General features: G+C 40.4%; 13 protein-coding genes across 25 annotated transcripts; 4 read left to right on the forward strand and 9 right to left on the reverse strand.

Moving 5' to 3' along the window:
- Positions 1–10,638: 10,638 nt before the first annotated feature.
- Positions 10,639–12,937, forward strand: OSR2 (odd-skipped related transciption factor 2). The gene is made up of 3 exons (XM_086609492.1): positions 10,639–11,294; positions 11,945–12,044; positions 12,755–12,937. The coding sequence occupies exons 1-3, from the start codon at positions 10,639–10,641 to the stop codon at positions 12,935–12,937; spliced, it is 939 nt and encodes a 312-aa protein (XP_086465618.1).
- A 60,045-nt stretch (positions 12,938–72,982) lies between these two features.
- On the forward strand, positions 72,983–573,929 carry VPS13B (vacuolar protein sorting 13 homolog B). Of its 6 annotated transcripts, XM_086608763.1 has the most exons (63): positions 72,983–73,019; positions 73,726–73,903; positions 81,381–81,524; positions 123,751–123,874; positions 128,877–129,044; positions 130,218–130,399; positions 134,356–134,530; positions 144,693–144,961; positions 147,650–147,745; positions 148,096–148,218; positions 149,053–149,190; positions 150,556–150,643; positions 156,007–156,198; positions 156,806–156,975; positions 160,635–160,829; positions 162,444–162,568; positions 182,517–182,701; positions 233,858–233,992; positions 234,792–234,965; positions 290,367–290,476; positions 303,740–303,887; positions 316,798–316,925; positions 324,783–325,017; positions 334,841–335,061; positions 339,809–340,015; positions 357,008–357,179; positions 358,242–358,356; positions 361,088–361,229; positions 363,059–363,467; positions 369,774–369,885; positions 394,749–394,952; positions 406,134–406,260; positions 407,923–408,066; positions 446,531–447,233; positions 458,320–458,457; positions 470,704–471,111; positions 483,249–483,448; positions 486,108–486,315; positions 486,623–486,825; positions 508,061–508,257; positions 517,580–517,761; positions 519,574–519,923; positions 526,015–526,176; positions 535,662–535,817; positions 537,152–537,415; positions 537,571–537,654; positions 537,822–537,997; positions 538,507–538,677; positions 539,333–539,534; positions 540,538–540,726; positions 541,152–541,298; positions 542,588–542,871; positions 544,415–544,542; positions 545,144–545,343; positions 547,827–547,945; positions 549,136–549,959; positions 554,511–554,687; positions 555,622–555,792; positions 562,437–562,613; positions 565,069–565,171; positions 565,828–566,077; positions 571,878–572,135; positions 573,503–573,929. In XM_086608763.1, exons 2-62 carry the CDS (start codon positions 73,757–73,759, stop codon positions 572,121–572,123), a joined length of 12,123 nt encoding a protein of 4,040 aa, XP_086464889.1. In that variant the 5' UTR covers positions 72,983–73,019; positions 73,726–73,756; the 3' UTR covers positions 572,124–572,135; positions 573,503–573,929. The 6 variants fall into 6 exon arrangements, with proteins under 6 accessions (XP_086464889.1, XP_086464888.1, XP_086464892.1 ...); XM_086608762.1 differs by lacking the exon at positions 573,503–573,929 and having other exon boundaries at positions 571,878–573,129; XM_086608766.1 differs by lacking the exon at positions 573,503–573,929 and having other exon boundaries at positions 486,641–486,825; positions 571,878–573,129.
- A 2,961-nt stretch (positions 573,930–576,890) lies between these two features.
- Positions 576,891–582,799, reverse strand: COX6C (cytochrome c oxidase subunit 6C). Of its 2 annotated transcripts, none has more exons than XM_086609493.1 (4): positions 582,755–582,799; positions 581,609–581,736; positions 579,802–579,940; positions 576,891–577,018 (listed from the first exon to the last, which is right to left on the reverse strand). In XM_086609493.1, exons 2-3 carry the CDS (start codon positions 581,720–581,722, stop codon positions 579,821–579,823), a joined length of 234 nt encoding a protein of 77 aa, XP_086465619.1. In that variant the 5' UTR covers positions 581,723–581,736; positions 582,755–582,799; the 3' UTR covers positions 576,891–577,018; positions 579,802–579,820. The 2 variants fall into 2 exon arrangements, with proteins under 2 accessions (XP_086465619.1, XP_086465620.1); XM_086609494.1 differs by lacking the exon at positions 582,755–582,799 and adding an exon at positions 582,530–582,561.
- An 18,545-nt stretch (positions 582,800–601,344) lies between these two features.
- RGS22 (regulator of G protein signaling 22) lies at positions 601,345–672,610 on the reverse strand. Its single transcript, XM_086609329.1, has 22 exons — positions 672,545–672,610; positions 668,559–668,621; positions 655,421–655,642; positions 651,862–651,947; positions 648,793–648,958; positions 648,280–648,451; positions 644,665–645,343; positions 642,825–643,005; positions 641,063–641,202; positions 640,446–640,551; positions 630,095–630,220; positions 628,421–628,522; positions 626,929–627,012; positions 623,120–623,314; positions 618,793–618,885; positions 618,087–618,253; positions 614,884–615,046; positions 614,111–614,269; positions 612,256–612,318; positions 610,081–610,242; positions 606,959–607,138; positions 601,345–601,527 (listed from the first exon to the last, which is right to left on the reverse strand). The coding sequence occupies exons 1-22, from the start codon at positions 672,608–672,610 to the stop codon at positions 601,345–601,347; spliced, it is 3,558 nt and encodes a 1,185-aa protein (XP_086465455.1).
- A 14,128-nt stretch (positions 672,611–686,738) lies between these two features.
- FBXO43 (F-box protein 43) lies at positions 686,739–690,680 on the reverse strand. The gene is given in 5 exon segments (XM_009987733.2): positions 686,739–686,987; positions 687,079–687,264; positions 688,185–688,287; positions 689,204–689,651; positions 689,654–690,680. Coding segments are annotated over 5 exon segments (2,013 nt in total).
- An 8,128-nt stretch (positions 690,681–698,808) lies between these two features.
- Positions 698,809–702,872, forward strand: POLR2K (RNA polymerase II, I and III subunit K). Its single transcript, XM_086608769.1, has 4 exons — positions 698,809–698,854; positions 700,860–700,923; positions 701,705–701,797; positions 702,244–702,872. The coding sequence occupies exons 2-4, from the start codon at positions 700,863–700,865 to the stop codon at positions 702,264–702,266; spliced, it is 177 nt and encodes a 58-aa protein (XP_086464895.1). The 5' UTR covers positions 698,809–698,854; positions 700,860–700,862; the 3' UTR covers positions 702,267–702,872.
- A 28-nt stretch (positions 702,873–702,900) lies between these two features.
- Positions 702,901–754,094, forward strand: SPAG1 (sperm associated antigen 1). The gene is made up of 19 exons (XM_086608768.1): positions 702,901–702,967; positions 704,713–704,854; positions 705,423–705,582; positions 705,955–706,080; positions 718,833–718,900; positions 721,048–721,166; positions 721,661–721,766; positions 727,015–727,145; positions 727,802–727,908; positions 730,286–730,445; positions 735,992–736,408; positions 736,802–736,901; positions 740,015–740,167; positions 744,525–744,700; positions 746,579–746,720; positions 747,607–747,733; positions 750,992–751,156; positions 753,119–753,496; positions 753,653–754,094. The coding sequence occupies exons 1-19, from the start codon at positions 702,916–702,918 to the stop codon at positions 753,782–753,784; spliced, it is 2,961 nt and encodes a 986-aa protein (XP_086464894.1). The 5' UTR covers positions 702,901–702,915; the 3' UTR covers positions 753,785–754,094.
- Positions 754,095–764,826: 10,732 nt separating this feature from the next.
- Positions 764,827–824,379, reverse strand: RNF19A (ring finger protein 19A, RBR E3 ubiquitin protein ligase). 4 transcript variants are annotated; one of them, XM_086608770.1, is made up of 10 exons: positions 824,337–824,379; positions 785,690–786,441; positions 779,457–779,665; positions 777,339–777,483; positions 776,600–776,762; positions 771,829–771,943; positions 769,571–769,732; positions 768,668–768,881; positions 767,435–767,578; positions 764,827–767,076 (listed from the first exon to the last, which is right to left on the reverse strand). In XM_086608770.1, the coding sequence occupies exons 2-10, from the start codon at positions 786,304–786,306 to the stop codon at positions 766,386–766,388; spliced, it is 2,460 nt and encodes an 819-aa protein (XP_086464896.1). In that variant the 5' UTR covers positions 786,307–786,441; positions 824,337–824,379; the 3' UTR covers positions 764,827–766,385. The 4 variants fall into 4 exon arrangements, with proteins under 4 accessions (XP_086464896.1, XP_086464899.1, XP_086464898.1 ...); XM_086608773.1 differs by lacking the exon at positions 824,337–824,379 and adding an exon at positions 823,891–823,920; XM_086608772.1 differs by lacking the exon at positions 824,337–824,379 and adding an exon at positions 817,434–817,490.
- Positions 824,380–891,356: 66,977 nt separating this feature from the next.
- On the reverse strand, positions 891,357–911,338 carry ANKRD46 (ankyrin repeat domain 46). Of its 3 annotated transcripts, none has more exons than XM_086608776.1 (5): positions 911,302–911,338; positions 899,667–899,824; positions 897,958–898,300; positions 896,495–896,653; positions 891,357–891,912 (listed from the first exon to the last, which is right to left on the reverse strand). In XM_086608776.1, exons 3-5 carry the CDS (start codon positions 898,266–898,268, stop codon positions 891,696–891,698), a joined length of 687 nt encoding a protein of 228 aa, XP_086464902.1. In that variant the 5' UTR covers positions 898,269–898,300; positions 899,667–899,824; positions 911,302–911,338; the 3' UTR covers positions 891,357–891,695. The 3 variants fall into 3 exon arrangements, with proteins under 3 accessions (XP_086464902.1, XP_086464903.1, XP_086464901.1); XM_086608777.1 differs by lacking the exon at positions 911,302–911,338 and adding an exon at positions 908,814–908,964; XM_086608775.1 differs by lacking the exon at positions 899,667–899,824.
- A 3,891-nt stretch (positions 911,339–915,229) lies between these two features.
- SNX31 (sorting nexin 31) lies at positions 915,230–948,794 on the reverse strand. Its single transcript, XM_086609495.1, has 14 exons — positions 948,729–948,794; positions 948,582–948,656; positions 940,879–940,993; positions 939,609–939,673; positions 930,293–930,403; positions 926,621–926,711; positions 924,920–925,007; positions 922,988–923,057; positions 922,356–922,448; positions 921,496–921,699; positions 920,882–920,977; positions 918,967–919,044; positions 917,859–917,918; positions 915,230–915,325 (listed from the first exon to the last, which is right to left on the reverse strand). Exons 1-14 carry the CDS (start codon positions 948,792–948,794, stop codon positions 915,230–915,232), a joined length of 1,308 nt encoding a protein of 435 aa, XP_086465621.1.
- A 6,877-nt stretch (positions 948,795–955,671) lies between these two features.
- Positions 955,672–972,717, reverse strand: PABPC1 (poly(A) binding protein cytoplasmic 1). Its single transcript, XM_086608778.1, has 15 exons — positions 972,457–972,717; positions 967,612–967,805; positions 967,392–967,507; positions 965,420–965,559; positions 964,000–964,094; positions 962,313–962,450; positions 962,126–962,221; positions 961,404–961,676; positions 961,138–961,231; positions 960,847–960,957; positions 960,090–960,244; positions 959,567–959,651; positions 957,261–957,391; positions 956,858–956,953; positions 955,672–956,113 (listed from the first exon to the last, which is right to left on the reverse strand). Exons 1-14 carry the CDS (start codon positions 972,647–972,649, stop codon positions 956,861–956,863), a joined length of 1,914 nt encoding a protein of 637 aa, XP_086464904.1. The 5' UTR covers positions 972,650–972,717; the 3' UTR covers positions 955,672–956,113; positions 956,858–956,860.
- Positions 972,718–1,011,050: 38,333 nt separating this feature from the next.
- YWHAZ (tyrosine 3-monooxygenase/tryptophan 5-monooxygenase activation protein zeta) lies at positions 1,011,051–1,039,285 on the reverse strand. The gene is made up of 6 exons (XM_086608779.1): positions 1,039,243–1,039,285; positions 1,036,425–1,036,728; positions 1,020,681–1,020,804; positions 1,016,741–1,016,904; positions 1,016,554–1,016,649; positions 1,011,051–1,012,112 (listed from the first exon to the last, which is right to left on the reverse strand). The coding sequence occupies exons 2-6, from the start codon at positions 1,036,716–1,036,718 to the stop codon at positions 1,012,053–1,012,055; spliced, it is 738 nt and encodes a 245-aa protein (XP_086464905.1). The 5' UTR covers positions 1,036,719–1,036,728; positions 1,039,243–1,039,285; the 3' UTR covers positions 1,011,051–1,012,052.
- Positions 1,039,286–1,122,738: 83,453 nt separating this feature from the next.
- ZNF706 (zinc finger protein 706) lies at positions 1,122,739–1,128,334 on the reverse strand. Of its 2 annotated transcripts, none has more exons than XM_086609497.1 (4): positions 1,128,300–1,128,334; positions 1,125,059–1,125,195; positions 1,123,735–1,123,842; positions 1,122,739–1,123,107 (listed from the first exon to the last, which is right to left on the reverse strand). In XM_086609497.1, the coding sequence occupies exons 2-3, from the start codon at positions 1,125,191–1,125,193 to the stop codon at positions 1,123,747–1,123,749; spliced, it is 231 nt and encodes a 76-aa protein (XP_086465623.1). In that variant the 5' UTR covers positions 1,125,194–1,125,195; positions 1,128,300–1,128,334; the 3' UTR covers positions 1,122,739–1,123,107; positions 1,123,735–1,123,746. The 2 variants fall into 2 exon arrangements, with proteins under 2 accessions (XP_086465623.1, XP_086465624.1); XM_086609498.1 differs by lacking the exon at positions 1,128,300–1,128,334 and adding an exon at positions 1,126,201–1,126,286.
- Positions 1,128,335–1,153,433: the final 25,099 nt, after the last annotated feature.

The following is a 1,153,433-nucleotide window of genomic DNA, read 5'->3' on the forward strand; positions in this document are numbered from 1 at the left end:
CTGGTGTTGAAATGAATGGGATTTGTATTTTTCTTGGAAACAGATTCCCAAAGGGGCGTTTGAAAGAATAGCATAACCAACTAATAATTTTCACCAGCCCGTCATGAGTAAGCAGGTCAAATAAATGAAATAGTTACTGCGAACAAGGCAGATCTGCAATCATCGATACTCCCTTTATGAGATGGACCGTGCCATCTGGTATGGATGAAACAGGGGAAACTTCCATTCTCTAGTTTTCATCCTACCATTTACCAGCCTGTGTAGGTCCCTCAAGTACTTCTGAGGAGTCTGTGAAAGGCAACTAAATAGAGCAAGTGGAATGTCGGTCCTCTGAGCAGGGACCTGCATCACCACGGGAACAGAAAACAGGGGTCCAGCAGTAAAGAAGATGTAAATTCACTGCTGGGTCTCAACTCAGAGTTGTCCCAATTTTATGTGCTTTCTGTCTGTTGCTGGCTCATAATACCCAGAGACCATCTGTCATGACACACTGTTCATATTGTCATCGGAAGGGCTCAGAGGCAAGGCAAGGCAAGGCAAGGCAAGGCAAGGTGAGATAGAAGAATATTCTTTACCAGAAAGTCTTCTGACTGATCCCTGCCCAGCTCAGATACTTTCTTGAACTGATCCATTCCCGTCCTTGGCCGTTGCTTTTTCAGTGCAGTCTTTCTGTACTCCAGAGCGATCTTGTCCTGATCTTTCTCCACAGTGTCTATGGAGAGTTCATGGAGAAAAAAGGCTCTTTTTCCCATGCCATAAGCTAGATCCAAACTGTTTGGCTCTGGAAAGTCTCTAAGGTGTATCAGCATCACATCCACAAATTTCATGTTGGATCAACTGCCCTTTCACCCGACAGGATGGTGCACAGAGTGGTGTTGTGAGGTGGCAGCAGGAGAAACTGAGAGGAACACCAGCATTTAAGGCAGAAACAAGGTGGTGGTAACAGATGAGTGAGTGTCAACTATTTAACTCATGGAAAAGGACATGAAAGCAGGCACAATGCAAAATCTTGTCTAGAATGCTCACTGCTCTTGGATTTTTTGTAAGCTTTTATTCATTTGTTTATTTTTATGAGGCAATCTGAAAATAATGGCCCTGATTGAGGAGATCTTTTAAACCAGCAGTAAAACACATGGTCAGCAAGTGACTTTGGCATATAAAGAAATCGAAGCACCTGATTAGGAACTGCCCTGGGTAGAGATAAACTTAAGCATGCGCTTAAGTGCTTTGTTCAATCATACAGAATAGAGCTACAAGGTAGTGTTCGGTCTTGGCAGTGTCTTTAAAGAGTTTTCAAATGCCTTACCATAGGAAGTTTTCCCTTGATTTCATCGTATTTCAGGAATCTTCAATGTCTTAACTTTACAAGACCCTGATTTTATCAAGAAGTGCAGGGTTCATCAGTAAGGTTTGTCTGGACATCCTATGGGTGAGTCTGCCTGGGAACAGTTGGTACTTTTCATAATATCCATTATTGTCCTCTTCTTTGAATTAGATGCCACAAACAACTGAAAAAACACGCAGAGATTAATACAGACATTGTGCACATCTGTAAGTGATGATTTGCATATGCTTGCACCGTGCTCGTAATGCTCTGAAAATATCTGCAATGCTCTGTAGTATCCTGGTTTATAACATGTCCTTCGCCACAGTTTACACATTGCGAATGCGTGCTAAAAACAGGAAACACACATGCAGGGAGTAGGTAAAAGGGGATTACAGTATACATATATTCAACAGAATAGTTCCAGTTTAAGAGTATCATAAGCATCAGGCTTGCATAAACAAATCAGTGCTTAACCCACAGATGTATCTAATGACCATATGGATTCTGCATGTTTACAACTGGAAAAAAACCCTCTGAGCTTTTCTATTGTTTGCTGACTTTCACCCTATAGTATTAATTTTATTTGTGAAAATCGAGTTATTCACTGGGATATAAAAAGTTCTTAAAAGGAAATGGAGCTATTTAGGATGCACCACAGGACAAGATGTATGGGCCCCGTTCTCTGCTGCCTTGGAGTTCTTATGTCCTAGGTGAGTTACGAGGCATGCAACCAAATGTACAACTGCGTTTCTTAAACCAATTTATTGCTTTTATACAATATTTCTCTTAGATTTCCCCCCTAACAGTTGGCTCGGAGATTGCAAACTTCATGATCCTTCCAGCCTGAGGCAGCTGCAGAACTTCATCGGTGCCTGAAATCCCCCTTTCCCCAGGAGCGGAGCGTATGAGCCCACGTCTATGCAGCGAGCAGGCAGCTCTGAAGCCTCCCCGACCTCCACCTTGCAGGCTGTTACTCGGTGTGTCTGCCAAGCGAGGTGAAATGCCACCACCAGAGAGTAAGCCAAGCCTGCCAGCCTGGGGACCCTCAGCAGTCCCCAGGCTCAGCTCAGGGGGAGCAGGGAGGTGGGCGAAGCATGAAGCAATGAGGAAGGGGGTCACTCGTGTGCGATGGGTGTCTGTGCTTCCAGTCTTGGCTGTAGACAACAGCCCTGCTCAGTGTTTCAATGCTGACAGCAGGAAAGACTTTGGTCAAACGGTTGCTTAAAACAAACTATAGTGAGTTACAGCACTTTGTATTTCTTTGTATCTTGACAACTGCACCACAAAAACATCTCATTGCTGATGGCAGGGAAAGCAATGCTTTAGGCTGAAAAAGTCCATTTATCGGGGACTTTTCTCCCCTTTTCGCTGAGCAGATCAGCAGGCTGGGATGAGAGGGAGAAAGCCGCTGGGTTTGGGCTGTGCTGGCTAGACTCGCCTCGGAGCTGGACATCTGCAAGGAGAGAGGTTCTCCCGGCAGGACGCGGACATACCCCGTCCTCAGGGCTGGGGCAGAGCATCCCCCCCGGAGCAGCCCGGCTGTGCCAGCCTGTGCCCCCGCCACGGAGCCTTTGCTTCGCGGACCCGCGGGGCCGCCCCGGCTCTCCCGGGCTCGGGGCCCGCCGTCGGGGCAAGGCGGCAGGAGCGCAGCGGACGGTGCCCTCGCCCCGCCCGCACCGTGCGATTGCACCGCGGCACAGCGCGCAAGTTCCGCAGGACGAGGGGTCCCCGTTGCCGTGCACGCGGCAAAACTCGCCTCGGCCAAGGGCGGTTTGACACTTCTGCCGGTGTGCCCGGGAGCCCCGCGGTCTCCCGACGTGGGGCCCGGAGCTCCCGGGAGAGGGAAGCAAGGGGCACGGCGGCTGAAGAGCAAAAGGCCCCCCGGGCCTCCGTGCTCCCTAGCGAGGGAAAGGCGAGGAGGAGGAGGCACCCGTCAGGCTGGCTGCAGTGGTGGTGCCCGTCGGGGAGGCGTCGGGGCGGGCAGCCGGCGGTGCCGCGGGCAGGGCAGCTCGCCCCGCTCTCCGCTGCCCGGGGGCAGCCCCGCGGTCCCCGGCCGCGGGCGAGGGGGTGGTGGGTGTTGTGCGCCCGTGGGAGACGCGGGCGAGATCCAGCCCGCTGAGGTCGTTGTGTGTTTAATTGGTTTCTTCTTTTATGGAAATTAATCGCAGCGATGTTGTACGGGGATCCGAGTCTGGGAGGGAGGGAAGGAAGGGAGATGCTGAGCGGCAGCTCGCATCGGCGGTGTCCCCCGGAGCCTGCCTAGCGCCTCGCCTCCAGCCGCCCACGCGTGTTTGTTAAACCTTGGCATTTCCTGACTGGTACGTTAAAAAACAAAAACAAAAAATCCCACCCCAATAAATCCGAGTGAAGTAGGTGATGATTTAGTCACCAAGAAGCACCAGCGGAATCAGATGCCAGATCGATGGGCGGTCACTATTTTCCTTAAAAAGAAGAAAAAAATAATAAATTAAGTAAACTCTCGATGTGTAGCCCGAGTCGTTTGCAAGCACCGGCCTCTCTGGCGGCAGCCTGGGACTGGGACCCGGCCCGCGGGTGCGCTTGCTGCCGAGCGGCACCTCTGCCCTGCGCACACCGGCAGCGCTCACCGAGCCAGCGGCCGTCGGGAGCCGTCGGGGCGCCTCCCTGACCCGTCTGCGGGGGTGCCCTGCACTGGGGACTGTGCTCCCCCCCTTCCCTCGGCAGAGCCCCTGCCATGAGCCGGAGCTGGCCCGAGTATCCCCGCGGATCTGTGCTGCAGCAACGCCGGCTCCGCTCCCGGCCGCCCGTTCTCCCTCCGCCCCGATTCTGGGCGCGACGCCGGCACCCACTGATTTTTTCCCCCCCATTCATTTTGGGGGGGGGGGGTGTGAGTTCCTCAGCGACCGCAGCCGCCCACTACTGACAGCGGCGGTTTGCTGGGGTCTGAGCCGCTGCTTGCGTGCGTCGCGCACCGCAGCCGCGCACGGTGCTCCGCGGGAGGGCCCGCCAACCCCGCCGCGGGGTCTCGCTGCCGCCGAGCCGCGGTCCCCCTCCCGCCCGGGAGTATTTCTGTGCTCCGGACGGGGAGGGTGGTCAAGGTTTGTCCCAGGATGCTCTGCCAGCGGAGGAACTGCTTTAATCTGTTTCTCGCAGAGAACAAACACTGCCTGTGTCCCTGCTCCCTTGGAACGAGTCCAGCGCTCGAGATGTATTTTTTGGGGGGGGTGGAGGCGGGGAAGAGAGAGCGGCGGGAGGCTGAGATGACCGCGGCGGTGTCGGCGCACCGATGGGACGCGCGGATGGGAGCTGGCGGCGCGGGTTGCGCGCTCGGGCGCCCGTGGAGAGCGACGGTGCCTCCCCCTCCACTCGGGGCACCGCAGGCCCCGTCTCCCGGGCGGTGAGCATAGAGCTCCCCGCCGGGTGCCGCCTGGACGTGCCCCTGGACGCGCCCCGCGGCCGCAGGGCCGGAGCCGGCAGCGGGCGGAGCGGGCAGGGCGCCGCGCTGGGCTCCAGGGGGCGCTGCAGCACCGCGGGCCGCCGCCGCCGCCGGGCGCGGAGCTGTCGGCGCGCCCCCTCCCCGCCGCCCGGCCGTGCCCTGCGCCCGTCCGGATCACGGCGGAGCGGCGAGCTCTGCCCAGGCCAAGCAGGGTACCGACCCGGCCCGGGAGCGCCCGGCCCGTGCCCCGCAGGCCCCGGGCAGCCGGCGGCGGGGAAAGGCCCGCGGGGGCGGGAGGGGCCCGCCCAGGGTGGACGCGGAAAGGTGACGCGGAAGCGCGGGGTTCCGCGGGACCCGGTGGCCCGTGCCTCCGGTGGTGTCACCCCTGCTCGGCGGGTGAAGCCCCCCGACTCCGAGCGACATCAGGCTCCGGCGGGTGCGGAGGCTCCGGGCGGCGCGGCCGTACCGGCGGGTCTCGCCGCCAGCTCTCGCCGCGCACCTGCTGGCCGGGTCGGGCGACGGCGCACCGGGGTCACCGGGCGCTCCCGGCTAGTGCAGGCGTGCGGGGCTGCCGCCGCCGCGCTGTTGGTAGCGGGAGAGCGCGGCTTTCCCCGCTCACGGCGTAGCCGAAACGTACCAGGAGCGGTCGGGGAGCAGACGGCCCGGGCGGCCACCCTGGACCGCTCCGTTCCTCTGCCCAGTTCCCTCCGCTTTGAGGCTTTTTCGTTGCCTGGTCCGTTTGGATTTTGGGGAGGTGGTTGTTGTTTTGGGTTTGTTTCCTTTTTTTTTTATTATTTGGTTTTGATTGTAGGTTGGTGGGCTTTTTTTTGTTTGGTGGGGGTTTAAAATTTATTTTTTTCCCCAGCAAGTGCGGCTTATTTTTCCCTGCTGTAAAGTGCAAGAAATGATGATTCTCCCGAAACAGCCCCCTCCGATCCTTGGGTCCGGGGGCGTCCTCCTTCGCATCCGCAAGGCAGCAATGCGGGGCGGAAAATGCGACTGTGAAGTCCCCTTTTCACGTCGTTCGTGAAGCAACCGGCCTCGCTTGAGAAAGCAAAATAATGAGGCCATGCGGCTCCCTACCCCGCCTCGTATCGGAGCCCCCCGCCCGGCCGCGGCGGCGAGTCCTCGCCCCGCGCAGGCTCCCGCGGCCGCCCGCACCCCAGTCGCACCCGGCCCGGGGGATCACTGCTTCTCCCGGAATTGTGAATCTAGATGTCCTCACTGCTCAGGAGACGAAATACTATTTATTTACGGAGACTGAGATATAAAATAGGGCATTTTCGAAGCAGGAATTTATGAAAAGAAACGAAAAACAGCCCGAGCGCCCGGCGGCAGCTGCGGGCTGCAACGAGCGCCAGCCTCGGCTGCGCTGCCCTGCGAGGGGACACCTCCAAACCTTCCTCCACCGACTCTTATTCCTCCTCTTTGATTTTTTTTTTTCTACTGTATACTAAAAGGAGAAAAAAAAAATCCCGATGCAGCCGTCAATTGTGTCCTCTTCTCTCCTGCCAGTTCAAATTAACCGGCACAGACTCCACCTGGAAAATTTTTCAAAGCTGTTTTTGAATGCCATTTCTTGTAACATCTTTTTATGGATCTTAAAGCCTACCTCCAATCTCCAGTCCAGAATGTACTATAAATTCCCCATACATGGGATTTAAGTAATGCACGGAACAAGATAACGTTACAGATAAAAATTCAGCCCCATTCGCTCCATGCAACCCAACCGTCTTGCAGCTAACGACGAAAACTAATTCAGTGCTCTAATCGAGAAATTTGAAGAGGGTCGCAGAGGCCCCATTTAGCAGTAAATTCCCGGGTAATAAATCGAAACTGTTCTCGAAACTGTTTGTCTGTTCCAGGTAGGGATTGTGTGCTTAGGGACCGCGCACGGGGCTACCTCCGCTTCACTTCTCCTTCTGAATCTGCCTTTAGGCACCTAAAATATCAGTTAAAGGGCAGAGCCGAATCGCTGAAGCGTCGGTCCACAGGGCCACCGGACACGACGGCCACGGAGCCATTTGGATGTGAGCGTTACCTGCACCTACAAGTCCACTCGGAGACGTGGGCTCCCACAAACCCCTCACGCTCTGGGTTTGGGGGGTTATTTTAGGTGTTTAAGCAAGTCGCGCCGCGTGTGTTACGCCTGGCCGGGGCACGGCGGGCGGCCGAAGCGGACGGTGGGGCACAGGGAGCGCGCGAATCCCCGCGGCTGCGGCCGGCAGCGGGGCGGGGGGCGGCGGGCCGCCCTCGGAGGGAAAAAGTCACCTTAGGTGACGCGGGGGGAGCGGGGGGCGTTCTGCCCCTTTAAAACCCAGTTGCTACCCAAACACAAGTAAACAGTGGGGCCGGCGCGGCGGGGCGGGCCGGGGCCGAGCCGGGGCCGGGGGCGGTCCCGTCCCGTCGGGGCGGAGCGGAGCGGCGCGGCCCCGAGCGCGGGGCTGTGCCCGCCGCGGGGTGGGCCGGCGGCGGCGGGCGGGCGGGGACAGCGCTCCACGCCACTCACTCACCGCTGAAATGTGATGGACCGGGCAGGGGGCGGCTCAGACTCGCTCCGAGCCTCGCCGGGGTCGAAGGCGGGAGGCTGCGGGCGGGTGGCGGCGGTCTATGCCGGGGCCCCGGGACCGCCGCAGCCAGAGCTCCCAGCCGCCTCCCAGCCCTCCGCAACATGCCGGCCGCCGCCGGGCCCCGGCCCCGCTGAGCTCCCCCGCTGTGGATCTAATGTCTTCGTAAAGCTGCCGCGGCCGCCGCCTCGGCTTCGCCCCGGGAGGAGCAGCCGGCTGCGGTAGGTAAGTGGCTGCCCCGGCCCGCCCTGCCCACTACCGTCGGCGGGAGCGGGGCGGCGGGGTCCCGGCGGGGAGCGTCCCCTCGGCGGGGAGCGCGGGGCCGCCGGCTTTACTTTCGGTTCGCAGCCCCGCGGCGGCTGGGGTGCAGGTCTCCCCCAACTCCGCGGGCGCGTTGGTGCGGGGCCAGGAGGCGGGGGCCTCCCAGAGTATGCGGTCCGTGTCCTGCACGCGAAATTCCTCGCGGGGAGGAGCCGGAGCCGGTCCGTGCGTGGACCACGGGGCTGATCGCGGGTGGCCCGGGAGAAGTCCTCGGTCTGTGGAAACGTACCTGGCTGCGCGGGCAGCGGCGGCTGCGGGTGAGGCTGGCGGGGAGCAGAGTCGCCCCGGGGCCCACCCGCTCCCCTGGAAAGGCGGCAGCGCCCTCGGGGCACGGCCCCGGCCCCGGCCGCGCCGCGGGAGGAATTGGAGCGTCGGCCGGGCCGGCAGGTCAGCGGCAGGCAGGCAGGTAGAGAGGGGCGTACTGCTATCACTGGGCTTAATTTAATTAAGCGCTCTGAATGGAAAGGGAAAAGGAAGTGCCAACGTTTAAGTAACATCCGTTTTCGGTTGACTTTCTCCTCCGCACCTTATTATAAGTAGCCTTAAAATCACGCACGAAGGCATTTTCTGGTCTTTTTTTTGAGAGGTTTTAATAAAGTTACCTCTGCGTATGAATAGTAATAGATGTACCGTGGTTCAGGCAACAGTGTAGTTTTGAAAGTTTCTGCGTTGAAATACGGGTTTGGTGTTCGGAGTAGTTTTTCGGACTTCGTTCTTCGACATGAACACGGGCACCCTGCAGTGACATCCCCACACATAGTTGCAAAACGCGGCTGTAAAAGACGAAACTCTGCCCTACAGAAGTCCTGTACTTACCTCGGTCATTGCTCGTAGCCGGTGGCTCCAAAATGCTGCCGCAGCGAGACGGGATGGAGGCAGGAGCGGCTGTAGCAGCCAGCGAAAGCGATTTTATTGCCTCTGTGTCGATTTCTGGCGGAAAGCGAATAGGAACTCACACTACGACATCTTTAAAAATAAGTCTCTATATATAACCACCTCCCCCTCAAAAAAAAAAAAAAAGAAAAAAAAAAGAAAAATTAAAAGAAAAGGTCGCCATATGTAATAGGTCGTATCGATAACACTGTCCCTGTTCTCGATACAATCACAAGTGAGAAAAACTGGGCGGCAGCGGAGGAAACCCTGGAGAGACGCGATTCAAGGAAAACGAAAAGTGCGGTGGGTAGCGCTGCAATTCACACCCGACCTCGTTGCCGCATTTTGTTCCCGGAGGGCCAATTCAGTGCGGTGCGACAAACGAGAGGAAAAGTATTTTAGGAAAAATAGCGAAAATTCGCTTCCCGCCCGGAGGCTGCACGCTGCCAGCGGAGCGGCCCAGGGCGTGTGGCCGCGGTGAGGGCTGCGGGGCGGCGGCGGCCCGGAGGGGCAGGGGACACCGCTCCCGGGGCGCGGGCTCTGCGCTCGGAGAGTTTCCTTTATTTTTACTGTTGTTTTGGGGGTTTTGGTTTAGGATATTTTTTTGAGGGGGGAGAGGGAGAGTGTCTTGTTTATTTTGGGAACTACGCGCTACCAGTCCCTCCACCCAAATGCAAGAAGGTACTGGGCCGAGGATACCTCGGCCGTACCTCTTGTTTACAGGCCCAGAGAGACCCCGGCGCTTGCTTTCGCTCCGCTGGGGAAGGGACGCCGCTTTTCTGGGTCGTGGCAGCCACTTGGCTGCTGGAAGTGAACCCTCATCGAAAACAAAAAAAAGGAGAGGGCAAGGGCTTGCCCGCCGCGCCGATGCCCCCCTGCTCCACGGGAGGGAGCGTCTCCCCGGGGTAGCCGAGGGATCTCCCCGGGCGGCGGGAGAAGCGGGCCCGGCGGTTTCGGTTGAATGGGCTGAGTGAAACCCTCTGACAGTCACACATCGCTCATTAGCTCACGGCCCCGCCGCTCCGGCGGAGCTCCCGGTCGGAGGACGGCGGAGGGGGTGCGGGGGGCTCGGCCGGACGGCTCCGTCCCGCCGGGGCTGTGCTCGCCCTTCCCGGCCCTGCGGGACGGAGGGAGCCGGCTGCGGGGCAGCCCTCGGCGGGCCGGGGAGGCCTCCGCGTCGACCGCTTTCCTCGTCTCCGATGGGGTCGCCCGGGCCCGGGCGGGCTGCGTGGGGTGGCCCCGGCCATCTGGAAGGGATCTCAGCGCAAAGTGGATTTATTTAGGACCTGCAGCACGGGGGGGCTGGGTAGGAGGTGTACGTGCGGGCAGGAGCTCCTTTTCTCTCCCTCGGTTATCTTGATAAATTAGTTGTTGTTGAAGGAAGAAAAATAAGCACCCGAGCTGGGATAAACGCGGGGTTTATCCCGCCTTCCCCGCCCCCCCCCCCCCTCGCCCCCCCAGCCCTGCCTCGGCTTTCCGTGAGCACCCCGCTCCTTCCCGGGGGGCCTCAGCCAGGAGGGGTCGAGGTCGGGGCCTCCGCGCCCGCGGGAGGCCAGGCGGAGGGTGGGAGCGACGCCGAGGGTCAGGTCGGCGCGGAGGGCAGGAGGGAGGCGGCCCGGGGGTCCCCGCGGTGGCCGCGGCCCGGGCTGGGCGCTGCAGGGGCACGGCGGCGGGGAGCGGAGCGGCCCCGGCCCCGGCCCGGCCTCGGCTCCGTTCCGGGTATATTTTTCCGCGAGTCGTTTCGTTTGAATCTGAGGCGCCTTCGGTTGCTCATGCGCTGAGTTTTCTCGTTTTTATTTTAATTCGGGGTGGATGTTTCTGGGAGTCTTTTTTTTTTTTTTTTTTTTTTTACGCTTTAGCTTCTCCGGTCGAAGCGATCGCGCCCGTGTGTCGGTGGCGGCCGCAACCGGTGGCGGCGGGGCGCTGGGGCCGCAACAAGGCAGCGCACCGGAGGAGCCGTGCCTGGCCCTCCCTGGCTCCGCCGCTGCGTTCGCCTCGGCTAATGGGGACCATTATTGCCCTCAGTAAAACTCTTTCCCCTCCTTTCTCCCTCTTTCTTCCTAGGATTTTCTCCCCGTCTCGAAAGCCCAGCAGAGGCACCAGCCGCACCGCCGGCCTGCACCCGCCCCGGGAAAATGGGAAGCAAAGCTCTGCCAGCCCCTATCCCGCTGCACCCGTCCCTCCAACTCACCAACTACTCCTTCCTCCAGGCTGTGAACACCTTCCCCGCAGCTGTGGACCAGTTGCAAGGTCTGTATGGACTCAGCGCCGTGCAAACCATGCACATGAACCACTGGACATTGGGCTACCCCAATGTGCACGAAATCACTCGCTCCACCATCACGGAGATGGCGGCCGCCCAGGGCTTGGTGGACTCCCGCTTCCCTTTCCCCGCGCTGCCCTTCGCCACGCACCTCTTCCACCCCAAGCAAGGGGCCATCGCCCATGTCCTCCCAGCTTTGCACAAGGACAGGCCCCGCTTTGACTTTGCCAACCTGGCCGTGGCCGCCACGCAGGAGGACCCCCCCAAGGTGGGGGAGCTCGCCAAGCTGAGCCCCGGACTGGCCTCACCCCTGTCGGGCATCAGCAAGCTGTCCCCGGACAGGAAGCCCTCCCGCGGCCGCCTGCCCTCCAAGACGAAAAAGGAGTTCATCTGCAAGTTCTGCGGCAGGCACTTCACCAAATCCTACAACCTCCTCATCCACGAGCGGACCCATACGGACGAGCGGCCCTACACCTGCGACATCTGCCACAAGGCTTTCCGGAGGCAAGACCACCTGCGAGACCACCGGTGAGGGACCACCGCGACCGGGGCCGGGCCGTGGGGAGCTGGGGCGGGGGAAGCCGCTCGGGGAGGGCGGGGTGAGGCTGAGCCGCTCCCGGAGCTGAGGGCTAAGGCGGGAAGGCAGCAGGAGAAACCCTTTCTCCGGCTCCGCGGCCGCGGAGGGGCCAGGGCAGCCAAAACCTGCGCTCTGCGTGGGACGGGCACCCGCGTCGCGGGGGCTGGGTTGGAGCCCTGGGGCTGTTGTGCTTCTGAAGCGCGGCCCTGGAAGGTGCGGGGAGGAGGACGGGGCGCAGGTGGGAGCTCCCCGGCTCGCCCCCCTCCACCTCCGCACCCCGCGGCCGGTGCCGAGCGGCGCCCAGGGCCGCCGGGCGGAGGATCCGCGCTGCCTTCGGGGGAGAGCTGGCTCGGGTCCCGCCAGCGGAGCAGATGCTGTCCCGATCTGTCACCAGAGAGGGCAATCACGCCTCGATGCGAATTATTGCAAATGTTTTGAACAGATAGAGGAGTTTAATCATGAACAGAATTATACAGGAGCGGGAAAATAAAGGGGGAAGGGGAGGAGGGAGGGAGGGAGCCGGGTTTGGGGGAGCGGGGTCCGAGGGCGGGTGGGCCTCGCGCTCCCGGCAGCGCCGCTCACCCCTCGGTTTGCCTTCCAGGTACATCCATTCCAAAGAGAAACCCTTCAAGTGCCAGGAGTGCGGGAAGGGCTTCTGCCAGTCCAGGACCCTGGCGGTCCACAAAACCCTACACATGCAGGTGAGCCCGGCGCTGCCCGGCCTCCTCCGCGCGTGTGCCGCCGGCGCGGCCCCGGCTCGGTCGGCTCGGCCCGCCGCGGGGCAGGGGCAGCGGCTGCCGGCGGGACGGGGCTCCGGTGTGGAGGGGAGAGAGGCGCCTCCGGCGCTTGACGGCTCCGTGCTTTCCCAGGAGAGGGAAGCGGCCGGCGGTTACCTCCGCGGGCGCGGGAGACCGGCGTAAAGACGGCGGCCGCGGGAGACGAGTTAAAGCCGGCGGGGTCGCGGTTGGCGGCGGGGAGCGAGCCCCGGGTTTGGTTTTGTCCACACCGCCGCTTCGAGGAGTTTTTCGTTGAGAGCTTCAGCCCTGCTTCGGCGGCGGCAGGCAACGGGCTGCGGAGGAGCCCGGCGGAGCGGCGCGGAGCGTTCTGCCCGCCCGCCGGGACCGCCGCGGCCGCCGGCGGGCAGCGGGAGCCCCGGCGCGGGAGGGGCGGCGCGGCGGCCGCTTTTCCGTGCGCCCCAGAAGCGCGAAATGCCACGAATCGAGAACTGTAAAATAAGCCTTTTGGGGCAGGACAGGGCGAGTAGGCGGTCTGCCGTCCGCCCGGGGCTACTCTCCTCCGTGTCCAAGCCCGATAGTTCAAGTTGTGCGTTGCGATAAGAAAAAGTGCAGTAATACGTTAAACCAGGTAGTTTGTGAAGGATTAATCCTTTGCTTGCTTCAAATCTGAACAGGAATCTCCACACAAATGCCCCACATGTGGAAGAACCTTTAATCAAAGAAGTAACCTGAAAACTCACCTTCTTACCCATACAGACATCAAGCCCTACAACTGTGAGCAGTGCGGCAAAGTGTTCAGGCGAAACTGTGATCTACGGCGGCACAGTCTAACTCACACCCCGCGGCAGGACTTCTAGAGCAGCCAGGGACCCGCGCCCGCTTCGGCAGCTCCAACTTGCCTGTTTTACTCAAGGACTGTGTTGTAGGATCTCACAGACGCGCGCGCACACACACACGGAGACACGCACGCAGACTCGGGGCCAAGCTTTCCTACCACACGTCTGCGAAACTCGTTTCGAGAGTGCGGACTGCAGGATCGGGCCCCTCTCCAACCCAGACCCAGGCGTCGAGCTCATCTTGTAGATACTCGCGGCTCATTTTAGAGCTCTGTACAGAATGTGGTTTTCTTCGTTTGTTTGTTTCGTATCGTCGTGTCAGATGCACATCGATAACAAATCGGGGAGGCAAAGTATCTCTTAAAAGTGTATTTCAAAATAAATCCTTTTCTTTTTCCAAATACCTCCTGCCTTGTTGTATTATTCTCTGAACGTTTGGGCTTTTTTCCCCTGCTGCGTCAATGCGATGGTAAAGCATATTGAATAAATTTCCTAGCCGGATAATTGTACTGTCACAACAATTTTGGTGATCGCTTTTGTTTGGCCGGTTTCACTGTCGCTGTTGTGTTATCTATTGTTAAGTAAAATGAAAGTGCCGTATTGGAGAGTTTATAGCTCTATTACTTAATAGTATGAACGTCTAAATATTAACTTCTGTACTTTTTTTTTATTCTCCCGAACGATTTTTTTTTTCTTTTTTCTTTTTTTTTTTTTTTTTGGGGGGGGTAAGAAGAGAAAGAAAAAAATACTTGCAAATAAACAGATCTTAGGAAATAATGCATAGAGCCATTCTTACGCCAAAGCGGCTTATTAGTAACTTATTTGCAATCAGCCCAGATATTGTAAAAGTCATCCCTACAGCCTCCTGCCAGTAGACTTTGGACACGGGCAATTCACCCCCGTAGACAGGGACTTTATCCTGCAGAAGACGCTTCTTGCCCGCCAGCTCGGGAAGCAAACAGCGAGGCGCAAATACCGCCCCCCGCCCCGGGGCTCATCCGCGGGACCCCCGCCGGCCCCTCTTGGGGCGGCGGCGCTGCCCAGCCCGGGCCGCCGCGGCGCTGGCGGCGGGGAGCTGCCCCCTCGCCCCCCCCCCGCCCCCTCCATCCGCGCCTCTCCGCGCCGCGCCCGCGGGAGCCGCCCGCTGCCGAGCACAGGTCACGCCCGAGGGGGAGGCGTATGGGCGCCTAGGAGAGGGGCTGTTCCCCCCCTCCCGGGACACCCTCGTCCCCCCCGCTGGAGCTCCCCCTTCTCTCTCCTTCCCCGGCCGCCCCGTAAGCCCCCGGCCGTCCCCCGCCCCGGCGGCCCGGCGTGCCCACCCCATGGGCTGCACGTTCAGCGCCTGGTGACACCGACACCTGGGCTCCCCTCCCTTGTCACCCTTGCGAGCCCCTCACTAGTGCCTCTGGTCCCCTCCGGGAAGGCCTGGTACCAGCGCTGAGGCAATTTCCTTGGTGTGTTGCAGCGTGGCTTGGATGTGCAACCCCTCTTCTGCCACTCCACTGCTTTTGTCACTCCTGGCACCCTCCCTGCAGTGTCTTGGATAGTTTGGGACCCCAAAAGTTGTTCTTTTCCAGGCTGCGGATGTACATCCTTCCCTACTCCTCTCTCAAACTAAGGACCAGGTTAGAATGTCAGAGAGAAATCTTTCCTTTCAGTTCAGGGAGCCTATCTGGGAGGGACTGATTTCCCCCAGACCAGCTCAGCGAGGAGGGCTCCACTCCTGGGCCCCACCTAGCAGGGTGCAGGGGCTCCAGGATGGTCTGTCCATGGTCTCACCAGGCCTATGGGGAGCAGATACTGGCAGGGCTTGGACGGCTGCAGCGTCCCCATCCTGACCCTCGTTTGTCCTGTGGCAGGGAACCACTCTGCCCGAACCCTGTCAATGAGTAGCGAGTCAAAACCAGCAGCGCCTGGGCTGCAGTCGGGCCATCGGTGCAGAAAGGGCTGCGTCGCTGCCTGCGTCTGCTTGTTATCCCTGTCTGCTGTCCCCGCAGAGGGCTGCTGCATCCACTCCAGGGCCAGGGGCAGGGACCTCTGAGCCAGCTCCACACTGCCCCAGACTGAGGCAGCCAGGTGAGTTTCCACCGATGCAGCAGACATGGCAGTCTCAAGCTCGGCCAAAATTTGAGGCGGTCAAGGCCTATCATCTCCATCAGCCCAGCAAGATGGGGAGGGAATACAGAGTTTCTGCAGCCAGAAATATCAGTCTGCTGGCTGAAGAACATCCTCCCTAGTCAAAGTATATTAAGGGCCATCTGCTTCTCTCCTCTTCACCCCCCTGTGACTTGCACCCCTTCCCTCGCTGGGGTGCCACACCCCTGGGACTCTTTTCCTCTCCCCCAAGTTGGCAGCCCCTGTCCTCTCTCCCCAGCACACTGCTCCTCTCCAAACCTCTCTCCAGGGGCATCTCTCTCTCTCTCTCTCTCCGTGGGCATCTTCCCAATATCTGATTTCTTCCCATCTGATTTTTCTATTCCCAGTGCATTCCCGTTCTCCCAGTAGGTTATTTCCTCTAAATTTCTCTATCCTTATTGTTCTCCGAGTTCCTGTCCCCAGGCCCTTTTTTGTCCCCGGTTTCTTGTTCTCAGTCCCAAGTACTCGCGGCAAGGCTGGGATAACTCCATTCGAGTAAACACCCCTGTCAGGATGCGTACGGGCTTATTCCGCTCCTCCTAGGCCAAGCTCTATGTGCAGTTTGTTTGGAAAGAACTTAATCAAATGAACAATATCAAAGGACTAAATTAAAATGATTGCATAGAGCTAAGGTTTTATTTAATTGTTTGAGGTTACTTGTTTAATAATCTTCCCCCTGAGCAGACACAGACTGTAAATTTATCTGCCGAGCGTTTCAAAAGTTCAGCAGCCAGAACAAAGCCCAAATTGCTGAAGAGGGGCAGTGACAAGCATCTCTAACAGTTGGTCCCTGGACTGGTTTTTAAATTTAAACCAGTAGCTATCATTTTAAAATGTCAGAGAATGATTTAGTATTTCTCCTTAATATCAATACACTTGCCCATGGCACTGACACGCTCCATTCGCTTTTTAAGAGATCATCTGTCTCTCCCTGGGAAATTTCAGAGACAGCTATAAAGAACATGTTACAATACACAGACGGTTCCTTCGTACTAGACCTATTGGAACAGAAACAGGTTCTGTAAAGCTGTCTCTGGGGCAGGGCTTGGGTTTTTATAGCCGTAAAGTGCCATGCTGACTTCCACAACGCAAACACTAAATACACTAATATCCCTGTGACTGCTGTTTGTGTCCATGTGAAGTATCCTCCTTCCCTCTGCAGCTCAGGCCCAGCACCCAGCACCCAGCTCCATGCTTCCACAGTTTCCTGGAGCTTCCCAAACCACCTGCTTCTTGCTTCCCTGCGTCCCGTTGCTCCGTCTTTTTTTCAGCACTGTTTTTTTCCTCCTGCGCTGGCACCTTTTTTTCTGCACCTTTTGCTGTGTTACAGGCAGCAGCTGCAGTGGGGTAGGAGGGAGAAGGACTGGCTGCACACTACACCGGGGAGAAAAAACAGCAGATAGTAAGACATACTCTGGCTGTAATCTCCACTTTTTGGGGAACAAATCAGATTAAAAAAATCAAAGTCCTTTAGGTTGCATCCGAAAACTGAGCTCTTTGCACATTGGTTGCTGAAATGGACGCTGTCCGCAGCCGATGACAGAATGGTTCAGCCCAGCTATGTGTGCGTAACGCTTTTCTATGAGGTCATCTATTACACAGCAAAAGCATGCCATTCTATTCCAGACCAGCATGCCTGGTGCCAGCGCAGCTTTGCTGGCAAAGCCCAACTTTGTACCGGTACCACCTCAGGAGCAGGCACAGCCCAGGTCTAAATGGGAGACAGCCCAGCAGCAACCCAGGAACGTGGCAGGGTCGTGTCTGCCTGGGCTAAAGGCTGGTGCCAAGGGACTGAATAAATCCAAGCCATTTGAGTAAAACATGTGAAAATCCATTATTTATTAACTTTCCCCCACTTTCCTTTTCCTCTTCCTTTCTTCTCACTGCTCTGCTTCTGGATGTTTCCTTCAGGAGCTGCTTCTCTCAGCCCGGCCTCATTCTGTATGGCACCCTGCTCCTGCCTAGTCTCCCCTCCATCTCCCTCCCTACTTTTTTCCTCTTGTTCTTTTTTGCCTTCCCATGTCTCACCCTGTGTTTCAACCTCTCTTTTCCTAAACAGATTTCCTCACTCAGACTTTTTGGTTCTCTCTTTTTGAACTATCCCAACTTCCACTTGTTGCCTCCGTCTGTCCTGCAGCCACCTGTCCATACGAGCTCCTCTCTCTTCACTGGCCCAGAGCTTGTTTTCCCAGCCTGTTACTTCTCATGCGCCACCGGCCCTTCCTTGCTGTTTCTGTTAATTGATGCCGTGTCCACATGGCACGCAGGAGGAAACAGTGCGGGTGCCACAGACGTACTCAGGCCATCTTAAGCATGCTGGGCCTGGCACAGAGCCAGCAGCATGGTCCCAGGAGGACCTGGATGGGCAGTGCAGGTGGCCGGCAGCAGCCCCGGCTGCTCAGGGTGGGAGTGCTGCTGGCAGCAGGCCTGCAGTCCCTGGACTTCGTGGCCCTCATGGAGGTCAAGAGGAGCCAATGTTTTCAGGGGAACGACAAAAGCAACGCACTGGCCCCCAGATTCTGAGACTGAGTTTGCGGGTAGTCAACTAAGCTGCGCTGGCGGCTCAGAGCCTCTAGTTGCTCCAAGCGTGTAACAGTGTAACTGCAGATAGTCCTTTATGTGTGGAAGAGCGACTTTGTTTAATAAGCTACATTACACAAGGATTTAGGCATATGTTGCCTTTATATTAATATTGCACTGTGTTTCCAAAGTATCTTTATCTCCTCACAGCATCTCTTCTGCCTAATTACACAAGCCTTTATTAGTTCTTTTTCCTTCTTAGAATGGTGTAATTATGGCAAAAATAGAGTAGCTACTAGTCAAAACGTTATTTTTGTTGAAGTTATTAAAGAGAGGAATACTTAGATTTAAAAAGTTGATTTACATTCAAAATAAAGGCATCACATCCATATAAAACATTAATTTTAATATCTATTTTCAAAAATCCTTTCAAATATCCATCCTATCCCATGGATGACTTTCAAACACTGCCCAGGAATTTATGCTGAGCAGAGCAGGACCTGAAACCATTTACTCCCTGGTGCAGTGACCTTGCACCATCATTCCCACATGGTCAAGCTGGAGCTGTGGATGGCTGCTTTCTTCAGAAAGGCTTCTTCCTCCATCAGCATCGGGGCAATACTTTTCAGCGCAGATTAGTTTAAAAAAATTATTTAAAAATTTACTGTTGCGGAGAACATGAAGCTCAGCCTGAAGGGAGTGGTCTGTGCAGCAGAGACCTGTCAGCATGGCTGTACCAGCCGGGAGCGCAAACAGGTCGCGTTCCCCATAGACACGCAGGCAGGAGTACAGACGGACACACGGGTGGCACGTGTGCTGTGCTGGGAGATGCGGTGGCCCCAGGGGACAGACAGACGTCTCCTCTCAGACCTGGCTGCACTGACTACAGGTGGCATCTCCGCTGGCTGCAGGGTACTGCCAGCCCCAGCAGCTGAGCCTGGGTGCTGTCATGGGGCTGGTTCGGATTTTGGGAGCTGGGGGGGTGCTCCCGCAAGCTGTCCCGCCACTGACTTCGTTGGGAGCGACTGAATGTCCAGGCCTTGGAGATCCATCTGCCACGGGCAGGATGGAGAAGGGGAGCAGCAGGACTTTTGCTTCCCTGAAATTCTCGTAGGATCCAGAGAGTGGCTCCATCGCCTCACAGGGCTGAGGGCCGCAGCTGGGAGAAGATTACAAACCCCCGTTCTTTTGACTCTCTCTGTGCGCAAATCTGCCAGACTTATGGCTTTGCAAGGAGCAAACCTCACCTTCCCTGTGCAGATCGGCAGAAAAGCTGCCAGCGCGGGCGGCGGCGGTGGTGCCTCGCCGTAGGCAGCACTGCGAGGCTCTGGCTCCTCCGGCAACACCTTGACCTGGGCTCCCTCGCTGCACACTCATGAGGGTTCTCCTACGCACCAGGGCATTTTGGAGACCCGTTCGTTTGTCTAGGGGAAGGAGATTGATTGATTGCTTGCTTTTCTTTTTTCAAGCGTAAGAGGAAGTAAAAACTTTTTTTCTGTTTTTCTTCGGAGATTATTTACGAGGCATTGTCTCTGATATTGCCAGCTGACATCCTTTGGCGTCACTACCACTCAGTGCACTGAAGATGCCTCAAGGTGTGTCAGTCGTGCTTCACGTCAGCATGCCTTGATGTATCTCTTTGGCTGGGATTGAAAGGTACAGTTTCTAAATCTCCCAGTGACCCATTTTGCATGGATCACTGGTGCACTAGAATGTAGCTGCTCCTTCCCATCGTGTTAATGCAAGTTTGCCCACGTTCAAAGCAGCCTGCGCTCCACGTGCCATGCTGAGCACAGGGGGAGAGCTTGTACTTAAGCCTCTGCATGAAATGGCATGGCTGCCCAGGGCATGGCTTGATATCTTCCGCACAAGTTACGCGCTTTAGGTGTTTTCGTTGCTATATCGCTGTCCTTTTATTCAAACCTTGTAAATTCTTTGTCTTGATAAACACAGGCAGACAGCTGGATTATGTTAATCTGGGGCTCGCAGTTAGCAAGCACAGCAAATGCTCCCAGGTCGCGGAGGCACTCTCTCCTCCCCGCGTCCCCTGGGCCCCAGCAGGACAGGCTGGGCAACGATGCTCAGCGCAGTGCGTCAGCAGGAAAAGCACCAAAGCTCCTGCGAGGGAGTAGCTCAGCACCACCGATGGTCACAGGCTGCCTACTGGAGTGCCCTTGAAGCCAGTCCTGGGGACGGCCCTAATTAATACTTTCAACGCAACCCTGCAGCTCCCCGTGCTGTGTTGGCTGCTCACTGCCCTGCCCGCCGGTGCGCTGAGCTGGCAAGGAGGGCGGTGGGTAGGCAAACCCTTGGGGACCTTTCTAGAAGGCCCTGAGGCCCAGCTGTGATGGCAGATGGGACTCGTGGGCAGCTCCAGCCCCAGGCGTGCTCAGGCTGCCTGCGACGACCACGATGCAAATGTGGTGCACCTGCCTGCAGGGCGCCCTGGCCTTCAGACCGCTCTCAAGGCTGCCTGGCTGGGTACAATGTAATCCCGGCCCTGATTTAGTCCGGAGCTGGTTCTGCTGGGATGAGTCATTTAACCACATAAGCACCCCATGACTCTGCCTCTCATTTCCATGCTGTGGCCTCCTTTTTCCACTCCGCAATGGAAGTGACAGCCCAATCCTGTCCTGGAGATGCATGGGCACAGACCGCAACAGAGAAATGCTAGGAAAACAAGGAAAACCTTGCATAGATGGCAGAACAAATCTGAGTGAATAGGTCGGATCCTTCCCATCTTCTTTTGTCATGTGCCCATTATCCTCTAATTTTCTTTCACGGAAAAATGGGTCTTGAAATTAATGCTGCATTAAGAGGCATGTGGCAGCTCATACCATCACATGTCATGTTCTTGCCAAGCTACAACCATATCTTTGTCATGATTCATATTTCTGAACTCCCATTAAAAAAATGAAAAACTACCTAACAGTTTTTCAGTAGCTCAGCTGTGGGCAAGTCACATGTTTCTGATTCTCATTTGGCTAGTTAAAAAAAAATCAATCTGTAGACTCACAAAGTTTTTAATGAAAAATTAGACTGTGATGCAGTCACATGGTCCTGGCCTTTCCTGAGGGCACAACAGGCTCAGTTCCCTAAAAATCACCCAATAACTCACTAATAAACTGATATTACAGAGTAGGAGTGAGGACTGTAGGTGGGGACCTTGCTGCCTTCACCCAAGTCTAGCCCTACAGGGGCAGCATTTTTAGTTTGCTTCAATGGAGTTTTCCAACTAGGAAGTGAGGATATAGGCAGATGAACAAGTTACTGCAGGGAAAACAGGGGGTGTGAAAGTTCGGCATCTCAGCTACTGCCAAGAAACTGCTGTCTTGTATTCTTTAACCCCCTCATAAACATAAATTTACTTCCCCTCTCCCACAAGGGATGAGATACCCAGCTTTTGCTACAAGGTACCACCTGCTGAGAGAGCTCATGTGAACACTTGCCACCAAAAAGCAGCCAAACTGTAGGTCGACACTACCTTGCCCTGTAGTTAGTTGTTTGTCTCCCTAAACTCTGGGGCACAACAGGTTAATTTCCCTGAAAGCCCCACAGCGGAGCCCTGAGGAAGGTGAGGGAATGGTGCCTGAGCGGGGGAGCTTCCCCGCTCACTGGCCTTTGCCCCACAGCCACTTGCAGGCAGCAACCTGGTTTGACTGAAATTCTTCAGGTTTCAGCCACAGGAAATTGCAGATGAGAGAACGCGCTGTAAAGTGCACTTACACGGTTTCAGTCGCAAGCTGTGAAAAGTAGCAGCTCCCCGAGCTCTCAGCTCCAGCACCGCTGTTAATATTGGCTTTTCTAGTCGCATTGAGATCAAGGGAGGGTCAGGGCCTCGTTCTAGTCCACAACCTCCCAATGATGCTCGAGAAACCTCCATCCCACTGTCACACAGTTTGCTGTCTAAGCATTCCAGCAACCCCCCGAGCACACTGCAGCGTCCCGGCCACAAAAGAGGGGTAGGAAGGTGACTTCATTTTAAGACCTGGTTTCTGGGGGCTTCCTCTGCCAGGCAGCAGCAAAGGTGCCCTGAAATGTTTCTCATGACAATGGCAGAAGCTGTTCAGGGGCCACAAGAGGAAAAATTGGTTTTTTGGGCCAACACATTATTCCTTTTCCTTGGGAAGCCCCAGGGACTGTCCTCGTACACCTGTGGGTTGGAGCACAGGTGGGGAGAAGATCCCTGCCCCAAAATTGGGTAGGCTTTGTAAACTGCCCACAAGGACTTAACACCACTCTGGTTTCCGCACTGCGCTCACCAATAATTTAGACAGACTGTGGCAGTACAAAGGCTGGTCAAGATGGTTGCATGACCTCCCAGGACTCCCCGCAGCACTGATGCCTGAAAATATGTTTCCCCCCAAAGCAGCCAGAGCCCGTGGCCAGTGGAGGGATGGGTGTGTGGCTGGGAGGAGTAAGGCTGGCTGGTTTCTCCCTGCCATGGAGAGGCACGGACCCTTCCCGCACCCCAGGGACAATAGGCCCCGTCCTGGGAGCTGACTGGTTTCAATATGGGGCTCTCCATCTTGATCCAGTTTGGATGGGTCAAGACATGTTGAGACATGCCCTTTCAATATGCTGCATTTTATTAAAAACAAAGTAGCTGTGGGCCAGATTGTAAAACTAGGTGGGCCTCATTTGTCTGTCCCTACTGTAAGCCAATGAAACCTTCAACATATCCAAACTCTCACCTTTTTACCCATTTGAATGAAAAAGCATCACTAATAAAAGAAAATGACTCACCTAATGCTAAACCTGAGCTCTGCAGATCAGCTTTGATCAAATTCACTGACATTTGGATAACTGCATTATTATAACTAAAACATCTTTTAAAGTTTTTTTCTTCCAGACGTTCATTCTTTAAACTTTGCTTTGATCACTGTGCATATCCTTTTCAGCAGAAATTTGTCCACAGAGGGTGAATTTTTTTCATTTGTTTTTCATATGGATTCTCTTTCCTTTGTTCGTATTTTAAATCAGTGAAGCTACCCTTCGAGCTAACCCTTATAATAAAAATGTGGCTACTGTGTGGCTTTTAACAACTCATTTAACCCATCTGTGTCTCAGTATTCTCGTTAGCAATCCAAGGAAGCCAACACTTATTTATGCAACGACATTGATCGTGAGGCTTAATTAGATTTTTTTTTTTTGTAGGGTAAAGTAAACATTTCAGAAGGGCAGAGCAGCGAAGTGGTAGTCTCTGTTACGGTGATATCACACGACCAATTTGTAATATGTTACTACAGCAGTGTTACAAAATGCTGCGTGAAAGAATATTTCTTTCAGAAAGTGCTTTTGAATTAGTCCAAGTTCTCCAGTTTCCAAATAAGAGTCACAATCCGAGAGGATTAAAATAAATGGAAGCAGGAATGTGTCAGGACAATTACAAATGAAAAGATTGAAATCATTGGAGCTGGAAGGGCAAAAATCTGCCTGTGTATAAACACGTGTCTGCGTATGACGCTCGGCTTTAAATGCTAGGAGAGTAAAGTTTGACTTTACTTCTACGGAAAAAAATGTGCACATCTAGCTGTAACTTTTTGATGCCATGAAATTTAGTTTAGCGTTAGAAAAATGCATTTATAATCAATTTACCCCTTTCAAGTAAGCAGGGAGACTATTTAAGTTTTAATTTGCTAATTATGGTTTATTGTAATTTGACCATCCAGCTGGGGAAGGTAGACGCCGATCGTTCATTCCCAAAGTGGGTGGCTATTAGGCTCTAGAGTCAAGATAGTTCTTATTAGTGGTTTTTTACAGCATTGGCAGAGTTCTTGTTATAGCTTGCAACAGCGGTGGATTAACTACAAATAATCTTCAAAACTTTGAAGTCTAAAGCTGTAGCACCTTTCACCGTATTCTAGAAAAAAGCGAATGTGTTCAAATAACCTTTACTGGTGAGATTCTTCCCCTGTCTCGTACCAAAGTGCAGACTTTAAGATTCGTGCGACTGCCTGCGTGGCCATTTCGCAAACACGTATGCGTGTCATCTGACAGAATGAACCCTTAAACTCTGTATGGCTTCTGTCACGAATAAAACTAGTTATGAGCACACATATTTGCAAAGATCAGGCCCTGCAAACATTAGCTCCACATCAAGCTTCTTAGGGATGGCTTGTTTTCCCAAAACACTTTAGGCTGAGGATCCCTGTTAATATAAATCTGCTTTAAACAGGAGATAGTAATTTTTTAATGCAGACATTCTCTAATATTTTCATGATGTGGCTCATACCTTAATAGATAGCAGTTGTGATGCAGATCTAGCTGTGCAGCCCACAGTTGCATAGCATATTTGTGGTAATGAGAACCCTTGCCGACATGGAAAATTAATATTAAGAAAATTAATGTAAGGAAAATCTTCAATGGGTTTTTGTCTGTGTCTAATGCAATTTAGCAGTTAGCAGAAGGAAGGAATTTAGTACCAGGTGAGTAATCAGCTCTTTAGAAATCATGCTTTGCTGACTACCTTTTAAGACCTGCTGTTTTGACTTAGTGCGTCGGGAGGAATATCTGCTTCGTAAATAAGAGCATGAAGCATCTTACTCAGGATCCCACCTGGCAATCTCAGTTGTCAGAACCTTGCCCACAAGAAAAAGTCTCCTGGCACAAATGCTCTTCATGTTGGTGCCCTTTCTGCCTGGGGAAGTGTTTTGAAAGCTCGGAAACTTCAGCAGGGCAGGAGAGCAGGTTCCTACTTCGACCCACTTACCAGTGACAGGGTGAAAAGAAATGTTATCTTTTCATTAGCAGCATCTGTCAAATCCTCTGGCAAAACAGAAGTAACAGTTATCCCAATAAGAAAGACTACTCTGCTTATTTATTGCATTTTCAAGAAGTGTGGTGTCATAGTAGCAAGGCAGCGTGCAGACGCTGCTGGGCACAACAGAGGAAGAAATTCTGGATGGGGACTGACCTTCTCTGCCTCCCACCCCAGCTCTCCTGCCTGCTGCCCCTACAGCACACAGCTGCCACCCCGTCAGATAACACCAATGTTGGTATAGGCTTTTGTTCAAGGTGATTTGTATAAGGCAGAGTAGTTTAAATGTTAGGGTCTTTCTGTCTGATGCCTGGATTTCTCTTGAATCATGTATGAAGGAAGTCTGGCATACTTTTGTGTTTTTGCTGCTAGGAAGGTAGGTACTAACCCCCTTTATTTCCCTAAGACGGTGTTGCTAGAGATGATGGAAGCACAAGATATCTGAGACGACATGATAGAAATGAAAGAAGCAAAGAATTATTGGAAGAAACGACATTTTTCAATTCAGACAGTTTGAAATTGTTAGTTTTGTTTAGTTCCTACCTAAATTCCCTGAAAACAATACTTGGTGAGAGAAAGGGTAAGAATTGTGTACTGTCTGCTATTTTTCAAGAACTGGGCAGACTAGACTCCTAACAGCCTTCTGAATCCTCCCCGAGAGACACCAATTGCAAGAGGAAGGGTTGTATTTGATTGATAAGAAACTTGTGTGTGCATGTGCAAAAAAAAAAAAAAACAAACCAGCAAACCCAGCTCCCTTATCTCCCTTCCATCTTGCACGCCCAATCGCCTTTAGCACCAGGCCCAGTCCTGCAGCTGCTGCCTTCAAGCACATCTCTTGTACACCAGCCGTGGTTGCCGACCTGCTCTGGGTACAGAATCAGGCCCCGTCTTTCCAAATCCCTTCCCTTCAGCCTTTCATTCCCACAGCCCAAACGAAGTGCAAAATGAGGATCAACTTTTTTCTGCACTTGTTCAAAACAAAACTGAAACAGATACCAGAAGTCCTCTGAAAGATAATAATGAATTTCTAATTATCATCATGTTGAGAAAATCATCTACTGCTCATCCTTTTGTTACTGAGACTGAATGTGGGCACGGAGGACAAGGCTTATTTTATCAGGGAACTGACTATCTTCCTGTAAATTCCAGTGGATCCACCAAGAAATGTTGTTAAGATGAAGGATCTTTCAGGATTTGGATAGCTGGTTTTACCCAGATCATTCTCCATAACTAATTCAGAGAATCTTCAAATCAGATTGACTAGCAGTGTGTTAGTATACATCATCATCTCAAATATTGGCAGTAGCTTGATCATATTGTTCAGAAACAATATATTTGTAAAACATACTTATAAAAATAAATATTGGTGTCCATTCTGTGCTATGCATGCTCATCTAATTTATTTAAATTCCCAAATATTTACAATAACTTCATTTGCAGCATGTGGATGATTAATTCATAATTAGTTCCTATATAAAAATAGAGAGAGTAATGCAAAATACTGCTTTTTTTTTTTTTTTTTTCCCCTAGAAAACTGATATTATTAAAATCAGCTTTTGTTAGTTGTCTGTTTTTTAAATAGAGTAAATAGCACGCATATATTTGGACACGTATACATTACCCCCCCAATTATAAAACATGAAGTCGATCCAGCCGCTTTGCAGTTTTCTGTCACATAAATGCAGTAAAGATAGATTAAAATCATATATAATTATACTCACCATACTACAGTAGAAAGTTTCCTGTCTGGATTTTGAACTCTGTACTCATTTCCACTAGAAACCACTATTTTATCTGGCTTTACCATGTTCCTTTCTCATCAGAAAATTACCGCTTATATTCTCATAAAACATTTGGCAGACCCGTAAAGAGAAAACCGTGCACAAAGAATAGATGACAAAAGTTTATATCAAGCAATACATATCAAAGAGATGAGATTCCAATTCCCTTTTTCTACCTCCACCCGTATATTTTAACACTAATGAAATCATTACTGCATCATTGCTAGTAGTCACAAATGGCTCATACTAATTCATTTATTCTCATTCAAAATTTGTTTTTATTAAATCTTTAACCATCATTATATCAAAATGGTACGGTAATAAACATTCTAAAAACTTGATAAAGTAGAACATTTGAACTTTCAGTTCGCGTTAGGTGGACGCAAACTGAAAAACACATCAAAAGAGAGGAAATCTAAAAATTCAATTAATCTTAAACAAAAGTTCAAGCAGTGAGAATATCGAAGAGACTTTGTAATACCTAATATTCCCTGATAATGTTTAAAATCCACATGTGAATATAAAATAACTTCTTACTTGACTTCGTTGACCCAGAATTGTCAGTGGAATATCAAGTTCAGTAATTCCTAAAGGTAGCAAAGTGTGGTTTGCTCTGATTTCAGCTTAAATTATCTATTCATCTAAATCTGCCTTTTCTCTGTTTCAGAAAGCAGAGAGGATTTGTTCGTTCATAGTCTTTAAAAACACTGTCTTATTTTCATTAAGCTAAGCCCACTGCTGATGTAATTCTTGCATTACAAAGGTCTTAATTTAAACCATGACATAAATGCTTTTCATCAGTTGATTTTTTGTTCTTTGTGCCAAATTTCTTGCATTTTTAAAATAAAGAATATGGTGTATAATAACTGCTGCGGGACAGGCTGCTTTATTCTTCAATATGAAAGACAAATGGGGTGTGACATGCATACGTTTCAACATGCAGCACTTACTTCTTCAGGACCTTTACTTTTTCCACTGTTTTCTCAGTAGACTATTTGACTTCCTTTGAATCGGGCCTAATGATAGCGCTGGATTTGAAGCACGGTTCTCGGCGTTGAGCACACTGACGCGACCAAGAGGTGAAAAGTGCTTCTAATCTTTCTCCTCTCTCTCTCCCCCGCAACCCGCTCCCCACTCCCTTGCCTCCCTCTCCTTCCTTCCTCCCTCTGTTCAAGGATTTGGGGTCTGCAGATGATAATTTACAGAGCATTTTGGAAGAAGGGTGGGGATGCATTCCTAACACCCCAAATCCTGGTTTGCATTACACATTAGGGATTTCAAAGCACTCTAAGATTTAATCATAATCAGAAAGTAGAGAAATTGTTTCTACAACATCGTGCAGCGTCGAGTCCTTTTTTTTTTTTTGCTTTAGTATCACTGTGACTAATATCGCAAAATTGTATTGTCATCGTGTCATATTATCTTTGCAATGATCGATGAGCTATGCTAACGCATCTGGGAAAACTGCATAACTTGGTTAGTTTGGGTATTATTTCGAGTTTAGGAGCTTGTTAATTTTCAGATGGAGTCAAAAGACGCCAGCTGTTTCTCTACTTAAATGTGAAAGTACAGAAGAAATTTTTCTTGATTAACATCGCTAGAAAAGAACCAAGATTACAATGGGAAGGATGCAAATATTTTATTTAAGCAGAAGTTTCAGTGTGATGCAGCTGTAGCACCCTAACACCAAAACGCCGTGTTAGTTCATTGATCTCCATGAGACAATATTGTCAGATACAGAACAGATTTAGAAAATCTCAAATCAACTTTTAGAAAGAATAAAATCTTTTCACAAACTCTGCATCTACTGCATTTGAGATGTTGACCTGATACTTCTTTACCTGCCCTGACTTTATACTTTGTCCTTAAAGAAATTCTCCTAAAAATTACTGAAGACAGGATACAGTGATAGATTGACCTTTAATCTGTGGACTTTCTTGCATTATGAAAGACATTAAATGAAATGAAAAAAGTATCTTTTTGCATTCAGGTTAATTATATGTAACTGATTAATTTAATGTGATATAAAGTAATTTAAATAAATTAATTTTATTTCCGAAGTATTGAGCACCTCAATGAAATTGAAACTGGGGAAATAAATATTTTTACTGTTAAGTACTTATGACTACAATATGTTGCCTATTTCTAAATTGCAGACTGTATCCATAAGGTTGATATAATTTGGCTTGTTATTTTATCTTTTCTTCTTTATTCACATTATTGTGAATAAAGCAGAAAAGGAGAAGCAGAAGAGGAGAGCGCGGCTATTCTTTAAGGGTGTGTTCATCTTTACATTTTTTAAACCTATTTTGATAGATTTATATCAAGGCTGAAGTAATTCACTCTGGGACAAAACTTGGCATTAAAACTTTTAAATACAAGCACATTTTTCCTTTTTTTTTTTTAAAGAAAATTTAAAAATCAGTCGGCATGTTCTTAAATGCAAAAGTTTAAGTCCTGATCCATTTGAAGTCAACAGGAGTTTTGCCGTTGCCTTTAGTGAAGCCAGGACTTCCTTAAAATGGCAAAAAACAATTACATTTAGTATTTTCAGATGAAAAATTTGTGCTTGTATAAATTAAGATTGTCTCTTTGGGGGAGGGGGGCGGCATATTGTATAATCCGTAGCGTGAACTCATCTCTGGATATCTTTTTGTTAAGTGGCTATCTTTTTTTCATTAAGATAAGTAACAGTTCAACATATGTGGTTACTTAAGAAATTCCTCAGGATCTTTAGTGGAGTCTTTTGGGATAATATGTGAAATCAGCCATTGTCATTTATGACAAAAGATCTCACATTATTTTTCCAAAGAGTTAGGCATGCCAACGAGAGTGGATGAGCGTGGGTGATTGTATTTTGCCCATGCACTTTCCAGCTGAGGTTTGGAACCAAGGTGGGATTTCTGCCTTTCCTGACCTCAGCTGCTCTCTGGTGTGGCTTTGCATTTAGTAACTTACACCTCCGGCCAGGCCAGGAGAGGCACGTGAACTTAATGAGCCCACTTTGCTTCACAGAAAGACAAGGTTATCGTTGGCGAAATCCTGCTCGCCTTAATCAAAGGACTAAACTCGACCCCCGGAGAAGTCATTAAGGATTGCTCACATGGAGTGCCTGTGGGATGACACCTGAGATCTGACGTCTCCCCCTCCCAGGTAAGGCTTTTCAAAGGAGACTTATGGCATGGCAAACTTGGAGTTTGTTCTCCCTTTCACCCATCAGTAGAGCTCCAGTTGGGTTCAACTCTTAGTGATACTAAAGCTATCTGAGGTAGATGACACAATTTCTATATCGAAGACAAGTAGTTCAACCAGGTCTGCCCCAAAGCCCTGTCTCAGACCCTCTGATCCTCAATGCTCCCTTCCCTGGGGATTTAACCCCACACGCGGGGCGAGCCAGGCTGCTGTAGAGACGGCAGATCCTTCCCCATGTTGGCAGGGTGGGACAGCATCTGACTCCGTTGGTTAGTACTGATATTCCTGCAAGTGTTTCAGGACATTAGAAACTGGACCAGCTGGATTGTCGTAGTCTGGTCCAAGAGGTGAGCCAGCATTTAAGGCCTTTTTGGGTGTTCCGTTTGGAGAGGAGATCAATGATAATTCTCTGGTGCAATCCAGTTTATTTACAAAGAATAAACACAGGCGCTACTCTCCCAAACCTGAGGAGAGACCGGCAGCCTCATGCAACGTCTCTGCCCAGAATCCCTGGCCAGCCTTTCCAGAGAGCTTTCTGCTGAAAGGGAGCTCTGCTTTCTGCCCTTCTCCCGGGCTCTGCCGTCAGCACTGTCTCAGCACTGTCTCTCCTAACACACAGACTTGGTGGACCTTTCCCTCCATTGCCTGTGTGCCTCTCACCGCCTGCGCTGAAGACCAGGGGAGACCAGGGCTGCCAGATGCCTCCCTCCTCCACAAAAATGCCATGAACCTGAACCAACCGGGTCAGAGCCACCACGTTATGGCCATGTCCTCCCATCCTGTGCAGGAGTATGACGCAGCTGCCCTTGGCTTGTACCCTGGCAACTTGCCCTTCAACAAACACTCAGTAGAAAGCTGAGTGACAGGTGTCAGCTAATAAATAGCTCCTTCTGCTACATACACATGTACCTTTTGAGCTCGAGTGTGTAACCCACCGTGCTCGTGATGAACAGACAATATCATAAAGGCTTGAAAATGCGAGTGCTGACAGTGAGCACTGGGGTGAGGTTGAGCAGTAAGTCAGACCCGGCTAAAATCAGCGATTGCTCTGTGAGCAAACACGGAAACAGAGCCAAGAGAGTGAAATGCTCGGCTTTTATTCCTTCCTCCGCATAGAATGTCCTGTCTCACCAAACGCTTTCTGCAAATGGAGTCCCTGTAGGTCTTGGCCATTCTCTGTATGTAAATGTCCTCTTGCAGTGTGTAGCAGACTCCATCATTATATTCTTTTCATCATTATATTCTTTTCATCATTATATTCTTTTTCATAAATAACTATGTTACACATTAATACTATCAATAGTTTTCACTGTTAACATTCTATTATGCTCCCATAAAATCTAATAATAGTTTCATATTTATAATATATTTCTCTACACCCCTGATCTGAATTTATGTATGTATGACCAAACACATTTTTTTTCCTGTCTATATGAAGCATTTTCTAAGATTTTAGAAGGTTGGGGTTTTTTCTTTTTTTGTTGGTTTTTTGGTTTTTTTTTTACATCAGCATGCTGTACAAAGCCTAACAGATTTCACAGCACCTAGATGTTGCAGGGACTGCAAGGCAGCCCTGTGACAATAGGACGTTGCCTTGTTCTGCTATCTTTTGTCATACAGAATTAATATCACCTGTTTTTTGTTGGCATAGCCTTTTCACACCTGCCTTGGAAGAGGGCTACCTTACCACCCTTGTCTCCACATTTATGATCTGTTGTGTTACGGCTATGACCAAATACATCCGGTTGATGTATTTGCAGTTTCAGTTAAATATACAAAGTGATTCATAGTGTGACAAGAACTTGTCATTTTGTGTGGCTTTTAGTATATGCAGAAATCCAATGCTTCTGCAGGATCTCCTATTTTTTAAATATTGTAGCCTTTTTAGTTTATTGCTCAGAGTAAACACTGGCCTCTGTATATCCATCCTTCTCTCCATCTCGTATTCTGAGACTGCAAGCAGTAGTAAAGGTGGAGCTACAGACATCAAAGATACTCACGTTTTGAAACTAAGCACTGTGCTAAACTCCCTTTAATGCTTCTGTGGGAAAGTGTCTCCATATGTCATCCCATGTATTTTCTTTGCTATTTAAAGTATTGCTTAATAGTAGACTAAGCTGGTGGAAAACTATTTGCTTTGTTCAGTTAGTTCTACTCTGGCTTAACGCAGGACTGGGTAAGCACCAGAGCCGGCACATGGGAGTGAGAGGGACTGGAAGCAGCTGGGGTGGAAGGAAGCGGAACTGGGGCACCTGGCAGGCAGCGGGGCTTCCATTGCTGGGAAGCAGTTATCAGCCCAGCTCAGGGGAGGAACCCTTGGTTGGCTGGGAAATGTTGAGGTGGGGATGTAACTGGACTTGCACGCCATCAATTGCACGAACTGTCTGTAAGCAAGTGAGGTCTGTACCTGGGAAGTATTTTCACACCTCTCCCACCCCTAACTCCTTAGCTTGAGTCCCACTCCTTTGGACTGTCCTTCCCAACTGCATGCTTTCTCTCTCTTCTCCCCAGCAATTAGAGCCTGCAATTCTGTCCTCTTGTTTCTTGTCTTCTCTCTATCTTGTTGTGGTTCTCCCAGCTCCGTAATCACTATTTTAACACGTCCTTTGGAAACTCCTCCTTATGCTCCCGCATAGATTTTCAAAGGGCTTTGTCAGGTTTTGACTTTGATCTCCTTCCTTGGTTTCTCTGCACTTCATCTCTGGACCACCTCCTCCAGAAACAGAAATGTAGAAGTCATTATTGCGTTAACAATTCATAGACCTACTGAGCATCTCCTACCTTATACTCTGCCTTTCGCTTTCATTGCTTGCTTTCAAACCAAAAAAGCTTGTCCTTTCCTTTTTCTGAAATCTGAGCCACCACATAGCTAGGAATGGGGAAGTCATGAGACCAGAAGGACAGTCGCTCCTTTAGTCCAGTTGTTTCTCTGGGCTTTTAAGTCAACTTCCTTTAGAGCCTCGATTTTTTAAATTTGGAGTTATTGTTCCCGCCTCATTTATAACTACAGATCAAATGTCGTGAAAGATTTTGTCCTTCTTAGAGCTGTTACTTCTTTTCCACTCCAGCAAATGGTGACATCTGTTGTGTCTTTCCAGTTTCTACAGCTTTGGAGAGGCAATCTCAGTCAGATTCCCTCCCAGTTGTTCTTTGACACCACTTGGGCTACTGTGCTTTCTTGGCTGCTGCCCTACTCCTGCAAGACACCCTGAGCAAGAAATCTGGTTGAGAGGTGGGTCCATCAAAGCGAATGTGATAAAACTGACAGGCTGTCTTTCAACTCATAGTCTAGTTATCACTAGATTAGCTATTTTACCTGCGTTATTGCCGTGGTCAAGAGCCCTACTCTTGCACTAGGACTTCCCTTGTATGAGAGAAGGTTACATTAGCGAAAGTCTTTTGGTTCTCCATTGTTCAACTCTTCTAAATATGCACCGCTGGGGATCACTTTCCTTTCATTCTGCTCTAGCTGCATTTTATATATTTAGTTTTTCTTTTTCTTAATCTTTTCTTATAATACATTCCCTGCAGAACCTTATCATTTTAGTTGCTCTTCTCTGAATTCCTTCCAAAAGGTGCCAGGCAGAATGTTTTGCAAATTTGCTCTCGTTCCTTCCGGACTGCATTTCAACTAACGCCTCTTTCCTTTGGGATGAGACATACCCCATGTAGGCTGCTGATCGGGGATGCTCAACCTTCATCACAGCCTGAAGCACTCAGGGTAAGAAAACTTCCTAATTCACAGGGGTTGCAACACGACGCATCTCTGAACTCACAAAACCTTTGTGGACAAACTATTCAGTTCAGCCCTAAATCTCTTTTCTATGCTCTCCTCTCTGTTTTCCTGCTATATGTGATCAGAGTGCATGAGGCTGTTCACATGAATGCACTTGGTACATCCCTGCTTGCGTGTTGCACAGTTATGCCCTTTACATCAGGGGCTGCACTCAAACCCACGTGCAATTTTTATTACAGTATGCCAGGGAGAAAAGTTAAGAAGCCTTCAAATGCAATGTTTTTATGGGAATAAAAGGTGACCTTTAAATAGAAGGTGGAAAATTTCAAGATTTCTACTAGTGTTTAGCTGTAATATGGTGTTGATATGGAGGCTACATTATCAAATGATAATGACCTCCAATCCTAAAGGACGTGTGTGGCCAGCAGTTACAGTTATTCCGAGGGCTACTTCTAAATCTTCCTCTTCATGAACCTTGCATGACTCAAGCTTGCCGTATAGGAAAACTGCTTTTCTCTCTCCCCAGTTATATTATTTATAATATAAAATATTGTATTTTTAGTAAAACATATAGAATTATATTTTTATTACAAAAACACATAATTATTATATATTACAAAGACCGGCACATATTTATGGAAAACTACTTTTGACCACAGAGAAACTGAGTGCTTACCAGCAAAGCATCTCATAGCGTTTGAATCTGAAAAATCAGGTCTCACACTTCCTTGTGAGGCAGGTTGCTATATATATATTGCTATAGGAGACTTGTCTTGCATTTGGGAAGGCTGAAAAAGAGGGGGTTTGAGCAGGCTAACTCCATATATTCAGGATTAGAAAAATGCTGGTCCATAAATGAAAACTTTTAAGAGAAATCAAATTCTACTCACTTTGTTGAAAGTGCAACTTTCTTTCTAGTCAAAGGAACGAGCACTGCTGATTCCTTTATACTTAGCTTTCTAGGTTTGAAAATTCAAATACTAGAGAAAGTATCTCTCTGACTTTTCTATCGAGGGACCCATTTTCCTGTGCTGATTTGAGCAGGGCTGTACCAGTATAAGCGAGGATAGCACTTGACTTGACCCTGTGTTCGTGCTTATATTATTGCCCCTATTCACAGAGTGGAAAATTGCTGGATTTTTTCCATTAGGAGGAGAAATTGATGATAGGAGTCAGGAATGTCTTTGGTTTATTTACAAAGCATGTACTCAGAATCTTGTTTCTCTGAATGCGGTAGAAACAAACAACAGGCACTTTTCTTACTCAAAGTTTCCAAGCTTGCTTCTGTAGCTCAGTGTGTTCCCCGTAGAGCCGTGCCGCTCCGGTTTGGGCCCCTTGCAGGACTGCCTCTCTGGCTGCCGTTTCTCATGGACAGTGAGACAGGCACACACATATACCCCATCTAACCAGCCGGCTTCCTAAGCTCCACATGCCACAGTGGATTCTGGTCAAGCTCAGCTTACTTCAGATCAGATGCTGGCATGATTTGGGTGGCATCTTTTGTTGTTCCCATCCTCCGACTCTGGAAGGGACTAAATTACTCTTTTCATGTAGCTCGAAGGACAGACACCTGCATTTGCTCTACTGAGGTATGTGACTGTAGATTAAAAAAATCTACTGCCATGAAAACTCCGTATAGATACAACCCACATGTGCACACGCACAGGCATGCAACACACTCACAACACACACACACAGCTTCCGAGCCTTTGGAACAGTTGAGGACATTGTAGTATAACAAAATTATAAAATTGTTTCATAGTTGTCTGAATAATTTACAGTTCTCAGTTCCTTTACTGTAGGCAAACTTTCACGTGAGTTTTACAACAGCATAGCTTATCTCACATCTGTGGAGAGAACTTTTGTCAAAGGAGAATAAATAAATGACAGCAAAAAATCTTGACAGTTAAGTATCATTTCTGAATGCCTGCAACAAGACAATGTTCTCGCATTTCAAACAAGTGCTAATTTTTACAGGATTGGGCCAGTCACTCTTTAGCTCTGCTAATCACATTTTGATAGGGAAGTGCAGCGTATAATGTCAGAAAGAGATTTTTCCCCCTGTGAAAAAAATGCCCCAACCATTTCAAACTTAAAAAGTGGAGACTAAGGCAAGGCACAGTTACACTGCACTGTATTTCTTTCAGTCTTCAAGCTCTTTTCCACCTTGTGTAATATTTACTTGCAGCAAAGAATGTTGGAATAGTTTTAATTGCAAGTGAAGCTAAAAGCCGTCTCTCATCAGAGCCCACTACGCAAAAACTGGAGAGCTGATGGCAGCAAAGTATTCTCCTGGAGTTGTAGTTTTGCAGTGTTTCCATACTTTCTTCCCAGGACAAATTGCTTATAGCTTTAAGTGCACAGAGATTCACTTTTTCTTTGATCTCTATAATTCCCTGATGTCTGTAATTTATATATTTTCATATGGAAAATTGATTAGATTAATTTCATTTTAGGTACATATACACGGTTCTAAAACAATTTAAAAAGTATTAGTAGGGTGCGATAGGCATTACATTTATCACATTTATACCAAATAAGAGAATAGGTAATAGTATATGAAACAGATTCATTGAACCTGATGTTGGGCCAATAATAAAGAGGTGTTTTCAGTGATTCTTCTCATATGTTTATCGGATGCACACATTGCTTGTATTTGTCAATAGCACTGAAAGCTACAAGTAGATAGGACAAAATAAACATTTTTAAACATGAACAGACTGCTTTAGTAGCAGTGGAATGCATCTAGTTAACTAAAGACATTGTCCTCAGGCATTAAAGAGATCATAATTACAGTTGCAACTCCACCTCCTGGCTTATTTTACTCTGAGGAGTCCAAGAGTTTGGACTCTTTATTTTGCATAAATGTAGATACTTCCTTCAGGGTCTGAAAAAGGAAAAATTGACAGCTACATTCCAAAGAAAGCTTAGCTGGATGGAAAATGACTGCTTGCAATACTAATGTGCTCTTTGTTTAGCAGCGCAAATCAGTATCATCTCTTTAAAAAGTGTGTAACTAGGATAAATATTGGATATGAGACCAAAGAGTTCTCTTCAATTCATGAGTTAAAGATTTCCACATGAAAATAAGTGTATATGTGTGAAATCTTTTTTTGAACAATCTTTAACAAATTTGTGGGAAAAATACAGTGGAAATCTCTTCTAGCCTGTGGCATTTGGACTACTTCAAAGAAACACTGTGGGAACACTAAGATAAATGAATCAGATGGAGATGGAGAGAGAAAAAACAGCTACATCCTTGACTAATTTTGTTCTGTGATATCAAAGTGTCTCAAGTTTTCCATAGTTGTCTCCTTATTTGTAAAGCTAGGGTACTGCTACAGACACTCTTCTGTACTAAAGACAGTATTTTTGACGTTTAGTATTCCTCTTTGCCACACCTATCTGTAGCAATTTATTTTCCATTTACTCTCAATGGCTTCAGAACAACATCCAAACTCTTATGTTCTTGGTCAGAAGGATTTTGAGCATGTAGCTCTCTTTTTAAAAAGGAATCATACACAGGTTTGGTTACAAACTTCTTTCTGCATCCTTAGAAATCGATAGGGGCTGAGAGTCAGACACAGGACTTAATGGAAAAAGTTATAACCTTGTGTAAAGACAAGCAACCAGCAGTGGAACAGTGATAAATGAAGCTGTTTAGGCTTCCTGGCATGTTGATTCTGTGGAGTACATTTTACTGAAACAGTTTCCATATCATGTTTGGCCTCATGAATGTTCAGTGGTAGAAGCCAAATCCTGTCTTCAATCCAATCTCTGTGATTCCCTTCAACCACGTTGCAGCTTTCATCTGTTTTCTTGCATCAGATTCTTTCATGGGAGTTCAGCTGTGCCAAGCATCTTGAAGTTGTATTACAAAGAATGTTTCAAGCACAAATCTCTTAGCTTCATCATCGAAGACAAGCGACTTTGCCCACGTGCGGAAAGGGTTGCTTTGCCCTAAATCCAAGGGAAAAAAAGAGCAGTTTTGCTCCACTTCGAGCTGAGATCTTGGCCTTTAAAGCTATGGCGTAAATATAGGCGTTGAACTGAAGTAGAGTTTGGACTTTGGGAGAGGATTCAGTGTCAGTAGGAATCTATGAAATGTTTCCAGGTGAAGAGAATGTTCTCCAGTGTGTCCTCAGTCTGGCCTTTGTGTAGGGCTTGGGAAAAATGGCATCTTGTTTTTCTCCATTACAACTCACATTCAACAGGCTGAAATTACAGCTGTGCCTTGGTCTGATTGCTGCTTCCACCCCCTCCCTCTCCAGAGTGTCAATCCTTTCTCCCTTCCTTCCAAGCAGAAATGAATGGGAGAGCAGGGAAGCTTTTGTTAGTCTCTGCTCAGGGCTGGCTGGGGCATTACTGGGCCAGCAAAAACGTCAAGACCTCCCCGGAGGAGAAAGGAGTAGCGGAAGAAGAACTGTGAGGAGCAAAGGTAAAAAAGGGCAGGAGTATGAGGGTTGAGGGTTCACGAATAGATCAGGAAGGTATCAGGGGACCACACGGAGCAGAAGACCTTCAAAAACGCCCACCAGGCTGCAATTATCTGAGTCACCACTCGGTTCTTCACATTTCCTTAGCTAGCACACTGCATCTTGACAAAAAGCCTCTCCTGCCACTGTCCCCAATGTTCCCCTACCTCACTGTGCCAGTCAGCACATGCCTGAGGGACATCCCCTCTGCTCCTGTCCCGCTCCCCTGGCAAAGTGCCTGGTTTGGCTGCAGGCAGGGCTGCTTTTCTCTCCCTGCTAACCTCAGGGCAGCTTGCATCTAAAAATGACCCTGGCTGAAAGTAAGAGGGGAGAAGATGTGTTTTCGCATTGCTACCGTGTTATAAATCCTAGTGCAGACAAGCCAACGCAGGAACATTGCCCTGCCAGTGCAGCGATGTTTACAGGGGCATGGACTGGATTTTGGGATGCTCAAGCATGTTCCTAGCTGAAATCTCCTCGAAGGGAGCTTTAAGCTAGAGATAGGAGTGGGTGGAGGGGGGAAGGAGAGAAGCCTCGGAGGAAAAGCAGCTGATGGCCAACAGCGAGGAAATGAAGAAGGTATTGTCTCTTTCCCTACTGAGAATAGGACCATTTCATTTGAAGAAGAAACATCTGAGAAACAGTTTTAAAATACTGTCTCAATACAGCTAGGACTAGCAGACATCAGTCAGGGGAAATCTGTCTTTAAATTCCAGGCATTGGAACAGTATTTCTATTGTGTTTGAACCAATTCGGTCAATCCCACTTAATTTTCATTGTTGAAGGAGTCTAAAAGAGGCAGGAAAGAAAGAAAAAAACCAAGTCTACTGGAGAGATATGCTGAAAAAGAAAAGGGCATTTTGAGAGGAAGAAAAAAATGTGGAGAATTAACAGGAAGTATAGAAAACGTAGCTAGTGAAGTAATTTTTTGGTGAGTTTTTTCTGTAGAGATTTTTGTCCTCAGACTATTGTAACCATCCACCTGTACAGTAACTACAAAATACACACTGGACGTTACAAGCTAATCTCTTGACTTTTCTTTGCGTCACCTCTATGGGGAAAATGCCACAAGAGAAATTTATCTGACATGTTGTCATATCTCTTTGCATTTTAAATCTGTCCAAAATGAAAAAGTGAAGCAGTTTGTTTGAGTTGCAGAAGGGGTTTTGGCTTACTCCCCATGAAAATATGATTATAAATTCTTCCTGCATTTACTGTTGGCATATTATAAACAATTGAGTCCACTGATTACTGGGTTATATAAGAATTCTTGTGTTATTTGAGACTTAATACATCAGGCGCTGTATAAAAATGACATACCTATTTTTTAACATCTAAAATCCAAACTAAAAGGAACTTTTTCAGTTCTGTGGGATTTTTATTGCTGGCTGGGGGAGAAGGAAAGAAAACTGTGGGAGTTCTTGCCTCATACTCCCATGCTGATTGCTTTCAGTGCAGTTTTTACTCATTTGCAGCTGGGGTATGAGTATTTCTGCTCTGTGACAGTGATGTCCCCATCCAGATATTCAAAAACGTCGGTGTCCTTATTTAAACCTCTGGGGTCCAGCCTCTGCATTTGATTCAAGATTTTGAAGGTCTTGGCATCTATCCTGATGCTTCTTGATGAATTGTAGGTCATGAAAGAAACCGCATTTTGACCATCTCATTTTACCTTAGTTGTGGCGTGTCACATTATCTGTCACAGATGGGAAAAAAACATCTGAATGAATGAATGTAATCTGTTTATTGGTTTATGGTCACAAAGTCCTCAAGGGAGTGTTCTAAATCCAGAATACTGGATTGGGTATTTCAGTGAGTTAGCAGAAAGACATAGCTTCCTATTAACTATATGCCCAGCAGTACTTAAATTTTTGACAAAATCATCAAAGGTGTAGAACAGTCACATATAAAAGTATTCTTATCAGATATTTTTTTGAAAAAGCTTTCTGAGATCTTTAAAATGCAATAGTAGAAGAGATTATCTGTATGAGCATGACCCAGCTGAAATAAATACTTTCAGAAAACATTGCTGTCCCATACTATGGAATACGTAGCTCTATGTGCTCTGTTGTATTCTATCGGGGTTCTATAGTATTTGTCCTATTTTCATGTATTCTTACAAACTGTATATTTTCACCTGTTATTGACATACCAGGGCAAACCTGTACCTTAGGCATTTGGGGAAAATGAGAGTGTCATAAATTTACTTTTTCTGCAAGTTGCTCACAGGTTAAAAGCTTTCCTTAAACAAAAAATAAAGTATGGGCAGGTGCAGCAAAACAAACTCACATTTTCCCTGAAGTTTGCTTCAGCTTGATCATGAAAGGAACCTTGATATGAGTAAAAGACACAATCTGAGTGAACTAGTAGTCTCTAATCTTTCAATTTGGCTTGTCAGTTATGATACAGGGACATTTTCCTAGTCAGAAAGCTGTGGAGACCATCACGTTCATTTGCTGGAGTCATGGAGCATCCAGCAGTATTTGGATCTTCCAGGTCACGCTGGATTCCCAACGAACTCCAAACGCACAAGATGTTTAGAATGGATCATAGATCCCATTTGATAAAATGTGCGAGTAAGGCATAATGTGTGACTTATTAAACTGATAGCTCAAGAATCGATTACTCATTGGCAAGAGGCTCATACAGCAATGTAAGACCATACTCAAGAAGAATGCTATGAAATGGATATCTGCAGGCAGGCTGTGTGGTCCAGAATGTTAAAAGAAGCAGCAGGAAATCCTGTGTTCCACCTTTGATTCCACTATCAGCTATTTAATGGCATTGTTTATTAATATAATCATTATTTGTACAACAGTGTCACTTAGAAGCTTCAAATATGGGATCCCAGCTGAAACATTTCAACTTCAAGGGTTCAATTTCCCTGTTTCACAGTAATATTTTAGAGCCATGTTGTTAGGAAGACTTAGTAATGTTTGCTGAGCACTTTGAAGAATTGAAGCAATGTATTAAGTATAAAGAGGGTTGTTCCTTAAAAAAAACATCATTATTTTTCAAAAGCAAACAATTTTGGCAAGATGATAAAAGGAAGAAAGAAAGAGGGAGTGTAGGACTGAAGACAGTATGTTCATTTTCTTCTCACCAAACAGTAAACTCTTTAAGAAACATTATATTCTTTCATTCTCATTGTTCTATCACCCAGCCTCTTGCACTCAAGAGCAGTCATTTCATATCTGTATTTACACTTCTCAAGACGTACTCTGCTTGTGCTTTTCAGCACTTTATACATTTATTTAGGGATCAACTCGGAGCACTTATTCCTTTCATTAGGAAAACACATCACATTGACACACTAGATTCTGCAACTGCAAAGCTATTATAAATCATAAGATATCACTGACGTCCCCCTTTCATCTTCTCAGAGATGCAATGCTCTTTTCAGGGTGTTTGCTTTCATCTAGGTTGCTTTGCTACTTCTTCCTTGGGACTGAAATAAATAGTCTTTAATTTCTTTTTCTCAGCCAATAGATTTTTTCCCCTCCTGACAGTGCACAGTGTGATTGTTAGTTGTTGGTGTATGCAGATCAATCCATGCATCTTTGGCAATCAAAAGATACACTGCAAAGACAACTCCTTTGCCAAAACGCAGTGCCTGTACCAAAACCATTAGTTTAATCCTCTTGTGCTCAAATTATTACATCATGTCTGTCAGTAATATATTTACTGTACATTTTCTTTTTCTAAGTATGTTTGGGGATGAAAAACACGAAAGAACAACTCAAGTCATGACATTTGTGTACTATGAAGAATAGGATAAAATGTCGACCTTGCTTCCAGTGGTTTTAAGCTGAATCCAAGTAGTATAAATTAGGTAAATATCCAGTGAGAGGAAAAAGTAGTTCAACCTAATGAAAAAGACATAACACAGAACAGACAATGTCAGGAATGGAAGGAGGATGTCTCAAGGAGAGGGCAGTGGGAAAGTGTCATAGGCAGCCAGAAGAGGGATAAGATTTGGAGGATGTGACTGTAGAGATGCAGACAGGACGATTTAAAAATAACAAAACCAAAGAAGATATCCATTTTGAGACCTGCTGGTAATTCTGCAGCATATTTCAACTTCATCCACAAGTTGCTGCTTGTCAGCTCATTAAGTCAATCCACTTGCTTTTTTAATCGCCTGTATTGGTGATGATAAGCCTGTAAATGTTTTGTGGCAATGTTATGTGACATCTACTTACCATCATTTAAAATATGATAGAGCTCTGAAGAAAAGGTGATTAATGAGACTCCACAGCTCTTTCGAAATTTCTTTTGTTATGATTATGAAAAATAGAATTATAATTTTTAAGGAGATGCTAATTCCTTGGGGACTTGAAACAAATAAACAACAAACAGTCTGATCTAGATCGTTCAGGTAAATTTTGTTGGTGTGAATCAATGGCTAATGTGGCACAACTGACTGTGGTATTCCAACAAATTCCTTTCTATTTTTTGCTTAAAGTCACCATTAAGTACATTGCTTGTCCTTAGCTACCTGACTTCTAGAAATTGTATATTAGTTAAAAAGATGTGTTCCGTGAATCTGGTCACAAGATACTGCTTCAACTGTGCATGAAAAACATGCTGGAGATAAGCTCTTTGTCTGTCTTTCTGCCTAATAATGAAAGGTCCAACTCTGCAAATTTAGTTAAGCCCATCTATCTGGAATAGGAATTTACCTTGTTTCAAAAGCCACTTTCTGAAAAGATTAATTTCCTAATCTATAAAGGGGAAACAGGCTCTTTTTGAATTAGAAAACATTATCTTCTTCAGGATTTGCAGGATTATGTCTCCACTGCGTGAACTCAGTATTCACACAGAATTGTGTAATGGTAAAAGTATTTGGCTGGAACAGTCAGCTTTATGATTGACTGATGATATTCTACTGAAGAAGATCTAAGTGAAGATAACATTTTCAAAAGAAAAATATTGCTGGCACTTGACTACCTGTTCTGCACAGCATTTATTCGCACTTGTCAACTAACCAAAATAAAACCTTTAACGCTGCCAATTTGTGACCTTCTTTGCTGTAAAATATTCTGTTACTAAATCAGCACTTCTCTGCTGTCTGTGTTTGTCTTAAACCTTTTTGTGAAACAGTATCTACCTCCTCAGAGCCATTTACTGCTCTTGCTGTGTACGCAATGAGAGTTCTGTGCAAAGATCAAGGGGACATTAGGTGTAGTTACATCCAGGTGATAGTGATGCAGGGTTTACTTTAGGGTTGCTCATTTATTAGGATACATTTTGTGTGTTCTTACTGAAGGACAACTCAGCGGTATTGGAGCCTGAACTCATTGTTCTCAACATTTAAATGCTTTTTACACGGAATAGTTAGGATGAGCTGGGTAAATGTTTTGAGGTTTTTTAAGGTAATGAGTTAAAGACATACGAAACTACAGTTACGTATTGCCAGCTTAATACAGCCATAAACTGTAATGCCTGATTTATCCTGGTGAAATAATGAGAAAATGTTAACATTTCTCAGAATAATCTCTGATGAATAGGAAGTGGTTTTGCTTATGGCTATATTGTGCTAGGGTCTGATTATATCAGAGCTCATAAATTATAAATTCAGAAGGGACCACTATGATCATCTGGCTCAATCTCTTTTATAATACAATCCATGGGCCTTCCTGAATTAATTCCTGTTTGAACTGGAGCACAAAGTTTAGAGAAGCAGCCAATCTCAATTAAAATATTTCCAGTGATGGAGAGCCCACAGCAACTCTTAGTGAATTGTTTCAAAGAGCAACTATTCTTGCCCTTACATTTTTGACCCTTATTTTTATTTTGAATTTGCCTTGAGTCAGCTTCCAGCAATTAAATCTTATTATGCCTTTGTCTGCTAGACTAACTCTCATTCATCAAAATCATATCCTTGCCATAGATACTCATGGTCTGTGATCATCTCATCTCTTAGCCTCTTCTTTATTAAAATAACAGATTAAACTCTTCAAGTCTATTGCTATAAAACATGTTTTCAGATTCTTTAATGAGTCCCATGGCTTTTTTCCATAGTCTGTGTAATCTGTCAGCGTCCTTTATGGATTGCAAACATCAGGAATGGACTCTAGTCCATCAGCAGTCCTACCAACGCTAAGTGTACAAGTCACATCATCCGTCATCTTCCTCACTCTTCTTAAGTGCTCCTGGATTCTTTGGATCCCTTTTGGCTGCAGTGCCCTTTGAGAGGTTACGTTCAGCAGGTTACTGACCTTCAACATTCAGAGGTTAAGTCAAATTTTTAAATAAGTGATTTAGAAGTAAAAAAAGAAGTGTATCAGAAGAGATTTCAGCTTCCTTATGTAGGATCAAATTACAACCAGGCTGAACATTGCTGGACACAGGTGCAGGAAAGAATTCCCCTTACTGCCTGACCCTCTCATATATGTCTATGTATGTGGTTGTGCGTAATAGCTTTAGTACTTAGTGGAGCAAGAAGGTTGATCTTCAGGTGCTCCACTTCAGATCAAATCAACTGGCAAAGGGAAGAGAAGAGAAGTGATGGCTCCACCCAGCCGCACACCACCAGCAGACCTTGCTCCCTGCCGTTCCACAGTGCAGCAGAGCTGGGCTGGGAGGAGGAATGCCCTCCTGCGTCTCCTCCCTGAGCATCATCGGTACCAGGAGACTGTAAGGAGAACATGGGGACACAAGTGAGTGCCTGGAGGCAAATTTCTCCAAATCCACATGACAGTGAAAGTCTGGGATCATTCAGTTTTCAAGGAAGGGTAGAGAAAGAGTCAAGACAATTCAGTAGCCTGGCAGTATTCCTTCAGCCTTGCATGCTGTCTTCTCTGATCAAGTGCCTCCTCAAAGTCACTTTATGCTTCATTTTGGAGTATGAGTAAGCATCCTCACACCATTTCAGACAATGTCATCCGTAACTTACGACTTGCATAGGCACCTGTGTAAACCAGCCACTCACCCCCAGGAGATTAGTGAAGCTCGTGCTAAACCTTGTTTCTGTGCATAGCCACTGTTGTTGCATGAACTATTTAGATTAAAGTTGATGTAGGTATCGCTGCTGATGCTGGCATTGTATTTGCTGTGGCAGTGCAGATGGGCCTTCAGCTCATAGATATTATTGATAGCAGCCAACAGTATAGGGTAAGAATGGACAGGTTTTAAATAATAAATTATCCTTTGAAAATGTCCCCATAGGGAATATATTTATACTAATGTCCCATTTTCTGCATTTATTTGAGATACTAAAATTAAGTGCAAATACCACGGCCAATTTCTATGCTTAGCATTCTGTTACACACCTTTGAAGTCTTAAAATCATCAGCATCATACTTATTTTAACACACTCATCTCTCTCTTTCTCTTTTCTTAGCTGTGTGTGCGATCTGAGATATTTTCCTCAGCACTTGGAGAAGTGTTTCTCCACACCGTGCTGTAGCACAGGGTCTTGGATATACCCTGTAGGAATTTAATGAGTGTTTATCTTCTAAAAGTGCCAAAAGGCTGTCTCGTACTCAGTCCTTCCAGTGGCTGTAGTTTCTTGATGTAGTGCTGATCATATCTCCGTGGAGGCAGATTTTACCATTGCCCATAGCAATGCCAATGTCCTGGTGTTGTAACAACGTCTCAGAGAAACACACACTTCCCCAAGAAATCCCTGGTTACAACAAGGTCTCCTGGTTAGAAGGCAGTTAGGTTTCTGGTGATAGCAAGTTCTCATCTTTTCATATACACCGTTCTTCCTCATCCTCTCACCACCACTAGTGACAGCAAGGCTGGGGCTATAGATGTAGAAATATGCAGACAACATTGTGTGCAGCCTCAGGATGCTGTTCAGGCTCTTGGTACATGTATTTAATCAGGAATGGCTGACTGTATATTTTCTTTGGTTTTTTTTTTGCAGAGATACAGTCTCGCACTCTGTTCAGGTGATTGCAGTCACCCAACACGCTCCTGGGTTAAGTTACTGCCTCTCAGTGGGGAAACAGTCTCAATTCCAATATGCCGCACAAAACCAAAGTAATATGGGTTAAGCTTACGCTCAACTGTGACAGTGCTTTAACTTTGTATTTGCATTTGCAAGAGCTGTATGAATACTTACTGTGTAAGTAACTTCTAGCTCAAAATTTCAACTTCTTGTGATGCATTTTCTCAAAAGGTCCATTCCTGCTATGCTCCAAGGCCTGCTAGGGATGCTGCAGTTTTTCATAGTCTCTTTTGCTGTTTGGACGATGTTTCCCCATGTCTCACATCTGCTCACCAGGTTCCTGGATATCTTTCACATAGTTTGGCCAGTTTGTTGTGCCTCTGGCTCTCCAGATACAGATTTCTCTTCCAAAATGGCTCTGCTTTATTCCTGAGAGTTTCTATTTTCAGTCATCCAGCTGCCCTTACATACACTATCTTCTGTGCCCAATTCATCTTGATAGCTCCAATATTCTTGAGAGGCAAGAAGTTTTTCCCTGATGTCTGGCTACCCTATCAGAAAGCTAGGCATAGGCACTTGTAAATCTTTTTCTTGTAAAGTTTGTTTTCAGATATTTTCCAAATCTCTGCCTTGAAACCAGCTGTATTAAAAAAAAAAAAAAAAAAGGAAAACTATATGTTTCACACATATATTGGGCACTGGCTCACTTTTTTAATAACTTTTTTTATCAGGACTGCTCTGGCTAAAAATTAGTTCTGTGTTTACAGAAGCAGTCTAATTCTGCAGTGTCAGAAGCTTTTGTTAGAAGTTGTTTGTGACTTTCTGCCCTTAAAAATACACACACAACTGTATTGCAAAATATACTTCCCAGTACCTATTTTTATTCTGTTGGTAAGAGCGACCTTGACGCAAAAACTATGGGATATTTTTGTTTTCAGTGTAATGTCTCAAATCTGTTTCAATAGCATCATATTATATGCTTGCCTATTGGCTATAGTCATTACATTTCAAGGTGTGAGATATGTTCCCTGATAGGTGTGATGGCAGCACCACCTTGGAGTTGTTTCCTTACTATAGCATCTTTCTGCAGTAGCTGCACCAAGTGTTTCCCACACATTCAAGAGTCTTGGAAGAAATAGCCTTAGATATTCTTGTAATATAATAGGAGAAAGGAGAGAAAATAGTGTGGAAAAGAATAAACATAAGTAACAAAAATACGTGTCCTTGTTTCAGCTGGGACAAACCTTTCACACAAACCAGCAAAATATGTAAATAAGATGATGATACTATAAAATGAGAATGCCATGGAAAAAGGGAGACAGCAGGCAGACTTCCTTCCTTCTTCTGCATCTATTTCTCCTGCCCACCACCACCCTCTGGCAGTCAGATTCTCTTTAGCATTGTCTCCACGTTGAGCTCAGCAGTGATCCCTGAGCTCATAGTGAGCCACATCAGCAAGCTGGCATGGCACAGATCACTGCTGTGCAAATGAGCTAGACAGGGTCTGGCAGCAGGATGGCGTAAGGCAGAACTCGTTCGTTCAGGCACATTTCTACTGCTTATCAACCCACACCGGCTCAGGCAGAAGTTTCTTCATCAGCAGCGTAGACATGTCCTAGGCCCCTGGACACTGTTTACCACATGAGACTAAACAATGTTACGGGGCTTTCTGTGAGTTCAGACTTCAGGAACATTGTGTGTACCTGCTTTTTCACACACCTAATACACGAGGAAGCTGCTACTATGTAGGTTTTAAATCAAAGCCCTCAACGAAACCCACTGGATGAGAGTCTGTTCTGTGGCATAACTGACAGATAGGTGAACTGACCTGGAAACTGCTTACTGTAAGAGGAATTAGGTGACTGTAAAAAGGATGTGACGTCATTTTATGCAAATAATAACTAGATGCTTAGAAGGTGGCTGGTATTTCATTCTGAAATGATACAAACATTTAATTGATGGTTTAGTCTGATTGCTACCAAAGACTGGCCATAGTTGGCTGTAAGACAAGCACTGGGTCTCATGGTTGGTATCCAAGTCTATCCTACTTCCTATTCCTGCTTTATTTAGAAGACAAAAAACATTCCGAGGTTCCTGGGGCACAAGGCACAAGTCTTTCAACATTGCCTTCTGATGGGCATTGACATCTTCCCTGACTGGCATAACGAGCTAAGGTTACCTCTGAAGTGGTGGCCCTGGAAACATTTTGGAATTCCTGAAATTAAGCAAGAAACATATCTGCATAGGAACCCCATCTTAAGTTGGGCTCTCACTACATATCCATTGTACCTCTATTTCCATTAGAAAGAAACTTAGGCACCCTGTCCAGAAGAGAGCTGCTTTGTGTTTTAACCGGATCCCTAGTTTTGATCTGAGGAACCAAAACCCTGGGGCATACTAAATGCCCACCTACCAGGATGTCTAAACGCAGTCTGAAGAACTGAATAGTTATTTTTTCTTGTAAAAATTTCCCAATTAAGCTGAGGAGCAAGCTAGATCAGTATTAGGTTGAGTAGAGAGCCTGAGAACAGCTTGAGGGCTGAAGGCAGCATGTGTGGATTGAATCACACGGTTTTGCTGTGTAGTGGAGGCATTGAACAGAGAAAGCACGGGGCAACAGACAAGTTGATGAACTTCAGTCAAGATCTTGCTTTTAAGCGCATCAGTGATCAACAAGGGAAAGTCTCAAGGGAGCTGAGAGAGTGTTGGCAAGGGGAACATTGCAGAGGCCAAGAGTCACAATTCTGAAGGGCTCTTGGCAAAGTACACATTGAAACACTTCCTCTGTATCTTCACTGAGTAGCTGGTGTAGCTGCCACATGCTGAGGCTCTGGCTCACCAGTCACGTAGACTGAGGGTCCAGACAGACTGAACCATGACCTCTGCAAGTGCTTGCATTTCCTTCCTATGCAATATAGATTGGAGATGTAGCTGCAATGCCGAGTGCTCAGATGACCTTCAGTACATTTGGTAGACTGCAAAAAACTGTTCTAGCACAAAGGCTGAAAGCCATATCTCTGTATAGTCCTTGGCAGGGTGGGCAAGATGAAAGGAGATTACCTGGAGAAAAGTTGTAAAATATTTTTCCCCAAGTCCTGATAAAATCAGACTCTTTGAGGAATGTGTGAGCCTTTCTGTGCCACTCAGCCAGCCCTGAGGGGGATTAGTAGCATTGTACTATTTACACCTCAGTCATTAGTCACGTAAGAATCGATAGTTACGGTTCTCCTTCCTTGCACTGCTTTGAGGAACCCTGCTTCTGTCATGAAATTGCTCTTAGTTTTCAGTTTCTTCTCTGACATGCCTGAGGGCTAAACTAAAAGCCTAAGACCAAGTGTGACAAAAGCATGCTATAAATATTGTCCTCTGAAAAGTCAAATGAGCTTTTTCCTAAGATCAAGTAAGGATACTGGTCCAAGTCAGTTGCTCAGCAAGCTGTTACCAAAACCCTACTTTTCAAAACTAAGACGGCCCTTGTTCCTTTCAGGAATAAAACACTAAAAATCGCTCTCCTGAGGAAAGCAGGAGAGTTTTTCCAAACTGGAGGAGCAAACCTGCTCCCCTACAACACTCACCTGACTACTTGCAGTCTAGCTGATACCTTATCACTCAAAATCTGGATCTCCCTATTTAAGGTCATCTGAGGATGGATCAAACAGGAAAGGAGAAAACACATGAGAAGGAGGTTCTGTGCATATGTGGAAAAGAGATCAAGAAGAAAGTGGGGTACATGTGCTGAAAAGAGGTTGAACACATGTTTCAGTAGGAGGCTGTATTGAAACCCCCACATAAATTGGGTCTGGCATAGAGCCTGTAAGCAGAGTTCAAATAGATGTGTGGAGCCTGCATGTATGAACACATATTGGGGAAATCTTCATATATCCTTATATTAATTTTAGTTTTAAAGTAGTGGTGCAATGCACGTGCATAGGAGAGAACAAGAGCACACACAAGTGACAGAAGGAGAGAGAGGCAGTTTCTGCGACTATGCCAGGGGATCATAAATATATAATTTGTAGCATGGGAAGAAGCCAGCATAGAAGATCTCTACGGTGATGAAAGTGTGATGAAACATCTGGGTTAAAAGATTAATACAAAGAAAGCACATGAAGAGTGAGACTGAGAACCCCAGGAAAGAGAAAGAGCAATAAGAGGGATCCAGAGAGACAGGAAGGGATAGCACACAAAAGGCAGAGAAGAAAAGCAGGGGAAAACAACTGTTGCACATTGTAAGAGGAAATATCTTAAAAAATATAAGAAATTAAAAAGAGAATAAATAGTGTGAAGACATTGAAGAAATACAAAGGATATAGGGTCAATTTTTTAAACTGCTTTTGGTAAGTTGGAGTTTTCTGGGATGAGGACATTTTCCTTGGGAGTTATTGCTCTTTTTGTGTAAAATGTGCTGCAGAGACAGAAACGTGCCTACAGCCAGTCCTGGTTGTTTGTTACTTCTCTCATGATTTGGTCCTTTTTTTAATTTTGGCAAAATTTTTTCTTCATTGCCTTGACAAGCCCCCTCAAAAAGCAGCTTTTCCTAGCTGCACTTATGCACCTCTGTTATCGGCTGGTGTTCAAACTGCCTCATTTACTTACCAGAAAAGATTCCAGTCTCTTAAAAGTTTCATGGATTTTGCCATGTTAAAGGAAATTCTCTGCTATTCCTCGTGCAGATGATTCTCTTCACACTCGTTGCAGGGAAAGCTAGTAAGAGAAGCTTCCCTCCTGGGCTTGCCTGAGATATCTCTATACAGTACAGGTGCGATATAAACAAATACAGGTGGGATATAAAAGTAAAGGGTGCAGTGAAGGGGAGCACCAGCTAGAAAAGAGAAGTAGAGAGCCAGAGTAAAGAAAGATGTAAGGTGAATAAACCAAAGCAAGGGCATTCAGGAGAGAGGCTACAAAAAGTGAAACAAAAGAAAAGCAGAATACAGAATCAGAAGAATTTGCTAGGTAGAGGAAATTAAGTGACACGTAAACTGAAAATAAAGTAAAACCAGAATTTAAAAGGAGAAAATTAGTAGGGAAATGGAAATAGAACAAAATTTGTACAAGAAATCTAGAATGGTGGGAAGAAACTAAAGGAAACTGTAGGGTAAGGTAGAGAAAAGTAGAAACAACAAAATAAGTAGAAGAAAAGCAGAATCATAAGCCGGTGAGTAATTTTTTAAAGAGTAACAATTGTCTGAAGGCAGTGTCCATTTATTTATAGGTATTGTTAGGGAAGAGATGTACTATATTTTTATGTAAAGCCTGGGAGGTTGAAAACAAATGTTTAGACAGGCACTCCTGCTGGAAGACAGATTTTTGTTTTCCTTAGGCCTTTTATTAACACACAGTTAGATCTCTGTAGCTAATTATACTGCTGCATTACTGATCATATTATGTAGAGTATATTGACACTGAGAGAGGGTGGACAGGAGGCACAATAGGTTCAGTGATGCGTATATAAACATTTCTAGCTACACCCTCACGAGAAAAAGTTCCAACTCTCTCCATGCAGAAAACAGGTCAAGACCTTCGAGAAAGTAAGCAACAGAGATAGGTCTGAGCTGCGAGTTTTTTAATCCTGTCCAACAAGACAGAAAGGGATGCTATAGAAATGAGAAACTGGGCTTAGTTTCTTGAAACGTAGTTCTACGTATACACACCTTCATCTATTTTACTGCAGTGGTTCAGATCTTTGGACTTTTCTTGGATGAATTTCTAACCAGAACTGTGTCCAGTTATTCTTTATAATTTTGACCCCAGCTTTGCAGTGTTATCTGCATTAGTAAGCACTTAATCATGTGCATGCGACTGTTGACTTTGCTTGTGTGTCTAAGTTTTCACCATTGTTATTACAGCCTTCTAAATGTTTTAATTCACAGAATAAATTGTTCTTTTGTTGTGAAACCATACTTTTTATTGGTTAAACACAAACAGCTGGATGGACCTTTTATGTGTATTAATATGGACAACAAAACTGTCTTTTTACTTTTTCTTGTGCTTAGATTGTATCCTCATTCCTTTTATTTCCTATTACAGTATCTAATGTAGATAGTTTAAAATGCTTATAAGAATGAGGCAGGGAACAATTTAACCTCTGACAAGGGCAGCATTTTTAAATTCAACTGTAAGCACTTAGTTAAGAAAAATCTGTTTCCACTTTCCTGATGGGATCCCTTTAAATAAAACGCAGGTTAACTACATATAGTAAAGTCATGATTTTGGCCGTGCCAGAAAAGGCCAAATCCTGCAGATCCCTATTCACATGAGCAGTCCTTCAAATCTTGAGTCTTTTTCAAGTCGAAAGGAATACTCATGCGATTTTAGAATTTGCAGAATTTGGCCTCCAGCTAACCACTTGGCAAAACTTGCGCTTCCACACTTATTTGTAGTTCCAAGTAAAACCTCCTAAGTGGTTTTTGATTCCTGTTCAGTATTAAACTCCCTTAGAAAAAAAGACTGCTAGGTGATGAACTTTCCTGGGATTCAGAATGTTTGCTAAAATGATAACAAAGCAAGTCCCTAAAAGCTGAGTCATGGAATTTAGAAAAACAAAATTTTACAACCGTGTAACCTAGGGAGTAATGACTTCATCTTACTTCCTCTATGGATTTACACGACTGTAAACAAGACAAAGAATTTGGCTTGGAAAATCTGATTGAAAATTGAACGATAATCTAGTCATTTTTAATGGGCCAAATTCTGCAGCCTTACTAGAGCAAAAATTCCCAATGTTGACATTTGACATTGAAAGAGTGTTGCCTGACTCAGGGCTGTAGCACTGTAACTGGAGATGCACATCCACCAGAGTTAGTCTTTTTATTCCCTTCCATGAATGTTTTCAGAAGTGCAGCAAAGCTTTTCCTCTCCTTTGTGGAAAGCAGAGAGGGTTTCCTCTTTTTCATCCTATGATTTGAGAAGAAGTGCTGCACTGCACCACTGCCTCTTCTTGGCTGGTGCAATGAGAATGCCTTCTCCTGCTTTGTTCAGCAGATGTTTGAGGGCAATACATGTGCTAATCTCTCCAGTGATCCTCCTGCAGCCAGTAATGTCACTTCATATGGCTTCATTACATTGCAAGCCAGTACAGAATGGAACCATATTCAGAATCTTACCAGGAAGGAGAAGATAAAATCCCCTGAGCAGGCATTACTCAAGCAAGGTTCACAGCAGAAAAAATAAGACAGAGACACTGTAGGTTCGCAGCAGAAATAAAACTGTTAACAACTCCAAGGCATCTCTATGCAATTATCTAAAAGGATTTGGCAAGGGTCCAAAAGGAACGATGCAGTTGTCTACTTTCATGGGAAGAAACCAACTGGATAAAGTTAATTTCTTTCAGTGATGAACATCTGTGAATTTTTACTAGGTTTGCAAATGAAACTAATTCAAAAATTCTGGGGGTAACAACATAGTCCTGAAGAACCCTGTATCCGAATGTTAAATATTATTTTATTCCAAATATATTTTCACTCTCTTCTAAAATCAGGCTACAGATTTTAGATGAGTCAAATTAGACAACCTAGTAGAGAACATTTCATGATTGAAGAATCCTCTAAAATGACCTCTAAATCGCTACTCCATGTTTCGTAATGCCATAAATTTGCATTGTGCTATCTCTAGAGCTCTCCCTTTCCTGCACTGTTCCCCCCATTGAATCTATTCCAGATGAAACACTAGATACCACTTTATAAGAGACCTATGCTTGTTCCACCTCTGAAGAGGAAAGGAAACCTTTATCTGGCAATTTGTATTTCTGGTTATTTAGTTCTTAATGTATTTCAGGCTGCTCTGCATTAGTCTCGGAGACTTAGGTGGCATACAGAGCAGAAGGCAGCTGAGAGAGTTCATGATAAATGAAATTGATCTCCTGAATATCAGCACCTCATTTGTGTACGTATGTGTTTTCCCCTTTGCTGTGTTAATTATTCTCGGTAATAACACTGAGTCAGACACCCGAATGTATCATTGCAGACAAACCCATGTTACTTATGCATTTTCAGTAAACTAATCCTTGCCACAGGCAAGATTTTAACCTTGCAAGGGGTTGCAAGCTGCTCATGCATGTAGTTGTTCTTCCCAAGGAACAGGCTGAGAACAAACTCAGACTCATAGTCCTGGTTCATGCCTTGTTCTCCCTCTCCTGTGGGAAGGAATGAGAGACGGAGCCAACAACCAAATCAACCGTTTTAAAATCTCTGAAGATTTTTGATATAGATAAAGTTTTACGTGAAGATCATTTAAGAAAAATAATTCTCGGCCAAGGAATACATCTTTCTTAAGGTGATTGTGATTTCTTTACTAGGGACAGGAAGAAAGAAAAATACCAGCTCCCGTTCATGACAGAGATAATCCCAGCCGTCACGCAGCCGCCCAGGAGAGTTGAATCCTGTTTGCTCTGGTGCCTAATTCCAACTGAAGAGAGCACATCTTGTCTCCGCCGGCATTTCCATTCAGAGGACCTTACCAACCAAAACCTGGCAGCTCTCTTTTGCGCCTTCCCTCCAGAAGAGAAGATCTCAGCCGGGTGGTGCCGGGGCTGGTGGTGCACCTCTGCGGGCAGGCAGAGGCAGCTGCCTGCGCCAGAACGCAGCGCTGCCCCGGTGCCGAGGGCTGGCGGCTTACAGCAGAGTTACGGGCAGCAAAGTTGCTACGTTCAAGCACACACTATTACTCAACAGAGCTGTTCCCTGAGTACCCTGGAATTAGATCTGCTTACTTTTCTGACCAAAAGCCTGTTTTTACTATTGCTAGCACTGCAGAGCCACGGAGCTCAGGGAGGGTGAGCTGGCTTCTCTTCTGTTTTGCACATCATCAACAAAATTGTCAGCTAATTTCCTATTGCAGAATCTTTATTACCAGCAATGACCTACGAGGCAGAATGAATATTTTTTACTTTCAAATCTCAGATGGAAGCTGCAGGTTGGCAGCTGGAAAAAACAGATTTTTGACCTGTAAACTCAGCAAATATGATATGGATGTAATCAAAAATGAAAAATAAGGACCTTAATTTTGTCCCTGTTAAAGAATAACTGAATTACAAGCACATTAAAAAGAAGTCTGTTGTTTTTTCTTTTTTTTTTTTTTGGTCAGCTGTTCTTTAAGGCTCTGTTAAGTCCCTTGGTTTCAAATTCATGTTGAAACATATAGTTTTACTAACCTTAAAACTGGCATCCTACAGGTGTCAAAAATAATGAGATTGGATTAAAAATCTTAAGTTCCAGAAAAAATAAGGTGGAATTTTTAAACTTCTAACCTTTTATCAAATTTGTGTTTGTATTTTCAGATGTTACAAAGGTGAGGGGTAGAAACAAACTTAAAGGAAAAGAAGCTTAAAACGGTCATGGGTTCATCCACGTCCAAGAATGGCAGTTATAAAGGAAGAAGCAAATATTGAAACTCAAGATAAAATCTTGACTTTTCAAAACTGAATGCCATCATCCCCCCAGACCAAAAGCAGCTCTTATTCTGGAGTTCACACTCTAAATCTCCACTAAGAAGGTAGAGGGAAAATACAGCAGAACGGTGCCATTTCTTAAAAAAGAAATTGACTTTAAAATATCCTGAAAGTAAAGACACTTAAAGCTCAGCTGCTGCTATGAAAAAAACCTGAAGGATTGGAAGACTTGCAAGTGCAAATTAAGGTACACTTCTAGCTATTTCTAAAGGGAAGCAATTTTGTCTCTAGTCCACTTTGCTCAGGGAATGCCCTTTTTGAGGTGAAGACAGTTAAACCCGACAATCTCCTTATGGTTCGTCGAGGTCAACAGGAGTTTTAAACGTGAAAGGACTGCAGCACTTAGTCCTTGTAGTCCTTGTCTAGTTAGCCATTATAGCAAGACCTGTTGACCCTACAGCTTCTTACCCTATGCTGATATTTTAGGAAGACCACAGAAGAGTTTAGATTATTCCGAGACTAAGAAAATCATAAAGAAAAGCATGTAATTGGAAAGCATCAGTCCTAGTGGAGAGTGGACTAAATCAAACTTAAACAGGGAAAGTTTTCAACTGCGCTGTCCAAAAAAAAAAAAAAAAAGGAACACATTTGCACAGTTTGTACCCTACAGTACAAAAATTTGTCCCAGGCAAGGGTCCAGTGGCAGGAAATGTAGTGCAATTAGAATTTGGATGGAGGAATAAACAGGGGTTGAATTCAATTTCTATTAGAAAGCTCATTGCAGCTCTAATTCTACAGAAACTACAGCCACGCGACATAATAAACAGCCTACAGGTGGAGGTCCTAGTGCAACTTCAAAAAGAACAAGAAAAGTGGAGATCATATGAACGACCCCTCAACCCCCACAAAAATCAGCCCTGAAAATAAGTCGTTGATGTAATGTGAAGTAGGTGTTCACTCAAAAAAAAACCAGGAAAAATTTATAGATCTACAGACTGTAAGGTTTTCCTTACCATAACACTTCTCCAAGGTGTAAAATATGTTTTAAATAACTACTTATCCTATTCAAAAATGAGCTACTTTTGCTGATACAGAAGCTCATGACACACAATTTTATCAAAGGCTTGGCTGAAATCCAAATAAATTGTTCTGTGTGAACTCCTGTATTTTTATCAGCTCTGCAAAACTTTAAAAAGATAAAGTCAAGATAGAAGACTAATCAAACAGAGGGAGCTTTTTTTGCCATCCCTAAAGGCAGTGAACTAATCCAAAGTTAGTAAAACTAACACGGGTGGAAGCAGTTTGCACGAAATTATTGTCAGCAGCTTCGCTCAAAACACGAAGTAAAACTTTTCTGAGATTTGAAGTGCCTGTTACACTTCTGAGAATGATTTTATTCCTTTACTATCCTATTTGCTTCATTTGCTTTTGGCTGGGGCTCGAATGTAAAGAAGGGCCGATTTTCTTTGTGCTCAGCGCAACCTTAAGCCAAACCAGTCATAACCTTTTTCGACAGCTGTTCCCTTGGGTTTTCCAGCCCAGATCTTCATACTCACAAGAACCTGAAAAAATTGAAAACTTTTATATTGCCCAGTATTCTTCCAGGTTGAACTCCTGAAAATCATTGCTGAGAAAACAAAATTAATGTACTGAGTTCCTTTTATCTCAGAATACACAACTTTCCTGAAAACGGTGAACGGAAAAAGGCTACAAAGTAGTTGGTATTTGAAAACCTTTGGATTCGTGATGCATTTATTGCATATTATTGCATATTATTGCATTTATTGCATGTTATTACCTTTAACTTGATGAGACATTATCTGTCTCCTGAGACAGTGGCCATTTTGTTTGCAGTCGCTGTTGGGCAAGAGAGGTGCACTCTGTTTTCTTCAAGAACAAAATTACTTTTATTTCTCGGTTTTCATCTTGAAATTAAAAGAAAAACAACTTAACAAGAGAAAAGTGGAATGGTTTTGTGTACATATACCTATACATACATATATATACATAAACCCAAATATATTAATAAATAAATATATATTAAGTAACTAAGCATAGTCTATAAATGTATACAGAGTTATTTTTTGGTACTTGCCACCATTTTGTTGGAGAGAAAATAAGCAGCCCTGCACTAACAGATGTGGCAGAGCTGCAGTGTGGTGTCCACAACACCCTTCTCCAGTAGCAGTCAAATACACTCAAATTCCAGCCTTGATCCCTTATAATCACATCAGGTGCTACCACTGGTTTGCAAACATCAACATACATAATCTTAGTTTTAATTGAACATCCAGCTATAGACATCACTAACAAAACAACTCATATTTTGAGTAAAAAATTCAGACTTCAACTGCCGGTGCAAACCTACAATTTCTGTGACAACTGCCGACTTCCACAAGCGCAGTAAGGGAAACTCCAAAAGGTGGTAGAAAAGCCCCTTCCCTGGTATCCTTTGCAGTAACGCATTGTATGGTATTTTCTACCTTGTTTTGTATTTAGAGTTGGAATTTATTGCCAGGCTTCCTGGCAGCAAGCTGTGCAGGTTGCAGGCGAAGGCTGAAGGAGGTGAGTAAATTAATGTGGTGGCTGTTTGGAATGTCGTCCAGCTGCCAGGGAGAATTATGTTTGTTTGCCTTTGGCACAAGTGTGAAAGGAACAGCCGTAGATTTCAGAAGTGTGAGTCTACATTTTTATATCTCACACTAATGAATACATTTTTTTGTATCCTATACGTTTGGAGAAATAGTAGAATTTATTTGTAGATTTTATTTACCACTTGTGTGGTGGAGAGGGAATGTTTCCTCAGAGACTGAACTTGTACTTTAGAAGAGAAAAAGGAAAAAAGAAAGAAAAAAAGAAAGAAAAGGCCAGACTGATCTCAAACTGTGTAAGTAAAAGTTACCCTAATTTTAGTGATTTTGCAACTATATCTAAAATCAGATCAAAGCATGGTGAATTTCAGCAAGGTTTGAAAAGTTCTTCATGTAACATTATTTTGTAGGGAAATGTCACTGAAAGATATAATTTTATATCTATTTTCTGCTGGAATTTTATGTCTTCCAGTCAGATCTTTCCTTTACCTGGAACCTGTCAGTTATCCCTACTCCAACCTCCTGTGCTATCAACAGAGGGATGATAATGCTATTTGTAATGTGCTGTGATGTGAAAAGCACTATAGAAGATTGAATTGTTGTTGCTGATAGGACCAGAAATTTCCCCAACTAGATCTGTCAATAGCTGACACTAAAACAACAAGGTACAAAGTGCATTTGAAGACTGTCAGACACCATTGCTTTTTTGTTTTCTCTAGCAAGCTATTCCTTAGATAGCTGGCTTGACCTAGCGTTGTTTGAAAAGATCAAGGGCTCAGTGGCTCAGAAAGAAAAAAAAAAAGATGAAAAAGAATAATATTAGTTACTCTATACTATGTAAAGCCTAATGGTCTCTTGTCCCATTATATTATGTAAGTAAAACTGTCACTTATATCTCTTCTGTTGGTCTATAAGATAGAAGGGAAAAAAGCTTTCTGGTTTTGGTTCAGTAATAAACCAAGAATAATAATTTTCAATTTAAAAAAATTAATTATTTGAAAGAATTATTTGCAAAAGCACATTATAGGACATATTTTAAAAAACAGAATAATGAATACTTATACCTGGTTTCTTCATTTCTATATGCAGACATGTAACTTACACATACGATCAGGAAAATTACAAATGAAAATAAGCTTTGCAGTGTAATTTTAATGATTCTATATTTATTGTTTATATGTTAATTGATTGCTAAGACTGAAATATACTATAACATAATTCAATAACTATTTGAGAAGTAAATATATTAAACACCAATGAAAAAATAATATGTTGAATTAATATTCCTCAAACCTTTGTTTCATTCTAACCGTTTAAAGAAATGTTTGCAACCTTGATCAGAGTTTATTCATTCCAAAGAAGGAAAGATGTATTAAGTGGCATGACGGGTAAAAGAAGAAAAATAGACCTGAGTTTGAAAGCAGGACTATTTTCTGGAAGGATGAAGATGTGAGATATCACTTTGGAGATGGGATTAGGGGCAAAGAGGCAGGGACAAGAACAAAGAAGAGGAAAGCAAAAGAAGGAAAATGGAGGAGGGCAGCTAAAGGAAATAAGAATAAAAAGAACAATAGAAAATAGGAAGTGGAGGGCAGAGAATGTGACAGGGAAGAAGAACAAAAAAATAAAGTCAGTGAGGACAGAGAAAGAGCATAGGAAGCCAAGAGGGATGAAAATAAGAGCGAACTACATAAAATAAGAGCAGGGTGAAAAAGTTAAAAAGGGAGGAAGAGAAAAACCCCCAAGTGAGTGCTAAACTGAAAGTAGAACAGTAAGACCCTCTTGGAGCAACCAGTGCTTCCCAATTACCCACGTGCAACCCCTCGGAGACACCGTATGGTCATGGCTGTGCCACCTTGATGTCAAGATAACTATTTGACCTGTGGTCCAGTGTCAAAGTGTCCAGGAAAAGGCGGCAGAGAGAGCCCTGTGTGGCCGCAAAACCTCACCTCTCCGTGAGCCAAGCGCTCCTGCCAACAGACTCAGCTGCAGCCAGCTATGGCTGGAGTCACTCGGTACTTGCTCTGCGAGCAGGGTGAGCCACCCAGGAGCAGCAGAGGTGTCGCAGGCAGCCGGACCTCTGCAGCTTCCCATCTTCCTTGTATGCCAGTGCCTAAGGAGGTGAGGGTAGAAGGAAAGCTGGGGAACAGAGCAGCAGAAGGAATATGGAAAAGCAAAATCTACTGTAAAAGGGTCACAAAAAGAGGGCAAAAAAGAGAAGAGAGTACAAAAGAAAAGTAATTAACGGTCAAGGCCTCTTTACAGGAAGAAATTACTCGTCCTACATGCCTAAGTGATCCCTAAGCAAGCTGTAAGTAGGAGAGGCACAGCAAGGAGACCGCTCTTGAGCTGAGTGATGTACATGAAAGCACAAGAGTGACGCACATTTCTGTCTCAAATCCAGCCACTATTAAACACGGAAATACTTCTGCAAGGACAGTTCTACGGAGTATGTAAGTATCAGTTCCTTTCTGATCAGCTTTGACCTTTTCCAGAAGGCAAGCCCGAATTTATCTTCTTTATTTATTTTGCCAACCATGGCTGTATTCTTCCGCGGAATAATTAATTGAGTCAGTAGAGCTCTGGGAATAGACTTCCAGTTGACAAGCACTCCCTCTTCTGGTTGGCATTTGCCTCTACAAACCAAGACCAAAATAAAGACAAACTTAGTTCCTCTAGCTTTCTAAAAGAAAGAGTTTTTAAACATTCTGCTTATTCTATTTTTATATGGCTGTGAGACCACTGCTGCTCATACCACTCTTGGTGGACCGATAGCACATGAAGATCGACACCTTCTGTCTTTCAAACAAGAGGTTTTACAGTCCTTGAAGTCCGTTCACTGATTGGTGTGTTAAAATGGTATTTCTATTGTTTTACTGATATGAGTGTGCATTAGTGTCACCGTTTTCTTCCCCATAAGGACAGGTGGCTCGTGCTCCCTCACACAGCCAGTCCCAGTTGAGCTCTGGAACACAGGGAAACCAAAGCTACTGGTCTCTGGATTTTGGGGAGATCTGATACGTGATCAGCTGGACATTATTGCAGGTAGTCTTGCTGGTTCACTTTACAGATAGCGGGGAAATGCAATGCTAATATATCCTTGGTGAAACAGCTCAGTCTGAGAATTCCTGTGGAGAGAATTCATTCTTGGCTTTGGCTGTGGGCTGCTATAGCGTAAGCATGTGCGCAGGTACCCACAGTTGGTAACACAAGGGATCAGTTCAGAGCGCTGAAAAATGTTGCATTCAGAGCTACAGTTGTTAGGGCTGGGTGGCCTCTGGTGTGACCACCAGCCAGCCAGGTATCCAATAGCATGCTTCACAGTTTGAGTCAATGAACTAAACTCAATAGCAAATAACTCCTGAATTCTAGTCCTGTCTCTAACACTGAGTCCTGGTCTAAATCTAGTTATGATTTTCCTGATTTACTTCCACATCTACAAAGTGGGAATAATCCATACTTATAATACTTACCAGACACGTTGAAGCAGATCTTCAGCATTTACACTTCATATCATCTGTTACGCTGCCTCTGCTTGCTTAGGTCACGCCTCTTTGGAGCTACCACATAAACGTTAAAACTTACCATCATCTCATCTTTGAAACAAGCAGCTGCTATTCCCTGCTTTTTTATTTTATTTTATTTTTTAAAAAATTACCCTTTGAAATACTGTTTTAATAAAAAAGAACAGAAGAAAAGTCAACTTGGCCAATTCTTAAGTCAGATCTAGGTCAGATTGCAGGATGGTATTTTACATTCAGATTGAAATTATTACTTTGGCCCTTAGGCAAAATGCACCAGAAACTTGTCTTGGGTCATACTAGCAACGAATGATGAAGAAAGCAAACATTTTTTATTTTAAACATAGTCTGTGAGTTTTTTTAAACAGAGATTAAATTTAGACAATGGTCTTGGAAACAATCTCAGAGAAAATTTGGATTTTGTTTCTGTTCATCAGTTTTCTAACTGTTGAAGTTTAAAATAACCAGTATCCATCAATTGCTATTTCCTCTTCTAGAAAGTTTTCTTTACTGGTTTTAACTGTTTCCTATCATTATCACAGTTCAGTGCTTGCAGACAGTAAAAAAGCTGAACAAAACAGGCATCCACTAATATTTTCAAGTCTTTTTCAACTCACAGGCAAAGCTATACTCCATTTGACCATAAGAATTTCACTCGAGGTTTCTTTTGGGTTATTATTGCATGAAATAAATATTCAAATATATGTTATGCTAAATTAAATTATTAGCTAATGCTTGATAGAGCTTATATCTAACCTGGAAAAGTTATTTTTTATAGTACATGGAAATGTACTATAAAATTACATTTATTTAAAAAAATCATTTATTTACATGGAAATGTAACCTGTGTGAGAATTGCTTCACTATCGTTATCTACAACATCACTGCAGAAAATGTCAGCACAATGTAATGGCATTACTTTTAGGACACAAAATGCTCCAAGCACACTTTTAAAAAGATGCCAATATTGCTATTGTAGTGGTACAGATATGGCTTAAATGCATATGTATCTCAAAGTCCTTTTATTGACACTGCTGCTTTGAAGGAACAAGTCAAAGAATGTTAACTTTCATTTGAGACAGAATAAAGCAGAGCTGGTGGGCTTCATACTCATTCAGCAATTCTTTTCTAACCAAACACCATTCATCAAACAGAAAATTTTCTCCCTTGGATATCTGATTGCTTGTAAACCCAGAGGAAATCTGACACTTTAGACTAGACGTACACTCGGGATAACAATTTTGCAGCTATAACACACAAACGACTCCAGTGACAGGAATTTCCGTGGCACATTATAGAAACCTGAGACACAAAACCATCACACCTAGCTCTTTGGTTTACATCGTTGGTCCCCAAACTCTGCTTCATGAGAGCCTGCTGAGTAGATTGTGGCCGCTCGGGGAATACCACTGGGCATATGTTTAGAGAGTCCTGCTAGGTAGCAGAGTACAGCACCATGGCCTGGCACCTGCCTTGTCATAAAATAGACTACCTGGATCCCTGGCATATGATATCTCTCATGGCTAGATGATGCTCCACAAGTAAAAAGCTTGGTGAACAGTACTGCCTGTCCTGCTAAGACAGGACCAGAGTTGCCCACCTCAACATCAGAATGAGTCAAAATGAGGAGGAAGGGCTTCACTTACTTATGGACACCAAATAACATGGTAGTGAGGAAATTCACCATGCCCAGGGCAAATCCAGGTTTAAATCACTGCTGCCAGACTTGACGCAGTGTCTTCACCATGACAGGTAACTACTTAATCCCAATGGTGTGTCTGCCTGTCTGTCTGTCTCCTTCCTGGACTGTCTTGCTTCCAAAACATTCTGAAAAGTCTTCATTTCACCCTACATCAGAATGAAACCAAATGCCAAAACCTCAGAATTTTTCACGAAACAGAATCCTTGTTTCCTGGCCAGCCCTGTTATTGAACTTTAATATGATACAACATGTGTCCATATTTGCACACATGGTCCACAGCCCTTACACGTGTGTAAATCCTACTGAAGTCATGTATAAAGGATCAGGCTGTAAGGCTGTTATAGAAAAAGTTCATGTTTCACTGACTTTTTGGTATTCTTTGAAGATATTACATTAAGAGTAAATATAGAGAACTACATGTTATATGCAAGATTTTCAGAGAACATTTAACTTCCACACCAGAAGGTCATATCTAAGGCAATATGGTCTTGGAACAAGTTCAAAGTTGTCACACTTGATAAAAATAGCTTGAAGGGCACATAACTGTGCTGGAATACGGGAAAACAGTGGAACATGAGAGGGAGAATGATTGAAGGCCCCATTACTAATTATGTACATACTTTGCTGCTATTGAGAGCTAGGTTTCCAAGCATGGTAAAGTACCATGTATGGTACCATGTATGGTACTTAAATCAAATAAAAGTGCAAGCAATTCAAAGAATATAATTGCTTTTGTATTGCTATATATATATTATATATATAATATATATGATTATATATATAATTATTATATTATATATTATATATATTATATATATAAACATAATTTTCTACAATAATGGAAAATCTTTTGTCAATAAACAAATAGAGGATAAAAGATCTTTGTTCCTAGTTTCAAAATTATATTTACATTTTTGCATTAATTATTAATATTTTGTAGCACTTTCTTGAAAAACAAACCCTATATGTTTGTTGCATAATATAAGAAACTACATTCACTTGTTTATGTTTCATTTGAAACTGTTGCAATTGTTTTGTAAGGAAAAATAATTGATAGTTTCTTCTATCATCCTGAAAAAGGGACAGATGTACGCAACGGGGAGCTGAACTTCAGGAAAACTTTAATCATAGTGGAAGTCCTGATGGGTTGTTGTAGCACAATATGTGGTACAATATAAACAAAAGTTCATATTAAAGTGCCTCTTGAAATACACATTGTATCAGCTTGGCAGTCAATAGCCCTTAGGATTGTGTTCTTGGATACCACTTAAGCAACAGTCAAACCTCCTGATGATGCTTCAGCCATAAATTTAAGTGAGCATAAAATAAAGTTCTAGAGCCTTTCTGCAAACTGATTCACACATACAAAAGTCCCATTAAAGGGGAGGTTGTTTCATAACTATCAGGACACTCAGTAAGTCACGGATCATATGTGCCCTACACGAAAAACATCATCATGCATCTTCCAGTTCAATGTTTTGATTTATTGTATTGTCATCTTAATTTTGTCTCTGTAAAGAACATGTCGTGCAGAGGAATCTTTTGCTTTGCTTTTAATTGAGACATTTGCTATATTTTGCACATATCTTTTAATGATTGATGGCATGGTGCAACCTTTGTGTCAAAACTTAAAAAAAAAAAAAAAATTGATGATTTTGTAATCTGATACTTTTGACTCATTTCCACCCAGAATTACTACATGCATGGCCCAGTCATGTCCTGATTCTATTTATCTCAGTGAGGCTCTTAATAGTGAGAAAATGAAATTTCTGTCTTCCTTGCTTGGAAACAAATTTTTCATTCATCCACATTCTTCTCTGTAGAGAAACCACCTCAGATACAGGTTTTTTTTTTTTTTTTTAAACAGGTTTCATCTCATAGGAGACTTACATAAATTACCATGTAAAGTAATTTATTTTATGGCATCAGCTCGCTAAAAGTATGTTTTGTTATGGTGACACCGTTTTTGCCACAGCAACGAAGTACTTAAGAATTGAAGGTATCCCTTCAACGAGAGGAAGACATCCAAATGCAGACATCTCGCATGCCTCTCATGATACAAATAGCTAACAGGAAGATTTTATCTTTGATGATCAGGAAGTAAATGATAGCAAAAGTGCCTGAAAGCCGCTGTAACTGACCACAGAGAATAACCAAACTCCAGGAGTTGTGCGGGACACACAGAACTCTCCCTACCACCCTTTTAAAATGTAGAACCAAGGGAAAAGGTTACACTATATTACAGCAGAGAAGCAACAATGTAATTTATGCTTCTTAGTTTAAAAGCATCACATTTTTATACAATAACAAAAAAGCAGAGAGACTGAGTCATTAGAAAAATACTTGCACAGCTGGGAAATTGTATTTTCTATGGACCTTTTACATGTGATTCTAAGCGCTAAGTATACACATTATTAGGGTCAATCCAAATCCAGGCTGTTGAAAAATCCAAAGTGTTGGAGGATTTAGGATCTTCCTGTGGATTTTGTTGTAGCCTCCACAATCTATGCTTTCATTAAAATAATATATGTTCTAACTTTCCAGGTTCTGAAAGGAGCCTTTACAATGTTAATCAGGGCACTGTCTCACAGACCATACAGCTGACAGATGGAAACAATACTACTAGGGTTATGTAGAATAATAACAATATTTATTCTGTATTTTTGTCTTCTTAGAACGGATTGACCACTGATTCAGAAGCAAAGAACTACTGTGATATGGCCCTGGCTTCTCACTCAATTGGAGATGGCAACGTTTTACTGGTTTTAGTGCTAACCATCTATGAAAGAGCACAAAAGGTAGCACGCCCCTGGAGAGCAAGACAATCAGGGTCTGCGTGTCTGTTACAACCCCATTAAGATGGATTGTACTACTCTGTTCTTTCCTCTTTGTAGAGTGAGAGTAAAATAGTCCATCAGAAGTTTGCTTAGCTGGGAAAAATGACACATCTGCTGTCCATTCTTTTTTTTTTTTTTTTTTTTTTTGTCTCAGTGTCTGGAAAGAAGTGCTTAATTTCTTGTGGCATGTGGACAAAGACAGACCTACTGGAGGTGGTCCCAGCTCCCTGAAGTTTCTAGGATGTTTTGGTTTAAACTCCTGCTCTACTGAGACTTGTGTTCACCTACTTTCCCAGTCATACTTACACACCGCATTTCTTTTGGCTGCATTTCTCTGTGGTCACTATATCCCTCTCTTTATCTAGCGTACAATTCTGAGAACTGCAGTGAACAGGAAAGCTTTTAGTCCCCTTGCCAGTTCACATAGTCTGCTGCTGGGAAGCCCTTGAGCTGGAACAGATCAGAAGCAATGTAATTCTTCATGAGCCAATGCCCATTGCTTTTAACTCAAGCGGTTTTAAAGGCCATCCAAGTAACGCACACAGGATTTACATGACTCCAGTCCAATGGATTGGATCTCATTGAAAGGATTTTGCTACCAAAATTATTTGCATTGCAGCAGAGCTAAGAGCTGCAGTCAGGAATCAAAGTAATATTTTACAACACACTGAGCAAAAAGATGGTTCCTGCCTGAAAAATATACAATATTGAGGTGTCATCTGGCTTTATGTTTTCCCCAGATGTAACAGTTAGCATGTGTTTTGTAAATCAGCTTTGCCACAGGAAAAAACGTTGCACCTAATTACATCCTAAGGTAATAGATAACATGGAGATATGACTGATGGATGGAGAGCCCAAGGACATAATCGTATGACAGCGATCCACCAGACAGGGAGGGTATCAGTTCCCTTGCTCCTAGCAGTTGTCATTTTGGTAGACATCCTGGTGACAGTGAATTTTAAGAAAGGAGATGACAAAGTATAGTGAAGGTCTTTGTAGATGTTTAAAACATGTTGTCTGCATGTATGAAAGACTGCTTAGGCTATAACATACACAGGGTAAAATACTTGGTGTTGGGATGGTGATTTGCATCACTGCCAGAGCAGAAGTGAGTGTGGATCTGCTGCAAGAGTAAAGGAGGGAGAGTAAGGGTAATGTGCTTGAAAGAATCGCAAAACACTGAATATTAAATCCTTCCTATCTATTGCGATAAACTCAGACAATGGAGAGATGCAAAGGGGAGGTTGGTACTTTGTAGAGAAGAGAAACGGTGTAGATTTGCAATTGTCAAGTGCTTTAGAAAAGGATGCTGTGGTACTCAAGACATAAGATGATGAGAACATTAACTTTATCTTTGCTAACTAAGAGCAGCTGCCCTTCTTTCAGAAGTTTTCCATTAGCAAAATTTAGGTTACCTTGATAATTAATTTGTCCAGCTTCCCTAAAACAAGTATTTATCCTTTCTCAGCATCAAATTTTTATGTCTGAAAGAAGCAAATACACTCTCCTATGAAATACAAATATTTTTCCCTTTTCACAAGGATTTGTTTCTTCTTAAAGAAGAAACTGTGTGAAACATGAGAGAAAGCAGAGGTACAAAGAGAAAATAGCCTAAAATGGCTCAGTTTTTCCAGGTAATTTGTGTCCAGAACTAAAATGAGCAGCTGTGTTCTATAGGGAAGAAAACATCTTTTCAGTACGCTAAAAAGGCGTAATTTGCATTTCTAGAAATGTCATGTGTTTGTCTGAAAACACAATAAAGGTGATGACAAAACATCTGGATATAAGAGTAGGAGATCCATTACCGTAAACCAGGTGATTCATGTGATATCAGTCTTTGAAATAAAAAGTAAGAATTCAGTTTTGAGAGTTCTTTCCATTTCATAGACTTGCACATATTTGTTCTTAGGCCTGAGACATCTATGTAAAACTTGAACAAGCTATCAGAAACCCAGTGTCCTGATGTCGAAAGCTCGATTTTTGCAGTCTGTGTCACAAGCATACATTACTAATAGATTGGGTTAGTCTTATTTTATTTCTCACATAGACCTTAAGAATTTCCAACACACATCAAGATTCAGAAAAGAGTGAGAGCCATCACTAATAGAATTCTTTGCAATACCTCATACCACATTATAATAATCTGTCACTTAAATCATGGTATAAATGTTTGGGTACTTTATAAAACAGTGTCTCAAATTCTGACTACCTTTAATAATCTGAGCTAAATCAACACTCTTCCCATCCTTCCAGGTTTTAGATTATATGAAGAAAAAATAGGTGTATATCATGTAATTGAAATGGCATCAGGAACACTGATTTGAACTAAAACTCAAAAAACTCTAAGTTGAGTGGTGTAATTATTCATCTTTGGACTAATGAATGATATTTGTCTGTACATAAAGAACCATTCACTGTACTGTAGCTGAATGATATAAAAAGCATAACAAGAAGTATAACAAGAAGTATAACAAGAAGTATAACAAGAAGTATAACAAGAAGTTCTTGTGTGTCACGTCAATGCCTGTTGACTGTTCACTGGAAATCAATACCAATTGCTAGTGAGAGTGTTACACAAAAGTATGGACTAAAAAATAAAGTAAGCCCTTGAAATAAAACACAAGATATGCAATGCTGCCTACTCGGTGAACTCAAGATTGAAAGGAGAGTTTTTACTTTCTCCAACGTCCATTTCGTATCTGGATTAATGTTAGAAATATGGAATCTAAAATGTGGACAGAAAATTACACGAATGAAAAGAAAAAACCCAGGAAAGCGAGTAACTGATAATGGGTGCCTAGACAGTAAGAAGCACTTGCTTAAAAGCAAGAACAGATCCACAGTTTCTCAAAACCTTTAACCAAAACAAAAATGTCTCAAAACTGCAACCTGATAAACAGATGATGTACCCATCTCCCAATCACCTTTTCCAGCTCTCTTTTACGTCCTCTGTATTGCATTCACCTGCTCTGTCTTCTCCTTCGTTTAAAACTCAATCGAATCATCAGGCTTCCAGATTTGAGCATATGCAGTCTCCTTTCTTGCACCAGGGTATGGTCACGTGTTGCCCATCTTTTCACACTGTCACTTCCTCCAAATCTCCTGCTACATGCAGATATTTTTCCCAGTCTCTACATCATGTTTCTCAGGGGCAGAGGGAATGCTGAGCAGTGGAAGTGGGATCCTTGCAAAGCTTTTATAGCCATTATTTTTGGAGTGGTGTGAAACAGCTACTTAATTTCATGACAAAATACATCAGGAAATCATTTAATGCTAACCTCTGTAAATTTTTGGAGAGAAAAAGATAAGTCTACCTCAGGCCTGTGAGCTATATGTTAGTATGAACAACTTAAAAAATTCCAAAGCTTCTGGAAATGACAAAAGCCTCCCTCACATAAGAGATCCAAGGATCCCAATTGTATGCCTTACATGTTCTTTCTTTAGTCCTTTGTCTCTTTCATAGTCCGATTTCAATTTATATAGTCTGATTTCAGTGTTAGGACCCATGTTTACTTATCTATAAAGCCCAAGAAACCCAGGAGATCACTGCTGAAATAATGAGGATTTTATTCGCATGGAGCTGTGACTGCCAATCAGGTTCCAAGGGTGGCTTTTCGGACTTGACACGTTTTCTTGGCTTTGCAGTTCAACATGTCTGATATTCATTAATATCAGCTCTACAATATGCAAATCAAATCTACGAACATTTTCATTCACATTAAGAAGAAACTTTAGAACGTACTTGAGCTCCTGCAGAAATGCTCCTGCTCCAGCTGCAGGACAAGCCAAAGAAAGGGCATCACGAAGTGTCATAGTTTCAGTGAGAAACTCATTTTGGCCATAAATAACGATGGGAACTGGATTTTAGCATAATTCAAGGAAAAACATTCCTGAGCTTTGCCATTTCTATCTTCATCCTCTAAAGAACCAAGCAATGACATAGAAAAAAGCTGTGAATTACTTTTTATGTTTTGATAACATATAATATTTTTTAAATCAGGAAAAATTATAATAGCAGAGTGGTATTCATAAACATTTTTTGAAATATATGTATAGTATATTTATGTATGTTGTATTTATTGAAAATTATTTGGAAGTTCAAATACCTAAAGTTTATATTTCTATTTTTTTTTGTAATTATAAATATTTAAATATCAGAGAAAAGTGATAATTTAACTCTTGAAAAACAGAACTGTTTTAAAAGAATGTATGCTAGAAGTTGTCATTAGAAGTACCTATGTTTTGCGTGAACAGTACAGCAACAGTCAAGCAAAAACCTGTGTGAAACTTCTAGTGCATAAATTTCCTCATGCCTGGAGGCAGTAATAAATTACATGCTTCTTTACATATACATGTTAAAATTGTCAAACATACATTTCATGTACTGAAATGAGGAATAATGTCTTCCTGGCTGACTTTTTTGATGTATTCCATAATTAGGTGTCGAAGTTGAAGATATCTCTTTATACCCAAAGGGATACATAAACCGTTTAAGCATACCGTAACAGGTCAAAGATCTTCATACACCCTAAAATTTCCCTACTGCAAGACAGTTAATTGTTCTTCTTTGTTACCAATTCCATAAAAACTTGAAAAAAAACACTTTCAAGTTTTAACGGTCCTGGTTTAGATGGGCACACATCCCTCTTATGATTTACCCAGAAATTTTGCTTCCAGAAGACCAAAACTGCGTTGCTTGTACATTCTCCCTCTTTTCCGTTCAGAACACCGGAGGAAGCTGGTAAAGCCCCTGAGCTGGGTTAGCGCCCGCATCTGCATAAACGCGCCTCCCTCCCCAGTGCCCTGAGCATTCTGTCCCCAAGATGCTACAGGGTATCAAACTTACCAGAGATTTAGGCAGTGGTGGGAAAATCGATTGCCTAAAAAGCCAGATGAGGCAGCAATGAGCTCGGATTATATATCAAAAGCTACTTGCTTCCAGAACTTTGTGACCTTTGTCCACTAAATTAATACTTTTCCGTTTTACTTAGTGTGAACTTCACTGTTTCAACACTCTTGCTCACAATCATAGTTACAAATTCTAAATTTATTTTTTTTTCTTTTGAACACTGATTTTCCATTTTAAAGGTGCCACAATTTAGTCTATTTTCCTTAACACTTCAAAAAAATTACTACTTTGAGCCTACAGCTGAAAGTTTTTTCAGTATGATTTTCAGGGAAAATTTAGAGAATAGAAGAACAAACAAAACTTACAATAGACACTTGTTCACACCTTTAAATATGGAATATACCTAACATTCAGCTTACAATGTGCAATTTTTTTTTTAATTTGGTTTTATTTTTTCCAAATTTCAAATCTGTGTGCATTTTGGTGAACTTGAAAGTAACTCGATAGTAATAAAAGTGGCATGGCAATTTTTGTTTCCTAGTTTCTAGTTAGGATTAGTTTTCTAATTCAATAATTAGATAGCATAACATAACATAGCATAACATAGTATAGAACAGTATAGTATAATATAAAATAATTAATAGTAACATAGATAACATGATAGATAACTTCTATTTCATGCCACCCATTTCCTTTCTGTCAAAGACTGATTCCCGCATGATCCCTTCCTCTCATTTTTTTGTATTTTTTTTTCCTTCTGTAACAAATAAATTATTCAGGGCGTCAACATGAACTGGAACTGAGATGGAGATAGTTATAATGAAATGCTAATAACTGCCAGGAAAATTACAGAGTTGTTCTGAGCTGCTAGGTCTGCCAAGCAGCTGCCAGGAGCACTATGTGTCTCCCCTACTCTTCTTCCAGTTTACCGATTTTCACCAAAATAGGGCGTTGTTCTTCAATTCCAAACTTTCAGAAAACATTCCAGCGTTGATTGGATGTGTCATTCAAAAGTAATTACACAATGGACAACAAAACAGAGGAATGTTTTTCTGTTGAAACGAGGGGTTTTGATGCATGCTTGGGGTGTGCTTCAACATTACACTTATCTGTTGGCACATCGCTCTGTTATGTCACTGCAACTTTATAGGGAGGCCATGCTATAAACGAGGTTGCTTCCATTAACACAAGATTATTTCACTGAGTTGGCTTGCAGTGTAGACTCCTAAAAAGTTTTATCAGTAAAATTCACCACTCCAACAACCGTAGCAGAGTCTCAGAAACGTGTAGCGGTTGTGTAAAGGAACTTTTCAAGAACATTAGCACTAGGGAAATCTTAAGTTAGGTGTACGTCCTTCATTAAAGACCACTGATGCTGATACAGTGTTTCTGTCCCTCACCTGCCTGCTACCATCTCCTCGCCACCGGTTAACGTGCCACAGCTGCTGAAGAACGGTCAAACGCTATGCTTGACTATGAGCTGTGGGTGTGGGGATTTTCATCGTACGAGGAAACGCAGTCCGAGGCGCTTCACCTGTTTGTGAGATGAACACTGTCTTACGGGCAGTGATTCACGAGTGTGGCTGGCACAGCAAGTGAGGTGATGCTGTATTTAAATCCGGGGTAGAGTCATGCTTCACTCAGCATGTGTATACCAGAGGCAGAGTAGACATCTAATCCATCAGGAGCCAGAGCCTTTGGACCATGATTAGCTCAGCTGGATTTCAACATAACTGCTGCGGGAGGCAGACTCCTACCCAAGAGCTCACTGTTTGGGCCCCGCTTCAGACAAACCTGCCCCACGTGCCATATATTGCTTTCATGTCTGTTTTCAGACATTTAACTGCACCTGCAGATTAAACACACAGGATTTCAAATTTCCAGGAGGAATATAAAGCTCAGCTGGCACATCCCAAGCTTTTCCTTAAAAACTAAAGCAAGAGGCCTTTGTAGAAGGTTATTCATTATCTACATCAAAGCCATGCCCGCAGGTGCTGCCTACTGCGCTTCACCCTGAAAAAAACGGGCCCACGCTCTTTTCCGGCTCATCCACATGCCAACCTCTGAGGGCTCCATTGACTCATGCTCCTCCAAGTGTGGGCCCAGGGCATTTTCTTGCTGCCAGGAGCAACCCCAAAAGGGCTCTGGGCTTTTCTCTGCGATCAACGTACTGAGAAGAGCTCTGGGCACGCAGAAGATACAACTTCTGAGGAACTTCCTTCTCGCGTTTGGAACGGTGGCGTTCAGAACCTCAGCAGAACCTCACTCAAAAATGAGAAACGTCCATCTTTATTACACACACTCGAAACAACCAACGTGCTGGCGGCGCCGCTCTCTCCCGACACCTCCCACCTCCCACCTGCCACCTCCCGCACGGCCACTGCCGCGCCGCGCCGCCCCATTCTTCCCTCCCCCAGCGCAACGCCTAGTCCCCCCGTTCCGCCCGGCGACTCCTGGCAGAGCGCGTGACCTCCGCCCGCTCCAAGCCCGCCTTCCGGCCCCGCCTCGGTGCCGCAGCCAAATCCTTCCGGCCGGGGGGCGGAGGCGGCGGTGGCTGGAAAGGAGCGCACACGCCGGAGAACCCGGAAGTGCGCGTGCGGCGGAGCCGGAGCGGCAGGAGTTGCCTGCGCGGGGCTCCCGCGGCCCGGCCGGCCCGGCGAGGGTGGCGGCTGGGCGAGGGGCACGGGGTCTCGGAGGTGGTTGGAGGGGCAGGTAAAAGGGTCCTGGGAGGGCGTGGGGCTGGGGGAGGGAGGGGGATGTGAGGGGGGTCCCGAAGGTGCGGGCGGGGGATTCCCGGCTTCCTTGCTTCCCGGGGGTGTCCGGGAGAGGCTGCGGCGGTGATGGCGGTGGGGAAGGGTCTCCTCCGGAGGGCAGGGTGCTGGAGAGGGTGGGAGGGGAGCGGTGGCGAGCGTTAACGCAGCTTCAGCGTGAGTTTTGAAGGATATGGGTTTGCTTAGAGTTAAGGTGGCACGAAGGTGGCGTTTCTGCCGTGGGCACGATAGTATCGATACCGATGAGGTGTGTCTCAGGGTTTTTTTTTTTAGTATGGGCTTCCGTCAGGTAAAAGTGACGACAAGGTTTCTGTCATTTAAATTTTACATGAAAGCGTGGCAGAATGCTTGATCTTCTCTGTTTTTTGGTTTGTTTGGGTTGGCTTCGTTTTGATAGTGAGCAAGCCAGGTATTAATTCGTGTAATAAAAGCTGATAATTTGTAAATGCAAATAGATGTGCTTTCATCTTGGTATATATTTCATATTTATATGTAGCTATATGTATCTCTATGTATAGACATATATGTTTAGAAAGCAGAACTTGCAATGTTATTTTTCTTATGTCCAAACAGTGTGACTGTTGCTTTATTGAAAATTAGAATGATGATTTGTAAGTAATATCTCATTGTTTTGTGCCTTTTGCTAGCGCTTGACCTGTAACGTGGAAATCTTCCAGGATGCTGGAGTCCTATGTAACTCCTATTTTGATGAGCTATGTGAATCGCTACATAAAGAACTTGAAGCCTTCGGATCTGCAGTTGTCACTCTGGGGAGGAGATGTTGTGCTTAGTAAACTTGAATTGAAGCTGGATGTACTTGAACAGGTATCTTGTGTTTGCAGTAGTTACAGTCTGTGTCTTTGGTTTAAGAGAAGTTGAGTAAATAATTTCTGTTGGTCTGCACAGATAAATGTTCATTTAGTACTTATGTTTTTCTTCCTATGCAAGTCCTTTTTCCCCCCTGCATTTATTTATTCTTGCATTAATTCAGTGCCATTTGTTTTGTAATGAATAGCAATTCTTTGCATGTTCTGTAAGTTACGGGGTGTGATGTGAACCTGTTTCTTCTTTCAGTAACTATTGTTTTACAGTACGAACATTAACTAAATTGCTTTTCCAGGCATATTTACTAATTGCATATAGTAACTAGTTCAAAATGTCACAAAGTAAAGTAGGATCTCTTTTTAATTACGTATAGTAAATGCAGTTTTGTTGTTTTATGACTCCAGTTTTCATCATTCCAGTTGTATCTAAACTTCAGAGTAATTGAGGGACAGATTTGGTCAGCTGGGTTGTGTGGTGTAGATCAGAGACTCTATAAAACTTAGCCTTAAAAAGACAGGTTTGACCAAGTAAGACCCTGGATTTAGAATTTGGAGCCTGCTGTTAACACGAACTGGTTGAGTCTTAGCAGAGGGACTGGTTCCTTCTGTGCTTATCTGAGTTGACAATTTAAGCAGTCAAGTGTGTGAGACAGATAAACCATTTTCTATTGTACGTGGTATGGTGAGTCTTAGCTCGAGTCCTGCGTCCAGATGTAGTCCAACTGAAGGAGCTGAGAGAAATGCGGCAAAAAATAATGGGAGATTTAGGCCATGGCCATTGAAAGAAGAATAAAAGACAGGGAATAGGGAATATTTTGTTTTTTTAATTTTGGATAAAATAAGGTGAGACAAGATAAGGCAAGAGTTATATGGGCAAGGCAAGAAATAATGGAATAAATTCCACCCAGGGAGACTTAGGTTGGACATCAAGGAAATTTTTCTCATGTTTTAATCGGATTATGAGCCATTGGAATAGACTGAGGAGACTGCATGGTCTCTAAACCATGAGAGGAGACTTTTTAAAATGTGAAAGAAACATTTGTAATTAATTAAGTATCTCTGATCCTATTCTGGAAGAGGAGACAGTCTTTCAAGAGGTCCTGTCCTATTTTCTGTGCTTCTGTAAAGAGCCTGATTTGTCTTCCTTCAAGTACTTTCTCCCAAGACAACTGCCTTTTAGTTCCTCATTTTCTTTGTACAGCTTGTCCACACAGCTGATGTGGATACTAGACTGTAGTTGGTAGGATGTGTTCCTTCTGTGAATATTCAAAGCCTTTTAAAATGTATATATTATGGAATCAAAGAAGGGTTGATCAGAAAGGAATTCTGGTGGTCACCTGGTCCAAGTCCTGTTCTGAGCAAGACTGTTGCCAACATTATATCGGATCAGCTGGTGGTTTTCTCCAGTTGAGTCTAAAATCTCCTTTACCTTTTTAGGTAAACTGTTCCAGTGCTATACGATGTAGGGAGGAAGTTTGTCCTGATAACAAATGATGCCTTGGGATGGGTATATCAAAGCTGCTATATTACCTGGCGCTATTGGGAGTTTGCTCCCATCATCTGTCTTGCTCCCTTTGCAATAATTGCAGTTTGCTTCTGGCTGATCCCTGGCCTCATCTTTGCCTGCCTACGTATCAGCTGTGTACCTAAATATCCCGTGCATTCTGTTGCTGTCATGGCTCTTGCAGAGGCAAGAGTTGCCATATATACCAGTGCTCAAGACTCGCTGGCTTCAATGGGGATGTGAATATGCAGTCAATGCAAAATTTAACTCAGATTCTTTTTTTTTTTTATGTTATCTAACTGTGTGTTTATGTGAAATGTAGTGATCTTACTTTGGCTCTTATTATTCTTTAGAACTTTCCTGCACCCATAGACTGTATTTAGGGTGTCTTATTCTTTTTTAGCGGAAGGGATGCTGCTTTATGACTGCTCAGCAGAACTCTTTCAGTATGTAGTATGTGGTAATACATCATCCCCAAGCCTTTGCAGCTGGCAAGGAGCTCCCTTGAAAAGTTAAAGTGTCTTAAAAGTTACCAGTATTTATTATTTTATTTGAGCTCTCTGCCTGGATAGGTTCATAATATCCAAATTTAGTCTCCTTAGCCGCTCTGCTCTTCTAACATCCTTTCCGTCCTTGGCTGTTATACTCAGCCTGGTTCCCTGCTTATCTGGCATGAATGCAGCCTTAATTTCATGCTTTAGGCTTTGAATACAAATGCATGCGCCCTGGCTATTTTTGTCTGGAACCTTAAACATTTTCAGAGAATTCTAGCTTTTGTGGAACTATGCATGATTATTTGGGAGTGTTAGCATAGGTGCCAAACTATCTGGACAAAGCACCTTATAACGGATTTGGGAAAAAGTCTGTGCTTTCTCCCCTCGCTCCTTGAACTTCAGGTGATGTTAGCATTCCCATGTCACGTTGTGCTCCTATGGGCCACCACACAGATTCCCAAAGAACAGATAAGAACAGAGTGTAAGCTGCTGTCTGTCTTCTAGATCTTACATTATTTTTGGGACCAAGTTGGAACCAATACTTTTTGAAATCAGGAGTAATATAGTTGTTGATATAGAATATTTATCAAACCCAAAGAGAACATTTCAGTACCTTAAAATACTTCTCATGTTTTTACGGATATCTATATATGTTTTATATGCTGTCATGAAACTAAACTGAACGTTATTGCAATAACTCTTAGGGTCTGTCCTTCCCCTGCTTTGCCTCTCTTCTCTTTTTTTTTTTTTTTTGACAATATCAGTTCTGTAGTGAAAGCTGAGTACTAGTTTGTACTCAGATTGAACCTTCTAGGTACAATGTAGCTTTTGTACATAATTATGTCTCTTTGAATAGCCAGTTGATTATATAATAATTATCTTTAGTTGAAGATTAAACCTCTTAAAATCTTGATATTAATTTATTTCCTGTTCTGGATGATTCAATTACTAGAAGACTAAGCATTCCAAGAATTTTTCCATCTAGGCATAATAACTGACAGATTGTACAAAAACTACTGCAAGAAAGTATTTTGTAATTAAACTTTAACATTAATATTTAAATATTGTTTCATGGAAAAGCCTTTTAAGCACTTTTGGCAACTTCTGTGTGAAGTCACTGTGGTACCAGGGATAAGAGAACTACCTATGAACTTGGTAACTAGCTTGTGTGTAATATTTCTGTGGACACAGTGGTACCAAAGAGAGAAGACATTGTGAGCTCTTTCTGCTGCCTGCGTGTATTTCAATAACGTCATAGCTTATGAAGTTAGCTGTTTTACAAATACAGAAGAGAAAGATGAATTGATCTTTGATTGGAACAAAAAGGAGAAATTGATCTGAAGATTATTGAATTTTATTGTAGTGTGGACTTTTCATATCTGAAAGAATTTAGAAAGAAAGAAGTAAGAAAAATGCTAATGTACTTAATGCCCTCACTTTCTTACAATTATTTTAAAATATCCTTACTGTAAGTGTCTGGGTTATGTGCCACTGGGTTACGTGTGAAATACCGTCTTGAATGTGAAAGAAAGATATTTGAGTTAATACTGACATGGAGGAAACAGTAATTGCCTAGCTCCCTAAAGTTTGGGAGTGTCTTGTATTTTAGAGCAAATGGAGATTTTAGGGCAAGGGGACTTATGATCATCTAGTCTGCAGTCGTGCATGATCTTGGTCGGTTATTTATGTGTCAAGCTCTAGAGTTTGTTTTCAGCCGTATCATAATTTTTTGAAGGATTGATATGACCTAATTGTAAAATCTAAAATGTGGAATCTGAGCAGTCATAAGTACACAACATATGTTAACAATTTAATACAGTACTTTATGAAAGAGGAAAGATTGCACAGGAAAGGAGGAGGAATAAAAACGGTCTTTGTTATGTTGTATTATGAACAAGTTATTAAATTTGGCACACATTTGTGTTGTCTACTAAAATAGCACAACAACGATTTCTCTGCATTGCTTTGAGGAAACTTGCTTGTGCAATTAGTATAATGTCAGACAGTGTTTGTATCTAAATTCCTTTGAAAAAGAACTGTATCTGATACCAAACACACAGCATATTTAGATCACCTCATTTTGAAAGAATGGGGTGATATAGTGTTTAGTGTTATATATAGTGTTATACTTCAGTTTTCTTCTTTATCTTACAGTTAACTAGACAAAAATGAAAGTGTGTTAAATCCATTCAGCAAATAGTGGAAAAAGATCTATTCTAGAACGCCTTGTGAAGTAAACTCATAATTTACACTTGTGAACACAAGTCAGGATCTAGATCAGCATTGCGATATTGATGAGTGGCATAAAAATTAGGTATCTGTGAGTCTGGAAAGGGAATTTATTACTATTACTGTTAATAGTGATAGTTTGTTGTCTTGATTCACGAAAGCGTTGTCTCTTAAGTTGTGATGTATTTTCAGATTGCATATTTTTTTTATCATTCATTTCTGTGGCCCCTCCACAAAGCTGTAGGATGTAAGGTACTTTTTCATTTATTGTGTGATCAGCATAGCAACATCTGTAGCTAAACTGCCCAGTACTTGCTTTTCTGTGGCTTAACTGAAACTGTCTGGATTAATTTTTTGTGTTGATTGCGAGCCTAAGGCTGAATTTTTAGAAGAGAGGGTTTTAGCTAAAATCCTTCAGTATATTAGTGAATGAGATGAAGAAAAAACACTTTATAGAAACAAATTAACAATTTTCTTAAAATGGTTGTTAGGAGAAAGTCTGTAACTGTCATCGTTTGGGATGGGGACTTGAAATTAGATGCATAGCCGAGGGAGAAGTCAAGAGTTTCCCTGATATGAGATGGGTGTGGTTTGTTTTAAACTTCATTAATGAAAGCTCATTAAACTCCAGAAACTAATTTACAAACTGAAAGCTGTACTTTGCAAAAAGCCCAACAAATAGAGCTATAATTTTGTGTAGTTGTGTTCTCTGAAGATTTTGTCAGCAGTGAATATGCTTAATCTACTCTTAACTCTTGGATGCAAGATGAATTTTTATAGTACGAGTAGAAAGGCTGAAGAGGTATCAGCTGCAGAAGGAAGAGAGTGTTCCTTAAAATTGCTCTTTTTAGGAGCTGTTGTTGCTGTGGTGGTGCTAGGTATTCATGCATAAGAATAGTTGACTTCTCTTTTGGGTGACTAGAGGCCATCTCAGGATGCTAACCTGTGACAGTTGCAATAGTGGTTGCTTCAACTCTGAGCTTACGACATGATAACTACTTAGAAAAATCAAAATTTTTAGTGGGCTTTCAAAAAGTGTCGCTAACATTTGATTACAGTTTCAAGATATTAAGCATATAATGATATTAACTGACTTCACAGAAATGTTTTACAGGTGGACTTTATAATATATGCCAAGCACTAAATGCAAAATCCACTTGTCCTCAAATTTTATTTGTGTAGAACTTCTATATGACAGGGATAGGTCTAGGGTCAAGCAGTGCAGGAAAACAGACTTTCTAGATCCACTTCTAAATGTTTGTCTGAAATTCCCTAGCACCTTGTCTGCTTGACCTCAGAGTTTTACGGACCTTCTCCAGTTAACTTCTACTCATTTATAGGACTACTGAGTCAAAGAGTGTAAGTACCTAAACTGAGCTGAGTTGCAAAGGTGCTTAAGCCCCAGATTGCCCAGTTTTTCCAGGGAAGTTCTGAACAAAGGTTTATGTTGCTGAGTTTACTGAGAAACACAACAGTTAAGAGCCTGGGGGTGCTGGTCGGCAGCAGACCCAGTACGAGTCAGCAGAGTGCCCTGGCAGCCAAGGGGGCAAACCGTATCCTGGGGTTAAACACAGCACAAACAGCCCATCAAAAGAGGGGATTATCCTGCGGTATTCAGCGTTGGTGCTGCCTCACCTGCAGTACTGTGTGCAGTTCTGGGCCCCACAATTGAAGAAGGAAGTGAACATGAATCCATCCAGAGGAGGGCAACAAAGCTGGTGACAGGGCTGGAAGGCATGTCCTGTGAGGAGTGGCTAAGGACTTTGGGTTCGTCTAGTTTGGAGAAAAGAAGGCTGAGGGGTGACCTCAATGCTCTCTACAGCTTTCTGAGGAAGTGATGTGAAGAGGGAGGTGCTGAGATCTTCTCTCTGATGTCTGGTGACAGGGCACTGGGAATAGTTCAAAGCTGCACCAGGGGAGGTTTAGACTGGACATTAGGAAGCATTTCTTTACTGAGAGGGTGTTCAAATGCTAGAACAGGATTCCTGGAGAGGTGGTTGATGCCCCAAGCCTGTCACTGTTAAGAAGCTTTTGGACTATGCCCTTAATAAAGCATGCTTTAACTTTTTTTTTGGTCAGCCCTGAATTGGTCAGGCAGTTGGACTAGATGATTGCTGTAGATCCCTTCCAACTGAAAATGTTCTATTTTAATGGCCAAAACTATTGCCCAGCATGTAGGAGACTTAGGAATCTTGTCAGGTTGAGAAAGAGAATCTACCTGTAGTTCCCAACATCTAAGACGAAGACGCAAACACCAGGCTGTGGGCAACTCCAAGGGAAGACATCTGTTGTTTTTTCTGCATTAAAACTTTAAACTTTTATAGCAAAAAAGTCAGGATAGGAGATCAGGAAAGTAAGAAGATACATAATCACTGAAGCCTGATTATTCGAATGCTTAGTATTGAGAATGCTGACTTAAAATTCTGACATAATATCAAATATACTTTCTTTATTTTGCAGTAAGCACTTATTTTCATTATTTTAAATCTTGGTTTCTAGTCCTGGGACCAGATTTCTAGCTTGACTGTTCTGTCTGATAAGCATTAAGTTTGTGCTTCCCAGGAGAACCCCTGAAGCTACTGGGAAAATTTCAACACTTTGTATCCGAAGAATTTATCTAAACCTTGGCATCATGTTTGCTGCTGACTGGCTGCATGCAGCGGCTGGCTCACTGAGGCTGTCCTGTAGAGGTGTGATCTATGCACTGACTGGGTGGAACGCCAGGCGTTTCTTAGGAGTTCTGGTCTGTCTTGCGCCAGTTTTTAAAGCAGTGTGACATCCACGTTAGGCCTTGGTGAGGAGGAGTCTGGTTTTGCCGATGAAGCATTATTATTAAAATATCTTGGAAGAAACGTCCTTGTGGTGCCTTTGTCAATGTTTGTTTAATTCCAAATTTGTGTTCTTGAGAATAATGCATATCAGTTTAAGTATTTACTTTTCCAGGGTTAATTTCTACTTGTCCCTTGAATAGTGACATATTTTGTAGTAGCTTCATGCCAGAGAGGTGGTTTTAAACTGTCTTATTATCAAGGACATGATAATCCAAATGTCTCCTTTGGACTGACTAATTGTAAGTGTGCAAGCGACTGTAAAGCCAGTTGCCAGGCCCCATGGCACACTGCTGATTTGGGGAGCGAGAATAAATTTTGACTTACGTTTTATGCTAGAACTGTACTATTTTAAGTTCCAAATGTGTCTTGAATTTTGACATGTTTCAGTAGTGAATTCACCACTCTTTTTGTTGTTATTAGGAGCTGAAACTACCATTTACTTTTTTAAGTGGGCATATTCATGAACTTCGAATTCATGTGCCATGGACAAAATTGGGATCAGAACCAGTTGTCATCACTATCAATACAATGGAATGCATCCTGAAATTAAAGGATGGAGCTCAGGTAAGAGATGTGATGAATGCTCTTCTAACATTGAGAGATTGATGAGAATAATAGCTTCTATAGGTCACTTTCTGTAAAGCCGTTAGAAGAACCGGGCATGTGAAGTTGTGGTCCCTGTTATTTTCTCAGGCTAGTATTGTTATTCTCATGGCTGGTGTCTTCCTTTTTGCTTATTTTTAATTCTTTATTAGCTGTAGCTGTGTTATTGCAGATGTACAAGTGTGTTAATAGTCCTCTGGCAGAATTTTCCTATGACTAGGCAAGAAATGAATTTCGAGGGCAATATAGCATCCTGCATGCTTCCAGCTTCTGCCTCCTAAGAAGCAGTGCTGGTTGCCTGAGACAGGTGTATGTGGCAACACTGGGCATTGGGCATTTTTTCAAAGATGTGTTGTTATTGTTGGAGTGCTTTAAAGATCCTGGAGTGTAATTCTGTTTTCCCTTTAGAAGTTATAGTACTTGCTTGAGTGTGCTTGGAAGGCTTCTAACGTATAAGGCTCTCAAAGGGCTTTTTGTTTAGTTGCTTGCACGAATTAGTCCATTAGACCTTTTCGCAGGCTCAGGAAAGATTTCCTTCCGACACAATGAAGCTGAAATACACAGTGGCTTAATCATAGAATGGGTTGGATTGGAAAGGCAGGAACACCTTCTACTAGACCAGGTTGCTCAAAACCTCATCCAACCTTTGTTATAAGTCTAGCTTAGTTAAGAGAAAGGACTTGGATATGTCAATGTTGAACTTGTGTATGTGTTTTTTGATTTTTTTTTTTTTTTTTGTTGTTGTTGTTAATGTGATGCTTTAACTCTAGTGAGGTTTTGCATTTTTTTTTGTTTTGTTGTGTGGTGTGTGTTTTGTGTTTGTTTTTTTTTTTTAAAGCCTTGTTCACATTTTAATTTCGATATAGTCCTCCAGCTCTATTAAGGATCATGCAGACGAAAATTCCAATTTGAGCAAAGCTCTCAAGTGTTTGATAGGGTGCTTGATGAGCTGTTAACATTTAACATGAATAGTTAGACATAAGGCAGCAAGAACATTGGAAAACACTTTTACATTCATTATGTTAGATGTTTCTTGTAATGTTCTTTTACAGTTCCAGAACTAAAAGGCTTTTGTTTCTGGAATAGGAATCTATAGTCCTAGGTATGCCACTCGCAAAGCATATGCTTGTGTTCTATAGTTACACATGTGTACACACACAGACAGCCAAATGCTAAGTACTTTTCTGATGTTAAGGTAAGATTTTTGGGGCCAGATGTTCTATGAGAAATGAGTTTTAGAAGCCGCAAATTACAACTAATTATAGAAGTTGCAGGAAAAGGTATGTAGCCCATGACTTTGTGCAGCCCAAAACTAATACTTGATATTGGACCATGCAGATGGCTACTGCTGGAATGATCAGATTTCCTGCCTGCATGGTATTTGAAACTTAAATTTTGTAGTACATACAGCAGAAGGTCAAGTGTCATGAATGTAAAGCACTCTCAAAACAAGTATTTGTTACAGATGTTTAAGATTCAGAGGCAAGAAAGGATTTTGAAAATTGCAACTGACATTTGAACAAATTATTCAGTGATATGTACACTCAGGAGGGTAAAATTTGTGTCTGTGCCATAGAAGGATTATCTTTGACTAACAAGAATGTAAATGAAACACTTTTATGTTGTTTTCTGAGGATATGGTTCAAAAAGTCGACAGCTTGAATTTTACTTTTTAAATTACTATTAAATCTTTTATAAAAAGAGAACATTTTGACAAATTCTTCTGTTCTAACTTCCAGCGTGACAGTGTACTTGACTAAAACCAATTATCATAAAAATCTTTGTAGTCAGTGAATAAAAAAATCTGAATGAAAGAGAATATTTATGTGGAAAATGGTAGTAAAACGAACTTTGAGGGATCAATTTAGCTCCAACTGGAGCTGTCCTGCCATATCTTTTATATCAGAAAAGAGCATAATTAGAAAGAAAGTTTTAGTTTAGTTCTGAAAAATGTATTGGCCTGATCCTGTGTTTCCTTCCTCAGATGAAACCTCTAATAAGCACATGCATAATTTCACCTGAGCAAAAAAAATAAATTTTCTGACCTAACTTAGTGTGATATGTATTCTTTGGAAAGGGGCTATTTTGAAGAACACTTATTTTGAAGATGTAAAGGTATCGACATACATGGCATTGTTTGAAGCTATTGTCCAATGGACCTTGCAGATTTTTGTGAGCAAAAATCTCTCTACCTTTATATATTTTTTGAAGCGTGTCAGCTCCTTGGGAATGCTGTTGTACAGTTGTGCTTTCCTCTGATGCTGTGTCGTTGTTAGTTCAGTTTCAGTGTTATTTTGGTGGTTTTTCTGTTGTTTAGGCTCTTGCAGCATTTCCTCAGCTGAGATAAAAGTTTGGAGTAGACAGTAATGACTCAACTTCTAGTTTTATGCTGATATTCTCCTTTCCTAAGCAGAAATGTTTTATAAGTGCTAAGATCACCCAGTGATACACAAAACCCAGTGCAGCATTAGTGGTATTTTTAGTGAATTTTGAGCATTTTGAAAGACATTGCTTTCTCCCTCTTTTCTGTGCTTTTCTTCCTTCCTTTCTTTCTCTAAAAGTGATGCTACCACTTCAAAATCCAGAATGTTAAATAAATATACTTTATAAGAAAATGAAACTTAAGTGAATCAGGAACAGAACTTTTCAGTGATTAAGTGGTGTTCTGTTGAACATACTTTGCATGTGCTCTTTTGGTTATGAATTTGGTTAATGCCAGTAGTTGAAGCAGAAATTGGATGCGAGGCGTTTTGCATTCCTTTTTGATGTCTGACAGCTTAATGCAACGGTGCCTGTTCTTTTTGCTCCTGAACATAATCTTCTGCACCACTGAGTTTTAAGTATGACCACTTATAATGTTACCGAATTCATGAAATATGTTGGTAAGTACGATTTGAAATGTGTTCTTACACACTTAAAAGTGATTCTGAAGTTTGCTTGACTTACATTTGTTAAGTTATGGCAATTGACTCCTATGAGACTCTTCATGAATGTTATGTGTTGTTTTAGAGAGTGGCTAAAGTTCCAGTATTATATTCTTCTCATTACTTATCTCTAGATATTAAATCTCAGGACTTTTATCTAGAATTGAAATCCCCTTGCTAAAGTTCTGTTGATGCTGTATATCTCCCCCTGGAGTTTTTCTCCTTTTATGTCCTGTTGGACCCTTCTTAACTTTTTCCTTTTCTACCCAGCCTTTTTTTTTTTTTTAAAGATCTTTGAAAATCTTTGCTTGTTTCTCTATCCCCCCTCTCCCTGCCACAATACCTCAGTGCCCAAACCAGAGACTTTAAATTCAGTCTTTGCAAATTGGGAAGGACAAGTCTGTGTCTGTTTCCTTCACCTTCCTGACATTATAACTAACCACAAGACTAATCTTCTTTATGTTCAACCTTGGATTCTGTGGCTTTTAGCCTTGGAACTGACGCAAATGAGGACATTCAAGGAGAAATGTATTATCTGTGTTACGACTTTGCTTTTGAGTCCTTGCCTTTAATCAGGACACAGTACATCAGGAATATGCTGATGCATTTGAAGATGAAAACTCTCTCTACCCCAAGGATAACTAATTATGGAATCAGGGAAGACTGTTAGATACAAGCACTTACAGGGGCACAGGGAAACCAAGTAGTTGTTTCAGTTAGCGTACGGGCAGTTTTAAGCACTGTTCCTTTTGTGAGGCATTACAAAGAAGGTTTCAAAGGAATATAACAACTTTGTGGAAACAGTGGAGAACAGCCCATAAGCATGACTGCTAGAATAGCAGATAAATATTTTTATCTGACAATCAGTAGAGACTGTCATCAAAGAATGCTGAATGCAGAAATTGATCTTGAGTGGGAAATGATTGAGATGGTAGGGTGTGCAGAAAGGTTATGAAGGACTTCAGAAGTGAAGACAGAAGGCTTGTGTTTAATGAGGGTATAGTTATATAATGTGTTTGCTTAAGTGGTAAAGCTAGCTCCAGGTTCAGAGCAGTGCTTTGCTATTTTCCCTGTCTCACCTGGGTTGTGGATAAGTAGTTCAGTTATATGTGGTTGTATGGACACACAGTGCTGTTTTTTCCATTTGAGTGTATGCATATGCTGTTCAGTGATAGTGAAAATATCACCTTTCTGTTTTTCTTTTGCTTGCATAGAAGCTCAAGGTCTTTAATTTTCAAGTAATTTTTTTTTAGTGCTTATTCATTTTCATAGTGTTATCTTCAGTAAATCTGATCCTCAGTTTTAATATTTGTATATAGAGTTTAAGGTGAAGGTTATACTGAGAGCTGCCTTAGAGGAAGCAAACTATGTCATCAGCTAATGTTGAATCGTAATCTCAGCTTAATGATGAATATGAAAATCTGTGCCAATTCACACTGCTTTTATTTGTGTTTTAATAGCTGAATGTAAAAAAGGGGATTTTATCCATTTCTCTGTGCGTGCATACAAATAAGTATATAGAAGTAACAGGAACCTTTTTTTGTATTGCTTTTAATTAAAACAAATTCCTTTGTGTAAATAAGACTATAAATAGTTTAACGTTTTCCAAAGGTTCAGGGAGGTTTAGCAGAGCCTTTGGTTGGGTTTTATGCTGTTTTCTTTCAAGAACTCCAGTCTGAAGAGTTCTTATGTTTTCTATGAATTATTTGATGTGAAAAGAAATGTTTTAGGTAGGAGATTCTCTTTCAAGGATATTATCTTTCTAGGGGAGAAATACCATGTCTCTCAAATCTCTTGCAAAAAGATTTAGTTAACTTGTTTTTTCAATAGAGAAGACAGTAGGGGATAGGCAGGCTGCAACAGCTGCCAGAGAAGGCCTTGCAGCATTTGGTTCAGACACTTGTTGTCTTTGTATTTCCAGTGTTTTCATGTGAGTGGCTAAAGAGGAGATACTGAACAGCTTTGCTTAAAGCTGGATTAATATTCATATGTTCTAGCTGGGCAAGCAAGAGTGACCGTGTGATTTACCTTTTTTTTTTTTTCTACAAAGCTCTTTCATATGCAAAGTGTTTAAAAGCAAGGTATCTAGCATTTTAAGTTGCAGTAATTCTGTTTGCAAAAGAAGAAATTGCCTTTGCTGTGAATTTGTTCAAAGATGCCTGCTGGCACATTTCTTAATACTCTAGCTGTAGAACTCCTTCCACTGCCTTTGTATTGTCTCAAACTGAATAGCTGACTTGCTTACCTAAATGCCTGTTACCATGTTAGTCATTCTGGACAGTTTTCATGTGAATTTGTCAGCATGTTTCTTTTTGAAGCCCGTTTCAGGGCTACGCAATGGAGATTTCAAATATCTGAAACTAATTACTATGAAAGGTATGAGTGGTCCCACTGTTTTCCACCTGTGCTCGTGCCTGGGCCCTAGGAGAGCTTCCAGTGTTGGTGTGCAGCCTACAGACAAAGATGGAGGGACAGTCCTGGTCTGATCTTTGTGCTTAGTCTGGGTGAGTGAGCCTTGCTTTTAGGCGTTTCTGCTAACGAACAGTGCTTTGGATAATAAGGACTCATGCTTTCTGTTCCGTGCAATGTAGGGTGACGTCTTCATTAGCAGTGCTGTACCCAGCTCCTGAGAACGCTCATAGGGACAAGGCATGATAAACTGACCCAGTATCTTGAGAATACATGTGACTGTTTGTGAGAAGGATCTGACTAGGAGGAAGCTTTTGTGAGCAGCCAAACAGTGGATGACCAAGCAAGACGGGAGATGTATGAGCGCCCGCTGCAGCTGAAGGTTCTGGTGGTTATAATGTTTTCTCAGTTTTTTATCATGACAGGACACATGTACATGAAAGATGTAATCAAGATATGTTTTCCGTTCTTCCAGTTTATCTTCTGAACACCCTCTCCAACTGGCTAAAAATTAAATGCTTATTAGGAGGATTTAAAACTTAGTAGTTTAATTCCTTGAAATATTTAGTTCTGCAAATGTCAATGTTTTATGTGTTTAGAAAGAGAAGCTAAGTACGCTGTTTCAGGCCTGTTTATTGTGATAGCAGATTGAGGAACAGAAGAGCAGTCAAAAAAAGTATTTGAGGCTCTATTCTTACTAAAGAGCTCTGATTTTTGAATGCAGTTAATTTCAAGAGGAATGTCGTTGACATCAGCCTGGTCATTATTACAAAATGTATTGAGATGGTATAACACCAATGACTTTCCCTAGTTCTTTTGTGTTCAAATGGATGCACTTTGCGAATTGTAGGCGTAATGAAGAGAATGCAAGGCAAGGGTATGGCTCTGTGTTGGTGTAGGTGTTGCAAGGTAAGGAAGCTGCCAGGAGCTGTGCGTTTAGTTACTGTTTTCTCTTCAGAGCCTGTAGTAGCTGGAGCAATAGAATCTAGTACGTAAATGTTGCCTTTTCTGTTATCTTCTGAACAAGACCTTCTCTGTGTACCTCTTTGCTTTAGTTCAGATCAAGTTTGTGCTTTTGAAGAAATCTCCTAGTTGTCCAGATGTAACTGTGCTTTGACCTCCGTTGTGAGGTCGTCTCCGAACTAATGAGCTGTATCCCTTTTGGGTGAAACTAAAAGGAAAATGTACTCTAGGAGTATGGTAATGTCCTCCAGCTGCTAACTGAAATTAAGGAGAACAGTTGTCTTGTGTGAGTTGGTAATAGAATCAATATTCTGTGATCACAGCCGTGGTGTGGTCTCAGATTCGGAGCACAATGCATCCCACTAGACCAGCTGAGTTTTTTCAGAAGCTGTTCCAGCTGTCCAGGTTCAGAAAGTCTATGTCTAAACCATATTTAATGCCTGCTTCTCTGCTTTTCATAGTTAGCGTGTTTGTGACAGTAGCCATCTCTTGAAACATCTAATTATGGACATGGTGCAAGCACTACTTTTTTTTTATTTTCCCCTCTCCTTTATAAAAGCACATGCCTCTAGTGTCTTCTGAGACTGCAGTAAATTTGTATGTTCTGAGTATCCAAAGGACAAGAAAAAAGTACACGGTAAGAAAGCAGAATCTAAGCTTCCAGAATTGACAGATTTTTATCAGTCTGTTCATTTTTATAATGGTTTAAGTAGCAAACATTCTGCAAACAGTCCAGAATTGCTGTCTCAGACTGTAATCTCTCTCAAAGTAGAAGAAAACTGTGTATTCAAGCAGATCCCATATTACAGACAAATACCGGTACTTGATATCTGTGTATTTGACATGGACAGGAGACAGCAAATTAATTCTCATATCCTACTTCCAGCAGTATCTTGAACTCTATATAATAAACAGCAGAACATTCTGGTATTAGACTATTTGTCAAGAGGACTTGGGAGTAAAATGGAAGAATTTTGGACATATGAGGATGCAGTGTTTAACAAGAAGGGTAATAGACACTGGCACAACAGTGCAGTTACACTTCAGAAATTCATACTCAAGAAAGAAAATTCATGATGACCAAGTGAAGTCCTTATGTCCTTCATACTGGCAAACTTCAAGGTATGGTCTCATTATCATGTGTAGGCACCTCACAGTGTTGCTGCTATTTATCTTGTGCTCCTGTGTACTATGGGAACCTAATTCAATACTAGTAGAGGGCAAAAAGTTTCTGCTATTCATATTTTAGAAGTCTAGTTCTAAAATGCCTGTTGTCTTGTTTCTTCTATCTCCTGAGCTACCTCTTTCTAAACTGATGGTTTTCTTCAGTTTGCAAAAAAATGATTGAAAGACAGTCTCTATAATGCAGTGCTGGAAGCTGTAAAGCTAATTTGACACGGACATATTGTCTTGTAGCTGCTATACTAGTGGAAGACCGCTGCTTAAAAAGAAGTTTCTTCCAGAAGTGATAATGCCTGTCAATTGTTGGGAGTTTTCTGAGGTTCAAGACCTCAGGTTTGCTAGTTGCCTTGTTATGATTGGTAGTACTTTGTATCTTTTACTATACTTACACAGTCAGTTTGTCTTAGGCATATGACTAAGCTTCTTGTGATCTATTCAAAATTGTTCTTTTTTCTTTTCTAAAATTTAAATTTTTAGAATTAATGATTATTTGGTTTTTTATTACTATTTGTCTATATTGACTTAGACTGACTCATTGCCTTTTTAAGATATCCGTTGTGTATTGGGAATCGTGGCCTTACCAAAGAAGAAATAACACTTTTCAAGTTTTAAACAACCCCTTGCCTTCAAAAAAAAAAACCAATTTAATTGTCCTTCACATTCAAGAAGGACAGAAATATATTTACTTATGTATAAACATAGGTTATATACAGTAATTTCATATGAAGTTCATTTTATATGTCAAATAAATGTCCCAGTTATGGAGGCTGATCTTTTTTCAAGTGCTTGTGTGGTGCTAGCTCTGTACCTCATTTAATCTGTGACCTTTCTATAGGCCATTAAACAACACTGCAGCTGCAGAGACGCCAGCTGCAATTTTCTTCCTTCAGCAGTTGAAGTTTAAGTTAACTGGATGGTTGCAGGATATGTGCGTTTCAGAGAGAGCTTTTCTGGAGTCCTCCTTGACTTGCTGAAGAGTCCTAAGCATGTTTACAAAGGTAGGCACTTCACGATTTACTCGTTTGGAGCATGCCTTTAAGTTAGTTGGTCTTATGCAGAACATCAATTGGAGATCGGTCTTTCTTGGTTAGCAAGAGGAAAGGATAATGCAGGTAGGAGTAGTACATGGAAGAAAGCTGGGGCAGCCAAATGGAGAAATAGGTTAGGTGAGACGAGATTAAAGCCACCTGATGGATGTGAAGGGGAGAGGTGTGGTTGTTTTTTTGTTTTGTTTTTTTCTTTTGAGATAGTGGGGAGTGGTCCTTTAAGCTTTCATAGCTTTACAGGTAATTCTAAATAAATTGGTTAATCAGATGAGGATGGCACACTTAGATGAAGAATTTCATTTTTTTGCCTTGAAACACCTGACTAGCCAAGAGATCTCTGATTTCTTTTGATGAAACTCTGTCAAGATGCTGCATTTTGGAAAGATATGATCCTAATCTTGGACATGTTGGAGTAGTTTTCCACATGTATGAATCTGTTGGGGAATCCTGCATAGTGCTGAATATCTTGAATCTGTCATAGTATTTCAGTCGTAGTAATTTAATATATTATCATTTTCTCCTATGGTTTGAAAATTAATCTCTTTTTCTTCAGAACACAGTTACTTCATGGGTTTGTTCTAAAATAGATGTGTGTATGGGGCTTGCTGTTTTCTTGATCAATTTGTATTTCAGAAAAAATAAGTGCTGTAAGCAACGTGTTTGATTTGTACTTTATAAAAGCCTTTGACTTTTGGGCAGACACTTTTAAATTAATCTTTTTTTATTTCCTTTCATTTTTGTTTATTCCCTTATTTTTTTAATCTTTTTTTAAATTTTATTTATTTATAAGTGGGTTTTTCAAAAACACTGAAAATGTGGGCATTCACTTCCTAATTAGATTCCTCGTTTCTGCTTAGAACTCCAGTTTAGCTACAAATGTGCTTTGATATTTGGCTGTAGAAGCTGATTCCTCTTCTCTTTGTAACCTCTTCAGTCTTCCATGTTCTTTTTTTCCTCTTTCAGTGGTCCCAAGTTCTGTAAAATACAATTTTCACAAAAACTCATGAAATAATAGCAGCTCTTCTCAGGCTATGAGTGTTTTGCGTTGATTCTTATTATCTTTCCTTCAGTTTACTTGGCTGATGGAGTTCACTCAGTGACTTCGGTCTTGCTTCCAGCTTTAGCCTACTCTTTCCCATGTGGTGGCATTTGTCTTACTGTGGGGTGGGTTTGACAATTTGCATATCTCGCAGAAAACAGAACCAACCCCCAAAAGGTGATGAAGCTGCTTAATTTCTTTGTTAGTTCTGGGTTAGTGCGTTGAATTAGCTTGCTGGGTCATCTGGTGAGGGTCAAAGATAGCATACAGAGAAGACACCAAGAATAGGAAAGGCTTGTCTCTGCTTAACTGTGTTGTCTAAATGCGTCCTTGTGTGATCAGTCTCATCTCACAAAATTATATTTTGAGTGGCTATCAGCTGACCTACTGAACTGACCTTTCTGAATGATAGCCAATGTGGTGTGTTTTTTTTTTTTTCCCAGAGTTGTCTTCTGGCACTAGAGAATATTCAATCTCTATTGCAATGCCATGTCAATGCACTTTGCAATTTCAGTTCAACACAGAGTGAAGAAGCAGACTCAGGTCCATTTTGAAAACTGAGTTGGTTGAGAAATAAGGATATGATGAGAATTCAGAATCTCAAAATTTAGTGTTAAACTAACAAGTGTTCATGAGCATGTTCATATGATTTTTCTTAATACTGTCATTATTGATGGAATTTTTTTTGTTATTTGCTGAAAATTGAAGTGCTATGAGCTTGCACATAGGCTACTGTTTCTGAAAACGAGCCATATATCAGTCTGTGAGGCTTTCCTTGAAACTGGACTGTATTAGGAGGAGAGATTTGTTGGTGTAGAAGCTTTCATTGTTGCTTGATGATTAGGAGGAACAGTTGGGACAGGAGATATAAATAGTGCATAGTACATAGGTAAACAATTGCTTTACAAAGTCAGAAGTTCACTGCTATTCCATGTTTTAATAAGACAGTGATAGCAGTGAAGAGCTGTTTTCTGTTTTGTGGGCAGGCACTGTCATGTATGCCCAGCTGAATGGTAGTCCACATATATTTAGCTAATTTCCTTCCTTCCCTCAAACAAACCAAAACATTTTTTTCTTCTGGAGTTCTTTCATGAACCATCATCACATGTTTTGTAATCACTAGAAAACTGCAGACTCCAGACTGAGTATTTACACTACATAGTACAGCTGTATTCTAGAAAGGCTATGTTAAGATTATGAATGTTCTGATTGTTTACAGTTATAGATCAAATCAGCTGAATTTGCTGTGTGGAGAGAGAAGGGGAAGAAGATATGCAAGGGATTTCTAGGCTGAAAAATGAACTTGGAAACTAAGTGTCAGATTGAACTCTTGGCAAAGCACTAGTTGGAAAGTGCATTGTTGAAATGTAAATAATAGTTTTGTTCTGTACCAACTAGAATAGTATCAGTACTTTTTTTTTTGAAGTGACTGTGCTGCTGGGGAACTGAAGGGATTACATATAGCAAAGTAACATCTTAGTAAGGAAACGGATGGCATAATAAGTTATAAGTTATTAATAAGTTATTAAGTTATATAATTTACTTATAATAATAAGTATTAGAGCTACTGCAGCGATGACCATTGTAACTTGTGTTTTAGAACTTGAGTTTGTTGTGGATCTCAAAGTTGTGGTGGGTTTGGATATGAATACAGTAGAATTGCTTTTAGTGCAGCTTAATGCAGTATGTTTCTTAAAAAAAAGTAAACAGATTAGTAGATAGAAAAAGCTATTAATACTTCCCACTAATACTAGTGATTTGCATATGCTCATATATTTCAGATGAGATTACCTGTGTTATGTCTAAAAGATTTACTATCTCTGGGATATGTATTAGTACAAAGTAGGGGTGTGTGTATGTATGTGAGATTTCTTTCTAAAATCAACTTCGAGTGCTCATGTAGGAGAAAACTTCAAACTTAACAGTGCCTCCAAAAGGTGACAGGGCTGTTGGTTGTTCAGATCTTCTGGAAGTTTGTTCCTGACACAGTGCCCCTTGAAGAGAAGCATTTGGCTCTGTATCTCATGCTTTTAGTATCCTGCATTCCTAAGACTTTTAACCTCCAAAATAACACAACTGCTTTGACTGGTCATGCGTGGAGGTGCAGTGGAGTTGAACTAACTATTGCACTTTGAATAAACTTAGTAAAACTGGTAATTGCACAGCTTAGAAGTTGCTTCAGAGTGACTGTTTTGAATATGATGACACATGCTTCTGATCTTACTAACCTCTTGATGATACTGCCTGTCACATACAGATATGTACAAGTACCTCACATCAAAATTAGAAGGGAAAAATAGCACAACATTTTGCCGGAACCTTGTGCGTTAATACATAGTAATATTGGAAGTATACCAATATCCTCAGTGCCAACACTTGAAAACATAAAACAAATGCTGTGTCTGTAACTTTATGTATTGGGAGACTATCTTTAGAGTTGATCTAAAGATTTGATCTTTGGATCTCTAGATAGATCTCTATCTCTGGAGTTGATCTCTATTTGAGGAACTGATCTGCAGGATAGTCCTGGGCAGATAACTGACCAAATTGGTCTGTGTTAGCCAGCCCGCAGACCTATTTCTCCTTGCCACAGTCCCTTTCCTATCTTACAGTGTGGACTAAGGGATTTGGAGAGCAGTAAGTTGACTTGTGTGTCACTGAAGTAGCTGAATTTCAAATATAAGACCAAGTTGTATTTACAACTTGCACTTGAACTCAAAGTTCAAACCTGCAATAGTTGCTTTCACAGCAAAGTTATTGCAGCATAGCAGTCTTCACTGTTCATGGTGATGCCCCAGCTAGAAAAGGTTGTTTGGTTTCTTTTTGTGTGGTTAATGTGGTGAACGGGTAGTTGGTGGTGATGTCATAAAATGTGTATTTGAATTTTGGAAAGAAACCCATTTGCACAGGAACAGAGTGACTGCTGCAATACCGCTGCTACAGAATCACATTTCAGAGCAGACTTGTGGAGTTTTTTGAGTTTATAGGGAAAAACTCCAATATTAGTCTTTTCAATACACTTGATTACTGAAAGTAGAAACCAACAGAAGTATTTATTATTTTAGTTCTCTAGGTGGGCAAGTAGATATGAGTTGAAATTCAGATACCACAACATGACTCATGTATTCCAGAAAATATATTTACTAAGGCAAATGCAAATACTAATGTGTAAGTGGTGCATTTCTCTTTATAAAATACAGAGAAACTGTTCTGCTGTGTAGATGCAGATGTATAAAGTAGAAAGATTAAGAGTAATCCTTGTACCTTTGCTGATTTTACTTAGATTTTTTTCTGACCTACTTACAGCAAAGAAATATAATGCCAATAGTCAGTGTCTTTGTTCCAAGGTACGAGGTGAAAGCATTTATATAGCATCTTTGGCGTAATTCCTAGAATTCTAGGGTCAGATTCTGATTCAGCTTTCCCTGGTGTATGTCTGGAATACCTCAATTGATTTTCTTTGGAGTAGTTCCAGATTTGTCCCAATCCAGCTGATATCAAAATCAAGACCCTACAATCTAGCTTTGTTTCATGTATTTGGGTGAAGAGTTTGGATTGGTATGGTTTAATGGAGAATGAGGTGAGGTAATGCATTTAAAAATATTTCCTTGGAGAGGAAGTAGTTTTTCCTTGTTCATTGATAGATTAAAGCATAGTTAAATTTGTTGGAATGTATTTTAGCTCCTCATTATAGCAAACCCTACTATTTCAGAATGGGCATGATTACAGATTTTGTAGTAGGAAAAACCTGTAATTTATCCACCTTTGGTAAAAGCATCTTAAAATTCCAAAAGTCAAAATACTTTTAATTTTTTCAAGTACCAAGTATACTCTGAAATTATAGCTTGTTCCTTTTGGAAAGAGTGGTGTTTTCTCTGAAAGGGTGTGATTCAATTATGGTAGAATTGTAGAATGGTTTGGGTTGGAAGGGACCAATTATAAAACTGAGGATAAATTATAACTTATTAGATACAGTTATTGAACTTAAGCAGAAAAATACCCTGTATTCACCTATTGCTTGTGACTTACCTTACAATACTTGCACTTAAAGAGTGGATCCTGCTGAATAATTTTGATGCACAACTGATGCAAGTTGTGTTTTATTTTGAACACTTACGGGCAATAATAAACTGTATCCCAGTGAGCTGCACTTTTTCAAAAGAATGGGGAAATGTTCAGTTTTAAATGTGCACTTTCTTTCATAAGGAACAGTCACTGTCTTACCTTTTTACAGGCCATAGAACTCTAGGGAAATTCTGCTACGCTGCTGGCAATATCCTAAACCATCCAGTTGTCTCAGTTGTCATCTTAGTTGAACTCCAACTGTTAACTAAACATGAACTTTAACTATAAATATTTGTTTCTTTGCCTCTGGAGAAAATGGAACAAACTCGATCCCTCTATTGAGAAATAGGATTTTTTTTCTTTTTTCTTTCTTTTTTTTTTTTCCCTCCTCTCCTCTCTTTGGCTTGTTTGTTTAGCGGTTCTGCCTCTCACTTGCTAAGAAACCATGTCCTGAGGCCATCACCTTTACTGAGGATCCTCACTTGGTTTCCTTTACGCAGGCACCCGTCAGCTCTGGAGTAGCTGGTGTCTAGCAGGGCTATCTCTCAAAACACAAAGGTCTAAAGAGCCCACAATGCTGTAAGGTATTGTTATCCTTTTTTATTTTACATGCTTGAATCATAGTTCTGGAAGATTTTTGTCATATGAAGGGCTCGATTTATTTAATTTGCAAGTATTCTCAGTTAAAGCTGAAAATGTGTTTTCGTTTCATTAGACAGTGAAGCACCTTTTTTTTTTTTTTAAATTCTTCTGTTCTCCTTTTAGCCTGTCAGCATTATTCAACGTTTCAGGTTAGTGTCAGATTACCTGATATGAGCTAACAGCTGCTGCAGCAGCAGTAATATGTAATTACTTAGAATTAGGCCCAAAGCTCATTAGTCCTGATATCTTAGAATGGTGTTGATAAGTAGGCACTACTTTCCAAAGAACCACCATGGTTTTCCATGTAGTTCTGTGAGCCAGGTGGTCTCTTGATCAGTGCAATTGATGCTGCTCCACAATCTACTGTGGGGAGCAGTGGTGTTCCAGTCCTTTGGCTGGGTGGGCTCCTCTTAGACTTGTTTTTTATTCCCAGCAACAGAAGAATGTCGTATTTCATGGCTCGCAAGACACTTTCTGTAGGTGAATATCATGTGTTGTATGTGCGTGTAGTTCTGCTGCCTTCTGGAAGCCTCTGCCTTCCCCCATCTCTACTGAATTCCGCATGTTTAAGCTTTTTCAAATTTTTCCCCGGCAGGGCCTGATGAAGACCAGAGCAAGAGGGCAGACAAGCGTGCTGCTGAGTCCATGCAGTGCATTCAGCCTGTTCCTGACGGTTCTGTTTCCCATATGTTCCTCAGATGTGGACAGTGACTGAGTTGTAGGGTAAATGCATTGTTCTGGCAGTGCGAAGTGGCCATCTTTCCTGGAAGCTCTTCAACCCTTTTCCCAGCATGCATTTAAATACAGGCTTGTTATAGGGTGAGGGAGAGGCTAGAAGTGTCCCAGATAAAATGGTCATGGGGAGCAGGCTGCCTGCTCCAGTGCAGTCATCTGGTGTGCAGCTGAGGTTCTAGGAGGGGAGAAGCTAGATGAATTGTCCTGCCGTACCGCATATGGCCTGTGGGCTATAGGTTGTTCATCCTAGATATTTACTCACAATCCTGAAGAACATTAAGATTTTGCAGTAAAACTTCAGAAAATACTTAACGGCATGAGAAAAATCTGCTTAAGCCACAACGAACTCTCTAATTCTTTTTACCAGCCTTCCACAAGGAGGGAGCATCTGGTGGACAGAGTAGATCAGAGTCCCGAGTGCATATGCTAGTGGTTTCATTGTCATCAACAGACATTACATTTTTGTTGATTTATTTTGTGCAAGGAATAAAACTTCATTTCCTGCTCTGTTAAGGATGTTTTACTTTGCTTGACTTGTACAAAAATGAACTATGGTTGTATCCATATAAAAGTTGAAAGCAATTGGGTGGCATGGAGTTAATGGTGGATGTTGTTTTTTATTTACTTAAGTGTATACAGCAGTTCTTTTCATCTGAAATCTTCCAGTTTTTGATATGCTAAGTCTTCTGCAGTTAACTTTCCTTCCTCAGGACTGTTATCTAAAGGTCAGGATATTCTCATCCTTTCCTTCTTTTTTACATATCTAAGAGTATTCCACTCATAAATGTGGCTTGTAAAACTTTAGTTTGTTACCCATATACTGGTCATTTTACTTTACCAAGGACAGAAGTGCTTAAACAAAGTGGACTGTGCATATAGTTGTTGGAAAAGCCGAGATTCATTCATTTGGGGTGCATCACCCAAATTAACTTGAAAAAAAGGCATCTCAGTCATTTTGTTTGTAGCATTTTTGATGAAGACATCATTTCTACAAAATGATGTTTTCTTTCTAGTGAAATTCCGATGTTATTTTTAACCTTTTTTTTCCTCATTTGTCTGAGAAAAAAAAACGAAAGAAGATACTGAATTGCAAGAAACACAGAACAGTATTTTCCTGAAAGAGTGTAGATTTTGATTAGATCTAAGGAAGAAGCTTTTTACAATGAGGGTGGTCCAACACTGGAACAGGTTGCCCGGAGAAGTTGTGGATGCCTCATCCCTGGAAGTGTTCAAGGCCAGATTGGATGAGGCTTTGAGCAACCTGATGTAGCGAAAGGTGTCCCTGCCCATGACAGGGGGGTTGGAACTGGGTCACGTTTAAGGTTCCTTCCAACCCAAACTGTTCTGTGATCTGGCACCAGCAAGCCTGCTGCTGTGTCGACCATCCTATTGTTGAAAAACTCAAAACTGCAGTGGTGACACCAGACATGAAGCCATGTGTTAATAGACGAGATGTATGTGTTTCTTCCAATGTCACTGCCTGTAATGGGAAGAAGAGAGGAAAAAATAACCTGTGGTTCAGATTTCCTTGCCGACCATCCCAAGGCCCTGAAGTCTCTTGATCGCCCTTGGACCACGCATTGCATCTTCATCACCACCCACACGGAAGAGCAGTAATGGGTAATAGTCTGAGGGCCGTACCAGGCTAAGAAGTTTCCTAGCAATGTCCTTAACCTGGACACCAGGGAAGCATCAGGCTTCCCTAAGAGGAGGGTCTGTCTGACATATGGGATCTTCTGTTCCTCTCAGAAGGGAGACTCCTACCACTGTAACCCATCTTGTCTTCCTGGTGGAAGTGGTCATGATACAGGGGGTAGGCGTTTCTGACCCTGGCAACCTCTGGTGTAGATGGATCACATCATCCATTGACTCGCCTTCGACATCCAGAACCTCATACCTGTTGTACAGAGGCACCTGGGAAGACAAGGTGGGCAAAGAGAGGGTTCACCTGCTGCCTCAAGCATGGACCTGGCTCCATTCAACCCTTTTCTTTAAGCTGCTGCCTTCAGCTTGATGGGGGAGGATACAGGATCCCCTTGATTTCCTCCTCGCTCCCCCCCCCCCCCCCCCCCCAGTTGTTCTTTCTGTCTCGGGGAGAGCAGAACAGAGCATGGTTCCACTCGTTTACCTATTTCTCAGACTTCCTGATGCACCTTAACCGTTGTACTTCCTCGGGTAGCTCTGCCACCATGCTGAGCAGAGGTACACGAGTCCTGTGGCTACAGGGCACCAACAGGGAGATGTTCTTTTGGAGGAGAGAAGTGGACACACCTAGAGCCAGTGTGTCTCGAGGCCATGTTTCGTTTCAGGTGGATGTTTTTTTTAATGTGTGAAAACAGCAGGATATTCTCATCAGACAAAATAAAGTTGTATTGCTTTCAGGAATGTTGGAAGACTTTATTTGAAACAGAAATACCAAGATACAGTTTTTCAGAAATCGGAAAGTAAACTTTGGTGCTTCCAATTAAATGATTATTTTTTTTTTCCACCAGTTTTCATCTTAATTGCAGTACTAAAAGCAAATATCAAGGTAATGAGACACAGGAGCCTGAGGGCAGTGAATTAGCCAGTGTTTTAGCATCTAGTGAGGAACAGACTTGCTTCAGAAATGTTGGCTGATGAGTGCTCATCTTCCCACTGACTGTGCAGGACCAGGCTAGAGGTTGATGATTCTGGCCCACAAATTCTTAGTTTGGGACTCAATTGTACAATTCTGACTCTATTTGAGGATAAACTGCAGCTAATTTGAAACTGACGCTTCGTGTCTTTATCTATTGTTAAGCCAATCTGATGAATATACTGATACCAAGATCCTATTCAGTCCTTGGCACCAGAGGGACTGGTACAAGTCCTGTCTGTCTTGCTTACTCATAGATGATGCATCTCGGCTCTTGCTGTAATTTTTTTATGGTCTGCTGACAGTGGTATTTTGTTTTTTCTGATTTAGTAGGCTTCTGAGCTGTCCTGAGCAGAGAGCAATCTGATGTGCTCCTCTCTTCTTTTGTGGAAAGCAACTGGGAGGTGATTTCATTGTTCCAGAACAAATGATGGATGGTGCCAGAAGGAGGGAGAAAGCTGTGAGGATTGCTGCTAGCAGTTCTGAAGAGATCCCCTGCTTGTGAGATACCACTGTAACTGAAACATGAAGGAAGCCTGGTCTAGTGGGATTGAGCTTTTTATGAGTGATTGTGTCCTTCCTCTTTAAACTTTGTCCTGTCCCACTCTATTTGAAGACAGTCAGAGAGCAGCACCACACAAATGTGTTCATTTCCCCCCGCTCCCTTGTGCCTCATCTCAAAATGATCTTAATTTTTATTTTTCCTGTTTTTTCTTTGTCCTAGTGTTTTTGTCTTTTGCTAATTTTTTATGCATGACCTGTGAGTTTTTTCTCATCTAAAATGCATGGTGTATGACATTTTATATTTTATGAATATGTAATATTCTTGGATACCTTCACCCAGTCTTAATAGTGATGATACTTGCGTCTTCAATGTGTAGCACATTTGTATTTTATACTATTGTTTTTTCATTCGAAGAAACACATTTCTTAAATCTGTGCAAAAGGCTCGTGTATAATTATCTTGTATGGGCAGAAAGCAAGGACATACTCAAGTGGAGTGTTCTGTCCTTTCCAGTGTTTAACTGTTCCCCTAGGGAGACACGTAACGCTTTCTTAAGCGATTTCTAAAAGTAACCTTCTGAACACATTTAGATCATAATAGCACAAAAGCTTTCTTTGTACGTGATGATTTCTTTTTCATCATTGAACACTGTTGCAATGAATTTCAATGTGGTATGATCACTTTATCTGTGCTGGCTTGATACAGCTTCCTGCCCAAATCAAAATCTTTTCAGTATTTTTCTATTGTTGAGTATAAATTCATGTGTTCTGTCACGTTTACTCTTATTGAATAAGAAATGGTTTTGTTATCCTCTTCTTTCTGCAATTTAAGAAACACAAGTATATTCCTAAATACATGTTTTACTTTTGCTCTAATTTTGGTTCTGTGCAATGTGAGGCCTGTTCAAAAAGAAACAGGGACTTAACCTGTGTCCTGTTTGGCTTCTGAAAGGCACCATACACGTAAAAACAAATACTGAAGTAGGGTGCTCCTTGAATTCAGGTATAGACTGATGAATCAGTAATGAATCTAAATGAGCAACAGATGAGTCTCGCATGGTGTAGGCATCTTTTTATTTGTGCTTGTGCTGCAGTTTCAAATCTTGTTTTAGAAATGGTAGGAGGGCAGGCAGGAAGATGGGGAAGGGAGGACTGAGATGCTTATTGACATCCAGATCAGCTCACGCATGTAAAAGTTTGGTAGGCTTGAACATTTTCATAATGATTCTTAGGTGTTATTGCCTGAATTTCAGCTTTCTACTCATCATTTGCTTTGGATCACCACTTGCTGTGCTACTTGCTACTCTGTAAGGTCCTGTTCTCCACCTGAGCTATTTTCTGCTGCCTTAGCTTATGCTATGCCTTTGTGAACTTCCCTTCTTTACTCCAACCACCTCTCTCTCTCTTAACAAACTTATAATTATTACTTATATTATTACTTATTGCGTAATTTTGCCTTGATTGAAAGAGTGCAAGAACTGAGTTTTGGAAAGGGTTCATGTTGTATTTTGAAGACGAGTAGTGTATAAGTACGCTCCCCATCAGAAAACCAGGCCTTAGAAGCTTGTTCTGCAGTCCTGTACCAGTTTCCATAAGTATTTGTTTTCCTCAGAATCCTGATCTACAGTAGGCTGAAAATTAGAGGACAAAGGTATTTTTTATCAATGTTTATGCCATTCGGAAACTTTCATTTCTTAAAGATTAATGAGTCTTAAAGATTATCAAGTACCTATTTGACAAAACCATTTATGCACTACTGGTTTTTAGTTCAAATATATACAATTAAAAAAAAAAAGACTTGGATTCCATTAGAATAGCTCAATCCCTTTAATAGACTGTTTGGATTGAATCTCAATTCAAAAAATCAAACACTGGCACAATTTCTTGTGGGAATTTCAAAGTATTTTCATTTTGGTTGGTAAGCAGAGTGTGCATAGAACTTTCTGATGTGGTTTTTTTTTTTTCCTGACAGTAAAAATGCAAATAGAAGTCGTCTTTATCACACTTCTATTTATAAATACAGTTGTTTATAAACTCTCATTTGATAAAATTTTTAATGAAAACCAGTTTATTTTAGGAAGGATTGCCTTTTCTTTGCCCTCTTCAGAATGCTATCCTTGTCCTGTTTTTCTATTTGTTCTTTTGCGAACTTTCATTTCTAAAAAACTGTTATTCTGTGAACTGTTTAAACACTTGATGTTTTGTCCAAAACTTCTCATATACAATTCTATGATTCTATAAAACACTTACATATTTTCACTAGAAACTTAAATATTTAATCACTGGAATGTCATGCCTCTTCTTATGATCCATTTTCTTAATTGAGTCATTGTTTTTTCCATCTCTTATTTAAAATCACTGCTTTCATGGGAACATAGCTGTATACTTCATTTAGCATATTAGAGAACACTTTTTTTACACTATTATCTTTATTTTTTTTGCTATAGTCTAAGATGTGGAAAAAAATTTATTAGCAGTGATGTACCTTGTGATTTGGTAGAAAGAAGGTTCACAATGTGGTTTTTGGATATGTAGTGTGGTTTGTTTTTTTGTGCGAGGCTGCAGATAGTGTGTTCCCACGTGTTCTTTTGCTCCCTTGTAACAGCAGCTATGACAAACTTCTAGCAACATATAAGTTGTTGGAAAAAGTCTCTCATAAAACTGGTAAGTTTACTGAACTGCAAAATTAGTCTCTAGTACATGTACATGTTCAGAGACAATGCTCACTGGGGCTTAGTCTCTGTTATATTGAAACTAGCCAGTTGCCTGTTGATGTTCGCTGTGTTGATAGCTAATTTTCTTTTTGTCTAGGGCCAAGCACTGACTATGTAGGTTATGCAGAAGGCTTCTCATCACTACAGGGCATAGCGTTTAAGGTGCTGCAGGAGATCAGCTTGGGGACAGCAGTGTTGCTGCTTCACTGCCCTTATGGTACCTGCTGAGAAGTCTGCAAAGCCCCTGACTCTCAAGGTTGACCATCCACAGCCTTTCTCCTCACCTTGTGTGTGGCCCAGCAGGTTTCCCAGTTGTTAAAACTCAAGTGTAGTTCAGTAGCTTTACCCAGGGTGTTTCATTGCTGCAATACATATTGCTTTTAACTAATGCAATTCTGAAACCGATGATTTGGTTGCCCAAAGATTAGTTTAGTCATTAAATATTTAGCCATTTTAATTTCCTACTTAGCAGTGACGTCTGCACAAAATACCATGTGAGTAGCAGATAGTTTCATGATTCTCTGGAGGGCATGGTTTGCCACAGCTGGTTTTGCTGTGGGCTTATTCAATAAAATGTTTTACTGAATATCTCATAACAAACTTCTGTTATACAGTCATGGTGGTATTTTGAAATATACCTAAAATAATCCACCTGCATGGTTTTCAACAAAAGATTTAATGAATTGAGTCTTTCCCCGCTGCTGGCTGCCTCCTACCTCCCCACCCTGCATTGGAGAATGTCCCAAATTCTACTTGAAAGGTAAAAAGTAGTTACTTTACTGGGGCAAAGTAACTAGGAAACTCAGGCTCCTTCCACCTGAGAAACACAGCTCCTTCCTCAAGGACAGGGTTGGGGGAAAAAAATCCAACCTTGCTAGCGATGTAGCGTTAACAAATACACCTTTCATTGCTTATCAGAAATGTTTGAACAAAGTATCTTTATTCTAACTATATTGTCTATATATAGACAATATGTCTAACTATATTCTATATAAAGTGGTCCTCTTTTACATCAAGAACGACTGGATGTATCTGAGGTGCATACTGGCACCTGGTTTCTGAATATTGTGCCATGGGATATTTGGATGGTTTAAAAGGTAGTTACCTAAACAACTGTGCATTAGTATGGGGAAAACACCTGTTTCCATTAACTTTTATAGATCTTGCAGTATTCAATATACATCTAGTAATATCTGTTTAGGTAACTGTCTCTACATGATCAAAATCAATTATTGGACATACTTTTACGTTCAGATGCCGAATTAAAATTTACTGTCAAATGTGAGTGAAGTTCCCTTTTCTATTTAATAATGCTGGAACTAAAATTTACCACCGTGTGTGGAGTTCAACTTATGCTGTAGTTGATTAAACTATTGCTGTGAGATGCTTATGGGATTCTCATGCTAGCTGGTTGGACTGTGGTTCAGGGAGCCATTTTCATAACTTCTTCCGAACTATTTTGATAAACTTACAGATCTGGCATATAATAAGGCATTCAGTAAATTTTAGTCCCTTTAAAATTTTGTAGAGACAATCATGCATTTTACACAGCAAAAGAGAGATCTGTGGAAGAGAATAAGGGCAATGTCTGCAACTTTCTTTTTTTCTTGAATTAAGCCAGGTGACTGGCTGTGCTATGACTCACACTCTTTGAAGGTTGTACTTGTGTATTAAAGATGCTGTTTTTAAGGAGCACTTTCGTTTTTGTTTCTACCTCTCTGCTTTCTTGTTTCCTTTGTCTTTTGTTATCTGTGTTGTACTGTCACGTTTTGAGGTCAAAACGACCAGTCTGTCAGCTCCCAAGTTAGACGAGACCCTTGGGTCCGACTCCCCCTGCCCTCTCTTGGCAGCTCAGTGAGTCGGAGGGACAGAAGTAGCTCCTTGAATTCGAGTCACTAATTCTGTGATGTTTGGTACGACTGCTGTTAGAGGCGCAGTGTTGGCATTTAATTGCCTGTAACTGATGGTGAGCCTCCACTGTCCGTTTGGCTTTTCAAGCAGCCAGACAGGAGAATTGTAGGGGGAGTGAGCGTGAGCAATAATAGCTTGCTCCTCTAGATCTTTTACCACCCCGTCAATCCCTGCCTGCGCTGCAGCTGGCAGAGGATTTTGTTTTGTATTTGTGACTCGGGATGGGGGCAGGGGAATAGACACTTCTAACAGTTTCAGTTTTACAAAATCAGAGTCGACCCACAGCCGATCTTCATTACGCCGCCCTGCAAAACTCTTTAAGGAACTATCAGGCAATTTCCATGACCTGCCATATAGCAAATCAAAGCTTAATATGTTAGTGCAGGCAGCACCGACTGGCACTTCAGCACGGGTTAGTTTTTTATCTCCTGGAAGCCACAGAGCTGTTTTTGCTGTTGGTTGTTCTCCTTTAGTCTCAACAACCTTTACTTTGTGGCGACTGGGTTTTATGTTTAGATCCTCAGCAGCTTTTTCAGTTACTACTGATGTTTTAAAACTATCAGGGAGACCATGAATTAGAGGTGTTAATTGTGCTCGATCAATGGGAGCTAACACTGAGGATTTTCTTGTCGGGTCTCTCTCATGCATTGCTTGTGTGCATGCCACCTTTGGCACTGAGGAAGCCAAATCAGAGAACCCCATAGTGGTAATTCTCAACAGATCACCTTTTTCCTGAGGATCTATACCACCTGCCCAGTATGCCACTCGTGTAGTTAAAGAACAATAATGGTTCCCAGGTATAGTAGTTAAAAACACATCAGGACCCCAAAAACCTTCTGCCTCCTCCTCACTTAGTAAAATCTGATCTCCCCCTGTAAGGGAGACTCGCCACACATATTCCGTTTCTGACTCCTCGAGATGTTTGGAGTATTTTTGTTTTAGTTTTGCCAATTCAGCAGGGGACCGGGGGACTGTTTGCACAACGGTGTGAATTTCTTCACTGTTATCAACAGCAGTTTCAATCTTAATTAACGGTCTTAAAGAAAGTGGCTGAGAGTTGGGATCGGGGGTCCCTGTGATTTCTCCGTCCCAAGTCTCAGCGCCTGTGTACTGAACAGACTTACGGACTTGTTCGACCGAAACAGAGGACTGTTTTTCCAGCACCTCTCTCTCTCTGCGCTGTACTTCAGCAAGCAGAGTTTTAAGGTGGTCCAATTCTGACTTAAGATGATCATTTTCAGTCTTAAGTTTATCATTTTGGTTTTCCAGTTTTTCTTTTGTCTCCCTCTCAAAAGCTAATGATGATTTCAATATCTCATTTTCTGATTTTAAAGCAGTGTATTCTACATCTGCAATTTGTGTGGAGGGGGCAGAAAAATCTTTAGCTTCTTGCTGTACACAAGACAAACAGGCTCCAAGCACTGCACAAACAACTGCTTTACCCTCTTTAAATTGCTGCTCAGCCTGACATTTTTCAATGCATTCTACCACTTTCTTTTTATCCTTCCAATACTTTTGAGCCCACTCCTTCCCAACTGGGGAAGGGGCACATTTATGTTTTCGTAGCAGCTTATCCATGGCTATCCTGCCGACTACGCCAATTTTACTGTCACGTTTTGAGGTCAAAAGACCAGTCTATCAGCTCCCAAGTCAGGCGAGACCCTTGGGTCCGACTCCCCCTGCCCTCTCTTGGCAGCTCAGTAGGTCGGAGGGTGATTCGTCTGACTTATCGTGGGATCCGTCACTAATAGACAAACAGGAGGTAATTTGGCCAGTATACCAGCTCCCAAGTTAGACGAGACCCTTGGGCCCGACTCCCCCTGCCTTCTCTTGGCAGCTCAGTGAGTCGGAGGGTGATTCGCCCACTTATTAAGGGATCGTCACTAGTAATACTATGGGCCAACTCCTTATAATAATTCAAAAGTTTCCGGAAACATGCATATATATTTTATTTGTGACAGAATACAGGTTCGAGGATAGCCGGTGATAGTGACTGACTACAAAAACAACTTTAATTGAAATACTGCAGTGATAATATAAAACGATTACTGATCAGTGATAATACTAAATAGCTAGCAAGATGTTAGTAAGTAATTAAGTAAGTGCACATAACACAGAGTTCTTACCCAATAGGCGTCCCTATGGGGGGGAGAAGAGAGGTTCAGCCCGTCGACTGATCCCAGACGTTCCGATGGGGGGGCTTCTCCCTAACATCCCCTTTGTTTGCTGCCATTTTATACTTTTTTCATATCTTTTAGGTGGAGCTCGAGTGACTCTAGTCATACATACGTTTTATTAGGATTGGTGTAAATTGCTCGTTTGAGGGGTGGTCGCAGCTCGGAGGCGGGTGGAGGTGTGACTTAGTAGCTGAAGGACACAATTTTGCCATCACTGCTGAGACAGCGGTTGTGATTCACTTCCCTTGATGGCATTTTTATGGTTGTCTTTACCAGGCGCCTCTCATCCCTGATAACAGGGATGAGCCGTGATACCTCCGTACCACTCTACTCCCCATTTCAAGGGTATTGTGTGGGCTTTGTTCGTTGTTTCTTGTCCCCGATAACAGGGATGAACCATGATACCTTCGTATCACTCTACTCCCCATTTTAAGGATATTGAGGCCTTGTTTGTTCCTGAGAGCAGCAGCTGTGCCTCATGTCAGAGCTGCTCTGATATTAGCTGAATTCTGGGGAGCAATATTCTCCCATTCCCCTCCAATTTCAGTCATTTTCCCACATGTACTATCCCACCTCCATTTCTGATCATCTACTAGTCTGTCCTTTGGCACTATTCAGTAGTCAATATTAGAGTACATAATTATGGAAGAAGCTTCCTACCATCTTGGATGAATTTAAGACTACCAGGAGCTCTTTGATCATCTAGTCTGATTTTTCTTGTAAGAAAGTGTCCATAAATTGAACTAATTTGCTTGATCTTTAGGGCTACCATAAATCAAGTTTCTTCCTCAGGCTAACACATAACACCAAAAAATTAGTTTGATGCCTGAAAATTTTTCTTGGGTAGACTTACAAAGAATTTGAAAAAACTGATCAGAATGATTGCAGGGCTAGCAGCCCTAGGAAATCATAGATTTCATAGATTTCTAGGTTGGAAAAGACCTTAGAGATCATCCAGTCCAACTGTGCCTAATCTCCCATTAAACCATATCCCGAAGTAGTTCACCCACCCTTTTCTTAAACATATCCAGGGATGGGGACTCAACTACCTCCCTGGGCAGAATTATCTCTGGCGTTGTTACTGCACACTTGGAAGTACAAGAGAAAACTTCAACTTTGGTGATTTAATGAATCTCCCCAATGTATATACCGCTACAGGGCTGATGCTCTCCCAGGTACATGCTCTGGGCTAATGGCACTTGCAGTAGGGGAACAACATGAGACTTTTGGATGGAAGGCAGAAATAGAGTACTTTCTTCCTTTCCCCTCCTTACACGCGGAAGAGGAGAAGGTTTTCGTGTTCAGAACTTGTTACAGAGATTGGGACACTGTAATTTGACAATTTTAACAGGAGTAAGCATAGGAAAGGGCTCAACTGAACTAGTGGTCTGTGCTTGGCATATACTTTCTTTGAGATATTTGGCAAAATGAGATATGTCATTATTTGGTTGCGTGAATATGGGTGGATGGATGGACTTAAACATAATGGAATGTGCTAAGCCAAGTGTAACATTTGGATAGGAGTAGTGAGGGAGAGAATAAAGGAAGTGAGGACTAGAACAGAAGTGCTGAGTATATTGATGCTTCTTGAGCCCTCTGAAATGTGATGTGCACCATGTATTTTTGCATAATCATTTCCTCAGCACTGTATGGAACATGCCCAAATTTTAGCCTGGATAAGCAGCTTTTTTTTTTTTTTAATTCAGCTGAAAAGCCCCTCTCATTTTCAGCGCGTGCTCTTCTATTCCTGCAGTTTTCTGTCCTTCAGCAGTCAGCAAAAATTCCTTTTGGAGGCCTTTGGTTTGTGCTGCTTTTGAAGACTGTTGAAGTTGAGGTTAGAGTTGGTTAAAATATTTTTGTGAGGATTTAGTCTTGTCCAAAAAACTTAAAACATAAAGGTGTTCTGCATAAGAGAAATGTTTCTGTTGACTTTGGTCATTTGCCCTTGGGGACAGAACCCAAAGCTACTGTGACGAGTTACTCTGTTTTGTTGCTTTTTGCAGCTGTAGATCAGAATTGATAAGGAAAGAGTAAGAAGGTGCAGTACCCTGAGACTTGGTAATTCCCAGCCTTTTTGTTGTGATTCTTCAGCAGCTTCAAAGTGCTTTCCTGTTGCTCACCAGCCTGGGCTGCGGCACCAGGGATGCTGTTGCATCCTCCGCAGCCAGGAGGAAATGGCCTGCCTCTTGTAGGCAGGATAGGTACCTTGAGTTGAGTAGTTAATTAGTAGTTCATTATCTTCAACTCAGTCCAGCTGGGTAAGAATGATTGGTGTCATAATTCCCCCTTTTTGTTTTACCATTTTTGTTTTCACAAAGGCTTTATGGGTGAGCAGAGACCCGGCCCATTCATCCAACTCCAGCACGCTTCCCTCCCACGAATACCACGTCGGGGCTTGCGGTTTTACCTTCTTCTCCGAAGGACTCTCGCTCGAGCTCCCGGCTCCGGCTCTTTTGGCTCCGGCTCTTTTGGCTCCGGCTCTTTTGGCTCCGGCTCTTTTGGCTCCGGCTCTTTTGGCTCCGGCTCCTTTGGCTCAGGCTCTCGGCTCGGCGAGGGAGTCAGGGCTTCCCGGGGTCTCACGGATGTATCACGTCGAGGTCACCAGTTGTTGCTCACCAGCCTGGGCTGCGGCACCAGGGACGCTGTTGCATCCTGTGCAGCCAGGAGGAAATGGCCTGCCTCTTGTAGGCAGGATAGGTACCTTGAGTTGAGTAGTTAATTAGTAGTTCATTATCTTCAACTCAGTCCAGCTGGGTAAGAATGATTGGTGCCATACTTTCCTGCTTTTAAGAATGTGTGAATAATCAGAGCGGTCACCTTCCATAAATGTCTTGATGCAGCCCCTTGAAAATCAGTGCTGTGCACCTTATTTAAACAGGCCAATGAGAGGTAAAAATTATGATTTCATCAGTAATTTACTTTAATCAAAGTTCTCTGAACGTGAAAAACTAGTGTCTCAGTATGTTGACTTACCTTTAGTGCCGAACTACAGTGCAAAGCTTTTATTCTAGAACAAATCCCAGTTGGCCCTCTCATGTTGAAGCAAGAGAATTGTATTTAGGGTCTTTTGCTATCTCACATCATGCCTATTAGGTTTTGAGACATTTAGGTTTTGTTATATTTAGAGTTTAGGAAGTCCACAGTCTCATCAGAAAAATGTAATATTCCAAATACTTGTAAGTAACTATTTTTGTTGTGATTGACCTAAAATGATGTGGTGGTGAGAGTGGTTTGCATTTTAAAAGAAAAATCTAAGCCTCTGCTTGGTTTTCTAAACCAAGCATATCCTTATGTAATAAGTAAATAGATGTGGTTTTCATTGTATATTTCTAGTACTGTTGTTTTAAAGACTTAACAAGTCTATAATCTCTATATGTTTTAAAAACCTAATCAGCCAAGGAAATATTTCACATTGAAGTGTAAACCAGAGTGGGGGGAAAAACAAACCAGGCAAAGATCTTTAATTTACAGCAATAGTTATGTTTGTTACAAAAGTAACAGGCAAAAAATTTTCTTCCTGACCTACAGCATATACCACATGCAAAGTTTTTGATTAAAGACAAGGTTATTTTTCTAATAAAATAAAGCATTGTGAATACCACAGGTGAATATCACTTACTTGGTATGTGTCACAGAAGAAGTTTTCATGCACTGTTTTGCAAAGCTGAGTACAGGAACACAGATTACTCATAGAAGATGTAGTGTGTTCAGGCCATCTGTGTTTTTTCTCCTAAATTTATTTTGCAGACTGAATCTAGGGGGAAAGCTGCATTCTAAAAACGTACAGAAAGTCACAATGCAGGAAACACAGTTCAGCATGTTTAAAAAGATGGATATTTAGATATCATTGTGTGACTATGTTAAGAAACTCATATCAGTATGATGCACTGGCACAATCATGTCCTGTGGTAACTTTCTTGATATGTAGTGTATCGTCTATTTCAACCTCGTATTACAGCTTACAAACTGATTTTGGGGCTCACATAGACACAACAGGACTATTTAAGCACTGTACGCTTCAATATTCATTCAATATGAAGTGGACTTGTGTAGCTCTTTGCATACTGGCTCCTTGACCAGGAAATTGGGAAATAATGATGTGTCAGCCCGTTAGCTATATGAAAACTAGATGCATTTTTTTTCTTACCAAGTATAAAACAAATACTTAAGTTTGTGATTCATTGCCTACAAACAGATTGTATTCCTCCCCTAACAGTAAATTTTTGAGAAAGAGCAGCTCTCAGAATCAGTTGGCCATGCTTATTCAAGATTTCAGAAGAAAATATTGCTCAAACTGACATGTTTTAGAGCTTTGTATTTCCAGGGAGGTTTGTATGTGTCAATGCTTTATGTTGAACAAACATAGCTTTTAACATTTTATTTGTTTATTTATTTTAATGGTATATAGGACTCATTCGGAAGTGATAGCTGCAGTGTCCAACTTTGAAGGCACAAGTACGATGTAACTCAACCAAGTCTGAAATGTAGGGTAAATATTTGGTCCACAGGCTGTTTGAGGGGGAAGAAGGGGAAAGAGAGTAGTGAGGAGACCTCCCTGGAAAGAACAAGTGGAGGATGCCTGTATGGTGGATTTAAGAGTGGATGGACTATGGTCTGCGCCACAGGAGGATGCTAAAGCATGACCTTGATCCCTGGGTGATTGCCATGGGTGGACAATTCTGGCCAGCAGGTCGAGGGAGGTGATTCTGCCCCTCTACTCTGCTCTCGTGAGACCCCACCTGGAATACTGTGTTCAGCTCTGGAGTCCCCAACACAAGAAGGACATGGAGCTGCTGGAGTTGGTCCAGAGGAGGGCCATGAAGATGATCCGAGGGCTGGAGCACCTCTGCTCTGAAGACAGGCTGAGAGAGTTGGGGCTGTTCAGCCTGGAGAAGAGAAGGCTCCGGGGTGATCTTATAGCAGCTTTCCAGTACTTAAAGGGTGCCTACAGGAAAGCTGGAGAGGGACTTTTTACAAGGGTATTTAGTGATAGGACAAGGGGCAATGGATTTAAACGGAAAGAAGGGAGATTTAGATTGGATATAAGGAAGAAATTTTTCACTCAGAAGGTGGTGAGGTACTGGAACAGGTTGCCCAGAGAAGTTGTGGCTGCCCCATCCCTGGAAGTGTTCAAGGCCAGGTTGGATGAGGCTTTGGGCAACCTGGTGTAGTGGAGGGTTTCCCTGCCCATGGCAGGGGGGTTGGAACTAGATGATCTGTGAGGTCCCTTCCAACCCTAACCATTCTATGATTCTAATAATTGTCTTAGTCCTTAAATTATTGGTATTACCTTAAGTTCAGATCAAGGCTTTTTTTGTCAAGTGAGGGATTTGCCTTCTGAAGAATGTAATTATCTGTTGCAACTGCTCTTCTGGACTGCAGATAAACATCAGTCAAGGAAAGCTCTCTTTTCATTTGGTATAAATGCAGTTGCACTTAAATGAATTTATAGTATCATGGGTAGTATGCTTTAGGTTAGTTTTTGAAGAAGCTAAAAGTATCTACCATCCCAACAAATATATACCATGTGAAATGATAAATGTTAGAGAAACCTGAATGAATTGATGACTTAATGGTGTGTTACCTGCGATTACTCATGTCAAACTTAAATTTATAAAACAGATAAAAAATTGATGAATTATAGATTTAAGAGAATATTTTCATGAGTTTAGCTTTAAATATATCTCTTGCCCGGTGTTATTCAGTAGTTTTATTACAGATGATGTTCCATGTTTTAATTTGAAACAAGATATGTTATTTTCTTCAACACTAAATCTTCCCTGAGCTTTCCTGTTTGGCATTGTGTGAGATTAGAGGATGTTTCCAGGTTTTCAACTTTCCCACATACATATTTTTTTTCCCCTAGTTCTTTTGAATCTTATTTCTCCATCCTGTAGTCCAATTTTTAATCTCTTACTTTTCCATGGGGCTGGAGTGCACAGTTGAGCACCAAACACTAACAGTCCTGTCTTCGTCCCCCCAGCTTCTTTCAGAATATTTGTATGTTTTGTTCCATGGGGCACTCAACTTCATTTCTTGCGGACATTCACTATCCTTGTTCATTTTAAACTTATACTCGTTCTTTCATTGCAAATTAGACCAGGAATAAAAGAAAAATTCTTTTTCCATTCAAAATGATTGGCACAGGTTTGGGAGAAGGAGTTTTGCTCTTATTTTTATATTTAAAAAAACCCTAAATCCCTTCTGATTAGCTTGTACCAAGGAAAGTATATTCATTTGAAAAATTTTGAATATTAAAATTTGTGCAAGCATGGAAGTTGCATGCATGTGGTGGTCACTAGAAAGAATAATAAATACTGGATCCTGATTAAGAAGTCCCTATTGCCTGAGAGGAGCTACTCTGTATTTTAAAGTAACCAATGTGATAAAAATTTACTATAATTAGAGGTCTTTTGTAAAACTTCACAGCAGTTATAATGTTGTGTTGACAGCTATGCTTCTCTTTATATATACCATTCCGATGGTTATAGATTGGTGACTATTTTAGAAGATAAATCGTTGTTTCTTCAGGTTTAAGGTAATGTTTCAAAAGCTTTCTTAGTTAAAAAGCAGTGCATTATTAATAGTGATAAATTCCCTGAAATGGTGTACACATCACAGACTGACAATCGCAAAAGAAATGACTGATAAAAACTCCTTAATATACATGTTTTGAATAAGTTGCACTTATGTACACTCTTTTTACGTTGTTTAACCAGGAAGTTTTTGCAGCTGTTTAGCCAGCTTTGCAGTTTAGTCCATTGGTTTTGTTAACTGGTGTTGTTTAGATCGGATGTAATTGTAATTGATAAATCGTTCGGTGAAAATCTGTTCTTCCTCGCAGTGGTATCTGAAGTTAACTTAAAAAAGAAAGAATAAAAATAAAATACAAAACTTAGTGAGCTGTAACAAATATAGTAGGGCTATTAATGTGTAAATAGAATTTTAAATAAAACTATTGCCTCGTTTTTATGGAAGTTTTGCTTGACGCAGCTAAGTAGCTGGAAATAACTGGAATCCTCCACTAACTTGTCTTCTATGTTTAGAATATGATCAGCTGAAGAGTTAGAAAACTGTCGAAATTAGGACAAACAATGTTTCAGCTGGGTAGATTTTAATTTGTTAAATCTATTTGAATATCGTTCTTACATAGCATTAGTAATACAGTTACATAGTGTTACATGTGTTTGCATAGAATGCACAAAAAGTATACTGCATAAGGATAGCTATTGGAAGTAAGTTAGGAGATGAAGTTTTGTCTTAACATCGTGCTAAAAAGCCATTACAGTTCTTTTTGTGAAGATTGTGCTTAGTTCTTAAAAAGGAGAAGTGTTTTCTACTTCTATCATGTCGATGTTCCAATCTCCTGCTGTAGATTGTGTTCCATGGGGAGACCTCGCTTTTGCTTTAATGACATTCCCAATGCTTTTGAATTGGCTGAATGCAGTGAAAACTGTAGAGAGTTTCAGTATTGCTGTGCCAATGGCTGAGAAATCTCATTCCTACTTGAACCTTGCTACTCTGGCCTGAGTGGTGAAATACTACTCCTGAAAAGTACTGTTCCCTGCTGGGGAAGAATTCCCCTGGTCCTCTGTATTCTGTGGAGAATGGCCACAAGCTCAGATTTGGCTTGGACCCATCTCAAAGAATAGCTGAGGAGGAAGGGGCTGCTAGCCTAAAATCTGTGACCCCAACACTTTTCAGTTGTGTTGGGTTTTAAGCTTGGTATCTTAAGGAAACCAGACATCCATGATTTTGTCTGTCATTCAATCTTCTCTTCCTCTTCTTTCACATTGCTTCTTTACATTTTGAACCTATTGACTGGTTTCAAACAGTTTTGATAGCGAATTAGTCACTTTAAGGATAATAACCTATGAGTTTGTGAAAATCAGTGGCAGCTGGGGAGACCCTAATGGGTATACTCCTCCTAATGTTGGCATGTATAATCCATTGCCATTTCATTACCTCCTTTCCTCTTTTTTCACAGCTTTTTTCCTCTTTTTTGAGAGCTGCCAAAAGCCAAACTGCTTAAATGATGCTCCTCAATGAAAAGAGCTTGCTTGGATAGTAAGTTCTCCAAGCAAAGCTTTGTGCCTCAGGCCTTCCTCTGTCATGAGTCAGAGGTTTGTCCTGATGTTAGAAATTTAAGAGCTGGAGATTACTCAATTTACTGGGGCCCTGCTGTAGGTATGCTGCTCAATAGTGCTTGGGATTAGGAGAAAGCTTGGTCTGGACAGTATTACACCTTCCTCTGAAGGAAGTGGGTAGCAAGGTGATGTTGTTATAAAAATTATAACTGCATCCTTGGCAGGTGTTTGGTGGAGGGAATTCTTGCGCACGGAGTCTGGCTTTCTAATAAAGTGCAGTAGGAAATCTGTTAGAGGGAAGGACCCCTAAATAAAGTGTGAAATGGAGCTGAAACTACAACCCACTTGGACAGTGGGGGAAATAAGTACTGTTAATAATCTGCCGCCATGTCATGGTGTTGAAGGAAAGTGATGTCTTGGTGAAGAGTCTGGAGCCAGCTGAAGTAGGGTTGGGGACTGGTGCTACCATCTAGCAGGTGGAACAGATTACAATAGGAGGAGTGACCTGAATGGGCCAAGGTTTTGCTAATGGTTCCCAGATGTGGTTTAATGAATCAGTGATGTGACTGAGCGGTGCTCACAATGGTATTTCAATCTTCCTGCAGTGTGCAGTGCTACATACTTCATAAATGCCAGAATAATTAATATTTCAAGGGATGTGTAACAAGGATGAGAGTCTGTCCAGTCTTTGGTTCAGTGTCTTCAAAAATAGCACATAAAAAAAAATATAAACTGGCTTAAATACCATTACTGTACACAGAAGAAATGCAGTGGTGTGAGAGAAAAATGTTTGTTATGGTGGTGACTGGTTCAGGGGCTGCACCTGTCTGTGGGTGAGGCGGTCCTGTAACAGCCCCTAAATTGTGCGTTAGTCTGGATGACAGCAGAACAGTTAAACTATGCTCTGGAGTTTCCATGTATGGAGATAAATTGTTTCAATGTCAAATATATGTTCTGGTTTGTTCAGATGTAATTTTTGAAAAAGTTTTTTTTTTAATCAGTTCTTTTAACATTCTTAATTTTATTATGTTTGATTGCTTCTGAACACAAGTTGGAAAAGAGAATAAAAATGTTGTAGGTCACTTCTTGCCTCTTTTCTTCTCATATTTGCAGTCTGTTCTCCTGAGCGCGTTTCCTGTCACTCTTTCCTTCCAGTCTTTTGGGGTAAACTGTTTCTGCTCCTCTTCCTTCTCATTTCCAGGCACAGAGAATCTGTGGGCCACTAAGACCCTTTATAGCCCACGTCCATCCTATATCGAGGATGTGCCACATCATCAGTTTTGCTGCGGGAGCTCACTTAGCCCTAGTCTTTCTGCTCTGTCTCTCCTCCCGACCCCATTCCTTTCAGCCCACCCTGCTGTGAGAATTACTGTTAGTTCTGTGCACTGTGAGTTTTGTGGAGCAAACATTTAGAAATTGCTTCTGTTTCGTCCCTTCCATCCTTCCCTCTATAGCAATGCCAAATCTTGAGTGTAGCTGCAAGTTTCTACTGTAATATTTCTTTGTTTGTTGTTTTCCTCTTTGTAGCTTTGAGTCATGGATCAGGACTCCACTGTGATAGATATTAAGCAAACACAGAATAGTGTTACGGATTTAAGATGCCCCCACCCAGATGTCCCCAAACCAAACCATTAGGCAAACTTTCTGTAGCACGAGATAGAGTGAAATCTTTAAAAAGCTTATCCTAGGAGAAATTGCAGAAAAGCCATTCTGAGATGTTTGTTTCTATTAAAAAGCACTTACATCATGGTAGGTGGCCTCATATTTTTTTTTTTTTAAACACAATACAGAGACTTTACTAGATGATCAGTTAACAGTTTATAATACAACTTTCTTTCCAAAATAGAAAGAAGATATTTGTACAACTCGCTTCCCTCAAAAAGTCTTGCAAAATCATTTTATTTATCACTCTATCTGTCTTGAGTGTTGAGAAATTGGAGTGTATTTCTGAGGAGCACTTAGTGAGAATAGCCTAATTTATTTATCTTTGGCTCTATGGCCTTATCACCATAGGCTTTCAGGCTCTGACAGCTCCCTTTCTTGTGAACAAAGGAATGTTCCTCAAATACCTCAAATAACCAGCTAATCAAAACAGTAGCAACATCCCAGGGAGATGTTACTGCCCAAAAATCGATAGGCAGGCAGCCCATGTTCTGCAGTGTCAGTGCAACAGACTTCCTGCAAGCTTCTTGGCTTTCAGTTAAGGATGCTATGGCAGCATTTTAGCCTGTCCACGGCTTTCACATAGATTTTTAACTTGTATCTCTATTTCAGAGCATATTGTGCTATGCTGATACAGAATTAACAAAGCATGGCTTATGATAACAGACTGAGAGATGGATGTAGCCTCCTGACCTCGCAGGGGTATCTTCGTGTGACTTGCTGGTTACTATTTGTTTCTCTAAATCTAACATCAGCTGAGATCAGATGCAACAAGATGCAAATGCCTTGCTAAATTGTTTCTTGATTACTCCAGTTTGTCCGTTTTTCTTCAACAAATTACCCTTGTTTATTCCCTCTGCTCGTCAAGGTGCTTTGTGACTGCACCTGTGCCCCAAATGCCTTGGTATTTCTCCTTCATAGTCTGGTACATAATTTGGAGTTGATTTTTGACATGTCTCTACATGAAATAGTACTGAAAAAAAAATTAAGTAGAAAAATAAATCATGTTCTCATCTGCCTTAGAGAAAGACAGAGCTTAATTTCTGAGTACTCACTGTGAGGTATGTGATTTGCCAGTGTGAAAAAATTAAAAATCTGGTTTTGTAACAGTGAAAGAAAATAGACTTTTGAAGGTACAACAAGTCTATATGTATAAACTATATATAGTTTTCCCCATATAATACAGAACTCTTAGATTATTCAACAAAATAGTAACCCAGTCTGATTTGGCTAAATCTTTTTCAGTATTTTATACTGTCATAATTTTAAAATATGCATATATGTATATAATTTTAAAGTTAGTGTGCGTTAGACTATTAACACAAGTTCCAAAAGATTTACGGATGTCATGTTTAAGTCACTGGTTTTTCTCTGTTTCAGTGTTGTTAGGCTTCTAGTTGGCTGTTTGTTAAAAAAAATAATAAAATTAATTTTCTGTTTCTGTATGTCAGTTTCAGTTTGTTTTTGACTCTTAGTAAAATATCATTTGCAGGATAATTCTACAATGAAATTATTGAGGCTGTATTAAAGTTGCTGACTCATTTGTAAGTAATACTTGACCTGTGCTAGCCAGCAGAAGTGTTGCAAAGTTAGGCAGAAGCGTAGTATGAACGAATTTTTCCATTTGTGTATGTGTATAATGCATATTGACAATTATATAGCAGTGAAACATCTTCAGATATCTTTTTGAAAGCAAGATCTTGATAGCGCTTACCATTTTAGGGAAACTTGTAGTGCATTTTTAATATAATATTTTTAAAAACTTGTGTTACTTTTTCTTTTACTCTTGCATGGAGAGAAAATGGAGAGCAATTTGGGATGATCTAGTCGAACCTCATGCCCAAAGCAAGTCCCATTATAGCAGGTTGCTCCAGGGCTTTGCTGAATAGCTCCAGGGATTGAGACTTCACCATGTCTCTGGGCAGCCTGTTCCAATACTTGATCACCCTCCTGGTGAAATACTTCATCGCCCTCCTTTTCCCTATACAAGAAGGCAAGGCTTTCTCTTCAAGGCTTTCTTTTTTCTTTTTTTTCTTTCTCTTCTTCAAGGCTTTCTTTTTTTCAAAATTGCCTGTGTTTCAGATTTGTCAAAGGTGTACTGTGGCAATGGACACAGAGTCTGATTCCATCTTCTTCTCTGTACCCTGCCAATGGGTAGCTGTATACAGCAGTAGGATCTCCCTTCTCCAGGCTGAATATCCCCAGTTGTCTCAATCTCTCTTCAGGGAGAGCTTATGTGCTTCAGTCCCCTAACCATCATGGTGGCCCTCCATTGAACTTAGTTCTGGTACATCCATGTCCTTTTTGTACTGGAAAGCCCTAGACTGAGTGCAGTATTCCACACAACATCTCACAAGGGCCAAAGAGAGGGGAAGAATCATGCCCCTGCCTTCACCTTTGCTGATACAGCCCAACACATAGTTGGCCTTCTTTGCAGTAAGGGTATGCTGCTGACTCCTATTCAACTTGCTGTCCACTGGGACCCTTGGATTGTTTTTTGCAAAGCTGCTTGCTAGCAACTTTGGTCTTACTGTGTACAGTTACACGGAGTACCTCCTTCCCAGGTGCAGGACTTAACGTTTGCATCTGGACTTCATGGAGTTTCTTCAGCCTCTCAAGGTCCCTGTCAACAGAAGCTCTGCTCACCAGTGCGTCGACTCCTACCCCTAGGTTGATACCACCCACAGCCTTTTTCAGGGTGCCTTCTATCCAGTCTTCCAGGTCTTTAATAAGGATGTTAAACTTCATGGACTTGGTACTGATCCCTGAAGGATGCCATTAGTAATCAGCCGCTACTTGAACTTAGTACCCCTGATCTACAACCTTTTGAGCCCAGTGGTCCAGCCACTTTTCACCCAATTGATCTCCCACTATCCAGTCGATATCTCACCAATTTGGGAATGAGATCTGTGCAGGAGACCATGTGAAAGGCCTTGCTAGAACGAGTATATTCTGAATATTACTTTTAGTCTTGCCACAGGCAACTAACTACTTAGCCATGTAAGCCCAGGCCAGTAGTGGGAAATGAGTCCCTGTCTAGCAGTTTTTGCATCTTGCCGTTTAAGATATGTTTTACAGAGTAGTAATACATATCTTTTACTGACTGATAAAGGATATTAAGCTCATTGTTTTAGAAATAACAAAAGATAAAAAACCCCCAAATTTTGTAGAGGAAAAAAGAAGATGGTGATGGAGAACTCTGCAAGTTTGTGCAGTAGGTACTTAGGATTGGTTTGGGTTTTTAAAATTTAAAATGTTTTTACACATTTTGCTATGTGTGTGGGGTGGTTCTTTTTTTTTTTTTTCCAAGAACTCAATTTTCTCTTTCTTTAAGTTGATCTGATGAAATTGGAGGGACAATATTTGCATAAATAGCTAAGTGATCCCCAGGAGAATATGTTATTTTCCCATAAAGCGTGGTTATGAGACATTTTGGAGGTTTTGTACAATAAATAGGATATATGTATTTTAAAATGAGAAAGTGTCTTTTTAAAGAGAAAAAGAATTATCTATTTTAAATGCAGAAAACAGAAAAATAAACAGAGATAAACTCCACTTATTAGGAAAGATAATAATAAACCTCATCTAGTATGTGTTCAGGTATTGTCAATAGTAATTCACTTTAAACCTTGCAATAACTGTTTTATATTGCAGTAGAAAATTGACTGAGGAACTCAAATGTAAATTTACTAGCCTAGATGTCTTTAGCATGTTTCTTATGACTTGCTTAAATGCTCTACAAAAACATTTAATCTGAGTACCTGGTCTGACATATTTGCCAAAAGGGAAAAAGGAGCCTTTTATTTGTCCTGATCCAAGTTATATTTCGTAGAATCGTAGAATGGTTTGGGTTGGAAGGGACTTTAAGATCACCTAGATCCAGCGCCCCTTTCACTAGATCAGGCTGCTCAAAGCCTCATCCAACTTGGCCTTGAACACCTTCAGGGATGGGGCGTCCACAGCTTCTCTGGGCAACTTGTTCCAGTGCCTCACCACCCTCAGAATGAAGAATTTCTTCCTTATATTTGTATAACAACTCCCATAAGCAGAACCTAATGTTAAAATTTAAGTTTTCTAGACTTTGTTTATGATAAAAGCTAGTGGGAAAAGATATTTTTGTACATGTGTTAGTTTCTTCAAAGATCATCTCTCTAGATATGTAAAGTGATTTTTTTTTCTTAGTTTTCCAGTTGTGACTATTGTTTGAAATCACTCTTGTTAATGCTAAAATGAATGGTTATTTATCAAATCTCATGCTATAACTATAGTTATTAGCACTTCTAGAATGTAACTCCCTTCCCACCCTCAGTATAATTTTGACTTTAAGATGTTTGTCGTTTGGTGTGAGATGGATTTATGGGAGTGCAGTAGTTTAAGTGCCTTTTGGCTGGGTGTTTCTGATGACATCACTGTGATACAGACACAGCGTGTGACTCTAGTTGGTTCCAGTGTTAAATAGTTTCATAATTATGCTAGTTTTGGCAGTTCGCTTGGAACTTTTTCCAATTTTTTTAATGAACATGTTTTACTTATGGGCTTAGAGACAGCCACATGTTTGAGAAATTAATAGTGTGCTCTTAAAGTTAACATTGAGCAGAAAAGCATGCAGATACAGAAAGATTTTGGATATATGTCTACATAGGAATGTAGTTCCTATAATGTCATGGCCACTGTTATCATCTTCCCGTAATTAAAGAATACAACATTTGCTTTATAAAGTTATCAGCAGTTGTTGTGAAAAATGGTGTGTGTTCACGCTCCAAAAAACCTCATGCAGCTCTAAAAACTTTATGATACTTGTGTAATGTAAGGAAATGAATGGATGTTTTCCCAGATTATAAAAAAACTATTTTCAAATGTTTGGTCAGGTTGAATTCTTCTTAAATGTAGGTATACTCTGTTACTTTGTGGATTAAGTCACATCAGTGTATTTCTGAAATAAATTTTTGTGTTGTATTTTGGCACCATGTTGGAACATGTGCATTCTTGTTTTGATTACTTTTAGGTTCAACATGCTCTAAATGGTTGCAGCCATTTTCCATCACAATAGAAATATAAAAAGCTTATTGTATTGAATTTATATAGAGGTTAAGATTTGAGACTTTCTTTCAAAATTAACACAATCTAAGGGTTCTCTGCCCCTTTAAATTAAAACAGAACTTGCCAAAACCCAGTGTACTAGTGTGTATGTCTAATTCTCTGAAAGTGGTAAAAGCTTAAACCACTCTTATTTCATCTTTAAGTGTTAGTAGTACTATTTGAATATAGACAGGCTTGATACAGTTAACACATCAAAAATGAAGTGCCTTCTCCATCTCCCTGGCCCCCTTTCCATTTCTTGTAGCCAACAAATATTAAAAGGCAAGCGTAATGTCATCCTATCAGATCAAATCATTAGATAGTCGTACCACAGCATTCTGTACAATCTGTAAGTGAGCTCAGGAAAGAAGGAAATGTGCTAGTTGAGCTGTTTGGTCACTCTGACATCTCTTTTTTTTTTTTTTTTTTTTTTTTTTTTTTTTTTTTTTTTGCAAGTTCAAAACATAAATAGCAGTGTGATGACTCATCTGAAAAAATATTTTCGTGCTACATATGAACTAGTTTCCAAGAAAGAAGGTATGGTTAAAAGTTATTTCAAAAATTTTAGCTTAAAAGTCTATGATCTAATTTTTCTTAGTCAGCTGGAGATGTGAAGGAGAGCTGAAATTTTCTGATTACAAAATATACATGTTGATGAAGAGGCTTCTCTCACCTCAGATTGAAAGATAAAGCAAGAGCTTGAAGCTGTCATTATTGCTCAGGTATGCCATGAGGAGAGTGGTGGCTTTCTAATGAAGCTGCGCTGTAGTTAGAAGTTCTGAGTTAGTTTTCAGGAGACTCATGTTCTTCGATGAAAAACAGAGGTAAGAAAGCAAGCAAACACCCTCTGAACAGAGTTAATGCTAAACACTCATTTTTTCGTGTGCTGGAATGGGAAAGTCCTGTATGACTGAAATGACCAATTAACCATAAATTAAAAAAACAACGAACAGCTTGTTTCAGTTCTATATTAATGACTGGAAAAGCTGAAATCCTTTATGGTAACTCATCCTTCTTTTAGAAGCTATCTTCTACTCTTCTAATGTTTGAATGAGTCTGTCTTCTGCAGTTTCTCCAAGTAAGTTCAGCCTTCTGTTCCCCTTCTCACCTCCTGTCCCAGGCTGATTATATTGCTCATCATAATTTTTTTCTTAATGAAATGGTGTTTCCACTTTATCAGAGAATTTCCATCTGTGTTCTGTTTTTCTAAATATGGAGTGGAAGGAAAGAAACTGTCTTCAATAGTTGCAGACTTCTATTTAAAATGTATTATTACATGTAACAATTTTTTTTATTTTTAATGCAAAAAACATTAAGAAGCAAGTCATGTGAAGATTCCATTTGGTAATTTCTGTGAGATTATTAAAAATGCTAGGCAGCAGGCGGGGAAACCCATAATCTATCCAGTACAAAAACCCAGCACAGTTTAAGGTGTTTGCTTTTAGGTGGTTAGAGGACTTAAAAATATTATAGCTTCATGCTGCAGTGCTTGACATTTGTTTCCTGAACCTTTCTTTTTGTGAACGCGTTGTGTGATCCTGGTAGTGCCATGATGTAGACAACATTTCTCTCTCTTTTTGCAAGAGACTGCATCTATTGAGGAGACAATTTGGCTTGGGTCAAAAGTTGTAAGAATCTGCTTCCTCTCTAACCTGCTCTTCTAATACAAGAATATTTGCATTACTCTTCTTGACTTTCTTGAGCTTGAGTCTTGTAGTTAAACTGTCATTCTGGAATGTAATGAGAATACTAGTAGAGTACATAAGACCCTGAATTTAGCTAATTAAGTTTTTCTTGTGTCTGTGAATTTAATCTTGTAAGGCTTGTAAGACTTATATCATGTTCTCTAATGATGAGCTATGTTTCCTGCCTCTGAATTCCTTAAGGTGAAGAAGTTATACAGAAGCCCAAGACGAGCAGGCGCCCTTAGTTCATTTATCTTTTCTGGGACCATGTTTTAGAAGTCTGCAAAAATATTTTGCTTTGTGAATCAACTTCATTTAGCTGTATTAGGAAGGATGTGACTCTGACGTCTTGGAACTGTCGGAGGTGGTTTCAAGAGTAGGTGCGTAAGCTCATAAAATTTGGTAGTTTCTCATATTTGGTTTTGGTAGTCTGCAGGGCTCTCTGGAAGGAAGTTTCTCAGGAAGAAGTGTTTCAGCAGAAATGCAGCTAGATGAAATGTGTTCCATTGAAATTAATAATTAAATGACCGAGGTGTTTTTTTTTTTCTTAAATAAAAATTCGTGAAAATATTCATTGCAAATAATTTTTTAATGTTGTCCTGCTGTTTTTGTAATAATATCTGTAGTTAGATGCATGTACAGGTTTGAACTGATGAAGAAAACCTACAGAAGTTTGATTTGCCAAATCTTTACACGCACTTATTTTCTTTTTGTTTAGTTGACTAAGTTGCTTTCCTTTCTTTTAGCAGGAAGACCACGAAAGTTGTGGTTCCAGTTCAACAAACCGCAGTACCACAGAAAGCACAAAATCAGCAATAAAACCACGACGTGTTCAGCAATCTGCTTCTCCTGACCCTGATTTACCTCCAGGTGAGCCATGAGTTCTGAAGCTGGATTGTGTTTGAGTGGTAGAAAATACCTAAATTTCATTCAGGTGTCTGCAATGTCTAAGACTATTATGACACTATCCACCTATAAATCACATAAAGGTGAGTGAAATATTTGAATATTATAAAACAGAATGAAATCACAATAAAACTTAGTTAATCCTTTCGCTTTTCCTTCCAGTTTGTTGAATCCTTAAATTTACAGAACCCACTTATAGTGCAAGATAGATTAGTGTGAGAAACATACTGTAGGGGTAATGTGTTAGATTTTTATCCTCTGCTGCTATGGTTCTTCTGTTTCAGATCACTCTGTATTTTCTACTGCTTGTTAGCTGCTCAGTGGTTCCCATTAAGTTCTTTTCTTGTATGTTTTCAGACATTTTGTTCACAGATTCTTCTGTAGTTAAGATTTTACCTTCTCCAATCTTACCTTCTCCAAGGTAAGATTTTTTTCCCTTTGAGAGTAATAATTCTGAGACATTCTTTCTTATTGAGTCCTGTATCTACTGGGAGAGATGTTCATCACTTCCCCCTCTCCATGTGGAATTCGGCTCAGTTGAACTTGGAGATTTTTGTATAATATAGAAATGATTGAGGAACTATGTAGCTGATTACTATTGGCTTTGAGTTTGCATAGAAATTTGGAGTATGAGGTTTTGTTTTGTGCAGAAGAATTAAATTGGAGAGTACTGGAGTGAATTACAATTTGCCTTCTTGGGGCATGTAATTTTAGAGGGGTTAAAGACATGACAGTTTTGTGTTAGGCGTTTTTCTGTCTTTTGTTAACAGGAACTTTATGCTTTCCTCAAATCAGAAGAGAACACTTCAATTTAGTATGTGGAATATTGTGTGCTACAGAGTATCATTTTGCTTTAGAATGGGTACTTGAGGAGCCAGAACTCGAGGCTCTCTCAATGCTCTGAGATCCCATAAATTCCGGTGGCTTTGGAATTGCAGGACTCTTGGCATCCCTCGGGTCCTGCCATGGACAGTGTTTCAGCTCCGGCGGTTCCTTGGCGTTTGGTTGTTTGGGTCTCACCTGCGAACAACAGGAGTCAAAGGCTTGCCAAAGAATGGGATGGTTGTATCACCTTCAGTGTCAGTTTTGGCATTTTGGTTCCTCAAGTTTGTTTCAGTCAGTGTTTCCTGTGGACCTCACAGAAAGGCGTCATCTTCGTGAAAGGCTGGAGGTCTCTTTTTTGTAGTGCTGACATCTGATGAAGTGAAACGTTCCAAAAGGTGTGTTTCCACAGATCCAGATGCAACCTGCACATTGAAAATTGGTTTGTGTTGTCTTTTATGAGTATATTGTGGTTCTCGGTAATTACTGTGCTCTTAAGAATTGCATATACTGTATTTGCACTACTGAGCAAATTATCAGACATGGTGCCTTCTTATGTTAGTATTTGATAGAGTCTGTAGATTCATAGATTCGTAGATTTCTAGGTTGGAAAAGACCTTAGAGATCATCGAGTCCAACCATCCCTAATCCCCATTAAACCATATCCTCAAGTAGCTCATCCACCCTATTCTTAAACACATCCAGGGATGGGGACTCAACCACCTCCCTGGGCAGCTTATTCCAGTGGCTGACAACCCTTTCAGAGAAGAAATACTTCCTAACATCCAACCTGAATCTCCCCTGACTAAGCTTATACCCATTTCCTCTTGTTCTATTACCCATCACTAATGTAAAGAGCCCTTCCCCTACCTCCCCGCCATCTTTTCTCAAGTATTTATAGGCCGTAATCAGGTCTCCCCTCAGCCTCCTCTTCTCCAGGCTAAACAGCCCCAACTCCCTCAGCCACTCCTCATAAGTTTTATTTTCCAGCCCCTTGACCAGTTTAGTTGCCCTTCTTTGGACTCGCTCCAGGAGCTCAATATCTCTCTTAAAGCGGGGGGCCCAAAACTGGACACAATATTCCAGGTGCGGCCTCACCAGTGCCGAGTACAGGGGCAGGATCACTTCCCTATTCCTGCTGGTCACACTATTCTTGATACACATGTGCTTTGTGCTTCTGTGAAACTGTAGGGGCACTATCATCTCCTTCATTATCATCACATTCCATCTTCAACTGTGCAGAGTATGTTGGTAGTGAAGTCTAATGATTCAGAGAGCATTAGCGAAAAAACTTACCTTAATTCTATGGACTGTAATTACTTTCCATGTGGCAAAGTTGTCTAAATACGTTTGTTTTCAGTTTTGTTTTTTTCATACATAAGTAACTATTTATCATAGAGGTCCTATGTGGTAACAGCCTCCATGAGGAGTAGAGGCCTCCTCATAGGAAGATTTTCTGTGGGATAGGATATGGCTTTGCTAAGCTTTAATTTGCGAATCTTGGATTTTAATAAGGTGTTGAATTGTCTACTTGAGATTTGATTTAGTTTTTGAAGATACAGGTATCAGACTACTGTTGTAATTTGTTGAAAGATTTATTTGTCCTTTAGCTCTGCTGTGTTCTCAGAGATGGAGTGAGACAGAGGTTAGCTAAAAATGTAGCTTCGGTAACAATAGAGCACTGCTAAACTTAAGATGTTTAGATGTGACCGGTCTGGTGATACCAATTTTGTTTCATCAGTAGACTACTCTGTGGGCTATAGTGCTACAACATTTTGGAGGACTGGATCTGAAACTGCATTTGGAGCTCTACTGCACAGTGCAGCCTACTGAGTTCTGGAGAATTTGCAAGATGCATGCATGTGGATTTTGTGTAGCACCTCGGGAGAGAGTTTATCTCTAAAGATTTTGTAGTATTTTTAGTCAGTTCATCACAGAATACCTGAATTTTAGTGGTAAAGATGTCATAGTGTTATGTTTGAAAAATACAGGAATAAGAAGCAACTCCCACTTGTGTTTAAAGTATTGGGTTTTTTTTTCTTCTAAACTGTATTGTACATGAACTTGCTGATGTTTTTATTGCTTTATTTGAATTAGATTGACTTTGAAAGACCCTTGAAAGCAAATTATTGAAAAAACTTTTGAATCTGTGGAGGGAGAGCTTCACTTTCTTCAATGAAATTAGTAGCTTGCTTTAAAATCGTAATTAAATTACTGGTTATGATTATGTAGTTGCTAGTTACACAGTCTGCAAAATATTTCTATGCTGATCTTGGGAAAAGCAACTAAATGCTTTGTGCCAGCTTCTATTTATATACAGATTAGTTTACACCACTAGTGATGAATATGAATTTCTTATGCCCCTTAATTACTGAAATAATACATCAGATTTTCTGAATTCATATGACCTAAAAATATTTTACCATTTTAAGAAGTTTGAGAAAATTCTTAAAAACAACTTATTCCACATATTTTTCAGTAGTTTTTTAGATCGATATGCTAAAAAGGTAAATTCAGAGTATGTTAGAAATCTGACAGTATGAAGCTGTCAAAATTTTGACATTTCTGGATTTCCTGTTTCTATTGGTCTAAAACATTTTCCAGATTTTGCTTTAATACAATTACAATCCTATTAAGATGACAGGAGACGTTAAAATGGTATTTCTGTTCTGCTGGAACTAGCTTTACTCAAAGGGTGACATATGCTCAAGAAAAATATGAAATGAAGCAGAGTGAGTTATGGTAAGAAATGTGATATGTATTTTACTATTAAGATTTTAATATTGAAATACATTTAAAACATAGAAATGTATCTGAATATCTTAATCAGAATAAAAATATTCTGCTAGTGGTAGCTGAAAGCACACTTTGCATTTAATAAAAGAGGTGGTTGGAGGCTTCGAATGCTGAAAAAGGAAGAATGTCTGATGTCAACCGTGTAAATTTGCCGTTGTGAAACTGAAGAAAATCACTTATGTAATGGTAAAACGTTCTGTATACTCTAAGGTAAAAGATAATATTTCAGTGTGAAAACGATGAATAGCTAGAAAAAGCAGAGTAGAATGGAAATAGCAACCTGGGCCTGCTCCTACTCATCTCACAATGTTTTTTTGTTCATTTTAAGTTTTATTTGAATCAAACTGTCAATTTAAATGAATCTTATTTAATGCAAGTTTCAGAAAACTACTCCTGAAGCCTGTGGATTTAAACTTGTATCATTAACTTGGTTTTTCAGTGTAATTACCAAACTAGACCTTGATAGTATGTATTAAATGTATTTTTAGCTAGAACTTGAGTAATGTTACAACTTTTAAAATACAGAAATTTTAAGACTTGACTTTTTTCCAGCACAAATGAGTTAGCTCTGTAGTTAGATTCAGTATACATAAAAGACATGAATGTGGATAATATTTAATTTCTTAACCATATTGGCAAAATGTGTTTACTGCATGCTGGGAATTCACAGACGAGATCATTTTTCCAATCACATTACGTCTGAAAAAATTTAAATGTATTTCTTCCCAACAGGTTTCAGTGCAATTGCTTACTATTTGGGTTGTTGACAGATATTGATTTTATTGTACCTTGCAGGCCTCTTACTGAGCATGATGTGTATATATTAGCTTTTAGAATAAAAATATACTAACCATATTAATGTTTAGTTAACCTCTAAAAAACTAGGCAAGAGGGCACATAGGTATAATATATCCATACTTGAAAAGTAACCTAGCAACTGGTGTTCACTCTTCCAAACCTATTTCTAAATATAAGTAAAAGAAGTCACTGTCATTAAAATTCTTTCTCTACAATAATCCAGTCTTCTGTTTTCTTAATGAGTTTGAAAGTTGATTCTTGCCACCAAAAACTATCTCTTAAATTATGTTATATTCCTAGTATTTACAATTCTGTGTTTACAGTTTCTCTTGCATTTCCAGGATGCTGGTTGACTTAACTGCACTGAACGCCCTTTTAATGAGTTTTAAGTCCTGTGATTTTTCTTTTGCATAAATTAAGGACAATGATATTTCATTTCTTTTAATTTTGATTTAAAAAAAATACAAGTTGGAAATAATGACTTTAGTTAATAAATGAATTTGACAGCGCGTCTTCCTTATAACTCCTAAGAATTTATTCTTTTTTATAGGTTATGTTCAGAGTTTGATTAGGCGTGTTGTAAACAATGTCAACATTGTGATCAACAACCTCATATTAAAATACGTGGAGGATGATATTGTTCTCTCAGTCAATATCACTTCTGCAGAATGCTACACAGTGGATGAGTTTTGGGATAGAGCATTTATGGACATCTCTGGTGAGTAGATTTTTTTTTTTTTGTTTTATGTATGACAGTGGGGGAACTCAACAGAGAAATTTATAAGTCTGATAAAAATGGCTCTTGATCTCAGAAGTAAGATACTTTCTTCCTGTTCTCATTTCTTACCAGTTTCTCCTTTGTCCTTCATTTTTAAGAGCCAATTATAATAATATAGATTGATTCTTAACACATACTTGTATGATCACAGATAATTATACAACATGTTTTGTAGTTCTCTCTGCTCATACTTGCCATCCGTCTGTGATTGCGTTTCATTTCGTGCTTGCTGCTGGCAGTGAGTGCTTAGGCAATCTGTTCCTGTTTGTGTGAACGAGCAGTAGCACCTTAAGGTGTTCCATCGCAATTGTTGGTGATGATCTTAAAACTCTCTACACGGGCTGGCTGGAGAGACAGTAAAATGTGCTGTGCTGTAGTAAGCATGGCATACCAATTGCAAGACATGCTTCAGTTTGCTTTACATTTTAAGGAAAAAAAAAACAAACAACAAACAACTTTTTGATTTTTATCTTGGTCTTCAGTATATGAATGTCTCAGTCTTTGAATTACCAATGTTTACCTGTAAGTGTTCATACTGACATTTGGTAGAGGTGGAATTTGGGCACAGTAAGAGTATGTTAAGATCACACAGAAGACACTTGGTAGAACAAGGAATTTAATTTTTTTTTCTGACCACTGGACTCATTTCTCTGTTCTGGCTAAAATTATTACAAACTAATATGACAAAATTACAAAATATGTTTCATGTTAAGATCACTCTAGTAGCTCTTGTTTGCTTTGGAAGATTCAAAAGAAAACTTTTGGGGAAAGCATGCAAAAATCTTTCTGGGAGAACAAAGAGAATAATATTTATTGCTCTTACGCGTGCACATGAAACAATATCTTACTTTATAAACAGATCAAAGGTGCAGTGAGGGATGAAAATTTGAATTGGGTGTAGGTAATTTGTTATCGCTTTAAGTATTCAGCTGAAAAACTCAGTGATGTTAAATTATTCTCTTTAGTTAGGTAAGGAAGTACTTTGCTGATGATGTCAATAATGACCACACAACTATCTTGTATTGTTTTCTTCTAGATAAGAACATGTTTGCATAACTTGTTTTTCTTATGTGATTTTTTTTTTTTTTTTAACCCATATACTTCTTATAAAAGCCACCGATCTGGTACTGAGAAAGATGATCAACTTTTCTGACTGCACAGTATGTCTTGATAAGAGAAATGCTAGTGGTAAAATTGAATTTTACCAAGAACCTCTGCTGTACAAATGTTCCTTCAGGACTCGTCTGCATTTTACTTACGATAACCTCAACTCCAAAATGCCATCTATTATTAAAGTAGGTATCCAAAATAATTTTTTTTGCTACTCACTTGTGAAGTTTTGAAGTTTTTTAAAATATGCTTTGAAATTTAAAGTGAAATGAAAAGCTAATGCTGTTGTTGTTTGCTAAAGGGATTTTTTGAATGTGTTTTGTTCATATTATGTAATTAGTCTATGTACCTAACAGCATGTAAGTAAGGAAGTAATGCTCTCTAGTATCTTCTGTTTTTCCTGAAGTTTTAAAAAAGAAAACAGAATAATTATAAGGGGAAATAAAAGTCTTCGGATAATCTGTGAAAAAAAAACAAACCACAAACCAACACCCAAACCTGTATACTTTTAAAGTACCTGCAATAAGACGGAAAGGATTTTTTACTTATGTTATTGTTTCAAATGTAGCTCAAACTCTCATAAATAACAAGAAACTTCAGTGTATTAACACTGTGCAGTGAACCATGTGAAATGGATTAGCAAGCCAAGCTCAATTCCTAGTGAGCAGAGGTGCAATATTACTCATGGACATCTGACACTAGGTGACATCTTTACCTTTTGCAGTGCAGAAGCAAAACGCTGAGTTGATGGAGAGACTAAACTACCTTTCACTCCTACTTTTTTTTTTTCCTGCTTTGAGTAGCCATACACAGAAGGTTCCACCTCCCTCCCTCCCTCAGCAAATTTCAGTGGTGCCCTTTTAATTGGTTGAGGACTGTTTTAACTTAAGACATAGGCTTTATACCAGGCTTTTCCCAAGTTTTATTAAAAAAGATTCTTCAGGTGTATGCACTGCAAAATAGTCAATTTTGAGATAAATTTTGAGCGTTTCTCAAGAATATAATTTAGAAGCGTCACTCTTTCAGTTGGGATACTACATTTGTTTGACTCATGGTATCACAGAATCATAGAATGGTTTGGGTTGGGAGGGATCTTAAAGATCATCTAGTTCCAACCCGCTGCCGGGGCAGGGACACCCTCCACTACACCAGGTTGCTCAAAGCCTCATCCAACCTGGCCTTGAACACCTCCGGAGATGGGGCAGCCACAACTTCTCTGGGCAACCTGTTCCAGTGCCTCACCACCCTCAATGTAAAAAATTTCTTCCTTATATCTAATGAGTAATGTGATTGAGGAAGTCCTGTGCTGTTGTGAACTTAAGGTTGGGAGTTAATTGGTAATCATGTCCAATTTTTCAAATGCCCCTATTTCTTGCATGTGCTCTACAGCTGTATGCCTTTGATTACTTTGGGCAAATTTGGACATTTATCGATACGGTAATGGCTATATGAGTATTTATCCAGATAAGAATTGTCACAAAATGATGGATACTTGCACAAAAATTTCTAGTAGTAAGTATGTTTGCAGAGATGTCATTTTTTTCTTGTGCGGATCTTAAGTTAATAATTAAATATGCAAAGACTGATTTTGCATATTAGAAAGAAAAGTAGTTTGGTTTTTTGATTCCGAGTAACTGGTAACAATTTTGTAAATTTGCTTATGTTGAGTTTTATAAAGAAGTTATATATTCAGTGATATTAGAACTTCTAACCATGTGTCTAATAACTTCAAAATCTGTATGAACTTCAGCGATGATAAGGGATCATCATACGACTGTCTGTAGTTCAGCAGTTATGGTCGTTATGTTCTGTGATGGCAGTGTGATTACTGTGTATAGATAGTAAGTCTTAATGTTAAAAAGCCTGATTTTTAAATTAGAGAAATGTTTGGCTAAATTTTAGATAAGTGATCTGTACCTACCTGAAGTCCTATATGCCCAGTTTGCTGAGCAAAAGTTTAGGCCAAATTACAAGTCTCTGACAGCAAACTTTAATGGAAATGCTGACAGAGTCTTTATTTGAAAAGACTCTCTTTGAAATATTTAATGATTGAATAGAAATAACTATATTTTCTTACAACTGAAGTAGAAGGAACTGCTATCAGTAAATATAACTAATTTGTTAATGGAATTAATTCAAGGACACTTAGAGTCTTTTAGAAGTCTCCGCTTCGAATGAAACTACTGTGTGTCTGAAGGCTAGAATACTGAATGTCAGCAGCTTGTGTTCCAGTGATTCGTTTCCCAGCTAAAGACAAAAGCCAGCAGCACTTAATATTTTTCTTGAAATCTGTGAAAATCTTTATAATGACAGCTTTCATACTCTGTGTTTTTCACTTGATAAAGCACATCTGTTTTTCAGTCTTGAGTGAAAGTTTCCAAGAATTTCCCGTTTGTAATAGCATATGCTCTTTCGGTTTCTCAATAGAGACTAGAATATTTTTCTAAACTGTTTAATTTTGGCTGCTATGTCTATTGCGATGTTTTGGCCAAACTTATCTTAATGAGTTTAAGTTAAGACTTCTCAAAGGAGGACAGTTCTGAAGTACTTGGATATGCATTTGTATGCTGTTAAATTGGAACACAAAGCTCCTATTTTCAATTTTAGAATGAAAATAGTATATGTGGGGGAAGGTGGCAAAACACATGCTTAAATGATTAGAGTTTTTAGCTTTTTGTTGCTTTTCTTTTTGAAATCATAATGAGATGAGTAAACTATGAGACAGAAGAGCTGATCTGCACTGGGGATGTTAGTCCTACCTCTCCCTGTTTGCAGCAGCTCTGATGTTTGTCTGATCTGTCAGTCATCTAAGTCAACTCCCTATGTTGGCAGAAAGCTAAATGGACAAGAAGAAATAAATGCATTTCCACTGATTTTAGTGAGATGAGTCAATTTACTGAGGGGCAGATGAGTTCTGCTGGCAGTAAGAGCAGGATCATGATGAGAGAGTCATACTGTACAAGAAGTCCAGGAGTGTAACATAATTTCGATTAAGCCACTATGTAATTATTAGAATTTTACATACTGTTTTCTTTCAGAGAATTGTAAATAATAACAAAATTCTGATACCTAAAATTTTTCCTCTAGACTATATAAATGGCTGATACTGTATTGTTACTCATTCTGTATGACTGAGGCTGTAGCTTTATTAATAAATTTACTCATATAAATTTATTAGTGAAGTCTTATTAGTATATTAGCATATTTTAATACAAATACTGGTTTTACTACTGTATTTTTGCCTGCTCATGGATGTGCAGTCCTGTTTACGAAATCATTTTTCTTATTTCTTGAATTGCATTGCATTATGGCCAACAGTGATGTGTAGTTACTTTCCATTTCCATTATTTTCACCCACAACATTTAGAAAGCGGACCTAGAGCTAAAAATATGTCTAATGTTACAGGCAGTAATGTTAACTACAATAATTTTATCTTATGCAGCTCTTATTTTAATAAAAGATAACTTTCTTAGCAGGTCTGCTTTGGTCTTTATAGCATGATCACATACTCATAAAAATGTTCTGAAGTATTGAATAAAATAGCTAAAATGTTTAAAGAACGATAAATTTTCACCTTAGTAATTACAGTCTCTGCAAAGCTTGGTTTCGTTTAGAGAAAGCTGCTTAATTGCATGTTTGAACTGGAATATCTAGAGAAGCCGGTTTTCTACACTTCAGTTGGGATGAATCCTTTTTCTCTCCTGATGCTTGTCCACTTGCAACAATGTTGGGAGTGGGAAAGAATCAAAGTGAAGGACCTTGTATATTAAAACCAGTGTATCTAGCTTTTCTTTAACATGCAGAGATTTTAATGAAACTTTTATTATAAAAATAAAAGTTTAATCAGATACACATGTGACCTGTTTTGGAAATTTCTTCAGCAACAATTGAAAAACAAGAATATGTGCAAAATGTATTACATTTGACTTTTCAACCTGAAGATCTGTTGTGTAGCGACCTCAACAGTGTATGTTTTTGACAGGCGTTGTTTGCAGCCCTTTGTCTTGTGTGGTATTGCAGCTTTTGTTTTTAGAAGTTAGAACGCACATGTAAAATGAATATGGAGTTGTATGGTTTAAAAGTTGGCTTTAATGATGAGAGCTTTGTTATTATTTGCTTTCGTTTTCTTTCGTGTTATAGATTCACACATTAGTTGAAAGTTTGAAACTTTCAATCTCCGATCAGCAGCTTCCTATGTTTATACGCATAATGCAACTTGGGATTGCTCTTTATTATGGAGAAATAGGCAACTTCAAAGATGGAGAAAGTGAAGATTTGATTTGCCACACTAAAGATATGTTGGGAAACATCACAGGTAAATACAATTTTTACTTTCCAGAAAGAAATGTCAGAAATGTTGTGGGTTTGGTTTTTTTTTGCTTTTCACAAATGTAAGTGGCCAAGACTGGTCATTGTAAAGAATCTTGACAGTCTGCAATTTGTAAACTCTAACATATTTTTCCATTGAATCATAGAATGGTTTGGGTTGGTAAGGACCTTAAAGATCATCTAGTTCCAACCCACCTGCCATGGGCAGAGGCACCATCCACTAGATCAGGTCACTCAAAGCCTCATCCAACCTGGCCTTGTAGATGTCCCATCCCTGGAAGTGTTCAACTTCTCTGTGCAACCTGTTCCAGTGCCTCACTAACTAAGAATTTCTTCCTTGTATCTAATTGGAATCTCCCCTCTTTCTGTTTAAAGCCATTGCCCCTTGTCCTATCACTACATGCCCTTGTAAAAAAAGTATTCTGTGGGTCCTGACTCTATTGAGGTTAAATTGTATCTAAAAAGACCATTTTAGGAGTTGTGACATAGTAGAGTACTTTGAATTTCTCTGTTACTATATCGTGCAACAAGGAACCTGTCCTTGGGCAGTTTGACTTTTTTCTATTGTTTAGTTCAAATGTGGCTGCTGCCAGTTTCAAAGCGATGTGTTTTTCCATCTTTCTCTGAAAGTTGATACTGAGAATAGATATATCAGCGTTTGTTCTAAAGAGCAAAGTATTACTTTGCACTGTGTTCTCAGTAGTTCTGTCCTTTTGCGTTGTCTAGTCTCCTTTGCTTTTCATTTTTGTATAACATATATTCCCTCTTCTGCGTGATCTTTCATGGTAACTTAATTGTGACATGATCTTTTGAGGAGCATCGCACTGATGAGTGATGGCTTTGTGTGATCGCTTTTCTTCTGCTGCTTCCCAAATATTGCTAGGGTTACAACAGGTACTGGATGGCCGGTGATCTGTTTTGAGGTGTGAAACGTTCACTCCAGCCTCCAGGACCTACCAACTTTTTTTTTTTTTTTCTAGTTTTATCATATCATATATTTGAGTGTTGAGGTTTTTTGTTACATGAATTGTTAAGAATTTGCGGCAACAGAAGAAAGGCATATAGATGCTTAGTTTATATTAAAATCTAAGGGAAATTAGATTTCTAAGTAGACATTAGAACTTAAACACTTTTCTGTTTTTTTATTACTCTGTAAAATATGAACACTGAACATTCAGAAGTCAGTCATACTTACGTCATACTGGTTTTTTTTTCAGTAATTTAATCTGCAATGTCATGATCTTGACCATCCAAACTTGAATCTGAAGTTTTTGTAATGTATCAGGTACTAAGTGAAAGAGAAGAGGGAGGACAGACTGTCATTCTGTATTCTGAATTTTCTTATTTTTATGCTTTTGTAATGCAAAAGTTGATTTACTTGTCAAAACAGGCAACTTTAATTTAGAGATTTGTATTTTAATTTTAATCTCCTCAAGACATAAGTTTTGGATGTCTTTCCAAGGTTGAATTTAGTTGGGAGAGGTATTTACTACATAGCCAAGAGCATGACGACTTCTAGAAAATTCTTGGAATTATTTGTGAAGGTGATGCGACACTCTTAAGCTATGCTTATGTTTATAGTAATGCAACAGTGTGGAATTTTATATAAACTATTACATTAATTAATTTTATTCTGTTTAAGAAATATATAGTTTTAATTTACGTAAGCAAGTTATATGAATTTTTTGATCCTATATTGGTGTCTTCTCTGATTTCAGAGAAATAAATAAATTATTGGAAAAAAACTAGCAGTGGAATTTTTTTTTGCCAAAATATAGCCTTCGATGTTGGTTGGCACAGATAACTATTTCACTCTCATGCCAGATGTAGAATTCTCTGTCATGCTCCTGCCATGTGGAACTGAGCAAATAAATCAGATGCCTGTAAATAATTCTGTTGTGTTTTCTCTAAAGCTCAATTAGTTTTTCACACTAGAAACTATTTGCCTTGCAAGACATGTGGAGTTTGTTACACAAAGCATATGGTTAGAAATGCTTAATTAATATTCTGAAAATATTAACTTAATTTTCTCCTGAGACTTAAAGCATACTATTTTTAGAAAAATCGTTAGTGTGCGTTTTAAGAACTCCTTGCATCTAACCAATATTTTAATTGTACTATTCGCAGGGGAAAGAATGAAGAACTTTTCTATGAAAAGTTGCATTACCCTTGCTTTCAGACAGAGGGTTGTCTTTGTACCATGAATATCTTTCTTTCGTTTTCACAATGTTAACCCAAATTTGGCCAAGTTTTCATGCTATAGAGATTTATCTTGTATTTAGATTTGCTTGAACTTTGTAGCTAGATTCCTGGAGCTACTAAGGCGAGTAGGACAATTTGAATATAGGGAAGACATTGAAAGAATAGAAAAATCACATGAGTCGATGTGCGAACAGCTGAGACTGGTAGGCAGTGAGGTTTCAGAGGGAAAGATGTAAGGACTGGAGACAAAGATTAGCTGGATAATGAGAAGACTGGGAGGAACAGCTGTAACTGTGAAAGCGGATGGAAAGGTAGGAGAGGTATGTGGAGTTTGTTTGTTTGGCTTCTTTTAGTCAGGGTGTGAGATGGGTGGTGAAACAGAAGTACAGTTTAAGTGAAGATTAAGGTTAAAACAAAAGACATTTTCCTGCAAGTACTCAGTCTTTTCTGCATCTGGAATGGAATTGAGATTGTTATGTCCAAATATGAGTAAAATCTTTGGCAATGTGTTTCTTGTCATCCTTATTTCTGAGACGTGTCCTCAGGAAGGCTGAATTGCAGTTGCTGTCTGTAAATCTCATTTGTGTTCTTTTTTTTTTGGACAATTGTGAATGTGACTTCCTAGTTTTTCATAGAGTAGCCATCTAAAAAACCAAATAGTATCATGTAACTTCACACTGACATACACAAGTGTTGTCAGAACTAAGATTGCAATGACAAGAACTACCAAGCAGGAGATGTGTAGTTTGCTATGCAATTTTTGTTCAACTAGACTGTACTCAAACATTGTCATTGTACTTAATTATACGATCATATCTATTTGACGGAGCTATCTCCTTCAGAACACAAACCAGATGTCAATTGTTGGGTGGCCAAGCCAGAGCTGTGGAAACAGTACTAGAAGTCCATTTCTACTTTCACTGCAAAATATTTTGCCACACACAGGCTAAAACTGTTATCAAGTGTTTTCCTTCATACCATTTATGCTTGTTTACTCCATAGATTTTAGTGTATATGTAGACATACCTGTACACACATGCACATACGTGTGTACACACATAAATAAATTAAATAAAACTTTTAAATATCAAATGATTTTTTTTCTCTCATTCAGTGCAGTTAAGGCAGAGTGCCAAATTGACATTAACCAGGTTACCCATATCATCAACTTGTTATTTACTTTTTTTCCTCCTTCGGACTTCATATTATATCTGTGTCTGAGAAGGAAAAAAACCAAACCCACTTTCTTAGCACTTCATGGTGCATTTGTCTTCAAAATTTCCAACCATGGATTTGAACTTTTCTGAGGAAACTTTGAATGTGCTACTATTTTCAGAAAAAAAAAATTAAGTAAAATAATAAATGATATGGATTGTCTACCGAGCTATATTAGCCACATGTTTTTTCCAAGAGTAACTCTTCATGAAATCCAAGACTAATTCCACTGGAATTGTGCCTAAATTCTTTACAGTTTAATAATGTACAGACCTCCTTTATAGATTATATTTTTATAACCCTTTGAAAGGGTTCTGAAGATTCATTAGACAGTTTAACCCAGTATTTATGAGTAAGCAGTCCCCACCCTTTCAATTTATACAACTTAGTGGGTTCAGTTATCACTAACGCTTAGTCTTTTGGATGGAACGTAATTTTATTATGTCAGTGTTGGCATAATAAAATTAGTCACCTATCCATGTCTAAGAGTATTCCAGCGGTAGTTTGATTGTTCTTGTGTACCCAAACGTAAGACCAAGACCTTGAGATTTGGCAGCAGAGTAGCCTGTTGTCATAAACATCTGTTTTGCTGCCTGAGTATAACCTGCTCAAATTCTGTCAAGCTGGAAGCATTGAAAAATACATAGGTAAAGCTACAGATCAGAAATACAGGTAGAAACTTGCTTTAGTTTGGTGTGTAAATTCACTTAGTACTGCATGCATACTGGACCATGGCTCTGCTCAAAGCTGTACTGGGCTTTTGCTTCTGAGGGGTCAAGGGCCATCTGAATTGTGGTCTCGAATGTCTGAGGAAGTGGATGTATTTCAGTGCAGAGAGATACAAAAGTGAGAAGGGTTTGGACAAGAGCCTATGGCAGAACCAGCAGTTGTAGTTCTGGAGGTCTGAGACTTGAGGGTAAGTTTTTTGTTTGTGGTGGAAAAAATTGGCTAATGTAACTAGAAACGAAAACAATTTAGGCATGAAAGAAGACGAGAAGCCAGGATGCAAGGGAGAGCTGGGATTTAGTTGGATGAAGTTGCTGAGGTTGATGATCTAAGGCTGAAATAGCAGAGCTGGTTAAGTAAAGAATGATCTGAGAGTTTTGAAGAATAGAAAAACCTCAAGCAAAGGAAATCCAGTGCTTGCTGGGCAAAGAAATACAGTAGACTAGAAAGGAAAAGGTGCAGGGCAGGTGGGTAGACAGCTCAGATGGGTCTGTATGGTGATGTATGAGATGCTGAGCAAGAAGCTTGGGACAGATGTGAGAAGCTGGAATTCATAGATTCATAGATTTCTAGGTTGGAAAAGACCTTAGAGATCATCGAGTCCAACTGTCCCTAATCCCCATTAAACCATATCGCTAAGTAGCTCATCCACCCTATTCTTAAACACATCCAGGGATGGGGACTCAACCACCTCCCTGGGCAGCCTATTCCAGTGGCTGACAACCCTTTCAGAGAAGAAATACTTCCTAACATCCAACCTGAATCTCCCCTGACTAAGCTTATACCCATTTCCTCTTGTTCTATCACCCAACACTAATGTAAAGAGTCCTTCCCCCACCTCCCCGCCATCTTTTCTCAAGTATTTATAGGCCGTAATCAGGTCTCCCCTCAGCCTCCTCTTCTCCAGGCTAAACAGCCCCAACCCCCTCAGCCGCTCCTCATAAGTTTTATTTTCCAGCCCCTTGACCAGTTTAGTCGCCGATCAATCATGAGCAGTATGAATCATGAGCAGTATGAGCTCCTGAGCATGGTTTTAACAGTTCCTGGTGCTGCCTTCTCTGAATCATTGCCTTGAGATTTTTTATTATGAAAGTGTGGTGGTGGCTTATTTTGTTGTTGTTGTTATGTTTTGTTTTGGTTTGTTTTGTTTTTTTTCATGAAATGAAATCCATGGCAGATATTAATCCACCATATGAAGCATGTTTCCCTAATGTAAAATGGCAGTAACAACAGTACTTTTCCATCCCAAAGGAATATCGTGAAATTTTCTAATATATGTAAAGCACACTGGTCCTGTTGTGATCTTTACTCTGAAGAAACTAAATGAAAATAAAGGCGGCCTTTGTGAATGCAAGTAGTTAACACTTTTACAATAGCAAACACAATAAAATGTTGCACAGATCCTATAAAACTGAAATTTTCAATGGACTGAAGTGCTACTTATTGAAAACTTGCTGGTAAGAACAGTAGCGTGGGGAATTTTTTTGAATACTGATAGAACAAAAAGCAAACCAAGAGAATGAATTTAATGCTTTCAGCCCAAAGCTGGCAATATGAGATTTGAGTTGACTGAGAAAACCAAAAAGTATTTGTGACAGCAAGAAATTCTAGGTGAGCATTAGTTGTTGGAGAAGGAATTGACTCTGCAATATTCTGTTAGGATAAGAATAGGAGAACTGAAATAGATTTATTCATACTTGACTGAGGAAAAGCAGCTGTACACTATGTTAAAGAGTTTGGGTAGAGGAGAGTTATCCTGAACAATGGAGAAAATGATCCCCAGTTTGACTGAAATGATGTCAAGATAAAAGGTTGTGTGTGCTAAATTACACTTTCCTGTGTATTTCTCTTGTCCCTGTGCTTTTCGTTTGTCTTCTCTTGAGGGGTACATAATGTTGTTTCAACACTCCATGTTTTCATGTGTTTCGTGGGGTAAATGACCTGGGCAGTAAACCCCACACTTATTTTTTTCTTCCTCTGCCCATCATCTAGTTCCGTTATTGCATTTTCTTCTTTGCCTATCTTTGGTATCCTTCCAAGGAATAGTAGATTGCAATTCATATTTCAACAAGCTGTAAAGATGCAGCCTCGACAGGCACCTGTGGAACGTGGCTTGTGGTCAGTGCATTGTGCAGCTGTCTAATAGCCAGTGTGAGTAACTTTTTTGTAGGCATCTGTAACAGTGCATTGCAACTGGTTGCTGAGATCCCATATGCTGAGGATATTGTATGGAGATGGCCGTATTTCATTAATTGGAAATACATGTTCAGACGCATAGAATTGCTTAGGTCTGTTAACATCAGTTAAATGAGCAGCGGTTAAAATGAGTTGCAAATTAAAAAAAGAAGTAGAGATTAAATCTTCCCAAACTGTAAAGTTCCTGATTTTGGGGAGATTAAATTTGTTTGTATTAAATATTTTTATTGTTTTAGGAACTATAACCTTTTTGTGGAGAACTAGATTTCTATGAATGCCTTTTAAATGTCTATTTTCTGTTGTCTTTCCACTACCTCTTTTTCTTGAAAAGTATTGATGCTCCTCAAGTAGAGACTGCCAAAAAATCTGATTAAATCTTTGAAGGGCATGTGTGTTAGTACATTTCAGATTCTCTTAAAACAGTTCATGCTGCACGGACAAATTTAAGGGCTATTGCATTCTCAAGGTCAGCACCAAAACTGTTGTTATTGGCCAGATAACTCTTGTTCCTTGCAAATTTCTGTTTGTTTTTTTTTTTTTTAAACATTATTTGTTCCATAAGTTTTGTATTCATAATTAATGATAATGTTGTCTTAGGTGTGCGTTTGCAGTAGCTTCTTTAGCTTATAGCAGGTAAAATATGGATGAGGAAATGAACTGTAATATTTATTTAATGATACAGGAATGAACATCTACAGCTGGGTTATTGAAGTATTTACCAAATTTCATTTATGAGGTTTCATGGTTGATTCAACCAGATGAAAATTCATGCTGTTGCCAGTGGGGATGGTGATGCATTCCCTCCCTCTTCTCTTAGTGCCAGCACTTGCTTTTATGTAGCCACAGGATAAGCTGAATCAGCCTTACCTGGCTGAAAACTAATACAGGCAGAAAAATAAATAAATACAAAGAGTAATTTTCTGCTAGGTTAATTCCAGACTTATGATGAGAGATACCAGTTTCCAGACTCTTAGAGGTGAGTGTCTAAAACTCAGATCTTTCAAAAAGAAAGGATAGTGAATTTCTGAAGATCAAACTTGATTTGAACATGGAAACAGTTGAGTTGCAGTCACACTGAAACCTTGTAATTTATATCAAATGTATTTCTTAACTGGAATTACTGCCCTACACTGTGAAGCAAGATTATTTCAGTGTGATCTCACTATGGGTGGCCAGAAAGAGTGGATTTAGACACCTGATGAGTAGGAGCATTTTGTCCTTTAACAAACTTATGTACATAAAATGTAGGAGTTTTATCATTGTATTTTGCTATCCTCTGTTTGCAGTTGATGAAGTGGTTAGTGTAGCTGGTTCAAACCAAAGAGGCTTTGTTTCCAAAGGACATACTCGTCTTCATGCGATACTTTTTGTAAAGGAATGTATGTTATGTTTGCATTACTTTTTGTAAAGGAATATGTGTTATATTTGTGCTTTGAAGTGTGTGGGTTGATGTGCATTTGTTCTAAAGTTTTCTTGATTACATAATGGTTGTAGTTTTAATTTAGTGATAGAAGAGAGATGTGTTGTCGAATCCAGATTTCAACTGGGACAGAGTTAGTTTTTCATTTTAGTAGCTAGAAGAGCTCTGTGTTTTGGATTTAGTCTGGGATTTGTTATGAGAAGAATGTTGATAGTGCACTGATGTTTATAGTTGATGCTGAGACATCAAGAACCTTTCAGCTTCCCTTGTTTTTTGCCAGTGTGCAGGAGCACAACAGGCTGGGGAGAAGCATAGCCGGGACGAAGGGCCCACAACTCCTCTTACGATTTTAACTTAGATTTCGGATTGAGGGCCAAACTGGCCAATGGAGTATTCCATATCATGCAATGTCATGCCCAGTATACAGATGAGGGTTGACTGGGAAGTTGGGTATTGTTCTTTGGAGGGCTATCTAATGGACTCATGGAGTTTTTTCCCTCTCTTTCTCTTTTTGGGCCTCTCACTCATCTGGGATTGCGGTTTTGAGACTTACCTGTTTTGAGATGCTTGGTGGGATGGGACAGGCATTGGTCACCAGGTGGTGAGCACTTATACTGTGCGTCACTTGTTTGTATATATTATTGTTGCTATATATATTATTTTTATATTATTACTTTTGATCTTATATTATTATTATAATTAAACTGTTCTTATCTCAACTCATGAGTATCCTTTGTCTCCTTTAATTCTCTTCCTCATTCCCCAGGGGATGGGGGAGGGTGAGCAAGCAGCTGCATGACGTTAAGTTGCCAGCTCGGTTAAAGCACGACATTTATCTTCCTCTCTTTCTGTCTTCTGTCTCACAGTATATAGATATCACTGGTTTAGTCTAGCTGCTCTTCTGTCGTGTTTTAATGACTTCCAAAATACTAATAAATATTATAAACCAAACTATTATTTGGCGTCTTTTACTGTTGTCTCTGTGTGTACACATGCTACAGCAACAGGTATGCTAAATGATGGCTGAGCTTTATAGCTGTGTAGACCAGACGTTCTGCATAACTCAGGTCCTACGCCTTCAGACTTCTTTCTCGTTTGGCAGATCTTCCACCATTTCTTCTGTGCTTGCCAACAACAGTCTAGGCTAAACTACGAGAGTCATGCCCCATACCAATTCTTTTTCCTTCTACATCTGACAGTTCTGTCTCTTGGCTGTCTCCAGGACTCTGTCTGCACCTTTTCTGTATTTCCTGTGTTTCAAGATTTACATTTGGGTTGAAATCTGATCTCTGACACTTGTGTAAAGAGAGCAGGAAGGAAGCTTGCGTTGCCCTCGCGGGAGGAGGTGTCACAGAATCACAGAATCCTCGCCTCTAACCGTGTGCAGAGAATTCTCATGGTTTTTTTTTCTTGTGCTTTCTCCCATTGGCCAAGTGTATAAATAATGAGACTAAAAGAAAAAAACTAATTAGACTAAAGACTAAAAGCTCTAAAACTTGTAAGAATGTGAACTCTGAGTTTAAAAATAAGTAAAGAGAAATGGAATATGCCTATTTCTGTTCTCAGTTAAATAATACATTCAATATTGTTCTCCTATGGAAACAATACTGCATCCTCTACTACCTATGATAATTCTGAAGTAGTTAATACTCCTCAGGAGTCCAAGAGCGGTGATGAAGCCAGATAAGCTAAGCTAATTGTGGTGTTTGTACGTGCACAGTTACCCATTTGGATCATGAATTTTAGACTTAGATCTTTGGGGAAATGCTTGTTTTATTCTGTATGCTATCTCTAATGTTTTTTTCACAGAAGACCAACATTTGATTTTTTTTTTTTGACTCACAGGTGTCATACCAGCTTTTTTGAGTATAGATAAGGCTGTATCTTTGAATATTTGAAAAGCTGACTTTTAAACAAAGGAGGTTTTCAGCTTTATTTTTAGATCTGTGCTGTGTTTACTTTTTCCTTATTATGGCTTTTGCAATTTAATTTTTTATTTGATTTCAAAATGGAAAGCTACAAGATTGTAATATATTGCAAATTAAACCCTACGAAATAACAACTTCAGAAGGGCTTTAATGGAAGAAGTCTTGAAAACGTGTGCTGTAGATGACAAATTCTGGTCTCATTGCAAATGTGCGATAATGAAACTATTGCAAAGACCTTTAATATTTTTTCTGGAGGAAAATGTTAATGAATCAAGTGTTTGGAAACTTATAGTCAGAAATTTTAAAATTTCTACTTATTTTCTATCATTATAAACCAAATATCAGTGAATGACATGTGCCATACTGTCCCAGGGGAATTTCGCATACTATAATTTTGAGTATAATTAACTTACTTTCAAGCATGGTTGATTTTAAATTTGACTGAGTTTTTGTTTTAAAAGGTGCAGAAGATGAAACAAACTCAGTCATGCAATATCCTACACAATATATTAATCAAGATCCTTATTTGCATCAAGACGATGACCAGCAACAAGGGTGGGTTTCTTGGGCTTGGTCTTTTGTTCCTGCTATTGTGAGTTATGATGATGAAGAGAATGATTCTAGTGGAATTGATGATGGAACGATGCTACATCAGCAGAAAACTCAGTCCCTCAAGGATCCTGTTATTTCAATTGGGTTTTACTGTACAAAGGCAACAGTGACTTTTAAGGTAAGTTTTTCTCTGTGTCATGTAGGATTTGTTTGGCTTGCTGCGAAAGTGCCTAAAAATTATCTGAGTGCTTGTATACTGTTTGATTCGAAACGGAGAGTATTACATTAATGAGTAACAAATGTGGATGTTGAAAGTTCCTCGCATCAAAATGTATTATTAATTGCAACATGAGGTGGTTTTGCCATTTGAGATAGAATTTGAGTGTGAACATTTTTGTCTTAAAGGGACACCACTTAATTTACTTAGATTAATATTTTTTGATAAGAGAAAAAACATAAAAGCCTTTCTACAAATGTTTAGTCCAGTGTTCTGTCTAATGTTCATATAAATATATTTCTTCATAAAAAACTTCAGCTTCATACAGCTTGTGAGTTAGAGGAATGTTTTTTTTCTTTTTTTAAACTATAGTGTGTGCTATTACAAATTTAAATTGATAATATTGAAATTATTTTCTATGAGTTGGAATTGAATGAAAGAAACAAAGGATAAATTACACATACACTCTGAGCTATGTACTGTGTATGTAGAGAAAAATTTGAGTATTTGCTCTGCAGAAATCTCAAAATAGTTGCTGGACTTCTCTCTATTCCTTTTGTAAGCTTGTGGAAGGGAATATGGAGAATCTGAATAAGATATTGAGATGTACTGACAGCAATTAAAAATTAAGGTTCTGAATTAGCAAAATACTTTTAACATGTGCCAAACTAGATGCAAGCAATTCTATGCGCATAACTATGATAGAAAGTGGCTCTTGGTTTTACAATTAAACATACATTAAATCAAGGCCAGAACTCTTCAGAACAGGAAATAATACTATTTCTGTGGGCAGCAGAATAACTAATGTTGATTTTTATGACTTTGAGCCTTTCAGATGAACCGCAGTACTTTCATAACCCTCATATAATGTTCATGTGCCTGATTATACACTCAATAACATCAGCAGCTCCCTGTCTCTTTTCTGCCCATTTCGCTTATCTGTGGACAAGAGAGTATTTTGAAGGGCTTATGGCTACTTTCTCTAAGCTATTTACGTTTGGTGCCATAGCAGAGCACTGAGCTGCTCAGCAACTGTCAGAAAGGATGAGACAAGTGACTTTGGGAGCTGCAAATATTTTGTGGGTAGGTTAATGTTTCAAGCCTTCAGTCTCCTGGCAAATTTATTTGCAAAATTAGGGGACATAAAGCATCAATATTCAGTCATGTTCTTTTGTGTCAGTCTGCTTCAGGCTTCATTTAAAAAAAACAACCAACCAAACAAAAAAAAACCCCAACACTCCACCAGACTAAAAATAAATCGTGGAAAATCTTTGCTTCCTCCTTTAATTATATCCCTGGGACACCATTTAAAAAAATCAACCAAACAACCAAAACTCAAATTTCTCATCATAGCTCAGCATCTTCTTTATTTTGTACTTTGTCATACAGTAATAATTTTGTGCGCTCTTTCCTCGTGTGAGAAAACTCATTAAAAATAGTATGAACTTATTTTTTGAACAAGATTTGCTGTATGCGGCTTTCCTGATGTTTCGTTGGCAAGCTTATGCACTTTATATTAGCAAGTGATAAAAACTGCTTAAAATGTAACATCTTACATTTTATAGATTTTTAAATGTGAAGTGATGTATGATACTAATATGGTGACGGTTAGGAGGAAAACAGAATTCATTGTTCTGCTTGCATGCAGAGAATGTATGGAATTAATTTATGGTTCATATTTTGGTTAAAAAATAAGGTCAAGTTTCTGCATTAGCATTCTGAACAGTTGATATCATTCCAGCTAAAAATCATGCCAAATGAAATGTAGCGTTTTCTAATAATGGTGAAAATGATTCTTGTAAGTCTGAGTTCTTTTAATCAATTAATTGCTTTTCCTCTACAATAATTGCACACAGCTGAAGGGGTGATCAGTGATATTTTTTTTTTAAGTCCAATTTTCTTGGACATTTGGATTACAAATTTTAATTTGAAACAACATCTATGCGTATTCACTCCTGGAAATAATGAAAGCTTGTGGATATTTTTATATAAAAAATAGAATTTGAGCTATTTAAGCTGCTCAACATGAACAAACAAGTATTATTTTTTTAAATGGAAAACGTAACACCTTCGTTAGTTTGTACCTCTTTTCTCCTTTTTCTGAGTTGCAGGTTGTATGCTTTTTAACTTAAGCATATGTGTTTTACCACTTTAAATTTTTATATCAAAGTCATGCCAGAAATATGAATGCGTATTTCTCTTAATTGCCATGACAAGAAACAAAAATGAATATGGTTGTAATCAAAATGTTTCCTTAATATTATCACGCTCTTCAATCATTTGCTGAGAAGAAGAAATAATATATTTATGGATTTTTACAGCAATTTATAAGCTAATTTGATACTATGTTCATAATGCAGCTGTGTATCTGTTTCATCTTTTCACATAGTTTCTCTTTAGATAAGCAAACTAAAAATACTATAGTGGATTTAAAACTTTCTGTTATGGCAAACTTCAACCAGAAGTTGAGTATGAGAAGTTCTAATATGGATAATACGTTACAGCTGTTTAACTGCACCTGTTTCCTGCTTGCTAATAAATTTTGGCCCATAGTTTAATTTGTCTTCATCAGTTTTGTATATTAGTGTCATTACCACTGTTTAATACTAATATTGACTTATATAAGGTGTTTATCCTATTGTTTCATAGCTCACTGAAATGCAAGCTGAAAGTAGTTATTACAGCCCTCAGAAAGTAAAATCCAAAGAAGTTATATGCTGGGAACAAGAAGGAACCACAGTTGAGGTAATTTTCCATTGACGGGTATTTTTGATTCATTATAAATAATGTAGTAAATAGTTACCAATGAAATATTTTAAAATTATTTCATTACTGATTTTGCATATTCTGCTGTATTGGATGTGTTTATTGTAAGAGTCACATAGGTAGAAATTCTCCAAATTTCTAGTGCTGTAGTGATCAAACACTAAAGGAATCCCTTGCTTTTAAGTGCCTTGTTTGATGAACTTGCTGTTTATTAAAGCTCTAAATGTATAAACCTAAACATATTTTGGTTCACTTTTCTCCATCTTTTCTGTTTCTCATGAAGTGGAATTCTTCAAAATACCTTTTTGGTTTTTTTTTTTCCTTACTAGGTCCTTATGAAAGGTGAACTCTTCTTTGATTGTCAAATAGGTTTTGTTGGTTGCCAAGCTATGTGCCTTAAAGGAATTATGGGAATTAAAGACTTTGAAGAGAACATGAATAGGAGTGATGAAGTGAGTGTATTGAAATATCAGTTGACATACTGAATAAGGAATTCTAATATGCTTTATTGAAATGCTTGATTGCAACAATTGGAAAGGCTGCCGTTACCAATTGTGATTTAAGTCTTTTGAATGTGTCACTGGAATATAGGACTTAGTGTCTATTCCTTACAGTTGGAAAGACAAATATCTAAGAGTGCTTAAAAAGTACTTAAATCAACGGAAGATTGGAAGGCAAGAAATGGGAACACTGTGTACTAAAGATAATAGAAGTGTGGCTCAAACATTCAATGAGTGTTTTGCTTCATTTTTCAATAAGGTTGAGAGCAGCGTCAAGTGAAGGAGTAAAATAATATTGATTTCTATATTTTAAATAGAAGCAAAACTTGAATTGCTTGATAAGTCAAAATCAGGTATCCATATGAAGTGCTCTTAAAATGTTTAATGAACTGATGTGTGAAATTCTAAATTCAGTAATGAATTCAAGAATTTGGAGTAACAATGGTCTGAGGTTACTTTCTTTTAAACTGAAACTAGTATGTTCTGTGTGATGGATTGTATAATATTCACTAGTTCAGGCCATTTTTGTTAGCTTGAAAATAGGGAGGGAGTGGGCAAGAACAGGAAAAGTGAGCATTATTTAAATAAAATTATTTTAACTATCTTAACTTCATTCATAATGAAATATGTAACTGGAGCTGAGGTGCCCTCTTTCATATGCTCTTGATGTGTTATGAAATCATTATGATGTCATGAATGTGTTATGACAGAATCAAAACTGCTCTAACTGTATCTTTTCCTCCCCTTTACCTCCCTTGCCTCATTATTTTCTACTACCTCATGAAGGAGGCCTACTTCTTTAATTGCGGAGACAATTTGAGTGCAAAAGGGATGACATACCTTACCAATTCACTATTTGATTACAGAAGTCCAGAAAATAATAGTATTCGTGCAGAATTTATATTGGATGCAGCTCATCATAAGGTCAGAAAATTACATTTTTCTTAGAAAAAACTTTTCTAATGCTCTCTAATGTATTTCTAATGATTATTTAGATCTGTGTGCTATTAGAGGACTGATTTTCATTACTTTGTAATGTTTAACTGAATCTTTTTTTTTTTTTTTGGCCATCTGCAAAGTAAAACTGTTTATATTTTAAAAAAAAAAGTAACAAAAACATGTCCAAAAGAAACCTCAAAATTCCCCTCCTGCCCCAAAAGCTGAACTAATGCCATAGTTTCCCAAAGCACTAACTACAGAACACCTGCAGAGAAAAACAGAGAGATGAGAGAACGCTAGGAAAACATCAAGCTTTACCAGCACATACTTGTTTAATCCCAACCAGTAAGTAGTTCATAGCTTTCAAACTAAAAAGTGCTCCCTTGGAAACCACATCTTGGCCAATGTTAATTTTATTGCCTGTGTGCTGTATTTGCTAATTCTGCCTTTGGTAGAGACAATTTTTCAGTTTCAGATAGTCTCTGTTGTTGTAAATTGTGCAGTAAAACTTTATTTCCTGACTGTCTGCAATTTATTAAAGACTGGATGTGGTGACCAAGATGGTCCCTTCCAGGTGTCATCTTAGGTGGAGTTCTATGCTCTGTGTTATTGTACAGGCAAGCCGTTTACCATTTTGAATATATCTAACTTCTTTTAAATTTAAATTTTATTGTTTTTACCTTTTTAGTACTAATGATGAAGTGTAACCGTGAAGAATCCCATAAAAAATTGAAATTAATTAGTGGAGTCACAAGTACTTATACATATGCAAACATTTCCTAGAGCATGTTTTGGTTTTAAGCGTTACTCTTTCCTTTGCCTGTCTTCCATGCTTTTATGATTTGCCTACTTTTTGGCAAGAGGGGAAGCAAGCTTGCTGTGTAATAATGGATTATATAATGTATGAATTTCAGTGATGGTATAAAGTCTTAATAAGTTTCCTGCGGTTTAACGATAAAACCACAATATTCCTTAAATAAAAAAACCAGAACGAATGAGTTTCAGTTTTCATTGTATTTAATTAGGCAGATCTGTTGGATACAAGAGGTCAAGTGAAGAATATTTACTCCATTAAAGGTACTAATTAACTAGATGTTATTGATGAATTGTTCAGCATGTCCACTGGAATTATGGATGTGCCTTTGTGTGGCCTAAAGTAGAAGTTACATTACCTATTGGAAAGGTGAATTCTTTGGGATAACCTCTGTCCTTTGTTTTGATAAGCCTTTCCGTATGTTGATGCACAAATCCAAACATGAATATATCTCTCTCATACCAGCCTATCAGCTGGTAATCTCAAGATTCTTTCCTTATACAACGTTTTCTTTGTTTGCTTTGCTTTGTTGGTAGGAGACATACACAGAGATAGCTGGAATGCAGAGGTTTGGGGCTTTCTACATGGATTACTTGTACACAATGGAAAGCACCAGTGGCAAAGGTACCTTTTTTTTCCTTGTTTACCCTGTTAAATAACAGAAACAAAGACTTTTCATGCCCAACTGGTCCTTGACCAGCTGTCCTCTAACTTACCTTAGATTTACCATCAGGTTTGTTGTTAACATGGTTTCATCTTCATTGATGTATTTGAGATTAGCTGTTTGGTGTTCGTCTTTTCTTTTTTCTTTTTTCCTGCGTAAGTGATCGCAGTATCTTTTATAGTCAGTTGCTAAACTGAAAATAATTCTCTCGTAGCACTGGTGAAGTTCATAAGCCATGATGTCGTTTTTTTTTTTTAAAGTTGTCATTATCGACTTTACAAAAAAATATCTTTTGAGAAAACTCTGGTTGAAAGATGAAGTTGATAGTTTACTTGATGCAGAAGATAAAAAGGAGTGTCATTTTCTTCTATGAAGAAAAATGCAAGGATGTTCAGATATGTACATTTAAAGATTAATTCTCTGCACTCTCAATTTTGTGAGTGAGTATCAGCCAAAACCATGCACATATGAACATTGGCTAATTCTAAGTAATTTTTGAGATTCTCATCAATTATTTTCTAAATCTGGGACAATACAATGGATTCAATGCAGTAAGCATACCTACTTTTGTGAGTGTCACAAAAGCCAGGACAAAGGAGTTAATGTATCAGCAAGTAATATTTTATACAGTTATTTTTATCATGGATTGCAATGTGATTCCCGCCCCCTCCGGAAGATGGTCGTCTGCAGCTGCTGCTCTGCAGTTTTACTGCCTAAATAATGTTTTTTTTTCCATATCTACGTATTCATTATTCTGAACACTATTTCTGTGGATATCTGTTGCGAACTTCTTGCTGTTATGTGAGTGAACCTTTATCTGTCCTTGCTACCCAGTCCAATTCATCTGGGGGTTTTTACACATTTTTGTCTCTGTGTAAGAGAAGTCTCAATTCCTAATGTTGTTGTTTACTGGACTTGTTGGACATTAAGTACCAAAAGAGTAGGAAAGAAGAACTTCCAGTTTGATTAGAGTATGGATCATGCAAAGCTTATAAAAAGAAATGAATGGCACCATTTATTAGTGTATTCCTCTATTATCGAAGGTGATTTAACAGTTCTTTCCTGGCCCTGAGCCTTTCCTCTGTGTTTAGTGTGTGTGTGATGTGAAGCTGAGAAAATGTATGTTAAGTCAGACTTCTACTGCAGCCTACTTCTGTTTTTTTAATGAAGAAATAACTGCTTAATTGCATCCGGAACTTTTATGTAGAGAAGTTGAAGACCTAGGATAAGACTCCTTATCTGAATATGCATAGATTATTTGGTTATGAGGACAAAATGATTTTATGGAATATTTTGTCTTGTTTCTCTGAATGCACAAGGAATGTAATGACGTATCTTCTTCTGACTGTAACTAACCCTTCTTAAAAATTGCTAAACTCAGAAACACTTTTTCTTTTTTTTTCCTTCCCCCAGGACCAGACTACTGATATTTTCTGACTACCTTTTCCCCTCCACAGCTTCTCTTTTATTTCTTTCAGTTTGCTGTCTCAGGGCGTTGGCTGTTCCTCGGTCACCAGGAAAAGACCTCACAAAATGTAGCTTGGCATCCTATCAAGCCTTGCTGCATACTTTTATTTCAGTATTAATCCTAATTTCACCTACCAGACTACATAAAAGAATGGAGTAATTTTTAAATTAATGGTTTAAATTACTGGTTGTTAGAGCTCTTGAATCAAGAACATTAAGGTTTTAAACCTTAAATTTTCAAATGGTTTTGTTCCTAAGAAAAGCAAGTCTGACGTTTTCTGCTTGTTATTTTCTAGCTAATTCTTTTCCATATTGTGAGTCAAGTATCTAATTATTAAATAGAACAAGAACAAATAGGTGTAAATTATTTCATTTAAAATGAAGATATAAATACCTAAAGATTTTGAAAGCAATATAAATCTTGCTACATTTTTAATATGTGGTGTTTATATGAAAGTATTGATGTAAAAGTGTACCTTTTACTATTGCTTGTTTTGACAGTAACTATGTTTTTAGTTACAATGAGTGCACATCACCTTCCCTTAAAAAACCTAACCCGACTTAAGTTATAGGAGGCAGTTACTGTGATTGTAAGATTTTTATCTGTCAAGGCAATTTTGGTTTCACACCCTCTTTGCCCCTTTAACCTTTCCTGAAGCATACGATTACTGATTAAACCACAAGTGCCTCGTGGATAACATTAACCTCACAAGTTTCGTCTGTCATTTATAGAAGTGTGTTAATTACTTTTAGTATTTTGAATTAAAACAAGGTAGATAGTCATGCACAATAGTATTATTTTGAAACTCTGCCTGTCCTTCCTCTCCAACTTTATTTTTCTCTTTTTGTTTTGTATTTCAATACAAACTAGTAATTTCCCTGAAACTCTGTGTAGCCTGTCAGTTCCTTGATCACTGATTTGCATGACCTGCAGACCTAACATAGTGTACTTTTGAAGTTATGTTTTGTTTATAATGTGTACCTATCTGTTTTGGTGGCAAGTTTGTTATGCGACACTCTCATTTTAACTTTTTTTTGTGAGTTAGAACTAGACGTGGTTTATGGAGAGCTGAATACTCAGTGGTCAGGAATTATTTTTCTTTATGTCTCTGTGAAGTTTCAAAAGCAACCTGTGCTCACCTACTTCTGTAGAATCAGTAGGTTGTCTATGAAATTCTCTTTGCACTTAGTCAGAATTAAATGGAACTGTTCCAGAAAGTGGGTTATATAAATATTGTCACTTCAATATATTATTCATACACATACAATATATGCAAATGAGTTTGTTGTTTTTCTTTTTGAAAAGGTAGACTGTTAAGGTGTTACTTCTCAAGGCTTTTGACCTTGGTATTTTTTTATGTGAGATTATGGTTTTTTAATACTTTTTTAACACTTCTTAATAGTGTTCATCTGAACTGTGTAGCATGTTAACTGCCTATTAAATAAAACATCCCTGGACAGCAGGCTGTATGCTGGCTTTTTTAGAAACAATCTTTTGCAAGATTTATTAAAAAGGTTGTAACTTCACTTCCATCTGAAGATTTGGGTAGGTTCTATAAGAGAGTATCTTTCTGTCCTTTTTTTTCCTTTTTCTTTTTCTTAGAAATGATAAACAAAACACCAAGGGAAGCAGAGGCTCTAAATGCAACACCATCAAATTCTGTTGGGGTTTTTGGGACAGTTAATTCTTCTGTTGAGTATATGGGCCTGTAAAGGCTTGCAGAGCATCAGGCCGGCTCTATGTCAAATTCGACATAGTATTTGGAGACCTTTCCATCACCAGTGCTTACAAGCAGGAACATTTTAAGAGTAGAATTTAAGCATAAGGCGGGGGGGGGGGGGGGCGGGAAACACCTATCCGTCCTTCCTTTTCCCCGAAGCTCACTTCCTCTGTTAAAAAGACTGTTTTGAAATGAGTACAGTAAAGGAGGGAGGAAAAAGAGAGTGTTCTCCTGAAAGGTAAAAGATGACTAGGTTCCCCTTGGGCAACCAGAATGTAAACATGCCTTCTTCCAGTTGGTTTAAAAGTAAGATTTACCTTGAAGTTATGAAGAAGCCATGCCAGACTGCTCAACCACAAAGCCTCAGCTACACAGGAGATGACAGATCCTACATCTCTTGGACAAAGTGAGTAGGTGAACTGTCTGCAGCAGCCACAGCTCCCACTGTCATCTGACGAACTGAGCTTGTCTTGCCATTTACCTTAGTATGGAAAGCTCGTGTCAGTGAGGAAGATGGTATAATAAGAACTCAGAATTGTCAGGTTTTCCTGTGGTTTTGGGTCTTAGTTCTCTACAGGTGTGTTTAATTCGTTACTTGAAACAGAAAGGCAGGAGGTCATTAGATTTATGCAAAGAAATAGGTAGATTTGCATCTGGGCAGATGGGCAAAAGGAAAGGATGTGATCTGTCTTGCGTTGAGTAAGTGTACAAGATCCACATTAGATAAGAGCTTGGAAATCACTTGAAAAATATTACTGTTGAGAAGGATCATCATGGAAGAAGTTAGTCTACCTCTTACAGACTTTGGTTTCTGTGGCATGACTTAGTCATGAGTACAAGGAGAACGTATCAAATGGTGAGCTCTGCAATTGCAGATGTTTTGAATTTGGGAAACCAAGGTGAAATTGCTGGAAATGTCTGTGAATTTCCTGGCTTTCCTGTTTGTCACAGCCTTGACCAGGTGGATTGTAGAGTACTGTACTATTTAAGGAGTATGTGCTGTCCAGATTCACTGAATGAATTAGACTGTCATCCTGCATTTTTTTCTTAGAGCTTTTTGGTTTTTATAGGTTAAGTGGTCTCAGAATCCTTTTAGTCTTGTTGCTTATTTTGTCAGACCGTTTGTGTAATGATTAGCAAAATTTTAGTATTTAGTGCTTGTGTCAGAGCAATGAAGACACTGTCAAAGTGATGATTTTTTAAGAAAAAAAGCGAAATTGTGCAAACTAAATGTGTTAAAGGGATGAGGGTATTTTTTTACAAGTTGCATGTAACAGGAAACTTAAGCTTCTGAAATTTTTGTAATTTAACCGAAGAAATTCTGTGAAGTGTATTTAGAGAATGTAGACATACTGTTTGATAGCTGATGAGTAGCCTATATACAGAGAATGTGTGATTACTCTATGCCTATATCAGAAAAACAATAACAATACTTCAATTGGTGTGCTAGTTGCCATTCTGAGCACAAAGACTACAGATCTTTTGGATGCAGAGACTAAACCACCCTTTAATCTCTGTGGCGGTCCTTCTAAAAATGGCCTGAGACATAATGATTGAAGAGGTTTTCATGCTCACTGCCCATGCGTTACCTCATCAGTGAGTGGAAGGAAAGGTCAGTCTGGTGTATGAGAATACAAGTGAATGTGATCCTCATTGCTGTTATAGCCTGTGTACCAGCAGCTAGCATTTCGAGGGCCCATATCTGTTGTTTCTTCACAGCACAGCTTTTCCTTGATTGTTAGGGATGGATATCTTTGTGATAAAACATGGAAAGTTTTGAACAGCAGACCTGTCATTGGCACCTGAGGTTAAGTTGCCACAGAAGTTTGGAGATAGTTTGGACACCTTCAAAGAGTCCCAGGCTCGAGAGATGCAAGGTTAATGGAAAGATTCCTTAGTTGTGCTGTGCCTTGGAGGCAAGGCAGAATCTTACCCTGTTTGCTCTCTGTTAAACAGGAATAATGTTTGTTTAGACATGTTAAAAGGGTATTTATGTGTTCAATTTGCATTGTTATGTTTTCTGTGTATGTATAAAAGTCTATGATCACAGGATTTGAAACTAAATTATCTGATAAAATTTTTATTATATCCAATTGTTTGGTGTAATTTGTTGTTATTTATAAAACTTCTTGTAGCATCTGGGAATCAGCAAGACCTTTCTTCAGTAAAGAGTGAAGATTTTGGAAATGTTCAGGAGATGTCTACAAAAAATCTCATTGTGGGCCCACTCAATCTTCGATTGGATAGCAGTGCGGTACATCGGATAATGAAAATGATAGTTTGTGCTCTGGAACATGAATATGAGCCATACAGCAGAACTAAAACAGGTTTGTTCCTATTGCATATATGCAAATATACAGAACTAAACCAGGCCAAATGCAGTGTTCTTCAAAGTGCAACTTCCAAATAGTTAAACTCTAAATCTGTCAGGGGATTTTACGAATCCAAACAGCAAAATTTAAAATAAAGATAAAATGAATCACAATATCCCCATCAGTGTTGGATATATACCTCTGAGAGAAATTCAGACACTTTGGAGGCTGTTTCAATCACAAGCCTCTTGTCAATGAAATAAGCTCTCCTTACTCAAGAACTCTAGCTTAATTTTGGAGTCTTAGAGAAGAAAGTATCCCCATTAGTATGTATTTATTAGTTTGAAATAATAGCTATGCAGGATAAAAATGCATGGAAACATGCTATAGCAAATTAAGATGAGTTTCTGAGAAAGTGGTATACAGATTTCAAAGTAAGAAAAATCCTGTTACAATTGCATTTAGCCTTAGGTAGAACCAGTGTGGAATAAAATTAGTAATTATGAAAGGGAAGGGGGAATGTTTTCCATTTTTTGCTAGTACTAACCATTACAGAAACAGTGACTGTAGGAGATATCTTATATATTTTAGTCAAAACATATGTAATCTTGATTTATTGTAGACATTGTGGATGGAAATAGAGCTATGCCAAGCTCAGAAGAAGTGGCATTATTGGAGGAATACATTCCCACTCGGCTTACAACATTCACTATTCTTAAGTGTACGATTATAATCCCCGTGGCAGAATTCAATTTACTGGACCACCTGATGCCCATAATCATGGGTGAGAAGGTATGTATGCACAGATTTTTATTCAGTTCTTTGTATCAGCATGTGCTATTTCATATAAATTTTCGCACTGGCCTGTTACTCCATGTGCCATGAGTTTGGAGCCCATGAGCCCTCTCTTCAGTTACCAAAGCAAGTGGTGTGTGTGGTGACTAACTAGACTTGTAAAGTGAAGGTGTCATGTGCTGGTAAGAAAAAAGAACTTGGAAGAAAAAAGATTTTAAATCATTAAGCAGACTAAAAAGAAGTAGTTCCAATTCAAAGTTTTATATGGAAACCTTTCAATCAGGAGAGTACCTGTTGTCATTTTGCCATGTAGGTCTTCCCAAACTTGGTCAAGTCTGAAATCTTTGAATACGTAGGCTCAGTAGAGGCTTCATAGATGTTAACAGCCGGCTCTGTGTGTAGTAGTTCCAGCCAGGACACCAGCAGGACTTTGGCTGTTACCGAGCATTTAACTGCTGAGAGCCAGAAATGACATTTCCTGACAGCCTTAACTTGTTTTGTCTTCTGGATGTATGTAGGATTTCTTCCTCCGTGCACAAAGCCGAGGTACTGCGCGGATGAGTTAGTGTTCTGTAGTGAAGACGTGCAGTAGGTTTACATCTTGGTGCAGCAGGTTTACGTCTTGCAGCAAAGGCTGGAAGGTATTTTACAATTAAGGGAAGGAATGGGAAGAAGAGGGGAAAAAAAATCAGTTCTCGATTGAGTTTGATTTCTAGGAGTTTTCATCTGATATTTTAACACTTCCAATGTGTTTTTCACAAATGAACACTAAATACATGTTGCTTGTACTTGAGGATGAGCTGTTTTGGTGGGATGTATTCTGTAGAAGTTCTCAGTATCTGGGGTTCCAGTTAAAGCAATGAAAGTTAGGGTTTTATTTGTGAAGTACTTAGCTATGCTAAACATTCAAAAATTGGCATTCAAACTGACTTTTAGAGTTAGTGAATTATTTTTCTATCAGCCTTTCTTTTCAATGATAATTTCTCGTCTAAAATGGAAATCAAGTTGTGTGTTCTGAACATGTTGTGAAAGTAACCTTATTAGCTTTTTTGAAGTGTTTATGTGTAAGAAAAGTGAAAACCATTTGAAAAAGTTTATTTTTTTTTTTTCCCCCCAGAGATGGATTTGAGTAGCGTTACAAGAGGGAAGGCATGATGACATTAAATTATCCTGATAGTGTAATAGATACCTGCTGCCTAGGGACCACTGTCTGACTGGTGCTGTATTTACTTATAGAATGTGCTTATTTACAGGCTGTTTATGTGGTTTAAGATTCTACATGTATGCACAAGAGGGCGGAGTATGGACAGTCTCAATTTATGGCATTTCTTATAGCGTGCTTGTATAACCATTTTAATTGAAGTGAAATACAAAAAATAACATACATATTAATACTTCACTTAGATCACTAGTGTCTAGACTGCAACATATATAAAATCTCGAGTACATGCTGTTTATTTGAATGTGCTTAAGGAGTGTATATCTTTTTCAGTTAAGCTGACTGGAGTAAGTGACCTGGTGACAAATCTGTTATCTCTTGATGTGTTAGGATACATTCGGAAGCTTCTAATATTAGAAAATGGGACATAACCAGGTGCCTGCTGGGATGCATTATTTTCTTTCAGCCTGGAATAGTACAATGGATTGTGATGCTTTTCACCTTATGGGCATGGGCAGAGGGTATTTTTATAATGGGAGAACAAGTTGAATTCAAATTAACTTTTTGGTTATTTTTTTTTTTACTTGAAGTTTTAATTTACATTTCCTTAAATCATACTTCTTTAAAATAAGAATATATTTAACTTTTGGATTGAAAGTCTTGCATACATCAGCTTAGTGTCCTATTTCGATACAAATGTAATATAATTTTTAGATTCATAGAGTAATTTGGATTGGAAGAGATCTCTGGAGATGATCTCCATAAGTCTAACATCCTGCTCAAAACAAGCACAAGTAGAGCATGTTTCTCCAGAGGTTGTCCAATCAAATGCTGAATGAGCTCCAAGGGCAGAGATTGCATAAAAAGCTTTGCTGTAGACCTGTAGACCTGCTTGAAATTTCTTATGTTTCAGCTTGTGTCCATTGTCACTTGTCCCCTCATGGTACACAAGAGTCTGGCTACCTCTTCTCTGTACCCTCCCTTGTACAGTAGGTAGAGTAGATAGCAGTAGGATCTCTCTTTGGCCTTCTCCAGGCTGAATGACTCCAGAGGTCTCAGTCTCAATCCGAGAGAGAGAGCTCATGTGCTCCAATCTCCTAACCACTTTAGTAGCCCTCCAACAAAGTTATTCTGGTATGTCTGTATCTATTGTGTACTGAATACAGTACTTCATTGTAATGGGTGCTATGAAAAATGTAGTTTGATGTGTAAAATTGCCATACTTATTTTTTTGGAATTGCATCTTTTTTTTGCTGCGATGTCTGGATGACTGTGAATACATGTTAATCTAACCTTTGCACTGTCATGTATTATTATGAGTTTAGTATGGTGATAGTGCTTTGGAGTGATAAAATGTAAGCAAATATTGGAAAGAACAAAATATTTTGACTTGCACATTCTTGTAGTGGGTTGACCTTGGCCAGCTGCCAGCTGCTCACCCAGACACTCTCTCGCTCCCCCTCTTCAACAAGGCAGGGGAGAGAGAATAGGATGGGTTGAGATAGAGGGGGGAGATCACTCACCAGTTACCATTACAAGCAAAACAGACTTGAATTGGGGAAAATTAATTTATTGCCAATGAAAATGTATTTGGCTAGTGAGAAACAAAGACAAGAATCAATACAACACCTTTCCCCTATTCCTCCTTTTTCCCCGGCTGAATTTCATTCCTTTTTTTCCCGGACTCTTCTATCTCCTACCCCGCAACATAGAGGGAGGGGGAATGGAGGGGTTGCAGTTAGTCCATAACAGTCCATCTCTGGCACTTGCTCTTTCTCACACTTTTCCCCTGCTCCAGTGTGAGTCCTCCCCACAGGCTGCAGTCCTTGAGGAAAAATCTGCTCCAGTGTGGTCTCTCCACAAGGCTGCTGTGTCCTTCAGGACATATCCACCTGCTCCAGTGTGAGGTCCTACCCAGACTGCAGTGTGAATATCTGCTCTGCTGTAGTCTTCTCTATGGGCTGCAGGGGAACACCTGCTCCAGTGCCTGCAGCACCTCTTTCTCTTCCTCCTTTTCTGACCTTGCTGTTCGTATTGCTGTTTCTCACTCTTTTTTCCCCCTCAGTCCTCTCAGCCCCTGTGTGGTATTTTTGCCTTTTCTTCAACATGTTTCAACAGAGATGATGCCAGCTTGGCTGGTGGGATCAGCTGTGTCCTTCAGTGGGGCTGTTGCAGCACTGGCTTGAATGCACGGGGCAGTGCTTGGTCTCCCCTCGCAGAGGCCACCTCTGCAGCCTCCCACTGCCAGCACCTACCTGGACGCCTACACCCAAGGCAGTTCTGGATAAAAAGTTTATCCTTAAATTTCAAACTTCAAAGAAATTAATTTGAAAAGGTTTGAGGACTTGTGTTACAATGACCATAAGGCTATGGTATCTCTAAACAGTTTATTACGTATAGGTTTGCTTGTGTGCGGGGGGAGGAAAGAATATGTAAATGTGGTAGATAATACATCTGTAGTGCAACAATTGCATGTTTTTTTTTCCTCCTCCCCTAGAACTTAAGTGGACTGTTAAATGCTTCAAGCTTCCAGCCCTTGCGGCCTTTACCTTCTGTCCGAATTTTGGTGGATAAGGTTAACCTGGAGCACTCGGTGCCGATGTATGCCGAGCAACTGGTGCAAGTGGTCAGCAGCCTGGGCCAACCGTCTGATAACCTCCTTCATCACTGCTACTCACACTGCTATCTGAAGGTAAAAGGCGGCTTGAGATCTGTTTGTTATTGCAGTGCGCTGAGGAAAAGTTAATGTAAGTATAGATGATCCTAAGTGTTAGCAGGTTTCTTGGGAGAAAGATTCCAGCTTATCTAAAAGGACTTAAACACATTTCACAGAATGTTGTCGTTTGGGATTGCTGCTTCTGACCTGAGCCAAATGTTTTGTAATATGAACAGAGAGCTTCACATGAGGAAACTACGCAGACTGAAGCCCTAAGGTCTTTGTGGCAAGATTAAGTTAAATTAATTTAGAAAGAAACCTTTCCCTTCTTCTAGGATAATGCTCATAGAATATGTAGATCATGGTGAATTACACTTAGAAACTTGATGGGATATCATGAGTAACACACATCACTTCTAGTAGTATTCATATAGAAAAACCATGATAGTGAAGGTATGCAGTCAAAAACTGTTGCCAAACAGTTTGTTTTTTTTTTTTCATTGTAAGAGGAAAAACCTCTGATTGTTCTGGATGTTCTCAGTTTAAGATCCATTATGTGAGAGGAGTTCTTACTGTGAGGTTGGGGGAAGTTTAAGAAGGTATGGAAAAATTGCTTTGAGATTATTCAGTGATCATCTGCTGAGATTTTAGTAGAATGAAAAATGAAATCTCATGAGGGGTTTTAAAACAGGCTTTTCAATCTTTTAGGATATGCTCAGGCAGTTTGAAACTTTTTGAGTGCTACTGAAATGTAAATATTTACTACTAGTACTGTTAATTTTGTTAAATTTTTCGGTTATTCATTCACTTCCATGCTGATATCTTAATAGAGATTTAAACAATGAAATTCTTACTATTTGTATAAAACAAATCCCTCCCAGAATTGCACGGCAAGCTTTTAGTATTCTGGGTGCCAAGTTTACCTTCTGTCATATATAAGTGATTGGGGTGACAATATTGTAAGTCATCTGTATGTTTTTCAATTTGAGGGGATTTTTTTTCTATTCAGAAAGTTTTTAGCAGCTGCATGGTCAGTGTTTACAAAATGTGAACATCATTTTTTAATAAGGCTTATTTGCTGTCTTTAATATAGACTGAAGTGTTCTCTTCTTATGTGAATGGTGGTACATCATGTTAAAAAGTCAATGCTACAACCATGCTACAACCATTTGTTTTCCATATTGAACAGGGAAAAATCATAAAGAATATTTGTGATGAACTTTCTTTAGATGCTCTTATTAAGGAAAAAAAGCTTTGAAAGGAAGCTTCTCATTTCCTTAAATACCGCTTTTTTAGGCCGATGTTAGTGTAATTACAAAACTTTATTTATTTTATATGAAAGGCAGCGTGCAATCTGCAGATTTAAAGGGTACAGGATAAAGTATTTTAGTAGATAAATTATAATTCAGCGTTTTTTTAGAAATTCAGCAGTTAACACTTAGTTTTTGAGCCAAGAAAATATTTTCGTATGTATTCCTATTGTGACATTGTTTTAGGTAGATTTTTTCTAGTTATTTTTGTGTCTGAGGGAAAAGGAAATATCTAAAAATAATACACAATTTAATTCATTGTATATTGTGCTCTAAAAGTAAATTGAAAGTGATCTAATCGTTTGGTAATATACTCTTTGACCAACTTAATTTGTTTCAGATATTTGGTTTTCAAGCAGCACTGACTTCTTTGGACAGTAAAGGATTGTACTGCTTCCCCGTTCCGGTTATCCCCTCATTCAGTACTGCTGTTTATGGCAAGCTGATCAAGTTTCCCAAATATTGGTGAGCATTAAGTGTGTATGGTGTATTCAAGTCATGTACTCAACCACTTCTGCGTTTCTAATGAATGGTTTAAAAATGCCAAGCTCCACATATATCCCTAAACTTCTCTGTCTCTTCTATCGTATTCTACTATTAAGTCTGTTATCGTTAATACATTTTTTTTGTTAAGGATAGCTGTTGATAAACATTTCAGACCATTATTTATTATTATTACATCTGGGTCGTGGCAATCCCAGGCATAAATACAGACTGGGTGGTGATTGGATCGAGAGCAGCCCTGAGGAGAAGGACTTGGGAGTACTGGTGGACGAGAAGCTCAATATGAGCCGGCAATGTGCTCTTGCGGCCCAGAAGGCCAACCGCGTCCTGGGCTGCATCAACAGGAGCGTGGCCAGCAGGTCGAGGGAGGTGATTCTCCCCCTCTACTCTGCCCTCGTGAGACCTCACTTGGAGTACTGCGTCCAGTTCTGGAGTCCCCAACATAAGAAGGACATGGACCAGTTGGAGAGGGTCCAGAGGAGGGCCACGAAGATGGTAAGAGGGCTGGAGCACCTTTCCTATGAGGACAGGCTGAAAGAGTTGGGGCTGTTCAGCCTGGAGAAGAGGAGGCTCCGGGGTGACCTTATAGCGGTCTTCCAGTACCTCAAGGGGGCCTACAAGAAAGATGGGGAGAGGCTGTTCAGGACGGCCAGTTATGATAGGACAAGGGGTAATGGTTTTAAAATAGAGGGAGGTAGGTTCAGGTTGGATATTAGGAAAAAATTTTTTACTATGAGAGTGGTAGAACACTGGAACAGGTTGCCTAGAGAGGTGGTGGATGCTCCATCCCTGGAGACGTTCAAGGCCAGGTTGGACAAGGCCCTGAGCAACCTGATCTAGTTGGAGATATGCCTGTTCCTTGCAGGGGGGTTGGACTAGATGACCTTTGAAGGTCCCTTCCAGCCCTAACCATTCTATGATTCTATGATTATTTGGTTAAGAGAACAGGCTGCACGAGCTTTGTAGTAAATGGCTTTATTCTAGACGTTGTAGGATTCTGTGAACCAGTTTCCATTCTTCCTTCAGTGGACACAAAAGCTGAAGTAAAATACTGATGGCAAGCTTGATGTGTTTAACTGAACAGGTCAGCTCTTTCTATTTTAAACTCAACCAAATAAAAAATGGCAAATGATTATGGAAAAAAAAACACCAAAACACCTCAACCCTACAGAAAAATAGTCTCTACTGGACTTTTATTTCTGTTATTCATTACAGTTGGAAGTGTTACAACTGTGATCAGGTATTAAGCTGAAGCTGATTGTGGTAGTTCAGATTTTAAGTGCAAACACTTTTGTTCTGAAAACACTTCTGTGCTTTATAAAATGAGATATATAAAATATTTTTTTTTAACTTTAATGCCATAGAAATTCAGTGTTTAAATTTAGCTCTACAGGTTAAATCTTGTGATCATTAATGTGAGTTTGTAATAGTTTTTTTAATATATTGTATTTATGAAAACTGTTTTGTAGAAAATGCATTTTAGCAGTACTTTGGACAGAACATTATTTTTGCATCCCTTGTTTTGAGCAGTAGCTGTCTGTAATGCTACTTTATCACTAGATCTATATGAAGAATCTTAAATAAAACGACAAGATAACAGGAAAACAGGTTAATGTGTTAAATACTTTGGCTTCAAACACTCTGTTTAGTTTAGCTAATTTGTAACAGTCATTTGCTTATGCAATTTTAATGGATTATAAAAAAAAAAGACTACATCTATGCTTGTTCATAGCGCTATATAGAGATTGTTCATAGCTACATAGAGAATGTATTAGTTTTTCTTTCTCAAGCTGTGAGACCATGTTAAATATAAGAGGTTTTTAGCATAATCAGCACACCACCAGGTGGTAGCAGCCTAATTGACTTTCTTATATTTTTCATCAATAGTTTACAAAACTACTAACCACTTCAAATGTCTTGTTGCAGCGTTTTCCTAAAAAATTGTAAATGTTGCCAGGATAATTCATAATCAGCACTAATCAGAGTACTTCAGTACTCTGGTAGGATTGACAGTCTTTCCTGACATGTCCTGACATCTAAGGCTAAGCTCTGGTTAGTGATCCTTGTTAGTAAACTGTAGAAATAAATTGATATTTAATGGTAAACTTAAATTTATTTAGTACATTCTAAAAATGATGGTTAGTAGTGCAAAATGTTTTTTTTTTATTTTAGAGATGAAAAATAGTTGAAAAAAACCTGTCATCTGACAAGTTCAAGATATTCAAGTGCTGGTGTTTTCTCATGAGTGCGCTTGCACTCCTGTTTGTGTGTGCTTGTGCTCGCTGGGCTCGATCTCTTGCTCACTCGTGCTTGGTTTCCCGCGCTTTTCCACGTGCCGTTGCATGCTCGCCATCACGCGCTCTCCCCCCTTTTCTCTCATGCTTTCTGTCTTGCTCACTTTCTTTCTCTCTCTCTTTAAAAAATACATGGTATTACGATGTGTGCCCAGCTGGAAAATAGAGTATGGTAGACTAATAACATAACAAAAACGAGCAGTAGTTTTGGAGAGCAGAGGCAGGGGAATGGCTCTGCCTTAAAATAGCAAATCATCTGTCGGCATTTATTAGTAGACCTTGTAAGACCAATGCTTATTGTGGTCTCGTGTATTTTCAAATAATTTTAATAGCTTTCTCACTTTTTTTCTGTGACATGATATCTTTCTAAATCTCATTTATTTATTAACATTGCGAAATAATTGTATAAAATTAACTTATTCCAACAATTCCTCTAAACTAAGCAACACCAATTTGCGGGTGATAAAGTAGAAAAACAAATGAGTACAGCAGCAGCCTGGTTAAATGAAGTGTAGTTTGAAGTGAATAAAACTCCAGATGAAACGCATCAAATAGCACTTGAACTAAATCGAAATCAGCATGAGGACTGAGAGCTTCATTGAAGTCATGCAGTGAGTGAGAATTAGTCTGGTAGGATAACCTGGTAATGTCATTAAACTTAAATTCAGTCCTCCCCCCCCAGTTATACCACCTGCTTTATTTGAATTTTTAGATTTCACATTCCAGAGTTTCTTAAAGTACACACATCTGATGCTACATGTGCTCTTCTATTTCTTCGTAGAAAATACATACCACAGACCATACCTTTAAAAACAAAGACATTTTATGAACTGTTATGGAATCCCTCAGGTAGTATGTTTTGAGTTAGCAGTGAAAATCTCAACTTTATTTCTGACATAAATCAGTAGAATAGCTTTCTTTTCTAGTTTTGATATAATATTCTCAAAATGTATACAGTGTATTAAATACTGTAGTAATATTTATTTTTTAAAACTAGTTGATAAACATTGGTAGCATGTTTAAATAGATGAAATTTCAGCAACATCAGCCCAGTAGCTTCCAGTAAATAACCATAAATGTTACGAAAATGCTGTTTTGTTTACCTACTAGATTGATGTCTGTTTTAATTTCAGTTAATGCACTTCCTTCTTGTAAAAGAAATGTGCTCAAGCTCACTAGTTAACTAGGTCTTTGACATCTTTTAAATTGTATAGCTAATCTATTTTTATATTAAAGTAAAAACATCTGGTCTTTTGTTTTTGTTGAGCATAACAAGATGCAAAATACAATGTTAATGTCAATATTTTACAACTACTTTATGTAGTGTTGCATGCCAGATGGTAAAGCAGCTTTCAAAGCTTTCAGGAGGATGTCTAAAACCAACTGAGAATTAGCAGAATATGGTTAAAAGCCTAGAATGAATGACTAGAATGTTTATTGCCAAACAAAAATCTTGAGAGAAATGAGCTGATTTATTTTTCTTTTTTTTTCGCTACAATGTCTGTGGTAACAGATGAGGTAATTTAGTGTAAGACACTTTAATGTTATAAGCCTCTACCACTTATACAATATCACCTTATTGTACTTACGAAGAATATTAAAGTAATGTTAAAGGATACAGATTCTGAATAGCTTTCCTTAATTTTTTGGATATCTGGTTGATAGTGAAGTGTGTCATTTGTATGATTTGAGCTAGATATTGGTCTAGTTATGTGTGTTATGACTTTTGTTCCTCTCTTGATCTGTCTTCTCTAAATTCCCTTCCTGTGACAAGTGTTTCGGACTCTTGTTTTCTGTTATCAGGTCTGTGAGAAGGTTCTCGCTGTCTCCAGCTTTTGAGTCTCTAAACACTGGTGGAATGAAATTATAAATGGAGATGATGTGATCTATCCCTGCATCCTTTCTATTCGGCTTCTTGGTCCAGTAGTCTATTTTCAAGGGATCTATTTCTGTGATAATAAGTCTCCTCTTTCTCATTTTAAGACTACAGTAGTAGCTGCTGGTTTACTTTCTACAAGGAAGCACCAGTGCAGACTTGACTAATAGCTGGTCATGTTAAATTTAAGTGTGTGAATGAACCTTTTATCAACAAGTTGAGGACCTGCTGGGTAAATTAGTATCTAGGATTTCATAGCCTGCACTTCAATTATTAGAGAATACAGAGCAGTTAATGGATTGTTCTGGAAATTGTTACTGTATCAGAACAAAAATCTGGAATAGAAACTTGTGAATAGATCTAGATTACTGGTAAACAAACAAAAAAATCTGAGAGACTAAGCGGCTATAATTTTTGCAAAAATGATTTTGAACTGTTTTCTGCAAATACTGTCTTAGGAAACAAATTTCAGTTTAAACACAGGCAGTGTGCTAATCTTAGTCAAGCAGCTGCCGATGAGGAATGATTCTTGACAAGATGTGATTTGATTTGTATTGTCATTGTGTCTCTTTCCTTCAGTGTTTTTGTTGAAGGGCTGTCCATTATTGACAAAAGTTGAGAAAAGTTTGATATTTGTTCTGCTGTTAAAGAAAGTCACGTGCATCATATACTGGGCACCTCAACTGCTCTGAGAGACGATGTCACTTGTTTCACTTGTGAAAGCTGTGGATAACAGTCCCGACATAGTTATTTTATTAATGTGTGCCTTCACAGTACTGAAAGATCACTGCAGAAATCTAGATACAGATATCCTTGCAGGGAATATATATGTACATTTTTGTAGGCTTTGTTATGAGCCCTAAACAACACTTGTATAATATCAGTCTTTTTAATATTTCAACACAGATTTAACTGTAAAGGTAAATATTTACTATGTCTCTAAAATCTGTTATGTTTAGATTAGATTAGCACATTAGGTCTTAACCTCCTTTTGGCTAACTATTATATGATACTGAGAAACGTACTTTGCCAGCAACCTGAACATCTGCATTTTGTGTTTTTGTACCTGACTTCCTAGCTTTTGTTTTGACTTTGTCACCATGTAGTTGCCAAATGATTGCTTTGGATGCATAATTTAGTTTAACTTTTTTAATTCATAACTTCAATGTTAACATTACAGAAACTGAGGATTATAAAGACCTTGTGTTATTACTGTTTAGGTTTCTGCTCAAGCTTTTGTTACTGTAAAGGTGTTTGTATTTTTACTCAGCTCTACTTCCATTTTCTTCCATTATATATCCCTTACAAGGCAAACATCCCTCTCACAATCAAAGCCATGTGGTGCTATACCATGCAACTGAATTCTTATCAACAGGATTCATCGTTAAGACTCCTTACACAATCCAGTAAGGTCATGATAAGCTCTAGTTTGAGTCAGGATATGCACCAGCTCATGTGTGCTTTATGGGTCATCTTGAAAATCTTGTGTATGTTTGATGCTGTCACAATGAACTGACCAGAAGGAGAGCAGTTCGTGTTGATCCACAAGCAGTGTGGTAGATGAAGATCTGGCTTCTTGCACAGCGAGTTCTTTAGCAAGAAAATTAGCTTCTGCTGACATGGCCTTTACCAACATGATACTACTGTGATGACAGCAGGAGGTTTTAGTGAGGCTGCTCACTGAAGAGAAAATTAAAAGTGTATAGCAGGGGATCAGGTGAGCTATCTGTCTTTGTTACTTTTTTGATTGAAACATCTTCACAGGACATGTCCAGTGGAGTAATGCTGCCTAGAGCTAGAAAGCACAGTAGATTTGTGAGCTTGAGTGTCACAAGACATAGCTGTCATGCAATTCAGTGCAGTTGTGCTAGTAAGAGGCAAGTGTTAGGAAACACAGAGCCAGATATCCGCAGACTGTGAACATTAGGTCATAAATCTAGGAAGTTTTCCAATAAATTGACACTTGGGTCTTGATTTTGACAGCCTATTTTATTGACTAGTCACAGTAAATCAAGAGTAACGTCACTTTAGATTGGATGTGGATTGTGTTTCACATGGGCAGTTGAGGGACATGCTCGGTTCCTGGGTCAGAAGCAGAAACAGGTTGAAAACACATGAAACTCGTTTTGTAGCATTGAGTTGTGACTATTAGTTATGTCAGTAATTGGATATAACTGCCAGATGATAATTGAGGGTATCCTTCGAAACAGGAAAGATCCGAGATTGCGTGCCTGAACAGATGCCATCCATGTACGGGGCAGGAGAGAGTTTCAGCCATATTAGCATCATGTGCGTTAGAGCTAGCACATGTAAAAACCTGTTTGAACTGTTGAGATATTCCAGTGATATGGGCAGTGCAAAACCAGACAGAAGCAGTCATTCCCTTGAGTTCTGCAGAAGTGGTTGTGTAGAATTGCCTCAGATGTGAAAAATCCGTTTAGGGAGTATGCTGAAGCAATCCAGCATTGTGTACTTCTCTGCTGTCGCCTTATGGCTTTGTAAGCAATGAATTTGGCACCTTCAGAAGTTCTATTTACTGTGCATCTTTGTGTTTGAGGAGTTGGTATGTCAATATATCATAGAAAATTGTGAACGGTACTGTAGGGTGGTTTAAGACTTAGTTTTACCAGGAGAATGATTTTTCATTGATAACACAGTTTAACATATATTTCATTCTAAAAGTTAAAGTTGGCCATGCTTGTGTATGAGGATGAATATGCTTAAGGAACTTGCGTGGAACATTTTCTGATCTGCAGGGATTAGATGCATCAAGTTTCAACATGAACCTTTTGGGGTGCTTTTAAACTGTGCTCTTCTGGAAGGAGCTGTTATCATTCACCAAGAACGACCCTCTGTCAGGAAGAGTTTTGCATTCTAAGTACATGACTTGCAGCTTGATTACTGTGACTACAAATTAACTTTACTTGGAAACCTCTAGGTTAATTTAAAAAAAAAAAAATCAAGTCCAGATCTAGTGTTACTGCTTCTCAGCAGATGTGGCAGGCAGCATTCAGCAAATCTGTTAAAAGTGCACTTTTAATCAGTGTAAATTGGAAGCAGTTGTATTTCTTTAGTAGTGTCCATGAGGAGGAAATTCAGTCGAGTTGACAGTAAGGGGTGATCATCTGTAGTGTTTCCAATGTAGTTATTTAGACTAATTAATTGTCAAGGCTCTTCAGTGAAAGTAAATTAAGCCTATTAACTAATATCTGTTCAGGGAAAGTGGTTGCACATGGTGAATATTTTATTCTGGCTGCGTTAACTGTTGCCATCAATATTTGCTGGCGTTTGTGCTAGGAACAAGTAAATGGTTTTTAGTTCAAAATGTGTAGGGTTTTCAGGGTTAGAGCCATGTTTTGCATTACTTAAAGCTGGTGAAAAGGTGTGAAAAACTGTGTTAAAGCTGAAACGCAGTTATGCAGCATAAATACTAAAGAGAATCTGAATCTCTAATATAGAATCTCTCTATATTCCTTTTGTATTGGATATATTTGGAAATTCTGTTTCTCTTTCTTTCTACATCTAGGAGTAACACTATCTGGTTAGAATTTTTAGTGATATTCTGTTTATATGGCTTTCCCCATGAAAACTGTAACCAGACAGATCCACTGACTGATGGGAATTCTTCACACACAATGTTTTTTCTTATTTTTTCCAGAATTTTGCCTGCAATGTGATGGCTTTATTTTTTCTTTCCCCCTTCAAGTGTATCTGTGAATCACAAAGAGAAATATGGTCTGTGAGCTTGAATCTATACTACTAAATAAAACATTACAGAAACCAGTCTGTGGCCCTGAGGCTGTGGCCCTCATGGCTCAGTTCATATCCACATGCCTACCTGTAGCTTTCCCTTCCACTCCCAAATGGAGAAAGAAATTAAAAAGCATATGATCAGGCATCAGACTGGGGACAGCTTCTGGCATGTTTGGTCTCTTCAGCATTGTTTGAGAAAATGCCAGCTGCTGTGGCCTGAAACTGGCAGGGACCAAGCTAACAGGCATGCAGTCTGCACAGCCACAGACCATTACTAGAGCCTGCACTTAGCCTCCTATAGTTGGCAAATAAGGATGTAACCTGCTTGAAACTTGCACGCTGAACCTGAAGAGCGTGGATGTCAACTGTGGTGTCATCCTGGTGGCCAGCCCCATTCAAATGTTGGTCATTGCATAGGAATTTGAAGGAGTGTACTTTAGTGTTACAGTTGCTCTCTTACTTTACACTTTTTTCTTTGTATCTTCCTTTTAAGAAAATGTCATGGGAGTTGACAGAATTGAAAGCACCATTTTAAAAAATTGTAGTTGATAAATACAACAAGAAAAAATTAGATTTTCTTTCATGCATTAGGACTTCTACTGTAGTTCGCTATCGAATTATGTTTTTGAAATTTTATTATTCACCTGTGTACCGAATACTCTGCCTTCACCACAGCTATATGTTTAAAGGCTTCTTGAATAAGCTATAAAGAATTGCTGATCTTTTTATGGTTACCTTCATTCTGCCTATGGAGCATTATTATGATGCTGGACAAGATGTAGCATAACCTTCTTTGACTCTGCAGAGCTTCATGCTCAAGTGGTAGGCTTTGTTTCCCCCTAGAGTGAGGTACCAGAAACTCTGTAGTCTTAAATTTTGCACCTATTTTTAAATGGTGACTAAAACCATTTTATTAAAAAAACCCTGTATTTATCTTCAGAGCAACAAATAAGCCAAATATAAAGGCTTATGTGCATGTTCACCTGTTCAGCTGTCCATAATACCTTAGCAGGTTTTCTACATCTATGTTCATCCTATAGGTCGGAGAAGCGTACTGTCCTGTGTCCAGTATAATTTCTTTGCTGTATTCTCCTTATGCATGTTCTCTCTGGGACTCAGATGTGCTTTTTCTTTGGGAATTGTCCTTCTCATAGATCAGGATCTGTCTTTGTTTCTAGGCTGTTTGTGTATTGTTTGTGTACAAGGAGACATTGTCACTGTTTTTCCTCAAGCGCTTTTATCCTAGTTGTTTATAGCTTTGCATTATTATTTCTTTGGCGTCACCTTTTAAAAATAAATTGAAGTAACGTATCAGCTGTACATACTGAGAAACAGGTACTGTATTCAACATTTGTTAATGTTTGGACATCCATTTGGCCTGTATATTTGATAGACGTCTGATTTTCATTTGGTTTTAATCTTCTGAAGAACATCAGCTCTGAGTTTCTGAACTAGATTTTGTACTAATACATATTTTGGATGAGAATGTTAGAATCATAGAATCATATAATGGTTTGGGTTGGAAGGGGATCTCAAAGATCATCTAGTTCCAACCCCCTGCCATTGGCCGGGACACCCTCCACTACACCAGGTTGCTCAAAGCCTCATCCAACCTGGCCTTGAACACTTCCAGGGATGGGGCATCCACAACTTCTCTGGGTAATTTGGCCAAATGGGTTTTAATGGAATGGACTTAGTGCGACCTTTAGTTAGTTGTGGTCAGCTGGCTACTTGAGGCTGTTCTGTGCAAGATGAACATGAATAAACTTACTTTTAGGAACCAACAAGTTGTGCTACTGCCATCCTTTTTCTATCCAGGACTTCCACTCACCAGACAGTTCTGGGTAGTTAAAAGGAAATTTGAACAAAATTTTCTGCCCAGCTCATATTCGTGTTTGGGATTGCCCTGACTCATGTGCAGGACCTTGCACTTGGCTTTGTTGAACTTCATGAGAAAGGATTGAGAGCAGCCCTGAGGAGAAGGGCTTGGAGCTGTTGTTGATGAGAAGCTCAATGCAAGCTGGCAATGTGCCCTTGCAGCCCAGAAAGCCAACTGTATCCTGGGCTGCATCCAAAGAAGTGTGGCCAGCAGGTCGAGGGAGGTGATTCTGCCCCTCTACTCAGTTCTCGTGAGACCCCACCTGGAATACTGTGTTCAGCTCTGGAGTCGCCAACACAAGAAGTACATGGAGCTGCTGGAGTGGGTCCAGAGGAGGGCCACGAAGATGACCCGAGGGTTGGAGCATCTCTGCTAAGAGGACAGGCTGAGAGAGTTGGGGCTGTTCAGCCTGGACAAGAGAAGGCTCCGGGGTGATCTTATAGCAGCTTTCCAGTACTTAAAGGGTGCCTACAGGAAAGCTGGAGAGGCACATTTTAACGGATAATGGCTTTAAGCTGAAAGAAAGTAGATTTTGATTAGCTCTAAGGAAGAAATTTTTCACTCTCAGGGTGATGAGACACTGGAAGAGGTTGCCCAGAGAAGTTGTGGCTGCCCCATCCCTGGAAGTGTTCAAGGCCAGGCTGGATGAAGCTTTGAGCAACCTGATGTGAAAAGTGTCCCTGCCCACCATGGAGTTGGAATTAGATGATCCTTCCTTCTAAGGTCCCTTCCAACCCAAACCATTCTATGGTCCTGTGAATTGTGGATTCATTTTTCAATTAGTCATAATTTTTATCCATTATAACGTACATGTTTTTGAAACAAAAGCCTACAAGATTTTTAAGTAAACTTTTCATTAGTTTTCTTTGCTGATATTTCACTGATGTTTCATTTGAGTTTAATGACTGATTCTGAAATGAACAGTTGAACAGAAGGAAATATCTTTGGTAAGCATGATTAGAATATTTCTTTAATAGTCAAGAAATGTGCATATGCATGCAGAAAAGAACCTGATTTTTGTATTTTTATTTTTTAAAAGAAAGGAAAATGGAAATGTAATTATCATAATACTGTCACTGACTTAGTCTCTTGCTCTGAAAGTACATGTATTTGTTATACTCTTATTTTGCATATATCTTGGATTTTGCTGTGTACATATATTACAGCAAAAAAAATGCTTTTCTGACATATTTTACTGACAGTATCTTTTCTTCTTTATGTGTGTATGTGATAATTTTGATGGTTTTGAAGACTTGCTAGGGCTTCTGGAGTTTTTTAAGTAATGAAATACACGAGGTGAGATTCTCACAGTGAATAGACCAAAACTCAATACAAAAAACTATCTGTAGAATCTGCCTCAAAGCTCGCATTTTTTTTTGAGGAAAGAATGGTGTCAAGTCAATGCTGGAGTCAATGCTTAAGATGGTAAATTTAGATTTAATAATAATTGTAGTCTTTGAAGTAAAAAGTATATGCATTTACTGAGATTTAATGTTTTGCTTTAAATAGGCTCTGATATCCTTCAAAATTCTTTGAGGTTTCTAAATAATGAGACCACAATATAATAATTTTAACAGCCTTTTTACTTCTTCTGCTGTTACGCAGTGTATACATGAGAATCATTAGCACACCTTGTCCATTCATGTCCTTGCTGTTGATGATGCGCTTGATCCATCCTTTGCTATATTAAAGGCTTTTCTGTAATGGGAAAACCAAAGCACCCTTCTCCCTTCCAGCAACTTCCTTTTGATGGTGTAACTTCTGCCTTAAAGGATACTAGAATTGGCTTTTGGAGTGATTTCAGATAAGCAGGATACAAAAGTATTTAGTGGAAGAAATTAACGGAAAACCTCAAATTCTACCCAGCTTACCTTTTTGGACAAAGTTTCTTATTTAGATCAGTTGTTTACTTGTGTTGGGGTTGTGTTCAGCTCTTCAGTCTTTAGCAGGGAATTTGAAACTGTGTTAGTTCCCAAGAAGATCTTTGAACTTTTTAGAGAGGAGAGAAAATGAGTTTTGTGCTTCTTTCAGTGAGTTGTGTTCCATCTTGTAACAACTTTGTGGCAGTTAATAATCTTCAAGAAAAAGAATAATTATGCGGATTTATCTGTATTTGGTCACTTTTTTCCTATTTCACACAATTTTCATGGGACTACTTAAGGTGAGTGAAGACTATGTGTTCAAAAATCAAAGCTTCTGTTTACCATATCTGCATTCTTGAGAGTTCCTCAGATCTGTGTTGTTTGGAGAAGGGTCAGACTTCTGGGATAGCAACTTTTCCTCAGCATAAAATACAGCTCTATAATCAGGTTTTTTCTTTCTGCAGCATAGGGTCATGTCTGATCAGCTGTGCTGGCTCTGGCAAATGGAAGAGTCCTCACTATAGATAGATCCCATGAGCTGGGCTGTTTTCTTGTAATTATGTATATGTGATTTTCGAACATGTTTGACTGATAAGTTCTGAACTGTTGTAAGAAATAGCAGAGAGGAAAGTCATATTGCAAGTTTAGAGTAGGAAAAGCGTTTGAAATTTAAAATCATTGATAGAATGAAATAGACTAAGAAATGAAATATCTGCACATTTTGAAATAAATTTGTTAGGAGATGACTAATTTGTATTTCAGACGCCAAATTTTGCAGCTCTGCTGGGAGTAAGAGAGGTAGTTTGGCAGTACCTTAAAAACAAAAGGGTGAATGCAATTTTAAAAGGTCATATTGGATAGAAATCTGTATTAATAAAATCTTTATTTGTGCTCCTATTGATACAACAAAATTATATCCTACAAAATTATATCCCATATCCTACAAAAATGTCTTGTAAATAACTGTATTATTAGCTGCTGAATTGACTGTTTGAATTTGCCTCAGAATTGAGGGATGGTTTCTGTGAGAGCTGCTGCTCTTTCTTCTGCCAGCATGAAAGGATGATGGAAGTAGTTGCCATTCTCAGGCTGCCACAGTCATGACTCTTGCTCCCCTGATAACACCAGGTTAAGCATGGATCTCCTTGCCAAATGGCAGCAGCCTTTGTGTCCTGTTCCTGTTCTGTGGCATCATCTTCAGCAGACGACTGTGTTTGTCTGTGCAGTTTTCTTTACTGAGCACCAACACGTTTCTGAGCCCTCCTGGCTCCCTGTTTTACCTGCTAATGGCAACCAAATGGCTCTGTGTGGCAGCTTTAGAGGACTGATTTAATGGCTGTTGCTGCTCCTTCTGGGAGTGTGTGGAGCGGGAGGGGGAGAGATTGCTTCTCTGGACAGTAAAGGAGGCTGCTCTGGGGGAAGGCAGTTCCCCATCCCTGGTTCCACCCCTGTGGCTACTGAGATTGAATTACACTGTGATATCAAAAGCAATGATACTGGATTTACAAAAGCTAAAAAAAAAAATGTAGCACTTGCTTTGTTTTAATAAACACATATTGTTGTTTGGAGATTTATGGCCATTAGCAATTTTTACCTGGTTACCTCTGGTGGTTTTGGGGGTCTTGGTCATCTGCAGTTGTTCAGTCTGAATATCTCCAGGTTCCAGCTGATTTTTTCCCTCTCTCCTGTCTCGTCAGAGAAACTATCATTTACCAGCAGGTAAATGATAATGATTGCATTTATTTTGGTATTGCTGCTTTTCCAAATAGGAGCCAGTTCTGAAAAGATACAAGGCACAACTTAAATAGTAGATGTAAGATGTGCTCTGCTCCTAGTACGAGTCCTTTCATCAAGCCAGTGGTTTCCTGTAGAAAGTCTTAAAGTCTTAGCTTCTTTTCAGACTTCTTTTTGATTGTTAGATTTTTTGGATTTTTTTTTGTTTGTTTGTTTGTTTTTAGTATGTTTTGATCTTTGGTCACTGTAATGAGTACCTATTTTCTCATGGTCCTTATATTTGGATCTCATTGGACATAATGCAGCTAAATGTCATATCCATTCCCTTGTCCCGGCTGTCTACAATCAGTGACATAGATTCACATCAATGAATAAGATTCCTAGATTCATGTAAAAAAGTTAAAGACCTTTTTGCAGAAGTAACGAAAGAATAGTTTAAAGTGTAAGAAAGAAAAAAAATGTCCTGAATTTGAATTAATCACGTTCTTTGAGGCAAGCTTCTTATCCCTTGTTTTCTGATTTTCCCCCACACACCTTGTGGAGTTCCGAAGATGCAGTTCTTCAAAGATACAACTTCATGCACAAGATTCATGATAATGTGTGTACAGTTAACCATATATATTAAGGACATAGAGAAGACTGAGGGCTTATATTGTGATTTCCTCAGACCAGAGAACTTGAAATTTCTTGTATAGATTGCTCATATAATTTTAATGATTCTTTCTGGAGACAAGTATTAACTAGTGATTAGAAGAGGAGTTTTTTTTAAAGGAAGAAATAGCAATTGGTGACTGACCTCCTCTTGCCATTTGATGGGAGTTCAGTTCCCTAGCGTCTGTCCCGCTGATGAGCTTTCCCAAAGCCAGTAAGCTGAATTTGATCTGAAAATCCTAAATATGTTTCTCTAATGCAGCTGCAAGTTTAACATATTCCTGCATTACAGTTTCAGCAGCTGCCTTAGTTTATCACGTGTCCAAAAATAAGACTGAAAACCCAACCCCTTGTTGGGTTATGCCCTGTTGGTATCAACAGATTTTAGTTCAAATCTGTGTCATTTTAAGACACATAGGCAATGACTTAACTGGAAGTGGAAATAGACTGTGCTTTCTTGCCTTCTTTCTTAAACTTTTAATTCAGTGGGTGGAAAGACTCATCTGATGCTTAGTGTGGCTGGATTCAAGCTGAGGGAAATTTAAGACTTTCCTACCCTCACATTCCAGGTCTTTGTTTTTTGCTTGCAGCCTTAGGCATTTTATCTTGGTGTCTCACAGAAGATAAAGTTGCAATAACCATCCCACTGAGGTCACTGCTTCTCACTTCCGTGTTGCTTCACAGACCAGTATTATTATTTGCATGTAACAATCATAGTTTTTAATCTAAGGATCATAACTTTTAATATCCAGATGCAATAAAAACCCTGAATGATTTTAAATAACTATCCAAGTTTAGAGCTCCTAAACTTGTGCTCAGAGTCTTGCGTCCTTTGTTTGAAAGAGATTTTTATCTGGCAAGGTTTCTTCCTTTTAGATGTTTGTTTGATTTTATTAATTATTTTTGTTCTTCTAATAATACATTTATTTTTGCTTTGCTATATAAAGCTGAATTTTATTGTTTCACTAAAACACACACTGTACTGAGAACTGAGAGTGGATATTCTCTGTTCATTTTCTAAGACATAATGAAGCTTGTACTTTGCCTGTGTTGTTTTGTTTTCACGATTGTTTCAAGGAAATATGTGACCTTCAGAAAAAACACAGGAATTAACACTTTACAAACATTTTTCATCACTGACAATTTCAATTTCAGAACTGATGTTAAATAAATACTATACAGAAGTCAATTTTGAAATTATCATGTTGTTCCTTTCTAATCCCATATCTAAAATTTTCAGAAAAAGTTAATTTTTTTATTAATTGAAAAAAAGAAAACAGTTGGTGAATCTTGAAGTTCTTAGTTTTCTCCCTTGTATCAAGTTGTATGGTTCGCAGCGTTTCTTGCAAATAATAGGCAAAGGCAGCTGCTGAAAATTCATTTGTGTAAGAGGTGACCTAAGATGTCAGGCAGCCTTTAGTGAAGCCTATGGAAGAGCAGAAGAGGCTTTGAAGACATCAGTCTTGGAGGTGTTTTTAGAATGAAGTGTTCCAAAGTGGGTTTAATTACTATTTTTTGATAATCGTTAACTCGGTCCTCTAGCACAAATAACTGTATGTTGCTGTCTGAAGACTAAAAATTGTTTTAGCCTATGCAGATGTGTGATATGACTGTCTTTTTTTTGTAAGTAGTAGTGACTTCAGTCTTATTAAAAAAAAAAAAAAAAATTCCAAGACTAGTGATTAGCTTCCTTTGCCTTTCTTCTCCCTGTACTCTCCCTTCCTTTTTGTTATTTGCCATTAAGGAGCTAGATGTTTCCTTTACCCAATAATAGTTGCTTAAATGTTAAGAAAAAGGATCAAAATTATAATTTTCTTTAAGTTGATATGAAAGATCAGACTAAGTAGAAAAATAGATTTGTTGTAGGTATGTAGATGAAGCCTTTTTTTCATGTCAAATATAAAACCAGCATACGTTTTCTGTTTGCTTAAGAGGAAAGATGTGCAAATACTGACTGAAATTATTTAGACGTTTAAATTACGTTCAGGTTCTTCTAAGGCACAGTTGCTGGGATCTAGTAGCAGGTTACTGGTTTTGTTATTTTGGAAAAAATGAACTAATCGTATTTTACTGTACAGGATATGAGTAATAACAAAAATTAAATTTTTGGAAACATTTTACAGGTTCCAGCTTTGCAATTGGGGACTCTATATAAACCTCTGGGGCCAGCTGTTCACCACTATATTCTTTCAATCACTCTGAGGTGTTGATTTTAAAAGAATGAGTTGCTATTCCTAAAGTCTACAAACTGAAAATATATCATAGCAGGCCTGTGAACTTACATCGATTGGTTATATTGGTGCCTATGCATGGTGTATAATAAGGACCAATTCATGTTTTCATTCAAAAACAGTGAAGAAAACTATTTTCTTTAATGATATGCCAGATTTGTCCAAATATTTCAGCAAGTCTGTATTACAGTTTGTCAGCAAACTGGGTACAACCAAAATGTATTTTAAAATCATTTAATTAGGACAGATTCATTTTCACTCCATGCCACTACACAGCAAGACTTGCTTGTTCATATTTCCTTAAATTTATTCTGGAACTTGTCCAAGTTCAGCTTTAATGAGTAGCCTATCCTGCTAGTTACATTAGGATTTATTTTCCCCTGGAGAAGAGTGTTTGAATTGGTAGTTTTTTTAACCTGTTCAGTTAAATGAACATATGTTCAGAACTGCATCTTAACTCTTGAGTATAAAGATTTGAGAAATAATTATTTCTATTGTTGTTGTGTTTTTAAAGTGCAGTTTAAATAGTGGTTTTAGTCTCCAACTATGTGCCATAACTGTTTTAATATGGTGATGAGTTTTGATATGAAGTCACATTTAGTTGCTTAATACAAATTTAGTGATATGATACAGAAACACAGATCTGACTTGGTTTACTGAAAAAATTATTTGTACTTGTGTTTTCACTTATTGCTTGAACATATCTCTTGGGTCCCAAAACTTGGTTAACTATAGCTCAATATCTTATTAATGATGGATTTTCTGTATTAACAGGTGCAGTTTGGTAGCAAACTTGTATTTTAAGTTCTTTTAAATACATTATTTGTGTTTCAAAACTATTATAATAAATCCTGAATTATAAGTGTACCTTCATCACTAGCCAGGTCTAGTTAAAATTTCCTTTAAGCAACATTTGCTGCACACATGGTACAATACTTCCCCCTGCCTTGATTTTTTTTTTTTTTTTTTTCTATAGAAAAGGATTTATTTTCTTCAACTTCCCATTCCTCCAAAGTTATCTGAAAAGGACCAGCAGGCTTTATTCCTATGGGATTGTTAAAGTAGAATAAGCGTAGAATTTGCATATTGTTAAAAAAAATTCATGCACTGTTAGTACCCATAAGGGACTATTTTAGTGAAACCTTTAAGCTTTAAATTTTAGCATAGCTCAGAACAGTAGCTGTAATTATATATTAAATGAGTAGTCATACTTTTAAAGCAAAATCTTTTCCACTGTTATATTGTATGCTGTGATTGTCCCAGCTCTTCACAGACTCCTCCTAAAGTACATTAATTTGTTAATATAAATGCGTTATTTTAGATGAAATTATTATGGAGTCATGTTTGTCCTGAATTTGGCTGAAAAAGATTTTCTACCTTATTTCTTCATTCCCAATTTTACATTAGGGAACCTGTCTTTTGAAATAGTCAAATGCTTTTTCTGAAATATTTAGTTTTAGTCCTGCAAAATAATATTCAGAAATAAGAGGGAAGAGTGGAAAATACCAGTTATCTGAAAAGATAACAAAAAAACCCTCACAAAAATAAACAGAAAGGAAAAATGTTACAATGCACTTCTGTAATGAAATATATAATAAAATATCCCAATACATGTCTTGGGAAAAGGAATACTAGGAAACATTCTGATTGCTATCACCATGCATTACACTTCCTTCTGTGTTTCATTTATATTTCCTTCCCATTTTTTGAAAGGGAAAAAAGGAAGGCTAGGGGAACTACAGGCCGGTCAGTCTCACCTCTGTGCCTGGCAAGATCGTGTAGCAGAACCTTCTGGTGACTCTGCTAAGGCACATGGAAAATAAGGAGGTGATTGGTGACAGCCAACATGGCTTCACTAAGGGCAAATCCAGCCTGACTGCTGGCCTTCTACGATGGAGTTACAGCGTTGGTGGACAAGGGAAGAGCAACTGACATCATCTACCTGGACACGTCCAAAGCATTTGATACTGTCCCACATGACATCCTTGTCTCTAAATTGGAGAGACATGGACTTGTCGGATGGACCACTCGGTCATATGTCACACAGGCCCTATCTGAAGCTTATGGGCCCGAAGTGTTAGCAGCAGAATATTTTGTTGCTCTACTTCTTCATCTAGATAATAGTCTGAGAAGTGATGATGTGTTTTTTTTTCTTCACAGTTTTCTTCGTGAAGGGCCGCTTTTCCAATCAGGTGCAGAATGTGCAAGGAAGTCTATTCTTATTGCTAGAGTTTTGTGTCACTTCATGCTGCTATAGATTTTAGAGTTTGAGCATCAGGAATGGCCTTTTTCTGAATTTATGGAGCCTCCTACAGGGTCTCTACTGCTAGTATGGTCTCATGTATGTCAGGTCATACGGCTGCAAGCATTTTCTTGTGGAGCCAGATAGGAGATGCAGTGTATCGTGACTGCTTGTGATGGTTTCTTGGAAGGTTTTGATTTTGCTGATCTAAGAAGCCATGCAGCGTCTGCAAGGGGATGTCTTTACGTTTTCAGTCCCTTGAATATTTTGGTAAAGGATACTTTTTTTTCCAGGGCTAAGAGATTGTGCTAGCAGCTTCAGCAGCTTTGCCTCATTTGAGGTTCTGATTCCCAATGGAACATTAATGTAATATTGTTAATTTTCATGTGGCTTTAGACTTGTCCCTAGAATCTTCTAATGGAGGAGATTCTCCAGAATGGGAATGATTATATTTTCGGGACAGTAGAGACGATAATGCTAAATAGCACAAAAAGTACGTTTCAGAGATGGAGCAGGAGGTGATTGCAGCAGGAACAATAATATTGTAAATATGCTGCAGGAAAAGGCTCCAAAATGAGAATATTAAAGAACCTCTGCAGTTTTGGTTGAATGTAGCAACTAAATCTGTTGCTTGGTTTCAGGTAATAGTGTATATATTAGAAAAAGTAACTTACTGACTTTGCTATAGTTGTGGTAGAGCCTTCTTGTTGATAGTGGGTTATATTGGCACAGAAGAATTTGTTTCCAAACAAAATGACCTTTACTTTGCATTACCCTCCCAATGCCTCTACCTGTCTGTTCTCCTCCCCAGTTATAAGGTAAAAGGCATTGAAAAATATTAAAATCACTTAATGAGCTCTACATCAGCCAATTACAGAATATGAGGAGAAATATGGAATGTGAGACTTTGCATTTTGTTGTACGGATATTGTCTGTATGTTTTTTTTTTTTATCACTGGGCATATCTCATTTAGTGATTCACTGTAAGCTTTAAATAAGAATTTTTTCAGGAAATTTATTTTTTGAAGAGATTTCTTCTGTGTTTTTAGTAACTGTGCAATTTTATGAATAGCTCTTATTTTGATGGGAGCACTTGGAATTGCTTTTATTAAATATTTAAAAACCAAGAGATAATTAGATAAAAATATATGATTTGCCTCTCATGTCTTGGAGGGAGTTATAAAGTTAAATCATGTAACAGAAGTCCTGTTTAGAGTCAATTTCTGAATAAGTAGAGTGAGCTCTTAGAAGAGGAAATTTAACAGGTGCACAGCTCCAACCTTGCAAACTAAGTGCTTATAGTCTGGTATTCTGTGACTAAGTTTGGAAGTTGTTATTTTGATGCACCAAACTAATGATGTGCCTTTTCTCTCAATATTTTTAACAGGACTAAGCGAGCTCATGTCCCACTAACAGAATGCATATTTGAGCTTCCTAATTTGACAGTTCAAGCAACTAGAGCTCAAACCCTTCTGCTTCAAACTATTTATCAGAGCTGGTGTCATCCTGTTGGAAATGTCAGTTCGGTGGTGGTAAACGAAGCTTTACTGAATGAGGTTTTCCAGCCTTCAGGTAAATATATGGTGCTTTTGGTTAAGTATTTATTATGGTACATAGTACTGCTAGTGAATGTGCATACAAGTATATCCTTTAAATCCAGGTTTTCACTTATAGTAGTTAACAGACAGAATGTTTTTTGTGTGTATATGGGTATTTATAGCTTATGCTTAAAATCCAGGATGTTAGCTAAGCCACCAAGCTTCACTCCTTGGCACCAATTTCTGGATGCATTTAATTTTCCCATACAGGATAAATTTTCCATGCTTCCCTCATCTGAAACATCCACCCTTGCTACCTTATATGGTGCAATGTTGTAACTTAAGATCATTCAGAGGTGAAGCTGTTGGAGGAAATAAAAAATACTGGATTATTGAGGGCTTTATTAATCAATGGCATACACTGAATTTTTTTAAAGAGCTGCAGATGTTTCTTATCCAGTTTCATAAATAAATGTTACTTAACTGTTGTGAAACTGCTGAAGATATGCAAGTCTCAGTGATGATGATACAAATAATAAAATGTTACTTGTCATCCTTTTGCAAAACACCCATAGATTTTTGAGAGTAGATTGAGGATTTTGACCAACTTAGAGGAGACCACAGTCTTCAAGAGAAAAAGATCTTTCAGCAGAATATATTTTTTCTTTGTATTTCTATGCAGGCTAGAATAATTTAGACCCACTGTTTTTTAGGCCCATTATTGTTCATCTGTTGTGAATAAACACATAACAAGAATAATTGAGATCATTCGGTATCTCCATCATTACCAGTCTTGGAGAGTGTGTTAGGAGAATGATTCAGATGTACTAAATCATGACTTGAAGCAGAACAGTAGAGTAGACTAGCACTATCAGTCCTAATTTTCTCAATCTTATTTTCCTTTTTCAATCCTGTTATTTTTTTATAGCAAAATCTGTGTTGATCTGATGTGCAAAAGAACTGTTGTATTTTCAGGCATGTATGCCTTGGAATAACTTCTAAGTGCTACTTTTCCCCTTTTTTCACGGAAGTTACTGCTTATTTTCGTTCTTTGATTCTGCATGGGTCACCAGAGGATGAGATTGTGAGGTTTTATTTTCAAATACGTCTGATTCTGAAGATATCAGGTTTACAATCCACACCTCAGAGAAATGTAAAAGTACAGTCATTTGATCATTTCAGGTGGTCTTAGGGTTTGCACAGTTCCATACTAACCTGTTCCATCATTTGGCATGTTTCAGTCCCTCAGTTTAATGAACTGTGATACAACCATGCTAACAATATATCTGCAGAATAGAAATCTGGAACACATATTTTAAGTACTTAAAAAAAAAAAAAAGTAAATTAACAGCACAGTACGCTTGTTTTGATCTTCTTTTGTTCGTGGCGTAGCGCTTGACCTGGTAAATTTTATACTTCTGTAGTTAAACTTTGCATTAACTAGATGAAGGCAGCTTTGAGTTCAAGGCTGTGAAGTGATTGCTGTCTACCCTTTTGCCCTAATTCTTGGCTTGGTTTTCTAATATCTTTTGTTGGAATACCTTTTTGTAAAATTCAGTACCATACCTGGCTGAAAATTGTCCTTGTACTTAGTGTCAGCTTCCACGTATTTTAACAGTAACATGTACCTGTGTAAGCTTCTAAAAAACCACCTGAGTCTAATTGCACAGGGAAGTTGGAATTTCAGCTTTTTTTTTCCTTTTATTTTTGTCAGTAAAGTAGCTAGGAGGATAATGTAGTCAATAAAGAACTTTTCAGTAAACAATGTACATCTGTTAATCACTGATATTCTTTACTAACATTCAGCTTAGTTTCTCCAACATAAAACAACAGCAGTCCCTGGTTTGGGTTCTTGCCTGCTGTTTCTCTGGGCTTCTGCAGATCAACCTTTGATGGGCTGAGGTGGGACTCCTATGGTGGGACTAGGAGTAGTCTGGCAGGGTATTATTTGGGCTCCCCCTCCTGACGTTGTCTCTGTGAGCATCTTTGTGGGTGTACAGATGAGCTTTTATTGTATAACCTAAAAATCTCACAGAAATAGCAGCCTTTTTGTCAATGGTATTGTGTTTTCCATCTGATCACAACTCATTTTTACCTATGCACAGAGGTAATACAAAAGTACTTGAAAGAAATAGCTTTCCATCCTCATGATGTTGTCGATTAATTGTTTGCTTGATCAATTTTGTACAAATAATGCAGATATAAACACATTTGCTTTATTTTCTTTTATACCTCTTTCCCTTTGTTCTTTGGCTTTTTCTGATCTTTTTTTCTACGAAATCGTAGTGTTCTTGCAGGAAAAAATGAACAATACAATTAAAGATCTCCTTACCTTCACTTTATCCTGTTTTCCAGGGGATCTCTTTCTTGAAATTAATCACTTTCATTCTGCTGTTACAAGAATCATGAACTTTGTGTTTCATGAGTGCTGTTGCCCAAATCATCCTATACCTTTACATTTTCAAACTTGTAAAAGCCATCTAACTAATTAGAAATATAGCAGAACAAACAACTATGCCTCTACCTGGATTCTTATCCCCCTGTTAAAAACAAATACAAAAGCCCTGCCCATACATGACATTGTGTAGTTTGTCATCCTATTTTTAATAGCCTGCTGTTAGCCGGAGAGTTCCAGCAAATCTGCCTGCCTGCACTCTGAATCACAGGATTTGTTCACGTTCTTGGTACATAATACACAACCATGTTTTTTTGTCCTTTGTGAACAAACTGTGCCCTCCTATAGAAATGTTCTAGTTATTCATTACCCTTCCAGATCTATTCTGCCTATTTTGAAAATATTCAGAGACTTCAAATTTTTCTTTTGTAGTTTACCACTTGCATATGGCTAATCTCAAACGTATTTACCATTTGTTTACATAGACTACATCTTTCTCAGCTGCCTATGTCTGTATTACCACTTTTTGTGAGGTGATTGAAGAGGAGTTATTGGACTAAAGCAGTTGTTGCTGAGCTCCTTATGTCTTTATTGAGGCTTTGTGCCAGGTGCTTTTTGTGAGTGATGTGCCTTCATAACATATTGATTCGGTATTACTTGAACTCAAAAGTGTTACCATAAGCATTTTTATCCTCGCAGCGTAGATCTTTTTATAAGGAGGAATTATGGTCCCTAGTTATATCGTTTCTCCAACACAGTCATCTCCTCCAGTTTTAAAACTGCATCACTGAAAACGGTGCTTATAGTATGGGCTAAGACATACTGTAGGGAAAGAAGAACAGATGAATTAGGGGGAAAAAAGAAAGAAAAAATGGAAAGGAAGGAAAAAAGGGAGGAAGAGAATCAGCTAATAAAAAAGGAAGAGAGATGCAGGGGAAGACAAAGCAAGGAGACGCAGGTAGAAAGAGTTCACAGAATCACAGAATGTTAGGGATTGGAAGGGACCTCAAAGGATCATCTAGTCCAATCCCCCTGACGGAGCAGGACCACCTAGATCAGATCACACAAGAACGTGTCCAGGTGGGTTTTGAACATCTCCAGAGAAGGAGACTCCACAACCTCTCTGGGCAGCCTGTTCCAGTGTTCTGTTACCCTTACTGGGAAGAAGTTCTTCCTCATGCTTAAGCAGAACCTCCTATGTTCCAGCTTATATCCATTTCCCCTTGTCCTATCATTGGATGCTAGTGAGAAGAGCCTGGCTTCATCCTCATGACAGTCACCCTTTACATATTTATAAACATTAATGAGGTCCCCCCTCAGTCTCCTCTTCTCCAAGCTAAAGAGACCCAGCTCCCTCAGCCTTTCCTCATAAGGGAGATGCTCCACTCCCTTCATCATCTTTGTGGTCTTCCGCTGGGTTCTCTCAAGCAGTTCCGTGTCTTTCTTGAACTGAGGGGCCCAGAACTGGACACAATATTCCAGATGCGGCCTCACCAGGGCAGAGTAGAGGGGGAGGAGAACCTCTCTCGACCTACTAACCATACCCCTTCTAATACACCCCAGGATGCCATTGGCCTTCTTGGCCACAAGGGCACATTGCTGGCTCATGGTCATCCTGCTGTCCACCAGGATCCCCAGGTCCCTTTCCCCTGTGCTGTTCCCCAACAGTTCAGTCCTCAACTTGTACTGGGTTGTTCTTACCCAAATGCAAGACTCGACACTTGCCCTTGTTGTATTTCATTAAATTTCTCCCTGCCCAACTCTCCAGCCTGTCCAGGTCTCTCTGAATGGCAGCACAGCCTTCAGGTGTGTCAGCCACTCCTCACAGTTTAGTGCGATCAGCAAACTTGCTGACCGTGCACTCTATTCCCTCATCCAAGTCATTGATGAATATGTTGAACAATACTGGTCCCAGTACCGACCCTTGAGTGACTCCACTGGATATAGGCCTCCAACTGGACTCTATCCCATTGACTGCTACTCTCTGGCTTCTATCCTTCAACCAGTTCACAATCCACCTCACTATCTGATCATCCAGACCACACTTCCTCAGTTTAGCTGTGAGGATGCCGTGGGAGACTGTGTCAAATGCTTTACTGAAGTCAAGATAGACCACATCCACTGCTCTACCATCATCCACCCACTGGGTGATGTTCTCATAAAAGGCTATCAGGTTTGTCAAGCACGACTTCCCTTTAGTGAAGCCATGTTGACTGCCCTTAATGACCCTTTATTCTTGATATGCCTAGAGACAGCACCAAGGGTAAGTTGTTCCATTATCTTTCCAGGGATGGAGGTGAGACCGACCAGTCTATAGTTACCTGGGTCTTCCTTCTTGCCCTTTTGAAGACCGGAGTGACATTTACTTTCCTCCAGTCCTCAGGTACCTCTCCCGTTCCCCACGATTTAGCAAAGATGATGGCGAGTGGTCTGGCAATGACATCCACCAGCTCCCTCAGCACCCACGGGTGCATCCCATCAGGACCCATGTATTGATTTAAGGATGGCCAGGTTGCTTAACAGGTCCCTAACCAAGTTCTCATCAACCAGGGTAGACTCCTCCTCTATCCTGACTTCCTCAGGGTTCCAGGGCTCATCAGGATAGCCTCCAGCATTATAGACTGAGGCAAAGAAAGCATTCAGTAACTCTGCCTTCTTCTTCTGTCCTTCGTCACCAGGGCACCCTCCTCATTCACCAGTGGGCCTACATTGCCTCTGGTTTAGTTTTATCCAATGTATTTGAAGAAGCCCTTTCTGTTGTCCTTGACCTTTTTTGCAAGGTTTAATTCCAAGGAGGTCTTTGCTTTCTTAGTTGCCTCCCTACATCCTCTGACAGCAGACCTATATTCCTCCCAAGCGGCCTGCCCCTCCTTCCATGATCTGTACACTCTCTTTTCCCACTTGAGTTTGCCCAACAGTTCCCCATTGAACCATGCAGGTCTCTTGGTACCCTTTCTTGACTTCCTACCTGTTGGGATGCACTGGTCTTGAGCTCAGAAGAAGAGGTCCTTGAAGGCTAACCAATTATCTTGGGCCCCTTTACCTTCTAGTACTCTGTCCCATGGAATTTCTCCTAGCAATTGTTTGAAAAGATCAAAGTTGGCCCTACTGAAGTCCAGGCTCCTAGTTCTGCTAGGTATTCTCTTCCTGCCACATGAGATCCTGAACTCCACCATTTCATGGTCACTACAACCAAGGCTACCCTCGACCTTCAGCGCTTCAGCCAGACCCTCCTTATTAGTGAGAATAAGATCCAGCAGCGCTCCTCTCCTAGTAGGCTCATCCACCGTTTGCATCAGGAAGTTATCATCAATGCAATGAAGGAACCTTCTGGACTGTGGATGGCTGGCTGAGTAGGCCTTCCAGCAGATATCAGGATAGTTGAAGTCCCCCATGACAACCAGGGCCTGCATTTGCGAGACTGCTGTCAGCTGCCTGTAGAAGGCCTCGTCAACCTCCTCATCCTGATCCGGTGGTCTGTAATAGACACCAATAACATTATCACACATTCCAGATTGTCCTGTAATTCACACCCACAAGCTCTCAACTTGCTCCTGATTCGCCCCTGAACAGAACTCAATGCACCCTAGTTGCTCCCTCATGTAAAGAGCAACTCCACCACCTCACCTTGCTGGCCTGTCTTTCCTGAAAAGGAAAAATTAAAGTAGAAAAGCAGTAAAAGTTAAGAAAGCCAAAATGTAATAGGAGGACATGTACAGATACATGAATTGCAGGAGAAGGAGAGAACATCAGAGAACACATGACTGTTGGCCCTGTGACATGCCGTGAAGAATTTCATAAGGTATGAAGATCTCTGGAAACCTGTCTGCTGGTTAACTACTGAAAGACTTTCTCTGGATATAGTTTAAAAAGAGAGTTCTGCACTGTGTATTTCCACAAACACAGGAACAAAATTTATAGCTAGTCTCTGGGGTTCTGTACTATGGTTATATCTGGAGCAAAAATGTTTTTCTGCTCTAAAACTTGTTTCAAAACTAATTTAGGCTGAAGGTGGTGTTAGGGACTCAGACAAACTCTCAAGCTTTTCCTCTACAAATTCTTGTTGGGAATAGATTAATGGAATACCAGAAAGGCAAAATTGCTTGAAGATTATCACTCTCATGTCCTCTACCTACTTTCCTCTCCCTGTTCTCCGGAAACCTTTTTCTACTATGAGAAGAACACTTTTTCTACTATGAGAAGAACACTTTTTCTACTATGAGAAGAATACTTTCCTCAAGTATTTAATAGTTTGTTCATTATTAGACTGGCTGTCTTCATCACATAGTCCAAGACTTTCTCTTGTCCAAATACAAGTTGTGTGACAAAATAAGTTTTGAAGTCTCAGAAACAAGTTGTATGCGTTTGGTTTCTGGCAGAATTAAGCATGAAGTGCCTTAAATAAATACTTAAAATTTGTATGTGTCGTACATATTAGTAGGGCCTGTTACCTTAAAACTACCAGTAAAGAGATGTGTTTGGTACTGTGACTAGCTGATTGCACTCAGACCTTGTGGAGGACAGATAAAAATGAGTATTTCAAGAAGAATATATGATTTTTTATGCTAGATAGTTATTGTAAATGTGTTTAAATTTTATGCCTTCCTTAGCTTGAGACTATATAATTCTGCTAAGGGCAGACTTTTAGTTATAACCAATTTGGAATTTAAAGATACAGATAATGGCTTAATGGGTTTTTTTTGAAAGCACCTAACTCCTTCATTGTAGTGACACCTTAGCACTTTTGTAATCCATAACTTTAAATGCCTACTTGACAAAGGTTCTTTTCAAATGTCAGCTGGTATTTTTAGTGTTCAGAGAAGCCAAGATAATTAAAAACATTGAGATAAACAATAAAACATATTACTTGAATGAATAGGTTTTACTATTAAAAAGTACAAGAAAGAGTCATACTGCCTAAAATAGGAGTTGTACGAGAACAAAAAGAATAGAACATTTAAAATAGATGGGAATACAAAGTCACAAAATGCAAAATAAGAAATGTATACATAAAACCAGCTGCAAACAACTGCTCTTTTTCACGAGTCAAGAAAAAGGCGTTATTAACTTTGTGATAATGCATTACGTCTAAAACAGAAAAAAAGAACAAAAGCAGTCTTCAACCCATGCATAGCTCTGCGGAAATTTGTGTTTTGGTTTTAATTTATAATCTTTTTGGTGTACAAGCACAGCAGTATGTTACATGTTAGTTAAATAATATGTTAGTTCTTATGCTTTCACATGCTTGTGGAACATCCTGATTTTGCATTTCATCAACTATAAACATGGAAAAAGCCATGAATCTGAAGTGCATCATGCTTTCTGTATTTTTGCAAGTGAACATATTGATGCTGATAAAATTCCTTGATTATATGTCTTTTTTACAAAAATAAGTGTACAAAATACCAAAATTTTAGAAAAATAGTGCCATTTAAGAGCTTTCAAAGATTGAGCCTATTTAATCCTATGGAGTAATTTTACTGTGTATTTTTTCATTATTTGTTAGTAGGTACCTGAAGCACTCAGTTTCTAACTATTTCAGCCTGCCAAGAAAACACATACACAGTCACACATGGCTTTAGTTTACTCTGGAAAACTGGAACTTGCTACCACTTTTTCCTTGTCCTATTCAGGTAGTTCATTATTTTGTTGACAGTTCGGTTCCATTAATCTGGTATTTTTGGGAAAATTGCTTGCAGACCTTACATTTCTCTATTGAAGGTGATCAAATAGGCATTTGAATCCCTCATGTAAATGATGTCTTAAAGTTAAAATAAAATCTACTTTCCAGAAAGTAACTGTAAAACTATTTTATGCAAGATTTCATGTGGGATACCTTAATGGTTGAATAATAAATTTTACCTCATAAAAATGAAATTCAATAATACAGTAGCTTTCTCAGCGCAGTAGCATCTGGTTGAATCTCATGAGAGCCAATATTTTCCAACTCATTAGGATCATGTCGTTCTGTATGTCGTCAACATTGACTTAGCCAAGCTACCTTTACTTACATAACCGCCAAACTATTAAATAGGTCTCTTGTGGAGTGAAGTCAAATATTCCTCTTATTTTGCTTTTGCCTTGGAAGAAGAGAAGAAAATGTACATACTGTAACATTTAAACATCTGGTCTAAACCACATCAGGGTAACACTGAGGAAAGTAACAGGATTCAGTATTCTTCCCAGGTGTACATATAAAAAAGGGTTGTGGAGCTGCTGCATAGTTCTTTTAACCACTTAGGACAAAGACTGAAATAAGTGACTTGCCTTCTAATACCCCTGTTTTTAAAACTACTTTTTTCCTCTTACCTGCTACCCTGCCACCACCCCCCAAAACACAAAACCCAGCAAAAGCCCAACATTTTGAAGTTTAGTGATAATTCAGATAGTTAAGCTCTAATTGCTTCCTTGCAAAATATTAGCATTTAATCTCTATTTGTTCCACATAACATAGCCAGTTTTGGCATTCATTTTGAGGAGTATGACTTAAACTTTCTGTTTAAAATCATAACGTGAGAGTGTATTCTCTTAAGTAGTTGCTTGGGAGTGTCAGGACACAGCTGTATGAAACTTGCACAGTATAAACATTTTACTGTCTTGCATGGGTGATCGTACCCACATATGTCCTCATTCTTCATGTAGGCTCTGAATGCAATGTATGAATAGTATTATTTTTAAAATTATTTTTATGTTGTACATTTCTGTGAAAGCACGGTAGATTATCAGCTCTAATTTTAAATAGAAACAGAGTATGGATAGGCAGCCAAAGCACAATTTTTTTCTTAATTATCTGAGCTTAATATAGTTGTGTATAATATTAATTTCCTCTTATTGTAGACATTTTCAGTGATATTCTTAAGTCATGAACTGATTTAGCACTGAACATGGGATAGGTGGGACATTTTATCGCTTTAGTATGTAATCAGTGGGGTTTAGGTTGTTGAATATCTTCTTAAATCCTCTGCCTAAAGCAATGATTCTGTAGTGGCCTGAAATGAGGGACTAACGTGAAGTACGTGTAAACCAGTAATTATGATGACCTTTTTATTTTTTCCAGTCTAATTAATATACACTAATAAGCTTTTAAATTGAAAAATGCAGCATTTGAATGAGAGAACAGTGGTAGACACACTGAAGGCATTCAGACAAGCTTAACTCTGATTTGTAACATCGTGCTAAATAATCTAATGTACTTAAAAATGCGCTTAAGACTTTTTAAATGTCTGTTGTGATGAAAATAAATGTATACGTAGCATCAACAGCACAGTCAAGGAGAGAAAGAAAAGCTAAAAAAATCAATAGGTTGTGAAAGGAATACATATATGCGAAAGCATGTATTTCTTAAGTTGAATTGTGTTTCAGAATTGCAGCTCAGTTCAGCGTGTATGTTGAAATTAACAGTGAACTCTTGTTGGGTATGTTGGTGGGCTACCAAAAACAAGGCACCGAAACTTAGAGCTATAAATAGTGCCCTTCCTCCAGAGTCTGTAGTTTATTTGCACAAATAGCAATGGAAGCTGTGACTGAGAGCACCTGTTTTGTTTGTTCAGCTGTTAGCTTTATGTTATTTCTTGTTCTATTAAGAAAGGTGTATTTGGAGAGCAGGGAGGTAGGCTGCCTTTTTTCCTTGTTCTAGCTCCCATGTACTGCATCAGGTGAAAAACTGCAGGGAGATTGAGGTGGTGGCTTCTTTTCTGAGAGCAATAGAGCATGATGACACTAAGCTACTGGAATTCAGTGTTATGATAAGAAGACTGGGAAGAATGTAATTCATGAATCTGCTGCATAATAAGAACAGGAAAATTTCTGAGAAGAGCTCAGAATAGACACAAAAGAAAGCTTCAGAGATAACAGAAGAAAAGGTTCTTTTCTGGGGGAGGACCCAGGGAAACTGTTGTCAAATTTAAACTGAACCAGGAAGCTATCAGTGGTTGCTGATATAAGAATAAAGCACAAATGAGAAGGCCATGCTGGATTTTTGGTGCCTGTGTTTTAAGAAAAATGTGCATGCAGAGGTCCTGCAACAGAAATATTGACTCCAGTCATGATACCATTTGCTGAACAGTACTTTTCAGAAGAGCAAAAGGAAATTATTTCTTTGCCCCTGTCAAAAAATAATAGGGTCGTCAGAAAATTCAAGTTGGAAGGGACTGCATCAAGTCTCTAGCCTAGTCCAGTCTTCTGCTACCATCACGATCAGTTACGGGATTAGACCAAGTTTCTTAGGGCTTTATCCAATCAGGCCATGAAAATATTCAAGGGTAAGAATGTCCTGCCTCTTTGTGCAGCCTGTACCACTGCTTGACTGTTCTCATAGTGAGAAAGCTTTTCCTGCTATCCAGGCAGAACCTCTCTTGTTTCAATATATGACCATTGTCTTTCATTCTTCTACTGTGCACCTCTTTGAAGAGCCTAGCTGCATCTTCATCACAACCTTCTCATACGTACTGGAAGGCTGCTAATATGTTAAATGTATTACTGCTGTTTTCACCTTTTTAAAAGCAAAATCATAACTGAGGAGTCCTAACAAGTGCTAAAACTCAGCAATGGAGCCTCTGGAATCTGTTTCCTGTTCCAATTCTCATGCTGACTAGATTTAACCTGAGCTTCGATGCTATCAGTACATAGAAACTCAGTCAAGCTGTTGCCTGATTAATAAATATGTTAGTGTATGACATTGAATACTTCAAGCTCAGATCATCACTCTGTGGTAGTTTGACAGTTGTAGAAATTTCAGAAGTCATTATGTCTCCTTTTCCCCTTCGGATGAAAGAATCCTAATTTGTAGAATATTAGATTAGTTTCTATAGTGAGATGCTCTGAGAGGGAAATGAAAATGCATACAGGTGATATAATGCAAACAAACAATCAGTAATTTATGTCCACTAATTGTATAGTCTTTTCTGTTCATGGTTTGATGGTGTCGTGGTTTTAGGCTGATCCAGCAACTAAAACTCACACAGTCTCTCCTTCTCCAATAAAGTAGAGAGGAGAGAAAAAAAAGAAAACAAAAGGACTGAGGGTTGAGGCAAGAACAGAGGGAGCACCCACCAACCATGGTCCTGGGCAAAACAGGCAGCGCTTTTCTCAAAGCAAAACAGTTTATTAATGATTACTTAGAAGGACAAAGGGAAATAAAAACCGATTACTTGAGAGGACAGAAAGAAACAAAACCAGATCTTAAAACCGACACCTTCCCCCCCCCCACCTTCCTTTTCCTCCCGGCTCTACCTCCTCCCCCCAGCAGCACAGGGGGCAGGGACTGGGGGAGTGCAGGTCAGTTCATTCCGTGCTGTTACTGCTGCTTCTTTCTTAAAGGAGAAGGAGTCCTTACACCCTTTTCCCCTGCTCCAATGGATCCCCTACCCACGAGGAAAAATCCACAAATTTCTCCAACGTGAGTCCAGCCCACTGGAAACAATCCTTCCCCACAGATTGCTCCGGTGTGGGCTTTACCACAGTCTCGGGTACTTAGGGAGCTGTAGCCACTCGCTCCGGCGTGGGTCGTCACGCAGACTCCAGATGCCTTTCTGCCTTGTCGTGCACCCCAACACGACCATCCTCGGGCTCAGGCATCTTCTCCCCACGGGCTGCGAGTGGGTCGCTGCTCCACCGAGGCCGTCCTGGTTGCAGGGGGGCAGCCTGCTATCTCACCATCAGCCGCAGGGGAAACTCGGCTCCGGCACAGATGGGACTTCCTTTCATCTTAAAATGTAAAGAAAGCTGTTGTGGGCTGCTAAGACTGCCTGTTATAGGGGTTTGTTCACAGGTTGCATTTCTCAAGCTTCAGTGGTGGCTGTTTAAAAATCTTAAATGTGTACTATCACGTTCTGTAGTGCTGTTTCAAAATGCCACTTTTGGAGTCAACATAAAAACAGTGAACCCTCACCTCAGTAAACAAATAATAGCAGATCCTGAACTTAGATTGTAAAACTGAGGCATAATCATGGAATCATAGAATGGTTTGAGTTGGAAGAGACCTTAAAGACTGACTAATTCCAAGCCCCCTGCTATGGGCAGGGACACCTTCTTCTACATCAGGTTGCTCAAAACCTCATCCAACCTGGCCTTGAACACATCCAGGAATGGGGCATCCACAACTTCTCTGTTGAGGCAACCTGTTCTAGTGTTTTACCACCCTCATTATAAGAAATTTCTTCCTTATATCTAATCTAAATCTAGCCTCTTTCAGTTTAAAGCTGTTGCACCTTGTCCTATCACTACATGTCCTTGTCAAAAATCACTCTCCAGCTTTCTTGTAGACCCCCTTTAACTACTGAAAGGCTGCTATAAGATCATCTCGGAGCCTTCTCTTCTCCAGGCTGAACAACCCCAACTCTCAGCCTGTCTTCATAGGAGAGGTGCTCCAGCCCTTGGATCATTTTTGTGGCCCTCCTCTTGGGGCCACAAAGGACTTGCTCCACCAGGTCCATGTCCTCCTTATGTTGGGGGCCTCAGAGCTGAATGCTCTGAGGGGGTCTCATAATATTTTAATACACACCGTCTTCCCCCTTGTAATGATTCTTTATGTGCATTAACATAATATGTCAACTGTTGAATTTCAGCATCCAGTTACAGTTTGGTATAAGAATCTCTTGCTGTGACATTTGTTTCTCCATAACACATCCATGTCTTCAACTTTTTTATCTATTTGGTTAAATAAAAGTATTAAAATTTCTATATGGACATGGTTGAAAAATGTGTGGAGATCTTCCTCACTTTTGTCAGCTACAAGTGCAAGAATTTTAAGCGTTACAAATGAGCACAAAGATAGTGAATAAATTAAATATTTAACCCTTCTCCAAATTATTGTAGATCCAGAAGAAAATGTTCCAGGTAAGTTTTCCTATGCAGATTGTCACTTACAGATGTTACACCCTTACTGAAGATATTTTCTTGGAAAAACAAAACCCACTCTCTGCAGGTTTATGCATGTAAAAAGAAAAAAGTTAAAGAGCAAAGATTGTATTGTATCAATCTGTTATGCATTTCATTCAGTCTGAGTGAAATGGTTTGTTCAGTTTATAATGCTGTGCAGTACAGTAGTTTTGTTTGAATAACAACATGGGATTTTTTTGCCATTGTAGAGTTAAAATTTAAGAATGCTTTCTGATCTTGAAACAACTTGGATCTCTTTAAAAGGAACTGGAACATCTTATAGCTTATCTTCCTCCTTGTTACTCAGAATGAGAAATTTTTCAGTTTGGAAAGTAGCGGGCTAATTAGAGGTTTTGATCTTGGTGAGGCAAGAAATATCAGCAAGGAGATTTTGAATGGAATAGATTATTAGGGAATGTGAATGAAATGAAAAAATACTAAGTACAGAATCGAAGGTGATCCCTATGGGGAGCTTCTTTTAGTAAAAATATGTTTGCTGTAGTAGTAATCTTTAGGAAAGAAAAACTAAGACATAATCAGAAGTAGATAGATTTAAAAATAAACACCTTTATAAACTATTAAACATAGTAGAAGAATGTTTTCTGTTTGCAAAGATGTAATGCTGACACTGAGTAGTGAGTTTATGTAATGTGTGTAGTCTTGATCAAATAAAAGTTGCACTAAGTTGAAATCGCGTGACAGATTCAAGTATTGGACGATTTCTTAAAGATGATTATAACAGTGCCTATGATACTAATAGTTTACAAAATACTAGTATGTGCTAAAGTGACTTTTATGTAGTGAACTTTAGTGAATGACGTGGGAAAATTACTTTCCGTTTGTGGGGACGTTTTGTTTCTTGTGACAAGGTAAGATGGTAAATACCACTGGTATTCTTGCCACAGAAAGATACCAGAGTATTACGTACCGCAATAGCAATTGCTAGTCTGATGGCCCACATGATTTATTATTATGTTAAGTCAGGCTTTTAAAAAGGCTGCATACATTGAAATTATTTTGAACCTAGAGATTATAGATTCAAATCCCAGTTTGTGATTGCATGGATATTCAAGAAAAATATATTTTTCTCCAGGAATATATCTTCTGGAAGAGTTGTTAAGCTACTGAAATGCAGACTGTATGAGGATTGACTATTGTGACCCTTGCAGTAAAGAATAATGTTTTTCCTGTGTCTAGTCCACGTCATAGTCATGGAATAAAATTAATGCAAGGTACCTGTAATAAGGAAATGGTAAGGACAGAAAGCGTCTTTTTACTGGAAAATACTAACGTATAATTAGAGCAGTGCCTTGACCATGAATTGTTTAGGTTGGTATTATGCCTCTAAAGGTGGGCAGTTCTTTAGGAGAAAAGTTCTACTGATGGTAGAAATACACAGTAACATAAAAAGGTAGTAACAATAAGGCAGACAAAGCTAGTGAAGCATTAGATTCTCAGGAAACTATAGCAAGCAAGAAAATTTTCAACTAATATTTTACAGTTTTGATTTTGCTTTTAGGGAGGAATTACTGAGGAGTAAATGAAGAAAGGGAAGTATTCCGTTACAGAGTTATCGAATGACGAATGTCCCTTCTGTTTGTGTGATGCGTAATAGGAAAATTAAATATGGTACAGCTTATGTAACTGCTTTAATCTTTGAAGTGTTGTACTAGTGTAGAAAAGTATTCTTTACTTAGCAGTATTGTTGTTGTAGATACTGTTTTTTCTGTGAGTAAAGATAATATCACACTATGATATGTTAATTAAAAGCTCTTATTTTAAGGACATATCAGAGTTCTATGTATAACCACAGTTCTTGATTTTTTTGAGAGCTTTGTCTTGTGCAAAATAAGTGCTCATACATCTGCCTAACATCCTCCAAAACATACTTTGGAACCAGGGCTGCTGTCGATTCAGAGAAAGTAATCAGATCTGTTTCCAGAAACACCTTTGTTTTAGTTGGAGATCATCTAAATAAGTGTAGTTCCCAGTCTGAGCTTAGTTTCTTTCTGTTACAATTACATCATAAGGCTGGTATGGATACAGATCAAACCAAATGTGTGTTTTACTTTTTCATCTTTTATTTTTTCCTTTTTCCATTCTTGTTTTTGGCTTTTTAATTTTTTTTTTTTTTGATTTTGAGGGCAACATGATAAATAATTCCAGATATTACACCTTCTTATGCTGATTTTTCCTGTCTTTACACCCTGGCTTTGTTGCTGCACCTCATTCATGATCTTTTCCTTCTTTTACTGTTTTTATGTCAGATCCTGGGATATTTGACCCTTTTGTTCTTTATTGGACTTCTTTATTCCGATTTTTTTTCTTTCTCCTTTTGATTTGCCTCTTTCTGCATTTTTCTTTAATAAACAGCAGGGGATCTGATCAATTAGGTATGGAGGGTTAATATTGTCTCTTGCATGATAGCGTCAAATGTTTTTCTGGTTAAAGATGCTTTTTCTGAACTGGGGATTTTTATAACCATTTTTTTTTTTCCGCAGTTATTGTAGGGTGTGGGGAATGACTATGTAGAAAATACAAAATTAAGAAGAAATGCAGCTCTCGGGTGGTGTTATATAAATGTTTTAAATCTAGACTGATGCAAAGGCTTTTTTGAAGTATTCCAGTAATTTTTCAAATTTTTCAGTGTTCCAATTTAAGACATTGACGTGTTTTCCTTCAACCTGCTGTTGGATGAAGAAAAGCTTAATTGCTTTAAGAGGTCTGATCTTGTTAAGAAACTACGTTTAGTTGTTTTTCGTATTAATTGTCACCTTAGCGGGAGTATATTGTAGTCTGTCTCTATCTGTTTTCTGAGAGAAGTGAATACTGAATAATTCAGAGGAAGATGCAAGAATCCCAACATTATAGAAGCTAGTGATATATCCTTGCTCCTCTGCAGAGGCTTTGAATTCCCTTCTTATGTTAGATCTCTTTTTTTTTTTCACCTGACTTGCATGACATACCACAGCTGGATGCAGCAATTTTGTTATGCCAACTACTTTATTCTTGTATTAGTTAGCATTTTTCATTCTCCTGCATTTATCTCAGATTTGTGATGTAGCCAAGTCATCTTCAACTAGATATTTTAGTCATTAAAATTACTGAAGAAAAGTTTCTAAAGAAAAGTAATAACAAGTAGAAATACTAGTGAACTAGTCACATGCTTTACTACAAGCTGACCAGGAAGAATTTCTGTGCTGACTTAGAGCTGTCCTAACTTACTGTTTTAGGAAGTCAAGGAGCCCTTGAGATTTCTATTTTCATCTATCTTGTGGAATGCTTTTCTTTTGTTTTTATTGTCTTCTCAAAGAAAAAACTTTCCTGAAAAATCCCTTCTCTTGTATCTCTGTATCAGCCTATTTAGTGTGAGCTTAGTAGAGTGCACTCAAACTATCTGTTGTCTTTTGGCTTAAGTTTAGATAGCAAGAAAATGTCCTCCAAACATGGTTGTACCCCACTGTTTGGTAGCTGAGTCCATTCAGCTTCTGACTTCGTATTTTCTGATATTTTGGCTGCTGAATGACTACTTTAAATTCTGTTGCTTCCCTTTAACATATATACCAATATGTCATCTCAGAAATTGAGACCTCAATGAAATTTTGGGATGCAGAATTATACTCTTTTCTGAGTACTTTCAGATTTGTTACCACTGTGAAGAATTAGTCAGCCATCCAACTCCAGCAAGTCTCAGCAAAAGGATGAGTTATTTTAGTTGTTTGCTTGGTAAAAGAGAAGGTTTCAAACTTCTACAGTTCCAAAGGATGACTGGAGTTAGGATAAAACAGGTGTTTTTCAGAGACACTTTGGACGTCACGCGAGTCTGTTGTGATTTGCTATCAGAGGTGAGTCTGTTTTTACCCAGTAGAACAGAGATGAGTGGCAGCCCTGCCTGCCAGAAGGGAACAAAGTGTCCTCTTCTCTTCCATCCAAAATGTACAGAAGCAAAAACGGTTGTGTTTGTTTTTTTTTTTTTTGTTATGATCTGTTACAAACCAAGAAATAGGGAACAGACCGGGTGATGATTTGATGTGTTTTTTGTTTTTGTTTTAATCCAGTTGTACTGTCTTTTGTGCTTCCTAGAATTTAAATGCAGTTTTTATATGAATGCTTGACAGTGAATAATTGCTGTTGTAAGTAGTTGTGACTGTGTGCTTGGTACACTCTTGGCAGTAAACGTCTGACTGGCAAGTTTAGAATTGTAGGATATGCAATGTAAACCACCTGTTAGATATCTGTTATACTTAATCTTTTTGCAGATTCTTTTAGAGTCCCACTTAGCTTCTAAAGAGCATAGTTTCTGCGTGTATTCAACAGCTTTCGAAATGCTGTGAAATGAAGGTAGCGTGCTGCTCAGAAGGGTGAACCACACTGTTCTGGCATGGTCTTAGGAAATTGCATCTGAAAATACAGTTTGTGCCAACAAACCAAATTGCTTTAGAGACATTAGGAGTCCATAGATATTTATGTCTACTCTTTTTAAATTGTAAGCTTTAAAGGAAAGCTTTGAGGCACTGACATAACAGCATTTGCAGTTCTGTTGAAAGCTCATATGATTGCATCTTGCTATAGCTCTCATAGCTCCTGACTTCATCAGTTACCTCTTTATGCCATCCACTGGGCTTAGATGAGGTGGTTGTGATCACCGAAGTGCTAAGCACTTGATCTTCTGTTTTTCAAAAGAGCTTTTTGTAAAACTTGCTTTGATGTCTACTTTGTGTCCAGGCTACTTTCCCCGTGGGATCACTTTTATGCTGCTATCTATTCATATGTTGCAGTATCCCATATGTTATCAATGAAATGCAGCTTGCCAGCAGATTTGTGCTTATCACAAAGATACTATCTCTACCATATTCAGCAATAGGAACAACTGCTTCTTTAATTCATAAAATTTGACTTCTCTAAATTTGCACAGAGGCTTGAAAAACTCTCTTTGCATGTACAGAATATGCCTTAAATATACTGAAAAAACCACAAACACACAACAAACTGAAAAAGGGAATATTACTGAATCAAACTATTGTCATGACCTCAGTCTTGCGATCTCATTCCCTCCCAATTCCTTTGCTACCTGTATTCGAATGATCTGTCTGACTTTGAATTTAAATCTTTAAGGGAGTTTTTCTCATGTTGTCAGTAAAGAGTGTTCTAACTTAAAAACTAGAGGGGAAAATGATCAACAGAAAAGAGCTGGTGATTAGTTTTTAGGGCGTTGCATTAAGCCCTAAAAAGTCCACGCATATGGTTCTGAGATGAAATAAAGAAATACTGTTCAGAGCATTCACTGAAAAACATATTTTTTTCTAATATTCATCTATCAAACATTCAGTCAGATGCTGCATTTGCTGTGGTAGCGTTTGATGAGAAAATTGGGCAGCAGAAAAATAAGCGTCAGACTTTATAACAGAATACCTTGAAGCACATGTACAAGTAAAATGGATGATTTTCTAGAGAACTAAATTTGTGTGTTTCCCTCCCTGTTACATTCTGAAGCTGATCTGAGTTATGCGGATTGTCATTTAAGTTTTTATAATATTGTCCAACCTTTTCTGGTAGCCATCTAATTGTACAAATTCTTCTGGGGTGAACATAAGACTATGTTTTATTGTACCAAGTAGCTTTGTTCTTAGGCTTTCAAAATGGCATGAGTATGTGTGTGTTAATTAGGTTTTTTTTTGTGAGATTTTCCTTAGTTTTCTCTTGAAATTCTTGTTTGCTGTAATGCAATAAGATTTCTCTGTGTGTAGAATAACAATTTTTGTGTGTGCATTGCATTCTTTAATCTCCTTTGCAGTCTGTTCTTTCAGTGGTTTACTCTGTTGTTTGAATATAATTTAACATATTCTGATAACACGTTTATTTCCTATGCATTAGTACTTTAAAAGTTTCTACCACAAAGAACAAGGAAACCTGAAGCTTTAATTTGCTAGCCTCAGTATATGCCTGAGTATTATCTATTTGGAATTCCAGCCCAAGCTTCATTTATGAAAGTACAAGCTTCCCGTAGATCACAATAATACTGCAGAAGTCAGTCTGAAAACTTTACAAGAATGGCAGAAAAAAGAAATTGCTTGAGGTGGCAGGATATTGAAAAGGCCTGATGGTGCAAAGAATAGATTTGGGTTTCTGGGTTTCTTTTGCCAGGTTTCTTTGGCCTGGGGAAAGGGTGGCAAAGGGCGATCTGGTGCTGGCACTCAGCACCTGCAGGGGAGCGTGACTCACTCTTCCAGGGCAGCTCCTGAGGAGCTTTGTGAGTCCAGCCCAGACTGATGTTATGGTCCAATAGCATAAAATACGGAGAATAATGAAGGAGGAGAGCCCTAATATGTGAACCTTCTCTGCATTAGTGGTTGAGACTATAGCTGTGGATAGACTGCTATTACTCTTGGAGCTAAGTATCTTGAAATAGATTAAGGTGGAAGAAGCAAGGGTAAGAGATGAATTTGAAATGGCTGGTGACTTATATCTGGGGATGAATACTGGCTTTTCTCAAGCAGAGGTGACATGGGAAATGAAACTATGATGAAATGTTGGATTTGTGTCAGGTTTCTTCACATGGTGGTTTAAGATGTATCAGAAGGGTCAGAGTTGCAATTCATTCATTAACCTTTCTGAAACTGGTGGAGCAGTCTTCTAAGCAACTCTTCTCCAAGGCTTACTTCCCTCTTTTTCTAGCCTGCAGTATGGATAACTGCCTGAAATGGTAGTGAAAAATCATGAGCAGATACAGCAGGTAAAATAGGGCCATGAACTATAGTGTAAATTTTTTAACCAACTCTGAATTTCCTTTATTGCTGTTTTGAGCCTTTTTTCATTAATAATAGATTGTCTACTAAGTTGTAGTCAGCATCTCATAATCTAAAGGGAAAAGATAAGCCCTTCACTTCTGTTAATCCCACTTAAATTTTTTTTCTATACTTAAGAGACATGTTCTGTTTCATTGAGGCAGTACAGAGCTTTTTTTGTTTTAGTCAATTAGAAAATTGTTTTAAGCAATTAGAAAAAAAGTGCAGTCTCACTAAAAATCAGTTCAGAGCCAAAGTACCCTTATGAGTGCTTCACACAGTTTACCAAATGGAGCTCAGAAACTTACTGGCCATAGCATCAGGATTCTTTCTTCTTTTTTAAGCCATTGAATTATTATTTAAACAAAGGAGTTATAATATTTATAACTTCTGTACATAGTAACTCTTTTGCCTAAGTCTTTATGGTCAAGTGGGGAGTATGCTTTCATTCTTTGCCATTTTTTTGTTTTCGCTTTCACTGATTTTGAGCATTATAAACAAAAAGAACATAATGCTGAGAAACAGCTCCATGGTTGTCCTACATCAGATTAGATTAGTGCTGTATGTTGTCTGTCTTCCTCCTGGAAGCCTTGAAGAACAGCTTCACTTCTGAACGCTGTTCAGGTAATTATTCTGGCATTCAAAAAGCCACTGATTTTCTGAAGGCTCATGTGGGCTTTGGAGTGAGAGACGAAACTTGGAACAGAAATTACTTGCAAGCCTGGAAGAGTTGCTTTGTAAGAGGCAAGTCTACTGATATTTGAGGGAACTGCATCGTTTATTCAAAATGAAACTTTTCTGTCTAGCAAATTGAGGTACAACAAGTTTCAGTACCCAAAAGGAATTCCGGTTAAAAGATGCTTTTTTATGTTGACAATAGCTAATGACTGTAACAACTTACTGAGACCACAGGGGTTTTCTTGATAGATTCATGCTGCTATTTACATACAAGAGGGGAATCCTGTGGCATGAATTTTAAAAGAATTTAGGCTGGATGATCACAAGGCATCTTTCTTTTCCTTTTCATTCTGTGTTACTTGATGCTTCACTGTCATGGTTTAGCCCAGCCGGCAGCTAAGCTACCATGTGTCCACTTGCTCTGACTTACCAATTGTCCTTCCTGTTGGGTTTGAAATGAGATTGTTCTGGCACTGGAACCTTTGATGTCGGGAAGGTAAAATAACCAATTCTTCACTTCCTGTCCTTGTTGTGGGCAATCAACTTTATCAGCCTTAGAATCTAGATGTGTCAGATGAATTCCTTAAGCCTATTGTGAGTTGCCTGTGTTTTATCCTGTATTTCACAGTAGAACAGTGCTACTATTTTATACTTTTAGTTCCACACCTGTTTCTTTGTTAAAAAAAAAAAAAACAAAAAGACTTCCAGATTATATAAGTACAATAGAGTTGTCCTTTAGATCATTCTCATCTGTGTTAAGACCTGTTTGATATTTCAGTTGTAGGACTCTGTTTCCCAACAAAAGTCATGTGACATCAGCAGTGAGGTGCAATAAGAGCTCTCTTAGGATTACTTTAAATAGAATGGAAGACTTTGGGTATATAAGGTTGTGTGGCCTTGAATGTGATTTTTATTTGATATATGAGCTGTGACATAGCTATTGCATGACTGAGATGTGCCTGTAAGCGATGTAGTGTACAGATGGGGTTTCTCTGAAACAAAGCCAGCAACTAAATCTGAATGTGCTCATTTAAAGGGTAAAGAATACTTCATAAACCATATGGAAACATTTCCATGTCTTTTCATTAAATAGGCTTCTAACTCCTTGCGCATTTTTTATGATTGTTCATGCTAATTATGTCGTTTACCTGAATCAAGACTGCCCACGCATCTGTTTGGTTTAGTGACATTTGTATAATATTATGAATATTTTATTTAAAACCACACCAAATATACTTTTTTATTTTATTATTCCTGAACTTTTCATCATTTAAAAGGTGAAATATTTCTGTCACAGAACTATTGGGAAAACACCTTACCATTATGCATTGCAAAATATATGATTTAGGAAGAATGTCAAATGATAGTAATAAGGCACTTGCACAGTATGATTTGAATTACATGGTTATTGGGATCCACTGCAATAAAATCCAGGATTATGTACTTTTGAACAAGAAGTGTAGACTCAATTTATACAAAGAGGATCTTATTCTTCGAAAGCACGGATGCTGAAAATGTGCAGGAATCATAACAGCCCACAATTCAACAGGGACTTTGTCATGCTATGTCAGTAGGAGCTAGTGAGAATTTGCGTGTGTGATAACAGAACAGTAAGTAAAAATATGAATATGTAAGCATACATTTCATATGTGACGTCTATAAGGCAGGAGATAATGTTTATGTCCATTTTTTTTGGTAGCTTAAAAAGAAAATGGAAAACTAGAAGAGAGCACAGAGGAGATCTGTAATCTGTAAAGCTCATATGATAATTGGAGAAAGAGACCTTCAATTGGAATAAGTAGAGAATGGACCTGTCCTCTGAGATTTGAAAAATGACCTGATTGTGCCACCTGTGTACTTTCAAATGAATAGTAAATTGGGTGCCAAAGGATTCCCTCATCTTTTTTGTCTTTCCAATAGTGAAAATGGTTAGATTTAGACCAGCCTACCAAGAGAAGCATAGAAGCTTCAAAAAATTTTGACTTAAGGACTAACTGCTTCCTTCAGTATGAGTTAGGTGTCATCAGACAAGTCCAGTAGATACTAGGTTCCAAAGAATGCCAAGCAAAAGGAGCCATTTCCACATGGGAGGCAGGCACACTATATAACACTCTGTTGCAAGACAGTATGGTTGCTGTTGGTTTACACTAAACAAAGAAACAAAACAACCTCCGGATAAATAGGAAGAAAACAAAATGATGGAAAAGCTATTGAAAAAAAGACAGCCCTTCTGGTTCAGGAGTCATACGTTCTTAATAGCTGGAGGATCATGTAGGAAATGTCATTCAGACTTTCCCTGTTCTGGTGCTGTTCCTTAGGAATCTAGCACTGGTGCCTGATGGGATGTTGGTCTAGGTGGACCTTTAGTTTAACTCTTACGTTCTTCAATGATATTTTGAATGCAAACTGTGTATGTGAAGGAAACATTTTTGTCTTAACTGAACTAAAAATTCAGATGTTAGTCTCAAATGACATACAGCAAATATATATTGTATAATAAAATTTTTTTAATGTAAGCTCAAATTATCCAGTACAAGGAACTTCTTTCCTTCATTTCTTTCTTAATGGGTATTTCCTTCTTAATGCCCAATGAAATTCTAAGAAAGTTAGTAATGACTTTTGGTAATATAGTGGCTTTTAATAGGAAACTATTATTTTTGGCAGGTGGCAAGTATTATACTTTTTGTTGTTCTTTGTAATGCACCATTGGGACAGGTGGCTGTCTTGGTTACTTGATACTGAAGATAGCCCTACTGGATCATGTTATAGGAAGAAATGATCTCTCACTGTCTCTCTTGCACACGTGCTATATATATGTATTGCTTTACACTACCAGCACTGTTTTAGATGTTTAGACTTTTCTCTTTTGTTGCTACCATTGAGAATCTAAAGCATCTGAGCATATGGGATTTGTAATTACTAACATGGACACATTATTATTTTAGTCATTTTGTGTGTGTGTGGATCAAATCCAAAATTTCTGAACACTAATTGGTAATCTTTTTCTAGTTAATTTATTTACAGGGATGTGAGGTAAAAACTGCGAATCTTAAATTTGTCAATCCTGCCCACACATCTGTCTCCTGATTTCCCTGATTCTAGATCCTTAGTTAGTCTCTAAGTGCTTTAAATTTGAAACATCCTTTAGTAATATCTGTATAGTATCTTACATTATGGATCTAATTTTTTTTTTTTTTACTATGATGGCAAATCCGTAGTTGGTTTTAACAGTTAAGTGTATGAAATTAATGTAGTGGTGACATTGATAGCTGCTCTTCAGAATCACTACTCTAGCAAAACAGGGCCCTAATGCTTAAGGTCTTTAGGCAGTAGATCAAAACAAATAATATTTACCTTTTCAAGGAAGGATATTAAGTACATTATCCAGAAACAAAGCAGTGGTTTGTGTTCTTTCTTTGTAATTATCATATCTCATTTGTAATGGATTCAGAGTTTTTCTTTGTCCCCCCTCAGCCTTATGATTACAGTGTGTTTGAGACAGGTTTTTTTTTTTTATAAACTATTTTTTCAGTCTAATCGTACCTCTAATGGAAGGCTTAAATGATTCAAGGAATAAACACATAAAACTTGGATCTAGTTCTTACAAAGACATAGATAGTATTTTTGAAACTTTTGGCACCTGTTTATTCTTGTATAGACTATTAGAGTGTTTTGGTGCCAGATTTTGATTGCAGCCATTTTCATAAAGATAAGAGGGTTTTGAAACTTCATCTCTACTGTCTTGCAGGGGATGCGATTTCCTGTTATTTTTAGCTGATGTAGGATCATACTACTGTGTAAAGGGGTGGTCCTCCCTTCCACTCCTGACAGCAGCTTTCCCACACCTTCTAATGATCAGGCAGATATGTGAGCAGTTAGTTCAGCCTGTAGATCCAGCTGGAAATTGTTTCTTCTGAGGGTTATTTTTCAGTCAATTTAGCCATTTATCTGGCTTATAATGTGCCCACATGAGCACTAGAGGCAACTCAAGGCAGAAGGAATGATGGCATTGCCTCAGTACCTCAGAGCTGAATGAATTTATAAGCTGGTCTTGGTATCACACTCTGCAGCCATCTCAAGCCCTTGTTTTAATGCATCAGCTTCTTTTCTTTTACTTTCTGAAAGATGCACTATCTGGCAGGTTAAGATAGTTTACATTCTTTGTGTGTTTAAAATAATTATTAATACCCACTTATTGTTTAAACTGGACTTAGGAAAATTTCATAGGATTATTTGTACCTCGTCTATTAATGCTGAAGTCCATACTACCTCAATCAAAAGGATGTCAAAGTTGATGAAATTGTACATTCTGCTATGCTGTAACATACTTGTAACGTTGTGCCAAAAATACTTTGTGCGTTACTCTTGAGAGGTAAAACAGCTGAAACTTCTTTTAGTAACATCCCTACATTGAAAATTTACAAAGCAGATATCTGTAGTCAGCGTGTAGGTAGGATTTAGTCCCTCTGTTTTGAAGTGGCAAGTAACTTTCTGTAAAACAAATTTTTTGCTTTTTTTATATACTATCAGTATTTGGTGGTCATTTCAGGAGTTGTCACTACTTGTTCAGTCTCATATGGTGGGATTTCTGCAGATATACTGCCATAAAAAAATTGTCTGTGTTTTTCTGGTCTTAAAGAGGAAAAAAAAAAAAGTCAGCATTGAAAGGTTGTCATCTTAACTAGTTTGGAGGCATAAGAGGAAGTCAAGAGAATAGAAATTTTTATTTTAGGAAGATGCATATGAAGATGGTTCGCAAATGGACCCTACAATTGTGAAGAGTTGTGAAGCAAGCCTCTGTACAGCTGCATGGATATGCTGTGCAGAGAAAACTAATATTTGTATCCAAAACTATCCTAAGCATTATCAACAATATAAAACCAATTACAATGTGTTTTGTAAGAGCTACCACACCTAGCCTATAGATAATTCTTGGTTAACAACAAAAGTCCTTCTTGTTGATATCGAAACAAATACGAATTTATTCTGTTTGTGATTTGGTGTTTTTGGGGGATAGTGGTGGGGTTAGTTTGGTTTGATCTGTGTTCTATGCAAATAGGCAAGATGCCATCTGCTTGAAGTCTCTCAATCACTTGTATTTCCTTCTAATTAAATGATTGATTTCAGTAGTTTGCTTTATTTGATATCTGTACAAAGATTCTCTGTACATCAGGCTGTGTGGCTGCATTTTGTGCAGTTTCTTACTAAAATAAGTAGATAAATTACCTCATCTCGTAATCAGCCAACTATGCCACTGATGACCCAATACTTATGGTTTAATGCTGTCGAAGCTCAGCCGGACTCCAGGGACTGCTCTGTAATATGCTGCTGTAGGCAATTCTTAGGGTGTAGAGCCAAATACCTTTTTCCCTTGGTTTTGTTTCCACTTTGATTTCCTTTGGGACTTTTATTTCTTAAGGAAGGTTGGCTTTTCCTTCAGTTGCTTGAATACGTAAATGGTCTACCTGTTTTGTGATCACTGGGTGCAACTGGAGCAAGAGCGAGTGTTTTCCTTTGTTTTAATCTTTGTTTCTTTATATTTCCCTTGAGTATGTCATATGTTTGTATAGGTGTGGTATTTTTTTATTCTAGCAAAGTAACTGATCAGCAACACAGATGAGATTTCTTTAACTGGCATTCCTCTAAGATACTTATCGTTACTTTTTTCTTGGTTTTCAAATTACTCAGTTTATACAATTGCAGCAGAATGTAGGGAATGTAGCTGAGAATTGTCAGTTTGTGTGCAGCTGAAAAGCAGCTTAATGAACTGTAAAACTGTTTTGTTCCTTTTTTCTTTTTTTCTTTAAAAAAAAAAAAATCTAACAAATGCCTTATCTGTAAGGAAGTTGTTGGAGTAATTCTAAATGAGTAGGTCTCTCAAATGGCCAGCAGCCTCCGCTTGTAACATTCACAACTGTCTTCTGGAAAAACAAAATTTGATCATGAGCAAGATTATTCTTAATCTTTCTTATTAAACATCTGGATATTTTTGGCGTTACCCTACAGTGATGACATACTTAGCCGAGGAAATTAAAAAAACCCAATGCATTCCTTATATAAGAAAGGGGATTTCTGTTTTGTTTTCTTTTATTTTACACATTGCATTTATGTGTGTCTGTATCTGTATGGGCATGGTTTCTTCTTTAAACGACATTTGAATCACGAAGTATTAGGGTACTATGTCTATTTTAGTTTTGCCATCAGAATTAGAAATATTTCCTTTTTTTTTTTTGTATTTGGATCACTGTTATGGGGTAAATTGACTTTCACAAATGGATGTTAACGTCGTCTTCTCTTTCCTTGATTTCCTGTTGTAAATAGCTTATGCCTTTTCTATGGTCTGTCTTTTGTGTATTGTCTCCTGTTGCAATGAAATACTTTGGGTTGGCAAGATAACAACCCAGCTCTTTCCACCTGTGAATGTATTAGCAGATGTATAGTTTCCCATGATCGGATGAAGCCTATTGAAAGCTAGTTTAACTGTTTAACATCAGTTGCCATTTCATATAGCTGGTCTGCACATAGCTTCTGTGTACTCTGTGAAAAGGTTATTAGTTAACTGTTTCCTCTGAGAATTCATTTGAAACATATGTCTTATTATTAATTATGCATTCTGGTCGGTGTGTTGAAAAAACTTCTTTCCTCTGTTTATTGACATTGTCTGAAGGCTTGGGAACTACACTGTCACATGTTGTGTAACCATTACAAGAAGTAGCTAATGTATTGTGATGTAAATTGAGAAGCTTGATATTAGATTATTTTATTTATTTTATCATATAATGGAACTTAAAGAAGAATTATCCCTTGCTCCTCCGCTTATATACGTGTTCTTCAAATCATGGATGTAATTTGAAAAGTTTTATTATTGTGGTTTGTTAGCCATTTGGGAGTAGGGGCTTCTTAGCACTGCCAAATTTATTTCTATTCCTGTATATGAAACTTCTGAATTTGTTGTAGTGGCGTAATTAAAAGTAGCTTAATGAAAGAAGATGCAAATTAAAGCTTAATTTAACATATCTTGTAGTGTGATCTTCATAGAGAATGTCACTTAGGTGATGTAGAGAGTGTCACTTGCCTAATATTCTTCATTAAGTTCTCCTATTTATCCAGAGGAGATAATCAAGTTCTTCACAGAGGAGGGTTAATAGTTGAGCTCCGTTTGCCATGGTGAGAACCACCACGGGCTTGCCACTGGAAATAATAATTACAAATGAGCAACAATACCACTGCTAGACGCAGTAGTTTTAGCGTTGCTCCATAAGCAATTGCCCTCAGAGGAGAGTTAACATGAGAATTAACTTGAGTATGGATAACCCAGATACAGATTGTAAGGAAGAATTTAATCCTCTTCAAAAGTCAGCATCAAGAGAAGCAATATTCACAGCAATTCTTAATTAGCATTCCTGCATGGACCCCTTAGCTCTGACTTCTGCAATGATAGCATATGTGGATTAAAGATATGTATATGCATGAAGTGTAGGCTTAAATTTTTGTTTGTGGGGAAAGAATCTGGTAAGAAGAAATGTTCTGTGATGTGTGTGTTTGTTTCTTTCTGGGCAGTGACTGGAGACTATTGAGATCAAAGTCTGTCAGCAGGAGTAGTTAATGTGAGGTATGTGGGAATGCATGGTAAAGAAGGTTCCATGTTGATTTTTTTTTCCTTTTCTTTTTTTTTTAAGTTCTGTATATGTTTATTGTCAGAGACAGACTTATGGCTTACATTGTTAGAATACAGTGTTCTAGACATGAATGCCATCTTTCCACAACTGTAGTGTATGCTTGTGCCTATAGGACAAAATTAAGCAAATGAAATAATAAACATCCTTGTAGTTATTTATTATGTTCCAGTTTTTCTGCATTATAAAAGGAAGAGATTTTTTCTGAGTGTGACATACTAAATATTGAATTAATTTCCAAAGGAATGTCTGCTTTTCATTTTTAAGATGGTACTGTATTTAATGTATTCTAGACATGTGAAAATGATTATGGAAATGAGGGTATGTGATCAGAGCTTCACTGCCACTTTGGTGTGCAGTGTAACTTGTGTTAAAGACCATGTTATTCAACACTTCTGCTAATAAGGACAGTTTTCTGTTAAGCACAATAATTTTCAATAATTTTATTTCTTTTTAGGAGACTTCTGTTTTAATATGTACAGAAATTATGGTCTTGATATTGGAAGTTGCACTGAGAGCTCTGCTGTGAGCTTTTAAATATTTTTATCTGGAAAAAATGATTTGTCTGAAAATGTTCTGTTGATTGTAAAGTCCTATGTCTTCCTTCCACCCCATCACAGAAGAGTTCTAATTTTTATATCACTGTTTTTTCCAATATTTAGTAAAATGTTTCTAAGCAGCAAACAGAAGGCAGTACCTCTTCTGATTTGGGGTGGTAGAAGGGCTCTTGCCATTTGCCTTTTCAATATGTGACAGATTGTTTTTGATGCTATTTCATGACTAATCTGTCACATATAAGTCTTCTCACTCTGCTAATGACTATAACTAGCAAACCTGTGGCTTGATAGTCCCTAGGGAAGAATAGTAGTGACTTCTTACAGTGATGCTATGTGAAAATGACCTGAACTATTGACCATCGCTGGGTTTACTGTTAAGTAATTATGGTAGTTGGAAAAGTTTATTAGTTAACGTTGTTTAGTCATAAATTAACTTGTTATAATTCAGTGTGTGAAGAACTTCATTTGGAAACCTTGAAGGACTTAGGAGAATTGAGTTCTTAGTTTGATGTAACAGCTGGTTGGACTGCTAGAAATAAATTAATTTTCACCTGTGACCTCTTTGTCTTAATTTCTAAGAAAAAATACTATGTTTTCACAGATTTATTGATGTAAATAGGAGGACATACAATGTATTGTTATAGAATGAAGAAATGTAGTCCTCTTTAAGGATTTAATATATCTAGGCTTTAACCATAGATTTATAATTAGTATGCAAATACTTAAAAATGCTAGAGAAGCATATGGGTTTTGAAGATGAATTATTTGTTTGCTTCTTCAAGACTTCAAAAGGGTAGAGGACAAATAGTGTTTTATTTTGGTAAATAAACCACTTCATTGCTTTGTCGAAGAAATTGTACACGAAGACTGGAGTTAAAGCTTTAAAAATCTACTGCACCAAAATGTCTGCCAGGAGAAATTTTCTGTCAAACTGTGTAAAGAAAGCATTACATTAAATCCACATTTCATGGGCGTATTATGGAAGGAAACTACTTATCAATGTACATATTATGCAAGTAGGTAGTATGCAAATACTTTATCCTGTTTTCCTCACTGTAATCTTTTCCCTGGATCTTTCAATAAGGAACATAGAGTTAGAATTTCATTTTTTATGTGGAAACAAAAAGAATGTGCAGTTTTTTTATTATTTAGCCTTAAATAGTATTATAAAATACAAAACAATGGTAGTCGCTTACTGATTTAATTACCAGTAGATGCAAGAGATACAATTTACTACAGAAAAAAGTAAAATCTCAAAGATGAAGCAGTTGTGTAGTTTCCAAGCAAGTAATACAGGACACATTTAAAAAAACATAAGAAATGGTTTAATTTCATTAACTGTGGTCTAATATGTTGTGCATCCCACTCTTGGTAAACCACAGCAGCATTTACTGGCTATTGCTTCAAAGCACTACTGTTTTTCATCCCTTTTCGTTGGCCAAATGTGTCATAAGAGCATTAACTAAAGTCTGGAAAACAGTTCTCATGGATTTTGCTTTAATGATAAATCTAACATATAGTGCACTTGCTGATATAATCAAGTGAATGGAATTTCCAAAATCTTGACTTAATGTCTTTTAAGTATGAAGCAATAATGTTTTTATGAAGTAGCTTTTAAATGGCATTTGTTGAAGTGGAGAGCAGCTGGATTAGAAGGGTCTGTTTCTAACTGCAATCAGCAATGATCATAGTATCATATTACAGTCACCCTATAAAATAGCTTGTATTTTAAGAAAAATGGGAAAAAAGTGGGGGTAGGAATGGAGGGAGGAGTAAGCATGGTCTGTGTGATGCCCAGAAGGGGTCTGGAATTGGTTACAGTTTGACAATGTTGCTTCAGCTGTTGGGCAACAATGTAGGTCTCAATATAGGAAGTTCTTTATCAATTCAGGTTTGTCAGGTTTTTAAAATGTTGTGGAGATACAGTCAATATGTGTTTTTCAAGCATTTTAAGGTGTTAGGTGGCTTTTTAATTGTGATGTTTACCAAGATATGATTTAACTAGAATAAAACCAAAAGTTTCAGAATGTTTTGCAATTCTTCCCTGCATTTCCCTGTACTACATCATTTTTACTACTTTTGCATTTGTATCCGTCTGTGTAGGTGGAATGTAACTCTGCATATCCCACCTTGGTTTTGTCCCTTTTTCAGTTGATACACTCTTTGAACAGGAAGAATATTTTATTTTGTTTCGTACAGATTATTAAATATGTTAGTAAAGGTGTGTTCCAAAATTTAAAAGTCACTGCTGAGATCCAGACTTTAATGTAGGAAACCATTGCATCCTTCCAGGAATTGTTTATGGATTCTCTAATATGGTGTATCAATAGATGAACCTAACTGCAAGCCATATTTTTGTTTCAGCAATAGCTTGTAGATTTCCTGTGGTAGGCAAGAAGTATATATTTCACTATATTATCAACGTCTGCTGGCTTCATGTTGTGCAGGAATGTCTTACGTGTTAGGCCTCAATGAATGAATTAAAATTTTGGAGACATGAAATGCTCTTATTGAGCCGTGCTCTTGTTCAGCAATATTCTTGAGTAGTTCCCTAGTGGGGGTCTTTAATGCTTTAACTTTTATTAATTTGATAAAAAAAATGGTGTAGTATCTGCAGAAGAAAATGTAGAAGTTCAACAATGCCTTTATTCTTCTAGATTTCTTGATTTGATTTGTTCCAGAAGGTTTTGATAGTCTTAGGCAGAATCTGATTAAGATATGCATAATATAACTGTGCCTAAAATCCCAGCCAGCTAAGGCAGACAAGTTGTTGAATTTGAGTTTTAAATTAAAAGAAAACGAAAGTGTAGATGACTTGATTATTAAGAAATTCTGAATACTACTTGACTTATGTAGGCAAAAACCCACACTTATCCCTGCCATTTAGTTATATAGAGACATCCTTCATCATTAGAATGACAGGTGTTTCCCTATCAGTTAGCTCAAAAGAAGTTCATTATTCTTCCTGGAGAGGACCTTTTGTTCAGAGTACTTCACCTGCCTGAGCTCTCCAGACAGAGAAGAGGGTCTATGGTTTGATTTTAATTGTACTGGAATGCAGTTCTTCACGATATGGGAACAGGCTAAGGAAACTCACATCATGATATGCCCAGATTTTTTCTTTTTTTTTTTTTTTTTTTTTTTTTTTTAATTGAAAAGGATTGTCTCAGAGAGCTCTGGCCAGATTCAGATCCATACCTGTAACAAGGCCAAGCCAAGTTCTATATTTAGTCAACTCAGGGAATTAGGTCCTGATATTGTGCTGGCTTCTGTAGGACTTTCCCTTTTGTGGAGCCCTATGACTATAATAGTGTTAAGGGCTCTTCTTCCTTAACTTCTCTCTTTTACTGGGACATTCCACTCTACACCCCCAGTAATGGACACTTGAGCACCATTCATCTGTAGTACCAAATGACGATCATACTCTTAGTAGAATGTGAATTGGAAAATAAAACTTATGAGGAGCGGCTGAGAGAGTTGGGGCTGTTTAGCCTGGAGAAGAGGAGGCTGAGGGGAGACCTGATTACAGCCTACAAATACTTGAGAAAAGATGGTGGGGAGGTGGGGGAAGGGCTCTTTACATTAGTGTTGGGTGATAGAACAAGAGGAAATGGGTATAAGCTTAGTCAGGGGAGATTCAGGTTGGATGTTAGGAAGTATTTCTTCTCTGAAAGGGTTGTCAGCCACTGGAATAGGCTGCCCAGGGAGGTGGTTGAGTCCCCATCCCTGGATGTGTTTAAGAATAGGATGGATGATCTACTTAGCGATATGGTTTAATGGGGACTAGGGACGGTTGGACTCGATGATCTCTGAGGTCTTTTCCAACCTAGAAATCTATGAATCTATGAATCTATGAATGTGTCGTTTGATCCATAATTTTCATAGGTGATATTGAAGCTTTGCTTCTGGAAAGGCTGAATCTGAGCGACTTGACAGCTGTGGAACTGATGTATAATGTAGCAATTATTGTGGAGTTCAGTTAATCCAGAAGATTGTCCTATAATGGCAAGGTTAAGTTTATTTCTGTACAGAAATAGAAAACCACTTTTAGATCTACATATGTAACAGCAAGACTGTAACAGCTCTATGCTAATTGTTTAGTGATTAATTTGTATAATATCAATAAAATTATTACAAATCATGAATCCTCTCCTATCTAATGAATAAATGCCCTATAAGACCTTGAATTTCTTTAGAGAGATAATAATGCCCAGAAGCCGAATGTTTTTCCTGAGGTCAGGCAGGAAATACCTGCCAAAACCAGGATTAGAATGCAAGTTTCTGACTGATAGATCTATGTATAATCCCTTGTAGCACTGTAACACCCAGGGAAAACCAATGCTCCTTCCCTTCTCCTCTCTTTGTTTTTCCCCTTCTCTAATTTTTATTCTCTTATAGTTCACTACATAGTGTTGATTAACCCTTATGACCACTAATTCATCTTTCAAAATTTTTTGTAATATTCACATTCACAGAGATGCTTTCTGAAAGATTTCCTGAAAATTCAGCTTTTGGCTAAGAGGACTAGTAGTTTGGAAAGGCACAGTTTTGATTTGCGGACATCATATTATTTTGCTCTATAATATTGTGATTATTTATTTTTCAAGAAAGATGTTTAGTTTTTTTTATGAAGTAGGACTTATTTCTGAGATGCACTTGATTAGGATCATAGAATCATTTAGATGGTAACTAATTTTACAAAAATAATTCTTTTTTTCTTTTGAAGGTGATTTGTTCGTCAATGATATAATATGCCATTAAACCTTGGTAACTTTGCCCTCAAACTATCGGTCTGTTCTGTCCTATTCCATTTCTTCTTGTATCTTTGATAGGGACTCTCTCTTCGCTTTACCAGGAAAGAGTAATTCCATGGTTAAGGCTTTATACGTTTTTTCTTTTGTAGGCTGTAGATCCAAGATGAGTGCAAAATGTGTATCCCTGAAATGATTGATTTTTCTGTTTTGGTTCAGAAGGATAGAGATGTTTGCGTAAGAGGAATAATTAACTTTGCCATTTCTACTATATTATAAATATCTATTTTTGTTTTGAAATGTTTCTTTATGATTTTGTTATGACGTGTTTTAGTGTCTGTCATGCTAAATATGGCTGAGTATTTTTCATCTCTCTGTCTCTGGTGCCACATGTGCCCTTTCAGCATTTACTACTGTTTGGCTTAAATTTAACCCAATTTACTGTTAGGCGTAAAAGAACAGCTACCTTTATACCTCATGAGGAAATCACTGTGATTGTTAGTTACCTATCAGTAATTTTAAAGATTAGATCTTATGTTTCCATAATGTTAACATAACCTTTATGTATATTACTGAGCCACCAATAATGATATTCCCGGTGAATGACAGATACGTGATCTTGAAATGTCATTAGGTCATGTTTAAGAAAGTGACCTTTCTTAGGATGAAAGGAAGCTTCATCTCTTCTTTCTTGAAATCATACAATTAACTTAATGAAGATGAGGCAGTTGGGAATGGATTCCTGCTCACGGTGTTCCCAGGTGCTGCCAAGTACTGCTGCACGTGAGGAAAAATGTGGTAACGTTCTTAGTGCCAGTCAATGTCCATCCTACTAATGTGTTGAATTGACATCTTCCTCCCAGCACATGAAATCTGGAAGGGCTCTTATGAGTGCATAAAGATGTCATCTTCAAAAAAAGAGAGCTATGGGTAAGATCTGGTAAATTTTTGTGATTCCAAACAAACACCAAAGAATGGCAAGCACATGCGCCTGCATGTTATTTGAACTCAAAATTTAATGGATGAAACGCATCTAGAATTTGTCCTGATAGTGTTCATTTTTTCTCATCTTTTCTGAGGCAATTTTTAAATGCTAAAACGCGTATCATACGCTGAACATTCTTGATAAATAGGTGGCAAATTGTTTTAAAAGTTCTATTAATTTTCTTATTGATTTATTTTAGTCTTGCTTTTGATATATGAAGTTTCTTAAGGGAAACTTGCATAAAATTAGGCTTACTGCTTCTTCTGGTTGATTAAAATATTTTTAACATCTGTATGACCACCATGAAATTCTGTGCATGCTGGTGCCTTCGAAACAGTTCCGAGAGGGAGTAATCTTTGTTGCTGTTTTTTTTTTTTTAAACATTAAAATCATAGTTTAAACAAGCAAGCAAGCTAATGACAGTAAAGTATTTATTCGGCATTTCTTTTTTTAGGAATTCACTTGTGATCTAGTCAGTTAGAGCGAAAAACAGATAGAAAAATGCTATGTAGTTGTAGTAAATGTGACAAAGTATAATATATAACTAGTAAGAAACTTTATGATACACTAACTATAATTGATTCCAGTGATTTGTCTGTTAAAGCCAATGCAAATAATTGTAACATCTGTCAAAAACCAACCACTAGCATGAAAACCTTTTAACATTTTGCACTTAATAAACTATTTTATACATAAACTACCTTATTGTTTATATTAAAAACTAAAAAATATTCAGTCTGTTCCAGCCACTCTAACAAAAACTTTAATAAGTAGACATTGCATAAAAATGACACAATCCAGCAGTTATTTGGTAAGGCCAGCATAATCATAAATTTACCATCCATGCTTTTCCAAAAATACTAACCCATATTGTTCTCCCTGGACCTGTTGCAGGGATGACTAATCCAGCTGCTGAGGTCTCCCTTTATGTGTTTGATGGAACACTTGGCTTGCTAGACTACAGCTGTGTGTTTATGTGCAGTGCACACCTGCAGAGGCCTGACAAATAGCTGTAGTATGCAGAGTATACAAAATTACCCTGGCAGTGCTGCAAATAAGGAAGTTTCTGTTTTGAAGTCCATATGTGTGGGAGCTTGAGATGCCAGCTGGGGTATTTATGTTGCATTGCACAGATGTAAAACTGCCAACTGATTTTATACCAAATAAAGGCTAATCTTTTTATACATACTTGGTGTCAGAGTTATGAAGTGGTACATAAGAATGTTCTCACGACTTAGCTCTTTTAAAATAAAAGCTGACATTAAAAATACTCAAGCTCACAATATGCATGAGGGTAAAGATAAAAACATACTGTATTTACGTAGATATCTGCTATAGCACAGTATCTTAAGGGTTTTATTATTAGTGATGTATAGTTATTAGCTGCACATAATCAGGACTTGATTTATTGTATGCATATACACTATACTATATATCGTTTTTTCCAGGAGGTCACTTCAGCTCTGTGTTGAATCCAGTTTATGGGTTCTGAAATGTGAAAGCCCAGTTTATATAGCTACTTAACTTGAAAGCTTTGCCTTCCTATTTTTAAATGTGTTTAAGCACAGTGATGATAATTTTTCATCAAATATAATACATATTTTGTCATCATTGTTTGTAGACCTTGTTTGTGAAGATGCTTTTAAAGGTAATATTTACCTTCAAACACTGAAGAAATTAAAGTGGAAGCACTAATTTTGTTTGCTAAAACTAACAAATAGCACAGATATGTCTGGATTCTTTGATCATTTTAGTCAATACCTTGACTTTAAGTATGAACTAGTTGCAAAGACAATAAGGTCAAACTCATTGTTTTGATTGTTCAGTGCATATACTGAAGTACTGCATACTTAATCCTTTTTAAACGCATGAAAGGAGGGCTTGGAGGGGAGGGAGTTAATGTGCAAATGTGAAAGAGGACAGTTTCTGCGTTTCTGACTACATGATTTGGAAGTTCCTTAAGCATTTAGTTACATTTTTAGGTTTAACACACTTTTCCTTTGATTATGTTTTTACTTTTTTTTTTTTTTCTTTACTGTATCAAGCAGTTTTAGTGCTATTTTTAATTTGTCGTTTATTCTGGCTACTAAAACATTTGAAGATGTGTAGAATTCTGCTTTGGCTTACTCTGTCACAATGTGTACTTGAAACATGTTTGTGCTAAATGTGTAAGAACAAAGAAAATGGGAGCAACACTGAAGTATATCACTATAGAATGTGTCTTGAAGGACTTAGGGATTTATTTTGCTAAATGTAATGTGCAGCTTAGAAATGACTAGCCACCGCACACAGCTCACCAGTATGATGGAGCTTTTTTAAACTGAAAGAATTTCGTACATACCCACATGTGCGTGCACACGCTCACCCTGAGATAGCAGCCTTGGGGTTCCTGAGCTTAAAATTAACGTCTGTAAATATCCCCCAGAAGTTCAAACGTTGTCCAGGTTCACGAGGTTTGGAAATAAAATTTCTCCATTACTAAATTTTAGAGTAGAGATTTCGGGCATTAGTTAGCTGAAGAGGTAACGACGTGCTGCGAGTGGAAGGAAGGTTTGAGCTGTACCCCCATAATACTGCAAAGACGTGTCTTCCTGGCTGACATAAAAGAGTAAGTGTGCCTGTGAGATGCTCGTATCACCATTAAGTGCTGAGAACCAGTCTATCTAGCAGAGAAGGCTGGGGAACCATAGGAAATGCCAAATCTGAGTAAAAAATGGAAACAGTTCAAAAGAACTTCCTTCTGCTAGATGAGTATAGGAAGTCTTAATTGTTGTTATATCCTCTGTTTCGGAAGTAAATTTAAGACTGAAAGAGCAGAATTGTATTGGTGTGTGAGGAAATATGTTGCAAAGATGGTTTAGTTATTTTGTGTCAGGGCCAGCTCTCTTACAGAGGGATATCACTTCAAACAGATTGCCGCCACTGCAGGTTGCAAACATGCAATTGAAGGCTTCTAGTTCTCAGCTCGTGCACAGATGTCTTTCAATAAGTTTAGCCAGTAATTTCTTCAAATTGCTCAGTTTATCAGCAGCACATGTCATCAATCCTGGAGTGGTTGCTCAAGTCAAACTACAGGATCCTTAGCTTACAGACACAGCTGCAAACAGGTGAACAGGCAGAAAGTAATTTGTGCAGCTTGGTGGCTGTCAGACAAAAGACAGACAATCTGTGTTTAAAACAGATTGCAGGCCTTGCATGAGCCAGACAAAAGGGATTTCTACAACTGCAAATAATTCCAAGGTTAACATATTTTCCTTTCTGCCATTAGGTGATTTGTTAAAATTGGAAACAATGAGCATTATAAATCTACATAGAAACTAGAGATAAGATGAAAGAGAAAAACAGGTCACTAAATAAGTTTACATCCTTCTGTTGAAAAGCATACAACTGGCATTCATATAGGCTTCCTTTTTATAAAGTAAGTTGAGCCATAATGCCTGTAAGGACATTCAGTACATATTTGAAATTATGGTCAGGATGTCTAATTGGCAAAAGAACAACATTGTAAAAAGAGTAAGTTCATAGTAATGTTCCTCTGTATTAAAAACTTTTTTTTTTTTTTTCCTTTTCAAATTATCCTTTGGATATTGTTCTAAGATACTGTGAAGATTTATCAGGATTTCATTTTAACTTTGAAGTCCTCTACTTCCTCAGATATTGTAATATTGGGTAGATTTATCAAGATTTACTGCACTGAGTATATCAGAGTTAAAATTTGTAACAAACAGTCTTACTGTAGTGCTAACTTAATAAGTTAGAAAGCATGTCCTTGCCCAGTCACAGAATACTACTTCATCAACTATGTGACTAGAGAATATCTATTCCTTCTACTTCTCATGGGCTCTGTAAACTTGCTTTGACCTCAAAACAACTTCTGCAGTGTTCCGTGAGGTACTAATCAAGCTAATGTAATTTAGCCCTTCTTCCTGTTTAGTTCAGTGAGTAAGTACTTACGTGCAATAATATTGACAGGTAATTCTATGCTTAGTTTAAGTTGTTCTGGCAAATTTGTTTTCCACGTTATTTAAAACATCAGCATAGATATGTGGATGGAAGAAGATGCAAGGAGTAACTGTCTACTTTAAGGTAGCATATGGTTTTGTGAACATACGATTCTGTGCATAGAGGATAAATCAGTCTGCTAAGCACACTGCTTGAAATACATTGAAATCAATGCACTTTCTGTGCATAATACAGTAATACATATTACAGTGAATTCGTGAATACAGTTGTATGATTCTGGTTAATCATGCAGAAGTATTTACAAAAATTATTTAAATTGTCGAAATTCACTGTTGTTTTTTAAATGAAAAACAGGAGCTTACTTAAAAAAGTATGAGCTTTTTGTTACGTGGTCATGCCTATATTACATACTTGTGTCCAATATAAATATTGTCGTAATTGAAGAACACTGTTGTTAACCTATTGCAAGTTTATACTTTTATCAAAATACAGTACCAAATAATGCTGCAGGGAAACCTTATGCTGAGGTTGAGATGATGAATTCCTTACATTTCCTAACTATAAAGTTGTATGTTATAAGCATGTGCTTCAATAAGCTGTGGTATGGAAGTACCCTTTTTCATACTTTTTTGTGACAAAATACTAATTCCAAGATTAAATTACATCCTTAGTATATGCTGTGTTACAGGACTTTCGTTGCATTTGGATTTTCTTCTTTTTTTGTATCTTAATAGCCAGTAAGATTTTTAACCTTTTCGAAATTAATCACGCAAAGGGAGATTTTCTATTCTTTGGCCAGGGAAGATTAGATATAAGCTTCTTTTTCTATAATGCTGACAGCATGTGTATTGCTTGTTGGTTGTGCAGGGTATATGCTGTAGATTGTAGCCTGACGTTATTATGAAGTTAGCATGTATGGGCTTCATGTATTCACTGTGAAGGTGAGATCATCATCTTTGAAGGATGGTTTTAATTTGTGTTGGTGAATCAAGTGGATACTGTATTTAAGGAGAGGAAAAAAGTATACTCATGCAGGTTGCTGTCTGCAGTCCAAATTGCTGATCAGAGAGTCTTTATGCACATCGGTAATGTGCTGTGCAATATAAGCTGAAATATATTCCACAAGGGAGGAAAACGGAATAGGTTACATACGCTGTTCCTAAGTGCAATGAATATAAAACTCCATTACTCACTTTAAGCAGGTGCTTTTTATATGAGGCTTTAAAGAAATATAAAACTGCTGGTGAAATGATTGGTTTGTACAGACACAACTTAACTTCCAGTACTTTGACCAGATAAAGAGGCTAAAAATATTTCTACAAACATTTCTTTAATGATTTCAAGGATTAAAGGTTAATATCCTCCTGGTGTAAGAAACTGCCGTTCCGGACACTAAATGTACTGTTTCTCTTTTAAGTCCTCAGTAGTTGCATAGAATATTTAAAAGAAAATATAAACATTTTTTTTAAACTTAGAGCATTGTGGTTTTAATTTATATCCTAAACAATGTATATTTAAATTACTGGGAGGAGCACAGTGATACCATAAACAAACGCAGTGTGATATAGAAAACTGTGAGCAAGAATGATACTCCAGTTAGAAACAAAAGTCATCTTCAAAGACAGTGCAATTTTATCATCTATGTGCATGGAAAACTTCATGTGAAGGTAGCCTCAGATCTTTCTGTTCTTTGTTGCAGCATGTGCTATTTGAGAAGGAAAATCATGGGGAGGCTGTTCAAGATAATGCTCATGTACTATGTTTTAATCTTTTTCCATGTAATCTCTATCATGTTTTACTTAGCCACTCTGTCTGAATTACTGTCTTCCTGCCATTTGCTACTCCTTCACAGTCAGTGTCCCCAGCAGCAATGTCTATTGTCCATCTTTTAACTGTGCCGCTGCCGGCTTTCTTCATCTCCCAAATGAAAGACGTTAATGTTTTCTTTTGCTTTCCCCACCATCCCCAGCAACTCAGGAAATCAAACTGTTAATAATTACACCTTAGATGTTAGTCCTTTATTATTTTTTGATAATAGTGTTACTGATGACACCAAGCTGTGTGGTGCCGTCGACACGCTGGAAGGGAGGGATGCCATCCAGAGGGACCTTGACAGGCTGGAGAGGTGGGCCCGTACCAACCTCATGAAGTTTAACCAGGCCAAATGCAAGGTCCTACATCTGGGTCGTGGCAATCCCAGGCATAAATACAGACTGGGTGGTGATTGGATCGAGAGCAGCCCTGAGGAGAAGGACTTGGGAGTACTGGTGGACGAGAAGCTCAATATGAGCCGGCAATGTGCTCTTGCGGCCCAGAAGGCCAACCGCGTCCTGGGCTGCATCAAGAGGAGTGTGGCCAGCAGGTCGAGGGAGGTGATTCTCCCCCTCTACTCTGCCCTCGTGAGACCTCACTTGGAGTACTGCGTCCAGTTCTGGAGTCCCCAACATAAGAAGGACATGGACCAGTTGGAGAGGGTCCAGAGGAGGGCCACGAAGATGATAAGAGGGCTGGAGCACCTTTCCTATGAGGACAGGCTGAAAGAGTTGGGGCTGTTCAGCCTGGAGAAGAGGAGGCTCCGGGGTGACCTTATAGCGGTCTTCCAGTACCTCAAGGGGGCCTACAGGAAAGATGGGGAGAGGCTGTTCAGGAGGGCCAGTTATGATAGGACAAGGGGTAATGGTTTTAAAATAGAGGGAGGTAGGTTCAGGTTGGATATTAGGAAAAAATTTTTTACTATGAGAGTGGTAGAACACTGGAACAGGTTGCCCAGAGAGGTGGTGGATGCTCCATCCCTGGAGACGTTCAAGGCCAGGTTGGACAAGGCCCTGAGCAACCTGATCTAGTTGGAGATATCCCTGTTCCTTGCAGGGGGGTTGGACTAGATGACCTTTGAAGATCCCTTCCAGCCCTAACCATTCTATGATTCTATGATTCTATGAACACATCTACCCTTCTTTTGAATTTTTATAAACCTTTGCAGTTTCTTTACTTCTTAAAGAATTACTATGTCTATCCTCTAGAATCCTCAATTTGTTGACCTTTTTGTGTGTTCATAATTGTTCTGTCCTATATTCAATCATCTCAAAATGAGCTTGTTAGAGATTTCAGTCCTTAGATATTCTGTTTGACAGCAAGCAGGTGACCAGGTGTCATGTGTGTTACAGGGAGGCTTACAACCATGCGTGGGTACAGGTGAGACTCCGCGTTTCTTTTCTCTTGTGTAGTAGGTATGTTATATAGGACTTTAAGGTTTGCATCTGCGCTGGTGAATGAGAGTTTTTAAGGGCAAAAGAACACAAACTCATAGGAAGCTAGGCTTTATTAGTTTAATAGTTGCCAAATAGCTTATTTAAATAGGTGTGTCTTAGCGACATGAACTCCACAGTTGAAACTGTGGTGATGAGATCTGAGATGAATTCTGGTTCTTCTAAGACTTAATTCTTTCATCCTATGTTTTGCTGTCCTAGAAAGCTGTAGATACTCTTTTTCTCTAGTTGCTATGCACCTTTTTACTAAAAGAAGAGTTGTAAATTGCAGACTTTATTCCAGAGCCTAAGATATATTGCAACTTATCCTTAGTGTATTTGAAGATAAGGCATTTGAACTGGAACTGGAATGAACTTGAACTAGACTTAGTAGAAACTCAGGATAGAAAATGCTGGTCAGTTGTGTTTTTTTTGTGATCATATTAGCATATATTAATGAGAAAATGTGTTTTTAATATACTTTACATGTTGACATTTTGCATGAGCTGTTGAACTTATCCTCAGATACAGCAAAACTACCATGTTTCAAAGGGATAGAAGGCTTATATGACTAAGATCATAGAATCATAGAATGGTTAGTGTTGGAAGGGACCTCAAAGATCATCTAGTTCCAACCCCCCTGCCATGGGCAGGGAAATCCTACACTACATCAGGTTGCCCAAAGCCTCATCCAACCTGACCTTGAACACTTCCAGGGATGGGGCATCCACGACTTCTCTGGGCAACCTGTTTCAGTGCCTCACCACCCTCTGAGTGAAAAATTTCTTCCTTATGTCTAATCTAAATCTGCCCTCTTTCAGTTTAAATCCATTGCCCCTTGTCCTATCACTACATGCCCTTGTAAAAAGTCCCTCTCCAGCTTTCCTGTAGGCCCCCTTTAAGTAGTGGAAGGCTGCTATAAGATCACCCCAGAGCCTTCTCTTCTCCAGGCTGAACAGCCCCAATTCTCTCAGCCTGTCTTCATAGCAGAGGTGTTCCAGTCCTCAGATCATCTTCGTGGCCCTCCTCTGGACCCACTCCAACAGCTCCATGTCCTTCCTGTGTTGGGGACTCCAGAGCTGAACACAGTATTCCAGATGGCGTCTCACGAGAGCTGAGTAGAGGGGCAGAATCACCTCCCTCGACCTGCTGGCCACGCTCCTTTTGATGCAGCCCAGGTTGATACGGTTGGCTTTCTGGGCTGCCAGCGCACATTGCCGGCTCATGTTGAGCTTCTCATCCACCAGCGCTCCCAAGTCCTTTTCCTCAGGGCTGCTCTCAAAAGATGGAAGTAAATGATTGTGAGTGCATGCATTCAACTAAAGGGTTTGTTACTAGAGGTAGAAACTGTAAGCTTTTTCCTCTATCCTTCTGTTTGTCTTTAAGATCTTGCTTGAAATACTTTATGATGAAAGTTTCTCAAGTTCCTGTTTATCTGTATCCTGAAGCGTTTGCATCCCTGTCATTTTTAGCATTTGCCTACTGACAGTGTATAAATATGAGGGCTGTTAGAGCATGCTTTTCGAGAGTTAAAAATTCAGATACTGATAGTTGTTCTGCATTTTCTTGGAAGAGAAAAGTTATTTTAATACATTAACTTGAGCTTCTACCATTTGTCTGAAATGATACAGCAGTATCTGAAATGCATCGATTGACTTGTACAGAGAAGAACATCAGTCCTTTTCTTGTTCTTAAACCTTTGTTTACAACAGCAGGAACAGTGCCACTATAGCCACTTTAATCCTGTGTCCTGACCATTGTCATGTTACTAAATCTAAAATAATAGCATCATTTAGGTATGCTTGTAATGGGCAATGCCCAAATAGCCTGAATGTTCACAATGATGTTAATAAGTTGACCAAAAGTACACTTTTCATAGCAAGGTTTTAGAGCTATTTGAACTACTGTAAATGTTTAAAGATGGAAGGCGGTATTCCTTTGCAGAATGCTGGCTATTTAGACCAAAAGGAGCGGCAGTCAGACTAAGCATGGATTATTTTTCTGTGCCCTCCATCGAGAATGTTTCAGGATAATCCTTTTCCTTTTGATAGGTTGTTGTAGTAAGTCCATGAATGTTTGCTGGGCGGCCTTACTACAGTGGGTAAAGGGAGTTCTGAAACATTTCCCAGCTCTGTTGTGTTTTCAGAAAAGTTGGGGTTGGTTTGTTTGTTTTGTTTTATTTTGTTTTGGTTTTTTTCCCAATGGTAGCTGTTTAGTTCTTCTATGAACATTTAAAATCATAGCGTTGTTTTATCTGACTAGATAATCACTTAAACCAGATTATGATTAAAGAATCATTCAAAGGTGCTTTTGGCCTAGAATGCCTTAGACATATTATTCCAAATGTTCTGAGATTTCTTCAATATTGGTTTTCAGTCTTTGAATTACAGATTTCTTACTTAACTCATCATTTGAAGCAGAATTTTAGAAAAATCAAGACATTTGTGGATTAAGGCAGATGGGGACCTGTATTACGGCTATTGTGTGAAGTCTCGAAACAGGATTGTACTAACAGGGATTTGCCAGATTTAGATGATTCTCTCTGTAGGTGAAATACTGTTATTCTTTATCAAGCTGGGAAATTTTGTGCAATATTTAAATCTCCATTACTAAATGATGACGCAACGTCTTTTTTACGGTTTAGGAAATGGAGAAGCCATTTGTTTACAGGCAGTTTAAGGATTAAAGTAGTGAGTTACAGAGATTTTAATATTGATCTCCAAGGTGAACACTAGTGTATGACTGGTTGTGTGTTTGGCCCTGAAATCTGTGGAAATAGTGAAAGTACATGAGGGTATTTTTTTTTTTTTTTTTTTAGTGTGTGTATATACATATGGTTTTCACAATTTATGTTCTGATGAAGAGAATGGTAGATACTTAAATGGATAAAAATTTTGTTGTTATTGCTCAGGAAGAAAGCAGCTTGACCTTTAGAGAATATTTCAGTCTGTCAATAGCTGCTTTCACATTTCAGTGCATTTACTTTTCCTTTGAGTTCCAATGGTTGAAGAGAGAATGAAAGCAGAGCTATTTTTTAGGTCAAGTTTTTTAGATGTGAACTTTGGTACAAGAAGCTCAAGACCATTGAAAATCTTTCCAGCTTACCGTACATTAGGGGCAAGACAAGTCTACCGTAATCTTTGTTATTGCACTGTTGAATCTTGGGAGTGGGTGAGGATGAAACAATTTCTTAGAGTAGTGGTATGTAGACTGAAAACTGGTTGACACAGTTACAAGAAAATAAATAATTATGATAGTCAGAATAGTAATGCTAAATAAAGTTGAGTTAGAAAAAAAAAAATAGACCTGTCCCTTGACACCTCCTTAAAATAAGATACCTGAATTACTGTTTTGAAGAAGGAAGAAAATAGCAGCCTGTGAGTGTCTGCGTTAGGGCTGCAAAATGTGGTTTGCAGACTTTGGTGACAGATTAAAAATGTGGAGTTGTGAACACAGTAAAGATGTTTGGAGAACTTCATCACAAAGATTTAGTTGTGATAAAAGAAAAAAAAAACTGAGAAGGTATTTGTAATCTGACTTCCACATTTTAGATAATCTCTCTCTTTTTCTTTGTTTTTCCAATTAAAAAAAAAAAAACCCAAACACAAACCCCCAGTGTTTTCTCTTCAGGTGTTGTGTGCGAGGAAGCACAGTGATCAAAAGAGATGTTGAAGTTCCTGTGCTGCTGCTGTTTTACTGTAACGAAGGACATGAAAGCTCATGCTTGCCTAATGCTTTGAATGTGAGAAGTAAGACTGATGCCAGCTAGAGCTAGTCTTTGTGGCTTGAATTATGTTCATGCTGCAAGGAGGAAGGAATTAAGTTTGGTTTTAGCTTCAAGTTCCTCAGAAGTGCCATCTCTCTAACCGAGTTCATTACAGACTTTCAGAAGTTCTCACTGAGGGCGCTGCTTAAGCAGGGACTGAACACAAATGAGTGTCTCTTATGAAGAAAATGGGGTTTCTCTGTTATGAAGAAAATGGGCTTTGATCTGTTTACTAGCTTTTCTGTGTTACTCATGTAAAACGTAAGTACATGTTTCTCTGAAAAAACCTGGACCTTTTTTTCCTGATTCCAGTAAGACTTAGGCCAAAATGTTAGTTCATTTCGTTAATAGCTTTAATAGCTCCTTGCTTTTCTTCATGGATTGATCTTTTTACTGAGTTGGAAATCATTTTGACATGTATGTGACAATCTTTTACTATATCATGTTACCAAACCATAGTTTATTGGTACTTAATGCTTTAAATATTGAAACTTTTCCTTCTGAGGCCATAACCTAAATACGGGGAGAATTCATGTGGAGCTGCTTCTAGAAGTTTTAGTCATGCCTTATTCATTTCCTATTTCATATTTTGCAGTTCTCTCTTTTATGATCTTTCTAAAGAATTATTTATTGTATTTCAGGGATTTGGCGGCACGCAGTCCTGACTCTTGTCCTCATCAGTAACATACCTCCTTTCCTGGTTTCCTGTCTTTTCTGTTGATCTAAGAGATTTTGTCTCTTGGTTTTCCATTAATCGTTGCAAATTCACCTTATTGTGAACAGATTGATAACAAGATGTGTAGGCCATTGGTAAAATCACTAATTAAGTAACATTTTTTTAACAGGTCTTAAGTTAAATGATTGCTCAGAATTAATAGGCTTGTTAGAAATTTTGGGCTGATCTATAAAACCACAATTGTGACCTGCCTTTAGGTATTTGATTCCTTCCTGCTTGAGCGTAGAATGTCACTGACTGCAGGAACTTGGTGCAAGCTGCATAGTTGGGTTCTGTACCTGGAGAGGACTAGAGCTATGACCAGAAAAGTTGTGGGGAGGATGTGAATGCCTACTTTAAAATGGGGGAGAACCTTCCTTGACGGTGTGATACTTCTGTGTGTGTTTCTAGAACGAAATGGAGCTTTAGGCTTGGAGTTAAAATTCGAGTGAGTTAGTGTGTGCAAGGTGCAAATTGCCAAGGCTTAGTAGATTTTAAGTTAGAAAACCTTTTCTGCCTGTTTTGGGGTTCTGCAGTATGGAAAGAATAGCTTTTTAGGTCTTGTAATGTGTAATATTCTATGTGTGGTTGTCTAATTCAACTAAAACAGGTTATGCTTGATAACCAAGTGTAAACATGGTTACATATTGGGAAAGAAACACTTGTGTTTTACTGCAAATAGTTCTACTATGGGCAAGATGTTTCCAGTACAAAAATCACACAACTAGAAAATTGCCATTTTTATCTGGAAGCAGCTGTGGCTTATATTTGGTGGAGACATGTATATGTATCTCTTTATCTCCAGACAGTCTTTGATTACCATGTTCCTGATGAAAACAGTGAATTAACTAAAGAAAATGTGAGCTATACTGAAAAACAAACATGAGTACGCTGTTGTCCAATTTTGACGAAACTAGCAACAAAGTCAAGTAAATCACAGTTTTTTGAACATGTGATTCCAGAAGTGTGAATATAGCACAAATTCTACTGTGTTGTCTTGCACCTTGGAAATAAGCCTTTCTCATGCTTCATTTGCAGGATGTTGAATTTGGATAATGTTGCTGTTGGCAATGATAGATTTGATTTCCCTGGTTCCTCTTTGATTTCATACTCGATGTCTTAATTGAAATCTTGCTGAGTGTTTGTCTTCATCCTAAATTTGAGTTAGTGTTTGGAGACATGGAGCAGTTCTTATCTAGGAGTTTTAACATCTTCTTTCTCAATCAATCCCTTGAGAAGACACTACTTCGAAGGTTTATAAACATTGAGGGGAGGGAAGGGAGCCCCAGTCTTCACTCAAACATTTGTTTGATGAAGTAGGTATTTAAGGAATATTTTAGCTATGTGTACAACTGTTGAGACTTTATCTTTCATTAAGTTAATATCATCATAAAATCAATGAGGGAGAATATTTGGGAGGAACCAAAGTTACAGGGATGAAAACTACAGATGGTCAGAGGCATACCTAGGAAACAAGGCTTCTTTTCTTCTCTATAGAGCAACGTGCCAAGTTTATAAGGGATGGTTCATCATTTCCAAAAATTTGCAGAAACTGAAGAAAATGTCCTGTTTCCCTATATGAAACCTATTCATTATAAATGATTCACCAAAAGTCTCTAAACTTTCTGTGCTTTGAAAAAGAGACTCACGACTGGTCGAGGGGAATCACTTTAAGTTCAGGTGATTTTTTTTCTTCGTGATGAAAGTCTAGTTAGACATCCTGAGTTTCTTATTCCTTATTGTAAGCTCTGTATAGGATTTGAATTTGTAATAAATAGGTTTTCTGAGTATCCACTAGTCCAGAGCTGTGAAACATGAGCAGAATTAATTTTTCTTACAACTTCTCCTTGATTAGTATGATGTGTTAAAACTGAAGAGCAGGATGATGTTACCATTTCATGTCAAAATGACATAGAAGAAGAGGGGCATGATTATGCTGTGTTTTCCAAATAGTTTTCTATTTTCTTTTCAAATAGTTGAAAACAACTGAGAAAGTGTTCATCCTATCCATCTAACAGGTGTTCCAGAAAGAAATAGCTTTTTACTGCTATCACTTACTTCTTTGTATGCATTAAGATATAGTTGCTAATCATATAATTGTTAATTTTATAAAATTAACAAATGTATAAATTAAAAATTTATCAAGTTTAATTTGATCATGTATTGAGGGTTTTTGAGTTTCTTCAAGACTAAGCCATTCAGCTTTCCTAGCTTCCCATCATGATCGCTGACTGCTGGCTGGGTGAAGAACAGTGTGTTGGCTCGTTTGAGCTATGTGTTGCTGACTGTGATGCATATGCTGATTGGTCAGGTAACGGCACAAATATACCAACGTTTTCATGAAAATTGTAGGAAATAAATGTCTTTAATGCTGCCGTATCTTGCTGAAATTAATGAGTCCAGAAGTTATTTGGTGAGGGAGTAGGAGTGAACAGAAACAAATAGAGAGCATGATCGCATGAAACTTTGTTCCGTGTTTTCTAGTATGATACTAAATAAAATTCAAGTTACTCATGTAACTAATATGGAAAGTTTTAGTCTTAATGCAGAGAAGTTGTCCAGGGTAAAGCATCTAAGAGTGGACTCCATGATGGAAAATATTTAGTTTTAAAAGTACTTAATCTTCCATAGTGAAGTGAGAGAAATGTATCGGACATCACACCTTGTATTTCAAGGCTTAGAAGAGTTGTTGAAAGATGGAAACAGCAAGAAGCTACCGGTTTTGAGAAGACTTGAAAGATGAGGATCACAAATTTGAGAACTCAAATTTGTTTTGCTTTGACTGTGATCTTGGCTGCTACTAATGGTATTTCATAGTCTTTGTTTTGGACTAGGCAGATGACAGGGAAAAACATACTTTTTTTTTTTGTTTTCTCTTTTTTTTCTTCTCCCAGCCCTCGCCCCCCCCCCAAAAAAAAAAAAAGAAAAAAAAAAAGCACCTTTATTTGCACAAGTTTATAGGAAGTACGAGAAGGCAGAGCCAAGACTAGGAAGTGCGTACGGATACCCATCTCTTTTTGACAAATTAACGTGCTGTGTCTGATATCACACCTTAGATCGAAAGGGATTTTCAGCTTTAAAAGACGCTTACCCAGGGCAAGACTGGAATGAGGGTGTTTTCACAAGACTAAAACTGGTAGCTGATATGTCAGACTGAGAACCAATAGGGGGGTGTAGTGGCAGGCACATAAATGGGTTGCAGTGAATGTTCTTTGAGCTTGAAGCCTTCCTGAATCACAAATTATGAAAAGATTGGGCATACCTCAAACATAAGAAGACAGGTTAAAATTTTAGAGGTATGCATAGCATGCGGAACCTACTTTCACATGGCAATGTGGTTTATTAAATGCCATGTGTACCTTTGTATGCTGCTTCTTTGTTCCTACCTTGGAAAGTACTTTTTATTAAAAAATTATTTTAATGTCTTACCAAAACAAAACTTAAATAAATATATGTCAAGAAGTCTGCTTACCAGACTATATGCACTACCAAATACACTTCAATGTTTATGAACTGAAATAGGCACAGTGAACTAAGCACAATTACCAGATTTAATCCTAAATTTTCTGTTTCCTATCATTTTTAAGGTATTTTTCTTAACTAGTTAATATATATTAAAGGTTGTTCTTTGGGTTAAGTCTTTTAGAGATTGCGCAAAAACCCTAGCATTCATTCTATAGAGAATATATGAAGTTTCTTTAATGTGTGTAACTGTCTTGAAATACATATCAAAATGCCTTTTTTTTTTCTTCTCCTGATATTACGTAATACTTTCCTTACATAATTATGGATTTTGGAACAAATTCTATGTTACATATGCAAGGAAACAGTTCCATAACTATACTAATGTTTGCATAATTAACAAGCTGCTTGCCAATTTTAACTGACAAATTCCAAGTCGCTTTTGCATGAGGGGAAAAAACATAAAAAATGGTAACTTCTATTAGTTTTTCCTTTCGTACTTCTTACAGGTGTTGAAACTATTTCTTTCTAATTTGGAAGTAAGTTTATGGGTTTTTTTTTTCTGATAGGGAGTGCTATAGAGAATAGGAGGGCTGGCTTCCTCCACTCATGCTCTGGGGCTGTTTTGGGGGCTGCCCTCAAGCTCTGCCAACATATCTCAGTCCTGACTTGTAAGATCTCCTGCTGCTGCCGCTACAGTTCTGGGCAGCTCTTCAGAAGTGACTGCCAGCAGCACCGATTTCATTCAACCGGTGTGGTAGTTTTCTGGTGTGCACAAATCGGGGCTGAGGAAGGACCACCAAAACTTATTTCCACTTGTGACCTAAGGCAAGGTTTGAACTCCAGTTTCTGTTGAAAAATGGCAAGTGTGCCATTGGCCTTTTGTGCCATTCAGCTGCATGGATTTAATGCTTTACGTTGCTACTGAGTAAAATGTTGTCTGAATGTAAGCTGAAATCACTTAGTCATTTTAAGATCCTGAAATGAAAGGGTCATAATAAAAACATGAAAGAGAATAATTGAGGTGCCACTTATAAAGTGAACACAAAAGTGTATGTATGTGTATATATACATATCTATTATTCCAGTTTCTAAGTGGCCTTGTGTGTTTTCCTCACAGTATCTATATATAATTTATGTGTAACTGTTTGTATTAAAATGTCCATATGCAGCATTCTCTCATTTCCATTTAAAAACTGTGAATCACAACAAAAATGCTATAAGAACATCTAAGGTAGATAATTAAAGTATAATTAAGTTTAAATGCCTTGGTGAAGGAATATAAAAATATTTAAATTCAACAGGCTAGTACATTTGCAGTTTTCTTTTATTAGGTGTGAAATCTAAGAATCCCCTGCCAACTCTTGAGGGCTCAATCCAGAATGTTGAATTGAAGTACTGCGGCACATCATTGGTCAAATGCGCCTCTGGGACCGTGGGATCAATAAAAATTTGTGCCAAAGCCCCAGGTATGTGCAGCTGGACCATGTAAAACTTTATTGCCTGTATAGGAGAATTGGCCTTGCTTTTTACAAGGAGAGTTACTGAAACAAGAATTTACTCATTGTTCCTATGAATCAGAGAGGTTTTTTTGTATTCTGTTTTGGGGTTTTTATTATTATTATTGTTAAGTGTGCCAGGATGATCCAGTCTGGCCCAAGCATAGTCAATTTTTACACTGAATAAAAACGTAAAGATGATGTTTTTTTCAGCTGGACGAATATTAATCTAAAATCACTAAAAACGGAAATAATTCTGCATTTTCATATTACACAGAATATTTGCATTTTGCTTTATTTAAAGCATAATTTTGATGTATTCTGTTTATTGTTTAATGTCTTATTTTCCATTAATGCTACAAGTAGGTATTTTGCTTGTGAAGTATTTGAGGGCACTGTAATAAATAGTTTTTAAATTTCTTTAGTAGAATTTTTCTTGAAGAACATGCAGGAACTTTTCCAATCAATGTCTATGATCTCCTGATATGTAAATGATTTTTAAAGAAATTGTTTTATGAAGTTAGGATGGAAATTAAAAGTTTAAATAGAATTGATTACTTTATTTGAAGTCCTCCTGGATGTAAAGACATTTACAAGAGAGCATTAAGGAAGTTATTTAATAGTTTATATGAGATTGTTCTTTCTATTTCCTATTTTAATTTTTTACTTACAATGTTAATAGCTGTTCTCTTTGGAGTAGTGAATGTTTATGTGTTGAAAGTTTATCTTGTTACAGTAAAAGCTGTAAAGAGTCTAATCTCTATTTTAGGTGATGGTGGAAAAGAGAAGCTGATTCCTTTAATTCAAGGCCCTTCTGACACCAGAGACTTACACAGCAGTAAATGGCTCAATGAGAGTAGAAAGCCAGAATCTCTCTTAGCTCCAGATTTGGTAGCCTTTACAATCCAAATTCCACAGTATATGGACTACTGCCATAATTCTGGTAAGTGCAAAACTCTTGTTAAGCTGGTATCGCGTTACATTTTTCCTATCCAATTTAATTTTCAAACAAGGGGCTTGACATAAAATGTGCCAAATGCCCAAGTATCTTTTTCACATGCTGCACCACATTATACTTTTACTTTAGCTCACTGTGAGACACCAAAACTAAAAGCAGCATTTCAATGTATGTCTGCTTCAATAGGGAATGCTTCGTTGACTTTGGTCGCGTTTTAAATTATTTATACAGAACCTTTTGTAAACTTTTTTGAGGGGGCAGGATCCATATTGAGAATATTAGTTCTGTTCTTTCTCCCTTTATCTGTTGGGTTGAGCTTCTTATACAGAAGTTGACATACTGAATTCAAAATGATTGATATAAATTTGCAGCATAATTTATAATTAAATTAAGAATTTTTTATAATAAAATTGCTTAATAATAAAAAGCATTTAAAAAATGCTACAGAGCACACATTTGACATCATCAAACTTGTGGTGGAATTAAATGAAAAACAAGTTAATATTGGCTGCTTGGATAATTTAAGGGTGATGTTGATTTTCTGGGTATAAATACTCTTACCTGACATTCTTATGGTTTCTGTGGGCTTTAAATAAAACATTGACCTGTTTTAAGAAACACTGACAATTTTGAAATGTATCTAGTTTAAAATAAATATAATATAGTTTGTGAAATACACATGGGTCTAGGTTTTCCTGTCGATATGATGCATTTTAAGTCATGCTTTTGTATTTTTAAAAGTTTATCCTGTTGCAGTTCTAAGAGTGAAATCAAATAGGGGAAAAAAAACAAGCCAAAAAAGCGTCTAGTTCAGGGAAAGAAAAAGAATTAGCTGACCACAGTATTATGAAACACAAAAGTAAACTGAAGTGTGCTTTTTTTCTCTTAATTTTTTTCATGTTGTTGAGTGCCATTAGTCTGTAAAGTAACAGTGAATTTATTACCATCTTTGTAATTTTTATGTGCATATACAAGCAACATTTGATTCTTATGCAAAGTAAATATTTGTAAGCACTGTGCACTCCAGCAGTTGTTAGGTTATTTTTTCGGTAACTGTACTTGTATATTTCTTGGAAAGCATCATGTTGGAAATATTTATAGCAGTGTTTTCAGAACAATTATCTTAAGTTTCTGCCCCTAAAACATTGTTGAAAAGCAATTCATGATTCAACAGTCTCTGAATGATTCAGATCCATGCATATCTGTTGCACCTTTTGTCTCACTTAAATAGGTTTTAAATGTTTTTGCTTCAGGCCACAGTGATCACATACATTTTAGCTCATCGGTGTTATGGATAGTCCAATTAGAAAGCAGAGACTGCTTGATAGGTTGTGACAGGAGATGCCCACGAGAATTAAGGCACTGACAAATGAAGCGCCGGCCAGACTCATATGCAGTGACTTTGAGAGGCAGAAAATTGGGTTGTAGTAGACAAATGTCTGTGGTGCCTGTTTTGTAGATGAGTGGAGATACTTCAAAATGCTAACGTTTTAGAACTGAAAATTTACTGGATGCTTCACCCCAGTGCCTCAGGAAAGTTGTATGGATTCTGTATACTCCATGGTAGTCGCTAACCTGCATGCTCAGACTCTAGCTCTGCTTCTCCAGATCTGTAAGGTGGCACCTGTGCCTGACAAATGAGAGAGGAAAGCTGACTGTGTTAAAGCTTTGGTCCCAGTGCACATGAGGAATAGTGTAATGCAAATGATTTGGTGTTTTTTGTTTTGTTGGTTTGTTTTGTTTTTTTTAAATATAAATTAAACTAGGAAACATCAGTGTTTAAATTATCTCAGGTTCTATGCAAAGGATGAGGGACTTAATTAAAGCCTTCGCTCTCAAATACTTGCTGAAGGAACTGAGGCAGTTTAATAAGAGAGTTGTGGCTATCCTTTTCATTACGACTGTGAAAACTACATGGAGAGAAAACATGAAGTGATTTGAGAGCATAAAAATGCTTTTGCTGTCAGTTGCAGTCACTTCTGGGAATTAAGAAAGCTATACTGGATAATTTGACAGCAAATTCAACTTATGCCTCAGGGGAATAAAAGGGTCGTTTAGAGCTGTACTGCTGGAGATGATTGTGCAGTACTGGAGTTGTGCTATTTGAGTGCTTTATCCTAATACTGTTAGATAATGATGTTCTGGAATAGGAATTTGACTACAGAGAAGAGGGAAGAGAGTCATGCAGCCTGCTTGTAGAAAGAATGAAAAAAGCTGTTCAGGAGAGATGAGAAAAATAACCTAGAATCGTTCAGTGTTTTCAGATTGGAGATAAGACCAGGATTGGCCAAGTCTTCTAACTCTACAGTAAAGTGCATATACAAATAGCTGTACAGCTGACGCGCTCAAAATACACACATGGTTCCTCGGAAGAGCTAAGGGGGACAGCAGTTCTAGCTTGGTGGGATTGCATAAGTTGTAAGGTAAATGCAGTTTACTTCTCCCCATATACAAGGATCCAGAAAACTTTGCAAGCTCAATGTCAGTGGAGCTGCTGGTCACATTGTGCAGCAGGGCAGGGGGATGCATTGGACCTGTAAAAAGCTCAAGATCTGCAAGTCAGCCACCTTCGTTAAGAACAGAAATATAATATCTTTTATTGTGTAAAACTGAGAGAATTGCAGGGGAATTTCTGGATACTCTGGATGAATCTTGGAATACAGCACACTCCGTATGTGACTTAAAAATTTTCTGCTTATATAAAAATTAGTGAAGGAAGAGTAACTAATTAATTCATTATGCATCTGTGAAGTTGAGTTGAGAACAGCCTGGTCTAAAATCAAAGCAGTTGTTTGGATATAAAATGTCAGGAGGTTGTGCAAATGACATGAGGTTCTCGAATAAATCAGGGCGTATTTACGTGGAGAACGGGTAGGGGACCTTTCTTCCTCCTCGCTCTGTTGAGTCTGCAGCTGTCTACTGTCTTGTACTACTCGAACCATACGATCCAGGGTGGCTAGGAGGGTTGTGCAGCTTGCTTTTACTGCTTTGTCTGTAGGTGGCCCTGCAAAGATTGAGTGTGTATTTACAATTTGAGCGATAAAGCATTTTACACTAGTATTTTATTTCTTGCTGCTTCACCTGTTACTGCTGAGAGGAAGAGGAAAAAAAATACTGTTCTAGTATTACCATACTACATTGAGTATAACCAGCAAAGGCAAAAACTCTATAAAGTGTAATTCTAACAAGGTCAGTGTTAAAGTGTGCGATGTATAGCATATACAGGCCAAGTATTACGTATAACAAGTGCATATACTGGTGATTACTCAGCAAGAGTATTTTACGGTGTGGTGCACAAAGTGTCATTAGCGCAGTGGAATACTGATCCACCTATGGCAGAGGAAGTATTTAGGGCCACAGAATATAAATATGATTTTGTTTAGTCCTTAAATACAAGTCTACACAGTGGTGCCTTTAATTTTGGATACTTTTATTGTAGGAAAAACTGTCCTGGATATCTCTGTGCATAGTTGTGAAAACCAGTGTATATGTTCCCCAGTCTTTATCTAAACTGCAGCATATAAAATAAATACGAGAGAGGAGACTATTCCATTACCCAGGGCTTGGGAAGGTGGTCTTACTGCTTCTCTGAAATAACCCTGACTTTATTAACCTTCGGAGCAAGCTGCAGACCTTGCTTGTTTCACCTGGCCTTTGAGAGAAATAGTGAGATTTCAAAATGAACGCTGGTGTTAGTATTTAATTATGAGCAGCTGTTTGAATAGATGAGGTGAGCTGATAAAGCTCTGTTTGGTTTGCCATATTGAATAATTGGGAGTGCATGCACAGCTGGTGTATGGAGAGCTTTATTACATGTAAATCAAGAGGAACTAAAATAAAAAATACATTTAATAAAGTTTTCTTGGAGATCAGCTTAAATATTCAGTAATGCAGCAGTGAAATAAGGGAGTAAACAGAAGTACCTGTATTAATATCATGCTCGTGTGGTAAATTGATACACCCAGTGGAGCAAAGTAAGAGTGAGAAGACTTCTTTAGTTTGTGAAAGCTGCATGAAGGCTGAAGAGAAAATATTCAACCTTGTAAAAGTTGGTAATTTTTCATTTAAGTGGTGTTTTTCTTAAACTTCCAAAGATTTTTCAGTTTATTTTTTTTTCCACTGTCAATATTTTTAAAGCTTAGATAAGATCACTCCATTCTCCCCCACCTCCCCCAATAAAGAAAAAATAATTTATGAAGTGAAAATATTTTTAGAGACTGACAAAATCATATCTTCAAATGTGAAAAAAGTGCTGTAAATCTTCTACCAGCAGAAACATTATTTTTTTCGTGTCATAAACTGTCTGATTTTCTCTGTTACAAAGTATCTGAAAGGAGGTGAGAGATTTTACATACGTTTGTTTTTATGCGTGCACACCTATATATGCCCCAACTCCCCCTTACTTATAGTTAAAACCCTCCTGTCATTGACATTTTTATTTAATTTTGACTACTTAGGCTGGAGATACTGCAAAATCTGGATTTTAAGGCTGGAAAAACTATGCTCTTTTAAGTTCTCAGTTCTAATTTAAGTAAGTGCTTGTGCTAGTAAATAAATAAATAAAAAAACCTTGTTAAAGAGAATTCTGAAAACCTATTTGAAGTACTTGGGAAAGATTTGACACAATGAATGAGTAAAAATGCTTACTATATTGGAGTAATTAAAGACAGTTCACATTCGTGGTTTAGGCATAAATGTGTAAAAATTATACCCATCTATCTTATTACATTTCCTTTTCTCTCCCTGAGGATTTCACTATGTACTTTATCTGTTATTGTTGCCAGTTTTCTATCAAGTTCCCACTGGGCTTCTGGTGCAAAAAATCTTATCCTCTCGATGACAGAGCTTGCCTGAATGATTTCATGCTCTTAGCATTTTTGTTCACGGGAATTAGGGGCAGAATGTAACTGCAGCTGAACAGAGCATCTATTTTTGTAATTTTGAAGTTTAGACTCTGTTATTGGAACTAAATGAAGAGATGCAGGTGTTCTCCAGTTCAAGTCCTTTGGGATTTTTTGATGGTAGATGCTTGAAAAGAAAATGCATGTGTTTCCAGAGTCAAACAGCAGCTGTGGACAAGGATTTATGTTTTTCTCAGAACTTTGGGATTTCAAAATGTTACATTTAATCACATGCACAGAAAGGAGAGCAAATGTTAAAGATGTTACATATAAAACTAGGGGACTGATCTTTTTACCATACCAACTCGTTGTGGGAATAGAGGAACAAAGTGATCTTTAATCTTAATATGAACAATTTCAAAAGGATTATGATAGTTGCCAGGACTCTGGTCTTTTGAGAACTGTGCTCTTGCAGCATACAGCATTTATAGCCTCTTAATTGCCTTTAAAATGTGGCTTATTCTCATATTTTTCCTTGGAAAAATATGAATGCTAATGGTATAAGTTACTGAAAACACAGTATGTAGTACTTAGGTTGTAGTAGGGTGAATCTAAATTCAGATAAGTACACATTTTTAGAAGAATTTTTCTAGTAATGTCCTGCAGTTTTCAAGATTCAATTTAAAATAACAGTTCAACTGCCTGAACTGTGAGGCTAAAATTAGAATTTTGCCAAGTTACAAAACTTGTGGGCAGAGTATTTTGTGGTAATGCAATTTCTCCTTCACTTTCTCTCTCTCTTAGGAATTTGAAATTAGTTGGTTGTAGTAAACAAAATGTCTGACATCTCTTAATTTCATCACAAGTTCAAGTGAGGGCAACAGATGGTGATACTACTGAGTGTTTCAGGACGGGAGGATGGTGTAGGGAAGAGCAAGTTGATAACAGTGGTAAACGCAAGTTAGTACCTATCGGAATGTAAAAGCCACTTTAAAAATGCATTTTGTTTTGTACATTAACCAGCTTGTGAGTGTTTCATCCTTCCCCGTTACCCTCACACCCCAATATGTTGTGCGCTACAGCCAGGTTAAGTGTCAGATATTTTTCCAGACCTGAATCACCTCTGTATCTACTGTCTTAGAAAGATCCAGCACTTACTACTTTTTCTAAGAGGGAAGTGAACGTGTCTTCAAGCACGGTCTGTTACTCTACTGGCTCCAATTATACATGTCATGTCCATGGGAGTAGCATCAGAGGGGGACGTACTGTATATCCCTGGCTAGATTAACATTATTTCCAGTGGGTTGCATAACTCTGGCAATGGGCAGTAAGTTCTGGTTATAGAAAGATAATTGTGCAATGCAGGAATAAGGCAGCCTGTTCAACTTTCCATCAAGTAATACTGCGAATCCTCTTTGTGGAAGAGGTGTTTTCATCTCTCTACGTATGTTACATTCAGTTTTTCTCGATATGACATAAATCTTTCAGCAATACATGTACCCTGCAATTCTGAAATTGTGGCTAAATAGGATTCTATTGTAAATAGAATAATATTTGTAAAATGATACTTGAAAAATTGATTTTTTTTTTTTTTTTTTTTTTAAAACAAGCTACACTTTGTCCTATCAGTTGTTAGGAAATCAGCCTTTGTAGTTAAGTTCCCTGAAAATACTTCTGGTTTTCTTTCAAGCCTGACTGACTGAAGTGTACTGTTCAGCTGCACTGTGGAAGTCAACAGAGCAATATCTCAAGCCAAAAAAGGGCTTTTGCCTTTTTCCAATTTCCTTTTCTTAATAGTACCACTTTAAAGTTCGGTAATATGGCAAAATAGTAACAAAACTTGAACAGTGAAGATTGGGACTCAACTCCAAATAGCAGGAACCTGAGATGTTGCACTAGGCAATCTGTTGAGTGAGGGAGTTGGAAAGCCTGATTCTCCTCTAGGTTTGTACCTTTTTCTTTAGAAACTCATTGCCTCTCTTTTCTTTTAACTCAGGATAACAGTGTTTGGCCTATAGGTTATGTAGCTGATCTTGTAGTTCTTGGGACAGAATCGTAGAACGGTTTGGCTTGGAAGGGGACCTTAAAGATCATCTGGTTCCAACTCCCCTGCCATGGGCAGGAACACCTTCCACTACATCGTGTTGCTTAAAGCTTCATCCAGCCTGGCCTTGAACACTTCCAGGGATGAGGTATCCACAACTTCTTTGGGCAACCTGATCCAGTGCCTCACTACCCTCATAATGAAGAATTTCTTCCTTATATCTAATCTAAATCTCCCCTCTTTCAGTTTAAATCCATTACCCCTTGTCCTATCACTACATGCCCTTGTAAAAATTCCCTCTCCAGCTTTCCTGTAGGCCCCCTTTAGATACTAGCCCCCTTCAGGTTGCTAAAAGCTCTCCCTGGAGTTTTTGCTTCAGTATTGGCAACTGAAGATTTGAGCTCTTGAGTGGTGGATAGTATGGGGTATGCAGGCTTTAAAGGGCATAAAGGAAGTCTCCCCACCTTCTCCTTTAAACAGAACATAACCTAGAAAATTCTGTAGAAGTAACGGAAAAATAAAGAAGAGTTGTTAAGAAAGCTCATTAAATGTGGAAATGTTACGGAATGGCAAATATGAGATTTATTTTCTGCTACCTTTATTTTGTGTGTATGTATGTGCGTTCTATAGATTTCTGTTCATTTACAATCTGACAATATCAAAGTGTTTCATATGGCCACCAAAGTCATATCTAACACTTCTGGTATGAAAAAAAAAATCTAAATGTGAGTTCAAATGATAACTTCCATTTCCATAACAGTATAGGATACTGTATCTATGCTTCATATACTTATGAAAATGCGGTTCACCTTTTCCACTTGTGGCGTCTGGAAAAGCATTATTCAGCAAGGTGACTAGATACTTACTGATGGTGCAAAGAGTTTTGGAAACATGACAGGCATATGCTCTCAGCAATTGCTGACACATAGCTTTGGACATGGAAATCTGTTTTTAATTGAGAAAATATATGTTGGCCGACATACTGGGATAGCTCCTACTCATTTTGAAAAAAATGCCATGGGATCTTTAACTTTTATTTGGACGCTTCCCAGACATGGGCGTAAGGGACTGTAACTGTTCACTTTAAAATGATGTTTAAACTGTTTCCAGGTTTTATAATTGAATTATTTTGCTCTCACCACCACTTTGGTGATGTAAATTCATGTAACATGGCTATTTTTTTGTTAATGAAATGCTAAATAGATATCATTGAAAATCAGTAGACTTTTGTTGGTAAAACATAAATTAATTTTGACCATGTCAATTTTTGTTTTTCAAATTTTAATATGAAGTGATTAAATAACATGGTACTGAAAATAAATATAGCACATTTGATGAAAAACAGCATTAAATGAAGTATCAATGTTATTTTTAATGTGGAAATTATGATGTAAATATACATTTGTTTCTAAATCTACATTTTTTTTCAGTAATTTTCATGATTCAACTCTGTAGTGGGTTAAAAAGAAGCTACAGATCACTCCAAAGATTCCAATGTTCTGGTTATAATACACACAAATGTACTGTCTCATTTAGGATGCAGTCTTAAATATGCAGAATGAGTATTCAACCACATTGTCTCCTTCCATCTGAACGTAGTGTCCTGAAGTTCCCACAGAAGTTCCTTTCCATGATCTTAGAAATAGCCACTTGCGGTCACAAAATAAAGTGCCATTGCCAAGTTTTATGTAGAAAGCAACAGTTCTTATAAAAAGCAGGTTAGAATCTTAACAATGTATTGGGGTTTTTTTTTTTTTTTTTTTATTCAACTAGGTAACCCCAGTGATGATTCCCAAACTAAGACATACTCCTATAGTTCATAGATTCATAGATTCATAGATTTCTAGGTTGGAAAAGACCTTAGAGATCATCGAGTCCAACCATCCCTAATCCCCATTAAACCATATCCTCAAGTAGATCATCCACCCTATTCTTAAACACATCCAGGGATGGGGACTCAACCACCTCCCTGGGCAGCCTATTCCAGTGGCTGACAACCCTTTCAGAGAAGAAATACTTCCTAACATCCAACCTGAATCTCCCCTGACTAAGCTTATACCCATTTCCTCTTGTTCTATCACCCATCACTAATGTAAAGAGTCCTTCCCCTACCTCAATCCCCAGTTGACCAAACTGAAAATGATTTTGGACAGGTTATCTTTGTGTCCAACTTCGGACAATTTAAAGTAGTTTAATTTTCTTCATGGGCTGTGAAACTTCAGAAAATCAATCTCTTTTTTATCAAAAATCTGCAAACCGTATAGATATTAGTACTGCAGGAACTATAAGTCGCTTTTAACCTTTAGACCATTTCATCACTTCTGTGCTATGTGAGCTGATTTTGTTTTCGTTTTACCTGTGCATTGAAATAGAACTAATACGTGCAAGATACTTGTGTATGTACTTGTCTAAGGCGGCAGAAATACTGAAAATTGATATGAGGAAAACAGTGCACTGTGTAACTTTTCAGTTCTATTTAATAGCTAAAATTAGCCTACTTACATAATGTGTGGATTCAATGTTGAGTATCTATAAACAGGTAAGTACAGCAACTTCAAACAGAAATACTGTGTATTTGAGGTGTCTCGACATTCTCAGTATCACGTGGAGTACTAAAGCTATGCAGATTGCGTATTTGAGAAATGCAGTGATAGGATTATAGTGGATATATAGTTCAATTAAATAGCTAAATATTTTTTAAATCTCAATTTTAATCTGATTTACACTCTTCAGTAGAGGAAAAGGCACTTTGAAAAGGAGGAAACCTTTGTTTTTCTGATGTTGTGTCTGAAGGAGAAAATTCTAAGTGTTGCCCTAATCTTGCAGCTGGTTCACTTAAGACAGAAACATTTGCTGGAGCAAAGCAATTTGCTGACCTGAGTCCTAACTACCTATTCAAACACTCTTCTGCTGCTAATTGTTGATATTGAGCTCCACTTACAGCACAGTAAATTAATGAAAAGTCTGGTTTTCCTAAGTGTTTTCCTAATTCCTGATGTGTTTTCAAGATGAACTAGACTGATCTGAAAAAAAAATTTCTCATTTTCCCCAAGAGATTTAAAAAATTGATTCTTTGTCTGTAAGCAGAATAGCAGGTTGTTTTGGGGTTGTACTATCTGAACTTAATGAGACTGTTGCATGGTTATACACAGAGTGATGGATGCCCTAACAATGAGAACCGAAGGGATGGGGAGTCCTGAACAAACACGTCACCTCTTGCAGGTGACACGGTAAGAGTCTGCCTACATCTGCCGACTCTTCCAGTTTTAGCCTGTGTGCATCATCTGTCACTGTACAGCTTCTTGGGCCGTTTCTCGACATGGAGAAGTAGCTTTGACTATGATGCCTCATAGAATCATAGAATGATTGTTTTGGAAGGGACCTCAAAGATCATCTAGTTCCAAGCCTCCTGCCATGGGCAGGGACACCTTCCACTAGATCAGGTTGCTCAAAGCCTCGTCCAACCTGGCCTTGAACACTTCCATCCACAACTCTGGGCAACCCGTTCTAGTGCTTCTCCACCTCATAGTGAAGAATTTCCTCCTTAAATCTAGTCGAAGTCTGTCCTCTTTCTGTTTAAATCTGTTGTCTGTTGTCCTATCACTACATGCCTAGTCCAGAAATCTTGGAAAAATAGCCCACTGCCTGTGGGAAGGTGAACATTAAAGGAGTCAGACCGATAGGAGTTTGAGCCACATCTTTTTGAATTTCAGTGTTGATGACTGTCATGCCAGAGGAGAAAAAGACCATGTTCTAATAATATGATACAAACAATAAAGGAAAATAAATAATTTCAGATATCAGAATAATAATCTGAATAAATCAGAGGCTGACTGCCTCTTCTAATTTCTGGAACAAAACTACTTAAACCATAGAGAAACATTGCTTAAATAGACTATAAAGTATAATATTAGAACTTGCTATCATAGGGATTTTTTTTCCCCCTCCTTAAAATGGAAAAAATAATCAAAAGTTTGTAACTACAAACAGTTCTTATTGGAAATACAAGAGAAGATATGATCGAATCTCGTGAAGCATTAAATATGGTGTTTGGCTTAACATTAGTGAGCAGGGTTATGGAGTGCATGTGATAGATCATCACCTCTGGATATTGTTCTTTTCTGTTTTGTCCATGGCAAAGAGGGTAATCAGTAACATGTAATTAATAATCTTTTAAATAAACTGGACATCTTTTCCTCATTGAGCTTTGAATAAATTGTCTATACAGTATATTTTTTTATATTTAGTATAACTATGTTCACGTACGGATATCTATTCAAGGGAAGTAAATTCATGGCAGCAGAATATGCATTCTCTTCTCCCTCTAATTTTGTACTCTATTAAATGTCCCTGCTGTGATAAGAAAATGAGGAATTCATTATTGAGCAAATCTTCTCTCTAGGTTGTGATCTGAAAACTCATACAAGAAAACGAAAGATATTCAATATGTCTTCATAGTATTTGAAAGAGATCTTAGCCCAAGCCCTGGATTAATGTTTTTCAGATACTAAAATTATTGCAAAGTAGTTGTTTTGTACATCTTTGATAATACATCCTTTATTAGATGATAAGCTTAAAATTAATCTGTTATGTTAAATTCATGTTTTTAAACTAATTTTTGGAAAATTTGACAGAGATAAAGTAATCTTGAGTATAATGGAATTTTCTGAAAACGTGTGTTTTAAAGGGCACATGTCAGTCTTTTAAGCATTTGTATGTCTAAACTAATGAAGTAAAACTTTAGTGCAGATTGCAGTCAGTTGATAAAATTAAAACCAAGAAAATAATTTTAAGGTGTATTTCATTTGGTGTATTTTGGAGTTTTGAAAACAGGTGTAATAAAGACATAATAATAATCTTCATAATACTAACTATATTTATGTAAAGACTTTTAGAATAATTTGAAGCCAATAATACTTTTTAATTTCTTCACTGGTAACATGACACAGAATAAGTATAAGCCCATGAAAGGACAGACTTAACACAACTGTTGATGCACTTCGAATGAAACATCTTTATCGAGTTAATACAAGAAGCAGTCATGCCCTACTTGAATTACTCATTTATAATGGCTGAGCAGCAGCCTGGATGTGGACTTTGAAATCCTGGGAAAATAAGATGCATGAAGGCATTCAAATGTCTAAAGTCTTTCTTTTAGAGCAGCTGTAAAAGATTCAAGTGAGATGTCAGCTACTAGCTGTTTGGTTTTAGTCTGAAGGGAGATGTGATCATTTAATTATTAACCAAGGTTAGTATTATTTTAATCGTTGCATCTTCAGTTAAAGACTCTATTTTCAAGAGCCGTTTGAACACTTAGTTCTATCTATCCTGGGATACTCATGATCGTCTTACAGCAGTTGGTGAGACTGCAGGAGTGCTCCTCACTTAAGGACTGTTCAGGAGTTGGTCAAGTAGTTTTTGCCTTGTTTCTGTTACAAGTAGAATTAAGATTCCTCGTATTTCATTTCCGTCTGTTTCCTGGAACAGGGCATCTCTAACATGCACCATACAAACTTGTTTTTTGCTCTGGAAAATCACTCTCTCAAAATCGTGATGGAAGGAGCAGATGTTTGCTACACAATGGCAGCAATTTAAGCTACAAACTCAGAGATTGTGCCGTCCTTCCTGTTAATGGGAAAGTGGAGAGGCAAGAGTAATCCGCCTTAAAGGTAAAAGGATAATGGTTAAAATCTTCACTAATGCTTGTCCGAGGCATCACTAATAAAGGTGTTGGAGACATAGCCAGGGAGGACTGTATGTATCTTACACTGTTGTGCAAAATGGAACATTTTGGAATGGTTTGCATTACTCTTCTCCACTGACATACTCTAATGGGCTGCCCTGAGAGGGTGATGGAGGGGTTTTGCAAGAAGGATGCACTAACCCTCACAGCCTTGATTGTGGCTTGGCTCTATTTGGCTTTAGCTGCAACAGTTTGTTACCCCTTCTAGTGACAGCAATCAGCTAGCTCCAATAAATGGTTTCTGTATATTGAGGTGTGAATATACTTGAGCAAGTGACTCCAGAATATTTGTTTTTAAAAGCATAGGAATTAGTAATTAAGAAGTATATTTGTACAAAAGTAGCATGAGGTAATGCTAAGGGAACAAGATGTTTTTCATTCATTTTCTGTGAGGTCCCATAGTGAAACTTGCAAGTGAATGCTGTGATATTGGGAGCTGCTATAACTCAGGATCAGTTACGGTGGTGTTTCAATCCTGGCTTTGAGGAAATAAAGCACAACTGGAGTTCTTGCTATGCTTTCTGACATGGGGCAAGCAAAGTTCTGCAACTTCTATCTAATGCAGATACCTCTATACATTCCTTTTCCCTAATGCTCTTTCTAGGGGAAATTATTTGCACAGCAGCCAGCATGTAAGACTGCAGTTTGTTTACTCCTGAGCCTTTCACCTAGCCTTTGTGGATAGTTGTTTTGGGTTTCACACCTCACAGGGCCATGACTTCCAACAGCTTTGGAACATAGAAGCCTTCCTACTGCTGCTGCTTCAGAGAAGTAGAACCAGTGTCGCAAAAAAAAATAAATTTTCCAACCAGTAAAAATGCAAAGTTAACTCAGCTTGCAATCCCACTCTTTTTCTTTTTCCAGATAATTTTATTTATTTTCTTAAAAGAGATATAAAACTCTCTTCCTACCATTCATTTTTTAAACTGGAAAGCCAAAAAAAGAACTTGGAATGGCCAGAATTTGTTTCTTAATTACGGTTGAAAAAAGCGAGACTACCTGAAACCTCATGAAGTTCAACAAGGCCAAGTGCAAGGTCCTGCATGTGGGTCGGGGCAATCCCATGCACAAGTACAGGCTGGGCAGAGAATGGATTGAGAGCAGCCCTGAGGAAAAGGACTTGGGAGTGCTGGTGGATGAGAAGCTCAACATGAGCTGGCAATGTGCACTGGCAGCCCAGAAAGCCAACCGCATCGTGGGCTGTATCAAAAGAAGCGTGGCCAGGAGGTCAAGGGAGGTGATTCTGCTCCTCTACTCTGCTCTCGTAAGACCTCACCTGGAATACTGCACTCAGCTCTGGAGTCCCCAACATAAGAAGGACATGGAGCTGCTGGAGCGGCTCCAGAGGAGGGACACAAAGATGATCTGAGGGCTGGAGCACCTCTGCTATGAAGACAGGCTGAGAGAGTTGGGGCTGTTCAGCCTGGAGAAGAGAAGGCTCCGGGGTGATCTTATAGCAGCTTTCCTGTACCTAAAGGGGGCCTACAGGAAAGCTGGAGAGGGACTTTTTACGAGGGCATGTAGTGATAGGACAAGGGGCAATGGATTTAAACTGAAAGAGGGCAGATTTAGATTAGATATAAGGAAGAAATTTTTTACATTGAGGGTGGTGAGGCACTGGAACAGGTTGCCTAGAGAAGTTGTGGCTGCCCCATCCCTGGAAGTGTTCAAGGCCAGGTTGGATGAGGCTTTAAGCAACCTGGTGTAGTGGAGAATTTCTCTGCTCATGGCAGGGGAGTTGGAACTAGATGATCTTTGAGGTCGCTTCCAACCCTAACCATTCTATGATTCTATGATTACTTCTTACCAGATAGCTGTCATAATTTTCCTAAATATTTTCATATTTAGCTGCACCTGTGTGTGTGTATATATATATATGTATATATATACATGCCATATGAATAAGTGTAAGGAGAGAACAAGATATCTGTTCTCATGGTATCTGTGATTAGGATGTTGTGAGAAGTCTGAGACTTGGGAGGAAAGCCTATAAAAATGTTGTTGTGATCCGTGGTACGTTGTTTGACCTATGCCTATAAATATATCAGTGAGCTAAAACTTGAGAGAAAATATAAATCTTTTTAGCTTTAGATGCTCTTGTTTCCCAGAGGATTACAAGTGGAACAGGAGGACAGTTTCTTTAATTCCTTTATTCATAACTCAATCCCTTTGGAAAATCTCCAGTTGGTTCTTCATACCCCAGGAAAAATGCCAGCTGAACACTTGGTGGTTTTTGAGAATTCTTACCTAGTTTCTGTCGGTACCAGTGCAGTGTGGTTCATATCTTTTAGGGAAATGGACCAAACTCTCCTTGCGTACACGGGATAGAAAACAGAGTAGTAGTTGATTGAGTTTTTCTAATGTTCTCTGATAGTTTTTCCTTCATAAGATAGGATAATAATAAAATATCTTATGATGTAATAGTTTCTTCATAGTTATTTTAGAAATTTTTACATGCCTCCACCTTGCCTTGGCCTGTCATGAATGACACCTGCAAAAGTTTTGAGTGAAGTTTGCACGCCACATTATCTTATATGTAATAAATGTTTTCATTTATATAAACTTGTATCAATGCTATCAACATAACTTTAGAGAAAAAACAGTATTTTGAGCATCATATGGCTTCTTTACTAAATTTTTAGTGTACTCTTATAAATTAAATTATATCCCAAACAAACATTCTGTACCTTATAAAGATATGTGTCATCTCCCTGGAAATCCTAGGCAAAGCCATTAAGTATGGCAGCTTGAAATATGTAAAAGGCAGCTAGCATCGCTGGGTTTAGTGCAGCAGTTGAAGAATAACTTGCTTAGAATAGTAGAATGTGTCTTGCATGTCGGCTTGCCAATGCAAATAATATTCAGAATTTTTAAAGGCTTTTTAATATGTTTCTTCTGTGAAGCACAGTTTAATATTTAGTTACTGATAGCATCCATTATTATTGTTATGCTTCAGATCAAAGAAAAGATAAAATTGTGTGAATTACAAAGCATTCAATACCTTGAATTTTCTGCCTAAGGAATAACAAAAAGTAGCAGACTGAAGTTCAAATTTATATGGTGAATAAGTTTGAGTAGTTTTCTGTGCCATTAGCGGAACAAATTAAACTTTGGCTGGTTGAGTGCATATACCTAAACAGTGTAGTGTGGGAGGATTATCAGCCAGTTAGTCTTATTGGTTTATTGGCAGCAGAGCAGATTTAAACCAAATTTTCCCATGGCAGAAATACTGTATCAGCGATCCCAGAAGTTTTCCTAAGAAATTTATGAAGTGGTATGAAAGTAAATTACTGAAGAGCCATCAAAGCAAGTATGTTATTAATTGACAATTTATTGACTTCATCCTTGCTGCTAGTTAAAAGAAAAAAAAAAAGAGGATTAGGATTCAGCCTACACTTTGAAAGCTGCGTGAGGTCTTTTGTACGATATTTCAGTTAAGCTGTAATTAATTAACTTAATTAAACAAATATTAGTAAAAGAGTAAAAGCACACTTACTCTGATGGATCTATAAAAATACTCGTAAGATCAATGTAAATAAGTAATGGAAAGTGTGAATCTGGGTCTGGTTAGAGCGGAGTGTAACACCAGTTATCTTTGATCTTCTGAGAAACTTAGTCCTTGCTCAAGCGAATCTCTCATAGCACCTCACTGACTAATTGCCAAGGAACTGCTGGGTCTTTGCCCTTCAGGTTAAGGTCAAAAATATGTTCCTGTTTATTATACTGGATCATTTCTTTGTGCCTAGGTTTAAGGCATGTAATTCAAACAGCATTACCACTTGCTTTTGCTCTTTATTCTTTTACCTGTATTAGAAGAATAGGCTAGTGATTACAGTAGAAAGAAGCTATCCTGTGTAAATTCCTTTTTCATCTTATTAACTTGCTGGTCCCGGCTAATTACTTGACTTTGCTGTGTATCAGTTCATCTGTAGAAATGTATGTCATCATCTATGCAAAATGCTATGGGAATTGCCACAATAGTATTTTCAGACTCTTGCTTGCAGGGTATTACATAAAGCCTGGAATTTTATAGTGATGGTAGTTATATATTAAGTATTAGTGAGCATGCTGTATGTTTTTTAAGTATCTAATATTTGAGACAGCAGTTTAATTCCTGCTAATATTATATGAAAGTGGAGGTCTCCTTAAGCACTAAAAAACCCCGCAAAGCTGTTTTTCCCAGATTAATCATGTATAATTTATATTTACAGGGTTTTTTATGTCAGTCTTGATTAAGACATGTAGATTTAATGAGAGGAATATTTTTCCGATTACTAATAGTCCCTAAAGCCTAGTACATGTAAAACACACGAACCCTCTCTCTTTCTGCCTTTTTCTGACACTTGTGAACTCTTTCTGCTGCTTTGAAAGGCTGATAAATTGTTTGCCAGGTAGGAGGGAGAATACTTAACTTTGACTCAGAGTTGAATTTCTTGAGAAAATATCGTTCTGAGCCGTGTGTCTACAATGGGAGCTATTACAGAATAGTTTACTTCACTATCAAGTTTTTGTGGCCAGTTTACCCATGAAAGCAGTCTCCTAGAAATCTGCTTAATCAGTAATACTGTTTTGAAAATAAACATTGTGTAAGGATCTGTCCTTTTCTATTAACAGCTCCAAACATTCTAAATAAATCTAAGTCATTTTTTTCAGTCACCCATGATATACTTCCCTTCTTTGATACTGTCAGTTTTACCTACTTCGTTCATGGTACTTCAACTTTGATCTCAGCTAATTGCCATTAAATTCACACCGCTTACTGACTTGGCAAGCCGGAGCAAGTTAATGCTATTCATCATAAGGAGACCAGTTACTTTATTCTGTCCCCTCTAGGCATGTGCTTGTTTGTTTAACAGCAGAATGATTTGAACAGTTTTACATATGCTGCTCATACATTTTCCATATGAATATCAATAACATAGCAGAATTCTGCAACTGAGGCTTTTAAAATGTGTTTATTACTTGAGACATAGGTGTATTTAAAGGTGTTTTTTCACGCTGTTTCAAATGCTGCTTCTATCCCATAGTGAGATTTCACACGAGATACTTGGATCACCAGAAAAGGATTTTTATCTGTTTGGTGATTCTTCACTTTTCAGAATAAAAATTGCTTTTGCCTGCTCAGGCTGTTAAAATGCATTTAAATGAAGCAAATGCGGGCTTTTTTCTAGGTTTATTTTTCCTCCCTCAAATGCCAGAGACTGATCTTGGGTGAAGAAAACACAGAATCTTCCAAGTCAGTGTCTGTCATGGGGCACGCCTGCTGTCCTTGCCCAGCTGATGCTGTGGTAACTTCTAGGTATTGCCTAATTTACCAGCATTAATGCTGATAGAAAAAATTAACTAGGTATATTTATTAATTTTAAATATTTTAAAAAATTAAAATAATATTTTAAATATTAAACAGTTCGGATGAAGCAAGTATGTTGTAAAAAAATTCATATATATGAACGTAAGCTTTTTTTTCCTCAAAAAGAGCAGGACTGCATTCACTGGGAAATTGGATTGTGGTAATTTTTAACCCCCCAATCCAATATTACCCTTAAGAAACATATGTTTACCAATATAGTTCCTTTTCCCAGAGGGTATAATGGCACTGTATGTTTGAGGCAAGGTGTAACATCTAATGTATTAATAATAAGCTAAGAATAAACAAAAATCATGAAGTAGATTTTTATAGTTTGTGTTCAATTCACTCTTTTTTTGAAACTGAGTAAATATTTCAAACGCTTTTAGCAACATCATTACTAAATCCACCTGAAGGCAGTCTGGGAGATAATAACAGTAGTTCACGCATTTGCCGGTGTGTTTATTGAATCTTGCAGAACTTGTTTGACCTTAGTTAATAATAAATTTTCTGCATTGCGAGAAGACTCTTTTTGATATAATCATCTCTCTTTAGAAAAAAAGGGGGAAGTACGTTTGAAAAATCAGAACACATTTTTGTTTGTAGAAAAATCTAGAAATGCTACTGCTTCCCCTGCCCCCCTTCACCCCAACATTTCAATTGGATTTTCTGATTTGATCAAATTCTTTGTGATTATTTCTTTTTTCTTATGAGCATCTGTTCCTTGTTAAGCTTCTTCTGTTTTGGTTGGTTACTGTTCTTTATTTCCACTTGTACCATCTAGTGTTTTTCAATGTCTGCCTTAACTCTGCAAAATTAATCTCACTGGAATATTCTTCGAATTTTAATCTGCCGAGACTTTTTAATGAATGTTTACATCACTGCATGGAACAGCTGAGCTGTCCACTGCAAAGTTTTATGTATTTTGATAACTAAGATAATTTAATTATCTTTAATTTTTCATGTCCGATATACGTAATGAATAAGAACATGGAGAGGGAAAAAATGTACCACTAGTATGATGGGAAAAATAAAGGATAAACCTGAACTTGCACTAGGGCCAAGCAAAAGTTATTGGACAGTACTTCTCAGGAAGTACTGGAAAACTACAGTACAGTGAACTGCGTGCAGGTGCAATGTTGCCATTCTCCATTACTTAGTTAAATGCTAGGGTTCAGTAATTAGTGCAGTTGTGTCACTGTTGTTGTTTTTCTCGTTAGTGACATGTCTTAAGAATCAGTTTTAACAGAAATGCTTCGTCATGCCACTGTTCAGACAATTTCACACCACAGCAAATTGCCTGTGAAGTGCATACAGTGGAAATCAAAGCTGAGCTCAGCCATGTGCCAGAAGCAATGTAGCCTACTGAGGAAGTAGGAACCTCACCTGAACTGACTCGCTCTCTTCCTTCTTACATCCCACACTAATAAGAAATAAAACGATGCTCACAACAGTTCTGTCAGGTGGATCTGCTAGAAATTGTGGTGTGAGGACATTAATAGTAGACTCAACATTAAAGATCTCAAACTACTGTGCAGATGATTATGTGTTCAGGATTGTTTTGGGTCCTTAGGGCCCTTCATCTCATTTTGGCATGATGTACTGTAAAAGCTTTTTGTTTGTTTTGGTTTTGTGATACAGTTTTCTCATAAGACTCATGTTAATGTTCAGGAAACAAGATTTAAATAAGAGACTGTTTCTTGTTTCAGTGAAGTTTGAATTCTTTCTCCAGAAGAATAAAATGTGATGTGAGACAGTTAAATACAGCAAAAACTGAAATAAGCTGTCCAAGCTAAAATCACTAGACCACCCAGGTCTTGGACCACCCAAGGGACCAAAAACAGGCAGTTGCCTAAAAGAGAAGGCCTTTTACTAGAGGTCGAACAAGTTGTATTGCAGATCTTGGAAATAATTGGTAGTGATTTCGTAATGCAGTTGGTTGCCTACTGGAGATGGTCCTTATTCTAAGTTCCCACTGTGTAAGCAGTGTCCCTATGAAAATGACCTTCCATATTTACTTGTGACCTTAACCTTAGAATTCTTTTTTTTTCTCTTTTTAGGGCAAAAGTAAAGTTAGTAGTTTAGCAATGTGTTGCTACTGAGTAGAGATTTCAGGTTATTACAGTTTGTGGAGTATGACATGTAAATGAGATTTTTGAATGAGGGGATATTTGATCAATGCACTTCTAGGATTTGCAATGACAATCAAATCAGAAGCACTCATAAGTAAAGAATTTTTACTCAAATTGCCTTAACTGTACTTTTGTTTGTGAGAAATGGTACAATATGAAACCAGCTAACTCAACATTAGAGTTGCTCTGTTCCCAACCTTAAGTGGCCTTTGGAAAACGCAGAAAATATCTCTTTGGAAATTACTGAAACTAGCAGGTTTTGTCCTTAAAACTACAGTAAAATGATGATATGAACTGTGTAAATATTTTCCATAATTAAAAATAGATAGTGCTGGGAAACTCCCTTGAATGAAAGCATTTCCAGGGTCAAACATCGTTTCAAGATGGTTTTTCATTCTGTTCTTTTTTAAATTTGTTAGATAAAGTGTGAGCCAACTCAAACCAACGTATTTATGTACATGCTTTTGTAGCAATAGTGTTAATGTTATGATGGTAACTTAAAAGATTATAAAGCAGGTTGGCTGAAAGGTTATATCTTCTATTACATTTTTATTCTATTGTACTATTCCATTACATTAACTGTTATTTGGGTTCAGAATCCCTCCGTCATATCTCAGTAAAATCTTATGTATCTATAACCTTCTTAGTAGATAAAGAAAATATTTAAAAGTGACACATTATGCAAAACTTCACTAAAGCATATTGCTTTATTTCTTTAGCATTCTTTTCCATTATAGATTTTACTCAACATCTAGTTTTCTGATTTTTTTTTTTTTTTCATCTTTTCTTAAAACTAAAATAGAGGTAGCAGCTAATTTCTCCCTTTCTGCAAGCTGGGTAAAGCACTGGCTCACTAATTAATTTCACTCTAACTAGAGGAATGAAATTTATTTTATAGATAGAAGTCTGTGTACTTTAGTAGTTTTTTAAATTCAGTTTTATTCAATCTAAAATGAACACAAGTGTTCTTATAACTCTGTTGGAAGAGATTAAGAATTCCTGTTTCTTTGCAAAATGGGAAGAAACTTTTGACTCAAAAGAACTTCAATTAAAACCCTGTAAGCACCTGAGATGCTTCGAGATCAGCAAGATACAGGCATGGTGGGTCAGATGATATGGATGGTGTAGAGGGAGTACTGATGGGATACGCTGTAAATGCTTGAATGTCGAGCTTGTGTATTATTACCTGTGGATATGGGTATAGTTGCATACATTCATTTTGATCTGTGAATTAGTAATAGTTTAATTATCAAATTAGTATTATTCATACATAGGTTCCACAAATACTACTTTTTTTAATTACGTTTAATTATGTTGACTACTGGTGAAGAAGAGCCCAGGCTGACAGACCCAGCCTGTTTTTTTTTAATTATTATTTTATGTATGTTCAGTATAAAAATATAGACTCGGGTCATCCACATCATCAAATGAATTGCAGGTACCAATGTAATAATAATTTTATGTCGGAACAGTTCACAAAATATCCAGTCCACATGTCCTACAAGCCATAAAGCCTTTCCCTTTTACCACCCCATAACAGAGTAAAAAAGAACATGAGGTAGTAGAGAGTATGCATTTATGTTTTCAATTTATTTTAATAAACAATGATATGATGAAATAATAACAACAATGAAGAAAGCAGTCAGCATTATTTGTAGGTATAGAGGTAAGTTGTATGTTTTTATTACCAACCTTTCTAATTTTCCTCCAGTTCCATAATGCTAATAATTTGTTGCAAATCTATGTAAACAGACTCCTGATGAACAGTTTTACTGAGAGGAATGTTCTCGGCAGGGCTTTGTTAACCTGACATTGTGTGGTTTCGCTTCATAAAACTAGCAAAGGGCTCTCTGCATGGAATGTTAATGGGGTGAAGTAATGAATGCAGGGTGGGATGTAAGATTTGAACATGCATAAAGTCCTTACTTGGGGGTTTTGGAGGAGATCCTCGCAGACAGTAGCTAAGAGATTAAAAGCACTGGGAATTTTTTTAAGCTAACAGTCAGATCTCTGCTGGTAAATGGACTTTGAAGTTTAGTGGTGGTATGAATGTAAGAAAGTAATTAAAAATTAATCTACATACATTTCTTTTAATTTGGTCTTGGTGAATGGAGCAAAGTTGAGAGTCATCTCCTTTGTTTTAACACAGTTTCAAAAATTGTTCCTATTTAGAAACATTCTTATAAATTATGTTATTTTAAATTGTGCAGTAATATACTATAAAGAGATTTTCTTTAAGAGAAAAAAGGTTCCTTGTGCCATGCCTTTACTTTCATTTCAAGAGTAGTACTTTGGGAAATATTTGACTAAACTGATTTAAATTCCTAGAATTTGTAATTGCTTTTCTGGGGAAAATACATAAAATAATTTCATTCATAGTTCCCAAGGAACTAAGCAGTGAAATTTTTACACAAGTCCAGTGCAGTGCTAATTAGTTTCATTGTTTAGACATGACCTGATCTTGAATTTGGTGTAAAGGGAATGAAATCATGTATAGATGAGCTGTTTCTTGTTCTGTCTAAGAGTGATATTTGTCAGTTGAGGGCCCAGAGCAGGTATGGTGAAGCAGGTGTATTTATTTGTGTTACAGTAAAGCCCACCTGTAATTGTCAGTCTGAGGATTTCGATCAGATCCCCCCTCTTTAATGACTTCATCACTTCATATCTCCCTTCTTGGTGTTCAAGCACTGCTCCATCAGAATGGCTAACCTGAAGGCCTTGATGAGATGGATAATTGTGATTTGAATCAGGTAATCCCTGTTTTGGATTGAGGAGTGTTTGTTTTTCCACAAGACAGAAGATTTTTGTATTTCTTGCTGAAGTACAAACAGGCAGTTGCATTAGAATAAGGTTTCATGATGTAGAATGACAAGTACTGATCCTACAAAGAAAAGATACAGCTTGGTTTGGGAAAAAAATACTGGTTCAGATTCAAGGAAAAAGAAATGACCACTAAACAGTGCAGGGTGTGATAAAATAACCATCGGGAAAATTGCTTACTAGATAATTTTAAAAGTAAACAGTCTTAGCTGTCTGATACTAAACAGGGGCAGAGGGCAGACCTGGACAATCTCAAATTTGCCTGTTTACAGGCGTTTGTGTTTATCTATACATTTGCATCTAAGAAATGAAAGAATGGGATGAGCATCAGTCTAGATAACTACTTTCAATTTTCACTAAGTTTTGAGAAAACAAGTTTGTAGCACTGGAAGAAGACAGGTGTTGGATTTTTTTTGGGTGTAGGGGGTGAAGAAGAGAGTTTTAAAAAGGGACGGGATAACCATTGTACTACTAGCATTGCTGGCTGATACCAGTTCTAGGTAAATTATGGAATACGCATGTGGAATTTCATATGCATATGGAGTACCATTAATGCCAATAAAAATGGCGATGAGAGAAAGTGGAATGTGAGATGCTTACTTCTATCAGCCAAATGTTCTTAAAATGAACAGTACCACAATAAATACCACGTTGTAATGTTGATATAATATACATGGGCTCATGTAATTTATCTATTTTAAATAGTGAAGTATTTCAGTTTATTAAGATTATTAAAAAGTACTAAAAGAGATAGCTTTATAATCTAGGAGTATTGGTAAGGAAACAGGTTTTTTTTTTTAAGCTTTTCAGAAGTTAACAAGATAGAACAGTGATTCTAGAACAATTTAAACTCAGAGGTGAATATTTTAATGACGATAACAATTAGAACAATTTATGAAGGGTGACCAACGTGTCTCAATTACTGGAAATGTTAAAACCCATGAGGGCTTTTTCAGAAGATATATTCAAGTACAGCCATATGTTTGAAGGCTAATTCAGGGAAGTTCTGCCACCTGCTTTTCAGCAGAATTAATTAATTGGGTGGATGGATCTTGACTTAACCACTGTCTCTCACTTAGTATATGGTACATGCTACATAATAGAACTTCTATAATAATCAAATACTGTCTGGTAAGTTATCAAATACAGAGCCATTACTAGCCTTCCTCAGAGCTTTTTTTCCTAAATTCTTAAGCTGTAGAATTCTGCAGTGCTTGCTTTTCCTCTTGAATTTTAGAAATCAAAAATATATGAAGAAAAAACTTAATAAGAGTAATATGCAACTTAATGCCAATAATTGCCTTGGATGTGACATTTGACATATTTAATACAAGTGAAGACTTAAGATTTCAACTGGCTCTAGTCTTGAAGGCATTCAGGTGTGCTCTCAGTAAGGTGCAATCAAGTGTCTCAGTTCTTTCGTGATCGTTTCTGGTCACTCAGATTACTTCAAAAGTTTAGGTGGCTTGTAATTTGTTTGTTTGTTTTTCTCCTAGCAGTTTAGTTTAAAATGCAGACTTGAAATATTTGAATTTTATCAAGTCATTGAGTATGTTGTATACTGTTCCATGCAACAGTGATTGCATTGCACTGATGGCACCCAGCTGCATGTGTCTCCTTTGGATAGTGCCTAATGAAGACCCAAGATTTTGATGAGAGCAAGCTGACTGAAAGCCAGATAAGTTGAGGTGATGGCAGTGGTTTGAGAGAAGCAGCTAGAGAAACCCTTGGAGGTCATATTATTCTTTGAAGGAATGTAACCACTGTTAATTCTTGGAGCAGAAAAAAGCGTACTGGCTAGGTGCTCATTAAGTCAAATTGGGTTAGTTTTTGTTTTTTCCTCCACCAAAAAAAGGTAAGTGGGCTTAATGGGGCAGCGTTTGCTGACAGTGATATAACAGAGCATTGTGGTCTCAGAAACTAAAGAATGTGTAATGGCAACTCCAAGTATGGTACCATTGGGTACAATTATATGATAAAAATTAGATGCAGTGTTCTTTTGTTTTTTCAAATTTCTTTTAGTTTATTTCCTTTTTTTTTATACTCATGTATTTAAGTCTCTGAAATATAAACAAATTCTCAATCATCGAAATGTGTGAATGGGTGTTTAATCAAGTGATCAGTTTTACTTCAGGATTATAAAATCTGGGGCACTGTGACTTTTTTTTTAGTTTTCAGTATAATGGAGCATCAAGTTTCTGTTGAGGCTCTTAATTTGCAAGATCTGCTGCTTAATTGGAATTGTTTTATTACTAAACAATTTATCTGTATAATTTGCTTTTAAACTAGTTTTAAATGTTACTCGTAAACAACAGTTAAGAATGGAGTAAGAAGGTTTTGATATCATATTTTGTCATCTCTTTTCAAATAATTACTCCATATGCTACTTCAGGAAACGCAAACGATGATTACAGATGCAAATTTTAGAGGTTGTTCTTCATGTTTCTTTTAAAAAAGTATATTTATTGTTTTAATGATGACAAAACATAAGAACAGTATACATTGCACAGCTTAAATTCTTTACCAAAGGATCCAGTGATATTTCAGTTTAGAAACTGTTGTTATTTCAAAACAGAATCTTAGAATATAAGACACCATGTGAATAAAACACAAGTGGACAATGTTTACTTATGTATTTACTCCTGTTTCACTAGAATGAAAGAAGCAGCATTGGTTTTGATGGGCAAAACACACAAACCTTCAGTTAATATGACTTTCTAATGTTTGTCCAGGGTTGACAGTTGTGTAGTGTGGATTAAAGCTGGATGATAGAGCTTGGTGGCAGAGTAGAAGCCTGAAAACAAAAGTCAGCCAAAAGCGAATTAATGTGCAATCTCTAGCCACATTTAGTTCACCTGAAAGTGTGGTATTTACTAATAAACCCACGTGAATGATTTGAGGAAAAAGTTTCCATCACATGGAATTTAATAGGTGATTTGAATAATATTGCATCAATTGTGAAAAAGCAGCATATAGATCTGTTCTATTTGCAAAAAGATTAAAAAAAAAAAAAAAATAAATCCTACACACAATCTGATTCTTAAGCAGTGTTACAATACCTCCACTCCATCCATCAGTTTTGGGGTTCTAGAGTTCACAATCTCTGTTGGCATGAATATGTGTGTTTGGCCCTCACCAAAGTCACACGGAGCTTTTAGAAGTCAGCGCTCACGCGCTCTCCTGAGCACTAGCACTTGGGGAAGACTCAGAGGGTTCCTATATATGCACTTCCAAGGCTCAGGCGTGAGTTATTTCCTGAGAAACTAAAGATGGTTCTTCAGCTGTTCTTCATAGCAAGAGCCTTTCTTTAATCCTTTTTAACTTTTCAACAGGGTTGTTTTATGCCAATACTAGTAAAACTTATATTTGTTTGCTGAAAAGGTCATGAACCTAGTAAGATTTGAGGCCAGAAGAGAACATAGGAAGTCTCCTAATGATAGTAGGGGTTGGAAAGCTAGCCCAACAAAAGCCAGATTAGTTTACATGTAATGCAAGCAACCTCATAAAAAGAATGTTTCTAGTATTTTTCCTTTACCTCTTTCTACTGTACTGTCCCCTTCTGCTCCTTTAAGCCCAGTGATTGCCATGTTTTTACCTCACAAGTATCACATACATCTTTTAAAAAGAAAATAAGCGCATTAGAAGGTCTTTTAAAGAGAAGTTGGGGCTAGGAAGAAACTTGCAGAAACTGTGAAGTTATATTACTTCTCAAATGCAGGAACCAAACACTTAAAATTAATCACCTGAATCCTCAGGCTTAGGGAATTAAAGTAAAGTTGTAACAAATATTTTATGTTGTGACTGACATTTAAAAAACATTCAATTAATGTAATTAGATTATTTACACAGATCTGCTCCAATATTTTGTTTAATACAGCATGAATTTCTGGAAGGCGTTTGATGCTTATCCTTGTGATATCATAGGAGCAAAATTATCACTCTACCATAAATATTTGATCTTAAAATGTGGATTAAAATTGCTCAATTGCTTTTCTTTATCCTTTTAGTGAAGCAGAGATTCCATAAAATTACTTTTGTTTGTTGGCCTTGCTTTTCTTATATTTATTGGAAAGAGCCTAAATGTCTCTTAAGACAGAGTATACTTTTCTACCACAGTCCCATAATTCAAGTATTAAGTAAGTAGAAGTAGTTGGATTCTGTGAAGCCTTTATCTCTCTTAACAGTACGTGGCTGATGCTGAAAAGATCAGCTAGCTCCTGGTTGGTTTGCTCTTTCTGGCTTCTTGGTTTGATAACCCAAATTGGTAATAATTCTACTTCATTAAAATGTCAAAGACCTAGATCTGTCTTCACCTGATAAAGAACAGGCATTAGGGCTTTAGAGCTGTCACTGTAGTCTCGGTGGATTATGCAGCTAATTTATAGATTTGTCTGTGGGGCACAGCTCTCTGACAGCAATGTCCTTTGTTAACACCTTTCTTATCAAGCTTTTCTTTCTCTGCTGCTTATTTATTTGTTTCCTTTTCTGTGAGGTCTGCTACGGAGAAAGTAATAGACTTTCTGCTGCTGTGGTGAGGAGTGTAACCAGTAGCTGCAGTGATGGCATTAGCAGGTTTAGGGCAGTGCTTTAAATTGGTGACATGAGAGTGAGTTTGTTTTTATCAGGATAGAGTGAGAAGTGTACAATACTTTGCCGAAAATAGAAAGCAATCGCACCCTCATAAGCACAGGTCTTATCCAGAGTTTTTTAGTTTGTTAATTTGTGCAGTTGTTTGTTTAGGCTGCTTATGCTCTTAATGGGACTGTAACGGAGGGAATCCTAAGCACAGGTAGTAGACAACAGACAGTGAAAAGGAGAATGATCTAAAAATAAGAGAAAGTTCTCTAGTAGTAGTCTTACTGTGATAAAGAGAAATGTTTTACATAATTGAAATACTCAATTTTTTTGGAGGGTAAAAAAAAAATATTTATCTGGTTGTGAATCTACTAGTGAAATTAGTGTGCATACTAGAATTGCAGACTGCAGGGCATTCTCCTTCCAATGTTTTTGCAATAGTGGGAAATGACAATAGTAGTGTTATTATTTATATGCTTCTGTTTATTAGACTTCTAAGAAAAGATACAAAACCTGATTATGTGAATGCAACAGACTACTTTTTCTGACCACAACTTTTATTAAAAAAGAATGGGGATGCTGAATGCAACTTGTTTCCTGGAAAAAGAGCTTTGATTTTTATAAATGAAAGTATAAACCCTTGCACTGCTTTGTCTTAAGTAGCAATGATGATAGTTTCTTAATTCTAATAGTATTACTGGAGAGCACTGTTACAACCTGCAAAGTGATATCACACTTGCCATCTATTATTTTGCTGAATTATTAATAGATCCTTGACTGTATTTTATTGCTTTGAAAGATAATTCATTGTGATGATAGAAAACTCAACAATTAACTGTATGTGTAAACCTTTACGCTTTTTCAGTCAACAAATGTTTCATCAGATTTCAACTAGTGAATGTTTTTTTTTAAATGACAATATTATATAAAAGTTGTATTTTGTAATATGGAAAATATGTATGGCTGAAACATTTCTGTTTTCTGTTGCCAACAAGATGCTCAAATGGCAAAAAAGTCATTTTTCTTGGAAGAAGCAAAGATTGACTTGTACCCTAAGTGTCTTTTGTTTTCATTCATTTATTTATTCTTCTTATGTTGTCATTGTGCATTGCTTTTCCCGATCTGCATTGAAATTCCTTCTCAAAAACTCCTCTTTTGTGAGCCTGTCAGTTAGCACAGAAGCAAGAGATGGAAAAGGCTTGTTAGGTCACCCAGTCAGCCTTGCTGCCAGTGAAGTAAGGAGAGGTCAGCAGAGAGGGAAGAAAGGTGGGGTTTATTTTTTTTTTAGAGTTTCCTCTGATATGTTTTCAAGTAACTACTGGCTCATCCGAAGTAAAGCCCAGCAGTTACCTGTGTTTTCTGCTGGAGTACTAATGGACCTGGTCCATATAACCATATTATGTGTTTCAAACATCGTATTATGAATAAAGCTTTGGTTTTTAATACTGAATCTGAGATCTGCCAAAGAAACTAAGTGCTGATAGTAAGAAGCAAGTGTCTGTGGAGTGTGAAGAATGTAGACAATGTATATAGTGTGTATGCATGTGTTCTTGTTTATAGACAAGAAGCTTTCCTGCCTTATACGTGGTATCTGAAGGGACTGGAACAGTGTTTTTCAGTTGCTTGAGACTTTAAGATGGTAGCCACCCTGACTGAAAGAGGGGTGGGAGCAGGAGGAAAGCAGCAATCTGAGATGCTCAGAAACTTAAATAAATAAATGATATGGTACGTAGTTATCTCACAGGAATAATGGATTTTATCATTCCGTCGTCCTGTAAAGGCTCTGCACTAAAGATAAAAGGTAATGCAATCTGAACTGGTAGTCTGATGCAGGTGAAATATTTTCATGTCTTTTGGAATGTATGTAATTGTTTAACTGTGTAATAAAAGCCAGATGGATACTAAACTGATTTGAAGGGGGATGATGAGAAAGTAGTTTATAATAATCCTATTTTTACTAGGAGAGACAAAAAGGTTGACCAAGTACGTATATACATGTATGTATGCATGTGTATCAGTGTGTGTATATATATATGTATGTATATACAAATGCTCTTTTCTCTCCATCCTTAACTTTATATTGAACATCTCATTTTAAGACAATAGGCATGTCAATATCTAATCCCATAGTTTAGTTGTTGGATTTAGCTGATATAATTGGTTGTCAGCGAAAGGGTGATGCACTGATTGCTCTTTGAATATTGCAGGTGCTGTGGTTAGGAGCACGCAGGTTGGTTACATCCTGCGGTCAGTGTCAGAGCAGTCCTAGGTTGGTTTAAATGCATATACGACCTGATTGGATAATTAATGAAATTAAAGATACCTGATAATTGGATCCTATTATTTTGAGAGAGTGGGAACCTTCTATGTCTTTTGAAATAAATAGGAATGCTCAACAAGGATCAGAGGCAAAAAATCACTCCACACTCCAATCAACTCGGACAGTAAATTTTATAAAAGCCTGACTTAAAACCTCTGGAGTTCAGAATGGATTTATTTATTGCAATGTGCTTACAGTTGTTTTTAAACTCTGAATATACCATCTGTGAGGTAACAACAAGCTTTTCAACCCAGTAGGTAAAACTGGGTAATGTGTTTTGGTTCCTTGCGGTAAGGGAACTAGACTCAATAACTTAAAAAGCACATACGATAAAATCTCGCACACGCCCCCCTCCCCCCCTCTTTTTCTTTTTAGTCAGGCAACAGACAGTTACTAACAGAAGGAGTTCTAACAGAAACTCAAAGAATAGTACCTGGAACCTGTTGCAATATTGTTCTGCTCCTTCAGGAGAACACAATATCTTCTTGATTTAGGTGGACCATTTAGCGCCTCTGAGATTTTACCCATACGCGCACAAGGATTAATGTATAGTGAGATTACTTTCTTTCAATATGAACTTGTGCACCAGTGGTATTTCATGTTTCGTTTTCAAAACCAAAACCTTTCAACACATCTTTTCATGAGCAAAATTAGAATATGCTAGTGCCAAATCTAAAATGCTTATCTGAGAAATCCTGATTGAATAGGACAAACAAATGTCTGGGGAAAGAATTTTATCTGATACAGTAGCTCTGTACCAGCTCTGCTGGTCTAGATCTCTGTGGGTATTCTGGTCAGAAGTGTGATTAAGACAGTTGTTAGCATTCTCTCTCTTTGTACAGGTTCTTAGAATTAACAGCCAAGATACTTCTCAAATGGCCAGAAAAAAAATCCATCTGCCCTAAGAGGAAACTCCCTGTTAGTTCCAAATTATGAAGAAAGCTGATATCTTTGCAGCCATAAAGTCAACTTCGTGTGTAATGCACTCCACAATTCACCCAGCTGTCGGCTGGCATGATAGCAATCAACATAATCACTGGACATGCTCTGTGGCTCTGACCCTTTTCTGCCCTTTATATAGCAAAGTGTCTTTTCTGTGAGCTAATGATCAGACACAGATAATAAGGCTTTCCTTTCTCTGCCCCGGAAATCTACTTCGATTGTCATTCTCTTCTAAGTAAGGGTGCTGTTTAGTTGTAATGCTGCTTTGAAAACTGCAAGTCAAGCTTTGTGTTTGACCAGTTACTTCAGAAGTGACATTGGTCTATTGCATCTTCAAAACGACTAGGTGGCTCCCATGTATTTATAATTATATTTAAAGTCTTTTCCCATCTTGTTGTCATAGAATCATAGAATGGTTTGTGTTGGAAGGGACCTCAAAGATCATCTAGTTCCAACCCCTCTGCCACGGGCAACGACACCTTCCACTAGACCAGGTTGCTTAAAGCCTCGTCCAACCTGGCCTTGAACACTTCCAGGGATGGGGCAGCCACAACTTCTCTGGACAACCTGTTCTAATGCCTCACCACCCTCTGAGTGAAAAATTCCCATGTCTCACCACCCTCATAATGAAGAATTTCTTTCTTACATCTAATCTAAATCTCCCCTCTTTCAGTTTAAAGCCATTGCCCCTTGTCCTATCACTACATGCCCTTGTAAAAAGTCCCTCTCCAGCTTTCCTGTAGGCCCCCTTTAAGTACTGGAAGGCTGCTATAAGATCACCCCGGAGCCTTCTCTTCTCCAGGCTGAACAGCCCCAACTCTCTCAGCCTGTCTTCATAGCAGAGGTGCTCCAGCCCTCGGATCATCTTCGTGTCCATCCTCTGGAGCCGCTCCAGCAGCTCCATGTCCTTCTTATGTTGGGGACTCCAGAGCTGAGTGCAGTATTCCAGGTGGGGTCTTACGAGAGCAGAGTAGAGGAGCAGAATCACCTCCCTCGACCTCCTGGCCACGCTTCTTTTGATACAGCCCAGGATATGGTTGGCTTTCTGGGCTGCCAGCGCACATTGCCGGCTCATGTTGAGCTTCTCATCCCCCAGCACTCCCAAGTCCTTTTCCTCAGGGCTGCTCTCAATCCATTCTCCGCCCAGCCTGTACTTGTGCTTGGGATTGCCCTGACCCACGTGCAGGACCTTGCACTTGGCCTTGTTGAATCTCATTAAGTTCGCAGGGGCCCACTTGTCAAGCCTGTCAAGGTCCCTCTGGATGGTATCTCTTTCCTCCAGTGTGTCGACCACAACGCGCAGCTTGATGTGATCAGCAGACTTGCTGAGGGTGCACTCGATCCCACTGTCCATGTCGCCAACAAAGATGTTGAACAGCACTGGCCCCTGAGGAATGTCACTCATTATTGGACTCCACTTGGACATGGAGCTGTTGACCACAACTTTTTGAGTGCGACCATCCAGCCAATTCCTTATCCACTGAGTGGTCCATCTGTCAAATCCATGTCTCTCCAATTTAGAGACAAGGGTGTCGTGTGGGACAGATCAAATGCAAGTCCAGGTAGACGATGTCAGTTGCTCTTCCCTTATCCACCAACGCTGTAACCCCATCATAAAAGGCCACTAAATTTGTCAGGCACAGTTTCCCCTTAGTGAAGCCATGTTGGCTGTCACCAATCACCTCCTTATTTGCCATGTGCCTTAGCATAGTCACCAGGAGGATCTGCTCCATGACGTTGCCTGGCACAGAGGTGAGACTGACTGGCCTGTAGTTCCCCGGGTCTTCTTTTTTTCCCCTTTTAAAAATGGGACCTATGTTTCCCCTTTTCCAATTGATGGGAACTTCACCAGACTGCCATGTCTTCTCAAATATGATGGATAGTGGTTTAATGACTTCATCTGCCAGTTCCCTCAGGACCCATGGATGCATCTCAGGAGGCCTCGTGGACTTGTGCGCCTTCAGGTTCTTTAGATGGTCTCAAACCTCATCTCCTACAGTGGGCGGTTCTACATTCTCCCAGTCCCTGCCTTTGCCTTCTGTGACTTGGGCTGTGCAGCTGGAGCTCTTGCCAGTGAAGACTGAGGCAAAGAAATCACTGAGTACCTCAGCCTTCTCCATATCCTGGGTAGCCAGGTCTCCCGTTTCTTTCCAGAGAGGGTCCACGTTTTCGCTAGTCCTGCTTTTATCACTCACGTATCTATAGAAGCTTTTCTTGTTGCCCTTGATGTCCCTGGCCAGATTTAACTCTATGAGGGCTTTAGCTTTCCTAACCTGATCCCTGACTGCTTGGACAATTTCTCTGTATTCTTCCCAGGCTACCTGTCCTTGCTTCCACCCTCTGTAGGCTTCCTTTTTGTGTTTGAGTTGGTCCAGGAGCTCCTTGTTCATCCATGCAGGCCTCCTGGTGTTCCTACCTGATTTCCTCTTTGTTGGTAAGTTTTAGTGAATGGATCAGAGTGATGAGCAGTGTACGTTTGACATTATTTCTTGGTTTTGATTTTTTTGGGGGGATTTTCTGTGAAACATTGGAAACATTTATGCTTCCACAGCTCGTATTCCTGGTCTATCTCTTCTCATAAATTGTAGAGCTGGTTACTGTGTTCCCGCAGCTTTTCACCTAACATTAAATGACTTCTTCCTGTAGATTACCAGTATATTCAGGAATCCACTGAATAATTGATGGTGAATTAATCATCTGGTTTTGTGGAAAGGTTGTGGAAGAACTGGCTTGTTTTCAGAGATACATGTGATGGTGGTTTTTGCAGCTCATTTTGGAAAGTGTGCTTGAGGTGTACAGGATGAAAGTCGAAATAACATTCATTTGTGAGTCACACAGGACTGTTGATTCAGGCCAGCTTCCATTCAAGGGGAGAAGCTGCTGCTCTAAATGTCCTGGCAGAGGTTATCCCACCGAGATTCCAGCTACTCCATGGAGGGGGAAGGCAGCTGACCTGATAGAACAGTTTACACTGAGATAATGTTCTCTTAATCCAGGAAGTGTTACTCTGGTGACAATCCATAATAGCTGTTTCAGCACCTTGTTTCTTCAGACACTACGGACAAAAGAGTTCCTCCCCGTCTGCTGCCTGTCTTAGGACAGTGCTGCATTGTAGATATTGCTTTAGATTTAGTAAGTACAATGCAAAAATAATGATAGATTATTCATCAGGACAATTAAGTACACTGAGAAATAGTTTTAGTCTCTGGATGATGAAAAGAGCGATTAATCTGTTGTAACCCTTTAAACAGAGTTCTGAGGAGCAGTACCCTTCAAAAAATTTATTTATTTTTTAAATGTATTCTATTGAGAACCTTGTGTTCAAGAAATTGTCTGTGAACAAATTAATTAAGGTGACTGCTTTAATGTTATATTTTCTTTAACATTACTGCCCCCATATGGATATAGTCGGAATGCACGGTGGATGTAGGGAAGGCATTTTGTATATAAAGCAGTATTAAAATATTTTTTTTTTCAACTCTGACCTCTTAGATTTCAACTTGCTTTATCTGCTGGGTGTTCAAACAAAACAAGGTATGGCAAAGTAGGTGCTAATGCTGTCAAACAAATAACTTGAAAAGAAACACACTTTTAAAGTAATTATAAGTGGTAATTTTGCAAATACACCTGTAGTGCACAAGTTTTCTAGAAAATCATCTTATACTAAAGAGATTCGAGCACTTAAACTTTCTTTGTAAATGAATTCTATGTAAGGGTAGCTGCAAACTTTTAAAATCCATTTCAAGATTTTAAAAATAAAATTTGACAGCTCATCTCTAACAACTTTTAAACAAAGTCATGTAGCTGGTACATGTAACTGAGTTAAAGGTGATTTTTGTTAAAGCTAAGCATCGCAATAAGCTGAAAGAAATGCATCTTCTCATTTAGATTATGTAACTATCACTTAAGCTAATTTTACTGCAAGAATAAACTGGTTTCTGTGAACGAGTCAAAAACCCGAAACAACAACTTATCTTTATTTCAGTACTTTTGTGTGAGTATTAAATTTTCAGTCCCAAACTGGTTGGATCAAAAGATTATTTCTAACAAGCCCCATGCAGGAAAATCCAAAAATGAGGACTTAATAAAGATTTACTATTGGCACAGCAGCATTTTTTTTTTAAATGGCCATTTCTAGGCAACTAAGGGAACAGTTAAAACTTTTTTTTTAATCAGTTAAAGTGTTATAGGCCAAGTTGAGTGTTCTTACAGGCCAAGTCGAATGTTCTTTATTTATTCCAAGTAGCTCATTCAGTAAATTCTTCGAATGTCCCAAAGGGCTCTATGTGGAAAGGATGTTTACAAGTACAAAGTCAGTGTTATACTTAAACTATATGCTTGCTTAACTCCAGTTTGTTTTAAACACGCTAGTATACATTACCATTTGCAACATTAAATTTGTTCTGCACAGAGTGATAACAATTTGTAATCTATTAAATGTAGTCAGTCATGACTTTTTTTTTGCTGAAAGTAGTCGTTTTTGGTTTCTTCCACATTTTGAGACCATTAAAATGATACCAAACAACAATTTTTGCTTCATACAGGAATATTTTTTTCCCCTGTTTGATATCTACGAAATCTTTCATTACCTTCAGCTGTATGGAATCCCTTATTTTATGTTCATCCTGTGTGTTATTTGATAAAACTCATTTTCACATGAAAAGTCATTATCTTGCCTCTGAAGTACAAATTTCTTTGGAAAATAAGCGACAGTGTTTGTTCGTTGCCTGTAGAAAGAGGAATGGGCAATATGTAGGCATTTACAGCGACTTTCTTATCTACATCAAACTTTAGTAAATACTAGTAAGTTTTTCTTTCGATAACTCATTTACATTTCAGATTTATCTTAAGATTGAGACTTTCATTGGCAGTATTGGAATTAAAAAAAATAACATAAATAAAGATGAAATGAAAAAAAGAAATTACGAGTGTCCCCTTATTGTAAGGGTAGCAAGCTCTGCACGGTTATCTGTTAGCAACACAAGTGTTCCTTCTCTACTGTAATTTTTAGCAATTTGCCTTCCAAGCAGACAGTGCCGCAAAGTGACACAGATCAGCAAATCATGTGCCTGACAGCGTGTGCTGCTTTTTACTTTGATGAACAGAAAAGGAATGGAAACATTTTTTGAACTATGCAAAATGAAACAGCAGCTTGGCAACATATTACTCATGTCCCTGATTACCTATTGATAATTAAGGTATAATACGAATTAGCAGGGATAATAATATTTTTAGGAAAGAAATTAGATTAGAAGAATTCTTACTTCTGAACCTGCTGCGTAGCCAGTTAAGAATTAGTCATGCTCAGCGGTAATGAATCTGCTGCTCTTCTGTGCCGTTTTAGGGCAGACGCAAAAGCCAATTGCACAGGAGATAGCAGTTAAATGACTTCAGAGAAAAATTAGCTGACATAAAACAGAGTGCAAGAACAGCTGTTTAAGTGGAGCTGAGTGACACACTCCTTGTCTTGTGCCTTATTTTCCTTAAGAGAGAAAACTTGAGATCCACATGGTCCGAGTTAACTGATTCTTCTGCAACACCATTCCAGTGAATCTCTGTGAAGTAAGAATCCGAAATATGTAGAAGTTGCTTGTCCTACTACCATAACTTTTATTGAAAAAAGAGCAAAATATGATCTTAAGGTTTTGCTGACTTACCCTGTTTCTGAATACGTGTTCCTTTTACTTTGTTCCGGTTAAATCTATTCAACTAAAGAATATATTTGAAAAGCTACTTTCAGATTTGGCTTACAGCATCAAAATTTATGCAAGGCAGCAAATCTACTTTCTTGATTATTTTTGCTTAAATTTCAAATAGGAATAATACAGACCTAGTAGGAACTTTATAGATGATAATTACTTGCTATATGAGACCTATATATGATTGTTATAAAACTTCAGTTACCAAAATTGTTTCAAACCAGATTACAGTAGATTATTTGTCACACTGTAACAGTAAATGATGCATTCAAAAAATAAACTATATTAAAAGCTCAGAAAACTCAACGTAGTTAAGAAACAAAACCAGAAGGGTAGATGTAGGTCAACATGTCTGTAAGAGTATGGGGTATGCTGATGAGCTGAAAGTGAAAACATTAAATGTACATGATGGGCTACATTTGAATAAATAAGGTACTGATGAGAATAAAGATATTTGGTGTGTTGTTAATAATATAACATGAGAATTGCAAAAGAAGATGAGGCAAATGGAAGGAAGCTGTCGGATAACAGAATGGACGCAAGAAAGATTAGACCTAGCGAGACTAACCATCGTTGGAGATAATAAGATATAAAATGTGGGTAATGATATCAGTATATGAAGAACATAAATTAATTATTCCTTAAAAATATATTTATAAGCTATTATTTTGGGAATCCAACCTGGTAGATCTTGCCATACAGTTAAATACTTCAGGTGGCCTTTAAATACTGGATTTCCACTGAGACCAGCAACATTACCAGAATTTCTCATGCTGCCATTTTCCATTGTTTCTCCCAAACTTATAAAAGGACCAAAAGATAATGCCACTCTGCTGCACCTATTTGATTGAAATCATATTAACCTACCATGTTTTTGTGGGAATCTGACTAAGATACCTAAGTTATCTAAAATAACTTTTAAAAAGAGAATAAATCACTTAAGCAAACAAGAAAACCAATGCCTGTTTTCTTGTCCCATCCTCTACCTGCCACGATCATCTTCAGTGTTAGCAAAGGACTGACAGCTTGCAGCAAGTGCATTGGACACAATGCATAGTGGTGCCTTTTTGTCCCAAAATGCATATGTAGTTCTTATTCATTCTAAGAAACTAAGTTTTGTAGCAGAAATTTCACAGAACAGTACAAATATATGCAAATCAGATGAGGGCTTTTGTAATTCCCCAATAGAGGTGACATAATTCTCCTCCTTTATCTGGATCTTCTGCAGGGGCATTGGTCCATTTTCCTGCCCATGTAACGCAGCTAAATTTGACCTGGATCACCAGAGGGCGCTGCGGAGTGTCTGTAGGCAGCCATACTGTTGGTCTATGCCTGGGAGATAGTTGGTTACTCTAGAGGAAGCTGGATTTTTTTAATAACTTACTCTTTGATAATATCTTTTTTCCTTCTTGATCCATAAGTGATCTGGAAAGAAAATGATAGAAGATACATTTCCTGTGTTTTGGTGTGAACTTCCCTGTCCCCCCTCCCTTCCCTCTCACTATGGAAGCCTGACTCATATTTCCACTTCAGATACCTGAGATATAATTCATGGGCTGACATTTAGGATCCACAGTTTTCTGAAATCAATAGAAACATGCACTTCTGTGTGGCAACTCAGTGCTTCCATTGAACAACATGCCTGTGCATAAATGATGTCAGCAAAGGGAGATTATAGCTTCTCTCAATATTTTTAATTTTATTTATTATTTTACACTACATGCTCACTTTGTAATGCAAGAATGGTGAGGAAAAGTTTCTTTACAAAAGACTATCTGTTTGAGTCTTCAGCTTAGAGAACGTTTGCAAACATTTTGCACTAATGGAAAATAACTTGAAGATACTCAGAACTGTACATTGCTTCTGAATGTGGCAGTAGTGACAGGAAGGTAAACTTTCATGTAATAATTATTTACATTACATTTGAGCTTTATTATTTGACTTATGCTATACTGAAGCTTGAGTACCATGAAGTTTGTGGTACTTTTTCTCAGTGAAATATCTAAAGTGATAGAATTCTTACATATGCTGTGAAAGTTACTTATGTAGCTTCACTTCAACCAGCTACCTGGAGGTAGTGCTGTCTTTAGTGGTGTTTACCATAAGCACTTCACGAGTGATGTATCTGTTATGTATTTCTTAGCATGAGATTGCTGCCAGTACTTGAGAGTAAGAGAATGTATGGAATTGCGATGTGCCAGCCAGCGCACCCCAACAGGGCTGGGGACTTGTGAGTCGGGGCCATAGCTAGACTATTTCAGAGGATGGACTAATTCTGCTGGAAGGTGCTGGGAGCCATGTGTATTTGTTCTTCTGGTGGCGTCTGTGGAGGATTCTCAACCGTTTCCTGAATGCGATGGTCTCTTGTGACAGGAGTCTTTGGTAGGTTTGGAGGGGTCAGTCAGGAGTCAGTAGGAATAAGTATGGTGTATAATTTTTGAGAAGTGTTTGAAATAGAATGTTATTTCTTCAGTTGTTAAAAAAATATTAAAAAGAAATATATATCTCAACATTTCTAGGTATTACAGTAACAGTGGTATGTCTTACAGTAAACTGTCTAAAATACATTAGAGGAATTAATGCTAAGTGTTTTTTGCTGTTGGTGAGAAACGGTTAATGGTTGCTCTGTAGAATACTACAAGAGAGAATTATTTTGTGAGTTTTTATTATTAAATGGTTATTTAAATGTAAATACCGTGTGGATTACCCCCACAGTGTTCTCCTTACAGTAATAATGTTTCACAGTTTAAAAATGCACATGCACATCAGACATGTGATGTTAAAAACCTCATCTATAAAGTACTATCTTTTTTCAGTGTCTAACTGCTTCACTAGCCACTACAGCTGGAGAATATAAGATGTGGGCACAACTACAAAAATTCAGATTAGGTCCACAGATGATCTATTCATGAATTTGCTTTATTCTGCTTAAGTGAAAAAGTCATGTCTAATAAAGAAGTGTACAGTAGATTCTTTGATGTTAAAAATGCTCATCTTTCATGTCCGAGAACACTTTTTTTGCCTTGTTTTTTAAGCACAATTAGTATTCATTAAGTTGTGGTCTGACACAAAATAGATGTTTAAGACAGATTGTTTTTAACTGTTATATTGCCTTTATACCATACTTCTGGGGCAGGAGACTTACAACTTTCATACATTATCATGTATTATATTTAAAGAATATCTGATCTGATTGTAGCCTATGAACACACGACCTAGGACAGATATGTAAATGTTAAAGTTTAAATAAGGTTAACCTTACCATCCGTGTTTGCCTTAAATTTTCAACTCCAACATCCTTTGACGTTGGATACGTTTGCTTATTGTATTTCTCACAACTGAGTTCCATTTACGTTTTAATACTACTTTCATGTTTTTTTTCACTCTTACTATGCTACTGCAATTGAATTATAGATATTGTAGTATTTATTTTTATCATTATTAGAATTATTTCAAAGATGAAACATTTTTTTCTTAGTTTTTTGTATTTTTTTAATAAAAAAACATCATTAAACATCCATTGAAATGTTTATCCTGCACTTGTGTAACTGAGCATATTGGCAAACAAGGAGAACTAGGCAATCATATACTCAAAAATACAAATCTTTTAGGCTGTTAAATAATTTCTCTTGTAAATTTGTAAATACTCTGCACATTGTTAAAACAGAAAATCATAATGCAGCTTATGATGAAGATTTGCTGCTGTGCAGGAAGATATTCTGAGTTGTATGGTTTTGTGGAAAGGATTAATGTAGAATTTATCATGTAATCATCTGAGTTACAAAAGATACGTAAGGGTACTAGGGGCATTTAATGAAATAACTTCTGGTGCTGTCATGTCTCTGAGGTTTGACGGTCGCAGACGCTGATGTAAACATGCTCTCAACCAGCAAGTAGTAAAGCAGCACGGCAAGGTGCTTGCTTACTCAGTGTACCTTTCTGTTTTTGTAGCAACCCGTGTAGGAGCGTTTTGTAGCAACCCGTGTAGGGACCCTCCGGCTGAGGGTACAAGAATTTAGAGCAGATTCTGTTAAATAATGTTCTTCCAGTATGTCCATAACTATAGCAGACTGCTGTTGTGAGCCTCCCTGTTTCTTTTCCGAGACACACCACAAACACAATCGGATTGATCTGAATAGAAAGTATTTTCCTTAAATTAGCAGATACTCAAGCTAGTTACTGTGCAAAAACAACTCGGATGTTTGTAGCTATTGACAACATGAAGTTATTTTCTGGTAAATTCTCTGGATTTTGAGTAAAGACAAAGATTCTTTTCTTTAGAGTTATCTGTAAAATAGGAACGTGAAATTGAAAACTTCTAAGGCAGTCGTTATTAACTCTTCGTCTGCTTTTGCCTTGGACTGAAAGCAGCTAAATAGACATGGTTATTTTGAAATATTTTGTCATGTTCTTCGGTTGGACACTGTTTAGCATCCAGCTTGTCACTCTGGAGATAGCTGAGCATAGATTAATATTTACAGACTATTTATGTGATTTTAATAACCTTTGGACTTCATATAAACTTATATAAAAGGAGAAACCAGCTATGCAGCAATAGTAACAAAGCAGATAAAGCTTATTCCATGTAAAATTAATGATGTGTTAAGGAGTGGGAAGCAACTGAGAGACAGCATGTATGGTACTGCTGCTTTTGTTAACAGCATATATCAACTGGTTTCCCCTTAAACCTGTGACTTAATGAAACTTTAAAATGAGTCAGTCCATGATCCAAGATGGAGTTTTGTTAGAATGACAACTGCATGCTCGAAAATGCTTATACATCTGTCACTTTTTATACAATTTTTAAATGTTTTCACCATTTTTTAAAAAAAACAAAACACCCAAACCTCCCCCCCCCCCCCCCCCCCCAAAAAAAAAAAGTCCAACCCAAAAGCCAAATATCAACTTAATATCACAAAACATAAAACTATAATCAGGCATAAGACTTTATTATAAACATCTGCATTTTATTCCAGAAATCTGGTTTCTACCACGCAGTGTTATAATCGTAATAAATGACTATGAGGTTAATGAGCTGGGGAAGAAGCAGCTGGTCAGAATTGTTTCTCTTAAGATGATGAAGATGAGCTTTTTGCCTCTTACAGGTACAGAAATTACGTAGTATGCTCGCTGTTACGTTCACCTCTCGGTTTTAGAACTGGTGCCTCTCCAGCCCCAGCATAGAAATACAGCTCTGATATATCTGGATTAGTAAACAATTTATTGAGCCAGTGCTATGGTTACATGGTAGGGACCATATAGGGCCTGCAACATGTGGCGCCAGCAGAAAATTTAAAATTGCACCGAGTATCTATAAGGCATGGTTATAACTAAACATTCCTTTTAATGTTTGATTGCTTAGAACTCTGATTATTTTCTTATTGTTTTTCCCTGATTGGATTTGTTTTTTGCTGTAATTTTAATATTCTGATATGTGTACTAACAAATGCAGGAAAACTTGATCAACGTAGTTTGTAGCAGGTATGGCTTTTGCTGATTTGTAAAATATGACGCAAGAGCACATACCACTCTTTCAGAGCACATCCCCAAAAGATCTGCTCAGAAAATTAGCATTCTGAAGACATCATGATATATTGTTAGCCATCTGCAGGAATATTCGCTTTATAAATATCTATAATCTAGAAATAAATTCAGTGTTCTTCTGGCTCATGCAGATGTTTTATACAGTTTACTTAACGTTTTTTTTTTGCTGAAAACCTTATAATGAGGTTTGTAAAATCATAAAGCTGCAGTGTTCAGCCTACTGCCAAAGCAATACTAAAGGTTACACGTTTCTGTTTATTTGTAACATTTCTCTCAGAAGACACTGTAAAAATGTGAAAGCTGGTTTCACTTAAAAATCAGTTTTTCAAAGCAACATATTTAAAAACTCCCACTGTGGCCTAAATGTATGACAGCAGCTTTCTGCACTTCTACTAGTTAAGAGGCACAGTTTCGTAATTTACCTTCCCTCTGATTTTTCCAGTGCCCATATTGGAGAATTTTATGTGCTTTTTAATAATAATAACAACAACAATGAAGACAACAACAATTAATGATAGCCAATTAGACAGTGTTGTTGATATTTTTAGTGAAGAAAAACATTCACTCAGGCCCCAAAGTGAAAGTAAAATTCCTGCTCTCAGTTTAGCTAGAAAATGATTTAAAACACTAATTGAACTAAACAGCATTTTGGATTTATTAATCAAAATATATATATATAATCAATTAGATTTTACCTTGTTTCAATTTTAAAAAAAAAGTTTAGCAGTGATGGAAGAGGGTAAAAACTGATCTGAAAATAAATATATTTACATAATAGTATAATTAATGCTTTAATATATAAGCACAGTTAATCTAATACAGATTTCCTATAATTCAGAAATGTTAGTTAGGAAATTTAGCAAGCCTGTCCCTAATAAGTTCTTGAATAGATCCCTATGAGTGAGAAGGTACTGATCATAAGTCTTGACACCATTCAAGAATGTCTAATGCAGTCTAAAAGAAAACGAGTTTACTAGTTAGTTGTTTCAGTTTTTTGGATGCATCACGTGTTGCTCTTCTGAATCTTTAGAATCATTTATCTTAACAGGTGACCTGAATTGTATGTTTGAAGTTTACAAACATGCTGGTATTGAGAAGAATAACTTAGTTCTATATCAACTAAATGATGCAGTAATTTTGAAACAACTAGTAAACATTAAATAACCATCTCCCTGTTCACTGCTGGCAGAAATTAACTTCATGAACTTTGACTCTGTTTCTAGTTTTGTGCATTAATTTCTAATGTTAAAAGGCTAACAGTTACTTGTTCTGCTTTCTGCATTGGAGGCTCACAGCTTTGTATTTCAGGCAGAAAAATAAATTTTATAATAAACTAATTCAGCAATCTGGATATCTTTAAGGTTATTCTGAATGCTACCTTACGTTCTTTTTTCTTTTTTTTTTTTATAATACTCTATGAAATTTATACTGTACTGTGCCGTGAAGATTTAAACATCATTTTAAAATTAATCGTTTGATTTTATGCCTGTTATATGACCTGTAAAGACATGTTTCTATTATTTGTCTATTGATGATCATGGTAACATTATGTTATTGAGAAAAGACATTTCAATAATTCAGAATTCTTGTTAAAATTATCTGGGAACATTTATGAATTGGAAGATTATTTCAGTTTTTAAAAATACGTTAAAAATATTCAGAATTGCCTTCAGTAATAAAGACAGGATGATCAGCAGTCTCCTCTAGTATTACTTTTGCTGGTGCTTTGAGTTACGTACTTTCTTTTCTGGTGTTTTTAACATCAGTTGCTTCAATTCTGTAAAAGAACTGTGATGGGCTTTCCCTTGCCCACCTGAGATTCTTCTTTAATCTGTATCCGTAACATTCATAGTGACTGTCACCATTGTCTGTAGAGTCTCAACTACTGTTTATTTCTAGTAGCATAAATGCAAGTTTAGGATGTTACCAAATAATTAGAGGGCATGTCCTATCAGTTCATCTTTGTAACCAGTATATGTGAAGCTATTCCAGAAGGAAATACAATTGATACCAGTAAAGGTGCAGTTTTACATTTCATATGGAGATGACTGAATCAGTGATTAATAGAGTAATTGTTTATTTACAAGAAGATTATACAAAGGAAAGCTATTTATTCTGCTGAGTTTTCTAGCATCCCAGATGAAAGTTGGAGAAGTAACAGACAAGGAATCCAGATTACACTATTTGCATTCAATATGCTGATATGTAAATTCAGTCAGAATATTAGGCAATTTCACAATATGCATCAACAGGGCATTTCTCCTTGGTATTTACACTGTGTGGGAATTTTTCAGTCATACACTGTATATATCTTGAACAAGTCCTCCGATATGTAATGTAGTTAATTTAAAATCTTCTTTCTCGAATCTCTTGAAACTACAGCACATTCCCAAGACTTTCTGAAGCTGGCTCCCCTCCTGCAGGGTATAAATAGAGTTATTTCCACATTTGAGATGTCAGTTAGTCCATGCCTGTTTGTGTCTTGGTACGACCATTTCAGTATATGTGGAGATGCTTATCTGTTCTCCCTCCTTTCTTATATGTAGTTTTCAGAAGTTGAGGAAAGTTTCTTGGTTTTCTATGACAGCTGTAAATCTATCAAAATCATATTATAAAGCTCAAAATCAAGTTATCTTTAATGGACTTGTGGACTTTCATTCAAATTTGGAGTTAATATGATGTTATTAAGTTTACCTCTAAAATGTAATTTTCCTTATTTCTGTAAATTGAGCACAGATTTGATGAATTTTTTTTATGTGTACCTGCTGCCATTCACAAATACAAGCCCCTTTTGAAATTATTGCCTATGCAGTCATCAGCTGCAAAAAAGACCTACTCATTTATGTTCATAGTATCTAAAACTTGTGTTTCTTTTCCCCTAAGTAACCAGACACTACCAATTTCATGTTTTTCAAAGTTATTGGTTGGGTTCTTCTGTGGTTTTCTTTTTTAAAGAAAACATTTGCTTTCAACTTGAGCCCTTATGTATCAAGTTGGAGTACACATATTAAGAAAAAGTCTTCTTAAGCAATATAAGGGAATATATGTATTAATGAAGATTTTCTATTTAGAAGATACATAGTTTTCCATTCTTCCTCTACTTACATTTCTGCTATAGAAAAGCATAACCTTATGTGAAACTTCTACTGTAAAGCTTGTTTACCTTCCTAAATTATTTTCTTATTGCTCAACCTCTGTGTCTGTGGGTGTATTCTTTTAATTGAGCACCTGAGAAATTATGTGAAATCTTCTGTGTTTCCTGTTGCTTCTGAGGAGCTGTAATGTTTTAGAAAAAAAGGAAACAGAAACCACAGCTGTATATTATTCAAATTGCTTTTAAGAGAAGGCATGTGAGGTATCTACTGCTGAAAAGATTTCAGTTTTTTAACTTAAAGTGCAAGACCAGTTGGTATCCATAGTCACAACACTACAAATGTTCAACTGCTGACGGAGGAATGAAAATAGCTCCCTTGGTTGTCTGTTGCGACAGGGGAAGAATCCTGTTGCAACTGTCAGAGAAATACTTCTGTAAGAAATCACAAAACAGCGTTTTGGCAGATGACAGTGAGGTGTTTACAAATACAGAAGCTGAACTGCATTAAGAAACTTCTTGGCAATTTTCAGAGCATTTGCTAGTTTAAGTTTAAAACCTGTATTATAGAAGTAACAAACGAGATTGTGTTGAAAATCACTAAGGAGGAGATATATTGAGACATTGCTCGTTTTAACTGTATCATTAGTTCGCAATCTTTCTGTAATGTTGTGTCACAATAGAAGAAAAGATATGGTAGCACTGCCAGTCTGGTCGCAGAGAAGGGGAGGATGCAATCCTGATGTCAGTGTGCTTGTGTATATTGCGGTGCACAGTGAAGTGTCTACAGATCATAGAAGTCGTGGTTTGTAAACTGCGTATTGTAAAGCTTAACTCTGCTGGTTTTCATAGTAGAAAGTTGAGAGAGCTTATTAGGCATTCTGATAGCTTAGTCAAGGGTGGAATGTTTGGATCATGACTGATAGTATGCTCTACATGAAGAGAGATGATGACATGTGGTCCTGTCTTCCCTGCTGGGACATGGGTGAAATCAAGTATTCCGGCAAAGATCTATTTCCCGTGATTTCAGAGCCTTGGAGCAGACCTCAGCTATTTTCTGCTTTTTTAAGCTAAATGAGATATTGATAGTTCTAACATCATCTTCCTGGCTGTTTTTCTGGTCTGAGAATTACCCAGTGTAGATGTCTTTGTTATGAAGTGAGGAGAAAATCTGGCCTTTAAAGACAAAGGTAAATCTGTGCTGCTTTTCTGATGTCCTCCTGCCATATCTCTGACTTTACAGATGCTCCACAAGTCTAGAAATGGTTCTATATGACTAATCCTTTCAAACCCAGCCTATTTAAGATAGCTTTGAGACTTCCGCTCTCAATTTCTCCAGTGTTTTCTTGCTCCGTATGAGCTGTTCACCTAGAACCCTGGAAGTTTGCACTTTGATCAGCCTTGCACTAAATCATCTCACAATAGGTCATATTGTTTTTCAGACTTGTCTATCACTTATTGAAAACGCCATCATTCATAGCAGGAAAGATCATATGATAGATTGCCTATCAAAGTCAACTATGGTTCTCAACTGTTACGCAAGCTTTCAGCTGGAGTGGTTCCGGCTGTTGTTTAGACCTTGAAGATTAGTCATTTGTCCATCAGGATGCTTCAGTTTCGATTTCAGTCCACTATCTGGCTGGTGCAGAGTTGTTCGATTTTCACTGTTCTTGCGGTCCTATTGTTCTGCAAGGAATAAAAAGTTCCTTTAGAAAACAGGCAGTTTGAGGCTTTCCCTTTCCAAGAAAACAGTGCAGATAGCCTGCATTCCCTCAAAGAGGATTCAGAATAGCCATGGGCAGATAGAAGTTTTTGGAAAAAGCTCCTCCATAAGCAACTCCAAGATTTTACTCAGCAATCACTCTGTCAAAACGTTATTTCCCTCACTCACTTCCAAGAGGTCCATTGACATGTGTTTTCTCAGTGGCTTGCCTCTCCATGACCCTTTGGCCTTCAGATGAAGCTCTCTGTGCAGCAGTTTCTGTGTGGAATTTGGAGGGTTTTTTTAAACAGTGCTGCAGGCTTGTCTACAGTGATTAGAATGCTTTTGTTGCATATCTGGAGACTCCGGTATCTTAATCAATTAACGTCTGTGTAAACATTATGTAAAGTGCAGCTACTGGTGGTACTTAAACATTTGTATACATACTTAGCAAGAACAATGCAATCATAAAAAATGTACAAATAAATTGCATTTGGAAAAGAAGTTCTGCTGTTGCAGTTTGTCTAAGGCTCTGAGGTCCATATCCAGGACCACTCAAGGTGGTTTGGACCCGGAGTTGTTCAAAACTCATTTGCTTTGGAGTTGACTATAGTAAATAGGCAATCATTTAAAAATGAAGAGAAGAAAAGTACTTAACCAGTAACTGAAATTCAAGATTCATTTATATATATATATATATAAATATATATACATTTTTTATATTATTTATATATATAAATATATATACATTTTTTATATTATATACATTTTTTATATTATTATATATACATTAAATATGTATACATTTTTATTTCTGTGCTCTCTGCTCTGGGATTTGGAGAATGTATAATGCTTTTGGCATGGAGCATAGTGTGAATCAGGGAGCATAAATACTGAATGAATAGTATTGTGAAACAGGAGTTTCCAGTTTTGAATGCTTAAAACTGACCCTTTGACTGACCAGAGCTGCATGAAGTGTTCTCAATATCTGTGTACACAATGGATTTATGCAGTGATGTAGATGATATTTTCTGTTTTATTGCCTGTTCCTTCCTTCCTACTGAACATTGAACTGACTCTTTTCTAGAATAAACAGAAATCTTGTTTTCTGAGTCAAAACAGTCAGCTCAGCTATCATTTGACATGTAAAGTTAACATATGAGGCAGCAATACCTATAGGAAAAGTGTGTTTATCTGTATTGAATCAGGTGGGATACTTTGGGAGTTCTTCCGTCAGCCCTGTTCATGGTTACTATGGATAGCTCAGCAGAGCTGATCTCCACATTAATCTCCTGGAATATCTTGGGCAGCATAGGTCCCTGCAGGGCTCTGCCTTCTTCCATAGTGAAAATTACCATGTTTTCCTATCACTATTTCTTTTCTCCAAAATGATTATCCAATCTGAAGTTATTTATCTATTTAACTTCCTCTCATCCCTTATAGGTAGCATAGTTTTTCTAAAAGCCTTTGATGAAACACCTTGTGGAATTTGTGTAAGGAATTCCAGTAGACTACTTAACTAAATCTGCTTTGTTATAATTGTTGATTCCCTAGGAGAACACTTGGTTTCCATGGTATAGTGTTGCTTTACAAAAGCTGTGTTGAACACTGTACTGAATGACTATGCTCATGGCAGCGGTGTTGGAACGAGATTATCTTTAAGGTCCCTTCCAACCTAAGCCATTCTGTGATTCTATGAAACTAAGTTTCAGCCATATTATTTCTTATTTTACGATTAAATTTGTTCACGTTTTTGTTGCAGAATAGAATGATCCAAAAATAGTACTAGACTCCTGACATCAAATGAAAGAATGGATTTGCTAACCTACTCCTCTCATTGCTAATCTAAGTCCATAATATACGGAATTTAGCAAAATTCTTGTTTAACAAATATGTCCATATAAACGTTTTATTTCTAGTTTGCTTGCGCAGGTGTCTGTTTCAGTAGTTCATCAGAAGTCCTTTCCATGGAATTACTGCATTTTACAAGTGAGACTACAAGTCCTTGTTATCTGAAAAATAGCTACCACAGCCTTTAAAATAGTATCAAGGAGTTCTCAGCCAAGTAGAGCAAGTGAAAAAGTAGGAAAATTGCCTCATAGTTTTTTACAGCACCAAACAACTTTTTACTTCAATGAAAAGTAACAGTCTCCTTTTGACTATAGGAGTGAGTGACTGAGTTGTACGGATTCCATATGTAAAATGAAAAGTAACAGCCTTGACATTACAACACGTATTTGAGTTCTTTTGTTGTAGAGCTAAACAAGCTAAAATTCTCAAACCTTTGTTAGCATTCTGAAAGCCTGGTCAGATATGATCAAGTTAATGTAGTTTCTGTCATTAGTTAGAGGGTGTAAGTAACCTTTGTCATACATGAAATTGTGGTGGTATCAGATACAGAGGCAGAACTGTTGGGAGCCTGAGAGCTAAATCTTTTATATGTGCAAGCATCACAGTGCTAGCAGAGCAGATCTTATCCATGAAGTTTCATAATAAACATAGTCTGAGGACTTAGAGTCAGATTGATGATCAGATTTAGAATATCAAATGTTACCTAGCTTTCAAGTGGGACTTTGGGGGAAGAAAAGACAAAGGGACCAGACTTTGATGGATACCTTTGTAAACTGAAGTGGTTACTTGTAAGCATTACTGGGTTTCTGAACACCCACTTGCATAGTGCTGTCTCCAGTAACATCCTCTGCTTGCAGTCAGCTTGCGCTACATTTGGAAATGTAACTCTCTGGGCAACTTGAATGTTGTATTTCTCCTTCCCTCCCTTATTTTTTTATGAGTAAAACAAAGCAAGTGTTCTGAAATGTTCGTATCATTCACTGGTTTTGAAGTCATTATAATATATTCTTGCTTTCTATCTGTATAGTCCTTTCTGTTAGTTGAATTTAGACCTCTTCATTCTCCTTATATTTACAGAATAGTAAGTGTGATGGTTAAACGTATAAACAGGACCTAGAAGCAAACATAAGGAAATGATGCTTGAAGGAGATGTTCTTGCATTAAACACCTAGAAGTTAAGGAAGAGGTGCTATGCGGCTCAGCATAGGGATATTCCTGTTAAGTTTTCATAGAGACGGTACAGTAATCATTCAAATAAAGCTGACATTTCTGTATACTGCATCTGCCTACACATTTCCTATTTTTCTTGATTGTTATTGCCTGTTAAACTGCTTCCCTGAACCCACATCACCATATTCTCTAAAGGAAATTAAAGTTTTGCTCAAACGGATTTTGGAAAACAAAGCAGCCTTTCAAGATACGTATAGCAACAAGTTAAATGTGAACATTCTAGCTTTTTTGTGAAAACTTGGTGTCTTGGCATGTCATAACATTTTTTCTCAGTAAGAAAGACAAAATACTAAATAGACTCAATTCCATTTTTAACGTCAAAAGACAGAGATTACGTGAAATACCCGAAGATTTTTCTCCACACCTTGATCTGACATACCATGCTTCAGATTGATTTGCAGAAATACTGTACAGAAATGTACAGTATACTTGGAGATTTTTCTGAGATAAAATTTAGAGCATGTTTGCATAAAAGGCCATCATAATCATTCAAGTCAACCTTGAATAGGGAGACATGCAGACGTATGTTTCAGTAATTAGACAAAATTTATTAACATATTGTTGCTAGCGTAATGCAAAAATAATTTTTCACGATCATATAGATTTTGATGTAGATCAAAATATCTGTTTCCCTTGTCTGATTTGGCAATTCAGGATGAAATGCGGGACTCTTCTCTCTTAGATAAGCTGATTAGTTTGCAAGAATCATATTGGCCTGTCAGTGATACTCGAAAGTGGACAAAAAAGGTTCCATGTTTAGTTTATGTGCTGTGCAACTGCAATTTCTTAACTCCTAATTCAGCTCTCATTCTTCAACTTTGGGATGTGACTGAAAATGGCTGTGGTGCCATGGGATAGCTAATTGGTAAAGCCTGTTTGGAATGTGGGTAAGTGAGCCATTTTGGCAGTAAGCACAGTAGTAAAGAGCACTCTTTTTTCCTTAGTTGACTCCCAGGCTAAAATTAAACAGAGATATTTCCACATTTAGTGATTTACAATGCATCTGTTCTGAGTCAACTAGCAGAAAGAACTAATTACCTATATACTTTTATAAAAAAGAACTCTTCATTTGAGTGTAATATGCAGATCTGCATTTTTTATAGTATGCCTTACTTGGAAATGCCCTTCAAAACAGTAAGATAATAAGTAAAAATATTATTTCTCCTTTCTGTTATTCTTTAAAATAATTGGATACTAAATTAAGGATGCTAACTCAACCTCTATCAGCACCTGCTTATCATTCACATGTCCTGAGACATCTAGGAATCATGAGCTCAATGCTAAAATAATTCATGGTGCAGTTTATATAGCGTGATGGTGTATTATTTTCTTTAGTTACTTAGCTACTAAAAATAAACAAAACTTGTCAGAATTAGTTTTTATTGTAGATCATTCCCTTTGTTTCTTATTTGTGATCCCTCCCCAGTAGAAAGTGTACATTAACTATAACTTAACCTTTGGTTTCCTGTAAAGGTTTTTCAGTTCATTTTGTAGGGGAGTATCTAAAAAGTTTTCCTGAAAGTTTTTACTGGAAATAGCAATATAGAGGTGTTTGGATACTGCATATGCACAGACCAGAATTTAGAAAGAATTCTGCCATGGTGATCCTTTATTGTTGCAGAGATAAAATACATTTTTTTGCATATAAAGAACAAGACTGCTTCGCAATGTCTGGTGCTTCATAGTATATTATTGCTGTTGTGTTAAATAGTTTCAATAAGTAAATTTATGACTGAACTATTATTGTCTACTCTTCCTAGTAAATTTTTCTTCATTAACGTGTTGGGAGTGACTCAGTAATGCAAAGTTTACTCTTTGACAAAGTTCTTACATCTCCGAAAAGACAGCCATTTTTGCCAGGTGTTGCCACCTCCTTTCTCCTTCCCAAAGCACTTGTTCACTTCTGCATTCTTCTTTCACTCTCCTGCTGCCATCATCCTTTTCTTTTGTCTCTGTGATATTTGAAGCCCCTTTCTTTCATCACTGATGAGCATCCCTCAGCACCATCACTCTGCTGCTCGACTCTGCCTCATTTCACCCATCCTGCCTCTACCTCTGGTCTCTTTTCTCTGCAACTGCATGCCCCAGGTGTCCTCTTCTGCCTCACCACAAGTGCATCATATTCCCTTTTTGTCCTGCTGATTATATGCTTAAATTTCCCTTTTGAAGGAGAGGGTAGGGCTGAGAGCCCCAAGGTAGTGCCCTCTCTCCTTCCTGCTTCTCCAGCAGCCTTTGCTCAGCACTCCAGGTGAGAGGAGGTGGCGACAGAGGCAACTCAAGCTCAGGAGGCCCCAGGTTATCCTCTGCAGGACCCCCAGTCCCTTGGGAAGATGAGTGCTGTTGCTGCAGCTGTCATCATCCAAGGAAGCTTTCAAGAAGCTCGTCTGCAGGATGAGAATGCCAAGCGCAGCTGTGTTCTGCTGCCTCCTGTTCATCCTCCTCCGCTGCCTGCCTGCAGCTTCCCCTTAGTTCATTCCTTCAGGAGAGAGCTGAAAGTCAGAAAGGAAAGAAGTTATTTGCCCAAACTGCACCTGGCAAATGACACCACGACTTTGAGAAAATTCTCAAACGTTCAAAGATGACATGGTGTTGGGTTCAATTCTTATTTTTCAAATTGTTTACTAGATAGATGTAATGGATAACTCTGGCAAGAACTGGGATCTGGAAAGGAAACCTAGTGTGGTGTGGGACTAAGGTCTGTGTTTTCTGAAATGTAAATTTAATTAAAAGGAGAAAAGGGGAGAGGAGAAAAGAAAGTTCACCACAATCTTAATGAAATCCAGGAAACGCGAGCATTACATTTTGACAGAGACAAAATAGCAATTTTTTTTCTTAGATGTAGAAGGAGTCTCCTGCCAACTTACAGCTTGGTCTTCACATCAGTGAAATCTTCCTTGAAAACTGGGGGGATTCTTATTTCTTAGCACGAAAACACAAGTTAAAGAGGGTTTTTTTTGGAGGGGAGGAGGGAAATCTGAGAAACTTTTTTTTGACTACATAGTTCTTTTGAAGACAGCTGTTACACGGGAAACAACTTTACATAGATGATTAAACTGCTCTTTAAATATAGCGGCTGAGTAGCAAATACGGCAGTAAATTTCAGTAATTCAGTGTCACAGAAGTGGCTTGGTAGGAGGCCGAAGTTACCTGACAGTCAAATTGAAATGCAGATAATATACTTGCTTATCTGTCCACTTGTGCTAGTTTTTTAGTTTTTTTCTGTTTCTCCCAGACACAAGCTATCAACAACAAAAGACAATTGGAAAAATAAACTATTTTTCTCTCTGTTCTACCTTACTTCAGAGTTGTATGGGATTGTACTAGTATGACTTCAATGAAGTGGAAAGATAGTTTCAGTTCAAAACATGACTTAATTGTATTGAACTTCTTAGTTTTAGCTAATTTTTTGCAGTAAACAAGAAACTAAATTGAGTAACTAGCATCATGTGCTACAGTAACACTTTTTTTTTTCTTTTCAGGAGTCTGTTATAAATGTGGGGTTTTTTTGTTGACTTTGCCTGTAGGCTGACTTTATTCCTCACTCTTTGGGAGGTCTCTGACTCCCACTTGTCATATCACATATACATTAAACCTTTCATTAAGTACTGCTGACAACAGATGGTATCTCTTAAAGATGCAGGATTCTCTTATTTTGTCATCCAACTATGTTGTATATGCTACAATCATTAGCTTTTATTTTATCAATCCTCTGTTACCTTCTGCTTCCCTTTTCTAGTCTCTTCCAGATCCTGCCGCATGGCATATTCGCTGCTGCTCTTACTTGCATGTTACCCCTTTACTTTGTACTCGACATCCGCTGTGCCTTAAATTGCAGATTTATTTCTAAGGTTTATTACTGACATTTAAAACCATTAGATCACATAGACTAGTCTGCGTATAGGAGTTCCTCATAGTGTGTGTTCCAACTCCAAGCTTGTGCTAGGCGGATGATTTATCTTGGTGTATTTCTTAACTGCCGTTTTCCCATTGCACTCATCAGGCTTTGCTTGAGTTGCCCCAGGTTGGTGGGTCTTCTGTCACTTGGAATTCAACTGTTTTTAAAATTTTGTTATATACAATAAACTCAGAACTTTTTTTTTTTTTTTTTACAATTTTGGTTATGTATTACGTGTTTGGGGCATATGTTTTTGCTCGTTTTTGGAAAGTACGATAAATTGTGTGACGAGCTTTCTGCATGTATTAGAATTTATTATTAGATTCAAATTGCTCCATAATAGTATTGTATACTACAGAGTAAGTATCATAGTACATATTACTTTAGGAACTATGATTCTTTGAGCTATAGAACTACTGTAGTTCTCTAGAACTTGGAGCTAGAACCTTCCAGTAACCAGGACTTCTGTTTTGAATTTATTTCCTTATTTATTTAATTTATTTATTTGTTGTAAAATTGCAAAACTTATGTGAAAAGATAACTACCTATTACTACTTGCCACACTTTTTCAGTTTAGTTGATACCTTTGTATTATATTGATCCATTTACTTCTAAATTTTACAGCTTTTTAATTTTCTGCTGCAGTAGATACTTTATCTGTACAATTGAAACTAAAGCCTCACTAAATTAATACATCATCAGATTTTTAATGCAGGTTTAACAGAAATAGTGTTTCAGAAATTGGCTTTAGTGAGCTTGACTTGAAGCATACGCTAAGGTTTCTGGATACTGAGAATAATTTTTCTCCTACTTTGATCCTTAATGTTTCCCATGTAAGTTTTTCTTCACAAGCATAAGAAAACTAGATGTTTACTTTTAAGGAATGAAAATATAGTAGTCCTATCTTGAAATCCCAGAACTTCGAAAGTGAGATTTAAAGAAAATAAGATATATTGTGAAATTTAGGATAAAATCCTAAGAGCTTACAGTACTGAATCTGCCAACGTTAGCAGAGTTTGAAAATTAGCCTGATTTTACCTAACTAGTCCACTATAAAAGATATTCATGGCCACATTTACATTAAAAATGCTTGCCCGGAGCAGCTTTGGACAGAATGCTAACCTAAAGTAGACCTGTCATCTTTTTAGAAAAGTCTACTCTTCTAGAGCAATTTTTTTCTTTAGTGACGTAGGGAGGAATCATGTATTAAGTTCTTCTCTTTCTGTCAAGGGTCTCATTGATTCATTTCTTGCATAGTGTTGTTATTGGCCAAGAATCTGAGGAAGGATTTTGTGTGTATTCAGTTACACGTGCAACATTGTGAAAACAGCATTTTTCTTGGCAAAAAATTATCATGAGCAAAATCAAAATGCAATTCTCTGCGTTTGTGTGTGTGTGTGTCCATAACACTGGCAGCTTCAAGAAGTTATTGAAGTTTATGTTTTAATTATTACTCTTGCTTGGAATTTATATATATGTGTATATATATGTATGTCCAATCTAAACAAAAGTCTGCATCAAAGATGATTTGTATGCAAGAAAAATGAGTGCATATATGAAGATTCTTCAGCAGATAGCTTACATTTTCTTTTCTTTTCTACACTGTATAGGTGCAGTACTCTTGTCCAGTGTACAAGGATTAGCAATTAATGTTGATCCAGTCCTGTATACTTGGCTTATGTACCAACCTCAGAAACGAGCTTGTAGACACATTCAGCAGGTATGTATTTTTGGAGGGAAAGAAGTGAGAGGGGAAAATTTCTCTTCTATATATACCAGTAGTGCATTCTTGTTTGACGTAGTTGTTTTCTATCACCTGGTTCTTTGTAGTTTGCTGCACATACTGTTGATCTTATTTTCAATTATTTAAAATTCATAGATTCATAGATTCATAGATTTCCAGGTTGGAAAAGACCTTGTAGATCATCGAGTCCAACCATCCCTAATCCCCATTAAACCATATCCTCAAGTAGATCATCCACCCTATTCTTAAACACATCCAGGGATGGGGACTCAACCACCTCCCTGGGCAGCCTATTCCAGTGGCTGACAACTCTTTCAGAGAAGAAATACTTCCTAACATCCAACCTGAATCTCCCCTGACTAAGCTTATGCCCATTTCCTCTTGTCCTATCACCCATCACTAATGTAAAGAGCCCTTCCCCCACCTCCCCACCATCTTTTCTCGAGTATTTATAGGCCGTAATCAGGTCTCCCCTCAGCCTCCTCTTCTCCAGGCTAAACAGCCCCGACTCCCTCAGCCGCTCCTCATAAGTTTTATTTTCCAGCCCCTTGACCAGTTTAGTCGCCCTTCTTTGGACTCGCTCCAGGAGCTCAAGGTCTCTCTTAAAGCGAGGGGCCCAAAACTGGACACAATATTCCAGGTGCGGCCTCACCAGTGCCGAGTACAGGGGCAGGATCACTTCCCTGCTCCTGCTGGTCACACTATTCTTGATACACGCCAGTATCCCATTGGCCTTTTTGGCCACCTGGGCACACTGCTGGCTCATATCAAGCCGATAGTCAACCAAGACCCCCAGGTCCTTCTCCGCCAGGCAGCTCTCCAGCCACTCTTCCCCGAGCCTATAGCGATGCTTGGGGATTTTATACCCCAAGTGAAGGACTCTGCACTTGGCCTTATTAAAGCTCATGCCATTGGCCTCAGCCCAACAATCCAGTCTGTTCAAATCCCTCTGAAGGGCCTCCCTACCCTCGAGCAGATCGACACAGCCTCCCAGCTTGGTGTCGTCCGCAAATTTACTGAGGGTACGTTCAATTCCCTCATCCAGGTCATTGATAAAGATGTTAAACAGAACTGGACCCAGCACTGAGCCCTGGGGAACCCCACTGGTGACCGGCCTCCAGCCGGATTTAGCCCCATTTACCACCACTCTTTGGACCCGGCCATCCAGCCAGTTTTTAACCCAAAGGAGGGTGTGCCTATCCAGGCCAGCAGTTACCAGTTTCTCAACCAGAACACTATGAGAAACTGTATCAAAGGCTTTACTGAGGTCTAGGAAAACTACATCCACAGCCCTTCCCTTGTCAACCAGGCGGGTCACCCTGTCATAGAAGGTGATCAGGTTTGATTGGCAAGACCTGCCTTTCATAAACCCATGTTGACTGGGCCTGATCACCCGGTTAACCTGTATGTGCTCATTAATAGCACTCAAGATAACCTGTTCCATGACTTTGCCCGTCACCGAGGTCAAACTGATGTTACATTCCACACACTAAAATTTTCATTTCACAACATTTTCATTTATAATGTTTAATTAAAAGAATAAGGAGAATGTCTTTTGATGGTCACTGTCTAGGATCAGTTTTTTGCAACTAGTTTTAACCACTGACACCTCACAGGGCTTCTGAATCCGAATAGTAAATCATGTTTTTATTATTTGGGATGGTCTATCAAAAAATTGCATGACTTGTTATAAAATCACTACTATTTTTAAAACTGATTTTTATGGGAGATGAACCGTACAGGTCATAACTTGACATAAGTGAATAGTCTAAGAGATTCTGTATATCATGTCAAAACACATATTGGCATATGAAGTGCTCGGAAAAGATAGAAAGCTGTGGATCTGTGTGGCACAGTGTTTTCTTTGATGTATTCTTAACTTTAATTTCATGACCCATACTCCTGACCTGGAAAGAACACAGGTTTTGCCTGATTTTAAACTTATTTTGTTGTTTGGCAGGCCAGTAGAATGTTCTAAAGCTTAAATTTGTCATAACTGATCAAGCTAGTGATCTGTGTACCCCGACATTCTGTCTCGCTTATAAGTGGTCTATTATTAAGTGGCCAATATAAGAATCTTTTGATATTTGTCTCATAATTATAGAACACTATGCACATCAGGGAAGTTTCGTGCTGGACCCTTGAAGTGAGAGGATTAACATGATCTGTAAACATTTTTGTTTCTTGTCTGTAAATGACCTTGCTAGGTAGTAATTGTCAAACATGAATCTGAGTCCCGTTAAGCTCATTCTGCACCAGCACCATCTAAAAAACTTCAGTGTGTGAATGGCTGCTTTATCATTTTAGTAACTTTACACAGTTTTTAAATACGTTGAGTTGTTCTTCGTTCCTGCATGATAACTGGAGCAGCGCAACGTTTCCTGGTATATCTATTTTTTAAAAACAGACAATTTATTTACTTTTGCAATACTGTTATATATCCTTCCAAAACGTAATTGAGCCTGATTATTTCAAATGTTCATATAAAAGTCTTTAACATTAATGTATATAATCAGCTGTTACTCAACACTTTCTCTTTTGATTACCCTTGTATACTGAGTGATTAGAAAGGTGTAGTGCATACATTAGGAAACTTATTTGTCCATGGTTTTGATCACCGGTGGCAAAATTTTTAACCAAATTTTGATTATGTAGTTATTTTGTAATTTGTGTCATTACCTTATACAACCTTCTAGATTTTTTTGTGATCTAGTTAAAATTACTGTATCGTATTTTTAATGTTATTAGCTTTTGGAGTTGCTTAATCATTTGGAATTATTTTAAATGTGAATTTATAAACCTAACTGTCGACATCACCGTTAATGTAACTGTGGTAATAGACTGTACATCATAATAAAAACTACAGTGTCTGTAGTAGTCATGAAGAAAGTTTATTTGAAAAGAAAACTATACTGGTATTAAACTGTCCTTAACCAAAAACTTTTTTCTTTATATAATATTGTAATTGTCCTAGGATAAGAATTCTAGTCAAAGTTATGGCCTTGTATATTACTTATTGGAAAAAGTTTACCTTGTTACCATATTTTAAATTGTATAGCAAAATAAAATGCTCTGTACAACCTTCATAATTTTTGAACGTTTAATGGAACAACTGTAAGACATGATGCTTTCAAGCAGGTGTTACGGTCAAAATGTTATTTTTAAAAAAGCTCTTTTCTTCCTCTATTCTAACCATCCGTCTTATACAATTACAACAGAAGAAAAGAAAATACATCACTTTAGAAGTTCCTTGTGTGATTTAGAGAGCTTAAATGTTATTTTAAATTTTAATGTCTACTTAATACAATTTTTTGTTTTGTCGTTTTGAGTAAGTCAAAATTGTAAGTTTTATTTGAAAACAGTCAGAAAATCTTTTAGTACGTTTTTTTCTGTGTACACATTCTATCAAGTAATAATGTTATGAGTTCAATAAGTTAAATCAAGTTATTAATTTATTTGGGACCAGAACTGTAGCCATGTAACCTTCTGATTGAATACAGGATAGGGCTGGGATTATCTGAGTCCCCACGGAAACAGGTATGCCTTTCCATACCGGAACTTCTTCAGATTTGTTTGCCTTTTAACTATTACTCTGGGATTCTTAGGTTTATAATGCCAGTTCGGTAGTACATATATTTTATATCTTTACTGAAATGCTCACAATGTGTAATGTATTGGCGTGATTTTGTCTGAAAACATGAAAAGTTAGAAATATCAGAATGTCCTTAACTTAGTAAACTGAAATGGGATAGAGCAGGTGCATAAAAGGAAATATGTTTTTACAAAGCGCATAAATTTTCAATGATTTTTACGTAAAGCCATGCTGTGTCTTCTTTAAGATGACTGTGATGAAGCCCCCAAGAAATGTAATTATCTTTGTCCTTACTAAGGTTTTATTCAACTGGAATAGAACAACGTATGACTGCTGTGTTGGGGTGTGGGAGTATACGCAGCCCAGTGAGGACTACCCCGTTTGTATAGATGTTACTTCTTTACACTTTCTCCCCTGCTTTACCCAGTATGTCTATTTTGTACAATTAGGTTATAAACGCTTTAACTGTCTTTATGTAGTATCTAGTGCACTGTGTCACATGTCCTGATATGTTCTTAGATAGTGTCTGAAACGCGATGAATAATAAATGAGGATTTTGAAGGTCTGACTAAAGGTAAACATCAAAAGGAGAGAGAAGCTATTTAAATTAAAGGTTAAGTTTGGCACAGTAATCAGTGATTATAAACAGGTTCTTCATATATTTAGGCTAGAAGTAAAAGATTTGAAAACCTTTAGTGTTAAGATTACAATAAAGTGTTTTGCAGCTTCTGTTGTCATTAGAAGGAATTTTTCTAACTTGTTCCTATATGTAATTTTGAGTCTTTAGGAACAATATGTATGACAGCTGTTTACAGGACAAGGGGATTTGACTTAGTGTTTATCTAAATAAAATGTTAGAATTTGCAAATTCACTTACTGTACAACCTTTCTACATAATTTATGTTTCTGTAAGGTGGTGCAGGTTACATGCATCATTCTTCCTCATGTTTATTTTAAACTAACTTGGAAAAAAAAAAGGACAAAAATTTGGAAATAGAACTAGTCTTTAAGGCTTCTACATATTTTTTAAATACAATGGAATATTTCGTGCCAGATGCTTTCGGTGAATGGCATTGTAGCATATTACCTTCTTGTGACAAAGTGACAGTGCATGCCAAAATGTGACTGCTGTTACATATTTGAATAATGATGTGTGTGTTTGCTGTTCTAACTGTATGGTCAGGGCTCTAGGGTAAATGGATGTAAATATAACTTGTTTTTCTCCATCCGTTCTGAATTTCAACATGCATCTATAAGTTTTCCATTATCCCCTTTGAAGCACAGAAACAATGGGAACATTGTACTGTAAAAATCCGTGAGACGTGCTCTCAGTGCTTGAACAAATCTGCATATTGCTTTTGAATTTCTCTCATGGCGACTAGAAATATGTCGTGTAGTTCCTAAGTTCTTCACTGAAGTGAAAGTGTTGTGTAAAATAAGCCTCTTCCATACCCATAGTCTTGTCCGTTATCGCCTCTTGTCTAATTGGTGATACTGGACATGGGTCAGTATAATGCCATCATGAGGGGCATAACTGGGTTTTACTCATGAGAAATAATGCTTCTTAAAAAATGTAGTTTGGCAGAAATGAAATAGCTCTATATATACAAAACGTAAACAAGCACAGACCTTTTCTTGCATGCTTTTGATGTCCTTATTTTAATGTTTGTTTCAAGCTTATAATTTGTAGGTTTTCCTGGTAATAATAGAGGAAACTACTGAAGCAGTTTGTAGTAAGAAGTTCTGCTATCTCTTTGTATACTGTGTGCTATGTGCAGCATGTTTTCTTAAAAAGTGATATGGCAAAGCCGATACTGCTTATGTTTCTGTTAGTCAGGAATAGAATTAATATCTCTCTTTGAACTCAACTCTGTAGTTTTCTTATGTGTGAAGTCTGCAAAATCCTTTTAATTATTACAGTAAGTTGTACAAGGTCTTGCTCAATAAAGAGCCTGTTCCAGTGCTCAGTCACCCTCACAGTTAAAACTTGTTTCGTTATGTTCGGAGGGAACCTCCTGTGTTTCAGTCTGTGCCCATTGCCTCTGGTCCTGTCACTGGGCGCCACTGAGAAGAGCCTGGCTCCATCTTCTTCTTTGCTCCATCCTTTCCCCTTGGTCTCTGGGAGCTGAGATTCAAGACAGATCTTGCTAGTAAAGACTGAGGTGAAGAAGGCATTCAGTACCTCAACCTTTTCCAGTGGCAAAAGAAGCTTATGAGTTTCCTGACTTGATATCAATGTGTATTCCCTTAGACAATGAAATATTTTAGCTGACTCTTTTGCTCTCCTGCTTTGTTTCCTTTTCTAAACTCATGTGAACACAAGAAGTTAGTTAAGATTGCATAATATTTATACAATTTTTTCAATTTTGTTTTATGTTGATTTCATATCTAACAGCTCTGAGTAATGTACAAACAGCAGGAAATCTGTCGCTTAGTGTCAGAAATGGAAAAAACAACGACAAATGGATTGGTAACAGGGACTGGTAGAAGTAGGGAAAACACATTTGTTATCATGAGGGTATTTTCACCTCATCATCAACTGACGATCTTTCTAGATAATCAGTGTAGCAAGTATTACATGCTTCTTTGTCTAGAAAAAGACACTAGTGGTAGATCACATTTCCTGTTTGGAGCACTGTACTGTGTGTACAGTGTACAGTAATCAACACCAGAAACCTTTGCTAACTAGTGGGTTCAAAAATGAAAAACCCAAACACCCAAGACACAACATATATTAAAGTGGCAGCAATTGTTGGAATTGATTTTGTTAAGTTATATTAGTTTTTTTCTTCAATAATACTGAGCTGAAAGAACTTGACTCTTGGTGCAGAGAAAGGAATAAACTTTATAAATCAAAGTACTGTAACTTAAAGTTCAAAACTTATTTTCAAAATCCTCAGTTTTTGACTTGTAAGCTAGAGATCTTAGAGATGTTTTTATTCAGTGCCTTCTGAACATTATGCTTCTTAAGATACTTACACCAAATTTTAGTTTAAAAGAACCACCACAACTAGAACTTGCTACTTAATGTATATGTTTAAAAAGAGTGAATTTGTGATGCCAGCTTGTTATTAACATGTTATGTAATAGTTCTGATGGTTAATGGATTGATTATTGACTTTTTAGTACTTAATATGGCAAGAATAAATTAAGAAATATACTTTTTGATTTTGCTCTCCTTTAGTTCAAAACATGAAGAATAGGTGAAAAGCATTCTGGAGAACGTTATTCAATGGTAAAATTCTTTGTACTGACATTTAGTGTGTTATACCTATGAAATGGAAATATTAAGAAAGGTTTAAAGATGTCAATATTTATAAAGAATATTATGTTGGACACGAGTACATTTTTTGAATGTAAATGTTGTGCTCTTCAGCTCTATGTTTTGAGAATCAATGCATTAAGAAATCTGATAAAAATGTAATTATTCTGCTTTATATACAGTCCATGTGACTCCTCAAAGGAAAATTAGTATGAGCCAGATACGTTGCACTCCATCCATATGTTCCACATGAAAAACGCATATTTTACATTATCTGGATGTTAAAAATAATCACATTTTTGGTTCCCTGAATTTCTTAGAATTTTATGAAATATGTTTTTGTTACCACTATTTTTATCAGTAACTGGTAATAATCCATGAAGTTAGAGCAGCAAATTCAGAAGACATCTTTCATACCCTGCTTGATGATTGATGATCCTATGTTCATTTTAAGCAGGATTTAAACTGGCACGGAAGTTTGAGTCGATTTTTTTTTTTTTTTTAAATGTTCTTGTACATGTCAGCCAAAATTGGTGTTCATTTTTAAAAAATATTTGTCTGTATGGATTGTTTTTTGTAAAGCTGAGCTATGTATGTAGCAGCAGTAGTTGTGTTAGTGTAGTATGTGCACCAGTTAACAGTTCTGACTTTAACAGTCAGCGTATCTATAATATATGCTTAATCTCCTTGTGTTTCTTTGATCTGAAAGGCTTGTTGAAAAGATATGCTCTTTAATGCTTTTTGAAAGGTTAATTTGAACAGAATTTGGGAAAGATACCACTATAGAAAGTGACTTCTTGTATGTATGCTGGTTATTGATTGTTAACATTGCCTCCCTTTTAAAAAGCAAAACAAAGCTACATTTTAATGCTTTGTTTCCAGTAATTTAATTTTTTTTTTGACTATTTTTTCAAGGTTTTTTTCAGAGATACTCTCTTATACAAGCCCATACTTAGCTTTGCAGGGGTAAAATATTTAAGGAGTTATTTTTCCGTGGTAAAAAAGCTTTATCTATACTTTGATATGAGGCAGTCAGGTATGTGATACTTTTTCCAGTGAATATATAAATGAATGCATGTAATCTTTGTTTTTTGCTCAAATGCACATTACTATAAAGCCTTCATGGCTTGTCAATACTTTGCTTACATTACTCATTTCTATGAGATAAAATGACCAGTTTTAGTGAAGACTAAACTGTCAAAAATATGTACCTACACATCTATGTAGATGTATAACATAAATGTGTATGACCGCATATTCCTGTCATTTTCTTTGGCTATTCTGTATGCATATGTGTGTTACTACCTAATTTAATGAAAATGTCAGTAACGGAGTAGATCTAAAACCAGCAGTGTGAGGAGAACATCTGTAGTTCTATACAGGAACAACAAAGGAAACGACGTTGCACCTCTTCCAGATTCATCATGCTTTAAAGCACTGGAATATAATACACCTGCATGATTCCAGAATCCAAATTTTTCCCTTTTTTCATGAACATCTATGCTATAGAAGGTTGTGTATCCCATTTCAAAACCAAGAATTTTTCATCAACTGGATAGGTAGATTACAAAATTGGTCATTATCAATTCAATTTACACCATTTTTTTTCTTTCAACTTTTTCTCTGCTTATTATCTTATTTCTCCACCATTATCCAGGAGTTTTATTGTGTTATAAAATCCTGTCAGTGTTTTATGGAAAGTTCATTGTGACCTGAGGATATTCTCAACTCTTGAAGGTATGCTTTGGGCAGTTTTCATTCAGAGGTCTGCACCAGAGGTCTCTCTGGAATGTTTGCCTAAGATGAAGTAATTTCATCATCATGACTTGGTCAATCAACTCACACAGAACAAGTAATTCCTCTAATTTGATCTGGTTTAGGATGACTTTTGGAATATTGCAAATCTTTGTGTCTTTAAGAGCCAAACTGTTCTGATAATGAATGGCAATGAATGAATGACAGAATGTAAGGGTAAGTTTCAGTACCCAAACTTAAGATTTTTTTCATGCTGTAGCCAAGTTGGCTGTTGAGGCTAAAGCTGTGTTGCTCTTCTTTAGTTCTAGTTTTTCTTTTCTACTTCGATAAATAGTGGGAAGGGCTTTGATAAAACAAGCGTGTTTCTACGATAGACGTATTTATCTTCTTGGTGTGCAAAGATTTCTCAAATTAATTAAATTAATTAATTGATATTGCTTACAGGCCAAAAGTACTGTGTTTATCCCTATCAGGATCTGTCACCTCTTACCACAAGGAACACAACTAAGTGCCTGAAGGATGTAGGAATGAAGTTACTGCTTACTTCAGAAACTAAAGCTACATGTGACTTGAACCTTATATGTTCTACTTTCAGAGGCCCCTTGAAAGTGCTGATAGAATGCTTTCATCAGTTCATGAAAATAGGGGTGTTCTTTGCTAACATCAGTTCATCACATAAGTTTGGAAAGATTACTGCTAATCAGTGATACTGCTAATCACTGATTAAATCAGTCTTTAATTCCAGCAGAACACTTTTCTCAGCATACCTGAAATTCCTACCTGAAGCAGTCGTGGAATTTCATTTGAATTAGCAAGTTCACCTGCCAGGAAAGAAAGTGCTTTTGTGAACCCCAGGGGTTAGGCATGCCTAATCTTTTTAATTAGAAATTCATTTAATTTTATGAATTAATTGAATTTTAATTGGGAACTAAGCCTAATGCCTGTTTGAGCTCTCTGAAGCAATGTAGGAATGTGTGTGCTTAGATTATTAATCTCAGAAATTAAAATGATGAAAGGTAACTCTGTAGTCAAGCAGTGATTGTGCTTTCATAATATTAGAACTTGGTGCAAGGTAAGCAAGGTAGATCCTCCTTGCTGGTGGAGTTAATTCTGGCACAGCTTAGCCAGTCTTGCAACATAGGTAAATATTCTTCTCTGGGGCAGACAGTGATTGCATGACAGTGATCTTAGATGTTTACAAAACACCATGTCTTGAGTAGAACTGCCATCTGTCCCCCTTCCAAAGACTTCATTAAATTTTCTTCCTGCTTTCTGGTTGGAAGCTACTGCACATGCACACTTCAATCTGTGTGCACTCAGCATCCATCATAGGGGATGGCCAGGTTTGGTTTAATTTCAAAGATGGCAACCCATGTCTGGGCTGAGGCTTCCGAATTCGACATTTCACAAGCCAGTGCTTCATTTTTTCTTTTAGTAATAGTATTTAAGTTCTCATCTTGGACTATTCTTTTGCCTTTGGTTTGTTATCAGGGAGGTGACTGTGCAGGCATCCCTCAAATGTAAATTACTCGTCTGCTCAGTTGGTCAAGTTTTATTTAGAAGACGTTTCTCTTGTTCCCAGAACTGCCTGCATCCTCTTCAGCCTCAGACTCCTTGGAAGTTATAATACAGAAAGAAAATATTTAATTACTGAAAATCCCAAGTAAAAAAAATAATTAATTTATTCTGTCTGAGGCAAATTTCTACTAGCCCTCTTTGCACGATAGTTTAGCTTCAGTAAGTTATCATATCTCCACTTAAATCAGGAAATACTTGGGACTTAGTATTCTTGGCAGGTTGTTTTTTAAATACTATTGTTCTGTGCATTTCTCTGGTTTTAGATATTTATCATTTCCAAAGTCATGTTGACCACACAGTATGAAGTAAGATAAAAAGATATAATCTTTTTCTGTTGATCTATTTACGTGCATAAATAGTGTATATGTATGTGTTTTGTGTACACATGATGGGCAATGTGTTAGATTATTTTTGTCATTAAAATTTAAATTTAGAAAAGGATAACTTTCCTGTAGTTTTTTTTAGCCACTGCTTAAAAAGTTAATTGTAATAATTATACTGAAAAAGTGTAAATGTTCTTATTTTGAGTACCATGAAATGTTATTAATGTAGTATTCAGTGTATAATAGCCACAAAACATTATAGCATTGATAAAACTATGGTCAATATTCTAGAACAGGATCTCATTTTGACTTTGTGTCAACAAAACAACCTCATCTAAATGTTGCTGTAGTTCCATAACTTTATTAAATGTTCTTTATTTATCTTTGTAACAACCAGTTAGTAACCATAAAGATTACATCTCAACTAGGTGTGTTAAACTTTATTACATATTACTTCATCTCTAGCTTTTTGGATTCTTGTGATGAAATGTTTATGATAACACTTGCCTGCAGTGTCTCCTTTCCCATCAGATTGGTCTTCTTGTACAGCTGTGGGGCTCTTGTCATCCGCGATTTCCCAAGCCACAATTTCCTCATCAGTTTGTGGCTAAAACCCAAATCTTGATGATCCTTTTCCATCTAGTCCAACGTTGATCTTTCATCTTCTGCATTCTTTTAACCAGAAATCTTTTGCCAAAAACCTGACAAGATTGTACTGGGCGTCATCAACAGCAACATCAGGCTTGATTTCAGTGAGCAAAGATGAAACAGCTGTTTCATTGTCCAGATGAGCACTCAAGCGCTCAATATTTGGTCATAATTTTTTCCAGCTTTGTCTGGCTGTGATAGCCTTGATGTTTTTCACTGTATGACTAGTGGTGTAACTTATTATTATATGTTGCTGATCCGTTTCTTCGGAGCTTCAGAAATAGATACTGCTTCTTCAGATAGTATTTCCATCCTATTGTCTTTTGTACTGTCTTGTATTGTCTGTGTTCGTTCATTCTTCACAAACTCTTGCTTCGCTTTGGCAAGTCAATGTTCTTGCAATGTTATGACCAGAAATTCCAAACCATGGCTCAACAGTTGCCGTCATGGGAGAGCTGCAGATGGCTTTGCTTTATGAAAGGTTGTGTCAGATAAACTGCTAAATTTTGAAAATAAGTGATGTAATGTTTCTGACGAGAGTTTAAAAAACTTCGAACCCTCTCTATATGCATGTGGGAAGTATTTCTGTGGTGTAAAACTTGTTTTTTCAAAGTTGATGTTTTTGTTGTTGTTGTTATGGCTAGAGGACACCAAAGTGGCATGTTACTGTGTTCCAGAATGACTTCTGAGTGCTTTTGGAGACAAAGCTGATGACTGTAAGTTCAGAGAGAGAAGGAGAGATGAGACTTCTGTTTGTCATTGACATTACTTTTTTCGTATTAACTTTGCATACCACTATATATTTAAGTTGATTGTTTTCACTGGAGTAGGATTAAGTAGGTGATTGTCTGTCTTATTTTAATTTACTTTTATAGTGGAAAATGGTGAAGACGTTTGGAAGTCATTCTCCTTCAATTAAGTGATTTTTTTCTGTTTGTTTTGGGGTTTTGTGTATGTGCACGTGTTGTACTCTGCTTGATTCAGTGATCTGTTTTCTATTGGAGAAAATTTACAAGCACATTGCCCGCCTCACACGAATTTGTTCCCCACAGAGATTCCTAATGCAACGTGTGAGGTTTCTCGTTACCCAGCTATATGGATTACATTTTCACTCCAATAGCAACAGAATTAAATTACACAAAACTGATTAAGATGCATGTAATCTTAATGTCTGATCTTTAGAAAAAACTTTTGTCATCTTTAAGTGATAACCTTCTGCAAAATCAATAGTAGAAATATTCTGCTCTTGTCAACTGGTATACACATCTACAGTTTACATAGCAACTAATGCTACAGCAAAATGTTAGCAGCCAACTGTACAGCATAAGTGAGGATCCAGTTTTTTCAATGTTTTGTCTTGTCTTGCTTGCATTAGTAAGAAAAGTAACAACAATATATGTATTCATTTGTGGACTTCCAGTTTCAGAACCCGTGTGGATTAATACACATTGCTATTTTTGAATCTTTAAAATAAGGATGCAGTCCTTCAAACTAGATTTTAGTGCCTTCAGTTTTTTTTAACAGTGTCATATTTTGAGGAATTTGTCATTTATTGGTATGTTTGAAAGACAAACCAATTCAAAATTGGTAATGGTCACATTTAAATTTTGTATTTAAAATGTGAAGAACAAATATAATAATATATAAATAATGCATCTTTTCTTTTGAAGTTTATTGAAGGTTGTTGAATTTCTTTGCAAACTTTGGGATCTTCATATCTGGTTAAAATTTTCAAGTTTCCATTAAACATTTACATAATTATTTTGCTTTGGTGATCTTTCAGGTTTATTCATGTACATTTTGATTGGCTAACAAGCATGGTAGTTTAAGTTAATAAATTCTATTTCACTTTTTTGTTGTCATAGAACTTTTCTTCAGACTAAAATGAAGAATTACAAGTGTAAGTTTGAATGTAGCGTTTAATAATTGTTTTCAAAATATATGTGCTCCACTCATTGTTTCAGGTTGTCTTCTATACATGTCAAAATATGTAGTTTAAGGCATACTTCTCCTGAAAATGTCATAATTCGGTATTAACATGTTTTGGTTTTGAGTGGTTCACAATACACTTCTTTTTCTAGCAGTCTGTAGGAACTGTTCCGCTTGGTGTGTCAGTAACTCGAAAAAAAGAGGACGAAGCATCGGTTGGAAGTGCACCATTGGCAAGGCAGCAATCAAATCAAGCCTCTGAGTATGCCAGCAGTCCGGTCAAAACAAAAACAATAACAGGTATGATCACTTAATTGAAACTAGCCGTTCTGCCTTTGCAGCCTCCCTCAGTAGCATGTGTCCACAATTCAACAGCATCAGCTCTGCAAATACTGTGGAGCAACTTTCAGTTTTAAGGCAATACTCTTCCAGAAAATTACGACTTTTTAAGTTAAAAATACTCAAACTTGCAATTTTGAAATATATGATCAATTTTCTTTTCATATATGTTTAGGTACTATCTTTGGGGCCCTGATAGTTTCATGTAACATATTTTCTAAAACGTGAAAAAGGAGATGTGCTTTCAATAGTATATCCACCATTCGCCTTGATTTAATATTTTAATCCATAATTTTATCAGACTTTATACACTGTGATTAATCTTTTATTTCAGTCAGTCTGTTCACATTGCTTAAAGTCTGGCATGTATGGCAGTCAAGATTTGTGCATAAACAGTTAAAATTTACTGATTTCAAAATCACTTTCCCATAGAAAATGCATTTGTTGGCACTTCTGTTTCTGGAGTTCAAGATATTATTAAATTTAGGAATATTTTCTGGCCACTTCAGAGTGCTGAAGTTAAACTTTGTTATAACTGATCAAGATGATATGACTTTCTGGGCTTTTGTAGGCTGTTTGTTCATATAGTACAGTGTACAAGTAGTAAAGTAGGAGATCATCCAAAAAAAGTGAATACCCAGCTGAGACTTTTAGTAGTCCTTCTGAAATACACTGAACAAATTCTCTTTTCTGATGCATTGATGTTTATTTCCAAATAATCATGAAGTACTTCAAGATGATGTCTGCTGAAACTGGGATTACCATCTCGTCCATTCGTGTTAGAGCTTAATTGTTATTTTGATGTTAAAAAGGACTAAACCCAGAAAATCTGCTGTATATTATGTGGGTTGCTATGTTATCATTGGTAGTAAAATAATAGATTCATTTCAGTTTTCTTTCTATTTCATTTATGAATATCCTTTATTTTTATCATTTATACTTTTATTTTTACCATTCATTTATGAATTTCCTTTATTTTTGCATGCAATGAAATGACTGTACTAAATATATTCTTCTATTAACTGTATTTACTATATGTTGTGCTATATCAACATCATAAATTATATGATTTGTTTTTTTCTTGAGGTTAATTCTACCTGTGCCTGTCAACAAAGCACAAAGGTGTAATTCACTAGAGAAACTTGTGTAATTTTGAATATTTGGCATTCAAAACCATCTATTTGCATGAAAAGATGCCAGATTACTTTGTGTTAATTAGCAATTTATAGAAGTCTGCATGAAGTTTGTGGACGTAGCTTTGTACTTGAGTTTTGAAAATTAGTATCCCAGTCTGGTACCTGCTCAGCTTGACAGCCAGTTTTGATCTTCAGTCTTTGTTATTCTTTCCCTTGGATATTATCTTTTCTGCAGTCATGGTCACACCAGAATAATCTACTAAAAGAAAATGTTATTTTTCAAAATCTAGAAAAGCCATGAATGACAGTTTTGCTTTTGTTTAGGGTTTTGTGTGTGTGGGTGCAGAAATAATAAAACGAAATTATAAATAATGTTCTAAAAGCAAAAGAAGGATTTCCATGCATCTCAGTTTCTTCCACTTTTTAATTTGAAGTCAGTATCAAGATGTTTTTTTCAATTACTTAGTACAACACACACTGCTGCAAAAGTGAAAACTTCATTTTTAGGTTTTGTTCGGGTTAACCTACCACTTCACTCATTCAGTTTATCATAAAGTTTATCCTAAATACTGGGGGGTTTTGTGATTAGGCAGATATTTGGCTTCTCTATAAAACAATTTAATGGCATAGAGTTTGATACTGATAAGTGAAAGGTGATAGTACTGATCCTCTCAAGAGATAATATTGACTGAGCATTTTATTTTCTGAATTAGAAACAGTCTTTTAAATAAGAGGGTACTAAATTTGGTTTCAGTAATTCTCAACTGTTAAAAATTTGTTTAAAAAATTACTATTTTTTTTAAAGTGAAGTTACATACATATAGCAGAGGGTCTATTTTGTTTGGTTTTAAGATGTAGTGTGCCTGACACTGCTGATTTGACGGCTAGACTGTGTTTTACAGTGTCTACCTATTTGTTATATTCTGGAGATAAGATGCCAGGTGTAGTATACCTGAAGTGTTTGAGGTTTAAGTGCAAATACGGAGAATAAAAATATAAAATTAAGAAGAGCAAAAGCCTTGTATCCTAATGAATTTGTTTAAAGGGATGCTATCTGCTTCAGTAGACCACACAACTTGCCTTAGTTACAGAAAGAAAGGAGAGCCATGTCACACTGCAGTGCTGTGCAGGCTTTATCTTCATATAACCTCCTGAAACTTAATGTGATTTTAGAAGCTTTTCCTGTAGAGTTCATCTTGTGCCATTTGTCAGAATTGGCTTTGCACTGGAAGATTCACGGGACAGTAAAAACTAACACGTATGTTGTGTCAGAAGAAAAAGTCTGCTTTGATTACAAAGCCACCGGTTACAGTGGTTAGAAAAGGTGGGATGGGTGCAAGTGTGAAAGGGGAGATCTCATTCTCAGAGAAGTTTCAGTGGATGGTTTCTTTTACAAGTTGTTTCTTTACAGGTATATAATGTGATGGAATATGGTGAATGAGTGACTAGTTTAGTAAACTAAAAATAGAGTGCCTGTGGTTCTTCTCCTTTCTAATTTTTCTGAGTCCCTTGCTCTGACAATTTTTAACTTTATTTCCTTTCTTTTAATTTCACGTAGTTTCTGTCTGAGTTTTCTTTCATTATTTGTCTCCCCTTTTTAAACATAGAATGCTGCACTGATTATAGGTCTAGGACCTATGATGCTACCCTATGCTACAAAAGCATTCTAGGTAAAAAGGGCAATGATCCTTTTTGGCCTTATATTTCTTAATCATCAAGGCTCTAGCTACAAATGCCTTAAGTTGTCAGAAAACTGAGATTCCTATGTTGATAGCAAGCACATATGCATAGTCTTTGCAGATTGAAAGAGATTGTATCTTAAAATCATGCTGTTCAAGTGGTGATTTTGAATTTACCCTTTTCAAGGCTAGCATGATCTCAGCAGTAACTCCCTTGAGAACTGCTGGAAACCAACCTTATGTGTAAAATGAAAGCAGTTTGTAATCACAGCTGTAAAATGATTTAAAACATTGATCTTGAGTTCAGTTTATTAGTTAATGGCTGCTGAAACCTTGCCAAAAATGAAGCATGGGAAAAGAGCAAAACTGCTATTTATATGATATCTGTCTGAAAATCCAAGGTTTCTGTTTTTAAGTCTCAAATTGTAGTTATTTATAAATCTCCTTAGCCACAGAGGTTTCAAAACCAGAGCGAGATAATAGAATATATGGTTTAACTTTTGTATGATGTGGCCGTGAACAAACAAGGTGATAAAGAATATTAAAAAAAAGTACTAAGTATTTACCTCAGTTCCTCCGTCCACCCGCTTCTCCTCCCATTCTCAGCAATTCAGCAATTCCCTGTTAGTTCAATGAAAAGTGATTTGCAGACATAGAAGCCAGGCATAGAAGTATAGCTCTTATGTCTGGATAGTGGCAAAATGATTGCTATATGTGTGTATAAATATGTAATATATATATATATAGCATATGTGGCATACCTATGCAGGAAGATATTATGGGCTGCAGTAGAGAGATAGGGCAGTCTTTGAAAACTGTCCTGTGCACACTGTTGAATACTGATTAAGCCAAAGTGTCTGTTTTCCCCACATGCAAGATTGGTGCTCATTCATTACTAAAATAACTTGTAGGTTTCATTCATATTACATTATTAAATTATTATAATTATTATAATTATTTTCACTTTGTTTGAACAATACATTTTCCATGCTTAAAGATTAAATTAGGTGGGTGTTTGTGTGTGTGTGTTTTTTTTGTTTGTTTTGTTTTGGTGGTTTTGTTTTTGTTTTGTTTTGTTTTTTCCCTGTCTTCTAGTGAGGTCTTTTTGTAGGCATTACACTGAAATTTAATTTCTTTACCATCTACTGTGACATCCAGCGTTTAGCAGTGCTCAGAAGTGACCATGATATCCCAGACACAAATTTGATATTGTATTGGGAGGTGACAGTGACTGTGGCACCTAATTTTTCAGTAACAGTAGAAAAAGTAGCCTCACACGTGCTCTTTAGTATGAGGAACACTTTTAATGAAAGAAGCCACTTTAGAGAGGCTGAAAAGGTTATAATTTTCTTTTCTCATTCAGAATCCTGAAAGCTGACTTCTTATAGTCACAAGATAAGTAAGTGGAATTTAACGTATCATCTAAGAAGCCATGAAGCTTTCAGCTAGAGTAGACCCCATAGTGTCTTACAAAGGCACCTGAAAACTAAATACTCTGTCCGATAACCGAAAGTACACTTGTCACACAAAATTTTGCTGATCCCTGTTAGCAACAGCCAGGTATTTGGTCATGGTACAGGGAGTGACTGCGTTTCAGCCATGTCGTGGGTGTACATCAGGGCATATGACAGCAGGCAAGTGGTTTCCATCCCTAGGTCTAGTGCCCATGACCAGAGATTGCTCAGTTTTGTTTTTCTGGTGGACAGATTGCAAGGGCATTTGTGAAAGAGAATTAAAAAATGGTGGTTTTGTAGACAGCTTTTTTCCATAGGCCAGGTCAATCAGTTCCACAGGTCAGACGGTGCACTGGTCATTTAATTCCACTACAATCTCATCATTACCATGGAGTATCAGTCCCAAGTTCAAAGCTGAGAAGAGAATACAACATTGTTTCATTCTGCAGGAAGTGTATGTCTGGTGCATAAGAATATGGAGGGAAGGATAGGACATGAAATAATTCCAATTTGGAAAAATCTCTTTCTTGTCTTTCTGAAGACCCGTGATATTTTGGTCAATTTTTCTTACAGAGAAGTAATTAAAGAGTTTTAAAGTTTCGTAAGTGCTAAATTACACCTAATGTCCTATTTGTTTGTATTTCAAGCAGATGGAGGATGGTGTTGTAAGAAGACAATTTAAAACTTAGTCCTAAATGACCCATGTGTTCTCTGTCCTGTATAAATTGATTTCTGATAAAGACAATGCTCCCGTTGCCAATTTCTACCTTCTTTACCCTTCTTACTTATTTTCCCAGAGCTTGTAGAAACATAATATCCTTGAGTTGTTTATCCTGTCCAATTTGATTTATATTGACCAGCAAACAACAAATGAGTTGGGTGCATATGCAGAGTATAGGATTGCATAAGCCTTCTTTCCATAGGAAACGAGGCAAAGAAAGATCCTCACCTTTCCTTTCAGTCACTTTTTTTACGTTTGATAGTGTAGATATAACAACATGGTTATAAGCTGGTTGTTAGATATTTACTGTAACTGTACTTCTTGGTTGTTATGGGAAGTGTTAGTTGATTTTGAAAGCTTTAATCAAGTAATTCTTAAAAATCCTTCAAAGTATATCCATGAGATATTTCTGAAACACGATTAAATACTTCTCCATAAAAGTGGAGAAAAGAGGAAGCTTTAAATGTAGACATGTCTCTATTTTGTTTAGACCAATTGATTCTGGGTTAGTGTTTTTATTTGAAGTTTCATCTTAAGTGAATAAATTTTGATTGAGTACAGTGTGGCAGAATATGACCTGTACTTAGCAAAACTTGATGCAGATACTGATTTTTTTTTTTTTTTCCCCCCTAAAGTACAACTAGAATGCTAAACTAGATTCCTGCTAAAATGAGCTGTTGGAATGCAAAAAACTGGCAAATGTGAGAGAAGTCTGATTGGTGAGAAATCAATGGATTATCTGAAGTATTTGAATTAGGAGGTCACTATTTCTGCTCAATGAACTGAATACTTATCGTTTATTCATGCCTGCTATGAAATGTATGACTGATTATTTATTTGGGAAGATGAATGAAATTAAATAGATGCTAAATGGGCAAAGGAAAATACAGACATTTAAATCTAGCGCACATTTACGTAGGGTACCTGAAAATACTAGGATTTTAATGTTTTATAAATGGGATTTAGTTCTTGGATTATTTAAAAGGAAGATCTCCAGGCACAGATGGAGATCTACTACTATTTGTAGTAGCTTTTAAATGGCTGGACAGTCACATATCTATATTGAAAATTAATTATTGTGAGATTTTATCACTAATAAAACGTTTGACTTCTGTGTTATGGTGACATAGTTTCTTCAGTTCAGTGTGTGGATTTCAAAAACATTAGTAACACAAAACCAGTGTAGTACATCGAACACACTTTCTGTATGGAGAAATTCAAAGTTGAGAGAGAAAGAATGGGTGTTTATTTTCAGATTATATTTAAAAGACTAAGGAACTTTCAGTGTATATTTAAAAAGGCAGAAAACTAGGCAGATTTCCTCCTGCATTTACCAGAGAAGTTCTTGCAAATCTGAAGGCTGAAATTCTTGCTTCACAGAATAAAATTTCTTTGGAATCATAAGTGATATTAAGATAAATTCAGGCATGGAGTTTAGATACGAACACACATGTAACGTGTTTTTGTCATTACTAATGTAGTAGCTCAGTTTTGCCTGTGAAAAGCTGTTATTAATTTGTGCAAAAGTGTCAGTCCTTTTTTCATTTTTGTTCCCAAAACTAAATTGGTATTTTTTGCCAGAAGTAGTGCAGCACTCATTAAGAATTTGGTGGGAGAAAATGCTGACCAAAGCCATTCCCTAGCCAACCCCGCTTTCACACAGAAAGATCCTTTTTGCTTGCACAGCAATGTTTCTATCACATTTGTCTTTGTTTACTGACATATGTTTACTCTAGAAAAAGGCATATTGAGTAAAAAGTCAAAAGCCTCTGTATTTTAACACTTATTCTGCTGCCAACTCATTAAATGACCATTCTAATTTAGTCAATATACCTCGCTGCTGCCATTTCCCTGGATATAAAGGATTTGCTCTGGCTAGTTGTCAGGGACTGTGTGACTCAATTGTCATCTTGATTGATAAAACTAAGGTATTATCTGTACCGTTAGTAAAGTAGAATGCAAAAATGCTCAAAGCCCAGTAAAGAAATGATTTATGCAAAAACTATTCAGTATGTGGGCACATATATTGCATATTTTTATAAACTTAGAAGGATTGCCTGCTGTTATTGAAGTTAGTTAAGTACTGCTTTTATTCTTAACCATCCTGATGAAGAGTGAAAACTTTTTTACATACTAGTCATTATAGTCTATGCTTAGAAAAAAAAAAAATCTGAGTTACATGAATAATTTAAATATTAGTCATCGAGGACTGGGGGTATAGACAATAACTTCTCATGATATTGCAAAAATAAAATGTGAATATTTCTGAAATGCTACTGATGGTTTAAAAAATACTGGTAAATACAGCTTTAAGCTTCACCTAGTGATTTCGGTGCCTGCTACTTGAATTTTTTATTTTTAAATTGGATTGTGGGAAAAAATAGTACATTAAGATAGGAATTATTTTTAATAGGATATTAAAATTTCTTGTATATGTAGTGCAATTTCTTGTGTGTGTGTATATATATAGTGTTCTTATAGTGATTGATTATGGAACAAAATTATTATATGGAAATACATTCTATTGGGAACAGAATTTGTTCCTTTGGCCATTGTATGTATACATACAAAAGCACGAGTCATTTGTAATGCCTTCATATATGTCTATATATAGACATATACATTTAGTTCTGTCATGTTGCAAATATAAAAATATATAGACTTACGAGGAAAATTGGAATGCAAACCTAAGGAGAAACAAGCTTCTATATAACAAGTTGCACAGAATTTTTACTTTCGCACAACATTATACATAGAAGCCAAAAACTACTGGTTTATAGAAAAGAGCAAATAAGTTTTAAGTAGGTGGGGGAGTTTGGTGGTGGTATAGTTTTTGTTTTGTTGTACATATGATGAAACCAATTAATCTTCTAAAAAAAAATCTGTAGGACATTTAGATTTTTTTTCAGAGTTGTTTGAAGTTTGAATTTTCTCCTCCACTGCATTTTAATCTCATTTCTAATCCTTTAGACCCCTTGATCAGTTCCTTAATGGCTTGCATTCATTGCAAACACTTTGGTATTTTTGTTTTTATTTCTGATAAAAACCCATATCTAATGCCTGAAAATGTGAGTAGATACTAAGAAATCCTGATGAGTTCTTTGACACTATGGAGACTACTTTTCAATTTAGCAGAGGAAAAAACTTTCCAGAAAGAGCCATGTAATAACAGTACGCTTTCCTTTGATTTCTTTCTTCTTTTAAATACTACTAATGTTCATGTGTTTTGCTGTCATGGCCTCTTAATAGCTATGATTAGTTTGCAGTAGGATTTTTCTCAGCTTAACTAGATTCTGATGTGTGAGAAGCTGTATGACAGATGATGTGATGTGGGAAGGAAAGCTTACCCAGCTTGTTGAGGTCATATGACAAATGCATTTTGAGTACGGTCATACGATGGGTTGGTGGAGGGACTGTCCTGCTACAGACTGCTGCATGGGCATCTGTCTATGAACCTTGTCCTTCAGTAAGAGCTTTCTGAGTTTTTGGGCATCACTGAAAGTACAGGTTTGCCTGCAGCAGGATAATCATCTTCAACTGGAAAGAAAGTGCTGCCCTATTAATGTGTGCGGTATCTGAGGCACACAGTGGGCCAGGAGAAATGATAGAATCATAGAATGGTTAGGGTTCGAAGGGACCTCAAAGATGATCTAGTTCCAAGCCCCCTGCCATGGGCAGGGACACCCTCCGCTACACCAGGTTGCTCAAAGCCTCATCCAGCCTGGCCTTGAACACTTGCAGGGATGGGGCAGCCACGACTTCTCTAGGCAACCTGTTCCAGTGCCTCACCACCCTCTGAGTGAAGAATTTCTTCCGTATATCTAATCTAAATCTCCCCTCTTTCAGTTTAAATCCATTGTCCCTTGTCCTATCACTACGTGCCCTTGTAAAAAGTCCCTCTCCAGCTTTCCTGTAGGCCCCCTTTAAGTACTGGAAAGCTGCTATAAGATCACCCCGGAGCCTTCCAGGCTGAAGGGTGAACAGCCCAACTCTCTCAGCCTGTCTTCATAGCAGAGGTGGTCCAGCCCTTGGATCATCTTTGTGGCCCTCCTCTGGACTCACTCCAGCAGCTCCATGTCCTTCCTGTGTTGGGGACTCCAGAGCTGAACACAGTATTCTAGATGGGGTCTTACAAGAGCTGAGTAGAGGGGCAGAAGCCCCTTCCTCGACCTGCTGGCCACACTTCTTTTGATGCAGCCCAGGACATGGTTGTCACCAATCACGTCTTTATTTTCCATGTGCCTTAGCATAGTCGCCAGGAGGATCTGCTCCATGATCTTGCCAGGCATGGAGCCAGAAGGAGAGATATGTTAAATCTGTACCACATACAAATTAGGAATAAAATATTAGCATTGTATTTTACCTCCTTTTAGTTCGATTGCTAGCTGTGAGGAGGAAGAAAGAACTGAAAGCATGAGGCCTGTGATGAGTACAGATTATCACTGGTCCTCGACCGAGTAGTGTAAAATCTGTGATCTTTTCTGCTTTGATTTATTTGAGGAAATATTCAATGGCCCTAAGGCTTTGTACCTTAAAAGTTTTATTTTCCCCTTTTTGTTTCTTAGGTCTCTGAATATTAATAGCATGGAATAGCACCATTTTCCCCAAAGATCTTTTTATTTTTAAAACTTTTATGTATTTTATAGATCAGACTTCTAAAGCAACCAGCTCCTAGTAGGCTAGAAAACACAAAGGAGGCAGTATATGTCTATATAAGAAAAACATCTCTATCTAGAATTTATATCCTTAAGTCTTGTTTAGTGGCATCTCCTACAAAGAGAGTACATTTATGATTAATTTTGCAGGATTGCCACTTGGATCTCGCTCTGTACTTTAACCATAATTTGTGAAATGAATTACGAAAACTGCTGTTTCTAGTAGCTCAATCCTGATTGATTTGATCAGTCTTTTTGAAAAAGTCTATTCATTACCAGTGTGTGTTCTGAAATTGATGGTGAGTGTGGCAGCCTGAGTCATTCATAGATGATTGAAATAGTTGTGGCATATATTTTTATGAAAATACCAGTTACACAATATGGGACTAGAAGATGAGAGTAGGAAAATTTTATGTTCCTGTACACTAGTTTTCTTAAAAATTCAACTTGTACAACCTGAAGCAGTCCTCTCTCCTTTTTTTTTCTTCATCAGTTTGTAGGTGTTTCATACAAATCATATTTTCTGTCTAGCTATTGCTGACTGGCTCCTGGCTTCAACACAAGGCTGATTACAGTGCCAGGAAATGTTCCTAGATTTTCAGTTCAGTAGTAGCTGAGTAGCATAATTATTTTAGGAGATTAACCTTCATACCGAGACAGATGGAGCTGATCCAGTCTACATGTCTACTATAGAGGACTAGCCAAGCACACGATAGCCACACCAGACTGCTACAGTCTCTTAGTAAATGTCATCTACTGATGGCCTTGCCTGATGGGGAATAAGACATTGTTCTGTCCCAGCATCACTTCAGACAAAAGTCTAAAACTTACCAGTAAGGAAAAAAAAATAACAGAGGGCTTCTTTATTCTTTTCTTTTCATGAATTACTCGGTGCTTGTTTCTTCTTTCCACAATGAAACACCTTTTATTTTCCATGATGTCTGGTTGAAAAGTTCCTTATCTGTTTGTTGGATTTTGAGGCTTGCTTTTTTTTTTAGTCTTTTGGTTGATTATTGGGTATCACAGTGAAGCTGTTGTCTATCATGGATATTCCTGGAATTTGAATCAGCTTTGCAGGTTTGAATTGCACATACATGGAGAGAAACAAGTGGTGCCTTAGCCAGCTAATTTTATTTTTATTTCACAGATAGTTGTTTCTGGCATTAGAAAGTTGATTTCCCTAATTGAGATAGAATTAGCAGAGTGTATGTTTCCCAGCAAACAAAACATGGGAAACTGGAACAAAACCTAGCTTTAGATCGCACTCATGAGGAATGCTCTTGTTCATTGATGTAGGATGTTGATATTCCCTGCTGATGGTACTGTAGAATATAGTTTTGCATTGTATTTATCTGTTCATCTTGACTTCAAGTAGTCCTGCCTGTGAAATTTCCAGAGTCTTACAGTGACTTTGTACACTGTTCTCACACTTGTCCACACTTGTATTCTGGGGTTCTGTGCTCCAGTAACTCTTGTATTTGAATATTTCTTGATACTGAAGCTGTTCCTAATTCTTACCTTGTAGTGTGTGTAGTGTAGGGCCTGACAACACAGAGAAGATGGTGTAAACTGGTGTAGGGTAAGAAGTTAAATCAGAACAGCTATTCCTCACTGAATGTCTTTGGTTTAACTTAATCCATTCATAATGTGAATGGAATACTCACTGCATGGCATAAAAGTGTCCACATGAAAAGATATTATGAAATAGCTACTCCACGCTGCGTCTCCATATGAACAATTTACTTATTTGTCTCTGCAGCACAGCTGACAACAAATGATCCTGAAGTGTCATGCTTTTTATGTTCTCATGATCCAATATTCATTCTTTACCGTTCTAATAGATCCATAGTTGGAGCCGGGAATATCTGAGGGTGCTAATTATACTGCAGCCATAAAAATTCTCTTTTACTCTTTTGACCACCTCTCTTTTTGAATCTTTTGATTCCCCATCAGTTTAATAAAGTTAATGCTTCTCTTTCTTTTCAGATCATTAAAAAGACTATTTGTTGACTGATTTTGTCTAGAAGATTAATAAACTCTGGTTGATTCTAGTCTTGATGGAAAAATGTCCCAAATTAATTCCTCAAGTGGCATTAAGATTGCACACTCTTGGCAGAAATTCACCTCTCAGATGTTTCATTTTTAATTTCCTTGCATATTTCCTTGCATGATCAGAACTGACTGAAGACCCAGTGATTTATATCAAGGGACATATGCTTTTGCTCACCTGCATTCAGTTGATAGGATAATTTTGTTTTAAGAATTTTTCTGTAGTGTACCACAGATTTCTCCTAGCTGTATAATTGGGAAACGTAAATCGTCACACTTGTGCTGATTTCAATTTAGTTTAAAATGAAGTCATGAACACTTCATAATATATTCCTGCAGTTTTTTCAGCTCAGCAACATGCAAGTCAAAACTGGAAATGTTAAAGATGCCAACAATAATTTGGTGGGCAACCCAAAACATAAGGAGGAGGATATTCTGTAAGAGATGACAGGAGGAAATATATACCGCTCATACAATCTTTAATGAATTTGTAGTTACTACTTAATCTCCTCACTGGTCCTCTTTTGAAGTTCTACTATGCTCATGTTCAATTAAATGCTTCTGTTATTTAAAATCTTTTCATATTCATGTTATTAAATAACTAATGATTTAAGGAAATTTCTCCTTTTACTGGAAAACATTGAATTTCGCTAAAATATTTCATACTTTAGTACTTTTAAGCTTGACAAAGTAAGAAAACAGTTTAACTTTTATGCCTTTTTTTGGAAGCATACTCAAGTTTTTGTTAAGTGAATTTTTAAAAGGAAACAAATCAAAGGCTGTAATTTAATATGGGCTATCTTTCATTTCTTACAATGAGTTCAGAAAACTAAAATCTTTTTTAGATTACACTGGCAGCCATGTGTGTGAAAACCTCTTGAATTGCTATTCTTTCACCAAATAGGCTATCACACTTTGAAAACTATCTTAATTAGCTCGGGTCAAGCATTCTTAATAATATTTTCTTAGCAGTTTACGTTAAAAAAGTTAAAACATTTCATTTCATTGCATTTCTCACCAGGCTTAACTGATACAGTTGTATTGCCATGTTTAAAACTAGCAATAGACACACTGTTTTTATATACATAGTGAGATATATAGTGAGAGAGTATCTCTTTTAGAATTTAAAATAAGTAATATTTTTCTTTGTGTAACTGAGTTTTGTTGTTTGCATTAGAATCTCGTCCTTTGTCACTTCCTGTGAAAGCCATGCTGAACTCATCCGAAAGCTGCAGAAGTCCTGAAGAAAGAATGAAGGAATTTATTGGAATAGTGTGGAATGCAGTTAAGCGCCTTACACTTCAGGTAAGATGAAAAGGAGGTGAAAAAAACCCTATGTCTTTCCAAACTTTATGATACTTTTTATGCATCCTAGTGCTTTTTATTAGGGGGTTTTTAAAGGAGCTCCCAAGTTTTATTGTGTTACTTCAGTAGTTTCAAAGTCTTAGAGAATGAAAAATAAAATATAGATTTTTGGTAAATTAAGCAAAGAATGCCTTTGTTTTAGAATATTAGTTTTCCAAATACTTTTTTTATCTAAGCAGGAAGATCCTTAAAGAAGTTATCCCCTCAAAAAATGCCTGTCACACTGTTCTGTGTTATAAATGTAGCTATATAGCTTTTTATCCATAGTTAGATTTGCAGAATACGTTCGTTTCTAAAAATATTTGAGGAGAACTTGCATGATAAATACTTTCTTGGGGTGTATTGTATGATACAATACGATGTTATATGGTGATGGCTCAGCTGCTTACTTGTCTACCTTTTCATAAAGGACAAGCAGATGACCACTTGAATTAAACCATTTCATCCTAGACTGCTCTAGATTATGATCACTGAAGTTTTCGTGTAGCAGTATATATGCATGCTGTACACAAAAAAGCCCATGTTAGACGTCCAGTATTAAAACTGCATGATCAAATACTAGAATTAGAACTCTGTTCTTCCACGTGTATATCACGTGCCTGCTTAGAAATTACCCTAATTTAGAAATATTATAATCTATGCCTTTGGAACAGTACATTCTATGAGATTGGTATTTTATGGTACACCAGCATATAGTGGCAAAACTGTTTTTGTGTTAAAACAAAATTTAAAAATTCATAAACAGAAAAACCCTTATTTCTGAAAGTAAACATTCCTTCTTCCAACCAGGAAATATATTTGTTTATATACAGACTCATTCCAGAATCTGTGTCTGTTTTACTCTTTGTTCGTGCAAAAAGTACTTTGGGTTCAAAATATTTTGAAAGTTTAAGTTTTGCATGAGCAAGAACTTCAGACTTGTGACTTGATTGCAGAACATACTGAAGTTGAGAAGATGCTTTCTATTAACTCTATTTAGTTTTCACCCAGCTCTTTCATCATTGTTTCATGAGTATTTTGCTTATTTTCCTTTCTTTTTTTAATGTTGTCACTACTGGAGATTAAAATGACTAGATAAGGGAAGTCAAGAGAGATAATTTGGAAGCTGTCTGAAGGAAGCAGTGTATTTTTGTTATGTGCCTGAGTGGTACATAGCACAATGAGACTCTCTATGTAAATGAGGCTTACAGTTTGAGTTATAATAAAAATAATATAATAATGAAGATGGTGAAGAGCTGGATCCTTTATAAGTGGTGAAAATTGAATCAGGACTAAGATATTCTGCTTGTACATTTTTGAATGTATGCTTTGTTATGTAAGCAACTAGCAAAGTGAATTTGGTTCAAAGAATGGTTAAGATAGTGACCAGCTAAAAATAAAGTTTGCCTGTTACTACATAGAAAAAAAAGGATTATATTCAAACTAATGTATTTTTTTGTGGAGATGAAAGCTGAAGGCTGGGATAAGCACTTTTTTTTTTTCAGAGAATGATCTGTAAATATATCTCTGCTCTGACATAACACACTCACGACTTAGAGCTAATACTGGCAGAGGATTTTTTTGTGTTAGATACTCTTTCTGGTGTTGGAGCCTCTAGATTTATTTACTTTTTACAGCATTTTTTGGTAAGGTATTCATGCTTTCAATTTTTGTCATTATGAATGTAAAATTGTATTTTTTGTTTTTCTCTATTGAAATTAAATGACTTTATGAATTCATACAACAGCTTACACACTTCTGATATGTTTCATCCTTATGCTTTGATCATACTTTGTGAAGTATATGCCAGTATCTTGCTGGAAGGACATTACACGTTGCCAGTGAAAAGTTTCAACAGACTCCAAGGAAACACCACAGGAAAAGTCCAAGGACGTGTTTCCAAACAAATATGCAGTAGTCCTTCTTAGTGAAATATGAAGGATTTATAAATATGTTTGCTGTTCTTTTTAGTATTGCTTGTAGTCTCTATGTCTAAATTATTTAAATATATTTTTCAAGACACTCAATACCAACCTCAATGATAAAGCTGAAATTCATGCAAAGCAGTATGTAGAGGATAAGATGATGAGAGTTATGACTCCATTTTCTCAATTCAAGTACAGTATAATATATTTATTTGATTAAATATAATATGCATTTTATTAAACACATAAATATATTTATATGTTAAATTAATACAGATTTTCTGTATTTTATTATCGTTTGCAATGGAAAAGGCAAATTTCTAGAGTATTTTGTCTGGTTAAATTTTGGAGCAGTTTTCATGTTCCTGGATCTTTTATTAACATGATTGTAGAACAGAGAAGTCTGTAGCTGTAATCAGATAGAACTTCATAACTTAAAATTATCAAAGGATTATTCTTTTAGTGGAATTTTGGGTAAGTAAATGTGTTTGGAACAAAAGTAACTGGAAAGTTTATTTTGGATCCAAAGCTGGTACTTGCTTAGCCCTAGCCCTGGCTTGCTCATGATAGAACATTGCATGAATAATTTGTGCGTTGGGGTTGTGGTAAGCTATTAGTATTTAAGTGAAAATACTTTCATACTTAACTATAAAAAGTTGGCTTTATTATTTAGTTGTTGTAGGATTTTATATGCAGCCTTGAAGTCTTTTTGGCAGTTACACCGTGTAGAAGGGTAATACTCGCTTTTCACGTGTTCTTCATACTAATAGTTGCTAAAACTGTGGAGCAGTATAAACACAATTATTCTTAATTGGTTGTTAATGCTGAATTCCAATGAGAATAATGAAGGATCTGTATTAAAAGCAAATGAATTAATGAGTAATGTTACAATGAATGCCAACTAAATAACAATGTAATTATTACATATAAACTTTAACCAGATATTCCACATGCCTTTAAATATCCCTGAATTGTTTGAAAAAGAGTCTTGTTTCCTGAAATTATTGAAAATAATATTTTCTTTAAAGCATATAACTTGTACAAAATTTTAGTCAAAGTGAAGCATTGATCGAAAGAACAGAAACATAAGGATGAGATTGACTAGAGTTCCTGTTCTTTGAACTGTGGTCTTTGTTCATGGGTCAGGAAGAGATTCTGTGACTTGTAACTTAGTAGTTACAGCTTTCAGCAGTTATGAGATAGGATCATTTAAGTTGGTTACTTACTACACGCTGAAGAAAAAACAAGGAAATTTTCTGTAACTAAATAAAAACTGTTTAAAATCAAGCTTTCTTAGAAAAGAATGGGAATAAGGTGTAGTGCTAAGACATTGTGTTTTAAGTGGTTAAAGAAAATGCAGCTGATCCTTGTTATACTCATTTGTATGTACAGGTAGCCTGCTCTTGTAGTTCTCTTACTCATGTGCTCTGCTTTTCATTTATATAATTTTTACTTCTTGTCTAACTTTAAAACATTAATTTTTTGCCTGCCTTTTTAAATTCTAACAAACGGTGCGTGACTGGCTCAACCACAGATGGTCTAATTGAGTAGAGCTAATTTGGATGTCAGAAGCTGAAGTGTCATCTTATAATAATGACCGCACCAGAACCCCTACATAAGATGTGTAGTGGTGCTTCTTTGCAGTTTTGGGAGTCATTGCAAGATTATATTTTGTGTCTGAAACTCCCAGAAAAACACATTAGCCTTTCTGACGAGGACATATGATTCTATGATTATTAATGTGGAGAAAGGCCACTTCCCAGGAGTGAGGACTTTATGTGAGTGTCACCTTGTGGGTCGTCTTCAATGCCTCTCATTGGTTTATATCTATAAAATGTGGGTTAGGGAAGGGAATCTCCTTATGGTATCACTGTCACGAAATGCTGTAAAGACTCTTGTACAACCTGTCCCTTTTCATTCCATTTGTGCAGGATAACTATGGCGTGTCACTTGTTTTATTTCACTCCCTCCCACTCACCCTCCTCATTAAGACGACCTAATTCTTCTGCAGTACATATTTCACTGTTCTGTCTACCAACATTTTCTTTTTATAAAATATGAATTAAAAATATGCCATTTATTCCAGTAACATAATACTTTCCTTTTTATACAACAGAGATCTTAAAGTCATTACGCTTTTTTAGACTTATATATTTGTAAAAGCTTAGAGCAATATGCTTTGCGTAACTTTTTAAAAGTAGAAGGGAAAATACTGCTTACTTCATTGGTTTATCATTAGTGTATGTTACTTCGCATGTATAGGCCTTGACATAATAGAAATGAAAATAGGAGGTGATTCTGTTTCAAGAATTTGTAATAATTCCTTCTCTTTAACACATGAATGTGTTCAGTATTGGCAAAAGAACACGTTGCTACCAAAACTGAAATAAGATCCTTGAAACAGAAAGGATGTTGCCATGGAAAAATGAAGTAACACTCAGTGCAGCTGCGAAGCATTAATGAATAGGATATTTTTTTAAAAGATCATTTGTGTTTGGTGTGGCTTGGAGGGTCCCAACCAGATGGTTTCCATGAACAGGATCTGACCTCCAGCTTGAGGACTTCTTACTGGCAGATTACTTCATTTTCTTTCCCTTGGATTGTCAGATCCTTACATTAATGCAAGATTTACTGCTGTAGGTTTATATTCAGTTGCATAAATCAGTCACATTTTACATTAAATTCACAATTTTAGACATGCAGTTTAACAGTTATTTAAAAAGTGTAAAAAGATTTATATCATGGCTTTAATATATGCTATTGATGTAGTTTAATTTTAAGATATTTGGATTACATATATTTTAAAGCACTTTCCGATTGGTGAAGCAATGTGTAGCACACATTCTCACTTTTGTCCAACATGTAATGCCATCATTTTAGGTTCTCTCTTCCATTCCTTCAATGGAACTTGTTATTAGACAGATCTCCAGATTCTGTCAGGTAAACGTACACAGATTCCATTGAAGTTGATAGTTGTGTGTAAGCAGAATCTGCCTGAGAACTTCAACAGATGCAATTTGATTTTAACCTTATTGGGCCCTTGTGCATCCAAGTTGGCAATTTCTTATGTAATTGCAATAATTGCATGATTTGTCCTAAAATGTGGAATTCTGCCATATGTCCATTGTGTTGGCCTTTGAAATCCTGCAATAATCATAGAATCATAGAATGATTTGGATTGGAAGGGATTTAAAGATCATCTAGTTCCAACCCCCCTGCCACGGCCAAGGACACCTTCCACCAGATCAGGTTGCTCAAAGCCTCATCCAACCTGGCCTTGAACACTTCCAGGGATGAGGCGTCCACAGCTTCTCTGGGCAACCTGTTCCAGTGCCTCACCACCCTCAATGTAAAAAATTTCTTCCTTAGATCTAATCGAAATCTGCTCTTTCAATTTAAAGCCATTGCCTCTTGTCCTGTCACTTCATGCCCTTGTCAAAAGTCCCTCTCCAGCTTTCCTGTAGGCCCTCTTTAGGTACTGGAAGGCTGCTAAAAGGTTTTCCCGGAGCCTTCTCTTCTCGAGGCTGAACAACCCAACTCTCTCAGCCTGTCTTCATAGGTAGAGGTGCTCTAACCCTTGGATCATTTTCGTGGCCCTCCTCTGGACTCGCTCCAACAGGTCCATAATGTTTTGTGAAATTCATTTATTCATATATAAAACTTTAAATGAAACACAAATGAGCAAACCATATCTGTAAGCAGATCTGTAATGTTATGTATAGAGGGCCTGATGCTATTGTGTAAACCTCACCAAAATTCATGGTCCAAATCCCATTCACTTGTTTGAAAATGAATAGCAATGTAATGCCTACGTAAACAGGAATTTCGCTCAGGCATTTAAAGGAGTGAAGCTGTTGTGATTCCACTTCAATATTCCTGATATGGCAAAGTAAAATAAAACAAAAATGATCTGAAGAACTTGTCTTCAGTATAAAGCTATACTGAACTGTAAATTAAGAGTAAAAACTCTACTGAGTATTGAGATCTCTTCTCAAGAATACTTTCTGAAGCATCTCCTTTAGATCCTGCTGCTGGTAATGTGATGAAGTATAGTATCTCTTCAAGTTGGTGGAATTTTTGAATTATTATTACCACATGGTTTGTATATCCAGTCAGCGTTTGATGTTAATCGTCATGGATATATATATGAAGAATGGATTATTTGTTATAAACTGTTTACTCAGCAAATGCACTGATAAAAAAAAAAAGTTATACTGATCATAAGTTCTTTTGTCATCTATTTATCATTATCTTGACCTGCAACCTATTACTAATAGACCAGAAAACGATCCAGTGTGTCACTGTAAAAATCTTTGCAAATTGGCACAATGACTAATTTACCAGTTTAAAAAAAAAAAAAAGAAATCCAAATCTATTACATCTGTAACAATACACTGTTGCTTTTCATCCAGTATAAATAAAGTACACTCTGCAACCTTGGATCAATAAACTACTTATCAAAGATGTAATTAACTTCATTTTACAACTCAAACAGTTCTAAAACTAGAAACAAACACAGACTTCATGTAACAATGTATTTATTTTTGCAAAATTCTACTTACATTTTTCTGCAGTGAATTCTTGTCAGTTTGTCTAAGCAAAAGGGCACAAAAATGCTGAAATAAAGATGAATATCTGTGTTCTTCTCACTAGGCTGGCAAAGTACTTATGGTGCTGAGGAATTCCAGCTCTATTGCAAATTACTATTTGGTCTTGAGGGACTATTAGCCATCAGGGTATGGAGTGCAAACCTTGGTTATCAGTTTTAAGCTACGGTGTCTTTAATGATGTCAAACTGAAAGACTCTGTTACGTAAGTTTGCAGCAAACAAATATTCTATCACAGCTACAAATAACATCTCGTTTCCAATGTTTTGTACACTAGACTTTTCCAATGAAATGAAGAAATGAATTGAATCACAGTTTGTACTTGCTTAACAAAGCATTCAAGTGTGCAGGCTCTTAGGGCTATTTCATATCCAGGTGCAGAATATTACTTTCAAGAGCCAAGGAAGACTTAACCGTCTGCAGCTTACACTGCCTCTGAGATAACAAGTAGTGATCAGTTCCATTCTTGTTTTGCGCTCACTCAGCCTTGCTGGAAGCTCGTAATTAGATGGCAGAGTGGTCAGAAATGTTTCAGGGTGACAGCATTGCTTGAAACTAAAGAACAAAAAAGTGCCATTTCATATGAAGCCATAAACACTACTTCTAATTTTCATTGAAAACAGGACAAAAGCTGTATAAACTTTGTGAACTTTATTCATTTCTCTTTCTCATTGTGTATGTATGCACCTATCCATTTTTTTTCAGTTTTTTAGTCAGTTTTTCACTAAAGCTTATATTTTTCCTGATGATTAACCTTTTTGTACATGCTCATTACTGCTCACTGCAAAGTAAAGACAGAATTTTCCCTGAAATAATTCTTTATAGAAAGTAACAGCATATAAAATGTTGGTTCTAGAGGCTTAGCTGTTGCTAACAAAAGCTAATGACCTGCAAAAAGAGGGTTTACTCAGCTTTATTATGAGAACATTTTCTGACTCAATTACACTTCTTGTAAAAAGCTGTTGAAATGTAGATAAATGTATGTTCAGTTTATATGGCAACACCTTTCAGATCAGATTTACAGACTAATACCACACTTTTTCTTCCTTCCCCTCCCATAATCATAATTTACAGGATTATATTATTTTTCAACATTTTATCTTATCCTTCCTCTTATTTCAACTAAATCTATGACTTTCCTCTTAATTCAATTAAAATCTAGGACTATTTTCAGTCAACTGCGATGGAAGAGTAACTTGAGATTTCATACCAAGATGAATACTCCACATTGGGGGAAAAAGTGGTAATTTACTTCTGAGAAATATTTCTTGGCTTTGTTTTTTCAGCTTGAAGTGCAGTCTTGTTGCGTATTCCTTCCGAATGATAGCCTGCCTTCCCCAAGTACTATTGTATCAGGTGACATTCCTGGGACTGTGCGAAGCTGGTACCATGGGCAGGCCAGTATGCCTGGGACACTTGTCGTCTGCTTGCCCCAGATAAAGATTATGAGTGCTGGACACAAACACATGGAACCATTGCAGGAAATCCCGTTCGTTGTGCTGAGACCCATCCTGGAAGAAGGTAGTGATAAACTCAAAAAAGCTTACTATTTATTTCCATTTTTAACTGTTATGAAAATGATATCAATTTTATTTTGAAAACATCTGATGTTGTTGCTGTTTTTTTTAGCAGTATGTTATGTATTATTGATGGCTAGAAATACTAATAACAAGGTTTGCCCCATGGAGATCCAAGTGAAACGCATCATGAAAAAAATGGTTCTGTGATATGTTTTGTATGTTTGATGAAGCAAAATGAATTCAGAAGTGCAATTTTTACCTTTATTGGTTTTGTCATCTGAGTTACTGTGTTGGTTTGACACAACAGGAGGGGGCAGTGAGTTGTGAATTCCAAGGCACAATGGAGGCTGGTTAGGAAAAACTTCTTACGCTACATTTTCTGGCAAAAAAAAAAAAATAAATATAAAGAGTCTTGGATCTAACATTCAGACTGAACATTAGGAAAAGATTCTTCACTGGGAGTGTGGCTGGTCACTGGAACAGGCTTCCCAGGGGAGTGGTCACGACACCAACCCTGTCAGTTCAAGAAGCATCTGGACAACGCTTTTAGTCATATGGTTGCTTCAGATAGTCCTTGATGATCCTTATGGACCCCTTCCAACTTGAGATATTCTATGATTCAATGTAAGATGAGGAAAGAAATCCGTGTATATAGCACACTATCAAAAGAAAAGAACGAGACTTTTTTGATCATCATGACAGGCAACAGTTGTGTTCTGTTTTGTGTCTATAGGGATTGTAGCAAGGTTTTTGTAGAGATTTGAAGAAAAAAATTAAGAAGGTTTGTACGAGTGTTTATGGGGGAATGCTCTTGTGCATAGGCTAGGGATGAGAAAAAAGTACAGAAGTTCTAATTTGAAAAGCTAGTATTTGATAGATGTTTGAGTTGTAGACCAATCTGAGGGGAGAATCAGCTTTTAACGTTCCGCAACTGATTGAGAAATGAAAGGAGGTGATAAGCTGTAAAGGACCTAGCAAGTGAAAACAAGCTGCTTATGTTCAATAAGATTTTTTTTTATAAAATAGAGTCCTTAGAAATGATCAAAGTAAATGGATGTGCAACAGTATTCTGAAGGAATACTGATGTAAAAATATTGTTCTACAAGTATTCATATGAAAAATTGTTTGCTGGAAATAGGTGAGGCAAGTATCCCTAATAGTCTTGAGTCTTGGGGTTTGTGTTTATTTTAATGGCATCCATGTGATCTAGCCTTATAATGAAGTTTAAAATTGCATGGAAATGCCAGTTGTTATGGTTTAACCCCAGCAGGCAGCTCAGCCCCACACAGCCACTCACTCACTCTCCCTTAGCAGAATGCAGAGAAAATTAGAAAAGTAACAGTGAGAAAACTCATATGTTGAGATAAAGACAGTTTAATAGTTAAAGCAGAAGCTGCACATGTAAGCAAAGCAAAATAAGGAATTAATTTGCTACTTCCTATCAGCCCGCAGGTGTTCAGCCATTTTCAGGAAAGCTCCATCACATGTAATGGTTACTTGGAAAGACAAATGCCGTCACTGTGAATGTCATTCCTTTTCCTCCTTCCCCCAGTCTTTATTGCAGAGCACGATGTCATATGGTACGGAATATCCCTTTGGTCAGTTGGGGTCAGCTGTCCCAGCTGTGTCCCCTCCCAGCTTCTTGTGCACCCTCAGCCTACTCGCTGGTGGGGCAGTGTGAGAAGCAGAAAAGGCCTTAACACTGTACAAGCAATAACTAAAAGATCCCCATGTTATCAATAGTTTCATCACAAATTCAAAACTTACCACCAGCTACTGTGAAGAAAATTAAGTCTATCCCAGCCCAAACCATTGGTGTACAGATAGTTCATTGTTGTGTTCTCGAACTATAGTATTTGGAAAGAATTGTTGCTGTTTTGTTTATTTGTTCTAAGATGAAGAGAGGGAAGTACAGCAGCTGTTCCCTTGCTTTTATTAAAGAATTTTCTGGGAAAATTATTCTGATTTCTGCATACTTATTGCTGAAAGGTAAATGATTATAAAGTATATACTATGAAAAACTAAGTCAAAAGCACATTCAAGAGCTACCCCTGCTCCTGCCATCTGAAATTTGTTTGGATTTATAGCAGTATTTTCCCTCTCCCTTTGTTCTGCCACTTATATTGGACCCTTCTCCTCCTTCCTCTATTTTACCTTAACTCACAGCAACAAAAATAAAGTTGTAGTTTGTGATAATGAAAATCATATTAGACATGCTACCAACTCAAAAAAAAAAAAAAGAAGAAGAAGAAAGAGAGAGAGAGAGAAAGGTATATGTTTTTTCCTAATAGCTTTCAGTAGGAATGATCTAATTTGCTAATCATAGTGACAGATAAAAGATAACTAAATCTAACCAAAGTCTTTTGTTTGTTTTAAACTGATGGTGTAATTTAAACCATTTATGAAAGTAAGAAGTCATTTGAATTTTGTCAAACCCAGATTTGAAGGAAAGATCCTAGTGAGAGAAAAGAATCCCTCTGGTTGGGATAAAGCCTATGGTAAGGAATTTATTTGTGTGTGGCTTTGTGCTCTGGGAATAATGCCAAACAGAAGTTCTCACAATCTTGATATTTTTGATTCTCTAATGGAGCTGTCGCCTTCTGCCATGCCAAAACTCCCCCTTAAACAGACTATTAAAATTTTTTTTCAAAGCTTTTAAGTCACCTTCTTTGTTTCTTCCCATGTAGAGGTAAATAATTTTTATGGACTTTTATTGGAGAAGTCTCTTAATTTACATTCTATTGACTTTGACCAAGACTTCAGGGACATACCATCATTCTTAAGACGTGTTACCATCTCTCTGAAATTATATTTATTCAGCCTTGGTTTTCCTGGAAACTGTTTTTTGAGTCATTCCTTCTTTTATAAAGAAGATATAAGTAAAAGGCCTGTTTAAAGGATGCATTGTTATTTTTTAAGAAAGCTGTGTGCTCAGTCATCTATTTTTCCTTATTACATGAAAAACTAAAAGAGGAAGAGAAGGGAGCATAGTCGTACTGTCATTTGGGGATATCGCTGCCTAGTTACAGAGGCTCATTGACCTCAAGATGTCAACATACTGTAAAAATAGCTTACACAATATCCCACAGTAAGATCTTTCCATTTGTTTTCAGAGTTCTGATACATTTCTTGTCTGAGGTAATTGTAGTTAGTAGGAAAACTTGAAAGAACATTTTAAGTACAGTACTTTGATTCAGAAACAACTTCAATCATACTAAGTAGCTTACCAACAGAAATGGATTTATCTATGTAAAGAATGAGATATGCTGTTGAACTTCTGTTGAATAACAAATACAACTAAGTTCATTAAAAGATATTAAATTGCATAATTTATTAATACATAAATAAATACTTAATTAAGTACATTAATTGTTATCTTTATAGTTCAAATCAATCAGGTGATAGATCCATGAGGTAGTATTTGCTGAGGATATTAAAAGAGAAACTAAGAATCATAGAGCATCTCAGGTAGGAAGAGACCTTGAATAATCATCTGGTCCAAACTTTAATGGCAAGGGGAGCCTGGATGAGATTATCCAGCACACTGTCCGGTTGCACCTTGAGAACCTCCACATCCCTAGGGAGGTTGTTCCAGTGAGTGATTGCTCTTACTGTAAAAAAATTTTCTTATATCAAGATGAAACTCCGTCCAGTGCAACTTGTACCTTGTCCCTTGTCTTCTCCATTTTGGCTCCTTGCGAACAGTGGGACCTCTGTCCTATTTGTAGCTGCCCTTTAAGTAAAATAGTTACAAAGAAAAAATTAAATAGTTAGAAACTTAATTTGAGCAGAACTGAAATGTTTAGAGAACTGCTTAGGGTGAGTCATGACTTTCTGGTATATGCTTATGTACATCCAACTTCAAATACTTGACAATTCGTCTATATACTCCCTAAGTCCCAACCTATAGTGATAGGAAAAAATGTGGTGAATTTACAGTGGGACAAAATATGTTATGATCAGGACTTCTGGACTGCTAAGTGGTCTTCCAAAAATTTCAAATGTTGTAAGAGGAAAATATATTGAATACATGAAGGGAACTAAAATTTTGCTTTGCATAAATCCTAAATTTTAGAGTAATAATGAGAACATTTTTGGCATCTATGAAATCTTCCTGTGTTTAGAAGTTTACTTTTTAATTCTTTTATTTTAGAATCTTTTCCTGGCTTCCACTCATATTTTTAAAATAGTTATTGTCTTTTGTAGTCTGTTGTCCTTGATTCAATCTTTTTTTTTTTTTTTTAAAAAAAATAATTCTTAGCTGGCACATGTAAAATGTTCCTTTTTGGGTTCATACCAATAACTTTTATGAATCCATCTTTGTAAAAATGTTTGGTTTGGTCAGATACAGTAAGATACAAATACTTGGGTAAGACACAGAATACATTTTAGAAACCAGTGTTCAAAATACCTTAAAATTGTTGTTGATATTGCTAGATATCATATTCACATTCTCATATGGATAGCAGTGTACTGACAATCATGTAAATCACTGTATTCCAAACATTTAAATCTGGGATGGCTTTTGTTTGTGAAATATAGCTTCACAAATTTTTGTAGTATAAGTTTGAACTCAATAAGTTGCCAACTGACTTGTAGGGAAATAGAAAATTAGCATTTATAATAATCATGTGTGAATTAATTGTAACTAAATTTATTAGGCATAAACTACTACAGTATAATAGAAGCATATCTATTTCAATCTGCCAAAAAGGCAGTTAAATTTTTACAGTAGAGCACCAGTATATTGGCATTCTTAGAAGTTGACATCTTGCATTAGATTTTAAAAAATGCCCAACTTCAATATAATAACTGAAAAATAATTTCTATAAATGAATGAATATTTGACATTCTAATAGTGTGTTGTTTGAGTTTATATTTAATGTCACTATCCGTAAAACATGGTAGTTATTGTGTTTAACTTATCTGTTACGGTTAATAACCTTATAAAATTAGTTCTCACGCTGTAGTGTCATTTTTCAGCATCTGAATAACAATGAAGTTCTGCATAAACAACTTATTAATGTTGTGTTCAACTGTTAGAGCTCTCTAGTAGCTGGGTTTAAGTTAGAAAAGCTTGTCTGTTTGTGCTTACATTTGAAGTCTGTGAAACTAAATTTCATCTGCTGAAAGTGAGCTCTGGACTTGGGCAGAGCCCTTTGGGCTTTCAGCTGGGTGCATCTAGGATTATGCAGCCATACAACTGCTTCCCTGTTGCATGACTGGGGAAAAGTACAGTAGTGACCTGACATGGCAATGATTGCAATATCTTTGTCTTTTAAACATTGCATGTCAGATGAGAATGTGAGTGCATTGGAAATGCACGTGAAGACTCTGCAGTGTGGGTACAGAAAGGGAAATGAAGACAGACCAAGATGCTTTTTGAAGATTCCAAAGGATATTTGTAGCAAGCCTGGGAATAGATCCTAGAACATATGCATGATAAAGCTTTCATGATCTTTCATACTGTTACTAACTTTAAATAAACAAAATTTCCCTTTTGTACAACTGTCAATGTTGTGTACGACTACCACTTCTGTAATTTGTTTTTCAAAATAAATAGAAGTGTCGTATAAAAGGGAGAGCAAAGATAAAACAATAGAAGTTAAGTACACTTATCAATACTGTATGTCATTCATATGGAAAGACTTATAATGAGCATTAATTCTAGCTAAGAAACAAAGTGCATCAAATAACTATCAGAGAAAATGCTTGCGTACAGCAAAAATTTGTAATTATATGTATTGGAAAAATAACTCAAACACTCTATAGGAAAAGAATCTTGCTAAACTATTGCAAATAGTAGATAAATGGTGAATGCCAGTTCCTTGAAAGTTGTCTGGTGGCCGGGTCAATCAACTGCCAAAGATCTGAAAGTGGTATTTATAAATGTCATAAGTTATCACAGCAGTTGAAATATCCTAATGAATACATTTTCAAGTTTTTTAAATCAATAGTGATGTTTAAAGAAATTAAAAATAAGGATTTTTGAGAGTGGTAGATCAGGAATTAACTAGAATCTTTAACTGTATTAGGGGTCTTTCATGTTTATCTTTTATAATCTTGCCCATAAGAGATGTATGGTGAGCTCTAGTTCCACTGAAGGCAATGTGAGGTTTACTCAACGTATTTCAGCAGAAAAGAATCTCATCAATTAGGTGACAAACAATAGCATACATGGATGGGAAGGTTAGATGTAGAGAAAGTATCTGCCAAGTGTGACACTGGCTTTTCCTTCCTTCCTTCTTACTAATAGATCATTTTTGAAATAAATCCTGTAGGCAATGTTACATTTAATGTTTAGATGCTTTGAATTAGTTATATAAATAGTTTCGTAAAACCAATCTGGAAATGAATACAGGTAAAGTTTTGGGGTTTTTTTAAATAAATAAATAAGGCAAACAGGTAGAACAACAAACCAAAAATTCATCAGGTTGATAGTTCCAGTATGATGTTAGAATGGTCACATAGTGTGTATGGAGCTAAGAAGAGGTGATTGATGACATTGGGAGGAATTTGATCGTTGTAAATTTTCCATATCTTTACTACAGTGTTTGTTCAGCACACTATGGTTTCTGTACATCGATAAAATTTGATTGGTGTTTTCCTTTTAAGGTAGATAATGTATGCAGCGTAATAGAGTTAACATTCAGTATTTTATTTGGAGATTCCTTCTTTCTAAGCCGTGAAATATAAACGATGTAAATTTACTGTGGTTGTCACTGAAAAAAGCAAAGTTCATGTGTAGCAATTAGAAACACGTCATTAGAGTTGACTTCGCATTTGATTTTTTTCAGTCTATTACAATTAATATTTTGTATTTCTTGGCTGACAGAACTTGGAAAAAGTACAGGTTGCTAACTACTTTTAGATTTCTAATCTGAAACTTTTCCAAACTATTTTCAAGTTATTTTAACTGAACTGAATTCTTCAGTATGCAATATCTTCAAAGTAAATTATTGAAGTTTTCGGTTCTTTCTTAGGATGAGACACACAGATTCTCCTGATATATACTCCTGACCATATAAATTTGTTGCTGTGCCACCTGTGGAAGAAACAATAGAATTCTTATTAAAATAATATGATTAAAATATGTTTGGATGTAGCTTTATTTTAATTTCAAGTTTCTTTTGAATAATCACCATTAGCACTTAAATGTGCTGTTTTTTAGTGATGTGATTTCTCAGCAGGACGTTGTTGACTGTAGGCCACACCAGGCAGCAGACACACTCTTCATATATTGTTTAAATACACTGGTTTGAATTATTACTTTGTTAGACTCCAAGGGCCCGTCTCAGTGTACATTTGCATTTGCATTCTTCTATTCTGGTTCTCAAGACTGGCTCCCGTGCTTCTGGGATATTAGATTAATTTGGACTCTTCTTACCCATGACTCTGTGCCCAAATCTGGCAAAATAAATCCTTATACTAAATAATCTTCTGAATTTTGATATAGGAAGGAGAACTTTTTTTCCTTCTCTTCCTCCAGATGAATGTTCTTTGCACAAAGATGAAGAGTGTTTCAACCCAGGCTGAGGTTTGTGGATGCTCACCAGCCTACTGTGTTTGGATCTGAGACTGCATTCAGCCACTTTTATGTTACTTTGAATTGGGGCAGCCAGTTTCTCTTAATGGATTGAAAATTCACGTATTGAGCACAGACTGTCATTCAAGTGAGGACAAAAATGCCCAACTTCCTCAGTAGAAAATGTGATAAATGGAACAATGAAGACTTTCTTTAGAGGATAAAAAAAATACAGAAATAATTGTTACATTCTTGTACTGCTAAAGAGCAAAAAACTCTATGTTTCAAGTAAAATGATAATTACCCATGTATCTTTCATAGTCTCATTTTCCTCACTTCTGTTGAGCATTCTTTGGATTTTGTTTCAGTGTCTCTTGCAGTGCCTAAATTATTTCTCCAGGACCCAGTTATCATATGTGGGATTGTATTGGGTTTACATGGCAAGGTTTTGGTAGCAGGGAGGACTGCAGTGGTGGCTTCTGTGAGAAGATGCCATGCCAGAAGCTTTTCCAATGTCCGACAGTTCCAGATGGCTCCAAGATAGATATGCCACTGGTCAAGGCTGAGCCAATCAGTGATGTTGATAGCACCTCTGTGGTAACATATTTAAGAAGGGAAAAAAACTGCTGCACAACAGCAGCTGAGACAGTGGAGTGAGAATATGTGAGTGAAACAACTATACAGATACCCGTGTCAATGAAAAAGGAGGGAGAGAAGGTGTTCCAGATGCCAGAGCAGAAGTTTCCCTGCAGCTGGTGATGCAGGTTGTCCCCTTGCAGTCCATGGAGGTCCATGGTGGAGCAGGTATCCATTCTGCAGCTCATGGAGGACCCCACCACACCAGAGCAGGTGCACTGCTGGGGCGGTTTGTGAAGAATGGCAGCCCGGGGGAAGGACACACGTTGGAGAAGTTCTTGAAGGACTGTCTCCCGTGGGTGGTACCCCACGCCAGTGCAGGGGAAGAGTGTGAGGAGGAAGAGGCAGCAGAGACAACGTATAACAAACTGACTACAACCCCTGCTCCCCATCCCCCTGTGCCGCTCAGTGGGAATGAAATAGAGAATTTGGGAGTGAAGTTCAGGCTAGGAAGAAGGGAGGAGGGGAAGGTGGTTTTAGATGTGTTCTTATTTCTCGTTATCCTACTCTGATGTTAATTGTCAATAAATTAAATTTTCCTATGTCGAATCTGTTTTGCCCATGATGGTAGATGCCGAGTGATCTCCCTATCCTTATCTCGACCCACAAGCCTTTTGTCATAGTTTCTCTCTCCTGTCCAGTTGAGGAGTGGGGTGACAGAGTGGCTTGGTTGGCACCTGGTGGCCAAACCCACCACAGGGCTTCTGCTTCAGTTTCCGTAGTCTGTATTCTCAGTTCCTTTCAACTCCAGCTAGTAGAGCTCTTGAAGGTTTTCTTTCACTAAAAAGAATTCCCTTAGGCCTTTTACAGACCTACGCAAATGATTCTCTCTCTAGTCCTGCTTTGGAAACTTCTCCTTTTCTTTCCCATCTATTGATAATCTAAAGAAAACGAATTGTACTGAAATTGCAGCCATTTTGTTGTTCAGCTGGACCCTGCCAATTCCTTCACTGATTATTCTCGATAATAATTCATGCTAGGCTGCCAGACACTTCTGGGTAGGCTTTCTCCTAAATATAAGAAATTAAGTGCTCAGTGTGTGTCTATAGTAATTTTTTTTTGCAAAATCCATCACCATTCTGTTCCTAGAAAGTTAAGCGGAGGCAGTGGAAAGAGCCGCACTGTGGTCAAGGTCTCACTTACGTGAGCAGTGCATTGGGATAGGCTTTAGACAGTGGCACCACTCTGTTGAGAAGCAAGCTGTAAATTTTTGGAAGGTAATTCTCCTCTTTAGTATTAAAATCTGGAAACACATATAAGTGTAATATGTAAGGAACTGCCTCTGCCATCCATATGCTGAAATAAGTGGAGAGTGGTTTCAGGATACTCCTCAGTTTGAGGAAAATCCTATAAAGCAAAAATAATGTTCTTTAAAGACTATGTTGTACACTTTTGTTCACCATTTGAGGTTAAAATTCCCAATGGATACAATTTTTTTAAGAAGTTGTAAAAAATTTATTCCTTTTGTTTAGATTTCAAGATACAGAATGGAATTGATGGTTGAATTCTATTTGGGAGAGTTTAGGATCAATTAATTTTTTGTTGATTGCACTTGCTGAATTCTTAGGGGGTTTAGGATGGCCTTTACTGAGTTTTGAGAAAACAATAGCCTAGTTTTTATTATGCAATGATTTAACTGTTTTCCCTTCTTCTTACTCATTAGGTGATGCTTTTCCGTGGACGATTAGTCTGCATCATTTCAGTATATATACTCTCCTTGGACAACAGATGACACTTAATTTAGTGGAACCAATGGGCTGTACTTCCACGTTAGCTGTTACTTCGCAGAAACTGCTTGCTTCGGGGCCAGAAGCCAGACACTCATTTGTTGTCTGCCTCCATGTCGACCTTGAGTCTCTTGAAATAAAATGCTCCAACCCCCAGGTTGGTATGTTTAATTGATTTATGAAAGGAAATTAAAAATAACTCAATTTAAGTACAGTTGTTCTGCATTTTTTTGAAGAGGGTCTCTTCTATCTTAATTTTTTTTTAACTGGGCCATCAAGATCAAGGTGCTTAGATTAACATTTACTTTGAAGCTCTCTCAAGTTCTGTAATTTAAACTCTTCTCAAAATGTAATAGCTACAGTATAAAAGCATCTTTTGGCTGATGGAGTGAAATGAATTGCAGATGTACCATTAAATGCTATAGTGCTGTTCTACTGTCACTATCGATTCATATATTGAAGTGGTTTAATGTAATTTTTTACCATATTTTCATAGAACTAACATTTCTTTGAACACAAAATGTTTTTTAGGCAAACAACGGTATCCTTGTTGAAGGAAAAAAAAAACAACAGATGAATATGTGTAAACAAAAGTTACCACTTAATTTATGTTTATTAAAAGGCAAGATGTTACTAGATTTTCAGAAAGTGCACCCTGTATTTTACTGACCTGGATCAAGTTTGCTGTTCCAAATAGAGTACGTTTTCTATGCAAAACTGAGTAATCTTTATTGCAACTTGAATAACGCTTTGCTGGCAGTTGCAACATTTCCAGTGGTGCTGGAGAGAACACTCGTTCTTGGGAATTGCAAATGTGTTGAGGTCTGAGTAGGACTCTGCATTCATCCACTGTCTGCTCCAAAGTTTTAGCTGTATGTAAAATTTTTTCAAAGGACATCATGGACAAAATGGACTGTTTATCGCTTCACATAATAGAAAGAACGGGAAAGAACACAAAGTTGATCTGACAGGCAGCACATCATGTTTGTAAAGGTTTATGGACCTATGGCTTAAGTCTGGGAATACTAAAGCCAAGGTGACTGGTGTAATTTTAATGTTATCCCTTGTGTGTGCTCATTACAATATGTTTCTCAGTTGCATGCAATTTTTCCCTTGCCTCATTCCATGTTCTATGAATGAAACAAGTGTTTTAAACTATGTATTTGTTTTATCCTCGATGTGTGGTCTCTTGCCCCATTCAGTGCCTTCTATCCAAGTTATTTCTGACTCCTTTTCTATATGCTGTTGTCTTCTGTGCTAGATGGGCTCACACTCACTGGGAAGAGGGTTAATAGAGTGAGACATGGCGAATTAAAATTTGAAATTAAGCAGCCTCGACAATGTCTACTCAGACTTGTAAAGCTGTGTGACAGGTCTGTTTGCACATAAAGGCTTGTCACTTTATTATAAATGTATAAATAGGAAAAGACAAAATTTTGATGTTGCTGACAATGTTACATTTTATATTTGAAGACTTCTGAAAGCTCTACTTTCCGACTTTGCGGTATTTCCATAATGTTTAATGAATTCATATGCAATAATTTCATAGCCTATGGAAACGTGCCTTATTCTGTATTAATTTTCATAGAACTGTACAAAATTCATCTTGATATTGCTACTATTCGGCTAATTGGAAATATAAACAAACAAAATAGTTTGATACATTTGATTCTACACTCTCAGTGAAATTCCCACAAATTGTCTGACCAACTGATTTTTTTAAAATCTCCAAATGTATTATTCATGCTTAAGATATGTAATACATTAATAGTATTAATTTTTAAGCAGAATGACATTGTTATAAGTGGAAGCCTTATCCAAATTTGGGTTGCAAATTAAAAAGAAAAATGGAGTAAGTAAAACATGTTATCAAGCTAACCTACCAAAATCAAATCATTTGGTTTGCAAACTGTGAGAAAATATTTGCACTAAAGAATTTAAATGGTAAACTCTATGTAAATCATATTATGAGTGTACTGACATGTTAAAATGAAGTTGTACAGTGGAATATCAGACCAAATATTGTTGTCTTAAAGGATGTCCTTGTACACTGTGATGTTATTCATTTTGTGAAATATTACAATGGCCAATAGAATGTGGACAAACTATTTGAGTTTAGTAAAAGTTCTTCAGCTATACTTTCTCCCTTACATCTGCCTTACTTGTCCTTTCTGCTTTACTTATGCAGAAGGGGAAGAAAACCATCAATCTTTAGCCAGATGTTGAAGAACAGAAGATGGAAAATACAATTACATAAACAGCATTTGATAGTTATAAATTCACAGTAGAGTAACTATGAAATTTGATTCTTTAGAATGATGGGCTGTATTTTGTCTATAGATGACAGCCTTAAAGTAGATGATACTTAGTAAATTTGTTAAATGGTGGCAAAGGTGAAGTATTCTACTATATGGCTATTATGATTTAATTTGAAACCATGTTCTGATGGTTGTATCCCTTTTAAAGTCAATAGATACTTCCAGTGTGCAAAAGTGCCAGGATATTGCCTTTTGTTGTAGTTTCCAATTTTGTAGTAGTATGTTATTTTTTAACTATAAAATGCTGTAACATATTGAACTTTACATATTTTGCCAAGTAGTCAGTGGGGTCTTACTGAGTTATGTGTGGTTTTGCTGGAGAGGGAGTGGAAGCAGTGAGAGAGGGAAACTTTTCTTAACAAATACTGGCAGAGTTATTCCTATTTTTGTCATACCATTTGTCTTCTCTTGAATAGAGTGTACTAAAAATATCTATTATATATTAACTGTTATGCTCAAAAATACTTGTAAAGGAGAGAAGCCTTACGTTTACATTAGCTCTTCTAATATAGTCAGAAATGGATTTTCAAAATATTAAGACTACTTACTTGAAAAAGCGCAGCCAACAAGAGAAGTAGGAATCCTTCCATTTAAATAAGTAATAACCAATGGAATAAAATTAAGTGTATTAAAAATAATCAAAGACATAACTTCAACTCTTTATCTGAAGTGGGGTTTTTTTTTACATATAGACATGTGCCACCTTTTTTGTTTTAATGACGCTTTGTTGTGAGGCTTTTTGATATTTTCTACTTTTTAACGTATCTCCATGAAAATAATTTCCTTTAACCTAAGTGTGCCTTTTTTCTTGGTGAACTTGTTTTGTCTCTGGTTTCAGATCAGGGCAGAGTATTAGGGTCATACTATTTGTCTGTCTGATTGCTGACAATGTTCGGAGAGATGGCTACCGCTGCCTGAAATAGCCACTGTTTCAGAGTGACTGCAAAGATTCTAGCCTGAGTAATTTTAAAAAATCTCCCTGATAACATAAGTAATTATTAGCTTTAATAATTGTGACTGTTGCAACTCCAAGAAGTTTTAAGCTTTTCATTGTTGGATTAGCTGATGACAGACCTCTTTACCTTCTGCATGAGCATGTATGTAAACACAGAAGTTGCATCATTCCTTCTTTTGCGCCTTTATGAACAGTAGCATAATTAAATTTCTGGAAACCCTGCTTCATTAAGACAAGCGTAGGTTAAATTATCCTTTAGTTTCTTGACCAAAAAATATTTTGAGAGAGGGGAGATTGCAAGCATGTATGATTTGGATATGTGACTGTATCCTATTAAATAACCAGAAAAGTGCCAACACCAGTTAATGTTGTATTACTCAATCAATGAGATGGACACTACTGGTTGATCTTCCTGCGTTACATCGAAAAGACTCAGGAAAACTTAGAAATTTTTAGTTAGTAATTTAGAGGCTGCCAGTGCATATCAGAGTGCTACAGACACCAAATATTTCAAAGCGTAACTAAAAGAACTTTTTGCCACAGACAGAGTTATTGTTTGTTTGTAGATTGCTCTGTATATGAAGACGAAAAAAGTACTGAGAAGTTTATCTCCTTTAAGGAAAAATTCTGTCAAAAGGGGATATGACCTGCTCAGTGTAAGCCTTGAAACTTCAAAAGAAAATCCGTGATGAATTAAGAAGTTTTTTATAAAATTCCCGCACTTCACCTCTTAAGAAAGGACTGTAGCATATACTTTGAAACTTCATCACACACTCTCACGCACAAAATCAAGTACTGTTTTATATCAAATGTAGATTGACAACAGTGTGTTTCTGCGTCTGTTCTACCCACATAAGAAGCCAGCTTCATAGAGTAGATGTGTCCTGAGGCTTAAAGTTCTTATAAATATGAGAATTTCCATTTTTTATAATGGCAAGTTGGGTATGGTATCCAGCTGTGGATCTGCTTATATATTGTTTGCAGTTTTCTCCGAGTTTGTTTTATATAGTATATTGCAGTATGTTGTCATACAAATTCCGTGATTAATGCTTATTTACAAAAACTTTTGTAAATATCTTAGGACCGAGTCAAACAATTTGCAAGTTAAACAGTGTGTTTCTTCAATATTGGAATGACATATCTCAGGAGACTATTGAGTTTGATAGTGGATATTCTTCCTAAAACGTAGAACGGCTTCTTATGCTGCATGGGATCATTATATTAATACCATTTAAATGAATAATTTTTGCATTGTTAATAATTTCATAGATTTTATATGCTTGCCTTTTTCTAGACGCAGTATCTATACATATGGAATATACCATAAATTACCTTTGTTAAATTGTTAAAATTCATGCTAGTAAAAGTTGTACAAGACCATGCTTTGGTTATGTTTTTATGAGCTACATACTACATGTTTAGACAAAGCACAGATTGTTTTTATCAAAATCGCTATACTGTAAATGATGTTAATTATTTTAATTGCAATGTAGTTGCTTATCAGAACATTATAAATGGTGAGAGGTTCAGTTCTGCTATATTCCAAGCCTCAGTGGAGGACTTTGTTGATTTTCTTTCACCTCATTAAGGAAAGCTTCATCTTAAAAAAGGTTTCTTACTTTTTCTTTTAGGTCCAGCTTCTGTATGAACTGGCTGAGATCACAAGTAAAGTTTGCAATAAAATTCAGAGGAAAGGAATTCTGTATCAATCTTCTGTCTATACTGAAACGATGACAGGACCTGCTCCCCCAAGCTCTCCAGTTAAAAGTAGCGTTGGTACCGCTCCACCAGATACCAGCACATACAGCCCATCTGCTGACATTGGGACCACTACAGAGGTAGGCTTTCTTGAAAAAAAAAAAAAAAGTCATGTGAGTTCTGACTTACACGGTGTGGTGCACAGTCAAGTAAGAATGAGGAGGATCAAAAAGAGCAGTAGCTCCCCGACGGATAGTAGCTTTGCCCTGATAAACTAATGCATTGCTCCTATAAAATCATAGAATGGTTTGGGTTGGAAGAGACCTCGAAGATCATCTAGTTCCAACCCCCCTGCCATGGGCAGAGAAATCCTCCACTACACCAGGTTGCCCAAAGCCTCATCCAACCTGGCCTTGATCACTTCCCAGGGATAGGGCATCCACAACTTCTCTGGGCAACCTGTTCCACTGCCTCACCATCCTCTGAGTGAAAAATTTCTTCCTTATATCCAATCTAAATCTCCCCTTTCAGTTTAAATCCATTGCCCCTTGTCCTATCGCTACATGCCCTTGTAAAAAGTCTCCCTCCAGCTTTCCTGTAGGCCGCCTTTAAGTACTGGAAGGCTGCTATAAGATCACCCCGGAGCCTTCTCTTCTCCAGGCTGAACAGCCCTAACTCTCTCAGCCTGTCTTCATAGCAGAGGTGTTCCAGCCCTCGATCATCTTCGTGGCCCTCCTCTGGACTCGCTCCAGCAGCTCCATGTTGTTCTTGTGTTGGGGATCCCAGAGCTGAACACAGTATTCCAGGTGGGGTCTCACGAGAGCAGAGTAGAGGGGCAGAATCACCTCCCTCGACCTGCTGGCCACACTTCGTTTAATGTAGCCGAGGATACGGTTGGCTTTCTGGGCTGCCAGCGCACATTGCCGGCTCATGTTGAGCTTCTCATCCACCAGCACTCCCAAGTCCTTTTCCTCAGGGCTGCTCTCAATCCATTCTCCGCCCAGCCTGTACTTGTGCTTGGGATTGCCCCGACCCACATGCAAGACCTTGCACTTGGCCTTGTTGAACTTTCTGAGGTTCACACAGGCCCACCTCTCCAGCCTGTCAAGGTCCCTCTGGATGGCATCCCTTCCCTCTAGCGTGTCCACAACACCACACAACTTGGTGTCATCTGCAAACTTGCTGAGGGTGCACTCGATCCCACTGTCCATGTCACCAACAAAGATGTTAAATAGCACTGGTCCCAGTACTGACCCCTGAGGAACACCACTCGTCACTGGCCTCCACTTGGTCATTGAACCATTGACCACAACTCTTTGAGTATGACCATCCATCCAATTCCTTATCCACCGAGTGGTCCATCCATCAAAACCATGTCTTTCCAGTTTAGAGACAAGAATGTTGCGTGGGACAGTATCAAATGCTTTGGACAAGTCCAGGTAGATGATGTCAGTTGTTCTTCCCCTATCCATCAATGCTGTAACCTCATCATAGATTGCCACCAAATTAGTCAGGCAGGATTTGCTCTTAGTGAAGCCGTGTTGGCTGTCACCAATCACCTCCTCATTTTCTATGTGCCTTAGCATAGTCGCCACGAGGATCTGCTCCATGATCTTGCCTGGCACAGAGGTGAGACTGACTGACCTGTAGTTCCCTGGGTCTTCTTTTTTTCCCTTTTTAAAGATGGGGGCTATGTTTCCCCTTTTCCAGTCAGTGGGAACTTCACCAGATTGCCACGTCTTCTGAAATATGACGGATAGCGGCTTAGCAACTTCATCTACCAGTTTCCTCAGGACCCGCGGATGCACCTCATCAGGTCCCATGGACTTGTCCACCTTCAGGTTCTTTAGATGGTCTTGAACCTGATCTTCTCCTACAGTGGGCGGTTCTTCTTTCTCTCAGTCCCTGCCTTTGGCTTCTGTGACTTGGGCTGTGCAGCTGGATTGCTTATTATTTGTCTGGATTGTTTCTCTTTGAAGTGAATGAATATTAACTCTTGTCAGAAAATTATGGTTAGTGTTTTCAGGTCAAGAAACACAAGGCATTTTTCAAGTCCAGAATTATTAGAATTGTAACTGATGTTATGGAAGTACCTGTGATACCTCTGCTGCTTCTGGGTCGTTCCAAGCAGGTTCAGCAGTCATCCTGTCATGTTGAAGCCAGTCACTATGATGCCTGAGTCAGTGGAGAGCTGCTTTATGTAGACCATATTGGCAACTAGGGGAGGTACAGAGGCAGTGAAGGCTCCCAAGGCTGGCGTTGCAGGTCATGCAGCTGTACTCTCACTCCAGGTCCATCCAGCCATTATTAGCCTCCATCTATGAACTACTTCTGGAGCTCAGTTCCTTCCCGTCTCCCAGTTGTCCCATGTCTCAGGAGTGCTTTTGTAAGTCAGTCACATAAGGATTTGAGTATGCAGCTTCAAATATAAGAAGATTGGACACTTGGTTTTATATATTTCTGTTTCCTTAATTTACATCACTGTGTAACTGCCTGGAGCAATCTGGTGCCTGATCTGAATCTCTGTGTGTACCTAAGACTGTAAAATGTTCTTCTGAGGCATGAGAAGGAGTTCTGCTTCTCTGCCATGCTGAGGAAGGAAGGATAATTCTTTTATCAGCATAAATACAGTGTTAAACTTCGTCCATGAGTATCATTATCCATGAGTCATCAGGTAGCTGATATAGTAGCATGGGTGGTCACAGAAGGCTGTGCAACTGAGTAGTCCTGGTATTTGTGATTTTCTTAGTGCCCCTGTCAGGCTTACTAGTTAGAATAATGAGTTGGCCTTGCTTGTGCTCCAGGAGAGAGCCAAATCTGTGTAAGATGAATTGAAAGTACACCAATGGTATATCATATGTATGCAATGCTTCATTCTTAACATAAAGATATTAGAATTCAGGGAGACTGTTCTTGTAGAACAGTTCTGGAACACAGACAAACACACAGCAGTTTGAATGCTGAGTGCAATTACATATTCAACAACATTTGGCCAGGATGGCATTAACCCCGTGCATGGTTTATATTAACTTCTGGATTTGGAGAAAATGAAATGGTGGTTGCTAGTGTTTACTTTTTATATGCATAACACACATGCACATGCAGAGGTGACTGTCATGAAAAGATGTTTGAGCTAGAGTTTCAGTTCTTAAGTTGTTCCACTAAAATGTTTCTAGATTATTGGAATAGCCCTGGTTTTGGTGTATTTCTATATGTGTGTGCAATCTCAATTGTGAAAAATTTTGCCATGGATACAGAATTGAAGGTAAGAAAACAATACGGTCACAAAAATAGTACTTTTTTTACCTACTCTCATCAAATCCCTTTCTCATTAAAATTGGAAACCACCAGCTTTATAAATAATGATTTGGTTTTGACCATCTATATCAACAGAAGTATTTGGAGTACTGTACATGCTGTACTTGGAGTATTATTTGAAACTTATTTAGTAGTTGTTTTAATCCATATGTTACCAAGATTATTTTGGTAATATGAGCCCAAGTTCGGGATCATATCCTACCCCTTTGCAAATGCTCTCAGCTCAAGGTGAGAGCCACAGTTCTGTCTGTGGCTCAGGTAGGAAGACAGTCAAGAAGAAAGAGCCAACACAAGGGATGTATAAGCGCACAGATAGAAAAGCATACTCAGACAAGTGTCATTTTTTTGATGGAGATAGTGAGGTAGGAGAACGTATACATGGCCAGATATTTGAGATTGGAAGAAGTTCTCTGTCAGAAATCAAAAATGAGAATTAGAAGGCTAATTCTTACGTTGTCAGCAAGAGATTCACAGAGTTGTTCAAGTAGGAGGTAATATTTCTGGTTCAGCAACTGAGGAAAATCTTATTCCATTTCTGATTAACTAGTTGGGAATATTTGGTGTATTGAGGTGACTCAAATCAAAACAGTATGTATGGTGTACAAGGGTTTTACTTAACAGTAAAAAAAGAGAAAGGCGAACGTTTTGAATTACTGTGGTTGAAAAAAAGACTTGGAGAGAAACTTTGTCATGGAAAGTCAACCCAGAGCTCAGATTCCTATAAGACTAGTAGCTACAAAAATGCTGTATTTGAGTTTGTGGGTACTATCATTTTTATGAATTTAGGAGTCAATGTTTGTACTTGAAGAGCACCTCTGATATTGGTCTTGTGATTTTTTGAAAAAAGTTAGTGGTACTCTACGGTGAAAAAGAACAGGTAGCCAGTGGAGGATTAATCTGAATGATTTGGTTGTTATGGGATGTAACATCAAAGATTGTCTTGATCTGATGCTTTCTTGTATTTAAAGACTGAGGACCTCAGTCTTTAAACACAACAAACCAAACCAAACCTCTTTAAACAAACCTCAAAAAAACAATTATCCCTTCACTCTTAGGACTAATTTTATGTGAAGCAACCAGTTGGAGCGAGGTGAGTCACCTAGTGGGATCACCAAGTTAATGCATTCTAGATGATATAAACAACATTTTGCAAACAGATTTTTATTTAGCTGTAGGGAAAATGATCTTAAGCACTCTACAACCATTTTAAATTAATGTAGTCATCACTTTGCCTGATTTTTTTTTTTTAATCTTTTGGTGGCCATCAGTAAATCTCAAAGTATTTTGAAACTATACAATGAACTTTTGCAGATCATCATGTGTCAATTAGCTAAGAACATTGTTCATGAGACTGTGCGTAGTCCTGATACCTGTAAGTTGTGTAGTACTTTTGGGGTTGGGAAAAGGAAAGAGGTAGGGAAATCACACTTAGCCAACCAGTGAGAAATAATAAAAGGAACCCTATTTTCTTCTCACATTTCTATTAGACTATTTTAGACAATATCAGTTAAATAATTTATAACATAGTGGTTGGCAGTATTTCCATAACACATTCTTTTCTGCGGTTGGTGGCTGTCTCTGAACTTATTCAACATATTTTCTTGTATCAGAGCCCAAGCTAGCTTTTCATTATAATGACATGGTTGCTGTCCTGTTCTTTGAGGTAAGAATTGTTGAGTTTAAATATATATGTACTGAAAAATTAGCTAAAGAATATTGTCCCTGACTCTTATTCACCAGTGAAAGCTGTTTGTCCTTTGAGAGCGGTTAATCACTTAGTTTCCCTGTTTCCTTTAGCTAACTTAATTTCTATAACCATAGCTAGCTGTAGATAGTGTGATCATGAAATTATGCTTCTCCTTTACATAAAGAGAGTAGGATATGAAGGTGAGAGAGAGAGTCTCGTCACTTCTGCTGTGTCCAGCTGCTACTTTGAACTACTTTCATCTGTTGAGCATCTCAGTTATAGTTCATGTAATATTGACTTTATGTGAAGAAAAATAACCTCCTTGGTATGTTAAAATATGCACAGAACCCCCTTATAGATGCAGGGATGCATATGAGTGGCATCTCTACAGAGAGCTATAGAGCTATTCCTCTACCCCAAAAGCAGGCAAAGTAAGTCGACAGGCCTTGTAGACAAGAAATGTAGACAGATTTTTTTGTTGTTTTGTCTCCTGTGAAGTACAGCAGCTAGTTCTACCTGTCAAATTGCCTAATGGGCTGCAGATGTCAGTCTGTTATAGCATACTGTTTTTAATGAGGCCAAGTTTTTCTTCTGGGTCTGGTGTGAAGATGTAGTCCTCCACAGTCTATCCAAGTATGGATCATTGTGTATAGCATCTGTCTTAGACATTAGACTTTTTATCTGGAGACCCTGAGAGCCTAACTAGTGAAATCCAAACATTTTAAAATCCAGTTGCATTGTCTTGCACCAAAGTACAGTTGAGGACTGAATATTTTTCTAGCTGTCTTCTGAAGATGTAATTTTATTTTCAAAAAATGTAGCAGTGAGGTGAAGGAAGTCAGAGTAACCTAATGCTTGTCAGCTCCATATGTCATGGTGTTCAAGTACTCTTCGGAGACTGGTATAGAAAATCTGAGCCATGGGGAGAGATTGGTGGTATTTGGAGACAAGAAGGCAAAAGTTATCTTTAATACCTCACCTAAATGGTCCTTGTAGGAACTGGGATGTCAGGAAAGTTAACCAACTGGGAATAAGTGATACTGCATGGAAGCAGAGGATGACTGAAGAAGGCATGCTTTGACTGAGCGGTAGAGAGGAAAGGCAAGGTGGAGGCAGCTGAGAAGACTGGAGCAGCATTCCACCATTTCCCTGGGTTTGATTTATCCCTGTCTGTGGTTTTTCTGCTCGTTGGATCTGCACTGCTCCTTTCCCTTCCCACAGAGTCTGAATTCCATCAAGGGAGCAATAAAAGCAGATGAGGCAGTTATATATAGTGGAGGCACTCACTGGCCAGGAGACCTAACACCAACAAAACCTTGCTGATTGCTGTCTTCATACTGATAGGTCTGAAAACAACTTGCAAATACTCAAAGAAAGAGAAAAATACCTTCATTTTAATCTCTTTAAATATAGTGTACTTAACATCTTTACGTTCTCTTGAATGCTAGTATTGATTACTCACAGATGCATATTTTGGTCTTTAGAAATTTGAAGGTACTTAATATTGGCCTAATGCTACTTGCAAAAAAAGTCAGTAGGAGCAAAGAGAGATCCATGTCTTAAGATTTGGAAAATACCATCCTGCATTTGAAAACTATAACTTATTTTCAGACTATTGTTAACAGTAGTGTTTTTAATGAAATAAATGGAGGAGGTAATATATTGAGTGCATCAACCATGATTTCACCTTGCAACTATATGTTTTATAGTCATTATTGCCAACAAGCAGCAATGAAGTATATAGAATAATTAAACAATAATATGTGGTTCTGCAGATTTGACTTGGGGAGATTTTCCAGAAGTTTGCATTTTATCAGAGTCAGTATTTTTTTATATGTTCCTATATTTTGAAATCTTCAAGTCTGTCAAACAAAAATACTTTACTGTGATAGATAACTTTTTTTTTTTAATTTTAGAGATTTTACAATTAATGTGCTGTTTTGTTCTGTGGGAGACAAATTATTATTATTAAAGCTTCTTTCAACTGCAACAGACTTGCTATAAATGAATTGGAAGAAAGCGAACTCTCACAACTGTTTATATTAAACAGCAAAAGAAGTCATTTGTTTATGTGATCTGTGGATGATTTATGTTTTGAGCTGTGTGTAATTCTTTTCATGCTGACAAGTCGATAGTGAGCACCACAGTCCTGTGTGGATAAAGCTACCTAGCTTACTGAATTTTAGTCCGGGTGGTGGTAAGACAGGGAAACGTGAGTGAGAAGCTTAAGTACTGGAAGGCTAGAAACAGTTAATCATTTTTACCATCCCTACTTTGGAACAGCAAAAGCAAAGGTAGTAGAGACTACAACAGGCCACTTGTTACTGTTTACTTAAGTACAAACAGTGGTAGAAGTGTTTAGTCCTTGGGGAAACTCAGTGATTGAGCAAGAACGCAGAAGTTATTTTGATAAGGCATAGCAGTAGTGTGGCCAAACTGTGATCATCCCTGAGCTTTAGGCAGGCCAAGGATGAAGGTCTCATATGTTTGGATCTTCCTGATGAACAAAGATAAATTCTGCTAAGAAAATAAACTCAGCGTATTGGTCAATTTGCAACAATTGGTGAAAGAATTAAATTGTATATTTTAGGACTTGGCATGAGACGTTGTGGGAAAATAGTTCAGGGTTTCTGACTCTGGCTTGATTTTTCTCTAGATCTGGAAACAGAGCAGAAAATTAATGCATAAACATATTTAACAATACCACGCTGGGCGCTGAAAATCCAAAATGAAAATTGAAACTGCATGAGAAACAAAAGCACAGTCTCTCTTCTCACGTCAGTTTCTGAGTTTTTCACTGCAAAAAATTTCTAAGAATTTGAGCTTATTTAAAAAAAGAAAAAGACGTCAGCTACTGCAGACCATCAGTTTTTCAGTCCCTGTGACTCTGCCCAGTGGTTCTGGTTACAATACCATTAACAGAAGGCTAAGAAGAAATGCAATCTCTTCATTCTTGCCCTCCCAAAGGATAGCCATATAGCAAGGTCTGCCTCCAGAGGAGCATCTGCAGTGCTTCTGCCACTGAGAAAGAGAATGGGCCAATTCAACTGTTTATGTATGTTCGAAAGGCAGAAAAAATTAAGATAGTATGTTCACAATGAGCTGTTGCAGTAGGGGATGGGCAGAGCAGTAACCCAGTAACCTCTGACAGGGACATGGTGTGGAGCAGCTGGGGATGTCTGTTGATAAGCTCTGCAGCTGGCGTAGCTGCAAACAAAAGGGGTTATCACTGAACGCCTCAGCCTAACGCGGTTTGAGCTGTACTGTCAGGCTAGCTAGTCCAAGCAGTGGTGCGCACAAGTGACCTGGAATAGCAGACAGGAGCGCCGTAACCCGAGTACAGAATTGCAGTGCAAAGCTGAGCACAAGTGAGTTGGGGCTCTGGTTTAGGACTTGCAAGTCCTGTGGTAGAATAAGTTCCAAACCCCTGGCAATTGCAACCAATTACCCCCAGCTTCCTCTGCCTCTGGCTGTGTCCAGAGGTTCACAATTCCTTTATTACTGGTAACATTGTTTTACATTGACATTCTCCGTTTGAATTCTAGAAATTCAAGGATAGATGTTGTTTTTCAAGTTCACTTCCAGAAATACACGCATGTGTGGGCCTTACTTGTACATTGGCTAAATGAAGTTTTGTTCTACAGCTACACAACTGCGTGCTGCGCAGTTTGAATAGGATTTAATAAAGCCACCTCACATGCTACAGAAATTAAAGCGTGAGAAACATCTGCAAATCAGACAAGCATAAGCACAAACAAGATTGGAATGATGCCGGCGAAGGCTTAGCTCCAGCAAAAGTAACAGAAACTGTGAGCACCTTGGCCTCATTTCCCCACGTGTGTATTTTTTGGTTATAGCTTATCAGATGTGGCCTATTCCGTTAAGTATTTAGAAAAGGAGGAAGCAGTTTCTAGTGATAAATCTGGGCTTGTACCTGTAACTCTGTTTTTTTGTAAACTTCATAGATATAATAGGCTTGGAAGTTGGTAGGGTTTGCTGCTTTAAAATTTGATTGCACATTCCTGGTTTAATTTACTTTTTATATATGTCTGGGATTATGCTAGATAAATGCAGTTCTCCAATCTCACTAATACTGTTATAAGTAACCTTGTGGCAAAGTTATCAACTGGCTGGTTCTCTGCGAGGCATAGTACACCATTTAATGTCTTCAGAACAATAAGCTTAAAGAGCAGTGTGGGAAAATGATAGCCTCAGTTTTCTACAGAACAAAGTTATCTATATAGTCAAACCACTAAACAAAAACAGCTCTCCATGGAAAAAATGTTAACAAAATGCATGAAACATCTGAACACATTAAATTATGAAAATAAAAAACCCAATTATAAAATTCAAAACTTGCCATGGTGGCACTATGAATTTGCTGTTTACTGTACCCCTTTAAGTTTAATTTACTATTGTTTTCTTCTTTTTTAACTATTAGAAATGTAGAGATCTGCCAAAATTTAGAACAAAGTTGATTTTCATACAAAAAACATTTTGGAACATGTCCAGTGGGAGAGTGAGGGTGTGTATGGAGGGCAGGGAGTAGACTGTCTCTCATCCACCCCCTCTGTCACAGTTTGTATGTTACAGTTTGGCAAATTAAGTGTGCTACAGTACAAAAAGAACTAAAAACAAGCTCCAGCTCTAAAAAAAAAACAAAAAAAAAAAAAAAAAGAAAATGCTTTTTATAGAATGAAAATAATAGAGAGCAGCGAATCGGTCCACAGAACATCAACATTGGCTTGAACTTTGACTTGAACTGTAAATAAATTTATTATCAAGTTTAAATAAGTATTGTTTCTCTTTTTCCTTAATCTTTAATTGACTTCCATTTCTTGATACCCTGTGAAATCCATCTGAGGATCTCAACTAAGGGAAATTGTCCTTAGCTGGCTCCTTCCTTCAGAGCTGCCCTGCTGAAGGGATCCCCCATTCCAAAGTATGATTGATGCCAACGTCTCTAGAGCATATGAGGTTTGATGAGAACAGTCATCTCAGACACACTGAAACTCCCTCACAGAAGCATCATCTTCTAGGGGTATCATTCAAAGGCAAATTATGAAGGTGTGGGACGTTACTGGAAGGCAGAGTGTCAAAGAACTGTTGGGATGAGTTATACAAAAGAAACAAGAAGAAGAAACGAATTTATTGGCAGAAATTAAAAGGCTCAGAACTGATGCCATGGTGATGGCATTACACTGCAAGTCATGAAATAGAATGAGGCTTCTCTGGTGTCAGAATGAGGACTTTGCAAATAAAGACTCTTCAAGAAGGAATCATAGAATCATAGAATGGTTTGGGTAGGAAGGGACCTCAAAGATCATCTAGTTCCAACCCCCCTGGCATGGGCAGGGACACCTTCCACTACACCAGGTTGAAGACAGAATTCTCAAAGTATTGTGTTCTTTCCAGCTCTGGAAGGATACATTTTTTTCTCCTGCTTTTATAGCTTTACAAATAGGCAGAGTAGATAGTTTGAGGGGAGGCAGGCTAGTGTTTGAAGAGGGTGGACAGGTATAGTCAGAGGATGGCAAAATGGCTGGGTAGTTGTTGCCTCCTGGCTTATGCCACTGTCCTATCAACAGAGCCTGCCATTTCAGGAGAAGCAATAAGGACTAACATTGTTTAGCACTGGAGAAGTGGCTGCTCTATCTGCATCCTTTCAGATACGGGAGGACTTCCAGGCCTGATATTCTCCAAGGCTGTTGCCCAGTTTTCATTTCTTCCCCATACTTTTCCGTTCCAAGGACAGGTGCCGGCATTCTTGAAGAAACGGAACTGAGTTTTGCTTAGAGTGCTGAAAAAGATATCTACTTCCATGTTGCTGTCAGTGCTGCCTTGTAGCACAATAAAGTGGCACTGGAGATAGAAGAGTTCTTTGTGAAGACAGTAGGAAACGTCTTACAAAGGCATGGTTAGTAAACAGTAGTCAGAGATACGAGTCTTTGGACGAAAAGGTCTGGCAAGAGACAGGAAGGATTTTGCTGGATAAGCAAATAGGAAATATGAGTCACAGTTTGGCAGAAAGGAGTTAACCTCTGCCCTGACAGTCTTATTTAGTGAGTGCTACCACACCTATATTTTTTCAGCTTGTTGGATGCCATATGTTCTCTGTGCCACATTTGCTTTGGAGTTGGATGCATAATAGTGAAGTGAGCTATCTAAGGTTTCTCCAGTTGGATGGCCTACTGTGGTAGACATTAAATATCATTAGATACATAGCAGGAGACAGACCCTGCTACATTTAATAATCTGAATTTGCAGACAATGTAAGAGAAAAATGGAAGAAGGAAGAGTAAACAAATTATAAAAGCAAGAGGGTCATGTTAAGCTCATGGCTTGGAGAGGGATTTCAGGTGGTTTTGTGTGAGGAAGTTTGCTCAATGAGAACGCAATGGAGAAGAAATGCTCTAAAGAGGAAGGACAGGGAAGGAAGCAGGAAGGGAGAGAAGACACACTGTGTGGCTGAAGTTAAAAAAAAAAAAAAAGCAGCCTTGAGTAGGTCGTTTCTCCCATTTCATTTATAAGCCAGTTGTTACTGATTTAAACAGACGGACAACCTGGTGACAATTAAGAACCTTTCAGGGAAGAAAGAATTCTGAAAGAGACAAGGTGTTATAAAAGTGGGTGGATAAAATGGAAGAAGGGAGTTTGCCTCTGGGAGGTCTATTTAAAAGGAGCCAGTTGAATCTCCTTCTCCTTTAACTCTGTTTCTCTGCTTGTTTTCTTCTATGCTATTCCCAGCTCTCTCACTAGTGCACTCATCCATTCATCCCTTGTTTCTGTAACTTGTCTTTTATAAGTATGTTCAGAATCGTCTTTCCCAAATTTATTTCCTTAACTTCCATTATCACAGCTCCTTGCTCCTTCAACCACACATGCAAATAAATACATATGCACACAGGCCAATGTTCTTTCTCTGTTTCTGATGAATCTTCCTCATACCCTTCTGGTCCTTGTCCGACTACTTCAGACCAGTCTGTACATACCTGTCTCATGTAAAGAGAGCAGTGTTTCTCTTGTCTTAGTTTCGGGGCTAATTACACTTCTTCTGCACTTATGGACTCCCTGAGGACCACGTGTTTAATTGATAGACCTGTAAGTATTGCTTTTTTTTACATAGCAAGAATTTCATTCAAACCAAGGCATAGGTGATAGTTTTCTTCAGTTTGTTTCTGCAGGTCTTTGATATATCCAGCTCTGTGTGTGTTTGTTCATTCATTCATTATATTATCTCTCTCTCTGACCATTAATAAGTGATCAAGCATTTTATAGCAGACACCTAGAAGATTTATGTAGAATAAAGACATCACAGACAAAAACTGTTATAGGACAATTGATATGTAATATGCATTCCAATTTATTACCATATATGCCTTTTCATATTTAGATGCTAGCATAGATTGCACCTTTTCAGAGGTTAGTACTGTCAATATTACATAATTTTCTTACCCTTTTCAAGGTGAGCTACTTGTTTTTTCTATGAGTTGAAACTCTCCATTGTCTGTCTTTCATGCTCTGTGATCTCATTCCTACACGGCATTCACAAATCCAATGAGTAATATCTTTTTTTAGTCTGAGTTGTACAGTCACTTAATTCTGTATCTATGGTTCCTTGACACATTATGACTAATATTTAAGGAAATCTTCCCAATTATAAGAGCACTTGCTTTCTGTACACTACTGAACACTTCTCATAGAGAATGTTTTCTTCATCATGGATCCTTTTGCTAAAACCAGGCATTTTTTATTTGCTGTTCACTAGCCACTGATGATTAGTAATGATAGCATTAATCTGTATACTAGAGATTTTCAAAATTGAACTACTTAATTTTTAGAAACAGCAACTTTAATTCAAGTAACTGCCAGGGTATCTTTTTTTCTGTGATGCTTTTTGTTTTTTTAAACTGAGTTCTTTAATACAATCAAGACAAATTTCGTAGAATCATAGAACCATAGAATGGTTAGGGTTGGAAGGGACCTCAAAGATCATCTAGTTCCAACCCCCCTGCCATGGGCAGGGACACCCTCTACTACACCAGGTTGCTTAACGCCTCATCCAACCTGGCCTTGAACACTTCCCAGGTATGGGGCATCCACAACTTCTCTAGACAACCTATTCTAATGCCTCACCACCCTCTGAGTGAAAAATTTCTTCCTTATGTCCAATCTAAATCTACAAATCTACCCTCTTTCAGTTCAAATCCGTTGCCCCTTGTCCTATCGCTACATACCCTTGTCAAAAGTCCCTCTCCAGCTTTCCTGTAGGCCCCCTTTAAGTACTGGAAGGCTGCAATAAGATCACCCTGGAGCCTTCTCTTCTTGAGGCTGAACAGCCCTAACTCTCTCAGCCTGTCTTCATAGCAGAGGTGCTTCAGGCCTCAGATCATCTTCGTGGCCCTCCTCTGGACTCACGCCAGCTTCCAGTTCCTTCTTGGGAACTCGAGAGCTGAATGCAGTATTCCAGGTGGGGTCTCACGAGAGCAGAGTAGAGGGGCAGAATCACCTCCCTCGACCTGCTGGCCACGTTTCTTTGGATGCAGCCCAGGATACGGTTGGCTCTCTGGGCTGCAAGCACATGTTGCCAGCTCATGTTGAGCTTCTCATCCACCAGCGCTCCCAAGTCCTTTTCCTTCGTGCTGCTCTCAATCCATTCTCCGCCCAGCCTGTACTTGTGCTTGGGATTGCCCCGACCCACATGCAAGACCTTGCACTTGGCCTTGTTGAACTTCATGAGGTTCACACAGGCCCACCTCTCCAGCCTGTCAAGGTCCCTCTGGATGGCATCCCTTCCCTCTAGCGTGTCCACAACACCACACAACTTGGTGTCGTCAGCAAACTTGCTGAGGGTGCACTCGATCCCACTCTCCATGTCACCAACAAAGATGTTAAATAGCACTGGTCCCAGTACTGACCCCTGAGGAACACCACTCGTCACTGGCCTCCACTTGGTCATTGAACCGTTGACCACAACTCTTTGAGTGCGACCATCCATACAATTCCTTATCCACCGAGTGGTCCATCCATCAAAACCATGTCTTTCCAGTTTAGAGACAAGAATGTTGCGTGGGACAGTATCAAATGCTTTCGACAAGTCCAGGTAGATGATGTCAGTTGTTCTTCCCCTACCCATCAATGCTGTAACCTCATCATAGAAGGCCACCAAATTATTCAGACAGGATTTGCCCTTAGTGAAGCCATGTTGACTGTCACCAATCACCTCCTCATTTTCCATGTGCCTTAGCATAGTCGCTACAAATTTGTACATAGACAGTTATGAACATACCTGAGTTACTAACTAGCTAGTTACATTCATGATGAATTAATAGTCATGGATTAGTAGTCTTGTACCACAGTAAAGTGAGAATTAGACTCATATTTCTTTATGTTTTCCTCTTCATAAATGGTATCTGAAAAGCAAAAGCCCACTGTCATTTGGGTGAGATTTCATAAAGCAAAATCTAATTTCTCAGTCCATAAAACACATGTTGAAATTTGTTTCTAAATCTAGCAATGATGATATTTTTTAAAATTGCACAAGTTTATAGTTATATATAATGTTATGGAAATACCACTGATATTTTCTTAAAACTTAATTGATGAGAGTAGGATATTTCTTTTCTTTCTGAATGGTGTAATTTCACCATGGAATGAGTATTACAGTGCTGTATACAATCTCCCTCCATCAATATTTAGCCTGAAGGTTTGTCTTCCTGGAGTTATGGTCTGATTTTTTTTTTCCTTTTCGTTTGTTTTAGAAAGTGAGATTAAGAGATTGAAATGTATATATACTCCACTAAGAAACCTCATAATGGTAGCAGCTGACTTTCTGCACCTCTGGAGTCTAGTAGTTTTTCAGAAGGTGGTGACCTGTAGCTCTACAGGTAGTTTGTTCAGAGCTGTAATCAATAGTGCCTTATATGATAAATATAAAAATAAATAGAAATACACCTGTTTTCTTTCATGGATTTTGTTTAATGCTCAGCCACCATCACCATAGACAACTGAAGGTGAATTGAATCTTAATTTTCATTTCAGCACTTCATATTACATCTTTTGAACTGATCCGAATCTAGTAGTCTCATGTTTAAGTATTTTTTTCCAGTAACATATGTTAGTTGCGCAAGCTCTCTGTTCCTCATATGAATGAATATCTGGAGTGGTAAGTTCTCTATGTCAGCTGTTCACAATGTAGATGGTTTCTTATCAATTGTAGTAGGTATCGCTGAGTTTTCCAAGGGTAACAGTTACTGCACGGAAATGAAGTGCCTTTGTTGTTTCTGTCTGTGTCCTCTAATGGTTTTCCTGGAGAAAAAAAATCAAAAAAGTTAATTTGAATGACATAGCACTGAAAGTGTGAAGCAGAAGCTCTGTTCTAGTGTTTCTCTGAAAAAGAAAGTGGTAAAGGTGATATTCTTCATTATACAATACATTCTAAAAGCACAATGTCAGCTGCTCCATTTGATGTATATCAGATGGCTCAAAAGCATAATGGATTGTGTGCAAAACTTTTGTAAGATTTTGATCTACCTTCTTGTCTTCTCTTATAGTTAGATTGGTGATAAGAGAACATATATACATGGTAGAAATCCTATAATTACACTGTAGGTCTGAGTTGATTGAAAATATGATTTATTGACATAAATACTTCCATATGAGCTATGTAATTTAGTTTGAGAGAAGTCTCCAGTCGTGGACTGTAGAATGAGTCAAGTACTGTCAGATCTAAAATTTTGCTACTGAAAGTAAGTTTTTCTGGGACATCTGAAGCTGAAGTAACTGCATTGTCGTTTCTTGCCTGACAAGTTAAAATGGATTCAAACTGCAATGCATTCTGTGTAGGTCTGATTCCACAGTGTCTTCCATATAAATCATCTCGGTTAGTCATTAGATAAATCTCAAAATTCCAAAACATGTTGTTCATCAGAATTTACAATTCCTAATCCCTAAAACTTTCACTGAAAGTTAAGACTTTAGGTGTTTATTGGTCTGTAAATCTTAGAAACAACTTGGTCTTAAGGGATCAAAGTGACAATGTCTTGTTCCTTTCCTTTTGTACCTGAATAATGAAGAATATTTGCAACATTCGGTGGAGTTGCAAGTGAAGATGCTGGTGAATTTTTAGTGGCTTCTGGTTGACATTAGTGACTTATGTGTCCATTGCATTCAGTTTAATAGACTGTAAACACTAGGAGCTGATGACCAGTTTGCATCTTTCCTTTCCTATTTGGAGGCAGTAAGTTCCAGCAAGCAGCAGCATGAAGTCCTATGGCCAGTAAATATTGCAGTTGTGCAATTAAGAATTACCAGAACGTGCCTGCAGGGCACGGATATAAATATAACAGGATTTTCAGTATAGCTTTCATTTGTCATGTTCTTTTCCCAAAAACATTAACCTTTGTTTCTTCGTTGTTGAGCCCTTAATGTTTTAGGGATTAAACAGAGATTATTGATGGCAGAGAAATTTCTACAAGCTCATATTGTGTATTTAAGAATATCACAGATGACAATCACCTTTATTAAACAATAGAAATATTTTAAAAAGTGGCAACTAAAATATTTAAAATTCTTAAAAACATCTATTAGTTTATGAAATCCTTGTCCCAAGTGGTAACAGAGAAGCACAGAGAAGAAGGGGGAAAGAAACTAACACAACAAACCAGTGTGTGTGTAGTACAGAAGTGTTATGACCATACTAGGTGGCACTTCATTTGACACCTTCAACAACTCTTTCTTCCTTTGCCTTTCAGATATGCACAAGACTGCTTAGCCCCTTTCCCATTGCATCTCAGAATATTCCTATCAGCCTGTGTGTTTTCACTGATGATAGTATTTCATTAGTGTAGAATTAATGAGGAAAGCTCACTCTGCTAAGTGGAACTAAATTACGGAACCTTACAGTTTTACCATATAGTCTTTACCAAAGTTTATTATCTCTACCTAAGAAAAGGGCAAATATATATTTTGGTTTATTTTTTTCCTCATGTTAAAAAAATAATTGAATTCAAATATACTATCAGTGAGTCTATATAGTTTGGGCATCTACATCAGTCTAGACGGAAGAAAAAAGAGGAGCAGTGGAAAGCAATGCTTTTTTTCCTCAGTTATTATGTCTGTTTCACAGGGTGATTCTCTTCAGGGTGGTGATGATTCTCCCTTCTCAGACTCCATTACATTGGAACAAACAACAAGTAATATCGGAGTCTCAAGTGGACGTGTCAGCCTATGGATGCAGTGGATGTTGCCAAAAATTACTATAAAATTGTTTGCTCCTGATCCTAGAAATAATGGCACAGGTATTCTGCATTTTTCCCTTTGTATACTATTTTAAATTCTATACATTATTTTACAGCACAGTATTAGTTATTCAGAGCATTTATTGAGGATATTAAAAACTGTAATGCAGGAATAATGGGTTGGGTTTGTATTTTAAACTACGGTGGCAAGCTGTAGTTAGTTTAGTGCATGTAATCAGAATTCAGTATTGCTCTTTGGCATAAATTTCCCCTCCATGTGGAAAGATAATTATATTAAATTGGAAGTAAATTGGTTATTTTACTTAAGAGTGCTGCATTTATTGCCTTAGAAGCAATCGTTTTTCGTTTTGATATGATTTAGTAGTACGTTTTGCATATGTCCATGTGTAGACATGTAGTTTTGTATTGATAATTTCAAATTTAAATTTAACAATCATCGTAGTATAATCCTTAAAGTCATAGTAAGTTTAATACTGAGTTCAATGTAGAGGTTTCAACTTCTGTGTTGAAAAGAGAAATATGTGTGGTACAGAGCTTCTTTTTTCCTCTGAGATTAAAGTTGGATTATCATCCAGGCAGTATTGTTTGAAAGGAACTCAGATTCTATAAATGTACTGCAGGACTTCAAATTTTTTTTTTGTTAGGAAACGCTTCTGCTTAGCAAATAACATTGTTACTCATAGAAATGTGAAAAAATAAAGAGACTAATGATTAAAGCTAAGTTTCAAAGATATGTAATTGAACCTGTGATTTTAAAAAACTAATTTCATGAGAGAAAGAAACCTCAAGTATTGTTAGAGTAAATATCTTGGCAAATACTTGTTTACTTTTTTTCAGGAATTATATTATGAATACCTGAATTAAAAACCCCATACATAAGTGTCTCTGCACCTTTGTGTAAACGGTTTGGATTCTAGGATTTTTTTCCTGGTTCCTATCTGTGTGACACTTGATCAAAAAGTGCTTTGTGAAAAAAAAACTCTGAGTAGAACTAGCATCGTCCTATTTACCAAATGTAGTGTCTCAGATATATTTCTTGCTCAATAAACTTGCAAGTTTCAGATTAATAACTATAATTTTTGTTTTCTTTGACTACTGCAGAAGTTTGTGTTGTCAGTGAATTAGAAGATCTCAGTGCCTCAGTGGATATGCAGGATGTCTATACCAAAATCAAATGTAAAATAGAAAGCTTCAATATTGACCATTACAGAAACAGGTAATTCCTAGGAGTTATTCTGCTTTAATTTCAGGCTAAAACAGGAAAGCAGGTCATTTTTTTTTTTTTTTTAATTCTTAACTTGAATTTAAGGTAATTGTTCAATTTCAGTGAAATTATTTTAACATTTTAAGTAATAAAAATCAGAATTACATTTTCTCAGAATTATATCTGATTCCAGAGAAATACATAGAAATCATTACAAATGAGGAGAGCGTTTTTTCTCACTTACTGTTCTGTTGGTCCATTAGACAAACATAATTCAACTGAACGTTTGAATGGGAAGTTCCTTAAATATTGCTTCATGGTGTGTTAACAAGTGCCAATATTTAATATTGGTACCATACTGTTAGATATTAAAAAAAAAGTTTCTAAAAGATCATGGAATTGTAGAATGGTTTGCGTTGTAAGGGACCTTAAAGATCATCTAGTTCCAACCCCCCTGCCATGGGCAGGGACACCTTCCCCTACATCAGATTGCTCAAAGCTTCATCCAACCTGGCCTTTAACACCTCCAGGGATGGGGGCATCCACAACTTCTCTGGGCAACCCATTCCAGTGCCTCACCACCTTCATTGTAAACAAATTCATCCTTATACCTAATCTAAATCTCCCCTCTTTCACTTTAAAGCCATTGCCCCTTGTCCTGTCACTAAACGCACTTGTCAAAACTCCCTCTCCAGCTTTCTTCTAGGCCTCCTTTAGGTACTGAAAGGCTGCTAGAAGGTCTCCCCGGAGCCTTCTCTTCTCCAGGCTGAACAACCCCAACTCTCTCAGCCTATCTTCATAGCAGAGGTGCTCCAGCCCTTGGATCATCTTTGTGGCCCTCCTGTGGATCCACTCCAACATCTCCATGTCCTTCTTGTGTTGGGGGCCTCAGAGCTGAACACAGTACTCTAGGTAGGGTCTCACGAGAGCAGAGTAGAGGGGCAGAATCACCTCCCTCGACCTCCTGGCCACACTTCTTGTGATGCAGCCCAGGATATGGGCTTTTTCTTTTGCTGTGGCTTAACACCACCATAATGCAGGGAACTAAACTGATTGTCTGTGTGACATGACATAGTGTTATGCAGACACATCTGAGTAAAATTTCAGTAATTACTGTCAACCAGTATATCATCAATATTGTGTACATTAAGAGTAGGTAGTCAAACCTACTATATCTCTTGCAACTTTAGCAAGTCTTGTTCAATGAATAGTTTACTGCAACATTGTGACTGCGTTCATTTGGCACCCAGACACATGATTCTATAGAGAGATCGGATGTACCAGCTTCTAGCTCCTATCAGCCATGAACACACTAGTCTTGACAAAATAAGAGAGAACCTGTGTAGTCTTTGATCGACTGGGTTAGTATTTGCCATTACAGAGGAACAGTTTCTGTTATGGAAGACAGAAATTAACAGAAAATAGAATAGTTATTGTGTAACTCCCTGTGAAGGGGAAGTTATAAGCTTCAGAATGTTTTTTGACGTTGAAAGTTTATTTATTGACAAAAATATTTAGGAGCAGAAATCATTTTGACTTAGGAGCCAATGTCTGCAAGTCTTACTGGACACTATTGTTCCCTATGTACAAGAGGAAGGAAATTTAATATCAGCTTAGCCAACTTACCAACGTTTCTGGGAATTTTTTTCTGATTAGCTGTCTAAAAAAACCCCTTTGAATTCCTGTTCTTTTACCAAAGTTACGGATGCTGGTTTTGTTTGTACATACTGTAGTATTTGATAATCAAAATTAGTACTTTAATTTTTAAAAACTTTTAAAATCGAGTCATGATGCTTTAAAATACTTTGGAAACCCAGTAACTAGGTGGTCCTAACAAGCTTCTTTGTCCACACATTCTGTGGAAACCTCGAGAGAAGGTACTTCATTCCCAGGAGCCTAATGCTCCACTAGAAATGTTTTCAACTTGAGAGTGTTCTTTTATGCTAAAATTATATTGAGGCTTTTTAAAAAAGAAAAAAAAAATTACTCCACTTGACAAAATTATTGCTATTCTCATTTATATTTCGTAATCTCTTCAGAATACCTTTCTCTATCTTTAAATCTCTGCGGACTAAAACCAAAAGCAGAGAATAGATAAGGTGAATGTTCTATCTTCCAGGCCAGGGGGAGACTGGCAGTCAGGACATTTTGAAGGAGTATTTCTACAATGCAGAGAAAAGCTTTTGGTGAGATTTCTTTAGCAAACTAAGATGTTTGCCTCAATAGCTCTTCTTAAGCAAAGTATTTTTCTTTATTCTTACATATATATTAAACAGAATTATTACAAGAACTGTAGTGCAAAGCACATTTTAATACTTACTAGCTCATTTTTTCTAAATAATACTATGATTTTATAATGTATACGAGTACAGCTTTTCGTTCACAGTTACTTGGTTCTTGTAATCATTCTCTGCTTCATTCTAATAAAGCTGTCTGCTGAAAATCCAGGGGTAAGTCTCTCTTCTCTGTGCAGGATTTTACTATACTTTTACTCTCATGAGTCTTGACCTCTTGCTATAGATTGTCCTTTCACATAAAATTTTACAAAATTTCTTTATTTACCATTTTTTTGCTTGATCTGATTGAATTTCAGCTTTAGGAAATGGAATGGCATAGGCTTTATCTTGCAGTTATATAGAACCGTGCAATTTTAATGTAATTTTTTTTTTGCTTATATCAAGTATTATTTTATTTTTATTGCTTTTTGTCTTCCCTTTTTCCATGCCTTGTTCATTACCTCAAGCTTTGGGGAAGATTCTTGGTCTCTGGGGCAATATGGAGGTGTGTTCCTTTCCTGTACTGACAAGCTGAACAGACGTACCTTGTTGGTTCGACCCATCAGCAAGCAGGACCCTTTCAGTAATTTCTCTGGCTTTTTTCCTTCTGTAAGAATCTTTTTTAAAAATTTTTACTACAGAACTTCCACTAATAAATGCCAATTGGAGTAAAAAAATAATTAATCCCAAATGGCTTTAGTTTCTTGTTACCTAAATTTTTTTGGTACTGAATATATATATTGTTTAATTGATTATATTAGTTGTGCTATTTCCCTCTTATCCTTTAGTAATAGTTGTCAGTTATTTTTTATTATATATGGGAATGAGGTTCCAAACCTGGTGCATAAAAATCCACTGAAGTCGTTGGGATTCATTTATATTAAAAGTGAGCACATACAGTAATGTTTGGAGACCAAATATATAGAAGCCAGTACTGAACACTACAATTTGTTCATGTAATTCTGGTATCTGTTTAGGGATTTAAGTACTTTGTATTACTGCAATATACTTTTCTGCATCCTTTTATAATCAGTTTTTATAATTGTAGTAATGCAACAATTAACAGTTTCATATTTGACACTTCCTTTTGAATGCTTGAAACGTTACTTGCTAACTCAGAATATCTCAGTGTGTGAGAGATTTAACTTGTTTTTTTCTTGCCTGTTTATCCTTGAAAGACTTTATATGTTATGACATTGGGCTTTTTATCTTCACAAATGTATGGCTGTATAGAATCTTTTTTATATTAGTGGAAGTTCTGTGCAGTCTGACTTACTTGCATTGTGATTATTGATTGGTAGTACTTTCTCTTACTCTGCTTGATTCAGTTCTTATAAGAAATAAATTAAATTTGCTTAGCTTAAATGCTGAAAAACTTGAAACTTTTATGATTATGTATCCTGTTTATTTAAGAAAGAGATGTTATTCTTCTATTAACAAGGTTTAAATTACATTAAATTGTTTTTCGTTATAAAGTCATATAAATCGTACTTGCTGAAAAAAGCAACTACTTGCAAATATAGTTGCTTTCGTTTCTGCTCGCGTGATTAAAGTTAATATTTAAACAATCTTATAGATTTCTATCAAAATGTTTGTTGCACTGTTAAAATAATGGTTTTCCTAGTGTCCTAGTTTTAGGACAACAAAGTTATTACTTTTACATTTTTCATTAACTAGCAATGTATGACTGAAAGACTTTCGAAGATAGTATGAAAACTGTACTATGTCTTCTGGGAGCTAAGCATCTAATTGTCATCTTTATCTAGGAAATCTGTCCTACTGAGTGAAGGAATCTGCCATTTCTAAAGTACAGTGCAATGTATCTTTAAGTGATGTGCTTTAGCACATGGTACAGCTGTTCTGTTTAAACACTCAGAGGTGATGAGGGCAAAACCAGCTCAATTCTTACAAGTATTTAGTTGACTATGGGTGGTTTATGCACCCATGTTTAGATGATGTGAAGCTGTCTCAGCTCCCAAGCGTTATTTTAGCACCTGTGGTGTTTGCACATACAGAAGGAACAGAATAGTGCCAGGGAGTAAGATCAACTTCTAAAATGTCTAAAGTGGAGAAGAAATCAAAATATTTAACTGAAAAATTATCAGAAAATTTTTGGTAAATTTAAACTTCCAAATATATGGAATTTTTTTTGGCTGATTGGATTTGAATTTCATACAACATAAATAATTAGAAAGGAAAAAAATATTTGGCAGTTCATAGTTTTGACTGACAGAATACAGTGAAATGTGGACATGCTGTGGTCTAGTTGTCCATTCAAAAAATTTAAAGATATTTTTTTCTTCTGTTCAGAGACACTGGAAACAAGTTAGAAAATATAGAACCCTAAAAAACCTAACTAGCAGAGAATATGGCAATTGATGGATGTTATATGTGTATATTTTTGCATCACTTCATTTATTTTTTTTTCCTTGAAACAGACAACCGCGAAACTTTTAGATGGCTCGCACCAACAACATGGGTTTCTCTCTCTCACTTATACCAAAGCTGTGACAAAAAATGTCCGGCACAAACTGATATCAAGAAATGAACGAAGAACATTCCAGAAGCTATCAGAAGGTCACACTGATGGTTCTCCTCACTTTCTTCATGAGATCCTTCTCTCTGCTCAGGCCTTTGATGTGGTCCTCTGTTTTCCTTTACTTAATGCAATTGCAAGCATTTTTCAAGCCAGGTTGCCGAGGAGTCAAAAGGAGAAAAGAAAATCACCAGGCCAACCTATGAGAACTCATGCTCTAACTTCCCGCAACTTGCCCTTGATTTATATCAACACTGGTGTAATAAGAGTCTTCTTTCCCAAAAATGAAGAAGATCGTCATACTGCAGAAGGTACAGTATTTTATGTTAGAGATTTTTTGCTTTTCAATATTGTAGACAAATACTCCAACTTAGTTAAATTGCTGACCGTTGATAGGACCCTCGGTTGTAAGGGTCAGAGTCAGGAAACATCGAACATTCATGCTACTTCTCTTCAGATTTGCTAAAAAGTTTTTTAGGTATTTCTTTGATCTTTGCTTTCTCAGTACCTATAGAGTTTGCATTTAAAATGTGATTATAGAAAAAAATAAATGGTCAAGAATTGTGGAAAGAGCTCTTAACCCAATTCTGCGGTGGGGATTCTTGTGTCATTACACTGATACCAGTTCAGTCTTCCACAGACGCCTGTTCCAGCAATACAGTGTAAGCAGGGAGTCCTAGCTGTTGTGGAAATTGGCACCTAGAAAACCATGCAATAGTGAAGCAGGTAGATATTCTAGTTCAGTTTAGAGGAAATTATTAAAATGTACCTTGTGATTGATGCCCAGCAGAGTATATCGTTTATTTAGTCTTAGTTGAAGCATTTCAGGCTCTCTTATCTAAGAGGCTTTCAGGTGTTCACAGAGGTGTGGATAGCGTAAACTGTTCTTTCAAACAACAGTAAGTAGCCATTTGATCTATAAATAATACTTTTCTTTCTCTAAGAAATTGTTTTCCCTTCATGCATAAAATATATTTACATCCCTATTGCAATCTATATCTATAAATAAAGAGATGCTGACATGAAAATTACACTGTGTAGCAGTTAGCAGGAATGTGATCACTTCCATTGCCAACAATTCTTTTAGAAATTTAAAAAACATAAAGGAAAAACTTGTTTTATTGCTATTACAATATGTTTACATAAGTCCTATAGGTATGGGGTTTTTTTTTTACTATTATATACAATAGCACTCAATAGAATCCTAAGAGTATAGTCTTTAAATTTTTCTCATAACCTAATTGCAAGAAGTGCAGACAGTGAGAATTTGCATAGATCATTTTTTTTGCCAGCATCCTCTACAATTTTCCAACTGGGAATGCTTAAAACACAGGAAGATAAAATTAGACTGGCTGTGTTGGCAAGAAAGAATTACGATTCTGGTTGGAAGGAAGTTCTAGGGCGTGCTGTCAAGGAAATCTTTTTTTTTTAAAAAGTATGTTTTTGTAGCTCCGTAGCTGTACACTTCATTAAAAAGAAATTATAAAAAACATCGTCTTGTTGCTATCTCTTGCTTGAAAATGCATGCAAAGAACAGAATTGTCATGGTTAAGCATGGGTGTGTGCTTTTAAAGAATAATGCTCAAGATTAGCTTTACTAAATTATATTTAGTAAATATTAATAACCTCTTCCACTGGAAAATTCTGAAATATCATTGCAATGAAAATCAGAACCATTCTTCTTTCATTTCTTCTTTCACCCCAGATTCTTCTAAACTCTCGTCTATTTCTGAATGTGAAATAAATCACTTCTCTCTTCTACTGCATATTGTCTTCAAGAACAATAGAAATTAGAAACAATAATAAGGAGTAAGAGTTGAAGATGACCTACATTTACTGGTGTGCTAGGTCAGAAAAGTGTTACATACTGTGGAGATGTTCCCCCATAAGAACCTCATTCATCATTTATTAAGAGAGATTTTTAATCCAGTAAGGTTCGTGTGTTTCAAGTTGTGGTCACTGCAGTAAAAGTAGAAAAACAATTACCTCAGTTTCTCTTCTAGTCAATTGTCTGTTGTTCATACCTTGTGCCTGATGATAGCTACCACAACTATCCTTCCCAAAAAACCTACATGTATTTGTGACTTTACATCTAGAGTTAAAAAAGGCAAATCTGTTCTTTATTTATGCAGTCCAAAACCAAACTTGCACCATGAACTGTGGTAGACAAACAGTATGAAATAATCAAAACCGTGATTTTTCTCCTGAGGAATTTACATACACACATGAATACACCCACACAGTTTTATAACATTTTAGTTTCATGGTTTTTGCAGCAGCGCCAGATTAACATATCTTTTTTTGGTGGACTTGGGGGCAGCATTCTATCCTAGGCAATAAGCAATGCTGCTTTCCCTCAGGGTTTGATTTGTTAATACATCAGGTGGTGTTTCAAGCTCTGGCCAGCAGCCGCACTTAGTGATGAAGTAAAGATAACTAAATATATAAAATCAATATATAACAAATAGAAACAAGAAATACTCATAGCAAAATACTATAAATAAAAATTTTAAATTGAAAAAAAATGAGAAGAAGTGGTAAAGAGAGGGAAAATCCACGTCTGACTGGTTTGAGGATAATAGGAACGTTTTTAATATGAACTAGGAGTAAAATATGGAAAGGACATGACAAATTTGTTGATAGTGAAAAAGAAAAGGCAACATACTGAATAAACGTATGTCCTGCATTTGTAGAAGTGATATATTCTTGTCACTTGGGCCTGACTCCCTACTTTGAAGTCTGTCATAACATATGGTCTGTAACATCCTCCTTGCTTACTGTTAAACAATTTCAAATCAATCAGACTGAGTAACTTGTGCTCAGGGCTCTTAGTCTGCTGAGGCTAATTTTTAACACACCTTGGAAGAGCAGGTTTTAGACAGCTGAAGGTGTGTCTAGTAAAATGAAAAGTGTTCAAATAAAATTAAGACAGGTACTTTTATTGTTCTGCCTCAGAGAATGTAAAGGAAAAAATTCTGTTACAGAATAATAAAGAATAAATATGGTTTTATGGAAAATTTGTCTTGTTAAACACATCTGATTTTCATTCTTCATTATGGTTACAATTCTAAGTTGATAAAATGTTTGCAAAGCTGATATCCTGAGACTTTTGTAAGGAATGGGACATTGTGTCTCACGGTATTCTAATTTAAATGCATTCCCATACAATATCTGTGGAAATGTTAAATGAATTAACTGGAAGGCTAAAAAAAATAATTGTCAGTTGGGAATAATAAATGAAACTGATATTTAGTAATCTGAAAGTAAATACAAAACCATTGCTGCTAGTGTCAACTTATGTTGCAAAGAATTTCCCGAGGAAGATAATGTTAAAGACTGTATAGGCCATGCATCTGGATCACTGTGCTTGCATCACTGGTGTAAAAAATATACTAAATCTTCTAAAGCTAAAATCATATATCAAGGAAAAAATTTATGCAGATTGTTATCTTCAGAACTGGAGAGACTGTCCTGGGAAACAGTGGCTGAAAACAGCTAAAGGGTCACAGTGGACAGTGAAGGGCAGTAGCTGTACTTCTGCATATGGAATCATAGAATCATAGAATGGTTGGGGCTGGAAGGGACCTCAAAGATCATCTAGTTCCAACTCCCCTGCTGTGGGCATGGACACCCTCCACTACGTCAGGTTGCTCAAAGCCTCATCCAACCTGTCCTTGAACGCTTCCCAGGGATGGGGCATCCACGACGTCTCTGGGCAACCTGTTCCAGTGCCTCACCACCCTCAGAGTGAAGAATTTCTTCCTGACATCTAATCTAAATCTCCCCTCTTTCAGTTTAAATCCATTGCCCCTTGTCTTATCACTACATACCCTTGTCAAAAGTCCCTCTCCAGCTTTCCTGTAGGCCCCCTTTAAGTACTGGAAGGCTGCAATAAGATCAGTCCGAGCCTTCTCTTCTCGAGGCTGAACAGCCCCAACTGTCTCAGCCTGTCTTCATAGGAGAGGTGCTCCAGCCCTCGGATCATCTTCGTGGCCCTCCTCTGGACTCACGCCAGCTTCCAGTTCCTTCTTGGGAACTCCAGAGCTGAACACAGTATTCCAGGTGGGGTCTCACAAGAGCAGAGTAGAGGGGCAGAACCACCTCCCTCGACCTGCTGGCCATGCTTCTTTGGATGCAGCCCCAGGACACAGTTGGCTTTCTGGGCTGCCAGCACACATTGCCGGCTCATGTTGAACTTCTTATCAACCAGCACTCCCAAGTCATTTTCCTTCATGCTGCTCTCAATCCATTCTCTGCCCAGCCTGTATTTGTGCAGGACCTTGCTCTTGGGCATATGGCAGATGATGGAATATCACATCCAATTTGCTTTCTTTTATAAAAATGGGAATTGATAAAACTGGATAGGGAGCTTAAAACCACCACAAATGTTAATCATGTGCTGGAGAAGCCTTACAAGGAAGGATTTAAAGAGCGTAATGTGTTTAGCTCAGCAAAAAGAAAAGTGAGGTGAGTGGGTAAAACCAAGTGAGATTGCGAACATTATTATACCTGGATCTGTAAGTTTTTCATATATTGTACTTAAATCATCTAGTAGTGTAGACTTTTTTCCTCCTCAAATTTTTAAATATTTGTAATGACTTTGGTTGTGTTTACTACATCGTTCCCATCTTTTGAAAAGCTAATGGGAGAAATCATGGGTTAATGAATGGAAATATGAATTCTTCATCCTAAGTCACGACTTGGATTACTACTCATTAGAAACCAGCTGAAAATATTAATGCCTGTAATTCTTTCTGTTTTAAGATAGACTTAATTCCTTGACCTACAGGAAGCTGTACACAAAAGAACCATGTCCAACCTTGGACAAAAAAATCCTGAAACGCTTACCTAATAGAGACTGTGATGAGTAGTTTATTGTGCTTTGCTAAGTGTGGAAGACAAATTAAAATTCTTAGCCTAAGATATATATTTTTAAGGACCAATTTTCAGAATAAGGCATTTTCCACCTAATTAAGTTGCAAATATGCAGTATATTTAATACCTTCACTCCTTTTTCTTATGTATCAGAAGAAAAAAATCCAACATGTTAAGTGTACAGTGGCAGGAATTCTAGTACTTAGTATTATGTCTCACTTATTTTTTGATTTGAATGTTGAAAATGTGGTTTCTGATTTAGGCGCAAACAGGATTTTGTTGTCAGCTTAACTTTTTCACCTTAGTTCTGGCAACCAAACTTTCTGTGTATGGTTTTGCTCTGCTTTGGGAACTAAAGGATTTGACTTTGCTCTTGGAGTACATGAGGTTCTTTTAAGTAACTCCCTTGTGTTCTGATTTACTTGTGTCAGAACTTGTGTTACCAGTCTGCTGCACGTTTACTGCGGTATTATCTACAGTTGCTTCAAAATATCACATCAGAATTTATGTGAATTCTGTGATTTCTTATATCTATTTTAAAATATCCATATGCATATATATATATAGCTGCAAGGTATGGTGTCTTATTCACCAAGACATCAACGGATCTGGAGAAGCTGTTTTTTAAGCTCACGGATTTCGCTGGTTCTTTCTACACCAAGCATTTCTCTCTTCAGTAAATTTAAACTCTGTTCTGCTACTATCATTTCGTTTTCAGAACTCATATATGAGAGTCTTGCAGAATTTCCTTGGACACGGGAGCAAGTGTGATGTTGTTCCGTCTTTGTTAGGTGTCACGCTGGTGTTGAAGTGAACTGTTCCAGTTCAGATGATGGACTATTGGAACTTGCATCACATGTTCTCAGGAGCGTCCTAGTTACTGTGAAGCAGAAGCTTCTGTGCAGAAGCTTATCCAAATGCTTTAAGTATGTCTGTCTGCTGCAGAGGAGGTGCAGTAGACTCAGTCTTTTCCTATAAGGAAACTTACAGTTTGCTACAAGAAATGTGGTGCTATTTTTTTCTGGACGAACTTTGGTTTTCCATCTAGTATGACCACTGCTTTTAAAACTAAGAATTTGTACATGTGGCTGAAATTTGAATATGATGGAGATGAAGTGGAAAGCAGAGATTTTTCTTCTTGGAGTAATTTTGTTATTGATGTGGGATTTACTGTCCAGTACATCTTGTTCTTTGTATGTGTGTCAGATTTCAGATTCTCTTGTTTCAGTCCTTGTGTTTGAACTTTTCATGTGTGTTGCAACCCAAATGCTTCTAGTATGGTTACATTGCGATATCATGCAGTGTTTAACATCTAAAGGACCTAGGCCTGTATTAAAAAGGGTACATGATTCAGAGTGCTTTACACGCTGGTATTTCAGCAAATAATTATTGGAGAAACAGACAGATCACAAAGAAGTCTGTGGGATCAACATAGTTTTGGACAAAAAAGAAAAAAGGAAATAAAAAAACATCAGAGAAAATGAGAAGTCACAGACCAGAATTTAGTTGGGGGATAAAACTCTGTGGGGAAATTAAATGTCAATAGTTTTGTCTTTTATGTATCACAACACTGCTGTAGTTTTTATGGCACTCTTTTTTTTTTTAATTAGTAGTAGCTCCTGAGCAGAACTGAATCTTAGCAGACATTGTTATTTATATTTTTTTAGGAAATAGTTTTTCAGTGTTTGTGCTGTGTGCTCTGGACTTTTAATCAAACACATTTTCTCTTCTTCTACCTACAGGTAATCCAGCAATTAAAGAAGACACTTTGGTTCTCAAGATTGGATCTGTCTCTATGGCTCCTCAAGCTGACAACCCTCTTAGTAGAGCTGTGCTCAGAAAAGACATTTATCAGTAAGTGTTGGGGGAAGGGTTTGGGTTTTCATATATGGTCTCAGAAAAATTCATTTTGGGAGAAGTTAATTGATCAATAAAACGGGTACGTGCAGCCTGTAAAAATACTTTTCACATACAATCTTTTGATATTCAAAACCAGGTTTTTCTGATTTTCTTCGCTTGTGGGCTTTCAAATCCATTTAGACAAATCAAGTTCTTCTGTGAAGTGCTGATGAATAACAGAATTTAAATGTCAAGTCATTGCGAAGCTTAAGCTCACAGATGAGAACATTTTAAGAGGCTTGCTTTTGTTCAGCTACTACTAAGTTCACCTAAAAGAAAAGGAAATTTTCTGTGACTACCAAAGTGCTCAGTAGCTATATAGTGTGAAGGAGATAGATCTTAATAATATAAATGGTAAACATATATTCAAACTGTAGGATTCTTGATGTCATGTAGATCAAAGCTGAAAGGAACACAAACTTCTAAGGAGCTCTTTCCCAGTAAACACATTTTCTGTGAAAATGTCATGCTCTGGATTGTGTCACTAAGTATGTGCAAACCACACTAATCATATATAGGCAGCAAAACTGGTGAACATATGTAATCAACATGATAAAAGTAATATATGATCCTTAGTAGAGTTGGCACTGTTGCTAGACATGAAAGTATGGTTGCAAATAAGACCAAGTGAGAAAAGTCACAGAAATACAGATGAACAAGTGTCTTATACTTCCTGTTGGTCTGTTTTTCAGATGTGGCAATATTTGCAATATTTTTAACTACTTCATAGTGCTCTTCAATAGAAATTACAAACATCAAAATCTTTTCCCAGCAGTAAAACATTTACTGCCTGGAAAATGACAGCAAGTTTTACTTTTTGTCAAGACTAAGTTTTTTAGGAGACCATGAAATATCTCCAGTTTCTCTTCTGATCACTTAGAAGTTGTAAGGGAGTCTTTTTGTTGATATTTCCATGTGGAAATATTTAAATTAGGTTTTTTGCTTGTATGTTTAGTTATAGTAGTTTATTCTTTCTTTTTTTTTTTTTTTTTTTTTTTTTAATGAGCATTGTATTTGTATCTATTGTGTTATGGAGCATTCTTGAAAGAAATCTCACAGCCTGGCACCAGCAACAACTTTGGGTGGCAGGGCCTGATCCAACTCTCAATGTGCCCACAGATAAAAGAGATTTTCCTGGCTTCTTTGTGACCAGTCTCACAACATCATGCTTCCTGCGTCTTTTTCTGAGAAATGTCTACCATTTTCAGTAATTTCTCCTAACTGCTTCAGTGACCGTTCTTCTAATTTCTCAGCAGCTGTCAAATGACTCAGTCTTATCTTTGTTCCTTTAATCATCCAATTATACTAGCTTTAGTGTTTTTAAAATACGTCGGGGCAGAGTGTCAAGTTACTTTGCGGAGTTTTATGAGACAATATTGAAGTTGGTAGTGGGTGGTCTTTTGGTTTTGAGAAGAGGGTTACTATTTTGATCTGTTTAAGCAAGCTTCAACACTTTTGAGCAATATGAATTAATATTTTTTTAATTAAAAATATTAAGATTCGAGTTTGGAGTCAAAGTAGATGCATTTTCAAATTACATATTCTTTGATCCAGAACATACTGTAGTTACAGAAGCCTAGCTGAAGATAGCCATCCATTTTCTTACATGGTAGTCACTACTGTTAGACCACTGGAGTTGTGAGTGGAGTTAATTTCACCTCATTCACTGGAGAGAGACTTTTTACAAGGGCATGTAGTGATAGGACGAAGGGCAATGGATTTAAACTGAAAGAGGGGAGATTTACATTGGATAGAAGGAAGAAATTTTTCTCTCTGAGGGTAGTGAGGCACTGGAACAGGTTGCCCAGAGAATTTGTAGATGCTCCATCCCTGGAGGTGTTCAAGGCCAGGTTGGATGAGACTTTGGGCAACCTGGTGTAGTGGAGGGTTTTCCTGCCCATGACAGGGGGGTTGGAACTAGATGATCTTTGAGGTCCCTTCCAACCCTAACCATTCTATGATTCTATGATTTTTCAGTTTTTCTTTTGCAAATAAGATTTTTGTATTGTTAGGGCAGGACACACCGTTTGTATTCAAGTAAAAAAGCCACAGTGGAATATTTTTAACACGTGCACCTGATGTTTTTATTTGTTTCTCCTAATATGAGATTTCTTAACTTACATAGTATTTTCCCTTTTTAACCTGCCCACTATAGATGGCACTAGATAGCAAAAATGCCTAACTGGACCTAATACAGAATGCTTAAAAATCAAGTAATAAACCAGGCAAACCCACACAATGTATAAGTTATGTATTTTGGTGAAAGATTTCTCAGTAAATATCAACAGTTACAAGTAGTACAATATCCAGCTTAAGAGATTCTGAAAAAAAAAATTACAGTGGCCTGCTGATTACTGAAGAATTAGCTGCTACAGCATTCTAATAATCCCAACATGTCATCTTCTGTCTTTTTCCAACCTCTCTTCTCCTCTAATTTGCTGCTGCTGCTTTTAACAGAATAAAAGAAAATAAATCATTGTCTGAACCACTGTCTTTACAGTGCTTCTGGAGTGTGGATACAAACTTAATTTGCGGTGTCACTTTGGTTTAAACAGTCTTCTGTTTAGGTCTGAACTACAACCACATGCAATTAATGTCACTTTTGTAGTGTTTCATGAGAAAGAGGAATTTTTTGCTTCTTAGAAACTGTTCTTTTAAGAAAGGCTGAGAAACTTTTTCATGGCTAAAGGCTGAATAGAATTTCCAAATGTCTTTTGAATTTGTCCCACAAATTCAATGTCCCAAAAATGAAAAACTGAATGTGCTCATATATGATTAACAGAATGCCAGTGCGTGAAAGGTAAATGTGTATGGCTGCAAGTCATACTAAATAAACTGGGCCACTTCTGGCCTGTAAGCTGAGGTGCCTCCCCCTGTGTCTTAGGAAAAATACTTGCTTGCTTAACTTGGGGAGAGAACTAAATTGAAAATGGAATGTTGGGAAAATAATGTGTCCCAAAAGTTTGGGTACAAATATTTTTTCAGGTGATTATTGGAAGTTGGACAGAAATGTATTGACGTAGTAACTTCAGTTTTCTTATACTATATAAAAATCAGTCTAAAAATAACTATTTCCTTCAGTAGAAAATGGACTAATTTAGTTTCAACTATTAATACATGTAGCAATCAAAGATGCATGTGCCATAACAGTAAATACAGGGCTCCTGAAAGAAGTACAGTGACACATTTTTAGCTGGTCATAGTAAGAGACAATTTCTCATTTTCTTTTTTTTTTTTTTTTCCCCTACTAAATCCTAGGAGTTGATTTGTTTGTTTTAATGATTGCTTGTGAATTTCTGATTCATAAACCCCAGCTAAGGTGGGTTTGTCTTCAACAATATGACCAAAATTGTATGTTCCTTTCAAGAGACTGCCAGTTCTGTGGAGCAGAACTCTTGTAGATATCAGAAGGCCTTGGGATGGGGCCAGGGGGCAGAGTAAAGTTGATTTTGGAGAAGGATGCAAGTGAGGCAGATGCCTAGACTGACTAAAGAGTAGGAAGAGCAGTTAATTAAAACTGTGGAGGAGTCAGATGGTCAGAGTAAATGAAGTTTCTGCTAAGAGGTGGAGAACCACGTTTTTGTGGGTGTTAGTTACCTGAACATATTAAACTTGGGACTGGATGGGGAGGCTGCTGCTTGGAGACAACCCAGCAGGCTGCAGAAAAACAAGATGATGTGGTCATTTCTTGGCTTGTGTGATCATGCTGTGTATGTTAGAACTTTTGAAGTGGCCAAATGAATGGTCAAATATGTTTGACAAAACAGAGAAAAGTCTAGCAGTTTTGGGGAGGAAGAGTGCTGAGATAGGAAAGCTAAGTTAATACTCAGATGGAGTGAAAGTCAGCCAGTTATTTGATATCAGAGAAATTACATCAGAGGAGAATTTCATAAATGCTGTAACTACAGGGAAAAACAAGCATCTCTTTGGAGGCAAAAAATTGCATTTCTCAGTCCTGTGTTTGCTCTTGTTTGGCTCTGTCATGTCTAGTAAGATAAAAATTCCAACTGAAGTTTTTTTTCCTGAAGATCTTCATAAAATTCTCTCACCTATGGATTCTTTGGTACCTAACATCAAAGGTATGCTTCTGCTACAGTGCTAGTGTGAAGAAATTAAGAATTTAACTGTATGCCAATTGCACAGACGTTTTCAGCAGTTGTGGTGTTTGTAGTAATGCTTTGTTCGCTTTGGAGGACATCAGTTAAGATTTCTCATTAGCAGTGATCACTTCTCTGAAAACTTAAATATATGTTTTTATGTGGAGAGTGATAAAAGCAGTTATGTGGCTGATTATGTTTCAAAAATCCAAACGAAGCATAGAATCATGGAATAATTTCAGTTGGAAGGGACTTCTCTAGTTCATCTAGTCCAGCCTCTTACTCAAAGCAGTTGCTCTAGTCTTTCTCCAGACAACAAACTTAGCAGATTATTTAGATCTGTTTCATAATCACTTATCAAAAGAACAGACTTCTGATGGATATAAAGCAATTCTGAGGGCATCAGGCCAGAAGATCCTTATCCATGTATGGAGATGGCTACAGCAAACAGAGTAGCATCTCTTGCAGTAGCTTGAAAAGCCACATTTCCTCCTTTATGCGTCTTCATATGTTTTCCCTTTGTCATTTCCTTAGTTCTTTCTCTTTTAATACAAGTGACTAATGTAGAATATCAGCATGAATAAATTATAATGGTTTAAAGAAGTGGAACTAATCAAATATGTCTGTAGTCATCTTAACCAGTTTTCTGCCCAATTATCTCACATTCTGTGACATAATTTTGTCACCTTTTTAGATTACAACAGTATTTTCCTGTGTATACAAACAGTGCTTAGTGCAATTAAGCTGAGCACAACTGGAATCCTTGAACACTTTTAGTCAGTGGAAACATGACATAAAAAGGACTGAATTAAAAAAAAAAGAGTGTATATGCTGGGGGTTTATAACAATGAATAGCACTAGTTGTGCTAAGCTACCAACAGAACTGAACAGTATCAATAGGAAAATGGTTGAGAAAACTTCATCACAAGACCCAGCAATTCTGTTTCTCTGACTGAAAAATAAGTAGACAATGCATGGCTCTGCTTAAATATGAAGCAGCACAGAGTTGAAATTGAGATAACATTTAGTTCTACTTCTATATTGGGGTAAGGGCTCTGTTATACCAAATACCATGCAAATTGGCTGCTTGATTATATACGTAATTGCCAATCATCCGCAGCATGGTTGGTTTAGCAAACTCTGGCTTAAGACATGAATTAATAGAATTTTAGGGAGTACTCATGAACAGATAGAGTAAATAACTTTGAGGTGAAATACTATTAAGAAAAGAGTGAAATGGCTGACAGAGCACAGAAAATACAGGCTGCTTGTAGGCTTTTGTGAAAAGGCCTTGCTTATAAAGTCTGAAATAAATATTGCTAAACTATCAAGTTCTGGAAGTTTCGGTGAACAGAATTACAAGCTTTCCTCAGCTTGGCCAATAAAGAATCTAATTGTTGTCCATGCTCTGGATTCATCATTTTTGAGATCCAAGGATTTCATTCGTGTCATACATCAAAGCTTAATAGTCCAGGTCTCAATGTTCCATGGTCATTTTCATGTGTAGATCTTTCATAGATCAAAGCGTAAAGCTGTCCTTAGACTGTTTTCAATTTGTGAATGTAAATGGCAATTCTTTAAACACCACCACACACCCTCCCCCAAACAAAAAAAATTACATGTAAAGTGTTTAATCGTGAAAAGGTAGCTGTAAATTATTTAAGATTTTTTCTTAAAACTTTTCATCTATACAAATCTTCTGTATTGTAAATGTATCTAACCTATTATGTTTTTCATTTTTCTAGGTTACTGCTTTCCAAGGTTTTTTAGCTCTTAAACATTTAAAATAACAAAACAATGTTGTTTTTCTGATAAAATACTTGCTATTTATCTTTATTTCATGGAGCTTTATCTAGAACATGCTTGTAATAATCAGGTAATGCACATAATTGGTTAAAAAAAAATCCTTCCGTTTAAAAAAATGGAGTAAGAAACCGTTTTGCGTGTCTGTGTTGATAACACTGGAGTGAGGGGAAGGAAAGAATGATGGAAGGAGTTTATGCAAGAAGCACATACATAGCCAGAAGTCTGTGTGGAAATCTGTTTTTTCTTTCAAATGTGGTTTGGAAAATCAAATGCTTTTCAAAACTTTTCAACAGCACCCACATCTATAAGCATCTTCTCTTCAGAAGTATTTTTTGTTCAGTATTAAATTGCTGTGCAACACATCTATATTCAAAAAAAGTATACCTTTAAATTATAGTTACAAAAAGCCTGGATTTTCTGTAACTGTGGTATGAGTAAAAAGGCTTTCCTTTTCAAACCCATTAATAGTTTAAAAAAAAAAAATCATCTTTTTTTGCACAGAAGTTTTTAATGTTCAGATAACTAGGTGTTCCCCAGAATACGCACCTAATATGAATTATTTCCTTTTAAGTGCTGATTGTTTTATAAAGATTCTAATAAAACTTATTTTCTGTTTTACTTTGGGTTTTTTTTTAATACTTCATTGAAGCTTATTTGGTAGGCCAACAAGGAATTAGCTAACACTGACCTGAGTTTCTTTATTTTTCTTTGAATAAAAGCAACAAAGATAATCAGTGAAAAAATATATGCGTACATAGTTTTTGACGGAACTGTGAGCAAATATGGATATGTACCATAGGGAATTAGAAAAGTAAAAGTTACAGCGCATCATAAAATCTCTATCATAGTTTTTCTTTAGTTTCAAAATGTTTAAAACTGCAGAGATAATGTTATGTGGGAAAATAACTTAGGGAAAAAAAAATTGTATTTCAAGCAGAGGTATTTCTTTTATTGCATAGAAGTTAGGAAACAGGGTTACTCTATGTCCATTTTCAGTTCTTTTCTTTCTGTGTTAAGGCAAAAAAATTGTAACAGTGAATATTTTAAACTTATTTCTATAATTTATTTTCTGATTTTTCAGGTTTCAGACTAGGATATTTTTATTCCTCAAGATAAGTCTTTTTTTAAAACAAGATTTCTCCCTACATTTGATTTGGATATGGAATTATATTTTTTTACATTTAATAATCTTTAGCTTTATTAATTGTTGAATTGGGGTTTAAATCAAAGTATTAATATTAAACTGCAAGTTCTGAATATTGTCCTTTGCTATTGTACTTGAGCCCATGCTTTTTTTTAGCATAAAGACCTTAAGAAAGTCATCTTTACCTATAAGAATCCTATACCTCTCTCTGGAATAGGGCTTGGAAGCTTCTTCTGCTTTACATTTCTCTTCTCTTCTATCTTTAGATATGGGGTGGGGGGGGGAGACGACGTCTGCTTAGACCAAATAAAATATTCGTATATGTGGATAGCATTACATGGAAACACCACTCCTAATTAACATTGGCATGTTTGAGGCTATTGCAGCAGTTATTAATTTAAAAACTTCAGTGGAAACTAATTGTACAATAACAGCTGGAACTACCCATTTAGTTTCTGAAATGTAGCTTGTTAATTACCTAATACCAAAAGCTATTCAAAGCTAAATTTATATTTGGAATTCAACTTCAGAAATGTTCAGCTTTAACTATCAGTTGTATTTTTATTTGAAATTTCCTTAATTGTCAGTTTTACTGGAATTGGCAATAATACATAACTAATTTGCCTAAATATCTATATTTAAAATACATTTCCTTATAATATGATAGTCAAAATAAATTTCATAAAAAGAAAAGCATTTTGACAACTTTATTTTTCACTTTAATTCGTCAATTTAATCTGTGTGCTCAGTACATAGACCCACTTTGTATTTTCTCTTTCACTTTGTAACTCTGAATTTTTTTATCTGATTCTTAGAATAATTTTTCGTTTCTTCATGCAGTTCCTCATAGAAAGCAAATTGAAATATGCTTTATATAAACATTCCTGTCAAAGAGCACTGCCATTATTGTGTAATTCAAGCATCCATTTGTTGTTAATAAGAGCAGCTCTTTTGGAAACTTAATGAAATATGTCATGAAAAAAAGTCAAGTAAATATAAATAAAGAATGAATTCAAAGGAACAACCAATTCATTCAGACAAAGGTGAAATCTATAAAATTATTAAAAGTTATTTTTTGAAGTATTCTAGTAATTCTCGAACAATGCTTGTATTTAAAAATATTTTAATATTAAAAATAACATCTCTCTTCAGTGATTTATTGTTAATTTCAATTTTGTTTTGAGAACTTAATATGCATTCTATCTACAAAGTTCTTCCTTCCTTTCAGTTGAGCGCATTGCTTCTGACTTGACTGAAGTATTTGCACAAATGTGTTCTTCACCTTAGCAGCATCCCAGCCCTGCATGAGGAGGAGCAGGGAGGAGGAAGGAAATTAATTTTATGGAGATTCAGAGAGATGTGTTTATGTGTGCCCAATAGTCCTGCTCTAGAAACAGAGAGATTTCAAAGAGCATCTTCATAGATCTCTCAAATTCCTCCAAGTTTGACCTGGAAGATCATGGGAACATGCTCACATGTTTGGGAGGGACTCCAATGGTGAGGCATGGTGAGGAGAACCACTCTGAGCTTGGGCACCTTGTGGAGATGGCTGTTCTTTAGCAGTGATCGATGCGGTGGCAATGCAGTGGTCTACCCTGGCCTCGTGTACCAGTTCCAGATCAATGCCTGGCTAGCTCTGCCTGGCTTGCACACCCACTTCAGCAGGCAAATACAATGGTAACAACCTCATGCTCCATGTTCAAGCCTTGTTTTGGCTGTTCGCCTCCCACTAGCCCATTGGCGACATGGTGAAGGAGTCACAGTAGAGTGAAGATCTCAGTGCTTAGGGCAACTACATTTAGTTTTTCTGGTAAAGCTTTTGAGTTTACAATGTTGTTATGATCGTTTCATTATTCAGGTATAACTCATTCTCACTGACACCTGTGTGTGATTTAGGACTAAACTGGGAATAGGTTTTCAGACTCCCTTCAGACTGGCCTGTGAGTTCAGGCTGTGACATTCTCAGGTCAGACAGTTCAGCTGTGAACTTGGGAGACAGGCATGTATGAAGCATCTCTTCAAATAAGGAGTCTACGAGGTGTTCAATACCATATTTTATGTAATTTATTGTAGTATGTACTCCATTTCTTTGACTATTTAATCAAGATGCCATCATTTAACAGCTTAAGGTCAGAAGTAAATAGCAGTTGTAAAGCAAAACTTTCACGAGGGCGTTGCTTTCTCTGTGTTGTGCCAGTGCGCTACACTTTGTTCTATAAAAAGGTTTCTCAGCTGCGGATGATCTTAACTACTGTATGTTCTGCAAAGGCAATGCTCAGTTAAAGATACATGGCAGCCTGAACTCAGAGTTTCCTTGGCCTTCTGACATTTCTTGCTGTTTCAAATACTGTTTTAACACAGTCAATTAGTATTTTCTGTGTAGTATGTATGGAGCTTGACATGTGAAGTTCATACAACTTCAGTTTTGGAATCTGTAATATGTTTAGGGTGACTCTGGAGGATAGGTTGAGATTTCCTTTATTTGTACTGCTTTGAGGTGCTGTTTAACTTCCTTTTTTTTTTTTCCATTTCCTTTTTTCCAAAAAACTGCAATTGTGCTGTGATGAAGGCTATTGTAGAGAAGCCAATCAAAATCAAACAAACATTGTTTGAATTTTGGTTAGTTTTAATCCTTTTAAACTTTATTCTGTTGTCATTTTATATACTGAAATGCTCAATATTTTGAACTACTTGCCGTGATATTTCCTAACCTTTTAGATGATAAATAGCTGGGGGTTTTTTATTGAGACCTTAAGGTTATTGCAGTTATTGTCATCTTCTCCCTGGGAAGAGTCATTTCTTCTCCCTTCTGTTTCATTACCTTTTGCATATTTTGAATTAACTCCTCAGAAATCTCATGTCTTTCTCCTCAACACACCTTCTTCGCTGAAATCAGGTTGTGTAACTATTTGCTTCCCTTAACTCTAATAACGGACCTACTTCCCATTTGAAAATAGTTTTCAAACTGTTAATTCTTCCTCAAATTAATTCTTGACTTACTATGGTGGAGAGAAAACATATCAGATGTTTGAAGAGCTCTTTGAGTAGAGAAGTCTCTCACCAAGCAAGTACAGACTAGCCATTCCCAGTGAAGGGGCTAAAGGAGGAAAGCGTGGCCCTGGCTTTCCATGGGGCAGCCCAGAGCAGGGTGAATAGAATGTTGATTTTTAACATTACTTTAGCCACAATCTTATTTGGGCAGTGAGTTTCGTGCCACATAAGGTGCAAATCTAAACTTGAGCTGTTCTAAGACCTACTTCTCTATGCAGCATCATGGTGTTGCTGGTTGTGCTTGTGTATAGTGAGCTGACTGAGAGAGCTCAAAAAATTTGGGGACATCAGGCAATTTTTCTCAGTCAGGTTATTGCCTTGAGCCTATTTATTGTATAGGAGCACAAGGATTAGCCCTGGCAAAAAGCTAGTGTTTCAGCAGCCTGGGCTTGGATCAGTTTAATCTGCCATCATGCTTTGGGCTTTTGAAACACAGCACAGAATCTGACACTGTGAACTAAAAATTTCAATAAAATTCTCAGATTCAGCATTGACATTATTAAACATACTGTAACAGTTTAAAAGGGTAAACAAAAAGGGCACAGAGACAAAGAAAAAAGACATTAAATACCATTTTAAAATCCCAGGATACCTTTCACAGTTTACATACTCAGCAACTTGAATGCAATGAAAAATTTTTCAGATAAGCTGTAAAACTGGAAAATAAAAGGAAATCTGAAAGCTAGAGTTATTTTTTTTATATGAGTTGTGTTGTATGTTTTATGTTATAAAGCAACATTATTGAAGTTTTTACATTTCTTTTCTTCTTTCAAGTTACCTCGCTTTAATCTTTCTTTTTCTCTAACCAAGTAGCTTTATATTTTGCCCATTACTATAAAATACTGGAGGGAATGAGGGGAGGTGTTTGAGTTTCTGTTAATGTGGGAGAAAATAATTAGCTGGTCCTTAGGAATTAATGCCATTTTAAAAGTTAGAGTGGTCTCCCCATGCAACTTACTTAAGTAATGTTCAGTTACTTTACACAAATTCCTTACAGTTTTTTTCCCCAGTGTTTTGTTTTCTGAGTCTTCAAATATGTGATTGAATCCACATATCAAGGTTACTTTTCTGTCTTATATAATGAAAATCAACATATGAACGTCTGGACTATGATAAATAATTTTTTCTAAAATAATTCAGGAAAGCTTTTGAAAACTTCTTATTGTATACAGTTTTCTTCCTAACTGTCTATGAGTAAATATCATTTCCATCAGATTTGGTTTTAATAAATGTTTTGTTTGTTGAAAAGTATTTTCCAGTAATATATAAAGCAGACTTTTTTTCTTTGTAGTATTTTTAATTATAGCAGGATCTCAAGTTAAATACAATGCAAGTTGTGTGCTTCTGTTACTGGGAAAACAGTACCCCATTTGTAATGAAACATTTGCTAACTTCTGTATACAGATTGCGGTTCATTCCATAAATATTTGTGGGTTCTCTGATGTCCCTCACAGGGTTTTATCTATGACAAATTCATACCACAGTTCTTAAACTACTTTTTGGATAGAAGATTTCTTTCTTTTGCAAAGCCATTTGCCAATGTCTTTCTTCTCCATTTAACATTTTTAAATGTTCCTTCTTTAATTTTCAGTTATTTAACAAAAAGGATTATTGGAAATATGCAGAATGATTATTTGAGCGTATTTCGTTATAGGATACTATTTCAGAACTACCATGGCAAAATTAAATCCTTTAGTGTTATCCCGAACAACTCAAGTTGTATTGTTTAAGTGAGTATGGTTCTTTGCCCTTACTGATTTTCCAAGATAGCTTAGTGGCTCAACCACCTTAAGTACAGTCAAAAGTCATGCCTAATGTTTCTTATGTTTAAACTCTTACTGTGCGCACTAGTCTGTCTCCTATTGTTGCTATTAATTCTGATTATGTTGCAGTAAAAAACAGATTAAAAAGTTAGAGTGTGTTTGTTGCATTTCAGAAGCTATTCTTTCTTTTCTTTTTCTCCCCTTAAAGATATAAATCCATCACTGTTTTTTTTTTATGACTGGTTCATATTCTTACAGGGTTTGTTAGCTGTAGGACACAAATATAAATGTAGCATTTTTCAACCAATCAAAACATTTTTCATGCGTTCTGATGCTTCTTGGTTGTTAGGATGTGTTTTTTTTCTGTAAGAAGGCAATGGCTAACACTGGTGTGTTAAATGCTAACATAAGTGTGTGTTGAGAGTAATAAAGTACAGAGATAGTGTCAGGCATCTCCACTCAGTTCAGTGTCAATGACTGGCATAAATCACAGATACTCCATTTTTCTGGCATGATAGTGTATATGATACATATAGAACGTAGGAGAATCTACACGTAGATATATCCTGTACTTGCAGGATAGGAAAAGAACAGATTTGAACTCCTCCTGATAATGAAAGTTTTTTAACTGTTTAATAGTAGTATTTAATCTTTGTATGTGACAGTTTTTCAAGGAGCAGGAAGAAACTTGCAGATTAGCAAATTCAGCTGCAAAGCAAACCTGAAATTCTGTTTCCTAGTTTAAGGTTGGATGTGTGTATTTATATGTATGTATATATATTCAAGAAAAATTAAGAGGCATGCAATTCTCTGATATGTGTTGGTTCAGACTTTCTTTTGATACACTTTATTCTTCAGACAGCTTGCAATGGTTGATTTTTCATGTTCTTGGCATAATAAAAAAATGCCTGATATATTATGTAACTCCAAGTGTTGTTACTTTCTAAAAATAGTTTTTAAAATCTACATATTGTATTCTTCACACGTTGCAGCTCATAAAAAAATTTAAGCAACTGTATGTACTAAACTGTTACTCAAAGTAACTACAGATGATAGAATTTGCTGTTTCCTAAATGGGCAATGTAGTGAGCTGGCTGTTTGTGTGTGTGTTTGTATCTGCGTAGTGTCCTACAGTAAAGCTCTGAGTCTAGTTCGTAACCACCATTTATATGTTTTGGGTGCCTCACGGGGTTGGTTGAACTACCTGACATTGGAATCTGTAGTTTTCATGGTGAATGCTGTGAATACACAGGGATATTTTGAGTTATGAGGATGACTCTTGCCTGATACTACCCTGTAAGTGGAGCTTACTTAAAAACTCTGCTAAAAAACTTCCCTAACAAGCTTTGTGTACATGCTGAATAGTAAGCTTTAACCGATTCAGTGTGAAGGCTTTGTATTTAATGTTTACAAAAGTGATGGTGTATTCTGTGGCTTCCTATGACAGGATGTAGGTTTCTAAGAATATGTTGTATCTTGCTGCCAAAAGTTACCTCAGCAACAGTTTGTAATGAATGACAATCCTTCTGAGTTTGGGCTCTGCTTGTTCTTGTCATGTCCTTTACGTGTTCTCTCTGGTTCTCTAAGATTTTTATCTACTTTATGCTTTTGTCCTAAAGATTAGTTTTGAGGTCAGTTTCCTAATAGGTTTCATTTGTTCTGTTTTTCATCTTTTAAAGCATATTCTAAATATCTTTAAAAGCTTTTACATAAATAACCCTTTTAAAGTGGTGTGTCTGTGCACATGTAAGAGTTTACTTTCAAAAAGTTCAATAGATCAGTATTATAATTTAAGATTTAGCAGTAGTATGCTCTTAAAACAAAGCTACCAATTTATTTTTCATCATAGAAGAAACAAAGCTACAGTCACTTCAATCTGAACTATGTGCAAATTTAAGTTATGGTAATTGCATTCAATAATGTGGGAATTAGTGGGTTTAAAATAGACTAAGAATGGGAATCAAAATGTGTGGCTTAGAGATGTAGCTTTGTTACAGTTTTTAAGGCGAGAATCTATGTATCAATTTCATTCATAAACTGACTTTTCAAACAGATCTCTCGATGTTTTGCTGCATCCTTTCACACCTGGATGTTTCAATGAATTAATTAAAGATGTTTGGAAAAAACTAAGTCCTTTCAGTGATGTGCAAAATACTCAATAGCTAACTAAAGTCATACTTTGAGAAAGAACAGAAACAATACAGTAAAGAGGAGATGAGGTCTCTAGTAATAACGTATCTAAAAACTACCTAGGTCCCCAAAAGAACTGGTGAAATACCATCAAAAAGTATATCATAAACTTCATGATCAAAGTATGCTGTAGTGGACCACATATTTCCTCTGCTTTGGTCCTCCTGCAGAGTCAGAACAAACTGGAAAATGCTGGCACAGAAGTGGTTCGTTCAGAAGGATATTTTACTTTCATGATGGAAGAGATGGGTGCTCAAAAGCTTTTTCTGAGAGGAAAAAAAGCCCTGTAACAGATCTTAGGAAAGTTGGAAGGTTTTGGGACTGTGCTTTTCTGATTTTCAAACAGTTGACAAGAAACCTATAAAAATCCAATAAGGAATAATGCAAGACAAGAGAGTTTGAGGGCACTCTGTACGTCGTTACGTTCAAGAAGAATTCTCTATGCAAGAAAGGAGAAAACATAGGATAAATTGTGGTTTTTCCTGTGTTTTGATAACGCCACCTTGATTGTTCAAGTCCTAATAATTTTACAAAAAGAAGACAGGAGAAACACCAGTTTAAAAAATTGCCTTTCAGCTCTTCATTCCTTTAAGAATTAAAATAAGCATGCCTGCCTTTAAGCGAACTAGAAACACTTATTAGTATGCAGTTGATACTAAATTTCCTCTACAAAGAACTCAACCTAGAAGTGGAATAATCGTTTCCTGTATAACTGAGGTCTCACCTGTTGGTTATCTTCTGCATGTAGCAAGAGTTTCTGCCCACAGACATGTGCACTCAAAGCTATAATTCTCTCAGGTACTGAAAGTGGTACAACCTTGATGTTTTGTGGGCACTGATGATCCTACATTGACCTCTCTGAGCTCAGGACTTATTCATTGTATAGGACATAGCTGAATAAAAGAAGTAAAATTGAATTTAAATCGCAAAGGGAAAAGTTCAGACTTACAGGCACAAATATTCAAGATGTGCTTTCAGGAAAATTAATTTTAGAGAGGTATAATATCTTTAAAAAAGAAGAAGGACTGCCAAAAGTGAGAGTACACCAAATTCCTTGTCTGAAAATACAATACAGTAGATGCAATTATTATGCAGACATGCATCATGTCTGAAGAGGAGACTGTCACAATTATCAAAGAAAACTGGCATTCACATATGCATGAATATCTTGAGAAACCAATTGATTTGCAACCTAAATTAGGAGGAAAGCAAGAAAAGAATGAACGTTTGTAAAAATACTGGTTTGTCAAAATTTAACATGCAAGCAAATCTGGATTTCTTAAGTAGGCTAATTGTGTTTTCAACAGGAAATTTATAAGGTTCTCAACTGGATAATCATTCACTTGCTTTTTGCAATGTTTAGGTGATTTTTACTTCCTTTTCTAAAGTTATCTTGAGATCTCTTAATTTACCATATTTTGCTGCAAAAGGATCATTTCAACAGTCTGAGCTTGCCCCTGTGTTCAGGATTAAAGGGCCATCTTTCCATCCAGCCTGTCTTGGTACGTTCCTGAGGCAACCTGAATCTTATTTTCAGTGCTAGTAGATCTAGAGAAATCTAAATATTAGAATCATGCAATATGTGTTTATTGCATTTCAGAATGGAGAAGCAAGAACCAGTCTGGCTTTAACAGACTAGCAGTGGTTAACTGGCTACAGTTTCGTAACCTGTGAGCTGGGGGAGGTCTAGTTGAACCTCAGTATTTTACTATCCTCTAATAGTTTCTGTGTCTGTAAGTATTTTATATAAAGTGAATACCTGCATTTCTGCTGAATTCTAAATTTTCTAATGAGATCCAAGGGCATTCTATAGATATTTTAAAGTCATATAAGAATATTCAATAAAGAAGTAGCATACCTTAATCATATCATTATAAAACACACAAAAAAAGTAAATATTCCACCACTCCCATACAGCTCATAATGTGTATGAAAGGTGTCATTCTTTGTGTTTTGAAGGAATGATTCATGTCAGATAATCAGCTTTGTGAAGATGGCTCTGGTTTCTTCTACAACGTGCTTAGGAGAAGCTTGAAACTGTACTGCCTCACTAGTCAAATCATAATCTTTTCTTTTCTTTTGGTATTCACAAGATAAATTTTAATTCTCTTGGGAAATGTGAAATACATATTATTCACTATATCTCTTATTTCGATGTGATTATGAATAATTTCTGCCTTTTGCAGTCCTAAGAATCACTGAGTTAAATTAAGAGATTTGCATAATTTTTATTTTTTTTTTCCCCCTCTTCAAAAATGTATTTAGAAGTAAACTCCACTTCACTGTATCTTGTTAGGCATGGATTCATACTGAATTTGGAAGTGGCCATTAACGATAGTTTAATGGGGTTTTAAGGAAGACAGAATACTGGTAATATATTTCGTAAGGAATATGGAGTGAGTTTTCTACCAGGACAGTTTCCCAGTGGTATTTAAATGGAAAAAGTAGCACAAGGACTTCAAAAAAGAAGAATTAAAGGTGGTAATTTTTAAGACTTTGTTATTGACGTATTTGATAATACATTTACAGTATTTTTAAAATAGTTCCAGCTTGCCATTATGAATACAATGATTCTGTTAAAAGAAAAAGAAAATACAATTGGCATCTTGAGAGCCTCATTTAATCAGTGCCAAAGAGAAATGTGAATTGACTGGGAAAGTTACATATTCATGTTTGAGTGGTTTCTTCTTCTGTTATTTATGCTATAAACGTCATCTATTACAGTATATGCATGCTGAAAATGTGCATTAGTACACATTGTTTAATATAAAGGAAAAGCTGGTATTTATTTATTTCTAACATTCTGTGCTACTTTGTATAGAATTTGATTGATGTTCAGGTATGAGTTCGATATACTGACACAACAGTGGAAAGAAATCCTGTCCCATGTCAGCTTATCAAACACACTGTGGACAGTACGTCTTCTAGCTTGTACCATTGGGCCAGGTTGTACTGCACCGTTTAAAGAAATTCCATGCATCAGATATGAAGACTTTGTTCAGTGAAACTCAACCTCAGTATGTCCAGGTGAATTTATATAACATCTGAAAAGACTGAGGTATTGTACCACTAAACTTGGTGAATCAACTAAAACAAAGTAAAATACAGGATGAAAGCAATGGGAAAATCGTAAGATTATTTACCTTAGCTATGTGGTAAACCACGTACACACGGAATATTTGAAAAATGAAAATTCAAGATCCTTTTACTGCCAAACAGCATTGAGTTTTGAGATAAAAATGTTTCTACCATGAAACAAAAGCATAAAAGTCTTTGGGTTATATTTCGTTTTGGCTTTTTTGCTAACCCCTACCCCAGACTTCCACTCCACCCACTTAGACTCTTCAAACTGTCTCATCGCTGGTTCTCTTTAGAGAAACTCTGTTCCACTTGTTTTTTCTAGAAACATTTGGCATCTAAAAATATCACACAGACCTTCCTTTGCAATTGCACATGCATATCATTTATACAGTCTGTCAACTGTATATTTATACTGTGCTCCCTGAATTTTGGTGAATGCTTCAAAACTATAATGAGATTCCTGAAACTGTCTAAACATTAAACAGTATACAAATGAAAAACCGGTCTTTAGAAGTTCAGACTTACTCATGCTGTTCTTTTTGCTGAGGAATTTAAACAATAAAATTACAAAAGTAATTAAACAGATGACATCTAAATGCACAGCTGCAAACTTCAGCTTCATTTCATTTTATGCCTTTTTTTTGAGAGAGACTGAAATTGCTTTATAGTTTACTGTGTCATACCTTATCATCATAGGATGATTCATCTGGTGTTCCAGATACAGCTCTAGAAGACAAGTGCACTGCAGTAGTTCTTCTGCTTCTTTGCAGGCAATTACTGTACCAGAGCCTTTGGAACAAGGAGCTACTTTTAAATGTCTGGTCACCTCACAGGATATGTAGAGCATTTCCTGCCCGTAGGACTAGAGGAAGGAAGCACGGGGCCAAAATGTTTGATGTGTAATCTACTGTATCTCCTTTCATGTGTTAGTAGCTTTTATATGATCAATGCACTGCTACCAATCCTGACCTTAGTGTGGTCCCATTCAATAAAATCTGACCTTTCTAAATGGATAGCAAGCGGAATTCTAGTAGCACCCACCTGGCACCACCACTGTAATTAATGGGTGTGAAGGGATGTTGTTATTTTTTCCTCTGAATGTGTACCTACTGAGTTTCGAAATAAAAGTATTTAAGTAGTTACATAAATAGTATACATGAATAGTATCTTCTTCCATATGTTCAAAACCCAATCTCTTTTCTCTTGAATTATGATAGTTCAATGAAAATTAGTCCTTTTTAAAATGGATGAAAGTAAATATCTGTATGAGTCAATAGTTGCAGTTGATGAAACTGGTCAAGTAAAGGACAGAAAGTAGTTAGCCAAAAGAGAATTGATTGTATTTTTATAGTCTTTCATCTCTGAGCTGTTTAAGAACTGTGTCTGTGTTGCCTATTTTTAAGAAAAAGCTTCTAAAATAATTGTAAGGGAAGACCTGTCCGCTTCAGCTTGGCAAGAAAAAACTGTGCTGAAAAGTGTTAGTAAAAAGAAAATATCATAGTTCGGTAAGATTTTTTGGAAAAAGTTAAGTAGTTTCATTATTATTATTTTTCATAGAAGAGTTATTGCTGCCCAACTGGGAAAGTGTAGAAGCAGAGAGAGAGAGAGGTAAAGTCTGTGTTTCTATCTATCCCGTCTACATTTGTTTCAAATGTGGCTGTGTAATACCTAGCTTGGAGATATTTAAGAGAAACAGTTGTAGGTAAAGTAGTGTGATGGCTTTGCTGAAGATCTTGAATACCTCCTCTTAGTGTCATTCTCTGTTTGCCAGGAACCAAGATCTTTGTAGTAGTAGATTCTGTGCTGTGCTTGAAATGTCTTGAAGCTCATTGTCTTGAAATAGCAGTAGATCAAACTCCTTTTCAACACTGAATTTTCTAAACATGTATCTTATGCGTCCTTATGTATTCCAGATTCTGACACTGAGGAGACTAAAAGACACGTAATGACTCTCACCTAAATCTTAGTGCTCTTTTATTTGATGATCTGTTCTGGATGATTGTGAGGTAGATGATTCCATGTTTTGAATTATGTCTTAGCGTGCACTAATCGGTAGTTGAATAATTTTTTCTTTTTTTTTTTTTTTAGTGACTTGAAGGTACTGTGTTCCATAATTTCTCCAATATGCTTATCTGTGTGTTACCTAAAGGTCTTTATAGCTACTTAGTGTCTCATCCTCTTCTTTAGTGCTTTTGCACTTATACCAGTTCCTCCCTTCACCAAGAAACTCATCTGTAGGGATACAGAATGAAAAAGGAACCAGTGCCAACAGATACAAGTCAGACATTTATCCAACATTAGTTTAAGATAGAGGAATATTACCCATTATACTTGTACTTTTGCTTCACTGTATCAATTGTTTGAAGCAGTCTAGCACAATCAAAAGAAGTTTTGATGTATGTTTCAGTCACTGCTTGTCTTTTCTTTTCCAACATTCTAATTGCACAAGTAATCTAAGTTGTTCTATGTCTATTCACAAAGTTATAAATGCTGCAAATCACTATAGAGTTAGAAGTATGACCATTGACTGCAAAACATATTCAGTTAGAATTCAATTAATAACTTCTTCCTCTGTGTTAGTAATGTAAAGTATTTTTCCGCTATGTAAATATTTAGAAGTCATCAGTCATATTTATTCTGCTCAGGGAGCTAGCACTGATGTTTTCTTTTTATTAGGGTCTTCCACATCTGAAGATGAACCCAGGTGCCTTAACCACTTTGACTTACAGGAACACCCACCACGTAACATCTTCTGTAGACAATGCTGACGTTATCTGGCTGCACAGAATGCAACACAAGAGCTAATCAGGGGGAATGTAGTTTTCATTGTTAAACAGATTCCTGTAAAGATTAAATGTAATGTTAAAATGAAAAATGAAGTGAGTATAGACATATGAACAAAATAGTATCACTTGCTAATCAGTAAAGCGTTAAACAAAGAAGCCTTTCTGCACACAGTTTATATTTGTATTTAATAAAAATTTGGTGGTATCCAATCCAAAGTATGCTGCCAGCAAGTGTGGAGACAGGGCAGTAGTTGAGTTTTTCTGAGGCTGAGGTGGAGACGGGAGAAGGAGCAGCTGCCAGCAAAGCCAGTTATATGTAGCATAGGGAAAAGAGGCAGAAACAGTGAGAACTGGAGTTTATTGCTGACAGCATTTGAGAGCCTGCTCTACTGACCCAGACTAAAATAAACTCAACAGTCATAAAACACTATGTTCGTTAAACCACAAATAAATCTCCCTATGGACAGATGGCAGGGTGGGGAAGCAAAGCTGAGGTTACCCTTCTGCGAAGATATGGAGCTCACTCAATATGGGAGAATGTGTACCCAGGATCATGTGCAAAATCTTAGAAATTTGTCAGAACCTTCCCTTCTTGCCGAAGTATGTCTCCTCCTCTCTTCCAATAATAGAATTTTCTTACCTGCTGCTTTTCTTTAATTTCAGCATTAGTGCCCTGATCTCATCTTTCTTCTTCCTCCTGCCCAATCCTATGCCCTCCTTTTTTTCCTTCTTAACTTCTCCTTCTTTCAATCTTCCTCACAAATATATGTATTTAGTCTCTCCAAATATAGGCAAATCCAAGTCTTGCATCATGAACTGTCATGATACAGGATTTCTTTTATTCCTGTTCTAAGATCATGTCTATGTATGTAGTGTGATGTTTAGGAAGTTCTGTTTCTCTCCCAGTGGCTTAAGTGTTAGCTTCTTTGCCTGTCACAGAGAGACATCTACTTGCTATAATTTATAAATAAATAAATAAAATAAAATAAAATAAATAGTTGCCTTTCTTTGGAAAGTTGATTCCTGTCTGAGATTTTACTGATCTAAGTTCAGCATTTTCAAAGGCTGGTATTATTATCATAGATGCTCTAGGTTTACCACATTTTTCTTCTGTGACCTTCTTAATAACATTTATAGCATCTCACTCCAAATGGAGCTGTGGTCCATTGTTTCCGTGAGAAACAGTTGTTTCAGTTTCCCCTGTTTGATATAACACATTCAGTGGCCTTGTTGAGCAGAAAAAAAAAGGCACTTAAGGAGCATTAGATCAGTGATAAAGATTGCTGTGATTTCTACACTAGTTCAGTCACGTCTCATTCGTAGATGATGGACTTTCAGACTACATTTGGACTGGGAATGCACAAGCTTAAGCAGAAGAGGAAGTGATCCTGTTGTATAGCATCTATATCCAGGTCCAACAAGGTGCCACTGGTTTTACCTCTGTAAAGCAGAGCATATATATTGATCCAAGCTTACTGTCTCTGTCCTTTCTAATTTAGAATAGGAAGAATCTTTTACGACCAGACAAAACCCTTAATGATTGAAATTTGGATAGATAGGTTTGTCATCTCTGTACCTGGAAGCGGAAGTCAGTGCACACAGAGGTCCAGTAAGTGCTAAGAAAAATTAGCTGTTGTGTGTAACATCTGTGAATATTTCTTAATTGTTACATAATGTATAGTCTTTAAATGCCATTTTCCTGGCTTGTTTAGCTTTTTGTAGGTTTCAGATGAGCTATAAGTGAATAGATTTAACTTCTTTACAGTGGGTCTCAGAATTATGCCTGTTCAGCAGCATGTAGTAACTGGTTCAACATGAGCTGTTCCTTATATAAACATACAAAAAGCCTGACCCAGACTAAATCAATTTAAAAAAGAAAAACATTAAAGTCGTGTTTCCTGTTACATGCTTATGTTCGTCTTTCATTGCTTATGATCTTGCTGTATAATTGACCAAGTGTTGTATTCTACACCACCTGCCGAAAGGCTCAGATGGGTTAGTGAAGTCGTTTTCAGAAGAGCAATTAAAATCATAACCCCTACAGTACATTTCAGCTGGTAAAACAGGATTTATGCTAGGGGTAGAAAAGTCATGAATTTGGTTTACTCTATTTCCCTGATTTTATTTGCTACAAGGATTAACAAGGCTGCAGAGTTCATACATAGCACGTATGCTTAAGGTTAGGCCGATTCTGCTGTGTTTTAACATATTCTCATCCTTCTAGGAAGTATACAACTAATAAATTGAAGGCGTACTTAGGAAAAGAGTTGATGTGGAAAACCAGAAATGAGTGCTTATTTAAATGCGTGTATGTGTATAATTTTGGGGAAAAGTCTATATTTTGATCCTTGTATAAAACTGACAGGATGTACTTTCTGAAAGCAATAATCAGCTTTAGTTCAAACATAAGACATTAATAACTAATCATTGTATTTTACATGTATGTGTAAAATATGTGTTTCTTGAAATGGGTCATCTATAGAAACACAATTTATTTGCATGAATTTCAAAGGTCTATGTATAGGATCAGAGGAAGAGTTTTGTATTATATGTAGAAGATTGTTAATAGTAGGAACTGAATGAAAACGCAGTTTTTATATCACTGTGGAAGTATTGGGCTGTGATATCCCAAAGCAGTACAAACATTATCCAGTCCTTGAGATTTTACAAAATTAATTGAATCAATGGACAAATCTTTTACCTGCAATGCAATGCACGAGTACCTTGTGCCTGAATAGTATCTCTATGTATTTTGCTGCACCTAAAAATATGTGTCAAAGAGTGATTTCATTGGGTTTTATATTTAAATAAGTGAATTTATGAGGGGAAGAAAGCCATCGTCACAACGGGGAGTTTGATTGGCGCATACAGCCACATTTAACACTAGAAATTCGGTTCACAAGGTCATGGTTGTGCTGAACGACCCTAAGGAATATAGTGCTAGGCACAGGTTAATGCAAGTTATCAAGTTGCTTATAAAAGAACAAATTAAAATATTCTCTACTATGAAGTACAGGAGAGAAGAATTCATTATGCAGGTGAAATCTTATTCAGTATTTTATGTACTTAAGCAGATTTCATAAAAGATGTAATTTGGCGCTTTATTTTCAGTAATATTTCACAAAGCATATATTCTAGTATTTACTTGCATTAGACAAAGCATGTAAATAGACACTGTTTTTTTAAAAAACAAAACAAAACACAACAAGCAGAACTGCATTCGTATTGATGAAATAATGCCTAGAAAGAATAATAGAAGACACAGTTGTTGCGGTTAGGTCTCCCTATGTGGAAAGTTGACAAACACATTCTTGAGTTTTAAGAAACCACATTTAATTTTGAAATACCACTACTGACACAACAGATTTTCAGCAAATTTCTGCTGAGCATTTAAGAAAGTTATAGGGCTACTGAACAATGCCATCATGCTGCCTCACCAGCAGTGACTTGATCAAAACGACCTTCCTGCCATTCACACGCCTCTGTGGGTAGATAGAATTAATTGCTTAATTTTCTTAATCGTTAGCACACCCCATTGGTGACAATGGCAATGGTATTAGCAGTTTCAACTGTGTTTGGATTTGGGCAGCATTGGGATTGCACTTGGAAATAGGATGCATGCCTATACGTTGCATACCTATACTTACAGATTGCATGCAGAGCATCCATCATGGGTTGAGATGTGCTGCTTTAATCGTTATTTATTTTTAAATTATTAGCATCAATGATAAAACAAATAGCAGAACTATTAAGTTCTCTCTCCATGTTCTCTGTGGAGACAGCAGTTATATACTACTGGCACAAGACAACCTAGAATGGAACAGTAGCTTGGATGCAATGTGGAAATAAGAAGCTTGAGCTTCAACTCAGGTGTATTAAATCAATAAAAATAGACTACAATTTGATGTGATCATAGATTCAAAGCAAAAAAATTAAGAACCCCTTGCTCCCTTGACTGGCTGGTTTTGAAAAACAGTGACAAGTTCAATTGTGCATTTTTATTACAATATCAAATAACAAGTGCACACAAAGCTATCTTGTTCCCAGTGTAGAAAGGGCAAGAAAATTTTTTTGGAAGGTTTACTAGTGCTTATTAGCAGGAGACAAATGGTAGTAGTAGACTCCTCTGATACTGCTCACTGGTAAAACCAAATGGTCTTAGCAGCCTCCACTCATCTAATAGCACTTGAATGTTTTGTGGAAGTTGGGCGTAACTGTTTCCCAATCTCAAGTCTAGATTGAAATATTTCATAAAATCTAATGTGGTAGAATTTAGCAGAATCCACAAGTAATATGGTTTATTCAAAAATGTTTTTTTCTCACTTGTCAGAAGAATTTTAATAACAAAGCACTGTACTGAAATTCTGTGTTAAAAAGATTGAGTTGTTTTTTCATCATCTTAGAATGTTATTTTTAGTTTTTATTCTTTGATAGATTTGAACAGTGGAACAATTGTCTCACAATAAAGTTGTTCATAATACTGATACGTAGCTGTTCTTTTTGAAGACTTCAGTGTGACATCCTGTATTTATTCAGTAGACACAAGTTAGTCTGGCTTCCCCATAAGGCTCCTCATATGGACGTGATTGAAAGTGCAGTGAATTCAATGATCTCTGTCATTTGGTGTCAAAGTGTCAACTTTGGTGGATCTGGCTGAATTTTGGAATATATTTGTTTGCATATCTCCCATGGAATTCCATAGGAAAGAGGCAGCTGGATACTTGTGAAGATCTAGACTTAGAATAATGCTTAGATGTAGTCAAGAATAGAAAAATTGGTACCTTAATTTTTTTGATTTTTTTTATCTTAAGGAACATCTGATTGGTCTGATTTTGACCTTTGTTGCTGATTTTTTTTACCCCCCCCCTTTTTTTTTTTTTTTTTTACTTTGGCATTACAGGAGAGCACTGAATCTAGGAATACTTCGAGACCCTGGGTCAGAGGTTGAAGACAGACAGTATCAAATAGATCTTCAGTCTATAAACATTGGTACTGCTCATTGGAATCAGTTGAAACCAGAGAAGGAAAATGGAAAAGGAGGTGTTTTGACAGAGAGTGAAAGAAATTCTCAAAATCCAGCGCTTGAATGGAACATGGCCAGTAGGTAGGAAGTTCTTTTTTAACTTATTATTTTCTAGAATTACAAAGCACAAACACTGCAGATATCATTTATAGTATATCTGAATCACATAATTCTGTATTGGTTTTGCTTTATGTTACAAGCGTATTTCCATGGAGTTTTGGATTATACATTTGAAATGCATGTTACTATTATTGTTACACTGTAGTTACTGTCTACTTCTTGTGTGCCTTTGGTTTCATTTAAAAAACTTCTTTTGTTTGTATTTTTACAAAGCTTGAGTAAAACCAGCTTAGAAATATCTAAGTTAGAGGAGGATAAAGTAGAACATTTCCTATTGGTTCTGAACTGTCTCTCGCACTTCTGTAACTAAAACCAGATGAATTTTGAAAATTACATATTTCAACTGAGTCTCCCTTATTGTGTATTGTATGATATGTGCACAGAAAGCCCTGCTCTCTAGTTAAACAGAGCTGAAAGATAAAGCATGCATACATTTCACCACTTCACTCTGAGGATGGTGAGGCACTGGAACAGGTTGCCCAGAGAAGTTGTGGATGCCCCATCCCTAGAAGTGTTCAAGGCCAGATTGGATGAGGCTTTGAGCAACCTGATCTTGTGGAAGGTGTCCCTGCCTATGGCAGGGGATTGGAACTAGATGATCTTCTCTTCCAACCCAAACCCTTCTGTGATTCTATGGTAATTCTTTTTGGAACACGAAGTCAATGAAGTGAAGCAAAAATCAATTTGCCACTGTGTTTACCAGTTGTTTGGGTGTAATCTTGTGTAGCTAACTGAAAAAAATATTAATACTAGGTTCTGTATGAAGAAAGAGATGTGCTATGTATGTAGAATATTCCTTGGTCTTTTATACTGAACATCTTCCTAGTTCCTTCATCAAAACTATTAACTCTTGACTGTTCTATCAGCTTCTGTTTCATTTCTACTAATGGTTGTCTGTTTTCCAAGTTATGAGATTTTTTGATTGGTGTTTAGAAAGCTCCAGATACAGCTAAATATCTTAGTAAAGGCCAGTATGGGATGAAGGAAGACAAAAGAGCAGTAGTGTCATGGTCTAATAAGAAAAAAAAAGTAAATAGGCTGTGTCTTGTCCAAGTAATGTGATAAATATTGCTCTAAGCCACTACTAATGTACCCCTTCTATAAGCAGATCTACAGAAAAGATCTTCAGGCAGCAACTCAGATGCTGATAAAGGCATAGCCTTTTGATCTTGACTACTGCTAAGATTATTTTTAGAATACCTGGAGAAGAAAAAGCATATTCCACTGATAACTTCACTTAAAACAGCTTATGATTAAGAAAGTCTGATTCTATGACATGCGTGGTAGTTCAGATTTTAAATTTTTCAAATATAGGGTTTTTTAATTGGTAAGTTGTGAAAATCTGAAATTTTTATTTTAGTTTTAATATACTTTTTATACTTAAAAATTCATACAGGTGATTTAAAACCAAATTTTTATAGACCGTGTTGCAGTTTGAGTTCTCTTTTGAAAGTGAGAGGAATAAGGTCTGATGGCCAAGAGCAAGCTTTCAAAAGTAATTTGGTGGATTTAGATGCATTTCTGCTAGAAGATCCCTATTTGCCCACACTTTATTTATTTTCATTTAAGAGTCCTTTATATCTAATTCATGCAAAACCAATTTTAATGAAACGCGTGCATAATTTTCTGATTCCTAAGATAAGATTCCTACTTGAATTGAGGGATGAGTTCCCAAAAGTGATACAGGAAAACAGGCAGAATAATAATAGTTCAAAAATTGAACTATTGCTGGTTTAATTTTCAAAAGGGAGATGAGAGGACTCTCAGAGGTTTTTCTGAAAGTCAGTCAAGCTATAGCAAAAGAAGCAACGTGAGGATTGCACACAGACTGAGCTTTCTAATTCATTACATTGATGAAAGACCAAGAGAGCAAATAAACTCACTCCAGACAAGTGCATGAAGGAAAAAGCTGTGGTCAAAAATAAATTCCAGTTTATCATTGAAAAATATAGAAGGCAGGAAGAGGAGGGCCACGAAGATGATCCGAGGGCTGGAACACCTCTGCTATGAAGACAGGCTGAGAGAGTTGGGGCTGTTCAGCCTGGAGAAGAGAAGGCTCCGGGTGATCATATAGCAGCTTTCCAGTACCTAAACGGGGCCTACAGGAAAGCTGGAGAGGGACTTTTTACAAGGGCATGTAGTGATAGGACAAGGGGCAATGGATTTAAACTGAAAAAGGGCAGATTTAGATTAGATACAAGGAAGAAATTTTTCACTCAGAGGGTGGTGAGGTACTGGAACAGGTTGCCCAGAGAAGTTGTAGATGCCCCATCCTTGGAAGTGTTCAAGGCCAGGTTGGATGAGGCTTTGGGCAACCTGGTGTAGTGGAGGGTGTCTGTGCCCATGGCAGAGGGGTTGGAACTGGATGATCTTTGAGGTCCCTTCCAACCCTAACCATTCTATGATTCTATGAAGAGCAGATCTAACCAAAGTAATGATAAAACCACAAGGAATTACAGGAGTACCGATAAAAATTTAAACACAGTAATAGTATCTGTTCTTCATTTATAGGATCACCTGGTTCTTTCCTGTCTCTTAATGACTCTTTTTTTGAAAGTAATATAATTCCATAGACAATTTTTCTTTTAAATTCTTAGCCTTGAAAAAAATGTGCATGACCTTCTAGTTGGGCCTTGGTGTTGGGCAAGTTGTCCATGAAGTTCTTTCTCACAAAACAGCATAGGGCCACCAGCATTTCTTGAAAGATAAGATGACACTAATCTCCAAAGGACTTCTGGCCCATTTGCAAGTTAAACTAACGTAGCAAAACCAGCCCCTGAGGAATTTGCTTTCCTTTTCCTCCCCATTGGTGATTGAAATCATATTGCCAGCACACCTCAGTCTGAGCTTTATGGTTATGGATTTTGATAGGAAATTTGGAGGGATTCCTGAAAAGCTATGAAGAATAAAGGAAGCAGCTATTACAGGTACTCTGAGTTCTCTATTTTTTTTATAACTGCCTGGACATTCTTCTTTTCCTCAGCAGACTTCCAAAATAAAACTTTTTTAGAATATATTTGACAAATAAATATATTTGTTTTGAAATTGCTTTTGAATAAATCTTCTACTTGGATTTTAATTTAGATCACTTGTAATTAAATACATTAGCTTTCCCTTTCTGGTATGCAATACAGTGTTTTAATTCCAGCTTGAATTCTTTTAAAGAGAAAGTTGGTATGAGTGTTTTGTTGTCCTTTTGGCTTAAAATTTTACACATGTACTACAGTTCTTTTTCAGGATGTGCACATTTTTGCTTTTTAGTTGGCAGTCAGTTTTGCTGCATCTGGGTTTATTTTATGATCTGTGGAAGTGGTGTGCTGAGAACTGGAAGAACCTGCGTTGAACTCTGCCATCTGCTGAGATATTTCCAGCATGCACCAAAAGGGTGGCTGCATGGTGTTTTATGTGGTGCTTAGTGTTTTTAGGATGAAGTTTATCTTGGGATTTCCTGCCATTACCACAGAAGCTTTATTCTTTGACCTATTTGTGATACTGTTTTCTTTTTTAATTCATTTCTTTGTTTGGTTTTAATATACTTCTGTTTATTTTTACTTATTGTTTAGACCCAGTGTTCTGGTTTATTAGTTTTACTGGGTTTTAAGATTCTTTTTTGAGATCCGTTTCCCTCATTTTTTCTTAGGTGCTATGTGGTACAGTATAGAACCCAACCTATATCCAAGTATTTCATACATTTACTTTACAGAAAACTTCAGCAAAGATACCAGCTATTCATTTCCCATTCCCATTTCTAAAAGCATTACTGTGTTTTTTATAAATAAATTAAGTAGTTGTAAATATTCTGAAGTAGATTATATTGCAGTTTAGTCTAATGGGTTAGACTAAAATTCATTAGACCAGTTAGAAATTTGGTCTTGTTTTAAAAGTTTGCATGAAAACCAAATCATTCTAAGTAAAAGATCTATTGATATCATACGAAAATACTTAAAAGCTTTTAACATAATTAATCCTTTAAGTGCTTTAACAATCTTTACACAGCAAGTAAATCCTTCCAGTTTTCCCACCACTTTTTCAGGAGTTCAGTATTTCTAGTTCTTACCATCTCATGGGTTTGAATTTTTTTAAAACTTTTACATTGTAATTTGGAAAGCAAGCAGTCTTGCTTTGAGACGAAGTTTTCAATATTTCAAGGTGTTCAGTGTAAATTTCTTGAAGAGGGGCTATTGTGAAGTGCTGATATGATGCCCCCTGTGCCTCTGCAGGTCACCCCAAGAAGAAAGGTGGAACTGGAACACTCTGGTAGGGTGGATGCCCTCTCTCAGAAAAAAACATCCAAATGCTATGCTGTACTGAGGATCAGGGATCATAACTCTTCCCATTATGAAATGTTTATGCTTCATTGAAGATGTTATAAAAAGCTCCCTAATGGTGTAATATATAAAAAGAATACTGGAAACAGTCAGACAGTTCTAATAAGGTTATGTACAAATGAAACCTGTCCACATTTATTCCTTTTACCAAACAGCATGTGGGGAACTGGGAGTACTTAACCAAAATAAGTTTTCTTGATTGAAAACTGCTTTTTCAGCTTGCCGATCTCCTCCTCCCTCTCCCTCCTCTCAATGGAAAAAACAACAGCTCTGAAGGAAATAAAGAAATATATCCTCTCTTGAGGCCTCGCCCCCATCCCTGTGCAATCCTTCTACAGCTCCCAGCAGCAACTTCTGCTTCCTGCAGCCTGAATAAACTCTGTTTAAAAAAAAAATAATTAATTGAGCTTAAAAGCATTACTTCTCTGTGTGGTAATGAATTGAGTGTGGCAATATACTACATTACAGTTTTGTCCTTGGCATACCACCATCTGGAACAGCTCTCTGTGACTCTCATTGAATAAGTCAGGGAGCCAATGATCTGTTGTACAAAACTGAACAAAATACCATTCTTACTTTGCAAGGATCCTCAGAAAGATTTTCTGCAGATTTTTCTTTGAGTAGTTTTCATTTTCATGCTTTTTTGGAAAGTCGAAGTACAGCTTGCCAAGTTCTAACTAAGAAGACCAGAAAAAAGTGATCAGTAGGTCCATGTGTAGTGAAGTAGGTACATTCCCTGTGAATCTTTTGGAATAAAATGCAGTATGTTTGTATTCAGTCCTGTATTTCAGTTGCTGTGCTTATTGAACCTGAAGGAAGTCATGCTTATATTCATACTGTACAAAGCTTTACACAATAAGATGGAGTATGTTGTTTTCTTTATTAATTCACAGCAAAGCAATGTTGCACAACATTCTTAACAAGATGAAAATTAGCTTTACTGAGGCATAACTATATAGCGATAGACATTCTGTACAGCTAGATGGTGTACGTTTGTTCATTGCCAAATTTTGGTCGTTAGACAGTCCTCAAAATGTTGCTGCACTGTTTCATTGTCTCGCAGTGTGTCTTTGCAACACCTCAGAGAGCTGAAAGGATGAAAACTTTTCTGCCCACTGGGAGATGGAGGTCTGAGGCATGATGATGTCATTAGTAGTTAGATATCCTAACACATTTGCAGATCAGGGATTAGCTGATTTATACAACTTCGTGGGAAACCTGCTAGAGAAAAATCTTTTGTAAGTCTGAAGTTAGTATGCAAACCAACATAACATCTTTGGGTTTGTGTGCAGCACGCTACTAGAGAACACTTTGATTATGTGGCCTGTTCCATGCTAATACTTTGGGTTTTGCTTTTTCAAGTTGCAGAATTCTTTGTGACGTTTCACAAAGAATTCACTGTAGATAGTAACTTAAATGGCATAAATGAGCTCAATTGTCAATCATGTATTGAACGTGTACAAGTTTCTCCCTGATCTATGTATTTTTTAAGCATATAAGGGCTCAAACTGCAGATTCAATAAGATATGCTAAGTAAGACTATGCTAAGGCACATAGAAAATAAGGAGGTGATTGGTGACAGCCAACATGGCTTCACTAAGGGCAAATCCTGACTGATTAATTTGGTGGCCTTCTATGATGAGGTTACAGCATTGATGGATAGGGGAAGAGCAACTGACATTGTCTACCTGGACTTATCCAAAGCATTTGATACTGTCCCACACGACATCCTTGTCTCTAAACTGGAGAGACATGGATTTGACGGGTGGACCACTCGGTGGATAAGAAATTGTCTGGATGGTCGCACTCAAAGAGTTGTGGTCAATGGTTCAATGTCCAAGTGGAGACCAGTGACGAGTGGTGTTCCTCAGGGGTCAGTACCAGGACCAGAGCTATTTAACATCTTTGTTGGAGACATGGACAGTGGGATTGAGTGCACCCTCAGCAAGTTTGCAGATGACACCAAGTTATGTGGTGTTGTGGACACACTGGAGGGAAGGGATGCCATCCAGAGGGACCTTGACAGGCTGGAGAAGTGGGCCTGTGTGAACCTCATGAAGTTCGACTAGGCCAAGTGCAAGGTCCTGCACATGGGTCAGGGCAATCCCAAACACAAGTACAGGCTGGGCGGAGAATGGATTGAGAGCAGCCCTGAGGAAAAAGACTTGGGAGTGCTGGTGGATGAGAAGCTCAACATGAGCTGGCAACGTGTGCTTGCAGCCCAGAAAGCCAACCGTATCCTGGGCTGCATCCAAAGAAGCGTGACCAGCAGGTCGAGGGAAGTGATTCTGCCCCTCTACTCTGCTCTCATGAGACCCCACCTGGAATACTGTTGTTCAGCTCTGGAGTCGCCAACACAAGAAGGACATGGAGCTGCTGGAGTGGGTCCAGCGGAGGGCCACGAAGATGATGGAGGGCTGGAATACCTCTGCTATGAAGACAGGCTGAGAGAGTTGGGGCTGTTCAGCCTGGAGAAGAGAAGGCTCTGGGATGATCTTATCGCAGCCTTCTAGTACTTAAAGGGGGCCTATGGGAAAGCTGGAGAGGGACATTTAACAAGGGCATGTAGTGATAGGACAAGGGGTAATGGCTTTAAACTGAAAGAGGGGAGATTTAGATTAGATATAGGAGAAAGTTTTCACACTGAGGGTGATGAGGCCCTGGAACAGGTTGCCCAGAGAAATTGTGGATGCCCCATCCCTGGAAGTGTTCAAGGTAAGGTTGGATGAGGCTTTGAGCAACATGGTGTAGTGGAGGGTTTCCCTGCCCATGGCAGGGGGGTTGGAACTAGATGATCTTTGAGGTCCCTTCCAACCCAAACCATTCTATGATTCTATGATATTATTAAGAAAAAAATTATAATTAAGGTGTGATTATGATGATTCTATGATTAAGACAAAAATTTTGAAGTTTCACATCGAGATTATGTTTAGCTCTTACTGACCAGTATTTTCTGTTTGTTTCAATTAGTCACATAAGGCAGCCAAGTTATAGTCCTTCTTGTGTATTTTCACAGCTTATCAGGTCTCGCATCATCACACCTCCTTGATTAGTGCAGCATCATCTCTTTGTCAAGTCCTTCCTCCTCATATAAATTCAACGTGCTTCTGAGTGGGTGTAATCAAATACTGATGATTTGATTTGATGTAATGAAATGTTGTTGCTTTGATTACAAATTTCTCTTCTTCACGTTTCTTTCTCTTTTCTTCCCACAACATTTTTTGTCATATAAGTCATGAGATATGTCTTTTTTTCTAGGTACTTCTTGACTTCTGTGTCTGTTCATTTCCTCTTACGTGTTTTCTTTCATTTGCTTTGACACATCTGCACTCATTGCTCATCAGACCTCATCATACCAGTGACCAGGGCTGACGCATTTAATTTTTGAAGAAGCACTTTCTTGCTTGCTCCTAGGCTAACCTGTATGTTATAAAGGCATTTCCTGTGAACATTCGCAAAGTTATTGCAACGTCTTCTTTCAAATCATTCCAAAAAATTTTGTTTCTATTGTACCGTAATATAAAGAACTCGTAAGACAGCTTTCAGGTTGCCACTGTACGGATATCATTATCTACAGTGCTGTTAGTTGTTCCCCTTTACTTCCCTGTCTGCAGGTATGTTTTTTCTTGTACTTAAATTGTAAACCTTTGAGGAAAGAGACCCTTTTTGTCCTTTGCTTTAAAATGTGGATCTATAGTCCATAACCAGAGGTCATGTTATCGTGCACATATAGCCCAAATTCAGTGCTGAGTAAAAGGCACCTCCAGGACTTATCAAAACTGCTTTGCTGCCTTGTTGCTTTGCGTTAGCATATGGTCTTTCAAATGTGCTGTACTTTTAAGTGTAGATGATCAACTGCTTTAACATCTCTAAAAGTACTAGCTTTTCCTTTTTTTTCCAAGACAAATATATAACAGATGCATAAATGACCATGGAATGAATGTGCTGCAGACATAGAGCCATCATTACGCTCTTCACAATCAAGTTTTTTCATAAGCTCATGTGGCGTACACCTGTGTTAAGTTAACAGTGCACTTAGGTGCAGTGTGGAAGACTTAATAATTCAAAGTGGAATTTGTTTCTTTGTTCCTTTTCTGCTCTCTCTCATATCCTCTCCCTTCATTATTTACTGTGCTCTGTTTGCCTTCTGTTTGTACTTAGAATTATTTTGCTAATACTTGATTTGGCTGAGCTTCAAATTCACCAACTAGAAATGCAGAAAGTAGTAAGTAGAGCAGGACAGGGATACCAAGTAAGGATGACTTTAAAATAAAATTTAAAAATCAGCGATCAATCTCTAATATCAAAAAAGTCTTTTAAGATGCAGTGTACTGTGTATCTAACTAGAATGACATTTGAAAATTAAGAAATGGGAATATGTATGAGCTGAAAAATGATTGAGGAGAACCAGTTGTGGGTTTGAGGTTCAACAAATAACTTGCTTTTGTTTCATATATTGAAATCATTCTTACTAGAAGTTTTATGCCCCTTCAAGTGGAACTTTTCTAATGTATAGCTGTATGTTCTTTCATAGAATTGTTCTACTAATTAGCTCTTTCATTTTCCTCAAAAACAAAGGCATTTCTTTCTCATACTATTGTGAAGGGGAAATAGGAATTGGGTAGAAAGCCATCTGGTTTAAATTTAAAATGAAGGTGATGGCAGGGAGAGAGAAGCATTTGTAGAATTGGCAAAATCTAAGACCGTTTTCTCAGTTAAAGATGTACACTAACCACAAACTGGTCTGCTTTCTAATTTGCAGATCTAATTAGACTAATCTTGCTTTAAAAGCCATCGTTACAGACCAGCAGAGCTACAGCTGACCAAAATGTTAAATGTAAGACGGTAGTTTACTCACACTCACTAACTGGCTTGCCCTTAAGCATTCTGCATACTACCTGTGGTAGCATGCAGCCTGCTCAGCACTGTTTGTGAAGGTCATTTGAAGCAACAATTTATTAGACATGTGCTCAGTAAATACTAGCTCTGTAGCATCTGCTGTTAACTTCTGTATACTTGTGTCCTAAATAAATTTAAAAGCTTTGAGGCCTACCCACATCTGACAGTTTATATTCCCTTATAGATCGCCATGCTTTCTACATGTTTTGGGGACACTTAAGCAAATTGTTAGTAAAATTTGAAGCATCAAAATCTACAGTCTAAGCAGCAAATTGTCATCTATAGATGTTGAATCTTTTGAACTTGACTGAATTACAGTCAAGTTATGATAGCTGTTTAATTTCTTTTTGGCCTCCATCAGCATTTGAGATTGTGTACTTTTTAACAGAATCCATTATCTTTACTAGACTATGTATATCAATACCTGTTCTTAATCAAGAGATTTTTAGCTACCTGTTCCACACGCAGTTCAGAGATTTCTGCATGGACAGACAAATAACCACCTTGTTTAATGACATTAACATGGATAACTCTAGCTGGTGGTAAGGACTAATTGCCTAGGTCATGTGTCTGGCTCACTTGTGCAATTTATGCTGGTGCCTGAACTGCTGCATCTCAATTACTGGAAATTGTGACATTGAAGGTAATACAGGGGTACCTAACTGACATTCAGATGTATCTGAGGAGTCCTGCATAGACCAGTTCCCTTCTTCTATAGGAAGTATAGTTCAGTCTTTTCTTTTATATCATGATAGATAGTTGCGTAATTTAGTATATACTTTTAACCTATATTGTTTCACAGTTGATAATTTTCTATTTTGTAAGCATAGGAAAACTTAACTTGTACCAATAACTTTATGATGATTTTTAGAGTTCTCCTTGGTGAAATGCAGGAATTTAGCATTTCTGTAAATGATGATAGGTAAAAAGAATTATCAAAAAATCATCTTGATGGAAGGGTTCTCCCAGGAATTTGAACTGTATCCTCTTTTAGGGGCTGAGCACCATCTTGATCTCATTACTTTTTTTTTTTTTTCCTGATCAGAGGGTCTCAGATGGCGTTTTGTGGCAATAGTTTATTTGACCTGACCCAGAAGATTCTGGCTATTTGGAATGTGTTGTCATAAGCTATTAGTGATCCATCTGTAACAGGGTTGTGCCTCTAGGCTTACTGTTTGGTTAAGGGAAAAAAAAAAAAAACACCTAACTGGAAAACAAATGTAATTATCGAGTTTATTGGCACAAATATTTTTGGCAAGCAAACATTGATACGTAGATGAAAAGGTACCAACTAAGAGCAACCAGTGACAGAAGCAGTGGAGGAGGACTGACATCCCTCCATTTTCCAGGTATTTTAAACATCTTGGGCAATAGTTATTATAAATTTAGTGTGCAAGCCCTACAGTTTCCTGGGGTTTGCTAGTTTAATTTTTCGTGTCTTTGGTTTTTGTGTCAGATGTGTTGTTGTGAGCAGAATTTTTTCACCACGGAGTTTTAATGCATGAATTCAAATATTGTACAGGCTTCAGGAGAGCTATGTATAAAGTGAAGGGCATCCACAGGCAGGTTTGAAAAATATTGATACCAAATTTTGTATCTTTGTTCAAATGATTTTGTATAGTCCATTAAAGAGTAGAAGAAGCAATGTCAAATGTCAAACCTGTCTACCTGGAGATTGGTTGAAGAGTCAAATATTTAGACATACTTTTTCTGTGAAATGAAGGTAGAAGTCTGCCTTTAGAATTGGAATTAACATGACTTACAATGATTATATTTAATGCTTATTGAGGTAACAACCAAGTGAGAAACTGATATTGAAGCAGTTTTGTGCTACATGCTGGATTTAAAGAAGAATGTGAGGTTTTGCCTCTCAACAATTTATAATGTGATTTAATAATTTTTTATTTTTTTTTAGCATAAGGCGACATCAGGAGAGGAGAGCAATTTTAACTCCAATTTTAACAGATTTCACAGTTCGAGTAACTGCAGCTCCTGCAATTATTTTTACGAAAATCGATGCTGCAGAGAATTTACACCCAGAGGTGAGTACAAAACATGAACAGAAATACCATGACTTTTAATATGTGGATAATCTTAATATTCCGCTATTTCCAGATGTTTTCAAATACAGAGATTGCTAACTGAAAAAAAAAAAAAGTCTTAATCACTAGCTGAAATGTTCTTTCTCTGCTGGAGAAATAATTTGTGTATAGCATTCGATATTAAAGGCAACCTGTCCAGAAGTAGATAAGTCTGTTTGCAGTTCAGAAAATGGAAATCCTTTAATGATTTCCAGCAACATTTTTCAAAGATTTGTGATGGGAAGGTGTTGAGAAGAGGTGCTATCGTACAACATTACAAAACGTTGTATTCACAAGCTTCTCATAAAGAAGCCTGAAATGCAATCTGTATACTATCTATAAGAAGAAAGTTGAGCCAAGTTCTTTTAGCCAGATTTTCAAGCCCACAAATTTCCACAAAGCAATCGATCCGCAACCATTACTGTGGGTACTTCAAGGTATTCCAGGTTTAACAATCACTTTTACCAGTCTGTGGATCAGCTTGTTAATGATTAGTCTGTGAAGAATGTTACACACAAAAGGCATTAGTTTGTAGCTCAATAATTTAAAACATTTTATGTAGGGGAAATATCAAAAGTTTTGTCAGCTCACAAGGAGTATTTCTCATAACATCTGCCTCCTGGGAAGATAAAAACTGGTACAGGGTCACAAAGGATATTAGGTGTGTATTGCAACGTGCAACGCATGTACATTGTTGGAAAATAATAGCTAATGGTTATAGAAAGAAATAAACAGCAGCTTCGTATTTTGTGTAAAGCATCGTCACTAGGGCAGATGGAAAATTCTTTAATGTGAAAAGGGAGTAGAAAGCTTGAGGGAGATAGGATGCATAGAAGTTTCTCAATCAAAAAAAAAAAAACAAAAAACCTCAGAGCTTTAGTAATGTTTATGTTCAAGAATTTCAGTGTTTTCTGTGCATACAGTCTTCTTGTTATCTGTTCCCTGGGTGACATTCACTGATGAAGGGAGACATCTAGTTTAGATTGTGATGAGCTTGAACATTGTGCAACATTCTCATGAAAAGGGACAGTACTCATTAAGCAGTGCTTCTGCGTTGGTTCTGTTTTTCATCTCTTTATTGCTTGCCAACAGTGGTGAAGAGGGATTTTTTGTGCTAGATAACACCAATAAAACAGTGGCCATCCAGCTAGGCTTTGCCAAGGTATTAACAGTGGTTTACAGGCAAAGAGAAATCAATTAAGCTGGTTATCAGTGAGTTCCAACACATGATTTCATTATAAATCAAGCAGAGTTTATGTTAAAAAGAAAAAAAGTACATCCTTTTCTTGGAAGGAAAGGAGAATTGTAGTCATTGCCAGGAAATAAAAAACAAAATCTGACAGTCCACTGTTTGATACTACAAAGAGATGGAAACAAGACCTCACACACGTGATTCTTTTCTTGCAAAATTTGTCTTAGTAGTTATGCTGTTGAAAACAAAGCAAAAAATAAGCTACATTCTTGTTTAGAAGCCTGAGATACCATTTTCTTCAAAAAAGACCTAATTAATACTATATGCAATGTTGAAGCATTGACTATAGCAGCAAATCACAATACAGTTATATAGAAGGTGGAAATTATTTCTCTACTGTTATCTAGTATTTTCTCTTAATTTCTCCACAGGAAATTTTGGTGTGTGGTCATTCTTTGGAGGTGAATGTGACAACAAACCTAGATTTCTTCCTCAACGTGGCTCAAGTACAGCTTCTTCAGCAGCTAGTACAAGCCAATATGGTTGGACTGGAACCTTCCAGTAGCACCACTGAGGTAGGTTTTTCCCTGGTTTGCAGCTGTTCTTTTTAGAGTACCATAGCTCTGATGAGGAGTTTGCATCATCTAGACAAAATTACATAGGTAAATGAGATAAGTGTGTTATTATTGTTTGTTTGGTCAGCTTTAAAATGCAGTTATCGTAACAATAGGATGTGTTATTTTAACTAGAATATTAGTCAGTAAATGAGGCTAAGGATATTCTGCAACGTCTTATGTATGAGGAGAACTATCTTATGTAAATGATGAAGGAATCAATTTTGAAGTAGGTTTTTGAGGTTATTTGGCATTTAACTTTAACTTTTATTGAAGCTTTGACATCTTCTTAGTTCACACGCTACATCGTGTGCTTCACTAAAGCCAGCAGACTATAAAATCTTTGCTGTGTCTGGTAACCACTACTCACATTAACTGTCTTCACTCAAGTCCGTAAGATTGAATCCATCTCTGAATATTCTCATATTTCTCCAGTAAGAATGGTGATGGGTACATCATGAAGGGTCTTTCATCTTCTGAACAATTAATCTCTCATTATTTCTGAAATTTTACAGTATTCAGCAACTATCTCTTGAATTTGTCATTCTTTGTTTCTGAAAGTTGATAATTCAGTTTGCATTAAAGGCCAGTCACTAACTGTGGCAGACTTGTAAGTTTCAATTATTAAACTTCTAGGAGGAAACAAAAAAAGAGAGAAGAAAAAAAAGTGAAAACTTTGCCGTAAGAAAACATATTTATTTCCTGTCTTCTAAACCAGGAATCTAATCAGGCTGACAGCATCTTTTAAAGACAGTAGAAGTTAATATGGTATACCTGCCCATGGCAGGGGGGTTGGAACTAGGTGAGTTTAAAGGTCCCTTCCAGCACAAATCATTCTATGATTCTGTGTTTCTACGAATATGTGACAAGTCACTAATTGCACTGGAATGATTCTTGGATTCATCGAGAAATCTTCACAAATAAGAGCAAGAGTTAGAGAGTTAAAGAACAAGACACAATCAACTCTTCCTTTCCAAGAATCTAGCTTATAAGAGACCTGAAGAAACTTTTCTCCTTCCTTTCCTGAATCTCAGATTCAGCATGCATGTGAGTCTGGGTGGAAGCAGGGTATGCTCTAGAGCAGCCAAACTACTTATATTTCTCTCTCCTCACCCTGTCAAAACCCCAGAAGCTCTTGTAACCTGCTAATCTAGGCATCATGTCATCCCACCCTCCTTTATCTTCCCAAGGATAGAGGGAATTAAAGAGCGTTGTTTCATTACCATGTTGAAACGTGAAAGTTCTAGAAAAGAAATGCAGTGTGTGTACCTTTTCCTTGGATACTTTGCAGACACGGGGCCTCTTTTGGAGGTGAACATTATTAATAAGTATATATGGGAATATCTTCAATTAATAATTTGTGGAGCACTGTTTTCCCATTGTCAGTGGAATGAATAGAATCAGAATATTTGAATGAGTGCCAAGTATTTTAATTTTGAGTTGGCGCGGTGCATAAGTGCTGCATGACTGATGTGGACTGTACAAACTCAAAAGCAATTTACTACATAATTTCAGAAAGCTTTTTGTTGACTGCATCCCAAGATACCTATTTGTTCTTCATTGATATCTCCCTTGCATTATTGAGGTCTCCTGTAATGAGTAATGGGAGTATTTCTGGTTCAAGGTGCTGTTTGTCTTCTCTTTCGTAAGCTGTAGAACTGTATTTTGATTCACTATACTGCAAATGTAAAATCCAACACCTAGCTACTTTTTTCCAGTTCTTTCTTCAGTGTTCTGTAGTCTCATATGCCTATATGAAGCCACCTCACCTGCTATTCCATGCACATTTATTATTATCTTCATGTTTATCCTTTAGTCAGCAGAGAAGAACATAATGCACATTGTTTGTTGCTGTTTTCATCTCAATAAATGAAGTCTGGAGCCTCCACATGTCTATTCATAGTCCACACCTGCTAATTATTTCATTGCAACAATCAAAACATAATTTAGGTTGGAAGGCACCTCTGGAGACCATTCTTTAGCTCAAAGAATGCTAATGTCAAAGCTAGATCAGTCTTTTCAGTTCATTGTACAGTCTAATCTTTCTTTATCTTCAAGGGAGGAGGTTGCACTGCCTGGATAATTGTCTTGTGCTTAACTACACTCAATCTGGCAAGTTTTTGTCTTTCCGTCCACTCATAATTTTGCTTGATACAACTTTTAACCATCACCTCTCAACACTTCGCTAAACATCTCCAAGAACAGTCTGACGTCATCTTCTTCATAACCCTGCTTTAGGTAACTGGAAATAGTGATTTGATACACCACCATCATCATTAGCCTTCTCTTTTTCCATCTGAACAAACCTAGCTCTCTCGTCATCTCCTCATAAATCCTGTGCTTTAACCTATTAACCCTCTTGATGGTCCTCTGCCCACTCAAGTTTGTCAATCTTTTTCTTCTGTTGCTGAGCTCAGAGCTAGAGACAGCACTCTAGATGTGGACTCACATCTGTCGTGGTTTTAGGCTGATCCAGCAACTAAAACTCACACAGTCTCTCCTTCTCCAGTAAAGTAGAGAGGAGAGAAAAAAAAACCCAAAGGGACTGAGGGTTGAGACAAGAACAGAGGGAGCACCCACCAACCATGGTCCTGGGCAAAACAGACAGAGCTTTTCTCAAAGCAAAACAGTTTATTAATGATTACTTAGAAGGACAAAGGGAAACAAAAACCGATTACTTGAGAGGACAGAAAGAAACAAAACCAGATCTTAAAACCGACACCTTTCCCCCCCCCCTCCCCCTTCCTTTTCCTCCCGGCTCTACCTCCTCCCCCCAGCAGCACAGGGGGCAGGGACTGGGGGAGTGCAGGTCAGTTCATTCCGTGCTGTTACTGCTGCTTCTTTCTTAAAGGAGAAGGAATCCTTACACCCTTTTCCCCTGCTCCAATGGATCCCCTACCCATGAGGAAAAATCCACAAACTTCTCCAACGTGAGTCCAGCCCACTGGAAACAATCCTTCCCCACAGATTGCTCCGGTGTGGGCTATACCACAGTCTCGGGTACTTAGGGAGCTGTAGCCACTCGCTCCGGCGTGGGTCGTCACGAAGACTCCAGATGCCTCTCTGCCTTGTCGTGCACCCCAACACGACCATCCTCAGGCTCAGGCATCTTCTCCCCACGGGCTGCGAGTGGGTCTCTGCTCCACCGAGGCCGTCCTGGTTGCAGGGGGGCCGCCTGCTATCTCACCATCAGCCGCAGGGGAAACTCGGCTCCGGCACACCTCCTCCCGCTCCATCCTCACTGACCTGCTGTCGATGCGGCTGTTTCTCTCAGATCTCAGTCCTGTCCAGGTGAACTCAGCCCAGTGGGCACCCCGGGAGTGGGGTGCCCCCGAGTTCCCCAGCTGGCTCCGCCGCCGCCATTCTCCATGGGCAGTGCCGGCCCGACGCAGGCAGCTGCCCGGCCGGGAGCCAGGGAGCGGGGGCAGTGCCCTCCTCCCTTCTCTCCTCGATCCTGGGCAAAAGCACCTTTTCCAGTTCTTTTGTCCTGACTTAAATAGGGCAATTCGCAGAGGCGCCCTATTGGCTCACCCCGAGGGGGATGGCAGTCTGATCTGGTGGCCAGAACTAAGCCTAACCTGGTTCCAAAACCGGGGAGGTCGCAGGGAGCAAAACCCCTCTCCTGCCACCAGAACCACCCCCCCCTCCACATCAAAACATGACAAGTGTCTAATAAAAGGAAATAATCTCACCTCTGATCTTCTGACTATGCTGTTGTTAATACTGCCCAGTAAGCGTTTAGCCTTCAGCACTACATGGGCATACTGCTATTACATGTTCAATTTGTTGTCCACCACGATTCTTGGCTTGTTTTCTGCAGAGCTGCTCTGTAGCAGTTGGCCTGCAGCCTGTATTTGGTTTGGGATTTTTCCATCTCATGTGCAGGACTTTGCGTTTACCTTTGACCCTCATGAGGTTTCTGTTAAACCATTCTTCCATTTTGTCAATGTGTCTCTGAATGGCAGCCCTACTCCTCAGTGTATCAACAACTGCCTCCAGCTTTGGTGTCTTCCATGAACTTTCTTCGGGTATGTTTTGTATCATTGCCTTGAGGAATGTCACTCTGTACCTAGAGTTCAGCTACACTTTGAAACAGTGGCCATTACTCTTTGATTTTAGTAGTCCAGTGTAGTTTTTGCTTACCTTTTAATCCACCCATTCAGTTCATGCTTGGATCCAACGGTTTGGGTACAAGTCTGTTGTGGAAGACTCTGTCCAAACTTTGCTAGAGTCAGAACAAACAGCATCCAGTACTCTATGCACAGAATCAATCATCACAGAGGGCAATCAGATTGTGGTAAGGCATAATTTACCTTTTGGTAAATACGTGTTGTTTGTTCCCAAAAACTTTTTTGTCCTTCAAGTGCTTGGAATTGGCTTCTCTGAAAATGTGTTCTGTCACCTTGACAGGGTCTACATTGAGGCTGACCATCAAGTAGGCTTCCTGGATCTTCCTCCTTACTCTTTTTGAAGATGGGCATGACATTTACTATTTTCTAGACATCAAACACTCTCCCAGACAACATGTCCTTTTACATATTATAGGGAGAATCCCAGCAGTGGCCAGTTCCTCAAACACCTTTGGATATGTTCTGTCCATTATTTTAATAGAAAACTTAAGCTTAAGTTATCCATTCTACAAAGGCTTTCGTAAAGTATTTCAAATTACCTAGGCTGTTATGCAGGTCATAGTGATACGCAGAACCCATGCTCTGTTTCTCCTGCTGCAGTGTTCCTCTTGCATTTGCATTCAACAAAGTCTTATTCAGCAACATCATTCATAGAAAATAGCCTTAAGATGGTTTTTTTTTTGCCACAGTACCTATTCACTTTGCAGATTTAGAGCTTCTGGTTCATAGCGTTTGAGGATTTTCACCAATATTTCTATTAGATGCTTAAGCATGATTAACAGAAAAGTAGGAAGAAACAGAAGAAACTGTATTCTCAATGGAAAAGTACAAAACGAAATGGAGAAACCAAGAAAGTCTGCATTTCCAAATCAGAATGTATGAAACCTGTCTTCCAATCCTGCCCCAAGATAACATGACAGTCTTTTTTTTTTTTGAAGTTGAAAGGAATAGAGCATTTTTTTTGTAGCAGACACATTTTTACACATCTTTGAATAAATGATATTTTGGTATTTGTGCATGAATTTACACCGCTGAGATGTTTTCATTAAATACTTTCTCAGTTATTTTCAGGCGTACTCAAAACGTAACTATTTTACTGATTCTCCTCTTTTTCTGCTAGAATAATGAAAAGATTGAGATACGTTCTTGTCAAAGATTTTGTTGAGTATCTGTCAAAAAGTGTACTTCAATACTGAAAAATTAACTGTAACAGAGGCTGTAGGATTCAAGAGTTGCCTAAAAGTAGGAAGAGTACAAGAATGGTTAATTCTTCACATTTTTTTAATGTGTTGGTGCCACTTTAAAGACACTGCAGATGAAATACTGAAAGAAGTCCTAGAAATACATTTGAATTTTTATAGACCTGACCATGGACTACTGAAAGTTGCAATAAATTCTTGTTTCTGAAGATGTCCAGCTGATTGAAAATTTTGCATTGCTAGGAGGGATTTAGTCTTTTTAAGGAAAAAAACAGTCCAGCATATAAAATATACAGAATCATTGTTCAGATTTAGTGAAAGTGTTTAGGGAAATTTAAGTTGAAGGGACTTTTGAGCCCCATGGTTGGGAGACAAAAGGAAAGTTAGATTGGAACTCCGATTATGAATGGAATTTTGTATGACAGTGACGTAAGGCAGTGAGTGTGTTTGCTTGGCTTTCCTTTAGGCAGTCTCCTTATTACTAATTAAGATAATAGTCTCAATTGTGTATCTTTCCTGCAGGCAAGCTGTACAATCACATTTAAAGATGCGTTTAACCTGTTTTCAGGAAGCCATTTCTACAGCATGAGGTCTTATTTAAAGGAAAAGTCAGTAGAGATGAATTGTATATTCATCTCATTGTCTTTGTTCCCTTTTAGTGTCTTTTCAAACACAGTTATGCGTATGTGCAGTATAGGTTTTTTAGCATACAAAGCTCAAGGCAGGATAGAATCATGGAATAATTTAGGTCAGAAGGGACTTACAGAGTTCATATAGTCCAGGCCTCTGCTCACAGCTGGCCTGATTAGATTGGGTTGCTCTAGGGCTTCAATCAAGTCTTGAATACCTCCAACCTCTCTGGGCAGCCTACTTCACTACCCAGAGGGGTAAAAAAAAAAAAAAAAAAAATCCTAATATCTAATTGGAATTTCTGGTGTTCCTCTTTGTGTCCTTTGCTTCCAATCCTGTCATTGGGATAGGACTGCAATCTTTTCTATGGACAGTCAGGTGGTTCTACACACGTCCATAGATGCCATCTAATTAAACTTTTTGTCATCTTCTGATATTGCTGTCTTGATTTTGCAACCATCTTGGTTGCCCTCTGTTGAACTCAGTTGATACTTTTCTTACACTGCGAGGATCAAAACTGGACGCAGTATTCCAGATGTGATCTCAGGAGCACTGAGTAAAGGACAATAATCACTTCCCTCAAACTACTGACCATTCTTTTGCCAATACAGTCCAAGATGCTGCTGGCCACCTCTGCTGCCCAGAAACATCCCTGGCTCATGACCACCACGACTGCTCTGCAACCAGCTTGTATCATTGCTGAAGTTCTTCCTTCCTTGATACAAGACTTAACATTTCTCCTCGTTTAACATCCTAAGGTTCCTATTTGGCTCATTCGTCTACCCTATCTACTTCTTTGTGGATAGCAGCCCTGTCCTTGCATAAATTCACTGCTTCCCATTAATCAGTACCCTCTGAGCTCAATCATTCAACTACTTTTTTTTATCCATCTGGTAGTTCACCCATCCAGACTGTGTTGTCCAAACTTTGATACAAGAATATTGTGGAAGTGTTAAAAGCCTTGCCAAAGTTGAGGTACATGACATATACTGCTACCCTTGGCCCACAGATCCAGCCATTTTATCATAGAAGTAATCAGATAATCTGATAGATACCTGCCTTGTGGATTTTGAGAAAGGGCAAAGAATGTCAATCAGAAGCTTTATTTTGTTCATCTTGGCTTTGTCACTTAGCTGTGTTCATCTTTTTTTGATACTTAGCAATCCTTTGCATTTTTTCAGAGCCAATAGTTTCTACTGCTTGTGGTAAACATCCAAGTAAAAAGTATGAAAATACAAAGCTTGTGTCTTTTTGTGCTTTTCTCTAGCACTCTTTCTGTAGGCCTTTCTGCTGATTCTTTCTCCATCAAGGTGAGCACTCAAAGGTGTCAGCTACATGGGCTAATTACAGCTCTTCCAGCAAGCAGCCTTTTGAAGCTAACCAGTATTCCAAAGAAAGACAACAAAATATTTGGGGATTCTGAATATGATTTATGGAGTGGGGAGTGGATCATAAGAGTCAAATGTGTACACTTTGGCTGCAAGATACATGTTTTGGGGCTGTGAAGCCACAAATATTTGAGAAGTACAAACATCAAGGCTGGGCAGTTGAACTAGATGACCTTTAAAGGTCTCTTCCAATCCAAACTATTCTATGATTCTATAAAGTAGAATAATCTAGAGTTGTGTAAAGAATTATAGAGATAGAGAAAGAGTTATATAATTAAAAATGAAGGGAAACATTATTCAAGTTTGAATGTTAGGAAAAAAATCTTACTTAGTGTGGAACACTGCCAAGGGACATGACAAAAAGCTATTGAGCTGGGGTCATTTTATTGATTTTTTTCATATCAAGAGAAGACTACCTGCTGTGATTCTATGATTGAACTGGTTCTAATGTTACAATCGCTAACTGATCATCATAGCCCCGTATCGATTTCTAATTTATGTGATCTTGAGTTCAGTAAATTCTATTCATCTGACCTGGATTTCAAAAAATAAGCCACACTTAGTTAAAATGGCAAAAATTAGTGAATTGCATTCTCTGAACCTTAAAAATCATTAAGCAGGTGTCGTGGTTTAGCTTAGCCAGCAGCTAAGCTACCACACAGTCTCTCACTCACGCCTCCCCATCAGTGGGGTGGAGAGGAGAAAAATTAACAAAAGGCCTGAGAGTCCAGAACAGGGAGAGATCACCCACCAACTATGGCCCTGGTCAAAATAGACTTGGCTTGGAGACAAATCAATTTAATACGTTATCAGTTCATTCAGAGAGGAAAACGAGAAACAAAGCCAGATCTTAACAACACCTTCCCTTCTCCCCGCTTCTTCCTGGCTCTGCCTCCTTCCCTGCAGCGGCACAGGGGAATGGGGGTTGCAGGTCAGTTTGTCACACGTTGTTTCTGCTGCTCCTTCCTTAAGGGTGAAGACTCCTTATATGCTCATCCCCTGCTCCAGCACAGGGCCCCTCCTCACGGGCAACAGCCCATGAGCTTCTCTAATGTGAGTCCTTCCTGAAGGTTGCAATCCTTACCCATCAGATTGCTCTAGCGCAGGCTTCTCCCATGGAGCCATGGTTTCTTAGGGTGCAGCCACCCAGCCCAGCGTGGAGTGCCTTCTCACGGACTGCAGCTGCATCTCTGCCTCACCATCAGTCTCCAGGAGCATGGGGGTTCCCTCCCATGGAGACAATTCTCTATGAACTCCTTGGGATGCAGGCATCTCTGCTCCAGCATGGGGTTCTCCACGGGCTGCGGGTGGGTCTCTGCTCCACTGTCAATCTCCACGGGCTGCAGGGGGGCTGCTGCTTTCTCACCATGGGCTGCAGGGGAATCTCAGCTCTGGCACACCTCCTCCCACTCCATCTTCACTGACCTTGGTGTCTATGTAGCCGTTTGTCTCAGAGCTCAGTCCTCTCTCTGCTGCAGCCACACTGACCAGCCCTACAAACCTCAGCAGTCCCATCAGGACAAACTCCTGACACCCAGCCGGCGTCTCCAGTTGAATGGTGGCTGTCCAAGGCAGGTAGCCGCCGGGCCGAGGAGGTGGGAGCAGCCCTCTGCCTCCCTACTCTCTTCGCTGCAGGTCCCACCTGACATGGGCTGCTTTGTCCCCTTCTTAAATAGGGCATGCGCAGAGGTGCTGATTGCCTTGGCCCTGGCCGGAGGGATTGGGGGGTCTGACCTGGCCAGAGGCAGTCTGACCAGTTTTGGAGCTGGAGAAGCTTCTTGCAGCTCCTTACATCTCTGCAGCCCCTCCCCTGCTACCAAAACCCCACCACATAAACCCGGCACAGCAGGTAAATCTCTTTTTATTAGATAAAGAGGAACTTTAGTGTATTAAGACTGCCTGGGGCACGTGGATTTACCGACAGTAATTAGTTTTGTTATTTATTAATATCAAGTAATCATCATATTAAGTCTACTTTAAAAACAACCGTGTATAAATAATAACACATGACTTTTTGAAAACAGAGTTTTCAAACAAGTTAAATATTTATACTTTTTAACAAAATAAAAACCATATTTTAAGGGGGCAGGAATGAACCACATCATTAAGAAAGCCAGAGATGGGGATGCTCTTTGATCTATGTATGTATTCTGCTCAGTATCCCACAGAAAAAAACCCACCCTTAAGTCATAAAGCTGATGTAACATTCTTTCCTTTTCCCAGTCTCCTTACTCCACTCTTTCTTCTTGGTCTCCTACAGTCTATTTTGTTCCAGAAGTCCACACATAAGTGTCTTAACTTCCAGTAGTCTTGACCTGGCTCACCCATGATATTCATATGTTCTCCAGTTTTTTTCATTGTGCAGAGTTGCTATTTTAGAAATTAAGTAATAAAAGCAAGGATAAGTGCGGCTTTGTGTCTCCTGAAATTATTTGAAGACTTGTTGTGTTTCTCACACAGGAAGAAAAACTCTTCAGGATATCCTGATACCTACTGCAGTTTGTGGGGGTTTTTTACCTTAAAAGGCTATAGTAAAGAAACACCCCTACAATATTTTCCCAGTTATAATGTAGTATTTACAGATTAGGTACTTGCAGAGGTAGTGGTGATGTCTGTGTACTTGATAATCTTCAGTGTTTTTTTTCCCTCATGGATTTGTCCAGTTGCCTTTGAAATTCATCTAAATTTTCATCATCTGCAGTAACCTGTGGGAAGAAGTTCCACAGCTAACCGTGTGCAGTGGGAACAACACCCCACCCCATGTCACCCCTCCCCTTTTTTTTTTCCCTTAAGTTTAAACTTTTTACTTATCGTGCATCAAGTTCTTATCTTAGGAAAAAAAAATATTTCTTACTCACCGTCTCTTAACATTTTATCTTACATGCTTGGATCGTACCCCATTTTCAGTGTCTATTTTCTTCCAGGTGTTTTTGCAACTAAGATTATTCCCTACAAACTATTCCATTCCATTAGTTAATTTTGTTAACCTGATCTGGCTTATTTTCGGTTTTGCGGTGTCTGTTTTTTTGGAATAAGCGGGGCATGGTCCGGACCATGAATTGGACCCCCAGATCAGTGTTCAAGATACAGACAGACACACATGGATTTATATGCTGGCAGAATGACGTTCTCCCTTTTGTTCCATCTCCCGTTCCTGTAATTCTTGATAAGAGAATTGGGCTTCTGTGTCTGCTACTGATCTTTTTTCTTTTTTTCAAAACTTAAAATAAACAACCCCAACATTTTAAAATTTCAGTTCAGCTCAGTCAGCTGACAATGTGGCAGTTCCTCCTCTTTTCTTCTCCCCTCTGAAATTAATCTTTTTAGCAATGATATAGACATTCCTGTTTTCATGACGCATTTTCAGGGGATTATTTTGAGATATGCTCATTATTTTTTTGTTACAGACTGTGCAGTTTTGAGTTAAATTTGAAACATTTTCACTGTAACTTAGAAACATGGATTTGCATTCTATGCTTTATCTCGTTTATTTTACCCTGGCTAAACAGTGAGAAATTATCCATAGTTAATGAATTATCTTGTTAGTAATACTTACTCACAATTACAATTATCAGTCTCTGAGGCTATGAACGAACTTCAGAGAACCATCAGGTTTCTTATCACTTCTCTCTGTTGCACCTTACCGGGGCTTATGCATGGAGAGCTTTCTTAAATATTTAACCTGTTTGGTTGGAAGGAAAGTAGTCTTTTAATGGCTGAGTTGAACAGCTATTTGTGGCTCTCCAACAGCAGGAATTGAAGACCTTACATGTTCTTTACTGTTAAAGAAAAAAAAATGAAGTATACCTTATACAAGCAAGTTTAGCATATTTTTTTAAATAAAATTGAAGTGACAGAACTGTGACATTCCTGAATATTCCTTTCCGTATTATTCTAAGTTGATTTCTCACTGTTATATTATAATTAATGTTTCAGTTGCCTTTTTTAGTGTGTAAATGAGGGTATGTTGAGGAAAGATATTGAAAGTTTTCCAAGGGACTGGATTTAAGCAGATTGAAAGCAGGTGGCTATCCACATTGTATCACAGTTTTGGCACATCGCTCATTAAGAGAACCTATGCCGCTGAAATTAATTCACACCCAACAGATGTTTAGTACCATAAAGGGATATGACCTGCTTGACACCAGTCACTGGAAGGAAAACATTTTTTCTTTTGATGTTTTGCATTAGGTACCATGGATATTACACATGCGTCTCGCACACTGAAAATAGAACTGATTTTCTTATATAAATTTCACATAGATGCTCATCCCTGCTGTTCAGCCAACATAATTAACATTTTATAGAGAAATATAGGGATCTCCAAGTGTATGGCTTCATTTAGTAGTGGACATTGCATTGAAAAACAAAGTCATTCATGCTTCTAAGTCAAATTGAAAAATCTTAAAGCTATATAATTAAACTTTGTCTGCATGTTTTAGTAGTAAAAATCTAGCAGTAATCTTATGAGATACAAATAATTCATCTTTTTAAAATACCATGGTTATAGTAAATAGATTTTTTTGGATCCTTGCCTTTAGCTCAGGACTATATGTACATATATGAATTTAAAGTATAATGTTTCAGATTATAAATTATTATAGTAATCCATACTTGATTATGATAAATTTATGAACGACATTTTAAACAATCAAGTAATTAAGACTGGAAATGCTCTGAGTTTGCAGCTGCCTGTTTTAATGTGTTAATAAACATTTGACCTTTGGAGTCAAGAAAGCAATTGTGGGTTTTTTAAGACTTTAGACAAATAAGAAGTTTGTATTTGTGCCTTTCCTCCCCCAGCCTCCTGTGGCAGCATAATGATCTAAATCTGGGTTTCAAATAAAATGAAGAACTTTAGACTCAAGTGCTGGAAAGGCAATAATTTGCTTAGCGTTCAGTTCAATACAAAAAAAAAAAAAGCATGTGTGCAACTCGTTATTTATAGGAATAAATAATTTATGGGATTGTCATTACCTGTCTGGCTGTGAGCAGTGATGCTGTTTCTCTAAAGAGAAGGGGAAGAACACAATGGTTGTCTTTTCCCTATATTCTTGTTGACTTATAGCAAATGAGTCCGAATCAGCAATATTACAGTGGATAAGTTTTCATCACAAAATACTTTTAACAGTTTCTGTCTGGATTTCACTCTGGATACAAATTAACTGTGTTTTAATCCTTGAATGGTGTGTGCTAGATAACATATAAAACATGCCTTGTACCTGTTCTAAGTGCTTTACAATCTTTTGTGAGTGTCAGTGTATATCTGTGATTTAAAGTATGCCTGTCTTTAATAATAGATGTTTCTATAATCTCTCAGTGTTTGAAAACATGACTAGAAGCTACTAGTGTAGATTATCTGAAGTGTAGTTACTCTTGATAAAGTGCACTGGTACTTGGAGAAATGGGGAGCTAAAATAGCTGTATTACCACTCCAATTAAGGCAATTATATTCTGGTAATGTATATTGCAGGTCCTCACTGGTGCAAAGTAGGACCAACAAGTTCATTTTCTCCCCTTAAAAAGCATGTAAACAGAAAATTACTAGTCTTTCTGTGCCTAATAACTTTATGTTCCTGCCAATAACTTCACAAAGCTAGAGAATGTAGGCCCTGATTTTTAAAGACTCTCTGAAATACGGAAATAGAGCAGAGGTAACACACTGAAGTTATTTTTTATTATAGTCAGCAAAACTTTCCTAGCATAAGTGACCATAACATTTTTTACTCTTTTAAAAACATAGATACTACTTGATATCTGCTAGAGAGAATCTCTTGGATTCCTTTTCAATTTTACCTCTATTTTTAAAATGTATAAAAATGAATATTGACCCTCAAATGAGGCCAGTATTAAAATATTTCTGTGTCTTTACATTTTTTTGCTTTCTTTATTACTAGGAATCTGTTGCAATCAGTTCCTAAGGCAGTCTGGAAAGCTGAATTAATAAATTGGCTCTGTAGGCTTAAAACGGAAGAGCTCTCCTAGTTCTTTCTTACTGCTGGATTATCTGACAAAACTAGATAACAATTTAGCACGTTGTGATTTGACAGTACACAGCAGCTTATTATGTACTTTTTGCAAAGACCTCTGAAGAGTTTAACAGTAAGTATAATTAATGAAAGGTTACAAAGAACATTTAATAATGCAGGAAATAAAACTTTAAGTATTTAGATAAAAGTAGAGTCTTTGCTACCAGTTTCTCTCACTAATTAGAATTATTATATCTTTTGTAGTATGTCTGAGTCTTCCTTTAAATATGTTTATAATTGAAAACAATCGGTATATGGATCTCAAAACCCACAGACGTACCTTGAACCAGTAAACTGCAGTTATTCAGTTAGTGAGACTGACTTCTCAGAAAATGTTTTTTCTTGTCGATGTGAATTCAATTAGATGTATTAATCTCTGATTCTACTGGCGTAAACAATTATTTAGTAAGGTTAAAAGACATAATACTGATGGTGGTTAGTTTTTATCAGAACATTACAATTAAAAATAGAATTCTGTACATGTGCCTTGAACATAAGATCAAAATATGCTTGTAAGTTGTAGTTGCTCTATTAATGAAATCAGAAGAGTTGAAGTTTTGGCATTGCCGAATTTCTGGAATATTTTATTATGATTACATAAGCAGAACAATAAGGATTTAACTTACTAACGTACTAATTAGCCTCCTATAATCTTCCAAGTGCCAAGAGCTGTTCTTAACTTTCTCCTTTCAACAGTTTAGCATTGCAGGTTAGAACAATATTAGATCATAGCAAGTGCCTATTCAATAAATAATCAATAATTAATTCAACAAATTAAGCTAATCCACTTGCTCTTAATTTTTTCCAAGCATGAGTACATTGAATGACACTGTTTCATCAATTGCAATGAGTCTGACTTCATTAAGGGATTATCTAATCATCAGTGCACATGGCTTTTGTTGGAGGCATCAAGTGGGCTTTGAAGGATTTGCATTGATACTGGGCTTGTTTGATTTTAGTCGCTTTTTAAGGTAGAACTAAGGACTGGAATTTTACTGATTTATGAACTTCAGTAAATTAGGAGATTTAACAAACTTTAATGAAAACAAGTAAATTGACAAAATGAAATTAAAAGTATTAATGGGAAAATAGATAGGGGTGCAATTTCACATGAGTAAGCCATATGATCAGCCTGAATGAGACAAGCAGTTAGTGTTAAGACTGAAAGAAATGGCATTAAAACTGATTTGAGCAAATAAAGAGGACGTCCTTTGGAAAGTTGTCTAACATTGGAAGCAAAGCTGACAGGTGTGCTAGCTTTTTTATCATTAGTGTTTTTTCATAATTCAGAGTTTTACAGAATCTTTGAAAATCCGGAAATTATATTTGAAATAGCAAACTATATTTTAAAGCTAGAAGAATAAAGAGAAAATACACTGGGTATATACTGGCTTTGAATCTCACTGGAAAAATGTTTTTCATGTGTACTGAAGGAGAAGAATGGGAAAAATTGGGGGGGGGGGGGGGGGGGGGAAAGCAGCATTTAATATGTGAAAAAACTTCACTCTCTTCCAAATATTTGACTAGATCAAATCCTGAGGATTGTCAAGTAACTATAAACATCATTAATCTTAGTTAGGAAGCTTGATTCCACTGGCAGTTCTTGGTAAATAGAAGGATTAAATAATTGTCTCCTGCATGAAAAATAAAAAACATTGTGGTTCTCTGTTTTGTGCTTTGGTTACATAAATATAGACAGTCATCAAAGTAGCAACCCCATGTTTAAACTTTAAAGGTGTGATTTCCAAATGGACTGTAGTTGGTGGTTTATAGGGCAATGTTGTAAAGATTAGTGTAGACAAAAATAATAAAGAAGTGATGATTTATGGGTAATTTATTTTTTTTTATCTTTAAGTGTTTTAATATTCTGTAAAGAATTTCATGCCAGGTCTCTAGTGCTATGTTTGTACTTATTATAAGCCTTAGCTTTATACTCTTTTATAAATTCATCTTTGATGTATGGTAGACCTATTGTACTGAGTTCTTCATAAAGTTTAGTCTATTATTGCAAAGAATATTGCTTTGATCTGCTTGACAGGTTTAAAATATGGACACATATGTGGTGTTTGAAAAATTACCTGAGGGGCAAAGAATGTTGCTGCCTTTTCATAATTATTCACTTTTTTTAGAATTAATATGTGCCAAATTCTTACAAGAAGATATAATACCCGCACATGGAGAACAGAAGCAGAAGTGCTAGGAAAAGAAATACAAATAGAAGAGTGAAGTGCAGTTGGTATCCTGATTTTGTTCGGTGATACACCTTAGATTATAGGTACAATGTTAATAAAACAACCGTATTTCCTCATTCTTAAAAGAATTTTTAATATTCGCGTAAAAGTCTTTCCAGTATAAATGATAACTAGTTTTACTGCTGATCAGTGATAGAACAGGTGAGTTCTCAAGGAGTTTATTTCTTAGTCTGGCAAATCCATTTCCTGGTGTCCATCACTTACCACCTGGAGATCTTTGGCAAGAAAGCATCTATTTGTCATACGAGAAATGGAAAATACAAGAACTCCTCTTTGAAAAAGAAATGAAATGCAAACCAACACTCATCGTGGTCTGCTGCTGTCCATGTAGGCATGCATGGATAACATACCTTACTGCAAGTCAGTAAATCTTGTACTCCTCAATCAAATATGGCCATTGAGGTCATTACCAACTATTTTTTGTACAAAGTACTCCTCTGTAAGCTTCAGAGTAAGGTTATAGTTTTGAAAAAATATTCAGTTCTAAACAAATACTAATTTTGCTTGAATGTACGCTAAAGAATGTTCCTAATAACTACCTACATTGGGGATAATTATGAAAACAAAGTGCAGTTATTTTGTATCTTCCCTGAAGAACTTAAAAGGTACTTTCAAACGCTTGCTTTTTCTTCACAAAATCTCCATGAGGGTTGTGGCTCTAGGAGGGAAATCAGTTACACTAGTGAACACAAGATGCTTGCTTTTAAAATTCAAGGCAAGTTAAACGTCTGAAGTATTTTCCAAAGGATGTCATCTAAAGCTTTCACACATTTTCTGCCTCCTGCTGTTGTTTTTCTCCCTATCCCCTCCATCCCGATTTGTCAGGTTACATAGTGTTGTTTGTTTATTTTCTGTTAGCCCAAGTGCATGCTCTAGTAGGCTACAAGGCCATGCCTATCCCATACAATATGAAATTCAGATAGGTAGCTAATATACTAATAAAAAAGAGCATAAGCTATTTCTTGAAAGAATCACAGCCAAATTCATCATCTTTTCCATCCGTCATTCTTTTCTTATTAGTAAGTTTTTAATTGCAGTGATGCATGCAGCACTGAAGAATCAGTTTTGGCAAAAAGGGAAATATTTGCTTACAGTAGAAGTAGAAACCAAAAAATTGTCCCTGTTTTGGATCCCTCTCAGACCTCTCATGTCACTTTCTGGCATTTTGTTATTTCTGCCTGAGCACTGAATAAAACTTCCAAAATTCTTCATTGTACTTGCTGTTATTGTATCTACATGTTGCCAGCCATTAGAATACAGTAGATCCTGCACACATTTGATGCTTAAAAAATTATTACTTCCCCTAAAACACACAAAAAAGATCTTCTTGTTAAAGTTGAGGAGGAACTGTGTTTAACAACTGAGCTGGCAAAGGATGGGTTTGAATGTACTGCTAATGTGATCACACGAAGAATGACCTGGGACTGAAGTGTCTGGTTGGAATTTTTATTCACGACTGATATATATTTAAAGCATAATTTGCAGTCGGAGCCAATAGCCAATGGACACGAGCTCTCATTCACCTGGGGGCAGTGTTGAGCAAAAAGGGAGGAGACCTGATGTGGACATATCTTTGTGTTTTTTTCAGAAATTCAAGGCACGACCTGCTGGCTAATATTTTCTGCTTTTGTAATATCTGCTTCTAGGTATTTGACTTTAGAGCACTCCATCTAGGCTACCCAAGCGCTGACCTCAGCAGTGTTTGTCAGCCTACCAGATGATGTTTTGCTTCTAGACCTGGCTCTTGGCCAATCGCTTAGACTAAATCATAGAATCATAGAATGATTAGGGTTGGAAGGGAGCTTAAAGATCACCTAGTTCCAACCCCCCTGCCATGGGCACAGACACCCTCCACTACACGAGGTTGCTCAAAGCCTCATCCAACCTGGCCTTGAACACTTCCAGGGATGGGGCATCCACAACTTCTCTGGGCAACCTGTTCCACTGCCTCACCACCCTCAGAGTAAAAAATTTCTTCCTTATATCCAATATAAATCTCTCCTCTTTCAGTTTAAAGACATTGCCCCTTGTCCTATCACTACACGCCCTTGTAAAAAGTCCCTCTCCAGCTTTCCTGTAGGCCCCCTTTAAGTACTGGAAGGCTGCAGTAAGATCACCCCAGAGCCTTCTCTTCTCGAGGCTGAACAGCCCCAACTCTCTCAGCCTGTCTTCATAGCAGAGGTGCTCCAGCCCTCAGATTATTTTTGTGGCCCTCCTCTGGACTCGCTCCAGCGGCTCCATGTCCTTCTTATGTTGGAGACTCCAGAGCTGAATGCAGTATTCCAGGTGGGGTCTCATGAGAGCAGAGTAGAGGGGCAGAATGACCTCCCTGGACCTGCTGGCCATGCTTCTTTTGATGCAGCCCAGGATACGGTTGGCTTTCTGGGCTGCCAGCGCACATTGCCGACTTATGTTGAGCTTCTCATCCACCAGCACTCCCAAGTCCTTTTCCTCCGTGCTGCTCTCAGTCCATACTCTGCCCAGCCTGTACTTGTGCTTGGGATTGCCCCAACCCATGTGCGGGTCCTTGCACTTGGCCTTGTTGAACTTAGTCCCCTCAGCACATATGACATGTTTCATAAGACTAACCCCCACATTGTGATAAATTGCAAAGACAACCCACCAGCTTCCTGTATAAATGATGTTAATACTGGAGGGGGGGGGAAGCAAAAGTTGTTTTAACTTTGGCATTTTGGTTTTTTACCACAAAAATTACTTTTTGGACTCTAACTAATGTAAAGATTGGATATTTCATAGTTAGCAGAACGTTACTTATAATCATCCCAATAATGGGAAGGGCTGCTCGGATACCCCAGCAAAATCAGCAAACACTTCAGTGAGTAATAGGCAACTAATTACAGCAAACTAATTGTTATCTGAGAGGTCTCCAAAAGGGAGAAGGCTTAGAAAACTCATCTGTAGCAGCTGATTCCTTTCTAGTCTGGTTGCATCAAACCATACTGATTTGTCATGTTAGAGACATTGCAGTAATATCTGCAGAAGATGTAAGTCATTCTTTATCACTGCAGATTAGCCTTAAGAAAGCATTTCTGATAAGTTATAATACCCTGTAATATGCTGGCTCAGGAAGTCTGGAACAGTATTCTGAAGAAATATTTCTCTGTGCTTGCTTTATTTATACTTTTTTCCCTAAGTATCCACTTGTGTCTGCTGTCAGAGAACAGGAGTCTAGGACGACATTTGGTCTGATCCAGTAGGACCATTCTTATGTTCTCTTGTAGTTTATTTCTGTTTCTGGCAATCTCATCAACCTTCTTTTGTTGCTTTAACTTTACTGTAAGATAAAGAACATGATCAGCAGGAGGTATGTACAAAAGCGCTATTACAATTGTATCACACATAAACTTTGAAGGAATGATAGCTAATGGAGTTTATAGCAGTCTTTGTTGCCTATGGTACTTTAACAGAGCAAGCTCTCTTGAATGAAAACCAATTTAATGACACTTTAGCCAAAGTTATCGATGTATTACTGCTGTGGAGAATGGAGAATGAATAGTACCATATTTTTGCTGAAAACAAACATAACTTTGTTTTCCATTTGTATTTTGTTTAAAATAATAACAATCAGAAAACTGGTAAAACAAGTTCCAGATAATACTACTTAAGAAGCCAGACAGCCAAAGTGTGAAGTGGCAGATGCACATGTTGCACAGATGTTGTGTTGACTGGTTAGTATCCTTATGGAAAGCTTGTGTAATTGGAAGTATTTTTAGTATGTTGAAACTTTGAGAAGTTGGCATCCTCATTTACAAGTTTCTTTTGAAGAAGCTGTTTATCTTTTGTCTTTTGATTCCTGAAGTCTAAGGTAATCAGTGTAAGAGAGCCAAACCAGTCTTGGTTTCTGTATTTTATATAGATCAGACGAATTTAGGTATGTCTTGATATCCAAAAGTGTGTTGGCACATAAAAAAGGTAGTGTTGTATGAAGATAGTTTCCTGAGGGTTTAAAGACTTTTTTCATTATACATCTGAAATTTGTTGCAATGACTAGAAGCAGAGCAAACTTAGTGTATGGTAACAGAAATGTCCCAGAAACAGTAGGTATTGAAATCTGAACCAATAAAATACTCAAAGAATTTTGTCTTTCTTGTAGTTTGCACAATTGGTGATCAGATCTTGCATATTCAATTTTGCCCTGTGTTTTAAAGTTTTGAATTTTCATTTCAGGGAACAGCAGATCACACAGTATCTGTTTTTTTCCTGCTAGTTTTTAATGTCCACAAGCGCACAAGCTGTGTGGAAAAACAAAAGGGAAGTTGTATCCCAAAGCCGTTTAAACACTGTTCTTGATTCAAGACTAATTTCTCTGACATTCTCTTAACACTTTCTCTGGCTGCTTAAATTAAGATGGTGACATGTTCATGCATATCAAGATTTCGCATAAAATATAGCTGGGGAGGAATTTACCCAGGACAGTAATCTGCAAAAAAGTTTGTCAATTATAGGCATGCTTGCAAACCTTCCTTGCATAGAATATTGCAAAGAATGTTGCTTCAACATCAAAAGATGTTTTGTATTGTGAATGAAAGGAAAAATACAAGTATTTCATCATCTTCACAGAATACTGTGAAGCTCCATATCAATAGTATTTAAGACTTCCTACTTTCTTAAAGTGTAATGAAATTGCCATGCTGAAACATAGCTAATGGGAAAATTCCTCATAGGGACTGTTGTTATTTTCTGGAAAAAATAGATTATAACAGCAAAATAAAACCTTAGCATAAGAAACAAACAAGCAAACAACAAAGTGTTGTTTTTCCTCTATGTTCACATTAATAGTAATTAATCTCTCAGGATTTGTGGTTTTTTTCTTTTCCCTTGTGGCGTTTTTCTAAGTGTTTTAAGATGGGGCCTCATGGGATAGATCAATATTTACCTGAGTTTTAAGTGCAAGTTAGGGTTCAGTCTAATCTCTCCCCCATCCCTTAGCCTACAGTACTTCATTATCTGAACCAGACCTTCTTGTCTCTGCTCTGTGCATTAGATTTCTTTTGTCTCATATTACCCTTAGTGAAATAGTCTAAAAGACATAAATGTTCTGTCCAATCTCTTTATTACATACTCTTGCCTAGAATATTTTGAACATAACTTGTGTATCTTATTTTTATTATCAGTAACTTAAATATTATTGTGCTTTCTTAGCAAAATAAAATGTTTTTAACAACTAAATGGTATGTAAAGTTAATTTAGAACTTTGCCATTTCAGATCATTTAATGTATTAACGAGGAAACCTGAGGTATTCATTAGAGATATAATTAAAATGTTGTTATGAAATAGGTCCAAAATTCAAACCGTTCTTTAAATTATAGAACATATGCAAGAAATCATGTTAGTTCATTTTGCAAAAAATGAATCAGAAAAACAGAAACTGTGTAAGACTTATAGTAGTTACTCTATAAATAATGAATATAGTTGGTTGTTGAAGTGTAGGCAGGACAAAATCAATGAAGACAACACAGTGACTCAAACACCCTACACAGAAGAAGTGTGAGAGAACACGTGCTTGGACTTTCTCACACTGTGGACATTGAATGTGTCATAGTGGTGATTTGCTTAATCGTCTGATGAGGAGACGAAAGTTTGAGTGTTAGGTCACATGATGTACGACTGAGGGATCTGCACTCTTTGATCTTGACTAATCTTCTCCTTTGAGTAGCCATGGAACGCCTGTATACAGTACGGTTTGATGCTGCGGCAACGTTACCTTTAGACAGCACCAGTTACAGTTTCTTCCCTGTATGGAACATCACCTGCTTGGTAGTGCAGAAAACTTGATTCTTGACAGTAATTATAAACACATGGATTCTTTAATTCTCTTCATTTTGAAGTAAAATAATATGTTTTTTTCTTAAAGGGAAAGCTGAGGAATTAAAGGTGAAAAGATAGTTGAAGCCAGTAAGGAGTTAAGTGAAGCAATAGTCAGTGGGTAGTGAGCAATCCCAGATTTGAACTTCCCTTTTTTTCTGTGCAAGAAGGATCCTCACTTTTCTCTGGCATTCCTTCATGAGAAACAGTCTTTTTCAGGCATTTTAACCTATTTTTGGAAGTAAATTAAACTAATACGGTCACTCTGTGTATCAGTCTTTCTCAAATAACATGTAATAGTTTGTGTTCTCAGCCAAACTAGAAAGCAGAATAGAAGTCTTACTGTTCATTAATTTTTTTATCTGTTTTGTGAAAATCAGGGAATGGATGGCGAGAAACCAAACCAGGTGTTGCCAGTAAGGGAAAGCTGTTATTCAGTAGCTAGCAGCAGACGCTGTTTGGCTACTTGTGTGGCTTGTATGGACTGGGTGGTCAACTAGCGATAAATATGCTGCTTGATTTTGTACTGATTTTCTTAAGGCCAGAAATTCACTTCAGTACTACCCTGTCTCTTAAGCAATTGGACATAATTTTTCAGAAGGTATTGCTGTTAAACATGTTAGCTGTCTTCTTCCTTTTTCAATTTTTCTGGCCAACCATAGTCCGTTTCCAAATTCAGGTAATGCTGCATCATCTGAGACTGCCTGATAAAATGATAGATCTTGTAACTCATGCCAGAGATTTTGGCAGGAAACAAATGTGGATATTTTCTCAAAAACTCATTTCCCTGTTCTGGCAGAAATTCAAGGGCTTTTCATACCATTTGACAAGTGACAAGAATACTCGTATGAATAAGTTTTCTTTTTATCTGTAGTGAGTTTAAACATAAAAGAGAATAACCTTCTTGGTATATAAAATCAAATGGATGCAAAGATGTTCAAAAGGTCTAGGTTATTTCATTGGACAGAGTTAAGCGGTGTTCACTGTTTCCTCTCAAATGAATTTGTGTAAGTCTGAGCTGCAATAGTGTCCTTGGGCAATTTACAACCAGTTGTATGCTAAGCAGGATTAGCTATAACCATTATAGTTTAGTAATTTTTATTATCCATAAATTATTATTATATGTAATCAGAATTCTTTATTCATTAGACCTTAGTAAAAGAATGGCAGATGGATCAGTCTCATCAAAATCTGAAAATCTGCAGCACCTTTGTAAGATGGTGAATGTTTAATTGTAATGTTACATACGTTTCCTATTTCTCTTCATGTTAGAGATCCGAAACCTTGAAATATGAGTGGAAGCTGTATGAGTTAATTTGATGACTGTGCGTTTTTTTCCAAATACTTAATAACATGAAGATGTGTGTAAAAAGTTAGCACGTGAGACATACCTGTGTACAGAATTGATGGACAAAATTTGCACCATGTATTTGCACCATTTGCACCAAGGAATGAAGTTATCTTCATTTTCTTAGTATAGGTTGTTCTGCAGATTAATCTTAGCCACTTAGGCAGTAAGTAGACTTACTAGATTTAATCCTTTGAATTGCACGAGAGTTCTTTTATGACATGAATGATTCTAATAAAATTAAAATCCAAATATCTTGATGTCTAACAAATGCTCTCTTTCCCTTGAGGTAGAAAAATTGTTTTTCTCTTAGGTTTTTTCCTTGTGGTTGCCTGTAGTTTGATATGTTGTGCAATAAGTTAAAATTAATCTTTGTTTGCTAAATTCTAATAGGATGCAATACAGTAGAATTTTATTTCATGTTATAAGTGAGACACTATTCTAGCAATGCTGAAATTGTACATCATACAGAGTATTCACACCTGAATGAAAGTCACAGGCCAAAGAGAAACTAATCTTGAAAATCTGTGAAGAGTGGTCTTGCTGCATGAGAGTTTCTGACTATGGTGAATCTGAAATGGGTTTTCATTTCAATTGAGAAAAACTTAGTGAGGACTCTTCCCTTTCTTGGGAAGGCAAAAAAGTATTTCCCCATCTCATTTAAAAGTAGATGTAAGTTTTTTGCATTTGATTCTTGCTTTACAATTTCCATTGAAAATTGTATTCATTTCTTTGACATATTGACTTGGTAGTAGTTCGGATGAAGACAAATAGACTTTGTATTATTTTGGACAAAGACACTATGTATTATTTTGGTTTCTGTGGAGTCTTGCTTTTAATGCAGTACTTAAAATTTGTGGAATGACTAAATCTTTTGAAATATAAATTACATTAATCATCTTCTAATAATTTTTACCATTGGGCTATTCTGGTCATACAGTTTTAAACGTAAACTTGTTGCTTGATAGTATCAGAGAGAGTGCCAAAAATGTAACTTGAGAATGCCAATAAAAACCCTTAGCTGGAATAGTTGAATAATACTTGCATCATTTTCCTGGTAGTTTTACCGGTACTTGGATTCCCACACAGCCACTAGTCGGATGTTTTCCTGAAAATAAAGTGATCTTTGGTTAGTTCAAGTCACTATGAAAATAAAGTCCTTGCCAGTATCTTGAGTCATTGCCATACCATGTTTCCATTGTTAGGAAGCTTTGTCTCATCATTTGATTTTGCTGCCAAAAACAGCAGGGAGATATCTTTTTGAAGGGCTGTGCAGTATTTCTTGATACTTATATGAGCAAACATTTTCATTCCAGTAGAAATGTAGATGCAAATCTTGTACTGGGAAAATGGCTGTGATTTTACTGAGACTCTTCAAAGAAATCTTTTCAACAAAGCGAAAATTGGGCAAGGGACCGAAGTAAATTCACACTAAAATAGGAAGTCTTAAGAGAAAAGATCTATTTTGCTGATATGAAGGCAAAACACGAGGATGACGCAGAAGGACATATGCATGTATGTGGATGTGCACTCATGCACAGAAGTTTCATACGGTGAAAACCTCTCATGACAAATGCTTTGAGTTTTGTTTTAACCTGGAATTTGTAGAAATGCACAATTTAGTTTTACACTTCAAATCTAGGCATTTTTTAACGTATTTTAAATTGCTTTGGAGAGTTTCTTTCATCCACCTGCAATGCTGCACAAGTTGCATCCACAGCCACACCATAAAAATTTTGAGATGACTGAATTTGAGCTGTTTTGAATGGAAGAATATAGTTTGAATTTACAGTTCAGTTGAGATTTCCAAAAGTAGACAATAATTCTCTGATATTAATATCCTCACCCTCATCAGCAACATTAATTTCTGGGATTACGTGGGCCTCTGTTCCTCTCTGAAATCCAACAATTCATTTTTTTTCTGTGCCCTGCCTGCGGGGAAGTTCACTTGTCTCAATAATTTTCCACTTGTCTTCAACATTTGATTGTTGCACTAGACTTGTGTTGGATGGGGCAGAGAACGTAACAGTGTTTCTTCCTGGACACACAGTGTTCAGACTAGAAGGATAATGAAGATCTTAGCTGTATTTAATTTATTCCTAGTACGTTCAGTGTATTCTGCTGTCTATCACAAAAACCAATACAGTAAAATTACAGTGAGCTACATTTTAGTACAGTGTCACCCTTTGATGACAGGGCCTACAAAGTACATGGATAAGTTCTATGGCTTCAATAAGTGTGATAAAATCTAGTACTGTTTGTATTTCCATTTAGATAGTAGAGGTAATTGTCACACTGACTTATGTTGCAGAGTGTTTCTTATGAGTATGAAGAAGATTAAAGAGCAGGAGAATAGTTCCATTTTTATATTTTTACAGCTAACTTCACTCTGAGTTACTGGTTGCTATATCAAACCATGAAATCATAGATTATGATTGTGATAAAACACTGATATGAGTCATGCACATGATATTAATAACATTTACTGAATTAAATTCAGGTTCGCAGCCATTTCCAATTACTCTGAAATTATTTCTGCAGATAATTGGCCACCAGTACCTACCTAGAGGGAAGATATTGTAAAGCTCTCAGGTGTTTATACATAGTATGCAACTTCAGTGTTCCTGCTATACTAGTTAATGGATTTGCTTAATAACCCCTTGCATATTAGCAATTTTTTTCCCTCAGTGCATATTTCTAGGCAGTATTTTCGGCTCTTTTAATTTCACTGACACTGTACCTTCCCTGCAACTTACTTGTGAGTCATTGTATGAATCAAGACTCAAAGATCCATTCTTGACCCCTCCTAAGTAAAGATTTCCGCTAATTTTAACTTTCTCCATCAAAGCACAGAAGTAATAGTGACTTCTTATTCTCAGAAATGGACAGTGCCAGCTATTTCAAATTACTGGAAAGTTGGTTAAAATAAAGAATCCATAAAATTGAAAAATCTATTAGCTTTACTGAGTAGGGATCCTGCCTACGGGTTTCGTGAAACTCGTATTTGGCTGAAGAACAGTGAGTTAAGACAGTGTTTTAGGAAGTCAGGCATTTTTTCTTCACATAGCTACAGGGGTAATTAGACCTGTGTGTTTGCATTAGTTCACCTGAGTTCTTGCAGTAATTTGTATTTCTTTTTTGCTTTCCCACTAGAATATGCAATCAGGTCTCCACAGATCAACTGCTTTTGCTGATTCTTTACCTTCCAAAACAGGGGCAGAAGAGAGTAGGAGGGATTCAGAATTACAAATAAATTGTCTGCCAAACTTATTTTTCAGTGGGAGATGGGCACCTAACAGATCTACATGCTTTTGAAAATCTCCCTGTTTTTTTGTAAAATTCATTCTATCTGGCAATAAGGCATTTTCCCCAGATAAATGTTTATTATGCATTGAACATCTGGGGTTTTTACCTGTTGTGTCTATTGGATCCTTGGTGTTTGTACAAAGTAATTTCTCAGTAGGCTGGTCTGGGTTGGTTGCCTCACTGGGTGTATGTCCAGATTTATCCATAATGAAGCCCACCATAGCCAATGGATTTATGCCCAGGATCAGTATGGCCCAGGTACCAAAAGAATAAAAGTCAATAAGTTAGCTTGGCTAAGTTGTGTATCCTGGCAGTATGAACAAGGCTTTGTGTATTTCTCAGCAAGCTGACCCTAATTTCAGATCCAGGTTTCCCAGATTCTTTTGTACTGTGTTCTGACAGACGGAATTTTCCAGTAGGTGGTATAAAATCGATAACTATTTAAAAACCCACTATAGACTTTTGTACTATATATTTGTATATATTATTACATATATGCATACATAGTAATGATCATCACTCTAAACAGTTAACATTTGTTAGTATTTATGTAATAATTCAAGCAGAATATTAGTCTCTTATGGGGAGGGGTTTTTTGTTCCATTCATCAATTTTATGCTTCTCCCAAACTTTTATTTTGCTGTAGATTAAAGATGCGATTCAAAGTAGTTCATAGCTGTGTAATATCACTGCATGGGCTGCCGCAGTAATATCTTAAAAAGGCTTTAGAGACAGACAGAAAATGCTAAGATACCTCCTCAAAGATTGATTTTTGATAAAATATTCTATAGCAGTACACTAAAAGATGATTATTTCAAATCATATTTATAACTTTCATGTTTTACCATGTGCTAAATAGATAAAGCAGTTCTGTCCATCACTTGTTCGAGCTGTCTGGAGATTCCAGAAGATGGACCATCCTGAGTTTGCCTTTCAAAGGTTATTTTTTTAGTACTAGGAATGAGAACCAATGTTTTAAAAATGGTGTGCAGAAAGGAATACTTTGCACAGCCTATGTAGCTGAATTAGAAGCTATTCGGAACACTAGCTTTAAGGCAGCACCTCACAAATGTTTTGAAAGGATGGACCACTGACATATTGTTCTTATGCTGTGTGCATTTCCATTTACAGCAGTGCATATTTTCTGCATGGCCGCTGCAGCAGTTGCAGAATTTAAAAAATTATACTTAGAATGATATTTAAGACGGTGTTTTAATAATATTCAGCAAGTAGCAAAAAAAAACAGAAAAAGCAGCAATTGTTAGTGAACCAATAGGAACTTCATGGCCCAAAATTGGAAAAACATTATTTTAATGAAAAAACAGTATATGCAAGTAATATTCAGTAATATCTGCAATCTTTTTGCATCTTTAATGTAATAATGCTATATAGAAGCATATAAAGGCCAAAAGTGTTTTTCATTAAGAAGAAAACTTGTCTATATACCTAGGCCCTCTAATTGTCTGTATTGTTGTTATCAGCCCACAGTTAGATGGCTGCAATGAAATCTTAGCACTGCAGTTAGAACCTTTGAAAATGACAGACTGCTGCAGGATGTGTTTCATAATAATTCTCCGTTGATTTTCCAGTAAGGTATAAAGTCAGATCTCAGTGTGGTTTGAGTGCTTTGAAGCCGCCTCCCAGCATGGAGAGACTAAGGCAGCTGGAAGACTGCCAGGCTTGATCAGACAGAAAAGCCTGAAGATGCAGCTCCGTGTGTCATCTACTCCTGAAGTGGGCTTACAAAGGTCTTGCTTCTGACCTTTCATTCCTGCTCCAATACCACAATTCTTTTCTTTAATTATTTTTAAACGAGTTCAATTTAGGATGCGATTTTGAGGCTCATTAAACTAATCCACGCTGGACTGCCACAGTCTGTCCTTTTTCTTCCCTGCTTTGTAGTAGTACAATGAGCCAGGGCAGAAAACAGAACAGGCCAAAAAAAAAGTACATATCTTTTCTTAGTTTTTGTGCTGTTTTACACAATCATACAAGGTGCAAATGACAAGACACAAATACAGTCTGGCATGGAATTACACACCGAGGTTGTGACAAACAACTTGCTAACCATGGGGATATTTTGTGATGGCCTTGTTAGCAAAAAAACATTCTGGAATTTTTAATTTCCTAGTCTTTAGTTCACAGGCCACTTCTTCATGGAGTCTTTTTATAAGATGCTCTGGACAAATTGAAACATGATTTGGTCAAACATTAGGCTGGATACATCTCACCCGTATCAAGCCAAATGAACTTCTAACAACCATAAAATAATAATAATAATAATAATAATAATAATAATAATAATAATAATAATAATCAGTAATGCAGAAAAGATAATTTTCCAGGCATCTGGAGGGTTTAAAACCTGAGGCACTCCAGATCCCAGCACGCATTTCAGGGAGCATTCGTGTGCCAGCAGTTAGACATTTCTCACTGGAGACTCCTGTACTGTGGATTTTTCTGTTTGTGGCGTATAATTTGACCCAGTCTGACTTACATTACTGGAAATAGTGTACAAGGAGGTTTGTTTAGTTGGACAACATTTGTGCATGACATCTTCTAATCTGCAGTGGATTTAGTTAATTGCGTTTTAGGTGTTCAAAACAGATAAAGACTCTAATATATATTAAGGAAAAGATAGTAGCATTTGCTTTTGGAGATAGTCATTTAACCGTGCACTTATTCAGTTAAGAGACCGCAGGTGTATTCTGTATTATGGAAGTCAAGTACCAAGTTACTTTATCGTTTTACAATAATGACTTTTCATTCTTCATACATTTGTTCATCCTATCCTAGAAAATAATGCCTAAATTCACATTCTGAGATTCTTTTGAATCCTGCTTTGAATCACTGCCAGGGTATTTGGCATTTGCTTCTGTATCTTTTCATTTATTTTACAGAACACTGAATATTAGTCAATGCGAGAATAATCCAATGTACTCCAGTGGGAGTAAATAACTTTGTTAAATTTCTCATCTCCGGATGTCACAACAGTGAATCATCTGATATTTCTATATTTAATATTATTAAATTATTTAAACTCTTGCATCTAAGAATTGTTCAGTGAATTCTTGTTTTAAACATACTCATCATGCGAGAAAGTTTTTGATCTATGATTGAATGCCTGGTCAAGAAAACATAGAATCATAGAACAGTTTGAGTGGGAAGGGACCTCAAAGATCATCTAGTTCCAACCCCCCCTGTCATGGGCAGGGAAACCCTCCACTACATCAGGTTGCTCAAAGCCTCATCCAACCCGGCCTTGAACACTTCCAAGGATGGGTCATCCACAGCTTCTCTGGCCAACCTGTCCCAGTGCCTCACCACCCTCAGAGTGAAGAATTTCTTCCTTATATCTAATCTAAATCTCCCCTCTTTCAGTTTAAAGCAGTTACCCTTGTCCTATCACTACGTGCCCTTGTAAAAAGTCCCTCCCCAGCTTTCCTGTAGGCTCCCTTTAAGTACTGGAAGGCTGCTGGAAGGTTCTGCCCAGAGCATTCTCTCCAGGCGGAACAGCCCCAACTCTCTCAGCCTATCTTCACAAGAGAGATGCACCGGCCCTCGGATCATCTTCGTGGCCCTCTGTCGTGGTTTAGCCCTGCTGACAGCTCAGCTACCACAAGGTCACTCGCTCACTCCTCCCTCCCCCTCCGTGAGGTGGAGAGGAGAAAAATGTAACAAAAGGCCTGAAGGTAGAGATAAGAACAGGGAGGGATCACTCACCGGCCATGGTCCCAGGCAAATCCTTGCCCATCAGATTGCTCCAGCGCAGGCTTCTTCCCCACAGAGTCACAGCTTCTTAGGGAGCTGCCACCCACTCTGGCATGGGGTTCTCCACAGCCTTCAGATGCCTCTCTGCCTCATCGTCAGTCTCCAGCAGCTCACGGAGACCATTCTCTATGACTTCTTTCAGCCACAGGCATCTCTGCTCCAGCATGGGGTTCTCCACAGACTGCGGGTGGGTCTCTGCTCCGCCGTCAATCTCCACGGGCTGCAGAGGGGCCGCTGCCATCTCACCGAGGGCTGCAGGGGAATCTCAGCTCCAGCACCTCCTCCCACTCCATCTTTGCTGACCTTGTTGCCTGTGTGGCCATTTCTCTCAGATCTCAGTCCTCTTTCCGCTGCAGCCGTGCCGAGTCTGACAAACCTTGGCAGTCCTGACCCAGCAAGTGCCCCAGGAGCGGAGCGCTTCGGAGCACTCCAAGCTGCACCGTTGTGGCAGCTCCATTTGAGTGGCGGCAGACCAGTGTGGGCAGCCACCCACCCCAGAGGCCGGGGGCAGCCCCCCGCCTGCCCCCTCTCTTCAGTGTAAATCCAGCCCCAGTTTGGGCTCCTTTGTCTCCATCTTAAATATGGCATTCTCAGAGGTGCTGGCAGGCTCAGCCCTGGCATGAGTGAGTGGGGCGTCCACCTGGCCCGTGGCCGGTCCCAACGGTTTTGGAGCTGGGGAAGCTCTTCTCGGCTACTTACAGGGGCCATTTCCACAGCCCCTCCTGTGCTACCAAAACCCCTTCACATAAACCTAGCACACCCTCCTCTGGACTTACTCCAAAAGGTCCATGTCCTTATGTTGCAGTCCCCAGAGCTGAACGTCAGTGTGTAGGACCCAGGGATTTTTTGCACCTAAGCCCTGTATTGTGACAAGCGCCACTCAGTAGCTCTGTGGTTTCCCAGGACTGATCAGTGGCAACACCACTTAAAAGAATCCCACCGCAGGCTCCGATGTACTAATTTCAAGGGCAAACTTGTTTATACAGCCATACTGGGTGCTGGATTAGGTAATTGGTGTCTCTAGTGTTTAAGAGCAAGCTTTCTGTTGTGAAATCCCAGCCTTAATGACTTAAAATTCAAAGTGCTCCAATGTTTTTTGTTGTGGTGGTGGTTTTTCTTTTTTTTCAATGCACTTAGGCACACCAGTGCATAAGAGTTAATTCATTCTCCTGAAAGGTTCAGCTAGTTCAACAAGACAAAGTTGCTTTCTGTAATATCAGATCAACACTGAACCACCATTGGGTTCAGTATGTCTGTCTGCATGGAAATGTGACCCAAAACTGAGCCTGGTAAAACCACAGTCTTCTACTGAAATCTTAATCCTGAAATGTTAGAGAATGTCATGCAAAATCAAGCTGAAATTTCAACTACTTCTTTTTAAAATGTCCAAGTGAAATATGCAAGCAAACTCTCATGGCAAAATGTGATTTCTTGGCTTTAACACACAAAAAAAAGAAGTGCAAGAATGAACAAACCCTCACCTTTTCTAAAGTGAGTATGTGTATTTTAATACAGATTTTTTCATATAAAGGCACAGATATGAACTTAAAATTCTGAAATTAAATTTGAAAAAAAAAAAACACAAAAAAAGCTAATACTTTTAGTAAAACTATTAATGAAAAATTACTGTTGGGCAAAGTACAGATTCCGCCTGGTCTTTTTAAATTGAAAGTGTTTCTTTAGAAAACAGAATATTGAACACAGAAGTTTCTTGCTGGCCTTTCATAGAGTAGCAAAATAAGCATAGAGTTTGTATTAAGATGAAAAAATAATTCGGTTAGCGTTAGAAGGGATTTAGCATTTGCATATACCCATGTTACAATTGGAACATTTAGGACAGCTTTGATTTATGAATATTTGGATCAGGGTTTAACAGAATGCAGCCTCTTACTCTACTTTTGAAGAGCTAAAAAACATTGCACAAAGAAGCTGAGTTTGTATTGCTCCTTGCCATCATATCTTCCACGTAGTTCCTGCAGTATGGTGAAAATTACAATTGAATTTCTGTCAGGAGTATTTCTCTAGGTCTGGGAGCTCATATACACCATAACATTTCAAATTAGCATCACTTGTTTTGCAGCAAATTCTGGTTAAAAATTAAATTCCTTAGTATAAAAAAATTACATTTGACTTTTATATGAAATAAGCTATTTCAAATATTTCTGATACTTTTGTTGCCTTGTTTTGGCTTGATTTTGTAGTTCCCTTTTTGGAGGACAGCTCTGTATTCATATCATACGGAACTCTTTCTACAGTTTGATTGATACAAGTAGACGTCAGTCAGTCTAGATTAAATTGTAGGACTGAAGTTTTAATTAGAAGCTTAAAAGAGAAACTTCATTAGACTGGAAGATGTAATTTAGCAGTCTAATATGCTTGTGTGTATGTCTCATTATATTTTCCATGTAAGATTAGTATGTTAATTTACAAAATAATTTTGAGAATGGTCAGAACTAAAGTCAGTCATATAACCCATATGAAAAACAAAAAAAAATTGTTTTAGTTGAAGTGTTCAGTAGAACAATGTAGCAAACTCTGGTTAACCAAAAAAAAGATTCTTTAGATAACAAGAATATGTCAAATGAATTTCTAAATTGTTGGAGAGTCTTTGATGGAGTAGATGAAGCACTTAGAACAAAGCCAGAAAGAAACTATGCAGTGTTTTCTTCATAATTCCAGTTTAAGCACAACAGGAAAAAAAAAATTGGAATATACTGGGTTTTGTTGCTCAGTTTTTGGAGAAGGCAAGATTATTATTTCCATGAAAATATTACTACTTTTTAGCAAAAGAAGTAAAAACTAGGTCACATGCCACAGTGATGGAGCAGATGTGATTGGCACTTTGATTCTGTGGTTTCACACTTGTGACACTTTCCATAATTTATGTAATGTGAAGAATGATCTCATGATTGTCTGAAGGGTTTTGATCAGAGTTAAGGAACAACTATGCAGGAGGCTGGAAATTTTACTTCAATAGTGTCATTATATAACTGTAATTAATGCTGGAAAAATTATGCAGATGTAGATGCTTTTAATCTAGAGCAGTTGCACTTCCAAGTATTATGCTGCTTACAGTAATTCTGTTAATTAAAGAATTATCCTGTGAGGTATCAGTGAAAGAAAATCAAACTGATAGAAATGTTTATAGTGAAATTTGCACATGCTTATTATTTGTTATCATTGAAAACTCTTGAGAGATTAAGAAAATGAAAATATAAGGAAAAAGTGCTGCCAATTGCTGTAAAACTTCTCTCCACTTTGGAAAATGTGTTAATTATTGGTCTGAAGTATTAGGTTGTGTGTTTACCTTGATGATTTTATTGCCTTTTTTTTATGAAGTGAAAACTTTGAAGACATGCCTCTACCCTCTACATTCTTCTATCAGGAATGGAAAATAAGTAAGAGTTACCTGCTTAAGATTGCAGTGACCTCAGATGGGACTGCTTGCCAATTTTGAAAAACAAATATATTTATTTACCCTTGATTTTATGATGTACTTCTGTGCGTGTGTTCTACGGAAACATGCTATTTCCATGCCCTTTCACTAGATAGATGTATGTGTCATACGCCCTATTGAACTCAAGGGGTTAAGCTAGTAAAGTTACCTATCTCAACACATGAAAAGGAAGAATTAGCCACAGTTCCCTAGCTACCAGTGTAGCTTTCAACACCTTTTCTATGGTGTCTAGTATTGATAGGATACATAACTGTGAAAGGACGAGAAAATGGACTGAAGTGATCTAAGAAGTAAACTATCATCTTGACATGTTTTTTCTAGCTATTGAAAACCTTTCCATATTGCAACTCATTCTGACAGTGAAGCTGTAGAATTCCTCTGATTTAAGTACCATCTGGTTATGCTCAAAGCTTTAAAGCTATTATCTCAGCATAAAATTTCAGCGTCCTATACTTTTTTCTTCGCCAAACTATCCATTTTTAAGCCACAAATATTTTTCCAGTCCTTTCAGATTTTATCTAAAAGTATATTTTAACAGTATTTAAATAGTTCTTAAACAATAACAATTTATCTTGATAGATGACATGCTGTGTTTTTTCATTTTATTTTAATTAGCCATTGTGGAACCAAATTCCCTTTTGTTTTATTCCTTTGAATACTGTTTAATTATAGTTATCATGCCAAATATCTTAAAGGTTATTTTACCAATACAGTTTCATTTAACATAAGCCATGTGGAATCAATAGTCCTGTTTCCTAAAGTGAATGCTTGGAAAATCTTACATTCATATGTTAAGAGTACACATCCTTTCCTCATTAGTTGGAAAGTACAGGGATTTTGGCACAGGTTCTGTGTGGAAGCATTGTGCAGCTTTTATATGGATTTTGTTTTTAGCCTTTGATGACACTGTTTAGAATAGGAAGTATCTAATAAGTAAAGCATTTTGTCTAATGTGCTGCCAGTGTGTTTAATATATGCCTGGAGGTCTGAAACATTATCTTCTCCACTACAGTAATATGCATTTAATTCTCTGAAAGCAGAAGGTCGAACTTTTAAAAGGGACTCAAAGTACATTTTCAACTAAAATAATTTAGAACACATGGGATAGGGGACCAGAGTAATGTACAGTTGGTTTTTATGGTTTAATCATGATCATGTTAATGCACACCAGTAGCTAATTAAAGAAAACTTTTATTGTTCATTTTAAATGGGTTATGTAAAGAGTAAGAGAATTGATATAATACAGCCCAATGATAAATGTTACCATTACATTTGCTAACAGCAAGCTGATATTGCTCTTCTTGACATCTTTAAAGTATTGACCCATTTATTCCATAATAAAGGAAAGAATCTTTTTTAGAGTTGTTATACTGAGAGTCATTCCCTCTCATATCCTTATCCCGTTAGAGGAATACCTAAATGATTCCCAAGTTTATTACTAGGCATATTTTCAGGTTAGCTGTGAAACTTGGTTGGTGCTTGATGCTTACTGAACTGAAATTGATTCAAGAAGTTCTAGTGGTACTTCTACACCTTTATTTTGTACCCAGTTGTGTTATATAAAGCTGTCTTGCAAATCATTACTCACTTGTTCCAACCTTTATAATATATGTGGTAAGAGCATACATAAGTCAAAGTTTCATTGTGGAACCGGGTGGCATGGAAAACCATAATAGGATATGGTGTCTTTCACCTTTCAGGCACTGGTTCATATTCCGAGCTGCTTAGTACTGAGCAGAAGTTACCATCTGACTGCTGTTTGGTGACCTGCCTGAATTGATTTGGGGCCTCAGTAAAGTTTCTGTAGTCAAATGTCCACATAACTGGAAACTCAGCAGTTGGGACCAATTAGCACCCTTGCAGTAGTATTCACAGAGAAAGTATAGTCTGAATGAGGATGGAGGAAGAGCTACTTTCTTACATTCCTTGAGGTGCTTTGCATAGACCTGCACATTTAATAAATAATTATAAAGAGAGGCAGAAGAAAAGAACTAGGCTTCAAGTCAAGTCTATTTAGGTGTGAGAAGAGACGATCTGTTCAGAAACCAGAAGTACTATGCCTTCTCCCTCCACTCAGTCATACACATGCAATGCTTTTCTTCCTAGAAGATTATAATTTAGTGAGTGGTATTGTATTTTCAATCCCTCTAGCCAGGTCAAGCATAACTTAATATCAAGTAGCTGTAAAAATTTCTGCTGCATAGAGAAAAACAGAGTATCATGTAGTACCCGTAAGAGTGTCATTCACTACAGAACCATACTTTCCAAAAAGATTTTTCATCAGACTGAGCTGATGGCTGTGGAGCAATTAAAAACTGCTGGGTTTAGCAACATATGCTCTCTACTTGTTTTCAGACAGCGTTTCCGTGAAATGATATGGCAAGATTGTTTCACAGCGCCATCCCTTCTGTCTTCTGCTTGCCCTCAATACATGAGCGATAAAACCATCTATACCATTTTTGAAAGTGCCATCAGTGCAGGATATGGGCAAAGCACTTTATAGTTTACCAGACAGAAAGGCTGAGGTGTAAATAGCTGAACTTTGCTAGGGTATCAGGAGGAATCAGAATTTCTTGGCTCACAATGTAGTAACTCATTAAAACGGTCTCTAGTTATTTTTACAGAGGCTGCATTAAAAGCGGTATCACATTTACAAGTCATTGATATGAGTCTGCCATAGAAATCAGCCACAAGGAATTTTATTGGTTATTTGAAAAATATGTACATGAGTGAATCTGAAAAGATTGTAACCAGAGCTGGCAAAAACCTTTTCAAAGAAAATCTCAGCTAGTTAATGGTTCTGTTTTAGGATTTCCTCTGTAATACTTTTTTTCTAGCATGTTTGTTCCTTTAAAGAAAAGGGAGAGGGGGTTGCTCCCTTTGTTTCATAAAGCACAATATAAAGGAACCTTTTAAAAAACTGCTTTTCTTTAACTCCCCCACAACCCAGTTTCTGCAGTATATGTAGAACCTATTAACATTGCTGCCTAAAGACCAAAGTTTGAAGAAATTCGGTAGTTCACTGTTCTTCATTCCTGTAGTTAAGTTGCTGATAAAGTACCTGTAATTCATTACTGTATTTTTCAAGAGGAAGTTAAAGTATGGTTTGCCCTATTTTATATCTCTCTTTTCAAAGATTCATTAGGGTGAAGAAGATAAAAAGAAACAGTTTTTAGAAAAAGAAGTAGGTCCTGGAACAAAGAAATGAAATTGGTAAGACAGTGTGCAGTGGCAGCCAAAAAAAACCCCAACAAAATATTGGACATGATCAGAATGGAGATTGAAGGCATCATTTTACTGCTATGTAAAACCATTGTGATTCCGCTTCTCGAATACTGTGTAGAATACTCATGAAGTGTATAGTGGAGTTACAGAAGTAGAGAAGGATAGCTAAAATCATTAAAGGTGCTGGAGCAGCTGCTTTGTGAGGAGATACAAAAAAGGCTGGGATTTCCCTGTCTAGAGAGGAGAAGGCTGAGGGGGTCTGTGATCAAGGTTTACAAAGTCACAGCAGCAGTGCTAAAGCTGAAGGTGGACCTGAACGTTCAAATCATGCACTACAAAAGGTTGGGGAAATGCAATGACACTAGTAGGAGATTGGTTTAAACCAAAGGAAAAAAAAAAGTTGAAACTTGCCCGAGAAGGTTGTGGAGGCCAGATGTTGTCAGCAAGATCAAAAAGGAAGTGGACAAATTCATGGAGAACAAGTCCAGAAATGGTTACTAAAATGACTATGCAGGCATGTACCACTGACGTCCCAAATGCAACAGCTGTGGATGCTTGGGGAGTAGGAGAGGAATTTTGCAGGAAGTGCCCAGGGTCCACGGTCTCTCTTGACAGTCTTCTCCTTGTGCTGTCAGCAACAGCATACTGCGCTGAATGGGTCACAGATCAGATTGAGTTGGGTATTTCTTGTGTTAGGTCTTGTACGGAGCAGAGCAGAAGCACTTCTGGGCAATGCAGATGAGAATGTTAGTTATGCTGTGGAAGCTGTACAGGGTGAATGTGTGACTAAACTCCATATGAATCAGAGGAGTTGGCCATACATTATTGGTAGTATTATTACTAAATTTCTGCAGTTTTTTTTTCCAAATATTTTAGCATATGCTCCCTACCCTTGTCCTCAAGCTCTTTGTACAATTTCTAGTTATTCACAAGCAGTATTGGAAGGGTTTTCTTCCTGAAGCACTTCCTTGTCTTGGAGAGATGTGTCTCTTGACCTACTACTATGTGGTCCCTGGACACAGCCTCGCAACTTTTTGCTTCGCTCTTGCATTTCCTGTGACAGAAGGAAAGTTCTTTTTACTGTTTATCAGTGGTGTATGTTTTCTTTTTGAAATATTTCTGTATGCACTGATTTCTTATGTGAAACCCTGTGAATGTGACAGCCAAGACCATATGTAGCCTTGATGAGCCTTGATAAGTTAAGAACTCATACCCCATCGTGGAGGCAGTCTTTAGATAGTGCTGACATTTCCTTCAGTTTTGGTGTTTTGTATGAGGCAGCTGTCATTTCCATGACTCTTAAGAAAAATATTTCTTCTACAACATAATATTTATACATTTCAGCTTACAATTTCCATTTAGTCTTTTTGTGATTTTGCAGTAGATTAATATTACATTCTATTTCATCTAAACCCAGTAAAATATTTTCATGCTAAAGAGGACTTTTTGAGCATCAGTGGCCAAAACTGGAAAACAGTTCTGACTAGGCTTTTTTTTTACGTTGCGTTATTTCACAGACATATGGTTTTATATTAAGCCATACATTTCTTGTACAATCTTTAGAGTTTAAACAAAGAGTTTAAGTTAAAAAACAAAATCATTTAAGCTTAGAAATCATTGGTCTTTTTTTTTTTTCCTTCACATGTTCTTTTGGCACTTCATGTGTTGTGAGTCATCATTTCATGGGAACAGACACCTGCTGTGTTTTCATGAGTGATTGCTGTGCTAAAGTTAACTTGGCAGATTTTTTTTTTAGAATTCTCTTTTTTAACATCATGTTTATATAGTGATTGTTTGTTGCCACTGAAATGGAAATAGTTGGGATATGAATATCATAAATTAATATAATATTTTCCTTTGCAGGTTTCCAGACAAGAGCAGAAAAAAATGGATGTGTCTGATGGAGGAACAGTTGAGACTTCTTCCCGTTATAGCGGTGCACAGGACAGTGGAATCGGCAGCGACAGTGTTAAGATCAGAATTGTTCAGATCGAGCAGCACAGTGGTGCCAGCCAGCACCGCATTGCCCGTCCTTCCCGCCAGTCTTCCATCGTGAAGAACCTCAATTTCATTCCCTTTGACATTTTTGTCACAGCAAGTCGAATCTCCTTGATGACTTACTCATGCACTGCCTTACCTAAATCAAAATCAGTACAGGATCAGAAGGATGGTGAGAAAATAAGCAAAAGCTCCTTGAACCTTCCAGAAGCGGACTCAGGTGGCAGCGATGATTCCAAGAAGCCCAGTCAGCCATGCATTTCCTCTGTCACAGCAGACGATCTTTTGAACAGTAATGTTCCCTTGCCTCCTGGGAGAAAAACGGGTCTTTTGTCACTGGAAAGTCTGCATGCTTCCACAAGATCGTCTGCTCGACAAGCCCTGGGTATAACTATTGTTCGGCAGCCTGGTCGCAGGGGAACTGGGGACATAGAGCTCCAGCCGTTTCTCTACCTCGTCGTATCGCAGCCCTCCGTGCTCCTGAGCTGCCACCACAGAAAGCAAAAGGTAGAAATATCAGTGTTCGACGCTGGTCTTAAAGGAGTAGCCTCAGACTACAAGTGTACAGGTAAGAGCATTTAACATTCACTTCTGGTTATAACTGCCAAAATAATTGCACTTCTCGAAGTGGCTGAAGCCGTGGAAAACAGCTGAGAGACTTCTAGGACATCTTTAAAAATCAAACAGTAAATATCCATGTTTTTAAGATTATACCCCACAGCTGAATCAAGTTAAGTGTGTAAAATGTGTGAAATTAATTAAGAACTAACCTTTTAGCTTAACTCGATTAGGGAGAAGTTAGAGTAATGCAACAATCTCTAACACAATCTGGTAATGAGAAAGTTCATCCTATTCCTCGATACTACTTTCTCATTACCAGATTGTGATAGGGATTGTTGCATTACTCTAACTTCTCAATGTTTTCTAAGGAAGTAAGAGTTGTAAGCTAAGCTGATTTCATAAAAAGCATTTTTGTAATGACTAAATATCACAATATTGTCCTGTATTAGCCTACTGATACAATTTAAAGGTAAACATTGTACAAGCACCTGGTGTTTTGACCATAAGCTGTAAGAAAATTATAGTGATCTTCCAAATGACATCTAATGATGTAATGTATTTTAAGTTTTCATTCAGCTGAGTAATAGGGCTTTGCAAAAATTTCCTTCTCGTAATGAATGTTTTTTCTTTTAAGTTTTTTCATATGCAAAGCTTATAACAAGAAATATCAGAATAACTGTTCAGAAGAAAATATTCTGAAAATTTCTTTTTCTCTCTTACCTGTGCTGCTGAAGAGAGAAATCAAATGATTGCGATTCATTTGTCTGACGGCCAATGTTGGCTGTAAGAATTCAATGAGATATATCATTACAGAGTATTACCCAAAAAAAGTATAAACGAGGATGCAGAGATCTGCTGAAAGTGCATCCAGAAAAGTATGGGGTTTTAAATTGTTCACTGAATGAGAGCTGTAGGTAAAAAATATTGCTAGGTTTTTTTTGCCAGAGTTCATACGGCACACTAGTTGTGAAAAGTAGTATATGTTTTTTCTGCAGCTATACTGAATCTTTGCTGAAAGAGATGGTATCTTTCGAAAATCTGCATTCTAATGATGTGTTTATGCAGAAGACTAAAAATTCTGGTTTTAATAGATCTTAATTTCTTTCAGAAATCTGAATTATAGTGGAACTTTTAAGATAGATTAAACAGTGAGGAAGATTAGACAAGATATTTAAAATAGGGAGAAGATTTGCTTGCTACTGTTTTCTTTTATCATTCTTTCATTTTCATTTCATTCATTTCTTTTCATTTCTTTCTCTACTATTGCTGTCCTGTCTTGAAAGAAACGCAGCTGTGTCATGAATTTGATTTACTCCAGACTCCAATGTACATTTGTTAAATGCTATATAAAGGTGGTCATTGTGGCAACTAATATGAAAATAATTTAAAAAAAACAATTAGCAAAGCAGAACTTGAAGGAAAGTTGGAGTAGTCATAAGTTAAAGGTCATAACTTCATTAACTTAATGTTTCGGAAAGATGCAATAGAACAACTTCATTTCTCATATCTGAGGCATTCAAGTATATCCTCATAAAGCTGCCACCGTATTACCAATAAACAGGGCAAAGTTCTCTCCATTCTGCTCCTACAAGAAGTCTTTCACCAGCTTCATACCTATGGGAGCAATTCTAGAAAACATAAGCTGTAGTAAGGTCTTCCTACAAATTGAAAGTGGATCAGAGAGCACAGAAGTGTGGCAAGAAGTTTAAACAACAAAGATAGTAGGAACATAGAGCCTGAGAGCTACTCAGTCACCAGCAGCTGTTCAGTGAGACCCAAAGAGGGCTTTTTGGGGGACCAAAGACTGGTCCTACATGGGCCCTACATGGGCCTTACCCTTTTCTTTGGCTTTTTGTCTCCGTGTCAGGCAAAGGTAAAAGAGTATGGAGGCAGGAGTCAGACATGATGTGAAGGCAGAAGTTCTGGTCTCATCCTGCTGCCTTTGTGGGCAGTAGTAAGTACCTTACTCATGTATCAGACAGAATCCCGTGTTTGCTGCTGAAGCATTAGGGCTCTTTTCAAAAGAGTTTGAGAGGTAGTTGCCAAAGTCCTAGTGCCTAAAAACACCATCCTAAAGGTATTAATAAGTTAATAAAGCTAATCTACACTTCAAGTCACAGACTAATTCATATAGCAAAACAGGTAGTATAAAGCTTTTATTGCCTCTTCTTTAAGAAGACCTGCTGTGCTTGTAATTGCCTCGTCCAGGATTAATGTTGTTGTACCACTGTAGTAACATGTTGAGTTTGGAAATTTCTGTTTTTTGTTTCTAGCATGCATATTTCAGGGAAAATAACCATGACCTATGTGTTGTGTGTATATATATGTGTGTATATATATACACACTATATATTGTATATCGTATAATACAGCATCAAGAGCTTTGAATGGCATTTTCTGCGCTACCACAGTCAATTCCATCCATCATGCCAATTTTTCTTGACTTTGTGACTATCCACTGACAGTTTGATCTGAAAGAGAGGTATCATCCAAATGAAGGACTATGTAGAGTTTATTTGAAAGAAAAAAAGTTAGTTTCTCTTCCTCTGTACAATAGGTATGCACTATATTATAGAATCATAGAATCATAGAATGATTAGGGTTGGAAGGGACCTTAAAGATCTTCTAGTTCCGACCCCCCAGCCATGGGCAGGGAAATCCTCCACTACACCAGGTTGCCCAAAACCTCATCTAACCTAGCCTTGAATACTTCCAGGGATGGGGCATCCACAACTTCTCTGGGCAACCTGTTCCACTGCCTCACCACTCTCAATGTAAAAAATTTCTTCCTTATATCTAATCTAAATCTGCCCTCTTTCAGTTTAAATCCATTGCCCCTTGTCCTATCACTACACGCCCTTGTAAAAAGTCCCTCTCCAGCTTTCCTGTAGGCCCCCTTTAGGTACTGGAAAGCTGCTATATGATCACCCCGGAGCCTTCTCTTCTCCAGGCTGAACAGCCCCAACTCTCTCAGCCTGTCTTCATAGCAGAGGTGCTCCAGCCCTCGGATCGTCTTTGTGGCCCTCCTCTGGACTCGTTCCAGTAGCTCCATGTCCTTCTTATGTTGGGGACTCCAGAGCTGAACACAGTATTCTAGGTGGGGTCTCACGAGAGCTGAGTAGAGGGGCAGAATCACTTCCCTCGACCTGCTGGCCATGCTTCTTTGATGCAGCCCAGGATACGATTTGCTTTCTGGGCTGCCAGCGCACATTGCCGGCTCATGTTGAGCTTCTCATCCACCAGCACTCCCAAGTCCTTTTCCTCAGGGCTGCTCTCGATCCATTCTCCGCCCAGCCTGTACTTGTGCTTGGGATTGCCCCGACCCACGTGCAGGACCTTGCACTTGGCCTTGTTGAACTTCATGAGGTTCTCACAGGCCCATCTCTCCAGCCTGTCAAGGTCCCTCTGGATGGCATCCCTTCTCTCCAGCGCATCCACAACACCACACAACTTGGTGTCATCTGCAAACTTGCTGAGGGTGCACTTGATCCCACTGTCCATGTCTCTAACAAAGATGTTAAATAGCTCTGGTCCCAGTACTGACCCCTGAGGAACACCACTCGTCACAGACCTCCACTTGGACATTGAACCGTTCACCACAACTCTTTGAGTGCAACCACCCAGCCAATTCCTTATCCACCGAGTGGTCCATCCATCAAAACCTTGTCTTTCCAGTTTAGAGACAAGGATGTCGTGTAGGACAGTATCAAATGCTTTGGATAAGTCCAGGTAGACGATGTCAGTTGTTCTTCCCCTATCCATCAATGCTGTAACCTCATCATAGAAGGCCACCAAATTAGTCAGGCAGGATTTGCCCTTAGTGAAGCCATGCTGACTGTCACCAATCACTTCCTTATTTTCTATGTGCCTTAGCATAGTTGCCAGGAGGATCTGCTCCATGATCTTGCTGGGCACAGAGGTGGGACTGACTGACCTGTGGTTCCCTGGGTCTTCTTTTCCCCCCCCCCTTTTTAAAGATGGGGGCTATGTTTCCCCTTTTCCAGTCATTGGGAACTTCACCAGATTGCCACGACTTCTGAAATATGATGAATAGTGGCTTAGCAACTTCCTCTGGCAGTTCCCTCAGGACCTGCAGATGCACCTCCTCTGGTCCCATGGACTTGTCCACCTTCAGGTTCTTAAGATGGTCTCGAACCTGATCTTCTCCTACAGTGGGCAGTTCTTCATTCTCACAGTCTCTGCCTTGGCCTTCTGTGACTTGGATCTGTGTCTTGGATCTGTGACTTGGACTTAATATTTTTGTATTACTCTGTATGTCAAGGACTGGAGGGTAGGAAGAGGGCATAAACGATGTTTAATTTACAGCGAATGTTGCTAAAGAATGTTTCCAGTTAGACTGTCTAGAAGACTGCTCTTCTTGTGTCTATATGTATGGATGCAACTATCTCTACATTATCTAAGGTAGAATAGGAAAGAGGGCACAAGTTAAACATAAAATATATATTTTAACAGGATTATAAGAGCAGATGGAGCGTATTCTCCCTTAAAAAAAAAAAAAAAAGAAAAAAAAATTTCAACACTGGGACAAGGCAAACAGGCCTGATGATAACATGTGAGAATTACATCGCACCATGGAGGTAGCAGCAGCTCAGAAGGTTGGGCCTATAACATAGCAAATTTCATCACAACCTAAAAAATTGAGACTTGTCTGGGAAAAAGGAAAAATTATATTTGTTATAAAGTTTTATTGGTACTCCTATGGGAGTGGTTTCTCATTACTTATACCGATACAGTTAAACTTACATAGTTAAGATGTATATGAAATATGTAGATTAGTTCCAAAACATGCTAATAAAAACTCTGCCATTTCAAATCATCATTCTGTGTGTATATATACACCATATATGCTGTGTAATAATATTTTAGGAGGGTTTTAAAGCATTTGGAAAAATCCTTTTGAATCAATTTTGTTGTATGTTTCTGAAGACTTGACTACTGTTAGTTCAACAGCAGTAGATTCAGGTCTTACAAAATACTATGCTGTTTCTTATGGCTTTACTAAAAGAAAAAAAATCTCCAGTTCTGAAACAACTCTCAAATCTTGAAAGGCAGAAGCAAATACAAAATTCTGTTGTGAAAATAGGAAAGACTTTTTTTTTGATGGATGTTAGTTCCAAAAAAACTTCAGGGTAGAGAAAAGCTGATTGTGGTTTGGACCTAGATATGTTTTCTATTCCTCGCCTCTCATTAGTGTATTTCTAAGAAATATATTGTTCAGCTGTAAATCAACAAAGAATACTCTAGAATTTATAACTGCTTCTAATGGGTAGTTTAATGAGAGGTTGTTTTATGGAGCTTTGATTAAAATAAGGAAATTAACCCGTAGAACTGCTCCAGCATGAATTTTAAAGAGAATAATAGTTAATCCTGGGCTGGTGACAAAATTAAGCTTACTGCCTCATGATGGTTTACTACTTTGAACATGTATAGAAATTAAGTTTTTAATCCTGTTACGAAGCCACATAATTTTATTTGAGACAAGGTTTTGTTCTTATTTTTGAAAGATTTCAAGTGAATAGAGCTTAAAATTCAGGATCTTGCGCATTAAGCCATCACTTTTTTTTTTTTTTTGTGAGAAAGTATTGCACAGTGGCCGAAACACCAAACTTCATCCAAAGTACTTGGCTGCTCTGTCACTAGCTGTATTATTTTTTGCTTACTTTCTGAAACATGAAAGAAATAAGAACTTAAAAATAAAATAAGAGGAAATAGACAATTTAAAAGTCAAGTATTGTTAGTTCGTTAATTAGCAGTAGCAGCACGTTTCCATCAGGCCTGTGTCTGTATGTGGGCTCATTTGCGTGCCTTGGAGCTAAAGACCTGCTGGTTGTGCTTTCAATTTCCTCAGTCCTTCTCTCCAACCAAGTCCACAGGCAAGTCAGTATGTAGGAGGAAGAGACTTACTAGGTTATTAAAATGTTAGCTCAGTTTTATTGTGGTTGTGCTAAACTGCTTCATTTGTGTTTTAAATTATTTTTGTAATTGCGCGGCTTGATTGCAGTTATGCTACTGCCAGGTAAATCAAAGTAAATAAATTAATGGAATAAATATTAACTGCTTAATAAGTGCCATTAAAAAGACTAGTTGCTCCCTGAGTTTACTTGTAAGATTCTGTATAAATAGCCTGAAAGATACTATAAAACAACCTTTTTTTATTCAACGCTCATCCTACATTTAACAAAAAGTCGTCTGCTAACCATTAGTTTTTGCAAACAGAGCATTGGCCATTTCCACTTAAATAAAAGTGGGTGCAATTGTTTTTAATGTAATCTCATAAGCCGCTTTTATAAATATTTTTTTTAAATCTCTATTTGCTTTGTTTCAGGTAATGTAATCCAGATACAAAATTGCCTCATTTCCTGAGCGTTGTGCTCTGGGCATTCTTGAAAAATCTTTTTTTCTATTTGTTTATTTGTTTACTTTCAAAGAGGGGGTTGCGGTGCTTGGTTGTTTTAAGGGAGAGAAATTTCTCAATAAATATCTGTTACGCGTGGAATTTCTTTGACTTCCACCAAGCGTTTGCAAAAAACAGGCTTTGTGAGGCCGTCCAGAATTATTCTCGATTTTTGTTGTATTTTATTTTTTTTTACACCCACGCCTTTGATGGCAGGGGGTCCATGAAGAGCAGATGCGGTAGCTAAGACCACATGTAACCTCTGATCCGGTGGAAAGCCTGGGCTGCGTGGCAAGCAATGCAGGCTGGCGCTGGCAGGCAGTCTGATTCACTGCCTCGCTGTCAGCCTGAGCTTCCTACATGGCACAGAGAGGATTTAAGGCTGTTTGCTAGCATAGCATTGAGGGAGTTCTGCTGGAGTGTCACCTGTTCCCCTCCGAGTTTATTTATTGTCCAGTACATCTGCATCCACGGACTTGGAGAGGGTGCAGCATCCCCCATAAAGACAAGCTGGCCTGGGAATGTGCATTCCTCAGGTTACTGTAAGTGCTCATTTTTGAACTTCCTGACACAGCGCTTGTGAGTACGCTAGTAGAAATGTTTTCCCACTTGTGTTCTTTAAATTCCGATGGAAACCATTTTTAAAACAAGACCAAACGTTCCACTTCAGAGTTCGAAATGCAGAGATGATTGCAGCATCCTACTGGCTTTTAAAATTGACTGCAGACCAAAACATGATTCATCCATTCAAGTAAAAGCATGTTGCGGAGCTCGTTTGCTCTGGGTAAAGTTCCAGCTGAACAGGCCAAGTTGGTGTCCCGTGCACGCACTCGGTAGCCCTGTCCCCTGCCTGGTGGCTGCTGGGGTGCTGTGGATCGCTGAGCCCCCCCATTAAAGCCTCCCACAGGCTGTGCCCCCTGAGCCGCCCTGGCTCTCAGCTACAAACTGGAACAAAACCACATTTTGAAGAGTGAAAATCTCCAAGACGTGAAATTTCTCCTGCCTCTCTCCTTTCCTTTCCCCTCATTCCTTTTCTTTTTGGAAGTTTGGAGGTTGCTGTCTGCTGTTAACATGAAAGCTAGGGGATAGCAGGTGAAATCAAATGCTTGCGAATTCAAATCAAGTTTAGGAAGGTATTTCATAAACTGCAAGGTTTGGAGCTGAGGTCTCGACCTTAGCAAGACGGAAGGTGCCTTGGGATGTTTGGGTGGATTCAAAAATAGCCTGAGATTGTTTTTTTTCTTAAAAAATAAAAAGGGGAAAATGTGGACTTACTGAAGGCCTCACAGCTTCTGAGTCTTACAGATTTTAAATTACAGTCTTGATTGTTAATCTGTGATAGTTGTCTCACCATTTTGCTTTTGCTGCCACAGACAAATTTTTCACATGGTGTAGAGGATAGAATTTCTGGCCGTCTTCACCACTCTTCCCTTCTCAGGCCTTTCTTTTCTCTCTCTTGGCTTGCTGCAGAGTAATTCTAGCCTCTCCTTTTACTTATATATGCATCCCTTGGGTTTTCTGCAGCATTTTCTTTATACAAATAACTGCAAATTTAAGTGTTGATTTTTGGGAGAATCATAGAAAATGGAAATGGAAATGACCTATTATAATACATTATTCAGACCAGTTCCCTGCTGATGAATAATTGTTCCCTATTGTATATTTTATAGTGTTCTGTCAAGTGTATTTTTAAACATTCTGAATGTTTCCATCGTTTCCTTGAGGGAGAAGAGTCCTTTTTCTAACAACTCTCCGCATCAGAGATTCCTCACTTTTCAGCCGAAATTTTCTCTTTTTCATTCTATTACTTCTCTGGCAATTCCTGTGCTCTTGGCATAGGGATTGATTGACTGGGATTGTTTTGTTCCTTTCCTGATCCTTAATCCTATGAAAATACATATGCTGTTTTCTACCTTAGAAAGTATTTTAATCAAGAGGCACGTATTTCAGTCTTGTGACCTTTGATGTAAACGAATTTGTCCAGCCCAGATATGTTTTGTAGCTCCTGTTTGTAACTCTCTTCAAGTTTTAGAGATATACACCAGCATAGTCAGTTATGAAACCCCTGGATTTCAGTTTTCTTCTCATTATATAAAAACTTATTTATTAATCCATATCTGGCATATTTGGATGTATGGTCATGTCTGTAACCCAGGTTCCAAATTAACCATATGCCATGGACTTGAAAGCACTCAAACTAGTTCTTTGCATGGCCCTTTAGGATTATTACCTCCGATGCAAAATTGTGGTGATGCAACTATCCTCCTTCCAGAATTAGCTCAGTTTCAGAATAACACAGTTTCACTTGAACTGGAAAAAAAAAAAAAAAAAAAATGCTTGAAATCAGTAAGGTTAGTGCTGGGTTAAAATGAATATATTTTGTTGGACTCAGGCTAATTTTGTGCATTGAGGTTTCTTTGTGTTGTGTTCTTAATCTGTAAGTTCTGGAGTCCTCATTATTCATGTATCCTAGTTCTGCAGTGCCCCGGGTAATGAAGGGGTGACGGTGCTGCGCTCCTTGGAGACGTGACAGAGCAAAACAATCTCCTGAGAGCCCCATGATTCCTTTATTTTTTTGATTCTGTGATTACATGCTGCAATTCCCAGTGCCCTGAGGGCAGTGTTTGTATAGCTAATGTATTATGTCATGCAAGGATTTTCTGCTATGTAAGTTCTTTTCATCAGAGATATTTTCGTCTATAAAACACCTACAACTTTGAAATAATTATTAGATGTTTTATACTAAAAACACATCTTAGGATAATAGGAATACATGTAAATGTATTCTGCAAAATAAATGTTTGACTAAATTTACTGGACTTTCTGAAAAGTCGATGGATGATTTAGGTTACTATATATAGTATGTTATGGTATCTTTCAGAAATGAGACAAAATAATGGCATATTGCAACATTTTGCTCGGTATTGGTACACATATATGTTTATACTAATACTTCTGAAGGAACAATAACTTAGAGATGAATTCAATTGATTCAGTGATGTTCATTGAATAATGTTCAGTAATTTTTCAATGCTTTACACTATATATTCTGAAAAACATTAACATATTTCTTATTTATGATGAGCTACTAGCACAAAACAAGATATTATGGTATAGATCCAAGTCAGAGGTAACTTCCTTGTTCAGAGCAACTACAAAACTATGTTTTGGAAAAGATGTGTGCCTTGGTGGTAAAGATTTTTTATTATTATTATTTTCAGTATACTAGGCAAACTCCAGACACAGGAAATAAGATATTCCCTAAAGCATTTACTGTAGAAAAAAGAGTGTGCCACACCATTCTGGTTAGTGTAATTAAAGGAAAGGGCTAAGAACCATAAAAATGTAGAAATTCACATGGAAAATATACAAATCTGTTGTATGCAGTGACAGCTCTTAAATAACTGTTGAGAGCTGACTTTATAAACCTATAGTGAGACTAAAAGGAAGGAAAGACTGTAATGTATATGCCATGCAGTACAAATACTGCTGTAAAGTCATTGCCTGAAAATTGATCAAATAAAAACAGAAGAATGTGCTAACTTTTGATCTTTTCCATATAGATCTAAAGTCATGATCAATTGGTTTCAGTAGGTTCTTTGAAATCACATAAGGGTTCATATGTGCCAAGTTTTATATGAATCACATGATAAGGTCAAGAAATACAAATTCCAAAGCTGACTTTATATACCCAGTCCACATATGACTGTGATACTACGATACCATATGTTGACTGTAATAGTGGGTATGTAAATACCGTTCTTGAAAGCAATCTATTCAGTAAAACTCAAATAAAGCAATTATAGCAGTTTTTAATTGACTGAAAATGGGAGAGAATAACATAAAGAAAATCTCCTTGAATTGTTAAGGGTGAGGCAGACATTCAATAATTAACATAGCAGTCTTGATAATAAAGAATATTTAATTATTTAGAATTTAAGACCTGTACTGCCAGAATTGAGGACTTTTATAATGAAGGTCATGAGTTGCTAAAGATTAAAAAGCCTTTTTACACTACTGTTTTTGCTATTTGTGATATGCAGAAAACAAAGACAAGGATAGCACTGGGAGGAAATTAATTTTAATGTACTATTGCAATATTATGGACTGATCAAAGGACTACAATTCAAGGTGGTATGCAAAACAGGTACTGACTCACTATTGAGTGAAACTCCGAAGAGAATGATACAACCATGTTGTCATTATGCTTTATGCCTGAGATCTGGTAGCATTCTGGTCTCCTAGCCTGTATCATTTAGCTTTCCGTTACTATTTTTTCTAGCTGGCAGTGAAAATACAATCTAGAAGCAGCAGGTTTTGAGCAGATATTCTCTTGTAAGGACTGCTGAAGTGTTACCATAATTAAAGCTAAAATTACATGCTATTTAAAGTCATCTTGTGGTAACTGATGTCTTTTACTGCTATTTTACTTGGTAGTTTTGTGAGGTTTCTACATTTTGTCTAATTACAGCTTTGCCTTCTTGCCTGTGTGTGTCCAAAGTATGGACTTTGCCTGTCCATCGGCACAAATACTATGCATAACGGTAGTATCAGGAATATTATTTACCATGTTACATTTTAAACTTTTTAATTTTGCTAGTCAATTTCATGTATAGCATTTTGTTGTGTATCATATTCCTGGAATATCATTAACGACTGTGATCATTATCACCTGTAGATCCTGGGAAGACTCTACCAGAAGCTCTGGATTATTGCAAGATTTGGTTGCAGACAGTAGCAGGAGAGGTAGATGCTAAAAGCGGTATCCCGCCTCCTCTTATCACTGTGCAAATTAAAGACTTCCTTAATGGACCAGGTAAGCATTGCACTTTAATCTCTATTTTGTAATGTAATCTATTTGTAGATATGCACATATAGACACACACATCAGATCATCAGAAATATGTTGTATTCCTTGCTAGTGAATGCGACGTTTTCCTCTAGCAATAGCCCTGAACTGAAATCAGAGTTGTGGAGTGGTCAGTCCTGGACCAGTCATAGGTTTAAGATCTAATTTTTTTTTTTTTCCCCTCAGGTAAATTTAGAAATTTTACTTCTCAAGAAGGCTGAGGTTGGCAAATTTCCAAAAGAATGAAACCTAACTGCTTCTAGCCCTAGAACAACTGAAATTTTGTTACAGTTATGTTTATAAAAGCTGACTTTTAAAATGTTTCTGAAGATTTTTATAAGCCACCTTCTCTTGGGTTCTTTGGGATCTGGATACCTGGCATTGCAAATTCCTACTATCTAAAGTGTTGATACTGTAAATTTTAAAAAATAGTGATATTGTGTTTCTTTAACACAAAGTATAAGTGGTGTAGTATGAAGGTTTATTAGCATTTACTTAAAGTAATATGACTTGATGGTTTCTCTCCTAGGGTGACAGAAACTCCTGCAAATTGAAGTATGTCATCCATCCTCTATTTCCTGAATTATGTTTATAACTACATTACTATATAGAATATAATTGTGGTTATATTTAGAGTTAGATACTACACTTATATTTACCTGTGCCATCATAATTAATTTCTCTTATGCACACACACCGACACACACACCCACCCATACCCACACACCCCAAATATCCTTAGTTCACTTAGCACACAGAATGAGCTGTAACCAGCTGTTACCAGTTATTTAGTGAGCAACTCCTCAGTACTGGGTTTCCCTATTAATTCAGTTACCTGTTCATACAGTCTTACAGCACACTATTTAAACCTGGCTCTACAGCAGAATTACTTATTTCCTCTGCATTGCTTACTGCAATGCAGTAAGCAATTCCTCTGTAGTGCTTACTGGGCACTACAGACATACTAATTTACTACACCATCTTCCTATGGGTGATGGAATAGTATGCCCTCGCCATTTCACAGAAGGCAACTGAGTCACGGGGAAATTAAAGGTTTTCTCATTTTATGAAGGTTTTCAATTTAAAACACACAATTTACTTCTCCAAGGTACTTAAAAATACAGAAATTCAGATGTTGGAAACACAGTTCGTATTGTCTTTGGGTGAAGCAGTAATCACTTCTGCATATCAGACCCCAGGATATCAAATTGAACAACCAGAGAATGAGACATGCATTTTCACTTGCTGACTGTAAATACTGTTGTTAAGTGACTTGAAAATCCATTTTTTGCATGCAGGCAGACAGGACTAATGAGGAAAGAATAAAGTATGTGAGCAACCTCATCATTGCCCCTTTTTTGGTTTTCTGTGCTGCCTTAAAAGCGTAATTTTAATAGAAGATTTTAAAACCACCTGACAGTGCAGAGCTTTTGTTATATTGATCTCTATTTGGCTTCATTAATAGGACTTTGAACCTTCAGACCTACTGCATATTCTACTGCCATTTGAACTAAAGGATTAATTGATAATAATAGGAGATTTTCATTCTAATCATGACCCATACAAGAGGGGCAGAGACATCTACTATCAGTGGCCTTTATAGATAGCTGATGAAAGCAGAGGAATATCAAGAGTCAGGATTTTTGAGTTCCATTGGAAAACCAAAAGGAAAATGTATTCTCTCTTGAGGCTACGGTTTTCTTTTATTCTTTTTTTTTTTTCTTTTTTTTGTGTCCTCCCTCCCCACATCTGGCAGATTCCCATGTTCCCAGACCCTTTTTCTTTGCATTCCCCTTTTCTCAAGGTTCTCACTGTAGTTTCCTGGTGCAGCCTTTATATTTAATTTATTACACACCTGAGGGTGTTTCCCTGACTCACAGACTTCTAACTAAGCTAGCAAACATGGAAGTTGGTACCAGCTTGCAAAGTATATATTCACAAGTAGTCTAATTGTCTACCCCATTTTCAACAGTTCAGTCAGATCCCGAATCAGTGTTAGATCTCTCCTCTCCATGGTATTTGGCTAAATAGGAAACTAAGAAACCGTAAATTAATGCATCATAAACTTCAGTCTATTTATTCTCACAAAGCGTATAAAAATTCAGAGATTTCCTCCAGGATCTCTTCTTAGTCAAAAGGCTTTTTTTCTTTTTACCGTCTTTTTGCTACTAATTGGAGCTATCATTGCCCATGACAACATTAATTACTCTGAATTTTAACAAAGTGTTTTACTAGTGTATTATAACAAAACAGCTCTGCCTCCCTTTACAAATGTTTCTAACCTCAGCTGTTGCCATTATGAGATCCTCTTCAAATAAACTAACCTTTACCAAGAAGCCTTCCTTGAGGATTGGAGGTTTCATTGGATGAGTAATGGAAGACGCTTTCGGCATGTGATTGCGTTAGAACAGCACATGCAAAGAGTTAGGTAAGCTTGACAGCTCCTCAGCAGGCTACTGGAAAATAAGTCACTGACTCTACTGGGGGGAAAGTCTTCTAACCACAGCTTCTTCCAGGATGAGGTGTCTTGGCCGTCAGCAGGGCTGGAGAAAGTGTCTACATCACCAGATCCTAACTAAGCTGGCAGTTATTTATTGAGGACAAGAACCTCCGCAAAACTCCCGAGAGCTCTTGTAAGGTCACCAGACAAACAGGATTTGCGATGGGAGACATCACAGTTAGTAAATTGAATAAATAAATGCACTGCTGGAGTGTGCCTGTGTTGGTGAACATTTGGCAAATAATGCTGCTACGAACTGACATGCTTTCTAAGGACATACCATGTGTTTCTATATTCATTTATGTATATGCATTTTATAAGTGTGGGAAGAAAACTCTTAAAATGCATTGGATGCGCTACGAGGTGCTACCTGTTGGGTACAGCTGATCGGCTGTTCTGAAGAGTCAGCACATTTTTAAAAGCTGTGCCTATGCAGGCAAAAATCTAGGTTTAGCAATTGTGATAACTATACAGTTTTCTGTACAGATTTGAAGTGTCCAAAGTTCAGTGATTAATTGTAATGTCACTTTTCTCAGAAAACACATTGCTGGTGTGGTGAGGTTAAATTTCAAATGTAACAATCAAACAGGTCTATGTTTTATGATGCGAACTACTACGCAAGCAGTTAAAAAAAAAAATCTGCAAGTGGTTCGCAGCTTTTGCTGGGTTAGATAAAACTGGTACTCCTTGTAAATAGTTTGTCAGCTGAAGTAGATAAATAGATAGTGTTCCATAGAAAAATAGTATGGTTTTACCACACAGGAAACCAGGTTGTCAGTCTGTATTAGCTCGGAGATCAAAAAACTACAGCAAGTAGCTAAGCTTGGAAACCACTAATTAAATGAGAATAACAGGATACATTAATGCACTTCTTGCCACATGAGTTGATTATTTTGTACATTTTTGGCAACTAAAGAAAAATGATATTTCTTCCAGATTTAAGGTAATAGGATCCTAGGAGAAATAAGCATTCATCATCAGGCCTGTGGGAACAGACCTCAACTTTAACCCCACAATGTATTAAAGGACTATTCTTTCTCTTTCTACAGTAACTAATTATTTAAAATTTTTTAAATTCCATCTACGTCGGTTTACATGACCCTCTCTCTTTTATATTCAGTCTGTTACTGGATTGTACATCTAATTCTTGTCTAATACATCTAAGTGAACTATTTATTGCTCCAACATTAGATATTATTCATTAGGTGAGGAACAAATATGACCATCTTGTTTTAATAGTTTTGGAAAATGTATTATCTTTACCATCTAGTCCTTTCTTTGGGTTTCTTTTTAAATCAACTATGCTTTCTTAGCTATAAAAGCTGTCTTTTTGATGTATTCTTTCTGCAAATGATACAAAACATGTTTATGAAGTCCAGCTTCATACAAATTGCCTTAAAATATTTATACAAGCAAAATGTAGATGGTTTGTGCCAAAGTCCTCTTCTTCTGGCAGTTTCTTGGGAAGACATTAGGCTAGGTGTGAATTAACTGCAGTCCTTGATGCTTCGCCTTTCGGAATAATTTCTGCAGAAGAAACTATCCAGACAAACTAAGAAATACCGTGTCCTACTGAAAGATAAAGTGAGAATGGGAGGACCTGGGAGGTTGTTCTTTCCTGCCAGTTGGCATGGTTTGGATACGACAAGGGACACAACACTGGACCTAGGGTTATGCATAAAAAGCAACAAACAAAACTGCACCATGGCACTCTCTCCAGCTTTTTTCCCCTAGTTTGCAAAGGCAACAATTGTATCCATTAGCAAGGTCAGTGGTTTGGAGAAACCTGGAAAATAGCAGCTACCAGAAACCTACTAGAATAATATCTCCAGCAGGTGATAGATTAGTTGGAACAAATTGGAACCATTGCACTTCAGCAATCCTGGTTTCTTTCAAGCTGTTTTAAAGATGTCGTCATTTTAATACACAATATCAGCCCTGCGGAACAGTCCACAGCAGGTTAATTTGAATCATATGATGTATCACTGCCCTCAGCTGACATGAGCTCCGTTCCATGTGTGAAGCCATAATAAATCCATTCCCAACCGAGGCAAATTCCCTGTGAGAAGGTGAACTAATCCAGGCCTCACACTGGCATGTTAGCCCTCCGTAATTGAAAGCAGGGCCACCTGTTCCCAGCACAGTTAGCCTATAGAGAGAAAATTAGCATTAGATCAGATACTTAATATATTGAAAAATCATTCATACTACTTGCAAGTTCAGCTGTGGGCTGCTTAGCATGACATCATATTTAAACCTAGGAATGTGCCCACTTGATCCCAGTTTAACAGTTTTGTTAACCGTGGTGTTTGTTAACTTTGAAATGAGAATTTTTTGATTTAATGAGAGCTGACACGTGAGAAGGGGAACTAGCCAGGGTGCAGACTTTTCTAATTAACTCTGGGTCATTTGCAAAACTTTTGAGCTTTTGAGTAGGTTTTTTTTTCCCTTTGCTCTTTTACAAACAAGTTTTTAAAACACTGACACTGTAGCCATGAAATGATATTTATTTGATTAAGAGGGCAAAGAGAAATATTCCAAACAGGTGTACCAGCCTGTAGGTATTGCTTTGGTTTTGACACATCTATTGTCTGTAATATCAGTGTAATAATGCGTAAAATTATCGAAGTACCTTTTTGAAAGCAGTGTCTACAACACTTACTTTAAATTTAGTTTCTTAAATGCCTAAGTACTGAAAATTAAAACTGCACACCGAAGCCACATGAATAAGTTGGAAGATATTTTCTTGGTATCTTTTGCAGTGTATAGCCATTCTTTTAAAACTTATTTCAAACATATGCTCAGTTTTCTGAAATCATCTTTTTTTTCATGTACATCATAACATAGATATATTGTTCAGCAGCTAGCAGATAATAGAGAGTTAGTATTTATGTGTTCTTTTCTTTTCCACAAACATGCACCATGACTTGGAACAATTTATTTCATCTCACCGTATTGTTCTTCAGCTTCCCTGACTCTCTGCTGAGAGAGTTAGTTTTTCCCTTAGCTAGGATTTTCCTTTCATGATAGTGCCTCCCAATGCCCCCATTATAGTTTTTTGCCTCACCACTCAACCCTTGACAGAATTCCGTAGTGGGTTTGGTAGTTCCACAGTTGCTTAACTTCAGTCAGCATCCTATGAATAGCAGTAACCCTCCATCCTTTATTATTGGTATCTTTGGTCTTCTTGACCTACAACAATTTATTTTGGTTCAGTTGTGACAATTTAAAAAAAAAAAAAATAGAATTATGTCACTCTGAGCATTGTCCGAGATCTCAGACGTGGGCAACTGGCTAGCTAGAGCTGTTAATGTCTTAGTGTGACCTTCACGTAATGCAAATGACATACTAGGTCATGGAAGTAGGAGTTTGAGCATGGCTCGAGCTGATTAAGCTCCCTGAAGGCTGTAGTTTGCCATATTCGCCTAGAGAGCTGCTCTGTAGGGCTGCAGCACACAGATGGTGGTAGGTAGAAATACTGAGCAGTGACTACCAGCCTCTTCCAGACTAATTGGCATCTGTCTCACAGAAGCAGAATACAAGATGGACTGCAGATGGCCTCTGAAGCCTTGTCTCAAGTTTCTTCCTTCTTTTCCCTTGATCCAAATTGGGAATGATGAATTAGAGCACAAAAACAATTCGTTTGGATTCTTCTTGCTTTTCAATTTCTTTTAATTTGTCTCTCTTTTGATGCCTGACCAGGGACAATTGAGAACAGTACAGCTCGTCTTTTCTTTACATGTCTCTCTCTTTCCTATTTTTATAAATTTAATTTTTGCAATTCAGCCATTTCCCTGTTACTGAAGGGCCACCCTGACTCCAAATCAGAGTCAGGGCTCAAGATTACCTTTACCTTCCTCAGATTTCCTCTGTTTAAACTCCCTACATCAGGATGGGTGGCTCCTAGAAAAAGAATATTACTGGTGGTAAAGTGTTTCATGCCTGTTGTCTGCTCCTCTCCTGTTTAGGACTAGGAAATTCAATCCTCTTAAGAGTTTAGGGCAAATAGTAATTTCTTCTATAGCAGTACTGTTTATTAAGAAGTTTAATATTTTACAGCCTTCTTGGAATAGGGAAGAGCAAGACCCGTGTCCAACCTGAGGGAGAAAGACTCAACCTTTTCTACATCAGCTATGAGAAATAAAAGATCCATTGCAGAATGAGGGCTGTGAGAAGTGAACAAGTTCTTGGAAAATGCCATATTTTTCTCTCAAGTTCAACATTTCTCATAGTCTGTGAAAAGATCCCAGTGTTATAAATAAAGCTTATAAATAATTTTCATTGAGTTTACTTTCTGGTTTTTCAGGTTAAGAGTATACTATGGTAGTTTATTAGCCATAGAAATAGTAACCTGGTGTACATTAAGTTATGGCAAATATTAGAATAAGACCACTAACTTCAGTAAGAGCGGAGATTGACCTAAAGCAACTTGCTAGGAGCTGTGTTATTTTTGTATTCCTTATTCATCTTTAGCCCACCAAATAAAAAGTCCTTTTGAGTAATATCATTATCCGAAGTTCACAGAATAAAATTATATCTTCACAGTACAAATGTGAATGTTATGGAGAACAAGGGTAAAATACTCATAACCCTGAAATTTTTCTCTGAAGCTCTAAGTAATAAAATGACAGAGAAAGAAATTGTTTCAGACAGAAATTTCAGAGTGCTGCTTATAGGTTTTCTTTTATAGATGTTATGATTTTGTTCAAACAGGCCATATTGAATCCATTGGGTTTTTTGTAATAGATTTCAAAATACATAATAAATGTAAGTAATATGATGACTAATGGGTCAAGTGAAGTTGGAACTTTTTAAATGAGAAAATAGCTGGAAACAGTTTTCAGGAAACTATTCCAGTTGATTTTTGGTCCCCCACAAGGTGTACATTAACATAAACTCCGTAGAATCGCCTCTGAGACCTGAATTCCCTCTCTGATTTCATTATTGCAACGTGATTCTTTTCCTTTCACTGTTAAGTCATCTCCTGGTGTGGTGGGAGCATATAATAAGTGTAATTTATTTGTATTTATCTAATCTCCTTTTAACTCAATAGTTATTTCATCATTTGTTTCCTAGTAGCTGTTCAGAAAGTTGTGAAGGGTAATTAGAAACAAATAATTGACAGATGTGGATTTACTGGGTAATCTAAAGAGATGTAGTGAAGAAACTGAGAGAGAGAAAGAACAATTCAAATTCTACACTCAAGTGCTACACTGTAATTATAAAAATATTGCTTTGATGTCGTCTAGTTCAGTCTGATTTAAACATAACCAGAAATAACGCACTTGAATGCAATCTATTTACTAGCACAGTAATTTCTTTACTCTTTATTTGCTGGAAATAGATGACACCTGGCAAGATAAGTTATTGCTATTATGTCTTAAATCTAAAGAAAGCATTGGCATATATTTGTGGTAGTCAGTCACTAGTAGGCAAAGGAGAGACTGGTGTAATTGAGGAGTTAATAGTGGCTTTGAGCTACTTTTTGCCCTGTCCGAATTTTAATGTAATTTTAGACAATTAAAAGAGTTGTTTGAATTACAGGAACCTGTGTTCTACCAATGCAGAATTACGGAGTGTTGTGTGGTGTGCTTCCCAGGATGTTTAAAATCGTCTAAAAAGACTGTTACCCTTGGATTTTGCACCCTGGGAATTTTACTCCAGCTGCGTCTAGGTGACCCTTTACTTTGTAACATCTTTCTAGCCCATTTTGAGTGACTAGAAAAGCTGCTTAACATCTATCTTCATCAAGTGCTATAAATAGCTCTTCATATTTCATCAGTTTTCACTGTTTCTGTCCATCACTTAAATATGTTCTTCTTAGAAGGAATGTTAAAGTTTCTTTTACAGTGCTAAGTATGAAGTGTAGAACAGAAAAAAGACTAAAAACATGTTGATTGCTCAATTGTTTTTTTTATTTTTTGAATGTTTTACCTAAAATGCCAAAGAATGTGCTTACATAATCTTTCCTCAGTTGTAAAAATAACCTATGTCATCATGAGATAGTTAAAATATTTGCAGTGAAGATTCCAGAGTTACGGTTTCTGCAATTATGCTTCTCGCTGCCACCACCTTCTGTCGGGGCTGATTCACTGGATACTAATAGCGTAATACAAACCTTTGTCAAGTTGTCAGTCATAACGTTTTTCTGTGTGACATGCTGTTTCCAAACAGAAAACAGGGAAGTCATTTGCATTTCTCTGGTGTACTAGTATCCATTTTTTTAATTGTTCTCTTGGATGAGCACAGTGTTTGTGAAAACAAGTCACTAACAGCAGCGATAAAGGACAGGTCCAGCCCAGAGATGCCATTCGGGTTCCACTGCTGAGCTTCACCAGCACCCTGTGGCTTCCCTGCCCTGGCCTGAGGAAGCCCATGAGAGAACTATTGCTCTCATATTCATCTCCTTTTAAATCTTTCTCGGGCAGTTTGCTTTCTAGCTTTAGCTTGACACCTGTTCTATCAACTTACATCAAAGCAGTCTTGGGGTTGTCGGGTGTTTTGTTGTTTTTATCTGTTTTGGGCTGTACTACCATAGGAAAGTGTTGGCAAGAAAATGTGGCTTTGACAAAGCAGTTAGATGTGACAGCTGTCATACCATGCAGTAAGAGTCCTTTCCTCATTTACTAATTTACAAACTTAATTATGTAGCAAAGCCAAGAACATCTATTCTATTTTACTCCTTTGTAATGGAGAAAATTAAGTCAATAAGGGACTTGTTTTCATAGAATCATAGAATGGTTAGGATTGGAAGGGACTTCAAAAATCATCTAGTTCCAACTCCTCTGCCATGGGCAGGGAAATCCTCCACTACACCAGGTTGCCCAAAGCCTCATCCAACCTGGCCTTGAACACTTCCAGAGATGGGGCATCTACAACTTCTCTGGGCAACCTGTTCCAGTACCTCACCACCCTCTGAGTGAAAAATTTCTTCCTTATATCTAATCTAAATCTGCCCTCTTTCAGTTTAAAGCCTTTACCCCTTGTCCTATCACTACATACCCTTGTGAAATGTCCCTCGTCCTATCACTACATACCCTTGTAAAATGTCCCTCTCCAGCTTTCCTGTAGGCCCCCTTTAAGTACTGGAAGGCTGCTATAAGATCACCCCAGAGCCTTCTCTTCTCCAGGCTGAACAGCCCCAACTCTCTCAGCCTGTCTTCATAGCAGATGTGCTCCAGCCCTCGGATCATCTTCGTGGCCCTCCTCTGGACCTGCTCCAGCACCTCCATGTCCTTCTTGTGTTGGGGACTCCAGAGCTGAACACAGTATTCTAGGTGGGGTCTCACGAGAGCTGTGTAGAGGGGCAGAATCACCTCCCTCGACCTGCTGGCCACACTCCTTTTGATGCAGCCCAGGATACGGTTGGCTTTCTGGGCTGCCAGTGCACATTGCCGGCTCATGTTGAGCTTCTCATCCACCAGCGCTCCCAAGTCCTTTTCCTCAGGGCTGCTCTCAATCCGTTCTCCGCCCAGCCTGTACTTGTGCTTGGCATTGCCCCGACCCACGTGCAGGACCTTGCACTTGGCCTTGTTGAACTTCATGAGGTTCTCACAGGCCCACCACGTTCACCTTTTGGAAGTGCCTAAATGGTTCAGAAACAAATCCTAGTGTGAGTTAGGTTTCAAAGTTGGGTCATTTTAAAAATGCTGCTCTTTTGTTTGTTGTTTTTTTTTTTTTTTATTGTTGGAGTTTTTTTAAACATTTCACTACAATAGCTCTCCATTTGAGTATCATAAGTAAATTAATATCATACTGTCACATGGATGTCTACTTTCTTTGTAAGTCTCCTTTCTCCGTTCAAAGGGAGGAGAGGACCAATGATGTGTGCAAAAAGGCAGGCAAGACTTTGGAAAATCTTTAGTGCCAAGAAGAGTGGAGAGATTTTCAAAAGTGTTATGACATTTTGCTTCCCTTGGTTTTAATTAAATATATCAGTACATGAGTATTTTGAAAAATTTTCAAGTTGATCATGTGTGGGTTTGGATGCCTAATACTCTTGCTTTCTTCTAATGTTTCACTTCCTTGCTCTAATACTTGCCTTTCTATTAGGCCCACGCGTTAGCTAGTGTTTAGCTAGTTTCTAGTTCAGCGTGGAAGGCATTAACCTGAGAGAAAGGATTTTCAGAAAATGATTCATTAAAATTGTTAAGTTACAATGAAAAATTGCAGTTAGCTGTGGCTTGTGGAGCACTACAGACTTTTTTCTAAGATTGTCTTGGGTTTTTTAATTCAGCTATAACGAATCTTACATGGCCATTCATAAATTTTTCTTAGCTTTGTAGAAAAAGTGCTGGTTTATAATTCAGAGATTTATATATTCAGATACTGAAGCATCTAACTGAAATTTAGAATCCCCAGATATTTTTGGGGCTCAGAAAAGTGCTTTGTCCTGTGCCTGGGTCTCCCTGAGGTCAGTATAAACCTATGCTTAAGAGCAGTTCAGAAGCTCTGCTTATGCAGCCCTTTAGTATTGTAAAAACGTGTAATTTACCTAAGGAGTGGGAGAATCAAGCTAATCAGTTTGCATCAGCGTCGAGTAGAACATGATCCTGGATAACTTGAAACTAGCTTCTAATTTTGGTGAAATATTCACTAATCTGTGTAAAATCTTCAACAGACAGTGTTTTCTGTATATATTTATAATGAAACTTGAAACTAAGTAGTGCTGTTTTCTCTGAACATTTAATCTAATTTAAATATATGCACAGAACTTTAATCGTTTTTGGTTCTTGAGGGTGGGGCAGTGGGAATCAAACAGCAAAGTGAAAAGCAAACTTTTTCCTCTGCCCAGGGTAGGTGTCTCATCACTGACTAAAAGCTGAATTTAAAATGAAAAAAATGTAAAACTAAGTTAAAACTGGATTTCTGTAATGAAGTGTTATATACTGATAAAATGGCAGATAGCAGCACAGAAATAAGTTTCAGGCATCATAAAATCTTGCTTCCCGTCTGTGAAATAATCTTGGTAATTGCAACATCTCAGCTACTAAAATATCACTATCGTCAATGTTCATATTAGTTGTGATTTCTAAAAATTCTGTGAGACTTTTAGCAGTCTGGGAAGTACCAAAATCCTTTAGTAGAGAAAGAACATTTTAAAAATATTAGATTATTCCAATCTCCCTGCAAAACAAAGAAATCTAAATATACCTCATATTTTATATTTGCTTTTTATTTCACATTTCATCTTGGAAAATGCGTTGAAGAATACTGTGTATTAGCTGTGTAGAAAACAACACAATATAGATGTTATTCGCTTCATTTACATGTGTTGAAAATGTTCACTGTTGGCTTTGGAGTTTAGTCAAATAGTTCTACTGGATGTAAAACTCAAGAGAATGTGAAGTATATTTTCATTCTGACACAAAAGGACTAATGTATTTACCCTCCTACACACTCGAATAAAGTGTGTGTCTTTCAGAAAGCTGCGGTGATCCCTGGGAAGAAAGAAGGAAATAAGATCAACATTGTGACATGTTTCTTCCTTTAAAAACTGTATATAGTGAAGATTGCTTATAGTACTTTTCATGATGTTTTAAGTCAGATTTATTCCTAAAAATATTGTTTCATTATGTTTTACGATTGATTCAGTCCTTTTAATGAAACATGGTAGAAATAACATTATCTCCACTAAATGCCTAATATTTTTACATTGCTTGAATAACTGCATTATAGCTTCTCTTATTTCTTTCTCCAATTCTCTTCTACAGCTGACATAAATGTGGATATATCAAAACCTTTAAAAGCAAATCTCAGTTTTGTCAGACTTGATCAAGTAAACCAGTTTTTGAAGAAAATCATAACCACAAATGATGATGAGCCCAGGAAGGAGCCTGCTCCATCAGCTGACGTTATTCCAGAGGAGGATGTTGCTTCAATAACCAAACACTCCAGCACAAAGGATTTGCTACCTGCAGCACACACCAACACTGCGCAAAAGGCTTCGGTACAAGAAAACTTGTGGCGAGCCCTTTCCTGCTTCCAGAAAATTTCCATTCACACTGTTCAAATGGTTGTTTCGATGGAAACCATCCCACATCCCAGTAAACCTTGTTTGTTAGTCTCTTTATCAAACCTCAGTGGAAGCCTGAATATTAAAAGTGGACATAAAAGTGCAGGTAAGAGTTTTTGAAAGTTGGAAGTGCTACTGATTTGTTCAAGTGGTGGTCTAGGAACCATGTTAACGTGTGAGGCATTGAGGGGAACTCCTCCAGCTAACATAAATTCACAACAGAAAATAGCAAATCCCTGTTAGACTTCATTACCTGAGTTTTCTTCTCAGTGAGGCAGAACCCAAGAGTGCTTAATTTTGTAGTTTATATCCCCTAGCTTATAATTACTAATTAATTGATGGAATTCTGGCTGGAATAGTGGTTACAAGAACCGCTATTCTAGTATTTTGATAATTCAGCACATACTTCAAAGGGCAAAATTTTGACAGTTTTCACTCTATAACTACATTCTCTTGTTAGGACCCTATATTTCTGTTTTAAAAAATACGAAAATAATTGTTCAGAGCCCTGACATGTGCTACTATGTAAATATTGGGTCATACCATTATTCTCCTCCAGGCTTATGAAGTGTTAAATTTTCACATGCTTCCTCTGCACAGCTGAGTCACCCATGGAAAACGGGTGCTCCAGCCTCATTACTGCAGAACTGCAAGGAAACTTTACACCTTGTGTACAATTAACAGGATACCAGAGACTCATTTAAAATGAAGACATTTTTAGTGGCTTTGTAAATTGTTTGATCAGTCTTTTAATAAAATTAATAAGATGGTACATTTACATGATGTGGAGATGAGCCAGAGGTAGGTAGTTGGCAGAGTAGCGTGCGAGGTAAAACGGTCTGTAGCTGAGAGGAACAAGTTGTAGGCCAAGTGAGGTGGTGATTTATTTCTGTTTCATCAGAAATATTTCTCCTCAGGCCAGCAAGTTTCAATGCTTCTTTATTGTTTAAAAAGTTAAAAATGAAAAATTTAAGGTTCATAGGACATGAAAGCCTGCGAAAGTGCTGGAGCCTGAAACTCTTGATTTATCCGTAAATAAACAGCAGTACGGGCAGGAACAGTGCCTGAGTTCCCACGCTTTTCCAATCGAATCGCAACCCTAGCACGGAAAGCACTGCAACTGAGTAAAAAGCCTTTCTAATGTTCTTTAAATAGTTCTAGTTTTCTTTCTGTTAATAATCCTCTTTCCTTCCATCATTTCCCCTCTATCATCTATACATTATCTGTCCCATGGTACATTATGGTGTCCACAGCAAGCTTCAATATATCAAAGCCGAGCCGGTTCCGTCACTGTGCTATAAAGCAATTTGGCAAACTCAGCAGTGTATATCACTTACCCTGGAGTTTTTCATCCTCCCCGAAGGAGGACGTACCTTGCCTTGCATGTTAAGCCTCAGAAACATTCTGCTACGGAGTTCTGTTTCTTAATTCTTCTGGCAGTCTGAGGAAGCCAATCTTTATTTTTCATGTCACAAGCTATACGTGAATCTTCATTGTGTTTGCAGTCTGGCAAGCATTGTTGAGTAAAGCAATACTTGTGCTGAATCTAATGAAAATGGAAATCAGTTATTCTATATGGAGAACTTTCGTAACCAGACAATAAATAGACATCAACAGACTCATTTCACATTTTTTTCTAGTTAAAATTACCTTATCTTTGTTTTGTAAAAATTAAAATATGTGCATGAGGTTTTGTATGCTGTTGTGACGGTGCAATAGTTTTAAGTTTCAAGAAGTGTGAAAGACACACTTCCACAAAACTGATTGAAACTGTCTAAAATTCTTTTAATAAATTGTTTGGATTTTTATTTAAAATTATTAATTTGAAATTATAAGTGGAAATTGTAACTTCAGGAGAGAAAATACAATTACTCAGTGTGAGGGAAGCAGTATTATAATCTTGTGTTAAAAATACTTCAGAATAATACCACAGTTACTAACTAGATTTGTTTTATTATTGCAAATAAATTATGCAGGCTAATTCAATTGCAAATAAATTATGCAGGCTAATTCAATTAAAAAAAAAGTGTAGTAGCTGTGTCTTGGGAGCAAGGAGTATTTAAATATGTCAGTTCTTCACTACTTTTCTTTTTACAAAAGGTTTTATAGATACACCTTTTGAGCTGAACAGGGCTAATGTCAGATTTATTTTTTTTTTACAGAATGAAACTAATACGCAAATACTTGACTGTGTCTTTGATTTTACAGTCAAATAACTATTGTGACCATCTGCAGCAGCTGCATTTTACGAATTATTTGCTGAACCAAACTAAGTGCAATGACAAAAGTAGTCATCTCATATGTACTGTTAAAACAGAGGAAGAAAAAGGAGCATTGCTTGCCTTTTGTACAGTATGGCCATCTGCTGTACAGATGTTATTATATAGAATGACTTCAGATACAATAATTGTAGAAAATTTTCATTAAAACCTCAACAATTTGCACTTGTTTACTTGAATCTGCATAACTCCCCAGTGAGACAACACAATACGCTTGGGGTTTCTTTGGTTCTCACTAGCTTTCTCTTTGATCCTTTTTGATGTGCTGACTTTAATAAACATAGTTAAAAACACTGTTCAAAAACATCATGGAAAAAACTACAAAGGAACAATTATAGCAGTAGAAACTACTCTAATCCCTTACTTACGCAAGCTATTTTTAGTGAAATATGTTTTTTTACACATTTTATGTGGCAGTGTTTTATAAATAGTGTAAACGGCCCCTTTTCCAGATGAGTTTTAATGTCAGAGATGAAGTTGGTTTGTAAGGAATCCTATTTGCTAGGAATTATTTAGCAAAAAAACCTCACAAAAATGTATTGTCGGCACTTTTCCTCCCTTATAGGGGGAAAACAAAAGTGCGTGACCTTGTGTAGTGCTTTGATTTTTTTAGCTGAAATTAAGAAAGAAGCTTGCTATAGCACTTTTTTTTTAATTATCAGTTTTCCCTCTAGACTTTCCTGGTTTAATCACAGAAGCTTAAGGCCTTCTGTTTTAATTTTTCTTCTTAATTTCTTATGAAAGTAAAAAGATGTAGCTTCTGAAAAACAGAGGGGCTAATTAGTTGAATTTTTTCATTTCTAACAAAATTAATTGTAAGTGCTGAACGCTTGCATTGCAGTTGGATCAAATTAAAACACTTCTATTTCTACATATCCTGCTGCACTGTTACACAACCACAAACCTTTAGTGTGTCAAGGGACTTCATTTTTTGGACATTTTTCATGTTTTAATGCAACAGTTACTTATAACAACATGGTTACTATTTCTGCTAGAATACTTATGTTCTCCTCTGTACCTATGGTGAAATCCCAAGTATTTTGAATTTAGTAAAATAATGCTATTGTAGAATGTGATGCAGTGCATTTGGAAAAAAAAAAAATAAAATAAATAACCAAACCAAAACAAAATCTCTTTTCCGAAAACAAAAAAGTATTATTAATTTTACTTTAGAAGAGGCTACCAGTACAGGTTTTCTGATACCCTTAAGGGCAGAAGTTGAAGTCATATTCATCTTAAATAAAATAATTATCTGTAGTAATTTCATATTTTGCGGCTTAAAGTTACAAATTAAAACTTGTACCCATATCATACAAGCAAGCAACAAACATTTAGCTCAGTTTTGGCAGTTTATTTGTACTGTTGACGAAAACCCCAAGTTCAAGAACTATCATTAGACCTGGTTCAGTTATTTTTGTCCTCTGCGGTATGTGGCATCTTCTACGAAGTGGCTAGAACTCTTGAGTGCCATGTACCTGGTCAGATCTGAGGTTGCTTGGTATCACACTTGATGTATGTAGCTCACTCCAGAATAGTCACATGCCATTAAAATTGAAATAATTTTTAGCAGTAAATACTAGGAAATAGAATGCGATTCTAAATATATGGCTTTCAGTTAATTTAGGTTTGGTGTTGAAATTAGTACTACCTACCTGCCAAAAGAGCAGATAAATGAGAGAACTCGAGGACTGTACTCTCCCCAGAGTGAAAGACAGCAAGAAGCCTGTAGCCTCTCGGTGGAGCCTTATTTTGCTCTGGCTGGACACAGGAGGGAAGTCTTGCTGTTCAGTGTCTGAACTGAGAGACTTACGGACATAAAATATTCCGAAGATCATAGACAGAATTCCCCAGCCCTTTGTGCCGTATGCAGAAATGATTACTTTAGCATATAAATAAGAGGAAAAAAATAAACACTAGCTGAGCATATAATAATCGCCAAGTATTTTTACTCAACCCAAAAGAAATTACATGCTTAAGATACCGTACAGAAATATTAAAAATTAAATGCAGCTGTTAATTGGAGTAGAGCACAGACCAAACTTCATTTTGGAGTTAACTGACTCTCTCAAAAAAACTTTGCTAAGGCGTTGTCACAGCCTCTGGATGCTGCAGATATGCAAGTTAGCCCATGGGGAAATAAAACATTAAATTAGATATGACTACCTAAAATAATATGCAGCAGTAACAAGCCATTTACAACACCCAGAAGACCTTCGTTACTTTTAGAAAGAAATATAAACTCTTTCCAACACTCGAACAATAGGAAATTAATTCTTTGTCAGTAAAAGCCAGAGGACAAACTTAGTATTTAAATGGCCACTGAGGATTGAGGTGGAAGTGTAGCTTGTAGACAACTATACAAATCACTAACAAACCTTAATGAATATTGGGTGTGGGCATCAGGGTCCTGTCAGATTTGACACCGCGTCCCAAGTAGCTTAAACCCAACACTCAAGAAAAGGTGGAGACCTCATCAGGTCTCTAACATCTGGGATTTTATTTGTCATTTTGGCATACCCTGCAAGCGCAAAAGAAAGAGTAAAAGGGGATTATCCTGACAATGAAATGAGTTACTGAATCTTGTGATAATGAAAAGCAGAAGAATTCTAATTCCTTTCTATGGTCCCTGAGGTGGAGGTGCGTTTATAGTTCTGCAGGAGTATAACGTAGGAGGGAAGAACAGATGGCCTAAAATCCATGAAACAAGACACCACCTAATCCCAGGACTGAGTACCACTATTAATCCTGGTCACATTCCCTACTGGTACTTTGTAACAGGGTTGAGAATTGCTACTGATGAACTAGCACGTGAACTCAGGGGAAAAAAAGCATAAAAAAAGTTAGTTGTAGGTCATTGATTCAAGACAGTGTGCACTAATTTTGTAGAACTGCATTAACAGTTTAAATAACTCGACTTTAAAAAGTAGACTCCAAATGAAATTCCATTCAGAACAAATACTGTTTTGTATGGTTCTTTGTGTGAATGGTTTTGTAATGTCTTTAGCTTTTATCATGAAAGTAATGGCGTGGTTTTTTTGAGTCTAGAATTTCTTTTCTTATGTGGATCCCAGGGCTATATGGGATCAACAGTAGGTGATACAGCATTTTCGTGATAGTCAATTCTATAGAATATTTACACTAATGAGGAAGTACAGATAATAGTGAAAGCCGAATGTTTTCTTCGTACATTTTATGCTTTGTGTGCAATTCCTCCAGTTCAATCTACGTTTTTCTGTATAAGGTACAGAACACAGAGATTAGGCATTACCCTGTCTTAAGGACTAGTTCCTTAAGTGATTCAAATTGTTGACATACTGGTAACACATTTCTTCTTTTTCTATGACAAGAATATTTGTTATGGGATGAGATCACCAGCTTGCTGCCCAAACAAATGGTGCAATTCCATAGGAAATTTAGGTTACTGTGGCTGCACATTTCCACACGCTACCTTGTGCTAGCTCTGTTACTTGCACAGCTGTTCATTGAGTTGAGCCAGAGCACTGATCTGTCTGAAAAATAACCCAACAGGAAAGAAAAATTTCCAGCAAGATTAACTCCTTCAGCTGGCTCACTGGACAGGTACACTTTAATGACCATGTTGGCACAAAAGAGAATTCATAGAAGTGTATAAAGGAGGGAAAGGGAGGAAGGATCAAAGGGAGGAGAAGATTGGAATATACGAGCCTGGAGCTGGACTGACCTTAATCCTGGGGAACCACATCCCAAGAGTGCAGGGAAACCTGTTCAGTTTGTGTGGCCTGAATATATCTGTCAAGCCTTGGACTTCCATAAGCATAATTCAGTGAGTTAGGCTCAAACAGCTCAGGTGCTGCCAGGTACTTCTTCAGAATGGTTTATTAATAAAGAAAAATTACCCTCTTGTTCATGGATTATTTAGTTTATTAAAGCAGTTGAAATCCAGTGAACCAAGTGTAGAGCAGAGGAGCGAGGCAACAAAGCTGTAATTTTAATTCAACCTTGTAGCAATTATACAGGGCTACATTTTCAGTCGCATCCACTATTTTGTAAAGCTTCATTTACTCTGCAACCATTCAATATCTGATTTTTTAGTAGTAATAAGTATCTACAACTTCATAAATCAGTGAAGGTACCAGCTATCTCCTGAAAATAAACTGAAGTTTTCAACCAAGCACCTAAAATTAAGATGCAAAAATACACAGATTTTTTTTTAAATTGAAGAACTTCTCCATGCCCATCTGTAAAGCTGGAGTAAGAATGTTTAGTCACTTTTCTGAAAACTGCTGTTATCTAAAAGTAAAATGGTTATGATACAAGAACCAGGTATATACTCATGTGAGCGTAGCACTCAGTTTTGAAAGCTGGACTCATGAATGCAAAATGAACCCTATTTTTGTTTTTTTCCATTATGCATTTTTCTTCACTTAATTAGAATAAGATAGGATGATATAAAGCTTTACAAATATATTCTAAATTATTGTATACCAAAGACAGCCTTGACCAAAAATGAAAACACCTTTAGATCTTAACTTTTGTATACCTTCTCTGATCAGGCATCGCAAAATCTAAAATTACCAAATCAACAAGTGTATTGAGATTTTTTTAGCTATTTAGTATGCAACAGTGTGATGAACATGATGTACCTGCCCAGTTATTCTTTAAGGGAGATGAGCTCATTTCAAATAGATAACCATCTTTGACTTCTCTTCTGATTCATCACTGACCTGAACTCCATTTGAACCTTGTTAGACACAAAACAAGCAGGATTCCTGGCCTGAGCTATAAAATATAATTAAGCCCTTTTGAAATGATGTGTAAAAGAACATAGCTTTACCCCCACTATAACTACTACCACCACCACAACCAATAAAGTTAAATCAAGCACTGCCTGTAATGGATTAAAATAATAAATGTTCCTGGATTTTAGTGTTTGAAGTATTTGAAGAAAACAGGCTCCCAGCAGCCAGGACTGCTGAATGCATGGGGACATTTATTAGTGACGAATTCAAGGGTTGGGCCTGTTTAAGATCATTACTTTCTGTTTACCGTGTGTTACACATCTCATGTTTTTACAGAGCCCACATGTGTCCCCATGTAGTGCTGAAAAACTCTATTTCACTAAAGAATAGTTAATTGGTAATGTGTAAATATTGTTCTCATGGGGAGAATGAACTATCATAAGATTCCGCTCAACGCTAATGAGAAATCCAGTGCGGTCAATGGATTGTTAACTAAATCTCTCCTAGAAAATTGTCCTTTACTACATCTCACCATTTGTGTGCTACTGCTGTTTCCAGACTTGAATAAATTGGCTGACTCTCAAATTAACTGCAGTATTTCCCCTGTAATTATTTTCATAGCTTTGTTACCCTTTCTTCTCAGAAGCTGCTTTGTAGAGGATACCTGTCAACAGAGCAGTGTAACTGTAGTGTAACTATTTATTACGTGATGTATCTGAAGTTTTTTTAAGAGGAAAAAAATCGTGTAGATAATTGTGCCAATATATTAGATATAATAATATATTTACGTATTCAAAGCTATCTTAGTATCTTTGGCAACTTTGAACTAGCTACTAAAGGTGCAAATATGTAGAGTGAATGCTGAGAAGCAAATATCACAGATTATCACCTTAGTAATGTGTGACATTAAAGCAGAAGGTAGTAAGGAAAACCACTTGCTGATTAACCTGCAGCAGCCAGATTGTATCTCTGCTGCCCAGGCATGGAGGGCCCATGGGAGAGCCTGGACTTCTTCCTTCAGAGTGCACCACGATCCTTCAGGTGGGAATGCAGTCCGCCAGCTTCCGCGGTCGGTGCAGACGACATCGCTCACATACATCTTGCCCAGTCCAAAGCAGTGTGGCAGACTCCGTGCTCTGGGACACAGTCTTGCTTCTGAGCTGCCCCAAACTCAGAAAAGCAATTGTCTTCCTAGTGCCACAGTTTGTAGCAAAGCTACTAGCTTCCAAGAAACTTTTCGAAAGATAGCTTGACTATAGTCCTGTGCTGTTTGCTATATTTATTGTAATATGTGTGTTTCCATTTTCTTAAAACTCTTCTCCCATACAGAAATTTGCCAATTAAAATTGTGCTCTAGGTTGTATTAGGTGACAGTGCAGTGAACCAAACAGGATTTGCAGCTATCAAAGGAAGAGCGTATGCACAGAGCATAATAGAAGGAAAAAAAGCTCTTGGTACGTTTGTACTTGTTTCATTTGGAGTTGATTCAAATATCAGTATTTTTAAATGTTTTTGAAAACAGAAAGTCAATAGGTAATGTCAAAACATTGTTTCTCCCTTTGTCTATGAACCAGGAAAAATAACAGAACTTTTTCTTAACGCCTGTTTTGCCTAAACACTAAGTGATTGTTACTGCAAGGCAAGGGTTGTTTTAATGTATTTGCTGCCTCTGTTAAAATAGGCCAGCTCTGTTTTGGCTATACACACAAATGGATTTATGCACACAGGGCAGTTTAACAACCATGGAGCCTCCTATGATTGGTATATGCTAATATCAGTATATTATAATGACATCTAAACCCTAATGTAAGTATATTTATTACTATATTAGGGTAGTCAGATTCCATAAGATAGATATTAGTAAATATTTGTAAATATTAGTATAAATCAAGTCTCCTACATTATTTCCAACCATATAATAACACCTGGATATTCCTTTTGAGCATATGTCATCATAAAGGTGATCCTTCCAATGGCATGCAGAAACCTGGTGTGAGTTGTATTTTGCTCAGCGTGGCAGCATATTGCGATGCTATTGAGGGTCTGAGTACAGTCTGACAATGGAGGGCAGGCAGCATTTTTTAAACACTGTCCAAAGCAAGTGTTTCATATTTATTAGTCTCTTGGAGGAGTATTTTAAAAGTAATGAAACTATTTGTTCCTAGAAGTAAATTATTGCACATACTGAAAAGTGTGTTGTTGTTCATGAGCAGTAATCCAAGCAGAACAAATTAACTTCTACATATCACAACAATCATTTATGAAGATGTATTATTTCTGTGTGGTGCCATCTCAAGTTCACTTCAAATAGAGATTTTGATTTAATCTGTTAAAATTGAAGTTAAAATTCTACAATAGAAGTTTGCGAGAGATGCATGAAAAGGCTGACTAAAGATAGTGTGTGGGAGGGAAAAAACTGGAGGAGATTATTTTGCATCTTTACCTGAGATGATTGCTTTAGTCATAGGAAAACAATTCCACTAACTGAGCATGTATTTTGAATGTTAGTATAGCATTTAGCAATCTTAAAATAAGCTCCCTTCTAATGCATACTGATATTTCTTCACTCCTTTTTGTTAGGATGTGACATCATTTCTTTTCTAATGTCATCCTTTTAGGGTTTCCATAGTAACGGTGCTCCATTGAAGCTTCCCTCAGGCCCAGAGAGCTCTTTATTTACGCTTGCTTTTTAGGGTTTGTGCATACTTGTTCTTCGTTTCTTTTCTTTAAGCTTCCTCAAGACATCCCTTTATGCAAGTTTGGCTGAATGCTCTCTGCGTTGTTTTTTTTTTTGTTAAGAGCACAGTGGATTGCACATTGAGAGTCCCTTCGTGCTCAAAAGAGCATGTGGATATAACTACTAGGAAGGACGAGGGTGTGTTTCTTGCCTATAGAAGAGCAATCTGGGTCGCAGCAAGAAAAAGAAGAATCTCTCATTGAGTCCCTGAGCTTTTCCTGGTATTTGTAGGACACAATCCATGGATGTGTCTTGCAATATTTCATTTAATTAAAATTTACCAACACTTCCTTATTCTTAATTGTGTCTTCATTTCTCATTGTTTACATAGCATTTCAGAAAGACACTGCTGATTTTGAACCAGCAGTATTATGTGCTGAATCCTCAGTTGTTTCTAAACCATTGGATATTGTGTTTTCTTTGTACTTTGTGGATATTGTGTTTTCTTTGTACTTTGTGGAGCTGAGATGACAACAGAAAAAGACTGCAAAGCCTAATCCTTCCAAGTGTAATCCCAGTGAAAGAAAACATAAATAAAACCACTTGTATTCTGGTATTCCTTTTTCCCTTTTGTTATTTCTGCAACTTGGCACATATTCCAGTAAAACTATAGAAGATTTCTCTATATTGCAGAATTGTGCAATAGTTGCTGAGAATTTCTCCTCTTTAAAAATCAGAGTTCCATGTAGAGTATAAAAAAAAAATTGAATTTCCAAATATTGTAACGCCTCTTAAAGTAACTAGACTGAGCATAGCAGGGTGAGGGTGAGTCCTTCCCATAAAAATACCTTATTTCTTGGTTTAAGACTATATGTGAAGCTGCTTCATTCCACAGTTTACAGAATCGAGTCTGAACCAGTACCAAAAGGAGAGGCATCAGGGTGTGTTGTTTTTTCTTGATTATCACTGAAGTTCAGTGTCAAAAAAACACTGACCAGTTTCTGTCATATAAACATATGAGACCAGACCCAGGGGTTCAGAAGCCAGCCTAAATAGCCCGGACCTAAAAGCCCTTCCCTAATCGGTGGCAACAGTCCTGTTAGGTTGGCATGGGACAAAGGTTCACTGGAGCCCTTGATTATTCTTTCTAAACTCCAAACTGCTCAAGGGAGAGAGATTTGTCTTGTTTGTGGTTCCTATTCGGGTTGAATACAGTTCAATGCCATTATTGCTATGGGGACTATTGGACCACCTTCCTAGTGGATGCTGGATTTAAAGAAAAAAAAAAAAAAAATCCAATATATTTCCTTCCATTGTATAAAATGTTTCTCGGTATTATGAAATCATAACTCCCAGGATGCAGACAGACTTCATTCTGGATTCTAAAAACGATTCATAGAAGAAATTTTACTGCATGTATTCAAAACAGTGAGTTGTGTTTTTGTGGGGTTTTTCTACTAGCAAAGGTATGAAAATATAAAATGGAATTGTACCTTGAAACATCTGTATGTAAGCCTTAGGTGTTTTTTAATCTTCTGCCTTTGGTAAATATCCAGTTTCATTAGAAAAATAAGCCATGGGCATTATAAAGTGTGGTGACATTCAATATTCAGAGTGTTGAGTCCAAGTGCGAGCACTAGAAGAGAAAAAAGTTAACTCAGCCTCAGATGTAGTACTTTTCATGTAAATACAAAAAAGAAATACAGATATATTAAGTATGGTTTGTTTTATTAAACAGTGATTTGCAGTGAGTTAAATTCACAAGAGATGTAACGTTTCTAGAGAGTGTTTCTTACCTTAAAATGTTTGTGTCTTTAATGAGAGTACACAAGTTCTGTCATAAATCTAACCTGCCATTATCATTTTTATGTTTTATAAAGCTATGTAAAGTGCAAATGGTTCTGACATGAAAAGTTTAGATTAAAATGTTTTTTAGGTAAACACATGTTCTATATTTTGAGTTACAGTAATTGTTTTGAATTATTTGAATTCAAACATTACCCTTATTCTCCTGCTAAGCACTCCAAAGTCTAGCAAGGCAACATTTTATAATAACTAACCTGAACAAAAGCAGAGAGAACCGTTCAAAACAGCTATTTCCTATCAGTTTAAAATATAATCAAGTGAAGCAGCTGTTCTTGTTCTTAATATACTCTTTTGAAAAAAATTTCATAGTTTAATGAAAAATGTCTCTTCTCATAAACCTTAAAATACTCACACATGTAGAAAGTCATAATGTTTTGGCAAATAGTTCATTGTAAGGAATGCGCGTGAGACATACCTGCCTCATAACTGCACCACCGTATAAAGCATGCTCAATAGTGTTGGAAGAACAAGTTGGAAAAAAAAATCACAAGTCTTGTGGCCCATCTGTGATGCTCTTGCTTGGGGAGGAGAGCGATTGTCCACACTGGTATTTCGATCAAAGTCAGTGGGGCTACTTGTGTGAGTAATTGCTTGTAGGCAGAGATTCCCAGGCTCATGGTAAAGTGAATTTAGGAAATAAGCATGTAAATGTTGGGAGAATAACTACCAGCAGGATTAATTGTGTATGTCTCTCTCTTTTTAGGAATCCATGGATCATCTTTTGTCCTTGACATAAAAGATTTCCTACTTAAAACAAGTCTTAAAGAAAGAGCCAGATCCCTGATGGGCCCTTTTTGTTGCTCAGTCAATGTGGAAGCCAAGTGGTGTAAGCACAGTGGTGATCCTGGCCCAGAACAATCTGTTCCAAAAATACATGTTGATTTGAGAGGAGGACTGTTGCAGGTCTGTATAAGATGCTTATGGTTCTGCTATGGAGCTGGACTGGCTTTGGGTGATTGAGATTTCCTAAGTAAATCTCAAGTAAATTTCATGCATGAAAGCCTGTAAAGCTTTGCAGCCTACAACAGTTCATTGGGTTGGGGTTTTTTGTTTGTTTGTTTTGGGTGGGTTTTGTTTTACCTTTTAAAATAAGTAACTATTCTTTCACGTAAAACTGTTGATTGAAAAATCGTGTACAGTGTTTTGGGTTTTTTTTTAATACTGCTTAAGCCCTGTATTGTAGCTGTATGTGTGTGTTCCCTTAGAACTACTGGTTCAAATTACTAACACTTAATATGTAAGACCCTGTTCTGATGTGTGTGTGTTTGTCTGTCCATGAGCTATGTGTCTGTAATGCCTAGGGGTAGCTTTAAGAAATACATACCCTTTCTGTTTAAACTTACACCAGTCTCTCAGGGGAGTAATTATAAGATGTTGTTTGCAGCAATTAATACTCAGTTTTCCATGCTATCCCCTCCTTTTTGGAAGTGCCCACGACTTGAAACCACTCCAAGAAGCATGGGAGTTCTTGAAATGAAAAATAGATTCTGTGGGACTCCAACAAGTGGGCTTTAAGATATGTCGTTTTAATTATTTTTATTGTAACATCTATACACACCAAATGTTTTAAAATAAATATATAAATCAAGCGTATAAAACACAAAAAGGAAATTTTGACATTTAGTCATGTCATTAGGTCTTTTGCCAGAATTGGCATTAGAAATTCTTAAAACCACAGCACTGGGAATAGGGCTAATTAAATAATACAATTTTTTTTTTTAAATATCTTAATGAATAAATAAAGTCAGTTTATTTCTCCACTTCTTTTTTATTTGTTAGTCACAGGTACTTGGCCAACTACCTCTATGTGTTGTTAATAATAAAAAGTTGGGTGGTTTTTTTTCCAGAATTTTGGGGTTTTAATAAAGACCAGAAAAATATCTATAAATCTGAGAAAGCCATTTATTATTAGAGCATACACTGGGATAATTAACTTTTGCAGGAAACAATTAAGTATTTGGTCTGGCAGAATAGATTTGAGTATGCTGACAAAAGCATTAGCAATTCTGTTCCAAATTAATTTATTTACGGCTAATGATTTTACCAACTCTAAACACGACTTCATCTTCTACCACTGTTATTTTCTATTGCAGCAGAGCCTAGAGAGCTGATGTGAAATTGGTGCCTCATCTGTGAATATTGTAGTAGGAATTCCATGCTCTGGAGTTCGAGCTGCATAAAAATAAAATGCATAAAAGTAGGGGGGAAAATCATTCCTCCCTCCTCCATCAATGGGAGACCGAGGCCTCTGGGATTGACTTAGGTGACACAGAGATCCTCTGAGGTGGTGCTAGACCTAGTGTGGGACCTTGAGCCTGGAGGTACTCTAGAAATTGCAGTAGAGATGCACTGAATTAGGGATATTACCTGGGTAGTTCAGGACTATTTAGCTCAGGACTGGCTGTAGCTGTGTTTCAAGAGGATCTTGGTTTATTCCATGGGCTTACATGTAGATGCAAGGGAAGGAAAAGCTTCCTTCTTGACAGCTGTACTACGCTCCCTTTAGGCATCTTCTGATTTTTTTTTTTCATATTTGATATTCTCAATGTGAAAACATTTGCACTACTCTTTATATGCACACCTGATTTGTTTACCTTACTCCTACCCTTGCCATGGACTTTTAATTTACTCTCTGGTGATTTTGATGTCATCCCACACTGATTCTAAGTCTTATTTCTTACTAATTGCTAGTTGCTTCCTCGTCTTCCCTGTTGCTTCTGAGCCCACTTCTGCACATAAAGACTAAAGGACTTGTCCCCATTAGCATGATTCTCTCAAGCAGGAGTGTGATTTGAGAAAAGCAGCTCTGCTTGTCAAAGCTGGGCGAGAGGAATGTCTACTTGCCTTTTATTTTGCTATAAAGTGTATGAATCTTCTGCACTTTGAATGCCAGTTTTTCTTAGATATTTTTCTAAATTCCTGTTTTAAATGTCAAAAAACTTTTAAACCTCTCTCTGAGAACTTACAGCACATCCAGTTCATATGCTGTATATACTCAATGTTTGTGCTTGAGATGATATTTCGTAATTCTTTTTGGTCATCTTCCTTGCTGTGTCACTCAGTTTTTAGTGCATTTCAGAATTCCACTTTTGGAGCAACATGCTCCTTGAAAAGTTTCAACTTTGCATCTTTAAGACTTTTTTGTCTTATCTTAAACTCCAAAACCTATGGCTAGTCCTAGCATTACATACTGCACTCAGCTGTAAGTTCTTGCATATCACTTTTAAGTTCTATGCTTTTCCAGGCATTATCAGTATCAATTGTAAGTAATAAGAAGTAATGCTTGCCTTCAAATGATGAAAAGAACGACTTTGCCAATGGTTTTATAGAGATTTCTTGTTGTTCCTCCTTATTTTCACATTAAGGATACTTGCAAGCAATTAAGGTATAGGTGGAGCAGGCTGAAAGCCATATAAAGTTCCTATTGTTTGGGGGTGAGGGGGCGGGGTCCTTCAGAAATTACTAAATATTTGTGTGTAATCGTTTTGTCTTTTCTCTTTCTTTTTTTTCTCTCTCTTTTTTTTTTTTTTTTTTTTTTTTTTTTTTTTTTTTTTTTTTTAAGATTTTCTGGGGTCAAGAGCATTTGAACTGTTTAGTTCTGCTCCGGGAGCTTCTGTGGCAGTACCTCACTAAAAACAGCAGTGTAGAGACATCGATACCTGAACATACACACTCCACGTGTTTTTCTACGGAAAGGAATCAGGCCTCAAAAACTGAGCATACCTCAGATGATCTGAGAACAGGCCTGTTCCAGTACATACAAGATGCAGGTAAGAATAGTATTATTGCTCTCTTTTTTTTTTAGTTATAAAGTAAATACAGTAGTAACCTATTAAAGATTACTTGCCTCTTACAATGAGTACTTTACGTTTTTTGGAAAAGTAATTGGAAAGACATCTGCTAGGATGAAAAAAAAAAAAACTTTTTTGATTTCTTTCCATTAAGCTGTAATCTTTTAAAAGTCAGGGAAATTGCTTTTTTATTTTCTCTCCTTTTGATCCCGAGGGATTTCTTTTTAACTACTTTGGTCACATAAACCAGCATGTTTCTTTCTAGAAATTATATAACAGATTATAGCTTTCTTTCATTTGACAGAAGCACAAAAACTTCCCAGTGCCTATGAAGTTGTGTTTTACAATGAAACAGAGGATAGTCCAGGAATGATGTTGTGGAGATATCCAGAACCCAGAGTGCTCACTCTTGTAAGAATTAACCCTGTTCCTTTTAATACCACTGAAGACCCAGATATTAGCACTGCTGACCTTGGAGATGTTCTTCAGGTGGGTAATGAGAGTTTTCTACTTTCATTAACAAAGGAAAACGTTACTGCTGTAAAGTGAATGTTTTCAAACTTAAGTTTATTAAAAATGAGCACAAGACAAATGTCAGGAGCTCTATAAATCAATAGGAGGTAAATTCCACAGCTTGAGCACATCTTTATTTTAAAACTACTCGTGCAAACATTTTAACCACTTACCTGTAAAGTTTTTCTGTGACATAATAAGCTATATCCAAATGTATCAGTTCTGGTTTCCAAGCATGCAGAGTTTTTATTCTGTCTTCCTATGATTTCAACCATCCGTCTTTACTTAAAAGCTTCATTTAGTTTGAAACTGAAACATGAGGAAAGAACTGGTCTGAAATTGCCAAGATTCAATGGAATCATTAAACTCAAATCTCCCATCGGGCCATCCTGTCCTGTGTCTGTGATGGCAGGTAGGTGACTGTGCTGCTTCTAGTAAGAAACACAGGATAGAGAGAAAGGATCTATCTTCTCTTGTTTTGCTTTGGGAGAGTGGAAGTGGGCAGTCCAGTTTGACTGTGTGAGATCAGGAAACTTCCCTTCAAAGGAGGGCTGAGTGCAGCAGCTATGTGACTCTGTGCCCCAAAAATAGACCATACCTCATGATCTTTAAGATCCCTTCCAACCCAAACCATTCTGTGATTCCATGATTACACTGATTCTTAACTCTGAGAATTTTTGGTTTTTAAAACTCAAGATCAGGTAGTTACAGTCTCTCCTGTCTACTGTAATTCATCTTTATAAATTCACTTGCTCCTTGCATATCTATTTTGATTTTTCCTCAGTTTTAATTTTGTTAACATCAGTATCTTTTTTGTATTACAAATTGGATGTCTCATTTTTTTTTAATTTGAATCTGCTTATTAATCAGAATAGTGTTGTGTGTCAAGGGAAATGAGTATCTCCCAATTCTTCCTATTTGTTCAGAAATGTTGAATTATATTTCATTATTGCTGTAACTTTTTGAATTACTTTTAAAATTGAATTATGCACCAATATGCTTTGAGTTATGGATAAGTAGGATAATCTTCCTCAGATAAATGGTATAATGTTATTACCGTGCACATACTGTTAGTGAGATCATGTAAGTGTCCTGCCAGTTTCTTTGCCCTCTAGACAGCCAAATGTCAACTCCCTTCAGTTATATGAAAATTAAAATTAAATGGAAAAAAATCAGCTCCATTTGGCATGAGGTTTGAATCAAAGATCAAAATTGTGTTATTGTATGCTGTCTTGATGACCCTATTAGGTTGCTGTGAAAGCCAACAATTTGCCTTCTTTCAGGATGGTATTTTCAGAGCACAGCACACCAAGTTTTTGGTATAGTTACATTAAACTTCCATTATAGATAACACACATCATGGACATAATGTATGTGCTTGTGTAATAATATGACGCTGTACAGAGGGAATATCGGTTCTTCTTCAAGTGGGCATATGCAGCTGGACTGCTAGTAGCACACATGTTCTGCTGCTTTGTGCTTCCATGCTGCAGTCTAGAGAAAAGAAGGTAGTTGCAATCCTCTTCTGTTTCCACTGTGATTGCCTGGGACAGTAAGATAGAAACCAGGAAGCGCTCAACTACCAGTATTCAGGTTCTGTCAGCTTCTATTTGTCTTCACGTAATCCTTCAGAGTTGCATTTAATCTTGTTCATTGACCACGGAGAACTGTTTCCTTCAGTCTTGTTTTAAGTTTGTGGTCAAGCATCCCTCCATGATGCTTTTTACTGTGACACAGTGTCTTCTTAAGGTCTGACAATTTTATGATCAATTAATTCTTAGTAAGTCTTATATTACTACCTTGGCCTTTCAATTACAAGGGAAGAGATGAAAGGTATCAGTCAAATTAGAAGACATCTATTCAAAAACCGTGCTCTTGGGCACATGGAGTGCAGAAATAACTACAAGAGGATCCACATTTTGGCAGTGGGCCATTAATTATGGCAGTAGCTGTTGCCTGGCTGTAGGTGGTGACTTATCACATTTGCTAGAACTAGCCATGAACCTACACAGAGCAGCTCCACACAAGGTAGATAAACAGCCGTTTTAAACATGAGCAGCGTGTGTTTTTATATTAGTCTCACGTAGATATGTGGGTGAAATAAGTAATACAGAGTCAGTTTTCAAATTCTTTAAGTAAACTATGTTTACTACATACTCATCTCAAACTTTAGGTTTTGATTTAAATTAATCAGGAGGCCTTTCATCAGCTCCACTTTTTTTGCTGTATGGATATATGTCTGTTTCTTAATATACTGCATATTTGCTGCGTATGGAAAATTCACAAAATATAAAGAGGAAAAAAGACAAAACAACACTTTTATTCAATTCTTGACATGAAACATTGAAGAAACATCTCTAAGCCAAAGGCTTCAGCTTTTTTGAAAAAAGGATCTAAATATAAAGACAATAATGATCTAAGTATATTAAAAATATGTTTTAAAAAATTTCCCAGGACTGTGTGTATGCTCAAATGCTAGGAGGACCCATAATGTCACCAGCTGTGTTACCACTCTCCCTTCATCCTTTACTTCACATAAATATAGGCAAAGGTGCACTTCTGTAGTTTGTCTTGAAGTAAAAGTTTGCCAGTTGCGTTTTCTTTTTTTCTGTGCAAGCTGCTGTGACATTTCATCTAGCTTTCTGTCTTTACTAAACTTCTTTTGGCATATCTTTTTAATGATGGATAGGTTTTAGAAGTCTCTTTGATTTTATAGCTATTCTTCAAATTCCTGGAGCTCGCATAAAGAGAATTTTTCTGGATATTGAAGTTGCATGTCATCTGCTGTGGCCAAAGGATAAGTGAACAGCTTCAAGTTATGAGTTGATATGAACTATGTCATTTCTGTAAAATCCTACCTTGCGGCTTTTTCTAGGTTGTCCTAAGAGCCTATTTTCTGGTGCTTTTGCTTCCTTTGTTGCAAAGGTAAGCAGTTGCACTGGCTGAGTTTCTAGTATTTTACTTTTTTACAGTCTCAACATTGTTTCTTTTATTTGTGGAGGGAAAAGGAAAAATTGATGTTTCTGCCATGGCGTAGCATGTTGCATTTTTTTAGCCATTTGAAGTAGAATTTTCATCTATTTGTTTGAAGGAAGTGAGAGAGAATCCTAGACGTACTTGCAAGAAACTGCATCAGGATTGTATTTCTTTGGGAGACTGAGAGTATCTGAACTTGTTCATCTTCTTGTTTACCAGACATTGCAGCCTCTTTCTGTTTCATTTTTTATCCCTCATTGTCCCATTTTCACATGCTAACAATGTTCTTTGGCTCTATGTGATTTACTGCTCTCATAGATAACTAGTATTTGATGAATCTCCATTAGACTCCCCTTGTACCTCTTGTTAATTTTTAAGGAGTTCCTGTTCAGTGACATAAGGTGTTTCTTATCCTCGGGTACTAAATCCTCTGTTTGACATACCTTCTAGCCCTTTTTGACCTGGAGACTTTTTCTTATTTTAATCCCCTTTTGTCTACATCACTGCCAAGATATTTTCTGAATATACCTTCTCAAGACTGTTTTAAATTTTATATAGTAGTATTTGCAAATTCTTACTAATGAAGAAAGGACATACCTACAAGTGTTCAAGGCCAGGTTGGATGAGGCTTTGAGCAACCTGATCTTGTGGAAGGTGTCCCTGCCCATGGCAGGGGGTTGGAACTAGGTGATCTTTACGGTCCCTTCCAACCCAAACTGTTCTATGATTCTATGATATTCTTTTTGGAACACAAAATCAATGAAGCGAAGCAAAAATCAATTTGCCACTGTGCTTACAAGTGGTTCGTAAAACTGAAAAAAAATTTAATACTGGGTTCTGTATGAAGAAAAAGATGTGCTATCTTTTTCTAAGTGCAAGGTCCTACATCTCCAAGTGCAGGGTCCTACATCTGGGTCATGGCAATCCCAGGCACAAATACAGACTGGGCGGAGAATGGATCGTGAGCAGCCCTGAGGAGAAGGACTTGGGAGTACTGGTGGACGAGAAGCTCAATATGAGCCGGCAATGTGCTCTTGCGGCCCAGAAGGCCAACCGCGTCCTGGGCTACATCAAGAGGAGTGTGGCCAGCAGGTCGAGGGAGGTGATTCTGCCCCTCTACTCTGCCCTCGTGAGACCTCACTTGGAGTATTGCGTCCAGTTCTGGAGTCCCCAACATAAGAAGGACATGGACCAGTTGGAGAGGGTCCAGAGGAGGGCCACGAAGATGATAAGAGGGCTGGAGCACCTTTCCTATGAGGACAGGCTGAAAGAGTTGGGGCTGTTCAGCCTGGAGAAGAGGAGGCTCCGGGGTGACCTTATAGCGGTCTTCCAGTACCTCAAGGGGGCCTACAAGAAAGATGGGGAGAGGCTGTTCAGGAGGGCCTGTTGTGATAGGACAAGGGGTAATGGTTTTAAAATAGAGGGAGGTAGATTCAGGTTGGATATTAGGAAAAAATTTTTTACCATGAGAGTTGTAGAACACTGGAACAGGTTGCCCAGAGAGGTGGTGGATGCTCCATCCCTGGAGACGTTCAAGGCCCGGTTGGATGAGGCCCTGAGCAACCTGATCTAGTTGGAGATATCCCTGTTCCTTGCAGGGGGGTTGGACTAGATGACCTTTGAAGGTCCCTTCCAGCCCTAACGATTCTATGATTCTATGATTCTATGGATCCAGAATATTCCTCGGTCTTTTATATTGAACATCTTCCTAGTTCCTTGATCAAAACTATTCTATAAAAAACAGATAGAACAAAACTGTTCCATCAGCTTCTGTTTCATTTCTACTAATGGTTGTCTGTTTTCCAAGTTGTGAGATTTTTTGATTGGTGTTTACAAAGCTCTAGATACTGCTAAATATCTTAGTAAAGGCCAATATGAGATGAAGGAATATACACACAAGAGTTTCATGTTCTCATAAGGAAAAAAAAAGTAAACAAGCTGTATCTTGTCCAAGTGATGTAATAAATATTGCTCTAAGCCACTACTAATGTACCCCTTGCATAAAGGGGATCTACAGAAAAGACCTTCAGGCAGCAACTCAGATGCTGGTAAAGGCATAGCCTTTTGATCTTGACTACTGCTAAGATTATTTTTAAAATACATGGAGAAGAAAAAGTATATTCCACTGATATCCTCACTTAAGACAGCACACATTTCATAAGAGTTAAGTTAATCCTAGTTCTGATTCCATCTAATGTCATGTAAGACAGGGTAATCCATTACTGCCCAAATTAGCAAGGGCAAAAGGTAAGAATGGTGTTGATGTGAGAATAATATTCATACCTCAGGAGCAGAGGAAAGTCCAAACTTGGAAAATTTTCACAAAATTAATTCAAAAGATAATAAGCAAGATCAAGTAGCAATGTCATTACTTTAAAATATTAAAGATTGATACTGGTACATCAAAAAGGATGCTCTCTGAGACTTTCTCAGTTACAAGAAATGAAACTTTAAATCATTTAAGTAGATTACTGATAAGAAAAAGTCTTGTGATTGAACATACGTGGACGAGCATCTTTAAAAGCCTATTTTATTATGTACTTAAAGAAAATATGTACACAAAACCAGAGAGACAAAGCCTACTGTTCTTTCTCCAAAACAGTTAATTTTACATTTAGGACATTCTCTAGTGTAGATAATTTCTATAGTAAATATTGTGCAAATGTTTACAGATTTGTTTCGGCAAATCTGAAGACTTAAGGTATGCCTCAGTTTCCCAGTTTAACAGTAAACTATGTTCTACAAGGCAACCCACTCATCTTTATAGGCCAACAGATCTATTATTTGCTCTATGATGTTCTTGTTTTGTAGCAGTTGAAGTTGGAATCTGTTCGTGGTGATGATTCTCGTTTTTGTGAATCTGTCCATAATATGTCTTCCACTGAGAACTTTGAAGCATGGTAATAGCCTTCAAGCAGGATATGTTTTATAACATATATAGGAAGATCTCCTGCAGAGATAACAGAGTTGTAGAAGATACGTGAGCAACTCAGGAACAAAAGTGTGCTAGACAGTCTAAACTGCAGAGGAAGGGCTTCATAGTCTCTCTCCTCATCTCCCAGATGGTGAGAACATTGGCTTGAGCTGGTTAAAAGGACAACTGAAAGAGAATTTTTGACTGTTTCCTCCATCCTGATTGTTGCGGTTTCTTTGGTAATAATGGCATTAGGAAGAAAGGAGTACAAGCAATTTCTAATTCCAGACAATAGTTCATGGATATGCAGATAATACCACTGTCCCGGAACATAAAGAATAACTGAAGAATATATCTTCACCATTAACAAGAGATGTTCGGTGTTTGCCATTCCATTGTAAAGCTATCTTTCAAATAAGGAATATTGCTGCCACTGCTCCATATCTCAAACAAAAAGCTGTATATTGTCACAAGAGCGTTTACACAAGTGGCCATGGATTTAGAAGGTGGAAAAAAAAACAGATTTGTCTAATCAAAGTGATCATATATTGTGTAATGCTCCAGATTCTGAGCTCTCTGACTTATTTAATCTGTATCACCAGCACAGACTTAAAATTCTTTCTCCTGGATTGTCATCCAGTGAGAGATACAAGCTGTTAAAGCTTACAAAACAAAAGGAAGATAATCTATGGCATTTGTTCGTTTCTCCATCTGAAGTTAAAATAAAATATCTACTGAGCTATAACCCTGACAGGTTTTTGTATTTGAGGATGTTTCCCTTGTGGACCTGCCAGAATTCCTATTGCATGCAAGTATAGTCAGCATTATAACAACTGATGAAAAGATGAATGTGTGCTGAGGTCTCCTTTTTTGGCCTTTCTCCTTTATATAGTCTTCTAATAAATAGAACACTTATTCCTGATTTAGAAAAGTGGTGATTAAATGAACCATATCTCAAAGTCTGTTGGAGAAAATTAGGGCAGTGAGTATAGTTCTGAGGTTACGAGTGCTTAAGTGTGATTTAATGAAGACTAGGTAAATAAAACCACTCTGGTAAAATTCACTCAGAGCATTTGCTGAGATGGTGAAATCTCTTTTAGGATGTAAAATATTTCCAACTTCAAAAGGTGAGGATTCAAAAAATTGTCTGTTGCATTGCCTGACATGCTTGTGCTATTTAAATAAAATATTCCAAACTCTGCAGTTCAGAATCTGATTTTTTCAACACTGTCAACCAACTAACAGTCATTTTTCTAACACCTTGTGGTTGTTTAAACAGTGGCTTAAGGAAGCATGAGCTTAAGAATGACTGACATTAGACCTACTATAAGTCATTACTCTAGGAAAGATTTGACATGACAGTCAACAGGAAAAGAATTATGATCAATGTCAAAGACATTCCTTTTTCCTTTTAACAGAGAATACCTCATTTTTGGCTGGCTCTGCTTCCTTTTTACTTTTCATTCCCTGTTCGTGCTACAGTGTTCAGCTGGGCATTTGAGAGTCTGGGAAAAGAGCTTTTTGGGAAACCACAAATTTTATTCATATTTGATTTATTTCTTACATTCCCAAAGCAACAACTATTTTGGAAATCCAGATGATTTGTGTGTGACAGGTTAGTGATTTAAGTTCATAGTGTTATTAGATAATAAGCTGTAAAGTTCAACTGTACTTATCAATAAACCTGTTGGTTTGAAAATTTTTGAATCCACTGCCGTGCAGTTCAGTACTGTCTTCAAATAATCAGACTTTTTAGATGGATGGTGAATTAATTTATCTAGCTGTTGTGAATTTCTCAGAAGGCAGATTTGGTGCTTTGCCTCTGGTTTTGTTGTTTAAAACTTACATTTCTTGTTAGCTCTACCTTTTGATGTTACTCAAAATGTCTGTGCTACCCATACTACTGCTATACGTAGACTGAATACAGTGGTTTTATGATCTCTCACCTCTGTGAAGAGTTGCAACAAGCTTGAAATGAAACAATACAGTGTAATTATTGAGCATATCTGATTATAAACTAGAACTGTAACGAATGCCTTTTATTCTGATGCAGGTAACTGCGTTCCCATCAGTAGAAGCAGTGTTTACATCCGTGCATGTGTACAAAAATGGATGCAGGTCATCATGTGAACAACTGATCTGTTTAAGAGGGCTGAAGGCTTGCTTTTAGCCTGAGCCACTTACACTTCAGATGATCTAGATGCGAGCAAGTTTTGTGATGCTGGGCAGAGTTTTGCACGTGTTTTCCAAAGTTAAGACTCTGGCTATTAATGACAAGTATCGTCTTAATTTTCTTGCAAGGAAGGAAGTAGGGGCTAAAGGAGTTGCAGCGTTACACAGGGAGGCTTAAGCAGATGTTGAAACAGAGACCGTTCTCTTTAGGAATTCCAGCTTTAAAAATTATTTGTTAACTTCCTTGCCTGAGAGTAGGATTATCTCAGACTTTACTATTTTCTTACTGTATTTTGTGTGTATAATCTTAAGTATTTTGCTGTGTGATCTTAGTGTTCACTGCATTGAGATGAGACTGTATCGTTTGGTCTACAGTTTCTGTGCAGTCTGCAGGGAGTTAAGCGTAACTCGTTGGGAATGTTAATGGAAGTTGTGCATAATTTGCCTGTGCATCACACTGAAATTTACCCTTTGGGGTTACTGAGCCAGTGAAAATTCTACCGGGTGCCAGAGGACTGACGAAACCATCAGATTATCTTAATGACAGATTTACACTCTCCTCGTGTTCTGTATTTTTCAGATTTTGTAACTCTGATTTATGAAATTTTGCAAACCAAAGTCCTTCCTGCCATACACTGATCTTCTGGCACTTCTTGTAGGAGTAAGGCTTTATTGTGGTGAGAATATGTGGTCAAAATAGCCTATATACAAAAAATAAGGCAGCACTTCATGTATTAATAGACTGCAGCCCTCAGTCCCAGAGGTGACTACATTTCAACAGCATAGTGTTTATATTATTAAGAAATACTGAAGCTTAGAAAATGAAAAGCCTTAAATAAAATGTGGAAGATTGTTCCTGCATCAGAAAAAGAGAAGAAGTATTGCAAGTACGTAAGTCCCTAATGTAGGATCTCCCATCTGTATAATTTTGTTTCTCAATACTTGCAACAATAAATTAAGACCTTAATAAATTAAATACTGTTGCTTTTGCTATTAGAAAAGCGAGTGATCTTCATATAAACTCAGTCTCAAGATGAATGACAGTTAGTAAAAAAAAATGGGTTTGATACTTAACAGTACAATCATTTTCCTGTTTAAAAAGTCCTGCAGAAATCTTCTGTTATAGCATACTGCTATTCTGTGCTTTCTTAACAAAAGCTGTTAGTGTGTTTAGAGTAATTTTTCCATAATGCAGAAAGCCAGTATCTGTGACAGATTACATTACTATACACACCTGCATTTGCTCTGAACCTGCTAGCCTGATAAATTGATAAGATAAGTTGGTCACATGTTGTTTTAAAAAGGCAAAGGACATAGTTCCTAATAAAAGAATGCTACATATTTCTTCTAAAAGGTTAAAAAGCATTTCTCAGGGCTCTTAAATTACCATATTCTGATACCAAGGGAAAATAAAACCTGGGCTTAGAGTCTTGTTTGTACTTAGAGGGCTTTCCGGACAGGAAGGCAATCTTGATGCAATTCAGTAAGCCACAATACCAGTGGGGCATTACAGGTGAAAAATTTGCAGCTGTACCCCTCACCACAATGTATTACAACTGTACAGTGGAATATTTCCTGTACAGAAATAGGGTTTGGTTAACTTTGTTTCCCAAGAGTAGATCACATTAAAATGTTATAAAATCATGATTTCCTGCATTTGAATACTTGTGGTTTCTCAACTGGTTCCAATATTACAAAGGGTTTTTTTATAGCTTCTATTAGTTGAAGATGTATAGAAGCTTTTTTCCAAAGTCAGCTAAAAGGCAGTTATGTATTTTTAAAGAACAATTTCTCTCAGAAGACAGGAGTTTTCTTTCACATCTCTTTATTATAACTCTAATATTTATTTTATAAACTGCAGTACAGATATCAATTTAAATAAAATGTAATAAATATGCTAATAGGACCATAAATAAATTTGTTAAATGGAGTTGAAAGAGCCGAGGTGTATGTTGTTACTCAGAAAGCAAAATAGTAGTTATTTTTGTTATTCGGCCAAAGACCTCAGTATGGATAGGGGAAAAAATTAAATTAAGCAGATATTGCATATTCAATTTTAAAGTGAGAATTCATAATTTAAATGTTCTAGCTTTAGGACAAAATTTGTTAAGCCACATTCAAAGAGAAGTAAAACAAATGCTGTGAAGAAATTATATGAGGTAATTTTGAAAAACTTCTCCAGTTGTGATATTTGATTATTCCTGAGTGTTGAAAATTGAGAGTGCACCGTAGTGGAATAACTTATACTGCCCAAAATGTATGGGTGTGTAACACATCAAAATGGCGTCAAAATCCAGAAAAACATAATGAAAATACAAAGGAGACGAAGCTAGGGGGACAGCAAATATTTTGCACAGCTAGAATGTTTTTAATCCTAGTGCTCCTGTTAATCCTAATACTACTAATGGCAGGCTAAGTTTTTACCTCGCTATAAATCACTGCATCTTTTTTTCTTATTTGGATCTTCATGAAAAGGGAAAATTGGTGGTCTGTAGCTGTGCCAGGGGAGGCTGTTTTCCATGCTGATACGATCTTAGCCCTGAGGAAGGCTAAAAAAATGTTATCCGACGGGCAGTTCGGTTTGTGGCACGATTTCACAATGTCAGTCACATAAGGTAAACAGGAATGTGAATGTTGAAGTATCCTATGGTTTTCCAAGATGTTGTTCCACTGGTCAGATTGGATTGTGTGTGTCATGTGAACAAGCATATTACAGAGGTTTTATTCTATTTAATATTAATATTCTTTTGAGCATATTTTCTACATAATATATTTTTCTGCAGGGTTTTTTGCTATTTTTATATAAATACTTCAAAATCAAATTTAAAAATAATATTCTTGGTAGTTATTGCCAAGAATTTTTCCCTAATAAAAATGTGGATAAAGTCTTTTATTTCCTACTACTGCGACTTCTGTTCACCTAATGGGAGAACTGTATTTTTAAGGCTGTTGGCCCTAAAACAGTAAAATATCCTAATAAGAGAATAGCTTTATTACAGAGTAATCAGCTTATTCATGCTCAGGAAGCTGGAGTTAAAATCTCAGCATGGGTTGGCGTCTGACACAAAGTGCTAGTTTGTATTGTATTCTGCCTCTCCGTCACTTAGGTGGCCCTGCTTGGAGAAGATAAAACACACACATGCTTCCTGTCTTCTGTGTGCGTTTTCTTGTACAGTAGTTGTTTCTGGAACAAGAATAACTTCATTTCCAAGAGGAAGCGCCCACCATCTGAGGGACTGAGAGTCAAGAAGTGAACGTTTATTCTGCAGAAGCTTGTTTTCTAGCAAAAACATGAATCAAAAGGAAGCATCGCTGAAAGCAGCATTAAACACATTCTTCTGTAACCCAGCTGTTAATATCTTTCTTTCTCAGCTGGACGAGATGTATTTTGCAACCCAAGACATCTGCATGTGTATAGTTAAACATCCATTTTTAATATTGAATTTAAAAAATATATGCCTCAGTATTTAAGTAATAATACAAAAACACTTTTATACACCCTTCATTCAGCAACCTCAGAGCAGTAGGCAGATGGCTGTAGCTATTCTCTAGAGACAAAAAAGATGTCTGTGAAAAAGATGAGATTAGATAAGAAATTGAGATGTTTTAATTATTTCTGTCCTAAATGGCAATGATGTCTGTGTCTGAGACCTGTTAGCATTATGACAGTATGCGTAGGGAATAATAAGTATGATTTATAATTTATGGTAATGTGACAGCTTGTGGAAGCGCACTGGTGTTGGCCCCCTGCTCAGCTGGGGAGCTCAGCTACAGAAACACAGCCAGTGCTAAGGGGTGTGCACCCGAGGCTTTTCAAGTCCAACTTAACGAAGTAGTCTAAAGCTGGGAGGATAACATCGGGTCACAGGAAAATCTAGAAGCATGTTGTGATCACAAAAACTTTTAAAAGGCACGTAGGGATCAACAGTCATTTCTCTTCCATTGTGTCTTATTGTTATACACAACTTTTAAGTGGGAATAAGGAGCATCCATGTGGTCAATGGGGCATACAACACATGGATGAAAATATTAATGTGTAACATAGTGTTAACAAATTCTGTAGCATTTCTTGACCTCTAGCTTCCAAATAGGAATAAATTATTCTGGTACAGCTAATGCAAGACACAATATATGATGAATAAGAAAAACCATCATCTATCGCATTGTAGTGCATTAGTGGGAATACTTCACGTTGGTGATTAATACTGTCTTGCTGATAGGTTAACAAGCATGCAGGAAATCACTTGAAGGATGCAGGTTTTTAAGGGGATTTTCGAGTTCCTTTTTGTTTGGAGTTTGTGTTTTTTTGAGGAAATGTGTATGATAGAGATTTCAGCTCTGCTGAAATAGAGACAGACTCTGTAGAGAGTTCACAGAGATGATTCTTGTAACATCTATGTTAGTGTAATATATGTGAAGATTTTTTCTTAAAATAGAGTGAAATGAGAGATTAACAGAGAACAGGAATCCACACTCTTCTAATTCAAAAGGTTTCTGCTCCAAGGCAACTATTTTAGCTGAATTTTTTCTTCCTGTCCTGTACTCGCAGGAGTACAGGAGGCACTGGAGGCAACTGCTGTCCTTCCTGTCAGAATTTGTTAATACACTGTTTTCATTCTTCATCAGAACAGTGCTGTGTAATTTTCAAATCTCATGTCTATTTCTCTTTACATCAGTAAAGAGAAAAAGGAGGAACCTTCAAATTTGCTGCTTTGTTTTAAGTGTATTTATCTTATTAACAGTTTTTGTTGTACATACTTAGAGTTTAGGCTCTTTTCATGTAGCTTTTCACTTCTGCTTCTGATCTCTGTTGTTAATGCTGCTGAAAAAAAAAAGCATTTGACTGTTCTTTTGCTCTCTGTTGCCATAATTATCCTTCTAAATAAGTGTTTGTGGCATAGTATGTGATTTTCTTGCAAAACGGAACTTGGAGATTCTGGATTAAATCTGAGCCCACAGTTAAGTAATAGTTTTATGCACATGTAAGTGACAGAGACTGTACAATAATGGTTCTTTTTGCATTTTACAAGTGAATAAAATAATTGCAATTAATACTTTCTTTGAGAGCTCGGAAAGGAGACAAAAAGCTAAGGAGAAATGTCTGTTGAAGAAACATGCTTCTTGTTAGCAAAGACGTTTGTGGTTAGATATGCTTCGTTAGTGTTCAGTTTTATAGAGGCAGCACTAGCGGTCACATTTTCTAAGAGGTAACAATTATCTGAATTATAGCTTAGGTTTTATTCAAATATTTTAAGGTAAAAGTACCATATTTAATTCTACATATGGGGAAATTTTTTTTTGCAGCTAATTCACTTATTCCCACTGCCTATGACTCAGTTCTGGCATTATAGCCCGTTTCTAGGCTTTCACAACTATTATTTTTGGCAGCTAATATTGCCCAAAGCTACTATCTTTCCTTAAACTTATCCAGATCAGGCATTAGTAATAAACCCCCTAGAACAAATAAAGCTAGATATGTAGGAATCAAAGATTCTAAGTCAACTAAGTCTTTTGCAAGCTTCAGACTAGAAAGCTTACAGTTGGGACAGCCCCAAAGCATGAGCTGTATATTGTATAGGCAATCACATGCAAGTGTGTCTTTGACTTTTTACTTTTAATGTGCAGATCATGTCTTGAAACATCCTGTCTCTTGCTCAGGTGAGTTTCTTGACATATTACAACAGCAAAAAATGCATGAGCAAAAATAAAGGGGAATAATCTTTTCAACATGCTTACCACCTGCTTTAATTGGTAGGTGGTATGTTCTTTCTGGCTACTCATACTGCTGAGTCCAGCAGTCATTCCTATGCCTTTCCAATTTTTTCATAATTCATTTCAGAGGTTGCCACGAAGTTCCTGAAAGGTAAATACACTATGTTAGGTCATACTGGAGCTTGAAGTGAAGTTACTACTTCTTTATGGCATAATAATTGTTTCAATCATTTTAATTTTACTTTGCCATCTTTTCCTCAAGATAAGTTTCAATATTTCCACCACCTACTGAGTGGGTGGAAATATTGAAGGACCTACCTGTTTGGGTTTTTTAAAATACATATGAAATCTGTTTTGGATTTTTTTCAAGTTTCACTCTGCATTTATTGTCAGTCTTTATTTTCATTCTCTCTGTATTACTTTCCTCTAGCCTTACTGATGGTTTTACGTTTTTCGTACTGTAGTGCCATTTATGAAATTCCTTTATTGTGCTCTTTAACTTATTCTTCTAGCGCATTGCTCTTACTGGGAATAGAATTCATCACCTTGCCCACTCTAATCCAGCTTTGTGAGATTCTCATTAGGGAGACATGCATATTGAAAAAAAAAATGTTTTATTGTGCGATGTAATCTAAAAGAAATAAATATCCTAAATAGTAGGATAGCTTTACAAGACTTTTGTTGCACATGTGTTACTCAACAGCATTGACAAGAAGAGATAACTTGGGTGTCGATAGGCAATAGGAAGAACAAGATCAAAGCAAGTATTCAAATATGTTGAATTAGACTCCTAAAAAATCTCAAAGTATTTTAAGGACTGAGATTTAAAAATATGCAGATCAAATCAAATATTTTGTCACCAATGGAGACTGTGGAGGTTTAGAAAAGAAGTGAGTGTGAATGATTCCACAATGTAGTATGAAAGATAACGGATTATGGAAGTTCCTGTTTACGTATTCATAGAATTGTTTAACTTGGAAAAGACCTTTAAGAGCATTGAGTCCAACTGTAAACCTAACACTGCCAAGTCCACCACTAAACCATGTCTTGAAGTGCCACATCTACACAGGTTCGTAGTTAACATAGGGGAATTCCTTGGATATGTCCTTAATTGAAGAGTAGGAACATTACTGTGGTATTGCAATTTTGAGTGTTTATCCACAGGCATTAAATGTTAAAATAATTCAACACTGAGAAGTTTCAAAGAACTCTAAAGCTCTATAATGTCACTAAGAGCAAAAAGACTAAATATAATGTTACTTGGAAATATGTCTACAAATGCAATAATGTAATATTCCATATTACTGTTGTTGTGCACAGCACCACTGTAGAGTGAGCAACATAGGACCAAGAAAGATGTTTTCTGGGTCATCAAGACCAGCCTTCTCCCATCAGGGCAATGCTGGTTACTGTCTCCATCTTATTAACAAATCAAGCTTTTAAAAGCAGCTGTTATGAACACAAAGGCTGTCTTCGAACCTCCCTCTCTTTTTCTGTATGGGTTTCTAGCCGTACACTTTATTCATGGAGCAACTCAGTTTTGACCCTTAGTTTCTGTAGACTTTTTCCTCTATTAACTGTTTCTCTCCTGAGGCGTCTAGGTAGAGCAATCATGTTCCTATTGTTTTCCTTCATTCGGTCCTCAAATTCCAGTATGAGTTAATACAGTATTAACATGAATAATTGGAAATCCGTGCCGTATTCCAAATGAGGCCCCACTGGTGTCTTGCACAAGTCAATTAGTATTTCTCCCTCGCTTTTGGAATTATCTCACCTGATGTCTCTCAGGATCACATTTACTTTTTCCAGGCATCATTGTACTGCCTCATAATTTTCCTGCTGACATTTACAGATCTTCACCATTTCCAAATGAATATGCAGCTTATAAGCAAATGCGTTGCTATCTTTATTTATATGGCGTGCACTTTTTGATGTTAAATCAATCCCTTTTTCTCAGACTATTAATTAGTCGGCACTAAATTAAATCGGCACTCCTGATTGATATTGCTGTGCTACTCTATGTTACATAAGTTACTGACATCAGAGTTTTCCTGGCAGTTGTTGGATACTTTTTTCTTTTTTTTTTTTTCCTCCTCTTCATCTTAACCTAAAAAAACTTTTAGTGGCTGTGGTTGCTTTTCTGAATCTTCAAGTATCATTGTGACTATCATTGTGAGGAGGTAAGCAGGCTGAGGGCCATCAGGGAGTGCGAGAGGGAGATTGACCAATGGACCAGTACTTTGTGCTCCCGCCCGCAGACCCAACAGGCTACCACAGCTTCTCAGACTGAGGAGCCCCCAACCTCTCCCCACCTGGCCGGGAAGAGGAATCCAGGTGGGAATGAGCAATGGCAGCAGGTCCCTGCCCGGCGCGGCAAGCCTGCCCCCTCTGTTCCTGCAACTACCTCCCAGGTTCCATTACACAACAGATTTGAAGCTCTACAAGTGGAACCAACACCCAGGGAGGATGATGATACACACACGCTAGTATCCTTCCCTAGGACCACACGTATCATCAAGACAGCCTCAGTTAAAAAGGAAAGGCGGGTGATTGTTTTAGGAGACTCCCTTTTGAGGGGTGTGGAGGGCCAGATTTGTAGACCTGACCCTTTACACAGGGAGGTCTGCTCCCTTCCTGGGGCAACAATTAGGGATGTAACAAAAAAAACTCCCATCTATAGTCAGACCCACTGATTACTACCCTCTTCTTCTTTTCCAAGTTGGTATGGATGACATTAGGAAAAGAAACATCCGGACTATTAAGAAAGATCTCAGGGTTTTGGGAAGAATGTTGAAGGGATCGGGGGCCCAAGTAATATTCTCTTCTATCATACCGACTCTAGGACATGACACAAGATGGAAAACAAAGATCGAGGATTTAAATAATTGGCTACAAAAGTGGTGTGAGGAAAACAACCTAGGCTTCTTTAACCACGGGCTGACCTTAATGCCAGATCTTCTATCTAGGGACGGGGCGGGTTTGTCTCCACAGGGGAAAAGGCTGCTCGCTACAGAACTAGCTGGGATCATCAACAGGGCTTTAAACTAGATGTGAAGGGGGTGGGGGGTATTATCAGACTTAGAGGATTAACAGCCGAGGACGGCCCTCCATTGTCTGATGAAGGGAGTGTAGGCAGGTGCCTTCGGCCTGCTGCCTCAGTGATACTAGGGGGTGATATGTGTAGTCAAGAGCAACACACAAGTTGCCTAGAGGTTAAAGAGAATCCCAAAAATAACAGCTCAGGTAATAAAACTTCCCCCGCTAGGGGTGCCGTGGGGTCAAATGCCCAACTTACGTGCTTCTATACAAACGCACGTAGTATGGGCAATAAACAAGAGGAACTGGAAGCTCTTGCTATCCGGGGAAACTACGACATAGTTGCCATCACTGAAACATGGTGGGATGACTCGTATAACTGGAGTGCTACCATGGATGGCTACAAACTCTTCAGGAGGGATAGGAGAGGTAGAAGGGGTGGTGGGGTTGCCCTGTATGTAAGGGAAGATCTAAACTGTTTAGAGTTAAATGTTGGGGATGACCTAGTAGAATGTCTGTGGGTGAAAATCAAAGAGGGGCCTATGAAGGCGGATATTGTAGTGGGTATCTGCTATAGGCCACCCTATCAGGACAGTGAGACTGATGAGCTATTCTTTAAACAACTGGGGGAAGTCTCGCGCTCACTAGCCCTTGTCCTTATGGGTGACTTTAACCTGCCTGATGTCTGTTGGAAGTATAACATGGCAGTCAGGAAACAGTCTAGGCGGTTCCTGCAGAGTGTGGAGGACAACTTCCTCTCACAACTGGTTAGTGAACCGACTAGAGAAGGAGCTCCCCTAGACCTGCTGTTTGTGAACAGAGAAGGTCTTGTGGGAGATGTGAAGGTTGGAGGACGCCTGGGGCTTAGTGACCACGAGATAATAGAATTCTCAATTCTAGGGGAAGTTAGGAGAGGGAACACTAAAACGGCCAAGCTGGACTTTGGGCGAGCTGACTTTGGGCTGTTTAGAAGTCTGGTTAACAAAGTCCAATGGGAGACAGCTCTCAAGGGTAAGGGGGCGCAGGAGGGATGGTTACTATTCAAAAAGGAAATTCTGGAGGCACAGGAGCGAGCTGTCCCTGTGTGCCGGAAGTCGAGCCGCCGGGGTAGAAAACCAGCTTGGATAACAAAGGAGATTTGGGAACATCTCAAAAGAAAAAGGGATGTCTACAAGTCTTGGAAGAATGGGCAGGCATCCAGGAATCAATACAGGGAGGAAGTTAGGGCATGTAGGGAGATAATCAGGGAGGCAAAAGCCCAATTGGAACTTAGACTAGCCAGCTCCGTAAGGGACAACAAAAAGTCTTTCTATAAATATATTAATAACAAAAGGAGGGCTAAAGATCACCTCCAGCCCCTACTGGACTCAGGGGGTACGTTAGTCACTAGGGATGAAGACAAGGCTGAGGTCCTTAATGCCTTCTTTGCCTCAGTCTTTAATAATAAGGTCAGCAGTTCCCAGGTGAGCTGGCCTTCGGTGTCTGTGTGCAGGGAGGGAGAGCAGATCGAAGCTCCTGTGATCCAAGAGGAACGGGTCAAGGATCTGCTCCTTCGGCTGGATGCCCACAAGTCTATGGGGCCTGATGGTATCCACCCGAGAGTCCTGAGAGAGCTGGCGGATGTCATTGCCAAACCCCTGTCCATTATCTTTGGGCAGTCTTGGCTCACTGGGGAAGTTCCGCTGGACTGGAGGCTGGCGGATGTTACCCCCATTTACAAAAAAGGGCGGAAGGAGGATCCGGGGAACTACAGGCCTGTCAGTCTGACCTCGGTGACGGGCAAAGTCATGGAACAGGTTATCTTGAGTGCTATTAATGAGCACATACAGGTTAACCGGGTGATCAGGCCCAGTCAACATGGGTTTATGAAAGGCAGGTCTTGCCAATCAAACCTGATCACCTTCTATGACAGGGTGACCCGCCTGGTTGACGAGGGAAGGGCTGTGGATGTAGTTTTCCTGGACCTCAGTAAAGCCTTTGATACAGTTTCTCATAGTGTTCTGGTGGAGAAACTGGTAACTGCTGGCCTGGATAGGCACACCCTCCTTTGGGTTAAAAACTGGCTGGATGGCCGGGCCCAAAGAGTGGTGGTAAATGGGGCTAAATCCGGCTGGAGGCCGGTCACCAGTGGGGTTCCCCAGGGCTCAGTGCTGGGTCCAGTTCTGTTTAACATCTTTATCAATGACCTGGATGAGGGGATTGAATGTACCCTCAGTAAATTTGCGGACGACACCAAGCTGGGAGGCTGTGTTGATCTGCTTGAGGGTAGGGAGGCCCTTCAGAGGGATTTGAACAGACTGGATCGTTGGGCTGAGGCCAATGGCATGAGCTTTAATAAGGCCAAGTGCAGAGTCCTTCACTTGGGGTATAAAAACCCCAAGCATCGCTATAGGCTCGGGGAGGAGTGGCTGGAGAGCTGCCTGGCGGAAAAGGACCTGGGGGTGTTGGTTGACTACCGGCTTGATATGAGCCAGCAGTGTGCCCAGGTGGCCAAAAAGGCCAATGGGATACTGGCGTGTATCAAGAATAGTGTGACCAGCAGGAGCAGGGAGGTGATCCTGCCCCTGTACTCGGCACTGGTGAGGCCGCACCTGGAATATTGTGTCCAGTTTTGGGCCCCTCGCTTTAAGAGAGATATTGAGCTCCTGGAGCGAGTCCAAAGAAGGGCGACTAGGCTGATCAAGGGGCTGGAAAATAAAACTTATGAGGAGCGGCTGGGGGAGTTGGGGCTGTTTAGCCTGGAGAAGAGGAGGCTGAGGGGAGACCTGATTACGGCCTATAAATACTTGAGAAAATATGGTGGGGAGTTAGGGGAAGGGCTCTTTACATTAGTGATGGGAGATAGAACAAGAGGAAATGGGCATAAGCTTAGTCAGGGGAGATTCAGGTTGGATGTTAGGAAGTATTTCTTCTCTGAAAGGGTTGTCAGCCACTGGAATAGGCTGCCCAGGGAAGTGGTTGAGTCCCCATCCCTGGATGTGTTTAAGAATAGGGTGGATGAGCTACTTGAGGATATGGTTTAATGGGGATTAGGGATGGTTGGACTCGATGATCTCTAAGGTCTTTTCCAACCTAGAAATCTATGAATCTATGACTTGACAGATGTAGCAAAAATCCATGTTTCAGTCTCTGTGATTCCACATGTTAATTCTTCCACAATTCTATGGTGATTATTTATGTTCTCTTGCCCTCCCCAGCTTGAACCACTGAGGTCCCTGAATTTTCCTTCTTAACCTTCATTCCTGTTAATTAATCAGCCTGCTGTCACCTCCATGTGCGTTATAGTCCTTACAGAGTAACAAGCTCCTTATAGACCTTTTTCTAGCTGTGCCTAGATTTACTTGTATCTCTACTACATTCCTACTTTTTTCCTGGAAACTTATATATGTATGTCTACACACAGACACCGACACCGACGGATAAAAAAAGGTAATAGCACATACATATGCATTTTTTTATTATTTGCTCTATGTCAACTTGACTTATAGTATTTCTTGAGCATGTATAAGTGCTGTAACTGGATTTCTGTATCTTAATTCTAAAATCTTCATATCTTATGGAGTTTGCATTTGTTTTAAACTCATATTCTCATTCGTTTTTATGCTAGTACGAAAAGAAAAAGGAGGCCTATGACACTAAATCTATGCTTATATTAAGATTTGTTTTCTATTTTCCTTAGAAATGCCTCTAATAACATTCTCTCCAGTTCAGTGATGCATCCAAGAATAATCCAAGGTGGTTATTTACAGACTTAAAATTAGGGATGTGATTAAACTGAAGCGACTATGTATTTATTGGATTTGGATTTTCAAAATCACACAGTTGTCTAAATAACATATTCTGTGAAATAAAAGATCATGTGATTACAAGTACTTTATGATTTGTCCCAAGATTTTTATTCATATGTTGACCCACCCCAAGACATTGTGTTGCCCATCATCATTTTTACTCTGCATCTTTGATCATTTGAATATGACAATAAATGAGTAATTAATAAATTGGTGTTTTGTTATGTGATAAAATTAAAAGAACTAGTTCGAGAAAAAAAAGAATTTAATGATGATTAGGATATCCTTGATACCGTGATGTGATGACATCTGATTTTTGGCTGCATAATACAAATAAAGATTAGTTGAATTGTCTTTGTTGTTCTTGGGTACTGTGGAACAATTAGCTGTTTCTGGACCTAGTAAGAGAAAGTTTGAAGTGTTGTATGGCAGTAAAGTTTTAAGAACATTCTAATGTAAGTCAAGACAACACAGAATCTGAGTAACAGTTACAATTCTGATTTTCTAGATGACAGCTTACTTTAGTTAGTTTTGCACTCTTAGTATGTACAGTAAATCCCATTATATTTGCAATCAAGCATAGAGTAATTATGCCTTCTCCCTTTTATCACAGATTCCTTGCAGCTTGGAGTACTGGGATGAGCTTCAGAAATCCTTTGTTGCATTCCGGGAATTCAGTCTATCAGAAAGCAAAGTCTGTGAACTACAGCTGCCCAGTATCAACCTGGTGAATGATCAGAAAGAGCTCATAGCCTCCGATCTGTGGAGGATTGTCCTGAACAGCAGTCAGAATGTGGCTGATGACCAAAGGTAATTTTAAAGGAGGAGGGAAAAAACAGAAATCTAATGCTACACTCTTGAGAGATCTTTTTCAAGAGACTTAGGGAATAAGATACTGTTTTCATATGCAGTAAGAGTAGCTGGTCTTAAATGAGCTTCACACTGTAGTTCGCTTCCACGCAAAGGCATGGAGTGTGGTACAAAAAGAGCTCGCTCTTAGATTTGTAGGCAGCCGGGCAGCATCATATTCATCAATTTTCTGAGCACAGGGATTACAGAAAAGTGAAGAGAAACAGCCATATCCTGAAATCTCTTAGCTGCACAAATCAGTAAAATTGGCTGATTAACAAAAGAAGGCTGAGGCACAATCCATTGTATAACGTAGTAGTAAACATTCTTCTTCCGTGCATCTCCCGTACATTACTGTTATTCTGTCCTCAGTGCAAGTCAGTGACTTAAATAAGCCAAGTGTCTATTTTAAATATATTAAACAAAACTTTAGTACTTCAAGAGTGTTGCATTATTATTCACACAACTTGCTTAATATGCTAATAGTAAAAAAAATTTATTCAGTGTTTTCAAACATTGAGGAACCATTTTTCATTATGTTTACAGCTGGAAACAATGTACAACGACAGATATTCACTCTATTTGCATTCATTCCATTTTGGTTAGTATGTAGAGTAAGAAGAAATGAGTACAAGTTGTCTCCACAAACAGTGGTGCAATGGCTTTCAAAGACCTTCTTAACACTTTATAGTTAGAGCAGAAAACCCAGAATGACCCTGTTGGATCACTGGTATTTGCTGATTGTTGCTGCCTGTGTATGAACACATGCTTGAATGAGCATGTACCATCCACATGTATTTTACATAAAGCTACAGAATTCAGAGAAATCAGGAAATTTGAACATGGCTAACAAAATCAATGAAGAAAATTGAACATCTGGTTTCCATTAATAGTATCAGGTTGGAAATGATTTCTTGATGTTAATTGTGAAAGAATGCATTTTCATCATTCAGAAGTTAAGTGTTTTAGACAAGGTTAATTCCTCTGAATGTGAGACCTTGGCAAAATTGCCTTCCTGGTCAGCTTAACACCACAGAAATGTGAACTTGGTGGGAACTGAAAATGAAGTAGTGAAATTTAGTCAATTTTTTTTCATCAAGGCATTTGGAACTGTAATCATGTTTATTGTTTTCTGCTCAAATAGGGTTTGTCACTATATGCAATATTGCATTCAGGGAACTCTGATAATCTAACAAGTAGTAATTGTTTAGAAAGAGGCTAGAGTTAAAATGAAATGCAAATAATTAAAAAAAATACAAAATCAGTTTGGATTGTGATTAACATCAGAAACATTTTATAGCATAACATGAATTCACCTGCCTAGAAGGTCTAAACTCATGAGTTTTCAGCTGGGAGGCTGCAGCCCTGCTCCACAACAGTGACCATCCTCAGTGGTATCAGGGAGAAATATCCTAATGGCCTTGACGTACCAGAAGACCTCAAGGAAGACAATTGCTCTGTCCACAGCAATGACACTAGAAGCACTATGTCCTCCAGATTGTGCATGTACACATAAAGCTAAAGCAGAAACTACAACTGAAAGAACAGGAGTTAAACTGAAGCTGAAAAGTGATAGCAGGAAAGGAAAGAAGGCAGCAAGAAACATTCACCACACTACTGAAGCATTTAGAGATCAATAAACAGAAGAGAAAGAGGAAAGTCAAGGGAAAGCGTTATGAACTGCCAGCTCCTTAGGCATGTGCATGGAGACTGCAGAGTCACTAGTCCCCATACTTTTGGTGACCTGAGGAATTTATAATAGTTTTAAGAGGTGTACTTTACACCTACATGAGCTAACAGTAGACTGGAAGATTAAAGATTCGTGTAGGTCAGGGTGAATTCCATCCAGAAGCCAGAAACCTGAAGGATACCTGAGGAAAACCTCTGATTTCAGAGAAGAGAAAAGATGATATTCCCTACCTCAGCCATAGTTCCAGATAGAAACTCAAACTAATCTCTTTATACTAGTTTCAAACAAGGCTGTACTGCAAGCTTTCTGAAGGATGACTGCAGGAGAGAATGGTGCGGAAGGAGTCCTGATAAGGACTCAGAGAAACTCAACTGGCCAGAAGAGCAACTGTTCCTCAGAGATGAGGTTTTGACCTATGGTGTTTGAGGCACACCGTCTCTTTCCTGGGGACATAGGAAATCAGACCAGTCATATGTCACTGCCCTGGAGGTTTTGAGACAGTTCACAAGCACTGAAATACATATAGTTACCGCTACAGAAAAAGTTTTAAGGTAACAGTAAAGCCCTTAAAGGACCATGTTCTGTTAAAGGGAAGCCTTGTTTAGGAGATGGTGACAGATACTGTGGACCTGCAGAGAAGGCCAACCATTCTAGACCCCTAGTAGCATAGGAAGTCCATGTTGGCAGCAACTTTGCTGAAACTGTGGCTCTATATTCATCAAACAAATATATTGCTACTGGTATGCGTATTTTCTTGTGACCGAGCACACTACAATGTATTCTGGACTGTACTTGACCAAAAAATCCCAAATTTTTCTGGTTTTGAGAGAGAGACTGCCCCCATGTCATGGTAAATTTCAATATTAGGCTTGTTCCTAAAGCAAGTGTTTAACATGAGATCTTAGACTTGTGAGAAGAGCCACAAGGCTTCTCCAACACAAGAAAGACATGGAGGTGCTGAAGCAAGTCCAGAGGAGAGCCACGAAGATGATCCGAGGGCTGGAGCACCTCTCCTATGAAGACAGGCTGAGAGAGTTGGGGCTGTTCAGCCTCGAGAAGAGAAGGCTCCGGGTGATCTTATTGCGACCTTTCAGTACTTAAAGGCGGCCTACAGGAAAGCTGGAGAGGGACTTTTTACAAGGATATGTAGTGATAGGACAAGGGACAATGGCTTTAAACTGAAAGAGGAGAGATTTAGATTGTATATAAGAAAGAAATTTTTCACTCTGAGGGTGGTGAGGCACTGGAACAGGTTGTCCAGAGAAGTTGTAGATGCCCCATCCCTGGAAGTGTTCAAGGCTTTGGGCAACCTGGTGTAGTGGAGGGTTTCCCTGCCCATGGCAGGGGGGTTGCAACTAGATGGTCTTTGAGGTCCCTTCCAGCCCTAACTGTTCTGTGATTCTATGATTCTAAGGAGCTGCGCTTAAAGCCAGTGCCGAGTGTTAGACCAGAGAACTTCAAAGCTGAGGGTATCTGTGAGTGACAGCAAGAATTGAAGTCTCTATAAAAGTTGAATCTTGTTTTTTCTGGAGACTCCTGATGATTTGATATTACAGCATTGACATGCTGTGGCTGTATGATTAGCAAATTTATTTCACTATTAATTGTAAAGTATAAAAATGCTTAGTCTTGTTGAAGTTTTATTTTCTTAGTTTGATCTTGTATTTTGAGTCAGACTCTTAACAGCTGCCATATGCATGCAGCTGCTGCTCAATGATAATTTTTTTTTCTTGAAATTCTGCAGGGTTTTTTTTGTTGTAAACTCTACGATATGCTAATTAGTAATACCAGAGAGCTCATCCTTTCTGTTTTAAGTACTTTATTACTGATTCCTAACATCAGTTAGTTATAAAGTATAAAACTTATGTGACTCATGTGACAGGAAAACAACATTTGTGAGAAGATGTGGATCCAGCTGGTATGTTGAGCAGTAGCTGGCAGGCTGAACTGTATCAGCCAATAATGTATATGGGAATACACAAAGATGTCAAATCCTGTGGTATGCAAGCTCTTTTTGAGATTGATCGGGAAGTAATTAGAAGTATAGAAATCAAGGAGCTATCTGGTTAGGGATATGTGTATGTTGTTGATTTTTAAGAATTTTGTAGACCATTCATTATTCCATGAATGAATAAGGTTTGAATGATCGTTTATGAATGTTTGTTCAATGAATGAACAAATCTGAAATCCTAAGTGAAATAATTTAGCATCCCCTTGGGGATTTAGTGTAGTGTTTATGAAAGGAATCATATATGGCATAAGTGACTGTTTGTGGAAGACTTAAAACAGGAGATTGAAAAGAAATTATCACAGAATAAATTATTTTTATAGGTTGCATTTTCATGTTGCAGGACTAGCAAATTATAATCAAAATCACTTTTATTTAAAGATCTGTTTGGGTGATGAGACACTAAAGCCCGTCCCTGGTCTGGTTGGGAGGGATTTATCATTCTCTGTTTAAATGGGTTACGTTACAAGATGTTTTATATATTTGTGCATCTCCTGTGTAATGCAAACAGTATTTTTATAATTACTGACATACTAATGTGAAATAGTAATTGAAAATGCCTTAAGATACAAACCATGAAACAAGTACCAAAACTTTTAAATAAGCTTTAAATTGCTACTTTTAATAATGAAAGTGAGGAATCGTGATCATGTTTCTTGCTAATTGTTTTAGCTTTTATTCAAAGTAGATGATGTACTGGATTTTGACCTGTAACAGCTTGGGTTTAGACCAGCATTTGAGTCATAAATTAAATGAGTTAAGTGGTCTCTTTCTTCTTCCCAGTGGATATTTTCCCATGTTGCGGTTTCGTCGTAAACGGGAGTTTTGGTTTAAATATTCCACTCTTAAAATAACAAGAATAATGCAGGTCACCGTTAAGTCATTGTTCCCAGTTGCCATATATTTAACTTGAACTGCTTTGCATGATGTGAAAGTATCATACTTTACAAAATAAAATTACTTCAAGTGTAGATATTTTCCATTTTAAAAATTCTGATGTTTCACAGGATTAAAAAAAAAAAAAAAAAGAGAGAAATTGCTGGTATTAAAGTTGGGTCAATTTTATTTAGAATTTCCTCTTGGTTTTACTACACCCATCCCTCAGCATGTTGTGCGAAACACAGAACAGTAGAAGCTAGTTATTCCTTTTCTCCCCAGTTGTAGACAGTCCACACTGCATTTTGTAGCTCCAAAGCAGCCAAGAGAGTGTGGGATTTTGGGATATTGTATTAATTTGATGCACAAATTTTGATTCCACAATCAGATTTACCTCTGATGCTCCTACTGTTGTTCACCAAGACTTAGTAGAAATCTTCCTGAGTTTTCAGCTAACACTGCTTTATCTTCTGTTTGTGCACAGCATGTGATGAAGGGCTGTGTCTTTGCTTTCTGTGCTGTATGCAGGGTAAAAGGAGAAAGTAGCAGTGCTGAAGGTCTGACGGAAGTCTACCTAGGCAAAAAGTTTAAATGGGATTTACTTTAAAATCGGAGGATCATGGTGGTGATTGTAAGGACTACAGTCCCCTTTGAAGAACTATTCACCTGATATTATGATCTCTTATTACAGTTCTTTTTTACTACAATACTATAGTAATATATGCACTACTCTTAGTATATTTTGTACTGTAAGTGGTTTCTACTGTTTCTGTATTTTTATTTTCATAACAACATGAGGGCTATGATTCGGGATATGATTTTTGGTTGAGGAAAATTCAAATGGACCCCTTCACAGATAAAGCGATAACACTTAAACAAGTCTGGTCAGACAGGAAAACAGGGATGAAAGAATCCTCGTTGGAATTCTTTTCGGATGATTTCTAGAAGGTGATCTTTCTGTAGAGTGACTTTCCCTTCTAAAACATGGTTTAGCCCACATTGTCCTGCTCCTCTCAGTCCTCCAGTATCAGCGCTTGTTCCTTCCTATCTCTGGCAGGGACGAAAGGCCACTTCTGTCCCAGGGTGCAATATTGTCCCACCCTCCTTTGCTGTTTCTATATGGTTAATTTTTTAAGCATGTGGTTGGACTCTGAAGTTTGTTAGGGAATCCTTTCAGTGGTAGGCCTTTTTGGTTTCAGAGGTGACTCTCCATGAGGAAACAAAAAGCAGTTTTGAATCTTTTTGTTGCCAACATCTTGAGTTCCAGAATATTACCTCTGCTTGGTCTGCTGCTTGTGGGGCAGAAAAATCAGAGCAAAGTATGAGTAAATGCTTTCAGTTATTTCCCTGGTGTGAAATGCGGCTCCTGCCACATTTCCTCCTGCATCAAGCATGTCGTGTTGCCATATAATCATTGCAGTTATGATGACAAAGATCCCATCACACTAAAATGCTTGATAAATAAAAAACAGGTATATAAAATTTGACTAAATAAGAATTTGGAGGGGTTGTTTGGGTTTTATTTCGTTAAAATTTCCATCTCCAAAAAAAACATATCTGAGGAAATAAAAATGCTGAGTCACTCTCGTGGTTTTAGGCTGATCCAGCAACTAAAACTCACACAGTCTCTCCTTCTCCAGTAAAGTAGAGAGGAGAGAAAAAAAAAAAACAAAGGGACTGAGGGTTGAGACAAGAACAGAGGGAGCACCCACCGACCATGGTCCTGGGCAAAACAGACAGAGCTTTTCTCAAAGCAAAACAGTTTATTAATGATTACTTAGAAGGACAAAGGGAAACAAAAACTGATTACTTGAGAGGACAGAAAGAAACAAAACCAGATCTTAAAACCGACACCTTCCCTCCCCCCCCCCCCTTTCCTTTTCCTCCCGGCTCTACCTCCTCCCCCCAGCAGCACAGGGGCAGGGACTGGGGGAGTGCAGGTCAGTTCATTCCGTGCTGTTACTGCTGCTTCTTTCTTAAAGGAGAAGGAGTCCTTACACCCTTTTCCCCTGCTCCAATGGATCCCCTACCCACGAGGAAAAATCCACAAACTTCTCCAGCGTGAGTCCAGCCCACTGGAAACAATCCTTCCCCACAGATTGCTCCGGTGTGGGCTTTACCACAGTCTCGGATGCTTAGGGAGCTGTAGCCACTCGCTCCGGCGTGGGTCGTCACGCAGACTCCAGATGCCTCTCTGCCTCGTCGTGCACCCCAACACGACCATCCTCAGGCTCAGGCGTCTTCTCCCCACGGGCTGCGAGTGGGTCTCTGCTCCACCGAGGCCGTCCTGGTTGCAGGGGGGCCGCCTGCTATCTCACCATCAGCCGCAGGGGAAACTCGGCTCCGGCACATCTCCTCCCGCTCCATCCTCACTGACCTGCTGTCGATGCAGCTGTTTCTCTCAGATCTCAGTCCTCTCCAGGTGAACTCAGCCCAGTGGGCACCCCGGGAGTGGGGTGCCCCCGAGTTCCCCAGCTGGCTCCGCCGCCGCCATTCTCCGTGGGCGGCGCCGGCCCGACGCAGGCAGCCGCCCGGCCGGGAGCCAGGGAGCGGGGGCAGTGCCCTCCTCCCTTCTCTGCTCGATCCTGGGCGAAGCACCTTTTCCGGTCCCTTTGTCCTGACTTAAATAGGGCAATTCGCAGAGGCGCCCTATTGGCTCAACCCCGAGGGGGATGGCAGTCTGATCTGGTGGCCGGAACTAAGCCTAACCCGGTTCCAAGACCGGGGAGGTCACAGGGACCAAAACCCCTCTCCTGCCACCAGAACCACCCCCCCCCTCCACATCAAACCATGACAGTCACTGATAGGTCACTCAAGGAATAGGCTTCCGAGGAAAGAAATTTATAATTTCAGAATAAACCTCAAGAGATGTTTGTGCAAATTAGGTCTTACTTCAGAATATCAAAGTGTAACTATTTTTTTTTTAAGTTCCTTATAGTTTGGTTAACATTTGTTTGCACTTCTCTGCTGTTTTTCTAATTTCATTCGATATGTCCCTGAACTTCTGTTTCTAACCAAATGTAATGAGCGAAAAGTCTTAAAATACGGACAGTTATTCTGAGAAAACTAAGCAGTTTCACAGATTCAAAAGTATTTAATGGTCTAAATCAGCATATGAATTTTAGTGGCTTTTGGATTTGCTTCCATGCAAACAATCTAAGGAATATCCACGGCAGAACAAAGAGAAGCATCCCATTTCTCTGACTCTAGTCTACTCCCATAGATGTTTTATCATGTGAACACAAAGAATAATTTTATTCCCAAAGATGCCAGTTCTGAAAAGGCCTACACCACCATTTTTGAAATGTAAACAGGCAATTTGAAGAGGCAGACAAGCAGCTGAAAATCTGATTAGGTGATCTATCTTTCATCCTTCATCAGCCTAATCCATTCTTTAGATGCTGTCTTGATTCTTTGATAATTAGCTAATTTTAGTTGGGTTTTACTGCTACACAAGTATTTTGATTTATGTCCACAAATCTAAAGTTGGATTTAAGCTCCATAATTATTATAATAATACCATACAAGCTAGTTACCATAACACAAGATAATACTGATAAATTTACTTGTGCATGGAATTCTACACATGTGCAGCTGAACGTTTTGAGTACCTACTGTATTTGTGCATAATTTTGCAGTAACACACATGGAGTGATGAAAAATTTGATCCTAAAAGCATAAGATATGTTGCTTTGAAAGGCAGTGTTAGAATTTAACCTTGTGTTGAGTTTAAAATATCTTTAAAACATCAATGGAAATCTATTCACAGTGCTTTATAAAAGCTAATTACTTTCTAACAAAAATAATAAGTTGGCCTTGGTTAATCTTTCATTAAATTTTATTTTAAAAATAAAAGCAGTATTGGAATGAGGATGTGGACTTAGTTTTCTTGAACCAAGTCTATGCCTTTAAACTAAAACTCTTTAATGCCAAACTGCAAAGGGAGTGAGAATAAGGAACATTAAGGATAGATTTGGCTTAAATTAGAAAGTTTATTTGTACTTCAGTGGTGTCTTAGCAACCTATAGAATTGTGATGTAGTGTTAGTTTCTCTCAAGAGACCGAAAGATAATGCTTGGAAATTCATGGCGTCAGGAGCACGGCTAGGAAAAAAAAAAATCAGTGTGGTGGCAGTTTAAATGTATAGTTAATATGTTGTAATAGGTGCTGGTAAAAGGCTCCAGGCTGAGCTTGTAACACTCAGAGATTCTTTTTAAATGATGACTGTAGAACGAGAAGGGCAAAGGAAAGAAAGCTTAGAGGGACAGGGTTTTTGCATAAAAGTAGTTTGATGGTTGTGAGTTGGTTTCCTTAACATAAAATGAAATAAATCATTCTCTTGACCAGATTAACTCTCAGCTCATTCTTAGAGCTTTAATAATGATAATGTACTCTCTTTAGGTAATTGAACAATTAAAGATACCTGGTATATTTTGGTTTTATTTTCTGTAAATATGCTTCACTTCTGTGGTTCAAGTGTTTCACTTTGTGAATTGAAAATGCAGTGTGATAAAAGTATTGTTGGATTTGCAATCTTATCTGCTATGTTCTGCTTGGGAAAAAATACACACGCTAATATTACCAGTTAAAAGAAAATTATGACATTGGCTGTGTCAGAAAACCAATAAGGAACACGGTCAAGTGTTACTGTAAAGCAATAAAATCCTGTAACTGTGCTGAACTGCCACTTCGTTCTCTACCTTCCACAGCTCAGAAAGTGAATCTGGCTCACAAAGTACGTGTGATCAGCTTGTAACCCCCACGGCATTAGCAGCCTGTACCAGGGTTGACTCCTGTTTTACTCCTTGGTTTGTGCCATCACTAAGTGTGTTGATCCAATTTACTTGTTTGGAAGTCCACCTCTGCCATCATCTTGACCAACTAGGCACAGGTATGTATTCCTTTATGTAGAACAGTAAAAGTATAAAGTTCATACGTGCTGCTTAATCACTGTTTTGCTGTCTGCAGTCCCCGTTTCCTCATTCAAATAGGCATTCTTGAAATAAATTATCAGCAACAGCCACCGGTCGTACAGACTTCAGGGTAAAGCTGCTGACTTCTGTGCATTAGGACAATACGTACGGTAGGCGGTGGGGCTGGCTGATCGGCCCCTCTCCTCCCTCCGGCATGGGTAACTGTAGAAGCCGTCCGGTTTTCGTAGTCTGATTAGTGACAGCAGGTGCCACTTGGGTTATGAGCCATCTTAGTGAATGAATTTGATCTTTTAAATTTTCCAGCATATTTGCAGTTCTATTAAAATACTTGAAGATTTTGCAACCCCCATACTAAGAATTCCTTGGAAGAGCTCTGAGAACTGCAGGTTTAACTGTTATTTCAATTATGATCACTTTAGGAGCTACATCTGGTTTTGTTCAGTGCTCTCTGTCATTGCATTAATGGCAAATACATTCCAAGAGATCTTTAGATTATTGACTGATTTTCAAATGCTGGGAATGCTTTCCATGGAAGATGAGCAAATATCTTAGATAATTTTGACAGAGACGACTTTCTTCATGAGTAGTTTTTGTGTTTCTGCAAGTACTGTAATATATTCATTATCAAATCATACCAAGACTGACATTCAACATCTAGCAGATAATTTCTTGTCTATCAGCTACCTCTATCAGTACATAATCTTCCTCACTATTACACTCCAATTCCAGATGCTCGATCTTTAAAATTACACACACTGGAAAAAGCAAAAAATCAGATTAAAATCAAACCCAGCTGTTTCATTTTTCAACAGTGACTGAGTTTATGCTGATGCTGCTGTTGTTCTTGTTAGAGCACCTAAAGGCCTTAAGTTTTGGGGCTCCCTTGTGCTGTGTTCTACACGAAGGGATCACGAAACTTACTGTATCCATTATGCTTTTGTAGAATAATAGGGCTTGATCCTGGGAAGTGATGAGTGTTTTGGTTCCAAATCTGTAGAGCACTTGAGCATATGCTAATTTTAAGCATGTGAGTAGTTCCAGCAACATAAATAATAACATCAGTGGAAATACTCACACGCTTAATGTTACACAAGTGGCGTGTGTTACACTGCATGCCTTGCAGTGTCTGCTGCCACAGTGCTCAGCACTTTGCAGGACTGTGACTTCAGTGAACATGCTAAAATCTTTTTTATGATATATTTCTCATGCTTTAGTCTCAGGATACTGTTTTGTTTAATTTCTAGTATTATTGGGTAATATGTCACATCTCAGCGGTTTTCTGATCTTGAACTCTCTGTAATTGCAGTAAAGACATTTTTCATTGTCAAGCCTATTAGCCTGCGCAGTCACATGTCATCAAATATTATATTGCTAATTTTTATTGTATTCATAATGTGCTTTGCATGGAATATCATATACATCTATAGCAAAAATTCTCATAGAAATATGGTCTCTGCTCCAAATAGAGGACAATCTGAAGAATTGTGCAGTGTGTAGGTGAAGCAGTTTGGCTGGACTATTTACCATGAAAAGATTTTGGTTTGCAGATACTTTTTGTTTGCAGCTGCTATTAATTGCAGTTCTATTTTACATCTAATAAACAGTGTGAGCAGAATTAATTTCAGATTTCAGAAATGTTGACTGTTTTATGAATTTATGAATTTTATTTGTTTTAATCATATGTACAAGCAGTTAAAATACATTTTACAAAAATATACAGAATGTGGCAATGGTGATGTTCTAGTCTTGTTTGTTCTTTTACTTTTCAGCACCACCAAAGTTTCTTCAGCCATTTTTATCTGATAAGAACATGCCATCTGAACTAGAATACATGATCATTTCCTGTGATGAGCCTCATGTATATCTTCGTCAGTGGAGCGATGAGTCAATGTTCCAGGAGATCCAGTTTTCGACTCAAGCCGACTGTAAACTTTTGGAGTGCCGAAATGTGACTATGCAGAGTGTTGTGAAACCTTTCAAAATCTGGGGGCAGATTGCTGTGTCCAACAGCACAGCAGGAAGGCTATTGGACTGCACCATAATGGTGGACCCCGTTTTCATCAGCTTTGGCCAATATGCACTTCATTCACTAAATACAGCAGTCCAAGCTTGGCATCAGGTATGCAAATACAATAGTGAGAAAAAAAATGTAGCTATTGTGGTTAATTTAATAGCAAATTAGAATACCAACTGCATTCATTAAAGACATTCCAAAATGTAAAAGCTTTAATTTACACTAAAAGTGTTTTTTTACTAATAAACATTAATTCCGTGATAGCAGTGAAAGTTAGGAGACAATGAATTCTTTATGTAAAGGCAAACATAGCCAGAACTGCTTGAGTTTCAGTGAAACTACATGAATTTATAGCTGAATAATCAGAATCGTGGTCTTGAAATGTGTAACATTCTGTTAATTTATGAAAAGGTGAGTGGTGCGTGATACATAAGCACAGCTCAGTCTGACCAGCAGAGCATATTGTTTCCAGCTACTACTTCTATCCTTATTGAAGTTCAACACTAGTTTCACATTACGTTCCGTGCAAGCAGCGTTAATGACTGAAGCCAGTCCCAGCGTAAGGAACCTTGCTTCTCCAATGACCCCTTGAAGGCCTGTAATTCCCTTACTCCACTGTAGCCTTGAAATCAAATCATTCTCTTCATCTGCCTGAAGACCTATGTGGAGCCTGGGAATTAATTACCTATCATGGCACTACAATAACAAAGCCCCCAAAAAAGGATAAAACATCTGTTTTATATCAAAAAATTCTTTTTTAAGGGCATTCCATGGTTTTCTTGTTGCAAAAGGACATTCATAAAACAAGATCTAGTGTGATTTAAATCTTTACAGCTGGCTCAAATATCAATGTGAACAAAAATCTTTGTAGCTCCAATTTCTGTTTTTTGTCATATTTTGAACAATGCTTTTAATAAAAAACAAACATAGAAAGTATAAGAGAGTCCTTGGTAGACTGTTTAAACCCAAAATATTTCTGACTTAGTACTAGTCCCTCATCTAAGACATGTGTGGCAACTACTGCAAAATGGCCTTCAGAAAGGTCAGTTTCCTCTTAGGATGGAAAAAAAAAAATCTCTCAGACATAGCTATACGTATAAATAAAATATAGTGCATAAATATTTAAATGTTTTAAACCACATCACAGTGTGAATGACTGACTGGCTACTCTGTGCCTTGAAGGAATATTCTGAGTTGAAAAAATGGAATTGTATATTTGATTAAGTAGAGCCATATGTTGCATGGTATATTGCTGACAGGTACATTCTATGAATAGTTGGTACTGATTTATACATGGATTTGGCAATGTTAACATGAGCCACAGGAGGATATACTTCTGTAATTTTTGCTGTAATTTTCTCGTTTCCTCTCATGTCAAGGGTACTTGCCACCATGTTCTGATGTGGTGGGTATCTAGCCCTGAGTACTGAGATTAAAAACTTGCACCGCTTTGAAATTAGGGAACAGTTAACACACAAGTGGGTTCAAAACGGCTTATTAAATTAGTTGTTACCAAGATGCTTTGTATGTGGCTTTACCTCCAGACTGGGAGGGTGGCACACACTGCACAGGGAGGGAATTAATTTCCCAACAAGCATTGTTTGATGTTTGCTGTTCGCACAAAATACGATGTAAATGCTGCCAGCTAGAAGCATGAATTTCATAAGCAGGAAAAGTTATTTGAATTCTCTACATATTTTTTACTAGATTAATATCTGAAACAAGTGATGTTGTTGTCAGTGGACAGACAGATGAAGCATGAAACAATATGGCCTTGCACTTTTAGGTCAAGAGTTCAGGATTAACAGAAGCCTCTGTCAGTGTCTTTGTTTCCTAGATATAGACTGATATTTTTTTGTTGTTGTTTAAGTAAAGATGAACATTTTGAAAGTAGATTAAGCCTAAAAAACACTAGGCGTACAACTTGCTTTCTACTTCTAAGTCACATGCTGAAAATCTGAGAGGATTAGCACTTTTTGAAAACAGTTTCCCCTTTTGATATATTTCACTGTCTAATCTGAAATCTCTGTTTGAATACGAGCAGTAACAGCCTAATGCACATCTAAATGCAAAGCTAAAGTAATGGTTTTAATAATCAAATAACTGGGCAGGGAACTTCAAGATTGTTATTAATTTAGTTTTATTATTTAATAATAACATACAGAGTATCAAGTGAGATAGAAAACGCATGTCTGTGAATACACATCATGGGGGAGCATGTGTGTTTTTTCCCATTTATTCGGGCATTTAAGCCCTCACAAATTATTTTATAGCATTAGTGCTTTGTAGTACCTAGAGACACATGGTCAGCTGAGAAAACAGCACCCCAGGTATGGTACTAAGTGAGTGTTCATGGGGAAAAAAACTATTCCTTTGTGGTCTCACACTGTAAGTGTTTTCCTAAACTCCTCAGAAGTTATAAAAGCTTCTGGTTTAAACCTGTTTTAAACCATTAGAACTTCTTTTCCTTGAGGTCCGCATGGTGCTTAACCTTTCTGTTGGCAGTTGCATAAGTTTTCTTAATGAGCTGGCATCAGTCAAAATGACATCTGTGATCACAGTAGCTTGCCCATCTTTCTACCACAAGCACAAAGAACAAAGGAAAAGGGTACAGAAAGTTTGCATGTAGCTTCAATTTAACTTTCCACCTGATAATGTCAGGATATTGCAATGAGAATTAAGTTTAAACAATCAGAAGGATAATGTTCTTTTCTCTTAGAGGAACTTTGAGGAAGGTAAGAAATTGATAAAGGCTTTCTGTCAAAAAAAACATTGCTAGATATTAGAGAGAGAGAGAGCGTGTGTGTGTATGTATGTGTGGGAGAGAAGACTTGCACAGGTCCTCGGTAGCTTGTGAAGCACACAGAAAATAACTTTGTGCATATAAAGAGGCCTAGGCTTTTATGAGGGTTTTATCCAGATCCAGAAAGGCTTTGAAATAGTTGTGAGCTGAGATCTGAGCAGAAAGTCCTGAGACAGGGAAAGCCTGGTGACTAGTATTATGTGGGATGTTTTTCTGCTCTCTGAATAGAATTCACAAAATATTTGAAAGCCCAATAAAGGAGAAACACTTTCCAGGCCTCTCTGAGAGAAAAGAACAGCTGAAAAATGATCTAAAGAAATCAGGAAATTGTCCCCCAGGAACTGACCCTAATCTGTATCTGATTCAGGCTGTTGATCTGTTGCTGATTCTTTTGATTTGCTGTTTTAATTCAGAGAGGAAATTTTCTTCCTAATCCACACTTAGGTGTTTTCAGCTCCTGGAGTCATCATTCAGCCCTTTAGCATCGCTGCCACACAAATGGCCCAGTTCTGTTTGTTTTTATTATGTCTGGTTTCTCTACACTCTTTTATCGGGCGAGATTTCCTCACTCTATCCTTTTGCTGATTTTTTTTTTTTTTTGGTCCCTTTCTGCTTACCCTAAAAGGTTCTACTTTCAGACTTTAGCAGCAAATTTGGGATCCGGTTCCTTGTGATGGGTGCAAGGAACTACTGCAGCTCCCCAGGGACCGAGAAGCATGGAAGGTACTCTGGGAAAAATCTCCTGCATTTACTTCAGGGAGAATAAGAGTTGCCCAAAATCTTGCCTGTACAGTGCATAGTTGCCGTACTGAGATAAAGCATCCCCAAGCTTCCTTGATGATCCTTTCGTCAGCTGTTACAAGGCTTGAGACATCAGTAGCTCACTCTCAAGCCTGGCAGCATGGAGCAACTCCTTATTATGCAAATCTCAGTGTTACCTTGGTTAAAACTTTGGAACTGTTATAAAATTGAGCTTAAAATACTCTTTTGCTTAACTCTGAGAAAAGTTGCTTTTAAAAGCAGTGTAGTCTAGTAGCAAATCTAACATTTAAGACTAATGTTTGATGGCAGTCATTCATCAGCACCAAAATATATGCAAGTCTATTAATATTATCCCTGATGGGATAATATTCCCTAGTACAATTTAGGAGTTCTGTGGATGCCAAAAACTCAAGACAAAAAAAAATGAAGCGTGCTAAATTCCCTTTTCCCTTCAGAAAATTCAGGAACCTACAGTCTGCGTTAACTTTGTTTGACAGTAATAGTCAGGTAAAAAGTAGAAAGTTCACCATCTTCTGGTGTTGTTCTTCCAGTCTGTGCGTAATCAGCAAGAAAATGTATTGGAGTAAAAAATTTTCTTAAAGTCCCCTGGGGTTATGTCTAGGTTTGACTATAAAAACATGCTGAGCTCTATGGATAGTAAATCCTCCCTTTTAAAAAGAAAATTTTGCAAAGCTGTAACAGGAAAATATATATTTTTGTGGTAGACTTATGGGTACATGGGTATGGCAGCTTGACAGTAAAAAGTCATAGATCCACCACTAGAAAATGCCAAAATAAACTCTGCACTCTGAAGTGGCAGTGTAAATGTCAGCCTTTAGCACACCCAGATCTGCTACTGAATGTGATACAGAAATAGTGCCTGTAATGAGTTTTACTGCTTAAAAAAAGTGAGAATTTTCTTATGCTAGCCTGACTGTTGTTTCACAGAAGATACCTGATCTTATGCAGAATAATTCATGAGATTTGGAGAGAAGCTTTAATCTAAATATTCTCATGCTTCAATACTCCTAGAGTGAATAATTTTTTGCACAAATGCTCCCAGTCAGCCATTCTGACATTCAGTCACAAAAAGAATCACAACCTGCCTGTAGACGTGCACCCCAGGTTCTCCTGAAGTTAATAACGGCAGAGAACATGCATTCAAGGGTGTTAAGTTGGACATACCTTGCACACTTCACTTTTCAGAAAATCTATTCCACGTGTATTGCGTAGCAACATGCTACGAGCAATGTACCAAACTCTTTTTCATGGATAACTAAGGATCCGTAGGGATCTATGAAGAAATAGGTTTTTTCTCTCTCTTGCTTGATCTCTGAATTTCTGCAGGCTTCCAGGCACATTGTTATCAAAGAACTAGAGACCCATATGATCATAGACAGAGGAGGTGCTAGCTTTTTTGTGTCCATTTAAGAGGTCCACTGAGAGGGCAAGGAGGGGAAACAGAATCAACTCTCAAAGACCATGGAGGTCCCATAAGTTAGAGAAAATGTCATGGGAAGAAAGGATGAGAAAAGAGCAGCTGGGCTATATTGTGGAGAGGAGGGAACCCACCAACAATAAATAATTGTCAAAAGTGTGTGCTAGGAAAGATGGGTCAAAAAGAGGTAATGAAAAGCACAAGAAGGTGAATTATTTATGTTATACCCATTAAATTGCATGAAGGCTACCCAAATGTTGCTTTCTTGGAGTAATTGTTATGAGGCCTAGATGGTTGCTTGTAAGTGGCAGGTGCCAGCCCGGTAGTGACTAGGACAGAAATAGGAGAGGTGATCTGCAAATCAAACTGTCAGACACACTTCTCTCCTGTATAAGGGATTATAGTTTGTGCCTTCAGAAGACCTGTAGCTCTGGTAATTTTTTATGATTATCATACAGTCTCATTGTGTCAACAGTGTGACAAGCAGCCAGGTGAAAAGCAGAAAGAGAGAGACAGAAGGATGCTGCAAGCAGGAGAAAAAGTATTGTAAAATCTAAAATGCTTTTAAAACCTACGACAGTTTATGATTTTTCCTATTAGACTGTCAAAGTGCATGATACATTTTCAAACTAGCCTCATGGAGCTGTGAAAATACTCTCCCTATGTGTCCTGCTTTTTCTTTAGTTATTCTTTTAAGTGTTGTGGTATCAGGAGAGGGAGATGAGAGTCTGCTGCTGCTGACTCCACAGCACCATTTCAAAGCAGAAGCAGCAGCTGGGGAAGAGGAAGTGCAGCTTGTTGGCCTGAGAGATCAGTTGTCAAGCATGGAGAAACCTCTCCACGCCTCTCCACTCAGCCTGTCATGTCCCACCTGCCCTATGTGACATGTCATTTCCCACTGAAGGGAGTTTTGTTGAAGTCTTTTGCATAATTTAGGAAGTTTATTTTTTACGTTCATTTTAAATGTTGAAGATTTGCCTTATAGAAACATAAAGTAAAATATGTTAAGTCTTAGGATGTATTTTATCAACCCAAACACCAGTTTGCAGAGAGTAGAGTACTATGAGACCACAGCTAACAGCAAGAGATCTTGAAGCATTTCTGTGTTGTAACAGTCACCACTGGGCAGGCAGCTGCCAAATGTCTTGCAATTAATCTGATGCTTACTGGCTTTCGTATCCCTTTCCTTTCAGAACCAATGCCCTGAGGCAGAGGAGTTGGTCTTCAGCCATTTCGTGATCTGTAATGACACACAAGAGACACTGCGGTTTGGCCAGGTGGATACCGATGAAAATATTTTGCTGGCTAGTCTCCACAGTCACCAGTACAGCTGGCGCTCGCACAAGTCCCCGCAGGTATGTCAGAATCAGAAACAGCCCTTCGAATGCAGCAATTGCTAAAGCTGACTGGTGGCTTTATGCATTGATTCCTCGGTTTTCTCTATGGTCTCGACCATCTCTAATGCTCCGGTTCTTTCAGGAGCCACACACTGGGGCTGCGTCAGAGAGAAAAGGTAAACAAAGAGTGAGGAAAGCCAGAAGTGTTTAGCAGTTACTCGAGGGTGGGACTGGATGTGTATGACCGCTTTCTGTAAAACTAAGCAGTTGTGGAAACTGAAGCTTCTGAAAAAAAGCAAAAGAAGATCACTTGCCAGGTTTTTATAACTAAGTGATCAGTGTCTGTTTTCTGTGATGTACATTAGAGGTTTGGGGAATTTTTTTAATGAATTGTTTTTACCAGAAGCATCTGTTCACTGAAATTGTTTGCAGAACAGGGTCAAACTGGACAAATCTCTCAACTCAGCATGTGCTTGCATTAGAAGAGATTTTAAATTGTCAGAAACACCTCACTTATATAGTTTAAATAATGCAGTTTCTGTTTCTTGGGTGGTTTTTTAAGGATAAACACTGAAACAGAAATAAAATATTTTAAAATTATCAACAGAAGCTATTTCAATGAAACCACATTGTTGGTTTTCTTGGGTGATGGTGAAAAATGGACTTTTCATCTTGATTCAAGATAGTGCAAGAATTTAAATCTGAAGAAGTGTTTATGAGACAGCAAAGAAATTTCTTCTCTCTTTTTGATATATAACCAGCTCCTGCTGAGTGGGAGACTAGAGACTTGTGCCACTTCACTTGCTGAGCAGCAGTCCTGTGCTGAAGAGTTACTTAAATTTTTACAGATCCTAGGAGAAGTTTAGTGGATGGAGGTTCCTAACTCCTCTAGAGCCTTGGAAAATACCAGCCTTAGCATGTCAGAAAGAAAGTGAAGTTTGGATGGTAGTTCTAAACAGGAGCTGTGCCCACTTTCACTGCTGACAAGTTTCAAGTTTCACTGGGAAGCAGAAATGGCAAATTTACTGTGTTTTTTGTTCATATGTCAGTTGGTGGATATGCAAAACTACTGAATTTTACATGAATGCGGTAATCTGTGCGGAGCAAATTCAGCCAGAGTAAACAGTTGCAGTTGACACTGAAGTCAAGGCATAAGTTAAGAGGAAGGCAGGCTAATAAAGGACCGTCTCGCCCCAGTGACAGAAGAGTTGTTATAAACCATGTGCGATGGTGTAATAGTGCACAGAGGGGGACCTTTGGAGACTTAAAGACACTGGAGTACTGTATGTCACTTGTCACATTTTCAAAAAGGACATATGTCTTCTCCTACAAGCAAAAAGCCCGTGATGCCCCAGCCCACGGGCGAGCAACCCAAACGGGTGACTGTGCTCTGTGCGATTGGGCAAGTGTCAGACTGTGAGACAGGATCCTCACTGATCAGGTGACAGTATTCGCATTTGGGGTACTATTAACGTAACTCTCTCTGGTTGTGTGAGGGAGAAAGAACAACCAGGCTTGTCGAAAGCTAGCTAAATGCGACCTGTATTTCATGACCAATTGTCACTTGCTTTTGTAGCAACCACCCAAAAAGTCATTTAAACCTTTTCAAAACACATGGAAAAAGAAGGAAATGCTTAAAGCAATTATAAATCAAAACAGAACTAAGTAAGGCTTTGCTCTTAATGATTTTTTCTTATCCATTTGCTGATTACTTATATAAAATCATTCAGTTGAGAGAATCTTCTTTTTGACCATCATTCTAGATAGTTCTGCTAATGGTGTAGCTCTGATTATGGTGTGTTTCTAATAATGATGTACTTCCGATAATGGTGCGAACTGGAAAGAGTTTTGAAAATTAGGATTATCTCAAGCAAAGTGAAAAGTAAAGGAGTTAAAATTGCAGCTCGTTACTGATGCTTTCTGTCAGTTGCAGCTGAGCTGCCAAAGACCACCAACAATATATATAGCATTAGCCATGCAACACCTGGAGAACTTTAATGTTAAAACATTGATCTTTAGCTTGTCCTTTCTGTCACAGACTTGAGCTGTGCAAAATATTCTGTTTTCATGGCCGCTATGTAACTTTCTTATTAAACAAAAAATAAAACTGTGGGATGAAGGATGGAAAAGTCCAGCAGAAAACCAAATCACACATTAGGAAGAGGGTAAGGTGTCAGTAGGAGCTTCACATTCATTTTTCAGATATTCATTCTTCAGTTGAAAGTTGGTGATGTCAAAGGGTTTCCTTATTCTGTTTTGCTCTGATCAGATTCAGATTCACTGAAGAATTGGGCTGATAAATAGTCAAGAGTGTAATGTTGGATTTCCATGTCCCAGGAGATGGTGAAACTAACAGCTCACTCCTCCTGACTCAACCACATTGCTGGCCAGCAGGCTTTTCTAGTAGAGGGGCTATACCTCCCTTGTCCCAGCCCTTGGAATAATTTCAAGAATATTTCTGCTCTTTTAACATTTTTCAACAGCCATCTCTTGCTGGGAAATTTAGAGACTACAAACTAGCACTGAGGTAATTTCACTGAAAACATATGGAAGCACAGGCTTTCCACACACTGTTGAGATAGAAGCAAATTTTCTTTAAAAAGGTCGGAGGATCTTGGCATCCATCTGTAAGCTTTGTTCATTTGGTTAATGTTAAATACACATCACTGTAAGTTTAGCATGTTTCAGAAAGGCCGTTCATCTAAACAGTCTAAACAGCACAATCCTTTGTCGTTTTAGATGATACAAAATAAGTTCATTTAAATATTATTACAAATGTCATGTAAATTTTTCAACGATTAATACAAATCTTTGAAATGAAAACGACGACTCAGTTCAGACCTCAGGTTGTCCCTATTATACTAAGACACTTTTCTAATTGTTTCCATGCAAAACTATCTAACAGCTTATTATCCAAAGGTCAGAACAATGCCCAAGCATGGACAAACCCTCCGAGTGTCATATTCATGGAATGCTAGATGACTTCATAGTTATGAAATTATTTCATTTCTCATGATAATTCCCAACTTGCCAAGTTAGTGAATTTTAAGAACTCTGAGAGCAGATTGTAAGATAAATGTGAAATAATCCATACTTCTGGAGTCAGGGACTTCCCTCCAGGCATTAGTTCATACTTGACTTACTTGACTTACTCTTGGGGATAAAATGAGTTAGGACAAGGTCTTAGATACCACATTCTCTTACTGGGAAAGAAAACCAACTTGCACAACTTCGACTGGCTCATGTTTCTTGTTACAGAGGCACTAAGAAGCAGCGGTTGCCATGAAATACTTTGTTTAACCTCTGCAAAATGTTTTTTTAGTATGGCAAGGCAGTTCAGTAAAACGAAAATAAATAGTTTTAAAAGGATTGTATTTCTTTCACATTCACATCAATAAAATTCTCCATTTTTCTTTTGCTAATTAAGCATAGTAAGAGATGCAGTAATTGCCCATTTGAATTAACACAAATATATGTATATATCTAAATCTTTTGTAGTAGCAGATAGGTATATAATGCTTTATTTACATTTAGAATTAATTTTAATATTAATGAAGCTACTATAGGCTATAATTTAAAATTCTTCACATTACAGAAAAAGCTGTGGCACACCAACAATTTGGATTTATCATCTATTGATGGTGTTCCTCCAACTGTTTGGCTTAACTTAAAGCTCCTTCCTTCCCTCTTTTTTTCCCAGCCTGAATCTTCAGCATTTCAGGGAACCTAACCTTTCCCTTTTAACTTTCACTGTGATTCCTGCAAGTCTTACTAGTTTGGCTAATATTTCAATAATAAATCTGAGGTCTAATGCTCGCTCCTCTACTCCGTTCCATCCCCCATGTTTTCCTCATATTTCACAAGGTTTTGACCTTCCTTTGGGATAAGACACCCCCAACTATATAGTCCCTTTCAGAGTTGGGCTAAGTCCAAAACTGATGATATTTGAGGCTTTAAGCAGTTCTAGCAAAAGTTGCCAGACCTCGTGAGTTTCTTTTGCAGATTTTAATGAAAGTTAGAGGTCTGTTCGATATCATTAAAAGGGAAGAGAAGCTACATCACTCCTGTGTTCTACAGAAAATACTGGCTCCTGCGTTATTATTGGATCCAGTCTGTGCTCCTTATCTTGATCTTCAAGTTGCTTTGTGGGATGGGCCCCAGTTATGTCAAAGTCATGTTTGTCTCCAAGACAGCTGTGGTTTTTAGGAGAAGAACTGGAGCTTATGATACATAGGGTGAAACTCTGAAGTTAGAAGAGATCAGATCTTCCTAGCAATTTACTCAGAGTTAAGGAATTCTGTCTCACAAGACAGTAGGCAGTCGGAAGATCCCACTAGGGATCACAGAAAATGTAAAAAGCAGCTATTTATGTGAGAGTCCCTGAATGTATTCTGCAGAGATTGTTTGCTTGCAAATAAACAGCAAAAATCTTCCATAACGTGCCAATTATTACTAATTATTTTCCTCACGCTCAAACTTCAGCGGAGTCCTCTGAAGGACTTATTTTGCTTTCTATGGAAAACACAACGTTGCACAAGGCAAGTCTGCATTTAAAGTGGCAGCTCCCATACTTTTCTCCAGAGTCTTCTGGGGTTATGATAACAGCCCATTTTCACTTTTCATTGTCCTTAACTTGAAGCAGCAGGTATAGTGGGTAACAATCAGTTCTTACGTTGATTTGGGCAATTACTTCAATGAGAATGTGGCCAAGTTACTGGTTATAAATAAAATAGATTTATTTCTTATCGAAGTAGGTAAATATACCCGAAACAGCTATGTGCCACTTTATTGGTACTTACATAGAGTATAAGGGAAAATATCTCTATCATTTGCTTTTCTGTTCTTCTGAACATACACTTACAAATTCTTGAATAGATGTTAGTAGTGGTTAGTATGTTAGTAATACCTTCACTGGAACTTATTTTAAGTTTTTTTTTCTCTGATTTTAAAAACCGTGCCTGCAAAGCACAACTTCTGCTAGAATTTTATAAACATACTTTTTGAAGACAGTTGTAGATTTGGAAATATGTTTAAGATCCTCCTCCTTGTTCTCAAAAAAAAAAAAAAAAAAGACTGTAGCCAATTTTAATTTGTGTTATATCTCCAGCAGGATCATAATTCATGGTTATTTATTTCTAAGTTGCCATTCTTTCAGGTATTGGGTTATATAAAGTGTAAGATGATATACAGTACTCTGTGGGTTCAAACTTACAAACTGTGACTTATGTATCAGTTATTATTGAGATATTTTCCTGGTTTATTGTTTAGGGATGTTACAGATTCTCTGCACAACCTTTTGTACTTTACATAATCCTCTCCAGGTCATTTACAGAACACCACCAAGCAAAAAAAAAAAGTTCAAGTATTGATAAATGTATTGTTGCTTTCCTTTGAGATCTTGCGTTCGAAATCAATGGTTGTATTATATTATATGTAATTGACTTTCTAGGTAATACCTTGGGCAGATAAGGATTGATATCATCCATGAATCACATGAACCCTCATAATTTAGTTACTGTTCCTTAACCAAAAGACTTCTTTTTCATCGTCTGTAGAGCTAGTTTGTACCTGCGATGTTCAGGGCTGCTTCAGCGGTTGTGTTGAGGCTCACAGCACCTCCAGGAGCCCCCAAGGGTCAGAGGTTATCTGCCAAGAGGGACCTTTCCCTACTAGCCAGCAAGGGGGTGATGGAAATTACTTTCTCCCATGCTCCGTACTGGCCTTCTGTCTTGCAAGAGACGATGGTGTAGAACTGGTCGGATCTCCCAGGTCCCATGAGAAAATGAAGCCAAACTGAAATTCAAACTGCTTTTGTGGCTGTTGCAGCAGACAACGTGCAGAATGAACATTTCGTTCACTGTTAATCCCAAATACTAATTGGTTTTATTGTTGTAAACCCTAATTCTTGTCGAGGGCCACCCTGTGTCCTGAAAACACAACCAAAAAGTACCAATCATCCTTCTTTAATCTTTCAATTAAAAATTGCTTCAGCTTCAAATCTTGGAATTCAGCTCCCATCTCCAGATCTCCATTTCCTCCATGCTGCTTCATCATCACAGCTTTTATTTTACTCTCATATCTTTTAAAATAACCAACTGCTTCCACACCAGTAACCAGGTCCTCGCTTGATTCCTCCCAGCCTCTCAGATTTAAGAGCAATAACCCGCATTCTTCCCAAAAAGCATTTTCTAGTTTCACTTAGAAGACACATGTAGTCTAACTATAGTGAAACTAAGTTAACTTTGGTAGATCTACAAGCAAAATAGAAATCAAATTTGTATCACTACGCATTTTGAGGGCACAAGCTTTGAATTACTCATACAGCTGGAAAATGCTGCCTTTTCTGGACAGGCTCCATTCTTAGTCTCATTTTTTTAGTCTTCGTGCCTTGTCATATGACACTTAGCTTTATTTACTCAGATCGTATCCTTCACTCACACATCTAGCTGAAAAACTAAGCAAATTTTGAGGAGTGCATAGAAACATTCTGTGAAGAGACGTGATAAAAAATACAGCTTTTCTAGCCATTCACTCCAGCAGGAGCAGCTTCATCTTAGTCTGCCTCTCTGAAGGCAATTTCTTTCCCTCTCAAAACAGAAATCCATAATGGCTCAGAATTACAAATCCAAACCCAAGCAAAGTCTAGTCAAAACAAAAAACTCTGTTTTATCTGTTGATGTTTCCCTAACAGAAAATGCAGAAATCAAATGGTTACACAGACGAGTGCCTATCTTCACATATACAACAGTCTCTTTTAAATTTTCTCTAAGCTATAAATTTCCACTTACCACTGAATTGTATTTGTTAAAATGCTTTTAAAGTCCATTGAATATTTTTTGTACCTTTTTACAATGACTTCTCTTTTCTCCTAATATATGTACCATACTTAGCTGTATTTGTTAAACTTTTTTTTAAGCAGAATGTCTAATAAGTACTTAGAATTTACTTAAAACTTGATAAATGAAAGGGAGCTACATGGCAATTACTGTGAATCTGTAGATGAGGTCAGTTTTAAAACATTAGAGCTCTGCCTTCTTGAGTATCTAACACCATCTATTATGACGTCTTCTGCTAAAATAATGCTAACACCTGATTACTTAATTTTCTAAAATTACTTCAATTTTTATTTCCTGCCATATATCTCTATATCACTTAGTGTCATTTGCTAATTGCTTCTAGCCACGTTTTCCAGCAATCTCACATTTAAATAACTGATTCACCCAGAGATCGCTTTGCGCTTTCATGGGATGCAGTTTCTTAGCTCAAACGTACTCAATTCTTATATCCTTGTCATTAATACAAATATATTAAATATCTTTAAAATAACTTATGAAGGCTGTTCGCTTTGTATGTAGCATTTATCAGTATACAAGCAGTATGTTTATAAAAAAAGGAAATTGCCTATATATTATAATAGCTCTTTTTTATTTTTTCATTCTGAACTGTGAAGTTAAATGCAGACTAATCGTTGTGCTACAATGAAAATTAGTAAGGCAGCATTTGGGAGCTAATGACTGCTCAGGGAAAGCTGAAAGCATGTTCCTTGGGAACATTCAACTCGTGAGCAAAGCTGTTTATACAGGGTGGGAGACATCCTAATGTTGGAGCTACATACAATTCTAATGATCAATTATGGCATTTATATGACATCTATCTTTGGAGCGCACTGTGTTTTGTATGCCTTCTAGCTGAGACTGACCACTTAGTACCTTTTCTCATTATTTGGCTGTCATTTCCAGCTACCAGTCTCTCCAAAGTAAACAGTTTCCTTGTTTCTCTTAGTTTTCATATGTGATGAGATTTATTCCCAGCTGCCTCTGTAAGAAACTGAACTGATTCCAGCCACTGCAGTTGGACTTTTTTGTTTTGTTTTGTTTTTCCGTTTCTGTAACTAATACTTCAGAATCAAAGTGATGTGTTTGTTTATGAGTTTTAGCGTCCCAGTGCACAGCTTCCTTCAACATAGCCTTGACATGAAGTTGTGCCCACGCGTGTGCGCATCCAGATGCATGCCCGTGTGCACACTGGCACATACTAGCCTTTGTGCTTCCAGGGCAAAATAATTTGAATCTGAATGCAACAGTCATCACTCTTGCAAATTCAAAAGCCACCCACTGAATGGATGTTATTGTTCTGTGAATAACTTGTGCTGAGGATACCACAAATTGCAAACAGGCTACTGAGTTGTAATATCTTTGAAAGTTGTTGCTGCGGTTGTTTCTTAAAACAATGAAAAAAAAAAAAAAACAAAAAACCAACCAGCCCTTCACTAAGTCCAACTGGCCAGACCCATGGCCAGTGCTCTCTCTTGCTGGAAACAAATCATGGGAGAACATAACATTTACAAGTTTCAATTTTTGCTAGAGTAAATAATCAAACTTTGGGCCTGATCCTGTTCTCAATTACTTAAATTAATTAATGACAGATGTCCAAAATCAGAGGGAAATTCAACCCTCAAGAGAGAATTCCCACAAGGCCTTTATATAACTGTTTTAAAGGACTTTAAGTGATGCTTAGGCTCTGTGCTGGGCCTCTGCAAAGAGTAAATTTTACCCAGAATGCTTATTGCTTTGATCCCTTATATATAACTCACATCCTTAAGTTTGCACAGCCACAAAAGATCTATACAGAGCTAAATAGCCAGATCTTCAGCTGGCGTAAATTTATGTAACTTCATTGACCTACATGGAACAGTACCAATTTTCACTACTCTGGCTTAAAGAATCTCCATGGGATAGAGGTAAGTGCGTATGGTGGGTAAACGGATGAAAGGCTCTTCAAATGATGAAAGACTATATTGCTCTGGAAGTGATTTAAGTTAAACTGGAAAAAAGCCACTCCTTTTCCGGAATAAATCACCCAGGGAGTATAATTATGCAGTTAAATTTCTTCTCATGCAGTCAAGCTTGAACTTGCCACCACATTTGTGTAAGAAATGAAATGTTTCCCATCTCTCAGCAATATGCTAAGTTCCACATTTAACACACATATATATGTGAGCTGTACAAGTATACGTACAAACAGATTTGCATCCTTCTTTATGTTGAAGGCAAGGGTGTTTGTAATTTTCTGTCTTATTCTGAAGGTCAAAAACTTGGCCTGGACCTGCGTTCCATATCACCTTGCTGGTAGTAAAGAGGGTGGATTTCTAGAACAATTTCAAGGACAGTAAAGAAAAATCTCTTATTTCCTGTTTTATGCTCTCTAGTCTACATAACACTTTTTTCTGCACAGTTGCGTGCTGGATTTTTACCATCCTAAATACACTGTTAAAGCAGGTAATTTACAGAAACGTGTGATGCAGAGCCATCTTACAGTATTGTTGATTCTTCTGTTTGTATCTGAAATCACAGAATCACCGAGTGAGTGGATCGTTCAGAGAACTGATACGCTTAACATTGCACAGAAACTGAGAATATTTCTCTGTCATGGGAATTCCTATCCTACCGCAAGGCTTTTTTTTTCTCAGTTATGTATTGAAATAGTAATTACTTTCTTTCCAGCTGTTACACATCTGTATTGAAGGCTGGGGAAACTGGCGGTGGTCTGAACCGTTCAGCGTGGACAATATAGGGACCTTTATTCGTACCATTCAGTACAAGGGCCGGACAGCATCACTTATTATCAAGGTTCAGCAGCTCAGTGGAGTGCAAAAGCAAGTAAGTATTTGATCCAGTTTGGAAAAAATAACATAAGTAATTTAAACTGTTATCTATTCACAAATTAGTCACATGATTTATCCTCTCCTACTGGGATCTGGAAAAAAAAAAAGCATAACAGTCTTCTGGGGGCATTTTTCAGGAGTTTTTACAACTCTCTTCTTCACTTTGATATGGATCTTAGCGTTTAAAACCTGGATTACCACCACATATTTCACATGATCCAGTAAACGTCCCTTTGCGTGGTTTGTAAGTTCTGACAGTGCTAAGTTACAGAGTCTCTTGCACGTTTTAAGCTCTTGAGAAGCAGAATTTATATATATTTTTAAGAAACTGTTCATATCTTAGTCTGGGTTGTTATTTAGGTCTTTGTATGGTTAAAGGAGAAAGAAGTAATGACCAAATTAACATTTGAAAATGGACTGCTGTGCAGTAACTTTTCACAGACTGTCTTTGTAAAGAGACCTGTAATAACACCGCAGTCATTCTGCCTGCGTTGGCGGAAGCCAGAGCATGTGGTGGACATAACATGTTCAACTCATGGATGTGGCAAAACACTTTATGTTGCGCAACAGAAACACAGCTGATTGGACAAGAACAGTGCCTGGGTCACTGAAAGCCCTGCTGAGACTTTGGTTGGTAGGTTGCAGCTATGGTGTGCACCCTTGCTAATGAAAAGCAAATGAAGATGGTTGTAGCAAGGATACACATGGAATGCTGTTCCTTGGTATAGCTTAGAAAAAGTCAGATATATGCTCTATGGTAAATAATTCAGGTGTGATGGACAGCAACAACTCTGAATCTAATTTGGTCATTTTCTAGGTGAGTGCACTTAAAAAACCGAAATACGGTACAGCCATTTAATGGAATTATAAGCTTTAAAATGGCAAACATACTGGAAAGTCTGGATCACTGAATTGTGATGAGAATATGAGATGTCAGTAGAAACCTTTCTTCTGAAGTATGGCACTGTCTCTGCTCAGAAAGGGCTCATCATTCAGAGACCGTCTCTTAAAATCCAAACCAGAGCTATGTCAGCCGTGGGCAGTACTGCTGAGTTCAGTGGGAACGAAAGTGGATATGTTACATGTTTCTTTTAATCCCGGATACTGCCTTAGCAATATTTCAAGCGTTTTAATGCCTAGCTTTCTATGAAATTGCACACACATTTGGCCAATAAAAATAATGTTTTACCATTCACTGCCTTCAGCAGTGCTTGGGAAAAACTAAAATAGGGAGATTATTCTTGTACAAGTTTTCACTTTATAACTCGATTTTGACCTTTCTTTTTCACAACTGGTTATATACGAGCTGCATATTTTTGTGTGTTTTAGATCCTAATCTGTGGAAGACAGACAGTCTGTAGTTACCTTTCCGAAAGTATTGAACTGAAAGTGGTGCAGCATTACATTAGTCAGGATGGACAAGCTGTTGTTAAAGAACACATCAACTGCCTTGCAGCCAAGCAGAAGTTGCCTTCGTATGTCCTAGAAAACAACGAGCTCACTGAGCTGAGTGTGAAAGCTACAGAAGATGAAGACTGGTCCCAAGACGTCTGTCTAAGTTCTAAACACACAGAGCACAGCACTGTCATTCAGGTATGACTAGAAATAGACATATGGAATATAGCACAAAAAAACGTTTGAGAGATCTGGAGACTTTGTATTTAGATTTCTATTTGATGTGATGAAACATTGAACAGTATCATCCTGAAATAATTTTAGTGTAATGCCACTGATCTCTCTGCATACAGGTACCATCTTCAAAGAGTTCAATTACGTATGTGTGGTGCACAATTTTGACTTTAGAGCCCAACTGTCCTGTGCAGCAACGATTAGTAAGTACATTTAATGTCTCTGAAAGTTAAATGTTTATGCCTTACATGTCATACAATAAATTAAAGACAGAATGACACACGTTAAAGATTTATTAATAGCTTTTTTCAACAGTTGTAATACTGGAATAAAATTAGCTTTAAATTGGTATATTCTTTTCTTTTTGTAGATTCTTTTCAGCCCTCTCTTCATTGTAAGGAGCCATCTTCCAGACCCGATTATCATACACTTAGAGAAAAGAAGTCTGGGACTGAATGAAATGCAAGTGATTCCAGGGAAAGGACAGGAGAAAGCACTGCAAAATATAGAACCGGATCTTACGCACCACCTGACATTTCAAGCCAGGTAAAATACTCTCTTTCCTTGAAAGTGGTTCATTTGTTTGGAAAAAAAAGGGAATAATTTACACTTTAACTTCTGGTGCATGTTTTCCAAGAGTATGAGGTATGCAACATCATACATAACAACAGAACAAGCATACGTGGCCTGAAATGGTATGATGAGAAATATTAAGTTTGGTATAACTATCCTAAGCACATTGGCGTTTGTTTGCTTAAGCAGTCCACACTTTTGTGTTTTGAAAAATAAATACCTAAATGATCTTGAAATGTTTTTTGAGAATACTGAAGAGTTTCTAGGGTGTCAGATGCAAAGGTCATTACAGTGTCATAACAAATTGATGCAGGTCAGTTAATGCTTAGTAACTTGTTAGACATCATAAGTTGATTCATCCATAATTACCTTGAGAGTGTTCCTACTGCAGAGTATACTTGGAAAGCTTCAGTAAAGAAAATGTTAATGCTAATAATGCTTGATCTTGTTGTGTAAGTGGCTGAATCTGTTTTCAATGACAGGGAGGAAGATGATCCATCAGAGTGTGCAGTGCCTATCTCAACCACGCTAATTAAACAGATAGCGACTAAATCCCATCCAGCTGGCGATGTCAACCAAATACTGTCCGAGTTCTATGGCACTGCTAATCCTCCCCAGCCTGCATGGCCCTATAATAGGAAGGATTCAGACAGGTAATTCTTTGCTAAACCTTCTTCATGCGTGTTGCATTGCCTTTTCAAATAAACTGAAATCACATTCAAGAAGACTATATGTGATCAACATTGAATATGTTTTCAGTAATTACATGATTCCCGTGTGTAAGCTGCAGAATCTGTTGCAGGTGGAAAGAAACTGAGGTCAGCCTAGGGGCTGCCCTTGATTACACTGAGAAGATTGCATCAGCAAGGATTTAAAAAATGGAGCTATTTTTGTGTTGTCTTTACTGCAGCTCTAGAGGCTCTTGTTTGTTCAGTAGCTATTTGTTTCACTACAGAAACAGGGAGTTGCTATAGGAGTTGCTGAGAAAGAAATGGAAATGTGATTTTATGACTACAAAAGTCAAAGATTTAGTTCTGAAGGATAATGGTAATTCTATTAAGACGTTTTTTTAATTGACCACATTTAGATTGAGCTTATGCAGTTAAAAGTATGTCTTTATAGCCTATGTGTAGCTAGATCTGTCTGACAGCATCTCAGTATGTTCCAGAATGATAAGGTAAGAGATTGTTTTTCTATTTCAAAACCAGAAAAGCCTTGCAAATTTCTGAAAATGACAGCTTATCATTTGTAATCTAGAATTAATTATTCCTTTGACTTCATCTTTTTTGTTTATTTGTTTTTGAACAGCAACGAACAACTGTCCCAGTGGGATAGCCCAATGCGGGTAAAGCTGTCAGTGTGGAAACCGTGTGTTAAAACTCTGCTGATAGAACTTCTGCCGTGGGCTTTACTTATCAATCAGTCCAAGTGGGATCTCTGGCTGTTTGAAGGAGAGAAGATTGTTCTTCAAGTACCTGCTGGGAAAGTAATTATACCTCCCAACTTTGAGGTAACTTTGCCATTCATGTTTACAGGCACAGTTCTGCTAAACATACTGGTTCTGAAGAATGGTTATTAATCCAAAAGATTCCCACTTCTAGTCACTATGTCTGTTACTCATATGACAAGGAGTAGAAATAACAATAGAAATTTGCCACGCTGACTGAGCCACCAAGTGGGTAGCACAACATACTTCATATGAATACTTGAAGAACAACGTGTCTTAAAGATGCATAGTTAAAAATTGCCTATAAGACACTATGGAAGAAGACCTGAATGCCATCTGATTGAGCAGCCTTCTTTCCTTCCTCCCGGTCCAGCCAATGAATCCACAATGTGAGCATAATATAGCAGCTCAAGTAAATTGCTGTAAGACCAAATAAAGAGTTTGGCCCCAGCTGTGCAGACCTGTTGCTTGGGAAGTGTGTTGACCACCGTAACAAAACTGACAGCCTGGAAGGAACGTTTGGTTTGATAGTGTTTTAGGTCGAGTTGTTTCACAGCTCATATGCTACCAAAAAAAGTTTGATAATGAGACAAGGTGAATTACATATGAGGAAGATTCTTTAGCATGCCTGCTTTCCTGAATTCAGAGTTTTGTTAATGGATCTTCTCACATACCTTAGCTTGACCATTCACCTACTTTTTCATTACAAACCCAATATTCTTTATTTTTGAAACAATTCAAATATTTGACACAGCAGCTTGTCAACTCCAGTTGGACAATCTGACACTTCCTGTTTATTTTGCCATCTTTTTTCCCCCTCGTGTGTGTCTGTTAGTAAAAAAGAGGTCTGCCTATTGACAGGTCTCTGTAGACTATGGTCTTGATTTCACCGTGAGGATCAGTCCCATATCGGCATTGTGGTTTCACGTATCCTTGTACTGCGTAGAAAGAATCAGAGGGAGAAAGGGAGGAGATTAAATTGACTTCATACTGGAAACTACATTTAACTCTAGTAGAAGTGTATCAAGCTGTCAACAAGTGATAATCGGTCATTTTTCACTTGCAGGAAGCTTTTCAGGTTGGAATATACTGGGCAAACACTAATACTGTGCACAAATCAGTGGCAATTAAACTGGTTCATAATGTGACCTCCCCGAAATGGAAGGATGCCGAAAACGGGGAAGTAGTAACGTTGGACGAAGAAGGTTTTATTGAAGCTGAAATAAAACTTGGTGCTTTTCCAGGTCATCAAAAGGTTAGAAGAAAATTATCATGATTTATAACTTTATCATTTAAAAACAAATTCATATAGCAGATGAAAACAATCAAATGTATGCAGCGTAAAAGCTCCTCCCTAATTATGTTAATACGTGTAAAACTTAATGAGAGTATAAACAATGTATGAAGTATAATTTAAAGAATTAGATCATCGAATACATCCTGCCCAACTCATCAAAATAATACAATATCTCCTGGAAAAATAATTAATGAATTCTCGATCCTGTTTGGAAAACATCGACGGATGCAACTTCAAAGTATGTGATGTGGCTCCAATTACGAAGTGCATGAATATAGACAGGATTTTCACAGATAAAAAGAAAATAGCAGTTCTGTCACTGTATTTCAATACCTTTCCTGGTTTTTGTGTGTGACCTCATCATGGTTTTTATTATCTTACAGTTGTGTCAGTTCTGCATTTCTTCTATGGTTCAACAAGGTATTCAAATTCTACAGATAGAAGATAAGACAACAATAATCAATGATACGTCATATCAAATCTATTATAGGCCACAGCTTTCTCTTTCCAAACCCCACTCAGGAGAAGAGGTAAAGCACTGTGGATGGTGTTTTTGTTTGTCATCTGTGGTTCATGCATGTTTAGATTGTATGACCTCAACTGAACAGAACTTCATATAGCAGAACTTGAACAGAAATCTTTAGACGTAATAATAATAAAGTATTTTATATCATTTTAATTTAAAATACAGAATCCTGAGTAAATTCGAGTCCAGTAATCAGATGTGATCAGAAATCTGTGCAAAGCAGAAGATTCTTGCACATTGCAGAATTAGTTCTGCCTGTTCTCCATCTGTTGAGGCACTAATGGCCATTTCTGTAAAATAGGCAGCGTAATCCGTAGTAGCTGTTGAAATTGTTCTCAGAATTTTTACTGAGTTCGCGTGTAAAAGAGGTATATTGGCCTGGCAGGCTGAAAACATTTTGTTATCCTTTTGGGAAGATTCCAGTTATCTGAACAAAGCTGCAGAACTAGAGACGTGCCCAAAGTTTATGTATTTCAGTCAACTGCATCAAATTGTGAATATCAGTTTTCTAATAATCACACAGTATATTTAAGGACTAGCTTACAGGAACCAAAATGTCTGCATGGTCAATATATTTTAATCAACCATTTATACATATTTATTGAAGATTACATTTATAGTAAAATATGTGGAAAGAATTCTCAGGGTCAAACTTGCTTGAGGACTTGGCAGATAAACAAATTTCTTAAGTTCCTTATTTCTGTGTTGTTTTACTTCTGCATTAATTTGCTTCACATCAATATCTACGTTTGTGCATCATGAATTTTGTGGCAGAATTTTGGGATGGGGAATTGGAAGAATGTTGAGGCTAAAATCCATTTTTAGTTTTATATCTATAAATTTATTTTCTTCTCACAAATATTTTACAGTGATATGACTGTTAATTTTGGTAGAGTTATACTGTGCAACTGAGAGTGGAGTGTAGATAACTGTGCTCAGTGACCTGCATAAATATACCTGAAGACAGAATCATGGAATCATAGAATGGTTTGGGTTGGAAGGGACCTCAAAGATCATCTAGTTCCAACCCCCCTGCCATGGGCAGGGAAACCCTCCATTACACTAGGTTGCCCAAAGTCTCATCCAGCCTGGCCTTGAACACTTCCAGGGATGGGGCATCCACAACTTCTCTGGGTAATTTGGCCAAATGGGTTTTAATGGAATGGACTTAGTGCGACCTTTAGTTAGTTGTGGTCAGCTGGCTACTTGAGGCTGTTCTGTGCAAGATGAACATGAATAAACTTACTTTTAGGAACCAACAAGTTGTGCTACTGCCATCCTTTTTCTATCCAGGACTTCCACTCACCAGACAGTTCTGTGTTCAGCGTCAGTCCAGCCGGGGCACCACCCAGCGAGATGCTGAGCACTGTGCCCTGCTGGGACCTGATGTCAGACACCAGTCTCCTGACTTCGGCGACACCTCTTACTGAAAAACGCATGCTGCTGAGTTTCAGTCCAGACAACTGTGCTGGGAGTTGTGAGCTGTGGAGCCTACCTGCTGTCATTAAACAGGAGTTTCCCAGACAGAGCGTGGCGGTGCCCACAGGGGTTTGTAGTGAAAGTGGATTTTGTACCAGGTACTGTACGCTGAACAGTCGTGAGTAATGAACTTTGCTTGTTGCTATAAAGCCTCAGCTAGTAAGAAACCTTCAGAAATTCATGCAAAAGTCAGAGTAACACATGCCCCCCATATCTAAAGGCAAGTCTTACTTTAATTTAAAAGTTGTTATCTTTTGATAGTTTTGATGCTTTTATTATAATTGGTTTAATGTTATGACCATGTACAAGTTGTACAATTTTTATTATATGTGGGCTGCTATTTTTTTACATCCATACAAAATAAGAGCATGAAAACTCTGTATTCAAGATTATGGTCTTTTTTAATTTGTGGGTAACAATTTAGGAGTTCAAGAACAATGTGAAATAATACAATACAAAAATTTACATTTTTTAATAAAAGATAATATCTTTTAGTAAGAATAGTAAGAGATTAAACAGGAAAAGCAAAAAAGGGATGAAACTATTTTGAGACTACAACAAGGAAAGGTTTCCAAGTTTTAAAGCTTGAATTATCCTAATGTGAATTCCACTTACAAACAAATGCATTCAGCTAGTTAAAAATAATAATCTGATGACTTGTCAGATGCCCAACTTTAGTTCTCAGACCTGATATCTGAATCTATTCATGCTTATACTTGTATAAACAAGAAACAATCTGCTGAGATTAACGAAGGTACATCAGTTAATATTACCAACCATATGATATTTCTCTTGCCTGAAGTGCTTGATATCGTTAAAGTGCTCATACAGTTCCTCTACAGAGTCTAAGAGGAATCATTGTGGATACTGAAGATTCTCATACAGACTTCAGATTAAAAAAATTTTAAAAATGAGAAGAACAAGGAAAGGATTCCTTGTCATTCTGAGACAGGCATAGATGATTTCATGTCCCTAATCAAATTTTCAGACAGTTTGGATTTTTAAAATCACCATGAGGTGAAGTTTTTTAGAAATAGCCAATACATTTGCACATGCAAAAAAGAATTTGTGTTTATGCATGAAGACATTTTATGTAGCTAATGAGTAGAACAAAATTAATTTATTCTCATTTTGGAAATTTATGTAGTGATGATCCATAGTGTTAACATTTGAAAGGGTGGTAGCATTGTGAATCATTCCTAGGGAGCAGTCAGTTACAGATTTATGTATTTGTTAAAAATAACTTTCATGTGTATCAGAGAAGTATGCGTGCAAATTCTTCTGGAAAATTTTAAAGATTTATGTTGAAAATTTGGGCCTATAATTTTATGTTTTTCATTTAATACAGATCTCTGCTGGCCGGGGCTCACCTTGCACACACACGTGCTCAGTTTAACTCATGAGTAGTCTATATGAAGTGATTTCTTCTATAACGCTATTTTTCGTGCTATTTCCCTGTGTTCTTCTGTTTAAATACAATTCTCAGTGTACTTGCCTAAATGTACTTAAATATCTGTGGAACTGGAAGTTGATCGTAAAGAATCTTACAGATGTTTTGAGTGTTTTTAGTTGTCCAGAGTAATAATATGTAAAGATTTCATCCGAAACATGCATAATCAAATATCTCTGCTGCTGTTCTAGAGCTATAGCACTGACTTACCAAGAACATCTTGGCGTGACGTACCTAACACTTACAGAAGATCCTAGTCCTCGTATAATTATCCACAATAGGTGCTCTGTTCCTTTGCTTTTAAAAGAGAACTTCAAAGGTAGGTAGTATGCAGTAATTAGAAACAGTGCACTGTTACAGTATAACTATTTTACTGTATCTCCAATATAAGGTTGAGTTCAGTATGTGTTCTGGTTACAACAAGGACTTGATGCCCTCATAGAAGTCTGTCTCAAAGTGAGAGACTGACTCTGGAAGATACTGAAGCCTGGAAGCTGGTGGACCTAATCATGAGTTTAGGAGTATGAACTTACATGGCTCCAGGCTTTTGGATCTCCCTGGTTCCAGCTGTCGAAGTGACTTGACTGTAGGGAACTAGTATGCAGTGGAGTTTTTAGACATCAGTTCAATCCCATGGAATATTTTAAATCTCCTCTGATTTGCAAATGCAACACAAAACATATTGCCATGTAATGATCAGTGGAACACTGTTTATGTACGTTTATGTAAATCTTCATGGCATAAAAAAAGAAAAGGAGAAAAAACCTGAACACATAAAACTCCAACCAATAGAAAAGTAATGTTTTTGTTTATTGGTAATATTTTAGACAGAAACTTCCTCATTTGTGGAAGTATAGGTGAGTTTTGATTTAATACAGATTTCAGAAAGCCCTAATCTTGTATATTTTATAAAATTTCAGATACACCAAAGTTTGAAGTTTATTGTAGAAAGATTCCAGCTGAATGTTCGGTTCATCATGAACTTTACCATCAAGTCTCCAGCTATCCGGATTGCAAAACAAGAGATTTGTTGCCCAGCATTCTTCTGAAAGTGATGTCATCCAATGAATTAGTAAATGAATGGAGTGATTTTGTGGACATCAACAATCAAGGAATACAAGTAAATTGTTGTAAACTATTTCTTAGTTCACAGCATAAATGATTGTCTTCCTGATCTGCCACTCTGCAATAAGCATATCCTCTCTGTAGGTTTTGGGTTTTTTTATTTAAGTCTTGGGAGCTCTCCTTCCTGAGCCCCTTCCTGTGGAGGTTTTAGAATACAGATTACCTTCTTCACTGGCTGTTTTTAAAAATAACTAGATGAAAAATACAGACTTTCTAGCACTGAATCTTTTCACTTTTTAATCAACCTGGTGTTCCTTGGAAAAATCAGTCCTGAAAATTTCTGGCCCCTATAAGCAAGGAATCCCACAGGATCCAGAAAAATCCTTCTATTTGGTAACTTAATTATCACACGGTTTTTATCTTTACATCTTGTAGAAATCATCACTGTCATTCTCCCTCTGTGTCTTCACAGAAGCTACGCATGTCTTTCTGAAACAAAACAAAAAACCCTTTTCTTTCCTTCTGTTATTTTTCTTCTGTTTAGAGGTAAATGATAACTTCCTTGACTGGAGTAATTCTTTTTGATGGGAATTTTTTCCATCTTTGAAGTCATTAGTTTACATGGAATCAACATAAACTGCTTGGCTCTTTGAAAGAAATACTCGTTTCAGATGTTTTCCCTGGGGACCAATCACAAAATACTCTTGATTATTGAGTGTTATGTTATATAGCAAGTAGTTCAGTTTCATTCAGCAAGCCAGTCAAGCCATGCGGGGTTTCAAATTTCAGTCATTAATGTTATGCCAGACCAGGGCTCTTTATAAGTATCTGGCTCCTAGAAGGAATTAGATGCTAAGACAACATTTGGGATCATTGTCTATTTGAAGAACTCTCCAAATAAAAAGTGTAGCCTTCTGTTATTGAAGTGTTAGGGTCTACATTTAGAGAATTTCTCCAGGATATCTCAGTCCTGTTTCTCTTAGAAAACTGTAAATGTAAGTGAATAAGGAACATGCTAACAGCTTCGCATGCAACTCAGTTCAAATTGTGAAATAACTAGGATTTAGAGGATCTTAAGTAATTTGTACTCTTTCTACCGAGTCAAAGATAGGTAATTCTTGTTCTATTAGAAACAAAATTTGATTAATTTGCAAAAAATAAGTTATTTATCATCAGAATTATCTGAAATTGGAATTAAAATGACCAATCTTTAAGATCAGTGCAGGCTTTTTAGAATAAAGAGGGTGTATTGAAAATTCAGTAAATGTCCTTTTTTCTCCAATTCCATTATGCAGGATTGTGAGTTTCTTTCAGATAAGCAAAGAATTAAAACTGACATATCGATATTAGAAATTCTCTTATATGTAATTCTCAGAAGTATAAGACCTAATTTGATTAACAAAATTTAATTATCTGTACAAGGTTATTATAAATAGTGTAATGAGAATCAGTTTAAGCGCAGATCCTACTAAACTTCCAAGTGCTTTTCCTTCTGGTGACGTGTTAACAGCAGTAAAGATTATTCAAGATAAACAACTTCATTTTACCTGTGATAGCCTGTTATCTCTGTGTTATTCCTAGAGTTTGCATTCCTTTAAATTATAGCTTCTGTCATTACAATCTAGTAAACATTTGTGATGCTAGTAGCCCTACAAGAAAACAGGAGCCAGCTTCCTCTAACAAGGACCTAAAAAGACCTTAAATTTTACATTCTGGAAAAACACAAAACTTGCACAGAAGTATTGCAGAATTAAGCACCAAAAACAACACGTCATTTCTTTAAGTAGAATATTTATTCTTAAGAACAACTTGTTCAGAAGGAAAGTTTGCACATCTGTAAGCAAGACACAAACCTGTTGTCTAAAAAGGCAGGAAAATGGGAACTTGACATTTTATGCTTTCCGATAGACTTTTGCCATTTCTTTGTGGCAGCACCTTGCTTGTGAAGGTGTTCTCACCGAAACAGTTTAGACGGCTTAAAAATGTGTTCAGTGTTGAGTTGTTAAGCAAGTCTTCATGAATCCAAAATGTTACTTATTTTTTAGTTTTCATGTGTTTTGCATCATGCTATCAGCCATTCATCTAACCAGCTCTGAGCTGAGACACAGCAACATAATGTTAGAGTGTTTTTTTTTTTTCCGGAAGAGAAGGCAGGATTTTGCAGAGCTCCAAGAATATGCCTTTCTCCTTAATCCAAAAATCACAAATTAAAATTTCCTATTTATTCTTTTCTCATATTAACTCCCTCCTTCCCAGCATGTCTTGCTTATTTCTGGAGAAAAAGTTTCTTTTTATAGTGTGTTCAGTTATACAGTTAAAGGATGAGGTCCAAATTTCATTTTGCTGTACAACTGAAACACTTAAAGTATCAGAGCTCTTATTTTCTGAAGTGTTGAAATCTGTTTCTGTTTTTCCTGAACAGTGTCATGATTTCAGTAAAATATCTCAACCAGGAGGCATTAATAGGATTAATTCAAATTATGACATTAAAATAGTAATTTCAGTAGCATTCCATATGTTTCTAACTCTCTCCACTAGATTGTGTTCTTGACTGGCTTTGGCTATGTTTATGTGGATATTGCTCATCAGTGTGGAACCACAGTCATAACCTTGGCCCCAGAAGGAAGAGCAGGACCCGTCGAGATTAACCTCAACAGGTACATAAAGCACATAAAAGATGATAAAAAGCATTGCCAAACAGTGTTGAGTGGTCAGTCAGCTTTCTAAGTGTTAAGTGACTGACGAACATCAGCTTAAATGTTTGTTTTGTTTAATACTGCTGCATGCTCTGTGGCATATGTTTAGACCATATATTAGGCTTTGTATATCACAGATGAAAAAGGACAATCTAACATCAAAACTCATGTCACTTTAGGGTAAACATTAGATGTCTGATACAAAAAGAAGTCCTGAGATACTCATTGAAAAAAATTTTCCATCATAATTAATTTTGAGTGTCTTCATCAGTTTAAAATGTATTTAGCCAGGTCCTGCCATCTGTGATCGTACAAGCTCCCACTAAAATTAGTCGGAAGCTTGATCTGCAAGGGCTGTGGAAATAGTCTTACAGTCAGTAATTAACTGTACTTGATCATAATACTCTTCTTTAGAGACTTCCCACACACCACCACCTGGTCCTCAGCTCCATTCAAGTGCAATTATAGCACTACCTATTTCCAAGATGCAGAATGGCTGGTCTCCAGCAAGGCTGTTATAATTAGAGTGGAATTTGTTGTGTCGTTTTTATTTGCGCTGTAATTAAGTATCAATCCCTGTGAAACTGGTCATCAGTAGTGCCAAATAGCCCACTTGCTAGTTAAATTTGGCAATGGGTGGTTAACACTGGAGCGAGGGAGGCCCTCAGTGCCATCAGTATAAAAATGCTGTGGTGGCTTTGTTGGAGGGCACGCGATGCATGTGGTGTGAAATGACTTATCCATAATAGTGACCTTAAGTAGTGGCTCCCAGAAAATACTGTAACAGCTGAGGCTGTAGGTGAATTATCAGAAAATTGTATTTGTTCTCTGCTTTAATATCTGGCTCTGTTGCAAATCCAATAGGGAATTACTGTTTATATAGAGATGTTCCTGTCCAAACTATCCTGTTGAATGATAAGAAAGGAGAAACCTGGTATAGATGTATAACATCCCATTTCTTAGAAGACCTCCTAGGTGGTACCCACTATGGTGCTTAAGGCTGCCAGATACCATTAGTATTAAAGGGACTTGCATGATGAGTTTCCTATGTGTTGTAGAGAACATCTCTTCTGATGGCTTTTTGAGAAAGGAAGATGCCAGGTGAACTCGAAATACATGAAGTAACAAAACTTCTTTTCCCTCCTGTCTAGAAGTCAAGAGCAGACCCTGTCACTGAAAGTGTTCATCAGTCAGTTAAGTCTTGCTGCGTTTGATGATATTACAAACCACAAAGTGTCATCTGAACTTCTGCGTCTCACAGCAGACAACGTTTTCCTTCACATGGCCCCAGCCACCAGCTACTTGAGACCCCTGTCGCAGGAGTTCCAGCAGGACACCATGGAAGGCCTCCCACAATTTCATAGTCTCCAAGTGTATTGTGAAGACTTGCAACTGGACAATCAGTTGTACAACAAATCCAATTTCCATTTTGCAGTTCTGCTGTGCCAAGGAGAGAAAAACGAGACCGTGCAGTGGTCCAGAGTGAACAACCTCATTGTTTGTAACAAGGATTTGGAAAGCTATAAGGAAAACTGCTTTATAAAACTCTGCATTGCTTTTTCCGAGGAAGAGAATTTCATATTTCATGTGAATGACCTCAGCTTTGAGCTCAAACCAGCTCGGCTGTATGTGGAAGACACTTTTGTTTACTACATTAAGACTTTGTTTGATACATATCTTCCAGAAAACAAAACCCCTTGTCAGTCCGTGAATACTTCAGATACTACCCTGATACTGCCTGAACAAGTGAGAGAGCATGCAAGAGCTTTAGTCAAGCCAGTGAAGTTAAGAAAATTAACTATACAACCTGTTAATCTCCTTGTTAGTATTCATGCTTCGTTGAAATTGTATATAGCCTCAGATCACACCCCTCTCTCCTTCTCTGTGTTTGAGCGAGGACCCATCTTCACCACTGCCAGGCAACTTGTCCATGCCTTGGCCATGCATTATGCTGCTGGAGCACTTTTCCGAGCAGGTCAGTACTTTTCCATAATGTGTAACGTTTTTATTAGGTACCAGGATTCTGTGATTGTCTCTCAAGCTGAATAACCTAGATGTTAGCCATACAATTATTGTTTTCCTCAAACACTTTGCTAACGATGTTTTCAGACACTTTTCATGTTCTGCCATACAACAGAAGGGAAATAAAATGGCTGAGCAGACACCAGTGAAGATTTGTAAAGTTGTGCTAAACATTAGCCAGCCGCCTGAAGGCTTTACGAAACCCTGAACACAGCATAAAAATGTATTCTAGCTGGCTTAGGTTTTGTCATTTTGTGTTATAGCACTAGTCAGAATCAACCCACATTCCTCACATAAACTCCCCAAAACTACATTTAATCAAATTATTCAGCATGTTGCTCTGCGTTCAGAAGTAAATTATAGCCCTGAATGTTGTTTTGTTGTTAAAACTCCTTTTGGCTGCAGTTTATGATTAGGAATCTGTCTTTCTTCATAACAGCCTTCATGTTAAACTGGCACACAGATGTTTGTTGTCCTTTGATCCAAGAACTATGAAGTTTGCTGTTGCTAACTTTTTTCCATGTATGATCAATAGTGAGCAATTAGTCTATTAGGTTAGCAGGTACATTCTGTTTCCCATAAATATTAATTTAGAAATAATGAAATTTGGTCTCTGCTATGTCTTAATGTGGAACAGAATTTGTACCTGAGACAGGAGGAAGCTCCTCCATGATCACACGCAAGTAACATACTCCACACTGGAACAAGGGATTTATTTTCCTGCAATACTAATGGTCAGATTTTCTGAAATCCTGATGCTGCCATTTGCGCTGCAAGCATAGCTGCAACCTGATTTCTGTGCACAGTTTCTAAAATTGTACATGTGCATTTCAGGTATTTATGAATAGAGAGATGCTGATCTGGTCGTTCACCGTGTACATACCTGACTTGCATAGCTGATTATGGCGACTGTGTACACAGTTGGGCACCAGAACATTCTGCACCGATTCATTATTTTCTTGCATTATTTTGCTTGCAAAATTTGCAGGTTTTTCTTTTTACTACTTGTTTGGATTTGTTTTACAGTCAAATCCCATAGTACGAAAGGGGAGATGTAGTTTCTTGCTAATAAAGAGTGAAACTGTGGCCAATATGGTCCACAGTGTGAATGTTTCTCCCCACAACTGACTAGGAGTGGTGATACAAGTGGTGATAGACTGCAGCAGGAAATTGAGGTTATATTGGCTTTTCATCCACAACATCCCAGGTGAGGCACATATGCTAGAGAAGGATTTCTGAGCCTGGTCTTGGTCTTTCCTCCTGTGCTACCCTTGCAGAGTGCAGCAGTGCACAGGCCACCCCTTGCTCTGGGCTCATGATGTAGCTGAAATTGAGCAGGTTTAAATATTAAGAAATAACGTTTGCCTCAGTGGATCTTCTCTTTGGGAAAATACATAAGCGTATATTTAGTTACTATTTAAATCCCACTCGAAGCACTAGAAGTAAAATGTACTTCTTGAAAGGATACCATTGTTAAATGGTGAATTGTGTTGATTAATATTTGCTTGGGCAAAGAAGATGCTTTTATTTCAAACAGTTAGTTTGTGACACTTGTCAGAAGGCTGACTGTCAACAAAGTTTAAGAGGAGGAAAAAATCAAGCAAAAAGCTTTATATGGTCTGCAAACCCCGAATCCTTTCCTCACCATCAGATGAGTTACACTTCTTGGATTGGTCTCTTACGGAAGAGGACCTCACTCTCCTGCATTTTGACCACATTAATCTGCAAAACAAGGGGTTGCTTGACCCCCTTCTGCTCACTACTGCCCCATGCGTAAGTCGTTGTAGCATCTGCACAAAGAGCCAAGGACATTTGGAAAAAAAAAAAAAAAAAGGCTGTTTCTAAGGAATTATTGCAGCATTATTGATCAGAAAAAGCAGAAATACAACTGTGCCTTATTCTCCAAGCGGAATTTAACCTCATTTTGCCCCTAGCTGTGTGCAAGACCATTGCTGCCATGTGGGAGGGGACAGGATTTGACCCGAAAGCCTGCTAAAGGGAGTGTATCAGGCTGCCCCGTGTGTTGCAAAGGAGCAGCCAGCATCCATGTATTGTAAGCAATGAGTGGGGCTGGAGAGCTCTGCTCACATATGCTGATTAGCATTGCTTGTCTCAAATTAGTAAAACTTGCAATGGAAATCTCCCATCCTTTTCCAATTAAGTTGAGTTCTATTTAAAAGTTAATAAACTTCTATTTAAAATTATTACTGGTATCAGCCAGATCTAACCCTGTAGTTGCCTATAAAGAAAATGCAGTGGCTCTCTGCTAATACAGTTATTTCGTATTAGTAGTTATAATTACTAAGCATAGTTTGGAAAATGGTAACCTGACATGATACTATATTTCTACAAAGTAAAATGCAGCACAGAGCTTGTGAACTGAGGGATTATTCCTGACTCATCATTTTCCTGTTCCTGATTTACTCCCACGCCTTCCTCCTTGGGTTGGGTGGTCCATGTTGGCAGTGAGGAGCCATTAGTTTTGCTTTGAGGAGGGTCACCCTTGGTGCAGGTTGCACATTTCTCCCATACACTCTCCAAGGAGGAGCATGCTCCCCCAGAGCTTCCCAAAACCGACAGCCCACAGGCGAGGGCCAAACTGCAACAGCCCATCCCCAGGATACCAGGCAACTCTTCAGCTTTGTGTTTAACTGGTTCCATTCCTGGTTTTAATCCACTTTTCATTCCTGAACACACTGACTGGTCAAAGAGGTGACGGAGTTGGAGTCTCTTGTGCCCCAGCCTGGGGGTGCCTGCAGGGCAGCAAAACATTAATCTGCGGTGTCATGCAGCCCCTCTCCGTCACCTTGTGCTGTCCCATCACCACCTCGGGACAAGGAATGCCAAGGACATTTGGGAAAAAAAAAAAAAAAAAAAAAAAAGACTGTTTGTAAGGGGTTATTGCAACAATATTGATCAGAAAAAGCAGAAAGAGCATCTCTTCTATCTGTACACACCTCCCCACCCCTCCAGCCTTTCATCACTTCACACAGTGGCAAGGATAATTTGTTAAAAATCCTCCAGTGAGGGAGTCACAGGACCAGCCCAGAGCTCTGGCTTCCCCTGGTTCCCGGCAGGGAAGGACTGCCAGGAGGATGCTCCTCTGTGGGGCTGGCACCGTGGGGCCACGGCGCTCATTGCCGCTCTGCTCGCTGCCAGTAGTATTTGGGTTTTGTTTTCATCGTCCATCCCACCCTCTCCCTTATGTCCACTGTGGTTCCTGTTTTTTATACTGCATGAACTGGAGTTCTCAACCGGCCAGGGCTGAAATGTGGGACAGATTCAAGAAGAATAATAGATTTTCCGGGAGCTTACAATGATGGTGTGAGATTAATTCATTTCATATGAGTAACATTTTCTCTTCTGTTCAGTTTCATGATTCAGCCTTCCACAGGAGTGACTGGGAGGGGTTACTAGAAAACAAGGAAAGCATCTGGATAGCAGGATTTTGCAGTGATGAGATGGGAATGAGGAGGGCAGCCCAGATCAAGGGCCCTCGCCGGGAGAGCCGGAGGCTAATCTGTCCATCTTTCAGTCTCCTGGCCCTGTCGCGCCTTGTGTCGCTCCAACAGTGCCAGTTGAAATTCGTGATTCCAGGGCTCAGAGACCAGGCAGTTCCTGTTTAACGTTTATTGCCGTTTCTGAATCGCTCTTGCTGGGCTGCTGAGAAAAAAAGTTATGCAGCACTATTTCCCTAATAAATCTGCTACCAACCAGCCTGAGAAAGACAAGACCTGCACACAGCTTTCCATCAAGAGATTGCTGCACGCTCGGCCATCCAGCAAGCTGCTGGCAACCCTGCGTTTATATAGGAAACCAGATCCGCAGATACCTCTCCTGGGATATGCATAAGGAATACTCCTCTATGAGTAACCTAATCAGCATGTAGATGTCATTGCTGTTTACACAACTGTACTGAGCAAAAGACATTTGTCTGGCTTTCACTGCACTCTGAAAGAAAATGATCAGCTTAGAAGGGTTGGGGTGGATTTAAAATAACTTCTTAAGCACTTGTCAAAAATCTGCATCCCCTTTCCTAACACTCCATCAAGCAATTGACCTCCACACTCCGGTAAAGCAGTACATCGTATCAGTGTAAACTCCCTGTCACAATTCTATCACATGAGGATGTGAAATCACAACGCTGCCTTATAGTGTCTAAAACCGACCCAGCGATCTGAACTTGCAGTCCGTTCCTCCGTAGCTGTGAGGCTCCGGCAGCCGCCTCCGTAACACACTTTTAGCAGAAATACGGGAAGCTCCTGGAAGGAAGTCATTCTAAAGCTATTTGTGAGTTTGCCAAAAGGATTTCTTTGATTTACGAAGTATGAAAGATTGCCATTTCTGAATTCGTAGTGGATGAGTTATTTCCCGTGTTTTGCTCAAAGGAAGTCCGTAATGCGATGAATTCTAGTGTGAAAAAGAGAATTAAGGAATAACCTTTACACAACTGCTGCTTCTGCAGTTTTTGCAGCCGTAACATGTGTCTTGTTTCTCCATGCAGGCTGGGTTGTCGGATCGTTGGAAATTCTCGGAAGCCCGGCTAGTCTGGTGAGAAGCATAGGGAATGGCATAGCGGATTTCTTTAGGCTGCCCTATGAAGGGCTGACCAGAGGCCCGGGAGCATTTGTCAGTGGAGTTTCCAGAGGAACAACATCATTTGTAAAACACATTTCCAAAGGTAGAGCTTTCACTTTGTTGCTCCGACTACTGCTTTGTTGTCGTGCGTTGTTAGAGGATGTGTTAAAGTTTTAAACGATATTGCTTGCAGCTTTGTTTGGCGTGCTAGGCTGCGGCGCAACGCCGGGAGGGTAACCAAGCTCACGTATAACATCGTATGTATTAAACAGATCACCGCTTAACTACAGCGCGGAAGAATGTTTCAGAAACTTCAGAATTTTAAACCTCCCAGTGGGGAACAGAGATTGGCTCAGCCAGTATTTCATGTGATAACCGCAGAAATATTAAAGGTGTTCTGTACTTCTGCTAACCATCAGAAATTCTACACTGTGTTGCCTCATCATATTTATTATTTCTTTTTTTTTTTTTTAAAGAAAAAAAAAGTAGATACAGTTGTCATAACTGTGTGAGTACGTGGATAGGTTTTGACAGCAGGGCTGGGCTGGGCTGGCCAGAGAACAGGAGCAGCTTTTGTTTGGCGAAGGCTGTATGAACAGTGCCATCGCGTGGCTTCGGCCGTGCGAGAGAGCCGGCCGCCACTGCCCAGCCGCTCACTGCTGCTCCACGCTCCCGCAAGGACGCCTCCTCCCTGGCTCCTTCTGTCAATATTTGTTTACCTTTCCATCACCCCCCACCCCGCCTCTGTTTAGGTGAGCCTTACAGAAGTTTGGGAACTAGAGAAAAATGTTGGGACGGTTTGCTTTTCCCACTGGCTCAGCAAACCTGGTGCAGGCTAATGTAACAGGCGTGACGCAGACCGTAGCAGCAGCGTGATGATGCTGAACAAATAGTAAAGCATGTTACACATGGGCAACTTTTCAATTGACTTGCTGTTCTGCTCGTAAGCTCGATATTTCAGTGAGGCATAGAACGTCTCCATGTTTTAAATTAAAGCATTTTGATCCAGACCCAAATGTGTATCTCTGTGTATTTAGGTACACTGACGTCAATTACCAATCTGGCAACAAGTCTTGCTCGGAATATGGATAGGCTGTCACTGGATGAGGAGCATTACAACAGACAAGAAGAATGGAGAAGGCAGCTTCCAGAGAGCCTGGGAGAAGGACTGAGACAGGGGCTCTCTCGTTTAGGCATTAGCCTTCTAGGTAACGTACTATTAAATGTCAAGTTGAGTGATAATACTGTTTTCTGATCTGCTCACCAGCCTTTTCTACGTGTGAGTTATAATTGCAAAATCTGTTTGCTTTGGTATTTTCTTGTGAAATAGCCTCCCAGGATGTATATGAGATACTGTTTCTTTTCATCAGGGTTTTTCAATATGTTTTTTGCTGATAAAATAATTGCAGATTATAGCATGAGGTTGCACTTTCTTAGTGAAATAATATTTTCATTGGTACATGATGTATATCTGAGGAGAAAAGAATAATTCTGCATTGGGCAGAGTGACTTGTAACTAGGTCAGCACAAAGACGTCATCACGCTGATGTTTACTTTCCAATGAGTTATAGGAATGCCTTCCGAACCTGCTCGGTTTTGCTGCACTGTAGATATCGGGGATTCTTGGTTTTGTTTAAAAACCACTTGAACTTAGTGCAGATGTTAAGTAAGATTTGATGAGGAATTCTGCTTTAAAAAAGAGACCCTGATCATCCTGATTCAATGTAATTGTATTCATCAAGCAGCCAAGTGGTTTGGTTAGAAGTGAAAATTGCTCTGGCCATTTCAAAATAGTACCTAAAAAATTTGAAAACTAACCCGCACTGGAAAAAATCTGCGAGAAGTTTTGTAGTAAGGGGCTGGGTTTTCTAGGTTACTTCTACTTGTCACACAGCAAAGGAATGCAGAGCTGTATTGTTTGGCAGAGTTCCTCAGTATGTCTTAAAGAGTATGAATCCCTTAGAGATCAAAGTGACCAAAAGCAGTCCAGTGCAAAAGGTTAGAAGAGCTGAAGCTTGAAAGGATTTGTCCTCTTTCCTAATCTTCAGTAGTGTACACAACTCCTAAATTTGCAACCGCAACCCTGAAAGCCCCAAAGAGGAAGTGGTAAAAATGTTACAAGTTTGGGTTAAGTTACTGGAAATTATTTTAAGCAATAACATTAGATGATGTGAAGCACTGTCATTTGATAATGCCTGTAAACTGGCAAGCGGGTGTCCTGGGAGAAACTGCATAAAGGAGAAATTTCATGTATTAGTAACTAACTATCCCAATAGTAAGCTGTTACTGGTGTTGCAAATCAAAGGCAGTTCAGAGAAGGTTTTATTTTTCCTTCTTGTTTTATTGGACTAAGGGCAGTCAGGTTGAGTAGCTGGATGAAATATACTTTTAGAAGCACTGTGTCAGCCCGGTGCATGTGCGCTGGTGAAATGGTTTGGTGATCTTGGCTCAGTTTTTCGTAAGACAGCAGGATAATGCCCTGGTTATCCCCTTCACCAACACGCCAGAGCCCTTCAGAGCTAAAAGCATCAGCTGTACAGCCTGAACTAAAGAGCAAAACTTTGTAGCTTTGGCTGTAGCAAGGCAAAGTTTCTGCTGTTCAGGAAAGCCGGGAACTCGTAACATGCGTGCACAAATACTTCGTGCCTGTACTTCCCTGTGCCCATGGCTTTGTTGTTTGCAGCAGTACGCCTGAGTTAGAAACAAAACCAAAAAAACAAAGTTGGAATTTCAATGTCTCTGGTTTCCCAAGAAATGAAACTTCGTGTTAGAAACTGAGAACTTTGTATTAACATTTAAACAGAGCTCCGCAAGCTGGGATCTTGTTCTTACTCCCGCTGTTATTATTTAGGAGTTTCCTCCCTGCTAAATACCTCCATTCTCAGCAGTGAAGGACACAGATAAATAGCTACAGTTCCTGTGTAGCTGGACTTGACAAGTGTGGGACCTCTCACTGAGGGAGAATCAGAAATATTCCAGTGAATTTGTGTCATAAGTTTTTTATTTAAACATGATTTTTAAAAAGCATGTTTTCCCTGTGTACACAGCAGCGTTCGTGTAAATTGTGCCGAGACCTAAATAATGAATAGACCTACATTTCAATTTTTGCAAACATGTCAGAAAGCTGTTTCTGTCCTGATCATTTAGTTTGAAGAATATTGTGGCTTCCCCCAAAAAAACAGTCGTAGTTGAAGGGAGGTACCACCGTGCTGCTTGCTTTCACCAGCACTTCAGAGTAAACATGAACATGCTTACTCTAAAAACACTTTCAGGTTCTTCATGCATAATGAAACAAAGCGGAGCTGCTGTTATTTTCCTTCACAAGGATGAAGAGTTCAGATGAGCACAGGAATGCAGCGAGCAAGACTCTCTGAAGCCAAAATTTCTGTGACTTTCTGATTGTAAAGTTGAGAAGTGTGGAAAAGATTTCTAGGATAGTCGCAGTACTATCATGTTTGTAAAAGCAATCTGACTCACGCAAACAGCTTAAAGAATCGCAAATGCAGATTTCCTGCCTAAGCGCGGGCGTGTAAGAGCCCTCAGTTCACTGATACATTGAGGTATCTATATAGAAAGAGTTGCATTTCTGATTTTTCTGAAAATCTAGCTCGTGGTGGCCCTGATTCAGCAAAGCTCTTAAGCACATGCTTAAGAGCTTTGCTGAATCAGGGCCAAAATCATGTACTTTTGTCTCCTCCTCAGTGCAAGTTGTTCCCTGTGGTACATTCTTAAGTGCTTTGTCCTGTCTCGTTTTAAATGACTCAAACACTGTCAGGGTGTTGTTTGATTTGATTGTTATCTTTGGCATGCTGTCGTCTTCTTTTCTAGTTTAGGGGAGACTTCTGGGTCATTTTAGTAACGTTTGTGCATGAAAAGAAGCAAAAGCTTATGATAGGTGTGTTTTTTCTTTTATACGGTTAAACAAAAATGCAGTGAAATTGTATTTAAAATATTTAGATGATCAGCACCCCCCAGCAAAGAACTATCTTTTGCATTTTACATGATGAGGTCAAGTTAAAATAATAATTTATAACCATGTAAATAAAACAAATCTATCACCGTGGCTTTGTTTTCAACTACTGGTCCTAGTGAAAAACACCATATCGAAGTAGCTCCCTTTGAGCATTTCTGAATAACCAAAAAGCTGACAACTATTAGAAAAGCCGTTTTTCACAAAGGCAGAAGTGCTCGACGTTTCAGTTACTCCTTCCTGCTTTTGGGGAAAGTGAATTGTTAGTAATACTGACTGACAGTGTAACTGTACAGCTACAGAAGGTAAAGCCTGGATTTGAGAAGCTCAAATTTTTGTTAAGGGTGGTGATTATTGTTCTTGCTGTGCAACAGTCACTGAATCGGGGCCACTCTACATTTGCCTACAAGCGAGATACTAAGAGCCAGTGCTAATCCTGAAGACGTGCTATTCCACACACTAATTCTGCAAATACATTAATGCACACCAACAGGTGCTCTTTTCTTTTGGCTGTGTTTTTATGTGCTGTTTGCTGTGATGAGACTACACTTCACCCGTATTTTCAGTGTGAAACACTTGCGGCAATCCTGAAGGACAGTAGAGAAAAGAAAAGAAAGCAAAATGGTTTCAGCTTGACTGGCTTCCAGCCTCATGGCAAAGCACAGCCGGTTTCTCCTGATGGGGCATTTTTTCCAATTATTTCTTGATCTGAAAGAGTTTGTCACCAGCAACCCAAGCTTTGCTAAGTTCTGTAAACTGTGCTATGTTCACCAAACATTGTCAGCTTGCGCGCGAACCAGGTGCTGCCCGTAATCAAATTCTTCTTTAAGCAATACAGCGATATACTCGGAACTATCTGAATTTTGTAGTTATCAAAGTATCTTTTTTATGGTTATTGAGCAACATGTATTAACCAGAGTGCACCCTAGCTGATGTTTAGCAGATGTTACGGTGTTGCTGGAACCTCTTTGGTCCAGTAATGGAAGAATATGTTTTTGTTTTGTTGCTTTGGTGTTTAATTTTATTGAGGTTTTCTTTATACATACATAATCTGTGTGTACATATGTGGACATGCACATAAAATCGAATGCCTAGGGTAAGAAAGGGAAGAAGAATGGAGAACTGTTTCATTTAAAGAAAAAAAATAATGGCCAAGGAACATTACAGAGAACGGACAGGGACAGGAGTAGGACACCATAGCTGTCTCTAGACTGTGAGAATGGGAGTGGGAAAGGAGGAACCATTACGTGTTCCTCATGCTCTGCTTTTCTGATACCCTACTGATACCTGGGGGGATATCCAGCATGATGCTCCCACCACTAACTTTGTGTTAGAAAGAAAGAAGCCACATGGATGCCAGGGGACATCTGCTTCTTACAATTTCTGGTGCTAGGAGATGCAGTGAACCTCACATGTGTGTCACCATTATCTCACTGCTGTTGGGTTTTGAGGTTGCTCAGCCCTTGACCTTTTTTTTCTTCTCCCTTTGCCCGCACATGATGCACACAGGAAAGGAGCTGCACAGATCTGGCTTCCCAATGCAAGGGTGGTAGGACCAGCCACTCCTTAACGAAAGGAGTAAGGTTGTAGTTTATTATGTGATTTGTGGACGTGACCACAGCACGTGAATGAGTTTTGTCAGCGAGTTGCAATTCGAGATAAGAGATTACAAGGGGTGAGCAGAGAAGAAAGAGAAGACCACTGGCTGTGTTTTTTGCAGGCAGAAAGACAGGACTTGCAAAAGGATTTGAGGTACAAAAGGGCAATGGCTTCACAGACAAGTTCGAAGCATGCATAAAATGGCAGAATGACAGAAAGTATGGAAGTACTAAACAATTGGCTAATTAAGCTATATATTATTTGGGGTCCTATATAAATAATCTTACATAACACAGTCACAGCAGTTTCCATTCTGTTTCCTTGTCCTCTGGGCCTAATTCCAGCTGAGAAGTGCCTGGAGCATACTGCAGGTCCTTTGGAGTAGGCTCTTATTTATTATTACCTTATAACATTGCTCAAGTGTATTGCAGTAAATAATTTACTAGTGCTAGGACTTAGGTGGATTACATTTAATAAGGCAATAACTTCTGTTCTGAAAGTGCAGTTACTGTGGATGACCTCAATAGATAGGGTGAAGGAGGTCACAGGGTAACGTAAAACTGTAACTTAGCAGAACACCAAGTATTGTTTTATGCCTTCACAAATGCATCACAATTGTACAAAAGAAAAGACTGGACAAACAATCCCAATTGTGTAATGCGGTGTTGGGGTTTTATTTTAGTCAAGCAGCAGGAGCAGCTGGGAAATCCTAATGAAACAGAATTAAATTGAAAATTGTATGATTTCCGTGGCATGGCATTAAGGAGGCCTCACGGCCTTTGTGGTACAAAGGGTGAACGTTGAGCTGCACGCTGAGCTTCAGTGACAGAGCTCAGTAAAAACTGGGTATCACGTTAAAAATGGACCAGCATTTTCTGGGGAAATACCATCCACTTATCAGTAAAGGGTACACATGTAGAAGCTGGAAGCAATCTCTTTTGAGAGGAGAGGGAGGCATTTGTGGGGGATGCAAGTCTCTTGAATTGCTGATAGATAGTATCCCAGGGACGAGGATCCGGGGAAATGTGTGCCGCTTCTCATCCTCGTCTTTTCTTTGGACAGAATACCAGCGTACAAGTATGATGTTAGTTCTTGTTGTTCAAAGTCAGCAACTTCTCTGTTTATCCAGTAACAGTAACTAAAACCATCTGAAAACCGGTTAGCAGCTAGCTGACTAGTGCATGTCACGCTGGTAGACACATGGGGCCAAATACCTCGGCTGTGATTGTCCGAATCTGTGGAATTATGCCTGGATTTGCTTCCACATACAAAGCAGAGTCTTCAAAGACGTCTGGGCTGCAGTAAAAATGCCTCCTTACCAAGGTGACACTCGGTCCTGCTCCTTCGATAATTGTTTCATCACGATACTTGCAGCTGAAGGTGCAAACTGAGAGCTAGCCCAGGAGCCTGCAAACTTGCTCTTCACTGAGCAAAGAACCTCAGATCAGGCAGACCGTTTTCTAACTGGTGTCGCTTTGTCCAATCCTTGTACTCTTAGCGATTTCCACATAGCTTATCTATCAAAATTACAATAACTAGAGACATGTCTGTGGTTAAGTGGGTAGAGTAAAATCAAGATCAAAGAAATGTACCACCTCATGTACCTGTTTACATTTAGGAAGATTGAAGTCGGAGTTCTCTGTTGATACTAAAAGCTGGGAAGGTCACTGTGTCACTTGTAAAAGTTTGACCCATACGCATTAAAGTAAAATACGATCGTTTTCACAAAAAAGTAACAAAAAGTCTCAAAGTCTAATTCTGCTAATCTTAGTGATATATCAAAAGTCGCATTAGCTTATGAACATTTCTGGCAGTGGAAGAGGATATAAAAATGATCTATTGAATACAGGCAGTTTTTACTCTCATGAAGTCAATCTCAGGCTTACGTGAAAATCTCATCTCCATAACAGCTCAAGTCTTCTAAAACGGGTGGATTTTATTCCAAGCCCAACATTTTCAGAACTGCTACACAGAATGAGCTAAATTAAACTAACTGAGCAAAAGCATTTAGTGAAAGCAGTTGAAAGATGAAAGCATACTGTCAAGTTAAGTGATCTGAGCATTTAAAAAAGTAAAATACGTTAAAAAAAAAAAAAGGAAGTTAAAATTTCACTTAAACTGAAGCTAAGGTATTGTTTAGCTAATTGGTCGCATGCTAAATAGCTGTATCAGAAGGGTGGGGTGCAGTCTGTAATCCAAGCAACATTCAGGTCCAGTAGTAAGATTTCCTCTTATTCTGGGATATTAATCTTCACTAATTATTGGGGACTCTTGTTTTTTCAGGTGCAATCGCTGGGATTGTGGATCAGCCAATGCAGAATTTTCAGCGAGTGTCTGAGGCCCAAGCTTCAGCCGGGCATAAAGCCAGAGGGGTCATCTCGGGCGTGGGGAAAGGAATCATGGGCGTCTTCACAAAGCCCATCGGAGGGGCAGCTGAGCTCGTCTCCCAGACAGGTTACGGTGAGTTTCTCGATTTCCAGTGTCTCCGTTCAAATTTTAAAATGCTCTTCAGATACAACCTACTATCCGGTTCGGTAGCTGTGTGACCTAGAGGAAGATTTAAAAATGCCAGCGCTGAATAGTTATAAATGTTGTGCTCCTCTTCTTAAAAAGCATCGTGTTGTGCTTCTCTCTCGTGTTACCGATCAGCGTTGTATAGCCACAGAAACACAGAATGCAGAAAGCATGAAGTAATTCTTGGAATACAGTACAATTAGTTACAGAAACATATGTGCTTACAAAAGGGGTTTTGACATAAAAGTGTTAGAGCAACACTATATCCAATTAGAGCCTTATTTTGAGATTACTTTGTTACTGCAAAGAAGGAGTTGTGCTATCTCTACACAAAGAGAGTTATGTTCCTGGGAGAAAGAAGTGAGTTATGTAGTGGCACCATCCCCTTTAAACTGGAGAGCTGTGAGAAGACAGTCCCGTTTTTGGATACACGGGTAACCTTTTCATGACCAGGGGTGGGTTTTCTGGCTAGACTGAGCACTTAGTGGCAGCGGTGATGAATCTTTTCAGATCGATGTGAATGCTTCTGGACGATCAAAAGCTGTAAAAGATAAAAATAAAATATCGAAATACATTAATTTCTTTGTTTCCAGTATCAATAAATCGAAGCTGTTGATCTGAATATTTAAAGGGCGAGTGAGAGGGCAGTCAGGGAGGAAGAGCAGGGAGACCTGTTGATACAAGGACAATGTGTCAATAATTTTACTTCACTAATTTCACCAGACAAACCCTGAAGATTTAAGCCTTTAATCGCTAGCAATAGTTATCTTTGTGATGTGTTGATTAGAATATGAGTAGTTCTCCTAGGGCTTAAGTTTAGGATATTGTTTTCGCACTTCCCGTTACATTCAGAACTCATTCCTTGAAGCAATCAATTTAAATAAAAAAATGAAACATTTAATTACTACAGTTCTTTCAAATTAGCTTTATCTTGTTTGTATGAGTTCAAATAATAACTCTTTTGCTGAACTATGCCTCTCCTAGGTGTAAAACCTGTATGGGTAAAATCAGAATCTTTGGTCTCTTGTTGGCTGCCTGTGTGTTGGTTTTGCTGCCCATGGCGTTATTCTTTCTAGATCTAATTCCGCTGCAGTCTTTTGAGGGACACTTCAAAAGAGGGACACTTCTCATTGCAGATACGGTATACAAGACATCATGTTTTCCATCAGCATGTGACAAAAAGAGTTAGCCAGGAAAACAACATAAAAACTGTATCAATAATAGCTGACAGTGCGTGAGAGGGAAACACACAAGAGTTCAAGTAACTCTTACCCACAACTGGATTGGAAGTGGGACCGTGCCTCTTGGGGGGGGACCGAGGGGTGGGGGACCACACAGAAATAAACACATGTTCTCTCTTTCTCCATCTGTAAATAACATTTTCACTCACATAATGCTGAGAACCTCGGTAAGCCAACTGTTACAACTGGGATGCTGCTTTTAAGTATTACCATCAACATGTGTGCTAAAAACTAAAGTTTTTTTTTCAGTGCTGATGTTTTGTTTAAATTATTATCCATTGTGTAAAAAGGAATCTAAGTTATTGACACCCTTATGCAAAAATGCCTTTTGCTTCAATGGAATGCTTAATTAGACAAAAGAAAATGTCTCTATTTATTTAAAGAGTAACTTTGTGCTAAACCGTGTAACACTGGTGCTTGCTGCTTAACCTACCTCCTGTCTGTCTTGTAAAAATTTTTAAAACGACTTAATTTGTGAATTTTTTCGCAACCCACTTATTCTTTCTGGTGACCATACCTCATCTTTAAAAGTTTACAAGCCATCTGAAAGCATACGTGCTGTATCATCTTCAGCCTTGGATAGTCTATTTAGAAACCTGTTTAACTGCTTCTTGTAGTCTCCATTCTGTGCTGGCACTGAGAAGAATTCACAATAAACCAGATGCCCCGGGAGATCTCATAAATGTGTATGGATCTGTGTTTAACAGCTGGATTAAGTAACTGAACATTTAAATACAGTATCTAGGCAAACTTGCCTTCTAATTTGTACCGATAGTGACACGTATGTGGAAGTATTTGAACATTAAGCAAGAAAGTTAACAACTTGATTTTTTCTACATGAATCCTGAGTGATGTGTCCGATCCTACTCCGAAATGATGGCTCTCAGGAGCATTATGTTTCCCTTGATTGCAAGTGTATGGCTGATTTTTAGAACAGAGAGTGGGGTTTTTTTGTTTCTTGCTAATGCAAGATCACCGGGGTTAAGTGCACAACTCTTGCATTGTAATATTTAATGAATTATCTTGACTACAGCTTCCAAAGATGTGACATCATTTTGGATCTGTACTATTTTATGAACTCCTCTAAACAGATGACATCACTACAACATGTAACTTTTGTAGAAAACAACTACTGAAAAACTTAAATTCTCTTACCACAGGTATTTTGCATGGAGCTGGACTTTCTCAGCTTCCCAAGCAGCGCTCTCATCCAAATGATCAACATGTTGAGCGGGCTCCAAATAGCCACGTCAAATACGTCTGGTAAAATTATTTAGACACTTGCTCATTTTTACATCCACATTGTTTATTAATAGGTTCTGGCCTGTGGTCAAGTTAACAGGCTGCTTCCCTAGGAAAGGCTGAGTTATGGCAGTTTGTTTAGGAACATTAAACACAAAGGTAGTGCATAGAAACCCAATCTGCAAATGATGGGCTGCTGATCTGCTTCCAGCTTTGGAACTACAGAGCTGATCTTTATTTAATGGCATTCAGTGAGTTCTTACTTATTTATCATTGCACCAAGCCCAAGAAAAACACTGCACGTCTCCAGAAACAGCTGTTAGTGAGGATAGCTTTATTTTCTGCACTGAATTTGTAAGCCACTTCTCGGGGTAATTTTTCTATTAGAGAGTGGGAAATAGGCTGACCTAGCACGGTTATTAGGCCAATTTTGCAGTGAATGATTAAGGAGTTTTGATAAGTAACAGTTTCACATTTATTTTTATAAATCTGAAGTCTTACGTCTTTCAGTAATGGAGATTTGGAATATACTCCCTGGCTTATTTTATAGTTGTAGGTGACAGCTACACGCTTAAGTAAAACATTAGCAATCAAAAGAAGTCCTGGAGGATCCAATGCATAACACTGACTACTACTCTTTTTTTTCCTTTTCTTTTTCTTTTTCCTTCATAATGCAGGAAAATGCTGCAGTCTCTAGGAAGGCCAGAGGTCCATATGGCCTTAGATGTGATGATTGTGAGTGGGTCAGGCCAGCAGCATGAAGGCTGCTTGCTGCTCACGTCGGAGGTGCTCTTTGTGGTCAGTATCAGTGAAGACACGCAGCAGCAGGCATTCCCCGTGACTGAAATTGATTGTCTGGAAGATGATCAGCAAAAAGACCTGCTGAAGGTGCAACTAAAACAACAGAGAGTGCCTTCTGATGTGGAGGTAAAGACTTGGCTACAATTTTCATTCGAAGATAAGGTTACACTGATGATGATACTTTTGGCAATGGGCATACTCACCTTTGGGTTGGGAGGCCAGAGCTCTAAGTGCCAAACTGGGGGACCTGCTCATTTCACCCACCTCATAGCTGACTGTGTTGCCCTTTGGATGAGAGAGACATGTCTCCTCCCTTCTATCCTCTTATTGATCATGACATTTCATACCTGTGACAGCAATTTTCTGAGGGAAAAAGCAGAGGAAATCTGGGTTCTTGGTAAGCACCACCTCCTTTCTGAAGGGGTTCTCATGACTACATGTGCGTGAGGTGTTTATTGTTTGGCAAGTCAGCGTTGCTGCCTGTGCCTACAAAGTCACAGCGAGAACAGTTCCTTTTATTCTTCTGTGAATTCTGTTTTAACAGTTCAGTGGTGCTGATGCACGCTCCTTTCAGCATGTTTCTTACCTTGCCACTTCCCATGCAGTGGTTTTGCTTGGCTGCCAGCTGTATTTCCTTCCTTAGATCTTCCTTCTGCAAATGCTGACTTTAAAATGGATCAGTTCTTTTGCTGAGATTGGATACACCAAGTGCTTGCCAGTAAGAGCATAAATCCTTCATCTTCATATTGAAAGGTCTCTAAGCTATTTGAATACTGAGGTTTTGGATGAATTATCTTCTTTTAAGGGCAGAAGAATGTTATATTTTTACACTTTCGGGAAACAATGTTTATTGTATTAAATTTTCAAGTGGAATCATATGAGAGATCATTTCAAAAACAAACATGCATCTCTCAGTTGTTGTTTTTATGAAAGTGTGTCAGGTAGCTCGTAGACTGCTATACTGGAAATTCCTCTGTTTCAAATATACGAAAAGAACATATGTAAAACCCCATTAAGTATGAGGTGTGCCAACAAGTAGGGGAGGCTTCAGCACCTTCAGTAAAATCCTAACTTTGCTGAAGTCACTGAAGAATTTTGCCATCGATTACCACACAGCAAGGACCTCATCTGCGTCATGACAGCGCTTGGATGTTTTTGTGAAAGCTTTTTATAGCACTGAATTCTCTGTTTACATTTATTGTCTTTCCACTAACCTCAGTCTCACAGAGCACTGCTGACTGAAGTTGCCTGCTCTCACCACAAAGCTACATGAGGCATTACTTAAATTTTGAGGCAGTGGGCAAAGCTCAGCTTTTTTATCCCTGAGTGCTGTGTGGTTGCTGGAGGCGCACATCAGACTGAATCCAGACTATCCCGCTCAGTCCAGAGCTACTGTCCTAGAGAGAAGAGAAAGATAATCTCTTCTTTCTAAGGCATTTCATGGACTCAACCCATCCTAACCCTAACTTTAGCACCAGCCCAGATCTTTTTTTATTAGGGTGTAGAGTGATGGCTCTTGACTTTGTATCTGGCTATCCGAAGGGTGAGGAGTAGGCAGCTGCTCACCCAAAGGTTGCCGCAAGAAAGTGATGAGGCAGAGGGGCTGCCTCTCTGGGAGAAGGGAAGGTGAGGGACAGGGAGATTAATTCTAGTCCCCACAGCTGCTGCAGCTAGGAATGTACAGAACTCCTGAGCAAGTGGCTGCTGTACATGCACAGCTCAACCTTACATGGCATATGCAGAGTCCAACGTTCCCATGTACGTGTGCTAATACACGCAGTAAATGTGACCTGCTTTGGAGGTACTGGACCAAATACTTGTTTTTTTCTGAAGTTCTGAAGGATAGAAATATAGGAGTCCTACTCTAGTGGCATAGCAATGCCAGGAGCTATAAGCCTTGAGCCACCCAGCTTCAGTACACAATCTCATTTGCTGACGCAGGCTCTTGAGAATGCAGTGAAAATGTATGGCGTGATAAAAGCAGTGAAGAGTGCTTGTGCCTCAGGTGGAGCAAAGTCAATGATGACAAGACAGCAAAAGCTGAGCGATGATGTACAAAACAGACCTGGCAAAATATTCCTTCAGAATGCAGACGCTGATGCTGAAATTTGTGTGAAAATTTAAAGAAAGGTGCTATAAGGAGGAGCAGTTGAAAGTAAAGCAGACAGAATAAGAAAGTTTAAATTTTTATGCTAAGGCAGCTACACAATAAAAGATTCTGAAAGCTTCATAAACTTTTAGTAATTACCTAGCGTTAAGTAACATTCTTTTGTAATGAATTTTAATTATAGGTTTTTTACCTTAGTGGATTGGGAAATGTCATACTTGGTAATTTCCTTCCTACAGCTGAGCATGTCATTTCTGTGGTGCTTGGGGTGTTGTGCACAACGCTGGTGCTGGTGGGAGCCAGGGCCTCCCCTTCAGCTCCCCAGCAGGAGCTTCTGAAAGCTCTTTGAATGTGATTAGGAAAAGAAACCTTAGGAGCAGCAAGCTGTGAATTGCAGGTGAGCAGCCTCAAAGCTGCAGACCTACCCTAAATAGACACGACTCCTAAATATTAAAGGTAGGCCATCTTGTTGCACTGAAGATGTCCTCAGCTGAAGTGCAGATGCATCTGTACATGATGACATTAGTAAAGATGGCCGGAAGTTTTAGCTGGAAAATGCCCAGTCAGGTAAGCAAAATATTATGGTGAGTTTAGCAAAATAGAGGTAATGTCACCAAATGTAAATTATCTATTCTTCTGATTAATTTAGTCAAAGATCTTAGAAATAATATACCAAATTGAAACATTTCACTTCAACATTGTAAAAATCCACCTTTTTTGTCTTACTGCTCACAAAAACAATTGCCAAAAGTTTTGTTTCAGCTCTGCTCAAAACAGTTTCTTCCCTTCCCCTCTCCTCAGCTTCTTGGAACTATTAGGAAACATACCATGAGTTATTCTACGGCTGTAATCACCAGAGATGTTATAGAGCATATTCTGACTCCTTCAAGCAATAGGTTTGCCTGATGGCTGGTTCGCCTCCACAATATATAACTTAATCCATCTGGCTATGAATAGCCTGGATGGATTTTTGAAAATTCTGGCACTTACAACATTGTTATTCAAATGGAAGCATTAATTGTACTTGGATTATCTTCCAAAGTAATTGAGACACTGCTTGCTTCCAGGCAGATATCAAACTCAAAAGGCTTGCTCTTCTAACTGCTCTTGGTATGGCTCATAACATCAAGAAGATAGATAGCAAAAAATTGAAGGGCTCTGGAATTCCAGATATTCCAGAATTTCTTCATGATGATCTGCAACAGAGTTTTCATGATAGTTCTACATGTTGTAATCTCTGGAGTTGAAAACCAGTCTCTGGATTTTTCAAAGCAGTGAAAAAAACCCTAAAGAAACGGATCTCCTTAGTCAGTGTGCACAAAGCAGCCCATCGGTGCTACACAGATGTCTGGACGGCACAGCAAAGGTGCAGTAGCTACTGTAGAGTTCGAATTGCTGAAGGTTTATTCTTTATAAAGCCGTTAATGGGAGGAATTTTAGAAAAATTCTGGAGTTCTTAACCCGAAAGTATGGCATTCTAGCATGAAAGGCCATGCTATCTTTTAAGATTCCTCTAGCAAGTGCATTAAGCAACGCTTGACTAAGTTCAGATTCATCGAATGGTCTGGCTGTTAACATTGTAATTGTTCAGCGTGGTGGGCTAAGGCACTGTTAGGTCCCGTTTAGGAAAAAATGTAGAATAACAGCAATTCCAAGTTTCTGTTGTTGTCTTGACAATATAAGCTAAACTGAAACTGACTGGAGAAGCAGACGGTTGCAGATGAAGTCATCTGGAAGCAAGTAGCGTTCCAGTTACTTTGGAAGACCATCCAAGTGCAGTTAATATTTCCTCCTGAATAATTATGCTGTGTCCGTGGGATATAGCCTGGGGCTGAGTGAAGAATGGGTTCACGAATGCAAGTGAGTAGGACGCCAGCACCCTTTCCATCTCTTGGGCCTTTCAGTCAGTGTGGAGGCAGAACTATAACCCAGGTTCCTCTGGGCTTACTTCCTTGGAAGTAGAAATCAGGAAAAAACGTGGAGCCACGTACACACAAGATTTACCCCATAACTTAAAATCTAGTTTACGTAGGTGGTACTTCAGCTCATTTCTCTCCTTTCAGCTGGTAAAACAGACTGACTGCTGAGATACTTTTTCTGTGCCACCAGACTGAAAACATGATTCAGACGCCATTCTCCACTGTTAGCTGTGAGTCTGCTGCAGCACTTGGCCTTCTGATTTTTCCCTCCCTTTAAGGTCATTCATGGAAACCATGTTCTCCTCTGCCTGTTTCATCATTTCTGCTGTTTCCAGGCATAGTCTCCAACCTTGAGCTTCTGAGCTTGTTCATGAGCCTGCTTCCTTTAGCATTTTTGTGGTAGTGATTGAAAACAGGAGTGTTTCTGCTTGCTGAGCAGCAAATCCATCTCCAAAGGCATAGTAAAAAATCCAGAGGGGACTATTTTGATTTGGAGGTGACATCTGTCACTATCTATCAATCATATTAATTCTTTCTTCAAATAAGCAATGGTTTGTTTAAAATGAGCCTTGCAGTCCAGAGATGTGACAAGACATTGATTGTGGATGTTAAACTGAATCCAATGGCACTGTTTGAAAATATCATCACATCTAGCGAGGCATGTGTAAAACTCCCTGAAAGACAGTCAGAAGGTAGCAGTCTTGGAATGCTTAGCGTGACATCCAACAAACAAAGACATTTTAAACCCTACAGAAATTAACTGGTCAGCAGTTCTCCAAGTGTAAATAAGGAAGCATTGAAGCCTAGCCCTAGGATAGCTTCTGCCTTTTTGTTCATTGTCATAGTTTGGAAATAACCTATTCTGAAAGACTTTCTAGTGGTACCACTGTAGCATCCGAGGTGGTACTTCTGAAATACATTTTTTTTGAAACCATGCAACCAGCTTGATGCCTGCTTGCATGCTTTCCCTTCTCAAGCTAGTCATAGTCATCTTCAATTTCTTCTTCAAAAAAACAGCACAGCAGATTGATCTTCCAAAGCCATCTAATACTTTTATCTGGTTGGAACCATATGGTCGATGCCACCTTTCTGTTGACAGTATTTGTTTTACTGTATTTTTTTCCACTATAGGTAAGTTACTTGCATGCCTCTTGCTAGAGCCTTGAACCTCTACATATTTCAACATGCAGAAAGGGATTTTTTTCAGAGGAGTCCTTCCAGCTCATGGTGGTGGAAAAGGCAATTTGCATAGGCACCTTAATTTCTTCTCCAGAAACCATCTTTAGTAAAACCCTTTTTTTAAAAAAAGAAAAAAAATGTGTGGGTCCTCTGACCCAGAATGTTGGGTTTTTTTGATTACCAGAAGCAGATGGATATATCCCGTCATAGAATATTCATCTAGAAGGTAGCTTCTAATCTTCAAGTAAAAGAGTTAAACTTAACTGCCCAGATTTAGTTGTGGGCTGTCTTTAACTGTACTTTGTGAGCAAATGTTTTTGCTAATTAGAATTGCTATCCGATAAGCACTGCCAAGAGCTACTGGCATTTTTCTAAAAGGGGTTCAGATGCTTTTCCTGTCTACAAAGAGTTGATGTGTTGTAAATATCTACTCTAGACCATGGTGTTCATCCCTGAAATTCTCAAAAGATAGACACTGCTTAGATTTTCTATGGCAGACTTCGAGCTTCTCAGAAGTGTCCAAAGCAGCAAAGGAGAGGACTCATCCACCAAGCACTAAACTATGGGAGAACACTGTTGATTAAAACATCCATTAAGCTGTTGTAAGAAAGATCCCAGGGAGAAAGATCTTTAACCACAGAAATTAATGTGGAAGTTATTGTTCTTACTACTTAGTTCAGTTACTGTCAATTACTAACTATTTTCTCTTATCTGATTTCAGGCAGATGGAGCTAGAGAGAGACTGTCAGAACAACAATACAACCGCCTTGTGGAGTACGTCACAAAGACATCTCACCACCTGGCTCCCAGCACTGCGACAGCGCCACCATTACAGACCGTGGCTGCCGAACACCTTCCAACCATAATGAAAACATATCAATACGTAGTCAATCCAAATTTTGCCCAAGTATTCATTAGCAAATTCACCATGGTGAAAAATAAAGCCCTGAGGAAAGGATTTCATTAATAATTATTTGTGGTGAGTATATTAGTACCGTACTGTTTTGAAAGTAATGCTTTCTCTGCAGTAACCTACATCAAGTAGAGATGCATATAATTTTTCTGAGGATGTAGGAGATGATAACAAAGTTAAGCTCAATAGCTTTTCTAATCTTGACAACATTCCTGCTCCCTAGCCAAAATACCAGTGCTGGAAGGAGAGTGTTCTAGCAAACGAACACAGTGAAAAGGAACAGCCTTGGTCAGTCAAAATCTTTTTGCTTTTCAATAACTAAAAATCAGAGAATAAGGAAAAACTGTGTGCCTACAGACAATTTTGCCACACACACGAAACGTATCAGTACCTACAATATCATAGTTTAGAGTCTGCCAGTTTCTGTTATAAACCAGGTTTATAACTCAGCTGCAAAAACTTGCTCAAGGCTGAGCCTTTTCCCCCACACACACACACTCCCCCCAACACGTACATCCTGAGGTAAAACATTTTCCCCCACTAAATCTGAAAAACCCAGTGTGGCTGTTTTAAGTTACTAGTGACAGCTGGGTTTTAACACCACTTTAACCTTAAAATAGCTTCCTTTATTTGACTGAAGTTTTGCAGGACATTAGTCCTTAATGTAAACTAGTGCCTTTGTGTGGTTTGGAGAACAAAACATGAACTACAACACGAATTTATTTTTAAAACTGTCTGTATACAGAAACTTTATTTTATCCACCATCAAATTTTCAGAAGGACTTGCAATGTATATATGACATTGTGCATTGCCTGGTTGTTAGCTGGAAGCCAGTAACATGCAGTTCAAAAGCTGAAGAAGCAGAGCTTAATCACCTTCCAATCTACCAAAAATCCGTAAGCTCGATGTAACATAGATATGCAGGTGCTAAGTATGGCCTTGTTGGGTCTCACTCACTTCTGACCTGCAACTGCTACATATAGTACCTGCTCACTGAAGCCCTAATTCATTTTATGCTTATCCTCTTTGAACAAGCAAAACCAGGCGTATTTAGAAAAACGACGTCTCAAATTTGTTTGTGCCAAGCAAAGTGAGATTTATTTTTTTTCAGGTTGATCAAAAAGTATGGACCCACGGGCTCCAATTACATTAATAATGCTATCACGATACACTTACAAATGCGATGTTAAACACATCAAGACAAAGGAGCTTTCTAAGTGTCTTATTTTTCAGTTGTTTTACAGTTTGTAGTAGACAAGAAGTCCCTGTCTCTGGGCACAGTTAGCTTACTTTATACACCAAATCTGGCTATGGCAGTTTTATTTTAGCAAACAAACGCTTACTTGGTTTTCAGTGATGCATGTTACTTTTCTCCCCTTTTCTATGTACTTACGGACATGAATTTTGTCTGGGGATTCCTGAACATGGCCAGAATTGGAGACGAGAACCGGAATAAAATCTGATCATCATTTGGAGCAGATACATATGCTTTATAGTTAGCAACTTCTATGCATACTTGATACGACCAAATGCACAGTAAATAAGAATGTAGTAACTGCAATGTTCTTCTCTCGAGTTCTGTTTTGTTAAAAGGTGTTTCTAAAAGCCGTGTCTCTTGTGTACTGAAAATACAGAAGCCTGGGACATTGTCCTTTTCTGACTGTGAAATAAGCCCATCCATTGCCAACATTTCATAGTGATTTAATAACTTAGTCATTGTTTAAATAACACTATTTTAAAAATGTATATGTATATACATACACGTGCTTCATTCCTGAATATTTTATGGAAATAGTTTAATACTTCTAATTTTACATATTGGTGGGTAAATTGTAATATAATGAGATTGTTTAAAGATAATAAAGCTATTCCTATAATACTTGGTTTTGTGAGCTATTTGGTCTTTCAGCTACAAGAGAATGAACAGGTCACTGTGTAGAACACTGACAAGACAGACATACAAGCTTCATGTAGACCCCATTGGATTCCAGTTGGTCACTGGGCTTCATCATGTGCCAGAAAATGCAACAGATCATGACAATAACTTCAGAAGTAAAAACTGATGATTAGCTTGCCAAAACACATGTGCGGTGCTTTTGTGACTAACTGAATCAAAACAGCACTGCAGTCACCATTTGAATTAGCCTAACCTGTTCGTTATTTATGTAGTACACAAACCAGCCAAGAGGATGCAAACACACCTGTGAAAAAATGAGGGAAGGCAGCACTTTAATTTCTAAAATTTTGTAGATTGCAGCCATTGTTTGAGAAACATTTGTGGGTTTTCTGAATTACATTCTCCTGGAATAAACACTTGCTTAAATTACACTCTCCTTCAGCAAATTAAGCTCGCATCTTTACTGCATTAGGCAGGTTCTTTCTCCCCCTTCTGACCACATGTATGGAAACATGTGTGGAGACAGCATATAAATCAGCCTCTCCTACATATGAGCTGTGTGAACTATGAAACCAAAGCTGTCCGACGCGCAGCTGCCTGTACTTAGCTGCTAAAGCACTCCAATGTGTACTCTTGAAACATGCCTACTCTCATCATGCTCTTTAGACCTGGAGAGCTCACAACTTCAAATCTGTCTTTTTAGTTTGCTTCCAGAACAATCAATCATTCCTCAAACACTCAAGAATAAAGCCAGCCAGCCTTAAAAGTTTGAAGGCATGGTCAGGCTTATACACGGCAAGACCTTTCCCAAAGTAGTTCAGGACTAACAATTCCTTTTTATATATTATTTTATACATAAATATAGCAAAAACCTTTACGGTTGGGATGGTCTCAGACCAGACAAGCGTGTTTTTTCAGCTCTGCATCGCCTAGAAACAGCATGCCAGACCCTCTAACAAGCAGCTGATGAGGGTCTAACTCACATAGGTCTTTCTTGTGCTAAGTCCCACTCCCAATTGTTTGTAAGACAGGATTAGCTGAACTCTTGCTGGCAAAGTCAAAAATAAAAAAAAAGGAAGGGGGCAAGAGGGGGAAGGAAGATCGATGTGTTGGTGTTAGTTTCAGAAAAGAAATTTAGACCTTCTGCCTACTCTTACATTAGATACCCAGCTCTGTCCTGCCTTCTCACTCCCGAGGAAAGCAAGCTATGGATGGGCTGGCAGTGCCCGCTGAAAGAACGTACTTGCTTTGCACCCATTATATATAGAAAGCACCAATTACAACGTGCAGCCTCTCACAGCACAGATATGAAAATCAGAGCTCACCTTTCTTTGTTGTTGAATACATTTAGCCAGAGACATCTTCGAGCTATGTTGTACAGTCAAAAAGCTATCTGTCTTCAGTCACAAAACTCTCATTTCTTTAAATCAACACATGCTGAAGGACTGAAGGAACACAGACTACAACAGTAACTGCTGCTGGCTATAACAGTTTAGAAGAAACTAAGAATTCAAAAGTAAATGAATTCCTAGCAGCTATGAAGAATATAGGGGCTAGAGCTGCAAGGGAAGTCAGGTCTTCTGCCTTGCACACCTGGCAGCAGCAAGTTTCTTTGCCTCTGAAGCTGTCAGGATGACTAAAGACCCCTGGCTCTTTAAACCTGCAGACATGCCTGAGAAAATGTTAGTCAGTACTTAATGGCATACAATGTTTATACTGTACATCGGGAAGATAAATGGGTATCATTTGCTATTGTTAAGCTCTGGTTTACATTTATAAGAGCAGGGGTATTTTGATTACTAGATGGTTTCCCCTGCACCACTAATGTCAAAGTCTTTCTTTGCTTAAAGGAAGCACTGCCTGTACAGAAGGTTTAAAGAAAACCCCATGTTACTCTGCAATAATGTGCTGGATCAAATACATGACTGACTTATATGCTTTCATTAGCTCAAATGTTGCTCATGGATACCTATTAAGTGTTAAGTAGTTAATGATCCATTTAAAATATAAGTTACTCCAAACAGGATTTGAACTGAAGACCTTCACATACAACACAGATGGCTTAATTTGTCATGCTGCTTCATACAGAGCCTTCCCTCCTTCCACACACTCAGCTTTGACTCCTCTCCTAGTACCAACATTCAGCAATCAAGAGCTACAGTCCCAGTTCCACCTTCAACCTCAGCAACACGCAGTGCACAAAGCACGTTCCAAATGATGGGTATCGTGACAGAGGATGGAGCACCAGGATTTGGACTACACAGAACATAGCAGAGATCAAAACTATGCTTAGCTGACTACTACAGATACTAAAAAGGAGATGATACTTGGCTAGAAGCAGCATGCAAAGGTTTTCATTACCGTAATATCCTAAAACAAGTATTTCTTATTTTGTCTGCTTTTACCCTTTCCCCTTGAACATCAAATATATGTGAACAGATTTGCAGCTTAGAGTCATTTTCCGATTTGAGTAACACACTGTGTATAACAGTGGGCACCTGCACAGTTTTTAAGTTGATGTAACAGTTCCCTGCTGTAAGGAAGGCAAGACAGTGATGGCAGCAGAAAAAGATAGGAAGGTCAGCTAGTATATTTCCAGCATTCCTCTCTGAATACTTTTATCTCAAGGCCAGTTCACCTTCTGAAGCCAGAGGTAGCGCAGACCCTTCCAGAAATCCAGCCGCTCCCTTCCTGTAGCAACAATCCTTTTGTATCTTCCCATCAGCAGCTGGGACAACCTAGCTGTAACTGCTCAGGGATATACTTTGTTATCAAATGTGGAATTTGGCCAAAGCAGAGAGCAAATAACTCCTGGGGGAAAGAAAACTAGACTTGGTCATCTTGAGCAATTTATGAAGACTTTCCACCGCTCTTCCCAGCACCTGAGCATTTAAGCATTTCGACATTAATGAAGACAACTAAGCAGCACTGACACATGTGTTTTATTGATTGAGTTACATTAAAGCGTGCCACGCACTGAAGTGCATTACGCTTCACAATTCAGTGAACACATAAGGTTCGGTCATCAAATCTCCTTAGACTGAAGGGGATCTGCAAGATAAAAAAAAAAAAAATCAAGTCATGTCGGACAAACTTCATGCTCTAAGTAAACATATTAGTATGTATGAATGCAAAGCAATAGAGAGAAAAGTTTATGTGGTGGTTTAGTCTAGAGGAATTCCCCATTATTTCCTGATGGTTTAAGATTCACACACCCTTCATGTGGCAAACAGAAGTGAAACATGGAACAAATCAAGAGCTGGAACAATACTGCAGAGCACATCAGATTCACTATACATGCTGCACTGATAACTGAATCAATCTTGCTAAGGGCCTGAAAGAGAGAGGAATGCAGCGTTCCGATAGGAGCCAGAGAGGAAACAAGTGCTGTAGGCAACCTACCAAGGAAGGAAGAAAACCAAATTCAAATTGCTTCTCCACATTATATTGAACTCCATCCAAGAGCAGCTGTGCTCCATGACAGGAGTCATGCAAGTGGTTAGCACCGAACTCTTAGCTTGCCCCTTTACTCTATTACTGAGCACACTGTAGAGGCAGGATACTCCTCACTGGGTTTTCATTACCAGTATCACCACACCAAGTCCGTGCCAAGTAGATGAAACAGCGTAAATTCACACTTAGGTACGAAGTTGCCTACGTGCCCAGCAGGAACAAACTCAGTGCGGAGTGCCAAGCTAACACCTTAACTACTGAATTCTCCTCCTTGCCCACCCTACCCTTTCCTCAATTTGGAGGCTAAGTACTGATTCCAGAGGGAGTATTCAATGAGGTTAAACTACTGTATTTACTGCCACATACAGACTATATTCCAATAAAATGGGAGATGTAAAGCATGCATGACCGCTGTACCCTTTAGGTAACTATACCAAAAAAAGCATCAAATTCAACCTCCATCCAGCTTCCACAGCTAAGATTTAAGCTGCTGAGGCAAATGAAAATGTCTTCCATCTGCTCTGTGTACTTGTCCTTTTCACGGCCTTTCCAGAACATTTGAAACACCGGCATTGTTCTCCCCTTCTACTTAGGTACTCATGTGCAGGCACAAAAAAACCCCACCTCTTCCTACTATGAAGGAGTGAAAAATATCAGTTCTTATATAAATAGGCTAAGCAATCAGAAGCATCCGCAATTCAAAGAAAATCACATATAAAGATTTGTCTTTCACATTTTTGTTTTGAGCTGGTGTAATTAAGGAATGGAAAAAATGGTTAGGAAACATTTAATTTTAACAGGTGCACACAACATGCAACTTTGTGAGGTTTTTTAGCTGCAAATGGGAACATAAGCTGAGAGTGGAGCATTATTGCACCGAAAAAAATCCTGCTCATGATTCCAATTAAATATTCAACATGCATCCTTGTTGACAGTGTTTGTTTCAAATGATTTTACCACCAGATGGCCTTTCAGAATACTCTGATGAAGGCCACCTGACTAAAGAATGCAATTCCAGTGTCTAAGAAAGTTTAAAAAGGCTTATATATTAGCAATAGGACCAAACCAGAGGCAGAATTACCCACATTAAAACCAGGTAAATTTATCATTTTATTATTTATCTTTGTTGCAGTCATAGCTAAAGAACAGAAGTTTCCCTCTCTCACATAAAAAACCCCAAAGGGACTGCCACAAGGTTTTTTTTCCTGTTTTTTCTTTTCGAATTTGTTAGAAGAGCTAGAGCTCTGGTTTTTTTTATGTAATTGTGTTACACAGAAACCAGATAGTTGTAGATTGTCACACAACAGAATTTAATATTAATAGTGTTAAGTACAAATCTTTTATTCAATCTTGCTGCTTTAAGCAAACAGGCTGAGAAAACCCAGCTGGCCAGGATAATTAGAGCCACAGATTATCATGTAATGATCACAATATGAAAACATTCCAAAAGCATGAAAAAGCTATCATTCCAGATTAGTTTGAAGTCATTTTAAGAGAAGCAGAGAACTCAATGTAAGAAATTTGGATCAAGAAAGGGGGAGGAATTCTTATTGAGTTGTCACATCATGAGCTTGTGCAGTTTAGTGAGCGTGCTTATTAATAACTGCGACGAGGCTGAAATCAAGACTTTTTTTTCCTGGTGTTACGGCAAGTAAGGGAGAACAAAGTTTGGTAGTCTTCAAACAGAAAGCAGTGTTAAGTGCTAGGAAAACAGTATTATGAACAAAGTTCTATTCAAGTTTAATTCAGCATGGCAAAAATCTGAATGTTAGCACACAGTACAATACTGTATACCGTTGTGATTTTTTAATAAATATACGCATATATCTAAGTATATTTCCCCTCATGACTAGTTTTATCTCCTCCCTCTCACCAGCTTCAAAAGACAAAAGGATGTGAGGAAGCTGTTTCTTACATTAAGATGCATGCTATGAGAGAGAAACAGCCTCTTTACTTTCTCATTCACTGTGCCACCACATGTACGTAAGTAGTAGATATAGATAGCCCAAAGCTCAGAAGTTCAGGATGTAACAGCATCAACGTAACAGTGATATCAGGCAAGTCTTATAGTTGCTAATACAAGGGCTTTGTCTCCTCTCCTTGGCTGTGTGAGGAGGGAAAGGCCTGGCATCACTCTGTGCAAGTCTCCTGTATCACACAAGTTAAATTACCCAAGAGCTTTCTACTCTGCCCTTACTCCCTGCTCCCCATTTCCCTTATTTCCTCAAGTTTTTATGACCCAGAGGTCTCAAGTGCAATGTGTATCCTTTTTCTTTGGGAGCACCTTTCTATTTGATCAAAAAAGAACCTCCAAATAGAAGCACAATGTTTCACTGAAACAATCTAACTGACTCTTACTCGAATGCAGAGTATCTTATTACCTGTAAATGCAGGTTACCATCATTTGGGTGGTGCAGACTCAAACACACCAGCTGCTCTCATGGCTTCAAAGTCCTTCATGGGATCATAGTTTTTATAGAACTCTGCATAAGCTCGTTTTCTGGGCTCAGCAATTCCAAACTGGAAAGTAACATGCAGAAAATTAAAGCTTGCAAAGTTTTACAAACAGAGGGTTTTTTGTTTCTATTAGTGCTATGATTTGTATCAGTGGATATCAGTATAAAAAACCTTTAGCTCAAATCAGTAAAATATTACTTTGTTCCTGTTCAAATCCACAGTTCAGGCTACCTGGCCATTGGCCAGGAAAACAAATGCCCGAAGTGAAACCTTAAAAAAAAAAAAAGTCTGTTACAAGACAGTGCATTACACTTTTAAGATCCAGAAACACTCCACCTACATCGACATTCAAGTGTCCAGTGCCCTCCCCTGCTAACAGTTTTATATGTAAAACATGCCATTATGGCAAGTTTTGTGCCTGTGGGCAGCTGCAAAACTGTAACTCCAGATAAAATGAAATTCTAAAACAATGTCTTACATTTGAGCTGGACTGTAGGTCAACTACAAAAGCCTGGTAAAATTTTACAAGGCTGCCACGCCACTCTTACCACTCACTGACATTAAAAACACACAATTCTGATTCCTTGGATAGCCATCCACCTGAAGCACAGAGATATGCTCAAAAAACTCCCAAAAACGTGAAGGAAAGTCCAAGGTAGGTTTGTCCAACAGTATCTAACATGTAACGAAGCAAACCACTACCGAGATCCATGTTACTTGTTCTAAATACGGTCTGCTGCCTTACTAGTGTATTAATGTGGGGGTGCCAAAGAAGGTATAAAACCACAGACTATTAAAAAAATTATATTGTAAATCTGACCACAAACAAGCTTGCCTACGTCTTAACAGATGTGTTAAGTAGATGTTGAGCTTTCACTGTGCAAGCTTGTTATTTCTGATAAACATCTCAGAGATCAACCAATGTCTAAGTCAACTGTGATGGTTTTGTGATGAACAACCTGAAATTAACTTAATTTCCAGTCACTGTTATCAATAGCTTCCCGAGTACTCAAATGCTGCAAGTAGCATGCGAATGAGTTCAATGGCAAACCAAGATCCATTTCTTCCACAGTAATTCAAACTATGTTGCATGCTCTGAGCATGCTATCCGAGAATTATTTAGTAAAGGCACTTAAGAACAATTACCACTCTTATCTTTGTGAGAAGTCTCTTAAGGACCAGGAAAATCAAACTCCAATCTGTAAGTGGGGTTTTTGGAAATGTGATGCTCCATTTTCACACGATACTTTAAAAGAAAGGATAAAAGGAGCATACTAGCCTTCCCCACACTGATATCTTCAGTGTGAAGGACGAGTTTTCCAAATTGCTTATGAGCAAGTTTTCTGAAATCAGTTTAGCGATAAAATAAGACTTTGACAACTCTTTTAAAAAAGAGTCTCAGATACCAGGACAGAGAGAAACACACACTATACAGAGTTAATGTGCATCCATCATGCAAATGATTAAGAGCAGTCTAGGACTACAAGACTCAAAGTTACGTTGTCACGAATTGCGTGATCATGATCACACAGCTTAAAGCATCAGGTCATTCGTATCATTTCTTCAAATGAAGATTAGGAAGATTTATTTATGTTCTGGAAACATGCTTACAAAAATACATTACTAAAGCTTTCTGATGAACAATTCAAACAAATCTCAACAAAAAAATATTATGAATTCTTACTGCACTCTAATGAGTCCAGTTTATAATTGAATTACTACAGATCTTACCTTGTATAAAGCTGCACATCCCACAGACACAAGAAACGCCCCAACTAGGTGAAACTTCATCCGCCTGGCCAAAAGGCGCCGCATTTGTGGCTTGGGCAACAGTGCAGACGACATGGTGATTATATTTCCTAAAAGGAAAGAAAAAAAAAAAAAAAGAATTGTAGGACAAGAAACTCTTATTTAAATAATTCTCTGTAACTCTACTCTAGAAAGATTGTGCTCTTTGTATTGTTATAATCATCTTCACAAGCTAAGCACGCCTCTCTATTTGGCTTTTTAGCATTTAAGGGACAACATTCAAGGACAACCTATTTATGACATGAATCTAAGTAAGTTTTATACTCCTCACATCCAGTAATAATGGAATTAAGACTGGTCCTTGCTGTTCAAACTAAACCCTTCCCGTCCTGCAGGGTCTACCATTTCAGGTCTGCTGTCCTGGTGCTCACATCAGAAGGCATTTAGAACACTGATCACATTTTATTCATTTCTAAGGAAAAGCACGGTTTGCAGTTTGTTTTGGTTTTGTTTTTGTTTTTTTTTAAAGCAATTGCGAACCCTATTGCATTAAAGGATTTTTTTTTTCCTACGTGGCAAGATTTTACTAAAAACCTACAAGGCCTGGAGCAGGCGACTCTCTTTACCGACACGTTAAAAGGTTCGCTCGGCAGAAGCGGCCCCGAGGCAGCGCTGCCCACAGGGTGCTGCCCTCTGCGCTGCCTCCCACGGAGCCGGAGGGAAGACCGGGAGGCGGCCCAGCTGCCCCCGAAGGCCTCGGCGCTGCCCACGGCCACGCACGCCCACTCTCCTCTCACGGTTAAGACAAACCATCGCAAACGGGCCCCCTCTCTGGCCTCGCCGCCGTTACCGGAGGAAGGGGCCGCGGCGCCGCGGCTAAGCTGAGCCAAGCCCCGCACTGACCCTCCCCTCACAGAAGGCGCTCCGGCCCTTCGCCGTCCTGCAGCAGGGCGCCCGCCGCCGCGGGGCCCGTCCCCGCCACCCTCAGGGACGTGCAGAGGTCACGGGCTGCCGCGACGGGCCGCAGGGTGGCGGCGGAGGGGAGAGCGGCGGCGGGCGGCTGCTGGGACGCGAGGAAGAGAAGAGGAGAGCCGGCGGCAGGAGGAGGGCGGGCAGGCGCGACCTCACCTCAGCGCGGCCCACCGACGTCCTTCCGCCCCGCCGGCCGGGCGCCCTCTGCGGCCCCGCCACCGCGCATGCGCGGGACGCAGCGGCCCGGCTACGGCGAGCGGCTTGGCTCAAACGCGGCGCTTCGCGCGCGCTCCCGGGGCGGGGGAGGGGCGGCGTTCGGCGCCGCGGCGGGCACGTGTCGTGCCGCAGGGGAGCGGGGAGAAGGGCGGGCGCCCGGTGTCACCGTGTCGGGCCCCGCCGTGGCCGAACAGTCTTGAGAAGGAGGCACGTGTATTGCGCCCATGGTTTCCACCTAATCACCGCCTGCCTGTGGAATTGTCGGTTTTATTCCTGGGGAGTTTCTGTGGGATTTGCATTTAGTGCTGTAAATTCCTGCCTTGAAAAAACTGCAGTTCCTCCTGTGCAGTGAGGTATTCATTCGAGCCTTACACTCCCGTGCCAAAGCCAGCAGATCCTGACATCAAATCACAGAGGAGATGGGCCCTTAAAACTGAAGAGAAGTTGGTTTTCCTTTGATGGGATTAAGAAGAGGAAAGCGTCAGTCGAAAATTGCAGAGAGAAATCATACCGCCACAGCTGCACGCTGGGAGAATGGTTTTTGCAACAGCAGTCTGAATAGATGCAATTTGGGCAGCGTTCCTCAACTGAAGAAAAGTTTTTTACAATAGTGCAGACCAAAATGAAGAATGCCCAAGAGTTTTTCCTGTGTGGATTAACACAAAAAGCCAAATGTTAATGATGTCATGCAGAAAGAATGACAAGATAAATCTGTAACCTAACAGTGGGGGGTCTAAGGAAATACCCGAGTCCACAAGGTCCACACTGTTCCTGAGGCAAGCTCATGCAGTCATTTGGTGAGATAGGAAAAAAATGGCAAAGTTGCCTAGAGGATCTTAAAAGCTCCACTCAACTTGCCCTCGTGTTATGCAGTGTCAAAAAAAAAGAGGGTACGAAATTAATTGGAATAAAAGCGGCTACTATCGTTATAAATTATAGATGAGAAATTTTCCTATAAACGCCAGTCTTGGTGAGACGGAGTATTTTGGTGGATGGACCTAGGTCTGCAAATAAAAAATCTTGATTGCTGTTTTCAATAGCTTACTTCATGGCTGGCCGGGTCATTAAATTCTTTTCTATGTGACCACTTTCCCCATGTGCCTGAGATACTGCTGGCTAGACATCCGTGTGTTACAGTTAACATACTAAATGAAGTGCTAATTCTTATTATTCTTCGACGTTATTACTGTGGAATATACAGCCAACTCCTTATTGTTCTGTATAAAGGGCAGCTCGGGACTGTGCAAAAAACGGATAAAAAAAGGATAAAGGATACACTGGAGGAAGAGCTGTGGAAGGAGGGCAGAAATAATCAGCTCCATTAAGCCAGTGCACAGAGTTGCTTTCCATCACTCAGTTTCTGAATGGACTATAAGGCTGAATGCGGTTTTGGACCCGAGTGGACCCGGTGCTATCCGCAAGCATCAAAGCAAATAAACCTTCTGAAAACACTGAGGCATACAACACAAAGACAACAACAGTCCTCTCCTTCCCAGTCCACCCAGTCCCTGGGGTTTCTGGCACCTGCTTCAGTTGTCTTTTGTACATGAATATTAGGACTGTTTGCTCAAAAGGTTCCACAGTTACCGAACTAGAGTCTGCAGTCCTTTTTTCAAAATACTGTAGTACCAGCAACAGTTGATGCTTCTTTGTAGTCCTTGAAAGGGTTCATCTTTTGAGGTGTGAAGGCAGGCATTAATGCTGTATCTTTTCTTGCTTATGCTCCATTGAAATTTAAAATAAAATTTACCTCTTGTTTTAGTGAGGGAAAATTTAGGCAATGAATCCTTGCCTTTTCCACAAAGAGTGCCAGCTGTGATACTTAGGACTGTGCTTTCTGTGGTGTGGACTGGAGCCGACTAAGAAGAGGACTGTGACAATCAAGTGATTTTGCATATGCCACAAAAAGTTTTCAGATAATCATAATCTGGATCAAATTAGAACCAAAAATCTACTGGAAAAAGATCACATGGGACATCAGCAATCCCCTGAGCCAGATGCATTCCTGAATAGTTTATTATAAAATCTACCTCTCTATCACAAAAAAGAAAAAAAAAAATTAAACAACACTATGTGCCACATATGAAAATGCATACATTTGTACTCCTCCTCCTGTTTCTCTGCCAGAAATTAACTAATCAAATTCTCTCTTACCACGGCTGTGTCAACGTCAATCAATGGTGCTGCGGAACAAACAAAGATATTGTGGCACAAGAAGTTATTTAACAGAATTGGAATGGCAGCTGTACAAAAAATAAGGATGAATCAATGATTCCTGAATGGAAAAAGTCAAAATTAGGAGGAGGAAGGAAAATATTTTTGTACTTCCAAAAGGGCATTATAAACAAAGGAGGGGGGGGAAAAAAGCAAAAGTTCAAATTAGAATAAATGGAGCAGACAGGGATTTCACAAGCCTTTGTTGATTTTGTGCATGCTTCTGAAATAGAAAAATCTAAAAAAAAAGCAATTTCTTATGTTTTGTTCAACTTGTAAAGAGACGGATTTTTGTAATTTTATGCACATTGAAATAATAGTGATAGAATTACATGAGTGATCCTGTGTTTGGTACCATCGTGAGCTATGTTGTTAAAAGAAGAGACTCAGCTCCCAAATTGCAGTCCAGACATGGCTGATGTGTGCATTTGGGCTCAAGAACTAGAAAACACACCAGGTTCCACAGCTCAAACATTAACATTCACATGACGATTTTTTTTCCCATTTTTTTTTTCTGAACTGGAGTGTGGTTCTGTATAGTTCTCACTCTAAAGCCCTCCAGGTTCAGAGGGCCTATCTGAAATAGATACACTCCTTATTTCAGCAACGGGAGAACTCTGGTTAGATAAACTAGATTTTTAAACAAGTAATACACTATGTATTTGTCATTCTTACCTAAAAGCTTGACTTAGGCAAGTCTAACTTTATTCATTGCCAGAAATGTTCTACATGATCTTCTGATTTCTTAGGAAAAAACAAAACCACACCTACTGAAACACACCTCCTTCCAGTCCCTGTTCCTTGCTCAAATCCATTAAAATGATGCCAGGATTCTTTTATCTTTTGCATTTTTAAATATTATGTAGCCTGTCTGCAATGGAAATAAAGTCATAAACACAATGTTTTTTCTACTGTTTCTTCACTCTTCTATATTTGCTGAGAGGTGCCTTACTCACAAAATTCTTTCATTCCTCATCCTTGTTTTCCAGACAGGATCCTGTGGTGTTAAACCACCTTTACAGACACTTATGCTGATCTACAGCTGAACCAGTCAACACACAAAATTGTTACATGTTAATTCAGTCTCTTCAGTGCGGCCTTAGCAACTGACAGCCCGTCGATGTAGTCCACGAGCATCCATAACCTGGGCTCAGCTCCAGAAGGTGCCCTGGGTAGAAATAGCATGGCAGCAGAGTTTCTCCTTTTGAAAATGAAAGCAAGGACCACAACACAAGGACAAAATGCCAAGCTTTTCATACTCCTTTTCAAAGCACGGTCTGGTTGATGTGCTGTAACACAGGGCGATATCTTCTAGCTCCAAACATCATCTACCATATGGAAACTGTCATATGGCAGACAATGTCTGCATGACCTGCCCAGCAATCCTAGTGCATCTGTACATGAAAGCACCTGGTACGTTTACGAGTACTCTCCTCCTTGATCATGGGTGCATTACAGTAAGTCTGAGCAGAAGATTCATAGGTACCTTTCAGTAGTCCAAAGCCATTGAAACAAGGAGTATCCTTCATAACTTAATAGGGTTTAGACCAGACCTTCTGTTGGCTTCTATTTTTCCTAGATCATAGAATCATAGGATGGCTTGGGTTGGAAGGGACTTTAAAGGTCATCTAGCTCCAACCCCCCTGCCATGGGCAGGAACACCTTCCACTAGATCAGGTTCCTCAAAGCCTCATCCAACCTGACCTTGAACACTTCCAGGTATGAGGCATCCACAACTTCTCTGGGCAACCTGTTCCTCATGGTAAATAATTTCTTCCATAGATACAGATCTAATAAAAATCTACCCTCTTTCAGTTTAAATCCATTGCCCCTTGTCCTATCACTACACGCCCTTGTAAAAAATCCCTCTCCAGCTTTCTTGTAGGCCCCCTTTAGGTACGGGAAGGCTGCTAGAAGGTCTCCCCAGAGCCTTCTCTTCTCCAGGCTGAACAAACCCAACTCTCTCAGCCTGTCTTCGTAGGAGAGGTGCTCCAGCCCTTGGATCATCTTTGTGACCCTCCTCTGGGCCCGCTCCAACAGCTCCATGTCCTTCTCCCCAGAGCTGAAAGCAGTACTCCAAGTGGGGTCTCGTGAGAGCAGAGTAGAGGGGGAGGATCACCTCCCTCGACCTGCTGGCCACACTTCTTTTAATGCAGCCCAGGATACGGTTGGCTTTCTGGGCTGCCAGTGCACATTGCCGGCTCATGTTGAGCTTCTCATCCACCAGCACTCCCAAGTCCTTCTCCTCAGGGCTGCTTTCAGTCCATTCTCCATCCAGCCTGTGTTTGTGCTTGGGATTGCCCTGACCTATGTGCAGCACATTGCATTTGACCTTGCTGAACTTCATGAGATTCACACAGGCCCTCCTCTCAAGCTTGTCAAGGTCCTTCTGGACGGCAATCCCTTCTCTCCAGCATGTCAACCACACCACACAGCTTGGTGTCGTCAGCAAACTTGCTGAGGGTGCACTCAATCTCACTGTCTGTGTCGCCAACAAAGATGTTAAACAGCACTGGTCTCAATACTGACCCCTGAGGAAAGCCACTTGTCACTGGTCTCCACACTCTCCATTGAGCTGTTGACCGCAACTCTTTGAATGAAGACTCTTTTAGTCTGTTTTAATTCATGTTAAGGTGATGACATGGTAAGTGTTCGAGATGTTGGCAAGTTTTCCTTTCTGGATCTGAAATGACAGTCTAGAAGGAGTGGGAGGTGTCTCTTTTAGATTTGTTGTGACTTGTATCATCGTATTGCAGTCAGGTCAACCAAATTGTGTCCATTTATGAAAAGAGAGTTCGTGAACACAATTAAAACCAAAAATAAAATAAGAAGTAGCCCAGAGATGGTGTATTTATTGACCTCTTTATGACCTGGTGAGCAAATTTGGATCCTGAAAGCTTGTTCGTTGTTTCCAATTACATCACCTGGTCTAATAAAAGACATCTCCTCTTCCTAAAAAATGCCGTTGCTTTTGTTTAATTTGATGTTGGAAGAACTTACTGACTTATGATTGCTATGTTGTGTAAAGACTCCATAGGTTTTATTTGATATTTGATGGTACTGCAAATATAATAGATTTTCTTTACAATCATAACTTGGGCAACACTTGGAAGTCTCAGCAGGCAGAGAGTGTCTGACTACAAAATCTGCAGAGAAGCTAAAATCCATATCAGATTGTGGTCCCGGATTTGAAAGGTGAGGCACAGTCAGACTTGTGAGGCTTCCAGAAAGTAGTCAAATCATCTGTTCGTGTTTTTTTAACAAACTTGTTATTGGCATAAACTTGTAAAAATATGTGTACTTGAACCAGCCTGTTTTAACTTTACTGTTTTGTTTGAAATAATCTAATTAGGAGATTGTGGATCTCAGGTTTCTAATGCATTGAACATTTTGAGCTTCATGATTAACAAAACTGGCAATAGATAACAGCATAAGCAACCTTAGTTAAATATATTTTGATTAAATGAGTTCAGGATACATTTTCCTAAGACAAATTTGGCCATGTTCAATAGGGCATTACATGTAAACGTCTGGAAAAATTGCAGCGTTTTTCCAAGCAGGAGGCATGAGATTACTATAATCCATAGCCTCCACCACAGTATTAATTACCATGGCTCACTAACCAGGGATGTAATATTTGTAAATGAAACTCTAGAAGGGCATCAGTAAGGAACAGGATGTTGAAGCCAAATGGAAAACATGAACCAATAAAAAGGCTGAACTTGCTAGAAGTGCAAGCTCAGCCTTTGAAGTTAGTTCAAGTACTGCATGCTTTAATTTTGGTGTAATCTTATGATGGGGGTACAAACAAGAACTCAGAAACAGATTTTGTAACGTTTGGCCCAATTGTAGATGAATCAGTTTGTTGATGGTTACCAACAATCGCACAGCCAGAGAAGCTGTGGTCTTTGTTAAATTAGATTGAATAATTGGCTTCAGTGGGAGTTTCGGGTGCAGAGCAAATGAAGTGTCACGGCCCTTGACTCTCATAAGATTCCTTAGCAGAGGCTGAGCTTTTGCATTCAGAACAACCTGAATATGGATTCAGAGAAAATAAATCCCTCAAGAGTTCATCTCCCCCTGCCCCAATATGGGTTTGAAAATACTTAGTCATTCCTGGCAGATGTGCATATCTTATCTGCTTTTAGAACCCCTCTGATGACAATAAGGGTACCAAGAGTTCTCTGGGCAGTTAGTTTCCGATGCTTAACTATTGTTTCGGAATACAATCTGTGATTAGTGATACATTACCTTGGCAAGCCCAACTAAGCTTATGTATTTCTGTGTTTTGATTTTGTTTTGCTTTGTTTTTTTTAATATACTTTCGTGTGGAGCTGCAATGACGATGCCGTGCTTTCCTGGTGTTTCACTAAAAAAAAAAAAAAATTCACTGTTTTCATCCTTCGGGCAGCTATCTGAAGGCCTAGTACTGCCAGGTGCTGAGCACCTCTGGAGACGTGAATTAAGAGAATGAATTTCAATACATTCAGCAAATTTCAGGCTCAGGCAGCTGGGAATTAAGATGATCTTTGAACTGGAAGGTCATAACTGGAAGATGAACACAATCATACACATTCTCCTTTTTTAGATCAAGCATTCAGTTCATGAGCCTGAAAATAGTAAATCATTTGTTGTAGTCTTTTGTGAATGACCCAACAGGTGCAGTTAATTACTTTCTCGTTTGGGAGAAAAAACACAGAGAAAGTTAATTTTCTTCTTGCATATGCTTTCTAGAGGAAAAAGAACTCCCAAAAAGCACATTTATTTTAACTTTCCAGCAGCTGTGCAGACCTCTGGAAAGAGCCATATTCCTCAACAAAGCAAGTGTAATGGCTCTGTCTTCTCAAATGCAAGTGAGTAGAAACACAAACATTTTAATGAAACATAAAGACCTTCATTTCAGTAAAAATACAGAGAAGAAAATGGTTGAAATATCGTATTAGAAAAAAGATTACATACACAACATAAGCCCTATGTGATCATGACAGTAAAATAATTTACTGAACAAGGTAATTATATGCATATATGTGTATAGCATATATTTATATGCACACAAGCACACACAAATCCATGAAGTATAAATTTTATAGACATGTATACATGCCTGCACACACATAGGCACATACAAAACTGTAAAGGTGTAAAATTACTCTAGAGATGTGACAGATCCAATTCCCAAAGTACTTTTTGCAGAAATGAGTAGTATTCAAACCAATCAGGGTCTGGGGTTTACAAAATCAGTACTGATCAGCCGGGTCTCACAGCTGGCATGAAATTCATTTAGTTGCCTCCAGGTGAAAACTAGTAAGAATGCTGTAAGCTTGTTGATTGCATTTACTGAGCCATAGGCACCGTGGCCTATTATAATGAGTATTTCCAATGAAATCTCTGTATTTTCTCACTCTGAGAGATAGGGAATATTGCATAAGCTAACGTGTGCCTGTGCATTCCTTGAGTGTGATGCTGTGTTTTTTTTCTCGCTTGCCTTGTCGTTTTTTTCATTTAACTTATTAATGGCATAATTGCTTTGCTTTGTTCAAAAATCCTTTTCTGAGAAGTGAGTATTAGTTTCTTTTTAAACTTCTTGCCAACAAAAGATTTTCAAACGCATATGGTACAGGGGAATCATGTACAAGATTGTTTTAGAGGAAAAAGAAATATCTAAAATTAAAAGCACAAATCCACTTACTACATTTGCACTTTTCCTTTGACATGAAATGAAAACTTGACGTGAGAAATGCACACAGTTCATCAGCATACTCTGAACAAATACATAATTAACATGTGGAATAAGCAATGCTGTTGTCAACGCTTTCACATGTGTTACTAACATATTTAATTAGTAGAGAAATAGAGGAAGATCCAAGTAAATGCAGCCTATGCTTGATGTATGAATTAGCTTGTCTCAATAAATATTAAAAATAAGAGAATCTTATCTATACCTTGACTGCCCGTACCATACTAGGACAGCTTAGTAAGTCCTGCATAATTCCAATCTGCTCCAGTGCTCTGATAAGTTATTACTTGGCAGAGAAGTATCTATTGTGGCCATTGTGCAAAGGCTTTACTAAATCACTGACAGAAATCAAAATGTGTGAGTTCATTAGCAGGTGGGTAGAAAGTGTAGACTTTGATGTTTTCTATTAATCCAATGTGCTGGACTGATAGAACCTTGTTTGAAGACTATGTAATAAGAGGAAAAATAAAAAACTATATAGCAATACCATGTGGCTTCTGATTTGGGAACTACAATTTAGCCTATTAGACATGGACCTGTTCCAAAAGTGCACATTCAAACAGTCATGCATGAAGGAGTTAGAAACACAGATGTGAATTATAACTCTCTGAAATCCTGGGAATGCCCCAAATCAGGCTATTAGAGGTAGGTTTGAACTGTGAGTACAGATCCAGATCTAAAATTTTTGTTCAAACCTGTCTTTCCCTGCGGAGAAGGGATTTGGAGAAGTACTGAGACGACTCAATATGAGTTAGCTGCAGGAAGTCTCGTTTATTGCGCAGTTCTTATTGCTTATATAGGCAGTATTTGCCAATAATCCTGAGACCACACCTTTTCTACACCATTATTGGATGATACATATGCTTGTCATATTTAACAGCTTATTTCAAACAGACACCCGCCTAGCGAAGCTCTGCTCTAAGCAAACACTACTCCCTTATCATACTGCATAGTTTTCTTATCCTTAACTTCAAGGGCATTCTGCCCCTGAGGCCTAACTTTCGAGCTCCAGTCCTTATTTACACAGGATTTTCTTCGTGCAGTCTCTTCAAGGATCTGCACTCCGACATTTCCCTAACATTTTTACAGCAACTACTGAATGTATTAAAACCAACGATGTTCCATAAGCTTAAAAAATTACCAGTTAACCCCATCTTAGCTGTATGGAGACATGATTCACAATAACTGACTAAAGACATTTCTATAAATAGGTAGTTAACAAAAAGCATCAGTTGAATGTAAGATTTAAACAGGTCAAATTCAAGCTGTATTACTGCAGCTCCATTGGCCACATACAGCTACACAGTGATCAGGTTGGCACAGTATTTAACGTTAGAAACATAAATAATTTAAGGATCTCTTTTCCACATTTGGGACAGAACTTTGAAACATCTGGTCTCTTTGCAATCATTTTGTACACACACAAGGTAAAGTCCATATTTTTAACTAGAGCAATAGTATTGGGTGGGATTGAGGCTGGCCATTTCACAAGTGGATAAGTGGTAGAGAATAGAAAATGTTCCCAAGTCTGTAATACTGTACAGGGCTAAAGGCACAAATGGAGCAACGAAAGGACACCTGCCATTTTTCAGTGCTCTCAAGAGCAGGAAACTGAGGGTCCCATGTTTATGAAAACACTCAGTTCATTGATGCTTTTATCTGCAGACTTCAGTAATGCAGGTTTCTCTTTTTTTAAGTCCAATATATTTGCAAAGTGACTCACAATGATTCTTTTCATGTAAAAGATGTAGAAAGTGTGGCACAAACCAGTCTGGCCTTGTCCACCCAGTACTGGATAAGAGAACCAATAATAGAAACTGGATCTGCTGAATCTAGTCTACTGCTGTGTCTGCAAAGCACCGCTCTTCGTTGCTGATCTCCATGCCTGATGATTAAATATTGGATTTCCACACCTTGAAAGGGACAAATGAATCCACAGTTCAGGGTCTAAGACCATTCCCCTTTAACGGTACTTTAAGGAACAGCCACTAAAAAGAAATCCTGAGGAGTAAGTACAGAGGCAATGTCAGTGCAGCATTGTAAAGACACGAATGAGAAAGCATTTTACCCCTTTTTAAATGGTCTGGTGACCACCACTACCACTCCTGTAAACTATTGTAAGTGTGCACCTTAATAACATAATCCAGCACTACATATTTTCAGGAATTAATCTCATAGTCTGATACTTTGTGTCATGCAGTAGCAGGAGAGAAGTCAAAGCAAAATGTGTAAAGCCCCTTCCTGAAGTGCATAGTCACAGCTTGTGTTGATATCAAAAGTATTTGAGTGAGGAACTTCAGGACCGCACCCTCAAAGATTATAAATGTTTTAATAAACATGCCAGGTCTGATGAGAGAAAAGTGAAATACGGAGTAATAGCATCTAAGTGTAAATATTTATGAATCCAAATGATGGCTTAAAAAAATTTCAAAATAGTTCCAATATGTTGCATTACTTGAGAGTAAACAAGAAAAGTAAGTCAGAATGAATATGATTAGATTGTGTATTTTGAACGCCACTAAAGCATAAATCCATCCAGAGTTTCTGGGTTTGCAGGTTTCTGAAAAGAGAATTGTTTTTATTGTCTGTAGCAGCAAATTCTGCAGAGAACTGTTCTTCTGCTGTAGACTTCTGAAAGTCCCAAGGTATACGTAGTTAAAATAGAAAAAGGAATAAAGTTTCAGTTATCTAAAGGAAGAGGTGCTAGGGTTGTTGAGTAAAACTTTTCCAGCCCTTTAAAACTCCTGGTCTCTCACAGGTGGTAGATCAGCAGCCTGAGAGAGATCTCAAGAACAAGACAAAGGCAATAGCAGTGCAGGCTTTCTGAAGTGATATAGAATCATCATTTAGAACAATAACATTTAGTCTCTGTACCTGTTCGGTTTTCAGGCTTTCTGCTGGAACTGGCAGTTACTCGGTCCCTCGGGACGAGACTAAACCCACTGTTCCATTTCAGATCTATCATCAAAGAGCAGTTATAGGGTATCTGCCATAGCATCAGGTTAGATTTAGTAACCCAGAAATGAAAGGGTCCCTGTCTCTTAATATATTCCCTGTCCAATTGCTCAATATTTCTTTAAAATTAACACATAAAATGGGCATAATGGTATGACACATATTTCTAGCATTACTCATACATGTGATCCTCTTCAGCTGCATGCTAAAGACATGGCCTATAAATGACTGTGCATGAGTGTGTATATACACACATACATATATGCATATAGATTTCAGTTAACATGGAGACAGAACTGCAAACTGGATTGAGGGTTTTCATTGGTTTGCAGAACTTTGAGTGGATAGAGCCAGTTTGCAAAATTCTAGTTACTCATCAAAGTACACAAAGTACTTTGGTTTTAAGTTTGATAGACGTGTATGGTATTAATCATAGTAACTGTCTGGGAAGTAGTTTTTGCGTAGGGGCTGGTAAATTTTCTTTAACAATTTGGCAAGGCTGGAACATATTCACAAGGAGTTTTATCATCTGTGACAAATACTTGGATAATATTTTTCATTTTAGAAGTAATCCAAGTATGATTCAAGACTAAGCTACCAGCATAAGATAAGCATTGTCTACATGTTATTTAACTGTCTCGAGATGCCATGAAGGCAAGAATACAACAAGACAGAAACCGACTGCCGCACTCCAGCATTTGGTTTCGTGCACTGTACTGGCCACAGCAGTAGAAGGTGGCCTTTTACATTTCATTTAGACTGACATACATCACTGCATTTATGGCATTTCGTGATTCTTCTTTGCCTTTCACATAAATGAGTGGTAGGCCACACAGTGCCACATGTGCTCCGCTCAATACAAGATGCTACGTTCCACCCTCCTCAGATGTACTGAGCATTAAAGTTTACTGCATCTGTGAAATTTGGGAAAACATGAAAAATAGGGACAAGAATTTTCTGGTTTGTTCCCTTGTGGCTTCCACCCAAGACATGTTTCTCAGGTAATGTCACACAAGCAAACAACTCAAACACAGAAGAAACAGAGATAAGCATGAAGCAAACTGTCTCTGAACTGTGGGGAAAGTAGGAACTGAACCAATGATTTCCCTTGCTCCTTCAAGGATATATGAGCAGGGCAGCTATATCCATATCCATATCTATCTTTCTTCCCTGCTGGCCTATCTGAAGCAACTCCTGATGAAAATCTTGGTCATTGCATCAAGAGTGAAAAAGAAAAAGACTATTATTAGTTGTCCTTAGCTGCCACCCCACACTAATGAGGAAAGCACTCATGGATGGCCCTTAGCAGTACGATCTAAGAGCTTCAAGTGAAGAACCTTTACTTCTGATGACTAAGACAGGGCTGCATGTCTTGTTCTCTTTGTCCAAGAGGTTGGGAGGCATAGTGGAAGGCAATCTCATCTCTAACTCAGGGGCAGTCCTCAGGAACTCAGCAAGCTGGAGCTTGCTGATCTGCCTTCCTCTTACATGCGTTACACACATGTAGAGAAGAATGGAGCCAACAACTTTGTGGCTGGGGACTGGTGTTTAAAGTGGTCTGAAAAATGTGGAGAGGTCTATGATCATCGTGTCCCCTGCCTAGCAGTTAATTCTGCCCCTGCCCCCTCTTAACTCGCCCATTAATCCTTTGGCCCTAGTCCCAACATCAACTCTGTCCCAACTCTTTTTAGAACTGTTAAAATTATAAAAAGAAGCAAAAAAGTAGGGAGAGCTACACAAGAGCTATGAGCTTCTGCAACCTTCCGGTGAGTAATGCCGTGGGAAGAATGACGTTTTACAAAAGTTCTCAATCACATCCATGTCCTGATGTGTTTTAAGCCTTTCTTGCAGATCAAAACTCAGAAATGAGGCCGAAGGTGTACTTTGGACCGGGAATCAGACAGGATTCGAAGCAAACCACAACAGGGTTTGATTTTATGATTCTCAGACACCTCATGAGTTATCCTTGATGAATAGAAGTTGCGTGAGTTGCAGTACTGAGAGCATAGTGTGCCAAGACACACTGCTTCAGGGCTGTCAGTTCAATGCAGCGTTTTACTTATCCATTAGAACAGGCACTGAGGAACTGGGTTTGATTATAAGATCTTTATAAGACCACCTAGTTGTTTGTACCATGTACTTCCGTGGAATCTTACTCCGATTTGAGCCTCAAGGTGTACTGTTAAACAAATGAGTAACACAAGAGTCAGTATCACAATCATGGTGATATGGAACACATTGGAAGGTGTTTATTTTCTGCCCTTGACTAATGTCCCATGATTCTTAATAACATTCCAAGTCCTTATCTTTTCTCTGGAAATGTAAAGACGAACCTTGCATGCAGATTATTTTTGTGTCTCCTGCCCACCTCCATTAAATGTGTCTGCATTCCTTTCCTCAGAGAGATTTTAATCTGCCTGCAAAAGGTAACAGAATGTCATTGCTGTGTTGCAGCCAGTTGAAATAGTCAGAACAGTTCTTAAAAAAATGCATCAAAAAGAGAGAGAAACAAGGTGTAGTTGGGCTGGCTCTCACTAGCAGCCAGTCTCCCACCAGCCTCTTACTCACTCACTCCCGTCCGCCTAGCAGGACAAGAGGAGAAAAGAGTTAAAACAGGAAAGAGAAAGCTTGTCAAGATAAAGACAGAGAGATTGCTTACCAATTGCTGCTGCAGGCAAAACATACTCAAATTGGGGAAATTAATTTATTGCTGATTAGAGTAAACCATTACTGATTCGGGTAGTGAGAAACAAAACCAAGAAAAAGAAGAAAAGAACATGTACACTCTAAGAGAAAACACTTCCTCCATGTTTCCCAGTTCACGTTCACTCCAAGCACCTCTCCTCCCCACCTTGTTATTGCCACAGGTTACACTCAGTCCCTTCAGTGAGACAATGGACAGCCCTTTCTTCCTTCTCACGCTTCTCCTTTGCTGCAGCATGGGTCATCCACAGGCTGTAGGGAGTATCTACTCCACTGCAGAGCACCTCCTCAACCTCCTCCACCATCTCCTCCTCCTCTGGCCTTGGTGTTCCCTCTGTAGTTTTTTCACTCTTTTAATTCCCTCCTCCTCCTCCTCCTTTCTCCATCTTTCTTTACACTTTCTTGTGTTTCCCTGAGATGCCACCATCTCAGCTGATGGGCTCAGCCGTGCCCTGTGATGGGTCCATTGGAGCTAGCTGGAATCGGCTGCGTCCAGCATGAGGAAGCCCCAGGCTCTCCTGACAGAGGCACCCCTACAGCCCCGCCACTGCCAGCGCCTTGCCATTTACACCCACTGCACAAGGCGTGACATCCTCTGCAACAAAATGGAGAGAAGCTGCCCAACAAGAGCAGCGGTGGTCTTCTGTAGGTGTCTCACCCCACCAGCAGAATGATCAGATCACCACAGAGGGCGTGGTTGAGGAGAACCACCAGAGGGTCACGATGGAAGAAGAGGAAGCCACTCAAAGGCAGTGGGAACACTTGGGCTATTGGGAGGGAAGGGGCAGGGCAGGCAAGTTTCCAGTGGTAGTGGAGAGCAGGCTACAGCTGAAGCTGGTGGGAGAGACCTCTCAGACCACTCAAGATCTCTACTTTCTCATTGCATTAGCCCATACCACCACAGCCTGATGCCTGGTAGGAATGCAGCTCTCAGGTTGTGAATGACGGGCTGGGCCAGAGACTGCCAGGCGGATCTGCAGCAAGGACTGCAGCCACCTTGTAGTCCCTCTTTGAGCACTGGGCCCAGCTGGAAGTTTCTCAGCTACAGAGCAGAACTGAAGCCCCTTCACAAGGACTCCTCACGGTGACACAGCCACGTGTGAAGCAAAGCTGCAGTACAAAATGCATAAATGTATGAAATACAGTAACCCCTGCAGAGGTGCACACCGTCCAAGGTGACTGGGTGACTTTAACTGCAACTAGGAGGTCATAAGAGGGCAGAAAGAGAACAAGAAGGAAGACCAAGGAATGCTGCAGTTTTCTCAGAAGCCCCATGCATAAAACGCTGCCACAAGGAGAGTGTGTTTAGGAGGAGGACTGGTGAGGGCAGGACATCAGCTTGCCTAAAATAGCAGTGTTGAAGTACAGAATTAGAAGAGGAAGGAGGAGCAGAGAAGGAAGAGGAGCAATAGTTCAAGTTCTCTTAAATTTTTTAAGTCCCTCAAATTTCAGCATAGGCTTAAAAAAACCAAACCAAAACCTCCAGGGGACTCTTCCATCTAGGAATTCAAGCTTTGAAGCAAAACTGGCTTTTCTGTCTTTAGCAAATCTCTTTGCTGTCCCACTTCTTTCTCCCATTCTAATGTGTAATTGGTTTCGGCAAAAATGATCTATTGCTAGTTCTGTGTCAGGCCTTTGCCAGTAGCTCCATGGGATCTGAGATTGCTCCAGTCATCTCATGCTCCTATTCAAAATATTTTAACTGGAAAGCTTAGATAATTGCATTGCAGAGACTACTGTTTTGCAACAAAATTCCATCTGGTCAACATTAGGTCCACTAACCATGGTTGGAGTGAAAAATAATCTTGCCTTCATGTTGAGGCTGTACAGCTTCAGTTAAATGTGATTTGGAGTGGGATAACTTGCTACTAGTGAGCATCAGCACTGACAGAAGGAAAACTAGCTTTTAAGAATCCAAATTTCAAAGCACACTTGTTGACAGTCTGGTACTCACTTTCTGTTTCTTGGGAAGATTTGAGTGTTTCTCCAAAATCACACTTCTCTTTGGAGAAACGGTGGATTTTTCAGAGTTTCCAGGCTTCAGGAAGGACATAGGTGAAGCACCTGTATATGGGAAGAAAACAAAAATGATGGGAAACTGAATGGTTTTAACATCACATAATGCTATTGCTAGCCCTACTGCTAAATGGAGTGAGTTATTTAATGAACAGACAGGTCGTAATATCCCAGGATATACCCAGCTGGCACAAGGATGAGGCAATGCCTCTTACATCCCCCGAAAGCATACTGACAAACTGGTGAGAAAAAAGATTCACCTCTCTCGTTGTGTGTAAGTTGATGAAGCACAAGAAGCCAGGTAGGTGAAATATATATATGAACCAAATAGGATTGCTATGCTACTGTGTAGAATGAAGAAATAGCCATATTCCTCTCTGCAGCAGGACTTGTACAGTAAAGACAATGCTGATACCCTGCAACTTTCACTTTCCCTTTCTTAGAAAACTTATCAGTCACAAGTATAGTGCAGAGAGCAACTCCTCTGCAGACAGTGTAAGAGAGGCAGTGGTTTATGTATGCAGCTTGAAAGGAGAGCAAACAAAGTCCTTATAATAAGAGAATTTCACCTAAACTAGAAGCTTATTCTCCTAAGCTACAGAGCTTGGTCAACAACCTGAAAGGAATGATGATGATTTTTTCTCCAGATTTTCTTGCTTTTTAAGGAGTATTCTCTCCTGCTCCAAGGCTTCTATGTATTTGGAATAGGACCAGGAAACCTGCAAGAACCGTTAAAAAACATCAGCCTCCTGACTATGTCACTAGTAGTTCCTTGTCCATTTCAATAGTGAGACAAAAAACTTGTTTATGTTGTATCCCTATTATTGAATAATCACAGTTATTAAGAGGAGGAGTTTTGTCATGACAATACTGGAATCGTGGCAAAAATAGTATTGCTGCAAATAGGTGACCTCAAAACACCATGAAATGCAATGTAAGCAAGTTTGACAGATATGTTTACGTTCGTTTATTCTCCATCCCTGACCTGAGTCCTATTCTCTCTCCTTTTATCTTTAAAACCTAAATAAAGTAGACTTTTCCCCTTCCAAAATGTCAGCTTTTTGTGCTATTAAGGACTTAATTTTATCTCCCTGCCACATCCTTCCAGTCCATCCTTTCTCAAATCATTGAAGGACTCATTAGCCTAAGAGTTCTTTCTGCCCGCCCTCTCCAGCAGAATGCTGCTGCCACTAGAGGCAGATCAACTGGAGATGTCATCCTTTCCTTTTCTAAGGGAAAAATGTTGCTCTTTACGTTGCAACAACCGCAGTTCAGGTTTGATGTAAATTTAGGTCACTCTCCCAAATCAGTATAAGAACTGTACTTTTATTTGGCCTTTTTTGTTTTTCCTTACAGTCTGAAAAAATTGGGGCCAACTGGTCATTTCATGACTCAGTAAGAAGAAATTCTGTCATCTTCCTATAGCAGAAAGGGGTTTGGAGAAGAAACTGCTCTATGCAAGATTATTGCTCTTTCTGCAATTACCTGCCTCTTAAGGCATATGATATTGATAACTATGGCACCAATCATTCTTATCCAGCTGGACTGAGTTGAGATAATGAACTAATTAACTACTCAACTCAAGATACCTATCCTGCCTACAAGAGGCAGGCCATTTCCTCCTGGCTGTGGAGGATGCAGCAGCGTCCCTGGTGCTGCAGTCCAGGCTGGTGAGCAACAACTGGTGACCCCGACGTGATACATCTGTGAGACCCTGGGAAGCCCCGACTCCCTCGCTGAGCCAAGAGCCCGAGCCAAAAGAGCCGGAGCTGGGAGCTCGAGCGAGAGTCCTTTGGAGAAGAAGGTAAAGCTGCAAGCCCCGATGTGGTATTCGTGGGAGGGAAGCGTGCTGGAGTTGGATGAATGGGCCGGGTCTCTGCTCACCCTTAAAGCCTTTGTGAAAACAGAAAAAATGGTAAAACAAAAAGGGGGAATTATGGCACCAATCATTTTTACCCAGCTGGACTGAGTTGAAGATAATGAACTAATTAACTACTCAACTCAAGGTACCTATCCTGCCTACAAGAGGCAGGCCATTTCCTCCTGCCTGCGGAGGATGCAACAGCGTCCTTGGTGCCGCAGCCCAGGCTGGTGAGCAACAGATAACCAGCTCACCCAACTCACTTTTTTTTTTTAAATAGGTATGAGCAAAGGTTAACAGGTCTGTTTAAGGATGAGAGTTTGCACTGTGGCTTCATATTTTGAGGGTATTTCAGACTGCCTATTTCTATATTCTACTCATCGCTAATGTAATGCCACAGGAAGATCTCTATGGAATGTAAGAAGTGGCCAGAGTGTGATTTACTCCTGCTTCACATGACAGAGCTGTGATTATGTGGTTGCACAGATCCCCTGTTATGTTCTGGAAGTGTCAATTCAGCTATGAGTGATCCCTTGATATGCCTGAGGTGGCATGTCTATTCTTCTTGTTTCTGCAATAAAATGACTGTTACCTTTTCACGACAGTTTTGATGCATCATGAGAGTTGTTCTGGAAGAAGTACTAAAAGTCTGTTTTCTGTCAGGGTTTCTATCCGAATACCTAGAGTTCCTAAATGAGTTCAGCTTCCGTTTTTGACATATGAGCAGAACAGGACGCAAGCCCCAACCAAATTATTTCAGGGTATGAATTTCACAAGTAATGCAATACTTATTCCATGAAGCTCTTATTCCAGAACTTCCTTTTCTTCAATTTATCTTCAAATAAAGATTCTTTTTAAATCTATACACCTAAAGGGCTTAATATGTTGTTAGATGTTAATACTACTCAGAACTTAAATCTTAAAGAAAATAATAAGAAAAAAGCATCACCTGTAAGGTAGGTAAACTTATAACAGTGAAGTTAATTGTAGAAGAATGAACAGTTATTGAAGAACCATGTGACAGCAGTAATTCAAAACCAAACTTCACCTTCTCATTCTCTTAAGATCATTTTTTCTCTCTTGAATGATGATATCTATAGCAACATGTTTATTATTCACCTGCCACCCATATCCATCTGAAAATGATGCTGGTCCTCTCTCCACACCAATCTCATCTACCAAAGCACTGCTTGACAGACTGATGAGTTTTTTCCCTGCTTCTTTACCCTGCCAATAATAAGAAGTCATAATTAGATGTAAACAATAGTTACTGAGCTAAAGTAAAAAGCAAAGTCTGAGGAAGCGAAAGTTGTCGTTGGAAATGAGACAGTGTCATATGCAGTAATGTTTTGTAATGCCTAGTTTCATAATTCATCATGTTGGGCATAATAAAAACTAGCAAAATATGCTGCTTTTTTAGCACATTTCTTTGTCTCAATCGAAGTTTCCTGACCTCTACACTCCTGCCGACTGTCTTCCTTTCAGATGGAATACCTGCTCCAAAATGCAGCTAAGTGAAAGGGCAGATCTGCAACAGAACATATTTTAAGGACAGAGAGGCCATTGTGATCCTCTAATTTTGCCTCAGGTATAAGTGTAGAACATAGGATTTCTAATTATTAATTCCAGCTTGGTCCAGTAGCTGTGAATGAACTACAGCATACATAGGAAAACAGGCATCCTCATTTAAAACATTTACAGTGAAGGACGAGGCATTGTAACCCTTGGTAAACTGCTCTGGTGATTAGCTGTTTGTCATTTTCATGTTGTTTTAGTGTTTTACTAAGGCTGTGCCTTTGCACATTCTGTTTATTGATCCCAAAACTATGGACAGTAATTAATGTTTATATTTAACCTCACATAACTAACCCCACGATATCCCCATTAGGCAAGTAATATTACCCTCCTATGTTGCAAATGAGAAATTGTGAAAAAAAAGAGAAGTCAAATGCTTTCCCAGAGTCACTCAGGAAGATGTGAAAAGGATCAGATTATCCTACTTCCTTTCTCCCAAGGTGCCTTTTCGTCCTCATCATCCCCACTGCTCTATGGACCCATCAACTATAAGGGTGACTTCTGGGTATAGAATTGCCCAGGCAGCGTGGTGTTTGTCTTCTCTCTAGAATGCTTACTAACTCCCGTGGCACTCTCAATTGATGGAACAGGGGTGCCAAAGCAAATACAGAAACAGTATGTATACTAATATGCTACAGTTTATGTTTGATAGCTTTCTCAATGAGAATGGTGAATTAAATGAGGTCTTCTCATAATGAATTAGGCGATGTTATGGCAATGTCATATCCCATGACATTACATGACTTACTAATAAATAAGCTTACTGCTAAGAACCTTAAAGAGAGGTGAGGGAAACATGGAAAAGGAAAATTGATGCTTATGGTTTTACCTTTCTCTGCTTAAGGCGTGGATAGAGTAAGTACAGATTTACAGTGTAAGTTAAAACTATTTTGTAGTCTGGAGAGCTAAAAATCCAAAATTGATTTTGGAGGCAGAATGCAATTGTGTATGCAACAAATTACAAATAGTGATATCAAAGCAGTCTGCAAAAAATGACTAATGATATTTTTTAAAGTAGGTAGTAGGTGCATCTAGCAGTTAACAAATGAACAGACCCACAGATGAGCCAAAGATGAGCCTATATAGCTGTGCCACACTAAGGGCAAATATGTGAAAACTGAGAAGCAAACTGTACTCTCCCAAGGCAGTATCTTTTAAAACCACTATTTCAGCTCAATACTGAAACAGTCACATTATGCTGAATGTTTGAGCTTACTTGACCTTGTACCTACCCTTCCCTTGCCTTCCAGACAACACTAAGCTTAAAAGAGGTCTGTGCGTTGTACAGAGTTTTCATGGAGTCCCTCGTTGTCAGCCAGTCCTCCCCTGAACTGAATCCACAGCCAGGAAGACTTCAATAGGATTTGCCCCATAAATAACCAATAGGCACACACACAAAAAATTGAGATAGTCAAATAGTACCAAGTCGTACATCATTGTCCAGTGAAAGACTCCTTGTCTCCCCATTTTTCCATTATACTACATAAAAGTCCAACTCTTATCCAGTTGGTTCAGAAAGAGAGGTGAGCCCAGGTAGATTGGGCACCCCAGAGACAAATTTGTGAGAAGAGAGAAAGTGAAATTCCTCTCCCAGGATCATGATTGTTCCATTTGACATAAATCCAAAATGGCAACTGATTTGGAGAAGAGGGAATATATATATATATATATATATATATAAGGAAAAAAATGTTATTTCTAACCCTTGGCAGAGCTCATGCTCTTCTTCAGCATGAGCCTGGTGGGGCAGAGGAGCATGGATATTGTTTTAAATGCCAAGAAATCATCACCTTCTACAAGCTGCCAAGTGAACCTGCTATTGCTTACATTGGATGAACCTTATCAGTATCCTTCAGGGATATTGAATCATTTGAATAGTTACGTTGTCGTTAAGGGGACAGAAATCTCAGGCAAGAGAATGTGTAACAGCAAATTCTTGAAACAATAATAGAGGGGGAAAAGGTTTCAAAAATGTATCTGTTCCACCTATTATTTCAAGAGATTTTAAAAGGTAACTGGTTTACTGACTTTTTTTGTGAGAATAGTCTGCAAACTGTTTACTGAACTGCCTTCTCTGCCTGTCACTTTCTAAAATTTCCTACCCTATTTCCCAGCTTAGAAGGGTAATTCACCTTTCCCATTTGTTCCCCATAAAAGCTAGACTTTTGCCCTCCTGGCCAAGAGTTGCTCTGTACTTCCTTGATCTTAATCAGAAATCTTATAGATGGGCAACAAACAGATGGAAAAAATAAGTCTGTGAAAACGCAAAAGTGCATTACTTTGAAATATTGCATTCTTGCACTGTAAGTATTGCCAGTGGCCTTGCCAGACATATCTGTATGGAGGCAACGTGCTTTGGAGAAAGCAACATGAGTTCCTGGATTTTAGACTTCACTTGACATTGGTGTGCAGCCTTGAATAACGCTTCACTGGTCCTCAGTTTTCATGTGTCTGAAAGAGGATATCAATGTGTACATGTTCTTACAGGCATGTATGCCTTTATCTGTCCAGGTGCTCATGTGGTTCTCATCGTAATATCTCAACACATGTGTACGTAGTGTTTAAAATATGTAAAGGTCTTTTAATGCTACTTCTGATAGTTTGCAATTCCAATAATTTCACTGTCCTTAAAGGAATGTTCTGTCCTCAAAGCTGGCCAAACAATTACATTTCATAAAAAATAAACTTTTGCAAAGCCTATAATCAACAGGAAAAAAAATCCATTGTATTTTAATAATAAAATTCCAAGAAAAGCAATTTTACAAGCAAGCATTCCGCTGTAGAGGTCACAGTTCTGCTAATGTACTGAAACTGTCTGGAAACTCATTGTGAACAGTCTAACAATTTCACTGTCAAAGCTGAGAAATAGTCAAGAAAAGACAAAGACTATACAAAGCAATTCACACATAAATAATTTTAAAATTAATGTGCAGACTTTTCAAATGCTCCTTCTGGAAAATAGATATGAAATCTGGTTTGGTTTGGTTTTGCTTTCAGTAGTGACTCAGGACTGTAAGTTCTAAAATAGGATAGTACATACTGAAAGTGCAAACAGGTCTGCAGTTATCCATTGTACACATGGATGGTAGATTTAAATAGATCTAAATTATTTATATAGATTTTAAAAAAATAGCCCTCTTTTTTTGCTCTTGTCTTGGCACAAAAGATGACTAAAATACATTTCCCTCTCTGCTTAATGAAAGGAGTATTCCATTGACTCATCTGCTTCAAGTTAAACATATGTATATGCATCGCCAAGATTGGGAACTAATAGCCCTAGTACTGGGTCGCATGTAGAGCTTGAATTCTAACAAAAAGATTTCGGTAGCTTTGGATCAGGCTGAGAAAGGGATATTTGAATTCACGTATGTTTGCTCATAAAGGAGGTTTTATGCAGTTCGTCAGCTGTCACCTGAAACTGTGAGCCTTACCTCTGCTGTCTTGCCCTCCTTCTTTTGTGTCTTTTTTCCCTTTTTTCTCTCCAAGGCAAGTAGAATTTTGTCACTAGGCAAATTGCTTCGAAACTTACAAAATTTTGGCCAAAATTTAAACAGAAGAGCAAAAATAGTCATCTGCACAGAAAGAAAAGACAGTCAATCTTGACCATATTAAGAAAACAGAGTTTACTCTAAAATAAAATGTAGTTTACCATGAGAATGAAATAACTATTTGTTTTTGAATACACAGCCTTGTTCCTCCCACGTACTGTGTCCTGACATTTCAGGCCAGCTTTGCTCTGCACATGCTTTTCATCAGTGTGTTTATTACTGGTGAGAAATCTTCCTAAAACACAGTTAAAAGGCACTTTCTTTTTTTATATTTCCCTAAACAATTGTTTGCATTAATGAAAACATCCATCATTTTTTACAAGTATTCCTGATAAAATATACACCAGTAGAATTGCTTTTGCACCACTGTTCTGCTCAAGTATTTCAAATATTCAGTTCATTAGGGAGAAGGGGGTTTTTCCCTCCTTAAGAGAAAGGAAATACTTTTTTTGCCTCTGGAAAGGCTCTTAAACCACATTACAGATCTATGAGCAAATCTTGGATAATTTTTAAATGATATAATCTCTCACAGGGTCTTTTTTGAACTAGAATAAGAAAAAACAATTTTAAAAAAGCAAACAGAGGGGCTCAGTGAATTCTGTTGCTGCACGTACTGAGGCTCACATTTTTCAATTTGTTTAGATGTTTAATTCTCATTGAGAAACGTGGCTTAAAAGGAGCTGAGCATGCTCAGCACCTCTCCACTTCTGGCTCAACAGACTTGAAAGTGACATGTGAGTCACTGTCATGTTCCAGTCACAGCTTTTTGACCACGTTCTTCCCTTGGTTTTGTGCCACATTTCTGGAGTTCACTGGGTTTTACACAGGCTGAAATGAGACTTCTTATTTCTTTTAGGACCTATGTGGACCCTTTTCTCTGACAAATCATTCATCTTTTGTGATCCAAACACTTTATGGACTCAGTTGATGTTTAAAGGTGTTGGTGACAATTTTATAGGAAAAGAAGAGGAACTAGCTTTCTTGGGTTTAGAAGATAAGTCAGAGAAAACAGTAACAAGGAATAAGAAAATATTAAGTCTGCAGTAAAGGTTCACAAATTGCTGTTCAGTCTGATTTGTACAAAGATCGGATACAAAATTGCCTACAGCCTGTAGTAAAGAAGGGAAAGACTGTCTTTGTGCTTTACTCGCATCTGCATTTTTTTTCATAAACTACAAAACCGACATGCTTTCTAACTACAAATTGCTTCTCTGGCATTAACCAAGTGGTAAAGAACAAGCAATTAAAAGCAGACAGAATTAATTTCTACTGCCAGAATTCCTAATACAGACCTGGTAACACCTTTCCAGGATCAGCTAGCAGAGTTTGACCAGTTTATTGAGCAGTAAATATCTGAAACTTCTCTGTCATCTCCACCATACAATCTCCATTGAAATGCATGACTATAGCGTTCTCCCTCATGCCCAGGCTCATGCATGGAGACCAAATTGTCACATAAGCAATAAAGACTATCGTTAAAATCAGGCACACAGACTCTAGTCAGACCTATTACAGAGATTCTCCCAGCTTCTTACCTGTGCTTCTCTAAAAATGTAAGGTCCTAGTTCTTTCCTGTGTTCCAGAATCTTCTTTGCTTGTTCCATTGGGATGTCAATCTGCAAAGCTGGGGGTACGGCGGAATTAATAAAGCAGTCAATGATAGCTGTGATCTTTTTCTGGACTGTGGCATCGTTACAATGAGAATGGCACAAGTCCTGAAAGATGGAAAATAGCATTTTCAGTCAATGGAGAGAGAGAGACGCAAGACACTTTACAGGGGTCCGCTGATCAAAGAGTAATAGTCATGCAAAAATAATTATACAATAGATTTCTTCAGCATGTAGGACAACATTCTTATAGCAAATGTGCATGGTCAAAGACATAGTTAAGACATGAGTGGGACTTCTGGTTTGCAAATGCAGATGTATAGCACTCATTGCTTTTAGGCGATAATCTCTGCCCTGCACATTCTGATGGAACCAGATAGTTTTTATCCTGCATTCAGTCTAAGTGCGTTACTGGCAAATAGGAGGCATTTCTGAAACAAGAAACACACCTACAGGTGTGAAATGCACTAATTTTCACAATGAGCCTGCTATGGCTAGCATAGCCATGGTGGCTAAAAGACAAAGAAATGCACTAAATACTCCAAGAAAAGAGGGGAATTTATTTAGAGGTTACAAGGTATTATAAGCAGGGATGTTGGCACAAGAGGGGGGACAACTTCAGCTACCAGTACAATCTTCCATTTGTTGAAATCTTCTAGTTCCCCCTTCATTAAGATTTTCTCATTTCCCAAACCTCAGTGTTTGAAATAACCGCGCAGAAAAGAATACAAAATAAACCTGAACTTAAAAGGGTGAGATCTCAAAGAAACACTAGATGTTTTCTACTTTTTTTTATTAATGTGATCCTATTGTTCTTGTAAAACCTGTTATTACTGTGTTTTCACACTCTGACAATGGTACCGTTGGACTCTGACAGGAAGGAAAAATAATTCAAAGAACTTCCTTCAAACACTTTGAAACACAAATTTTCCGTCTATTCATAAACATCAAGAAATTTCTATAACACTAGGAGATTATCACGTATATCTACTAAAGACACAATGAGCACACTAGAGGCTTTTCAGGAAGAGAGTTCTTTAAATGAAGAATGTGCATTTAGTTTTGGTATAGGAGGCTGGATATTTACTTTGCAAAGAAATTAAAACCAGGACTTTTAACCAGAAATGTGGTATGGGAAAGAGCTGGCTTGTTTTATTATGAATTCTTTTTAGTTTTGTGAAGGAAAAAAAGACTGATAACGGCTACAATGAAGAAAATAAGGCAATACAAAAACATATTAAATATATGCTAAGAACATATTATGGTTTCTTTTGCTCATGTAGAGCAAAGGCAGAGAGCTGTAGTAAGAGGGAAGACAAATAAGCCATATGATATGAAGAGGGATGAGACATGAGCATAGAGGAACAGCTGGAAATGATCCACAGAGTTATATTTCTTCACATTTGTTAAAAAAAATTTGTTTTTTGATTGTCCCAAGATGTGCCGCCAGCCTGATGGGTTACGAGGAGCAATGCAGTCATTGACTCCTAAAGGGAGTTCTGTCTAAACTGATGGCGTGATAGGGCTCAGACAATGCAAGTATGCACTGTGCAGAGTGCTGCCCACGTCTTTGGCAATATTCCTCCAGTTCAGCCTGACCCACAACACTCCTGCTACTCCAGCCTTTTGCTTCTATAAAGAGCATCAACTGCCAACAATGACAAATAGCATTTGTGCAGAAATATGGTCAGATTGTACTTTCTCTTGATAAGAAGACAAATAAAATTAACATAAATGAAGGAGAGGAGGTGGGACATAAAACAATGAAGGCTTTCTTCAGAGAGCAAATCCATGAAGAAAATAGTCTAAACTACACTCTACATTAATTTGCAGAAAGTTTGCATATCCTCCACGATATAACAATGAAGAGTCATAAATTTGAAAAAACATGAAATATTTTGAGACTTCAGGTGCCTTCATGTTAAGTTTCTAGTCTAAACTAGGCACTCTGTAACCCAGAGAGGGAGAGCAGCAGCCCCAGAGAGCACTTCAGGCAACGATTCCTTGCTTGGGGATCAGAGACTCTGTGAGGAGGCGAGATTGCCCTCTGGAAACAGAGGAGCTTCAGCTTCTAAAGCGGACCGCGAATTCGAATGTGTAAAATTAAACAGTTAAACTACATCCACATGCCTGCAGCAGGAACTCCAAGTGCTACCGCAGCATCAGCTGTGCTTACCTCCTAATTTCTGAGCATGTTAGCTAATTTCATGTTCCCTGCCTGCCATGTGCACTCAGGCTATGTTCGGGAGCCCAGGAGAGGCTCTGCACTCTGGTAGCACTTTTGCATCAGCAATATCCCAAAGGCAAAAGGAATGAGGAACAAGTGAAATATCCGTGGTACCCCTGCATTCAGTCCAAGGTGCTACTAGAAGGATGCAGTGTGATTTAAAGGCTCACTCCAGAGTTTTCCCATTGTGTTTCATCCCACACAGCAGCAATTTCACAAAGGGGCATGTATTTGGGAAAGAGACAATCCCTACTGACTTTCCCCATCACTCTTCACCTTGGCCACATCCTCAGCTGAAGTCAAATGTGACTGTACAGAGTACATGGGAGCTGGGGTCTGCATCGTACATGTAAGATTTTTGGGAAGATACTATCTTTACATCTGTACATTTGATTGAATTTAAAAGTTTTCTCTGATTTTTGAGGGATTATCAAATTCAGCAATAATCCCGTTATTTAACAGTATGCAACTATCAAGAGAGAATGAACATTTTAATGATTGCATATTTTCTACAGCTCAACAGATGTTTGCCAAAACCTGGGCATTAGCTAATTAGTGTCCTTTCAGAGAACTCAGAAGAATGTTACAGTTTGAAGAAGCATAAAGAAATAGAGGGATAATGCATTCAAGTCATTAAAAATAGCTGCCCTTAAGAGGTGAGGGTTTTCATGGAAGCAAAAACAGTTTAAACAGTGAAAGAGGTTTTACTGTCAGCAAGAAAACGCCTAGAGATATTCTTGATAAAATTCTCTTAATATGCAGTAATGGATGCATTTGCTTACAAATTGAATGATATTCCCCTTGCTCCATTTTACCACCGTACCTTATACTTCTGTACCTCTTGCCAAAAGAGCACTCCGTTTCCCAGTAGGTCTCCTTTCAGTGACACAAAGCGTTGAAACTGATTTGCTGTCACTGGATCCAACAGTGCTTTGCGGAAAGCAATTATTTCACTAGATGAAGAAACCCACTTACTGTCCACATGCTGTCAAAAGAAGAAATAAATGCACCAAATCAGCTTTGTTTCAAAAAGCAATAACAGAGGCATTAGTTAGTGTAAACTGTCTGATTCTTATCTTTGCACTGACCCTAGCTTTCAGTAGTTTATGAGTTTATGACATGGATACAATAGAATGTGGCAAGGTTTCATGTCTTTCTTTCCTTCTTTTTTCTTTTTTTTCTCTCCAGTTTGGTTTAGGCAACATATTTTGGAAGAAGTGATGGGAGAGGAAATGACTGACAATGATTTAGACCATATGACTACATACTATAAAGCATGGAAACAGCTATTGTTATTGATTATGGCAACAGGCTACTTTTCTAGAGAACAGTTTGAGTTTTGTGCAAACAAACAACAAAGAAAAAGGATCAGACAAACCACATAGCTTAAAGTTGTAAAATGCTTCTGACAGGGATCTCACCAACAAAATGAGCTTTGAAATGTGTTGCCATGATCACCAACAGAAGCCAGAGAGTTTGCTTTCTGTGGAATAAAGCTACCAATAATAAAATAGAATTTAAAGTCATCGAGACATTTTGGAAATCCTCGTGCTGCAAAGCACAGCAGTAGGCAGCCAAGAAAGGGTGGAGAAAGAAAGATGGCTTATGCAGGGACAGTTTGTTTGAAATGAAGTTCAAGCTGGCCTGCCTTCCTGAACAAACAGTTCTTGTGCTGTCACTGAGGAGCAAGCCAAACAACCCCCCTTTGTTATCAGAAGGATGAATGAAAACTGTCTTCTAACAGCGGTATAAAACTCTTGAAGTCCTGGAGGGATGGAGTGCTGTTCAATGGTCAGCACAGGATGGAAACATTTTTAGTTGCTGCAGACAGTCCTGGAAATCTAACCTGATTCTAAGCTGAAAGTCTTTCTGCAGCTTCTCTTAAAAACAGGGGTTACGCTTAATGTCCTGCCGCAGAGCCTGCCACGGATGAGAGCCTGCCCTTGCGGGAGGGTGGGTGGTGGTTGACTAAAGGGTCCTTTGGTTGAAATAAAGTTAGCTCAATTCAGATAGTAAGATGGAATCTTCTCATCCCACCTCCAATTCTCCAAACATGTTCTACCCTGTGACCAGGATTTAGGCAACTTTTGGGAAAAAATATTTCTGGGCCATATTCATGAAGGGGAGAACAAAACATTGCTCCCACCTCTATACTAATATATGAACACTGCTTATTTTATGGGTCAACGACCTTGAAGCAGAACATGGAAAATAACCATCTTCCTGACAAACAGGCAAAGGGAAAACTCAGTTAACAGAACCCACATGCACTTTGGATCCCTTTTGAGCTAATGGTTTGCATGGATAATTGGTGACCGGGTCTTCAGTTTGATTTCAACAGACAATAAAAGTTCAACTGAATAAGTGTACACAACTTGCATGTTGGCAATCACAAAGAGTTCACTGCTCTTCAAGAGGAAAAAACTGGCAAACATCTGATGAAATGTATTATTACAAAGGTTTAAGATGTTTAAAATTGATATTATCTCAGTGCTGTAAGATTAAAATACAATTCTAAATGAAACAGATACTGTGAGATATGATTAAACCTGCCCACTCCACTGCATACTTCACATTCTCTTTTGTGTCTGCACGTAATCCACTCGCAATAATAAATAAACTACCAGATGCTGGAATGAACAGCTTGTCCCAATAAGTCCACTGCATGCAAAATACAGATAAATGTGAATTAAAGGTACAATACCAGTTTGAGGAGGGTTAAGCACGCTCAAAGCCCAGGACAAGAGACATGTTTTTTTCAAGTATGACCTCTCCAGCCAGGAAGGAAGATAAATTTACCGTGAACATCCAGCAGGGAGCTAAATTCACCAGCAATGTGAGTAATCAGTCCACTCTAGCCAATACAATCATGCCTGCTTTTGAAAGCATTACGTTTGGGCCTCACACTGTCAGCAGGGAAATTGTGAAGGATATGCAAAGTCCAGTTAGAAAAGACAGTGAAATTGCAGACACAAGAGACACAGTAAACTTCACTTGCCTTCCACATCCTAGTTGTCTTCTCCTGTTTTGGGCGTGGAAGATCTTCAGTTATGTCCCTTACCTGCAGTTGAACAAAAGATTATCACTGTACTTTTTAAATCCTGTTGTTTGATGTTCAGCCCTCTAATGGCTGAAAACATAGTGATATGTCTTAGTTGATATGTCTTCCTTTGGATCCTAATGTCTGAAACACCATCCCTTGTTCAGCTATAAATGAACACATGCTCGTTAAAACTGGGAGTTAGAGAAGAGGCAATGACAGTCAAATGACGCTCTTCTGCTGTTCTACCTGACCCATAATGTTCTGAGGGACCACTTCTGTTGCGAACAGATTTTGGGATATAATTTTTTTTTGTATGAAATGTGTTTAGTTCTTTCGGACAGCCGTGTCAGAAGTAGACTTGATCCTGCAGCTTCTTTGTAGCAAAAGTACACCTCAAATCAAGGGCAGATTTTCTGAAAAAAGGACTACATAGCATGCCCACAGTGTTTGGTCACTGTGAAATATGAAGCCAAGTGGAGAATGTCATCTGGTTTCATTTCTTCTAAAATACGTTCTTCAAAGGACCTTTTCATCCTCTGAATTTGCAGTAAGAAAGAGAAAAGAGCAGTCAGACATAAACGGAGTTAGGAAAAGACTAAAAGCTCATTAGAAGTATGTATTTCCTGTAAACTGTTTATTAGAGTTGAATACAGCATTTTCCAAACTGCATGGGCTACTCTCCCTGCCAGCACAATGCAGCAGGTGCAAGAAGAGGCATGAGCTAGCTTCCAGACCTGGAAGCAACTTAGCCTTATCGCATGGTATTGTGCCAGGACTTGTAGAGGCAGAGTTCAACTAAAAAAGGGCAGAAGGTTAGGAAATTTTGCTTAAAATAATCATTGTTAGACTCAGAATTTGCCTTATCAGAGCATACAGTTTTCAGATTGCTTAGTGCTCTAAATCAGTAAAAAGAATCTGGTTCATATGCACTTCTGACAACCTTCTTGATGTTAAAAAGATCATTGAAAACAAGTTTTATCAATCAATGCAGTTCGCCTATGCGTCTACTTGGTGGAACTGTCAAGTTTCCTTCTGCTATGACATTTGCATTTCAGAGCTTTTGTTGAAGTGCAAAAAACCAAGTCTTTTGCATCTGTCACCAGCAGGATGATCTCCCTACACAGATCCCAGCCACAAAGGCACTCTCATAAAAGGCAGACGTTAGCTCTGCCCATTCCCCAGTCTTTCTAATGAGCCAGCAGGACTGAAAGGCTCTTCATTCCCAGTTTTCCGGCAACTTTCTGAAGTAACCAACTGGAAACAAGGCTTGTAGCAGTTAACTTTCACACTCAGCAGAATTTCACAAGTCCTGGAGTCATTTCTACAGGCACTGCAGCTCCAGATGGGAGAATATGGACAGCATGAGAGTGAGAGAGAGAGAGAGAGAATATGGAGTGGGAAGCCCACTCATTCGCTTGTGTTCTTACCCCCTTGGGCAAATCCTTTACACAAAGCAGCATTTCTTCTATGTGCAAGTGTATGGCTAGGGCAAAATGGCATATGGAGAGTGCAGCACTACAGCAAGGATTAGTTTACTCCCCTTGCAGCCGGCCTGGCAACAGAGCTAACACCAGCTCCTTCCGATTTAGGATCTAACAATAATACTGTCAGCCAGACTAAGCCTTCAGAGGAACTGCCTTCACAAATATCAAGCTAAATGCTTCAACCTGTACATGCTACAGCATCTCTTTCAATGTAAACTGAATGTGAGTTGTGGGCTGCTTTTCCTCTGAAACATTTTATCCCAATAGTAAATTAGAAGCCAAACAAAAAACAACGCCTGGATGTGTTGCTGTTGTTAAAAAATTACCTTTGCTTGTCCTTCCGCCCTGTGGTGTTCATCTGCCAGGAACAATGGCAGCCATTGTTTTTCTAATCTCTTCTGGACGCATTGCTGAATTTCTAGCAGAATCGTTGCCGAAAGTCGGTCATGAAGGATTTGTCCCCATCCTCCACCTGAATGCATTAGCTAAGCAGTCCAAATACAATAACACATGACATAAACTCTTGTGTATACCAAAAGTCCTTTATCTCTCTACATCCTTGATTTAGCAAAGCATGAGCTTAACTGTAAGCAAAGCATTTACTGCATGCTTACCCAAGGCTCACATGTACTTTTCATAAAAGGGAACAGATTACATTTGTCCCTACCTATAATAGAATACAGACTCCAGCAAATAATACCCCAGCTTGACCGAGTAAATTTCCTAAGTGTCAAGATATATCGGAGTACCACAGCTCAGACTCGCTGTCTGTGGCTTTACTGACAAACTAAAATAGAAAGCTGGAACAAGTCACTGCCTGAAAGCCATTTTTACACTTTTTCTGAGCTGTGTTATGCATGCTCTGGCTACGGCCTCGGATCAGGGTTTAAGAGAGATGTTCTGTAAGGACAGGGGAGGAAGAGCCGAACAGGAAAGAAGGGAGCCCCACAACCAGAACAGAACCAGATTTCTGGCCAAAAAAAATAGGTAAGATTTGAGGAGATAGCTTGGGGAAAAGCTGGAGCAAAGCTGCTTATGGACTTTTATCTCAGTCACGATCAATGTGATCGTGCTTTATGAAAGGTTTTGTAGCTGGTACCTGTTCTTGTTGTTCTCTGGTAGCTGGGCTGTTGGGTCCAAAGAAGTATTTTTTATTTAAATACTTGGTTTTAATGTCCTTAGATTTTTCCTCCCTTTTTTCTTTATCCTTGTGGGGCATCTTTCTGAGCTGTTCAATATCTAGCCAGCACATGAGATCCATGCTACAAACAAATTTAAACAGAATGTTATTTCAATATTGAGTTAATTTCATGAACATTCTAGGGAGTTATTAGTTTAACCACAAGCTACCAAAGTGTTCAAATCCTAAATACCAGGTCAGATTGGACTGAAATTTTGTGTCATTTTTTTCTTTGCTGGTACCACCTGGTGAGACCATGGCACTTGCTGAACAGACAGATCAAACACACATCTTAGAGGTCTCATTCAGGGTCCCTTCAGGGGTACCCTGAAAGGAGTAACCTCCTCAATGTGCCACTGCTAAATCCAGCAGGGACTATGAACCAAAGCCATGGTGCAGAGATCACAGAGAAAATGAAAAACGAAACAGATGAGAGTTTGAAGCAGTACTGCAGGCTCTGAGGCACCAAGAGACGAGTCGGCACCTCCTGTTCTGCCTCCTCATCGTATCGACTGAGAAAGGAGCAGGGTTGACAGCTGGGAGTGTCGGCCCCAGAAAACACCCCCTTCCCACCTCGTGTAAAGTGCTAGAGCTTAAGTCAGTCCACATTCAGGCAGACAAAAAAATTTATGGTAAATTTTGTTTCTAGGGCTTTTTATGGGCTGCCTTTTCATAAATTACTGATTCTATTACTTCTTTCATTATTCATAGTAAGTGACAAATAATCTCCATATGCCATTCTTGATCTATATATTGTTCGTAATAACTTTCATGTATAGTATCAGTTTGAGTTTGTTTTGATGCAACATGTATTGGTTTTGTTCTTTAAACCAGAGGACAGAATAATTGATACACCCACAATTTGGGCTTAATTTCTATGCATTTTTTCTTATAGTATCTTATTAGCTGAAGTTTAGTGAGCATTTTAATGAGGACATTCACTGTATTTGCAGCAGGAAATATGAAACATTAAATTCAGACAAATATGTTTCACTTTTTCATTCAGTTAATAACTGGCTTTTTCAAAGCATTACTCTATAAGTAAAACTTTCAAAAGCATCCGACTGATTTAAGAACAGATGTCCCCCTTTCAAAAGTCTTTTGAGACCCTTTCAGACCTAAGTTCTATTGAGACTGAAATTCTTTCATTTGCTAGTTCATCAAAACGTGAATAAGTCCAACCAAGTTACTGTGGTTTGTGGAGTTACTTCTTGTCATCCACCCATGACAACTGATCAAATATGTCCATCTTACTTAAAAAGTAAAATATATAATCTTAAAATGTGTTAGGTTAAACGGTTTACAGTGGCGGCTAATCATGGAGTACTCTACTTTTCCTTTCAACGGATCTGGAGCATGTGCGTAGTCAGTCTGGCAAGACTAAGAAGCAGTAACCCAATAAACCAAAGTAATACAAATTGTCCTGCACTTACGTGAATGTATCCTATATATTTAACAAATTATTGGAACTTTGGTTTCTTACCAGAAGTTATACCTACGTACTCAGCAGCCTATCCTTCTTGAAACTTGGACCACTTACAGTTGGACAATAACAGAGCCACAAATTTTGATGAAGAGGCAAATGACACATTTGTTGGGTTTTTTTCTGAAATTTTCCAGACTGCAGTAGTTCTAGGATCCCTTCAGCTTATAGTACCATTAGGCATCTTTATTGTAGCATGCCAGCTGGACTTCACAGTTACTGTGTCTGGACCCAGCTCTAAAACACTGTTTTGTAAAACTTTTTCGAATGTTTTTCTTCATTATGAATTTTTACAAAGGAAAATTTCTCCATAAATTAAATATTGTCTGCCTGGCTCTATCATGTAAGATGGGACTTGTCTGTGATTACAGAGAGGCAGGAAGTCTCAGAGGCAATTCCGTGTACCCATCCAGGACCCCATCCTAGCCAGTGACCTGTTCTTTGGTGATTCCTACCATTTCCCCAGTTAGAGAGGAACTCTAGACCAGTGGTCTCCAAAGTGGGGTGTGCACATCCCAGGGAGGTGATCGAGATGATTTATTGGGGGACAGGAAGAAAACATTAGAACTTCAATAGCACATGTATATAATTTATAAAAAAATAAATATACATATATTAGGGGTGCACAGCATAAGAATCTCCATCTGAACTTGTTACCTACAGTCTTTTTGTAGTCAGTGAGCAGAAATAGCCATCTTTAGGAATGATCCATCTAAACTGTGTTTAGATGTTACCTTCAGAGTTAGAAGAATTATGTCCAGAAGCGTATATTTTTCTCTCTGACTACAAAGCAAATCTATGATGATAAGCAGAAGTGAGGACATTGAGTCTTGGCCAGAGGAATCCTGTGCTAGATGTCCATCTCTGGACACTTTTGAAAAAGCTGACCAATATAGAATCTAAAATGATAGCAGTGCTTGACTAGAAATAATAGGCAATACACAAAGCTTCAGCTCATGGGAAAGCAGGTTAAAGGAAGGAAGTGACAGTTTAAGGACTTGCTAGCAGTTACTTAAAAAGTATATTTGCCTTTTGCTAAAACAGGATAAAGATTAGTGTGGGGCTCGGAAACAACAACAAAAATAAAATAAGGTGACAAACTCACATCTACTTCTGCTAGAACTTCTGTTTAGATCTTCATTTTTAAACAAGTGGGCTCACTTTTTCAAAAACCCTGCATAAACTGTGTCTGCTTCGAGCTGGTACTTAATTCTGTTCAGATCATTGTAAACACAAAACTGCAGTTGCTCTCACACTGTGAGGGTAACGCGGCTGTCTTCTATTTGTACATTTTTATAACATTCAACTTTAATTTTTAAAATGTATTAAATTGAATCTATACTCAAAAAGATAAATTTTTACTCATTATAGACTAATTACTCTACTCAGGGGTTTACCACTAATCAAAGCAGAAACTGAAAGCAGAACTGTAATACAAACATGTTATGACAGGAGAATTTTTATCCCAAAAATGTTAAAAGACAATTCAGTTGTCTGAAAAATGTGCATGTGTGTTTCATAAATGTACAAACACATTTTTTAAAATGACTAAAATCTGTGAACATTTAGATAGCCAAGACTCCCAGCAAAGATTTCTTCTGAACTTAGAAATGGATAAAATAGTAACAGAGAAACGTACCCAGCAGAATGTTCGTTAAGAAAAACCCAGAGCTGTTCTAACTTCTCTTTGTCATGCGTCAGATCAGACAGATTAGGACCTGCCAATTCTTTGGGAGCTTGACACGAGTCCTGATCTTCTTTGAGAACAACAGGGCAGGATGGCAGAACAGTGTCAGCAACAGTATTCTGAGGGAAGAAATTATTTTGCTTGCATAACTGCTTTTTTCATCACTATATTTTTCTCAGTCTAATAATCCTTGTATTAGATAACTTCTGTCTCTGTAGAACAGCTTTTTGATTGCTGAGAAAATAGAGTTAAGGCTCCAGCTCTTGATCAGCTTTAGTTTTGTTTGCTTTAAACATACCAGTATGTTCAGGTTTCGTAGTCAAATAAACCAATATATACCTGTAATTTACTTGAAATTGAGGTATTTACGCAAGATTACAGGCCCAAAATACATTTCACAGACTTTGATGGAAACTGTCCCATTGACTCAAATCGTACCATCAATGGTCTGATGTTGATGTAACTGACAGAAGACCTGTATTTGTAATTAACACGATGGCTGTCAATCATTTCTACCACTCATACCAATGAGTGGTAGAAATTGGGCTAGTTGCTTCTCCAAACTGGCATGTAGTCAGTCTTTCATTGCTGATACTCAAAGCGTTAACCCTCTCTGATAGAAAAAGAGTTTGTTTTTTTTAGTAGGTACTTGTCTTACCTCATCCTTCTTGGAACCACTCTCTTGATGCAAAGCCTGGAGCTTTCTAAAGTACACGGAGTCCAGCTGTCGAGTTTCTTCCACCAGCTCCACCTAATAAAAATAATATCTTATGTCATCCCTACAGTACACATTATAGAAAGATGGAGAATTGGACGGGCACCTTGCCAGTGACAGTGAGTAGAAAAGAATACATTTGCCGGTAGGTAATGAGACTGATGTTTAGAAGATGCTGGAAGTCACATCCTTGTGACAAACAATTCAATTAAAAGCTCTGGTAGAACAAAATTTTCATATCTATAGGATCACATGTAGATTTCTACAGAACATCACTAAATACCCTAACTATAACTTTAAGAAAAGGACCTTGAATTAAAAAAAAAATTGTTAAATTATATTGTGTATGTAATATATTGTGTATATTGTATATGTATATTATATTGTGTGGCTTTTGTCAGACTTGCCTAGTTTCCTATACCAGCCAACTGTATATCAAAGTGCAACTTAGAAGCAGAAAAACAAGTCATAAAACTGTGACTCTCAGTGGGAAATCTTAAAAGGATAGAGTGCCACAGATTTCCAGAAATGGAAGTTTAAGACTAGAAAGATGCTATAATATCAAAACTATGAAGGTAAAAGCTTTCAGTCTTGTCCCCTTTCTTAGTTTTATACCAGATAATGCCTTAAAATACTAAATTGTGCATGATTAGAACTCATGAAGCATTGACATTTTTTAGTTTAATTAGAAGCCTTATGTATATAACTAGAGTAGCTCTCCATGTTACGTGCAAACAATCAGTAACATTGTAAGGAATAGTTTGGTGACTCTCTCAGCTGACTAAACCATTCAAATGCACGTTTTAGGATGTTTAGCAAAATTGAGCCAGTGTGTTATACTGATTAGCATGCTCGTTACAAAGATTAGAAAACTGTGGTCTTATTATACAAGAGTTTATGTGCGAGAGAGTTTTTAGATTAATATTCATTACGCTTTGTCTAAATGTGAATACCGCACTGATCACCGTGTTATCTGAATGCCTTCAGGCTCAGTGTAACTCTATTCCGCTGTTCTTTTGGGTATTCTTTCTTTTAAAAGAGAACGCAGTTTAAAACTAAATACGAAAATAATTCAGAACACTTTTTGTAAAGTTTAAACAGAAAGCAGATAGAGGCAGGATGGGAGTCAACAATAAAAAGGAACTCTCCTTTTTTCGTGTTTCGTTTAAAGATAAAAATGTAGATACATACTGACCATGTCCCAAATAAACAACTTTGGACTCACCTAATTCTTGATAAAATATCTTGTTTCATTATGGGGCCAAATATCTCCTGCTGTATGGTAGAACAAAGGGAAAGAGTAGAGCCAGGGACTGAGCAAAATACAAAGCAGACCTTGTCTTTGTGCTGGGAAGGAGTGTGCCTAAGCATCAGCCTGCGCCTAGTACAAAGAGACTCTAGTGCCTCCTAGAACAGGTCGGTTTATGTCTGTGTATTATAACTCTTCACAAACGCATGTATTGTGCTCTCAAAAGGATTTAGTTCTGCTTTTCCGTGCTCTGATTAAGATGTTTGTGCTATTAGGGCACTGAGAAGTCTGCACGTAACTACACTACGATAGATTATCCCCGCGGTTAACTCAAGGAGGTATAAACTGACACACGCATTAACTTAAAGCAAAAGTTTATATTTTCAGTTCTTTGGAGGAATTCTTCCATCGCTAGAAGCAGTGAAAGTACTGTATTCAGAGAGTGCTCAAAAGCAGAGTTCTTTTTGTACAAAAGTGATGTATAATAGTGCTTGGAGGAGTCAATGACTTGACTCAGTGAGGACTGGCAATAGATACTAGACAACTAGTATCGATAATACACATGGAAAATATAAACTTACAAAAGACTGCAAAACTAGTCTGATAGAAACTAAATAAAATTTCAGATTAATGAAAGCATCAATCAGTTACACGGTGTTCTGCAGCTCATAAGCAATTATAGCTGAAATAGAAAAAATAGCTTAGAAAAAATAATTTTTCTGAAACCTTAGAAAAGATGCTGAAAAACAAAGAGAATATTTTGCAGATGTGTTTGATTAGTATCTTTCATTTCAGTAAGTTTGTTTTAATGTTCAAACTTTCAAAGTTTCTTAAGGGAATTTTATCATGGGATGAGAGGGAAGGTCCCCTTGCGAATTAATTAGAAGGTAGAAAATCAAAAATAAAAGAAATAACTTTCATAATGGGGTGGGGTTCCTATTGGAGTCTCACAGGGCTCGGCGCTGAGGTTGTTTTTTTAAACATTCAGAAATTATCTGGAAAAGGAGGTGAGTGAGGAGACAACAAAGTTTGCAAAATGATTCCACAGAGCAAAAAATGAAATTGACTGTGGAGAGTTGCAGGATTTCAGGACACTTTAACGTCTGCATGATAAAAGGACAGCTGAATTCAATGGCAATAAACATTAAGTCATTCCAGTGAGCTCCAAATTAGGGTTTTCCATTAGCTGTTATTACTTAGTAAAGAGATCTTGGAATCATTGTAGATGGCTATTAGCTTACATTTTGCACATCCACTCAAAGTTCACCAGGAGTCAAAAGGTAAATAGAATCATAGGAACAACTGGGAAAGGAGCAAAGAGCAAAACAGAAAACATCATTCTGCCACCAGATAATCCTCAGTGCATCCCGATCTTGAGTACTGCTTGCATTTCATCAGAGGAACATAAAATAACAGATACAGATGAGGGTGATAAGTTTAACAAAAGTATGGAATGCCTTCTGTAAAAGGAGAGGTCAAATAGACTAGGATTCTTGAGTTTCAAAGAGATGTAATTGAAGTGGGATACAACAGAAAATATGTAAAAGCATAACAGCATTGAGAATATGACAAGATAACAGTTGTTCACTGCTCCTCATGACATATAAAACTAGGGCACCGGGTGAAATTATCAGAAAGGGGTTTGCAAACAAACAGAGATAAGTGGTTTTTTCTCCTATTACATGATTAAACCATAGAACCCACTGCTACAGTGAGTCTGAAGATACAAAATCACTCAAGACACGTTTACATAAACCCATGGGGAAAAAAAAAAACGAACACCACATCAAAGGCTATTAAACACAAGAATGTGGATAGGACCTCTGCTTCATGAACCTCCTCAGTTGGAAAGTGCGGAAGCTGGTAATACTGCTGTCTGGGTTTTTTTTCTGTTTTTACGCTCTATTCTTAAATGCTTAGTACTGACCACAGCCTAGTAGGCTTAGAAGACCATTCTCAACTTTGATTTTAGGTATCTGTTCTCCTAGTTGTTCACACATGCATGCACGATATCGTAACAAAAATACACTGTACTACAAAACTTCCACAAAAAGATTTCAAAATGTTTTGCAGGGGCAATGCATGCATGTTCTCATTACACACTAACAGAAGTATCAGCAGTAAGCGATATTTCTTGTAAAAGTGGAGATGCTTCATCTAAGGTCACAGTGGAAAAAAACAGGAACAAGAACTAACTTCCTGCCCTCCAACTACTGATTCTCCATAGGAATTAGAAGCTTGACCTATTGCTAGTAACTTGTAGGTAAGTTTACAAAGAGCAGAGAGCCACAACATCCACCAGTGCCTCCAGTATTTCTTGTTCTTATTTGTCAAAAGCAGAGACAGGATTGCAGCCATCTCCTCTGACCTGTATGAGCCTGCTCAATTCAAGCCTTCAGAGGCTTTCTGGGGATAGACCTGAGTACACCTCAGAGCCACCTACTTCAGGAAGCCTACAGGGCACAGTTAGCCCTTTCACAGCAGGGCAGCTATCTAAAAAGTGTTTGGGGCAAATACTACTGGATCACCATATCACATTTCTTCCTATGCTAAGCAGTAGCTGCGCTTTAATTCTAAACCCCAAGAAATACTTCATACAACTAATATGGACCTAGCATCTCTGTACTGGCACTCTAGAAACACAGCTTATTTTGTTCTTATCATTAAAATAGAAGGCTTGTGGGCAATCCATCACAAGAAAATGACTTTTGATCAACGGCAAGATTGCAAAAAGACGATGGTTTCTCAGGCAAAGAAGAAATTTTGCCATAGCAAGATGCATTTCTCCCTAATTCACAGATCAAGGAGTCTATGATGCCTGCACCTTCATAGATGAGGAATCTACTTTCCACAGGAAGTTCAGGCTACTCCATACATCAGCGTAGAAAGGAGTGGGTGACCAAAGCGTCCCATAATACTTCTCCCATCCTGACTATAAACATAACAGGGTTGCATATGAAGGCTCTTGTGATTTTCTTCCCTGACATAAGAATTTTTCACCATGTCATCCAGATCAGTTACCTTTCCATAAGTGTATTTGTCTGCTTCCACCATCTTCATCCATGGTTCTAGCAGAACAGTGAGGATATATTCTTCTGCTGGATCAAAAAGATCCTCAAAAGCTGGGTCAATTCTCTGATAAATCATGTTTTTCTTACTCTGATGAAGTCCAATGTCCATACTGGCAGATGGGGCAATGTAAGTTGCATAAAGGAACTATAATAAAACAGAAGAAAACTGTTTCTTAGCCATCATCCATTCCACTCGTCACAGTCTATTGGAGGAGAGAACTAATGCATATTTGTCCCCCACTGCCCTGCAGTATATTCTGAATGTATGTCTAGTTACATCTGCCTTGTTTTTACCAATATTACTATTTTGTCTAAAATTTGGTTATTGCCATGACTGACCTCCCTGCCATTTTTACTCCTACTTATTAAAATGGTTAGATCATAAAATAATGCTTTATCTAAATTTTGCTTGGAGATATTTGGCTGATTCTTAGTTAGATTCAGATAACCATAATCATTACAGCAACCACACTCTTCAAGAAGTCACATTGTTGTTTTACAGAATATGTTGTGGGCCAACTTGTGAAGGAGTCTTGCTTCTTCTGAATAGAAGGAAATTTGTACATTTAAGGTTGAAATTAATGAAAAATTATAAGATTTCATTCTGTGTGGAGATTCTTTTGCATAATTCTTTGACATTGGTGAGACTCCGCCATGGTACAGGATCTGTAACAGGAGATACCACTGCACAACTGAGGTCTAAATCCTTACCAAAGCAAGGATTATAATATGCCTTTTTATGAAGTGCAGAGTTTGCCATTCAACATGTACAAACAGTAGAAAGCTGAACCTGGAGAATGTTTTCTTCTCACTAGTAGCTCATTCTTGAAGCATAGGATAATTTTTTTATTTATTTCAGAGGATTTTTTTTCCCAAATATTACCCTAAGTCAAATTCTTTTTTTTCATAAATTTAGTAATAAATAATAAATAATATTAATAATAATAATTTAGTAATAAATAATAAAAAATAATAAATAATAGTGTTTCATAAATTGCTAAGAACATTGAGAGAAAAACACTTTCTTTCAGGAATATCTTGGAAGAAGAAATTTTGGAATATCTTTCTAATACATCATTATTCTGACTGCAGCTAGGAAGTCAAGTGAAAAGAGATGCTACCATAATAAATTTCATATATTTATAAATGTTTTCTCTTCTTCATATTGTCAAAGTCTAACTAATTTTCAAACACATGGTCAGAAGATCAGAATTTCTCTCTAGGATGGCACTGAGGAGCCCATCTTCACTATTTATTATCACAGAATTTTAACAATGAAGAATGCAGATTTGTGGTAATTCTCATTTTCCTTATGTTGCTAAAATCCAACTGTAACTAGCAGATGTACAAAGCAATAGAAAAAAGAAAATAATACATTTATTCTTTGTGCAAGCAACAATAAAACACTGTTGGGTTTAGATTTCAAGCATAGTGGGAGGATGTTTGAGTACATTAAATAATTATATTTCTGTTGTTTTAAATGAAATTCTGATTTATTAAACTCTTTCCTTCACACTGCAAGAGTACCAGACTACATCCCCATTATTTTGGACCTTAACAATTTGAAACAGACCCTTTACAGTCTCCTGATATCAGGTCACTCAGGAATACGGGGCTAAGATGGCTGACATCCATCCTTCAGTTAGGACTAGTTATGATTACTATATTTACTGTCTATGCAGGATTCCACTCCCTTTCTACATAGGTCTAATCACTGAAAACAAAAATGTGGCCCACATTATCAGTGCAATAAAGACCCCCAGGTGTAAGGGTAAGGTCAAAGAATGAGGACATCCACAGGAAGAGTTCTAGCTGAAGAAGACCAGGTTTATCCTAAATTTTTCCCTTCTCAGCAAATCCCCAAATAAATTTAAATTTAACAGAGCCAGCATTAATTAGATTCATAGTGATTTCAAAAGTTGGAAGTTATTTTGAAGAACCCTAACACTAGCAAAGTTGCAGTTACATCATGTTCAAGTCTGATCCAAAACATTTCATATGTAAAATGGCCAAATTAGAAGGAACAAGACCAATGATATGAAGATGTTGTATCTTTAACACACTTTTTAAAGAGGGGTTAACTGTTTTATTAATCATTAGGGCTACATTGCACCATCTGTTATGGCTCATAAAACCACACACAAGGGATCTGTAAATTGGTGAAAAGGGTCCAGAATAGGTCCTCAATATTTTAACACACATTTAGCCTGGTTCCTGAAATGGCTCATCATTTTTAGCAGTTTTAAGAACAAAATCAAAACAAGCACTCCACAACTTTCTTGGGTGCAACTATTCTTTCCCCCATGATTTTTTGTGAAATGGGGTAACGAGAATATTTGCTAATATTCTTTAGAGCTAACAAAAAATATCAGCCTATAGAGTCAGAAATCACCCAAACTAAGGAATTTTTGGCCAAAAACTATTGACAAGCTGCTCACATAAACACTGTCCAAATACATTGCTGTGTTAGGGACTCCCTTTGCAGGCTGCTCTACGTGTAGAACTGCCCCCAGTTCTGTATAATTCCACATGTGAAACTAGACCATAGTAAAGACAGACATTTTTTTCCCCAAATCAATAGTTAAGGCTGGTAATACATGTGAAGCAGATATTTAGAGGTGGTTAAGCTAGCTATAGGAGTGCATCCAATTCAGACTAAGTCTTTGACCTTATCACTTTCGGAATCAGGGATTGTTCAGGCCTTGGATTTTGGTGTGAATTCATCGCCAGATGAGAAGGCTTTGTAAGCAGTCTCAGAATGACTAGAGCGAAGCAAGAAACATGGAAAATATTTAAGTCTAAGTGCTCTGTATTGCTGCCCAAAGGCCTGGATGCTGCGCTGATCTAAATGAAGGACTTCTGCAGATGCTTGACAGAATCATATGATGGAAGAATACAATGCGCTGGCTGGTCTTAAATGGAAAGGCTAAACTGCCTTAACTCCCATCATCACTTTCCACTAACATAAATCTTGTGTCTGACCCTAAAAGTTCACAGTAATGATAACTCCCTTTATCTAAATTGATTCTAGTGTTAAAATACTGTACTTCCCATAACTGTATTAGATTTTCTATATCTAAATAACTTTTTTTCATCAAAAACTACAATATATGTTTCTTTATTGCTTTTCCTTCCTGATTTATTTTACATTCCTGTGCATATGTTTATGGTGAATAAGCGTGTATGTTCCTGGATGATTACCAGTACTCATCGTTTTTCTTATCCATCAGTTTTCATTTTCACTGTAGTTTCTCTTCCTGGTGAATGAATATACACCTTGGAATGCATTTCCTTACTCTATCATAAAGCTGAGATAAAAATGCCTAACAAATGAAACAATGAGTAGCAGATACACAACAATCCAGGTTTGCTCTTGTTTTTGACAGGAAGCAGGCAGAACATACAGAGAATACTCTGGATGTCTCTTTCTGTAATAAATAGTAAAATATACATGACAATGTGTTGTGTGAATCTGATCCATATGCTCTTAAGACTATTTGGAATTACTATCTTATTGTGCCAAAGGTGAGCACAGAATTTGGGAAGGCATCTCTTCCATAAGCAGAGCCTGTAGATTGGATGCAGCTTGACTCTTTCCCGTGTTCCAATGAAAACAAGAATAATTTTTGTGCAGCCTTAAAAGGCAAGCTTGAGAATGATACCAAATGTTGCAGCACATGTGTTGATTTGTTATGTTACATTTCAGCTGTTAGTTATGCTAATGGAACAGTTTCACATATTTCGTTTTGATGTATTTACTTTAATGGCTATGTGTACGTAGCTCTCTGCAATTGCCTGGTAACACTGATTGTACGATGTTCTGCTGTCACCACCAGGCCAGCACTGGAAATAAGATAAGAAAAGTAAAAAAGACCTGGGTCTTAATTCTCAGCCACTGCAGAAAGACTATAAGCTGGTGCGAAATGAAACCAAATTGAAAACCATCATGGATCACAACCTGAGACTTGACCTGCACCAAAACATAGGAAAATGAAGGCTCAGTCTAGACATGGTTAACTTGCACGCCTGCTGTGAGCAGAGTCCCTAGACACACACAGGCCTGGGCAGAATCAGGAGACTGTCAGTCTTAGGGGTACAGGCAGTTGCCCTCAGCCTCAGGCCATAAATAGGGCTGGAAGGGAAAACAGCTGAATAGGGTATCAGTTCAAGTTAGCCAGTGTGTGACAGGAGAGAGGAAGGAATCCGTGCCTTGGCCTCTGATTGGAGTTTCTGTACAAATAACACTGATTCAGATGAGAATTCTGGACAAACATGCAAAATTCTGTCATTTGCCCCAGTAAAAGCTCCAAGTAGGAAAAGAAGACGAATTCAAGGAAGTCCAGATGCTCAGTAATCTAAGCCATAGAAACAGATTGTTCCCCACTGCTCTCTGCAGATATTTGTTCCAAAGACACGTGAAGTAGCTTTGCTCTATTACAGCACGTATTGAAATATGCAGATAGGATATACTCTTACACAAGGTTCACAGAGGACAAGCAGATTGAAGTTTCACAAAGTGATTTTAAAAGCTGCTTGGAGTCCTTCTAGTGATATCACACTCCTGCAGCCTCCTTCCCTGGTACTATCGGACCATTCTGCAGTCGGTGACAGCTGTCAGCACCCATGTGGTGAACCAGTTCATTTTTGGTTTATTCCTTAACTTAAAGTGCATGCTCAATTAAGAATGCTCGTTTATAGGAAGTATCAGTTCTGCTTGACAGTAAATGAGGATTTAAAGATCAAATGGAGGGATGATGACTGTGAAAAGAGCATAATGATGCTCTGACAATCAGAAAAACAGGACTGACAACTGAAAGATCCATTTTCATGACTAAGGTCGTTCTCTGAGGTCTGGACTGTGAGACCTGCAGTTCTAACCCACACAGGAGATGGAAAGAAAGGTACAGCACAATGAGATTATTTAGAAAAAATGTTATCTCTGATGTTAACACTAAGCAGAGAGTTTCCAAATATGACACAGAGTAGCAAAGGGGAGATTAGGTAAACTAAGTATAATAGATAAAACTGGGAACATGCAGCAGAGCCTAGAAATCAAACTATGCACGTTTAACATTTAAATCAAGAAATTCCATGGAAACAGTCCAAGGAGCTTTTTTTTATTGCCCACAACCCAGATTTACTTTGGTGTGGGTTGTCAAGATTGGGAAACTTTTCTACTTTTTATCTTCTTTTCAGTCTTTACACTGAACAAATGTCTTTGTGAAGGTAAAACACATTATTTACAACTTACTTGAGCTTGCTTGCATATTTTAAAAGGATGAAGAGTTTCTTGGTAGAAAAGCTGATGATAAGCCTCTAGGTCAAACCAAAAGTACGCACAGTTCTTCCACAACTAGAGATGAAAAATAATCTAAGTTATTGCTACCCAAATATCACAGCTTTATAAAAGGTTGAATTTCCAATGCAAGTAATTATTTAACTCCTTGAGGTCATCATAAATCAAGCTCAATTTCAGATGGATTTAATCTTCTGTTGCACACTGGCAGGACTACAACATATTTAATGGAATCATCACTGTGATACTATATCTTTTATTGTATCCTTTATGCATAATTGGCCATTAAAATTGTTAACATTGCAGTTAACATTTGAAGAGTAACCGCATTTCAGTGGCATAAAGCCAGCACTAAAGAAGAAATGCTGATAATGGACATGCAGAATTTGTGTGATGGTGAAATAGCATTGTGCAGCAATAATCAAAACAATTAAATATTGTGTACTTGACATATGTTGCTGGGACTATCATTACATTTTTATTACATGCATTTCTGAAGCACAGTCTTGGCCTCATTTCATAAATTCGAACAAACATCAAAAGATCTTTCAGAAGAAGGAGTCTAGATCTTTCCCCAAATCCTCTGTTTTAATCATGTGCTTATGGGGTTTGAATCTTAAAAATACTCTGAAGCCCCCATCATTGGACATTAAAGAGAACGTTCCAAGAAGATAGGGGCAGGGAACTTTGCTCCACAAACTGTAGCCTGCCGGACCTGGCGTATGAGTGAAATAGGCTCCACAGTTGTGGAGAAAACCTTAAGGAAATAATTTTCAAAAGTGTCTGGCACCTGCAAAGGTTAGAGAACATGTGGGTGGGTGCCAATCTCCGATGAAAAAATAAGTTACTTTTATTTAGATTTCAATCTATGCACATTTAAAATTTTTAGCTGAAGGTATTCAGCTTTGGAAACACGGGCTCTTGCCTTCTGGTAGCCAAAGGCATTTCTAGCTACTGCTGCTGGATTCTGGGTTGCGCCAGCAGTGAAACAGATGTCCATCTTGATTGCATTCAAATCTCCCCTAAAGACTCAATTTTTCTGCATAGCCACTAAACACTGACTCAGTTCCATAACTTGTTCCAACCAATCCTCAATTTACACCCAGCAATGAATGATGGATCTGCTGACTGCAAAGAAGAAATAGTGTTATGTTTCTCAGAAATCCAAGAAGCTTCGTGGAAGCAGGAGAACGTTTTTAAAACACTGGAGATTTTGGACATCACTAACCCAACAAGTAAGAAGGAGGCAGATTATCATGAGTAATAGCACAGTGGATTTTCCATCTTTTTGAAAAATGTTTTTGTGGGTTAAGACCTCATTTTTTCTGCCAAGTTAAAGGCTAGTTTTTAAAAGTGATTAGTCTTTTTTTATCCCTGATGGTACAATCAGATTTCCAATAGGTTTGAGACAGTTAGGATCTGACAGCTTGGTTAAGACCTGTCATTAGTTTGAATATACACATGAACAGTTTATTGTTGCTGAGGGATTGGAGTCTCACAAGTAATAATTCATCCAGTCATCAATCTTTCTTTCTCCATTTTTTTTTCTTTTCAGTCTGGCTGTCCTCTATAACTTGGCATTCAGTCAATTGTGGACTAAATTATCACAGGGTAGGAAAATGCTCATACCTTATTCCCTGACTTCTCACAGAAGTGTGTGAAGTAGTAGCCTGCTCTGTTCTCCAAATAAAGAGACTGCAGCATGCTTTCCATTCTTGATCCCCCTAAGACAATACTGCCAGCAGCACTTTTCCCCTGGACAAATAAAATATAGTTATACAGCAAGGAATAACAGGCTTTCATTATTTTCAAATGTCACTGTATTGCAACGGAGGGCCATGCAGTGTGTTCAATTAGTATCTTCATCCCAAGAAACTAGACTCCATTTTCTACTACATATGCAATTGATCATAGCTCTCCATATTGTTTTCTCACTAAATATTCACATGCAATGGAATAAGTCTGATAGCTGAAGGCATGCAGAGTAGCAAAATGACTATAGCATCCCTTAGGTAGTTTGTCAATTCTTGAAACAGGAAAACAAACCTGGCCTCAATTCTATCATTAACTCTTTAGCTCCAAATGTGGTGAATTCCAAAGATACTAAACCATATCAATTACCTGTCAAAAGTTGTCTCAGCTCAGTCTATTGTGTTTTGAACCAACAGAAGTTAACAAGTTGTTATTTGGTCAAGCCTCAAAATGATTAACTATCATGGAACAAAAGATATAGAATCATAGAATCCTAGAATCACAGAATGGTTAGAGTTGGAAGGGACCTCAAAGATCATCTAGTTCCAACCCCCCTGCCATGGGCAGGGAAACCCTCCACTACACCAGGTTGCTCAAAGCCTTATCCAACCTGGCCTTGAACACTTCCAAGGATGGGGCATCTACAACTTCTCTGGGCAACCTGTTCCAGTACCTCACCACCCCTCTGTCTCCTGGGGTTACACCATTGACATCAGCATCAAAATCGTTAGCATTTTAGGGAAGAGGAAATCTGTGCTTTTTACTGTGGCTAGTTCCTGGAGATTTTGAGGAAGAATACATGCATTTTGACAATGATCACAGAGAAACCAGAGAAGAGTACAAACTGCTAAATTAGCTTCTGATGATCGCAAGAGAGAAACTTTAGCTGACTTGCCATCTCTGATAGCAGAAGTGGGAGCAGATAAGTGTGGTGGCTGACAACCAGCTTCTTTCCAAACAGTAACAGTGATGGAGAAGGGCAGGAGGAAGCCAGACTTCTGAAGCAGGAAGATCCCAATCCTCTGTACGAAGTTAAAATATGGATCCCTGCATTCCCTGTTGCGGCCGAAGACGGGGAAGCAAGACGCATCAATATGATGAGTAAAAAGGCTTCAGCTTTATTCTGTGACACTGCTCTTTTTATAGCATAGCTCGGTTCTGTACATGCCTTCATGCGCTGTACTTAGCAAGTTAATTGGTCTAGCACTACTGTTCACGCGACAAGCACGAGTATGATACACACTGTGATTGGATACAGATTTCTATATTTGTTACAATATTTTAATATTTTTGCAGTTAGTATGTTTTGCTCAGAATCTTGTTTTTCATAGTTTCATCCTTCTTGTTTTTTTCCCAGGGACAGTGTGTTTTTCACAGCTTCAACCTACCTTCTTATCTCAAGGACAGTGTTCTTTTTATATTCGCTGATACACATTCCTTACTGTTAACACTTGGGCTGCAACATCTCCCCCTCTTTTTTCAAAAACGGCGTGCGCTATAGCTGACAAGCGTTGGGTCACACATTGCATTAAGCATGGTCCAAAAAGCAAGAGAAAGCCTAACAACAAAAGAGGCCCCAAGCACGTTTTGATGAGATCTCTTACCCAACCATCTATTCTCCAGGAAGTCAACCATCCATCGATGCCATCTACCTCTTTCAAGGCATGTAGTTTGTCCTTTAGTTGTTTAAGTTTTCTATGCACTGACTCTCCTGGACCTGTTAAATTCATACAACACATTCCTTCGATCTCTTCATAACCATGCCCATGGGCTAAAAGCAAATAGTCAATCGCTGCTCTGTTTTGCAATACTGCATGATTGACACTTTCTACATCTTTCGTTAATTCATCTAGAATGCTGGATGTTAAGTTTATCTCGTCACGAGCCCAGCAACCTAGTTGTTTTGCTAAGGTGAGCGCTTTTGCTGCTGCTAACCCTGGGAAAAGTGTGGAGGCAGCTACTCGTCCAAATTCACTCCAAAACGTGGGATTGCCTACACTGCTACAGTCTAGATCATGTAGGCTTCTTTTTCTCCTGGTGTGATTTTCACTCCATTCTCTTAATAGGGATATATTGGGATGGAATAAGGCTAGTTGGCCTAAATAACAAGGACTTCCTTCTGGTTGTTTTGGAATGCCATTCCATGCCCTGTCTCCACAAATTAAGAAAATTCCTTCGGGCAACCTTCGAGGTTCAGTAATGTTGCTGCCATTGCAGCTCGAGTATAGAAAGCGAAGTACCGATGCGCTGTCAAGATTAGAATCTAAGGTTGCCCATAGTTTCCTGTTTTTATTTGAGCTGTTTGGGTCTAACGGCAAAAATGAAAACCATCCTCCTATTTTCCCAGCGGTAGTGTTTGCATGCATACTACCAAGCAGGTCTAGTTCTTCTGGATTAGACTGGAGGGAAGCATTAAGTGCATGAATAAGCCGGCATTGTACTGCTCCGTCATACTGTTGAGGGGTCGCTCTATAGATCGTTGTGGTATTGAAGTTGCTATATGTTAGGTTAGTGGTGTTTACTAGCCCTCTAAAGGCTGCCACTTTCCATGTTGGCACTCCTATGAGACAGGTACGGAATGGGTTTCCAATACCACCCAGGGCTAGGCAAATTGATGACTGGTTTGTTTTGTTAGCAATGGTTACCCAAATGTTGTCTCTCGGGCTGATGGAGTTGATTCCATAGGTCATTTGGCACCAAATTAAGATTCCTGTTACTATAGGTATTATCTTACCAATAAATTCCTCCATCCCTGTCATGATGTCTACACTGCTTCTGATATCTGGTACCCAACACTTGTGTCTTTTGTGCTACTTCTACAACAGTCAATAGTTTTTGTAACCTAAAGGCTGCGTGTGCTAATATAGCTTCTTCTACTCTTTTAAACAACGCAGTTAACCTTTGTCGTGACGCGTTCTCTATTCTAAGCCAAGTAGCGAATGCCTGGTATGGATTAATATCTAAAGCGTGTCTACAATCTGTACAGCCTTGCACTGCATCACGTTGCGATTCATGACATATGCGACTACAACCTCCACACTCTATAGTTATAACCTGTAAATTTCTACATCTACACCTACAGTGTGTTAGCGGGTATAATTTTGCAGCTTTGCGCGTGCGTATCAGACTACGGATAAAGGCAAAATCTATCTCATCTGGATCAGAGTCGTCTAATATGTTCTTTGGAAGATTTAGCACTTCTTCTATTCTTCTGCAGAGAGGTCCGAGTCTTTGGGAACTCCTGGATTGCCTCCGCCTTCGCCTTTCAGTTCGCGCGTTGGGGGATATCTCCCCCTCTTTTTTCAAAATGGCAGCGAGTCGCTTTACATCTTGATGGCACCGTTCAACAATAGCCTGACCCGTACTGTTGTACGGAACACCTTTTCTATGTTCAATTCCCCAATCTGCTAAAAATGCAGCACATGCTGTTCCTGCGTATGCAGGAGCATTGTCTGTTTTGATGACTTGTGGTAAGCCAAGGGCAGCAAATGCTGAAAGCCAATGTTGTTTCACACATCGGAAGGCGGTAGAAGGCGCTGGTGTCGCCCATACAGCTCTGCTGCAAGTGTCCACGGTGACGTGGATATGGCGCAGTGGACCAAAGGTGGGAAACTCAGTTACATCAGTTTGCCACACTCCTCTTGGTTGCAATCCTCGAGGGTTGGTGCCTTGCAGCGACGATGGCACGGGCTTGTGCTCGCGACAGTGCAAACTCTTTCTGAAGAGGTCGAGCAGATTGGTGAAAAAATTTGTGTGATCGATCAGTGACAGCGTTGCCCCTTTTTCTTTTCTCGCACGAATAAAACTCTGTGTAGGAGACTGGCAATTTCAGTTACTAGCATATTGTTTTGGTACAGCCTTGCAAAAGCAGTTTCTAGTATACTACTTCCCTTTCCGAGGGCCTTACTATTTCCACTATAGCCAAGATTTCGCTGAGCAGGAGGGTGTCAATCGGCAGGGTCGTTGTGGAGAAGGGAGGCAGGCACGGCACCTTCAGGGCGTCCCCTGTTTATCTACACAGTGTGCTCTGCAGCCTCCCTCAGCTCCGCTCTGAGCCATCTCTTTTCACCCTCAGCAGAGTCTACGACAAAGGTACTGACACGGCGTTGCCGCACGCGTGGCCAGTGCGTGCAACAAGGCTGCCCAGTATGTGCTCTGCCGGCTAACAGCGATTTTTGCGAATCGCAACATGTTGTTCAATAACAATCCTCCTAGCTTCTCTTTTCAAAGTTACGTGCTTACAACTAAGTCCAGTTAGTAATTCTTTGTCATTAATTTGGTACCAGTTAATTCTTTTCCTTCCAGTAGCTACGGGTGGAATCCATACACTTTCCGATCGGAGAAAAGACACAAAGCATATATACAAGCAACTTTCACACACATAATATACCTAACAATGAGAAACATAAGAACAGTTGATATATTAACATGAAATCTTCTATTACAAGTCTGTCCATTTGAACCATTCTCTTCATTCGGTGTTTCTGTGATCTCTGCTTGCTCTGCTAATTCTTGGATCTCCCCTTCTCTATTTGTAGTTTCAAAAGTCCTGGTTGGCTTTACGTTTCTTGCTGGTAACCAGTATGGACCTGTGGGAAGAACACAAACATACCCTCTTCCCCATGTAAGCAGAGGCGCAGGGCCATCCCATGAGTTGAGTCCAGCTTCTTATAACATGCTGTTGATTTTTCTGCAAAAATGGCACTGGGTTTAAAATTGTGATCCATAGCCATAGTATGTTGCCTAGAAGCAGACAAATTAAGAAAATTTAAAACATATGTGGCTTTGTCCAAGGATTCTTGCGGGGAAATATACGGAAGACTGCCCCTTTTTGTTTATCAAACATTTGTTTTAACGTTAAATGAGTTTGTTCAATAACAGCTTGTCCCATAGGTGAATGAGGGATACTGGTAGTGTGAGTCACTCTCCAATCCTGAAAAAAGGCACCATACTGGATCACTGTTTGTCCCAATTTTCTTTGGTACTCCCATGGTTTTCTTCAGTGTGAGCAGTAGCAACAACAAGGGCAGAAGACATATCAACAGTTACATGCACATATTTAGATCGATTAGACAATTGAATATAAGTAATATCAGTTTGCCATAATTCATTGGCACATAAACCTGTTGGATTTACTCCTGCTGGAGTATTTGAAGGCACAATACATTGACGGTCAGGGTAGGCACGTACAATCTGCTAAGCTTGATCTGCTGTCTGACCTGACAGAGAGCATCATCTACTACCAATTGACAAACTGTAGGATTATTCATCATTCCTCGAAGCAGTACAATCCAATGATATTGTTGCGTGGGTCGTTCATTGTTAAGCACTGGAACTGAAAAGGCAAATCTAGGACAATCGTTAGGGTGTAAATAAATAAAAAGTAAAAAGGTGAAATAACCCAATCTTTTAAATCAATCGCCATCAAATGCTAACATTCTGGAATCATAGTAGGATTTGGTACACCCGGTTGTAATGCACCCATTGGTGAAATGATTGTATTAATAGCTCTTAAATCTTCTAACATAAATCTCCATTTTCCTGATTTCTTTGGGGTAACAAATATTGGAGGGAATTATATGTCCTAATTTGAGCTGTTCATTGACTAATTTTTGAGTTCAGTTCAGTTGCTCACCTTTTAGTGGCCACTGATCGACCCAGACCGGCTTGCCAGCTTGAGTCAGGGCTGGACATCAGTGACGTGCTAAAAATTTGAGGTTAGCCTCACATTCCACTGATTCAACAAATCCCGACCTCATAATGTACATGGGACATCAAAAACATATGGTTTCAAAACAGCTTGTTTGTTACCTGGGCCTACTACTAACAAGGTCTGTGCGCTCTGCTGTGGGATCTGTGTTCCACCTACTCCGATCACAGCTGCCAGGGCTTGTATCAGAGGCCGAGAGGGCGGCCAGTCAGGATCTTTCACTATAGATACATCAGCCCCTGTGTCAACTAGGCCAGAAAAGCCTTCCCATTAATGATTACTGTTAAAGGAGGCTGTGCAGCTGTGATTGTCTGTGTCCAAAATTTTTTTTTTTGTGATAGCAGAGTGACCTTTATTGTTGTTATACACGCAGCTTTTATAGATTATTACTCTGGCCACGATGTGTCTATGCGGCCCTCACCCAACTGTGATTGATTACAAACAATAGTGCACGCACCTATTTTAATTTTACTATTGGCTATGCCTAAAAAGGAGCTATTTTTTACTTGCTAAACTAAACATCATTTTCTCACACACTCTATATCAACTTCCAAACTCCTCATGTCAACTTCTCACACTCCCTGCACCAGCTGTTCACACTCCCTTTTCTTTCTCATCCTCTTTATCGGTGTTTCCCAACTTCAGAAAAGAGCACAGGCTTAAATCATCAAGGTCAAACCTCAACTGTAGCTGTGTGTATGATGCCACAACAAGTCCCCCCTTTTTTGTTTTTCTGTGCCCATTACTTGATTAACCGTACTCTGTACCGTCTGCTGGGAGCGTGACAATAGGCAGGGGGTGATTATTACTATGCATAAAAGAACTACTAGCAATATAATGTCTGCTTTATTAAAGATTTTAACCATCCTGTCAATTAAGAGCATTGATAAAGCAGAAGCTGTAGCATTAATTTGTTTTGCAAGCTAACAACCCAACTTATTCAGCGTAGTTTTGCTTTATAGTGTTTCGAGCCCACATTGTGACACGCCTTTACTAAATCTGCAATCGTTTTTGCCCGATTTCTGATAAGATCAAGAGCTTGTTGGCAGTCTGTGTTAGCATTTTCAATGGCTGACTGGAATACCAACACATCTGCAGTAGCCGGATTTTCTGTTTATCTCTGAACTGCCATTTGTAGCTGATCAAAGAAATGCTCATAAGGTTCCTGTGCTCCTTGCCGAATGGAAGCAAAGGAAGCCTCCCCTGTCCCAAAAATCAGGGACACGTCTTAATGCTCTCGTAGCCAATTCAGTCAGCTGTTGGAAAGCCACTTGCTGTAACCCTGCCTGTGCCTGATTTTGACATGTGTGACATTTTATTCATCCCAAAATGTTTAGCCATCGATTTAAGAGATTTAACACCTATAACACTTTAGCTATTGTTTCATTGGGAGATTTCCCCATCATTCCTCTTTCTTGTTTCAAAAGCATATTCTCCAAAGTACCATGTGCGTGTTCTATGATTGGTTGCCCAGTAGGATTGTAAGAAATACCAGCAACATGCTCAATACTTTATGATGACAAAAATACATATGGCTGATAAGAAGTGTATGCCAAAGTTCCTGCGAGCGTAAATCACTGGTGGCATGATCATATTTTAACAGCTAGTACACAATTGTACGATTGAGCGGGCTTATTGTCGTGTTAAACTAAATTGTCACTTAATAGCGTCAGTATCTTGATGGTAGAAGTCTTGCAAGATTTTGCCTGTATTAACGAGTTTGGTACCAGAGCTGCACTCGTGAGAGGCTCAGCTCGCCTGTTCCCTTCTGCTATAGGCCCTGGAAGCGTGGTGTGCGCTCGCAGATGTACAATGGAATGTGCATGTTTACGGTTTTGCAACACTGATATTAACTGTTGAAATTGCTGGAACAAAAGAGGATTAGTTATTTCCCGCGATGCCGATCGAGACGATCCAAGTTACGATGTGCTCTCTCTTGGTACAACCTGGGCCACAGGCAGCGGCCGGGCGGGGGGGGGGGGGAGGGGGGTCAGCCCTCCCTCGCCTCAGCCGGGCGGGGTGGCGATGACGACCCAGCAGCCCTGTGCCGCCCCCCCCCTTGTTGTTGTTGCTCTTGTTGTTGTTGCCGCAGCTCCGGCCGCTCGCGCTCCGTAACCGCCGCCGCCCCCTCCCGCCGAGGGGACCATCAGCCGCGAACGAACCGGCGCAGCGGGGCCCGCAGCGCGTCTCCGTCCCGTCCAGCCGCGGTTCGTTCCTGCACACGAGCGGCAGCGCCGAGGCAAACGCCGCCCGCGGCCCCGGCCGGCAGCAGCAGCGGCGTTCCCGGGGCGCCGCCGGGCGCGGTGGGCGGCGCGGCGCGGGGGTGCCGGTGTACCGACTGCGTTGGAAGAGGGGGAAAGAAATAAGTCTGTCTTTCGTTCGGGGCCCTGGATTAAAAGATTCGATGATGACTTTTCCAGGCCGGCAGCATCCTCACAGGTGGCTGCACGCCAAAGTTTAACGTCTATAGTGTCCCAAGTCCTTGTCAGGTATATATTTGAAGAGCTTGCCTCCGGTACATGGGCTGATACCCAAACCAGGAGTACTGGGAGTTTTATCAAGTTAGAACTGTTAGTAGTGCTGGTTTCTCTAGCACTTTGTCCCAGTCGCTTACCTCCTCCTGTTGAGGCAGTTGTTGCTTTTTTTTTTTTTTTTTTTTTTTTTTTTTTTTTTTTTTTTTTTTTTTTTTTTCTTTTTTTGTTTTTTTGTTTTTCAGTCGCTTACTTCTTTTGCATACCCCCCTGCAATCAGGGGCCAATATCTTTTTCCAAGTTTTAGTCCACGCTCCTCTAAGAAGCTTTTCAACAACGACAATGCAACGTCCCGTTCCATCATCTCATTCCCAGGCTGTCATTGAAGCATTCCCCATCCCGAACCAGACCTCGGTCTGCCTGACTCACCGGTCAGTCCGTAGCGCTACGATTCCGCCTCTCTCGGGTCGTCCGCCTCTCGGGCTATTCCGCCTCTCTCGGGCTATCCGCCTCTCTCGGGCTATCCGCCTCTCTTGGGCGCCGGGATGGCCGTCCTCTCTCTCGTCCGCGTTGTGGTCGTTGAAAACCCTCTTGATCACGTCGGGGTCACCAGATGTTGCGGCCGAAGACGGGGAAGCAAGACGCATCAATATGATGAGTAAAAAGGCTTCAGCTTTATTCTGTGACACTGCTCTTTTTATAGCATAGCTCGGTTCTGTACATGCCTTCATGCGCTGTACTTAGCAAGTTAATTGGTCTAGCACTACTGTTCACGCGACAAGCACGAGTATGATACACACTGTGATTGGATACAGATTTCTATATTTGTTACAATATTTTAATATTTTTGCAGTTAGTATGTTTTGCTCAGAATCTTGTTTTTCATAGTTTCATCCTTCTTGTTTTTTTCCCAGGGACAGTGTGTTTTTCACAGCTTCAACCTACCTTCTTATCTCAAGGACAGTGTTCTTTTTATATTCGCTGATACACATTCCTTACTGTTAACACTTGGGCTGCAACAATTCCCCTTTGCATCATATTTGTGATGGCAAGTTGTGGGGTCCTGACTGTAGGTTCCAGTCTAGCCCTGTATGTGTAAATGTGTAGTATTTTCCTCCCTCAGTCAGAGGGAAAATCTGCATAATGAGGGTGTAGAAAAACTAACAGTTCATGTTGTGAACACTTCCTTAATATAAGTTTCTAATGGCAAATGTCCCCTAATTGCAAAGACTAGCCTTTACTTCTGTCAAAATTAACAAAGAAGTAAAATGATTGCAGTGAAGTAATACACAAAGCATGATTTTGGTGTGAAAAACAATCAATCATCTTCAAGTGATCAGCAAACTCCATGCATATGTAAATAGGCCCAGATTTCAAAACATGAGAGTTTTTTCAGTTGTGAAACCATGAGTATCAAAACCTCTGTGAAACAGCAGGCTGTTTCAGGACCATTCCACAAACATGAAAAGTTTCAAGTGTGTTTTAAGTTGCCAAATCTTGACATCTCACATGTTCAATTTGTCAGCATTTTAAGTTATTGAGAAAAGGCTCTTCTGTGCAGCCTGTCCCTTCTGAGGCTTGCTGGATTGAGGGTCTGCTTAGCAGGCAATAATTCAACAAAGAATCAAATACACAAGCAATAAAGAGGAATTGCACAAGTGAAGCATTTTCCTCTTATGAATTTTACTGGTTTAATGATTTTCTAGGGCAGATTCAATTTTCACTGTAAGTCTGGTATACTTTCCTAGGCAACAATTCCGCTGTAGCATTTATCCAGTGAGTTTTCCATAATAGCCTACTGAACACATGGTCACCATGGAGAAGATCAACACTTTCTAGTCAAAATAAACCTCTGTATGTGCCATGATCTCCTATCAAATAAGTGACAGATACCACACAGAAAATGTTGACATTCCAATTATACCTCTGCATGCAGCATTGACATTCACATAATCAGACCCATTTCTCCCCCATTGACTACTTCCTCTTTAATACTACAGAATAAAGTATTTTAACCCATGATTCAAGACAATCAAGCAGTACTTACCGGAAGCAGCTCAGCATAGGTGTACTTTCTATGACTCTGGTATTTTGAGTCTTCAGTGTCATCCAAAGCTAAGCAATGAAACATGTCTCTGCTCACTGACTTTGACCTGGATCCACAAACAAACAAAAATGTCAACACCTATATAAGAAAAACCTAGGACCTCTTATAAAATAAACAGCTAAGAAAGGGCGTGAAAGAGGTAGAATAACATAGTGAATAGTAGAGGAAAATGTGCATGGAGTTCAAATTTATAATGTAAAAAATTCAGAGGAATACTTTTTCGTGTGGCCCAGTAGAAATCACTGACACAGCATGTCTTTGAGGGCAAGTGCTTGAGGCAGGTTGATACATTGAGAATATTGATGATTATACAAGAGAGAATAAAACACTTGTATTTGAAGAAATAAACTCTTTTGTGTTGTGGCACAAACAAATAAGAAACTAATCAGGCAGGGAGGAATTCTCCGTGATGCAATCTGTACGATAACCGTGCTTCACTAAGCAGATTATTATATTAAAGAAAAGTATTGATGTAAACAGTAGGATCTAAAAGCCCTTCATAAACATTTGAGGTATATTGGTGAGCAGAAAGGTGTACGAAGGACTTTTGTACTTACCACTTTCTTCCGCGAGAAATGTCGTCCCTTTGAGGGCTCTGACTTGATGGCAGGGTAGGTGATAACCTTAATGATCTCTTCAAAGAGAAATTTGGTGTAGCTAGTTTTAATAAAGTTGTTGACGAGCTTGTTCTACTTTTCTAAAAGACATAACAAAAATAAGGCAATTCTGACTATTCTCACCATATTTGTGTTTTCTTGATATGTTCTCATTAACTGCTCAAATACATTCAAGGGTTTTCAGGACCATTTTGACTTGTCAATCACCATATGTAAAACTGCAAAACGCAAAAAGCTTCTCTGAATATCTTGCAAGATTTTTCAACACACCTTAATAACCACTATAGCTTGAAAATTAGATTTTTAACAGGTAGAAATATGTTACATGCGCTTTGTATAGAATTACAGAGGATACGGGGTGAAGAGCATGTGAACATGTTTTGTGAATCTTTACTAATATTACCTTAACTAGTTTACTATAAACCAGGACTGTAAGACAGATGCAACCACTCAGTCTGAGAGAAAGGGACATTCTGCCACATCATCACTGACTTGTTTTGAACAAAATCACGCTATGAGTTTTTGGAGATGCCAGTTGCATTCAGAGTGTTAGAAATTCACCCAGAGTTGCTGCTCTTTCTAAGATGTTGCAAGCACAGTGAAGCAGGAAGTTTCAGAAGTCCAGATTTCTCATAGAAAAAAAAAAAAAGCAGCAAGAAACGGTCCATCAGCTGATTCTGTGAGGTTCATGGGTGCCATGTCATAGCTCTTTTCAAGTACTGAACTCAACAGGGGCTTGAAAACCTGTGGAGTTAGAATCCTGTATTCCTGACCTACAGCTAGTCCTGGGTCATTCGCGCACCTTGTGAAGCCAGAATTGGTCTCTGTTAGAAGCAGCTGCTTCTGGCTCCTATTCCTGCTGTGATCAGCAGGAATCTGGCTCTTGAATCTAGCTCCTTCTGAACAGGAAATCTATTCCTCTGTTTTTCCTCCATTATCTTCATGGTTTAGCTTTTTTTAAAGTATAATTGTAGTCTAAAACTATGCAACTCAAAGTAGCAGAGGTGTACGTGAACAGATCTGTGGCACAGCCCATCCAGTTCTTGGAACCACTGTCTCGATTCACGTTCTCCAAGTACCTTCTGTACCATCATGTTGTTGAAAACCTGCAGCTTTCATTGCAGTCACTTCTCAAACTCAGACTTTCAAGGAAGAACAAAGTCTGATCTGAACTGGCCACCTGCAAGCTACATGCTATAAAAAGGACCGATGTGTGTTGTGTGGCTCATGGCCCTCAGCAGAAAGCAAAAATCATGTGTAGCTGATTCCGTGGCGATAGAAAATGAGCATAACTCTGACTTTTTACAAACATGAGGGGTAGATTCAAGGTAACTGCAGAGAAGTTGTAAGAATTACTCTGGATTAAGATAAGGGTGGTTGAAAGGCAGAATTTGCGCAGCTAGATTCTTAATCCTGCAGTTCTGAGAATTTAAAGCTAAAATATCTATCCAAAATATTTACAAAATAGCCAAGATGTAACTGGGAAGATAATTTGACTCTATTTATAGCAACCTGTAGCATAAAGTATAGTGAAGTTTTCCTGCATTTTTATACATAACCATCTGCAGCAGACAATCTTGCTAAATCATGGTTGACTTCCTAACAACCAAGTACCATATTCTTGTCCCATTGATTTTGAGGAGTTTTATCATTATTTTTGATAGGACAAGGCTTTGCTTTTCAATGTTGTGGTCCTACCTACCTGAGGAAGGGAAGGTGATATCCTAGGCATGCAAGACTTAGGTGTCAATGGTAGCAGTGAAACCATTTGTGGAAAAGGATCAATGTCCATCCTTGGTCTCTCTTGGCATGTGTGCCAGAGCTTCAGTTTTGCGCTGGCAGTTTCTATTGCTGTTGAATGAGCAACACAAAATCTGGGACCCCTAGGAAAAAAAGCGCTAATAAGTAGATCTTTCCTGCAACATGAAATATTGGGCTATTTGGTTTCTTTTTTTTTTTTTTCCCCATGATGGTGTTTACTGTATCAAGATATGCTGCAATATGCATCTAGAATTAAAATCACCTAATATTAAAGATATGTTTAGACATCGCACTCTTCCAAATGTAAAACCAAGCTACACATACATAAACTTAGGTTGCAAAATTCTGTTCCATTATCTAGTTGCCTTTCTAAGAGATCCCATCCATCCTACAGCAAAGAATGTGAAAGGATTGTAGGTTGTAGGACATAGACCGTAACTTTCATCAAGCTCCACAGCAAAGGTCACAGTTGCAGGTATTTGTTTATGCCTGCAATTTGTTAACCCTCCTTGGGGCCAAGAGAAGACCTTCAAAAATTCAGCTTATGTTTTGGAAACGGGTTAGAATTTTTATCCTCACTTAAGCTGTCAATATGTAAAAGGCATTTTGTACGACAGAAATTGAACAGTAAAGTCTCAGGGTCAAATTCCACATAGATGTATACACAGAGCATCTTCAGAAACTTGAGAAGGGCAATATGGGAAATAAGTTAGGACGGAATTAACCTTCTATGCCTGGAGGGGTTTCTCTACTCTGCAGCCTAAAGTTTATTTGAATGGTATCCAAGGCAGCTATACATGAAGTAGCTCAGATGCTCTGGCAGTAAAATAGCAAGGGCTCAGTAAGGGAGATCTACCTGGCTTCTCAGAAGATTGCAGTGTAGTTTAGGCTCAACTAAATTTCAGAGGCAACATCTGCTAGTATTTACGATTACATTACTTTCCATAATTGCAATGAGATAAGTGAAATGAAATAAAACCTAATAGGCTTACCAAAGAAAAGAGAAATTTGTTAAACAATAGAATCTTAGTTCATGTTCATTTTTTCATACCAGTAAAGAAGTAGAGGTTTCACTACTTCAGGCTGAATCCGTCTTAGATGCCTTTTATTCCACTGATCTCCATGCAGTAGATCAAGTCTGAGTAATACTTCTGAACCGAGGAAATAGTCTCCACTGCTCAGCAGATAGAGTTTTTTCATCTTAATGAGTTGCCTTGAGTCAACAAAAATAGTCATGTAAGCATGTACCAGACACTATACAGAATCAAGTACAAGAATCAGTTCATCCTACTGGTTAAACTGCTGTCATGCAACATGTTTTTAATTGTAGGCTGCAGAAGCCAAAACAGTTTTTCCACAAATTAGAGACAGGTTGTGTATAAGACAAAATGTACAGTGCCTTAGAATAGACAATCTAAATCCAGCAGAGCCTTTCATTAAAGCAGTTTGTCATACTGAATGCCCTACTTGTGAGTTTAAGTTCTTTTATTCTTTTTTTTTTTCTTTCTGTTGCCATCTGTTTTCCAAATCTCTTTCTAACAAAGCCTTAATACTACAGTGATTCTGACTTCACGTAAGCTTTGCAAACATGACTCTGCGAAAAGAGCTTTATCAGCTTCAGCAGAGGCATTCCTGACTTACTCTGTCAGGACACTCATGATTACTTTAATTGTGTCTGCTCTATTCAGACATTACAATTTATTCTGAAATCTCAAAACCTGCATTGATCTAGGTTACAAGTATAAAAACAATGGGAATAGCTGTTAAATAATGAGAAGTACCTTTGCTGCCTTGTAGTGTCCTTAAGAGCCTTTAGTCTTTCAATATCCATCCAGAGCCACCAGTACCTCTCCCCGAGTGTTCCTTTAATGAACTTCTTGAATCTTTCAAACTCGTGTCTGTTGCCAGTGTCATAAGTCCTATGACTAATACACCAGGCAGCCCTACTGTCTGCCCCATTACTTTCAGAACTTGATCTTATGCTTACTTCTTCAGCATCTTGTTCTCTTACGTCTCCCTTGGAGTCCAAGACAGTAAATGGGGAACTTTGGGAAAAGAGTGACTCTGCAATACCACGGGCAAATTCAGTATTTGCTAACTCATGTGTAAACACTTCAGGCTGTTTGTGGAAATCTACATCACTCTCAATGTCAGCAGCTGGCTGGTGAGTCAGTTCTGAAATGGGTTCCTTCATTACAAATTGAGTATAAGCTGGTATGAATTCTTCTCGTATCTGAAAAGCTGTGCTTTCCTGTCCATTTTCTTCTTTTGCTGCACTGTCCCATTTTGGGTCTAGATAAACTCCCAACTGAGTGTGGAAAGGAGGTTCAGCAACGGCCACAGAAGAACCCTCCCAAGCCTCTCTGGATCTCTCTCTAATAATGCCAGCTTTTGCTGATGCTGTCTTTGAAGGGGAAAGGAAACTCCGTTGGTGGCATTCCTTAGACAGAGAATCTGCTCCTGCATGAAATTGGAAAAGATCATTGAACACCATTTTGATTCAAGACTGTTGTTTTGCATATAAACATTTCCAACTTAAAAAATGCAACATATTTATATTGTGCTGCTGCAAAATAATCAGACCATGCCACATTGCAGAGCACGGAATAGCAGAGGAGCTTCTGCTGTTGCTATCTGGCTAGAAACTCAGCCCCATGACTCAGAAACTCATTCCCTGTTGAATTCCAGCAGAACAACAGAGTTCAGGACCAACTCCCTCTGGAGCCAATTGTCATTGTTTACTCAGCTGAGCATCCCAGCTCCTCGGCACTTGTTAAACCACCTTGTTGTGCTTCAAGGCCTGGTTTCTTCCTGAGCATTTGGTCATAATTGGATCAAAGTCACAGTATGTAGCAGGATTGGTTTTCATTTAGGCCTGAGGAAGCTAGTAAGTGGTAATTCTTTGTCTACTTATGTTGATTATTGCAAAAGACTAAAACATAAAAGAGGCCTCTGTCAGTTGGGTAAAATCTTGACATATGTAGGAGGATGACAAAACAAATTATTATGTCAAGGCTCTGGAAACATTTAAAAATCCTGCAGTCCAATCTGCCACCCAGAAATTACTCCTTTCCATTTAGAGATATTTTTTTCATTTAGAGATAACTAACAAGTCCAGAACAGTTACCAGCTCTGTTTTTATAGTCTCCAGTTCTTTACTTAATTCCTTTTACCCAGCTCCTCATTGTCCCCATGCTATTAAGCATGTCCTGCCATCCTGGTCTGCTGAGAAAGAAACTTACTGCTTTAACTTGTTCAAATATTTTTTTTACTTCTGCCAGACTTTTAGCAAATTAAGTACTTCTGGAGCGTGTTGGCAAAGATGACCTTGACTAGACATACTGCTTAGCTAGGTTAATGCTGCTGTCACTGTATAAGTCAGTCCTGTAAAACTCAGCAGAATAACTACAGATAGCGTGAACAGCAGTAGAATGTAAGTGAAAGTAAGAAAAAACAAATTCATAATTGTGGCTCTACAATATCTTCATGTCAATCCAGTGTTTAAACTATAGAATAAACTGAATCTTCATATTTCCCTAAAGCTAAAATGTGGGCTTTCATACTCTATTGTATCACTAAGACAAAACATTGTCAATGAGGAGTCTGCTACAACCTCTGAGCACGGGCACTACATCAGGCTGTGACAGAAAAAGATTAAATCTCTCAGATCCACTAATTCACATTTGCAATGTTACTGGCCTCTGTAACCCTCTATGGGGGCCTAGTCAATAAATTACAATGGCAGATGGACATTCCTTCCATCTTCCTTCAAAAATAAGCCACATCTAACCAGTGCTGGCCACTGTCACAGACAGCCACTTGGATTAGGAACATGGCATAGAAATTCCCTGCTCTGCACTTACATAATATCGTGTGTAAGTACATATGGCACGATATGTTGACAATATAAAAATCAGTGTGATTTAAAATATCTTTTCTTATTTCTAAACTATTGCAAATGTTTTCACTTGACAAAGAAGAATTATAGCTTCTCAACACAGTTCTGTGAAATTGAAACATGAAGAGTGATTTCACAGGACCTGAGGGAATTAGGGAGAGAGATACACAGCTCTTGAGTAATCAAAAGCCAAATGGCTCAAGATTTTGCTCAAGACATTAATTGATAACCCAGATCCAACTGAAGCAGTGAGCAAGGAATTCAAACTGGATTGTCCAAGCAAATACCTTATCTATTGAACTCTTTAATCACAGGCTGGCTCTGAGAAACTTAGCTGATGCCCTTTATTGCTTCCAGTGCCTGACCAGGTGGATACTGTGCCTAAAAAAAATTTTCTGACTGAAAGAATTCCCATGAAATAAGGATAAAGAAGAGTCATAAGCACATGTAAAATGAAGGTCTATGTATTAAAATAAAGTTTTCAGTTAGAAGATGTAAAATATTCATTGAGGCAAAATGCTCTTGACTGCAATACAATCACAGCAAAAGAGGACAGGGAGGCTTTCCATAGGTCTGTGCCCAGCCCACTGCAGCATAGAGCTGTACTACATTACAACGCTCTGCGAGAATGTTGCATTTGTGACCTCTCCGCTCACAGCACTGCAAAAATTAGGGGTAGAGTCATAAGCTGCAAACAAGTGTGACTTGAATAACTTCATTAATTATCCGTGCAACAGCAATGTATTTCCTGGGGTGATCCTCCTGGGTTTGGGAAAGAAGACAGACTTCTGGAGTTACCATGTCTTCTGATTTTCCATTCAGCCATTGAACTCCAAGGTTCCTGCAGTATAAGTCTCAAAGTGGAATGGCTGCTTTTTCCTCTAAGAACAGGGAGAGAGAACTCCTAACATATGAGCTGAGACTTCTCTGTTCATCTTACTACTGCCTGTGGAGCAGAAGCAAGGCTATGCAATCAGGTATGTCCATATGTGCATCTGTGTATTCTCTCCCAGTATCATTGAATCTTGCTGAACAATTTTAGTTAAATTTGACAGATAGACCAGAGTGTCACAAATTATTACTTTCTACAAGATTCATAAAAATTGGCAGCCAAAAGGCCCTCAAGTGCCCAACATAAATACCCCAAGAAGATGGCTGCTACACAAATCATACATTATCAAATACCCAAAGAATCCAGACAAGAAAGTCTTTCAAAACATATCAAATGGAAAAAAAATCCCTCAGCTGAAACTTACAGATATCTGTGAGACAGCAATATGTAAGAAGTTTCTACTCTCATAAAATTACTTGGCTACTAGCTCAGATTTTCATTTAATGTTGTGACTATGGAAAGAAACAAATCCCCATCTGAAGCCTAAGATACCATGTGATACTCAAAAGGTAGTAAGTGGAGTTAGCAGCGATTCCTTGGAATGCCTTTTCTTTCCACCTAGTCAGAGCTGTGTTACGAATACTATGGCTGAGCCCAGTTACTTACCCAGAAGGCTATCTTTTTGGCTTAACGAATCGTCTCTTTCATGCTGCCCAGACAAACACTGAATATCATGAATTTGACTAGACATTACAGGTTGCATAAATGAATTTGTAGTTTTCGTGGATTCACTTCGTTTTGCTAACATAAACCAATCCTTTGTCTGAGAAACCGTAGCCTAGGAAAAGAAATGTCATAGAATAATTCAAATTTCTGTATTTATTGCAGTTTTTCTGAAAGCAGGCTTACTATCTATAGGCATTTTGTGCAGTGTGTTTGTGCAGATTTCTGTAATGATAGCTCACAGTGAAGAGACATGCATGACAATAGCTGAGTATACTTGTAACACAGCTTCTGTTTAAGCAGTATTACAACCCATCAACCTTCTTCTATAATACAAAGAGCTTTGAAAATTCAGAGAAACAGTTGTCCAATTAGATTGTGACTTCAGTTACAATAATTTAAACCAATTCATTCAATCTGACTTGATGTTACATCTAGTAAACATGTTTATTTTACCTGACCAAGCGATACGTAGAACTTCTTCATAGTAAAATAAGCGTCTTCCTCCTCAGGAGGGGGAGAACTGGGATGTTTCTTCCTTATCCAGGGATAGTAGTCACTATCTATAATAAAATTAATGCCAGTCTTGCTCCATTCTACCTGTGATATCAATTTAGCTAGCCTGAAATTAGATGTTGAGACAATAAAATAGTTTATTTTAGCTTTTAATCAGAGAAACAGTTGATTTTTCCCCAGAAGAGGCAGTGAAAAACGTGATCAATCTGAAAATAAATTACAGAGAATTTAATGGTCTGCTTTACTATTTCTCCCTCGGCCCGCTGTCACTTATGTAAACGCCAGTACTGCCATTCCACTTTCCATTAGCTTTACAGATGATGGCCTGCTTTGCATTATCAAGCTTTACCAGTAAAACTGATTTCTGTCAGGGTGATCTTGCATGTATCTATGCAGTCCCAAGCCCTGGCAAGAAGCCCTTAAACATTTTGATCACTAAAATAAAACCATTCTCCCAGATTGCAGAAGCCCTGTATCACTACCATTTCCTGGTCCTGTTACGAGCAATCTTCCAGGTGCAATGCCACAGCAGTGATCATACTGATTGAACTTTCAGATGATAACAAGGCAGCTGGTGCTACCTTGTTCAGCGGCTGCTATATAAGGACTTCATAGTACTGAACAGCACTCCAGTGCTGCCTTGTGTTAGTGTGGACCTTGCAATGTTCAGGAAAAGGCAGTCTTAGAATCACACAACGATAATGAGGATGCTCTGAGCTCAAGAACTGTGGCAGAACTTACTCAGCTAAGTTAGAAAGCAGAACAAAACCAACCAAGATGCATGTGAAGGGAAGAAGTCTATGCCCGAGCCTATGGCCATGACCTGAATGCCTAGTTTTGTTTGTCCCATTGTTTGAGAGCGAATAGGATTTCATTATAAGGTCGGACTGTCTTCAATGTATCTTTAAATGCCAGTTTCCCTCTTAACATCTCAACTTCTCTTGATCCTGATTCAGCAAAGCAACTTAAAACACTGATGTCAATGAAAATGAGACACATGCTTAGACTTAGTTTAATGTAATTCTCTTTGGTAGCTCTGCTTGATCGAGAAAATACTTTGCTATAGCAGAAGATCAATTTTTTAGTGTTTCACAAGGCCCAGACACCTGTAAAGCAGCCTTCTACTAAAGGTAAAAAGAGGCACTCTTTCATACTTTGCTTATTCTTTGCACAATTTTCTCTTTGAATTTCCCTTTCAGTATTTAGGAACTTCCCTTGCAGTATTTAGGATATGAAAAGTTAAAAATATTTTGAAACTTTTAATGCAGTAGTCTATACTCCAGTAACTAGTCATTACAATCAACAAATATTAGTTTTGTGAACCCTAATACCAGGCTGCCTCTCCTTTTAGGATCCCTAAAATACACTACAGTTCTCAGCATCTAGATACAATCTTAAGGGATGTAGAGGCAGATCCTTCCAAAAAGCACACTAAAATTCCTGAACATCTGCTGAAAGGACATCTGGAAAAATACAGCAAGTGTATAACTGTAAATCATCCAACTATGCCACGGCATCCCACAGAGGACCTTGCAAAAGGAAGTCTGAGAGTGGGCCCAACACTGATTCCCTGTTGCTATCTGGCTAGAAACTCAGCTCCATGACTCGGAAACTCATTCCTTGTTGAATGTATAAGATTTACAACAACAGTATAAGCAAGTGGAGACCAGTGATGAGCGGCATTCCTAAGGGGTTGGTATTAGAACCAGTGCTGTTTTAACATCTTTGTCAATGACATGGACAGTGGGATTCAGTGCACCCTCAGCAAGTTTGCTGATGACACCAAGCTGTGTGGTGTGGTCAGCATGCTGAAGGGAAGGGATGCCATCCAGAGGGACCTTGAAAGGCTCGAGAGGTTAGCCTGTGCGAACTTCATGAAGGTCAAGTGCAAGGCCCTGCACGTGGGCCGGGGCAATCCCAAGCACAAGTACAGGCTGGGCAGAGAATGGATTGAGAGCAGCCCTGAGGAGAAGGACTTGGAGGTGTGGGTTGATGAGAAGCTCAACATGAGCCGGCAATGTGTGCTGGCAGCCCAGAAAGCCAGCTGTATCCTGGCCTGCATCCAAAGAAGCATGGCCAGCAGGTTGAGGGAGGTGATTCTGCCCCTCTACTCTGCTGTCATGAGATGCCACCTGGAGTACTGCATTCAGCTCTGGGGTCCCCAACATAAGTAGGACATAGACGTGTTGGAGCGAATCCAGAGGAGGACCACAAAGATGGTCAGAGGGCTGGAGCACCTCTCCTTTGAAGACAGGCTGAGAGAGTTGGGTCGTTCAGCCTGGAGAAGGCTCTGGAGAGACCTTCTAGCAGCCTTCCAGTACCTAAAGGGGGCCTACAAGAAAGCTGGAGAGGGACTTTTTACAAGGGCATGCAGTGATATGACAAGGGGAAATGGCTTTAAACTGAAAGAGGGTTCATTTAGAATAGATATAAAGAAGAAGTTCTTCACTCAGAGGGTGGTGAGGCACTGGAATGAGTTGCCCAGAGAAGTTGTGGATGCCTCATCCCTGGAAGTGTTCAAGGTCAGGTTGAAGGCTTCAAGCAACCTGATGTAGGGGGTTTGGAACTAAATGATCTTTAAGGTCCTTTTCAACCCAAACCATTCTATGATTCTATACAAAACTAGTAATTGAAATAAAAAGAACTGGCTGTTTTTTTCCAAATTGATTTCATGGATTCATATCTTCCACTTACATGGCCTCCATATTGATTAGAGAGATGCATTGCTACCATGATATCCCAATGGAACAGAGATTCAGGAAACAGTAAACCACACTCTTTCTCTGTCTGTAATGGTGTAATTTAGCTTGTAATTCATGACCAAGGAGAATTACGGAACAATGAGTGAAGAAAGTCACTGATTTTGCTTTGTCCAGGTTACTCAAATGCTAAAATTAAACAGGACAAGAGGTGAGAGAAAACATATTAAAGGTACTGTGAAGATGAATTAGGTCAAAAAGAAAATTGTACGCATTTAAAACTGAGGGACAGCATAAAAGATTGCAATACCTGTATTCAAAGTAACAGTCGCTTTCTAGAAATGCTGGAAGTCTTTCTTTCTTAATCCACTGGATTGCTTGTTCTCGATGAAGACACTATTGGAAAAAGAATGCTGAAGTTTTGAAGTATTCTTGACTTTCTTGTTTTGTTTGCCATGTAACAGATTCTCTCCACCCCTCTTCTACAGAAGCATTGTCTCAGGAAGACAAATGTACAATAAGCACCTTCGTTATCCAGTTTGGCCTTAATCTTGCTGGGACAATTGAGTTAGTTTATATTCCTATTAACAGCAGTCTAAGCCTCAGTGCCTCATCAAAGCAGCAAGGGAGGTGCCTCAAAAGATTGGTTTGGGCTGTGGAAGGGAGGTGTTGAGCAGTGAGCTACACAGAGCAAGCTCACAAAAAAAAACTATGCCTAGAGTCTTACACAGAGAGCAAGCTCTCTGTCTATGGGCCTCAGTAATCCATAGCTGTTTCCCTTAGAAATGACATACAGCACACTTTTAAATATTTTTTTTTAAGAGCATACATTTTCCACTCTTAGGGGATGACCTGTTTTATTTATCTAAGGTTTTTTTTCCTTTTAGTGAAAAAAAAAAAGCATTTTTCCTTTTAGTGAAAGTTCAGAAGAATGCAGTAACTCTGCTTGTCCATAAAAACAGGTGAAGTTTGGGCAAGGATGGATGCTACTTGCTATATCAGATAATCAGTTCATGTAAATTACATTTTAAATTTTCTTTCCGTGAGCTAATTTTCCATTAGGGACAAGGGTTATTTCTGCCTCATATATATCTGTAGGGGATTAAAAAAATCTGAATTACTCAGAAAGTGGGTGGTTTCATTTAGAGAGAATAAAATATTTCAAAATATGGAAAGCTTATGTTGGCAGTAGCTCATACAGTGTAATTTGTAGAGATGGAGACTAATTACTCCCAACCACAGAGTGTATGCCTCCTTTTGGTAACTGACAAGCTTTTCTGAATACAGAAAATCGTGTCTTTATTTTGGCATTTAATATTTATGTATTTACTGACTCATAGCCCGTTTTTTTATCTGAGTGATTCATAACATGTTCGTGTCTGTACATGGCTGGTATGTATAAGTACGTGTAGTATCAGAAGGAAAGAACCTCTACTCTTTTCCCTTCCCCAGAGAAAGATGCTACATTTAGTCTGATGGAGTCGGCTACCTTGGGTAGCTTCCTTACCCAGTCAGCCTTAGGCCTTGCTGGGACCCAATCCAGTAAAGCTTTTAGCACGTGTTTAAGTTTAAGCATGTGTTTAACTTCCCTTGATTAAAGTTAAACACATACTTAAGTGCTTTGCTGAACTGAGGTTTCTCTGAAGTAAGGTATGCGGGATGCCAGCCAGTTTCTTTCCATAGTTGTGATCAATTCTACCCAACTCTGCAGGGTTTTTTCTGAATGTATTTTATGCCAAGTTGATTTTGACTGTTGATGAGAAGATACTTACCTCCATATCAAGAATTCGCAAGTGCACATGCACACATGCACACATACAGAGAAATTTTCCTTACCTGTAAATTTGTAACAGTCCGAAAGGGAAGAAAATTACCCAGAAAAATACCACTAGGTGTATTTCTTAGGCAAAATGTGTTTAAATTCAGGCTGTAGCCTGAAAGGTCTAATAGGATTCCCCAATCATAGCTCATTTTTTCCATAGTAATGTGCCAGTGATGGCCACTCAAGGTGCCTTTTTTAGCAACGTAACATTCAGAGCAACTGTCAATCTCTTCAGTCGGTGTGAAGAAAACAGTCAAGGCAAAGGAGGCAGCATCACCCAGTGACTGGAAGATCAAATCCTATTTGATCTGAACTGAACTGTTTGATGCAGTTGGTCTAGGATGGCTTCTGGTGCAGTCATAGTATAGCACAATAAAGGAGGCTGACTTCTTTCATCTTGTGTAGTTGGCAGTGACAGTTTTTGGCATGGTGTTTTGTAGGCCATTTTGTTCCAGCTCAGCCTTGAGATGCCAAGCTGAACTGGATGAGGCATCTAGGTCACCTGTCCACCGAATGAGGAGTCAAAAACAAGAGGAAGCATCACCCTTTCCCCCAAAAAGGAGAAGAAAGTGTAGTGAGGCATAGTGCTCCTGAAAAGGCCATAATACTTCCGATCTTAAATAATACAGGAGTCCTCTTGCGTCAAACCACATGAAAGATGTAAATAATGACTTCGAATTTGTCAAGAAAGGCCATCCACAGTTGCAATGATATAAGGTTATCTCAGAGAGCAACATTAGCCACACTTGCACAAGCACACATTTCCTCAGTTGAATCGTGAGAGCAGATAAGAGATCAAGAATAGCCCTTCTGCTTTTGTGATCTCAAGCAAAGCATATTTGGATGAGACTTTGGGCAACCTGGTGTAGTGGAGGGTTTCCCTGCCCATGGCAGGGGGGTTGAACTAGATGATCTTTGAGGTCCCTTCCAACCCAAACCATTCTATGGTTCTATGATTTTTAAAAATAATGATTTAACAGGGTAGGGATGCCTGTGAGCTTTGTCCTATTGTTGCCATTGTCCCACTTAGCTGCAGATAATTGCAATCTTACATTACTATCATTTTGTTAAACATCATTGCCTTTTGGCCTCTCTCAACACTGTTTTCTTTTCTGAAAATCATTAAGCTTATAGTAGGCAGAGCAGCAGACTGTTACAACTCCCTGATTTTCTCTCAGCTTTCCAGCTATGACATAATTTAGAGCAGCCGCCTCTGAAAATGTAGCAAGACCTTAGCCTGGCCTTGAATGAAGTCCCATCAGTCACACCAATGCAAAGTAAGCAGGAAAGGAATAAACCAAGTATCCCAGAGAAATATTTTTTCTCCTCCAAACCTGTTCTTTAAAGGTAAACTCTAAACTCCCACAACTAATTATACTATCTTGTAGCCTCTCAAGTGCATATGGTGCTTCAATTCCCAGTTTTAACCTGCCTAATTTAGTACTGAAGAAAGCCCTGAAAGCAAACAGGTAAGAATACCAAAATTGATTGTGCCTGAGCAAGTCTGAAACAAGAATTTTTTTCTAAAATCCAACCTAGCTTTCCATTTAGTTTTCTTGTTGCCAAAGATTATTTTCTCTGGCCATTTCAATTGATGTTAACCATGTAAAACCTTTGGGAATTAATGGAAGAGAGACTTATGTGTTGCCAGACCACAGATGAGCTCATAGCCACACAAGGAAATTAATTAATAAGGAAAGACTGAGATGCATTAGTTTCAGTCAATTTGCACATTCCAGGGATCACTAGTAAAGTAACTGTTGTCATAATATTTTTTCTTTTAATATTAAAAAAGTATTCAGACCACACAACTGAATCTTGCCTTATGGATTCTTCAAAATTCTGTGCTACAGGATGTACATGTGTAATTCCGTTCACTTGTCTGCTAGACACATGTGCGTTCCAGGGCATAATTTGGCCCATCATTATGTTTTCCTAACATAAATTAACATTTTTCCCAAGCTACCAAGCCAAACACAACAATAACTACTGCCAGTATCACTACAGTAAGATCTAAATATAAACTCAGGGGCTATAAGATGCTTACCATAGTGTTGTAATTTGGATCAATATTGAAGGTTGGAGAAGCACTGCGCATTTTGGAGAGCTGCCCGTGATTCTTTGCTTTCCTTAGAACGCCATAAATGGGATTTGGAGGTTTCTGATCATGTAGAATTTTTTTCAGCTGACTTTCCAGGCATTGTGGGGCATCATTAATTACTTCAAAAACCCCAAAGTCAGGGTTAAACTTAACTGGCTGGGCAAAAGTCTGCAAAAGAAATTTGGAAAGTTTATAACATTGTAATAAGGGAATTCTTTTATTTAAGAAAGTTACTTTTTATAGTATAGAAGCATCCTGCAAAATGCAAGCTGCTACTATGAGGCTTCTTTCTCTTGCCTGCTGTATTTTATGTTTAGGGCCCGGAATAGTAACTTTTCTGCATTCTTGTTCTTTAGACTCTTCACTGTATAGCCTTCCATAGCATTCCTACTTTTTGTCTCAGCTATGTTTAATTGTCAAGAATTTATCTAATTCTAGATCACAGACCATTCTTTTTCATATGAAAATAATAGATCCAGTACATAGATGTCTAGAATATATAATTCACAGTGATTTTAATGACTGTTCTGCAGGAGGCTACTTACCTATAGGATCATTCTGTGATTCTGTGATCAGATGTCCAGTGCTATTCTCCCATTCATTACCACAAACAATCAAGGCTTGAAAAGATTAGCAATGAAGCTGGCCTTTTATGTGAGATATATTTGAGGAGGACGAATCTGAAGATTTCCATATGTAGTAAAAGTTTTTCACCATGTTGCTACTTGTAGGTCAAACACCTATCAAAACCTATGGCCTGTAGTAAGTTTTATTATACACCACTGGTTCAGTCAGATACTGTACAATACATGAGGCAGACCAAACTTCAACATCAACTATGTAATTGTAACGTTTATAAACTCAAAAAAACCCGCTGCATGTGTACACATTAAAACAGAGCCATCTTTCGTCTTTTGAGCTCTGTTATTAGGTATTTCCCTAAAAGGTAATCTTTCAAATTCTTGTACTTGAAAGGAAGAGGGCAAATATGGATGGATTTTACAGAAGTAATGGGGGATACCCAACACAGTTATGAATATGGAGATTATATACAACCGAAGCATATAAGCATCTCCATACTGAGCTGGAGGACAAGAAGGCATGTTATATTTAAGAACTGAAGAAAATCCTGGCCATGTCCAAACCCAGTGCCAAAATTCTTTTGGGCTTTGTTCCAGACAGGATCCCACCTGGTGTTTGTACAGTTGTCGTTCCCCTGCACTTAATAAGATTCTTTTTTTCAAGCACTGTATTTTTCCTTTCCTTGAACTTTTTCATATATCACATATATACACACGCATAGACATAATTCATATACATACTACATATGCTGAATACATGCTACATATAATACAGAAACCTATTACAGACCAATTTTATTCTTCTTCACTCCTATTAAGTTCAAAGTAACCATGTCAGTGTCAGCTATTTTGTAACTTCTGTTTGAAGCCCCCTTGTTGATCAATGTCTTGTAGAGCAATGCCCAGGATAGAACCATGTGGCTGCAACATGTGGTTACGACATTCCGTACTTATCCCATAATGTCTCACTGCAGAGGCTCAGCCTGGCAAAACACGTAGCATGTGAGAGTTTTAAGTGCGTGATTAGTGCCTATGACATCAGACTGTCAGTGCTTAGAGCCATGCATTGAATTGCATTAGTCTGTTTAGTTACCTAACTTCAGTTGAAATCATGGCTTGGTTTTTGTTCTCTGACACCTTGTGCCTCTTTTGGCATTAATTTTCTCCAGGGTACTCTGCAGGTTTTAGTGGTTTTTCTCCAGATGTACTGAACAACATTTTAAAGAGGCTTTTATGTGTAATAGATTTCTCTCTACTTTATTCAGACCTCCTCCCAATTTGCTATGTGTACATTTCATTTACTTTCAAACCTAATTTGGGCTGCTACCAGCTTTTAAGTAAATGACTAACTCTGCAACCTTAATGACTTCCAAATGTATTCTTCCTTATTTATTTTTTCATATTTTATAAAGGAAACAGAAGAAAATACTCTAAGAAAAGAGGTGCATCAGTCTCTCAGGATTTGAAATGCTCATGCTTGTGGCAAAAAGCAAACAAAGTGTAAATTCCATAGTAAAGGGCTATGCGACTAGGCATGACCGGATTATTTTAGTTTCATGTTATTCAATTTGAAAACTAAGCAAAGACAACATTAGTTTATCACACACATGTACTTTTACTTAATCCTTTGTAACTTACTCTAGATCTAGGCTTTTCAATACACATTCTAATTAACTGGACAGAAAACACACGGTAACTTTAATGTAGTGAAACGGATGCCAGAGACAATTTTTAAAACGTAAAGTGCATTGCTATTTTGGGAGTCTGACTATAAATAATTTATAAGACAAATATACTAATGGAACAAAAGAACATACACTCGTGGGGTAAGAAGATCAAGACCATACACTACATACTTGACTGAAAAATGTGGTTCTAGTCCAGATTTTTGGGTTTTGGAACCCAGGAACCTCAAAAGGCATGCATACTTCTTGTATCCGTCAGAGAGAAACCCTTTACTTGATACTAGTAAGACTACATCTCAAATACTGTATCTAATTTTGGGTCCCCAACACAAGAAGGATGTTCATAAATTTGAGTAAGTCAAGCAGACGACCACTGAAATTATCGGAGGTTGGAGAATTTGCCCTGTGAGGAGGGGCTGAGGGAGCAGGGCTTGTTTAGCCTGAAGAAGAGACAGCTCTGGGAGGACCTAGCAGCAGTCTTACAGTACTTACAAGGAGGTTACTGAGTAGATAGAGCTAGGCTTTTCATGGAGGTGCCTGGTGGGAGGACAAGAGACCATGTTCATACACTGAAACAGTAGAGTTTTTGAAGGTAATTGTTGGAGCATTAGCATTGGAACAGATTGTCCAGACCAGCAATGGAATTAGTTGTTGGAGATTTTTGAGACCAACTGGAGAAAGTGCCAAGCAATCTGGTGTCAACACTAAAGCATTGACCCTGCTTTGTGCAGGAGGCTGAACTACAGACCTGCTCAAAGCCCCTTCCAGCATGAGTGTACATTTGATTCTGCACACATCCCAAATTCTACTAGACAGAGCATTTCATCAAAGTATTGAATAAAAGTATTTCAGAATAGATTGTCTTTCTGGAGAAGTGTGTTTCACTTGCTTTCTTAAGAAAACTAGAATGATACATTGGAAGGTTTTTATAAACATAATAAAAGAAGAGGTAAGTCTTGACCTTCTTAACTCATCCCCACCACAAAAATAAAAGTGATAATGTTATGACAAAAATCAGATGGGAACACATAAAAAAAATTAACCTGATTTCTTGTAGGAAACATTTTCCCAGTTACAGTATGGGACAGAGGATCAGTCAATCCATTTCACTCAGTGTGTGAAGAACTTCAGAGCAAAACATACAATCTAGCTATTCCCACACATTACAAGCCACAAAAAAAAACCCTGCTAAATACCCTGTAGCGAACTTAAAACCTTTCCCACAGAAGCCAAGTGCCATAAAATCCTACAATATTTCACAGGACAATAATAAGAGAGATTTATGGCACCACCAATATTCTAGGTCATTGCAATAACAAGGAATCTCATCAGTGAAGATGTCTATGTTAAGGAGTGGATGATAGCCTACACTATAAAGGAAGGGGAAAAATTATCTATGCCAATCTAATATATTAAGAAATGTCTTTCTTACTCTACATTTGGCAAGTGCTTTGGCTTTTTACAGTCAAGTAAAATACACTAACGAAAGACTGAGAGTATCAATGCATTCTTCCCTACATTCTCTCTCTAGTTTGGGCCAATTTTCAACCCTTTGAAGGCAGAAAGGGAACACTCCAGAGCCAAATTATACCTCAAGATGTTAGGAAAAAATAAATCAGGTTTGGCAAGAACCTTGAAGCTTGGGATTCATACATTATCAATTTAACACAATAAATAGGATCAACAAGGAGTTGAGAATACCAACAAGTAAGAAGTCTACAGACTTTACAAACTGTTTCACTCACGGGCAATTCTCCCCTTTGTTGCAGTTTAACCCAGCCAGCAACTAAACACCACACAGCCGCTCACTTACCATCCACCCCCTCCTCAGACAATGGGGAAGAGAATTAAAGGGGAAAAGGGAAGGAGACTCGTGGGTTGAGATAAGAATAATCCCCCTGCCTGAGCAGGACCACCTAGATCAGATCACACAAGAACGCATCCAGGCAGGTTTTGAACATCTCCAGAGAAGGAGACCCCACGACCTCTCTGGGCAGCCTGTTCCAGTGTTCTGTTACCCTTACTGGGAAGAAGTTCTTCCTCATGTTTAAGCGGAACCTCCTATGTTCCAGCTTATATCCATTTCCCCTTGTCCTATCACTGGATGCCACTGAGAAGAGCCTGGCTCCATCCTCATGACAGTCACCCTTCACATATTTATAAACGTTAATGAGGTCCCCCCTCAGTCTCCTCTTCTCCAAGCTAAAGAGACCCAGCTCCCTCAGCCTTTCCTCATAAGGGAGATGCTCCACTCCCTTAATCATCTTTGTGGCCCTGCGCTGGGCCCTCTCAAGCAGTTCCTTGTCCTTCTCGAACTGAGGGGCCCAGAACTGGACACAATATTCCAGATGCGGCCGCACCAGGGCAGAGTAGAGAGGGAGGAGAACCTCTCTCGACCTACTAACCACACCCCAGGATGCCATTGGCCTTCTTGCCACAAGGGCACATTGCTGGCTCATGGTCATCCTGCTGCACACCAAGACCCCAGGTCCCTTTCCCCTGTGCTGTTCCCCAACAGTTCAGTCCCCAACTTGTACTGGTACATGGGGTTGTTCTTACCCAAATGCAAGACTCGACACTTGCCCTTGTTGTATTTCATTAAATTTCTCCCTGCCCAACTCTCCAGCCTGTCCAGGTCTCTCTGAATGGCAACACAGCCTTCAGGTGTGTCAGCCACTCCTCACAGTTTAGTGCGATCAGCAAACTTGCTGACCGTGCACTCTATTCCCTCATCCAAGTCATTGATGAATATGTTGAACAAGTATATATTATTTTCAACAACTATGTTGAAAATAATATATACAAACAAGTAATGCAAGTATAATTGCTCACCACTCAGTGAGGAATGCCTGTCCCATCCCAGCAAGTGATCCTGAAACAGGTAAGTCCAGACACCGCAATCCTGGATGAGCAAGAGGCCCGAAAAGAGAGCAAGAGAGAGAGAGACAGAACTCTCAGAGACTGAGAGTCCAAGATAGAGCCCTTGGAAGAGAACTCCCAGAAGAGAAAGAGCTTCTTCCCAGACAACTCTCATCTATATATTGGGCATGACGTTGCACAATATGGAATACTCCATGGGCGAATTTGGCCCTGAATCTAAGTCTAAGTTCAAATCATAAGAGGAGTTGTGGGCTTTTTGTTCCAGCAATGCTCCCTACCAGCCTGTTGTGCTCCTGCACACTGGCAAAAACATGGGAAACTGAAAGGTCCTTGATGTCTCAGCACAAACTATAAACATCGGTGCGCTATCAACATTCTTCTCATAACAAATCCCAGACTAAATCCAAAACACAGAGCTCTTCTAACTGTTAAAAAGAAAAAACTAACTCTGGCCCAGTCAAAACCAGGACACCCTTGAACTCAGTGTGACCAATGTAACTCGGTGTAGTCATCTCAGCTTCAGAAACAATCTCTGAGCAAACAACAAAAAGCTTTTTTCAGACTGTGGTAGAGCAATACTATTGAATAAATAAACAACTGCATGTATAATTTTGACAGCGAAGAAATTTCTTAGCTTTCAAATGTACATTGAATATAGTTTCAGCTGAAGAATAATAGAATACATAATTCCTAAAACTGGAGTTATGCACTTAACTGAAGGGAAGGCAAATTTTTCTCACTCCTCCCAAAACAGAAACCAAAACAGCATCCATCACCATGTTGCCAGGATATCAGACATATAAAATCTCGCTGTTCTCTGCCTTAACAGTTTTCATATATATTTAACTTCAGATACACTTAACAAATGTGTAAATATGCTCACCACATCCCATCCTGAGTAATGTAGTTTGATCCCAAGAGAAACTGAATGACCAAAGCTTGGCCACCTCTTAGGTTAAGGCCCTGAAAGGGTGGGAATGAATACAGACCTCACCCAAGAGCTTTGCCAAATCTTCCTTAAGACGAGTATGTGTGTATCATAAATAAATGTCAGTGAGAGTCCAGACCAGAAGAGAATTTCAGCAGTTCTAGGAAGTGCCTGGAAAATTCACACTGCACATGGTCAATGGCAAATTTCCTAGTGACTTTAATGAGTCCAGGATTTCCCTGCCACTGATGAGTGAGACACAAGTCACAACCACATACTACAATCTAACTAAGAGAGGAGAGAAGAACATTTTGAGTAAATCTGCTATCAATAAGAAAAATGTAAGGAAAGCTTATTTTGCTTCCTTGAATGTCAAAGATAGGAAACAACTTTTAGTCCTGGATAAGACTCAACATAACGTGCATGTAGGGCCGTACTGATGTAAAAGTCTTTTTAAGGGAGGTTGTATTGGTACCTGCAGCCTCCCTCCACACACCTGGAAAAGACAAGGAAATTAATGAGCATAGATTGATGCCTTGAATTGATGCGTCAAATTGTTCACAACCATCTTCAAAACAGAGAAGGGCCCGAACTATTCAGCAGAGCGAATTGCTTTTTGCCCTTTCTGTCACCTGCTACTCGTAGATAAGGTCTGTTTTTACTCTTGATGGCACCAGGTTTTCAGGACCATTCTGTTTTCAGAAAGACCAATTGGCCCAAACTTTATTACTTGTGATTTGTTTTTGAAGTTGTCACCCACATCAAATCCTGGATCCCAGACTACTCCTCAGAGTCATGCTTAAGTTAAAACTGTTAGCTGCATACTGGCCTGTATCCATCTTCCTAGACCATTTAGCATAATTTTTTTTAATCATATCACAATAGTTTCTACTAGCATGAAAATTATATCAAGCAATATACCTACAGTATGCTACCTCTTCTTTCTGTGTGGTAAATATATTCTTGGATGTTTTAAATATATGGATCAAAGATGCAAATTCTAGGGATGCCTGACTGACTAGAAATGGAAATGTATCCAGGCAATGTTTCTCTTAAGTCTTTCGTTTCAGATTAGTTCCTAAGGAAGGTGCAACTCATCTGTATGTCATGTGAATGGTTTCTGCTACTGTGAAATCACTGTACTACTGGCAACAAGTGCCTTCACGAGGTCCTTTGTATTATTATTTTTAGATGTATTAATACATCTCTGTGCTCCTAGGCAAGAAAAGAAGAATGTGTTTAATGTGATAAAAGGGATAAAGTAATTGCTTCATTCTCTTTTGGTTTTTTTATGACTGGAGAGCTTTTTTGGTGAGAATGACTTTCAAAAGAAGTAGTCTTCAAACCTGAAGTTGATAAAACTGTGGTCACTTGGTATCTTTCTGCTGCAAAGGAAACCCACAGCCAGGGCCTTGCCACCAAGAGTGCCATCTCCTGAGTATGCTTCAACTGAAGTGCAGTTAGCTCTTTTGTCTCTAGTGTAACTCTTCGAGGTCACAAAGAGGAGTGTGTCTTCTTCAGGATCACTGGTAACTGGAAAATGAGGAGTAAGGCCCCAGCATGGACCTGGCATGGAAAAAGTAGCAGGCACCTTGTAGAGTGCAGAAAAAACAAGTTGACATCACTGGCCTTTCTTACTGAGATCTCCAACACTGAGGCAGAGGGCAATTTCTGACTTCTGAATTTTCATTCCTGGCTAAATATATTCCTGGATATTTTAAATACATGGATCAAAGATTCAAATTCTAGGGATGCCTGACCGACTAGAAATGGAAATGCATCCAGGCGACGTTTCTCTTAAATCTTTCATTTCAGATTAGTTACTAAGGAAGGCATAACTCATTTGTATGTCATGTGAATGGTTTCTGCTACTGTGAAATCACTGTACTACTGGCAACAAGTGCCTTCATGAGGTCTTTTGTATTATTTTATCTTTCAGAAATATTTTCTTTACAAACTATCTTTCATTACAGTATGAGTACCTAGATATTCATGTCAGATTGTATTGAATATTATTATAACAACAGAATCACTTGAAGGATATACTGTAAAGCAAAGCAAAAAAAAAAAAAAAATCTGCTCCTGCTATAGCAAGTCCCCAGTGATACAATTTTCCATATGCTAGTGGTGCATTATAAATCAGCGCAGAGGCAGCCTCTTAAAATAAGCATATGCTACTCCTGATTTCTTGTATCGAGTCACAAAATATTTTTAGTTTAACTTGTTGCCTAACTACTAGCACACCTGGGTTATACTGTTCCCAGGCAACAGCTTATACGCACAACAAGAATAAAGCAGTGGAAATTTAATGTGAAGTTTTAGTAGAAGCCTTCTGAGAAGGGAAATATAAGGTATTCAGACCACAGAACTCCAGGCACTAATAGAACTTAATCCTGAAGAGAGTTATCGGGAAAAGATCAAAGAGAAAATAAAACCAATTATGAGAACATTACAGACAAAAATAGCTAATAGAGCTTCTGTTTTCATGAAGGTATGTAAATATATAGAAAAGAGAACGTGTCATCTTAGAAACCTACCAAGATTACCAGTGCAAAACACTGACTACTCAGGAGTGTCTGTGAAGTCTTTTCTGTGGGCTTCCAGAGCCGTCAGGAGCGCCCAGAAAATCCCTGTGATTCAGGGGTGCTAAGCTGTGCCAGTACTGCAGGCTGAGGAGCCCTCTGAGGCCAAGGAGAATTTTGGCCTCTAATAGATGTCCTGAAATCTGTGCATGTCCAAGGAGATCCAGAAACTAAGCAGGCTGAACTTCTTATCCGCTCCATCCTCTGTGATTGGGGGAAAACTTGAAGCGTAGTTTCCAAATAAGCAGCAAAGGCATGGAGGATGGTATTCCTGTGCTAAGAACAATCTGGCACATGGAAGGAGGCCTGGGTTTAAAAGCTACATAGTTAGGCTTGGATTTAGGCAGATGTCCTAAAGCAGCTGCAAAGAGGGGAGGGGGCGGGAAGAAAGAGAAAAACCGCAGCCCTCTCACCATACATTTTCTTCCACCTGTGTCTCCTTAGCTTTGTAAAAATTATTCTAGGAATCTTGCGGTATGGTGAAAGCATGTAAAGGCTGAGCTCCTGAGCGAAGTCAGTATCGCTGCTGTGCACAAAACCCACACTCTGATATAGAGGTAATACCTCCAGATTCTATTTTAAGATAAAAAATTGGCATGGGGAGCCCATTTTACCATCCTTAGTTCTGCGGCTCCCATTAAACATACTTTTACACAAATTTATGATGTGGCTTACAGAGGACATCTGTGCCTAGTTCAGTTTGGTAATCCTAAATCATAACTAAATTTATTTCGATAGTTGCTTCACCATAGTCTTAGGTCTAAGGAACATCAAGAAATGTTCTGCCCCTTTGTTATGGTTTGAAGTCGGGGGGGGAGGTCCGGGTGGCACAAGCTGCCCATCAGACCGGACTCCCGTCCCCCTCGGGGCTTGAGCCAATCGGCGCCTCTGCGAATTGCCCTATTTACGTCGGACAAAGGAACCGGAAAGGTGTGCCTTTGCCCAGGAGCAAGGAGACGGGAGGGGGGCACGGCCCCCGCTCCCGGCTCCCGGCCGGGCCGGCGGCCTGGCCTGGGCCGGGCCCGGCCCGCTCCGTCGAGGATGGCGGCGGCGGAGCCGCTTGGGGAACTCGGGGAGAGCCCAGCTGCCGGGGCGCCCACCGGGCCGAGTTCACCCAGACAGGACTGAAATCTAAGAGAAACGGCCACACAGCTAAGAGGTCAGTGAAGATGGAACGGAACAACGTGTGCCGCGGCTGAGTCCCCCTTGGCAGCAGCCCCTTTACAAACAGTCCTCGGTGGAGCAAGCGGAAACCCACTCGCAGCCCGTGGATGACCCACGTCGGAAAGAGATGCCTAAGCCTGAGACTGTTCTGAATCATGGGCACAGGTAGAGACACTTTTACGCATTTTACGCATTTTACGCATTTACGCATTTAAAGTTTCTATGGAGACGCATTTAAGGTCGGCATGACGACCCACACCGGAGCACATTTAAAGTTTGTTGATGACCCACGCCAGAGTGAGTGGCTACAGCTCCTTAAAAGCCCAGGACTGGTAAAGCCTGCACTTGGGGCAAATCCGATGGGGTAAGGATTTGCCCCCCAGCGGGCAGGATTCACGCCTTCGCCGTGAGTAGGGGATCCACTGGATCAAGGGACAATGGTGTAAGGACTCCTTTTCCTTTAAGAGAAGCGGCAGTAACAACTTGGAATGAACTGACCTGCACTCCCCCATTCCCTGCCCCCTGCGCCGCTGGGGGGAGGAGGTAGAGCTGGGAAGAAGAGGCAAAGGTGGGGGGGAGTGGTGTTGGTTTTAAGACCTGGCCTTGTTTTCTCGTTATTCTCTTAAGTAACCGTTTTTGTGTGCTTTTCTCTTTCTAGGTAGCTGTTAATAAATAGTTTTGCATTAAGAAAAAGCCTCTTTTGCCCGGGACCGTGGTTGGTGGGTGCTCTTCTGTTCCTGTCTCGATCCTCAGCTCTTTTATTACATTTTTCTCTCCTCTCCATTTTACTGGACTGGGAGAGCTGCGTGGGTTTGGTTGCCGGACTCAGCCTAACCCACGACAGTCTTTTTGGCGCCCAACGTGGGGCTGAGGAATTCGAGATAGGGATGGAGACTGGGAAAGGTAACGGGCAAAACATGGACTGCATAGTGGTGAAAAACAGAAGGACCTTGGAAAGCTCAGCTTGTTGTGACTGGTGAAGGTACCAGGGGTGGATTGTTTATGAAAAGCTTGTTCTTGTTCAATATTGTTTGCAAAATCTGTGTTCTTGTTGATGTAACTGAAATTGTGCCTCAATAGGGAATCCGCAGAGGCGAGGGGTGGAATGTTATGGTTTGAAGTCGGGGGGGGAGGTCCGGGTGGCACAAGCTGCCCATCAGACCGGACTCCCGTCCCCCTCGGGGCTTGAGCCAATCGGCGCCTCTGCGAATTGCCCTATTTACGTCGGACAAAGGAACCGGAAAGGTGTGCCTTTGCCCAGGAGCACGGAGCCGGGCGGGGGGCACGGCCCCCGCTCCCGGCCCCCGGCCGGGCCGGCGGCCTGGCCTGGGCCGGGCCCGGCCCGCTCCGTCGAGGATGGCGGCGGCGGAGCCGCTTGGGGAACTCGGGGAGAGCCCAGCTGCCGGGGCGCCCACCGGGCCGAGTTCACCCAGACAGGACTGAAATCTAAGAGAAACGGCCACACAGCTAAGAGGTCAGTGAAGATGGAACGGAACAACGTGTGCCGCGGCTGAGTCCCCCTTGGCAGCAGCCCCTTTACAAACAGTCCTCGGTGGAGCAAGCGGAAACCCACTCGCAGCCCGTGGATGACCCACGTCGGAAAGAGATGCCTAAGCCTGAGACTGTTCTGAATCATGGGCACAGGTAGAGACACTTTTACGCATTTTACGCATTTTACGCATTTACGCATTTAAAGTTTCTATGGAGACGCATTTAAGGTCGGCATGACGACCCACACCGGAGCACATTTAAAGTTTGTTGATGACCCACGCCAGAGTGAGTGGCTACAGCTCCTTAAAAGCCCAGGACTGGTAAAGCCTGCACTTGGGGCAAATCCGATGGGGTAAGGATTTGCCCCCCAGCGGGCAGGATTCACGCCTTCGCCGTGAGTAGGGGATCCACTGGATCAAGGGACAATGGTGTAAGGACTCCTTTTCCTTTAAGAGAAGCGGCAGTAACAACTTGGAATGAACTGACCTGCACTCCCCCATTCCCTGCCCCCTGCGCCGCTGGGGGGAGGAGGTAGAGCTGGGAAGAAGAGGCAAAGGTGGGGGGGAGTGGTGTTGGTTTTAAGACCTGGCCTTGTTTTCTCGTTATTCTCTTAAGTAACCGTTTTTGTGTGCTTTTCTCTTTCTAGGTAGCTGTTAATAAATAGTTTTGCATTAAGAAAAAGCCTCTTTTGCCCGGGACCGTGGTTGGTGGGTGCTCTTCTGTTCCTGTCTCGATCCTCAGCTCTTTTATTACATTTTTCTCTCCTCTCCATTTTACTGGACTGGGAGAGCTGCGTGGGTTTGGTTGCCGGACTCAGCCTAACCCACGACACCCTTCCTAATGCTGGCGGTGATTCCTATCAAGCAAGTTGTGGAACTGAGTATATGTTCTTATGGTGCAGCCTGTTGGGCTGCGGTACTTTAGGAGGGGGACAGGCTGTGGGGCAGCTGTGGAGTAAATCAGCTGGAAGGCCTCACGAGAGCCATGAGTGACACTGTGGAAAAGTCTGTGCCATCTTGCAAGTGAGTATGGGCATGAAGTGTGGGGATGGAGAGAACGGGGATAGTCAGAGTCGAGACTAAGATGAAGTTGGATGAGGCCGCTGCATTGAGGGAGAAGGACAGTACATGTGACTCCCATGAGAGTGTGAGGAGGGAGGGCAATTGTTGGGGAAAAGAAGCAAAATAAAAGGCAACTGGTTAAATATAGGGCACTGGGTATGATGGTTTAACTGCAACCGAATCAGCCCACAGAATACAGCGTAAGGCTGCATCCTTCTAGCTGCAGATGGGAGGGGAAGAGGAGGGGAGTGCCAACTTTGAGATCTTCACAGCAATGAAGAGAAACAGAGTTGGTTCTTGAGGTAAAGTGGTTATTAATCACTGAGTGCTTGGCCAGAAGAATGTAAAAGGACCAACATTTGTTGTGTCAGCATGTCATGATACTGGGATAAAAGTGGATCCCTTACGCTTTTTAAATAAGTATTTACGTTTCTTTTCCATTTCCTATGCATATTATTTTGGTGCACTGTGATTTAAACATGTAAATTTGCAAGAGAAAATCTGTCTCTAGAAGTCCAGATATTGTGTTATTTTTCCTGATAAATAATAACATTGAACAATAAGAGTCGCTACCATTAAAATACAGACATATTGTAAAAGCCCTTTAACTTCCCAATGGCAGAATGCGAAGTGTTCTAAGATGGATTACCTTACTACTAATTTTATTAAGGTGTTTCTAGTATTTTGCAAGGAATTTCTGTAAGGTACTTACTGGAAGACTCAAAAATTCGTTGAAGTAGTCCACCAACATATCATCTGTGGCTAAGCATTCTTCCTACGGAGAGACAAAACCACAAAGCAAGGCTTGTACTAGTCTGGACTAACATGGTTTGAATGCACTGTTGCCTCAAACAATGACTTTTCCATGAGCTAAGACATGCAAAATTTTGCAAAATGCTATGTCCCACTTTTGAAAATGTAGTCATTGCATCATTGTTATATTCTAGCCATTGCACATAATTGAGGTCCTTAGCAATTTAAAAAACGCACGTGAAGGTAAATCCTTTGCCAAGGAATTTGCAGATAAAGCCTTCATAAACTCAACAGCTTCTAAATGCTGCAAATCTGCATGTTTACTTTTGAAAAAATGTGCATAAGCTCACAGTCTAGAAATTCCTCACATTATACCTTTCTCTCTCACATCTGGGAAGGAGGGGAGTATAAAAGCTCACCAGAGCCTGCTTCTGCTCCCACACTGCTGCTTCATTGATCTACAATTTGGCTCACCAAGCAAGCAGTATATGCCATACTTGGAATCTGACAAAACTGGGAGACTTTCTGTTGACTTCATCAAAAGTTAAGACTGCATCTGCAGGTGGTTTTGTACCCTTTCTGATCCCTGCATTTTAAATCCTGTTAAAAAGACTCAAAAACTGTAGGATAGAAATATATTTTTTTTTTTTACTATTGACAAAACAATAAATATGGATCTCAGTCTTACTTCTACTGCACTTAATACCACCTCCACTCTCATTTCAGTTCAACAGAAGGTAAAAGTAGACCATTATTCCAGTGGTCTTCAAAAATCTGTCTTCAGTATAATGAAGACTTCTAAACAATTTTTAATAGTTTCACTTTCTTGAATATTCTGTTATTTCTGCCTTGCAACACAAGAAGAATGCACCTAAATCAAATGTATTTGCTGATATCAGCAAATGTCTTGGGATACAAATGTTTTTTCTCTTTTTTAAGTTCATAGCATTGAAATGCACTAGTGAGGAATACTGTTAAAGAGAGGTTATGCACAGTGAACATGGTATCACTTGTAGGCAAGCAGTATCTTGATCCAAACTCCACAGTGTCTAACTAATTAGAAACAGCTTGTAGTTAGGTAAGGAAGAAATCTTGGGCTAATCTACTTTAATATGAACTCAGGAAACCCCCTGTGTGCTGCTTGACAAGTCAGAACCAGACCTGATGGTGTTTGTCCAGCCTTAGTCTGCCAACATTTATTCCTTAGCACTGGTGGTTGCTGCTATGACTGATACAGGACAGGCAAGTTAGCTCATGTTCATTCCTGGAAAATGTTGACAACACTGAAAGCAAGGCTTTCTGCATTACAGAGATCGTGCTTTATTTGGATCGCAGGCCCGTGGTCCAGTGTAATTGCAGTACCATGGACCTGGAGACGTTAGGGCACTGATTAAATAGGAGAATTTACCAAAGTGTCTAATCCTAAGCATTTTGATGTCAACAGAAAATCCTCTCGCTCATGTCACTAGGCAATCAATCAGATCCAGAAATCTCAATTCATCAAGTGTTGATACAATTAACAAAAAAATTTATTAGAAACAAGCTGCAGTCTGCCTCATGTTTGGTTTGGGTAATGCGCAATTAGATTTGACACTGATAAGAATGAATCTGAAGATGGCTAGATATGATAATACCCCATGTAAATTTTTTTTTCAAAGGACTTATTCAAAACAATTCATTTATTACCAGTTGAAGTATAAGCTCTTTAAGAATATGCAGGAACATGTGTTTTTAATTTGCCAAGGATATAATTCTCTGTAGTCCCATATAACAGCAAGAAATGTAAACACAGTGGTTCATTAATCAATAAAATGTTTATGATCTTATTAATGCAAACTTTAATACTTACTGATCTTACTGCATCTCTACACAATGTACTTTCCTCTGTTTTTTGGAGGGGTTTTTGTGGTCAGTTTTATTTTAATTTGAAAGCATAGTTGCACTTTCATATTTGTACATTGTAGATTATGGAGTAAACAATACTACAGCTTAGATTTTTGTGTCAAGAAGCATTTTGTTTCGTTTCTTCCCGTGCCAGTTTTCCTGCTGCACAGTTCAAATTATGACTGGAAAAAGCTGCTTACAGTTGCAACTGAAGGTCAAGGTGTGATAAAAATTGGTCCAAAACTGCAGTTTCGCCTTCGGACAATTTGTGTACCAATAAGAATATCCTGGATCTGATTTCTATCACTCTTTTATTATTGAAAAAAAAATAAAAAACACTTTGGCAATGTATACAACCATTTCTTAGATATTTTGTAGAAACAAACCTAATGACTTTCTATCTATAGTATTTGATAGCTTCCTCTATTACTGCCATCATGAAAAAGTACAGAAACACAGAAACATTATTAGACACCAAACGAGAAGCTGAAAGTGGGTAAAAGTGACACCATCTTGAAATGTTTGCATTTCACATTGCAGCACCCACTAAAATGTTAAATACCTCTCCACTTTTGAAAAATATATAATAAATGGCATCTTTAAATGCCAAAAGTTAAAGTTAGTATAAAACCCCAATCCTGCATAGAAATGACAACTTCATGTCTTTCTGTGAAGTTCACCTGGAGTCAGACATGTCACATTAAGTAACCTGCAGAATCAAGGTTTAATGCAATGTAAATATGCAGTTGAGAGATGTTCTCATGTACATATTTACATATGCTAAATATCTGCTATATCTATTTTGTCTCTCTACCTGGATTAATGTTGATTCTGTTTATGATCATAAACAGTATAAATAAATAATATCTAGAGGCTCCCAAAAGGAACAGAAATACATTTATACTTTAAAATACAGTTACAAAGGCATCCAAAACAAGGAAGAGGCAAACATTATCGTAGCTGCAAGATTTAAGGTGTCATTTCATATGAGTTAACAGACAAACATATCTACCTTTCAAATGAGAAGACAAACATCAGGGAAGTCCTATAACAAGCTATGAGCAAAGGGCAGAAAAGGTAAAGTAAGGCGAAGATTGTTAAACCTGTCATGTTGAACTGTCCATTTGATTTTTTCCTTCCGTCCTCCTATTTCACTTTCCATTTCCATTCTTATTCTCCATAGTTTCCTGTTACTTTTTTTTTTGTAATTATTTTCAAACTAAGTATTTTTTTTGTCTGAGAAAATTTTAAGAAATTACTCAGTACTCCATACTTACACAGAGGAAACAAATGAGAAACCAAGCAACAGTTTCTGAAAACATTTTTTGCTTTTTTTGCTTTACAGTTGCATGACAAAGTGAATGATCAAGCCTTATAAAGTATACTTACAAACACTTCTTCTGTTATACATGGAGGCTCTGAAACACAAAAATGAAATATCATGTGTTATCCAAGCAATACAATTAAGCTTGTTCAACTATGATTATTGTACAGAAACAAAAACTAGTGAGGCATGACAACCTTCCTGGATACTCTGAAATAAAATAACTCAGTCTGAGGAAACAAAATAAACTCTAAGAACATGCAGTAATGTTGACCCATACTTAAAAAAGTTCAGCATCACAAGAATGATTTAAATATAATTAAAGTATTATTTAACTAGATTATTTCTCAAATATATCAGTTAACGTCTTGTCAGCTTTCCTCCACAAAATTGATTACTAGAAGCTTGCTGGTTTTAATGAAAAAACAGATTTGTATGAGACTCTGGGAATCTTGAACAGCAAATATTATGAATCCTATGATAAAATTCCAAAAAATGTAATTGCCAGTGTTCCCAGATAACCAAATCCCACTCATTCTAGGATTGTGATACCGTTTGAAGGGTATCTGAAGTTTTCTCTTCAGATTGATGAATTTTGCTGGGCAAGTTTAAACCGAGCAATTCAAGATCTCCCTCTTCTGTATCACCATCTCTATAACTGAGACAATCACCCTGAGGTCAGACCCCCTGTCTGACACAAAGTCAGTCCATCGCCCTACGTGGAAAGCACTACGTACCGGTGGTGAGCCTCTTCGACCGCATCCTGGATCTACACACATAAGGGCCGGCACCCACACCCGCATTCTGCACACATGCTTACAAGCTCGTACGCAAAGGCGAAATCCCTGTCTGCAGACTAGAAATAGAAGCTGCAGAGTTCCTGGGCCTGGCTGGAGACTGCTGGTGTGCACCAGGGCAGGCTGGTTCTGCTGTGCGGCTCACAGCGAGCGGGGTTGCCATGGCACTGCAAACAATGCACGGGATGAGCCGGGTGGTAAGCAAATACTTCTGCTGCTGACATGAAGCAGACTCAGATATCAGACACACTGCTGATATGGTCCCAAAAAAGATGCCTGTGAACTAGGAATCTGAGGATATTTGCAGTAAGAAATTAAATCGAACGCTCTTTTCTCAACTGGCCTAGGTGGTTCATAGTCCAAAACAGTATGCCGCCTTCTCTTATGTTAGCAAAACCCTCCAGCCACATGAGATTTAACGTGAAAAAAAAAATCTCAAAAACATGCAACTAATGACCAATGGATTTACATCATGTATCAAATAATTTCGCATTCATAAGTGGACTGTGAGGCTTGATCCCAAGTAACAAAGTCAGTCCTATCTATGGTAGAGAACTTCCACTGCAGCCAAGTAAGAAAGGTGAGGAGCTTCGTATTGCTGAGGTTGAGATGAAACCTGGGCTGCGTCCTAACAGGTACAGATGGCTCCATAGTTCTATACCAAAACCACAACTTGCAGCCTTGGCAACAGCCTTCCTCCCTTCTGCCAGCTCCCAGGACCCAGACCTAGCAGAAATCCAAAAGCAGCTGCATTTTCTCTCAGTTAGGAAGTTTATAAATAAGATAGGGAGAAGGAGAAAAGACATTAAAGAGACATGGAAGACAGTCTACTCCCAGGATGTTAATTTCTTCCGTGGCTCAAGGGGATACGCCCAGGATATAAGAGGAAGTCACATTTCTGGTATGGTCAGCTAAAGCTGTTTACAAAGAAGGAATTCAGGCTCCTGTATAAGGTTTACAGTGAACTTCAGCTGTTCCACAACTGGGATCTGAAAACATTCTACCTGGTATCTGACCCTGGAACTGCTAAAATTCTTCAGGCACCTTTAGGTTTTTTGGCATGAAAGTTCCCTCAAAGGTTTTACTGCTGTTTATTTCCAGAACAGCACTGGTTTCAGTAGCTTGGCATAAATCCCACTGGGATCAGTTGGACAAGATGTCATGTATGCAAGTTACATGAAGGGCTCCTTTGAGAAGCCTAGTCCATCAGCTGTGCTCAAGAAGTGCCCAAAACGCACCAAGAGCTTCCCATTCCCAGCAGATACTATCATTTGTACCTCTTTTACAGAGCAGAATAGTCTCTCCAGTCATACTCCACAGCTGTGAAAAAAAAAGTTTTAATTTGATTCCTACATGACTTTGGTGGAATCCATGATCAAGTGAAAACAGAACAAGTGCATACACTCAGGGACTACAGCTGAATTCCAGGAATTGATGACTGTCAAAAATGAATAAGAGGCAAATAAAATATCATCGAGGCAGGGAAAATGGCTTAATCTCCTAGAAACACAGGGTATTTTGCACCCTCTACTCCAGATGTGCATTCTCACTCCTGGGGGCACCTGCTAAATACCACAATCACCGCTCTAATTTCTAGATGCCAGAATAATGCCTCTTCTGACTATCTTGGTGGAATGCTGTTAGCTGCCTGATTAGCTTTATAGGGTGGGTTGTTTTGTGGGGTTTTTTTTCACTTAAGGTAAAAACAGTACTTCCAAAGACCTAAGAGAGAAGCTGAATATCATCCCCAAGATAGACATTTCAGCCAAAAGTTTGATAAATATGAAAAATATATTTAATAGAATAAAAGAATAAAATATAAATATTCAAACTTAAGTGAGCCATGGACAATTTAAATAGCATGATCAGTATTCTGATGAAGTATTAACTACCCTTAAGTTCTCTGTGTGCAAATTCTAGTCAATAAGATAGGACAAACAGTAGGTTGAAACTGAACTGCATACATTTAAACACATGATTTCTTAGCACCATATATCAAGACATGTTCTGTTGCGATTATGAAATATTTCAAATAGGTATACCTAATGTATATGTAAGAGCAATATGCATAACAAGACAGCCCATAAAATTTAAAAAGTGAAACCTTTCCAATATGTAGAGGAATTGCACTGCATTGTATATGAGACTGCATTGTCTTATAACCAAACTACTTAATATCATTTCAAATGTTTATGCTAATGTTTATTCCACTCCTTTTCCCCCTGCGCCTTTTTCTTTCTGATGTAGGTTTAGACATAGTCTTTGGTGTATAATGTTCTCCTAAACTTCCCTAATTGCTTGTAATGTTTGAAGAAAAAACAGCAACAGGAATATGACGAATGCCTCTTTTTTAAAATTAGAAATGGAAGCCACAAGTCAGCATAGACAGAATTGAAGTTTGAAAATGAGTGAATAAAAAAAAAAACACATAAGTCCTCTTTCTCTCCTTCTGTCATCTGGTATATTTTGGTATAAAAATCTTAGGTCTTTGTTCTCTTTATAGTGTGCTTCAAAGACTGCATTTTGGATAAAGCTCATTAGGAAATACTGTATTCTCTCACAGAGAATCAATTACCAGTTTTTACAACTTTCTCGTTATCTTAGTTAGCAACACACATTTTGTGTGCGTGCATTTCAGTCCTGATTTTATATGGCCAGTTAAATGTTCACCAGCTGATGAAGCTAAGATATAAAGATTCAGCTCATTTTCCTCCTTTTTCACATTTTTCTCTTTCCGTGCTCTTCTCTTATTTCCATTTTGCTGATTATTTATCTTAGCAGAACTGCAGACCTACAGAATGTTTCATAAATATAGTTAAAGCCATGATCTATCCCAAAAAGCATCTGATCTTGTAGAAAAGATGAATAGCTAGACAGGATGGAGAATAAGTTCTAAAGAAAAGGTGATACCAGTAAAATTCTAGACAAGAGAAAGCAAAAAGACTAGAAGTAGGTTTCAAATCATCAGCATTTTGAGAAAATGGTTTGGGTTGGAAGGGACCTCAAAGATCATCTAGTTCCAACCCCCCTGCCATGGGCACAGACACCTTCCACTACAATAGGTTGCTCAAAGCCTCATCCAACCCGGCCTTGAACACTTCCAGAGATGAGGCATCCACAACTTCCCTGGGCAACCTGTTCCAGTGCCTCACCACCCTCAATGTAAAAATTTCTTTCTTAGATCTAATCTAAATCTGCCCTCTTTCAGTTTAAATCCATTGCCCCTTGTCTTATCACTATATACCCTTGCAAAAAGTCCCTCTCCAGCTTTCCCGTAGGCCTCATTTAGGTACTGGAAGGATGCTAGAAGATCACTCTGGAGCCTTCTCTTCTCCAGGCTGAACAACCCCAACTCTCTCAGCCTGTCTTCATAGGAGAAAGAAGTGGTATTCTAACAGAAATGGTAATCTAGCAGAAGGCCAACACAGGAAGAGATCTGCACAGGAAGACAAATGGGAGGAAAACATAAACTGGTCCTCTCCATCCCTGCTGGCATTTCCCCCTTCTGCTCCTTATTGAAGAGCCATTTGGAGAGGTGAACTTTCAGTCAAGACTTTAATCTGTCGTTCCTTTGCTCCACAGTTCTCAGAAATGTATGTTTTCAAACATTTACCAGGGAAAGCGTTTTTAAGTATCAGCCAGTCAAATCAGATCAAAACTGCTGAGACAACTTTGCACTCAAAGAAACAAGCATACAAACTATGCCAGCTGCATGAACAAGCCTCCTGCTTGTGACTTGCTCAAGTAAAGACGACATACATTGGGTTGCTTTATTAAATCCAAATGAGCACTTGTGGTTTTAGGTGCTAACCTGTGTTTGATTCCTGGCAGTGGTCACAGTGAAGTCATGAACATCCCCATAATTAATTACTCATTCAAAAAGTAGCAAATACTATTAAAAAAAAAAATGCAGATAAGCATCTAGAAGGACCTCCAAAAGCAGCTATGAACTAGTTACCATCGATTTTCAATAGAAACTCTTCGTGTCAGATACAGGCAGGCATTTCATCATGTGATCTCTTTAATACGTAGATATCTTTACAGAAATCCAACTTTCGTTACATGTAACTTCTCTTTCGTCTTTGGCTGATTGCCGTATACATTTTAGCTTTTGCACCTGAAAGTAATCTCAAACTGGAAACAGGCGCTAGGAAACATATTTAAATATTGACAGCAGAACCGCCAAAATGGGAGTCAGATCCTGAGAGGAAAGCACAAATTGATTGTCAGATAGCTGGCCCTTACATGGCTTAAATTATTCTGTTGGCAAAATGGCAGAAGCTGCCTCTTGTGTTAATATGGCCCCTGCGTGTTGTATCTGATCTTTCTAGCTTACAGCACAATTTAATGCAATTGTCAGAAAAAGTTAATGCAGGCACCCAAGGAAACAGTTATTTGGAATATGAGCACTCAACAGAATTCTGAAAGGAGAAAAAAAAACCAGCACATTCCTGAGGATAGTCTAGGTGAAGAGAAAACAGCAAGTGCTTAAAAATAAAATGGGAAGGGCTAAATAGTAAAGGAAGCAGTGCAACATCATTTTGGTTTATCAACATTAAAAACCTTTTACTAGCATAGGAGACTGTCAGAGGGAAGGAAAGTCCAAAGAGCTTGACCTCTACAAAAGTCTCTATTGGGATAGTCACTGGAGAATATTCATAGATTCATAGATTTCTAGGTTGGAAAAGACCTTAGAGATCATTGAGTCCAACCGTCCCTAATCCCCATTAAACCATATCCCTAAGTAGATCATCCACCCTATTCTTAAACACATCCAGGGATGGAGACTCAACCACCTCCCTGGGCAGCCTATTCCAGTGGCTGACAACCCTTTCAGAGAAGAAATACTTCCTAACATCCAACCTGAATCTCCCCTGACTAAGCTTATACCCATTTCCTCTTGTTCTATCACCCATCACTAATGTAAAGAGCCCTTCCCCCACCTCCCCACCATCCCTTCTCAAGTATTTGTAGGCCGTAATCAGGTCTCCCCTCAGCCTCCTCTTCTCCAGGCTAAACAGCCCCAACTCCCTTAGCCGCTCCTCATAAGTTTTGTCCATGTCACCAATGGCCGAAGGATTCCAATAACAAACATATTCTACCAGGACAAGGTAGAGGTGTTTTACCAAGTTTGAAGGCTTTTAAAAAAGTTCAATTTCCACTAGCTTAGTATGGATCTTGGAAAAAATAAAGGGAATACAGAGGCATACCTGGAAAATGAATCAGAATTTGGAAGGACTGCTTAGCAATTTATGATACACATTTGTACTCTTTCTACCTCATACATGCCAGCTACCTCCTTCATACCTGAAGTCATCTGATCCTGTCAGAAATTTCTGTTAGTGTCTTAAGAGATAACTGCTAGAACTTTACGAAAATATCACGCTAACTTTTCTGATTTTGGAAAGGAGCATTAAGACTTAATTTAAAAAAAAAAACCACACTATTCAGCAAGATTATGACAGTTTGAGAAGCATATTAGAAATAAAGTAATTCTATGAAGACAATACTAAAATCAGAAAAGAACTACTAGAACCACAGCTATCAAACTACATATAAGATAAAAAAATTGGCATGGTACATCAGTTTACAGCAAGGCAGAGCGTTTGTTGCTAGCAGCCCTACTAAAGTTAATGTAGCATAGCTTTCACCTGAAAGGTAAGATACAGATCAGAAGAAGCAGTGACAGTTATTTCTCACAGAGACTTTGCTATCGGGGATGTATCAGAAATTTTGGCACTATGTACAAAAGATTGCATTGTCACTGTCTACTCTCTATTTTTCATGTAGATTAACTGGAGTCATGTTTTGTGCTACATTTTGGCTGTGCTAATTTAAGCTTTGCAGCTTTACCAGCACTTCTTACTTCTAGTTGTGCAAGGAGATTTCATGACACAATTTTTTCTGGGGTTACTTGTAACTTGGTTTAAATCTCGTCAGTTCCTTGATTTTGGCTTAGCAGGTGTTCTAGCCAAGTAAGGGGCCAATGCAAGAGGCACACGAAGCTTCAGCAAGATCACCTCCTGGGAGCAGGTGGCATATACCCAACGAGAAACACTAAATGCATGCATCGTTCCAGTCTTCCTGTTACAATTAAAGAAATGACAACAACAGTCCCCAAATCCAGGATTCTCCAGCTGTTAAGCTATCCATGTGGGATATTACTGATGCATTGAGCCTACAGGTAGCAGCAGTGCTGTCTGAGACAGCGCATCCCGCTGACCACCAGTTCCCACCTTTTTGTGTTATACTGTCATGGCTGCTTGTGTAACTATATAATGAAGCAGATTAGGAGACTGATCCATTAAAAAAAAAAAAATCAGGAGGAAAGAAGAAAAAGATTTCACGTACATCAGCTTCCAGAACACAGCAGTGTCAACACAACAGGTGTTAAGAATGGCGTAAGAATCCATAACTAAGAGATGCTCCTTAAGAATTCAGTAATGCTGCAGAAAAGCATATGAAATTACAGCCTTCTTATTTTGTAGGTATTCTGCTTTCCTACCTATTGCTCTCCTGGACTCCAGAAGTACCTAATTAAATAATAAAGAACACATTAATTTCCAAAAATCTCACCTAGTCTTTAATAGACTAAAACTAAAAAAATTCTTCTGATGTTTAAAATATCTTACATGGAAATACTTATCCGCTTCCTGATTTTGAGTTTTAAAAAGTTAATGTTTTTGCTTTCTTGTTCATTGAAGCCATCAGAATATCAATTAAGTATGATTAAAATGCATACAATAAAATATTTTTCCTGTGATCATTTAAAATCACGATAGATCAAGGAGGCACTTGTAGGTTATCCATACTTTGTAAAACTCTATTGGATTTTAGTACTGCATTTTCTGTAGTTAGGGAATAAAGTCCAGAGCATGCATCTCCTGAAACTATCGATTCTCAAATACTTCAGCTGCAACACTTCCATGTGAGAGTTACATTTCATAGCCAACACCAGGCTGGCATGGGGTCTGTCGGATAATCCAAGTCCAAGACTGAGGGAGGAACTGAGCCGGCAGGCACTGTTTAGGCCAATCGTGCCTGGTTGCTGCAGGACCTGGCTGCGTGCCCAGCACAGCTTCACCCCGTAAAGGAGGCGCTCGAGAAGTAATACTATCTGAATTGCTTCCCAGGGTGCCACTCTTCTCTTGAAGATTTTGGTATGCAGCTCCTGGGGGCAGGAATTATAGCCACCGTTGCTTTAAGCTATTCAAAACATTTTGGGTTTGTAACATTGAGTTAGTGTTTACGGGGTAAAGCAAGAAGAAAAAAACAACTAAAGTTCCGTTCTGAAACAAAAATCTTTGGTGCCCCCTTGTGATAAAAATATTATCAACAGAACGCATGCATTTGAAATCAAAGACTATTTTCAGTGAGGAAAGCACTTCTTAAGAAACTTAAGATAGTTTCACATTTAAGTTAGTTAACTGAGCAAAGCGTTTCAAGAATTAGTTTGTTTTCTTATTATCCATTCTGTGTTGTATTGACACACACCCTGGACTGCTCTATGACAATTATTTAAACCAAAGAAAAAGTCCAGAACAGGAACTTAAACAGTGCAGCAGAGAGTGTGTCTGTTGGGAGCAGAAAACAGGACCCATGTCTTGCCCTTCACAAAAAAAAAAAAAAAAAAAAAATCACGTTCCCTCTTACTGGACCTGTCTTGGAACAATTTATTGACAGAAACACTTCCAACAGCAAGGCTGGAGAATAGTATTGCATCCCAGTAATAGTTTTCGTAAGCCATAGAGTGCACAATGGGAAAAGCATAAAGGAAAATTGAACCTGAAATTCTAATATTTTTTGGGAATGCTTCTTTTGTACAATTTTTTTCCAAAGATGGGAGAACACTCCCAACACAACCAAAATTCATGTTTGAAAGCCAAAGACGTTGCTATTGCCCCAATCTGTATAGCATCTAATCTATCGAAACATGCAGCAGGAAAACACGCTGGATTAATACCAGAGGAAAACTTCATTTTGTATCCCAATGGCCTACATATAGGCTGTGTACTGAGCTACTGAGTCCTGGCAGAACAAGGCATTTCTAGGAGATGTGTCCCTCAGGTGTAGTACACTCAAGTCAGTATTTAGAGAACATTAGTGTCTGCTCAGTGAACATAAGGAGTCCTCCATTTAGGCAACAGCAGCACTTCAGGATGATAATTAACACTTTTGCTAAAGTGGAAGAGCACTGCTGGCTAATACTGCAATAACCTTGCAGCTCCAACTGATAACTTTTAGCAAGTGTTACTACATTTATTTAGGGTACTGTTACTTCCCAGTTAGCTGTCCCTCTTCTGCCAGAAGTTACTGTCTTCCTGCCACTTTGACTGGTCCTAGTCATGACACAGTGTCTAAGTTTAAGCAGCTTACAGAAATAGGTTTTTCACTGTGATTCAGGACTGAGAAGCAGCAGCTGAAATACAGGCAGTTTCCACATCCCTTCTGCCGGAGATTGAAGGTGCCTACAGACTTAAGACACAACAACCTTTGCACAACTGTTTTCAGGATGAGTTTTGGAATGCAGAGGGGAAACATTAGAGGGGCTTTTAACACATGAACTTCAGTCTCCAAGTCAGGGATCTATTTTTATATGAAGCTTCTGGTATCCAACACCAATGTTTGAGTTCATTCAGAACACCATGCCATCCATATTTTCAGTTAAAGGGTTGGTTTCTTTACTACCTATCTGTTAGCACCCAGCTCAAAAAGGCCTTACTAGCATTCAGGCTTCTGGCAATTTTGGGCAGGTTCTAACACTGTATAAATTCTTACCAAAGTTAAGAGGAAAAAAAACCTTGTTAAGTCTTTTTGTAGTGAAAATTCCGACTAATCAGAGCTCAGGAAGTCAGAAAGTAAGAGCAAGCTTTGTTTTTGTTTAACTGAAAACAAACACATCATTCCCAAGAAGCTGTCAGATTTTGTTGGGACATCTGACAAGTGATAACAGAATCTGCTAGATGTTTTGCATGAAAAAATCCTATCTGGTTCACTACAAAGAATTTGCACTTATAAAAATATAATCACACCAGATACTAAATGACCATGACACCGAAACAGAGAAAGAAAAAAAAGCCCGAAACTTAGTAGTACGAAGTAAAAGGTTCAGTAAGAATTTATGGAAAACAAAAAATGGGATCTTTTCAAAACTTGAGAGATAAGCATGTGGGAGTTACTACACCTAGTGACTAAACTGCAGGTGTGTAGAAGACATATAAAAGAAATGCTAGTCTTAGTATGCACTAGTTGAAGCATTTCTGGTAGAGAAAAGAAAGCCCTAATATTATACAAGGTCTCGAGAGGAGGATTTACCTGGAATACTAGTTGCATGGTTTCAAAGAACAGATTCCAATGGAAACAGTGAAGAGTACGGCAATCCAGGAAACAGAGATTGTATCTAATAGATGAGACTAAGTTGAAGGTTTTTTCGTCAATAAAATAAGTGAAGAGGTATTTATACTACACAATCATAATATTGAGAGAAAAATGTCTAAGGGGAAGAACAGATGTACAGAAAAGCTATTTTAATAGCAATGCTGGAAGAAAAGGCAACTGATTAAGTCAATAGCAGAGCAATCTGGAATAGGTGTCCAACATAAAGGTCAGGAGACAGTATTCTAGCCAGTTTTCAGATACAATTTCATGAGTTGTTGTAAGAGCCTGGCACTAGACTCCAGGAGTCCCCTTTTAATCTGACACTCCTGTATTGTTTTCATGTGCCTATGAAAACAAAATTAATTACTTCTTTCATTAAATTTATCCTAAGTGGCCTAAATTGCCTAAGGGGCATTAATGAATAACCAATACATGGAATAGGAAAATAATCTGACAGATGTTGATGAGCTCCTTAACTTAGAAAACAAATATTTTTTACCATTTTTACCTAGTTAGTGAAAGAACATACTGACATTCTCTATCCTATAAACAATTCAAAATACTTATAACATTTTTTTTGCCTAAGGTCTTCCATACTAGTCACCAAGGGAAGAATGATAAGAGACTTAAGTAATTTCAGTATCCTTCTCACAAACCATTTGAGGTTTGTGGCTGCTGCTCAAAAAAAAAAAAAGAAAATATTTATTAAGTACAATTCTTGCCGCAAGAATGTCAGCAGCAAAAGGTTACTTCTAAGAATTATCTTTTAGAGTCTAAACCCACAGCTCTGTCTCAAACCATGACCTTCAGAAAACTAAGAGCATTCCCTGGGCATCCTTTGTAGGCAATATCACTCCTCCCACTATATATCATGTCTGTCTGAATAAGGTTCTCAGCAGCAAATAAACCAAATATTATCTTAAACACTAATTTTAATCTCATTATCCCCATCTTCCAGAGTGAAAGATAATTCACTCCTCCCTTTCCAAAAATCTCTTGTCAATTGTAAGAAGAATTCTTGAGCTGGAGAAAAGTCATGGGTAGGATATTTTAGGAAACTCTTGACCATTATCCTTTCTACTCAAGGACCACTTTTCCATCTTTCCTCTCTGGGCTAGCTAGAAGTGTTAGTACCTGACCTCAGGTCTCTGAGAATTCGTTCAGTCCAGTAGAAAAAAAGAAAGATGCTGAACATGAATGCCTCAACTCCCTGACACCCATGGACTGCTTTTTTTCATTTTAGTTTTGGATTTTTTTTTTTTAGGGGGAAGGGAAGGTGTTTGTCAGGTTTGTGGTTTTTTGGTTTTTGTTTGTTGTTTTGGGGGGTTTTTTGTTTGTTGGGTTTTTTTTGTTTTGTTGTTTTTTTTTTTTTTTTTTTTACAAAGTAGGAACCTACGTTCTTGTTTGTTGTTTCATTCAAGTCCAGACTCAATAGCTTAGTGGTATCTGACGGAGACTAACTGAGGGATACAGTATGTGGAAAAAAAACATACTAAGAAGGATTCAGACAAGTTATTTCCACTCTCCTACCCCAAAGACTTCATTTCTGTCAATAAAACAACCAAATATCATGAAAGATTTTTGATTCCTTTCACCCAAACTATTAGAGGCCATTAGATAACTATAACATACCTTGTGTTCAAGTTAGATGTTATCCTTTACCCGCACATTAAGTACATCACTATTTTATTTCTCTCGTGTCAAGTCATAAAGCTAATTTTATTAAAAAATAAAATAAATCACTGTCAGAGAGGAGCATTACCCGTAGATGAGAAGTCTGGCTTTCTTCTCACTTCCCCTTACCTCTGCTGTAGCAGTGGATGACAGCAGAGAACTCATTTCACCCAAACACCAGAGCATAGTTACATTTGTAATAGACCTAACTGGACAAAAGACATTTGATACAAGAAGATATTTTTGTGAGACAGATTTAGAAGGAGTAAAAGAAGTTTTAAACATGCCAAAACAGGGAGAAAAGATGTTTAAAGTTATGAAATAGGATTCAAGTATTTTTTCCTCTCAAGCTGCTCCTTGTTGGATGGACAATGTAGATGTCAAAGATACTGCCTTTAAAAACAAATCATGCCTATACCAGAACCAATTTACCACCCCTGTTCTCCCTGAATTATTCAGATTTTAGCAAAAGCAAACTCTTTGAATACGATCACACATCTCTTACCAGAATTTTTTTTCCCTCAAAAGGAAAAGGATACTTAACAACTGATTCTTAAACTGGGCTCCCCATAAGGCTTTCCATCTGAAGGTGCACCGATTTCAGAAATACTTCCAGAACTATTGCAAGCCTTGTTTTGAAAACTTTAGCACTTCATGTATTTCTGGACTGGGCTGCGATACGGCACATCAGAAGGCAAGCTAAATCCTCTCACTGTCTGTCATAACTCTCCCATCAATTTTAAGGATGTATTTAAGGCTTCATTCTTTTTCTCTTCTTCTTTTTTAATATTAGAGACAAAGTATATCAGTATCTAGCAACGGTAAAATGCAATCATGTCAATAGCAGTCTGACATGCTATGATAGGCTGTACTTATTCTGCATTGCAGTTACTACCATCCTCTGCTGTATTTGACAGTTCAATGACAAGAAGCAAAACTAATCCAAATTAAATTTTTATAAAGTTAAACTATACGCATTCAGATTCTTGTGTAATAGAACTTCCTGCCTAGAAAGTTGTTCTTCGCAAAGTCATTTTAACCTCTAATAAAAACAATTAAACAGTTCTAAAAATGTATAGTTACTTTTTACCTAAGAATAAAAGAACCAATCCAATAGCTCTCTGAATAAAATTAACTTCAAGTAGACCTTGAACACTTAGAGTTTCAAACAATTAGGGAAACACAATATTAAAGAAATCAAATAATTTAGCAGTTTTCCCTCAAGCAGTCTCCTCCTCTGTAAAGAATTGGCATTCTTCCTAAACAAAAACTATATACACATATATCTCTATATTCCCTAGCTTGCCCCAAAATCCTTCCCTTCAATTGTTCCCTCAAAATATATTGTATATAAACTCCTCTTTCAGTCTTCTAGTTCAAGTGCTACCAGTCTAACCCTAGACAAGAATAATGCCAAGGCTTAACAAATACAAATAAGTATGGAAATAAAGTGTTTATAATTTTATTCATGCAATAAACTTTTTTTTCTGACAGATATATTGGGTTGATCCCTTCTTTAATGATAGCATGTTTGCTTAATAAATTTAGTACTAAAACTTCTACGGCATTTTACTAACCATGTTGTTCCTCGTGCTTCCAAATGGTATGAGGAGCTACTATCCCAGCAATCAAGGATGCTAAAAGTACTAACCAAATTACAAATCACAACAGTTAGAGATGAGAAATAGGAAGTGATGTTTCTAGAACATCTTGAACTGAATTATTCTGGTCCATTTGTCTTAAACATCCACAGATTTTGCGGAAACGAACAAAAAAATCTCAAAAGTTGTTACTTGTTATTTTCAGACAGTAAAAATAAAGGGACATGTGAATAAATAGCAATAGAGAAATATACAATTTATTGCTTAGTTGAAGCCTTTTTTTGTTTCGGACTACTTCTTAAATAGCTCAGATACACACAGTAAAATTACAGCATCACCAATATAACACATAGGGCAAAATGAGAGGGAGAGCAGGGAAGAAATACCAGCTGACAAGCGTTCTGCAAGATGCTTGTGACAAACGAACTCCTTGAAAGGTCAAGTAGGACTGGAGAAGTAAATTGATATTATATCTTCATAGAGCAAGTACTGTGTCCACTTCTGTCACCTGTATTTCAAGCTGTTTACAATTGCTAGGCAAAACACACACACAAAAAAACACCAAACCACAAAAATCTTGTCAAGTCCAAGAGGTAGCTTGAGTTCCTTTTCTGTAAGAGATCAGCATATTTACTTCAAGAGCAAAATCAGTGAATTCCTTTAATTAAACCTACAGTAAAGAATGATTTCTAGCAGTAGATAATCCTTTAATTCAAGCAGAAGTATGAAGATGATCTAGTATCTGGGAGCTGAAGTAAAGTTGGACCAAGTACAACAACAAGGATAACGCAACAGCATATTTTAACATGTTGATATACACATCACTTGAAGTTTTGAAGTAAAGATAAAAACTCTGTAAAAAACAGTTTAGTAGAATATCCATGCAGCAGAATCTTGATTTAGAAATTACTGTTCTATTGACTTGCATTACAGAGGCTAATAAAACAACAAAATAACTACTCTGATATAAAATTCAGACAACTAATATGTTGCTTTTGAGGCGTTATCATTTATATAGGTAGAAGTACTTTTTCAATATGTACCTAGTGCTGCACTTTAAAATATCTTAAAAACACTTACTGTAATTTAAAGTGAACAATAAATAAATCCCACTAAAAAGATTTTTTTAAAAAAATAATTTTCTTTAATTTGTCATTAAGACAAGAATTTTAAACATCGATGAGGTGTTATGAGCTAGATATTGAAGACTACATTTAAGATACTTTATTAAAAATTAAGATGTTAGTAAGTGTCTAGCTACTACACAGGTAAAATGACAAAATGTTTTAAAATGTTCACTTTTTTCAAAAACAAAAATATACTAAATTGATTAACTATATACATGAGAAGTTGATAAGTCAGCAAAAACACATTGAATGAAACTTTCAAAATGCATATATTTAGGAAGAATATAAACAAGATTAGGTATTTAGGAGAAGGGGAAAAGGAATTAAATGTAAGGACTTACATGCCTTACAAGTTTAGAGTCTTTTTAAATTTCTTTTGCTTTGGGCACTTCCCGGAGGAGCATCTTTTTCATTCTTCCGTTTTGCGGATAGACTGTTACATTCTTTTGACCCATGGAAAGCATGCAAACATAAAATACAGAACTCAAATGCGCACGTCTCTCTGCTACATAGTCCTCGCTTCTTTACCAGTTGATATTTAGCAGGATATTGGCATTTTGGACAGGGTTTTAGAGCTTCATCAGTGAACAGAGTTTTAGCAACCTGCAGCAAGAGGAGAGAGAGGAGAGCTACTTAGTTCTCATAAATGACAATTTTCTAAAAACTGGAAGCAAAGAGTTTCTTAGCTACCTACTTTTATGTACTCTTCCTGCCTACTAGTTGAATGGGGAACAGAACTGCATCTCCTGGGTGTAAGTTCAGTGTATGAAGGTGGTGTTTGCACTACAGGAGTTCTGGCTTGAGCTTGAACAGGCCTTAGAGCAGATCTATTGAGAACATTAAGTCTTGTGGCAGCATCTTCAGCTTTCAAGAAATATTCCTGTTAAGAGTTTGTAAGTATAAAAGAAAACAAACAAACACACACACAAAAGGAAGCAAGTCAGGGTTGTATTTCACTTGGGATTTGTAGCTGGTTTGGGTTTTTTTTTCCATTTTTGTTTTCCCTCTGCAACAGCACATTAGAAAAGGAAATTATGTATAGTTCATGTATTTCCCATTAAATGTTCACAGTTAGTAAGGGAGCAAAAGACAGGAACCATTAAAAACAAAGTCCCATAAGCAGGGTAAAAAGCCAACTGCCTTTTAGCACTACTGATCCTCATGTTTCTGAATTAGGACACATCTCAACAGCAAGCATGGAAATAGGAAACATAAGTTTTGTCACAATTACAGTAAGGTTACACTGAAGTGTGTGTGTGTATACACACATGGAGGATCTAAAAAAAATATACTGATATTAATATGTTTACTTTTCTAGATATGCCTTAAAAAACTTCTATGTGTCCCTCTGATGTTCACAAATACACCGTGAAGAAGCTTAGCCACAAGCAGTCCTGAAAACAATCAGTAGTTGTGTAGAGTGAGTCCTACTGCTCTGCTGACTGCAGCAAGATGGGAAATGAGGAAGAACACGGCACAAAGCTATGAACAGGGTTTAAGATCTAGAATCAGAATCAGTTGAGGAAGAGATCCTACAGGATTCTCGGGGGGCAGGTGAGGGGCAGGGGCACAGGGAGAAAGAAAGAAGAAAGAGTATCACATGGTTGAAAGACTAGCACTTAAACTGTGGACAGTTGAAAAGCAATAAAAGCAATTACATTCTGTTAGAATCCTTCACATACTCACGTTGGAACCGTCTCTATCAGCTACCTTTCTGTAGCTTTGCAAGATGTTTCCTCTTTCCTCTGACCTGCCTTCTTTCACACTTGAGAAAAGTACTATTTTTAATATGAACCTTACCCCAGCTTCCTCCTTCAGGTGTTTTAAGTACAACTTTCTCCTCTTATCTGCACTTTTATCTTGTACAATGATTTCACGCCAGTTTTTGCTTACTTTCCAAATGCTGGAATAAATGAATTAAAAAAATTATCCACTTTCACATTTTTGCCAAGTTTTACAGAAGTCATGATAGCAATACTACCTCTTAAAGATTTTTGCATGATTTCATATACTCTTGATCATTTTACAGACTACTGCTATATAGGCAAGAGTTGACTATATTGTTATGAAACACAGATCTCATGTACTCTGATGCACGGCTGTACAGGAGAGTCTAGAGAATAATTGCCATACAAAAAACACAGCATATCTTGGACTTACAAAACTAAATAAGTCTCTTCCTTCCACATCAGCCACTTACCAAGTTTGTTTCTAAAGTCACATTTTTCTGTCAAGTGTTCTGAAAACATCCATGCCCTTATACTTCCACCTATTCTCCTGTTCTCTTTGTAACTAATACACATGGCTCTTGATGTCTTTGAAATAAGTAAGAGTTTCCATTGATTAAATATTAGTCTAGAACACTACTCATGAAGCAAAATTCTTTCAGCACCTTTGTGCTTAGGAAAAAAAAAAATGAGGAAAATACAAATACACAGAAAAAAAATCTCGAAAATGTGTTTTGAGTATTATGCATTATTGGGGAACTTGTAACGAGAAGAAATTACTTTTTGGACTTAAAGAAATTTTTAATGTATTTTAAAATTTAGAAGTGCTGTGATTTAGTTTTACGTTTACTAATTCCCATGTTTGGCTTTTTGTTTGTTTGATTTGGGTTTTTTTGCTTCCCCCATACAATATATTTTTAGAACTACACAGAAAGAACCACTTGGTTAATGGTGACAAAACTTCTTAATTTCTGCAGAAACAAAAAAATAATTCTATTGACAACACCTGCTGTTCCAGAAATTAGTCTAATTTCTTTGCATAATACATATTTTCACCTTTTCTGGGAAAAAAAAAAAAGCAGTAGTGCTTACCTGCATAAGGCTTCCACTGTCAAAGCATCTAAAACTATAGCAAGAATATGTTTTAAATTTCTGTATTTTAATTCTGTTAAAATATCTATTTTTTCAAGGCCCATTTTTTTGCCAATAAGTCCAGCAAGAACATGTTCTAATGCAAATATTTCTGTTCCATCAGTATTCTCTGATATTTGATTTTGGTCTGATCTTCGTCTTTGCAAGCAAATTTCATGAACTATTTTCAGAGCTGGAGTTCTTGAAAGATCTCTATGATTTACAACTAGGTCTCCACTAGGCTGTTCTTCTAAAACTAATGTATGGTCTTCACTGGCAAAGTTTCTTTCTTCTGTTAACAGACATACTGAAGTAGGACTGCCATGATGATCTTCTGTCTCTGACTGGGAGCCCTGTTCCCGAAGAGTGGATAACCTTCTAACTCGTTCAAGTTTTCTTGTCTTTCTTTACTACCCAGAGTTTTGGAACCTTCTTTACGTTTTTGGAAGAACTCTTGGAAAGACCCCTCATGATCAGACAATGAGCCTCCTGATTTGTCCAAATGAAGTGAATTATATCCACTATCCTCAGGTGTTGAAAGATCTATGTAACTTGCCAGCTTAACATGGGGAGAGTTTATATCACATGCTTCAAAGCTAAAGTTCTTTGCAAGACTGTTGATAGAAGTCAGAAACTTACCCTCATTGGCCTCAGGTAACACGCTGTAAGTAGGAGTCCTAATCAACCCATCACTAACACTCATAAGGTCACTTCCACTGAATTCATTAGCGTTGCTAACAGTGACATCCTTACACTGAATTGGAGATAAACATTCTGGTTCTAGCAACAAGGGTTCCTCACATTTGGACTCATCTAGCGTGGAAGTTCTTTGTTGTGAAAAGGAAAGTCTCCGTTTTGGGCAATCAGGATTAGAGTCCTCAGTTTTTGAAGTGCTAGCTGTCAGAGACTTGTGACTTTTATCTCTTGGAGAATCTGAAGCAGTTTGTGGAAGTTTTTCTCGAGAGCTCAAAACACAAGAGAATATTTTTTTCCTGCTGCTTCCTGAAGAACTAGTTTGTCTTTCACAGCCTCCTACTGTTGTGCCAGCTGGAACAGTCTTAGATAAAAGCAGCCTCCTGCGTAGTGAGGAGCCTTTTCTACTTACTTTAGGAGTTTCAAAAAAATCTGCACTTCTATTTGCTTCTCTTCTTTCTGATAAGGAGATAGAATTCATTTCATTTTCAATAGATGACAACATAGAAAAGAGGGAATTTGGATGAATGTGTTCAGAATGCTCTTGTAGCAACGATAAACTTGTTGCACTCAGTGCTTCTTTATGTTCTACATCGGGATCTTTTACTGACTCGTTGCATCTGCTGTCCAGAAATACTGGAGTGCAACATGTGTCTTTAAAATTGGAGTATTTAAAATTGCTGCTGGGAGATGTTAATCTATTTCTTTTAAGAATATTGAACATTACTGAATGGCTGTCTGACATCTTCCACTTGAGACTTTGACTTTGTAAATGAAGATACCAGTGTTATTTCTGAAACAAACGATAAAAGTAGTCACAAAAACACCCTCAGATGAGTGAGAAAGCCTTGTGTAAGTATCAAGCTAGCAGCCATGACAAAAGTATTTTCATCAGTCTTAGTAGAAACAGTGCCTATACATTAATGCAAAGATAAATTACAATCATGTAGGTGGTTAGAACAAGTGATTAAAATGCATAGTACACCATAAGTGAGGCAAATTAAAACATATATCCAGTTAGCTAATTGATCTGCCAGTCCTCATTCAAGGAAAAACACTTCAAGTAAGTGACACAGCAACTAGAGTCTCATTAGTGCTGAAATCTGTGACAGAACTCGCTCTCGTTTCAATATGATCAAGATTTTTATTAACAATTGTGTTATTGGTTCATCCAACCACTAACAATTCAGTCCTCAAGAACTAGCAGAAGCTCTGGTAATAGATGAGTTCAGACAGAACTCATTTCATTTTCTATAATAACTTCAGACAGAAGGCTTTTTCTCCTTAGGAAAAAAAATGACAGGATTAATCGTGAAGTCACAAATGTACAAGTTTCCCTATTATTTAGAGCCCTAAAGTCCCTGGTGGGACTAAAATTTGACCTCTAGTTACAAAGCGAACAGTGCATTCTTACCTGCCTTAACATTTAAACGTTATTTTGCAAAGAAGCTCTCTGCTTTTGTTCAGCTCTGTGGGTAAACTGAGTGTTCTGAAGCTTTATATTTTAAAGAAACTGATGGACTGACTAGGCATACTCTCACCATGTATATAGAAAGAAAGTTTATTTGAAACTTAGTAAGTACAAAAGCTTTTAAGAGCTACCATATGTTTTCCTAGGAGAGTTGCAAGTAGCTGATACACCCATTTAAATAAGAGACACAAGAATATAGACTCACTTTTTTGCCATTCATACACGACAGAGTTTCTCCACCCTAACCAGAGTGGCAATAGGTTACTGCTTTCTGCAGATAAGACACAGTAACTGTATGAAAGATGTTATGAATAATGCCATACAAGGGCTGTTCTCACAGAAACCTGAGTAGTCCACATCCATGTTGCAAGACTTTCAAAGTCTGAACCAGCATCTTTTACTGCAGTATGTTGCTGGCCTCTAGAACCAGTATTTTGGAACATAAGCCTGGAAATAGTAATTGAATTTTCAGAACAGACAAAAATGGGAATCTTTAAAGGTACCTTAAATACCAAATCTTAAGACACTGCTAATATCCCAACAGTCCAGACTTACTGAATCCCTAGAGCCACCAAATACATGCAGCAGGAACCCAAACTGCTAGAGAAGGGAACTATTGTTTGATGATCTTGGGTCATTTAATTAGCACCTTTTGACCCATGCTGAAGGCACTTTCTAAGATCATTGCAAGATAGAAAGTGCTTTGGTTTGTTTTGTACTGTGAGGAGACAGCAATATCTAGAAGTTCAAAACACATGATATTAAAGCACAGACTGTGAGAACTTGGCATAAAGGCCTATAGAATCATGCTAATATCAGTATGAAACCAAACAGATTTAAAACAACAAAAAAAAAATCCATCCACATAATCGAGAAAAATTCTTCCGAAAAAAAAGACGTGAAAATAATTCCAAGATGACAACAAACTCTGAAGTCTGGCCTGCTTCCTTTCCCTCTCCCATCTACCTCTACAGGTACCTTACTTTTTCACATTTGTTTTCCATCACTGCTTTTTCCTTATTCCCTGTTTTTACTTGGTGAAATAAATGACAGTACAAATAGAAAACATGGGAGCATAATTCATTTAGTAACTAGCTTAAAGTTAAGGATAACTTCCTTGACAGTGCAGGACCAACTCCAGGCAGTGCCTAGTGTTTCATCTGCATCACTTTTCAACATTTTATGCAATAGGTTGAAAATGCAGTGTCATGAACTAGAAAATAACTTCAAAAATATAGGAAAAAGGTATGAGGAGTCTGTGCAGTACATTGCTGCTCTTCAGTTGATTATTCATGCTATAAGCAGAGGACCACATTAGCATAGCTCTTCTTTTTGTAAAAGGAGGAAGACCAATAAGAGACCTGTAGTGCCAATAGGGCATTATCTTAATGTAATCTACAAAAATAGAGGTTTCATTTTCTATACTGAATTTTGGTGAACTGCAGTTAGTTAGCAAATGTTGCCAGGATATATTCCTACCAGAAAAGCTGATGGACAGAGATTTACACTCTGAATGCTATTTAGAAACAGCTATTCAAAAGCTCAATCTCACCAAAAAAAAAAAAAAATCACATGCCCACACTTACCTTTAAAAACATTAATATTTTCTTTAAACGCAGTCAGCCTAACCACACATTTAACATAAATGTACGTGCTTGCAGGTTTAGAAACTTAATGTTCAGGCAGCATGCTGAAGAAACAACAAAAGGAAAACTCACGTTTGCAGTTTTGTTCTCAGGCTTTCCGTGGGAGAAGTTATCTAATCTTATGAACAACTGAGAGTAGAGGAAATTTAAAATATTACAGTATAAAAGAATTTAAGCAAACTTGTGTTTCAAGTGACAAAATCACAGAAAAACAAGTTTTTTGCAGCTGTGGGGGAGATGAGAATAGTGGAGTTAAAGAATGTTGGTAACTCGAGCAAAAGCCAAAAGTATGCTGTAAACATGCCAACGTCCAGCAGGAGGAGCCTGCGATCTTACTAGATTGATTTTGCAAGAACAATTTTGAAAAAAATGTAGGGAAGCCACTGCAATACAGACACCGAGTGAACGACGCCCGTTATACTTCTTTACAGCAAATCCTAGGGTACACCTCGGTTTTGTATACACCTTTTTTTTTTTTCAAATTGCTTGTACAAGTATTGCACAAGTTCAGATTTAATGTAACACAAGGTCTTGTTTTACGAATACATTACAGAAGGGAAAGCCTTTCAGAGGCGCTGAACATCTCTCATAATAGAATGAGATACTACTTATATTCATAAGAGATGCCTAATAAAACCTGTTATGACTTGCCTAGTGTTTTATAAGCACTTCCTTTTTTATCAGGAGAAAAGTTTCATCTCCTAGATTTGATACATAACTTCAAGATCCCCGAATGAAAAGGGCTTGAAGTAATTTCTAAAAGTATTGTTAACCCTGTTTCAGACATCATAAAACAGATGTGCAGAAAAGAAAAGACTGGTCATACAGCAAGTCAGTTAGAGGAAGGAATAAAATCCATATCTGCTAAGTGTAGATTCTTGTGCTTTATACATTTCCAATATCTATGATTAATTTTGTAGTTCTTAGATTTATCTACAAGTCAACTGCAAACTTTCTTGCAGTTTATAGAACAAAACATTTACTATTCAGAGACCCAAACTAGATTAAGAACCGGATTCAGACAAGTAATAATTTCTGACAAACATAGTCTTACAAAGTGTCCTAAAGAGGTAAAAAATTGGTTACTAAAAGGCAACATAAGTGGTGCCTATACCTTAGACATGAGTTCTTGGATAGAGTCACACCTGTTCCTGATACTAATTTACATTCCCCAGTAACACACACTGAACATTTATGCCTTAAACAAGATGTTTTCTGTCCTTGTTTGTCACCGTTCACCATTGTTATCAAAACAGAAAAAAGCAAAATTTTGGTGATACAAGAATATTTTATCTGTTCCTAAGCACGAAAACTAAACTCTGTTCCTATCTGCAGGAAAACTGACTTTATCGGAAGCACCTAGATCTAAAACCAGAGAAGTCATTAGTACTTTCAAAGGTATAAACACTGAAGATGGCATAGCTAAATCCTACCTGTAAGTTGTGTGGGTCACTTACCCTAATTAGTGAAGCAACTCCAGTTCTTCCAAAGCAAAGGTGCTGTATCCAAAGTATTGCTTACCCCTAGTGATAATCTAAAGTGAGAGAGGATGTGGAGAGAAGAGACACGTAAGAGAGACATTACCCAGCTGAAACACGGTTTTCAGTTAGTCTGTATATGCGTTCCCCGCGATGTCTAATTACCCAGCGATGAAGATAATTGACGGCTACCGAGGGACCAGCACCGGACGGTCTCTCAGTCACCTGAGATGCCGGACACGAGCAAAGCAGCGGCTTCACCTCCTCACCGGGCAACTCGCTGGGCACAGGAAAGAGAGCCCAGGGGCCCCTACCGCCGGCTGCAGCCGGCGGGGCTCCCTGAGAGAGAGGGAGGAAGGCGAAGAGCCCCCTCCCCGGCTGGCTGGAGAGAGCGGGAATACTGCTGCCTCAGCCGCTCACCGCCTGGCTCCGGGGACCGTTGCCCTTAGTGAGAAGCCGCTTCGCTTCACCCACACCGGTTCCTCGCGTGCGGCTACCGCTGCGTTCCCTCGCTTGGATTTGAACTACCCGCCCTTACCAACCGCTGCCCGCTGCCTCCCCCGCCCTCTCCGCGCTGCGGCCCTCGAGTGAGGGCAGGGCGTCGGCAGGGCGGGAGCCTGAGGAGAACGGCTCCGCTGAACGGGAGACACCGCTCCTCCAGGACGCAGGAAGATACCGACAAGGCTCGCCTTTCTCCCCACGCTTTATACTCCAACCCTGCGGCCCCCGCCGCACCCAGCCCACCATTAAAAGCGGCCCTGCGTCGTTCCGCCCCCCGTTCTGCCGCTTCTCAGGTGCCCGGTGAGGGCGAGGCGTTCCCGCCTCTCCGAGAGCCCCCTCAGCTCCCCGCCGGGGCTGAGGGACGGCTTCAGAGGCGCTGATCGATCACAGCCAGCCAAAGGCTGTTACCGACGATGAACCTCGTCTGCACCGCGACCTTTAAGTTTGAGTTATGAGGGTGCTAATTAATTCGGATTAATTAGTACATTTGTACCCGATGGCCCCGAACACTAGCAGAGCGTTCGTCAAGTGCCATCTCCTTCAAATCAGCTGTCAGTCGGGTGGGAGATGCCCCGCGATATCGCCTGGTTTTCGCTGTGTTTTAGTTAACCTGTGTGCTAAAAAACAAACCCGAAAACTTGGGTGCTTGTTTCTGCGGAGCTCGGTTCGGCCAACGCGGGGCCACACACACGCTCCCCTCCCTACCCGCCGGCTCCGAGCAGGCGGGCGGCCGGCGGGCACTGCAGCCGCTGCCCCGTGGGGCGAGAAGGCGCCTGCCACACACGAAAGGCCAAGTGAATCGTCGTTGTGTTCTCCTTTCACTGGGCGTTACCTTCCTTCACCTCACTAATATAACATTCACCCCCATTTACCTCTAATTCTGGTTCTTGCCTGTTTACGCTTCCACTTTCCTCCCTTCACCAGAACGTCAGATCCGAACGAGATATGTAAAACCGTTGCCTGCGACTCCAAAATCAACATCTACATCCCAAGAAGCAAAGCACAGGCTTTCCAAAGAAACGCCGAAATTAAGTAACGTAATTCTCGCACGTGAGGTTTGGCGAGTTTGCAGCCTTCTCCTTGGGCAACCTGCACTGCTCCAGCCTGGCAAAACCGACCCGGGGGTGGGCAGGGGGCAGGGGCGCCTGGCAGGCTGAGAGGGGCTTGGGAAACACGGATTTAAGAGTTACCTATCCAGAGGCAGGGGAAACTGACGTTTTTAGATAAAGAATATCGGTTTATGTGACTACAAGGTAACTGTCACGGATAAAAAAAAAAAGGCAAGGGTCTTGGAATATCTCCCCCTTCTTTTTTGGAAGGAGAAATAATTAGAAACTTTCAGAAATGTAACACAAGTTTTCTGAAAGTGCTTTCTGTAGTATCATCTACTCCACGTGAATCAGAAGAAACTATTTTTCAAATAGTTGTATTTATTTATAAAACAAATTACCTTTTCTGTTAGCTCCTTAAAGCAGGACACAGCGGCTGCAAGTTCTGTCTCTGTCACTCAAACCCGGCTGGACTTAAGTGACTTCGATCAAAAATACCGAAGAAATGTAACTAGTTTTAATTGCGGCATTTAATGCAATACAGAGAAACATCGCACCAAAAAGCAAAACACAAACAAAAAAAATCAAACCAAAACATAAAAAAAAAAAAAACAAACCACAACACAAAACCCACACCCAAACAAGCATAACCAAAGCCAAACAAACAAAACCCCAACTAAAAACCCTGAGAATATTACTTCTGAACAAGCAAAATGAGGTAAGACAGTCTGCAACACACTTCTGCGGCGCTCGGCTACGACCGCATTTCCCTCCCGCCTAAAAAGTACCTCTGCACCTCCCCACCTCGCCCCACAAGCCCTTCCTCACCATCTCCTACCAATTCCCCAAGAGCTTTTTCACTGTTCGGGACAGTGGAGGTCCCCCACAAAGCCCCAGCCCTTTCTGTTACTTTAAATCCAAGGAGCACCTTTAGGACAAGTGTACATCTTCCCATCAGGAAGGGGTTGTGCTGTTAGCGGGCTCCTCTCGAAGGAGGCGGGCATTATCAGAAACGGTTGAATTAACCGAAGCTTTACGATCCGGTAAAGCATCCTATTTTTCCAAGGGAACAGTTAAAGGATGCCAATAATCAAGCAAACGCAGTATTTTTTTTTTTTCCTCAATAGTGGAGATCTTATTTCCACAGAACTAACTGAATTTTTCACGGTGGTATTATTAGTAAGTAATTTGAAAATTATTGGTTTGGCAAAAGCATTTCAAAATACGAAACGAGTCTGGAGAAATACCAGGGTTTTTTTATTTGTTTATTTATGAGACGGCGATTACTTAGGGCGCATTTACCAGGGTTAAGGCTTTTTCTCCCCCTCTGCTTCAAACTCTTGGTAGACACCCGCACCTACGAAGACCGCGGGGAAGGAGAGGACGCAGGTCGTAACGGCACAGGGAAATCAGAGTCGAGATGAATAAGCTCTGTCTTTCTCATACCGTTTTTCTTGCACGTGCTTTATTCTGGCGCTCCAGAAGTTCTATTTAGGTTTATTCATACACAGCACTATGGAGAAGCAGATCTGAAATCATTATTGTATTTTCATTACGTTTAACTGAAGTACAAAATCAGAAAACCCGCAACTACTTATTACTCCTCGAGTTTATTTTTCCATAAAGCTACAGGTCATGTACGAAGGTGATTTGCTCCTACGAGAGCAATATCAACAAATTATAGCTCATAAAACCTCATCCACACCAGTGCATCTGGGTGCTTACGAAAATTTTTCTTCAGTATTCAGGAACAAAAAGACAGACCTTTCCTGAAACTAGGGAACCTTTTGAATGATGAAGTAATTTAAATCGGCGTGTTCACAAAACACCGTAGCTGCTAGACATTTTTCCAGGAATAAAGCAAAGATAGCTAATTCTACAAAACGCCTATCGAAGGTTCGTATTCGTAGCGCCAGCGAGGTTGAGCCAGTGACCGAGAGGGCAACCGGAGCCGTTTCAAATCTCGTTATGAACCGTTTCGGGAATCGCCGACATCTGAACTTCCCTCGTAGTGCGACCCTACATTTAAAAGATGTAGCGTCGCAGCTCCTAAGTTGGGTTTAATGTGGGTACGTACGATACCGCGCACAAGACTAAAATATCGAGAATGGGGCTTTTATCCACGGATCCTAGGTAAAATGCTTCTGAAAACAGAAAGGACGTTCAGGCAGAACACCTCGGCGGTTTAAAACTCCGCAGCTATGGGATCAGACCCGCCACAGGGCGCTTTTCCCGAGTACGCGCAGTAGGTCGGGTGGAGCCAAACGAAAACACTGAGTATATCGGTTCTTGTTTCACCTGAACACGCAGCCGCCTGCTTTCCTCTTAGGAAACAGACGCTGCTGTTCACATGAAAGCTTGGATATTAAAAAGCGCCGCCAAACATTCCGCGCTTTCTTTCCAAAGGGATTAACACCGACAGCGAAGTATCTGCTACTTTCCCAATCTAATTATTCGGCGGGGAGGAGGCCGGAGCTGACGGCGGCTCGCTGCCGAGGAACAGCCGGCCGGGCCGGGCCGGCGCTCCGGGGCTCCCGCACCTCCCTGGCCCGCGGAGCGGGGCCCCCAGGCACGTGCTGCCTGCACGGTAAGTGCCGCTGGCTCGTGCAGCTTAACGGCCGCTTAACGGCACACGGCTCACAGCAGCGCGCGGCGCCGCTGGGCTGCCCACGGGCCTGGCGTCGGAGGCACAGGCCCCGCCTCCGCCGGCGCCCGATGTGTCGTCATCAGCCGGCGCCGAGGGGACGGCGAGGCCTGCGGAGCTGTCTACGTAGGTGAGTGCGGGCTCGGGCTCCCTTGGGTTTTCGAGCTTCTCTCTTCGGAGCCGGTGGTTCCCTCTGCGGCACGAGGGATGGCGGTGGCGAGTAGTGAGAGGTCTGGGCCTCGTGGGCTTCCCGCCTGTGTAAAAGCCCCGCGGGGCGATGGGGAAGGCCCTGGTGCAGAATTGGGGCGGGCTGGGGTGTCTGGCTGATGGGCCGGTGGGCTGTGAGGAAGGGAAGGCGGCCCGTCCTCCTCCGCGGGCTCTGAGAGGGAGGCGAAGGAGCCGGTTTGCCTCTCTTACAAGTACGTGTGGCGTTCCCTCCGCACCGGTAGCGTGGCCGGTGCTCCGCGACCTCGTGGTGGGTTCCGGTTGCACCCCAGTGCAGATGGGTGCATCCGTGTGCCTGTCAGCTCTGTCAGGTTGGCAGCGCTTCCAGCTGCAGCGTGCGTGAAGGCCAGCTGAACCATGGCACCCCCCTGCAAAGTACATCGCTGTGGGTCACTGCTGTCTTTAGCAGCAGCATCGTTTCGCTGCACGAGCAGCACCAGCTCAAGCTATTTAGCTGTGACAGTGGTCCTCAGTTCAGCTCCGTGTTCTAGAAGATGATGCTGTTTTCAAGTGCTAATGGATGCCTGCTTATATCTTGCTATGATGTACTGACACAAAAAAGACTATAACACATGTGGGTCAAGATGCCCCTATGGTTATGGTAGAGCAAAGCCTTACTTGAAAGCTATACAATTTGATGAATTATCTCCAGCTCTCTCAAATGGAGTGGCATAATGTGGCTTTTAACAAGGTGGTTTCTCAAGTGCTGATCAGATTCCCGTAAACGAAGGATGAACTGTTTCTGTCAAGCCTGTCCTTCTGTTTTCAACAGACTAGTTTTCTCAACTGAATTTGCACTGAAACTACTGTGAAGATCAGGGAAATATTCCATACCATGATATTAAGCAAAAGCATCCAGAGTCGTGCTCATAAAGAAGCATCGTGAAGGCTATTCACTGTCAGGCAGAACAGTGACACAGAAAACAGCAGCCTCAAAAAAAACTACAAGGAGATATTCACTTTCTAGTCTGGACTTGCATTGGGTGGGAAAAAAAGTGTTTACTATCTGGTGATTACAGTAACAACCTTAAAATTTATGGTTGCAACCCTATTTACACATTAGAATAGAATTACTTAAAGCTTGATAGAATGTTTGTTGAGTAACTGTAACTATATAGTCTTATACTGTAAAGGAATACTTGTCTTCAAATAAGTTTGAACAATCAAAACCATTATAGGGCATTAAGAGGTGTTTGAAGAGTACCACTGAGTTATCAAACTCTTCATTGTTTTGGTAATCATATATACCTATGTTAGGATTTTGGGAGTGGAATTTCTTCTCTCTGGCCCCTCGGGGTTGTTTCGTTGTTGTTGTGGGTTTTTTTTTTAAATCCCTGTTACTCTTCTACCTACAGTCTGTTGCCAGGATTTCTAATCCCTTAGATCAATGAAAAGGTAGATTTAGGTTATCTAGTGTTGTGTTAGAAGGGGAAAAAATATAACAAGGCTTATCTTGTTTATGACAGCACTGTTGTTACATGAGTAAGATACATAAGAAATAATTTATTTTTATGTTTCCAGCAAGGAAATTCTTACTGCTGGCAGGAGGGAGAGAGGAAAGAAAATATTACTCATTGACCTTTAATGTTTAAAATCCTGCTTAATAGAAAATGTGCCGTCTCCGTCTTTGGAAGTTTTCAATACCAGATTGTTAAAGCTTTGAGAAACCTGACATTACTCTGCTTTTGAAAGGTTGAATTAAATGACTTTTTGAAGTCTCTTCCAACCTGAATTACCCAATGTCCTGTGTATCAAATACAGATGGAATTTGTTTATTTGTATTTACTTGTAAGGAAGTTTTCAATCTTTTGTTAGCTTTAGATTGAGATATTGAAATTATTGTGTATGCATTGAAAAAATAATTTAAAAAAACCCAAACCTGATGTGCATGTTGTGTGGTTTTTGTTTAGAACATGGATTCACAGAAGGATATTCAGCCTCCGAAGCAGCAGCCAATGATTTACATTTGTGGAGGTAAAGAAAAGACATCAGTGGATTTCTTTACTTGTTACTGGAGAATTGGTGTCTTAATAAGGAAGAATTCATAATCTTTATACTGAAGAGTACATAAATACAAATAGTTGCAGTGTGAATCCTGATGTTGTTTAAAGCTTTACATGCTGATGGTACCATATATGTGGTATAGAGGGACAGTGATGTGGAAGTCATTCACTAGAGCTTGTCTTGCTATGTGGATGTCCTCCATCTCCAGAGGATGCTTTCTTGAAGTGTCTGTTTGTCGTGCATAGTAGACCTTCTATTTAGTGCATCTTGGAGTTTTTTGAAAATGTTGGGTGTTTATTAAGCTTTTATTGAAGTGTATCACTCAAATTCTGTCTTACCTATGGATAAGTCAACAACTTAAAAATTGGTATTTTTTGGTAGTCACTTCAGGATTCCCTGAAATATTTTGTCTTTTAAGAAAATAAACATGGGGCTTTGGGGGACTGAGCTGAAGTTTTCATTAGTAGACAATGTAGTTGTTTCAAGAGTGGAATGTATTCCATGCAGTAATAATTTAGTGGTTTTTAGCAGGATCCTCTTTGATCTTAGTATAAGTTATGTTTGCTTTTTTTTTTTTTTTCACAGTATCTTGATGTCATTCAGCTCTTGATACAAATTCACTACAATTATTTTTGTTGTGCTTTGTTTGCCACAGATAGGAATTTGACTATTAGGACTTTTGAAAGTTATGTATGCATTAACAATGCTGGTTTTGTTTGCCCACTCCCTTTCTCTTCCTCCATCACATCAGAATGTCATACAGAAAATGAAATAAAGGCAAGAGATCCTATCAGATGCAGAGAATGTGGCTACAGAATAATGTACAAGAAAAGGACAAAAAGATGTATCCTTTTATGTGTGCACTTGAATGCATTTGGGACTCTGTGGATGGAGACAAGCTATATATGGGAAACTGAATGAAAAATTTGAGTAATTATGTAAGGATCCTTCAAGGCCCCAAATCGATACAGTAGAGCAAACTTGTGGATCTTGTTTTCTTTCCTGACACTTTCTCTTTTTCCATTTTCTGTGCAAAATAGAATAAGCTTTGATAGTCTGGTGGGTGATGCTCTGTGAACGGTTGATATTAGCCAGCCTTTTGAAAAAAGGAAGGTGTTGTGGGGTTAATTAAAGATTAGTTTTCAAATGCTTTTATATAGTTAGTTGTGACTTTAGATTTAGGCAGTCTTTCTTTTGGGTTTGTTTTTTTTTTTTCTTCCCCTCTCTCTTTCTTGTCCCTGATCTTTTTTCAACCACAATACATTTTTTCCTTTAGCTGCACTATTCCAGTGGTGGTTTTTGATGCCCGATGACTTCTGCTGAGATAAAATGATTTCATGCTGCAGTTTAGTCTTTCTGATGACTTTGCTCTGTAAATCCATTGGTGTACAAATGCATGCTCTTATTTGTGTTTTAAGATATTGAAATATTAAAGTTTACTGTGATGCTAAATTTTGTCTATACTGTCTTCCAGCAATAGACTTCTAAAGCTGTCGTTTAAATTGTTGTCAGAGTGTGCAGTAATATTTTAAGTTCAGTGGTATTGTGTTCGAGTTAACCTTGTTTTCATTACTCTCATCTGAACTTTATTTGCGTTTTAACTTTGTTAAATGTTCTCTGTGAACTGCGTGACTGTGGTTTGAATAAATTCTACGGAAAACGGATAGAAGGCTACACAAGGCTGCGTGTGAAACACAGGCCTGGACTTCAGAAGAGCGAATCTCAAAGGACTTGAGAGCACCCAATTCAGGCGCTCAGCTGTGGAGGAAGCGTCAAAAAAAATCATCTCTCGGAAGAGAAGAGGGGAGGGGGGCAAGATAAACGTGAAGAAGCAATGTGCAAACAGAAATTCCCGAAGTGCTTCTTGACGTAGTTGTGCTCAAGGAAAGAAGTGGGTCTGTGCTGTAACGATACTTCGGGGAGCATCCCAAAACTGGATGAGCACCTTGTTTTGCTTTTCAGATGGCTTCTCAGGGGTCTGTAACAACAAGATCAAAGGCCTTGGTTTGTATTGGTGAGCCAAAAGTTTTCGCATCTGTCTGTTTGGAATGTGTGTTCAGTAATACCAAAATGCCCTTATCACCAAGTGTCCTGCTGGGCTCTGTCTGTGCCCCAGCCCGCTCTCTTCAGGCCGGCGGAGGAACGGGGCGACCTACGCCACAGCCGCGCTGCGCATGCGCGGGGGCGGGGCCCGAGGCGGGCTGAGCGCCGGGCCGGGCTCCGTGCGTCTCCTGGAGACGGCGCCGCACCGGGCAGGTGGGTGTTGGAGACCGCTCGCCACACGGCGCCAGTGCCACTGCTGGAGCTCGGCGCGGCTCTGTGGGAGCCTCGGAAGGGGGCCACTGGGGAAGGCAGCCCCGTGTCCGCAGCGTCGCCCCCGCTTGTCTGCCGCTCGCCCGGGCGCCTTCTGCGCGCCGCTGGCCGCCATGTTGTACGTAGCAACGGTTGCTAGGCAAGGGCTGGCCGCGCTGCCCCGGCTGCGGCCGCGGTGTGAGGGGAGGGAGCCTTCGGCCTGGGATTCGAAGGTAAATTCCTGACTCCTGGGAGCGAACCTTGTATTGTCAGCGGCTGCGAAGCACGACAGGGCGCTGGGGCTTCGGGGCGCTCCGAGGGCTCCTTGGTACCGCCTTGCCTGAGAGCTGCTCTGGGCACTCGAGGTAACTCCCTGTTCGTAACGTTTATGGAAATACTGAAACGGGATAAAATGTTGTGCCTTTGTGATGAGTGCCTCTTGCTTTTTACTCCTAAGTATTTCCTATGTTCATCTGTCCCTCCACGCATGTAATTTCTTTTCCTGTACTGAAACCGTAAATTCTTGGGACAGAATTCTGTCTTTATGCAGTGCCTAATTATAACCTGTTATTGTTTAAGTGATACTGTATTGTAAACATTTTTGTGCAACTACAAATTAATATGTGTAATTATGCTAGACATTAGAACACAATTATTTTAATTGGGTTTATATCGGTACGTAGTTGTTACCACATACTAGATAACTGCCCTTATCATACTTGTTAAAAATAACTGATCACTTTAAGCACTATATAACACGGGGCAAGAGAGGAAGAATTTCTGCTCCATAGAGCTTGGAATCAAAATAGAAAAAGATGCAGATAAACTAATCAAAGGTACAGGGAGGCAGGAAGGAAGTGTCCCATTTGAACACCTCACTTCATCCATTACAGGCTCACTGGAAAAGATTCAGATTAGTAGAGTAATATAATCACAGGCCGAGAAAATGCAGTTAGTGAGGGAAGGCAAACAGTTGGATTTATTTTGGCTACAGAGAAGGCAAAGGTTATCATTCTGTTAGGTACACTGAGTTAACGTCTTCCCTCTGAAAGAAGTAGAGGGTCCTGCACTATCTTCTCCTTCATCCTCACTACACTACACTTGTAATATCATATTGTATTTAAAGAAAAATGGAGAATGTGGTAGGCAAAAATTGACAATTTTTCTTTAAGCAGTCTTTCTGACTTGTTCTGCCTTGCAGAAGCAGTAGAGCTGTACATATTCATTATACATATAATATGTATATTTTTCCAAAATGTAACCGTACTTCTGTCAGTAAACCTCTGTCAAGAACAGTTTGTGTGATCAGGTCTTCAAATTTGAAATTTTTCTTTTGTGGCAATAGGTCCGCTTGCATAACAGAGTAGTACTTTAGAGTGTGAGCAAGGTTACTCCTTAAATTAGCATTGCTTCAAAATATAACTGAGTGCCTACAGAATCACTACATTTTTTCCTTTTAATGTTTAGTTATGGGTGATGAGTCAGTACCGTTTTTGCTGGACCAAGGAACCACTAAAACATATCAAATACCTATTGGTCATCTGGACTACAAGTTCATTGAAAAATGCACAGATGTTAAACACCTGGAAAAGATTCTCAGGGTATTAAGGTAAGCATTATATTTTCTTAACTTCATTACTAACTATAGTCCTGTTCTGTAAAAGTCGGAAGGAACCCATATCTAAATACTCTTATTTGTCTTGAATCTCTTTGTGACTTTCTAATTTAAAATACAAAGTTAGGGTTAGGGTATCCTTTGTTATGTTAAAAGTGTCCAAATGATAACACTAGAAATCCAAGTCCTGTTTTAACCATGCAAAAGATTTGAGTAACTCTATGCCAGTTTTTCTGAAATGCTGCCACTGGATTTTTGGTTCTGTCATGAAGCCATCCATACCTGTTTTACTTTTGCTGAAAATCATAAGAGCGTTTTTTATGAGCAGTGTGATGATAATTTTGAACTGTCTATGCGTGTCCATTGGAAAATGGTTGAAGGTTGACTCACTGGAATTTTCTGGTCAATGTTATTAAGTGATAGTAGAATTCATTTGTAACAGGAAAATAGTCCTCTGCAGTCACTGTGGTGACTACAGACAGACTACACATGCAGAGAGGTATAGAGGACACAGCGCAGTTTAGTTCTTTTTTTGTAATTTTTATATCTTTGCAATTTAAAGGTCTGGTGAAGAGGGATGTTATCCTGAACTTACCTTGTTTTGTGAAAAGCGTATTGAGCATTTAGATCCAAGGAGCAGAGCTCTAAGAAAAGATAAACCTGCAGCCACAGCTTCTGATTTCACAGCTGAAGAATGGGAATCAATTAATAGTGAACTGATGGTACAGTATAACTCTAATTTATAATGGTCAGTAATATAATCGCTTTGATGTATCAATCTTCCTCTTCTCGTGCCTGAGTGGAATGTAGTTATTTGACTAAATGAGGAAATGATCAAAGGATTATGTTTTGAGTTGTTTTTTTAATATTATTTCATTGAATTAATGCCACTTAATCTTTAATATCCATTTTAACTCTACAGATATTTTTGTAGATTACTTTTTATTGAAAAAAACACAATTGCTTTTTGTCTTAATTGCTTTTCCCCATTAAGAGCAGTGCCTTATAAGGACAGTTGTTAGGGTGATTGTAGACTGTGAAGTATATCTGCTTTACTGCTTTAAGGTACAAATATTTTATGTATTTATTTTCAGACCTGGGTGACAGAAATGAATGAAGATGATAAGAAACCACAGTACCTGAGAACAGACACACTTCAGGAAAGACAAGATAACTTGCCTCCTATTCGTTGTTCCAGCAGCTGTCTTCCTGCTAATCAGGTATCTCCAGTTTTCTAATGTATGTTAATTATATGTCTTTCTAAAATCGGGAATTTTATATGCACAAACTTCTAATCATTGAGCCTTTCTTACTAGATTTATTTTGTTAACTTGAAAATAAAAACCTTTAAGTTCCCTTGCAAGAGACCAATGCTTAAACAAAAGTGCCTTCTTAGTAGTAGCATGTGTCTGGTAATAATGTTTTTAATCCTGATCAAGAATTCACTTCTGGCACAAATCTCCTTTAAACATCCTTTAATGTTCTTTGATTCACATTTCAAAGTGGTGTTTAAGCATATGAACTAGATTCCTTTTGGATGAAACTATGCCAGGACATGTTCCCCAGCTGCCAGTAGGCTTTTGTTCCCTGAGACCAGACAGGAGCTTGTCCAAAATAAATACCCTGAAACACAGACAGTATGGATGTTGGACACTCTGCACCACTGTCTAACTCTATAGCCACTTTTATATTGGGTTGCACTGGTGTATATGTAGCCTTTGATTCCCCTTATTTTGTACCTTGAGTTGGTATTCCAGCTTTAGGCATAAAGCATACTTAACAAATCTTCAGATCTACAGAATAAACATTTACATTTTTTCCTAGGTATTAGTTTCCTCATGTGGGTTTTTTTTTTTTCCATTTATTTATCTGCCTGAAATCTACTTTGTCTGTGACCAGCTTTTCTTACTAATACTAAATGCAGTGCTATTGGAAGGGCTGGCAGAAAAGTAGGTGTGGGAATGGGATTTTTTTGAATTGCCAAATGTTATCATGGATGGCTTCAGTTTGATTCTCACTATTTTCTTTGGAATTCTGGGACACTTATTCACCGAATGATTTTTCTTTTTGGAAGTTAAAAATGTTATGAAAGGATCCTTACAGGTCACGCATTATTAATTGTTAATTTGACAAACTGTATTGGAATAATTATGTGTTAGTAAATGCCTGATTTGTGTCCCCATGTTGTCAGAAGCTACTTCTTATTGTCAGCTGGTAATTAGACATGAGACCAAGATATTTGGGATATCTAGGCACTCTCCATTATGTGGCATACAAAGAGGCTGGGAATTCCAGTGTAATGCTTTGTAAGTTATGGGTGATGAGTCAGTACCGTTTTTGCTGGACCAAAATACTGGTCAATATTGAGACTAAAGTGTGCTTTCATTTTGTTTTCATTAATATGTCCTGTTTCACATTTTGCAATGTATGTTCCTCTTGACTGTCCTATTTTGCTGAGGAGTGCTTCTGTAGCTTTAGTCATGATTTATGTCCTGTGTGTTTCCTAGAACAGAAAATGGTAAATATGATACCATGTGAACTCAGTGAATCCAGATTAGAGTGTAAGCATAAAATAGTGGAAAGCGGCTTGAAATCTAGCATATACAGTTTTACTAAAGAGGATGTCTTCACCATTCAAAGATGTAATGATTATTCAGATTTTTTTCTCCTACTTTAAACCATGCAACAGTCTTCAGGTCAAGTTTTTATCACTTTTGTTCTCCATACAAGGTTTAGGTGTTAGCATTATTACTCAGGACAGCAAGATACAGCTTTATGCCTTATCCGTGGTGTATGATTTCCATTCCCTTTGTCCAAGCAGACGGCCTCTGAAGTAACTGTAACCTGTCCTCGAAGAGAGAAGAGAGTTTAGAATTCAGTCTTTTTATGTAGCAGTGCAGTTATACCATTACTAGATCACTACTGATCCGTTTCTGTAGTATACACTAAATTTATACCTGTAATACGAAATCTCAAAAAAATTAGATTAGATTTTTATTTCTTTTCTTCCTTGCTGATAAAGCTATGTGTAATCTTATAATTTTTAAACATGTTTTGCTAATCAAGTAGGACTGTAATTATCTTTTACACTGACATCACTTAATTTTGTAATGTAGTATCAAGTATAAAGCTGGCATCATAAATTTCTCTCTGCTAGAAAGAAATCCACAAACCCTTCCATATTTTTATATTGTTATTTGGCTGGAGACTGCGTATGTTCATCTGATCTAATGCCTTAGAAATTCAGTATCTTCAATGAAACCAATTCTGGAAATCTTTATTGACCCTAAAACAGTGGATTGCAACAGTGGGTACAAGTTTGGTAAATGCAAGCACCTTGTTGTGTCTGTAACCAGATTTTCTTGCTGATACTACATGTAGGTACAGTTTTAATTCATTACTAATAGCTTATAACTCTATATGGTGTTTTCTTTTTATTGATGTGAAGTCATGGGGAAGATTTTCCAAAAATCAATAAACAGTGAACTTTATGCAGTGTTTCCCTCTTTAACACAATATGGAAGTTTCTGTCTTAGACCTTTGTTTTAATTTCACGCAGCCCCAGACTTGAAGGTTACATCTATACTGCAAAATAAAAGAGGACTGGAGAGACAGCTTGAGTTTTTCTGTTCCTAACTGTCCACGCTGCTTAATTATTATTTTTTCTGCCTTACTTTTTCCAGGACAGAATGAAAGCATGGGTTTAGAGATAGTCATTTCCAAAAGACTGTGTGGATGGGATTTCAGCAGACTTAGATTCCTTCGCCAACAGTTTCCTAATACTGTTCCAGAAAAATTTCTGTCCTCAGATACCTTCTCATGCTACAGTCCAGGGCATGCAACACACATTCCAAGTTCTATGTTATAAAAATCCACTGTGATGGTATCTACATAGCTTTCATATTATTTCAGATACTCTGAAGTAAAAAAGAATATTGGCTAGCTGACACAGAATAGTAATGCCATTTTTGGGCCATCCCACAGGGCCCAGAGGAGAACCAAGGCCAAATTCTGTGTCACCTGAACTGCAGCCAGTCTATGCTTTGATCTTTGGTCCAGAAATTGTTCACTGGACTTCAAACCCTGTGGGATCCATGCATTGTGACTTCTGGCAAGGACAGAGGTTTATTTATTTTTTTAGTTCCACAGCATGCAAATATACATTATTTTCATTAAAGTCTCTTGGATGAGGTGCTATGAATATTACTGATTGAGAAATTCCCGACTCTACTGGAGCTGCAACTGGGTTACAATGGTCTCAAGAATATGAGACCTAGAATTTTAAAAATTGTGCGGTTTTGAGTCAACATTTATACCGTATTTCTTAAAAGGACATGCTGTAGTTCTCTCCCTAAATTAAAGTTGCATTAGTGTAAATACCTTATGAGTTTTCTTCTGAGAGTTTCACTGTTTTGTGCTCATTTAAGTTAAGGACTTCTGGTTTTAAAAAAAAAAAGATTTGATATTTATTAAATCAGTAATTTTATAATATACCCCAAGATGCATACATAATGATAAGTCATGCTTCAGGAAGCCATTTTTAGGAGTTACCTCCTCCAGACATGCACTGATGACCAGATGTATTTGTCATTTTGTCTAGCTTCTTAAAGACTGAGAACATTAAGAGCAATTCTGAAGTTACACTATATAACTTCAGCATTGAAGGTTTTGTGGAACCTACCATTATAGATAGTCAGAAGTGTTTAGAGGAAGGGTCAAATTTGCATTATGTAAATCGGAGTGTTTACATCCAGCTGCAGAAGTACTTCCTTGTTACAGTGTCACCATTGGTAAAGCCAGTTTAAGAGGTCGCTGCTTATTTCTTTGGTCCAGTTTATCATGTGCTCAGCTGAACTGCTACAGATGTTTAAGGATTGCACTGTAAGCGCTATCACATTGTTTGTTTCAACCCAAATAACTGTAAATCTACAACTCTACAAATAATTACGCTGATCTAACTCAGTGCGTGATGGATTGCAAGGTAAGGCGGCGGCTGAATGGCCGGGACAGAGTAGGTGGGGACTATTTTGAACTGGCTATTCCACTGTAGAACACCTGTTTGGAACCACACCTTGCTATTAAGTATTGTTGAAGTCAACAGGCAGGGAGGGACATATCAGAAATATAGTCTCATGAAAGAGGTAGAAGAGATGCCAAAGGTGCCAGCTATGGAAATAAGTTCCATGAGTGTAGGAGATAGGTTGTGATATAAATCAGTCAAATCTGCTGTTGGGACTGATTGTTGCAGGCAGGTCCTAAGGATAAATTTTAGGTAAGGCAAATCTCAGTGATGGAGCTTGTCTAAAAGCTAGAATAAGTGTAAATCATGGGAATTAGCTTGACTGGAGTGTGAAATAGTCAAAAGAAGTACAGACGCTATTTTGAAGTCAAACAAATTTTTCATTTGTAAGTTGTGAGGGTTCCAGGGACTATCAGAATCTGTGCATTGCATTCTCTTGGGAATGGCAAGCCTAAAACAAGGTTGCAGATTCAATCTCAGTGTTAAACACCTCATCACAAGGCTGGGGTTTCCCAAGACAGAGTTCTCCCTTGCTGTTTTGAAAGGATCGTTTGGAAGATGTGTTGCGGCCGAAGACGGGGAAGCAAGACGCATCAATATGATGAGTAAAAAGGCTTCAGCTTTATTCTGTGATACTGCTCTTTTTATAGCATAGCTCGGTTCTGTGCACGCTTTCATGCGCTGTACTTAGCAAGCTAATTGGTCTAGCACTACTGTTCACGCGACAAGCACGAGTATGATACACACTGTGATTGGATAGAGATTTCTACGTTTGTTACAATATTTTACTATTTTTGCAGTTAGTATGTTTTGCTCAGAATCTTGTTTTTCATAGTTTCATCCTTCTTGTTTTTCCCAGGGACAGTGTGTTTTTCACAGCTTCAACCTACCTTCTTATCTCAAGGACAGTGTTCTTTTTATATTCGCTGATACACATTCCTTACTGTTAACACTTGGGCTGCAACATCTCCCCCTCTTTTTTCAAAAACGGCGTGCGCTATAGCTGACAAGCGTTGGGTCATACATTGCATTAAGCATGGTCCAAAAAGCAAGAGAAAGCCTAACAACAAAAGAGGCCCCAAGCACGTTTTGATGAGATCTCTCATCCAACCATCTATTCCCCAGGAAGTCAACCATCCATCGATGCCATCTACCTCTTTCAAGGCATGTAGTTTGTCCTTTAGTTGTTTAAGTTTTCTATGCACTGACTCTCCTGGACCTGTTAAATTCATACAACACATTCCTTCGATCTCTTCGCAACCATGCCCATGGGCTAAAAGCAAATAGTCAATCGCTGCTCTGTTTTGCAATACTGCATGATTGACACTTTCTACATCTTTCGTTAATTCATCTAGAATGCTGGATGTTAAGTTTATCTCGTCACGAGCCCAGCAACCTAGTTGTTTTGCTAAGGTGAGCGCTTTTGCTGCTGCTAACCCTGGGAAAAGTGTGGAGGCAGCTACTCGTCCAAATTCACTCCAAAACGTGGGATTGCCTACACTGCTACAGTCTAGATCATGTAGGCTTCTTTTTCTCCTGGTGTGATTTTCACTCCATTCTCTTAATAGGGATATATTGGGATGGAATAAGGCTAGTTGGCCTAAATAACAAGGACTTCCTTCTGGTTGTTTTGGAATGCCATTCCATGCCCTGTCTCTACAAATTAAGAAAATTCTTTCGGGCAACCTTCGAGGTTCAGTAATGTTGCTGCCATTGCAGCTCGAGTATGGAAAGTGAATTACCGATGCGCTGTCAAGATTAGAATCTAAGGTCGCCCATAGTTTCCTGTTTTTATTCAAGTTGTTTGGGTCTAATGGCAAAAATGAAAACCATGTCGCTCTATAGATCGTTGTGGTATTGAAGTTGCTATATGTTAGGTTGGTGGCGTTTACCAGCCCTCTAAAGGCTGCCACTTTCCATGTTGGTACTCCTATGAGACAGGTACGGAATGGGTTTCCAATACCACCCAGGGCTAGGCAAATTGATGACTGGTTTGTTTTGTTAGCAATGGTTACCCAAATGTTGTTTCTCGGGCTGATGGAGTTGATTCCATAGGTCATTTGGCACCAAACTAAGATTCCTGTTACTATGAATATTGTCTTACCAATAAACTCCTCCATTCTTATCATGACGTCTACACTGCTTCTGATATCTGGTACCCATCACTTGTGTCTTTTGTGCTACTTCTACAACAGTCAGTAGTTTTTGTAACCTAAAGGCTGCGTGTGCTAATATAGCTTCTTCTGCACTTTCAAACAACGCGGTTAACCTGTGTCGTGACGCGTTCTCTATTCTAAGCCAAGTAGCGAATGCCTGGTATGGATTAATATCTAAAGCGTGTCTACAATCTGTACAGCCTTGCACTGCATCACGTTGCGATTCATGACATATGCGACTACAACCTCCACACTCTATAGTTATAACCTGTAACCTTCTACATCTACACCTACAGTGCGTTAGCGGGTATAATTTTGCAACTTTGCGCGTGCGTATTAAACTACGGATAAAGGCAAAATCTATCTCGTCTAGATCAGAGTCGTCTAATATGTTCTTTGGAAGATTTAGCACTTCTTCTATTCTTCTGCAGAGAGGTCCGAGTCTTTGGGAACTCCTGGATTGCCTCTGCCTTCGCCTTTCAGTTCGCGCGTTGGGGGACATCTCCCCCTCTTTTTTCAAAATGGCAGCGAGTCGCTTTACATCTTGATGGCACCGTTCAACAATAGCCTGACCCGTGCTGTTGTACGGAACACCTTTTCTATGTTCAATTCCCCAATCCGCTACAAATGCAGCACATGCTGTTCCTGTGTATGCAGGAGCATTGTCTGTTTTGATGACTTGTGGTAAGCCAAGGGCAGCAAATGCTGAAAGCCAATGTTGTTTTACACATCGGAAGGCGGTAGAAGGCGCTGGTGTCACCCATACAGCTCTGCTGCAAGTGTCCACGGTGACGTGGATATGGCGCAGTGGACCAAAGGTGGGAAACTCAGTTACATCAGTTTGCCACGCTCCTCTTGGTTGCAATCCTCGAGGGTTGGTGCCTTGCAGCGACGATGGCACGGGCTTGTGCTCGCGACAGTGCAAACTCTTTCTGAAGAGGTCGAGCAGATTGGTGAAAAAATTTGTGTGATCGATCAGTGACAGCGTTGCCCCTTTTTCTTTTCTTGCACGAATAAAACTCTGTGTAGGAGACTGGCAATTTCAGTTACTAGCATATTGTTTTGGTACAGCCTTGCAAAAGCAGTTTCTAGTATACTACTTCCCTTTCCGAGGGCCTTACTATTTCCACTATACCCAAGATTTCGCTGAGCAGGAGGGTGTCAATCAGCAGGGTCGTTGTGGAGAAGGGAGGCAGGCACGGCACCTTCAGGGCGTCCCCTGTTTATCCACACAGTGTGCTCTGCAGCCTCCCTCAGCTCCGCTCTGAGCCATCTCCTTTCACCCTTAGCAGAGTCTACGACAAAGGTACTGACACGGCGTTGCCGCACGCGTGGCCAGTGCGCGCAACAAGGCTGCCCAGTATGTGCTCTGCTGGCTAACAGCGATTTTTGCGAATCGCAACATGTTGTTCAATAACAATCCTCCTAGCTTCTCTTTTCAAAGTTACGTGCTTACAACTAAGTCCAGTTAGTAATTCTTTGTCATTAATTTGGTACCAGTTAATTCTTTTCCTTCCAGTAGCTACGGGTGGAATCCATACACTTTCCGATCGGAGAAAAGACACAAAGCATATATACAAGCAACTTTCACACACATAATATACCTAACAATGAGAAACATAAGAACAGTTGATATATTAACATGAAATCTTACAAGTCTGTCCATTTGAACCATTCTCTTCATTCGGTGTTTCTGTGATCTCTGCTTGCTCTGCTAATTCTTGGATCTCCCCTTCTCTATTTGTAGTTTCAAAAGTCCTGGTTGGCTTTACGTTTCTTGCTGGTAACCACTATGGACCTGTGGGAAGAACACAAACATACCCTCTTCCCCCTGTAAGCAGAGGCGCAGGGCCATCCCATGAGTTGAGTCCAGCTTCTTATAACATGCTGTTGATTTTTCTGCAAAAATGGCACTGGGTTTAAAATTGTGATCCACAGCCATAGTATGTTGCCTAGAAGCAGACAAATTAAGAAAATTTAAAACATATGTGGCTTTGTCCAAGGATTCTTGCGGGGAAATATACGGAAGACTGCCCCTTTTTGTTTATCAAACATTCGTTTTAACGTTAAATGAGTTTGTTCAATAACAGCTTGTCCCATAGGTGAATGAGGGATACTGGTAGTGTGAGTCACTCTCCAATCCTGAAAAAAGGCACCATACTGGATCACTGTTTGTCCCAATTTTCTTTGGTACTCCCATGGTTTTCTTCAGTGTGAGCAGTAGCAACAACAAGGGCAGAAAACATATCAACAGTTACATGCACATATTTAGATCGATTAGACAATTGAATATAAGTAATATCAGTTTGCCATAATTCATTGGCACATAAACCTGTTGGATTTACTCCTGCTGGAGTATTTGAAGGCACAATACATTGACGGTCAAGGTAGGCACGTACAATTTGCTAAGCTTGATTTACTGTCTGACCTGACAGAGAGCATCATCTACTACCAATTGACAAACTGTAGGATTATTCATCATTTCTTGAAGCAGTACAATCCAATGATATTGTTGCGTGGGTCGTTCATTGTTAAGCACTGGAACTGAAAAGGCAAATCTAGGACAATCGTTAGGGTGCAAATAAATAAAAAAGTAAAAAGGTGAAATAACCCAATCTTTTAAATCAATTGCCATCAAATGCTAACATTCTGGAATCATAGTAGGATTTGGTACACCCGGTTGTAATGCACCCATTGGTGAAATGATTGTATTAATAGCTCTTAAATCTTCTAACATAAATCTCCATTTTCCTGATTTCTTTGGGGTAACAAATATTGGAGGGAATTATATGTCCTAATTTGAGCTGTTCATTGACTAATTTTTGAGTTCAGTTCAGTCGCTCACCTTTTAGTGGCCACTGATCGACCCAGACCGGCTTGCCAGCTTGAGTCAGGGCTGGACATCAGTGACGTGCTAAAAATTTGAGGTTAGCCTCACATTCCACTGATTCAACAAATCCCGACCTCATAATGTACATGGGACATCAAAAACATATGGTTTCAAAACAGCTTGTTTGTTACCTGGGCCTACTACTAACAAGGTCTGTGCACTCTGCTGTGGGATCTGTGTTCCACCTACTCCGATCACAGCTGCCAGGGCTTGTATCAGGCCGAGAGGGTGGCCAGTCAGGATTTTTCACTATAGATACATCAGCCCCTGTGTCAACTAGGCCAGAAAAGCCTTCCCATTAATGATTACTGTTAAAGGAGGCTGTGCAGCTGTGATTGTCTGTGTCCAAAATTCTTTTGTGATAGCAGAGTGACCTTTATTGTTGTTATACACGCAGCTTTTATAGATTATTACTCTGGCCACGATGTGTCCATGCGGCCCTCACCCAACTGTGATTGATTACAAACAATAGTGCACGCACCTATTTTAATTTTACTATTGGCTATGCCTAAAAAGGAGCTATTTTTTACTTGCTAAACTAAACATCATTTTCTCACACACTCTATATCAACTTCCCAAACTCCTCATGTCAACTTCTCACACTCCCTGCACCAGCTGTTCACACTCCCTTTTCTTTCTCATCCTCTTTATCGGTGTTTCCCAACTTCAGAAAAGAGCACAGGCTTAAATCATCAAGGTCAAACCTCAACTGTAGCTGTGTGTATGATGCCACAACTCCCCCTTTTTTGTTTTTCTGTGACCATTACTTGATGAACCGTACTCTGTACCGTCTGCTGGGAGCGTGACAATAGGCAGGGGGTGATTATTACTATGCATAAAAGAACTACTAGCAATATAATGTCTGCTTTACTAAAGATTTTAACCATCCTGTCAATTAAGAGCATTGATAAGGCAGAAGCTGTAGCATTAATTTGTTTTGCAAGCTAGCAACCCAACTTATTCAGTGTAGTTAACACCTGTGCCACTCCAACTCCTGGTGCAAATATTGAAGCTGCAATGATTTTAGCTGGTTCCCAAAATTTTGCTTTATAGTGTTCCGAGCCTACATTGTGACACGCCTTTACTAAATCTGCAATTGTTTTTGCCCGATTTCTGATAAGATCAAGAGCTCGTTGGCAGTCTGTGTTAGCATTTTCAATGGCTGACTGGAATACCAACACATCTGCAGTAGCCAGATTTTCTGTTTATCTCTGAACTGCCATTTGTAGCTGATCAAAGAAATGCTCATAAGGTTCCTGTGCTCCCTGCCGAATGGAAGCAAAGGAAGCCTCCCCTGTCCCAAAAATCAGGGACACGTCTTAATGCTCTCGTAGCCAATTCAGTCAGTTGTTGGAAAGCCACTTGCTGTAACCCTGCCTGTGCCTAATTTTGACATGAGTGACATTTTATTCATCCCAAAATGTTTAGCTCTCGATTTAAGAGATTTAACACCTATAACACTTTAGCTATTGTTTCATTGGGAGATTTCCCCATCATTCCTCTTTCTTGTTTCAAAAGCATATTCTCCAAAGTACCATGTGCGTATTCTATGATCGGTTGCTCAGTAGGATTGTAAGAAGTACCAGCAACATGCTCAATACTTTATGATGACAAAAATACATATGTCTGATAAGAAGTGTATGCCAAAGTTCCTGCGAGTGTAAACCACGAAGATCAACACCATTCACTGGTGGCATGATCATATTTTGACAGGTACTACACAATTGTACAATTGAGCGGGCTTGCTCTCTTGTTATACCAAATTGTCACCTAATAGCATTAGCATTCTGATGGTAGAAGTCATGCAAGATGTTTCCCTGCACGAGCGAGTTTGGTACCAGAGCTGCACTCGTGAGAGGCTCAGCTCGCCTGTTCCCTTCTGCTATAGGCCCTGGAAGCGTGGTGTGCGCTCGCAGATGTACAATGGAATGTGCATGTTTACGGTTTTGCAACACTGATATTAACTGTTGAAATTGCTGGAACAAAAGAGGATTAGTTATTTCCCGCGATGCCGATCGAGACGATCCAAGTTACGATGTGCTCTCTCTTGGTACAACCTGGGCCACAGGCAGCGGCCGCGCGGGGGGGGGGGGGGGGGAGGTCAGCCCTCCCTCGCCTCAGCCGGGCGGGGTGGCGATGACGACCCAGCAGCCCTGTGCCGCCCCCCCCCTTGTTGTTGTTGCTCTTGTTGTTGTTGCCGCAGCTCCGGCCGCTCGCGCTCCGTAAGCGCCGCCGCCCCCTCCCGCCGAGGGGACCATCAGCCGCGAACGAACCGGCGCAGCGGGGCCCGCAGCGCGTCTCCGTCCTTTCCAGCCGCGGTTCGTTCCTGCACACGAGCGGCAGCGCCGAAGCAAACGCCGCCCGCGGCCCCGGCCGGCAGCAGCAGCGGCGTTCCCGGGGCGCCGCCGGGCGCGGTGGGCGGCGCGGCGCGGGGGTGCCGGTGTACCGACTTCGTTGGAAGAGGGGGAAAGCAATAAGTCTGTCTTTCGTTCGGGGCCCTGGATCAAAAGATTCGATGATGACTTTTCCAGGCCAGCAGCATCCCCACAGGTGGCTGCACGCCAAAGTTTAACGTCTATAGTGTCCCAAGTCCTTGTCAGGTATATATTTGAAGAGCTTGCCTCCGGTACATGGGCTGATACCCAAACCAGGAGTACTGGGAGTTTTATCAAGTTAGAACTGTTAGTAGTGCTGGTTTCTCTAGCACTTTGTCCCAGTCGCTTACCTCCTCCTGTTGAGGCAGTTGTTGCTTATTTGTGTTTTTTTTTTGCTTTTTTTTTTTTTTTTTTTGGTTTTTTTTTTTGTTTTTCAGTCGCTTACTTGTTTTGCATACCCCCCTGCAATCAGGGGCCAATATCTTTTTCTAAGTTTTAGTCCACGCTCCTCTAAGAAGCTTTTCAACAACGACAATGCAACATCCCGTTCCATCATCTCATTCCCAGGCTGTCATTGAAGCATTCCCCATCCCGATCCAGACCTTGGTCTGCCTGACTCACCGGTCAGTCCGTAGCGCTACGATTCCGCCTCTCTCGGGTCGTCCGCCTCTCGGGCTATTCCGCCTCTCTCGGGCTATCCGCCTCTCTCGGGCTATCCGCCTCTCTTGGGCGCCGGGATGGCCGTCCTCTCTCTCGTCCGCGTTGTGGTCGTTGAAAACCCTCTTGATCACGTCGGGGTCACCAGATGTTGCGGCCGAAGACGGGGAAGCAAGACGCATCAATATGATGAGTAAAAAGGCTTCAGCTTTATTCTGTGATACTGCTCTTTTTATAGCATAGCTCGGTTCTGTGCACGCTTTCATGCGCTGTACTTAGCAAGCTAATTGGTCTAGCACTACTGTTCACGCGACAAGCACGAGTATGATACACACTGTGATTGGATAGAGATTTCTACGTTTGTTACAATATTTTACTATTTTTGCAGTTAGTATGTTTTGCTCAGAATCTTGTTTTTCATAGTTTCATCCTTCTTGTTTTTTCCCAGGGACAGTGTGTTTTTCACAGCTTCAACCTACCTTCTTATCTCAAGGACAGTGTTCTTTTTATATTCGCTGATACACATTCCTTACTGTTAACACTTGGGCTGCAACAAAGATGGCAACACAAGATAGTAATTAGGAAGAGTAGTCGCTTATCCGGAAATTTTATTCAGTGCCTCTGTGACATGCAACAGGGCAGTGGAGAGAAAGGGTGAGACTGAAGAGCTCCTCAGATTACAACGATATGTCAAATACATAAAGATTTTCTTTAAAGCAAGATGTATTAAATTTTCAAGACTATGCTGAAATTAGTCATGAATAGTGTTAGTTAGTTAATAGGAATATGTATCACAGAAACAAAACAAAACAAAAAAAGGCTGTGAATTTCCATTTTAAAAAATTGTCTTACAGGCTGGCTGTTTCTCTTTCAGAACAAAAAATTACAAAACAGACAAAGAAACAAGAAAAACATACCACGAGATTACAGTGAATGGGACAAGTATGTTAAATCCTTTATATTTAAGTTTTTATTAAATCTTATCTATTTGTTTAATAATGGAACATTATTAAATGTTGTTTTTTAATACTATGTTTCTGGAAAATACTTTAAAGTCAATATTTCAGGGAATTATAACGTTTCAGTGAAACTTAGGTTTTCCCTAATAAATGTGCTGTTGAAATGCAAATGACGCATTGTGGTGCTAACAGCTGAAAACCAATTTTGTTTGTATACTTTTGTTTAAGCTGAGTGAAATAGAACAAGTCAGCAGTAAATACAAATAAAAAGTGATTTTGTTTCAGATTTCCTTTTTCCTTTCAACATCTAAGATATAAAATCTATGGAAGTACATAAAACTATGGGATTAAAATTACCTTAATTTATCAGGTTTTTTGAAAGCACTTCTAGGATTATTTAACATGGGCTTAGAATTTTCATCATCTGTGCATCTATAGTCACAATTCTAAATTAAAAACAAAATTGATGAATCCTTATTCCTGCACTGAGTCCCACTGACTTCAAAGAATGAGCTTGAGGCGGGTGCATCAGTTTGCTCAGATGCAATTACACATAATCAGAGGTTTAGACAGCAACTGACTGTTTCTAGGGTGGATGGAGCTCTGGAACAAAGATACTCTCTGAATCATGTAATGGCAGCATATTTATTACTCTCCCAAGTTACATGACAGATTGATGCCCCCAAATTGTTGAACATGGAGTGCGAAATGCACGTACTTGTCTCTTTTGCATGGTTGCAGCTTCTCTCTAGCTCCTTAAATCTGGAATATCGTGCTGTAGAATCAGAATGAGGAAGCACAAGTTTCTAGTGCAGGAGATGGGGAGCTAAACTTCGAGACTGTGGGATTTGGGTAATGAAACTCTTAATGCCTTGCTCTACCCTAAAACCTCTACAAAAACCCTGTCTGCATAAGGTGCTGTTCTTACAAACAGTTGTGCATATCAGTAATTTTCATGCATGTATGTTTCAGAAATCGGGGCTTTCCTGCTCACATGTGGACAAACTAATTAGGTTATCAAAATAACCTCTACAACAATTTATTCTTTCATCCTTCTTTCCTCTATATCAATTAAAGTAATCATTTGGAGATTTTGTTTACAGTTTTATGTACTCAATTTTTAAGTGCTTTAGCATGCTGATAATACTGCAGTTTGTGAATATTCCCATATAACGTATTTATTTTGGATAATGTTCAGTATAATGAAACAGAAGTTGTTTGAAAAAAAATTACGGATTTGAAGCATATCATGTTTTCAAAACACTTTGAAAATAATTTCAAAACCTAATAATTGTTTAGGCAATTTTTGAATAAAGTGTTTCACTTAATATTTTAAAAAACTCTTTGAAATGTGGTTAATTAAGAAGGTAAAAGTAAGCTAGCAAAAGATCAGAATCAAAATGGAGAACCATTAGTCTTGTCTGAAAAGGTTTTCAATTTGATAAATTTTCCAAATTGTGTCTCCATTTCAGATAGACATTATTCATAGTGTCAAGATTACCGTGGAAAGCAAAGGCTATTTTTCATTAAGTCCTAAACAGAAAAGCAGTGAGTGTAGTGTTTCTAAATAGTGTAGGAATTGGTTATTACTGTGTTTGTTTTATAGGACTATGGCAGCAGTATTTATTTCATATAAATTCCTAAACACTGTTTTCAAAAGCTGCTTCAGAGTAGCCTTGGAAGAGTCTGAGACTATTTTGAAATCTCTCTCACATTTACAGTATTAATTGCTTTGAAGCTGTTTCTTAGGTATTTTGGCAAAGGTTAACAGAGTTGTTTGATAGGGTTGGGATTGAGCCTGGTGATTCTGTTCTTTAAATATTCCCTGTCTTTTTGGGGGTGATGGCGAGGAGGTGAGCCAGACATTTTTTGTGGTTTGGTTTGTTTGGTTTTAACCAGAAGAGAGGAGGAAGAGGGGAGGTAATGTATAAGTGAAGTGCACACAAAGAAAACAACACAAGGAAAGGAGAAAAGACTAAACGTCTTTTTTCCTAACTAGTCATGGATAATTGAACACAGCCTTGATCCCTCTTTTCCTTTGGTTTATAATGGAAATATGGTATGCCCTTCTATTAGTAGAGGAGTCTTGCTATGTACCGTTATTGAATGTGTTATTTTTATTAATTTAAGGTTCGATGTGGAAAAGGAGTGTTCCAAAATTAATGAAAGCTGTGAAGAAAATGACTCAAAAGCAAGATTTTTTAGTAGGCCAAGTCTACCTTTAATCAAAAAGAAAATAGACACAACTGGTAATGTCTTAGAAACATACAATTTTTCTTTAATTGTAATACTCTGTTGTAGAGTGTGAATACAAATTGAAGAAATATGTTATAGAGTTAAAAGTGTCTTTATCTGTTTTTCAGTCCCTAGAGATGCTAAAAGTTGTTAGGAGGTCAGCTGAGCTTGAAGCCGTATTTGAAAAAAATCTAGTCTTGGTGTTAATAATCAGTTAAAATATTTATGTTGTGTTTAGGTTGAGAGCACTACATAAAGTAAAGCATACTTCTGTTACTATAAACCAATGGTAGAGGTTAGCCAACCACTTTTATCTTGGATTCTGAACTGTATGCCTATCAGAAGAATGTAGATTTTTGTTATAGAAAATAAAATACAAATTTGTCTTTTACTAAGCCACGTTATTTAAAAAAAATACAGATTATGAATATATTCCAAGTATTTCAGTTGTGTTTTGATTGCATCCGTGCAAGTTGTTAGTTGTTATGTATAAATATTTTTTCTCTAGGCATGACAAAGAAAGAGAAGATTTTCATTGCTACTCGTGAAAAAGAAAAGGGCAATGAAGCCTTTGCCATTGGAGATTATGCGGAAGCAGTGACATATTACACTCGGTGAGTAAATAGTATTGTGTTCCTTTATTTTATTGACTGTTACCTGTTAATATTATACTTAGAGCAATCTAATTAAAGCAACCTCTTACTGAAGCAACTAGGGACAATTAGATTATTTTCAAAAGGGCAAAAAGATTTGACAGTTGAATCCTGATTTAACAGTTGTTACATCCTGATATTAATTTTTATTTATCAGGAAAAGGGGTGGATAGATAGTGATGGGATGCAATCAGCAGGTGTCACAAACTTCTTCAGATTTTTTAAAACCATTGAGATTCAAGGGAGGGTTTACAAAAATGAGGATAAACAGTGTGTTGAGAACTAAATTAATTAAAAGTAATTCTAAATAATCATATTGGTGGGATTGTCTCAATTGTTAATAAGTAAAATTGATTAATAACCTCTTCTTAGGAGAAAAAAAATTATTGTATGCAGCTTCATTGTAACACTGTCTGTAATTAGTAGCAGTCCAGAAAAAAAGTGTATTAACACAGGATTAAAACCAACGAGATTGTTACAGGTTGCTTGCCTTATTTAGTGCACAGTGATCTACATTCAGACTTTGGCTTTATTTATATAAATAGAGGTTGTTGCTACTGGACCTCTGTTGTATTTGTTTCAAAAGTAGAAAAGATCAAGGTGAGCGGAATTGAACGTGACAGGAAAAGAAGGATAGTGTTTCAGTTCAGGGACTTGAATGCTACCTTGGGAGAAGTAGATTTTTTTCTCTACCTTTTTCACAGCGCTCAAACATGATGCCATTTATACAAACCAGGATTTTCATGAGACCAAGATTTGTTTCTCATTTGCAGATTACCCATCTTGAGACACTAGAGGTCTGACTTGCAAAAGTGCTGACTGCTCATACATTAAACGAATGTTAAAGGAAATTCAATTTTGTGTTTAACTCTGTGCTTTGAAACGATAAGGACTTTAAAAAAACACAAGTCCTAGAAGTGTCCAAAGTTGTCACTTTGAGAACTGAGAAATCGAGAGCATATGGGGAATCTCGGTGTATTAATTTGCGTTGTAAACGGAGGGTAATGATATGGCACTACTGTGAGATAAAGAGTTAAGGTAATTCATGGGCTATGACATTATAGTGGGATATCCTCAAAAAAAATATATGAGGAAGTTAATGTGTCTGTGGCCACTGCAGACAAGTATGGAGAAAATAATGAATAGGAACAAATTGTGTGTAGCAACAATAAAATAAATATTGAACAGATTTATGTTAAGGAAGCACCATTCATTCTGTCACTGAAAGAGACAAGAGTTTGGTAGAACAGCTTATGAAAATTTACCTAGACATTGTCGATGTGTATGTATGTATATGGACAAAGGTATTGATATTCATAGTGCACAGACTGTTTAAACTGAGGCATTTGATGTGTGTTTTTTTGGTCTTGACTTGCAGCCTTAACACTTATCTTTATTTTTAATACAAGAACATGAATATAAAAAAAAAAAATCCATAGCTGTAATTCATACAAATCCATAATATAAAAATAAGTAAAAATCTCTGCTTTTGGGGCATAAATAAGGTATTAATTAATAAAGATGGGCAGAATCCTTCCTAATGGAGAGTCTTTACATATTTTACACCCATGGGGCATTGTACACCTTCTGAAGTATAGGATATTGACACTGCATGCTGTTCTAACTGGGCACTTTTCTAATACCATATGAAAATTCCTGTTTTCTTACATTTAGAAATATTTAAATAAAACATATTTTGAAGTGAATTGATAATAGTCTGAAGGGGTTATTTGTGTATGGCTAAAAATGTAAAGAGTAGAGTTCTATATAAAAATAATCAGTGTACAGTTATCATTCTGTTTGTCTTGTAATGAGGCCTGCTATTCTAAGCTGAACGTAGAGAGTGGTTTCTATTTTACAAAAAACCTTAAATCTCTCTCTCATTTTCTAAAGAGATTCAACTTTTGCAGAGCACGTGCTTTGACATAGTTCTGTTATGCTGATGTGATTTCAAAATAAATGGATCTTGCCTATTTTTTTCATACCTGTAGTGAAATTACTCTGCCTAGTAATTTCAGTTATAGAATCATAGAATGGCATAGGCTGGAAGGGACCTCAGAGATCATCTAATCCAACCTCCCTATCATGGGCAGGGACGCCTCTCAACTAGATCAGGCTACTCAAGGCTCCGTCCAACCTGGCCTTGAACACCTCCAGGGAGGGGGCATCCACAACTTCTCTGGGAAATTTATTCCAAAGTCTTACCACCCTCGTACTGAAGAATTTCTTCCTAAGATCTAATCTAAATCTGTTCTCCTTCAACTTAAACCCATTTCCCCTTGTCCTATCAGTGGACACTCTTGTAAAAAGTCCCTCCCCAGCCTTCCTGTAAGTTCCCTTCAGGTATTGGAAGGCAGCTATTAGGTCCCCCCGAAGTCTTCTCTTTTCAGTGCTGAACAATCCCAGCTCTCGCAACCTGTCCTCATAGCAGAGGTGCTTCAGCCCCTGGATCGTCTTTGTGGCCCTCCTCTGAACACGCTCCAACCAATCTATGTCTCTCTTATGGTGGGGAGACCAGAACTGGACGCAGTATTCGAGGTGGGGTCTCACAAGAGCAGAGTAGAGGGGGAAATCACCTGTCTCGACCTGCTGACCACACTTCTCTTGATACATCCCAGGATGCGGTTGGCCTTCTGGGCCGCATGAGTGCACTGCCGGCTCATGTTGAGCTTCTCATCTATAAACACCCCCAAATCCTTCTCTTCAGGGCTACTCTCAACCCACTCTGTGCCCAGTTTGTATTTGTGCCTAGGATTGGCCAGACCCAGGTGAAGGACCTTGCATTTTGACTTGTTGAAGCTCATGCAGTTAGCACTGGCCCATTTCTCAAGCCTATCAAGGTCCCTCTGTATGGCATCTCTTCCCTCGAGTGAGTCCACGGCACCACACAACTTGGTGTCACCAGCAAACTTACTGAGGGTGCACTTAATGCCATCATCCATGTCGGTGAAGAAGATGTTGAACAGCACTGGGCCCAGAACAGACCCCTGAGGGACACCGCTTGACACTGGTCTCCATGTAGACATCGCACCATTGACCTCAACTCTTTGAGTGCGACCATCCATCCAGTTCTTTATCCACCGAGTGGTCCATCTGTCAAATCCGTGTCTCTCCATTTTAGAGACAAGGATGTCATAGTGTAGAATCATAGAATAATTTAGGTTGAAAGCAACCTGTGAATATTTTGTGCAAACCACCGCTCAAAGCAGGGCCAAGTTAGATCAGGTTAGTCAGGGCTTTGTTCAATTAAGTTTTTAATGTCTCCAAGGATGGAGTGTTCATAACCTCTCTGGGCAGCCTGTTGCAGTGTTTAACTACCCTTAGAGTAGTTTTTTCTTCCTAAAATGTCATCAGATGTTCCCTTTTTGCAACTTGTGTCTGTTGCCTTTTGTCCTTTCAGTGTGCACTTCCAAGAACAATGTGGCTCTGTCTTCTCCATACCTTCCCATTAAGTAACTGAAAACAGATAAACACCTCACCCGACCCTTTGCTTCTGGCTGAATAAACCTAGTCATCCCAGATTCTCCTCACAAGTACTGCATGTACTCCAGGTCCTTAACTATCCCGGTGACATGCTGGACTCTCTTCTGTTGGTGCTTTTTGTGTACAGGAGAGCCCCAGACGGAACACATGTACTCCACGTCTTGTAGGTGCTGCAGAGAGTGGAAGAATCACTTCTGCTGACCTCCTGGCTATGCTTTTGCTAATATGGCCCAACACGTGGTACGCCGTCTTTGCCTTGAGAGCACACTCTTAACTCCTGTTCAATTCGTTGTCCAGAGCCCTCAGGTCCTTTCCTGCAAAGCTCCTTTCTAGCTAATTGGGACCCAGCCTGTGCTATAATTCTAGTGTTCATCTTGCTCATTTCTCCCAGAATTGTACACTCTCCCATCTGATGGTTGCTGCAGCCAAGGCTATCATCAACTTTTGCATTCCCAACCAGTTCTTGATTGTGAGTAACAATTTCAGCAGAGCATTGCCTCTCGTCAGCTTGTTGGTTGTGTCAAGAAGTTGTCTTCTATATGCTCTAGAAGTCTCATAGATTTCTTGTGCCTTGTCATTTTGCCCTTCCAGCAAATACCAGGGTGGTTCAGGAGGTCCCCTGTGGGAAACAGATTCTGTCTGTAATTGTGAGGCTTCCTTTAGTTGGCTGAAGAAGACTTCATCTGCCTGCTCTTCTTCATCAGGCAAGCTGAAGCAGGTGCTTACCATGATGTCACCACGTCAGTCTGACCTCTTATTCTTACCCCTCAGCTCTCTTGACTGGCTTGTCAGTTTCTTGCCTGTTCCAAGACAAACCTTCACCCGTTTCATCACTGCTTAGACTAGAATGCATCTCCTCGTCTTTACCTTCCTAGTCTTTCTAAAGAGCCTGCACGCCTCCCTTACAGCACTCTGGCCACACAGATTATCCCACCACATCTCTGTTATCCCACTGAGATCATAGATGCACAGGCTTTTTAATCTTTTTTGTTTCCCATGCTTTGTGCGTTTGTGAACAAGCACTTGAGATTGTCCTTCAGTCAGGCTTTTTTTCACAAGGAAATTGAGAGTCTCTCCCAGTATGCTGTCCCCCTGGCACTTCCCTATTGTCCCCTCTTACCCGTGACCTTAGTTTAGAATCCTTCTTGCTAGGTTAGCAAGGGTGTTGGCAAAGATTGTCTTGCACCACTTTGTCATATGGATCCCAGTTGTCCTTACATTCCTCAGAGATGATTCTGTTGTTATAGAAACTAAAACCCTGCCTACAACACCAGCCACGCAGCCAGACATTGACCTGGACAATTCATCCACTGCTACCTGAGTCTTTCCCTTCTACGAGCAAGATCAAGGAGAAGCCCATGTGGCCCCCCCTGCTCTTCATCATAGCCTCCAGAGCTCTGTAGTTCCTCTTGATACTCTCAAAGGTTTCATTTGGCAGTTTCATTTGAGTCTACATGGACGGCAGCAAAAGGTAACAGTTTAAGGGACAGATGAGCCATGGTATCTTCTCTGCAACATCTCAGATCTAAGCCCTGGGCAAGCCATAGACTTTTGAAGATGGTAAATCTAGTTGGTGGATGGTCTCGCAGGAAGGATTTTCTAACCACCACTATGGTTAGAATATCAATATTAATATTGTTATAATACTGTTTTCAGCTTCCAATAGTGAAGTGTTTCTACATTCAGGTTTTCTATGAGCCTACCATGGTCAATACTTTTTTTTCAGGAGTATATCAGTGATACCCACTGCAGCTGCATATAATAACAAAGCTCAAGCAGAAATCAAGCTTCAGGACTGGGATAGTGCTTTGCAGGATTGTGAGAAGGTACTAGATATGGAACCTGGCAATGTAAAAGGTAAGGTAGAACATAAACTTGCCCTTTTACGTATTATTTTATTTCTAGGAAATAAAATGGTACATATCCATTCATGTTGTTAGTTGACTTCACTGAGCTTTAGATCAAGTCCATGTATAAAGAAAGCAACAAGAGTAGCTCCCCAAAGTAATTTAAGAGTATTTTTGGGGTCACAGAAGTTTTATGCAGGCCATCCTGTTCATCTGTAATGGGTATTCTTATGCAGTAGCATGGGGCTAACTCTTGTTTTTTAAATGATGACTATAAGTCCTCTTGTATTGGTGCAGTGCATTGTTTCCACAATACTCACATTGAAGTATTAATTACCTTAAAAGTGACATGAAAGCAATGAAAGTTGCAGATCTATTCCTTTCTGAAGGCAAGGGCTTGAATGCAGTTGACTATATTTGCATGGAGGAGGGGAAAAATTGGAAAAATATTAGAAGACGCTTCACAATTCATGATCACTATCTCAAAAGGTATTATGTGAAATTGCATCAATGATCAAGAGAACAGTTATGACTAATACAGAGTAATTATGAAGGAAATGCGGAATTTTAAAAACTGTTTTACACTTAATATGTCTAGAAAAAATAGTGTATCGTTATCCGCTTTATGCTTTAAATATGCAGATAATACATTTTGTTCCTTTGTAGCTCTGATGCGCCGTGCCACGGTGCACAATCAGCTGCAGAATTACCAGACAGCTATGGAGGATCTGAGCAAAGTATTATGTGTTGAACCAGAAAACGCTATAGCTAAGGTAAAGATAAATGAGGGGGATAGGACTGGAAAAAGGTTGTATGCAGTTGTAGCATAAAGTGAGTACAGGTCATACTGTTTGAATTTTGAGGACATACTCGATCTAATATGCTGATGATTAGTTTCCTAAGACCTCATAGGTGCCTGTGGTGGGAATTAGGTACTTGAATGTGACCAGATCTTCTGTTGACTACTTAATTGTAAGAACCTGTAGGCACTCAAGACTTCTCTATTAACTTAATTTAGGTGCCTAAAATTTTGCTGCTGAACGTGCTTACAGTATTAGTGTATTAGCTGATGAAAGTTATTTGGAAATTTCTCTCAAAAAGATCCATTGGGATAGGCGTATTTAAGTTTGACACGTAATTCACAAGAAAAATTCAAAAGAGATGCTAAGCTTTTATTGTCGTAGTGGTACAGTCAACCCAAAAGGAGAGGACCTGGGTTCTGTCCTCACTTCAGTGTGATGTTATAAATCCTCATTTCTCACCTCCAGACTAGGATGAAAAACCTTTCATCTCTTCTGATGAATCTGGACCTTTCTTAGCCAATTTTAGGTCTAAGAAAGCTGGATGCTTTCTTTGCAAACTCAAGGTCAGGATGTAGTCCTTATACTACTATTCAGCTGTTTAGGAGAAGATTGGTTCATGGCACTTCGTTGGTGTCATCTTAGGGTTGTTTTGTGGGTTACAACCCAGTCCTTGCATTTGCAGTCTACATGTCCTGAGAATCTTCAGTACTAGGCAGTTCCCTTACTGAATTGCTCTTTGCCTGTTAATTAGGAGTCATCATACTGCTACCCTCCCAATTTTTAATGTATGACTTCCGGATGCTGTGAAATTGCCTCATCACCTGAAATTCTGTTCAGCTCTTAACTGTTGACACATTTTGAGCTGCTAGCAGCTTGCTGATTGCTACTTCTTTCCATGGAGTTATTTGATCACTTGCACCAGTGAGAGAGGTCCAAGCCTGTTATGTCAAATTCACCACATACAGCATCCATCCCATTTAGGCTGTTCTTGGAGCTAGATTCCTGTGCGGAATAGCTCCTGAGTTTCACATCAACCAAGGAATCAACCTGCCTGCTTTGCTTTTTTTTTTTTTCCCTTTCTTTTTAAACACTTGTCTCACCAGATTTGAGTTCTAAAAGAGCTTATGTTTTGGCTTTTTTTTGTTTACAAGCCTGAACCACTAAATAGCTTGTGAGTCTGTGTTGACAAACTCCACAGCAGTCTTTGTGCAAAGATTATCAAATAGGCTGTACTGAGACTTCTTATAATACCAGACATAAGATACTTACTCATTTTGAGTAGGCTCTTCCAGAGATCCAAATACGTTAGCAGCTCTGTTGAGCAATGCTTCCGTAGCCGAAAGCAAATGTGTGTCCTCATCTGTGCCAGCTATTATGCCTTGGCTGAGGCATCTAGAGGTGACGAGAGTACTTGGCAGGGTGTTTTTTGATTTGCTCTTTGCTTGGAGGATCTTCAAAACCCTCTTGAGATAAATATGCATGTATGGAACACATGCAGAGCGAACGTTTATGTGCAGAGTCACTAAAATAAAGGTAATATTCTTGTCAGTAACTGGAATTCTTCACGGTACTTTGTCCACATGAATCTTTGCTCGTTCCTGTCTTTGTTTTATCTTTTTCTTGAAGTGAGTACTGAGATGGCACATCCTTGTACAACACTGAATTCAGTTCAGAATAGTGCATAATGTTGGGTGTGTTGTACTCTGCTCTGAAAATGCAAAGTGCGGTTGGAATATTTTTTAAGTAATCAAAAATGTTTATGGAATGAGAGGCTGTTTGGTCATCTAATTTGCAGTTCTTACAAGGGGAGTAAACCTTTTCATTATTCAATAGGGTCCTTCTGCTACACTGCTAAGGAATTGTTGCCTCTTTTGGTTCTAATTCTATCAGTTACACTCCTTCATCAGATATCCGTCAGACACCAAATTCTCCATAGCATAAATTTTGATAAATGGATTTTAGGCTTTTTCGGAGATTCTGGAAATAACCGTTTTCCATATGTCTCTTCTGAGTAGACCATGCCAGTACCACAACAGTATAATCTACTTTTTTTCCTTTTTTTTTTTTTTTTGCTTAAGCAGTTTCATTCAAGAAAAGTACTTATTTATTTGTGTGATATCTTCTGAATTTCTAAGAGATAGAAATTGCGTATTAATCTTGGCTTTGATACTGACTCTTCCAAAAGTCACATTTATTTTCTCTGGTTTTATATTGGTAACATCTCAATAGTTCTTCAGGACCTTATGTGGATTATTTAACATAATGTATTTTATTTTCCGTATATAAATTACAATTTATATACCTATGAAAAAAGGCTTCTGCTGTTGTTGTTTTTTCTTTATTGCAGAAAAATCTGCTAGAGATTGAAAAGAAATTGCATGGTTTAAAGCCTGTATCCAAGACTCAAGGCAAAGGAACAAGAATACTTATTCAAGATATAGAGGATTCAGAAGATGATGAGGACAGAGGGGAAAATACAGAACATGAACAAAGCAGTGGAGATAAAAGTAATGTCATGTCATTTCCTATTTAGTTTTAACCCAAAGAAAAAAAATATCATTGCCTTTGATATTGCAATGCGTATTCAAACAATTCATCCATATTTGCTTGCAAAGAATTTTGCCTGTTTGAAGACTAAAATTACATTCACTACTTAAAGTAGATCTGAGTGTGAAATCTAGAATCCAGTTTTATTACACATCTTTGGAATTATTTCTAGAAAGTGTATAACAGAGACAGATGGAAAACTTTGCTATAAATCACCTACTTCCCTGTGTCCTGTGTAATTTTATACCTATCCTTTAATGTGGACCCAGTCGGGAGTTTCTTCTGGTGTTAGTAAACATTTTGTGTTCTTCAGCTCTTTCGCTCGTGCAGCTCTCCTGCCTTCCCATTTTTCTTCTGTGTTTTTCCTCCCTTGATTGGATCAAAGGTTGTAAAAATTACCAAGTGGCATATAATTTGATTTGTTTGCTTGTTTGTTTTGAAAACTATCAATCGTTTTGTTTTGTTTTTAACGTAAGAGATCACCTGTGTGCTCCAAAAGTATGTATTAGAGGTAAACCACAGGTAATTCTTGTACTGTATGTAGTTTACAAGCAGTTGAAGTGCAGGTCCTGTTCATGGATTAGTGTGTGACTAACTACAAGACTGCTGAGATGAAGCCACTGGCATAATCAGAGTACACGACTTGGAGGAAGCAGTGAGGCAGCAGGGGCTATTGAGGCTTGCGCTGGTAGATTGCTTTGAGATTCAGCTGCATTTCTGGGCTCCAGCCTGCAACAGAGCAACATCCCTGGGTTGATTTCCAAACATTCTCCTTTCTGTTGGTTCTTTAAGGTAATTTGGCATGAGAACTGTGGCTTTTGTGTTTTCCATGGCTTATGCAGTTCTTTATCTTGTAATTAAATCAGTCTGGGTTTTCCAACTTAATTGTGAATGTTAGACTGTATATGTGTGATTTAATAATGCATTATTTGCACACAGATTTAAGGAAAATATGTTTTCAAAATCGGTAGGTAACCACTAAGTCTCCTCAGCTAAAGTGCTGGAAGAAAGGATGGATCATGTCCCTAGTCTTAAATATTAGTTAATGTGGTGTTGCTTTCCATTGGGAGTATTCAGATGACTAAGTGCCTTCTAGCTCCATAGGAAGACTCCTGTTGATGAAAGGTTAGGCTTTTAAACATAGGGAAGATTGTCAACTGACGTCAATGTCAAATGTGTTTATGTGATATACATAAGTATTTTTGAAATTTAGGAGGCCAGCATCTTCCTAGATTACTTTGTGTTTTAGAGTACAACTGGAAACAAATACGAAGTCAGTTCACTTATTCAATAAATCTGATATGTTTCTGTGAATCTAACAGCAATTAGTCGATTAGGCATTTCCTATGTCTTCTCTATACATCTTGTCATGTCCACAGTAGTCCATGTAGTCCAGTCATGTCGTCACATTTATTTTACATTCTAGTTGGTAGGCTGCATGCATTCTGACTAAACTTATCATTTAGAAATTGCAGAAAACCAACAAAATACTTTTTGTTCTCTTTAGTGCTAAGAGTTGATTTCTCAGCTTTAAACAGAACTGTCTAAATAAAGAGTATAGTCTCTCTTCATCTTCTGTTTATTTGAAAGCAAAAGTAAATAAAAATCCTTTTTGTACAGTAGAAACAGAAAATTGCTTATGTCCTAGAAACTGTAAGAATTAGTATTCAGCCATGGTAAAAACTAAAAATCTTGTATGTACTTGACGAAGTGCCTGATATTTTGTATGTGTTTATAGAACTTATAATCTCAACTGATAAATACAGTTTAAAGATAAATAAAATAAATTTATTTTAAATAGCCCCTTTTAGTTCCTAAAAATTTGCTGAATTGTGTGGTATTTACTTTATCTATTATGATAATTTTAAAAAATATTGTAGTAAATAGTTCTGAAATTTAGTAAATATTTACTCCTAAAAAGGAGAGCGCATTTAAACAAATAAAGTCTAAGTTAGCTTTAAAATAATTTCTCAACCTGTTATTGCTAAAGTTGACAACAGATCTCTTTAAAACATGTACTTCAAGCACATACAAGAAACCTCATAACAGACAAAACTATGTTTTGTGAGCTGACCGTGGAAAAAGAAGTTGACTAGAGAGTCCATTCTTTGTGCATGGCTTGTTTATTACATTTGAGAGGTGAAGAGAACATTCTTCTTCTGGATGACACCTTTTGCCCAATTCAAGATATATGTATATTTTATTTTTGTACATATCCTGCTGTTTTGTGCACCTTGAGATTGCTGGTTTGGTACGCTGACACTTGGTATTGAAGCATCAGAGCACCTCTTTTTTCTTTGTGTTAAATCCTTCATCTGCCTTCTAGTTTCACTACCTAGGAGGTATTAAATTTACTTGATGCCACAGCAGTTGGCTAGAGAGAATTATTTTGCGATTTTTTTCCAGTCTGTTTTCTACTTGATAGCACCAAATGAAGGTCTTTGTCATTGAACATGACAGTGCTGTTTTGGAACCAATCTTAGTTTGAAAAGCATCTCCTCATGTCAACCCACTATGTTGTGACTTTGTTTTCTTGCACTAGATTGTTGTTTTGGGGGAATGTTGTTAGGAGCTGAATAGGTACGAAAACTCTCTCTGCATCCTTGATGAATTAAGTACTGTGTTGTCAACTGGTCTTGACCACGTATCATGGTTTCTCTGAAGTGGTAAGCTTTCTGCCCTTAGATAAATGGAGCTGTCATCATAATGGCTGATTTACAGCTTTTCGAAACAAATATGGGTTGATAACATTCTTTGAATTTCTCTTGTTGATTTTCTAAACACTTTTTCTGAAATGGACATCTTCAAATAAAACTGGATTCTTTGTCTTTACATTTTTACTTATTCTTGAGTTATTCCATGTGGAATAATGAAACATTTATTTGATGTTACAGATAATTCTTCAACATATATGTTAATGTTTCCTGGCTTTTCACAGCAAACAGTGAGTAAGGTCTTAGATTTGCATTTTGAAGTTTCTGATTTGTTGAGAAGCAAAGTGTATTGGGTAGGAGACAGTTTGAGCTCTTTCCGACTCAAGCCATCAGCTGTGCTTGCTGTTGTATTTTTAGCATCCCTGGTACTGCTCTCTGCTCTCCTCTGCCACTGGGGCTCTAAAATAATTGAGATGTTATCTACTGGTCAATGCTTACTGGCTGTTCTGTATCCTCACTCACCTGGCCTTTTCACCATGTATGAATTCGCACCTATCCAAATGTTAATTTGTAGTAATTTCTGTGACTAGAATTTTATTGTAATACTTTGTGTAGCTGGAAGTTAATTTTAAAGGAAAGATTATGTCATCCATTGCAAAAAAAAACCCCACCACCTTCAAATATTCCTTTTGGAGTATTCAATAGCTTTTGTTTTAGGACAGTCCTTCATTTTAAGTTCATTATTTTAGTACTAACATGAATTAAAATTCTTTCTAGTTTGGCTTTGCTGTCATTCTGCTCAAAATCTTATCCATACTTTTCAGTACCTTTCTTTAATTTTCCTTTGGAATTTATAATGTAGCTAGACCTTTTTTTCCTTGGTTTGTTTTTTTTTTTTTTTTTTTTTACAAAAGTTCATTAGGGGCTTATTTGTTTTTAGGGCGAAGTCCTGAATACATTTTTCTGTAGAGACCAATACAGGAATCTTGTTTATGTTATAAACACTGAAACTGAAAGACAGTAAGAATTAGGTTTGAGAAATAGATCTGTACAATTTTGTGCCTGGTGGTTACTCAGTCGAGAAATGTTAAGGCAATCGACATAACCTAACAGCTGAACAAGTTAATTATGATTATCCTTATTTTTAAGGGGGACTCCAAATGCTATACATGTTTCCTCTTTAATCCAGGATTGGTTCTGTGCACTTCATTTTCAGGAAATTTTCTTCTGCAATTAGGAAAAGACATTTTCATTAATGACATTCACATTTGCATCACACATTATCTGCCCTTCTTGCTTTTTCTTTGTCTCTAGCAGTTGGGATGCTCTTCAAGAGTGTTTTGCTGTAGATTTTTTTCTAAAAATTTGTCCTGTCACCTATTTGTCTGTGACATTTAAAATTGTTTTCTCCTTTTTTTAAAAAAAAAAAAAAACAAAAACAAAAACAAAAACTAGAAGGTATGCAGAGTATTCTCTGTTTTGGTAGATGTAGAATAAAAATATTTTAGCATGTATCCTACGGAAATTGTTGTTATAGTACCACTGTCTTCATTCATCTGCCCAGCTAGTCTTTTACCCTCATCTTCACTACCAAATAGTTTTTAAACCTTTTTTGACATATTTGGGACTGCAAAATTTGATGCACGGATGGATAGGAGTCTCAAATATAAATAATTTATTTTCAAAAGTAGTTTTATTAAAATGTTAAGTTTTTTAAGTTAGTTAAAAACTAACTAGTTAAGTTTTATTAAAAAGTCTGTGTGGGTAGAATAGATTTATCTTATAATTGTTTCCCACTGAGGAGTATGAACTTATTTTTAAAGACGGTATTTCAAAACAGAGACCACAGCTAGGAAGGGTGCACTTGGAGCTTTTGTCTGTTAGGCACTAGAGAATCTATTCTTTTTAAAAATCTTACGCTTTCCCTTCCTGTTCAGTTTGGTTTCAGTAACATTTTATGCATTAAAAAAAGAATTTCTGTAATTTAGAACAACCTGGAGTTCATCCATTTTCCATCAGCTTCAGAAGTTTAGTTCGAGTCAATGGGAAGTACCAGTGCGATATATGAAGCCATTAAAGAATTCTGTGGGACAGATGAGCACATCAAGTTACAGGAAGGTGAAACCCAGCATCCTAATAGTACCAAAACACAGATTTGCCTTTGTGTGACTGGTAGTATCAGAGGTCAGGCTCTCTGCAGAAATCTGTATTTTAATACTGTGGTGGTTATCTGTTAGGAATTCTGGTGAAAATGGAATTATATATGTTAATATCTGAAACCCTTAGTGTATTATTTTTCTTAATAAAATTGATAATAAACAATAGTGAAAGTTGAATGATCAGAAGTTTCTATAAAAGGCTTTTGACATTACGTTGAAATTAAACTTTTTTGAGAATGGTTTATAAGCTTTTATCCTTTCCATGCTATATCACAGATTTTTGAAGTGTGCAACATTACTGGTTTGTTAGCTGCGTGTTCTAATTTTACCATGCAAGCATTTCGATTTGGCCATGGAAAATCGAAGTATCAGTATTGTAAAAGCCAGTATTTAAAGAGTTAATTTGAAGGTGAAATCTGTACCATTCTGACACTACAGAACAGGGGTTTTCAAGGTGCCGAGCAAGGAGAGGGAAATTTCATAGTAATAGTTCTCAGTAATAACTGCAAGCTACTCGTAAGCAAGAATTTTCCTATGTTCTTCGAGGTGTTTTCTGAGGCAAATAAATCTTCACACGATCAGGATTCCTGCAGGATTTGGTGCCGCGTTCTTGGGCGGCGCACCCCTCCTTTGCCAGGACGATAGTTTCTTCTGCTGATGCAGCGCTAACTCCGCTCTTTAACTTCCCGGCAGAAAGCGCCCTGCCACTGGGAGCCCGGGCGGCGGCCATGGGGAGCGCGCAGAGAAAGTTTCCCAGCAAAGGCGGTGGCAGTAAGGCGGAAGACAGGGAGGCACCGAAGCAAAAGGAATCCCCTGACAGCGGGTTAAAAAAAGGCACATCAGAGAAAAAACCACAGAAGCCTTTGGCAGACCATGAAGGTGAAGTTAACGGCTATTTACACAGAGAGAAAAAGAGTGAAAGCCCTGAAGCCGAGAAGATCCCCAGATCGCACGGAGCGGGGTCTCGGTCGGCTGGTGGTGACAGTTCTACTTCACTTCCTTCTACTGCAGCAAAACTGAAAACTGAAGGAAACGAGTTATTTAAGAGTGGGCAGTTTGGAGAAGCGGTGCTCAAATACTCGGAAGCCATTGAATATGTCATCGGTCTCGGTGAGTGCAATCAGTTTGTGCTTAAATCTAGGATTATTGTTTAGATTACGTAGAGAAACTACAAATGAACTGACCTAGTCTATCCCTGGATTTTTGGCAGGAGTTACTGTGCAGTAAATTCTTTGTCATTGTCGGTAGAGAATAATTTACACAATGCAAAATACAGGAAGATGCATGAAATAGTCTTTTAAACTCCTTGGGGCAGAGCTGTTAGCGTTTATTTATGTGTTTGAATGATTACAAGTTTTAGGTGACATGATAAAGAAAAGCTCTTTATAGCTTTGCATTGTCAGCAGACCGTATCACTGCAGTGCAACCTACAGTAGGCAAGTCTTTAATTCTTGAGTGTCATTTTAGTAATGTTCTTTGATTTTTAATTGTAACTTCTTTTAGGAGAACAAAGTCCAGATGATTTAAGTATCTTGTACTCAAACAGAGCAGCATGTTACCTCAAAGAAGGCAACTGCAATGACTGCATTCAGGATTGTAACAGGTAAATTACAACCTCCCATGTAGAGCAACATTCCTGATGATGAGTAAACATTTTTAACTGATAAATTGTTACTGCAGTTTGACTTAGTACAGTCTTCAATGAAGTCTGATTCCCTGTCTAAATGACAGATATCTTTGGCAGTTATGTAAACAATAGCATGGAACCTAGGAAAGGAGTAACTTTTAACTTACTTTCTTACTGGGTGAGGAGAGATGTTAGACTTGTGAGCACAGAAATGCGTAGCAGGATTAAAATTTTTAATATAAAAGCATTTAATATAAAAGCATTATACTACGATGCTCTGTAGTAATTTATATGTAAGAGCTTTAATAGGCTAGATGCTTATCACAGTGTTGGAAATTGCTTTCAAGTGTTTGTATGGTGTGTATGTGTGTGTTTTCTGGTTTATTGTTTTGGTTTGTTTTCTTTTAAGTATATGCTTGGCATGGTTATAAACAGTAATTACAACTCTTCAGGAATAGAGCTAAAATCCTTTCTACTTATTGTGGCTTTTAAGGATACAGGAGTTGAGAGGATCAGACACCTTCAATAGCTTCCAAACACTGCCTTCCACTAAATTATTACTGTATTTCTAGATGTCTTTTTTTATACGTTCATAGATTTAGTAAGACTGAGACTTAAGGTGCAAAAAGGGATCCCAAGACAGTTAGAAATGATGTTAATTAATTGGGTTTTTTTACAGCACAACCCAACTATTAAAAAAAAGACAAAACTAAAAATGTTCATGTAACTTTGTATTAGCTAAATAGTTGACTTACTGTATATATTCTACCTGACAGAAAAGTTTTCTGAAAATGTCGTCTGAAAAAAATGGACTTGTTAACAATACTTTGTTAAAATAGATGCAGGACCATAGACAGCTGACTGATAAGATGACATACTTAACAGCCATCACATTTTTCTATTCAGGAGGTTTGGAGTATGTAAGACTTCAGCTGAAATCAGTAACACAAAGGTCTGGGATTTTGTATTCTTACCGGTTGGAAACTTATTTACTTACTACTTAATCATTGTGTTCTTAATGTGCATATTTTCTGGATACAGAAAGACCCATGATGCTTAATGAACACGACAGAGGTAGAAATAATTTAGAGACTGGGAAGCAGAACTGCAGACACACATGAATTAGGCAATGTCCATTAAATCTACTCTAGGCAACACAACATAAAGGGTGATCTTCAAATAGATTACTTGATTTCAAAATAAAAAATAGCATAGTGCTTATATTCGTGATACAAAAATAAGTATTGAATATTTATAAAGTTTTAGATATTTAGGGCTTAGAAGTGTATCAGAAACCCTCTGTTGGGGTCTCTCTTTGTCTCAGGGCTCTGAATGGGAGTGCTTTTGATTCATGTTACAGAGAGGGAAATAGGGCTCCTATGCACTTATGTTATTTTGTTTAGTACTGTGGTGTGGTTTGGTCCCTCACTGTATTATCGTTGCATTCTACCCTGGAAATGTAGTTTTCCATTCCCACTGATGCTATTCTTCAAGCAGTCTTGTCTTCCCCTGAATTTACTTATGGTTGTGTTTTTCTTCATTCTTGATGTTAGGAACCTGAAATTGCATTATTATTCTTCTGCGGTACAGAATGTCATGCGTTTTTGCAGAGGTTTTGTAAGAGCTATGATGTGGCACACTGTTGGATTTTTCAAATGCATTCAGCAACATGAAGAGAAAGGGAATGTTGAAAATACTTATGAAATGGAAATGTTTATTCTAGAAATCATTGTTTCTCTAGCTTTAGGAGGAGTAGTGGTGCAAAGCCAATTTGCAGCAAAAAAGGCCAGCAGCCTCCTGGGCTGTATAAGCAGCAGCACCACAGCCAGTGGATTGCGGGAAGTGATTATCCCCTTGCACTCAGCACTTGTTAGACAGCATCTATGATAACTGTGTTGGTTTTCGGCTTCCCCAGTACAGGAAAGATAGTGATCAACTGGAGTAAGTTCAGTGAAGTGTCTCACCTCTGCGACAGAGGTGGATGTGAACTCTAGAGCACTTGCCTGGAGAGGAGAGGCCACAGGAGCTGAGTTTGTTCAGCTTAGAGAAGAATGACTTCCAGGGGTCCTAAAAGCAGCCAGGCAGTACCTATGGGGAGATTATCCAGAGGATGGAGCCTCGTTCTTTCTGGCAGTGCATTGTGGGAGGACAAGAGACGATGGGAAAAATCAAACCACACAAGGTTCAGACTGTGTATTAGGAGAAACCTTTTCTCCATGAACAGTGGGGAACACGGCAACAGGTTGTCCCGAGATGCTGTGCAGAGATTGCCTTGGAGGCTTTCAAGGCCCAACTGAATAAAGCCCTCAGCAACCTTGTCTGATCTCAGTGCTGACCCTGCCTGTAGCAGAAGGTTGGACTAGGGACCTCTCAGCCTTACTTTATGAATCCATGAAATCTAATTGACTAGACACATCTTACTTTCAGTATTTCAAAGTTTGTCTCTTTTTCTCTTTAGCAAGAGTCATTGAAAGGTAGTCTTTAATAAATAAAGCCTTTGTGGACTGCTTCTTCGTATTGCTGGAAAAGTGCATGGTGTTTGGAGGGAGTTCTGATTGCACAGTGTCAGGGGCTGAGCTCAGTGTTGACCAGGCACACAATCAGAAGTGTAAACAGACAGAACCTAAAAGCCAAAAAAAGACAAGTGTATACTCATGTCTTACTAAATGTATTTTTTATGTGCATATTTCCATGTAAGGAATAAGAACTGAAAATCTTGTAGGCAATAACAGCATATTCTTGAAATCCCCAAAGATCTAGACATGACTTAAGAAAAATAGTTTTTGCTCTTAAACAGCTGCCCTTACGTTAATCTTTTCTTGGCGATGAAAGTAGTTTTCCAGATGGAAGATAGATTTGAGTAGAGTAAGTTCTAGTAAAAACACTAACAATTTTGTAACTGAATGTCATTTAGAGTATTAATACGTACCACTTAGTCTCATTTTCAGTGATTATGTTACTGTGAGGCCCATCTGAAATCACAAAGTTGTTATGTATAGTTGTATTTATCATAAAATAGTCAATACGTTTTGTTAACATTATTTCAGTTATTCTGTTTCAGTCCTGGATTTTTCTTTTGTTTTCTGCAGAGCTCTGGAGCTTCAGCCATTTTCCCTTAAGCCTCTTCTACGACGAGCAATGGCAAATGAGTCTATGGAGCGGTATCGACAGGCATACATTGATTATAAAACGGTCCTACAAATAGACAGCAGCATCCAAGCAGCAAATGATAGTGCTAATAGGTAATTCCGCTTACAAGTTTTCTACTCATATCAGTCCAAATGGAAAAATAGAATTCAGTTTCATTTGTTTTATATGCTCCCTCTGTTCTGTATCCCTCAGAGGCAGGGTTGCCACAACTATTGTGTTGTAACTAGAGGATTGGCTGTTTCATCTAGTTTTTTCCCCGTAGCTTCACAGTTTTCCTCTGCCAGTGGTAGGTCACTTTCTGCTTTAAAAATGTAATATTTTAAAGGCTTGTTTTCCCTGATGCTTCAGCTTGTTTTGTTTCCTGGCTTGTATTGAAGCTACATAAAGTTATGCTTTATGGCCTACACTTTTTCCTGACATTGCTGTTTCCTTTTCATATTACCATTCTTCTTGTGGCAGTTGGAAATTTATGTTAAGTGTGAATCCTTCAGTGTGCTGCAGTTCTGTAAAGACTGAAGTAGCTTGATACAGTGGTTGGTAACAAAGCTTAGAAGTGTAAGAATTATAATTGAATATTATTTTTAATGTAAGTGTTCATACTTCCAACATTAATTTTTGCTGCCAAGAGAGACATCTCAATTTCTATTATTATATTTTAGTGGTGTAGAATTAATGTATACACTATCGTAATTGCGTTCTCGTTAACATGTAGTAAGTACTTAAATGTGTGAACAATAGGATTTTCCATTCCCTTTTCTTTCCTTTTTTTTTTTTTTAGTGGGCAAAACCAGAATTTATGAAAGCAGAACAGCCATTTATCATTGACCAGGAACCCACATGCATGCAACTTTTAACAATGGAATCTAGTACCTTTTTTTCTTTTTAAGGCAAGGCCATGAGAACTTACATTATTACTTCATTGAAAAGTCTGTAATATCTTTAAATTCTGCTTATTTGACTAGAGGTGGCCAAAGGAGATCATGACGCTTCATCATGTCCTCTTAGAAGTCTTAGTTTTGATAACACAGCAAGTTGTTACTGGTCTCCTGTATCCATGCTGATAATAGAGCTCTTGGATTGGTGAAATAATGGCTTATCCTGGTATCTCTGTGATTATTAAACTTTTTTTTAATCTTCTTGGCTTATTTTATCTGCAGATACTCTTTTCATGTTTCTCCTTGACTTTAACTTGCTTAGCAATAAGCTTGTTTCCTTTTTTTCCCTTAACACTCTTCCTTTTCTCCTCTCTAGGCCTTCCTTATGTTTTTAGCTTCACTGCTCATACTCTTACCTCCCTGGCAACCCATCACCTTATTTCAGCTGCTTCTTCCTCCTTCTCTTCTGCTGGTAATTAATTTTTGCTTGCAAATCCTTAGTTTCTAAAGCATAGACCTCCTGCATAATTGAACTTTTACTATCATTTATTTTGTAATATTTTATCATTTGTGAATTAAGCTAAAATTGTTTACCAAAGTATTAATTTTCCTTTCCAAAATAACACCTTTCTAAAAATGAATTTTAACAAAATATGATAGTTACTCTGCTGCAGCAAGCCCAAAATGTAATTCAAATTTTGTTAATATTAGGAATGTCAGATCTTAACAACCTGCTTTTATTGGAGGATTTCTTTATTTTTAAGTTTCTGGGGGAAATTGGATGATGACGGGAAAAACTCATCATGCTACTTGTATCAGAGGGTGGGTTTGATAAATCATGATAAGGCATGTCTTTCTGTACTTACCTAAAAAGCAGGCTTTACAAAAATCTTAGAATCAAATGGGTGTTCAGTCTGATTTACGTGAAAGAAGTAGAATTTTTAATGTAAAGCCTTTACCTGATAATGTAAAGCCTTTACCTGATCATTTTGCAATCAAAAGGAAATAATTAACAATGTAAGCACATATTTTTATGAAAAGTCAACTGAAAATGAGTATAAACAGTTATTCGAATGTTTATCATGTTGTTTATGTGATGTTGAATTGTGTCTTTTATTGGTTATCCTGAAGTGATTTTTAGATGACTTGGAAGGACTGTTTCTTTTAATGGTGTGTGCCAGGTCACAGGAAAATGCATTTCAAGCATGCTTTTAATTAGTGGCATATTCCTTGCTTTGTGAACATCCATGAATTTCCTGCTTTGTGTATTTTAATTTCCTCTTGAGTGTTTTATAATTTGCTTTTCACTGTTAGAAATACAGAAGCTCTAATGTGAGACAATATCTTTATGCATTTCCATTTACTGAATGGAAGTTTCATTCCAGTTATCTCAGCCCCTCGCTAGTATCAGTTAGCAAATTGCATTAGATAGCTTGGGAGCTTTTGTTACAAAGTCCCATATGAGTATTGTACTGTACAAATAAATTTGTGCTAAACTCAAACTGCAAGATTGTTGAGTCAAGTTAGGGTGTTGGTGCTGGAGAATTAGTGTATTTGTCCCAGCGTTTTCACGAGATACCTATGCTTTTTAAACTAACTGTGGCATAGAGGTACATGTTTTTACAAAAGACTGTTTCTACATTATTACAAGAAGTCAATCAGTCATCAAAGACTGCAGGATTCTTTCTGTTCATTTTGATGAATTACATCAGGGTTTTTGTCCAACTTTTTAAGCCCATTACGATAAATGGGGAAAAATTAAACAGAAAGTCAGTGGGACCCTGGTTTACTGTAGAATTACTCTCTTACTTTGTGTGGGAAATACCTAAACGTAGTGAATTGTCTTCTTAATATGAAGTGTACAGTTTTGTTCTCTAATAAAATAACCTGAGTAAATCTTAGGGCTCTTTAATTTATGATGACGTGCCACATTTTTCTTAACAACTGAATTCATACTATCATGAAAAACCCTGAAGTTTTAGTAAAATTAGAGCAAAACAGAACTTGAACAAGCTGCTTCGTTGGTGTGTCCTATAAAATACTGCTAGTAATGACACAGGTAGAGGGGAGCCCCTGGAAGGGCATATGCAGTTAACACACCAAAAAACATTCGTCTTGCTCACTTAGAAAACAAAAAAAGCAACTAGATAATGAAATGTGATATTCTGTGTACGAAGAAACTTACTTTCAATTCAAAAATACAAGAAATGGCATGTTTCATGCAGGAGTATGTAATATATAAAATCACATATTTTATAGCTCTACAAGCAGCCTTTTTAATCTATAACGTTCTTCAAAATATTTTGGTGGTTTCTGTTTTATAATAAAGAAGATTAGAACAGGCGCTGCTTCTTGTATTGGTTTTGCTATCAGACCCTAATGGGAAAAGAATTTGATCTCGAGTGCTCTGACTCTGTTGCCATAGTATTATACTGAGGCTTTTTTTTTTGTTTTATAGCCATTACTAAAATATTTTAAAAGAAAACTTGAGTCATTTATGTTCATTCTATTTCATTCTTCTTCAATGTCACATTCAAGGTTCATTGTTTTGGGGTTTTTTTTGGATGTGTATTCATGTAGTATGTTTTTTATACCTGTGTTAGATGGAAATGCACCTAACGTACAAATTTCAGGCTTAATTGCTATAATACCAAAGTGACTTGCTTTGCTAAATTCAGAATTTTCCTTTGATAGACATTAGGCTTATCACCAGTTGAACTTGACTCTTAAGCTCATCTTGATATTAGAAGATGTTTATCTCACTATTATTCTCAGTCTTGTAATTGATTAATATTTGTTTAGGTTGCTTTAAAAAAACACTACAAAAATTGTAATGGAACCATGAAGTCCTGTGTGGCTTTACATTATGTTTACAGGTCTTTCTGCAAAATGTATCATAGCAGTGGGGAAGTCCTGCTTGAGTGGATTTTGGATTTAACTTCTCCTGCACAGAAATAGTTTACCTATGTGTGTATATATATATATTGATTTAAGAAAGACTAAACAGTTTTTATATATTTTCTTTGCATTGTTAAATGAGGCTAAAGAATGATTGATTGATGAATTTCTGACTGTTCTGTAAAATGCAACTTAATACCTACTTTGTGACCTGCATTGATTATTGAGAGAATAATTGTGTAGAGGTTACATTTGACATTGGCAAATTTAGGTACCACACTTTGAGGATATTGTAATCTACACTTGTTACAAATAACACCTATGAACAGCTGAGAAAAGTAAGCAAAATAAATACATCAATTTTTTCCTATTTATTTATTGCACATGGTAAGCAGCGTTTAGAGCTTAGTTGCAAAATCAGTCATTTGCTTAAGTGTTTACAGATCATGCTGAAGCCAGCTTTTTGTCTTCTAAATGCTGGCATAAATACTCTAAAAAGTGGAAAAAGTCTAAATCTTAAATGAGTGCAATACCGTTGACTGCTGTGACGATTTTGGATTAGTCTTAAGGATAATTTTTCAGTTGTTTTTTGCAAAATTGGAATGTTGCATTATTTAATTTGGGTGTAAGTTACTGATGTATGAGTTAAATACATGAAAAGTCTTTTCTCTTTCAGAATAACAAAGACTTTAATAGATCAGGATGGTCCCAGTTGGAGGGAGAAACTGCCACCAATTCCAGTTGTCCCAGTTGCTGCTCAGCTACACAGATGGGATGGAGGAAACTTTACTTCAGAGAATAAGCCAAGAAGTACTACGGATACCAACAGAGAAGAACAGTTGCAGATGAATCGTATGTATAGCTGATAGAAATATGTATACAAAAAAGAAAATAATTTTAATTGGAATACGATTTAATAATGTCAAAGAAACTGCTTGTGAAAATATTTATCGGGGTCTTTTTTGAAAAGCCAAGTTAGATGATGATCATTTACATGATTGGTTTTTTATGCTTTATGGAGCCAGTTAGGATAAATTTTTTTAAGCCAAGTGATGTAGTTTGCAGCATGTGAGTTCTGAAGTTACATAAAATAAAATATGGCAGAAATATTCATCAGCAGTATATTTAGTCCCATCATAAGTATTGGTGGTTTCCCTGATACCATACTACAGTTATAACACAGTTTTCTCCCAAACAAACAACCACTCAACCAGCCAGCCAACCTTAGTAACATAATCAGCTGCAAAATCTGTAGCTGTCATTTAATTGTTTGTGAAAGCATTGCTCAGCTCTTCAAAACAGAAAGGGTAGACTTCTAGGTGGCCAGTAGTTAGTGAAATGGGCTATAGAGGAACGATTCAGATTTTTTTTTTTTTTTATGATGAATTTTAGCTTCAACAGTGGCCATTTAGTAGTCATATTTCTATGTTTTTAGAAATATTAAGACCGTGTAACCATTTTCTTCACTGAAGGCTGACTCTTAAGGTTGTGGTTGTGGTTGAGCGAGCTGATCTAGTGGAAGGTGTGTCCCTACCCATGGCAGAGGGGTTGGAACTAGATGATCTTTAAGGTCCCTTCCAGCCCAAACCGTTCTGTGGTTCTCAGGCCTGTACCAAATCAGTGGGCCCTGACAGTGATAACTGGTGCTGAAAGCGTGCCAGCAGTTAAACCTTGCTGTTGGCTGACATTTTTTTGCAACAATTACTGTTGTTTTTTGTGTCTTACAACTTGAGTTATAATTTAGTTGTGTTTCTTGCATGAGTCTGTTCTGGTTTCACGTCATTACTTAATTTTTTTCCCCAAGTCCACATGTAGTTTTCTGGCATAGGAGGCTGCCATGCTTTTATAAAAGAACTCACTGAATTTAATTATTGGTTAAAATTATCTGGTTATATACAGTGTTTAAAACCTGAAGCTTGGCAATGGGCACATATTGTTTACCAAGGTACAAAAAGTAGATTTTTCCATTATGATTTACATAGGGCTGTGTTAGTAATTATTGTTTGCTCACAACAGAGACATGAAACTACAGTCAGGATTGTTTTTCCACTGAAAACATAGATTAAAATTGTAGTCTAACCCAGAAGCACATGCAACAAATGATGAGTTTAGAAGGAAAGACAATTATGGAAGAACACAATATTAATAAAAAGTTTAGTTAGGTGTTTTCAGGTTCCTCAAAGCACCTTTTATGAATAGTTATGGACAGACTATTACTGATGTATCACTAACCCCTACTGATGTGATGACTTGTTTGTTCATTGTCAGTTTAGCACAGTAATTGTGATAGATAGTGGCTTGCAGAAAGAATATTAGATCAAATTATGGCCGCCCTGGCATGATGGTGGAGATCTAGGAGGCCTGTAATCCTGCTGATTAAATCTCCACCCTTGTAAATGAAACTAATATCTCAATGGAGACACATAGTCGCTCTCTACCACACAAAAGAGGTAGATAGAAGAAGGTGATAGTGTAGATCTGTCTGTTGCATTCCCATCATTTTCAACAAAAAAGCTACCCTGGTGCTTAGGGAAGTATGTGTTGTGCCCAATGTAGATGTGGTAAATTTATGCCTTAGAGCAGCAGGGAGATCTGGGACAGAAATGGCAATGTGCAGACTGACAAGGACACTCCAGTTGCCAGGCATTTATTTTTAGTCTGGGTAGGTTATTGAGCTACCCTTAATGAACTGACCTTCTTATGTAACACTGTGATCTTTTTGTAATGTAGGTGAGAAAGTTGAGGAGAAGTTCAAGACATTAAAAAATGAAGGGAATGATTTTGTAAAAAAGGGTAAATATGAAGAAGCTGTAAATAAATACAGCGAATGCATGAAGTTAAACACCGAGGAATGTACGATCTACACAAACAGGTAAAGATCCAAAATCAAACCCTGCTTTGTGGGATAACAATAGTTATGTTTTCTCACTGCAAATAGAGATTTTTGCATCCCTTCAGTCACTGTCGTGAAAAAAGGACTTTTTTTTTCTGACTTGATGAGTGTTACTAATAAAATTGATTTTTTGTCAAAGTGCATGATTTTCCAAGGGAAGTAAGTATTCAGGTCACTGATACATATCTCAAAATCTTCATGTACATGTAATAAGCAGTACTAAAAGTTATAATTAACATAGCATTTTGCAGCATTTTTTGAGAATACTGGTATGATTTTAATTAAAAACTAACGTGCAGTAGCAGTATCTCAAATACGAAGAGTAATTGTTCAGAGAAAATGTACATTTTGAGAAAATTAAAGTAGGAACACGGTCATACAACAATATTAGTTTAAAGGTTGACCTACTTCTGCAGCATAATTCTTTAAGCTTTCACAAACTAAGAAGGATTTGATTAGGCCAGTACTGGAATAGGAGACTTCCAAGTAATAATTAGGTGCAGAAAGCAGGATTGCCTATTTAATCAAGAGCACTTTTTTATTCAGAGTAGCTGTATAAAATCCATACTATACTATACCACCATGTTACACTAACGTAGGCTCTGCTGTTAAAGTGCTTACATATCTGCCTGTCTTCAAACATTAGTCATACTTGAGTTTTGACTTCTGTTGCAGGAATTGGCCTTCTCTAAATCCATCCAGTGATGTTATTAATACTTACTGGTTTTGATGTACTTTGAAAAATACCATGTTGAGACTGAATTGTGTGAAGTATTGTGATTAACATTTATGAGTCGGATACTGTTGGCACCGCAGCATGTTAGAATTTACTTATATTGCAGTGTATTCTGTTTTTCTGTGTTAGAGCTCTCTGTTACTTGAAACTGTATAAGTATGAAGAGGCTAAGCAGGATTGTGATCATGTTCTTCAGCTAGAAGATTCTAATGTTAAAGCTTTTTATAGAAGAGCACTAGCGTACAAAGGATTACAGGTGAGAAAAAAGAACATAGCAGGTATTCTTAAACACTTCTAAACTTGCTCATCCTCTTCAGAGGCAATCGGGTAGTTGCACAAGATGGGTGAATACAAAGTATGCAGTGCTGATGATTTATTGCTTTGTAGAGCATTAGTCATACATAAAATACATAAATATTTTTGCAACATAAAACCCTGCATGTTCATTTGTAATAATTTGAGAATATACAAGAATATTGAAATAAATGAGGTTTGACTGGAGGTTGGTTAAGCAAGTTTCACCTCCGTTCTAACATTCTTCTGGGTATCCCAGTCTGTTACTATATCTTTGCTGACGACAAGTGGATTCTCTCCAAGTCTGTCTTCATCTGTCCAAACTAAAATCTCAAGCTGTGTCTTTTGGCATCTGCTCATATTTGAATGCTTGTCGTATTGAACTGGGGTTTTAATTACGTTTGTTCTCTCTCTCCTCCAAACACATGATGAACCTTTGTCGGTAATCCGCTGTGTTACTCGGTGGGCAGTGTGGGACTCAACCTTTTCCTTTCCATCTACACAGTGGTGGTGTTGTCTGTACTGTGCTCATCTTTCACGCAGTTATTTGAGTGTCCTTTTACCTGATCTTCATAAATGCAGACTTACATTGCTCATATCCGTCCTGAATGTGACTGCAAATCTTGTGTTCCATCACTTGAACTGTGTTGTTCCTTTTGTCCATCCTTCTGTTGGTTCCCCTTCTTCAGTGATGTTAATTAGCTTCATAATTCTTTCACACACTTCATAATTCTTTCACGGCAGTCCTTACCCTACCTGTCAGCTCTTACCTGATACTGAATTATCAGCTTCTCGCTAGTGTTGGCTCATGCTGGCAGCTGCCATCATCTACTTTGGTTTAAATTTTACAGGTGCCTTTAAAAGATCATCTTAAGTGCTTTCTGCCATATTGCTCTTTATAACTGGAGGTGATCACTCCAAGTGTCCACCAAGTTCCAGCAGTGTCCATCGGATGAATACTTACCTCAGACCTCTGTTATGTTTGATGCCTTAACAAGAAATTACCTGATTGTCTCTCAGCTTACAAATCACCTGAGGACAATCTTTTTGTGCTTAGCAGTGTACTAGCCTATTCTCATCCCATGTTACAATTCCAAATGCAAGTCATAGGAACCATGGGATCTTTTGTTGGTGAGAAGTTTGTTGCTCTGTTACAGTAGCTATGAAACTGAAAGTTTGCTTTGATTAATTTTCAAAGAGGTGAAAAGTCTTAATTTTGTTTAAAATCTCTTCTGTAACTGTACCAAGCTACATGGTATGAATCATCTGTAACCTAACGTTCTTGAAGTTGATAAAAAATTAGTATGAATATGAGCAAAGGTATATAGTGATTCTATCAGTCAAAAAAAAAAGGAATTACACACTAGTGAAGAATGTCAAGTAATGGAAAAATAACTTCTACTTTTTTTAATATCCTAGAAAAAAAATGCAATTTTTGTATTATTGAAGACATAACCTGAAACACACTGTTCATGGATTCCTTCAGAACAGTCTGAGCTGGGGACTCCCAAAATGTTTTGTTGTGGTTGGATTTAATGCTTTCATTGTTGCCAATGCCAGGGATGTGAGGGATTCGTAAAACAGAGAAAGCAACAAAGGTCATTTGAGGTTGACAAATGACTCTGTAATGAAAAAATTCAAGAGCTAAAAGCATGTAGTTTGGCAAAGACCTAACTAAGCTGGGAAGTGTTATTTGTATATATAAATATTTAACCACAGAAGCTGCAGTGGAATTTCATGGAGTAGATGAGGGGGAAGTTGTGGATTTGCTGAGATACATTTAAGGGAAAATCAGGAAAAAGTCATGCTTGTGTGATGAATTAGGCCTATAATGTAGAACATAGGACCCCGGACTACATCTCCTACAGCTCATAGTCAATCTCTTGCTTTGGTTACAACCATCATGTGATTTTCGTTGAGAAGTCTGGCTGGCTGCTGTTTTAAATCCAGGAGGGTTGGTTGTTTGCTGATACTTGTGATGGTTTTCAGAAGTCTGTTCCAGAATCTCATTTTTCTGTAATTGGGAATCTTCACCTCTGTAATTCACATGGTTTAGCTTAATTAGTAGCTGTTCTCTGGTGAAAGCATTCTGCCCCCTTTCTGCATTCATTTGCTAAGGCTAGCAAATTCTAGTTCTCTTCCTCTTCTTTCATGATACAGCAGGGTTCAGTTCACTTACAGACTTCCTGCGGCGTCTTTGCACCTCGAATGCTGGTCATCAGTGTGGAACAAAATACTCTTTGTAGGAAAGAGAATATGAGTGACTTGTACACTGGTGCTTTTATTACAGTTGAGATGCTGAGGAAATACCTCAGCTGGTACATGAGGATTATTTTCATGGTAATCTGAATGATTTAGAGTAACCTTATGATACTGCTTGGGAACAGAAGAAATATTAAGTCCCTCACACAAAGAAGTTATGTTGTTCTTTTACTGTCTGCATGTTTTTTTACTGTTTACTACTACATTTCACCCTGATTTTTGATACTTCAGCCCTCAGGGTGTCTTGATTTTTCTATGTGATATTCCAGTCTTCCTCAGAATTGTTGCTATTAACTTTGTCCCTCCAGAAAATTCAGTCTAAAAAAATCATCATTCCTAATGTCAAAATTTGAATTAAAAACATTAAACAAATGACAAGACTGATTATTGAGGAAGTGTCCTGCTGCCGCTCTGTCTGTCCTTCTAATCCTGTTTATCCCCGAGTTCATAACATAATCCAGATCTTCTCCACTATTACCAAAAATTTGCCTTCTCAAACTGTAAGAGATGGTCTGTTGGATTGAAACCCATGAAGATTAGGCATATTTTTAATCTAAGATCAATTTAACTCTCTTTTATTGACAAAGCAAGTACGCAAACTGTTGATGGACTCGTATTAATCTGGAGAAAGTGTTACACTGTAAGCAATCATGCTTAAAAGCAGCAGTCTTCAATAATCTGTTCTCCGATACAGGGTATATATTTCTCAGAACAAATTATTTCATATTACACATTTAATACAGAAGTATTTAGTTACAAAATGCTAACTCAAACTCATCCTTAGTTTCCTTTTTTCCTTCTAATGAAATTACACAGTCTGTACTTAGGTTATTTTTGTATACTTAATGTGAAGATTCTAGCATTTTTATTTTTCTTAATCGTAAAGGACAAGGTAGTTCAGATCTATTTTTCTAGTGGTTTGCTTATGAAAAAAATTATTTTCCCTTCTACTTAACAGAATTATCAAGCCAGTGTTGATGATTTCAAAAGAGTACTTCTAATAGATCCAAACGTTATTGAAGCAAAAAAGGAACTGGAGGAGGTAACTCAGCTGCTTAACCTTGACAGCAGTGCTGTGGCTGACAGTCAACAGAAGCGAAGGAAGAAAATAACCATTCAAGAGGTATACTGGTTCATTTTAAAAAGACGGTACAGAAGCCACACATTTGAAGAGATAATATTAAAGCTTTTGTTTTGCACTTCTTAGCTCTGCGTTTTTGGGGGGTAGGGTCATATTTTTCGTGTCATTTTGAGGGCATATGGGAGGATTCTTGCATGTGATGTGTTAAGTGTCCATTATGCTCTATAGTAAAGCTTGGACTGCTTTGAAGTGTATTCAGAACTACAGCAGAAATAGAAAAAAGTACATTTAGATGGCATGAAACTTGAGAATATGCTCCTTGTAAGCAACAGCTGCTTCAACTTCGAAAGACTTGTTCTGCAGAATACAGCTGTCAAATAGCAGTTTTAGTTTTAAAGTCTGTGCTCCTCGGGAAGCCTCTGGGGCTGTGCTGGCAGAGATTCATTGTCAGCAGGCGTACTGTCTGTTCTTGTGCTAGTAGTAAAGTTACTGGTCTGAGGAGTGAAATCCTGCCTTAAAGAGCAAGAGTATGGGTATCTGTAGGATCTTGCAAAAGGAATACGTGAGGTAATGCTGTGTACTGGATCAGTGTGTTAGCATTGCAGAGTTCTGGGTAGAAATAGGCGATAAAGGATTTTCTCAGTCATCTAATATTTTTGTAGCTTTGCTGGTCCTTTAAGAATGGGATTTTTTTCCCTTTCATTTTAAAATACATAGTTAAAATACATAGTTACCAGTCTGTACAGTGATACTGTAATTTGTGAATGTGATTTCAAAATGGTGGTACAATGGAAACTGCAGTTATTAATACAGAAACAACTTTTTTTATTGAAACACTTCACATTGTCACGAGTTCATGGGATTTTATGTAACTACCATAAGCCGGGTATAGTGTTAGTTAAGCTCTGAGTTATGACAAATAAAAGGATCTGGAGAGTGTTTAGAGGAGGTTTGGGAAGTGACTGCGTTGTTCAGAGACCAGCTTACTACATGACTGGCAGTGGTAATTTTTCCAGGAGTGGGGCAGGAGGCATTTATGTTTGCTGTCATAATGACAGCTGCCCCCTGAGTGAGCCCTCCCTGTCTTACGTGCTGTAGTACAAGGTAGTTCTATGAAAACAGACTGCGAAGAAACGTATGGAAAATTTTAATAGAAACTGGGATTTATCTTTATTATTCTGTTTTAATAAAGGTATAATTGTATGTAAGGCAGTCAGGATTTCTCTCTTGATGCTGAGAATTGTTGAAAACATAGAACAAAATGTCTGTAAGCCCAGTGCAGTATTTTCCAAAAATGCCTAATCTAAGCTCACAGCACAAAACTGTACTACGCAGTACCGTATCTTCAGGCTTTCCAGAAACCTTGGCATCTGTTGAAGAGACCACATTCAATGAGAACTTAGTCAGTTTATGGTAATTCCACAACTCTTCAGAGCTTGAAATGGATTTTAGCAAATACAGTTGAACCTATGGTTCATTTTCTAGCGACTAATTTTTGAAACCCAGTACAGGCTGCAAAGTCCAGAGAAGTTAAGTGGCTATTCAAGCAGTTAGACTGTGCTGAGGTTTCTCCTTCTGCAGCGAGACTGCAAACAGCAACCTGATACAGCTGCCATGTACCTGTACTGTTGTGAAGGCCCAGCAGTGAAACGAAACATGGATGGTGACTAAACTGCAGTTCTGCTTGTCTTCTGCAACTTCACATTTAATATGTGTCCTCCTTAGCTTTCTCCCAGTGGTCCTCAGTTGTCTTCCTACAGTGGAGTGCCCGGCAGTGAAAGGAAATGTAAAATACACACTTTTGACTACAAACCTTAAAAGATGATTTAGAGAGGTGCTGTTCTGGGGGGGAAGTAGGACATAAAGGAACATAGATGCCTTTCCTTTGTGAGGAGTAAAGCGCTAACTTTGATTTATTGACATTATCGATAGATATATGCATACAGTTTATGAAGCTTCACGTTATCCACATTAAAATGGTTTGTTGCCATTTTCTTTGTGAAGGTGACTGAATCTGATGAACAGGAAGAGAGAGAGTTTGCTGTACCAGAAGATGTTGTGACTGATCATGTTACTTCTAAGGAAGCAGTTCAAAACTGTGTGCCACTGAAGACCTCTGAGAAACTGCGTGTTTCTGAACCATCTAATGCTTATGACTTTGGTCAGATAATAAACGCAGTGAATACCAGCAAGGATAAAGCTGCTTGTGCAGATCTTTTAACAATTACTGATCCCAAAAAATTGCCAGTGCTGCTAAGTAACAAACTTGAAGGAGAAATATTTTTGATTTTTATCCAGTCATTGGAATATTACGTAGTTGGAAAAGATCCTGGCCTTGTATATCAGCACCTTTTCTACTTGAGCAAAGCAGAAAGATTTAAGGTAAGAACCTAGATTGAATGTGTACTTAAATTGAACAGAAACCTAAAGGAAGTTTTCATGTCTTAAAATAAAATGCTGCATTGATTTTGTATCTCTGTAAAGTACTGTGATTTTCAGTCAACCTGTAGTAATTACAAAATAACCTGTGTTTTTTAGGTGGTGCTGGCCCTTCTTAACAAAAATGAAAAAGAACAGGTTCGGCAACTGTTTGACTTACTTTTGGAAAACCAGAATCATCAGTACTCCTTGGAAGATCTTGAGAGCCTTAAAAAGGTTTATGAACTTTAAGAAGTTAAAATTTATTGGCTGCATGGGTATGGTTCGTGTTTATAAGGTGGATGTATCGACTCTGCAGAGTTGCATGGGTTGAAGTGGGTCTTTACCCGAACTCTTTGACTTCTATTCTGTTTCGACAGCATATGCACATTTAAAACTTGCTGCTCTTTTTATCTTGTAGGTGTATACATTTTTAATCTGCAGAATTTAATGCGCGTCTTTGTGTTCAGTAACAGAGTTCATGTTATTTGGCATACTAATTTTATGTAGACTCTGTTAATTATATTTGCATTATATATATATATAATGTGAAATATCTTGATAATACACTTTTGGTCATCACTTGTTATTTTGTGAGTTGTATGTTCTTGTGATAAAGAAATGTCTTCAGATTAAACGGGTCAGTTAGCAATAGCTTTGCTAAAATGAGTTTACAAAAAGTATTAACATTTTTCAGATAAACTACTACAGGCCATCTGTTTCTTTGCTATCCCTGATCTATACAAAACAGATTTAAATATTTTTGGTGCAACACAGCTTAGCAGCAAAGGTGAATGAATTTAGCTTGTCATTAGCTTGTCATGGAACACTGAGTCAAAATAATTGATTATTAAATAAACAGTATGTTTTTAAAATGGTTAACAAGCAAGCAACTTTTAGTGCACAGAGAATTATTTTTTTTCTGTGTGTGTATAAGGACTGCTGGTTTGCATGGCTTTTGAAGTGACAGTGGTAAACAGGAGAAGTGGCTGCACTTAGCAACAAAAATATTTAACTCTGAGTTTTGTAATCAGATTATTTAACACACCAGCTATTTCTGTTTACAGACATATTCAAAAAGCTAAAAGTAAAGCAATTTTGTGGACTAATATGTTTTTTTTTTAAATAATTATTTCAGGCAGTACTTAGGTTTTATATTTGATTCTGATAAAGCTCCTTTTTTCCAAGATGAAGCTTTTAAATTTTTCAGTTAAGCCAATGCCTGTTTTGCACACGTGATATAAATGTGTATCAAACTCACTAGCACTGCAGAAATATCATTAAGAATGTTGTTCTAATGAAAATTTTTCTCAGGTGTGTATTAATTAAAAAAAATAATTTTTTTTTCTTGAAAAGTACAATTATGGATTGTCTTTTCTGGTTCTACACTCTTTATAATTACAAGCCTAACATGGGGATTATGAGTTTTGTCTTGAACTAGAGTGCCAAAAATGAGGCTTCTAATTCCTAAAGCACCATCCATACTACTGATGTTTTTCCTTTTTAAACATCCTCTTTTTATGAGATTGTCATGTCTTCAAGAGTGGCATGTAGCTCATCTAATCTATGCATAACCAATTGTACTTACCCAGCAAAGTGCCAACTTCATTCTTCAGTCATGGTGGCAAGGTGTTTGTGTTCACCAGTTTGTGTGTTAGTGATGTCAGTCTTTTCATGTTCTCCACTGTCCTTCAGGATTTTCAGAGGAGATGCTCTGTTTGTGTGCAACTTCCTGATGTGGTTTAGAAAACTTGGTAGATTTTCATTTAATAGAGTGCAGAGTGTTTTTAATAACAGTATTAAGTTGGAGGATTTTATTAATAATACACAGATGAGGAAAAAGTTATTTTGCTAAAAGAAAGCATAAAAAACAGCTGTGTAATTTTAAAATAGTCTCAGTCACTTGAAAACTATAGTTAAGAGCCAATGTCAAAAGCCACCCCATCACAGAAGCTCTCGATGAGTTAAATCTTGCTGTGTGCCACCAAAAACCCCAAATATTAGAAGCTCTTTAGGTACCTTCTAAGAAACAGTCTTGACTGCTGAAGTCTGTATCTCATTTGTAGAGCTCATTTTGACACCAAAGAAAAAAGTCAGAATCTTTACAACAGTAAATCGTAATAAAAATATAGTTTAGTAAATTTAGGAGACAATCAGACATCATGAAAAAGACAAAAAGCCTTGAAAAGTCAAGAGATTTTTAAATGGGGTGTTCTTGCCAAATCATTCATCCATGAGAAAATAGACAAATGGATTTTCACAGATAGGTAGCGTCACTGTTCATTTTAGGACAGTTTTAATCAATCTCTGGTGATTAAACTAGAAACCTAAAAGTAGTCCCAGAAGATACTTTTTCTGTTAATACATTCCAGCTTGAATGTCAGCTGAAACAGAGGTTAACGCAGTTTGAGGTAAAAAATGACAGACATCAGCAGATCAGGAAGGCAAAATTACCCTTGTTAGGAGGTGCCAAACGGAGAGCTGCAGCAGTGCTCGGGAGCGAACCTGCTGCCCAGCTGGCAGGAGGGAGAGTCAGCGATTTGTACCCGTGGGTGTCAGACCGAGTGAGTCATCAAGAGATAGATGATAATCAGCCCCTGGTTTGAAAAAGCAGCACTTTGCTGTGAAGGCCCCATCTTCAGGAGCAACGGGCTGGGTGTGGCTCTGTTCAGCTGGCAGCAGTAACAGGGCAGGTTTTGCCATAAACTCGGCCCTACACAAAATACTCTGCAACAAACAGGTTTTGCTTTCCCTGTGGTTGAGTCTGATCCCTTCTGGGCTTCTTGGGTAGGGAGATGCACCCCTCCCATCGACCCCAAACACTCTTAGGTAGACATAGACTCATGGAGTGGTATGGGTTGGAAGGGACCTTAAAGATTACCTGGCTCCAACCCCCCTGCCATGGGCAGGGACACCTTCCACTACACCAGGTTGCTCGAAGCCTCATCCAGCCTGGCCTTGAACACTTCCAGGGGTGGGGCAGCCACAACTTCTCTGGGCAACCTGTTCCAGTGCCTCATCACGCTCCGAGTGAAAAATTTCTTCCTTATATCTAATCGAAATCTGCCCTCTTTCAGTTTAAATCCATTGCCCCTTGTCCTATCACTACACGCCCTTGTAAAAAGTCCCTCTGCAGCTTTCTTGTAGGCCCCCTTCAGGTACTGGAAGGCTGCTAGAAGGTTTCCCCAGAGCCTTCTCCTCTCCAGGCTGAACAACAACAGGCTGTTATTTTGCACCCTTCAAAATACTTTTGGAATTTTTATAGAGAAGCCAGCTCCAGGTAGAACAGGTGCTGTCACCCAAAGAGCAAAGGTAAGAGGTGCTATGAGGGATAAGTGTCATCATGGCACGGTTGCTCCTCTGGCCAAAAGGCTGATTTACTGCAGCGCCCTCATGGCCACTGTTTTTACTCTTCCCGCATAGTAGTGCAGGCGGCAGAAGCTGGCGAGAGCCCCGACTCGGGCAAACCGCGCAGCATCTTCGCTCTTAGGGATGTGGGAAGTTTTTTCCAGTCATCAGAACCTGCTCTGCTTTCCACAATCCGGTTGCACAAATAAAGGACTACTCTTTGTAGCTGCCAGGTCTCTCTCTCAGAAGCAGGCCACCTGAAGTATTTAGACTTGCTCCTTACAATAAACAAAAAGTTATTTTTTTAACAGCCAGGAACAAGGCTCCTTCCCCACTTGCACATCAAGATACAACTTGAGTTGCTGTAACTCTGCTCACTGCCTGCGAGCTGCATCCACCAACGGGGCAAAGGGCAGTGGCTGGTGGGACCAACGTTGCAGCAGGGTGCCGCACCCCAGTGGCCAGCTGAAGGAGTAGTAAATATCACTTAGCCATAAGAACTTGCTCCTTCCAGCTGTTCACCTTCCCGTCAGGCTGTAACACATCTCAGGTGCTTTGCCCACCAAGGTGATTCCTGCTGGTACCTGATGTGTAGGCAGGTGCTGAGGCTGTTACGTCTCGAAGAAGCCCAGTTACCCACCTGGTGCATGAGCGAGGTGCAACAGCAGGTCCATGTTTGTGGTTGAGCTTCCAGCTGCTGCGAGGCAGCTGGATTTTGTGCCAGGAGGATCCCAGTTCCTTCTGCTGCCTGATCCAAACCCAAAACATTTCAAGGGAAGCCCAGTGCAGCTGTTTCATCACATTTTAGGTGTCAGCCCAGAGGCTGGTAAGGGGACACACTTACCTTGCTGTGCTCCCAGGCACTTTACCTCCTTCTCCTGCCCCATGGTTCCGGCAATGGGACCAGGAGATTTGCACACAGCTCTCTTCGCATAACTTAGTGGACTCGCTCTCCAGTACTTTGCCGTACAGGACATGGCTGAGGAACATCAGGACAGGTTTTCTTAGCTGTACATCCCACTCCCTTTGGGCTTCCCACATGCCACTGAAGTGCCAGCTCTGTGTTTGTCCTGATGCCCAGGCAGTGCTCAGCCCTGCACGATGCCCGGGTCGGCACAGCTTGGCACTGGATGGCCACACTATGCTCACAGCTTTTTGTGCACCTTGAGACCTAGGAGGTGAACCTCAGGTTTGTCCATGCAGAAGTGAAGCTGAACAAGGTTACATGGCAACCCCACCACAAAGCCAGGAACAGAATTTGTCTGCCTTGAACACTGTTTCCCTGCTCTAGGTGGGGATGGTGCAGAGTTGAGATCTGCTCTCAGCTTGGCCTCCCTGCAGCACATCCTTGTCCCCAGCCAGCCTCTGGCAGCAGCAGGGCCTCCATCACCCAGAAGACCAGAAATCAAACTCTGGCGATCAAGAAGCGACAGCAGAAAGGAAAAACAAGTCAGATTCTGCATAGGAAGAGGGGCCTGCAGCAGGCAAAGCCAGCAGCTCTGGAAGCAGAGGGTAGGGAGCAGCACAGAGATCTGAGCAGGGAGCCCACAGCGGGGCATGCTCACCCATGAGCATCTGTCCCTACGCTTGCAGCTGCGGTGCAGCGCTCGCGTGTGAGGGCCGTTGCACCCCAATGTGCCCGGGCAGCAGCTGCCCCACCAAGGCAAGAGAAGCTCCCACAAAAATCATAGAATGGTTTGGGTTGGAAGGGACCTTAAAGATCATCTAGTTCCAACTCCCACAAAAATCACAAACTCCTTCTGAAAAGCCATTGCAACCTCTTTTCTACAAGGAAGTAAATCATGAGAAAGGATAGAGAAGTATAATTAAAACATATATATATACATGTGTAATATATACATAAAATCTGGCTCCTCAGAAAAAAAATACAACAGTTTGTTACTTTTTCTTCCCTGACACCTCAGTTGTGTCTGGACTCCCAGATTTTCAGTCACCTCAAAGACAACTCTGTTGCTGCCCCTAGTGCTCAAGGGTGATTTAAAATATCTCAAACGACATTTCAACCATGTTTCAATCTAATTAAGGGTATGAGATAGATTGCTGTGTTATTCTATTTCAGCAATAACTTTGTCTGAATTCGAAAGTGTTTTATGTGAGAGACGCAAGGAGGAAGCCTGGAGGTAGCTACTCAAAGAGGCTCCTCCAGCACAGCCCAAGGGTTTCCTTCAAAACAAGAGGGTCAGATGTGACATATGATCTAGTTCTTTTAGCACAGGACCCTTCGTACAAGTGCAGCTGATAGCAGGGATGCTTCTGTAGACTGAACTCCAGCTTATGAAAAAAGAGAGCAATGTGTCTCAGCCAGGACTTGTCCCAGCACCGTTTCCAATTACATCTTCACAAGACGGCTTCACGTCCTCATGGAGGCTATTCCACCTTCTCAACAGTTTCTTCACAGCAGCATTCAAAACCTTGTATGAAAACTTTGCATCTACTTAGACACTGCAAAACCTTATGCATGATATGGTAGACACTTGCCAAATTCTCCTCTTTAGAATCCAAGAGACTGTCCCCAACTTGCCAAATTCTCCTCTTTAGAATCCAATAGATTGTCCCCAAGTTATGCTATGCAGTGTCTCTAATGCTGGCAATAAGCTAGACGTAGAAGTACAACCTCTTCCTCCTCTCTAGAGAAAGTATTTTACAGCCGTTGTTTTGCAGAGCTAAAGAAAGGAAGATGGGAACCCATCATGGAGCTGAGGAAGCAGAACAAAATATTTTGCAAGTTCAAGACAAGAGCAAGTCAAGACAAGTTCAAGACGATAGCGCTGTTAGCCTCTGGACACCTCTGCATGATGACGAAAAGGTGTCACTAGTGGCCTGGGAAGCCGACAGCACTGCAGGACCCACAGAACTTCAGCCTTTTTGCACACACAGGACACAGCTTCATCCCTGGTGTACAAGTGGCAGTAGTGCTCACTGCCAGCAGAGCTGGTGGCATTGTGCTCTGCCCGTGCAGCTGACTGGCAGAGGACCCCTCAGGGACGCAGGTAACGGCAACTTTTTGAGCAATGTCACAGCTAGTAATTTGCATGCACTTGGAGCAGCACTTGGTACTCCATCCTTGGGGGACAGCAGCTTCGGTAGCACGGGCAGCATTCACACAGGCTGGCAGAACAGTGCAAGACCATGACCCTTCCTGAGGGAGATCTGGAAGCTCCTCATTCAGCATCGCATTCACCTGTCCACAGCCTATAACCTCAGTTTATTTATGTCTTACATCCTTAATATATGATCATACAAACAGCAACAAACCACAAGTCAGGACTAAAGAACATCTTCAGAGCCAGCTTGCAAGACCTGGGATTCTTGTAGACTGACTTCTGCTAGGCACGAAAGAAGTGCTGCTCTTGTGGTTTGTATACCTAATTCTTCCTTTGCCTCCCATGCAAGCTTATGATCACAAAGTACCTCACGGTCATGTTTCTCCTACCCTTTGAGGCTAAAGGTAAAAAGACAATGTCACCAGCCTAGGACTGTGTTTCTCACCAAGATTGGACCAGGGAGTTCTTTGACCTCAATGTGGAGAACATTTTGCTTTCACAGCAACATCAGATTGTTCCATCTCAGAAGATCACATGGCTAACGTCTTTGGGGCAGGTAGGAGCAGAGAAGGTGCTAATGGTGCTTTTTAGACCTTTACTGGATTCATTCCAGTAAATCCCATGCACTAGTACAGGCTGGGCGGAGAATGGATTGAGAGCAGCCCTGAGGAAAAGGACTTGGTAGTGCTGGTGGATGAGAAGCTCAACATGAGCCGGCAATGTGCGCTGGCAGCCCAGAAAGCCAACCGTATCCTGGGCTGCATCCAAAGAAGCGTGGCCAGCAGGTCGAGGGAAGTGATTCTGCCCCTCTACTCAGCTCTCGTGAGACCCAACCTGGAATACTGTGTTCAGCTCTGGAGTCCCCAACACAAGAAGGACATGGAGCTACTGGAACGAGTCCAGACGAGGGCCACGAAGACGATCAGAGGGCTGGAGCACCTCTGCTATGAAGACAGGCTGAGAGAGTTGGGGCTGTTCAGCCTGGAGAAGAGAAGGCTCCAGGGTGATCTTATAGCAGCTTTCCAGTACTTAAAGAGGGCCTACAGGAAAGCTGAAGAGGGACGTTTTACAAGGGTGTGTAGTGATAGGACAAGGGGCAATGGATTTAAACTGAAAGAGGGAAGATTTAGATTAGATATAAGAAAGAAATTCTTTACATTGAGGTGGTGAGGTACTGGAACAGGTTGCCCAGAGTTGTGGATGCCCCATCCCTGGAGGTGTTCAAGGCCAGGTTGGATGAGGCTTTAGGCAACCTGGTGTAGTGGAGGATTTCCCTGCCCATGGCAGGGGGGTTGGAACTAGATGATCTTTGAGATCCCTTCCAACCCTAACCATTCTATGACTCTATGATTCCTGAGTTTCTGCTCGACTGCCTCAATTTCACCTGAATCAGATGGAATATTAAAGTTTGTAGCTTTTCCTACCAAAACAACACTTGAGGAGGAAGGATATGATTTCGCTTTTGTCCCTTTACACTCAAAGAAACAAGACTTGTAGAGCATGTGACTGCCAGAAAACAAGATGGCAGTACAGAGGCAAGCAGTGTTATTCCCAAGGGAGGGTCACCGCTGGTTAGCAGGATCCACAGCAGAGCCCAGGCTGTAGCAGTGGGTCCACTAAGAATTTCTGCCATTTAAAATAAATAAATCAAATCTTTAAAACAGCTTCTTAAACTCTAGTTGCACTTTTCATCAGTCCCCACCCAAGGCAGAGGCATCCAAAAACACTGGTGATGTGCCATCACCGCTCATCTGCCAGGCAACGTGAAAGGTGATCTGCTGGCTCCTCCAGCTCTCTGTGGGTGTTCACCTCCTGCTTGCCTCCCAACCTCTGGCACCTTTTTTCATATCTTGAAGCTTCCAGCGCAATGGAGGCAAGGAATTCCAGCCCACCTTGCACAGAGCGCCCAGCCACCCAGGATAACAGACATGGGGACATCACGCAGTGTCTAGGATGTGGCCCAGGCAAGTTTCCAGCTCCAAATGCCACTGACATACCATCAGAGCATGGCTGTGCAACGCGGACCAAAAATCCAAACTTTCCTTTCCTAACGCCTACACAAGACAGGACATTTTACCTTCCTTATTTTCTGCTCAGTACCCTTTTTGCCCCCCTTTCCTGGTATGACTTTTCTTAAATATAATTAAGTAAATTTTAAATAGACAATTTCATAGCATACAACCCAGTATTTTGGGTTTGGGTTTTTTGCTTGTTTTCTTGTTGTGAGGCAACAAAAATCTCTCCCCTAAGCACCTAAAGCAAGTGAAATTTAACTGAATTTTAAATTAAATGAATAAAATTAAATGAACTGAAATTTAACTTACTCAAAGGCTTAGAAGTAGGCTTTGAAGAACATCCACCAGTTGGACCGCACGTGCAGTAACAGAAGCATGACTGGCTCACCAATAATAGGAAATTATTTCGAAGTTCATTAAGTCCAATTAATATTTTTGAGCTATGTGCTTGGTTATCCTTATAAAGCATTATTTATTACCCATGAGAGTGATGGTATTACTAAGTAGGTAACTATTTAAAAATTGATTTGGATTTGCATCTCAAAATGACTAGAAGAGATACAAATGAGTAAAAAAAACATTTCCATATCAGTAAAAAGTAATCAGCTCATACAGGCAAACGTCTGAGACACTGATTCAATGAAAGGAAGGGATGTACAAGTCCAGATGCTTTTACTACAAAAAAAAATCACATTGAAACATCAGAAGAAAAGCTCTTGGGAGAGTTTTTAGTTACAACTTTAAATAGATAATCTCAAGCATTCTCTGATATAGCACATGTTAAAATTTGTTTCCTCTTGAAACTCACAATCTGACATAAATTAGTCAAATTGGCCAGGAAGAACAAAAAAAAAATTCTAAAAAAGAACCACCATGTTGGGAGATCAGATGTAAACTTGATCTTTCCTGTGGTTTATTTCAGTGAAAGAAAAACTTTGCTTTTGTAAATTCTTACATGGATAGATCTACAAATAAGAAAAGCATTTTCTGTATTAGCGTACTGATAAAAGTGTTTTACTTTTTTATAGACTCAAAACAAAATTTACTCAATTAGTGCTGTTTAGACTGCCTCACATATGAAACAGCATTACCTCCGAATAAAGAGAGTAAGTGACAAAATGAGTAAACAGTTTTCTGCTAAAAACTTAGCCAAAAGCAAACAGAAAAACTTACTTATATTTCAACATTAGTTACCTCTTAATGTGGAATATAAAATTATCAACAATTATTTCACAGTGACTGAAAGTAACACTATCATTTGATAAAATTTACTTACATGGGTAAACCATATTTCCAGTTTTCTGCACAGAAAAATTGAGGCCCTGAGAAATTAAGAGTTAGGTTTAAACTCACAGAAATAGGTCTTCCACCTCCCAATTAGTCATTTCACAGGTGTACTGGACAAAGCTAAATCACACATTTTCAAAGCTTGGGACATCAGCAATAACTTATTGGTATTGCACGAGCTGTCAGGTTCACAACTAAACAAAACAAAATAATGGCCAAAGGGGAGGTTCACCTTCTGCTATACGGACCCAGAACAAGTAACATCTGGCTTCAGACGACTAATTGAAGGTGGCAGTATCAGACTGCACTGAAATTTAACTTACTCAGAGGTTTAGAAACAGGCCTTGAAGAACACCCACCAGTTGGGCCACACATGCAGTGACAGAGGCATGACTGGCTCACCAAGTCACGTTTTACTCCGTTCCCCAGCCGCTGCCTACAGAATCAGTTAACGCTTCAGTTCCTGACTAACAGAGACATTTCTAAACAGGCCTGGAAAGCCACATCAGAATCCACAAACTGCTGTTGTAAGATGACGAACAGCAAATGCTTCATCCTGTTACTGCTGATCCTAATTTAACACGTTTACTCTTCAGTAACACTGTATTCGGTACAAGTGTTCAGACGGGGGCGGGGGGGGTGGGGGGGGTGGGGAACAAACACACAATCGGGCACAGAGCACAAAAAGGAACCGTTAACACTAACCTCGCTACCAAATATAAACTTTGCATTCGCTTCCAATTCCGCCTGCCTGATGACACGGCAAAGATTGCCTGGATGCTTTGCTACTGTTTCTAGGGTACGCTGTCTCACTCGTCCCATTTCTTATTCTCTCTTTGAGCATCGGCCATTGGAAGCAGTATAAATAATGCTCCAATTGTAGCTTTAGAGTTGACCCCGCGTAACAGTTATCCTCTTGTTATTCATTCCGATATAAACATAGTTTATGTATGGGTTTAGGATGAGGCAGATCCAGCTGTATCTTCTGTAATGCATCCCAATCAGTTCTAGCTTCTTACTTCCCAAGTCTGTCATGATTCAGGTGAGAGAAGGAGCCTAATGAAGAGGCAGTTCAGCCAAGCAAAAAATACCAGTTGTTACCCAGAAACTCCAGCCAATCGTCAGTATTTCAGAATAAACTTCTTACAGACTGTGTGAAATGGGAAGAGCACCACTTTAGAGAGAGAAAGTAGAGCCTGAGGTTAGCTCAGCAATCCAACTGCAGCCTGTCCACTTGTACCAAGATAGTGCAATTTTGTTCAGAGTAACATGCTTACGCCAGAGCTGCATCCTCCTAGAGACCCATTTACTGTCCTGCCTGCCACAGAGGCAGCTCAGATTGCTGCTCTGTAAGATGAAAAGAAACCAGGTTGAAGTCTTGTGCAAAGCGCAACTAACTTTAGATCTTACATTCTGAAGTATCAGAGCCTTCAACCTCCAAAGCACACCTAACAAAACGGAAACGCTTAAAGGCAACAAGCGATGTCAGGAGTCAGCACCTTACAGAAAAGCAGCTCCTTCTGGGCACATACACATTTTAGGAGGCCAATCAGCACACTAACCAAAGGACAACTAGAAGTCAGTATCTGGACATTTATTTCAGATATGCAGTTTACACGCATATTATTAAGCAAAACTGAATTGCAAATATACAAATACTGTAACAAGCATTATCAAATAACGTAACTGGCACTAGTGTTACAAGCATATTACTGAAACTGGTGAGGATAAGTCATGGAAGAGGACTGCAGCTGATGGCATTTCCTTATTATCCAACCAAACTTCCCATAGCACCATAATGGCAATACATAAAACACAAGACAGAACATCGTTAACTGTTATTCTGATATTCACAATTTGTTTGGTGGGTTGGTTTTTTTTTTCATTTTAGTGAATTACATAGCAAAAAAATGTTAACAGTGCAGGCGCTTTGGCCAACTTCAGCTTGTGTTCAGCTGTACATCTTCCATATGCAAAAGAAAAATTAAAAAGCCAGCATATTTGGAACCCATCTTTGCACCTGGGCAGTCATTGCACTGCACTTCGATTCTGGGACTGAAGATAGGCATGTCTTGCAAAGAGATGTCATGTCCACGAAAGCCTGAGTGAGTCTTTGGTAGGCTAATATTTCATTATTACTACTACACATTTATATACCACAGTTATTTTGTTCACTAGAATCTTCTTTTGTGATCCAAGGTGGCCAAAGAGGACATTCTGGAGAACATTACAGTAAAATCCTCAAACGACCAGGCACTTCAAACCCAGTCTTTTCCAAAGGCACCAAGAATTGATGGGGCACCATTTTCCCCGCTCATGAAAGGTGACTGCATCTGCGTTTCTACAATGCTTATAAATCACTGGATTGTTATTTTACAGGTTTTATACACTATATAGTAGCCTTATCTGCTGCATGGTTGGTTGCATGAATAAATAAGTAACCCCACTGTTCTTCACAGGTGACATCTCCATTCCACCATATATTTAGTACCAATTTCTTCTGTTTCAAAACTATGTAAAATGCCATAACCTTGCTCAAAGGGTACACACATACAAACACTTCTGACACAGGCTACATCCATCTGAAGATACGCAGTTCATTCTACATGCATTCTAAATACAGTGTGTCCAGTTATGAAACAAAATTGTTACGAATATTCACTGTCGAAATATATTTGTATAGGTCTCTGCAAAACTTTTGCTTCCCTTTAAATAGAGTTCACACAAGAATGGTTTTAAGTCACTAACGCTCAGCTAACACCCAGTTATCCCAAACCCCATATTTTCCAAGTGAACAGTGCAGGACATATTATTCATTTCAGCATTTAACATATTAAGAATTTACCGATTTTTATCTAAATACACCAAGTATATGCTTTCAAGCAAAGTTGTGGCAAAAATACAAAACATGGACGTATTCGTACTGCTGTAATGCACTTGGTTAAAGCCTTCATGTCTCTTCACAGGTCTAAGAGCCATATGAAGTATTTTGCCTTATCAGACAAGTATATATAAAATGCAGTTGTATCAAAACCTTGCTTCTGCTGAAAACCAAAACCTACGAAAGTCGCATGTAATTCAACCAGCTTTCAGACAGGGTTCTTTAGTGGTAAATATATTTTTGCAGCGCTTACAGGCTTAAATTTCAGTCTGAATAGCAGTGCTTAATTCCACAGCATGTTGTGAATGATTGTTGTTTGTTTCTTTCAGTGTTTCACCAACACCTAAACCTACATCTGTTGAAGATCCATTATTAATGCTTTCCTCAGCAATGTAACTCAGCTGTGGAACATCAGTGCTTGGGGCTGTCGGAACAGGCGCAGGGATTCCACTTGGCTGCGGAGAGTTTTCCAAGCGATCATTTTCCACCTCTGGGAGAACACTGACTGTGGTAAAGCGAGTATGATAGTCACTGGAACCGTGGCTACAGGAAGTTTTCATACTTTCCATATCTGAGCAACTAAACTCAGAAAAATGGCTCGAGTGAGAATCTGCTACAGATGGAATACTATCGCTAAGAGAGGGAGAGTCAAATTCACTGGAGTTTGTGCTTTGTTGTTCCAAAAGCTGAGCATCCATGTCCTCTCTTGTCTCATTTATCTTCATGCTACTCTTCTTTCTCAGCTTACCTTTACATTTTTTTCCTGCTGTTGTTTCTTTGGACCACTTGGTGGCACTCGATTTACTTTCCGGCAAGCAGGCCGATGAACAACCGACATTACTACGACCCGCAGCACTGCCATCATCAACGCTACTGCTTCCGCTGTTGTGTCTGAATTTGGCTGGCTTTGATTCAATATCCACTTGCACTTCCATACTGTTGCCTTCCCTAGAACAAGAAAGAATCCATGAGTGTAAGACAAGCCAGCTAACACACCAAAACAAACTCCTACTGCTTTCCAAAATACATAGCAAAAGAAAGTTAGGGAGATGTTTTAGAAAAGTTAAGTGTTTAACCAAATAAACAGCCCAAAGAAAAACACAAAGTCTGAAAGATCAAACACTTTACTGAGCTATAGCAATGGTGTTCCTCTTCGGAAAATAACCTTGGCAAATATAAGCAGTCACACGTAATTCAATTTGTAACAAAATTTGCAGTTTCAAAGGGTAATCATTGCACTAGAACAGCTGAGGCATGCTTAGAAGCAAGGCTCATTAGTCTTCTGTTCTCACCACACTTCTCTTACCTGTCCAACGGGATGTAAGAGTTCAGAATGGATCCTGCCATTGCTTTGGTACTGGCATTATCACTAACTGTTCCCAAGCTAACTGTACCAGATTCTCCACTCAGACTGTATCGTTCTTTCTGCACATCTGCTTGTACTTCCAGTCTTGGAGAGAAAGAAAGAGAATTGCATAAACTGCTGCTACAGTTAAAGCACACTAGCTGAAAATTAGCATCACTTTGTAGAGTTTCTCCACCATGCAGTAATAAGTAGAGTTTATTAGTTATTCCAGTACAGATGTGCATATTTACCATACTGAAATAGGTTATTCCCTTCCCACTGTCAAAAATTACTATTTTCTGATTAAAAAAACCACAAACAAAACAAAAACGCACAAAAGCAAAACCAGATCTATTTTCCAACAAAGCAAAATGTTGCATGTTAACCCAGAGGTTCTGGATTCTTTCCTTCCTGAGATTTACAGGAACAGCTTCCAGGCTTAGCAACTATTCTTTTGCAGATAGTGTACTGTACACTAAAAATGGAAAACACAAATCAGAAGGATACATAAGTTCAAGACATTACAGTTTCCAGACATTACAGTTTCCCTGTTTCTCCAGCTGCAAAATTATTACTAATAAAATAACAGGCAAAGAACTGTGTTCTGTACTCTGCTTTATATTGTATTGTTATCAATTGCAACAGGAATAATAGGAACTTGAGCAATTTTAAGTTGGGCTGAGCAGATAAACCAGAAATCAAATTATAAGCTTTTTCCCAAATGCCTTGTTTATCCATGTCCTGACAGTGAATTGCAAGTGGTTTTTGTTTTCTTTTCCACTCTCTGCTCTTTAAAGGGGATAGGCATAGCTCACTCAGCAATCAGAGCTTGAAACACTTGTCCCAGCATAAGGAAATCCTTGATGCTATCCTGCCCTCCTTATTTCATATAGCCTGGACTTCTGAATTGTGCCTCCCACTGACTCTTGGGTAGAGGCTGCTCTCCTGGGAATCAGGAGAACAAGATCTCAGGCCCTGCTCACCCTAAAAAAAATTTCAAACTCTTCTTTGAGGATTGTAGCCTGGCAGGATCTCTTGGAAATCAGCAAGTTTATCAGAGATGAACTGTATCTCTCAAAGACAGTTCCTTTTAATAGGACCCAATTTAAAATAAAAATGAAAAAGCCTTGTAATATCACTTCCTCTGCTCACATGTAGAGCAGGATACCATACGGCAGAAAGCAGGTCTCTTACCTGTTAAAGCAGTTAACCATCGCGCTTCCTGAGAGACTCCCTGTTATACTGGCCCCGGCCAGGGCCATGGTACTAGCGGTTTCACTTAGGTTGTCTCGAATGGCTCCTATCCTGTCCATGTGGCTACCACTTGCACTCAAGCTGCCAGTCAGTCCTCCAACGCTTCCTTCGCCTATGCTAGGGTTATGACGTGCCTCTGCTACTGAAGTAGCATCTAGACAGAAGTAAAGAAGGCTTGTCAGTTCTGGAAGTAGAACTTAATAGCTTCTGGAATGTGACCATGGAAACTGTTGCTGAAATTATGCTGAGAAAAAGGATTTATAAAACATAACTGTGACAAAAAGATAACTTTGTCAAAAAGAAAACCCCTCACACCAATAAACCCTTTCTTGGAGTTGCTATAGTAGTTATCCCTAACATCACATAATTAAGACACCAAAAAAGTTAACAATGGATAGGAAGGTAACAGAGAGTCAAGGAACACAGACAGACCCTACCCCAAAGGATACTGCCATATAATTAAAACTTAAAAAGCACCAGAGCAGTATTCAGTTCCCCATTACAGAAAAAAATATGAAAGTCAGCCAGCAAGCTTCCACAAACCAGTTGTTCTGAAAAAGCAGCATTAATTTTATCTTAAAACTTTTACCTATGGAAAAGACTTTACTTGAGCCTGGCACTGATTAAAATGAGTAAGAAAAGTTTTAAATGGTTATATTACAGCATAGCACAACACAAACACAGAAAAGCTATCCTCATCTGACAGCTGGTCTTTCAGCAACAAGCGGAGGTAGTCGTAACTGTGTAATTCCTCTTCTGCAAATAAGTACTCTAGTATCTAAGGCCATCAAATATAAGTCACGAAGACCAAATGTATAGAAAATGAAACACGAATGTTCTTACCTACAGCTGCATTTGTTCCACCAACATTTATATCATTTTCATCATCAAATTCTATCCTGACACCTTTTCCATTGCCTGCTGACACACCACAGCCTCCACTTCGGCAGAGGGAAATTGGAACAACTCCATACACGTAAGCCAGCATAATAGGAACACCAATACCTACAGAACAAAGTAAAGTCTTTCATTAAACGTGACTTGTATTTTGGAGGCTTTCATAAAAGCCATTTCACTTTCCATGATTACTTAATATTTCACACTTCAAAGAAATCAGGAGGTAGTAAAATTAATAAATATTGGTAAATCACTAAGGTGAAATGACAGGAAAAGTACTTTCAGCAGGCAGAATGTCCTCTATCAGCATTGGTAGGCAGAGAAGCTTAATGCTTGATGAACTAATACTTCCAGTGTGTCCATAACACCTTTTACAAACACAATGAAAATACTTTAAAGGTTCATATAAGCTCCAATGAGGAATGTAATAATGTTCCACCTGAGAAGCAGAAATAGAGATCTATTTCAAATGTTATTCAACTAAAAATGTTACTACCTCTACTAATTTAATAAGGGGCTTGATTTTGCATCCACTGAAGTCAGACAGGGCTTTGCTATCTATTTATAGGACTTAACATTATTAGTGTGGGATCTTTCATATTTATTGTATCACACTGATTTAATTTAAAATACTTCATTAAACAAGTTGTCCTTAAAAGGAAACATTTCTCTGGAGCAAGGTGGCAGGAATTAAGGAAAACCAGTGAAAGGAACCGTGGGCTAAAGCACACACAGATATACACACACATCCATCCCACCACTTCTAGTGGACTGTGAAACTCATTCCTTTGGCATATGAATTAAACCGCTCTATGGCTTTGCTGATGGCAGTCCACACAAAGTACAGAAAAATGGTAGACTGAAAAACAGCAAGCTGGCCCACTCTGAAAAAGCCAGGATGGAGGCAGATCCAATGCAAAAGCTCCTCACTCTAATGTAAAAGAAGGGTTCCAGTTGTAAGAAGTCCCTTTCACTAGATATTTCTCAGCATTTCAAGGAGGAAATCCATATTCTCAAGGCCCCTATTTTAGAAGCCAAATAACGTCCTGAGACTGAAGGCTATGTGTTAATGGCAACAGGGGGAGAATAAAAATTCCACAAAACAAAACTGAACTGCTTTCCCTAAGAAGCCAAGTTTTATCTCCAGTCAGGAATAAGAAACAGCTTTAAAAAATTAAGTAAAGCAGACCTATAAATGTATCTATGAGACTTTGTGTCCCGCTACCAGTTTAGTGGAGATCTGACACTGCAGCTACATGGGGACAATGCAATGCAGAGACACCAGAGAGGGTTTTATGACTAGCACATCTGCATTTGCACAGCAGTCAACCATTGTTAACATGCAGTTTAAAGCCACAGCTTCATGGCCAATTTAAACCATCACTTGCCACAAGCGGCCCTGTCTTCCCATGGCCAGTCATTCCTCTGAGCATTGCTTCTGGCACAAGGGGGAATACTGCATACACAACTGCATGATGAATTGGATCAGGGGACTGATTCAGCTTAAAACTAAACGGTGGGTCTTAACATGAATCAGTTATCCACGGCAGCTTACTGTGCAGCCATAAAGATGCCTGTGCTGCAACAAAGGAGAAGCAAGGCAGCACTGGGCAAGTCCACTCCTTTCAAAAAAATCAGGGTTTGTTTATAGCAATCTTGAAATTACGTGGTAAGATAATAAATATTTTGTAGTGTACAGCCCGATTTTCCTCAAATCCTATCCTCAACAATCCCCATAAGAAGGAATATGATAGAATTCAAACTGACTTCCAGAGCATAATAGTTTGTCAACTACTGCAATGTTAAGCGTAAGAGACTGTATTTTTCTTCTGTGTTCAGAGAAGTTTGATATGAAGTTATTGAAATATGAATAGACTCAGAAAACTGGCAACAGTTTTTCCTTGGTCAGTCATTTAAAAAAAGCTTTAAATATTTAAGTTTTAAAAGCCAGATATGACAAGTGGAAACTTCTATTTGCAATGTAAAAATTCTTTTTAATTCTTCACTTTAATGCAGCATTTCCTGAAGTACTGTATTCTCCATTCTGCCCCAATAAACGTCTAATCTCAGACTCCTCATTTTCTCAGTTCTTTCAACTATCAAAGGATACTATAAGTCTTAATCTCAACTGTTTTATTCATGAGTGCTTATAGAGTTCTGTTTGCAAGGTGCTACCAATACACAAAACAGTAGTATTTGCTTACCTACAGTTACTGCAGCTACTACTGGAGAAACAATTACAGATAAGGTTACACCACCTGCTATAGCCAAGTTTCGCTTGTGCTTTGAAATGTCTTTGCCTTCGTATCGATTGTGAATCTTGAGAGAAAAAAAGAAGAAAAAGTTTAGAATATTATCGTCATAATACATTGCTGCAAGGACAGAACTACTGACGTATAATAGTTCGGAATTTGTATTCTGCTCTTTTTCAGAAAGACCACATTCTATGTCATGATTTATTCCTTAACTTACCTCAAAGAAAAGAAAATTTATACATTTCTTAATTTTGGGCAACTTCTTAAAAGTCACAAGTCCTCCCATCCAGCAACTAAGCATTTACTTTCAGCATCAAGTTAGAAGAGCTAAATCATTGAACAGCTTTGTTTGTTTAATCATTACACCAGCCTACGTAGCTGGGAAAAGTAGACCATTTTCAAGGTCAAAAAATTATCACATCTAATCAAATTGACACTTCTTATTCCCAGTCACCTTTCCCCTGAACAATACAGAGTGAAGCTTTCACAGATTATTAGATCTCTGGAAACAGAAGTTGACATAACAGAGCCATGAAAATCTTGTAGTAAGGTAGCCTTCACCAAACACATCCTGGGATGGGGGAGAGCAAGAGCTCCGTTGCTCTGGCACCCTCTCATCACAAGCTGCTGAGACAGGAAATACTTTGGCAAACCAAAGTCTTAGCTGTGCTGCTATTTACTGAGGAATCTGCTAACCAACCTCCTTACTGATGGTTCAAGCCTGCAAGAACTCTGAAATGCGACTGCCTGAAACTTATGTGCTGTAAATCCCACATGAACCCGAAAGACCTTCAAAGATCACTGTTTTACAGAGATTTCCTATTTTTTTGTGTTTCATTTACTCTCTCTAGGAGCACGGCTTTTCAGGGATATGCACTTCATCTGTCATTGTCTTTGGATGACGTAATTATAAAGGAACAAGAGGTCACACTATCTTAATGGTTGTCATGAGTTAATCCTCACTACATCTACGGAGAAACACAAAAGAGTATTAAGAGGATAATCACAGTATTTTTATATCAATATGTACTGCAAGAAGAATGATGAAAAACAAACTGGAAGTTTTGTTAAGTGTTGTGCTTTCTGAATTATAATTTCAGTTAAAGATTTAGTTAACAGTAGTTCTCATTTTGGAATAAGCCTAAAGTATTTGTATTTGTTCAGGCAAAACAGGCAAGGAAAGGGCAGAGAAGACATTGCACTTTGTATAACGAGGATGCATTTGCTTGCTCTGAGGTACATTATACAAAGAGCAACAAGGAGTGAGTGAGCACTTGAATGTGGAACATCTATGAATTAAAAAGCAAAAATTGAACACTCTTACAGTATGAGTGTGTAAGAATTACAAACCCAGGAACATCAGGTTTCGTGGGGCTCTGTGAGAAATTACCAGGATCACCTCAGGCACTGAATTTTACCATTACGGGCAATTTTAACTACCGAAACAAAAGGCACACAACAAAGTTATCTATAAAGGCTACTGGATTCATTAAACATAAAGCAACAAAAAGGAATGGAAGGCAATGGTTACAAAGGAGCAACTGATTGAAAATATGAAGATAGAAGGTTACATTGGTAGGAATGACTATGAAATAAGAGACTTCAGAATATTCAGTAAGGACTAAAGAATATCCAAATAAAAATACTGGGCCAGAATAAGAGAGATTTCAATAAATTCAGAAAACTGGTAGGTTACAAGACTTGTATCTATAAAAAGAGAGGACTAGCACTTCCTTAAAAAAAAACTATCAAAGCACAAGTACAAACTCTTCCAATGCAGAAGACAGACAGAATGTTGTAAAAGAACAACGAAGCTTCCTTTTCTGAAGCAGCAGCAGCATTAAGAAAATAGAAAGTAGGTCAGATTACTATGAATGGTAATAAAGAAACAGCATGAGGGTGTCAGGACAAAATCAGAAAGGTTAAAATAGAGGAGACAAAAAGCAAGGGACATCAAAGTCAACACACAATTATTCTACATGTACACTGTTAGTAAGAGGAAGACCAAAATGGATCAACTTGCTTTTTAACAAAAAGACAAGACAGCAGTGGATGAAACTGGAGGCCTGTTCAATTTTTTTCCCTTTCAGTTATCACTAAAGATCAACCGTGAGCCAGGTGACTGGTGACAAAGGACTAAGATCTGTAGGAAGACAACTGGTTAGAGTGTACTTATATTAGGTGATCCGAAAAATATGTTAGCAGGCCCAATTTCAGAGCCACTAATAATAATTTTTGAAAATTGTTATTCACAGAAGATGTTGCAATGATAATCTTTAAAAAGCTGTAAACCAAGAAGCTGGCGAATTGAAGACCAGTTGAGAGGTGAGAGGTGTCCCTGCCCATGACAGGGAGGTTGGATTAGATGATCTCTGAGGTCCCTTCCAGCCTATGCCATTCTATGATTCTCTGATTTTTTTTTCAAATAGAAATCACGTCAATCTAATTTTCTTCTGTGACAAGATAACTAGCCTTGAGGATGGGAAGAAGCAGATGTCACACTGACTTGAACAAAATTTTGACATTTCTTGTATGACACTCAAACAGGTTGTAAAGGTCCAGAACAAAAAGTGGACTAGAAGAAACTGCTATTAGCTTCAGGTAAAACTGATAGAAAACATCCAAGTTATCATTAGGTTTTCTTACTCCCCAAATTGAAACTCTTCACCCTATACTTTCCAAGACATATGACCTGGATCCAAGAGTATTCAACATTTTTATTAAGCTGGAAGATGGAAGGAGAGGAATGTGTGTTGAATTTCAGGCCAACACAATCTGGCAAGGTTGCAAGAATGCCAGAACCCATATTAATGTTGAGAATTTTAAAAAATGGGACTGAAATGACTAAGATGCAGCACAATGGTAATGAGTTCAAGACTACCCTTCAGAAGGGACCAATTGCCTAAATTGGGAAGGGTATCTGTTTTAGAGTACACAAAATGAAAATAGCATGTTGCTGAGAAAGAGATAACTAGCAGTTATACACACAGGATCACCCTTTCATTTAACTCAGCAGTAGTAATGCTGCAACTTAACTGCTGTATTCAAACTGGACAAAAACAAAGGTGGTATACACAACTGGAAGGAAATCCAGAAAAGAAGATGAGAACCAGAAGTCTAAACCAGTCTGTTTTCTTGACAGTTTGTCAAAAAAAACTCAAAGTGCTAGGTTTGTTTAGAGATAGTGGACTGAAAATTTATCAAATATGTAATGGGATATTCAAAAGCAAAAGGATTCTTTATATCAGCTGAAGATAGGGCAATAAGAATTTAGTGTAGAAAGAAAATTTACATTAATGTCAGAAGAATCAATTTTTTTTTCTCTCTAGGAGAGCCTGTGGAATCTCAATCATCAGATATTTTGAAGAAAAGTGCAAACACGTGACAGGAGTCACAAAAAAACAACCATTAAGCAGTGGAGTACAATGGAAATTCTCATGAGGCTGCCCTCACAGACCAGCTTTCTGAGACTTTACCATTAAGACATGAAAGGTGCTCAGTGATGGGGACCTATCCCAAAATCTAATGAGAAAAGTAGAACATGCAATAGTAATTTAAAACAGGTAACTGCTGCTTTCTTCCTCTTATCATGTATAAGGTTCCAATGTCAGTAAGGGACTAAGATAAAACAGAATAGAATGGTCAAAAACCAACAATAGCAGAAAGTAGTAGTATTTGCTTGAAAGAAAAAGATGAAAATTCAGCAGAAAAGATGCATCCCTGGACATTTTGTCTAGCAGCAACAGCTCATGTGAGAGAAACACTCCTGCCATCCCCTTGCCTAACAAACACAGAATTAGGTGTCTGTGCCAGTCACTACGAGAACCCATGCTGATAAAATGAGGATGGGAATTAGAAAATCTTCTAATTACGCCAACCAGGACACGTAACAGAACACTAAACACCTGCTGAATCAAGTGATCATTTCAAAAAACCCGTTTCCAGAAGACTTTAGTAACTTACTACTTTACCTTAAATTACAAATACAAGATGTAATTATCCTTTCTTTTCCTTGCAATTTGTCATGACTTTATACTAAAAACTATTATATTCTGGAGAGGAAATACATCAACCATCTTCTCATTAACATGGTCGTTTCTAGCAGATTCCTACAAACAGTAAAATGAAGATAGGTGTTGTCTAGCTACCTGAACTGAACACTGCTCCACATGGTGGACTAGCCCAAGGCAATCAACAAGCTGCTGAGTATAAATGCTTAAATGTGTGCATGCACAAATCTATACTAGCAAAATTTTATACTAAAATGCTGGTAACTATCTGCTGTTAAGAAAAATAAGAAGGATTTCCTTTTTGCCTTTCTTCTCCTCTAAATATTGTTTCATTCTAAGTAACATAAGGGAAACAGATTAAAAACAGTCATTTTGAAAAAGCATGCAAGAACTTCCACGGCAAGATGCAGAAACTGGAAATTGTTTGATGTTTTGGTCTGTCTGTTTCAAAGGGAACTACATTCTTAAAAACACTGCTTCTCCTTCCTGTACAATTTTAATAAATACCTTTAAACAACTTAGAGGTTGGTTTGTTCCAGGTTTTTTTGACGTGGTTTGGTTTTTGGTTTTGTTTTGTTTGGGGTTTTTTGTTGTTTGCTTGTAGTTTTTTTTTAAACTGGTGAAGATGGCCAACTGAACATAGCATTACCCAAGTCATACGATGCAGAAGGTAAAACCTGAAGCATGTTAGGAGTTGTAACACATTTTACCTTACGTCCCACATACACAGGAATTCCAATAATCATAGCAGGAATAGCAATGCCAGCTATTAAGGCAATTCCTACAGGAGCTCCAACAAGTGTCCCTAGTTGCCACAGTATTTTCTTCTTACGGCTCCATGGTTTCTTTCCCCAAAATGTGCAACCTGAAGGGCTAATAGAAAGAAGTAAGAAGACTGTAAAGAAATTGTAAGTAAACCAACATAACTATACAGTACTGAACTGTTCTCTAGTTACAAAATTATTGCTCTTAGGTTCAAGTTACAGATGTTATGGATACTAAAACATCAGTTATGATTTCTTCAGATGTTTTTTGCCTTTATAGAGTATTTTGCAACATAAAGAGAAGCATATAGCATATTACCACATGCCAATATGTGGTTCACAGGTAACATATATCAGAGTTTTTGTATCACTTACTATGAAGACAATACAGCAGTATTTTTAAGACAGCAGTAAAAATAGCAGATATGTTCTAAAACACTTCATTTCTTATACCAAGTACACATTGCATGCGTGAAACTTAGAAAAATACTCTAAAATAAAAAACCAAAGTACTCATTTAAGTACATGCATTGAAAACTAACTTAATTCTCAGATATAGACACTTCAACCGTGATTCTCTACTCCAACAGGAAGAAAGCCAGACTTAAGCAGCCAGAAATCCACTTCTGTATACTTTAGAAAACAAATTACCAGCCATATAGGTATTTTTTTTTCTTAAATGTACCTTAAATAATGTAAATCCGAGATCTCTTTCATACATAGCCAACAGAATTCACAGCCACAGACAGCACAAGTCATATGATTGCAGCTTCCATCGTTCATTTTTATTATATAAGCAGCACAGCGTGGGCATGGCTTTATGTCATCAGCTGTTTAAAAATTAATTTTAAGATAATATCAGTTCTTTAGACAACCAGATTTAATCAAAATATAGACATATGTTTGGGAAAACTGATTGAAGCTTTATCTGAAAAACAGAAGGAGTTTATTAGAAGTTTGCTTTACAAATCTTGATTTGGCAATGACTTGATAGCTATTTGTAAACCTTGGACCAAGTAAAACTAATGAAGACAAGACATATTAGATCACATTCAAGTAATTGAATAGTTAATGCATACACTCTGTAAGGATTTTCTAAGATTAATGTAATGTATATTAAAGTCAGACATTAAATATGTATGTTAACACAGGACTGATAATATAGTCTCTTTAAATATAATCCTCTTACATTTCGCACCGTTATGAGTCTTTTTCTTGAATATTCAGTCTCAACTCTGTTACTTATCTTAAATCCATCTCCCCTTCCACATTAAGTGCATTTCTTTGGTATCACCAGCCTCCTCTTCAGTCCTTTTCATAGCCCTACTTAATACTTAACTCCCCAGAAAAAAAACAACATTGTAGCAAAAAAAATCCTGGAGGATCTCCTTGTTCCCAAGTCAAATATTGAAAAATACGGTTAAGTGACCAGCTCTATCATTAACAAACAAGGGGTCACTGAGCAACAGTGAAATAGTGGCATACTGACAACCACAGTTGTGACCTTCGTTCTTCCACATTACTGGTTAGCATGTGCACTTCAGGACAAGCTATTTACTCACAGCAGCAGAAATAACTTGCAGCTCCTAGTGCAGAAGCCCAAGTTTACTACCTCTGTTCTACTAGATAGGACAAAGGGAAAACAGGGGATTATACTTGGTATACAGAATATCCTAAGAGGTGCAGAAGCAGCAGAAACAGTACCTCTACCAACTTCAGTGCAAAAGGACAGCGATCAGCTAAAAGGATGCACTAGCTATTCCCAGATGGGAACAGATGCACAACCTACAGGGCAGTAACTAAATGAAGCAAGTTCTTACAACATGGGTATGACAGAGCTACAGCTGTTCATACTGGGAGCGACTGAAAGGGCAAGGAAAGGAGCTGGCATGCTAATTTATTCAAAGTTTATTTTAAAATTTATTTGAAAACTGGAGCAAGATGCCAATTTTTAAGACAAGATTGAGTGCCTTGTTAAAACGAGCCAGCACAAACAAGTTAGAGACTCCCAAGTGTAGGGCTGGATTAGAGAACAGCAGCTCTAACTACATTCAAGGTGCAAGAGAGACTCTTAACCCCAAGTATCTGCCTTGTTTGGTCAGACAGACACAAAAGCTGCCAAAAAGTCCAAAATGTTTGGTGACGCTCAGAGTCAATTCTTATTAATAGGCAAACTGAACTCTTGCTCCGCAAAATACTACTCTGATCCTCTTTGTTTGGTGGGTTACAAACAAGTTCAATTTAAGAAGATGGAATTACTTGCTTTCTGGTAGCCAAGACAGATGAGCATTTTGTTGAAAAACAGAAATTAGTACTAACAAACTGATGTCAAACATCAGAGCTGGCATCAGACTAAAAGTCCCTTTTTAAAGCAGAAAATCATTGGTTTTGAGTTTTATTTTTAACAGCTTTTATTATTAGCAGCCCTGTGAAATTTCACCTACAGCGGAGAAAATAAGTGCTCCTAGGGTGTAAATGATCCAACTAATGAAGTCAGCCTGCCAAACACAGAGAATGCGTTGCAGCAAGTTCCTTTGCCTTCGTATTTTTCAGCTACAAAGGAAAAAATTTAAAATGCTAACACAAGCCTGTAAGATTGAAGTCTGGCGCTGTGGTCACAGAGTACTTCAAATTATAATATTTAAAATTTGAATTCAAATTTAAAAATCGTATATTTTATGTTTCTGAAAGACAAAGTAGCTAGTATCTACCATGCTACTTTTCAGTTCTTCCCTTTCTAGAGTTAATTGTGCAAATGTACTAAAAAGATATTTTGTGGACACAGTATCCTAATCATAAATACCTGCTGCTCCAGATTCCTGGCTGTAACTGATAGATGAAGAACGAATTGTTCTCAGGCGCAGACTTTGAGCTCTCTCCTGGCGAGCAGCATCACAGGTCTGGTTTGGATGCCAAATCTGCTTACAGTGGTAGCAAAACTCAGTTCCACAGCCTTCTCGTCCACATGTAAGTTTGGGACAGCTGGCACATCCAAAAGCGATCACAGCATATCTTGAACAACCAAGAGAGGCAAGAGAGAATTTTGTTAACAACAACAGTCCTATTTACAGGCTGAAGCAGACAAAACAGCTGCCAGAGCAGCTGAAGCAGGTACAAAGGCAGTGGACATCAGGAGCTGACAGCACAGGTGGCCAGCACAGGCTCCTTACCACCTCCTCCCACAACTCTATCACTACTGCATTCGACTAAGACTCTGTACAGAAATACTACAATCAGTGTAATGATTGTATTTCATGCAGTACTGAAATATACTGTATTTAAGGCTGAATGCAGTACAGTTTAGAAGAGCAGGACAGTAAAACCAAAAAAAGGTATTTAAGCAACTAGAAAAAGTTACAGTTTCAAAAGCGTCCCAGTCACTACGGGCAGGTCCAAGCTTGACCCTTTCTATCATCTGGGGGATCCCTGCTAAGTGATCTGTAGTGTAATCTATTGCTGTAAAGACATCTGACTTGGTACTGCATGACATTTTAGTATTTTACTGGTTGCTTTTTATAATGAATACCACTATCTACTTTAAATAGATGTTTTTTTACTCTTTACATTTTAAAATGTCAAAACAACAAAGTAAGTATTTTCATAAATAAGGACTTTTATTTCTCAATCATTAAGACAATTTGATTTTTTTGACAATTTTTAAAAGCATTTCAAACTTAAATGCAAAAATGGATGAGTTCAGGGCTTCATTGCCACTTTTACTCTGACAATACTACAGAGCAAAATCTCCAAAAACATTGAGACTTACAAAACTCTGTACAATATTTTGTAATCAGACACTACATAAATGATTCTATACAATGACAGAGTTGTTGCCACAAATCAATTCCTCCATCAGGTCTGTGTTTTAAAGTTCACATAATAAAAATACAGACAATGTGTATTATACTTCCTATTAATACCAAATATATATATATGCATATATTCCTACCCATTGAAATTTTTTTATGATTTTATGCAATAGCTTTCTTTTAAATAGAAAATAATACTAGGTCCACGGATATGAACACTTAAAACTGATGTACAGTTTCATTCCCATGAACAGTCCCCCTGAATAGGACTTCAACAGATTTATAAATGCAACAGAGCTTAAATTTATGGTTGTTCAAATGAAGGTAATTTTATTTTAAAAGACTAAATTGCTTATTTTTACCCTCGGCTCAATTTAAAGCAGTTGCATAAATTAACTCAAGATATTCTTTATCAGCAATGATACTAAAAAAAAAATATTCCCACTCACATATCTATCTGAAAATTTAGCTATTTTCATTTTAGAGTAGCTAGATCTGAAGCTCTGCAGAGTTAATGCAAATCTTATCCCTTTCATTAGTGTTTTAAAACAGCATGTTTGAGGTGTTACCCCCTCCTGAGAAGTTCTGCAAACAAATAGGAGTTTTCAACCTTTAATTTACAGATGATACAGTTACAAATTAAAATATTATGCTTGTCTGTTTTCAAATATTTCTTACCTTCTAAGCAAAAATTTGTTTCCGTATTTGCCAGACACTTCTATACTGTTGCCAAGTTAATCAACTCTATTTTCCCACTTACTGCAACTGAAAAGGTAATTGCTTTGTATATACACAGAGACTCTGATCCAAATGCTTCTTCAACATACAGGGATACATCCAAAGACTCACTAACGTTATATCAAAGAATCTCAAGCGTGAGCCACAGAATCAAGCATCGATTCATATTCTGCCTCCCATTACTAATAAAGAACAAGCATATCCCTGAAGGCACTACCCATTTGGGATTGATGTGTTGGCATACCTTTAGAAAGCAACTTTTTGGGCCAGAGAAAAATCTCAGTTCAAACTCTGAAAGATTACAGGTTTAATTTCAACATTTTGCATTTATTTTACAGGTGACATGAAAGCCAAAAGTTCTTTTTAGGCTAAGAGAAAGGACAAACAACCAAATTCAAAGTAATAAAGAGTAAAACAAAAAGCAGAGGTAAAGAACAATTAATTGAATAAAGTATGTAGAGTAGGAAGAGAAGAGGAATGAAGAATTTGTACTCTTTTGCCCAATCTGCTTTTTGCTTGATAAGAAAATCTAGGAATCGCTGCTCTCTTCTAATAATGTCAGCAACACAATCTCAGAGCAAAATGATTAAATAATTCAGACAGAAGAAAAGACAGAACACATTTGGAATACTGATTCACTAAGGCTTGCTAAAATGACATCAGAAAATTAATATGAAGAAACACAATCTCAAAAAATTAGTCTGGAAGAAAGCGCAAGAGGTTTCCTCATCCATGCTCATTCACTCCAGGGATAAACAACCTATATACCTGTGTCCGCTACCAAGCCACTGCAGGTAGGTTGCAGCTGGTCCAAAGACTTTTACAGTATTTCAGGTTAAAAAAAAACCACACACAAACAAAACAAACAGTCAAGATGCATTTGAGCTTGCAACAAAAGCCAAGGACGAGGTAGTCCAGGGTCAGAAAGACCATGGTGCCAGCAGTATGGACCATTTCTGGCATTAGACTGCCTTAGTGCTAGAGGCTCCACAGCTCCCAGGCACTGGTCCGGGGTGTAACTACCCCAACAGAGGTTCTCCTCCCAACTAATCCATAGTTCTCTTGTTGGGAGGATCATAAGAAGTTCTCCACTGAGACAGGAGTAATAATACACTATATTGTGGTTAACTGTTTCAAGATGTTTGGTTCCAGTTTTGCCATCTCTAGGACCTGGTTTTAGCCCAATAGAGTAAGAAAAACAGCCTAGGTTTTTTCCCCAACAGAATGAAAGTCAGCTGAAAATAAGATATATTTACTTAATCATTCTCTGTGGTTTGTAATACAAAGTTAAATATAGTTATGCTAAATAACAGAGGGGCCCGCAATGTAGGAAAAAAACATTGTAGCAGACCAACCTAGCTCCCCTTCTTTTTTTCCTGCCGAATTTTCTCAGCAAGCAAAGTTTTTATGATTATTTGCTCTTTATCTGGTTAAGACCTCTTTTCCAAGTATGATGTCCAAACCCTGAAACAATAATACATGGGATGTTTCATCAGTACTAAGGAGAACTGCAACATTGACATGCACCATCTGCTCAGTTCTTTCTTCTACCTGTTTGAGCAGTGAATTTTTACTACCAAAATGTTCTATTTGCACCTATATCCTAGTTATTACAGCACTTCTAATTTTAAAGGTAAGTTTAGGAAATAATGCTACCCTCTGAAGTTATTGTACCTCTCCTACTTTGAGATTAATCGCAAATTTAGTAAATGCATTCCATCCAGCTCCTTAATGAAATATCTGACCCATGCTAAAATCAGGTCAGCTCCCATTGCAACCCCAATGCATTCAGCCAGTACTATGTGCCAAAACCTGATCAGAAAAAAAAAAAAAAAGTCCTCCATTTTCACTGGATATCACACAAGTTGATTGCAGTTGCCAAAGCAATTAGAAACTGTGACTACTGTTGTGCCACATAACTGCTAAAGCAAATCTCTGCTGAAGTCTGCGCGTACTGTGACACCTCATCTTCGAGCAATGCTCGTTAGTGTAGGCTGTTCAGTGAAAGTCGGAGTAGTGTTTGCTTCCCTAAACCTCATGCCTGTACAATTCTTTTCTCCATCCTCCTCCTGTGCTCCACAACAACGTTAAATCCCTGTTATTACTTTCTATACCACTCCCACTTCTCCTTCCCACGTCCCTCCAGATGTTTTCTCCCAGCTCCCCTGGCCAACAGCGAGGTGAGAGCCCAGTGCTGCAGCAGGCTCCCAGCTGGGCATATACCGACTTGCCAGACGGTGCTTCGGTGGCTGCCTGGAAGGTCAAATCATAAAAGGTAACTGTAGGATTCGTATGCAGGTAATTCTCTTGCTAGAGGCATTACTGATGATCTGTCTTTTGCTTGAGTATTATGTTTTTTCTTCCCAAAACTACTTAAGATTAATTTACGCTGAAAGCTCAATCCCCTCTGCCCAACATATCTGAAGGTGCTAAAGGTTTCAAAAGCAATCAGGAGAAGGATGGAAGACAAAACGTCATCACACAACCTTTTCTTTCTTTAGGATGACAACCACAAAGAACGATCCTGCTGAGAAGTATCCATATAACCAACTTCATCCGATTTTAAATTAGTAATGAGAATTCAGTGAGGATGTACTCTCTCTGCATTAAAAATGGAATCCATCTATCACTGGTACTTCCCTACCATGCGAAATATATTAGGAAAAAGTAATGTTGTCAAAGGTACAGTTAAAGTTGCCCATATAGTACTAGTTTGTTCCCCTCACACAAAAACATATTGCTGTCTGGCAATACATTGTTTTCCACAGGATTGCACCCTCAGAGTGCAGAGCATGTAGTAGGCGGTTCTGGAGCAATTATTTAAATATTTGCTGTATACTAAATAATACATTGCTGTGGTCCTACATGATTGCACAGAACTTTAACTTTGCTCTGAAGATCTAATTTTTAACTTTAGAATGGTATTATCTATAGCAATTACCATTACAGTTTCTGATCATTTAAAGATACTTAGGATTTATTTTTTTTAAAGAGATAAGAAAAATGAGGCACAAAAAATAAGCAAGGTGGAAAGTCCCTATTGAACAAATCCACCTTACTTTTTTAGTACTTCAGTAAGCAGACTGTCTGAATCATTGAAACATGGTTTAACAGAAAATGGTTTAACAGTTATTACATGCTTCCCCTTACCTTGAGTAACAACAGTTTGTCCAGAACACCCAAACTCAGGGAAAACAGCGAAGCATACTTCTGCCTATCAAGTAATGCCTTCTAGTCTTCTAGTGGTTTTCATTTGCAATTATCAAAATATTAAGAGGAAGCTGTACTGGTTTTGTCCACGTCTTTTTTTTTTTTTTTTTTTTTTACAAGCTCATGCAACCAATCCATCTCAAGTAATTTCTCCTTCTCTGCTCATACACCACAGCAATGCTATCCACTTTGGACCAGAGGATCTAGGAAACAATCACCTTTCCAGTCTCTGCTCTTGACTTGCACTAACAAATCCTATTTAATACAAAGTATGAAAGCAAAAATCATATTTCAAATAAGTTTCTTAACATCATTTAAATTTGAAATCCTCCTAAACATTAAGCAGCTCAACATCAGCATTGGAATATTTAATCTACTTAAGTCAGTCCTATTTTGCTTGTTCTTTTCCAACATTCTTCCTTTTCTTCTTTCTAACTATTGCTCACCTGTGAGGGTTTGAAACAGATATATCTTCTGTGAGTTTTTAGTGTGCACTGCACACGCAGATCGCCATCAGGGCTATAACCTTTAGACATTAGTGATAATGCAAACAATCTCTCAAAGAGCAACTTGCTGAAGAATGGCACTATGAGACACCAAGAGCAGAAAAGCATGATGAGCTGCTCAGTAGTATTCAGCCTACTCGTGCTGGAATTCAGAATGGTTTCAGAACTGTTTAAGTATTAAAGCCATGTTAAAACATCACATTCCTCACATAATAAGCAGGAACAAGCTCATTATTATCTTACATCAGAATCCTGTTGACAGGCAACAAGTGGTGTTTTAACCAGCCACGAGATGAAAGACATCTGAAACTGGAAAGGCCTTTTTATTGAAATAAAACCTTCAATCATTTTTCACAGTTAAAAACTGAAAACACCCACTGTGCTTTAACAAATGGACTATGTTAAAGGTACCGTCACTGAATTTTTAATTCTCTTTAGTCTGAGCTTTTGCACTGTTGTCTTGGCAGTGCGACATCTAAATTTTTTTTGTCTGCTGTAGATACATTGCAACCAGCTACAAGTAAGTTTCATGACATTGATGAAATTCCCTCTGTGCAGAAAAAAAAAAGATCCTACTTGAGGAAGGGTTTTATTTTGGAAGGTGGGTTGTAGCTTCATTTTGTTTGATTTTTTAAAGAGAATTCTGCCTGCTACCTACTCATGCAACACGTAACAAAATGCTAAAGTAAAGCAATTACCTTTTCAAAAAGCATAATACTATGAACATTATCTGTCACGGTTTTGCAGATATTGGGGAAAAAAAAAATACATACCCACAATCTGGAGCTGGGCACCACCTACAATCAGGATCCGCAACCAGCCATCGCCTAAGCATAAACTCTTCGTATTTTTCCATCAAGATGTCGTCATTTAGTATCAAACGAATATCATGAGGATTAAATCGTTCTGAGCATTCTGGACAGCTAATGTTAACTCTGCTCTCGGAGATTTCTATCCGGAGATACTGACGCAAGCAATCCACACAAGATCTATGGTGACAAGTCATTATCTCTGGGAACCTGTCCTTGGAGTGCCGCAAAAGGCACAAGGGACATTCCATGAAGTCTCCACTTGGTTTGCTGCTAGAGGTTGTTCCGTTATCAGAAGAGGTACATGTAGAGAATATAGAGTTCTTGTCTGTACACATTTCTGAATGAATACTTTCAATACTTGCAATTCCATCAACACCTCCATTTAAATCCCTAGACTTGCGTTTTGTATCTTTTTTTCTCCGAAAAAGAGAACCCAATGAAATTCTTCTTTTCTTTGGTGCCTTTTTGACTGATGGCAAGCTCACAGACGAAGCAGAAGACTGGAGGTCCCGATCAGAGCCCATTTGCCGATGTAAACTCATGTCTAGGTCACTCATCAAAAATGCGTTAAATTTCATATACAACCCTAATCATATTTAAGGATCAAAATGGAGTCAGAGGATATAGGCATATTATTATGTAATCCAGTTTGAGAGTCTTCATGCAGAAAATTCACACATATCTGCTTCCAGCAAATTCTTCACAGGAATTCCCTATATTAGGAGGAAAGATAAAAAAAGATTAGAATCACATCCATCACTTTTAGTTCTGAAAGATCACAGCACTCTAATGACCGTTATTTCTACCATCTTCTCACCATCTGACCTGATACTTCTGTCAGCTTTTTCTATCCATTATATCCTTCTCATCTTAACAAGCCTGAAATTTCCAAGTGGTCAAGGAATATCTTTGTTACACTTCAGCAGTGCTAAGAACAGCATCTTCACTCCCCTGCTCCCTAAAACCAGGGCGGGTGTGTGCGTGTGTGTGTGTACACACGCATGTGTAGAAACTACCACAACCCAAGGTGACAACTAAGCAAATGTATAGCAAGTTCTTCTGTAAAGCATAGTAGCAGGCTTAGAGCATCAGAAACTTTTCTGTTTTCTCTATCTTATGTTTCCCATGCATGCAATAAGGTCATGTACAAACTCAATATCGTTAAGGAAAAGAAACACAATACTTTGTGCGTGTTTTGAATCCATTTAGACTACCAGCAGAAATTAAGTCACTGCAGCTAAACAGCTCAAGATATTCTCAAAATCTAAGAGTTCTCAGAGAAGTACGTAGATGCATATTTATAATGTAAAGCACCTGAATATTTCAGGAAGCAGAGGTGGAGAGAGAGTGTCTTGCCCTTCAATTTCCATATTGCAATTCAAGCAAAGACTACAGTTAAGGTGACGGCATTTGAATTTTTTATCATACTGGTTTTTGATAAAAAAACAAAGCCCAAAACCCAGATTCCTATCACATATCAAGCTTCAATTATTCCCTATGTACAAGATGACAGTTGCTTAACCAACTGGCTCCAAGCAGAGAGAGAAACGTGTTAGGATTCCTGTTTTCCTCCAACAGAGGAGACTGCTACAAAGAAGTGGCAGATCATCTCCAAGCAAAAACACTAACTTCCCCCAAACATGCAAGTATTCCCACTTCTTGGAAGACTGATTGATCCAACTGTGGGATAAGCAGGTTCATGGAAGAACTGGCTGAAGGGCAGAGCTTGAGGAGTTTCAGTGAATGGGGCTACATCTGGTGGGCAATTGGTCACCAGCGGTGTTCCTCAGGGTTCAATTCTAGGGCCAGTCCTGTTCAATATATTTACCAACGATCTGGATGCAGGAGTTGAATGCACCATTAGCAAGGTTGCTGATAACACCAAACTAGGAGGTGCTGTTGACTCTCTTGAGGGACAGGAGGCCTTGCAGAGGGATCTAGATAGACTGGAGCATTGGGCTATGATTAATGGGATGAAATTTAACAAGTCCAAATGCTGGATTCTACACGTGGGATGGAGTAACACCAGGCACAAATATAAACTGGGAGCAGAGTGGCTGGAGAACAGCCCTGCAAAAGGGATCTGGGGGTGCTGGCTGGCAGCAGGCACAGTACAAGTCAGCAGAGTGCCCTGGCAGCCAAGGGGGCAAACCGCATCCTGGGGTTAAACACAGCACAAACAGCCCAGCAAAAGAAGGGATTATCCCACTGTTTTTAGCGTTGGTGCTACCTCACCTGGAACACTGTGTGCAGTTCTGGACCCCACAACTGAAGAAGGATGTGAAGGTCCTTGAATCCATCCAGAGGAGGGCAACAAAGCTGGTGACAGGGCTGGAAGGCATGTCCTGTCAGGAGCTGCTAAGGACTCTGGGTTCATCTAGTTTGGAGAAAAGGAGGCTGAGGGGTGACCTCATGGCTCTCTGCAGCTTCCTGAGGAAGGGGATGTGGAAAAAGAAGTGCTGAGCTCTTCTCCCTGGTACCCAGTGATGGGACATGTTGGAATGGTTCAAAGCTGCACCAGGAGAGGTTTAGACTGGACATTGGGAAGCATTTCTTTACCAAGAGGGTGGTCAAACACTGGAACAGGCTTCCTAGAGAGGTGGTCAATGCCCCAAGCCTGGTAGCATTTAAGAGGCATTTGGAAAATGCCCTTAATAACATGCTTTAACTTGGTCAGCCCTGAATCAGTCAGGCAGTTGGACCACAAGATCGTTGTAGGTCACTTCCAACTGAAATAGTCTATTCTATTCTACAAGAGGAATTTTTCTAACTCTCTGAACTGCTTCTATAATAGAAGAGTGCAAAGGCATTCCTTACGCAACATCGGTGTTGCATGTCTGGATGCAACTACTGTCAGCACTATTTCTTTCCTCAGTGTTTCTCAACTTACCTCCCAGAAAGGTGTGCAACGGGTTTCTATGATTTTACCATAGGATGATAAAAATCAGAAACTGGACACTAAAAGTAAGTCAAAAGGCAGAAACAAAGGAACATGGAGGGCCACTGACGATAATTAAAAAAAAAAATCTTCTGACAAACATTTTGGTATGGAGAAGACCAAGGGGAAAAACCCACTGGGTGAGGTGAATGCCTCTATTTACCATTACCCAGACAGTCTACACACCAGCTAGACACTGGCTGAAACACAACCATGTGCTGTACATCTCCAGGAGTGCATCTGAGATGACTGGGTCAAGACTAGGAAGCTTCAGAGGAAGCCTGACCAGCAGCAGAACGAGGAATCCCTCTCCAAAGAGGAAACCCAGAAAGAGCCCTCGGGCTGTCCAGCTCACCAGAGCAATGCATGCAGCAAACCCACTGCTGGGCCCTCTTCAGACTACTGTAGCTTGATATTATACATGCACTAGCAGGTAGCCAAGTCAACACTGCTCAACTTATACTACCATCCAGCACAGTAGTATCTCACAAGAATACCTTTCTCAAGTGTAAGAATTTAAAAGAATTTTTAAAAAACACACCAAAAAAATCCACACAACAACAACAAAATCAACAGGAAAAACCCCTCACATCTCTTGGTTTTGCTAAAAAGAGGTCTTATGTTTTGGGCCACTAGACTTTTTTGTTTGGGGTTTTTTAAGAAAAAGAAGCCACTCTTATTATATTTTTTTCAAATGCCTAATTACTCTTTTCCTTTTTTTTTCCCCCCTAATAAAGGAAAATCTTACCTCTGTGGAACACTATCCCCAAAAAATCTTATTTTATTCCCAGGGTCTAAAATAAGGCATATTTCAAGAACATAACATAAGCTTCACTCCCTCCTAAGGGAACGTTTTCAGCATAAAATCCAGCCAAAACGAATCTTGGATGCTTTACCTGCTTCTGTCCCCAAAACAAATTTAATAGTTTTGCAGCTGCTGGTTCTCATTAAATGAGCTAAAACATTCCCTTACCTAAAGAAAAAACATGAAACTGAAAAAACTGCTCAACAGTGACGACAGAAGGGAACATCCTTCTCTCTAGGATCTTGGTACGATGTTATATCATAGATACATGTGGTTGGCAGACATGCACAAATTCTATAGCCTATGGCTGACAATAAATTAATTTTGTATGTCTAGAAGTGCAAGAATAATCTTGAAAGTATTATTATAACTACACAGATACTACCAGAATAGTGGAAAATGCCATTCTCCCCAAGCCAGGAGAGTCCATGAACAACATGAACATCAATCAAGGCACTCGTTTCAGGCAAGAAGGTTTTTTTTAAAAAAAAAGAAAAAAATGAGACAAAGTAGGAAGTAAACACAGCAACACAGCCAAGCCTGTGACTACAAGCTTTCCCCTCCTTTTTTTTTTTCCTCTGGAGAGGAAAGATCGTGCATTACAGCATTTTTGCCAGTTCCAACAGATGTACAAAATCAAGAAATAGCAGTTCTAGTGATGAACAAGTTGTACTTTTAATAAATAAATAAATAAATAAAGATAGATTCTCCCATGCTCTAAAGAAGGAGACCAGTACATCCTATAGTTCTCTTTGCATAATGGGATCTAATAAGTAGTCTCTCCAAAATAGCAGATTGCTCTTCAAATGAAACTGGTTAAACTTTGTCAGGATTTTCAACTAGAGAAGTTGCCAGTTATTTCAGACAATCATCAATTATGCTCTTTAGATTTAAATGCATAAAGCTAGTTTTAAAAGCCATACTCTTCCTTATATAGTAATTTTGGATTGCCATTTTAGTGACGTTCAAAGATGACTTTGCTGAAGTGAAAAGATCCAGTACACGATTTATGATAGGAAAAAATGAAGACAAATGTTACAATGCTAATAATGATCAGAGCTGTATGAAATCATAAAAGCCTTACTAGCGCAATCTGGAGCGCTGGCCAGTTCTCATATTACCCAACCCAACACAGCATCTGCATGGCTTTGCTGACGGAAGGAAAAAATATTTGATTCTGTACAGCCAGAGAACACAATGCCTGTATTATTCCAGCAACGAGTCCACATGAAGGAGATATGCTGTGTGAAAAATGAAGCTCTTAAATCAAAAGACTTGAAACAAGCCAAGACAATTATGGTAACAATAACGAACTATCTGATTTTGACAGGCAACATTTGTCGCGAGTTCTGCACCACTCACTGATCAGTATAAACTCTTGTCAACATACAGAAGAAACCAACACAGGCAACAGCAAAGGGATAGAAAAACCACACACAAAGTATAACTCCTAAAAATGTTAAGTTCACCACTGTCCTCAACATTTCCTCAAAAGCACTTACCAACTACAGAAAAAGCATGTTTCTGGCCCACCATGCCTAAAGCCCTACCACAAACCCAAATTCCAGCCATGCTTTGCATTCTGCTCACACCACAGACTACCACAAAACACCAGTTGCCACAGCACAAACACACCTTGTCATTTGAGGATTTCGAAAAGCACAAATGACGTTTACAGACAGAACTCATGTAGAACTCAGTACTTAACCACTATCTGTTCCTTCAGTAATCCTTCCTAAACTGTTTGCTGGGGAAACCTAACATCCAGTTAATTTCCTTCTATAATTCTTTTCGACCATGCTGCTTTAAATAAATACTATTGCTGACCATATAATTGAGGGGGAGAGAACAGAAATCAGAATAATCTTACAAAGAGAGATATTTTCAACTTGGAGATGACTGGGGTGAAAAATACCTTCCGGTATGGCTCTCCAAGACATAACCTTTGCTTGTCTCATCTTACCAGTTTCAAAACTTTTAGGAAATGCACTAAGGCAGCTAAGTATAACCCCACTGATTTTGCAGGAAGGGAGTGATAAAGCTCTACTTCTGTAAGGCAGCTGCTGTGGGAGACTTGTGATCCTAACTGTCCTCTGAACACACCAGAGGCACAAGCTCAATCTGCTCCCTGCTCTTCCATTACACATTCAACCTGGTGTTCAGGAGCAACAAATGAGGGAGTCTGTCATCAGTAAAAGCAGCTTCACACACACATTTGCAAAATGAAGGCAGGCTTAAACATCTGTGTAGGAAGGAGGAAAAACCACCATAAACATAGATATAGCTACATCCTCACTAAAACCCTTCAACACTCCCTCATGTCACTGGTGCTTACACGGCAAATTTTGATTCTTCCTGTTTCAAATGAACACTCTTGATTTTAGGTATTTGCTCCTCCTGGCAATTTAACCAAGCATTGACTTTGTGTTAGTACACTGAAAGCTATTTCTTGATTAAAACTGATTAATAACAGCTTCCTTCTTTGACGTCTGTAACTCCCAACATCTATACTCTGCAGCTGCTTTCTGAGATGCACTGCTCCAGCTTAAAGACAGCTGTAACAAAAAGAGCCCAGCGCTCAAAATTCATCCACCAACAGATCTGAAACACATTTCGGCCTCCTTCCAATACGCATCTTCTATTGTAAACCCATAGTACTCTGGAATTTCTAAACTATGATGTTTTTAATAGAGGTATCTCCAAATACTACCCAAACCTTTAGAAATCTGCCATGTCAAGTCTCAAGCTTTACATATCATCTTTAAACAACAGAAGAGCTTCAGTGAAATAATTTCACTTTTTAAATTTATCCAAATGAAAAGACTGGGAGCCGAGTTACCTGCAAGTACTGTACCAAGCATTCACTCACTAGTTTCACATGGGAGGTTGCAGCAGGACCAGCGAAGGTGCTGGCAAGATCTGGGACATGCCCATAGCAGCACAGAACTGATAAGCAGAACAGAGTAGGGCCTTTACCCTGAAACTGAAAGGAAGTCAAACCCTCTGGGACGAGCCAGCTTGTTGACACGCTTAGACCATTAGATCAGTGCTGAGTGAGAGACAAGGGATCTTCCAGAAGAAAAAGGACTTCCTTTAACATATGGGAGTTTCTGTAAGGCAGTTTACTTTAGGAAAGTCTTCTAATTATTAGGATCAGTTTAGAGACACTAAAAGTAATGCCTTGTTAAAATTAAACAGAAGACTATTAGTAGATACTGAAAGCAGATGAAAGGTTAAAGCAACTCCCTCATCATATGCAGCTTTTCTTTTCAGCTGTTAATCTGCACTTCAACTGAGGTGTTCAATAAAGCAAGAACAAGATTGTTATTTATTTTTAAAGCATCTTTCAACAATCACTGAAGTAAAACATTATGGTTTTTCTAATCAACTTTTATGTCCAGATTATTGCTCCGTATTCTAAATCACATTATAAAGAAACTTATATTCACAGATACTATGATACAAGAATTTAAGAGAAAAGCCACTTGTGAGGCAGAGACATTTTAATCTCTTAAAAATCTACATGCTGCACTCTTACCACGTCCCAGTTTATTCTGATTGCACTTTATTTTTCCTTAAAGTCCAGTGTCAATCATCTGGAAATTCTATTTTCACTTAAAGACAAAGCAATATAGTTTGTAAGATAATGAAGTAAACAAACAGACTATGAATCCACCTGGGCTCAAAGCCTGAGACAGTCAGACTGACTGGGCATTAAAATCAAAAGATTGACAGTATTTAAATACACAGAATTCTGCAGAGTACACACTGCAGAATTGCCAAAAGTTAACTGATATACAATGTTCTATTTTAAAATTCACAACGATACGTAGCACATGACAAACCAATCCTGACAGCTAGAAAAGTCTTCAATAGCTTTGTTAAAAAAAAAAAAAAAAAAAAGAAGTTATGCTTCTTCCTTAGAAATTTGTGTGTAATACATCCTGTATCATGTGTCCATGACAGCTGCTATTAGGAAAGGAAGTCTTGCAAGCTGCTCAACTAATCCTGAAAGTCTCTGAACGACTGGTTGCCAACTCCAGCAAAACTGTTCCTCTTGCAGATAACACTTGTAAAGAAGAGAGTACACTTAAAGCCTCGCCCCTAAATTCACTTGGGTGGTGGGCTGTAGTTTTGGGTTTTTTTCGGTCACCATCCTTTCAAACCCTGGAGGAATACACTACAATCAAACAAAACTGTTTAGAAGAGAAACATCTTTTCTTCTACAATTCAAACGTTTAGTAAAACATTTCATCAGCACTTTGATAGGCAAAGTCAGCCATGGTAAGATGGAGATCCACTGACACTCTTAAGGGTCCATACTGTACTTTTGCTAACAAATGGCAAACGGGCAAGAATTCTTTAAATTCAAAAAATGTTAATTTTCCAAACCAGCAGCATTAAATCTGGGTATCTTGAGGGCAACGGTTGACCAAAGCTAAGAACTAGGTGGAGAGATGCTTTCTATTTGTGACTCTCCAGACATATGTCTATTGCAAATAAGACTAATAGGATCAATTTTCCCTTATCTAACTGAGCAGAGCAGTCTTAGTTCAACCATGCACTCACTTGCTGTGGCAAAAGCTTATCCTACGCACTGTGGTGCACTACTGTAAGCAAATGTACACAAGCTCAGCCAACAGAAACCAAAGTCTTGGAAATCCTGAGGGGGAAAAAGAAAAAAAAAGGAAAACAAAACAGCACTAGAACTTTTAACTATTTTAATCCTTTAATCGTTAAAATCCTCACACCAGCACAATTTTTTTTTTCTTGAATGAGTAATGGGAATGCCTTCTCTTTGTGCAGTGATGGGCACGTATTTTCACTTCTGAATACTGTGCAGAGATTTATTTATATATATACACACACACACACGGAAGTAATATTCCAAAACACCTGGCTAGCTAGTGGTCTGGAAGTAGAAGCAACACTAAGGGATTAAAGACTGCACAAGCTTCCTATGCACCAAATACGCTAACTTTATTAATACTTTCATTTAAACTATGCACTCTTTCTGACCATCAGCTGAAAAGAAAATTAGCCTGTATGAATGAATTGTCCGAAAGATTGACAAATAACCGTTTGACCTGCCTGACAAAAAAATTACCATAAACCCCAAATCTTTGCTATCCCCAAAAGTAAAAATATACTGTAAATTTTGCTTTTAAAATCCTAATCATCTGCAAGAGCAGTCGATGTAAAAAAACCAAGGAACTTAATACTGAACTCTGTCTTCTGAGAATGCTTACAGGGTATGAACAGATCCAGATACTTTAACAACGCAGTCTTAACAAAAGCATAAATGAAACCAAGTAAATCATATCATCTAGCAACAGCAATAGCAAAATAATCCCAAAGCAAACTTTCAGGTTTTTAGCTCTGCATTTATTTTAGTTAAAAGCAAGTATTCTGCACTTTTGGTTTTGCTCTTTAAAACTACTGCTGAATGATACCTCTGAATTTACCACAGCTGCTTTTTATTCTAAACTATACATTGCAAAATAATTGGAGCAAATATATACACCAGTGAAACAGTATCAGAAAGTTTTGTTTCCCGCAGTGTCACCAATCCTACAAGTGGAAAACATTGCTACACTCCTAAATGCTGAGATCATTCCTACAGAAAAACGGCTCCAAAATGAAAATAACCAAGACTCACAAATTTCCAGAATAAGCAGATGTAATTTCAGGTCTGTAATTTTGCCTGATCAAACAGTAATGGCAGTACTGAATTCTGACAGGATTTTGTTTTCAAGGAGGCTTTTAAGTTTGCTCTTATATAAAAGACAAACCAAATAAAATGTACCACAACAGAAGGTGGGACAAATATTGTAGTAGCGGAATCTGAAACTAAGAGCAGGAGTTCCAGAGAGAGAATACAGCCAGAATTTGAACAGCATACCATAGACACATGGAGGGATGTACAAGAGGTAACAGGTCCCAGTTACTGGCTCCTATTGATTTTTAAATTCAGCAAGTGACAGGTTTCTGTCTTGCACTGAGAAAAAACTATTGACCAGCTGACTGGCAGCATCTTCCAGCTCTGTTTTTTCTCCAGCATAATTAACCTCTCTTTTCAGGGTGGAGAGAAAAAAAACCCCACATAATCACACACTGATCTTGAAACAGCTTTGCCTCAAAATAAGAAGTGCTGAAGGAAACTATTAATGGATTACTTTTTAATCCTCTGGTGCTATTTTACCAGTTTTATTAACAAAACAGATATACAGATATACTTTGGATAAAACTTACAAACTAAAGTAACTAAAAGTGAGCAAGTTAATAGTGGTTTTGAATTCTTCCTGTGAGATCAAATTAGGCTGTATTACCTTACCATGGGATGCAGTAAGAACCTGGTCACAGTTTCTGAAAGCCACTGACAACTCACAGCAACTTACTAAGACACTTTAAACTGACAGTTATTTCAGCCCTTGAGAACTGAACAGCTACTGTGCATTGGTCTCATTTGATAGAAGTCTCTTTACAGAGGAACTAATAATTTTGGTAAATATAATTCAATATATAGCTTTCAGAAGAACTTGGCTGACAGTGAGTAATTCATGCCAGTCTGTTCTAGCAACAGCAAGTCCAGGACACAGACAGGAACTGTGACAGAGTTACGGGTAATGTCATAACTGCTGAAACTGCACTCAGGTCAGGTACAAAGTTACACCAGCGTGACTGCTCCTGGTCTCTCAAGAAGCGAGATTAGTGCAAAGCCTAGTGTAACATGCTCAATTCTACCACTGGCTGGCCTACGAATTTATCCTGTCGGTACGTTAACTGAAAAATCCTGCATGGATGTATTTCAAATCACCAAGTCCGCTTTTTGTTTAATGATAGCTCTAGTTAAACTGGTGCAATTTCAAATACAGGCCAAGATCAAAAAAAGAATTGAACAACTCAGAGAAAAAGAGACAAAAAAAAGACAGGGAACAGTCTAGCCAGGGAAACAAAAATATTCCATCCTGCCAGGAACGCTACCTCTAGCTTCCAGACAGGAAACATTCACTGCCTCCAGAAAAACCATTGGCGTCAGGAAACGGCAGAAGTACCATGAAACTTATCTCACAGCTGAACCTAACGTAGGACAAAAGGACATTAGAAAAGGAAGGTGAAGACAAACTGACTAGCCATCAAACACACAAATCTTTGCTTACAAATACATGAGGTGAAAAGTTCAATCTTACTGATGCTTTTTTGGGGGAAAGAATCGGTGGAAAGGATTCTTCCAGCCCCACTGAAAAGAAATAAATAAAAAAAGACCAGGCTGAAAAGATAGAGTCCATTCAGCATAGACAGGGCAAAAGAACAGGAATGATCTAGCAGCCTTTACAGACTCCACTAGCATTATAAACAGTGTAAACACTAGTTAAAAAGCACAAAGCAAAAAAAAGCTGAATGCTTGTCATTAAAAGTACATCTGATGCTGTACCTATGCTGGAAATACAATATATGCCAACAGGAGGAGTTATTCTGCCAGCATAGTTATTCCACCTACAACAACATCATACAATACACCAAAAATATGCTGTGTCAGCACACAGCAGGATTTAGCCAGGTTGATGTCAGTTTTTCCAAAGATTTTTTCACTGACAGCAACACAGTGTAACTGTAACAGACTGGGTACTAAGCAGAATTTCTGTACGCAAAAAACTGCCATATCAAACGGCTAGAAAAATTCGTGAAAAAAACACCCATTCGTGACTTCAAAGACTTACTCTTGTGAAACTTTTAGTCCTCGTTGCCTCATTAATGGCCATCCAAGCACAAAGCAACACGAGGGAGCTTGTGAATCCCCAGCAAGCCACTGTGCATTAGCCAGAAGCCGTACAGTCCTGCACATCAGGCGACACTCCGAGTCACAGGGTGCTGATGAAGCCTTGGCAATGCTGCGACATTTTGGCTTGCCAGAATGCTTCACACCAAACTTTAGGGGGGGGGGGGGGGGAACCAAACCACACAACAAAAAAACCCTCAAAGATACCCTGCTGTACTTAATACATTTAACAGCAGAATAAAAAGTCAGAAAAAAAATGCACGGGACCTACAGTTATTTTCCTCTGAGCTGAGCAGTGCTTCATGGCACACAGTGAGCAACTGCCCGAAAGGAGAAAAGTAAGCGTGAGTCAAGATGTATTTGCACTATTCCATTTACTCCATGACTTTCAAATTAGCAAGTTACATCTCCATTGTCAGGCCCTGCAATACAACTCCCCTGCCTTCATGCTTTTGAGCAAGGGTTACAAAGCGTTTTTTCCCCTAACACTTCCCCTCCTTCCTGCCATTTACGCACGCAAACTCACAAATGAAAACTCACAAATGCTAACGTGTCTTTAAATACACTTTGTTGGATGTTACTTTTTTCCTCCATGGAGCATCATCTTAAACAGCTCTTTTTACACAATTAAGGAAATATCATTAGTTAGGCCCTCTTTGTGTGACAGACTGTGACACATCATCCATTTCAAACAATTACAGGCACAAAAGAAAAAAAATTACATAAACGTAATGCAATTCCTAGAAAAGCTACAGTGCTTATTTTCTCCATTTAGAACAGTTAAACACTTTCTAATTATAGTCTCCAAACAAACCTGTGTTATTTCAGGTTCTGAGGTAAAACCAGACTTGGGGAGGTTTTACATAGTAACACTGGGAAATGCCTTCAAGTATACCCTTTTTAGTAAAATTAGAAAAAAACAAAACCAAACCCAAAACCCACCACCACCTTAAGTCAGATTTAAAAGGTAAAATGAATTAGTAAATTCATTTGGTAAAATGAATTAGTATGGAAGACACTGCCTCAGGCCAAAAATGCTCGTTAGCCTAAGACACAGTCCTGAAATGTCAGGATGAATTTTTCCTTTAAAAAGTAGAGTAAATAATTTGTAAATGCTACAAAAGTTTCTTGTTTATTTTTTAAATAAGCTGCAATCCTGCAGCTTGACTTTGAATCCTGTCAGTGACACCCACAGTTCTGCTCTGATGGCCTTAAATATAGCTCTCCTGAGCTTTTTGCATCCAGACAAATCTTAGATGAAATAAGTATCTTAAAATGAATCTCACACACAAGCTTTCATATTATTTCCAAGTCAAAGATATTTGTTTAATCAGCAGTAACAAAAGTCAATCCTCTGTTCATCCTAAAAATACAATACCACCTTCTCTGGCAGATCATAAATGCACACAGTATGTTTAAGTCCCTACTTTCTTTCTACTTGCAAGTTAACTTACAAGAATTTCAAATTGCATTAGATTATTATTATTTATTTTTCTTTAACCGAATCTAATCTTAACACTGGAAAAAAATTCCTCGAGCAATACATGTAGTTTGCTTCTGAGAAACATCTTCACTTGGAACACCAGCAAAGAACTGTTACTGTAATCCCAGTTTAAAGAGCTAAAAGCAATATCTTGCAAATCAAGAGAGCATCGGGCACAAATATTTACAAACAATCTGAAATGTCTGCAATAAATAAATGGAACAATACATACTTTGCTAAGTACATTTTCTACCCACAAAAGATATTTAGCAGGCTACGAACATAATTCACAACGATTTTTCCCCTCCGCACCAAACTCCGCTTCAATTCCAACATGCCATTATCCACACCGACCAGAGCGACTGAATGTGCGCAATGCAAAACCTCACCCTAACTTTGCTGACGTCAAAGTTTTCTTGCCAACAGATGCTTTGGAAGCAGTTACATAGCACAATGGAGATTTAATGTAACTCAGAGGTTGGATTCCTGAATCGGAAAACAAAGGCAGAAGAGCAGGAAGAGGGGGAGGACAAATTCAGTTTTTCAGTCCGAGACGACAGCTGTGTCGGGCACAGTCTCTCCATGCGACTGGCACGTTTTCCAGGCTTCAGGTAAATTCTCTGTATCATCCAGAGCCAGGAAGAGAATAAAGCAGCAGCGGTAAGAGCTGAAGTGGTCAGCTGAAGCAACCAGCCAGGCAGCAAGCGGAGAGCCAGCATGGCAGAGGCACAGCCTGTGCCCTCTCCACGTCCTGCCGGCCGGTCACAGTGGCTCGGCTCAGCAGGAGAGCAGCACAAGCCCTCGGCTAGCACACCTTGTCCCTTCGGGCCACGCAGCCTGACTCAGACAGAGTAAGGGCAGACATCATGTATTTGTCATCTTTTCCATCTTCCAAAACAAAGCAGATGCCTCAAGTAAGAAACAGTCATTTGAATTACTCTAAAAGCAGAAACTGGAGCCAAAGCTAACAGTTTGTATATTCTGCAGATCGTTAAAGACTACGGGATTCCTGAAACTGCCTGCAGACACTGTGTCCATGACGGTGGCAGAATACCTCACACTGGCTACCTGGGAAACAAACAGTAATACTGAAAAGATCTCAGAAATTAACTCAAAAGTCTCCTCTATTCACTCAGTTTTTTTACGGTTACCAGGGGTCATTTGTGATCCAATCCAACAAAAGGAGCATTCTGAATTTTCACTCAGAAAGGTGGCATTGACTCTCCGCAAACCACACACAGACACAAAGGCACGTTCACAAGCGTGACAGCTCATGTCACAGATCCTCAAGCATGAGCCTGTACACTCAAAAAGACATTGACAGGCACCTTGCTGCACCAGCACCATGCGAGCCATCTTCATACCTTTCTCTCGGCTACTCACACACATTTATAACAAAAGGCTCTTCACTCCTATCTGAGCTTCTGCCTGACATAACAGCGAGTGCCACATGAAACAGAAGAACCCTCACAGAGGACAACAGCAGCCAAAACAGATTTAAAATGTGGATTTTACAAACCTGCACACAAACATTCAAGGGTAACGATGTTTAGCTTCCACAGCCACTGACAACATGACTCGGTTCTTGAACAAAAATCAGCTCCTGGGAGAAAAATGAGCTTCTGACAGAGAAACCAGCCAGACCAGAGGTGATGTTGACATCTGAACGAAAACCAACCCCAAAGAGCTTCCAGTTTCATATTCACAGAGGGCCACGTCTGCCTCTAGATAACCTGGTGACACTATCAAACATTTCCTGGAGTTAACTGTAGTTTACTAAGAGATCCCGTTCCAACTCAGTGGACTGTGATCTGAACAAGCCTGTATTTGCGTTTGCCACCTCCCAGCAAGACTGGATCAACACAAAACCTGGACACAATGCCAGCTGCTCTTTGCAAAGTCACAGAATCACGGAATGTTTTGGGTTGGAAGGGACCTTAAGAGACAACACCTTCCAACCCCCCTGCCATGGGCAGGGACACCTTCCACTAGAGCAGGTTGCTCAAAGCCCCATCCAGCCTGGCCTTGAACACTTCCAGAGATGGGGCATCCTCAACTTCTCTGGGCAAGCTGTCCCAGTTATCACAGCTTCCTTCTCCTCATCTGTAAGGATTACTACACAGGTCTAAATCCTAGGCTCTAGTCTCAACCCAGACATTTCCTCTGGTTTTTGAATAAATTCAAAAAACGCAGTATGTTTTCTCAGGGGGGTGGGGGGAGGAAACAGCTAGGGTAAACAAACTCCAAAACTATTTAAGGTTTCAAGAATAGAGTATTGTCACCAGCTCCATTCTTTGGGCAGCACAGAACCGCCTACAGCAAAGGTGAAACACATCTGTGCGAGACATTAATTTTTTTCCCCAAGCTTGCTTTATAACACAGGATGAAACTTTCACAGAATTAATAAATACCCTTGATGACTGTTTCATATTCAATTTGAAATGGACTTCTCTAACCTTGTTACGCTGCAATATGCGTGTGGTTTCCTTGCTACAGCTAGCATGAGACAAAAATGAATCATATGCTGTACTGGTGCCAAAACAGAGAATAAACCAGGCCAGATCACTGTTACTGAGGAATGAAAGTCCCTTGCAAAACCTCTGTTGCACATCTGCTTCCACTGTAGGATTAAATTTCAAAATCGCTGAAAAAGTTAACAGCTTCACCTGAAAAATACGGGATATAAAATATCAAAACAAGTTCTAGTAGTCTAGAAGTAAGACATTTTAATCAGACCATTTTAACATAAGTTGTTAAAACAGAAATTTTGATAATTTAATAGTTATTTAGAAGCTTCAAGTCTGTGATACAAAACAGTAGATACTTCCACGAATTTTATTTACTTTGCAAAAAATTGCAAATGTTTTACATTTCTGGTATGTTAAGTCTGTTTTCAGTAAGGAGGGTTTATAGACTGTTCTCTAACCAATTTCTCAACACTGCATTAGAAAAACAAACAAGCAAAAAAACCTAACTGAAAAGTTATTCAGAAATTAATTCTGAAGTTCTCTTAGCTGCTCTTTCCTTTCTTTTTTTCTTCATGTCTTTTTCCTGCTCACATCTTTTAAGATTACCATTATCAATAAAGGTAATAATGACAATTCCCTTTCGGTCCTTATCTGTGAGCTTTCTGATCTGCAATCCCACTCTTCAGCACTGGTCCTTAAACCATTCTACTGACTGAAAGCTACCAAATACTGAACATAAATGATTTCTCACTCTTTTAAAGTTGCATGCAACTACACTGGTACTCTGCTGCAAACTTTTAGCCAATATTATTAAAGAATCCTCCTCCGAAGAGCAAAACTGTTGACAAACAGAAAAAAAAAAATTGTCACCATGTAGCTATCATAGTTGTCTAACAGAGCTGTGCAACGGAATTAAAGAAACCAGAAAGGTCAGAGCACATTCAAACGGGTTCCAACATCAAAACAGGTAGAGAATATGAATAATAAATGCAAATAAACTAGAACAACAATCTGCCAAGTCAAGTCTCATGTCACAATGCTGTCCAAAAAGGAATTGTTCCGGCTCACATCACAAGACTTTCATTATTTACTTACACTAGTGAGCTTTAAATCAGACTGAAATGTATGCCAAGTGCAGCCTTTTTAAATAACTGCTGGTTAGGCTGACATCGTTTCATACCAGGAAGAAAACAGCTACATTCAAAAAAGATACGGCTTTTTTAAATATAACTTTTTATATAACTGGAGTAGTTCGTATCTGCCTACACTTCCCCATTACAGAGGTTACAGCAGCTTTAGCAATGTTTGCAGCTTTTCAATGGAACAGCAAAGAATCTGTCAGAAACAATTAGCAAGTTATTAAAACTTAACAGCTTTCCCTGTGTGGGTACAATCACTCTCCTTTCTACTCAGTGTCCTCCAAATGTCCAGTCACAGAGTCACCTCTGGAACCACAATCGAAGATTGTGCTGCTGAGACAGGAGGGAGCAGAAAAGGAGAAAGACAGAAGAAATACCAAATGGAAGGAGTGAAAGATAAGCTATCAGAGAAGTCCCAAGTCTCTACAACTGGCATATCGATGCAATACTGTTTGTTCACTAATTTCACCTCAACACTAACAACGTGGGATACAAATTACTGAGAGGAGGGAAAAGGGGCAAGGATGTGACACAAATTGTTCTCGGGACTGTAAAAAAGCAGGTTTTTAGGAGTTGCCTTTTTTCCATTAGGTATCCTCTTAGCCTGGTGTAAAATAATTGCATAAGTGATATCTTCTACTCCCTCCTTAAGTTTGGCTTGATAACGAACAAAATTAATATACGAGTTTGGACCAGCACTCGTGACAAACCAGGGTTCCTACTTTAATTTTCTATCTTAGTACAGACATCTTTTCTAATCTTTCCACATTTATCTAGAATATCAAGATACACCAAGAATGCTTAGCTACCAAGTCGTTTTCTAGCAACCAGGACAATAAAATTTTTGTATTAAGTAAGAAGGTGTTTTTCATGTAAAAGCAAGCATTTCCCATAGTACACTTAACTTAGTATACTACATAAAAGTCCATACAGCCATGTGGTACCTGGCAGGAATTACATAGCAAGGCTACTATAACTACATCACAAGTACTAATGTGGTTACAGGAGACAAATTTTATCCTTCTTCTGTCCCCCAGAAAGTCCTTGCCCCAATAAATACGTTATCTGCTTCTGACATACAACATCATCAAATACAGTAGGGATAACAGAGGAACACAAAGCTACACCACGAACTGCTTGGACATTTAACATTGCACACTTGAGTGCTCAGAAATTAAGGATACCATAAAAAATAAATTCAACATTCCCTGTCCATCCACTTGATTTCATAGCTGATGCACTGGAAGGCAATGCAAACGTCAGTCCAGTCTCAACACATACAACGGCTCGATCTGAGTATCTGACCCTCGTCACCACTTTCAGGGACATCAGGACATCTCTTTCCCTGTCCACAACAGAGATCCAACTACTAGGGTCCTGTAAGCAGACGTGTAGATTAAGTGGGGCCAATTGCTTCCCACCCCAGGAGCTGGCTGCTTACTACAGGGACAAGCTGTGAGTATAGCACCAGGCAGGTGAACTCAGATGAGAGAAGATGGAAGACTACTGCTGTTTGGATCTGATTTAGCAGCCATTTCCAGGTGTTGGGGAGAAGGACACCAAGCCAGATGAAGTATCCTAAAGGCTGGGTCTGGCTTCTGAACTTCCTGCAGGATCACACAGACATACTGATTTTTCTGGAGCTCGACTCATTCCATGGATGGCTATTTCTCATTTCCCTATTAAATGAGGCCCTGTATCTTATGTATTGTACATTTTTGCTTTACGACATTATACAACACTGAATTCACAGATATCACACAAGTTTGTAAGACCTTTTTATTAGACTAATGGCTTCAAAAAATATTAAAAAAAAAAAATCAATCTTCAGAGTACTCCTGTGAAATCTTTGTAGTAATTCTGCAATGGAAGGTTATTTTTCCAAATTTGTAAAATGGGAAACAGACATCAAGGCTAAAACTGCCAGCTGAAATAAGATTAAGATATTGCAGGCTGCCAAAGTTGTACTGTCAGTATAGGATTGTATAGGTTCGAACTTATACTGAGAACCGACAGCAGTAGCTACCTGCAGATCAACACCTGAATGTCTAAAGATGGGCTTACAGAAAAAAAAAACCCACAAACACCCCACTACCTACAAGGGCCTTGCCCAACATCACATAAACACTCTACAAATGCGGCTACCACAGACAACTCGTTCTAGAATTTCCTATCTTGAGTTTATACCCCAGCATGCCTCAAATAACGTGGCTGTTGTCTATAACGATTTAAATGTCAACATTATTTTTTCTGTTGATAAGGCATAAGAATGTTCTCTTCCACAAATTTTACACAATTTAGTAACATGCAGACACCAAATTAGAAGACTTAGCTAGCAATAGCCAGAATTAGTTTCTCTTTGAAACTTCTAGCCCTCTAACAGATTTGATTAATATTGGTCAATGGTTTCCAAAGAGGAAAACAAACCTAGAAGAATTCATTCCGTCAAGGAGACTACAGTCTGCTGCAGTACTTTTCAAACTAGGGGTTGTAGAAAGAACACAATAAACTGTGAAATGAATCCACGCTCGTGCAACAGCAGACATGGGGTGGTAGCTTAGAGGGCTATCCAGGGCTAAGCTTCATTTAACCTTCCGATCCCTCCCTCCCCAGGAACCGAACCCGCATGACAGTGCTGGCCCAGAAGTTGGCCAATACTTAGCAGGAGTAAAGGATAATAGCTGTGAACAGTCCCTTCTTTCCTTCTATCGCTTTCTTTTGCAGATGTTCAAGTTTGAGAGCTACAAAATTACATGTATGGCAAAAAAGGAACAATAATGGGAAATCGGGAAAACTACCTAAAAAAGGGAGATTTGATCTGAAAAAGTTTAAAAGCAGCTGTTTCAGTAGTTTCACCCTTCATCACTCAATTCCTCTATCCCAGCATGCAACCTGTTCTTTCTACTCTTCCTCAAGGTATACACTTATCCTGTGTATTTTGACAAGGGTGTGTAGTGATAGGACAAAGGGCAATGGATTTAAACTGAAAGAGGGGAGATTTAGGTTAGATATAAGAAAGAAATTTTTCACTCAGAGGGTGGTGAGGCAGTGGAACAGGTTGCCCAGAGAAGTTGTGGATGCCCCATCCCTGGCAGTGTTCAAGGCCAGGTTGGACGAGGCTTTGGGCAACCTGGTGTAGTGGAGGGTTTCCCTGCCCATGGCAGGGGGGTTGGAACTAGATGATCTTTGAGGTCCCTTCCAACCCTAACCATTCTATGATTCTATGATCCATTTTCCTTCTCCCTCCTCTGTTGCCTCTACCCACCACCTTTTCCTTTATCTCCTCTGAACTGGACGTAGACATCTCCCACTCTCCTCCTGGTTCTCTGCCAGGTCGAGAGGCTTGAAATAGAGGAAACATTCCTCCTTCTCACTTGGGTGTCTCACTACTGTCTTGATGCCTGGCAGCTGGCAGACAAAATATAAGTATCTCACCAATTGCTACAATGGCTGAAAAAGTCTGGTTGTATGTAAAATATTCAGGAATTTAGATGCCACTCCAACCAGTCTTTAAAGAAAATGCTCAAAATAATTTTCTAAAAATTTGCCATTCTTTGCAAGTTTTCACAGGCAAAGAACAAAGATGGAGCACGGCTTCTCTAAGGAAAAAGACAAACCAAACAACAAAAAACAAGCTCCAAAACACAGAATTATAACTTTCTCAGAGCAGTTATAGGGATTATATCTTTAAACAATAAGAAACCTTTCCTCTGAATTCTCAGAAACAATATTTGGCAGGGGTTTTTTTTATTTGTTTTAATAGCCAAGTTAAGCCACAAAATATGTTTCAGACCAACTACATTTTGAATGAAATATAATAAAAACCTGAATGCCTGGTTTCATAATGTGAAGTATTAAACAATCTTATTTATAGAAGATACTGTCAGTTCCAAGTACTATACAGACATATAGCCATACACTCCTAAAAAGATGAATTCTCTTGAATGCTTACTTGATGATAGTGGCCTCAGTCAAAATGAATACCTACCATGACCATTTCCACTACATCATACACTTAATGTATGCGTAAGCATGTCTTTCTGCATGTAGTGTAAATTCTAAAAACAAAGCACGAGGAGAAAGGGCGCATCACTCATATACAGATAGGAGGTTGAAGTAGACAGATGATGCGACTTGCCAAACTCTCACACAGACAATGCGCAGAACAGCCCAATGACAGAGGAGAATGTGTCTTACCTCGCAGTTAGCCTAGGACTGCATGAACAGTCAGCCGCCTACATCTGAGCTACCAAACATTAAGCCACAATAGCTTCACAACTTGCACTCATTTGCCTGTACTCTATGTAGCACACCAGTCCAGGCTCTCATCATCATGGCTATCCTTAAAAACATTTATAAATCCCACCACCATTTGGAGCAGAAATAAAGCATGTTTTTGCCTCCCACATACGTATCCCCATAGTCCCTCTCAAATATCCATAGACTATGGCAATACAAAAAGATTATGTTTCTCCCTTTTATCCACTGCTCATTTTACAGTACAATATAATCCATATGATTTGACATCACTGGAGAAAGATCCCTCAATTTTTTTCTTTGCTCAGCAAAATACATGGTCTGTAACAGCAGCCTGAAGATATTTAATACCATTCAACAGTATGCCTTTCTCATCCTTGGAAGGACCCACATATCTAGAAGGAAAGACAAATACTTGACAAAATAGGATAAAAACAATCCTGCAGAACTTAATGACATTTCCAGTACTAACTTCATAAACTGTAACCAAAAAAAAAGTCGATACTTTTAGATTAAATTTTCTACAGTTAAGCACCCAATAAAATTTAATCTACACATAGAAAAGCTCACTATACAAAGAATTTAAAAGATTGAAGGCCTTGCTTTTGTTTCTCCAAAGTGAAGCATTCTTCCCTAATCAAGAAATAAAATATGTACAAGATCAATCATGCTATACTAACACTCAAACTAATTCTGAAATACAAGTTCAGAAAGGATTTAAATACTATACTACTGTAATTCCAAATTTAATTAAAAAAGCCATTTAAGGAATTACTTCATTTGATTATGTTTTGTAAAAGAAACTGCAAACTTCCAACTGACTCCTAATTCATAAATTTGTGAATTACAGCACGAATTAGAACATAATGAAAAATACCCTGGTGGAAGTGCTTATCTTTTTTACAGGTATTTGCTTGAAAGGGATAAGATTTAGCTTCTATGTAAGACATACTATTTTGATACACCTTTAGTAGATATTGTATAAAGGCCAATCATATTTTATTCAAACATCATAAATCTTACAAGAATTTATTAAAATATTGCAATTTTAATATATTTCAAGATATCAGAAACCATGAGAAAAAACCACAGTTATTTAAATAATCATTGACATTCCTGACTACCCTCAAAGTTCACCACAATGTAAGAACAGTTGCACTGGATTTCACAAGCACAGGATCCTGCCTCCACAGAATGGAAGACTCCATGGTGCAGAGGAAGGGTCAAAGAACTCTCCCATTGGGCCCATGCCCTAAACAAACTTTTAACTTGACAGACTGCTTTGAAATCCAAAAAGTAAGTTTATCTCCCTGTCAGTATGTTCTATCACTTTCTATATTGCCATCCATGAGTATCAAATCTCTCTCTCTCAATGCTGTGAATGCTCAAGAAAGTATATGGTAACAAGCTCTACAGCCTAATGAAACACAGCTCAAAAATCATTACTCCTTTAAAAATCAGTATTTAATTTGCTACCAATCTTACTGAATATCTTCTTGTTCTTGTTATGATATGAGAACAGAAGTTCTGACTTATCCTCATCTTTCTCATATTTGAACAGAATTGCCACCTAGAGAGATGTGAAGCCTCAGAGCAGCAGGGTTAGTCGGGGAAGCAAGTGCATGACCAGAGACTGACTGTCAGAGGGAAGAACTGTACAAATCTTGGCACCATTTACAGCGACACACAGCCACTTGTAATACAGTAAATTACTTATTTTCTAGATTTACAAACAGTTGAAGGATCCTTGTTTCTGCTTTTGTCAGTGCATTAGCAGAAAAACAGGAAATGAATCAGACTGAAATAATAAACCTTCAGAAGAACACCATGAAATTTTTTGCTCTTACATAAGATTAATTCTTTTTTAAAGTGATAGGAACTTCAATAGACAAATTGATCTAAAAATCACAGTTTTAATAGATAGTAGAGTCACTATGGATTGTTCAGAAAAGGAAAACAAATTTGGGCCTTTTTCTTTATTATGGCGTATCACAGGTCTCTTCCACAGTTCTTCTGATGTATCACACTTTCAGTTGGCTATTGAATAAATGGAATTTAAGTGATTCATATATAAGCACACTGACTGATGGAACACCAGCCAAGATAAGACAGGAGGGCTGCCAAATAAACAGCAGTGCCAAATTACAGGGAACCCTTCATTTTCTTCCCAGCTTTGCCACACAACAGGCTCTACTTCGAACAACTCTGGCCCTCTGTTTTACAGATACACTGTTGATACTGCATTTCCATTCCACTAAGACTTCCTTAAATGAACTTTAAGAAATAAGATACAACAAAAACAACCTCAAGTTCTGAAATCACTTTCCAATGTAAGTGCAAAATCCTGTGACCCTTGAGCACCATGTCTTCTGGACTCTCTCATCTCTTATTTAAGAGGAGTAAAAAATAACCATGTAAAAAACCAAACCAAAACAAAAGATAGAGAAGACAACTATTCAAGAAAACACCTTCCCACAAAAAATTAAAATGGCAGTCAAAAGCCAGATTATTTTGATTTAGGATGTCACTGGACATTTTAAGACAGCTATCTAATTGCATATACAGAAAAACAACATGTTTTTCTGAATCAGGCTATAGCCTAATTTCAGAATCAGGCTACAACCCCAACTAGATACCATACTAATCACTAGAATTTCAACTTTAGACTAAAATTTTTCCCCCATAATCAAAACTAGTCTATGTGGGGAAAAAAAACCACAAAACCAAAACTGCTTCTTAAGCAGGTACCGTTTTTCTCTTCATCATAAATTTTATAGCAACTTGACAGCACTTTTTTTTTCTCATTTGTGAAGCATTTTTAAATTTGTGATAGAATCTCCTTGGAGCACACTGGATGTCTTTTCAGCTGATACTGGTATCTGTGATTTAATCCCAGGCTGCAAAGTTTTCACCAGCCACCTACAGGGGTCAGAAACCAATGTGTCTCCCCAACCCAATGCAAAACACCTGCCCTTTCCCAGTCTGGGCTGCAGAAAGGACTTGGATTTGGTTTGGTTTTCTTTTAAAGGTGGAGGGGATATTTGACCTCCTGTCAATACCTGTATCAGCTACCAAAAACAACCCAACAAAACCCAAACAACAACAAAAACCAGCAGGAGTATCCTGATACTCTGTGTATTACTAAGATCCCTTTGATACCTGACGAGGTATACACAGTTAAACCAGGTACTACACTTTGGCTCAGAGGTGAATTCCCTTCGTTTTCCTTTACAGCATGGGGTGAAGTAACTCCCTGATACTTCCATATTCCCCTCTGATTACATATAGTATCTAAAATAGCCTGCACTTTTTATCAAAATTATTGAATTAGAGATCTAATATTGTAATAGCAAACCAATTATTAAAAATAATTGGTTTTACTCTAAAGTTTATTTTTTCATCATTGTTTTAAATGCCTCAGAAATTTATTTATTAGCTATAAACTAGTTTGCAACCACAACTGGCAAGAGGGAAAATTTTTAAACTGATGCCTTGGATGTCAGATGCTCCATTATTCAAAGTTCTGCCTTTTAAAAAGAGTATTAGTATACAGTTCTCGGTGAAAAATGCAAACTCTCTCAAATCTGGAACAAGCTTGTTAAAGGGTGTTAAATCAAACATATAACCTTGAAGTACAAATTTTATGGCCACATAAATACACATTAGAATTTCAATTTTCTAACAAATGTTTTCTTCAAAAAAAAAAATCCTTCCCAAATTACCAGATACAGGATGGAAAGCAATGTACTTTATTACGATGTAAGCACACTGACCTATTCTAACCAATAAATAAGTTTATGAAGAAAAGTTTGCTTAAAGAAAGAAACTAATGTTTCTAATGAAACAAAGTGCATTCTTATCCAGCTATGACAGGGATTTTTTTCCAATAATTTAATGATTTTGATGCTATAACATTTAATAATACACCCTGATTAAAAGCAAGAGGAAATCAGACCAATTACTGAGCTAGGGAGGTATATAAAATACAGTCTTTGTATTCGTATGTAATTCCCACCTGGTCTGGCTAGTCAATAAGAATAAAATATTTCACTAATCATGGACTTGGAAAGCATTTCTCCAAACCTACCAAAAAACTGCTGTGAAGCAGAGCTGAACTGATAGAAATCTTAGAAATGATGTTCTTTCCAGGAGATTGCTGAAAGCACTATATTACAGAGCACAGTATTAAAAAACACACTTTAATAAAAGGTTTTGATAACAGACCAAAGCAAACAAAAAAGCCTCAAGTTTTTGAAAATGCTAAACATACACTTACAAACACAAGAAGAGCGCACACACTCAGCATCCTAAGATGATGGAGGAAAACAGTCCTTACAGGTCAGATTTGCAGAGGAAATGAACTGCCAATGAAACCTAAACAAGACAGAATTTCGGCAGCATTCAATACTGTAGTTATAATAAAAATGAAAACAAATGGGTGTCCAACACTTTTGAACATTTGATCTGTGTGTATATATAAGCTTATTTGAAGATCGAGTATCTGCAGGCATCCTAATTAAGCAGCCCTTGCCAGTAAAAACTATTATGTTTTAATTATATTCCTTAGGTAATGTCCTGGCTAAGCAGAGCATGAGAACAGATGCTAACTAGTCTATTTTTGGGATACTCTAGGTAAGGAGTCATTGAAGAAGAAAAGACACTGCCCTGTAGCATCACTGCAGAAAAGATTAGCTGTATTGCCTGTTCTCATCCAGGAAGCTCATTTCCAAGGAGAACTTTTCTTTTTGCCTCACCATAATATAGATATGCAACAGATGAGAATAAACCAGGTAAATCTTTTCCAACACTAATTCACAGAATGATTTAGGTTGGAAAAGACCCTTAAGATCGAGTCCAACAGTTAATCTAGCACTACCAAGTCCACCACTAAACCATGTCTCTAATGTAACCTAATTTGAGGTGTCCTACACTAGTAATTCTTTCCCAATAAAAGACCCAAGATGAAAATGTCTTTATATTTATACACGTGGACAAAAAAACCACCAACGTAACAAGGTAAGGTATGTTTGTTTTTCATTCATTTGAGAAAGGAAAGTGAAGTTATTTCACTTTTGAAGGAAGTTCTTTGAAGTCAGGAGCTTCACTATTTATTTGAAACCATTTATTTCCTCCTACAGTTCCAAAGAAAATAGTTACACAAACACATTAGAGGAAGCAGGTGTATAATTTCATTGAAAAGACATTTAAGTTTCTTAAAAAGGAACCTTATGTCAGCCCAGGAGATCTTTCAAACGTTTCCTCAAGTTACTTACTAGAACATATACTTTAATATTTATCTTACTACTTTACAAAAAGTAAGCAACCACGGTGTATTATTCCACAGAACTAGCAAGCACTGCTCTACAGCCGTAAGCACAAAGTTAAATGATCACTGTGCCAAGAAAACACCAATGTCACTTCAAGTTGTAAATATACGAAGAAAATTTTCAACATCACTGCAATTAAATGGTAAAATACCTAGGAACATGAGAGTTTAAAAAAAAAAAAAAGGAAGAAACTTCAAGCTAGACTGCAGAATTCCGTAAGATATTACGCCATTTGTTTTCAACGCACCCTCAGTTTTAGTTCAAACTCACTTATTTTATAAATCAGTTATCACTTAAGTTACAGTAACACTTGGAGTTGTTTAAGACTAATTAAGTTATATATAACTTTAAGAAATGTATTTCCGTGCAAAAAAAAACATTTACAAAATTCTATTAATGCACAGTTAATAGCACAGTTAGCTTGCAGGTTTTTTTTCATATTTCAATATAATTTCCTCCAACAACGCACAAAGCAACTTGATGTGGACAGAAACAAGACAGACAGTTCCTACAGGAATGTAGACAGATATGATGTTATTTTCCTGCTTTTTAAAATGTTGAATACTAAAGGGAATACACCTTTTCCAATGTCCAGAGCAAGAGGCTCTGATATAGAGGGGCTCTATGCTCAGTAAGCTTCACTACGTAGTTTGAGAGTCCTAGAGATGAAGCCCCTGCTGGAGTGGCTTAAAAGGCTTAAATTAGTACAAGTAGTTGTCCATGCTGTCTCTGTCGTGAGTTAACCTACCCTGCAGCAGAAATTCAGAACAGGGCTACCTTGCACCCTTCAGAGCGAGGTCAGATGTTCAGTTTAAATTGCCAATAAGATAGGTTTACGCTAAATCTCCAGATCTGAATGGAAGAAAGGGCATTCATTTCATGATATTGATGGTTGTAGGTCAGTAAATTCCAAGAATGGGACATTAATAAATAGGAGGTGGTAACAGGTTTAACATTTTAAACCACTGCAGCTATTTGCTAAATTAACAATGTCCTTACAATAGCAGCTAAGCTTCCAAAGGAGCTTGCTACTCTATTCTGTGGGACTAACTCCCAAAAGGCAATAATTTACCAGAATCTACTCTACAGGCCAGATACTAGCAGCACATAAAAGAGTACAGCAGTCCTACAAAAGGCAGCAGCAGGCTTCAAGCAAGGATGGATATAGCACCTCATGGTTAAACAGCAGATGTCATGGGGGAGGAGAAGGTAAGCAGTCAGTCAGATTAAGTCAAATTGGAAAAATACAACCATGCTATTGAAAACAGAAACTAAAGTAATAAGAAGTTAAATGCATTGTGACTCACCTCATTTTTACAGTTTAGTAAGCCATTTATTTCAAAGGACAATAACTCTATTATTAAGACTGCCTGACACTTCCTACTGTAACATCCTATTTCCAAAGGTGCTTAGAATCTTCTCAAGCAAACTAGGCTGAAAGTTATATTCTAAGACCTTCTTCAGCACTCTTATTTCAACCGAACTACTTAAGCCAATAACAAATAAAAAACTACACCCCAAAATACCACAACACTTTAATGAAGAAAAATATCTTAGAAAAGAAAACAAATCCAAAACTTACAGTATTTTCTCTGGAAGGGTTTAGCACTAGCACACTTGAGGCTGGAATTTGAATTCTGACCTGCGTATCTAGGATGCACACTCCATCAGCCTTCCAGCAACATGGATATAGACATGCTTGCAAGTTTTCAGGAATGGGAGAAGAAGGATACATGATTTCCAGCAAAGAGCATGTATTTTATCTGCTAAAATCTCTCCTGCACTTGATCCAGCCTGGAACTGAACAGAATCTTCCTTTCACTTCCAGGTGCACAATATGCTTGGGCAAAGTACCAGAAAATAAAGCTAGGAAGCTGACTTATCCTTTCCAAGATCCTACATTCACTACAAAGTAGCAGCAATGTAGAGATACTTTAACCAAACGTGGAGGGGACAGGATTAAACCTACAGAGAAAAGAAGGATCGGGCGGGGGGGGGGGGGGGGGGGGGGAAGAGTAGGTGGAAACAAGAATGGATATAGTCCAAATTTGCTTAGACATGATCCTGAGCAACCTGACCTAGAAGCAGCCCTGCTTTGAGCAGGGCCTGGACTCCACACCCTCCGAAAGTCTCTTTCAACCCAACTCATGCTGCAGTTCTAACAACAGTGGAGGTGGTGGCTGCCAGAAGGGCAACTGAAGTCTGCATTGAAACAGGAATAGAATGGCTGTACAGAGACTCCATCAGAGCATGTCAGAGAAAAATATAAGAAAAAACAGGGATCGCAGAGCCAGGAGACTGACAGGAGTTGTTCAGGGAAGTAATCTGGGAACTCTAGCACAAGTAATAGAGAAAAACGTATCTCATTAAAAACCCAGTGAGGCAGGAGGACTGGCTGATCACAAACACTAGAGGAAAAGGGGCTAACAAGCATAGGTTGAAGATAACAGAGACCCTACAAAGCATAGTTGAACTGGGAACAGCGAGAGAGGGAGCATTGCCAAATGACAGGAGAAAGACAAAAACATCAGACTAGGTACTGAAAATGATATAAATTTAGATTGTTTAAGGTATCTTCCTAACAAAAATCATACCTGATGAAATATGAATAGAATTTGGACAAAACACTGTTAAGTACACAGAAAGTAAAGGGTACATTGCTGGTGACAAATAAAAAAAGCAGCAAAAGCAGCTTGTACTGTCAAAGCATGCCTTCCTCTAGCACTCATCCTCTCCAGTCTAAAGACATCCATAAAACCCTCTGCATAAGCACATGGATCATACTGTCTAGGGTTGATCCCTATAAAGCATGACAGAGTATTATTAGATACCACTAGCTCAAATAGCAGCGGTCTGCCTAGTGAGTAGCTTCCAAACCTGCAGATATGATTGCGATTATTATTTTTAACAGCTAGGAAGCAGCACACAAACTACATTAGAAATAGCTTCACCGAGTAAACAGAAATAAGCCTTGGAGTTTGGAAATGAGTGCTGAAGTACATTACGACAGTCTAATTGCACGACTTTTATCCCCTTCCCCCAGCAGAATCTTTGACAAGTTCACACTTATCAGGTCACTACTCAGTATTTTGTTTGTTCTTACGCATGGTGCTCTCTACAGAAAAAAAAACAAACAAAACTGTATATAATGCTACATAGAAAGCAGGAATTGATTTCCTCACAAGCCATTGCAGAACACTGATATGTTAGATTAATCTTGCTGAAACAGTCAAATATCATATTCATGCCACCGAAGTAGCACGGTTATTATCCCTATTAACAGATAAAAATATTAAAGCATATGATTAAGGATGAATTTATTTACCAATGTCAGGTGCCTGATCTGATATACCCAAGAACTTAATTTCTTTCAAGCCTGTTACACAGCAAATTATATGTTCACCTGCAGTATCAATTGTGTACACACACAACACAATTCTCTCCCAAATGAAGAAATACTATTGATACTACATAGCCAGGATTCAGATGTCTTCATCAGGCAAGAAGAAAATCTTTTCAGTTTTCTCCTTTACTTGTGCTACATCTCCAAACTTATTCAAAAGAAACAATTGCCCTAGAGATTAGGTTTATTGCCACCCAACCTAGACAGGCTCCCCAGTGAGCAGGGCAAACATATTCTGAGGAATGCTTCTCTTGGGAAGAAAAAGAAACCAAAAAACCACAGAAGAACTATAACTTCATAAAGGTAGGCACGAAAGATGATCAAACTATGACTGCATCTTCAACTTTAATTCTGGCATTTCATAGCATTTGAGAATTTTACCTGAAACCTTAAACTGACCATAAAGTGCATGCAATGGCAGAATCAATTTCACTTTATGGACACGATGCGATCCTTCACATTGCAAAACCAGGGCAAGTCAGTCACCTAATTGCTGCAGAAGCCATACCTACCTGTTTCTAATATTTCTAGTGCACTCATCATGGTTTCTGAGAAACAGCTAGACCACCAGCATCCTGAAAGCATCTTCCTTGTCTTTACAACAGAAAGACAAGAGCTTTTGCCTTCTATACACTGTTAAAACTTGAGCCATTCTTCACCTACAAAAAGCATCATTTTGCAGAATGCTCATTAAAGAAGTTAAAGTTACTGCAAGCACATATCGAGTTAGACCATAATTACTCAAAGCCATACTCCAGTCAACTACTTTGATGACATGACAGTCATGTCATAATGAAGTTAAACCTAATAACCTCCTTTTTTGAAGAAAATCAAATCACCCAAACAAGCTTTTATCTTCCTCACCAAAACTCCAAACGCACCCATATTCAGTTACTAGTCAACAGTAATACTGTACAAACAAAGCATATAGTTCAGAGAGCTGAACTTTAAAAGGTGAGTAGTTCTAACTTCAGAAGGACTACATTTTACAGAGAGCTTCAGTACCTACATTGCTTTTTTCCAGATGAAAGCATCAATCTACCGAAGCTTTCCACAGAGGATGTAATTTTAACAGTACTACCAACTGGAAGCTCCTTCCTTTCAGAGTTCGAATTTGTTCTCTGACTGAATGACTTTTAGCACAATAAAACTATTCTTCTGCTTACTCTTAGAGGTGTGTTTTCATGCATTTCAGGAGGAACATCAACCATATCAAAATACATATTCGTTATTATTTTTACTTTTAACCACCAGAGATGAACAAAAGTAAATTTACAAAAGGCTCAACAGAATCCATCCCACAAATGCAGCATACTGTGGCCTTACGTTAACTGTGCATACGCCATTGTCTGTACAGACAAATTGTACAATGGCTTTAAAAGGCACTCAGTGCAAAGATCCCCACAGCTTGTAAGAGATAATTTAGGTTGAAACTGTGACTTAGAAAGTATGTTACCCTTAAAACAGAAAGGTAATATTGTAGGACCTTTGAGATAAGAAAAAGGATATAATTATATAGCTCTAAAAAAAAAAAATACAGCAGTACCTCACACCTCAGAAACAAGACAGAACAAAGCAACAATGAAAACAAAACTATGTCACCGTCTTCATATTTTACTCAAACAACACTTCTTGGTCTAGATCCAGCCATGATATTATGCTGATTAGGGCAGGGTGTAGGAGGTGGGAAGAAACCGTTTTACACTGCTTACTGTTGTAGAGAAAAAGCTGAAACGCTGCTGGGCAGGATCAAACAGGACGCTTCTATTTCTTAACCCATTCTCCAGTAAACACCACCTCCTCACAAAGCTCCAATTCAATAGCAAAAGATAAGTTTATTTGGCACATCATATACCTTATCTACTAACTAAATTAACACTGAAAACAGAGGAGCTTGTTCTTCCTTTCCCAGACAGGCAGGCAGCATGTAATCCTAATAATTTGAATTCCTGCAAGGCAGGATCTTTCTCTTTGTTTATCCTTGTTCTCTTTTCATTAGTTAGTTAATCCATTACCTAATTCATCTTGGAATCATCTTTAATTGTTAATAATGGAAAGACTCAGGACTCTTGTGCTGAGCTTACAGGGCTGTCTTCTATTCTTACCCTGGCTGAATTTCTGCCTGGTGTCAGGTCACAGAAGCCAAAGTCTACTTTTCTGCAGCTACGCACCACCACCACCAAACATCTGAAAAAGAGGCAACAGCAAATTGTTGGAAATAGTAGGAAAAGGAAGAAAGAAAGTGGAAAGTAGTAACTAGTCAGGTAGGAACTTGAGGAAAATACCTTTAGTTGCTAGATACAAAAATCCCTCAGCCCAAGTGGAGCTGGCTTAAAACTACAATGTTGTAAAATTAAGAGAAATAGTGAGCACAATAGCTTTGCAGGTTTCTTCTCTATGCTGTCCCACAGCACTGAGAAGAAGAATCTTACATTTCAGGGAAGCAACAGTCTGGCTTCACAAGCTATAAGCACTAAAGATCTCTTTGCTCAAAAAGGACCTAGAAGCTTGACACCTGCATCTCTGACCCTGAGTAAAAGGGCTCCTGGTCTCCCAAGATGTATTTTTAGCAGTGTCATATAAAGGAAAGCTTGAGCCCTTTTTTTGAAAATGCAAGTCAAACAAAAAGTTAAATATTAGATGCAGCTTCACAGGCAAAATGAAACTGAGAAGGTAACTGTTCTCAGGAAACTGAAGCAAGGTCTTCAACTCAGCAAAAAATAAGTAATTTTAAAGGCTTTATTCTCTTTATATTTGACTTAAGTTAGAGGAATACAAAGTCAGAGCACCTCCATCAGGACACATAGTGGAGAAGTCTTTCATAAAAATTATTTTTCCAGTACACATTCTAAAAATAAAGTCTTTAATCTCAATCACATTTCATCTTACAGTCACATTTCTTTGCACTCATCACCATATTAGATTGCTTATTACGGAAACACCAAATGCAGACACAAAGTAAGATACTTCCCAAAGTCTGATCAGAAGGAAAAGTTTCTCAGTAGGCTTCACCTTTTCCAGTTGGGTGGTCGTGATCACTACAGTCACTATTTATTCCAATCCAAATGTTCTTCCACTATTACAATGTCTGAGGAACAACTGGATGCTCCCTACATAAAGCATTTTGATACGAAGGAAAAAAGGCAAACAGTATATTGCAACAACCACCCTCTGTCAGCATCTTCACTTATAATATACAGTCCCTGTACAGATGTTCAGTTAATACTTACTAAAACATTTACTGTCAAGGTACAATTAGATCTTGATACAAGGAAGAGCTGCAGCACTGAACATGGGCTGAGCATATGGCCCCCAATTTTCAGGTCATAAAAAGCCCAAAGCACTCACCAACTATCTCATTTAGATAGCGTAAAAGCCTTTTATTTCCTAAAAAAGGTGCAAGTGTTTCTTCCCAAGATTGAGTTCTGAATGATACTGCAGAAGATCTGCCAAAACATTCCTCCCCTTGTTCAGTCTCACTTGAAATATACTTTAAGTTCTGTGCACTGTGTACTTTCAGCAAAGGAAATGGATGAATGACGCATTTAGGCATAGCACCACCAATAGTCTTTTCCTCTGGAATGCAACCATTACGGTGCTAAGAAAGATTTGTCTAAGAGCAGACAGTTAACAAGGCTAAATATTTAAAAATAAAACCAAGGCACAGCAACACTGGTGCTGTTATCACATACAAAACACGAGCTAGGTAGCACTGAAAAATCCCCACACCTCAACTAAAACCTTCAGTCCCACCTGAGATCCCCTGAGGTGCAGGAGGACTTTGCACTCCCTACAAACTACTTCTTGGAAACACAGACAAGGTAAATTTGTCTCACCAGAAGTCTTATACAGTACACTAAACAGTATAGCTGGAACTGTCTTACAGATTTTTCAGATTAAAAAAAAAGCTTTTTCAGATAAAAATAGAACTTGATTAACTTGATAGGGCTGGCAGAGTTTGGTTTTATGTGAAAATTCTGATCATTAACTGAGAAACTTAAAACTGATACTTTTACTTATCAAGAATATGCAGCATCAGTGAAACACAATGAGAACAAAGCAACATGATTCGTACTGCAGACAGTTTCTCCAGTTAGTTCTCTTGCTGAAACAGTTCCTCCTTCACTAAATGGAACAGCCAGAGGCTCCAATTTAGAGTAAGAGTCTAATCTGCCTTATGGGAGCAGCTAAAGGACCTATGGAAAAATGTTTGTTTAACAGTAATTTGTCTCAACTATAAATGGAAACAGAACAGAACTGACATAGTCCCACAATGACAGTTTGTGCTGAACAGTAACAGGATACTTGCATTAACAGAGTTGTGCTCTACTTAGGAAGCAAAAACAAGTGACTATACCAAACTGAATTGGTACAAACATTTATTTCTGCAAGATGCCCTTCAAATGTCTTGTTGAAGACATCATTAAGGAGTATGCTGGCCTCTAAAAGAGAGGAAGCTTTAATGCCTGAGGAAACACCTGTGTATATGTAACTTTTATTTAAGCTCATTTCATTATCTCTTTGCTAAGTTGCTTTAGGTTAAAGCAACTCTTATATCAGCTCTCCAGGCTGATACACTATATCCAGATGTGAAGTGACCCGAAAAAAAAAAAAAATTCGACAGCTATTCTTGTCTTGTAAATGGCAATTACAGTTCCAGTGTTCTGGCTACCTGTCCAACAAGATACTAATAGCCACCCTGCAGGTGACTGACTTCAATCCAGTTTGGGAAAGCCCATAGTAATCTTTCCATTGCAAAAAAGTAACCTAACACTCTTACTTTTTCTTATTCCATGGATAAACCTCAAGGTAGGGTTAATTCTTAGAAGTATGCCAGAGCTTCCATAGAAGTGAAATAAAACAGACAGTTTTATTGCTTGCCTTGATGAGGAAAGATCTAAGGGTGGTATCCCAAATGACATCTCACAACTCAACTACGGGGCTTTTCTTCCTTCTCTGAATTCTACTGTCTTTGAGGAACTCAAAGATTACTCAAAAGCTGAAATAATACATTCTCACAACAGGAAGAAAACTTCTAGAAGAGGCCTGCAATATCATAGTCCCACATAACATTTACAGTTCTCTTTAGATATCCATTGCTCTGTTTTGGATCCTTGAGGCAGTACCTGCACTATGAGAAAAAAAGAAAAAACAAACAACCCACACCAGAGAAGGACCAGAAATCAAAACCAAGGTAAAACACAGTTTTGCAGTGCCCAAGAACTGCCAGAAACCTACATGAAACAGACAGAGATCACTGAAGAAAGAAGACTAAGCTGCCTTATGACTCTGATGAGCAAAGTCTCTTCTACAAAGTGTCTTCTCATCAACTAAAAAACAACCTTACAAGAAAGTCTGGGATAATGAGGTGAACATTAGTTTACAAAAGTTTGGAAGAAATCTGTCGATCCATAAATACCAGCAATAGACCAAATACCTACTTGATAATAACAACTTAGAGCACTAAGAAATAAAATTAAAAAAAAGAGTGTCTGAAGAAATCTTCTAAAGTAACCTTCAGGTAAACACTTGAGAGAAGACTGAAATTCTACTCTGAATTCTACTCTTTAGTTCAAACTCACAGTTGTTTCTTTGGACTTTTATTTCTGAGTTGAAGCCGAATACACAACATCTGAAATCTAAATGATATACAACACAAAAAGGTTTCAATTTTTCCTTAAAGATTATTTCACTGAAGATATAAAAGACAAACTACTAGAAATGAACTAAGATGATTAAATGACAGATAAAACTTTCACTTCAGAAAATGAGAAATTAAAAAAAATTGTACACTGCAACACTACTGAAAAGAACCCGTTCTCTAAGACTCAATTTAACTTTTTACCATCTTGGTAGAAGTGTACCTCCAGATGCAATTCAGAGGCTTTAAGCAATGTAAGATCCAACACCACTCTTGGTATCTTGAAGCTGTGTTATGTACACCGATTCATTCAGCTACACATCTTCCATCAGTTAACACAGAAGGGACAAGGGAAACTTACAGCTAAGACAAACGTAAAAAGAGAAAAATCTGAAATTAACTTTTTTATGGATCAGCCAGTGTTAGAATGAATTTTATTAGTCCTTCGAAGAGTCTTCGCTGACCCTAAGAAAGAATCAGACTGACTTGCAACTCAGCTATCACACTAAGAGTAGAGCCTAAAACGAGTATCCATCAACTCGTTCTAGTCAGGTATTAAAATCTGTTCTACTAGGCTGGTATGTGGCGTTTAGGCGCAATTCAGAAAACAAATCACAAAGCTAATTATGGATGTCTGACCATAGGCCAGAGTAAACTGACCCCAGAATGGAGACCACAAGCTTGGCTAAAGGCCATCAGAGGACAGTGGTGCAGAACAGTATAGTTGTACTTCAGAGTTCAAAGACCTTTCTCAGCACTTCCAAACCAGGATTCAGAAGTCCTGTGAAAAGACTTAGGTGTCCTACTTTGTTTGCCTGGGAAGAGGTGGATAGGGAAGGGGGGTAAGGAGGGGAATCTTAGTGAGAAATACTTCAGCAATACTAAGGATCAAAAAAAGCCTAAATAACCAGGAAAAAAAAAAGGCAACTGGAACTGGTTAGAAAGAATCAGCTACCCACTAAACAAATTCAGTCTTACGTTTCTGTCATAGGGAGTAATAGTTAAATGCTGTTAATTAATAACAGAAAAATAAAAGCATACACATTTTCCATCACAAAAGGCTCTACCCAGCTGCCAAAAGAATTCAAGGGCTTGTATTCTTTCATAGGTTGACAATATTCACATAAAACAAATTTTCCTAATACATATATTAATGCTAGACTGGGAATCCCATGGCTACGGGAGTTTTAATGATTCATTTACTAACAGAGAGACCAGGATTTGTGCACACTACGAAGGTAAACAAATACATCTGTCAAATTTCCTTCCTCCTGAGCCTCAGCTAGCATAACTAATCGAAATCTGCTGATTGCTCTATATAAGAAACATGTCATTTTTCTGGTAGATATAAGGGGAAGGGGAGAGAAGAAAATCGCACATACACATTTCAACTTGTCTTTAGAAATTATGATCTGATGTCCTCAAACTCAAAAACAGCTGACAACATAAACGTAACAGCTAGAATTCAGCATTTTATAAGTGCTGAATGGTATAAAGCACAGTTGAAACTCTGGCACACTTCAAGAAATACATATACAGAAAAGTTACGCATATGTAAGCCTTTTTGGTTTTAAGAGTAGCATTACTGCCATTACGCAAGAGGGAAACTTTCATTTTCATTTTCTGGACCAAATACACCTAGTTCACATGCAATTAAAAGAAAAAGGCTTTCTGAAAGTTTTGAATACAAGCATTTAAACGCTTACAGTTAAATAATGGTAAGATTTTGGAAATTGTTAAGTAATGTTACACAGTCATCATTTCTAAGCATGCAAGTGAATTCTGTTAGCTGGGCAATTCAGAATCTATACTTCGGTTTGACCTGGATATTAAACTGAAAACCTTATTTCCAATGAACTTAGTAAAAAACATTTAATCAGATACTGAAATATGGTTCTCTGGCTAAGAAAAAAAATCAATTCTTAAAAAAAAAAGGAAAAAATTGAATTTTTAAAAGTAAATTTATCATTAGTTTTGTCTACAAAATTAAATCCTGCGAGACCCATTTCCCAAACTACCTCTTGCATTTTAAAAATAACGCTGTCCTTGATGACAGTTGAGATAAAGCACTACTCAGAACCAATACCAACTACAGTATTTTAACAGAAAATAGAGACTTGTGCTCCCCACGGGAAACACAGGCATGTTTCCAATAAGCAACTACAAGGGCACGAAGGATTCGAATTTTGATTTCTCTGCTCAGCAATAACTGTATTCTACTACCGCCCCTTTGGCACACTCCCACAACTCTGCTCCAGTAGCTACCCCTCTGGCAGAGCCCCATTTCTTTCCATCAGAGGGTACTGGAGCAGGAGGGGAAAGGCAGGACACCTCCCCTCTGCCAACCATCACCTCTTCAGCTCACTCACATGCACCACGGCGTTCAGATTGTTACCCCTTTTTCCCTACGGTTCCAAGACGTGCCTGAAACAGTTGCTGTATGCGTGGTGCACTGCCAGGTGGAAAACTCCTGGCTCTGCAGAAGGACCTGTGCAAGGAAAACACTCGGCAAGGCGCTGGCTATCACCGCTGCCGGTCCCCCCACCGCCTTTACAGCCAAGGTGCAATATCCCTGGTCACTCCAAACCCATCCGCTCCTCGGGTTCACCGGACCCGGGGCGGACAGCAGAGCACAGAGAGTTAAACGAGAACCTCTCGGGGGTCAGTGTGCGAACCCTGCCCCCCGGACTAAGCCGAAGGACCGGGAGTCGCGTGCACCGCTCGCCCCGTGCCCTGCAAGTTCAAGTGCAAGAGTTCCCAGGGCCCCGCCGGCGGCCCGATGCCGCTGCCGGGCGGCGGAACCGAGGCGCCCGCCGAGGGGGCTCCCCGCGGCGCCGCGGCCCACCCGGGCAGGCGGGCGGAGGGCGGCAGCACCTCCCCGCACACCCCCGCCCGCCGCGCCGAGGCCAAGCGAAACCCACCCGCGGCGGCTCCACCGCCACTCCAGCCCTTCGGGCGGGGGGGCGACCCGGGCCGGCCGTGCCCCCTTCCTCCGCCACGGCTTGGGGCGGGACGGGACGGGCCGCTCGCTGCGCCCGGGGGGAGCCGAGGGGAGACAATGGGCACGATGACTTCACCCTCCAGCAATGTGAGGAGCAGAGGCGGCCGCCGCCGACTTTCCCCCGGCCCCCAGGACACCCCTGGGCCGCGGGGCCCCCAGCCGCAGGGGGGACCCGCCCGGGCCCTCTCCCACCCGGGCTCGGGCCCCCGCCCAGAGGCGGCTCCGGCTCGAAGGCTCCGCTCCACCCCTTACCCTCCGCCACGCTCAGGGCGGCGGCTGCCAGCCGCCAGCAGAGGCCCGAGGAGGAAGACGCCGCCGCAGGGCCGCTCCGCGCCCCCTGCCCCGCCGCGGGCCTACCCCCGGTACCTGCGAGTCGGCGGGAGGAAGCGGCGCCGTTCCGCCCGCCCGAGCCCGGCCCCGACCCGACGCAGGAAGCGCGTGTGTCTGTGTGTGTGTGTGTGTGAGGAACGGAGGGGCGGTGCTGCCGCGGCCGGGGCGGGGCCGGCCGGGGCGGGGCGGGACTGGCCCGGCGGCGCTGGGCCGCAGCCAGCTCTGCCCGCCGAGGGAAGGCGGCGCCCGGGCCGTTGGTTTCCTCGGCGCGCTGAGCTCACGCGCACGGCGGCACCGCCCCCTCGCTCGCCCCCGGCGGCCGTTGGGGCGGGGCGGCCTGGGCGCGCGGCGGGCGCCGCCCGCCCCGCCTTCCCCGGCGGGAACCGAGGGTGGCTTCGTCTCTCCGCGGTTCGGGTCTGGTCCGGCCCGGCTCTGGGGGAGCGCGGCGCCGGTAGGGGCAGGGGCGGTGTCCGCTCCCCGGTGGCGGTCAGCTCGCAGTGCCGGGGCGCGGGGACTCGGCGGGGCTGCCAACAGTAGCGGCGGCAACGCAGAGTAACGATTTACTGTCCCGTGGACTTCATCCCCGTTAAAACGTGAGGGCGCAGGGCGAAGAACGAATCCGTTGAGGCGCTTCAATAGGCTGGCGTCGCTGAACAGTGGTCGCTCGCCGAAATGGCAAAGCACTGATTTCGCGCTGTAAAATACAGACGGCCCAACTCTCCCTCTCCTCTCCCTCTCCTCTCCCTCTCCGCTCCTCTCCTCGCCATCCGAAATAGAGCCTGCTCCAGAATTTGCCCAGAAGCCCTCAACTTTTCTTTCGAAAAGGCACGACCCTGCTCTCCGGTTAGCTGCAGTCCACCCCGGGCGACGGCGTGCGGCAGCTGAAATCCCGGTCCGCCTCCGACCGGGCCGTACAGCGCACCCGTCCCCCTTGTTCGCTTTCTCCGTCTCCTTTTACTACGGACCTTCACGCCGTCGTTCCCGGGATTCCCTCTGCCCGCAAGCCTACCTTAGCTGCTGCCCTCTCCGCAGCCCGCTCGGCGCTCCTGACCTCTGCTTCTGGGCCAACTCCAAATCTCTCTCCTCTGTTCTCTGGCATATATTAAGAATTATTTGTGTACGTTAATATTACATCAGTTTTAAATCGTGTGCTTTTTTTTATTTTTCCTTTCTCTAGTTAATCATTCATACACCTCTGAGTTCTCTGGAATTGGAGTTTATCCTGTGCTTATAGATGGCCGGTGGTGCTTCCGTTAAGCTGGTGTGAAACCTAAAAGCTTACTCTGGAAAAAGTTGCTAATTACTCAGCCTGCATTTAACATGTGCAAATATCATAAAATGAATAAAATGGACCGTGCTTTTCCTGCGGGATTTGCGATGTATGGCCGGTTAAATGCTTGCATGTACACTTACCTTTATTTATGTGCATAGTTCCATTTAAGTCAATAGGACTACTTCCAGTACATCAAATTAAGAGTGAATAAAAGTCATTCCATGGTGAGACACTTAATCTGAAACGACAGAATAAGCAATTAAAACAAACAGGGAGGGGAAGTGGAAAATGAGGGTAACAGCAATGAGATTATACTGGAATTCTGGTGTGTTGTGTACAAACCTCGGCAGTTCCTTCTTTGCTTGTAAACGCCTGTAGCTAGGTGAGTTACTTAGGCTCCAGTATTGCAAACATGTACGTGTCGCTTAGGGCATGTAAGCAGTGCCATTGTATTCAGTTGGATAAGATACGCAGAAAAATGTTAGATGTGTTTGCAGGGTGAAGTCTTGGCCTCTTTCTTTTGTGTGAGATTTGGTGCAGAGAAATTGCATTAGAGAACTGAAGTTCACAAAATGAGGGGAGAAAAAGGAAAGGCGAGAGTGGAGATGAATGAGAGAAAGAAAATTAAGAGGGGAACAGACAGATTAGCCTATAGAATAGCACGATAGGGTAGGTGAACAAATTTTGACTGGATCAGGAACAGCGAATGATTTTACCAACTCAAATGTGCAACCACTAATAAACCAAAAAGCAGCAACAAGGAATGCAAAGCAATGCATTGTTTTCTAAATGTCCAGAGGGATTCAGCAAATCAGTACAAATATTCTGAAGTCTCTTGGCTACTGCTGGAGGCAGGAGGGGAACAGAGCCCAGGTGTTTTAAAATTCTGCACTGGGAGATTGAGCAGTCACTGTGACCGTCAGCTAGTTTCTCCTTGATGCTGATGAGGGACAAAGCAAACCTCCAGCCAGCCACCCTCCTGAGAGCTCTGCAGCAGAGAGCCTGCAGCCAAGTAGGTGCTTTTCATCAGAAGCATTCAAAATAGTCAATTAACAAAATAAAGAAAGCAGAGGGAGGAAAGAGAATCTTTTCTGCACAAGCTGTACACAAAAACTGACAGTGGTTTGTTTTGATATGTAGGAAAGATGTTTATTGGTTTGCTTGCTTGCTTATTATTGTAGAGCAGGGTGACAAAGAGTTATTAAGGAATGTAGGGCTGCCCAAACCCTTTAACAAAGAGAAAATACCTCATGCATGCTGCATTTTGTGAAGCATACAAGATTTATGAAAACAAACAGTCCTGTCTTTCCAAAACACTTTCTGGAGAACATCTAGGATTGAAACATTCTGGGTATTTAATTCAGCTGCTGGCAGAAAAGTACAAAGTATTATATCAGAATACAAAAATACTGCCCTCCCAGCAGAGCATCTGGTACGTTCTAAGGAGACATAAGCACACACAACACGCTGTCAAATATGGAAAGGCAAAAATTGTATCAGCATGAAGAGAGGTGAGCAGACAGGACTGAGAAAGAAAAGTGCTTTTTCTTTCAGAGACAGGAAATGGAGAAAGGGTATGGCATGGACAACATTATCTTAATATAGCATATTCTCATAATCTATGCTTGTACGGACTGCTGGCCTCAGCCTAGTTTCAGTATTTACATGTGAAACATTGCTATCTCATATGAAAGGGTACTGTAAAATCCAGTGCCTTGGGCCAGAATTTCATATGTTTATGGTCTTTTCTTTAAACTTATGTTGGAATAGTGTTAAATGTGATGGGTAAATGTTTTCATCTCTCTGAACCCACATCTGAGTCTCTCTTAGAAATCTGAATATTCAACCGTCGTCCTGAACATAAAATTGGCAAAGCCAAACTCTTTTTTCCTATGGGTAATTTTATATTTCCTGCGGCCTCTGCCATCATCTGGTGTCCAGTCCATCATTTTTAGGGGAAAAAAAGACATCCTCAACCTTTCCCCTTTTGACACGCACATTTGTGTTGCTCATATTGTTCTGAAGAACACCCTTTGTTTGGGGATTCACCACCCTCCTACGTTTTCCGGCTCAACTGCCTTGCCAAATTTTTTTTTTTTTCTTCTGGAGAGTTTATTTTTAGCGCCTCTGATTTTACTGATCTTACAGTGTTGCCCCACAGATGGCTGCATTTGCACAAAAAGCCTAGGAGAAGATTTATGTGGCAGCAGGAACAAGTAGCGTGGGGAAGGCAGAGAACTATTTAGATCAATTTTTCCACTGGAGAAAACATAGTGTGGAAATGCATTCTGACTTGCAACTGAAGAAGAGAGGATAAAAGCTTTTGATGGATTAAAATATCTGCAGTATATGCTGATAGCAAAACATGTCTTTAGACTGGACATGCAAAATGCACAATACTAATAAGTATCAGTATGTGACTGATAAATATCTTATTATATATTAGTATAGCTAAGACACAAATTGTGTGGGACAGGAATAGGTGTTGAATTCTGTCAGGTTTCTGTTTACTCTTTGTGAAAGATCATTTGCCACACGCTGGTTGTCATCAATTATATTGATTGCAGTAGATTAAAAAATACATACTCTGGAAGAAATCCAGATCAGCATTTTCTCAAAAGGCATCATTAACCTGAAGGTAAAATGAAAGTATATTTAAATACAGGGCTACTCTGATGACAAGCCTAGGAAAATGGATTAGTGTCAAATCGAGCTAGCTGAGGTAGAGGCAGCCTCACTGATCCAAGTTACAAAGCAGCAAGATATCAGTAAACAATGTGCAGGCTGAGAACTTTCCAAATTGTCGGCATGTCATAAAACATTAAAGATCAAGGCTTCCATAGCCATTTTAAACATCTCAGATATCTTAGAGCTCATCATTTGATCTAATCAGTTTCTGTCATAGCCAACAAAGAAAAAGCAAAGGTAGAAAATTTAAGATATCTAGAACTACTGGCCCATAGAACATGCCTACTCTAATAAAGAAAATCTGTTTAAAACAATTAAATAGGTTTATTTCCAGCCCCAAATAGAGGGAATGGAAGTATTTAGACAGATCTGGGTGCCTGAAACCAAGAAGTTGTTCCTAAACATATATGTGATGTTACTCAACTTGTTAGGCTCCAAAAGTCTGCAAAAGACTTGTTAATGAGCTTAACATTCTTGAACACCTAAAACTCCACTCTTGGACATAATGTTTAAGCTCTGGAGACTATTCCGGAAGTTAGGTGCCTAAAGGTGAGGAGTTGCAAGGTGTACACGTGGCACCTATGTATTTTCTCGGTGCTAGCCCTTTTTAAAGTTCAGTTGCTATCACTCCTTATGTAGCTTCAATTTGTTAGAGAAATAAATGAAAATCAAGTAAGAGTTACACTGCGGAAAGCAGCAGACCATCATTTCTGTTGCACAACACTGTTTCCATTCTAGTCTCCTGGGCTTTCCTCCTCTGTCATTCAGAACAGCTTGAAACGTCTGTTTTTCTGGGTTGAGAAGCTATGTGCTAGGTCTCTGCCCAAAGGTGAAAATGTTTCTGGAAAGCTTGAGCAAGAGTGTTTTTGCTGTTTTAAGGGTGAGAACAGTGGGTTAGGGGGAAAGAATTGCATAAAGGTAAAAGCGCTTGAGGGTTTTCTAAATAACTTTTTCATCAACATCACTAGATGTGAAAATTTTAAAGTCATGGTGGAAATAATGCTGCTCAGGAAAGGCTTGTACTTTTTCCAAAGTTGGTCTCAAATCAGCCAGAGGGTCCTTCAAGCAGCATATATGGTCTGTCTTTGGGAAAGCCAGAGAACATTTAGACTTGCCCTTCCTTGAGGAGCTAATATCTTCACAGATTTAGCTGTCCTTTGAGTCAGAAACAGTGCCTCTGTATTTTCGTGGTGACACACTGGCTGCACCCCAAAGTCCTAGTCCATCAGTTGCCCTGTTACTGCATAATCCTTCCTGGAGTGGCTCATCTACGCTGTATCTCCATGTTCCCTCACAGATAAACCTGGATGGGGGAGGCTGGTGAGGGAGGCGCTTGGTGCCCACGGGGGTCCCAGTTCTGCATGTGCTATGGCTCCAGTCTGCTGCCGATGGTACGGGACCTCCACAAGCATCACAGCAGGCCATGTGGCTTTGTCTCTCTGCGCGTCCTCAGTTGAGTATTGTTGGTCACTCACAGGCAGTTAAAAAAATACGCCATCTATGTGACATCAAGGAGCCAAAGGGAGCCTTTGCCACCGTGTCCGTGGGGTATGGAGAAGCAGAGCATTTCTCTGCAGGAGCACCTTGCAATGTGTGCTGACCTGTCTCAGGTCAGCTCCGAGGAGGTCATTAGACCTGAAGGCAGCATGCGTTTGAACCCAGGATGACACCTGCCAGCCTGGACAGCACGAGGAGGGGATTCTGGGCAGGCATGACACCACACCACCCATTGCTGCACGCTGTCACCTGTGGTCGTGCCAGGCATTGCACGGCTGGCATGAACACAAAGATGTGTCAAAGGCAGTAAGAGGGGTGTCCTCCTCAGACATAGCATACAACATTTGACTGTCCTGTGGCCACAAAAAACATCTTGTCGGAGAGCAGCACAGGCCAGGCAGCTGAGGGGCACTGGGGCAGCCCCAGCTGGGGCATTGGGCATGTCCCTGGGGACAGGCTGAGGCCAGGCTGGGTCATGAGCCCATCTGTGGACTTGGCTCAGTGGGGCCTGTGGCGGGTTGGGGCAGGGCTGTGGGAACCAGAGATTGTCCCTGCAGTGATGTCACTGGGGCAGGGGCTGATGGCCCCAGGGGGCTGGCATCAGGGCCCTGGGCAAGGACAGTCAGGGCTGTGGGTGCCCTCAGGGCACCAACACATCCTTATGGAGAGACTCCATATGGCTTTGGCCATTGCTGACTTTCCAAGAGGAGCTTGCATAAGCAGAGCTCTGGCGGGAGCACTGGTGTGTGCAGTCACGTTGTTAGTGGAAAAGGACAGAGGTGGGGGTCAGTGAGGGCTGATTGCCTTTGGTCCCTGCTTAGAGGGCACGTGGGTCTGATCCAATGGCTGCGAGAGCCAACAGGCAAGTGGCAGTAGGACACAGAACCTCTGTACAGGGAGAGCTTTCCAGAACTGTGTCATCCTTCCTGGCCTTGCCAGGGCAGATAGACCATTCATGGAGGAGAGTTGCTTACTGTGTGTGGGGAGCTGCAAACACAGCTCTACCAGGTTGCCCAGCCCGCTTGCCATAAAACATCCTGCAGCCCCAGCTACTGCCCAAGGATGGAGGACACAAGCAGGGCACTCCAAGGCAGCCTGGTCCTCCCCAGTGGATGAATTCTGCATGCCATGGACAGCCGTTCTCCTCTACACACTGCGACCACTGCCAGGGTGGCAGTTTCACCACAAGCATTGCGCTTGTGGCCATGCCTGCCTTCCTGCCAACATCTCTGGCAAGTTTGCTGTTTACTGTAATCACTCTCATCAGGACCCTCATGAAGCAGCAATTGTGGCCTCTACCTCTTGCCCAGAAGTCTCCTCTGTTGTCTCTCCTTCCTCAGGCTAGTCAGGAGCAAGCCACCAAGCCTGCCTCCAGAGTCAGGTGGGAACTTCTTGCTTGACTCCAGACACAAGTTATTAACAGCAATTTCCCATGGTCAGGAGGATCCAACTTAAATAATCTCTCCCAGGTTCCCAAGACTTCAAGCCCCTTTTGGGACAGTTATTGCGTAAAGAGAGGGCTGTGACTGCAGTGCCAGGAGATTACCCAGGAAAGGTACATAGAGCTCTGAACAGCTTTGATTCATGGTAGGCGGCGGCATACCAGGATATGCCTACTTTGTCCATGATGTAACATGACTGGAAGGTAACTACTGGTCTCAAATGTCCCTTCTATCTGAAGTAGCCAAAGGTTCTCAGTCTAGTCACCACTCAGACCAGGCTACAGAGACGGAGAAATATCAACAAAGACCGTTGGTATAATGCCTCAAACCTTTGATAGAGATTAGCTTGTGTCTACCGAGCTTCTTCATCGTGCAGTCTAAGCTGATGCTCACAGAAATGTGCATTGTCTAGGGCTGAGTCCCAGTTCCTGACACCTCTCCCAGACACCTGGGCAGTTAGCTTTGGAGAAGTGCTCCAAGTAATGCTCCCAGTATGCAATCTGCAAAGGGTAGAGCCAAGCCCCTGCATCCTTACACAAGGTTGCAGTGCAGGCCCTGAGGGTGCACAGGTATCTTCAGGAGACGTGCTCCAGTGGGGACCTGAAGGAAATAACAGCAGAGGAGTGGCAACAGATCTATCTCCAGCAGTATTGCCATCAGCTGCAGAACCATCCCTGATGGAAGAAAGCTGAACTGGCAGATGATCCATGAAGGTTTGGGCTGAGACTTCAAGGGCAGCCCCTGCGAGCTCCGGGCCTGGAGAGAGAGGAAGAGAGCATGTCCCACAAGCTTCTTCCTTCTAGGTCCATGGCAGTCAGCCTGCACACCGAGAGGGCTTGTGAGGAGTGAGAAGGCCACAGGAGCTTTGTAGGTGTCCTTTCTTCTTTTATTTTACTTAAAGACCAAACTTACTTCATGGGTAAAGGGCATTTTAAATAGCTTTTTTCAACCTATTAATATTTGTTTTGGAATTTGAAGTACTTCTTTCTAGCTCCTCTCTGCATTCTTGAAGCATGTGACAGTTCAGTTTCTCATCTCCACAGCGATGAACCAGCCACCTTTACTCAGTGAAAGAACACATGGGTTCTGGACCCATGAAAGGCAAGAAACTAATCCCACTGGGTTCATTGGGAATGCGTAGGTTTTTTGCTATCCATTAGCCATTTAACTACATAGTTGGCAGAACGTTCCTGGGAATATCTCAGATTTGCTACGGACCATGGTATCTGGGAGAGAACCAGCTGTGTGTGGTTGAGAACAGGCAGTGGCTCTTCAGCCATAACAGCTTCCATGCCAACAACCTTCTGGATCAACTATGGGATAATCCTCTGAACCACACCTTGCAGAGTCTTATCGAGTTCAGTCTCTTTATCGTGCTCAAAACCAAAGGCCTAGAAAACACATTATGCAGTTTGTACATGGGGGACTGTATGCGCACTTGCATTGATGGCAAAGTGAGGAAAATGCTGTCGTGTTTTCCTTTCCCTGCTGTCCAACAGGGTCCCCAGGAGCTGGCCTTCCATCTGCCTTCACCCCTCTGCCATGTTACAAATGGGATGATAGAGGTCTTGGGTGGTGTGCAGATTTTGCCTCTCCTTCTCAAAAATGAAACTGAATTGATATAAAATATATTTAACATATGTTTTAGGCCACAGTTGTTAATTTCTAGAACCAGATGTCTTGAGTTAGCCTCTTACTTTCTTTCATGCTAGAATTGCCTACTGTCCCAAAGTAATCAAGGCAGGAATCAGTGGATTTGGCTTCTCTGAAGACTGTGTCTGCTTCAAGTTCTGCAGAAGGTACTGTGTGTGTTGGTGTTGCTTCTTTTTTTTTTTCTTGGCTTGTCTTCACAGGGTTTCTTTCCCCTTGATTCCTTTCTATTTTTGCGTTAGATCAGCTAAACACATGACACCTAAGACTTCACTCACTCTGCCCCCCCAAGCCCCCCGCGCTCAAATCTGGCCAAGATACATGGACAGAGATTTCCTCTCACCCAAGGGTAATGAGTCACAAAGTCTGGATGATTAGAAGGAAGGGTTAGGGTTTCACCTGCCTTTTGAGAGATCATTTTCTCCTTCAGATTCCATTCTTAATCCTATACTCACTGCAGATGCAGTCTACCACAAGATCTGCAGAAGTGAGTCCTCTCTAGAGACTTCAGTGCTACTCATCACTTTCTGGAAGGTGTTTCTGCACCGCATTTGTCCCTAAAAGGTTAGAACTGACACTTGACACTGAAACCTGATCAACGTGGGTTTTGTTTCAAGTTTCAATAAAGTTTAACTACTGAGATAGTCCAGGTTTCTATTTGAAGCAACAAAAGGGCAGCCACTCTGCTCAGCAGGCAGGCTTTCTGGCATTGTTGTGGGGTTTATCTATAATGCAGGGCATGGAGATGCATCTGCGCTAGCACTAAATGGGTTCAGCCAGCTGTGCAACCACAGAGCACAGAGCCCAGTGAAGAACAACAGCTCACCAGCCTTGCAGGCTGAGAAGTGCTCTGTGCTGTTGCAGCATTAATGCTGACAGTAAGTGAGTCAGTTGTGCTCTTGAGATCCTGGTCTTGCCATTGCTGCTTGATTGTTCTGTCCTTCACTTCAGTAGGGAATGCTGAGTTAGAACAAAGCAAAGACTATGAGATTTGGTGCAAAATTATTCCCTGAAACAATAACTGGCAGCACACGCCTCTGCTCATGTGGAGGTATTTCTGCAATGCCAGGAGTCTGTGTTTTAAGCTTCAAGTCACCCCAGTTCATCACCCATTTAGCTGTCAGATCTGGGCCCTGCAATATAGGATCTGAGGGTACTGATGACTGGAATTCATTATTACACCCAGATCCTTAGCTGACGTTTATGAAAGGCTGGATGAGTTTATGATCAATAAGAAATTCATGTAACTTCAGAGCTGAAGAAGACAAGAAGTAAATGATGCAATCTACTAACCACAGACCAGGGAAGAACTTGCACCTCTGCACGTGCATTCAGTCTTCTTAGTAGAGCGGTTCCTCTGAAGCCTCTGATGTTGCCCATTACTAGAGATAGGGCTCAATGGAGTAATTACCTTTGTCATAATGACAGATACTCCAATGCCATCAATTTAAATCCTTTTCACAGTGCTGAATTACAGCTTGACAGCAGAGATCTCATGACACACTCCTGCTTCTGTTTCCCCACCTGCCTGATGACAACTGTATTGCTTAGTTACAAGAAAAAAACGAACATGACTGCCTTAAAGGAAGATGAAAGGACAATAAACTTATTTTTATTATTTCTTTGGGTTCTTTGCCATTTCCTATTTGCTTTCTGTATTTTTTTTCCTTTTTGCAGGATTTTACATTTCTTGGGACTGAATCTTTTCATTGCTTGCAATTTCTCACTGCTCTGATGTGATCACTTACCAGTTTGCAATTTCTTTCCGTGTGCTGCTAGAAGTTAGGATGCAGTGTCACCATTAGCATTTTACTAGGTTGCGATTTACACCAGTGAAACACCTCCCGACCCTAAAAGTGAGTTTAAGGCGATTGTCAAAGGTATGGAGGGATGGGTGCTTATTTTAGTTTTGTTGAAAAAAAAAAAGGAAAAAATCTCCAACTCACAAATTTGGTTCCTATTATCTGGTAATAGGAATGCATGAAGACTGATTTTTTAAATATTTTTGTTTTTATTTACCATGGTAAGACAAAGCACTTGAAGACTGAGCAACTGCAATTATGATATTAAGGATGTACCATAATGTTCTGAAGACTGGATATACTTAAAACAGTTTCTATTCTGACACAGAAGTCATAGGTTAATGTAAACATGTTATCATATATCCAAGGCATGCCATTTTCCCATGACATACTGTAGCCTCATGTCAACTAATTCTCTATGAAGAAGCTGTATGAATCACCTTCTGGCTGTGTCTGTCTGTCTTCTTTCAGTGTAGAGAAAGCACAGATTATGATTTTAGATTCATGCTTCCCATTTGAACAGTTAAGGTTAGGTAAGATGAATTCTGCCCTCAGATTAGTCAAATACCAGAAAAGGTCAAATGTTCCTTTCTTTCTTTCTTTCTTTCTCCACAGCATTAGTAAAAATCTAGACAGTGATTCCTGCAGAATTATTTGGTATAATAAATGCTCATACTTAAAAGCAAAGTGCTATAATTAGTCAATGATGATAGCTTACATAGTTTAATTTGCAAATAAACTCTTATCCTATTTCTAAGACCCTTAAACCAATTTTTCCACAGCTGGAGGATTCTGCCAGCCAGTTCACAACAGGCAACTGGAGGGAAGCAGTGAGGGCTCTTTGCAAGGATTTTTTTTTTTTTTTTTTGCTGTGCAAAGATGTGAGCTAGCCGAGTGGTAGCTTTCATTCCTCTTTAGTATATATGAAACCTTGATTTAGTGCTTGTGCAGTGCCAGAGATGTGTAAGGGACACTACAGCCAAGTAAAAGGCATTGAGAGTGCCCCATGTGGGATTAAGGCATGTCAGGATTTATGGAGGATTAGAATGAGTACAAGGAGAAAGTACAAGATCACAGGTCTTCGCACTATATCGAACTGCTATTTTTATCCTTTTCAGAGTCCCTTTTTCCTGAAGGATCCAGGCTGAGCTATAAAGCTCATTAAGGGAGGTAGGACTCCCCTAAAGGCCGTTTGCCTCTCCTGCTTGTAGAGAGGGAAGAGGCTGGCATGTGTGGGATGCAGCTGGCACGTGCACCCAGACCTAACAGCTCAGAGGCATTGGCTCTGACTGTGTAGCTGTTGAGAGGCTCAAAGCCAGCCTTGGAGAGAAGCGCTAGGGCTGTTCAGCAGCAAATAAACCATCAGTAAGAGGTTTTCCGTGATTCCTTTTAGTTACAGCTGAGGCTTCAAGGGAGTGAATGATATAAAAACTGGAGACACAACATTATTCTGAAGCATCTGCTTTTGAGCCTCTTGCATTTCTGAGTCCAAGCATGTTTCCCGCACAGAAGCCAGAAAAGAGTATTTCTAAACATATTGCTGAAAATAAGAATCACCCTCACTACTGATAGGTTAGGAAGAGCCTGGAGAGGAGAGTGTTAACATCTTCCTAACACTATGCCCGTGATGGCCTTCTTTCTTTTTGTCTTACTGCTAAGCAAAATGCAGGATGCATAAATAGAAACATTGAATATAGACTGCAGGAGGTTATTTTAGCACAGTATGAAGACATGATGCCAGTAAACCTGTAATTTGAATACATATTTTTGTTGTAAGATCTACTGTTCTGTTTTACACATAGACACACATATGTAACAAGAGCAATGAGGCTGTCAGTTCTGGCCGTCTCAGTAGTATTGCAGAATTCTGAAGAAGATGACAAAACACCGCGTTCAGCTGAGAAATCAATTTAAGCAAAATGCGTAGAGAAAATAGATTGTTATCTATAGAAAAGGGGAAATTAAGGACAAGTGGAACTTCACTAAAGTATGCCCTGTTTTGGAGAAAACTGAGAAGTTCTAAGCCAGAAATGGAGTCGAGATTAAACAACTCGAGCAATTAAACTTGTGTGATAGTTTGATGTGTGTGGGGGTGTTCTGGTGGCAGGGGAGGGGATTTGCTCCCTGTGCCACCAGATCTGAGTCCCATCCCCCCCGGGGGAGGTTGAGCCAAGGCGGCGCCTCTGCGAATTGCCCTATTTAAGCTGGGACAAAGGGGCGGGAAAAGGGCTTTTTGCTCAGGAGCGAGGAGAGAGCAGGAGGGCGCTGCCCTCGCTCCGGGCTCCCGGCCGAGCGGCCGCTCGGGCCCGAGGCCGGCGCCATGTGCTCAAGATGGCGCCGGGGGAGCCGCATGGGGGACTCGGTAAGCGCCCCACTCCCGGGGTGCCCGCCGGGCCGAGCTCCCCCTGAGAGGATTAATATCTAAGAGAAGACAACCACAACGACCGGGTCAGCAAAGATGGAGCAGGAGGAGGTGTGCTGGAGCTGAGGCTTCCCTTGCAAATCGGTGTGAGATGGCAGGCGGCCCCCCTGCAGCCAGGGTGTACTCGGCGGAGCAGCGACCCACTCGCGGCCTGTGGAGAAACCCACGTCGGGAAGGAGATGCCTGAGCCCAGGAGAGGTCGTGGAGCAGGGGATGCGCGACCAGGTACTGTTGATAATGGGGCATGGAATGCACGACGAGGTCGTGGAGGCATCTGGAGACCGTGGGACGACCCACGCCGACGCGAGTGGCAGCAGCTCCCTAAGAGGCCGAGACTGGTAAAGCCCGAACTGGTGCGATCCATGGGGAGGATTGCAATCCTGCGGGCAGGACTTACTTTGGAAAAGTTTGGGGACTTTTTCTTTGTGAGTAGGGGATCCACCGAAGCAAGGGAAAAATGGTGTAAGACTCCTCCTCCTTTAAGAAAGGAGCGGCAGTAACAACATGGATGAACTGACCTGTACTCCCCCATTCCCTGTCTCCCTGCGCCGCTGGGGGGAAGGCAGAGCCAGGAACGAAAGGAAAATAGGGGGTGGGGAGGTTGTTGTTTTAAGATCGGGCCTTGTTTTCTCTTTCTCCTCTCAAGTAACCGGTTTCGTTCCCTTTTGTCTTTTGTTTAGTAACTGTTAATAAATTGTTTTGTTTTTATGAAGAAAGCCTGAGTCATGTTTTGCCCGAGACCATGTTTGGTGGGTGCTCCCGCTCGGTTCTTGTCTCGATCCTCAGTCCAAAAAAAAAAAAAACACGACAACTTGTTGAGCTGGTTTTATTGGAAGAAGAATAATCCATAATATCTAAACATTATGTTTCCTGAAACTGAAATGGACACTAGCAGAATACAAGGTACTTCTATACCAACTGTCAAATATTCACAGTAGTTCATGTATGGAATGAAGTAGCAGGTCAACGAAAAAACCACATGTAATGTTTTAACAAGAATTAGGCAAATTTTTGGGCGTGCAAACTGACTAGTGCTCCTATGGCTGAAGACAAGCACCTAGATGTACCTTCTTGGCTTTTTCGATTTCAAAGTTCCTTCATCCCTGTTGCCCAAAGATCTCTTCACATTAGAACGCATCAATGGGCAATTTTTTAATCAATAAATAAAACTGATCATTCAGTATATACCTAATCCTAGTGCCATTCTGTAGAGCCAGGTAAATGAAAGACAGTTTGAAAATAGCTGTACAGAAAGAAGACCCTTTCCTTCCCTTCTTTCATATGCACAAATAGGCTTGGAGGAGAGTGTTGATGGCATTTACTTTCCTTTGGGAAATATGGGGAGCTTTCCCAACTGACTTGGCCAGAGTTTGCCAGAGCACAGCTCTGCCATGCACCCCCAGTTCTCTGCAGTTTGGTCACTTCCCCAACTCTTAGTCCCTTCCAATTAAATGAGATTATTTTCCCATGGTGTTTTGCAAGTTTTTCCTGTCCCTTCTTGTTTTGCAAATGAATAATCATGCTTACTAACATCTTATCCAAAAGGCCAAGACTTCAGTACAGCTTTGGAAATACTGCGTGCTGTGAGCTTTCATTTGCCTGTCATTTGCACCTGCCTTTAGATTATTAACAGAAAATTTCAGAAAAAAACATAACTCATATAATACTCTACTAAATATCCTTCCTGACACAACTGAAGATAGTGTATCAGTGTCAGTCCACAGAGCAAGAGTGAGACCAATTCTTTTCCATCTGTCTAGAAATTTCCAACTGCGATCTATGGAGAGCTGCCTGGTGGTCCCCACAGACTCATCTGATCACATGTTGCTGGCTCCTCATCTTTTCCAGCTGCTAGTTTCTAATAAAAGCAGGAGGAAAATGGTATTCCACAGAAATAATGAATACCGCTGTCCCAGGAGCATTATGTGAAGTGTGCTGGTCAAAAGATGATCTCTACAACCCTAAAAGCAGGGGAGACGAGTTTGCAAGACAGTCTCTTTGTTGACCTATGATCTACCGTATGAAAAAGTTGGACATTTGAATGGCCTTTTAAGTCCTAGTTCGATTAACCTTTTCAGGATCATTCTTTACCCTCATCTTCCTCCCTACCATTGCAATACACTCTTATAAAGCACTTTTCCTCTAAATCTAGATCTCTGGAAACTACATGCAGGATAAGATGCTTAGCTTCTGAGGCAGGGCCATGTCTCTGCCAATGCAGGGCTTTTTAATAGTCCTATTCTTAATCTAATTACTTCTCCAGTCCAGTTTAAAATTTTCTCAGTCAATGCAGAATTCAAACAAAACTGTAGGCTGTATGAATAAGCCTAGCCAAACGGGAATTTTCTCTGACTAAAGGTCAGGTTTGGCCTCTGAAGAACAGCCTGTGTAGTAATGAGTGTTTGGCTCCCTTGAAAATTGCAATCGTATGGAAATGTCACAAGAATACATGTATCTTTATTTAAAGAGCCTTTTTTTTTTTTTACTGAGTTGCTTAAAACCACATGACTGAGGTATTTTACAATGCAGCTGTTACAGATGACTCCAACATAACCTCCCTTACAACCAAAGGGAGGCACGGAAAGTAGCAGATCTTCAGATAAGAGAAAAATCAGTTGTAGCTGTGCTTAGGCTTGTCGCTTACTTTTTTTCAGAAGAAGACGTGGGTCAAATCCTGCCCTCGCACCCATGGGACTACACTGCAGGCTGGAGAGTCGAGGGGCTCAGCCTGGTCCCACACGCAGCTCACCGAGGGGCTGCCTGGCGCTCAGCCTCCTGACACCCCGTTCACCTCTGAGCACTGAAGTCAGGGAGAGCCCCTTTCATGCTACGGCCCCTTTCATGCTGCTCAGTCAGAGCCCCACACCAAATTCAAGGCCCTATTTAATGAAATTCTCTCTGTATCTGTCTTCCTCTTCTGTTTTGTGCCTTCTTGACTAGAACAAATCCTGACCCTGCCATGTCCTTAGGGCTACAAGAGATTTATTTTAGCTGAAATTAAACAGAAAAGAGATACTCAAGTACCTACTACAGATGAGCAAATAGCTTTTATTCCAAAAGAAAACACGATGCAAAAAATATCCTTCGGACAGAGAACTGCGGAGACATATCAGTGGGTGTTCACACTCAACGTGGCACTTACTGCTGCCCTTGCGACAATTATCACCTCCCGGCGCAACCCAGGGCTGCTGAGCTGATACAGAGCTGGCTCTCCCATGGCGGCGGGTGCCGGTGAGGTTAAACCTACCTCTGAAGGGGACATGTCTTCGTGATGTGCTGCCGGAGCAGCGCCGTGGCCAGCCTCAGCCTCGTCTCAGGCAGTTCCACAGCACCGCTCTTCCCTCTCACCCAGCACCATTCTCTCCCCGGAGCACAAGTCCCACTTCTCGCTAGTTCTGAGCAGCAGATGCTTACGGTGCCAGCCCAAATGCTTGCAAACAGCATGAGCAGGTCCTGTGAAGCAGCGCTGGCCGCAGTCAGGGACACGTCAGGCAGCCTGCTGCAGTTAGAACTTCTTGTAATGACTGCGTAGAGAGGGAACTTTTTGAAAAGGAAGTGAAAGCGGCAAGGTGGATATCCAGGCAGAGATGCTGGGGTCAGATAGGGAGAGGTGGCATATTATATCCTAGAAAGAACGCAATCGAAACTGCTGGGAGGGAGCACGCTTCTGGCATATTGCTCTCTTCCTCCAAAACATGGTTGTGTGGTTATAGCGGGAGCCCGTCAACAGCTCTGCTATTGTGTGACTGTTCTTTATTTCAGCCCACTGCAAGCTTGGGGTAGAATTACCTAAACACTTAATATTCACATTTTGAAATATTCTTTTAATTCCACAACCATAAAGACTGGAGATTTTACAGTTCTGAAAATGAAAGAGAACCATACAATAACTTGCAGACACACATAATAGCTATGTAAAGGAGGTTATAGACAATTTTCTGACTACAGTTAAGCTGTATTGAATGTAAAAGAACACACACCGGCACACAAAAAGGGAGGAGGCAGACGAAAGGAAATCTCTTTACTTTCAAAGGCCTGTTGGCAGCTAACATAAGATCGAAATTTAGGTTTTGAAAAATAGTACATTTTTACCAGGCAAAATCTAATGAGGCTGATTTTTAAACAACTTAGCACAATTACATTGATTGCAAGAGCAATTTGGGTAATTACATGTGGAAATGACCATAATTAGCCAGAAATGAGTAAGAACCTTGCAAATGTTCCCATGCACAAGATTTTCTTCATCTTTCTATGAGATGTTCAGTGCTTACTACAAGCTCCTTTCTTTAAGTCAATAAAAAGGTGTGGTTAGATCAAAGAAAGAGTCTGTTGTATGTTCATAAATGATGTGTCATAATACAGATGCCTAAAAATCCCCAAACTTTGGGGACAGTTCTGAATTGTTACACATGACAGTTGGGATTTTTTGGGGAGGACTGGGAGTCCATTGTTACAGTAGCAGTGCCCAGTGACACATGGAGCTGCATTTTGGTATGCAAATGTGAAGGGAGAGGAATCGTGCATTTTGTATTGAAGTTCTGCCTGGCATCATGTCAAAAAGTTAATTTCAGTGCAGGAAGAACAAAGAACAATTTTAGGAAGGGTTCGATATTTTATTCATATTTAGATTAGGTCTGGAGAGATGATAAGAATGTTAATTGGTCGCTCTTCAGAGACAGACGTTCTCAACAAGAAGAATAATCATTTCAAGCGATTGGGTCTTTTTTCTTCATTATTCTTTTTTCTCTTTTAATCTCATCTACGCGAAGCTAAAGAGAAGCTGAAGAAAGCCAGGCCAAATAGCAAGAAAATGAGCGCAAGAACAGAAGAGACTTCAACAACAGTCAACTGATGAAGCGAATTGTGGACAGCAGGGACGATAGTCAAAGCAGGTCCTATTTTTTTTGATAGAAATGAGCTGGCTAGGACCTCTCATAATTGTTTATGATCTATTATTATTGTTGTTATCATTATAGATCTCTAGAAAGGAAAGTAGCTGATGGAAATTTATGGGAACTTAGGAGACAAAAGGGTGACTCTGTAGAAACTTTCCCTGTTAAAATGCCACGATGGGTGGTTGTAAGAACCTTCTCTGTTTAAACAAGTGGTCCTGGTGATAAAGGCTTCCCAGCAGAGTGGTCAAAATAACAATCCAAAGTGACTATCACTATAAAACTCAACATAGTGCCAGCAGAGTGGTGTTTTTGGCAAAACTCACCCCGTTGTTGATCAATGCAGTGAACTTCCTCTGTAAAACCCTTCCATGGCCCAGCTGGACAAGGTTCGTAAAATAAATACAACAAAGTAGATTAGCTTTAAATCTCTAACCAAGAGGTGGCAAAAACAGGGGGGACTGTACCAAAGCCCTGTTGTTCAGCTCTGACAGGCTGTCTCCTAGATTAATATCAATTTTCCAATGTTCAGTGTTATTTCAGTTGGCTACAGTACTCTTGTTTCCTGGTGTTGTTCCATCTCTGTTAATGTTTTATATCTGTCTTTTGAATGTTTTTTCCACTGAGCTCTCCTGCTTCCTTAGCGTTGCTACTAAACATGACGCTGGAGCCTGGTAGATGTTTTTTGGGGCTGTTGACTTTGCTAGGACCTGATGCCCAGCTCTGTCCCACCATGTCTGGCTTGACCTAGTCGTGATAGCCTGAGGAAGAAGAGTAACCATGTCATAACCTAATGTGAAATATGTCCTTTTGTTATGATAGCAGAGGGCAAACCAACCCCACATGAGTAGAGTGAGTAGTGACACCTCTTGCAGTTGTAGCTTCTCATCTTGAGGTAAAGAAATTATGGACAAGGAGTGAAAGTGAGAAAGTAGTTAGCAATCCTTCCTCCCAGGCAGGGGACTCACTGCTCTCCCTGCACACTGCCGAAGTGTTGCAGAATGGCAGCAGTCAAAGCGGAGCAGTTTGCAGGGGGCTGAGGAGAAGGACATCTCTGCTCAGCCTGCCCTATGCAGTGGGGCTAATGGCCATTTGGCTTAACAGGCCTCTGCCAAGAGGGAAGCCCTTATTCGTCTGGGGCTGTGGGATGACTGCTTGTCTTTGGGGAGCTTTTTCGGCTCTTCTGCTCCCTCACCCAATAAATTCCTGTTTGGTCAAGTCCATCTGTTTGATTTTTCTTTGGAGATGTGACATGCTGGACAGTTAGGCAGGAAAAGCATGGTTTTCCTCAGAGGCTGGCTCGGGGCTTGAGCTAATGTTTCCTTGATCACCCCAGAGAGTGAGCCTGCTGGAAAAGCAATGTGATGCTAGTCTCCAAGCTGAAAACATTTATGTAAACCATTGTATGTGGCGGGAGACTGGGCTTGTCAACCTCACAAGCTTAAGCCATTCGTGCATCCCTGTCCTGTCCTCTCCTGTCCTCTCCTGTCCTCTCCTGTCCTGTCCTCTCCTCTCCAATCCTTCAGTTTCTGAAGAAGCAGAAAATGCATCATTGTTGCTAGTGAGGAAGTCATAATTGCCTTGTGAACGTCTTTGGGCTGTAATGATCCACAGACCAGCATAAATTTGAGGTAAATTTTGTTCCAGCTTCTGCTGTCAGAGGAATCCATTCAACTAAATTTTTCCACCCGGATAGGATATGATTGATACCTGATGAGAATTGTCTATCTATGGATACTACTTAAATGTATAGTAAGATGGATTATAACACTCTGATTTAAGTAGAAAGTGCTAATTTAAAAACTAATGATTAGTTTGCCACTTCAGAGAGAGAGTGGATCAGAGCTTCAGCTGGCCCATGACTATGTGACTCCATCGAAGAGCTATTATGCCACATACCAACAAAGGGACTGGCTTCAGGGCTAAGATTACTTTTGGCCCATATTATCTACCTTTACATTGCAAATGAAGTGAGCCTGCTCATAAAGTAAACATCCAGCATGCTCCATGAAAGACTTGGGAAACAACAACGCTTGTCTGAAACGTGCTTCCATGTAGCTCAGTTTCATATGCGGGTGTTGATAGCTCTTTTATGGGCTGCTTTGGGATACATCAGATGTGTGTTATATCCTCTTTTGTTCAAGTGCCACTGAGTCTGGCCCCAGCTGCTTACAACTCAGCCCCTGCGTAGCCTATGGGATCATTTTCGTCACTTGCCTTGGCAAACTTTCATAACCTGGAGAGGTTCAACTGCAGTTAGCTTCAGTAGTGTAAAATTAATTACTTTTGTATATTCCTGTGCTGTAAGAACTGGGTGCAGCTACTGTGCTGTAGCATTAGATTAACCTGAGTACATTATTAGCTTTATCAATGATTCATTACAATCTTAATGCAACTGAAAGGACACAGAGTACCCATTTACCAGTGTGCCTCTAGCAAACACTGCAACACACACCGGTGCTTTTTTTTTTGGAAGCGCCTTTATCAAGGAATATACAGTAGTAGAAATTTCCTGAGTTAAGTACATGTGTTTCAAGTAGATGATATCAGAAATAGGGAAAAAAAACCCAGCATTTATCTTCAGACTCAAGGCAAGGTGCTCGAGATGGGACTCTGAGCCATATGTTCCAGGCAGCCAGGATTAATAGGAAATCTGTGTGACAGCAGACAACTGCAGACTGAGCGCTACACCATTTGTAACACTGATTGACAACTGCTCGTGTGAGTCTGTGCAAAGGCTGGAGCAACTGAATGCAGCTGTGAAATAAGGTTGAATGAAAACAAGGGACTCCCAAAGTCTCTCGGAAGCACACGGCACTTGAGCAACTGCCTCCCCTCAGCCCTCCCCTTCCCATGTTCCCCCCATGTTTTGGAAGGAGCCCTCTCCTGTATTCATCAGTCCATCAGTTTCCTCCACTGAGAAGTCATTCATTTTCTACTCACCCCTTCACAGCAGGCCCTGAAGGAAGGATGGGCACTTTTAGTGATATTAATGTGTAGAGAAATGCTAATTAATAACAGAATAAAGAGAACAGGGGAATTTTTCTCTTCCTTTCCCTTTTGGGTCAAGATGAGAAGGGGTATTTCAAAGAGCAGACTTTAGCACTGGCTCAGTCTAGATGCAATGCACAGTTTCAAGGCTTCCCAGTGTTTTGAAAGCTGAGGCATTGGCCTGTGATATGCATATTTGTCCACAACTGTATATCCACCCCTGTGGGTTTGAATCAGATCCTACTACACCCCTGTTTGTCGCTGGCACAACCATTGATTTGAGTTAAATTAGTCTTTATTTACGCTGGTGAGTATGAAGAAAGGCAGGTTTGCTAAGTACAGCAGATCACACAAAACCAGTCTGTTTCTTCAAGGGAGGCATTAGTCACCACTGCAGGCACTTTGACCTGTTAGTCCATACACAGCACAAGCAGGCTTTCGAGAAAGCAAGAGTGTTTGCATGGGTCTCCTGGGACGTTCAGCACTCTTGTAAACCCTTGTGTTGGTGTGGGTAAGGTTGGTTAAAATAGGTAATTGTCCGCTTCAAAAATGAATTGATGAAACTCCAGAAACAAACCACACTGTAGGTTAGAAGGAAAGGTCGCTGTGTGCAAGACTGATGAGGAAACACATGGGTCCCAAGAATAGCCCACAGATGTTTACAGGGCATCTCTATTAGGACCTGGAGGGTGTGAGTAATGCTGTGTGTCTCAATACGCATGTGGATAAGTATTACTCACTGGTAGCCATTTGAATGTGCCTTATAGAGTTCAAAGTCTTTCTAAGAAAATAGATAGTTATTAATGATAACAATTACATTACTGGGGTCTTTGGAGCCCTGCTGGGATGCCCTGACCCAGGACCAGGAAATTCAGTAAACCATGAGTAAGAAAATCAAACTTCCAGTGATGAGGTTTCATTTCATCGTAGATGAATCTGTATTTCTACTGGAAAACATTTAGGGTTTAATCACTAAAAAAATGACCGAAGACTACTAAGTACCGCTTTTTCCATTTGCAGATGAGATTAAATGACATTATATAAATGAGAAATCTAAATCATCAGAATTAGATATTTAGCCCAAACAAACAGAATCACAGAATCATGGAGTGGTTGAGGTTGGCAGGGACGTCTGGAGGTCATCTTGTCCAACCCCCCTGCTCAAGCAGAGCCACTTAGAGCTGGTTGCCCAGGACAGTATCCAGATGGCTTTTGAATGTCTCCAAGAATGGAGACTTTACAACCTCCCCGGGCAACCTGCGCCATTGCTTGGTCACCCTCACAGTGAAAAAGTGTTTTCTTATGTTAAAACTCATACATTAATTCTCAATTTTCATGCAATGCACACACAAATCATTTTGGAAACTGAAAAATCAGGTTTTGCTCTCCCTCCTTCAAAACTGAGTAAGCAAAATGGACAATTTCTACAGGAGATAAGTAAATAGAATAATTTAAATATCATGTCCCATTGAAATGCTTTTTGAAAACATTTTCAGCTAAACCTAATTAGAAAGGTAATTTCCTAGAAGCTTTCAGAAAATTTTCCCATTCCTTTCACATACATTTTTGCAATATCACCGCACTTCACCTTATGCATGGAACATCTCCCTGAAGAAATCAGGAAGGTCTTGTCTTTGATATGCCTCTCATAGCTTGCTGATGCTATGACACCAGCAGGAAAACCAGCCACTGTATGTTAGGTAGGCTACAAGGCAGCTGCGGGAAGGCAGTGCTCCATTAAATACTCAAGGCATATATATGTATATAATTCTGCAGATACTCTATGCATATACGTATATATTTATAATGCTGAGTATTTAAATCAGTAAATATGTAAAATATATGTATATATTAATGCATTTGTGTGTGTGTGCATAGATATATGTACACACAACCCCCTTATGCATTTAAGCTTATTTTATTTCTCCTTCATCCTCTTCCTTCTGTACTAGTCTTCTTAGATTGCAAGCTTGCTGGATCAGATGCTGTGCCTGTACTGGTGCATCTTGTCTTAAGGGGGAAATGAGGGTATTCCTGTAATATAAATACTAATTTATAACCCCAAATCTGTGTTCAAAGACCACTAAGGCTGCAAAGTCAAGCAGACAAAGATAGGAAAGACCAGGATTGAGGAGTCCTGTGCCACTTTAATTCAGTCTCCTTTGCATACTGCTCATTACCTGATCAAATATTCTGTTTTTTCTTTTTTCATTGCCTCATTCAGTGTATGAAATGTGCAGTACTAACTTATTGAGCAATGAGGCAAGATTGGTTTTGCCCTGTCTGTTCCATATGTTAATTTACATCCCAGTTACTGCATGCTGTTCAAACCCTGCTACTGAGAAGAAATTGTTGTTTCCTCATTTCTTTATTACCATTGATGCTCATCTCTATCGTCTTGGAGTGCCTCATGAGTTTCTGTTCAGATCATCCTCTCTTCGGTGGGAGCAATGTCCATCACTGATGGCAAACTGAGCTAGGTTAAGGTAAGGTAGATTAGATTTGGTAAAATTGACATAGATTAAGGTGAAAAATTAAAAAACTTGGGGAACACATTTTGAGATATACCTAATTTTTCACAGTATCCATCACTGAAATTATAATTTCAAAGCTTAGCTCCTGAAGACTTCAGTTTGGTGCTCAGCCCTTCTGCAAAGGTAAGCCCAGAGAGCACCAAGTCAGACCTTTAACTCCAGATCACAGGCCAAAGCCTCTGAGCCATGGGAACCCAGGCATGCTCCTCTGTAGTTATGTTCAAGGCACCTAAGAAACAGAATAGGGCTCTCCAAACTCTCTCCATCCTGTGGTGTGGGTCTCCATACGTCCCACGGTGAGAAACCTTGATTCTGTGCAGCTCCAGGTCAGCTCACATCATAGGATACACAAATGGATTTTTGGGATGAATTAAATATGAAAATGAATAATGCACCTGTGTGGCGCTCCCGGGGAGACCTAGTTTGAGACTACATTTAATATCATGCTCATCTTAAATATTACATTGTTGTTGCACTATAGAATATTAAAGCAAAACTGCCAGGCTACATCTCGGAGTGGTGGCAGAGGTTTTGGCAGCCAGGCAGGGAGAATCAGAGCCGCCGGCCCTTGGGAAGGTAACAGTGGCACTGTGAGCTATGGACCGGGTGAGCTGTCTCGATATTTCATGAAAGTTATCCCCTCGACACCATTCCTAGTGTTCAGGTCGGACTTACCGTCATTAAGTTTCAAAGTCAATCTTGGATATATTTCTATGGGGTTGCCATTTCCCATAAAGATTCTCTAGCTTTCCACATCCTCTGACATACTCACATCTGTTTGCACTCACTTTGGGCTCGGAAATATTTCTTGAGAGACGGAGCAAGTCGGGTGAATTTTTCTAAAAGAGCACAATTTGTTAGCTTTGCAGAAAAGCGTGGTTTGCGAGAAATTTGTCTCCTTTCAAGACTTTGGGCTGATTTTTTTTTTCACGGGCTCTTTGGCTCTGCTGTCTGCTCCCTGCGAGCTGTTCCCGGCTCAGCTGGCACAGCCAGCCCTTGTGCGTGACTGCGAGAGCCTCTGCGTTTCTTATGACCTTTGAATTCGTGCCCACGCACAGAGTGATCCCCAAGCTGCCGTGTGCTGCCTCAGCTCCAGCCTTTCGGGACTACCTGAGGTGCAGCTCCAGCTGACGAAGATCACCAAGGCTGTTTTCGGAAACTACCCACAATCATGCCGTAAGTTTCTCGTCCTCATAATTCATAGAAGAGATATGAGCTGTGTCTGGATGGTGCCCCATGACTGCACCTTTCTGATACCTTTCAGTCTCATATGACAATACAAGCAAAGAGAGGGAGACATAGGTTTTGGTCCCACAGGGCTCAACCTTTTCTTGCCTCTTTTGGACCGCCTGTGGGCCGTGGAGCTGGTACCACAGCCAAATGCTCAGTGTCACAAGGCTGGGGTGCAAGGGGAAGGTGGATATATCCCCTCTTATTCTGTATGAAAATTCATACCAGGAATTAAGGTGCAGTGCTTGTGGCAGTCAGGGGCTCAGCTTGATGATCCCAGGAGCACCGTCCAGCCCTTTATCTTTAGCTTGAGCACCTATATCGCGACCTGACACCTCATCTGGGTGCATTAGGTTCATACAGCAAATGTAGCAGCTGTGCTGAGCCCAGAAGCAGGACTGACCTCTACATATGCCGTTTCTGTGTCTTTTGCTAAAGCAGAGGTGTGTTGGAGGAAGGTACACGGTTTTCCCATGTACATAGAATAGGATAGAATAGAACAGAACAGAGTATTTCAGTCGAGAGGGACCTACAATGATCATCTAGTCCAACTGTCTGACCAATTCAGGGCTAACCAAGTTAAAGCATGTTATTAAGGGCATTGTCCAAATGCCTCTTAAACACTCTGATGAACTTGGGACATCTACCACCTCTCTAGGAAGCCTGTTCCAGTGTTCAACCACCCTCTTGGTAAAGAGATGCTTCCCAATGTCCAGTCTAAACCTCTCCTGGTGCAGCTTTGAACCATTCCAACATGTCCTGTCGCTGGATCCCAGGGAGAAGAGCTCAGCACTTCCTTCTCCATGTCCCTTCTTCAGGAAGCTGTAGAGAGCCATGAGATCTCCCCTCAGCCTCCTTTTCTCCAAACTAGATGAACCCAGAGTCCTTAGCAGCTCCTGACAGGACATGCCTTCCAACCCTGTCACCAGCTTTGTTGCCCTCCTCTGGATGGATTCAAGGACCTTCACATCCTTCTTCAATTGTGAGGTCCAGAACTGCACACAATGCTCCAGGTGAGGCCACACCAATGCTGAATACAGTAGGTCTTCACCTTTCTGATGCCTGTACACTGGATCTCATGATCAGGGTCTGCACTAGAGCTAGTTCTCGTACTAATTATCAATAAAGCTCCTCTTGGTTTTAAGAAGAGCAGAACTGGACCAAGGATCTCTGAAATTTTAGTTTTGGGTAAGAGGGACTTATGTAATTTGCCACCAATTAGAAATAATTCAACTAAACCTGAAAACTAAAGTTTATTCAAGAAAACAATAGGAGGGAAGTAGCTGGCTTTTTTTGTGTACTTGCATAGAGGCATGGCACTTTATCTCATTTTCCTATGGATAAGAGAAAATAACCTCTCATACTAGAGTTATCTGACCCCACAGCCACAGCCGCTCCTCATAGGACAAGTAGCCACTGCAGTAAATCATTGCACTTTTTTTTCTGCTATGTCTGGTTCAGAACTGGGAAGCCGTGACTTGGGCTTCAGAAACAAGCCAGGAGCATTGCATTTAGGCCCCTACTTCTCCACTTTATGTGCGTTAGATCAGTGGTGTGGACCACTGTGAATTAATTGCTATTGCTTTTTATGTACTTTAGCTGGCTACAGCTGCTCAAGACACTTTAAAATATCCCAACAACTCCAGTATTGTTTGCTGACACTTTCTAAGTGCTCAGCTCGGTATTTGGTTGTATTGATAGTGTCCAATGCTCTGTTTCACTTGAAGGCAGCCAGTGGCTGGCTGTACAGGTGTTGCGGAAATAATCCAGGGCAATTCTAGTACCATCTAAAAGCTGTGGTGTTTGTTTTTCTGTACACATGGGCTGCTTATCACAACCACCTGGCAAATTCCACACACGCAGAAGCCCCAGAATGGGGCTTTGTGACAGTCCAAGAAAGATGTTTTTTTCATCCAGTTCACTGGCAGTGAGTCTCCAGTAGGTAAAAGCACGGTTGGTTTAGAGTAGGAAGGCAGAAAGATGAGATAGAGAGCTTTAAAATAAAATGGAAGCTATGTTGGCATAAAAATTAACCTAAATTTCTGCTGTTTGTGGCCAGAAACCTGCTCCCTTGCCTTGACCCCAGCTCCCAGCATCAACTTATACTTATTTGGAGCTACATTGTGTGAAGGTTACAGTTGTGCGTAGGTTACAGCTGTGCAACTCGGTGTACTGACCATTTACCCAGAAACATCCTCTCATGGGTGCAAAGCACTTGCTTTCTCCACTGCTTATTCCTCAGCTCAGCCGAGGTGGTGGCACTGGCTTGGTGGAGCGCAGACATGCATGCATTGGTGCGGTTGGGAAGGGAAAGCCAGAACTTTCACCCGGGACAGGGCATACCTGTGGGCAGCCACAGCACCCAAAGGGCTCAAGGGTGTGCCGGGCTGAGCTGCCTGGGTCTGCCCTCTCCAGCTCTTTCACAACAACAAACTGGAACCCAAGGCAATAAATGAGGCTGAGACTGGGGTGAAATGGTCTATTCTGTGCCCGAAGCATCATGTGGGGCCACTGTCTCACAGCGTGAGCAAGAAACCACGAGCCAGGAAAGCAGGAGCCGTTCCCTGTGCCTCACTTTCTTCTGAGGTACAGGTGATGTGCTCTTCACCTCTACTACACCATCTCTCAGTTCTGCCTAGAGGTGCTTTGGGGTGGCTGAAAGGGCACTGTAAAACCTGTCCTGCCCTTCACCTGCTCTCTTTGATAGAGCAGTGCAGCACTCTGTGCCCAGCCTTTCCCTTCCTCCTCCACCTCAGCCTCCAGCCTTTTCTTGTGCAAACATGTGTAGCGTTGGACACAACCATAATCTGAGTGACAGGGACCGTCTGGCCATTCCTGGGTGACCTGGAGCACATATGCCGGAGCAGCTGATGCTAATAAGAAATGAGGAAGCTGTGGCCCTTGTAGTTGTCCTTGTAATCCTGCAAATGGTGTATGTGTGGGGATTCTCTCTCCCTCATCTGCTGCACATTCACAGTGTTAAAGAACTAAGCTCTTTGAGGATACATCCCACCACCTCTCAGCTGTCTGGCTCAGCTAGACAGATGTCCAGGCTGAAAATCAGTATACCAGGGAATGCAATGCAACACATTAATGCAGTGAAATCACAGTCATCTCTGGAAGTTATCCTGAAACCATTTGGATGTCATAAGAGGGTGATGTTCATGCAGATGTTCCAAGCCCTCCTGTGGTGACCGGTGAGCTCATAGTAAAGTTTCCTGCACCAGCACCCAGATTTGACTTTTGCTCTGCAGTGTAAACCTCTTCACTCTGGCTTGGCTCTGCTGCCTCCTTTAATTTATACTCCATTTTCACAACCGGTTTAGCAGTCTCCTCCCCATGACCTATCACATCACTATTATCTTCCTTATTAATCATATCTGACATTCAATTGGCATGTTTTGACAACCTTATCAGCAAGATTTGTGTTCTCATTTGACCTCAGCCTGTCAGGAAGGGGAAGACAGGGAGTCCTTGAACAAGCCTCAGCCCTAACGATAAATACTGAACTGAAGAGACATCTTTCTTGGTGACCTCTTGCCATGTTCTAAGAAGTGATGGAGGAGCCTGTTATTGGGCTGAGTGCCTCCTGCCTTCACTGGGTTCAGCGCTACACTGCGTAGTACTTCATTGTCTGTTTTAATGCAAGGAATCACATGCCTATTCTTTCCCAGCTCTCTGTCCATCCCACAGGCAGGGTAGAGAAATGTACCCCCAGTCAGGGCCTGCCATCGCTTTGTGGACTCCAGAGCACAAACTCCTCTGAACTCCTCTACCGATGTTTCTGCCAAGTTTCTCCAGCAAGCATGCAAGAATGGTCTGCTACCTTAGGTTTCCAAAGGGATTCACAACAACACTGGATTTACTTTTTTTTTGTTTCAAAAAATACCAAAAATGTGAAAGATCTGAAGATTAATGGAGACTAATCCACTATGAGACTAAGAGGCTGCCCATCCTCATATTGATGCCTCCTAGACTGTGAATTCCTCAGGGCAGAGAATCCCTCTCTTTCGTGCTTTGTAAAGCACTGCAGGCTTTTGTGGTGCTAGATACCTGCTGAGGGAAAGCAGGACACTTGGTCTCAAAGCATTTAGCCAGTTAAGGCTTCTGCATGGCTTCCACCAATGCTTTTCAATTCCAGAAAAAATACTGAGCAAGGCCTTCAGGATTTAGACCATGAATAGTGATTCTCATGGCACTTGTAGCCCCTGGGATTATTTGAACTACAATCGTGTCAGGGAGGTCTCACCTCCTGCTTGTGTTCTTGGTGGGGCAATAGACTCAATGCCTGTAGCTCTCATATGATTGCAACTTGCTGCACAGGAAGCAATTACGGATGAGGCCTGAGCTGTCCGGCTTCATGGCTGCCTTCCCGGGTCTCATTATGCATCTGTGGACAACTGGATAGATGGAATGTGCTAATGAAAATATTCCCCTGCACCAGGCTTGTCCTACTGTTTACCTTAGTTACATGCTGGAGCAAGGGCAAATCAGGTGAGTCAGATAAAGGTCTCAAGTATGGGATTGTCTCCAAGCAGCAAACACTGGAGTTGCATCTATACCTCACCCCTGCACAGAAGAACTTGGGGAAGAAGGGTGGGCTGGAAAAAAAGTTTTTCTATAGCCATCCTGTGCAAATCTAACTTGCAAGGGAAGATCCTGGAAAGCCGAGTCTGTGTCTCCTTGTGCTTTCCTAAATCATTATAAGACACTAGAGAAGATGAAAGACCAGGCAAAAGTGTCCAGGTGCCCTGGAAGGGGAAAGCCAGCTGAACTAGGTGCGACGTGGTGTGGCCTGCAAACCTAGCCTGTGCACATGAGCTTGTTTTTGGAACGGGGCACACTATACCCTCTTTTCTGAAGCCCATTGGCAATTTGCCAGGCTGTCAATGAGCATTATACAAATGTCACACGGGGCATCTGTACCAAACAGGTTATCCCTTACCTACTGCTAGGCTGTCCTGGAAGAGGTTCCCATTAATTTTTTCTCCCTCTCTCTGATGACACATTTTCTAAACCACAAAGCTGCTTTGATCTGGACAACATCAAGAGTCATGCTGTGCTATGGGTTTTCCCTTTAAAGCTCTTGGCAATTATGCACACTGGCAGCTATGCCTTCCCTGGGGGCCACTGCTCAGAGGTCCTCCAAATGGGCCAAGTGCTTTCATACAGCTCTGGACCTTTTTTCTTCCCGTGACCTTCATCCACAGTAGTTTTCCTTGTCCTTGAGTCTTGGCTGCCTTGGGTGGCTGCAGATGGTAGCAGATAGGAGTCTAAACCTTCCATGTATATAGGAACTTGACCTGATGTGAGCCTCGCACTGCTGACTCCTTCCTCACGTTCCTCCTCTGCAGCCAGGCTGGCAGACAGAGCTTTTGCAATGTGGCACTCCTGTTTCATGACCCACATGGATCAGACACAATTGGACAGACCGATCCATGATTCATTGAAAAGTTGCCTCTGACCTAGGGTTCAGGGCAGGACAAAGGCTAGTTTCATCTTGCTTGCGATGATCCAGTGCAGTGCTACTGTGTGCGTCAGTGAAGTAATGCTTGGAGGCCTACTTATTTAAGGAGAGAATTTGGCTTCAGCTGACCTGGGTTTAGTCTTTTGGCTGACTGAAGGGCTGCTGCTTTGGGTTTTGATTGCAGTTTTTGGAGCAGATGGAGCAGTATAGGAGGTTGTGTGTTAGCTTCCTGGATGTGGTCCTGGAATAGCCTTTTGGTGACAGCCATGAGGCACCAGCAGAGCCCAAACCATTCTTCTTGGCAGCCTGTCTGGGAAGGTTGTCCCTGCCACCCAGCGGGGACTTTGGAGCTGATGTTTAAAGACAGAAGAAATAATCTGTTCCAGGCTGCCCGTGGGACGGCTTTGCAGGAGCCAAAATGGATTTCGGGCACAGAAAACACAGCCTTTCAAGGTTTTGTTCTTGACCTCACTGGGAAGGAAGGTAAGTTTTCAGCTGCCACCAGCTGCCTGGTGCTCTGCAGGAGAGTAATTGGTGGTGTCCATCCATTTGCCCATGGGCCATCATCCATGCAAAAGCTGCCACCAGCCACCTCCACAACCAGGCTACGTGACAGCAGTGCTAGGACTCCTGATGGCAGGAGGCCACGTGAGCACCACAGGGTGTGGTGTGCCTCTCCACCTCTTTTAGGGGCACGCCTGGGCCCTCTGTGCCTATTAGAGGTCACCGAGCCAGGGAGCAGCTCCTGGTTGGGACCAGTGGCCAAGAAACCTGCCTGACCTCTTACCTTTATCACAGGCCATCAAGTGTCAATCAAAGGACCCTGCTAATGAGGACTTCAGCTTGGTCTCTGAGACCTTACAGTTGCTTCATGTGTTACTAGTCCTGCAGGACTTTCCACCTGTCCCTCTCTACTTTTTGCCTGCTCTTTGCTGCAGCCTGCGTAGAGGCAAAGCGACCAACTTTTCCTTCTTCCTCCCATTCATCGAGTGCCTGCTCACACTCCAAAACATGCTCTCCTTTCCCATTTTTCCAATTTCTACAGGTTTCCAGTTTCTCCAAACTCGGTTGCTTCCCCACCACCTCCTCCTCCTCCTCCTCCTCGCCTGCCTTTCTGTCCCAGCAAAGGGGCTGCGCTCAGCAACAAGTGAGAGCTGTGCAAAATGCTTTGTCTCCCATCAGGTGTAACAGATATTACCATCATTTCCACCCAGCTCCACTGCCAGTAATAAGAACGTAAATAATGCATGAGCTGACGCTAGATGAGGATCAAATGGGCACAGCTGTGAGTTATTATGTGGTACTGTGCTGTAAGGTTGGTGAAAAGAGCCACTTTACAGCTACTTAGGATTTTTGTATTCTCTTCCCAGGAACTTTCATCTGAAATGTGCTCACAAGATAACATCTTAATTAGTCACAGGCCTTCATTGCAGTTTCTGCTTTGCACAACTTTGTTGGTTAAACAGCTGAGGTCTCCCTGGCCCAGGGTCATAGCAAAGCCAGTGGGAGGTGGGTGGTAATGGCTGTGGAGATTTTTCACTGCGGGAGGGCAAGCAGAAAGGTTACAGGTAAAAAGGGAGGATTGTTCCCATCTCTTTGTCTCTTCCCTGGCTCAGAAACGCCCTGAGTAATACAGCCTAAACCAGGCCCGTCTGGAGGCCTGTAGATACCACCCTCCTTTGCAGAATGGAGCAAGTTTGCCCAAGGCAGGATGTTAGCGCTGGGGAAACCAAGCAGCCATTTACCTCTAGAGGTAATTTTGACTGTGCCTTATTTCCACGTTTTCATATTATGTGAAGTGACAGGCAAATCAGGCACAACACAAAGCAAATCGTCTCTGAAGCTATCAAAATTGTCACTTTTGGACACTTTTGTGTTCAGCTATTACAAGTACGCTTTTCTAAATCTTTTCTTGTCTGTGTTGCTGTCGCTGCCTGCTCGCCGAGACACATCAAAAGGCTTGTGATGCTTCTTTCTTCTCCTGTGCAAAAGGCACCTGTGCCTCTCGCCGCCGCACGCTGATCTGTTTCTAGCACAGTTGACGCATGCGGGTCAAATGCTGCTTCTCAGCTTGTGCATCACGAACCAACTTACGCGTGTTAATGCTCTTTCCACAGCTCAGGGGGGCCAGGCAACCTGGCAAGGCAGCACAGCCAAAACCCAGTGTGCTCAGGTCAGGAGGGGTTTGCTTTGCAAATCATCTCATCGGGAATGACCCAACCCCAAGGCATGTGCTTAAATGGAGTGGCACTGTCATGAAATTTCCATCCTTCCCAGGTTGGAAACTGCAGACAGAGTGAATGTCAGAGGATCAAAGACGGTGGACATGCTAAGTTCCCAGGCTGTTTTAAGATTACAAAGAATGTTTTAGGGTCACAAATAAGGTATTTTGGGAACAGAGGAGTTTGAAAGGCCTGTCCTTCTTCTGGCTGGTCCCTGTTCTCCTCGAAATTGGCTTGGTATGTGGGGGACAAAGCAGGGGTCCTTACCTCAGGACACTACTTCTTGAGTGGAAGCAGAGGGTGGGGTTGAGACTACCTATGGGGCAGGGAACCAGGCCATGAACTGGGGGGTGAAGCTTGGGCATGGAACTTGTGTCCTTCATGTCCCATCATGGTGTGCTAGGGTCTTGGTGAAGGCATCATGCACAATCGTGGTGTGGGGAAAGACTATTTCAATGCAGAAAATTAAGCTGAGGTGGTTCAGCGTTTACTTTAGCTCTGTGGGTTATATTACACTTTGCAATTTCTAATAATTTTTCATCTCATCTTCTTGTACATGACATATGAATTCTGTCCCCCACTAAGTCATTGCATTGTTCCTAGTGGTAGCTCCAGGATGTTGTTCTCTCAAGAACCGTAACTAAATGTAGTGTCTTCTTTTAAGTTAACCTTCCTTTAGGGGAACCGAGTCATTGGTGCTCATGTTATGCTCTTGTTCGCTGGAGTATCAAGTGCTGGCAAACACGGGCAGCGACTCAGGGCCCAGAAGGGACAGTCTCCCCAACGGAGGGCAGGGGAAGCAGCCCAGGAGTGCTTCTCTCCCTGGACAAGGGCCCTGTCTTTTTCCAGTGTGAGGGCAGGGGTGGGCTGAAGGGACCTGTGTGTCTCCCACAATGACTATGCAAAGGAGCGTGCGTTTTCTTTAGCTGCAGGAAGGAGAGGCTTCTGGCCTGGCCATCTGCACCCAGGCTGCCTCTCATCACTTTGGAGAGCACTGCCTGGGAAAAAAAAAATCAAAACTGGGACCAATAAAAGCAAAACAGTTGGAAAGATTATGACTTGTCCAAAGCCCAGGCAGGAGCAGAGCACACCAGCAAGCAGAGCTCTGACCGTCACTCAGGGAGGTAAAACGAGAAGCCTGGCAGCTTGGAGAGCCTGGAGATCCCTCCGTGGCTCAGAGCCGGGCACACCACAGCAGGAGAGAGGTTTCAGAAAGACATCAGAACTCCAGAGAGTGCTGCTGGCTCTTCATTTGGCTGATTTTCCTCTGTGCTCCTTAGGGGACACCCTGTTACTCCATCTCAGGAGCAAGAGAGATTACCTGGATCCTATTTAGCTGTGGTCATTAAAAATTTCTTTTTAATTTTGCTGAGAAAAACTATGGTCTATCCAGTGCCCTGAAGTTATGTTTCATTTAGTGGCATGCTTCTTTTTACCAATGGATTATCAAAGGTGTTCAAAATCATTAAACATCCAGCACTCCCGCAGCTTTCCTGGGTGATGCACATCAGATTATTGCATTTGGAACGTTTGGAAGACCCAGCAGGGATCCTTTCTAGTTCTCCTCTGCGCCACGGTGCTGCAGTAAGCATTCCCAGATGTACCTGTGGACGCAGTCACATCCCTCTCCTGTTTGCTGACATATGGAACGAATAGCTAACAGCTTTGTTGACATTTCTATACAGGGTGCAACTGTCATAACAAAAAGATACCCAGGCACCCAATTTAGCTGCAAATGTACCTCTGTCATACAGACCCTAAACCTGTAATTCTGAAATGTGCTGCTGTAACAAATACCAGATTTTTCCCGTATGGACACTGAGAACTTCAAGTATTCCCACATACTTCTCTGGCATCCTTTTTGGATCTTTCTTTTCTATCATAGTGTATTTTGACTCTGAAGCAATACAACCAATCAGTAGTAAAGCATTTGGATGGCTTCTACAATAATGTTCAAGAAAACACTGTCGAAATTGGGGAATACAGGAGGGGAGTTGAAAGAAAGGAGGCTTTTCATTTCATTCTATGATGTCTACTAACACTTGCAATGTCAGAAGATGAAGCAACATCATCTACATCTGGAGCAGAAAAGGAAATAGTTGTAGTTCCATTTTCAAATCCTAAAGCTTATGAAGTGACAAATGGTGTTTATCCTATCTGGAAAAAATGTTATTCTTAATTGTAATACTGTCACTGCTGCCAGCTCTCACAGCTTCAGTGTGCAGCTCATGACAAATAGTGTCTTTTCAAGCCCTGTTTTGATTATATAGGAATCTCAACAATGCTTTTTTTTTTAAGCTTGAAAGTATATGCCAGAGCAGAACCTGAAGGCTGAAAAAAGGGAAGACAGAGTATTCATTATATATTAACTTCTAAATATCTCATCTTTTTTAAGGAAATGAGATAATTTCTTCTTAATTTTTTTAGTTTTTTGAGTTAATAATACCACACTCTGGAACAGGAAGGCACAACATATACACGTACACATACACATACATATCATAGAATCATAGAATCATAGAATGGTTAGGGCTGGAAGGGACCTTCAAAGGTCATCTAGTCCAAACCCCCTGCAAGGAACAGGGATATCTCCAACTAGATCAGGTTGCTCAGGGCCTCGTCCAACCTGGCCTTGAACGTCTCCAGGGATGGAGCATCCACCACCTCTCTGGGCAACCTGTTCCATATGTCAGTTCATTTGTCGCTGCCGTGTCTCTCTGCAGAGAATATCCTTTGAGTTTGCATTTATCATTTTTATACATGCAAGCCATGTCTTTTCACATACCTATTGGACCTTTACATGTCTAAAAGTGCAGGAATGTGTAATTACACTTCTGTTTGTTCACCTGGTTACATTTCCTGGAATAGTCTGGGGAAGATGCATACCGTAATACCCCAAAGAGTATTCATACCATAAGATCACGAGGAGAAACTTTCTGGAAGACATCTAATAACGTGGTTTTAAAAGCCAAAAAGAACCTGAAAAAAACCAGTTCTCATATCTCATGAGACACTAGATCTTCACATCAAGGTACAGAGAAACTAGAAATGAAGAAAGCTTCCAGGAGATATTTTTCTGCTGTTGAAGATTCGTGGGAACATACACATAAATTCAATGCTTAGATAGAGCCAATTGGTGCATATATTTTACCATATGTATTTTTATTGGACATCACAGAGCATGAAAAAGGGGAACTGCCCATACCATAGTTTCCTGAAAGTGCTAGGCATTCATTCACGTGCAGACCGGTAATGATTCTTAGGTACTGAACAGCCACTGACTGTCACTGTGCATCACTTTTCAGAAACAAGGGGATGATGAATGAGCAGGAGAGGACCCTTCCATCTCCAGGACAGCTACAGCCAGCTTTGCCCTGTCACGGTCAGCTTGAGGGAAGGCTGTTGTAGGATGCAGGAATGTCTGTCTGTGGGGTTCTGACTTGAAATAGACCTCAATCCAGTCTGAATAAACATTTTAATGCTTAGCCACAGAAAGAAGTTGTCAAGAGGATGGTTTCACATTCTGAAATTAGAATATTTCTTGTAAACATTAGACTAACTTTGTTCCTTTGAACGTGGAGGAGCCTCTCCACAGGGGACCACAGGGTTCATGGCCACACTGGCACTCTTCCTGTGACAAACAAAAAAAGCAGCAAAAGCAACAAACTCTGGAAGATAAAGGCAGGCAGAGAGGAGGTGAGCTATGGGGGCAGCTGAGGGAGTGGGACAGAGGACAGACTGCTCTGTCACCTGGGCCGCTGCTAGCTGCTCCTTCAGAAGAATGACCGGTATCCGCAGGCACCAAGGTTTGTCCACAGACAGGACATACTTTGCAGGAGTATGACCTATGGGACACTTTTGACAGGTTGGATGGTTTTTGCCCTTTGTTTTCTCCCTGCCAGGCTGGGATTCTGTTTTGCCAGTGTGCTGAGTGCCCTCAGCTCTTTCTGCCACAGGGTATCCTGTCATTTATGGGAGGTACAGTGGGGCATCCTTGTACAAACCAAGATAAACAGCTCCATCACTGTAGCTACAAGCTGAGGCTTTGGATGCTTCCTCACCTTGGAAGATCACTGCTGAGATGGTGCTCATTACCATCTGTAAAGAGCTTTGAGATCCTTGTTTGGTGCCATGGAAGCACAACACCTTAGAGCTAACAGTGCCCTGTATGGAAAATTCAGCAGGAGCTTGGCCAGAGGAAGCTTGTGGAGTCACTCTGAAGAGGTCCCTCAAACATGCTGTCTGGTGCTCAGCGGCAGGCAGCAAGTGAGCGAGTACTCAGCTGCTCATCCTCCATGCACTGGCAAACTACTAGGGCAGGTATTCATTTAGGCTATCCCTTACCTTCTTGAGTCAAAAGGAGCCAAATTATCAAGCTGACAGATGATTTAAACTGCCTGCTCTCACCCAGTTCATTCTGACAGAAGGACATTCCAGAGACGTCTCACCAGCAGCTCAGCACGTTGAAGGGACAGCATTCTCCATCGGAGATGAGCAGCAGGAACTATTAATTGGTTTGATGATGGCAGATGTACCACAAGCCTTTCTAGAAACAGCCATGGGATATGTAGAGGATGGGGCAGCTAGTTCTGTTCTGGGATTTCAAGCAAAGGCTTGATGGTGGCTGTATTTATCAGACAGTTGTTTACTATGAGCTAATGACACCAGTTTTGCAAAGACCATACAGCTACTGTCAAAGCGTGAGGGGGCTGGGACACTGCTGATGTGTGGGATTCAGCCCAGCACCCTCTGTGGCATTGCCAGTCCCTCGATCTACACAAAAAATATCAAAACCATCCACGCATCTCCCTGTCAACTAGCTCTTGTTAGTCCTCTTTCCTGCCCATGCTGGTGAGTGTGGGAGGTGAAGAGTGAACGAAACGCGTGGTCAGGAGGGCTGTGAAAGGAAGGTGGTGCAAAGCTGCAATGTGAGGGTAAGGCATGGCCCTACTGCCAGAAGTGCTGTGCTCCAGCCTCTGCCCGAGAAGAGTGGCTCCTTTTCTCTGCACATTCAGGATATCACAGTGGAAGAAGCTGAGGCCATGGTCCCATAATGTCTGTGGGTACAGATTTGTCCCTGCTGAGCTCTGGGCCTTTGCTCCGGGGTGATGCCTTCCCATGTATATGGATCTGCAGCAGGTGAAAAACAAGCAGATCGAGAGACACAACAGTTGTAAGAGCTTGGGCTATACCTCATATTCCTAGCAGACCCCGTCAGTATCTGAAGCAATTCATAGGAATCAGTAGATTCCCTTCAGATTTACACCAGAGTAGGAAACCATAAGCTCCTGAGAAGTTCGTGTTCCCAGAAGAGCTATGTACTTTAGTACAAAGCACACCCACCCTTTTCTCTGGCCTCTTGCTTTAGCATGACTCACGCAGATTTCTGCTTGCAGTTGCCTTCGATCACTCCAGTGAGTCTGCTGTGATTCAGCCGTTCTCACTTTGAACTCCCTCAGAGCATCCAGTCAATCCCAGCTTACCAAAGTTGGAAACTAATGAAAATAACATGATGATACAACTTCCAGAGATGCTTGATATGCTTGATGCTCAGCCACCTTTCTCTGCTGAATTGTCATGCAACTTCTCTGCAGGAACACGATTAAGTCTAACACTCGGTGAGACAGCAGACCTGGAGATGTTTGCCATCATTGTTTTACTGACCCAGATGGTATAGGGCTGTTGTTGGCCCAGAGAGTCACAGCTTTCCACTAAAAGGAGGATGTCCTGTCTGAAACAGGGAGATGCAAAATTAGGAAAGGTAAAAGGTTCAGCATCTCCAAAGATGTCCAGTATGTGGAGCAGATGTGGCAGCAACTCCTCTGCTTAGACCTGGAAAGTTGAGAGGGTCATGCCTAGGAGCTTGAGTGGAGAAATGCATCTGAAAGGGATCCTGAGAAGAACAGCTGATGGGGAGAAGCAGGGAAATGTGTCTACAAATCGTCCTGGCTTTTTGCAGTAAGCAGCATAAAGAGATGCTTGAACAGAGCAACGAGCTGTTTTAAATGGGAAGAGATGAAGGAAAAGAAAAAAACAGGTTTTCTTGATTAGAAAGTTCCACTGCATTTAGCAAAGGGCTAAAGAAAGTATGGGATGAGGAAAGACTTGTTTTGGGGAAGGTTGCCAACTGAGCTGTGATGTTGTTGCAAAAAGAACTATTTTGGGGCTTGCGCAAGTATTGGGAGGCAGTTTTTAAAAATTCCAGGGAAAAGGGAAACCAAAGCAGCAAGATCTAGTGAAATCTCTTTTCTGTCTGCTTTTGTGGGCAATAACAACTCAAGTTACAAATGAAGATTATTTGTGTTCAAGATTCAGCATGCTACCTTTTAATTTCCATGAGAGAATTTCCAGTGCACATCTGCGAACCATCTAAGAAGTCCTACAGCAAAAACAGGAAAGATGAATGATGACATTAACCAGTAAAACAAAACAAGGCAAAAAAAATCCAAAGACAACCAAAAAAAATCCCGTTTGGAAGGAAATTCAAAACAAAAGCTTTTTTCCCCCCTTTTCGTAATATACTATAAAGAGCATAAAGGACACACATATAATTTCTTTTCCTTTGGGACACAACTGCAAACCACATAATGGCAAAAGACACTCAAAACAAGTTGGCCAGAAGACTGGAGCAAATGCCTGGCTCTGATGGAAAGGCCTCAGCCATGTTGCTGATCCCAGGACCTCTGCTTCTTCTCAAGTAAAAGCTCCAGCACTACTGCACACCCACGAACTGGATCAGTCCTTGGCTCAAGAGTGGCAGAGCGAAAACTTGACTTCCTGCAGAACATAGGACGTTGCTTAGCCATTTGCAGAGTCTCCTGGGCACAGGGTGTGATGACATCAGAGGAACAATCCTGGTCCCTGTAACAAGTTCCCCTGGGGGACTACCAACACCATCAACAAAGCCGTTGGCTTCCTGGAAACAATTGCTTTTTTTTTTTAGCGAGTTACTCCCTCACTGCCAGGTGACCAGATTTCGCACCTGCCTCTATTCTTTGAAAGATAAGTTCACAAAAAAGTCTTGGTCACGCCCCAGCCATCTCATCTTTATGTGAGCAATCCTGGCTTTCCAGTCTTTCCTCATAAGGAAGCTGATCCCCTTGGCCCTTCTGGTTGCCCTTCTTTAACCTGCTGTATCCTTCTTCAGATGCAGAGACCAGAACCACACACACTACTCCAGACATGGGTGCACCAAGCTGGAGCAGCAAAATGATGCCCTCTGTCTTCTTCTCAGTAGCCTCCCTGAGGACAGTCACCATATTCCTGGCTTTCTGGCTGCCACAGCACACTGAGCTGAGGTTTTCAGGGAACTGTCAATGGTGACTCCACAAGTTTCTTCTCAAGTGGTGGCTGCCAGTTGTGAGTTCAGCACCATGTAAACATGGTTTAGATTATTCTACCCAAGACAACATTTTTGTGTACACTGAAGCTCATGTGCCACCTTTCTGCCCTCTCTGTTGGTTTCGTTAAGTCCTCCTGGAGTTCTTTACTAACAGCTCAGCATTTCACCAGACAAACGAGCTTGCTATTGACTGCAAACCTGGGCATCCCATGACACACATCTTTACTCCAGGGTGCTGGTAAAAATGTTGAACAATACCAGACCCAGAACTGATTCCTATGGATTCTGTTGCTGCTTTTTCTCCATCCTGAAAAGTCACTGTTGATCCCTAACCGTTCCTTTCCACTTTCAAATCACAAAAAGACCTTTTCTTCAGTCCATGGTGACTTAGTATCTTCATAGCCTTTGTTGAGAAACTGCCAAAAGCTATCTGAAAATCCAACGACATTATGCCCAAATCATCTACATACTTGTTACCACCCCCATGGACTTCCAGCAGAATAGTGAGACAGGATTGTCCCTTACAGAAATCCTGTTGACTGCTTCACTTGACATCATGTTTTCCCATGTGTACAGTGATCTTATGGCTCTGCTGTCATAGAAGGGATGGAAGTCAGATGGAACTCATTAGACTGTTGTTTCTCAAGACACCTCCAGCTGGGAGCTACACTGGCAACTCTGCCCTCCTCTGGCACACAGTTTACTCACCTTGGCCAGCAGTTCTGCAGCTTCACATGTGAACTCTCATGTAAATGGTGCCTGGTCCTGCTGGTTTCCTGACATCCAGCTTATCTGTTTGGTCTGATATGACCTGAGAATTCAATTCAGATTGGTCTAGCTTTTCTGATGGATTGCTATCAAGAATATGTTGGGTTTGGGGCACTCGCTTAGGTCTTCAGGAAAGTCTGGTACATAAAACCCAGTGAACATTTCTGCTGTTTCCTTGTTTTCCCGAAGCATCCTTTTATATATTTGTCATCAAACTAGTTGGCTTCCTGCCTTTGCTATATAAAGAACTATTTACTATCAGTCTTTGCAAGACTCAACTCACATTCATTTTTAGCCCTTTTACTTTCTGGTATGTGGTTGACTTGCAATTTTGTATGGGCTTTTCTGTTCTCCTAATTTGAGAAAGCTTCCCAGTTTTAAAACATTAACGTATTGCCTGTGATAGCATCCTTAATGTTCCTATTGAGCCATGAAATGGCTTTTTTGGACCACATTGTTTTTTAAAATTGTGGCACAACTTCTACCTGGGGTTTTAATACAGTATTTTTTAAGAGCATTTAGGCTCCCTTTTCCCTTCTTGCTTTTTGGACTGCTCCTTTTAAAGTTTTCTTTCTTTTTTCTTTTTTTTTTTTTTAATCTCATTTTAATATACCTCTGTTGAAACTGAATATCCATGTGCTGAATATGCTCGGGTTGTTCTCTCCCATTGCAACACTGACCTAGCTGTACTGTGATTAATATCACAGAACTCCTCTCCCATTAATACCCGAAGTAGGTTCTGTGCGCCGCTGCACACCAAATCCAGAATAGCATTTTTTGTGGTTCTATGGTTAATTTTTTTTTAGGAAACAATCATTTATTGTGTCTCTGCATCTCATGTTGATGAGGCATTGATCCAAACGAGGGTAAATGAAATCCCCTCCTCCTATAACCTGGCCTAAAAGTATAGCTTCTTTAATCTCACTTAGGAGGTCACAGAATCACAGAACAGTTGAGGTTGGAAGGCACCTCTAGAGACCCCCTCATCAACCCACCCCTGCTCAAAGGAGGGTCAGGCGCAGGTTGCTCAGAACCATGTTCAGTTGGGGTTTGAGTATCTCCAAGGACGGAGGCTTCACAACCTCTCTGGCAAACTGTTTCAGTGTTAGACTACCTGCATAGCAAGACATTTTTTTCTTACATTTAAATGGAATTTCCTGTATTTCAGTTTGTGCCCATTGCTTCTTGTCCTTTCAGTAAATATCACTGAGAAGAGTCTGGCTCCATCTTCTTTTCCTTGGCTTGCTCAGAAAGCATTCAGGTAAGAGACAGGGTTAGCAATAAGCTCACTGCAATGATGGAGTTCTCAGAGAGCTCTGCGCAGCCTGGTCAGGTTTTTAATTCATGACAAACTTTTTCTTTGTAATGACCCATGTAAGGATCCTCTCTGTTCAGTAGTCATGAGACTGCATTTGGAGTATTGTGTCCAGTTTGGGGCTCCTTGTAAAAGGAAGACATTGACATATTGGAGAGAGTCCAGTAGAGGGTCACCAAGATGGCCATGGCACTGAAGCACATACTGCACGAGGAGGGGCTGAGAGAACTGGATTTGTTTAACCCTGGAGAAAAGAAGGCTGAGGGAGGGTCCTGTTGCTGCCTACATCTACCTAACAGGGAGTTACAGCAAAGATTGAGTTACATACTTCTTGGAAATGCATAGTAAAAGGAAAGTAGATGTGGTCACAAGTTGCAAGAGAAATTCCATCTGGACATAAGGAAAAAAATTTCACCAGAGTACTTCACCAGTGGAACAGGTTGCCCAGACAGGCAGTGGGATCTCCATACTTGGAGATACGTAAAACCTGACTGACCTAGGCCCTGAGAAACACAAAGTAACTCTGAAATTAGTCATGCTTTGAGCAGTAATTGTTCCTCCACCTTCAGCTTTTGGCATACCTTTCCCTGAAAGCTCACCTATAACTTATGGCAAGGTAATTGCCTTCTCTGGGCATAAGCATTTGCGAATGCCAGGCTTCATTACCGGTCAGTGCAGAGAGCATATTTAATGAAGCGGCTCTCTGGTAATAGAACGAGTTTGGCATCTTGCAGTGCCTCACAGTGCCTGGAAACATAACGCTGAGTGCCCTCCAGGGCAGTGAGAGCAAGTCCAAGATGAATAACTCTTCCACCGCAAGGCAAGATGGAAAAGACTCCAGAACAAACATGAAGACATTGCTCCTTTGCAGGCAAACTCATCCCTGCTTTTCCATCCTCTCATGTAATCCGCCCACCACAGAAAGTTGCTAACTAGGACTTGGAAAGTAGAATGTGCATTAAATGAATGGTTTTGGCGGAGGGAACATCTGTTTGTGAGTAACTTCTTGTTCTCTACATATGATAATGGTTATGGATTAGTGTACAGAAGACTGAACTTGTTTACAGCTCCTAGGAACTGTATGTTTTGAATCATTAATAAGGAGTGTTTTTAAATGCAGAATTTCTCATCAATATGAGCGTTGCTGTTTTTCCCCTCCCTAAATAGGTGCGATTCAGTTTGCAAATTAAATATCAGTGAGATTCACTTAATGTCACTCTTTCAGCAGCCAGAGAGATCAACATTTTTATTAACACAATCTGTTCTACTCGGTATGTTGATATTCATGACAGTTACCCAGAGAAAACAGAACCATTTTCACATGATGTCTAAAAGATATTCCAGGTTTAATCTGACATGACACCAAAGGGAGTAGGAAATATTTACTGGGAGGGAGTGGGTCTGCTTCTTTAAAACAAACCTGTGAAAAAGAGAACCTAAAATGAAATTATCCCTAGCTCAGAATATATATATTTACACTTCTCTCTCTTTACAGCAGGGTAGTCCCTTAGAAGGGAGATGAGCTAACCAGAAGATGAATGAAGAGGACTCTGCATCTAATGCTCTGCCTTGAAGAGTTTTCCATAATCTAATTCTCACCCTGCTCAGCTCAGATACTTCCTTCTCTCCTTGCTTTTCACTCTGCTCTTTAAGCAGCCCACTCTGCTGTGGGAATATTGCCTTTTAAAGCAATAAAAATAACTTTTTAGTGGAAGTACATATGTGTAAATCCCAGCTAATCATTACACTGACTTAAGCTCTGGCTAGTGTTAAATGCATATTTGTAGAGCTGTAGATTTGCTGAGCTCCCTACCCAGAGCACATGGCATTTGCTTATTTCTCCCTGTCATTCTCATGCTATGTTGCCCCTGCCTTGGTGCTTATTTTCTCTAGGTTGCAACGTGAGCCCCCCGAATGCCACCACTCCTGTGTGTGACTGGGAGGTCTGCATTCCAGCTCCCCATCTGAAGCCCGCCAGAACTGGGAGCGAGAACAGTCCGTGACATATTCCAGTAGGAATGCCTTTTTAAAAGAGTCTTTTTGGCAACGCTCCAAACACAGCAAGTGTGAGACAGGGATCTGATTTCACCTCTAATGCAAGAAAGATTCATGTGAAAACTTCTCTTCCACAGAAGACATTGCAATGACAGTTAAGTTGTAATTAGTTTTCTGGTGTTATCTGATTTTGATAAGCATACGCATGCACCGCACCCACACATAACCACACTCACGCCCTCTCAGAGCTAAATTAATCTGAAGGGAATGGGTAGTGTGCTTTTTCACGTGTCAGAAAAGATACTCAAAACGACTTGGGGATGGCTGGACAAGTTTATCAGACAAGACAAGACAAAAATATTAAAATCACAAGAAAATTCATGTGATTGTATTTCGGATTTCTTATTACTACTTTCCCCAGTGCAGAATTTGAGGAAGGAAGACTCTAGCTGTGATGTGCTGTGGTCTCTGAGGAAGTGAGCCCAGGACCACTGCCTAGCCCTATGACTTCTCCAAGAAAACCCGTAAGCCAGCTTACCATGAGAGAACATTTTTCACAAAACAACTACCCCATCTCTCCTCACCAGTTTTCAGGAAAGACCTATCAAAAATAAGCCTAGGAAATAATACTCACCTCTTTTAGGTACTAAAAATCAGCAGATGAGCAGAGACGTTTGCTTCATGTCATCTTGCAATGTTTCATGCATCCTACACCTGCTAATCCCTCTCAGTCCTCAGGTGCTCCCTACCTATCGCTGTACCCCCACCTCTCCCCTTGCCAACATCCTCTGTGGTCCATGGGTGGTGTCATTACCTTAGTCTCTTGAAATTGTTTTATGAAAAGTAAACTGTTCTCAAAGTGATCGTTCCTACCCGGTACCATGAAAATTGCAGCTTCTGTCTCAGACCTATTAAAAAAGCTTGGTTGCCCAAAGATTCATATGTAGTTTTGGAGTGCATCATGAGGTTTGCCTCATGAAAAATTAGACCTACAATGCTTTCCTTGTCTATGTCCTCAGACCTTCAGAGCTATTACAACAATAACTAACATTAGAGACTGGACGTAGCCACTTCCCATTGTTACAGAAAGGCTTAGGCTCCCTTCTGGAACCAAATCACTCAAACAACGAAGATTTCGTCTCATAACAAAGGCGGAGCGGCTCCTTGGCTATCTCTGGTGGTTTGTGTGAATGCAAAAGACATGTAGACACAGCAGAGAAAAAAAGATAGCAACTGAGTGCAGACAAACAGAGAAGTCTTCATAGCAGGAAAAATCCCCCCACCCTAGCACAGACTTTTGGCTGAAAGACAATGTCTTTGTTCCCAGCTCCAAGATATTGTCACTCCCATTTGGTTTCTTCTGCTCTAAAAGAAACAGACTTTTGCACATGCTTTGTAAATGAAAGGGATTGCACTTAAAAAACTGTTTATTGTTATTCTTTCTTCTTAACAGAAACCGCCTGCAGGGTCCCTCCTTTCAGCCCACAGTTTGTCAGAAAGCAATAGTATGCTGAAGGAGTCTGATGTGTTACCTTCATCCTTATCAGCCATTATTGATCCAAACAAAGAAGAACCAAGTTGTACTGAATGGAAGCTGGAGCAGCTGCACAGAGGCTGTCTATATTGGAACTGATCAGATGTTTGAGCTTTGGCGAGTTTGCAGATAAATGCTGCAAGACACCGTCAAAGGGTCCCCATACAGGATACAGCCTATGGTGGCTATAAGCCTGAGAGGGCCCCTTAAAAAGATTAAATCTGCTGCCTCCTCTAGGGAGATTCGAACAGGAAGAAAAATTACAAACTTAAAGATGAAAACATTCCAACCCATCTTCCAAAAACAAGACCACATATCAAAATGTTATAATCCAGTTATAAGTATTTTAAAGAGCTCAAGAAGATTTCTATCCAAAAGCTTGAGAAGAACAATCCATCCAGCTGGGCCTCAAATTGTTATATAGGTGTTATCTACTTACAGGTACAGAATGTAAAAGAACATGATAGAGTTGTTTTGCACATGAAAAACTGCATTCTGAAACTTCAAACACCTTTTAGTAAGGTCTCCTCCTATGCTGAACACTGGATAATCAGGAAATACAATTAAGAAACTCAAACATCTTAAACTCTGCCTTGCTCCTCACTGTATCACTGCAATTTTTTTCTCTGATGAAGACCCCAGGGTTACCGAGACGTGAAATGAGGCCACGGGAGAGAATATCTGTGTATAACACCAGCCCCCGATGACGACTACCACAGCGGCATAGCTGACTGTTTAAATGTAAGGTGTGGTGGCAGTTGAGTGTCTGACCCTGTCCCCTGGCTCCAAGCTGTAAGAAACTCCTGTTATTTTACTGTGGTTGTGGGGCTTCCTACGTCCGTTGCCACAGGCTTATCAGAAATACCGGTCTTCCCACCGTGAGATAAAGCTATTTATTAAGGCTAATAGTTTCACAACTAAAATCCCCTCTGCCGGGTTGTGCATAACCTCTCACACTCCATGTCTTTCTAAACCTAGGGATTTATTAAAAGAGAAAGAAGAAATGAAAACATTGGGATGATGGAGAGTAAATGAACCCCCTTTGACTTATTCCCCCTCTGAAGGCGTCAGGCGGTACATCTGCTGCCGCCAGCCGAGGTGGGCAGATCTGGAGCAGGCTTCTCTTGCGACCGCGCGCTCTACGTCACACCGAGAGCATAAACGGGAGATAAGAGCCGCTCCAAAACCTGACGGCTGCGTCACCGCCTGCTGCCGGCATCTTTTGCTTTCAGCAAGCAGCGGAGAGCAGAGGGGCAAAGGGTGGGAGCCCACTGGTAAGCCGGGCAGCGCAGCCACGACAGGGGCCGCGTTGAACTCGTGGAGACAAAAGGCTTTCCTGTACACGAAGAGCATTTTAAAAGCTCCCTCTCAGGGCCTGAGAGTTCACAGGCTTGGTAAACAGGCTTTGCTAAAGCTATTTAAAAACTTTCCTTGCCCGGTTCGAACACAGTGGCCCCGTTCAGGAAAGCGATGTTTTTCTCTGGAGTTACATCCTGGCTTTGGATGTGATGAAGCTTTTTCTGAGGAACACTTTGTTAGTAGTCTAGCAGGGACGTCCTCCCCCTCCGCAGCGAGAGAGGGTGCGGGGTGAGATGCAAAGCTGGTGCCAACGGGATAGGTCAGGAGACGAAGAACCAGGGAGCGGAGCGGGATCCAGGGGTCAAAGCAAGGATCCAGAATCTGTGTTTGAGCAGAACCAGAATCAAGACAGCAAATACGTTGTAACGAAAGATTTCCTGGGATTCCCAGGGCGGCTGTGGGAAGCCAAGTGCTCTTAGGTTCCTCGGGGACTCCCAAACGTGACTGTGATGGCAAAGGGCAGCTTTACATCTTCTTGGGCCTCGCTCAAGTGCCAGCCAGCTACAAGTCAGGAAGGCCAATTTTTGACCATCAGATCCATTCAGCATAACCTGCTCTGTATTCACCAAGCAATTTGGGGACTGGATAAAAAGTCTTTGTAACATTCAAGACAACATAGTGTGACACTGATAGCTAACCCGAAGCGTGGCAGCATGGCTTTTGCTATTCCACATGCACTTCCCAAATGCCTTGTAATTGTTAGCAACATAAAAATAACTTCTTCCTGGTTCTCATTTTGCTATCACCATTACCCACAGTATGACTGTGCCCACATCTGGATGGCTGGGGATAAGTGTTACCTATTGCAGTAGTGCCCAGGAGTCAGGAACCTGCTGTGGCAGGCACTGGTCACCAAGGCAGAGGCAATGCCTGACCTCCAGAGCTCAAGACTGCACTGGAAGATCAAAATGGAAAGATAAAATACCAAATTTTCACTTGAATGCAGTCTGGATGCAGCTGAAGGAGAGGCAATAAGAACCACAAGGGCCAGTTCTTCTCCCATGTTCACCTCTTCGGACTTGGCCAACAGGATGATGTCCAGGACACTATCATGCAGATAAGTGTCCTGGACATGCATTTTCCAGCTGTAACTAACCATCTCTGGCAAAACGGCTGGTGAAAAAGCAGCCAACAAAGATTTAGTGTGATGTTTAGGACAGATCCACGTCTCTTTGCACTGCTTGAATGATGCAAGGAAGATAACACCACAGTTTTTATCACTGAAAGCATTTTAACCTTGCTAACAAAGTCTGCTCCAAAACTGTAGTTGCCACTGCCCCTCTTGCCACACATGAAAGCACCACAGCCACAAGATGCCTGATGACTACATGAGCTGAAAGCCTGAAGTCTCATTCTTGCTTTTTTTTGGTGGGAAGTCCCTGCTTGGATCAAATACATCATTACTGTGTGAGACACAAAAGAAAAACTCTATTATTTATGATTATAATCTGTCTTGGGACATATTTCACACTTCAGAGGTGTTAATCCCAAAATACTGGCCAACTTCTTTCTCTTCAAAATTTTTTTTCTATTTCAGAAATACATCAGTTGCAACGTGAGTGAGGTTTTTTTTGTTTTGTTTTGTTTTGTTTTTTCTAAACTTGCTGTGTGATCCTGTACTGAAGGGTCCATGTAGACCTGGTCAGAAATTTCTGACTAAATTATTTTCCTTGCAAAAATGCCTCACTTACCCTTTTTGGAGCCACTTTTCCTGATGAAGTATATGCTGCGCCAGGGAAAGTGGCGGGAGGCTAGCACATTCTGGCCTGAAGACCAGGAGACTCTTCTTGGATGAAAGAGCTGCAGTTCACGTTCAGGTTCAATTACCATTTGATTACCTAATCTTTTTTCATGTCCTTTCAGAGAAACAAAAACCAAACCAGACAAAACCTAGAAAGGCCTTGGTGTTGATCTACTAAAAGAATTTGAAAATTCTAAAATCTCAACTGTTTTTGTGGGATGGCATGAAAAGCATTTCACATCCCCCTCAGCCAGTGGGTTTAATATAGGAAGCAACAGCTTCCAGTGGAACATCCCCTCAGCGGCCCTTCCCCTTAGAATTGGGGTCATTTAGGTTGGAAGAGACCATGTGCAGTCATCTTGTCCCTCCTCCCATGCAAAGTTAGTCCAGTCGAGATCAGATGGCTCAGGACCATGTGGCTCATGAAGACAGCCCACCCAGCTGCAGCAGTCACTACTCTCCCCTCTTCCCACTGCATTGGCAATGGCAGAAGGAGCAAGTCGGACTTCAGAACCACCCCAATCTCGTCAGCTGTTCCTTCCCTTCTCACATGAGGCCAGGTCATCCTTGAGACAGCAAAAATTGGTTTCATTTACAGTGCTCAGAAGCTTTGCACAAATGATGAATTTATTTCACAGCCATGATTCTTTCCTAACACTGAATGGGACAGCAGGGGAGATGGGAAAATCGCACTTGAAGAGAGATAGCTTTTTGAAAGAAATTGAAGAAAACTTATTGAGAAAGCTCAGGGGATCTTTACTGAGCCTAAAGGGTAGACAGGACATTTGGTGACATTGTTAATAGTTGTCTTCTAAGGATAAAATACCCACTTTTGAAGAAGAGGCTTTTGTGCTAGAGGACCAGCTGTAGGCACTGGGGGCAGGTTTGGATGGTGGAAAGCCCTGCACGTCATAATAGACACACGTAAAGAAGCTCCCTTGCCAAATGGGTCAAACACAGTGGAGTCAACTCACCCTGATTGCTACCATTGCCCGTCGGGACTGAGTCTCACCATCAGAAGAGTTATCCCAGAACTGTAGGCTCAAAGCAGGCGCTGGTTTTGAGATGGTCATGCATACTGAAATTTCTGTTTCGTTTCTGCTTAGGCGATGAGAAGAGCTTAGTGACAGCTTTATAACAACCAAAATTAGGGAACTATTCAAGGTCTTGGGAGGCAGGAAAAGGAAATAGCACACAGAACTTCACAGGAGAGCTATTCTGAGCAAAGAAGTCTGTATCTTCCCACACAGCAACTGCAACTGCTGAAGCTACTCAGTAGCCTGCTAAGTTGCTTTGGATATCTGGATGAAGACAGGCGTTATCTGAGGAAGAGAAGTTTGACCAAAAATAGCAGGAAGTGGAGTCTAGAGGAACTGACGCTTTTTTGTTGAAAAGCTCAATTGGAAAGCATGGACACATGGTAACAGTGAGAGAATAAACCCCACTGGACAGATGTTGGGCACAGTACTTTAGGCATTTCTGGAATGCACTCAAAGACGACGGGGATGTGGCTAGTCATAAAAGCCCATATAGAATGAAAGCTTTGTAAAATTCATGTTTGCCATAAGTTCAAATGGGTGCGTCTTGGGGTGGAAAATAGTTTCTTGCTTTACTCATTGAGTTAACAACATACATTGGGACAGAGAGACCCAAGAAAGCCATGGCTTACTGTCTTCTTCTTCCGTGAGGACCATGCTCATGGATGGTATGAGTGATGGTTATTATTTAATGTTAATGCAAATGTTTTTGTAAAATTTAAAAAATATAAATTAAAAATTAATGGCATGCTTTAGAAGAAATCCCAAAGTCAATTGCGAATTGATGCCGTAGACAGGAAACAGACTGAAGTAACTTTTGGGGTGGAAAATGACAATTGTCAGTGCAGCATAATGCTGTATGCGCATGCTTGTCAGAGAATGAGGAATACTAAGGTCAGCTCAAACGGTCTGTGGTTTTCTTTCTGTTTAGCATGAAAAGTGACAAGCAACACTGCAGTGTACAGAAAATGCCTTGCTGACTCCTGCAGACTACGGCTCAACCTCCTGTAATGCCAGCTGGTATCTCTCCAGAAACAGTTTACTTTCTGATGCACTTCTTGAAGACATAAAACACCCATTATTATTACCAAGCCTTGCCATCAGCAATCTCAGCTCTAGGGAACAGTGGTGATTAATAGCTGGGTAATGTCTGAAGAGAGTTAGTGTGCTGTGGAGGAACAGGATGCTTGTGCTGTGCCCAACACAAAGTGGCCCTGCTCTCCATTGGGGAACATTACGCTACACATGATAAAGAACATGGATAGTCTTTGTAAAACGGTGAATCATGTTCTACTGATAGAAAGAAGTTGTTTCAGGGAAAGAACTGGAAGACTATGGAGAAGTGTGAAGTCAGTTAAGGTCCTTGAATGTGTCCAGAGGAGGGCAATAAAGCTGGTGACGGGGCTGGAAGGCATGAACAGCGAGGGAGCAGCTAAGGACTTTGGGCTTGTCTGGTTTGGAGAAATGGAGGCTGAGGAGCAACTTCATGGCTCTCTACAGCTTCCTGAGGAGGGGATGTGGAGAAGGAGGTGCTGAGCTCTTCTCGCTGGTATCCAGTGACAGGACACTGGGAATGGTTCAAAGCTGTGCCAGGGGAGGTTCAGACTTGACATCTGGAAGCATTTTGCACATCCCAGTCTGTCTCACAGGGTTATAAAGCTCCATCCGTATCTGTTACATCCTTGTTCCCAAAGTAACTATAATGGTACAAAAAAGGGAGATGTCACTTCAAACCAGTGGCACAAAGAATTGGGGTGCCTTGGTGTAGGTTTCTGACACCACTCACAGCTAGTGGGCTGGACCTATTGCCCCTCAAGACAGCGACAGTCTTTCTGCCAAATGAACAATATCAGGTCAGTTACACGGTGATGCTCACTGACCAGCATCCTTGCACTCAGAACAACCGAAGGTTTTCAGGTGAGTCCAGCTACCCAACCAGCTTAGGAACCAAGAGGCAGATCTCACAGCTGGGGCTGGCAGCACGCTACCTGCCACCAGCAGAACCTGGTTCTGCTGCTCAGGTGACGGGATTTCAATGGGGCTACAGGATTTTTTACTACTCTTTATTTTACAATCCAAAGCTCACAGAGAATGGCTTTGACCCATAATATTTATGTCGCACAGCTCTAGAAGCACATCACAGCCATCCACCGACAGAGGAATTTGGGGCACGTCTATAAAGACTGCATTGCCATTAGATGGAACAGGAGCCAGTTCCTCTCAAGAATCTGGTACCTGCAAGGTCTCTGGAAGTCTTTTGTGACGATAATCTCATGCACTTCAGCCTTTTTGGAGCTACACTGCCTGTGACTCACAAAGTCCATGCTGGACTCTGTCCTTCATTGTTAGCATAGGGGAAAAAGATACCTGGTATAAAAATTAAGAAAACAGCACAGAATTTATTATTTCCCTTTTTAGTATCCACGAATGAATCATGGCAGGATAATATAGCTTTCTCACAAAAAGGCCTTCAGTGTAATATAAACGATGAATAAACACGGTAAGTAAAGACAAAGCCACTGAAAACTCATGAGGCAGGGTGCCACTAAGATGGGGTGAGAGAACCACAGAACTGAATTCTAATTTTATTTTAAAAAGAATCATACTTCATTATTCCCAGTGAGACACTATTTTTCCTTGCCTAAATCACATGGCTTTTTACTTGGTGTAACTCATTCCTTGCATAGAAAGACAAGTCTAGTCCAGTTCATTTAGGCTTTCTGGTTGGTTGAGATGGCTAACCAGCTCTCCCTTCTCTATGGAGAGCTGCCCGTATCTTCATTTGCTTTCCAATATAGTATTCAGAATACTTTTCTTGCTTTCAGGACTTGCTCTTCAAACCACCTCATTATTAGAACTCCAAGTTACCTTTTTTTTTTTTATTTAATACAAAGAGAAGGCATTCAGAGTTCAAAGTGGAAGATGTAGCAGGAAGAGCCTAAGCATTATAATGAGAATTTAGTTTAGCTAGATTCACCACTAAACACCAAGCAGCTGAGTTCCATGCATTAAGAATTACCTGAATTCCAGCACATTAGTACCCGCATTTGCGAGGACCAAGAGTGCAGGCTACAGACTCGTGCTTTGCGCTCATTACAGCTATTTTTCTTAAAATTGCTTTGGGAAGGTGCACAAGTCCATGGGACCTGATGAGAGGCTTCTGCTGGTCCTGAGGGAACTGGCGGATGAAATTGCTAAACGACTATTGATCATATTCGAGAGGTCGTGGCAGTTTGGTGAAGTTCTCACAACTGGAAAAGAGGAACCATAGCCCCCGTCTTTGAAAATGGAAAAAAGAAGACCCAGGGAACTATGGCACCAATCATTCTTACCCAGCTGGACTGAGTTGAGATAATGAACTAATTAATTAATTAATTACTAATCAACTCAAGGTACCTATCCTGCCTACAAGAGGCAGGCCATTTCCTCCTGGCTGTGGAAGATGCAACAGCATCCTTGGTGCCACAGCCCAGGCTGGTGAGCAACAACTGGTGACCCCGACGTGATACATCTGTGAGACCCTGGGAAGCCCCGACTCCCTCGCTGAGCCAAAGGAGCCCGAGCCAAAAGAGCCGGAGCCGGGAGCTCGAGTGAGAGTCCTTTGGAGAAGAAGGTAAAGCTGCAAGCCCTGACATGGTATTCGTGGGAGGGGAGTGTGCTGGAGTTGGATGAATGGGCCGGGTCTCTGCTCACCCATAAAGCCTTTGTGAAAACAAAAATGGTAAAACAAAAAGGGGGAATTATGGCACCAATCATTCTTACCCAGCTGGACTGAGTTGAGATAATGAACTAATTAATTACTAATCAACTCAAGGTACCTATCCTGCCTACAAGAGGCAGGCCATTTCCTCCTGGCTGTGGAGGATGCAACAGTGTCCTTGGTGCCGCAGCCCAGGCTGGTGAGCAACAGGGAACTACAGGCCAGTCCATCTCACCTCTGTGCCTGGCAAGGTCATGGAGCAGATCCTCCTGTAAACTATGCTAAGGCACATGGAAAATAAGGGGGTGATTGGTGACAGCCATCATGGCTTCACTAAGGGCAAATCGTGGTGGACTTTTATGGTGAGGTTACAGCATAGGTGGTCAAGGGAAGAGCAACTGACATCACCTACCTGGACTTGTCCAAAGCATTTGACACTGTCCTGCATGACATTCTTGTCTCTAAATAGGAGAGACATGGATTTGACATGACCACTCAGTGGATAAGGAACTGGCTGGATGGTCGCACTCAAAGAGTTGTGGTCAACAGTGCGATGTCCAAGTGGACACCAGTGATGAGTGGTGTTCCTCAGGGGTCGATACTGGGGCTGGTGCTGTTTAACATCTTTGTCAGTGACACGAACAGTGGGATCGAGTGCACCCTCAGCAAGTTTGCAGATGACACCAAGCTGTGTGGTGTTGTCGACACGCTGGAGGGAAGGGATGCCATCCAGAGGGACCTTGACAGGCTGGAGAGGTGGGCCTGTGAGAACCTCATGAAGTTCAACAAGGACAAGTGCAAGGTCCTGCACGTGGGTCGGGGCAATCCCAAGCATGAGTACAGGCTGGGCGGAGAATGGATTGAGAGCAGCCCTGAGGAAAAGGACTTGGGAGTGCTGGTTGATAAGAAGCTCAACATGAGCTGTCAATGTGCGCTTGCAGCCCAGAAAGCCAACCGTATCCTGGGCTGCATCCAAAGCAGCGTGGCCAGCAGGTTGAGGGAGGGGATTCTGCCCCTCTATTCTGCTCTTGTGAGACCCCACCTGCAGTACTGTGTTCAGCCTTGGGGCCCGCACCATAAGAAGGACATGGATCTGTTGGAGCTGGTTCAGAGGAGGGCCATGAAGATGCTTCAAGGGCTGGAGCACCTCTCCTATGAAGATGGACTGAGAGTTGGGGCTGTTCAGCCTGGAGAAGAGAAGACTTGAGGGAGATCTTACAGAAGCCTTCCAGTACTTAAAGGAGGCCTACAGGAAAGCTGGAGAGGGACTTTTAACAAGGGTGGGTAGTGACAGGACAAGGGGCAATGGCTTTAAACTGAAAGAGGGGAGATTTGGACTAGATCTAAGGAGGAAATTTTTTACAGTGAGGGCGGTGAAACATTGGAACAGGTTGCCCTGAGAAGTTGTGGCTGCCCCATCCCTGCAAGCATTCAAGACCAGGTTGGATAAGGCTTTGAGCAACCTGATCTAGGAGAAGGTGTCCGTGCCCATGGCAGGGGGGTTGGAACTAGATGATCTTTAAGGTCCCTTCCAACCCAAACCATTGTCTGATTCTATCATCATTTGGCTGTAAAATCATCTCTTCCAAAACTTATGTTTATTTTGATGTCGCAGAGAGCTGAACGGATCTAAACTGAAAGAGCTTTCAGAGTCTCAGCCTGCTCATCAGCACAGCTCAACCAAAGCATCAGCTCTATCATCTAGACTCACAAAAGCAGACAAGCATCTCATCTTAGAGCTGGCTCACTAAAAAACTCAACAAAACAACAACCCATCTTTGGCAGAATAAAAGGGGTGTGTCTTCAACACAGTGCAGCAGGGTGATGAGGGGACCCACTGACTAAAATCTGCCTGAGCGGGTGATTTGTAATGGCAAAAAAAATTGTTTACAAATTGTAACAACTCCTTGAAGAGTATTTGGCAATAGAAGACAGTTAATCTTGTCTTTAGAAGAGGAATCTAGACTTTTCACAGGGTTTTTTTATGCTCATAGTCTGCCAGTGGCAGCATTTTAGCAACTGAACTCAGCTTACCCATCTCTTCCCCCATTCCCAGAGTAACTGTCAATCAGGATTCCTGCCCTTTTGTGTTTCTATCACAAATTATAAACAGATATTTCCATTCACAGAACTTGTAGGACAAAATCCATGGGATAAGTTACTTGTTCTAAGTTAGCTGCCCTGCTAAGGCACAGCAGTATCTCCGATGTGCTGATGAGCTGCCCATATCCAAAAATATTTTTCTGGACTGTGAATAGTTGGAGAATTGCCTGCGATTCACACAGCCGGAAAGAGTTTTGTTTCCTAGACAGCTTTGTCGATCTCTACTGTGTATCTCTATGTACAATGAACCTCATGACAATGAAGATGGGCAATTCCATAGTCGAAAGCTGGAGTAACAGCATTGCTTCAGTAGAGTTACTCTGGATTTACAGTAGAGAAAGCGAGGTTGGAATCTGGACAACTACTAAGGGGTCAGTAAGCCTTTTTCTCACCTTTTTTCCCCCCTTAAGAAAGACAATGAAGCTAATAAAAAGGATACTGGACCGAAAGTAAAGTGAAATGGCTGTTGCATACAGTTAATGTTGCACACAGTGTTCTCACGAAGAACAGGGAGTTTCCACCTGGGAAATTCCCTCAAACTCTATGTTTATCCTGATGAAAGATGAGCAAGCAGCCAAGTAAGGGAATGCACAGGATACAACTGCTCTAAAGGAAGATGGACCTTTGATTGCAGAGGGAGAAGGATTTTTCTAGAATCAAAATTATTATTATTTTTAAATTTAACAATCAATACAAGTGACAGATCTTTTAGTGGTCAACATGGCCAGTGTAGGCTAAGACATGAACACCCAATGAGAGATGTTCAGATTGTTCACACCTGACCTTGCCCCAGCCCGGTGCAATAAAATTTGTGGCAAAACTTTTTATAAAGCACAACACAAAAGAAAAATAGAAACAATAAAACCAGAAACAACGAAGCTTGCACAGCAGCACTGCCTAACTTCTACTCATGTGGCCCTCAGAACGCTCTTTAGCCTGGCTATTTCCATACCAGATGTGTGTTTCCGATGTTAGCCGTGTTGCACAAAGAGCCCCACTGAAACCAAGGCGACATTTCTAGGCAGCTTTTTGCAATGCAGCAGCCCGAACACTGGCATTGTTCCCACAGTCCGACATTGTGCACAGAGGTGGAGCAAACAATGGGGAGCTTTCCAGCCAAAATAAAGCCTCATGAAATTCTACCTGCCATCAGGACCTTGAGTTCCCCTTGATCTTCTTCCCTCCTGTCTCTAGTTGATTCTTGATTGCTTTTACTTTTTTTTTTAAACTTGAAGTTTCCTGAACGTCTTCCTTCTGGATGCCAGGAGACATGTTGGGCCACCAGCTTCTGTCTGCTCTGAGAACAAACTACTTGCCTTCTCTGTGGCTGTGAGGGGTTCTGGCACTAACCTCCACTGCACAGGACCAGGTGCTGGCAAGGGCCATATGAAGGCTGGATGACACCTTTAAGATAGGACTCTGGGTGAGTGCCTGGACTGGTAACCCAGGCAGCAGAATGGGTAAAAACTCGTCTTCACTCTATAGAAGTTAGAGTAACCATGGGACAGGAGCAGTCTGAGCAAAGTAGCTCCACAGCTAGTCCAGGACATGGCTGGAGAGCCCTCCCCTAGCTTCCTGCACTCAAATGTGCAATGTCTGGCCTGACTCTGAGACTGGGTGCTGGATTTAGGACCTGGCCATCAAGTGCTGTCGTTAAATAATGTGCTAAGAATGGAGAAATGTCACTGAAGACCTTCCAAAGCTCTGATTCCAAAGCTCATACATCCTCTTGCTGCCAAACTTGTTTCCAGAATGAAAACGGATCCCCTGCTCAACATGGAAACATGAGAGCCCCTACATCCACTAGAAAGAAGAAAGGGAAGTGCCTTGGTCATAATCCTTCCTACTCTGCCTAGACTGAACCTCGGCCAGAGGCACAAACCCCAGGAACAGGTTTCTTAAAAACTTTAGGAAATGGCAGACACCTGGCTCAGTTTCTGTATTTTAGTTTTCTTCCATTATGCCTAGCTGAAAGCGGGCAGGTCTTCTGTACTTGGCCACGATTGTGGATCTAAATCATCTCTGGATGCCAGCTGCTCTTGCCCACAGCCACTGAAATCCATAGGACTTCATGTGCCGGTGCAGGAGTCTCAGCTGGAGGGAGCTGATGTAAGATCAGATCTTTTGCCTGCAATTCATGCATGCCTGAGAGTGTTAAGGAAATAACGGGAAATGACTATGAGATTAATAATTGGCATATCAAGGAATATATATTCCTTTGTCATTAGATTATGCTTAGAATATATTGGGTAAAATTAATGCAATTACTTTGAGTAAACGATAGTAAAAAAGCCTACAGGCTATCAGCACCACTATTTATTTTTAAAGCCTTTTTATGCATATTAATGACAACATCACTCAAAGATTGATAAATTATACTGATTTTACTGGTGGGGAAGCAGAGGTTAAGTAAGTTTTTTAAGGCCACACAGCAAGTAAGTGCTTGGATTTATAACTCCCAAATCTGCCTTCTGCTCAGTCCAGCAGGCCATGCTGACTCACTGTGGAATGCGTGTTTCCAGCAAACTCTTAAGGGACAAGAGGAATCAGAAGGAACAAAAGGTACAGATAAAGTAAGCATTAATTCTAAAAAATAAATGTTTTCTGCCATTAAAAAATGTGAGTCAACTTCTGTTTAGGTCATCATACCTCACACCAGTGTGTTAGCCAGAAACAGGAGCACTAGAATAATACGAGGGAGATTGTTCTGACAATGTTTTAACAAAACTGAAAGTCAGACTCAATAGACTTGTATCATGAGATTCACAGTACAAAGAAAATCTAATATGTGCCTGAGATTTCAAATGAAGTTTATGGAGATTTATCCCAAAGTAGCTTTAAACTTCAGAGAAGCCAGAACAGCTCCCTTTCGTGTAGATCCTGGCATCCACAAGACCGTAAGAAACCAGCAGTGACACTGTTATTCCAGCTTCTCAAAGACTATTTCTCTGCTACTGCTCCATCTTATATGAGGCTGGTCCTTAGTGTTGGACCTATCTGTATGTACTGGAACATTTAAAAAAAAGCAAACTTGTTTTAGGCAAATTAAGAATTTAAATATTAATTTACTCCTCCTAAAAATTAATTCTTTCTGGAAAACTAAGAAAATTAAATGGAACTGACCCTGCAATTTCAAAGACCTTTTAAGTCAGACATTAACTAAGATAAGTGTGAAAGGAAGTGCCGATTACATGACAATACTATTACCAGACTGTCTGGAATCTGGTGCTGGAGTGGGAATAAAGAATTCATTTTCATTCTGTAAAGAGTCTCTATCCATAAAAAGTTCATTTCCTTTTATAGAAACAGAAGGGAGATGCCCAACCTGACATAGTTCCTCAAACAATCAGAAAGGACTCAAAGGCCTTAATGCACACAGCAGTTCAAGCTGCTAACTGTCTGCTCCGCATACCCTCTTCCAATTGCATCTCGTTTATGCCCATGCAACTTATATCATGGGATACAGCTCGACCTGTTGCCGGCAGATTCAGATTTAAGTACCCACGACAATCTCTTTTGTGCCTTGAGAGAGAAGAAAAGACTGAGACTGAAATGACAAAGTATCAACAAAAAAATCCCAGAAAGTAGAGAATAAAGAACTGAATGGCCCTGTTTGAACTTGGCTTTGGTTAAAGTCAAGCAGCTGAAAGAGCTCCTGATCCAATACCCACATGCAAAAAATAGACAGGGAAATCACATATTCTGATACTTAATTTAGAACCTGACATTCTAAACTTACTCTGCGGGTAGTTGTCAGAACCAGGCACTACTCCTGCTACGCATTATCGTTTCAGAGACACAGACTTCTGAGTCCCAGTATACAGAAACGACTTAAATGATGTTACAATAAAATTCACAATAAAAATCTTATCAGTTTTAGGGAAGAGGAAAAACTCCAGTTCTGCTTATGTTTCTTGTTACAAAACTGGGAATGTTTTGCTCATATTAAGAGCTCAGGTAAAAGGACATTTAGATATCTATAACTGGAAGAATGAAAATGAAAAGATTTTTCTCAAAATTGTTCCTTTTTCCAGGAGCATGCCTGCGTCTGCTCAGTTTCCCTCTGAAACATCTGCAGTTTCTAAGGAAGTTATTAATCTCTTTTTCCTTACTCTTTTTGATCCATTACTTTCAGCATTCTTCCTTCATGTGCCAAACAATCGCACTGAACCTCAGATACTAATGATTGCTTGCCTATAAAAAAAAAAACAAACCCCAAACTGGGAGAAGTTTGAAGTATTTTTTATGAAGAAAATATGCTCTCTCTTGTGCACCAGCGGCTCTCACATACGGTTTGTGGCTTCCAAACTGCTTGCTAACTGGCCATGCAGAGATAACAGACTACACAGCCCTGACTCCACTTCCCCTCCTCCCCGCTGTTGCTCCAGGTGCACATCTTTGTCTCATCTGTGGAGTGACAGAGCACAGCTGAAAAAGCCGAGGTGTGTTCATAAACCGTGGCAGATGTGCAGCTGCTCCTACCAGCTCACTGACACTTGCCGGTAACTAGGAACCACACTGGTCTCACCTCTTAACATCTGTTTTGGCCTCAATAGACTAACTGTCCTACGTCAAAAGTCTTGCAACAGAAGGGGAGTATCTCCAGCGGTGTATGTGCGCTCTAGAGGCTATTTCATATCCTTTATATGCCCAGCATAAGCCTATTACAGAGCCATAGCCAAAAGAAAGGCAGCAAACCTGAGGCGTCCCCAACTGGCGGCCCCAGTTCTTCTGATCTGTGCTGCTGCTGTAGACTACAAGAGTCTAGAGGCTCCGTGGAGCAGAGACTCACCTCCATCCAGTTCCACTATCCAGAGAGTCTCAAAAGTGGTGCACAGATTCCTCATATTCACTGACCTAAACCAAGCTTAGTTTGTTCACAGATGTGATTCCGGACATTTTCTATTGAAAGCTGAAGCAATTCACACATGACTTAGTTTGATTTAATGAAGGTACCAAAAGAATCAACAACAGTGTTAGAAAAAGGAAGTAAAGCTGAAAACAAGGCTCATACAACAAGGTTAGCTTCTTGTATCTTTATTAGAGAAAGGCGTAGATTAAAAAGATGACTACTACTGATAGCAGTGAACTGGTGAACTGGAGTAAAATGGTAACCCTCTCTTCAAACGCTGTTATCTTCCACCCCATGAAGAGCTTTAAGCATAGACTAGGCTAGGCAAATAAAGACACCTGGTAAAGAATAATGGCTCAAGTAAGGTGGGGGACAGAGTGCTGTAAGCAATGAAGATGACAAAATGGAAAGAAGTTGTGGGGAAGAAATTTGTTTTATGAACAGAATCCTTGGTGCATAAGAAACGGGGTAAATCTCCAGCCTAGGTGAAGCACGATAGAGGCATGGGGCGGAGGGCAGGAGATGAAACAATGGGGAGGGGCAGAATTAGGCAGAATGCAGTGGGGAGTAAGAGTACAGTTCTGGTAGGGCTAACTGGCACAGCTCCCCGATTCAACTCCTTGGCGTCAGACGCCTGCTAGCACTAGTATGGGGCAGGGAAGCACATTGGGAATAAAGTGGCAGGTGCCTGGATGCCAGCAGGAGGTGACATCTGTGGCCTCGTACCCTCATGCTAGTTAAGATTTAAAAACTGACTTGCAGTCAGGTTGCTTTCTTGGCTTAAAAATATGTATAAAGTATTCCTAATGGCTCTGTTGGAGCATAGCTTGTTGCCTGGAGGAAAAGAAGAGCTTTCAAAACTGTACACCTTTGAATTTCAGAACATACATAAAGGCAAAAAGTTTCTACAAAGCTATCGTTCTTCTGGCAGAGTGACTCCAAAAGCCCAATATGAAATTCCCAGGGTCCTGGAAAGCCTGAAAATGCAGGGAATAGACACCTCTCTAGCTTTATTGCCAGGCTGCCTTTTAATCCTCAAAGTGTTTGCTCCACCTGCAGAGGCTTTCTGGAGGACTAGATTAAGCCAAACCAACAGTTCCCCTAACCATTGTTGCCTTCGGATGAAAAATTGACAAAACAACCAAGTCCTGAACTAAATAAACTGTACCATACTAGCAAATGAGTTGCTTGCTTTGCAAAGCAGAGCACTCTAAAAACCAAAGAGAACTGACTAGAAACTCAAGAACTCACTCACTACCAAAATAATGGTGCTCGGTGGGTGAAGCACACCTTTGCGAGGCAGGTAATGTGACCTACACTTCCCAAACTGTATCACTGAGACCAAGAAAATATGGGAGTAAGTCAGTGCAAAGAATAAAAACAGAGCTGGTGGTATATCAAACACCAATCTGATGACAAATGACAAAAAACAGAATTCCTTAAATCAGACTTATTTCAAACTGATCTCGCTGGAGGCCTTGCTTGTTATTCCTAAACCTCCTTTTGGCATAGGAGTGCACAGACTAAGGACACACACACGCTCATTATCTGTGCACATTTGCAGCCTGTAATTCTGGTAAAGATTAGATAAAAAAGTTCCTTGAACTTTGAAATAAAGAATAATGCTTTGACTTCTATTATAATTAAAATTTTTGAAAACAGCCCTCAGTTCGAGCCCTACGTTAACCACTGGTGTTCATCAACCGACACAGGAATTCAAACCAATACCATAAAAGGGAAAACCATCAGTTCTGTAAGGAACACATCTGCCAGGACTGAGCAGTCCACATACAAGCTGCCATGACCTTCAGTGGGGTACTCCATTATTATGTCCACTACAGAAACTGTGCTTGCCAGCTTAAACCTACGGACATCTACACACTTCATTTTTTTTGTCTGAAAATGTCTGTACCAAAACAAACCAAGCCAGATGTTCAGCCTGCAACGAGACAACAATATGAGGATGAGCATATGGCATTTCAATTCTTGCATCCTAGCAGAAATCCGCTATCCTTATTATCTAGTTTTGTTTCCATACGCACACTTCATTAAGCCAGCACCAACTTTCAAACGTTACTACCTTCACACCACTGCCAGGCTACGTCAACCTTTCTACTAGAAAACTTACCTGCCAGAGACTATGTTATTTGAAAAATCCCTCATACTAATGAATTTGGCTCAATAAGGAATTCATATTCTACAGTTCAAAACAAATTTACTATGATTTTCTTCTTGCTTTGCATTAAGAGAATGTTATCTGTTCTTTTTTCTTTGGCAAAGGATAAGGAGGTATTATTGCATATACGTGATCCTTCATCTGGATTCCTGCCTTCTGATATTTAGATAAACATAATTTAATAAACCAGACATATTTAATGTTTCAAAAAGAGCTGCTGTTCACATTTGGTAAAACTTCTTTTGCTAACCTATGTGCAGTAGGATTCTCGTATAAGAGGAACCAGTTCAGCTCCCATCTGAGCAGCTGTTAATGTAGGCACACATTCAAACATGCAGTTGTCTGAAATAGCAGCGCTCTAGACGTTGAAAGTCAAGAAGGGCCAGGTCAGGTTGCAGGGCTGCATGGCCACCCCTGTGAGATGGTATTCTCACAAGCCAGTGAAATCCTTCTCCTGCTAGGAGGCCATTACTGGTCACTCCTTGCACTTCTTACAAGCATTGGGATTGGCCTTTAAGTGGTGATTCATAAAGGTATCACGCTGCTCTGCCTCCCTTCCTGCTGTCTTGGCTCACTGCATTCATTTCCCTCCTGTTTTCTGCAAACCGTATACACCACACAACAAATTCTGTTCCAAACGTCTCCTCGTTCTTCCTTACCCAGAAGGCAGTTTAAAATCACAGACGGAAAGAATGTGTCACTTGAAGTTGTGACTTGTTCACGCTTTGACTTCAGAAGAAATTCTGATGTATTGCTTTTCAGCTATGGCAGTTTCCAGTAGATTTCCCATTCCCTTGGCAGTAATGAAGAACAACAGTTTTGTCTCATCATGGTCAGTAGGAGATACTGGTTGCTTAATGCTTAGTTACAACCATGATTTACAACTATAAATGCCTACAGCGGAGACATGTTTTTCAGGGTTCTGCACACAGACTGCTTCGGCTGCAACATCAGAGCGTTAGTTCTGCTTTGCATAAGAGCACAGACTACACCAGATCACTGTCAGCTGGAGACTTCTAGTTTTCGTCTCAGATTTCTCTGGCAGCGTGACCCTGGGAACACTTCACTTCCCAGCAACAAATAGCAAAGAATCACCAATTATTTGCATTTGTTTCCTAATACTGTGTATTTTAAAAGTGTTCCTCCTTTGAAGCACTTGTAAGAGCAGTACAAAAGATGCCAGGCAACACGAAATTCAGCTGAAGTACTTAAATATGCTTAGGATAACAGGTGCATCAACTACCCTGCCAGTGCAGGTACAGAATTATCTCTACTGTCACCAGAAATTAATTTCATAATATTACTAGAGATTCCAGATTCAAGATTCCACAGTATATCAGCACTTACAAAGTTTACAGAGAATTGCAGGTTATGAAACTGTACAATGACGTTTGAATTCTTCCAGAAAGGCTCAACACCAGGGATGACAACTGTAGTAACAATTGGCAACAATTTCTGTAACATTTTGGATCACTTAGGAAATTTTACGAAATGTATCCCAAGTAACCAATCTACCAGAATTAATGTTGAAATGTAAGAAAAGAGCACTGAATGAAGGAAAAGCATTCTGACCTAATTCTTACATCATTTAAGATTTATTTTAATCACTAATTCAAATATAAATTTAACAAAGAGCTGGCTTCAGAAACAGGAACAAGTTCAGAAATAACTGGCTTCAGAAACAAGTTAACTTGTGTGTCAGCTAAAGAAGAAACCAGTTCTGTTAAAAGCCAACTTCAGGTAACGTCTAAATATATGCCAGACTTTGAAGAATTCTGAGTATGACAACAGACATGACTATCCTTTTTTTTTTTTTTTTTTTTGAGTTTGCAGGGCAGTTTTTACTTGCAATATGTACTTTCTGGTACTATTTTAAAATGATGCTGTTGAATTTCTGAGTAAGTTAGTTAATTTGCATTTCTGTAACACGTTATGACCCAATGTATTTCGATTAGAAAAAGAGCAACCTAGCTAACTAGCCCATCTAACAATACTCTGGAGAGTTGATTGATTTTACTTACTTATTAAAACCAGCCAGAGATTAGTTGACTCATGATAAAATCAAACTCCAGATTAGCTGCAGACCCAGAAACTGCCTAGATCTTCTGTTTCAATACTTTAAACTATGTTCTTTCTCTCATAGGAGCTTGTCATGATACACCTCACAGAGCCAGATCGTGTCCAGTAATGAAATACCTGTTGTATTTTGGCAACCAAAACCAATACCTACCCATGACAGTCACACAACAGATCATCCCCTTCTACAAAGCAAAATACCACTACGAGTGAAAACAGAAGCCCTTGAAGATAAAAAAGTTATGGCACACGAACAAGTTACTATAAGGTAAGACAGGTGTGGTCTTGCCATGGAACAAACGTGAGCACAGGGACAGCCCACTGCAGAGTAGCCTACATGCATTCATTTCATACTCCAGTTTACCTTGCACTATCTTTTCCACCAAGTTGTTTTATGACAGTAGAAAAAATCACTTCATCCCTCCATGACTGTTTTCTCTCTCAATTCCTTATTCCATTTTAGCTCATTAGTCTGAGAACAGCTTGAGACAATAATCTGTCTTGGATTTGAAGAGTGCCTAGCAAAATGGAGTCCCTGGGTCAAGGTATCTAGACACCACTGCAATAATAAATAAATCTAATCTTATTGATCTACACACAATCTAAACTGATTTGTGTCATTATGATTAGACAGTGAAACTCCCCAGGACAACAGCTTCAAGAGGAAGTAGGCTAAAGTCCTCTTTCTATTCCTGTAAGAAAGACAGATTGTATTCCTTGAAATCTTGTGTACAGGAGGCAAATTCATTCTTTAGAATCAACCTTTGAAAAGGAAGTTGTTAATGTTTATAGATACATTGAAAGGCACAGCTGTCCTTTTTCAATAACAGAGGTATATACAGAACAAACTCCTCTTTTACTCAGACGTTTATCACATCCTTATTTCAAAGAGTAGCAGCCATTACACAGTGAAGTTCAAACAGTGCCTTGGATTTCTTTGGGTTTAAAAACTGACATATGTTAATTTGGAACCCACACATGGTTTTTCAAACCTTTTCAATGTGCAGTTCCAAAACTGCTCATGAATACAGCACAAGCAAAGTACAGCAAAGTACAGCTAAGCACAGGAAAGGCTACTCAAGGCTCAAGCTTGGTTTTCTTGGTTGTATTTTGTACCACCTCATAGGTAATCTTAAATCTCAAGGGCTCTCTAGATGACATGTTCAGTACCTGAAATCTTAGATGGGAGGCGGACAGACAGACAGCAACTTCGATTTAGTAACAATACTGAAAATAAAACACGCCAATCTAAAGAAACTGTGCTCGAAAACCTCATTTATACTAACAGCGTGGTCGCCATTTCTCAGGGAGGGAACATCCCCACTGCTGAAATGCTCATTATCAATGCACAACAAATAAACTCAGTAAAATGGGGTAGCATCATTACCGCTCCACTAACGTAATAACAAACTAAAACATATTTACTACATGTATTTATTTGTGGCATTCACCCATACTGAGAATACAATTACAAATTATGCAGATAATACATAATGAAAGACAACATGATTATTCAAGATATAGAGTATTATTAACAGAAATGTTCTTATTTAGAGAAGTAAATGTAATTTAGGTATATTATGAGTTTATATTTCTCTGTTCATGAACAGAGGTACAATTGAAATATTCAGAAGAGGAGTATGCTCTGTATTTTTATTTTGGTTTGTTGTTTTTTAAGAGGCTTTCCTTTCTGCGGCATTGTAGCTGCTAGAAAAGTATCATTTCATTAACCTCTAACTTAAGAACTGAGCTCAAGAATTACTCAGATGCAGCTTAGAATGGGGCCCAGCTCAGTGAAGCCCATGTCATGCATCAAAACAAAGACAATGACCCTCTTCACTCAAACCCACAAACAAGAATGAAAAATATACATGGTAGCAGAAGAGAGATATGTAGGTTATTTCTACCAATACTTAACTGTAATTTATAATTTTATAAATGTTTGGTGTTATTTAGCAACAATTTAGGAGTGGCTAAGTAAAAAAAAGAATTCATTAGGTTTGCGGGACTCATTTTGTTTGGGGTTTTAAGGCAACGGCAACAAAGAGAGTTAGAAGTCTAATTAGCATGGGAGGAGACAATCTGCTTTCTTTGAACACCTCCAACTTACTGTGTGGTACCTTTCTAGCCTTCATAAAAAGAGTATCTAACTGATTCATATCCCTAGTTTATTTACAAACAAAGGATTTCTCAGCTAAGTACAGAATGGGTCAAGATTTCATTTCATATGATGCTCCTAAATATTCACATTTTCAATACTTTTATTCTGCATACTCAGAAAATAATTAATAAGCCAGTTAAGTGCTGTCTGAAAACAAGTGAAATGGAAAGCAATTCTAGAAAGGAATTCTATTCAATCAAGTCCTCTTCACAAACATGAAAACGATACAATTATATGGTTCACTCTGGTCCTTGAAGAAGAAAAAGTTACCCTTTATGACGTATTTCACAAAGACAATGACCTCACAGAATTATTATATACAGAGCAGAATACCGAAATCACTTTTTAACCACCCTTACAAAGAAAGGTTTGCTTAGCCACATTTCAACAACAAAGCAAAATTTGCAGTCTAAGGCTGAAACAACTTTACTTCCAAAGCACAACAAACAGCTTTGTTCTACAAAATTTACTTCAGGCAAGTATTAGCAACATTAAGTTCATCTGGGGAAGAAACACTACATTAACCTAATAAATAAAGGAGTGATCTATACATTAAAGACATAGTAAGACTTGAACAATTTCTCATTCTTTTTACAAACTAGCAGATAGGAAACTGAGGAGGCATTAAAAGAACTATGAAGTTGCAGCTTATTTCTGTCTAATTAACAGAATGACTTATTACGTTATTCAGATTTCTTCAGGAGGACCTTCAAAAGAATATTTTTCTTTCAGCTGAAGCACACACACACAAAAATCTAACAATTATTTTCCCTATGAAGAAAGGTAAATCTAATCAAATTTGGTTCTGTACTAGGATACATTTTTCACGCCCAGGCATTTAATATTCGTTATGAAAGGCCTTTTCTAATCATAATATTTTATCAACAGAGAGGATTATCTTCACATCTTGCTTGCAAGTCAAGATAAGTCAGAGGTAGCTTAGGAATGCTTTAGAATTTAGTGTTTTACTTGAAATGAATTAATCCTTCTTTCAAAGGGGTTAACAATAAGTACAAAAGGCAAACAGTATATACAGCTGCCACTGCCTGCACCAAAAGAATAATCCCAAGAAGCTCAAAATAAGTTTAGAACAGGGAAAAACACGGTGCACTTCTTTGCATTTCCTTCAGTGTACCAGTTCAGGCTGGTTTTCCACAAAAGGAAGCACCCCACTAACATAGTATGCTATTCCAAGTGACAGAAGAGCAATGACAATGATGAGGAGCAGCACCCTCCAGAAGCCCAGGTCTTCCACAAACTCTTGCCATGTCGTGCGGAAACTGGAAAGAACTCCTTCACCTTGCTGTAGGTTTGGATTAAGGAGGGAATGGCTTTCCATTGCACTACAAAGGATTAAAGTTAAAAATACATCAGAGCAAAAGAATGCACCTTTAAGTACGACAGTAATCCTACTAAGAGCAACCGAAACATTCTAAATTAAAAACTAAACCCACCTGCAGATTTATAGCATTGCCTCCGCTAAATCAAGACAAAGCAGAGCAGGAAAAGACTCCTAACTCTAAACTCAGTTGAAAGGATGCTTTATTAATCTGTGTAGAGAGGATTATATTTGGGTCTGTACAACTGCACTGAGTTTGCAAGCTTGCCACCTAGAAGCCTTCAAAAGTCAGTCCTCATAATTCCTACTAAATATGGCTTAGTAAAATCTCATGAAGCATAAGCTAAAACCTCAAGGGGCACAGCTCTTTTTGATAAAACAAATAACAATTTAAAAATAAACTCTGATGAATAAAATGGAAACTTTAACCAATATAATTTAGATTCTGAACTCTGTAGTGATCTTTACTACTCTCCTGCATGTCTTTGTTACAGAGGCCTCTTCTCTAGCATAAAAATATCACAGAAAACAATAAATTTGGATAACAAGAAGTTCAGAAACTTTCTGATCTTCAAGACAAGTTGGCACTGCTGGTTTTTCTACCATATGGTGTTCAGCAACTGCTTTGATGTTTTAGCATTCCACTACCAATCCACCAGGCCCCCTTAAATTGTCAGACTATAAATTAGGGACTGGAACTCTCACTTTTAAATGAGAAACAAATATAACGTTAGAATGAGGCTGTCATCTTGACAAGGAATCGCCTTTAGAAAAAATGTAAGTTGTTTCAGATAGTGCATGGCTTCTTGCATCATTCTCCCAATTTTGCTGGTTTCACAATTAGTTTATAACAGGAAACTTTCTCTGCTGCATGAAAAATCTCACAAAGAATAGGAAAACTTTCTCATCACTTGATTTCTCTGTGTAAAATTTTTGCCATCTGCACAGTCCTACTGCTTCTCACTTGAGTGAAATTACCTCCACAGGTGTTTACAAGATCAGGCTGTAAGGGTATGGTGAAACCAACTACATACACAATGATGTCAACAGTAGAAGGTAAGCAGAGAAAAACCAATTTTTTTCCTCCCTTCTAATTGCTTCCAATTACTATATTCCTAGATATCTCTTATATCAATAATAAAAGAAAACATTTCAGGGAAAAGTAATTTCCAAGCCAAAACTAACTACAGAAATGCTATTGTTCTTGGTGACAACAATAAATTGACAAATGATTGTTATTAGAAAAAGGTCTCATTTACAAATCTCTCCTCTAAGATTACACCACAGAAAAACTTCATGCTATTCATACGATACTTTTTCTTAGGGAGCACAGCCACTGAAGAATAATTAGCCTAAACTCCCACAGCTTGCTGAAGTATTGCAGCATCACGTGCAGAAGATTTCAGAAATTGCCTATTAAACAACTTGTCTTTTTTGTTTTTTAAATATTTACTTTGCTGTAAAGCTACTTTTGCTTGCCCATAGCTGCAGGATTTAGTCATCTTCCTTGCTTATTATGATTTCCCGAGCAAAACAAAGGGTTTATTAAAAGACAGCCATTGGTGTAGAACAGCACTACGTACTCATTAAGTACTAACTAGTTAATACATAACCACAGAGAGGTTAAGTAAAGGTGCAATGCAATTTAAGTGAAAAGATCACATGCTTGCTCATTAAATAGAAAAGGGTACATAGAAAACACTTTTGCTGTTTTATATTACAACCTTATTAAAATCAATGTTATTCAAGATATTTTTTCTCTATTACGAATTACAGCTGCTTAAGAAGCAGTAATGCAGCACTGCACCCCGCAGCAGAGTTTGTGCCACACAGCCCAGACAGATGTTCTATTCTCTTTCCAACACGGCGTGGAAGTTCACATTTGGATGCACTTGTGGGCGCAGTCACGGGTCATGCTGGTCTGTGTAGACGGACAGGTCGCCTGTGCTGAAAGACGGACAGAGCGAGCTCTGCCTCCTGACAGCACAGTGCCACCCCTCTCTGGGAGGGGTGCAAAGCAAGACAAAATAAACTTGACTCAGGAACCTAGATTTGGCCTCTGCTTGCAGAGCAGCAGCAACTGTATGTAATAAGGAGCAGAAAACCTAAGCTAGAGACTGTTTTCAGAAAGAGCGACCGTTATTTCTCCGCAGGCTCATGCATAATGTAAAAGAGTCGGGGGGGGGGGGGGGAAAGGACAGAAGACATTCATCTAAGTGTCTCTAAAATGTGAAAATAATACTAAGAGGGAGGAGTGAAACTGTGGAGGTCTGAAAAGCCAACTGTTACGAAGACATTATTTATTTACAAAGCAAACGGCACACAAGCTTGCTTGCTTTTGCTGCTGTAGGCATCTGCTATTTGTTATTTTAAAAATAACGTATTTCAGACATTTTAAACACGTTCACAAACAAGCTGGGTAGCGCACTGTTTATGTCTCCGTGCCTCTCCCCAAGGAGAGTTGCTGACTTCCTTGCCAAAGCAAACAACATAACATTTATGAAGGTCAAATAACAGAAAGGAAGTTATGTTCATTAAAGGGACACTATCAAATCAGAAATGGGAATTTAAGTGGGGCTGAGCTGTTGGTCCATATGTTCAAACAAAAACAGCATAAAAGCATTTCTGTGTGACAAGCAACTTTCAACTAAATTTAGTTAAGTCAGAAAGGTAATATGCACAAGTTCTTATAATTTATACCCATGTAATTTTGAGAATGATATTAAATTTTCTATTTCAGAGCTTAAAACAGTCTCTCTGATGAGTGGGGTCACCTGATGCATGAGAGAGAACTTACAGTCTGCGCACTGGGAGTATTTGACATGAGTTCTGTAATTTTGTTGGTTTCACCTTTTCTGTTTGTTCAGCTTAGATAACAACTCTATCTACACAGTTTAGGGTTAGGGTTGTTACCCTAAGAGTTATGTGACAAAACTCCCTGTCTTTTGTGATATAATGTTCCAGCAGTCACAGTTTATGATCACTATTAGACAATATAAAAAACTGAAAATTTGAATAAATTCAGTATTCAAGTATTCTGAATAAATTCAGAGCAAGTATTCCAAACAACATTGATAGGATCCTGCTTCCAATATAAATTAAAAAAAACAACCAACCAAAACAAAAACAGTACTGGAAAGATCTCTTGCATTATTAATCTCAGTCCCATGTTCTGTCATGTTTACTGGCAATTCAATAATTCCTGCAAGAGAATTAGCCTCCTTTGAAACTTGCAAGACTTCCTGCCTCATCTAAATCCTACAAGAAGGCTGTCTTGGAAGCTCATTGTAGAAAAACACTCCCAATTTTCCATCAAGAAAGTTTTTGTGGTTTATCTGTATCCTTTGGCTCTTATGCTAGCATCATCTTTTGTCTTAAACAGTTATTTTATGTTGCTCAAAACCAGTATTTCTTGTCAGCGACCACACACCTCAGCCTTCACTCTGCCAGGCTTTTGGGAGCTCTAGCTGCCTCCTTTTGCGAGGAGATGCTCTGTTCCCTTGAGTGCTGAAGTAACGCAAAGCTTCTCCACTCTTCTTAAAGGATAAATTAAACTTTTTTGAATGGGGCTAAACAGCATTATAAAACGTGCTACACGGCAGAAGCTATCGTTGCTTTTTACAACAGCACTGGCAGTTTTCCTTCTGTACTGGCAATATCTCATTTTGCATGTTGTAGGACTTCTTTGCCTTTTTCAGGGTAGCGTCAACTCCTGGAACTGACTAATAGATCGAACCTTTTCTCTTATATGCTCGTTTTTCCCTGACGAGCTTCCACTTTACAGCACACAGCTTTAGGTAAATGAAGTGGCATTTTGTGCTACTGAATCACAACTTATTCCTACAAATTTACTCTCCCTTATCATCCCAGGTTTTTGTCTATGCCATCCCAATTTTCCTCTGGGTTGCCTATATCTCACTTCTTAGTATCACTATCAAGCAACTACTTTCTATGACAGTATCATTTACGAAAATTACAAATAAGCACAGTCCCAGAACCAGACTTTTAGGAATTCATTAGTAACTTCCCTCTAACCCAAAACCTTCCCTGAAATTGTCAGCAATTTTCCTCAAATCTTCAGTTCTCCTTTAACTATCTCTTCAGCAACCATGAAATTCTTATTTTATTTCCCATCTCTTCCAGGACTACTACCAATAGAAATTTCATGTACGGCACCATATAAAATCCTTTACTGAAGTTCAGACAGATGAAAAGTCTGCTATAACTTCTTTGCATAGACAATCCATCTTATGGAAAGGATGTCAGGTTAGTTTGTGATACTGGCATTTTGCATTTCACCCCATTTTCCCCTTTGGCTTTGTGCTAATTGGTAGAATACTTATTTTTTGGAGTCTGTAATGGAAAGTGAGTAATTATTTTTAAAAATTTCCACTATAAAATGAAAATCTCAATAGGAAAAGCTCTTTTTTTCTTCCATTTGATCTGTTTAAAGAGATTTTTCTCTGATAATACGAGGCCAAATTTGATATTATCTGTTTGGAGGAATAAACAAATCAAGTCAATAAAGAAAACCTAAAAGTCATAAACATTATTTCTCCTAGCAATCATTTTTGTTTTGTAAATACCTTTCGCTTTCGGCAGTTTGCATTGTTTCCAGCTTTGAGTGAGCTCCTCTGTTAAATCCTTTCACCTCTTGCTCTTCCAAAGATTCCAGCAGTCTAATCACATCTTTATTCACACCCCTTCGTTTTGCAAGAACAAGCGGTGTTGCACCTTGGTGATTGCTAAAATAACCCCACAAAAGGACATGAAAAGAAAAGAAACTTTTAATATAGAAATTTTGTAACATGACAACTCAGCATAACACATTACCATTTAGTAAGTCCTCAGAAATATTTTGTCATATCAGACAGTAAGACATTCCTATCTATATAAGTTATAGCATAAACAGCTATAGAAGAAAATCAGTATATTTAGGTTTGAAATTGCTCAACTCTTTTACTATAAATAAAATCAAAATTCCTAGTACGCTAATCTAATCGGAGTTTCTGGGTGTTATAGCAAAAAATAAACAATAGACTTATGGCAATGTTCAAGATTAAGCTTAATTTCAAGAAGGAATTGTGCAATCTGGTTCCTCACAGTTCCTTTTCCATGTGGGTATTAGGACATCAGGCAAAAATGAAATAAAATACAGATGGTCCCTCTGCTACTATTAAAATAATACTGAACAGGACCAGAGCTGCCTTCAGACTAGGGATTTTCACCAGAGTTGTTTGAAATGAGGGGTGAAAAAAGCCAACCCACGACCCATGAAGAATCTGGTCTGCCAATAACTAGTTTTGCTGAGTTGAAAACATTCATTAGGGACAAGTGAAAAAGGGACAGATTAAAAAACGCAAAGGTTTTGAAGTTACTACTGGTTTTTGCATGGGTTGTGAATATGTAGAAAGTTCCACAAACAAAGTAATTCAGTTACTGAAATGAAACAGCTAGTTATTTTGCAGCTTGAGAGCTTACATCTGAGCACTGGCATCTGACAGCTGCTGGAAGCCAGAAGGAAAGAATATACAATATTTAAAAGAAGGACTGAGTCACAGACTTTGCAGGAGGGGGGGGAACACTGAAAGGAAGCATTGTTACCAAAAGAGTATGGGAATGAACTGACACACACATATACTGTATTTTCTTTGTCTTATACAGTACAACAATTACAACAACAGAACTGTGGTGGAGAAAATTCTTTTAAAGTAGTCAATGTGATTTTTTTCTTTGGTGCCAACCACCCACACCTGGCTGTCTGGCCAAACCAGATTAGCAATGTCATCAGTGAGGCAGAATTAGCTGCAGCAGCCCGTACCAGTAGCTGCTATTTTTATTTGCTTTGCTTGCTGCACAGACTAGCAGAAGTGGCCTCTTATTGTTTTCCTGCCTTCTTATTTTGTGTTTTCATTAAGTGATATCTTAAAAAAGTTGCACTGCACCAAAAATAGCATTTCAGCAACAGCAGATTTATCTGCAAGGCTCTGGCAACAGGAGATTAGTATATTATAAAATATGTGCTGGGGGAAAAGAAAAAGTGACTTACCAAATATCAATTTTAAGTCCATTAGAAACCAGAAACTGGATGGTATCCACATGCCCACAGAGGTGAAGGGCTGTGTTACCTTGGTAGTCAGTGGCTAGTAAGTCAGCACCAAATTTATGCAAGAGCTGACAGATGTCTACGTTTCCTCTGGCTGCAGCAAGGTGCAGGCCAGTTCGGCCTCGGCTGTCACGAATATTTGGGTCGAAACCACTCTCTAACAGTCGTTTGGAATAGTTAAAATCTCCATCAATGCAAGCCTGCAGCAGTGGCACGTTTGTCTGGGAAGAGTCGTTTACAAAAACGTAGGACATTGTTTTGATCCTCTCTGGAGCAGGTGATTAACCTGCAAGTAAAAGTGGGAAGAAATTACGGCGAAATCAGGCAAATAAACACAATGCAAATATTTGGTAGACTGATCAGGTTCACAGAATCATAGAATCATAGAATGGTTTCAGTTGGAAGGGACCTCAAAGATCATCTAGTTCCAACCCCCCTGCCATGGGCACAGACACCCTCCACTACGCCAGGTTGCTCAAAGCCTCATCCAACCTGGCCTTGAACACTTCCAGGGATGGGGCAGCCACGACTTCTCAGGGCCACCTGTTCCAACGCTTCACCACCCTCATTGTAAAAAATTTCTTCCCTACATCTAATCAAAGTCTGCCCTCTTTCAGTTTAAAGCCATTGCCCTTCGTACTGTCACTACACGCCCTTATAAAAAGTCCCTCTCCAGCTTTCCTGAACAGCCCCAACTCCCTCAGCCTGTATTCACAGGAGAGGTGCTCCAGCCCTCTGATCATCTTCGTGGCCTTCCTCTGGGCCCACTCCAGCAGCTCCATGTCCTTCTTATGTTGTGGGCCCCAGAGCTGAACGCAGTACTGCAGGTGGGGTCTCACGAGAGCTGAGTAGAGGGGCAGAATCACCTCCCTTGACCTGCTGGCCACGCTTCTTTGGATGCAGCCCAGGATACAGTTGGCTTTCTGGGCTGCAAGCACACGTTGCCGGCTCATGTTCAGCCTCTCATCAACCAGCACCCAGAAGTCTTTCTCCTCAGGGTTGCTCTCAATCCATTCTCCACCCAGTCTGTACTTGTCCTTGGGATTGCTCCCAAACAAGAATGAAAACTAGCTTATAAACCAACTCTGAAATCTTCCTGTCCTACCTATTAACTTTGTGTGCTGGATTCCCTTCTGGTAACATGGAAAAAGCTCTTTTCAGTCCTACTCAGACCTCTGGATACAGCAGCAAAACTTTGTTACTACAGAAAACTGGTTAAGATCAATGCCACAAACGCAATACGGGTGATGAGCTTTTACCTAGTAAGAGATCACATGTAGTAGTAGTATAGATATTAAAAGGCAAAACACCGTAGATCAGAACTGAAAGGGAGAAAAACCATCTTTCTTAAATCGGGAATCCATAAACAATTCAGTTAACAGACACGGTGACGTGAACTGCAATTCTTACTAGCTACAAGCAAAGCTACTCCAGTGGGCTTTCCACCATCTGAATTCGTACTTCGATGCACAGTCAGCTGATGAAAATGCTTCATTACTAGAAGTACTAATTCCTTCATTCTGCAACGAATACATTTTTCAATACTCTTTGCAGAACATTACATTTATAGTGCCACAATACACAAACTACTGAACAAACAAGAATAGCAATACGGACACAGAAAACTGAGTGTATTATATGAAATTGCCCACCTGAAAGTGAAAACTGGAAGTGTGTACAAGGAGGTCAACCGTAAAATCAAGTGTGGAGCTATTGTGGGTTCAACTAGAACCTCAGTATGGAGAAGCACAAATGTAGTTTCCCTGGCTTAATATTAAATAAAGGATTAGGTTCTTTTCTGTAACAGGACCTAAAAGAGAAAGATAAATGTTGTTTCACCATGGATTTCTTGATACAGAATATTTCATGAACTATGATTTAAGTTTTGCAGTATAATTTAAGGATGAGTCAAATAACAAGAGTGTGATGACACTGTGTGCTTACGGGACACAGAAAAGATGACTTGAAAACAATAAAGAAAAAAAGGGAGTGACTATGCAAGAGGATGGTAAAATGAGCATGAGGCAATAGTAAGAAGAAATGAAAACATCTCAGAGACTGGACAGCAAAGCTTTGCATTGCCTTAGAGTGGAGGCAAAAAAGAAAAAAAAATCATATAGTAAAATCATATCAGTAAAAATCCTTAGAAAAAATCTCAATACAGACAAGACATAGTTCAAGTGACAGGAAGGAAAAAGGATTTTACTAGATAAGCTTTGAATGGAAACTGAACTGAAACTTCACTTGAAACAGTACATTTCACTTGCCCAGTTTGTATTTAGGGCTTCTGATGTAGCAGTGTTCTTATCATCTAAGATGATCTATCTTATCATCTAAACCTCTTACTAAGATTGCTACACGCAGATTTAAATTTTCTCATCTATATAAGGCATCCTTCCACACCAGTGCACTCATTCAGCCAGGAGAATGGAAACGTGGCCAGTAGCCAAAGAATTCCATTTAAAACCTCTCCATTTTTTGAGTTTATAATGTCTACATCTTATAGCTCTTCCCCCATGTTTTAGATCAAATTCAAGATCAAAGTATACACAGAAGTAATTTCAAAATGTTTACACACTGGTCTGATTAACAGCTGTAGCATTTGGGGCTGTTGAGATTCATAAATCTTATTTAAACTTCATTAGGTTATATCTCCTATCTGGACAAATTCTGCTACATGTATCAACACTGTCTAGTTTCCCAGTGCAGGAATGCACTTTTTTTAGTTTCTTGGACACAGAAGAGAAAGAGATAGGAATAACTTCTACGTCCTGGTATCTGTATAAGGAATGATTTTAAGCAGAGTACATTCCCCTAGGCTGCAAGTATGTTTTCAAGCACGTGATGGTGTATCACTGGCTCAAGCACCCTTTTCCACAAGCATCTCCAATAGCAAAAGGCCAGTTGACTGATGTACCATAAAACATTTCATGCAAGACTAATGTCATTTAGGGCACTAACAGGTTTCTTATAACCTTACACAAAAAGAAAGGACAATACACTTACTCATCTTTCCAATGAATATGTTACAAAACCCCTGGATGTTGCAAAGTTAGGATTCCCAGCTGTCAGCAATTTCAATTTTCTTGCCCATTTCCCATCCAAATCATAAATGATACAAGAATTCTTCAACTCCACTAGTCCAGTCTTTGCTGAGAAAAATATTGGGCCCGGTTTCTGTATTAAATATTTGTGACCTTTACCTTCCACACTAAATCTTCCCTAATGCAAGATCATAAATTGTTTAAAACCCTCCAATTATCAGCCACAGTAACAGCATATCAACAGCACAAAACTCTACATTTACTTGATAAATAGATGGTGGTTCGCTTGTAAGATAGTATTTGAGTGTTTAAACCTGTTTAATAAAACAACGCCTAACATAAATCAAGAACAGAATATAACACTGGGAGAATTGTATGTTATTTGAGGAACAGCTAAATGTAAGCTAATGTATCTATTTTCATACCAGAGGTGTATGTCTGGTAAAGGCTTACTGAATTCCCCGTCACTTCACATACAACTCTGATGAAACATGAGCTAATAGTGCCAGAAAAAACCCGTCACCATCTTATCTTCTCAGGAAAGGATGCACAAAGACTAGTAGTTATCAGAAAGTGTAACTGGAAGTAATTCTGACTCAGTATATCACTAGAATATTTTAGAATTAATTGCTGAAGTGTAGAAGTCTCAAGTGAAACCTTAGTACTTCACAGTAAGAAAGACAAAAACCCCAACAAATCCTTCTTCCCAATGCTTGAAGATTGTGGACTAAGCAAATGCATTAAAAAAAAATAAATCTAGACCATCTGGTTTGATTTATCTTTGTGATTAAAAAGACTTTTTCTACAAACACAATTCTATTTCACATATGGCTACCTAACCTATGCCAGATATGAGCTGCATACGAAGCTGAACTATGCACCATCTTTAAAATGCCAGTCCCCGAATGAGAACTTCTTGCCTCAAATTTAACCCAACTTAGCAAAATTTCCGGTCTAAAATTCAGAAAAAAATTACAATAGTCAACTTAATTAGATATTTTTGAATAAACACACTGTGGTTACATTTCTGTCCACAGTATGTGTCAAAAAGTTTACTGCTGTAATGAATAGCTCACGCAGTGGATTTAGAAACAAAATTCCAAAGCATTAGCCATTCTCTTTAAATTGCTTCTGAAAGGTGAATCAGATAACAACTCTGAACCTGCCTAAAAGCTGGTACACCTACCATAAAGCACTCATGTCACAGGCACAAATTAGGACAAACGGACTTGCATTAGTAACAAGACACAAAAGTACTGCAAAATGCGCACCCTGAATATCCCTATAAATTACTACTACTTACTGGAATTAAACAAATCTAATTTGGTTCAGTAAATGACTGCTTCTAAAAATGCATCACTATCTATGGAAAATGTATCTTTTAAATGATACTTTTGTTAAAAAAAAAAGCAGCTTTGCTGTTAATAACTTGGTACTTTGAAAGAAAATTAGTTTTGTGAAAAAAAGTAAATTCAAAGACGTCCTCCCAAGCAAGGACTCCCATTAGAAAGGCATAATATAAGAATACATTTTTCCCTGAATTTGTACAACATGGATATAGCTTGAGCGCAGTGTACTTTTATTAATAATTTTAGAAATTATGCTATAAGTCACTTCTTCAACGACACATATAGGCTAGTACAGGACACAAAAATCTAACCTAACTGATGTGTTTTCAAAAGGAATGCTTATATTAAGTGATTCTGTAAGAATAATTTACTTTAATTTATTAGAAGTCAGTTCTCTCTAGCTGTACTGTGTACAATGGTAACCCAGCATCACATCTGGGTCTGCTGTAAATGCGTAAACACGTTCACACCTGCAGAAGCCAGGAGTGATCCTGAATAATTAAAACCATAGAGCCAGATGCAAGTTCTGTCGCTTCTTAAACTAGTCCTAAATTTGCACTAACCGTGGACAGTTTTAATTTACAGTAAATATATGCTGCTATCTCTGCCTTCTCAGTAAGTTCAACAGCTACCAAATAGCTCCAGAAAAAGGACAGAATGGCTAGATTGTGAGACAGAATCACTAATGGGACCTGTCTCTCCACTACAAAAATATTAAGGAACCTGACAAGTTGTAGTTAATCACCCAGTCACTGCTGCATAGGATATACCAGTTCTGCGACACTAAAATATTTCCAAGAACATTCAGAAAAACTGAAGTAATTGTCCCTATTTTAAAACAACATGTCAGGACAATGGAACAATATCAGATTGCTCAGATTTGAGACTTCTTAATATTAATACGCACTTTGACATCTAGAACCTAAGCATCAGCAAGACTACCACTAGAGAAACTGCCACCACCAAGAAATGGAAACTAAAACAAAACCACGAAAAAGTAACATCCCCACCCTGAGCCAGCAAAACACACAACGTGCGTTACTTGTAAAATCTACATTTGCCAACTCCTTCATGGCAAACAGCTTCCTCTTTCTGTAACACAATTTGAGAGTACTTCAATGGCAGTGGCTTGCAGAGCTCTTCCTCTTCAGTCTTTAAATGAACGAAAAACTTCCCAGTATTTTGCTTAAACTGCAAGCCCACAATCTCAGAAGGCAAAGTTTCCTGGTCAAATAGGATCACTGCCTTAAAACACTACGTGAAGATAAGCTCTTTTTGGATATACAAGATTAAAATTTTAAAAAGGTGTAATTTAATAATTTAAAAACAAAACCAAACCACATTACTTTTCTTGTGTATCCTCTGAACACTGATCAGATGTTGAAACGTAAGCTCAACAATATTATTCTCTTTCCCTTTCTAGGTAGTCTGAGAGATAAATTCCTTGGTAAGTTTTAATGCACACTTGTATTTTTGTCTAAGTTACTGAGAAGCCATTTAACTGAATAAATGTTACATTTAGTAAAAAATCCTATGATCAACTGTCATTTCTGTTTAGGAAAGAACCTCATTATCTACCTCAACTTCCACTAAGAGCTCTGTACCTTCTATCAAAAACCTTTATCTATTCAGCCCAACTGGAAGAGAGTTTTATTGCTCCACTAATACAGATCTGCTGCTAAAAGCCGCAGCTCAGATTCAGCATAGGACGATGTCTGTTTTACACACAGCTGTATTTTGCAGAATTTTCCCTTCCTAAATTTAGGGGTTTTTTTTCAATTTTTTCATTTTTCCTGGACCCAAGGCATACATACAGACATACAGGCATATTCTGTTGATATCGGGACCATCCTGTAGGTGGAAACTCTGGTGCACTACACACACATAATGCTTTGTGCATACAGGCTACAAAGTGCTTTATGAAAAAACTAGAATAACTATTGCTGCTCTTTTATGGATCGGCAGACAATGCCAATGAGAAACAGAGAGCTTTACTCATCATTGTATAGTATGTCAACACTACAAGATAAAAAAATAAACATGATCTCAAATGCCAGTCCACGGTTGCAAAATGCTTTCCCGGATACTACAGTACATGCATTGCGTATTTATGTACACAAAATAAGGGAACGATAGGAAAGAGATTCTTTTAAAACACCTTGACCGACAAGCAGATTCACAAACATTTTATCTTAACTACACTTAAGTGGTAATTCAGTTGCACTACATGTTTCAGTGCATTTAACTTCTACCAAGCATACATTTAAGTTTTTTTGAACCGTGCTCACTTTTCGTCTTCTGCAAAAGAACTATTTAGGAAGAAAGGCAACTTACAGATTTCTTCAAATCACTTCTAATTCCCCACAACCGGGGACATCAGGTAAACCCATAAATAACGGCAGCACCCCCCTGAACATCGTGGGCAGTTGGAATACACCTGCTTTTACAGAAAGTGACCGAACCACTCACGCCGGTCACAATTATCGACCTCTCACAAATCTTTATTCAAATTCCCTCTTTGCTTCCGCTGGGAACACATAAGGGGCTGCCACGTGTTGGCCCAGAGAACATTAAAGGTCACCGCGTACCGTTCTGTCGTTGGTTGACGTGTTGGCTTTTTACCAGACCGGAAAGCACTCGTCGCACTCCGAACGACGCATTCGCGCCGCGATGTGCCGCAGACCGTGCGGCGGCGCGGCGGGCGGGCGGCGGCGGGACCCGGGGCAGCGGGCAGGGCGGGGCGGGGCGGGGCGGGCCGCGGGGCCGGGCCGGGCGGACAGCGCCGCCCCGCGGCGGGCGGGCGGCAGGCGCGGGGCCGCCGCTGCCAGGGCTGGCGGCGTCTGCGGGCTTCCGGAGAGGGAAACGATGGAAGGCCTGAAAACAAGATCTTATAAAACCTGAGGAAAAGGAATTCTGAATCCAAGCTGCTGTTCCCTTGGGGTATATTTAAGCTCTGGTCCTCTATTAGTGAAATGAGGGCTTCGGTATGCGGCTTGAGTTCTCAAGATAAAGGTATTTCCTTTAAAAAAGCCTGTTTCTCTAAAAAAAATCCAAAACGAAACCAAAACACACACCCTCCCCCCCCCCCCCCACACACCCCTCCCACCCCTTCCCCACAAAAAGCCCGGTCCTTAGCTAGACAAACGAGAAGTATGAGATGACAAGTTTACTAAAATGGGAAAAACTTTCCGTGCCCAGCAGGAATCACCAAAGCCGGAGCTTAGTCAGCTTTACCCCAGCAATAAAGCAAACTAAGAACCGAGAACCTGTCACTAAACTGCTTGTTACTACACAGTCCGTAGGTTCTGACTTTATTTCCCATAATGCATTTAATAGCTTATACGCTCTTAGGCACACGTAACCTTGACGACGTGCCTTAGTAACGTACGCAACAGAAAATCCAGTTTAACGGATAGTGAAGTGAAGGAGGCGCCTCCCAAATTTCTAAGTAATTTGTATATGACGATGTTTGACTTTACCTTTAAAATAAAATATTACTCTGCTTGTTCGTTAGTTTATTACTTTATATCAACAAATAATACCAATGACAGGACAACTAACGCCGTCAGACACGCGACTCTTGCTGTGACTGCTGGATACAGGTATTTCTGCTCTGAACTTTGATGTTCACACAGTAAATCATTAAACCAGTTTATCAATGCCAAACAGTTAACTGGCATATTTACTTCTTTCAAGTACTCTAAATTTCTATCAATATAGCATGACTTTAAATACTTAATCGTTTCATGTTGGATCACGTTATGTGACATGGTAAGGTAAAACGGTAGAACTGCTAAGGTTGTACTTCGAATTAATATACATAGATATAGAAAGATGTTATTTTTCATTAATAGTTACTTCACCGTGCTTAGGCTCAAAAAACTTCTCCACGTAGGCAAACCTGTAGTATCACGTCTGCCCAACACTGTGTCTTAATGGACTGAAGGGGGTAAATCAGCAGTCTACAGGTTCCAAGGACAACTGGCAAGTCTGAGGAGAATCAGGGAAAGCATTCTTAAGCTGCTGATCTGCACAGAGGCTGGAATTGACCAAAAATGTAATGCAAGATGGCTGGAAAAATGTGAAAGGGATTTGAAACTGTAATTATGGAACCAGAGGGTGCAGTAGCTCAACTGATGTTTACCAATTGCATCAATGGATCCTGCTTAGCCTAGAAACAAACGACATCACTTGCACAGGGAAAACTTTTGCCTTCAGATAACTCAGTAGATGCTAATCACTTATCTGGAAAAGACTGGATATTCAACATGAAAGCTGGTGACCAGACAATGAACAGCAACACCACACAGGGTGTTCGTGGTGAACCACAGATCAACAGAGTGGCATGACAAGATTCTTTGGTTTGTTCTTTGCTCGTTTCCCAATAATCTTTACTATCTGATTTACCTTTCTGACTGCTGCTGAGCATTGTGGTTACATTTTCACGGAACCATTCATCGCAACCACAAAACACTGCTCATACTGAGAGCCGAGTGTGTCATATGGGAAGTCAGGATTCTTTTTATGCTAACTGAATCACTCTACCTACGCTGAATCAATGTGCCATTACATCATATCATCCAGTTACTCAGTCTTACAGAGTCCTTCTGCAGCTTTTCATAGTTGACCTTACCTGTACTACCCGCGTCATCAGCCAACACTGTCACCTTGTTGCTCACTGCCTTTTCTAGGCTGTTCACGGAAATGCTAACAGGTCAGAATCCAGAACGGAACCCTGCAGAAGTAAAATTCTTCCCCTAAAAAGACTGATTATAAGTTCACAAAAACTGCTGTCCTGGATCAGATTGATCCAGCTTGCCCAGCACTGTTGCTTTCAACAGCAGCAATCAGAGATCCTTCTTCAGGAGAGCACATGAGCCTGGCTGCTTTCTGCAGCCCATTCCCCAAACACGCCCCAGCAGCCACTACTGTTACACTGGGGACCTCCCTGACTAGTCCTTTTAGCAGACCCCCAACAGACTTCTTGTCCCTGAATTTTTCTAATCCCTTTCTGAACTTTCCCACACCCTCTGCCTCCACAGCTCCCCCTGTCACCCCAATGTCCCTCTCTATATCCATCTGAAACAGCCCTCCCACCAGCCCCAGCACACAACTCCCATTGTAGTGCTGCAAGATTGGATGAATAACTCACTTTATCCACTTCCTTCAAGCCCCAGCCATCTCCTCTCTGATGTGAGTAATCCTGGCTTTCCAGCCTTTCCTCATAAGGAAGCTGATCCCCTTGGCCCTTCTGATTGCCCTTCTCTAACCTGCTGTATCCTTCTTCAGATGCAGAGACCAGAACTACACACACTACTCCAGACGTGGGTGCACCAAGCTGGAACAGCAAAATGGTGCCCTCTGTCTTCTTCTCAGTAGCCTCCCTGAGGACAGTCACCATTTTTCTGGCTTTCTGGATGCCACGGCACACTAAGCCAAGGTTTTCAGGGAACTGTCAATGGTGACTCTAAGAGCTTTTTCTCAAGTGGTGGCTGCCAGTTGTGAGTTCAGCACCATGTAAACATGGTTTAGATTATTCTACCCAAGACATCATCCTACCTTTGTGTACACTGAAGCTCATGTGCCACCTTTCTGCCCCTTTCCTTTTTTTGGCAATTTATTTCTGCCCTCTTTTTAATTTTCAACTCAACTATTTCTGCATGTAAGAAATCTCTTTAACCTACAAACGACTCCTCGAAAGCCTCTGGTAGGGTTCTTTTTTTTTAACACATCCTGAAAATCCAAGTAGACAGTATAAATCACATCACCTGCACCTACAATCCTACTCATTAAACTTCAGTAAAAGCTGACCAGCATTAGATGTAGCAAACCTCTAAAAAGGCGTCCAAACTCAGGCAGAATCAGTCCTTAACATATTATCACACAGCAAGGACAGCTTTTGTGCTTCTCTGCACAAAAAATGCTGAGGTGAAGACAACAGACAAGCATTCTACTCCATCCATGGGAAACCAGTACACCGGAAGCCTTTCCTGAAATGTGCTGCTGCCCTTCCTCCGTCACCATCCATTATACTGATCTGATGCTACACAAGGTCTTGCACATGCTGGAGGATATAACCCCATCAGTGAACATTAGAAGATTTATTCCTTTAAGTTTATGCTACAAAATTCAGCTGATGTAGCTGCATTACTTGGATGTGAGAAATGTGCTGAGTGACAAAACTGGTGTTTAAGCAGCTCTGTTCCACTTAACCAAGTGAAATTTTATTAGTAGATTAAAAGAAAGAAATGCCACTTGGAAAAGTGGTGTTGATACATGAACTAAAGCCAGAATCTAAGTTCTATAAATACAGATACGGCTTCAGGGAGGTGCTGCGTAAGATAAAACTTTTTTCCACATCTTCAGAAAGTATCATCTTTAAATAGTAAAGCAAACCACAACAAACCTGAACATTTCAGTACATGTGCTCTTGGCTTGGGTGATGGCAGAATCTCAGCAAACACCAGCAACTGAAATTTGGTGGAAGAGGTCCATGCACTCAAGACAGGCCTGTCATCCACACTAACAGCACGCTACGAATGGTCTCTACGGAATAGCAGAATGCATCACAGATCGTGTATTTCACATAATGTGTACAAACAAATATTTTATGGGCTTACTAACTGGCCCATCTGGAAGTGAAGCATCCATACTGAGATCATGTGGGAGGCACTCAACTGATAAACTGATCAAAAGAAAAGAGAAACAGCCCTCAAAATTCCAGCATACCCAAATCCCTAGAAAAGCCACTAGTAGTTCACTCCTTGGATGACCAGGTATCTGACGTCCTGAGCTGCAGATGAGGACTTCAAGGCCACATGTGTTCAGATATTAAGGGCACAAGAATATGAGGTGAGATAATACAGTCAACTTAAGGCACCACTTGGAATCTCCACTCTTGCTGATGAGGCAACTCTAAATGAAGGATACCAAACTAACATTCCTCTGGTAAGAAGACAGCAGATGCACATCTTCAGCCTTCACCTCATCTCAGCTGACTCTCCAATATCTTCTCTTCAACTCAAAAAGAAGGCAATTAGCCAGTGTCATTTTCTGATTGTCACCAATTCTACTATTCAGACTGCAAAAATTACTGTATTTTTTTCTAAAAAGCACATTTAACAAATTCTTGTTAATGATCTATTTTACAAACAAACAATAAAGAAAATCAGCTCTAAAGTCTACAGATAACACTAAGCTTAGTCCCGCAGCAAGCAAAAGAATTACTTTCACAAACCAGTCACATTCCATCTCAAAAGTGCTGGGCTTTTGCTCGTCCTTGACTTTTTGGAAGGCTGCTCCTGAACATCAGTGCTCTCTGACAGAAATTTTCATATACTATTACTCTTTAAATCTATGTTAAATTATTCATGCATCAACATCATTCTTTAGTTCAATTTATTCCCTTCACTGTTTATCTTACTGGTTCAATAGAAAGCAAAAAAGGCCTTTATTCTGCAAAACTAAAGAAGCCAAATCCTTCTTTCAGAAGACTCTTAATTTCCCTGCCTGTCCCAGGCACATCTTCCTGCATCTGTTCCACTTCATCTTTTTACCTGAGAATGATTAACATTATACAGAGTATTCTAGAGTTTTTAGTAACTTCTTTTTCTGGATGATCATAGGTCTGCATTCACTTTTTCCACAATTGCGCATCTTGTAACTACATAACGTGTATTTTTGCTTTGTGTTGCTTTCAACTGGCAAGAATTTCTTCTGTAAATTGTGTGCTTACAAGTTTGCAAGTACGAACCTTTGTTCTTTAAATTGGTGTTGTACTTATTTCATTCTCTAGCTCTCAGGATCACCCAAATCTTTCTGTGTAGTACTGTAACCCTCTTCTATACTGTCAATGCCTCCCAGCTCTTCTTCACTACCAAATTAAAACAGAAAGATTTTAATTGTTACATCAAGATCTTTATTAAATATTTAATAAGACTGGTCTCAAGACAGATCTCCAAAGAACTAACTTTATAACTTTTTATACTCAGATTTGATGCGTTTTCTTTTCAATCTTACCATGCTTTGTCTCTAGTTACTTCCTCATCCCCTTTACAGTTCTGGTGTAATCCCTATCTTTCCAGCGCAATAAAATTTCGTTTGCAGCAGCTGATCAAGAACTTTAGTGTCTACAAAAAAAAGACAACTACTCAGTTTTCCTTAAAAACAGTAATGACTGCATGAAAGACAGTTTTGAGGACAGGTTAAAAAAAAAGCTCTTCTGGCAAAAATATGCATTACCTTTTAGTTTCAATTATCTTCATTGTTTTCTCCTGAAAAGTACGTTCTAAAGCAGCGCACCGCAGGGGCTGCGCTTATTAACGTCCTGCCAGGAGGGCAGCCGCTTTCCCGCCTAGTCCCCTCCCTTCCCGTGATGAAGGCTGGCAATCCACTTGCTCTTCTCCCACCAAAACAACACCGACTGCGCTCCACCTTCCCAGGTCTCGGCCCGGGCACTGCCCAGGCCCCACGTCGCTTCTGCCGCCGCTCACGGTGCCCGTCACCGCCGGGCCCCCCCCGCGGCGCTCCGGCCCCGCTGCCAGCCGAGCCGCCGCACGCCCTCGCCGGCGGCCTGGGGGCAGCGCCGCAGCGGGCCGCTCCGGCGAGAGCGTCACGGCCTCGGGGCGGGCTGTGCCGGGGCCGCCGCCTCCCCCGAGGCTGCTCCTCACACACATCCCGCTCCGCGCTGCGGCGAGTGCGCTGTGCTCGGCGGGCCCGGGCCCGCCACACTCCGCGGGCCCTGACAGACCCTCCCCGACCGACCGACACCACCCCTCCCCCCACAGACCGACTGGCATCTCCCCTCCACCCCACGGACCGACCGACCGACCCCGCCCCCTCCCCACGGACGGACAGACCGACGGACGGACACCACCGCCCTCTCCCCGCCGTACCTGCCACTCGGCGGCGGCGGCTCGGCACGCAGACGGCGCGCGGGGCCGGCCGGGCGGGCGATCGAGCGGGGGAGGCCGAGGCGCGGCGGAGAAGCCGCGCGCGCCCCCTGCTGGGCGGAGGCCGCCGCCGGGCCCCGGGGCTGCCGCCACGGCCGAACCAGCGGGCGGGCCCCCCGGCCCCGCCTCAGCCGCCCCGTCCCAGTCCAGAGAGCCGGGCCGGGCCGGGGGCGGAGGTGCGGCATCGCCCGCCCGCCCAGCGCTCCCCCGGGAGTTTCTGCCGTGAGCCGCGGCGAAGGGGCCGTCCCCGGCCTGGGGAAGGAGGTCGCGGCTGGGACGCGGCTCCTCAGAGGGCTGCCGCCTGCCCGGAGCCGGGTCTTGGAAAAGAAGGCGTTTACAGCCGTGCTGTTGTGTTGAGAGTCCTGTCCCCAGCTGGTGCGTAGGCCTCCAGCAGCAGCGGGGAACAATATTCTGCAACGACAGCGAGGGCAGCAGCCATACCCCACTGCTGGCTGCGGCACCGTCCCCTCGCCCGGCCTGGGCTGAATCGGGAAGGAACAGGGAGAGCGAGGCACAGAAACGGGACAGGGATGCGATAATAGCCCGCCGAGGCAGAAAACAGCAGCTAGAGGGGAAGGGGCAACAACTTTAATGAAGAGAATCAAGTCTCTGATTTATAGAAAAAAAAAATCCAAACTTTTAAACAGTTGTCTGTTTTTGTTAAATAAATGAAATGCCAGAAAGTTGGTAAAACTGCCTCCCAGGGGAGCTTTACTTCTGACACTGCTGTGCCTGCTACCCTCATAACACCACAAAAATCAGCAAGCTAAACATTCACGTGGGAGTACACAGTTCCTCTGCACCTGGAGTCTCTTCAGCACCAAGGTTCTGTGAGGTTAAGTTGTGGGATAATAACCGAAATTGGGAAAAAGGGAGACATACGGCTTTGCAAAGTTCAGCTCAAAGGCTGTAATATTAGAGCAGCTTTGAGGTGAGACACAGTTGCTGCTCCCAGGACAGACAGAGCCTGCTGGTCAGATGGAATGAGCAGCGTCCTTGAAGTGGGGAGTAGGGTCGTACAGAAGTACCACAGCTTATCCGTTATCAGGGGTAATGAACATCTGGTGAAGATAACCATCTAATTGCCATCAAGGAAGATGGATTGCGACTGCTGCCTCAGCACTAATGGTAAAATCGTGTCCTGCAGCTGAACTTTGCTCATTATAATACCAAAACACACCTCCACCTCAAAAGCTACCCACCTCCGGCCTGCAACCACCCCTCACCGAGCAGGCACCCTGAATTTCTTCTAGCCCATACCTTTAAATCGAAGCGAGAAAAACTTACACCAATCCTAACAAAGGTATGTATGACTACTAGAGTCACTCAAGGTCCACCTGAAAGTAAAGAAATAGTATAAAATGGTGAAAGAGAAGGGAGATATCAGGGAGAAGCCCTCCATTGAAATGTCTGGGATCAGTCGACGGGCTGGACCTCTCTTCTCCCCCCCATAGGGACGCCTGTTGGGTAAGAGCTCTGTGTTATGTGCACTTACTTACTAACACCTTGCTAGCTGTTGACTATTATCACTGATCAGTTCTAGTCTTATATTATTCCAAATCAAATCTGTTTTCGCAGTCAGTCCCTACCACTGGCTATCTTTGAACCTGTATCCTGTCACCAGAATATGTAATAAAACTTTTATATATAAGTTTCTGGAAACTTCGTAATTGCTGTAAGGGATTTGGCCCATTGTGCTGCTGGCAGGGTGCCTGAACGGGTTAGGCAAACATCCTCCAATTTCATGGGCTGCCCAGGGGGGGCAGGTGGGTCTGGTACAAGGGTCTCGTCTTTCTTGGGAAGCTGGTAGACTGGTCAAATTGCACCCTGACCTCTACTGGTCTGACCTTGTGCCTTAACGTGACATAAGTAAATGGGGAAAGCAAACAAGCCAAAAGAAAAAAAGTAGGGGCTGAAGTTATTTGACCTCCTCAAAAATATTTGTGTGGTGTTTTTGTTTTAATTTTCCTTCCCCTGTTCTCACACCTGATCCTGCCTTTCAAAGCAAGACCAGTAAGAAGAATCAAAGACCCTTCAAGCCTGGTACAGAGTATCACAGGTCAGGCACCTTAGTCTGCCTGCAGTAGCAAGTAACTCAGTGATGTGGTTAATGGTGCGTCTACCTTTATCCAACTGCATCAGGTACCTGCTTACCCTAGTGGCATCGGCACAAAACGGCTCAACTTCCGATGCAGTTACACACATTCAGCTGTGCCAGAGAGCACATTAATTCCTTCATTCTCCAAAGCGCAGCAGCTTTTGAATCAGCACTGATGATATCTTGGGAGGTCAGTAAGGGCACCACAACGGTCTGCTCTGCTTGAATGGAATGACTGGTCCTGGTAAGGGGAATGACCATAGGAAATACGTGCCCTTTCCAGACAATGTCAATTGCCTGCTCAGCCAACACACTAATCACACCAATACTCACAGAAATATTATAAACTAATATGTAAATACTTTTCCCCTCTAACATCATAGCACTGTTTATAATTAAGCCTTCCCTTTTCCACCCCAACATTTCAGTCTGAGGGAAGAAAAGCCAAAAAAGCAGGTACACAAGATGTCTCCAGATTCTCAGCACCCATTTGAACTGGTTCACTAGAGTTGTAAATACTATAAAGAACACTGCAAAGGTGTGGTGGGTTGACCCCCTAGATGTCAGCTGCCCACCAAAGCTGGACTCCCCTCAGCTGGACAGGGGAGAGAAAAATAGAACAAAAAGCTCACGGCTCAAGATAAGGGCAGGGAGATCCCTCAGCAAAAACTGTCACAGGCAAAACAGACTCAACTTGGGGAAATTAATTTATTACCAGTCAAATCTGAGAAGGATAATGAGAACTAAACCCAAATCTTAAAAACACCTTGCCCCTATCCCTCTCTTTTCCCAGGTTTAATTTCACTGTGGATTTTCTCTACCTCCTCCCCTGCAGCAGCACAGGGGGACAGGGAAAGGAGGTTGTGGTCAGTTCATCACACCTTGTCTCTGCCACTCCTTCCTCCTTAGCGGGAGGACTCCTCACACTCTTCCCCTGCTCCAGTGTGGGGTCCCTCCCACAGAAGACAGTCCTCAAACTTCTCCAATGCGAGTCCTTCCCACAGGCTACAGTTCTTCATGAACTGCTCCAGCACGGTGCCTTCCCCAGGGTGCAGTCCTTCAGGAACAGACTTCTCCAGCGTGGGTTCCCTGTGGGGTCACAAGTCCTGCCAGTAAACCTGCTCCAGTGTGGGCTCCTCTCTCCATGAGTCCACAGGTCTTGCCAGGGGCCTGTTCTAGCACAGGCTTTCCAAGGGACCACAGCCTCCTTCAGGCATCCACCTACTCCAGCATGGGGTCCTCCTCCACAGGCTGCAGGTAGATCTCTGCTTGACCATGGACCTCCACGGGCTGTAGGAGGACAGCCTGCTTCACCATGGTCTTCACCACAGGCTGCAGGGGAATCTCTGCTGTGGTGCCTGGAGCACCTCCTCCCCCTCTTTCTTCACTGACCTGGGTGTCCGCAGAGTTGTTTCTCTCACATACCCTCACTCCTCTCTCCAGCTGCCATTGCTGGTTCCACCCCTGCCCCTTCTTAACTATGTTATCCCAGAGGTGCTACCACCATCTCTGATGGGCTCAGCCTTGGCCAGTGGTGGTCCATCATGGAAACAGCTGGCATTGGCTCTGTTGGACATAGAGGAAGCTTTTAGCAGCTTCTCACAGAAGCCACCTCTGTAGCCCCCAGCTACAAAACCTTGCCACACAAACCCAACACAAAAGGCAACGAATTACACTGAAAATTGGGGGGTTTTGCCCGTATAATTCAAAATTTCAACAATGGGTTTATTTTTCCCAGACAATTCATTTTGAAAGACAGTAACTTATTAGATATCACAGGTCCTCTTCTCTAATTTTCTCAAACACACAGTTGTCTTCATTTGGCCTAACCAAAAATTGTTTCCTTGATATAAAACCAGAATGAACTACCTGCAGTGAAACAAACAAACAGTTAAGAGAGTACATGCATTTCAATAGTTATAGATAGATACAAACATAAGCTAGAAAAACTGACACGATACTGTTCAGGTGCAGTGGTTGATCTCTGTGTTGGCATTTCATAAAGAACAGACTTTCTGCTAGATTAGGACACAAGGACAGTTGTTTCTGCTCTTATGGTTTACTGCAACGTATTAAACGTAGTGCAGATTGAATGGCAGTTCCAAATGTGTGGACATTCATGTTATTTGGCATTACAGTGGCCACAAGGACATATGTGCAGGTATTTTAACTGCCTCCTAGCCCTTCTGAATCAGACTGACTACTGTTAATCACACATTCTTAACTTTAACCATAACACCTGCATAAATGATGCCTTTCAACTCTGCTTTTCCTAAAGGGTATTATGCACTGTCTGAAACTTCCTAACACCACATCACCTGGCAGGTATAAGCAAGCAAACTGCGTGTGTGTATATATATATATGTAAAATAAATGTCATGAAAAATCCTACTAAAAGTGTCCATCACAAAGCTATGGCAACCATGCTGCATTAATCAACACTGAGGCATTAGGAACTGGAACCAAATTTTGCATAGATTATCTCTGTAGAAGTTATTTCATGCCTCTTTTTGCAGGATTTCTAAAAGACATAACAGCAAAATTGCCTAGATGCAAGCACATTCTACACCACAGCCTTGCTATCTGCAAAGTCCACTTATTGCATACTAGTTAAATCATTATCTCAAAAGATTGTTCTTGATTTTCCTACTAAATCTTACTGCTGCACTAGATTGTCTATTCAAACAAGACTTTACAGGCTGTTATGCTGATCTAGTAGTATCAGTATACTGCTACAGGATCACAAAGAAAACCAAAGTTGAGTTTTTCTTCTCACGAGTCAGAAGAAAATATTTGGTGAATGTTTTCAGTGTCTTTGGACAGCAGTCTAACAACCTTTCCACCAACATGGAGCAAAGACTTGTAAAACTCTTGGGGATACTAATGGCAAAATTATAAAGACCCAACTCAACACCTTTTCAAATGAGAATGTGCAAAGACATGCTTCTAATACATTTTTTCAAGCATCTTGCTAAGAAAAATAGAGGAATAGGAAAGGGAAGTCTTCAGAACCTTAATATTGCAATCACGGCATTTAACCATGGTTTAAGATTAATTGCCTAATAACACAGCTTGGTGCACAAAGACCTACACCAGTTTAAGCTTGCTGTATAAAACGAGGCATAGCATGCCATACTATCACTGTTCAATGCAACAGTATACCTTGCTTTAACAAACAACTCCATTCCAATTATCAGATGTAATTTTCTTAGTTCACTGAGTTTCATGTTAGCAGCGAGACGCACCACCAAGACACAGCTGATAAGCTCAGTGGTTTCATGTTGCCCTGTCCAAGGCTGCTCTCACAAAAATTCAGAGGGAGCACTCACAGTCCATCTCGCTCACAAACAAGGAGGTATTTTAAAGTATGTTCAAGTCAGAACAATTGCCTCAAGCCCAGACTGCCACACAACTTAGTCCTTGCTGAAGTTACACCACAGTGAAGCCACCGAACCGCTTCCTTCAGTCTTCATCACAGATGCAAGTCTATTCAGAAGGTTTTGTCTCCCTTATCATCATTTGCAAGTTATTTGTGAATACTGAAGGCCACATCTAGCCTAGAATCTTGTCTCCAGCAGCGAAGAGTAGGGAGCACTTAAAAGAAAGGGGCCAGAAAACTCATTGCAGAGGTTAATCGATTTGCTTATTGAAGAGCAGTTAGTGATTGGTTTTGTACTGTTTTTGAAGATATAGCATTACTTTTTTCTAAATTCAGATTAGATTTTCGTTTCCTCTTTTAGAAGTATTTCCTCCTTTGGCCAATCACACATTGTAATAGAAGTATTTATTTTAATTCACTTTGTATTATTCCCTTTCCATTTGTTTATTATCTCATATTCAACAAATGACTTGGAAAAGCAACATCTTTTAGCCATTTAGCTATTAAGGAACTATTAGCTATGATTACTGACTAGCAAATGAACTTGGAATGACATCTTTTACATGATAGGAATGTATATGTATACATATGTAACATGACAAATTTTGCAAATGAGTACAATTCCCAAATACAGGGAAAAATGAATGCATAAACAATCCCAGTGCGGAATCCAAGTACAAGTCTGTAAAGTACATCAGTAGCTGCATGTGGCCATACACACACGACCTCTGTCTATGTTCTGGCTTTCCGTAAACTTCAGGTGCCTCATTCAGAAACACTTGCAGAAAGCAAATAAAATGAAGCAAGTTGTCATTAAACCCATGAAACTACAGTTTTTATTCAGACATATTTCTTGCCTTCTTCCTTCCCAAATTCAAGTTTAGCTCCTTTTCCTACCCAAAGAAGTTCCCACTAAATTTATCAGGAGTCTCCCTAACCACAAAACCAGAGATTGGGCTAAACACCACTAGCAAGCAAGACACACTGTATTTAAATTTTGGAGACAATTTCTCACTCACTAACCTGCTTCTGTTGGATGCTGGATTTCTTATTATTCTTCATCGATTCAGGCATCTCGATCTCCTAAACAGATGGAAAAATTTAAGTTTACAATAAGCTTAAATGCTCTCTCAAGTACTCTAATGAAATACACTGAGCAAACCAGCATTCAGTTAAACCCAGCAGAAACAGTGTAGGAAATGAACTGACATATTTACCCTTCCCTTATAATTCTGTTTTAGTCCAAGCTACCTGAGTACTACCAACACCTGAATATTTAAGTAATGAGTGCTCAACTTCACAATTAAAGTTTTACTGCACTTCCATTACAAATAAGCTTAGAATGGAAGAGATCAAATCTTTTCCAAGATTAAAATTGGTCTTTTCCGAATTACTTGTAGTTTAAAGCTATGAAATAACAAGCTGTTCATCGCCTCATTGCTCACTGTAATCAGCATGGGTCTAGAAGATTACACACGTTCCTTTCCTTTTTCCTTTTCAGAAGTTTTCAGTTAGCAGACTGAATTCAAAGTTTTTAGATGTCACAAGGTTAAAACGAAGGCATTATTAATGCTGGAAATTATTTTTAAAAATAACAAGTATCTAAACATACTTTCATCCTTAAAGGCCTACACAAAAGACAGCAGAAGTATTTTAGCTACAAATCAGATTTTTATTTTTTTAACACTTCTATTTAAAACCAAAAAGTTTCTCAGTGTTAATGTCACAGATCTCAAATTGGTTTAACATTGCAGCAGATGGAGCAAACAAGTGAAGTGGTGAAAAACTGAAAGCCAGAAATGGATACAACAGGGTAGCGTAGAACATACAAAAATTATGCCATAGATAACCTTTATCATATGCAGCAAAAATTAATGTCAAGGAAAGAAAAGGCAAAACAGATTATTACAACTGCAATGATAAACCATCTTTAGCATTCAGAATATTATTTCAGTAAAACTGAGCAAAGATGTACTTTTTAGCCAATTAATTCTGCACTGAAATATTGGAACATGCAAGATCCTTTTCCTCAAGTGTGCTGTGACTTCTCTCAGCACATTTGAAAGAGTGTTAGAATAGCAGGCTTATTTCTTTTAAATACAAATTCAGATACCAACACACACACGCTCACCATTTCTTGGCCTTCTTTGGCCGCCTTCATCATCTGTTCTGCTACCATTTTCTTCAAGCAGCTACTGAGCAAAAAGGCCTAAAGAGGATAAACCAGAGAACATTCTGATTTCTTCTATTAAAAGATGTACTTGACTCTTTCATTCCTCCTCCCCCAGAAAATTACAGTCCCTAACTACTGAACTATTACTTCCCTAATTGTGTTAACTACAGAGTAAAGTTAACTTTCTGAGAGTGCACCGAACTAGCTGCAGTTGCTTAAAGCCCAGCCTCAGCACAGCTAACCCTCACGGCACTGCTCAGAGTGGAGAATAAGAATTTTTATGACGGGTTTTGTGAGGCAAGTTACTCTCTTCTGTTATCTGTTGCTCCTACCATAGAGGCTGCCAAATCACACCAAAGGCTAAGTAAGGTTAATCAAATGTGGCACTATCAGCAGCAAAATCACGTCAACAAATGAAGCAAGCTGGAGGTCACAGGCACTCAGCACCACTGAAAATTAAAGCCCCAGTGGTTACACAAGATGGCCGCAACTGTTTGTAGACCAGCTCATAGAGACACATCTTCCACGGCTAATATGAACGGAGCAGTACACATTCATCCCACCTATTAGGTATCTAGCAGAGGCACCTCAGAGAGGAGTGGAGTTCTTAGTTCCCTGTGCTGTTCAGTGAGCATGTACAACTCCATGGGACAATGCAGCCCAAGTTAAAGTCTGAACTGCACCCTGGAAATGCACCTTACTGCTTACTCTCCAAAAGGAAGCATCTCAGGTAGGACGTCAAGCACTGAGAGATGCATCAAAGACAAAACATCCTCCGAGATCAGTAATGGAGGGGGGAGCCATCTCTGACTAAGCTCCAAATCATCTAGTCCTTTCAATTTTCTGCAGTGGGCTGTTGGATCAAATCCTTGTTTCTTCCACGCAGCGGCACCTTTCTGGCCTTTAGCTCTTCCTCACACTTCTGAGGAAAGTGGGACACAGGTTTTCAAATCAATGTCACTACACCAACCACAACCCTAATAGATTTCACAGGAGAATTGATACTGAGGTAATCCTAGATTTTTTTGTCCTCCAGCAGCAAAGAAACCAGAAACCTTGTTGCTTATGGCTCATGTTAACTTAATCATGGCAGGAAATTAACACTTAACTAGATAGCTGTGTGAACTGTATAATCACCCCAGAATTCAGAAGTCACATGTGAGAAATTAAGCAATTTCATTTTACTTGAAAAATCTTATTTGCTGCTGGGTGGGCCTCAGAGGCAAGAAAAGCAGTTTACTTGAATGACAGGCTCTATGCTTTTTATAGAAGCTCTGTACCTAAACTGAGACTGGTGCTGTCTTTGATACTGCAGAGCCTAGATTATTTGCTAGGCAGCATAACCACAGATGGATGACTTGAATTCCTGGATAACTTTCTCTTTAAAGAGCTGTCTGAAAATAGTGGGAGGAATGGCACCCTATAAAATCTTAAATTTAAGAATTATTTATATGTAAAAAAATATTTATGATGTCACATGTTCACACCCTTCACTAACCTCTTAATATGGCATGTATTTATATTTGAATAACAGAATTTATTGTGGTGAATGGGAGCCTTTGATCTTAAGTAGGTCTGACCAATTAATGATTTTGGATACTGAGTTCAGTAAATAAATGGCACCTCTTCACACTCCCTCCCAGGCTTCCTGCTGAGTGCTAGACATTTCTCTTTAATGGAAAAAAAAAAGTCCTCTTTCCTTTATACTAGAAACTCAAATGCTTTTCCCCAGATAACTCTGTCCCTAGGCTAACCTGCTTGAAAGCATAGCTGCTACACTCTAGTAGAGATGGACTAACCACTTCTGAAGATCCCCTACGGCTGTAAGATGACATTTTACTCTAATCCTTTCCTAAAAGGACTGAGAACTAACCTGTTTTGTGTACAAAATTATCCACTGCCATGTGCCTGAATCATTGTACTCAAATCTGAGCTCCAGAGTGTCTTCTTCACCATTCTTTGTAGCACACTGAAAAAAACCCAAAACAACCAACGAAGAACAGAACAAACAGCTAAAAACAGCATTAAGGAGTTCAGCCTTAAATCAGAATTAGTCAATCACGTTAATTTTATACAGTATATAAATAAAACAGCTGAAGAGCTGTACCAGAACACTTCTCCTGGGGGAGGGAACAACTGGGAGGTAGGATGGGGGAGTCTACAAGCCTAAAGCTGACTAAAGTAGTTCTTTTGCTCCCACACAAAACTCTGGCAACTTTACCTCCAACAGGAAAGCGAAGAGGCAGGTAAAGTATGACATGGAATGCCAGGGAAGGGAAAAAACATAGCAGAGTCAGGCTAGATGGTTTACTGCTGTAAAGGCTGCCAGGGGAATATGTTTCAGAATAGGTTTGGAAAGGAACATAGGCAAATGGGAAGGATTTAAAACAGACCACTTCCTTCCCCCCCTAGACCTGCCCTTCCCTGACAACCTTAGTTTTCATGAAGAGAACATGGATTCAGACACAAAGTCAGTGAAGTACTTACAAGAAAAGTAACCTGCCAACTTCTTAACCTGTTGATTTTAAAGCTGACCTCTTTGGTTTGGCTAGTAGGCAATTTTATGCAGCAGTTAATCTCATTATTGCCGACATAGATGTCAGCTGAGCAGCCTTCTTCTGGATAGTCACAAATGCAAGGATCAAGCCGTACGTATCCATAGAACTGAATTTCTCGGATCAGCTCCAGGAACTGCACCAAAAAGACAGAACTGAAGTAACTTGCTGTAAAGGCAAGTGAAATCTAGTGATTTGGTGGGGGGGGGTGTGCGCGCAGCGGTGGGAAAGAGCTATAAGGCAAATCTTTTAGATTCCTAATACTCTTTCTCCTGGGAGAACATAGATTCACCACAATATATCAGTGCTTGATTCAGAGAATAGTCCTCACAGTTTAGACTAATTTATTTTTTTTTTCCACTCGATATGATGAGCTGGGTCTTTTGGATGCTTATCAGATATGATGATGGGAAGAGATAAAACCAATCAGTAAGAAATACTGAGAACGGTAGTCCTAGCAGTCTGAATTTCCATCCACTTTCCTAAATTGGATGACAAACCTTTGAACCCGAGTTTAGCAAATAGAGAAAACTAGGATTCACAGTCAAAAACTTCTTGCTAGCCCTTGGGATCCAAGTCATTCTGTTGGGATATTTTAAAATGCTAGCAGAGATGGAAACCTCCTTTTCTATTTGGTGGCTTGGTATCTGACTAGGAGATGGGAGACCTGGGCCTCTAGTTCAAACCACTCCACAAAACCATGCTCTATTTTTAAAGTCATAGCTTCTAATATCATCGCTTCAAAAAACACTTCTTTGATCTGTTTATATTGTTTTTAAAATACCATTTTACCTCTGCTTTGTTTGCATTTTTTTGTAGAAATTCAAGTTCCCACATCTGCCCTTCTGTTGGTTTAATCCAATTGCTCTTAACTTCCTGGATTGCCTTGAAAGAATTTTTAAAAACAGCAAAAGAGTCAGCAAAAATGTATTTCCTTTCACACACAAACATTCAGAAACACACACACACAGAAAGTTGTTTTTTTTTTTTAAACAAGGCCTTTGATTATGGGACAAGTTCACTCTACACTGTTCTTTCCTCCTTAATTGTTTCCGAAGCTAGTGAACATACCTACAGTTCAGAAATCAAATGCTCTCATATCGTGGCAGAGTGCCTACATATTAGAGACACAGATACATATATGAACTTGAAAACAGAGTGGACAAATATCTAAATAGGTCGTTTTTGTGTAATACTTTTCCCAGGCACAAAACACAGATAAGTTAGAATCTCTAGTACATGAGTTTGAAGTAAAAAAAAAAAAAAAAAGAAATATGATCAACAACAGCTATATCCAGCACTCAAAGATGCAACAAAGCAGTGGTAAAGAGGAACCATTTACAAATATTTAAAGAATTTGCATAAAAAATTAAATTAATGTGGGAAAGTTAACTTTTAAAATTATAAAGACCTTTCGGTTTTACCTGCATATATAGCAAATTTAGTGAAGCTCTACAATCCATCAGCAGTGTGTCAACAGAAGGATCCATATACCTTTTTGAAGCCAAGGGAAAAAGCAATAAAATATGAAGATATGCTTCTAAATATGGCATTTTGATTTTTCAGCTAAATATGATGGGAGCACAACCCAGAAAGATTCTATTACTTACCAGATTAAAAAAACAAACAGAATAAAAACCAGTTGTGCCCTTACAGTGCTTACTATACTCATTCTTTATACATTGTAGGAGAAAGGAAATAAACTAAAGTCAGGTTATCCAGTCTCTCCACTTTGATTTTGGAGGTACCAAACACAACAGTTACAATTTAGAACGAAAACTTTCTGCCTCCTTTTCTCAAACAACTCTGGGTTTCTCTACATAAAAGTTAAGACTCTCAGAGGACCCACTGCCATGCTGCAGTGCTGACATACAAGACCTGGCCTTGAGCTAGCTAGCTGCAGTACCAACTACTGCAGAACAGCTGCAGGATCAGATCAGTACAGCAACAAAGCAAGTTAAACATTCTGTTACCCAAATGCCATGCTGTAACAGCTAGCAGGGGTTTTTTTGAGCCGTTTTATTTAAAAACAGCTTGGGAAAGTCTACATGACAGCACAAACAGAGCTAGTACAGCGGTATTACTCGCGTTGCACAGGCGATACACTTCCTGTAGCACACAAACAACCCAGGACTGCCATTTCCAACCTCTGTGCTTTGAAGCAGTGCTAGACAGAGAACTATCTACTCAGACACTCACTTTGTCATGGCTTAGAACCATGCAGTTCTTTCATTAGGCTGCTAGGTTCTGCAGTTTATAAGGGCACATATAGGGAAACAGAGAAAGCCTTGTAGAGGCCAAGCTCTAGCCCAGTAGATTTAAGCCAGACAAGTTACAAGCAAGAAACAACAGGTTTCTGTGTACCTTCAACCCAAGCAACCTTGCTTGCTGCCACCAAAAGGCATGGTCTGTTCTTCCTCTTGTGCTCCCAAAGACAGTCCTTGCTCTAGCGTCCATCTGATGCAGCCAATGTAACTAACTAAACATGCAAAAATCTATTCCCTTTTTTCCTTTTTCATTGTAGGGAGAAGTGGCCCAGACCACTACCACAGCAGTGATCCATTGGACTGGCTCAGCTATACTGCCTAACTGCACTGTCAGGGCACTGCTTGACAAGCAAGACTTTAGTGCCAAAATCCCTGTCCCCAGGGTTTATCCTCACCCACAAGTCAGCACAACTGTTTGCTGTACAGCAAACAAGACTGGGGAACTGACCCAGGCCAAAAATAGGCCAGCAAAATCAAATAAACAGCCAGCAACTTATTTTTAGGCCAGGTTAGCTCGCCAGTCCAGTTCACCATGTCTGCCCACACAGTTCTACCAGCCTAACTAAGGAGGAACCCGAGGGACAAGCAAATGAAAGGGAAAGAGTGGTCAGTAAGTGCTTAAGCTAAGCCACTTACCAAAAGAAATGCTCGAGTTACGGCCTCAGGCATTATGTGCATTAGTATATAGAAATGAGCACTTCAGATAAAAAGTAATGCATCTCTGCCCAGAGTTGCCGCTTGCAACTCAGAACTCGAAGTTCTCTTTATTGTTTATAGGTATGTTCCCATTTGTAGTCACTGTGTTATGCAGGTATACAAATTAGGAGGCAGGCAGCCACAAAGCACCTCTCTAGATTCTGAGAGAGGGAATAAATAGCTAGCTACAGTAAAGGACACTTCAGGAATACTACAATAATAAAATTTAAAACGTTCAGGGCCACAGAAACCAGTCAATTCCCATAACAAATCTGCCTCAGAGTAAAACAGTCGAGCTGCTGAGGCTTGAAGACTTTGTAACTAAGTTATTCAAGGGATTTCTTTCTCTGTTCATAGTAGTTCTTGGTAGTTTCTCTTAAGCTTCTTGCTCACCACTTTCTGATCCCAAGCTTACAGTGCAACTCTTTCATGCTCTGAAGACTCACATAAGGAATTTCAAATTCTGCCACTTTTTTCACCACTGGGAAAAGAAAAAAACAGAGACATTTGGTGAAATATATGAAAGTCACTGGGCTATTTCACTACATCAGTTAGTGATGGTTAGCAATGTACTTTTGGAGAAGAAAAAGAACTTAACGGACATAAAGTCAGGGGTAAAGTAAGGTGACAGCTTAGTTATCTTCCTCGATTTTCTGAGTATAAACTTACATAGCTCTATTACTTACATAATATCTCTACTCCTTTAGACTGAGCTCTTACAGAATATCCTTCTCTCAAAACACAGTTAAGCAGGTTAGATATTTCTGCATTTAAAGGATGTGTGGATGCAAGCTTCCAGGGCTGGTGCTTTTCTTGAACAGAATACCAGACAAGAGCAGTGTAACTTAACGTACAGCAAGTCATTCTTCAGAAGTCACTATTTTCTCGCTCACTTTACAAATAAATAAATAAGTCTAAAGGCCCAAACATGTAAACATTTATTTCTAAGCCAATACCACAATTCAGCAGAACACTTAAACATGTGATTTTAAGCATGTGGGCATCTAAACATTTTTTGGCAGTGGACTGTGGGTTACATTTGGACTTTATGTATTTGTGAGGAATATAAAAGATACATAGAAATGTAATCCATTGAAAAAACTTTTCTGTTCTCCTTTGTATCTGATTATATCACAATACAAGGCAAAAATAAATCCACCTGCAACTGCAGTAGAAAAGTATATAAAATGCATTATACCAGATATATTTGAGACATAGCAACAGCCAGGGATTCTATGTACTCAGAGATGCCTTTCACAGCCAGAGGGAAGGGGGTAGGGGAGTGATAAATACAATAGACACTGACAGTAAAGTTCCTACCCCACTGCGTAAGCCCAAGTTTACTACTGGACCTTCATCTTGAAATGGTTCAGAAAAGCATTAACATCTTTATGACAATGAGAACACTGGAAAAAGCTAAATGACTTGTCAAGGCCACACTCCAGTGTGCACTTCCCTTCTCAGTCCCGGGCCTGGATCCAGCCCCATCCACACACCCATCCACACGGGAAACAGGTCATCAGCAGACCAATGAGGACATAAAAGCCTCTTCACATTTTATGACCACGAAGAGACTTACTACTCTGATTTACAGCTTGTTCAGTGTCATCATGGTTAAACTTAGCTTTCTGACAGTTAAGAAAGGAAACGTCTCATGATATAAAGGAAAGTCAGCCACAGGCATTGTTTATAAATATAACAAAAGAGTTTCCTGTCCCATTGTTAAATTCAGCATGTGATCTGTAAATTACGAACTGTTTTATGTAGGTATGGCCATCTGATTAATGCCTACCCAGAAGACACACTCAATAGTTCCCATGTGGTAGAGTTGCTACATGTCTTGTAAACTGAAACGGACATGATACTCACATTTGAAAGCCTCCCCCCTGCACCACACTATCCATTGCCATGCTTTGTTCCCTACTACCACTCTTTCCATATGAGGAGAGGGCTTGAGGGAGTTTCAGACTGGATGAGTCTTTCAGCCCGAGCAGGCTCATTCAAGCTCTGTTCAGGCTCCAGGTTCAGTCACTGTAGCCAACAACAAAAAAAAGATCCAAGGGAGGGCTAAGTTAAGCACCTTGTAGAACTTACCAGAGAGTGCTCCGTCATCATGATCTTGAAAGAAAAATAAGCTAAAATATTTTATTAGTTCTCTTGATAGCCCCATCTCGCACAATGCAACCTTTAAAAACAAAGAAGGTCAGAAGGCTAGCTATCTATTAGCATGAGTAAAGAAGAAATGTTCAATGTCTATTAATGGAACTTAATTGTTTTTAAATTTTCCCTTATGTGTCATTTAAATGCTCATTTAAAAGCAAATATAACCATTCCCATATTGCAGCATTTGAGTCTGTGAGGAGTTTCGTAAGTTTTAAAGGAACATAAAAATCTAATAAAATAGAAAATATTTACTCCTCTGCCATGCATTTAAGTATCCTCTAACACAAGGCATCTGCCATGTTATTTCAGATCTTTACTACTAAATCCTCAAATACTGTTGTACGGTGAGCACTGTTTGCTCTGAGCTAACAACGTTGCTCATGAGCATCACAAATATGTACTTTTACAAGATTCATGTATTTTCCAAGCTGATAGAGTCCTCTTGTTTTTCTAGGAAATATCTACAAGTCCTGCCCCTTTACTGGAAGCATGAGTCTTACTTGTAGGGTTCTACAACTCTGTGTGAAAGCTCCTGACAAGAGCAGACTTGAGCTCAGTTGAGCTTTCATTATTGACAGTGCACAAGGAGGAAAAAATCCCATCCAGCTTGACATTTGGATTGTTTTTAGCTTGCTGTGGCCCTTCTACATCTTCTCTGAAAGAGGGCAGAAGTAGCACCAACAGAAAATGCAGAAATTATCTGCAGGACCAGCTGCACAATGGAATAGTGGGGACAGAAAAATCAAACAGCGGTGAGCACAGAAACCACTGAATCAGACTGGGGCAATTGTCTTGTTCTGCTTTAAGTCCTGAAAGAACAAAGAAAAAGTTAAAGCACCCATAACCTAAAAGAGCATAGTGTTATCAGAGCATTCTTAAATTCCACAGTGACTATAATCTCCTGAGTTCGCTCAGGAAAGTGGTGTGGCAAGTGTAAGAAAACTCTCCACCCCTGAGAATACTCCTGTCAGCTCATCTGGATTGTGCAACCTGATAGAGGAGTCATGCTTTGGTCAGAGAACATGGACTTTCTTTGTCTAAGCATAAAGTGGAAGTACTGGTTTTCAGTCTTCTTCCAAAAGGTGCCAATCCCAAAACACTTCTGGCTCTGTGTCACAGTGATAGCATTGTAAATTCAATCATCCCCACGGTTCAGAAGGTTTTCTCCAGCTGTATCAGCTGGTTTAAAAAGCAGACATGTCTTTGTGCATGGAAAAAAGTAGACACCAAAGCTAAATATAGGTTGGGAAGAACTGTTGCAAGTTCAAATTATAAAACACATTCATGAGGTTTTCGTTGTTAATACCAGGGCTGTTACCAGAGAGGGCAGCAGAGCATAAAAATCACTTGCCTCACACTCAGTTCAGACACCAGGTATATAATGGGAAGAAAGTTTCAGAAGTCCAAACACAAGAGACAAGAAAGTGAATATTGGCAGCACTGTCTTTCATTCTGTCTGCCTCTGTGCTAAGAAGTCCCCACAAATTACTTTAAGAAATTAGCCACAGAGCTTCAGTGTGTTATCCCTTAGCAGCGTAATACTAATCATACCAGATGGCATTTCCCAGTAATGTCAAACACAGATCTCAGATTCAGTAGGATTTTGACTTATTTTATTTTTTGGATCAAAGCGCAAGCTGGTATATGCTGCCTAAACACCGGGATGTTAGGGAGCGAGAGTTGCAAAAGAACAGTGAATGTGGTAGCACATTTACAAGAACAAAAGCTAAATAATTCCTAAAAGTCCTATCTCATCTTTAAGACCACAAGAGAAGAAATGGTGTCTGCAGCATTTCAAATGTCCTTGTTTCTTTAAAGTGCCATGTAAACATTAAACATATATAAATGCAATATACAAAGCAACATACAACACCACTATCTGGCTTGGAAATTACCTTGACCCACTGCAAAACTGACAAGTTTATCAAGGCCAAATTATTAGTATTTTTTAAAGTATATTAGCAAATCCTTTCCTTGCTCAAGGTCCCTATGCAAATCTCCTATCTAAAAATGCCTCATTACTTCTTCCACCCTGTTAGCACCTACTTCCCTCTCCCCAAATCAAAATTCTTATCTCCATGCTACCCCCAACACTTTTTTGCCTTCAGCATCTCCCACCCTACAAGTCTCCGGTTGCAAGGTCTAAGGCCAGCTCTGACACTTACCTTCCCCTGGAAGAACTGGCCCCAGCATTACCTCAGGTGGTGCAAACCCCATGTCAGAACAAAGCCAGCAAGGGGTTACTCTGTGTTACCCAACTCAAGATAACTGTGCACAGATAGTTCTGCGGCCAGACTAGTACACGTCAGCTTGACAGAGGAGAGCAAATACTTGTTCAGCTCACTTGTACACATGGCCAGCTGAGAACTACCTCCACAAACTCAGATTGAAAAGGCACAAGAGAAATACACAACATGGTTTTCTGTATGATGAGAGGAAATTTCAGATTCCCACGACAAAGAAGAATACCCATCTGGCAGGTGTATGCTTTCTTATTGCTGTTGAGATTAGGAAATGGGGGCAACTAAGGAAGAGGCTTCAGCCTTGCTCATGCACACACATGTGCAAACACACAAAATATGCAGAGCCACTGCTGCTCCTCCTCTCCTGGCATAAGAAGGGAACCCCAGCTGAAAGTTTCTAGCACAAGCCAGCCAGCTGTGTAAACAACATTTGGTTGCTACTGGTTTCAAAACGCGACTAGCAATTGTTTACTGCGTGTGTTGCAACAGCTGTTATGGACATCCCGGAGCCACAGTGCTAGAACTGCACCAGTCCTGCAAAGGAAGTCCCACAGTTTCAGAGCAAACATCAAGGGACACAAAACAAGTAAAGGAGAAGCGTGCAGAGAAACAAGACATGGCAGTTGCACACTAAGTTTTAACAGCAGTGCACCAGCTAAGACATAGCCAAGACCAGACCATCATTTCTGAGCGTCCACTGATAGGACAAGGGGAAATGGGTTTAAGTTGAAGGAGAACAGATTTAGATTAGATCTTAGGAAGAAATTCTTCAGTACGAGAGTGGTAAGACTTTGGAATAAATTGCCCAGTGAGGTTGTGGATGCCCCCTCCCTGGAGGTGTTCAAGGCCAGGTTGGACGGAGCCTTGAGTAGCCTGATCTAGTTGAGAGGTGTCCCTGCCCATGACAGGGAGGTTGGATTAGATGATCTCTAAGGTCCCTTCCAGCCTATGCCATTCTATGATTCTATGACTACAGTGTTCAAGCACTTCACCCACACTATGCTAAACCAAAGCAGGGATTAATTAAGAATGTATCTCCGTAAGGAACAGTATATATTTTCTGATTCTACCATATCCGAAGGAAACCTGAACTCGACAGCCAAATGGCATAGAAGCAGAGGGCACATAACATTAAGAGGTAAATTTTGGCCAAAGGTAAGAACAAAAAAAATCCTATCTGCAAAATCAGCAATGTCCCCCACCCCCCTCGCACCTGGTACAATACACCCCTCAAAAACCACAGAAGATACTCTTGTGTCTCTTCAAATAGAAGTTTTCTCCTTTCCCGACTGAAATTATCTTCATTTTTGCCCATTTCTCACAAATAGAAAATTTCAGCACAATTCTATAAACCCATTACCTCTAATATTCTGTCTGCAGTGTCCGATGTCTGGATATCAAGTCTAATATTGCTGCCATCAGCGAGGTAAACATCCAAAAAGGCTCTCTGGGTTGGGATCTTAAATGTGTCCTGTTAAGTAGAAACAGAACATTGGTTTATTCCTTTCCTTATTGCTGGAGCCCTTCTGAAGATGCTGATGCTCCATTTCCCTATTTACCCAAGTAAAATTGAGATGACTCTTTATTAAACAGTAAGTTACTAAAATTACTGTTAAAGCTTGCATATGACAAAAACACATGCAAAACAGCAAGTGGGGAGATACTGCAGGATTAAAGAAGGATCACTTCTGTGTTAAGCTGGGCACAGGTTACCTAGTGTCTCAGTGTTTGTATGAATGATGCAGTCACTGTCCTAGGAAGTAGAGACTCCAAAAGAGGAGGTGGGTAAACAGCTGCATGTGAATATTCAAAGCCACAGTCTTGCCAAAAGGAAAATATGCATCTCTGTACCTATAAATAGGAAATTTCTCCAGTGAGAAAAATGCGGCTATGGTATCCTAATATACCAGAGCCACTGCTACTGGAATACTGTGGAGTGCCAGTGCCCAAGGTTCAAAACCACCACAAATGAAGAGGAGCTATAAAGAAGAAACCTGAAAGCATTTAGGTCAAGAGAACACAGATCTCAAACAAGTGACCTCAGAGAACTGTCTTATGTCTAGAGCCACTGTCTTATGTCTAGACCTAGAGAACTGTCTTACCCCATAATAGAGGGGTGCTTTGCAATCTGGAAAAATAAAGTACAGAAGCCAGATCCATTTGCTGTCAGCTGATGACACACGCAGTCAGACTAGAAATAAAGCACACACTTCTAACAGCAAGGGAGCGCATAGGAATGAGGTATTCTTCACTGGTTTTATATCAAGAGTTTTTGTATCCCTGAAACAATTTCCTGAGCTCAAACTCAGAAAGCCCCATGTCCCTTGCTATGCATGAGAAGTCAGTTACTTGTTTCAAGAAGATGGAGACTAGTTGGAGAACTCCCCTGGGGATGCATCTGGATGAGGTGGCAGAAATTCATCGCTGCAGCTGCTCTTCCTATTGACTGTCCTGTATCAGAGGACAGCAATGGTCCTTCTGGCATTTTTATTAATTAAGGAAAGGTACTTCCCCTGAGACTTGTAGTGGAGGAAAGTGCTGTAATTGTACATATTGCATGCAACATTAAATTTTAATTTCTTGTATCCACCTTTGCTAGCCTGGTAGAAGACATGGGGGACTCCCTGGGAACCCTTAGGTTTCAAGTATTCTTGGTATCTTTCTGTAGAGTCTTCATGGTGCCTGTCTACAGGAGCACCTCTTGAGTCCTGTGATGTCAGCAAAAGCAGGGTTGCAGGGCTGACATTTATGTTGTGTGCTCCATTACCCCTCTTTGGGTAGCCTGGAGAACACACTAGGATGTATGACTCCCTCTTTGGATAACCTGGAGAACATGCTAGGATGTATGACTCCAACTAACTAACTCAGCTCAGACTGGTAACTTTTTTGGGTCAGAAAGACCACATTTTCCAGTAAATTTGGTTTATGAGTGATTTCAAGGTAAGATCAAATGCAAACAAAAAGTGTTTTCTTCCACATTTAAAAATTCAGTACACGTTGTCAAAGGTTTGTAGAATAATGTAGGGACAAAAGGTCTTGAGGAAAACCAAACCAAAACAATATTTCTTCTTCAAACATGCTTCACAGAGATTTTCCTGACACTCATTATTTCTCCTAGCTGCATTGCCTACACACCTCTTTGCATGTATTAAAGAACAAGAGAACCTCTTCTCAAGGCATTAGCCAATGCCCTGTCTGAAGTCTTTCTGAGGATTCACACAGATTTAATCTTTGTCCCCAAACTAATTTCCCTCTTATCCAAGAGACAGGCCTAGTCATTCTTCTTAATTAAAACATGCATTACTTTGATTCTGTGGCAATACAAAAGCCCCTCTCTCTTACATCAAGGATCATGTCCTGTGCTTACCTGAGTGCTTTACTACTTTCCTCAAACAGCAAGGAGCATACACTTCCTCAAAAATGCCTTTGCTGCACATATTTTGGTATGAAACATTTCACATGTGATAAAAACGTATGTGAAACATGGAACAAACATGGGATGCAAGAATGGGATAAAGGCATGTAGCTCATTACTGAGTCTTGACAAAGAGCAGGCAGGTCACTATATAGCCAGTTTACTACCCAGGACTCAGCAGCGCTGGGGGGTGAAGGTGAGTGCAAAGGCTCACACGCTGCAGTAAGCACTTCTGGGTGTGGGCTGCTAATGCTGAAGCTCCCATAGGGAAAGGACGTGGTGAGCTTTACCTGCATCTGCCAGATCCTCACTGCTGCTCCTGCAGCTTTCACAGCCTGGGTACAGGCCACCTCATCCACTGTAGCAGCCCAGGGTCAGAGACACAAAGGTCACTTTACCCTTCTGCCATTCAAAGGAAGCCATACCTCGCAGTACCCTACCTACTTGCCACCTCATTACATAGCAATCATGAGGGGAAGAAGAAAAGCATGATCTAAACTTTCAAGCTACTTCCAAGAAGTTTGAGTCCTACAAGAACACCATGCAACATATTAGTAGGCAGATTACATTGAGAATCTACAAGAAAGGATGTCTTTGGAAAAAAAAACACCTCAGTCCCATCTAGAATGGTCCATTAATACTTAAATCACTTTAATACTTAAACCAGTAGTTTCCATAGTCATCTTAAAAACTGCTTTAATTTATCTTATTTGATTTGACAGGCACAGCTTTATTTCATGGTCTCGGGGACAAAACCCCTACTTTCTTATCTCCAACTTTTGATTACTGTTCTTTACTCACATGACACAGTAAACTAAAAATGAGAATTATCTTAAACGGTTGAGTTTGGGGATTTTTCCCTCCCCCTACTTTCTCACATGCTTTTACCCCAGAAAGCAGAACTGTCCATGCCAGAAACTGCACATATTGTTCAGTGTTACAAATATTTGTCTTTGTCCTCTTATCAGCAAAGTATTGTTGAGACCAAAGAAATTTACTTACATAAAAACAAAAGAAGGAAACTGCAGTCTAAGGCAGGAGAAGACAGTGTTAAGTGAAGAAACACAAATACAGACATGCCCCTAAAACAACACAAGAGAATGCAGCATAAGTTTAGTACAAATACAAAGGGAAGAGCGTTTATCACTGTTAGTGATAATCCATTTAGTAAGTGCACATGGCAATCCCAACCACTTCCAAAATGGACAGAAAAACACTTTGAAGGAAATTTGCAGCAGCGAGTCAGAAAAATTCAGATCTTCTCCCAGGCTGCTATTTAAGTTTCAGAAAAAGCATTAGAGTCATTGTCTCATCTATTCAAAACAGTCACCCACAAAAAAACCCACTTTATTTTGGCAACAGGATGTGTTCAGTAGTACTTTTCATGTTTCCTACACTTTTGCTCCTGAAATCCAGGGAACATGCAATATAACTAGAATTGGACACTTTCTTGAATCCCTTAATACTGCTTATTTGACTCTGCCCTTAACACTGTCACTATTACCTGGGGTAAAATCTCCTGAAACATCTAGAACTGCTGCCTACTCCCCACTCGTCTGCCCCAGTAGCTTGAAGCACAGCTCAGTGATTAATACAAGAACACAGAATAATACAGAGCTGGTAAGGATGCACGGTCACACACACAGTCAGGAGACTGAACTGCATCTTAACATCAAAACAAATATAAACCAAATATCCTTGAATTAAAATTCTTCAGAACTTTCTATGCCAGAAACCTTCATCCCCGGCCAGCACACAATAAAAGTCTGAAAGTATGGAAACTTCCCACATTAAATTCAGATTTCTGGTCAGCTGCACCTTTGAAATAGACCTTCACGTGGTTTGACATGAAAGAAATAACATTTTTACAGCAGTGCCGAAATCGTAGCTACTCAGCTTGAATTCTGTTTGTGTATATACACATCCAAACACATTTGTGAGTTACTACGAGTGAGCCCAGAGGAGTGTTACAAACATGAGTTCCTCCATTGCATGCACAAATGGTAAATGCGTTGTGAGTGCAGAGAAGCAGAGGCTGAATGGTCAGAGATAGGGGCTCTGTCCAAGAAAATGCAGCCCATCATCAGACCAGCTTCAATTCCTGAGAACACCTGCGGACTTCTGAGTTACATTTTACCCACACTCTCAATAGCACACACTCCACAGCTCTCTTACGGTATTCAATCCCTGGCCTTGTGCTTGCTCCTCGGAAAACCACCTTATATCAGTCCTTTGACAAAGGACCACATAAGAACACTGCTTTTTGCCTGTTATCAAGCACTGGTTGGCTCTATTTGCTCAAGTACTCAAACTTTTCATCTGTCCTTTCACCAACATCTAAATCTTTTTGCTCATGCTAAAGGCTCCTGTTTACCAGCAACACAGACTGGAAAAGGTCAGCCTCCTAGATCACCAACTCCAAACCTCTGCTGCTGCAAGGAAATAGGTCTCAATTTTATTCATAAATGCGTAATAGCTAGCTGTCCTCACAGCTGCATCCTGAATACACCACATACTCCATGAGTGCCCAACACAGAGACAGACCGTTACCTCAGATTACATTCAAGGACATAGATGAGCTGCACTAAAGTGAGACTGAGAGGGATGTATGTACCTGCTCATATTATCTTTCTCCTGATGAAAATGAGAAGACAACACAACCACAAGGGTCTCATCTTGTTAATGACTTCTTGCAAGAACTGTGCCATTTGTCTTTAGGTGCTGGCAGTAGTGGGGCATGTATTGAAGCTGTCTCTTCAGCTTGGTCACTGGCCAAGTTTGCAGAGTTTGGAAGAGTGGAGGGGCAGGGAGGTTATAGGTTAGGTTGTTCACTCTGCTACATGATAGAGTTGGTAAATATTTCAGCAATGCTCATTTTGAGCAAAGCATCTATTGTGCCAAGCTGCTTCCCCATGTGTCAGGAGCCCTGCTGTCCCCTGACAACCTCTCCCACAAGATTAGGTTGCTGGGGAAACAACCAGAGCATGCCTGCTGTAAGGAGCAAACCGAAACCTATGCAACAGGTAAAGGTGGTACTGGGCAAAAACAAAGGCCTGGAAAGCAGGGTTAACCTGCATGGGCTTGTCCCCACTGGAAAAGTTTGCCCTGTTAGATATGATCAAGGGCATATAGCTGCTTGGTGTGATGCTGAGTGCAGATACAGATGAGTCATGTTCAGCACTGTCAGGCAGCTGCAGTAAAGCCACAGTCCTTGCACAGCACTCCCACTCCAGGGAGCACTGGTCTTGGAATACCCTTCATAACTCCATTCAGAAGCAAAACACAGGATAAGGACCGAAAAGGTCTTAAATCCAGTTTGATTCTTCCTTTACATCTTCTGTTTTAGTCAGTGGCATATATGAATATCTTCAGTTAAAAGCTTAAATACTGCTGTTTTTAAAACAAGCCAAGAAAATGAAGCAAGCACTAGCAGACTACGTGAGAAGACAGCTCTAGCTCTCTCATAATAATGGATAGAAGTGAAGGTGAAAAAAGTCAGCAGTAGAATTTTTAGGAAAAAACCACTAGCCTAGCAATGTCATTCACCTCTGGTTTCATATCTTCTCATTCTATTAAAACTGAAGGTTTCTATTAGAAAAGCTGCACGTTTTACCTGCAGACAGATCTGTGCTCAATAAACAGCTGTGGTGGCAAAAAACATGGCTGTTTCCCATTCATCGCCACCTGTGGTGCAGTCTCTCTGCCACTTCTCCCACATTAGCTGGCAGGTTGCTTGTACAGGTGTGCACTAACTTTTTTCAGGTAGCCAAGACTGACTAGTCAAAACCAGTCTGCCATTGACAGAAAAGGAACATGCTATTTCATCATTTTAATAACAGTTTATTCTTGAATCTTTCATTAATCATCCCTCTTGCAATGTAACAAACAAGAGCAAGTTTGGGGTAATGTTTCGTTTTAACACTAAGCTGCAGTAAGGCTGACACCCTAACTATGTTTTCACTCCTAAGCAACGTGTAGGATGCTAAGTGCTGCCTACACATCTTCCAACAACAGAGAAGGAAAGAACAGCACAGAGGTGCTTTAAAGAGGAACGTCACTCCATGTCTTTCAATGCTGAAGTCTGCTCGCTCTGCCATAAAACATCTCACAAGTCACAGTATACTAATAAATACTGGAACACACACAACAAAGCCAGTTTGTTGACTGAGATTCTTTAATAGCCAAAATGAATACTTACTGAGCTGCCAGTTACATCAGTTGAAGGCACTGCGCATAGCTAATGACAGCGGATGCACTCCTGTCTTTCACAGAGATACCTGATCTCTCTTAGGAGTTTGTGCTTTATCATAATGAAAGAACACAAAGCACTACTGCTATTTGTATCATGAAGTAGTAGTTTATGTAAGCATAACCATTATAAGTTTAAAATTATAAACAAAAAAAGCTAGAGAACTACTGTCTTTGCCAAGCAGGAAACCTAAACACTGTGTATGAAAATCCATTGTATTGTGGAACAGAAATTTGGGTTAATTTTTATGTCTTGAGAAGGTACTAACCTTGCACTAACATTTAAGGTATAATTCAGTGCCTACATGGAACTCTACAAAATAGTTAACTGACTGCTCCTGACAGCACAGTCATCACATGCCTTAATAAGCACACACACATATCTATCTAGTATTATGCATGTACTTATCAAGTCACTCCTCTTCACCAAGAGGGCTTGCAGTAAAGAAAAACCTAAATAATACATCACCTTTGATGGTATGTTAAAAGAAACCCACAATACTGGTATGCCAAAAGACATCCTTAAACACTGCAAACATGCATTTTGAAGAGTTACTTCCTGACAGAACTTTTGTCAGAAAGTCAGTTGGCAGTGTTTGAGGGCAACTTGCAGGCATTGCTGATGGATTTAGCTTTCTTTAGCAGACCTGTTATGAGTTTAATTAAGACTCAGCAATATTTGCTGGGAGTTATCTTTAGGGCTATAACGGGCATTGGATCAGAACTAAAGAGACTGCTTCTCACAAAAGAAATCCCTAATCAGAAAAGGGCTTTTCATTCACTGTCTTGAGCACCTCAGTAGGTCTGAATTAACTTAAGAGACTGTAAATAAACTGTATCCTTTTATTTATGAAGTATGTAAGAAAAACATTCCTAGAATTTGTTAGTACTTCACATTAGTTTCTACAGCCTTTCTGAACTCCCCTCACATACCTTAATTACACATAGCAAGTGAAGAGCTCTCAAGTCACAAAACTCTTACTTGGTTTCATAGATTTCATAGATTTTCATAGATTTCTAGGTTGGAAAAGACCTTAGAGATCATCGAGTCCAACCATCCCTAATCCCCATTAAACCATATCCTCAAGTAGCTCATCCACCCTATTCTTAAACACATCCAGGGATCGGGACTCAACCACCTCCCTGGGCAGCCTATTCCAGTGGCTGACAACCCTTTCAGAGAAGAAATACTTCCTAACATCCAACCTGAATCTCCCCTGACTAAGCTTATGCCCGTTTCCCCTTGTTCTATCACCCATCACTAATGTAAAGAGCCCCTCCCCCACCTCCCCACCATCTTTTCTCAAGTATTTATAGGCCGTAATCAGGTCTCCCCTCAGCCTCCTCTTCTCCAGGCTAAACAGCCCCAACGCCCTCAGCCGCTCCTCATAAGTTTTATTTTCCAGCCCCTTGACCAGTTTAGTCGCCCTTCTTTGGACTCGCTCCAGGAGCTCAATATCTCTCTTAAAACAAGGGGCCCAAAACTGGACACAATATTCCAGGTGCGGCCTCACCAGTGCCGAGTACAGGGGCAGGATCACTTCCCTGCTCCTGCTGGTCACACTATTCTTGATACACGCCAGTATCCCATTGGCCTTTTTGGCCACCTGGGCACACTGCCGGCTCATATCAAGCCAGTAGTCAACCAAGACCCCCAGGTCCTTCTCCGCCAGGCACCTCTCCAGCCACTCTTCCCCGAGCCTATAGCGATGCTTGGGGTTTTTATACCCCAAGTGAAGGACTCTGCACTTGGCCTTATTAAAGCTCATGCCATTGGCCTCAGCCCAACGATCCAGTCTGTTCAAATCCCTCTGAAGGGTCTCCCTACCCTCGAGCAGATCAACACAGCCTCCCAGCTTGGTGTCGTCCGCAAATTTACTGAGGGTACAGTCCTTCAAAGCTTCCCATCTCTCTGCAAGCAAGGTTACAACAGCACCAAGAACATGTCAAGCACTTCCCAGAAAATTAAAGTAGCATTCTCTCTCCAAAAATTCTGGTCAAGTCTTACTGTACCCACCTGCTCCAACGCACTACTATCCTCGTAAGAGCCACAGCAGCTGGAGACGAGGTAAGAGAAAGAAAGGGATATATAGCACCGTGCAGAAGTCAGATACAAGCAAGAACTACCCAGGCTCCAAGCAAACAGAAAGTCCAGGAGCTACACTAGGCCAGGACTAAGCAGAAGACAAATATCCTATTTCTTAGGAGGGCTCATTACTTTCAGCTCCACATTATGCTAACTGAACTCATCAGCTGTCTGGCTGAAGTCAGTCTGCATCCAGGTAGCACAGGCAGAGCTTCCAACCATTTGCAGAACAGGGTAAACACACTTAAGAGTTCTTCAGCAGCCATGACTGTCTTCTGATTTTACATTTATGACAGAGTTAGCATTATAGCAGATGCATATATGCTCATAAAAATTGATGATTATTCTATCTTCTCCCCTCCTACTCTCTGCCTCCAGCTGCCCATCTCTGCCAAAGAAAGATTATACATGTCACAGACCCCATTAAAACAGATTTCAAAACTCATCTAGGTTGTGACAACCCAAATACATGGCAGATTCTGCCCATCACTACAGTTGCAAGATAAAAGAACATGACATTTTCACAGCAGTCATCAATACGCTTATCAGTCCAAAGCACTGACACTACCAAAAAGCATTTACAGTTGCAAAATCCAAGAATGTGTGTAATCCTTCTATTGAGCTCCCAACAAAGACTCTTCTGGGAACTGTTTAGAGGCAAAAGATTCATCAGATATGCCACAGGATATAAAAACAAAGCAAATAGTTCTTACCATGTGAGAAACAAGTTCGTACGCAAACAAAACAATAGCCATACTACTATTATTGCCATCCAGACTTCACAGAGAGCACTCTGATCAGAGCTCACTGCTTTACAAGACAGACCAATATGCTAAGAACAGAAGGAAAGGAAGATAGCAAAGGAAGCGTTGAACTCAGGAGGTAGGATAATATTTCAACTATTTGGCTGAACAATTCAAAACTTACCTGCTGTAGCTTTCGGAAAAAGCCTATGAAGACATCACTATTGGTAATATTTGAATCCAAAGTAACTGAAAAACAAGAGGAAAAGGGGCAGGAAGGAAACCAAACTTAACCGAAAGATGAAAAACCTGGTGGGTGTCTAAAACCAAGATGTATACAACACGGCTGTTGGTTAAACAGTCAGTGCAACTTTACTCACCTTCAGTTTCTGCACAGCTGCCTTTATTAGCCTGTTGTTAAATCATGAACAGTGCAAGATACTTGTAACCTTGCTGTTCTCCCAAAGCAAGACTACAGTAAGGTTTTTAGCCACGTAACTGCATGGTCACTAATGGCCAGTAACTCTAAAATGAACTGTTGAATACTCAGATAAAAAAGATAAGATAATCACTAAGATTTTAAAGACTAATCTTGAGTTTCCATTTTGTAAGTCTTAGCACAAACTATCTGAGGCCAGAGGCTACAAAACCTCTAAACTCATCCTCTCATACACTGTTCTTTTTGGGTAGTTGAAACGGTTTTGGTTGTTTTGTTTTAATTTCTTAGCTTAGCTGAAACTCATGAGACTTATTCTAGGGATCCTGCAGGCCTGGTTTGTAACACGACACATTGTGCCTGAGATTTAATTTTTCTGCAGACTCTTATCTTGTTATAATTCTCACAAGTCTGCCTGGAAACCCTTGAAAGGAAGAGGTATCTGCAGAGCCCAGTTCCATATTACAGTTCTACAGCCCAAATGCCTGTCTTTTCTACCTCCCTCTTTTACCTGCCAGCCATGAGTTCTCACACCCAGCCCCGTGTCAGCTCTGGCAGTTGGGAAGCAGCAGGGATAGGCAGCTCAGCTCACTGATCCAGAAGAGCAGAGAATGGCCAGACTACAGGCTGCCACCAAAAGGACAAGTTGGGTTAAGTTTAATGTGAAACTTCACCCTTACATTTTGGAAAAAACATGGAAAGGCAGCCACTTCAGAAACAAGAGGAGAAACATGATATGCTGCTGTTCTAGAGCCAGTGAATTGACAGAGAGGACAGGGCTGCAATGCTTAGCCCCAGCCTTTTAGCTACACCTTTACACTATAGAAGGTAAAGCACCCTGCAGCCACAATTGTAGACAAATCCTCAGAGGTTTAAGCCCTGCGTATGAAAGCCGATCAGGTTACAGAATCACAGAACGTTAGGGATTGGAAGGGACCTCAAAGGATCATCTAGTCCAATCCCCCTGCCAGAGCAGGACCACCTAGATCAGATCACAGGTTGTTATAGCCAAGCTTACCATTCTGAAGGTACTGCTCCAGCTGAGACCGTCTCTCATCTGCCATCGACTTGGTCATTGCCAGGTAAAACTTTGGAGGGAAAGTAGGCACAGCACACCCAAAAAACTGCCTCAGCTGCAAAACAGCCAAAGGAAAGCTCCACATCAGTGAAGGAGTATTCATAGAGTATTCAAGGAGCTATCAATGCTCTCTTGTTTTGACAGCAAGACATGATGACCTGCAAAGGGCACAGGGATACCCACCCAGCACCTCCCCTCTATGGCTCTCAGGGCCCACAGCAAGGGCAGAGCCTGTACTTGGGCAGCCACCAGAAGACAGCCCAAGCAAGCAGCCTCTTTGGATGAGTTTCTCATTTTCACCGTTTTACCGCTGCTGAGCTCCTGCTCAGAGTCAGAAAAGTCGCACTGTAGTAACCTTATCAGCTAGGTCTTATACACCTCGGACAAACAAGATATGGTTACAGATGTCTTCTCTTCCCAATACATCCATACAGGATTTATATGATCTATACCTACAGAACTACTTTTTAAGAGTTGGTGACTTCTGCCCTTGACTTGTGCCACCTCAGAGGCTTTTATTATTTTGTCCATGATGAAAGGTAGTATCTTTTATCAGATCATCTAATGTCATCAAAGAGGAAAAAAAAAAAACAGCAACAAGATAATCTTTCAGGAACAGAAACTATCTGAAAGTTTGATTCTTCCTCCAGCTATATCAGCTGGCTAATAAGAGCATAATGTCTCTGTACAAATCCTACCTCGTTTATAAACAGACCTGAAAGGATTAGAGAACCACGATTAAGTTATCTTACAATAACATAAGATAGTTCCAGTACAGGTTTGGGCAGCAGTTGGTCACTTGGAAGTGTAAAAATTCTCTGCTATAGGCAAGTTACCTCAAGAGACAGAAGAACTATGTTTACCTTCCCAATACATACACTACTAAACACAGCAAAATACAGCTAGCTTGCATTCCTTTGCCTAAATGAAAACAATATGGCATCTGATCAGTAAAATGAGACTCCTATAGTATGCTGAGACATTAAAACTAATTAAGTTTTCAGCACCAGTGTTTAACTCGGCAATTAGTGTCACTAAATCCTGTGAAAGATGACATTTTCCCTCTGGCCCAGCTGCCCAAATCTTTCACATGACTCCAACAGCTGAAGCTTGGAAAAAAAAAGTTTATTACAGCAAGAATTAGCAATACCTGTTCCTACTTGTTGGCTAAAAGCAGGAGTGAGGCATATTCTCACAGCTCCACTTTCCCTACATTGGCAACACACTGCTATTTTGGAGTTCTTGATTATACATATGTGTGAATTGCTCCAAGATACACAGCATAAAAGAGTCAGATAACACTACAAGCTTTGGTTTTATGTAAAGCTAACAGTAATAGCTAGTATAGAGTGCTTTTTATCTTCAAAGTTCTTCACATATGTGATCTTCCCCCAGGGACTGGAAAATATTATCTCTGCTCTATAGGCAGGCAAACTCAGGAGATACAGTGAAAAAATCTGCTATAAGTCAGAAAGCCAGAGCCATATTGGCAACAAGGAGGTCCTCTCTCCTCCCTCTGCGTTCAGCCCATGCCTCACCTACACAAAGCTGCGCCGTCAGTTATCGTCGGTTTGCACAAGTGGAGACTCTGGCCTACTTAAAAGAAAATACTTAAAAGAAAAGTAATTAATTCACTTCAGGGTCAGCTGCTTGGAAAGTTTCTTGAAATGCAATTGTCTGTCCTCAGGATTTGGGTGGCAAAGAAGAGAAACTTCTCCCAACCGATTAGACTTTTTCACATCTCAAAGAATTAAAGAAAAATGCCCATAAACTTTAAATGTATATTTGTGTACAGTGTTGAAAATCCACCAGAATATTGGCCACCAGCATGAAATTTCATTCTAGCAAAACAAAACTAGCCAATATTTGTGTTCACAAACCCAACAGCCTAGGCTACATCTTAAATGCATGTCAACAACATCACTGTACCTGGTGGTGCCAGCTGCCAACTGCCTCCTGCCCTGCCAGGCCAACACCACCAGAAGAGGAAGATCCTCTACCCAAAATCTGCTTCTGATTTTTTTTTTTTTTTTCTCCAAGGCTCTAGGCTTGTTTCTGCAACCTAAAGCCACTTCACAGAAGACACGTATCTCAGCCCCAAGCCAGGGTGTCCTGTGCACTGCTGTTTGCTCCTGACTGGATCTACTTGACCAGACAGGTACTTCCAAGCAACCCATCCTGCTCCACAAGCTGTCCAAGTGGAGGACTCCCATCTTTTGGCCTCTCTGCGTGCCTGACCAAGCAGCTTTTTTGCAGACGCTATGTGCAGCTCCTGTCAACAACACACAGCAGTGGCTGGGGCCTGCCTGCCTCCCATCCCAGAGGCAGCTTCAAGAGCAAGTGGCCGGAAAGCCCACAGGAGACTGCATCACAAAACCAAGCTTAAATCTTACTGTGCTGGAAGCCCGGACATGATGTTCCAACTGGTGGAAGAAGTACTTATTCTTCTTCTAAGATTTCCACCTAAAAGAGCTAGAGGCCTAGAGAGAGAAGCTTCCCCAAATATGACAGTTTTAAGCTCTAAGAGCTAACCTTTCCGAAAAGGGGAGTAAAGACACATGCCATAGTTGGTGCTGTTTCTTTTTCATCTTTCTGCAATAAATATTCCCCATCTCAGCAGGAGACATCATCAGTTTTGAAGTGTAGTCAACCAGAATTAATCTTCTCCTACTTAGTCTAATCCCATAGGTTTGCTTTTTGGTGTCAGGTCCTGCCTATGCTGTCTAGACAAACTATTTCACCCAGGGCCATGCTCCATCATAGGTGTACAGCTGCTGAAGTCAGACAGAGCACCAGAAACAAAACTGCTAACCTGAAAAAACAGAGCAGCATTATAACTATAAAGCTATTATGTATGGGTTATATACAGATGAACAGGCCTCTGGGCATTTCCTTCTCAGTTATCTGATTAAATATTAAAAAAAAGGAGGAGACACCATTCTAAGATTAAAAATGCTTCAATATGTTTCATGTGAAAATTAGAATATATGTATGCAGAAACTGTCCAAGCAATCAAAGGTATGAGACTAGTCTGGTACATGACTGTCGTTTTCCTGGACTGGTGCAAGGCGTTTGACACTGTCCCACATGACATCCTTGTCTCTAAAATGGAGAGACACGGATTTCACAGATGGACCACTCAGTGGATAAAGAACTGGCTAGATGGTCGCACTCAAAAGAGTTGTGGTCAATGGTGCGATGTCTACATGGAGACTAGTGTCAAGCGGTGTCCCTCAGGGGTCTGTTCTGGGCCCAGTGCTGTTCAACATCTTTGTCAGTGACATGGATGACGGCATTGAGTGCACCCTCAGTAAGTTTGCCAATGACACCAAGTTGTGTGGTGCCGTGGATTCACTTGAGGGAAGAGATGCCATCCAGAGGGACCTTGATAGGCTTGAGAAATGGGCCAGTGCTAACCGCATGAGCTTCAACAAGTCAAAATGCAAGGTCCTTCATCTGAGTCAGGCCAATCCTAGGCACAAATACAAACTGGGCACAGAGTGGGTTGAGAGTAGCCCTGAAGAAAAGGATTTGGGGGTGTTTATAGATGAGAAGCTCAACATGAGCCGGCAGTGCGCTCATGCAGCCCAGAAGACCAACCGCATCCTGGGATGTATCAAGAGAAGCGTGGTCAGCAGGTCGAGAGAGGTGATTCTCCCCCTCTACTCTGCTTTTGTGAGACCCCACTTCGAATACTGCATCCAGTTCTGGTGTCCCCACCATAAGAGAGACATAGATTTGTTGAAGCGTGTTCAGAGGAGGGCCACAAAGATGATCCAGGGGCTGGAGCACCTCTGCTACGAGGACAGGTTGCGGGAGCTGGGATTGTTCAGCCTTGAAAAGAGAAGACTTCGGGGGGACCTAATAGCTGCCTTCCAATACCTGAAGGGAACTTACAGGAAGGCTGAGACACTTACAAGAGTGTCCACTGATAGGACAAGGGGAAATGGATTTAAGTTGAAGGAGAACAGATTTAGATTAGATCTTAGGAAGAAATTCTTCAGTACGAGGGTGGTAAGACTTTGGAATAAAGTCCTTGTAGTCCTTTCAGTCCTACAAGAGACCATAGGTTCATTATTATGATATTTATTTAGAGAGGGATGTGCTAAACATCCGCCAAACTGAAAAGCCAAATGCAAACACCACAGCATCAAAAGTGGAAAACAAGGCAAGCCTGTGTCTTCAGCAACTGTTCAATTTCGAGGAAATACAATAACATTTTTAGTGCACAAACCACTGTCCAGCTAATCTCTAGCCCCACGCTAGAAGTTTCTGTCACTTGTATATTCTTGCAAGAGAATCTTACCTCTCCATAAGCAGAATAAAGACCCACAGTTCTCTTAGGGGTGCTCTGGTCAGTGTGCAGTCGCCACAGAACTAAAGCTAGAGGAGAACATGACCACAGTACAGAGCACTGCCTAGCTGTCCTTGTATAAATCTAGGGCCAAAGCTCAGATCCTTAAAATGCACATCCACCTACCATCAACACTCCTGCTGAAGCTGTTCAGTCATTTGCCAAGAATGGCTACACAAGTCTTAGTTCAGCAAATGCAAACAATAAGGAACACTGTCCAATGTGTACAGTGCTCATCCTGAGCAAAGGGACACTGGTTCTCCAGCTGTCTTTCTTACTGCTAAGACTTAATACCTAAATACTCAAGACAGAGGAGGGAAAGAAAACTGGATTTCCCACAACTGAATGCTCTAGCTCCTAAAAGAAGGGGCAAAAGCAGAGAAGGCAGAGCCACCTCTGGACCCTCTTACAGCTTGACAAAGCTCCATCTCCTGGAGGAATGTCAAGGGAGTAAATCCTCACATCAAGACAGGCACCTTCTGGCAATCTACAGCCAAGTGTCCATCTTTGCAAGAGGAGAAGGACTAAAGCTGCACTGCTGTCCTCAGCACTTCTGCTAGCCCTGCCTAAACAACTCCTAAGCAAGAACTCTTTTAGGATATCACTCTTAGTTGTTCACACCTCCCTCTATACCATTTGCTCTAGGTACTCAGCTTAAGGCTGTGAATCCCATTTGGAAGTAAGGTACCTAGAGGTAAGGAAATGTTGCTTAGAGTCAGTATACCTGCACCTTCCCATTCAACAGTGTATCCCAAACCTCATATGCTCTGTTACGCTACAATGCCTACTACCAACTTCTGAACAGTTGCTCCCTTCAGACAGTCCTTTTCTAGAGAGCAACTGCTCTGGGAGACAGCAAGGAACAGAGTTTGGGATTGTGGAGGTGGAATAGCAGTGCTTTAGAAATTGTCACCTCAAAAGAGGTCAGAGGAACAACTAGTCCATAATCACATCCAACAGAGGCCAGAGAGGGATCCTGCAGAGTGGTGTTCAAGAAATACCATCAAGTACAATCAGGCAGAAGTCTGTCCACGAGGGAAGCTTATTTCTAATTCACGTCCTGCATCCATCACAGAACTGTTGCATCTGTGAGGCTTTGTGGACACAACACATGATCTGGTCAGGAAGGTGAACTTACTGCATCCTGGAGTTTAAGACTCGTATGTGTATATTTTTCTACCTTAACAGAGTATTTCAAGCAAAATAAGCAGAACAGAATATAATAATTATAGACGAGCAACCTTGCGCAATTATAGGGAAGATAATTAACACACAGCGGCATAGTTGTAAGCTTCAAGATCAAGTATGGCAGCTACCAACAGCAGGAATGAAAGAATTAAAAATAAAAATCAGCTAACAAGTTGTAAAGCCCAGCAAGAGGCAAACCGTCAGTTACAGAGGATGCACAGAAGGGAAAGATTTTGATGAGAGCATTAACGAAGTTAAAACCTTTTGAGCAAGCGACAGTAAGCCTTAAAGAAAAAGCAAGCAAATACATAAGCTGGTTTATTTGTTCAGATATGTTACCCAAAATGCTCCATTAACCAAAGCAAAATGTTACATGTGAGACTTCCCACAGGGAAAACAATTGGAGAGCTGGGGCACAAGAGTACACCTCAGCAAACATTGCTTCCCATGGCAGTCCTGCTGCTGACTCAACTGCCTTTTAGCTGTGCTACTCCAACTACTTGTGCAGTCACACAGACCTGGGAGAGATGGACCAATCCCCACCAGAAAGAAGACAAATCTACCTAACCCACAACCACGAGAAGCATTCATCAAACAGAACCCTAAAATAGGGCTGTCGAGGTAAATTAAGGCTTCTTAGCAGAGATATCAGTGTACACTCAGATTCTCCCAGGAAAAGCTGGGAGATATTTTGCTTGGAGTCAAAGACTGGCAAAGGCCAGAGAGATGAGGCTAGCAAAGAGAAGGCTGGTGGCCACTCTGCTTCCACAGGAGAGCTCAGCATCACGTGCTCCCTTTTATCTTCCTAAGAAAACCAGAGGAAATATAGAGGGCAAAGGGACAGAGGCAACTCAGAAAAGAAAAAAAAAATAACACCAAACCCAGAAGCAGAGACAAGCAAGCAGATTCACCCTGAAATAATCCACTTCAGTTAGCGTGGGCCATGATTATTCCCTGATGCCCACTATTCCTTGGAATACTCCAGGCCTGTGTTCCAGCTGTTTTGTAATTGCCTAGTAATTGCCTGTGTGGAAAGGGTCACTCCTGAAGCACCATGCTTAGGCAATCCAGGCCAAAGGATCCAACACTTGGTTAACCCCTGGCTTGTCCAAAAAAAAAAAACAACCTGCAACTGGCTGTGCAATTTGCCTGGACTAATCTCACTTTCTAGAGTTGTTCATAGGATTAAAGGCCCCCAGCAAAGCAGCTGCACCTCTCTCCCAGAGGCCAAGGAAAAGAGGCACTTGGAACACACAGCTGCTGCTGCTTGGCCAATGTTTCCCATTAAGCCACTTTACCATACTCTTCTGCCACATCCCTTGGCTTTTTTTTTAGATTTGCCTCACAGTCACTGCTGGATTTTACCCTGCAAACGAGGGTGCTCCACAAGTAGTTGCTCTGCCCCTCTGACAGCACAGCATCGAGGCAGGGCGTGAAGGCAGGGCACAGACTGGGAGCAGGACCAGGCAGGGTGTGAAGGCAGGGCACAGACTGGGACCAGGAAAGGCACAGACTGGGACCGGGACCAGGAAAGGCACAGACTGGGACCGGGACCAGGAAAGGCACAGACTGGGACCGGGACCAGGAAAGGCACAGACTGGGACCGGGACCAGGAAGGCACAGACTGGGACCGGGACCAGGAAAGGCACAGACTGGGACCGGGACCAGGAAAGGCACAGACTGGGACCGGGACCAGGAAAGGCACAGACTGGGACCGGGACCAGGAAAGGCACAGACTGGGACCGGGACCAGGAAAGGCACAGACTGGGACCGGGACCAGGAAAGGCACAGACTGGGACCGGGACCAGGAAAGGCACAGACTGGGACCGGGACCAGGAAAGGCACAGACTGGGACCGGGCGCATCCTCCTTGGGGTGTCAGCGTGAAGGAAGGCTTTAACAACGCAGATAAGGGCAGGAACAACTCACTGTCCCCATCCCACACTGAGTCTGTGAGAGCGGGAGAGCCCGTCCTGCTCCGCGGCCCTTACAGGGGCCCGGTCCGGCTGCGGGGCCCGACCACCGCCCGCACCCCGGCAGGCTGCCTCCACCGAGGCTTTTCGGGGTGCCCCCCGCGCCGCCACCCCCCGGCCGACCCTCACCTGCGCGTCCCAGCGGCGGAGCTGGCTGTACCGCGCCTTGCCGAGCAGGAAGCCCTCCAGGCACACCGAATACAGCTGCAAGCACACCGCCGTCAGACCCGCGCCCGGCCCCGCCGACCCCCCGCACCGCCCGCTGCCCGCGCCCACCACGTAGCGCCTCCCGCGCCCGTCCCGCAGCTCCTCGGCCGCGGTGATGCTGAAGTGCTGCTTCATGGCGAGGCCGCGCCGTCCCCTCAGGGCGGCGGAGGGACTGAGGGAAGGGAAGGAGGCGCCGGGGGAAGGGAGCGGGACGCCAGGGGGCACTGCCGCAGCGCGGGCCGCTGGCACGAACAGGCGCTGAGGTGGCGCTTCGGCGGCCGCTTTTATTCGAAATCCCAGCGGAAAAGGGGCCTGTAGAGAGGGCGGCTCCGCCCCGGGGGGTCTCGTTAGGGCAGGGGGCAGCGTGGGGAGGGAAAATGAAGGTCAGTAAGCGCCGGGCGGTGCCCGCGGGGGAAGCGGCCTGGCGGAGAAGGGCAGCGGGGGCGACCCGGAGCGCTGAAGAGCCGGTGTGGAGCGGGGAAGGGGGCGGCCCAGGGACCCTGTTACAGCGGTCCGTGGGGTGCGAACAGCACGGGGAAGGGCACTACCTAGTGATGATAATTCACTGTTTTTCAAGGCACGAGAACTCGGCACCATCTGGTGAAAGGGGTGTGCAGCAGGTTTATAAGAAAACAAAGTCCTTTTTTCACACAGTGCCTCACTGGAGGTCGAATACAGTTAAAATGGCCGATTCATCTCTGGCTCGGGACTTTTGTTTATCACTAATTACCAGACAATAAAGATGAGTTATGCTTGCTGTATTTCATAGCTTCCTTTAGCATGTTTCTGGTACCCTTGAGGGACAGGCACTGTGGGAGCTGGGCCTTCTCCTGTAAATCACTACAGAGGTCCTCGGATTTTTACACAAGCTGTGCTGCTGGAGACATGAAATGAGTTTATCAATAGGGAAATAATGCAGCTGAAATGCCTCCCCCTGCAAACCAGGGCCTGACATAAGTGCAGTACTCTGATCTCACCAAGAGGCCCTTCATCAGAGGAAGAAAATTATTTTGAGGAGGCCATGATTCACCAACAGACCTGGGGAAAAACCCTTCCCGGTGGAAAAAGGTTTGCACGTATTTTTCGAGAAACAGGATTAATTGTGGGCATTCCAGAGAAAATGGAGAAGAGTAAGTAAAATGACGTTGTGTAACATGTTTGAGAACTTGATTTGTTTTTCTTCTTCATCTATGCAGCCAAATATAACCAGTCTGATGACTTCTGGAGCACCCATGCAACTGCCCTCTTGCAGAGCCAGCTTTGTATCTCCTGGTGTCACAGCTGCCCCGTTGTACCTGGCAGATGAGGCACCCGGACCCTGGGAAGCTCTGGAAGAACTTTACTTCCCCTCCTGAGCAAGAACCCTGTGTGCATCCTTGTTTGTATCCCAAGCCACTTTGCAAATCCACATCTCCACTTGTAACCTGGGAGGCAAGGCAGCTGCGTGATGAGTGTGATGGAAAAATGTGAGGTGTAGGCAGACAGAGGAAAGACCTACACTCCGGGCTACGGACAGGAATTTTCCTCTTCTGCTGTCATTCTAGGGTGGTGGTCTCCTCTGCCTGAATCTGGTTCCCCTCTGGAAAACCACAGGAGGGAAAATCGAGCTCTCTTTAATGGCAAATCTCTCTAACAGTGGCAAGAGACAGGATTAATCAAGCTTCCACTTACAGATGTGACAGTTTACAGAACTGTAATCTCTGTTTCATGTCATCTGCTGACTTCAAGTTTGACCTAGACCACATGTAACCCAAGGTCCCAGTCAGTGCAATGTGACACAACCAGTTGTTAGCCTGCCCAGGACATCACTTTTGTTTTCTGAATGCTTGGATATCACACAGAACATTTTAAAGTGTCTTCAGAGCTATAAAAAAGTACATACCTCTGGACAGCTATAGCCAACTGGAACATGAGTTGATTAGAGATGTTTCTTTAGCAGGTTACGTGGGAAGTAGGAGACTATTTGGCATAGATATACTACTCTTAGTACTTAATGTGCTTATGTTGGCCCAGCTCGTCATTACCTTTTTTTCTTAATGATTGCATTAAATCCTGACACAATGAGTGAGAAATCTAAGGAAAGTTTCAAATTATTTTCAAAAAATATTCTTTCCTTTGTTCTTGTTGCGCAAGTCCTTCAAAGGGAGCTCCAACTACACATGCACCCTGTGGTCTTAGTGTAGCTGAAAACACTTATTTCAAATTTGGATTTGCTTCAAATGCCAGGTCCTAAGGATTTGTAACCCTGCCAGCTGAGTTTTCATCTGTATATAGCTAATATCCATCATTACTGACCACATCCTATAGAGGTTAGAGGAACTAAAAGCTTTCCCTCATAGAGGTAGTTGTACCACATGGACTCGCAGTTGCCTAAACCCAGCAGTTAGGCTGCTGGTGTGCTGAAATCTCTGCCAGCCTTGTTGAGGAATCATGTCTTGAGGGTTTTTTGTGTGCTCCTCCTGGCTTGTCAATTGAGGAAAAACCTGTGAGGAGGGGAGGCAGTGAGCGAAATGCTGGCTCAGAAGAGACAGGATCCCAAAAGCAAATCGTCACCCGGTGGCAGTAGGCCCTACGAGGATTCCCCAGGTTTCAAATCTCCATATGAGAATAGGGAGGTCCTAGACTCACCTCCTTTGCTAGCAGTTGAGCTGCAGATCCTCTTCAAGTCAGCACACTGCCTTTGAAACTCCATTGGAGAAGACCAGAGACCTGCAGCATTTCCTAGCTGGACTGTGTAGCCTTCCTGTGGCTTTTCACTGCAAAGATGGTATGGGGCTCTTACTGTCCCTTGCCATGATGCTGATGAGGCAGCTAATTGATGTAATGGGACACAGGATGTGGTGTTTATAAGGAAAGGACTAGTTGATGAAAGGGAAAATGGGAAGGAGGCAAGGGACACAGGGCAGTTTAATTCAAAGTGCTCACTTAACACACATCATAGAAAGTCATCTCAGAGAAGAATAAAGACTTATTTGGGAGTAGCCTCTGATTCCCGTAAATCCAGGCCTGTGCTGGATTTACTCTGGAGGCATTTCTAACCTCAAATAGCCTCTCAGGAACAACTCATGTACATGGGAAGCTATGAAGAGACTAGCAGGGAGTGAAAATGTTGCTCATGTTCGGGAAGCAACTCCAATGAAAGGATCAATCCTAGAAATGGAGCTTCTTTATTCATCACAAGTAGAATGGCTGGAACTGCTTTGCCACATACCTGAAACACGTTAACTATGAAAGCCTAGTGAATTGTGGTCCCAAGGACAAGACTGTGGCTCTCTCTAGCATGTTGGTTTCAACCACAATTCCTGGACCTATTGAGAATAAACACAAATCCTGGTTGTTTTTTTGGGAGGTGGTTTGGGTTTTTTTTTCAGTTATTCCAAGCAGAAGTGTGGCTATTAGATGCAGAATTCAGAAAACCTTTTTGCCAAGAATTCTAATCCAAAACAGTAATGCATTTAGGTGGAAGGACTGAAGACATCATTTTTTATTTATTCAAGGATAGACACCTAATTAGCGTAAGCTGGCAACTGTAATGGCATTGCCTGACTAAGGAACATCTTGATTTCCATCACCTTGCCCCCTCCTCCCTCAGGACCCAGTGCAATCCAAATTCCCTGGACTTCTGCAGAGCAGCAAAGAGAATGCATGTAATCCAAATCAGCTCCACACCAAACCTTTGATTTAGTTGCCCATAAAGCTATGTTCTGCTTGGGAAAGCGGACGGTGGACATAGTACCTCATTCATTCACACTGCTGTTCACTTCAGGAACAGGCTTTTGGCTGCTGCTGAACTCTGAAGCATTTGCTGTGGTTAGAAAAGAAGACAGGGAGGACTGAAGGAATGAAATACCAGAGGATCCAGCAAAATCAGCTTAGCACTGGGTGGCTGCAGGGCAGTAGGGGATCAGCGAAAGCCTCTAGCACACACTAGAGGGAACACGTGGCAGAAGAAAGTGACGGCGTTAGGCTGCCTGTGAGCCCAAAGGGACAATGCTCTACCTCTATCAAATAGGTGATTTCTGTGTGGTGCGTTGTTTTACAGTAGTACTCCAAAGAGACATTGATAGAGGCACTAACAACATATTGATCACCAACTCTAAGATTTAAAGAAAAGACATTGATTCAATAGGCATCTGTGGCACCCAGTGAGGAATTACCATGTAATCAAGCAGCAGGAAGAAATAAACCCGACCAACCCAGGGTTTTAAGCCGTCATCATCTCCTCAGCAGAACTGCCTCACCCTTTCCTTCCATCACAAAAATTACGTATATTTCAGGGTGGTACAGGTGCTAGTGCTTGACACGCCCAAGAAAAGCCTTGTACAAAGCTGGAAGAACACCTCTTGTCCTCCTTTTTCAGTTTTCCCATATGCAAGAGGTTAATGACTTGCACGTTTTTACAAAACATAAAAATCAGTTTGGTTTATCTCCAGCAGACTCACCAAAGACACATTACCTCTTATCTGAGGAAACAGAGTGAGGTGAGCTCTTACTTTCCTGCTAGGGCCCTGCAAATAGTTAGGTGTTCAGATCATCCTTTAAACCTTCCATTAAACCTTTAATATCATCCAAAACTTCAACACTTTTATTACGGTGCTAAATATCTTTTAGGTCTTTAAAGCTGTCTCCAAAGCTTTTACATAAAGTTACGATTGTACATTCAACTTCTTATCATGTACATATCTCATTTGAACCCCCTCCTTTGTAGGGTTTACTATCCAATTTCAAAAATTCTTGATTTTAGTCAAACACTTCAGCAATATTGCAAATTAAAGGCTAACCCAGTCTGCCTCCACCAGGACAGGACCAAACAGAACAATTGTACAAGCTTAACCTAATGCTTTTACACTGAAGTGAGGAATTTTAAACAGGATTCATTTCTGCCAGACCAATTCCACCGCTCTATACTAGGCTTATTTCTCAATTTCACTTAACAGAAAAAAACCAGTCTGAAGATCTTTGCACAAGGGCAAAAATAAGGGCACTCTTGAATTTTCTTTCAGAGGACTTCAGAAAGCATACTGTCGGGCTTTAAGACTGCAACAATAGATCCAGAGAACGCTGACATTCCCCCCATACAACATGCATTTCAGAGAGCCTTCCCGAAAGAACCAGCTAATTCCTTCCTGTGACTCCGTAGAAACTGCATCCGTTAAATACAGCATCAGGAGCCCAATGGATTGCTCTGGCTAAGGATCATGCCTTCCTCCATCACTAACAGATCTTTGTTCCTTTCCCCCATTCCAGCCTGCCAGGTTTTTCTCTCTTCTCTGTAAAAGGAGGACATGCCATCTTCACTGCCTCCTTTCTCCTCTTGCATTATCAATTTTGATTAAGCAGCTTACAGACCAAATTATGGGCTAAACTGGGTAGAAAATGCCTCTCATTCTGCAAGTTTGCAAAAAGTATTCCCTTAAAAGAAGGGAGGGGAAAAAAGCAAGGCAGCCATGATAGGATAAACCCATCTGTAGATGGACAACTTCAATATATCTAACATAACCCCTGAAAGTTTTACAAAATCTCTTGCTACTCTGTCTCTCTCAATTATGCATTCAACCCTTTTTAATCCTGCAAAACTCTCAACCTCAGTAAGATCCTGTGGCAAATTACACAGCTGATGTGCTAGTGTTGGCCCTTCTCGCTTTTGCTGCTGTTGGTCATCTGCTTGGATGCTCTTTTTAGTGACTAAGACACGAGCTGACATGAAGGCCCTATCAGCTCCAAGTGAAGACAGGATTATTCCTATGGTATTGTACACTAGATCAGATTTAGATCAAGCAGCAATTTATTTTAAAAAGGCACCTCCCCTTCCATTCTATTTTTTTAAATGAGTCAAATACAAGAATGAACAAGACAGGTCACCTTTTGCAGGAAGACGCAGATTCCTGGAGCCAGTAAAAGTGCTAGAATTGTTTTCACCATCCACAAATTTGATAAAAATCCACCGACTTTTGCATAAGCTCATTGTATGCAGAGCTCTGTGACACATTACAACTGGAAGTTACTGAAAAGATTTTTATAGTGAGTATTAAGTAACAAGGAACAGCATTCAACTTCAGATCACTTTCTCAGTTTTGAAATCTGCCGATTTAAAGCACTCTAATTTTTTCAGTAATCATTCAATACTTTCGTTACCAAAGAGCTAGCTGAGACTTTCAAAGTTGCCTCTGACAAGAAGGATTTGTACAGCACATTGACAAATTCAAAACGGAGCAAAGCTAAAATTAAATCAATTGGTCTCTTACTAACAGGGTGTGTGTGTGTGTGTGTGTGTGTGTGTTTGTACGGAAGCTAACAATAGCCATTCACCTGTTAGGGAACACAGCATTCGAAATGTCCAACTCGGAGGATTAAGCAGTCCTGTCCACAGAAGGATTTTTATTGTGTAGAAAGCATGATCTTTTGGTTACTATGCATTCAATTTTTAATATATTACCACCTGAAGCCTCACCTTTTTTGTTCTAACAATGTCTTGTGTTCATAAAATCACAATAATGGAATTTTGCAACACTACTGCAGCCAATCCTTGCTCATTCACCTATATCCCTAGTACTCTGCCTCCATCTCAGGCTTCATCAGCCATCTAAAGACACAGGCAGAGACCTATGTAGAGATTTGTTCCTTTCACCAAAACCTGACAGGATGAACACCACGAGCAGGTGGTCAAGTGGGATCACGTGTTGGTATGTTACACAATTTCAACACAGGCCTTTTATTACAACGTTTCTTACTGATCATCTCAAAGGAGGGTATTTGGAGGTCTGTTTCTAATTAGACAATGCCGAGAGCTCAGATATCATGCTATTAAGGATTTAAAACCCAGATATGGATCTAGCTGCTCTTTACATTTGTTTAAATGCCTGAGTTTGTATTATCAGTAACAGGTGGCTACATGTAGGCTAATCTTCTCTAGAAACTGCTAAAACATACTACAGACTGGGGTTCTAACTTGGCATTCTGAAGGACGGCCTTACGAGAAGCACACTGTACAAAAGAAACCATCACAAGTAAGTCAGTGTTTAAGGAATTTTTATTAAACCAAGAATTTTATAATCCAAATTACGTTTCTTTGCTCAGCTATCAATTCTCACTGTCAACTAAAACAGTGGTGATATTCTGAGCTTTTCCACAGTAAAGAATTACAAAATTAAAGAAAGGAATGCTTTAAATTTTTGTACTGTGCTGAAAATTCTTTTCCCCCGGGTTTATAAAACATTAATTTGTATTTTTTATTTTACTATTTTTTTTTAAATTTTAAATCAATAAGTAATCTAGGACTAACATTTGTTTTGCTAGCCCCGGCGTTGCTCTGTACATAAGCTTCAAAGTTTCCTTTCCTTTTTTTATTTATTTTATATTTTGCAATGTTTTTCTCAATATTTAATAGTTTTTCCATGTTTAGATTTTTTTTTTCTTCGGTGAAGCGAAGTTCTAGATTGTAGTCCCGGATCTTTCTGCAAACAAAAATGACGTTGTTAGGTTTTAATAGTAAAGCAGCACCTTATGTTTTCTGATATGCTTTCGGTAACTGTAAGCCCGACAGTACTCTGGGCTTTCACCGTATCAATCATACCAAAGTTCTTTACAAGCAGCATCTCAGAGGTACCCCCATTTTTTAGAGATCGGGACATAAAGCATCCCAAGTCTGTGATACTTGGTGAGACAAAACTGAACAGTACTCTGCACAGCATGGCCTCCATCAACAGCTACGCGCTATAATTTGTTACTGTACCTAACTTGACTGCACGTCACCCCTGCTCTTCAGGCCAGCATACCAAGGCTAATCAAATAACTACACTAGCAGTATTTTCAGTTTCCAATTACTAAAACATAATGGAGCATATGGAAGAATGGTCTCAAAATCTGGGGATCTTAGTTAGGACAGACAACTTATTCAGCACTTGTTTATGTCCCGTGTGAAAGTGTCACCAGTAAAAAAAAAAAAAACAAACAAATTATTAAGATACTAACCCCACAGAAGGCAATAAAGAAAAATCAGTATTTTACTTGACATCAAATTCACCAAAAGTGAACTCAAGGCAATATGCAGTTTAGTTCTTAATTACTATATAATTTTAGATTTTGGCAAGTATATACAAATTATAGTTTAGAGCCTGGAAGCATGCTGCTTATAAGGCCATGGTCTAAGGACTATTGCCTTAGTCAACCTATAAAACTACATTGCTCAGAAAACTTACTTATTAAACACTTGGAACCCCAGTGGGATTATTAACTGCCTTTTGAGCAGCCTCTTTAGCTTGGTGGGCTTGTAGTACGGCTACAGCTTCATCAACCTGTTAAATAAAAAAAAAAATTAACAAAGGGAAGCACAGGAATTTCTGTATATTCATATTAATGAAATAGTTTAAATTATATTACACATACAAACAAGCCCTGCATTGTTAGAAATAAAAGGATAACGTTACAGTTCCAGTTTCTGCTACTGTAAGTCACTGCCACCCTCTGAAAGAGGGTATTTCTAGCTTCTCGCCCTGGGGCACTGTTGCATCACTGCTACTCCGATGTGCCAGCATAAACACCTGTTAAATCAGTGTAGGCTTAATTGCTGATAAAGCTAGTGTAAGGCCAAAGTCCACCTACCTTCGAACGAAGAGACTCAGGAGACTCGAGCATGTGGAGGAGTTCAGAGTTGTCAATCTCCAACAACATACCAGTGATCTTACCCGCCAGAGTAGGGTGCATGCTTTGAATGAGAGGAAATAGACGTTCACCTACAGAGAAAAAAGTTAAACAGTGGTAGAAAACCAGCTTGGATGACAAAGGAGATTTGGGAACATCTCAAAAGAAAAAGGGATGTCTACAAGTCTTGGAAGAATGGGCAGGCATCCAGGAATCAATACAGGGAGGAAGTTAGGGCATGTAGGGAGATAATCAGGGAGGCAAAAGCCCAATTGGAACTTAGACTAGCCTGCTCCGTAAGGGACAACAAAAAGTCTTTCTATAAATATATTAATAACAAAAGGAGGGCTAAAGATAACCTCCAGCCCCTACTGGACTCAGGGGGTACGTTAGTCACTAGGGATGAAGACAAGGCTGAGGTCCTTAATGCCTTCTTTGCCTCAGTCTTTAATAATAAGGTCAGCAGTTCCCAGGTGAGCTGGCCTTCGGTGTCTGAGTGCAGGGAGGGAGAGCAGATCGAAGCTCCTGTGATCCAAGAGGAACGGGTCAAGGATCTGCTCCTTCGGCTGGATGCCCACAAGTCTATGGGGCCTGATGGTATCCACCCGAGAGTCCTGAGAGAGCTGGCGGATGTCATTGCCAAACCCCTGTCCATTATCTTTGGGCAGTCTTGGCTCACTGGGGAAGTTCCGCTGGACTGGAGGCTGGCGGATGTTACCCCCATTTACAAAAAAGGGCGGAAGGAGGATCCGGGGAACTACAGGCCTGTCAGTCTGACCTCGGTGACGGGCAAAGTCATGGAACAGGTTATCTTGAGTGCTATTAATGAGCACATACAGGTTAACCGGGTGATCAGGCCCAGTCAACATGGGTTTATGAAAGGCAGGTCTTGCCAATCAAACCTGATCACCTTCTATGACAGGGTGACCCGCCTGGTTGACGAGGGAAGGGCTGTGGATGTAGTTTTCCTGGACCTCAGTAAAGCCTTTGATACAGTTTCTCATAGTGTTCTGGTGGAGAAACTGGTAACTGCTGGCCTGGATAGGCACACCCTCCTTTGGGTTAAAAACTGGCTGGATGGCCGGGCCCAAAGAGTGGTGGTAAATGGGGCTAAATCCGGCTGGAGGCCGGTCACCAGTGGGGTTCCCCAGGGCTCAGTGCTGGGTCCAGTTCTGTTTAACATCTTTATCAATGACCTGGATGAGGGGATTGAATGTACCCTCAGTAAATTTGCGGACGACACCAAGCTGGGAGGCTGTGTCGATCTGCTTGAGGGTAGGGAGGCCCTTCAGAGGGATTTGAACAGACTGGATCGTTGGGCTGAGGCCAATGGCATGAGCTTTAATAAGGCCAAGTGCAGAGTCCTTCACTTGGGGTATAAAAACCCCAAGCATCGCTATAGGCTCGGGGAGGAGTGGCTGGAGAGCTGCCTGGCGGAGAAGGACCTGGGGGTGTTGGTTGACTACCGGCTTGATATGAGCCAGCAGTGTGCCCAGGTGGCCAAAAAGGCCAATGGGATACTGGCATGTATCAAGAATAGTGTAACCAGCAGGAGCAGGGAGGTGATCCTGCCCCTGTACTCGGCACTGGTGAGGCCGCACCTGGAATATTGTGTCCAGTTTTGGGCCCCTCGCTTTAAGAGAGATATTGAGCTCCTGGAGCGAGTCCAAAGAAGGGCGACTAAACTGGTCAAGGGGCTGGAAAATAAAACTTATGAGGAGCGGCTGAGGGAGTTGGGGCTGTTTAGCCTGGAGAAGAGGAGGCTGAGGGGAGACCTGATTACGGCCTATAAGTACTTGAGAAAAGATGGTGGGGAGTTAGGGGAAGGGCTCTTTACATTAGTGATGGGAGATAGAACAAGAGGAAATGGGCATAAGCTTAGTCAGGGGAGATTCAGGTTGGATGTTAGGAAGTATTTCTTCTCTGAAAGGGTTGTCAGCCACTGGAATAGGCTGCCCAGGGAAGTGGTTGAGTCCCCATCCCTGGATGTGTTTAAGAATAGGGTGGATGAGCTACTTGAGGATATGGTTTAATGGGGATTAGGGATGGTTGGACTCGATGATCTCTAAGGTCTTTTCCAACCTAGAAATCTATGAAATCTATGAAATCTATGAAATCTCATCTGATGAACACAGCCTGCATTTAAGAGAAAAGGGAAACAAACACCTTGTTCTACTGCTAAAACCATCTATTCTGCATTTTAATATTGATAACAGAGTACTTTGTCCTTCTGCTACAAGGCATACAGAAAGATATCATGTACATACCTAACATCTGCTTTTGTTCTTGTGGAGGGGCAGAAGCCAACATGGAAGCAGTCAAGGGTTCCTGACCTTGCACATGGACAGCAGGCTGCAAATTAATTTAAAACCATTTCAAAATTAAAGTCTATTTCATAATTAGGTGCAGCTTCAAATATCCAATGTTCCACAACTCAGCATAAACAATACCTACACTGTCAGAAACATGGAAGAAATTACAACTAAGTCAATTTAATCAAGTAGTGCTGGTTAGAGCTGAGTGAGGCTGGAGATTAATATCAACCACTCCATTGTGGAGCAAACACAAGAATTCAGGCTAAGGTATCAAGCAACTGCAAAATACGAAGTAACACAGGATCATGTCCTGTCCCAGGTGAACTTGAAATATACTCAAGGCTTGAACTCTGCTGCCACAATGCAGAGCTTGAATTCCAGAATAACAAAGACAACTCTTAATCATAAGCACCACCCCCAACCTTCCTCTGCGAAACACCAGCAAAAGCATGGACCGGTTCCTAAAATGACATACCTGCTGCATAGCAACCTGCGGCTGTGTATTAAGATGCTGCTGAGGATTACGAACACCTGCAGCATATTTGTATTGTGGTACTGTGCGTACAGCGGGAGTAGCCGCAGTAGCTGCTGCTGCAGGACGTGGACCCATTGTTTGTGTTGATGTATTAGCTGAAAAGAGAACACTTCGGTTGAGTATTAATCTGATTTCATTCTAACCTCAAAGGACACTTGATTTCCTGAACACGTCGTCAATAATCATACTAAAAAAAGATACTTTCATGAAGTAGATAGCTAAAAATACTACTGCCTAACACCTTCTGAGAATTAAGACTCCATTACAATCAATCGTGGTTCATTCAGTGATGTGCAGGTTCTGCATACATGATACTGGCTCACAGTATTTCATGACAAAATAATAAGAGCTAAAATTGTATCATCTTAGTATTTTTACATGCAACCTACTATTACAATTGCCACAACAATGTTTAGAGATGGCAGAAGCTGTCATACAGTATTATTAAAATGCACACTAAAAGAAGAAATGCGTCATGCTAAAGAGATGGGATCACAGCAGGAGCCTTTGCTGGGACAAGATTTAAAGCAACTACAAGAAGGTGATACTAGCTTACTAATTTAGTAAGAGCCAGAAAAGGAGGGAAGTGTTAGCCACAGGTGATATTGAACTTACAAATGCTTTTGAGAGATCATTCTGAATCAGCAAAATTAAAGGAGAAGTCTAATACTTAAAAGTTTGTGTAAATGAAACTCACCAACACGTTGCGTTGACATGACACGTGGAACTTGTGAAGAAGCTGGTCTCATGGTGCTAAATGGTGGTCTGGGTGCTGCTGGGCGGATAGCACCAGGCATGTTTTGGAATGCTGTATTTTAGAGAACATATATTAAGTTACATGCTGAAACACTGAACGGTGAGAAGAGTTCAGAAGCAATACCGCTAACGTGACAAAGAGAAGACTGATACTGTAATGCTATAAAAATGTATTTAATAAAAAGTGCAAAGGTAAATGCAATGACTGGAAAGAGGTAAAGAAGTGGCTTACGATGAGGTCTGGCACCCTGAGCAGTCCAGCGAGGACTAGGTCTAGCAAGTTGAGCGAGTTGATTAGTAGGATAGTATGCAGCACGGTTCTGAGTCTGTCAAATACAAAACCATTGTGTAACTGTTATTTTTGAAGGGCATCACCTTTCTCCTATGAAATTGGAATGCTGAATTTATGGGTATATGGTATATAGTTTTATTTACTGTTAAATCTAAACAGATTTTATACACAGTACAAAACATTCAGTTACTCATCTCTGTACATACCTGTGGGATAGCTGCCATGAAGTAACCTGAAGGAGGTGCTGGTTGGTAGGGGTTGATTACAGGATTAGGTACTGCTCTTACACTTGCCATTCTCTGCATATACTGGTTGGTGAGATGAGCTTGGCGCTCTTCTTTACGCTGGGCTAGAGCTACATATAATGGTTTAGTAGCCACAATTCTACCATTCATTTCTGTGACAGCTTTGGTGGCTTCCTCTGGTGATGAAAAGCATACGAATCCAAATCCTTTGCTGCGGCCACCTTCCATCATGACCTGTGAGTACAAAATTTAGTTTTAAAACAAAACAATGTTGTATCTATCCCTACTCAATTTGCATGAGTTTCTTTTTTCAACTTACTAGAAATGAGACCACAGATTTGTTTTACTGAATTTGTAAAAAGGAATAAAATTGCTTAATTAACAGCTAATTGTTTACCAAATACCGATGAAAATCTCAGTGAAGTAATAATGAGCACATTATTGCACTGAAAAGATGTCATTTTTCTCACATTAATATCAGTACTCAGTTTACTTCGGAAAGGATGATCATATGTGTTTAACCTGAGATGCACAAAAAATCAAGAAAGCAGATGTCCACATATACAGTAGCAGTGATAAGTCACTGGGTCACATCTGTTAGTCATGGAAATAAACGACTCTTCCCTGGTGAAGGACCAGTGTTCCTTTTCAGAGAAAGGATGAGCACAATCTATAAACTTTACCTTTGCACTAGTGATTGTACCAAATGGGGAGAATTCTTTTCGAAGGCGTTCATCATCAATCCCATCATCGAGATTTTTCACGTAAAGGTTTACACCCTAAAAAAAGCAGCATGTTTTAAAGTAAATGGTCTGTGTAAATCTAAAAACGTCACAGAATAAAGTTGGTCCTCTTGAATTAGAACTGAACCTGGTATCTGGTGATCCTGTCCTGCTTCATTTGTTCAAACTTGCGCTTCAGCTCCGTCTGTCTTTCCACCTTTTTCTGAGCCCGGCCAACATAGATTTGTTTCCCATTGAGTTCTTTCCCATTCATCTCATCTACAGCCTTCATTAATAAACAACAGGTTAGCAGTGCTTTGTATTCCAGTGTATTTTCAGGACAAAAAAAAACGTAATTCAAATACAAATAGTTAAATAAGTATTCCAGAAAAAGAGCCCCTCCATCCAAAATACCACTAACTGAAACAAAATACCCAAGATTTCCCTGCTTAAAGTAAAGTGGAAATTACTTTCTGAGTGTGCTTCTGTCCAGTTAAAGAAAAGACACAAGGGATGCAAAAAAATATTCTTATATGAAGTTGAAAAAAAAAGATATCAAATAATCAAGTTACACAATGAAGAACTATTTCTGCAGTGTTACCTTGCTAAAGGCAGAGGAAAAAAAGCAAATGAAGTTGAAAGGCTGTAATTCACACACATCTGACATCTGTTTTTAAAAGTAACATCTGAAACAGTAGTAGTATCTACCAGATTTTCTTTACTGTATGTTAAGCTACATATGGCTAAGCATATATGAGTTTTTAAAATTTTTAATCTTTCATTAAGTTTGAAAATAGAACTTTTTTCCTTTACGCTCTTTCGACTTACAACTATCAAGATGTGAAACTCTGGCACAGATTTATTCAATTATTTTTGAAACCAGAAGTCACCGTTTTATTGCATACCTCCATAATCGAAGCCACTAAAAACATCCCTACTGAGATATTAGAATTTTATTATTTAAAAAAACACCATACAACATGTGATTCTGACTACTGTCAGAGAAACAATTAATGAATGAATATAGGCAAGACTGAACAATGTAGGTGTAAGACAGGTTTTGGTCTAATGTCTTCCTTCTACACTTGCCCTACTGACAAATCACTGAAATGCCTTTTGAAAAGCAAACTTCATTTCTTGCCCCAATTTGTTCCATGCCAAGTTTTGCTCCTGATGTTATGTCCCTACTGCCACAGTCAACTGACACATTGAAGCAAGGAGCAGACACAGAATTATGTTAGACAGCAAACTGGCACGTTACAGACATATATACGAATTAAGAGGACTCTTCTTCTAAAGTTACTCTTCAGAGTAACTATCACAGGGCTCTATGACTACTTTCTGATAGCTGTGCCAAACATGCTCCATAAAAGTAGTAGCTTTCCTGCTGACTTTGCAGTGCTGAAGTTCAAAACCACAATCCTTTCTGCCTTGCACAAATGTTTTTTGCCACTAAATTGGATCCAATGATTCATCTGGGTTTTGCAGAGATATAGTAATTTGTTATGCTTGTATGTTGCCTAGCACGAGGGAGTCCAAATCTCATTGAGACCTTTAAGCCCAACTACAACAGGTTATTCAATTATTCAAGATTCCCCATTTCTACACTGGTTCCAGCAGTCTCAGAGTATCTTAACTTAATAGGCTCCTCAAATCAACCAACACTTGCTCATAAGAAAGCATTCTAAATGCCAGAAACTATGCTAAGTCATTTAGGAAGCAGGCATTGCAGTGTCCTTGACCCTTAATGAATTCACAAAATTTCAGACCACTCAATGAAACATATTATTTGGGTCTCAGCTATAGAATTCCTAAAATGAAGTCCAAAAGCTTACTTTTTGGGCATCTTCATGTCTTTCAAAACTAACAAAGCCAAAGCCTTTGGATTTTCCACTCTCATCAGTCATAACTTTCACACTTAGGGCAGGACCTAAAAAGAGAATGAAATACTTATGCTTTGTATACAGAGTGTATTCTCTTCACGTTTTGAATATCCTGTTTAGAAGTTCTGATATTCAGTTTATTTCACTTGTATTACAAAGGACTTGAACACTAGTAAGAGTATCTAGTAAACATCATCCATTAATACAAAACTGCTGATGTGCCCTGATGCTGAACTTCAGCCATTACAGCTGAAGTCTGCCATACTGAATTTCTTTCCTACTGTATTTTCAGCCAAAATGGAGGAGGAATTTCACTTCAAAGTGAAGTGAAATTGTTTTTCTCATTAAAAATTACATTTAAAAAGCAATAGCGCTTCCATCCTCTGAAACAGGTACTGAAAGCCAGAGAAGAGGGTTTTCTGTTAGGTATGTGCTTATCCATTTATCCCGATGAAAGGCCATCCCAGTTCAGCAATTCCAAACCTTTGAAAAATTGCAGTTCACAGACTCAATTGAGACTGGTATTAGCACCTAAATTTGCTACCGTTTCAACCACAGATACTTCAATAGTGGAAAGGAATTTCCTGTAAATGCTGCTTAGGGCTGCTATAGAATCTCTCATATACAAGGCTTTGTCTTGCTTTACATGATATCCACCAAAGAACAGCAAAAGCATGGAGGAAAGAAAATAATAAGAAAAAAAGCTGAGGCTGAAAATAAAATAGATGTGCCCTCTAAACCAGTGTAAGAATCTGTAACCGAATCAAGGAGTTTGCCATTTCCTATGTCGATGGTGACACATCATACACATCACTATCATGGTCATATGTCTGCCATAATTTTGCCCTGTGAATAACCGAGGCTCAAGACAGAACCAAATAGGTTGCCAATGGAAAAGTTCCTTACAATTTCATACTAGGTCAACCACCACAATGCAACTGAATAACGAAGGCAAGGATATCCTGAGTAAAGACAAGTCTGCAGGCCAATGAAAGCAACAGCAATCTCATTTGTCGTGTATCCTGTAGTGAATTCATAACATCACTCTGTATTAAACCAGAAAAAAAAATCAAAAAAAAATTTGCAAAACCCATTCAAAAGACCATTTAGATATATTATTTTCATATTATCGAAAACCATTCTGATGGCAGGATTATATATACTATTCTGGCTATTTAAAATTCAGCAGTAGATATTACTGCACTTTGAATCTGAAACTGGAATTAAGCACCAACTTTTCAGTACTATTTTTTTTTTTAAAAAAGAAACATCAGCCAGCCAGCTGATTCCTTGTATTATGAGGCACTATACAGATAAGATAAAAGTAGTAAGCTGAAGTTCACTCGTGGTTATATAAAGTCTAAGACATTACCAAACTTGCCAAAGAGTTCCTTAAGTCTCTCATCATCCATGTCTTCTCCAAAATTCTTGATGTAAACATTGGTGAATTCCTTTGCTCTGGCTCCAAGCTCTGCCTCACGCTCCTTGCGGGATTTGAACCTTCCAACAAATCTAGTTGCAGGAGAACAGAATAGCGTAGATTAAAGCAAGTCTGTCAAAGTTTAAAAATTTTCTTTAATCCTCTGGCATCATATCTTATTCTTAATCAGTCTCATTGTTCATTATAGGCATGAAATTTTTTAGATAAAATATTTATGATAAAACTCCATCAGAAAAAACAATTTCACTATCCTCTGCTACATCAGTGTGCTTATCACAGTTACTAGCATAAAAATGCTTTCGAGCTCTTCATGAGACTGTTCTCTTATAAAAAGCCTTTGATGACAGGAGCTGGGCGGTGGGAAAGAGGTGAAGTGGCTGAAAAGAAATTCTAGGTATCAGCATAATCTCTCTACCATACTGAAAACTTGGCAGCCTTAAGCAGTTACTGTTCTCCGATCCAGCTTTTAAGCAAGGGATATTTAACTAACATCTCCCACTCCCTTACACACCTTTCCAGCCTATATCAAAGCAACACTTTTGTTTGGTTTTGAGGTTTTTTTTGTGAGAGTGGCATAGAGAAATAAATAGTTCCACGTGTTCTTCAAACACCACCACAAAATTGGCTGAGAACACCAAAGGTCAGTTCGTACCATCAGAGAAAGAACAGAAGCCGAACTCGACACTGTGACCCAAGGAACTGCTCTAGTACAGACGTTTCACGGACAACACCGATTTCTGATTGTAGTACACTTTTGCTCTCAAATTTTACTGTATTGTCCAACTTCACTGTCCCAAATCTGACAAATCCAATAAAGTGGCATACAGCAACTCAACATTTTCTTAAATTTTGACTTCACTCGATTTATAGTAACCAATGACAGCACGAAAAATGTGTTCAGCAGATTTTGATAGTGAGTGAAGAGCTTTAATTCTCTTTCAAAAGCCTAGCCTGAATAGAAATTCAAAGCAAACAAAGTTTACATAAATTATGCGCTTTTAGGACTACATGCTGACCTGTTTTCACTAGTTTAAAAAGGTCGTATAAAGATGCAAGCTGAGTAAAAACATCCACAGGATGCCAGTCAAGCACAGAAGAAGCAGGAAAACTAGTTTCAAAAAAATCTATGTTCTCCCTGATGATCCATCCATCTCTACATGTGAAAATAATCCATGACGGTAAGCTGATGCTAATTTCTGTCATCCTTTTCCCAAACCCTCTCAACTATTTACAGAGCTATTATTTTGCAACTATACCAAATACCATAACAATCCCTTAGGCATAGCTGAGGCCCACTTGCCCCCTTCCCACTTGCCCCTCAAGCTGATTAGGTATCACTAATCAGCTAACCAAATAACTTTTTTTCCTACAGAATAAAACAGTGATAATGTTTAAAACATGTTCATATAAGTTTTATTTTATACTCCCATGTCCTAGATATGCCTCTTAACAGACATTCATATGAAAACATTAGTGTAATCCAAATGCTATTCCGGACTAACTCTAAAGGTTTAAGTTTCATCCAAAAAATGGATAACGTATCTACCTCAACTCTTCTGAAGAAAGTATTATTCAGAATACCCAATGGACTATATTGTATCTCAGACCAGTATGATCAGAAAACCAGAGAAGCTCCCAAATCCCCATTACAGCATTGGCTTGTAATAGAACTAACACAATAGTTTTTTCCCTAGAGTCCATTATTAGCATTTTCTGAACTTATTCTGCCTTTAGAATAGGCAGATGATACAATTCATAGTATTTCTAGCACTAAAATTCTAAATTCTCTTTAAAACTAGAAATTTTTAGAACAACCTGTCTTTTCTAGGTAAGCTTCAAATATTTGTCTGCTGTAAAATGAGCTTCAGTCTGTTGATCCCCAACTACGTGCTTATGTACTTACACTTTGCGGTCATTAAGCAGCATACCATTCATTTTTTCGATAGCTCTTTCTGCAGCTTCTTGTGTCTCAAAATGTACAAATCCATAACCTTTGGATCCATTTTCATCACATACCACCTATTAAAGAAAAACCCTGTTGTAGTACTCATGGAATGTTTCCAGCATAAATTGAGGGTTTTTTTGCATCAAACCATTAAACACACCAATAATTCTGCACTAACCTTACAAGACAGGATGTTTCCAAAAGCAGAAAATGTGTCGTACAAAGCTTTGTTATCAATTGATTTGTCCAAGTTTTTGATGAAGATGTTTCCGACACCACTTTTGCGTAGAGACGGATCGCGCTGAGACCACATGATGCGCACTGGTTTGCCTTTAATGACATCAAAGTTCATGGTATCCAAAGCTCGTTCAGCTGGAAAAACATCATGGAATTAGTAGGAAATGTGAAGTTATCTTAATAAGCACACAAATGGCATTTGAAGTTCAATTCTTCATAAAATTTTTACTGTTTTAAGTCCAGCACCACCAAGATGAAAATCCAAACCTCCAATGTCAATAAACTCCACTCTGTTTTATTCAAGTAAAAACTGGCAAAACCTCCTCAGAAAAAGCTGCACTTACGAGACAGGAAGGAGCACAAGTCAGCCGAACAAGCTGCAGAAATCCCAGTAGCCTAAAGGATTGGAGCCTACTATGAAAAGACAGTATGGTGACAGAAGCAAACGTATCAAATGATGGCAATTACAACCTAATTCCACAGGAGGAAAAGTTGTAACATTTGTGAAAATCAGCTGGCCACTCCCACATCACACAGATCTATACTGTACTAATAAAAATGCCTTTAGGGGTACAGCTTGTGCCTATACGAGGCCTTTTGCAAACATTAACATACGAACTTCCAAATTACCAATACCCCTAAACTGACGAAATTTCTCTGCTAGGTGCGTTCAAGCCTGGTTCAGGCAGCTGTTCCACACAACTCCTTCCTTGGTGACAAAAAGATTTGTGATGGGACTTCCAGGCAAGGGACAGTTCAAAGAGATTTTAAACTAGCACTCAATTTTGAAAATCTGAAATTATATATATACTAAAAGCTCATGATGAAATACATAAAAGCTCAATGAAGGAGCAAGCATTAAAACAGCAAAATGAAGTAACGTAAACCAGGTTTTGTTACTCCAATGGAGCAGTTTTTCCAGGAGAACCCCATAACTTCTCAAAGCCTGAATTTCACATCTCAGTGTATTTAGATAGAGAGGTATCAAGACTCCTTCAGTTTTCTTATGTTCCTTCAGAGCCACAAGACATGTCTGCGATGTTTTAAGTCGACAAGGTATTTAAGCAAGAAGGAGCAACAGTTCTCAAGTACGGCAGACATATTTTATGATATCTACATCAGCTACTTTTCATCCTTGTTCATGTACGTCTGGAAGAACGCTGAAGAAAGTCTCAACAAATACCTGAAGTCACACCTATTGGTACTAAGTCACTTGACTGCAATTCGTATACAGCAAAGCAACGTGATGTTAAGAGAAGACCGAAATCAGTATAGTATTAGTTTTAAAACAGCAATCATGTCAGTTAATTGCTTTTCTTAGGAGAAGGACAAGGGCCGATCACATTGTGAAAACCCTTATTTTATGGTTTTGTTCTTTAAGTGCTGCCTTTATCTTTAGCTATGTTGTTGGATATCACAGCCAAAAAATATGTGCAATCAGCCCCTGGTTCAGCTGGTACACCATGTTTTATGTCCTTCCTTACCACGTTTTCAGATCACTAGTGAATTTAAAGATTATATTCTTCGAAAGAAATCTGTAGAAGTTAACGAGAAACATCAAACGTTTTATTGTAAAAAAATAATCTATTGATACTATTTCCATATTCACACGACAGTAGCAAGTCAACAACTGATTTAAGCTGAAGTTACCAGAAAATGTAAGCATTGCCAGTCTTTTAAATAAGTTAACAAAGCTTTCACAAACTTTAATATAAATTAAGCAAGAGAGAAAGGCAATCTAGATACTGCTCACAAGAAACAAAAAGCATTGGAAGGCTTTACATTACCAAAGGGGAAAAAAAAATGGCTAAAAAAAATAACTGTGGATATCAGACTGGCCACAGCAGAAACATCTAACGCTTCGGTATTGCCCTGGAAGTCATTAGAATTATTACTGCCAGCACCAGCAAAAGCGCCAGCAACAAACAGTTCATTATTTCCAAAAGTAGTAACAGGGCTTCCTTTACTAGAAAAGAGGCTTTTTCTAATTCATGCTAATTGTTTCTAGAATAATCCTCCCACTCCTCAAAAATGTGTGTTCCTGGACACGTTTCCCAAACATCTGACTCAAAGTGGGTCAATACTAGCCTTCTCAAACACTACTCAAACATTACTCACTATCTTAATTAATAGTGAGCACCTATCTGAGACCAATGCAATTTCTCCATAAAGCCAAGGACAGCATGAAAACTTTCAACAGCTCTCCTCATCTCTTCTACGAAGCAGAAACACAAGAAATCTAAAGATTTCTGCTTAACCAACACCACATTGTCATTCTACAATAGATTTTAAAACATTACTAGAATACATCTGCAATCAGGCACACGCTACTCTCATTAAAATTCGCAACTAGTAAAACTGGCTTACTTTCATTACATTTCAGCCATAAAAGGCTGCACTCGATTTGCAGGAGGCAATTCCATTCAGCAGTTAACTTGTTACCAAGTGGACACACCTACCCATGCTGTACTTTTGCTGATTCTGCTGGAGCTTTCATTGAATGAGTCACCAGATCCCATTTTAGTCGTGAGCAACTGGACAGTCGGTAACAATTTCAAAATCACACAGAATATACACTTAATGCTAAACGTACATAGCAATAGCTATAAAACAATAAACTGCTGGGAACATAACCGTTCGGAAAATCTGAAGGGATAAGCACAGTTTCAGATTACTCAAAAACACTTCTAGTTAAGTGATTAAGCAAGATTGCCTGGGTTTTACTCCGAACTATGACTCAAATTCAGAAAAGTCACAACTATGAAATGTGTGCATACCTCACACATGTGTCATCAGGCCTAATTAGCCTTTGGAAGAGCTTTGAGATCCCTAGTTTACAGACAGCTGGTAGTGTCAAACACACCTTCAAAGATGTTTTTCAAAACTAGAGCTAGTTGTTACTAGCTGTTTAGTAAGCATAGCCTGCGATGTAGCTAGGAATTAGGCTAAACCAAGAAAAGGCAACTAGTTTGGAATAAAAATGAATTGTAAGAATAACCATTCATCCTCTGAACTCCTATTTCAATGTTTTAGTGAAAGGATAGAAAGATCTATGAAAAAAAATGATCAGCAAATGCTTTCTAGCATTCTCTGAATGCAAGCACTGCTCAGGCAAAAAGTTATATTTGTTCCCACATTTGACAAATTACAAACTAAGTCACAAAATGCAGGGTTGAACAGGTTGCTCAACTAATGACAGTGATGAAGATGGCGCTTACAGTATTGTGTCATTACTAAGGAGGAGAAGCATTTGAATCACCTTCAACTTCTGCCTTGACATCATCATATCGCACTACTGAGCTGTGCTAACACCCCTTACTTTTCTTTTTCAGAGTAAATTGTACTATAGGCTTTTATCAAATGAAAGCAAAGTATGTTAAAACAAGCATTCAAATCGTCTCATCCTAAACAATGGCTGAATAAATTAAAAGCTCTCTTAAGTGAGAACTGATAACAGGTGAAATATCTGCCTATTAAAAAGATGAGACAGTAACTTTTACTACTTACATACAGATACCATCGGTACACCAAAGTCTGATCTGATAATGGCTACATACTAAAGCCAATTTTGAAAGCCAGTTAATCTAATTGTTTGAAAAGTTTGTAATTCAAATCTCTCACTTTCACACACTTCAAAATAAAGCCATTACAATAGAAAGCTGTTTACTTAACTGTACTTGAAATCAAGTATGTTCTAGCTGGCCGAATTATTTTTTCTTTTAATTGGACTCCATAAAACTTAGAACGGGTCACATTCGGTTCTTTTGTCGAAACACCCTCTAAACGAACAGGTCAGTTTGCTAAACTTAGCACAAACATAACCCGAACTGCACGGAAAGTTTGTTTATTGATATAACTTTAGAGAACCAGCAACATGTCGTGTAAAGCGAGTTTAACGAAAACTTGGGAAACACGATGTCAGAGAGTTTCCTGCGAAGAGAAATGAATCAGAACGCTGTTTGCCACACGAAGAGCAGGCAAAGGAGGCCCAAGGAATTTCATCCCCTCCCTACACGTGACAGGTCTGCCGCGGTGTTTTAACGTATCACGCTTCGGCCTGCGCTTGGACTGGGCATCTAAGAAACTACCAAGCGATCCCGGTACGCCCTACTTCCTTCTTCTGGCCTCTTAATCACGCGTACACACCCAGCTCCTGCGTAGTTATTAAACGGTGCTAATGACTATGGCGTTTTCTCCAAGCTGCCCCTCACCCCGGATTCCCGATGCGGCCGCGCCAGCCCGCGGAAAAGCCGCCCGCACGCACACTCCCCACAGCCCGCTCCCCGCGGCCGCCAGGCCCCGGGTGCCGCGGCCGCCCGGCCGGGGCAGCTCCGCCAGGCCCCGGGCTTCCGGCGCGGGCGCCCGGGCCCCTCCCCGCCTGCCGCCGGGGCCCCGCGCCGGCCTTCGGTTCCCAGCGGCGGGGCGCGGAAGCGCCTCGCCTCCCCCTCCCCGCCACGAGGCGCGGGCGGCCCCGGGCCGCGTGTCGGCCCCGCCACAAACTTCCCCCCGCGCGGCGCCAAGTTTTCCCGTGTCCCGGCAACACCAACGCCGGCCCCGGGAGCGCCCGGGCGGGGAAAATGGATGCGGGGCGGCGGCGGCCGGGGAAGGCGCGGGGGGGTGGGTGTGTGTGTGTGTGGGGAGCAGCGGCCGCGCCGAGTCCTAGTGGGGGCGGGGGAGAAACATGGCTCCTCCGCCGGCGGCCTCCCCAGCTCTCCCCTCACGCCGCCTCGCCCGCCGCCTCCCGCTCCCTCCTCTTCTTCCCGCGGCCCGGCCCCCGGCCACTCACCGTCGGCGGGCTGCTGGAAGTTGACATAGGCGTAGCCGAGCGACCGGCGGGTGATCATGTCCCTGCAGACGCGGATGGAGAGGATGGGCCCGGCAGGGCTGAACTTCTCGTAGAGCATGGCCTCCGTCACGTCGGGGTGCAGGTCCCCCACGTAGAGGGAGGCCATGGGGTAGCTGGGGGCGCTGGGGTTCATCCTGCCGCCGTCTCCCGGTGCGGGAGGGCAAAGGGGGGGCGCTGACGAGGCGAGGAGGCCGCGGCGGCCCGGCGGTCCGTGAGGGCAGGGGCCGGCGGTTGCGGCGCGGGGGCACTCCGGGGGCGGATTCGAAACTTAACGGCTGCAGGAGACGGACGCGCGGCGGCGGCGGCGGGCGGAAGGGGCAGGGGGGGTTCTGGCTCACTCCGTGCCGGGCCTGGCGAGGGTGGCAGCAGCGGCGGCTGTTGGCCTCGGCGGGGGTCGGGCTCGCTCTGTGTCTCCTCTCGGCTGCGCCGGGTCCGGGGGCTTCGCTTCACCGGGTTATTTTATATCAAACCGGCCGGTTGCAGAAGGTTGACGGGAGATGGAAGAGGGAAGGATTATTTTTTTTAAAGGTTTTTTAGGATTTTTTGATTTTTTTTGGCTTTTTTATATTTTTAGTAATAAATGGTGCGGCGGGGCCGGGCCGGCGTGTCCGGGTGTCCGGAGCACACGCACTGCGCACACAGCTCCGACGGCGGCCGGGGGACAAGGGGGAGGCCGCCGCCCCGGCCGCGCACTATATATACCCGCCCCGCCCCCACCCGCCCCCACCGCACCGCACGCCACGCACCGACAGCACGCACCGCGCAGGCGCCGCCGCGGGCGAAGGCGGAGAGACGGGCAGCGCCGGCGCCCGGCCGGGGGGACGGCAGCTCCGGCGCATGCGCCGCGGCCGCCGGGGGAAACGGCCGGGAGGGAGCGCGCCTGCGCTTCCTGACGTCACAGGGGGCGGTGGGGGCTCGGCGCCACAGCGCATGCGCGGACTGGAGAGCACATGTGTGCGGCGTAGTTCGGGGGGGGGAAGGGGGGGGCGGGTCAAAGGGCGCGTGCGCACTGAGCGCGTCACCGGCGAGCGCGGTAGGGCAGGAGGGGTTAGCGGCCGTGCGCGTGCGCAGCGCCCCGCCCCGCCCCGCCCTCTCGCGCGCCGCTGTCGGCGCGTGCGGGGAGCGGGCGGGACCCGCCAGTGGCGCGCGCGGGCAAGGAAGGTCGCCTGTCGGCCGGAAAGCGGCGGGCCCGGCCGGCGCCGCGGCGCACGCGCGGGAGGGCTGCTTCCGCCGCGCCGCGGGAGGGGGCGGGTGCGACGGGAGGTGGCGGCGCTCCCGACCGGGGGCCGGTGGTGGCGTCTCAGCGCGGGTGGGGCCGCCTCGGCCCGGGAGTCCGTCCCCTTTGCCCTGCCGTTCCGTGCGAGGGCTTCAGGCTGCCGCCCGGGGAACGGGCGCCCTCCCTGCCCGTGGCGGCGGATCGGTGTTCCTCAGGGAGCCGCTGTGCTGCACGGCGCCGCGCCTCTTCTGGGAGGGGGGGGCCTGAGTCCTCGGGGCTGCAGCCGTCCTGTTACACGTTAGCGAGAGCTTTCTCCCGCCGGTGCGCGGCCTCGGGCCTCCTCGGAAGTTTGTTTATGTTTTCCATGGCTGACTTGGGCGTTAGGTAACAGCACCTCGCGGGCTCGGTGCGCTTGCGCCAGTGTCCCGCGACTCTGCCGGCGCAGCTCCGCTGGCTCACGAGGAGCGCGGCCATGCCTTTGACCCTCCGAGCTGCGCAAACCACAACTTCGAGATTGTGGATTTTGCTCGAGAAGCAGTGAAAGATTGGAGGAAAATTTGAAGCTGCGCCTTCAAGAGGGTTGTCAGTAGACTGGCAAAGCTGGTTTTAGTGGAAATGGAACATTTAGGTTTTGCTCTGGTTATTCCTTAAATTTGATATATTTGGTGTCTGTATTTTGCTTTAAAACGTTAAAAGTTTTGATTGTAGGTTGAATAGTGCTGGGAGTTAGCTGGCTGTCTTTTTATGGTTTTAATACGTGTGTAAGGCATCTGCTGTTATTCTAGGCAGTTTGGGAGGGAGTGGCGCAAGGCAGCAAAGTCCCATTAGAAGCTTGTCAAATGAGTACTGTGACTTGTGCCATATAAAGAATTTTTCTGAGAGAAGCAATCCTGTGGATTTTAGAAAACCTGTAGTGAGCGTACTGCCAGCTTATTTTTAGCTAGCTTCTCCAGTCCTAAAAAAATGAAGCCTACAGAAAAGGAAGGTATTTTCCTACCTTTTTGAATTGTATAATTTTTTTTCTTACCGACTAACTAAATGTGTTTCAGATTCTCACAAAAGAATAGAATCAGATCAAATGTGCTTCATTCCTGCTAAGCAAATTAGTACAACTGTAAGGCAAGAAGCCAGATCTTAGATTTGCAAAAGTCTTGGAGATGACAGCTCTTTTATATTTTCGTTTTTCTTCTGTGGGGTTTTTGATTGGTTGTTTTTTATAGTTTCAACAGAAAAAGGAAGAATTGTCATTGTTTCATTTCTTGTTTTATATTTCATATCTTGTTTTATTTTTCTTTCATCAGCATTTGCCATCTTGGGTTTAAATAGAGGCGTAGGAGGGAGTACTTGCAGAATTTTGCTGTCACATGTGAAGGATTCCACTCGCATTCAGCAGCTGCTGCAGTTTTACTGCCTCTTCTTGGAGGTCACCAAGCCCACGGCAGAGCTGGCGTCTCCCCATCTGTTTCATGGCAAAGTATGACATCGTCCTTCAACCCCCACGCCCTGCCCCACACTGGTGTTTTAAACCGAGATACTGACTTCGCGTTTGAAGCAGCTGACAGATAAATGTGTCCTCCTCTGCTGGCCCTGCTATACCAATGGTTACTTCTGTCAGATGAGTAAAGCAAGCAGTATCTTATAGTGAGGTTTGATGCGTTTTTGTAGGAAAAATAAAAATCTCTAGCTTAAACACTGGTTTATAATGCCCTCCGTAGGATGTACTTTGTACTGTTCTTGTCTCTGCTTTCTACCTTCCTTACCTGGTTCTGTTCTTCAGCTTGCCTCCTTTTCTCAGCCTGTCCTTTTTTGTACTGCTGTTTCTTTGACACTTCTCTGTCATTGGCACCTGGGCATATTCCTATATGTTTCTTCTTGCCTAGGCATGTTCTTGCTCTTTCATGTGAGTTAGGTCACTCTGTTTCTGTACTTGGCGCTCCTGGATCATGGCAAGAAAGAGCCCAGAGCACGGTAAAGTGTTTCTTTTCTCTTGCCCAGTTTTTTAAAAAAAGCTGCAAGTTTTGTTTAGCAGAGAGGGACTTTTCGGTGATCTTGTGCTTAGCCTCTAAACAGAATCACAGAATGTTAGGGATTGGAAGGGACCTCAAAGGATCATCTCGTCCAATCCCCCTGCTGGAGCAGGACCACCTAGATCAGATCACACAAGAACGCGTCCAGGCAGGTTTTAAACATCTCCAGAGAAGGAGACTCCACAACCTCTCTGGGCAGCCTGTTTCAGTTTTCTGTTAACCCTTACTGGGAAGAAGTACTTCCTCATGTTTAAGCAGAACCTCCTATGTTCCAGCTTATATCCATTTCCCCTTGTCCTATCATTGAATGCCACTGAGAAGAGCCTGGCTCCATCTGCATGACAGTCACCCTTCACATATTTATAAACATTAATGAGGTCCCCCCTCAGTCTCCTCCAAGCTAAAGAGACCCAGCTCCCTCAGCCTTTCCTCATAAGGGAGATGCTCCACTCCCTTAATCATCTTTGTGGCCCTGTGCTGGACTCTCTCAAACATTTCCTTGTCCTTCTTGAACTGAGGGGCCCAGAACTGGACACAATATTCCAGATGCAGCCTCACCAGGGCAGAGTAGAGGGGGAGGAGAACCTCTCTCGACCAACTAACCACACCCCTTCTAATACACCCCAGGATGCCATTGGCCTTCTTGGCCACAAGGGCACATTGCTGGCTCATGGTCATCCTGCTGTCGACGAGGACCCCCAGGTCCCTTTCCCCTGTGCTGTTCCCCAACAGTTCAGTCCCCAACTTGTACTGGTACATGGGGTTGTTCTTACCCAGATGCAAGACTCTACGATTGCCCTTGTTGTATTTCATTAAATTTCTCCCCGCCCAACTCTCCAGCCTGTCCAGGTCTCTCTGAATGGCAGCACAGCCTTCAGGTGTGTCAGCCACTCCTCACAGTTTAGTGCGATCAGCAAACTTGCTGACCGTGCACTCTATTCCCTCATCCAAGTCATTGATGAATATGTTGAACAATACAGGTCCCAGTACCAACTCTTGAGGGACTCCACTGGATACAGGCCTCCAACTGGACTCTGTCCCATTGACCACTATTCTCTGGCTTCTATCCTTCAGCCAGTTCACAATCCACCTCACTATCCGATCATCCAGACTACGCTTCCTCAGTTTAGCTGTGAGGATGCCGTGGGAGACTGTGTCAAATGCTTTACCGAAGTCAAGATAGACCACATCCACTGCTCTACCATCATCCACCCACTATGACTTCAGAGTTCTCTAACACTAAATGTTATAGGGGCTGTAAAAATGCACTCTCAACCTTAGACTGATATCCAGCAAAGTTGAAATTATTCTTCAAAAGCACTGGAACTTTCTAATTAAACATTTCTAGTATTTATTTGTTTGGCGAAATAATATGCTGCTTGTGTCTTGTCCTCATAGATTGCCCTCGTTTTGCTTTGACTTGAAGCAAGGATGTAACAGTTTGTAAAAGTTTTGCTGTCTACGCCCCCACACCTTCATACTGTCACAAAGTGTTAAACTGGAAATTTGGATATCCTTTATGGGAGAAAAAAACCTTCGCAGCAGGAGGTAGGTGTAGTTAACTCATGGTGCCCCAAACAATTATCTATCTTTCCTCCTGTAACAAACACATTAGACTTACTTTTCAAGATGTGGCCTAAGTGTTTTAAGGCAATAAGAAAAGATGGTTTTGTGGTTGAGGCACAAGATTTGCATTAAGCTTTAGATTCTGGTGCTGGCAAATTCTGCCAGTCATTTAGGATTAAATCTCCTAAAGGACTTTGTTACCTGACCTTCTCACCTGGGTCACTCCAAGATCAGTTTTGGCTCTGGTGCTCTCAAGTTCTACATGGTGGCTGATAAAAGTTGCTGTAGCATGCTTGTCTCGTCAGCTGGGCTTGTTGCCCAGACCTAGTGTGTGCCCTGTCATTGCAGGTGTTCCACATGTGTGGCTGGGCCTAGAAGTTCATCCTCATAACCCAAACTGCTTTTTTTGAAACTCGTGGCTTGAGATTTGACAGACAAACCTCAAAGTTTCCTTTGTCAGCTCCATAGAATCTAAGCCAAACAGGAATTGAATGAGGGGCAATAATTCTTTGATGATGAATCTTTGAAGTATTTCACAATCCAGATAAGACAACTTGCCTGATGGATACATTGCCTTCTTTCAGCTAAATGTAAGTAGAACTACCAAGCAGGGAAAAAAGCAAAGTTTACACAATAATTTTCACTCACAGCAATTGGTTAAAATTTTAGACTACGCAGATCTGTTTTCTAAACATAAGTTCTACCAAAATTAAATAAAGATCTTCTGTAACTTAAAGCTCTGAGCAGGTACAATGTATTTCTTCTGTGCCAATGGTATTATGATTTGTGAGTGCAATTATTTTTTATTCTAGGCTATCATGGAAATAGGGGAGTTACTGAAATGTGTACAGGCTTCAATAAATTTCCCCTCTGTTGCCTAGCAATTACGACTTTTTGATACATGATGGATTGCACTAAACTGTTGGAAATGGTGCAAACCCAGCTTTGTAGTTAGCCACAGGAAGCATTTTTAAATTGTATCTGAAAAGGACTAATGTTGAAGATCTTTTTTTTTTTAAGTTAACACAGCTGATTGTTGATTTAAAAAGGAAAGTTTTGTTGTTCAGAATACACACGCTGTGTTTCTGAGTTCAGAAACTGCACGATCTCTTTCACGTCTTGGCGTTTTCTGCTTAGCTGCAGAGCAGTGCCATGTGCTAGAGGTGCATTGTGAAAGCTAAAACCTTGATGGTCTGTGTAAGGAGATAAGGAAGAACGGGCACTTTCTGAAGGGGAGTGCCCATTTCTTTAAACCAAGTGCTGAGCTGATAATGCTGTTTGCTTTTGGTAGCCTACTTAGTCCAGATAGGCTTTTCAGCACTAGGTAATCTTCTGAGCAGAGCCAATCACAAATTCTGAGTAATTTGTTTAATAAAAAATAAAAAGAAAAAAACTCAGCCCCTACAGCAAGACCTCAGAGCTCTGTATTTTGAATCTTCTTGAACGTGGGCAAAAGCAGTTTTACTTTCTTATTTTTGGGGCTATTTGATGAGTATTCTTTGCTCATACAAAAAACTGTACATCTATTTACTAAACTTGTGAAGGAGTCGTTTTGACTGAACAGGGAAAGAAGCGTCAGGCAGTCACAACATGGGCAAGGCAATAATTAATTACTTTATAACACACCTGAAGCAAACAAAGCCACTGGTTTGTGCAGTGGGATTCTCTGATGCGAAGTGCAGCTGAGGGAACAGGAAGGTACTGAACTGAGTTTGTTCAGGAATGTTGCAGCTTTTTTCCCTTTGTTATCTCTGCAAGAGTATACTCTGTCTCCCTCTCCCCGCTCCAAGAACTGGTTAAGTATTAAGCCTTGGGAGATACTATCAGGGTTGGAAAGATGGATGGGCAAAGGAAGAGGTGCTAGAGTGGAGGCTGGGGCTGGGCTGGGAAAGCTCTGTCTGGAGGAGACGGATGGTGCAGTGCAGGGGCCGGGACAGTCTGTGCCTGGCTGTCACCGCCTGCCCTGCGGGACAGGCCCAGCTGCTCCAGGTCTCCTGCTTGTTCTCATCTCTCACCCCTTCTTCCTTCCCTGAGAGTGAGCATTGTGCTGCTCCATCACTATCCCTAATCCAGCCACATCCTCTGCTCTGTTTCCCTGTTTTCCTCTGACAGATACAGTCCACCCCCCTCTCTTAGAAATGACCAAATTCAGGTATTGTGAAAAACAGATCAGTGTTTCTCTTTCCCTCTGCCCTTTCCTAGCTAGAATCAGAACTGCTTAACTCCGAGGCCTGCTCTCTTCATCAGTACCCACAGTATTTCTTCCTTAAGAGCCAAAGTACTTGAAGCAAAAACATTTGAGTGTCGTGCTGCTGTTCCTGAGTGTTCTGGAAGTGCCACGCAGTGACTGGTTAAGTGTTGTGTACTTGGGGAAACAGAGTTATTGCCATATTTCTGTGCCAACACCTAGATTATGACAGGTTGTAGACTGTTAAAGATGCAGAATTGGAGGGGGACAGGGGGGAACACACAACACAGGAAGGAAGCATGGTCAGTGTCCCAGTCCATTCTCTCTCCAAGTGAGAACACTCTATCCCAACTGAGGTTTTTTTCATGCTTTTTCATAGAAATCCTCTGAGGATGGCAGTTCAGTAATCTCTAAGGCCTTACTCTCCTTAACTTGGAAGTTATTTTCCTAGTGTATGACCCAAGTTCCCATTTTTTCACTTCCTTGTCCTATCCCCAGTGGAGGTGCAGTACATTTTTTTTCTTTGCCCTTTTTTTTTTCCAATGCTATTCTCCTAACAAAGCCATGTCTCTCTTGCAATGTATGCATTGGAAAGTGTTCGTGCTGGTCATGTGGTGCTGGCTCCGTGAGTGGGTCAGGCTGGAGTGAGCTCTGGCATGGACACATAGTCTGTTTCAGATGGGCATTGCTGAATTAGCACATATACATGGTAGTGATTTTTGTGTCAGCATGTGCCAATCTGCTGCTCCCTATTCCAGAGCGAGTTGCTTTTGCTCTGCCACGTGGACACTGTGTGCGTGACGGGGTGCCAGTCCTTTTGTGTTGTGAGGGTTTTGTGTGTGTATTCCTTTTGCAAAGGGCTGATGGTAGTAGCATAAGAGTGTTTTGCCTGAGAGAAAATGTGGACCTCCACTGGACCAGCTGCAGATCGTTCATTTGCGATGAGAACTGGAAGGACCAAATTGCAAAGGATGCTTTGGTCAATTTCTCTACATAAAGTCCTTTAGCTGTTCCCTATGACTTGATATTGCTCGTATGCAGGACATATTTTTGTGTATCTTACTCCATCAATGACGATTTCTCCTAAACTTTTCTCACAGCTCTCAGTCCAGGCCTTTTAACCATTTTATCATAGTCCTGCCACCTTTGAATCACTAGCCTGGCATAGAATCGTAGAATGGTTGGGGCTGGAAGCGACTTTAAAGATCATCTAGTTCCAACCCCCCTGCCATGGGCATGGACACCTTCTACTACATCAGGCTGCTCAAAGTCTCATCCAGCCTGGCCTTGAACACTTCCAGGGATGGGGCATACACAACTTCTCTGGGCAACCTGTTCCAGTGTCTCACCACCCTTATTGTAAAAAATTTCTTCGTTATGTCTAATCCAACTCTACCCTCTTTCAGTTTAAATCCATTGCCCCTTGTCCTATTGCTACAAGCCCTTGTTAAAAAGTCCCTCTCCAGCTTTCTTGTAGGCCCCCTTCAGGTACTAGAAGGCTGCTAGAAGGTCTCCCTGGAGCCTTCTCTTCTCCACGCTGAACAAACACAACTCTCTCAGCCTGTCTTCATAGGAGAGGTGCTCCAGCCCTTGGATCATTTTTGTGGCTCTCCTCTGGACCCACTCCAGCAGCTCCATGTTGTTCTTATGTTGGGGACCCCAGAGCTGAACGCAGTATTCCAGGTGGGGTCTCATGAGAGCAGAGTAGAGGAGTAGAATCACCTCCCTCGACTTGCGGGCCATGCTTCTTTGGATGCAGCCCAGGATATGGTTGGCTTTCTGGGCTGCAAGCACACATCGCCGGCTCATGTTGAGCTTCTCATCCACCAGCACTCCCAAGTCCTTTTCCTCAGGGCTGTTCTCAATCCATTCTCTGCCCAGCCTGTACTTGTGTTTGGGATTGCCCCAACCCATGTGCAGGACCTTGCACTTGGCGTTGTTGAACTTCATGAGGTTCTCACAGGCCCACCTCTCCTGCTTGTCAAGGTCCCTCTGGATGGCATCCTTTCCCTCCAGCGTGTCGACCACACCACACAGCTTGGTGTCATCTGCAAACTTGCTGAGGGTGCACTTGATCCCGCTATCCATGTCACCAACAAAGATGTTGAACAGTTCATGTTGGTGAAGAGGCTGCCCAGGGAGGTGGTGGAGTCCCCATCCCTGGAGGTGTTTAAAAACCGTGTGGATTTGGTGTTGAGCAACATGGTTTAGGGACCCTGACAGTGCAGGGTGAATGGTTGGACTCGATGATCTTGAAGGTCTCTTCCAACCAGACGATTCCATGATTCTATGTTAAACAGTGTCGGCCCCAATACCAACCCCTGAGCAATGCCACTTGTCACTGGTCTCCACTTGGACATCGAGCTGTTGACCACAACTCTTTGAGTGTGACCATCCAGCTAGTTCCTTATCCACTGAGTGGTCCATCCATTGAATCCATGTCTCTCCAATTTAGAGACAAGGATGTTGTGTGGGTCAGTATCAAATGCTTTGGACAAGTCCAGGTAGGTGATATCAGTTGCTCTTCCCTTATCCACCAATGCTGTAATCCTGTTGTAGAAGGCCACCAAATTTTCCCTTAGTGAAGCCATGTTGGCTGTCACCAATCACCTCCTTATTTTCTATGTACCTTAGCATAGTCGCCAGGAGGATCTGCTCCATGATCTTGCCGGCACAGAGGTGAGACTGACTGGCCTGTAGTTCCCCAGATCTTCCTTTTTTCCCTTTTTAAAAATGGAGGCTATGTTTCCCCTTTTCCAGTCAGTGGGAACTTCGCTGGACTGCCATGACTTCTCAAATAGGATGGACAGTGGCTTAGCAACTTCATCTGCCACTTCCCTCAGGACCTGTAGATGCCTCTCATCAGATCCCATGGAGTTGTGCACCTTCAGATTCCTTACATGATCTCAAACCTGATCTTCTCCTACAGTGGGCGGTTCTTCGTTCTCTCAGTCCCTGCCTTTGCCTTCTGTGCCTTGGGCCGTGTGGCTAGAGCACTTGCCAGTGAAGACTGAGGCAAAGAAGTCATTGAGTACCTCAACCTTCTCATCATGTTCTAACCCAGTGCCAAAACCTTGCTGGCTCTGAAATGTCGTCTTGCAGCTCCTCTAGCACACCCCCGCAGACCCTGGAAGCCCAAAACTAATTATCTCGATTCACATGGTGAGCCAAAGAAAAGTGCAAGGACTGTTTGAAAATGAAGTACAGAGAGGAAAAACAAAAGGCAAACTGAAACTGAAGTAGAATATGGCTCACAGACCTGTACGAAACTGAGCCAAGGACAGGACAGAGAGAGGCAGGGTGGCTGCTAAGGTGGTGGAGCTGGGCTAGTCTCTGCACAGCCGCAGAAGTGCTTCCTGCAGCCTGGTGCTGCTGCACCGGGGGTGGGTCTAAGGCGGCAGTGTGACGTGGGAAGGATGCCTGCTGAGGAAGGCATGTGCAGGGCATGGAGACACAGCTCATGCATAGCATGAGGAGTTGGCTGGTCATGATAAGCCCATATGAGACCCTCACAATGAGGATCATACTTTAATGAGCTCCCACCGAGTCTGTACTGGTTTGGTTGAACTCTCACTTCTCACCTTGGTCCATGCCTATCGGCTCCACAATGCTGCACCCACCTCAGGACCTTGCAGATTCATTTGCCAGGCTCCCCTCTCCCACTGCCAGCACAATTTCTGTCCGGCATCCACGTTTCTAGGGCAACTTGAAAGTATTGCATCAGTTGCAGGAGAGTCTGGGCAAACATCCTCTGGAAGAGTCAGGCATAAGACCTGAGATCTGAGGCAGGAAGAGACCTGTGTATAGCAGGTGCCCAGAGAGAAGGTGCAAACAGGATGGAAAGGCTCTGTGTTTGAAGGAAGCTGGTGACACAGAGGATAAAGGGGCAGGTGGAGAGCAAGAAGGAACAGATGACAAAACCTTCAAAGCAGCTGTACGAAGCACCATGAAACCCTGACCTGGACACATGATGACAGAACTGGCATAAAGCTTGCTAGTATGAAGTTAAACCATTGTGATTGTTTGGATCCACCATGAGTTTATATCACTGAGTGCTTCATGTCACACACTGCTTTTAACCCAATTTTAGCTCAATTTATTGTATCGTAAAATTGCGGGCCTCACTTGTGAAAGGAGCCAGATAGCTTGCCCATACCATGATGTGGGCTTTCTGGTCAAAGCTGACCCTCTTCCCCTCTCCACCACTGATGTCACGGCAGTTTTTCTCTCAGTTCAAAGGGATCGTACTGGCAATTAGTAACTGCCTTATAATAATGCTTTTACCTGTAAACGGTGGGAAGTGGGGTACTGGTGTTGTTATAGATCATAATAACTGCTCAGTTCAGGTGCATTTTGTGGTGTCTGTGGCTTCCAATGCATTTTGGGTTACGGTCAGGACCCAACATGGCCAAACCTGGTGTTTTAGGAGAAGATAGGGAGCGTGGCCCTGCCTGGCCATCCTTTAGAGGGCACTGACTGACCATTTGTGGTTGAGCTGGTGGCTCAACATACCCAGTAACTTGCTGCCACGGAGAGGAGGACTGTTCACTTCTCCTGCTCCTTTCTTCCCTTGTCCTCACGGCTTTCTCCCCTTCTCCAGCCCATGCAGACCTAACCACTTCCGTCTGAAGGATTGGTTGGTTGTAGGGTTGGGTTGTTGGCTGGTTGGTTTTTGGTTTTCTTTTCCTTGCAGTGAGTTAATTTCAGATGTTTCAGTGACCTAAATCTGCTCCCAGTCAGACCTAACGCAAGGGAAGCAGCAGGGTAGGAGGCCCAGGGACAAAGGGAGATGGTTCCAGTGCTGATAAAATGCTAATTGGCCTTACGGCCTCCTGTGAAACTATGTCCTTTGCAGCACAATTCTGGAGGAATAATTAGCACTAATTGTTTGGTCACCTTGTTTTACCCAAAAAAGGGGGATAGTGGAAGGGAAGGAGAAGAGATGAAAGGGCTGAGGGTTGGCAAAAGGACTGAAGAGAGAGATGATGTGTCAAGAGGGACTTCAGGCCCCGGGGCTGGGAAGTGATCTGATGGGAAGAGGATTTCAATGACTGCCCAGAAGAGGCTGAGCAGACCCTCCTCCAGAGCAAGAGGGATTTCACAGAGCCCTAAGAGTTACCTGGGGCAGGATTTAACATCTAACATGTTTGGCTCCTGTCCTCTTTCTCCTGACAAGAGGGCAGGGCCCAGCTGGTGTGGAAAATAGATGTTGAGTGTCTGGCTGAGCACCTCAGTCTCGCTGGAGGCTCAAATCTGCCTCCCACTGCTGAGTTAGACAAAGCGCACTTCACTTTTGTGTCTCATAAGGGCATGGATTTAGACTCCCAGAGCTACCTCCATCCTCCTTGCCAGGTTAGCTTCCTTCCTCTGGGGTTTTGTGCAAGCCTATCAAGAAACAAAGTCAGTGAGTGGAGGAGGAGGAGAGCTGGGCTGGAAATGGAGCAGGAGCTCTCCTACCCACTGAGATGGCCACTGGGGTAATCCTTGGCCCCTCAACAGATTCTCCTTCCATATTCTGCTCCCCCTGGTACAGGAGTGAAACCAGGCTGGTCACCTGCAGCCCCAAAGGGCACGGAACAATGCCAGGTAATGCACAAGTTAGCTAATGACTGTAACAATGCACAAATTCCCCACTCTTTCTAGGAAGGACGACAACCCACTGCCTTCCTTTGACACTGGGAAGCTGAAACAAGTAGATTGTTATTTTCATGCATGTGTTGAACTGGGACCACTTGAGTCCTGGGGAGCCGAGCAAAAGCGCTGGCTGCTGGAGCCCAGGGTCGATGTCAATTGTGGGTGGCTTAGAGGCATCTGAAAGTTTTGGTGCTTTTCTGCTTTGTAGAAACGTTCAACCTGCTCCGAGCATCCATACCTTAGTGTCCATCCATACCTTCTGTGTGCCTGCCCAATTTATGGCCATTTTAGTGAGAAATACCAAACCCTTAGTCATGGTGTTTTGTTCCCACTCCAGCTCACTCAAAAGCCTCCTGATGAATGCTTGGTGAGGGCTTCCTCCCCTGAGCTTACATGTTCAGTGAATGTAGTGAGAGAGCCAGGCACAGGTGACTCGACCTAGAGAAGCGAGTTATCAGCAGTCTATCGTGACATCAGCTTTGCTTAGCCTTTGCCAGGTCTGGGTGCCCACAGGTGTGACGTGCAGCACAAGCTCTGCTACACACTGTGCCGAGGGCTGGGAGGAGAAGGGGAGGGCAAGGCATGGTGTCAGGGCTGTGTGTAACACATCCAAAAAGGCACTGGGAGAAAGGGAGCAAGGAGGGGATTACATCTAGCCCAGCACTGCAGGCTTAGCTCAAAACAGGGGCTTTAAATCAGCAATGATACTCCCTTTACTTGGCCTATGTAGTCGGGGAGCGTGATCAGCTACTCCGAGGCACACTCTTCCATCCTGGTCCGTGATGCTCCCACATGCAGCCTTACCCCAGATCTGTACTTGCTATATCTGTGCAAGTGACAGAGCCTCCTGAACAAACACATGACATTAGCTGTCAGCCATCAAGGATGTGGCAAAGTCCTGTGGACAAGCCGTAGTCTAAATGTGACTGCTTAAAATGAGAGGTGAACCTTTAGATGGCCCGTGATTCTTCACTGCAGGAGCATGAATACAGTTAAACCCAAAGAGAGAGGAAAATGAAATAGAAACAGCTACAAAAAATGTCATTGTGAAAACTATCCAAAGAAACGTCAAATAAACATAGGAAAAGGAACTGTCTTTCCATGCACTGCAAGCTGCCGGTTTTTGAGAGCATCAGGAAACATGCTGTTGAGCAGTGGAATGGAGAAAACTGGGCTCCCAACCTCCTCTGAGCTGCCTGGACCACTAAATCTTGCTGCCAGCCGTGGAGCTGCTGGGCCAGGGCAGGTGGTGACATGCTACCCCAGCTCTGCCTGTGTGCTGAGTGGCATCTCGTCTGCCATCAAACCAAGCTCCTACCAGGCGAACTCAGCCTCCCTTTCTACGGACAGGGTCACTGATGTGGGTCTCTCTCTTCTCTGCCCAGCCACCAATTGTCAGTAAATTTATAGGAACTCCAATATATTTAAGGCGTCTCGGCTAAATTTGATCAGGGCTACCTGGGCATACTGGGAAAAAGCAGGCAGATAGGCCTTGAGATTATACAAGTCTCCTGCCTTTGTGAAACGCGGAGTAAAAACGAATCCAGAGCTCAGAAAAGTGACAAGTGGCTCTGGCTGTTGCAGGCTGCCAGAGACTGAGCCACGTAGATGCACTCTGTGGCACAGAGGGGCACCTGGCACCTTTGCCAAACGTGATGCAGAGCTGGACAACCAACACCGACAGGGATGTCCAGCCAGCCTGGGGACAGCCACCCTGGTGCAGATCTTCACCTGGTGGGAATCTGCTGCTGCCATCTTCCCCTGCTCTCAGCCTGGGCTGTGCTTCTTGCAAGGTGTGAAGGTCTTCCACAGGTCAGGTGCCCCAGTGCCGAGAGCAGGGATGCTCAGGTACTTCAGAGGACTTGAGTGCAAACGTCTTTGGGAACATACACTTTGACTTGGGTAGGCAGAAATACAAAGGCAAGCAACAGGGCTTTGATAGTCACAAGGATCTGGCTTGCACATAGACTGCTTTCTGCTAAGCATTTGGGTTTTTGTGCCAGGTATTTTTCTCCGTAAGAACAAGCCTGTTTCATCCAGCTGCACTTTCCAGCTCTGCTGCTGATGTTTTCATGCTCTTTGCCTATGGTGCATGCTGCACAGGCATGAATAAGCAGGTATCGATACGGTGCGCGGGCAGCCTCCCAAGAGATCTGCAGTAAACAGTGAGCACAGTGATCCGAGATCATCTTCCATACCGTGTTAGCAAAGTACAAAGCCCGAGGGCACTGATGCTAGCGTAGCTGAACAGGGAGGTCTGGGCGAGCTCTAACTCCTCTGTGTCTTTTCCGACGGCGCTGCCCTGTGGGGCTGTCCCCGGGTTTTGTTCAGCAGTCCCTGTGCTCCCTAGTGCTGTAGCCAGCTTTGCACGGCAGCAGCGCAGCCTACCTGGAGTGAAAAGGAGGATGACAACCACCTCCACCTCCTGCACCAGTGCCACTGCAGCCAGGTCACTCGTCTTCAAAACCAGGTTATCCAGAGATAACAGCTCAGCTGTTTTGTATAAAAGCAATCCCCCTCCCCATCTTCGTAAGACCTGGCTGGGCAACTCAGACTTAACAGCTCAGTTTGTTAACAGGAGCACAGACAGGATATTACCAGAATATAATCCCAAACCTCCCCAAATCCATGTGGAAGTCATTGCAAAAATCACTACAGAAACTAAGGAGAAGAGCTTAGGAGAAGTACCTGCAGCTGCCCTTGGGCAACGGGAATACGGAGCTGAAAACCAGGGCTGCCTTCCCAGGGCTATTCATTCTCACTTTCTGCATAATCCAGTTGATTTTGAGAGTGAAAACAATCCTGTGTTCTGCTCCAGAAGGACCAACCCCAGTATGGCATGAATGTCCCAACACAGACTGCTCCACAGGAAGCTCTGCTGCCAATTAGCTTTGACTTTCCTTATTTTCTATGTCATTCTACATGTTTGCCCGACCTCCGCTTCATGACAGATAAAGCCTTCTGCCACTGTAGCCAAATGGTGGCTATCTGGGGCTCGGGGACCCTCACGAAAGGCTTTCTCATCCGTGTTTTGTTATCTTGGAAAGGGATTCACCTCCATGCTGTACCCGATGCCCAATTACCCGTACCTGTTGCCCATCTCAGCACTTTGATGTTCCTGCCTATCCACTTTCCACCTTTGTTCTTATTGCAGGGCCTCCGTGAAAGCCAGCGTTTTTGTAGCCAGGATTTACCCACTAATTCCTACTGCCCGGGAGCAAACAGGGGCCCTGACATGTATCACTCGGTTTATCGGAAAGCAGGGTTGTATGGTGAGAAACCGCAGAAGGCAGGAATACACAACCGGTTGTGCAACTCCCTTCCCCGAAGGAATGAGTTTGCTGTTACCCTAAAGAAAGCAAGTCAGAGCAGCCAGGCGCCCTGCGCTCCTTCCACACTGCCATCGCCCAGCTGCACCACCGGGGAAAAAAACGTGGTGGAAGGAGTTTTCCTGGAGACACTGAGTCCTGGCTAAGGCAACAGGCTGCCAGCACATGGTGCAGGCAGGGCACGGTCACGGTCATGGGCCATCTCCGAGCACCTCTAGGCAACCTACAGGAACGCCTCGATGCTGGTCAAAGGCCACCTGGAGAGTTGATCCCAGCTGCCTGGGGAGAGCAGGGTATCGGCGGGTGGAAGCCCTCACTCAGCTCCCTGCCAGCACTTCTTCTGGCGGTGGGGCTCTGCAGCCTCCCTCTCTTCCCCTTGCACTGCCCGCACCGTTGGCACCTGCAGATCACTTCTCTTCATCCTCCTTTTTCCCCTTTGCAAGATGGTCAGAAGAAAAGCCCCACCAAGAGTTTCCTGTTCTCTGAGTTACTTTTTTTTGGAAAGAAAAATTTATGTGATGTCATTATTGGATTGTCTCTCACTCAGCTTCCTGCCGGATCCCTGGCTGGTCGCTTGGGCTGTTTGAAGCCCCTCAGTCACTGCCGCACTCTCTGCTGGCATGGAGGTTTGTGGCCAGGATGTGTTTGGAGAACGTGAATCATCAGCTCTCAGAGCCTGGTGTGGCTTTCCGTGCCCCAGCCCCTCCACCTGCAAGCAGCTGCTGAGCCAGTGGTTTTGAGCCACAGCCCTGTTTTTAAAGCGTTTCCTGTTGTCTTTGTGGAGATTCCACGTGATTTCTTTCTTGGTCGCTGAGGAAATCAGCTCTGAAGACAAAATGAGAGCAGAGGGGTCCGAGCTTGGTCTTACATTTGGTGCAAAACATCCCGCATCCCCTCAAGGGGCTGGAGCACATGTTGTGCCTCCTCGTGTCAGTCATGTGTGACTGTCCCCTGGTACTCAACACTGGTGATGCTGCACCTCCAATACTGTGCTCAGTTTTGGGCCCCTCACTACAAGAAGGACATTGAGGTGCTGGAGCATGTCCAGAGAAGGGCAACAAAGCTGGTGAAAGGTCTGGAGCACAAGTGTTATGAGGAGCGGCTGAGGGAACTGGGATTGTTTAGCCTGTAGAAAAGGAGGCTCAAGGGAGACTTTACTGCTCTCTACAACTATCTGAAAGGAGGTTGTAGCGAGGTCCATGTTGTTCTCCTCTCCCAGGTAGTTAGCAATAGGATGAGAGGAGATGGCCTCAAGTTGCGCCAGAGGATGTTCAGATTAGATATTAGGAAAAATGTCTTTACTGAGTGATCAAACATTGGAACAGGTTGCCCAGGGAAGTGATGGAGTCACCATGCCTTGGAAGTGTTAAAAAATGTGTAGATGTAGCACTTCAGGACATGGTTTAGTAGACATGGTGCTATTGGGTTGACAGTTGGACTCGATGATCTTAGACGTCCTTTCCAACCTTAATGATTCTGTGATTCTATGATTCTATGAACTGGAGTGTGCCATGCATCCACGCCCAAGGATGATTTCCATACTGAACATCAGTAGGTATCACAACTAACATGTCAGTGGTGGCATCTGTTGGAAATAAGCTGTGCCCTATGTTTTTGGCCCAGTTAGCCTTTCTTTTCTGGAGTAACAGGTGACCAGCTGGCACCATGATGCCCAGACCCTGCTGCAAGTGATGGGAAACTGTTGGAGTCCTGCTGGGATGTGCTACTGCTCCATATGCCTACAGTTGTACTGGGCTGAAGGAGATGCATTCAGCACTTTTCCCTCCATCAGTGAGAAAAGGTCCTTATGCCTTGTGCAGACAAACTTCACATGGAGGAGAGTGGGTGAAGTTTGCCTCACTTTAGGAGCCGGGAGTGAGTATCTTGGCTAAATGCAGATCTTAGGCCAGGGACAGAGTTTGAAGCAGTCTTAAGTTAGCAAGTTCCATCCCATCTGCTGAGCTTGGCCTGACCCTGGACAAAGTAACATGTTTCAGATTACCAACACTCCAAAGTTAGTCTCTCAGCTGAGCCATGGGTTGGGACTGATCTGCTGCCCTTGCTCCCAGTGAAAGTGGGTCTGAAACCCAAAAGAAAGTTTGGGATCCTGATGCCATCACTCTGGAATACCAGTCTGGGGGTCTGTGACTGTCCAATATTACAAGGGACGTCTGATGGAGTGCTCGTATACATCCATGTCTCCAACATCTTCGAAAAAATACGCACAGCCTGGTGCACAGGCTGTTTCCTTCCGTATCCTCCATAAACATAGTTGAACTTTTAATGAAGCCCTCCCAATAGAAACGAATAGATGATACTCCCCAGTCCGAGCTTTGGTGTGAGAGCCAGCCCCCAAGAGGGTCTCCTAGCTCTCCTCCTCCCTTTCTTTAGTCCAATATCATAGCAGTGGCACAAAACCTTTCTCCCTGCTATTAACAGGGACTGTCATAGCCGAGGCTGCGTTATACACCATCATCTCAAGCATCAGGACAACCAGTTAAAAACAATCACCTTCTCCATCTCCTGGCTCTTCCCCTCATGCCTTTCAGCTAGTTGCACCAAGAAAATCTGTGTTTCCTAACAAAAGAGCCGTGCTCTCCCCTGCTGTCGTGGCTAGGATCGAGTGTTGGTTGCCGCCTGTCTCCTGCGTCCCCCGCGAGCGCTCGGCTCGGGGCCTGCCTTGCCAGAGCACGGGGGCAGAGATCTGACGGGGATTTTCCATCTCCCTGCTGTCCCTGCCCTCGTACGTCACTGTGAATGGCAGCCAGGAAGAGGTGACCAGAGGCAGCGGTGCCAAGATGCAACTCCCAGGCATTACCGCTGCTATTTATAGTTTCTCCTGTCTGCGCCATGTTGATGAGATAATAGGATAGCTGTTTCGCCAGGCAAACTATGTTTTTTTAACTACCGATATCTCTTGCTTTGTCATCGTTTCCTTGCTTTAATAGGAAGCCCTTTTTCTTTTCATTAAATGCCTCGCTAATTCCTATAAATAAGAAGGGTGAGGCACATACTAGAGCAACTTAAATGTTTGCAGTGAAAACCAGCATTGTAGACCAGCGATGTATGGATTGGGAACTGACCGCTTGGACCCTGACTCACTGCTTCATCACTTCATCATGTATCCAGTGACGGCAGTTATTTGTCACTTGACTCTCCTCCTTCGTGAGTTGCTGGTGGCCCGATCCAGAGGGTGCTGGCTCCTTATGTTGACTTCTGTGGGAATCTTCACATGCTTTATATGAAGCATGTTGTCTCTTTCCTGGACCAGGGCTGAAGCTGGGGCTCAGCACACTGTGCAACAGAGTGCAGATACCCTCCTCCAGGTAGACCTGTCTGGGCTTTAGTTTCTTTGGCAGCAACAAGGATCAAAACATTTCTCTAAAATCCAGTAACAATCCAGAAGGGAATGAGATCCTATCTGCAGGAGCCTGCCTGGAGAGCTGAATGGAGAATTATAGCCCTATGACACCATTCACAGAAGGTTGGCTCAAGAGCTAATTAACACTCCCTGCAGTTTCATGGGCTTTGCAATATGCTCTTGCAGGAGCTGTATGTCCTAACTAGTGCTTTGGATTCAAAAACCTTAAGAACAGAGACACAAACGAGGAGCCAATAGATATTCGAAACAGGACCAACCACTGAGGACAAGGAGTGAGGCAACCCTTCCAAAAAATGAGGTCACTGGAAATGCGCTCACATTCATGCAAAGTCTGTTGCTGAGCCTAAAGCTGTTTGAGCCCGGCACTCTGCCCAAAAATGCTGCCTTCTCTTTTGAAAAGCAGAACTGTAAATTGCAGGTGGGCTTGAACTGGAATCTCAAAAACAAGTATGTTTCCGGAAACATCTGATTCATATCCAAAATTTGCTGCTGTGGTCTCCACTTCAGTACATCTCAGGGCTGAATGTGTGAGGATGGACTGAGCTTCCCTCAGAATTCAAACTGTGTGGATCTGGGGTCCTCTCTTATTTCACCTGCACAACTACTACTTTAGCCTGAATCTAACCCATGTTTATCTGACAGACTGAATTCAAGCTGCTAGTAACAAGCCTACATCCCAAGAGGTCCTTTCTTCTGGAAGTTGCTCAATCCTCCCTGCAGATTTGGGCAGCTTGTTCCCCCAAAACAACATTGAGGGGAAAGTCACATTTGGGGTATGCAACTTAAAAGGGAATTTAAGAAAGCTGTCTCTCCCAGCTTTTTGTCCCGTGACGTCTTGTACCATGTAGGTGACCACGGCAATCCAGAATGGCTTATTGTATGTGAAAAAGTGGATTGCTCCTTCCTTGAGCTCTCCTTCATGCCCCACTTCTTAGACAGTTAATTGCCATCCATGTTCTGTGAGCAATGAATTGATGGCACACAGATCTCGATCACAGCCTGTACCTCTTCTCTGGCTTCCTCCCTGCTGCTTCACACCCTTCAGAGGTTTTAAAAAGAAGGTAACAGGAGAACAGGGAAGATTGTCTGGAACTACTGTCCTCCTTTTGCTGACCCCCAAATGATCATGTCCTGCAGCTCTCATGGAGCAAGGGAAGATGCCATTGCACCTTTTAATTCACTTTATTTTCCTGGCAGCGTTGCCCCTCTGCTCAGGAGAGCTGGGGTCTCGTGGGGTCCTGCCATCCCCTTTCTTGTGGCACGGGGTGGGGGGTTGCTTTTCTTTCTGTGTTAAAATGTGCAAAACGATGGTGCTTGAGGACAGCCTCACCTCTAAACCACGCTGGGCCCTGGAGGGATGTCTGAGATCGCTCCCAGTTGGATGGGAATGACTGAATCAAAAAGCCTCCACCTGCTCCCACCAGCCCAGTGGTTCATCCTCCTAGGCCTGTCCCCCAGGCGTGTCCCCAAGGCACATCACCGGGACACAGCTGCTCTCTCTGCAGGCTGCTGGTGACACTCAGGGTGGCCGTGTCCCTGAGCCCAGTGCGGGCAGAGGAGAGGCCGACGTTGCCGCTGCTGTGGCAGGCGAGGGGAGCATGGTGGCAGGATTTCGGGCTGGATGGAGCTGCCCTTTGAGGGCCACTGGCTGCATGTCCTCTGTACCACACTGCTGGGGACAAGAAGGGACAAAGAGGTGTGTGGGAGCAAAGGCAGCCTGTCCCCCGGGCACTGCGGGTGCCAGGGGCCGCCATGTTCATGCTCGTAATCCCACTACCAGCTTGTGGCCAGTGACTAAGTAACCCTGAGTCAGTTTTTAACTTTCCCAGCCCATGAGCTCCTTTTTCAGCCTGCTGTCCTCCCCAGTGCCCCTCCAGCCCCTGGTAGAAATACCAGGTCCCCATACAGTTTTTGTGCTCCTGATCCCTCGCACTCCCCAGGGGGAGGATGGTGGGAAAAGCCGTCCCGGGTGGTACATGCTAAACACATTGAGAGGCCTCGGTGTGGCATGAGGTTGGGGAAAAGGGTTTCCAGGCTCTTGACAGCACGTGGCCATCACACCTGAGCAGCACTTGGGCACTGTCATTGTTGATCCCACTTGGGGCAGAGGTGTCAAGAATAATTGATAGGGACGCAGCTGACCTCTGTCTCACTTAAGTGCTGATTTTGTGTTATGCTGGGGAGTGTAACCGGCTGCTTTTGAAAGGATGCTGATGGCTTTCTGAAAGAAAATATGTTACATGTTCTCTACTGAGACAGAGCCGTGCTGCCTCTCTTCTTCTGAGTGGGGGGTGAACCCCGACCAATCAATTAGCACTGATTAACCAGGAGCAAGAGGAAAGCTGGCTCAGGTAACACAACCTTGCTCCCTGAGTACTGGAGCAGAGTGCTTCAGGTCACGGTGCTCCTCAATCACAGCCTCAGACACATGGGGTAATGCTGTTCCTGGCTGTATTTAAGTAGGGAATAAGCATGAGAGCATCAGGGCTGGGCAGGGAGTGCTCTGGGGGAGGAAAGGATGGGGAGAAGGACTGGGAAGACGTAGAATCGTAGAATGGTTTGGGTTGGAAGGGACCTTAAAGATCATTTATTTCCACGCCCCCTGCCGTGGGCAGGGACACCTTCCACTACATCAGGTTGCCCAAAGTCTCATCCAACCTGGCCTTGAATACCTCCAGGGATGGGGCATCCACAACTTCTCTGGGCAACCTGTTCCAGTGTTTCACCACCCTCATTGTAAAAGATTTCTTCCTTATGTCTAATTGAAATCTCCTCTCTTTCAGTTTAAAGCCATTGCCCCTTGCCCTACCGTTGGACAGGGTAGGTGAGGCATGGTTACCCCACGGGGAGCTGGCTCGCACTTTTATCACTTTTATTCTTTGTTCCCTGGTTTTCAGCAATATCTGACCTGCTCAGCAGCAAAGGCAGCACTGCAGCAGCCCCAGGTTTACTTGGCTATTTTCAATGCAGCGTTGCAAACAGAACCCAGAGGGCTGCAGGGCAAAAACCTGGGGGCTACTCCAACCACAAGTGCTCAACCCAGCTCCCAGAAATCAGAGTTGCCTCTGCAGGTCCAGCCCCATTCTGTTGAGAGGCATTGGATCCGCTTTGTGACAGACTAAGGGCTGGGGATGCAGTTGTATTCAGCAGGGAGCTCTGGTGCGTTTTGTCTGGTTGAAATCAATGGCATCGCTGATGGGAAGCGCCGCTGCGTGGGTGAACGGGCCCCGCGTGCACCATAAAGAGGTTCATGAAGGAATATGGGCAAATCTTCTGCCTGCGCGAACTGAGAGGCCTTTGAGAGCCCAGTTTTCACCTTTTTTCTGTTGTTCCAGAGCTGGAGTTTTTAATACAATATTTTGTCACTTCATTATTAGTGAGAGCAAGACTTAAGGGTGTTCCTGGGCTCAGAGAGACTTTCAAGCCCTCGGATCTCCAAGCAGAAGCTGCCTGTACTTGGCACCTTGGCAGAGGCAGCCTGAGACAGCCCCACTTAGCCCTTCCTTCCCCTGCGCACTGGGGGTGAGGCTGCTCGGGGAAAGCTGGGAAGAACAGCACTTTGTGCTGTTTATTGTATTTTGCTGTATTTTGCTGCAATATTTTAAGCACAAAGCGATACAAGGCTACGATTATATTCCGTGAGGATGTGACCAGGTGAAACATGGTATTATGATGCTTACGTTACAATTGCAATGCACAAGCTGCTAAGGTGGCCGGGACGGAGCGTCAGCAGCCTGCAGGTCAGATTGCAGCAGGCGTCCAAGTTTGAGGGATGCTCAAGGGCGGGTTCCTCTTGTTCCTCAGATCTGCCTGGCATTTGCTGAGGTTTACCCAGAGATGAACATCTTGCCCTCTGTTTTCAGTGGAAGAGTTTGCCCTGGGCTTTCGCGGGACTGTGCCGAGGAGGTGTGGGTGGGGACCAAGAGCAGGTCATGAGAACAGTCCTTGCAGTGCTGTGTGTGCCTCTGTCAGCCTAATTAAAGCCTAATAATTAGGATTGCCATTCTCTTTATTTTTAATTATGAGGTAGCACTTTATTTTAGAGGACAAAAGTAACCCTGTAATTACCTTGTACGATTACTCAGTTATTAGCCAGTCTCTGATGCTGCAGACACCTGGCATAGCCCTTGGCGGGCTGTCAAGGGGCTATGTGGGCTGGACGTGACCCATGGAAAAACCATCCCGTCCTCTTACCAAGGCCACGCACAGACCCTGCAGGGACGAGGACAGCATGAGGCTCCGAGTACAAGTGGACATCCCCTGGCGGTGAGGTGCAGCCATCCAAGAGCCTTCAGCTCCGTCCGTCCTGCGTCCCTGGAGCATCCAGCCTGCTTCACCCACGCAGGCATGGGCTGGGTCTGTCAGCTCCGAGCACCGACCACGCTGACACCCTTCGCTCGCCGGAATAGCCTCACGCCGTACGGCGTTGCTGCGTGCTGCGGTGCACAGCTATATGCAAACTGTTGAGCAGCATAGGCCAAGGAACTAATGAATGTGTTTAAAAAGCTAATTATTTTAGAATCATAGAATGGTTTGGGTTGGAAGGGACCTCAAAGATCATCTAGTTCCAACCTCCCTGCCATGGGCAGGGACACCCTCCACTACACCAGGTTGCTCAAAGCCTCATCCAACCTGGCCTTGAACACTTCCAGGGATTGGGCATCCACAACTCCTCTGGGCAAGCTATTCCAGTGTTTCACCACCCAAAACTTTTAAAAAGAAAGAGTGCAGAAGGTGGCTGTGAGCAGCCCTGCACTGCCCAGCAGGCTGGTCCCAGGCGTTCTGGTGCACAGGGTCATTCCTCCCCAGGGGCAGGAGGTGGCATGGCCTCTGCCAAGGCAGGTGGCAGCCCTGCCTGCCTCACTCGAATCTGAAGGACCGAAGAGTTTACATGGTTGTGCAAAAGCAGCGAGGGCCAAAGGGGCTCCACCAGGCACGAGGGAGACGAGCAGTGCCGTGGTGCAGGGAGCAGCTCAGGGCCGACCCTCTGCGCACTGTGGCTGCCCAGTGCCCTGTGGGCTCATGGCCGTGCTTAAAGCATGCTGGGGCTTCGCTTTTCCTTCTGCTGGCAAGGCACAGGCCAGGCGCACAGGGAGGTCTCCTGTCAGGAGCCCTGTCCCAGCAGCACAGCACTCAGCTTCTGTCCCCTTGCTGAGACCTCGGTGGCTGTCTCTCATCTCTGGTCACCGGTGCTCGTGGTGGGAGGGATGGTCTCCCTGCGCATGCATGGGCAAACCTGGGCAGAGCAGTGCTGGGACACTGGATCCCGGAGTGTTCCCCAACTCTCCTGGGGCTGAAGCTCCTACCTTGGACAGTCTAGGGTTTATGTTGAGCATGTGTGTGTCCGTGTTCACCGGTGGCAGAGCAGATGTCCCCGTGCAGGAACGGAAACCGCGCTGGTTCAGCAGCGGTGGGTGGGAAGGCTGAGCAGCGGTGCCAGCTCTTCTCTCAGCACCTGTGAGTTAGAAGCAAAGTCTGAGTTGGAAATAACAAAGAAATGCTTGCAAAATAAAAATGCTTTTGATGTGAATAGAAATGTTTATAACAATCTGGATTTTTTTTCATGTAGATAAGGCTCAGAAAATGTATTTTGTCAAAGTGACATGCAGCGAGCTCTGGTAGGTGTACCTATTTCAGGAGAAAAGGAACAAGAGCCGCTCACTTGATGAATCTGAAAGCTCTCTTAGAATTACAAAAAGAATAAATGATCTTAATCATATTAACTCCTGGGTGGTTGCCTGAATCTTTGTGACCAGTATTCGTCACATCCCAAACGGTGTAGTTCTAAGCCTGCACAAAAGACAGCTTCAGATGATCTCATGATCTCTTTTTCAGCAGTGTAAGTTATCGCTAACACCCAGAAGGCACTTTGGATTTAATTTCCTACATGAGCACATCCAGTTCGGTAAACTTCGGCACAGGAAGACAACCACTGCTCCGGATGCGCTCAGCTCTGCGTGGCTTTCGCCAGCCAAGGGGTGCCCTGCAGTGCTGACACATCCCAGCAGCCTCCCCGGGCCTCCGCCATGGGCTCAGCATGCGGAGCATCCTCCCCCACCGGTGTCCCGGAGAAGGTCCAGCTGCGGTTGGCTGGCAAAAGGAGCAGAGGGGTTCTCTGCCGCCCAAACAGCTGGACAGGAGACGTGGCCTCTTCTCCCGCCTCCCGCTGGTACCGCTTGCGACAGCGCTCCTTAAAGTGGTTCATGCCCAAAGCCACAGCAGCTTAGCGTGGCGTCTTCCAGGCAGCTGCCATCAGGAAATCAACTGTTGAAGCTGCTATATGGCCATGTTTATAGAGAACGGAAAACACCATCTAGATTGCACCTTTCCCTCCAGCACCGTGCTTTTAAAGGCAATTTCTCAGACTGTCTTTTGATCTCAGGTGAGTGGAGCCACTAAATTTTGCCATATTTACTGTTCAGCAGTTGTTGCCAGTCTTCTCGATTCAGAAAATCAAAGTTCTTTAGCAAAGGACTTATTCAAATACAAATGAAGCAGGCTTCTTTTTCTCTTACTGCACATGTACTTCAGGAATTTTGAAATATTAAGAACCCCCAGAGACTCCTTTCTTCTCTCCAGTTGCCATGGTTCATCTTGACAAGCTGTGATACCCCCACTTGCAGGCAGCTGCTGGCAACGCCACGAGCTTTGGGGAGCAATTAGGGCAAGCGGGAACAGTCCTGTGCTGTTTCTGGAAGAGGCTCTAGAGCCCAGCTCCACGGTGGGGTTGTGGTGAGTGAAGTGTTTTAAGAAAAAACATCATGGCGTAATGGAAATCGAATTAACTCCCTGCTCTCCCTTTCCCTGTCCCCTCTCCTCCAACCAAGCTGATAGGAGACAGCAAATGTTAGAAATTGTAAAATTCAGTTTATCCACCCTGGATCCTGACTATGCGTGATGGAGAGATTCTCAAATGAAAATATACTGAGAAACGCTGTGCCCAACATTTGTGATCTAAACTTGGTCTGATACAATGTATTGGAATCTCCCTACAAATCTCTCTTGGCTTCTGTCTCCAGCTCATCATGGTTACAACAGCATGCTACTGAAACCATAATCTTGTGATAAATATTAAGAGATCTCATCAGCACATTGTTTACCGTTGAGTAACAATGCAACATGAGGATGACATAAACCCGCTGATGAAAACCTTTTTCATGTATTGTCTATAAGGAGAAAGATCACCTTTTTTTCCTTAGGGAAAAAAAAAAAATGAAGCAATGCACTTTTTTACTGCCTAACCTACTTTCTTTTCAGGTATAGAAAAAATTGTGAACAGTTTAGGTTTGACAACTATTTATATCTTATGCAGGAGTAGAGAGCACGCAGGGCGGGATTTGGCACTGCGTGACCTCTGTTTCATGCAGGAGCGGCTCATGGATGAATCAGCCCCGTTCAGGTCACGGATGCTCACAAAAACCTCACCTTTGCTCCACCGAATGGAAAAGCCATGTACTGCATGTGGCTCCTGCAAGTTTGCAGGCTCGAGGAATACGCACAGGTTGTGGTTTCCAAATGGGCTGCCATCAAAAAGGGTGGTCCTGCGCTCTCCCGGTGTTGATACCAGCATCCTTGTGCCCTTGTGATCAGGGACCCAATCCAGCTGAAAATAAAGATTAGTTTTCAGCTGGATTGGGTCCCTGATCACAAAGGCACAAGGATGCTGCTGAAAATAAAGATTAGTTTTCAGCTGCATCAATTTTCTGACTGTGAAACTGCACAAAGGACAGCCCAGTCCTCCTGGGAAAGAAACGCAGCAGAACCGTAAATTTTTCCTTCCAGTGTAAACCACAACTCTCAACCATGAAGCTTTTGCTTTTTAATTGCAACAAGTGTGTTCTGCCTTGTTGAGCTTCCAATCCACTTTCTCTGAAAGGCAACAAGACCCTCACTGATTTCAGGGACAGCTAATTGCCCACTGGGTACGGGGTGCAGCACAGCAGCAAGGACCAGCCCTCCAACACCAGGGAGACCCACTCTGACGGGCAGCTGCGTGGGGGGACTATGGCTCCTTTCCTTCGCTTTGCAGTGAAGGTGAGGTCAACGTCCTGATGTGCACTGGTCTGTGCAGGTAGCATCAACACACTGCAGACAGCTTTAAATTAATGATAGGAAAAATATGCCCAGGTCCCATTTGCAGGTTTTGCGAATTCTTCTTCTGCTTGAATACTTACTCTCAGCAGCCTTGGATGTTATTTTGCTTTAGTGCTCTGCTTCATGGGTATGACAGGTTGAAACATCATGGGTTTTTATCTGCACAGCTCCTCTGTTTATTCAGAGATTATGATTTTGGCAAGAAACAGCTTCTGGAGGCCCTGAGGTGACTGCAGGCAGGGCCCAGAGAGAGGTTCCATCCCCACTGAGGGGTGGCTGCCCTGCCCTGCTGACCTCCTGCCCTGGCCACACAAGTGCAGAAGTCAGAGAAATCTGGAGGGTTTTGCAGGAGCTGGCCCGCTGCTTAGCAGCAAGGGAACCACTCATAAAAACAACGGGATTAGGAATGTCTCTGCTCCTCAAATTTTCATCTCCAGTTATGCAGAGGGTGTCCCTTCTGGGAGCTGCTCACGCACGTCGGCTCAGGAACACTGCCAGAGCAGCCTGCTCCCAGGGACACGGACTTTTAAACACAGGCAGCATGTGGGGAAAGGGCAGCGGACAAGGCTGCACACATGAAAGTGAGTGGGCACAAGTCAGGACACAGCAGCTCCTCTGACTTCAGCCATCAAAAACTGGAGCTTGCTTGCTCATGAAAGGAGAGAGGGCCATCTCCAGGAGATCGAGTTAATCCTGTGCTTGTTACAGAGAGGACTGGTTACTTGTGTAAAGGTTCCCTTTCTTTTCTGCTGGCTTTAGAGAGGGCCACAGGGATTATTATCACTTTGCAGGTTGAAGCCTGCTCCTGGAGGCAGGTGGAGAGCAGGTGGAGGGGGCACTCCTGCTCTGCCTCCTCCATCTACAGTACCAGGTCCAAGGGTTAGATGCTTTGCAGTCTGGCACCTTGCCCTCTTTTATGGTTTGATGCTGAGGAGGGGTCTTGAGCACTGTCCAGGGGTCTTCATGCTCAGAACTGCTCCATTAGGCTGGATGCAGTGTTGAATTTGGGGAGCCTGACATCTTTCTCCTACTACGTGACCTGGCACACCAGATTGTTGCTGTCAGGAGACAGATAATGATGCCATCCTATGAGCTAGGCAAAAAGAAAGATTATAGGTATCTCTGGACAGAAAACATGTATATTGCTGCTCTACTAAGAGAGCTCGAGTTCATTATTTACTACAGAAAATGGAGTTTCAGTGTGGATTGCCAACAGCACTTAGTTGCAAGCGCCAAGGCTTTAATACTTAGGTCTCTGGACAATTCTCCGCTGAGGCTACATAGCAGATGGAGCTGCCAGGCAGTTATGGAGAGAGACATGAACTCCAGAATTGTGTCCAGCCTCTGGAGGAATTCTACAGATCCACTGAACAACTACTGAGAGCGTAAGCCCCCCCAGGGCATGTGTTCTGAATGCCTCTGTAGAGCCCAGCACAACATTTGCTGCCATTATCAACAGCACAAACAACTCCTAAGAGATTTCCCTCTTTTCTCGGTTAATTCTGCATCTTCTGGCAATTCTGAGAAGCAAGAAACCCTTCTCTCAGTGCTCCTTCCTCAGCTACAGAATAGCCAGACTCCTACACAGCATCCTCAGGCTCTCTGTCAGAGAGGCAGCTACAGGTGAGCGATCATCAGATACTTTCAGCAGTAGCTCCTCGGTAACTACAAAAATACTTGTTTTTCTGTCAACAACATAAGCAACTTCTTCATTTTTTTGAAAGGGAGGTTTTACTTCTTGCTGTAATATGCCATGGAAATTGCCTTAGAGTATCTGAGTTTCTCAATCTGATTTTTTTTAATTGAGTTTTATCTTCAGCTGCACACGGTCTTCATAAGGAGTTTAAGTCTATGACACAATTGGAAACCTTGGCACATGAAAGCAAAGACATCATTAAAGAGGAGCTAAGATCCCCGAAATAATATTACAGTCCATTCTGTAGGGCTAAAAATTAAAAGGAAAAAAATATAATTAGAGTGTAACAGACATTTCTTGAATCAGGAAAAGGTCATCTGGCTCATCTCTCTTGGACATTCTATTTCCTCATGAAAGATACTTAATTGATTCTTTAATTTGTCCAGGAACCTTGTCAGGGAGAGCATGATGTAGCTTTTGTTCAGTATGTGGCATGAAGTCTGCTCCACATTCAGCTCACATTTCCTCAAAAATATTTGTGATTTTCTATAAGGTTAAATTCCATCTTGAAGTTTCTTCTTTGAATAATAAGTGTTTTAATCAAACATTTCAAATTAATATAAGAGATCTTTTAGTTAAGTCAAACCTAGCAGTACTGCAGACTGAAGTCCAGTCTTTAGCCAAGGAATAGGAGCAGGAGAGCAAGGTAGGCAGCCACCTCTGATTTCTCTGCCAATGTCTCCACTGTGACCTTTAGGGACAGCTTTTACGGACAGAGAAGAATTTAGGCTTCCTCATTATCCTTCCAAGAAAATGTAATTTCCTATTGTCATATCAAAAAAACCTAGGGAGAACCAACGACGGTGTGATTGCAGCAGAGCAAGAGCTGGCCTGTTCGGTTGGCTTTTGGTAGATGAACTTTGGCATCACAGTCTGCACTGGATGCCTCCAGCTCCTTGGAGGTCTGCCTCTCACGCTGCCTTCTCAAGTGGAGGAGCTGACAGGCAAGTGAAGGAGGTTGGTCACATCATCTTAGCAGGTTTGAATGAACTGAATTTCCAGAGAATCATTTTGGAATATTGCATCAGTGATGATGATGATGGTCATAACACATGCTCTCCCAAAGGCTCCGAACTGGCTCTCCATTTCACCGGTTGACTTGTCATTCATACTGTCAGCCTCTGATAGGATTTTCACGTTCCAAAGCTTTAATGACCACAATATGTTAACTGACGAATCTGCAAAAATGACTCAGACGTCCATTGTGTCAGCCTGCAGGGAGGAGAGCTTCATGGCTTTGTCCCTGAAATTACTTTGTTCAGTGTTTCAGAGGAGCTAAACACAGATGGGGACACAGCCCTCGGAGCTCTGCTACGTTCAGCAACAGTTGCTAAATGGACCTATTGTCCTGCCAACACATCCATAGAGACAGGAAAGCTGCACAGGGTGAAAGTCGGGTGTGGCACAGGACAGGGACACCAAGCTCTTGAACTTCTTTGGGGAAGATCATTCCTCTTCATTTAGCAACAAAATACCATCCATATATGTAGTAGTACCAGAAGAAAGTGAATGGACAATTCAGTGATTGGTGGTATTTTCATTCATTCAAGAGTCTGAGTAAAGTTTCTTCTTAAGAACCCTTCTTGGCTGAAACCAGCACAGCAAATTCTTTTTCGCTTCCCTTTGTTATCAATCCTGAGATATTAGTAGGATAAAGGAGAAAGTGACTCATGAATCACTGTGGCTCTTTAGAGGCAGGAGGCCCAACCTGGTGAGGCTGCAAACTCACCACAAACTTCGTAACTGTCATCATTAACAGCCAACCTTCCCCTCTACACGTACATTTTCTGCCACCACCAAATGTTCATCTAGGCATCAGTTTTAGCCTTTCACCTCACTTTCAGGTGGCATCTCTAATTAGGCCCATTTTGACTGGAAGGCATCTTGGATCCATCCTTTATGTTTCCATCAGTTTGGAACACAAGGTACTACCAAAATATTTAACAAGGGACTTTTTTGGAGACTTTTTTTCTCCTTTATTACTATGTTTTTCCCACCACAGAAAGAGTCTCCACTGCATCCCAACCATCAGAGCTATTTCCTTCCCCTCCTTGAAAATCCATCAGTCCTTTCACTTTCTGCTTGCCTAATTCCACACCTCTCCCTCAATCTGCTTAACATCCCTGGGAAGCTCGAGGGCTTCCTTAGGCAGTTTGTCTGTCCTGGGGGTTGCTCCTGACGGCAGGAGCTGTGGAAGGCAGGGAATTGCCTCTGCTTGGGATGCAGCTGGGTGGGTGGCAGGCAGGCAGCTCCTGCATGATGGCTGGAGATCGTCCTTGGCTTGTAGACACTGCAACTGGGAACGTCAAGTCTGATTTTGATTTTACTTTGCAAGCGTATTCAAAAGCTTGGGTGTTGTACCTACGGCAGATTCAAGAGCAGGGAAGAATTATTTCTGGTGTGCACTATATCACGGTAACAGTCACTGAAGCAAAAAATCCCTTTGCTGACCAACCCCTCAGGATAATAATTTTGAGCTCCTGCAGTAATGGAAAAGGAGAGACTGTTGAGTCTGTGATGACATGCACCAGTGATCATCAGGCACTGGCAGGTTTCTTAGTTAAGAAAAATGAAAATCGATTAGGCACTTCCTTTAAAACCCTTATCTGTGCAGCATTTGGTATCTTCACTCTGATGATGATGTCGTTTTACAGGTTCCCCTATGACCTCAATTCCAACCTGAATGTCTACTGGGGACAGCAATAGAACCAAAACCAAATTTTAATCAAAATCTCATCACAGTTTTGTAAGTAACATAGGCCTGACATATGCTTAACACAGAAATTCTTAACTTAGAAAAAGGCAGAGGGAAAAAGAAAAAAGATACAAGTCTAACTGCCTCTCTCTGAAGGTCACATTTAATGAACTTGATCCACTTTGCAAAACTCCAGACTGTTTTTCTAGGTCACTTTTGATCTAAAAGTTCTGATTTATTGAGTCCACGTATGAATGGTTTGTGAAACACCTCTCAGTCCTACAAAACGGCAGGGTCCCACTGAATGTGCTACTCTAATCGTCCTCACTGAAACGCCCAGAGGGCTGGCTCGGAAGTTGGGTGGTGTCATCTCCTACGTGTTTTGTGGTTAGATTCTTGCTGCCTCACTTCCCTATCTCTCTCAGCACGTCTTCTTATTTCCTTTTGTTGTAGTCTTGTTGTTAGCATTTTCTTTGCTCACCTCACCAAAGTATCTGTTTGCATTCTTTGTAAAGGAATTATTTATCTTCCAGAGTACATAATGCCACAGACTTATCTTCCCTGACATTTAAAAGTAAGCTATTTCTATAGCCCCAGCTGTGCAACCTTCTGTTTTGTTGGGGGTTTAGCACGCAATGAACTTCAAGCCTGACAAAATAGACTGGGAAAAGATGGATAGCACACAACATTTGCTATCCAAAAGTTAGATGACTTTAATACTATTGAGGGCAGCAGGAGGTAAAACTCACCCTTATGCTTTGGCAGGTCAGGACTGAAGTTCAAGCTATGCTAGAATGGCAGACTGACCATCAACCTGCTTCGTCTTGGAGGAAATCAATCATTTCCTGATGTTCGCTGCTGTAGGTAATAGACTTACACTTCTTTTCCTGCTGTTGAAAGGTAAGCACTTTGCTTCAGCGACTGAGTAATTTTTTGCTCTAGTATAAGGCCTGTCAACCCTTCATGGCCACTGCTCATGGCCATGTGGTAGGATGAGAACATAGGAGGTGAATGGTCCGGATTCACGCTGTAATCCCTGACATCATCTAGCTTGGGTGAAATCTCAGCTATAAGCGTTAATTAAGAAGTTAACCTTTCTCTACTTTGAAGGGAATTGTGACACTGAGTACGGAAACGCTGCCAGGTCTCAAAACACACGTACAGATGTTTTGCTGAAGTTTAGTGTTTTCTCTACAAAGCCTACAGCCCATCACCTCTGGTCATCCCAGGACGCATTAAGCAACCAACAAAGGCAACGGTACATCCTTATCTTTGGTCAGAGAAATTCTCGTTCACGAAATGTCACTTGCTGGCAATCCAAAGACAACCTCACTGACCTAGAAGGGTTCTCCAGTACCTTTGGGCAGTAGGAGTTGGAATAAGATATGCTGATGCTAGATGGCTTAGCATTAGCAGCAGAACAGCTTAACTACCCTGTCCCAGAAGGTTAAACTACAATGAGCTTCTTAAAAAACGCTCAGTGCAATGGACAAGCACTAGGCTTTGCAGCATGAGGTTGGGGATCGGCCTTCCTCTCCATTCAGCAGAAGGAATCAATCCAGACCAGAACATTTCTAAGTGTTATTTTTGAAATGGAAAGAAATAAAATGATCAAATTTAGATGTAAAGAAATAACTCAATGGAATGAAATTTGACATTCATCTACGCATAAGGATATTTTACCATGATAAGGACTTATATTGAAATAATTCTTTCCTCTTTAAGGATCTTAAAAAACACAGCAGCTCGGGACTTGGCTTTGCAAATTCACACGTACTGACAAGCTGTTATGTCTGCCCTACAGGTGACGTGGGGCCCACGCACGCTTGCCAGTCTGCCTGGGATGGTCTGCTGTGAGGGCAGCTCAAGAGCACGATATTTAGAGTCTCTGTAGACAGCACTCTCATCTACAGCAATAGTGGCATTGTAAATGAATGCTTCCAATATGCAGATATTATCCCTTTACTTACCACAAATACACAGATTCCTGATGAAATGCTCCAGCTTTAAAGCACTACAGCACAGCTGATACAGTGAACTAGGACTAAAAGCAAGAAGAATGAACAAACATGGAGCAAGCAGAGACAGTAACTCCTTCCACCAAAACCAATGTTTCTTGTCAGGCAAGAAATAGCTGGTTACAGAAATCATTTGCTAAGTTGCTTCGGTAAAGCACATCTCTAGTAAGAAAGAAAACATAAAACCCACTCACTCTAAGAAAGGAAAAAAACACAAAAGAAAGGTGGCCTACGGTTAACAATACTTATTTTCTTCGACTATTTTCCAAGCCCTTTTAAAGACAAGCCCCAGACACGTAATCCAGAGCATGACGTATTTGAAGTTCTGTGCTTGAAACCTTTTCTTTTTGCCCTCTTCCTCTTATCAGGGTGGTGAGGCACTGGAACAGGTTGCCCAGAGAAGTTGTAGATGCCCCATCCCTGGAAGTGTTCAAGGCCATATTGGATGAGGCTTTGGGCAACCTGGCGTAGTGGAGGGTGTCCCTGCCCATGGCAGGGGGGTTGGAACTAGATGATCTTTGAGGTCCCTTCCAACCCAAACTATTCTATGATTCTATGATCAGGAGTGAAGTAATGGGTCTGCAATGAACTACAGCATTCCAGATCTGCATCTAGTAGTCGAGTTTGGGGCCCCGTATGTCTCAGCTTCCTTTGAGGCTCCTTTCAGCCACTACAATCTGGTAATGTCTGGAGGTTTTGCCAGCAGGGCTAAGCAACCATCTAAGCAGCTGTGTTAGAATAAAAATTCCTTAAAAAAAATTATTTTCTGCAAAACAGCTCTACCAGAAAGTTCTCCAAACGTGTCTAAAACTGCCCTGCTATAACTCACTGCAGGAACCTCGGATGTTCCAAAAACGTGGGTTCCCGAAAGGCTGAGCGAAACTGCACGGCTTGCACAGTGAACCTCTGAAGCCCTTAAAAACTCCTGCTTCCAAGTCATAATTGCTGCTGTATTTCACCTAGGAACAGGATCTGAAATTGCTGTTTTCTCTCTAGTTCTAAAAAAAGCAATTTGGTACGTAGCATGATTGACTTGTCTCCACCCTGAATGTATTTGACGGCTAATAACTGTTAGTCCACTGAAAAACCAGCAGATGCATCCCTTACCTAAGAGCTTTATTTTCTGGATTCATATTGGAGTTGTCTGTTGTCATTAATGTTTTGGGGTTGTTTTATAAAAGCAGGTAGTTTTATGGCAATTAGCACTTGGCAGGTTTAAAATGATTTTTTGTTGTTGTTGTCATTTCAGACTAGGTACAAGAGGATAGAAAAAATGAAGAATCCTTTAAGTAAGTGATTTTCTTACATTAAAACAGAAGAATAAACGACTCAAGCAACCTTCACTGTATAATTTGTAACCTCAAGAGTGGAAAAGCATACTCAGGTCTTACTCATCACAACTAGCAGCTTCTACTGCTACAGCTAACAGGTAATACTAATTTTTCTAAGGGTGGGGTAGGCAAAAACTTGTTTTCAGTTATCCACAAGATTAACACAAAGGCTTCCAATACAGCCCAAAGGCTACAGCGATTGTTTAGAATAGTTCTCACTCTCAACAGGTTCCTTACACGAGTTCTGAGGTACCTTAACACAGCACTGGCAAGCGATTTCCCCTCTTTGAAAGGGTGCTTTGAGTAACCACTTTCAGAAAGGCTGGGGTTCTGTATCTTCTAACAACTTTTAACTGCACCTTGGAAGAAAATAAAGCTACTCACCAGAAAAAAAATCCCAAGAGAGAGTTGGGAAGAGGCTAAATCATGACTTCCAATACATTTTCTTATCCATAGGGCTGCCCTTCCCTCCTCCATTCAGAATCTGGAAGTACCAGCCTGCTAGGATCTCACTGAGACACAAGCTACTGGAAATAAGGAAGCACACCTGGTCACGCGCCGCCAGCTGCACAGACGGCTCACCAAGAGAAGGCGTAGCTCATTTAGCTCCTTCCAAAAGAACTTAAAGCAAAAGGCAGGGTGAGTACAAGGTAGGTGCTAACTGGGCTGTCAGAGACTGCTGCTGGAGTGCCTTGACCTTGCATCTGTAAAGCTTCTGCGTGCCCGTGTTGTCATTCTGGAAGCCCTTCCCTTCAGGAGCACAAGGCTGCAGGCAGATGCCAGGCTGCCCTCAGTGCCACAGGCAGTCAGTTTAAACACCTCCAGCCTCTCCCATCGTTTCGCCCCTTCAGCCTGCGCCATCTAATCCATCGTTTGTCCGTACCACACAGTTCCTGCAGAAACGGCGCTCTGCGCTGTAAGGCGTGCAGTGCTACCGCAGCACTACCGGCTCAAAGAAGCAGGAGACCACATGGCAGAACGGGACATGCACTGTGCGTGAAGCAACGCAGCCACATTGTAAGGGGGCCTTCAATGTCAGAACAAAGGCTCAAAAGACAGGAAAACATGCTTGCAGTAAGAGCAGGCTGATCATTCGAGACAGGATTTTTTTTTCATGATCAAATACTGTCAATCACTCTAGTGGAGGAAATGACTCTGGAGTGAACTTTCTGTCATATTTAAAAGATGAGCTTAGGTACTGAAGTAAGAGAAGGCTTTCTAAAAAAAAACCCAACCCAAAAAACCAAACTAAAATAAAAAAAACTCCACCACACTAAAAAATCCAATGACCTCCTACGTTAAAGATGCCTTCGCATTTTACGTTTAAAGGCACACGAGCAAAATGCTTCTGCTATAGTCCACCGGTCCTCATTCGATTACGCACTTTTTAATTTTCAGTAATACCTTGATTTCTCCAGGTACACAGAGTAACTTTACAGAAACCTAAAAACTCAAAACTTTCTTAAACAGTTGGATAAAAGTTTTTTTTTTTTTTAAAAAAGGCAACACCCAAACACTTTCAGGTCAAGAGAAGGCTCCAGGGTGATCTTATTGCAGCCTTCCAGTACTTAAAGGGGGCCTACAGGAAAGCTGGAGAGGGGCTTTTTACAAGGGCGTGGAGTCATAGGACAAGGGACAATGCCTTTAAACTGAAAGAGGGGAGATTTAGATTAGATATAAGGAAGAAATTCTTCACTCAGAGGGTGGTGAGGCAGTGGAACAGGTTGCCCAGAGAAGTTGTAGATGCCCCATCCCTGGAAGCATTCAAGGCCAGGTTGGATGAGGCTTTGGGCAACCTGGTGTAGTGGAAGGTGTCCCTGCCCATGGCAGAGGGGTTGGAACTAGATGATCTTTGAGGTCCCTTCCAACTCTAACCATTTTATGATTCTATGTTACTTCATATAGTTTAAATGTAAATGTTTAGAGTAAAGCACTTTACCATGCAAGCGCAAAGCCAAATCCTTTCAGTAAGGAATCAGGCAACATCTTCATTGAAGCCTTTCTGAGCGACAGACCTCACACTTGCTGTAGAGCGAGCTATCGTCTTTCCTTTCTAGAATATCCCCAATATCCCCAAAGGAATTTTTTAGTCATGGTCTGCCAACTTGCCTCGTTTCCAGTCTGGAACGTAGCCCTTTGTTTTGTAAATGAATTTGATTATTGCTTTTTCCTTTTGACAAGTGCTTTCACATATTAAAGCAGTTATTGTTACTTTTTCAGTGGTAATTGATGGATATACTAAGCGCTCTCTTAGAAAGCCTCATTAACCTTTGCCTTCCTTATTCTTCCCTTCTTCCTGTTCTTAATCAGATTCTAATTTTTATTACCTATTATAACATACTATTAACTTTCAACTCTAGGAACAGTGACTAGTGTCCCTAATTACTTTTTTAAGGTTTAAGATTATCCTGTTCACCTTTTCTACCAATCTTGATCCTTAAATTCTGGCACAAAAGGCTATTTTTTTTATTTTTTTTTTAATACAAGAAGCAGTCTATACTGGATTTCTAGAAAGTCAGATCTGTAACTTGCTTAAGTCCACTGCATGTGCAAAAGGGTAAAGCAACGGAGTTCACATTCAGTGACTTGGTTCATCTTATTATTCCAGATAACTTTTCACCCAAATAAAAGGTATCTAAAACTAGAAGACACTTACACTGTGCTTACAGGTGCAGCTCAAGCAAAAAAAAAGGCCACTCAAGCTTCCCTTCTGTTGACTATGTAAATATAACAAGAATATTTTAATACAGTTCAACTGTTTTCCAAGATGCTCAGTTTTTGACAGAGGTGTGATACTGTTTGAAAATTAGTCTCAATTTCCCTGTAGTCATTTCAGTTTCAAACCAAATATCTACAAATTCCAGCATTACTCTGCAAACCCTGTCAGCACAGACCTCACAGGGTCTCACAGAGGAAAAGGAAGTGCATCATTACTCTGGGGAGCCTTTCCACAAACTGAGCTGTAGTGTCTGAACCCTCTGAACTCCTTCAAAGAGCCAGCAGCAGCAAGCTATGGGTTTCCATACAGCTAGACCTATTCCAAAGGTCAGCTGTTAAAGAACTTTGTACGCCATTTGCTGTTAAGTCTGGAGACTATATGTTTGTTAAGGTATCTCCAGGGTACCAGCTGGACAGTCAGAAAGCTGTAGGCATCTAAAAGTTGTAAATAAATTACTTTACAAGCAATCTTAAATTCAGATACGGAGTATTCAATCTTGACTTCCCTGAAATTAACTAAATGCCTAAATGTGTATTAAGATTTTCCATAATAAAAATACTTCCATACTGAATTTGTGTATAATACTGCCATTACTCTAAAAGGTGTGGGAAGACAGATCACATGAAATGTACACCAAAGGTAGTTGAAAAGTCCATTCATAAAACTTTTATTCCACTTACATCAACTTAATACACATGTTCTGAACAGTTATGCTTGGATTGTTCATGAAAATTTCGTAAGACATTAAACAAAGCTAGCCATCATCTCAAGTTATTTCCCTGTTAACTATTTTTACAGCACATGCATGTTAGGCAAGTATCAAAAAAAAAAAAATCACAAAAGCAAAAAACCTAAAAAAGTTAAATACATGGGTTTTTGTTTTACTGCTGTGCTCGATATACAGTGTCATTATGGATATCAAGCGATTCATTTTTTACTGCATCTTTACTTGTACATTTGTTCTTAGGTTGCTTAAACCATTTAAATACAAATAAAATGTGTAGCAAAAATAATGAAAGCAACAGCAGGTAACTTTACAAATAATGGAATGTGAACCGTTTCTCTTTCCTTCTCTAGAGAAAGTTGACTGGGTTATCAAACTGTCTTAAGGAACACTTCAGCTGCAATCAAAGATGTACACTTGATTGGTATATTCCACAGATTTCACATGTTGACTTGACATGCAATATCTATGGGACATCAGTTTATTCACAGCCATGTGTGCTCCAGCTTGAATATTCACGCTAACTACACCTGTGGCTGCACCTGATTATCCCTTTTTTCCATCATGATAGACCAACACGCAAGCAGTCGCCTTTGCTTGACATAGAAAGCTGTTTTAACACTGGCCTTGTGGGAAGCCACAATGTACCAAAAGTACTATGCCAAACATGTAAAACTCGTATAAAAATTTCACAACCCTATATTGGCCACCTCAGATGAAAACAGATAAGTTCCCCAAATGTTAACTGGCTCTATTCCCCTAATATTAAACAAAACCACATGGGAAATATAGAAATCCAAATAGAAGTAACATAAACCTGTCAAATCGTAAACAAAAACTATTTGTGGGACAGCATGGATGACAAACGGTCTACTGTGTAAATTTCAGAATGAGGCAGACGGAAGTTGGAAGGCTGGTTAATTCTCCCCTCCTTCTCCTGCTTCAGCTTCATCTCCTTGGGTATCCGATGTCCACAACTGTTTGGGAAAGAAAAACGAGTACAATATGTAAGCTATTAACATTTATGACTAATACTTAATAAGGAATTAAGTAGGACAGAAAGCCTGCTTCTTAAATAATAATTTTTCAAGAGGCCCTACAAAGCTCCATGGAAAAAAGCACACATTAGCACTGACACATTTCTCTTTGCAGGAAAGCAGAAAAAGTAAACTGCTATTACTTCTACACCACAAAACTGGAAATCTGGTCTTAGGTGACCTAACCCTACACCGCTTTTAGTGAGGAAGTTAATGAACAGCCAAACCCAAAGTCTTATATCCACAAGGCTCACTAAAATATATGGTTACAAGCAGGCAAGAATCAGACCTACAGAACAGATACATAAGAATCAGGAACTAGGAATACTTTGTTTCCTGTGGATTTGTAACTTCTCAAGTGAGCTTTACACATCTTTCTGAAGGAAGAGCTCCAGTAAAGGCCTCTCTCCACATCTGACATTAGAGTGAATGCTACCTTTTGTTCAGAACAGGTATCTAAAATTGTGGTTTTTTTAAAAAAACAAACAAAAATAACCCCAAACTAAACCAAACCAAAAACCATTTCACTGAAATCTGTATCCCTTGGCTCTATTCAGTCAATCATGCCTCCCTTCAGCAACTTTTGGAACACAGAGCTTCCAAACTCGGAGAGCAGGGCAAGAAGGGAAGAAAATCAGGCTAAACATGCAGTATGCACAAAATCTTATTTTCAGCTCCATTAAAAAATATATATAGATATACTGAAAAGCCATACATCAAGATTAAGTACCAACTAAGGAAACTAAGCATGAGTTCCAGAGCAACACCCAGTGCAGAGAAATTTTGTGAATCAAGTATTTCGCCACGCTGGCTGCTTCCAAACTATCACAACCCAGTACCATTTGTAATCTCTCGCTTTATGAAGTTACAGAAGCATTAACCGAATCCTTCACGCTCTATAGCATAAGGTGGTAAAACCTAAGAACAACTAATCCTCTCTCTACCTATTGTCTTGTACCACTAATGTCTCAGTAGATGCTTTAAAAAAACCAACTTAAATCCATCATCAGAAACATTTTATCCTTTCCAGGAATACAAGACCATAGAGAAACTTGCACAAGACCAGTAGCCTTGTTCTTGCTCTGCACCTGATACACGATATCTGCACTAAATGTTCCTTGCTGAAGGCATTAAGCAACAAGTTAGCTTACTGGAGACAACAGCATGCTCCTCCATTCTAGACACTGTGCTACATTCTATACTACATTATAGAATGGATGGACCACTCAGTGGATAAGGTATTGACTGGATGGTCACGCTCAAAGAGTTGCAGTCAATGGCTCCATGTCCAAGTGGAGGCCAGTGACAGTGTCCTCAGGGGTTGGCATTGGGGCTGGTGCTGTTTAACATCTTTGTTGGTGACATGGACAGTGGGATCGAGTGCACCTTCAGCAAGTTTGCTGACCACACCAAGCTGTGTGGTGTTGTGAACACGCTGGAGGGAAGGGGATGCCATCCAGAGGGACCTTGATAGGTTTAAGAGGCGGGCCTGTGAGAACCTCATGAAGTTCAACAACGCCAAGTGCAAGGTCCTGCATGTGGGTTGGGGCAATCCCAAGCACAAGTACAGGCTGGGTGGAGAATGGATTGAGAGCAGCATGGAGGAGTAGGACTTGGGAGTGTTGGCTGATGAGCGGCAATGTGCTCTGGCAGCCCAGAAATCCAACCATATCCTGGACTGCACCTAAAGAAGCGTGGCCAGCAGGTCGAGGGAGGTGATTCTGCCCCTCTACTCTGCTCTCATGAGACCCCACCTGGAAAACTGTGTTCAGCTCTGGGGCCCACAACATAAGAAGGACATGGAGCTGCTGGAACGAGTCCAGAGGAGGGCCATGAAGATGATCCGTGGGCTGGAGCACCTCTCCTATGAAGACACGCTGAGAGAGCTGGGGTTGTTCACAGCCTGGAGAAGAGAAGGCTCCGGGGAGACCTTATTGTAGCCTTTCAGTACCTACAGGGGGCCTACAAAAAAGGTGGTGAGGGATTTTTTACAAGGGTGTGTAGTGATATGACAAGGGATAATGGCTTTAAACTGAAAGAGGCGAGATTTCGATTAGACATAAGGAAGAAATTCTTCACTCTGAGGGTGATGAAACACTGGAAAAGGTTGCCGAGAGAAGCTGTGGATGCCCCATCCCAGGAGGTGTTCAAGGCCAGGTTGGATGAGGTTTTGAGCAACCTGGTGTAGTGGAGGGTGTCCCTGCCTGTGGCAGGGGGGTTGGAACTAGATGATCTTTAGGTCTCTTCCAACCCAAACCATTGTATGATTCTACGATTATTAGAATACTACGTTATTCTCAATTTCAGTGCTATTCTTATAAGGAATAGTTAGAACAAACAGTTGTATTAGAATTTTACCAGAGCCCTCTATCCTAAATCCTTAGCTCTAGAGAATCTACAGATATGTACATATACATACCTTTATTCATTAAACAAAAAGGGCCTGATGGTATGAAAGGAGGATTACCAATTGAGAGCACAGTTTAACAAATCTGCTGGGGAGAAAAAAGTCCTTAGGGGGAAAGGATGCCTTTTGTGTTTGTTTTTTAAGAAAACAAAACAATTTCCTAACAGAGCAAAGGAGGAATTAACTAGCAATCCCAGTAAAATAGATTTTGACTTTATATATTAAACAACCCTCTGAATACTTGTCTGCCTTCAGCGCCCACTGAGAATGAACAGACTCTTCTTCAGCCACACGAGACTCAATCTACAACTGAGGGAACTGCTCCTGCAGGTAACTGATCAACATGCTGAATCACTGTCAAAGGCCTACCTCACAGATTGTAACAGACTTGCCTAACTAGCAAAACAGACCTTTTTTACATTTCTGAAATTCATTCTAGTCTCTGCCAGTCACACATACATCAAAAGTGTTTTTCTACAACTTCTTGAGGTAGAAAATCATACAGTCAATGCATTTGTACAGGTTACACTAGGCATTTCAGGCAAGACATATCATCCATTCAAGAACACAGAACCCTGCAGCTGTCTACAGCTTTCTCCCTGATAATGGAAAGCTCACATAAACTTTCAGGCCTGCTACTGTAATTCACACTCTATGGTAGCTCAGCCCAACTTCTGCTCTTGTACGAAACAATTTGCTCTCCAACTGCAATGACAAGCTTTACATTATTTTTACTGGGAAGCTAGCAATTAAAGTCAGCTTCTATTCTCTATTTCAATACCACTCATTCAGAGGACAGCTCTTGAGTAATCTCACTCAAGGGGACAGTACACACAGACACTGAGAGCGATGCCAACCCCGTATCTGTCTCCATTACAGAGGTTGAGAAATCTCTTCCATTTGTTTTGTAAGCAACAGCTGGAACAATCACAAGTAGTTTTTTCAGTAGTGTGAATTTGCCATTCTAATGGAAAAGGTTCCAAGGAATAGAAAAATAAAGTTAGAAACAAGAGCAGAAAATATGGCAACTCCAATTTTATGCAACTGTATACCTTTACTTCTATTTATGCTAAAACAAGTCCAGCTATTTTGTAAAGGTCTCTGATATCAGATGCACAGAATGTGAACAAAGGGCTACAACCAGCAACAAGAGGTGCTTCTTATTTTTTCAGTTCTTGCTTGCAGCTCTCCCTTCCGCCCTTGGAGATCGGGGAGTGAAACATGCCATTAATTACACTACTGCATGTTTGCTAACATTTACTGTTTCATTTGCTTTAGATGTTTATCTTTGCCAGTTTTAAAGTTCAAAGTAGGTTAAAAACCCCACACAAGATGAATTTTGATTACTCTTGACAGAGCAACACCATCTTGGTCCATAACTTACACCACAGACAGCTATGAGCCCAAGGAAAAAAAGAAATAAGACAGGTGTGTTACAACTGCCAGAGAAACAGCCAGCCTAGCACTGATTCCAATTTCAGCTTTACCAAAATTAAAACCAAACAAAAAAATCCAAAACAACAGGCCCTTAAGTGGACGTGCTAGCTTTGTTTGCAGTTTTCATGAAGAATATATATTCCTTGCACACACAATCACACAGAATAAGCTATATGAAATTTGACAGAAGTTTTGAAGAGGCAAACGCGATTATATTCGCAAATGCTGCTTGACAAAAGATAATAGCTTTGCTAGTCACAGTCCAAACGACGTCACTTAAACATGTTAATTCCTTAAATAAAAAAAAAAAAAGAAAAATTTAGTCAATTTGTCATCTGTCAGAAAGCTGTGTTAATTAGCACGCAGAGAAAAAAGACTAAGCAGGAGAAAAAGATATAGATCAGAACATGATGTACTGTAAACTCATCTGAAAGTAAGCGATAGACACACAGTTCTACATCTAAGAAGGAAGAGGACAAGTCTGAGTGCCACCAAGACCAATCCCGTTAACAATATGCAAACTTTAATGATACTCACTGTCAAGTTGTCTCTCAGTAACTGCATTATTAGCGTGCTGTCTTTGTATGACTCTTCACTTAATGTATCAAGTTCAGCAATTGCTTCATCAAAAGCCTAGTGTTATAAAAACAAACAACTCCATTGGTCATGTGACAAAAGGTTATGCAAATAATTTAAATGGAATTTCCCCCGCCCCTAGATTTACCGTTTTTGCAAGGGAACAGGCTTTCTCCGGGGAATTGAGAATCTCATAATAAAACACGGAGAAGTTTAGAGCCAGACCTAATCTGATAGGATGTGTTGGCTGCATCTCCTTTTTACTGATTTCAAAAGCTTCTTGATATGCTTGTTGTGATTGCTCCACTATCCCTTTGGGGAAAAAAACAAACACACACAAAAACCACAACAAGTAAGTAATTCACATACCATATTCAGACATACAATCAGGACTATGTTCACACTTGCGTGAACAAAGTATATTAAGAGTGAATATCTGTGAACGAGCTCTTTACCTAACAAGTCGCTATTTTATGAAAATTTTAATAAATTACATTTTTAAATCACTAAAAAAAGTAAACTGTCATTGATCAAATCACAGGTTTGGGTGTGTCTGCCACACTGTGACTACTTGTCTTTACAAACGTTTGCAGCACTTTTGTAGCACTTAAGAAGTATAAACCCCACCACCTACATGGAAAGGTACAACAGGTTTGATATATTACCAAAATTTCAATGTCCTTAAAAGCTGTAAAGTATTACAGATCCACATTTTAATCAGAGAAAACACAGATGACCTTTGTCTATCACTGAACCCTTTCAGTAACAGTAATCCGCGATTCTGTGTAATTTCCATTCAAATTGCTTGGCAGAGATAGTGTGGCATGGCTCAAGCCAAATTAAATATATATTTTTAAAAGCTTCCAACATAGTGCCATTTCCAACGCAGTTATGGAAAGCATTTCTACCTAACTTAAAAGTTCTGGTAGCTATAAACTTTGATGTAAGGGAGGCAAATTAACAATTGGGCTCTTTTTTTAGAGATCAATCTTTTACCATTCTCTTAATCGGTTCAGTTGTACAAGTTACAATCACTTGGTGGAAAAACCCAACTATATTGTGTCTACTAAGACTGAGGAGCTCAAAAGTTTCCATTTTCACTGAATGCACTTGAACTTACGAGCCGACTATGCCTGCACACGTCAGAGGTGATGGCTGAACAAGCTGGTCTATGACCTTGATGACTGCAGGAGGCAAGAGACATGCTAGATGCTGAGCACAAAGGGACCACTGTTCCCACACTCGCTGAGACTGTTAATAGCATCTGAGAAAAAGGTGGGCAGGAAGTCATTCAATTCAGATGCAAAAGGATTCCAATCCTAACATTTTTGGATCAAACTAGAAATGCATCCAGCATGATCTCTGCAACAGCACCAGTCACATGTATTCAAAATTAACAAAAGGAATTTTAGGCTAAGGACTCAAAAATGCATCAGTATTTAAGCCAGAAGTACTCAAAGACTGAGAATAACTGAATACCAATATTCAGGATGTCTGTACAATCTCTACTTGTTCACCTTTATGTATTCACAAAAATCAAAGCATCATACTGTCCTTTTCAACACAGAACAGGAAGGACACTCACTGCACAATTCTTCAACTCTTTGTCCTCTCTACGCTTATCACTAATAATAGGGTGCTTCAGAAAAATCGGACAACTGCCATAATACCTTGAAGTGAGCAGAAGTTGGTATAATATGGTTGAGAAGAACTAGGTTTACTGGAAGTTAAATTTAGAAATAGTGAGAAGTGTTTTACTCCTCATAACAGAAAAGCCTTAGAAAATGGCTCTGTTTATGAAAGGCAAAACAAGCAGCACGTAGAACAAGTAACTTCAAGGAATGAAGTTGAGCATTTTACTTTTACACCATTTTTCTTTAACATAAATGAGTTCCAAAACAAAAAAGCCTATTTTTTCCTCCTTATTTGAGTAAATAGAATACCTTTTGAATAGTGATTTGGGGAACTTAGTGCAAATTCGATGTATTCTGTTAATTTTTAAATCAGTCACCCAGTATATAAAAAGTTGCAAGATTTTAACCTTGAACTCTTTAGAAAGTGTTGTACAGTTCCAAAGTTCAAGGCTAAAATAGTAGGGTCAGGTACTCGCTTTACATTCCTGTCTGCTAGATTGCTGTAAGAAAACCCTAGCCGATAAAACAAACAATCTGCTTTATGAAGATAAAAATCCAATTCCTAGAGTTGGGAGCTTTATAGTGCTGCTGTATTTACTGCAAAAGGCTGAAAGAATACTGTCCAACTAAATGGCCATTATTTCCTAAACAGTAATTATCAACTGCTCTTTTTCAAGGTCACAGACAGCATACAAGGAAAAACCTGAGAGAAGAAACACTTGAGAGGTGGGAGAGAGGAAAAACAATCTTAAGCTTAAGAGCTATAGCAACTATGAGCTAGATGGGCTTTCAAAAAATTTTCTCCATCTGGAAACTCACTAAAAACCGCTCAGCCAGGAGACTGGGTTAAATAAAAAACAAACTTCAAAAACACTGTGAAAATCTTTGCTTGAAGTCGAATTTTAGAGTCTGCAACTTAATTCTCAACAGAAAAAGAAACTTTGGGACTCAAAATATTTTACCTTCTATGCATATGAATAGAGATTATTAAAAGGAAATATAATTTTTCTCTGTACAGTAACAGATCTAAAGTACTGGTTACATATGCAATTCTGTCACCACCAAGACTGGGTCAGTTTGCAGGCAGTGAAGCATCAGAAGTCAAATCAAGCCCTGTCATACTAAGTCTTAGTATCTATGTGCAACTCCCTGTTATCCTGTCCTATTAGCTACCCTATGTAACGTGGACATAACACACGTGCCACAGAGCTCAAGCAGACACATCTATCCCTTGACATTATTACAGGTCTGTTGCACCCCTATAACAAACTCAACCCAGTTTCTGAGAAGTTGCACAAACATCCTTCCATATCATACTCGGAGAGCTTTATTAGCTGGAGCGCGCAGCACAAGGCCACAGGAGCACCACACATCCAACAGCACTGCAAGGAACCTAGTAAGTCCTACAAAAGGGCAGAGAGCTACCAAGCATCAGCCGCACAGTTAAAGGGCTCTCCAAGGATCCCTGAGGGTCCCAAGTCCATGCATTCAGATTGTCTCCACACTCCCAAGCATTCCATACTTCTGCAGACTGAGTGCAGACTAAACTGAGTCTGCAAGAAAACAGCTAGGGCTAGCAGAAGTTACCAGATTGGGCTCTGTCTAAAAAGAAAAACTAACTCTGTCCCAGTCAAACCAGGACAGGCTCTGTGCTGAACTGCGCTGCTCTTCATGGCACGCTGCCACCAGTCCTAAACAGGCTCCAGGAAACAGCTTAGCACTGTTTGCAATGAGCTGTATCTAAACATCATGTGTCATTCTGAACTGAAGGTGACTTTGCATGGAGTCAGCATGTTGTTAGCATGTCTCTTCAACTACAGCAGTTAAGCCACCTAAATATATTAAGGGCCTTTTATTAACTTTTCTAACTAAATTTAGGTGAAGGCAACTTACCTGCAATTATGACAAGCTGCTTACATGAAGATACAAGAAACTTGAGGAAATAAAAGACACTAAACTACCATGGTTATAGAAGAAATTTTCCTAACAGTAAGATTAGTTTTGTCAATCTTTTTCTTCTCCAGGTGGTCTCCAGTCTCTTTGCTCACTGAACCTACGCAGATTCTTTGCATTCTGTAGAAACGCACAAGTAAGACTCCAAAAAGCTACAAGACTCTGTCCCCCTACAAAGAGGTAAACCAATATTCTGCCAGACAGAAGATGCATAAACCTGTACTTCAGTGAGAAACCAGATGCATGCATACATAACTCGAAGCTGATTTCCAGATATCATGACTGAACGTCTGTTCCCTGTTTCAAATAGTGGAGGTATATGGAAACTTTCATAACTCATTTGAAAGCTAACGACCTATGATTTTTCTTCAGCAAACAGGAAGCGTATTGCTAAAGAAATTTACATCCAAATCAGAATTACTCTGCAATTGGAGTCGTGTCACCACCCCACCAAAAGCAATCTAATTTGACAACATTTAGCAACAACTTGACATACAATACCTTTCTTGTCATCTCCAGCAGCAACCTCAGCCAAGTAACGGTAGTAGTCTCCTTTCATTTTCAAATAGAAAACTTTGCTTTCTGCTTGTGAAGCATTAGGGATCAAGAACTTTTCCAACAGAGACTACAAGAGAAACAAAGAACACAGTGTTTTGAACATACATACTTCTATAGCATGCTAAACCAACAATTCATTTATACTACAATCTGTTTCAAAGTCAAGACAGCTTTACTTTTTGATTATTTTCTTCACATCCTACATAGCATATTCAGCTAAGAAGAAGGTGTTTTGGGTCACAATTCTAGGTACAAAAAGGAATACTGCATGCTGTGTGTCTACAGGGAGAAGGCAGCTGTGTTAATTTAGCAGATGACCAAAGGAAGGGTTTCTTTAAGCAGTATCCTGACACAGTATCCTGACAAAAATAAGGTAGTCCAAAGAGTCTGGGCAGAGGGTATACAATGGAAGAAAGTCCGCAACCATGGAAGATAAATAAAAGGATTTGAAGTATCAGCTGCCAAATCAGAGACCCAAATATCTTACACACAGAGGCAATAAATAAGCCTCATTAACCCAGTTCCCATTAACTGGAATGCTGTATTGGCATCGCCAGCAAGAAACTGCAAGGCGAACCTGGATTCTCGCATTTCCAGACAGCTGACAGTCAGATATGTAGCACTGAAAACGATCATCCATTTGGCTTTATGCACTGCCCTAACAGGTGCTTCTTATATATTCCAAAGCAAAGGCAGCTCTCTGGAGTCACTCCACCAAGTCTTCCCTGTGGGCTGCCAACTAAGACCAGGTTTTTCTAGATTATTCTAACTGCTTATTAAATTACCACAGCAAGTTCCCAGCTGTGGCAGTCATGTAATTTAGCAAGAGTTCTATTATGATGAAAAGAAAAAGAGGAAAAAAAATCACTAGCTCCAACACATTTAGTCAAATTAAGGTACAAGCTTGTCCAACTTCTTGATATTGAGTGCTTAAATTCAGACTTGGAATGAAAAGCCAGTTTTTTAAAAGCCAGAAGTGTAGAAGTGCTCTTGAATACTCGAAATTAAATCAGAATCTGTTACATATAGTTTGCTAAGGCTATGTAGCAAAAGATTTTTTGAAAGAGGTTTTAGTAAGAATTTTGGGGTGTCTTTTTTCCCCTGAAAATTAGACGACTGATATTTCAGTTTCTGCCCCACTGGTTTTAGCTTATATTTCCCACAGAAACAGACAATCTAATTCAGCTCCAACTCACAGAATGATGGCTGCTTTACAGTACCTTCTTCTAGACAGCACCCTGCAGGTGAAGTGAACGTCTTACATGACACTCCTGGGAGAAGCACACCCTGGACACGGTAGGCTGTAAGTACTGTGCTGTGACTCAGGTACTCGTGCTATCTGCTCTGCTTAGCAGGCCAATTGTGTTTTTTCAATTCAAGTAACTGCTAATTCATTTATATAAATCGTGAATATTTAGCTTGGTAGCCTCTACCTTGTGTGAAACCCTTCGAAATGAAGTGACCTGCTATGACAGCTCTCTCCCATTTCTATCTCAGCAGACAGGGTAACGAAGAAGTCCAGCTGACAGAAACCAAAATTCACTGTTAGTGAACTTCAAGATTCACAGCTATGACTTTTTCATCAGTTGCAAGAAACTCTGACTTCAATGACAACTCAAGGTTCCCAGCTACCGAGAATAAGGCTCCTTATTAGTTTTTCTCTGTAGGACTGCAATTAAGTCAGGTGTGTCAGTCTGCATCTACCCTTCTGGCACCATAGGGAGGTGCCCTCCTTCTCTACCCTCCATTAAACGGCCAGACCAAAATATTGTCAGTGATTCTAGAAACAGAAGTTATTCATCATCTGTATAGAAGATCGCTTTATTTAAAAGTGCAGCTCTGCTCACTCCCATTGCAGCAACCAAACTGACAGACTTAAACTTCACTTAGGTCACAAATGAGTTAAAGTTGTTTGTAAACACCTAATTGAACAGGTGAATTGCATCAGCAGATAGAGAAGATGAAGGACTACCAATTGAGAAAGTCTTCTTACTAATCAGATAGATACTCGCAGGGCAACAGCAGCTCCGACGGCATGTAAACCTTGTATTGAAAAAGAGTTTGAAACCCATGTTGAATTTAGAAAGCTGAAGAACTAAGGAAACTCCTTTGAACAGCTATTCATAGAAAACAGTCTATGCAAAGAGGCTCTGACTCCGAGACTGCACTGGTAGCTTGCTCATATCTGGATGAAAGACTCTATTCTATACAAATTAACACGTAGGACTAGTAGGCCACATATCTTTGGGAGAATTTTATTTATGCCAAGTACTTCATAAACAGCAACAACAAAACCTGAAAGCAGATTAACATTTAAAAGCTAGCATGTGAAATTACTGAAAGATCTCTCCCCTGTTATTTATCTAGTACTATATATTCAGTTCCTCCTGTTTGTACTGGTCTTTTTAGTTCAGGATATATTTTTTTTTTACTGGCATAAGTAAACACAAAACACTCCCTTTAAAGTTAGCCTGAAGATTCAGAGCATACTAATTTATTCTAGAGAGTGGCTATGAAAGCTGCAATCTGTGTGTAGGCGGTGTGGCTACAGAAAGCCATACAGATGAGACTAATAAAACTACTGACCTTTTTAGAGTGAAATTACAGAAGATAACATAAAATGTTAGGCATAACCAATTTAATACTTTGTTATCTGCTAACACATCTGCTTATGGGGAATACTGTTTATCTTCTTCTTTTTTAAAATAGCTTTAACTGCAAGGTTTCTCTAGAGGATACAATTTTTTCCACAAGGAGGAATATCGTGATATTTAAGATGGGTTCTGTTTGTCCAAAGCAGAAGAAACAAAACCAAGAACTGTTTCAATAGCATCACTAATACACGTGTACTTTCTCTCTCCTTTACCAGTTGATAAGACAATGTTTATTAGTATAGAGCTGACGACGTATGGGCCACTGAAGTGCTAACAGCTAGCCAGAGACTACACCAATAAGCTGATCTGTAATTACTGAGTTTGTCAGGTGATCTGCATCACTGCAATGCATGCAACACCCTGACAACTGAAGTCCATACAGCACGGGTATGTTATGGCTACATGGTATGTAGCTAAGCCCTCATGTTCATTCATGACATTCCTGCTATCGTGCCAAACTCCCATCCATTTTTGATATATACTAATACGCACTAACTACAACTCCATGGGCAGTTAATTACAGTGCCTCAATCAGAATCTGGTAAAAACAGCTTTTTAAACAAAAACAAAACACCACTCCCTGTCCCCCAAACCCCACTACTCAGCTGTAATTGTCAGAACTTTTAATTTGACGGCAAGAATCTAACTGCTGTGAAATAAACCATAGCATTGTAGTCAATTAGGCAGATGCAGCAGCATCTTAGAGCACTTTTCAGCCAAAACCTGTAACAGCTTGTACAAGTGCTTCTAATGCTTTTCATAGCAAAGTCATACACAGTCTTTTCAGAAAGACTTGATGGAAAATTATTTACTTATTTGAAAAAAAAATGCATATACTAAATTTGAACATCAACTCTTACTAATGTGCTGGCCATTAAAAGATCAAGCTTCAACACTTCACATCTGCAATTGTGATTACAACTAAGTTAACAGCTTTCTGGTACTCTGGACTAGGACAGACAGCACATTTGAACTCAAGAGATGTCAGCTATGCTCACACATACCATAGATAAGAAATCTCATAAATTTAGTACGTTCCCCCACCCCCAGCAAGTATGCACTAGAGAAAGGCCTTTGTCTCCAAAGATGTAACAGAGGCTGCTGCACACAACTTCATTATTCTACTGGCAAACTTCAGTCCTGGCTTGTTTTAAACATTAAACTGGTGAGAGATTCACTTTCTTCACTTCTACACAAGTTCTTTTGCCAGAGCAGGACACAGTCAACAGGTGGCAACATTAAGTACAATGTGTTTTGAGCCTGCTTTGATGAAAAGCCCTATGGACTTGTTCCTGTGGTTTTGCAAGATAAAGTCTGAAAGGTGAGAGTTGTGAGACTCAGTTAGGAGTGTGAAGGAAGTATAACAAGTAGTAATTCTGTGTAAGAAAAAGCAACACCAAGCCCTCTGCAAAAACTCTGCCTGCTTCTTACTGCAAGTAAACATGCTTCAGTTTGTCAAGTTGTGGCAAGAACTTCAGCTGAATACAGGAAGCTAACCCATAGACTTGAACACCCCATTCCTGACACTTGAAGCCTAAAACTACCCTTCTTTTAAAAACATGTGCTTATGTTTTTTTGGCAAATGACTTGTAGGGGCCAGAAGACTGTTTCCAAATTCATCATAAAGAGCATTAAAATCAATGCCTCAGTTTTTGGCTCGTTGTTTATAGTTCTGTGCTTATTTCCCTTCATTAAAGGCTTGGACACTTGAGATTGCATCAACAGCTCCATTTTCTATTTAAGACATTTCCCTCCTGACAAACAGATCATCAGAATAAAATCATCAGATTCTAGAGAAGTATAGTTGTAAACAGCAGGTAAAATATATATATGAGAACAAGGATCTCTTTTTTTTTGTTTAAATACCGAAAATTAATTATTAAAGATACACGATTGAGTAAAAACTCTAGAACTTTTTGAGAAACAAAAAGATATCACTCTTGCACAAAAGAACCAAGCTGTAGAATGGCAAAGATCCAAAAGAATACACTGATAAACATTAGCTAGTTTAAACAGTATTGGTTTTGCTCAGAGCTAACAAGGCAGGCCTTTTGTTCTCATGCGGTATTGAAAGCCACTTGACATAGTTTATGATGTTATTTCTAGTTTTGAAGATAAGTTACACAGGAGTAATAGCTGAACTTTAATTCACTTGTCATCCGTCTGTGGCATATAGCATACGGATGAAGAAGACATTGAAGAACTCTTTGGTTTTTAAATTTATGAGAGAAGCATTTCATCTTTTTTAAGCTCAGCCTGAAAATCAATTTCTTTGACATTTCACACTAACTGACAATGGCCTAATGTTTTCATGACGTAAGCAGCATGCCACTATCTTTCTCCAAGACATTACAAGAACACAGGAGGAATTGTATCGGCTGACAGGACTCTTCTGTCCACTAACCTACCTGCAACACTGTCCAAAAGAGGACACATAAAGAAAGCAAGAAAATATCATGCTTCCATTAGCCTCCATCAACACCTAAGGACTTCCTCGGTCAGACGCAGTTTCTCTGAAAGCAGTAACCTTCAACAGGCTTCTCATCTACATTCCACACTTGTCCAAACTCCCCTTCCATCATCATAACCTTAATACCCACAATATACTACGGAGAAGCTGGAGATACTCAACTACCTGCACATGAGAAAGTGTTACTTTTGCCTTAAACCTACTTCCCAGTTTCATTTTGAAAAAAAAGTTTAGCTTATAAAAGCACTGGTACTCAAGTTTACATTTCTTTTAGAAGACTACCACATAACTTCAGATTATTTGAAGAGTTTCAGTACCACTTCCAAACAGGAATCAAAAGCCCCCGCTGCACCTTCACATCATCCAGGCAGCTATTTACTTTCTTCTCTACAAAGGAAGAAGGTGAGCAGGGGAGGAGGGGAAGAAAAATAAGAAAGATGTGATAGACATTAAGAAAAGGGAGGTTCAGCTGAAGCACTGTGTTAGAACAAGCAATAAAATTACAGTTCATTGAATCTTAAGATTTAGCTTCCTAGATGTGTCAAGATACACTTAGCAACTGCAACCCAGAGAGTACCAAGCTCCCCTTGTGCTCCAGTGCTCCCAGGGCAACAACCCTTCCTTTGTGGCAGAAAACACAGAACTACCCAGACTACCATTACAACGTTGACTTGCTGTTTTCTGAGCACCTGTGCAGCTGAGCATGAGTACTTGAAAGAATTACACATGTAAAGTACCAGGTGTGCTTAGGTAGACATTCAAAATATTGATTCAGATCAGTGTTTCCAGGTACACGCTTTGCAGGAAGACCTACAGGTATGTGGTTTCAAGTGGAACCCACCAACCAACCAGCACAGTAACCATAGCATGCTTTTGTTAAGCTATTCTTTTACAGACTTCTATTTTGATGACAAAGTTATAAAAGTAGGTCACCTGTATCGGACAAGTTCAAGACACCTATCATTCCCACAAAACGCTAGCGTGTGATTTTCCATGCATGTGTTTTCTGCCTCAGCACCACATTTAGGAAAGTTACTTGGGCTATAAAACAACACGTGCAATTAGCTGCGCTGCACAGATTGCCACACATGCTACAAAGGGTTTAACCAAACCATTTGTGGCCAGCAGAAGTTTTATTTGCATATGTCTATCTGAATAGTTGGAGAAAAATGGCAAATATTTATATTTTTAAGGGGAATACCTTTAGACAATCCCTTCCCAAACCCAAGCTTTTTTGAGACAGGCTCATTATGCTGCTTCTGATTGCAGTTCTACCCAGAGCTCCGGATCAGGGCTCTGCAACTGCTGCTTCATAGGCGACCTCCAACCCTGTTGGAAAACCAAAAGGACGGTTTTGCTGTCAGCCTTCTACTCCAGCCAGAAGCAAAGCCTCTTATTTAAAGTTAGCTACGGATTTCTATCTACTCATTTGCTCACAAGAACAGGAGCACAAGAAAATCTCAAATACTAGTGGCTGCTGTGGCATTGGAGATCTCTCTGGTAAAACATCTTATTAGATGGAAACAAGCCTGCTGCCTGTTCTCGGTACCAGTCATTCTGTCTCCCCATCAAACTGGCTGCCCACACAAACAGACAGCAGCAGAAGTTTGAGAAGGTAAGAAGAGAAGGCTGGTTGGAAAAGAGCAGGTGAGAACAATGAGCCTGAGTAGAGGACGAATTCAGAATTTGAGACAAAGGACCTTCAGGGGGAATGGAGGAATTCGATTGCGGAGTTCATGCAACAGTGGGAGATGCAACATGCAGAGGGACACCTGGGATTAACTACAGCCAAGCTGCTAACCAAGTGTACCATTTTCCCTGCTCTTATCAATTTGGTGAAGATCTAGAAAGGGAAAAAAAATGGAGGAAATGAGGCCAGAGTAATGAGAGGATAACTGAAAAAAAACGCTAAAGGACTAAGACAGAAAAAGGAATCCTGTACAACAGAAACAATAGCAAGAAATTTTAGCTTATTCAAAAAACTACTACTATAACAGTTTAATGTGTTTCTTTAGAAAAGAGAGCAAAAGCAGTATCACATGGAGGCAGGTGGAAGAAAACTTGGGAGAAAGAAGTAGGACATCCAGAAAAATCATCTTCATGCTGACACATATGCTGGGAGATAGAACAAAGTCAGTAAGAAGTAGGTGTATGCACTGAAATGCCTACATGTGCTTAGAGGGAAGATATGGCGCGTACAGATGGACACACCGCCTGTCTGCTTAAAAAGAAAATGACGGGAAGTGAGGCAATGAGGAGCAGCATCTCTCATTCCACACTTCTGCAGCCACATACATAGCTCTCCTTGCAGATCTACCCTTCTCAACTCGGACTATCGTGCCCTTCACTACCTTGTTCCTTCTACCACTTTGCTTTCCAATTAGTACTTATCGCAAGGGAAGCAAATGTGGATACACTCTTTGAGATTATTCATAGAACAACAGAATATCTCAAGTTGGAAGAGGTGCATAAGTATCATCAAGTCCAACTCCCTGCTCCTCACAGAACTACCTAAAAGTAAACCATATGACTAAGAGGGTTGTCAAGATGATCCTTGAACTCTGACAGGCTTGTTGCCATGACCACTTCCCTGGGGAGCCTGTTCCAGTGACCAACCACCCTCTCAGTGAAGAGCCTTTTGCTAATGTCCAGTCTGAATTTCCCCTGACTCAGCTTCATTCCATTTCCTCGTGTCCTGTCGCTGGTCACCAGAGACAGGAGATCAGCAGCTCCTCCTCAAGAAAGTAGTAGACTGTGATGAGGTCACCCTCAAAAGACTTTTCAAGTCATTCACACCAATCATGACAGGTTTTTACCAAAGTGTGCTTAACAACACATGACAGTGAAGGAACAAAATTCTCATGCATAGGCAAAAATACATCTCCAGTTTAGTAACCAACTCTGAGAAAACTCATACAAAAGGCAGCAGCCAATAAGACATTTAATAGGAAAATAATTAGGATTAAAGTATTTAATTTGCTGGGGTGTTGCTATAGACATTAATATACAAAGCAATCTCCACTGAGGATCAAAGTCAATATGTAATTTTAACTTTTTTTTTTTTTTTGCATCACCTCATTAATTTATTTTGTGAATACTGGGGGCATGGAACAAAATAAAACGGTACCAAATGCATCGAACGTTATTCTTTGAAGAAACAGAACATCATCTGAGAAACCTGAGATAATAATACAAAATTGAAACCAATTAGTTGAATAAGAATTTCTGCCAGGCAAGTGTAGGTCTAAGCAATAGCTACTGTGTCTGTACTCTGAACCAGAACATGGTCTAGCTGTCTTAAGACTCTACAGTTTTGATCTTGGAAGAAACACTACTAAAAACCCCATAAACACGATGTAACACTTTATATCCTTGATAAGAAACACAGGTAGAAACCATTTCTCTTCGGCAGCTTGCACTCTGAGCAGATCTGAAACCTCTTGAAGTAGACTATGTATCTATCATGAGTTCATTATAGCATACAGTGTTACTAAAAGCATTTTAGTAGCAAAAATGGTGATTTAGCCACATAAGCCTACTCTGCACTAGGAGAATCTGGTCAGTTAGAGGTCAGATTCCCATTGTTAAGTATTGTTACCTGCATAATCGCAAAGGGTAACAACATCCAGAAAAAAAAAATTATTCCACAACTGCTCCTGCCTTATCTGAGCCGCATTAAATCTGATCAAAAAATTCAAGAATTTGCTGTTCACCTCAGAAGCAGCATGACTTATTACTTCTCATTAGAAGAGGCATTGCCAATCTTCTGTCAGATTTGAAGAAAAATAAGCAACTACACAACAGCTGACATTCAGTAAAAAACAAGTTTAAGAAACAATCACAATCTCAATGCTCTTCAGTCAACTTGAATAGTACAAGCGTTCTCAAACTGTTTCAAAATGGTAGTCAACTACTGCCTGAATGGACAATCAACTTCAGGTTTAGAGCCAGGAGCTGCTGCAGCTGCTTACAGCAAAGAATGAGTAAAAGCGTTTGAGAACCTGTTTCAGAAAGACATACTTCTGTCAAGTGTGTGATAACAAGACAGAAGTTTCCAGATAAAACGAGAGATAGTGTGGCATCTGTTTATACAGAGGTACAGAGATAATGCACTAACTCTGCTCACATTCTAAATTTTATATTCATACCACTTAACAGCTTTCACAGGCACGGTAAAAGCTGGTATCTTAACAATGCAGCGTTTCTACTCTTAGTCTAAGCAACCAATCAATGAAACAAACACACTTAGCAGCTTCACAAAATTACAAGTAGATGCAATGAAATTCCTGCTGCTTCAACAGCACCAAAGGAAGAGAGTATCTGCCACAGGTGACTAAACCAACCAACTTATTTTATCAGCAGTAAGTACATAAAGTACCTGAACACTGAAGGTCGCTGTCAAATAAAGCAAGTAGTTACCTGGATGCTTTTGAACAGTACAAGCAATATTCATTTTTATTAAAAAAAGAATCAATGCTAATTGTTAGACATTAATGCCGTGTGAAATTAATACAGCAGACTATTGGTTATAGTAGAAATGTGTTCTACTTGCAATAAATGCAATAGGATATAGATACATATACGTGTATATACATATGTGTGCATAGCTAATGTAAGTACCAAGGTAACTGCATGTTTTGGTTTTTTTTTTATTTTGCATTTATGCAGAGCACCTTAACTGATTTTATGATAAAAGGGTGCATTAAACACATGTCAAAATCATGGATGCCCTTCTTGCTAAGGTTAGTAAGTACTAGCTCACCTTTGCTCATACAGCCTAACCACCAGTAAGTTACTTACATATGCTGGAATCTAAAATCCTTTCAAACATGGGCTGAAGTTTCATGCATTTACCAACAATTACACAAACAACTTAGAATAAATAAAAACAAGTCATCTCATATTTAAACTGATTCATGAATTTTTTAATTCTCCAAGATTCAACAGCTTTTCAACAGTCTAATTTGCTTAAAAAAAAAATAAAGACCGTTTGTTTAAAAAAAAAAAAAAAGGAAATTGCTCTAGTTTAGGCAGTGCTTTCACTGCAGGGGAAAAAAAAAAAAAAAAGAAAAAACCCACCAAACGAATAAATCCAACAGCCAAAAAAACCCCAAACCCTGAAGGGATGTAGCTACAACCATGGAAGTGATTAAAGGATTAACAAAGTGAAATCATGAGGTTGATGCAAATTGCCTCAGCCTCCTACCTTCAATATATGTGAGCAATTATACCAGCCAAACCCCAACTGAAAAAGCTAGACTTGGAGAGTTAAAAAGCTTCATAACCACTCTGGGAAGTTAGTAAACCCTGGCTACGTTTTGCTCTGTGATATAAAAAAAGTTCAGTCAGAGAAGCATTTGTGAACCAGAGGTACTTGTGTATTTCCACATAGGTCACTAGCATATTACCAGTTACCATCTTTTAACAGAAACTGTAACAAATTGAGATGACATCTGGAGTTCTACGTCCAGGTTTGAGCTCCACAATGCAAGCGAGACATGGACATGCTGAAGTGAGGCCAGTGGAGGTCACCAGCATGATTATAGGACTGCAGCACATGATGTACAAGGCAAGGCTGAGAGAGCTAGGTTTCTTCAGCCTGGAGAAGAAAAGACCAGCAGATCTTGCTGCTGTGTACAGCTACCTAGAGAACACTGAGCCAGACTCTTCCTGGAGGTCTCCAGTGACAAGCTGTAATATGAGAAGTTCTGAATACATACAAGTTTGGGGTTTTTGGCCTTTTTTTTCTTTTAACCATAAGTATGACCAAATATTATGACAGGCTGTCCAGAAAGGTTGTGGAATCTCCATCCTTGAAGATACTCAAAATTTGACTGACAAGGCCTTGAGCAATGTGACCTAATTGGATCTGTTCTGAGCAGAGTTGAACTAAATGACCTCCCTTCCAACCTGAATTATTCAATCAAAATAACTTTGAATTTTTTTATAGATTTATAGGTTTTATAGATGCTTACATAGCAACCTGCTAGATGTTTGCAGGCAACTAGAAAATAGTGCCGCAGTAGCTTGTGTATGACAGCAATAGGCATTAATTCTGTGGTATGTTCTTTAAAAAGCTATTTAGATGCATTCTGAATGGAATTACACTTCCCCCCAGGGAACTGCAGCCCCATGACAGGTTTCTAAACCTTCTCCTACTCTCCCCCCAATATACATAAAAGAATCGCAAACCTAAAGTCACTTAGTTGAAATTTAACTTCACCTTCTCTTCTCATAACTACCACTTCTAAAGAGTGAACCATCCATAACAAGCACAAAGAAATCTAAATAGTATAAGCACACAAGGAGTACCATTTTACACATCTGAGCATGAAGTTAGGAACAAATAGCAAACTGACAAAGCAAGCAAACAATTCATCTTACTGAGGAGGTCCTGAACACTACCATTAAACATCAACTTTTCTAGCAGGGATGGAGCAGGGAAAAAATGCTGTGTAGCACCTATATGCAACAGTAACTCCAGAATGCTGAAGGGGAGCCAAGGTTTCAGGAAGTTCTCTAGACCTTAAGGGGAACAACCAAAAGGGGAAAAAAAGAAACAGTGAAATGGAGCACTTGGGCACTGCCCACCATCAGATTTACTTAAGCTATGACTGTGGAGGAACTTGGGGGAGGAAGAGACATCACCCAGAAGACTGGGCACATGAGAAGAACATGGGAATTGTCACCTACGATACGCTTTGGAGGACATGCAGGGGACTACTGCTGCACACGCCAGCCTAGGGAAGAGAGAGTAACTGTCTAGAATTACATTCATACCATAGGGAAGATAGCCAGTCACATTTTCAATGATTAGTTCACATTTAGTTCATGTCAGAGACTGCCTGAAAGCTACTAGTAGTTTAGAGCTCCTGAGAACTTCTTACATGCAAGCAGTAAACAGATGTTAGCTATTCAAAGACCTCCGCATGTGTTCTTCTCTGTACTTCAGAATCTTTAGTAGCTGAAAAACTCATCTTACTACAGATTTAATTTGAATCACTTCAGCTACAGCCCTGTTTTCCATTGATTGCAAAAAGCATTCTGAAAAAAAAATCCACACCTGTTAGATTAATAACAATTTTTATTACGGAAATGACAAATAAAAGATCGTTATACTGGTATTTTAGACAGACCCTCCCTTCTACTATAGAAAGTGAAACAGGATGTGAAGCACACACTTAGCTAACATGAGGAAAAGTACTTCAAAAAAAAAGGTTAATTTCCTGTATCAAAATGAAATTTCTGAGGCTGGAAATTTTCTATAATACTCAAGAACATTTTAAGATGCTTGAGTATGGCAATGTACTTGCCTTCCCCCCACACACTACATTATTCTTGAAGAATCTGGAAATTCAGTCTTAGTTACAGTGCACGGAACTGGTACTGTGCACAATGAGTGACAATTATTTGCAGTTTATCAGCAACATCAGATCAACTCCAAATTAGAGTTGGTTATACCACACCTGAAAATACTCCAGTGTATATCCAGCAGAACTAGTGCTGGACTAGGAGATTTTAGGTGCCTCTTCTTTGTACAGCAGCACTCTGAGGCTGCAGTAAACAAGACGAAGAGTTCAGCTGTTTGCAGAGCTGCAGAGGTACTCCACAGCAGGTTAAAGTGAGGGAAGATTTAGGAAGTGTCAAGGATGTAGATGGTGTTTTTTTCTGCAGCCAAAGTCAGTGTAAAGAAGAAAAATAAATGGTTGGACTTGACTCACATAACCACTAAAATTTTTATCACTGAGTCTAGTAGTGACGAAGGAAGAAGAGAGACCAGCGTTAATTGCTCTTATTCACTCCGTAAGTTAGAGGAAAAGCAGGGAACAGAACCCGGGCACAGTTCAGTATATTCCGTGTCTACTGGATTAGAGGAGCTATTTCTTCCAATCCACTAGTAATTTGATTCCAACAAATGAGGGAAGAGAGTGAGAAGCCGTAGAAGAGACAGCTTTGGCTACGTTCTGCTAGTCACAAAGAGTCTCTTAATTGGTTTCCTCCCTGCAACACTGAAGTTAGGACACCGGTCACTTCCACGCTCAGCTGTGATGTAACACCCCAGGGTATTAAATATTACTTAAGAGCCTAGCATGCAATTGAAGACACAATAACAGTTCAAACAGATTCACAGTCTTAATAAAAGACACAAAAGTTTCTGAGCTGCTTTTGTACTGTAATTGATAAGGCTTGTGACCGAAAGCTTTGAAAGTTTGTTAACCCTTCAGGTCCTATTAATGGCATACTTCATACCAATCAAGATTTGGTAAACCTTGTTTTTCACTTCTGTGAACAGTTATAGACTAGATTGTGCTGTACAAAAATTACGGTGGATCTTCTGGAAAAAAAAAAATCCAAGTTCTACATTTGCATGCAGCATTGTGTAGGCTCTTGTTCATAAAAACCAACTAAATATGTTACCATAATTCTTCTTTCTCTGTTAAAGCAAAGCGGATGTCAAATAAAGCAATATGGTCAGTCAGCTTTCTAGGTAAGTAAGAATGCATGTGAACACAATGTTCCAACAAAGAAACAAGAATATATTTTTAAATATAAAGCAAATTCCTCAATGCAATTAGCAATATCAAACATAATGCATATTATTTGAAAGCATTTTTAAATCCTATCCCTTGAATAAATAGAAAAACATAAAGCAAAACAAATCAGAAGATAGTTTTCTTTTTTCTTTTTAAACTGAAGTCTAAAAAAGTAGTTTTATTACTGCTAATCACTGCCTAAGGCATTGTTTCTTCTAGACAGTTAATTTTCCTTAATCTATTAAGAAAGACTGGACTGGCAACACTAAAAATTAGTAAGACATTAGCTGCTTAAAAGTAGTAACATGTCAAATAATAATAATTTATATGAATAACATATGTATCTCTCATTCAACACAACGAGGAATTCAAGTCCATTTCGAGATTCGGAAGATTTAACATGATTCCCCACCCATGTGCCGCTGCCCCTCCCCCCGACACTTTAGCTGCTGCTGCAGCAAACTCAAAAGCTGGGGGTTTATTTTAGTTTTCCTATTTAGCATGTACAATAAAAGCTAGTTTCATCACCTCAATCTGGTTTCCATTATCAGAAAAAAAAAATTAATTACAAACACTAAGCTCTTCTAAAAGAGGGTTTCTAAGCCAAATGACTTAATTAAAATGATTTCTTAAACTCAAACGTAATTTACAAAAGAATGTGAGATCACTCTGAACTGAAAGCATCTACCCCCAAAGACTTTCCCATTAATAAAATAAACAATTAAATAAAAATACAAATAACAAGAAACTAGAGTGTCAGATTTGGATCCTCATTTCCCTCGCTTAAATAGATGAACCACCACTTAACAACACTAGTAAATCAGTTCTTTCCTATGTGTAAGTTTGGCATTTCCATTTTCATAGTGGAAGTTTAAGTTATCCTTACACAAGATAACAAAACATGCGAAACTGGGTGTGTTACAATAACCATGGAAGCCAGCCTAAACTGAAGCCAAGACTCAAGAGTTATCCATGCCGACTTTTACACACCCTTGGAGAACCAGTCTTCCTAGAAGCACTCACCGCCCATGTCATTTAGTTATCTTACAGAGTGAGCAAAATTTATGCTGCTCATTGATCTTAACTTTCATTTGACATCAGATCTTCAAGTGCATACTTGGCTATTTAACACTTCCCTCATATGACATGTCATTCTGTCGTCTCCAGGTATGTGATCCATCATTACATATGGGATGACACACCAGCAGGGTCCACAGTGTGGTGGACAATTCTTTTGCTGACAGTTAACATCTACATCACAAACAGTCGCAGGACTGGACATCTGTTAATCGTATGCTCACTGAAGCACCACAGGCGTATGCAGTTGAAAAAAAAAAACAACCCTGACAATCTGGAATAAGGATTGGAAGAGATTTGGGTTTCATAAACCAGTCTCCTAATGAAAATATAGGGCTGTTTGCTGGGTACATGCACATTTTAATATAACTACAAGCCACAGAAAATGTCTAACTTTAACACTCTTAGTTTGCCACTAAAAATTTTAAGTTTAAGAGGGTATCACAGCACTTCTACTGCCTCTTCCTGCAGACAATTTTCTGCATGGCTGAGTCATAACTAACATTACATCATCTTACCCAAGGAGGGGCACAATTTCCGTAGAGTAAGAGCTACCTCTTACAACTAGAGCAGCATATTAAAGTTGCAGAAATCAAAGCAATCTAGGATACAAATAGTGCACTGAGGGAGGAAGGTAGAGGAGAAAACCCCAATCTAAACCTGTATCTAGTTCTGTCTCAAAGAAATATGTTGACTTTTCATACCTACTTATATACAATAATGTTTCAACATGTCTCCAAATTCACTGGCATTCGTAACTATGATGATTTGTATATAAATAATCCATACATTACAAGGAACAAAAAGTAAGATTTTTTTTAAACCTTGTCCTTCAGAAACAGCATAGGAGACCACAGCTTTACTGACAGACTAGAAGCAGTCCCAGAGGGCCCAGCACCATTTAACCCACAACCCTAAGTAAAAATGGATCAACAGTTTCATTATTTCTCACCAGCACATCATTGCAGATGTCTCTTAGCTCAGTCTCAATTTTCTCTCTGTATTCTCGAGCCATCTGCTGTTTTTTCTCAGCGCCTTCCGTCTTTTGTTCAATACTTGAGACGACTCTCCAAGATGACCTACGGGCTCCTACAACATTTTTATAGGCAACAGAGAGAAGATTCCTCTCTTCGTTGGACAACTCAGCTCCTTGCTCAGTCACAGACTTCATGCAACTTGCCATGTCATCATATCTTTCAGCCTGCTCAGCCAGTTTGGCCTTCTGCACCAGCTCATTTTTATCCATGCTGATATTTCTAAAGAGGAAAAATAGTGAGGCATTATTCAGACGTTGATCAAGGGCAAAGGTGTTTTAACTTCATATGCAGAGCAACCATTCTCTAAGAAGTTCAGAACCGTAAGAGGTACAATTGAAATCCAAACCACAAGGCATACAAACACTCCATGCTCTAACACATGGATATGTGGTTCGAAGACTTAAAGTCACTGCTTCCTCCTGAAAAATAACAGTTAACTTTAAAAAGAATGTTATTATTTTAATAAATGCACACAAAAGCATCCAAAGGTGAACTGAAAGCTTATGACTCGGATCTTATGCACATAAACGATCCTAGTTCTTTGCTATCGCTCTCTCCTAAGACTACATTCAAGCTGCAGCATCAACTGCATCCAATTATCAATATAAGAAAACTGACAAAGAAACTACCCAATAGTAAGTTTTGCACAGGAACAGACCAAATAAAAGGTAGACAAACAATAGCAGGCAACTCCCTGGACCTTAACAGAATCTTACAGTTACATGCAGAAAGACCTGGCATAGGGATCTGCAAATCAAATCCCACACCAGATGTCACAAAGTCATAATCCATCAAACATCTAAATTTCAAGGTGTACACCCTTCAACAATGTTAACTTCCCTTCCCAAAATGGGATACAGTAGACATTCTGAGCCAGGTACTGCTTCTCAGCCCGAGAGGCTATGCTTTCAGAGACAAAAGGAAATGTTACTATTTAAAAATATTACTTCGACATCAGGATTTGAGATAGTACAACCTGGCTGAGATGCTTCATAACCTGCATCTTATCAGCACTTAAAAAAAAAAAAATAATCAAGGTCTGCTGAACAGAGATAATGGGTATTTTTTTTTGGTACACCAGGATAGAATTCTCCTCCCTCACCCCCCCATCCTTGTATGTATGCCGTCTTGATCATTTTAAGGCCCTGGCAATGTGCTTTGGGATACAACATCCTTTAAAGTTTGACTAGCTTATTAAAGCAAGAAACAATTTTAGTCATGTGTGCTTTATGTATTTCTGTATGTTTCATACACAATGATCTAGCATCTTTCATCTTTAACCATTAACCTTTTTGTCATTTTACATGAAGTTACCACAAACAATAGCAGCACTATCTTCCATTTAGGAATAAATTCAGCACGTTTTAACATTCCAGTCACCTGAAAGGGACAGTTTTAGCAGCTCCTTCCCGTAACACCGGGCCACAAACTTAGACGTCGTTCCGCAGCGTGTGGTAACGTGCGTCGAAAACTTGACGGCACCGTGAACAACTGGTTAAGGAGCCATTTTAAGGCAAGGTTTTGGCTACGGTTATTTACCACTCGGCGCGATGAGGACGAGCGTGGTTAAAACGCCGGCCGCAGCGCCGGTCTACCGGGCCAGCAGGCTGCCCGCTGGCGGCTACGGCAGCATCCTTCCCAGGCGGCCGGCCCGCCCGTCCATCCTGGCGGCCGAGAGCGACCGCCCGCAGGCGCGGCGAGGGCTGGGCGCTGCCCGCGTTCCCCCGCACACGAGGTGACAGCAGAAAATGGAGCGGCCCGGAGGAGGAGCGGGCGGCGCGGCCCCCGGGGGCGAGGAGGCACGGCCCCCCCGGGGCGAGGAGGCACGCTCCGGGCCGCCCCTCCCCGCGCTGCGGCGGCCGCATCCGCCCGCCGCGGGGACACCGAGCCGAGCGCCTCGCCGGCCGCCTTTGTCATGGCGGATCCGCGCCGGAGCCCAGCCCACTTCAGCGCGCGTTAATCCCGCTCACCTCCGCCCAGCGCCGGGGGCGGCGGAGGATGCCGCGTCCCCGCCCCGGCAGCGGCCGTGCAAGGGGAAGCCCGCGGGGCCAGCCCCGGGGGACAAGGGGGAAGAGCGGACGGCGGAGGAGGAGACCCCCACACTCCCCGTCCCGCGGGAACTGCGGCTACCGCTCGGACCCCTCGGCCGGGGCTTGGGGGGAGGATGGGCGGAGGCGGAGGGGAGGGGGGCTGGGCGGAGGGGAGGGAAGCGATCCCGACCGAGAGGCGGCCGCTGCGGCTCTTCCGCACCCGGGCAGCGCTCCCGGCGGGAGACCACACCCAGCGACGGCCGCCCGCGCCCCGCGCGCCGGCCCCTCACCCCCGCCCGGCGAAGGCGGCGCCCCCCGCCCCGCGCGCCCACGGGCGCGGGGTCGCCCCCACCCGCCGCGCCACGGGCGGGGCCCTCACCTGCCGCCCCCTCCCCCGCCCCGCAGCCCCCGGCGGCTCTTCCCCTCCCCCTCCCCCCCCTCCTTGCCGGCGGGGAGGGGCAGCCGCGGCCTCACCTGCGCGGCCCCCACGGGGCAGGCTGCTCCCGCCGCCCCGCTGCTCCCTCCCCGCGGAGCCGCCCTGCAGCCGCCCGCCGAGGCCGGGGCGGGGGGGAGCGGACGACACGCTGCCCGCCGGCCGCCTCGCTCGGCCCCCCTCCCGCCCCCCAAGCCCCCGGGGGCAGAGTCCCGGGGCGAGCGCCCGGCGCGGGGGCCGGAGGCGGGGCGGCGCGGCGGGCCCCGTTACCTGTGCGCGGCGGGAGCGCGGCGACGGGTGTCTCGGAGCGGGCGGCCGGCGCGGACTGTGCCTGTCTCGCGGCTCGCTGCGCTGCAGCCTCTCTCCCAGCGCCACACACGGCGTCTCCGCCAATCACCGCGCCGCAACGCACGGGCAGCGCACCGCCCGTGACGTCAAGCGGGGCCATGGCAACGGCGAGGGCGCGAGCACGAGCGCGCGCCTCCCCCGGCGCGCCGCAGGGTGGAGGCCTCGCCAACCGCCGCGGGCGCCGGCGGGACGCGCCTGGAACCGGCGGCTCCGCCCGCGGGCGCGCGCCTCTGTCCCCGCCCGCTCCCCCCGTCCCCCGACTGCGGAGCCGAGCGGGGCGGGGGGTAGTCGGCGCTGCGGGGCTGCTGCAGGGCCGGGACGGGCCGGGGCGGCGTGCGGCGCCGCCCGCTCAGTCCTGCCCGCTCACACTCCGCCAGCCGCTTCCCCTGGCCCGGCCGGCCCTGCCGCCGCCCGGCGGGGAGCCCCCATCCCCTCCCCTGCCTTCTCCGCCCGTCGCCTGAGGAGATCGGCGGTGGCGGAGCTGTCCCTGGGCCTGCGGCGCAGGGCGCCGTGTGGAAACGGGGGGCAGCGCCGCCAAACGTGGCCGTGGGTCGTGTGTGGGTGTCACCCCGCCCCGCCATTACCACACAGCCCCAGCCGCCTCTCCTGGCTTTGTGTGTTCCACGAGGGCCGAGTTTTCCAGTTAAATCCCTCTTGCCAAGCCCCCCTGAGCGTCCAGCACCATTCCCCGCTGCAGGGCCGCAACGCGGGGCGCCTGTGGCGGAGGGTGGGTTGGTGGACGAGCCCTGCAGTACCGAGGGGATGGGGACTATCCTGGTGCGAGTGGGTCTGCGTGACGGCCAGCGTGTGCCGAGCGGGGCATCGAACTGCGTCCAACCGGGAGCCGAACCCTAGACTAGGAGCGGGAAGAAGGTTCTGGGTTGGAAAGGAAAGACCCAGGCGAAGAGGCTGGGCAGGAGCACCCCCAGCGCCTGGAAGGAGCTTGGGGAGCGGCAGCAGGGCCCTGGGAGACTGGTGGGGTGGAAAGGGAGCCGGGCTCCGTGGATGCAGAACAGTCCTTCTGCAAGCCTCCCCCTTGGAAAGGCAAACGGGAATTTTGGGCAGCACCACGCAAACGATGAGAATGTGGTGACAGGAGTAGGAAGAGTATTAAAATAATAAGCATTGCTGTTGTTGGAAATGCTCTTTTATAAAAAGAGTATTTCCCGAAGGTGTTCAAAGCCTGCATTCACTTGTCCCCTTTTTGAACAGCTTGCCCCAGCTTGAATCTCTGTCTCAAGAATGCAGTGTCCTGACCTCTCACGTGCATTCTCCTGGGCTTTGGGATCAGCACTGTCTCAGAGTTAGAAATAAGACGGAGAGTAAGAAATAATGATAAGAAAGCATCTCAGTATGTTTTTTGATAAGGGTCTGGTACAATAGAGGAGGTAGGGAGACTTCGTCTTCCAGATTCAGGCTGTAGCTGGCCATTCCACGAAACAGGAGCATATCCAGTGGGAGAGGGAGATGCTCCCCCAGGCTCTTGTGCCTACGGGAGGCTGAGGCGAGCGCTCCGCCCTATGCCTGTTCAATGCCAGGTCTCATATAAAACCTCAGGCTCTGGTCACATGGTTGGTTACTGTATCCCAGCTGTGGAGCCGTAACTGGAAATCAAGCAGCAGCCGCTTTCTGAGCAACTCGTGCTTGGATCACAAATACTTGCTTGACTAATTGTTCGAAACAACCCACGCAGAAATAGCCACAGTGCAGGATCGTCATGTATTTATGTAGATAGAGTCATAAAAATCTGTTGGTAGGGCAGTATGTGGGAATAGCATAGGGAGAGCGAGGTGCTTGCTTCTTGGAAAGCAAGAGGAAGTTAGGAATGTATTTGTGCTCTTGACGAGTGACTGCCTGGGACTGGGTTGGTGTGGTACCAGAGAAAGCAGCGTGAACAGGTTCTCCTGCAGGTGTGCTGCCTTCTGCCTCATGCCTCCTGGTCTTGGCCTGCGTGCCTCTTTCTGCCTTTTCCAGGCACTTCTAGGGTAGGTTCTTGGCATGTTCCTTGTCTTCCTTCCACCCTCAATTGGTGGGTCTGTAGACCTGACAGTGCGATAAAATGACCAGAACAGGGTTTTTATTTCTAAATCTTCAAAACAACAATCCTGTATTGTGACTGAGTATCAGAAAGGCACTATTTTAAGCTCCGCATGGCAAAGTTGGCTTTTTAAGAACAGAGCTTTTTTTCGTTTACCCTTAGAATTGTATCACATAAAGAACAGTTATGTTTTCTGTGGTGGCATTTTACCTACAGTGTTAGTTTATGGATCTCTTACTACCCTTTCTCATGGCCTAAGATGTATGTTGGGGTTTGCCATAATGTACGTTTTTCTCTGTGTAAGTTTTGTCCGGCAAGTTCTGTTATCTTAGGCATTGATTTAACAGTGGGGTGTCTTTTTCTGATTTCTCATCAGTTCTAGTGCCTTCCATTTACTCTAAGGTTTAATGAATTTCACTCACGTTCCTGTGGAATATTGCTGGAACCCTTGTAAAGAGAGCTAAATAAAGCAAAGTGGGCAATATTGGGTAGAGCAAAGCTTACCAAAATTTACTAGCTGTGTCAGGTGAGAACATCACTTTTGCTTAATTCAAATGTGAAGAATAATATAACCTTCCTTTTTACTTCCCCAGTGATATTTTGTTGGGTTATACAGCTACAGAGGAGTTCGTTTTTGAAACAAGCATCGTAAGTCTCAGGTTCATAATGTATTCCAATACACAATGCTGCTTCATCTTCTCTGTTTTTATTTTTTGCCATTATTTTCCACTTTAGGAAGCAATAGGAGGAGAGCTTGAGAGCTGTACTTGAACACAGATGGTATGATGGCACAGCGTTTGCTGCAACTTGCTTCAAGTTATGTTACAGAGTTCATTTTTAACATAAGCTTTAAACCTTTATTTTGTAGAAAAGTCTCATTGAAATGGCAACCACCCAAATATAGGCCATACGTTTTCAGAGGTACTTGAATATTTTGCAGTAAAATGATGAAAAATTGACTAATACAGGAAAGGTAATAATTCTTAAAAATACATAAAGAATTCAGACTGGAGAATATGTTAGATGAAGCACAGGTTACGTATTGCTTTTTTGCTATCCCCAGGAAATATAGGGGAACCCCTTGTGAAGTAGGCTGCAATACTGTAGGCAGTGCTATTAGTTTTGTGGAAGGAAAACATCAGCCTTTCCATTCACTCCCTTCTATTATTTCTGGTTTTGGAGCGAATGGAACGTCCCCTGCAACAACCCTAATTGCCACTAACCCTAGTTTTTGTTTGCTGACAGCCCCGCACGTCAATAGACACTGCACTCGTTCCCCTTTAAGTGGGCTATTTTTGCCAAACACCGTTTCCACTCCTCTGGATTTCGTGAACGCTGCCATTTGAAACAGATCCAAGGAATTAGACATTACTCACCTTTGCATATGCTGTCTCTTGAACAGATACTCCCCTGCTATCTTCTACTTTTATATTTCCTGCACTTTCCCCCCAGTGTGGAATGTTTTATTTTGTCTTGCTTATTGCAGTTTTGACCAGGGAACTTGATCTCTTAAAAAAACAGGCTTTAAGCAGTTTCCCTTTTCTTCAAATGCATTTTCCCTGCTGCTCTCGGCACAGCTTTTTGTTCGATGACTTGCACTTTCACTATCTCAGGCTGTCAGGCATACTTGTCGGCAGCTAGGAGCAAAAACTCATTAATAGAGTTAGACACATTTGCATATAAAAGTGTATATATGTATGTTTATTGGCATTGCTTCTCACTTTACTTTCTTATATGAAAGGAAGAAATGGGGGGACAGGGGGGGAGGAAATTACCCCAGATATCTTTTATCCCCCTCTAACACAGTTCCTTCTTTTCCCCTCTCATCCTTTCTCCCGTAAGTGTTCAGTTATTCTTCCCCGCGCTTAACCATATTTAATTAAAAGTGGATGGGTAGCAAGGCAGGGTTATCCACGCATCCTGGGAGAGGATGGCAGGGTTGTTGGGGGGGTTACCCTCACACAGCTCAGGGAAGGCAGTCCAGGAAGTCTGTAGGAACAGCTCTTAAAAGTCGGTGAATGCTGTCAGGACTGGAAGGCACAGCAGTGGTTGCTTTCAGTGCTAACCAGGCTGCTGCTAGAAAATGGAGTTGTTCTGATTGACTGCTGGTTTGTTGTTTGTTTTTGTTTTTTTTTTCCTGGGAACAGGAAAATGAGGAAAGGCAGCCTAGCAAAGGGCATTTCTCCGGAGACCAGGAGATGATTCTGCAAATCTATGGCCTGTGGGGGGGAAAAAGAAGAGTTGGCAGCTCTGTTGTGTGCTCTCCTGCTGTCAGGAGCTACTCTTCCGAAAGCTGCTTGCTCAAAATCCTGACTGTTGAGACTTTGTTCCAGACATACCTTTCTGTGCTGATTCTCAGGCTACATGATTATACTGTGTATAGGAGTATTCTTGCACAGCCTTTGTGTGCTTCCATAGGGCTTTGAGCTTCTTGCCTCTCACTTAGCAAAACCAAGATCACCAGAGTATTGCCACCTTTCTGAAATAAAACATTTATTAACGTTTTTAGGAATATGTCCTAGCTGTCTTTGTTTCTTCCCTTGGCTGCAGCCTGTGGTTTACAAGCCAAACTTCAAGCTTTGCACAAGGGAATGAGATCTTTTCGTTCTTCTCCTTTGTGGTCTGATTGTGCTTTTGGATCAACTGGCACCCTTTGTCCTCAGGACACTCTTGCAGGTTGACCCAACTGAGAAACTTTAGTGAAGCATGGATGCATTTAGATTTTTCTTTTCTTTTTGTTTCGTTTTTTCCTCCCCAGTGGTCTAAAATGAGTCAGATTCTGACTCTGTGTCAGTTGCCAGTGATAAAACATATAAATTGTGGATAAGGCTGCTATTTTCCATCACTGAGTGAAAAGTAGTTAGAGCTGCTGGATCTCACATGGCCTTTCCTTCTGCCTCATCGAAAATGTCCTGAAAATCTTCTCTAACCACCTCACCTGTCTGTCCATAGTCTAGTTTTGTAAAAAATGACACATATAGCTGAAGGATCAAAGCACCAGTGAGTCCTGCTTAAGTAATCCTGTACATTGGATTAAAATCCTGAAATGATTTTGGATGTGGACTAGTTTAAATACATATATTAGAGACTTAATGCATGATTGGAAGTGTCCCCAAGATTCCGTTCCTCAGATTCGACCGTCAATAAAATGCAAAGGTCGTTTTCATAAAAATAATTTAAAAATGCTTGCAAACATCTTGTCATTAAAGTGACAAGTATCCAAGAAGGATGTCAGGATACTCACCAAATAAATGGCATAGAAGTGATGAATTGTAAGTTATTGCGTTCCCTGATTCTGAAAAAGGCGTGATGTAAAATGGCAGCTTCCTTCACAGAACTTGTCACCAAATGATGAAGATAAATCAGAACTGCTCTCTACTTCCTACTGACCTTTCTAAGAAAGGAAGCTAAATGCTGTTTTTCCTTGTTTAGAAAAAGCTCCTGGAAGATATGAAAGACTAAGTTTGCACAGGTGTCACTAAAAAGCTGGATTTACTCTAAAGAACTTTTGTTTCTGACATTTAGTGTGTGAGATGGAGGAGGACATCAGGATGTGGCTGCACTTGAAGGGCTGCAATAACTTTCAGTAACCAGTTAGCTGGAAGGAGGGTTTGAGAGGGCTGGGTGGCAAGGCCTGTATGTATAAAACGTAGGTCTGGGTACGGATCTCAGTTGGTTCCTCTCACTGTGGTGTTTGAGTGTGTTGGTGGCATCTGAGCACCTATACATTGAATGTAGAAGTGTGCAAATCTTGAATTGCTGAGAGCTCATTTTGAAAACAGATGACTTGGCATTGCTTTGGGTGTTGTCTGCTTTCCCACGGAAAATTCAGTTTGCTTCTGTGTTGTACCCGAGTTGATTTTACGATATTAGATGCAAACTCAAAAGCTGCACGGAAGAACAAAGTTCATTGCTCTTGAATAAGGTTGATTAATCAGACTATTTTGAGATGCAGCTAAGGAGCATTTTAGGGATGCTGCTGCAGTCATCAGAACCGTGAAGAAATCAAATCAAATATCTCCAACTATCAGCAACGGAAAAGAGATTTAATGCGAGTGTTTGAAAACACTGGGCTATACAGAGGCCTGCAAGTGGAATATATATGGTGCGTATATGTTATGATTTTATTATATTCTCCTTCCTAACCGATTGCCCGAAGCTGAGGTATTTGTGTGTCTTTCCAAAGATATATTGAAAGAGCATATCACACATGTTTTCTTCTCCATTTCTCCCTATAGGAAGCAAGACGGATGGTGCCCCAATGGGCATGCTTTGCCCTGGGATTTGTGAAGGGAGTCGGCCACCCCCTCTGCTGGGAGCACTGCCTGATTGTGGGTCCTCCAGGGCTGGAAGTACGAGTTTGAGTGAATTTAATACTGTGTTAGAAATTAACTGTGCATCGGTCTTATCCCAGTCTTCCACACAGGACTGAATTACACCCTGAATTATTAAATCCTGAGTAATTCTTTTGGTTTATAGATGAAAACAGTTCTTTTCTTTTTGCAAACAATAGCAACTGGGATTTGAGAACTCGGAACTCTTTTTAGCTTGAATTCATTTCCGTTATGTGTAACTGCTCTTGAGTGAGCATGATAATACTTAAAAAGTGTTACCAGAAGAGACAGGATGTCTCGAAGCAAACTTGAGACTAACATCATTCTATTATACCTACTTTGATTTATTTTTGGACATACTTTTTATTTATTTGCGCTTACTAGCTAATGTAATTTTAATGTTGATTGTCAGGAAAAAGTCTCCATAATGTCTTGTTTCAAACCGGTTTTGCCACTTAATTTCGGAGCTTCTTGTCTTGTACGCATTTATCTTGTGTTTGTCTCTTATTTTTTAAATAATTATTTACTTCCTTTACGTTCTTTAGAAATATACCATAGGTGTTAGAGTTGAAGGCATCAGAAAAAATGCCAAGGCGCAAGTCACCGGTCTCATAGGGTACGCCCTGAGGATTTCTGGAGGAAAATGAAATAGCATAGCTGCTATAGGATACGTGCAAACTCTCCCTCTAAACGTTTGCCATTAAAAGGATCAATGGGTAACGTGACAAACCTGTAATTTTAACAGGTAGTGCAAGGAATTATTAATATAGTGAATCGTGTATTAGATGATCATTTGAAGTTCTACTTAAAAATGGAACGATACAGCATCTCAAAGGTAATTTTATGAGATACAATCATAGAATAGAATCATAGAATGGTTAGGGTTGGAAGGGACCTTAAAGATCATCTAGTTCCAACCCCCCTGCCATGGACAGAGAAATCCTCCACTACACCAGGTTGCCCAAAGCCTCATCTAACCTGGCCTTGAACACTTACAGGGATGGGGCATCCACAACTTCTCTGGGAAACCTGTTCCACTGCCTCACCACCCTCAATGTAAAAAATTTCTTCCTTATATCTAATCTAAATCTCCTCTCTTTCAGTTTAAATCCGTTGCCCCTTGTCCTATCACTACACACCCTTGTAAAAAGTCCCTCTCCAGCTTTCCCGTAGGCCCCCTTTAGGTACTGGAAAGCTGCTATAAGATCACCCCGGAGCCTTCTCTTCTCAAGGCTGAACAGCCCCAACTCTCTCAGCCTGTCTTCATAGCAGAGGTGCTCCAGTCCTCAGATCATCTTCGTGGCCCTCCTCTGGACTCGTTCCAGTAGCTCCATGTTGTTCTTATGTTGGGGACCCCAGAGCTGAATGCAGTATTCCAGGTGGGGTCTCACAAGAGCTGAGTAGAGGGGCAGAATCACTTCCCTCGACCTGCTGGCCACACTTCTTTTGATACAGCCCAGGATACAATTTGCTTTCTGGGCTGCCAGCGCACATTGCCAGCTCATGTTGAGCTTCTCATCCACCAGCACTCCCAAGTCCTTTTCCTCAGGGCTGCTCTCAATCCATTCTCCGCCCAGCCTGTACTAGTGCATGGGATTGCCCCGACCCAAGTGCAAGACCTTGCACTTGGCCTTGTTGGACTTCATGAGGTTCACACAGGCCCACCTCTCCAGCCTGCCAAGGTCCCTCTGGATGGCATCCCTTCCCTCCAGCGTGTCCACAACACCACACAGCTTGGTGTCGTCTGCAAACTTGCTGAGGGTACACTCGATCCCACTGTCCATGTCTCCAACAAAGATGTTAAATAGCTCTGGTCCCAGTACTGACCTCTGAGGAACACCACTCGTCACAGGCCTCCACGTGGACATTGAACTGTTGACCACAACTCTTTGAGTGCGACCACCCAGCCAATTCCTTATCCACCGAGTGGTCCATCCATCAAAACCATGTCTTTCCAGTTTAGAGACAAGGATGTTGTGTGGGACAGTATCAAATGCTTTGGATAAGTCCAGGTAGATGATGTCAGTTGCTCTTCCCTTATCCATCAATGCTGTAACCTCATCATAGAAGGCCACCAAATTAGTCAGGCAGGATTTGCCCTTAGTGAAGCCAGGTTGGCTGTCACCAATCACCTCCTGTTGTGGGTTAGGCTGAACCTCCCCACGCAGCCGGTCACTCCCCCTCCCCCACCCCCAGGAATGAGGGAGAGAATTAAAGGATAAACGGGAAACCCATGGGTTGAGATAAGAATAATTTAATACAGATGATCTAATACACAGTGTAGGTGCTCACCACCCCCTCGTATGCGAAGCCCGTCTCGTCCCGAAGCTGCAATCCCGGACGAACGCGAGGCCCCGAAATAGAGAGGGGCAGAGAGGGAGAGATAGTACTCCAAGAGTGGGAGTACTGGGAGAGAGAGAAAAAAAAAAGAAAACCAATAGAGCAAAAGCGCAGCAAGCGCAAAAGAGCAAAAGCGGCAAAAGAGCAAAAGCGGCGAAAGAGCCAAAGCGCAAAAGCCCTTCTGTCCGGCTGACCCTCACTTTTATACTGGGCATGATGCTGCATGATATGGAATACTAATTGGCCAGTTTGGCCCTCAATCTTAAGTTCCACCACAAATCACAAGGGGAATCGTGTCCCCCTTGTCCCAACTATGCTCCCCTCTTTTCCCGCTGTGCTTCTGCACTCCGGCACACTGAAAAGTCCTTGGAGTTTCACATCCAACCACAAACATCAACTTGCTATCAGCATTCTCAGAGCGAGCCTCTGAGTAAAACCAAAACACGGAGCTCTTCTAGCTGCTAAAAAGAAGAGCTAGCCCGGTCCCAGCTAAAACCAGGACACCTCCTTATTTTCTATGTGCCTTAGCATAGTCGCCAGGAGGATCTGGTCCATGATCTTGCCAGGCACAGAGGTGAGACTGACTGGCCTGTAGTTCCCTGGGTCTTCTTTTTTCCCCTTTTTAAAGATGGGGGCTATGTTTCCCCTTTTCCAGTCATTGGGAACTTCACCAGATTGCCACGACTTCTGAAATATGATGGATAGTGGCTTAGCAACTTCATCTGCCAGTTCCCTCAGGACCCGCGGATGCGCCTCGTCTGGTCCCATGGACTTGTCCACCTTCAGGTTCTTAAGATGGTCTCGGACCTGATCTTCTCCTACAGCGGGCGGTTCTTCATTCTCACAGTCTCTGCCTTTGGCTTCTGTGACTTGGGCTGTGCAGCTGGAGCTCTTGCTCCAGAAGACTGAGGCAAAGAAGTCATTGAGAACCTCAGTCTTCTCCATATCCCGGGTAGCCAGGTCCCCCGTTTCCTTCCAGAGAGGGCCTACATCTTCCCTAGATCTCTTTTTATCACTGACATATTTATAGAAGTTTTTCTTGTTACCCTTGATGTCCCTGGCCAGATTTAACTCTATCAGGGCTTTAGCTTTCCTAACCTGATCTCTGGTTGCTCAGACAATCGCTTTGTATTCTTCCCAGGCTACCTGTCCTTGCTTCCACCCCCTATAGGCCTTCTTTTTCTGTCCGAGTTGGTTCAGGAGCTCCTTGTTCATCCATGCAGGCCTCCTGGTGTTCTTACCTGACTTTCTCTTTGTTGGGATGCACCGCTCCTGAGCTTGGAGGAGATGATCCTTGAATATTAACCAGCTTTCTTGGGCCCCTCTTCCCTCCAGGGCCTCGTCCCATTGTACTCTAGTGAGGAGATCCCTGAAGAGGCCAAAGTCTGCTCTCCTGAAATCCAGGGTAGTGAGCCTGCGATGCACCCTCCTTGCTTCTCTAAGAATCTTGAATTCTACCATTTCATGATCGCTGCAGCCAAGGTTCTCCTTGAGTGTCACGTTCCGCACCAGCCCTTCATTGTTGGTGAGAACAAGGTCCAGCAAAGCACCTCTCCTCGTTGTTTCCTCTACCACTTGGAGAAGGAAGTTATCATCCATGCATTCCAGGAACCTCCTGGATTGCCTATGCTCTGCTGTGTTTTCCCTCCAACAGAAATCAGGATGGTTGAAGTCCCCCATGAGGACCAGGGCTCGTGAACGTGAGGCAGCTCCTATCTGTTTGTAGAGGGCCTCATCCACCCAGTCCTCCTGGTCAGGTGGTCTGTAGCAGACCCCGACTACTATGTCCCCTGTCCCTGCTCTCCCTTTAATTCTAACCCATAAGCTCTCAGTCGGGACCTCATTCATCCCCAGGTGCAGCTCCATGCACTCTAGCTGGTCCTTGACATAGAGGGCAACTCCTCCTCCTCTTCTTCCCTGCCTGTCCTTCCTAAAGAGCCTGTACCCTTCTATTCTGACACTCCAGTCATAGGATTCAGATGGTCTAAGAAACGACAATTTCTGGAGTAGAAAAACCTGTCTCATTAATCTCTTACTGGTATTTGAATGGTTCAATAGAGGTATGGATGAAGGAGAACTTACCGACATATTCTGTTAGATTTTCACAAGCCCTTGCTAAAATTATCACAACAGGCTACTAAAGAAATACAGGATGTAGTTTTACAAGGGAAAATTAGGCCCCTAAATATGTATTTAAGTAACTTTATTCAAGTCATAGACATTAATAGCATTTCTAACCTTGAAGGTTTTCTTCATGCAGTAGGAACTTACATTTTCCACTGGTAAAATTGCTCGGTTCCCTTGTTTTTGCTGCCGAGCATGTGCAAAACCATCTTGACAGCTCCAGGCTGCTAAGTCCCAAAGAAATACATAAAATAAGCATTTTCTTGCGAGTTTCCTCTCAACTGCCTGTCAACTTCAGTTTTGCATCCCAGCAACCAATTTCAACTCATTTTATTTTGTACTGACTACATTTATCACAATTTATTTTATATTCTTGATAGGATATTGAAGGAGGCTCTCAGGGCCACAGATTGCCACTGAAATGTTAGACAACATTTGGCACGAACAGGATCAGAAATTAAAAACTGGCATTTTTTAGCCTGGTTGCCTTCACAGCAAGGTTTGTGAGATTGTGTTGTGTATCTCTCTGTGCGTTCAGCAGTTCCCCTTAAAAACTTTGGGACCCAATTCCAACCGAATTTGAAAGATGAGCTGAAATCTCAAGATAAATAAGGTCTGTGAAGAACTGCAGCTGTACAGAGGACAAAGCACATAATGAAATGCCTGCGCTGTGGCGAAGGCAGGTGGAAGCCAGCCTTTATATAGCGGCTGAGAGCCGCCAGCTTGCCAGAGTATGCACAGAGATTTTTGATTGAGCATAGCATGTGCCCCACACGGAGGGTGGGTTTCGGAAGAGGGTGTTTGTTGTGGAGGAGATTTTAGGAGGCAAAGAACAGAAGTTCGTGGAAACAATCAATCAAACCCCACCTTGTTTGTTTTATTTCTTGTGGAGCAACTCAATTCTCTTGCCCTGCCTCTTCCTCTTCCCACCCTGAACACCTTTTTTCCTCCTAGAATCTCCAGAGTCTGTTACTATCTTCGTATTCCCCTTGCTCTCCTGGCTCAATTCCTGTAGCTTAACCGGCCTAAGAATTCTGTCTGATTTAGTAAAGAGGTTTCAGATATGCCCTGGTGGGAGCCAGTTAATGGCTGTTTCTTCATCCAAAAAATTCAGCCAGGCTGTTAGGATGCGCTCATGTCGATAGCTGTAACAAAACTAATCGGTACTGACCTCTTTCCATCCTGACTGGAGAATCTCCTGCTTTGATATTTATACTCATCAAATATCTGTGGATTCTTATTACTTGACATTTTAAAGACCCAGCTGTTGTGTGGTGGGACTAGTGAATCCAGTTTGAAAGAAGCTAACTAGAATTAAGCAAATTATTTTGGTGTTCTGTTTTTTTTTTTAAATCTATACACGCATTTCAAATAGTATATCCAGCCCAACATTGCAATGTTTTTAGAATATTCCTATAAGGTATGGAGGCTTACGACTGTCCCACAGGGTCTGTATTACTCTAAAAACCTGTGTGAGAGTTGTATATTTTACAAATTAGTTTAGCTGGAGAAACAAAGAAAAATGCCTTGTCTCCTTTTCATCTTTTCTGTCAGGTTCTTCCTCAAGATGGATACCTTATCTAGCGTGGAAAGTTTTTGTAGCTCTTCTCTGCTCAATTATCTAAACAGGACACAATTGAACTGGTGTCAAAACAAAGAGTAGACACATACATAGTACTGGTCTGTGATAAACGCTGCTCTTCTGCACAACTTCCCAGCTTGTGAAACCTGTCTGGTTTTGCATAACAGATAAGCCCCAGGAAGTATAAAATTAGTGGGAGTGCTTGCAGTGTGGCCAAGTTACCGTTTTACAGTCGTTTAAAGGTCAGCAGCAAATTGACATCTACACCCAATCCTGCGGCTAAGGCTCTGTGGGGACAAAGCTCTGAGGCAAACATCCGCGTGATTTACCTGTGCCCATATGGAAAACCTGAGGCCGAAGAAGAGGCTGAGATCCCAGCCTGTCACTTGCAAGCCATGGCCAGAGTTACCAAGCTGATCTTTCTCATCATTCATCTAGGGCAGACTTTGAAACCTAAGCCTCAAGGAAGGGTTTTTGAAGCAAAAACTCCAGGCTTAAGCTCTCACAGGGTAGGGATTCTTCCCCCCCCCAACTTTTGGATTCTCTTTTTCTTACTACTTAACTTGAAAAAAATGAGGTTTCGATAAGAAAGTCAAACTGCTGAAGGAGGCTTAACAAGATTGTGGATGTTATTATCTCTCAAATAGTTAATGTCTCACTTCTCAGTTAAACATTTATTTTTTTCAAACTTGGCAGGCTTCTGGCTAGGCTAATTAAGAGCACAACTGGGCTGTAACCACATGATCTCTACGATACGATAAGCAGCATGCGAGCAGCAGTAACAGCAGTAGGCTAACTTCAGAATGCTGTGAGTTCCTCTGAGCTTCACCAACAGATTTGTTGATCAGCTCCAGATTTTACAATGTCATTTTTCTTCTTTTTTAACAGAAAAACTGTCACCAGAGCTGGTTACAGCTCACGCCTGCAAATGCAAAAAGTTGTATGGAGACAACAGCACGCAGGAAGACTTGTTAGGCCATAGATGAAGATGTTTACCAGTGCCAATTTTCAGAGAAGATGCTTTGCACAAGAAAAGATTGGAATTCAAAAGCAGAGATTGGGTGCTGTCCTACAGAGAATCCGGACATTTTTGGCCATGTGCAATGAAAGGTGGAGGGACAAGATTTTGGGGAAAAAAAACCCTAAACCCCAAAAAACTAGTGTAGGAAATGTTTCACCTGCTGTGAAAACAAGCAGGAAGGAGGATAATAAAAGAAGCCTGAGGTGTATCTAGTTTCAGAATTTGGCTGAAGAAAAAGAAGCTGTGAAAATCAGTACTACAGGTGAGATCCATAGATGGTCTAAAAGGACAGGAAGATCTAAACTGCATCCTGCAACTATCAGAAAGCACACAGGGCAAGGGGGTAGTTAATAAGCAGATTATAAGACAAGGTGGAGATTCAGAAGTGTCCAGCTAGAGCTATGGTTGATGTTCAGCCAGGACGTTCTCAAAATGTCCTGAACTCCACAGAGCATGCTTAAATCCACAAGGCAGTGCTGTATATGCTACAGCTACTCAGCACTGAACAAGAAACTCTCCAAACTATTTGTTTTCTGCATCTCCTACAGATAGCTGGTGATGAGGCAAACATGGTTAGGAGTTCTCTTTCTGATGAAACTTTTAAGCTCTCAGTGCACAGGCACTTGATCTGCAATACCGACCCTACCCTTCAAACAGCTGGATGCAAATTCGGAGAAGACCTTTCCTACAGGTTCTCGGGTAACAAGCCAGGCTGACATATCTGCACCTCAGCTGTAAATGAAGCCTCTCCTGGCACTTATGCAGCGTGCCACTCCCAGGACAATTTGGGAGTTTGCTAGGCATGTCCTGCCCTTGGCTCACATGGTCCCTGGCACCACTCCGACATTCACAGAACAATTTATATCTCCAGCATATTGCCTCTCCAAGTGAATAAGGCTTAGCAGCTCAAAGGGTGTTCAGAAGGCTCTTCGATACATTCGTTTGGATATACACGGCACTAAAGTGCTCTTCTTCTATGCCTTGGTGTTTGCCACCAACCAAAAATCTGCCCCCCCGCCATGATCTTCCTCCCACAGACCAGCCTTGCCGGTGATTTTGGCCTGCTCCTCCCTTCCCCAGCACTCCCCAGCCAGCTTCTTGCTCTGACAAATTCTCCCTTGGCAACAATAGCTCCCACTGCGTTCCTCCCAGTCTGTGGTCATGGCTACTGGGGTGTGAAGTGTTCTGCCCACCTGAGTCAGAAACGCTCGGCAGCTCCGCTGACAGCCTAACAAAGAGCAAGTCATCAGCTGAATTGTACCCAGCCATCCCGCCTGTCTCAGCGGAAAGGGCTGGATGTGAGAGTACCTGGCCTGAACACTGCAAACTCTCAAATTATTTTTTCAGCTCTAACAGCCTGCAAACTGCTTCAAATTTATGAATCCATCCTGCACGTAATTTAAAAGCACATTTTCTTCAGAGGAGAAATAAATGGCAAAAATAAAAATGTTTCTCTACCTTAAAACGAGCCTGTGTTATGTTTTGGGAGTGGAAAAGATTCCCCAGACTAGATTACAAAAACACACAGTATATTATTTTGATTACAGTTGTTCTAACTGAATATTTTTACAGATCTGAAAATGTTCAAAGGCATTTAAAAATAAAGGAGGCACATATTTCTTTTGCTCCTAGGGCTTTAAAATCTAAATTCTATCTCCACATTTGCTAAAGAACCTCTCCTTCGCTTCTTTAATACTGAGCTTCCTAAGTAAGATATTATTTTTCTTGGGGTGGTTTTTTTTTTTTGGAAAGGATCTTAATTAATCCTAATGAAACACCCTCAGAGAAGGTTGGCTGCTGAGCCCACAAAACCATAGATACTGCGGGATCAGTGTCTGTGAGGAGTGTGGTGTTAGTGGGGGCGGGTTCTGTAACCTAGTGGGGGGCATCTTTGCTGGACCAAGTCCGTGTGCTCTTTCCGTGTCACACCTGTTGTGTCTTCCTTGGAGCATATGTTCATTACTGTCAAGTTAACGACCCCGTGCAGCTGGCTGCCTGCCATGCCCAAGGGAATGCCTTTTATCGAGTTGGGCGGCATTAACACGTGGTTTCCTTGTGGGGATGAAAATGGCAGGTTTCTGCATATGTTTGTTTCTTCCCATCTTGCTTTTATGATGAAGTAGGTCAAGGTCTGGTTTGTTATCTATAGGGTGGTTTCAGTCTTTCAGCACACAGCTTAGTGCTGCAAGAAAGGTGCTGGGGATCCCTGATTTTCCTCAGAAAGGTGATCTGGGTTTGTTTATTTTACGCAGTAATAATCACCAGATAAGACACAGAAGTAGTCCTTAAGGCACATAGCAGAACCAGGTCTCCTCACCCTGGGCTGCGAGCTCTGGCCAGCAGACCAGCAGGCTGCGATTGCTCTCAGAATCAATGCTCTGTCATTAATTTTTGGAGAAATACGACAAATTTTTAGCAGGAGCTAAAGGTGCCCTCGTGGAGCCTGAGAGCAAGAGTGTGTCCTGAAGAAATGGGTTTGTCTTCTCTCGGATGTAGGAGTGGATTGAATCTGGGTCCCCTGTGTCCTGGGTGAATGCTCTTCCCACTGAAATGCTGGGTTAAGGTGATGGGGAAGAGAAGGAGGACAACTTCATTCCCCGTTTGAAAGGAAAACATGATACCTGCTTGCTCTTCTCCCAGCTCCATCTTCAGGAGAAGCAACTGGCTTTTAACCCCTGGCAAAGAGAGATCCTTCCCTGCAACCTGGGCGCAGGCAGAATGAAGATGCACCATTGGAGAGATGCAGCAGCAACAGCGTTTTCAGGAGACGACTGTCACGGCTCCCATGGGGCTGCGTCGTGCACAGCAAGTGGAAGGTATCCCTCTACGTAGGCAGAGGGATAGCACCAAAATCTTGCCAGAACTTGATATGAGGTGGGTGGGGAGGAAAGGGAGGTTTCCGTGCTTTACGCTGAAACGACATGCGTATTTACAAGCCTCCGCATTCGCGGTCTTTCTTCCCGTGCTCCGTATAAACAGGAGTCAGTCCTGGTTAGAAGGCAGCTGCCTACGGGATGGGCTGTGGGGGGTTGTTATTGTTATTTCTATCACACTTGGCGTGTGAAGATGTCAACCTGTGCTGAGACCCAGTTAGGTTCTAAACACAGCAAGCTGGAATCCCTTGGAGAAACAGAAAGATAGATGACTTGCCTGCAGTCAGACATAAGTCAGTGGCAAAAATAGTACCTGGTCTCCGGACTGACAAACTGGTGTAGAATCAGCCTGGTTCGTCTTGTGCTTCCCGCAGCTCACAGATGGATGCGAGTATGTTGGGCTGAATTGGGATCTGTTAGATCTAATTGAGCCTTAATTATAATACATTAAACAATTGAAATAATGAAGATCGGGCACAATCAAAATTCAAAACAAAGAGATTTAGCGAGATTAGACTATTAAAACTGTACAGATGATGCCATTAATCTTGGAGGAGGTCCAACGTAAACGATAAAATATCTGGCCAGCTGGGAAGGTGGCAAACTGGAGGTAATATCAGGTTCCCAGCATAAAGTGTAAGGGGGTAGATGGATTTTCCCCTTCCATTTTACGGCTTTAGTTTTAGACAAGAGCAAAGTACTGAACATATCAAAACATGTATATGCGTGCACATACAACATAGGTGTGATGGCTGTGAGTCATACAGATTTGTGGGCTTCAAGGAGACAGGGAGCTCACAGCTTGAAACACTCAGTGAATTGTATATGCCACTGTACTTCCCATTTATGTTTTTAAGTGTTATTCTGTTATTTATAGTAACTTTAGCACTGAGGAAGCTGGCTTTGACTGACAACTCTGGGAGCAGAAGTTGTTCTTTGTCCATAAAACAGGTACAGCACTTCAGGAGATGACAGGGGCCTTTGGGCCCCACACTCATTTCTTTCCTGGCCTCTCCAGGGATCTCATCATCACTGTTATCAACAGTAATGCATTTATGACACTTTGTCATTTGTGAGAAGAACCTGCTGTGTTGTTCGCATGAAGCCAGGCTCCCCCCAGGAAACCCAGAGCTGGTGGAAAGTCCTGGAGCCCGGGCGCAAAGCCACGGGGAGGGAGTGCTGCAAAACACCCCGAAGCTGTTTGTTGGAGGCAGAGCATGAGGAAGAACAATATATAGTAGCTGATAATGGAAAAGCAGGTAAATGTGACCAAAAGCCTGGCCTGCAGTTGCCAGGTAAAATGATTTTACCAGAAAAGGAAATCCTTTTTAGAAAGCCAAAGAACAAAGACATTTGAGGCCTCCTCTGGGAAATAAGGATGAGCAATCTAAACTGCGGGTTTTCTTTGTATAATCGAACACTGTATTCCTGGAGGGATCTTTTTATTTGGTTCTTTGCTCTCTCTTATTCCTCTCGACAATGTACACAAGCTGCAGTACAGAAAATAGAGATAGTCGGAGAAAGATAACACTGTATCGAGAGAATTTAATTAGTAAGTCCTTGTGGGACTGCGGGTGACTATGGAAAGAATGGAGGAAGATGAGCAAAAAGAAATCCTCCTAATGTCTGAACATATTAAATATTTCATTGAAAGAAAGCAAAAGAACCACCAAAAGGAGTTTATGATTCTTGGAAAACCTAAAAAAGATTATTAGGCAATATATTCTTTTTTCTCTTTCAGTTTTGCTTTAGACAAACTTAGTACTGCACCACTTTCAAGGAGGAGAATTTGGGCCAAGGATTTAGCAACAGACATCTGAAGACCTCAGAAAAAGCAAGGAACTGGGGAAACAGAACAAAAAGAAAGACTCATTCTCTTTTTCAACAACCGCCACCTTTTACAGTTCTTCAGGAGACACAGGTGAAGTCCCCCATGGGTGGGTGCCACACACCCCGAGATAATAATGCTGGACACCCAGTGCTGCACAGCAGGCAGCAGATGGACAGCAGCAATGCTGCTTCATTTCAGGCTGACCCAGAAACAGAGGATTTTTGGCATACTGACCTTGACCTTTCTGTTCTGTCCTGTCAGCTGTTGCTTCCCGGTGCCCTTGGAGTGGCTGAGTTTGCTCTTGCTGATGGCCTTTATATGGTTCCCTGCCCTGGTACTTGTGTTGAAGCTGGGCTTTTAGGTCTTTGGGCGGATCTTGGAATTGCAGATTAAAATCACATATCCCAGATTTTATTAGAAGCTTTACTGAGGTCCAGAAGTTGCTGGAAGCCTGATACTCTCCACCGTTTACTGGCTGTGAATTATGTAGATACTCATATTTTTCATTTCCTTTCATTTAGTTGTGTGTGCAGGACCTCTGTCATGACCAGCAGGGAACTCTCCCCTGGATACAGAGAGGCAATTCAGCGCCTGTGCCAACCCTGGCTTGTAAAAGCCTGGCAGCTCTTGACAAACAAAGCCTAGAAATGTTGCTATTAAAAGCATTTATTGAATAAATCCATATGTGACAAAATGATAGCTGCAAAAAGCAGTGGAATTGTTTTTTAATGGATAAATCTTATTTGAAGGTAAAGCTGAGCTGCAAAAGCTCAGAGAACAGTCACCTGAGGATAGAGCTTTGAGCAACGTGGGAAAAATTAGAACCACTATGAACAATATAGAGGATAATAGATTTGAGAACATGTCTGCTTTGAGTGGGAGCTTTTATGTAAAGAAAAGAAAGGATAAGCCTGGATTTAACTTTGGTATTTGAACGCTCTCACAAATAGAGATAGAAGAACAAACCCTCATTCCCTTTAGCAAGCCTGCAGCGGCTAGAAACAAGCGGACCCCTGTTCTTCTATGCAGGGGTCAGCAGACTGCAAAGGGGTACGTGGGCAGGCTCTGACCTCCCCGCGAGCCACGCAACTGAGCTGCAAAGCCTCTGGCTCTGCCTTCGCACCTTGGCCGCACGTCCCACCAGCCCGTCGGTGTGTGCACAGCCTTTGTGTTTAAGGGAGGCAGGCGGCTGAGCTCCCCGTGGGTGAAACCTTCCTACGAGGGGGAGCAGAGGAGCAGCGATTGTGTAAAGGCTGTTGCAACAACTGAAGAGCAGCTCTGCTGGAAATCCAAAATTGCCATGGGAGAGGTTCCTATTTTTGTGTCTCTCTTTGCTTAAAGTGTCTTTGCTTTGGCCTTGCTCGGGTGATCAGAACTTGCTCTAGACACCAAAAAAGAAGAAGAAAAAAGTAATTCTTTAAAAAGAGGCATCTGGACAGTATTTAGCCATAAAAATAAACCAACATTGGCTATCATCTGAATTGTTTCACCGGATGTTGAAAAGAATCTGTCATGATGGGCTTTTGGCAGGTGGGAGCTGGGGGTGGATGTTTCCTGGTGAGGGATGGGGAGCCCTTTTTTGGAACCGGCAGAGGCAGATGTAGTGACCTAGAGGTGCAAAATGGCCTCTCTGGGAAGGAGCAGTCTCCAGCGAGGACAGATGGCTCCCATGACTGCTGCCGACATACATGAGCGCGGTATGGAACCACTCAAACTAATTCAGGAATTTCTTGGCACACATAATGTCCACATTAGGGAAATGTTTTACATCATTTGAAGGATGGTGTAGCTTGTCCAATTTCTTCAAAGAGATTATTGGAGAAACTATGAAAACAGCATATCAGGATTATAAAGGTTTACTGGAAGATCAGATAGAAATGAAAGGGAGGACAGAAAAATGTTATGGAACAATGAAAACAAATAACATCCGAAAACATAACATCGGAACTGATCTTTCAGAGAACTCCAGGATGAATATCACATCCAAACTTGTATATAAGAAGATATTTGGGAAGTAATGAGTTCAATCTAGCAAAGAACAGATTTTTCAAGATCTGACATAGGAAAACAGTCAGAAGCACCTACTATGTTTGGAATATTACACATGCAGGTGCAAGTGCCCAATTTAGAAATGAGCCTCTGACATTCCTCCTCACAGTCTAGGAGCAAGTGGATGTTTGTGTGCACCTATTGCTGTAAATCAGTCTCATCACCTATGAATATCTTGCTTTTGGAAATGTCAATATTTTCGGGAAAAAAAAAAAAAGTCCTCCCTTCAGTTTCTTCCCAAAATAGGATGCCTAATGTTGGTAAAATTGTAGATCTTTTATTTCAAGGTAGAGCTACACTGGCTTTTCTGTGATAGCAGTTTTCCCATCTACTGCTTCCCAAAGTGGTCATGGTAGAGCTGTGATATATCATCAAAGAGTGTCATGTGCTCAGTGCTTGCAAACTGTTTTTGTTAGAAAACATCTTGGCAGAAAAAAGAACCATTTTCCAAAATTGCGGCTATTTAAACTTTCAGAAGTGTCTGAGATCCTTAATTTCTACCTTATTCTTAAAAAAAAAGAAAGAGATGGATAAAGAAAAAACCTCAGTTCAACACCTTATCCAGGGGAGAATAGCTACAAAATGGAGAATGGAAGCACGTTGTATTTAATTCACGTGTAAAATTCCCCCTTTGCCTTGCAAGTGAGCCAGGGTACCACTGCTATATCACAGTCCTCAGCTAGAGTAGCTGGAATCCCATGTAAGTAAAGCCCATCTCTGCTGTCTTGTCTTCTTTCCTCCTTTGCCCGGTGGGTCTGTTGTTCTGAGCATGAATGTGGGATGCTCTGCTTGCTGCCAACCGCAGCCACCTTGTGATGGTTTCTCCCTCTGGAGGAGAGGCCTAAACTCCAGATATCTTGCAAAATCCCACCACTAGGAAGAGTAAGATGTCTCTGTGATATAGAATAAGAATAGAATAGAATAGAATAGAATAGAATAGAATAGAATAGAATAGAATAGAATAGAATAGTTCAGCTGGAATGGACCCACAACGATCATCTAGTCCAGCTACATACTAGATATCAGCCAAGCCTTCTGCAGGAACAGGATGGTGTTTTGCCATGGAGTGCAGATGTGCCATGGCTGCAGACCTGCAGATCCCTGGAGGAACGTACACTGCTGCATGCAGCCCATGCAGGGCGAGTGCTGGGCGCAGGACTGCAGGCTGTCACGGCAGCAGGATGCATCAGCCCTGGGAAACCAGACTTGCTGCTGCAACAGCTGGCGGAGGAGTGCAGACAGCCAGGGCAGCAGCTGCTGTGGGGGGTAAAAGGAGGGCCTCATCCTGCAACAGCACGTCTGTCTCCACTCTTGCTATCTCTGCAGTAAAGGCAGTGGTAACAAGCCTGGTTTTCCGTCACAGTGCTGCCCTTCCTTCCCCTTTCCTGTGGCAGGAGCAACCCAGCCCTGGCCCCTCGTCCTCAGGATGGCAATGTTCAGTGCCACCGGCTCTTCTGAGGAGCCTTCGGCTGGCTCTGCCCTGAATTCCCGGTAGCAGGGGGCTACATTTGAAGCTGGGGACTCACAGCAGCCCACGGTCCTAAGGCAGTCCACAGGAAAGGTATGAACCTGTCCCTCATGTGAGTGCTTAGGGAAAAGTCAGATACTTCAGCTACATTAGGGCTTGCAGTCCTGTTTTGCACCAGCAGAACAGCCTGACGGTTAAGGCAAGGTCAGTGAAACCGGAGAGCTCACCCGTCTCAGCCTGCGAGGGATCTGAAGGCACACATCCTCAGGGAATATCAAAACCACCAAACTGCGCTGCCACCCGTCTCACGGAACCCACCTCTTCACCACAGGACTCGCTGAGGAGCTGCCGCCTCATCCTCACGGCCCTTCGCTGCCTTTTTCTGAGGGAATTTAGGCAATCTGCTCCAGCCTCGAGTCTGTACTACGAAGCAGAGAAAGCGCTGGACTCGGATGCCTTTGAAATCACTTTGAGCCTTGCATTGCTCTATTTCTCCCAACAATTCCCACTTGTATACTGTGACATTTAAGTCTCCCAGACCCTCGAAGCAGAACGGCTGGGCAATTATAAATCGCATTTGTTGTTCGGCTTGTGCCCCCCTCCTGGGAACTGAACCGTGAAAATGGAGCTCACGCCGGCTCTGCGCTTGTGAGCAGGCAGCACCCTTTATAAAGCTCGGGATGAGGCTTTATGGCCCATCCACAGTGATGGATGCTGAACTCCTGCAGGTGGACAAGGCTTGACATTTAAATAGTCAATCTGATCTCCAGATTCTTCCTTCCACAAAGCCAATAAAGCTTCTTAACAGAGAAGGGTCGAGCTGAATTTCCCATCCAAAAATCCTGCTTGGATCTCTGAAGACTCCCTTTCTTCTTGGCCTCTTCACAATGGAGGGCACTGTATAAATGTTATTTATTATCAATCTCCCTGGGAATGGAGCGTGACCAGTTATAATAATCCCTTGTATTTCTTAAACACCTTATATCTGATTTCCTAGCCCTTGGCAAACGTTAGGACTTCAGCCTCGCAGTGTCTGGTCAGGAAGGTAAGTGCTGTTATCCGTGGGTTATGGGTGGGAAACCGAGGCACAAAAGTTTTAAGTGGCCACTGGGGGATCTCTGACTGGGATTCAGATACGAGGCATTCCCAGCCTCAGGTCTGTGCCAGCCCTCTGACAACAAGGCCAGCAGGAAGAGATGCATATGAAGGATTCTGCCATCCCGATATTAGCACAATTTGCCAACTTTTGCAGATTTGGGGAACTCTAAACAGAACTGATGGATGAGTCCCAGGAGCTGGGGTCTGCATCACCTTCCATCACCGTTGCTCCAGGGCAGCGACTGCTGGCAGAGCTGGATGCTCAGGTAGGGACAAACGATACAAACAGACATCGCAGAATTGCCCGGTGTTGTCTGTCAGACAGACGTGACCCAGAAGATATATTTCCAACAAAGCCAATTCCTTTTCAACCACAGAGGCATCCTTCCTTCCCCATGCCTCTCTGTCGCTTGTTTTGATAGCTGTGGTATTTCTCCAACATGAAATAAACATACATAATACAATTTTTTTTCTCCCCAGCTCTCGAGTTTATCTAACCCAAACATTTTTAAGAGCTGGATACTAGAGCAGAATGCTAGCCTCAAAATCAGAACTTTTAAAGTTGGGTGAAAAATTAAAACAAATTAAAAATAGATATTAAATTTGAGAGAGGCTGAAAAAGTTCTGTTGGAACTTGGAGGAGTTTCAAATGTTATTTTTAACTGTAGACATTTAGCTCTTATGGGAAACAAAACTTAGAAGGACAGATATAATTAGGTCAGATATTGAGAAACTTATTACGCTTTGCTACAGATGATCCCAGGAGAATGTAACTTAAGCCCTTTTTTTTTGTATTAAGATTCAATCATGGTTCTTCACTTTTTTATGTAGGATAGAAATATGCTTTGTATTACTAACTGCTTCAGCATCTGAAGCAATGAAAGTTTGACAAGAAATCTGAGGACAGAAGGCAGGATTTTTATTTCGTTTTGTACCAAAATACATAACATTATGCTAGCATCTGTGCCTGCTTTTGTTCACGGTGTAGATACGACTGATTTACTGACGATACTGGTATCTCCTGGGATTATCTGATGCTTGGCATCTCCAAAGCACCACTGTGCAAATATTAACTACGTGGCTACAACATAGATATTATTCATATTACAAGTGGGGAAACTGAGGCAAAGACCGCCAGTTGTTTGACCAGCACCAAGTCTGTTTCGCAGCCGCCATCAGGACTCAAGAACTTCTGCCTTCTGCTCCCACTGCTTCTGCAGAGAGATCCACCTTCACACAAGAAGTATGAATTTCGTACATAACCAGCGGAGAAAAGCCTTTATCAAAAGAAGACATGGGCGGTAGGTGGCTGATAGGGAGTACTGTTAACACATGGATCTGTCATTACTCATAGCATTTATCATGTCTGTTACTGTGAGGCTCACTTCGTTAAAGTAGGTGTCTAATTTGAGGGATACTGGTTTTCCCAGCAGCTACAGTGATGTGGGGAGAGAGACTTGGTGAGTCGCCTGAAGTGAGATATTGCACGTCATTGATTGTAAAGTCTGCTCAGGGAGAGGTGGAAGTGGACTGGAGTCATGCTAGGCAGGTCCTGGATACCGCCTTTTCCTGGCACAGCCGCACTGGCTCAGGAGTAGGAAAATCAATATTCTCACTGACAAAGACTTGCCGGCAGCTCTCCTACAACCCACAGCCAAAGCAGACATAATGCATAGAGGCAAAAGAGCCTTCTGGCTAGATGGCTTGAATTTTTCAGGGAGGTGGTTTAACTGTATCGGCAGCAGGTCTCCATTGCTAGAATAAAATGTTTCTCCAGCCAGCAGGAGATTTGCATGTATAGCTATTAGCAAAACTTCTGTAGTGTAGATGTGATCTCAACAAGGATCAAAAGGCAAATTTTTACGATGACCGCAGCATGTGGATTTGGAGTTTGGGTCAGACCCTTCATTACAGGTGAATGAAATAGGAGGCATCTCTTCTTGCTGCTAGACTGTGTCCAGGCCAGTAGTGGTGAGAAGCCACTCTTGAATCCGTCTTTAATCTGAAGTGACGATCAGCAAGATGCAATGGCCGGACCATTAGGCCTAAGCACATTCAAGGTAAGTTGATCCAATTGGTGTTAACATGGAGCAAGACTCCATACCTGGTGTAGCATTGGAGGAACACAAGATAAGCCAGGAGACAGAATACATTGATATTTCTTATGATATGTTTGAAGAGCACAGGTGAAAAGAAAGCACATAAGTTCCTAAGGTAACTAAAAATCTCATGCTTGGCTATAAGAAATCTTGATCAATATAAAGTGGTGGAAGTTAACTGACTCCTGCACTGCATTAGCAAGCATATGTTTGTGGCAACATGAGAGTGTCATCCATCCCACTGTTGCAAATATTCCGTTTACTTGCTTTCTATCCTCGAAGACGGTAGAGATTGCAGACAAAGTTTCCCTGTCTGCCACAGGAGGTATTAAAGTTGATGAGCTGTTCATAATTATTGCTAATGACTACAAGGTAGTGATACTGCTCTTCACCTTCAAGGTAATAAGTGGCATCAAGCTATGGCTTGATAATTTCCTGGAATAAACACTGTACTCTTACTTTCTAATGTAAATTGCACTCTTATTGATGCAATAAACTGCAACTGTTTCTTCAGGCTGTGGAAGACTTCCAGTAAGTGATAAAAGCCTCAGTCATGTAATTCTGTTGGGTGCTAGTTCCTCACAGCGCTTTGCTTGCTGAGTTTGCAATAGGAGCCGTGCGAAAGAAACACGTTCCCTGTCTGCAGCATATGAACTGTACAGCAAGTTTGTCTTTTTCCATGTGGTTCAAGCAGAGCTTGGTTGTTGTCTCTCAAACATACCACTTCCTACATGCAATCGCAGGACCTCACTGCCCTGAGAAACTCAACTCCGCTGAGTTGTAACTCAAAGCCCAGAAGTAGCTGTTCCAAGACAGGGAAAAATCTTGGCTAGCCTGTTAGGGATAGTGCTTCTTGGTAGCATCCAGACAATAAACTAACTTAAACTAAAACTTATTAAGATTAGTACTGTCTGAGAATACATGTGCCTTCCTATGCTGAGTAACTGCAGCCACACAACAGTCCATCCTTTCCTGCTGCTTCCCTGCATTTCTGTTAAACTCTCAGTCATCTGTCAAGTCTATCTCAAGTCTTGTCAAGCCCTCTATAGTTCTGCCAGGAGAGTAAGTTTCCTTACTCAAGATACATTGGCTAAAAAAGTTTTTTTGTTGTTCGTTTGTGTTGTTGTTTGGTGTTTTTTTTCGCCAAGGGAGATCTGTACCAAGAGACAAATTTTTCCAGCGTACAAATATAATTCAAATGTGTAACGTTGCACACTAAGACTGGTGGAGCAGTAACAGCTCTCTCCTGACACAATGGCTGAGCTCTGAATTTGACATTTGAGTGTTCCCTGCTGTAAGCAGCAGTGCCTGCATCTCTAGAGTAGTGGCAGGGGAGCAGATTATGCAGAAAGCAAACTCTGCTTTAGGTTTTTAGGATGCTCAGCTAAAAGATATTATCAGGCAAACATGGAACTTCATCCTTAGGCTTTGACAGATGAAATTGTATTCCTTTTAATCCTTGAAACATCCTATTTCTCTGTTAGTATTCAAGGCAACCAGTAGGATGGCTACTTGCCTTTTCTATTTTTCAGAGGAAAGCAAAACCGAATTCTTCCTGGTTTGATACCAGAGAGACACTGTCTACTTGAAATAGAGCCAGCTTTTGAAAATGAGTTAAAAGTCATCTCCTTGCCAATATTTGTGGGTGTTCATCCTGCCTGGGTAGCAAGAAAAATCCTGCAGGGAATCTCATGAATGTCAATGCAAGCAGGTAATGAAGAGCGAAGCCCCAGCTAGATTTCTTTCTTCCTTCCTTTGAGGAGGAGGAGAAGAGGGGAAGGCAGATGGTAACTCTTCACTGGAGCACTGTGCATATGTCTGTTTTGAAGCTTTACCCCTATAGAATTGATGTGTGTGTCTAAAGAATCATATACTTGCTGCAGAAAACAGGAGCAAGACATCAGCGTGTTCCCTGACTGCATTCCTCTGAGCTGGGGAAAAGCACTACGGAAAGCAGGGAGAGGAGAGAGGAGAAGCTGCTCACTGCAGAGCACTCCCAGCTAGAGGAGAGAATGTCAGGACTACTGCCAACGTACCGAGTAAAAGGTGTTGGGGAGTGTTGTTCAGGTTTACTAAATTGATGTGATTTATTGTGCTTTTCTTTCATCCCCCTCCAAAGATGTTATGTCTGTTTAAATACACTTTTTACTTTATTGCTCACAGTTGGAGATGTTTCACACAATGAGGCCCAGGTAATAGAATGCAGTTTCCCAGATTTCTCCATGGAAGCTCAAAATAATGCTTAAGTGCTTTTTTGTAAAGACCCTCTAAAAATTGAACCCAACCGCTGCTCCATCAGTCAGTTTGTGGCAGAACAATAGGAAAACTTGTCTCAACTTGGACTTTATAGCTACATTAAAACACATTTTTTTCACAATGAAGACATAGCCTAGGACTATGGCTTCTCAGAAAAAAATAAAAAAAGAAGTGTTTAAGCCACTGTTAAAGTAATTTTTGTTCATTAGTCTCTGATGATGTTCTAGGGAAAACGAAGCAGTGCATCTTAATCCAAGGGAAATATTTCCTAAATTTGAGGGGCACAAAGTGTTTCTCCTTCAGTCAGCTGGGGAGTTTGGAGTCCCCCACACTGTGGGGAGGAGAGGATGTTAAAAACATATTTAAGTCTATGCTGAGTGCACTGAATTGTGTTCCTTTCAGCAGTCACCTTTCTGAGAATATTTTATTCCAACACGTTCAAAATGAAACCTTTGTTTTTTCACATCTAAAAATATTCTCAAATTTTACCTACATTTAATTTAGGAAAAATCAGCCGTCTCCCAAAATAAAACACCTTTTGCCCTCGTGCCTGATTCTCACATTTCATTTCTTTGCTGGTTTTCCCCTTCAGCCAGAAGGTCGACAATCTCCAATCCAGACCAGCCACAGACCTTACAGATCTCTATTTCTTCGAGTGAACTTAAAACTTTGGTAATTTATGAAACTGGGAAAAATGGAGGATTTTCACCCAGCAACATTGCTGCCCTTACTGGGACACCCCCCGGAGCAGAGAGCTTGCAAGGGGAGGGTTTGGGGAGCCCTAATGAGCACCTCAGTTGGGCGCTGGTTAATTGGGTTAATTGGAGGTCTGAGCCTTGAAGCCCAGCACCAGGACTGCTGCAGGGACACGGCGGGGTGGGTCCGGCACCATTGCTGCCTCAGGGCACCGGGAGGGTGCTTGGGTGTTACCATCGTCACACTAGGTGTACTAGTGAGTGTCTAACAGTCCAGACAGTCTGACTATCACCAGGATCCAGTTTCAGAAAAGATCTGATGTCCACCACTGCAGAAGATGTACATGGCACTGGAAAAACATGGGCAGCCAATGCCTTCAAGGTGGATTTTATATTGGTTGGACTGCCCTGCTTCTGTCCTGCAGCAGACAGCAGGGAGGGATGGAGGTGGAGGCCAAAGGTATTACTGTCAGGCTGTTCAAGGAAATGATAGACACGAAGTCTCAATTAAAGGCCATAGAGAATAACCTTTCTTTGTAACATAGAATACTTGGGTGAAATCTGGCTAAACTGATGCTAGGCAACGTTTGTCTTTAGTTGCATCTGTGCTGGTATGGAAAATGGAGATGATGTTTCCAGACTGGGAACCAGCTCCTTTTAACTGTCCTGCATCACAGTGTGCCTTTCAGGTGGTGAAGAGCACCCATGAGCTCCCCAGATGCTGTGCTGGAGCCAGGCATGGTGCAGCTGAAGGGAACACAGGCAGGGCTGAGTGATCTTTGGTGTGAGGCCCAGGAGGAACAAAATGGTTTGAAGTCACCTTCTCATGCATCTTCACCTTGCTCTCTCATCCTACTCTGAGCCAAGGACATGAAAGATGAAGAAAAGAAGTCCAGGACCTGTCTCATTGCCTCAGTTTTATGAAGTCAGGAAAATAAGAATTCTTTATTTAATTCTGACTATTCTGCAGTAGTTCACTTCTGCTTTTGTATGTATTATACTGCATACAAAGTCCTCAAAGTCCTTCCCTGTTTCTTTTTGTTGAACATAGGTAAAGAAGACACAGGGAAGTCCCAATGAATCAACGCACAGCTACCCTGACCCATTGCTTCTGCTGAGACCTCAGCAACACGTGCAGCAGTTGTGGAATGCCTTTCCTGCTTTATGTTCAACCCCTAGCTTATTCTGGAATAACTTTCCTGTGCAGACAAGCCAGGACAAGGCTGCAGTTCTAACCACCCTGTCTTTCTGTCTTCGAGAATTTTCCCATGGGAAGGGAATACTTTATTTCCTCTTTACAGCAGTGATTCGTCCCAGTATCTTCCATAGCTGCACAAAAGCGGGGAGACGAGGCACCAGGATTTGTGCAAAATGAGATGAGCAGGAATGGGAATAAGCCAATCAAACTCCCTTGGTGTGAAGGTCTCACCTACCATTGCAAGATGGATCCAAACCAGAACACTGACTGCGACTCCTCTCTAATGCCAGGGAAATTCAAATCCTGATCTGTAGAAACCTAGGAATGAGAGGTGAGGTAACATGAGACTTCCCCTCGGGATGGCTGTGCCAAAGAATGCAGGAAGAAGGAAAAAATTAACCCTGTCTGCATGCAACGGAAGCCACATCCCTCCCTCTCTTGAATCCTGGGGAAAAGACTCCCTCTGCATGTTCAAGATTTGACCATTATTCCTGTGCCCCAGGCAAGAAAGGGCACGACACAGCTCTCATGACTGGGATCTAGGGGAATGGGCAGTTCATTATGGATATCGCAGACTTTGCAATATTGATTGTGCTGGTGTGGAGGAGGCGTAAAAAAAATAAACATTTTAGGAACATTCGCTTTCATTTGATGCAAGAAAGCTAATTAGCAAATAAGTTGCACCTGGTATTTATTACGTTTTTACAGGTAAGCCTTACTTACACTGGAATATTCGGTCAGTTGTGTAGCACTGGATTCAGAAAGCATGTTGTATTGTCTGCGATGCGTAAAGACGGTGCTAGAACTCGGTACCACTAACACTTGCTTTACTGTCCCTTTCGTCATGGTTTCGCAGCATTTATACTACGATACAGAAGCGGCAAAGTCATTTTGGAGGCAAATACTGCGGCTATAACACTCTTACTTGAAGCTTCCATTAAAATATTTTTTTCAGAGAAGGAAGAGATGAAATTTGAAAGAGATGAAACTTGAAAAAAAAGCCAGGAGCAATGGCTGATTTCCACTTCAGTGGACATCAGAGATGGGCAAGGGCATCTCAGCTATGGTACCATCCGAAGGCTGATGCTTTGAATTCAGTAGCACCTAAGTGCCATACACCATCAGCCAAAGTTTTGTTCACTATGTATGTAGAGCCAACACATGTGATGTTGTGGTCTGGAGGCTACAGGAGTACCAGCTGATGCAAAAAGGCAGTGCCTGCTAATGCAAATAAATTCCCTACAGATACACAAACCTATTTGCTAGTCAGTGTTGCACTTGCTGATAAAAAGCAGATATTTAGTCCTGAGTTTGCAGAGGTACTTAGCCAATGCTGAAATGAAAAGCTCAGGTGGGAAGTGCTTCTGGCATTAAAAACAGGACTTGCATACTGCACGAAACGTTCCAGTGGGAAGGTTTAAAACATACGGTTACTTTACTTACTCCTACCTTTTGAATCAGTGACTATTGCAGTTAGCTGGAAAAAAAAACAAGGCAAAACACAGCCAAAACCATGGAACTGCATAGTTTTGACTCAAAACTGTGCAAAAATGGATTTTTCCAATGGTTTGGGGAGTTGAAACCATAATTCCCTCCTCCCATGATCTGCTTCATAATTCCCACAGAGAAGGATATCCATTGAGAAACTCAGTCCTGCTGCACCCCCAGATCAGCCTCGGTTTGTGGAGAAGAGCTGCGAAGCAGTTAGGGGAGCTCAGCTGAGACGTGGTGCTGGAACAGTGAACCCCATAGCTGAACTCTGGAGAGGTCTCAGGTGGTTCTATTTAGAAGCTACAGTTTCTATGAAATTACTTATAGTGCCTCGTGGGCTTAGATCTAGGCCAGTTTTAAAATGATCACAGAGCCTATTATATTTAAATATGTACTCCACTCACAGCTTGAGCGGTAGCGGTGCGACTTGTAAACCAGGTCGATGACTAATCAAGGGCAGTTTGTACTAAGAAAAAAAAAAAAAAAAAATCGTGGCACATGCATGACTAGTAGATGATGCCCAGCGTCACGCGCTCTGCCAATGTGGGGCTCAGCAGCTCTGGGGTCAGTCTGGCCCCAAACTAGTTCTGGGCATTAACCTGGTGACTATTTAAGGTCACTCTGGTATTTTACCCAGTACTAAAAGGCCCTATGGTGTTACAACTCTCTGACTGTGGGACTAAGAGTACAGTTTGTATAATCTTAAGGATGGACCTTGACGGGCTTAAGAGGTGGGTCTGTGCGAACCTCATGAAGTTCAACAAGGCCAAGTGCAAGGTCCTGCACATGGGTCGGGGCAATCCCAAGCACATGTGCAGGCTGGGCGGAGAACGGATTGCGAGCAGCCCTGAGGAGAAGGACTTGGGGGTGCCAGTTGATGAGAAGCTCAACATGAGCTGGCAATGTGTGCTGGCAGCCCAGAAAACCAATTGCATCCTGGGCTGCATCCAAAGAAGTGTGGCCAGCAGGTCGAGGGAGGTGATTCTGCCCCTCTACTCTGCTCTTGTGAGACTCCACCTGGAGTGTTGTGTTCAGCTCTGGGGTCCCCAACATAAGAAGGACATGGAGCTGTTGGAGTGGGTCTAGAGGAGGGCTACAAAGATGATCCAAGGGCTGGAGCACCTCTGCTATGAGACAGGCTGAGAGAGTTGGCGCTGTTTGGCCTGGAGAAGCGAACGCTCCAGGGAGACCTTCTAGCAGCCTTCTAGTACCTAAAGGGAGCCAACAAGAAAGGTGAAGAGGGACTTTTTACAAGGGCTTGCAGCGATAGGACAAGGGGCAATGGCTTTAAACTGAAAGAGGGGAGGTTTCGATTAGTTCTAAGGAAGAAATTTTTTACATTGAGGGTGGCGAGGCACTAGAAGAGGTTGCCCAGAGAAGGTGTGTATGCCCCATCCCTGGAAGTGTTCAAGGCCAGGTTGGATGAAGCTTTGAGCAGCCTGATGTAGTGGAAGGTGTCCCTGCCCATGGCAGGGGGGTTGGAACTAGATGATCTTCAAGGTCCCTTCCAACCCAAACCATTCCATGAGTCTATGATTCTATGATTCTATGACACATTGTCGTGTACATTGGTACAATGTTACACACACAAGTGTCTCCACACATGATTGACTCCACATACAAGTGCCATATGTCAAGCCCTTGTGTGAAATCACTCTGGTTTCTAGAGATGTAATGAGATTGATTATACCTGACTTCAGTGCTTAACACGTCTCAGGCAACTGGGCTTCCTTTGTAGTCAGGGAAAAACAGGCACTTACAAAAAGGTGTTTTGGCTGACCTCTTTGAGACATCTGCATGAGGATGAGAGGAATCAGGTTCTGGAGTAAGTAGAGTCCAGCACTTTGCTTTGGAACTGCCGTCCCAGCACCTCAGCCTCCTGCTCCCTGTGCCACTCATGTCTCCTTGCGTCCTTGACTGATCATAGCTTCCATGGGAAGCACATGCGGGTGGCAAACACAGTCAGCTCCATAGTGTAATCCTGGCTGATACACAGAGTGGTGCAACTAGAGATTCCATCTGAAGGTGGGGCAAGCTGCAAGGCACGTCTGTGGGAAAGGAAAAGGCTCAGGTATTTGTCATTGACAGCCAAGAGACCCGAAAAAAAATGACCCTGAATGTTCTTCATAAACTCAGCACAGGAACCACTCAACACACCAGTACGCTTTGCTATTATTTCCTCTTATTTTTACAGACTCTTATTAACTGTTTAGTGAGGAAGATTTCTCTTTCCTTACTCTCTTCAGACCTTTCAGCTCCACATCTTGTCTATCTAAAGACACCACTTTTCAAGGTCCTCCTCACACTCCAGCCCTGTTGATGGCAGCCAGCAGAGCCATTTACAGCCAGGGCCAATCCCACCCCACACTTGGCTGACCCTGCCTGGCCATACCAGTCTTTTGCTGGATGATGACCGGGGCTGCCTCAGCTCCAAGCTGCAGGGAAAGCCAGGACACGAGGGAAACTGGCCAACAACCCAAACCGACCCTGGGACTGTGTACAAACATATCTGGCAACGAGCCTGGCCTCCCAGGAGCTCCCAGGGAGAAATACCCCGATGAGTGAACATAAAATGCAAAGAGAGGAGGATGAAGGAAACAGCGAGCTTTTCCGATGATCTGAAGCAGAATCTAGTGGGCGTTTTGCTCCTTTCGGTTCCCTCTGGAAACCCTGGCTCGCAGTGATAAGATCACATGGGTGCACAAGCCAGTTATTGCACAATTTTGTTCCAGACGGTTTCGGAGGCTGTGAGGTTGTTTTTTAATATACACTGCCCCCTCCGGCTCCAGCTCTGCTGCTGCTCGGCTGCCAGGTACCAGGCTCCTGCAGGAATCTGGAGGGGAGTGGGAGGGGAATGGGGCTGCAGGGAATGGGAGAGCAGCATAGTTTTATGGATCGCATGAGCTACGGATCACACCATGTCCTCAGGCAGCATGGGAGAAAGTGGGAAGAGGCTGGTCGGAGAAGCTGGCAGGCAAGCGGTGTCATTTCTGGAGCACAGGAGATGTAAGAAGATTTTTCTGCCTCAAAGTGCAGTTTGCATTCCTGCAACTGGCACCACACGGTGACAGGGTTCAAATTATTTGACTTCTCTTTCTTTTTGTTTCTTTTGCGGTTTTGCTTAGCAGTGTTAGCACGTGTGTATTCTCTAGCAGGCTCTGACATTACACCTCATTAAAATGAGCAGGAACAGGATTCACACGGCTACGGCTGCTGTGTTTGCTTAGAGACAGGTGTTCTCTGAGATGGCTGAACGAAAGTAGGTTTTTTATGGGGAAAACTATCTTTATAACCGATAAGGCTAAGAATAGACAAACCCCTTGGCTTGCACCCATCTTTCAAAGAGACATCCAGATGGGAATCCTGAGTCCAGTGAGTCAGACCGTCTGTGCAAGATGAAGGGGCAGAGGGGTCCTTCTTTGCAAATCTTCTTGCTAGATAAGCAGGATTCAGAGCGTTTTCACTCCATGAAAGCTCCTCTTGATCCTGCGAGGTGCTGGGGACACCTGTGCTGGAGGTTATGGCTGTGAGTGAGACTGCAGTGGTGGGGTTCCTGGAGCAGTACAGCCATCTGCACATCCCTCACTGGGGGCTGCACATTGATAGGGCCTTTGCAGGCTGGGGAAGCTCTTCTGAGAAGGGAAACATGATGGCACTATTCCAGAAGAGGAAATGATGTAGAGATACGCTTAAACGTCTGAGGAAAAGGGCCTGTCCCTCCCATGGGTTCAGAATGGTTTTTGCTCGAAGAAGAGAAAGGAGAAGGTGGCCCCACCAGGCCGATTTTGTCCCTGTTGCGAGGTTCCCAGTTGCCTCCCCTTGCTGGCAGTTGGAAGAGCAGGCAGAGGCCAATATTCCTAAAGCAAAACTGGGCAAAGAACAAGGTGGTGGGATGACTCTTTGAAGCTGCCTATTTGATATTTTTTCCCTCGTGACAGGCACTAACCCTTACTCGGTCGGATATGCCAAAAATGATATTTCTCTTGAAAGTATGGCATTTCTGAGCCATCATGGAAAAACTAGTCAGATAAACACAACACTGAATTCAGTATTCTTTTTTTTTTTTTTTTCAAAGTGTTTTAAAAGAAGTAAGGATCACTGCCTTTGAATTAAGTGATTTTAGGAATCATCTCTCAGGAAGTAACTAAGTCATTCAGAAATGCCAGCTGGCCACTGCGAGAAACAACTTCTTTTAAAGGTAGTACTTGTATAAATGAAGGGAGAATACAGAAATCCTCAGTCTCACACCTCCAGATTGACAGGTAAGTGAGATATCTGCTGAAGTTTCATCACTATAATAAAATGTAGCTCCCTGGGATACCATCAGCAAACAGGATCTTCATTAACCCCTATATATAACTGCATTTATGTGAATGCCAAATAGCATAAAGGACCTAAATTGTTGAAGAAAAACACAGCCACATGACAGAAATTTTCTTTAAAGCTGTAAAAATAATAAAAAAAAATATTTTATATGGATTCCTAAAATCAAAGCCTAAAGGAATGTCTTTAGTGTTCAGAGAAATGGCACAATATGTATCTTTCTCTCACTGCAGGATGGTAGGTTTCAGTAATGTGAACACTTCCAGTGCACAAAGCTAAATAAAAGGTATTGCATATCTCTTTGTGTGTGGGATTCATTCTTCATTCACATGGCAACTTAATTTATACCGTCTTTGTTATGTGAAACAAATCAGACCAGCTGTTCAGTGTCAGCAACTAGAAAATGCAGCTTCTGAGATTATGGAAACCAGTATTACTGCTGTAGTATGCCATTACTGGTCCTACGGGAAGAACAGTACCTATGTGCACCATTTATTTGAAATTATTTTACAATAAAAGCTCTAAAGGAAATGCCCATGAAGCAAAGCAGTCATGGAAAGTTGCCCTTGTTTCTTCCATATTATTATATTCACTAAAGAGGAGAGCAACAGTGGTCCTTCATCCATTCTTCTGAGGTGATAGAGTACTTGGTGTACCGTGCATCGATGAAAGATCACCGCTATTTGCAAAGTGTTTTCTGATGCTTTCAGAGAAATGAGATATTATAGGATAAAGTGTTAATTCTATCTGATCTTGCTGTTATCCCTATAAATCCCAGAGGCAAATAACATTGAACTTAGCAAATCAGTCCCTATCTATTAAGGATGGCATTTCAGGGTTTGGTAGAGCAGCAAATTAATACTGCGTTCTGGATGACTGGTTGAAGAGATCTGATCATCTCTGTAGTTTCTCTGCTCACGGATCTTAAATTTTCAATATTCAAGGCTGCTGACAAACATTGTTTTCCCCAAAGCTACTCCTCTGTGATGTCGACTGTGTAACCCAGTGCAGCGTCATAAAACAAATGTACCTCTTTTGCATTCATAATTGCGACTTTTTCTTTTGCTTCCATTCTGTGTTCAGAATGATTGAGATTCTGATCTATTATACAGCCTAATACTCATAGAAATGGGTGGAAGTGAGGGATCTGTCTGCTTTACAGTTCTTGATCTGGTTCCTTAATTTTCAGGTTAGCCTCAGAGAGACCAGCTGCTTGTACGGGAGGGGACGACTGAGTGCCTGTAAGGAGCAGAGATAGAGGGGACAGAATTGGTATCGTTATGTAAGACGACAGAGCGGAAGTTCTGGCAGATACCAGTTTCACAGAAGTAAAAAAGAGAAATGTCTACACATCCAGCGAAAACAGATACAGATGCTCCCTTTTTCACATTTTCCTCTAACCTTTATAGCTCACTTGTAGCGCGTCAAAGACGAGCTCTTAAACATGAGCACAGACTTGGACCTCATCAAATGCCACCTAAAACCACTGTGGATACAGGGGCCAGCAGATGGAACATGTTGTTCACATGTTTCCAGAGGCTCTTGCAGAAGCCTTCCCTGGCCAGAGCTGGCCAGATATTTTCGTCAGCTAAAGATACTTCTGATGGAAGCCTGTCTAACCGCCAGTAAGTGCTGGCATTTACCCAGCAGCAGATCAGGCAAACAAACAGTGCCCCCTCCTCTTTCCAACAGTACCGAGTCGCAGGACAGCTCTGTCTGTAGAAATGGTTCAGCAATGTCTCTGTCAGACTGGAGATGGTGAACCTCAAACCCAAAATTCACCTGAGTGCCATGGCCTCTTCAATCTCCCTCTGGTGCTGTCAGCGGCAGATGAATGTCCCTCCATTTTCCTCTGGAACCTTTCATTGAGTTGGTTACACCCTTGGTTATGATCGGCACTGATACAGAAACTGAGCCCTTAGTCCATGGGACCAGCCAGACTACACTCAGGAGAAGCCTCCCACCCTGCTTTTGGAGGCCGATGCCCCCTGCCCTCCTACCTGGCTGCCAGGGAAGCACTGCCCTCTGATGGATGGACTTCATTTACCTGTAGAATCTCTTTCTACAAGCACAGCTCCTTCCTTCAGTTATGCTTTGGAGCAAAGTCATCACCTCTGATCCTGATACCATGCATATGCCTTAGAGTCTCCACAACACCCCCGTCGCCCAGATTTAGAGAGACATGCGTATTGATACTCTGCAAGGTATTTACCAACACTGTAACTACAAGAAGAGGACATCTTATCCTACAAAGAAGTAGAACCAACGCAGAGTGAAAGAGTGGAGGAGAGTTTTGATTTACCAATTGCAAAATTGCATTGTGTTCAACCATGAGGAGTAAATCCAGAACTTAGCACTTCCTTATGTAGGTAAGATAACATTAAAGGACTAAGCACTTTCCTACATAAGAAAGATAATATTAAATGTTAGTAGTTTCGTTAGATCAGTCACATAATTCTTCTAAGTCTGTACATGAGAATTGCAGCCCTGATCACAAATACTCTAAACTCTAGAAAAGCTACGCCTGCTCTGGGCTGACACTGCTGTTTAGATTATGCAGTGAATTATGCTTAGACAAAAACTGTATTAAAAAGTTAAGTGGAACTTGACAAATCATCAAGATATGCTTTATGGGAAGAAAATATATAAAATGAGTAATATTTATGCATAGTTAAAACATATTTGCCAAATGCCAAGGAAACAGAGGAAATATTAATTAGTAGCGCTTTTTTACAGGGGAAAATTAATTGAAATTATTCAGAGTCCAATTCTGCTCTCCTTGTGCTGTGACTAATCTAATTGAGATGAATAGGCTACTTGTGGAATAAGAAACTCCTCAGCATGACTAACTTTGGTGGAATCGAGCCCTCCATGAACTTTATTAACCAGTTTTGAAATACAGTGCTCATTTTGTGTTCCTCTCCTGAAAGACAGGCAATTTTATCCACTCCTCTAAGATTTCCAAGACACCCAGAAAGGTGTAATTTCAAATTGTGCCAAGAAAAAAAAAACAGCTAGTCATGAGAAGTACAAAAGGTATTCTCAGAGGTGTAAAATAGCTACTGTATGTATAAGAAGTGAAATCACACTTCCAAACTTTACCTCTCAAGAAGGCAGGACCTCTGCTAGGCCGTTACAGTGGTGGAGGCTTAGCACCCTCAGCGTCAAACTGACGTATTGGATTTTCCAGTGTCATCTGAAGGCAGATAACGTAAAAGCACAGCTCAGGACTGTCCCTTGGATTTCTCAGGGCACTCATGTTCTGCAGCCATCTGCTGTACAGAGCTGATGCTCTTGGTCGTGTTCATTATGAGACATGGTTTTAAAGCATTTAGAATAACCACAGTCACACAGACAGGAAGATGTTTATCCCCTTAGGGAAGATATCAACAAAAGCACATCTGGATGCAAAGCAAAGCTTTTGGATCCCGTCCTTGTGGCCTGCCTCCATAAACAATGAAGTCAAACTTTTTTTTGCCTTCAGGAGGACTTTACACTTTTAATACAGAGATATGTTAACATTAAGACCAGAGAGTAAAGGTGGCATCCCAGATGGCCTGCTGGCTGATCTCTAGATTTCTCTGAAAGGAAATCCTAATATTGTTTCTGAGTCCTGCTTTTTGTTTTCTGGGTCCTGTGTAGGCAGTTCAGCCAGTCTCCAAGCAGAGAGGAGACATCTGCCCGACAGGCACCTGGCCATACTGAGGAGTTGGTGCAGATTCCTGTTAATTACTGGTTTTCTTTCTGCATCTGACCCAACGTAAGAACTTTTTCCTTGATTCTAATATTACAAGAAAAACAAAATCCTTACACTATGGTTACTTATTAAAGTATTCTAATTTATTAAGTTTTGGTCTTTACATAATGAGCTCTTAAATAAGACCACAGGCTTTCTGACAATCCACTCCACAGCATTTCTGCTAATGATGCTGTGGATTCACGTGAAGATGGCAAACACAGAACAGGATATCAAAATGTTCTGTGTTTAATGTCCCATATTTTTTATCACCTTAGTGATAAAACATTCTGCGTTGCTGGTTAGAACATGACAACCAGCATAGTGCTGCCTACACTGGTCACCTGCCAGAATTTGGACCTTACCCTCTCACTGGCCTTTATGGTACTGCCACCACATGAAAGAAAGGGCCTGAGATGTAATATAATTGAATCACAGATTGTCTAAAGTTGTGAAAACTGTTTTATAGTTTTAGCCTCCTGCATATGTAAGGCCTTAACTAAGTGCATCAGGTCCCAGACAAGGTTGTGCATTGCTCCAAAAGTCCTAGGTCATAAGTATGTGCAAGAAAACAGAGAAAGTCATGTCTTGTCATGCAAGACAGGAATTCATTTTGCCTCCCATCTGAAAGGCAGGCATATAATTTATGCTATGATCTAGGATCCTGTGAACATCCGTGGAGAGGACCACCCCAGGGATGAGTCATCCCACCTACTCTAGACATCTCACTTAGGAGGCGGTGAGTCATCCGTGAGAGTGCCTATCTCTCTCCATTGATTGCAGAGGAGATGGAGACAGCCGACACACAGCAGCCGCCCAGCTTCTCAGGGAATGGTGCTAGGTGAATTCTGCCTCTGCTGATGGGTGTTTGACCCCACCTTGTCTGTGGTGGTGGCGAGGGAGGAATAACGCCTCTGTCCTTCCCTGTTGAGTATGTGGGGTGATAAAGGTAGCACTAATTGCTGGAATGAGGTCCAAAACCACCTTAACTCAGGCAAATTTTGTACTTCCCAGGCCTTGTTGTCTTTTCTTTGCAGAGAGGGCATGACACTTGCAATCCCTCTGTTACTACCTCATCAGAAATGAGTCGTTCTGCCTTTAAACCTGGATGGTTGTCATAGTGATTAATGAGATTTGAATTTAATGATAGTGCTGAACCTGAAATAGTTCCTTGAGGACCTACTTTTTGCATTTGACTTCTGTTCACAAGTCATATACATATTTGAATCCCTTCACTTCACTAAGCCTATGCTGTTCACCTTCGAGAGCTGCCTGTGGAAGTGTTTCACAGAATCATAGAATCATAGAATGGTTAGGGTTGGAAGGGATCTTAAAGATCATCTAGTTCCAACCCCCTTGCCATGGGCAGAGAAATCCTCCACTACACCAGGTTGTCCAAAGCCTCATCCAACCTGGCCTTGAACACTTATGTTTGTTGAACCGAAAACATTTACAGGAGAGACCTGCTCTTCACTGGGACCTCGTAAGTCCCTTCTAAGCTGCTGATGTCTGCCAAGTAGAGGGAGAGAGGCCTTGTTGCTGGGCCCATGGTGCTTTCTTCATCTTGGCTCCCATCACACTCAGTGGACTGGTTTGGGGGCAGGGGAGATGTGGTATGTGAACCATGTTCTTTCTGTACACAGACTTTTTATTTTCATTTATGTGCTGCTTATTTGACCTCTACCTGAAGCTAGCATTATGCTCACATACCTTTATGGAGTCAATGGGTTCATTTAGGATTCTGCAATACGTGGCAGTACCTTTGAGCAGGTATTTTTTTGCATTCATCTACACTGCATTTCCTGTACCTTGTGTGGGCCTTCAGCTGGTTTGGTTTAGGTTCTTCAAAGCTCTTCACCATTATAGTCACAACTTTACTTATTTGAAAATCTTTTTGAAATCTGTGTATATTCTTATTGGAACTTTTTCTCACATAAACCACCAAAAGGCATAAAGTCTGAGTTCCAGGAAACCTGGTTGCATGGATGATAGGAAGAACACTTATTCTTTGTGGATAATATGGTTATTACCTTTCAACTGTGGTAACAGTTTTCTTATTCTGATCCCCTAATTCAGTCCTAATCAGTTACTCCCATATAGTTTATAAGGGCTTATGCACAACGTTTTACCTTTTGGATCAACTGATCCCTACCAGAGATTCACATCACTTTGTGCTGATGCCATAGTCCAAAGCCTCTTAAGAAGGCTTGTTTTCTTTTTAAGAAGCTTTAAGGAAAAGGTGACTGAAATGAACATTTTCCTTTAGAATCCACATCTCAACTGGGGCATGCTCACATATTGACTTGAAGGTCATGTTTCACCTTCAAAATCCATTTCCGTAACCGTGCCAGGTTGGAACATGAAGTCTTGAGCAGAGGAGAACTGAGTCTGGGGAATAACTGCAAAGGACACTCTGGAGGAATATGCTACCATGTTTTAAATACCTTGCTGGATTTCTTGGCTCTTCTTGTGGCTAAAGAGTGCTACCAAAGTCACATATGCCATATTGCAGTTTCTCTTTGGAAAAGATTATAAACTTTTTTAGCTAAACATTAATGTTTAAAGCATAATTTTTATTCAGAAATATGTTTTTAAAAAGCAGTTAAAATTCTGAGGTGTTTGTGCTCTTATAGTTAATTTAAATAGCTTGTTATGTTGATGGATGGCATGTGTGTGTTTGATACATTGGTGACTCGCACTGAGCTGTAATCCAGGAATCAGATAGTTAATTATTGCAGTTCTGTGCAAGAATTAATTGGGACACCAGGTGCTTGCTGTGTACATGTTAGGTAGAAGTTCCTGAGAACAAGATGCTTCCCTATGATTGTTGTTCTAGCTCGAAACTATGTTGAATTCATTAAAGTGGAAAGAGCAGTACGGAGAACATCTTGAGAGGGCAAGAAGATTATTAGCCTCTGGTCTGCTGGGTTGCTGTTTTGAGCTTGAAGGATAGTTCCCTTTTTTCTCCCCTGTGTTTAAATACAAGTGAAACATCTGTACCAGGAGTTTTCACATATCAAACCTTACTGTGTCCTATCCATTATCTCGTATAAACCGCCCGTTGTACATCTCAGCAACCAAATGCTAATTGTATGAAGAGAAGCTACCTGATTCATAGAATCATCTTTAAGCCTTTCATTTTCTGACAAGGTTAGCCACTGCTGGCATATTTTCCAATAATCTCCTCATTCCTAATATCCTGTTCATGATATTCATACAGCTTCCAGTGCCCATGAAATCAGGAACTATAAAAAATAACCAGAAATCATGCTAGTATCTGTCACTTGCTATTCTTCTGTTTTACAAGCTTGTCATCCAGTTAGGGAACACAAGATACACTGTGTAACTAGTCCAACACCGGTAACAGACAGCAACTTGTCAAAATGAACATTTGCAGACAACCCACAGCATAAAAATGTTTTTTTTTCTGAAGTGTTTGAGAACACTTACAAATAACAATTACATTCAGGAAAGCCTGAGAGTGGCATTCAAACCAACAAAGTCTAAACTTGTATTTTTGACTCAATGAGTAATATTTCGTATTCCAAGTGTGATGTGGGCATGTTTATGTATAGGATAAACCATGAGACTTCTTCAGCCATTGGTGAAATAAATTAAAACACCAGCCTCTCAAACAGTGGTGCTTATATTATGCATTTTGTTTTCTCTGGTTCCCCTGCACTGTAGAATCTGGGGTGACAATTATATGGGTACATCAGAGACACATAGAACCACCCTCAGGTACTGAGGCCAACCCACCTCCCGCGCATTAAACTCTTTCAGCCTCCAAAACAGCACCTTGTCAGGAAAGATCCCTGGCCTGTCATTGGTCCTGAACTACACCTGGAAAGATTTTTGTGTGCCAGGGAGCATTCAAGCAGCTTAACAGCAGCGACCATCCAGTTCCAGTGCCCAGGACATTCCCTAGTATTAGTTTACAAGGCTTACTGCCTCAAAGCCCGTGTTTTTCCCTTACAAATATCCCAATAAAGAATTCGTAGTGGAGCTTCACTGATGGAGAACTGAGGCAGAAGGAAGGCCAAGCAGGAAGAGTGTAACTTTCATTCGGGAAGAGCAGAGAGCCAGACTGTTTTAAGATGTCAGTTCTCTGACTGGAAAAAAAAAAAAAAAAAAAAAAAAGAAAATCTAAATCTCCTCCCAAAATCCACTCCTCCATCATGGTGCATTAGCAAGACCTGCACGCCTTGAAGACCAAGCTCTGCCGGTGAATGCTGGGTGCTTGAAAAACCTGACTGCAGATGATTTGCTTAATGTTATCCAGCAAAAACAGGAATGAGAACTACATCTCCAGAAACCTAGCTGAGAGCCAAGGGACGCAAGACCCTTCTTGCCACCCAGCAGCACTAGGACTTAGCTCCAGACTGAAAGTGAATCACACTGATGGAACTACAGAAGGACTGCTGAAATTCAGTACAGACAGCAGGATTACCATGAGAAGAAATGGCAAAATTTCAGTTCCCAGGTGGTCAGCTAGCTTGAAAAGGAACTGAAGGAGGAGAAAATGGGCTCCCTGCAGTCCTGGCAGAAAGGCAGAACCCAAACTCAAGGCCTTGAGGTGTTGGTGCAGGCTCATCTGAAGGAACATTGAAAAAAGGGATGTGGCATCTTTGCTGACAAATTATCTGAGCTGGTCTGAACTTCGTGTCCTGTATGGAACACATAAAGTCCCCACAGCTACACGCTGAACATGCTCATGTAACTCCAGCATAGTGAGCAAGTATTGTTGATAAACATGATGCTCATATCTCACTGTCAAAAAAAACAGAGGAAATGTGATTGAGGCACATAATACCACCTAATACCGTGTTCCCTTTCTGGAAAAGCTGAAATCTCACTTCCTGAACTCAAAACTTTATAATTCTTTGTTTTTCCTGCTCACCTTCTTTCATGCTGGCACAACCTGCATCGCAGCTTTGGTGGGGCTGCACCGGGGTGATTGCCTCTGCAGGGCCTGGCATGGAGCACCGATGCTCTGAGCAGGCCACATGTTTTGTGGGGTTGTGTAGGGGTTGTGTGGGATGCGTGGGGCTGTGTGGGGCACGGGGAGCAGACCCCAGCATGCCAAGTGGAACGGCATTTACTTTGCCTTGCTGGAGGCAGGCTGTGCTCCCTTGGGTGAAGGTGCAGCAACAACAGCCCTTTCACTTCGTCCATACCTCCAGCTGCGAAGCTGTGGAGAGTCTCGGTGCCAGGCCACGTTGCTGCAAGATCAGCTGCAGCCAAGGCTGGGGACTTGACCTCCTATAGGACTCTCTAACATACGCACTATAGACCACCCGGAGGCATGCAGGATCCCAGGCAGGATCCCCTGAAGAAATGTGCCGAGCAGAAAACTCCCAAATGTGGCCAGCAGGAAATGTGTGAGACAGCTCTTGGGACTAGATCCTGCTGATCATCAAGATTTAAGGCTCTCACACAAGGAGAAATGAGCCTGCACTCAGGATCTGCTTCCCTTACCTCCCTCTTCCCTTTGAAGATAGGTGCCAAAACCTTTCTTCCAAATCTAGATAAGAAGAGGTACCATGCCTTTCAGAAGGGATGTCTCTCCAATCCTTTTCCAAAAGGGTGCAAGCCCCTTTTGGAGGAGATTTGAATCCCCAGTTCCTACAAGGAATTGCCGACTGGGCTATCGGCTTGTCCAGCACAGAGAGAGTCAGTGCTGCCAAACCCCTATTTTACATGGTGAAATCAAGCACCCACTGGTCTAATAACCATGAAAAGAAAAGCGGACATGGCTGTGCCTGGTGCTCAGGCACGTAGCTCCCTGCCTTGAAGCAGGTTCATGGGGCCAGCCTGCTTGTCCCCATTTGGAAGGTTTCTAGAAAGAAGCTGCTTCCTTTTGCCCTGGGCGATGCCATCCTCCCAGGAGATACCTTTTCCCCGGGAGGCAGAAGGCTGCCTGTCTTTCTGACATCTCTCATCACCTCCCTGCTCTTTCTGTTTATGCTGCAGTGGATGTTCATGGGGAAGTCTCATGGACTTCCACACACGCTGTCCCGAACTATTAGTCTCTAGGGTGAACAGCTGTCGGCTGCAGCCCCTCGGGTTTAGTCACCCGCCTTAGCAAACGTCAGTAGGTGTTTAGGTCAATTGATTGCAAAGGCTTGCAGAGTTGGGTCTCCAACAGCAGCACCTTCTGAGTCAGGGACAGGAGCTGCCTCTTGGAGCATGGCACCTCCAAAAGCTCTCTTCCTGGAGATTTGCGAGAGCAGTTTGAGGCCAACCTCTTAGGCAGGAGATCTGGGTAAACCCCAACTTTTTTTTCATTCATGGATGTAGCTAGTTACGTATGTATAAAATAGGTTAATTACGGCCCAGATCTACCCTGGCATAAAAGCAGGTGGCAGCAGTTACAGCAATAGTGATCTCTGGCAGGCAAGACAGCAAAGATGATGTAGCCCTAAGGGGGAATACTGCGGTTGTATGCAGTCACTGCTCCATTCTGCTTTGCAAGGAGGAGATTGAGGAGGGACGAGCCAGGCTGACTCAAAAAGCAGTCAGAGGAGACCATGCAGGCCCTGGCTTCTGCGTCAGAGTAGCCCTCAGCAGCCTCTGCCTGCAGGAGCCCCCTGATAGCAGACACCATCAGAGTGAGGTTCTCAAAGACTGGATGTGACAACCAAGCAGCAAAAGGAAAGGTGCAAAACTGGCCACACTGTAATGTAAATGCTTCTTCATCCCGGGGCAGAGAAGGCAAGTGAGAAAAACATGTTGGGGCTTTATTTCCCCTTCAGACTTTGGGGAGAGCAGAGCTGCTGTTGACCCCAGGCCTAAACCCACCAGGTATCCTGGTAAGGAGTATTGAAGCACCTTTATTCAAGCCCTTTGTAATGATGGTTTGTTTTCTGGCCCAATCCAGGACCTTTAATGTTTTGTAGTAGTTGCTGGCATTATACCTTGGATTGCTTAGGGTTTGTTTGGTATACTGATGACGAAAAACATTACAGAACCACTTGTGAGTGTGCACTGAGAAGTGCCCAGGAAGCCACCTCTTCTCTTAGCACTGAAATGCTGAACATTAATGCAGGTCTGCATCTAAACATCGTGAGTAATGGTAATACGAAAGAAATTTCATTAATGGCATGTGAGCTGACAGCTGAGACCATGGGGCTACCTCCTCATCCTGATACCAGTGGCTTCAGGCTCTGGAGCACGACTGGGCAGGCAAGCAGCAGAATCAGGACTCTGTACTTCAGGAGAGCAGACTTTGGCTCGCTCAGGGCATTTCTAGGAAGAGTTATCCAAGGGAAAAAGGTTCCCAGGAGAGCTGGCTAGTTTTAAAAGAAAACATTTTGATCTGAGAAACAAACTGTCCTGTTGAGAAGTCAGACTAGGAATTTCAGGAGAAGGCCTGCTTGCCTAAGCAAGGAACTTCTCCTGAACTAAACTGCCAAAAGGGAGCGCAAAGAAGAAGTGGAAACAAGGAGAGACAGCAAATGAAGAGTGTAAAAGAACTGCTTGGGGATCTAGGAGCAAAATCAGGAAGGTCAAAGTCCCTTGGAGGTAAAAAAAGCAAGAGACACAAAAGGTAGGAAGAAGTATGCTAGTAACAAAGAGAAGTTCAGAAATTCATGGTGATGAGAAGAATATGAGCCAATGGTCTGCTCTCATTGCAGATAATGCAAACTGCATACTGGACTGTGGCAGGAGTGGTGGAGCCATCAGATCAGAGGGAGTTATTAGAATAGAATAGAATAGAATAGAATAGAATAGAATAGAATAGAATAGAATAGAATAGAACAGAATATTTCAGTTGGAAGGAACCTACAACAATCATCTAGTCCAACTGCCTGACCAATTCAGGGCTGACCAAGTTAAAGCATGTTATTAAGGGCATTGTCCAAATGCCTCTTAAACACTGACAGGCTTGGGATGTTAACCACCTCTCTAGGAAGACTGTTCCAGTGTTTGACCACCCTCTCAGTAAAGAAATGCTTTCTAATGTCCAGTCTAAACCTCCCCTGGCGCAGCTTTGAACCATTCCCACGTGTCCTGTCACTGGATACCCGGGAGAAGAGCTCAGCACCTCCCTCTCCACTGTTCCCTCCTCAGGAATCTGTAGAGAGCAATGAGGTCACCCTTCAGCCTCCTTTTCTCCAATCTAGACAAGCCTCAAGTCCTTAGCTGCTCCTGACAGGACATGCCTTCCAGCCCTGTCACCAGCTTTGTTGCCCTCCTCTGGACACATTCAAGGACCTTCACATCCTTCTTCAACTGTGGGACCCAGAACTGCTCACAGTGCTCCAGGTGAGGCCACACCAACACTGAATATAGCGGGATAATCCCCTCTTTTGACCGGCTGTTTGTGCTGTGTTTAACCCCAGGATGCGGTTTGCCCCCTTGGCTGCCAGGGCACTCTGCTGACTCGTACTGTGCCTACTGCCGACTGGCACCCTCAGATCCCTTTTGCAGGGCTGCTCTCCAGCCACTCTGCTCCCAGTTTATACTTGTGCCCGGTGTTACTCCATCCCAGGCGCAGTATCCAGCATTTTGACTCGTTAAATTTCATCCCATTAATCATAGCCCAATGCTCCAATCTTTCTAAGTGCCTCTGCAAGGCCTTCTGCCCCTCAAGAGAGTCAACAGCACCTCCTAGTTTGGTATCATCAGCAAACTTGCTAATGGTGCATTCAACTCCTGCATCCAGAACGGTGATAGATATGTTGAACAGAACTGGGCCTAGAATTTTGCCCTGAGGAACACCACTGGTGACCAATCGCCCATCAGATGTAGCCCCATTCACTATAAGTCTTTGAGCTCTGCCCTTCAGCCAGTTCTTCACCCAGCACATGGTGAACCTCCTCATCCAACAGTAGGACAACTTGTCTGGAGGGATGCTGTGAGGGACAGTGTTAAAAGCCTTACTAAAACCCAGAAAAGCTACATCCACCACCTTCCCTTCATCCACTAGGCAGGTGGCCTTATCATAGAAGGATATCAAATTAGTTAAAGAGGACTTTCCCTTTGTGAACCCATGTTGACTGTGCCTGATGATTGCATTATTCTTTAAATGTCTTTCAATAGTACTCAGTATGATCTTCTCCATAATTTTTCCAGGAACTGAGGTTAATCTAACACGTCTGTGGTTCCCTGCGTCTTCCCTCACACCCTTTTTGTAAATTGGAATAACATTGGCTAGCTTCCAGTCAGCAGGGACCTCCCCAGACTCCCAAGATCTTTGGTAGATGATCGAGAGGGTCCCTGCCATAACATCTGCTAGCTGCTTCAGTGCTCTAGGGTGAATACCATCAGGCCCCATGGACTTGTGAACATTCGGCTGATACAGCTGGTCCCTTACAATTTCAGTGTCCACAAATCATAGACTCATAGAATGTCATAGGCTGGAAGGGACCTCAGAGATCATCTAATCCAACCTCCCTGTCATGGGCAGGGACACCTCTCAACTAGATCAGGCTACTCAAGGCTCCGTCCAACCTGGCCTTGAACACCTCCAGGGAGGGGGCATCCAGAACTTCTCTGGGCAATTTATTCCAAAGTCTTACCACCCTCGTACTGAAGAATTTCTTCGTAAGATCTAATCTAAATCTGTTCTCCTTCAACTTAAACCCATTTCCCCTTGTCCTATCAGTGGACACTTGTAAAAAGTCCCTCCCCAGCCTTCCTGTAGGTTCCCTTCAGGTACTGGAAGGCATTTAATAGGTCCCCTTGAAGTCTTCTCTTTTCAAGGCTGAACAATCCCAGCTCCCGCAACCTGTCCTCATAGCAGAGGTGCTCCAGCCCCTGGATCATCTTTGTGGCCCTCCTGAAGTCAGAGGTGGAAAATTACAGGCAGCTTCGATCATGTAAGCGCAGTGTTTAAGGAGTGGGGCTGAATGACTTTCAGTATTGGAAGGCAGCTATTAGGTCCCCCCGAAGTCTTCTCTTTCCAAGGCTGAACAATCCCAGCTCCTGCAATCTGTCCTCGTAGCAGAGGTGCTCCAGCCCCTGGATCATCTTTGTGGCCCTCCTCTGAACACGCTCCAACAAATCTATGTCTCTCTTATGGTGGGGACACCAGAACTGGACACAGTATTCGAGGTAGGGTCTCACAAGAGCAGAGTAGAGGGGGAGAATCACCTCTCTTGACCTGCTGACCACGCTTCTCTTGATACATCCCAGGATGCGGTTGGCCTTCTGGGCCGCATGAGCGCACTGCCGGCTCATGTTGAGCTTCTCATCTATAAATACCCCCAAATCCTTTTCTTCAGGGCTACTCTCAACCCACTCTGTGCCCAGTTTGTATTTGTGCCTAGGATTGGCCCGACCCAGATGAAGGACCTTGCATTTTGACTTGTTGAAGCTCATGCAGTTAGCACTGGCCCATTTCTCAAGCCTATCAAGGTCCCCCTGGATGGCATCTCTTCCCTCAAGTGAGTCCACGGCACCACACAACTTGGTGTCATCGGCAAACTTACTGAGGGTGCACTCAATGCCGTCATCCATGTCACTGACAAAGATGTTGAACAGCACTGGACCCAGAACAGACCCAGAATGGAAAGTCATTTTTCCCACATGTTCCCCGTGGTCCTCTGCCTCAGGGGACCAGGCAGCTCAAAGTCTATCAATGTTATTAAAGACTGAGGCAAAAAACACATTCAATGCCTTCACTTTTTCTTCATCCCTATTAGTCAGGTGACCATCTTCAACAAGTATCAGTCCAATGCTTTCTTTAGACCTTTTTTAATTTCTCCTTTTTCCCCACACTGGTGAGACACTCCTGGAACGCTGTTTCAGAAAGATGTTGAGAAACTAAAGAACAGCCAGTGGAGGCTACTAATATGGTTAGGGGGCTGTGATTGAGGGATCTGGACTTGTTTTTAAGAGGAGACATGGGGGAAATAATAGTGATCTACAGCTACTTGAAGGGCAGTTACAAAGGCAGTGGAGACAAACTCTTTATTGTAATAGCAGAAGGTAAAACAAGGGGCAATGGCCACAAGCTGTAGCTTGGGAGGTTTGAACTGAATATTAAAAAAAAAAAAATTCATCAGAAGGGAGTGCAGTGCTGGAAGGATTTATCTAGCGAGGCTATGGAGTCTCTGTCCTTGGAGTTTTTCAAGATTTGTCCAGGCAAGGTCATCTAGGCTGACCTGCTCTAGAGTTAAATGGCAGTTCTGCTCAAGAAGGTGGCTGGGCAGAAGATCACCTGAGGTCCCTTCCAACTGTGTCTTTTGTGTTTCCTTGATTAGATCTGCCTGTGACAGAAATGGAGGGGGCTTGCTTCCGAAGGCATCTACACCAGCCTGTTCCAGCTGTCATTGCTGCGTTTTGTCATTCTGACTCTGTTGTCTTGGCTGCTCCTTTCCCAATGAGAAGGCTGGCTGCTCAGACAGAGCCAGAAGTTGAGTTTTCCATATTTGAGGTTCCTGAGATTAGGATTTGGTGTCTGAAGCTTTAGACTTCAGGGACCCAGACTCTTGGCTGCCCCTGGCTATGGCTGGGGCCCCTGCCCTGCTCGCCTTGTGCCAGGGCTGTGGACTATTCTGCCTTGTGCCAGCCTCAGTGCCCCACTCCTGGCCTGGCTGAGCCACCGGCCCTGCCTGTGCCACTGGCCCTGCCTGTGCTCTGGTATCAAGCTCTTTCTGATAAAAAATATCTGCCACAACCCATTTCCAGGTGAAACACAGCCATGCAAAAAACCCATGGCTCCTGGAGGCATGCAGTCCCATGCAAGTGGTTTCTTCATCTGGGTGGGAACAGGCAGTTATAGGACAGGTTGATGGGTGTTAGCCATGAGAGACCTGGAGGCCGTGCTGACCCTCAGTGGAGTTAGGCTGTGGCGTGGTGGTCACCACGGTCTGGCCAAACAGGTGCTGCAGGGAAAGCACCGCTGGTGGGGCAGCTTTGGGTTAACATGGCCAAAAATGGGATATGTTCTGATGGTGGTGGCCGGGCATGGCAAACCCAACGTCCCTCTCAGGACTGTGCTGTACCAGGGTGAGGTTTTTTATCTTCCTCTGGCATGTCCACTGAGCCCCTGGCATGGGCACGCTGCTCTGCTGGAAACTGAAACGATTAATCTGACTGGGTTAGCCCAACTCCATCCCCTCGCCTGGCCTGGTTTCACAGATGTACTGTGCCCTCATTGCTTCTGTTCTTTCTGCTCCTTCCCTCTCCATGTCCTTGTCTTATTTTGGCTACAGCAGAAGCAGCAGTTGTTCACTTTATTCATTTGCCACGTATGGAGAAGATGCCAGGAGGAGCTGGGGGAAGGGAAGTGTGCCTGAGCGTGCAAGTGTGTGTGTGTGTGTGTGTGTGTGTGTGTGTGGACACATCTCGGATGCACGAGCAGAAGTAGGCTGGTTCCTCCTTGGCTGCCTCTCGTCAGAAAGAGGAGGAGAAGGTGCCAAATCTCATCTCAGCAGCGGAGCTGCTAGTCAGGGAGCTGGAAACCTTCCCTCTCTTCAGAGCCCTGATGAAAGTAAGAGCCTTATTCAAGTTTTTCATGGTTCCTCTGCATCTTAAGAGAACTGAAGTAATTTCTCCCAGAAAGCTTGATGTTTATTGGGATGGTGAATGAGGTGGGGAACTTGCCTGGTATTTAAGACAGACCACAACTGGATGGAGTGGATCCAGCTGTCAGGCGCCTCCAGAGCAAGCGTGTTGAACTCCACCAAGATGGTTAGCTGCCCTTTCGCAGAGCCTTCTTTTACCACACTGGGAACATCCTTGGATAGTCTTAATTCAGGCTTTAGACACTGTAATTTAAAAACTATGAGAAAATCTCCTTCTGAATGCCAGCAAGAAATAAGAAATGTAATTTTCTCTACTTGGGGAGTCTTTGCAATCTTTCCCCATAATAAAGATATAAAATAAGCAAGACAGCACTGCATGGACAGGCAAATAATACAAGTTCTTTCACCACATAAGTCATCTTGATTTATGTGCCATAAATCAGAAGTGTGAGCTCAGTCTTTGGCTGGGACCTCAGCACTGGTGGTTGCTCACCATCAGAATCTACTCATGCAAGAAAACCTCACGGCTTAGTAGTAATTTTTATTTCCACTTGAGCAGAGACAAGCAAGTCTGGACTTGAGGCTGGCCTGGCCTTCCTGTTCCACGTTAGCATGCACTATGAAATAATTGGGGTCAGGCTACTTTGGATTATGTTGTTCTACAGAAAAAAACCCCTCAAAACTAAGATGAAGTCTGCAGGAGTCCTCCCTGTGGCTGGTGCTCTGGGTGGTGCTGGAAGGCAGTGCTCATCCTGGCACCAGAACATCAGAAAACAAAGCACTCGAGATCCTCTTTTAGTATGATATGTAAAGGCAGAAGGTTTTACTCTTCGTCTGTATAGTCCCTTGAGGAGATGACCTCAAATGTGGTCTTAACCATGTGGAGATGGCATTTCGAATTTGATAGTGTTTTTTTTTTCCTTTCCAGGAAGAACCTGTCTCCTTAAACTAATATTCCTTGGATGTTAAGTGCAGGCAGAAAGACACAGGAGTTACGAATACTTATTGTTTCACCGCTGTAGAGCATTGAAGGATAAATGTTGCCTGTGAGTCCACCTGAAGAGCGAATTAAATGGTATAGCTTGCTGTGAAGGTATCGTGCCTGTAAGATCTTCCACTCTTTTTTTTTTTCTTATAACAAAAACCAGCCTCTGCTATGCAAAGAACTGAATTACTCATTCTGGACTGACATATTGCCTTACCATTTCTGCTCTATTCTGAGCAGTTGCACTTTTCAGCTGCTACCTGGAAAGAACATCGTCTCTTAGGAGGCTGCATAGGATGGTTAGAAAATACCTGCCTAGATGAGTCACCAGGGAACGGAGAGCAAGAAAGAAGGCTGGAAACATTAAGTTGCAGAAGTGTTACAGGCAAAAGAAGAAAATAAGCACGGAGTTACTGCGTCCAAGATCTGTAGATAAGCAAGAAAAACATTTAATTTTGGTTTTGTTTTGTTTTGTTTTTTTTAATAAAACAAACCCCATTGGGACTATACAGAATTGAGGGAGGGAATTAACTTCAAGAGAGTTGTCAAGCTATGGTTAACACCTCAGAGACTAAGGTTAGCTTGCCTGGAGGTCAGGCGTGAATGTCCCATGCAGTTCTCCCTCACTGTACAGGTAGGGTAACACTGTGAAGAAGAGAAGACTGTTGGTAAATACGTGTATGTATACGCATGTATGTGCACATCATTGCTAACCCAAGCTCCTGGTGTCACCAGCAATGGAGCTTTCACTGGAAAATTAGGTGATTTTATTCTTCACAGCTGTCAACCAGAGTCTGAAGCGTGACTGCTAACATAACAGAGGTGGCTGCAACAGCTCAGCTCCTGTTGCATCCCAGGGCAACCCCAGCTCTGGGTGTTGGGGTGGTCACCAGGATGTGCTTTGGGGCACCAGCTCCTGCTCTATCCCCCTGCTCCACAGTCAGACCTGGATGGCAACACTTGAACCACACTGACCCAAGCTCTATCAAGCTGTAGGAGAGAAACAAAATACCACTTACAGCAAGGTCAAAATACTTGTCCTCCTTCCCTGCTGACAGAGTGGAAAAATAATTAACCAGGAAGAGAGCGTTGATCAGCATTAGGGGAACCAGGCAGGTCACTTGTGTGCAAGCCGATATTCGCCACATGTGCACCCCTGTGTTTGTTCACACTGTTTTTAAATCTGTCTTTGCAACCATAAGGTGCTTTCCCATACTTTTTTTCTTTAAATGACTCTCAAGAGCAAGTGGAAGGTCTTGAAAAGGGCACAGGCTCCCCCAGAGTGGTCTGGTCTATCTCAGAAGCTGCTCCTAGAATGATAGGAAGCTCTAAGGCTCCTGGATCGACTGTGCTGCTTTAAAAACCCCTTTTCTGAATGACATAGCTAATTCTCACAGGAGATGCTTATGGCTTCATGGGCTCTCATACCCAGAGCTGTAATTTTTGCACTCAGTAGTAGTTTAAAACAAGTAACTCGGAGGCCATGGCTGTAATTAGCAATCTCGTTTTAATGGCCCTGCATCCCCATTCACAGTGCCCCAGAGTTGCGGGATGGTGGCCAGTCACAAGCACGAGTAATCGGCTACCAACAGTCTTGGAAATAGTGAAACTAAATACGAAAGTTCAAGCCCAGAGTCTTAAACGTGCCTCTCAAGACTGGGTGTGAGCTTCCCACAATCTGGCTTTCCAGGACATTGGCAAGTTCAATTCCTGGAGCATCTGGCTCAGTAGCCAGAGGTTGTGTAACACGCTGTGCAAGCCTAGCTGTAGCACGGGCTGAGATACAGTTTTCCATAATTAGACCAGGGTGAAGTTATTTGTCATTGTTTGAACAAGACGAAATTTTGTCTTTATTCCCAGGCAGATCAGGAGGAGAAAAGATACATCCGCGAGATGCCCCCAAGCTCAGCCTCCTCTGGTCTCCACAGTTGTATTAAAGCATGAACAGGTGATGACTGTTTAAGACCATCTCATTACAGACATGTGGGATTCACCATGACAACAGCTGCCTGTTCTTATTACTGTCTGCCCTCTTCTCTATTTCCGTTCCCTGTTTCATTTTCTTTTCAGTCTCAACCCTCGAGTTTTGCCTGTGTTTTCAATTTACGTTTATCCTGTGAAATACCTGTGGAGCTTTACTGGGAACGATCAATGAACCTCTTAGTAGATGCTTGGGCAAAATTCCTGCTGGGATCAAAGCTCTGGCTGTACCTGGAGAAGAACTTCAGCCTTTGGTCCATGTTTGCACCACAGCAGTATGTTGTAGCCATCTCTGCCAGGGTTGAAGATGCCAGCTGTACAGGACATCTTTATTCAGCTTAGATGGACAGCAATTAAATACTGTATCATATAGTGAGATAACAAAGGCTTTTCTCAACATGTGGGCTAATGTGGAGAAATAGAGCCATACAGTCCATGGGATTTTCTCAGATATGTTAGGGAGGGCGTTGGATGCCACTGGGGGAGTGGGAGAAACGGCTACTGGAAAAGCAAGGCAGAGAAGATGAACAAACCAGCAGTAGCAGTGGTCCATAGGAGCTGAGGGAGCTGGAGCACGGAGCCTCTTGCTCAGTGCTGCTGAGCGAAGCAGCTCTCTGCTACACGCTCCTGCGATGGCCAGGGACACAGTGGTGCCAGCGGCCACGGCAAACAGCACTGCACTACAGCTACCCAACTCCACCTTGGTTTCTCCTGTGAACAGAAAAAACTCTGGGAATTTAAATATCGCCTAATGCTGAAGCTATGGGACCATACCAGGCTGGTTTTACTTATGCTGGAGCGGATCATCTGCTTTTACTGCAGGTACTTTCGACTTTGCCTGCGTAGGAGTAAAGAATATTGCTCCCTGACTTTTTCCTGTGGAGCCTGCAGCGTGATGAGATATATTTAATCTGCACAGGCCGGCTAGAGCAGCCCTGCAAACTGGGTTTAGCTTTGGTGAAGTTCTAGTGCATGATTTGGGCCAGCAGACTTTACGGCGTTGCGTGTTAGGGCCCTCTCGGGGCACGCTGTATGGAATGGCATGGGCAGCCTGCGGGCCTCTGACAGCGTTTGCCCCTCGGTTTCCGTGGCCGTGCTGGTGCAGGAAGCGTTTGGGAGAGCAGGCTGCTCTCGCGTGGGAGGCAGAGGCTGCTGCTGTGCAGGCTGCAGAATTCCCATGGAGATTTTGCCTGCTGTATGTCTGAAGCTCACCTCCACGCACGATCAAGAGCAACTCTTATCTTGCTACTCAGCCTGCAAAACTTCTAATACCTGGATGACCTCATTACAATACAAATACAGTGACCAGGGAGACTTCCTAGGGCCCTGGAGCATCTGTACCTTGCTTTATTCCAGCTATGGGCTGTTTTATGACTGTCTTTAGGAAAAATTTCCTTTTAAATGGGTGTATTTACTTGTTTTTAAAGTGGCAATGACTTACACAATCGAAGTGGAGCAGTCTCAGATGACATTCTGGTTCCTTTCACAGAAGAAAAGTTTCCTTGCAAGGCACAAGACCCAAGCAGCCAGCTATCTCTTGATGCAGAAGTTGTTTCTCCTCCCTCTAGGAGCCAGCAATCTGGAATGAATGATAATGCATAGATGCTTATCCTGAAGTGACCGTGAGCTGTAGTGGCAGGAGCCAAAATGGGGCTTTCAAATGAGACGTGGATGGAGGAAAAGGGAGGGGGTGGGCTTGGGAGATCAGCAGTGGGTTCTTGGGTCCCCACTTCCAACCTAGCACAGGCAGCAGTGTCTTGGAGTATTGATGATCTGCAGGGAGTCTGGTTGCTTGGATTTAAACGAACTGGTGCTCTGGCTTCCCAGGGACCTGCCCAAGACCTGCCCATCATTTCCGCCAGCTCAGCAGAGACACGGGCCTGGGAGCCTGGAGAGCAAGGCTGGTATTTGTACAAGACGGGTCATTACTAGAGGACACAGGGAGGGAAACGGGAGACAGCCTATTTAAAGCATTTTGGAGGCACTTAGGTCTCCCAAGAATCTGCACCCATGTCTTGCACACGACGCTGCACCTGTTTGAAAAGCACCCTTTAGGAGCCAAAGCTCTCGCTCTCTCATGTATTTAACCATTGATGTCCAAACTGGAAGCAAAATAAAAAGCAAAGAATAGCCTTAGGGCAGGATAAGTATGGACTTCCAACAGAAACAGCTCTTTTGGAGGAGAACCCATCTAAAGGGGTTCTCAGGTGGGTCCTGGAGGGTACCCATTAGGTTACAGCACAGTTTTAATAGGTCCTGAATAAATAGGGCTTACAGTTCAAATATCCCCATTGTTTGCTAGATTGGGAAAATACTGTTTTTACATGCTGTTTAAAGCCTGATGCCCCTGAGTGTTACCACGATTTGAGTATTAATCAATTAATTGCAATGTGCAGTCGCTCGGGGACAGATGAGGTCTGTGAGGCTGATTAAGCCCTTCTCCAAGTCAGTAGCAGCAGCAGCAGCCAGAGAAAAATAAGGACTCTGCCACCAGGATCTGACGAATCCATCGAGCTGCCTAATCCATCAGCAGAGAAATGAGCAAGCAGACATTTAACAGGTGACGTGGGGATGGTGGCACCAGGAAGGTGAGGGGATGGCAGGGCGCCCGCTGCTGTGCCCCGTGCTCTCAGCTGCTGTCCCTCACAGCAGGTTGTGCCGGTTGCGCTCCCAGCCCTGCTCCGTCCCGCAAGACAACGCGCTCATGTCAGCCCTGAGTGACGGGGAACCGCAGTGACCCCACACCAGTCCTGCCCCTGATGGCAGTGTGACCCCGCGCTCAGTGCCACGGGGGTTTCCTGCCCGCCGTGCTCCTGCTCGCCTGCAGCCCGGTGTCTCCTCCCCACCTTGCCCCAACACCAGGCTGGAGTGCCATGGCCTTCGGAGACGAAAGCCACAGCGCTGCCGCAAACCGGATGGCTTTGTCACATGCTCTGGGTGTCTTCTGTTGGGCATCAATGCAAGGATACATTCATAGATTCATAGATTTCTAGGTTGGAAAAGACCTTAGAGATCATCGAGTCCAACCATCCCTAATCCCCATTAAACCATATTCTCAAGTAGATCATCCATTGAAGGACCGTTCAGCCACGCTTGGGGCAGGCTGCTTCAGGATGATGTTTTCTTTTGTTTTTAAAGACAAAAGAGAGAGAAGAGTCAGGATTCCCTAGCACATGTATGGAACTCAAACCCAAGAGATCGTGGTGTGTTTCTGTAGGACCTACAGTTTTATGCTGTGCCCGTGCAGTTTGCCTGCAGAGGGAGTGGATGGTCCTGGAGCTGAGCACGGTGCTGGTGGCCCACTCATGTCACCAATTGCCAGACAAGGGAATCACCTGGTACAATAAAAATCTGTTTAATTTAAGCAGAAATGAAACCCAATATTTCCCAAGTGCCTCATCAGTCAAGGAGCAGTTGGGCTGAGTAATTATTTTTGGAAGGCATTGCTCTCCATTTTTGACAAAGCCGCAGCTCCCAGCAGACGTTCAGGCGGGTGTGTTTTGAAGGACTCCTTGATGGGGCTCCAGCCAGGCAATACACCAGTTAGCACATCTGAGAGACAAACCAGCAGAACAGGAATAATGCAAATCTAACCCAACTCTGTGTGCCACACACAGCACCGCGGCTACGTACGGAAACCTCATCAGTACCTGACGAGAGGGAGGCTGGGCCCACAGATAAATGTATTTGCAATACGGGGCAGGTGTAATACTGGCAACATTCAGGTAGCTCATGAAGAGGGAACTTCAGGATGCTCTGGGAACTCTTCATGTCCCCAGCAGCAGCTCTGCCAGGGCTGGCCCTAGTGAGACACATGGGAAAGATGAGGAGCGGGCAGCTCCTGGGGGTGCAGAGACTCATGCTTAGACATCCCCAGGGACCAGCTTGGGAAAGCCTGGTGGTACCCAACCTTTGGCAGAGGAAGATGAAGCCCAGCCAGCCTTAATTTCTGCCCCATAGGCCCATGTTATCAGGGTGAAAGCCAAAAGCAGCAGAACCACAAGGAACCAAAATAAAAGCAGCCCCATTCAGCGCTCCCCACCCCAGGCTGGCAGCCGCTGGGGGCATGGGGACACGGCAAGCACAAGGGTTGCTGGCTGCACTATGCCCGCTGAGCTGCTCACAGCTGTCCCAACACGTGCCGCCAAATCCGCCTTTGTCACTGCTGCCTGAGGGGCAGCAGGACATCAGGTTCCCTGTGCCAGCGACGCTCCGGCACCACGAGGAGCGAGGAGTGACTCGATGTTGGCAGAGCGGGGGTCGTTTTAGCCATCCCCCCCGGCTGGCAGGCGCCTGGGCTGCAGCTCCCTTGGGCTGGCATCCCCACAGGAGGAGGAGGTGGCAGAAAGGGTGGGAGAGCTGCTCTGCGGGGCTGTGGGGAGAAGCCTCTCCCCTGCGCTCACCCTCCTTCCTTCCCTCCTGTCCCAGCTTGCCAGCAACGAGACTGGGGACTTACAGGCAGGATCTGTCCCTTGGAGGTAACTGCCGAGGTGGAAGGACGGGGCTTGTGTGCTGCTGCTGCTGGGGTGGCTGTCAGGCTCAGCTGGAGATGCCAGCTTGGTGGGAAGGACCTGTGTCCTGGGCCAGCTCACGCTCCGGGCTGCAGCAAAGACGAGCTTGCAATCTACAACGGGCACTGGTGCAAGGCCAAAACTTGTTGTTATTATTATTATTTATTGCTTTATTTTTAACCGAGCACTTGTGTTTGCGTGACCTCTCCTGCTGGGAGGCCCTGGCTCCCCGGGGAGGTCTGGAGGCGCGCGTGGCACAGCAAAATCCCAGCTCGGGGAGAGATGGCACCGGGGAGAAGGCAGCAGAGGATTGGAAAGGGAGAGGATGTCAACCGAGACTTCAGAGCAGATACAATCCACAGATATTAAAAAAAAAAAAGTAATTAAACAGAGGGAGGCAGAATTAAAGGGTCACGTCAGGGCTGCCATGTGGTAGCATCTTTAAAGCTATCATGCAAGTGCAGCCTGGTATAAGAGCGCGGCACTATCACAGGCTATTGCATTACAAGCTCCCTTGTTTTCTTGCTCCGTAGAGTGCAATACGATGGTCTAAACCAGGAAAGCGGTTTCTCAGATGCAAGCCCCTGCAAAGGGTGAGGGTGGAGCGGCAGGGTGCCACGGCAGCTGCCTGGCCATCTAACCCGAGGAGGAGGGTTAGGTGCTGCTTCCTTGGCTTCGTCCCTTGCCCCAGGGACAGCAGAGGAGGAAGAAGCTGCGATGCAGGGCCATAATTATTTTCCTTTTGTTTTAAAGGAGTTAGTCCAAAGGAGAAGTGTCCTGTGCCTTCTGCTGCTTCTTAAATACCTGAGATACCGTCTGGCTCCCTTTCGTGCCCTCCGCTTTCTTCTCTCTCATCATCTCATTGTGACACCGCAGCCTCGAACACCCTCTGACACCCAAGGTCATGCCTCGCTCGCTGAATTTCCTGCTCTCACACATTTCATCTTCCCACTCCCAGTGCAGCCCCTTGGCTGAAAGCTACTTCTCAGTTCAGTCACCAGGTTTGCTTCTCTGGGTATTTTGTTCATTTTTGTCTCTTCTCCTCTGCATTATGTATTCTCTTGCCTGTCGATTGGATCAATCATAAGCCAAGAGGTGGCAAGGCATTTTTATCATGCTCACACCAGCAACTGGGACCTTCCTGGCAGCATGGGACACTGCATTTGCCCGAGGACTGGTTGGGAAGTCAACCGTTTATGTCACAGAGATGTAGGACATGGGTGCTCTCTCTCTCACGCTCACCTTTCATTTTGGCCTTTGCTTGTGCTGTGCCATTCGGAAAGCCTCCAAAGGTGCGTGTGATAGAGACTTACTGCTGCAAGGCAAACCCACTTGGCCACCTGGGACCCCCACCTTACAGCTGGAGTGGGGTGATGCTGCGGGGCCCTGGCTGCTTCACCCACCCCTGCGTGGGACTGGCTGGCAGGGACAGAGATGGGCCCTTCACCCTTTGCCCTTTGCGCCAGAATCTTGCAGCTGTTTTCAAGTTTACTTCTGGCTTTGGAGAAGCCCAGTCCTTTGAAACTTCAGAGCATTTGCAGCACCATTTTAGAGTCTGGAACAGCTCTTTGTCAGTGCGGTTTCTCTGCTTCTCAGCTTGCTCCATTTTACTGAATGGTTTCAAGAATTATAGCCTGAAAACATTGGAACAGGCAGGCTTCATACTCTGCCTTCCTTCGTAATTACAGTGCTGGTGTGTTTAAAATGATTTAGTCAATTTAGCATTTTAAATTCCATACAATTTCAGGAGCACAGGAGGATACATTAGTCTGAATTATTTCCTGCCAAACAATTTGACCATGAGAACTACAGAAGCCGCTCGTGGAGGTGTGTTGGGGGCCGGCAGCGCGCTCCACCACAGCCCAGATCCGCATCTTCAGCCCCAGAGAAGGAGTTTCTATGGAGACATTTGCAGTAAACAAATGTATGGCTTCCCTGGTGCGCGCGGGCGCCACAGCCTCAGCCCTGCGAGCTCTTAGGCTGTATTTTTTGGCAAGGAGGTGATGCTGATGAACCCCAGCCCGTGTCCCCTGCCAGCCCCTGGCCCTGCCACGCTGTCTTTGTAGCCTGGGGGACGGCGGTTGAGAGCAAGATTTCCTGGTACTTTAGCTAGCAGATGAATTTTGAAGGGTCCCAGCGTGGTCTCCCACTTGCCTGGCAGCTGTAAACACAAATCCCTTAAAATGTTTGTGTGCATGTAGCTAAAGCCGGGGAGAGCCACAGAATCCTATGCAGAAGCTGAGCAGTGGTTTCATGCCTCCTCCCAGCGTGTCTTGAGCCACGTCCCCCCTCCTGCATCTGCCCACGCTGCAGTGCCCACAGCTGGAGACCCACACCCCACCAGACAGCACCGACCAGCCCTGGGCTCCACCGCCGAGCTCTGCACGGGGTTAGAGCCTTTCCTTCAATCATTCCTTCCCTGAAATGGCTGAGCAAACCAAAGAGCAAGGAGATGATGCTCAGATACCTGCTGTTGGTTTAAAAGTCATTTTTCCACTCCCTCGTGATACTACAGCGGAGCTTTCCTGGTTTCTGCGTGATGGGTGATTTCCATGCAAGTAAAATGCCTGTGGCTCTTCTCATGGAGAGAAACATGTTAGCTCCAGTACCCCAGCCAAATACTGCTCGGGTAATAACCAAGAACTGAGCTATAGCTTAATTATTTTTCCTGTTAAGGCTTTTTGCACTGTTGCAGCTGAGCAGAGCACTCTCCTCTGCGTCCCCCCTTGGACCACAGCGATGCCTCGCACTGGGCTGCTCAAAGTCTGCTGCTTCTCTGGGAAGGGCTGCCTGTCATTGAGGGCTAGAGCTGAGCCCAGAATACATAAAAAATGTTAAACGTTTTGCCGTTATCAGGCAAAAGAGTAAACGCAGCGGCCGATAACTTTGATCTCGAAAGCCCAGCACAAAGCAAAGCAAGGCCTCACCGGTTAAGTGCACAGCATTATTTCTGTCACAGCATCCAACAGAGCAATCGCTAATGGACCTGCACAAAATTCGACCCCGTATCGATTTCCAAATTCTGAGCTGAGCTGGCTCTAACGTGGGCTGCAGCTCTGCAGCAGTACCGCCCTGTCGAATCTCAATGTGAGACAAGGACAGAAAAGGCTCTCAGGATATTCATAACACAAGACTCTGTCGGAAACAGGGAAAGCCAGACAAAGCTGGCTGAGAGTCCCTGGCCCTCTTTAGCCCTGGCTTGGGCTTGATGGGGGACAGGGGAACAGCAGAAGGTGTTGAAGGTGTCTGAGGGAGGAGCAGAAACGCCCCGTGCCTTACAGCCCAAGCGTGGTATCTTTAGCAACACGCCCGCAGCGTGCGCTCTGCCAACACCACCAGTGCTGGTTAATGGTACATGAAGCCCTGCAGTCCAGCAGCGTGGCAGCGGCCGCCACAGCTCAGACCTGTCCTGGGAGCGGAGGGGACGCCCGGTGCCACCTCACTGGTGGGCAGTCGCACGGAGGGGCCACGTGAAGCGGAGGCCATCATCGCGTTAAAATCCCCTTTATTTTTGCTCAGCTGCAAGAAGAGCTTATTCAAGTGCTTGATGAAAACACCACATCACGTCCTCCGGTGTCGCAGCAATGATGGGGTTTTAGACACCCATCTCTGCCTGTCTCTACCCAAGACCCAGGACTTGCCCTCCGCGGCACCTGCTGGGACCGTCAGCTGGGACACGGCCCTTTAAGATCCATCACGTTTCCGGATCGCAGCAGGGCTGGGGCTCATGGTCTTGGTAGGACACCCCACGCCCGGGCAGAGGGAGTGCCCCATTTTCAGCCAAGGGCGTTAATGAGGGTGCCCTGCTCCTGCTTGCTTTTCTAGTTTGCTTCCTTTGAGAGTCAATACATATCTGTTCTATTCTTTTTCACAATAACAACAGCGCGTAGCTCAGGGGAAAGTTCACACGAGGAAAAGAATGACTTTGTCAGCCAACTGTGGCTTGTTTTATTCACCTGGTTTAGCTCTGAGTGGCTGGAAGTTGGAGAAGCTCTGGGGAAACACCCCGTGGGAGCGCCCTGCTCCTGCTGGCACATGGGCTCTGCTGCGGGTGGCTTCTGCGCCCGGCTGGCCTGGCCTGGGGTGACCCACTTCACCTTCTTACGTAAAGGCACTTACCAATACGGGTTATAAAACTCAGCTTACCGGTTTCTGAGACCCATGGCTGTCCCAGAGCCACGGCCTGCACGTCGCTCAACTGTCTGGTAGGGAAGAGGCATCTTCTGGCCAGGGACATTGTCCTGGGCAGCAAAGGGGGTGGTGAAGGCTGACAGCCCAGTGGGTCTGGAGGAGTCCCTGTTTTCTGGCCTTACGCCTTGCTGGCAGAGGGGCTCTGGGGAGCTGTTTGCAAGAGGCCGTGGCAACAGCCCAAGCCAAGCTGCCTCTGCTCTCACGGGGCCACTTCATACACCCTCAGTTTCTTTAAACTAATTACTGCGATGAAAGCTCAGTGGTAAAACAAATATGTACAAGCCTTAATATTGCCGAAACTCTGGGTATGCTATGCAAGCAGCTCCAGTAAGTGAGGTCAGGAAGAACTGCTACAGTAGACCAAAGCTAGATACGCAGGCACTTCTAAGCCAGAGACCTTTGAAAACATGAAAATAATTTTGTTAGAAAAATTTAGATTAGATGTGGTAGGTAAAGAGATGAGAGAGTGAAGGAAGCAGGTGGTTGCTCTGCAGAAATGCAGGGATAGGGAAGAGACACTGTGACAAGCTCCGTGAGCCAGAACAGCAAGCGTCTCAGCGGCACCTGGGTTGGGAGCCTAGCTCTGGCAAACGTGGGTTATTTGGGTTTTGCTGCTGTTATCAGCTTGGCAGCCTTTGCAAGTGACGCCCCGGCTGTCGAACACACGGTGCAGAGGTGTTTTCGGCTTCTCTGAGCACAGAGTGCAAAGAGAACGAAGCTCCTTTCCTGCAGCGTGCCGCTGGTTGCTGTGCGGTGTGAACGCCGGCTCGCGCTGCCTCTCCGTAGTGATCCGGGCTGGTTTTGGGCTGGGGCCACTGTGCTCTGAGTAATCCACGCACTCGGCTGGCCAAGGGAATGGCTGGATCACAGCCTGTACGCTCACTGCAGAGGTGAAAGATGCTCTGCCTCAGTATCTGTGTGCGCAGCAGCTCAGTGCTGTTACCTTTGCCTGCCGATCAAAGCCAGTGACTGTGACAAGCTGATGCTGCTCTTTCTCCCAAAGCTGCATTTCCCTCTGCAGGTACTTACTAAGGGAGTGTGCGCTAAACTGCTGCTGACCCCTGCCCTGGGAATACGTTTATCAAGAAAAGATGTGCTACACATTCCCCTGAGCCTGGATTTGTGCTCCAGGAGGCCAGCGACAGCCCCAGGACTGCCCTGAGGAGCTTTCAGCAGGACGGGAACTCCCGCCTGCACCTTCCAGCCCTGTTAAGTTGGAGGAGCTGCTCTCTGAGGAGCTGGCCGTGCTGGGTGATGAGCTCCAGCCATAGGCAGAGCCCCAGACTGTGGATGGGACAATTACAGGAGGGACTGACTCATGGAAACCATGGAAAACAGGGCTGGAAGAGTCTCGGAAATACCTTACAGCTTATCAGGCTGCTGCAAGGCAGGAGCAGCTCAGGCTGTCACTTCTGACATTCTGACACATGGTGAAACACTGGAATGGGTTGCCCAGAGGAGCTGTGGATGCCCCATCCCTGGAGGTGTTCAAGGCCAGGTTGGATGAGGCTTTAAGCAAACTGGTCTAGTGGAAGGTGTCCCTGCCTGTAGCAATGGGGTTGGAACTAGATGGTCTTTAAGGTCGCTTCCAACCCAACCCATTGTATGATTCTATGATTCTACGATCTAGCCAGACACTGCTGGCTTTTTCTGGGTCTTTGGGGAACTATTCATGCAGCGTTATGTATTAATTAATGGCTGCTCTGCCAGTATCACACTAAGTTTGCCATGACCCAGGAACACCAAAGAAGGTGGATTTCAGTGGGTTTTTGTTCTTTGTGCACGGAGAGGAGTGCCCATGGTGAGGTTTCTCCACCACAGCAGAGAGATAGGCATCCTGGAGTCCTGCCCAATCGCTCCAGCAGTGACTGCTGCACAAGCTCCAGAGCGGCACACCACCGTGTGAAAGCTCTTCGGCTTAAAGGCAAAGGATAGAGGGATGATTTCAGCCTCCTCCTCCTTATTGCCTTGATTCCAAAATATGTATGTAGCTTAAGCTTATTTGCAGCATCCAGTTCACATTCATCATGGTGCAAATCACAGTGTCCAGCAGAGTTTTCACCGTAAAACAGTGATGTTTTAATTAAAACCCTGTTTAACACTGACACCTGGAATTCCATTGCCTCCCAGCACACCACGCGGCGCAGAAGCCCCAGCCTCAAACAAAGCTGGGGAATACCCTGAGATGGCAGCGAGAATGCCACGGCTTATTCCTAAACCCTGCATGTGCTACGGATGCCGGTTCACAGAGCCAGGTTTTTGCAGAGCCTGTAATAGGGCCATGCAAAATGGGCTCTGAGGCAAAAGGAGGGTTATGAAAAAGGGGAAAGTCCTGCCTTGATGCAGACTCTGGTGGGCAGCATGCCAGCTGGGTGGTTGGTTTGCCCTGGGGGTTTGGCTCTGTGCTTTACAAGCATAAGTGAGGTCCTCCATGGTTTTCAGAAGGAAGAGGAGGAGGGATTTGGTCATGTCCTAATTAAGGGGGATTTCCTGGGCACTCCAGGCATGGAAGGGAAGGGAGAAAGGCAGCACAGCGCAGGAGAGAGCTGGGGCGGCTCGGGGAGGATCCCCGGCCAAGGAGCTGCGCAAAGAAGAGAGGAGAGAAAAAACTGAGCAAGTTATGGGCAAAAAGGCAAGTTTGCCTGAGGGCCATGAGGGTTTTCCCAGCAAAGGAGGAAGCTGGGAAGAAGGAAGGATAAGGCAGGATAAGGAAGGATGCCAAAACACTGGCCAGTGTAACGCCTCTGATTGCAGCGCAATGACACTCGGGGAATTTGGCCAGATCTTAGAGTTGTAAGGTCCAGAAAAGGAACTCTCTATTTACTTAGCTTTGGTTAATAGTAAAGAGCACAAAGCTCTTGGCACCCTGACAATTAATCTTTCCAGAGTATAATACATCCAGCATCACTAAAAACAAACAATAAACCAGGAACAAATGAACTCAGCTGAGCCAGCTGGTGAATCAGCCACGAGTGTGACGCGTAACCCGCTCCACCGCTGTCTGGGGAGCACCACCTCCAGCCCCTCTGAAGTACAGCAAGCAGACGGCTCCCACAGGAGGTCTCAGGTGACCGTGGGGAGCAGCACAGCCCACAGGAGCTCTTGGAGAGAGCATCACCTCCACTGCACCTTAAGCTAGGTAAAGGAGCAGAGCGATAGGGAAAGGGGCGTCAAGCCATGGTTTTTGGTCAAAATCATATTCCTCCTTCTTGGACTATTATCTTCTCCCAGAGGATGCTAAAATTCTCCTTTTGGTTTGGAAGAATCAGCTGGTCTATCCAACTCTCCTGCCAAGCCTTGCATGCCCGGTGAGAGGAGGACATCCTTTGCATCCCGGAGGCATCTACTGACTCAAGTTCTCCACGGCACACAAGTGACTGCCAGTGCTGGCTGGGTGACAGTCCCAGGGGCTGCCCTGTTTTTGCAGCTGTGCCTGGTCTGGCTGCGCTCGCCCCGGCTCACCCTGAACACACTGCGTCACACAGGCCAGACCTCGCTCCCAGTTCCCAGCACGGTCAGTGGGATTTACACCTCTGACCCTTGGGCTCGGAAAACCTGGCAGCACCCATTGAGGTCCCTAAGTATGGAAGCAGGCACCAGCCCTCCGTCCCAACAGGAACATTTTGGGGTTGGTCTGCCAGGGGCCAGGACACAAGCTCACTTATTTGCTGCCTCTAATTGTTATCAAAGCACACAAACTATGGGAGCCCAAGGCAGCGGGGCAGCTAGCACGGGAATTACACACCGATTCATAACTTCAAATAGCCAAATCCAAAATTTTGAAGTCTCATTTTTGAACACCTCTAGAAGCTTCTGGTTTGATTTTTCAAACACTCCAGCAGTTTGTCACACCTTATGGCCAAATTTGCTTTTTCTGCCTTGGAGTAATATGCCAGGAGCTAGCAAATCAACACTAGCCCTTTGCTGAAAAAACATACGCTTTACACACAGCTCCCGAGGATCATTGCTAGTGCTCTGCTACCCAAAGCCCTGCAGGAGGAGAAGCTTGTGATCTGCTGGTCATGACCTTCCTGATTTTTATATCAGTAACATGGGTACCAGCAAATGGGGTCCCCTGTGGCAGGGGGTTTGGAACTTCATGATCTTTAAGGTCCCTTCCAACCCAAACCATTCTATGATTCTATGACTCAAGGGAGCTCCCCTGGTTTAAATCCTCCATGGGAAAAAGGCTGGGTCAGGCATTAACCGTCACCGAAGCTGGCAGGAGCTCTGCTGCTGAGCCAGTGAGCAGGGTAGGGAGAAGCACCAGCATCTGTGGAGGATCTGTGCTTTCCCCTGTCGATGGACCAGCAACTGATGGCATGCCGGTGGTACCACATCTGAGGGCACACAAAGTCATTAACCACCGGGAGGCTGGCAACAGCTTTTGAGCTAGAAAGTGGGAAGTGTAGGATGTGCGGCTGCTCTCACAGCCCTACTGATGGCACATTCCCACCCTGGCTTGGTCAATAAAGCCTCCACGCATCCTTCCCACTCCCTGACAGCTGCTCTTGGGAGTCGAACAATGTGCTTTTAGGGTGAACATAAGGCATCAGTATTTTCCAGGGGTGGATGCCTCCAGACTGACAGCCCTGGTAGCATTTCTGGGCCCAACACAACGTATGGAGCTTGCAGGACCTTGACATTATAGTCAATCCCAAATCAGGCAAGAAATCCCAGGAGATTTTGTCTCCTCCTGGGATCTGTGGCTTCCAACCATCGTCCTTTAGACATCCTCACCTTCTCTTCTGATCTCATTAGGCTCAAACTTAAATCAGATTCTAATGAAGAAAAGATGAACGATGAAAGAATGGAATTGTCTCCTCCCTTGAGCTGGAGGACTCGTGTCCCTGTGGGGGGGATCGCATCTCCTCTTGCTGTTGGAGCACGGGCCCTGTGTTGCTGGGAAGGGTGCCTGTAGGGCTGCAGCTAGAGACTGTATCACAGTCACTGGTTTCCAGAGGCTGAATTTAGGTTTGTGTAGGTGGCATTTCCCACTGTGGGTGTCTGGTGTTGCTACCTTCCCACAGGGTTTCCTGCATGGAATTAACCCCTCCACTGCCAAACAACAAACCCAGCAAGCCCCACCAGTGCTCGTTAGGGCCACGTGTATGTGTGGACATTGATCCCAGCCCGTGGCCCTGGCACCCCCACTGCCATAGGCACCCGGCTTCACAAGGGCTCACTCACGGCAGAAGACTGCTGGGCTCCGTCCTGTGCTGGGGAGGGGACATTCCCAGGGGGTGCCGAGACCTGCTCCCACCTGTCCCCCAGCAGCACCCTGTTTTCTTCAATCCCCTACTCACACCAGCCTCTTGTCATTCAACCTGTCGCCATTTCCCCACTCTCCTCTAGGTCAATCACCCCTTCTCCTCACCTATCACCCCAGTTCTCCCATCTGGTTTGTCCCCTCTCCACTTTCTTTGCCTGATCCCAGCCATTGCCCGTCTCCTGCCAACCAGCCTCAGGTTCCTCAAACCTCAGGGTAAGGACTGCGCGGCCAGACACTATTTCAATATCCTCCTGCTTCTGCTCAACAGCAGCCTGGCTGGCACAAAGGCTCTGGAGAAGCTTCATCCAGACAGCCGAGTAGGATTTAAAAAGTCTTTATAGAAAGCTTTAGTAAGAGAAACAGTATTGTTAAATTAATTGTATTTTTAAACTAAAGTTTTCTGCCTTTACATGAAAACCAGGAGTTTGAGTCATGCTCTAAAGCCATTCAGACTTCAGAAGCAGGATTGCCCTTGTGTACGTTGACTTTCTAAAAGTCAGGTCTTTTCTAAACTAATTGTCAAAATCAATACAGGACTGAAGCCCCATGAGGAGACATCTTCCCCACCCCACCTGAGCCCCACCTTGGGTGGGAAGCAGTGCCTTTTGAGGACGTGTCTTCTCTTCTTTGCCCAGAAGGGGAGCTCGTCCTGGGCACTTTGCTTTTCAGCCACTGAAGAAGAAAGCTTTCAAATGGCAGGATGGAAACTAGTGCACGTGATGATTACACATTGTTTCTCAGTAGTTCTTTACGTGTTATAAAGAATTTATTATGTTACATAGTCATCCCTAACCTGCTGGCGTATTATTTTTTCACCGCCCTCCCAGTGCGCACCTCGCCCCGAAGACCTTCCATGCCACCTGAGGCAGTCACACCCCTGCCCTGCACATGTTGCTGTCCTCCCTCGTCCTCTCGGGTCTCAACGCCAGGCTTGCCCAGTTGCCCAATCCACATTCCTTCGAGCCAGCCTTGGGCACGTGTCCCAGCAACGACCATGTGTGGGTGCAAACTGGGGAAGAAATGCTCAGTTGCTCTGCAGAAGGGAAGCATCATCCTGCCTTTGGGCTGCAAAGCATCCAAACGAGCTTCTTTTAATATATTTTAGTATAATAATTATATCACAGTAGAAATTAGGTGCTGAAGACCAAGGAAATGGCAAGGTGCTGACTCTGATTAGCAGCTCTTTGTTGGTTACTGAGCCTTAATTTTATGACTGGAAGTGAAAAGCCGACTCACTCTCCCTGACTACCTTCAGTCTGATGTAGGAGTTTCTGGCTTTGCTCTGGAGGCATGAAAAATACCAGGTACAATAAGACTACAAAAGTAATCCAGAGAAACAGCCCAGTAACAAATAGGGAAGAGTTGCTCAGCAGAAGCTAGACAGGAACATTATGAATTCATTTTAACTACAATAATCACTATGGAATGGCTTAGAAGGATGGTAGAAGTGCAGCATTATTACACTGTCCAAAATTTGAGGTAATTTGTTCCTGGAATTTCCTGTGTTTCCCTCAGATTACTGAATTCACCAGGTAACGTCTGTCTAGAATTCCTCTTGCAAAAAAAGTAAACAATCCACGAACCAAGGAACACAGTAAATCCGACTCAAATGAAGAACGTGAAACTCCCGCAAGACGTAGTGTAGAGGTGAAGCCATGAAGGCTGGATGCCGGCTCCATCCACTGACGGGCAGCCGCAGCCCCGCACCGCCAACCGAGGGCACCCACCCAGCGCGTCCTGCCCACGCCGCAGCCACGGGGTTTGGGGCTGCCCACGTAGGATCGCAGCTCTTGTCTCCATGGATCCATTACCAAATGGCTTAATTAAAAGAAAGCCAGCAATGCCTTTCCGACCAGGAAAAAGCTTGGTGAAATAAGGAGGCTCTGGATGCCCACCACGAGCTATCCCAGATGTGAAGCCGGCAGCTTTGTGGGGCGCAGTGTTGGGACATGGAGGACAGAGTCTTTGGTGTACTTGGACTCAAAGGTCAGTAGATGTTTACTGTACAAAAGCATGCTGCGTTGCAGCTAAGAGGAGTAGATTTTGCAGATCATGATTAATTCTCCCAGGCATGTGAGCGCTGGATGGAACAATTACAGCTGTGGACAGTTTTATCCTCTTTGCCACGAGCGGAAAATGGAAGGGCTGCAGAAGGAGACAGTATTATATCCCAAATCTCCTTATTTAATAGTGGAACAAAATGTACTTTTATGCCTGTGCAGTTTGTAGCAGTGAGCTGAGGCTTTCTTCCTCTTACCCCAGGGTGCTTTCATTTGTTCTGCCAGCCCATTCCCTGTCAGTCAAAGGATATACATTATTAATGTACAGACTAAATGCTGTTCTCACTCATCTCTTTGCTCTCAAAAGCACCGCTTACATGAAGAGGACAAGGAGGATTCGGCCCAAAGATTTTAATCGTGTCACTCCGATGAATTGGTTTAACACAGATTTAAATGGGAAGATTTTTGTTCTGATTTTTCTGGGTGCTTTAATTACTGAACGGGTTATTGTTCAGCTAATTTCAATCAGCACGGAGGGGGAATACCCTGGTAGCTGCGTGAAGAAGTATCCCTGTAGCTCTGTCTCAAACAGCAAGAGATCGAGACTGAAAATACAGCTTTATAAATCGTGATTATAAACAGACTGGAAATTATTTTTTAAGGGAATATGTATGTGCAGGAAGAGATGCCACTTGCAAAGGAAGTTTGAAATTTTGGGCTAAACCTACTCCAGCTGAAGTTGAATCAGCACCTAGAGTATGTTTATGACAATTCATGGCCACACATCAAAACATACATGAATTGTATTTATGCAGAACCAGAGTCAAGTTAAGCAAGTCCAGGACCCGGCTGTTCATGCCCAAAAAGTAACTGTGCTTTGGAAAATACAGGATACAGCAGAACATACCTGCAAGCGACGCTTCAGATGACAATTACAGAGGACTAGGGCACATTAAAAGATCCTGAGAGGTGGCTGAGCAATGCCACTAATGATACAGGTAATGGCTGCAAAACAGAGACCAGCTTCTTGCTCTGACCGTCAAAATCTAAGGGCTGGACCCAGCAAGTCCTAGTCCTCTGATTTGTTTGGCCCTTCAGCTGTGAACGTGGGATCTCTCACACGGATTTTATACTGCCCGCTCTCACTTTGAGCTGTGCCGAGGAAGAGGGCAGGGGATTAATTTCCTTTCACACAAGACTTGTCTTTCCAGGCAGAAGGACATGAAATGAAAAATAAATGAGATGACGAAACATGAGAAAGAGGGAGAAGCAAACAGGTTGGGCAGGAGGTGCCGGAAATTCGGCAAAGCCGATCTGCAAGGTGTTGGCAGTTCAGGGTTCACTGGAGGTAAAACGTGGAGCGGTAAGCCTTGACCTGGGAACTAATTACGTTAAATACACAGTGGTGAAACACACCCAAGGCTTTTAAGGAGCTGTCTGGTTTCTCACTTCGGAAAAGGGCTGCTCAGTACCGCGGCGGCTTTAAGCGTGGGGAGAGTGGGTCAGGACTGCTCCTCAGTCCTCCTCGCCGGGGCAACTCTTCAACAGCTAAGTGTTCATGGTGTGGTAAAAAACCCACCCGACTGCTGCTGTGCCGACAACTGCAGGGCAAGCAGAGAGCGGGGGCATCGGGCGGGGGGACGGTGGGTGCGCAGTCCTGCCCTCCGCCCCGTTTGGTCCCAACCCTTGCCCTTATGGCCAGTTCCGTCACTAAATAAGGTCACGTGCAATGGAGGACAGGAAAGGACAGGGAGGCACGGCAGAGAGAAACATGGTCTTTAAAAGATGCCTCTGCATGAATTCGGATGCTAAGGGCCCAGGCAGTAAATCCTAATTAAAAAATACTTGCGGAGTAAACCGTTATCTCGGCAAAGGAGCAAGCGAGTCCCTCAGCTGCCCATGAGCTGTTTATCCAGTGAAGAAAATAGAGAGGCAAAGAGTTGTTTCAGTATCTGGCAGCTGTGACAACTTCTCTCAAAGCAAGATATCTATGGTGCCAGGAAAGGCTTGTCAACGTGGCCTGAGAAAAAGAACAGTGTGGCTGTGACTGGCGTGCATTTGGGAAGCGCCGAAGAGCCCAGGCCGTGGAGCAGGAACCAGCAGTGCCAGGTCTTGTTCGAGACCCCATCGCTGGATGCTGCAAAGGCTGCAATGGGGTACGGGCAGGTGGGGAGGTGCCAATAAAAAGCAAGGACAGAGATCCGGAGGACTGCAGGAGCAGCCTAGCAGCTGCTAGTGACTGTGAGACACATCCTGGCAAAGCAGGGTTTTGACGAGCAGTTTGGAGGAAGGCAGTGAGGTCTAGAGAGAGTGTGGATGGTACGAAAAGGAGGGGAATTTGGGAAAGCAACAGACGAGGAGAACAACCTTTTGGGCAGCTCTCTGAATGGCCATTCTCTAAGTGATGAGCAGGGCCAGGCAGCGTATGTGAAGGCTATACACTGGAGGAAGGGATGCTGCGCAGAGGAGATGTCAAGGACCTGGAAAAAGGCAGGCAGAAGAAGGAAGGAAGAAGAATCGCCAAGACTCCTAACTTGGACAAGGGGATCTAGACGGAGACCCAAATCAAGCCAAGAGCTCACGTACAACCCAAAGGGAAAGACAATATAGTGGTAGCAATGGAGAACAGAGTAAGGGGTGAAGAGCTGTGGGCAGGAGGTAAGAGTTTTCTCTCTTCTACAGCTTTTAGCTAGACATTCACATGGGAATGTCAGAGGGAGGGAGCCAAGATTTATTCCACAGTAAAGAGGCAGGTTGAGGCGTTATTGGGAGTAAAAATGGTGGCTGGCTGATGTTTTTGAAGAGAAAAGACATATACAGCTCTCCTAGAAAGCTGGCTGGAAACAGGGATGAGGAACAATCTGTCAGGAGAATGGAGAGGCTAGAAAATGGTAGCCATTGGAAGATTAAATTAATATAAACAATATTTTTGATATACCTTCCTAAATTAAAAGAAGGGCTGTTTCCGCACAATAAGAATCCACAGATTGAGATCCACCTCTTAAAACAAGTGGATTTTGCTATAGCTTAGGAAAAAAAAGAGATGCCTGTCTCAAAAAGAAGTGATGTGTCTAGCACTCTGAAATCTGGTAACTGAGAGGTTGAACCAAGGGTAACCACTGAGATTATTTGCTTAATGTCTCCGCATACCAATTTGCCTGAAGCGTGGCTTGAGACAGACCAGTTTCAATAATGAAGAATCTTGATTTTAAGTTAAATTCTGCACCATCTGTTTCATTATAATCTGCTTCCATTCACTCTCCCAGAGGACAGTAACAGCTTTACTTGTTTTAAGATCCTGGACAACTAAACTTCAGCAGGAATAAAATTTCGATACTTTCTCGTAATCAGTTTTAGCAACTAAGTCAACGAGCTCTTCGTAAAGCTTACACCTGCCTGAGCCAGAGCCATTTGCAAAGGAACTCTGGGAAGCAGCACTCTTTCTGGCTGTTGAGTTCATGCCTGATCCTTGTTTTTTTGGTGGCACTTTTCGATGTTCCCATTCCTCTGTTCTAGTCTCCTCTCTAATGGTGACTGCTTCATTGGGCTTTCCTGTTCATTTCCTCCCATGGAGCTCCCTGGAAGTGGAAGGACTTCCTTTCCATCCCTGCCAGCTCTACAGCATGTGATCTGCTGGAGTCAAATTCTGGCCAAAAGCAGTTCATTAATATCCCTGCCGACAACAAAGTCTGACCATCAGCTTTGTTGAAGTTTCTATCCAGTTTTTCCTTGCCTGAGACACCAATTATATACAGGCCTGTTCAAGGCTACGTGGAGAGATGAGTACCTGGGTAAGGACACACAGCATGTGCAGGTCTGGTATAGACATACCCACAACAAGGAGGGATGGAAGAGGGAGAAAATTCACGAGGGACTTAGCACATTCATTATCACATTAGGTAAAGGGATGGTGTGTCGATACTTGCAAAACGAGTGCCGTATAAAGCACAATCTCTTCGAGCCATTGTTAGTTTACTGCCTTTAAATGGACCTTGACCATCATTAGCAATCAATCAATCAATCAATCAATCAATTCTGAGCCAGCCTCACACATTCAAAAGCAAACATTTCAAGTAAGCATAAGGGCAGTGAATTGTTCTGAGTCTCTAATCGGGATCCCACCTCTCCCTCTACTCCTTCCCTCATGCAGGGCAGCTACCGGGGGAAAGCTATTTGTCTTTGCTGATCTCGTACAGAAATAGACTTCCTGCCACTCTCTGGTCCCAGCCACAAGCTGCCCGGCTGGGGCACCTCGGTTTGTCAGACTCTTCCAGGGGCCAACTTCGCTCACTTGCCCGGTAAAAGTCAAAGGGATTGTTTTCTGTCGGGCTGATGGGTTGACTGAGCTCATGAAAGTGCCCAATAAACACCCAAAATGGGTGATTTTGGGGCCCACAGCTGAGATCAGGGAAGGGAAGAGGGAAGCTGAAGAAAGGCCACCTAGCCCCGGGCAGCAAGAGCTAAAAACGGCTCTGCTGCCCATAGAACCATGGCCAAAGCTCTGACACCAAGCAAGTTTGGTGCAGGCACTCGGTATGAGGTGCTTGAGCCTGAATTCTTCTTCCTGACTAAAGAAATACAAGCACCAACAGAAATTTGCCTGTGGTTTGGGCATTTCTCAAGAGTTTCTTTGATGTCCAGCACTGTGGGAAGTTATTCGGCAGCTCTAACCTACTGGCCTCCCCCATAATGACACAGAGAGCCTTTCCTCCACCCAGCTGCCTATTTTCACAAATAGGAACAACAGGATCACCTTTGAAATACCTCCCTTTCTACAAATTGGGCTGTCTTCAGCCAAGGGTTTTAATAGTTCAGGCCTAGGGCCAGCTAGACATGACTAGTTACACTGCTCGTGTGGCTCCATGAGCCTCATTTGCTATTTAACATCTTTGTTGGTGACATGAACAGTGGGATCGAGTGCACCCACAGCAAGTCTGCAGATGACACCAAGCTGTGTGGTGTTGTGGACACGCTGGAGGGAAGAGATGCCATCCAGAGGGACCCTGACAGGCTGGAGAGATGGTCTTGTGAGAACCTCATGAAGTTCAACAAGGCCAAGTGCAAGGTCCTGCACGTGGGTCGGGGTAATCCCAAGAACAAGTACAGGCTGGGCGGAGAATGGATTGAGAGCAGCCTGAGGAAAAGGACTTGGGAGTGCTGGTGGATGAGAAGCTCAACATGAGCCGGCAATGTGCGCTGGCAGCCCAGAAAGCCAACTGCATCCTGGGCTGCATCAAAAGGAGCGTGGACAGCAGGTCGAGGGAGGTGATTCTGCCCCTGTACTCTGCTCTCGTGAGACCCCACCTGGAATACTGCATTCAGCTCTGGAGTCCCCAACATAAGAACAACATGGAGCTACTGGAACGAGTCCAGAGGAGGGCCACGAAGATGATCCGAGGGCTGGAGCACCTCTCCTATGAAGACAGGCTGAGACAGTTGGGGCTGTTCAGCCTGGAGAAGAGAAGGCTCCGAGGACACCTTCTAGCAGCCTTCCAGTACTTAAAGGGGGCCTACAGGAAAGCTGGAGAGAGACTTTTTGCAAGGGCGTGTAGCGATAAGACAAGGGGTAATGGCTTTAAACTGAAAGAGAGGAGATTTAGATTAGATATAAGGAAGAAATTCTTCACTCTGAGGGTGGTGAGGCACTGGAACAGGTTACCCAGAGAAGTTGTGGATGCCCCATCCCTGGAAGTGTTCAAGGCCAGGTTGGATGAGGCTTTGAGCAACCTGGTGTAGTGGAGGGTGTCCCTGCCCATGGCAGGGGAGTTGGAAGTAGATGATCTTTGAGGTCCCTTCCAACCCTAACCATACTATGATTCTATGATTTCAAAAGGAAGGCAGGTGGGGGTTCAGGAGTAGCAGCCCCACAAAGCACCTCTGCAGATTGAGGTCCCTTCCAATCCCTAACATTCCGTGATTCTGTGAGATGCCAGGTTGCTTTTATTCCTTCATAGAAATGAAAGGTGAGGTCCAGCCACTGCTGACTAAAAACAGACTGTGCAATCAAGGCAGTATCTGCAGTTAGTAGCTTTACACTGGACAATTTCATTGTTACACGATTGCGCTCCTACCCATTTGCCATCCCCACCTGCAAAGGGGCAGGTGTGGCACAGAGATGTTTGGGTCCTGAGAAAATGCCTGAAGCCACAGAGCAAGCACGAGATGATTCATTTCAGAAGTGCCTAAGAGAGTGGTGTCCAAATCGCTGTCCATGGGGCACCAGCATTTGCGAGCTCCACAGAGTCATACTGCCCACACAGCGTTTTCAATTAAAAGACTTATGATAAAACAGGAGGAGAAGTTTTGAGGATTGACAGTGACTGTAGTCCAAAAACATCTTAGGACTTTATCAACCACAGTTTGTGAAGTCTGTCTTGGTACAGCACTGTGTATGTTTTCGAGGACAGATTAGTGCATCTCCTAGACATGCAGAAACTGTCTTCTGATTGACAGAGGTCAGTTAAACTGATTCTAGTAACATACATGATTTATAGACTTTACAAAGGTGTTCAAGCTAGCAGCTTTCTGCACATGCACGTGAATACTTAGCAAATGACAAAATTAAGTTCCTGCTGACTTTGGTGATGTAGAGTTCAGTTATTACTTGAGAAAAATACAGGAAAGCTTTGTCCGTCTAGAAAGCAGTCCGGAAGCCAAAGTCCTCGTTCACTCGTGGTGGTTATGATCCAAACAGTGTCACATCCTTTCAGCTGTGTAACAGCGCATGCTCTCAGATGCATAACAGCAAATTCTTTGAATGATTTACTGCAGCAGCAAAAAGCAGCTGGGTACTATTTCTCAACCTTTCTTAACACGGTCCTTAATAAACAGTATTTCCTAGACATCATTAAGAAAGAATCTCTTCTAGCATTGATCTGGTAAGAGCTAATAGCAGCAGTAGGTGCCCTTTAGAAAATGCATCTTAAGCGTGAAGCATTTTTTTTCTAAAATATAAAGAATCTAAATTTACTTTCCAAATACAAAATTCAGCAAGTAAAACCCAGTCACAAATATAAATTATTTATCCCTCTATTTCTGCGTGGAGAGAAAAAGGAACTCCAGTGCACGGGAGGCTATTTGGTCAGTTCTCATACTGCACACAGCCCTGTGATACAAAATCTGAATTGTATCTCCTTCAGAAACTGAGTGCACCATCGTGTTAAGCATTACTGTAATAGAAAGTGAGTAATGACCATAAGAAGAATTCTGAATATCAGCAGGACATATACAAACATTTTAGACTTTTTTTTTTCCCCAGAAGACATCACTCTTCAATTATTCTTTTGGTTGGCAATAAATACTCAGCTTTCATCCTTCAAAAGATCCACAAATAATTCAAAACAAAGCAACTGTTTTATTGCAAAATATGCAGTGACCTTTTACAGCTAAAGCAAACACGTATACCAAGAGTTGAAACTATTAATAGGTAATGGCTACTGGAACTTGAAGGCACATCAGGAAGAAGCAGCTAAAAATTAAGGCTCATCCTGTTGGCCTGAGAGAATGCTGTGCAAGTAACATGCCTTTGTTTTCCAGGTGTACTTTCATTTTGCAAAGCACCGTATAAGATGCGAAGGCGGCTGCGGTATTACGCTGGTATCGGCAAACAAGAGGTAAAGATGACAGACACGATATACTCCTGTGAGGGGTTGGATGGCATCAGCATCCATATGGAAAAGAAAGGACAGCAACGATTAAAGTTTCGGGAGAGTCTTGAAAATCAGAGGAAGAAATGGTCAGAATGATGTCTGGTGAAAAGTCACTCAATCGTTTACTCTAATTAGTGCTATATAGTTTCATATAGAGCATAACAGCTATTGCATTCTGGATATTTATCAGGCCAGCCCAGTCTGTAGCGTCATTCTCACTGCCGACGTCTGGGTAAGTAAATACTTCGCACAGCTCAAACTTTAATGAGAAAGTCTGCAGCTCTGGCACGTTCGGGATCATGAACTGATCAGGATGGAGCATATACACCTTCTGATAGCTTCGCGGTGGGCAAACTGTCCAAAAAAAAAACCCAACAAAAAACCTAAAAAGGATTTTTGAAGAGTTGGCCTCAGTGGTTGTGTGCAGCGTGCTTCAAGTTTCAGAGTTAACGTGGATCCCCAGGGACAGACAGGGACTGGGGTTTAGATGGCTCAAAAGTCAACAAAATAACAGAGTCAAAAAAACAGCTGTGGTTCTCAAAGGCTGATACAAAGGGCATAAATAGGTAGGGAAAGATAAAGTATAGGTACATTACTTGGTGAGGAAGTTAGGAAAATGAAAGACAAGATTTACAAATAAGTAATAAGCAGCACTTCTGACTTCAGTCAAAAGTTAACTAAACAAAGCATGTTAAGAAGTTGAAAGAGTAAGTTGAAGTATTCAGAGGACTTAGACGGTATTCTAGTTGGCAACAGCTCATTACTCTTATCCTAGGACGCTCCAACAATCAGCCATGTCTGTGTGGACCATGAGTATTGCTCTTTGAGAACAAACAGAGCAACAAAAAGAGTCAGAGAGAGCAGTGGGACGAGCACAAGAAATTTAAAAAGAAACAGGGCATTCTGTCAGTCAACCTAAACCTGGAAAAAGGCTAGAATAATTTTTACAAAATCTTATTTGTAAACACATATGGAAAAGTAACCCAGCAACAGCTGGCCATCGTGGATTTGTCAGGCACAAAGTACACCATACCCCACTACCAGCCATTCCCTTCTTTGTGAAAACTAGCCTGGTGGCCACAGGCACGCGGGATCCCAAATCTCCCTGTTGCTGTAAAGGCCTTGGCATCCTGTGAAGTCCTCACAGGTGAAACTCATATCGACCATAAGGAGAATCACAGGAGTACTCAAAGAGTAATCACCAAAGGCTTACTGGGAACCTGGGACTCAAGCAGGGTCCACACGGCTCTGTCTGGGATCTATCCCACGCAGTGTGTTCATGAACAACTCTGGCTATAGAGTAAAAGAGGACATCCGCAAGACTTCCCCATGACACCACACTTGGTTGAACTGTAAACAGCATAGCAGACAGGACTAGATTGGTGGTATCTTGATAGATTTGGTCTGAGACCCATTAGAGACAGGTATGCAGGCACTAAACACATAGGCACAAAATGGAGATTATTAGGCTGGACAGCAGTGGTACCGCAACGGATCTGGGATGTTTGCAGACCAGGAACTGCATGCAAGTCCATGTGATGCTGTTGCAAAAAGGCGAGTATCGTTCTAGTGTGTGTTAACAGTACTAATGTACACAAGTGCCAAAGTTAATTGTTCCAGCTGCTCTGCACTAGTCTCAGCCAGCACTTGGGCTCGCATTTTGGACCACACGATCGCAGAGCACAGTCAAATGGGGCAGGATCCAGAGAAGAGCATCAACAATCACGAGACTTAGGAAGACGTGACCCATGAAGAGTGATTCAATTAACTGGGTTTACTTAAAAGGGAAGACTAGAAGGAGAACATGACAGTAATGTTCAAATGAGGGCCTTGTTCATCACATCTACTGTCAACAAGAACAATCAATAATTGACTTAATTTGCAGGGATAAACACTTAAACACTCGCTGTGATAACTCTCCAGCTGTATGGCTCAGCAGTGGTGCGCACTGCTTACAAGGTCATGGGATCCTTCCCATTGGAAGCTTTCAAGAACAAGTCAAAGAAACGCTTGTTAGTTCGTTTCAGCAGATTTGATCCGATCTCAGACCAAGGAGATGGACTGGATAACTTTTTCAGATTTCCCTCAGTCTTTGCTTCACTAAAAGATCTCCAGCGCTCAGTGATGTTTTGCACGCTGTTTGCCATTTTGTAACAGCCACGAATAGGAAACGCACAAGTACGCTTGCCATGCCAACACAGTGCTGTACCGACCTTCACTTTGTATATTTAATGGACAGTATTTTTCAGAGGAAAGCTGTGCCGTATTTCCTGAAAAACTTCAGGCACTGTGTGAACCGGTTCCTGTTGGATAAGTGTCGGGACAACTACAGATGACTCCTTTCCCAGAAACCCCAATGCTAAAGGCCATATAAGAGAACTGTAAAATATACACTCAACTTATTCCACCTTTTTTTTGAAAGCTACCAAGATAACAACTCCCTGTGAGTCTCTATCGTGCCTTATCTATATAAAAGCCATAACACAATAGACAATGCATTAAAAAAATTCCAAATAACTTTCAGAACAGAATTCCGCAGACAGAACTTTACACCCTCCCACTGTCTGGACTAGCACAACATCAGTGATGATGCTACAGAATATGGAAAATTACATACTGAACATCAGTCCAAAGCTGAGTTTTGGGGCTGAATTCAAAGTCCACTGCAAAACCTCTAAGGTTCTAAATTGGTAATGCCCCAAAATTACACAAAGCAGAACGGGCCTCAGTAGACAGAAATACGAGCTGACCTTTACTTTGTTAATGGATTCTGCCGGACTGACCAAGCTGGAAAGACCACGTTTTTATTAAAGCCAAATACTCCTCAACTTGTTTCTGAGAAAATGGGAAACAAAACAGACCTCAAGCCTATCAGTAGTTACGACAAAAGAAATTCCATCTATTAGCTCTTCTTATCAAGACAGGAAAACAGTTCAATATATTTACAGAAATGCTACAAATTCTTTCATTACTATGTGGTTTGCAAACAGCCCGTGGTCATTAGCTTTACTTGAGCTGAAGTGGTTTCAGCTCAACAGCAAATAACCAAAAGGGATAGTCTCCAGGGACGTTTCAAGAGAACTGCACAAAGCCAGCTACTTTCTTAAGGCTACATAGTAACTGTCTTCAACTTCTATTTCGATTTTTCACACAGCTTTTTGATCGCAAGAAACCAGAAACCCTTAGAGATGGGTACAGCAGAGGTACAGAAACCAGCCTAGGTCAGTCTGAGTAACACAAATTGCAAAACTGTTCTTGATTACTCAGTAGTCAAAGATGGCCACCTCCTCATCATCACACATGCTAACTTTTACTCTGGGATCTAAAGTCAGACTTTTCAAAACATTTTAAGCCCTGCTTAAATTGCTATTTCAGATGCTTTTTAAAGAGATCCCTGAAGAGATGCAGGCTTCTGAAAAATCCAAAATCACTCTCTACAGCTGCTCCACAAAGTATACATGACAGCTGATGCCCACACTGACAATGCAAGAACCCTTTGCCTAAATGCTGTCCCTGTGCAAAGGTGAATCCTTCTCAAGGGAACGTGGGAAACGTTCCATGCCTCATTTTCTTTCTTGCGAAGTTAGCTTCAAGTTCCAGGCCTGTCCACAGCCAGGAAATTAATTTTTTAAGTGCAGTAATACTTGTTTTTAAAAGCAGGCAGGAAATATGACATTTTACATTTTAGTTTTTTAATTCTCTTTAATCAGACACTTTACAATGCACAACTGTGTCTTTAGCCAGGTATCAGAGTGCCGTCCTTCAGATCAGGAAAAGACGATGGAGAACTCCTAGTCCTTCCTCTGACCTTTTAGGCACAAGGAGCATTGCAGATACTCTAAATGAGGAGGATGATCCCCACATTTAGTACAGCATTCCTCCTATACTTACAAAGCCTTTACAACAATTCAGTCACAGCTTTCATTTATTTCTGTAATTCAGATTGCAGCTACTGCAGCAAGGAATCTTACTGAACTAAGGATCTCCCTTGCCTTCTAACACATAAAACCCCCCATCATTTCATAGGGTATTTTCAACTCCAGCATCATAAAGTTTTGAAAATACAATTCTAACAGAAGTTAACCATGCCACTAGTGATGCAGCTTTCCAGTTCTTCAGTGCTCATTAAGAGAGACTGTTTATGAAACAAAGTCTTTTTATTTAATGCTACACAATCTGAATTGAAGGAATAGAACAGATACTTCACCTCAGGTCCAAGCTATAGGGATACATCCCAGAACATTTTCCAAAGTAAAACCAGATTACCAATCGGTGCCAGAAACATCTTTATCCATTTGCACTCAGCGTATTTTTTAGACAAACTACAGTGTCAGAACATTTAAGTACCTCTCCCCCATACAGCACAAAGGTCGAGAACAGATTTCTTGCCTTGTGGGAGCCAGTTTGTCAGGATATACGTATTTATAACATTAAAGAAAAATAAATGAAGCGTTACATTCTGATGTCAGGTGTACAAGTGCCGTAGTGGATTACTCTCAGAGGAGAACATCATTATCTATAAAGTTAAGTGGTATACAGGTTATCCTGGAGTGGCTATAATACAGAGAAACTTTATGCCAAAATAAGTATTTACAGAGGTACTGTCACAGCAAAGAGGACAGGAAGCTAGTCTCACAGAAGTAGTTCAATAAAGAGCAAATGAGTGGACACAGACAAAGGCTTTGACTTTATATAATAAAATACCAAGTGCATTCTTTTAAGTGAATGAGTCTTTGAGACTATGGTCCTAGATTTTTAGGAAGCCATTTGAAGGTCAGATGTACAGTCCCGCTGCGTAGCAAGGGTTACTTGGACTGTCAGAATTTTTATATCCATTGTAACCTCAGTAAATCACAGCAATTCTAGTATTGCTTCTTACTGCAAGGTCAAAACTAAAGCTCTTCAATAAGCCCCCTCCAAATGCCAAAGGTGGGATTTTGGATAAGCAGACCTTCTAGCACAATTCAGATGTTTCTCCACTACTTCTGTGCTGTACATCTGGGATTAAAACTGAGCCCAGAACACTTTTAGGGTAATTATGTTTAGCTGCTCAAATATTCTTGGCCAGAGAGTTATTATCCAGCTTTTTCTTGTCAATGCAACTTTAATCACATCCGATTTCTTAAAGTAGCCATATTATTTTTAGTTACTTTGGCTCTTTTCCAACAGGCTTATTTTAAGCTGGTTGTGAAGAAAGGTTATTAAATGGCTGGCTATTTTACATAGCTCTTGAAGAGTTGCTACTGAAATAACCAGACACATTCGAGGGGGAACATGTGTGGTTGACTGCTCAAAATATCATTAAAAATCTTTTCAAATCAGTGTTTCAAATAAGAGCAGAGTTGCTTTAACCTAATATTTGCAAACAATTTTCAAGCCAGCATACCCAGAAGCATTCAATCCTGTCGTCTATCAGCTTCCTCAGCCACCTACCAAATACAAAGGATAACGAGCATAGCAAGAGTCTCTCCAGTGCATGGTTTCAAGGAACATGATCCCTCACAATAAAGGAATCTCATTCGAAACGGCTTGCAGCACCAGACTCCAGTACACAGGACAAACACGTAGAAGGAAGTCTCACACAATTCTCACGCAGCTTCTAGGGAGTCTGCTGCGCCTTGAGCCAACAACTTGACCGCTAGTGCGTGGGCTCAAGCAGGCAGCAGCGCACTGAACAACAAATCTGAGCGGCTTCCCTCTTCACTTAAGATTAATTTACTGTAATGTACATTACTTTCAGTGGAATGACACTGCTCATGTTTTGGCAGGATGGGGAAAATTCCACTTTGTCTTTCTTATTATTTTATAAGGCAGATAATGCAGAAAGTTGAAACAGAACTTCTACAAGGATTTAATCTGTGATATTGTAAAATCAAAGTACTACTTTATTAAATGAGTTATTTTACACAATATGAACATCAATATAATTACAATTGTAAAAAATTTTTTATAACAAGTATGGACTGATTTTTCAGGATTTCCAAATAGGGCACAACTGTACATTTACACAGAATTGTCTTTGCATGAAGCCCGAGAGGGAACAGCTTAAAAATATGAATGTTTCTGTAGCCCCTTCATTTTTGCTGATCAACAGTTTTAGAAAAGCAGCTGCAGGTTTGTTATGTAAGGTCTGACAGTAGAAGAGTCAATAGGTGCCATGATTTCACCTATAAAAAACAAGAATAACTCAGTTAAGCTGAACTCTTACACAATGCTGCTTACCTTTACGTGAACGAAATTCCATAATACTGCTTTTTATCTCATTTCAGTCTCCTATTATAACCACTTTCAGATACAGACTAACAACTGGACACTGGGAAATCTCTTCTACAGTTAAGGCAGAGGATAATTTTTATATTTGAATGCAGAAAAAACTGCATTAATTTGCACAGCTTCACGAACAAAAAGGCTCAATTGTTGGAAATATACTAAATAACTATTTCCATTACATGTTTTCTAGCAACAGACAGATTGCATTTACTGTATGTATTTTGTTCAAAGAAAAACTAACATTTCAATGCAAGAACTAAGTAAGAAAGTATTCCTACAACTCTACGGATGAGATTTGAAATAACATTAATTCCTTTTAGAACAACCTCCATGCACAGTGAAATACCACAGCTATTTCACCTATGTATTACCTTGCTTCTCCTGTGTAACAGTTCAGGGGTATAACTTTTAGAGTTAATTTTCATATTAAAAGAAATGAAGCAAGTTTTAAGTCTCTGTTGGTGGTAGTAAAAAACTGATCTATAATATACGTCAGACAATCATTTAAAAATTAAGGTAATGACCTGCAGACAACTTTACGCCTGAACATCAGCCAATTCTGGAGGAAGTGGAGTCTTAGGATGCTTGCTTTCAAAGTGCTGTTTGAAGGTCTTGGGATCCGGCATTTGTGTCTGATTAAAGAGAGACATTTAACTTTATGCACAGTACAAGAGTTAAATGATACTACAAAACCCGTTTCCCCCATGTTTTATTTTCTTTTTCCTGAAGCAAATTGTCTCCTCAATGACACTGCTCTAGTGACAGAAGCACTATTAATTTAGCTGCAAATTAAGAGAGAATATTTAACATCAGATTTTTTGAAAGGTGCTTTTAAGAACTAGTATCATACTGTTTTGGCATGTTCATCAACGGTATTATTTTTGCTAGAAATCTCCCTGCAGATCTTACACTTCACACGCTGTTTTGGTGCAAAACCTACCTCCTTACCATTTTCTTTTTTTGGTGTTTTGTTGTTTTTTTTTTTTACCTAAAAGATAAATGTTTATCCTTTACAGAATCAAATCCTCATGAAAGCTATTTCTTTTGTTTATCAACAGACCAAAGAGTTACATGGCACAGACTGATTCTTGGCACAAGCTATCTCAGACCATCACTACTACCAGTTGCAGGCATCAAATGCCTAAAGTGATTGCTGCTACAGCCTGATTTCACAAGAAGAGGAGCTGGTTGCAAGTACTTAAGTAAGCAACCCTTAATTTGAAATCTTATTTAAGACATTCAAAGTGACAAATCTATTCTGGGACTGACCATTTAAGTGAAAATGGCAAGTTCATCCTTCAACTCCAAAAAGAACACATTCAGGAAAATCAGCCAGAAGGAAAGTATAATCTGATTAGCGCTCACATTTCTGTTCTCTTGTCAAGTAATTTATTCTAGTAGAAGTTACTGTGTATCAAATTTACACTAAAGCTTTTGGCACCACCACTTTTCCACTCTACATTAACATCAGTAACCAGTGATTCTAAGATGGGCCAATTCCATCACAAAGAAAACGTGTTTCTATTTGCAGATTAAACAGCAAGTGATCTCACACTTCTTACATTTTGTACATAATACTAACAGCACATGCTGACCCCTGCAATCCAAAAGGCAAGATAACTACCCAAACCAGAGCTGAACATGACCTCTCAAATTTTCTCATATCTCAGTTATCAGTACAGCTGAGTAATCTGTAAGCAAGTCACATAACAGATGCAAATGCTTATGGCAACAAGCTAGACAGCCATTTAAGAAATATTTTAGTTTCCACTATGTAATCTAAAAATCCTGCTCTAGGCTGGAAGGCAGACTTGCCTAGAATAACATTTCATTGTCAGTTCCTCTTACCCTACAGACAGTGCAGGTATATATCAAGGCAGCCTTGGCTGCAGCCTTCTGATCATGTCCTTGTTTCTTTTTTTGCTCAGCTTGCTTTTTGGCATTTTTCTGCTGGGATTGAATCTTCTGCTGTCCACGAGCCATATCTACAAATAAAAAGAAGACATTTAGTCTACAAATGTGAGAAACTACTGCTGCTAGCTGACTCAGAAGCCGTAACCATGAGCGTAAAGCAGTCATGCGCTCTGTCCATAAGGCCTACAACTCCCATAACTCATATACAACAGACATCTGTTCAAGCTCTTTATTATGTAAAGACTCCCTGGTTTTAGTACCGTTCTTAAAATATGCACCAGAATTATTAGGCAATTCTAAGGTTTCTTTCTCTACAAAGCTTAAAGGTCTACTTTTGAAAAGTGTTTTCAATAGTCAGAATAATTAAAGTTTCCTTCACAGTTAATAGAAACTTATTCTCTATTTCCACAGCACAGTAAAATTTAGGTTGTTTTTTTCTGTTTGTTTTTCCTTTTCTCTTAAAGCACAAGACTCAACCTTTATATCCAGAACCTGAAACAGGTTTCAAGAAAGGCAAATCACAGTATTAGCCAAGCTGTACTACTGTCTTCTGGTGTATGTGCTTGTGAGCTGCTTTGGACTTGCGAACGCCAAGAACAATCGGTTATCCTTCATTATTCAAGGCTACTTTTACAGATGACCATTCTTTTTAATTTTCAGCTGACTTCACATGCATACCTACATCTTGAAAAGAAGTCAAATTGCCCCCATCAGAAGCCTTTACTCTACATAACACAGCAGCATAAAGGAAGCAAACACTATTGCCATATACCATTAGAAGGTCCACCACAAAAAGACATGATAGACAAAAAAAAAAAATCACATTTCAGGGAGCAGCAAATCAGCGTATTTTACAACAGCAACACTTCACCTGCATGCAGCCCACTGGGCCACCCAATTCAGCTTGCACCCCACCCCCAGATCAGACACCAGGCAGGATTTGGGCACACGGACAGCACAGGCTTCAGCGCATGGTTATATAAGCCAGCAGCCCACTCTCCGCTGTTCTTTCTCACACTCCCTGGTGGCCCACGCACAATCCAGTTGTGCAGCTCTCACTGAGGCACAAGACTTACTATGCAAGCACAGGACAGCTAGTAAAGGCTAATGTTTTCAGGAGGTCGGCTGGTTGGTCTCTGCCCCTCAACGCACTGTGAGCATTCGCTGTAAGTCTGGAACTCACGAGACACACTGTGTGGCTACAAGCAGCCCGTCATGCAGTCTTTCCCACAAGGACAGACAGCCTTCCACTGCAAGAGTGAGAACGGCCTATCCAAACAAAGACTGACCTCCAGTAAATATGCACGAAAAGCCCTTAAAACCATCATGAAAATGAAGTTTCTATGACACATCAACTACATCTGGAAATTTAATAGTACTGCAAGAATTTCTGGACATGTAGCAATCACGGTGCTCAACAGTGAGCAAAAAGACGGTCCCGAGACCCCAAACAGCTCTCGCGGATTGTAAGGCACTGCTCATGCCACAGTCTAGTTCCCTCATGGTATTTAACACCACCAAAACTTTGCAGAAGTATTACACTACATCTTCAGCGTTCCCTCTTCTTTCCCCATCAGTTTCTCAAACGGAGAATTTAGAAGTCCGTATGACTAACAAAACTGAACACAAGAAAACACAAATTCTATTAACAAGCATACAGAAGTACATGTGGCATTCAACAGTCTCCATAAGATACAGCACTGAACGTTAGAAAGACTAAAAATACCAGCCTATTTTTCACTGTATGCTGCAAGTTACTCTGAAACATCTCAGTCAGGGCCTCACACTGTTTACGTACAGCATGGCTCAAGGAGAACACTAAATTTCTATTTTCCTATTTAAAAAAACAAAACAAAACAAAAACAACAACAACAAAAAAAAACCACAAAAAAAAACAAAACAAAGAAAGAAAGAAGATATTGCCAATAGCTTTGCATACACTGGAAGGAACTGTAGGTTTTATTTCGGTTCTATTTTACTAGCACTACAGTAATCCTCCAGAAGTCAGCGGTTCCTGATAGAAAATACTCAGATGCAATAAAATAATTATTTTTCAAAAAGTGTTTGTGTATTACTTTGTATTTCGGTCCCTTGATAAGAGCTTGTTAAGCAGTACATTGCAACAACCAAAAACACTGAGCTTGTACGTATTTGGCAACTACTGGTTTCAGTTAAGACAAACAAGAAAACGTGAACAAAAACACCTGCTTAAAAATATCAACCTCCATATGATGCCTGAGAGTAAAAATCCAAGAGTTCAGATACTGCAAATTACACTAATACAGCTGAAACACACAAAGCGAATACTCGATTACTGGAAAACTGAGATTATTCGGACTATCAGTATACTAAGAAAGCGACCAAAAAAATCCCAAAATTCGTTTAAAAGAACGACGAGTTCATCTACAAGGCTGAATCTGCATTTCAATTGCACAACACAGATAAGCGTTGTCTTCCTACCAGGCACACCCTCGGAGAGCCCAGCAAACAGGCTTGCTGTTTGGAAATAAAAACGCGTGAGCACATAAGAAGCCCAACACCACAGAAAAATTTGCTGCAAAACCATAACGGGAACGGCACGGGCACTACAGGGCAGCGAGGCTGAAGCCTGCGGTGCGTTAATGCCTCGCACAGGGTCGCTTCCTTGTAAGTAACTAGAACCTGAGCAGAGTTTCGAGTCCTAAAACTGGACACCGACAGCTGCTTCCGCTGTCACCTCCAGAAACAAACAGCAGCCCGAGGCACCCTGGCTTCCCAGCCCGGCAGCGAGGGGCTCGGGCCGAAGGGGCAGCAAGCCCGGCCTTCGCCCGGCACCACTGTGAGGTAAGCCCCGGACCGGGCCCAGCCGGAGGCGCGAAGGGGCCGAGGGAGGCCGCAGCCCCCGGCAGGGCCTCGCGGGGCGGGGGGCGGCCGCAGCCCGGCCAGCCCCACCACGTGCCCGGCGGGAAGGGGCCGAGGAAGGAAACGGGCCCCAGTACGGAGCCCCCGCCGCGGGAGGCGGCCCGCGGCAGCCCGGGAGCAGAGCGCGCCTCGCTGCCGAGCCGCCCCCTTCCCCCCGGGGCGGGCCCGCCCCGCTCCGCGCGCCGCGGTCGGGCCCGCTCCCCTACACGCACCGCCGCCACCCCCGCCCGCCCGCCCGCCCGCCCGCAGCCGGCGAGGCCGGCTCACCGCTCACCCGGCCTCGGAGTCCGGCCTGGGCGGCCCTGGCGAGCGGGTGGAGAAGGCTCCGCGCGGCCCCGCAGCAGCCGCCGCCGCCGCCGCCTGCCCGAGAGGAGGAAGAGGAGGAGGAGGAGGATGGGGCGCCAGCACTGCGCATGCGCAGTCCCGCCCCGGCACCCGCGCTGCCCGGCCCTGCCGGCGCGCGACCCAGCCTCGCCGGCCAATGGCGGCTCGCGCCCGTTACATAAGGCGTGGGGGCGCCACGGCCGCGCTGACCTCGGCGGGGGGTGGGGCGGGGCTCGGCTCGCGCTCTGGCGGGAGGTGCCGGCCTCGCGCTGATGGCGCCTCATGCTGTCCACGCCCCGCTGTGAGGAGACCCTGGGCGGCTACTGGGGCTGCGGCTTTGCCCTTGTCCCCGGCCTCGGGTCGCGGCAGCGAAGGCACGCTGTGGGGCTGCCCCCGACCGCCGGGCGGTGGGGGTCGGGCGGAGACAGGGCCAGACCCGGGGACCCCCCCTCGGCCCTGAGGAGGCTGCGCTGGCTTTTGGGGCAGGTGCGCGCTAGTGCACCTGAGGGGCCAACGTCCCGCAAACGTTCCGCGTTGCGAGGTGTCTGGTGCTCAGAAAGAGGTGACAGAGAGGGAAACGCTGCGGTCGGAGGTCGCTGCGCTGCAGCGGAGATGCAGCCGGGATCCGCAGCCTGGCTCTGACCGCGTGGTTCCTGCGGATCGCAGCCCCAGTCGAGCCTTGGGAACTGCAGGTAGATTCCTAATGAGCTCCGGCTGCTGCTGACGGCGTGCCTGGCTGCGGGCAGCACTGCGCCGCAGCGCCGGGGGGACTGCGGCAGCGCCTGCCCTCAGCCCCGCTCCGCTCTTCCCGGCAAGCCCTGCTCTCGGCCACATTCCTCTGTGCTGAGCGTACAGAGGCAGCCTAAAAATAGTCACTAAAAATCCCACTCAGTGGGATCCGGAAAAATGGCTGTGTAGGGAAGGGGCTGAGATGAGGCCGGGCAGGGATTCCAGAGAGGATGAAAGCCTGTTCAGGTGGCAGCTCACGCAGAAGGCCCACGCAGAGGCTGTGAGGGTTAAATGAATTGAAAGCAGAATGAAACGGCCTGAGATGAGAGAAGCAGAATTTGCTTTGGGTTGAAAGTGTGCTAGATCTTGTTTTGGCGTTTAAGGCAAAGGCCGCAGAGGAAGTCGTTTACCGGCTGTGTTCATAGCACAAGTGATTTGAAAGGTGTTAGCTTGCATGAATAGAGATGTAGGCAGGCCTTGTGAAGACGGGTAAAGGCGCACTTTGTTTTCTGTCGACATCTGCATCTATCCCAAAGGAAGACTGAATGTCTGCCTTCTGAGATATTCAGAAAAGGAAAATTCTCAGATTTTCCTTTACTTGTTAGGAAAAGGAGAAACTGAGGCAATATTTCTGCTCAGATAAGACATTTTGCCACTCTTTGAGCAATTGTTACAGCTTTAAAATAAGCCTGGAGTATTGAGCAGTTCTGTGTCTGGGGCAAACCAGCAAACATAATATGCTTACTAGAGGTATTATTAAGTCTTGGCTTGGCATTTTACAGGCACTCGGGCTTGATGACTGTAATGTTCCCTTCTGATCTGAGAGGGGGGAAAAGCAACAAAAAATCCCCAAAGCAGTACAGTGAATGTTTTGGGCCATCATTATGAGTCATGCCCAGAGCATGACAGCAGTTACAGAGGAGCTACGTAGCAGATTTCTGACGTGTACGTCACTGGAAGTAGGTCTGGATATGACAACATCTAAGACAGTCAAATGTAACAAATGAAGTTACATTTTCCCTAGCATTCCTGTTTGCAATTATCTCTTCCACATTAAATTGGCAGCGCAGAAAATGCTTATACCTGGGCAGTAGAGTTCACGATGCATTAAAATAATCTTGTCAGTAGGTTCTGAACTTCATGGAAATAGGCAGCTGTAAAAAAAACACTGAAAGTGCATGTGCTTGTGGGGCGAGGTGGATGTTTTGGGTTCTGTGCTTGGAAACAGGTGGCTTTCAGAATGAGGTTTCACTTTGATCGAAGAGAAGATTGCTGAGTGAAAAAGTAGCCTCTTTCCTGGCTGATGCTGTTTTAGGAAGACTGCTGGCCTCAGAATGTGGAACCGGAGAATACTTTCAAGGGTCATGTTCCCATGCTGTGGCACTGTTACACACCTGGCTGGATGAGAATTTCAAATAAAGCGGATCTCTTGAACGTGTGTTGAGCTCTGGCTAGTCTCTGAACCTTCTGCTTTTGGGAGAACAGAGGATCTCCTTGCAGGAGAGAGGACTGCAGTGTTCTCTCTGGCTGCTCTGTCTTTTGCCCGTTTGTGCTGTAGATCCTGGTCACAAGCCTTGGTCTCTGTATTGCCCAAATCATGGCTCTGCAATTTCAGTGCTTCCAAAGAGACTTAGGAAACAAAAACCCAGTCTGAAAGAAGAATACAAGTCCCCGTAGTTGAGATTTCGGCTATGAAGAGAATAAGGAAATTTTCCCATCCACTCTAAATAATTTTTCAAGATTTATTCACTGCGTGAGAGTTATTTATCACACCGAAGGGGACGTTCCCGTGCACGTGCGCAGGTTGGTGGAGAGACACAGGGTGGATATGATGAGCGGGTAGAGTGGCAAGGCCAACCTGTGCGCTGGATGCTTTGCATAGCTCTGACAAAATGAACCTGTCATAATTGCAGTTTATCTGGCTTATGGGCTTCCTCTGCTTTGTGTTGCTCCCATATGAGGTGAAGCAAGCAGGGGCATATGAATGAAAGTATAAATAGCAGTTAAAATGAAAAATAAATGCAAGTTTTAGACTGAAATGTTGTATATCTAAATTGCTAGAAATATACTGCAGTGTTTTTCTGCATGCTTCTTGCTTAATTGTGGTTTTCTAATTAAAAAACAACCTAGAAACCCCACAGATATTACTGAGTATTCTGCATTAAAACAAAGTGAAAATCAGCAAGGCGTCTCAGTAGTTCAAGGTGGACCAAGTGCAAGGAGTTTGTCATTATCCCCAAGCCAAGACTTACAAAAATGTTTCAGTGGTTACAATTCACTGAAATGTGTAGTGGCATCATACACATAGAAAACACAGCTCCATATGGATAAAGTGTTTTAGCTTTTATGGAGCCCCTAAAAATAGTCCAAATTAAAAAACAAACCAACATTATTATCTTCTCATGATGAGACAATTGAGAAACAAGGCTCCAATTTAACGCCAAGCACAAACGTAGTGAACAACATGATCAGAACAAGGGAAACGCTGGTCTACTCAGGAGGAAAGTGGCAAAGGAAACTGGAAGGAGTGACACTGCAAGGCAGGATTATTCGTTAGGTGGTTTTTTTAATCAGTCTTGATTGTTCGTTATTCTCATGCTTGTTTTCCATCTTTTTGGATTCGAGCCCCCCATCATTTTCTGTGCCTGCTCAGACGTGCAGTTTCTGTCATTAGATCAAAATACCTGTTCTGCTCCACAGCAGCGTGTCGACGCTCGAATCTTGTTGCAAGTCAGCTGGAGCTACCTCTACCTCGCCGTGGCGTGACTGGCGTCTCCAGCACGATCCCCTGCTGTGCGCCAGCTGACATTTTGACGAGTTATTGAACCCATTTTGAAAGCAGTTGTTCTGAGGTGCAGGGCAAGTTTGCTCACAACAGCAGAGGTGGGGCTGCATCTCCCTTCTGAATCAACTCCTGTCCGTCTGCCAGGTCCTCCCACTGACATTCCCTATCACACTCACTGCCTGTGTCTTTTTCCTGCTCGTTTGCTTGTGTGCTCACTATTGATCCACAGTCGCATCAATCAAACATCATCTCGCCGGCTACACGCTGCCCTTTGCGACTCCCTGGCAGGGAGTACACATGCCGGTATCGTGTGCCTGCCTATCGAGTGATTTTATCTGGTGCCCCACCGTGACCCCTCGGCACGTCGGAACAAGTGAAAGAGAGGGAAGGGGACATGTCCTGGGCCCTGCAAGTGACAGAGACCTTCTCACTGGATTTTGTGGATGCAGACCAACGTTGACAACACAGAATGGCAGATTGGCTCTGCAGCTGAAGGTCATAAGACGCATTTCGAAGCCAATATGCTTTGAAAGGATATTCAAAGCTGATGCGATGGTAGGTCAGAGTCAGTATCGCAGGATTTCAGGGTTGGGATGACATGATCTCAGGCAGGACCCCAAACAGGTTGGAACCCTCTACAGTTAGTATCATTTGATATAAAACATCGTGCTACAGTACCTAACCTAGCTGAGAGGCCTGACAGGGTAGCTGTTGTCTCATTTACCCTTTCTCTGCCTTAGGGACTTTTACCTCCTCCCTCCCCCATGGTGTTAGCATACTGTTTTTTTTCCCTGTAAATGCGTTTTTCACCACCACAGCTCCAGCTCCCATACATCCAGTTCACGCCTCCCTGACACAACAGTATCCCCTGTCCCTCAGTTGACCCTGATTGCTGTGTGCTCCTTTTCTGCTGCTGGGGTGTTGGCACCTGTGGGCTTGCCCAATATTGCTGTTGTGGCAAATACAAAACAGAGCGAGATCTTAAATCATACGTTTGGTTCAGAGATTCAAGAAATTCTTAGCTGTGTGCTGGTATGAGATGATACCCAATCACAATACATACTGCAGAAAGAAATATTTTAAGGCACGTGACAGCATGCCTCTTTCTGCATGTTACTGTAGGAACTAGGTATTTTGTAGTGCACAGTATGCTGATCCACAAGGTTTAAAAATGGAAAAAGAAGGAGGGAAAAAAAGAAGGGTGAACAAAGTGAGAAAGAAAGCCAAAATCGTGCTCTGTTTTGGAAGGCAGCCGGCACAGCAATGCAGCGCTCTTGGCAGGGCTCCTCAGGCTTGCAATACCGTTCTGCTTCCACAGTAGCCTTGAAGGACCAGTCCCATTAACAGCAATGCAGCACCTTTTCCTGGTTTGCCTGCTGCCTTTCTGAACAGTCTCTTTGTTTCAGAGACACTTGATGGATGACGTCCTCCAGAACAAGAACGACCTCAGGTGATGACCACCATATTGCCAGCCTCTCTGTGCTGCTCACCATACTGATGCTCCCATAAGTAGGCTTCAGAAGCACATAAACAAGAGCAACATTATCCTTGCTAGCGGGACAGTCCCATCTTCTCCCACATCCCCAGTGAGCTGGCAGCCTGCCATGTAAGTTGATACACCAGTCACTTCTACCTCACCTCTGCCATGGCATCCTGCACAACGAGGCAGCCTATGGAAATACTTTTGCCACCAAACCTTAAATTAGGACAAACCCAGGGAAGGGTGTCCCAAAGCTGATGATAGGTTGTGTTGTTGTGTTGGTTTGGTGTTGCTGGCCCAGAGACTACAACTAATTGTCCGTTTGCTCTTTTCTTTTTTTCTCCCATAGCTCCTGACCCTTTGCAGCTGACATGGACAGAGACACTTCAGTGAACATTCCTCTCCATTGGAAGGATAAAAAAATGTTCAAGGGAGGATGTGACATAGAGCTGCCCACATCCTCAGAGACAAAAAAAAGAGAGGGCTTGAGGAAAAGGCTCGTGAAGAATGACAGAGGGGGAGGCAGTCAGAAGCTTGGAGGTGCAGTTCCTCAAAGGTTGGCAGGGCATATGCACCTCCTGCAGAGCATGGGCAAAGATTGCTTTGTGACCTCTAAGTATTTTGCAGTCTCTCCTCTTTTAAATCCATGTTGTTGGATGCGACTTTTGCTAAAAACAAGGTGCAAATGCCTTTCTCAGCATGTCACAACTTTTTTGACCAACCCACATAGACAAACTGGAGACCTTGGGAACATACGCTTCCGTTCTATATAAACAGTTTAAAATAGATTTTAGCTTTGCACAGCATTACGTACAGTTACTATTTTTAAACGCACACAAATTAATCTGATGTGTTCATTCCTCTTTTGTGTTTGCCCCCCATTCATGCTTTTGAGTCTCGTACATGTTAAGTCCCTGCCTTAGCATGAAAATCAGTATATCCGTACGTTTTTAATTAATTCAGAATACCAAGATTTCCCTCCTCTCCACCAATATAGTTAAATATATGTATGAAGCGTGAAAAAAGTCCTTGCACTGTGTCGTGTGCGCATTAGAACAAGTGCAGCAATTGTGATTAAAACCTCTCACAAACATGCCAGCATTGTTCATGACTTGCCTCTGGCCTCGAGAGGGGCAGTACATCCCTCCGTCTGTGCTTCTGAGTGGCTGCACATCGCAGAAGTGCCTCTATGTTGAGGTGGCTCAAAATATCCACCAGCTCTGCTTGCTTCCTTCTTCAGCCCATCTGCAAGATTCCACCCTTGTACTAGCAAATACTGTGGTAGCTGCTTATTGTACCTTGCAGAAGGAGCAGCCTCTCCCTCTGTCTTTCAGTCATCCATGCACAGATTTCATAGCCATTGCGGAACTGCTAAGGCCAGCATAGGAAGCTCTTTCTGCTGTCCGAATAGCACGTGAAATCTTGCTGGGCAAGGAAGCAGAGGCCAAGGGTGCATCCCAGAATGACACATCCCAGAATAAGCACAGAGTCAGTACACAGGAAAGGGCTCTGCAGCTGCAGGATGTTCCCCATGGAAGGAAAGCAGCCTTGGACATCCAAAAGTGCCATACACACAATGCTTGTTTTCCCAGGTCTGCAGGGCTGACTCAGCCCCATCAGTCTGCTGCTTCAGGAGGAGATTCACAAGAAACATCAGGTGGATTTCAACTTTTTCCTTTTCAGATGCCCTGTTACGCTCACTCTGAAGTCACTGCATGACTTAAAGACAGGAATCCAAAGAGCCTGCTGCAAATTGAGCTGTGAGGATTGCTCTGATAGCCATTGTTTCCTGCCAGCTGCTGACAGCACTTTGAACATACCAAGGTCTAGCTCACAAACACTGGTGGATAAATAGGACCTGGCCAGAGAAATCAGGGTAATGATGTGGTTTGCACCAGGCCACTGGATCCCTTTGCTTTCTGCGAAAGATCCCAGAGTGCTGCAGCAGAGCAATGTGCTGTGGGATGCGGGAGCAGAACAGAGAACACATTCCTGGAAGCAGCAAGCAATGCCAAAAGATAGCAGCTACGTGGAGGTAAAGGACACTACTTGCAGGGCAGTGAGGTGGAACGTATGTGCTGATTGTCAGAATTGATGCAGCTGAGTTACTGTGGATATACGAAGCCCACAGTCATGTCTCAGTAGATGCTCGTAAGTTTACTCTTAAGACAGACTGCCATGGGATGGAAGAACGGAAATGCCTTTTCCTGCTATATGGCTGGTGTCTGAGCAGCACAGGCAGAGGGCTGCTTTTTCACTCTGCCCTTTAGCCTGGCTTGGAAACTGCAGGAGAAAACCAAGGAGGATGAATTACACTTCTGTGAAAACACTCAGTGCACATCTCTAGTCAGGCAAGACAGAATAATACTTAAAGGAGAGTCCCAGAGCTGAAAAGAAACAAAACCTGGTTTTGAGGTAACATTAGGTACAGACTTTGCACATTAGTGTTTACTAGGCTAAAAAATATAAACCTTTCATTTAAACTACTCAATTAGAAAAAAAAAAGACTCATTTCCACAAAGATGATCCGAGGGCTAGAGCACCTCTCCTATGAAGACAGGCTGAGACAGTTGGGGCTGTTCAGCCTGGAGAAGAGAAGGCTCCGGGGTGATCTTATAGCAGCTTTCCAGTACTTAAAGGGGCCCTACAGGAAAGCTGGAGAGAGACTTTTTGCAAGGGCGTGTAGCGATAAGACCAGGGGTAATGGCTTTAAACTGAAAGAGAGGAGATTTAGATTAGATATAAGGAAGAAATTCTTCACTCTGAGGGTGGTGAGGCAGTGGAACAGGCTACCCAGAGAAGTTGTAGATGCTCCATCCCTGGAGGTGTTCAAGGCCAGGTTGGATGAGGCTTTGGGCAACCTGGTGTAGTGGAAGGTTTCCCTGCCCACAGCAGCGGGGTTGGAACTAGATGATCTTTGAGGTCCCTTCCAACCTAAACCATTCTATGATTCTATGATTCTGACTGATGGTTTGTAAAGCTAATTTGAAAAGTTGTGCTTTGCAACTTGGCTAAAAAATTATAATAAAGTGGAAATGCCTGGTGCTAGAGACTTGCATGTTTGTCCCAGTGGGGAACCGTCTTTTGCAATGCTTCCATGGGTGAAAAGACCTGGTTAGAAAACAAAGGCCTGATCCTGTCTGTGCTCAGACAGGTATACAGCTTTAAGACCTGCCTGTTGCACTCCCTCCCCATTCCCAAATCAAGACTGCAGCCCCTTACCATCCAGTGCCTGAGCATTCCTACTCCCACATCTTCAGCGTACCCTTCTCCAAACCAGCTATCCCAGGCTCTTTCTGACACTGCGTCCCGGCATCCACAGTAACAAAAAACTCCAGTTGTGCAAAACTGAAACCAAAGCTGAAACCAGCACAGCCTGAGCCCTTGCACACTTTACCTGTTCCTTATTAAAAATGTGCAGCTTTAAGCAAGATAAATTTAGACTGGAAATTATCTCCCAGGCTTGTTACTTCTATATTTATCTCTGCTACTGTAAGGAGTTATTTGGTGAGAGAAATCTTTTCCTCAGATATTTAAAATCAGAATCAGATCCGTTTTTTAACTTTGATAAACCAAAGAGCTCGAGCTAATATTGAATAGTGTTTTGCTAAGAAAAGGTCCTGTGGGACCAACACTAATAAAATGGTTGGCACTGAGGATGGCTTCTCATTTACAATTGTTTTCTGAGATTTTGTATGGTCAGATCCCAGTTTGTAACAATGGCTTCCTTTAGTTTGTATGAACAGGACATCTGTATTTCTCTCTTGGCTTTCTGAGACTGTGACACAGACATGCAGGACTCGGGTGGACACGCACTACAGACCCAACCCGTCATTGAGAGTGGCTGACTGGTTCAAGTGTCACCGGTGTCCAGCAGTCATACAGGAGCCCCTCTCCTGACTACTTTACTGAGTGCCCAGAAGTCCTGGAGGTCTTCCTCAAATCTTTCTTTGGATGTCAATTCCCATATGCCAGGCAAGGTTTCCACAAAGAAAAAGGCAAAGCCTTGTGTTCACTAACGGCTATGGATATCCTGACAACACTTGGAAGCCTCCAGCAGTACCCAGATGCAGCTGGGCACGTAAAACAGACTAATGGAAGGGCTCAGGCTGATGTAGTTACTCTGAAGCTTAAATCCCTTCTTCCTCATAGCTCTAACTCCGCAGTCCTGTGCCAGCACAGAGCCTTGCTGACTAACTCTCCTCGCAGGCACTACAGCTCTTCACTAATTAGACCTAGTCCTGGGTCAGAAAATGACCTTTGTGTTCTAGGCAGCTCGAGAGCCTGCAGCTCTCCTTGCTCAGAGAGGGGCTATGGAGGGCAAGGTGCTTGGGCAAACAGTAATGATAAGGGCGAGAACATATGACTTTGCTGGCTCAGCGCTGGAGGTGGCTTTTTACTACACCCACCTGCAAAGGCAGAAATGTTTGTCTTGGGAAAGAGGAGTAGGTGGAAGGAGGAGCCACCCTCATGCTTCGCGCAGCCCAGGCAAGAGAAAAGACTTTGGTCAACTCTCTTTGAATTTGTTCAGGGCTATTTGGGAGAATTATATGACAAAGCTGAAGAATTGGTGAAGGGCACAGTTGCCAGGCTCACTATTCACCTCTGTTTTTCCTGATTCCGTGGAGCGCACCAACTCCAGATGCTGCATACCCTGCCCTCTCACCTGTCTCATGATGGGACATCTACACTCTTAAAGCTCAGTGGCGGCATTAGATGTGCCTGCTGTTCATCTGGGACATGCTGCACAACACACAGAGACCTTGACACATCAGCACTCTGCCCTGGGCAAAGTCATCGTGGCCGTGGAAACCTGTGGTCACTCCAGTCAACAACTTTCTCAGTGCAAAATATTTAGATTCAGCAGTTAAGACAAAGCATGACGATGAGAGGGTATTAAATCATCAAGCATACTTGTATGTTGTGTCTCATCAACCTTAGTGAATCCTGAAGAGTTTTATGTGGGATTTCAAGGCTAGGTTGGATGAGGCTTTGAGCAACCTCGTGCAGTGGAGGGTGTCCCTGCCCATGGCAGGGGGGCTGGAACTAGATGATCTTTGAGGTCCCTTCCAACCCTAACCATTCTATGATTCTATGATTTACATTTAGGCGGGATCTTATTTAGGTGATATGAGCAGAAATGATGAATCAACTTGGTCACACAGTAGAAAGCCTGGTTGCTCCTGAGTGCTTGCAGCTCTAAGCTCCTTGTGAGGAGGGAGACAGCAGATTGTAGCATTAAGGTGTCTTGCCCTAGAACAAACTAATAATGGCCCTTCTGACCAAAAGTGTCAGGTGGCCTCTAGGAAAGGCCTCAAGATCCAGTTACTCAGATGCCAAGGGGGAAACAGCTGTTCCATTGTGCTGTGACAGAAAGGCCATGACAATGATATCCAGCACAATACCGGTAATCCTCAAAAAGTATCCCATATCCATTCTTCAAAGAAAGGGCTGAGCCCAGGCTGGACAAGCCTGGTGTTAGTGAACATGTTCCAGCCTGCTACAAAAGCCTCTACCAGAGACATGGCAGAGCCAGCCTAGAGAAGTTAAACCCTGACCCCTTTGGGCTGGCTGCTCTCCAGTATGGTCTTCACTGCTGCCCTTTAGGCACTGGCTTCGAGTGGGACTAACAGCATCAAATGGCACACGTCGCAGCGGAGCCTTAGCCAGCTCTAGTCTGAATAAGGACAGAAGTAGTATCATGACAGATGAGGTCAGCTATGAATAACATTATTCCTTAATATCTAAGGAAGGTGGGACTAAGAATTTCTGAACTTTGATTTGCTTGAAAGGCATCCTAAGAGATAATCCTGTGTTAATACTATGGGCTGCGTTGCTCGCTGGCATTGACATGCACGGCTCCTAACATTAGGTGCATGGCAAATGCTTAGATAACAGCTGTACTTGGCCTCCTCCCTGGTTCTGCTCCCTGTTTAATGAAATCTTATGTATGATACAGAAATACTGGGAGAAATCCAGCCCACCTCTGCTGGTTTGAATGCCCTTGCCCATGTTTGACTCTTTCCAGAAGGCCCACAGGTGAATTAAGAGATGTGCGGTAGTTCATTTGCAGCTTGCACACGGTACGAGAATGCGGTACCTGGCCCCAAGCTCCTCATCCGCGGGACGTGTCGCAGCTCTCGACAGCTGATCACTGCGTTTTCCTGCCAGCTTCTCTTCATGGTCTGTTAGCTGCTTTTTTGGAGATCAGACTTGCTCCTTGGCATCTGTTCAAGCTATAGAGTCCAATTTATTTCTAAGGCCCAGCCTGTGCAAGCTCACTAACTCAGAAGTAGCTCTGAATTCTTTTCTGTTGCCAACAGACAGAGGTAGCAATTAAGATGATGACTTCGTGTTTAAGGGCTTTCTCTTCAGGAGGAGCATAGTGGTCCCCAGCTGTCTCTCCTCTTGGGGGAACCTTTGCAAGCACGGGGAGTACTTCAGCCACAGAAATGGAAGAGCTCTGCCGAGCGCAGGGCTCCCAGCTACAGCAGGGCTCTGCTTCAGCCTCATCTTGCCCGGCTTTAAATTCTTTCCATTGACTTTATCTTAACCTTTCTGTTCCATACACAATGTTATCAGAGTTACTTAGCTTTACTGGCACGTCTCCTGTATTAGTAGTTACATTTTGTTGACAGGACCAGACTGGTCGGAGTAAATTGGCTTACTCAGAGCGCAGTCAGCGACAGGCACACAGTTGGTCTGACCATGTATTCTTCTGGAGCATTTTCCCATGGAAAGGAGCTTATGCCACCATTCAGTCTGTCCCACTAGCAATTTTGGGCCCTTTGGTTGATTTCAGTCAATATCTGAGAGTAGTTAATCAGCAGAGGCAGCTGTCCATGCATAGGGCATCCTCCCCAGGCCCTGCAGTACGGGTTTTGCTCTCAGACACTGCAGAATCCACATGGAAAAGACATTGCATCCCACCTACATAAATTTTGGTGGGAGTTTGTGTCTTGCTGGACATCAGAGAATCCAACTATAAGTCCATGGGAAAACATGGATTGGCTGTGCTGCTCAACTGCTTTTTAACTTTTTGGGTAAGGCTTTTTATTATAACTAAGAGCACTGGTACTAAATCCAAAGAAATTCTCAAGTGCAAATGACCTTATAGTCATCTTTTTGCTGGGGATATCTGCATTAGTCCAAAACTGCAGCATGAGAAAAACAAACGAGGATCATCAGCAAACGATGGCAATGTTAATTACACAGTGGTGCCGTGAGAGTACTAAGCCGTGTAGTGATAGAAAAGCACCAGGCTGGCCCCACTAGGAAAGACTTATGGTTGCCAAAGGCAGAACAACCTAAGTCGATACCCAGAGAGCAACGGAGCAGGAACACTTCCCAGTGGTGGGTGCTTCGTGCTTGCGCTGGATCTGCAAGCAGCACCACAGGTTCTTGAGGAGGTGGTGTCAGGCTGCTAGTGGGGGAGTTTTATGGAGATTTAAATTAGTGAAGGGAATATAGAGCAGAAATAACACAATAGCCTTGTGGGAAAAGCGAGCCCTTCCTCAAGTGCTTTCTGCAGGTTGTGTGAGCAGGGCTCGTGTTGCAGGGCCACTGAGCACCGGGGGCCCTGCTTCCAGGGAGTCCAGAGGCAGCTCAGCTGGCAAAACTCCTTGGGTAATGGCCAGTGAGCCAGAGCAGCCATGGCAAGGAAGGTACGTAGTCCACAGGCAGTCTAATTAAGGTCTACTATAAAGACGGTCTAAGCTGACCTCAGTCACTTTTGTCTGGGAAATGCGCTATGACCCCAGCCCAGCAGCAATGCGTGCAGGAGCAAGGGGCAGACTGAATAACAGCGGGTTCCCTTGGACTTTGTGCTTTGTGGTCGGGTGCAGAAGCGTGAGCTTTCATCACAGCCTCCCCTTTGGGGCACGCACAGGGCTGCACAGGCAGCAGATGCACAGAGGGTCTTTTGCAGGGGTTCTCTGCTGTCTGAGATGTGAGGAGCTCATGTTGACCTTCCTCCCCTGCCAAGTGAGGGAATTAAGCAGGTTATTCTTCTGTTTTCTGTGGTCTTTTTCTGAGAAACTAAGAGTAAAGCCATACTGCTGAGCTATAACACTGGGCAGAGTAGCATCTTGCAGTTGTGGTTTAAAAGTTATTTGCAGTATACGATGAGACTGAGCATTTGCATGAGCTTCCTTTCCTTCAGCAGACAATCCCAGCGGAGGCAGGACACGCTGGGAGTCCAGTAAAGGGACACCCAGGAGCTTAACATGTATATAGGACCCTTCTACTTGAGGCACAGTTCTGCCAGGAAGCAAATCCCCCAAGTACATGGCTATAGGGGATGGCATTCAGTAATGCTTCCCCTGTGTCTTCTCTAAAGAGGAGTGCACAGAGCTGGTGGTCTGCATGGGTGAGTTGTGTGGTGGGACTCCCCCAGAAGCTGCACTAGGACCCAGGTTTCTTGGAGCTTGAGAGGATGATTGCTGGTTCCTGAATAAATTGATGTATTGCTTTCCTTCAGGATGTTAATATGCGTTAGACTGAAGAGCTGAACAAGCTCATTTTTTTTTTAACTAATTAGCACCAGACATAAATCTGGTCAGTAAACAGGTCAATAAACATACAGGCCAGGTGGGCTTGGTAGGGAGCTGGTTTGATAAAGTGCCAATTTGTATTGCAACAGAACTGCCTGTGGGCGTCTTCTTGGCAGTCATCACTTCACAACGAGGCATAAAATAATTCCTGGCCATTGCTATTATTTGCCTTACCTTTTTGAAATATGTGGTGCTAAAAGGGAGCTAAGACAGGCACTTTATTTTCTGCACTTTTCTTGCTTGTTTTAATGCCTATAAATAATCCTTTTAGTAGCTTATCCTCTTCTCCTCAGAAAAAGTTTTTACATGAAAGTTAAACATGCTTCTGTTCTTCAACTGGTTTTTCTTTTGCCTTCCTTTTCAAAATTCAAAATACCGGTGATAAAGAGAAGCGCGGCCAGAGCCTGCAATGACACCCGCTTCCTTCTGCCACCTCGCGGGCTGCAGCCACAGTACATGGAGCATGGATGGCTTTTCTAGCATGACATACGTTGTTTTCCCGTCGTATTTAATGAGAGATCCCATGATAACAGGAAACATTACTCATCGCCACTGCTGGGCATGCCCTGACACTTCTGAAAGGAGTTTCCCCTCTCTGCGTCAGAGCTGTCGTAACAAGAGGTGAGTGGTGATGACACCTTGAAAGGTTTAACCTTGTTATTGCAGCAGAAGATGAGAGACTCACCTCTATTATTACTGGGGGGTTTTGTTTGTTTGTTTGTTTTAAAGTTTGAGTAAATATATATATATTTTTTATGTGAGGCCTGCAAAAAGAGCACTACTCTCTTCTTCTGGGGTACCAAGCAAAAGCCCGTACCCTAACAGGTTTGGCCACTGTCCCCTTCACAGTAAGAAGGCTGCCACTGAGTGGACTTCTTTTCAGAGAAAATTTTAGCTCTCAGCCTAAAGCAGAAATGCAAATTAAACAGTAAAAGCATTGCTGCAGGAAAAGATGCCAGCTTCCCTCTGCACAGTGTTCATAAACTCTGGAAGCTCAGCCCTAAAGCTCCTCAGCTGGCCCAGCTGCAATCTCAGCCACTGCCCTTGTGGGCCAACTTCTGATATCACATAACCCTCTGCTCTCAAGAGGAGGGACGAAATGGCACTACAAGAAAGGCTGTAGCCATACATGGGCAGAAGAACGGAACGGGGAAAGAGACACGGGCCTAGGCACCTTATCACTGGTGCCTTTCCGGGCCAAGGAAAGAACACCCACTTGCAGCTAGCTAGACCACACAGCCCTGCCACCACCTCAGACTGCAGAGCAACGACAGCTGAGCCAAACCTGAGCGCTATGGGAAAATAAAAGGTGTGCAGGTTATAAAACTAAAAGCAGACTCCAAAATAGACAGCTTTAGAATAGTTTTTTGTTTCTCTTTGCATTAAATGTATAGGCTTCGGCACTAGCTATCGCAGGCTAGAGATGCTCAGAATGACAGGGCTCAAGGAAACGTTGCTAATAGTATAGCACAGCAAAAGATAGTTAGGACAAGCATTAAAAAGAGTTTTTTTCCAAGAGTGGGACAGTTTTCAGCAGGAAAATGTGGAGCATCATAACCTGATGCTCTTCTGGTAAGACTAAACGCAACCATGCAGCAGTGTGTAGTCCTGCACTGGGAGGACAACAGGTTAGTACGGAGAGACAGAGCTCTTCCCTTCCTGCCATGTGGGAGACAGGTGGCTGCTGTTCTCTTTACTTGTTCTTTAGGCAACCAAGAAATTTGGAACCATTTTGAGCTAAATGACCAGTAGAACAACTGCGTTATGTCAAAGTAAACATTAAAAATTATGCTTTGCAAAAATGAGTTGGGCACGTTCTTTGGATTTACTTTCACCAAGTTATCTCAAACAATTACAGAGGTTGAGTGTTTTTTCCTTCTGAATAACTGCAGTTGTAGGACCAGCCTGCTGGAAGGACACTCACCTCTTAAATGTAGCAAGTCCTTAAGAAGCATGCAGCTACATTTAGGAATGTTTTGTCTTGCCCGCAGTAATATCTGTGTGCGTTTGATGAGTTGCGACTGCTCCATTAACTTCAGAGTGTGCTTGAAAAGCTAGGAATGAGACTTGTTGAGGGAACCTCAATATTTTGATTATTATATGATCATTTATGTTTATATGTTCATGGGCCATGCTAAAAACATTATCGTTCAGAGCAACTTTCTGGTGAATAATTTGTTTTAAATCTTAAAATATCTTAGACATACAGCTATTCTTCTCTTTACGGAAGGGACTATATAAAGCTCAGACAACACACATAATCCTGACTTCAGGAATACATCCCAGTGCAAATGTTCCCTGCTGACACTTGAGGAGTCACTGCTGGCACCTCCCAGTGACCCATTTACCCTGCCTCCTTGGGAAATCGCATGGCCCAGAACAGAAGTGTTTCCAAAAGAGCATTCAGCTTCCTGCCCTTCTTCTGGGAGAAGACCAACACAACAATCAGGAGCCAGTGCTGGAAGCGGGGCAATGCCTGCAGAAAGGGCTGATGTGCAAGCAGGTCTGTGAGGGGAGACTTGATTCAGAGAGAGCTCATCCATGCTGATGCCATTTCTCTTTAGGCTACTAATCAGCGCAGCTCAGCGTAACGTGCTCTGCTGACACAGTCTGGAGGTTTGGCCTGCGCTGCTTTGCACCCTGCCTGGCAGAAGTTTCTGACCTGATGTGTTATTTGCTCTTCTTGCTCAAATGCACGCTTCTCCCCATGCAATACCACGGGGCTTGCCTCTCTGCCATGTTACCCAGGTTAGATGGAGGTGCCAGAGATGATGTTGCCATCTCATTACCAGGTCTCAGTGCGGGGTGCTGGTGCCAGCAGGAGCAGCAGTGGGACTCAGCTCTACCCGCACCCTGTGCTGGACCAGGCTGCTGTAGCTGGAAGCCCCCATAGAAGAGTGTGCAAGTGCTCTGCATGGAGCTGTCCCTGTGTTTGCAGTGACCCTTTTTGCTTCTCTTGGGTTTCTGGGTCTTCTCCCCTTGTCTCTCAAGACCCATAGCTACGTGCAAGGGAAGGCATCCCCAGGGAGACAGGCATCCAGCCCAGGGGACAGACAGGTAGCATGTCATGCAGACAGCTTGAGAGCACCTCTGGAGGGGAATTGTCAACCAAATAGGGAAGTGCCTTCATGGAAAGGCAACCTTTCCCCAAGGAGCTCAATGATCTCTCAGGCTTGGAGACCATGCACCCCAGCTGGGTGTCCTCACAGGGGTGTCAAGGAGCGAGGGAGGAGAGAGGCTTGAAAGGGAGCAGCAAGGAAGGAGGAGGATGAGAGTGTGGGGTACAGAGCTTGAGGAAAATCTGTTATTGACTCACAGAAGACAGAGCTACTTTATAACATGAACTGACATGGTGCTCCTTTCATGTAGTGTGAAATAGCTGAGGGCTCCATCTTTCTGTTACACAAAGATGCTGATTTCCAAGGACTGGAGTTTTCTAGAGCAGTAATTAAGTTTTAAATGGAGAGATCAAATGTAGAATAAATATCTCATTAACCTTGACAAAGCACAATCTTTCTGCACAGCTCATAGCAAAAGAGAAAGTGAATGTGAAGGATGGGATAAAACAGGCATCAGCTTTCCTGCGTGCTGGAGAGTAGTGTCTAGTGCTTGGAATATCTGCTCAGCTGGAGGGGCCCAAGCACACGTCCACCATCTCCTTGCAGAAATCAGCAAGTTGCAAGCTATTTGAAGGATAAAGAAAGATTTTCTACTCTTTCCTTGCTGGAACTGGGAACATGCTACAGCATGGCCATGGATGCAAAATTCCCAGGGAACAAGAAGAGGAAGATTTGGGATTTTCCACTTTTAGGATTAGTGGTTTTTTTTTTCTAAATGCCGTCATTGCCTCAGGTGAAATGTGCAAAGAGCTCAGCAAACAGGGCCCTGAACCTGGCACTGCCCCCAGGCCTGGTCACTGAATGCAAAATCCAGATGTTTGCCAGCGGTAAGATTCTCCAGGCTGCCTGCTCTGGTCTTACTCTTCTTGGGTCCCTCTAGAAAAGATGATTTATGAGTTTAGCCTAAGACAGACAGGAAACATCGGCTGTGTTTTCTGATTGTCAAAGCCACTGTTTCTGAAAGTGGCACAAAGAGAAGCTTGACCTCTCTCGCATGTGCTTTTGTGAGCCAGTAGAAGAGAAGAGAAGAGGAACACCAAAAAGCCTTTATAGTGGAGAGGACTTTTCTGAAGGGTACAGCAGGGTTAAGCTGGGCGTTTATTTCTGAAATTATTCCATTAACATTCTTATGCAAATGAAATGAGCATCCTTGAAAAAAGAGCCACTGTGCCAACTGATTGAAACAAGGCAGGGCAAGAACTAGCTTGCATGAGGTTGACTGGTTTGATGGGATAACAACAGCTTAGAGGATGTAGGTCGACTTCCTAAGATGAGCATAACTAGTCTTTACCGGTGTGAAGCAACTAAATAGCAGCTTGAAAAGCTGTTTGGCTGCTTTGTGGGTGGTGGTGTGTAATGAGACAAATAGAAACATTTGTCTAATAGAAACAAAAGCAAATGCAACTAATGCAGCATATCCATGTTGAGAACTTGGCTACTGGATCCTCAGCAATTGCTCATGTAAGATTAGCTCAGGAGGGTGCTTAAACATACCATCAGGCTCCCATCACTCATACTGCTCAAGCCTTGGATTCGGGCTGCTTTTATATGTACGTGGGAAGTTTTGGAACATCAGTGAATGGTGCCAGTACACAGATAAGGCAGTAATCTTTGAGTCCTTGATTTCTGATGGACAGCAGGCAACTGCATCCCAGGCTGAGATGGGAGGACTTGAACTGGTGAGTGCCTGGGGTTCCTCGTGGCCACGAGCACACAGTGCCATGCTAGGCTGGGACTGAATATGTTGCTTGCTTTGGCAGGCTGCAGTACAGGCTCTGCGTGAGTTTGGCCGCTATGAGACATTTGGCCTTAAGGCCTGAACCTCCCTTCACTCTCCTTGACCCTCCCTGATGGCAGCGAAGCCACCACGGGGCGTCCTGAACTCCTGGTCCAGGAGGTGTCCCACATTTGCAGAGCTGTGGAGCCTACAAGGAAGAGCTGGGAACACAGGTGCTTGACTCCCCAGCACCAGGCATGCTTGGCTTGCACTGTCCTGCTCCCATCATCACATGAGACAGGAATAAGGAAGCTCAGAGTCTTGTCTGAAGGCAGGTTGCTGTTGGCTTTAATGGAAACAGGCCCTTTAGCAGATCCCAGAGGCAGGCATCTTTGTACCTCTGTGCTAGGAGAGTTCCCAAGAGCTGGGTGTCCCTCTCACGTAGGGCTGGAGCAGGGAGCAGAGGATAATCAACTGAGCTGACGTTCAGTGCACGGAGAAGGTGTGAGTGCTTAAATATCCAGTTCCACACACCTGAGACTAAGATTGCAGATTGCCTTGCTGAAGACAAAGCACGCACAAGCCCTCAGTGCCCTCTGCTCCCCAGAGAAGAGCCTGCAAACAGCTGTGCAAGATTGCCAAGTCCTCACACTTGTTAAGATGATTCCTCAGCAGCCTACTCTGACAGCAGTGCTCCCAGGACCTCCAGACCGAGCTGCGAGGGTGTGAGATCTAGGGCTGGAACCCCATGTTGAATCTGTCTCAATCTGTCTCAATCACGGCTCCTTCCTCTGCTGCTACAGAATTCCATGTTTTAGTAACATACAGTAAACTGACAGTTTCTTTTTCTTTTTTTTTGGCTCTTAGCAGGACTGTGAGCACAATTTTCCTCACAGATCAGAGGAGTGACTCCCAGGCGAATTTAGAGCCTACCTTCCAGGCTTCGGGCACTGCCACGCTGCAACGCTCCAGCCTATCTTATTCTGCTTCATTGCATTTAATTGTGACTCCCCAGAGCTCTGGCTGGGGATGGAGCTTGCAAGCCACCTGCTGCAGAGAGGGCTGCAATGCCACGGACTCCTTTTTCTTTCCTTTGAGCCTGGCAGAGTAGATGAGAGATGTCTCTTCTACTTTCAGAAAACCTTTCTGTTCTGCTGTTCCCACTTTCTCCAGCCTCTTTTCCATGATCACAGGCATTTCAGTACCTGCCTTTTCCAGCTTTTCGTTTGGCTTTCCACTTTCAAATCTCTTTGCACATTGTCATCTCATCATTAGCTGCAGAATCTCCCCCAGCATTAGCACACGCTCCAGCCGCTCCACTGACTTTTGTCTCCACTTTCTTCTCCTTTTCATCTTTTCTCTGCCCCAGACTCTTTCCAGTCTGTTTTCTTAAGTGCAGGTTGTCGCATACAAAGCCGTAGCATTGTCTCTGGCTTCGTTTTCTGTTTCCATTAGTATTTTAGAAATAAGCTAGGGACTAGCATGCGTCAGTCCTGATAAACCTTTAGATATGTCCTGTTGTGAAGAGATTTCAGTGAAGAGAACGGGGTAGGTGCTGTAGGGGTTTGGACATGCTTAGGATCCACTGGTGTCTGAACCCAGTGGGAATGGAGGTGTGAACTGGCTGGTCAGCCTGGCTCCATCTCTAGTGACTCAGATACTTGCAGCAAGACTTTTTTGATTTATACATCAGCTTTAGAAAGAAAGGCATTCCCTCAAGTACTTTCACATTAGCTTCTCAAGAGAAGAGTGGATAAAATATGGCGTTAGCTTTCCAAGTCAATTGTCCAAGTCTGGTTTTGCCTGGAGATCAAATGCTGGATGTCCTTGCGTTGGTGGTGGATTCTCCCATCACGGAGACTGTATTGCCAGAGGGCAAGAGTGCACTTCACTGCCACATTTATGTAGGGGATGGCTGTTTTCCCCTCACATTTTGCTGTAGAAGCCAGCAGCGTCCATCTGGAGTGTCTACTCTCCCCTGTCATCACCTCCTGACTGCTGTAGCTCAATGGTTCACCATTGAGTTTCATGCATGAGCAATAAGCACTCAGAAACAGTGTTTTACACCCAGTAGGAATTGTGTAAACTGAGCTCTGTGCAGGCTTAGATTGTCTTGGTGATCTGTATGAAACAAACCCTCTTTGCAGTGTAGTGGAGGTGATGGCCTTCAAGATTCAGGGAATGATAAAAAAAAAGGTTGAGTTCAGGAGGATGGCAAGAGGCTTGTGTCTGTTAAAGAGGGAGGTAAATGAAACAGGGGTCTTCGTTAGGAGGTCCTCTGACCTGAGCACAGACCAGACTAACACTGTTTCCTTATTTCAGCAAGGTGTAAATGCAGTCATAGAATCAGAGAATCAGAGAATGGTTTGTCTTGGAAGGGACCTGAAAGATCATCTAATTCCAACCCCCTAGCCACAGGCAGGGACACCTTCCACTAGATCAGGTTGCTCAAAGCCTCATCCAACCTGGCCTTGAACACTTCCAGGGATGAGGCATCCACAGCTCCTCTGGGCAACCTGTTCTAGTGTTTCACCACCCTCATGGTAAAAAATTTCTTCCTTATATCTAATCTAAATCTCCTCCCTTTCAGTTTAAAGCCGTTGCCCCTTGTCCTATCACTACAAGCCCTTGCAAAAAGCCCCTCTCCAGCTTTCTTGTAGGCCCCTTTGGGTATTGGAAGGCTGCTAGAAGGTCTCGCCGGAGCCTTCTCTTCTCCAGGCTGAACAATCCCAACTCTCTCAGTCTGTCTTCATAGCAGAGGCGCTCCAAAATTTTGTGTCTTTCTTCATCTGACTGAGTTCGGTTAATGTGCAACTTAAATACTCTGTTTGGTATGTTTTGGGTGGTGGCCGATCTCTCAGGCTTTGGCACACAGACAGTGTGTGCTACTGTGCTGGTTTTGGCTGGGACAGAGTTAATTTTCTTCACAGAAGCTACTGTGGGGCTGTTTTAGATTTGTGCTGAACACAGTGTTGGTAGCACAGGGATGTTTTAGTTATCCCTGAGCAGTGCTTACACAGCGTCAAAGCCTTTTCTGCTTCTCACCCTACCCCACCAGTGAGTAGGCTGGGAGTTGGGAGGGGACACATCTGGGACAGCTGACAACTGTCCAAAGGGATATTCCAGGCCATGCGACGTCATGCTCAGCATATAAAGCTGGGGAAGAAGGAAGAGAGGGATGTTCGGAGTGATGGCGTTTGTCTTCCCAAGTAACCATCACGCGTGATGTAGCCCTGCTTTCCTGGAGATGGCTGAACACCTGCCTGCCATGTGTGTGGTTTGTGCTTTCCCTATTAAACTGTCTTTATCTCAACCCGTGAGTTTTCTCACTTTTACCCTTCTGATTCTCTCCCCCATCCCACCCAGAAAGGAGTGAGCGAGTGGCTGTGTGGGTCTTAGTTGCCGGCTGAGGTTAAACCACAACAACTACCCAGAAACAGAGTTGTGAGACAAGGAAGGTCAAATGCTGACAATTCCCCACAATTGTCACTGAGATATGTGGAGGCATTTACAACAAGACTATTAATTTCTCCTATAACAGAAGAAGCAACTCATGAATTTCTTCACTTCTCTTTCAAGTAGAAATATCCTCCTCACAGTTCAGGTACCATCATTCTTTCAGTTCACCCTCTTATTTTTTTTGGCATATGCACTGATTGCAATGGCAGCACCGTGGTGGCAGTCTTGACTCTGGCCACGTAGATCTTTCTTCTTGGTGTGACTAGCAACCATATGTCTTGGGGAAGTGGTGTGGGTTCTCCCAAGCAGCACCACTGAAACATGCCTCTGCCCCAGCACAGCTCTCCAGGCTTCCGACGATGGCAATGCTTTTGGGCTCTGGTTTTGGTGAGCAGCCAGCGCTGGAAGCAAGGAAGTTCCCTCTTGCTCATCCACACAGCCTGTGCCTGTCCTGGGTGTGCTGAGACCCAGCCTGGCCATGGCCCGGGCTCCAGCACCAGCCCTGAAATGCTGGGTTAACTGTTGCTCTCTGCTGGTAAAGCTTGGGAAGACCTGGCAGCAGGATTATTGTATAATTCCTTCTGGTCCCCCAGTGCAGCATTCTGGTTATTCTGCTTAAATAGGTTGTTAATATCAGTAGGTGCTTTTATGGGCCAAAGACGGCAAGAAACGTGAGACAGGGACAGGAGCACACCTTGTGCTCCTTGCCACCTTGTGCCCTGAGAGGACAGAGGTTTGCTACCCAAGCAGCGGGGGAGGGGAGAGAACTCTCAGGGTCTATATGCACAAACAAGCAGATATATATTCATGTATATACATAAATCTATATATAGCTCACCTATGTGAGTTATGTTTTGTGTGTTCTCAGATGAACACTCCAGTTCTCCTCTCCTCCACAATATATACTTTTTTGTTATCTGTGCAGCTTTGAGACTCAAGAGAGCTTGCTGGAGAGAGAAGTTTTCCCTTTTACAGGTTTCTAGGTAGGGGTAGAGAGGGGCTTGAACTATCACTGACCAGAAATTTTAAGAGGAAATCTTGCGTAATTGAGCCTGGCCCTTGTAGTTGTTAACAGCACTCGGTGGACCAGTTATGAAGATCTTCCTGAAAGATTTTTATGCAACTAGGCAGGACTGTGTGGCAGGACTTTGCTACTTCCCACCATGATGTAATGTCAGTGATGGTCATGTTTTTTCTCATGTTATCAAGGGAGGTGTCCTGGGCTGCTGGAAGGATGAAGTTCAAAGGGGGTCATCACCTAATGTCACCTTCAGAGCCCTGATGTCTGTGACTGCCAAAATAGTCTCATCCTGCTCCTCCGTGTCCCTCTCATTCCTTGGATACTGAGCAGAACTTTTATGCCCCTGAATAAGTGATGACCATTGGAAGAACAGCAATTTTAATGTTGTCGTAAGACTTACTACCCTACAGGCAAAACTAAGAAGAAAAGATGAACAAAACTCCATGTACCTGGAGTAGTCCTCCTTGATCTTATTGCTTTAGAAAAGGAAGGGTGATCCTAAGATCACCTATAACTCATACTATATTGACCTAAGAGATGAGCTTTCAAATCCTTGCCCTGCTGCATGTCCCCTCGATGGCCCTGGTACCTGGCTGGCCTCTTTGTATATCAGTCCTTAGTCACCTGTCTGGTGGGTGTGACAGCGATTTCATACACCACGGGGCACTGTGAAGGCAAATGGATGAAATATTAGCTGCTGCTGTGAGGTTTTCAGGTAGGTGGTAAACTCTGGAGCAAGGGGCTATCTCGTTGCCACAGTCCATTCTAAGGCCTTTTCACCCCACGGCACTGGAGCTAGAGCAGGGATTTCCACGGTGAGACACTGCAGCCAAGGGCATCCCGTGTGTGGAGGCTCCAGCTGCTCTCTCAGCTGAAGCATTAATGCCGGCCTCCTCTGCACTGAGCAGCTGCTGCTGCAGAGAGCTGCAGCCATCCCTGCATTCTGGCAGGTGGCACAGCTCGAGCTGCACCCCATGTCCTTGCTTTGGAGGGGTGGGAGGAATGCAGAGAGGGCAGTGCAGAGCCTTGCTGAAAATCAGCCTCTTCTAATAAGGGGTGGGTTATTTTTCGTTTGGATGTAAAATGATTGGATCCTTCAGGAAAACTGCCTCGCAAGCACGGACTTAGACCTGAGCTGTAATTTGCTCTAGCCGTGTGCCAGAGGAATCCCACTGTCTTCAAAGGAGTTACCTGGTGCAGATAGGGACGATGCACCCAGGTAACAGAGAGCTGATTTCTTCCTTAGGCAGTCCTTCCCTTTCAGCTTCTACTTGTGCAATCATCAGCTCCTGGCTGAGTTACTATGGTAATAAGAGTATATCATGGGCATTACACTTACTCACTGTCTCCGGGGTCACAGGAGAGGAAAAATAGCAGAGCAAGCTGCTTAACTTCTTAGTTTCCTGCACGCCCATGCTAAGAGCATGGGAAAGAACTGGAAAGAACTGGAAGTCTCTACATCTTCCAAGCCCCTCTAACCATGTTTCACTCGATGTGCAGACACAGAGCCAGGTGCTCCTTCCAGTGCCCTGGAGACGTCCCCTGTGCAGCGCACTTGTCTGCTAGAGCCCACAGTCCAGCCCTTGTCTTGCTGCTGGAGAAATCTCATGGCACTGCTACCTCCTGCCCTTTGGGCACATCACTGTGGGTGTGACTTTGCTACTGCTCTGGGAGCGCAGGGTGGGGAACAGTGTTCGTGCTCAGAGGGCTGCTGGTGCATCTGGGAGGGCTTCTAGGGAGAGGAGCGGAGCGCTGCCGCCAGACTGTGAATGCCGCCCCTGTCTCGCAGAGTGCTGTGCTGCAGGTGCCTGGAGGGGCTCACTGCTCCCTGGTAGGACCTGGTCTCACCCATCTGCCAGCAAGCACCAGGGTGGCTCTCATCAAGGGAGAAGGAGGTGAAGGCCAGGTTGGATGAGGCTTTGAGCAGCCTGATCTAGTGGAAGGTGTCCCTGCCCATGGCAGGGGGGTTGGAACTAGATGATCTTTAGGGTCCCTTCCAACCCAAACCATTCTATGATTCTACTATTCTATATGGGTGTGAGAAAGCCATGCTGGACCTGGTCAGACTCGCAGCCTGACCACCTATGCATGGGCTCTGCTGGGGGCCAACAGTAAGGTGGGTATCCAGGCGGTGATGCCTGCTGTCCAAACACTATCAAATCTGTTCTTTCTTCCAGAGCCTAGAAAGCTTACAGCAAAATCCTTCTACTGGTGCAGAAACC

This window comes from Tauraco erythrolophus, chromosome 3 (assembly GCF_009769465.1).
Source record: "Tauraco erythrolophus isolate bTauEry1 chromosome 3, bTauEry1.pri, whole genome shotgun sequence".
Lineage (NCBI taxonomy): Eukaryota > Metazoa > Chordata > Aves > Musophagiformes > Musophagidae > Tauraco > Tauraco erythrolophus.

Coding starts and splice junctions, on each gene's coding strand:
- RGS22 (XM_086609329.1), bottom strand. CDS start 672,610: ATGCGGGTGTGGGTGCCGGCCCTTATGTGTGTAGATCCAGGATGCGGT. Junction 645,344..648,279: donor CCAAAAAGATAGCCTTCTGG/GTAAGTAACTGG, acceptor AATTTCATGCAG/GAGCAGATTCTCTGTCTAAG. Junction 618,886..623,119: donor ACAAATACACTTATGGAAAG/GTAACTGATCTG, acceptor TATTTTTATTAG/GTGGAGCTGGTGGAAGAAAC.
- ZNF706 (XM_086609497.1), bottom strand. CDS start 1,125,193: ATGGCTCGTGGACAGCAGAAGATTCAATCCCAGCAGAAAAATGCCAAA. Junction 1,123,843..1,125,058: donor ATACCTGCACTGTCTGTAGG/GTAAGAGGAACT, acceptor CTCTTTAATCAG/ACACAAATGCCGGATCCCAA.
- PABPC1 (XM_086608778.1), bottom strand. CDS start 972,649: ATGAACCCCAGCGCCCCCAGCTACCCCATGGCCTCCCTCTACGTGGGG. Junction 962,451..963,999: donor GACATGAAGATGCCCAAAAA/GTAAGCTTTTGG, acceptor TTATTAATGAAG/GCTGTAGATGAGATGAATGG. Junction 962,222..962,312: donor ACAGGATCACCAGATACCAG/GTTCAGTTCTAA, acceptor TGCTTTTTTTAG/GGTGTAAACCTTTACGTGAA.
- YWHAZ (XM_086608779.1), bottom strand. CDS start 1,036,718: ATGGATAAAAATGAGCTGGTGCAGAAGGCCAAACTGGCTGAGCAGGCT. Junction 1,016,905..1,020,680: donor TGCTGGAGATGACAAGAAAG/GTATTGTATGTC, acceptor TTTTCCCCAAAG/GGATAGTGGAGCAATCACAA. Junction 1,016,650..1,016,740: donor CCTGTTCCCTTGCAAAAACG/GTAAATCTAGGG, acceptor TTATAACACTAG/GCTTTTGATGAAGCAATTGC.
- COX6C (XM_086609493.1), bottom strand. CDS start 581,722: ATGTCGTCTGCACTGTTGCCCAAGCCACAAATGCGGCGCCTTTTGGCC. Junction 579,941..581,608: donor GATGTGCAGCTTTATACAAG/GTAAGATCTGTA, acceptor GTTACTTTCCAG/TTTGGAATTGCTGAGCCCAG.
- RNF19A (XM_086608770.1), bottom strand. CDS start 786,306: ATGAAATTTAACGCATTTTTGATGAGTGACCTAGACATGAGTTTACAT. Junction 779,666..785,689: donor TGCCCAGCTCCAGATTGTGG/GTATGTATTTTT, acceptor TGGTTGTTCAAG/ATATGCTGTGATCGCTTTTG. Junction 767,579..768,667: donor ATGGTTAACTGCTTTAACAG/GTAAGAGACCTG, acceptor TTTCTCTCCAAG/ACTGGAAGTACAAGCAGATG.
- ANKRD46 (XM_086608775.1), bottom strand. CDS start 898,268: ATGTCCTACGTTTTTGTAAACGACTCTTCCCAGACAAACGTGCCACTG. Junction 896,654..897,957: donor GGACTTAAAATTGATATTTG/GTAAGTCACTTT, acceptor GGGTTATTTTAG/CAATCACCAAGGTGCAACAC. Junction 891,913..896,494: donor CAAACTGCCGAAAGCGAAAG/GTATTTACAAAA, acceptor AATCCTTTGTAG/TGCAATGGAAAGCCATTCCC.
- OSR2 (XM_086609492.1), top strand. CDS start 10,639: ATGGGAAGCAAAGCTCTGCCAGCCCCTATCCCGCTGCACCCGTCCCTC. Junction 11,295..11,944: donor GACCACCTGCGAGACCACCG/GTGAGGGACCAC, acceptor TTTGCCTTCCAG/GTACATCCATTCCAAAGAGA. Junction 12,045..12,754: donor ACAAAACCCTACACATGCAG/GTGAGCCCGGCG, acceptor AAATCTGAACAG/GAATCTCCACACAAATGCCC.
- POLR2K (XM_086608769.1), top strand. CDS start 700,863: ATGGATTCACAGAAGGATATTCAGCCTCCGAAGCAGCAGCCAATGATT. Junction 700,924..701,704: donor AATGATTTACATTTGTGGAG/GTAAAGAAAAGA, acceptor CCATCACATCAG/AATGTCATACAGAAAATGAA. Junction 701,798..702,243: donor CAAGAAAAGGACAAAAAGAT/GTATCCTTTTAT, acceptor GCACTATTCCAG/TGGTGGTTTTTGATGCCCGA.
- VPS13B (XM_086608763.1), top strand. CDS start 73,757: ATGCTGGAGTCCTATGTAACTCCTATTTTGATGAGCTATGTGAATCGC. Junction 156,976..160,634: donor CCATAATCATGGGTGAGAAG/GTATGTATGCAC, acceptor CTCCTCCCCTAG/AACTTAAGTGGACTGTTAAA. Junction 549,960..554,510: donor TGGAGCACTTTTCCGAGCAG/GTCAGTACTTTT, acceptor TTCTCCATGCAG/GCTGGGTTGTCGGATCGTTG.
- SNX31 (XM_086609495.1), bottom strand. CDS start 948,794: ATGAAGCAGCACTTCAGCATCACCGCGGCCGAGGAGCTGCGGGACGGG. Junction 939,674..940,878: donor GGAGCAGTACCTTCAGAATG/GTAAGCTTGGCT, acceptor CTTGTTTTTCAG/TTACTTTGGATTCAAATATT. Junction 919,045..920,881: donor TAATTTTGTACACAAAACAG/GTTAGTTCTCAG, acceptor TATCCTCTTTAG/GCCTTTTTGCTCAGTAGCTG.
- SPAG1 (XM_086608768.1), top strand. CDS start 702,916: ATGGCTTCTCAGGGGTCTGTAACAACAAGATCAAAGGCCTTGGTTTGT. Junction 704,855..705,422: donor AAGATTCTCAGGGTATTAAG/GTAAGCATTATA, acceptor TGCAATTTAAAG/GTCTGGTGAAGAGGGATGTT. Junction 706,081..718,832: donor GCTGTCTTCCTGCTAATCAG/GTATCTCCAGTT, acceptor TTTCTCTTTCAG/AACAAAAAATTACAAAACAG.